At 45.4% G+C, this 1,095,728-nt stretch overlaps 29 protein-coding genes, 4 long non-coding RNA genes and 6 other non-coding genes across 92 annotated transcripts; 21 read left to right on the top strand and 18 right to left on the bottom strand.

Annotated features, from left to right (window-relative positions):
- Positions 1-112,611: 112,611 nt before the first annotated feature.
- Positions 112,612-159,246, bottom strand: LOC128813230 (uncharacterized). 2 transcript variants are annotated; one of them, XR_008438963.1, is made up of 7 exons: positions 158,274-159,246; positions 157,109-157,272; positions 156,568-156,658; positions 118,537-118,689; positions 118,366-118,433; positions 117,304-117,431; positions 112,612-112,757 (listed from the first exon to the last, which is right to left on the bottom strand). It is a non-coding gene; the product is annotated as an uncharacterized LOC128813230 (long non-coding RNA). The 2 variants fall into 2 exon arrangements; XR_008438964.1 differs by lacking the exon at positions 118,366-118,433.
- A 4,990-nt stretch (positions 159,247-164,236) lies between these two features.
- On the top strand, positions 164,237-173,352 carry LCTL (lactase like). Its single transcript, XM_053988737.1, has 13 exons — positions 164,237-164,360; positions 165,320-165,480; positions 167,307-167,394; positions 167,630-167,739; positions 168,026-168,154; positions 168,652-168,747; positions 169,392-169,446; positions 169,528-169,689; positions 170,229-170,503; positions 170,819-170,945; positions 171,377-171,576; positions 172,097-172,160; positions 173,237-173,352. The coding sequence occupies exons 1-13, from the start codon at positions 164,237-164,239 to the stop codon at positions 173,350-173,352; spliced, it is 1,707 nt and encodes a 568-aa protein (XP_053844712.1).
- Positions 170,863-183,703, bottom strand: ZWILCH (zwilch kinetochore protein). Of its 6 annotated transcripts, XR_008438962.1 has the most exons (20): positions 183,567-183,703; positions 182,933-182,984; positions 182,389-182,484; positions 182,163-182,281; positions 181,437-181,633; positions 180,874-180,953; positions 180,454-180,609; positions 180,167-180,238; positions 179,758-179,851; positions 179,343-179,398; positions 178,408-178,510; positions 177,735-177,814; positions 177,395-177,551; positions 176,795-176,823; positions 176,300-176,436; positions 175,940-176,035; positions 175,733-175,851; positions 174,955-175,078; positions 171,801-171,883; positions 170,863-170,914 (listed from the first exon to the last, which is right to left on the bottom strand). XR_008438962.1 is itself a non-coding variant. In XM_053988154.1 (19 exons), exons 1-18 carry the CDS (start codon positions 183,620-183,622, stop codon positions 174,987-174,989), a joined length of 1,791 nt encoding a protein of 596 aa, XP_053844129.1. In that variant the 5' UTR covers positions 183,623-183,703; the 3' UTR covers positions 171,479-171,886; positions 174,955-174,986. The 6 variants fall into 6 exon arrangements, 5 of the variants coding, with proteins under 5 accessions (XP_053844129.1, XP_053844128.1, XP_053844130.1 ...); XM_053988154.1 differs by lacking the exon at positions 170,863-170,914 and having other exon boundaries at positions 171,479-171,886; XM_053988153.1 differs by lacking the exon at positions 170,863-170,914 and having other exon boundaries at positions 171,479-171,883.
- A 209-nt stretch (positions 183,704-183,912) lies between these two features.
- On the top strand, positions 183,913-189,378 carry RPL4 (ribosomal protein L4). Its single transcript, XM_053988157.1, has 10 exons — positions 183,913-183,996; positions 185,281-185,452; positions 186,681-186,787; positions 187,117-187,255; positions 187,511-187,635; positions 187,860-187,989; positions 188,413-188,569; positions 188,706-188,789; positions 188,961-189,081; positions 189,156-189,378. Exons 1-10 carry the CDS (start codon positions 183,994-183,996, stop codon positions 189,300-189,302), a joined length of 1,185 nt encoding a protein of 394 aa, XP_053844132.1. The 5' UTR covers positions 183,913-183,993; the 3' UTR covers positions 189,303-189,378.
- Positions 185,107-185,207, top strand: LOC128813657 (small nucleolar RNA SNORD16). The gene has a single exon (XR_008439124.1). It is a non-coding gene; the product is annotated as a small nucleolar RNA SNORD16 (small nucleolar RNA).
- Positions 186,519-186,589, top strand: LOC128813654 (small nucleolar RNA SNORD18). The gene has a single exon (XR_008439121.1). It is a non-coding gene; the product is annotated as a small nucleolar RNA SNORD18 (small nucleolar RNA).
- LOC128813656 (small nucleolar RNA SNORD16) lies at positions 186,952-187,051 on the top strand. The gene has a single exon (XR_008439123.1). It is a non-coding gene; the product is annotated as a small nucleolar RNA SNORD16 (small nucleolar RNA).
- Positions 188,033-188,103, top strand: LOC128813655 (small nucleolar RNA SNORD18). Its single transcript, XR_008439122.1, has one exon. It is a non-coding gene; the product is annotated as a small nucleolar RNA SNORD18 (small nucleolar RNA).
- A 107-nt stretch (positions 189,379-189,485) lies between the features above and the next one.
- Positions 189,486-191,281, top strand: SNAPC5 (small nuclear RNA activating complex polypeptide 5). Its single transcript, XM_053988348.1, has 3 exons — positions 189,486-189,699; positions 190,563-190,652; positions 191,146-191,281. The coding sequence occupies exons 1-3, from the start codon at positions 189,610-189,612 to the stop codon at positions 191,251-191,253; spliced, it is 288 nt and encodes a 95-aa protein (XP_053844323.1). The 5' UTR covers positions 189,486-189,609; the 3' UTR covers positions 191,254-191,281.
- A 1,816-nt stretch (positions 191,282-193,097) lies between these two features.
- Positions 193,098-227,406, bottom strand: MAP2K1 (mitogen-activated protein kinase kinase 1). The gene is made up of 11 exons (XM_053988347.1): positions 227,087-227,406; positions 212,881-213,091; positions 210,801-210,947; positions 206,982-207,059; positions 206,448-206,499; positions 201,074-201,198; positions 198,722-198,929; positions 197,097-197,161; positions 195,815-195,876; positions 194,902-194,947; positions 193,098-194,013 (listed from the first exon to the last, which is right to left on the bottom strand). Exons 1-11 carry the CDS (start codon positions 227,164-227,166, stop codon positions 193,900-193,902), a joined length of 1,188 nt encoding a protein of 395 aa, XP_053844322.1. The 5' UTR covers positions 227,167-227,406; the 3' UTR covers positions 193,098-193,899.
- A 6,875-nt stretch (positions 227,407-234,281) lies between these two features.
- On the top strand, positions 234,282-240,949 carry TIPIN (TIMELESS interacting protein). 4 transcript variants are annotated; one of them, XM_053988309.1, is made up of 8 exons: positions 234,282-234,778; positions 235,133-235,292; positions 235,702-235,795; positions 236,024-236,099; positions 237,301-237,423; positions 237,974-238,037; positions 239,927-240,124; positions 240,422-240,949. In XM_053988309.1, the coding sequence occupies exons 2-8, from the start codon at positions 235,160-235,162 to the stop codon at positions 240,574-240,576; spliced, it is 843 nt and encodes a 280-aa protein (XP_053844284.1). In that variant the 5' UTR covers positions 234,282-234,778; positions 235,133-235,159; the 3' UTR covers positions 240,577-240,949. The 4 variants fall into 4 exon arrangements, with proteins under 4 accessions (XP_053844284.1, XP_053844283.1, XP_053844282.1 ...); XM_053988308.1 differs by having other exon boundaries at positions 240,419-240,949; XM_053988307.1 differs by having other exon boundaries at positions 234,689-234,774.
- Positions 238,920-239,051, top strand: LOC128813653 (small Cajal body-specific RNA 14). The gene has a single exon (XR_008439120.1). It is a non-coding gene; the product is annotated as a small Cajal body-specific RNA 14 (non-coding RNA).
- Positions 240,950-241,227: 278 nt separating the features above from the next.
- On the bottom strand, positions 241,228-256,516 carry DIS3L (DIS3 like exosome 3'-5' exoribonuclease). Of its 3 annotated transcripts, XM_053988302.1 has the most exons (17): positions 256,327-256,516; positions 253,400-253,553; positions 252,534-252,662; positions 251,837-251,972; positions 250,904-251,080; positions 249,908-249,986; positions 248,844-249,023; positions 248,122-248,291; positions 247,626-247,787; positions 246,693-246,940; positions 245,842-245,934; positions 244,758-245,291; positions 243,845-243,999; positions 243,578-243,756; positions 242,783-242,928; positions 242,070-242,244; positions 241,228-241,997 (listed from the first exon to the last, which is right to left on the bottom strand). In XM_053988302.1, exons 1-17 carry the CDS (start codon positions 256,469-256,471, stop codon positions 241,686-241,688), a joined length of 3,174 nt encoding a protein of 1,057 aa, XP_053844277.1. In that variant the 5' UTR covers positions 256,472-256,516; the 3' UTR covers positions 241,228-241,685. The 3 variants fall into 3 exon arrangements, with proteins under 3 accessions (XP_053844277.1, XP_053844279.1, XP_053844280.1); XM_053988304.1 differs by lacking the exon at positions 253,400-253,553 and having other exon boundaries at positions 256,327-256,401; XM_053988305.1 differs by lacking the exons at positions 248,122-248,291; positions 249,908-249,986; positions 250,904-251,080; ... (2 more) ...; positions 253,400-253,553; positions 256,327-256,516 and having other exon boundaries at positions 248,844-248,897.
- Positions 256,517-257,054: 538 nt separating this feature from the next.
- On the top strand, positions 257,055-528,840 carry MEGF11 (multiple EGF like domains 11). 20 transcript variants are annotated; one of them, XM_053988360.1, is made up of 34 exons: positions 257,059-257,512; positions 257,630-257,724; positions 260,581-260,761; positions 262,175-262,288; positions 263,006-263,119; positions 264,618-264,669; positions 272,425-272,577; positions 330,687-330,799; positions 331,396-331,565; positions 334,885-335,008; positions 337,034-337,135; positions 338,628-338,728; positions 359,260-359,352; positions 433,681-433,927; positions 435,867-435,987; positions 441,685-441,821; positions 446,968-447,180; positions 454,654-454,828; positions 474,780-474,900; positions 476,321-476,484; positions 476,888-476,990; positions 490,752-490,898; positions 493,448-493,582; positions 497,471-497,599; positions 500,456-500,584; positions 501,286-501,414; positions 503,861-503,989; positions 504,137-504,370; positions 506,979-507,035; positions 508,966-509,084; positions 515,376-515,442; positions 520,104-520,160; positions 526,031-526,237; positions 526,477-528,840. In XM_053988360.1, exons 10-34 carry the CDS (start codon positions 334,893-334,895, stop codon positions 526,635-526,637), a joined length of 3,393 nt encoding a protein of 1,130 aa, XP_053844335.1. In that variant the 5' UTR covers positions 257,059-257,512; positions 257,630-257,724; positions 260,581-260,761; positions 262,175-262,288; positions 263,006-263,119; positions 264,618-264,669; positions 272,425-272,577; positions 330,687-330,799; positions 331,396-331,565; positions 334,885-334,892; the 3' UTR covers positions 526,638-528,840. The 20 variants fall into 20 exon arrangements, with proteins under 20 accessions (XP_053844346.1, XP_053844349.1, XP_053844350.1 ...); XM_053988371.1 differs by lacking the exons at positions 264,618-264,669; positions 526,477-528,840 and adding an exon at positions 524,986-525,168 and having other exon boundaries at positions 257,055-257,512; positions 526,031-526,115; XM_053988362.1 differs by lacking the exon at positions 264,618-264,669 and having other exon boundaries at positions 257,661-257,724.
- A 1,947-nt stretch (positions 528,841-530,787) lies between these two features.
- RAB11A (RAB11A, member RAS oncogene family) lies at positions 530,788-548,377 on the bottom strand. The gene is made up of 5 exons (XM_053988612.1): positions 548,220-548,377; positions 540,342-540,537; positions 539,232-539,425; positions 538,209-538,289; positions 530,788-532,460 (listed from the first exon to the last, which is right to left on the bottom strand). Exons 1-5 carry the CDS (start codon positions 548,257-548,259, stop codon positions 532,321-532,323), a joined length of 651 nt encoding a protein of 216 aa, XP_053844587.1. The 5' UTR covers positions 548,260-548,377; the 3' UTR covers positions 530,788-532,320.
- A 212-nt stretch (positions 548,378-548,589) lies between these two features.
- TRNAQ-CUG (transfer RNA glutamine (anticodon CUG)) lies at positions 548,590-548,661 on the top strand. Its single transcript has one exon. It is a non-coding gene; the product is annotated as a tRNA-Gln (tRNA).
- Positions 548,662-556,409: 7,748 nt separating this feature from the next.
- Positions 556,410-567,091, bottom strand: LOC128813179 (uncharacterized). Of its 3 annotated transcripts, XR_008438946.1 has the most exons (8): positions 566,702-567,091; positions 565,828-565,952; positions 562,809-562,942; positions 560,855-560,971; positions 560,244-560,400; positions 560,001-560,106; positions 556,786-556,912; positions 556,410-556,688 (listed from the first exon to the last, which is right to left on the bottom strand). It is a non-coding gene; the product is annotated as an uncharacterized LOC128813179 (long non-coding RNA). The 3 variants fall into 3 exon arrangements; XR_008438944.1 differs by having other exon boundaries at positions 565,828-567,091; XR_008438945.1 differs by lacking the exon at positions 560,855-560,971 and having other exon boundaries at positions 565,828-567,091.
- A 64-nt stretch (positions 567,092-567,155) lies between these two features.
- DENND4A (DENN domain containing 4A) lies at positions 567,156-615,926 on the top strand. 3 transcript variants are annotated; one of them, XM_053987994.1, is made up of 33 exons: positions 567,156-567,315; positions 575,276-575,361; positions 579,953-580,282; positions 580,863-581,112; positions 582,143-582,212; positions 583,752-583,921; positions 584,586-584,824; positions 586,715-586,781; positions 589,821-589,879; positions 590,511-590,655; positions 591,198-591,373; positions 591,828-591,928; positions 593,490-593,708; positions 593,955-594,100; positions 597,160-597,293; positions 598,123-598,258; positions 598,803-599,009; positions 599,098-599,226; positions 599,495-599,639; positions 601,538-601,657; positions 603,113-603,253; positions 604,126-605,213; positions 605,993-606,203; positions 606,979-607,073; positions 607,841-608,016; positions 608,126-608,272; positions 608,727-608,937; positions 609,185-609,439; positions 609,952-610,069; positions 610,224-610,250; positions 610,729-610,891; positions 611,790-611,854; positions 612,080-615,926. In XM_053987994.1, exons 3-33 carry the CDS (start codon positions 579,975-579,977, stop codon positions 612,214-612,216), a joined length of 5,655 nt encoding a protein of 1,884 aa, XP_053843969.1. In that variant the 5' UTR covers positions 567,156-567,315; positions 575,276-575,361; positions 579,953-579,974; the 3' UTR covers positions 612,217-615,926. The 3 variants fall into 3 exon arrangements, with proteins under 3 accessions (XP_053843969.1, XP_053843968.1, XP_053843970.1); XM_053987993.1 differs by having other exon boundaries at positions 579,950-580,282; XM_053987995.1 differs by lacking the exon at positions 610,224-610,250 and having other exon boundaries at positions 579,950-580,282.
- Positions 615,927-616,551: 625 nt separating this feature from the next.
- On the bottom strand, positions 616,552-631,146 carry SLC24A1 (solute carrier family 24 member 1). Of its 2 annotated transcripts, none has more exons than XM_053987996.1 (9): positions 630,035-631,146; positions 628,623-628,682; positions 628,048-628,156; positions 621,659-621,742; positions 619,923-620,023; positions 619,105-619,311; positions 618,649-618,738; positions 617,630-617,796; positions 616,552-616,991 (listed from the first exon to the last, which is right to left on the bottom strand). In XM_053987996.1, the coding sequence occupies exons 1-9, from the start codon at positions 630,953-630,955 to the stop codon at positions 616,742-616,744; spliced, it is 1,989 nt and encodes a 662-aa protein (XP_053843971.1). In that variant the 5' UTR covers positions 630,956-631,146; the 3' UTR covers positions 616,552-616,741. The 2 variants fall into 2 exon arrangements, with proteins under 2 accessions (XP_053843971.1, XP_053843973.1); XM_053987998.1 differs by having other exon boundaries at positions 619,105-619,305.
- Positions 631,147-634,204: 3,058 nt separating this feature from the next.
- On the top strand, positions 634,205-643,389 carry INTS14 (integrator complex subunit 14). Of its 2 annotated transcripts, none has more exons than XM_053988227.1 (12): positions 634,205-634,525; positions 634,625-634,899; positions 636,076-636,183; positions 637,963-638,118; positions 639,103-639,221; positions 639,648-639,790; positions 640,523-640,615; positions 641,105-641,249; positions 641,501-641,634; positions 641,737-641,855; positions 642,233-642,298; positions 642,619-642,772. In XM_053988227.1, exons 2-12 carry the CDS (start codon positions 634,678-634,680, stop codon positions 642,664-642,666), a joined length of 1,353 nt encoding a protein of 450 aa, XP_053844202.1. In that variant the 5' UTR covers positions 634,205-634,525; positions 634,625-634,677; the 3' UTR covers positions 642,667-642,772. The 2 variants fall into 2 exon arrangements, with proteins under 2 accessions (XP_053844202.1, XP_053844201.1); XM_053988226.1 differs by lacking the exon at positions 642,619-642,772 and adding an exon at positions 643,138-643,389 and having other exon boundaries at positions 634,206-634,525.
- Positions 643,390-644,107: 718 nt separating this feature from the next.
- Positions 644,108-655,030, bottom strand: HACD3 (3-hydroxyacyl-CoA dehydratase 3). The gene is made up of 11 exons (XM_053988228.1): positions 654,918-655,030; positions 654,487-654,529; positions 653,361-653,434; positions 651,303-651,467; positions 650,334-650,385; positions 649,854-649,964; positions 649,119-649,246; positions 648,511-648,623; positions 647,938-648,044; positions 647,032-647,163; positions 644,108-646,075 (listed from the first exon to the last, which is right to left on the bottom strand). The coding sequence occupies exons 1-11, from the start codon at positions 655,002-655,004 to the stop codon at positions 645,999-646,001; spliced, it is 1,089 nt and encodes a 362-aa protein (XP_053844203.1). The 5' UTR covers positions 655,005-655,030; the 3' UTR covers positions 644,108-645,998.
- Positions 655,031-656,718: 1,688 nt separating this feature from the next.
- On the top strand, positions 656,719-681,797 carry DPP8 (dipeptidyl peptidase 8). 2 transcript variants are annotated; one of them, XM_053988162.1, is made up of 20 exons: positions 656,719-656,766; positions 658,790-659,059; positions 660,534-660,646; positions 661,536-661,709; positions 662,589-662,757; positions 663,949-664,059; positions 664,384-664,512; positions 665,966-666,027; positions 667,071-667,171; positions 668,487-668,664; positions 669,854-670,013; positions 670,767-670,846; positions 671,210-671,362; positions 671,925-672,060; positions 672,812-672,957; positions 673,474-673,620; positions 674,030-674,182; positions 676,135-676,277; positions 676,936-677,047; positions 677,604-681,797. In XM_053988162.1, exons 2-20 carry the CDS (start codon positions 658,801-658,803, stop codon positions 677,724-677,726), a joined length of 2,649 nt encoding a protein of 882 aa, XP_053844137.1. In that variant the 5' UTR covers positions 656,719-656,766; positions 658,790-658,800; the 3' UTR covers positions 677,727-681,797. The 2 variants fall into 2 exon arrangements, with proteins under 2 accessions (XP_053844137.1, XP_053844138.1); XM_053988163.1 differs by lacking the exon at positions 656,719-656,766 and adding an exon at positions 657,361-657,379.
- A 17,186-nt stretch (positions 681,798-698,983) lies between these two features.
- On the top strand, positions 698,984-787,036 carry IGDCC4 (immunoglobulin superfamily DCC subclass member 4). The gene is made up of 20 exons (XM_053988744.1): positions 698,984-699,139; positions 728,936-729,265; positions 735,916-736,057; positions 741,114-741,247; positions 757,221-757,355; positions 759,850-760,005; positions 760,533-760,943; positions 761,649-761,813; positions 762,807-762,944; positions 764,363-764,536; positions 765,120-765,353; positions 769,629-769,736; positions 770,024-770,207; positions 770,831-770,958; positions 771,165-771,335; positions 771,841-771,978; positions 772,480-772,585; positions 773,507-773,741; positions 780,648-780,812; positions 782,391-787,036. The coding sequence occupies exons 1-20, from the start codon at positions 699,031-699,033 to the stop codon at positions 782,916-782,918; spliced, it is 3,891 nt and encodes a 1,296-aa protein (XP_053844719.1). The 5' UTR covers positions 698,984-699,030; the 3' UTR covers positions 782,919-787,036.
- A 3,826-nt stretch (positions 787,037-790,862) lies between these two features.
- On the top strand, positions 790,863-892,007 carry IGDCC3 (immunoglobulin superfamily DCC subclass member 3). Its single transcript, XM_053988392.1, has 14 exons — positions 790,863-791,053; positions 800,829-801,134; positions 847,970-848,114; positions 850,841-850,971; positions 855,450-855,587; positions 862,482-862,640; positions 869,906-870,071; positions 878,760-879,007; positions 879,553-879,717; positions 884,439-884,627; positions 884,880-884,984; positions 885,985-886,123; positions 886,342-886,549; positions 886,638-892,007. Exons 1-14 carry the CDS (start codon positions 790,987-790,989, stop codon positions 886,800-886,802), a joined length of 2,331 nt encoding a protein of 776 aa, XP_053844367.1. The 5' UTR covers positions 790,863-790,986; the 3' UTR covers positions 886,803-892,007.
- On the bottom strand, positions 882,214-886,335 carry LOC128813342 (uncharacterized). Its single transcript, XR_008438998.1, has 3 exons — positions 885,964-886,335; positions 883,205-883,418; positions 882,214-882,435 (listed from the first exon to the last, which is right to left on the bottom strand). It is a non-coding gene; the product is annotated as an uncharacterized LOC128813342 (long non-coding RNA).
- On the bottom strand, positions 887,280-916,933 carry LOC128813340 (uncharacterized). 3 transcript variants are annotated; one of them, XR_008438996.1, is made up of 5 exons: positions 916,254-916,933; positions 916,111-916,158; positions 915,404-915,471; positions 888,900-889,020; positions 887,280-887,372 (listed from the first exon to the last, which is right to left on the bottom strand). It is a non-coding gene; the product is annotated as an uncharacterized LOC128813340 (long non-coding RNA). The 3 variants fall into 3 exon arrangements; XR_008438997.1 differs by having other exon boundaries at positions 916,111-916,349; positions 916,448-916,933; XR_008438995.1 differs by having other exon boundaries at positions 916,111-916,933.
- Positions 916,934-917,095: 162 nt separating this feature from the next.
- PARP16 (poly(ADP-ribose) polymerase family member 16) lies at positions 917,096-922,385 on the top strand. 2 transcript variants are annotated; one of them, XM_053988766.1, is made up of 6 exons: positions 917,096-917,302; positions 918,178-918,315; positions 919,112-919,318; positions 920,392-920,563; positions 920,915-921,056; positions 921,676-922,385. In XM_053988766.1, exons 1-6 carry the CDS (start codon positions 917,111-917,113, stop codon positions 921,818-921,820), a joined length of 996 nt encoding a protein of 331 aa, XP_053844741.1. In that variant the 5' UTR covers positions 917,096-917,110; the 3' UTR covers positions 921,821-922,385. The 2 variants fall into 2 exon arrangements, with proteins under 2 accessions (XP_053844741.1, XP_053844742.1); XM_053988767.1 differs by lacking the exon at positions 918,178-918,315.
- Positions 922,386-927,178: 4,793 nt separating this feature from the next.
- Positions 927,179-929,575, bottom strand: LOC128813442 (gonadotropin-releasing hormone II receptor-like). Its single transcript, XM_053988572.1, has 4 exons — positions 929,504-929,575; positions 928,886-929,427; positions 928,420-928,621; positions 927,179-928,132 (listed from the first exon to the last, which is right to left on the bottom strand). Exons 1-4 carry the CDS (start codon positions 929,568-929,570, stop codon positions 927,726-927,728), a joined length of 1,218 nt encoding a protein of 405 aa, XP_053844547.1. The 5' UTR covers positions 929,571-929,575; the 3' UTR covers positions 927,179-927,725.
- Positions 929,576-943,243: 13,668 nt separating this feature from the next.
- CILP (cartilage intermediate layer protein) lies at positions 943,244-951,794 on the top strand. The gene is made up of 7 exons (XM_053988851.1): positions 943,244-943,320; positions 944,065-944,118; positions 945,589-945,774; positions 946,880-947,194; positions 947,301-947,409; positions 947,849-948,006; positions 948,597-951,794. Exons 1-7 carry the CDS (start codon positions 943,305-943,307, stop codon positions 951,125-951,127), a joined length of 3,369 nt encoding a protein of 1,122 aa, XP_053844826.1. The 5' UTR covers positions 943,244-943,304; the 3' UTR covers positions 951,128-951,794.
- Positions 951,795-956,522: 4,728 nt separating this feature from the next.
- Positions 956,523-961,811, bottom strand: MTFMT (mitochondrial methionyl-tRNA formyltransferase). Its single transcript, XM_053987871.1, has 9 exons — positions 961,687-961,811; positions 961,001-961,213; positions 960,474-960,596; positions 959,557-959,659; positions 958,920-958,995; positions 958,292-958,383; positions 957,671-957,752; positions 957,280-957,362; positions 956,523-956,964 (listed from the first exon to the last, which is right to left on the bottom strand). Exons 1-9 carry the CDS (start codon positions 961,809-961,811, stop codon positions 956,764-956,766), a joined length of 1,098 nt encoding a protein of 365 aa, XP_053843846.1. The 3' UTR covers positions 956,523-956,763.
- Positions 961,812-966,600: 4,789 nt separating this feature from the next.
- On the top strand, positions 966,601-972,851 carry SLC51B (solute carrier family 51 subunit beta). Its single transcript, XM_053987877.1, has 5 exons — positions 966,601-966,689; positions 970,054-970,153; positions 970,815-970,955; positions 971,376-971,466; positions 972,222-972,851. Exons 2-5 carry the CDS (start codon positions 970,114-970,116, stop codon positions 972,439-972,441), a joined length of 492 nt encoding a protein of 163 aa, XP_053843852.1. The 5' UTR covers positions 966,601-966,689; positions 970,054-970,113; the 3' UTR covers positions 972,442-972,851.
- Positions 972,852-972,917: 66 nt separating this feature from the next.
- Positions 972,918-982,493, bottom strand: RASL12 (RAS like family 12). 5 transcript variants are annotated; one of them, XM_053987876.1, is made up of 6 exons: positions 982,356-982,493; positions 976,581-976,697; positions 976,439-976,495; positions 975,285-975,358; positions 975,010-975,200; positions 972,918-974,236 (listed from the first exon to the last, which is right to left on the bottom strand). In XM_053987876.1, the coding sequence occupies exons 2-6, from the start codon at positions 976,687-976,689 to the stop codon at positions 973,852-973,854; spliced, it is 816 nt and encodes a 271-aa protein (XP_053843851.1). In that variant the 5' UTR covers positions 976,690-976,697; positions 982,356-982,493; the 3' UTR covers positions 972,918-973,851. The 5 variants fall into 5 exon arrangements, with proteins under 5 accessions (XP_053843851.1, XP_053843849.1, XP_053843847.1 ...); XM_053987874.1 differs by lacking the exon at positions 982,356-982,493 and adding an exon at positions 977,569-978,162 and having other exon boundaries at positions 974,996-975,200; XM_053987872.1 differs by lacking the exon at positions 982,356-982,493 and adding an exon at positions 977,569-978,162.
- KBTBD13 (kelch repeat and BTB domain containing 13) lies at positions 978,156-981,851 on the top strand. Its single transcript, XM_053987866.1, has one exon. The coding sequence runs from the start codon at positions 979,010-979,012 to the stop codon at positions 980,390-980,392; it is 1,383 nt and encodes a 460-aa protein (XP_053843841.1). The 5' UTR covers positions 978,156-979,009; the 3' UTR covers positions 980,393-981,851.
- Positions 982,494-983,069: 576 nt separating the features above from the next.
- On the bottom strand, positions 983,070-994,673 carry UBAP1L (ubiquitin associated protein 1 like). 3 transcript variants are annotated; one of them, XR_008438914.1, is made up of 7 exons: positions 994,588-994,673; positions 990,371-990,525; positions 988,424-989,176; positions 987,302-987,511; positions 985,127-985,228; positions 983,203-984,255; positions 983,070-983,105 (listed from the first exon to the last, which is right to left on the bottom strand). XR_008438914.1 is itself a non-coding variant. In XM_053987867.1 (6 exons), the coding sequence occupies exons 2-6, from the start codon at positions 990,500-990,502 to the stop codon at positions 984,121-984,123; spliced, it is 1,332 nt and encodes a 443-aa protein (XP_053843842.1). In that variant the 5' UTR covers positions 990,503-990,525; positions 994,588-994,673; the 3' UTR covers positions 983,118-984,120. The 3 variants fall into 3 exon arrangements, 2 of the variants coding, with proteins under 2 accessions (XP_053843842.1, XP_053843843.1); XM_053987867.1 differs by lacking the exon at positions 983,070-983,105 and having other exon boundaries at positions 983,118-984,255; XM_053987868.1 differs by lacking the exon at positions 983,070-983,105 and having other exon boundaries at positions 983,118-984,255; positions 990,371-990,522; positions 994,588-994,652.
- Positions 994,666-998,375, bottom strand: PDCD7 (programmed cell death 7). Its single transcript, XM_053987870.1, has 5 exons — positions 997,668-998,375; positions 996,443-996,581; positions 995,877-996,113; positions 995,176-995,263; positions 994,666-994,809 (listed from the first exon to the last, which is right to left on the bottom strand). Exons 1-5 carry the CDS (start codon positions 998,349-998,351, stop codon positions 994,692-994,694), a joined length of 1,266 nt encoding a protein of 421 aa, XP_053843845.1. The 5' UTR covers positions 998,352-998,375; the 3' UTR covers positions 994,666-994,691.
- A 154-nt stretch (positions 998,376-998,529) lies between these two features.
- CLPX (caseinolytic mitochondrial matrix peptidase chaperone subunit X) lies at positions 998,530-1,017,804 on the bottom strand. Of its 3 annotated transcripts, none has more exons than XM_053988875.1 (14): positions 1,017,682-1,017,802; positions 1,014,023-1,014,183; positions 1,012,562-1,012,679; positions 1,008,101-1,008,255; positions 1,007,126-1,007,285; positions 1,005,913-1,005,954; positions 1,005,258-1,005,434; positions 1,003,953-1,004,117; positions 1,003,565-1,003,653; positions 1,002,879-1,003,043; positions 1,001,962-1,002,261; positions 1,001,746-1,001,838; positions 1,001,406-1,001,512; positions 998,530-1,000,350 (listed from the first exon to the last, which is right to left on the bottom strand). In XM_053988875.1, exons 1-14 carry the CDS (start codon positions 1,017,749-1,017,751, stop codon positions 1,000,260-1,000,262), a joined length of 1,893 nt encoding a protein of 630 aa, XP_053844850.1. In that variant the 5' UTR covers positions 1,017,752-1,017,802; the 3' UTR covers positions 998,530-1,000,259. The 3 variants fall into 3 exon arrangements, with proteins under 3 accessions (XP_053844850.1, XP_053844851.1, XP_053844852.1); XM_053988877.1 differs by having other exon boundaries at positions 1,000,263-1,000,350; positions 1,001,356-1,001,512; positions 1,017,682-1,017,804; XM_053988876.1 differs by lacking the exon at positions 1,005,913-1,005,954.
- A 227-nt stretch (positions 1,017,805-1,018,031) lies between these two features.
- Positions 1,018,032-1,028,473, top strand: SPG21 (SPG21 abhydrolase domain containing, maspardin). Of its 3 annotated transcripts, none has more exons than XM_053988886.1 (9): positions 1,018,032-1,018,055; positions 1,021,897-1,021,990; positions 1,024,153-1,024,314; positions 1,025,105-1,025,185; positions 1,025,786-1,025,931; positions 1,026,391-1,026,499; positions 1,026,938-1,027,045; positions 1,027,403-1,027,543; positions 1,027,818-1,028,473. In XM_053988886.1, the coding sequence occupies exons 2-9, from the start codon at positions 1,021,928-1,021,930 to the stop codon at positions 1,027,938-1,027,940; spliced, it is 933 nt and encodes a 310-aa protein (XP_053844861.1). In that variant the 5' UTR covers positions 1,018,032-1,018,055; positions 1,021,897-1,021,927; the 3' UTR covers positions 1,027,941-1,028,473. The 3 variants fall into 3 exon arrangements, with proteins under 3 accessions (XP_053844861.1, XP_053844859.1, XP_053844860.1); XM_053988884.1 differs by lacking the exon at positions 1,018,032-1,018,055 and adding an exon at positions 1,018,807-1,018,924; XM_053988885.1 differs by lacking the exon at positions 1,018,032-1,018,055 and adding an exon at positions 1,020,149-1,020,310.
- A 192-nt stretch (positions 1,028,474-1,028,665) lies between these two features.
- ANKDD1A (ankyrin repeat and death domain containing 1A) lies at positions 1,028,666-1,041,739 on the bottom strand. 4 transcript variants are annotated; one of them, XM_053988880.1, is made up of 15 exons: positions 1,041,060-1,041,739; positions 1,038,572-1,038,675; positions 1,037,834-1,037,932; positions 1,037,152-1,037,250; positions 1,036,588-1,036,692; positions 1,036,248-1,036,346; positions 1,035,696-1,035,794; positions 1,034,553-1,034,651; positions 1,034,111-1,034,209; positions 1,033,808-1,033,906; positions 1,033,137-1,033,235; positions 1,031,738-1,031,833; positions 1,030,529-1,030,730; positions 1,029,697-1,029,759; positions 1,028,666-1,029,454 (listed from the first exon to the last, which is right to left on the bottom strand). In XM_053988880.1, exons 1-15 carry the CDS (start codon positions 1,041,244-1,041,246, stop codon positions 1,029,393-1,029,395), a joined length of 1,611 nt encoding a protein of 536 aa, XP_053844855.1. In that variant the 5' UTR covers positions 1,041,247-1,041,739; the 3' UTR covers positions 1,028,666-1,029,392. The 4 variants fall into 4 exon arrangements, with proteins under 4 accessions (XP_053844855.1, XP_053844854.1, XP_053844856.1 ...); XM_053988879.1 differs by having other exon boundaries at positions 1,029,697-1,029,828; positions 1,041,060-1,041,738; XM_053988881.1 differs by lacking the exon at positions 1,041,060-1,041,739 and adding an exon at positions 1,040,894-1,040,943 and having other exon boundaries at positions 1,029,697-1,029,828.
- Positions 1,041,740-1,054,199: 12,460 nt separating this feature from the next.
- On the bottom strand, positions 1,054,200-1,080,896 carry PLEKHO2 (pleckstrin homology domain containing O2). The gene is made up of 6 exons (XM_053988878.1): positions 1,080,800-1,080,896; positions 1,076,155-1,076,307; positions 1,069,868-1,069,984; positions 1,062,917-1,063,021; positions 1,060,911-1,061,009; positions 1,054,200-1,058,633 (listed from the first exon to the last, which is right to left on the bottom strand). The coding sequence occupies exons 1-6, from the start codon at positions 1,080,806-1,080,808 to the stop codon at positions 1,057,395-1,057,397; spliced, it is 1,722 nt and encodes a 573-aa protein (XP_053844853.1). The 5' UTR covers positions 1,080,809-1,080,896; the 3' UTR covers positions 1,054,200-1,057,394.
- Positions 1,080,897-1,095,728: the final 14,832 nt, after the last annotated feature.

Genomic DNA, 1,095,728 nt, shown 5'->3' with positions numbered 1-1,095,728 from the left:
AATACCATGTTGCTTGGAAAGGTTTTCTGGGAGCAGGCCTGGATTTCTAGTCAAACCCATAGAGGTAAAATCATCTCCCCAAAAGTCCTTGGGGTGGGTGATGGCATCCATCCTGGCGGTGCCCATCCCAAGAAAGGTCCCTTGCTTGGAGCAGGGATATGGATTCTTTAAATCCCTCCTAGGTGGAGCTGGGCCAAATTGTAAAAAAAAATTAAGCAGTTTCTGAGGGAGAACGAGTCTGACTTTAGCACTGGAGATGAGAGCCTTGATCTGAGATAGGGAGTATTGGGTTCAGTTCCCTGGTTTGGCTCATGACAAACAAGGATTGAACCACGAGTCAGGCCAGTGCCACGAGTACAGGATTATCCCCTGTGCTGCTGCTTTCATTTTTAGGAAAACAAACTCAAGGCATCCCAGAAAAGCCCTGCTGCAATCCAAGGAAAGCATTGGTGTCTCCAGCTTTGTAGCACAGGAAGAGTGCCTTCATGCAAACACAATGCCAGCCTCCACAGAGAGAAAGCGGGGCTTTACTGCTGAATAAAAGATTAATTTCCATTTTTCCCAAGGCAGAAGAAGCCAGAGACACCCCGTGGTTCTTGGTCAGTCACAGGGTAAAACATGAAGCAGGAGAAGCATCTCCTGTCATTCCCAGTGGTGCAGAAAATCCCCTCTGGGGAGTCCAATCCTCTCTGAGCAGCCTTGGATACCTTCAGAAAATGCAGAGTCAGCTCAGCAAAGCAGAGAAGGGTGAAGTCTCCATGAAGTGTGCCCAGGTTCCCTTTGGCAGTGGCATGGGAAGGTGACCTGTGAGCACGGGGCTGCCAGCAGAGCTCCCAGTGCCCCTCCTGCTGCCACTGGCTGGGATTCTCCGTGGCCTTTTGAAGTGATGAGCTGAGAGAATGAGGCACGTGGTGGGAGAGGATGAAGGCATTGATTGCTGAGCCTCCACCTGGGCTTTATCCAGGAGGATTTCCCACCTGGTGGTGCTCTGGGAGCTGCAGTGGGTCCCACAGTGCTGTGAGCACGAGGAGGGGACAGTGCAAGGTCCTCCCAGCACTGGAGGGAGCCTACAGGAAAGATGGAGAGGGACTTTTTACCAGAGCCTGGAGTGACTGGACAGCGGGGAACTGATTAAAACTGACAGAGATAAGTGCTGGGTTGGATATTAGGAGGAAGTTCTTTGCTGTGAGGGTGGGCAGGCCCTGGCACAGGTGCCCAGAGCAGCTGTGGCTGCCCCTGGATCCCTGGCAGTGCCCAAGGCCAGGTTGGGATGGGGCTTGGAGCAGCCTGGGGAAGGTGTCCCTGCCCAGACAAGATAAGATTAAAGATCCCTTCCAACACAAACCATTCTGGGATTCTGACAGATGAAGAGGGGGATGGGGAGGAAAAGTCACCTTCAGCACCTCTGAAAACGGTGCAGCCTCTGCGGATTCTGCAGGACAGAGAGGCACATGCTGAGTCCAGCCCCTGCCTGCATGGCAATTTGGGAATTTGGATCATCTACCTCAGCCTCAATCCTTCCTTCCCCAGCCTCGGAAGGACCAGCAGCCCCTAAACCCCTCCTGTCCTGCTGGGGCTGCAGGAGCCCAGTTCTGTCACACGAACCAGCTGCACTGCTCGGATGGGAAGGGAATTACAGCCAGAGGACAGCCAGAAATCACAACCCCCTAACACACACCAGCAGTTTGTCCTTCTATCAGCTTTTATTCAGCAGCTTGTGGAGACAGTCTGCCTTTCTGGAGCCTTTTCCAGGCAGATAACACCCAGTTCTGAAACTGCCCTTGACGTTCTTGTTGGCTTGGCTTTGGAGAATTGTCATTTTTGAGCTGGAAAGGGACTATTTGAGTAAGAAAAACAGCTCTGTGTGCTGCCACCACGCTGATCCAGCAGCAAACTCCGTAACATGCCAAGCCCAGTGTCCTTAAAAAAAACAAATCTACCCCTCTCCATGTTTACCCATACAATTTGCAAACACAAAACTAGACGTTCCTCAGGGGGATAGGATTAAAAAAAGGATTATTCTGTTTGGAGCTGGTCCAGAAAGCAAAGGGAGTATATATAAATGTATATGTTTATGTCCAAAATGGATTTTAATTGAGGTCTGTTGTGTCCAGTGGTGCTCTGCTGGAAGCAGGAGCTAAAAACACGGCAGGGCTGGAGGAGAAGGAAGGTTGAGGAGGATACCAAAGCAGATCTGAGAAAGGTCAGCCCTAAATGGCAACCTGTCCATTTCTGCAGTAGTTTGCTCTCCTATTTATGATGGTATTTTCTGGGAAGAGCTGGCCAGAGCCAACTAGGGCAGGCTTGTAAAAAGATAATTTTTCTCCCTTAGAAAACACAAAGACAGACAGACTGGGCTGCTGGCTTTTCTCCCTGCCCAAGATCTGCTGCCCTGGGCAATTTGTTCTGTTGCAGCAGCTCTTTGCTGGAGTGAGTGGCGTCTGGGCAGCTTCAGAGCAGACGCCAGTCACTCCAGTAAAGAGCTGCTTACCACAGCTTTGGTAAATATTTTCTGCAGTGGTGCAGCAGCATCTCACAGAGCAGCACTGTTATTTCGTAGGCATCTCCAATAATAACTCCGAGAGGAGCAGCCACAAGACATCAGCAAAAGCTGCTGCCACTGACCAAAACTTTGGAGAAGCAGGAACAGAAGTGGGAAGGGAATAGAAATAGGGATTGAGTCAGTGGCTGGAGAGGCAGCAAGGGAACATTGAGAAAGGCAGGCTTCTAAAGCTGGTCCTGGGACACGGCTGCGGGGTCAGCACACGCTGGGCTGATGCTTTCCCAGATTTCTCACAGCCTCTAAATGGGGATGTGAAAATCATGATGGGAAAAAGAGAAAAAGAGAATATTGGCTTCCCTGTTCTGAGTCCAGACCAATGGTAGCCAGAGGCACTCGTTGCTGAAGTACCACAGCTCCATCTCTTTTTGTGCTGAAACTGCGTTTCGAGTGTCCCTGCTGGCAGCTGCCTGCAGGATCTCCAGGGCTGCTGTTCCAACGGAGAGCAGGATTAGGGAGGAAAGGAGCTGACCCCGGAGTCATCGGCACCGCTGGGTGTTACTGAGAGCAAATCACCCCTGAACAGACACCAGGACAGAGCAGGACACAGTTTGGTCCAGCAAACAGCCAGCTCAAACAGCCAGCACAGGGGCAGGCTTTGCTGAGAGGGCAGATGGGGGTTGGAAGCCAGTCAGGTCTCCAGGGGATCTTCTCCATTCCATTGGCACACCACGGAATGAGGAAACCCCTCTCTGAGCTGGCACCCCCGGGCTTGGCCCTTCTGTTCCTCCAACTCTGCTGAGAAGCCATGTCTGTCCAGGAAAACGCTGGCTCTGACATTCCAGGCTCTTGGGAGAGGATCAGGAGCAGCAGCTCCTTCCCCAAGGCTCCGTGGGTGCCAGCAGCACCCCTCCCTGCTGCACAGGGATCCTGGCTGCCAGCACGGCCACTCCTGGGCATGCCAGGCAGCTCTGGGGTGCAGGTGCCCTCTGCATCCCCCTTTCCATCCTCTTGGAGCCAGGACTGGGGTTTTCCATGGCTGGACATGCATTTCTGACACTAAACCCTGGTGTTTTGGTGAGCCAAGCCCTGGTGTAGCACCTGTCACCTCCCCCACACAGGTCCCAGCTGAATTCTGACCTTGATTTCCCTCCTGAGGTGGGGCACGGCTGCAACACCTCCCTGCCCAGCCTGACCTGGCATGCTGGCTCTTGCCCACCCTTCCCAAAATCCAGCCTGGCTCAGGGATGCAAAACTGACCTGCTGTGTGCAAACAGCTTCCCACAGCCCGCCAGGCCATGCTGGGGTGACAGCAAGAGGATGGAGCCCTGACTGGAGCAGGCACTCGACAGAAACTTAATTTTATAGGAATGAGTGGGGTTTAGCTGCCAGCCTCTCTGTGTTCAGCTGGTAAATGATTGATGCACAGTGAGCAGATGTGCTGAACCCAGACCAAACCAGCAGGGAGAGAGGAGGAGTGTGGAGAGCTCAGCTGAGAGATTGCAGGAACCAAATCCCAGCGATTCTTGTCCCACTTCTCATGGGACTTTTCCTCTCTTCACTGAGCTCACCAGCCCTGTGCTAGGGACAGCAGCTGGTCAGCACCAGCTCAGGACAAGGGAAATAAATTGATAAATTCCCAAAGCCAGGTTAGGGCAACATTTTTGGCTGCAAGTGCTGCCAACCCCTCCCAAAGGCACCTGCAGCCCAGGCAGTGCCCATGGCAGTGACAGTGACCCAGCTGCCGGTGCCACCCAGTCCCTGTGCTCCCCAAACAGGTGGGACATGTGCAGGAGGACAGAGGGACAGTGGCCATCCCAACAGGAGCTGTTCCCATCATCATTAGCCAAACAACAAACGCTCCTCGTGCGGCCATAAAGCCAGGGTGGCATTTTTATTAGCTGAGGTTTCCTCCTTTCTTTTTTTTTTTTTTTTTTTTCTTCTTCTCCTTTTTTATGGCCTTATCCACAAATGCTGAGAGCCAGAGGGAATTATTTGTTGCTTACATTAAAGCAAGAAGACTTCAGACCACAGTGCTACAACCACTCCCTGTATCATTATTTTCTTCTTTTTGGATTTATATGAAGCTCATTATTAAACCTGAGCTAACACAGACATCCTAACAAGGCACCCAGTGCTAATAACTGCTAAACAGCATTATTAATTATTGTAATTACAGCGTTTAATTGATGATATTAAAGAGAATACTTGCCTACTTTTCCAACAAAAAAAAAAAATTCCGCAAATGTAGCTTATTAAAACGCATTCTATTCTTATTGGTAAAACTATTGTTAGATTTCAAAGACAGCAAGTTTGGTGCATAAACAGCACCAAAAAAAGACAGCATAAAAAAAATGGCTCATGCTGGGATGGTGGGGCACGTTCCCAAACTCTGGTGTCGCTTAGCTGGGATGGGGATGGAGGGAGCTGAGCAAAATGAGGAATTCTGTCCCTGAAACTTGACAGCAGCAGCACTGGTGGCTTTTAGGAGGGGCATAAATCCACATATTCCCTAAAAACGGTGCAGGCAGGTCCCTGCAGGCTTGGGGAGCCAGGATCACCTCTCCAAAGGGTGGTTCTGTGCAGTAGGGGGGAATGGGAATGGCAGGAAGCATCTCCAGGCTCCCCTGGGTCAGCTGTGGGTCCGATGTGGGGCTGGGATCCTGTGACAGCCCCGATCCTCACTGCCCCTCTTACGTTCAGTGGAATTATTCATGCTGAGCCCAGACACCCAAACGGCCGCGTAAACACCGAGCTGCGCTTTTAATTAAAGATGTGCCGAGATAAAAAGCTGCACAAACCAATTTTCAACAATTAAAAGTAATATTAGAGGCGTTTGTCTCCCCAGTCTGCATGTGTCCCGGGCAGCTGGGGACCTCGCTGCGTTTTGCTGGTTTTTTATCGTTGTCAGGACTTTTTGCAGCGATTCCCTGTGCAGGATGAGCCCGCGTCCAGACGTCTCTTTGCTCCAAAGAGTTAAGATTTCACTTGTCAGGCTGTTTTTGTTTCTATTCACATGTCAGCGCCTGTCATTTATTTAGTCAATGGGACATGTCCAAGGGATGGAGACAGACTGGGTTAGTCATTCTGACCGTGGGTCGCCAGTCACTGCAAACTGCCTGAGGTCATTTCCAAAAGCGCCAGGAACAATGAGAGGGAAGCTGGGCCCGGGAGACCTGCAGGAAACGCCGCGGAGATTAAAGACAGAGATAGTCCTTTGCAAAAGTACACTGGAGGAATGTTCCCTATGTTCTGTCAACAGAGTTTCTTCCTCGCTCAAGACTGTCTATTTTAAGTCTGAGCTCGCACCAAAAATGGAAATCCTCGCTCAATGGCTATCAGTGGATCTTGGGTTTCTGGGGCTGCCTCAGCCGAGGAAATGAACCCTCCGGCTCGGCTGGAGCAGCTTCAAACAATCCCTCCTTGCAGCAGCTCTGTGCCTGGCTGAAGGATGGAGCTGGAGCCATGGTAGTGCCCTACTGCCCAGGAACATCATCCCCACGGGGTCCCCACAGAGCCCAGAACCACAGAACGGCTCAGCTTGGAAGGGACACCGCTGGGGACATCTGCTCCAGCGTCCCTGCTCGAGCAGGGTCATCCCAGAGCACCTGGCCCAGGACTGCAGCCAGAGCTGGGCACTGGGAATGGCATCCCAAGCCCTCGTGGCAGCACGGAGCCAGGCAGGGCTGCCAGGCCCAGCCCGGGCTCCTTCCAGGACACTCCAGCTTTGGGGAAGGGACTGGAAGGGGAGCGCTGAAACACGACCATAAATATTTGCTGCAGCATCTTGGGCTGAGCTCAAGCCCCGTGACTGCAGATTTGGGGGAACGGGAAATTCCTCTGGCAGCCGGCTGGGCCTCGGTGCAGGGCTGAAACACAAGAGCAGTGTGAGGTGCAGAGATGCACTTTCTGCTTTTTAGGCAGAATAGGCCGCCCTTACTTAACACATAAGGTACCTCTGGGTGTTTTGGAAAACACTAATAACAACCACATGATTGGTGTAAAACGCTGCCTTTTCCATCCAGACACACTATTGTTTTCAGATAAATACATTCCATCGAGCTTTTTTTTTTTTCCTATCCTGACTTTCTGCATGTGGCTTCTGCATCTCAGGAAGATGGAGATGGGGGTTTGACCACGGTGGTGGCCAAGGAGGAGCCACTGGTTTGGGAATTAGGGATGGGGCTTAAACCCTGCCCTCAGTGAGGGAACAAGAGCCAGAGCTATGGGACAGGGATGGAAGGGTGAGGAAAAGGAGCTGCACAGTAGATCTGCAGTAGTTTTTTCCAGAGGAAAGCAGAAAATGCATTTTTTAGAACGCAAACATCCCTCACGGACACGCACGCACACAACACGCAGGAGAAAACCCAAATTCCTCAGCGTGGTATTTATGAAGCCACTCGCAGACATGATACAGGCCAGCTCGGGGAGGTTTCTCCACGTGTTGTTAAAGATTCAAATTACAGAGCAATTTGGAGCCTTTGAAGAGGCTGGAGCGGGCACTGTGAGCCCGGGGCTGCCGGGGCAGGGTCTGTCTGGAGATAAGGCAGAGCCAGCGGTGACGGAGGCACTGGGGGAATTGGCTCAGCCCGCAGATAAGGGAAGCATCCTGCTTCGAGCACGGGGTAAACAACTTTTAATACACAAGTGACTTATCTGGAGAGTCCCACGGGAGGAAGTGGCGCTGGCCGAGGCTCCGTCTGTGCGCTGTGACACGGCGGGGACGCCACACTGCCACGGCACCCGGGGGATTTGGGGAGCCCAGAGGGGTTTGGGGAGCCCAGAGGGGTTTGGGGAGCCCAGGGGGTTTGGGGAGCCCAGGGGGGTTTGGGGAACCCAGAGGGTTTAGGGAGCCCAGGGGGATTTGGGGAACCCAGAGGGTTTGGGGAGCTCAGGGGGTCTGGGGAGCCCAGAGGGTTTGGGGAGACCAGGGGGTTTGGGGAGCCCAGAGGGTTTGGGGAGTTCAGGGGGTCTGGGGAGCCCAGAGGGTTTGGGGAGCCCAGGGGGTTTGGGGAGCCCAGGGGGTTTGGGGAGTCCAAGGGGGTTTGGGGAGCTCAGGGGGTTTGGGGAGCCCAGGGGCTTTGGGGAGCCCAGGGGGTTTGGGGAGCACAGGGGCATCTGGGAAGCTCAGGGGAGTTTGGGGAGCCCAGGGGGTTTGGGAAGCCCAGGGGGATTTGAGGAGCCTGGGGGGGTTGGGTTTAGGGAGCCCAGGGAGGTCTGGGGAGCCCAGGGGGTCTGGGGAGCCCAGAGGGGTTTGGGGAGCACAGGGGGTTTGGGGAGCCCAGGGGGTTTGGGGAGCCCAGAGGGTTTGGGTTTGGGGAGCCCAGGAGGATTTGAGGAGCCCAGGGGAAGTTGGGTTTAGGGAGCTCAGAGGGTTTGGGGAGCCCAGGGGGGTTTGGGAAGCCTGGCAGCTCATGGGTGCTGGGAGTAAGGCTCAACCAGCTTGCAAAAGGGAGTGGAGAGAGATGGATTTGTCTCTGGCAGAGGGACCAGGGCTGCTGGTCCACAGGTGACCTCGTGGTTTTGCAGGTAGGGATTGAGCCAGCCGAAGGAAAAATCACAGAACAGCTGGGCAAAATCAGAAAGACTCCAAAAAGAGACTTAAACGCTCTTTTTAAACAAAAAACTGCTGACATCAATCATTTTCCCCACTAACAACACAGAATACTTGGTAAAATTCAGGTGTGTTTTCATTGATAAGGCCAGGAAAGCACTCCCAAGCTGGAGACAGCGAGTCCCAGTTGTTTCATCAGAGCTGGTTGTTTCATCATGGCAGGATAAGATTTGGGAGAAATAAGGAAGATCCCAGGCACTCCCTCGTGCTCCCTGTGGAGCTGCAGGGTTCATCTCGGAGCTCTGACACCTTGCTGAGCATCACTCCCAGGTGGCACCCGGGGGGACACGGCCAAAGCCACGGCCCTTTGTGGGTTTTTGGGGAGAGGAGATGGAGTCAGGAGGGAGCAGGAAGAGCTGCTCTCCAGTGGAGAGCCTGATTTATGGCCGAGGCCTCGGGCAAATCCCTTACTGGCTTTGTGGTTTCATTTCCCCATCTCTACAATCTCTTTCACGGGTCATGTGTGAGGGGGAATTAACAGTCAAACTTTGTTTTTAATAAATATTTGAAGATTTGTCTCGTGTTTTATGGGTATTTCTGAATGATCTTCCTGCCCTTGCATAAGGGTCTGTCCCTGCCAGCTCTTTAATCCCAGCTCCTCTCCCTGGCGTGGAGCGATGCCTCTGCTGCAGATTTGGGCTTTCATTGAGTAACAATTAAGCTGCCTCAGTTAAATGTAAAGGCATGTGAAGAAAGTTTTCTGCTGCCAGATCAGTGCTGGGTGCCAGCAGCAACCTAAACTGGAAGGTTCCTCTGCAAAAACTCACCCAAAGCAGCACCCAGCAAGGAGCTCTGAGTGACCCCCAGCACTCCAAAATTCCCCATTTATGTGTGAAGCACGGGTAAAAACTCTGTTTTCGCCAGCCCAGCGTGATTTGGAAGTGAAAGCACTTGGGCTTTCAGAAAGCACTTGGGCTTGAAGCTCCTCTGAGCTGAGGCCAGTGGAAATTCAGAGTGGGTTTGACCCCAGCACCGTGCACGCTTTAGTCTCTGCTTGTTTATTGTTAAACTCATTAAAACCATCGGGGGTTTTTGCATCTTAAAAGTGTTTTCTGACTTGGTAAAATATGTGGATGCTTAAGAAACAATCTGTGTGCGACTGTATAAATAGTGACTGAGGAGGAGGAATTCTGTGGTGTTCAAAGGGAGGGAAAGGAGCTGAGGAGCCTGTGGAGTGGTGAGTTAATTTGCCTCCAGCCTACCTGGTGCCCAGCTCACCCTCCCTCAGACGTGGCTGCTGATGGGCCCTGTGCTTCCTCCACCCAGATGAGTGATTTTCAGCTAAAGATTCAAAATCAGCTGTCTCAGACGTGCCCCAGCACAAGGTTGGTCGCTTCCTCACAATACGGATGTGGAATTTCAGTGAGAAGAAATCCAAAGAATTTCAGACCGAAGCGTTTTGACTCTTGGAGTTGAAATCATCTCCATTTCTAACTGACACTTCATTCTAATTTTAAGAAGCTATAAATTTTGGAGAGCAAATCCACCCATGCATTCAACCAACGTTTTTGTTCGAGCCCTCATTTCCCAGAAAATAATCTGGTTTATTCAGAACTAGAACAAAAACTTGCAACTGCCAATGATCCGTTTTCATCCCAGATTTAATGTAATAAACTTTCTGGAAGTGCTGGAAGTTGAAGATGTCATTAAGTGGATACTTTGTACTGTCACCAAGATTCATGGAATTCCCCAAACTCATCCCAAGCTTCAGCAGCCCTGTTGAGGGGATGCTTACAGCTTATTCTCCTCTTGTAGGAGAAAGATCCCAAGCTCTAAATCTGATGGGAGACACTTGGCTGTCTGTCACAGGGGCACATGCTGAAATATGGGAGTGAAAAAAGCCAGCAATGCTCAGGGCACTGCAGAATCCCAGCAAAACGAGGCACGAGAGGAATATTTTATATTTAGGCAGAGGAGGGGGAAGGCAGGAGCTGGATGATGCTGGGTTATTCACGATAAAGAACATTTCTCCCTGCCATGGGAAAAGTTCCATGTTTTATTTTCCTGAGGAACAACTGTCTCCTGTGTTTCCCACCAGGTTGCTTATGATACAGAGCTGGAGCAATCCTACTTCCCCTCTCCGTGTCCTTTTCAGCCCACGTGGCTTTATTTGCCAGGATGGGAAGAAGATTTGGAAAAGCATAAACAAAACCCACAACATCAGCTGCAAAAAGAAACAACTGGCTTAATGGCTGTACTTGATGAATGGATTTTATGTTGGGTATTGGGAAGGAATTCCTGGCTGTGAGGGTGGTGAGGCCCTGGCACAGGGTGCTCAGAGAAGCTGGGGCTGCCCCTGGATCCCTGGAAGTGTCCAAGGCCAGATTGGAGCAACCTGGGATCCCTATCCCAGGTGTCCCTGCCCATGGCAGGAGTGGAATGGGACGAGCTTTAAGGTTCCTTTTAACCCAAACCATTCTGAGATTCTGGGATTGTAAAGGTCTTTTCCAACCTAAACAATTCTAAGATTCCAGCCTCATCCTGCCAGGCTCTCCTGAGCTGAGGTCTCCTTTAATCTTTACAGTCCCTGGAGAAGAGCCTGTTCCTGCCTGCCTGTTCCTGAGTGTTGCTTTCCCCTGGATCTTCTGTCCCCCCTGTGCCCCTGCTCCACCTTCTCCCCATGCACTGGGTGAGGTGAGGAACCAGCAGCACTGATCCAACCAAGAGCAGAGGGGTGCAAAAGGATCCAGAATGAGGGCCCCACAAAGCCTCAGGTGGAAGAGACGGGGAAATGTTCCACGGCACTGCTGCACCTGGGCAAGTGTCAGGGCCCAGCACAGACCTGGCCAGCAGAGAGGGGAATTCACAGGTCCTGCTGCCCCCAAGGGAACCAGCACTGGATTCCCATCAGAAACACACTGTGCTGCTGCCTGCAAGCTCCCCCTTTGGCTCCCTCTGAATGCCTAAACCTGGCCAGGAACAGGCTCATTTTCAGCAGTCAGTCACATTTCGTCCCCAAATGCTCTCTCTGCCCCTGGGCCTGACCTCAGCACCCTGCTCCTGCCAGGGCTGCTCTGCCCTGGGTCTCCTCTCTCTGTGTGTGAAGGTGGAACAATGCAGCTCTCTGAGCACCCCTCCAGCACAGAGGAGTGGGACATTGTTTTCTTTTCCTGTTTTGTTTTGCGTGGAACAACTCCCCTCTACGGAGTCACTTGGGCTCCAGAAACAGACTATTAATAAACTTAACTGCTTCGGGGAGCCCAAGCCAAACGCTGGCCTTAGAGAGGAAAAAAATAAAATCTACAATTGCACAGAGCCTTTTCATCCCTGTGAACCTTCTGAGGGACACGCAGTGATTATCCACCACGTCACCAGGTCACTGCTGCCTCTGTGAGCCACCACAGCCCAGCCTGCCTGTGCTGGCCCTGGGCTGAATGAGCTCTGCAGGCACAGCAGAGGCTTTCTCTAAGCTGGGGCTCTTTGGTGGCTTCCATCAGCTTGGTTTTGGTTCACCAATAAATGGTCTTATGAAGGGGACAAGGGGTGGCCCTGTGGTTAAGGCACAGAGCTGAAGTCAGGGAGCTCAGCAGGAGGATGAGACAGTGCTTTGGTATCAAGGTTTTCTCTGCTGGCCCCACCAGGTTCTGCAGAACAAAAACTTTAGGTTTAAAAAGAAAAACAGCTCCATTTTTTGGGAGTCCAAGGTCCAATTCAAGCAGCCAAGGGGGATGAAAACACAGTTGAAGTCTGTACTCCCCATTCAGTGTTAAATCTTACTCCAGGCACAGGATCAGACTCTCAGGCTGAAGCCACTTTGGATAAAACCAAGGGTGTCCAGCAGGAGGAAACAATCAGGGATCACAGGAAGAGGCTGAGAGTTACTGTGGTAGTGGGTGAGATGATATTTAAAATATATGAGCACAACATCCAGCCTAGAGATGGGACCAGAGGTCCCATGGAAGCACAAAAGGAAGAAGACCATGTGCCAGATCTTTCTCCAAGGGATACTTGAAGCCGATGGAGTTGCTCTGGATCTGTGGTAGAGGAGCCAAAACCAGATTTTAGCACCAATTCTGGAATGGGATGCACGCAGAACTGACCCAGGGCTGTAAGGCTGACAGAGAAGGTTGAGCACTGAGTCCAGGTGCCACACTGGTACGGATCTCCCAGAGAACAGAGTGGTTTCATCATTTTCCTTTTAAAATTTTATAAAATTAATAGAGCTCTGAAACAAGAAACAGCACAAGCTAAGTGTTCAATTTGCACTCACAAACCACAAACCAACACCTGCCCCCCACCCGACTCCCAAAATAAACTTGAGCCTAAAATTCAGTAATTTTTAAAACAGCAGGTCTCTCACTCAAAATCCCCAAATAACTACAGGTTTCACTTTCTTCCATTATCTCCAGCACCAAGAAAGCCTGGCAGCTTCCCTTCCATACAACAACTGCCCCTCCTTGGCATTAACCTGCCCCCAAACAACACTGGGGTGGTCACCTCTATTTGCCTGCCTGTCCTGGAATGTTTGCCCAGGATGAGGGCTGGTCCCTTCCCCTTCCCCAAGATCACCTGTGCTTGCTCCTGGCCCTCAGAACTCCTTGTCCATGTGCTTCCCCTGACAGACTGGAGCGTGTTCCCCTGTCTCCCTGTGCATGAGGCTTTGCCTGATGTGCAGGGACTTGCTTTGGCACCATCTGATTAGCTGCTGTTAACATCACTTATCCTGCTGCAGTTTCTTCCCAGTGAGCAATGAAACATTCCTAATCCAGGCAGATTAAAGAGGAACACGTTTCATCATCCACTCCCAGCTCCAACCACTCCATGAGAAGGCGAAAGGCCTTTGGGTTTGGGAATTGCTCACAGCTCCATCGGAGTGGAGCAACCCTGATGGAGACACTGCCTGACAGCTCCAGCTCCACGGGGAGGTTTGGCTGTGAAAACGATTTTCATGGTGCTTTACCTCAACCTGCTGCAGATGTTTTGTACCCTGGGTGAGCCCAGCCTGAAGTGCTGCTGCTTCCAGACGCTTCCCAAGGCTTTCCACGCCGGGTCAGCTGCAGCCACTGCTGCTGTCCTGCCTCCTCCCCGGGCTCAGCCTGGGAAACCAGGAGATGACACCCAGCATGGCCTTATCCAGAACACACTTCCTGTGTTTTAACCTGCTCTTCCAAGCTTGTGGAGCTGCTCTCAGTGGATGTGAGCACGTGCACACATTCCCCAGCCATGGCAGGGGCTTTTAAAGTCGTGGGTCAGTCACCACCACCTAATTTAGCTGTGCCAAAGGAGAGGGGCTCCATGAACATTCCAGCTGGGAGGAGAGCAGCCTCTGAGCACCACTGCTGGGGAAGGACCAACCTACAGCCCAGAAGATGTGACACCAAGGAATTTACTGGCAGGATGGAAATACTGTGTCAGAAAAAGCTGGAATTGGAAGCTGCGTTTTTGTTGTCACCCAGAAATCCCAGCACAAGGTAAAAATAGGGAGGAAACCAGAGCTTCAGTATTTCCGCTGCTCATGGGGCAAGTTATTTTTATTATCACAATAAAAAAAGATTCTGCCTTGAGAGGTTTGGGGAGGTACCACTGGCTTTCTAAAACCTCTCTCTGGAAAGGGTGGTGACCACTAACCCCAGGTAAAACATAACAGTCTCCCTCCAGCCTTGATCTCTCCCCAGAGTTTCCCATATCCTTTGTTTTGTCTGATCCCCTGACATTGTGCTCTTGGAGCAAGGGCTCTTGTGTGCCTGCCTGGGGCACAGCAGCTCCTGTGCTCCAGCAGGACCCTGCTATAAACCAGAAAAGTTCCCACTTTCCTGAGCCATGGCTGGATGCAACAAAGCAAGAAGAGGCAGCAGCACGGAGGAGCCCGGCCGTGCTGCTCCGCTCTGCCACGACACCGAAAACCAGTTTAGATTCAAACCAGGCTTTTCACTTGCCACCAAAATAAGCAACTTATGGAATTGCTATCCTCCCCAAACCACAGGGTTGTTTTAATGACCTTCCATTTAAGCATTAAGGAGTGAAATGTCTAATCCTGTCGAGTGTGTAAGAACGTGACTCATTCCCTCAGCGCTGTAAGCTGCCTCCCTCTTGGCAGCTGCTCTGTACAGCAACGAGAGCAGCCTCCAAAATGGCAGGGCTTGCATCTGCTCACCTGGAATGAGAAATAAACCCTAACTGCAGGTAAGACCTCATTTCATGTGTGTGTGCAATAATATTATTCCAGTTGCCAAGCAGCAAACAGGAGGTGCAGTAAAGGACAGAGATAAACTCATGTGAACAGGGGTGTGCTCTCAGAGTCACTGAATCCTGGAAGGGATCTTAAAGCTCAGCTTGTCCCCATGGGCAAGGCACCTTCCACTGTCCCAGTTTGGGGCTCCAAACCCCATCCAACCTGGCCTTGGACACTTCCAGAGATCCAGGGGCAGCCACAGCTTCATTCCTTCATATGGGGGGGGGTTTATCTGATTGTGCTGGGTTTATCTGATCTTGCCCAGTGGTTAAGACCAAGATCTGCTCTGTCTGAATAAAAAGGGAAAGGTGATGATTTGAAGTAAATATGGATCCAAACCACGTAGAAATCCCTGACTGTCCTACTCTGGCAGCCCTGAGCTTCACACCAGGTAGAAAATGGACAATGTGATGGGAGAGAATGTGGCTGTGATCATCCCCTACGTGGGTGGGTTCTGCTGATGGAAAAGGTGATGGTCTTCAAGTCAGCTCCTTAAACTGACCTGTGATCTAAACAGTGAACAAACAAGCAGGAACAACCCATGGCTGTGTGTCCACCTGCTTTTGTTGTTCGTGTAACCACTTGTTTGTCCACGCTGCAAGATGTTACTGGGCAAATTAATGGGGTGAGCTCGCCCCTAATGGGTTTTTCCATCAGCAGAACCCAAACCACCGAGCCCTCCCTTGCAATTCTTCAAGCAACAGAGTTGCTGCCTTAGTCTTCCAGTTGAAAAGGGGTAATTGCAGTATCAAGGAGAGCTCTCAAGATCTCCCAGGAGATGTTCTGGAGCTCGCAGGATCAGGTCCTAAGCATGCATGATTCACTGAAATAAGCAGTGGTCTGCATGTTTAAACTTGGCTTTTAAATTGGCTCCCAGAAATGAAGGGCCCACACTCCCTGCAGCAGCACCATCCGACAGGATGTCCCTAATAGAGGTGGTTGGAACCTCCTTCAAAATGAATGTTGAAATTCCAAACTTGCTTCTAAAGCCTGGTTTAGCACACACAGACATGCAGCTCTCAGCAGGCATGCAAAAAAACCCATTTGTATCTCTTTTTCCTTTCTCTTTTGGCTCTTTGGCTGGAGGAGGTGACGCCCAGACCCAGCCAGCCATGCATGGGACGTCAGGGCTAGTGCCACCCACGAGATCCCCAAAATCATTCTCCTTTCCTTTATATGTTAAGCAATGCTTTGCACCTGAGCTGTACCCACTCAAACACCTCTAGCTTCACACACCTTGTTAAATTGGCAGCTCAAAGAAATCAGGAACCACCTTAATGTGAAATCTGACAGTCACCTCACTGCAAAATTACTGGTGTAGCTACTCCACGGAAAAGGCATGAAAACCAAGGAGTTTTAAAAAGAGACAGAGGAAGCACAAAGGAAGAGAAGAACAAAACAATCCTCAAGTAAATGCACTGCAATGAGCTCAGGGATGTCATTTACGGAGTGCAGCATTTGCTGCGAATGTCACCCCGATTTTTAATTTCTGTTTGAAGATCACTTCAGTTAAACTGAATTTCACACCTACTCCATGCAACATCTGGCTTTGTGTCTTGTCCATCCTTCCAGCTGCCAGACAGGAGACCGCTGGCATCCCTGCCCCAGCTGCCAGCAAAGGCCTGGCACCTGGATTTAGGGATTTCAGGCTAAGGATTTTCTGTAGGAGGCCCTTCTGTGCCAACAGTTATGAATCTCCAGGGCTGTGTAGACATTTCTATCGGTGCTGGCCATCACTCAAATCCTTGCAAACAATGACTAACAGGAGCCCACACATGGCTCTGAGGGAGCTGTGCTCTCCAGCCTGGCTGTGGCACACGTGTGAGGTCGAGAGACCATTGGGACCAACAGGAGGTTCCTTCAGACCCAAAGAACTCCCACTGTGGTGTTACCCACTGCTTGGCACACACGTGGGAATCCACTCTGCCACGGCAACACCCTTTGGGGCACCCAAGCTGAAAAGCCCAGAGGAAACTTGGGTCAACATCCCCACGGTCTGGTCACACCTCCGATGGCAGCCCTGACAGCCTGTGAGTCACTCAGAAAAGATTAGAGGAAAGTTCCCCTCTGTTTTAATGAATGAATAAGCTCTAAGGTTTTTCTAGGGTGTGGAAAAAGATAAGGCTTAAGGAGGAAATGCAATTGTCTGTGGAGCCTTCAGGTCTACCAAGTGCTTCCAGCACGCTCCTAGAAACAGCTGGCGTTTGATCCTGTAAATTACTGGGTGCCTTTGCATCATGTTCTGGACTAACTGGAACCAGTGTACCCGAGGTTCTGGTTGCAGTGCATTTCACTGGGGAGGGTTTCTAGGTTTTATGAAGGTCATCACCCACTGCCGAGTGCTAAAAGACTTTAGAAGGATCATTCACTTGAGCTACAGCATGCAGGGAAGCTAATGGTGGGAAAACCTCTGCTGAGCCTAGCTAGATCCCTGGAAGTCTGCAGAGACAGCTGTAGCACCAGGAGCATCTCCCACATGCCCCAAGTCAAGGGCAGGGGCAGGCTGAGACTCTAATCCAGCTCCCCAGCAGCAGCAGAAACCAGTGGTGGCCGCACAGGGTGAGGCAGCTGATTTTGCCATCTTACCCCTCAGAAGTTTGGATGTTATGTGGGTGGGAGGCCCCTGGAAGGGCACCTCTTGGGGTCTGTGCAAGAGGTTTGTGGGCCAAAGCAGCACTAGAGGTAAGCAAGAACCTGCTCCACTCCCACCACAGATCTCAGGGCTCAAACCGGAGCAGCCTGGAGCTCCATCATGTCCATGCTGAAACCACCTTCCCTGTGCCTTGCAGAGGCCTTGGAGGGCTCAGCCCACCAGTGCCTGGGGGCTGCTGACCTGCCAGGGCACAGATCTCCCACAGGGACCCTGGGGGTGCCCTCTTGGAGCACCCCTGAGTGGGTCCTTCACTGCAGGTCATTTTCATCTGTTTTTATCTCTCCCGTGGGCAGGGGTTTGAGGTGGGTTATCCCACGGGGTGTGCTGTGGCCAGGCAGGCTCCCTCCTTGAGGAGCCTGGAACACCAGCACCATCCAAGATCTTCTGCTGCCATCGCGTCTAGAAGCGCTCTGGAGAAGGTTCCAGCCTGGGCAGGCACCAGGAGCTGTGTGTGTGGCTGCCACAGGATCCCTCTCACTGAACTTTTGGACTCCTTGCAGTTAGAAACTATAAATTATCCCCGTTCTGGCCCCTCAAGATGCCTGTGAAAGATGCAGCCAGGAATGCTCAAGTTCACCCACTGGGGAAACGCCGCGTTACGTGAAGATTGCAGCCTCCCCCCCTTATCTGGGAGGCAGCTGATGAAGGGCCTGGCGTCAGTCTGGCAACTCTGATGGCTCCCATTTAGCACCACGAGAGAGCTGCCTATCAGCAGGACGCTGGGGCAGATAGCAGGCAGGACTATCTAATCACATACCTTTTGCATTAGTGCTGCCATATATTCCTTCCATTTACAATCCCGAGACTGGGCCCGCACTGAATTTTCACAGGAATGAACTGTCAACAACCCCATCCTTCCCAAGGCCTAAAAATGGGAGCTTTATCACAGAAGCCAGTAGGCTTCTTTTCTTAGACTTCCAGGCAATGGCCGGAGCAGACTTGGAGCCCCCACGAGCGAGACATTAAGGAGACCTTTTTGAGATAACAGCAGTTCACTTGGCTCTCTCAAGAATGCCTCATGGCTGTTCCTTTTCAAAGCAGAAGTAAGGAAACCAGCTCAATTAGAGCATATCAAGAAACTTTGTGTCTCCTGGTTTGTTTACCTTTTATCAGCGCTCTTAATATGCTTTCCTGCTTTTCCAAGGGGAGTAGGAGGACTTTGCTTTGCAAGATCCCACTAGAAAAATCAAGTAAGAGGCAGTTTTTTAAAGTAACAACTCAGAGTTAATAACGGCAGGGCAAACTGTCTGCTAGCTTGATGTTTCACTGCTTTTGGGTGCGTGATTAAGTTTCATTTTGCAGAAGGAGATGGTTGTGCTCAGCACACGTTGCCAACCTATAATCTCTGGGGTCATGTTTAAATAGTCTGTGCAACCATTAGTTCTTCTGCGAGCCAAATGCACATTAGGACTTGTCCTAAATGAAGTGCCCATGAAACATCCTCTCCAAGAATGGCATCTCACAACATTTTTCCAAGCCAAGCCCTGGCTCGGCAGCAGACTCAAGTTCAGCAGCTCTCGGAGCCTACATTATACCATTAATTGAGGGCATAATTAACAATGGCCAAATCTCACAAAAGTGCCAAATTAGATTTCACTTGAGACAAGCAGATGTATTTGGGATGACTGGAGCAGGCCAAACCCTGCCTGCCACTGAAGCCTGGAAGTCTGGTCACAGACAGAGAATCAGATTTGCAGCCTTCACATGACTCAGCTCTCCGAGCTGGAATGAGAAGCTCAAATCCCAGAGATCTGGACACACACTTCCCTGCAGTGCTTCTGAAAATAAAGATTTTCTTTTGGGGGTCAGTTGGTTCATCCTATATTTATATAAAAGCTTTTGTGCCTCCTGCACCCCTCACCTTCTGCAGGTGAGGTGAGCTAGAACCCTGCCTGTGCCCTGCACTGCCACACAGATCCCTCTTGTGCTGAGAAGGGAAAATATTAACAGGAAAAGGAGACAAATCCTTCATTAAAATCTGGTTTTAATCCACTGAAAACCCTGGATAAATGTTCAGAGGATTTTTATATTGCAGTGACTTAGTTCCCTCCTGCTGCATCCCAGCACCACCCTGAGCTGTCCAAACCTTGCTTTGTGACCTCTGCTTACCTCCATGGTGTTTGGAACTTTACTGATTCCCTTTGGGATGGTTTAGGACAGGGGAAACACAAAGTTTGGCCAGTAAAGTCCAGCTTCCAGCTATCTCCATGTGTAACTTAGGGGTTGGGCTACTAAACATCCCGTCTCACCCTGTCCCTCCAGAAAACTAATTTTACTCATTTCCCACTGGGAGATAAAATGCAGGTCTGCTCCCATTCCAGAGTTCTTTGGCTGAGACACAAATAGCTTTGGAAACACTCTTATCTGTGCTCAAACATCCTTTCAGAAAATGCATCAGCCTGCAAAGGGCTGTCCTGGTACCACAGAGCCTCTTCATATGAAAAATGGAAGCTCAGCCCACAACCAGATCTTGTCAGGGAGATTTGCTTTCCTCTTAACACCAACATCCCACAAACCCAGAGGGAGGAACATCCCTGTGCAGGAGAAGCCTCTTTCACAAACCATCCACCCTGGAAAGAACCTGCCCACACATTTTGGGGGCTCCTTAGCAGGGTGTCCCTGAGGGTTTTGTCCTTCCCATGGCCACGGCGAGGTGATGCTGCACCCCCAGCACTGCCCCAGTTCATCTCCTGCCCGGAGTGCTCCTCTTACCCAAGACAGCTTCCCTGAGACCCCTTGTTTTTATTGTGCTTGACATTTTTTATGGTTCCTCCAACCCAGGCACAGGCTCGGCTGAAAACAAGCCAGGCTTGCTGAAAGCAGGAGCGGTTCAGAAACGTGAGCGAGGTGAAGCCAGGGCTGGAGCAGCTCGGGGCTGCCTGGGACACCCTCGGGCTTGAGCCCCCGTGCTCGGGCACTTCCCTGACCCTGACCTCCCTCTCATGGTGGTGACACTCAGCTTTGGGTTGCACAAGCACAGCTCTGGCACCGCTGCTGCCACGGTGCCAGAGAGGAACCAGCCCTAACTCCTGACACATCTGCTGCCCCAGGACACTCACACCCGGGGTGCCTAAAGCATTATATATATTTCTGAGGGAAAAGAAAGAGTTTGGCTTTGCACAGCGGTAACAGTGAAATCCCAGCACACCTCTCTGCTCCTGCCCTCCGTGCCAGCCAAACCTGCTCCTCACACCTCTGCAAAGGGGCTCTGGGACCTGGCAGGGACTGCTGCCAGCTGCCAGCTGGGTTTGGGTGACTGTCTCACCAGGCCAGGCTTGGTGTGAGCTGCTGACTTGGGCTGTGGAGCCTGTCTTGCCTCCTGTCTCTGGGAACCCCAGGATTGCCTCTCCTCACAGGGAGCGATGGGAGCTCAGGGGCTGCCAGTGGCTTGGTGAGCTCCCATCCTCACCTGCTTCTCCCAGGCTCATCCCTAGCCTGTCCCAGGCTCATTCTCATGGCAAAGGAGCAAGCAGGGCCACCCCAGTGCAAAAGAGATGCCTGCAGGGTGGATAAGGGGATAGAGGAGAGGCAGAGGCTCCTCATGTCCCTTGCCCAGTCTTGCACTGGGGACTGTTCATGGCACGGGTGCTGCCACCCAAGGGAACAACTCATTCCTGATGGCTCCCAATTCCTCTGTCTCATGGTTTGCCTGATGGCTCCCAAATCTCCTGTGCTGTGGAGCACCAGGAGCCCCTTGCAGACATCTCCAGATGAGCTGCAGGCTCCTTCCCATGGCCCCAGGGTCAGCGGCGCTGCCGTTTGGGACCCTTGGCTACGCTGTTGTGGGGATGGATTTCCACTGCCCTGCACTCCACACTGGTGTCTTTAAAGGCTGACACGTTGCAAAAGAGGAACAAAATGTTTGCAGCACACTATCAAACCTCAGTGGCTTCATTTATCCCCCCAGGACTGGTGCAAATGGCCAAAGAGATAGTGAGGAGCCAGGCCCACTGCCCTTGGCCCGGAGCCTGGAGAGCATTTTCCATCAGCTCTGTTTAGGAGTTGTCTCCCCCCAGCATTCCATCTACCTTTGTCCTTTGACAAAAAGCCACTCTCCCTGTTCCTGGGGTTAATCACTCCAGTGGTGGCATTTTCTGGTGGGACAGTTGTTGCTGTCACCTTGCTCTGGCCCACAGGAACACAGCGGCGCTGCAGCACGGTGGCTGCAGGTTGCAGCCCTGAATAATCCCTTAAAATCTACAGGATTTCATACAGAAACAGGAGATTTTTTTTTCTTATTTCATTTAATAACATGGGCAAACTTGCCTGGATCACCCGCTGCTCTATTTACAAAAGTTCTATTTATTGACAGGTACCTCCCTTGCGCACCCTCACTGCACACCCCCCATGTCTCCTCACATGTTTATGTCCCCAAAAAATAAAAAGGGATAAAAAACCCCCCTGCACTACATGAAACCCACCATTTCACTCACTTAATGGAACACATTTTCACGTGCTCTGAAGCTGGAGGCTGCTTTTGCTTGGCCATGTTTTTCATGCACTTCGTTTCCTTATCGCACCATATAATTTTCAGACGAATGAAAATCTGGGCTTTCACTTGCACAAACACTTGGACATGAAAACCTGGTCACTGCCAACTCTTACAAACATATCCTCATAGCTGATGGGGTTTGTAAGGCCTTGGTCCTGGGAGACCTGTGAATGTACCAGAATCTCGACTTTCCTCTTTTTTTCAGGAGTCGTTTTCTGGCCTCGATGGTTCCAGAGAACCCCAGGAACCCAAATAATGCCAAAGGTAGAATGCAGAGGAAAGAACTCCCTTGTTACAATTTAAAAGAATATGCATTTGCTGGAGTTTTAAGGGAATCTTGTGAGCTGGGGTTGGCAGAGGTTTGGGAACACAGCACAGGACCCTGCTCCAGCACCTCCTTTGGAAATGGGGTCCAGAGCAACACCCTGCTGGGGGCTCTCACCCTGGGCAGTCCTTCAGCACGGACTCAGCATCACCCTTTCCAGGCTGCTTCTCAACTGGTTACAAAAACTAAAGATGCATTGTATGTACAGGCTGCCTCTGCCAAGAAAAATAAACCCAAGAGATGTCTTTTTTTTTTTCCAGGCACTCGCAGGCAAACCAACCCAAATATTAACAATCACTGTGTTAGACCCCAACTCCTGAGAAATAATAACAGAAGGTGACACTGTAACCCTGGGCCTTAAATCATGTGTGTAATGCACTCCTGTCCATCTGCTGCTTTCCATCCCAAAGCAATTAATAGACAAGTGTTAAAACAAAAGTAATAATTCCAGGAGGTAGGACAGTTAATTTTTATGAAAGACTGAGGCGCTGTTTGCTTTTTTCTGGTGGCAAAAATTTCATTGCTGGTGGTAGCAGAGGCAATTAAAGGTCAGTGGTGCCTCTGTTGCAGACCTGTTGCAGCCCATGGGTAAAGGGCTCTGGAGGGTGCAGGATGCAGAGCTCAGGGTATCTGTCCCTCCATCAGTGCATCTCCATCTACGTTTGACAGATCAGCATCACACAGTGGGGGCTTCTGAAATAAAGACCACACCCCTGAGACCTTCTAATTAATTGCTGTAGGGCAAAAAATTGCAGAGGAGATTTCACAGATGTGTTGGTCTCGAGGATCTCTCCCCAGCTTTACAACTTTGCTCATCTTTTCCTCAAAGGAAAAGCAGAACCAAGGAGATCAGAACGTCAGGGGCTCGGCACATCCATTTCCCAGCCTGTCTTTCCACACACAAAAGCCCCAGAAAGTCCCTTCCTGCTGCCACACAACTCGATGGGAGCAGAATCTGCTTGCTCAACTCCTGGAGAGTAATTGCAGGCTAATAACATGCGCTGGCATGTGGGCTGGGATGTGAAGTATGTGTGGAGGTGCCTCTGGAAATATGTCACTTGGAAAACACCCCCTTAGCCCACAGAAACACTGTTCAACAACAGGAATTCCTTCAGATCCATATCCATTCAAGCTCTGAAGCCACTTGTTGTTGCTCTGCCAAGCAATAAGCAGCGATAAATGAAGGACTTTACACATCAGCCATCTCAGATTTCTCTCTCTCCTTTCCCAGGAGCAGGACAAGAGGACAGTTAATGATCCCAGTTTATGGTATAAATATTTTGACAGAATATATTTTGATACCATAAATTTTAACAGCTCTGGCTGTTTTTAAACTCTGCTTATTCCCCACCAAGAATCTGTGTAAAGTAATAATATCTGAAGTGTTTTTTAAGAAGCATAACCTGTCCCTAGGAAAACATTCTCCTTCCTTTAAAATAATATCTCTTTGCCTGACAAAGGAAGTCCAAATGTCTGGAATTACAGAGCATTCAGCACTCAAAGCTCTCTTTTTCCATCTTTAGGTGAGATCTCTGTATCTGTGTTGCTCACACAACATTCCTGGTGGGCTCCTGTCACCTTGTAGCTCTGAATCCCACTAATCCCAGCCAAGAACTCTCATATCAGCCCAGAGGGAGGAGGAAAAGCTGTTCCCACACATGGATGACTGGGAATATCTATAGGGAGCCAGGTTTCACCTCTCCTGCCAGAGAAACCATCACCCTGCTGGGCCACTTGGTCCCTCCTCCTCCTCACCTGCTGAGCCAAATTTCCAACTCTGAGAGGAACAGAGACCTCGAGACCCCGAATTTCACAGCAGCTGCCCTGCGGTGGGACAAGACAGGGATTTGTTCCCCCAAAAAGGTGACCAGGGCACTCGGGCAGTGACAGCACCTTCCACTGCCTGTCCCATGGGAGCAGCAGGGACTGTGCTGGGCAAGCCATGGGAAATCACCAGATGGGATTATTATAGGGCCAGAGACTGCAAATCCCAACAAAACCAAGCTTTGTTAGCGCCGCTTCTTAATGAACAACTGGTTTAATTACACGGTCCAAGGGGAACCAGCTTGGAACAACTTTCCAATATGCTTCCTGGATGTCATTACACCCAAATAGCTGCTAATGGGATGAATTTCAAGCAGAAGTTTAGCTGGATTTTGGGGTTTACAGTGTGCTGGGACACGCTTCCCACAGCGCAGCTGAAATTCTCCGCAAACATACAATTAAAATTCTCAGATTGCTCTAAAAACTGCTACAGCTTCATCTTCTGCAGCAATTTCTGATGGTCACAATTTTCTTTTTCCTAGGGAAAAAAACCCTTAATATCTACAAATAACAGGGCCTGTGTCAATCTCCAGACATGCCAGCTCAGGGCTGAGAACGAGATAGGCAGAAAAATGTTGCTGGGAGAAGGCTCTGGCCGTATCTGCTTCCGAACTTTCCCAGGCACAGAAATGAAATGTGGACCCCGGCACCTCGGTGTCTGGCTCCAGCTCTAAAGTGGTTTCCACTGGTTATAGAACATGCTGACAGCCTCTTCAGATAAGTAGGGCAAGGCAAGGGCACTCGGGCACTTGGCAGCCAGAGGCTCCCGAGCCCTGCCTGTGTGGCTTCAGGAGCAGCTCCTGAACCCCAGGCCTGTGAACAATTCCTCCACCGAAGGCACCTGACCCATAAATCCCTTCGGTAATTTAAAGCTCATTAAAATCTCCAATCAATAGTGCAGGACACTTGGAAGCCCTCGAATCCATTACTGTAAGTGGAAGAGGAATGGGAAGGCAGTCAGTGCTGGATGTGAGCTGGCCTGCGTGGCTGATCCCAAATGCAAAAGGATTCCGAGCTGTCTGCCCATCTTAGGTTTTTACAGCGTGCCCAAATCCCTTCCCCATATCAGAGAGTTCCCAAACCTTTCATGGAGTTCATGGAATTTCTGTTCTTTTCATCTCTTAAGGATACAATTCCACTGGGATCTGGAGCTTTCACAGGGTGATTTTTTTCAAGCAAGTTCAAATAATTCCAATTAAATCCATACAAACACCCACTTAACAATGCTCTTTTGAGGAGGTGGGAGAGGCAGAGATTTTGAGATGGCTCGGATTTGGAGTCAGATGTAATTTTTACCTCTCTCCTGCTTGCACAACTGACCATTAGCAAAATTGTTGGTGGCGTCAGGATGGTTGTTCCTGTGTTTTCAGGTCTCTTACACCATTACAGAACTTCCATTTCACAACTGACACGTCACTTTTGAAAGGGCAGAAATTGCTTTACAGCACTACAATGCTGTAGAGCTGCAGATAATGGGTCATTTGTATCAAGGAGACTCTCTTTTCCCATGAGGATATTTCAGGGAAGCAGGCAGGTGCTGGGAATTCCAGCAACATTCCAGCGTCCCCGATGGGGTGGTGTGCTCTGAGTGGTCAAGGGACATGATGACACTTCTTGGAGAGAAATGAGCAGGAAAGGGTCCAAAGCCTTCACCAACTTAAGGCTCCAACAAAAGGGGTTTGAAGTGTGAGTTTGGGGCAGGAGCTGCTTTTTGGGATGGTTTCCCCATCCTCTCGGGACACGTTTGCTCCGTGTTGCTCAGCCAGGAGTCTCTCCTGGACAAACACCCCCGAACGTGGCTGTCACAGGGTATTACTTCCATCCTTGCCATGCTGCTGAAACAGAAGTAGAGGCTCTTTCACACACACAAATTGCGCTGTAGCGTAAACACCGCCCGGAGGAGCCCACTCGGATTTCAAAGCTCCACGGCGCAGCCTGTGCCTCACACGGGATTTTACCCTCACAGAGGGGTTTAATGACAATGAAAAAAACCCCTTCTGTCCCAGCAGCAGCCCCGGGTCGATAAGAGCTGCTCTGCCTCTTGTCCAAGTAATCTCTCCCTAATCAGCCGGACAGCCTGAATCGGAGGCAGACAGCAGAGCACGGGGCGACGTCTTTCCTATGAAAAACTCCCCTGACCTTCCAGGCAGTTCAAGATGTTTGCTGGGCGTCAGCACCGGCCCTGGTGTGTCCTGTGGACAGCCCCAGAGCTCTGCTGACGTGATCCATGTGCCGGCATCAAGGCTGGAACGATGGCAAAGCTTCTGCCCCGGTCCTGCCTCTTAGGGATGAAGGTCAGGCTTTGGTCGGCACCGAGCCCAGCCGCTCAGCACAGGCTGCAGTGATTTACCCTGGTCAATCACATTTATTCCGTTTTCAGCATTCCACTAGGCCAGGTTGGACGGGGCTTGGAGCACCCTGGCACAGTGGGAGGTGTCCCTGCCCATGGCAGGGGTGGAATGAGATGAGCTATAAGGTCCCTTCCAACCCAAAGCAGGCTGTGATTCATCTGCCTCTTACCCAGTTTCAGGAATATGATTCAAACCAGCAGTCTAATATCTTCAGAAGGCTCAAATTAGCCCGAGACAGCTCGGTTTCCGGCAGATTGGGGATAATTGCTACTGGTTGATCACCCAGACTTCTCCGCTTTGAACTCTCTTTTCAGTTGCTTATTCATTTCCCCCAGACTGTGTCTGGGGCTTACGGCACGGCGCAGTTTGGACAGGAAAGGAGCAGGTCCTGAGCTGCCAGCACCTCCCTGAGCTCACAAACCCCACATCCCCACCTTATCCCAGAGCAGCCACGGAGGGGCTGTCGTGACAGAGCGTTTATTGCCGGAGCAGCAGAGTAAACACAATCCCACATCAATCAGGGCTGTTTAAAGAGTTTATTACATTTCACGGCTGCCATAATTGACAGGTTTGGAAAGCTTTTCTATTTTCTTTTAGGTCCCTGTGTAAGGGCTTTGCACATTGTTAAGGAGGGTCTCCTCACGGTTCAATTTGCCCTCTGTTCGAGATGAAACTTCCCAAATTTCCCCGGTGTGAGCCGAAGAGGTGTTAATGAGAGCAAGGCAAAGGAATGAATTGCAGCCAGCCCAGGGAGCCTGTTCTCGGGCTGTGTAAAGAACTTAATGTTCGTGGGGAAGTGGTTGAACTGGTTTCTTTCTCTGAAAAAAAAGCCCTAAGAAGAGCTGGAAATGTTTTTGTAGAGCAAATGTCAACAATGCAGGGCTCTCCCCCTCGTCTCCTTCAGCAGAGACCCAAAGCAAATCCCGGGAGAGGCACGTAGGATTCAAAGCAGGCTATTTAAATCTCAATTCACAATTACACTCGTATCAAGGAAACTTAATTATCTGTATTTTACCATCTTATCTCCAGTATGATTTCTCCAAACAAACAGCAGTCTGGAAACAGCCCGTAGATAATCCATCCAATCTCTGATATCTCAGTCGGGAAAGTCAGCGCCTGGGGCAGCGGAAAGAGATCCTGGGGGGAGCCAGGAGCTCCAGATTCCCAAAGGGACCTGCTGGATGCTTGCCTGGGCATGGGGCACGTCTCTGCCGAGCCCAGGCAGGGCTGGAGGAGCTCTGGAAGGGGTCTGGTTGTGGGGGCAGAGCTTTGGGGCTCAGCAAGAGCAGGGAAAGAGGCTCCATATCAAAGCTGGCAGCGCAGGGCACTGCTGTGCCAGCCAGATGTGCACAGCTGTGGGCTGAGGGGCTCCTCTGTGTGTTATCAATATGATAACACCCGAAATTCATTAGGAGTAAGCACATGTGGAAATGGGGAATGCCTGGGAAATCGCACAGTTTTTCCAGCATTCCTTTGGAGGTGAATGCTCTTGCTGGATTTCGTGTTTGCCAACCAAGAGCTGGGCAACAAACTCCCTCTCCAGTAGCCCAGCAAGCACAAAGATGGATCCTGGATCCAGCATCCCTCGTCCTTCAGTAAAGATGGGCTCTGGGACATTCCTGAAAGGTCATCAAGTTCCCTGAGAGAAGTTTGGGGATTGATGAATCCCCTCAGGTAAAGCTGATCCCACACAGCAATTTTCACAGGCTGCATCCCAAACACATCAGTGGCCAAACTCCTTGTGATGACGACAGTGCTAATGACTAATTCTGATAATAATTAAATGTCAAGGAGAACTTTCCATCCAAAATGATACCACAAGCACTAGGGAACATTCTGAGATAGAGGGAACAAAGTGTCTGGAAGTTCACGTTTCCTGTTTTCACACCTGCCAGAGGGATCCTGAATGGGATGGATAAAATTATGGTCCCTGGTACCATCTGCAGAGCTCAGAGCATGCAGTGAGTCCTGAGCCAAGACTGAACCCACCCCCACAGACATTTCACAACCCTCTCACTCTGGTCACCTCAGGCTCCCTCCACAGCACATGGAGAGCTCTTTGCATTTCCAGTGGGCACTGCTTAAGACCTTAATTACTCCCTAAGATCTTAATTAATCCCTGGAGGTGCCCACCTGCATTCCTCCACTACAGAGGGAGCCAAGTTCTACATCAGGCATCCCATGCAGTGAAATGCCTGAAGAAGTGTGGGATGAATCCACAGAATTGGTGCAATGAATTTTGTGTGTTGCCCAGGTCTGGAGCCTTTCCCTGCTGGGCTTTCCATGGCAGTTCTCTCAGCAGAAAATGGCACTGAAGCCATGACATTCCCTGGCAGAGGGGGAATGGTGCTCCTTCCCAACACACCCAAAACCACTCGGGGTTTATCCCTCTGAAACAGTTCTCTTGCTCCAAACCAGCAAGTTGAACCTTTCCATCTTACTGGGATGGCACAGAGGAGGAAATCCAAACAGAATTCCCTGGCACTGGTTCTGAGCTGCCTCAGAATCAGCTGGAAACGGGGGAGAGTCAAATGCTTAAAAAGTTCATCAAGTTTTCTGCAAAGGCCATGTCCCAGTGCCAGACCCTCCCGTGCTGGCTGCAGGATGCCAAGACCATTCCCACCTTCCTTTGCCCATTCCAGCCACGCTGTCCCCCCTTCCCACCCACTGCTGGTTCAGGCAGGCCTGGCTGAGGCCACAGAATTGTTTAGGTTGGAAAAGACCTCCAAGATCATCAACCTCTGATTGATCAACCAGGTCAGCTATTCCCCCAGTGAAATGTCTCTGAACTTGATCTTCTGCTCCGTTTATCCTGCAAGATCTTTGTGCTCCCTCCTCCATCCTGTGGTGGGATCCAGCTGGGTGCTGAGCTCCCATGAACCCACTGGAAACCATTCCCAGCCTGGTGTCTCCCAGGGACTGGGCAGATCTGGGCTTTGGGGCTCTCTGGAGGGTCCCAGGTGTCCCCTGTCCCACATGAGCCTTTTGGTGGGATTGCTGCACCCTGGGAATTGCTGTGCTCTGCTCTACCTGGGGGATGGCAGGGTGCCACGGTCAGAAGTTCCTCCTCACTGAACTGCTGGTCCCATCTCCAAGGAAAATACCCTTTTTATGTGCTAAACCCAGCATCTCATTCCAAATGTAACAAATTAAAGTGTATGAAAGTTTGAAAATACCTTAAATGCTAGGATAAGCAAAACTATAAAAAGCTGAATGCCACAAATCAGGAACTATGCTGGAATAGGAGACTTTAAGGGAACCTGCAAAATCTGGGATTGTCTGGGTGAGGGGACTGTGATTCCTTCAGGTTGTTAATGACTGGCATTAATTAATGAACTGGGAACGAGCATGAGTAGATTCTGATCTCTGTTGTTGTTGATAGACTTGGGCTCAGTTTTTGCTGGCTTTTTTTGGTTTCTCTGAGTTCTGTATTCCCCGAATGTATTTTAAAATAGTCCCTGCTGTGAAAATGTTCTTCAGGACTTCCAAAAAAAGTTCATTATAGTGAATTCAGGTTGTTTGCTTCTTCGCTGCTCACCCAAAGTCCTTTTTTTTTCTGGTGAGTTTGCTCAGAGCTGGTGCCAAAATGATCTGCAGAGTTTGCCACTAAAAACGCAGCCTCCTGAATCACAGGCTGCAGTTTGCACAGTAATTTATGTTTGGGTGGAAAGCACATTTTCCCATGCAGAGAGGGACAAAGGAACATCTTTACAAAATACTGAGTGTGTTTGTATGTGTGTGAGAGAGGCACAGAACTGCTTCCTTAGCATTCCTGCCTGGATTCATGGCACAGGGATCCAAACCACTGCAACTTGTCCTCGTGATGGACCCGCAGCACTCCAGTCCTCACTAAATATTGCTCCTATTTCATCCCATTTGCAGACCGCTGATTTTTCACTTCTTTCACACTATCTTGTAGTTCTGTCGTACAGTTCCTGACAAAACAGCCCAAATTTGTCACAGGAAACAACAAAATTATAAAAGGTGCACCATTACTGCCTCTGGATTTCCACAAAACTTCTGAGTGCTCTGCCCCCACAGCCAGTGTCAGAGATTCTGAACAACCCTCTAAGCTCAGCCTCTCTATCCCCAACAATAAATTTACTGAATATTTCCTGTTTGAAACCCTCTTCTGTACAAGACAAGAATGCTGAGTGAAATGAGTCATAAACTGATGATTAAAAATTTAAGATTTTATCACGGAATGGTTTGGGTTGGACGGGACCTTGAACACCATCTTGTTCCAATCCCAGTGTTTGGGGGGATGTTTTGTCCCTTTGCAGAGGTTCCTCTTTTCTGTGCAACACGTGGCACAGAGATCAGCCCTGAGAAGCACCAAGGGAAAAAGTGACACCTGCAGAGCCCCAGGCCTCAGTGTCTCCTCTGTTTCATGGCTTGAAAGACCTTCAGTGCACTCAACAGCAGCCAGGGTGTCCAGGAAGGAACTGGAGTTTCCACTCCAGCTTTGTCTGTACTTTAAGAATCATGGAATGGTTTAGGTTGGAAAAAACTTCTGAGATTATCCAGTCCAACCATCAACCAGCTCCACCACCGTGTTCACCCTTAAGCCACATCCTCAAGTGCCACATCCACACGTGCTTTGACCACTTCCAGGGATGGTGACTCCACCACTGTCTCTGGCAGCCTGTGCCAGGGCTGGGAAAACCTTTGTGCAGGGAAATTTTTCCCAATATCCAACCTAAACCTCCCTGGAACAACTTGAGGCTGTTCCTTCTCCTCTTGTCCCTGTTCCCTGGAGCAGAGCCCGACCCCCCTGGCTGTCCCCTCCTGTCAGGGGTTGTGCAGAGCCACAAGGCTCCCTCAGCTCCTCCTCCTTCATGGCATGATCTCCCTTTGCAAAGAGGGATGACCAGGTAAGATTTAGCCAGTGAAACAGGGAAATACAGAGCTGGTCTTGAAAACAAGAGAGGAGAACCACAGGGAACACGTCAGGAGAGAGGCACCAAATTACTGTGTCCTCAAATGCTTTCATTAGATATCATTTGGTAATTGGTGCCGGGAACATAAAACTAGAACAATTGGGGAAGCATAAAAGAAAAAAAAAAAAAAAAAAAAAAAAAAAAAGCAGGACAAAAACCCAAAGGGAAAATCAGAAGTCGGAATTTTAAACAGGAAAAGCATGGCGTCGGAACGGGCGGAAGATAACAGAGTGCTCTGCTGAATACACAAACAAACAAAAAATAACAGAGACAAACTGGCAAAACATTCCTCTGGCTGACTTAACCACTGCTCTTCTCACTCACAGGTCTCCAACCAGCTCTGTCACTGCTCCAGCATCCTTCCCTGCAGATAAATCCGAGGGGAAGGGATGTCTCTGCTCCTACAGGACTTGGTAACAGCAGAGCAATGTCACGAGCAAAATGAGTAATAGTTCCCCTCCCATGAAATGAGGATAACACCTCTGACCTCCCCCTGAGTACTTTCAGGCTGATTAGCAAAGGTTCTAGATAAGGGTAGGACACATTGCTGTCACTGCTTTCGCTTCAAAGCCACGGCGACCAAACAAACGAGGTGCTGCTCCCTCCCAGGCTGGAAAGCCAATCCAGCAGGGCTCCCTGCCCTCCCAGCCCTGCTGCACGGGCCCAAGAGCCAAATGCCACGAGGGACAAGCCACAGGCCTGGCCCTGCTCCTCCCATGGCCCCTGCCACGCTCCTCCTGCCCCTTAAATTCTCCTTCTCCCTCATCCTGGATTGTCCAAGAGACCTCCCAGCTCTTCCCCCAGTGATGGCACTCACAGCTTCTGGGGAGCTGACAGACGCCAGGGAAAGAGCTGATGGCCATGACTGTGCATATAATTAACGTCTGGGTTCTTTAAAACACTAAAATCATCTGGAGACCTCAGCAAATGGCCCTGGAGACGTGAATAGCAACCTTCAGATCCACAGCCCTACTGACAGCCCTCAAGCAGGGATGGGGACAGAGCCCACGATCTCCTGGGGAATGTGGAGTTTATTCCAGTTGTTCTAATTGTTCCTCACACTCTTTCCCAAGCAGCGCTGCATTCTCAGGAGATGAGGAGAGGATGGCTGTTTGTACCCTGCGATAACTAAACAGTGCTGGGGAATTATCTTATCTTCCCATCAGGATTCAAATGCGGAGGGTTCCTTTGTAAAGCCCAAATGAGCCCCCTGGAAGTTTTCCCGAACATTGTTTTACACATTATTTTATCCAAGGAAGTTAAAGGTCTCTCTTCAAAGAATGGGAAATGGATCACTTTTTTTTGTTTTCAGAACTCTGTGAGAAATCATCTCAAGTGGAGAAATCAGTGGAGAACTGAGGGGCCTCTCTCCTGTACAGGCAGTTCAGAGAGTTGCCATCAATCTCTCACCCTGGTGGAAATGATGTGAAGCCAAAACTTGGAACAGGGAGAGGGCATCAACCTGTCCTTGGTGTGGAAAGCCTTGGCTGATGGTACCTGAGCAAAATTCGCCTTCAAAACCTCTGCTCCACATTTCCATTTCATTGGAAATTGAAATTGGAAATGGAAATTGCCTTCCCTGCAAGACCGTTTGTTGTATTAATTTGAGAAAAAATAATTAAGAGTATTCAGGAAGAACCATAAGGGAACTGAGGCTTTAAAAGGGTGATGGATAATTATTAGGAATAAATATTCCCTGCCCAATATACAGCACATCAAACCAGCAGCTCACCAAGTCCTTTCAGTATCCTGACACTTCCTTATCTCCATAGTTTAGGCAGGGAAGAGGTGCCTGGAGAGATGCCATCCCCTGCCCAATATCATACAAAAACCTGTCTGAGAATGGGGAACCAGAGTTTTTGGGAGAATCCAACCTTTCTCCAACTGAATCATCACCAGGGAACATCATGCACAAAACTGGGGCTCCTTTTTTTTTTTTTAGTACAAAAATGAAAACAATAACAGAAAAATGACCACTGCCACCAACTTCTCCTGAGTTCTGAGGGGACCAGTTTTCCCAGAGTGGCAATAATTGACCTGTGTGCATCCTGCTGCTTTTCCACAGATTTTTATCCTTACTGCCATCAAGTACCTTAGAAAACTGAGTCTTTTCTTGATGTTTCTCAGAAGGACAGAGAAACGTGGGAAAAAAAAAAAAAAAAAGAAAAGAAAAAGCATAACTATAATGATGAAGAAACAGGAAAAGCCATTATATACAGCAATAAAAAGACTGCTTCCCCCCCCTGTTCAAAACATGATCATATTATCTTAGCAACCAGCACAGCCAAGCAGCTTTTACCACAGGAATTGTATAACCATTCCTAAAGAAACGGGAAGGGGAAAACATTTATTCCTTTCTATATTTTATGACGTGAGAGCTGATAGGATTTGCTGAAGCCGAGGCTGCACATATAGAGCCAGAGTGGGTTTCACACTCATTGTTTTTGCTTTTTGCTGCCCATACGCCGCAGGGCGAGGTAGTTTCCTACTGCTGGTGTTGGAAGGGCCTGGAACCATAATAGTCTCTCTGTAGCATTCCCAAAAGTTGACATGTTTGGTGCCTGTTTTGTCAAGCAAACCTTTGCAATCTCCTTCAGAGCTGTCTAGGGTGCTCTAAATTAGTCAGTTGTTCTTGCACTCAGTGCTTGCTGCCCAGGTTAATAAAAAGCCCTTCAGGAGAAATATATATGCATTAAAAAAAAAAAAAAAAAGCTCCCAGAAAACTCTTTCTTGCTATATAAAGAGTGCACTCAGACCCAACCCCTTGGAAATGCTCCGCGGCGCTCGCATTCCAGAACCTGGGAAGGGTTAAGTTGGATTTACAACCCTTCGGAGCAATTACCCAGCGCTGCAATTTAATGGTAATTCCAGAAAGAGCATCTCTGAACAAGACAGGCATGTTGGGAGAGCCATGCACAGGAAGCTCTTCAGGCAAAACATTACATAGGCTCTTAATTAGGGTCATTGACTCCTCTGCAGAACGATCTTATCACACTGGAGAGGCAGAGTCAGCACTCTGCCACCCTGCCCTGGAAGGATGGGCTGGGGATCCAGCAGGGATGGGGATCCAGAGTCAACACTCTGCCACCCTGAAAGGCTGGGATGGGATGGGGATCCAGCAAGGTCCAGCAAGGATGGGGATCCAGAGTCAGCACTCTGCCACCCTGCCCTGGAAGGATGGGCTGGGATGGGCTGGGGATCCAGCAGGGATGGGGATCCAGCAGGGATGGGGATCCAGCAGGGATGGGGATCCAGAGTCAACACTCTGCCACCCTGAAAGGCTGGGATGGGATGACGATCCAGCAGGGATGGGGGGATCCAGCAGGGATGGAGGTCCAGAGTAAGCACTCTGCCAGCCTGCCCTTGAAGGCTGGGATGGGGATCCAGCAGGGATGGGGATCCAGCAGGGATGAAGATCCAGAGGCAGCACTCTGCCAGCCTGCCCTGGAAGGATGGGCTGGGCTGGGCTGGGCTGGGCTGGGCTGGGCTGGGCTGGGCTGGGGATCCAGCAGGGATGGGGATCCAGCAGGGATGGGGGGATCCATCAGGGATGGAGATCCAGCAGGGATGGGGGGATCCAGCAGGGATGGGGGGATCCAGCAGGGATGGGGATCCAGCAGGGATGGGGATCCAGCAGGGATGGGGGGATCCAGCAGGGATGGGGATCCAGCAGGGATGGGGGGATCCAGCAGGGATGGGGGGATCCAGCAGGGATGGGGATCCAGCAGGGATGGGGGGATCCAGCAGGGATGGGGATCCAGCAGGGATGGGGATCCAGCAGGGATGGGTGATGCTGCATGGAGAAGCACTGGGCAGTGTACACAGCTTTGCTCTTGCCTGTGGCCTCCAGCAGGCTCTGAAATGCTCAGGAGACAAACGTGGCAGGAGGAGCTTTCAGCATGAACAAAACCCTGTTTTCATTGCAGTTTTGCCCTTTTATTTCCCCGCAAGATTTTTCTTCATGGAGGGCTTCATAAAACATCACCACACAGCTGAAATGTGGGGCCCAGGGTACCTGACAGTTCTCAAGCAAGTCTAAGCCCTAATTGCAGGGACTGGCCTGCTGAATGCTTAAAATCTGAATAATGAATTACTTATCTTTGCTGTTGAGGCAGAAATGTATTAGGCATTACTCGCTCCAGCCTCAGATTCCTTGACTGGGTTCCAGCTGTAAACATTCTACAGGAAGAGGTTAATTTTTTGATTCAGTTAATATAAATACTGAAAGGGTCCTTACTTCACTGTCCCACATCACTGCAACATACATTCTGTAATTAGAAGCATATTTTTGTGATTTCAAGGTATATTTTGCCAAACCAACAAAAAAGCATCAAACTCCAACATTTCTGCCAAAAATACCCACTGTATAATTTATGCCAAATCAACAAAAGTCTTCTTTTGTCCTTCCCAAACCACACTAAAGAACAGTCTGTTGAGGAGTCCAAATGTTAAAGTTCAAAAAAAGCCCTCTATTATACAGGGTGCAAGATAGGGAGGAGCAGCAAACCCGTGGAAGGAGCATCTCTGTCTGCCAGGAACGGGATCTCCTTAACTCTGTTTATTCCCCCTCCACCCCACGCACACTTCTCCCTCTTTTTTCCTCTCCCCCCCTCCATTTTTCCTAAAGCCTTCTTAGCATCTGGAATGTGTAGGCAGCCATCCATGTGTTTGCAGTAAACTTTGAAAGCAGAGCCAACGAGGACCACATGGGCAGGTAGCCCTGCAAAGCCAACCTGGCTTTTGGGGCTGCTTGGCCAGGAATGGGAGATGTCCCCAAAACTATGGGACACAGATGATTAAGAAGAAAAAAAAAAATAAATAAAAGAAAGAAAGAAAAAGGGAGGATTTTGGTGGTAATTAAGCTTTTCCTTTCCCCGACTCAAAAAAAAAATTAATTAGAAGTTCGAGCATTTGGTTTTAATTCAGCCTGATGCACAAATGGTTTATTTCCACACAGCACATTTTCATAGGCTACAGAGCAGCCTCCAACTAGGAAGCCATTACAGCCCCTGATTACAGCTTTTACATGCACTTAGAGCACTTTGGGAAGTCGTGGCAGAACAGATTCACTCCCATTTCTCCCTGTGCATGAGGGTGGATCCATGTGCCATTAATTAGACAGGCTTGGTACAGACAATTAACAAACTTTTTTTTTCTTGTTTTTAACAGAGAAATCCAGTAGTCTTTACATATTCAGCATCAATATTGGAGCGTGGCACCTTGCCAGGGTGCACAGCTCGGGGCAGAATTTACTTTAGACCATCTGCTGGGTCTTTAAGTGACTGCACCACGACTGGAAGTTGTTTGGATGAACGTTGGACAATAATGCTCAGTCTGGCCCCAGCAGAGACCCAACATTCATTGCCATGGCAACCACTAATGCAAAGGGTCCCTGAAATAATAATTCCTTATTTATAGACGCATCAAGGATGCTCCAGTGCTGCTCGAAACCGGCCAAAAACCCAACAGCCTTTTCCACTGCAAATGCAAAGCTTGGGTTTGTGATGTGTGCTGGTGGCTGGAGTCACTCAGAGGCATCCAATGCCAAAGTCTGGGTGTTCCTCAGCCCATCAAAGCCCTTGGCTCCATCCCTGGAAGTGTCCAAGGCTAAGCTGGATGGGGCTTGGAACAACCTGGGACAGTTGAAGGTGGCAGGGCTGGGATGAGATGGGCTTTAAGGTCTTTTCCAACCCAAAACATTCCAGGATTCTGTGATTCTCTGAGTTGGGAACCAAGTAAAAAATGACAGGGGTTTTGGAAACTGTTTTTTTAATCCATAACAAAGGATCTTTACCGAAATAGTCCACGAGGCAGCATCTGGGGAGAGGGGCTTATCATCTTTCCAGCCCTTTTTGCAAAACTTTCTCATTTGTTTCCTGCTGGCTACTGTCAGAGAGAGGGTACAGGACTAGCTGGGCCACATCCCAGATCCCGTCTGTGTTCCTACATACTTAGCTTATCTCTCTGTGTCATGGAGCTGTGATTACATAGCTCGAGGGGCTAAAAATATTGCCAAAACCTTTAAAAAGAGAGACACAGTTTTGGTTCTTTAACTGCACCGATAAACGGAAATGAGTGGACAGATGAGCACTGGGGTGACAGAAAACCCAGTGGGACCCCACTGCTGCCTGACATGGGTCCAAAAGGTGCCAGGGCGCCTTTCACCTGTGTGTTGAGATGGCAGAGGCTGCTGAGGGAAGCACCAGAGCCGCCACAATGAACTTCTTTTGGTGACCATTTATCAAAGCTGCATTTCTTTAGGTCTGGTGTGTGCTGGCTTTGCTCTCCAGCACGGCTTTGGCAGCAAATCTCATTGGAAAGCCAGAATCTGATTTGGGGGCACTTTACCTGGCTGCAAGCCCTTGGCACAGCCAAATGGGGGCACCTCCATGGCTACAAGGGTGATTGAGTGGCCACATGGCTCAGCTTCCTCCTGGGCACTGAGGAGCTGAGGGCAAGCACAGCCCCCAGAGCCAGCTCCATCCCGGGATCTGAGTGCCAGGGATTTCAGCAGCAGCCTGGGGGGGTCAGGCACAGGGCACTTGGCACAAGAGGTGGGAAAGAAGCCAGGGTGAGACCTCTGAGTGATTGGAATGGTGTGGGGGCGAGACAGGGACACACACAGGGCTGGATAACACAGGGAATGGAAAGGGAATGGAGCAGGAATCCAGGGGAGAGCCTGAGCCCTTCAGGAACCAGGTGAAAGCCCTGAGAACTTCACTGACAACCTGGTTAGAGCCCTGAGAACTTCACTGACAACCAGGTGAGAGCCCTGAGAAACTCACTAAAAACCTGGTGAGAGCCCTGAGAATTTCACTGAGGAACCTGGAGAGATCCCTGAGCCATTCCCCAGGAACCAGGTGAGATCCCTGAGCCAGGTGAGATCCCTGAACCATTCCCCAGCCCAGCAGGCCAAGGAAAAGCAGGGGCTGCTCTTGCCCTATCACAAACCCCACCAGGAGCCCGTTCCAAGCTGCAACAGCGCTCGGAGCTCTGGCAGCACTAAACTGCTGAACTCCACCAGCAGTGACCTTTCACGTTACCTCCAGGACTATTTAGACTGGCTGGGCTCCCCTGGCCCAGCAGCAATCCCACCGACTCCATCTGCCCGCTCTGGAGGAGAGTTATGGCCTGTGCTGCTGATGCAGTCTCTTGGGTTTGTTTTTTTTCTTGCAATCTTGACTTCATCCCAGCAAGGGCTCCTGTCTCTAACTGGCCGCTGTCAAAACAACTCCAGCGGGGAGATAAGGGAGAGAGGACTTTGAAGAGGCTCCTTCCTGCAAGCTGCTCACTATCTCCCCAAGACATTTGTCAGCATCCCCTAGGAAGGGCAGCAGACTTGGGGAAGGCAGGAACCATTCCCCCTCCTAAGCCCCAGTCACATCACAACACAGCATTTAAAATGGCTCGTGAACCCCAGATAAAAAGCAGGCGATTAGTGTCTAGAAGCAACCTCTGTTTTCTATCACCAGATGTGGCCATTTCCCAGCAGGACAGATATTCATTCATGGGGGGACAAATATTTCTGTCCATTTTTCCCAGCTTTCTTGCTTCTCTGCTCTTCCCAGCCACCTTTCTCCTGATTTAAATTAGGCTGTGGCTTTGGAGCATGCCCAAATCCACCCCCAAGAGAAAATAAGATTAGAAAAGGGATGTGATTCATTTGGTAGTTTCCCTTTTCTTACATCTTGCTTCGAGTGAAGCATCATTGGACAAAAGCTGCCTCTCCATGACAATTTGCTTCTTCACAAGAGGACACGATGCAGGGCTGCTTCTGCCCCTGTGGTTGGTCACTGCTGCCTCCATGGCATAGCATGGATGAAATTCCCTCTCTTCCCCATCCCACAGCCCAGCTGGGCTCTGCAGGCCAGCACAACTCCCTTCAGCTGATAGGAGAATCATGCCCAAACTGAACCAGTGCTGCCATCAGGGAGAAATTCTCCCTTTGCTGGGCTGGGTGGGTCACTGCTGCCTCTAGGAGCATTAACCAATGGCTCTGAGCTTGCAACTGGCTGAGGGTTTGGGTGGGGTCTTTTGCACCAGCAAACCACACACTTTGAGTACCAATTTCCGAGTTTAACAGTGTGAAAGAAGGAGATTTGCAAATATTTCCACCTGAGTTTTCTGATGAAGGAGCATGAGCCCACAAACAACGCTGAGCTCTGTGCTCTCAGGCACTCCTCGCTGTTTGTTGGATGTTTTGGTGGGCTGTAGCTGCAAAGTCTCCTTCTACCCTTGCTCCAAGATGGGGTAACAACAGTGCTGGCAAGCCACGTTCCCTTGGGAAAAGCAGTGTCTTTTCCAAGGACTCCCTGCTGAGAAGGTGCCTTGGACCACTGAACCTCCCCCACGACCAGCAGCTCAACCCCAACCCCAACCCCAGCACCACCCCAAAGCCCCGAGCAAACCCCAAACACATTTTGCGCTCCAGGGGAAGGTCCCTGCCCACGGCAGGGGGTTGGAGCATGGTGATCCTCCAGGTCCCTTCCAACTCAAACCATTCTGGGGTTCTGGGTGCTCGTGGAGCAGAAGCCTTTCGGGATGCCTGGCTGGAAGCTCAGCAGCTTCCAGCAAAGCTGGGGTGGGTCAGGGTGAGCCGTGGCAGTGACCAGGGACAGGATGGAGGGGTCGCAGCCCCCGAGCCCGGCCCGGCTCCGCAGCCCCGCTCCCGTTTCCTGCAGCGGCGCTTCCCCGCAGCAAAGCCATGGCTGAGGTCTTATTGTAAAACAGGCATACAAAACAGCACTTCGAGCTATTAAAGAAAAAAAAAAAAAAACCAACAAAAAAAACCCCTGAAGTCTGCAAAGCAAAAAGGCTCCAGCACGGAGCGACTTTCTCTGCCCAGCCCATTGTTAGCGGAGGCGGCCGTCCCTTTCCCATGCCAGAGAGATTTGCCTGGTGCCGGCCAGTTCTTTATCCCACTGCGCAATTAATACAGCTTCCCCCAGATAAACAGCAGCTTGTTTAACTATGTCTCTTGATAGGTCCCAGTAAGGCTTGATAACATGGATGGTCGGATGTTGTCAGGACGAAGGAGTCAGACATGCTGGCAGCAACCTTTTCCCTTTCAAAGCACACATGTTTAGAAAAGAAAGGGCTGCGCCTGAGCGCGGCACAGCCACCGAAATCTCGCTGTGGCATCAGCCGAGGCAGGGCCAGGGCTGGGAGCTGCTCCCTCGCAGGAGCCAGGCTGCTCCCGGCGCTGGCAGCCAGCTCCTGCAGTGTCAAGACCCCTCCTCAGGCCCTTCCCGTTATGATGTGTTGAAATCCACCAGCTAAAATGCTCATGTTATGGTTTCTACTATGCCTAGCAGCAGCAGCAGAATGAGAATTAAAAATAATTGTTGTTTTTAATTTCCCTTCTGGTTTTACCCCCAGCACGCTTTTATGTCAGCTCTCCAATGGTCTCTGCTGGTCACAAGCCCCAGTTTCTTAATTTAGCAACTTTTTAACTTTATCTTAAAGCCCTTTGATTTGATTGTGCAAGAATCTCAGCAGTCATTAAAAATAAACTAATTATGTTTGGTGAGACTGAGGATCAGGACAGTGACAATGCCACAGTAGTGGTAAGACTCCCATGGAAATGATCCCTTATGGATCAGGACTGCAGCCACATTCCAGCTTTTTGAGGTGGACCCTGGCTCCCCCAGGAGATGGATTTGGGGGTGCTGAGGGTCGCCCCCACACGATGCAAAAGGATGGCAGGGAGACACCTGGGCAGGTGTTTCAATGGGAATTTCCAGGACAACAAACCACAAAAGGGATTTGAGGGCACCTCACTGATGCTGCTTTGGGGCCTCTCCACGCAGCCACCCCATTCCAGGGGTCTCCTACTCCTCTGGGATTCCATCAGGCCAGAGGCTGGGTTATCTCCACTGCTCCAAGCACTCCTATCTCCCAGCTCATCCTCTTCCCTTCTGAAGAAATCCCTTCCTTTCCCATCTCTCTCTTGGAAACCACCCTGTTCTTCCCCTATTCCCTCTTTCCTTCCTTCCTGCTGAGCTGCAGACCCTGCTCCCCAAAGCCCCTTATCTGGGGCAGGGTGTGGGGGGAACGGGGCTGCTGCCATGATTTGATGCTCCCTTCCTCCCAGCCTGGCCCCTCTCGAGCCCCCTCGCCTGCCCAGCACCCTCCCAGCTCTCCCAGGCACGTGTCTGGAAGTGGGCAGCACCCGTGTGGCAGCTCCCTGGTGCTCTCCTGGGACAAGGCACCCCTGGAGCTGATGGGACAGCCCAGGTGGGGCCACCTGAGCCTGCACAGGAGGAGCAGAACAGCACCTGGGGTCAGCTCAGGTCTTCAGTGGGATGGGAGGGAGCTCCAGGCATCCTGGAGCAGCAGCAGAGCACAAAAGCCTCCCAAACCACCCCAGACCCCAATTACAGGGGTAGGGCTCGCTTCAAACTGGCCTTAGGCAAACCCAGGCAGGTTTATTAAAATAATAAACCCCTGGTGTCTCAGGCAGCAAAATACAGGGCAGCAGGATCAGATAAAAGGGGAGCTCTGTCCAGGGACCAGGTGAGCCAAAGGAAGGCTCCAAGCCCTCCCTGTGGAAAGATCAGTCCATGGCCCCAGGAGTTAATCCTGGGATGGGTTCCTTTCCATTGTGGTCACAGTTGTGCTGGCACCTTTCCCCTCAGCCAGCAGTTTGGGTCTGTGCTGTTTCAAAATCTCCACTTAATAGCCAGATTAAACAGGTTCACATTTGCAGTTTGCAAACCACAGGAGCAGCAGAATAGTAATGAAATGTGGTCCTTTCTGAGTGAAAGCACCAAGTGACCTCTGTGGCACGGTGCTCCCTGATGGCAGAACAGTGCAGGAGTGGCTCTGCTTTGCAGCCAGCACCAAGTGACTGCACCCATTCTGGCTCAAGGGGATCATTTCCCATTTATTTAAAAAGCTACTGATCCTTCAGAAGAAGTCTGGGGCAGGTTTGGGGAGGAAATGGCATCGGGAAGGCTGAGATGCCTTGTGCCAACTCGTCTGGAATTTTCTCCCTTAGCTCTGCTCTGTGACAAACCACCGAGGTGTCCTTGAGGGAGATCAGGGCTGCACAAGAGGCATCACAACCACGTCCAGCTGCCATCAGGGGACACTGGGGTGTCCAAGTGTTGCCCCTGGAGGGAGATCAGCAGGGCAGGTCACCTTTCCCTGAGCTCCCACCGAACACAAAACCTGCTGCTGCCAAATGCACTCTGCCCTTTCCTTCTGTCTAGAGCAGACTGGACCATAAATGGGCTGCTCAGAAATGACAGCAGTGCTTTTGAAAGGTGAGAGATAAGATCTATGACCCAGAACTCCAGGAGCCAGTTAGTCCTTGGCCTGGTGATGCTTTTTGGGAAGAGCACAGCTGCAAGCCTGGGAGGGGCTGGGGGGGGCGTTGTTTGGGGGGACCATGAAAATCACACAGATATTGAGGGGTCTGATCTGCTCACACCAGACCTACAAAGGCACAGCTTTTGTGTGGTCTCCCCTTCCACTCCATCACCCACTGCCATGAAGGTGGAGGCCTTGAGAGCAGCATCCACAAAGTGTCCCCACCCAGAGGGTGCTGACATCTGAAATGCTGTGGAGAGGAGCCCTTGATTCCTGGAAACCTGAGGGATGAACTGAGATTCCCTTCTGTGGCACAGCAAAGGTACAGCAGAGTTATCCAGGGTATTTAATGCCACAAGATTCACTCATTCAGCCAAAGCCCAGCCTGCCTCCCTGGGCTGACCATCACTTCACGGTGCTGACCATCCACAGGCACTGATACGATAAATCTGACACAGAAATTACAAACCTTCCCAAGCACCTGGGCCGTGTTCTCCCCTCCCTACAGAAACTGCTGCAGTCACACCTTCCCCTGCTGCGCTGCTCACCCCAAAGAGCAAAACATCTCTGAATGAGGCCCTGAGCTACCCCTGAAATGTCTTCACTGGAGGACTGGAGCTGGTCAATGGAGACTGGCACGAGGCATCCTCCTCCTCCAAGGGAGAGTATTTACGAGGAAGTCATTACGAGGGAGGCGGGGAAGAGGGGCTGGGGACGCTGAGAGAGTCCTTTCATTGATCAGATTATTTTTAGAAAACAAATTTCCCCTAATGGGTTTATGGTTTCAGTGAGAAGAGCAGCTGGTGCCAATGTTTACAACTCTGAGTCACGTCACAGAACGTCGAGGCAGTGGAAAGTCTTATGAGCCCTGGACAATGGTCCCACTGAGCAGGGCTGTCCGGGCACGCTGCGCTGGCAGGCTGAGCTCCAGGGAGCCAACCCTGCCAGGAAACAGCACAGCCACCCACCTCTGCTGGACACTGGAGCAGGCACTGGGGAGCTGGAGCTGCACCCCTCTAACACCCCCTGGTCCCTGGCACGGAGGATGGGAAGGAGGGACAGCGACATTCCAAGTGCTGATGTGCTCCTAGAGGCAAGCTCGTGTTTTTTCTGATGATGTCAATTCCATTTTCATGTCACAATAAGTTATTTTTTGTCACCTTGGCCATGCTGGGATGTTTTCTGTAAATGCTTTGGTGTCTTTCAGCAGCACAAAACCCAAGAGCTGCCTGCATGGGGCTGTGGGCTCTGGGGATACAGCTGCCCTCGTGTCCTGCAAAAGGGAGGACAGGAGCACCAGCAGGGATGTCCTGCAGGGCTGCTGTACCTCCAGAGTGAACTTCTGAAGCAAATTCCCCAGTTCTTTCCCACTGCCACACGTGGTTTGCCTGTGAGGGCAATCTGCAGATGTGTGAACAGACGTGAGCCCCAAGTTCTACATCAGCAGAATCAGCAGTGAGGATCTGCCCTGCCATTCTGTGCTTTTCCCCATATGCTCATCTTCTAAACTCAAGGAGGTCCAGGATGGAAAAACCCAACGTGGTTTTACACATCAGAACCCTTCGTGCACTAAACCCCAGCTGAGTCCATCCAGCTCCAGGGGAGTCTGGTCCTACCTCCACCTCCTGCTGGCTCCTTCCTCCTCCCCAGCAGAGCAGGGCCAGCTCAGCCCTGCCAGAGCCAGGCTGATTGCCCAGGGATGCAGGGTCCCTGCCCTGGGTGTCACACGTGTGACACATGGCTGTCCCCAGCTGTGGGGCTGCTGTTCCCTCCACTCAAACACTCCCCCTGACACAGATCTGCTCCCAGGGCAGCTCCAACAGCCCTGAGGGTCTCCAGGCTGGCACAGCCCTGCCTGCACAGGAGCAGAGGGGCACAGGTAGGGGCAAAGACACATGGCCATTGAGTGGCTTCTTCCCCAGGGGCCTGCAGCGCCCTGATCTGCTCCAAACCCCATTTCCATCAAGCATCAGGCCCCAGAAGCCCAGGTCAGCCTGGTCTGGAGGATGTGGAGCACGCTTTGGCCCTTTCCCATGTTTGTTTTTCTCCTGCTGAGCATCTCCAGTGAGATTTCCATCCACAAAGCAGCCAGTAAGCAACATTCAAGCAGTAAAAATAGAAGAAGCAGCTCTAAAATCTATTAAAATCAACCTTGCGAAGCTTTGGTTGGGTCTGGTTTTTTTCAGCACATGAATTTGGCCAAAGCTCCATGCAATGTGCAGGGCCCGTGGCTCTGCTGGCCTTTGGTTTGGAAACAGGGGTCAGATTTTGGAACATCTTCCGAGGGCACCATTCCACTGGAAAACGTGGGCTGGTCACACCCAGCCAGCTTGCAGGATTAGGTCAACAGATACTCATTTTTCAATTGTGAAGAAAGTCAGCCTTCAGGGAGAAGTATTCCTAAAAGATTGTTCAACAAGTATGTGGGATTAACAGAAAAATCAAAAGCACAGATTGGGAGAGGCCAGTCATTCCTTAGAAAAAACAGAAAGACAAAAAGGATGCTGGCCATCATGGAATATTGCCCTGTAATGGCACAGGGTGAGGCACTTGCAGTGGGGTTCTGCATTTTTGGGCAAGTTGAGAATCTGAGTCAGAGCTTTCCAAATCCTTCTGCTCACCCCAGTTGATGAGGGCATGCAAAAATCCCTGAATGGACCCAAATGTCCTCAGAGTCAACATCTGGCTCCAATAAGCAGCCCGATGGTCATGCTTTAACAATGTTTGTTCCAAACGAAATCTTTAACTAAACATTTTCTGAAAAGGGGTTTTGATAGTGGATTGCAATAGTGAAGAGGCTGCTCGTGTTTGTTTTTACTAGAGATCCCAATTCCCTGGGGTTTAACTCATCCTCACACATTCTTTTGGGCCTGGAACTTGGTGAAGCAAGAGGGATTTCTGCCATTATTGCCAGATTTTATCACGGCATCACTCCGGGGATTTTAACCTGCAAACTCCAACCTGGCACAGCGGCAGGGTAAATTCTTGTGCTCATCAAATCTGGGCTCTCCTCCTCCGTGTCCAGGATAGGAAGGACAAAGATAACCACAGCAAGGGGAAGGTTCAGGATAGATACCAAGACAATTATAGAAAGGATTATAAGGGTTAGGTAGAATTTCCATCCCACGATGCCACCTGGTCTGGTGGGTGGCATCCCTGCCATGGTGGTGGGGTGGAACAAGATGATCTTTAGGGTCCCTTTCAACACAAACCATTCCATGTTTAGGAAATGTCAGACTCACACCTGCCAGGCAATGATTGTGCCCCGTGACAGGGAGAGGATGAGTGGCTATCCCAAGGTCCTTTTAGCCCACTCTGTGATGCTGCCCTGAGGACAAGTGCAGAGCCACATCACCTGTACAGGGATCACCTCCAGCTCGTGCCACCACCTGCACAAGGCCAGCAGCTGGAGACTTGAGGCCTCTGCACAGGAGACTTCACCCTCACAGTCACCTTCACCCCCACGGCTCCAAGCCACAGCCAAGAGCAGACTTGCCCATGCCAGGCTGTAAAGTCTGAGCAGGAGGCCAAGTTCTTGGGTTCTAAAGTTATCATCACACAAACCCTTAGGTTCTAAAGTTATCATCACAGTTAGGTTTATATTGATTGATGAACCTCTTCTCTCTACGTTTATGTTTTTTTATCATTTTTATGTTAGGTGTCAGCAAAGTCTCCCAATGCTACACGGAACACCTTCCACGTTTGATGGAATGGCAAACTCTATCTGAATTTATGGCCAAACTCTATCTCCACAAATGAGAAAGATCCCTTGTGGCAGCTGCACAGGGGCATGGTTGGGTGTTGTGTGTAGGACTGAGGTGAAATTGCACCAAGATGTCGCATTTTTGGACCAGGTGTAATTTGGAGTGGCATTTGCAATTTTGTCTTTATCTTGTTTTGACTCAGGAAAGTCAAATATTATGTAAAAATTTATGAACCTGGGCACAGGAGAGGCAGCTGAAAGCCCCTCCCAGCCAGGAGCTTGGCTGGGAAGCACAGGATGCCAGGCTGGGAAGCACAGGATGCCAGGCTGGGAAGTGCATGATGCCAGGCTGGGAAGCACAGGATGCCAGGCTCAGAGCCTGTCCTGAGCCCTGGGAGCAGGGAGGGCTGTCAGGAGAAGGGAGAGGGGAGGGACTCACTGCCAGCCGGCCCCGGGGCCAGCCCCGCGTCTGCTCCGGCCGTGACTCAGCTTCCCTGGCTTCCCAAAGCACTGCCAAACAGGCTAAAAACGTGAAAGAATGGCTAATTCTAAAGCAGCAGCTGCTTTGCCTGCATCTGCTGCCATCTAAATCCCGAGTGCAGTGGCTCCTCACCTGTCCTGCTCCAGCCCCTCCAGCTTTGGGATGCTCAGGCTGGTGGCACCTGGGCACCTCCTTCTCCTGGCAACACTGTTTTAGCCATCACAGCTGAACCAGGAGAGGCAGAGACAGCAAATCACACTGATTTCCTAAATTTCCTAATATTAAAAGTTATAAAAACCCCTCTTAGGGATGCTGCAGTGCTCATTTGACTTCCCACATTCCATATTCTGCTTCCTCCAGCTCCCAAATGCAACCCGAAAGCTAAAACTGAGTTTAAGACCTCCTGTGTTTTACTCCTCAGCCTCTGTGCAAGGGGATCCTGGGTGAGATCCCAGGGATCCAGCCAGGACAGTGTCCACAGGTGACACCACACGCGCCCTCCGGCCCTGCCAACCTCGATTTGCAATTTTTTTTGGTGATTAATTGTCCCTTTCCCATTCAAGAGCCGTTTCCTGGCTTTGCTGGCAGAAAGGAAGGACACTGGAAAGCACAGCTGTGGAGTCTGATTCCCATTTAGGACCGAGGGCCCCTTTACCCAGCTCCAGCTCCACAGAAAGGCTTAAATGCAAATGGGAACCAGGCCCTTGGAGGGCTCACTTTGAACAGGTTCTATTCTTACCACTTTAAACAAACTTTTAGGAGAGGGGAGCAACTGAGCTTTAACCAGTACAATATGGCAGGGGCTGATGGTTCAGGCCTGATCTTTTCCTTGTCCCACCCTTCCCAACACCCTGGGCACTGCTGGAGAAGAGCTGAAGGGTCAGGGTCAGGCAGCAAAACAGAAACCTTTTTTTTTTTTTTTTCACTGAATAAATATAAAGATACTGTATATGAACAAAAAAATGAAGCGTGTTCCACAGAGGATTTTAAAGCTTCCAAAAATATTCCCTCAGCCCTTGCCAAAGGTAATAGAGCCAGACTTTCCATGGAAAGCATCATTGTGCACGGTGAGGTTCAAGGAGGTCGCTCTGCTTGAAGTGCACAAACAGCCAGCGCCCTGTCCCGTCCCTCCTCTCACACACACACACTCTGCCACCAGGAACAAGTGCCCTTTTTTTTTTTTTTTTAAAAAAAAAAAAAAAAGGAAAGAAAACAACTTTCTTCCCTCAAAGGTGGTGTAGAATTCACCCTGGCTGTGCAGCAGTAGCAGCTACAGCTTGTATTTACAAGCAGCCCCCTTAAGAGGACTTGGATGGCTGTTTATGTAACACCCCGACACCAACAGGTTTGCTCAGGGGGTTCTGTATTTTTGGAGGCTTTTCTAAGCCCTGCTTTCTTCCCCATGCCCAAAGCAGTGGCTGTAACAGATCCTGCACTAAGGAGGTGGGAACCTGGCTGCTGAGAGGTTCCTGTAACACAGGCATTACTCCACACTTCTTGGAGGGCTGGAAAATAACCCTCTTTTCTACAGTTGCTGCCTTCCACCTAATTATCCCCAAAGCTTTGACTTGTAAACACCTGACCTAATTCTTTCCACGGGCAGTTTTTAATAACAGAAATTCTTCAAAAGTGTCTTTATGATGCATCACACCATGGTACCTTGTAAATAAGCTGTGGGCCAGCCGAGCCTTTCACGGGGAAACAAGGCAAAGACACTTAGTCACTGAATATTCAGCTTTAGGGAGAGGCACCACAGCGAGGTCAGCCCAGCTCAGTCCTCAGCACTGGAGCTGGATGATCCTGTGGCTTGCTTCCAGCTCAAGGTGTTCTGTGATTCTGTGATCTGAAATTCCACATCCGAGCTCTGCAGAGGAAGGAAGATCTTGTCCTGAACAACACCGTGTCCATATGGATTTCCTTTCACTTTTGGATCACAGAGCTTTCTATAAATATGCATCAACAAAGCTGCAGAATTTACTCAACATTTAGGTAGAGGTGGGGGGGTTTGTAAAGAGAAAATCAGCACTTCCTGAGCTTCCTTCTCTCGAGTACCCCTGGGCTGGGCACTGGGCACATCACAGCAGGAATCAGCTCTTCCTGGGCACTGGCACACCTGGCAAAACCCAGGAGCCTCTCCAGGGGATCAGCAGCACAGCCAAGCAAAAGCTGGGAGAGGAGCCCTGATCTCCCCGGTCCCTCATCTCATCCTCCATCCTGTGCCTTCTCCTGGCACGCCGGAGCAGAGCAGATTTTGCAAATTCCTCCCTATTTGCATTTTGGATTTGTATATATTTGTATACGGCCGTGCCCAAACCTGGAGTTGTTTTGGCAGCACAAATACACCTAAATTTGTGAGTACACCTAAATCTGTGATACACCTAAATCTGTGAATACATTTAAATCTGTGATACACCTAAATCAGTGATACACCTACATTTGTGAGTACACCTAAATCTGTGATACACCTAAATTTGTGATAAACCTAAATCTGTGAATACACCTAAATTTGTGATACACCTAAATTTGTGAATACATTTAAATCTGTGATACACCTACATTTGTGAGTACACCTAAATCTGTGATACACCTAAATTTGTGATAAACCTAAATCTGTGAATACACCTAAATCTGTGAATACATTTAAATCTGTGATACACCTAAATCTGTGATACACCTAAATTTGTGAATACATTTAAATCTGTGATACACCTAAATCTCTAGTACATCTAAATCTGTGAATACACCTAAATTTGTGATACACCTAAATCTGTGATGCACCTAAATTTGCAATATACCTAAATTTGTGATATACCTAAATCTGTGATGCACCTAAATTTGCAATATACCTAAATTTGTGATACACCTAAATTTGTGATAGACCTAAATCTGTGATACACCAAATCTGAGCCTTGGACCAGTGACCCTTGGGGTGACCCAGCAGAGGGGCAAAGCCCCGGGAAGATGAGGGGCAGGGAAGGGAGTGGGAGAGATTCCTGCTGGCTGCAGGGAGGGAGTTGAGGAACAGGCCTGGAGAAGGAGCTGCCGAGAGTTGCAACACGAGAGAAGCTCTGCAGGCCTTTGATCTCGGAGCTGTTCTTGAACTGTCACTTTAATGATGTGTCAAAGACTAAAAAGAGTTCAGATTAAGAATACTGGAGCCTGGGGAGAGGAGAAGGCCATTTTAAGCCCGCTGGGTCCAAGCTGGGTTTCTGGAAGCTTTTAGACCCTTGCTGCACGCTGTGCACCAGCACAGAGCTGAAAAACAGGTCAAATTTTGGAAGTCCTTTGCCACGGTTTGCCTTATAAAAACCTGTGTGCTCCCAGCACGGGCAAATCCCTGCCTGCTCCAGACGTGCACGTGCACGCTCTGCTCCAGCAAGTTCCCTGCACAAAAGGCTCCAGGGAGTTGTTTTCCCGAGTTTCCCTGTGGAATGTGTCTCCCTTCACGGCGTGTCCCCAGAGCAGGGCCAGGCTGGTGGCTGGAAAAGGGACAGGAATTCCTCAGAACAGCCCCAAGTGCAGGAAACACGGGCAGTTTTATCAGCAGGACATTTGGGCTCTCTGCAACTGCATATATTTCATTAATATCCCAGCCAGCTTTCATGGCATTACCATCAGGTTAATCTACTTTAGATTAATGAACCTCAGTTTCAGCCAGGCAAGCTAATTAAGATGATTTTCTTTGAACTTGTTCTAATGAATGTATTAATATCATTCAGGGCTTCTTTTGGAGCTACAAGCATGGCCATGTTATTCCTGAGAAGAGGCCAAACATTTTTTATTAGGGAATCATGTGCTGGGCAGAGTCTGGGACTGCCTTGCCTTTGTTTTCTCTGTGCTGCACCTTTACAGTGGCTGCAGAGAGAGCAGCCCTTTGCTTTGCAGATTTTGCTGTGGCTCCACAAGTCAGGAAAAGTTCAGGAGTGCTGTGCACATGCTCAGGGTCTGGTAAAAAACAAAAAAAACCAAAAAAAACAAACTAGGGAAACTTACTATCATCTAGCTCTTTTTCTTAAAAAACAAATTAAAAAATATTTATTTATCTACTCCTCCAGCTCTATTCCAACAGTCAGAGATTCAAATACAGAATCACTTGGGTGGGAAGGGACCTTAAAGCTCATCTCATTCCACCCAGCAGCATCTTTTTCCCAGGTAACAAGTGCTTGTGATGCCTAGGGTGTCTGTCCTTGATTTCCAAGCCTAGAGAGGAATTGTTGTGTCTGACCAAAATGGGAAAGCAGCAGCTAACACTGAATATGGAGTTTAGAGTTATACACTAAAGAATTGCAGGATTACAAATACACGGAAGATATAAAATCCTAAGGCATCAATAGAATGGGAAGAAATGGGAAATGGCCACAAGTTGCACCAGGGGAGCTTCAGGTTGGATATCAGGAAAAACATCTTCACTGAGCAGGTGGTCAGGCAGTGGCACAGGCTGCCCAGGGCAGTGCTGGAGTCACCACCCTGAACAGATGTGTTGGATGTGAGCCCTGGGGACACGGGCTGCTGGTGGCCTCGGCAGTGCTGCTAAAGGATGATCTCAGGGGGCTTCTCCAGCCTCAGGGACTCTGTGGGGCAGAGGGGGCAGCAAAGAGGGGAAAGCCTCCAGGGCAGGAGCTGGGCAGAGCTCCAGGGGGACAAGGTGGGAAGGAGCCAGGTGTGAGGGGGCTCTGGTGTGGGCAGCCTTGGCAGGGAGCTGGGCACAGCCCAGGTGCTGCTGAGCCACACAAACAGGGATTTTCCAGGGGATTCTCCCCTGTGGGTCAGGCTGCAGCACCAGGCTCAAGGGCAGAGCTCAAAGGAGGGAGAAATCACTCCAAAGTTGCCTTCCTGAAAAGCTGCCTCACAGTGGGGTCTGCCTCGCCCGCTGCTCTGGGTGTTGTGACCAAACAGGAGGAAAGCACAGGGATAAATCCTGTGGGCTTGGGAAGCCTCTCACAGCCCTGTGGGTGCCCATGGCCCTGGGGGAGCCACTGGGCTGGTGAATGACCCCAGAACACCCCACTGCCCTGGGCTCCACCATCCCAGCCAAGGCTCCCAAACCCCACTCCCTGGACGTGCACAGAGACATCATTCCAAGCTCCTTAATGAATTGTTACTCTCATGAAATGAGGAAACCACAGGTCCCATCTCTCATGGTCACAATCCCGCAACATAAATAAAATAAACAGCCTGGAAACCGTTCTTTAAAATTATATTGCCACACAGGTATCATTCAGAATTGGGGAGTATGGTTCCTTTTTTTTTTTTTTTTTTTGGTTTCCCTAAGTAACCAGCCTGCAATCAATGTACCAGGCCAAGGTGGAGTTTATTTATAAATGCACATTTATGATGAATCATTGGAGGAAATGCAGGCAGACTGGAGACAAAAGTCTGCAGTTGCTAAACCAAATAGGAAATGCTCTTTACATCTGCCTCTTCAGTTGGCATCCACTTCCCCTCCCAGTCTCCTTTCTGCTGGGTAGGCCTGTTTATTTTTGGGCTACTTTTGTTTGCAAAGCCAAACAGAGCTTCTGATTTCTTGTATTTATGTATCTTTTTTTTTTTTTTTTTTATTTGTAAACAGCATTTCTCACTTATTCACTGGTTATTAACAGTGGAAATCAGGGCACCTTCCTGCACAGAGTTGTTTACTCTCTTCAGGGAAAGCAAAGCCACAGAGTGGAAACAGGGTGGAAAAACAGCCTTGTTAAAACGATATAAAAATAAGGACAATGCTGGAACTACCCTGCAATTCTTCTAGGGAAGAATTGCCATCTCTATTAGGTTTGTTTTAGATATTGCTAAATTGAAATGGATAAATTGGTACAAATCACCACATGAGTGTCACCTGTGTGCCAGGCCAGGCTGGGTGGAGCCCTGAGCCAGTGAGTGCCATCCCTGCCTGTGGCAGGCACATCCTTCTCTCTCTCAGGATTTTTCATAGAGGAGCACAGAGAGAAGAAAGAGAAAACAATTTCCATTCCTGCTCCTTGTTTTTCCCATTTGGAATGTGTTTGGAGAATTGTTTCCCTGGGGTGATTGCTTGGTTGGGTTCTGGTGAGGATTGTTTGGGGCTGGTGGCCAATCCAACCCACCTGTGGCTGGGCTCTCAGAGAGGGGCACCAGTTGTGAGTGAGTTAGAAAAATAGGTTTGTAGTGTTAGTATCTCCTTTAAATAGTAAATTGATGTGTTACAGCAGAGTTCTAATAAAGAAATCATTCAGCCTCTGAGCTGCAGTCAGACATCAGCATTTCTCCCCACTTGTTCACCTGCATTTACAATACCTGCCCATGGCCCTGCTTGGAGCCAGCTGAGCTTTGAGGTCCCTTCCAACCCCAAACCATTCCATGATTCTGTGTCTCCAGGAAGTTTCCAAGTGACAGGACACTGCTTGGTGACACTCCCATTCATTTTCACTCCTTTTTCCCCAATCTGGCCCTACCAAAGCCCCTCCCTCCACAGGAACAAGCATCCTCTGTGTCCTAGCAGGAGCCTGTGGCTCTCCAAGGGACACCCCCATGTCCACAGAGACCCTCACCCCCCAAAGCAATGAGGAATGAGCAGAGCTGCAGGAGAACGCTCGTCCCTCCAGGCCCCCACCCTGCACTCTGGACGTGGGGACCTCACCCATGTCACCCTGCAGGTTTTAGAGCTCTGCTGCTGCAGTGAAATATTGACTCTGCTGGAATATGAGCTGATGTGAGATAAGGAACGAGCTCTGGTTCATAAACCTGTCGTTTCTCCCAGGGCTGGTGCTCCCTGTGTGAGTGAGTGCGTATCAAACGTGCACATCAGCTATTTGATCACCCCTGCTCAGTGCAGAATTTCTGTGCAGAAAGCTGGCATGGCCTTTCTTTCCTCCAGGAGACTTTAAAATCCTTCCAGCCCCACTGGAGAGAGAATTCACACTGCCAATTTTTCTTTTTTTTTTTTCTTTTTTTTTTTTTCCAAAGGTTTTATAGAATGTGCTATGCGTGCAAAACGCAGCCTTCAACTGCTAGAAAAATACAGGCATTTGAAATGTGAGCAACAGAAATAGAGGCACACAAAAACAGAAACAAAGAGGGCTGATTTGATCCACTTCAGAGGCGCTGCAGGAAGAAGCACCCTGGTAACTGTGATCAATGGTAAACACGGATCCTTATTTAGGGAGGCCAGAGCAGCTCCTCTTGTTTCTGCTCGCTTTTTATAGCAGGTTAAAAAATAACAATATTGCCGTGGAAAGATGAGGCGAGCAGTAACTTCCCTCAGTCTGAACAATCAGAGCAGTCAAGGCAAACCCAAGGAACAAAGCGAGGGACAGAAGCTCTCCCTCCCTTGGGCTGGGGACTGCTGGAGCCTGTGGTTTGAGGGGCAGCGCTCATTCCTCTGCAATCTTGGCACTGAGGAATGCTCTGCCTCCCCCTGACCTTGGGAGCAGGGATGTGGCCAGGCTGAAGCAGCTCTGCAGCAGCCTGGCTGCTCCCAGGAGCTGTTTGCTCCTTCGAGCCCCTCCACTGGCCCTTGGAAAGCCGTGGGAGTCTTCCTCTTTATTTTACTGCCCTCAGGAGCAAGGCTTTGTTTGGGAAGGCAGCCTGGAGCAGGTTTAGGGACTTTACACCCTCAAGAGCGATCCCCCAGCCTTTCCCCTGCCCGTGTTTTTATAAAGAAAGGTTTTTTTATCTGAGCAGCACCAGTGGCCAAACCTCTCCCATCAGCTCCTGTCCCATCTGAAGGGCTGTGGCTGCTCCTCCTGCCAGGTCTGGCCCCAGGAATGGACCTTTGAGCGGGGTCACAGCTCCTGCTGCCAGCACAGCTCCCCGTGCCAGGGCTTCCAGAGGCACTGCAGAGCTGTCCAAGCTGCACAGGCATATGTTTGAATAACAGCCTGCTCCCAAAATTAAGAAGAGCTGTATTATGGCTCCTGCCAGAAATAACGTAAACCAAAGTTACTCTAGGAATGGGGCTGGGGTGACCACTTTCAGTGCCATTTTCAGGACACTGAGGGGAATTTGCTGTTCTTTAAAAAAAAATAAAAAATAATAGTTTGACTAATGAAAAACCGATAAGAAAATCATTCAAATGCCAAAAATTCTCTCTCGCACAAACCAAACACTAATTCTTGTGATATTATATATATTTATTGGTTAAAAGCACATACCAGCCTGTCTAAATGTGTGATTGGTGCCTAGTTTATAACACCTTTGTGGCTTTTAGTTTCTCACCCAGACACATCAAAGCAGGGGACACTTAGCCAAGGAAAACTTCATTGTTAGTATTAACTCACTCCAAGAAAAAGATTTTTGGAAGTTTGAGAATTTTTCACTTCATGGCAATTGTTGATTAATGAACCTCAATGGACTGCAGCCTAAAAGAGGACTTTGTTAATAAAAAATGCTAAACAGTGCAGGCAGAGTAAGGAGATACTTTCTTTGAACCTAACTGATATAAAGGCGTGCACAAAGAAGAGACCTGTGAAGATGGATTTATTCACTGTGATCCTGCTTGCTTTCCAGTTCTGCCTCAGGCTACTTCTACCTGCAAAAAACTCCAATTACTGAGGCCAGGAGGAGAAATCGGAGGATCACAATATAGCTGGAGAGATTAGAGCACTTGGGAGATATTTAACAGTGATATTTAGGATAGGCAGAGCTTTCTCCCTCTTGGCTACCCCAGCAGGGCTGTCGGAGGAGAGCAGGACCAGGGGCCAGGGCAGTGACACCTTCCAGCAGGATCCTGAGGGACTCCTCCTGGCCCTCCCCTGGTTTTGTTTGGAGAAGTCATCTGGGATCTCTGAAGCAAAATGTATGAGTCTGAGAGGAGGGTTAATGAAAATGACTCATTACACTGGGGTGATCCAGTTAATTCCTGTTTACACCCTGGTTTAGGCTTCCCGGCAGAGAGGTACCACGTGGAAATGCAGTTTTTTTGCTGATGCTGCTGGAGTTAAACACCCAAACCAGTGCAGACTGGGCTGAGGGACCTGCACACACACACCAAGCTCGTGCTGGAGGCAGCAGTGTCCCTTCCATCCTCACCATCCCCTGAGCATCAGTCACCACCTCTGGAGACTCCAGGCTTTCTCTTACAGCTCTCAGGACTGGGAGGGAGGGTTCTGAGCAGAGTTCTGCTCAGCTGTGAGGAAGCAGCAAGGCCCAGCAGGCAGAGCAGGGAGGTCAGGGTGACCCTGGCCATGTCCTTCCCCTGGTCACAGAATCCCACACTGGTTTGGGTTAGAAGGGAGCTCAAAGCTCCCTCAAAGCCATGGCAGGGACACCTTCCACCATCCCAGGCTCCAAGCCCTGTCCAGCCTGGCCTGGGACACTTCCATGGATCCAGGGGCAGCCCCAGCTGAGAGCCAGAGCTCCCTTTCCTCACTCATTTACGAGTCTGTTGATGTGACTGAGAGCTGGGATCAGACAGAGATCAGTTCATGGAGGCCACGTGAGGATGAGGAGCCCACGGGGGTCTGTTCCAGTGGAATGTGTGTGAGGGTCTGGCTGCCCACTGCCAGAGCCCCTGACCCTTTCCTCTGGGGCTCTGAGAGCCAAGGTCTCGTGAGTTATTTTGAGGTTCCTGTCGCAGACAGGGAGAGTGGGAATGTAACATTATGGGAGCAGGCTGTGTATTTAGGGAGGCTGCATTACAGCCAGAGGAAAGGGCTGTATTATGGAAATTATATGGGAAGAGATGTGCCCAGGCAGTGCTGGCCGTGCTCTGCAGTCTCAAATCTCTGTCAGGGGGTGGTTAGATGAGGGAAGAGGCTGCTCTTTACTGTGGAATGGCCTTTCTGTCTATATGTTTCTGAGAAAGAAATGAGAATTGTGTTCCTTTATTAAATTCAGTATTTGTATCCTGCCTCTGTGATAAGGAGCAGTCTATAAATCATGGAATAAAACAGCTGTAAATCATCATCCAAGCTATTAAAGCCTCTGAGGTCTTTAACAGATTTTCTACCCCCACTAGCTCATAAACACAATGCAAAATGTCACCCAGACACTTCTTCCCAAGGCCCAGTTTATTATTTTGGGTTGGGAGTCTGAATTCACAGCAGACCCAAGGCAGCATTTATCTCAGATGTGTGCTCCACATCTCACTGCTGTGTCTGTGCCCTCCCTTCAGCTCCCTCACACCACCACACACGGGCAGCCTGATTCCTCCCAGCCTGGATCTCTGATTTCCTTGGAGCACAGCTCCAAAGGGGGCAACAAGGCATGAAAAACCTGGGACTGGGGCTGCTGCTGCCCATACAGAGCCCTCCCCCTGAGAGAGGGGCAGGTGCTTCCATGGGGCTCCAGCCCCAGCCTAGACCTTAAGGTTTTAGAACACAATAATATCTATAAAACTAAGATAGAAGTTTTAGAGCAGTAGCTACACCTTCTTCTTCACCTTCCTCTTCATGAGTTTAGGTAGTATTTTATAATTAGATAACAAAGTCCACATTGCGAGACACAGAAGATTAATGATTAAGTTAAAAGTAAAAATAATTGAAGTGTCATTTCTTAATTAGACAGTTTAAATTTAAAAGACCTTATAAAACAAGATAGTTAACCATTTTATAACCTGTCAATAGAATGCTATAAAACTCACAACTAGAAAAACCATAATATAGATAAGAAATAACAAACATCTGAGTCTAAGCACAAAATACCATCTCGAACCTTAACAAAACCAAAAAAAAAAAAGTTAAAGAATCAACATTGAGTGGTGCCTGGTGTGAGGATGGACCTTCAGATGGAAGGAGATGGGCAGCCAAGCTCGGTGCCCACGGCTGACACGCAGCATCCACACATCCCACCTGTCAGATCCCTGGATCTGGTGGGCTGGAGCCCATCTTAGCTCCACATTTCTGCAGCTGGCAAACCCAGGTAATTACTTCTGACAAGATTTTCCCGATTTTTTGAGAAAACTTGGATGAAGTGCAAGCTCAGCGTGCATGGCACAGTCCTGTGTGCTCCTTCCTCCAAGGATGGCTCTCCATCTGAAGCACATTCCACTCATCACCTTGCACCAAGTGCTCCCCAAAAACCAGCACAAAGTCTGGTTTTAAATATAATATTTCAGCTGACTCACAAAGTGTCTTTGCATGAAATAAAGTTATATCTCACATGGCAGGTGCCCTTTAATGAAGTTCCTACTAGGTTAGTTTTGGAAGCTCCTACTCAAGCTGCAGAGAAACAATAAAAGACATCAAGACCAAGAAAATCCCAGAAACTTCCAGAAACTTTACCAGAAAGATAAATTTTCAGTGAGACACCAAGGATTCCCAGCCTGTTAATATTGCATTGGTGCAATGGGTAGTAAAGGCAACATTTACAAAACAAAGCTTAAATAAAACTCTGATAATTCCAGTCAAGAACTGAGCAAAGCTTAGCTACACATCATTTACAAACCAATTCCCACTTTTCTGGATCAAACCATGGAAGCCCATAGAAATCCTTGTCATAAATCAGGAGAAGGAACTGAGAAAAAAAGGTGCCATTTAATCTTGTTAGCATTTGAGCCTGGTGCCTGAAAACAGCCTCACCAAAATGTGCCTTAGACCAAATACAGAGAGGAGGTGTGATTGTGGTAACTGAAGATTGGGAATTTTCAGACTTACCTAAAAAAACAGATTTGAACCAGCCTAACCAGATCTGTTATAGTTTCCAAGCAGTAGATGTGACCTTGCACATTATAAAGCCCTTAAACAAAAATGCCCCTTCTGCACCACTCAGTGGGAAAAAAAAAAAAAAAAAATCCTCAATCCCTCTCCCTCCACACACCCACAGAGCAGCAGGACAGCAGTCAGACCAGGTAAATCTGCATTAGCAGATGTGCTGGAGAGCCCAGCTGGCCAGGCAGAGCAGTGGCAGGAAGAGCTGCCCCTGCCATGCCAAGAATGCTCTCCTTAGACAGGTTGAGAGGACAGGGTAAGTTGGAAGGAAAAGAAATATCTTTGGCAAAGCCAGTTCCAAGGGTTTTACTGTCAAGATGTTGACAAAATGAAATAAATAACAGGTGACTGCAGCTGCCTTTCTCTGTGGAAGGAAGATGCACTTTATCCTCTGGGAGCATCCCTAATATCTGCAGATCCCCATCCAAATCCATCCATGGCTTAACTTTGTGGAATGAATGCTTTGATACTGAACTAAATTCTCTGGTGTTTCAGCAGGGAACAGGAATATTTGAGGGGCAGGATCAGAACATTGATTCTGAACTAAATTCTCTGGTGTTTCAGCAGGGAACAGGAATATTTGAGGAGCAGAATCAGAACACTGATTCTGAACTAAATTCTCTGGTGTTTCAGCAGGGAACAGGAATATTTGAGGGGCAGAATCAGAGCAGATGGTGGCAATGGGACAAGGTTCATCTGAATGCCCACCTGCACCCCTCAGTTCCTGTTGCAGGTGAACAAAACCAGGGATGTTGGAGGTAGGAAGAGCTGGCTGAGTATCCAATTCCCTTTTTTTCCAGCAGGCAGGCTGCCTGCTGCCAATTCCAGGTGTTCAACAATACTGCAGCAGTTACTCCCAAGTAACACCTATAATTTGAGTCCCTGGGACATTTCCTCTGGCATTTCAAAGCATATGGAAAGGAATGTGAAAACCTTTCATTAGCCACAGGCAGGCGGCCGCTGTCAGAATCGCTCAGAAGTGCCCCAAAAGTTTTCCAAAAAACATATCCATGTCTCCCAGACACCACTGGGGAGCAGGGATGTGAGCAAAGCACTGATTTCTCCACACCTCTCCTGCCCTCTGGGAGGGTTTCAACACCAGAACATCGTGTTCAAATCGCTAATCCTCATAAAGCATCACCTGTGCTCTCCGAGGGAAGAGGGATTCCCTCGCCCCCGGGGATGACAGCTCCCTTCCCCAGAGAGGGCACGTAGGGTCAGAGCTGCAGGAGGTTTCTGTTCTGCTGCTCTGTCCCTGCCTTTTGTGGGAAACCTGCAGCCTCTCCTGCTCCTGTGATGTGCAGAGTTGCACATCTCTGTCAATATTCCACGGGGTGGGTATAACTTGCCAGATTTTCTGTTTACTATGGAATTTCTACACAGCTTCAGGAACCCCTCTATTTTATAAGAAAACAGAGTGGCATATAAAAACATTCTTAGTGCTGGTTTATTTATACAATTAATGGTCAACAGAATAAAATGTACTTTTATGCACTGCACCTCCCTGCCCCAAGAGCCAGTTTTGTTTGACAGACAGTTTTGTTCCACGCTCTCGGGGGGTGCATTAACCTCTGCAAAATCCATGGGTGAGTTCAGAATTGGCATCATCCCTCCTGCTCCTGCAAAGAAAACCAAGCAAGCTCAACACTGAGCCTCTCTGTCCCACCAGGAGGGAATCACTGAGCTTCTCTTTCCCACTAGAAGGGATTCTTTCAGTGGCATCCCTCGGTCCCACCCTGCAGCTCCGTGGCAGTCTGAGGCTGCCAGGTGGGAATGCTGCCTGTCCAAAGGCCAGCAGCAACTCCTGGGACTGGGAATTCCCACTTGGGAGCACAAAGTCTTTCTAGATGGGTCAGACACTGATGTTCTGTGCAGGGCAGCAGTGAAGATGAAGTTCTGTGTGAAGGTTTTACCAGCTCGTGGATGTGCAGCTCCTCATGTGCTGTGAATCTGCCACGGATCCAACTCTGTTGTGGATTCCAGCCTGGAAACTCCACCAGAAGCACGAGGCTGAACTCAGGACACTGAATGTTCAGCCTTGAGCCATTTCAACTCCCAGTTTATAAAAGGAGATCAGAATCTACAAGGGTCTCACAGGAGCCTCTTGCACTCCTGGTTTGCTCCTGACTGGACACTGCATGATTGGGATGGCCATCCTCATCCTCCTCCTCCTCCTCCTCTCTCCTGGAGCCGTGTGCTCCAATCCAAGGCCAGTTAACGGTGCCCAAAGTCACCAAGAATCCAGAGTTAAAGAAGCACAAACATGAGATTTACAAGAAGCAAAATACAGAGAACAAACCTGAAAAGTGAATTTAGATCTGTAAATGACAACCAGCTCCCATCTGAGGAGTTCCTGGGCATTTTGTCCCTAACACATCCCAGCTAAACTGTTTTAAGAATGGATAAAACCAATATGAAGATGTCTACACTAAAGCTGTCTAGGGGTTTAATTAGATCAATTTGAAATTGATTTTGTTAAACCAGTGAATGTTTCGTAATATGGACCAGACTTTGAATTTCAAGCACTTCAAACCTCATTACATGTATCCTTTATTATAACAGTGCTTCCCTCCATGCTCTCATGGCAGATTCCTGCCTCCTGAGGTTTGGGCTGGAATGCCAACAATTCATTTTAATGCAGTTCAGACATTTTAAAGCTTTGCTGAGCTATCCCCAAAATAACCACTGATAGTAGGTGGCAAGCACCCTGAAATGATTAGGGTCTTTCTTGTTGAGGAAAAAAAGATATTTGATGGAAAAAAAAAAATAAAAGAAAGCAAAACTGATGAGAACAGGATAAGCATTAATGGAGAAAAGCCATGTGTTGGAGTACAAACTGGTTGAACTCAAACACTCAACATGAGTTACATTAAAAAATATCTTTGCAGAATAATGGTCACTGGGCTTGTGTTGGGATTTTATTTAGCTGCTTACAAGTTGGAACCACGTTTCCCCTTTCTTATTTCCATGTCCCCACTGCACTTTATTCCAGCCCAGTTTCCCTTCCCATCCCATTGCTGGGCACCATCTGGGCACTGTCCCTGTGCAGTGTTAGATCCTTCCTGGTGCCAGTCAATAAAATGGATTTTGCTAAATTCCTGCAGGCTGGAGTGGGCTGGCAGCAAGGAGCAGCAGCGTGGGGTGAACCTGGCCATGGGATGGCGTGCCATGTTTGGCTGACTCAGCCTTTTGAAGCCGTGCACTGATACCAGGGCTGGTGTCTCGTGGTGATTAATCAGCTCTGGGAAGTGACAGCTCATTTGGAAGAACATGAATGAGCTCTCTCTCCATACATCGAGCAGCTCTAAACTGAAACAGGCACTGCCCCAAAATGAAATAATCTAAACAAGACCTCTCCTTCTCCATGGCTGCTTCAAAGTGTCACTTCTTTTACCTTTGTAGGAGGGAGAGAGCTGCACTTCTCAATTTGTGAGAAATGAAAAGCCTCAGGAACAAAAGGATCTCATTCAGAGACTCCAGTCCCAACCCACAGCACATTTTAAAGCAGAGCAATTTAAGTCACAACCATCATTAAAGTCAGGAAACACAAAAAACTTCCAACCATTAAATGACCTTTTTTCTGCCCTAGTTTTCCAAATTCCCTGTACTGTAACAGAAGGCTTTAACCAAGTAGGAATAAATATGAATCCTGTGACCCTCCAGGTTTTACCAACCTTGCAGAGCTTCTATGAAACCCAATGCACAGCCACAATCCTGTTTGGATTTTTAAATAGATCCCTCTGCAGCTTGCAAGGAATAAAGTCAAGCAGAGCACTTCAGTGGGGTCTCTTTGTGGGATGCCTGGGAATGGCAGGAACAGCAGGGAGGATGTGGATATATTATCTTACTCCAGGAGGGACTAGTGGGGAAAAATCCTTGTTGCTGGGTTTGTGCCTGAACAGCCCAGAAGTTGGTGGGAAATTTTGGGGCCAGGAGAATGCAGGAAGAGGAATGACTCAGGTGTTGGAAAAGCAGCCTCTGAGTGTGGCTGAAGTGGTACAGAAGATGCTACCAGAGGCTGGGGAGATGGCCAGGGCAGAGTGGAGAGGCAGGGGCTGGAGGGAGATGGGCACAGAGCTGGGAGCCAGAGGCTCCAGGGGAGGCTGAGGAGGGAGGAGGGAGCTGTTTGCTTTGGATTTTGCACCCGTGTTTTTGCTGCAACGCCCCAGGAAGACACAGCAGGGAGTGAACTGACCAGTCTGGTGAACTTTTTATATTCCTTTTGGCCTTTTAATACCCTGAGAAGTGGAGGATCTTTTATTTTTAAACATAGCTGAAGGGCTAAATTAGCATTTTGGCAAGGGAAGCGAGGCTGGAAGGCCGCAGTGAGGGAAGCAACTGTTACCTGGAGCCAAAACTGAATGGAAACTCAGGCAGAAATCCCACCAGCGCTGGAGTCCCATCCCTAGTGGAGAAGGCGAGGGGCCCAAGAGAAAAACCTGCCCAAGCCTTTGCAGCATTCCCTGAAGATGAAGCCCTGGCAGTGGGACACACCTCACTCAGGTGGGTTTTTCCCAGCAGCTCTTCCCTCCTGGATCCATCACCCAGAGAGCTGGAGGCCTCCAAACCCACCCCACAGTGGGCTGAGGGCTAAACCTGCAAGTTGAGTGGTGCCAGGTGTGTTCATGGAGCATCTGGGCACCACCTTTGCCTCTGTGCATCCGGGTTGGAGCACCCCATTAAACACAAACATGAGCACAGACATTCCTGCCTCAGCGGGAAGGGAGAGTGGCACCACACAAAAGGGATCCAGCTGGAAAATGGCCACATGGAGTCAAAGAATCCCAGGATGGTTTGGGTTGGAAGGGACCTTGCATCTCCTGCCATGCCTTGCTCTGTGTGCCCGTGCCAGCAGGCAGCACTCGGGGCACTCGACACCTCCACGCTGTCACAGGCACTCTCCTCACTCCCAGCACAGCCCACGCCTGGGATTAACGTCCCCAAATCCCACCTGACACCCACGGCAGAGGTCACACACAGACTCTGCACAGCCCTTTTCCTGCGAGGAGCAGCTCACCCAGCCTGCAGCGTGCTCAGCTTCCCAGGGTGTGTGGTGGGACAGGAGCAGAGCAGGAGCAGGGGCAGGGCCATTCCCTGGGGATGAAGTTACTGGGAATACCCTGCACCCCATTCCTGTGCTGCTGCCCACCTCTCCTTCAGTTCCTTGGCTCTGTGCAGTGCTGCTTTGGGCTCGGGTGTCTGTCAGAGGTATCTCAAAGCTGGAGGGGATTCTCCCCCTGACCCCTCACACCCCTGCCAGGCAGGGCCAGCCCTCAGCAATGCCTCCAAACAGAGATGTTCAGCTCCATAAAAATCCCCCTTTTTTATATATGGATGTGAGACAATACTGATACCCAGTGGCTGATTAAGTTAATTACAGTTGAGTGAATATCCCCCATGGTCACCCCCAGCATGGCACCCCAAGGCTGGCTCCAACCAGCAGCCTGGAAGCAACGGGATATTCAGTTCCCACTCATTTTTGGCATCCTTCTAGGCAGAATTGCTGCTAGAAACTGTTTTTGACCGAGGATCAAGTGCAAGTTATACCTCCTTTGCAGAGTCAAAACAAGAGCTAAGGCGAGGGCTGAATCCTTTAATCATTCCAGCATGTGATTTGCATTTGCCTTGGCTAACAAATGCCAAAGAGGCATTACCAAAACCAAAGCTGAATCCTGCTGAGGTCATGTTATGCTTTGTTCACAGCAATGTGCTGCACCTGGATATCAGTTTTTAACTGAAAACAGGTATGTTTTATCAATTTGTAGCAGGAAAACCTATGGTTTCACGAGACTGGAAAAACTTGGCTTAGTGTGAATCAGGATTCCAGGCAGAACTCGCTGCAGCCCTCGGTGAGAAAGTTGCTCTTTATTTCTCCATCAATATTTTTCCTTCCCAAGTCCATTTAATGTGAAAGAATTAATGAACAGCATAACAAATCCCTGTGTACCACAAACATTAGGCAGCACATGGACCAAGCCTTCCCAAGGTAAGCCAGAGGGTGAAGGTTGGAATTTATCAAAACATGACAGAATAAACTACTTAATTATGTTGGGGTGATTGCCAGCATGCAACAATCCTCAGAGCAAAGAGCTTCTCAAACCAGCCTGAGGGCAGTGGTAGTTTAGAACCTGCTGTTTAACCATCGATTTCAGGAGTTTCCTGAGCCTCATTAAGTCTGTGGATTCCTGCCTGTTTTCCTGCTGACATTGATGGGCGTGGGTGACACGGTCCCAGAGCTGTGACAGCTCTGAAGGGCTGCCAGAGCTTATCCCAGTGTCTGTGTTTGGTCACAAGCTGCCTTTTCATATTAGAGCAAACCCCAAAGTGCCCCTGAACACGGGTCCAAGCCCTAGGGACACCAAATTGTCCAATTTCAAGGAAATGTGGAGCCCAAACCAAAGGCAAGGCTCTGTGAGGAGGGAGGGCTAGAGGAGAGCCGGTCCTTTGGGGACAGCAGGAGCTCTCCCATCCCACCAAACACCACATTCCTACAGCACCCACCTCCTGCAGCTCTGCCAGGCTCCAGGTCACCAGGGGCTGGACTCTGCTGCCTCACTCTGGCTTGTACCTGGGCTCCAGATTTGCCCTTTCCTCGCCCTTTCCTCACTCAGCTGGTTATGACCTCACCCACTGCCTCAGGAGTGACATCTCCTTGGTTTTGGATCATAAGTCCCTTTTTTAGGCACTTAGAATGATCCCATGTTCCATCCCTGAACCTACCCGTGATGCTCAACACCAAAGGTTAAGGGTCTTGCTTAATTACAGGAGATTTTTTCCCCCAGCATAAACTGGAGAAAGGTGATTTCCACAGCTGCATTATTTACCTCAGACTTGACTAAGGCTGCTTTTACAGCAGTGCTACAGGTTAAATCCTCTGTTATTTCCTACCCAAGCCCACTTTGCTGTAAGTTGCAGTGCACAGTAGTCAATTAATCCAAGCAATAACAGAGAGACCAGCAGAGTTTTTCTAAAGAGGACTTTAAATAAAACAATAAATTAAGTTTTATAAAGATAAAGAAATAAACAGAGAGACGACGAGCTTCACTTGAAGCTGGGGAAAGCTTCTCCCCCACCAGGACGGGATCAACAAATCTCTGTCACACACCAAGGCTGGTGGCTCCCACCATGGATTCACCTCCTGCAGCAGCCTGTGCTTCCTGCTGCCCTTCTGCAGATCTTCTCTCCCTCCAGCTGAGCCTTGGGGTGTCTCCTCCTGGGTAACACCACCCCAGCCCTGTGGTCCCAGTGTGCCAGGGGGAGGGAGACACCTCCAAAGTGCTCCCTGCTCCCTACTTGGACTCGATGACCTTAGAGGTCTTTTCCAACCTTAACAATACTATTTTACTTCCACCCTCCTTCCCACTGCCAGAGCCACTCATCCACAGCCAGTTTCCCTTCCAAAGGGGGTCAGGGTGTTCCCAGCCTTGGCAGCATCCCTGCTGTGAGAATGGATCAGGCATTTAGCTGGTGGAAAAGCAAGCAGAGCCCTCTGAAGCCGTGCCTGCAGGGATGAGCTGCACATCCCTGTGGGCCGGCCATGGATGGTGGCTCCCAGTGCTCCCAGCAGAAATAGTTACAGAAGGTCTCTATGAAAAAGCAGCCTTTGCTCTGGCCTGGCAAGGGTTCTAATGAGATCTCCCAGAAACGGAGAGGATTTTATTCCCTGTAATTGAACTGTGCTCTTGCCTGTGTTCTCTGTCCCGCCCTTCAGTGCTCTCCTCTCTGACAATTTCTTTGTTCAGCCTAAAGAGACATTTCATTAAGTAATAAATAATTTCTGAGAGTGGTAATTACAGCCTTTTTTTGGTTTCAGATATGTAGCTGTTCTGTTTTCTTTTCTGTTAGCAAAAACAAAGAGAATCCCAGTGCTTTCCATGAGGTGTCAGCTCCAGCCACCCCAGCTCCAACAGGACTTGATCAGGTTGAATTTGCTCTTTGGAATGAGGCTGGAAACAAAGATAAATGTGGCAATGCTCATTGCCTGCAGGATGACCCATTCTGCCTCTCTGAGCTCTGATACCCTTGGAAAGAGCTTTTTTGCATTGGTTTGGGTTGATCCTCTTTCTGTTTTCTTCACTGTGAGCTCAGCACATGGGAAGGAAAAGGCACAGGGCTGAGAGAGGCAGGGAGAAGAGCCTGGATCCCCTCCTGCACTGGGGCACCTCCGTGGCAGTGGAATTCCACCCCAGTAAAGCAGCAGCAGCAGCACAAACCTGAACCTGCTCCAAGGTGTGCTCTGACCATCTGTTTATTCCCTGTTGGCCAAGACATCATAACCAGCCTTCCACACGGGTGGGGGGTGGGTAATGCCCGAAATTTCTGCCTTTTCAGTTAATGACACACTTCATCAAGGTCTGGTTTTCATCTGTGTTCCTCCTGCTTTGCCGAGCCCCTCACTTTACAAATCAAAGCAATTAGCAGGGCTGCTAACAAAGCCCAACAGAGCCCACAGACACCACCGTGCCCACGGATGCTGCCAGGCTCCAGAGGCAAACTCTGCTCCCCAGAGAGTCCTGGCCAGCCCTTCCCAGAGGGATCTGCTTCCCTGCTCCAAGACATGCCCTTGGCACCTGCCTCTCAAAGCCTGCAGAGGCAAAGGCAGCAGCAGCAGCAGCAGGACTTGGATCTGCTCAAAGTGTCAAAGGCAGCTCTGCCTGATTTTAGGCCTCTGAGGATTTGGGTTTAGCCAAACCAGGCGTTTTTCTACAAGGCAGAAGCCAGTGTGGAAATCCACAGCACAGTGCCGTGACCAGGACTTGACAAAGGTGCCACCAGTGTGTCCCAGTGTCTGCCAGTGGGTGACATTGTCCCAGGAAGAGACTCTCAGCCTGTGTCTGCTCTCTTTTGTCACGAATGTTGCTGGGAATCACCCCTGGCACTGCTCTGACTCTTGGATGCAGCAGGAGCATCCCTGTGTTCCTATTTAACCTGGGTGCATTCCCAGGCTCACACTCTGAAATGGCCAAACTCAGCAGCCTCAGAGGTTAAATTCTTCAAGTTCCAGGAGAACAGGCTGCAAGCTAAGGAAGACAGGGGATTTTTGTTTCCCCTTTGGAAGAGAGGGAGGCTGAGTGTGGGCGCACAACTCTTCCACTGCTGGACATTCTCACAGGTGCTTTCCTGAGGATCCCAAAGCTCAGGGGTGCTCTGGGAATCACCTCTGAACCCCAGCCCTTCCTCACCCAGCACATCCCTTCATCTGGCCAGAAGCTCTCTGGGAAGTCAGGAAAACTGAGATTCAGGTCTTTTCCCCAGCAGATTTCCTGTGTGACCTGGGCAAGTCACTTATAATCATGTGAGATCTAAGAAGTGCAAAACATCTTAAATTCCCTTAAGTAGAGGGGAAACCTAAAGGTTTCAGAATAAGATTTGCTCATTTGGAATTCAGCCAAGCCTTTGGGTTTAATACCCTTACATTTGCAAAAAGCTGTCGGGGATCCTTAATGCCCTCCAGAGCTCACAGGCTCGGGTTTAGGTTTCAGCTGGAAGCCAATAAACAACCAAAAAGAGTGAAATAATCACTTTTGTGCAAATCTGAAGGATGGTGTTTCCAACCAGCACCATGGAAGTGTCATTATGCTTGCCTACAACGTGGCATAAAATGACCTGAGTGTTTTAGCAGCGAGGATGAGGAGACAAACTCAGCATGGCTTTTTCCAGATTCCCCTTTCCCAAACTTTTCCAATAAACCCCCCAGTCACTGCACTGCTCTCGCTACACCTAGGCAAATAAAACAGGAGTAAGCCCAGCTTGTTTAAGCTCAAGTAGCAAATTCCAGCTGGCAGCTTCCAAACTGTGCCTCTGATTTATTGGCATTTCAAAATGTTTTACAGAACCACGGTCCACTGGCACCAGGGCCTTGTCACACTCAGCAGAGAGAGGAATAACACACTACAAAGTTCTTTATGAAGGTGCCAGGTCCTCAACATCCTTTTGGGGGGACACACAGCACAATTCAAGTGTTTCCAAATAACTGTGTTTTCTGCCCAAACAGGCTGGAAAGGAGCCTTGAGACAAGTGAGCCTGGTGAGACCTGAGTTCCTTAAGGTGTGTTCTAGCTGGGAGTTACAAGATACACAAGTGAGCTCCAGAATAGCCCTGGCCCAGCAAAACCCATCCCAGTAAACCCAGCCCCATCAAACCCCATCCCAGCACGAGCATCTGAAGCCCTGGAGCATCCATGGTGTATTCATGTAACAACATCTGACAGCACAGGCACTTCAATGATGGCACGCCTCTGAAATGAAAGAAATTTCATGGTGCTAGCTCAGGGCTAGCCCAGGAAAACCTGGAACTATCATGCACAAGCTGCTGAAGTGACTGGAATAAACTGGGCAGAGAATTCACTGCAGTCCTGGCAGGAGGGTGAGAAGGGAACGCACACCGAGCACAGAGCTCGCCCCTCAGCCCTGGCTGTGCCTGGGGACCCGTGGTGTGTGGGGGTTTTACTACAAGAAAAGGCATCTCTGAACCTTCTTGTGAAGCCAAAGCTGGACAAACTGGTTTCCCATTCTTCAGCCCAGCCAGCTACAGGCTGTGGTGTCAGGCAGTGCAATTCTTCCCTTCCTCTTTCATCCCTGTCCCGTTTAAACCCCGTGCCTCTGAAAGCCATGGCCTGAGTACCCCTGGGAAGGAGAGGATGGAGCCTTGGGACTGTGGGTTACTCCCTGAGACCTTCCACTTCTATTTTATAGGAAATGGAGATTGGTGCCACTCTGCATCCCCCTCGGAGAGGCACAGATGGAAGTGGGGAGGAGGGAATTTTAGCTGCTGGAAAGGCTGACATGGAGTCAAACAGGAACACCCCCACAGTGTCCCTCACCCCCTCCCTTCTCCTGCCTGGCCCGTTCCAGTCTCCCCCAGTTGTCAGGAAAGCCCAGAGCAGTACCAGGCAGCCCTTGCCCTGTCTCACAAGCAGAGGCTGCGTGCTCCAGAGCTCGGGGTATTTATGCAATCCCGGCTGGCTCGGGGCCCACGCGAGCTTTATTTATCTAATGTCTGCGCTGCAGGCGATGGATTCAGAGAGAAGGGATTATTAGAAGACAACACACAGAAAGGGGAGGAAAAGAGTAAGTGAGAAGTCCAGTGGAGCGAGGCTTTGCTGCTCTCCCAGCTCTCCTTGGAGCAGCAGAGGCGGGAGAGCCACGCGCAGCCCCGAGCTGGAAGGGTCCTGGGCAGGGTCCCTGTCACAGCCTCCTGGAGACCCTTCCCAGGAGTGAACTCCACTAATTGCCTCAACCCAATTAATTATGCAGGAAAAGATGTAGAATGAAAATTAATTTCATGAAACCAGTCCACGAAAATTATCCTGGAACCTTAAATCGGCATTTCCACAACAATTAGAAGTTCCTCTAGGACCTTTTTAATGTGGGAAGGAGTCTTGAGTCATTGTTTCTTGTCATGTTGTCAGAAAACAGCTGTTTCCTAGAAAGAAAACCACCTACAGAGACTTGATAGCTGGCTGAAAGGATTTAAATTTCCAATGTGTACCTAGAAGGGAAATACATCCCCTGCAACAGCAGCCATCCCAAAAGTGCCTGTGCATTGAGGAGATAATAAACTTGTGGGATCACAACCCTTTAGGGATGGAACTGTCAGAGCACAATAAACCTCTGTGTTTTATTTCCCATTTCTATTGCTGTTTTCTCCTTTTCTATTTCCACGTTTAGATTCAGGACTGAAAATCCCATTAAATCTCATGTTTCGATCACCAGAATCTGCCACGGCTGCAAATCTGAACAGAGATGGCATTTCCTACCCCTAATTTGGACATTCAAAAGGGGGAAGGGGCTGTTTTGTTTTGTTTAGAGGTAAGTTTAGAGGGTGTTTGGTTTTGTGTTTAATTCCTGAAGTCTTTACCCAGCTCTTAAGGAAAATGAGAAAAGCAGCAGCTAAAGCAAGGGGTGAAATTCTGCCTATGAGCACCCCTGACAGGGCATTATCTGGCAAGAGTTATTTGCCACTATGCACAAACTGCCAAAGAAAACTCCTTTTGCTCCTCCTTATGTTTATCTCCAGCCTGCAAACCATGCAGTTCTCACACAAACCTGGATGGTTGTTTAAAACCTCTAAACTTGCACTGCTTTAGGAGCAAAATGCTCACTCCTCCAGCAGGCACAGGGCTGGAGTGGTGCCTTGTTCCCTCAGTACACTTGGTTTTCTGCCTCTTTTTCTTTCTGTGAGCTCTAGACAGGGGGGAAAGTGCAATGTAGGGAACTTGCATTGCTGGGGCCTCAGTAATATCCGTCAGTAAACCTGTAATTAGATAGGGAGTCCTGTTAATCTTGTGCACTGCCTGAGGGGCACTGCCAGCATCCAGCAAAACCTCTATTGATGGGGGAGGATTCCAAGCATGCCTGTCAGAAAAATGAAAGAGATGAAGTATTTACTTACTTTACCCTTCCCTCAACCACTCATTCCCAACCAAGGGCCCAACAGACTACATTTCCTCCTAACATCAATGCCTGAACACCAAATGCTCAGCCTTTGGGTTCCTCCTCAAGTGTTTGAAAGGAACCCGAAAGTGTGATATTTTCAGACTTTTTAATTTCAAGAGTGCTCATGGGATGAGAAGAGTTAATGCAAACAAAGATGTTGGTCAGTTGTGATAATGGAAGGCAGAGCCTGCTCATCCTTCCACATGATTCATAGCTCACATCTCATTCATCTGGGATCAAAGATGTGATTTATAGATGTTCTTTTTCTGCATGCTCCACCCTTGTTTCCTGGAGGAGCAGGAATAAACTGTTTTATACAGAGGTAGGAATTTTTTTCTAATGAGTCTGTAGGGTGAGGGATTAGTCTGGCCTATTACAGACAGCTGAAACACCCCAAAAAAGAGTTTTCTTATTGGAAAGGCATGTAATAAAACTGGCATTGTTTCTATTGCACCTAACTGCCAACTTCATCACTTCCAATCTTCCTACAACTTTTTTCTTTTTTTCCTATTTTTTTACATTCATCTGTCTTATTAGAATTACTTGAACGCTGGAAATAAGAAAGAGGCCAATAGATGGAACCTGCCCATCCACAGGTGTTCAATACATCCAGCTGAAAACATTTGTGGCATTTTTTTACAAATGTGGAGAGCAGAACTGAGACAACTTTGCATTTTTTTCTTTGAGGCTTCTTATTTTATTTCTCAGCCAGTTTCAGTATCCTTGTGAAAAGCATACCCTGGCAGATGCTATTGCCCTGGTTTGCTTTTTTTTAGGGTGAAGGAAAATCATAAAATCAGAGAATGGTTTGTGTTGGAGGGGACCTTGAAGCTCATCTCATTCCACCCCCCTGTCCAAGGCAGGGCACCTTCCACCAGGCCAGGTTGCTCATTGACTGATTGAATCCTGGGGTCTGACCTGAACAGAACCAGGACTTTCCCCCACTGCTGTGAATTAACTGTGCCAAGGCTCAGCAATTATGAAATGTGAGGAGTCTGACAACATGAGCTACCAAAGGAAACGAGGCACCAGCTCCAGGGTCTTGCATTAATCCCAGCAAGAATTGCAGTGTACACTTAGCATTAAACTGTTTTGATAGAAATGTGACCACATAAAGAAAATTAGCAGTAGTTATGCATCCTAGTGTTTTGGATATCAAGGCCAAACTGCTCTGCAGTTAAAGTTTGGGGACCACAGCTTTGCAAAACTCCTTCCTCACACATGGCCACTGAACTGGCAGTGGGTTGTGCAGCCCCATGGACGTGACTCAGTACTAATTTTCAAACTCTAACAAGTGTGAATGCCATATCTGTTAGGGCTCTGAGGAGAAATCCAACCTGCCTGCTCCATTTTCCCTATGGGAATCCCACCCACTATGTCACAGCCATCATTTTCGGTATTTAACTTCTCTTTTTTGAAAAAAAAAGAAAGAAGTGGCTGCCCCAGCAATGAATGGAGCCCAATGTGTCCCTGTGTGTACCTGCAGGAGCACAAGGAAGTGAACTCTCCAGCTGAAGCACGTCTGTGATTTCAGCACAGCACTTGCTGGAAGTTGAATCAAAATGGGCCAATCTAATATTCTGCAGCAAATATTTTCCCTCTTAGGAAGTGGCAGGTTCTGAAATCTGCCCATTGTGGCAGTGACTCAGGGAAGCTCCTTAAAGCAGTTCTCAGGAGAGAGCTGGATGGGTTAAGCCAGAAAATTGCCAACTCCATTTGCCAGTCACTTTGCCAACACTTACATTTTTCACCCAGGGCTTTACACTTCGGTGCCCAAAGTGCACAGACTGCACTACTGACTGAAACTCTTCTTCCCAACGTGACCCAGCAGACTGGGAATGGGGATGTTTTATCAGTATATGGTTTTATTTCATGCTGAGCCTGTGTGAAGGAACTCTGCTCTAAGATGGTGCAGAGTCAACCAGGAAATATCTGAGTAAGTCCAAGTCCAAGAAATATCTGAGTATTTCCTACCCATTCCTTGACATTTTGAATGCACCCTCCAAGCCTTCCTTCCTTCCTTGGACATGCCTGAATCTGGGCTCCATCTACAAAACCAACTGCAAAAGTTGGTCACCCAGGAAGTAAGAAAGAGTTCCTAGGACCTTTTTTCTGTTGGATGGTATTTCCCAGCAGCAAGTACTTCCCAATTTTAGTCCAGCAGATTTCTGTTCCAGAGGATTTTCCCTATGGGAAGAGCATTAGCTTAGGCATCCCTGAGAAATTCTGCCTATAAATCTTTATTAGTGACACTGCCAGACAGATTATTAGAATCAAACATTTGTGCTCAAAGACTTTGGTCTCTATAAACATAATTCAAAAAGCCTTTGGGCCCTTTAAAATGCCATATGGTCTCCTGTGATTAAGGGCTGCATCTCCCTGGAGGCAGCCAAGCAAGGCCTAAACATTGATCATTTTATTTAAAGCCTTGAATAACCAGCTTTGCTGTGATTTGGGGAACCTCACATGGAATCCATTCTTATCCAGCTTAGGGTTTGGGCATTTGTAGGCTCCAGACAAGATTTTTGCCCCTTCAAAGCAACCAGGGAGGTGTTGGCCAAAAGGGAGTCCTGTGATCCAGCTCCACAGAACTTCTGGAGGATGCACAGTGCAGCAAATAGAACAGATCAATTCTGGGATTTCACACACATGGCAGCACACCCATGATGAGCAAAACTAACACAGGCTTCTTTTCCACTTGTCTGACTCCCAATCTTTCTTCACCTCCTTCCCCTTGTGTGACTCTCTGCTGTTTCATGGAAGGTGAGCTTGGCCTCCTCCCTCAGCGAGCTGCTAACAGGGGCTCTCCCATTCATTCCCCTTCCCCTGTTTTCCCCCAGCTTGTAGGAACAGATCCCTCTTTGAGATCTTCACCCTTTTGCTAAACCTGGCTGGAATTGGCCAGTGAATTCAAAAGCTTTCAGACACACACACCCCCCCAGAGGCAGCGGGATCACACAAGGCTCATTTCCTTAGGATATTAGGCAAAAAAAGCCTACTTGAAAGCTCTTTGATGTTGGATGCACCTTTCTCCATTTCCTGGTTCTGCATGAACTGCCAGGGAGAACCAAAGACATCACAAGTAAAAGCCCATCCCCAGCAGACTGTTATTAGCCTTGTTTCTGGAGCAGCTCTTGGCTGGGTATCAAAACAGAACCTCCTCCCCCCTGGGGTTTGCTCACCCCATGGAGATCTGTGGGTGGCATCTCCTGAGGATCCTTCTCTGCAGATCCTGCTAGCAACACCAGGGTTTAGTAGAAATTAAATCTGTTTCTGGAAATACCCTATAAATCCTCGTTTCTAGCTCACTGTTTGAGTCAGGATGTTAATGCTGCTGCTCACATCACTGTCACTGACTCTCAGGTGAGCCTGGTCATCAGGAGGGACATTCCACTGCTGTAGCAATAGTGTCACTCCAGGTGGACAAACCATTTACAAACAGCCACTCCCAGCTCTGATGTAAATCAGGGGCTTGAACTCAATCAGACACTTGGAGTTACTTAGAGGAAATGATGGAAATGATGGTCTTTTTGAAGATTTAGCACAGTTTGTATAAATACTGGCAGGACTCTGTTGCTCTGGTCACCCTGCTGCTGGTGAAATCCAGCCACAGGTGAAATCTTGCAGGTGAAACACAGCACAGAATGGAAAGAGAAATGAAACCCAAAAGGATGAATGAGCCACTTGGGGTTTATTCTGGGAATCAGAGGGATGAGGAGGGAAGCAGAGAAGTGCTGCTGCTGGTCCAGCATGACTCCATTTGGAATCATGGTCAGCGAAGGGGCTGTTATTGAGGGGTTATTCCAGACAACTTCCACTTGTGGTCAGCCCTCAGACAGACTGATGAAGGTGGATCCCTGCTGCAAGGCATGTTTTCAACATTTAGCTCTAAGGTAGCTAAACTCTAAACCTGCTCATAGCAGAATTATTTTAAGCCCTTAACCCCAGAGTCATGAACCAAATGTTGATCCCCAAACCATGCCCTCAACTCATCTCCCATTCAAATCCCTCCTTCTGGGAGATGCTGAGTTACCTCTGCTCTCATTCCCTCCAGTGAGAGCTGAGGCTGCTCGGCACAGTACAGGATCAGACCTGTGTGGTGGAAAACTGCTCCAGTTCCTGAAGAACCAGCTTGAAAATGAGGAGCAGAGCCTGGGTCTGAGCTGGGAGCTGAACCCAGAGAGGGAGGCAGCAGATCCACGCTCCAGTTAATTATATTAAATAACACCTTCTCGTAGGTACCCAGATCCCTGTCCCTGCCACTGCTGCCACCTCGGTGCCAATTATGCTAACAATGGGTTTCTTTTCAAAGGAGGAAGCAAAAAATAACATTCAGTTGAAACTGCAGGAAGAAACTTCAGTGGGCAGAGGGTAATTATCCAAACTGGAATCCAGCTGGGCAACTGGAGTAACAGACCCCTGCTCTGGCTGGGAGGGATGAGGGGAGCATTAAAGCCATGGTGAAGGCAGCAGCTCTTTCAGCACAGCGTTTTCAGTCTTTGTTTTCCCATTCTCTGCCTTCCTGAAGAGACAGAATTGTGTTTTTCAGATAACCACACCGCAAATGGAGAGCTATGAAACCACAGAGATCTATTTTAAATTAACGTTAGCCATGTAGCTGAAACCCACAAACCAAGGCAACGCTCTCCCCACCATAACTCAGGGCACAAGGCATGTGAGATAAGAGAGCTGCAGCTTTATTTGGTAAATTTCAAACCCATCTCTCAGGCAACCTCTCTGTATCTCCTGCAGCTGCAGCACAGACAGCCCAGGTGGGTGGGTGCAACCACAAACCTGAGATTTCCCAGCCTTCATTTTTAATTCAGTTCCTTAAAGTTCTTGGAGGGAAGGGAAGGGATGGGCTTCAGGGTTGGGTTTGGGTGGTTGGTGGTTTGTTAGCCTTTTTTTTTTTTTTTTTTTTTGTTTCTCTGCCAATTTAAACTTCATTTCATTATGCTCAGTGCTATGTTTAGGCCTCTCTCCAAAGACTGTCTCTCAAAAATTAAGAGACAATTTTATTACTGCGCAGAGGAACTTCAAAAAGGGATCTGATAGTGGGGGACTTTTCAACCTTGCTTAATGAGATGTAATGACTGGAACTTGCAACTAAACATATTCGACCTTGTATTCAGATGTAATCTCGTAGCTGTGAGGGTAATGACATACTGGAACCCCTCCTCATGAAAGGTAGCTGCCCTATTGCTCAGAAATCTTACCCCAAATCAGACATTCTTCTAGAAAACAGCATCTCATTTGGGGCTGGCTGAAGGTCTAGGGGCTGGAAGGGAAAGGGGATGAGATCAAGCTGGATGTTTATCTGGGTTTGGGCTGGGAAAGTCTCTCTCACCCCGGGTATCCTTCCCTGCCCCAGGACAAGGGGAGTGCCCACGTTGCTCTGCAGCCCCATCCCTGCTCCCCCAGCTCCACAGCAGGCACAAAGCAGCATTTCCTCTGATAGGAGGTCCAGGGAGAAGAGATTCCTTCTGGGAATGTCTAACTGGAGTGCCCCTTATTGCCTGGCTGTAAGCAAAATCTCTTTTGCAGAAACCATCTTAGCCTGAAACTGTATCCCCTGCCACAGAAATGAGGTGTTTATGGCTTATTTTGAAAATATTTTCCACTGAAAGGTCACAAACCGTGGAGTTTTATCTGGGTATTTCCATCTTTCCTCCCATTTGGTCAGAGGCCTGCTTAAGAGCAAAACTCTTTTTGGAGAACAGGCTGCCAGTGACCACCTGAGCTCACCCTGTGGTCACCAGGCAAAGGAGAGGGGAGGGACAAAACCAGCCAGGGGCAGGGAACACATGGCACACACTGGGGGGGACAGGTGGCTCTGGGCCAGGTCACTGTCACCTGAGGGGCACACGCCACATGGGCTTGAGGGGCCAGCAGGGGCTCTGGTTTGTTAACCCCCACAGTAACACAGTGATTAATGTCTGTATATATATCCTCTCTCTATGTATATTTTAATATTTTATATATATATATACACACACACACATATATATATAATATATATATATATATACACACCTATATATATATACACCTATATATATATATATATACATACATATATACCTATATATATCTCTCTCTCATATAGATATACCTCTGTATGTATTTTTTTTTCATATATATATATGTATATATATATATGTGTGTGTGTATATATATATATATATGTGTATATATATACACACACATATATATATGTATATATGTATATATATATATATATATATATATGTGTATATATATATATATATATGTATATATATATATATATATATATGTAGGAAGGATATATCTCTAGGGGAAGGATTCAAACCTGGATTCAATCCTATATATATATATATATAATATAGATACATGTCTCTGTGTGTATATATATTTTTTTTATATATATATAGGGGAAGGATTCAAACCTGGATTCAATCCTATACACACACACACACACACACACACACACATATATATATATATATATATATATATATATATATATGGGAAAGATTTATCTCTAGGGGAAGGATTCAAACCTGGATTCAATCCTATATATATATATATATAATATAGACACATGTCTCTGTGTGTATATATATTTTTTTATATATATGTAGAAGAAGGATTCAAACCTGGATTAAATCCTATACACACACACACACACACACACATATATATATATATATATATATGTATATATGGGAAAGCTATATCTCTAGGGGAAGGATTCAAACCTGGAGGAGGTGAAAGCACCCCTGCTGACCAGAAACCTGTTATTCCTGTTACAGGTCCTTGCAGGGTAGTGTTATCCAGCAGGGAGCAGCTTTGGGATGGGGGCAGTTGGCACCCCTGGGGACACCCGTGCCATGTGCTGTTCTCACTGCAGTGGTTCCCCAAAAAGCTGCTGAATTGAGCTCTGCAATATTTGGGCTGAGCTTACAGGATGTCTCCAGGCTGCTCCCACAGTCCCTCACCCTCCCCCAGATCCCGCTCTTCCCTCCCCAGTGGAGCTGCTGCCTCCCCCCTCCCCACGCTCCAGCTGGCCTTAGGATGCTGTGCTCCTTCCAAATATTTCAACTGCTGAATTAGGTTTTTTACCAGCCCTGAAACCAGAAAGGTTTTGGGTGGGATTCCTATCGGCAGGACTTCTGTAGGGACAGAGGCTGAACCAAAGTGAGCACAAAAAGCAGGGAGGGATAAAAACCAAATGGGATTGTTTTAATCAACAGAGTTGACATCTGAAAACTTCATGGAATAGGGAGGGAAGGGGGCTTGGGTTTGGACTTCTGAAGGTGTTTGTAGAGCAAAGAGGCCCTGATGGTTTGGTTTGGTTTGCTCCTGACAGATCTGCAGCTTTTGCTCTTCTGTTTGTAATCTAAAATTTGTCTCATGGGCTCTGTTCTCCTGGAAAAGATCAGGATGAACTGTCAGGAAAACCCCACTGGGGAATCAGAGCACTGGAAAAGGGGTAAAGGGCAGCTGGGGACTCCACCTGGAGAGACCCAGACCTCGCTTCTCTGCCCCCCAGAAGTCCCAGCCCTGGGCAGGAACCCTTGGATCATCAAATGTGGGCACCAGCCCTTCTGCCAGAAATCCCCACAACTCAAACATTCCTGGGGCTTGGCCCAGCTCTTCCAGCCAATGTGGAAACAGCACAAGGTGGGGTTTTGGTTGTCCAATTTGTAACTATTAAATAAGTACAAAATATATAAAACACTGACAATTCTCTGTGAAGGAAATTGCCCTTATGCAGATTTATGAATTGTTTTAAACATGAAAGAATACAAACCAGCAGCATAAACCAAACTAAGGGCAAAAACGGGGAAAAAGAAAAAAAATGATCAGGTGAATAAGGAGAAAAGGAAACAGATTCGTGCCTGTCCATGTGACAACAGCCCAGCAGCAACATTGCCCTCACATCCAGCAGTTCTTCAGAACTCTTTCCACTGCCCACATTACCACCTATATTTGGAATATATTTTACAAATATGAAGAGAATCTCTGAAATATTTACAAATAAGCACCATTTCTACCAAAATAAAAGAATCTGCTGCTATTCTGAAAGCTCTGGATTTGATTTTGTAGAAGTTTGTGGAGAAGAGTCAAAATAATTGGAAAATGTAAACAGCACATGTTCTAAAAAAGTGAAAATAAATGTCTGAGGTGTTTCACTCAGGTCATTCCTGCAGAATTTTTCAGCCCTGGTGCTGCTCAGGCAGGGGTGACTTGCAGGTGCTCAGAGTGACATTTTATATCTGCAAGAGGAGGACAAGCACCACTTGTGGCATTTTGGTGAGACAGCTCCACTGATTCCCACTGTGCTGGTGGATGAGAAGCCTTTAATTCCCACCAGGTCCCACTTTCCTGGCTATTTCCACTGCTTTGCTGGATGTGGAAACACTCTCATAAATTTTAACAAAATTTAAAAAAAAAAGGAATAGGAAAGTGAGGAATGGTCACGGAGGCTTCACAAATCACACAGAGCCCCAGCATATGAGAAGATGTCATTGTTTTATGGACTGCCTAAAATCCAGTTTGAGATCCTGGTGCTGTGAGAAAGGGAAGGGCCAGTTCAGGATCCTTCCTTAAAGGAAGAAAAAAGACGAGCTGGAAGCAGGCAGGAATGTTTTCCAGTAACAAATGCCTTTAGAAGGATCCGATAAATCTTGGCCTGGATTTATTTGAAAAGGAAAATTCACATAAAGACACTCCCTTGATCAACATAGCCTGAGTGGCTTATCTTTAAATCAAACCCAAAAGCTCCAAGGCACACATCTTTGAAATCTGAGCTTTAATGGCATTAAGAGACTCAGAGACCACCAGTTTCAGACTCAGATCCTGAAAAGCAGGACTTGAACCAAACTGGTTGATTGTATCCAGAACAGCATTTTTGTTTTCAGCTCGGGGGAGGCCAGAGAGCGAAGGGTCAAGCAGGACTGAGATTTATTTACTGGCACTGAAAAGTAAACACCAGGCATTACCCTGATAACAACCTGGCCCTGACAAAGGCCATTGGCAAGGCACATTCTTGAGGAGGAAGAGTTTGGGTTGCTGGATTTCTGCTTTGCTAAGGGGATAGGCAGTGAAGCAACTGCATTCTTGAGTGCAGACAGGCTGGGAGAGCTGCCCTGTGCTGGACGTGGCAGGGGAAGGTGGGAGGGAGGGCAGCACTGCACAGGCAGGATCAGGGCTCTGCCAGCCCCTCTTTATTTCCCTGCTGGATACAAACAGCACAACTCCACTCTCCAAAACCCAGCAGAGAAAAGAAATGACTCATTAAAGAGCTGATGGCCTCACTGCAGAGCTTCTGTGTGAGGGTTTGGTTCTCACCTGCATTTACAGCTACACTCTTATCCATCCATCCCACTGGCACCAGTGGGGAAGAAGCTTACTCCAGGAAAATCCCTTCTGGGTGGGCTTAGAGCAAAAAACCGGGAAGGATTCTGCCAGGGAAAGGAAATACAATTGGAAATCCTTATGCTGGGAAGTGCTTGGGAAGAGCAGCACAGACCTTGGATCAGCAGGAAAGGCCTCCTGTGGCTGGCAGGCTCATCTATAGCATCTTCACACTCTGCATTTCTTTTGCCCATTAGATTTAATTTTGACTATTTCTTAATTGCATAGTAAAGAACACTTAATTGAAACAATAATTAACTTATTAAAGCAGAGCTTCCAAAGTCAGAAGACTGAGTAACTTTCTGAATGCTGTCACTCAGACACAAACACTGGGGATCTGAGCTCCAAAGGGGAAGATGAAGAGCATCCCAAAGAACTGCCCCAGGATCCTGGCAGGAAGCAGGGTGAGCAGCCAAAAGCACACAAAACACAGCTGCAGAAAGTCCTCCAGCCTGAAAACTGAGTTTCTTGTGCTAATACAGATGTTTTTCTCAGGTGCAGAATAACTGCTGGGGGTGGGACCTGCAGCCACAGTCCTGGTGAGGAAGGGCACAGCCACATGCAGAAAACTGAAATTACTATTTTAAGGGTGCAGCTGTAGAGAGGTTTCACATGTTTTCTCATCCCAGCCTGCTTCTCTTTACTTGTGGATTTACTTGTTTACATCAGAACCTTTTCTGAAGGAAAATACTGAGAGGTTTTAAATGTTTCATTCTCCCAAACCAGGGCTCACTGAAAGCCCTTTGTTGTCCCAATCTCTTCATCTGCCTCATAGTCCTGATTTTCTTCATTTTAAGGGACCTTAACATATAGCACAGCTTGATAAATTTATGTCTCAAATTACTCTGAGAATAAGCACAATTTAATACTTTGTATATTATTTGCAGATTTGATTAACATTTGATGACAATGTGTCTTGGCTGGGAGCCCAGAATGCACAATGCACCTGTCAAAAATGAAGAGCCCTTTTATACCCATTGCTTTCCCTGGGACTCCCCACTAATCATCACAATTTGCTGCCTTTTTTTTTTTTTTTTTTCCAAAAAGAAACTTAAATAGTGGGTTTGGACTGAGTGCTGCTGAAGTTGTTTATGGGATAGATGGAATGGACTGCTGGCCATTCGAGTGGACTTTGATCTGTGAATTGTGTTGGCCAGTCCCACCAGGATCTTACTGCATTTTTCCACCCTTTTTATTGGGTGGAAAAGGAAGAAAATTTACCATGTCAGAGCAAAATACCTAAGGAAAAGCAACGCAGCATTTGTGAGAGTCAGTTTTGCATGGAGAAGCAGCTCTCCTGGCTGCTGGTCCCCATGGCTGCACTTTGCAATTCCATTTTTATACATTTGGGGTACAGGAGTCTTCAGGTTCAAGAGAATCAGTTATTTGGTAAAGTTCCTGACTGCAAAGCCAAAATACATCCCATTTTTTCTGGTGACAGCAATCTGGGCTAGGACACTGCCAGATTCAGCTGCTCTGAGGGATGTGGCAGAAGCAGCTGGAAGAGCTTCCTGCCAGAGCAGCTGAGTTCCCACCTTCCAGCACTTGCCTCATTTTATTTGTGAGGGGTAACTCTGCAGAGATCTAAACCTGAGGAGTCATAGAATCACTAAGGCTGGAAAAGACCTCCAAGATCATTAAAATCCATCTTCTGACCAATATCCTCTTTCCCACTCAACCTTGTCCCAAAAAACCACATCTGCTGGGTTGGTGAACACTTCCAGGGATGGTGACCCTGTCACAAGTCCTGCACTGAGCCTGTGAGCCGGGCAGGGCACAGCTGGGATCTGAGGCACAGGGACATCATCCCAGCCAGAGCCTGCTTCCATCTGAAGGCAGGTTGCTGGAGATGGAACAGGGAAAGTAGCAGTAAGAAAAACCTGTGATATTTCAACATATTTTTGGCTACAAAGACCACACTGCGACGTCTGCTGATATGGAAACACCTCAAGGCATGTTTTTTTCCCCCTGGCTTCTCCAATATAATAAAGATACTGTTGACAGGTGACAGACTGTGGTCTCCCAAACTGAAAGATGAAGGAGGAAAACAAAGCTGTCGATCCATGCTGTGCCTCCTTCAGAGCAGGGAGCTGGAGGAGCAAGAGCACTCCCACAAAAGGCCAGCACAAAACAGGGACTCTCTCTGTTTAACCACACAATTGCCCTTTATGATTGCGTGTTTTGACATGTTCTTTTTGATCACTTATGATCACTTTTATTATTAAAAAATTCAAAGCTCAGAGTTCCCTTTGTAAGCTGTCAACATAGAAGAGCCACTTCTATTTGCTTTAGCCAGCAGCATGTGGGAATTCAATGTATTGTTAATTAATGTTTCATAGTTTGACCCTGAAAAACTCAAGAAGCAGCTGAGGTGATGGAAAGCTCAACTTTAACTTCTCTCTGTAGCTTATTATGAGGTACCTGTGCTGGTACAAATGGGTTGTGCTGCTGCCAGAGCAGAAAAGAGGATTTTTACCCTCACTCCACACTCCTGCAGATACCACCAGAAAAGGGATAACTTCTGGAAACAGAAAACATCTGATCTCCCCTTCATCCACCTTCCAGTTGTCCCGCAGAGGGGATTTTAACTCATCTGTATTCCCTGTAACACGTGGGGTAATGGGGAGCAGCACTCCCTCCTTCCCCCTCTGGCCTTTCCCTGCTCATCTCCTTTTCTTTTAACATGTTATTTACACAAAGTCCTCCTGCATGCTTTTAATCTTTCTGGCCACTGCTGAATTATGTTCTGTAAAGATGTTTAAGGAACTCTCAGCTCTGTTTATATACATACATAGAACAAAATGCAGTAGGTAGTGCAAAATAAACTTTCCCATAATCCTTATAAATCTGTCTTGTTTCAGAAAATTGTTCTGCGTGGGAGAATGGTGAGGTCACTCCAAAGGCCTAATTGCCAAACTCCTTTGGCAATTTTTCCCACCTTCTCCTTGTCCTCACCCCTCTGCTCCCCTTCCCTGCTCCATCCTGTCATCATTCCCATTGTTCCTTTATCCATTTTAATACCAATCCCAGTGCACCTGGAAGGAAACACAAGTGAGGGCAGCTTCAAGAGCAATAATGAAGTCCTTAAAGGAAAGCACATGGCAAGTCTGAGCAGTAAAGAATCCCAGAATCCCACAGTGGTTTGTGTTGGAAGAGACCTTGAATCTCATCCAGTGCCGTGGCAGGGACACCTTCCACTGTCCCAGGCTGCTCCAAGCCCCATCCCAACCTGGCCTTGGGTACTGCCAGGGATCCAGGGGCAGCCACAGCTGCTCTGGGCACCCTGTGCCAGGGCCTGCCCACCCTCCCAGGGAACAATTCCTTCCCAAACTCCCACCCATCCCTGTCCTCTGGCAGTGGGAGCCATTCCCTGTGTCCTGTCCCCCATCCCTTGTAAAGCAGAGCCCCGCTGGCAGCGCCGGGCGCATTTTGTGCTGAGCAGGGACCATTCCTCACCTGTCAGCACAGCTGAGGTCACATCATCATTTCCAGGAGCAGTTGCACTGCAAAAAGAAGTAACAATATCCAGCAACTCCTTCTTAGCAGGTTTCCATTCTCAAGGCCTTTCTAGAAGCTGGAAGAGCTCAAGGGCTGCTCTCAGTAAATCCCACTGGATAAATAACTCAGCTGAAAGCACAACCAACGCTCTGCTGTGCTATCAGGCTACAGAGCCAATAAACTAAAACAACACTCATGAAATCACTTAACCAAGAGGAGCTTTCCCAGTCTTGTTTCATGGGAAGAATGGCATCCAGCCCTGATCCCCAAAAGCAGCAATCATGCTACAGGATTAATAAACCCAACTTCAGCAGACGCGGCTCCACACAAAAACACGCGCTGAGGTTCTCTTAAAAAAAATTCCCCAGCTAGCAATGCAAGGAAAAATATGTGTAATGCCCTGATACAACTGACAAGAAAAACAGAGAATAAGATTTATAGAGTAAATTCATTAAACTTTCAACTCGCATTCCATCGTTCTGGAGTCCAACTCAAATTACTGTATGAAAGCTCTTTCTCATGGAACTAGATGAAATTTAAGATTACTTTTAATTACAAAGGGTGTGGGAGAATGTTTTCATGGGAGACAAATACCTCTACACCTCTTACCAGTGTGGATTTAAGAGGTTCACAACAAACAGAAACTGATTTATGAGCATTGGGGCATCATTGTGTCAGGCTGCAGCATGGGCTGAGACTTAATTTCTTTACTTTTACTGCCATGTATATATCTTTTGCAAGTTCTAATTGGAAATTAAAATGGCAGAAATTTTATGGGAGGAAAGTTTATTACTACTAATGGTTTTCAAAACTAGGCTACAGAAAAATATTAACTGTGGTGATGATGTGTTCTTTTTAATTTAAATTTAGCTGTGCTTTCAATAACTTTTTACATAAATCACGGTTCTGCCAAATTGTTTCTCTGGTTAATCAAACGTATCCTGTTTATTGAATAAATAGTGGTCTCTGCCTTGCTTTTATTTGGGAATGAACAATTGTGCAGGAGCTATTAGCTCACATGCAGGTTGCAACCCTTCTTTTTATCAAGATTTCCCAAGTTTGCCAAAAAGAAACCCTTTTACAATTTCCTGTCACCCTGCCAAACTAACCATTCCTGCTGAGGTTTTCTGTGCTAAATATTGGGTTGGGGCTTTTTTTTTTTTTTTTTTCCTAACCAAATGGTTCAGCAACTTCAGAGGAAAAGGGTTAAAACAAAGGAACAAACCCCCCTGGTAACCTGTCATTAAAGACAGATAACACAATACATGTGCCAGGGGGTCAGCTGAAGGTGAACTGTGACAGTTCTGAACAGCCAAGCACTTGACTTTGCAGAAAAAGAACCTTTTAAGGCAGCTCAGGTTTGGATGTAAGAGAAAACAAGCACATCCCTGGGTGCTGAGCATCTGTTTGCACACATTCACACCCAGCTGAAATGGATACAAGAATAAATTAAATCTACCAAAATGCAAAGACAAAACCTGTGCACACATGAGCACAGAGCATCTCTTGGAGACGTGGACACTTTGGATTGAAGAAAGTTAAAAAGAAGAGTTTGCTGTGTTATCAACTGAAGTACAATTTAAGCCTTAGATTGTTTTCCTTTTTGATGGCTTCTGCATAAAGGTGTAAACTGTGACTGCACTTCTCTCTGGGAGCCCTGGAATGGAATTATTGCCCCACAGAAAGGTGAAAGCAGCTCTGTGAGACAGGAACTTCTCCAGCTCTGAAAAGCTGCTTGTAGTGAGGGTCACAAGAACAGGGTTTGGAGGGTTGGGAGAAAAAGACCTCAACATAAAAACTGCCTGTAGATTATTGCTTTTTAAATTTCAACAGGAACAAAAGAGATCAAAATTCAAGCATGATTTGGGCTGCCCCAACCCTCAGCTGACCACAGCACACAGTACTTAAGATAAGTGCTTATCTCTGCATCCAACATCTGTCATGGGACTGGTAAATGCAGTACCCACACCAAGCCCTGCACACGACCCTTTTGCTCTCTGCCTTCCATCCCATTTTCAGCTATTCCAAAGGGGTGGAGAAAAGCTGTAGAAAACACCAGGATGCAATGGCAGGGTCATTAATTCCAGCATAAGTCACTGCTGGCACCGTGTCCTCCCCATCCCTGCTTGCTTTGCTGCCTGCCCTGTGCCAGCAGCACAGTCCTGGCTGAGCTGGGATCCAGAGCAGGGAACTGATCCAGCTCAGCAACAACCAAACCCACAACAAGGTGATGTCAGCACAGGAGAGGAGCTGGGATGAGGAGGAGCAGCAGTGTCGTGGTTTGACATGGAAGTGAATTTTTTTCCAGGAAGACCATGACAAGCAGGCAGGAGGATGGAACCACCCTGCTCCACTGCCAGATGAAAGGAGCCATATAAACACAGTCCCAGAGCTGTTGGATCACTGCAGCTGCTGCAGTGGGTTCCTGTATAAATGCACACTTGGACTGGCTTTGCAGGTCCATCCCAAGTTCCACAGTTTCGCTGCCGTGGCTCCAAAGGCATCCAGACAGGATGAAAGACTTTGCTCCTTCAAAACATTTTGCAAAAGCTAATTATTACTCCCGTGCTGTCTTTCAAAAAAGAGCTAACAAGATCACGTGCAGAGGCACAGGTTCTTCAGGTTAAGGGTTGGTTTATATCCCTGCACTATCAGGGGACTGGATCTTGCTTTCAAGAAAATGCATTTCATGCTGTTGTACTTCTAAAGGGAGGATCCACTTGCTAATGGCAGGAATTTCAGGCAGGAACCCAGGCTCTGCTATTCACAGATATGGGAGTCAGAAGCCACTATCTCATTTAAGGAATTAAATGAACAGAAATTATTTATACAAACCAAACTATCAGGTTGAACTGATGTCCAGGCGAACACATGGAATTGTTTCTGTGCTTCCAAGCTGATTTTTTTCTTTGAACTGAGATGATGATGTTGATTTGGTTTGAGGTCATTTTCCAGATCTGCTTTAGTATTAACTGAAGCTTAGCTGGTGCTTCTTGTGGCACTGTGCTCTCTGCCAAGCTTTAGTTTTAGGGTGATTAATGGCACCTTTCATGTGTCACCACCCTCGTGAAAATGCCAAGTACACCTGCAAGGAGTCTGTGGAAGCTCACAAGTTACAATTCCTTTATTCTCTGGTATTTCCTTTGTTAAAAGTTGAGCTCCTGCCTTGAAATACTTGAAATCAAGGAAAGGTGTCTCCATCACAATCCCAGCATGTTTTGATGGTGACCCCAACCTGAGCTGCAGGAGGGAGCTTGCACCTGGGGCAGGGCAAACTCCTACCTTAATTCCATGCATGGGGAACAGCATTCAGAGAGAGTTCATCAGGGATTTTTGTTGCTGGTTTTGCACATTTTCCTCTCTGTTTTGTGTTGCTGTAGCCAGTTTTACAGCTCCATCAACAACTTTCAATGATTTTCCTTATTTTCCTTCATCAACCATCTTTATCTCATAAATACTGGTATTTTCCAGCCTCATTATCAGTCTGCTATTTCCCCTTTATTTCCATTCCTGCACTCATATATATGCAAGTGCCTGTTTCCATATGCATTTTCACACAGCAGCTTCCATTTCCCTTCTCTGCTGGGGAAGGGGGTGTTTGGTTCCCATTGACAAAATCCTCTTCCACAACTGCAAAACTGTGACTTCTACAGCATCTGCTGAAGTTTTCTTAAACCATTCCCCATTATCATCCACACTGTTTCCTTTAGGGTGTTTTTCTTTTCTTCTTTTTTTTTTTTTTTTTTCTTTTCAAACCACTTTGCTCATAATTGCTTTAATCTTTGGGAAAACAGCCCTTTTAAAGAATCCAGTATATCCATTATACAATTAATGACTCCCAGTGGTCTTCCCTAGCGTGAGATGCCTTGACAGAAGGGAAGTGGAGCAGATTTATTTGCAATGGCACTTCACAAGATCTTGTTTCAATTTCTTGGCCATGCTGCTTTCTGGGACAAGTAGGTCATAGCACATAAACAGACAGCACTGACATCAAGTTTTCCTTATCTTCCTCAATTTAAAAGTGGGATATGAAAAATTAAGTGAAAAGCTAAATTATTATTCATGGTTTTGCAGTGATTTAACGCTCCTGTTACTGTATGCTGTGTCCCACAGATGTGATAAACAAGCAACTGTGAAAACAAACACTGTAAAAGGGAAGGGTGGAAGAAAGGAAATAGGATTATTCCCATTTTACCAAAGGAGAACTGGAGCACTGAAAGATGAAACAACTCGCTCATAGCACAGGCACACAGGGAAATGGAAGAAGAATCTGGGACTGAACTCAGATCTCCCACAACACAGTCCAGGACTTTAACCACAAACCATTCTTCATCCATAATGAATAGCTCCTGGCATGCACATCCCAGCACCCAGCCAGGGAAAGGGACATGTCTAGTCAGGAGAATATTAACACTTAGTTGCAAAATGGTCACTGGACCGTCCCTGGCAGCGCAGGATCCAACCCAAGTGTTTGATGAGATGATGAAGCAATTCAACCGTTAACTGGAGATTGATTCCCGGGCTAAAAAGGGCAATGATGTAAACTCGGGACAGAGGCTGAGACTCTCATTTTCTGGAAGAAACACATTCGATTCATATCCTGATTTAGTTTAAAAAATGGAGCTCATTTAAAGTGGGGTGAAGCTTTTGGCATTCTCCAGTCAATAGTTCATGTAATGTACCATACCAGAAGATCTTCGTGTTCCTGCCAAACTTGCAGCCAGCAGAATCCTTCACTGGTGATAGTTGAACATTGCAGCCCTGTGAGAGAGCAGGCATTTCCCATGATATATGGGGAATCATTTTCTTATTGGCAACGTCATTGGAAAATTGCAAAATATTTTGCCTAAACCAGAGAGAGTTTCATGCTACTTTTTGCAGGAATGTGTAAAGAAAAAAAAAAAAAAAAAAAAGATAGAAGGCAGTTCTGCAGTTTCCAGGGGATTTCTGTTAAAAGATAGGGAAAAAAAGGCTTTTTGTTTGAAGTGCAAGTGTGAGGTTATTGAGCCTGTGATGTGTTACAGCTCCTCAGAGCTACCATGAATGGAACAACCTGAACCACTCTTGGTTTATCTTTTTGAGCTCATTCCTGAGGCACAGCTCCCACTCCAAAGCTCTCAGACTTTCACCTGCAGCAGGGACAAATTCCCTGAATCCCCCCCAGCTCCCAGAGCAGCTCAGGACTGCTGGAACCATCAGGAGTGGCAGCACAGAGGTGGCTCAGTGACAGCCTCTGTCCTGAGCATCACCACATCCGTGTCAAACGAGGCACTGAGATGCCTCTAATTTAAATCAGATGCCAAACAAGCCACAAGCAAAAGCAAAGAGCAGCACTGAAGCCTGAGACAGAGAATTCCAGCAAAAACATCTTTCTAGAGGGTTCATGGAACAGCACTTCTGCTTTCTGCCACAGGAAGGTCATCTTGGATATGATCATGAACCTGCAGAGATTTTTCAGTAGCACTGGAGAAAAATGTGCTGCTGCTGCTGAACAGCAAAACCAGCAAAACCACACCTTGGCATTTGGCCTCTGGCCAAACAGAAATTTGGCCAAACAGAACATAAGATAGAAAATTTATTGTTGTGCTTTTGAACTGAAGCTTTGCTCTTTGCTCAGAAATAGGGCAGAGCCCCAGCAGAGGAGCCCCACACTTTTAGGGACGAGATAAATGACAGGAGGCAGAAATCCTGCCTGGACAGCCCTGAGAAAGTGTTGCACCAAGTGTGGAGATCACAATGTCAAACAGCTCCTCAACATTTTCTCTTCTCTCAGAGGTTTACTGGCTGAGAGAGAGGGCTGGAAAGGAGAGCAGGAAACGTGGCCACATGTCCAGGCTGTGTGTGCCACATCAGATGTGCTCTCTTGCCCCTGCCTCCCACCTGGAGCCTCCCTGGTGCTCCTGGGGCACGGTGGGAGCTCTCACTCACATGCACTGCAGGTCAGCACCACCTGGATCCACCAACAAGCTCTGTCTTGTGCTCAGTAAGTGCTCACATGAAATTAGGCTTGGATTATTAACTCTCCAGGAGTATCACCCAAACTGAATAAAGACTGTTACCCACAGGATGCCTGCCAAAGGTAGCTCAGCTAAGGTATGGCTGTATCTCCTTTTTGGGTTTATGAACTTGGGGTGTGTAATGAAACCCTGATTTAATTTGCAATATCATGAACTGGAGTCCCTGGAGCTCCTGATAGCAGAAATGGCTTCAAACTCCTTCTAAGCAGGGACCAGATTTCCAGTGCCAAAGCAGTGTAGATCTGGGGCTGGGTTCTGCCCACCATGGAAATGAATCTCAGCTCAGAATTGGCTCTTCAGGGGAGATGGATGGTTCCCCAAAGTCTGAGGCTCTGGGGTTGTAACTGTGTTTTCATTCGGAAGGTTCCCAAGTCCACATCCTAGTCCCAAAAAAATGTATAAAACTGATGGATGACAGCTCTGTCCCCACAAAGCAAGGAATCCCAATCACTGCAGCCACACCTGCACCTCCCCTTTTACTGCAGAGGGGAGGGAGGGCACAGGCACTGCAGCAGTGCTGTCACAGGTACCATCTGTCACCACCCCAACTCAGTAGCTGCCCTTAAAACTGTCTGGCTGCAGTGTGAAATTGCATCTGGAATGGAGATGCTCACGGAGGGAACTTCCTGGAAAAACACATTAGAAAACACTTTTCTTTTTTTTCAAATACAGGACTCAGAGCAGAGTTTGCAGCTAAGCCCAGCATGCTCAGGCTGTAAATCTTGCTGGTGCAGAACCAAGTCCTCGTCCTGGCTCAGCAGAACCTCTTAGGTTAGGTGGTGTTTGCTGCAGGTTTAGGACCAGTCTGTATAAATTTACCCCTGGCTCCCAACTTGTCCAGTTTTGCTACCAGACCTGATTTGCACAGAGCCCAGGTAAGGAAGGGCATCTGTTCCACATCACCCTCAGGACGCAGCGCCGTGGCTCGAGGCATGAATGCAGCTTATCCCTCTCCAAATGTTTGCCTGAAAACACTCACTTTGGATCCGTTTTTCTGACATTTGCTGGAAGAGTTTTCCAGAAATACCCTCCAAGACTGAGCTGTTGTGGCGTGCACGGAGCCATGCTGGGAGATTCCGGATCAGGAGCTCTCCCTGATTTCTCCTTTGCAGGGCTGGATGCTGATTTCAGTCAGGCTTGTACCAGCTTCCAGCAGAACTCCCCATCCCTGCAGGTCACAGCTTCAGTGAACCCAGAACCCAGCTGCTTGCCCTCATGCAATTCCCATTACTGGGAATGCTGAGCACAGGATGCGTCTTCCCTTTCATTCTTCCCCACATAGAAAAGCAAACACCTACATTTGTTTTTTTTAATCTAAGGCAGTCCAGTGACCTTTTCCATTTTGAGAGCACTTAGCACTCCCTCCAGGCACCTGCAAAGAAGGCAAAGGGAGCTATTCCATTATCCCTCAAGGAAAAAAGAGGAATCTTTCTTTTCTTTTTTTATCTTTCCTTTCCCTCTCTGCCTTTGCTGCAAGATCCATTTTCAGCCTGACCCTTTTCCCCTCTCAGAGTTTCTTTTCTCTGCCTTCTATTTCTACCACAAGGATGCAGAACTGAAGCAACTGCTTGGATCTGCTCTGCACAACCTCGGTTCACCCAGGAATGGATTTTGGGAGGAGGAAGAGGGATTACCTCATCCTTATCTTGAAGCTGCTCCTTTCTCTTGACTGTGTAATTTCCCTGACATCCCATATGCACCAAGTCCACTGAACACCACTGAGCTGGACAGGTTCCAGTCCAATATTCATCCAGGCTCCTTGTTAACTCCAGGATTTCACAAACCTCGATGTAGGAACTAATGAGAAATCAGAATCTGGCGCCATGGCTGGACTGAAATCAAACCATGAAGCTCCTTCCCGACCTATTATAAAAATTACAGTGTGGAAAGTGAATTTAATGGTGCAGAGTGCTTAATTGTAATATCAGTAAAGGCTTTGATCTGGGTGACTCTTGACATCACAGAATGAGGAAACTCCCTTAATGATTTGAAAAACCACACCAACGGTTGGGGAAGGAAATTTGTTTTATGTGTATATATTTAAAAATGTTACTAAGTCTCAGGAAGAATTTTATTTTGGCGGGGAAAGGGGATCTGTATCACAAAGGGAAACAGAGGTTGGCTTAAAAAAAACAAACAAGACATCGAGGACATTTTTAGTGCAGTGGAATCACAATGGCCTGGTACAACATTGCTGAGGATTAAAAAATGCGATGTTCTTAGCAGGGCCTGTGCTAAGTGTGGGCTTTAGCCCAGAAGCTGCACCTCAGGTGTCTCAGAGCTCCCCAGGGCTGAGGGGTGAATCTCTGCCTCCTTAGCCCACGGATGATGCAAGACAGATCCTTCTCCAAAGCAGCTGCCTCCAGTTGCTGTGCTGGAAGAAGAGCCATGGCTCCACTGACCCTTCCAAGTGAAAGCCTGGGAATTTTCTATAACAGAGGCTGGCTGAAAGACCCAGGCAGAGGCAGAGAGGAGGGAACTGCACCCTAGAAATCAAACATCAGTGCCTCTCCCATCCTCCCTCCCAAGCCAGAGGTCTATCCACCTCAGGAATGCACTCAGCAAGAGGTCCTACCTCCAGCTGGCAAGGAGCAACCACAGGCTTCAAAGTTCTTCCCACTTCTGCTGGATCTTCTGCATCTACCTTAACGTCAGAGATGACATTTCACTGAGCCAGGTCTCCCAAAAGGAAGAATTTCCTGCACCTTAGGCTGCTGACAGCTGCCAGAGTTGATCTGGCAAGACTGTTTTCATAGTCTGATGTGAAAACCAGAACTTTCAATGATGCCAAGGCACAAGAGTGTGATCTGTGGCTTAGGAGAAGAGAGGAAAAAATACAACTATTGGTACAACTACAGAAAAACAAGTCAGGGTGACTCATGAGGTGCCTATGGTCTTTCAAGGAGAATTCCCAGGTTTCCACTGCAGCCCAGGCTGCCTCAGTAAAGCTCCAAAGCCACCTGCCTGGGTGGGAAAAGTCTCATTTCAAAGGATTAAAATTTAGAGCCTCATCCTAGTGTAGTGGTTTAGCTGATAAGGTAATGTTCAGTCATAGGCTGGACTCGATGATCTCAAAGGTCTTTTCCAGCCTAGTTTATTCTGTGACTTTGTGATTCTGTGGGGTATTGTTCTTGCTCAGCCTCACAGGGAACCAGGAAATCCTGCCCTGAGGTTGAAGCTGGTGGGGATGCAGCCAGGAGAGCTCTGCTGTGTCCCCTGCCTGGGGATGGACATCGTCCCACAGAGCAACCTCCATCCCTCCTTGGGGTCTCAATTTACACAGAGCCAGGATGTGGCACAAGACAATTGAAGCAAAAACTGCGCCAGGTGAGTTCCTGGATTGGAATGCTTCAGTCCTTACGAGAAAGCTGTAGGAGAACAACTCGAAAACTGGGATATTTTATCTGAGCTAAAAGATAAGTGCCTGTCAGGTCAAAAAGTATTAATGTAAAGTTGAACCGTGTACCTGCAAAGGCACCTTCCAGGCACTGAGAAATTCCCATGACATTCAGACTCCGGCACATAAAGCTGGAGCAATCCAGCTGCAAACAGCCCAGATCTCACCCCACCTATGAGCACTGCCAGCAAACACCTTTAGCTGCCCTTTTCCCCATGCTCCTATGTCCTTTCCCTGCCTTTTTCCCTGCTGTGACTGTTGTAGGCTGGAATGTCTTTGGGGGCAGGCACCTCCTGAGGCTGGGACCCCTTCAGGTACAGCCATCTGCAAACACCACTAAATAAATGCCTCTCCTGCAAAGTGTTTTAAGTGCAGGGAATTTACTTTTCCCCAGTGGCTGCCCACTGATACAGGAAATCTAATCCTAAATCTCATTAGGTTCTACAAACAATTCGGCCTCTTTCCCCAACAAAGTCACCATCCTGGACTGCTGAATGTTTATATTTTATTGCTCAACTCCTTCTTTTTTCTCTCCATTCCCCCACCCTTGCGATTTTCCTTTTGGTAAATATTTCTACATTAGAGAAGTCTAGCCAAAAGAGATTTAAAAAAAGAAAGTGAGCAGGAGAGACAGAGTATCAATCATTTACCTTCAGTTCCCCTGGGAAGAGGTGGAGAGAAAGAACAGCAAGGTAAAAAGTTAGAAATGGCAGAACCACACCAGAGATCTTTGAAGAGCATCCAAGTCTATTTCTTCCAATGTTAAGGCCCTTGCAACACGTGCCAGGACTTGGAAGGCAAAAAAAAAAAACCAACCTAATTCACTTCCAAAAGTGAATTTTTCAGCACCAAGCCAAACTACTCAATGTTAATTTGGTTATTTGGCAAAAAATAACAATAATACTAGTACCTGAACTGATGCCATCTGCATCTAAAGATTCTGGCCAGCCCATTTCCCAGGCCAAGAATTACAGCAGATACCCCTGACTATTAAAGGAATAGTTTGCTATTTAAATGTCTATTGTATAATGAAGTGTTGCATTGTGTTGGGAAAGTACTGACAGAGTATCTTGTACACAAACAGGGGATGAGGTAAGAAAAAGTGATTTTTCAATTGTATAAACACTTCAGAGGTCAAATATTGGCTCCCATTTCCTGTCATAAATGCACAGCTTTAATTAAACACTCAGAAAAGTGCTGGTAAAGAGACTTATTTTCCTTTGTTACCCACAAGATGGAAATATTAAAGAGCGTCCTCAGATGCCACATGTGGGAATGCCTCGAATGTGCAGGGAAAGCAACGAGGCTGCTCCCAAAGAAAAGCTCCTGGCAGCTCCTGGGGTGAGCCATGGGACAGTCCCAACGAGACCACCACAGCCTTTTCTCCCAAAAAAGCAGCAAGATGTGGAGCTTGGAGAAAAGATTTCAGGCAGAGGCACGGCGGGGTCAGGGACAGGGATGGAGGGGCAGCAGCCAGGGGAGGACAGGAGGGACACAGAAGAGCAGCACGGTGCCAGGCTGATCCTGCTCTGCCTGCAGCCAGGAAGGAGCCCTGGGGAGCTGCTGCTCTGAAGAAAGAGCTGGAGGGAGAAAGGAAGGGAAAATAAGGCAGAGGTCTCTGCTGGCTGCCCACAGACACCTCAGGGAGCTGCTCCAAGCTCATTCCCAGCACCAGGCTGGAGCCAGGGTGGAGCCAGCACTCATCCTGTGCCTCAGTCATGTCCCTTGGTCACCTCTGCCACCTCGCAGAGAGCCACAGGGTCAGACAGAGGATCCAGGCCCCCTCCCAGGCTGGTCCAGCACCCATGGGAGAGCTCCACTGAGCTGCCTCTCTAAGCCAGAGCAGGGAGAGTCCTTCCTTCCCCTCCCAGGGAATGCATTGCCTTGTCATTAATTATGTTTTGGATGACTCCTGAAAATCATGCCTTCAAATAATTGGACAGTGGTTTAATTCAAGGCCTGATAAAAAACACATTGAAAGCTGAAGGAAGGGTGCTGCTGGAATGTTTGTTTGTGCAGGGCTCTTTTTATGGAGAGTCAATCCTCTGTTTAAAGCTTCCACTAATGGGCCAGGCTGCTTGGAAAGTTTCCTGCTGATTTAAACACTCACACCATGGACCTTTGCTCTCACACAGGACCTTTGAGAGCTCAGAGAGGACCAGGATCTCACTGGGCTCCTTCCCTCTAGACCATGCTCATGATGCAGCCAGCTTGGCCTAGAAAACAGGGCTAAGGATTGTGAAATAGATCACAAATTCTCTTGAATTATCCTCTTTTCTCTTATGAAAGCCTTTCATACTCAGGAAATGCTGGGGGATTAACCTATCCTCCAAAGAAGGGGAAAAGCTTGCAATCAAGAGGAGCTCCCTGCGTACTTGCCCCTCATCTCAGTCCCTGCCATGGAAAGGGCAGGCAATCTCCATAAAAAATAACTTCAGGAGCAGAAATCTGGCCAATCTGGGCCCTGTGTGCTGGCAGTGACGTAGCTGTGAACCAGCAGCACCAACCAGTGCCTGGGGCCCAGACTAAAAAGCTTTGTCCCAATGACACCGAGGGTCAGGATTGATATAAACACAATGGAATTTGGACTGATTAAGGCCTTTCCTCCCCACGCTGGATATAGGATTTCCTGTACTGAAACATGTTGGAGTATATTATTTCTATGCCAGGGAAGGCAAAACACTCTTGTACACTGAGAGGAGAAAAACAGATCTCATGGGGTGAGGAAAAGAGACGAAGCAAAGAATCCCAGCTGAACAACACAAAGGTTGGGGATTTGCATCTCTACTGACCACCCTCTTCCCCAAAGCTTTTTGGGAAGGAAAGAAAAGGAAACTCCAAGCCTACAGCCATCAGGAAGGGGGAGAGAGAATAAAGTATTAAGCATTTACAGTATTAAAGCTCCAATTCATGTTCTGAAGTAACTGGATATCCCCATGGGATTCTTCTGCCCCAAAACCATGGGAATTTGGAGATGATGATCAGCAGGTTGACACAAACACAAATCAGGGCAGTTCCTTGAAGTGGAACTTGTTTATTACAACTGAACTGCACCAGCCCACACAGTTCAAACTGAAAATGCAACGGTGAAGCAGAACTTTTTCACCACCAGGAAAATGGAGAAACAGCAAAATGGTCTTCACCAAGGTGTATTCCAATGGTTAAATGCAAGAAATGGGTGATGAGCTCAGTCCACCACAGCTACTCACTCAGTACCACTGGGAGTAAATGAAACCTCCCAAGTGAAGTTCTGCCTCATAAAAATTCCCCCATGCAGGACACGTCCTGCCACTCACGTGCTATTCTGCAAGAGGCCTGAAAGAATGAAAGCAGTTTGTGGTGCTAAGATGATAAAACACATCTCCAGGACATCTTTCAGCAGCACAAGCAAAACAGTCCTGGGACTGTTAGTGATCCCGGGGAAAATAAACACAGGGACCCCAGCAAGCCTGGGATTGTTGAGAGGCTCCGTGGGTGGCTTGCATTGCATTAAGGGTAACAAGGTTTCTTTTTCAAAGGAGGTTTTGCTGTTTAAAAAAGAAGTGGAAGAAGCAGGCATTACAAGCAGTGGTCATTCCAGGAGATGCATGAACTCAGGGCTGACTGCATGGAAAAAGGCATCAATAGCTCAGCTGCTCATCCATCACAGGGATCACACTTTGCTTTGTGCTGTTACAGTTGGGGAAAACGCAGACGCCTTCCAGAGGGCTCCTTCCCTCCAAGCTCCTCACTGCTCAGGACCTTCTCCAGCGGGCAAGCCCTGAGCAGTGTGGCTGTGAGGAGCCAGAGCCACGCCAAGGAGCCTCTCCAGAGCAAAACTGCACGGATTGTCTGGATACAGCACTCACAGGGGAGGCTGCAACAGGCATGGAGACTTTCAACAACAAAGCACTCCAGAAAAAAAAAACCAACAACAAAAACCAAACAAGAAAAGAAAAAAAAAAAAGGCCAGAGGAAAAACAAACAAAAGGCCTGGAGAGTTTTCAGAGGAAAGCAAGAGTAACCCTTGAAAGGACTACACGACCACTGTGAAGGGATCAGTAAAGCACCATTGCCTCAAGCCCAGGGGAATATGGAAAACTTCAATGCAATCCTGCTGTGCCCCAGCCCACGAGCAGCACGAACCATCAGTCCTGCCCAGGAGCCACAGAGGTCTTGCTAAGGGCCCTGGAAGGACACGGCTTCACAGCTACACAAATTGTGTTGAAATGGAGAGCCATGAGGAGCCAAGTGCCACTAATTAATGTTTTTGGCCTGGCCCAATGCAAATCAAACGCAGTAGATAGTTCAGCTGGAATATATGGAGCAGATCAATACTGGGCATCCATTCCTTTGCACTTCCTTCCTCAGTCAAAACTCTGTGTGGACACAGTTCTGCCTCTCTCCGTGCTGAATTACTGGTCCAGCTCCTCATCCTCTCCCCCTGCAAGGCAGGCTGGATGCTGTCTCCAGGGAAATGATGCCTGGTACAGCTAAATTTTAATTTACACTCACATGTTTGAGCTTTTCAAATGCCTATTGAGCAGCTGTCAGGTACAGTGTCACTGCAGTAATTTGATCAAGTAGTTGGTGGTCAGAAAGAAGATGTTTAAATGATCAAACCAGCAGATTCAAAAGGGTTTAGAAAATCCCAGCTGAATACAAAAAGTTAAGCAAAACACTGTCATGAAAACATTTCTGATTCCCATCCAAAAAAGCCTACCATTTATTATGAAGCCTTTAAAATTGACAATGAGGGAATTCTTCACTGTGGTCTCGCCCTCACTTTCACCCTACAAAGCAATGCTGTATGGAGGCAGAGTAAACACTCTGTGCTGTATTTTCCTAAATAAAGTGAAGGAAAAAACCAGATCAATGTCTATTCTGCTGCCAGCAGATATGGAGTCAATTAAAAAACTAAAATATACAATAACTTAACTCTTTGCACAGAGCTCCAAACATATCAATACAGTGAGCAGAAAATTGTTTTCCATACAAGCACTGAAACACCCTGGGTAGAAACACACTCTCAGTTTTTACATTTTGAAGGTGAATTTGTTATTCCAAAACCAAAGGATCAGCAGGCAGCCCCCAGGCAGCTCTCACAGCCACTGTAAGTTTTTTCCTTGACCAGTTCTGCCAAGGATGTTCCCCAAGTTCATCTTTTCCCAGGATGTGTGACAGGCATGGCCACCCTGGCAGGAGGGACATGCAGGAAAGGCTTTAGCCTTTCTCCAGGCTCCAGCTTTGGGAACAAGGACACCAGGCAGGGCTCACCCTCCTGCCAGGCAGATGAAAGTGGCCCTGGTGCTCATGAGAAGCTGGAAACAGCCAACAATCTTAACTTTTGAAGAGGAATTTTTGTCCTTCTCTTGTTTTCCAGTTCCACAGCTGACTTAAAAACATTCAACTCATCTTTTCAGCCGGTACCAAACCAAAACCCTTGGATCAGCTCCTGAGGATGGGAACGTTCTGGAGGTGAATCCACTTCCAGAACTCCAGTCTGGGATTGGGCAGCAGCTCTCTCACACTCTGTGGGCTGTCTTGTGCCTTCCAGTGTCCCAGGAATTCTGCAGGCCTGCCTGGGAGAGCCAGTGTCCTGTGTTTTTCTCTAGGACAGGATTGCAGGTGCCACATCCCCACATGATGCCATTACGAGCTCCTGGAGCCAAGCAAAATGTTTCCTTGCAATTTTTGGCTCTTCCCTCCAGCTCAGCCCTTATTTAGACAAATTCTCCTGCCTTCAGATTTTTAATTCCCATTAGCATCGCTGTTTTCCTGAATAAAAACTTTTCAAAATGGGCAAAGTCCAGAAGACTTTGTTAGAACAGCTGCACAGCTCATGCATTACAGCTCCACTTCCAAATGTTTTCAACAGCGTGGCACGATCTGAGGAGCTCACATCCATAAAAACCACCTTGCCATACTCTGAAGAAGGCAGGGGCTACAGCCAAGGTACTGGGAGCCACCACTGCTGCAGCAAGAGCTGCACAATTCCAACAGCTGCTTGTCATAATTACCTGGGCACTTTTCAATGGTTTGGAGGCAGGTGGGACTTTGTTGTGTCCTCATTCCCCTCACTGGTAGGCATGGCAGGCACTGTCCCCCTCTGCCTTCAGCTCTTCTTGGCTAGAAATGCCAACTCCTGCCAGGGCTGTGCTGAGGCAGCCATGGTATTTCTCCAGCCCCATAAAAGAATTCCTTCAATACTGAAGAAATGGATTTCTAAGGTACCTTTTGTTCTGCCAGCACCTGGTAAACATTGGCCTCAAGCCCCTGTGCTGCCCTGGGGAGGGAGCAGCACCGAGCCCCAAATGCCTGAGGCAGGGACTGGAGCAGCAAACGTCCCCAAATCAGGTGGGCCAACCTCCCCCAGGCCATGGCATTTCAGAGCCAGGTCCAGATAAGAGCTGTTTACTGCCTCCATCTGCTCCAGGCACAGAAGCTTCTGGAATGCTGGAGGAGCTCTCAGGCTGGAGGGAGGCACAGCACGAGCTGGACCCAAGCTCCTGCCTGGGCTATTCCCAAAGGTTCTGTGAGCCCACTGGATCCAGGACTCTCTTTGCCCATGTGACTTAAGTTTCTCTGAGAATTTCAGCCACTTAAGAGGGTTTTTAAGGAACCCCTAAGTTTCAGTATCCAGCAGTGGCTCTGGCCACCTCTCCCAGACGTGCCCAGTGAGCACATCCCTCCCCTGGGATGCAGCAGGGACAGCTGCCAGGCCGAGCCAGGCCTGAAAAAAAACAGACTTTAATGTCATTTAAGAGCCACACTTTTGCATTCTTTGAGAGTTAAATAATTTCTTTGAGAGAAAGAATCCTGCATTGATCGAGCTGTAGCTTTCTTTTTTCTTTTTATGCCCATACATTCATCCACATGCCCCATATGTGCCTCTGCCTATGCAGATGTGTTTATCTCAAGCTTTTCCTGCTCCCCTTGCAGTGCTCACAGAGTGAGGGGCAGCAGAGCTGAGGGGACATCTGGACATCCCAGAGCTGATCCAGCACTGCCACTCTGACCATGGGCTGAGAGGGATGGGCTCGGTGAGGGTGCAGCCTTGGACACAACCTGTGACTTCTACAAGGTGCAGGCTGGATGAACTGCCCATCAAACAATGTTTTTAGTTCCTCCAAGTCAGAGAAATTGCAGCATTCACTTGTAGCCATCCCCAGAGCCTGCTACTAGCATTGCTTGGCTTGTAAAATACTATTTCCTACTAATTATTCTTTGATTACTTTCAACATTTGGGTTGTGATCTTCCAAGCAAGTGTCTGTTTCTAGCTGAATTGCTCACAGTTATTTAAACTCCAATTGCTCTGGAAAGGAATATAAAGTTAAGCACTGCATTACAGTGTTTGATGACACACATTCCAAAAATTTGGATTCTAGCTGTTTCAGATGAGGCACCATTACTTGCTTGGTTTATTTTTATATGTATTTATTCTACGAAAAAATCCTGAGCTACCTCTAAATGATGGTAAAAACCCATTTCTCTTGATTGGAATCATTGGAAAAAGCCAGTCATCTTAGTGAAGCACTCAGGTGAAAAACTGGTGAAAACCATGCAAACACATGAGAAATGGATGTCCAGACTGGAGTTTTGCTGCAAGGATGGCCTTGCCCACGTGGAGGATAAAGAGGAAGGATTAATATCCTGCAAACACACAGCTAATTAAATGAGCAGTTCTCTCCCATGTGGGGTGGCTTCCCTTCCCAGCATGGGCACAGCTGAGGCTGCAGAGCTCCCTGAGCTCACAGAACGTTCACATGTGGGGTCAGACCCACTTCAAATGACAGCCCAGAAACTCTTCCCATCCTCCCTCTTTCCAGGGGTGCCAGTGCTGCTCTCCCCAGCTTTGGAGCCTTCCCTGCATACCCACAAGGTGCAAATCTTCCTCCGAAGCTTTGTTTGCTTGCTTGTTTTTAAACAGAAAACCGCCAAAATTCAGCGACTGTTTTCTAATTGGAACATTTTAATTTTCCACGGGGGAAAAGCAAATCCCCCAACACAAGTAATTGCCACTCAATCCTGCCCTGGGTTAGAGTTCCCAGTGGGTTTCTCATCTTCCAGGGCTGAAAGGAAAGATTTCCCTCGGGACCTGCAAACGATCCCTCCATTATGCGGAGGCCGTGCGCGCGCGTTCAGGGATCACAAATCTGAGTTTCCTTGAGTGGCTGTGGCGTGGCTGCCATGAATCCATATTAAGCCATTCCCCAATATTTATTGTCAGCAGCATTAGAGGATGCCTTGCCTCCTGTTTCAGAACTTAATGGCCCATTGACCGCGCTTCCTGCGAAGCACAAACTGTGTCCCACGACACTAAATCTGTGCCACGCTAATGAAAAGCCCTTTTTATTTCAGGCCGGTATCCAGAGTGGAAATGATTTAGATCACAGTCACTGGGTATTTTAACTCACTAACTCACTATTTCTTTAGTAATTAGAGATGAGGCCCATGGCAATGCCAAGTTGTAGGCTGACCCAAACATGCCTATCTATTCTGGATACTCTCCTGGAGATTTTTATTTAACACATTTCAAATTAGAGCCGAGGTGGGAATGAAAAATTCTTTGGCACAAGTGAGGGACGCAGATGAGTGCATTTTCCACTCGGTTTTTTTGGTCCTCGACACAGCAATATTTTATTGCATATTAAAGACACCCAGATGAGATGTGACAACAGGGACGAGCTGGATTCCAGCAGGGCCCTCCTTAGGAGTACCAGAGCAGAATGATTTCCCCTCAGCACCTTTGGGCTTCTCCTGCAGGGTGACTTGGGCAGAGTCACTCACACAGACTGGCAATCGCTTTCCTCCTTGTTTTATGTTTGTTATTTTTCTAACCTCTTCAATCTCACTTTGCTGAAGCAGAGGAAATGAGGTAAATTGGTCCTAACACAGGCCAGGAACTGCTGTCCTACTCCTGACATGGGGTTTAAAGGCACTGTGGGAGTGGAACAGTAAATCTCTGGAGCACAAATTTCTTGTGATAACACTAAATTTACCCAAATTTTATTGCTAAGATACAAAGTGTTATGGCAACACGAAAGAAAACAAGTTCTAAGGTTTTCCTTTAAGGCATAAAGATCCACAAAACTCCACATACTGCAGCCTGCACTTCGGCAGAGACACAACTGTGCACTCACATGCTCTTTTTCAGTCCTGTGACACCAGACTTTGGTTTTCCTTGCTCAGCAAGCACATCTATAAGCCTGCTGAGTGGATTTACTCTAGATGCCTTCAGTGCCATCTGCTTTGGCATTCCCTCTTTGTCTCCAAAGAGAAGCCCAGGAGCAGTGCATGCACTGGTGTGTGGTGGCAGGGGCAGTGCAGGAGGGTTTGGAGTGGAACTGGAATATTTTCCTGCAAGTTAGCAAGAAACAAGTGCCACTGAGTGTAACTCAGAGACCCTCCCAATATTTGATATTTATATCAAATAAATCTGAGGATAAGGGTAACAACACAAAGGTCAGTGTTTTCAAAATCATAACCTATGAGAAGCTTTACTAATTCCATATACAGGCACAAATATACACACAAACCATCCCATGCTTATTATAAGATCGTTTTGGACCTAAAATCCACATTCTTCTCCTTGAAGTGAAAACACCACCTTGATTCCACATGGATAAAGCAATTCCTGCAGTCTTTGCCTCCATCCTATTTTTGATAAGATATTTCTACTGTGTATCTTAGGTTAAGTATTAACTTACACGAGAAACAGATGTTTCCCCTCTGCAAGGAAAAGCATCTTTTCAAAGGTCATCAGTGGGAGAGAAGGACTTCCAGGATTTACACAAGGCAGTGGCAGTTCTGGCCACTGTCCCTTCTGCTTTTAAGATCTTTTCCATTTGGCTTCAACTCTACCCAGCTTTAAAGAAGTTCTTTCATCCTGCTACCTGGTAAAAGATATTTTCCATACTTCGACTGCAACCAGACTCATTCACTGGGCTGTTCCTAAAACCACAAAGGCTATTTTGTTGAATAAATCCAATCCCTGTGTTCATTCCTAAACATAGCTCAAAATATTTCAGCGGTGCCTCCCCTCCTTTAGATGTTTTAATATTGGATAGGGAGATTTGCAGGATATAAGCTTTACAGCCTGTGAAGTTTTCACATCTCCAGGTGGAATTGCTTAACAGTTACAAAAAAAAAAAGAAAACTTAAAAAAAAGAAAAAAGAAAAAAGAGGGAGAGAAGACTTGAACCTGCTGGTCCACAAAAGAGAAGTTAATAAACCACAAAGAACTGTTAAACAATAAAGTTTTCCTCACTGGTTAAACACAGTGGAATTAATGATCTGAGTTTCAGGGATATCCAAAAGCTGTATTGCATTACTTTGTATAAGGAATAAACAGTCCCTGTCCCCTTCCAGTATTTCACCCTCTTCAGGAGGATGAGGAAGAACTTTCATAAATAATAATGTATAAATATGCAGATGTGCAAAGATAAACAGCACATAGAGACAAACAGCAGAGCAGAGAATGGCTCAGACCAAAATTAACATCAGCACCCACAGAATTAAGGGAATCTGATGTGCAGTCCTTGATCTCAGCACATGAATAAATCAGGATGGAGGAAAAGGCAGATCTAAACTGAGATTCTCAATCTGGATCTGGTAACCCCAGTGTGTGACTATGGGCAGGGATAACATCCCAATCCTCTACACCACCAGCTGTGGGAATCATAAATGGAATGAGGGGACTGAGGAGCTGTGAATGGAGGAAGAACTCTCCCTTCTTCCTTTCCAACAGCCTGAGCTCATCTGATCTCCCAGAAAGGCTCAGACTCTTCCTGGAAGACTCCACACCTGGAAGGTGGCACAGTCCCAGCAGCACGAGGACTTAGATGAACCCTTGCTCTTTGATTTCTTCCCAAAGCACAAGCTGTGCCCAGGGTCCCCAGCCCCGTGCTGAGGAGAGGGAGCAGCACCCCCAGCCCCTGCCCTGCCAGCACCCCCAAACCTCCCAGAGCGGGGCAGGAGCTCTCCAGGGAAGGGCAGAGCCATGCCAAACCACAGGGTGGGGCCAGGAGAGAGTCTGCAGGAATCCTGCAGCTCTGGGACAGACCCTGATAGCATCAGGGACTGACGGTGTCAGGATCACACTCGTTTGGAATTACCAGCAAGTCACCCCTCAGGAGAGCACGGACCCCACTGCCAGGCCCTGCACTGGCTTGGGCTTCTCTTGAGGCCTTTTTATGCTTTAAATAAACAGAATCAAAGTCCAAGAGTTAAAACTCAACTTCAACTCTTATAAACTGCCAGTTTCTGAAATTACACAAGCAAACAATACTAAAATAAATAAAACCTACGGGCGAACCCTTTCTAAGAGCCCACAGCATTGTTAATGTCAGTACCAGAGAGCGTTTGTCTTCTGTAAAGTTATATGGACTCTTGGTTTGGCTGAACTCACGTTGTCTGGTCACTTCTCCCTTCCCTGGAGAGAATATGAATGGTTTCTATTTCGAGGAGGTTACAGGTAGCCATAAATTATCACCTAAGTGTGGGCTGCCTCAGCCCCAGCACCTTGCCAGCTCCTCAGAGCACTGCATGGCTTTGGCACTGAAACCTGCCAAGCCTTGGGCCACGTCAGCTCAGTTTTTGACATGTGTTATGTGGATCATAGGGAACCACTGCAGAGACCTCGTTATGGAAGAATGAAGCATTTTTTCCCCATCTATCATAGGTACTTTTCAGATGACTGCATTCCTACAGGACTAAATCATCTTTTAAAAGAACAATTTCAGCTCCTTACTGCCCATCCCTAAAATATCAGCCATGACCAGGTAGCTCAGACTGTCACTGAACAGAGTTAATTATCACCTGCACATTGCTAATTGTGGAGCTTTGTCTTTCAGGCACAAAAAGGAATTAATTACTACGTTTAACTTTCTGACTCAAAGAAGTGAGTTGACATAAAACCCTGCCACGAGTGGAGATGCACACAAAGGCCTTTTCCAAAGTACACATTCCCTTAATGCTCTTGGAATAAAGCTATTTATATGTAATGCATGTGATATATGTTAGCTCACTGATCTTTTGTAGTGTATGAAGGGATGCACTTTAAAGGCAGAGTTTAATTAAGTTTCTTAACACTCCTTTGTGAGGATAAAATAATCATTCCTGTTTTGCAAGCAAATGCTAAAAAGTTAATTAAATTACAAGATCCAGACAGTGACTTAGAGGCAGAGGCAGGAAAAGAGGTTGGAAGGTTCAGTTCCAGTCCCAGCTGACAAGAAACTCCCCCCAATAAATGTTCTCCATCAAGACAAATTTCACCTGACTTCAGATCACACCACAAACCTCATATTTTACTGAAGAGACAACTTGAACTGTGAGAAACATTGCTTTCCTATAGAAAGCATAAAATAATCTGGGTATTGCAGAATGGTAACAATGATAAAGGAATGCTTTGGATTCCAAATCTCAAAAGCACAGGGAAAAACCCCAAAATTAAAACTTGAATCAAAACTGCAAGAACCTGAAAAAAGGCAATATAACACCTGATTTCTTTGGATTCTGAAGCTTCTGAAGGGTTCTGCCCTACTTGCTTCCTTCATCAAGTCCAAGATAATCTGAGTTAAATTAACAAATAGTTATTACTGGATGCAAAGATGCTGTTTGAAGGAAAAAGTGAGCTGGAGGGCAATCATTAAAATGATCCAGGTAGAAGGTCCCCTGATTTACATAGAAATGATTTGTTATTATTGTATTAATGATGTCATTTCTTTATCAAGTCACGATACAAACCAAGTCAAGTGCTTGGCAGGGGATTAAAGGAGAGCTGTAACCCCAGTGAACATGTACAGCTTCATTCCTCTAGAAGAAAGCTTGAATATTCAGTTCATTGCGCCATCGCTCCTTTGATTGGGCTAATTAAGTCAATTATGTAAAAATATTCTGGCTTGCAGGGTAGGCAAGACTTGAGGAACAGTGGAAAATAACAGAGAGAAGGAGGGAGCCCCAAAACTCTTGAGGAGCACCGACCAAGAAGGCAGATGGGTGAAAATAAACCCAGTAATTTGGGAACACAGGAATTGGGGAAACCTGGATGAGTTTGGTTTGTGACACAGCCTGTGGTCGAGTCCCGGTGGTGCCTCAGTCCTGTGTGGATTCTGGGATGTTTAGCAAGATGTGAGAACTTGTCAAAGCCAAAATATTCATGGCATCTCCCTTGTCAGGGCAGCTTCTCTGCATCACAGAAGGTGGGGAGTGTTAAATTCCTCTGGGTGAACAGCTTCAGCTGTGTCTGTCTGTAGACACACACAGAAACAAAGCAACTTTTCCTTGGAAAACCAGCTCCCAGACAGCATCAGAGAGCAGGTGTCATGAGAGTGAAGGGACTGGGCATCCTCCAGTCACCTCTGGAACAGCTGGGAAAGCTGCAAGGCTCTGGAGACACCAGAAATCCACCTGGATTTAGGGCTCTGGGGAGACACTCAGGGTGTTTTGCTGCTTTTAGAGAAGACCCTGCAGCACTTCCTCTAAATTCAGCAAGTCCCATAGCCTGACCTGGTTTCCTGCTGCCTCTGACATCACTCAGCTCAAAATGCCTTGCAAAATTGGAGCAGATAAGAATGCAGAGGGGTCCTTATCACAGGTCAGCTTTCTGTTCCATAGGGAGAATAGTCATGGCTTTGCCTTTCATTGCTTAGTACAGTGAGAAAGGAACTTCCACTTAATGAAAGGTAAATGCATTCTCGTTTTTCTTGAAAGATTATTCTGACTTAAAATCAACCCATTTTAACACAAACAAAAAAATGACTGTGAAAACCCTGCTTGGGCCAAAAAGGCCCTTCCTGTCACTAACAAAGCTGGCCTGATCTGGTTGTTATTGTCTCTGAGCACCTGCTGCCCTTCCCTACAGAAAAGCTCCTGTTTTGTCCCTGCTGTGACCAGGACTCTGCATGGGCAGGTGACAGAGCTTGGGCACCCCCACTGTGAGAAATGGATTTGTAAAGAATTCTCAGAACTTGACAGAAAGCTCGCACAAATTTTACTGTGATTAGTGTTAGAAGTAATAGCAGCATTGTGTGGCAAAAGCTAATAGGCTGCAAAACATTTATAAAGTATCATAACCAAGAAATAGGTTGGCTTTTGATGGAATAGTGAGAAGTTTTACATCTCTTATGTCTCATCCTTCATTGAGACTGCTGACAGAATAAAATCTTTTCAAACACATCTCAGTTACCCCCATCTCTGTAAAAGCTGGGGAAACCAACACCCCACGGCAGTCACACTGCTGGATCACTGCTGGAGGTTTGCCCTGCAGACACGGGCACACAGCAGGGACTCTCCCTTTGCCCAGCACAGCCTGGTCCCTTGGGGCAGGCAGAGCAGGCTCTGGGCAGTGCTGGGCAGCCTGACCTGCACAAACCCAGAGCAGAGCTGGTGCCCCCGCCCTGAACTCTGCCCTGCACACCCCGGAGCAGCCAGGAGCAGCAGCTCTGCTGGCTCTGGCTCTCTGCTGGCCTCCAGTGCTCCCCAGGTGCAGAGGTGAGCATGAGGTAATCACACCTCCCCAGCCTGAGGTTTAGTCTATCGGAAAGCAGCGGGATTTATGTCATTCTGGCACGCAGGGTGTTGCTTCTCTGTAAATGTGGCAGCCAGTAGCACACGGAGCTGCAGAACAGTGCGTGCTCTGTGCTGCACAGGGATCCCCCAGCGCTGCCCTGCGGCAGGGCACAGCCTCGGCCAGGGGCTGCGACCTTGGGCATCCTCCTGACATCCTCCCCAGCACTCCCTGCTGAGCGGGGACACCTCGCTGTGGCCTCCCCATCCCTGGCAGTGCCCAAGGTTGGAAGCTGGCATGGTGGAAGGTGTCCCTGCCCAATGAGAGGAGCTTTAAGGTCTCTTCCAACTCGAACCATTCTGTGATCTGTAATGCACGCTGAAAACTGTGTGTGTTAGCTCCCAGGATCTAAACTCTCTCTTAGGGCTACGTTTCCCAAAGAATGCAGCAGGTTACTGCATTTCAGCCTTTTTTTTTTTAATTGCAAAGTGCTCTTGTACATACAGTTCCTTAACCAAGTTTAAAGTTTGAATTCCAGTTTGACTCCCTGCCTTAGAAATGAGCAGAGCCCTTTCAATGGATCAAAGGCTTGCATTTAGAGGAACAAAACATATTGTTCTAAAGGTAAATACATTTCAGCTTATTAGTTATTCATCCTCATGCTCTCAGACGATGAGTTTTTAAGGCTTTTCAAACTCATTGAGCTATCCTGTTATTAGACTTTTAAAATGTAGTAGGCCCCTCATTAGGTGGCCACACTGTGCTATGACACATGTACTGTATTAAAAGCTGTGAACTTCTGCATGCCAGTGCTTCTGGATTCTTTATTTTGTTTTGCCAATGAGAAACATTTTATATGAATACAAGACTTTATTGTAAAAAAAAAAAAAAAAAATTGTATTTCCCCAGTGCCTTTTTGTGTCAACAAAGGACTTTCCTGGAGAGTAATGAGTTTGCACTAAGCAGGCAAACACAAATAAACGAAGTCTGTGTGGATAACCAAGTGTGGTGTATGTATAATATTGTATCTCCAAGGATTTAAAAACCCAACAGCACAAGGAATCTGCTCGTTTGAAAAACAATAGCCATTTATGAAGAGTTTTTGCCAATTAAATTGCCAGAGAAAAACTAACCCTTATTATTGCAGACATTCCCAAAGAGATTCTAAATAATCACTCTGCACCTTGCAGAGGGAAGAGGGTCTGGAGCTGCCTTGGGCTTGAGCTTGGCCTTTCAGTGGCTGCAGTGCTGGAATTCTCAAAGCCATTAAGAGATTTAGGTGCAAACATCCCCCTGATTTCAATGGATACGAAGGGTTAAACTTCTCCCAAAGTTTAAAAACCCCAGCACAGACTAGGACTGGCTTCACCACCACTGTGCTGGAACTTGGCAGTGGCTTAAGAGGACACATCAGCACTAAACAACAGTTTGGGACAGGAAGAGAAGATGAATATCTAATCCAATTGAAACTCCAGAGGAAATATCACGCAGGCTGGCTGGAAGGGACCCAGCAGGCTCAGCCTAATGGCTCTGGGCTTAGGAAAAGCTCTGCTCTGCTCGGGGTCTCACTACCAGCCATCCCTACCCCACGTCAGCAGCTGGATTTGGAGGAGCCAGAACCTCCCTCTCATAACAGAACTGAAAAAATCAGTCATTTATCTTCTAAATTCCAAACCAGTCCATTAATATGGATGTACTGATGGCCAGGGGTGTCTGGGAGGAGATAGAGGATCAAATTCACCCTTGTGTTTCTTTTATACAGAATATATGAAAAAAAAAGTCTTCTGAAACAGAAATATGTCCTATTTAGGATACAAGTAGGAGGAGCATTGCTTCAAATGGAAAAATAAATAAATATCTAAAGTCTTTCACCCAGGAGTCCCAGAAGACTCCAAAATTTCCTGGTTATCTAGGAAAACCCATTTACACAAGTGCTGTTTCCCAACACAGGAGCTATAAATCACCTCCAGCCTCTGCACAGGAGCATCCCAAGAACTGAAACTCCTGCGAGCTGGGACAGGAGCCAGAGCCTCGGGAGCAGCCGCTCGGGGCTCCCACACCAGAGCTGCTCCACGTGAGGCCTCTGGAGTCTCCAGCTCTTCCTGGAGGCTGTTCTCATGCACATCCAGGAGAATGTGAAGGAACCTGCCTCTCCCAGCCTGAGCCCATGGAAAAAAATGCCAATGCAGGGCAGCTCCCACGTGGAGGAGCCGCTCTGGTGAGTGGCTGTGGCCACTCACTTTGGCCAGGGAGCAGCTCCTTTGGGAAAGGAGTCAAACTTCCAGTGATTTATTCCTCAGCATGGCTCCCACCTGGAGATTCCTTAGCATTTCCCACCTGGGAAATTTCCTCCCATTCCTTAGCATGGAGCTTTTTGGGCAAATTTTAAAGGTTCTGTCCTGCTGCAAGTTGCAGAGGCAATCCAGCCTGGCCTAAAGCCAACCTGGGGACTTATTTGATTTATTTATAGTTTGGCTAGTTCTTAGCTGGATCTGTTTTCTGGTCCAGGTTATTGCCCTGATGCTGGAGCAAGGGAGACAGCAGCAACAAACACCTGGAAGATGAGGAGAGTGGGATGGGATTTCTGTTGTGCCAACAGCAGATAATTATTTCAGGATGAAGTGACACCTAACAGCAGCCTCGCTTGCTTTTGGGAACATCTTCTGGACACACCACCACAAACTGCACTCTGGGCATTTTTCCAAAGCAATGCATCTTTTTAAGAAAGAGAATATTCCAAAAGTGAAATGGATTCCTGTAAGAAATTTGGGGATTCAAAAGAAGATGATTGTTGATGTTTTGGAGTGTTTTACAGAATACTCCTGTATTCCTTTCTCTCAGATTCCCATTGGTTCACTGTGCTGGATCAGCTCAGGCTGCACTTTAGAAGTCCTATTTAAACCTCACGAATGGTTTTTCAGGAGGAAGCAGGGAACAAAGCCTTGGCAGCACTCAGACACAGGCACAGTTCAGTGGTGCTGCCACTTGCTGCTGGCCGGCTCCCCCTCGTGCCTCTCCCAACAGGAGGGGATTCCCTCACACCCCATATGGACACACTGGACACGTGTTCAGAGTCTCTGAGGTACAAGGATGACATTTCACAAAGGACACCGAAATCTCAGCTCCTCATCAACACATGTTTCATAATTAGAATCACATTAAGTGTGGTTTTAGCAAGGTGGTCCCGTCAGGGTGAAGCCTCGCACGGTCGTGGTTTTGATTTACTGGACACAGTAATTGCTTTCTGAGATGAAAGAACCAAAATATGTGTCAAAATATTAATGGCCAATGTCTAAGGAGGCAGAAGGCTTGTGCTGGCTCTGGGGTGATGTGATGAGTGTTAACTCTGTCAGTCCAGCTGAGCAGCTGCCCCTGAGGCAACACAAACATCAGCCTTCACTCATTTCCCATCTCACTCTTTGCATAAACATCTCCCCACAGGAAACTGTTCGCCCTCAAGATTCCAGGGGTCCATGAATGCAAAAATAAATTAATCAGAGGGAATAGATGTATGCTCAATCTGGATATCCCTACAGTGGAGCTATTTGTGCAATGATTTCATGCCGAGGTTGCACGTGGCAATTCTTTACACAGAAAATCCCTTTAAAAAGGGTCTGGTTTAAACCAGGGACCTGGGCAGCTTCCTGAACAGAAAGAGCTGGCCCAAGTCATGTTTGAATTATTCCAAAAATGACCTATCCCAGCAGGACTTCACTGAGCTTAGCTGGGCACTTTCTATTTAGATCCCAGTGTAAAGGTCCAAAAAAAGATCTGCACTTAACAAACCTTCTTTATGCTGAGGATTCAAACCCTGGGATTCCACTTCCCTCTCTCCACACACACATTATTTTGACCCACAGGACAAGTTTTATGCAGCCTGTCTTCAGCTGCAACAGAACACAAACTTAATGCTGACAAATCCATTTTTTGCCTAACTCACTTTTTCTTCAATCACAAATCCCACTTGAAACCACTTTGAACTGGACACCTACTAATTATCAGCCCCACAGAAATCTGAATAATTCTGCAAAATTGAAGCATCTAAAATGAAATGTAAAAAGTCCTGTCTTTGAGAGACCCTCAATTCCCAGATCCAGGTTTATTGCCAAAACCTGCCACACACAGAGAAATAGTTGAAATAAGGGAAGAAATAAGGATATTGCAGCCTAATTCACTTTTTAAACATTGCCATTGGTATTATTTCATGAAGTTTTGTAGAGGGTTTAACTTCTCCCTAGGTCTCTATCAGCACTTTTTCAAGTAATGACAAATCTGATTTGTTACAGGAAGAAGTTGAGTGTATCTCAACCCCTGAAGTACAGCTTAGGACTGAAGAACATCAACTTCCAGCTTCCAGATCCCTCTGGAAACACTGGATCCATTGTACAGGACCTTTTCACTTCCACTGCACGGAGCCTGTGGAGGCTGAAATGGGCTCAGTGGGATTTGTGATGGAATCCTGACTGCCCTGAGGTGAGAGAGACTTGTGTCAGGGATGTCAGGGCAGCTGTATTTCACTGCTGGAATGTTCCTTGTCTCCAGGTACATGCACAGGGCCCTTCCACAGCCCTCCACAGCCATGCCTTTAAAAAGTTGTGATGTTTTTAATTGTTATTTTATTACACATATTTCACCGTTTAGCCAGCATTTTTCATTTCAGCCCCTAGTCTGGTAGATCTACAGAAGCAAACCAGTACCAGTACCAAACTGGTTTGGATATAATGTTGTAGCTCCCCTTATTCCAAATGGTTTGGGATTTTATTTGCTATTGCACACAGGCTCCAGAAGGTACAGATTGCATCCTGTGTGTGAACACAGGGCTGTAGCCTTGGGAAATTCAGAATTTAAGGAACACAGAGTCATTCTCTGCACCAGTCACCAGCTCACAGCCTGCAAACACAGGAAGCCCAGTTAAGGAAAGATCTGAAGGCATGTGGGACTGCTCATGAAGGTACTGACAGCGTGTTTAACCCCAGCACCCTCACAGGGACTTCAAAATGAAACTAACAGGAAAGGCAAAACACCTTTTTCCATTAAACCTTCCCAGGGAATCTAATCTTTCTGATTTTAACCCACTTAAGTTGCTCAGCTGCTGCAGAGGGATTTTAGTTCCTTTGCTACACTTTGGACACCAGGATCAAAGGGAGAATTTGACTTTCTGGATGAAAGCAGTGCACCCAACCACACTCAGCCCCAGGCTCCAAGGGGAGGACATTTCCTCCCTCTGCTCTCCTCAGTAGTACCTGTAGTTGGTGCCTGTTCTCTCAATGAGCTGGGGAATCCTCTCTGGAGAAAAAAGCCTTTTTTCCTTACAGGGGAAAACACCAGGAGATAAAAATCTGATGGCTTTTAGTTGCCCTGCTGTGCAAAGTAATACCTGAATCAAAATTTCAGCTGCCAAGTCTCCGTCTTGCTTTCTCCTGGCTGTTGTCACTTTCTTGGGCACCTTCTTCCCATAAAGATGCAGCCTGAGCTCAGAGGGCAACCAGAGGGACACGGGGGACACAGGTGACTCCATGACCACCAAGCTGTCAGGATAAAACCAGCTGCCACTAATTCCATGGGACACAAGGCAGCCCAGACCTCCCCCAGGGATTTTAGGTGGCACCTGAGTGCAAATGACAACCCATGACAATAATGGCCATTAGCACTTCTCCCATATTCCCATTTCCTTGAAGGAGATGATAATTATGGACAGGAGCCTGCAAAGGCCCATTTTTTGCTATAACTATTCTGTTTCCTCACTCCCAGTCAGATGGTGGGAGATTTTTCTGAGTGCCCCTACTGTAAATTGCCAAGAATAACTGTTGCCTCCCCTAAAATGGGAGTGAAAACAGCCCTGCGGGTTCCCTCTGAAGTGACAGCAGCTCTGACCAACTTCAAAGGCAACACAAGGTTTTAAGTGAGGGCTGTTTGTTGATTTTTTCTCCAGTGAAGTGATATTACATGGCATTTCCAACCCTCAATCCTATTAAGTGACAGAACTACCTAATAGCACTCATTAAATAACATAACTTGGTGTCAGAAATTCACTGACAGGCTCCTGCAATTGAAGTGGTAGATTTATACCCTAAAAAAAATATGGGTTTGGTGTTATTGTGACTGGGGTTTTTTAATAAATGTCATTTATTTTAACAGGTGAAAGCCTAAGAGCCAGGACAGTTCATGAAAAGGTTATCACAGCTGAGAAGTTGGTGCCTGAATTTTACATTTAGAGGGAAGAAAGCAATAAGAAAACGTTCATTGCTGCTGAACTCCTCCAGCTCTGGGAGATCATTGCTTGGGTGACACCACCCTTCTCTGCAGTGCTGTCACAAGGCACTCAGATGTTCCAGCACTACTCAGGAACTTCCCATTCTTCTGTCCAAGGAAACAGAGTGAAGCACAGGTAACCACCTGAACCTCCCAAAGGGCAAAGCCAGAATTGAGAAGATACTCTGGTATCACCATTACAGCTCAAGGATGGTGTCCACACATCCTGCACAGGCACAGGTGAGGTTTGACACAGCCAAACCCATTTTAGGTCAGCACAGTGACAGAGCTGAGCTGCTCTAACAGCTGATGCTGCTGAAAGGTCTGTCCCAATCTTCTCTTTTTTTTTTTCCTATCACACAGTCCTGCTGCTCCTTTACACCAGCTTTTACTTTTACCAGCCCTTCAATGCCAACTGCACAAATCCTCAGGTCTTTTTCCTCAGTTTTCTGCAGGTGCAGTGAGATGAATCTGCTCAGACAGGAGCCCAAATGCCAGAGCAGCAGAGGGAACCTTCCAGGACCATGAAATAATTTAGGGACCTCTGGAGATCACCAAGTCCAGGACAGTGAATCACTGTCTTGGCTCTGCTGGATCAGGCAGAGCACGCAAACTTTGCAGCCTTCTGCACCTGGCACCAAAATCCCAACTCTCACTATTGTCCAAAAAGATTTAAAGTTTTGTTTTTTTTTTTTTTTCATGCAATATGAATGCTGTAGCAAAAATGACTTCTTTTTGTACTCTAAAAGAACAATAAAACAGAAATCTTCCTGGAAACAACAACTACCAGTTAAATCCCTGACTATAACATTTTGACCAAAGGCAGAATGCTCTAAGGAATACCAAAACAATGCAGTGAATATTTGTGCAGCAGGAAGAATTTGGAGGTGTTTGTTTATCATAGTTTGTTCCTACTAGACAGAAAGGTTCCTTAAGAACCCATATAAAGAGCCCTGATTATTAATAGAGTCATGAAATGGTATTTCTAACCTGTTTATAAGTGGTTCAAAGGAAATCACAAATACATAAAAAAACACCCCCAAGTTTACAGTAAATGGGCAGAGAACTAAATTGGTTATTCCAGTAAGCAATATGTTATATGGAACTGAGCTGAGCATGTCTGCCATCATTCTACCTGGAAAAAAATCAAAATGGGGAGAGGAGGAAAGATTTCTCGTTTGCCATTCTTTTGCAGAAGCCAAACAAAAGGGAAAAGCCCAAATGCTGTATTACCCTACTGTACATATGGACAAGTAATGCACAGAATGATTTCACAACGTGCTTTGAAAAGATTCAATAATGGCTTTGGAAATATGGAAAAGTCATTTTTTACACCACATAAAAAAGTAATAGAGGGCCCAATCCTGTCACCACTAACTTAAACTGGGGAGAGCTGAACTTTCAGGATATTCTGGTGGATTTAGAACTGTTTTAAAAAGCCTAATTCAGATATTAGCAAAGCCCAGCCTGGCTGGCTCCCACCACATTCCCACTTGCTAAATTATTCCCCTCCTCCAGTATAATTTAAAACAAAAATATTTGTAGTGTGTTGAGTCTTTGTGTATTTGGGCAGTGCCTGCCCTTCCCTGTCCCTCTGACAGCCCTGAGGACCCATCAGCTGCCTGAGCATGGAGAGCTGCAGCCCAGCCAGAGCTGTCCACCCTCAACAGCAGCCCTGGTCAACTTCTGATTTTCTGCATAATACTGCCACAAAAATCAATGTCTCCCACCCATCCAGAGGGCAATCCTAGAAGTGCAAAGAGAGTTCAGTTTCCAGAGATCTTTAGGTTTGAAAGAAACATTTTAATGCTGCCTACACAGTAAGAAAAATGCAAGGATGAATGTATGGACTGAGGTTGTGTCAGGGACCAGCCACCTTCCCCATCAATAACATCAGAATATGGCACATTTCACAAGGTGAGCTTGCACTCAAGAGCCCTTCCTTTCCTCACCCTTCCCATCTGCAGCTGAGGTGGTGCTGGAAACACCAAACCTCTCCATGTGGCACGTGAGATTTCAACCATTGTCCTGCAAACCCACTGCACTTCCCAAGATGCAGCTGGATCAGACCAAAAATCTGATGCAATTTATTTAAAAAGGGGAAAAAACCAAGCAGATGAATACTCAGTTACTCTTTCTCATGCAATCTGACTGGCCAAGTCTGTACTACAGGGCTCAACCATTTCTGCCTCCTCTGGCTCACACCTCGGACACACCCGGCACGCTCCGATCCAAAAGCCCGGTGTCATGCACCAGGGAGCTCATGCAGTAAATACAAGGGCAATGACCCAGAGTTCTCACTCACCCTCTGCTTGTCTCACAGTGTTTCCAGTAGAATTTCTGCTTTAAGCATCTAAAACCTTTCAGTTTCTGTCAGCTGATGCAGCTCGTGAACCGAAACCTTGAAGCTGCACAAACACAGCAGGGCTCTGCCCACAGCATGCACCAGGAATCCTCTGGGTGCCTCCTTCAGAGCCACCTTCCCCTTCACTTCCAATGTGTTAAACCCCACAATTCAGCCCAAATAAACCACAGACTCTAAAAGGTCCAGTGGTTCCTTCTAGTCCCTTTGAGTTTATATGCAGTGCTGGCTTTAAGTTCAGCTTTATGTGAATGCCTATATCAGTGCCTGGCAGTTCTTCACTTGTCCAAGACAGCTCTCAGATTAATCCAGGCTGTTTTGTCTTTTCCTTCCAGTTTGGTGTTACCCTCAAACAGTAAAACTTTTCCTATTCAATTCTCTTGCTGCTCTTGAAGGGCTGGAACAACGTGGTAAAAAAGTTCTACCACGGTAAAGTTGGGCTTGAGAAGGAAAGGTCATTTCTGGTGCTTTTTATGACCTTGCTGACATTTCCTAGCCATAAGCTGGAAATGTTAAATGATAAAAAATACAATATTAATCAACCAATTGAGTTGCCAGTTCTAATTTTGGATAGAAAACTGGACAGAGAAATAATCAAAGACTTACCAGAAAAGCAGATGGCTGCAGAGTGCTTCTGGCAGTCATGCTACTCGCACATGGGACCACTTGTGTTTAACAAATTGGACAACAGAGAGAGAACTGAAATGGAAATTGGGGCTCTACTCCATTCAAATTCTTCAGAATGTTTGTTTTGGATTTGTACCTCTGCTGCAATTTACAACTCTAGATTAGATAGAGCAAGAGTAATATTCTTGACTAGAAGGAAAACAGAATGGCTGAACTGTTTGCCAACTCACACACATTGTCTCCCTGTGTACAAATAATACCAACATATAAATGGATCTAAATAAAACCCAGGACTAAACGTGTCTTTTACTACACAGCAATAAAGTTGCACAAGAGATTTCCCTGAGTCAAACTGCAGGGCCCATATCAGCATGGAAACGGGATGGAAGGAAAACCCAGAGCAACCTGAGATGTCACAGCTGTCCCCATGCAGCAGGGACCTCCTATTGCAACTGAGAATCCATCCCAAAACACACTGCTCAGGAATTAAAGGGGCATTTGTTTCCAGCATGAACCAGTTTTGAGACACAAGGCATAGTTCAATGCTTCTTAATTGATCAGGAGGGTAAAAAAACCACAAAACCAACGTCAGCTGTATCAATACCAAGGCACACAGGTAGCAGATGACACCAAAAAAAGGAAGAAAAAAGACTCATTCTGTCAGTCTTCCTGTAAGAAATCAGTTGCCTCAGTGTTTAACAGGAAAACATGAAGGTCTTTCTCAGTGAGATGCCAGTTGCAGCTTAAGGAAATGTATGGCCAAATATGACATCACCTACCACAACCAAAAATTAAGATGAAAGTTGTGCTGGTCTCAGGGACCAGTCACTCACCAGGGAACCGGTGGTTTTATGTGCACGCCTTCCTGAAGAATCCAAAAATAACATTTTTCCATGGAGCAGAAATTCCTGCAGCGTTCACGCTTTTCCTTTCAGCAATGTTGCAATCCAACGTGCCAGCCCTGTGTAATGAGGTCATCCGACAGTGTAATTTGTAGTATTTTAGTCTGTCAAAATTGATCCTAGAGTTTCTATGGCAACTAGATCCAAACAAAAGATGCAGCAGACAGAATTCGTCTCTCCCTGCCACCACCCAGATTTTTATATAAATATATATGTGTGTATATATAAAGCATTACACATACATAAAGTTAATGCTCATGATTCATCATTAAGCAGTGCTAGAAAACTGGCACTGGAGAAATAGCAACGCACAGGGCTGACATTAAAAAAAGGTAATAAATGTATAAACTGACATCAATAAAATACATTAAAAAAAAGGTAATCCTTCAATTCTCAAACACCTGGGAACACAGCATGCTTTTTCCCTAAAACCCAGTCAGGGAAAAGTATTATCCATTTCTGGTTGGGATAGATGGAAGGGGATCCTGGCTTTGCTGCCATGAGGTGAAGAACATGACACCTTCCCCCCCAAAAAAAATCACCCTTCAACCATTACTGTTAACATGTTCATGCTTAGGAAAGCTTGACTGTTATCAGCTTCCTAAGCTTTAGTTTGCAAGTCTGTAAATTTATTTTAGTGCCCTTGCAGGAGCTGAGCTGGGTCCAGTTGTTGGATGGGAAATTCTGGATGTGGAACCCAAAGCCGTTTCCAGTCAAATAATATGATTAACATCAACGCCAGCCAGCCCCTTCCTCTTGAAGTAAAAAGGTGGGATGAAAGGCTTGATTTTCCTACAGATCACTTCTCCTTGACATAGGAGCAGCTTCTGAGCACTCCTCAGGGGATCTCATTTTGGTCCTGAACACAGATTGCCAACCACACAGTGTTCCTAACACAATTCCTGCCAATCCAAGCAAATCCCAGAACGGTCACAGGGGTCCTGACTTGGACTTTAAAGAGAGGATGAACCTCCCCTAGCAGATGACATGTACCTGCCTCCAGAAATCTGAGTGGAGTCCATGGATGATTTTCTGACTCCTGTGCAGTGTCACTTTACAGCCTTTGGTGTAAAAACATGGGACAGTTTTAGCAGATCCCTAAAAAGGGTGGGAGGGAATTTCTGAGAGCTGATGTGTCAGCTGGGAAGAGGGTGACACACTGACTTTTGCTGCGCTGTGTCACTGCAGGTCCCGTGGGTTTGCTGCTGGCTGCCATCTCTGGAGGTCACCACGTGCCTGGTTCCCAAGGTTCTGGATCAGCCACGGGGTAGGATTGTGGCTGGAGGGCAGCTTCTCCTCTAGGCCAACTGCTGCTGCCTGTTAAGAAAATGAGAGAATGTTAAGTTAGAGAAATATTGGCCATTTAAAAGAAACACGCAAAAGCAGTGATCCCAAACTGATTGTCAATTCTCCTCCTAGAAAACAGAATTTCCCCATCAGTTTATGTCTGATGGACAAAAAATTCATGGTGAATACAGGAATAAAATGGTGTGCATGCGTAATTTGAAGCACAGGAATATTTCCAGTGTACCCTCCTAAAATTAAACACACTCAAGTCTTTCACCTGAGCAAAGACCCTGACCCCACAAAGCTCATCCACTCCATGGCAATTCCCTTGATTAATGAAAAGTGAAGAATCAAACCCTGGCAGAAACGGAGCTATGTATCATACTGAATTACAGATGTTGCTTTAACAACTTCTATCTTTACAGAATATTGGTATTTCACAGCTTATCTTACAGCTGACCTAGACCTTGGCATGTTTTCAGGTGAATATATTTATAAAAATTATACAATGAGCTGTTACTTCTTTTTAACTTCAAAAAGGTTATGGCTCTGAAACTGCAGCAGAAGATTCAAAATACTTGTTTAGGTAGGAGTGTTTAAAAAGTATAAAAATAAATGAAACTGTGGATTTGTTCCTAATTATCACCAGTTTGTGACTGTCAGAGAAGATGCACTTTTTCCATGTGAGACCCCTCACTACCCCTTCCTTCCAATAAAGGCAATCAACATTGAACTTAGAAGTTCCTGTCTGCATCCACTTTACTGGCTGCACCATCCTGCCCTTTGAAACGGAGTCGTGTACGAGGCCCATCAGAAAAGCTGGAGGAAATTGGAGATAAAAAAGATTTTAAAATAAAACCAGTATTTATGTCTCCCAAATGGGAAGTTCGGAGCAGCGAGGGCAGGAAACGGGCCGCTATTTAAGCTGATTACCCAAGCAAAGTCCTCTGCCTTTGCAGCAGAGCCACGGTCCCTCAGTAAAACCATTTCAATTAACCGGAGTTTGGGGGCAGGGGGAGGAGCGGGGGGAAGATGTCAAATTTTATCTGGAGTGTTAGTGATGGCTGGCTGGAGAGGGCCTTTCAGGGCTGCTAATTGGGCCCGTTTGCTGCAGCGGCTTTGGCTGACGGGCCCTAACGAGGCCCGGGCGCAGGTGGCCGCGGTGGCCGCGCTGTCGAAGCCGCTCAGGGCCCGCTCGGCTGCGCCGGCGGCTCGGGGCCCGCTGGGCATGGGCCCAAAGGTCCTCCCTGGAGAGGCAGCGAGATCCTTCCCGTTCCTACCAGGAATTCACACAAATAAAAGTCTTTTGGGCCACGCTGGCCCTGCGGACATGGATCTCATTATGCGTTTTGCCTAATTATCCAGCGGGCTTTTCTCCTCGCGGAGCCCCGGCCCCGCGCTTCCATGGGTGTTTGCACACATGTACAAACTACATCTCCTCATTCACACTTGCACATAACTGACGAGACAAATAATATTATCCTAGTGGGAAGAGCCAGAATTAGAAAGGAAATACTGCAACGTTTAGATTTAATCTGGTGAGCGTTAGATCATGATTCACTCTGACATAAAAGCTCAAGAGCACATTTAGCCAGGGTGAAATGCATTACTGTGTTTTACATGAGAAGGAAATAAGTCTGATGTTTCATGGGCTGCATTATTTGCTGTTGAAATCCTAATGACTGCCCACGCTCTACACCTACGTTGTACCTAATGAATTGGGTTTAAATTTCAGAAAACTCCAGCAACAAATTGGACGATCAAATTTGCTTCTGGCTCTCCACCACAGAGAAGTTTTTTAGTAGAAGAGAACAGAAAAATGACAATAAATTAAAAAAAAAAAAAGGTTTCAAATGTAACACTTCATTTATCTTCCCCACATTTCACAGAAGTATTTTTAAAATAAGCATCTTTTTTGATAAAATATTTTTTCTAACAGGTAACTACTCAAACAGCATAAGCAGGATTGGTATCCCTGGTTTTCAATATCCACAGTTCAATATCCTGCTCAAGGCTCAGGAAGTTTTGCTTTATTAAATAAAACACTGAATTAATGCTCCATATGAAACAGTGGCTGAATCAACACAAGTTTTACAACTGCCTTAATCCAACCTTCTGCTTTCTTCTCACCCACATCCACAAGATTCCATTGCTTCCCTCCCATCAACTCCTGCTTTTTGGTGGCCACAGGAAAGAGCAAATCCCTGCAGCCTCCTCCCTGCTCATTCTCTCTCACATCAGTGACAGAGCAGTCACTTTGGATGGCAGCACAGTCCTGCTCTGTTTTAACACAACCCAGGACTGGCAGGCTCCAGGAGAATCCTTTTTCCTGGGACATATCCAGGCCCAGTCGTGTTTCCCAACCAAGGCTCCCCATCAGAATTCCCAGCACTCTCTCAACAGGACAGAATAGTCTTCATTTCAGAGAATCATGGAATAGTTTGAGTTGGAAGGCACTAAAGGCCATGAGCAGAGACACTTCCACCAATTCCCATCCAACCTGGCCTTGGACACTTCCAGGGAGGGGGCATCCACCACCCCTCTGGGCAACCTGTGCCAGTGTTTTACTACCACTGTTGAAAAAATTCCTTTCTTATGTCTAATCCAAGACTTTCACCTCTTTTCTGTTTATGAGAGGAATTTATAATTGAGATGTGAGCCACAATGTGTGCAGTGCCTTCCTCAGCCCAGGGCATCCCAACCAAACCCCCATGTCTGAGTTTCCATTGACATTTGGGTTTTACATGGGCTGGTGTTCATCTCAACACATTTCCTTCCTGTAGCAACAGGAATGAAAATATCAAAAAATCTCAAATACACAGAGCAAGCTGCTGACTCTTTCTCACAAATGCCAGTTCCCAGGAGCTGCTGTGAATCCATGAACACCGTTCTCCTGTGAAACCCAATTGAGGGTTGCAGGGCTCTCCAAATATCTGCAATTTCAAGGCAGATAAATGTCATGTAAACTCAAATTTTGCAGCTTTATTGCTGTGTATTATTCCATGCCAAGTCACGCTTTACGTAGAAAGCAAACATAATTGAATTTATTTTCTGAAAAAAGCAAACTAAAGTTTACAGCTCTGCCTGGCCTCGAGTTTGTTTATAAACACAGGAGCACACTGGCCTTATTACAATGGGGATGGCAGAAGAAAACCTTCTTCAAGCTGAATACGAGCCAAGAGTGCTCTCAGCAATTGAGGGCTTCATCTGAGTGTGGCCTTGGCCTCTTGGGCCTGATGAAGAGATGGTGATTTAATAACAGGTTATCTAAGAGGAGATAGATACAACTCCCTCACTTGGAGAGAAATTACAGTGATGACAGAGCCAAACTTCTTGTTTGAGACAGATGCTGGAACAAGGGGTAACATCAAAAACTGCGCCTTGGCAGGCTCAGATTGGAGATTAGCAAAAAAGCTTTTCAGCAGAAAGGTGGTGCAGCCCCCAGACAGGTGCCCAGAGGGCCACAGGATGGTGATTCTTGGAGATATTTCATGCTAAACACGTGCCTTTTGACACTTCTGATAAAAGTACATTGTAAAAAAACTTCTTGACAAGGTGTTGGAGGAACCACGGATGTTTGGCACTTCTCAAAAGCACCTGCCCCTCTTTTTTTAATAAACAAACACCTTCAAAAGCCTTATCATAAAATGCCTGATGACTTTTGCTCCATGCCCTGTGTCCCCAGAATCCCAGACCGTGTGGGGTTTCCATGGACATGCAAACCCTTGTTCTGATGGAATATTCCCTATAAACACAGACTTAGGAGTAACAGTGCAGGATCTGTCCATGCAAGTTGTGTCACAAGAGCAAGCTCCAGATATTTGAAAAGATTATCAGTCAACTACAGTTCTTTCCACTGTAGAAACAGTTACTCAGTTCAGATAAACAAAGAAATTCCCATGCACTGAAAAGGAAAACCTATTAACTGATTAAACATGTGAATCAGTTGATAAACTGGTTATCAAAGTTCTGAAAACATTTTTAACAATGACCCTTCCTGCCATGTTTAACAATGACCCATAAAAGCTAGAATAATTCAGCCTTTTACAGGAAACCAGATGGAGAGAAAACAGAAAGTATTTCTGATCTAAGAAGCTGCAGCTATGCCATATGAGCTGACAAACTTAGACACTAATTAGGAGTAAAGTAGTGATAAACATTAAAAAGGCCAATTAAAAACTTTGCACAACGTTTTTTCAAAGGTTTCTAACTCTTTTTAGCACACAGAAAAAAAAATTGATGGATGTCTGTAACTCATTCCTCATTTCAGGCTTTTCAGGTAACTATAAAATACTTATTAAAAACTAAACCAAAACACCCCTTAATTTTTAGAACAAGTTGAAGATCTGGAAGTAGGAGTGTAAATACCTGTGTTTTTCCTACAATTGACCATGCAAATCCCATCTCAGAAAAAAAACCTCCACCTCAGAAGTATTTGCAGACATGCAAAAGCAGAATTTAGCACAGACATTTCACCTGATAGAGAACATAATTTTACTTCTCAGCACATTTTAAAAAAGGTAAATTGAAAAAACTGTTAGACCTGGCCCTTGGGATAGTTGAAAGATCCTTTCAGACAGGTTCAGATTCACAGAAGAGCAAAAGTTTGGGTGTCAGTTAAAGGTCCTGGTTAACCAACAATTGTTCACATGCAAAGCATGGACAGAACCTGCTCCACATCAGGCAGAAATTTAAATTTTCCCAAAAATCAGAGAAATATTCAGACCTAAGGCACATTTCAGAGCATTCTATTCCAATGATTAACACCTATTCCCTTTCCTCGTCACCTTTGTATCAGACATGCAAACCGAAATATCCCCAAATCCTACTTCTTCATGGCTTCCTGGCAAGCAAATTGCCTATAGGTTTATTTTTCACTATCACAAAAGTCTGTTCAGCTAAAAGGCAACACCACAAATCAGAGAAATCCCAGATTGCAAGAGATTTTATCAGGGTCTTGTATACCAAGTTAGCCAAGACTTTGACAAAAAACTTTTTGATCAACTAAGAACGTTTTAAGAAGTCACAGAAAAAAGATTCAGTCTTTCTACCAATTACTGCAGAGTATTGGAAGTAAGTTAAAACAGTCAGTATTTAAACATTTGGATTTACAATGACCTTAAAACAATCCAGTCTTTTTAAAAAAAAACATCTCCCAGCCTTCTCCTAAGCTGAAATAATAACACATACAGAATTAAATGCCAGTATTCTATTTTCATTCCAGAAACACAACATTTAAAAGCAATCAAATGAGGCATTTGTTAACAGAGGAGCATAAATAAAATGTCCAGAGGTTTTCAATTTTGAAAAGCCTGCTACCATTTCTGGGAACATCATATCTCAAAAGTGTGGCTCGCTCACTCTATAGAAAGACTGCATTTATTTGGCTACAGCCCTGTTCTCAGTAAGCACTGATGGCTCTGCTTTTGGAAGAGGAAGAAACCAAGAATTTCAGAGTGTTATTTGGAACTCTATTCCAAGACTAGAATGGATTTGGAACACAACTGAGCCCCATGCAGACCCAGGATGTGGAAGGAGCATCTCTCTGTGAAGAGCTCCTCAGTTCACCCAATCTAAAAAGAGATGAATACTCCAAGGATTTGAGAGTTTCATTTCTGTAATTTGAAAAAGATGTTAAAACTGCCCACTTCATATAATTAAGGTCATGCTGCTCTTCTGTGGTGTCCAGAAACAAAGCAGGAGCAGAACAGTCTGTCCTCCCCCTCATCTCCCTCTCAGCAGTGAGAGCTGCTCCCACTGGGAGCAGAGGTTTAATTGTGTGTGAACAGAAAGTCAGAACAAGTTTCCCCATAACCCCTGGCTCAGGCAGTGCCTCCTCCTCTGCCTCAGAGCTGGACTCCACGTGGACTTTGTGTACAATGCATCTTCCCCATTGACAATAATCTGAAATATTCCTTCACACGAGATGTAGCAGAAAAACGTCCAGCCAGGTTTGCAACCGTTCCCTTCTCCTGCTTACCCCTCACTTTGGAGCAGCCACTCTGACAGCAGCGCTGCCATTTTGTAAAACCAAACCCTACATTCTTACAGAAGCTGCCTGATTTCAAACCTTTCCGTTACCAAGTGCTCAGCTTGGATACCTTGAAGAATTTTAAAGTTTTCAGGTGGTGAGAGCACACAACTTCCAAGTCACCTTTCTCCAGACAGTGCAGAACCACAGAGCCCATACTGATCATCAAACATTTCCAGTGCCTTGGTTACCTACAGATACATTTCCAGCTACAGCTACTTCCTAGATCCCAGTTGTGTCAGCATTCAGTTAAATTCCCATTCTACTTAGATTCAATTCCTATTCTTCTTAGATATTTTTGCAGTTACACCTGACATGCAATCCTTGCTTTTCTTCTAGGGATGAAATTTGAGTTGTAAAAGCATAACAAAACGATGTTGAGATTCATGGTACTTCTTTCAAAGAAATCTCCTTTGGAACCCACGATCCAATGAAGCATCATTTTCAAAACCAGGTTTCAAGCTTTGCAGATGAAGGCAAAAGTGTCAGACAAAAACCACTCAGGTCTGGCCCTTGCTGGCTCAAAGGCAGCAGGGCTGGTGTGCCAGGCTTCCTGCAGCTCCTCTCTGCCACTGGGAATTCCTGCCAGCTCCAGGGAAGGTGTTTTATTGCTCACACTCAGCCTGACTCATCCTTTGCAGCTCGATGCTGCCTCAGGCATCCCTGTGAGTGTCCCAAAACAGCAGCTGGGGACGTGTTCCCATGGAGTGCTGGGATGGGTGGCCACATCACCCTGTCCCATGGGTGGGATGTGCTCAAGTCCCACCAGTTCAGCCCCTTTGTGCCTCTGCTAAGTGGGAAGGGAAGGGAAGGGAAGGGAAGGGAAGGGAAGGGAAGGGAAGGGAAGGGAAGGGAAGGGAAGGGAAGGGAAGGGAAGGGAAGGGAAGGGAAGGGAAGGGAAGGGAAGGGAAGGGAAGGGAAGGGAAGGGAAGGGAAGGGAAGGGAAGGGAAGGGAAGGGAAGGGAAGGGAAGGGAAGGGAAGGGAAGGGAAGGGAAGGGAAGGGAAGGGAAGGGAAGGGAAGGGAAGGGAAGGGAAGGGAAGGGAAGGCCTTTGGGCAGGGATCTTTCCTTGGTTGCCAGCCAGTGTTTTCCTTGGCAGAATCCCACCCCTGACATGGATGCTCCCTCCTGCCCCATGTGTGCCACTCACTTCCAGAACCAGAGGGGGGCATGATGGGAGCAGTTTGGATCAGAAATTAAAGAATTTCCTGATGCAAACTCTGCCTGCAAATCCTCAGTTAGAACAAGTGAATCACTACAGAAGCAATAAAAGGTGACTGAGCAATCTCAGACTAGTGCAGCCCTGGCCAGGTAGGAACTTTGCTCAGTGCAGGGGATGACAGCAAAACTTCTTCAGTTCACTATGAAATAGTTAAACTCTCTGCACTGTTGAGGCAATCTTTCAAATTGAGTAATTCAATGAAATTGCCACAGACTGATAAAACAAAGCAACTGTGTCAAATCTGCAGTTTCCCTGAAAGACCTGAGGGAGAAAAAGAGTTAACAACAACCCTGAAGGTCTTTATTTCAAAATAAACCACATGTTAAAAAAAAGAAAAAAAGAAAGAAAAGAAAAGAAAAAAAAACCTCACTGTCTGTAACATTATAGTTTTCAAAGACTGTGCAGCCAGGAATTACAGATAAGCCCTCTTAAGACCATAAAGAAAAATCTTTTGATAGTGTTCAGCTTATTGAACTGGCTCCTCGGTGTATTTGCAGCAATAAAGCTGTCAGGCAGACAGAAAAGGAGAGCTAAGTGTTTCAAGGCTCAGCCACATGAACTCCTATTAACCTGCATTACCACGCAGTTGTTGCTGTGAGCACGGCGTTCCCTGGGTCAGGTGCTTGTAAAGGACACAAAATCTCTCAGTGACAGACAAGGTGAGTGCTGCTCTGCCCCACGCATCTCAGTCTGCCTGGCAAGCACCACGCTGAGCTCTGAATTATTCCTGGAAACTTCCTGTCTGCTGAGCAAATTTCAGGATGGGAAGAGATGTGATTTCACTCTAATGACTTCCACGTTTTCCATCCCACCAAGCCGTTGGTGGTTTGCTGGAGTCTGAGGGCTGGATGAACCATTCCTGATCACACATGGAATGGCAGAGGGGGCTGGGGAGGGTCTGCTCCAAAGCTCTGACACACCCTGACAAATCCAAGGTGATGAGACAGGAGGACATTCAGGATACAACCTCAACATTTTCATCTTCCCTTCACTCCAGCTGCTTGTCCGAGCTGAATGGGAGCACACCTGGAATTGCCCTGGACACAAACCCAGGCTGTGAAGCACAGACAGGTTTTTGGACCTGGCTGCAAAGCACATTCCCCATCACCTGGAACCAGGAGCTTGGAATTCTCTGCACCACTCCCACAAGCAAAGATGCACCTTTAGGATGCACCAGAAGTGAGGCTGAGAGGAGGCGCCCAGGGCTCTCTGCAGATAAATCAGAAGGGCAATCAGCAGGAAGAACTCATCCAATCTGAAGGAAAACATTTGCACAACAAGCAGTGGCTACAAGCCAACCCTTAATAAATTTCTGCTAGAAATGAGAAAAAGGTGCAGAAAGATTCTGGCACAGCCTTCCAACAGGATGGGAGAAACCACACAAAAAAATGTTACTGTGGTTTAAAATGGTTGTTTATAAATTCACAGAGCAGATGAGAGGCTGTAGTGACCTATGACTGCAGGAACTGGATTTTCTCAGTTCTTACCTTGGATTTGTGCTTCATGTTGTCTTAAATTCCCCTCCTTTCCAGCCAGGGTGACATCCTGGCGTTTGATTAATGCTTATGAGTTCCAGGGGTATCACTAAAAAGATGATGTGGGAGTATTCTCAGAGAGCAAGATATAAGTTGCAGAGATAGATGTGCTTATACTGTGCTGATGTTTTTTTGTGGACATTGCTGGTGCAGGTGAGGAGGTTGCAGTGTCCATTGGGCTGCTCATCGAGGCCTCTGCCCTTCTCTCAAGCCCTACCAGCCTCATTTACAAGATTGCAGGTGCCCTGGCTGATACCAGTGGATCAAATGGGAGAAGGAAGGGTGATAGCCTCACCCAGCTCAGGGGCTGCCAGAACAGGGGCAGTTTGCTGGGGTAACACCCTGGTGATAACATCACTGCACTGCCCTGCTGAAATATTGTCTCAAATTGCTTCTGTGAGTCCTGCTGTGCTTCCTTGAAGATGTTTTTCCTGGGCAGGCCTCTCTGATTAAACTTCAGTGTCTGGCAGTGCAGGGCAGCACAGCAGCACACACTGAGCAGGTAATTACGAAGCCGACTCTGTAGGTTTCATAAAAGCACAGAGGAAGTTTAAGGTCCATTTACTCGCCTGGGTTTCATTCCAGGCATTGCAATGTGCCTCCCTCACCTGTCACCGTCTTGCTTTAGCAAATGCAGCCCCGGGGGATTTCAGAGCCTGGATCCTCAGCCTGGGTTAAAGTGGCTGCTGCTGACAGACGGGGCTGAACCTCAGCTCGCAGGCGAGGAGCACGGAGCTCAACTTTGCCAAATTACTTCAGAAAAGCCCTGGCTGAAAGGGATCTTCATTGTAAAATGCTGAAAGACACAAACACACATAGAAACCCCTGAAACCACTCAAGTGCAGGGGCAGAAGGCAGGAAGCAGCCTGGGTTTTCTGACTCTCGTGGTCCTGCTGGCTTTCAGCTGATGGCCACATCGGATTAAGGCATTCCAGAGAAAATGCCCTTCACACACAATCCTACCCAAGGCCAGCCTAATTTCCACCGTAGTTAAAGGGCTGGGGGAAGCTTAGGTTTGCTGAAATCCATGCCAGCAGTATCCTTGGAACTCCATCAAATCACTTTTGCTCTCCCATTTTTTCTCCTGTCTAAGCACAACTGCTGAACAGAGATTCACCCATCAGGCTTGTTGTAACTCTGACTAAAGATCTCCCATTTCCTGCTCCATACCATCCTCATCATGGGACACTTCTCCTGGAGATGCTCTGGGGATGTGGCTGACAGAAATAAAACACACATCTCCCCAGCCCAGCTCCAGCAGGGTTCTCCTCACAGGGCTCTGGCAGGCTGGGGGCTGTGGCATCTCCCTGCTCTCCCAGTAGCCACAGCAACCACCAAACATTTTGTAAGAGATTCACACTCCTGCCTCTGTCAAGTGCAGATCCAGGTGCCTTTTCCAGTCTGATTCCAGCATCCCTGCTGAGTGAGAGCTGCAGGAGCCTTGGCTGTGCACACAGGGCACGGACCAGGTCGAGTGATGTACACCCAACTGCTTTCACCTTCATTCCCAAGACATGTTTCAGCCTGACTGACCTACTTCTTCAAACCCTCTGAGAAAAAGGACAGAACAGGGCTCCTTCCACACAGCAGCCACTGGAATTCACCATCCAACAGTTCTCTTTTGTAATGCAAGAGCTGTAACCACCGACAGCAACCGCGATTTAGGATACACAGCATTCACCAACCATTTCATTGAATTGAATGTGTATGAGCAGCAAAAGGAAACATCAACAAATTCCAGATGCAGAATGTAATTATGTTTGGATGGCAGAATGTTTCATATTGTTTTCTATAGGAAAAAAAAAAAAAAAAGTCATCATTAAAGCAGTGGAATTTCAGTAAACTATTTTTTGGGTTACAGCCCAGAATAGTTCCACTTGGCAGTTCAGAGGCTTGGGTAAAATATTCCAAGGTTCATAAATCCTTGACTTTAATTTGTAGATATAGGTTACAGCTTTAGTATCACTGCAAGGGGGTAAATCATGCTCCCACCTCAGCAGCTGCCAAAGGGCACCAGACCAAGCCTTTGGCTCGATTGGGCAGCATTGAGGAAAACCACACATCAATGTCTGCCCTGTTCCCATGGCACTCAGAACCTCTGTGCTCCCAGAAGGTTCCCTGGCTAGAACAGGCTCTGCAGCACCTACTTTTCACTCACACTTTAGATGGTGGTGTCCTGTGAAGGAAAATGATACCTGGAGGTGGGCTGGACATGGGCAAGGTGATTCCTCTCTCATATCAGCTCATATCAAGTGTCTCAATCCTGCAGGCAGTTTGGAACTGAGAGGGATTCATTTGTAAACCCAAAAATCCAGCAGCATTCCACAGCCAATAAATAATTGCATTTACCTTGCATTCTCTGAAACAGGTTAAAGAGTTCCAGCAGTATTGGTTCCTTCCAAACATTCAAAGTGAACCTGTGGTAACCTGGCTGTCACACAGTGCCAAATTTCTGCAGAAAAGGAGTCCCTCATAATCTGGGCAGACTTGCTTTGTTCTTTGAATTCCTGCTCACCCACAGTAGCTCTGCAAATACAGTCTGAGGCTGAGCCAGACTGCTCCAAGCCACCAGTCCTGCCACTGTCCCAAAGAGCACCAGGAATTTGGGTGGCTCACCCAGGAACTTGGTCTCCTTACTGCCTCTTTTCCCTGGCAGCCTCCTACTGAACTACAGCTGCATGTCCACACAGCAAACATTCAAGAATCAGGTCACCATCTAACACCCAGAAATTAGAGAGCAGCTCCACTTCCACTGCTGAGCCAAACCCCAAAATGAAGTGCTGGCCCAGATTAAAAATGCTCCCAGAAAGGGAGAAAATTGTGGCCTTGTGTCTTAGAGTCTTGCTGTGGCTCCTTTTTGGAGGGTTTGGAGGCTTGTACTGGGCTGTGCCAGACTGTAAATCTTCAGTGGAGACAATCCTGCTCCTCCAGGGAGTTCTCCTCTCCTGAAAGCAAACCCCAGTTGTCCTGCAACCCAGCCTTGCCTCCCAGGCCAAATGCATCTTCTCCAATAAATGTCCCAAAAGAAGTTGAAAAATAAGTAAAGACATTTCCCATAAATCCAGATTTATATATAATATATATTAAACTGCAGATGGCAGAGGAATGTAAAATGCTTTGCTAATGGAAGAATTCAAGGAAAAAGCCAGAGTTTTAACTGCAAAGAATGCAAATATCCAGCAAAGGGAGCAGATCCATGGCCTGAGGAGTGGACAACCCCAGCTGGGTGTGCAAAAAACGTGTGGAAACCCAAGAGTTGTTTGTACTTTTATGTTACTGACTCCCTCAGTGACTATAATGTCTCACTCTTTGGGCTCTCCCACACCCAGATTCTCCAACATATTCAAATCTGGGAGGCTTGGGACTCATCTTGATGATGCACAGCACTGCTGGTCATAAACCAGGCACTGAAACTGTGCTTTTCAAAATGACAGCTCTGGCTCCAAAGCCTGTGTTTGGAACAGGAAAAAGAGATGGATACAAACAGGCAGGAGAAGGCAAGGGAATGCTTCCAGCTCAGGAGGATGGGCAATACTGGCAACTCAGCTTTGTAAACCCAAGCCAGCCAAGTCCACAAGCCAACAGGAGCTGAGCCAGGGACCTCTGAGATCACCCAGAGCACCATCCCAAGAAGGTGGCTCAGCTTCAGCCATGCTGATGATATTCCCAGAATTACAGACTGTTGTGGGCTGGAAGGGACCTTACAGACCACGTCACTCCTCCCCCTGCCATGGGCAGGGACATCTTGCACCATCCCAGGGTGCTCCAAGCCCTGTCCCACCTGGTCCTGGACACTTCCAGGGACGGGACAGCCACAGCTCTCTGGATATTCAACAACCACGAAGAGCCAAGCAAAAATTGTACATGACACAACGAGGGAGGTTTGAGTGACTGTGCCTGCAAATCCAGGCAGGCATTTGCACAAGCAAAGGTCAAAACCAGGACACAAAGCATTGGAAAAGGTTTTTGCATCTCAGTTCACATCCAGCCTACAACAATTTCTTTTTTTGTATCTTATTTACATCTTCATCTGAATAGAAACACAGTAAATGAGGTGAAGTTAACATGGTAAACAAGAATTTCAGCCTTTAAGCTTTGATTTAGATGATCTGCTTTCTGATAGTGCTGATGTGAATTGTGCCCCTCAGTTATTTCTGGAGGCAGAGTTTATAAACAGGTAATGTACAACAATGTTTCTTAATCCCCCCACCCACTTAATAAAGTGAAGGATCACCTAAATTTAAAACAACATATTTAAAACACCAAGAACAATTTCCTGGAGTATTGCCTAGTTTGTTTTAAATTTTTTTTATCAAAAATAAAAGAGAAGTCCAAGCTGTGAATGTTTGTATTTTGCTTTTATGTTTCAATTGTACTTATTTCTGTGCTCTTACAAGTGGAAGCACATAACTTTTATTTTTACACCAGCCTTTTTAAAAAGGGAAGTCACTTCTGTTCCCAATTGTATGTGTTTTCAACTAAAGACCATAAGATATGAGAAAGTGGACAACAGAGTGATAACAAAGATTAGTTTTAAAGGTTTTTCTGATATATCCTAATGAGTAACTTGTAATTATGTTTAGATATGCTTGATTATGGGAAGGACATGATGCCCATTCCAATTTGTAAAAAAATTCAGACTTCCCTAAATTCTTAAATTCCCTAATCTAAATGTCTGGAGAGTTCAGAGTCTACCTCCCACAGCTTCCCCAGGGATATTTCCTAAAGCAGGGGGAATGGAAAGATAAGCATTCCTCAGTGTTCACACCGTTTGCTGCATTGTTTCATTTCCCCCCAATTTTCAAAGAAATCTAGATGATAATGGCAGTGCTGGTCTCTCATCAGGGAGAACCCTTGTTCCCATGGACATGGATGGCAAAGCAAGCAGGGAAATGATTCCTGGGGTATCTGTGCAGGGCCAAGGATCTGACAATCCTTGTGGGTCCCTTTCACCTGAGGACATTCCATGTAAAACACCCAAACCACACCACTCCCAAACTGTGCTCAGGGTGCAGTTGTAAATTGTTATGATTTTCAGAGTATTTACAGTTTGCTGCCTAAAATGGAACCCCAAAAATTAAAGTGAATTTCTGCCATACCTTCACCTAAGACCGAAATGATTTTTTAAAAGGTTTTTCTTTAGGATTTAAAGGTAACAGATGCAAAGCTGTGCTATGGAATAAGGAAGAGAGCAGCAGGATTGTCTCTCCTTTATGATTCCTTCAGCAGATGTTCTTTCCCTGGCATGGAGGACTCTGTGCTAAGCTCCATGAAGACCCTCCTTCCTTTAAAAGCTGTGGAAAAGCAGCTGTGGTTGGGCCACCTCTACCATGAGATTGACCCCTGCCCTGCCTGCTCTATCCAGGCTCCGTTCCCCAGGGACACGCGGGGCAGGGTTGAGTTTCCCGGCTGCCATTCCAAAGCAAAAGCCAGAAATCCAAGAGTCTTTGCTTAATAAATAAAATTCCAGCACAATTCATGACGCTGGTGGCTCAGTTTACAGGGAGAGTTGACAGTTTTCTTCTTGCTGGGGCTCCAGCGAGTTACGGCGATGAAGGAAGACCCAAGAATGTTGATTAATAGATATTGGAGTCTCCAAAAAAGGAGGCCCAAAACTCACGGCTGGGAAAGCACAAGGGCAGGGCTAAGAGGCAACCAGAGCTGCAGCAATGTGGGGTAGCAGTGACACTCTGGCCAGATCAAGTGACACTTTGTTCTTTGCAAATCCAGGAACGACTCATGGTAGAAAAATTCTAAATATCAGCACTTCCAACTGCACAGAGACAACTTCCAACTTCATGAGCTGCTGGGCACGTGCCAAATTTGAGGCACTGACCAGAAGCAAGGTGGAAATTACTTATTGTTCCATATTTTTTCTCTCAAACCCATTAGGAGAAGCACTAGTTAGGCTTCTCAGGGGTTTGGTCCCAGAGTTGCAGGGCTAAAATAGAAAAAAAAAAAAAAAAATTCTGCCAGGAAGAATTTACTTCTGCTGGAGCCCTCGGGACACTGGGTGAAAGTCTGGTTTGATCCAGCTGGGAAGACCATGAGCTGTAACCACCATGGGAGGTTTGAGAATGGACAAATAGCTGTCAAGAGTGATGTTGGTGTAGGTGATCATGGCAAGTGACTGGGAGATCTTCTGAGGAACTTCCCAATCTTCTCTTCCAGTTCCTGAGCACTTTCACATCGCCAGCTCTGTAGTAAAGCATTGGAACAAACTGCCCAGGGACGTGGTGGATGGGGCACTTGAGGACTTGGTTCAGTGGTGGACATGGGGTGACAGCTGGACCCAATGATCTTAAAGGTCTTCTCCAGTCTTAATGATTCTGTGCTTAATTGGATTGTTACTCCTACATAACTAATTTTACAACAAATTTGTATCCAACATCCACAGCTTCACTATTACCGACACACTTGCTAATAAATCTTCTAAAATGCAGGTCTCCTTCAGCTGCCAGTCGCAGTGAAGGAGGAGCAGGACACACATCGAACCCTGTCAGGAATCAGCTGCCAGCCTCAGCCAGCAGAGCATCCAGCTCTCAGCTAGCACAGCTCACTCTGCAGAATCTCAGACACGAGTAGGAGCAGCAGTTTTACAAATTCCAGACAAACGGCTCGTTCTGGCATCATGACAATGCAATAAACACACATTTCAAAGCCACTTTTGTCAGGTTCCTCTGTTGTTCACTGGACAGCTGCCAGGAGGAATGAAAATGTTACCCAGGGGTGAGCTCTCTGAAGGCATCAGAGCTGGGGCTGAACTGTGCTGATGAATCTTACAGAATCTCAGTCAGAAGCATGCTGGATATTCTGAATGCCACGTTAGATTTATGGAAAACAAGGTGATACATTTAAAAAAAAAATACTAGATAAAGCAAAACATAATTAATGCTCCAATACTGTGATAGGAAAAGGGGGAAAAAAAAGGAACCAGAACTAAACCAAACCCCAAGGAAGAAGTAACCATCAGTCAACTGTTAAATGAAACCTGTTCTTTCTTTCAGATTAGCTACTGTCTAGTGGTCCATAATTAATATTGATTTGAAGGCAGCCTGCCCAAGGGATCCAGAACAAGTGAGTGCAGCACATGCTGACAAATGGAATATCATAATGGTCACTTTGCAGCATGCCTTGAATGAGTATCTATCAGTAGGAGGGGGTTTTCCCCCCTCAGACATCCAAAAGGCAACATTCTAATTTGACCAGATTTCAGACACTGGAAAATGGAACTGATACTTGAGGAAACTGGAAAGTACTGTTGGATTTTTTCAGCTACTTTAATCAGTTTTTCATGTCAAGCCCAGACTGCGTGTCTCGGGGAAGGAATTCCTCAGTGAAAGTCCATGGACTAGAGGATGGCATTAAAACTTGCATTCCTGGGTGGGTTCTATGTGAGTGTTCCATGAGCAGGGACCTCCCTTCCCTGGGACCTTCCCCGGGGGAAGGAGGGCGAGAGGTCAGGCTCTAACCCAGGGTTTTAGCAACCTGAATTTCACTTCTTGGCCTGCCACAGACTTCCTATGAAACAGGGGGAAATTCTCTACCTTTTTGGGGTTTACTTTCACACCCGTGGTAAGGGAGTAACAGGATCACCTCATGGAGGCACAGAAAGGATAAAAACCAAAGAGCTGAGGAAAGTCAAAGTGTGGTTGCCCAAAGGGTTAGAAGACCATAACCTTCTGCAGCCAACGTTGCCTGACACACTGAGAAATGCAGTGGAGGGACCAAAATTCAGCACACTGAGGGGTTTCAAGCAGTGTTTGGATTCATAAATGCAAACAGTAATCTCAGAGGTAAAACATGAGGGGGGAAAGGGTTTTGAAGTCTTCTCCCCCAGAGCCACAGCAAGGGGCCTCTGGTGGGAAAGAGCAGCGAGTCCTCCTCGCTGCCTTCTGTCCCTCTCCAAGGGGAGGGTTCAGGGAAAGGGTAGGAACGTGCTTGGGTTGAGAGCAGCCTCAAGTGACAATTAAAAGGATAAACCAAAAATTGCTTGCACAAGGAAAGCAGCTGCTGTGTGGGAGACCTCTTTACACTCTGCACTGGGCTTTCTTTCATCTCTCTAATGACTCGTGCAAGTACCAGAGTTCAGTGCAATTCCTCCCCGCAGCAGAATATCAACTCCTGACGTGCAGCTACTCTAAGGATGCAAGACACAGTAAACATTACATAATTCAGTAAAAGCTGTGCTCGTGACCAGGACAGGAGCTGGAAAGATTTCCTATGTTTCCATAAAACATCCCATTTCCCTCTATACAATCCTATCTCAGGAAAGAAACACAACAAAACAAAATCTATTAATTCTAGGTTCTAAGACTAAAGAAGGAAATGACAAGTTATATTAAGAAAAAATAGTGTGGCACTTTAAAAGAAAAACCAAGATGTCCCTAATTAGTAAAAGCAGATTTGTGTGTCCCCTTTGGGGACTGAAACAATTTTAGAATTACTCCTTTTCCTTCAATTTATTTTTAAACAAGAATGCTGGATGATAGATAAAACTTAACTAAAAAATAATGAATCATCCCAGAAATCATTAATATATTTCAGTAAGATTATTTAAGCTCCTTAAACTGTTTGTTTCCAAGTCCAAAACAGTTAAAGTTCACTGTGTAAATACTGGGCTTCTGAGCATCCTGCTGAATTCAACAGCACAGAAAACCTCCGGCATCATTAGAAATAACACATTGTTTGCATTTTTCATAAAGACATCAAGTGTATTTCATCCCCCTGAAACACGATCTCCTCCGGGGAATTATGGATGAGCAAAACCAGGACAAGTGGAAGTTTAATTTTTTTTAAATGCCAAGAAGCCAATGGGTTAAGCTCTCAATTTATCTTTGTTTCTCCAAAGATACAACACTCTCACAGAGACATTAAGAGCGAGACCACACCTGTGTTTCTTTAGCGGTGGCCTGCTGAAAATATTTGTCAGGCATTGTGTCAGGAGCCAGAGCACATTCCTTCACTTTATGATTAACCTTTGGAGAGATTACGTTGGGAAAAGGCTCAAAGTGACATTCAGAGTGAATTAACGGCGCTCAGGCTCAAGGCTCTGCCCTTGAAGCTGCCGGTGTGTTTCAAACAAAGCCTAAGTCAGACGTGGGGTGAGTGTCCAGAGGAAACAGAATCCACAGTCAAGTGCTGAAAACGAGCCAGGGACGTTGTGATATTTGGGCAGTGGTAAATTCAATACTCCATAGGAAAAAAAAAAAAAAAAAAAAAAAAAGACAGATGAGAGAAAACTGAGCCTTCTAATCAGATCTGGTCACAGGGATGAGCAGAGCAGCTTCAGTGGAGTAAAACCTGACCAGAACCGGGGCTCACGCTGTGAGCAGATCCTTCAGCCCCCATCCCACACCACCCCAAACATCTGTGACAGGTTCTGCCATCTCTGCTGGGCTTGGCACTGCTCCGAGCCCTTCCTCCTGACAGGGTTTGCTCCCTGGATCTCTGTCAGCTGGGGCAGCTCCAGCCTTGTTTCATTGAGAGTTTATCTCGAGACTAAAGCAAAAGTCAGAGGCTGCCTGAGTCTGGGCACTCGGCCAAATCTCCAAAGACAAAGAACTTTGTCCAGCACAATGCTAATAAATGATTACACCCTCCTACAAAACATTAATTCACTTGACTTGGGGCACAGGATCCCTTTTCCAAGTGTATAGTAAGGGTTTAAAGAAAAAACAAACCCATGGCAAAGCAACAGCAACAAGCCCTGAGCAAAGAGATTTTCCTGCTGTCCCACAGCAGCGATTGGAGCCAGAAGCAGAGTGGCAGGAGCGATACAGGAGTGAACGTGCCCTGCATGTTTCAGAGGTCTCAGGGGCACAAGGCAAAGCTTGCTGCGTTCCCCAGGCCCGGCGTGCCCACGGTCAGCACCAGGACAAGGGGGATCCCTCTACACCCAGCTCCATTGGTGTGCTCAGGCACCGCCTTGGGGACTGCCCTGTCTCAGCGCTCTGCCTTGCACCTTCGCTTTTCCTCTCCAAGGATGCAGAATAACACCGAACGCCTCCAGGACAGCCAGGCCAGCCCTGCACAGCCCGGGCTGACAGAGCTGCTGAGTGACAGGGCTGGGAGCAGCGGCCATCCCAGCGCAGCCCTCCAGAGCCCTGCGAGGAGAACATTCCACGTTGTTCAGCACCATCTGCTGGTACCACGGGCAGCCACCGCCACCCGAGGCTCCTCTTCCAAGGACAGGAGCTCCCTTACCCCACCAACTGCTCATCTTGCTGTCTTCCCTTTCCATTTTTTGTTATTCTTACAGCACTGCTGCAATGTCAGAGCCTGACATGGTTTTTCGCGGTGGCTGGGGTTGGTAAAAGTGTTTCTGCCACTCTTATTTGTCTGAATCCAGCTTCACCTTCATTTGAAATTGATTCCATCAGCTACAAGCCCATCACTTGAGGATGAATACTTAGCAGCCTAATCTCACACAAAGAACAGATGGTGAGAGAACAAGGGCTGCTCTAAAATCTCCAGGCAAAGGACTTCAGGACAACCAGAGGATGAATGGTTTCATCTCCATCCCTCTCTATAATTCCTGTTGCTTCCTCTTGAAAGGCATGAGGAGAACAAGGGAAATCATACAGTTCACTACAGTAAAATTTCAACACTACTTTAAGCTTTTTTCATGTGATTGAGAATAATTCCCTGTCTTCAATTATTAAAAGACCTGTGGCAGGGATTGGCTTGAGTGCTCCAGCCTCTGCAGAGTCTCAGTCCCTCCCAATGTGCTCCCATTTTCCATACTGCTCCACAGCAGTTTGCTGCTGCCCTTGGAATGCAGCGAGCTGGCAGCTACATCCATGCATTTATCAGGAGTCTGTGAGCTCCAGATGGGAGCACAGGATTAATTCCTGCATGTTCCTAAAGCATCTGATATTCAGGAACATCTGGGATTTCTGCAGTGTCCCACAGTGCAGACCCTTCCTATCAGCAAAGCATTAAACTCAGCTTTCCCAGGTGGCAGAGAAATATCCAGGACACTGGGTCTGTCCCCAAAACCCAAGGATGAGCCTGAAGTTGTGGGGTTTGGGAGAGTTGTGGGGTTTTGGTTAATCAGAAAGACTTGATATCAAGTAAATAATGGAGTTTACAGACATTCTTTCCTTGTTAAGGGACTTCTCAGTACTTGGATTTTGAGGTTGTTCCTGTCAACATCAAGGATTTCTGTTTTTTTTCTTTTTTTAATAAATTCCAAAAATCCTTGGAAAACACTAAGACAAAGGCATGACTCATATTCAGAATTTCCTGTTGGTTTTTTTTTTTTTTTTTTAATGACCAGGATGTCATTGGACAGCTAGTCCTAAAATAAACTGATTACAATGGTTTTAAGAGACATGGGATACAGAAAGTTTAAAGCAGCAATTCTGCCTTATGAGCCCCTCTCACCAGCAGTGCTGTGAGTGAAGCCTCCAGGGCAATCTCTGGGACTTTTGCAGGTAAAGCATTCCCAGCAATGGGTTTTAGAGGCCCAGTTCTCACCAAAGACCCACAAAGCTCTTCCTGGAAACTGAGACTCAAAAGAAACAAAACCCAAAGCCATCTCCAAAATCAGAACTGCACTTCCAGGTTTGTCCTCCCGTGGGATATCAACACAGCTGGGAGGCTGATGGGGACACCAAGGGCTGATGGTTCCTCTTCCCCTGGTCCAGGCACGCTGGGAATGGGGAGGAATGGAAGTCTGGATCACTTTTCCCCAGGTCAGAGACAGCTCTGCCACCCAGCACCACGCCCCTGTCTCCATTAGCAGCACGAGATGTTTTCTCTCCTGGGCTGCCGGTGGCAGGGAGATGAAGATAAATGGGAAGGAAGCACACTAGCAGAACACTAAACAGAGAGGAAGTGGTTTGGGATGGCACTTGGAAGTGGCCCAGGAGCACGAGGCTGGCCTGGGTCCTGCTGGAGCCCTGTGGAAGTTGAGGCGATCACGTTCCTTACAGGCATATTAACCAGAAAAGGCAATTTTGGGGTTTTCTCAGGCTCTCACGTTCATCCAAAGCACTGCATTCTATTTGTTCATTGGATGTGGGGGATTTCTGCTGACCAGAAAGGCTGAATTTGAAGGCCATATGCTCCATAAACCCAGCCGGATAACGCTGATGAGCTGTGAGTTATTTCATTAGCATCATGCAGCTCTAAAGGGGGAGAGGCCACGTTAAACTCCACAAAACTTTTTGAATCCTGCGGAGGAGGGGTGGTGGGGAGAGAAGGAGACTCTCATAATCCAAATAACACATTATGAAACTCGGTTTTGGTCAGGCTGACAGGGTTTGCTGGTGAGCAAAGCTTTCACACACGCAGATTTTGCAACTGCAGAGGAAAGCCTTGGTACAAATGACAGAAGGTTAAAAGGCAAGAGAGCCTGTTCCTTGATCCATTCTGAAGCGGGGCTGATCCCAGAGGCAGCTGAACACAGGATGCTCAAAGACAGGAGCAGGCTCTGGCTTTGCAGCACTCTTGATGCGAGAGCAACAACAAACGGGGGTGGGAGGTGGTAAAGCCTGGCTTGGGAGCACAGCCTGCATGACTCATTCCCCAAAAAGCAGCTCTCAAAGTCTCACAGCTGAGAAGCAGCCAGCCAAGAGACTTCTTGCTATTCAGAAATTTAGTATACAAGGAATAAAAATTTGTTATGGAGTTGCATATGGCACTACATCTGCAAATATTTTACATTTTCAAATGTTTATAGAATTACAGAAATACTAACTCCTCCAGCCTCCTGTAAATGTTCTGAATGCATTTTATAGGAGCAGCAGAGGCAGGAAAGTAGCTTTCTCCAAAGCCAGACAGTTGGTAGCAGTTTTGAGGCAATCCAGAGCTAAAAAATACTGCAGAATATTTAAGAATGCTCCTTTCATGGCACACACAGATTTACTACAACGGCATTCACCCCCACTTTTATTCTTACACTTTAGGGATCATTATAAAGTTTTAATTAAAATTCCATCACATATTTAAGGAAAGGAGATTGGTGGCACCACCGCTCTTACACCAGCTATGATAAAGCAAATAAAAGAGAACCCTTTAATTAATTTTAGGTCCTTGTTATCTCTGCATACATTTCATGATATTAGTGAATATTGACAGTGAATGTTATGTCGACAAAACCAAGGACTATGTGGAGGATTGATAGTGAAACATCCAGAGCAAAGGCTCCTTTTGAGATCCTGGTTTAACTCTTTCTACTCATGAATTCCCAGCCAGACTTTCAGGATGCAGAATTTAGTTGCTCAGTCAAGTACTGCACATACAAAATTATGGAAGAAAGAGAAAGCAAAAAGCTTGGGAACATCTTACAGGCTTAAATCTGCTCCCAGGAAATCAGTCCTGCACAGATGATACAGGTGAACCAAGAAAAATGGAATTCTGGTCAAAAACAGTCAATAAAGAGGAGAAAAAGTCAGTAAATTACTGCCTGCAGGCTCTGGTGGCTCCCATTCCCCAGCTCTGTCTCCTGAACCACGCTGGTTTGTGCCACACGAGCTGCAGCTGGAGAAGGGGTGCCCTGGTTAAACAAAGGCTGCAGCGCAGGGCTGGCACCACTCCAGCAGGGCTTTGGCTCCCAAGCCTGCAGCTCTGCCCTCCCCTGCACACCCCCACTGATAAACACGGGCTGTGCCCTCCCGGGAACGGGCAGAAAACTCTGCTGGTATTGCAGCCGAGCTGGGATGGACCTTTCCTCCTCCTCCTCCTCCTCCTCCTCCCTTTCACTGTCCTCACGCACTCCGAGCCCAGATGGCCAAACCCAGGCGTGGTTTTAGGGACTTCCACTGCTGCACTCCCATGTAAGCCAGTGTTTGTCTGTTTGCAAAGGACACAGGGACTGATACAACACATCTGCTCCCACAACACTATTTCTTTCATCTGTTGCAGCTTTGGCTTCTCGGAGAGGAAGTAATTGGCTGTTAATTATGGGGGCTGAGAACTGGTCACATCACAGAACTGTGTTTGCAAGCATGATTCATGACAGCATCATTTCTCAGCAGCTGTCAGCAGTAAAGGCTCAGCACTTACAAGAAACTATTATAATATTATACCAGCAAAGGATGAAGACAAATGCTGTGCACAGCTGAGAAAGCAGCAAACAAAATATTTTTCTTAAACCTTTATTCGATAGAGAATCAACTTGAAACATGCTGTTTCTCAGGAGAGATAAACAACAATGTTGCCAGCACGGCTTCCCAGACCGTGAAACTGAAATCCAAACTCTTCAGATGTCCTCCCCAGAGCTGGATGAAAAATGAAAGACCTTTTCTCATTAATAGCTGGAAATTTTAAACTTGTTCTTAATACTCCCCAGACTGTCTCTGTTCCTGTGTCTTTCTTGTCTTGTGCTTAAATTGTTTGCTCCTTGGGGGAAGACATTTTGATTTGTTATCTTCATATAGGCCCCAGGAGATCTGGCCAAAATCCAGCCCTAAAGTATTTAAAAGCAGGAAAACAATCAACCTGCATCAGATCAGAAGTCCATATAGAACAGCATCCTGTCTCCAGTGGCTCCCTGCAGCAAATGCTTTGGGGCAGAAAATGCAAATATCAGAGCATTGTGGACTGAACTTCTTCCTGACTGTATTTTCCCTGCTCCCTGCAGCTCAGTAAGAAACAAACAATAAGAAATAAAATGGGCATTATGGCTCTGGTGCATAACAGAGAGATCTAAATGCCATTTATTGTTGTTGTCTCCGTGGATTCCTCCTGAGGGAGCCAAGGGAAGTTTGTCCTGTCCAGTGTTACCTCATCCTTGCAGATGCCATCACCTGAGGCAGCTCAGGGAGAGGTGGGCTGCACCCATTTCACAGCCCTGAGCAGTGATAAACTGACATCAGTGGCAGTTCAGGTGAAACTGCTGGGCTGCAGACTGAGGTGATTAAGGAATGCCTTCCATAGGGTCCCATCAGCCATCCCTGATAAATCTGCCCACCCACAGCTCACAAACACTTTTATCCCTTTAAACAAAGTCCAGTCTTGAAAACATTTCTTCCTAGAAACCAAACTTTAGTGCACTGGTCACCGGAAGGGAGAGTTGCACACAACCAGTTTGTCATAACCTCAGTTCTAGGTTGGGTTTCCACGGCATAAATAAAAATGAGAAATTCTACAGAAGCTGTGGAGAGCTCTTTTCTCCTCAGCAGCAACCATAAATCTCTTGTTTGCCAGAGCAACCACCATGAGGAAGAAGGTGGTAAAATGGGCAGCACCTCTCAGCCATGGCGAAAAACAAGGTGGCCCAAAGACAACACACACTGAGGAACGGGGGCTTTTACAAGAAACTCAAATACTTTTGTATGGGCTTCAAACTTTTTGGTGTGGTTTTACATCCACAGCTCCCTTCCGGATAATTGATGCTGGGGAAAAGTCTGGTTTGCAGTAGGCAGGAAAAATTAAGGCTTCACGTTGTTTGTGGGCTCAACCAAAATACCAGGACTTGTATGTAAAACACAAATGAGAAGAAAGGAAAAGCAATGTTATAAAAATCCCTCAAAGGAATTTAAAGAGAGCTGACAGATAACGACATCTCCACAAAGGCCTGAGCCTTTTTCCCACTGAATTCCTGAGACTTTGGAGGAGAAACTGAGCAAAATGTTTGTTTCTTAATACTCAGGAAACATTCAGTTCAGGACTACTTATATTAGGAAAAGGGGAGGCCTAGGAATTTGAAGATAATGATATACTGCCCTCAAAACTCTGATTTTTCACATCAGAGAAAAGCAAGACATTTCCTTAATTTCATGAAAACTGGCTCTCCCTGGGATTAGAAACAAAATACTGCAGTTTAATTGATGGGCAAGTGACTGCCAGAGAACAAATCCTTTGTCCAAGAACCAGAGAGTATCAGTAAGAATTTCTTCAATATCTTTTTAAGGTTACACGGGGGCAGAGCTGTGGTTTCACAGTGCCATGTAATGGCTGTAGGGACAGCACACAGGAACCTGAGCAGGTTTGTAGTTCAGGTTTTGTCTCTTGGTGAGCATGAGCTAGAAAAACTGAAGGTGCTCTCAGGCCCAAAGAGTCAGGGCTTATCCTCTAAAACCATCTGACTGAGCTTAATCCAACAGTGACCAGCTCCTGATTCATAAATCTCCATGTAACTCTTCAGGTTGAGTTACTGAACTCCAAACCCAGTCCCTCTGCACCATCCTTGAGTCTGGCCAAGCCACTGAGCACAGACACAGAAAGAAATAAAAAAACCACCTCAGACACCCCTGTCCTCACACCTGTTCAACACTCCCAGTCCCAAGATAAATTAACCCAGGCCCCGTTGCCAATGTTAACAAAAGTTATTCAAAGAAAAACAGTAGGCAAGTCCTGAATCTAGAAGTTTGGAGGGCACCAGCCTCTGTTTCTGCAAGTTTTGCAGAGCAGACAAATAGTTCTGATGATAGTTAAGAATTTAGTCTGCAATAAATGTGCCACAGACCATAGAGCACAAGCACTCCAAGAGTTAAAGGCAGTGTTTCCTGACTGATCAAAAGCTGAGTGGTGAAGCTTTTCAAAATCCAGGTTGTCTTCATAACTCCTGGGCCTCAGAGACATCCAGAACAGGGTGAGCTACCCAAAATTTCACCCACAAAAAGATTCCCAAGCTACTTCTGCCCCCATAAAAGCTCGTTAGCTCTGTAATGGTTTTCAGGTGGTCCCTATAGACTAATAATGATTCTGCCCAGATTGGCATCACCTGTGAGGATTTGACTCCCAGCCTGCCCCCTCACTGGTGAAACTCAAGCTCCAAAACATGCTGGGTGTGAGGGCTGAGCAGGAGCTGCCCAGCCGAGAGCACACAGCTGTGCCTGGCTGCTGATGTCCTCACAGCTCCCTCCCAGCACTGGGACACTCGGTGGCTTTTGTTCCACAGCCACAACTGGAGTCTTGCACCCTCGTGTGACTGCAATCAGAGAGCCAAAAATCTGCCTGAGAACAGCCCTGTCTTACAGAGCTGGCAATGCTGGCCAAAATCCCACGCTGACGGTCTGTGCCAAGGGGGTTCTGATCCAGTGGGAGTGTGGGAGCTGCAGCAGCCTCCCCCAGGAACAGAGGCTGGCACACAGGCAGACCAGCTGGTTGCCCCAATCATTTCTTAGATGTTCTCCTTGGCTCACCCTGAGCTGGCTTTGCCATCCAGGATGAGGATTTAGGGTGTCCTGGACAGCCCTGGAGGCACTGCCTGCCCACCCAGGGTCCATTTCCAATCCTCTTCTGGAGTAATGCTGAAGATTCACCTCAAAACCAAACATCTCAGCTGGGTAATCTTGAACCAATTCATCACCGAGAGAAACAGCATCTTTTGCAGGGCTCGGAGGAAATGTGGACAGTTCCCTTCTGCACAGATTTGTTGGAAAGGTTTTCATAAACACAGATGTTGGGAACGGATGGCTACTGTGTAATCATGTGTAGAAAAAGCCAAAGGACAAAATATCCCTTAATGAAGACCCACATACCATGCAAGAGTCCAAAACAAGGGAGGAAGAAATATGGGTGGTGTTGCAAATACACAAATTGCAGGAATCCAGATGCCAATATATTTTTTTTAATTATTTATTCTCCCACTCTATTTGTAAGCAAAAGAGCCCCAAAAAACCTTGCTCTGAGCACACACAAAGCAGCTCAAGCATGCCCTACGTGGCATTTGAGTCAGTCTTTAGAAAATTAAGCCCAGTTTAAAACAACAGCATTGAGATGGGAGATAACTCTCACTATTTCTGATATCCTGCTTTAATGCTTGCAATGGCTGCACACACATTTTAATTGGCATTTTAATGTCACAATTTATTTGAAGAGCTTTTGCTGGATTTTATAGAATCACAGAATGCCCTGGGTTGGGACTTCTTTGGGCAATTTAAGATTTTTAGTCTGTTCTGTTTCAGGTTTTAGAGGTATAAAATAGATTAAAAGTCTTGATGGAAATATTTGAGGCAATGAACCCATTGCCCTCTGCAATTCCCAGTAGCAGCACTGATTCTGCTGTGACCAGGAATAATCCTGCATTAGCACAAAAGTGTTCACCTTTCCCAAAGAAGAGAAGAAAAAATAATTGGACACTGAAGCAAATAGAAAGTCCAAAGTTCTGGCTTTTAGGAGTTATTAGTGCAAAAATACATATTTTAATTTTTACAGAATATCTCCATAGTGTTTTTAAGGAATTTCACTCTCCCTTCCCCCTCTTTCATTTGTGACTTTCATTCACTAATCACACAAAAATAATATCCAAGGAGAAAAAGTTATTTTTGCCAGTCCAATATCCCTGTTATGCCAGTGAACTTTTTAGAAGTACCCCAAACTCAGGCAACTTAAGAATATATTTGTAATATTCAACAAAATAATAAATTCTGCACATGACACAGGAAATAATAATCAGATGATCTCAGCCCCAGAAGTATTTCACTGCTGTGGAAATGCCAGGTTGGAGAGTTCATGTGGAAAAGGAAAAGCCTTGTAACTTCTCCAAACATCAGTCATCACTTCCAGATACCTCTAAATACAGCCATTCATTTCACACTGCAGGATATTGTATTGAAAAGCAAGGCAGGGCCAACACAGCACCTTCCACCACTAAATATGCACTGCACAAACCTTAGCTAAGTGTGTTTTTCCTATTTGGAATAGGGCTCTTTCATTTCCAAAAAAAGAAAAGAGCTTCATGCTTCTCGCAGAGAAAAATATTTATAGCCACATGCAAAAAAAAAAAAAAAAAAAAAAAAAAAAAAAAAAAAAAAAGAAAATACAAAAGAGCTTGAAAAGGCAAATCCAGAGGTATTCCAAGATAGCTCCGTGTCAAATATAGAGTGACTCATCCACCTCTTTCAATGAAAATGTTCATCCCAGATAGATCAAAGGCCCTGAGTACACCAAGCCCTTTTTGCTAAACCTGGCAGGAGAGTAAAAAGGGTTTCAATCAGCAGCCACTTGGTGGGAGGTCTGGGAACAAATGAAAGCCAGAAGACGCTGGCATTTGAGAGAGACCATCCCCTACAATGCACAATAGGGACGATGTATATAATGTAAGCACAGTTTGTAAGGAGTAGAGGAAAGCCTGGCTGGATGTTTTTGTGCAGCTCTACCAGATGGATCTGATATGAGCAGTTCTGCCTTATTTTTGTACAGACTTTCAGAGATCCTCCCCGGTGCCTATCACCCACGTGCTTTCACGGCCAGGGCTCTGAAGGTTGGGCTCTTCTTTGAGGATTTCTTTGGAGCCGGAATGGATCCTGCCGCACTGCCCAGCTCTGTGGATGCTGTGCAATAAAAGGAGCCTCTGCAAACTGGGATATTCCTGTGAGCTCCCATTTTATCGCTTGGGCATCCACCTCCTCCACCACCCCCACAAAGGTTGGGCTGCGGGGGAAGGGAAACCACAAAACACAGGAAAGCAAAATGTCAAAGTCTCATTTAAAATAACCCTGACCTGCTGCAGCGGCTGCTTGCACTGGGACAGCACAAGGCTAAAGATTATCGTGCACAGTGGCGTTTTGTGTCGTGCTGCTGCTGCAGCCTGTCCCTCCGGCCGCCCCGGCAGGGCAGCGGCTCCCCCGGCCCCGGGATGCTCCCGGTCCCCTCGGCAGTCCCGGGCTAGTCCTGGATCTCCTGATCGATCCCGGGGGTTCGCGGTGCCCTCGGGCAGTCCTGGCTCCCCCGATCCCGGGGGATCCCGGTGCCCTCGGGCAGTCCTGGCTCCCCCGATCCCGGGGGATCCCGGTGCCCTCGGGACGCTCCCGATCCCGGCGGTTCCCGGTGCCCTCGGGCAGTCCCTCATCCCCCGATCCCGGCGGTTCCCGGTGCCCTCGGGACGCTCCCGAACCCCCCGGATCCCGGCGGTTCCCGGTGCCCTCGGGCAGTCCCTCATCCCCCGATCCCGGCGGTTCCCGGTGCCCTCGGGCAGTCCCGGCTCCCCGGATCCCGGCGGTTCCCGGTGCCCTCGGGCAGTCCCGGCTCCCCGGATCCCGGCGGTTCCCGGTGCCCTCGGGCAGTCCCGGCTCCCCGGATCCCGGCGGTTCCCGGTGCCCTCGGGCAGTCCCGGCTCCCCGGATCCCGGGGGATCCCGGTGCCCTCGGGCAGTCCCGGCTCCCCGGATCCCGGCGGTTCCCGGTGCCCTCGGGCAGTCCCGGCTCCCCGGATCCCGGCGGTTCCCGGTGCCCTCGGGCAGTCCCGGCTCCCCGGATCCCGGGGGATCCCGGTGCCCTCGGGCAGTCCCGGCTTCCCGGCCGCAGCGCCGATCCCACGCTGCCATCGTGCGGTCGCTGCCGGCTTCCCCGCGCCGCTCGCCGCAATTGCGGAATGGTTTGGCTTGGAAGGGACATTCGAGATCATCTCGTTCCACCCCACGGGCAGCGACACCTCCCGCTATCCCAGGCTGCTCCAAGCCCCGCACAACTTGGCCTGGAACACGCCCAGGGATCCAGGGGCAGCCCCAGCTGCTCTGGGCACCTGTGCCAGGGCCTGCCCACCGTCACAGCCAGGAATTCCTTCCCAATATCCCATCCAACCCTGCCCTCTGGCCGTTTAAAGCCATGATCCCCTCTGTCAAGCACTGCTGGGGCTTGGGCAGACCCGATTTCCTCGTGACCAGTTTTGGGGACCGTGAGCTCTCACAGTCAGGCAGGACACAAGCGGCCCCTCCTGCGAGGGTTAAATAGGAATGAACATTTCTGGGTGTGTTCCATGCCCAAAGGTTCAGCATTTCCGTGCAGTAAAGCCATCATCCCATCCTCCTCTCACTGAGGGCTTTACCTCGCTGCCTGTGGGAAATGGAGAGCACTGGGTCCTGTAAATGCTCCTTAACTCCTTCCCAATTCCCTTTGTCCTCCTGCTTTTCCAGCAGCACAGACAGCAGGCCAGGAGCCCTATTTCCATCCTGCAGCGTGGCTCATCCATGGCCAACAAATGGCCAGAGGGAGCAGGAATACACAGACTGCCCAGATCACCCCAGGGGAAGCAGCACTGCCAGGGCACAAACTCTAGCTCCCTCCACTCTGGGATACTCCAAACACGAGGAGAGGGATGGCACAGACTGGTGTTAACACCACACTCACCAGGGCATGGGTTACTGCAGCTGCCTCAACTTCCCATACACAGGAATTGTCTGGGCCACGATGCTCCAGCCCTGCCCCTGCAGCTGAACAGTTTTTAGGAAGCCATTACAGTGAGAAAAACTAAGTTGCAAGTTCCTTGAGTTTTTCTGCTATATTTTTGTAACTCTTTTTAAATATTAACTGTGCAGAATTGACGATTCCTACAGAAGGGAAAATCTTGACACTAATATGCTTCTTAGTCATAAAGAATTCATGCATTTTACCCTGTTTTGAAACTCATTAACCAGGCTTCTGGAAGCAATTTTTCCATGACCCAAAGTAACAAACAGTTTGAAAGTTTCTCTGGGTAACAGTTGCCTACAAAGCACTTAAAATTTATAAACTTCTCGTCCAGTTTGTGCCATTTATCATTGCTAAAGTAAATGGAAGCAGTGGAATCGACTATGCATCATGAGTAATATAATGCAATATTAAAGGACACCCAGTGGAGCACTTTGGAGGCTGAAGGATCTAAATCATACACTCGGTGCTGGGAAACCAAAAGGAAAATGTGCAGCACCATTTGTTGGTGGCTGGAGCTGTCAGTGCTCAGCATCCTGTGAGCACAGGGGTACAGGGCTGACAGCAGGGTGTTCGTGTGAATGAGGAGAGGAAGGAACACAGGAAAGAATTCCTAAGGATGATCACAGGCATTTCCACACCACCCAAGCTACAGAAAAACTTGCAGGGAGACGAGGAGATGGGTTCAGGGAAAGGAAAAGCCCAGCTCTTCCCACCTTCCCCCCCACTCCTTCACTGCTTCTTACCTATACCCCAGGAGAATATATAGATTTCTTTTAGCATAATAATCAGCCTTTGGAATTATTTTCTTTCGTCCCCTGTTTTTAAATATATTTTGGTTTTTAATCTTTCACTCATTTTCTTTCCCTCTTTTTGATTTTTCCTTCAGTCCCACTGGAGATGCACAGAATCATGATGTAAGAAATAAGTCATCCTTCCCACTCCTCTGTTCCTCCTCCAATAATCTGCAAATTCCATCAGCTGAAGGATGTGGGACAGGGATGGATCAGGGCAGGCAGGGAGGCACAGACACAAATCCTGCCTGGTGCAGGGCTGTGCTGATACTGGGGAAGAGTTTTAGCAGAAGGATCAGGACAAACCCTAATCATGTTACAGATATTGTGAGATGAAAATGAAAGTTTAAATTCCTTGAGTGTTTATCTTCATTTGTCCATTTTTGGCTCTTAAGATGGACACGTAGACATTACCATCCCCAGTCAAATGATGAGAGGATTTATGAAAGATGAAGCAATAGGAACTTCATCTCAAAAGTCTCAAAATGCTATTTAATTCATGTTTGTGTCTTTAATATCAAAATATGTATTATTTTTCTGGTGTGATGGTCAAACAGTTCTGTTGCTCTTCTGAAATAATTACTTGTATTATGAGCAAATGAGAATCTTCTGAAATCATAAAAGCGATTTTCAGAGTGCTCTGTTTTCAGAATTTTTAATGAGAAGCTTCTCTCCATCACAATTACAGAATAAAAGTTTGGAAGAAAATAGATACAAATATTCCAAAAACACCCAGGAAACAATGGCTTTTGAAAGCATACTTATCTGCTTTAAGCTTATGGTCTTTAACAAAATCTCCTGACTTCAGAGAGCATTTTTGCCTTTTGAAAGCTACCACTTGGATCTATAAAGCTGCTCTTCACAGCCACTTCCTTCAAATCTGTGCAGAAAACATCTGGAGCTGACACAGGGAGCAAACAAGGCAGCAGGAGTCACATCAGCACGAGTGCCTCGTGCTCCCCTGGCTCGAGGCTTTTATGGCAAAAGTACCTTTATTTGTAAAACCAGCAATGTTTGATCAGTTACCCAGTAACAGGGATCACACCGTGCAGGCAGTGAGCAAATCTGCCCCAGAAAAGCTGGAGATTCCACGTGGCTGGAATGATTTTCCACCCCCAGGAGCCCATGGAATCTTGGCCTCCAGTGACAGCTGGGCCTGGCTGGGCTGGGGGGCTCCAGTGGGAACTTGCCAGGCAGGATCAATGTGCCAAGAGGACATCTCCCCTTCCAGGACCTTTTCAGGTCTCCCACCTATCCAGACTGATGCTACCAAGAGCAAACTTGAGCTGGGGGCATGTGGCACCCTCACCAACATCCCCAGTTTAGTCTGGGAGTAAAGATTTCCCATTCCCAGCTCTACCTGACATCCTCAGCTCATCTCCACCTCCAGATTCAACAAAGCACTACTGCATTGTCCTCCCATAAAACCCCAGCCTGTCCTACCCAGGGAGCTCATGGAATAGTAAATTATGCTCTGAACTTCTTGAGGATCCTTTGGGACAGCATTAAAAGTGAGGCCATATTCATATTCTACTATTCCAGCTATATTCAGTGCAATATCAAAGTCTTGTCCCCATGGCTCTGATTTCCAAAATGCCAAATCCCTGCAGGACACACACACACATACTTCAGAAACAAAACACCATAAAAAGATCAAAGATCCCTCTGGGAATACATTCTCTGCACTCTTCAAAGCCAAATGTCCCCTCACTTGCCCCCTTGTAAACTGATTAATTTCAGTGGGAAGAGTGCTCACAAAACCAGCAGATCCATGCAGTGAGGATAAGTGTTTGTACATGTTAACTCCCCAAGCAAAACCCTCTGTATTTTCCCCTGCTCGACAGAAACAACAGGATTTACACTAAATTCTCATTTCCAAGCTGCAGTTGGTGTTTAATCTGTTAGCAGGCAGCTTTTCCTTGAGTGCTTTTGCACATGGATGGGATGCAGCCCCTTTCTTTCCCGGGATGCAGGAATAAATGAGAGCACCATCTGGCCAGGCCCTGCCTGCTCCAGCCCAGCGCCTGCGGTGCAATTCCAAAATGTGAGGAATGCTCACCCAGAAGACTCCGTTCACATCCTCCCTCCTACTGACTAAAGCTGCTCTGTCCCTTCTGGGCTGCTTTAGAGAAGAATTTGGTGGGAAGATGAGGGCTCTGAAATCCAAACCATCTTCAAATGTGCCTGTGTGTGGTCCGAGCAGGCAGCTTATGCAATGAGAAATGGGAAGCCACTAAAACGATTCTGCTTCTAAATATTTTGACCTTTATTGACATTTATAAGTAGCAGGCAGCTTAATTACCAATTAAAGGAAGTTATTAGCTACAAAAGGAGCCTGTTCTTTTTTTTCCCTCATGGCTCCTTTCCCAAACCAGGGCTGCTGGATGAGATGTCTGTGGCAGGACAAGGCAGAGGAGCCCAGGAGACCTCGGTTACTTTATGGCAAATCTGTGCAGAAATCCTTATAGAAGTCAAAAACCTTCATAAAGGGGATATCCAGAGACAGCCCATGCAGAACAACACACTCTCCACTGCTGCTGGGGTTCAAGCCTTGTTTTACAGAACTGTCCCATTTTCCTACACGGGATTAATTGATGGACATTATTTCTGGCTGATTTTCTTTCAAACACACCCATAAAAAGGCCTTCCCAAACTGGTTTTGTGGGTGGTTTTTCCTCTTTTATTTTTTTTTTTTCTTCACAATATGCATTTAGGGGCTGGCCTGAGGAGCTGAGAATATTCAGGACTTGGCTGCTAATCCTGACACACACTGTTAAAACAACTGGAAGTTCTGCCCCAGAGATGGATGAATTCCTAGAGCAAACAAAGCAGCTCCTTTTAAATCACCCAGCTCTTCATACTGGATTGCAAGGGCTGGGAGCTCTACACACATTTATTGTCCCACTAGAGCATTGAGATTGTTTGCTGGGTGATGGCACACATGAGAATTAATTTAAATTATTTAAATTTAAATTAATTTTAATTATTTAAATTAATTACAACTATATATATTGGAATGATCAATGCACTCCCATAATTTTGGAGTAACTTTCAACAAAAATTAATTACAACACTGCAGGATGAGCAGAGCTCTGATACTGACAGATGCATGTATGACTTTTTAAACTAAGCTAGTGCTAATATGAATCAAAAAATAGCCTTGTGAAAGAATTACCCTACACTTGTATTATTTTCAGTTCTGTAACACACATTAATGTTATTTTAAGAGTCTTTATGTATGAAGGGAGACACAAAGTAGAGAAGACATGGAAACCCAAAGATACTTAGGACATTATTTCCTCCCTGGGTGAATAACCCCAAGGTATGAATTCCCCAGTAGCTGGGAAGGTGGATTAGTGATCCAAACCTCATTTTGGAGTGTGATATGGAAGATATGAAAGTTCCAGGCACAGTAATTTAGCTTTTCCTCAATTCTTCTCTTGCTTTTATCCAAAGAAGTCCCACAATCCTTTCCACCAACCTCAGCTTCTGATTTTATGGCAAATTTCTGACTCCCAAGCAAGACTTTTAATGCTATTTTTTTCTTTCCCTGAATTTTTACCCCAGATCTTCATGGCTTTTTCTGCTCTGCATTCTTTACACCTTTTTTACTGAGTTGGTTATTCACCCTCACTTTCAGAGGGAAAAGAAATTTGACTTTCAACATATTTGAAACTTGGAGTTTGATTCTACAATCACTAAAGTCTAAGGCAACAAGGGTGTTCTGTTCAGAGGGAGCAGAAGAGCCCCAGGTGCCTGGACATGGTGCTTTCAACCAGGGAACCTTCACATTTAAAAGGAGATCATTGGCATCGTGTTCATATTCATTGTCCACCCACACAGGATGGGCAATTTGCTGGACAAAAATTTTAAATGTGCTGATGGCAGGAGGGCAGAGCTGCTCTCAGCTGTGCCCGCTGCAGGAAATGCCATCAGACCCCTCTGCAGTCCCAGCTCAGGGCAGCCAGACCTGGTTCTTGGGACAAGGAAGCTCAGCTGAGATCCCTCTGTGGGAATTTCAGCCCAGGATCAAAACCAGAACTAAAGCGCCAGGGAAAGAAGGTGCCACAGGGAAGCTGCTGCAGCCTGTGTGACGCAGACACCCACTTATCAAATGTCTGAGAAGAAATTCTGTTCAGATACATTTTCCTGCAGTTTAATACTTGTGCAAGTATCAGCTGCAAAGACTTGGCAAAGCAAAGCAAATCAAATCTTGCAACAGTGAACAGGTATCAGTAGTAAGGAAATATTTGCCTGGATTTTGACAACTTTGAACAATTCAGTAAATCCTAGCACTCCGTGTGCACAGCCTGATAATAATAATTGTAATAATAATAATTATATAATAATAATAATTATTATTATTATCAGACAGCTGCACTGCCCTTGAGAACTGGGCAGTGGGTTCTGGGAGGAAGGAAATTGCTGCCACATGCAGTAAATAAAAAGAAGTTAAAAAAAAGAAATACACACGGAGTTGTGCTGCAGAATCATTCCATTGAGCCTGGCTAAAAACACAGGCAGCTACAAACCAATCATTCATCTCCAACATAAACACAGATTGGGTTCGACTTGCAGTAACATAGGTTGAGATTTTTAGTAGATGACATAAATAAATGTATTTTTATATTTCCTGACCACATTAAGCATGAAATCAAGAGTTCTAAAATGTGAGCCATACACTGTAAGGCTTCTAATAGCCAATAAATTCAGACAGTCACACTGAAGCAATGTTTTCTCCTTAGAGGTACATTTTGCTGCAGTGTGTACAAATACAAGGGGACTTGTTTTTTTATGGATTTGTAATTATATGTAGCTGAACACGATCATTCAATACAGGTTAAAGTTCTCTTAGGAGGACAGCAAGATGGAAACCACTTCAGAGGGCACAATCTCAGATCCCAAATATTATTTCTACATGGAAAGACATTAGTAAGGAGATGGGGAAGGCTGAGGAAAATTACTTTCTCCAAAAAAAAGACCAATTGAGGAAAGGTAAAACATTCTGGCTCAAGAACCAAAATGTACTCCTCTGCTCCTGCCCCACTTCTGCTGCACTAAGAAAGCACAAAACCAGTTCTTATCCTGCTCAGTGCATCTACTTCCCATGAGTAAAGCAGGGCTCAGTGCTGGATTTCCTTCAGGTGGAGTTAAAGGAATGAACAGCCCTAGAGAATCACCAGTGATACTTCAGAGCTAAAACACTCCCTCATCAGAGGGAGCTTACAGCACTCCAAAAAGTGCCCTTACAGCACTTCAAAAGGGAGCTCAGCATTATCCCCACACTGGGAAATGGAATACAACAGAGCAAGGACATTTTCAGCTTCTCAGGAGGGGCCAGCAGCAATGTCAGGAGGGATTTCATGTGGCAGAAGAGGCGTGTGAGATGCACAAAGGCTGATGGCCAGCAGTCAGAGAGCTCAGGCCCGGGGATCACAAGGCTGAATTTCAGCTTTGCTCCCCACACAAGCTCTGGCTGAAGGACACAGTCACTGCCCAGGCTTGTAAGGCAAATCCCTCAGCACAGAAGGAGGGATTTTGTGTTTTGGACCCAGCACTGGCAGTGGGTCTCTCACAGAGCCGTGTTCCCAGTGGGGGAGCCATAAAGAGTCAGTGTGTGCTGGCTCCAGAGCCCCTGATTGCCTGGATGTGCTGGAAAAGCCAACTGGAAATGTCTGAGTGCTGATGTCACTGCAGCTCCATGGCTTTGGAGGCTGCTCAGCTTTCCTTGGGGCACCCATTCCTTGCAGGAGCCTCGCTGAGCTTCGTCTCCTGGCTGGAGGTTTGTGAGCAGACAGAAGTGAAGGTGGCAGCTGAGAGCCTCATTTCCCCTAACCCTAACCCAAATCCTCCTTTTCAGGGAGAATTGTTCCTAGCCCAGTTTAAAAACCAGTAGTTGGGACTGAGTAAATGAAATGGAATTTATTTTCAAAATAAACTTGAAATCACCAATGCTTTCAAGGGGAATTGAGCTGCCTGTGACAAAATTCACAAGAACCTCCCCACCCACCTAAGTTAAGGTTGAAAAGTCAAGTGTTCAAGGGCTGGGAACACCAGAGTTAAGGCTGCCATGTGCACTCCTAATTCACATCTCCTGTGTGATTAAAAGCTATTTTTCCCCACGGCCTCACCCCATTTAGTGGGCAGGATGAACAGAGCTATTCAGTATTTCTGGTTGGGTTTTTTCCTACCTTTTCGAGTCAATGTGTGGCCTTGGCTTTATTTATAGCATGCCATTTAAACTCTTCACTGAAAACACGATTATTCACATCCTTGTGGGTTTTAATATAACACTTATCACAGAAATATTTGCTTCAAAAACATAACAAATGTCTCATGACAAAACCCCTGCCAGTGAGGTAGGATGGTAGCACAGTCCCTTGAGCCCAAATGCTTAATCAGAATCAGAGGTCCCACAAGCTTGTTTTGCTTAGGATGAGATCATCTGAATGTAATACAGTGTATAATATATTCTTGGGTTTTAGCAAACCAATGGTAACAAAACCCCATTTCTCTGGGACAGAGCTCCAAAACCTGCAGTGCCCTGAGTTCTGCCTTTGGGAAAGCATCTGTTTCCTTTCAGCAGTGGCCACAGCATTTACAAACCTTGTTCTCTGTGGTTTAAAGAGCATGGGGCAAACAAGCAAGGCCTGATCTGAAGCAAAGTGATGTAGCAAAGTAAGGCTGAAGTGAAATGATTCCTGGCTCACTTGATTCTGGAGGATTCACATTGAAATTTGCAATTTAAAAGGCAAAGGAATTACTCCTACCTCTGTTTGCAGGCCTCTGTACATGCATGTGGTTATGTAATACACCTAAACCCAAAATGTTGTCATATTTGATTACAAAAACCCTGAAACTTCTCTGAATGGGTAGCAAACACCAGTGCTAATGTTCTTTTTCAGCAGTTAATCAACCACCAGCAAAGGTTTAACAGACTTTAGCTCAGGCACTACACAATTGCTCCTCTCACGGACAATTCACATTTACCCTCTGAATTTGGATCTGTGTTACAAATCAAGTAACTTTTCTTTTGAGACTGTAGAAAAAAATGTTGCTTCAGGTTCTTCCACAAGTATGAAACCATTTGACAAATACAATTTTCAAGATCATACAAGCCTGCAGTCCCACCTGCACATCCTGACAGGGAAATCAATCCGTGATTCCCTGTCATGCTGCTTGTTTTACAGCACAGGCTCAGAGGAAAGTGCTTGTTAGAAACATTTTTAAACCATTTACTCACTGTTCTGACAGCTCTTAGGATCTCTTTTCCTTCCTCTGGTTTGTGTTGTTATCTCCCACTGTTCCTCACTGATGCTGTCTTCAGAGGCCAGCTGAAAGGAAAATGCACAATGCCAACAGTTTATATCCACCAGACCTGGCATGTCTGGAACATTGTTGTTATTATTATTAGTAGTAGTAGTAGTAGTAGTAGAAATATATTTTGGAATTTGTATTTTTGGCATAATGGGAAGATTCATTCTAAAGAATGTAGCTTTGCTTTTTAAAAACGTGCTAAATCAGTTTGGATCATATCGACTTGAAGCATTTCAGAGATGACTGGGACTAAGATTCTTTCTTGATTTGATGTAGCAAAAAGAAAGTTCACAAATATTATCTCAAGTACCACTTAGCAGCATCTTAAATACTTAAATTCTTCTATTAAAAATACTGCTGTTATTATTGTGTTTAGACTGTATTTAACCCTTCCCATGGCAAAGTGACAGAGGATCTCAGAACTCACTAAGCCAGGCTGTAATTTGCTACACTTTTAACTAATTTACCTTTTAAACAATAAGGAGGCTGTGATGGAGCTAAGGGCAGTATCTGCAGTGGGGCAGATATTTCACTCTAAGAACACATTAAATCCCCAGGGGCATCATTTGGTTTTGGACTTGAGCTGAAGTTGCTAAGGAGCATTAGTGAGGCCTTGTCTCTGAATTTATCCCTGAAAAAACAAAAGTAAAAGATTTTTTAATTTTTCTTCTCGCTGGTTTTGTTTGTTTGATTTGATAAATAATATAAGCTACAAGAAGATCAGGCCGTGGCACCAAAGAACTGTCACAGTGAGAGCTGTGAAAGAATTTAGATTATCCCAGTTCATATTCAGTTTCTTCATTAAATTTTAAATTTTAAATTTTAAATTTTAAATTTTAAATTTTAAATTTTATTTAGGAAATAAGGAGCCTGAAAGTTTAGACAGGACTTTTCTCAGGCTGTGCTTATGTGAGCAAAGCCCTCCTGTCCCTGGCAGCCCTGACCCTGCAGCTCCTGAGGCTGCACAGAACCTTCTGCTCCCTTTGCTGCCCTTCCCCACCTGCCTTGGCCAGACAGACAGAGCTCCCTGACTGCTCAGGCAGAAATCAGAGTTTGCAGCTCCCTGGTGCCCTGTGCAGAACCTTTCCCTGGTGCTTTTCAAACCTGCTCCCAGCTGAAGGGCTGAGGAGGCCAGGGCAGGCCAGGCTGGCAGTGCCCAGGCTGTCCCCAGGCTCCAAACTCTCCTCTCCAGCCTCATCCTCCAGCCCTGGGCAGAAGCAACATGAGTCTGGATGTCTTTAGTTATTAAAGTGTTTTATCTGTGCACTCCCTAGCAATTTGTGCCTGTCTGGTGCATGAGAAAGGGCCCTTCTGGGGCAAAACCACAGATAAAATGTGTTTTAAAACTGAATTTAAAGCCCTGAATGTGGATATTTCATAATCTAAGCTGAATATCCATAGAAAGAACAACTGTATGTTTTTAGTAATGACCTAATTCAACTAATTCAATAATGAACTAATTCAACCCCTTCCAAAACAATTCATGAGCTCTTACTCATTATCAACTGCCAGTGCTTGGGGACCTTCACTAATTACCACTGTTCTTTGGTGCTGGATGTATTTATGTCATGGGTGCAGGGTAAAGATGGACATGGAAAGAAAATATAACTGTTTCTTTTTGTTCCTACTCACAAACAGTGATGGGAAAACCTCCAAAAGCTTTCTTGCTGTTTTGTGGTTGTCAGGACACTTCATTTTCTCTCATTCCCAAGCTTCAGAAGCTTCCTCTTTGTGATTGCAAACAGATGATGGCAGAGGCAGCAATTAGACTAATCCAAGTAAATTCCAATCACTGGTAGCCTGCAGCAGCTTGCAGGGCTCACATCAAATGGAGGCCCACCCTTAGCACCAAGCTGTCAGCAGGAAAAGAGAAATTAAAATTGATTTTTAGAAGCAAATTTCTGTGACCTTCCTCATTGCACCCAGGAGTATCTATAACATCTGTCATTTATTATATATCATGGCTGGGATTTTTTAACCAACCACTGAGCTTGGGCATTCCAAATCCAGTGTGCACCTTTGACTGTGTCAGTGCCAAGTCTCAGGAGTTTTGACCATCTGGGAGTTCCACAAAAGGAGGAAGTGTCTGCACCTCTCTGCACACACCAAGAAACATTAAAAATATACAGTTTAGGAGCTGGTTTGAAAATGACACCTTTAAAATTGGAGCTTTTAGTACAGCCAGAATAGATTCTGCAGATTTATCCTGTCCTTGCCAATGTTTACAATCTTTCTTTGCAAAACAGAGGTGGCAGGTTCTCAAAGAGTTTAATTTTTTTAAATAATGACCCCAATAAAGCCAGTGGCTAGTGATAGCAGCTCCTCAGTGAGCTCAATGGGCATAAAATATGAGAGCAGTGTCTTTCATAAGAGTGCAGGAGCTGCTAAGGAAATTCAGTGTAAGTTTCAGAGTCACTCATCTCCATCTTTTCTCAGGAATCCCAGTTCAAACACAAGATCTCCCAGACTCTGGAGGTTTTCTTGCAATGGAGACTGTCTCCAGAAGCTGCCCACAGATTTTCCAGGATACCAGACTGGTGTTCCCCACAGTAAAGCAAAGCATCCTCATTTCTCTTCCTTCCAATATTCTTCCATAATTCCAAAGTTTTTCTCTGAAAAACAAAACCAGGTCATAAACCCAGTTGAGCTTTGGACAAAAAGTTTCCAAAAGCAGCAAATATAATGCAAGGGAAGTAATTTTGTAGCACAGAAAAATACAAGCACAGTTACACAAGTGTTCTTGTTCCAAGAACAATTGTAAGTGGGTTTTGTTTTGATTTGGAAAAAACTCCAATATCTCAGTGTAGTTGCAGCAGACCACACACTGGAAAAATTACATGGTTTTCTGTGGCTGTGTAATAAGAAAGGATTTTTCTCTCTGAGACAGAAAGGCCTATTCAAGGTTGGAAAGGGAGTGTAGCTCGGAAGAATGAAGAATCAGGAAGCTGAGGAGATAGGTCAGAATTGTGTGAGGTTGATGTGGTCTCATTGTCTGAACAGCTGCCAGGGAATTAGGAAAGACAGCTTCTCCTTTTTCCTCAAAACACAGGGGCTAAGAGCAAAAATCCAATAAATAGCAGGTTTAGGGTGTTTGCTGTTAGGGGTGGCTCCATCCCTGGTGTCTAGCTGGAGATAAGAAGTTTTGCAACACAAAGTGGCACAGATAGAAAATAAAGTGGGAGGACAAGCACAGTGGGCTCTGTGCCAAAGGTTTTGTGATGTGCTCACACAGAATCCTGCAGCAAGAGAAGCCATAAATATCTCCAGCATAAGATGCACTCCAGGCTGGAGACAGTGAAGCACTCTGAGAGTCAGCCCCTGACTTCACACTCATGGAGTGAGCCCATTGCAGAAGCTGCTTTCCAGGTTATTTTACTGCATTTTACTTCATTGGGCAATTTTGGATGTACTCCAAGGAGTAGATTTTTTAAAAACATTCTTTTTACCAATAAAACACAATAAAAGATTTTATAGCCTTGATGTGTTTCTGGCAAGGTTCAAAAACTGCTGCTAATAAAACTTTTCCAAGAGGAAAAAATGACCAAGCTGTCACAATGTAAATATGATTTTTTTTTTTTTTTTTTAATTTGGGGTTTTATGCAGGAAACTGGGAAACAACATCACGGGAAAAGATTATGTTAAGAGAAGAAAACCTATGCAAACACAACTTAGAATGGAACAGTGTCATGCTCCTGGCAGCCCATGTTAAATGCAGTTGGAAAGAATTGTGTTTTCATGCACACCAAGGGCTGCCTCCTCCTGACCCCTGGGTCAGTGACAATTCGCCAAGTGACTTCAGGGATGCCCTAAAGCAGCAGCCTGGCTTATGAACATGGCACCAGGCAGCCAGAGCAGAGCTCTGAGCTCAGCCCTGGCCTGATCCAAGCTCCCTGTGTGAGATCCATGAGATCCATGCACATGGAGAGAGGGCTGAGCTGTCAGTCTGTTCCCCTGCCAGCTCTCTGAACAGTCCCAGCCTCTCCTGGCGTGCCAAAGCCTTTGTTCTTGAGGTGGTTTTAGGTGCAATTATGATTTCATGAGGAATGAGTAATGCCCACCCTTAATCACCACACCTCTGGCATCGTTCAGCGCTGTGGTGACTCTGGTTCACTGCCCTACCTGGTTCTGCAGGAGATGAAATGTGCCAAATGCCCCAAAAAAGTGATAAAAACGTGCCTTCAGCACCCACGTCCCCTGCAGCAGGAGCTGCACACCCTTGTGTGCAGAAGCTGCTGGATTTTCAAGGATCATCACCCTCTGTTCTTCCTGAGGAGCAGGAGGGCAGGCAAGTGGACAGAGGGACCTGCAGGGATGAACAAGGAGCTCCTGGTGATATTCCTGCTCTCATTTCAGTGCACTTTTTACTTCTGAGATCTCTGTAAGATCTCTCTTCTGAGAGGCTCTGTAAGAGCTGCACTGTTGATATTTATTTTACCCTACCAGGCAACATTCTCAGTTATGAAATTGGCCACGCGAGGGCACCAGCACTGCTCAGGAAAAAAAAAAAAAAAAAAAAAAAAAAAAAAAAAAAGGCAAAAAAAGACAAAACTAGGTACCCACTTTGTTTACAAACTGTACAGCAAAAGCACAGGTTCCAGGCAGGAGTCACCCAGCCAGAGCATCCAGCAGCTCCGGGGTGCACAGCAGGGAGGAGGAAATCCCCCACCATCAAAAGGAGCTGAGCTGCTGCTGCTGCCCCTGGCAGGCTCCCCTTGCCCAGAGATCCCTTTCCTCAGGGTGGGGGTGGGAAGAGCTCCCACACTTTTGCCGTGTTCGTGCCCAGAGCCTCCCTCTGCCCTGGCTCAGGCACAGGGGCAGCAGTGACCTCCAGGCTCTGCCCCCTCTCTCTCAGCACAGAGAGGTTTTCTCACCTGAGAGCCAGGTGTGCAGAGAAATGTGTGCTGAAATCACATTTTCAGCCCAGCAGTGGTTACCTGGTTCTGTGCCTTTTCAATGGACATTATCTGTGACAGAAGTACAAGAAATGAGTTGTAGCTTGAGCTGAACATTCAGACTTTGTTTTTGCTACAAAGTCATCACCAGAAGGAATTCCTTTAGAAAGAAAAGTAAAAGCATGTGATTTTTTTCAAGCCTGCATGTAAATTATCTGCTTTTAAATTATGTCATGTAAAAACAAAGCCCTTGGCCTCACCAAATCTGTCACTGAGTTCTCCCTGCCAAACACCATCCAGGACACAGACATTTGCACCGAGAGAAAATCATAGAATTCAGAATTCCAGAATGCTCTGAGTTGGAAGGGACATTAAAGATTTGTCTGTACCTGATTCCACCCCTGCCATGGGCAGGGACACCTCCCACTGTCCCAGGCTGCTCCAAGCCCCGTCCAGCCTGGCCTTGGACACTTCCAGGGATCCAGGGGCAGCCACAGCTTCTCTGGGCACCTGTGCCAGGGCCTGCCCACCCTCACAGTGAAGAATTTCTTCCATATATCTCACCTAAATTTCCCCTTTCAGTTTGAACCCATCCTTGGCCCATCACTGCAATTCCTAATGAAAAATATCTACAAACCCCCTGTTCAAGAGGCAGCCCTGTATGAATGTATAGATGAGAGCAAAGCTAATTTTGCTTACAAAGGAAAATCCTCATTGCTAACAGATCCCTGTGGTTAAGCTAAAGCTTGTCCTGCAGCATTGACTGGATACAAAAGGATTGTTCTTTTTTGTTGTGAATGTAAGTGAACAAAATGCTGTTTGCAACTAGATGTTTCTCCCGAGGTTTTGTGATAGCCTGGATTAATTCCATGCAATTATTCTGGGCAAGTAAATTTATTCTGAATGCCCTGGTAGGCTTGTGGCAGTTCAGAGGAATCTCCCAGACAGGACACATCTGTTGTGAAGAACACCAGGTAAGGCAGGGATGGGGGAAATGGAAATAACTCCAGCTGGCAGAAGGGATCCCAGCTGCCAGACAAGGGGGTGAAAAGGGTTTTACAGGACCATCCTTACAGTCTGAAGTTATTAAACCTTTTTGTACCATTGGAAAAGCTGTTTCTTCTACTGTGTTTGCAGAGATACATGCCAGAAAACCAGAGCAATGAAATGTTCCAAAATGCACACATGAATTTGAAAAGTGTTTGATTGAATACTCCACAGCAGACTGTGCACAGATTGCTTTATCCAGTACAGGGTGCTGTAAAATCCTAAAGTGTTTTATTGTTCTTGAGGTACTGAAATTATTTCTAATTCTACTTCTAAGAATAATCAAGCCAAAAGTGAAAAATACACTGATTTTGTTGTTATGCCTAACTCCAGACGAGTTCCTAGCTCCTGGCAGCACTCTGTAAAACCACAGGGCCCTGCTGCCCTGGGGCAGTGCTCAGCTGCAGAAACTTGCACAGACCCCCTGGAACATTTCCTGCTCTCCTGGCTCCTTTTCCTGGGACTGTTGGTCAGTGCTAATGAGAAGATGAAGGGCAATGCTAAATTTACATTTACTGAGAGAGCTACTGGCAATGTCTAAGTTAAAATCACATGTATTTGCAACCTTTTATATTCAAAATAAAAGCAATTCTAGAGTATTTAGACCTGATTGTAAATGTTTGTAGTTTGCTACAAGCTTTTTTTAACCCTGTGATCTAAATGCTCCCATTTGGAATGCCGAGATGGAGATATTTTTAATCCAGGACTAAAGTCTTGAGTGCTGAAGTAGTTCCATTTTCCCAAGCCAGCTGTGCAGTTCCTGTGTTAATTAGCAGATATGGGATGATCATTAATAAACAGAGGAACAGGAGGTCTCTGAGGCTGTACATTTATAACATGTTCTGAAAGGGGGTCAGTCCTTTGCTTTTGTTTTTTGCCACATTTGGGGGTTCATTTTGGTCAGGAGCCAAGCTGCAAAGCAGCTCAGGTACTCCAATGCCAAATATGATTATTTAAAATATTTGTTCTGCTTTTCCTCATGGCCCAGCCCCATCTTCAGATTCACCAACAGATGCTCAGGAATGTAAAACATCCTTTGGGGACTGTATCAATTTGGGGAAAACAGTGCCTTTCTAAAAAGCCCTTCTGAAACTTTATTTAACTCAGCTAAAATGTGTGTCTCTAATAATTTAACTTGATGTCACAGTTCAAAATTGATGCTGGGACTGGATAAAAAGGACAACATCAAGATAAAAGCTGCAATTAATTAAAACTGCAATAATTGCAAGAATTAGTTTTCCTTTTCAACTTCCACAGGGCTTCTTGCCATGACAGGTGGGAAGATGCTACCAGCATAATTGTTTCTTTTTGTCATAGTTAGAGGGTTTTACTTACTGATATTTGTGGGACAGTTTGAAATTCAGAACAAAATAAGTACCAACAAAGAGACTTTTAGAATAAAGGTAAGTAACATCAGAGAAAATATGCTGCTTCTAATAATTATAATTTTGATTGAGGTGATCAATCTTCCCTCATTTTCCCCACCCTGCCAGAAGTTTAACTGCTCCTTCCACTCCGCCCAAGCTTTCAGCCTTCAATTATAGCTCCCATGCAGCAGAAAGAAATCAGCTTTTCCCTTTTGACCCCCCAGATTTGTGGAGCAGCAACCCCTGACAGAGCTCTCGTGTTTTCCCTGGCAGGGAGCAGCTGGTGAGGATGAGGAGGGACACGCTGAGGTGCTGGGCTGTGCTGGTGGCAGCGATGGGACTGAGCGTGGCCAAGGACTTCCCATGGACCAAGAACAACCCAGGCTCCTTCTACTACGGCACTTTTCCAGCTGGTACCGTCCAAACCCGGCTGCTTGGGGCCTTGGAATGTTCTAGATCTGCTCCTGTGTTTGCACAAGGAAGTGAACCAGAGGTTTTCTGTGTCCGTCCAGGGAAATGGCAGGAACAGAAATGGAGGTGGCTGCAGAATGCAGAATGCTTTGGGATCTGCTCCTGGGCATACAGGGATCCACATGACCCTGCATTCCATAGATCCACTTCAACAGGAAATCCAGAGGAAAGGCTCACACACAACAGTTCATATCCAAGTGTAACAAGGCATACCTGAGAACTCTTCTCCTTTTTATAAATAACCTACAATTAATGAAATACACCAAAATACCCTTTGTTATGCAGCTAATTTAAGAAATCAGTGAAATAACTGAGCTGGGTTTGTTTCAAGCTGTTCAGTATTACCCAACCCACTCTTCAGTATGGATTTATGATCCATATTTAAACACATTTCATCCAAGCAAAATCAAAACTAGAAAGATACAGGCACTGATTGGTTTTCATGCTCAAGTTTTTAAGTCATTTATTATATGGTATTTTGTGTAACAATAGGAAAATAATCCAGAATATTTCTGTATATTTTACATAACATCTAAACTCGTAGTTGCTAAAGCTACCATGAAAACCAGCAGGGAGAAAAGATGTGGAAACCTAATTTGTTTTTTACAGTAAGACATTTCTGCCACGCTATCAATGCCCTACCTCATCACTGTAAAATACAGACTTTACAGGTTTAATAAATGAAAGGATTCAACTTCTTTTTCATTGCATCACAACAGGACACCTTCATTTATTCCCCATTTTCAGACCTATTTAGGCACAGACACATTTTGAAACGTAGAAAACCTCAGCCTCTCCAGCAGAGCTTACTCTCACTTCCAGCTCCTTTCTCCTGTGAACACTTAGCACCGAGACCATTCAGAGGAACATGTTTCAATAACTCCCCTGTTTTTCCCTTCAGGTTTCCTGTGGGGTGTGGGAAGTTCTGCCTACCAGACCGAAGGGGCGTGGGACAAGGATGGCAAAGGGCCGAGCATCTGGGATGCCTTCACCCACAGGAAAGGGAAGGTGGTGGGGAACGAGACGGGAGATTCCACGTGTGATGGCTACTACAGAGTCAAGGTATTGCTCAAGAGGAATTCACTGCACCTCTGCAAATGCTCTGGGGCCATCCCTTGATCCTGGTTTCCCATTTTGAAGGAACATTTTAGCTGCTCTAATGTAGCAGGCACGTTCTTCTCTCTCTCAGGATTTTTCATAGAGGAGCACAGAGAGAAGAAAAAGAAAACAATTTCTACTCCTTGTTTTTCCCATGTGGAATGTGTTTGGAGAATTGCTTACCTGGGGTGATTGCTTGGTTGGATTCTGGTGAGGATTGTTTGAGCCTGGTGGCCAATCCAACCCACCTGTGGCTGGACTCTCAAAAGAAAGTCACAAGTTGTTAGTTAGTTAGATATAGTAGTTAGAAAGTAAGTATGTAGTTTTAATATCTCCTTTAAATAGTATATTAATGTATTATAGTATAGTTATAATAAAAAAATCATTCAGCCTTCTGAACTAGAATCAGACATCATCATTTCTTCCCACCGAGTTCACCTGCATTTACAATACTCTAAAGGTTACTCAACTTAGGAATCCAAGTGCTGATATTTTTAATCAGTACAGTAAAATCATCTTCCTTTATAATCTCATAAAACCAATAATCCCACAGTGTTTCCCAAATACATCTCAGCTTTTCAGGATTTTTATGTCCAAAAAATATTCTAGATGCTGTAGGAAGTCCAAATGCTTAGTTAGAAATACAAGAAACATATTTGACCTTTAAATAAAATTAACTTTTTGTGTGTGTGTGCATGTATGAGGTTTTCTATGTATTTTTCAGAGGCTTTACAATTCAGTCTGGACGTTGCCCATTTTTTGAAAGGATAACAAACAAATAATCAATGCAGCTCTATTCACAACATGTTTCCAAGGCTAATACCACCAAAACGAATTTTCAAATTACTGTGCTGGAGGAAAGACAGATACACAGCAAGAAGAATCCAAATGACTTTGAGAAGGCAGGGTTACATAACTGGAATTGCAACTAATTTAATAAAAGTTATATTCCAGTGAGGTTTCTCCATGTAGATGAAGTCTAAGGGAGAACCAGAGGTCTCAGCAAGAACGAAGAGAAAAGAAACTAATTATGCCTTACTCTCCTAAAATGGGAAAATGCAGGAGAGGTTTCATTTGAGCTCTCAAACCAGACGTTTGAAAGAGCTTAAAAAAGTTTGAAAGAGCTTAACAAGTATCTCAGAGAAGCTGGGACTCTGAGCCTCACTGGGGTGTGGCACCAGAAGAGATTGACACAGAGAAAATTTGGATTTAGAAATACTTTCTAAAACTTGCTTGTATTTGTCCACTTATCTGGTCCTCTTTTTATCAGAGCACTTTTTGCTTTCATCATCAGAATTCTCTTTGCATTGGCACAAATACCACCAATTTCTACTTTCGTTGAACACTGAAGATGTACAATTTCTTAGCAAAAGAACATTTATTCATATGGGATTTAGGGGGTTTTCTCATTCCAGTATAAGACAGTAAAGGAAAGTCCAAGCAATTATGTTTTTAAGCCTGAGCTGAAGTGTTTGAAGTCAAGATTTACAGGCCTCTATTATTTTCTAACACAAATTCTGATATAAATATAATTGTACTGCAAAACCTCAGCTCATTTTTCTGTAGTGCAAACATTCAGTCTCCTACAGGACTTCTTTGGACTGTCAAAAAAAAGTGGTTAAAGAGGAAGGCTTCAAGTAGAAAGAGCCATCACCTCAAAGATCAGAAAAAACCAGATTGAATCCTCTTTTGTGCAAATCTTCCATGGATTTTCTGCATTCAGAATTAGTTAAGAACTGAAGTTATTCTGCTCGGCCTCGGGATGTGTTAATTGGATTTTCTTCTCACAGGATGATATTCAGTTACTGAAGGAGCTGAAGGTGAATCACTACCTCTTGTCTATCTCCTGGCCAAGGATTATGCCCACAGGCATCAAAGGTAAGCACAATTTCACCACATTCTTCCCAATATTCTTATCTGTAAGGAATTTTACTCCTGAGTAACCCACAGTTGTTCAACATTCCTGTTACACAGATTTCTGCTGTCTGCATTTCACCATTACAGAATTCCCAACACTGTAATGTAAAATTCCTTGGTTAATATTTTTAGATATCTGTTCTTCCAGTTATTTGGGAACCAATGCAGGTAATTCCTTGTCTGTGCTTTTCATCAGCTGAGCAACTGAATGAGAAGGGAATACAATTCTACAATGACACAATTAACAGTCTTCTGGAAAACAACATCACCCCTATTGTGAGCCTCTACCACTGGGATCTGCCACAGGTCAGACAATATTTCAATTAGTGAAACACCTCAAATAAAGCCTTCTGATAGAAATAATTTCCTAAGGTTAAGAACTAAGAGTACTTCAAAAAATTAGAGAAGCCTGCATGATTTTAAGAATTTGTAAATATTTCCTATTCATTTAGATTTTATGTGCATTGAAGTTTTGAAAAACCTCTTTCTGAGCTAGAAATAGAAACAGAATTAAATAGAAATAACAGTCCTTTTTAAGCAGCAGCTGACCTTCAAGTACAATTATTGAATCTTGAAATTCTTATTTCCAAAGGTTCTCCAAGAAAAGTATGGTGGCTGGCAGAATATAAGCATGATTAATTATTTTGATGATTATGCAAATCTGTGTTTTGAGAAGTTTGGTGATCGTGTGAAACATTGGATTACATTCAGCAATCCTTGGGTAAGTCATCAATGCTTTCCTTCCAAATTCTCCCACTGCACTGTTCTGTTCCCAAAATTCTGTGGGAGTGACACTAGAGGAGAGCAGGTGAAAAAATTGGAGAGGGAAGGGGAAACATTTAAACCATTAATCTTTGTGGCCAAAAATCTCAGCGGGCAGATTTTGCACAAGGGCAGGGTTTTTAAGACATGAAATTCCAGGAAATTTTTGAAAACTCCTCAGCTGGAGAAACTGAAATTGGGAATTAGGAACTGGAAAGGCAGCTGTTATTTCCCCTTCCCCATTCCTCAGCTCACCCCTTTAACCCTCCTCACCAACACCCTGCTCCCAGCACGCCACAGCTCAGTAGCAAGCAGGCAGGAAATGGGAGCCAAGGAAGGGAAGAGGGGATTGGAGAGGGCCAGCCCAGGCAGGGGAGCACAGGATGCAGAGGATGGAGCACATCCCCTGGCTCTGGAGCCCAGAGCAGGACTGACTCTGTGACTGTGTGTTTGCAGGCAGTGGCTGAAAAGGGCTATGAAACAGGAGAACACGCGCCAGGACTGAAGCTCGGCGGCTGCGGCGCCTACAAGGCTGCTCATCACATCATTAAAGTAAAAAACCTCCTGAAATTGTGCCTGAAATTATGTGTCAATTCAGGATTTTTATCAGATTTCACTCTTTAAACTGAAATACAGTTTCACAGCCCTGTAATTTCCAAGTAGGACACTGAAATTATCATCTGGCTTTAAACCTCCAGTGCAGAATCCAAGGCACTATCAATGTTTGGCACTTGATTTAACACTTGCAACAATTTGAATTTCCTTATAAATGTCTCTTCTAGTTTGTTTCAAGCTGGTTGAAAAAGAAAACATCCAGGTTAGTCTAGAAACAAACATCCTGGCCTGTTGAAATATACCTGAATGTTGCAAGTGACTTCAGGAAGTCTCTGGTAAAAATTAACTTTCATCTGCCTGAATAAATTAGGGAGACATCCAAAGAGCAGAGCCATGGGACAGAACCCTGTCCTGAGGGCTGTGTCAGCTCCACGTGGATGTCCTGGAATGCAGGGAAGGAATCTTGCATAAAGGATTTTTTGATGTCTTACATGAAGTGAAGGTTTCTGTAATAAACACAAAAGAAATTCTGTGGTATTTTCAGGCCGACTTCAGTGCAAAAAGTGCTCACCAGCTTTCCATACCATAAGAGGTGAAAATGTCACATGATTTTATATTCTATTTCTACATTATTTTTACAGACTCATGCCAAGGTTTGGCACTCCTACAACACCACCTGGCGCAGGGAGCAGAGAGGTAATGAGGATTCATTCTGTGATTGTGCTGCTGTTTCTGTTAAGGGCTTCAAGAACTGCAGAACTGTCCCTTTGTTTTAAGGGATGGTTGGAATTTCCCTAACGAGTGGCTGGGGAGAACCTGTTGATCCACACAGCCAAACAGACAGAGATGCTGCTGAAAGGTACATCCAGTTCCACCTGGGATGGTTTGCAAACCCCATTTACAGAGGGGACTACCCAGAAGTTATGAAGAACTATGTAGGTAAGTCCCAGTAGCTGTGACATGAACAGATCCACACTTCCAGCACATTACAGGGGAATAACTCCTGGCCAACGTGTGCTTTAGTCAAGTGAGGGCACAGGGGAGACACAGCTCCTGAAGCACTTTGGGGACACACCAGGACACTTTAAATCACTGTTTCTCCATGTATTGTACCTAACTTAGTTCTCCAAACCAAAAGGATGAAATGTTACCTCTTAAAAAAAACAATTAAGCTCAGGTGTCCTTGACATTAACACTAAATTCAGGAAAACCACATTTGGCCCCAGCACAGGGTGCTCAGAGAAGCTGTGGCTGCCTCTGGGTCCCTGAAGTGTCCCAGGCCAGGCTGGACAGGGCTGGGAAGAACCTGGGATAGTGGAAGGCGTCCCTGCCCATGGCAGGGGGTGAGGTGACGATTTTAAAAGTTCCTTCCAACCCAAACCATTCAGGGTTTTATGATTCTATGATTTATTGCTGGTGAGATAAAGAAAACCAATTTCTGTGCTACTCAGAATTGTTTTCTGTAATTATTTTGCTAGGCAGGAAGAGTGCCCAGCAGGGCCTGGGGACATCAAGATTACCAACTTTCTCAGTGCAAGAGAAAACCTATATTAAAGGCACCTCGGATTTCCTGGGAATTGGTCATTTTACCACTCGTTATGTCCTGCAGAAGAACTTTCCCTTCCTCCAAGTGTCCAGTTACCACACTGACCATGACCTGGCTGAACTGGTGGACCCCAACTGGCCAGCTCCAGGCCCTAAGTGGCTCTACTCTGTGCCCTGGGGGTTCAGAAGGTTGCTCAACTTCATTAAGGTGAGTAGAGCAGATCTTTAATTAGAAAGGAAGCAAATAAATGCCTGGTTTAGATTTTGATTTTCAACAGTTCCAGCTATTGGTCTTGTCCTAGTGGGAATTTTCTTTATCAAAAAGCCCTTAATTTCAGCTCAGAAAACTACAGAATTCAGTCATTCAAAAATAAAGCCCATAGTTAACTTAAATTCCTACTACATATTCTTCTTACTTAGGTAAGTAAATGTAGAAAATTGCTTTTAATGCACTTTGCTAATTCACATATTCTGTCAAAATGAAATGATTTTATGTGAAGCAATTGAAACATTTCTGTTGCAGACCCAGTATGGGAACCCCCTGATTTATGTGACAGAGAATGGAGTGTCTGAAACAGTGCAGTGCCCTCAGCTGTGTGACGAGTGGAGGATCCAGTACCTGAAGGGATACATCAATGAGATACTCAAAGGTCACTTAAAAACAGCTTTATAGGATTTGACTTTCAGGGTGTTTTCACCTTCTGCTTATTTTTTACTTTGTCCTTTCCATCACAGTGAAATAACTATTCACAAGTCAAAATGGACAGCAAACCAGACTCTCAAATTTTCACCAAAATGCTAACCTCAGCAAACATATTAATACTAAGAATTACAATAACCTACCTGAGATTTAATACTGCAATAAATCATCAGTTTCCACTCTCAGAAAGGAGAAATTACCATGTCCATAGAGTTCTAGTACCTCTAAGCTAAAGACAACAATTTCAAAGAATCTGAATTAATTTGTACTTCATTTTTCTGTCCTCCTCCCCATCTCTTCCTGCTATAAACCAAAACATTTACAGAACCATATTTTAAGGACAAAACCCAGCTTTATCAGTGATTTGTGTTCTGTTTCCAGCTCTAAATGACGGTGTAAATGTCAAAGGTTACACTGCCTGGTCACTGCTGGATAAATTTGAATGGAACAAAGGCTTCTCTGAAAGATTTGGGCTTTACCACATTGACTTCAAAAACAAGAACAAACCACGGTACCCAAAGGCATCTGTTGACTACTATAAAAAGATTATCAGTGCAAATGGATTCCCAAATCCAAGAGAGGTGATGTCAGCTGCTAATTTTGATTTTTTTTTTCCTTCTTCTTTGATTTATGTGCAAACGTCACATTGAATTTCTGGAAACAACTTGTATGAATATGGTACAGAAATGACACTTTGATTCTGTAAAATAGGGATCTGTTTAATACAGAGCTATTCAGATATTGAAAGTGGGAACAGCCTCAATTACTGTTTCTAAAGCGTTCCACAAACTCCAACTGGACTTACTGATGCAGTCAAAAATTCTCCATCAGAAGTTATTTAGCAGTGCTGTCAGATTTCTAGGCAGAAAACTCCACATATGTACTACCCTGCTGGAAAATAACCTGGAATGTATTATGTGCCATTAAAAACTTTATTAAACAATTAACTCCAAGAAATACACTGAAATAAAAACCACAAAGAAACTTTCAGAAACCCACGTGTTGGGAGAATAAAGTGGTTTCAAGCGAATTGCAGGGACAAGGAGGGAGCTGTGGGAGTGAGGAGGATGCTCAGTCTCTCAGAACTGTCACCCTTCCCAGGTGGAAAACTGGCATCAGAAGGCCATGGACACCTGCTCTGCCACACACCAACACCTTGCTGCAGGTAAGGATGGCTCTGTTTTGCTCTATACAAGCAGATTCTGTAAAGTTCAGATATTAAATTGCTCTCTGAATGCTGCTAAAAGGTATTTTCTCCCCAAAAGCACTACAAGCCTCTAAAGAAAAATGTTTTTATTTATTGTCTTCAACTAAAACCACTGTAGCTAAATGGATCAGCTGTGGATGTTACTGAAATACAGAAACTGGAAGAGCTACTACTTAAAATTGAGGTTGGAGATGACAGCATTCTCCTTGAAATAAAACTGCTGAATGCCACACAGACAGAAAATCTCTAAATGTTTGACTTTTATATAAAGTGGAACTATAAAAAGAAATAAGAGAGCTAAGGACTGGCCTAAGATTAAATTTGGGCTCTGATGCTCCTGGTAACAAAGAAACCCCAACACAACTGATCCAGAACACCTAAAAACCCTCCTGGTGTAATTCAGGACCTTTCAGAATTCCTGAAGTAAGGATTTTATTAAGATCAAATAACTACTATGGATTGTAACAAGAGGATGAGCTAAATTCCACATGGTAGGAAACATCCTAGCAGTCAGCCTAAATTAATCCTGCTCAGCCTCCACTTCCAAGTCATGTTCAGTGTGAATGAACTGGGTTTACTGAACTCTTCCAGGCTTCTCTGTGAATAAAGTTCTACAAAATAAAACCCATTTAATTTTTCAAGCAGATACAGAACAATCATAAAAAGGCCAAAGCTTCCCAAGGATTTCTCTTTGACAATTTTCTTTCACCTTTGGGTGAGGGAAATAAATATCAGAGGACCAGTAATTTATTGTTAATGCACTGCAGCTAATTCACAGCAAGGACAATTTCTGCAGCCTTTTGAGCACTGACATGTCTTCAGAAATTTAACTTAGAAAGAAAAAGAGAGGGAAAACTATCATGGATTTGCTCCAGCTTCAGCAGACTTAGGAAATTCTGTTTGCTTTGTTTGCTGTTTATGCCAATGTCAACATTTTTATGTTCAAAAAAAATCTTTATGTTAACTCTAAGTTAGGTATTACTGTACTCCAGGGGATTAAATCTCTTACATATTCCTCATTTCTCAAATTTTAGATTCCCTGATTACTCACATGGAAATGGTGACAGAGATTGTTCTTCCTACAGTTTTCACACTCTGCATTCTCATCAGTATTGTCCTCCTCATATTCTACCTTCGAAACCACAGCTAAAATTGATGTTTGCACACATCATCATTTGCCAAAAGGACTAAGCTGCAACTGCTTTATTTGAGTAGTTAAAATTTACCACAGATGCTTCTTTTTATACCCCTCTAATGAAATATTATTTATCAATCCACCTACAGCTTTTATAGCTTTTCTATTCAATTCCCAAAACATCTTTTTGTTTTTACCAAAATACATTCTGTTTCCACTGATTCTAAGTAGTAGATTTTACAATCCTTATTATTTTGCAAACTATTACACATTTTGTTCACCAGAAAAACAGATAAGAGTAAAGTGATTCAAATCTTGCCAGTACAAATTTCAAGTGATTAAAAGCTGCTTGCAAATTCTGATTTCAGTCTGTTCATCAACAGCATTTTGATAACCATGTAATTGCTATTTGAAGAAAGACAGACACATGATTTTAAAATATAAAAGGACTTAAATATTCCAAGAGCCTGCTTAAATGTGAACTTATTCATGTCTAGAAGTTAGGGTAATATATACCTTGCTATTTAGTTGTGATGAAGAGTTGTTTGAAGTGAGTAATCCAAGATGACAACTTCTGAATCAGATTTAAACCACATCTCTGCAATTTAAACTTACCTTATACAACTTGATAATACATTACACACAAAAATGTGGATTTTAAGTAATCCAAGCACTTCCAAAATTAATATTCCACCTTAAATTCCCTTCTACTGCAGGTAGAAACAAGTACTATAACAACTTGGTTCCACAATTCAGCTGGCTGTACTTGAAATACAACTTTGCTTGAAACCAGAAGTTATAAAAATTCACAATAATAATCTATAATTTATAGTTTTTAAAAGCATGAATATTGGAGGTTTTCCTTATTTTTACTTACCCACAGTTAAGTTTTTAATGCAAAATATTTCTATCTCAGATTATTTAGTCAGCATGAAAGAAACTATGGAATTTTTAAAAGTAGACCACCAAAATGTTACCTCACTGATTAATCAACTTAACTGCCAACATATCTAAATGATTATGTCCAGCCAATTATACTGATTTTGTTTTTAAAACAATTATGCAAAACATACAAGACAGCACTGTTAAAATAACTCACTTCACATTGAAGGAATAAAATAATTTGAAGAGGAAAGAGAAGTATTTTCAAGAATACTCCAAAATATAAATACAGGGACAAAGAAACCCAAACTGGCTGAAGATCCCAAGGCCCTGGATGAAGAGCTTTCCAAATCCTTCAGGATGATGAAGCAACACTTGATCCCAAGAGAACATAATAATATTGCTTGGCTTGTTGGTTAAGATAATTCACACTTTGAACAGTGTCTGATTGCAATTTTAATGATCAAAAAATAAAATATGAAACCCCAAAGTGCACAACTTTGTTGAATGCCTGCAAATATATGAAAGATACCCACCATATTTACAAAATATTTATACTCTACAGTCATCATTGCACTGCATTTTTAACAAATGAGGTGCCTACAGGTGAATTGTGGCTGCGGAGGTCCCACTTAAGTGTAATAAAGCAATTAAATCAGTGAAGATGATTTGAAGCCCAGAGCTTCTAAAAGTTCTGTTGGGACAGAAAACACTGAATTTTCCCCCTTTCTGTACCTTTCCAGTCCTGCTTGCTCAGTAACACAAACTTAAGTGAACTGCACCTGACTGCACTGAGTCATGGTAATAAAATACAGCCTTTCTTCACTGCTTCCATTTACTGTGGAGTCAGACAAGAAACCTGCAAGGACAAAGGGAAAAGCTGGGATTAGCCACTCTTTTTAGAAGGTAGAGATTAGTTCGTGGAGCAGCTTCCAGAACTGTTTTCAAAGTGCAGTTTTACTGAAGCACTTCATGACAAAAATCAATAATGACAGGAAAGATTTACCAAACCCTCACATCAAAGCTCATGCCAAAAAGGCAAATCATTTCTGTACCAGTCTCTCTGCTTAATTCTTCCCCATTCTGATGCTTTTCCACTTGATCTACACTGCCTTGCAGCAAGGCAGATCCTCTCCCTTTACACCTTCTCTGACTTGAGACCAGCATCAACAACTAGGAAATTTCTCTTTAGAACCCTTCTCACATTCATTGGCAAACATTTTAGAAATAAGGGGCAAGATTTTTTGGGTATCAGTCATCTCATATTTGGAACTATTCTGTCATTCAAACTCTAAAAACGTAACTCAGCCAAGGTGAGAAGGCAAAAGTCACCACTTTCTGAGTATCCTTAATTCTGTAAATACCACCTCACTCTTTTAGTAGCAAGTAAAACATCATTTTGCATTTGCTAAAAAGTAAATATAAAGCTCAGACCCACTGAACTCGGGATAAAAACTGAATTTGTTTGAAGTTTGTGCTTTGATTATTTCATTTCACCACCAACATTCCCCACCTGAATTGTGTGATGTCCGATGTTCAACAGGAGCATTGGTACTGACTTGCCACGTTGTTTTAACCTCCTTCTGTCCATGCCCACTGCTTATCTCCACCTTCCAGACTTCAGGGTTATCACTGAGAGAATAATCAAAAAACATCAAAATTGAGTCAGGTGTTCAGTCACATCTGAATTTGACACTACAAATGCTGATGTTTCTCTTACTTTTGATAGAATTTCTTGACAAGAGCCGGTCTGATGGGCAGCTGAAACACATGCTTCTCATTCAGAGGGTTTTCCTTGTAATACTTCATGCAAATCCTACAAGAGATATCAGGTTACTTTCTTTCAAGAAATGCTTGGACAACAGAGCACAAACCTTGTGCAAAATTAACCATACTCTCACATTTTATTGTGCAGTTTTAGTTTTTCAGTTTTAGTCCCAAAGCAAAATTTGGTAGGAAGATCCAGCTGCTCCTTCTGCAGTCTCACTATCACCAACATTTTGGTGTTTCTTTAAAACTGCCAAACAAACTCTATTTGTGATTGCCATTTCAAGAGCAAAAGTAGAAATGAAATAATTACTGTGTCAAAGGGAAGAGGTTCTCATGTCTGAACTGCAGTAAGCCTGTACAGCTGACCATTATTTCCAGCATATGGTGAAGCTTTTGAACACGGTGGACTTGTTCCTGGACATCCACTGATGTGGAAATGAAGTAATCCTGGAAGAGCAAAGACTTCTGCTCTTACCTGAACACTCCATGGCTACAGACACACCACACACCCTCAGCAAATAAAATCATCTTCCTGCTTCTTTGGAGAAACCAAGATTTTTAGAGTGGCCCAGCAGACTCAGAACAAAGTCCCATCAAAGTGTGACAAAGGTTCACTGCCTTGACAGTGATCCAGATCAGATATCAAGAGAATTATCTGAGAATAAGGAAACAAAACAGTGACATTTCTGCATTTCTGACATGTCCAGCCTCATCATCTGCAGTTTAGTTTCTCAGCTTATATGATTTGCATCCCACCATCAGCTGAGCATGCTCTGCTTTATAAAATAAAATTAAAACATCTTACCAAGTAGGTTACTGTTGCAAGTTCCTGGCCTGTATAAGGAACAGCAGAGAAAAAAAAATTAAATTTAATACATGGTATCAGATGAAATACAAGCAACATTCAGGTGATCAAACAGGAAATTCTACTAAAGGACAATGTCAGCAGGAGTGTGATGTTATTTATTGACATGATCATTCATTCCAAACAGGAAAACCCCTCTAAAGTGGTATGGTCAAGGCATGATTTTATTTATCACCAAGGCTGCACAATGAAGAGACCCACCATGTACTTGGAGACAACCACCCTCCTCAGGATATACAAATTTACAAAAGTAGTGAAAATAAAAAAGCAAATAAACAAAGACTGAGAACAGGATGGCAGATGCCAAAAAGAAATGAAGGGGTAACAACAATGGTAAAAGACAAAACTATATGTCTTTTGAAACAAGTTCTTAAAATTTTGAAATTTAAAAGCTGAAAAGTTCCATTATTAAAGAAGCTGGAAACTGCTCTTCAGCAGATGGGAAGGAAGAGATAGAGGTTACCCAAAAAGTTCTTTATTTCCTGCATGGAACACCTTTTCTCTTGAATTCCTAATGCTGTTACCAAGTGTCAGGCTCACCTATGAAAAAACTGACATAATCCTTCTTCATCTTCTCCAAGCCAACCTCCAGGAGCATCTGAATGGGAGCGATGTCGCGGAGGGAAACATCCTCCATCTTTCCATGGTAGGACTGCTGGATCAATTGACTTAAGGAACTGCTACTCCCCTGATGAATCTAAAAATAAACAAGTCTTTTTGTGATGTGCATGAAACATCATCAACATTGTTCAGAAGTTCAGCACCAGGGAAACATACAATTTAAAAACAACACAAATGAGGGGCAGTGAAGGGACAAGAACTGCATTTTACTTGAAACTATCTCAAATTTTAACATCTATTGTGAAATACAAATACATACCCATGGCTGTATCTCACCACGTTCCAGGGATTTTATGACCAGTGCGAAACAGTCTATTAACTCCTGATAGGAACTGACAACTGGAAAGAAAAACACAATATTTTAATGATCAATCCAGGCTCTTTCTCTGGCTGTTAAGTCAATAACACCAGGCCAACACACCCTTGCATGAACAAAACCCCTCAATTAAAGAATGAGAGCTGAAATTACAGAGTGCACAGCTTTTTGGCAGCTTTGTCATATGATGACTTTAAAAAAGGTTACTCTAAAAAAAAACAATGACCATCAGAGACCACTGAACTCTATATACACTGAAAATTGTCCTTCATATCTAGAGAAAAAGGAATTATAAAGTTTTCAGTTTTAGGGCAAATGGATTTCAGCTTTAGAGCAACTACCAATGGTTTAGTACCTTTTGCAGTCAAATAAAATGAAATTATCTCCTGCTAGGCGCTGGACTGGCATTGGAAGGTTGAAAGAAAACAGATCACCCTACATCCCTGGAACGGGCTCTTTTAGGAAGAGAGTAATTGGTATTGCTGATAGCAATTTTCTGAAGAGCTGATGAGTCCTTAAAACTCAGACATGGACAGGAACTTCCCTGAAAAAGCAATACTGTCTAGCAGATAGAGGAGAAAATGAAAGGAAAAGAGATAGGGCACAATACACTTACTTTTCATTTTGCACCATAATTGCTCAGTAAAATCCAGGTCTCCTCGCTCACCAAAGATTGATTTTATGCAACTGTCCACAGCAGCTGTGTCACATTTGATTTTCTGGAAGAATTTATTGGTATTCAATGAAAAATGGTGCCTGAGAGTCAAAAACTTTCTACATCTGAATTTCTCCAGAGATCAAAACTGGCTGCATCGCTGATTTTCCCCCTTTTCCAGGGCAACTACCAGACAATAACTTGGAAGTATACTTTTATTTAACCCCGAATCTGATTCTTTGCAGAATTATCACACTGGATAACTGCTAGCCTTGGACCAGGAAACAAAAGCCACTGTCAGAGAGACTTCAGATCTCAGCCAGGTATTGTCTGTGTACCCAGCAGTGCCCTGGGAGGCCAAAATCCAGACACACAATGGAATGTGTAACCCATATAGAATAGTTACTGTGATTCTGATACAGAATAGTTCTGTTGACACAGAAATCAATATATTCTTAGATTATCAACAAAATGCTTTTTCTCTCTTAACAGAAAATGGACCTAAACCTTTCCTTGTAGGCTGAGAGGGGGAAAAAATCTTAATATAACTAAATACATTTTTTATAATTCAAATTTGCCCATTGCTTCACAAGATCATAAACCTCTAGATAAGACACATATTCAACTGATACTATTAAATTGGCCCCAAATAACTCAACTAGGCAAGAAAAGCAAATTAATGATAGAATGCAATGGCATAAAGGTTAGAATTCCTGGAAGAAAACAGACCTTCTCCCATTATTTTTGCACAGCAGAGACAGAAAGCAAGAGATCCATATTCCTTTACATCACTATTTACACATATAAACAATATACAAGATTTAGTCAAAATCTGAAATAACTGCAGTTAAAATGGAAGCAAAATAACAAAGCAGCTGTTAGGAAATTGCACACACCTCTGTTTCATTCTTGTTTTCAAATATATAATCTCCATCCAGCTTCTTCTTTAAATCTAGTAGAGTTAAAAATAAGTTCCACCACTATGAAAAGTGTCATCAAACCAATCCTTAATCCCCAGGCACATTATAACTAACACATACACTGAATAATAGAATTGTGTCATTTAAAAATGGTTTTATTGGGTATGGGTATAGTCTGAAAAGATTTTTTAATTATTATTACTTTGATCTATGATATTAGGACAAAGAAAAATGACAAATATGTGTTAACCTATTTAACTACTCTGCACAGTGGTTACAGCACAGAAATGAACATTCCCAGTTCTAATCCTTTAAAAGTTGTATGTGGAATTCCCTTTTATTCCTGTGAAGTGCCACACCCCTCCCTCCCCATGGAACAAGCAGCAATTACCAGTCAGAAATTCCTGGACCAGTTTAAGAGCTGATTCAGACTCTGATGGCTCAGGCCACTCAGTCACACCCGTCTTCAGACCTTCAGCCAAAACCTAAAAGCAGCAGGAAAATCATAACTGAAATCAGTTCTTCTTGGGAGTCCTGCATGTGTCATCTTTCACAGACAACTTCACCAAGAATCACAAATCTCTGCACAGCTAACCAGGAGTTACAAATTCTCAAAATTTCCTGGATGACTTGTCCTCTTTCTATTCAAGATTTCTAAAAAGAACTCAAAGTTTCAGCTAAAATAAATGCTTGAAGTTATCCTTGAAAGGTCTGATGAAGTTTTCAATAAAGCAAATTATTAGCACATAAAATCCCCACTCCATGCAAGTGTGAAATTGGAATTTGTGCCCTGCACTCACCAAGAGGAACTGCAGCTCTCGGTACAGCTGGAACACAGGACTTCTGGGGTCTCCCGACTCCAGGGCAATATTCTGAAAGTTCCACGAGTTTATCTCAGTTTCAAACTTTAGAAAACAAGTGTCTTAAAATTTTCATCAGTGAGAAGCATGTCAGCACAACTTACAATTCAGCTTATGAATAGGTTACATTGCTTTTATCTTCTTTATACCACTTTATTCTTTATCCTACTCATGGTGTGAATTGTGCCAAGAGCTTGGGTTTATTTGCTTTTTCCATCCTGACTTACCAGGGTGGCAGCAGAGATCAGTGGGGGAGTCTCCAGAATCTTTTCCACACCATTCCATGTGATATCCACATAGATGCTGCTTCCAGATTCTGCAATGGTGTCCTCTATTGCAGCAGCTGCAATCAGCTCATACTGAGCAAACCCTTTTGTTGTCACCTACAACAAACAGATTTCAAAAATAAAAACAACAAAACTACCACAGGCAAAGTCATTTTAAAAGCATTTCACAAACATGCAAAAAAGGGTTAATACCAGACAAATGCATTATAAACACGACCTGAAATCAGACTGTTATACTATGGAATTATACTAAAGTGGTTTCCATAGAGGATCTAAAAAGCTTCCCCAAACCAGCATCATAAATCCCAAAACAGAGTTTTTAAACTTCAATTGAAGGCATGACAGAACATAAAAACCTACAACAGATGAATGATGCCTTATTTTATGTTCCATTTTGAGTTCTTCCAGGTTTGGAAAACGGGTTTTATCAGCTGTAGGACCTAGGAAAGGAAAAAAGTGAGAATCAAAAAACCCATTTGATACAATTCAAATTTGGAATTCAAATTCATTCCCAAATACTCCATTTGGTGAAGCATGGCTCGTGCTGTCCTTTAAAAAGCAGGAATTCTCCTTGCATTTCTCTTATTGGTGATAAGAGCTGATATGAACATATAAAAATGTTTAGAATGAGTCAGAGGTTGTGTAAGATACTGAATGGCAGCAGTTTAAAAATTCAAAAATGAGTTGAGGTGGGCCTGCACAGCTACAGGTGCATCAAATAGATTAAAAGCCATTTCCCCCACAAAGCATTGGTTAAAAACATCTTTTCTTTTATTTTAATCCCTTCTTGCTCATTAAAACCAGGAATACAGAGCATTTCCAAGCCAGTATCATGCTAAGAGCAAAGACACCATTGTGACATCAGCATTCCCACATTTTTCAGCCTTCCTCATTTAATTTTCTGTGCACCATGACCACCTTACCATCACATGAAACCAGGTAAATATTGAGCCCTGTGACTTTGTTTCCAGCCTTGAGAGGCTCAGCTCCAATCCAGCAGGTGTGCTGAGGATCAGAACCATCACACCTGGCCCAGAGGGGAGGAAGCACAACCAGGTCACTCATCCCCAGGTAGGTCATGTTTGGGTTTTGCACCGTTGTGTACAAGGAAATCAACTGCCTAGAAACACAAACAGGGAGAAAGTAAGATGACAGCAAACATATTAATTGTGTAGACTGAAGATTCCAAAATTATAATTGAATATTACATTTTAAGCTAATTAAGAGAATACATTAGTTAGGTAAACCACATTTTGGTACGATGCATTGGTATTTTAATGACACCAAAGACGCAAATCAGATTTTTAGGGCTTTTTATAAACAGGAGCTTTAACAACAACAACAAAAAAAAAAGCACTGAAGTCTTACTGAGCTTTTTTTGCTCATCTACACCCAGTGAATCCCATTAACCCAACAGCCCAGCTCACAGTGCTTTTCCAATACCTGGATTTTAGCTACTTTTTAAAACACCTTTAGCCATTAAAAGTAGGGAGGCCCTTTTGCAGGATGGAAAACAGTCACAACTCCTCATAAACTAATGAGTAATTTTATTTCAGGGGATTGAAAATACAGGCTCTGAATATCAGAAAAAGAGACAGAATTAAAAAAGAAAACTCCCTCAAAAGGGGAGGGAAAGCTTTCACACTTACTTTGCTCTTGCAACAGAAAGAGCCAGGGGTCCAGGACTCTCCTTTGGCAAAACCTCAGAGGCATAAACAGCATCATCTGTTCTTGATTCCTCCATGGAGTTGCTTTCTTCATTGTGTGTCTTGAAGAGAAATGTGCATGTAAGTCAAAAACTGCAAGGTGTGTGAAAAAAATCTGTTGGGAATTCAAAAGTCTGGATTACATTTAGTATCTACCATGCATACTTACAGCTTTCTGCAAAATGTACATTGCACTGCTTCCATTCCAAAATTTATCAACAGGACTTTTGCAACTGCCACCAACCAGTGAGATCTCTACATCAGTCTGAAAAAAAACAAAAACAAAACAAAAAACTTTTTAATACACTGTATAGAGACACTGCATTTCAGCATTTTTTTAATACCAGAAATTGCAAAATTAAATAATCCCACAGATTGTTTTCCAATCCTATTGCATCCATTCGTGACCCACTTGCAGCATTTCTGCAGTACCTGAAAGAAGCCTACAGGAAAGATGGACAAGATGGAATGGCTTCACACTGACAGAGTAGGTGTAGACTGGAAATTAGGAAGAAATCCTTCCTGTGAGAGTGAGGTCCTGGCACAGTTTCCCAGAGAAGCTGTAGCTGCCCCTGGATCCCTGGAAGTGTCCAAGGCCAGGCTGGACAGGGCTGGGAGCAGCCTGGGACAGTGGCAGGTGACCCTGCCAGGGCCGGGGGGGAATGGGATGATCTTCAAGTTCCCTTCCCACCCAAACCAGTCCATGATTTTACCTCATAGAGATAGGGATGTTCGGGGATTCTGTCCTTTCCTTCTTCACGTATCCTGAAAGAAAAGAAAACGTTGAGATACACGACCTTTCCCCTCAGCATTCCTCGTTAAACAGCAGCATTACCCACGTACATTAAACACACCAAGGTTACAACCAGAGCCTCAGCAGCCTCTCCACAAGCGGGGCCAGACTTCCCTCAACAGAGCAGCGGAGACCCCCAGGCAGTGACCCCGAATCCGCACCCGTGCAAGAGCCCGGACAGGCCCGGGAACAGCCCCGATCCCCACCGGAGCAGGAGCCCGCTCAGCCCCGGGAATAGCCCCAATCCCCACCAGAACAGGAGCCCGCTCAGCCCCGGGAACAGCCCCGATCCCCACCGGAGCAGGAGCCCGCTCAGCCCTGGGAATAGCCCCGATCCCCACCGGAGCAGGAGCCCGCTCAGCCCCGATCCCCACCGGAGCGGGAGCCCGCTCAGCCCCGGGAACAGCCCCGATCCCCACCAGAACAGGAGCCCGCTCAGCCCTGGGAACAGCCCCGATCCCCACCAGAACAGGAGCCCGCTCAGCCCTGGGAACAGCCCTGATCCCCACCGGAGCAGGAGCCCGCTCAGCCCCGGGAATAGCCCCGATCCCCACCGGAGCAGGAGCCCGCTCAGGCCGCCGCCCGCCCGGCGCCGCCGCTCCGCCGCCATCGCCGTCCTCCGCAATCGAACCTCCCGCCCGCCGGCGCTACGCGACGCCCGTGAGGGCAGGGTGACGCATCAGGTGGATCCCTCCGCCAGAACAGAGTCCCCCGCTTTGGCTGGGAACGGAGCGGGACAAAGGCGCCCGGAGCGCTCGGGATGGGCGTGACGGGGCCGGAGAGACTTGGACAGGGACTGGGACCGGGGCTGGAGCTCGGTCCGGAACTGGGACTGAGTGTCTGGGGTTGACCGGCCGGCGCGGCAGACGCGGCTGTCAGGAAGCGGAGGGACATCGACGTAGTGACGGGCGGGTGACGAGTCCTTCCTTTTCCGGTCGGGGCGCGGCGCGGGCGGGCGGCCGCACGAGCAGCTCCGCCGCCATGGTGAGGGGAGCGCCGGGCCCGGCCCGGGGGAGCGGGGGGCCGGGGGGGAGCGGTGCGGACAGCGGGGCCGGCCCGGGGGAGCCGGGCCCAGCGGGCAGCACCGAGCCACGGGCAGCTCGGGGGCCGCGCTGGCGGCGCGGGGCGCGCGGCCGCCATTTTGGGCCCGTCAGTGCTCGGCGGCCGCGTGGAGCCCGTGAGCGACCGGGCCGGGCCGGGGAGGCCGCGGGGGGAAACTCAGCGTGGTCCGCCCAAAGTTCTCTTTTCCATGGGCTCAGAAAGCGATGGGATAGGTCCCCATCACCATCTGGCAGCGCTTTGTAGTTCCCTTCTGTATTTATCTAAAGCGAAACAGGCCCCACGGCAGCGTTTGAGCCTATCTAGAGTGGGAAGAACGGCTTGTATATATTTGGTTTTTTTGACCTATTTTTGTTGCAGAACAGATTTTAAGAGGCCTTGGTCTAGAATCAGGTTGCAAATGAACAAGTTTTCTTGCCAGTACAGCTCAGGTTGTGCTCTGATGCCTTCACCCCGATCAAGTTTGTTGCTTGTGTTGAGGTCTCTAGGTTAACACCAGCGGCCAGAGCCTTGCTCGTCACCAGTGTCACATGCAGAGATGGCCCTTCCATTGCTATTAGCTACTTAATTTGGAGTTCTGGAGCATTTTAATACCTCTAAAATTAACTGCAGATGGAAAGGATAAGCAAAATGCTTTGCTCGTACTGTTACCACCAGATTAATTAGCAACCGATACAATATAATGCTAAAATACTGTTTTTAAAGGGTGCTGTTCATCTTCTGGCTATTTTTGGGCTCCCTTTCAGCCTTATGACAGGCAGCTGGTGCTGAGAGCAACTTAATTTTCCAGTGCACAAATTTTAAAGCACCAGAGGCCGCTCAGTGTCCTCTTGACACTTACGAGCTGGTTACAACATTTCCCAATTCAAATTGCAAGTGTTCAGTTAACACAGGTGGGTTTTTTGAGTAGTAGCTGGGAAGTAGTTTTGAAGGGGTTTACTACAGAGCCCAGAGGCTGAATTGTACGAGTGCCTTGGAAATGCAGGTGCAGTTTTCTGGAGGTGAGCTGGGGAGCACAACTCGGGAGTGCAGCATTGCCGTGATGACGTAATTTGCGTCTTATCCGGTGCTCGGCGACAGTTGCCTGCTGTCAGCGTGCTGGCACTGCTGAGCTGACGACTCCTCGGTTCTGAGCAGTGCTTGGGGAGTTAAATGTCGAAGGATTCGGGTACTCACTCCACTTGCACTTAAGGGTTTGTGCTTCCCCAGGCTTGCGCTCGGCCGCTGATCTCCGTGTACTCCGAGAAGGGGGAGGCGTCGGGCAAGAACGTGACGCTGCCCGCCGTGTTCAAGGCGCCCATCCGGCCCGACGTGGTGAACTTCGTGCACACCAACCTGCGCAAGAACAACCGGCAGCCCTACGCCGTCAGCGAGCTCGCAGGTACGCCTGGGGCTGCTGCCTCGCCCTTCAGCTCCTCCCTTGTTCAGGGTCTGCACTGCTTTAGTCTGAGCTTCGTGTCAGGGGGTGGTGAGCTCTCTGCACGGAGCAGGGAGACAAAACAATTCCTGCTCCAGCTGGGCACCAAGGACAAATGATCCAAAGCTCAGGCCCAGGAGCACAAACAGCGTGGGCTGGAGAGAGAAAAACAAGCAGGATGGGACTGCCTGGGCTAAAGCTGGAATGGGACAATGAACTGCAAGGTGCAAATGGAGCAGAGCTGATCCCAGTGAGAGCCCCCGGGAGCGCTCGTGCATTTTGGGACCATTTTGGTTCATCCTGGGGCAGCCCTGGCTGGGCTCTGGTGCTGCCCAAGGTGCATCCATGGAGGAGATCCTTTAATAAATCCCTGCTTTATTCTTTAACTCTGTCTAGGTCAGCCTTCACAAGGCATCACAGCTGTACTGCAGGGGTTTCACGTGTAAATAAAGCCGGAGTTGGGATAAGAGAAGTGCTTATCCATGGGGTTCTGTGTACAATGCAAGACCAGTTGTTAACAGTGTGCTTTTAAATGGTTTGAAATACAGCAGTTTTATTATTCTGAGGAGCATCAAGGTGGTGGTTTGGGGATGCTGTGTGCTCTTGTTTGAAGTGCACATTGCAGGAAGTATCACAGTGCCAAGGTCCTCAGGTGGAATAATCATTCTTTGCAGGAAAAACATAAAATGGCTGAAAGTTTTCCACGTGAAAATCCCTGCTCTACACTGAGCTCGTGAGACTTGCCTGAGGCAGTCACCAAGGAAAAACTCCTGCAAATGGGCATTTGTTAGATTTGCTTCTGTTGTTTGTGCAGATAACTTCTGCTTCCCAAGAAGTCTATGCTAGGAACGTGCCTTTTTAACCTTATTTCTAAGTTTCACACAAACATCTTAACTTGCTAGGTATAGCAGTGCCACATCAGACCTCCAGATTGAGGACCAAGCTTAAAATAAATGTCTTAAAGATCTTAAGTCATAACCAAATACATTATTAGACTAGGATTAAATTTTCTTGATCAAGATTTGTTATGCTGAAATGATGAGGTTCCACTTCATTGGTCCGTGTTTCTGAAACACATGATTGTGTGGAAGTTCTGATCAGTGCCCTGAGTTCAGCGTCCCTCTGGCTGCGGGAGCGTGGCAGTGATGTCACTCTCTGAATGACCATCACCATGTCTCTCTCTCTGTTGCAGGTCACCAGACCAGTGCCGAATCATGGGGTACTGGGAGAGCCGTTGCTCGAATCCCGCGCGTCCGGGGCGGTGGCACTCACCGCTCTGGCCAGGGTGCCTTTGGCAATGTATCCTTCCACGGCTGTGCTGGCTTTGGGGGCACTGAACTCAGCCAGCAGAAACGTTTTTAATGATCTAAATGTGAAATGGATCTTTTTCTTGAGGTAATGGCTGCAGCTCAGACTTGATTTGATGTGATTCCCGCTCTCAAACCACATGACCCGTTCTGTCTTGCCATGATGTCGTAATTTGCGCCTTACCCTGTGCCCAGGGACAGTTGCCTGCTGTCAGAGTCCTGGCACAGGTGGTTGACGACCCATTAATGCTGAGCAAGCAATAAAGAAGTCACTTTGGGATAAGAAAGCTCCAAAAAGTTGTTCTTAACTGCAGCTCCCAGATGTGTCGCGGCGGCCGCATGTTCGCCCCGACCAAGACCTGGCGGCGCTGGCACCGCAGAGTGAACATCATGCAGAAGCGTTACGCCATCTGTTCTGCTCTGGCTGCCTCTGCCCTGCCAGCTCTGGTCATGTCTAAAGGTGAGAATTCTGCCTCTGGAATTGTTTATCTGAGCCAGCGTTGGGTACTTTGTGGTGGCTTAAATGGAGTCTTGCAGTGCGGTTTGATTTCTGTTCATGGAGGCAAAGATTTTGTGCCTGACTTCATTTCATGGATTTCTACCGTGAATTTAATTTATCATGCTTCATTTATGAATATACAAAACAGTAACTTTGAGGAAAGGGTCCAGCCAAGGTCAGTGAGCAACACTGAGTGTCTTGTGAAATCCTGTCTAGGCCACCGCATCGAGGAGATTCCAGAACTTCCTCTGGTTGTTGAGGACAAGGTTGAGGGCTACAAGAAAACCAAGGAAGCTGTTCTCCTCCTGAAGAAGCTTAAAGCTTGGAATGACATCAAAAAGGTGAGCTGGGAAGGTGTGATCTGAAGGGCAGAACACAGGGGATTCAGCTGTGCAGTTGTTAGAGCAGGAATTCCAAATAGTTGTGTATTCTGACTCTGGGGAATGATGAACTTGTCACCGGTCCGTGTTGCTGATCCGCAGTGATGACGGTGAAGTTCTGACTGAAGCAGTGTGTTGGGTCTGGCTCGTGGGCTGTTGGGATATTCAGTTCCTGCTTTTCCCAGGTTTACGCCTCCCAGCGCATGCGGGCCGGGAAGGGCAAGATGAGGAATCGCCGCCGCATCCAGCGCAGGGGACCCTGCATCATCTACAACGAGGACAACGGCATCATCAGAGCTTTCCGGAATATCCCAGGTAATTCACCTGGGACACGCTCACTCTTCTGCTGGGAGACTGCCTGCAATGATGAGATTCCACTTCATTGGTCCGTGTTTCTGAAACACATGATTGTGTGGAAGTTCTGACTGGCTGCACTGGTTGATCTTTGTAAGAGCCTTTTGGGGTGATGTTTAGGGTGTTTGTGACAAATGTTGCGGCTGTTCCCGACCTTGAACTTGTTTGGGGCAGTTAAAAATGAGGCTGGTTAGTTTGCCACTGGAAAAAGGCTTATTATTGTTAATTTAAAATTCAGTAGCTGTTCATACAGAGGAGTGTGTAGCTCTGCAGTGTCAAAGCCAAAAACTCCAAATCTCTTCCTGCATTTTGTCTACTGCTGAGCCTCACATTCCTCGACTTCAATTACAAACTGAAGGGGTTGCTTTGCCTGGCTTCCTTCAGGAATCACTCTGCTGAACGTGAACAAGCTGAACCTGCTGCGCCTCGCTCCCGGGGGCCACGTGGGGCGTTTCTGCATCTGGACAGAGAGCGCCTTCCGCAAGCTGGACGATCTGTACGGCACCTGGCGCAAGGCTGCCACGCTCAAGAGCGACTACAAGTGAGTGCAGCTGGGCGGGGCGGGCTTCCCCCTTTTCCCAGGAAAAGGGATGGTGGGACTTGCTGCTCAATGCCTGGTTATGGTAAATTAGCCATGGTTTTATCACCCGCCCACACTGTGAACGTTGGTTTCGCAGCCTGCCAATGCACAAGATGACCAATACGGATATTGGAAGAATCATGAGAAGCCAGGAAATCCAGAAGGCCCTGCGTGCTCCAAAGTAAGTGATTTTTATTTAATGAACAGAGGCTGTGCGGGGAGGTTTGAAATTTGTTTCAGGCTGGGATTTCCTAATTTCTGGGTATAAACACAAGGAATTGCAGTTGTCCAGATTTCATGGAGAATTTAGCAGAAGTGGCATTGCGAAATCCAACATGGCTGTGCTTTTCAGGAAGAAGATTCAGCGCAGGGTCCTGAAGAAGAACCCGCTGAAGAACCTGAGAGTCATGATCAAGTTGAACCCGTACGCCAAAACCATGCGGCGCAACACCATCCTGCGGCACGCGCAGAACGTGAGTGGGGCTGCCACGGCCGGGGCTCGGGCTTCAGGTCTTGCCCTCACTGATCATCTCTCTGTCTGTTTCAGCACAAGCTCAAGGAAGAGAAGAAAGCCAAGGCCCAGGCCAAGCTGGCAGCCAAGACCCCAGCTGCACCCAAGGCAGAGCCTCCTGCCAAGAAGGCCAAGACGGCCAAGGCCGCCAAGCCCGCGGGGAAGGCCAAGGCCGAGGCGTAACCGCGGCCGAGCTGCCGCGGGATCCCCGCGGGGGCCGTGCCCGGGGTGTGTCCCTAATAAACGCTGTTGGAACCGAGCAAGCCGTGTCGGGTGTGCGTGTCCGGGCGGGCGTTCAAACGGAAACTCCGGGGCGAGGAGCGGAGGGAGGAGCGGGCGGGCCCGCGCGGTTCCCGCTGCCAGGGCCGCGGCTGCACTGACCGGCGGTGGCCGCGCGGTGGCGGCAGCCGCGCGCCGCTGTCGCGGCATGACGTCACGCTGGCGGTCGTGACGTCACGGGGCGGGGCGGTCCCTCCCGCCGGCGGGGACGATGCTGAGCCGGCTGCAGGAGCTGCGCCGGGAGGAGGAGACGCTGCTGCGGCTCAAGGCGGTGCTGCACGATCAGCTCCGCCGGCTGCGGGTGCGCGGGGACACCCCGGGGCTGCGGGACGGCGGTGGGGACGGGGCGGGAGCGGCGCCGGGCCTGCCCTCGGCCCCGGCCGCCAACGCGGCCGCGCTCCGCCGCGGGACGGGCCCTGCGCTGCTGCGTGAGGGAGAGCAGGGAAGTGCTGCGGGCTGGTCTGGGAAAGGGGGATCCATCTGCGGAGCTCTGAGGGGTAAATGGAGCTGTGCAGGGTACGTCTCGGAGGTAGATGTAATGGTGAGTGTGTGTGGGGTACATCTGTATCAAAGTGCCTGCAACTGTGAGTGTACGTGTACATTAAGAGATAAATACAGGTGTGAGTGTGCATAGGATATATCTCTAAGAGGTAACTGTGAGTGTGATGGATGTAGGATACGTTAGGAGATAGATGTGAGTGTGCACAGGATAAATCTCTAAAAGGTAAATGTGAGCGAATGTAGGATACATTAAGAGATAAATATAATTGTGAGCGTGAGTAGGATACACCTCTAAGAGGTAAATGCGAGTGTATGCAGGATGCATGAAGAGATAAATGTAATTTTGAGTAGGATACACCTCTAAGAGGTAAATGTGAGTGCATGATGTATGAAGAGATAAATGTAATTGTGAGTGCGAGTAGGATACATCTTGAAGAGGTAAATGTGAGTGCATGGTTTGCCTTAGCTGATGGATGCAGAAGGCAGAATTTCAGGTAGTGGGACTGAAGACTGCTCGGGTATAGAGACTCGTGCTAATAAAGGAGCTTAGCACAGATTGCAGAAGGTTGAACAAAGCTTTAAGAGGTAAAGCCCCCAAGCTGTGAGCGGGCTCGGCACGGGCCGCGTTCCCGGTGCCGGCGGCGCTCAGTGCGGTCCCTGCAGGTGGAGGAGCTGGCGCTGCAGTCCATGATCAGGGCTGGCGAGGAGAACGTCCCCGTGGCCCTGCCAGCGCTGGCCGAGGACACTCAGCAGGTAAGGGGGGCCCTGGGCTCGGAGGGGGCCCCACGGCTGGCTGGCAGCATGAGCAGGGCTGGGTTGTGCAGATCCTCCTGGCACCTCATCGGTGCTTCTCAGCACTGCAGAGCTCAGCTGTACAGTGCCAGTTTTGCTGCTGGTTTGTTTAGAGGGTTTCGCCTTTTCCCATCCCCAGAAGCAGCACGGTGTTTCCAGGGGGATTGGGAGATACCTGTGTGGTGTAGCTTCAGTTCACCATGTGTTAAATATTTTGCTTAATGCTCGTGACCCTGGGGTGGAGGCACAGGCTCTGCAGCTTTCCACTCAATACCTGGCCAGCCTGACCCAGGTGCAGCTTTTCCATGGAGACCAGGGCCTTGTTGCTGTGATGGGCTCTCAGTCAGCAGTTCTAGCTCTGGGACCTTTAATTAACAGTGCACAGCTGTAACAGTGATTTGAGAAGTGTTTGGTGTTTGTGCTAGGTTTGGTAATCAGCCCTTTTCTCTGACAGACTCTTGGGCAGATGGACAATGAGGCTGCCATCAATCAAACAGAGCTACACCTCAGTCTTCAGGATGATAAAGAGGAGGAGGAGGAGGAAGAGGAATCTGATTCTTGAGAGAAAAAAAATCAGAGATGGTTTTTAATACAGACTCAGGAATTTCTTCTTCATTCATCTGAAACTCACCAAGTGATTTCCATTTTGTGCTGTGTGTGGGTATGAACTATTTGACTTATCAGAGCCGAGGGCAGTGACACTGAACACGTGAACTTCACAGGCTGGGCACATCTTGACTCAGATGTTGAAAGAATGAAAATCTGCTGCACAAATATGTAGCATAATCCATTCCACATTTCAAGCCTAATGTAGCTCTTACAACATCTTTGTATGTGGAAGGGAGAAGTAATTGATCAACCAGACCATTTAACACGTGCACTAAAAGCAATAACTTGTCTGTTCTCACTTCCTGATGTGAGGAACAAATCCAGGTCCTGGAGGCTGGTGCTGCCCCAGTGATTACATTCTAACCTCATTTGCCTGAACTGGCAATTTAAGATACAGGTGAGAAAAGGTGTGTCCAGAGCTGTCTGCAGCCTTCAGCTGCTGTGTTCTCAGCTCCACAAAGCTGGAGTTACTCCCAGAGTCAGCCCAATTCTGAGCACAGCAGAGAGGTCTCTCTGTCCCCCTGGTGCTCTTCAGTCCTGTCAGTCTGTCCCAGAGAAGGACTTTCTACTTCTGCTCCTTCAGAGCAGCAGCCAAGGAGCCTTTTATTTGTCCACAAATTGTAGACTAAGAAATGATCCGTGGTGCTTGTACTAAGGTAGCACTCTTAAATTGCTTTTATTTTCTTTTTCTCTCATTGTAACCTCATAAATCAAGGCAAGGTCGCCTGCTGTAATGTGATTTTCAAGGAGGAGCATGAGGAGTGTAAGAACTTAGTTATGAATGGAAAGTGATGTGAAATCTCCACAATTCTTGCATTTGGAAAAGTGACTGGGATCCTGGGGGTGGGTCAGAACTGACATTCAGCCTCCAGTGAATTCCTGCCACTGTTTAATGAGTATTAATTTGGCTCTTGTTTGATTTGTACCAATGGAAGCTGTTGGGATGTAAATGTGGCTTCATCCTGTACTAAAGACTATTTGGGTTTTGGATGTCTTAATGAAGGAATTCAGAACAGCAGTGAAGGGATTGTTTAACAAAGCTTTCCCAAGCCTGACAGGTAAAAAAAAAAAAAAAAAAACAAAAGTCTGAGCCAAAAATGCTATGGTCAAGTAAGCCCTTGCAGTGATGTGTGTGAAAAGCTGGTTTGGGAGGAGCTCAGGAGCCATCCTGGCCTTTCTTGGCACATTTCAACTCCAAAGGGTAATTTTGACTGTTGAAAGATGTTATTTGTGCCCAGCATGGTCCAGAGTAGTTTTCACAGATAGAATTCCTGCTGCTTTTGTGAACGAGTGCTTTTGGATTTGAACAGCCCAGTTCTAGTGCATGTTGCAATAAAGTTCCTTTCCTGTTGTCCTTAAAATTGTGCTTGCAGTGCCCAAATTATTGCTGTCTGGGGGGACAACCCAAAGTGGGAGTTAAAGCTCCCAAACCTTGCTGTGTATTTCTTTCAGCAAACAGTAAAAGGCTCCGTTTGCTGGGTGTAGGAAAAGCTCAGGACAGAGTTCCATTTACACCCTCCCAGCTGTCACTTCAGGTCTCATTCCAGCCAGGACAGGCTGGAGGAAGGCCTGGATTGTCACTGAGTCATTTCCTGCCTCTGCTAGCCCAGGCTGTGCCAGCCCTTTGATACCCAATCCTTTGGCCATGTGGAAGTTCATGTCCTGCTGATGGGGATTCCTTCTGGGGAAGAATTTCAGGCATTTCCTCATCCTAAGCATCCTTTCAAAGAGCTGAAATTTATAGTGCACGACCAGATTAAAAGCCTTGGTCAAGTTTTAAAAAAAGCTTCAAGAAGGTACTTGATAATATATTTATTAAGAGAACCCATTGCTAAACATCTGAGAGAATAAAACAATAAAGGATTTTCATACACTTTTAGACACTAAACACAGTTGTCATGACTCTTTAGGTTAAAAGAAAGCAAAGTGCTTGGATCATTGTCTTGATTCCATAGGACACTTCCAAGAACTAACTTTTAAAAATCAATTAGAAAGACGTACATCACTAAATCCAAGGATGATGATATGTTCGAAAAATAAATATAGAAATATGAACAAGTCTACAATTAGAATATTGCCCTGTGCATTTTGAGAAATGCAGAGCTCTTGCCTTCTTCACCTGCAAAGAGAGAGATCTCTAGACAACAGCAAAATTGGAGCCTAACTTTTGGGAACAGCTGGGCAGCAGCAAAGCATGCTCACAGACAGGCTCGGAGCATCCCGATCCCGAGCCCGGGGAGCTCAGGGAAAGCATGATTGAAGTACCAACGATTTACAGAGAGGCTTGGTAAAGTTCAAACAAGCCAGGGGCCAACCCCCCTCCCTGCCCCAGTGATATTTTCATTAAGAAAGAATATCCATAATCACCTAAAATCAGCAAGCACTGGAACTTACACAGCTTACATTTGGTCAGTGAACGACGGAACCCGGTACGATACCAATTAGTTTAGGACGAGATTTAAAACCGTTTTGGCACATGCTATCAAGACATTCTTTCCTTAAGAGGTGAAATACATGTTTGAACAGGTACAAGCTGAGGAAAGAGGACCAGGAGAGCGTGGTTGTCACCAGAGGTACAGTCCAGGAGCTGCCCCCGGGCTCAGACGCCGGCGGCGTGCGTGGGGGTGCTGGGCTGGTTAAGGCCGATGGTGGAGCAGAGCCACCCCGCAAAATCCACCTCCTCCGCCTCGGATCTCTTGATGAAAGCATGGATCTGGGCACAGGAGAACAGGGTCAGTGTGGCAGCTCTCAGTCTGCTCAGGAGCAGCCCTCAGGAGCACCCATAAATCCACTTGGAGCAATCGAGCAGTGAAACTTTACAGAGCACGTGGAGAAATTTCCACAGAAATGCAGAACGGCCAGCACGAGGCAAAGTATCCCAGAGGAATCCTGCCACAGTGCCTGCTGCACCACAGAAACGATGAGGATGTGACTCAGCCACTCAAGGCAATACTCTGGAAAATGTCTGCCTGGGCACTAAAAGGTTTTTTTTGTAATAAAAAGAGTCTCTTTGCATTTTGCACCATTATTGTGCAGCAGGGTCAGGGCAGGGAAAACCTGAAGTGCTGGCATTGCACTTACAAGCATAAAAAGATGCACTGAGACTGATATGGTTATTTCACACAGAAAAAAATGCAGGATTTGTGTTCAGTTCTACAGATTTTGCCAGACAAAGCTGGTAAACAAGTGACAAATCTTGTGTTCCACAACAGATGATTAAAAATGTATTTAATTAGTCCATATGGTATGGGGAACTTTGTTCTTTTGTCCTCCTAAAAGTATTAATCAATACTTTATTATTAACTAATAAACTCAAGAGAGAATTCTTTTGTTAATTAATTTGAGTCACCCATTGTGATTATCAAATGGCAGACTCCACAACCCACCAGAATTTTGGTCTCCTTGACAGTCCCTATTGTAGGAGGGTGTGAAACCTGCAGCCCCTTGATCTCTAGCTCAGAAAAGCTGTTCCTCCTCAAGCTGAGCTCCTCATGGGCCACCAGCCACCCTCGAGGCCACTGCTCTGACCTGCTCTGGGCCAGCTCAGGAATCCAGCCTGCCTGGGAAAGGCTCTTAGCTGAAATGAAAAACCTTCACTTACCATCAGCTGCTTCAAGTCGGCTCTCTCAGCAGGATTCTTAATTAAACTGGGAAAACACAAAGTGGAGCACAAGTTACACTCCAGTATCTTTTAAAATAAGGCTCGAGTTGTGTCCTGTTGGTTGGACTGCTCTGCTCTGGCACCACTCAATAAAAGCACCAGGTGCCTCTCAGACAGAATGGGAACCTGCAATTCCCTTCTGGGGGTTCCACAGCTCCAGGTAAGAAATCCTGAGTTGTCTGAGAATGGTGAGTGTCTAAACCAAGCTGGGGAGGTAAATCCCATCTCAACTAAAACAACTTTATCCCTCATGTGTCTTTGCCCCAGGTCTCTTCAAGCTCAGTATCAAGTAGGGTTATTGCATGTCTGGGTTTCCTTTTGGAAGCTGTAAATAGAGATATTTGATAAAAAACCAAACTTTTGATCTGCAATGAGCTGCCTCCCTTAGCACTGGTTCAGTGCTGGCACCACTGAGGTGCAGCTGGGAAAGTGAAGAGATGGGGGAATGGCTGCTGGGATAAAGGCGTTGGCTCATGGGCAAGGAAAAACATCTGGAGCCTGCAGGATTCTGCAGCCCATGGCACAGGCACTGCAGGATGAGGGGCCTGAGCCTTGCAGAAGCTCTCTGTGCTGGGGGTCACTCCCTAAGGACTGCTCTGAGCTGCACACAGCAGCAGAAATTCAGGGCTGAAGAGGAGAATCTCCCCGAGCCTTGGGGCTCCTCTGGATGCTGCCTGTGAGATGAACTTTAGGCAATTAACACCCAAAGAGGGTTGATGATGCTGATTGCAATCCTTACATTTGCCCTGGCCTGGAGCAGGGACTCTGATTGCCAAGTGCCTGACAGACAAAGCTGAGCCCAGTGTGTCCCTCTGCCACTCAGCCACAGAGAAAATCCAGAGAAGTTACTCACCATTTGTTAACAAAATCTTGAAATTCGGAACCAAAGACGCCATTGGGCAGTTTTGGAGGTGGCTGTAAATAAATAAATACATTTTTCAAATCAGCAATCATTCAGCATAACGTTGCAGTGTGGGACAGTTACATGTCCCACATCTGAGCAAGGCTGTACAACCCTGCCTGATTGGGGTTATTACTCCCAGCTGCAAGACTTCAGGTGTTTCAGTACTAAACCAGACTTTCCCTGGCATGGGGTGGGTTTTGTTGGGTTTTGGTTGGTTGGTTGTTCTATTTTCTCCACACACCCACCTGGATGGGGTGAGCACAGCCTCAGCTCTCATTAAAGAAGGCCCAGAGCACTAATTAGCACCCTGTCATCCTCCACACTGCTGAGGGAAGATGCCCTGCACATCATTAGTTCCGTAATGCTTTTGATGTCAGTTTTCTGTCCCTGGGAATGAGTTTGTTCAGGCTCTGAATTCAGACAGAGTTCTGACAAATAAAGAAGGGGGACTGCACAAACCTGCACGTTACTGCCTCATCCTCCAGGACTTGGCCACAGGATGAGGGTTAAGTTTCCATCCTGACACTGAGTTACTTTTATGCACAGGGCAGAGACTGGTGCACAGCCTGTGCTGGAGGGAGCAGCTCCTGCTGGAGAGGTCTGTGCTAAATCAGAGATGGCACAAGATAACCTTGCCAAACTCTCAACTACTGCAGCTTTTCAGCCCAAACTGACCCCCTCAGGGATGCTGCAAGAGCAGGACCACAGCAGCTGCAGTAATTCAGTGCTACCTCCATTCCCAGAGTTAGTGCTGGCAGATTGGGGTGTTACATAATATGCAAAATAGATTTGTAATCTGAGAGAACAGTGCAAGCAGATGAGTTACAGAAGCAATTTATCAATTTATCAGTAGCACAGGCAATGCAGGGACCCAGACACCAACTGTGCCTTTCAAATGGGTGAGCTGGACAGTTTTCAATAATTCATCCAGCTGGAGCAATTGTTATCCAGCTGCTACAATGGCAGCTAACATGAGCATGCTTTTCTTTTTTTTTCTTTAGAACACAAGCAGTGGAGTCACACAAGTTTCAGTGGTACTTGTGAAAATACTGGAAACAACCCATTCTAAAATATGAATCTCTAACTAGCCTTGGAGCTTAGCTATTTGAAAGAGAAGAGAATTGTGACTCAGTCATAAGGCTAAACCAGACTAAACAGCACCAACCCCAAATTCCAGGATGCTTTCAAAGTTTACAGTTGTGAAGTGCAGATTTTTAAGTTTATAAATTACCTCATTGACAATGTAATCCAGAAGTTCAAAGATTGCCATTGGGGGTCTGCTGTCTGATCCATAGGCTGGGAAGAAATGGGAGAGAAATTGCAGAAATTGGGATCAGTGCCACTCCTCCTCCATGGCTTTAGGGGTGCTTTAGCAAGCCTAAGTCTGACACTTCTGGCACACAGCAGATTTACAGGGAAAAGGTGCAACAGGGAAATGCTTTCATGCAAAGAGACATTTCCAGGTCTGACCCAAAGCATTCACTTCACTGGGAATCACCCTGCTGCACTTGGATCAGCGTCCTGGAGAAAACCAGAGCACCAGACTGGGGTCTCAGAGTGGAGTTTTTGGTTTTTTATCAGTCTCATAATCTGAAGGTTGTGAGTCTGATCCACACACAGGGCATCACTTTGTGGAGTTTTTGGGTTCTTATTTTAAGGTTGGGATTAAATGTGTGGATTGGTATTCCTTGTTCAGACTCAGATGTTTATTAGTTCTTATTTATATTATAGTCTCACAAATTGTGAGTTTTACAGCACTTTAAAAAACTAAAAATGGAGTTATATCTTTCTCTCTACAAGGCTTTTTAAGGACAAACTGTCTAATTAAGAAATGACCCTTAAATTATTTTTACTTTTAACCTAATAACTAACTACTTGTGGCTCCCAGTGTGGACTTTTTTATCCCATTACACAAAACCACCCAAACCCATGGAGAAGAAGGTGAAGAAGAAGGACTAGCTTCTGTCCTAAAACTTCTATCTTGTTTTATATATATATATCTTTTATATCTTATTTTATATCTATATCTTTTATATCTTATTTCATATCTATATCTTTTATATCTTATTTTATATATGTATATATCTTTTATATCTTATTTTATATATATTACTATATTCTAAAACCTTAAATTCTATGTTTTTAACTATGTGATATTACACATTTCTATTCAAACTCCACACCCACAATCCCAGTTCTGTCATTCCATTTTGGAAGCCTTCTCCACGGCCTCAGGTCAAATGCAGTGTTCTCTTGGGGGTCAGTGCCTGGCAGCACAGAAAGTCTGAAATTCTCAGCATCCAGGGTTCCAACACCTCAGTACTGGGGCTGTTCACAAGAACCACCAACAAAAGGGTCTCTGGTGCTCTGCTCCCACAGGGCTCCTCACAGGGAAGCTGAGCCAGGTGCCCAATACAACCCTGATCTTTTTTAAAGTTTCAATCCCCACTGTGCAGACCAGGATCAGATAAAAAGGAGCTTGTGACCAGGGATGGGCGAAATGACTTTAGAAGGTAAAAGAAGGTTCTAAAATGATTTTAGAAGGTAAAAGAGTGTTTATTCAAAAGCACGTCTCTCTTTTGTAGAGAACACTGTGAACATTAATTCCATTTGTCTTAGAGTAAAAACATTTCATCTGGTTGGCACACTGGACTTAGGTCAGTGTGGTAGAACAGATCTATAAACAACGTGAACACAAAGTAAGAGAACAGATTCTTTACATTCCTTTTGGACTTTTCCCCAGGCTTAGCCTGGTAGAAATCTTTCTCTTTTTTTCTCTGACTGAACTGAGAATATCCACAAGCTTGCAGGTGGCAGGGCAGGGTACTGGAAATCAATCTGAGGGGTGTAACTCACAGCTCATGGGTCGGCCGGGCGCTCTTTGCCTGGGCGAGGTCTCTGTGACTGGAGAATCTCCCTCCACGGGGCAGCCAAACATCAGCTCCAGCTCCTTGGAGTCAGGAGGGGGAATGGGGTACCTGCCAATGGCCATCTCTACCAGGGACAGCCCCATGCTCCAGATGTCTGACTGCACCGAGTAGTGAGTGCCCTGCAGCCTCTCAGGCTGCAAAACACAGGGGAGGGGAGGAGAAGCAGGAATTACCAAAAAAAAAAGGACAAGGAATTACCAAAAAAAAAAAAAAAATTACATTCTGCAATAACCTGGATCAATTCAAGGATGAAACCCCAACTTATTAGTACAGCAGGCTCAAATGAGTGACTTCTTGGTGTTTTCCTGGAAATCTGTCCTCTGGATTTCCTGAAGCTCCCCAAACATTCCAGCACTGTGAAGTGAGGCTCTTCAGAAATTATTCTCTTATGTGCTGTTTTATTTCTTTAGCACACATCTAATGGACTAATTACACAAGGCTCTGCAGGCAAGATCAGACTCAGCCAAAAACCTATTTTGTATTGTCTTTAGGAGATTCACACACTGTAAAGTTATTTAGGTATGGGATTTTTTTTTGGTCAGTTGAATCATGATCAGAAGTGTATCTGACTATTCCAGTCCCACTGCTTCACAGAGCCTCAGTTTTGAGCAGTATACCCAGCTCCTGCTTCTGCCAAAACCAGCAGATGAGTGCTGCACCAATTCCTTTTGCTCAATTTTCACACCTGCTTTGTCAGTCTGTGTTCAGTGCTGAATATGGTTCCTGAAATTATTAATACATTGATCTACTTCACCCTTAAATCCATTTTTACTAAGAGTTCTCAAAGAAAACATTCACTTTTCTGTACTCTATTTAAAATCAAGCTCATATTTTACCAAAATGGTGCAGATTCTTCTCTGATTGCATGAACATTTTGGAAAAATACATATGCAATTTGAAACTCCCTCTCAGAGAATGTGAGAATGCAGCAAAGCCTCTTCCTTCTGCCATAAGGGGGTGATAGTTTTGTTTAATTAGTTTTGTAGCATTTACTGAGATTATATTTGAGTTTTCTCCAGTGTCCCACCTCAGTCTGTTCCAAAGACATCTGGACAAACTACACAACTGCTGGGCAGCAACAAAAAAGTCCAAATCCCAAGATTTTCATAAAATATAAGTGTAAAGGAAGGTGGGTGGATGAGAAAGAGCAGGAAACAGAGAGAGCACTTGTTATATAAATATCATTAAAATCTAGAAATCTGTTCAAGTTAAACAGTGTTGTTTTTACACACCTCCACGTGGTAAAAAGGGATGTTTGCATGTAATAATTCTGTATGGTTTTGTATGTACTGAAGTGTGCAAAGGGAGCTCCTGCAAGAGAAGATCCCTCAGACACTACCAGGACAAAATCCCCCTCTGGCTTGGTCTGTGATGCCAGGGAGCAAAGTAAAACTCCCCAAGTAAAACCCTCAGCCTGTAAAAACAACAAATTGAAGAAAACTGAAGGCAGACAGCACTTGGCTCTCATCCCTGCTCCTGGAAGAGCCAGGGCAAGGCAGGAGCATGGATGAGCTGAGCTGTGGATTTGGTTTTGCTCATTAGCAGCAGCCCCCAGACTGAGAACTTCAACCCCAGCCTGGTTTCAGGTGTGTCACCTAGGAGAAATGACACAAAGACAATGCAGGGCTCCTGCTGAACAGAGGCAGCATTAAAGCTTTTCCCTGTAAGTCTAAGCCCACACAGTTTTAATCCTTCAGCCAGAGCTGGGAACAAGAGCACCAGTTCATTGTGTGCTGCACGAAGTGTGTGAGAATAAAAGAGCTGCCACTGCCATTAGCTGGGGCTTGCACATCACACAGAAAGAAGTTCCAAGGTGTTCCTCATCCCCAGGGACACAGAACACCCTGAACAGCCCCAGATTAACTCCCTGCCCACTGCCAGGATTTCTCCTGTGCCTGCACTCTGCCTGCAGAGCGAGCCCAGCACAAGCTGGAGTGGGAAGAGAACCACACTCCCCAAGGCAAGCAAACCATAAACACTGGGCTTTTCTGGGAGACAACGTGTGCAACCCCCAAAGGCAGCAGCTGACTGGGCTCTGCAGTGTAGACACAGCCCCAGCTCTTCTGGAGTGTTATAAATATTCCAAGTTTTTGGCTTTTCCTGCAACAGCTCTTCCCCGCACCCCTCTCAATCTGATATGACACCAGAACATTCCTGGAATGCAGGAAGAGCTGAACCAGGAACAGCAACAGTTGGTTCTTGTTTGATCACCAGAACTGGGACAGCTCAGCCCTAACAAGCTCAGAGCTGTGTAATCTGGACTGAAATCTGTACTTACAGACATGTAGGAGCGTGTGCCAACAAAGGAGTTTGCCATGGAATCTATCAGCTGCCCACTGACACCAAAGTCACAAAGCTTGATTTCACCTCTAGAGTTTACCAAAATGTTGGATGGTTTAACATCTGGAAAAAAAAAAAAAAAAAAGAATGGATGATTTAGGAGATAAAACAGGAAATCTGACAATGCAGGGTGAGAATTCTCATGTGCCTCCCTTTGCTTCCCTTCTGTGACACAATTCTGGCCCTTCTCTGGCAATAATCAGGGATTTGGGTCCCTTCCAGGTCCACCTCACAGACTGTCTATTTAACCACAGGTAAATAAAAAGAAATATTTGAAATTACACATGCAAAAAAAGGCTGTCAGCTTTTTGATTTCACCCTTTTTGATTTCACCCCGTTTTTCCTGGCTTTTATGTATTAGGTTTGGGCACCCACATCCCCCTTGCAGATAAATGGTCTCCTTTGAGATAAATAAGTGTACAACAGTGCAACTCCTACTGAATGATGAGACTTTGCCTAGAAATGATCAATAAAGAGGCCCTACATATTTCTTTTACAAAGGTTAATGAATTACAGCAGCCACACTATCATTCCTCCCTATCTACATAGGCATAAATCATCTTATGGCCAAACACTCCCTGGAGTGGGTTCTTGCTTTCTGGCTTTGGCTTTGTTGGGGTTTTTTGGGCTGGTGGTCTTGGGTTTGTTTGTTGGTTTCGACTTGGAGTTTGTTGGTGTTTTTTCTTTTTTTTTTTTAAAGCTTTGAAAAAATCATTTTCCTATTATTGAAAATGTGTATTTAAAATAATAGGAGGTAGTCTTTTTTCCTGTGACAGAGCCCCCTCATGATTTTGAATTCATCACTTTTCCTAAATGGAAATTTAATAAGGGTCACTGGTAGCTTAGCAACTAATAACAGCTCTTTGTGAATGCAAAGGTACAGGGAACAAGTGTTTAGTGTTTCTTTTATAGCTGTAAGGAGGTTTTTCACTGTATCTCACTGCTTAGCTGGTCATTACCAACCCATTATCAAAACAAGCAACCAACAGCCCACACTGACAGAGTAATGCTGCAGAAAAAAAAGGGAGCTGGAAAGTTGTTATGAAGAAAGAGAATCATGATTTCACTCCAGAGCAGCCTCAGAAGTCTACAGGCTGTCACATTTTTGTTTGCTTTTCACTTTCAAGCACAGATCTATTCCAGGAGCTGCCCTTTGGCTGGGATGTCCCTGGGAGGAGGACACTGATGTGACAAAGATCTCCATGCAGGAGGTTTATGCCTCACTGAGCAAGATCCGTGGGGAGGGGAAAATAAAACAATTCCAGCTGTTCCCCCCCCTCAGCTCCTTTTGGGGAGCAACACTAAGTTTGGGCAATTATCTACCTGGGGAAATTGTGGCTCCATTTTCTTGTCCCTGCCATCCCTTTCCAGGCAAGTGAAACTGTCCAGGCACAGTTTCCTGGTCTGATTTGTGGATGGAAAATCCAGGCAGGCATTTTGTGTGTGCTGCTTTCAATTCCCCACCCCTGGGAGAGGATCTGCTGGGCACACAGCTGCACCTCCTGCAAGCTCTGCCTGCTCTGGGACCCTTCACTGTGGAAAGGATGGATCCAGGCTGGGAGCTCGACCTACCAGTCTAAAACTCCAGCAGGAGCTAAAAAACAACCAAACCCAGAGGCCAAGCAGCTGGAGCAGGGAAGCAGCCAGCAGGGATTAGAGATTCCCAGCTGCACAGGAATCTGCACCCAAAGCTCTGTGCAAAAGCAAGGTGGAAAAAAGGGTTTGCAAAACACACTGGAAGCACAGCAGAGCCTGAACAAATCACAGACACCCAGGTTTGTGCTGCTCACCAATGCACAGCTACAGACTCAAAGCAAAGATGTAAATCCTCACTTGCATCTCTAAAGTTCATTGTTGCTTCATAATTAAATGGCAAAGAAAAAATAATCACCACTCTCCACTGTCAGTGCCAAACAAAATTCTCTTTATGAGCATCCTGAAGTCTCAGAATCCCCCGTGTCTCTTGAAGGTTTCCCTTTTCCCCTCAGTGTTTCTGCAGGTGGCAATGCCACACTGCAGCTCTCAGACCAGCACAGCCCCATCTCCTCCCTGCATTTCTGCACAAAGCTTCTCCTCCCTGGAGTATTTTCATTTTCCACACAAGGCACCCCATGTGATCAGAGTGATGTTTGGAAGGCTGCTGCATTTCCACCCCTCTAAATGTAGCACCTATTCTATTTTCACTCCAGAGCCTCTGAGCACTTGAGCAGTTTCTCTGGAAACCAGAGATTTGTATTGCCAGAGGAACAGGAATGCCAAGGCATCCTGCAAAATGTATGCTGGAACTTGCAAGGAGCAGACAAAAGGAACACTAAATGTGTTATGTAAGCACTTCAGCTCTAAAGAAAGTGGAAGATATTTTATATACCATCCCAGACAAGCCAGGAAGAGAATTCTAGAGAAGTCCTTTGCCAGGGGGGTGGATTTATGGCACTGCAAAGGGAGCTGGTAACACAGAGAAGTTTCCAGAATGCCTGATAATCTCTGTGAGAGGTTCCTTCCTCTGCTCTGCCCCACAGGCTCATTCTGAAAGGGGGCCCTGGACGTTGTCATAACACCTTCAGCCAGAATTCACCCTGCACCAGTTACAGAGCAGACATGTGAGCAGACAGACCACAGATGTGTCTTGCAGCACATTTTTGGGATGCTCCAATCAGCTCCCATTTGCCAAGGCAGGATCTCACAAGAATCCTCTGGAAGTGCAGCCCTGGAACAGAGCAGTGACACTTCCCTGCTGCCTCCAGCTGGGGTTCAGAACCTCACAAAGCAGCTTCTCTGCAAGGAGAGACTTTCCAGACAGGATTAAACTCCAGACAGCACCACAGATAGCTTTATTTAACAGAACAGAAGATATTATTAAAATATCCAGCACAGTCATGTCCTCACCCCTTCCTTTCCTGTGCCTGCCTTGGATCCCACCAGTTGAACTTCCAGAGGTTTTGTGATTTCATTCCTGTCTGCTCAGAGAGGACCAGAACACAAAGCTCCCCATGAGCAAACCCTCTAGAAAAGAGCTGTATTCTCCTCTATAAAAGGAGAATTTTCCTCTATAAAAGGACTGTATTTTCCATTCCTGCTCTAATGAGCCCCAAAAACTTCTTCCTTGAGCTGTCTGGAATGACAAGTGAACACTTTTCCTCAGTTAGTCCAGGACACAGCTGTGCATGGAAGCAGCTTAGGTTAAATATTCCAAACTTGCTGATATTGCCACACCGGTAATAAAACATAGCAGTGGAATAAATTCCTTCCTGCAAATGAGTTCTCACAAGCCTGGCTGTCTTTAGATTTAAGAACAGATTTTTTTGGCCCTTTGTTGCTATGTTCTCATGTTTAACAGGGATGTCTCTTCATTTTTAAGTCACCCACTCTCCCCACAGCACAACTCCAATAAATCCTGCTGAAAACAAGCCCACCAAGTGCACACATTTTCCCCAGGGACGGATGAGTGAGAACAAACAGCCCATGTGAGATGCTGTTCTCACCTTGTCAGTGCAGGAGAGAAAGCAAGGCACAGAAATCTCCAATTATTAGAGCTGTGTATAAAATAATGCTGACACAGTCACAGGAAAAGTGCTTCCACCAGCACTGTTTATCTCAGCTGGGATTCAAGGGAGAGGCAGTTTGGAAAAACTGCCAGGAGCAGCTTCACCTGCACCCCAGCCTTCACAAGGGGAGTGCAAACAATGCACAAGGTCTGCGGCACAGACAGACCCACGGACAGCAGCTGCAAGTTTGGCTCTGGCTGTGCAGAGATGGGAGAGCCACTCACTGCTCTGACTCTGATTCTCCTTTTAGCTGCCAGCACTGGCCATGATCAACCCCCAAAATGTCATTTTGGCTCCCTCTTTATCAGACATCACAGATGTGATGTGATCACAGAGCAGCTTCTGCAAGGAGCGCACAAGGTCACGGATTCCTGCTGCTGTCAGAGCACACAGGAGGGAAACTGAGCTGAAAACCAAAAACCACCGTGTGGACATGGAGTTTTACACTGCAGGGCACACTCAATCCAGTAAAGCTGGAAGCAAAGCAGAAGAGGAATTTTCGATTTGTGCTGGTCCATGAACCTGCAGTGTAACCTCTGACGCAGCAAACACCGTGAGGTTAAGCTGCACTTAAACGAGATCAGGAGGGCTTCACTTTGGATTTATCAGATTTACAGATGGTAAAACTGAAAATAAATAAATAAAAACCGCTCTCTCAGCTGAGCAAGATCAACCTAAAAAAAACCCCAAGCAACCAACATAGTAACAACCCACTGCTGTGGCTGACTTGAGGACAAGATGCAGCAGTAACTCTTCCAGGATGCCCTAAAATAAGGTGATCTCTTGCCCTGGAGTCCTTATGCTCTGAACAGAGACAAATGACTTTGAAACTGTCACCAGAAATGTTTAGAGTCTCCCTCCAACCTCTTTGCTCCACAAGAGAGCTATATTTGTTTAAAAAATCCCCACAAACCAGGAATGTGTGATAAACACATCTTCATGTGTAAGGTGATCCTACAACAGCTTGTGCAAGCTGGGATTGCTGACTCCTCTTTTTGGTCTGGGCAATAAATGTAAATTCAGACATGCATTAATGTCTGCTGCAGGTGTTTTATAATCTGAATATTCTCCTGTGGTCCAAAGCTGCCCAGCAGGGCACCAGCACTGCTCCAGCTCCACTTTTACAGCACACCCACAGCAGCAAAAATGGATTTATTACTGTACCAAGGGTCATTCTTCTTTAATGGGACATGCAACAGATTAATGAAGGAGCTGGATTTTAAAAAGGGCAACTAAAAGCAGAAAATAATTTCATACATTTATTCTAAAGTAACGAAATACTTAGGAGAAGCAACACTCCCATTGTACACAGCTTCACCATGGTTTTTTAATTGTTTTAAAGTATGAAAAGGATGCAGTTCTGCATGGCAGCTCCCAATAAGCAGCATGTGAATGTAAGACACATGGGGAAAAAAGTGACTTTCTTTTAAAAGTTTTTGTGGCAATGACTATTGAGCAGTCAAATGAAATTTAGCTCAGGTTTTAATTGCAATCAGTCTCAAACACAGACAAGTTCTGTGTGCACATAAAATGCAAGAACAGCAGGTCAAGCATGGATTATAAACCCAGACAAGGTCTGAAGACACCTGACAGTCATGGTAAGAGATTTGGATTTAAAACAAAAAGTTTGCCTTACAATGCCCAAGAAAAACCCTTTGAACCAAAGTCATATGGAACCATAAAGAACCAAGCATAGAAAAAAAGAGATATTTTAATGTGAATAAAAATCATACTCAAGGAAAGTTACAACACAAACTTTTATCTCACCTCTGTGCATTATTTTATGCTTTTCTCTCAGATATGTGAGTCCTTTTATTACCTAGAGACAAATGAAAAAGAAATTAATTTAGGAAGCAGAAGAGAGAGTTGAATGCTTTGTCTGTACAAGAATTCCAAGTGCATGCAGCTTAACAGAAATCCCAAAATGCAATCACTGCCAATCAACACTGAGTTGGACTAGAAAAATGAAAAATAAACCCAACCCCTTCCTGGGAGTTCTGTGTACAGAGAGTTCTGTTACATTCTTGCTGCAGAATGGAGAGGAGCAGGTAATTCTGAAAACTAAGGAACTGTTAATTCAGCTCTCATCCAGAAGCATCAGCTGATCCAAAAGCAGCACCTCCAAGCACACAGCCCAGAATGTGTTACTCATTCCAGTGCCCGCAGCTACCACGTACAAAAAGAGACTGAAAAATGAAAAAACACCCTGAAAAATCTGGGGATATTCCCTTCTCCCTCATCCCCCTGGATGTGGCAGTGCCCACCCAAGCCCCAGAGGTGCCATCCCCATGCCCCACTCACCGCAATGCTAACTTTGCCCAGGATCTGCTCTGGAATCCTCCCAGCCTTTTTCAGCACTTGGTCCAAGGAGCCACCATCCTAATCAGAAATATTTGAATAGTCAAACTTGAATCAAATTGCTCTAAGATATTTTAAGCAGGGCTGTAAACTGAAGCCTTAATTTGTTAAAAAAAAAAAAAAAAAACCAAAAACAATAAGAAAACAAGTTGCTCTTCATGTTTGCTTTAACATCGTTGTGGTGCAAATCTGAAATAAATAAATCACTCCTCAGGAGGAATCAGTCAGGTTTGTGTTTATTTTAAACAAACATTTGGCCACTAACAACATCCACTCAAATAAACACTGCACACAATGCTCTTCCAGAGCAGCACTTCCATGGTTTGGATCTCCTAAAGGAAGCACTGTCCCCAAACAGTGACAGGCAAGCAGGAAGGATTTCACAGGTTTCTTTCACAGGTAATTTTCAGCCCAATGCATTTTTTTTTTGTCACATCCATCCATGATAATCCTCCTCCTCCACAGACAGAAAGAAAAGATTTTATTGATCCTGATTATGGGGCTGAAAACTCATCATACTGAGAGAGACAGAGTTTTCTGCTAGAAAATCCCAGAGTGATGGGGCTGGAAGGGACCTCTACACCTGGAGCAGGGACATCTCCCACTGTCCCAGGCTGCTCCCAGCCCTGGCCTTGGGCACTGCCAGGGATCCAGGGGCAGCCCCAGCTGCCAGTGGCACCCCAGGGTGATGAGAGAAGCCAGATCCTTGTCCCAGAGCAGATCCTGCCCAGGAGGAGCTGCCTCTGTCAGTTCTGCAGGTCCAGGGTGACTCTTCCAAGGATGGTTTGGCACAGAAAGAAGCAAAATAGGGAGAAAATGTTTTGAAGGTTCCCTGGTAAGCCATGGCCTTGTTTATTAGATTAAATAAACTGCCTGCATGCACACACACCCCCAGCAAAGGCAAATATATCCCACTGTTGCTAAGAGCTTTTCAAAAGGAAAACTGGGGAAAATGTTGTTTATTTTTAGCAACTGATTCAACAATAGATTTGTGCATATGGTCTGGATTCTCTGGAGCAGAGACTATACAACCAAAGAAGAAACTGAAAAGTTATTTTTCCAATTTAAAACCATATCCTGTTGTCTGGATCAGCACTGGATAACTCCCAATACTTGCCATAAAGATCCAACTGGAATCATTAATTGCCTTTTGCCTTAACCTCCCCTTTGGAAATTTTCACCAACATTTACACATGGTGAAAGCAAAGAAACTGCAACAAAAAGGTTGATTATTTGAGGACTAAAATCTACAACTCTTATGAGAAGGGAAGAATATAAATATTTATCTGATCATGTATTTTGGTAAAAAACACACCCACATACTCCACACTTGATTAAAAATACACCAGAAGAAAAAAAAATGTATCTCTAGAAATCTCTTGTTAAATCAGTCTGAATTTCTGGACAGCTGTCTCTGCTGAGACACTGGTATATTAACCATAATTTTGTTACAGAAAAAAAACCTTTTTTCCCCTTCCCTGAGGAGCAGCTCTGGTCCTAGACAAGGCTGAACACAATTCAGCTGCCTCGTCCTGGCTGCAGTGTCTTGCAGGAGCTGCCTCCAACCCTTTTGCCTGGTAAATACCTGCTGCTAAGCAAAGTTAGGCATTGATCTTGAATTTAGGCACCTAAAAATATCAAACACTCAAGTTCCATTCCCGTTCCACCTCCAACTTTTTGTTCGTAATCCTACTTAGGTTTTGTAACCCACTGCTAAAAATAAGATTTCTGAGTGGTAACTACTGAAAAAAAAAAGACCACAGTGGAGATTTTCATCCAATCTTTTATCCAAAAGGAGACCAAAAACTTCCACCAGTCATCTGCATTAAGCTTAATGCTAAATTAAGACTATAATAATAAATTAAGACTATAATAATAGTATAATAATAATATAAATTATGACTATAATAATCCACCTCTCTTTTGGTTTCATAACTTCTTGATCAGTTGTTCTATGTGTAAAATGTTGTATCCAGCCTGGCTTGGACCAGATTCAGCACTGAGCCACCAGATTTCCCCCTGCCTTCTCTTGAACTGAAAATGTTTGCTGTCAGACATAATATTCCCTGTCAGATATATTATTCCCTGCTTAGGAACCTACAAACCCTGACTGCTGCTGGTGATTTTCTCATTGACAGATAAATTGAGACTCTTTAGGCCTTTTATTTCTCTTCTGGAATGTGCTAGCACACAGGCTCCTTCAGCAACTGCAGCTGTGCACATCTGTGACATTCAACATATTCTCCAGCAATGCCCAGACTGTGGTTTTTTAACACCTACTTTCCTATTTTTCACTCTTCCTCTCAATTTTGAGAGCTTGACTGTCCCTTTCCCAGCAGGAATTTGTATTTTGGGGGTGCACACCTTCCCCTCAGCTCTCACATCCTGAGCGCTCGTTCCTAAGCAACCATCGATTCCTTCTCAAAATTCTGAGGGACCACAGAAGCATTACAACAATCACATGCACTTTCCAGAAAAAATACAGCTTCTCTCCAAAGAAACAGCTCTTTTCAGGGGGAAAAATAAAGAGGTCTTTGGCTGTATTGTGTTTCGTGTTGTTAAAAACCTCCACCAAGTGAGGCAACAAATTTGACTGTCCTTTAATTACAGAAAATTTACTTTTCATGTTTTGAGTCCATATGGCTGGAGAAAGGCAAACAGATGTCGAGAAGAATGTGTACTTTGTATTAAAATGAAACCCGGTGAAAAATATTTTTTTGGCATGAAAAAAGTTGTGTAAGATCCCTCTGGGCTTGTTCCCTATTGTTCAGGTTTGCATTTTCTGTAAAATTTAAAAAAGGGACATAATATGGATTCATATAAATAAGGAAAAAAAATAGAATATGCACAGCTGCAGTATCAGTGATCTGGTCCATTGTGCAGAAAAAACAAAGCTGAACCCCAGTCAGAACAAGTGTTTAAGTAGCAGGACTGGGTAAATATTTTGAAATACAACAAAAGGAGAAAAGAGAAGCAATTGGGAAGCTACATTTGTGCAGGGCAGACACTGGAGAAGGGGATAAAACATCTATCAATCCTAACCTTAGATTTGCAGAGTAAATCCAAACCACATCCTCAGTGGAGCAGAGAATTTTGGTAACTGGTGCTGGTGGCACTGAGGGAACGCTCAGGGAATAACCCCAGGGGATAACTCCCAGGAAATAAATTTTCTGAGTACCCACCATGTGCTCCATGCAGATGGAGAAGATGTGTTTTTTAGGTTTTAGCTTTTATATTTTTCACATTCTGTGCTGCTTTAGTGTGTGGCTCTGGGCTCCATATTATGGGATGGAGAGCTCTCTGCACAGAGCAGGGAGACAAAACAATTCCTGCTCCAGCTGGGCACCAAGGACAAATGATCCAAACCTCAGCCCAGGAGCACAAACAGCGTGGGCTGGAGAGAGAAAAACAAGCAGGATGGGAGTGCCTGGGCTAAAGCTGGAATGGGACAATGAACTGCAAGGTGCAAATGGAGCAGAGCTGATCCCAGTGAGAGCCCCCGGGAGCGCTCGTGCATTTTGGGACCATTTTGGTTCATCCTGGGGCAGCCCTGGCTGGGCTCTGGTGCTGCCCAAGGTGGATCCATGGAGGAGATCCTTTGAATAAATCCCTGCTTTATTCTGTAACTCTGCCCAGCCTCTGTTCTAGGACAGCCTTCACAAGGCATCAGAGATCTCCCCATCAGTGGGGAGCCCATTGCTGCACTCACCACGTGCTCCATGCACATCTCCCCATCAGTGGGGAGCCCATTGCTGCACTCACCATGTGCTCCATGCAGATGGAGATCTCCCCATCACTGTAGAAGGCTCCATAGAAGCCCACGATGTAGGGGGAGTTGCACTCGTGCAGCACCTGCAGCTCCCGGATGATCTGGTTGCGGATGGCTGGCTTGATCTCCAGGTGGATTAGCTGCAAAAGAAGCCCACTAAATAAAGTCAAATCCACTCTTCAGGACTGATTTGTGCCATTCAGAGAGGTTTTCAATACCTGAGATGCCCTGATCTCAGAGCTGACTCTGCTTTGAGCATCTCATGACCTCCAGAGGCCCTTTCCAACCTGAATTATTCTACAATTTAACTGTAAAATAATCCATCCTTGATTTCCTAGTGTGTGGGAAATGGATTTGTAGAGAATTCTTAAAGCTTGACAGAAGGTTCACATAGTATGCATTTGTATGTAAACTTATGTTTGTAATTTGTATGTAAAAGGTGATAGGTTAAGAATAGGTTATAGTGTATTGTAATTAAAAAATAGTTGGCTTCTGATTGTGATGGCGTGAATTATAACATCTGTGTTGTCTCACCCTTCACATGAGACTGAAAATGAAATAAAAGTTTTTAAAACACCTCTCAGTTGCCCCATCTCTGGGTCAAGAAAGGGCAAAATCCAACACTAGTGGCCAAGGGAAAACACCACAACACAGCACCCAGGAAAGGCAGGAATTCCATCCTCCTTTCACAAAACACTCCTCCAGCAGAAACTTTTTGTTGCAGCACATTTCCTTAGGGAAATGTGTCAAAGATGCACTGACTCAGAGGCAGCTGCTGAACAGTACCTGTCCAGGTGTTTGTAAAGCATGAGAGGAAGGAATGAGCTGAAGTTCCCATTAAAAACTCCCCAGTTCATTTTCCCCACTAGACTGTTTATCCCATAGAATACAAGTGTGTTCCCTATGTGAAAGGGAAGATTATGGAAAGAGAATTATGGAGCTGAAATTTTGGTTAATAAATGGAAGAAAAATCACAATTCAGCAAACATCTCAGTTGCAGCAAATATTAATGAATCAGGGCAAAATTTCCTGTTAAACCCACAGCAGGTGAAAAAAACAAAAATCAATTCAATTGATTTAGTTCAAGAAAACCTCAGTGACTTGTGCATTTTATAATTCTCACATCTCAGAATTGGGCATTTTCCTTTGCTTCTCCCCAAGCTGCCAGTCCTCAGCATGGTTTATTCTTTGCACATGCACATTTTCCTTTAGTTTTGCTGAAGATGACGCTGTCCCCTTCTTAAAAAGAAATATCTTAAAAAGAAAATTATTTTTAAACTATCTTTTAAAGAAGTCTTCAATTTCTCAATCAAAAAAAAGGGAAGTTCCCAGTGTAGTAAAACAATAGGACCTGGGATGAGTGTTCTGTTCCCAGGGATATTGACAGGAAGTGAAAGCTCCTCATGTAAACAAAATGAGAATTAAAACATCAAGCTATTTCAGTCAAAAAAAAAAAAAAATCTCAGTTCTCTTGCAAACTAGGTCACAACTGCTCCAGGTTATAAAGCATGAAAAATACTCTCAGAGAAGGAAAAATCCCTTCCTGCCCAGAACTGCATCCCAGGATGGACCTACAGAACGGGAGATGTCACTGAACTCCAATGCATTCCCTCATTCCTGTTTTTTTGAGTTCTCTTCTTCTCCAGTCTCATCCAGAACTCTTTTCTGCTGTGTGCCTGTGAAGGAAGCTCTTAAGACACCTTGATACCTTTTCCATTCCTCTGAATTTACTGCCCAGAATACAGAATATTGCCACTTTTGTCTAATTGATAATTTCCAGTAATTTTTTAGGCCTCCTACTCCTGAGTGAGAGGGGGAAAAAGGAGGCACAAATGCCAATCCTTTCCTTACTAACACGTGTGACACTACTTCTGAAAAACTGGGAAGCTCATGTGGGATGAGGAAGTGCAACATTTCCTACTTATGGAAACACATCCCCTTCTCTGAAAGCTGGCATTAAACAGTAATTTTTGTGTGTCACCAGCAATTATTTCTCTAAATAAAATCACTGCATTTCAGAGACAACGTCCGCTACAAACACCATCCCCAAGCTGTTCTTTCTGACCCCCTCACCTTTCTTGCCATGATGAGGCCGGAGGGTTTGTGAGACACTTTGAAGACCACACCACCATTCCCTGCTCCCAGCTCACTGATCTTCTCAAAGTCATCGTCCTTCAGCTCCCCAACCTTCTGTTTCTGGGTGAGGAACGCCTCCAGGCGCTTGCGCTGCTGCTCATCCAGCTCCAGCTCCTCCAGCTTCTTCTGAAGTGCCTCCAGATTCGTCCTGCACGAGAAAGAAGGGCAGGATTGAGCAGAGCTGTGAGGGGAAGAGTGAGGGAACAGAGGTCAGAGTGAATCATTCCACTTCTGCACCTGCACACGCTGTTTGGAGGGACCCAACCCGCACAGTCACCCTCGTTGTTGTTGCACCTCTGATTTTAGTGAACTGTGCTTTATCCCAGATAAAACAATGACAAACACAAAACACCCAGCTTCCCCATCCACGAGGTCCTGCCCCAGTGCAGGCATGCTGAGTTTCACACCTGCAGGAGTGGCTTCATGACTCTGCATTTCTGGGCAGAGAGAGCTCCTGAATCACAGCACAGCACTCCACGCTATTTTTGGTTGTGTGTTTTCAAGGTTGTGCTGTAATTTCCTCCTGAGTGTGCCTAAATGTTTTATTGACTGATTTCCACAGGACTGTATAACCAACAATTCATTCAGAAGTTTCTAATTTAGCTGTCAGTAAAAAAGTCATCAAGCCCAGCCAAACACATTCAAAATGCAGTCACTGGAAATGTGAAAAGTCTTTGGCCCAAAGGTTTTAAGCTTATTTTAATTTTGTTTAAGGACACATCTGCTGGAAAACTCATTTTAACATGAGGATTCATGTTTTTAAGCACCACAAAATAAAAACCCAAAACTTTATGCAGTAGTTAAGTTTGGAACTACAGACACAAGTTCAGTGTTCCAGGAACATTTTAACGACTTCAGCTCCTGTGGAAATGCTTCATTCCAATATGACAGCTTAAAGGCTCCTTTAAAATTCCTTGCTTCCAACTGCAACAATAAGTTGCTGCAAGAGTAAATATTTAACAGCAAGTACCTGTTTTGCTTCACCAAATTTAATGCAATGTTCCCAGGGAATACAGTGTTGCTAGGATGAAGAATTTGAGGAAAAGAATCTATTTCTTCAGATGTATGAAGAATGGAACTGCTTTCCATTAAAAAAATATAATTAAATTTCACCAATAATCAAAACTACTTCCATTTATCACTTCATAAAATGTTCACTCTGAAAATATGTTGTACAAAGGGACATCCTCACAGCCAGTGAGGAGCTGGTCAGCCGAGAGGATGCATGGCTACTACCACAACTGTCTCTATCTTACATTAAAAATCAAGTGCCTGCACCAAAACAAATTTTTTTTATACTATCTTTTAAAGAATAACTTCATTTCTGTCCTCATACCATGTTTTATATCTGTACAATCCCACACCAATAATCCTGGAGCATCCTCACTGAAAAATCCCACAGGTAGATAAGTGTGGCTTACAACAACATCCAAGTTAACCTGTTTTACTGATTCTGTTTTAAAGATTAATCATTAAGTAAGAAACACACTTAGTGAAATTCAGAAATGCATAACTGAATGATAAATCCCTGCATTATTTTTTTTTACCCCATGCCCAGTGAAGCAAACAAATTCCAGGCTGAAGTCAAAGTGGGGTGAATACACCTGAACCAGCTCTTCTTGCACCATGAGCACAAACAAGAGAAAAGCTGAGGCAAAGTTGAGCACCCCTCACTTTCCTGCAATAAACTCCAGAGCAACAAAAGCTGCACACAAACTCCATGTTTCACCCTGGAAAATTACTGCTGTGAGAGGACAGAACTCAAGTCTTCATTATAATTTACAAGCTTTGAGAAGAAACTTGCTGTCATTTTAAGGATTACTGAATAAGGCAGGGTTGTCCATTTGGAATAAGAAAAAAAAAACCCAACAAACTAGAGACACAGAAACAGGATGCAACAAGGCTTTCCTTGCTGTGCTTTGAAGAAAACAGCTATTCAGTTTTTCTCTCAGGCAGAAGGGGGGTTTTGGCTTTGGAGACAACACAGAGATGCTTGAGCACATGACTTGGAGCAGACAGACTGCTGGTGTGATGGAACAAGCAACTGTCCTGCTGATGCCTTAGGAACAAAAATATTTGCTAGGATTGCACTTATCACATCTATTTAGTCTGTCTGGATAAAGCTATTTTTTTTATAAGTTGCGTGTTTCAATCTAAATAAACTCGGCATTCACTTAAAACAGGCATTTCCTTGCTTGAAACTATGAATTACTGCTGGGGTCCCTGCTTGAATACAAGTCAAGAGGTTCCAAAGACTCTCCCAGAGGGGAAAGTGAGATTGAAATTCATTGATCTCATGAATTTCAGCACCTCAGGTTTCCCCACCAGCTGTGGCCACCAGTAAAATCACCAGAATGTTCTAAGCTCTAATTTCATTATTTGCAGTGGCAGCAATAAAGTTCTCAGATTTTCAGGACCAATTCTCTAACTGTAAAGTGAATTAATCTGAAAGATATGAACCCAACAAATGCATTGTCAGGATCACTATTCAGAGTGTAACCACCAACATCTCCAGTTAGTTTTATGATAAGAAGAGAACTGTAATAACTGAATGTCAGGCATCAGGAAATAATTGATTTGTTTCATTCTGGAAGGACTGGACATAAATCAATTTAAAATGCAGATAGGTAAAATTTGTCATCTAAATGGGTGGTGTAACCGACTCAGAGTGTTTCCAGGAGGCAGGACTTTGGAAGTTTCAGTTCTTAACTCCAACCACTGTAAGAACACTCCCCTGACTGGTACCTGGGACTGTCACCTGGGCCCTCCCCAGGTAAAAGCATCACAGCAAGTTCCAAAGCACAGAGAAACAGGTGGAAAAACAAATCATTACACAGGAAGTTTTACAAACTGAATGAAACCAGAAGAGGGAATACTTTAGACAGTTCATCACCACGAAAATGTTCAGGAACTTTGGCAGCTAAAACAGCAACATGCTACTGTGCAACTGTCTGCCTCCAGAAAGAGCACTGGTAGTCATTTAATCTTATATAAAACTTTTATTCAGAGACAAAGATTCCTATTAAAATTCATCACCATTACTTGCTGCAGTCTTGGGGTTGTGCTTTTCACTGTCAAGGCACCATGGCTTTGCCAGGGATCCATCAAAGCAGGAAATCATCAAATCAGCTCAGGGCTCCACGGTGCCAAGCACCACTCTGAAGCAATAGGTTATCATTTCATTTATTGCTGGCAGTTTGGAAGCCAAGCACACACTAAACTGCACCAGGGATGGGATCCAGCTCTCACAGGGTGATCCTTGGGATGGAGCCACGGGGGAGGTCAGTGCTGCTTCCTCCATTTGGTAAGGAAACAGAGGAATCCCACAGAACACCACCAGTAAACACCTTCCTGCTCAGCTGGCAGAAGGATCAACACCCTGCACAGCCAGCCCACAGCACCTCTGCACTCAGTGCTGAGTCTTCACAATTACTGGGAGATCTCTCTCTTCCTGACTAAATGGAAAGTTCAAAAAAATACACACTCAGGGCAAGTTTTTGGGAAAGCTGGTTGTTTCTTTCTCTGGTCCAGGGGCAGCATGAGGTACCAGGTGCACTGGAGGAGGAATTCTCTCCACCCACATTTGATGAGGGAGGATCTTTCCTATTAACTCCCATTGTTTCTTCCTTTCTGTGCTCAAGGGAGTGCTCTGACAGTGCAGCATCCCCCCGTGGCACTTCCAGCTCCCAAGCTGGAAAAGAATGCAGAAAGAACTCAAACACAACCCACCTTCCCCAACAGTGACTCCTGATGGGTGTGGAGAACCTCACCTCTTATCCCTGTCCATCTGAGACCCTGGGGGAACCCACACCCAGCCCTTCTGCTGCCACCTTGTGCAGGTGAGGAAGGTTTGTGGGAAGGTGGGAGCTTTTCAGACCCAGGGACACCTCACCCCAGGCAGGCTCATCTGGGAGCTTTCAATTCTCACCTCCCCCAGTCCCTCACCTTCTGCCAATGGCCAAAAGTGCATGCTTGGGTGAAAGAACCCTGGCTGGACACAAGCAGCCCAAATAAATGCCCAGCAGCACCTCGAGTCACTGCTGCACTGAGCACCCTGTTCTCTGCTCCCCAGACATGCACATGGTCCTTGCCTGGACAGGCAAGGTGTGTCACCAACACCATCCCATCACCAGGCCACTTTCTGAGCCCATCACACTGCTCCTTGAAGAGCTGGCTGTAGATTTGTTTTCACTTTTTCTTTTTAAACATCCAGCCACTGATTTCTAACCACTAAACACATCACACACAGCTGGGCACTGCAGGGACAGAGCAGTGAGCTTGGGGACAAGGAGCAAACTCGTGTTTCCTGCTGCAGGTTGGGCAGGGAGCAGCCACAGAGTGGGCAGAGAGAGCACTCAGCACCCAGAGGTGCACAGAAGGCACCTCTGCTCCTGGCTTTGGGGACAGCCACCTCAGCACTGAGGAAAGCACTCCTGGAGGAGATGCATGAACATTTCACAGCACACTTGTTCTCTTGGAAGCAGTAACAGGATGAGAAGTGCTGCCTGCAGTCTGCTAGCACATAATGGCATAACAAAAACCAGAAAATAAGTCCTTAATTAATACTAGTATTCCAAATCCCTGGGAGCTTTTTTTTTTAATTCATGTTAGTGCTAAGTTAATCATACACTCAAGCCTAAAGGCTACAGTAAAGCTGTTACTCAACTCCAAAGTCTGCTTCAGAGAGAGAAGAAAAAAATGTGGCAGGGGAAAAAGAACAAAAAATCTGAGAGTCTTTACCAGTAATTTGTCAAATATCTGTTCAAAGGCATTACTATCAGTGCTGCAAGCTGAACAATTAGTATGAGTGAAAGCATCAAGAAGTACTTTCACTTTCAGATCTCCTGTCGCATGAGGATACAAAGCTTGGGGGTTGTTTTCCAGAACAGTGACATTAATGCTTTCCCCAAGCCCACACAACTGTCAATTTGGAGAAGAAAGTAGGCAGTTCACTACATAATTTCCATGAACAACCTCAATCAGGGAGCTGAAATTAAGTGTTAGGAACATGAAGACATTCTGTGGTTTTGAGAAGACAGACTACTATGTTGTGTGACTCTGCCAAACCCGGGCAACAAGAAAAATTCTTATTAAACTTTTCCTTTAGCAAAGAGCAGTTCACAGAATAACATGGAAGATAAATGTAATTCCAGAAGTCCTCCAGCTTAGAGCACAGGTGTCTGTCTGGGTTAACTCCAGTGCAGCCTCATAAAACTTGCAGTCAGAGCATCAACTCAAAAAAATCCAAATTTCCTATAAATGCAATGAGTCTGTTTTGGAAAAATACACTGGTTTTCAACCCTCATTGATTTTCTATCCTTGCAATGTGTTAGAGGATATTAAAAAAAATTTTCTAGTACTTAGGTGGGATTTGTAGGTGAATTTATCATCTGAACATCACAGACTGGTTTCCTAAAGCTCATCTTGTCCCACCCCTGCCATGGCAGGGACACCTCCCACCATCCCAGGCTGCTCCCAGCCCTGTCCAGCCTGGCCTGGGACATTCCAGGGATCCAGGGGCAGCCCCAGCTTCTCTGGGCACCTGTGCCAAGGCCTCCTACCCTCACAGTAAAGAATTTTTCCCTAATATCCAACACACCATCCACTTCCACATCACAGTGACATTGCATGGCATAGAGTGAGGTTTAGTACTGCCAAAAAAAAAAAAAATACCCAGTAAGAGGCAGACATTTGATTAAAATCTATTTCTCAGTAAAAGGCATGCAAAACAAAACTACTAGAAAAGCACTGCTCTGTCCAAAAGAGTATCCTGCTAGCCCTAATTTAATGTAAATTCTCATTTCTCTAAGGCTGACAGGCATGAGTTTTAAAGAAGAAAACAGACGACACAACTTCAAATCTCCTGCTGAGTCTCCAACCAAAGGGACAGCTGAGCTTCCAAAACTCCCTCTAGGCTGGGAATCTTTGCTTTAAGCCTCCTCCTCTTTCTCTTTACCTCACCCCCATCCCATTAAAGATCCCATTTTCCTCCCCTGAGCCAAGGCCCATCTCACAACACGTGAGAGCTGCAGGCAGAGCTCGGCAGGCAGGAAAGCCAGCGGCACACAGGTTCCAGAGTCGTGCCCTGGGTGCCTCTTGGTGCCATCTCTTGGTGCTCCAGCCCCTCATCCTGAGTGGCAGCAGGAGCTGCCAGCTCAGACACCCCTCTGGCATGGTGAGCTCTCTAAGCAATGCCACAGAGAGGGTTTTTTCTGAGTTAAGAGGCTTCCTCAGGACTCACTGTGCCACCACATTCAGAATTTGCCCTAAATCAACTCTGTAATCTCAAGTTAAGAAATTCTACAGCCAGACCTTCACAAATCCAAGCTCTCCATCTCCCTTTCATGTCTGTGCACTATGCATTTTCCCAGCCAACACTACACATTATCAGGATAAAGGAACCACAGGGCAATTAAAACTTCCTTGTGGACAGAAAAATGAACTTATTGATTGGATATTTAAATCACAACACAGGATAGACAGAATTATAAATTCTGATCATCAACAATTGTTCACCCAAGGCCTGCATTTCCACTGTTTTATGTCTCTGAATTAGGAGTTGAATATAATGACAAAACCAAAGGATGAACACGTGCAATAGTCACAGTAACAGTATCTTCCCAACTCTCCCATGTGGCAGCTCCACAGCCTTTGAGGGACACTACAATAATAAAAGAGATGAAGTTACAGGATCAGTTTACAAGGCCCCTGAACAGGCCAGGATTAGAACTGAGACTCCTCCGTGCAAGGGCTGAGCCTGGAGCAGAGCAGGACAAACTCCAGGCAGAGCCACAGCACCCACCCCAGGGACCAGGAAAAGAAACTGCCAGAAACTGTCTGAAAACAGACCAAAAACCCCATAACTGGGATTCTGAGAAAGCCAGGCATGGAAGGTTTGCCTGTATTTCAAATGGATTGCATAACGCTGAACATTTGTCAGCACGGCCATTTAGCAAGAAATTAATAACTTTTACCTGATATATGAATGGAGTGTACCCATACATACAGAAATATTCACATATCTATATCCAAAGAGAACATTTTTTTCCCAAAAGAATGTGTTCTGCAATCTGCTGACTCATCTTCCCACCACACTGAAAAAAAAAAAGTTCTGGAAAAGCACAGAACAATGCTGAGTTGGACAAAACCCTGCAAGAAAGGGGGAAGAGCTGCCAGGAAGTTTCAAAGGTTTGTCATAAAAACCCATAAGGAGGTTTTTAAGAAGATTCTTGTTCATCCAAAGAATCCCACACTGTTGGAATGTCTCCATCCTGGTGCTCAGGATGCAAAGGAAAATAATCTGCTTTTTTTGTATCCCCTGTTATGGACTCCACTTGATGGATGAGGCTGGATCCAGGTGGAAATCCCATCCTGAGGTGTCAGCAGGGAGGAGTTCTGCTGGAATCCACCTTCCTCCTGCCCAGGCAGGACTCAGGAAGACAAAGGCTCCTCCACAGACGTTTGCCAGGAGATGCTGAGCACTGAAGGAGCCTTTCCCAGTTGTCCCCTTGCACTTCCGTTCCAAAGTGCAACCACAATTTTCTCTGAGTAATACTGGGCACGTATCAAAGCAGGAATCATCTGATTACTAACTTCTAGGGACAAAAGTGATTAGAAAAAGAAATCCACTGCTTCCACTGCTTCAAAAAAAAAAAAACCCAAAAAAACTAAAAAAAAAAAAAAAAAAAAAAAAAAACACCAAAAAAAAAAAAAAAAAAAACAAACCAAAACCAAAAATTAACAAAATTAAGAAGTCTTGGGAAGAGAGAACATGATTCCCCAAAAATTCAGTTTTGCCAGCTAACATTTCTTCCTCCAAGAGACATTCTTGTGTTTTGGCAGTGGAATTTGCACACTTTCCACAGCCCAGGCAACCCCCAGGGCAATGGTGGGAGAACAAATGCAGCCGTAAAAAAGCTAACACGGGCAAAAAGGGGGAGGAGCTTTTTTACTGGAAAATTTAGAGCTCAGTAATTGAAAGGGAACAAACTACCTAAAGGTGAGATGGAAAGGTTTATCAGACCTCACAGAAAATTCCTTCCTCAGCTCATTTCAGAACGTTTCTCCTGTATACAGTGAAAAATTCACTCTAGAAACTGGCTGGCGGATTTCCTGCCTCATGTAAATTCCCCACAATTTTCATGGTTGGGTTTTTTTTTAAGTTACTGCTAACTCAAAACCCCTTTTCCCAGGTTAACAACAGCAGCACTGTTGTTATACCAATAAATAATTCAGCTACACGTTGGCTTTACCCAGACCCTCTCAATCCCGTTTTCTTGCTGTGAGGTAACACTGGAAGGTCTGGCAGGAGATTTGCTCCTCTCGAGACAGAGACCTGAGCCTACTCCATTAAAATCTGTGCTACTCAGGAACTGCTGTAATTCCTGAATCCCAGCATCTCTCTCTGCCCTGCCAAGGCAGGAGGGGATGGTCTCATTCTGCCCCAAGGCTCTCATTCCCAAGTAACCCGTTCACAAATTCAATCCCATTTTCAGTGGGATTATTTCCCTGGCTAAGCTGACCCTGTGGCTACCCCAGTGCTGGTGGACAGAGCTCTGAGAACTCCTCGGGGCTCCTCGGAGTTCTCAGCCAGGAGAGGCTGTGCAGAAGGAGCAGGATCTTGCACAAGCTCTGTTGTGAAATCTCACCTCTGTGCCCGTCTGCAGCCTCCCTGTAAGGACAAGAAAAGCAGCTGGATCCACGAGCACAGCTGCACTTCCCTCCCCACTTATCCTCCTCACATTTCCTCAGCAACGTTTATTTTTACACCCAGTTTTTAACTCCCCTAAACCAAGTGAAGCTTTTTAAGCTCACACAAACTAAAGTATTCCTCCACGACCATCGCTACGCTTAAATCTGACTGTCAGAACACAACAAGACAGTATTAAACGTCTTAAAATCCTTCCTACATCCAAAATTGTCACCAAAAAAGCTGCCTACAGCCAGGAAGAGCTGCACAGGTCAGTGTGCCCCTCAATTCATTAATTTCTCTGCTACTGGTGCACACTTAGTCATAATTTTTTTCAGCACAAGTCCGTGAGGTGCTGCAGGCTCTGACTTTTCATTATTTTATTAGAACAGATGACATGTTCTATTAGTGTACTTAAGTAACATTAAAATGGTATTTCTAATTCAGTGCAGGACTATGCCAGGCTCAAGCACGTTAAAAGGGAAAGCTGTGCATGAGTATATTTTAATTTAAAATGCATTCTCTCGTATCACATGTATTTGGAAGCCTGATTAATCCTTCATTAGTAGGGGATTAAAAAAAAGTTTCTTTTTTTTTTTTTTTTTTTTTAATATTTACAAGCTTGCAGTAAATATTGAATGCAACTGCAATCCAACTGAATCAGTGATAAAATTCCAGGGTCTAATCTTCCAGAACACTGCACACAGGCAAAAAAGCTCCCCTGAAGTCCAAGGAATTCCCAAGGGGGGAAAAAACCCAAAAAACAAATCCCCCCACGAAGCAAGGCAGAAATGACCCTGCAAGCATTAAAGTGAACAACTCTGTGAAAATCTTCCTTTCCTTTTATCTAATCTCACATCTAAGAAAACTGATTTAAAAATCTATTCCATGGAGGACAAATCCTCTTGGAACAGGATCCACTGGGAAAGAGCCCACAATGGAAATTTAAAGCCCAAAAACCCAAAGCCAAAACCTCACAACCCCATTCCTCTGATGGGACACAACCTGCCCTTCGACTCCTCAAAAACCCAAACTGAAGCTCCCTTGAGAAAGACACTGAAAAACATGGAAATTGCAGGAAGCATAATAAGTAAGCAATTGTTTACTCTGCAAATTGTAATATATATTGAAGTGCAAAACCATTTCTGCACAATCCCCAAACCTTTCTTTGCCAAGCAAACACAGGGACTTGCAGTAGCCATTCAGGGACTTCCTAAAATGCAATTTAACCAGAATAAACAGCAACAATAAGAAAAGGCTGATTAATTAATTTTCAAGCTATGACTGGAATTTGCAGTCACCCATTCTTACAAAATTACTCTCTGGCTTGAACAATTCTAAGGCACAGATTTGCTATAATTAACACTTTAAAAAGAGAAAACCCTGAAAAAACACATTGTGCCTGATGACTTGGTTCTACTCACAGTTTGCTTTGGATTTTCTGTCGTTTTTAAAAAGAAATACAGCTCCTAAGGTGGTAAAGACCTATGGACAGCATCTTAAATCTCTCTCAAGGGCCCATTTCTTTTCAGCACACCAGAGAAGATGCAAATTCTGTTGTCTACTTTTTTTTTTTTGTTCTCATTTTTATCTAATTAAACACAAATCTCCTATTGTAGCTGATACTTCACAACTGAGATTTGCAGAGGTCACAGCTCAGGCTTGATTTGGGAGACACCAGCTGTTGTTAAAACACATACACACACACATATTTTGAAAAGAATTGTATTTTGGAAAAAAAAATACACTTCAATCCCATCATATCAAAGCTCATAAAATACATAAAAGTCAGTGGTACTCAGTTTTTAGCAAGAATTGTTTTCATTTTTGTATTTAATCAAATCCCAGGCACTTTTGGAAGGTTTATATTTCAACACCAGAGCTGGGAAAGTTTTTTGGATTTATTGAGACAAAGTAAAAAGTCATGTTTCAGAGCAGTTAGTTTGACCCTTCTCTCTGACTTTTTTTATTTCAAAGATGCAATTAAAGAACTTCATGATGCACCTTTCTTTTCATATGAACACAAAAGTTATTCTAATACACAAAGTGGCATTATCTCAAAACCTGCTTTTTTCCCTACTTCACGTTCTGAGGCTGGGTTGGCTTCAGAGAAACAAAAATTGGTTGAAAACTGTCAGCTATTCAAAGCAACAGGGGGTTAAACATTTGAAAGGAACATAAATCCATAAATTGGAGACTTGTTCTTGTTTCTTTTGTCTATTAAGACACTAAACATTCAGCCAGAACAGTTTTCCTTCAATTAATTTTCATTCAGGTTTGCTCGGCTGGGTTTTTTTTTTTCCTTTCTCTGCAGAAGCTTTGCACAATTATATCTGTGCAGCTCCAAGGAATGAAATTAAATCTGCAGCTGGCCAGTGTCATCTTGGTTTGAGCCTGAGGAGCTGAGGCAGCTCAGAGCAGCAGAAAGGTTCAGCCCTCGCCGTGCAACCGCGGCTCCGCGGGAAAAGCAGAAGTGAAGCTCAGGGCACAGGAAAACCTTTCCTGAAGTTGTCTCAATTGTCCAGCTGGGCAGAGCCAGGGATTGGGAAGGCCCTCGAGAAAAATTATTGGTACAGGATGTTGGGGTTAAGTAATAGCTACAAGTAACAAAATCTGCTGTCGGAGAGAAACATTGTGAAATTTTCATTTAAATATTTGGGATACACGTATTTAAATTGCAAGTGCACTAACTCCCCTTTATACTACCTTGCCAGAAAAAAAAAAAAGGGATAAAAAAGAAGAAAAGAAAGGAAAAAAGAGAAAAGAGCCAGGCACATGAGACCCAGGCCTCCTGCACACTCCTAAAGCCCCACAGCACGTGCTATAATAAGCTTTCCCTTGCTCCAGTCAATGAGCTCCCATCACCAAATAAGGACGAAGACAGGGGACAGGACACAAATGCAAAGCAGGACACCCTGAATCATCCAGCCCCTTCTTTCATTTCCTCCCTTTCCCCTTCCTTTCTGCCAGGAAGTCACGGTGTCAGAAGTGCTCATTCCTAACAGCATTAATGAGTTACAGAACCTTCCCCCTGTGACAGCGAGAAAGTCTCGGAATTCCAGCACTCCCCAGGCCCTGCACATCCGTTTGGGCTGGTGCCAGAATCTCCTCTGGGCCTAAATAACTTCCTTCCCTCTGGATGCTGGGCTCCTTGGTGCACTCACAGACAGGAATTTCATCGCCTCGCCCGGAATCTTCCTTTTTGCCTTGCCAAGTCCCCGGAGCTCCCTCGGCGCTTTGCCGTGTCTGAGGAGGTGTTTGGAGAGGGACAGGTTTGTGTATGTAACGAGTAACCAGAGCCTCACATAGCCAAAATTCCTGGACTGCAGGCTCGGGGCTTTAGCAAGTGTTAATATGGCAGTGCAGGGATGCACGGCAGCCTCACAAACACCTGACTGAGGAATTCAGGCAGTGACCAAAGGGGGGAAAAACCCGGAGCAGGCTCGGGGAGGAAAATAAACAACCTTATAGATTAAGGAAATGAAAAACAAAACTGTTTTCAACTCAATTCCAAAAACATTTTTTAAATTCTGATGCAACTGGTCTCTGCTATTTGAAATCTTTCACAATGAGGGCTTAAATTAGCAGGATGAGGGGATATTTCCATGATTAATTAATCCTGGCTGTATATAGGACAACCGGTTGCTGAATTTACTTTCACTAAGCTACTTCTTTTAAAAATACTGGACACCTCTAAGCCTGGCAAAAGCTGGGTATAAGGTCCTGTGTGTGACACAAATCAGAAGTCTGGGGGACACACACACAAAAACCCCAGCCAAATCAACACACGGAGCAGAAAATGAAGCAAGACAGTTCATCAGTGCAGAAAAGACCCAGCACTACCAGGAGTCTCCAAAGGCTTCCAACAAGTAAATGAGTACCATACATGTAAAAGCAATTTAAAATTAATGACACTTCTTGCGGGAAGAGACATGATTTGAGTATATTGGGAGCGAGGTGATTTACATCAGGTACTACAAGCAGCAAGTGATTGGTGTATCAGATTTATTCTGTAGAACAAGGCTAAATGCACAGAGATCCCTGAAGACTAAATCAACATATTCCCAACTGCCTTGAGAAAATCGACTGGAAAGTGTTACCCAAGCAAATATAAAAACACTGTATTTTTCCCCCTGTCAATCCTGAACAAAAGCTCTGTAATATTTAGATCATAAAGCTTAGATACAATCAGTAACTCCTGCCAAAGAACAGTTTTTAAACAGCTCATCACTCAGTTAATCATCAAAAGAGTTTGCTAGAAATGTCACAGCTGGAGCTGCTAGATGGTGAATTTCTTATTTTTCAGGAGGTATTTGCTTGGTTTCGGGGTTACATTTCTTTTGCGGTCGATTTGGTTTTGGTTGTTTGATTTTTTTTTGGTTTTTTTTTTTTTTTAGATGTTTGGGTGGTTAAAGGAGATCTGAGCCTGTGTGAAAACATGGCACTGATGAACACAGAGCACTTTAAAGCCCAGGAGTCGCACATGTCACTGCAAGGCTGCCTCACATCCTCTGTGTCACCGCGGTAGAGCAGCACATCGCAGCTCAGTTTACATCTCCCGGAGAGGACCGAACTGACCATACAGGGGCAGGAATCTGCTCCTCCAAGACACACCTTTGTCTCAGGGCTCACTGAAGGGCTAGCCCGACAGCACTGTCAAAAAAATCAAGGCGCGAACATTGACCCGTGAACCTCAAATGAAGACCTGCTGTAACATTTCATCACTCCGCGGTGCCGGCGCTGTGTCTGCCTGACCGAGGCCACCCTGCCCACCCACATCCGTGAGAAACGTGCAACAGAGGCTTCACCAGCAACCATGCAACCATCCAATATTCAGTATTTTTTCCTCCAGCAGTGTCCCCGTGGTCAGCTCAGCCCTTCCCACATTTTCAGTGTCATGTTTGTGTTGCCCACAGAGGAGCTCCGAAGCTGTTTCTCCACACACGCTCCCTGCCGTACCCAGCACAACATGTCAATTAGTGACAAACAGATCTGCTCAAACTAACCAACCACTGCTTGGGTTAAAGCCAAGGAGGAGGAAAACAAAACACCTTTTCTACAAATCTGCGGGCTCCAGTATAAATTCTCCCACACACACGTTTATGAACCATACCATCGGAAACGTGTAATTTGGCATTACTAGATAATTATATAAGCCAAGAACCCAACAGACACCATTACGGGCTAGGAGAAAGGAGTTATACGAGTTTCCCCCTATTTTTTTCAGCAGGTTTTTCTCCCATCGCCTGTGTGGCAGAAGTTTGTTTACTGCCGAAGGCAGCATCCCCTTACTCCGCGGAGGGCACTGCGAGCATCCCCCGCCCTGGGCTACCCGGGAGTCCCGCCCGCGGCAGCCGGGCCGGGGCGTGCGGGGCAGGGCGGGCTCGGGAGCACCGCACCCCGCGGACAGCGCCCGGCCCGGGCCGGCCCGCACCGCGCCCCGGCAGCACTCACTCCGCAGAGCTGGTCCCGTTCACGGCGGATCCATCCGGAGCGGGGTTCAGCTGGATCGGCCCGGGCTTCTTCTTCGGCATCTTCGCCCGCACACGGCGCGCAGGGGAGCGGACGGAGCGGCCGCGGCCCCACTTCGGACAGGTCCGAGGGACTTCCTGCGGCGGCGGCAAAGCGGGCGGGGAGCTGCCCTGTGCGGCGGTGCCCCCGCGGGCTGCGGGCAGGTGGCCGTGCGGCTGCCGGACCCCGCTCCGAGCGCTCCGAGCTCCGGCGGGCACTGCCCGGGATCGGGATGTGCCCGGCCGGGACCGCGCCGGCGCGCGCCGCCCGCACCCGTCGCGCGCATGCGCGTGGGGCGCGGGGGGGGGGGGGGGGGGAGGGGGGGAGCGCGCGCACGCGCGCGGCGGGGGAGCGAGGCCGCGGGAAGCGCTGCCCTCAGAGCGATCCTGCCCGCGGCCGGCCCGGCCACGGCGGCGATCGTCCTGCCCCGGCAGGGCGGGCAGGCCCTGGCACGGGCTGCACAGGGAAGCCGCGGCTGCCCCTTCCCTTGGAAGTGTCCCAGGCCAGGCTGGACAGGGCTTAGAGCACAGTGGAAGGTGTCCCTGCGCATGGCAGGGGGTGGCACCGGATGGGCTTTAAGGTCCCTTCCAACCCAACCTGCTCTACGATGACTTAAACAGAGCTTTTTGCTTTAACATCCACTTGCTTCCACAAATCGATGAAGAACTGATTTTTTTTTTTTTTTTTTTTTTTTTTAAGAGTCTGCCACTTAATACTAAAGGACGCGCGAGCTGCAGTATTACAAGCAGCGGGAGCAGAGGGATCGCGGAGCAGAAGCCAGGCAGAGGCGGCACAGAGGCACAGAGGTGTCCTGTGACAGCGGCTGGACCTGGGACAGCGCGGCTCAGGCAGCCCAGGACGCGGGGGGCTGCCACCAGTGGGGCCATCTGGGCTAGCAAAGTTGCTTTGAGAGCAATACATATGTCCTTGCTATGGTCAGTGGAACGTGTTCGTCCATAGCAGTTCTCTCTCCACGAGGGAGAGCTGAAATGTAAAGGTTCTGTTGTTTCGCTGAGGGTCTTGCAGGGGGTTCAGGGCAAGGTGTGGAATTTTGAAGCACCCATATCCTGTTTGGACAGCAAAGCCAATCTGGACACACGTGTGCAGTTAACTGTGACACATACGCTAATCCTATGATAAGATTCAGGAGATAAAAGGAGTTCCATGCATTTGACTTCCGTGAACAATGACACTGAGCTCCTGCATCTACTGCTGAGATCTGTAAAGAACGTTGCTGAAGTTTGAGTTGCTTTCTAAGATTAATTTCTCATTGTCTGAATCCAGCAGAAGTCAGCTGAAAACTCTTTTAAGGCCTGTAGGAGTTACACAGTGAGAAGGGCTTACAGATTCCTTCTGATTCCTGACACAGCTGACAAATTCTTTCTGTTGCTGCTGTACATTTCTGTACCACACAGCGCTCCATCTGTCAACAAACGCGACACATGGAGCAGAAAACACTCTGCAGTTACTCATGATTTTGCTTAAGTGATAAATGAAACCTCTCACAGACACACGTGAGCCAAGAAGTGAAGCAGCACCGAGGAACTCAGCACTGAGGTGAAGATGGTGCCTTGGTACTGGTAAAAGAGTGAAAAACCAGTTTCTTTGGCAGTTCCATTTTTTCCTGATTTTTTTCCTGATTTTCCTAATGGTCCTTTTCATATATGAGGCATGTGAATACCCCACCTGAATGAATAACATCTTTCCAGCAGTGGACAGGTTTCATACTCCAGTGAGTTGATTCAGACACCAGAAGAAGTGCAGAGTTAATTCCATAACAAAATTTCTATTGTGAATACTTTGGATAAAGAACCAGCCTGAATTCTGTATGATTTAAATTTTTGTGGTTTGTAAAATACAATTATATTTTAATTAAAGTAATCATTAATATTTTTACAGAAACTGAAATGATGAACAAAGTTCCTCATATATAACGCAAAAATGCTGAATAGTTCCTGTCATCCATTTCTAAAATAAAAATTTTAAAATTAAATTATTTTTTTCACAGCTTTGCCATTAAAGACATACTCCCTCCATCCAATTCCTGATATTAAGGGACAGCTCCCTCCTCTGGAGCGCTTTATCCTTGCACTGAGAACACTGGACTGTGAAATTACTGATTTCATCAATCTCTTTAAAAATCCCTTTGACCTAAGCACAAAACCAAAAAAAAAAAAATAATCTTGGATTCACTGTATCTAGAAATATATTCACGGGAATATGGATTGATGCCACTGCAGAAATAATTTCTGTAAAATAGATTTAACTTCAGGGCATTAGTTACTAAAAATTAAGTGCATTTCCCCAGCCAAAATAGAAGCCATGTTTTGGAAATTTGAATATTCTCCGTGGAAGGAACTGTGTTTTGCTGTACAAACAGGTGCTTCTGGAGGTGAATCACAGAAGAAAAGATGAAGAAAAAGGAGAAGGCACTGTCATTTCAGTGAGAGGCTTCTGAGCTTCTGATTTATTGATTTCACCACTGCTTGGAAAAATAGAAACAATTTGTCTGTGAAAATAGAAGTGGAACAACGAAGCTTGTCTTCATTACCACTTTTTTCCCCTTATAGAAACCGAAATTTTGCCTAATTTCTTGCATGAAAAGAAAACCACAATTACTATATAGATCAGTTGCATCTAAATTAAGCCAACTTTTCAAACTCGATTGCCACATAGAGCTGTTTATTTTACTGCCAAAACATGCACACAAACTTCTAATTGCACGATTTAATACTTCTTAATCTATTTAGTGGTTAGCAAAGCGAGTTAGGGAAATAATTAGTCCCATAAAGCAACGGAATTTAAGAAGTCTGGTCCGAATTTGAATAAAATTGGCCAAGATCAAAAATTATTTGAAGGGAGCTGACAGAGAGACTGACAGAGATCACAACCTGCCTTGCACCTTATTTTCCTCAAGAAACACAGATTTAAAAGAGCACTGTGGATCACAGCACAATTTGAATGCTTTCTGATATACTAAAAGCTTAGAAATTAACATTTAAGGTGGCTGCATAATATCAAATTTAGATTAGATCAGCAAGGTATAAATGTAAATAAGTATAAAGCACAAATAACTGAAATTTGCTTAATCCTTAACATGTGACTTCCCATTAATACAGATACAATGGGAGCAGTTGTGCTGAGGGTTTGTGGCATGAACAGCTTTGCCAACACAATATTTGAAGGTTTTTTTTTGCCGAGCAAATTGTGCTCCCTTAGGAATAAACCCCTTCAAGCATGGAAGAAGGCAATTATCCATTTGACAGATTTGCTTTGCTGTATATTACGTGTAACAAAGCAGGAAATGAGACTGAAATATAAAATAGGGTGCTAATTTTCTGCAGTTTTTCTAATGAAATTACAGTAATCAAACAGAAACAAGCAGTAATATTTCCTTTTCACCTAAGCTAGAAACCAGAAGTGTTTTCTAGAATAGAGGCAACCTGCGGGGGGTTTTTTGTTTGTTTTTTCCTGACTTATTATTTTAGCAGCATGTGGCTGGTTATTCATTTCCTGAGGAAAAACCAATAATCAATGCCTGCCAGCATTTGCTTTTTATTTAATTAGGAACATAGGACTGGAAAGAACCACCTAGGTCATCAAGTCCAGTTTCTAATTAAACACTCTTCAAAAATATTGATTAATCAAAGTTGCATAAATATGGTGGGTTTTATAACCCAGTGTCTTCTGCAGAGATTGTAAGTGATCTTCTGCTTTTGTTTTTTTTGTTTTGTTTTGTTGGTAAGGATTTTTCAGTACGAAGAGTGACTATTATTCTCAATGCAAAGAGCTCATCATGTAGATATTTGATTTTCAGTAATTTTATATGGCAATGACAATATTTTGTGCTGGAAATTAGCAGCACTTGATCTATGATTATTATTAAATCTCTGTGTTAATTTTCATACTTCAACTGCCTCAATCGATTGAAGAAATTGGCCATATCTAAAAAGGTAAGATCAATTGATTCAGTGCTAAAAAATCCATTAGTATGTTCTCCTTATATTTAATATATTCTTGATTATAAAAGATGCTGCAGCAATTGGGAATACACGTTTTAAACATTAACTGTTAAAATAATTTTAACCAGAAAGTAACTGCAATTGATTTTGTCGTACTAGAAGGAATACATTAAATTACCAGAAACACTATGTCAAATTTGAATTTATAGAGAAGTAAGGGAAAACCAATTCCTTTAATGGATTAATATTTTACAGTAATTTATATAGTTTTGTTTAAACAAAGAGACCATAATTTAAGTCAGATACGCTTCTGTGGCCTGAGCTGTAAAAATATGAGAACAATTTACAGCTCCAACTGCTTTGGAGACGGGAGCCTGGAGCCTCTCCTGGTGTCGCTGCAGCCCAGATCCTTACACGGCATTTTATGTGCACAGCTGCCAAACCTCTGAGGGCTCAGCATATTTGTTCCAGCCTGGACAACTGCAAACTGTTGAGCTGTAAATTCCCGCAGGGGTTTGTCTGGAGAAGATCTCAGGATGGTTCGCTCTCCTGGTCCTGGTCTGAGCCAGGGTGGGAATCCCTGAGCTGCACTGGGAGCAGTGTGGCCACGGGAGCAGGGCAGTGGTTGTGCCCGTGCTGGGCACTGGGGAGCAGCTGCTGAGTGCTGTGCCCGACCCCTCAGCTCAAGGACACCGTGTGTGTGCAGGGGCCTTAGGCTGGAAGTGCAAGCTGTGCCTGGGGGTGTGTGTTCTCTTGCCATCCGTCAGAGGTGAGTTCTCTTCTGATCACTGGGCAGTTTTCTTTATCTCTTCCACAACCAATCCTCCCTCCAGAAAACATCTTCTGTTCATGGGCCATTAATTATTAATGATCTTCTGTTCATGTGCCATTAATTATTAATTATCTTCTGTTCATGGGCCATTAATTATTAATTATCTTCTGTTCATGGCCAGTGAGTGTCCCTGCATGGCTGAGAAAATTCCATCATCCCATGGGGAGATGCTCCGCCCAGGGGAGGAGCCAAGCATTCCTACCTGGATACAATCTGAGATTTTGGGACACCACAGCAGCCTTTGCCCTATGCTCTCCCAGAGGAGCAGCTTTCTGCCCCACTGCACTCCCAGAGGAGCAGCTTTCTTCTCCACTGCACTCCCAGAGGAAGCCCAGGCCCATCCACACCAGCCCTGGAGCTCCAGAGGAAAACTCCAGCCTTGTCCAGGATCCTGCTCCAGCAGAAGCACAGCTGGCACTGCAGGAGGGCTGAGCCCCCATGGAATGGCACTGCTGCCACCACCCTGACCCACAGCCTGCCAGGGCCTGCTCTCACTCTGGCAGGGTTGGTTTATATTACTCCATTTTTATTTTCCTTAATAAAGAACTGTTATTGCTACTACCATATCTTTGCCAGGGAGCTCCTTAATTCCAAAATTATAATAAATATAATAATTATATAATATTACTGCATTTTTATTTTTCCTCAATAAAGAACAGTTATTCCTACTACCATATCTTTGCCAGGGAGCTCCTTAATTTCAAAATTATAATTTCAAGAGAGGCTTCTGCCTTCCTTAGCAGACACCTGTCTTTTCAAACCAAGACACCAGGGAGGGGAACGGAGCTGGGAAGGGGCTCAGCCTGGAGAAAAGGAGGCTCAGGAGGGACCTTGTGGCTCTGCACAGCTCCTGACAGGAGGGGACAGCCGGGGGGGTCGGGCTCTGCTCCAGGGAACAGGGACAGGAGGAGGACATCGTCTTAAGCTGCACCAGGGGAGGCTCAGCTTGGACAGCAGCAGGAATTTCTTCATGGAAAGGGTGCTCAGGCCTTGGAAAGGGCTGCCCAGGGAGGCTTGGAGTGCCCATCCCTGGAGGTGTCCAAGGAATTCCTGGTCGTGGCACTCAGTGCTCTGGGCTGGTGACAAGGTGGGGATCGGGCACAGGTTGGACTCAATGGTCTTGGAGGTCTTTTCCAACCTCAGGGATTCTGTGATTCAATGAAGTGACAGGAGCTCAACAGTTTTAAATCCCATTCCTGGAGGTGACTCACCGTGGAGCTTTGCAACATTGGATATTTCAAATTAAGCAGTAACCCCCAGCACGTTTTCCCTGACAAGGTGACCCTACAGGCAGCTGGAGGTGCTGGTATGTGAGAGATTGGTCATGCCCTGGCCATGTGCAGTGGCAGCCCAGAAAGCCAAGTGTCTCCTGGGCTGATCCCACAGCGTGGGCAGCAGGTGAGGGGGAATCCTGCCACTCTGCCCTGCCCAGGTGAGACCCCACCTGCAGAGCTGCCCCACCTTGGGGCCCAGCACAGGAAGGGGAGAGTCCAGAGGAGGCACCAGGAGGAGCAAGGGGGGTGAGCACATCTCCTGTGGGGAGAGGCTGGGAGAGCTGGGATTGTTCAGCCTGGAGGAGCTTTGGGGTGACTTGTGCCCTTCCAGTTCATGAGGGCACCTTACAGGAAGGATGGAGAGGAACTATTTACAAGGATCTGGAGAGACAGGACAAGGGGCAGTGGCTTCAAACTGACACAGTAGGTTTGGATGGGATATTAGGATGAAATTCTGGGATATTAGGATGAAATTCCACCTTGTGATGGTGGTGCAGCCCTGGCACAGGTTGCCCAGAGCAGCTGTACCATCCCTGAGTGTCCAAAGCCAGGCTGAAAAGGGCTTGGAGAAAGCAGGGATAGCGGAAGGTGTCCCTGCCGACAGCAGGCGGGTTGGAATGAGAATGAGATGACCTGTAATGTCCTTTCCCACCCTCAGCACTGCCCGGACTCCATAACCCTGGGGTCGCCTCAGCCGCCTCGCCCCGCCCACTGCGTTTTGGCGCCGAAACCCCCGAGCCGCCGCCTTCGGGAGCTCGCGAGACTCGGGGCTCTCGCGGGACCCGGCGCGCGCGGGGGCAGCCCCGGCCCCTCAGCCCGGCCCCGCTGCCGAAACAGCCCCGGAGCCCGGGCTGCCACCGCCTCAGCCCGGCCCCGCCGCAGGAACAGCCCCGGAGCCCGGGCTGCCACCGCCTCAGCCCGGCCCCGCCGCAGGAACAGCCCCGGAGCCCGGGCTGCCACCGCCTCAGCCCGGCCCCGCTGCCGAGACAGCCCCGGAGCCCGGGCTGCCACCGCCTCAGCCCGGCCCCGCCGCAGGAACAGCCCCGGAGACCGGGCTGCCACCGCCTCAGCCCGGCCCCGCCGCAGGAACAGCCCCGGAGCCCGGGCTGCCACCGCCTCAGCCCGGCCCCGCCGCAGGAACAGCCCCGGAGCCCGGGCTGCCACCGCCTCAGCCCGGCCCCGCCGCAGGAACAGCCCCGGAGCCCGGGCTGCCACCGCCTCAGCCCGGCCCCGCCGCAGGAACAGCCCCGGAGCCCGGGCTGCCACCGCCTCAGCCCGGCCCCGCCGCAGGAACAGCCCCGGAGCCCGGGCTGCCACCGCCTCAGCCCGGCCCCGCTCCCGAAACAGCCCCGGAGCCCGGGCTGCCACCGCCTCAGCCCGGCCCCGCTCCCGAAACAGCCCCGGAGCCCGGGCTGCCACCGCCTCAGCCCGGCCCCGCCGCAGGAACAGCCCCGGAGCCCGGGCTGCCACCGCCTCAGCCCGGCCCAGCCCAGCCGGGGGCTCTGGGTCAGCTTCACTTGAGGAGCCGGAAAAGGAGACTCATCCTCCAGACCGCGTTTCGAAGTGGGTGAGCTGTAAATTTGGGGAATTGCCACTCCACTGCCGAAGGCTTTGGTCAGGGATGTGAGTGCCACGCGGCTCCATGGATAAGCGCTGTGGTCAGGAATCCACTTACTTTGGTTAATTCCTGCCACTCCCAAGTAACTTTGACGAGTTGAAACATCGCAAACTCATATTTTATTCGGCTCAGCAAGGCTGGGTTGTGTTATCCTCTGTATGGTATCTGCTGTTTAATTTGTATGATGATCTGGTTGGCACGTCTTTTCCTGAAAAAGCTGTAAATGTTGTATATAATTGACGTTTATCTGCTTCTGTGGCAGCCTCGCTGCTTCTCTTTAAATGCTTTTGGTGTTTTCTGCAGGAGGGGGAAAAAGGCTTCTTTGTGGCCATGCTGGATCCTTTAGAGAACAACTTGTTTGATCTTCCTGATTATGAGAACACAGAAGACGAAACCTTCCCACCTCTTCCACCTCCTGCCTCTCCAGGAAGAGACGATGCAGAATGGGCTCAGGTTAATGGAGGTGAGCACCCAGAACCCCTAAAAATCCCATTTTAATGCTGTGCAGTCAAAATTAGTGGTGATGGACTTCAGTGCATAAAAATAGGCAGAAAACAAACTGTAATTTTAAATTGTTAATCATGCGATGCTTTCCAGCTTGTGGGAAAAGTTTATTTTTGTAGAGTCCATGAAAATATGTGCACAGAGGAATCTTTATAAAACTCAAGCTCTTCTGACAAAATGTTGCTACAAATAGTTATACTGCAATGATCTGTAGTTACTCTTTATGACTTGGCTTTTAGGAGGGATGGGTGTTGGATGTGCTCTCAATGCACTCATCAGAAATACAAGTAGAAACTTAAAATGTGCATGACACAATCCTGGGTGATGGCAATTGCTTTGAATACTTAAATGATGCTTTTCTTCCCCAGATCCAGATGGAAACCAGCAGTCCCAAACAAAGGATTCTGCTGTGACCACACAGAAGGCAATAAAAAGACCAAGGCCTAGATTAGATGCCCAAAGGTAACTTTATACAGAATATTTCTTTGTGTGCTGAGTTTGATGTAGGACTGTGGGAGAATGATTAAGGTGTCTCTAGAACTGGTTTGAGTTCTTATAATCAACACAAAGAATCCAAGCTTTAGGCTGTTTCAAGTAATGTGAGAGTTTTTTCTTTGTTTGATTTTTTTTTAGTTGTTAATTGAAAGAAGAAAGTGGGTTTCAAATAAGTCCCCCATTTCCTATTCCCAGGTTAATTTCAGAAAGAGGGCTCCCAGCTCTGAGGCACATGTTTGACAACGTGAAGTTCAAGGGCAAAGGGCATGAGGTAAGAGCTGGTGAGCTCTGGGTTTGTTTCCTGGGAGGTGAATGCAGATTTGCTAGAGTGCTGCCCATCTGATCTGGGGAGCATTGATAGAACTCTGGTTAGCCAGCTTCCCAGCAGTGCCTGACAAGCCCTGATGGTGTTTGGAGCTGCAAACTTCAAAACAAACATTAAATGCTTCAACAAAATCCATCTTTTGATCATAACATTCTTTTCCTCAACTCTAAAAGCAGAATATCCCATCTGTGACTCTTGTATTGTCCATACAAGCAGGGTTTTGAATCCCAAGGTTTTTTAAAAAAGTGTGACATAGCACTTGAGCAAAGAGAAATCAGGACTTTCTCCACAAGCTTTCTTACTGTTTTGGGTGCACTTCAACATGCAGAGCTTATTTTCCTTTGCATATCATTGTAGAGTTGGCTGTAGACAGGGGAGGGTCACTCTCTTCTCCCAAGTAACAAACAATAGGACAAGAGGAAACAGCCTCAAGTTGTGCCAAGGGAGGTTTAGGCTGGTTCTTAGGGGAAATTTCCTCACCAGGAGTGTTGTCCAGCCCTGGCAGCCTGTGCTGTGGAGTCATCATCTCCAGAGGGATTTAAAAGACGTTCAGATGTGACACTTGGGGACATGTTTTAGTGGTGGCCTTGGCAGTGCTCGGGGAGTGGCTGGACTCGGTGATCTCTGAGGACTTTTCCAACCCAAACAATTCCATGATTCTCCTGGCACACTGGCAAGGACGCCTGTGCATCTCTGGTTTATGTGTTCTCATTACCACTGGAGCACAAAGGAACTGGGCTGTGGTGCTGAAAGCTGCAAAAACCTTTCCTAGAACAGCCTAATTTGATGTATCTTCATTCTAAACATCAGGATCACTGCCAGCTGTGCCCCTGCGGATTTACTTCAGCCTGAGTTCAGGCCTGATTGTTTAAGGCCAATGCTTCAGGACCTGCAGATGTGTTAGAGGATATGCAGATGCTCCTCTGAACTTGTATCAGTGCTGTTCTCACAGCCTGAGATTACACTGACACTGGATTGTGGGAGGAGGAAGGAAAGGTTACCCTCACATTGGTACTGCTGACATTTTGCAGAGGCTGGCAAGCTGCAGATGCTCCATGTGTTCAGGAATCACTGTCCCATTTCCCTCTGCAGTCTCCCTTCTCTGTCAGCTTTAGTAGCTGGGCGTTGTCTTTCCTTTCTTCTCCAGGCAGAGGACCTGAAGACACTGATCCAGCATATGGAGCACTGGGCTCACCGACTGTTCCCACAACTGCGGTTCGAGGATTTCATTGACGTGGTGGAGTCTTTGGGAAACAAAAAGGAAGTTCAGGTATGTATTCCTGCCAGCTCCTCTTCATGCTGTTTGGAATAGTGCAAGAAGTGGGTTTAGGGGGGTCAGTTATGCAGCAAAAGAAGACTTAGGTTGTGCATACTGCTGAGAAGTATAATGTTATTTAAATAAATTTCTCTCAGTTTAGAGCTTTGGCTGGTATTTATGTTTGTATTTAGATACAACCTTTCTTTATTTGAAATAATCCTCCAGAGAATTGGCTTCAGCATTTTCAGGCCATATTTAACCACAGCAAGTTGGTTAACCAGCTGGAACTGGTTGGGGGTTTGGGTTTTGTTTGGTTGATTTTTAATGTTTGAACTTGCAAAAGAAGACTGATAAAGAATTCAGCTTCACACAGCTCGGTGATAGATGAAGGACTGGGAAGATGATCACAGCATTGAAGGTCTGTGTGTCAAATGGACATGAAGTGAGAGTATTTTTTCAGAGTAATAAAGTGTAAAATTGCTGTGGTTTTCCCATCCTCCCAAAGTTGAACATAAAAAGTTGCTACAGATGAAACACCAGTCTTTTAATGTCCCACCTGCAGACCTGCCTGAAGCGGATTAGACTTGATCTTCCCATTTTACATGAAGACTTCAAACATAATGAAGGTATGCTCTCTCTGCTATTTGTTCAGCACTTCAGTGCTTAAGATTATTTATTTCCCTTCCTACTGACCTGAAGTGAATGATCATGATAGGCATTTCAAGTGTAGAAGAAATTGTTGAGAGGTCTCTGCTTTAAAACCAGGCTTCTGTGGGTCTTATCATGACAAAACTGAACTGGTACTTGAACATATCTGTGTAAAAAGAAATAAAATTGCATGGTCTGCTGAAAGGAAATGGAAAATGGGATTAACCAGCATTGTTAGAAATATTATTCCAAAAAAAACCCTAAAACTGCAATTATTGAGCACACAGGTTTGTGTTGCATTCTCACATGAGTGCAGTCTGGAGAGCTCTTGATTCCTATTAAAGCAGGAATCACAAGCTCCTGCTGATTATTCTCTGAGGAGTTGCAGTGCAGTCAGGCTGTGGTGTCCCTCCTGGCAGAGTGCCTGCTCGTGCTGGAGGCATGTGGTGTCTGTCAGAGCTGGCACACAGCTCTGGGGCAATTCCTTCTGCCAGGAGGATCAAAACCCAGCACTTGGTGAGGACATAAGTCAAGAGTCTCTTCCAGTCAGATAGAAATTAGACATTAACAGTATTTTAATTAAAGAGGAAGTAGAGTTCATATGGTAGTTTGTAAGAAACTTTAGCAGCAGAAAAGAGGGAATTTCATGGTCATTCCTAAGGACCAGTGCAGGGTTTTGCATTTCTACTGTCAGTCTCTCTTGAGGGCATTATCTGCCCACTGTCCCATTTGTCTCCACGTGAACCTCGCCTCCAGCCCAGCCAGTGCTTGGGAACGGTGTTGTGGATGAGTTCATGAGTGGAAGCAGCTGGCCTGGGCTGGCCTGGCCTTTGGGGTGCCCTTGGGGCAGTTGGTGACACGTGGCTCCTTCACTGCTGCTGCACTGTGAGAGCTGCAGTGCAGCCAGAAGCAGCCACGGAGAGCAACGCGAGTGGTTCCTGCCGACAGGCTCTGCAGAGCGATCAGTGTTCTGTGCGATGGTTCCACACACTGGCCTTTGAATGTGCCTAGAGCTGAGCTGCTCCTCAGCTCTGGGGCTGAGGGCACTGCTGCAGCCTTCAGGGGAACAACTGGAGTAGGCATCTCACAGGTGTGACACAAAACCTCAGGCTGGGCTGTTGTATTAACAACCCACCTTTTTGTCAGCTCTCCTTTCTATTCACAGGCTTAAAGTGGTGCAGAGGCCTTGGGTGCTCTGCTGCTCTCTGGGTGGGTGAAGTTTGTCTAACTGAATTGCCTCCATTTTGCACGTTTCAGTGCTGGCAGATGAGTAAATATCTCTCTAATAGAGCACACTGAATTCAGAACTGAGTACTCAGTGTATGTGTTCAGACTTCTGATTCACAGAATCCTGGATTGGTTTGGGTGGGAAGGGACCTTAAAACCCATCCTGTTCCATCCCCTGCCATGGGCAGGGACACCTTCAATTAGTGCCACACAGCCTGGCCTTGAAAGGTTGGAATTCCTGTAGGACTCCTGCCACTTTCTAGAGGACAGTGTTTTATTAGTAGGGTTGGGAGGAAAATGACCTGGCCCTAAGGATTGCCTGGATGTCCTGTCCCTTTTGAGCCTTCAAGCACAGCTGCTGCTGCTAACTCAGTACACAGAGCTGTACCTCTGCACTCTGGCATTGACTGTTGTGTGTGTGAGCTCTGAGCACTTGTGCCCTTTGAATACTGGGGATGTGGGCCTAGGCAGAAAATTTCCCATTAAAATTAAATAATGGAATGAGCTTCAGCTGTCAGTACAAAATGTAGAACACAGAAATGCTTCCAGAATATTCTCTCGACTGATGTGTTGTGGATCTCTGTGGATTTCAAGTGTTGATTCTGCCTCTCTCCCCCTGCCACCCCTCCTTTTTAACCAGAAGGAGAAGGGGAAAGCAATGGGCTGGATGCAGCTGCCGAAGATGCACATTCCCACTCTGGCAGCGCAGAAGAGCTGAATGCCCTGCCTGGGACGAGCCTGACGGAGGAGCAGCAGGAGCGGATGAAGAAGAACCGGCAGCTGGCCCTGGAGCGGCGGCAGGCGCGGCTGCAGGGCCTCAGCCAGTCCCAGCACCAGGGTGAGGACCCCCATTCCAGTGGGAGCAGGGAGGGCAGGGGCCTGAGCTGCTGGCTATGGCCCTGGTGGCTTTCCCAGTAGGTGCTGCAGTGTGCACCTCTCACATTTGAACGGTTTTCCTGGAGTTAAACTCCCCGGTGGTTGTACCAAGCTGTGACAGCTTTGCCTCTGGTGAAATACAACTTGGCCTCTTACCTCTGAGCTGCCTTTGCCACAGCCTGGGATTCTGGTGATGGAGAGACATCAGTTAAACACAGCAACAGTGTCTGCTCATGGTGTTTCTTTTTTTCCTCAGCAGAGCTCCCCAGCAGTTACTCAGAAGAGGAGTTTGACAGCCCAGTTGCTCAGGATCCCACTGACCTTACTGAAGACACTCAGGTTCCTGCAGCCAAGGATGCTCCCACAGAAGAAGATGGAGATGATGAATTGGAAAGTGCCAGGGAGGAGCAGTAGCTCCCTCACACCGTGAATGCCTTTCTTGACCAAAAGACCCTTCTGCTTTAAGAACTGGCATTATACTGAAATGTTGCTGGCTCTTGGCACTCCGGAAGCTTCAGGGAAGTCTTTCCCATGGCGTCACTGAAGGACAGAACTCTTCCCTGGAAGCTGCAGGGGAGCAGCTCCATACACCAGGAGACAGAAGAAAGTTCTTCAGCTGCACTTGAGCCATCTTTTCCACCTCCCAAAATGTTTTCTAGGAAATGTTTGAGTTTTTGGACCTACTTTGAATATAGTTTATCATTTATGTTAAACTGAATGAGCTGGGATGTTGATGGATTAAGTTGCTATTAAAGGTGTGTTTGGGGTTTTTTAACAGGTCTTTTAACAGGGGTACTGGATTTTTTGTTAACTGCTTGTCCATTATTTATATATTTTTCATATAAAATGGAAGCTATTAAATTTCAGAAGTCAAACCTGAAATTCTTGTATGAGGCTGCTACAAGGCCAGGGCTCCCACACTTCCCCGTGCCTTGGGTCAGACATCTCTTCCCAGACAAACACCTTCCCTCAGGGAACAAGACTTCCTTCCTCTGATCCTGCTCTGCTTGAGCCTCTGCTTCATCCTCTTCTTAGAGTCCTGGTTTTCCTTACACAACAGCTTTTCCCTTTTGAGGAATGAAGAGGACTCACCCCTTCTAATAAAGGGGTAAAAAGTACTGAATTTCTACACGCTGAATTAAGCCACTACCCTCAGGGCAACATGTGTTACTTTATGAAGGAATTTGCTTTCTCTATCCTTGTAGGGAAGAAGGAAGTATTTAGGTTTTAAGAACTTAATTTATAGGCAACATGAGCAAAGTAGTTTTTTGAATGATTTTTAAAAGAATTCACAGTACACTGTCTTTAGTCTGAAATAGGAGCTTTATCAGGTATAAAATATTTTCATAACTCATCCATACTCATAATCAGATAAAAATAATTCATATTTAAAATAGATATTTAGCTTCTTATTGAAAGGACTCTTGAATATTTAAATAAACTTCTTTTTTAAAGATCCCCCTAGCACTTGTGCACAGTGAACAGGAGCGGGACAGCCCCAGCAGCTGGCGGCAGGTCCCAGCTCAAGTCCTGATGTCCCCTGTCACATCCAGCAGTGCCAGCTCCCGGATCTCCTCCAGCAGCTGGTACAGGCTGGGCCCCTTGGTCTGGCAGAACTCCCGGGACTCCTCATCCATCACTTCCACCCTGGCTCTCTCTTGGGCACGCTGGGCCTCCTCTGCAGACTGGCTGACTTCTTTCACCAGGTCAGACTTCACCACGTGCAAACTCCTCGGGGCAGCCTCTGCGTCCGCAGTGTGGTGCGGCGCGTTCCTGATGATCTCCAGCTTGATGGTTTCGGCGTGGCAGCGGGAAGTCTGCACGAGGATTCTCACCTGCAAAGCAATACTGCGTTTAAATTTCTGATGCTGCTATTTCCTTCTCCTCCCCTCACATGAGACACTCACTGTGATGTGATCAAAAAGGCTCAAGGTCATCGAGTCTCCAGTAGCTGTAGTGGAGGTGATTTTATGCTGAGAGCGATGGAGGGATCCAGGCTTCCACTGGCAGCTCCCAGCCCCTTGACATGAGATGACCAAGCCCTCTTTGTTTTTCATGTAGGCTGCACCTTTGATTCCATACCTACAAAAGAGCAGAGAGAAGCTGTTCTAACCATTTCCAGTTCTCTTAGTTTCAAAACCCGCAGGCTGGCTGGGATTGTAGAAAAGCAACAGGAAGGGGCAGGCACGGCAGCCTGATAATCCTGCCCCAGGGACACTGATAGGTGTTAAAGAAACCCAGACATGAAAACAGCATGCAGACAGTGACTGAAGTGTTTTGAGAGCAGTGAAGCAAAAGTGAAATAGTCAGTGATCCATTATCTTAGTGCTGGGTGGGGCCTGCAATGGATCAGTGATGGGAGAAGAGCAGCTTTACAGGTTTTTCCAGACAGATCATTAGGAGACAGTTCTCCATTTTAAAAGAAGCTCCTTGAAGAGCAGCAGCGTGTTTGCCCTGGGTTCTCTGTAATGCAGCAGCCTTTTCTGGCTGGGGAGGCTCTTGAGCCAGCCCTGTGGAATGCTGGAGGTGCCAGATGTGAATTGAGCTGTGCCAGGCTGTGCTCTCCCAGCATTCCAGCAGCACCAGGTGTCACTCCCAGCCCGTCCCAGCCCCGGCTCACCGGGGCACGAAGACGAGCACGCCGTTGGTGCGGATGGAGTAGATGACCCCGTCGGCCACGCAGCGCTCGTCGCTCTCGGCGCTCCTGTCTCGGAAGTACATGCACTGGAAGAGCTCCGTGGATTGCTTCTGAGCACGCTGGGCTGCCTGCGAGCACCCCCACACAGACAAAAACCTACGTAAATATTCCCGCAAGCATCTCCGGCTTTCATTTCCCAGCTGCTTTTCCCCATTATTTAGTCTCTTGCTGTTGCCCTGTTCTTTTGAGAGTTTTAAAGTTCTTCTAAAAGTTTTCCATGCCTTCTAATGTTTACATATTTCTACTGATTCTTCTCACACTGTTTATGTAAATAATGATTGTTTTGCATTCTTCTTCATAGGTAGAGAGAATTGATAGATTGTTAGTTTGACCAGTGTGGTTGGAGAGGTGGCAATTTCACCCTCCAATCCACTGTCACTTTTACTATTCTATACATAGTGGAGTCAGAAAATAAAATGCTCTCTTTTAGTTCTTTTCTTCCCTCTTTTGCATCTAACATCCGTGTGTGAGTTGTGTCGTAGTGTGACATCTTGCCTGTCCCCAAGAAAAATTACATCTAAACCAAAATCCTACGTGCAGTACAAGTGAAGTATGAACACTTTTACTACCACTCTCAGAAGAAAACTGGTATTTAAAAAAAACCCCAAAGCACAACAAATAAAAGCAAAGTGATACTCTTAATTCACAGAAGGCACAGTCAGGACTGGTATCCCATTCCCTAGGGCACCATGGAGACTCCCACAAGGACGCCCTTACCCGGTTCCTGTTATTGATGTGTCTGCACAACTCCTCCAGATCCTTGTTACTGATGATGTTATCCTTCACCTCCCCCGTGGTGCCCCTCAGGGTCGCTGCCAGCAGGAGCCTGTGCACAACGATGTCAGCGTATCTCCTGATGGGAGAAGTGAAGTGAGTGTACTTCTCCAGGGCCAGCCCTGCCAAGAGACAGGAACAGGGATGAGCAGTCAAAGCCTCCCGCAGCAGTTCAGAAATCACAGGAAAGGCAGAAAAGTGACCAGATACCATAATGATGGAACTGCTCCTCGGGACAGGAGCCAGTTGAGAAGTACAGGGCGTTGGACATGGCGTGGGTGGCCATGGAGCGCAGCAGTTTGTTCACAATGGGATCCGAGGGGTCGTTTGCTCTGTCCAGAGACTCGGCCAAAGCCTTGTTAGACCTGGCAAAAAGGTGTTAATTCCAAAGAAAATGGCACCGTCCCTGGTTATAATGGCTCACAATTCACAACAGCATAAAACCCAAATAGAAGTTAATAGTTATTCATACAAAAATGGCAAGCAGAGAGATATTGAAACTCTTAATGCAGTTTAGTAACAGCTCTGCTCTAAGAAATTGTTTAGAAAAATCCCAGTTTTCACCCAGTTGTCTGCTGCAACCTGGAGAACCAGGGACTGGAGCAAACTCCATCCTGTGCAGTACAAAAGAGTGAGCTGGTCCAAACCTTTGTGTCCAGCACAAATAGGACAAGGTGACACCCAGGTCACTGAGGCTCTACTGATGCCCTTCACCATGGTCTTCTCATGTTATCTTGCCCAAGTAATTCTGAATTATTTTGAGTCATTTAAAATTACTTCATTGCACAGAATTCGCCTAATTTAAACCAGTACTCTCTTGTGCAGGAAATACAGTGCAAACAAGGTCACTGCAGAGCCTGACCACGGCACAGTGACTGAATAAATGTTTTGTCTGTGTACATCTAAAATTATTCAGCCACTGCCATTTGCAGCACAGCCAGAATAATGCAGGCAGCTTCTCCTGATCAGAACATCATCAGAAAGGTTCTGATAAAACTCCTTTTAAGAACTGCTATGCAGTGTCTCTTAACATTGATACTCAGAGCTGGAATTGTTTAACAACAACATGGCCAAATAGTTAATTGCTTAACTTTAATTACAGAACTTCAGTAATAAAAGCTACCGTGTGTCTATTGAGAAGCCTTTGGCACTGGCACACTCCCGAAGCTCAGTGAAGAATTCCTGGCGTGGTGGAGGGTGCTGCCGCAGCAGAGCTTGGTGGGGAAAATCCTCGGAAATCCTTTTCGCCACCCAGTGGTTGGCCAGGATCATGCATTCCGCCACGGTCTCGTGCACTTCCAGCGGCTGCTTGGGGATGAGGTCATGGATATTCCGTTTGTCATCCAGCTGCACTCGGATCTCGATCCCTTCCAGCTCCAGCGCGCCGCACCGGTCCCGCTTAGCCCGGACGTGTCGCGCTATGTCGGTGAGCTTGGATATGGCCCAAACCAGCTCAGCCAGCTTCTTCTGCCTCGTTCCTTCATCCAGGCTTTTCAGTTCCAGGATATCCCCCACGACAGTCGTGTCCCCATCCAGAAGTCCCTGGGCTGTCTCGTACTCCAGCTTGTAGGCAGAGCGGATCAGGGTTTTGGTGTACTGCACCCTCAGCATCTCGTACGATTCCTTCTCCAGCTCCCACAGGACGCTCACAGCGTATCTTAAAGACAACACCACAGCTCTGGAATAGTTCTGGTAGACCTAAACTCCCACTGCAAGCACATTCAACTCTTAGAAATTTATAGATTTAATTCTGGTTGTGGAAGCATCTTTTTCTTCATGAAACCAGTGCTCAGCAACACCACTAAATAATGCACTTGCCTTTCAGTCTCATGCATCACAACTGAAATGAGGACCAGCTACACAGCAGTATCTTCAATTCATCTGCTGAAGCAGAGTACCCCTAAGGTGTAAGGTCTCCTTTATGTTAAAGCAGAGCTACACTGTGATAGTTATTTTTAGCCATTTTTATTTTATTAGTCAGATGCATCCACAATGAACATCTCTGTACCCTGACTATCCTCAGGCCAGCCTTGCGTATCCTCACGCCAGCAGCCAACTGAGCCTGTAAATTGATATCAACTGGTCTATAAAATTCACCCTACCTGTGGTAGAACTGAAAGGTAATTTTTAATGTATGCAGTTCTTCCAGTAATAATGCAAAATGACTTGTAGAAGTGTCCCTGCTGAGAACAATTCCCAAGCCTTACCTGTCCACTCCGCTGAGGAGGGAGCACAGGTCAGCGCTGAGGACGGAGGGCAGCATGTCGTAGCGCCGGTCCGCCAGGTAATACGTGGTAGCCCTGGAACAAAACACAGCCACTGCTCTTCCCACCAGGACTCCTGGGACTATAAGCATTGCTCCACAGTCTGATTTGAAAAGGTTATTCCCACAGAACACTCACAGGTGCAATACTGAAGTCAAATTATTTAAATAGCTATTTGTATAGTACAACCCTAACTTTGCCTTCCTTGGTATTTCAGCCGCCATGAAGGGCAGAACCAGGGCTGGACAAAATTTGCTCAGTGAAGAAGAGGTGACTTAATTAAACATCTCTGCTGCCTCCACATTATACTTCTTTGAATCTACAAAGAATACAGTTAATTAAGTGATTCAGCAGTTTAAGTTCAAGACACCGGCAATAAAAGAAAAAAGAATGAAATATTTGCACATTAAAAGACAAGACTGAATATGAAAACATAAGCCTGACAAATACCTTTGGAATTAAATTAATGTAAGACTTAATTCCATTTTGTGGGTGTTCATCTCCCTTGGAATGCAAACAAGTGATTTTTAAAAATACTTTAAGTCACAGATGTTAAATTCAACTATAAAGCAAAGAGGAGTGATTAGGGAAGAAGAAACTTGTATAGCTTTCTGGAAAATGTGTCCAAATAAAAGCAGAATGTGATTAGTTACTTGATAGTTTAATTAGATTTAAGAAGTCTTTAGTAAGACATGAAAGGTGAAAGCATGTTTCTTTCCCTCCAAAGTTTCCTTAAGGTAGCATTACAAACTCCTGAGCTCCATAGATTTTCTAATTTCCAGAAAATAACTTACCTTGCTCTGGCCTCAACATCAGTGTAGGAATTTGCTGCCACAAAGTGAGTCACATCTGCAATGTGCACCCCCAGCTCGAGGTTCCCGTTGGGCAGAGTCCTGACAGAGAGAGCATCATCCACATCCTCACAGCCCTTGGGGTCAATGCTGAATATCAGGTGGGTATCTCTCAAGTCAAGGCGTTTTTTCGCCTCCTCTGGACTCACTTTCCATGGATTCTTTGGAGAACTCACTGGCATTTCACTCATCTATACAGAAATATTGTTGATGAATATAATTTATGTATTTTCTACAAAAAGATGCCAACAAATTAGATTTAATAAGTTTTTCTAATTCTTCTTTTGTTTCATTTTCCAAGTCCATTACATTTACTTTATGAAAAGTGTGGAAAAAATTGAAAAGAATTTTATGTGTATTAGTAACCAATGTTATTACTGTGGTGATACTGCAGCTCTGGCAAATATAACCACTACATATTGGTTTTTCAGTCTTCTTCTTCCTATTAATTGTAGGTATCATCAAAATAGTTATCTATGAAAGCTGGTTCCTCTCCCAGTTGAAAACAAAGTATTCAATACAATGATTTCAGTAGGATGAGGCCTTTAGGATCAGCAGCATAACCACATACTAAAGACAGAAAAATCTTAAAAGTCTAACTCCAATTTGAATTAAGAGTTTGTAATCTTCTCCTCACAGCAAAAGGATTATCTTAAAATCACTACTGACTTGAAAATCCATAGTATCAATAGAACCACTGATCCAAGAGATTTCAGAAAAATGAAGTAAAATAATAGTAATAAATTTTCAGCTTTCAAAGTGGGCTTTCAAAAACCCACTGGCAACAAAGATGTTAGCTGTAAGAGAGTCCCTCTCTTTGAGAAACAAGACCCTGGAAATGAACAGAAAAGAGTGGATCTGATCACAGAGACAAACCTGGATTTCTGAGAAAGGGGCAGCACAAATGCTGTTCTCCACCAGAATAGCTGCAATTTCCCCCTCGAGATCTCCAATTCTCCCCAGCACTCTCACAAAGTGCCCGTTTGGGTACAGGGAAGTCGACTCCCAGGAATCGATGCGCACGACAACTCTGTACTCCTGCAGCGAGACAGCTCTGTTAGAACAGCTCTGTGCCCCTGAAAAGTACAATTTATTCCCCTAACACAACCTTCAATTGAGCAGAAAAAAAACAAAGCAAGTGGTATGTAAGTGCTCAGGGCAGCTGGACTGTGGCCCAAATTCAGTACTCAAGCTTTCTTACCTGAAGCTGAAGTGGTCCTGACAGGAATTGAACACAATCCTTCAAGGCAGAAACTGAACCCTCACAGATTTTGTTTTACCATGTTTTTGTCAGGGAAAACTTCATTAGAGCCTATAACGCCCACACAGCTTTGTAGGAACACAGAACAGAGAAACACTTCACTTAAATTACCTGCAATGCTTCAGCCTGCTGAGTGCTGATCCGGATTTTGGGAATTCGGTAATCCCAAGGTGTTACAAGGACTTTCTGAGCATTTCTGCCCTGGGTCTGGCTCTCTTCTTTGGAGGGGAAAGTGACCACATAATCCCTCCAGTTCTTCTGGATGATTCCAACTACTTTACCTTTAAATAAGGAACATTGTGCATTAAAGAATTAAACAGAACCAAGAAAGCAAATATGTGGGAGGTGCAGGAGATTCATTGCTTTGTAAAATCAACTGATGTGTCCCCAAATCTGTTACAACTGCCAACAACATATGGTGTGCAGACAATACAAGTGTGTCATAAACTACTGTTGGCACAGGCAGGTTTTAATGAGCTTTTATTTATGTGGAGACTAACTCATTGTATAGATTTCAACTGATACACGACATAAATTATTCAGAGATTCCCACTGCTGCTGAAATGTGGCCAATTCTACTAATACGGAGAATTTTTAATAGCAAAGAGCAAAACAAAACATGATTTCCCTACAAAAAGAGAATTAACCTCTACAAACTTTTAGCTCTGACCTCAACAAACTTTTAAGATGCAGCTACAGCTGCAGAGTAATAATTTCAAACAAGACTCTAAGTTCCCATGGTACCCAGGCTTGTCACACGGGGATACTTTTTCACCTAACATTTTTTTTCCCATTATTTATCAGCAGGGAATTAAAAGGATGCTTCTCCTTACCTGTGGGCATAGGGTCACCTGTGGTGTCTGCAGGTGCTTTGTCCTCAGTCTCATTTTCACAGAGGGCAACAGTCCTTCCCTTCCATTCATGCACAGGGAGCAACTCAACCACAACCACATCCCCGTGGATTGCACGATTCCGAGCCTTGGCCCCATAAATAAGGATGTCACTTTGAAGTTCTGTATTTAAAAGGAAACAGAACTACAATCTGCTAAAAAAATTCAAATCCCTCCATTCTTGGCAGCATTCTGCTGAAATAAAAGTAAATGACTCTTCCAATATGATCTCTTCCAAAAAGGACTACTGGCAAGAAATTAATAAATAAATAATAAATAAATGAAAACATTTTCCTCTTTTTTGTTTGTTTGTTTTTTTTTTTTTTAAGTATCTTTTAAGGAATTCTGTAAGTGAACTTTTGGATAAAAAGCAGGATAGGCTGGGAGAAGTTAATTGTTCTTAGGCAGCAGCTATAAAAACAGACAGCATAGTTAAATTGTGAAAGCCACTGCCACAGGATTCTGGGGAGGATTCAGAATAAAATAAGCTTTTAAAAAATGATGAGGATACTGAGCACTGGTTTGACTGCAGTGTCTGTCATAGGAACATTTGAAAGTAGTTACTAGTGAGAGCTGGGCCAGTGTGTCTGTACAAGGGCAATGGACTGCTCCTTCAAAGCTGCTGATTAGTAACTCATGCCAGAGAGACAATCCTGGATCACTTTGGATCAGCTTGATCCAAAAGGCAATTTTCCAATTATGTTCACAAAGATCAGCTTCCTAATCCTGCTAAAATCTAGGCAAACTCTTATTGCAGTCAAAGGAGTGGTCACCTGAGGTTGGAGCAAAGCACAGAGACAATTTGCACCAGCACTTCCCTTCAGAGAGGTGCAGGGAAACAGGACAAGAGTCCAGAATATGGCCAAAGAGGGTAAGAAAGAGGAAGGAGTTCTCCTCACAAATTCCACCCTCTGGTTAATCTTCAGCCTCCTTTCTGGCCCATGAAAAGCACACAGGCACTGCAGTGTCTCAGCCCTCATCTCCTTTGATAACTGAACACTTCTCACCTGTGTCTTTGCTGCCAAACCCCTGAAGCCGAACAAAAGCTTCCAGCTGTGCTCGGTGCTTATTGACATTCAGTGCACCCTGGAAGAGACCAACAAACCAAGCAATGAATGAAACAGTCACCCTAAAAATAGACAACTTTAAAGGATAACATTTTGGGGGTTACAATTTTTCTTACATGAATTAGTTTTTATTGATCCATAGGTTATTTTGAACACAGCTGTTCTCCCTATAGGGGGGAATTCAGGGTTTAGGACCTAAGTATTCACTTTGGGAAAAGTAAATTCTTTTAAATGTTGAATTTATTTGTAAGATGCTAAATGACATTTTACTCCAACCACAGGCAGTGTAAGATTACCTTTACTGCCTTTGCAGAGAATCTGGCATTATTCCAACAAGAAAGAAAAACCTCAGTCTTTCTGTTCATATTTTATTCCTGCCTCTGCTGAAATTGCCAAGAAAGGAAAAAATCACTGCCTCTAATTCTTTAAATTATTTTTAAAAGAAGGACTCTTGTCTACCAACAATCCATATTAAAACTCTGAACAGCCATAAACCTGTAAATTAATTTAATTGACTGGGAGATCTCTGTGCAAAGGAAGTTAGAACTGCTCTGCTGCCTTTGTGCAGCACTATTTATATTTAAGAATGAGGTCTCACTGCTTCAAATCACACCTGGCTTTTCAATTTACAGGTACATCACATATCAACCTGAAGAAAAATCCATAGCAAATTTCAAATCCTCAATAGTCAATCCTTACTTTAACTTCTACAAGACAAAAAAAATTTAAAAAAATATCCACATGTCACAACACAGTGTAGAGGAAATATTTGGAGAATCCTAAGCATCCTAATCCCTTCCATCCTCTTGTTTTTTGTTTTCTTTCCCTCTTCCCAGCACAGCCATATTTCTTTCTCTTATCACTTTAATTCAGGCAACTCAAGGGATCAAGCACAAGACTGCACTGTTCTGTGTATGTTCCCTATGTAAGAAATACCTGCAGGTATCTTCCAGACTTGATCCCAGCCTCCAGTACTTCCACAGGTAAGTGCTCAGGATATTCTTTCCCATGGTTCTCTTGGCTTTCACTCTCCCGTTCACGCCGAGCTTGGACTATGGAGTCAAAGAGCTCATGGGCAGCCTTCAGGTCAGGCCAGAAGTTATCCAAGTAATTCTGTATGCACAAATAGAAATAAAGAGAAAAGTACTCTGAGATCTCTGTTCTTTCAGTAATGCATTTGGAAAGCCCATAATGGACAGGATCTGTCTCACACTGTACCCAAATAACACAATGGTAATGATGAGTTTGTTCTAAACCCCACACATCTGTCCCAGGTCCAGCCTAATCCACTGCTAAATACAACAAAGGTCAATCAGTTTGGTGCAGTTTTTACTCAACATCCTTTCACAGCTGAACATAAACATCCCATCTCCAGATCCCACTGAGTACCAGTGGTATCAGAGATGGACACCAAAATGAAGAATGAATTATCTTCTCAGACATCACTGTATCCTCAGCAGTCCAGGCAAAGTAACTGGCAGAACACTGTTGATGGATATTTAGGCTACAGTTGCTTATGGACTGCTTGCACTCCAGATTTAGGCAGCTGCCTAAGGGAACTGGCTAATGCCCATCAATGGCAAATTCCTTAAAAACAAGGAAAACAAGGAAAAGGTCTCCTAAGAAAGATGACCTCTATCATCAGAACTACTGTTTAGCTTTCCAGCTCTCTGCTTTGCTCACTGCCATTGGTTTTTTCTGACATTCCCATAAGTGACATATTTGCTTGCTTTGGTAAATGGAGAAATGAGTTACCATCACAGTTTTCTTGAATGTAAATTCTGACATGATCTGCAATATACTTAAATGTACTTGCTTCATCATTTTGATGCAGAATAAAGGAAACCTTTTATTTTTCTGGCATGTTACCTTGAAGGAAATCACAAACACTCCTTCTGTTTCATTTCCGTACTGCCTGATAGCATCTTCATCTTCTGTTACCATAACAACTGGCATCTGACCCAGGCAGTGATTGTGATACCAGGCTGCTGCATTGTAAATATTCCTAGAAAAGCAAAGTTTGAAATAAAACTTCTGGAACAGCTCATTTTCTACTTGCAAGATTTTGCTGGCTTCGTAGAAATGAGATTTTGATTTAACACTCAGACTTTTGAGAGATATACACCAAGCTACAGAAATGTTTTTCTGCAAAAATGTTCCTGTGCCACTCTTAAGCCCCACAAGAAGAGAGGAGAATAGAATGTTTCCTCCCCAATACATCCACTTGTGCCCTGGCTGCAATACAACATGAAGTTCCTCTGAGTGATTGTAAAAAGCAGGCTGGAGGTGCCAAGACTCTGATGCTACAGTGTGACTTTAAACTGCTCCAGCTTTTTCTTTAGCATTATTGCATTTAATTTAATTACATTTTGTCTATTTCCCTAAGAAAACAATGCTGGTACTTTTATAATCATAAAGCACAATGCAGACTATTTCCAGTGCCTGTGAAGTGTTGCAGAGCTAAGCAGGGCAGGAGCATGAACTCTCAGTAGCTGGTGCATGCTCACACTCCTACCCACAAAGTCATGATGCTGTGCAGTGTGACACTGCAGAGGTTCAAACAAACCTGGTCTGCCACTTCTCCATGGAGTCTCCCTTCTCCCTGGGCAGGTAGCAGTGCTGGTGAAATTCATTAGCAAACACAGTACAGTCGTGACGGGGATCCTTCAATAGATTCCGTAGCTTGTTGTACTGTCTGCAATGAAAGAAGACAAATATATTCTTGTGCCTGCTTTTGATAATGCTATTTTAACTCCACGTGAAAATACAGCTGAAAAACTCCAGGAAAATTATTGTCATACACAGAGAAATGCACTCATTAAATTACACCACTGATGATAAATCCTAAACCATCACCTGCAAGTAAACTTTTTTAACTTCCATCGTGAACACTTCTGATTTTAAACATACTTGCTTTCCAGTCAGCCCCACAAAACATCCTAAGTGTTCAGAAACTTGTTTTGTTTGTCACTTTTGGAGCAAGGGCTATTTCTTCAAAAGCCATTGTGCTTTAGAAATATGGAAGGCCCTGAGAGCAAATTTTACTCTGAAATGCTATGGCAATGCCCAGGTTAATGTCTGGTGAGATAAGTACCAGACAATAATATTAATTGCTCCCCAAAGACAAGTGCTCAGGCATCAACACAACAAACCAAAAACTGTCCATAATCTAGCTGTGGGCACATCATAGATCATTACAGCAAAGTCTAATTAATTCCTGTCACCAGCCACTTGATTAGTTAATAATGCTGCATGTTTCATATTGCTTCTATCAAGTGAAAACTATGCCAGGCATTGATATCCATGGATCACAAAGGATCCCTTCTGTAGAACTACATTAAGACACTTGAAAGGCCTAAAGAATTATACATTTTACAAATCAGTATTCTTACTTCAATCCAAATAAAAAATAAGTTCTTATGGGATAAGTACCTTCGTCCTTTCTGATGTTGCACAGCCTGACAAGCTGTTTGCATGAAAATAATTCCTTTCAGCTCTGGAAATTCCAGAATCTCCAGGTACTCCTGAACAACCTTGCAGTCGGGGACAACGTAGTGTGTGACATCATCTGATAACAATTTGCCATCTAGAAGACAATTCAGAGTTTCAAGGTTCAAACTTTCAGTTGCAGTAATGGTTTCTTGAAAATATTTCCCGATGTAAGAAAATTAGAGTTGAGTCTCCTCAAATGTGTACATTTATTTTTCTGATGAACAAAATTATGGATTTTATGGTTTACTTCTGTGGTACAGTCCATAAATTTGTGACAAAACCCTTTTGCATCCACTGATGCCAAACTTTTGTGCAAATTCTATCTAGAGGAGTGAAAAAGATCCACTTTCATTATGAAAAGGCTATAGCTTAAGAGAGAAGGTTAAAGTTCTTTCTTCTCTGCTTCCATATGAAAAAGGGACTATACATCTGGCACAGAAAATCTTTTCATGGAATTTCTAAAGGCTGTAGAATTATGAGCAGTTCCTTTACCCTGCTCCCACAGCTCTCTCTGTTCAAACACACCATTTACAGCAGGCTCTTTACACAAAAGAGCACAGGTAAGGGTGCACGTAGAGAAAACTACTGCTACTGCACAGAAAAGGCGTCTTTAAACCTAAACTATTAACCATCAGTGTTAATTTTCTTTATAGAGCCTCTATCCCTTAGGAATATGCCATCAAAACATCAGACACAACACATTACAGATGACATCTTAAAAAGTACCTCAGAATTCAAGAGTTTAATTGCTCTTGGTATTTCAAAGATTACCCAAAAGCTTTCAGATGGGAGGGGATCTCCACTGTGTTTTCTCTTAATATCTACTTATTATTGATTACAAACACTGAACTCACCACAGTGCAGGCAAATGACACAGAATAAAGTATACAGATATTGACAAGTCAGGTTATTTTAAGGTATTTCTTAGAAGCTGACACGGGCCAATCTTTGAGCTGTGACCACAAGAAGTGTGAATCCAGCCAGCACAACTGTGCACGCAGTAACCTGGCCTCATCTCACACTGAAGGCTTATAATGGATGATGGCAGCAGGCATACAGGAAAGCTAATATTTATTAATAATTCAGAAGAGCATTAGAAGTGAAATGTCACTGGAAGATTTATGAGCTGTGCCCATCCAAAGCTATCCTTGCCTAACCCATCCATCTAGAGCAGAATGACTCCCAGGCAGGCACAGCTCACCCTTACAAGCACCTGCTGATGTGATTTTTGCAAGCATGAAATAGATTTGCTCAGCACACTGTGTGGAGTCAGGAAGGAAAACAAATATTTCTCTCACATCTGGGTTACCTTGAATAATCACACAGGGACATATTCTGACAGTCACCTGTAGCACAATTTACATTTAAGTACAAACGAGGGGGAGTTAGGCACAGCAGGAAAGGTTAGAGTTTTTTCCTGATATGTGCCTTTAATTTATCCTTGAGGAATTCACAACTAAATGCAGTATTTTAGGGAGCAGTAATTAGTCCTGATCTCCTAGATAGCAGTAATACACTATAATGATCTAAGTAATACACCTTCTGCCCTCGATTGCAAACTAAATCAAAAGTGAAACCATCTATGCCAATCATGGTTCCTAAGAAAAAAAAAAAGTGTCGCAATTCTCAACCTTTTCTTTCAGGCAAGTCATTTGGTCGATTTCTACAGGCTGGATATTATGTTTGTTATTTACCAGTCAGTTTCCTGCATCAAATAAATTGTGCTGTTGAACAACAACAACAAACCCAACTGAAATATCAACCACAGCTCTGGTGATGATCTACGATGCACATAACAGCACCACAGTACGTAAAAACAACAACAAATGCACACATCAGAGCCTGGCAGCCTTCCCATGTCTGAAATGCCCTGATATAACACAGGCAATTACATTTAATTACTGAACAGAAATAGCTGCTGAAGCAGAATTACAATGGCTTCAAGATAATGGCTTGGCCCCATTGTAATACTTAACAGGTATGTATAGAATTTAACTCATGCTATAAACCACTAAATCTCATGCTGCACCACCCTGCAGAAATTCATTCATTTTAAAGGATCTTTTAAAACAAGAGAAGTGTAAAAATGGAACAATCCTTTAGCCTTTTATCACTGCCAGTAAACTGTTCACAGTTAAACCCTCTAACAATCAACTCCTCGATTCCTTCCGCTCTTAACGCCTCGTTGATTTTTCAAGGCTCTTGCTTTAAAGGTAAAGACTATTGCTACAACCGTGATTTGTTCAGCACCACCCGGACACCCCAGGATGGGGATCAGCCCTTCCCCATCAGGGATAAGCCTTGCCCGAGGATCATTCTCTGTCCTCAGGGGGTTCCCCCAGCTCAGGGATCATTCTCTGTCCTCAGGGATCATTCTCCGTCCTCAGGGGGTTCCCCCAGCTCAGGGATCATTCTCTGTCCTCAGAGATCCCCCCAGCTCAGGGATCATTCTCTATCCTAAGGGATCCCCCCAGCTCAGGGATCATTCTCTGTCCTAAGGGATCCCCCCAGCTCAGGGATCATTCTCTGTCCTCAGAGATCCCCCCAGCTCAGGGATCACTCCAGCTCAGGGATCCCCCCAGCTCAGGGATCATTCTCTGTCCTCAGAGATCCCCCCAGCTCAGGGATCCTCCCAGCTCAGGGATCACCCTCTGTCCTCAGGGGTTCCCCCAGCTCAGGGATCCCCCCCAGCTCAGAGATCACCCTCTGTCTTCAGGGATCACCCCAGCCCAGGGATCACTTTCCCCCCAGCTCTGCCTCCCGCCACCCGCGGCCCCGGGGGACGCCGCCCACCGCCCCACGGGCGATCCCGGCTCTGTCCCGGCTCACCCCCGGCTCCCCCCAGTCCCCTCACGGCGGAGCCTCACCGCGGGCGCAGGCGGCGCGGCACTGGGCGCTGCGGCACAGGGCGCTGCGGCACGGCACGTCGGGGCGCAGGTAGTGCTCCCGCACCACCCGCACGGCGCGGCCCTGCTGCCCCCGCAGCTGCAGCACCTTCTCCGTGCGGAGCATCGGGGCGGCGGGGACCGGCCGGGAAAGGCGGGGACCGGCGGGGACCGGCGGCCCCGAGGCCGCGACTGCCGGGGCGCCTGCGCGGGGCGGAGCGCGGGGTCACAGCGCGGGGATCGGCTCCAACCGAGGGGCGGGAAGAAAGCGGGTGGGGCGGGCTGAGGGAACCGGGCAGGATCGAGCGGGCGGGACTGGGGAAGTCTGAGGAACCGGGCGGGATTGAGCTGAGGGGACCGGGGTGATCTGAGGGAACCGGGCAGGATCGAGCTGAGGGGACCGGGCTGGTCTGAGGAACCGGGCGGGATCGAGCTGAGGGGACCGGGGCAGTCTGAGGGAACCGGGCAGGAACGAGCTGAGGGAACCGGGGTGGTCTGAGGGAACTGGAGAGGAACAAGCTGAGGAGACCGGGGTGATCTGAGGGAACCGGACATGATCGAGCTGAGGGGATCGGGGCAGTCTGAGGGAACCGGACAGGATCGAGCTGAGGGGACCGGGGCGGTCTGAGGGAACTGGACAGGATCGAGCTGAGGGTACCGGGGCAGTCTGAGGGAATCGGGCAGGAACGAGCTGAGGGAACCGGGGTGGTCTGAGGGAACTGGACAGGATCGAGCTGAGGGGACCGGGGCAGTCTGAGGAACCGGGCAGGATCGAGCTGAGGGGACCGGGGCGGTCTGAGGGAACCGGGCAGGACCGAGCTGAGGGGACCGGGGCGGTCTGAGGGAACCGGGCAGGACCGAGCTGAGTGGACGCGAGCTGTAGGACGGGTGGGAGCGAACGGAGGGAGCTAGAGGGACGGGCGGGATCGAGCTGAGGGGACTGGAACCGGAGCTGAAGGACAGCGGGGACGAGCTGAGGGAACCGGGCGGCTGAGGGAAGCAGGCGGCCCTGAGGAGCGGGCTGAGGGGGACCTCGACCAGTGCAAGCCCTGAGGGAGCCCAGGCTTGTGTGGCTGGGCGAGCACAGAGGGCGGATTCCCTTCAAGTGAGGGATGCAGTTGTGTGAACCTCCATGGTCTTTCACGTCATCTTCCAGAAGAAATTCCAGGTCCATTCCTCACCCCTGATTTTGTGTGATCACATGCCAGGGCACTCCGGGAGATGGGGATCAGGGCAAGGGTGCATGAGGAGAGCAGGCAAGCCCTAATGACAACTTATTTTACAGTAATCACCAATATTGTCCGTCACATTTACAGAGGGGAAGATAAAGGCACTGACAGATGAAGTCTAGTCCAAGATGAAACAGAAAAGCAATGGAAGGTCAGGAGTCCAAAGCAGTCTCTCTGGGTCTGAGTCAGTGCTCTGTGTCTGTAATGCTGCCAGTGTGGCATTTTGGGGATGATTGTTTTGACTCTTAGAAAAGCATTCATACTTTCTCAAATAATAATTGCCTACACCATAACTTCACTTGAACATAAATACATGGTGAGAGCTGTGTAGTGTTTGTCCTTAGGAGGGGAAAAAAACACTGGGAAAGAGCCAAGGCAGTATGTCACTGTACGTTCCTGTTTATTCTACTTCTTATTTTTCACATGTTTTATAAAATGTGTATCTCCAATGACTAATACTTCTAAGTAACCAATTTGTGCCAGTAAATGGAAGCACCATCTGTAAGAAGCTGATTTGCAGAAGCCAAGTTCTCAAACATCTGAGGAGGAGGAGGTGTTATAACTTAGTGAGAGACGACCAAAGTGTAGACTTGGGTTTGGGAGTCAGGATGATTTCAGATGTATTATGTAAGCAGGATGTGAGAGGAAAAGGGAAATGGAGAGCAAAGTGATGGAGCTCTTGTTCAGCAGGAGCAAAGATGAAGTAACCCATGCTGATAGAAAGGGTAAGAAAAACACAACATTTGGGAAAAAAAGACATTTAGTTGAAGTTTAAAATGTAGCAGATGCTGATTGCTGACACAGTGAGGAACACAGACCAGTGTGCTTACTCAGTGACATTCAATGACTGTAACAAAACAAAGGTTAATTAAATAGAAGTAGCTGAGATCACTGCTCTCATTTGTGCACTGTTTCACAGAGGAAAATGGAAGACCTTTGGGCCAAGTTCACGCTCTGGGGATACCGTTGAGTAGCTGCACTTGTATTTGTAACATCCTAGTCTGAACAGTTTTATCATTCTTGAGTTTCCCCACTTCCTTCCTCTCTTGGAAGAAAACTCAGATGATTGCAAAAGGCCAAGCTGGAGTCACTAGAGCCAAAGAGAACTCTTGCCACTTTATCTGACAGCTGAACTTGTCCCTGTGAGATCAGAGGTGAACTTTCATGCTCTGGTATTTCATACTGATCTGGTAATTGTCTTTACACAAGGCAAGACATTTGTGCAGGGACAGCCAAAACTAGCAAGATAACGTGCATGTTTCATTGTTTTAAAATAAAAGTTGCAAAAATGTGTATCAATATTTGATCTTACCAAATCTTGAAGAATAAAGATGATGTGCAGTCTGCTTGCAGAACAGCTTAACTCCATGAAGTATTTTGTAAAGAAAAAAATCCTGGTAGGATATTTTCCTCACTTTGTGCAATGTCCCTGTGGATAACAGCAGCGAGTGCTAGAGAAGCTTTTATTTTCACATGGGCAGTGGAAGTCTTTAAAGTTGTGCCTGCTTGGGATGGGAAGTGGGAGCCTCTCGGAGCTCTCCCTGCCTGGAGAAGCCTGTCAGGAGATGCAGGACAGATTTCAGAGTGTTACCTTTTGACAGAAGTGTTTGAGCCAAGAGATTTGAGGTCACTGGAGAATACCAGCAATTGGCTCAAGTTTCTGAAGCCTCACTCATCTGACAAATGCCACAAACAAGAGGCAGAAGATAAATCTGGGATCCACATAGTCATGGAATCAATAGAAATCATATCTTTCCATTTGAAAAAGGCCTTTTTATATTTTTTTTTCCTCCAAGTACTCTGTGACTGAGGTAGAGGATGCAAGATTTGATTATAGCATATTTTTGAAGTTGGTTCTCCCATTTTTAAAACAATTGTGGAGCAATTGGCAATTCAGCATCTCCTTCTAACCCATCCTAAACTGGATAAATGCTCCCTTCTCTTGGAGATTCCTTCTCCTGGATCGCTGGCTCAGTAAAAGCCAAGTATTGTAAAAATTGCACCCACATCTAGAAAGGTCTCAGGATTAATATGCCATTCCTTGCACTCATAAAAAGGAAGGGTATCAGATGATCTTAACAATGTCTGTTTTATGTAATCCCATGTCCACTGGCATTAATTATGTCACCCTACTTTAATTATTTTTGTCAGATCTCCTGTTAATTAGACTCTGTTATTTTGCTTAGGATTGCACTTTGACTGATGATTATCTCATTTATCCTTTAAAATCATTTATACAGCGTTACAAAGAGAATGCTAATGTTCTTCTTATTTTAGCGAAAACGAGTTTTTATTCGTGCATTTTTGGGTTTCCGAATATTCTCCCTGGATTTCCGTTCGTCCAAATCCCCTTAGTCCTTCACGTTTGCAGTACCGGGTACTCCCGCTGGGGGACGCTCTGTAATCGATTTTGGGTTGAAATCGGAACTTTCGCTTCCCTGCCCGTGTCTAATGGGCTAAAATTCCACCTTTCAGCTTCCTCGAACAAACTGCTTGGAGTTGTTTATAGCATAAAGAGACAATTTTCTCCACAAAATAAACAAGAAAGCGATGCTGCTCTATAATAATAATAAAAAAAAAAAGGCTCGCAGATCTCTTCAAGCATGTCAGGAATATGAAACTACACAATGTTTACAATTATTTGAAGCATAAAAGCAGTTTATCACAATACCTGATATTTATTATAGCATGCATTTGATCTTCTTTCCCCCACCCTTTTCTTCCATGGATGCAGTTCAAAAGTTTACAGCACAGGAATGCAAAGCTGTGTACTATTGCGTTTCACTTATTTTCTGTACCTTGGCTTAGTTTATCCCAGGGTTTCCCACTGGATTTACTGATGAGAGATCCTAAATATTATTTAAAGGCTAAAAAGCCTTTATGCTGAGATGTTTAGAATGTTACACTTGGTCTGATCATGGAGCTTTAGGTTGTTTGCAGCTGATAATAACTTGGTGTAGTCCAGATTCTCTGCTTTCATAAAATATGCTTATATTTGTTTTTCTAGAAATTATGAAAACACCTTGGATCAAAGGAGAAGGCCACCATATCAATCATTTGTCATCAAAATGCATTTGATTTGGTGGGAGCCCTTGCACTGAGATGATGCTCAGGGTTGTCTCAGCCTCCAGAGCAGCTCCTGCAGGGTTCAGAGGATAATGGTGGTCAGAGATGGAAAGACCCAACAGGTGAGATTTTCCACCCAATTCCAAATTGGGAGTGCTCCCTCTGGTACATCTCGCTCAAGTCTGGGGTCAGTGCTGCACAGTATCATGCTCTAAGGTTTATTTATTTATATTCCCCAGTAAATAGAAAACAGAATAGCAAGGGTGACTTTTTACCCCCCTGCTTTTAAAATAACAAGAAGTTTCTAGGTGAAGCTGATTAATTCCCTCTTAGGCTCCTATCAGCAGAAATTAAATGGAGTTGACTCATGGGGAACTCTACAGTTGTGATTTGCTCTACAAATGAGATATAAGAGGTTTTCCTTGAGAGCTCAATGATGTATAAAAGGAAACGAAAAGAAAATGTATTACACTGCATTTCTGGGCTGCAGCTGTGCATCTTAGGTGCCTTAAATTCTTCTTACTAAAAGCCCTTGAGCAAAGATTTTATGCCCATAACTGCTCTGAACTCTGGCAAATCATATTGCCTGGCAGGTCTGGCTAAATAACAGGTTACTCTTAAAAAAAAAAAAAAAAAAAAAAAAAAAAAAAAAAAAAAAAAAAAACCTACAGAGGAAAGAATACAAGATTTCAAGCTTTCAAATTTTTTTTTTTCATAATTATTGTCAAGAACTAAATCTCAGCCAGCAAGTAATTCAGGAATACCTAATTGTACATAATAATACTTTAACCTGCTGCCCAGTTCTGTATGTATGTGTATATTTGGGTTTCCTTGATGTCCCTGTGTGATAGCTGACCAACAGTGAATATTTTTAATTGAATGTAAAAGTCATAAAATGACATATGTACTGCTAACCACTTATTGTGCAATTGGAGGTTTTCATTTGGCAAATGTTCAAGCTTAAAATGTGTTTTTCATGATTATTCCCCTTATTAAAGCTCATTTGCTATTCATGGAAAGTGAGCACAAAAGAGATGTGAACAGTCAAAGAAACTCATTTAAAAATTCAAATGAATATCCAAGGGAAATGGATTTCAGTGTTTGCCCAACTCTACTGGGACACTCAGCTGCTGAACGTCTCCTTAATGGGTGCCTTTGTCATTGTCCTCAAGGCTTCCATCACAAATGCTGGATGGCTCCATACGACTTCATATTGCAGTCATTATGCAAAATTCATTCTTGATATGGCTAAAGTGGTTCATTAGAGAGAGGCAAGGTGAGAGTGTGCTCACCACGTGCCTGCTGCTTTTACAAATGAGGCAAAAACTAATTTGTTGTGATACTGACTACTGAGTTTAGTGTGGAGCCAAAGGAACTCGGGTCTTTGGCCCTTGCTAAGAGCTGAGACATCCAATGGCCTTGCTCATCCTGGCCTCAGGGACATCAGTTATCCCTCTCTGGGTCTTAGTGATGAGAAAGATCTGATCATCAACTGTGGGAACAAAAACAGTAACTGATGTTTATTTTCTACTTAGGCTGAGCTCCTGCAAGCTAAATTACACCTTTATTCTTCACTTGCTTTCCTGGCAGCAGGATCTGCACGCAAGGCTCCTTCCTCTCCACTGCTTTCACCCACGAGTCTGATTGAAGTAAGTCAGGTGGTCAAGAGCTGTCCTCTAGGTAACAAACACTTGACAGAACCACCAAAGTGCTGCTTGTTACTACCTCACTAAATGGTGTAGTTCCTTATTATGCTGAAAATACAAAGTGATGTGAGCAACCACATGGCTTCTAGGGATAGATAACTGAAGAAACATGTTGCATCATTCAGCCTGAGACTTTGGAGGTGCATATACTCATGCAAGCTGAGGTCAAAGGCTGATGCTTTTCAGAAAGGTCTTGCTTCTTAGCCAAATTTTTAACTGCTTCAATTAAAGAAGATCAGATCCTTTGCCTGGGGTCATATGGCAACTCAGTGGCTCAGCCAGGGTTTGAGCCAAAGATCCATTCTCTTGGTTCATCACCCTTGAATGTAAATAGGAAATTTAATTCTGCTTTATGAAGATAATAGGCAGATTTTATACATTTTATATTTCTGGCTTGTATACAATATATATTTCTGAAAGAGACCAAGCTGCCATGATGATGAGGAAATAGTCTAATGGGTAATAAAATTTAAGAGAAACAAAATACAAAAAATGTTTCCAGAGGAAGAAATTCGACCTTGAACTAGTAGTTTGTGGCAGCTGATAAGATGTAGAACTTTCTGAGGATATGAAGGACATTAGAATGCAAATCAAATACCAAAATGCTCATTTAACTTAGTGAGAGATTGGCTGATCTTTTTACACTGATGCTTATTTTAGGTATTTTTCTACTCTTTCCCCGGCTGGACATTGCAGAATGCAGTGTGTGAAGGGAGTGCACAGCACCAGTGTGAGCAGGTGTCTCCCATGTTGGATGAGCTGGTGCAGCTGCAGGTAAGGGAAAGGTTTTCTGCTGGTGCAAGAGGAAAGCCAAAGAGCAGCCCCAGCTGTGGGACAGAACTGTTCTGGACTCTGAGGTGCCAGGAATGCTCTTACAGATATGGCAGCCCATACCTTCAGAAGCATGGAAGAAGAGAAGGGGCAGGGGCAGTCTCAGATTATTTCTGTCTAATATTTTTGCTTAAAATTGAGTTCACCATGTTATTTTCCAGCTTATCTCACCACCCTTCCTTTTTTTTTTTTTTTCTTCTAGAATGTCCCATCCCTTCAATTCTCATTTTTAGAATTTAATATCTCCTGTTGATGATTTCTGTTCCTTATCTTCTCTTGATCCATTTCTGCTTCTCTTTTAGATTGTGTCTCCTTCAGTCTCCAGCTAATGTCTCCCCATATGTCAGATTAAAAAAAAATAAAAAAATTTACAAGATGCTGGGCTGTGAAAGGAACTAGGGAATGTTTATGTGGTTGCAGCAGGCTGACCATTAAAGTGACTTTATTTCTACAGCATTTCAGATGCTGGGCTTGACAGTTTCATTTCCGAAACTATTTATACTCACAAAAATCCATAACAGCATTTCCATTATTTCCTTATATGATTTTTTGCCTATATTTTATCAAGTCATCTTCTTCTATTCAGTCCTGATTTCAGACAATAGGAATACAAAGTGGAAAAATCCTTTCTAAAAGAGACTGTAGCTTTTTATCTATTAAAGCATCTTTCTGTGTCCCAACACATTTTTATCTCAGCCTATTTTTCAGTTTCTCCTGTTGATTTGATCCAATGGAATGACATGCAGGGGAGACTTAGATGAAAGTTACACCTGAAAAGGGTGTGTGGTCAGAGCTGAGGAACCTTACTGAAGCTGCCTTCCTCATTATCCACCAAAGTCCTCTTGCAGCTCTGGATCCTGATTGCAGACCATGCTATATTAAAGCAAAGGCCAAGCCTCCCACTGAAAACACAGAAGGAGTAGATATTTTACTAAGCTATCACCACTGGACATCACAACAGGCTAGGATGGATAAAAATGATAGATTTTATAGTATTGCTTTTCTAAATATCATGCTGTCAAAGCCTTTATACATGTGATGTTCTATTTTTTCATCATTGCAAGGAAAAAAACCAACCAAACCATAACTTGCAGTTTTGAAAAGGAAACTACAGCTAGCATTAAATATTCTTGAACAACATCAGTGTATTAAATTCTGGCACAGTGTGCATAGAGACTGTGTGGCAATTTGTAAGAAAATGTGAAATAAACATGTTAAGAGTAGTCAGGTGTAACTTGTTCCTTGCCACAGTAGTAAAATCAGTGATTCCCAGGCTTTCTTATCTGGCAAATCCTTGCCAGCCCTCAGGACTCCTGCACAGACCCCCAGACCCCCTCAATGTCAGTGGCTGTTGCAAACAGAATAAAGACAACATTCGTTATGATTTCACAAATAAAGTTTGGAAACCACCAGACATAATGATGGCTTTGGTTCCCTGCAGCTCTACACTCCTGTGCCTCTGGACTGTTGCTGTGACTCCAGGGAATGGTAGGGTAAGCTTGTGATGGAATATAATGATAACAGCACTGAGGTTCTGAGCACAGTCCCTTTTGCTTGCCTTGGAGAGATGCTGGCCCAGGAAGGTCAGCAGGTTGTTTGCTTCCTGCTGAGCTAATTGGCGGGGTGACAGCCACTGCCTGCCAAACACATGCATTTGTTTAAACTCTGCTGGTTGGGGATGAAAACCACCAACAGACAAAAGAGGCCTTCTTTAAAAGAGCTGATTTAGAGCTGGGTGAAGATGGGTTCTCCCCTTAAACCCAGAGTGTCAGTAGTAGCTGCTCTGGATGTGCACAAATAGCACATACCCAAGCTCACTTTGGATCCCTTTTCCCCTGACACTGCAGTAGGAGAGGGGAATTATTGATCTTGGTATAATACGAGAAGTTACCAGAATCATGTCGATTTGGCATCTGTAGTTTTGTATTTAAAAGCTGATGCCACTTGTAAGTGCAAGATTGAATGGATTGTAGGAGAGATGAGGAGCTTCCTGAACTGATTTAAGATGCACGAAGCTGCTGTATTAAGGACATGTGCAAGACCCAAGGGAGTCAGTGCAAAGAATCTTGTTAATGTTTATGGGCTTTTGATCAAGTCCTAAAGACAGACTCAAGAGCTGAGATGTTTTGACTTTGAAACAAAGGCCCCGGTGCAATTATATAATTTCTATTATTCTCTTTAAACTGGTGTGTGTTATTCATCGTTCTGATCAGAACATGCTTTGTATCTCTGTCCTATTTCTGGTTTGATGATTGTGATAAACTTGATAACCTTTTGCAGGCTGTGAAGTTGTACGCTTCCTTCAGATCCTCTGTTTGGCTTGTGCAAGTGCTTTTTAAATTTTAAAGGACAAAATTTGTGTTTGTTTTTGCCAATTAGGGATTAGCAGGGGCTAATCATATTCTAAAACTATAGGAATGATTGTGATAAAGTTAGTGACCCTTTTCAGCCTGAAAGATGTACGCTCCTTCATGTAGATTGTCAAAGTGCTTTTTAAGTTTTAAAGGGCAAAATTTATGAGGTTTTTTTTTATTTCACCAGTTTGAGACTATTAGGGTCTAGTGGTATTCTAAAAATACAACTTCTAGTGCAGCTTCATCTTTGCCTCTTTCAGAGATTTGCATCCTCTCCATTTGTATGGAATGTACCTGTTGCTGCCATCTCCCTACGACAGAGGGCTATCTCTTTGGTATCCTCAGGATTTGCAGGTTTTAATTAGAATGGATTTATGTTGATTAGAGTTGATGGGATTGAAATGCCATGTAGTTATTAATTTCCTAGTTTTAATTTTGCTACTTAGTCATACGTTACCAAAAATATCTTGGAAATGTGTTTTTTTCCCTTGTAAAGTGGCAAACCAGAGAAATAAATGCATCTCGGCAGGCTGTCATTTTGAGTACGACTCCTCCTGCTAGATCCTGACTTAGACTTCTGTGAATGACTATAAAGCTGGAAGAAAATGAAAAGAAATACCTGCAGCCAAGTTTTCTTAGATTTTCTTTGAAAACAGGAATGAACTTTCAGGAATTGCTGCTAGGATTTGCTTGGTTTCTTTTTCACATGTAAACGTCAATGAACATAATTCCTTGAAATTTCAAAATTTCAAAATGTCCATTTTAATTTTCATCTCTGTAGCATATGCAAAACAAACAGTTTCTGGGCAGAAGTCAATATTATCCAGCACATGAAATGCTGTTTCCACTATTGCAGGGAGGAAAGTGAGGCATAAAATAATGTGTGGCCCAGTCCAAGGGTCATTGCAATCAGTCTAAGGTGCATGCTCAGGTCTCACTGCAACAGGATAAGGTGTTGTGCAGGTGGACTGGCTTTGCAGGCTGCTCATCTCTGCAGTGATGAATAAAAGCAGTAACAAAATTTGCAGAGCAGATAAAAATTCAAATGATCCTCTTTCCTGAAGTCTCATGCTGAGCCCATTGCAGATGAAGAGAGGAGACCACAGCACTGAGCTACACAAGTGCCAGAGTTTTGGACTGGGAATGAGGACTCTGGCTTTTGCAGAGAAGGGGTTCAGTGCAGAGAATGTTTATATTCAGTGCTGGCATTCAACCAGTTCCTAAAACTTCAGGGTAAAAATTCCTGCAGAAATCGATCCTAAAGATAAATTCACAGCTTCTTTCAGCTTCTCTCTTCTTTCTGTAATCAAACCCATTCCTCACTGAGTACAAGAGCAGTGAACTCAAAATTTCTTTTGATAAAAGCAGAGCTGAGCAGCATTGTTCCACAATGTGTCCAAATAATGCCAATTGCTGCAACACTACATTTCCTGCAGATTTAAGTTCTCTCCTTAATATTCTGTCTATCTGGAGACAGCTGTTTGAAGAAAACAGCTAAGCTTGATCATAAATTTGCCCTAGCATATTTAGAAGTATTTGTAAATAAAATCTGAATGAATGTATTCTATGGACTTCTTTCGGAATACCAAGCACCGACTTTGGTCTGCTTCAGTCTGTATTTTAACTCTGTTTCTGGTTTGCTATCCCTTGAAAGTTTGGTCAGCTTTCTCCAAATGGGAATTTTCTGAGGGAGAGCAGCTTTTGGGTTCCATTGTGAAGGAGCAGAACTTTGGGAAACCTCATTGCATTGGTGTAAGCAGATGGAGAGAATCAGGATTCTTCTTTAGCTCCTGGATCTATGCCCCTTTTTTGGTCTGTGCTTGCTCAGGGCTGTTCCAACATTTGTGTTTAGGTGGAGGTGAAAGAGAAATTCAAAGTGATACAAACCCAGGAGTTGGGAAATATTCAAATAATTGACTCAATCACAAATGCAGCTGATAATGTTCAACCTGTAAATGCCTGTTTGGTGTTGGAAGTTGGGAATTGGTCGGGTTTCTCCCATAGCCTTGATTCCACCCCAGGCAGTACTAGGAGGGATGTCCTGCAGATACACAGGAACACGGCAGGAAATTGTCCTTTCTTTCTCAGAACCAGAAGGTGAAGGTGTGCTTTGAAGCTATTGGTTTCTTGCTCCAGTTGCAGTGTGAATTTTCTGGATAAAAGAAAAAAAATCTCATCTTGTAGTTATCTGTCAGGGTCATGTTGGCAAGACCCCAACAGTGTGGAAGTCCTTTTTTCCCTAGCCTGGCAGCCAGAGAAGAGGTCTGGAATGCGTGAAGCTGAGTTTTCAAGGTTGTTTATGTCTTCTTATCTATAATAGTTTCTCTTTGACCTGCCGAGGTCCACCTAGTACAGAAGCTATGGCAGTCTGCCCCGAGCCCCGAGTGTCTCCCACATTTTATACTCAAAATTACGTGTACCATGTTTACAGTTCCCGTACCAATACCTAAAGTCTATGTTGCACAGTGTGTCCCTGTCCTAGACCAATAGAAAAATGTCACTATCACACTGAGACATGGAGGACAAGAAGAAAGAAGAAAAAGCTAGGGCACGCCCAGATTCCTCCATCTTGTACCCCTGAATTACATTCTAAAAAACCTCAAAATTCTACTTTTTCACCCTGTGTCAATTCCCTTATTACACTACTCGAACCCTTTTAGCTTGTAATTCCTCATATACAGTTGGCAGCCTCTCCCATGGGCTAAAATCTGACCACAGATTTTAGTCAAAGCCACAGGTGTTTTTGACTCGTTGCCAAGGTCTCTGAGCCCCTGCCAGGGTCTTGAGGCATCCGGAGCAGCCAAAGGGATGCTCTGGACTCCGACAGTTATCCACATAGGGATTTGCACTAAAAAGCCAACACTTGCAGTCTGACCTAGGTGACATTGCTGTTAATTATGTATTATATATGCTGCTTTTCCTATTTTTTCATTGTGAGGGGCCTCTTGGCTTCTCAGTTCATACGCATTACTCTCATTAACATTAGTAAGAATTTAGGTGTTGCAGAGTGATTGTCAATCTATTTTGATATCATTCCCCAATACTTACTGGAGTCACGTGCTCCAAATAAAGGCAGAATGTCATTCTGGATACCAGGGTGTACTTGGGATCCTGTTTCCTACAGAATTACACCCTGAAGCTCCTGGAGCCAGCCACAGGATTCCATGGAGCTCTCTTACATGCTCAGGCCATTCTGATCCATCCAAAGAGCTGATGTGTTCATGCAACAAAGCTGTCACAGCCATCCTGCAGCACAGAATTCCACTCATCCCTTTTGTGGGAGGCTGGTCTCTTATCCAGTTTCCTTTATAATAAAAGGAATAATAGCTATGTACAACTGAATTGCTCTGTTGTTTTTGTTAGTGCATCAGATTCCTCCCTGAAATAACCAACTACAGTTCAGTTGAATGAAGGCTATGGCTTCATTTGCATCATTGCATAATTATTTGCTTCAGCCTTACCAAATCCATTGTTGATTTTAAAATTGACATCATACTAAGCAGAAAATAATGTCATGCCCTGGAGCAGTGCAGAAACCATGATTAAGAGAAATAGCAGCCACTAAGAATGATGGTCATACTCACAGGATTAAGAGTGGAATTTGACTTCCTATAGGTCAAGATTTACACAAACCTCTTGGTCACTGGCCAGTTCTTAACTCATTTTGAGTGTCCTTTTTATTAGGATTGGAGAGCAGACTTAAAAGCTGTGTTAATGAAAAAAACAATTGACATGATTGAACCAGGCCCTAAATGCTTAGTGTCTGTTGGAATTAGATGAACAATTCCTGTATATTTTGCTACTGTAATGCAGGATTAATGTTTTCTGATCATGTTTTCATTACTTATTCTTTAAGAGCACTGGGACAATTTGAGTGAATCTTTGTGTTTATAATGGGTCCATCATGTGGGAAAAGATAAATGAACGTGATTCTTGCTCTCCTTATTTGGACAGATCAGGGATGGATTGGGAAAATCAAACAAAACCTGTGCAGAACTGGCTCTAGTTCAGACTGTATTTTCTACACTGCCTACAACTAATATCTTTGTATTTGATTTGGACACTTTGTATTGGTAGAAGGGAGTCAGGCATAAATGAGGCCAACACTATTATTCAGTGTTATTAATGATGTTGTCTACTCTTAGTTCCTCAAAACTAGAAAACTAATAAATTTTACATATTGGAAAAAAAATCACAGATAAATCAAACAAATACATAAATTCTTTAAAGTATTTAATATGTGTTAAGAGGACAGGATGATGAATTCAATATTGAAAACCAATATCAAGTTTACAATTATGTACCATTTATCATCACTGATTGCACAGACAGAGTATTATTGTGGGGAACAGAATGATGCATAAACTAAAACCCTGATTGGTTTTCTAAAAAAAACCAAGTTAAAATCCATGTTATGTCTGAAAAGCTTTGTTTTTCTTTTTCAGGAATTATTTTCAATAGTAATTGTTCATTCAGACACAAATGATGCATATTTAATTTCTTGGGCTTTGATATTAACAGTATAATAATTTTCCAGTGTTGATAACTTGTGCTTTTACAAACACTAGCAGGATTCAGTTTGCTGTTATTTTCTGAGGCCAAATTTCCCCTTTAAGAACAAAGAACATATGGAAAATGAAAAAGTGGAGAGGAGCTAGTTTTGAATTGGACATGCAAGCAAATGAAAGCAGCAAAATGCTCTTGAAAGGTGAATGGACTTTGAAGAGAAAACGTGTACAAGTGGCTGGTTTTACTCAGCAGATCTTTTCAAAGGGTAAAATTCTGCCTTCCCAAAAGTCAACGTCAGAGCTCGCAGTGACTTCAGTGTTTTCAGACTCCTGTTGTCTGTGTGAAGGACATACCTGCTCACCTTTATGAAAGAGCTGCTCTTCTTTAAACTCCTGTCACCCCAGCTGAGCTCTGGGAGAGGGAAATGAATTCTTCTCTGGCTCACACTTTATCAGCAGAATTATTAAGCAGTTTTCTGTGCAGAGTCACTCTTGTAATACACTCCTGCTTTTTTTTAATTTTTCCCTTATTTTTTTCAAATTCTTTTCTCATTTTCATGTTGATGCTCAGGTTTCTTGGGGATAACCAGATATCATTTCACCAAACTGAAGCTGTACACTCATAACTGAGAGTTATTTTGTCCTTCAGAATCTCAACAACTCAATCTGATTTATGAAAGAATCTGGCTAAGCTTGAAGATTCAGCTGGAGTTTACAGAGTTATAACTCTAGACTCATTGAGTCAACAATAATAAGAAAGAAACCAAACTGTCTTTTTCTGTCTTTTTTGTAAACTACACATTTTATAAACAGAAGCACTGAACTAGAACCAGTGTGCTGCAATCTAGTGCTGAATGTCTTTTAGAAGGGGGTTGCATTTAAATAGACACCAAGAAGAAATGAGTATTCTAGTAGTCACCCTCAAATGGTGAAACATCCATAGCCACGTTCATTGGCATTTACTGACATCTACGCCCCTGCAAGCAGACAACCACAGTGCAGAGAATGCCAGAACTTTCCATGGGAAATTACTGAGCTGGATGGGATTTTATATGAGCAAGAAGAGTGGGGCTGAATGCTCTGCCTCAAATATCTGTCAAAAGTCATAGAGCAGAATGTAATATCTTGGGTTTCATTGGTGTCCAGAGAACTCATAGTTTGACAGGCCACTTCTTTGGAAAGTTTTACAGAGAACACTGAAAGACAAAGAAAAAAATTGTCGCAGCAGGCTTGCCTAATTCATTTTAAGCAGTCTGGTTTAGTCTCTGTTCATTTCTTACCATTTAAAAAGGAAAATCAGTGATGCTAAATAGTTCCCCAAATGGAAACTGGTGACAAAACTGAGTTCTAAACAATGCCATCAGTATAGAGCAACTGGTGGTTTTTAATATTCTTAGACAAACAAAAAAACCTAATTATCTTTATTTATTCAATAAATCAAGTTCAAATTTGATCTATTGAATTGTATTAAATATTGAAAATAATTTAATAAATGACCATGATTGCTAATTTATTATTGATATTCATCATTAGGATTTTGGTAAAAAATAATTTAAAACAGGTGGAGAAAGATAGTGAGGAATTCACCTCAGATACCAGCTACTGCTGCAGATCCTGCTTAGGTTTCCTTAGCCATGGGTAATGAAGAAAAATAGCTCGTGGAGCCGGGGAGGGAGCAGAACTGGGCCTGGAAAAGAGGTAGGGAAGGAGGAATCTCTCCAGCAGCCACTCCAGCACCCAGGGATTCTCCACTGCCCCATGCTGCTGGCTCCTGTCACCTGCTGGTGCAAGGTCTCAGGAATGCTTCAAACCAGCAGAGCCAGGCGAGGCAAGGCTGGGAACCTGGGGGCACGAAGGCATTGCTGGAGTGAAGGAGTTTTTTGGGAGGCTGGGAGTTTTTTGGGAGTCCCTTACGGAGCCAATGTACCAGTCCTGGCCCAAATGATGTCCTTTTTGAAACACTGCCATCACCTGCAGTCATGCACTGGCACATGACCAAGAAACACACAGTGCAGGACAAAGGATTTTGGCAGCCTCATATGGACATAAAATACTGTACAATGTGGGGATTCATCGTGTGGCTACGGTGACAAAAAACGTTCAATCAATCCTTTTGGTCTGGTATCAAAAAGAGACTTGGTCTTGTGTTTCTTACATACTGAGATGTTAAAGAAGCAGGATCACAGCCAACATTGTTATTCTAATTAGAATATAATCAGTAATAGTACCTAACACAAGTAGAGCATTTCATCTTGAAAAGCCTGTGCAAGTGTAAGATTGCTGGCTAAGAGCTAAGTTAGTGCAGCTGTTCAAATCACCTGTCACAAGCCTTTTGGTCTAATGATTTTAATCATTATGCATTTGTAACTTCTGGTACATCTTTCAGGAAGAAAATGACAACCGCGGGGTGCGATTCATTCCCTGGCTGATGCCTCTCTGAGCATGCAGTGGCACTGAGCCACCCGAGAGCAGCAGCGATGCAGTCGATGTGACAGTGCAAGGGCAGATGCTCTGGACGGTAGAGGATGCTAGAGAAGAGGTAAATTTTCCACGGCGCTTTTCCCCATTAGCATCCCCTGAACCTCGCGTGGTATCTGCTCGAGCCAGCGTTTGCCCTGCTTTAGGCACTGCGAGGTGCGTGTGCCTGCCCGTGTGTGCCCGCTCCTCCAGCTGCGTGCGTGCCTCTACTTGCAAACCCGGCACCTTGAAATGGGTCCAGAAGTTTGCGTGATCTCCCTCTGAGCACATCCGCGGAGTCTGAGAGGTCTCTGCTCGGGAGATCGCGGTGTTTCAGCCGCAGGAGGCAGGGAGCCGTGCTTCCCCCCCCATCTCCTGCCTCTGCTGAGCCACCGAGGGTTTCTGCCTCGGCTATAGTTTGCTTCCTCATTCCCACATGTTCGGGCGGCAACCTTGGGATGCCGGGGTGGCAGTCTGATTCTTTGTCCTTCTGTGCTACTGAATGTATTTTAATTGAATCGGGCAGAAAAAAAAACCCCAAAACACATACACAAAGCCCAAGGCATCAGGACTAGATCCCCTTTCCCCGAAACAACAAACGGTTAAATAAATAGCGAGATGCCAAACCAACCATTACCAAACGAATAAGCCAAAAATCGGCGTCAGCGCCGCAGGAAACGGGAAAGTTTCTGCGCTCTGAAGCTGGTACCGCACGTCAAAGCGAGAATCCAGGGGGAGGGGAGGGGAGCGGAGCGCAGCCTCAGCCCAGCGCCTGCGAGAGCCGGGGATGCGCTGGTGCGCCCAGCCCTGCATCCCGGAGCGACTGCCCGAGAGATGCTGCTGTGATTTGGTTCTGCGCCGGGAAAAGAACGGCTCCGAGCCCCCACCCCCGTCTCCTCCCGCCCTCCTCTTCCTTCCCCCTCCCCCGGGTCCTGCGGGGAGGCGGGTTTAAGGTGGGTCGTGTGGCCGCGGTAACTTTCCTAACAGAGCCAAAGAGGCGCCCGGAGTCCCCCGCAGCAGCATCGCCCGCCTGTCCTGGGCAGCGGCAGCGGCGCGGTGCCCCCATGCGAGCGGCCCCGGCTCGGCCGAGGCTGCTCGGGCTCCGCTCGCCGCCTCCCGCCGCCGTCTCTCGCCGCAGCCCCGGGGAGCCGGAGCCGGAGCCGGGTCCCACCGAGGTAGGTGAGAGTCGGGACAAGCGCTGGGCGCTGCCGGAGACGCGGCACAGGAGCCCCGTGCCCGCAGCCCCGTGCCCGCTGCGGCCCCCACGCCCCGTTTGTTCCTGGCGCTGCTGCTGGGCAAGGAGCATCCTCTGCACCCCCGGCTGCGAGGGAGGAAGCCCCTGCCCTGCTCCTCCTGGAACTGCCCAGGCAGCCAGGAAGAGCCGGGGGGAGGCAGTCTCTCTCCAGTCCCTTGCCTCAATCCTTGCATTCTCGTTGGTGCTTTTGGAAGTGCTGAGCTAGGAGATGTGTGCGTGGGTGAGATCTTACGGCTTTATTAGGGCTCTCCCCTATCAACGCTTCTCTCAGAAGCCGCTTCCTGCCCCCCGCGTGGTTTACTGGGGTGTTGTATCGGCACGAACTTTCTTCTGGCTGCAGGAGACGGATTTGGTCCCCTCGTGTCCCCGCATGTCCCTGTCCCCGGGCTGTTGCGCTGCGCGGGCGAGTGGACTCGGGCTGGCGCCTCGCTGCTGGGATTGTAGTGGCTTCTCCTGTCTGTACCTGCCGGGGCTCCTGGTGGGAGAAGGTGTTTGGGGCAGGGAGAAGTTGTAGGATGCAGTGTGTAAGCGACACCTGCGTTTCTAGAGCCTGGGAAGGGGGTGGAATCTCACTCTCACTGGTGCTACTCGCTGCTGCCAAACATTGCCTTCTTTAGCCTAGGCAGGACTCTGGCCACGCTGCCAGGTGGTTCCTAACAAAGAGAGAAGTTTGGGAGTGTCACACATCAGCTCCCTAACGCAGCGCTCAGCGGCGGTCCGCAGGGACAGCGCACAGTTCTGGTGGCTGTGTTTATCTGTGCCGGTCACTCGGCGCAAGCACGGGGCACCTGATTGATCCAGAGGGGTGGGCAGGGCATCAACAGTCGGGAAACCAAGGCAGCCATCGCTCCTCGTTATCTAAACCTCCAGCCCCGGTGATCACTGCACGATGGGCTTAGCCCGTCCTACCCCCCGCAGGAAGAAAGTCCGGAGTTAACTAAAAGGAAGGCTACAATTCACGCCTTTATTATCCTCTGACTTAGAACAGAAGTATGTAACACATAAATTAGCCAGAATGGAGCAGCCTGTCTGCCTTCCACGACCTGTCAGATGGGGGAGATCCCACCCCCTGTCAAGCTCAGTCCTGTATTTTGGTAATAGAAATCTCAGGGTTAGGTGATTGGACATTAGGTCTCAATTTCACATCATTGGGCTAAGGAAATCTGAGAAGATTTATGCTGGGATATCCAAGTCTGAGTCAGAATTCTTCCCATGCTTAGATGTCTCCTAGAGGCTATCCAGAGCTTTGCTGTCCTTGTTGCTGTTTGGACCTTCCTGCCATGTCTACTTTGTTATAAAACCCCACAAGTTTTCCTTCTAAGTAGTTAGTGCCTGCTGGATGGATTCTTTCAGGTGTATTGCCTTGGTTATAGTGCTGCTAAATAAAGGTGACCAAACCGACTGAACAGCCTCACCACAGAGCTGGATTTTAGCCAATTTTTTACAGAGTGTGGATCTGTGCTTGTTTATGAACAAGTTGATGTTCGTGGGCCCTGCTCTGGAGTCTCTTAAAGTTGGAGTGGGACACCTGAAATTGTCTTTGATGAGGTTAATAAATGCTAATAAGCATGTGTGAAATATGTCTGCAAAATCAGTTTCAAGTTTTATTTGTCAGTAACAACCTCTGGAGGCTTCTTCAGTGTTCAGATTCTTGAGTTCAGTTTCATTGCTGCTTCTCGTTGATACCTCAGTAAATTTGTTACAGAATTGCAAAAGTTTTATAGTGAAAGTGTTTCAACATATGAAACATTGAAAATGGTCATGTGGCCATGACCTGTTTTTCAAAACAGGGTCTCAATGTTGTCTTTATTTCCAGTCATTCCCATTCACCTACTTTATAAAATTCTGTAATTTTAGTTTAAAAATCCAAATTGGCTGCTAAATACACACTATTAGGCTGCATTGCATTGGTCCAGCTTTTAATTATGAAAAAGACCTAATTTGATCTCTTGGTTTTTTAAAAATTAAATATAAATTAATTGTCCAAAGAATCAAACAGAAGCCAACAGTCCCTTTTGAGAAGTCCCATATTTACTGTGAATGAGGCACTCAGCTATTTTCACTTTGAACAATCCATCGTGCTTTAAACTCCAGGCAGCAGAATTAATATTTAAGCAAATGCATACGGCAAAACTATAAATCACTAAAACAGTTAATTATATTGGAGCTGTGAAAATACCTTTGAGTACAGTCTGAAATAGCATAAACTATTTTTCTCTAGCGTGATCACAATTCTTGCAAACCTTTTATCCTTGTATGTGAAATCATTTCTAATTCTGGGTTCCTGCAAAGCATGTGTTTGGTTATTGTTTTCAAAACCATGTGGTTTGGGTTACTATATAAATATAATATTTATGATACTTCTTTGGTTGTTCAGCTTAAAAAGGGAAACGCTGCATGCCATTACATATTAAAAAGCTTCCGTGTAATTACTACTTTTTGCAGTACTGCTGTGCAAATCTCTGGGTCGGGAATTTAAATGGAGATTTTACAGAGTTCACAGTTACTTTATATAAAAGCCATAAGTCTTCTTCTAGAAACATGGGGGCTGCAGGCACTGGGGAGTGTGGAGTGTGGTGCCTGCACTGGTTTTTACCTTTTTCTTATTGCAGCATCTATGCTTGCTATTGCCTTTGTGTAATAGAGGTGCACAGAGTGTGGTGGGCTCCCCCAAACCATCATCTGTTGGCCCCCTTTGGGTCTGAATTACCTATTTACACATTTATCGTCGTATTGTCATCTTATCCAAATGTGTCTGTTCTGGTTGCACCTTGCTGGGAGACATGGGAGGCACTTCCACTGCCCCTCTCTGCCTTGCATATCCGTGCAAAGGAACCTGTGAGGCTGCAAGAGGCAGAGTCTGTTGCCAGTTCAAAGCCAAAGTCCCTGGGAGTTTCTTCAGGGATGGTGATGGACCTAAGACCACACTGTAGATGCCTGTAGGATTCAGGTCTCATAAGCCCCTTACATTTCCCAGGGTATCCTGCCTGGTCTCCAGTTGCTGCTCCACCAGAATTCCATTGTCCTGGGAGACACGCACTGCATCTGGTGCCCAATGCAGATATCTTGGTTTTCTTCATGTGTCTCAAATAGCATTTGGGATCCCTGTAAAGCCACAGCATCCTGCCCTGATTATCTCACATATTACAAAAAATGGCTAATATGTAAAACCCTGCATCAAAGAAAAACTTACAATTACCATTGTGAATAAATGAATCACCCCCAGAAAGGCTTGTTCAGATATTAATGGAAAAGATAGAAAAAAATCCCCCTCATTTTTCTATGCCCTGCAGACTGACCGTGCTGCCAGATTCACCTGTATATTCCTTTGCACAAAACTGATTGAAAGCTCAGTGGAGAAGTTCTGTATGTTAAAGAATGAGACATGAAAAAGCTTGTAGAAAATTAAAAGAGCCAGTCTCAGAGGAGACAAATCCCAGACAGAATCAGTTTGAGATTGCCAGAAGAATTCAGCCATATGACACTTCTCTGTGAATCCTGTGAGTAATGTACAATCGATGTGTGCAGGTAGAGAGGAGGAATTTTGTTCAAGAGTTTGTAGAATGTGACAATCACCTTATGAATTACAGATAAAGTACCAAATTCATGAAGAGACAATATCCCATACCGCTGTGAAGATCAGACTCAGTAGCTGTGAGAGTGGGCTGCAGCCCAGAGAATCTGAGGCATTCAGTCAAGATGACCAAACACAAGAATTCTCCAGGATGAGTGTGTTTACAAACACTTGTATCTGACCAGCAGAGCTCAGACCTCCAGGCAGGTTCTCTAGTCTGGCTGCTGCTCTAAAGGGAAGCTATTGAAATTTGTATGAAAGCTTCTTTTTGAGTGAGGCAGAGAGGTACAAGATGAAGGTCACCACTTAGCCCGCTCACAGAAATGCAGCAGGAATAAAGAGCTCACCCAACTCACATCAGATTGCAAACGAGAGCAGAACTTTAGGGCTCACTTTTCCCTTTGCAGTAAGAACTAGCACTGAGAATTTCTCCTGGTACCAGCCTGAGAACAAAGGCTAATGAATGAATGAATAGGCACGAGGCTGAAATGAGATTCATTGCTAAACATGTGCTCTGCCTGGAGGAGGAGTAAGAGAGAGTAGCTGAGTGAAAATAGTTCTGTGCACTAACTTCACATAGTTCATTTTCTAGTTTTTTTTCACCAAAAACATTTTATAAGGACTAATAGTCACTCTGAAAAATATTTTAAAGGGTCAAAAAGGCACCATAAATCTTGCCAGAATATGACAGCTGACAGGTTGCCCAAGTGAGGAATTTGTAAACAAGTTTGTGTAGGCTTTTTTTTTTTTTGCTTGGTTTGTTTTATTTTTGGTTTTTATTCTTTTGATATTTAACTGGTAGATATGAGTGGAAATAGGTTCAGGTTCTCCTAAGCTCAAATATGCAGAAGTTTTATTTAGTATTTTATCTTGGATTCCTTGTTAAGATCTAGATTTTTGCTAACTTCTCACTTTATCACAAGTCTTCCAGAATACAAGTTTTTGCAAGGTTTATAGAGTGTTGTGGACACATGAAAATCTGATTTCTCTGGAACACAGATAGTAGGAAAAAGCTATAGAGAAATGATCAGGTAGAGTATTGGAATTCACAGTGGCCTCCTAAAGGGGCCAAACCAGGAAGGTAAATTAACAAGTTTGAAGCTTTTTAAAGAGCTTTAAAGTTAAAGGATATAACCTATTTCTGTAGACTGTAGGGATGGATAATGTGTTTTGGGAGCATATCCTACTTTTTTTATATGTTTAAGTCTTTAACACTCACATCTGGTTTTGAGACAATTACTTGAATAGTAAAAACTATTGTTTGGACATTGCTGTTTTAAGAGCCTTTAAAGCTTTGTAGAGATTTTGATACAAATATTTTTTTACCAGTATAAAACATGGAGGTGCACTGATATAAATCCAGTGAAGGCTTGAGGAGAATCAAGTTCTTTATCATGCTTTTAAAATCTACCAAGTGAGGGAAACATGGATGATTTGTAAGTAGTCAACTGGCATATGGTACCATTATGATAACATCATGTTCACAGCACTTTCCAGATTGATATACAACCTTTCTAAAATAAGCTCTGCAGAAAAATAAAGAAGAATGTAAAGTCATTTAGCAGCCAGCACGCTGTTGGCACAGCACAGGACACTGGGAGGTGACTTCTCTGACAGTGTGTCATGTGAGTTGTGCATCACAGTCTAGTACCTACTGACAGGCAGTCACTCCAGAAAAGTGCCCCTGCCCCCTGTGTGCTGGGGCTGATTCCTGCACTCTGAATGCACCAGGAAATGCTGCTTTCATTTTCATTCCACAGCCCTGGCCAAGTCATGGGGTTAGCACAAGCTATGGAATTTGTTTCTCAGGAGGAAGTCCAGAATTAAGCCCTTTGTTAGCAGTGGAAAGAGAGAGGCTGGGGTTACCTGGGGATGGAGACTGAATTATCCTCTAGTTCTGGATGGAAATATCCAGACTGAGGTGGAAACTGCCTCGTTGACCTGCTGTGACATTTATGGTTCTCGAGGAACAGGAAAACCATAAATATTCTTAGAAGCAGGAGCCTTGACAAGACAAACTGCAGCAATGTTTCACTTTTCAAGGGGCTTTTATCTACTTGCCACAGCTAGCTTAATTCTGCTAAAGAATTAAGAAAATAATACTTTATTGTAGCATAAATTTTACTTTTGTTTGCCTTCATTTAAATGCACAAGCCGTAAATATAATTTTAAAGAAGTGCTGGCTGAATAATTTGAACTTGTATTAACTTCTGTGCTTTAAAATGGATATGGCAAATCAAAACCATTTAAGTCATAACACCTACCATTCCTCAAACTGAGGAAAAATATCTGATATAGCAATGTTCTTCACCCCTTCCCCACTTCTACTTTCTTTTTCCTTGCATATTCACATAGGCATTTTATCAACCGAATAGGACCAGGGAGTTATTTTATAGACACAATTCAAGCATGAGAAAATTGACTTTGTGGTGTTTTTATGCAATGTTTTCTCCAAACGCCGTGTGACCAGTCATGCCCTGAAACTCCAAGGAGAGAGGAGTTCTATGCTGGTATTTATTTGCAAAGGATTGGGTTTTTGGAGGCTTGTTTTGGCAGGGGATATCACCTTTAGGATGAGTTACCTTCTGGACATGACACCTGCCCCCTTCCTCCATGGAGGTCTAGGTAGTCCTTGGCAGTGTGCTGGTCCTGACCAGACCAGGCCAGGCATCCAACTTTTGTACTTCCCTTTGGAGAGATGGATCCCATCCACTCATAATAATGCCTGGTTTTCATTTTACTTGTGAAGAAAGACTAAAAACCTTATGGTAAATGAATGAATGAACAAATTTGAAAATTATCATTTGTAACTCTGAGCTTCAGTTTAGACATGATGAGTTTTGATAGCTGTAGTGTTCCAGAATGACAGAGCTGAGCATGTAGCAATGGTTTTGCTGTTTTTCTGTAAGCTTGTAAGCTTTCCCTGATAATTTTTGGATGTAACCGTAACTAATGGAGGTAATCTTTCAGCTGGAAATGTCATTGCACTGAGTTATGTTGAACTTGCTTTGAGGAGCAAAGTACAGTAACTGCAGTCACTGACCAGAACTACCGGTAATAACTTTGTCAGAACACTGAAAAATACTTGAAAATTAAATACTCCAACAAATCAGTTTTCCTTGATGGTGGTGAGTGTAAATTACCTCAGGGAGTCCTTTTGGGTTAGATTCTTTAGTGCCATTATAGTGTCTTAAATTATGTGTTGTGTTGGACAGGAAAAACATCAGTAGCCTATAGGATGTGTTAATAGTAATTGAGGATTAATTAGATGGAATCTGTACAGTGAGGGCTAGTGGGAATGTCACCAAAATAACAGCAGTGAATTATATTTACAAAATATTAATTTATGATAAATACTGGTGGTCAAATATACAGAAAGATTTGTGAGCTGCACATGGAAGGAAACTCATTTGCAGTGCCTGTTGCAGGAGAGGACCCATCCACTTGTTACCCAGCACTGGGTTATGAATTCTGCAGGGCAGAAATTGTGATTTATGGGAACTGAGGTCTGTGCAATGACAAAATACCATCTGCTGCTTGTGGTCAGAAGGTAGCAAATGAGTGAATGCAGGAGGTGTTCTTAACAGTTGAGGCAGATGCTACATCCATTCCAATCCACAGGAATCTGGAAAAGTTTTATTTTTCTTACTCTATTTTGATTTATGTTGTACCACTCTGGCTCATGAAGATGTAAGTGAAATTTATTTCTCAAAATATGTTCCGTGGGATTGTTTGTGGATGATCTGAGCCCAGCCTGGAAACTGAGCTTGTTCCTCTTGCTCTGATCTGTAAGATGCAAAAAAGGTGGAAACTCTGAATAAGGGGCTAACGATGTTAAACAGAGAGGCAATGGGAAATACGCAGGCAGAGGTGTGTGGGTAGGAAGGACACAGAAAGTCACTTATATATAGAAAAAAGTGAGAAAAAGAAGCACAATTAAGAAAATAAACAAGAAGGGACAAAGAGACAACTAAATAAAATCCAGTAACAGATTAAAGGCTCACTCCGAATCACTGACTTGAGAATGTGAAGTGAGGAATCAGATCTGTGTATGGTGTGCAAAAGCCTTTTGCCTGACAGAGAGAGAGAAATAATTAGCAGGACGCTGCTGCACTGAGTAGTGTCCAGCATCTAACACTGATGTTTTTTAGATAATCCAAGCATCCTCCCAATTTTTTTGCAAATGGGTTTTTCCCCTGCTCTCCTATTGTCCTGCTGGTCTTTTGCCTTATCCTCCCCAACCTTCTTTTACACTTTCTTAAAGATTAGGTTTCCCACTTGAGGGACAGCTTGGTAGAGCATTAACCAGAGGAGAGAATTTTAGGGTCTGTGTTCCCCTTGTAGTACAGAGCTAAGGTTGGGGTTTTCTTTTGCATGCAGGCATTGAAAGGCAGCTCTACTTAAAATAATGTGCACTGGAAGCTGAATATAAACTCGTAGCTCTGTTGACTTTTGTAAGAGAAACATGTTTGCACAGGTACTCTAAATGGAATAGGCTCTGGTGTTCACACACAGCCCAGCAATGAGCAGGCTGCTGAAGGGGAATATCCTCAGCTTGCAGAAGTGCTGCTGGGATGCAAATGCTGGTGCCATAGCCTGGGGTGTTTAGCCAAAGAGATATGGAAATGTTGGGCTCTGATAGTTCTGTGCTGCTGAACTGTGCTCAAAGCAGCACCGAGAAGGAAGGACTGGTGTGTCCGTGCTGCTTTTGCTCCTGCTGGTGGAACATGGGCTCAGGTTGGCCATTGCTTGGTTTTGCCATTGCCAACAGGCAGCACAATGCCTGGATTTGTGCTGGATTTGCTTCAGTGAATCCATTTGGGAACCATGCAATCGTAGAATAACCTGAATTAGAAGGGACCCACAAGGATAACTGAAGTCTGACTCCTGGCCCTGCACAGGGCACCCCAAGAATCCCTCATGTTCCTGAGAGCTATGACTCTCTTTACAGAAAAGTCACTTTTTTAAATTTAAAAGCATCTTCTTCCCATATTTCATGGTGCTTGCATACCATTTATTTGTTCCACTGGATGGCAAAAATAAGAAGTGCTATGAAATCTTCAGTCCTGGATTAGAGCTCTGGAGAAGAAATGGAGTAAATGTGCATAAAAATAGGAGGGAAGGATGAGCTTGATTCCTTGTGTGTGAGTGTGAGCTCACATCTGCTCTCCTGAATCATCCTGGGGAGCAGTGTGAGAATGCAGCCTTTAGAAGTTGTGTCACTTCAGGTAAATGCTCCAGCCACAGGCAGAAAGATGTCTGAGCAGATGTGGTCCCTGTTCAGGCCATCTGACCCACTCAGGAGAGAGCAGTGCTGCAGTGTTTGCATTTCACACTGAACCCCAGCTGCCAGCTGGACTCTTCCCAGCTAAAATCTTGGACATCTGCCTAGGAATTCAAAGAAATCTTGTGTTGCATGTTGCCTGTCATACAAGGAAAAAATACTTTGATACAAGTATTTTCTTATATTAGCATAGTAGCTTGTCATTCATTATGTAGGAATTAATAAGGAACAAAAAATTCTTGTTGTCTAGCTAAAGCTAATTATTCCAAGGGATGAGAAACGAAGGAGTTTGGAAATAGGATAAGGTGGTCTTCATGCCATTCCCCTTCCTACTGTAATATTTTCAATTGCACGCGAGATTTCAATCTCTACATTGTAAGCCAACAATATATCCTGGTTGCTCACTGGTGTATTTAACACACTTTATAAATTTGCTGTGTGAAGGACAACACTTTTGGTTGTTTAAAGCCTCTCTCAAACTGATTTTCAAACCAAGTCCATGATGGTGGGAAGTGCTGGCAGCTGAGATATTCAACTGCACTGAAGCCTTGTGTTCTTTGAAGATGAGACTTTTCAGAGATATGTAGGACAGTGAGTATTTAAGGACACACGGTTTCTTTGGGTGTCTTTACATAAAATATAGAGGTCTTCATTCTGCTTGAGACCCTTGAGCACTTTAGTAAATTTGATATTAAGTAATAAATGTTATGATGCATGTTGTTTATTTGTTAAACCTACTGCCAGAAAAAATGATGTATTGTAGGATCAGGAAAGGAGGAGCCTGTCCTTGGCTTTGTCAAAGGCTGCCTCTAATACCACAGCCTTCTATTTTTTGGGCATACTAATGCTCCTGATATTTTTTTAAATCTTAACATATTTGTAGAGTGCTCCAAGATCCTGTGCAAAGTTCCTGAGAGCATTGTAGGCATCCCTAGGCAAATTAGTCCTGCATTAGCTGTAGATCAGTCTGCTCTGCTCATTTCTCTTAATTTTATGGAGGTGATTGCTGCCAGTTGCTGCTAAGTCCAAAGCCAAGTAGTTCTGTTCCAGTTTGTTGCTGTATTTTGTGCAATTGGATGATCATTGTTTCATTCCAGAAGATCTGATTGTTTTCTCAGCTATTAATTTCTAATTAAGCAGAAGCTCTCATAAAAAAAATATATATATTGTGAGCAGGAGAAACACTTTCAAGAAACTATTTAATGTTAGGTCATCTGTGGCAGCATTGATTCCACTCAAAATGCCACAAAAGATGAACACAAACACAAAATAATTCTAATTATTTAAAATATTGCTTGCTGTGATAGCACTGTGAGATACACACATCTCTTTTCTTCAGCTGGGACAGGATCTGGTTTTGAACCACTGTTTGATGTCAGCTGTCCAGGTGTCTGTCAACTTTTCTAACACTTGTAAGTCATTAACAGCCTCACTGAAAACCAGCTGAAGTTAATGAGTGTATTTAAAAGGATTCAGAATTTGGACCCAAATAAAGAGGCACTATGCTGGTAAATGCTACTCAGTGTCATTAAAATATATTTAAATTAAATAAGAGTCTGTTGCCTAATTTGGAAACCAAAACAAAACCCAAACTATCCCCTCAAAGTGAAACAACTTGTTTTAAAAAGCAGCATATAATGGAAGTCCTAAATGCATTTCTAAATATGTAAATGCTGTTAAAGTCATATTTATGTTCCCTTAGTTAAGCCACTTCCTCGTGATTTGTACTGTGCTAATCAATATCCAAATAGAAAGAAGTTGAATTTGCAAATGATGAGGCACTCCTTGGGTTTCTCCACTTGCTCCCTAAAGCTTCACGTCAAACACAGCAGACAAATCTTCACATTTAAATAATTCATCTGCAAATGGTGGGAACAAGGAGGGAGGAATAAAAAGACGACATTGTTCCATGCTAAAATACAATAATGCATTAAAATTAATCAATTTCCTCCTGCTGGGGAACAGTCATTTAGAAAACATTTTAATTACCAAAACTGAATAATGGGATCAGTGTTTTTGAGAAGGTTGGATTCACCCTACTGAGCACTGGAGAATCCTCTTCACAGGAGCCCATAAAAATATTGCTGTTTTCAAGTTGCTGCTTTCAATCATGATACTTCTGGGCAGAAATTGGATTTTTTCACAGCAGCTTTTAAGGAAAATGTGGAGTGGACAGCAGGTCTGTGTTAATTGTTCTGTGCCCAGAGCTTGCCTTGCATGTGCTCCTGTGTTTCTTTTTCTTTTGGATGAGAATTTATTGTGCATTACTTAACACATATCTAAAGTCAAATGTTCAAGCCAAAGAGTTTGGCTGCAACAACAGACAGTGTTGTAAAATTATAAAAATAGCATTCTTGTATCTATATTCAGCCTCACAAGGAAGGAAACGTGCAGGAATCAACCAGTCCAGGCCCTTGTCTTGGCTGACAGTGGTGCTCCAGGAGAGTGGTCGTCATTATTCCATTGGGGATAATGACTTTGGACTTCAGAATTTGCCATGGAAGAACCTGCTTTTCCCTCTGGAGCAGGAGGGTCTTGGTCTCCAGCTCTGATTTCCTGGGCATTTTTCAGAGATCTGAATGTTAGAGATGTGAGTCACTAATTTTAGAGCATATGGTGACTCCCAAGTAATAGCCACTACCTGGCCATCCGGGAAAGTTGGAGGAGACTGTAACAAAAAAATGTGTTTGTAGCAGTAGTTTCTGCCCATAGATGTTTTTTTTTTTTTTTGTCTAAAACAGTTTATGTCACTTATATTTTTTTTCCTATCAAACTGTGGAAGTTTGGCTTTGCCATAAACATGGCATGGCAGGCACAGAGTGACATTTACCAACAGGTGCCCAGAGAAGCTCTGGCTGCCCCGGGATACCTGGAAGTGCCCCCAGGCCAGGTTGGATGGGGCTTGGAGCAGCCTGAACAGTGGAAGGTGTCCCTGCCCATGGGACAGGATGGGCTTTAAGGTACCTTCCCACCCAAACCATTCCAGGATTCTCTGCTATGATTCTATGAAGTCCCACAGCTGAGGGGATGGGAAGGAATCCATTCCACAGGAAGATGACAGAAAATTTTGCACGGGATGTTTGTACTGGGAGTGGGTGAGAACTGGGATTAGAGTCAGTGCCAGTCATGGGAGGGGTTCAGGGCTTGGCAGGGGCGTCCTGGAGGTTTTATTCCACAGCTGAGGACATTGGTCAGCAAAATGATGAAATAAAGGGTACCTGGGTACCTGCTGAAGATTGAGTACCTGAAAGATGAGCTTGCTGAAGCTGCCCTGCACAAATTCCAAGAACATTTACCCTGACTGGGGGCTTCAGTGTGTGCTCAGGGTAAGCTTCCATCTCAACACTTTGCTGAATCAGGATATTAAGTTTGCAAGGAAAATTAAAATAGATTCACTGAGAATGATGTAAATCTTTATGCTCACAGTAGGGCACAGAAGCAAAGTGAATATCCTGGTAATAAAAGTACCTTGTAACTCGTGGAATGAACAAAGTTCCCAGAATGGTTATTACACGCTGTATTTTCTGTTTTGGATTATTGAAATAGAATTACTGAGAATTAAATTGTATAAAAGGCATTTTCTTTTTTATTTTCATAATTATTCTTTCATCCACATAAAACTTTTTTCTATCTTGAAATAGTCTTGGTTGGTACTGAAAATTGCTGTAGCATAAGTAAAACCAGTCTAATTGAGATTCATAAATCCACTTTTTAACAAGTACAATTAGGAATAGTTATTAGAGACCAGCTGGAAAACATTAGGGATGAAAATTTACCATAGGAGGTTTTTTATGTGCTTGAGACATTGTTTGATACCAAAACCTAAATTAGATCACCAGAGAAATGAACCTGCTATTTGAAATCTAATTTGTACACAGAAAGTTAATTCTGAATTTTCCTATTGATAACAATTTTTATTATTAGGTCTCATTAAACTGCCTATTTTTAATGGAAGTCTGACTTTCACAATGCTTTTCCTATAATTAAAATATGAGAAGTAGCAACTTGATTATATTGAGTGCATTTGTGTCCAGTGGCTGTGTAATAAACTTTGGTGCAAGTCAATTCTATTATCTATTATGATTTTTGAAAGTAGAGAAGTTTATTGGGCCTAATTCCAACCCAGAATGGGTTGGCTCAATTCAAAGGAATTGTTCAGTTGGTGTGGCTGGGATGAACATTTTAGGAACCCAGCACAGGGTTTTAAACATATTCACATAAAGCCACTTCAGTATCTAAGTCTCACATTTTAAAATTCTGTTAAGTAAAAGAGCTCTTGAGAAAATATATTTATTTCTTAAGAATTTAACAAATAATTCATGTTGGTTATGTATAATGCTCAGTCACAATCAATAGAGGAAATTATGGAAAATCCATTCTCAAGTTTTGGTTGAGTTTTCACTTTCCTCCTGTTGCAATTCAGGTTTTATTTGGAAAGTGCTGTTGCCACAAAGAAAGAATGCTTTTAGCCTAATTGAACTGAGTGTCTTTAAACAACTTCTATCAGTCAACTTTGAGGCATTTTTTCTTATTTGTGGTTAATTGTATTTCTCTCCTGGAAAACTGGACAAATCAATGTAAAAGCAAGAAGATAATTATTAATTTTTTAGGATAAATAGGTAAGTCATGTTAGCTTTAATAAGGCATCTGTGAACAATCCAAATCAAGGATGTAAATTCACTGCAGTCAAATGTTTTACACCATTGATAAATTTGACACGTTTATTACTCATCTAATTAAATTGTGCATGCAGAGCAGGCAGGAACCAACAATGTATGCAGATGTCACATGGATATTTAGTACACTGCTGATTAAGATCAGCTCGTTTACATCACACTGGGCTGATTTGTTATGATCAAACAAAACATGTTCAACAGAAAAGACAATGATTGAGCCAAGTTCCATTCTCTGGAAGTTCGAGACTCAGCAGTTTTACCAGGCTCGTGTGGGTGAAATTAGCAGGAAAAGAGGGCAGGAGCAGCCAGATGCTCTCTTGCAGCTCTTGTTTGGCTGGGAATGCTCTGGGAGCACACAGGAGGTGTGGCTGTACCTATGGGACACCCTACTCTGGGTTGGGGACAGTTCCTGGACAGATGTAGTGGTGTGTGGTATTCCTGTGGCCACAGTGCCCCAGGATTTGGGAGAGAGAGCTCAGGGAAGCTGGTGAGGAAGGCCAAACCCAAGGAAGCTGCTGAGGAAACCAAACTGTCCATGGATTGGCACTTCATGTTTAAATATCTTTGTAACAACAAACCCATTGAGACAGACAGCAGAACTCTCTCAGATCTCATGTTGTTTGTGCAGATCCCAGTCCCCACTCAGGGGGGCTCGTTGTTCATCTGCTCTTCCAGTGCCTGCAGCAACAATCAACTCAGTCCCTTAGCAGCAGGAACTGGGCTTTCCCTTTTTGTCAGCCCTCTCCTGTAACCCATTCCATTGTGAGGTACAAGTGGAGGGAAGGAGCATCCCTGCCTCCTCCCTGAAAAGCACGAGGCTTCCAAGGTTAGCTGGCAGCCAGGGGAGGCCAAGGTGGGTGTTCTTGAGCTGGGCTTTGTCCCTCTGCCTGTATAACTCAGCTCAAGCCATGGCCTGAGTTCAGTCCAGCTCTCAGGGAAGAAGGGTGCACCCAGCAAGGACTTTGTAATCAATATTTTATAATCATTTTTTTTATGCCCAAATTTATGAACTGGGTTATCACCTCAGAAGGTGATTTTATTTGTTAGGTAATCAAACTGGCTTGTATTCAGTCCAGAGCCATTTATATCGGGCAATTAATTACCACTTTTTATGCCTTCCAAATTTACTTTTGAAAGAATTGCATTGCCAGGGGCTTTCTATTTCTGGCAAGACTAGAGTAGTGCCAGGATTGGGGTACACACATCCATATGTGTCAAATCCCTGCAGTAGCCTACTTGTTTTATCATGGAATCCTGTGAAGGCAGTTAGCACAAGGATAAATACCAGGGAAAACCTGTGCTTGCCAATAATGGAAAGCAGAGATGTGAAGACTTTGCTCATCATCTGGCTGAAACTCCAGAAAGCAGAATTCTAAATGTGGAGATTTTCTGATTCCCAGCCCTTGAGTCTGTAGTTTTTGGCACTGAGTGAATCAGAGAGAATTTGAGACCTGGACTGGGACTGTTGAGGATTTGTAACATGAAAAGTGACATTTGGGAATTCCATGTGTAAATGGGCAGATCCAGGGTGATTTCCAGGGATCTCTTAGCTCAGCACCACCAGAGCTATAGGCTAGAAAATAGGATGGAAATTATCTAGATGACAGATCTACATTTAAGAAGAATAATCACAGGTTTCAGAACATTTGGAGGCAAAAGCAATCATTTCTAGGGACTTTTTTGTTTCATACTTTCAGAACTGTCAAGGAATCTAGTAGGATTTCAGGCCTTTTATTACTTTGAGCTTTGACTTCTTTAGAGTGTAGGGGTTGCTTGGTTCACTGGACTGTGTCTAAAACAAGAATCTTTCTTTCTGGCCCTGCAGCCAGGAGGAGACAAGGAGATTGCTGATAAGAAGTTGATAATGCTTTCGTTTATACTAGTATGTTCTTTTAGAGCTAAAAAGCTGATGTAATTCAGCAGAGACACCATTAACTTCAGCAAATTTAAAGCACTTCTGTAAGAGAGCATGAAACTCATCCCATGATTTGATTTTGCTGCTGTATTTTCAATCTAGTTAGGGAATAACTCAATAACATTTTCCAGTCAGCTCCAAATTAAATGCAAAATCTTTGTTCTTCAGCTGAAAAACTTCTAACTTAGAAATAGCCAGAAATATCCTTCCCTGAACATCCTGTACCTGGAGGAAATGTTGTGCCTTGTACAAGGAACGTGGTTTTGGCCACTGGTAAAAGCATGTCCTATGGCTTTGTCTCAGAAAATACACTCATTTTAATCTGAAACTCTGCCATTACCCCTCTTAATTCACTTCCTTACAGAACTTACAAAGCACTTTAGGTGTTTCTGTTTTTTAGCTTGTATTTTAATCTCTTTTTAGTACAAATTCCCAGCCTATCAGTAAGTTTATCAAAAGAAGTTGTACATATTCCTATACTATGTGAGTTTCCAGCTACTTCTCCTTCCTTGTGTCCCACACACTCTGAGCCTTCCCAGGCTTTACAAGGCTCTTTAAAATTTAGATTTTGTCCTGGTCTACTTTGGTGATTTCATTGCCTCACTGAATTCTTCAGTGGTGCAGGGAAATGAGCATTTAGGGCAAAAATAAGGAAGGGAGCTTAAAGGGACCATCCCAGTGGCTTTAGGTGTAAGACTGCAGGTGGAAGCGTGTTATTGCTGAAGGTCTTCCTCTTCTCTGGAGTTACAGTTTTTTTCCCCTGACACTGCTTTCATTTTATCACAAACTTTATCTTGATAATCAAATCTAGCCCAGTGCAAGACATGAAGTCTCTTCTTGCTGTGGCCAAGTTCACATGCATAATTCCTTTTAATACAGCAGCACATCAAGAGGAAAAGACACCACTTGGTGCTCTCAAACCTCAGCTTCAATATTAAAAACCACATTCCTGGAGCAGTTGTACATGGATCTGTCTGGTGTCAGAACATGGAAAAGCACATTTTTCAGTCATTTAAAATACATCAGTCAAACCGTGTCTGAGTGTACCTGCTGGCTTCATTGACCCTCATGTTTTTGAGAAACAACTGGTTATTTGGATATAAATGTAGAGCTGACTGACAAGATGAGCACTTCTGATTTACGTCATTTGCAGTTTCTTTTGAAAATTAGGACATATTTTGTAGGGATAACTTACAGTGAATTATCTTTGAACCATCCGCTGGAACCTTGGAATACTTTGAGCGATGCTTTTCTGATCATCATTAGGAAATATTTCAAATTGAAATCCTCCATTATGGGAGAGAAATCTTCAGGAAAATTACACTCTTGTAAGTTCTTAATGTAATTAGAAGGACTGTTCTCAGGTCTGTGAGCAGGGGAGTTTAGGGAGAAAATAGAGATAGAAACACACCTACATTCATATGTAAAAGAAATTCTGTGTGTGTGTGTGCATATATATATAAAATAGATTATTCAATAGATTTTATTTTCTGGAGTTTTGATTCCATGGTATTCCCTTTATTTGGTTAAAGAAAGGCCACTTTTTCCATTGTGGTGACAAAACTGTTCATACCTATACCTTTAGGTATAGATGGTGCAATGCATGTCACAGCAATGGGAATATCAGCAGCTTTCTGTAGATTTTGGGGTCAGTATTCAGTTGGAGGATTAATGTAAAATCATGTCTTTTTTCTAAGCATACAACAGAATAAAAAATCCTAAATGACATCAGTACCTAAAAGTTATAATTACCACAGGAGACCTAACCATAAACAGTAGGAACTTTCTGGGTTTTGAATGCTTCTAAACTTCTGTGTGAGGAGCTGATGACCTTTGCAGTGTGCTTTTCTCAAATAGCAGAGAAAGGTAAATTTGCCCATGGCAACTTCAAGTCATTTCAGATCACAGGGAGACTATTTCTCAAATTTATGTGACAAAGCTGTGCTGAGATCTTGAAAATGTCTCTTTGGTTACCAAAAGCTCCTTGTTTGAAGCTGCTAATGGTGCTGTGCTAAAGTCTCAAGTTTTCTCTCAGTGTCCCCTGCACACCCAGGAGGTTTTGTAGAGCCCTCAAACAGTTCCAAGAAGAATGTGACAGCCAGGGCTGCACAGACACAGCTCAGGGGCACTCTCTGGAACTCTTCATATTCAGCTGATGGGCTTGTCTTTTTCTGAGCTAGGGGAAGCTGCCTCCTCCTCTGCCTCCTCCTCCTCTTTCCCCTCCTCTGATAATCACCACAAGATGTTTGGTGCTTCCAATGAAGGCTGAGTAGCCCTGGCTGGTACAGTCAGTTCTTTGCTTCTCCTGCTCTTGATGGAATGTCATTCAATATCAGATCTCAATTCAGTTCATTGCACAGCAAAGATTGCACTGGGTTGTTTGGAAGCATCTTTTTTTCCTGGGGCAAATGCACCACATTGTGTAGGACTGGCAAAAGCTCCTGTTTTGTGTCTCTCTCTGGCTCGCAGGCGTGGCTCATCCCACCCTCTGCTGCTTTCCAGTCTGTCAGAGGCACCATTGTCCCATATTTTACCGTGGAAACCACCTCAAAATGCCTTTGATGAGAACAAAGGAATAGGCAAAGCCATGTGGCTGTGTTTGAGCAGGCTGGATGCAATATGAACCTCTGAGATTGGGATGAGACTTCAAGTAGGATGTCCCATGAGGTTTTTTTGTCATGGAACAAGGATAGAAGAAATTCAGTGGATCTTTACTGGGGCAAAACTTGCACTGAGGCAGCAGCTCAGGGGAAGGAATGTAACTGAGAAAAACCAGAAGAAAGTGTGTTGGTGTCTTTTGTTGTTTTATCTTCTTCAGCAGATGTTCTCAATCTTATTCCCCATTTCAAAATGGGGAATATTTTATATTATTTATAACTATCATATTATTCTTCATTCCAGAAAGGGGAATACTCAGTCACTCCCAGATTAGTTCATGTGGGTTTCTGAGGAGAGTCCAGTCTGAATGAATAAAATAGGAGTGTGAATCTGACAAAGGGGCTCTCCTGGGGTGGATTCTTGGCAATGCTTTGTAATTTGTAGGTCTACAGGAAAGCACTTCAATATGTGCTTATTATTAATAGATCCATAAGTCAGTCAGTGTCAAAGGGAGAAGTGTTGTGAGCTCCTGAACTGAACTTTGATCCACACAGAATCTGCCTTGAGAGAGATCTTTGTAAACTGAGCCATCCAAAATCATAAAGAAATCCCAAGGCCACAAAAAAGATTTGCAGAAAATGTAACTTTAAAATCACAATTTCTTAATCTTAACTGAATGATGGCAACTGTGTCACCAAGCTGCTTGAAGTTTGTTTATCCTTGCCCTATCCAAAAAACCTGTGCTCAGGATCTGATCTACCCTTGGCTTGCCTGAGCACTATATGATAAAAAGCAGCTTCCTCTAAAATCTCTCCATCTCTGTATGTTGAAAGGGCATTAATTTATGAGTCCTCTTACTGTGACACAATCCCTGCTTTGTGGAGAGCTCCTCTCCACCCTTCATATGAGGCAGCAACTCCCCAGGCCTCTCCAGCAGGGAATTCTGGAGCTGTGCTAGGAAAGGGGCAGGTTGGGACTGAGACAGTTCTTGGGTACTAAAGAAATTAATCCTGAACTTATGCACCCAGTGACCCTAGACCAAAGCCTTTCTGTTCCTTGCCTTATAATGGTTTGAATTATCAGAAAATAATGAAAACTCTGTGATATATTTATTAATATCTTCCCCAGAATTAATTCTCTTTAAAATACTACTGCCTCCCTTTTTTCAGGCCTGCTGTTTGTGTATGACCTTGCCTTTCTTCTTTTCAGCTGTGCCCATACACATCACTTGTAGCTTCCCACTGTAGAGCTATAAATCCTCAGCACCACTTGCAGACAAGAACAGATGATTCAGTCCTATCTGCTGCATTAATGTACAATCAAGCAGAACTTAAACCACAAAGGAAGCCTTGTTGGCTGTGTCATCCCAAGGCATGAGGCAGGAAGTGGAGAGACAATACTGGGCATTTACTTCACAGATGAACAACTTTTGATCTTGCAAATCTTCATGCATTTGCTTTTATGTAATTCTTACATAAAATCTTGCATGGCTGCTGCACCATCACTGAGTTGCTCTGTATGCAGCACATCCTATGTTCCCTGTTTAGAAAGCTAAGCACAGCCTTCATGGGAGATTTGGAAGAGCTTCAGTGACTCCTATGCACTATGAATTTACTACTTTTTCAGCTTGTATTTTAAGCTGAAATTCAGGAGAAAGTATCTTCTTTTTTTATGTGCTTTGTGGTGTCACCTTCAAACCATCTGTAACTGGCCTGTGGAAAAGGATCTAGAAGTTTGCCAGACACAAAACTTTTCCTCACCCAATTTCTTTTTGCATTTATTGATGATTTATTATGCTGTAAAATGTCCTCATTTGCACCCTGAAATACTCTCCTCCCTTCTCATAAAACAAAAAATCTTTAAGAGCAGTTTTTAAAATTTATAAGTGGAGGAAAGCCTGAGACTTGGGAACAGGATTTGTTCAAGTTTATACAGTAAATCAGTGTCAAGTGACAAGCAGGACCACTCTAATCCACTAGAATCAGTCCAGATCATTAGTTCATTACAAACACTCTTTAAAGAAATGACCAGGATATTTTTTCCTTCAGTTCTTTGCTCTGTGACAACTTATATTTTATTGAGAATATCCAGCTCAATGAAACCATGTGCTTTTAGTGGACGTTCCTGGCACAGAAATATGTTGTCAATGCTCTATTGATCTACCAGCACAAGCCAGTCCAACAATGCAGTGTAACTTTAATTCCTTTTGATAGTTTGCTGTTTCTTGACTGCCTCTGCATCTTCAGAGACTCAGTCTCCATGCCTGATTAGTATTGTAATTCTTATATTATCTTCTTATATGGTAGAAAGTTCAGATACCTGTTAGAGAAACTGTGTAAAATCTTTATCTCCCCCCTCTTCCCCTCCATTCCTACAGATTTGATCAATGCAGAACCCTAACACCTTTTAAATCCTTCCTTAAAAACATCATTTACCTTCTCCATGGTCCTTCCAATACAGGAACTGTGGGGGTTTCAGGCTGTATGGAAGGGATGGAGTTTATGCAAGAGCAGCATACCTGCAAAGCAACTTTGCAGTCCATTCATTAAACTTTGTCTTTTTTTTTTTTTTTTTCCTCATGTCCATGTAACAAATAGTTGCCATTTCCTTCTCAAGAGAGCAGATGGTTAAAATAAAAGCCTCTGAAGATCAATGCATAATTTTTGGTGTAACTTAACATCCTGGCCTAAATGGTGGTTTTGTCTCCTGACACAGCACTTCTTTTATTTCATTTCCTCTGAATATTATATCATAACAAATGTGGTGCTTCTTGCAGCATGCTTTAATGTGGAAATCCCAGTGTTAAAAATCAATGAAGTTAATTAGTAGTGATGAATGAGTGAACATTAATTGCCAGACTGGCCATTAGGATTGCGGGCGGTCAGAGCTGTCAGAGGGCTTTAACTGCTCAGCCTCAGCTCACATTGTTTGGTGCACTGTAGGCAGTTTGGTTAGTTTTATCATAATGCTAATTAAATGCCTTGAATAAAAACTATTAATGAAGGATGTAAGTTGCCTATCACCAGATCTGCAAAACTCTACCAGTGTGTCTTTTCTCTTTGTTCCATTAACACGGGGATTGTCCCACTCTGTGTGATGATGGGTCAGTCTGGAGCAGCACAGTTGACTTCATTAGAATTATTTGAATTTACCACAGTGTGACTGAAATAAAAAACCTGTCAGTTGTGATTTGTTTGCTGACTTGCTGTGCCTCAGATTCTTCTTACTATTCACTGAGTAACTCTACAGAGTAAACAACCAGGGTATGAAAGTGACTTTTCCCTGCTCCAGTACCACAAGCAATGAGGCAGAGCTGTGCAGTTATCTGTACACAGGGATGGAACAGATCCTGGCTCTGCAAGCAATTAATACTGATTTTTTCATTATAATTTCCTGTCTATCCTTAGCATCAGTGATGTGCAGGGCTTTCACACAGCATGACTGTGGCAAAGTTTGATAGTGTCACAAAGCTTTAAAAGGCCCCCCTTCCCTTTCATTATGTCATGAAAGAAAAAGAATGCCCAATCCCAAAGAAAACTCTTTTCTTCTTGCATGACATAACCTCTTTCGTATTTGAAAGTGTAGTGCCAGAAGTTGAATTGCTTGCTATTTAATCTTTACTAGGAGCAGCACAATTTAGCCTTTGGAGGGGAGGAATTGGAGAACAGAAACAAACAGAAATACACGACTGTCTTTCTGGTACAGATAGCTATTAATGGGCTCTGAGGCAGGCCAAGCTCTTGCTCAGAGCACAGCAGTTTTTTATAAACCAACAGAGGGCTTTTGGTCTTTGTGGCATTACGCTTTCCTGCTTCCAAACAAAAAAGAAATAAAGCTTGTGTTCAGTTGATGAAATGTAAACTGACTTTCTCTAAAAGGAAAACTCTTGCCCTCACAGTGGGTTGTGCATTTACTTTCCAAACTGAGTCAAGATTACCAATATAAGAGTCAGACAAATGATCAAATATTCTGAGAATTCTGATTTATCCTTTTCCCCCTTATATCTCCACTTGCCTGATATTTTCCAGCCAATCTATTTGAGTAGAAGGGCATATTTATACTCTTTAAATGAACCCTTCCCAGCACTTGGACTGGGTGGGCTGTGACTCAGAGCCAGAATTAAGTGTTTGTTCTGAGACGCTCAGCTCAGTGTGGTCAGATCACAGCTGGAGCATGTAAATTCTAAATGCAGAAATTATAACTTATTCTTGTGGTCTAAATTAGTTGGCAAAGTATCTGAAAATTAAGAAATCAACATGCTTCAATTACTTGCTGGGTTTGAAAATCTTTCTCCAGTGACCGCCTGTGTCCAAACTCCCACCTCATGGAAGAGCTGTCCTTCCACAGTCTGGATAAACAGGGAAATCCCTAACCAGGTTTTCCCATCAGACTGAAAAAAAGGAAGTTATGAGTTGAGATTTCAGGGATCTCTCATCTTTCCCTTTCCTTGTTTAAAAAAGATAAAAAAGGAGAAAGTTAAATATAAAAAATGTTCACATAATACTAAGAGCAAAGAAAATTAGGATTGGGAAATAAAAAAGTTAAACCAATTTGTTGGGTTGGAACTACATGATCTTTAAGGTCCCTTCCAACCCAAGCCTCTCTGTGATGATTTCTATGTTTCTGATTTTAATTTCCATTCTCTACAGATGGGTGTGTATGCAGCCTCCTGGGCACTGCAAGTGAATGACATTTAATCCTTGGTGCACTAGAGCTTGTCTGAAACTGTCCTATAAGTATTATAATAAATTAATTAGAGTAGACATTTTTAAACCAATCAATTTTGATGTAATTATCATGTTGGTGTTCATTACTCAGCAGACATAACAATGAATCCTGAACAGCTTTTGTTTTATTTATATCAAATGCCAATATCTTAAAATAGATTCTCTGAGCACTAGAAAGGTTCTTCCTGTGGTTTCCTTCTGTGTGGGGAATTTACACCTTGGGATGAGCTTTGTTCAGTTCCCTTTGGGTTGGAAATGCACCAGAGCCAGCAGTGGCTGTAACAGCAAAGAGGGGACCAAGGAGACCCTGCCAGGTGTGAGAAGTGCCATGAACTTCTTCCTTCTCCTCCTCCTGAAGGCAAAATCCAACTTCTTTTGTCCTTGGCACTCAGCTCTTCTGCTAATGCTGCCACAAGCTCATTTTGAGTAGGATGACCTGGTAGCCACCCATGTACAGCATTAAAGGACCAAGGAAAAACGTTTTGGAGATGATAAAAACACCTCAGTGTGTTGTGTGTAAGAAAAGGGCATGAAAAGACAAATTCCCAAGTTTAGGGCTTGGAGCAAATCTTTGTTTTGGATGTGTTTGGCTTTAGACTTGTGAGCTGCTACACACATCTGAGGGAACAGAGAGAGCAAATTCCTGCCCCAGCCATTCAGTCTCTGCCCTTCTACTCAGTCTCTGGCTGCAGGAGGGATTACCTGGAGCACATCTGTGCAGTGGCCAAAATGCAGATTTACTGCAGCTGCTCTGCATCTTGTCCTGCAAAATCCACCATTCCCTCTCCAGTTCTTTGATCTGTTCCCATACTTGGAGGAAAGGTGAAATCTGTGGTTTAGCACAGACCACGGGGGAGAACAGCTTCCTGAGCTTTGTCTGGAACACCTCGGGCACAGAGACACGCAGGTGTGCTCCGTGCCCACGGAGGATCAGCCCTGGTGTCCCCAGCCCCCCGTTTTTCTTTTCCTTATACACAGAAACTGCCTTAAATGTTGATCACCCACCAGTGTGAACCAAAGGGCAAATATCATAGATTTCAGTGGGGTTGGAGAACACTCCTAATATTCATATTTTTCACCTCCAAGCTTTGGAAACATGGGATGGTTTTGTGGAGCTCTTTTGTCTAATGGCAGCTGGCCAGACTTACTCAGAAAAAGTTACAGATTCTAAGTTTCTCAGCAGTGAATTGTGCTGACACAAGTAGGCAGTGTAAAAACATGTGAAAGACAAGACTTTGCTTTTTTTTTTCCTCCTAAGACTGGAGAAAAAACTACAAAAGTATTTCCTACTGCCCTGAGCTAAACTGGGTACTGTGGGTCTTGTGCTGGTTGAGTTGCTGCCCAGAGTTCTCCATCTGTCCCACTGGAAGTCTACCTGAAAGGAATGAAAGGAGCTGTGAAGGACACAGGAAAGAAAGGCAACCCAGGAGCAATAAAAAGAAAAGAGGGAAATCTGACATTATGCTAAGAAATATTTTTTTCAACTCCCACGTAAAAATCTATTCAATGATTTTTCATTGAATTAATCTAATTAAGCATCTAATTTATATATTCTTTATTTAGAGGATTTGCATGCCGCTATACAGCAAGATTTGGAATAATTGAGGTTTAAAATATGATTTTGGAAAAATTTTTGGAAAAATGAATGGAAAGCAGGCAACATGATTAGAAAAATGCATTTCCTGAGCAAAGGTCCATGTCTCCCATTCTCAGGATGGTTGAGCAGTGCACAATCAAAGACATAATTCCAAGAATAAACTGCCAGTGGAGCTCACACCATGTGGACATTCCAGTGTGCCTTGGTAAAGCCCCCAGATGAGAAAACAGATTAAAAATTCAGATTGTGACATTTCAGTGGGAAATGTAGATTTTTTTCCCCAGAAAAAAAAGTGATGTTGATTTTGGTTTGTGTTTTCATCCCAGGTTTGCACAGAGCAGAGCAAGCAGTTGGGTGATTATGATGTAGCTAGAACAGAGGCTAGACAGTGTTACAGGAATAAAGTAAATATTTATTAAAAGGTCTTCAAAGGATGCACCTTGGGCAGTACAAGAGCCTGGCTTGTGACTACACAAGATGGACCCAAAATGGACAGCAGGTCACACATTTTCACACTTTTGTAACTTTTGGTCCATTTCCATATTGGGGTTAATTGTCCAATTACAGCTTCAGGTTATGCAGTCCCATCCTCCCAGATTGCTCTCCTCAATTTTTTTGTTGTTTATAATTTTTGGGCCTGAAGCTGCAATGCTGTCCTTGGTTCTCAGGCTGGGAAAGGATTGTTTTGCCTGACTGAACTGTGAGGAGAACTTGCTAACACTCTGTATGAGGTTCAGAGTTACACACTAATGCGGTAAAGAATCTGGAAAATATGAAAGCTAAAACTTAAGGCATCAGTTAAGGATGGCCACAGCTTCATTCTCTTTTGCTGGGTTGCAGCAGAGAGCAGGTGCTGGGTGATACCCCTGGAGATTCAGCTTTTCTCCTGTTTTTCTTCTGTTTTCTTCCCTGCTATCCTTCCTCCACAGCTGTCCTTGATTCTCACCCCTCACAGTGCTCATGTCCTTCTGAGCTTTCCCAAGCAGAGCTCTGGAACAGAGCTCTTGGATAAATGGTTTAAGGATGAGGGTGTCAGTGCAGCCTCCCTCAGCTGCCTGATGGCTTCCACTGGGGTCAGGCCCTGGAGACACTTTCTAGATGTGGTTAATGTTCCTGAGCATGCCTTTTAGTGCTAATTTGGTATTAAATCTACAGAAAGTTGGACGGCTTCACTGGTGTTTTAGTTAGTTTTAGTTTTGCAGTCAAGCAGATAAAGACACTCACCTGTTCCATTTGCCTGATTCCATCAATTAGACAGTGATTGGCAGGTGAAGAAGTCGCAAAAACAACCTTTTCTGCCTCCTCATTACTTCAGTGTGAAATTGTTCTTGTAGAATGTGTCATTCCTCCTGTGGGGACTCTGGGAAGGAGTCTTTCCACACCATGCTGTATTGGGTGTTTGAATATTCTTACACACTTGGCTTAAAGTGATGGATAATAAAAATAATGGCTAAAAAGTGTATTTTTCTTTAAAGCAGCTCCTAATAATAGGATTTTGTTTTGCCAAGTGATTTAATATTCAAATAGCATTATTACAAAACCCACACCACTTGCTTGAAGTGAATGTCTGCTCTCTGTCATGTCCAGAACCTCCTGGATGTTTGTTTTGATCATTTTCTTAGTAAAAAGTACTTCTGCTGCTTCAGATCCTGCTTTTTTTTCCATACAATACTTCCATGAAATATTCCATGAGGTAGAAAAGACATCTGTCCATGTAGATTTGAAAGGAGACAAGGTTGCACCTTAAACTTACAGAAGCTAAACACCATAATTAAATTACAGCATCTGTGCTGTGGAAATATAGATTTATGATAACACAGCAGTAAAGTCTTTTCTTCTGGAAAGTAATTCATTTAAAGAGCTCACTCATCTCATCTGGAACAATACTTATTGAAAGATTTGAACCTCAGTTCATACATCATCCTTAATGTATTCTTATCTAAACTCTGCCACATTCTGTGGGATAAGGACAGGCAGAATTTGAATACACGATGCTCCTTCCAGGGTTTGGGTTTACCTGGGAGCCATCACCCACCTGAGCTCCTGGTTACAGAGGTGTTGTCTGAAGAGCATTATAAGCAGAAGAGCAGAACTGAGGAATGCATGGGATGTGCCAAAGAAGAAAGAAAAATAGAAAAAATATTCTTAATATTCAGGAGTCTGAAGAATCAAAGAAATATTTAGAGCAGATTTCACAACAGACAAGCTCTCCTAAAAAGTATTAAAAATGTATGATTGAAAACTGGAATGTCAAATACTGAGTCTGTTTACAGCAGGGGAGGAACAAAGCCTGAGAAGAAAAGTTCATGAGTCAGCACTTGCTGATACTCCACTTTGGGGCTTTGGGAACCAAGTTTCCAGGACTGAGGGAGCAGTGTTGTCATCCCTGATGCAGCAGAGCAGCGTTGACACTCCGAGGGTGGGTAACAAAGGCACCAGGAAGGCTGACTCAGCTTCCTGCTCTGCACTGTGAAGGGCAAAATGGCTTTTATTTATTTTTTTTTTTTCAGGACTTTTTTAAAACTCAGATTTTGCAGCCAGTGGTGAACAGGGTGATAAAATCCCACCACCAGATAATAATTTATGGATCAGGGAATGATTTTCTCTTGTTCCCTATTGACATTTTTCCACTTAAGTGAGGCCAGGCACTTCTGTCCAATACTGATACCCCCAGTGGGGCTGCCAATGGTTTCTTATAAGCAAGGGAAGGAGTGAAAGCTGCATTTACAACAACCTGCATGGGAGTTCCTTGACACCTTTGTTGTCAGCAAAATTACTTGAGCAGGAATGCACATTCTGAAAAGGAACAAATTAATATCTGGATTTTACTCCTGTCAGGAATTACATGTTACAGACAGGTAGTATTAAAGACCCATTTTTACATAATGATTTTTTGAAGTGCCAGTTTTTCTATTTGTTTCTTTGGGAGAAGTTTTTTGGAAAGTGTTGTGCACCATTTGAAGCTGCTGCATAAGTGATCCTGGAGGTTTTGCTTATAAAAGAACTTTAATTTAATTAAAATTTAATTTTCTGTTGCTATAGTTTTGGTAGTAATTTACAATGAAATTTTAATCTTATAAACCACTAATAAAATGAACTTTTTTATCACAGAAAGTTTTATTTCTATACGATACAGCCAAATAATATACTTATTTAGCTGTGAATGTATATTTCTTTACTGTATCTTAGAATGGAAGAATAAATGTAATTAAATTTTAGTCAGTCCAACAATCTTAAGTAGAGCATCTTCCAGCAACATGCTCTAGAATTTCATTTTCCAAATAAACTCAGTGTGTCGCTGATGTCCAGAGAGGATCGATAGAATGGAAATTGCAGTTTCCCTCCAAGTGCTGCCATGTTTTATTGCTCACCCATTTCCTGCCAGTCCCCTTTCCCCTGCCAGATGGGGCTCATGGTCATGCCAAGCTCATGGAATACAAGGAAACAGAGAGGGAACATCTCCAAATGATGCACAGCTCACTTCCTTTTCCTTTCTGTGTTCCCCACCCCACTCTGGCAAGGTCCTGAGCTGCTTTGTCTCCCCAGGGAGCAGGAATTTCCCTAAGGGTGCTCAGTGTTGGGAAGGTTTGGACTTGAACTTTGAGCTCTTCTTCGAGAGGATGTGATATCACCCACAGCCCTGCAGTCTGTGCCTGACACTGCTGGCTGGGACAAGGCAGGGATGGAATTCCAGCATGGGGGAAATGCCCTGGCACTGCTGGACCAGGGAGGGGATCTCCTGACTTGTCTGCCGGATTCATCACGTTTCTTTAAGCTGCAAGTTGTGGCCCAGAAGCTCAAGAGCTAACCTTGAAGTGCATCTGAGTATTTGTGTGTATTTCTCACCCAGTAATGATGCCAAGCTCACCCTCAGCCAGTTTTGGCACATGGATAAGGAGTTAAATCTGGAGAAGCAGCTGGCAGGAGGCTGCTCTGTGGCAGCACAGGCTGCAGAGGAGGGGGTGGATGGGCCCAGACAGCCACTTTGGGACTGCAGTCTCTTTTTGGTGTGATATTACTTGATTTCACATTAATGGGAGCAACTTGTGTGCATCAGACACAGATTAGACTTTACAAATTCGTTTGCTGTCTCTCCAGCTTTCCCTCCCCCAGGTCATATTCCATATGCTGGGTGAATTTTGTTTGATTTGTCCCCACACAAACAGAGTGGAGCAATCTCTGCAAGGCTGGGGCCAGCGGGGCTGTGCTCATTTGAGGTTTCTGGGCTACAGCAAGTGGATCATATTTCCCGTGCTGAGGCTCTCAGGGTATTCACAGGGTGTTAATGATTTCACATGAAGTTCAATGCGGTCTGAGGGGACACGGGGCTCTAATTATTCGATCCCTGCTCAGATGTACACTGAGCACTGTACCAAACCCAGGGAAACCTTCCACTACTGTTAGCTACTCTATTTAGCCTAAATTAATTTGAAGTCGAAGTCATTGCCAAGATTTGAGTTCACTGGAGTTTTTATTAAACAGAATGAAAATTAAGACAAACATACAGAAATTCTTTTTTCCCAAGGCCTGTATTTATTTATCATGCATTTTTCCAAGTTCCTCATTGCTGTTGTTGAGATCCAAGTTCTTTCACCTGCCAGCTGCAGTGACTTAATGGAAGAGCAGATTCCTGAGCCTTTATATAGTCCTTACTTTCATTCTGACATTTATTTATTTCTCATTTGAAATTGATAGACTTTGGCTTCTCCTTCTAGAGAATATTGGATAGGGGGTGGTATATATTTATACACCCTTCTGTTTATTCCAAATTGGGACCATATCTCCTGTACTCTGGTGAAAAGAATCTTCTCCTTGCATTGTAAAAATGAGAGTCCCACTGGGAACTCTCCCTAGCTTGGATCCTCCAACCCTTATTGTGATTCATTGTGGAATAGCAGCACAGAGGAAAACTGCAAACTGCTGTGGCATACTGTGGGTCAAATCTATTTGGAACTTTCCAGAGACCAGGATTCGTTTTTGTGTTCTGCATTTCTCCTGCTCATTGTGATATTTCTTCCTCAGCTTTTGAAAATGACTTCAGGATTTTGGGAAGCTGGTGTGCTCTGTGTCCTGGCTCTAAGAGTTCCACACCAGCCCTCAGACCTGAGCTGGGAGCCTGACAGGACTTCCCTCCAGTGATGGGGAGTCACACTTATCAAAAAGCATTTCAAATGTTAGGAATAGGTGGGAGTAGAGGGGGAGAGGCTGCCAGCCAGCACTGTCCTCATTCTTTATGCTGACCAAGGTTTGCATTTCTCATTCAGGAAGAAGGGAAATGTTTAATCAAGTACTGTGCACTTGCTTTCCCTCACTTTTTCTGTGTGTCTTTGAAAAAGTATAAAAAATGCATAAGTTGGACAGTGATGTTTGACAGATTATCTCTGGGATCCCTTGGGAATGAAGAGATTTTGCAGTTGGGCTTCTTGACGTGTTATTTAGCAGAACAGACAGACCTTGAGTCATTTGGTTTCCCACTTCCCAGGCTTCTGGAGTACAACTGAAGTACATGCTGGAGCAACATGGGAAAAAGCATTATCAGATAATTAGACTGTGTCATGAAGATGTAATAAAAATCCTTAGGAAATTAATTAATGCACACGTACAATAGCTACTTTACACCACAACACTTGAGCCATTTAAAATGAAGTTCTTTTTAAATAGCAAAAGCAATTAATCTGCTCGGACTGATTGCTGGCCAATTTTCGTAATGCAAGACTTTTTTGATTTATGGGAGTAAAAATATTAAGAAGTGGAAGGGTAAAATTCCATTGTGGCTGTTCTTAGCAAGAAAACTATTGAGCTCTGCAGCTGTTTTTTTCTGAGCTGCAGCTCTCTCATGCTTCCTGCAGTCCTGAGTTTGAAACTTTTAATGCATTATCTTCACAAATATTAGCTCACTGGTGCAATAATGTTTACTAATATATGCTGTGTTCAGAGACAGAGTTGGATGGTGTTTTTTATGGTAAATCTCTTCCTCCTTAAAGAAGACTTATTCAGGAAATATCCATGTTCTTTTTGGTGGCATCTTGAAATAAAACCTCCTCTAAAGTCCCTGGCACCATAACTTTTACTTTGATAACAATAAGCCAGAATATCAGCAGTGAAAGTAAAGCAGAAAATGCAGAGTATCCCTGGAACAGCCACAACCTCCAGGGCTGAAATTGAATTCCTGCTCCCGGGCTGGGTGCAGCACAGATCTCCTGCTCCATGCCTGACTTAAAACAGGTCCATTGGTTCTGCTGAAGGACCTGTACTTGGACATGTATTTAAGCACCTGATTGAATCCCAGCTCATCTGGGAAGTCAGGAAGTGTTTACAATGGTTTTTTTTGGGCTACAAAAAACTATGAAAATTTCCTGCATCACCTGCTGTCTCTCCACAGGTTGGGGTTGTAGCAAGACCTCGAGGAGCTGAAGGGAATTGTGGTCACGTATGAGGCAGAATTTTAGGCAAGTGAGGAGCAGAGAATGCATCATAACTTTGATGGTGGTGTCAGCCAGCTTTAGCTGTGCCTCATTCCCCTGCAAATGCTCTGCCCCTCACAGCCCATCATCATCTCCCCTGTCCCTCTCTCTGTGGGTTTTCTGCTTGCCTGGGTTCCTTCAGGGAAGGACACATCTGCTTGGCTTCCCACCTCCCTGCCTGCACAACCTGGAGCAAGATTAGGGCTTCACATGCCTTTTCTTTGGTAGAAAGGGAAAAAATATTGAGTAAGTGACACAGAAGAGGGATTGCTATGCATATTAAGCAGAGAGTGATTGCTGACAGCATGCATTATGTAAAAGGGGAACCTGCACAAAATGAAATACAAACCTTCCTGCAATTTAGCTGTTAATTTAATGTATATTATAGGATTTTCAGGTATTACATTGTCTAGGGACAGCCCAGCTTAAATTTTCTTACAGTTCCCATAATGTACTTCTGGTCTTTCTATTTCAGCTGCCTCTTAGAGTGACTTTTTAAGAGCATGTAATGACAGGACAAGGGGGAATGGCTTCAAACTGGATGAGAGTAGGCTCATATGAGATACTAGGGATGTGAGGTAGTGAGGCCCTGGCACAGGGCTGTGGAGCTGTGCCTCCCCCTGGATCCCTGGGAGTGTCCCAGGCCAGATTGGATGGAGTTTGGAGCACCCTGGGACAGTGGAAGCTGTCCCTGTCCATGGCAGGGGGTGGCACTGGATGGGCTTTAAGGTCTTTTCCCACCCAAACCATTCTAGGATTCTGTGATTCTATGCTGAACTTTTTCTTTCAAAAAAAGCTTTGACAGAACTCGCTGTCATTTCAAAGTCTGAAATCACAGAGAAGCAGTTTCCTGGGCATAAACCCAGATAAACCCAGCTCCTATTGAAAGTAAAGTGTGTGTTTATTCTCAGCAAACAGTGGTGAAGTTATTAGGGAATGGCATTTCCAAGGAACTGTTTTATCAAGACACGTGCTTACTGCTAGTTGTAAAGTAGCAATAATATTGCAGCCATGGCCCATTTCTTGTGTGTGGAAGTGGCAGGTGCACACTGACTGAAGCAACCCAACTCCACAGGAGGATTGAGAGTTGCTTGGAGCTAGTTGGGTTTGACAGAAACAACAGTTCAAGTCTTTTTCACTTTGTCTGATGGGATGGAAACACCTGTGGTCCTCTGGGGCCACCCACAGGGCTGGACACAGGTGGAAATGCTGGTGGAAAAGCCCTGGGCTGCAGGGAGCCATCACACAATGTCCCACAGACCTGGCTCTGCTGCACCTGGATGCTCCCACCTTCCATGGCAGGATCTTCTCAGGTGCCCCATGGTCCTGCTGTGCCCCTTGGAGCTGCTCATCATCTCCTGCTGCTCCTGCAGGTGGGTGTGGGTTGGGATGTGGGCAGGGGGTCTGGCTGCACGGGGGGCACGGCAGGAGGATGGAGCCAGAATCTTCCTGGGGTTCTGAGCAGTAGGATCAGGGGCAACGGGCAGGAGATGGCAACAAACATTCCACCTGAACATAAGGAGCCTTTGCATGACAGAGCAATGAGAAAATCCTCTGTGCCAGGAAACAAAAAATGTGTCTGGTGTGCTGGGAAGTTAACGTGTCAAAGAGGCTGCGAGGCTGGGAGCAGAACACTGAGCTGGGACTGGGGAGCTGAAAATGGGAAATAACAAGAAACAAGAAGAGAGATGGAGGCAGAAGCTGTTCCATGAGGAGAGGGTGGGAAGGAACAGGTTCTCTGAGTGCCCTGATCCATCTTGTATCAGAGAAACTTGAGATTTGCATCACTGCAGAGCATTATTACTGGGACCTGACAGATCTTGGTGTTCCCTGTCTGTTATTGTGAAGTCTCCTGTGTGTCACTTTGGTAACAGAGGGGCTTATTCAGCAGGAGGACTTGACCCAAAATCGATAGTTCGGACTTGATATTGTAAATTAAACAGCTTTTGACCAGAGCTGAAGATTTTGTACTGCAGAAGTGAAAATTCAGATAATGGCTCTTCTATGAATAACATAAAAGTCAGATTTCAATAGACAAGCTGGGATGGAGGAAATGCAGGCATCATTTCACTATCACTCCATTCACAGATACTTGGTTGTGCTGCCTGTCAGGTGAGATATTCCCTGAACACTTTGAGTTGGACATTAACATTGTGCATTTGAATTGGTAACAGGGGTGGTACAACATGTTAAAAAAAAAAAAGAAGAAAAAGAATAAAGGTTGGTTTTTTAGTCTGTGTGTTTGAGGTAAAGCTGAAGGAAGCTACTGACATATTTGCTGCTATGGATTTTGACAGAAAATTTGCAGGTTCACAGTCTTGGAAAGTGTTAAGTACTTGGATTGTCTCAGCTCCATGAATCTTCCCAGGTACTCAGTGTGTTGCAAGACAACTGTAAACAGTTTCAAGAAACCTTCAAGCCATCAGTTGGGGCATGTTTGAAACCACACAGTGTTTTTTAAAATATTGTTCAGTGATGCCAAAATTTAAAAGGCTTTACTCAGTAATTTAGCTGTAGTATTTCACCTGGTATAGTTCTGTTACAACCTCTGGGAAATATCCCACAGAATGAAGGTATGGGTTGCTTATATGAGCTCTCAAAGAATGTCCCTTTTGTATGCTGGGCTTTCCACAGTTATCCTTAGGGTTTGGTTTAAATCCATTAAACTCAAGGAGTGATCACCATGGGATGCTGGAGATGTGTACAACTCTTTGGGAGCAGCAGGAAGCAGCTGTCTGTGTCCCACCTTGGAGCGTGGCCCAGTTCTCCACAGTGCCTGCCAATCCATGCCTGAAACCACTGGGGTTAAACTGCAGAGCTCTGTGAGAAGCAGAGGGTGAACAGCTCCAGTGCTCTGTCTGCCAGGATATTCCTTCCTAAGTCTTTTCTTCCAAGAGAAATTCACATTCTATCAAAATGAGGATGGATTGTCTGCTTGATGCCACTGTCCTACTGTTTCTAATGGGTAAAGGAAAACTCTTTCTTCCCACCCTAAATAAGAATCTGGATCTTTGGCCTGTAAAAGCTGTCTTCCTCTTGATCTCATATGATGGATAATGATGGATCTTCAAAGTGTGTCAGCTTCATCTTTTCCTTTTTCCCTCTCAACAGTGTCTAGACATTATTTAAACCTTCAAAAAATGTTTCCATAAAGAGAAAAAGCCCCACCTATTCTCCTTTCCTATACAGAGAACTAGGAGGCTTCATTTTGGTGAAAAAGGTCCCTTATTTTTAGGAGTTATTTGCCAGATTCTGAGCTTTTAGGGCAAACTGCCAACCCCGCGGTTTCTTCAGGCATCTGGGAGGTCACTGAACTGGTTTATAAGGAGTTATCATATAGTGATTACTTAGATGGCTTGTGGTAATGCTATAATGGCAGTTCAATTAATATGATAAGATCTTAATGGGTTGTGTAGAATATTGTCTTTTAATCTATGCAAAGAGCCAAGGGTACAGCAGAGGTGCATATAAATCTGACTAAAGCCAGAGTGCTCGTGCCTCTCACTTGCTAAACCCCAGCTTTTAGACCACTGCAGGCAGAGGAGTTGTGTAGGACACTCATTTTTCCTGGTGGTGATAATATTGTTGGTGAAAATTCTGCCCACAGAGGGGATACAGAAAGGATCTGTCTCCAAAAATAGAGGCCTCAGCTCCTACTCAGGCAAAGGAGATGCTTGATCAGCAAAGGAGTGTCTGACTGGCATATCAAAGGCCAAAAGAGTGACCTGTGGGCTGAAAAACATTTCAGGAGTTTCAGCTAAAAAGTTGGGCTTTTTAGATAGAAGTTTTAACAAATCTGCTTTGTTGAGCTGAGTTTGTGACTCCTGGACACGTTCAAATTTAGGGATGGCTCTCTCTATAGCAAATAAAAGTCAAATGCCAGAAGCCTTGTTTTTCTCACCTACCTTTCCCTGGCTCATTAGAAGTGTCTTCAGCCCCTGAGAATTCCCAGACCAGTTTCAAATCTGGGAATTGAGCACAGAGAAGAGTCCTGTCATAGTAACTGGTAAGGAACCTTCCAGCTCTATTGCACACAAGTTTACCTGGGCTAACAAAAGTCATGAATCCTCATCTGTACCAAAGTGGTGTTACTGTAGGAATATGGCATTACATAAGACTTGGTTGCCTAGTTTAGATTAAAATTATTTCCATTTAAGTTTGTATCATCTGGGACATGGGAATGTCTCAGCCAGCAGGGCTGTCAAATTTGAATTTTTTTTCAGTTCATATTCACAGAATCATTTAGGTTGGAAAAGCCCTCTAAGACCATCAAGTCCAACTGTTCCCCCAACACTGCCAAGGGACACTGACCCATGTCAGGTATCACATCCACAGGGCTTTTAAACCCCTCCAGGGATGGGGCCTCCAACACTGCCAGGGCTTGACAACCCTTTTGTTAAAGAAATTTTTCCCAACATGGAACCTAAACTTGGATTTTTTCCTTGCTGCTACAGATTAATTTAAAGGAGCTGTGGTAGAAAACTTCCTGCAGGTCTGGGAGGGAGGATTTGGGCATCAGCTGTGACAGTTTTACACAGGGGAAGGGTATGGAGGAAATACAAAGAGCTGCCCGTGGTCAAGGTGAACAACTGGGACATGGATGGTGAGGAGGAGATGGGAACCCACAGGGAGGAAAAGAGCAATAACTGCTTGATGCAGACCCTGAAGGCAAGAACAACCTTCCTGTGCTGAGAGGAGGGGATGGGTGTGAAGACTCAAAGGTTTGGACATGGTTTAATAATTCAGAGTTTCTTGACTCTGAAAGTCAAACATTTCTTCAGTGAGAACCAGAACTATCCTGTCCTTAATGAGATGAGTTGCAGAGTTCCAGTGGAGGGAACGTGATCTCTCCAGCATGTCCAGGGCTATCACAGTAGGATTTCTTGCCCTTCTGAGTAATTCTGCTGTGCAAAACGGTGATGCTAAGCTTAGGCAGATGTTTTGCTGCTCTTCCCCTTCAGTGGTCAGGTTGTTCATTCCACACCTTGCACATGGGCTATGAATAAACTGCAGCCTGTAGTTCTCAGAGAGCAAGGGAGCATTTACTCAATGGTTTTGAGCACATTCCCTCAGCTAGAGAAACATTCTCTCTTTATTCTGTTTTTCCACCTCTGCCTTTTTATTAGGAAAGAGGACTGCATCTTTAATGCACTATTTTACAACCTTTTATGTAGAAAGATTAACAAAAAGGAACCACACTTAATTTAAGATGACAACTTAGGTTTGCTTCTGGATTCTTTTTTGGCAGGTGTTCCCTTAGTAAATTACATTTGACAACCTGAAATAAATTCAAACCAAAATTTATGCCTGCATTTGCTCACAGGGCTGTGGTTCATCAGACTGTGTGGTTAAAAAGCTATGAAAAGTAACAACTAATTAAAAAATTTATTTTTAGAGAACCTACATGGACTACTGATGCTAAAACTTTGTTTAAGTAAAATCAGGTTTCTGAGCATGTGGAGGTAATTTTTCAGTTGATAATAGAGTTACTTATGGATGTTTGTGCAACAAAAAAGAAAACAACATTACGAAACAAGAAGAAATGAGTCATAATGATATACTTTCAGTTGCAGTTTAACACAAAAAAAGGTTTTAGAAACATAACCAAGGACACAGCATCATTGAAAATTTTCCCAAAGGAGAAGTCAATGTTAGCCGAGATTGCCAGAATTTACTTTAGCTATTACTATGGATGAATAATTATGCTCAATTCAGCCAGTGATATGGGTTCACAGCAGGTTAATTGGTAATAATGGGTTTCATTCCAAACAGTGAGGAATGATTTTTCAACCAAAAAAATGCTTTCACTGAGAGCTGAAGATGTCCTTGCTTTCTGTGCTCCACAGTGACAATAGCACGTGTAGGACACCAGGGCTCTGGGTTCTGGGAGCTGCCCCCGGTTCCTCGTGGCTATTGACAGGGGATGGAACAGGCTGAAGCATCATCTCAGCTGGGCAACCTTGGCCTGCTTTTAAAAATTATTTTCCTTCCCCCTGGCTAAAGTTTGTGTCTGGACCAAGGAGAAAAGAAGGATCTTGTTAAAATCCCTGATGCCGACAGACCTTTATCTCTGTTGCAGAGGTGTAAACACAGAGTGAGGCATTTGAAGTAAAGAAACTCGGTATAAATTGGCCTTAGAAGAATTTTCTGTGCTTGTGCCTATGGAATAGCATGGGAGTTCTCCATCCCTTCCTCACTGCACCATATAAATAATAATGAAGCAGAAATAAGTTTATTGATTGTGAGCTGGCTCAGAACAGAATCTGACCTCTCAATTCAGAGTCTTCTCTCCCTTCAGCACCTTCCCCTGAGACAGGGCTATCGTTTGTCATGTGCACACATGCCCAGGAATGAGGAATATCAGTGTGTAGGACAGGAGAAGATGTGAACACAGTTCACCCTGGATAAGCCTCCTCAGCTGGGTTGCACCCCAAGTCATCTCCTTTGAAGTGTTTTATCAAATTCTTCCATCCTTCACCTTCTGTGAATGATTTCCTGTCTCAGCATTCAAGTCCTTGTTTTCCCTCTGCTTCCTAAATTGTGGTTTCTGCATTTGAGGATCCCAGTGGCTTTATCAGAAGCTGTCCAGACAGCAGGGAGTAAATCTCAGTTTAAAAAAGGAAAAAGAAAACCCTCAATATTTAGTCCTTTCATTAGTTCAAAAAGAAGGAAAAAACCCCAAACCTCTGTATGCATGTTCAGAAGCTGCTGTGTCTAGTCCTGTTGGATTTGTATGCAAGTCATTCCATACAAAGAGAAGTTGGAAATACATTAATAGGACATTTCCAAGGTTGAAATATTTGGACTGTTATTTTCTCCTCTACCCTAACTGATGTTTCTTTGTAAAGTTCCCCAGAGAGAAAAATGCTGTTACAGTGTTTGGATTCTTCCCCACTTTGATGAGTCAATGCCCCACACTCTGCCTTGGGATCTGTTAGAGCTGTAGCACATGGAGAGTCCGTGGAGATGAGCACTGAATGAATGTTTCCCTCTCAGCCCCCTAAGTCTGGAATCACAGGGCTGTGGGACTGAGCAGTCCCCAGCCAGGCTGGCCTGGCCACTCAGCTCTGCCCCTCAGCCCTTCCTGCCAAAATATCCCAAAAAATTCAGCGTATTTCCTGTGAGCAGTGCCTGCAGCAAGGCATGGGAACAGAGATACAAATGCCCAAATTCTGGATGTTTAGACATAACAAGAGATTCAGCAGTGGGTCAGTGGATTGGAAATGGAACACACACCTGTGCTCTGCCTGGTGCTGTGAGGAATGGGCTCAGCTGGGAGCTCAGTGTCCTTCCAAACACGACTTTTAGACAGTGGGAAAGAAGGTTGTGAGTTTGGTCCTCATATGGGCCATTCACTTAAAAGCTGGACTCAATGATCCTTCTGAGTCCCTCCAACTCAGACCATTCTGTGATTCTGGGATTATCCAGCTGGGCCTTTTATGCACAGTGTAGGCCTTTTCTCTGCTGAGCTTCTACTGTTCTGTCTTTTGACTGTGCTGCTTGTATTATGTTAACTTTCCATACATTTTGTAGATTTTCCTGTTGAAAATTTTCCACTGTGTTTATTTTTATTTTAATTTCTTCTTGATTTAGTCCTGTGTGATCTTTTCCCCTCCTTGCTCTTTGAGACCTTCCAGCAGAAGGAGGGAGGTGTTTGTTAGCTGTCCTGAGGAAGGCTGGAGCCTGTGTTAAAAGTCATCCCCATTTATGTGGACACAGGTAACCCTGAAATACTGACCAGCACTTGCCCTTTCCTCTCCCCAGAGGTACTGACTGCTTTGCCCCCATTAATTACACCACCTGCAATCTCACCTTGGACTTCTAAAACCTTACGTGGTGTTTTTACTCCAAGATTGTCTCAGATACAAATTGCAGGTAATTATCTACATCCATCATCCTTCCCTGTGTTTCATTAAACATGGAAAGGTTCTGCACTGCTGTCTTGACTTCTCGGTTCCATTTCCCTCTCTGCCCATCAGTGTCATTAAGGAATTTTTGCTTCCAAGGTCTTCAAAGGGCAGCTAGGATGAAGTCTCAGAAATTGGAACACCACATATTAGAACAACACCACTGCAACCCCCCCAAAATAATAAAACATCCAGCATCTGTCTTGGGTAGAATAACCTTTTGCTTCAGGCTCTCTCACTCCTGGGAGCTGTATTTTACCCTGAGGAAATATTTTACTGCTTTTGTTCCCTGAGTCTGCCACCAGAGTGATATATGTAGATGTATTTAATATGCTCTCCATGCAGAATCCGAGGTGACCTATCCATCCTGCTCAGATTCAGGAGCCTGCCTCTGGTTTCACTGACCAGGAAGGAGCTCTCCTCCAGTCAGGGAGCTAATTCCACTCTGAAGTTGGTGAAAGTAATGAATTAAACCATGAGATTGTTCTGTGGCTACAGGAGTGGAGCTTTTCCAAGTGCTTTCCTTGCAGTGTAAATCACTTGGATTCAGATCCTGAGCTTAACTGAATCATTCCACTGAAGCTTTGAAACAATCCAAGGAATCTGCTCACTTCCTCAGGCAAGTGAGAAAGATAGCATGTGATGCTCTGATTTAGGAGCAGATCTAACACTTCTAAATGTCCAATTAGAATCACAAAATTCTTTGCATTTGAATGCATTTTGAACAACACAATTTAGATAAGAAATAAATCTATTTTGCAAATAAAGTTTCAAAATGTTGCTACTCTAGCAGCTGAATGAGTCCTACAGATGTGACAGGAATGCTTTGAAATGTAGCAAAACACTTTTTAGCCTGTTGAAGAGCTAGAAATGGCTCACATTAGAATAGAAATGGGTAGTAAATTTATATAATAAATGATGAGCAGTCTGAAGTGCGTGGTTCAGACATTCAAATTAGTTTCTCTCGTAACTCCAATGAAATTTAAGTTACACAAAGATGAAAAGGGAAGATGTGAAGCAGCACTTGACCAAGGTGCAAGGTCCTGTACCTGGGTCAGGGAAGGGGAACATCCAAGGCCAGGCTGGATGGGGCTGGGAGCAGCCTGGGCCAGTGGAAAGTGTCCCTGCCCATGGCAGGGGTGGCACTGGATGGGCTTTAAGGTCCCTTCCCACGCAGACCCCTCTGGGATGTTGTGAATACCTCAGAGGTGAGATTCAGTGGGATGCTGTGAATACCTCATTTGGCAGAATTCGTATGAAAAATCAGGCATTCATGCAAATGAGAAAAATTATCCACTGTTTTCTAGTCCAGATTCACTTGCATGCCTCCAGCATGTGAATAGTAAGGAATCTGAACTACTTGGACTGCTGCTTTGATTAAATGTAGCATTTTTAAAATCTCTTTTTATTTCTATAGTATTTTCAACTTTGCAGGTGCTCTGAACCAGCAGTGATAGTGACAATATGGTGATTTTATCAGCTGAAGAAGTGCTCCAATTCTCCTGCATTTCTCTATCAGGATGTGAATTCCTTCAACCATAAACCAGAATCCTAATTATTTATATATTGATTATATATATATAAAAATTATTTCTGACCCACACTCTAGGAGATTTATTGGTGTAAAATCCACTTGTTGATTTTTATTATGCTCTAGGTGGCGAGAACGGTTTTGATTGATATCCCACGATGATATTAATAATATTGTTTGTATATTTTAATGATTGTAATTCAGCTAAATGAGAATATAGATCTGCAATGCCAACATATTAATTTTGTAGTAGTACAAACATCTATTTTTTGTTAATGCAACTTCTATGTTCCCTTTTAATTTCATCAGCTGATCCTTGTGCTCGTGTGCAGGAGCAGGCAGAAGAAGCTCCAGAGTCATCCATCACAATTTATAAAAACTTTTCAGCAGTGTGTGGGTTGTCTCATGCTTGCAGAGAGGATATAATTCACTGGCTGTTTGCTGCTGCTGAGGAAACAGAGCCTTTCTCTGAGAGCAGCAGGAACTGGGCTTCATTTATGTGTTTTTTTACCTCCTGATGGTCACAGAGTCCATGGAATGGTTTGGGTTGCAAGGGACCTTCAGCACCATCCTGTTCCAATCCCAGTTTCCTCTAGACCAGGCTGCTCCAAGTCCATCCAGCCTGGCCCTGATCCTCATACCCCTTCACTCTGAGAGTACAGCACAGCCTTATCTCACAAGGGAAGTTTCTGAACAAAACAGGTGAGAATAGAAAAGGTTTAATTACGGTCAGGCCATTTCCATTACAACAATTGTGTCCCATGGTTCTTTGTCATCTTCCCTTTAAATAACTAGTCCAGTTGAACAATTCCACTGATGTCAAACAGAAGGAAGTGGTTTTTTCATGCTCATGTTTATGTTTATACATTACAGGTGTGTATAACATTCATGTAACACTGTACACACAAAGTTGGATGGCCCAGATCTAAAACCAAATTTCAGTGTCTGCCACTGCTACCAGGTAGAAACCATTGAAGCAGACCCACAAGGAAAATAAAAAGCAAACTTGAACATGGAGGTATTTTACTGCTGTAAGTGTTGTTGATGGACATTCAGGTGTATCCTGTACAGCTCTGGAAAAATCAATACCCAAGTTCCTTCAGTGCTGCTTGAGAAATTGTACAGTGACTGACACAGTGACTGGTTCACAAACAGCTTTGGAGGGCTGTGAGTCCATGTGTGCTGCTGATTTAGAGCTGGGGGCTCATTTTTTAGAAGGCAGTGGACAGAAAGCAATCAGTGAATTAGATTGTGAAAAAGTAAAAGGTTTGCAGCTCGTTGGCTGCAAAACCCTCCTTGGTCCTGATTTACCAACCTTCCTAAACTCTTGTGAGGTCTCTGTATCAGCTGTTCCTATGGAGCAGACACTTGAGTCAGCAACAAGAGCAGACACTTTTGTGATAGGATGCTGTTAATCAGAAAACAATTTTGGCTTTTGGAAAAACCAAGTCCCCTGTGGTGTCAGTTGGGCAGCAGCTGCAGTGGGGTGTGCACTGTAAGGTGAAACATTTGGGAGGTGCTGCTGGATCTCTCAATCCTCAGATATGGCTCCAAGGAATTAACTTTTAAGAGAGTGATGGTTTAGGATTTTATACATACTGCAATATAATAAATTATAGCTTACTTTGAAAAAGCTGATCAAATAGTTGGTCATTACCGAGAATTTGTCTTCTTGGTACTAGTTAAGTAAATGCACATGAAAGATCCCACTGTTTCCATACTAAAGAAGCTGGAGCTGAATACTTGTTGAAAAATAAATCAAATTGGTGGTTTAAGAACCACTGATCTGTAAAAATGAAATTTAAATTATATTCTACTGCATTTTTCACATTCAAGGCATGAAAAACATATCTAGTACATTTCCAGCATCTGGCAGTTATTTGTGGCATTATAGGAACTTTCATCCCTGGAACACTAGGCCATATCCTTCACTGGAAAAAATAAGTTTTAACCCAGTAATGACTTTGTTAAACACAGTGTACAGTGCTCTTGCACAGGAATCCTCCTTTTATCCAAAGGTCTCAGAACTTGATAGCTCTGCCCATTAAAAAAGTAAACAAAACTTTAACCTTCCTTCAGAGATTAATCAGAAAGGTCAGTGCACAGTTCTCTCCAATTTCCCAGGCTCAGCTGGGAGCTGATTAAAGCTGCCAGCTACAACTTGTCAGTTTTGTCAGAGACAACTTTATAAACCCTTTGTTATTCACTTTGCTGTGTGTTATAAATATATTTATCTTCCTCTGTCAGGCATGGACTGGACAGGTGCTAAAGGAGCAGTTAAGCTCTAACATTAATCTCTCTAACAATGTCATTACTTAGTAACTCAAACCAAAACCATGGGCAGAATATTCAGGAACTTTCTCTAGTTCTTCTTACAGGTGACTGGAGTGGTTAGGGGGAAAATGTTGGTTATTCCATGAGGTTTCCAGCAAGTCTATGCCTGTAAAATCAGAATATTTGACTGGTTGTTATTTTGTGTCTCTGGAGAAATTTTCCTGAGCTTTCCTGGGTGTATTTGGGACCCAAATATTATCTGAAATCAGCTTTCTCCCTTTCTGTAGTTGCTGAGGCTTGGCAGGCATCTCCTACTGAACACAGAGATCTCATTCTGTAGCTACAGGTTTAGGCATAATACTGTTAATCCTGGCTTTTTCCAAATCAAGTAGGATTTGTGAGTAAAACCAGGCTGTATAAAGTTAATTTAACCAAAGTAGAACTGTTCAGCCATTGAATGTCTTCAGCGAGGTTCTGCAAAGCTGGTTGTTTTTCCTTTGAGTTTGGTCTGAAAGATTTTTCCTTACAGAGGTACAGATAAAGCAATAACAGGCTGTATTGCATGACCTGCAGAATGCAAGAGCAGTTCCAGAAGGGGCTGTGCTGTGCAGGTTTCTCTGGGAGCACACAGAGCCCAGTGTCACCCTGACACCTGCTCTGAGCTGGGCTCACAGCAGTCAGAGTGACTTCCTTAATCCCAGAATATCAAACTCTGTCAGAGCTTGTGCACTGCCTTGGAGGAGGGAGCAGAAGGGCTGCCCATCTCCAGTTGCCAGCATTGGAATGGGAACTGACTCAGTTTCAGATGCCTGCTCTTGATTTAGGCCAGGGGCCTTAATCCCTGCCTCTCTAAATGAGTTTAGGAGCTACAGTATGACATAAACTATTATAGACAGGTGGGTGGTAAAGCATTCACTGTTACTTCTCCTCTAAAAGGTCTGAATTCATTTCAAATCTTTGACGTCTTGGGAACTTCCTCAAGGACTTGCCATTCTATAATACTGGTGAGTTTCAAAATGTGCCATCCATGTGAGTCTGGAATGGACAAAAGAGCAAAAGAGTGTGGCCTGGGTGGGCAGGTGTGGAGGAGTGGCAGAGGGTCACTTTTAGAATCTTCCATTAATTTCCTGTTCCTGCTTTCCAGTCTCATGCATTGTGACTGTGTGTCACTTGTTTCTTTCATTGCTCAAGGGTCATGAACAAACAGCACCGTTTTAGGATTTTCACAGCGTTTCTGAAAAATTCTCTGACTTGTGGACTTGTCTGGAATATTATTTCAAACTGCAATAAATTGAAATCTGTGTTGATATGCAGCACTCCCTTAGAGGCTTTATTGTGTTCTGCTCTCAGAGCTGGAAGATGTGTCTTTTGGTTACACTTAGAATTACAAGCAACGTAAATTTAGTGGTTTAACAAATTCCCTCCTGGACTTTTCATCACCCAAACGGATGTTTGTAAGTTTGAACATGCTGTCCTCTGTAAGACAGTCTGTTCAGGAATCAGGAATGAAGAAAGACAAACAGAGGATTTCTTCCAGGTCATGTCTGAGTGAAAGTGTTAATGTGAACATGCTTGTAGTAGACTTTAGTTTCTAGTTATAATCAATACTTGACATATTTTTCCCATGATTAAATTAAAGCTGGGAAAGTGAGATTTCCCTGAGGAGAAAACAAGTGGCAAAAGAGTTCATTGGTGATATGCACCTAATCGAAATAAATGCTATAATTACCTCTACTCTCATTCATTTCTTTGTCCCTGCTCCCTCCCCCTGGCCTGGTGCCCAACAACTTTCTGGCTTATCACCCACAGCAGAGAAGGAAAGAGATCACACAGGTGGACTTGCTTTTTCAGGGCTCTGCAGGATTCCTTAGGAGTGAGGTAAAGAAAAATTGTATTAGAGCTGTGTTTCTTCTGCTTAATATTTTCCAACAAAATGAAGAGGCACTGAGCATCCTTAAGGTTCCATGTCAGCATCCATCAGGAGAGAGAGCATTTTCCTCATCAGGAGTGAGGACAGCCTGGCTTCCCACCAGCACGGCCATGGGGCACTTCAGGCTCCTGGAAGGATATTTTTTTTCCCTAGAGGTTGGATTGGCAGTTGGTGTTCTTTGCCTGTGTTCCCCTGTATTTTTGCTAAGGCTGGGTTTTACCCTCCTGGGCTTGAGCAAGGTGTGGGATGTGGATGTTCACCACACCCCTGGGCTGACACCTGCCCAGGGGTCAGCTCCTCACAGATCCTCTTCCTGCACATCCATCCCTGCCTGGGCACTGGGATTGGTGGTGTCAGGGACTGACTCACTTGGTTCTTTGAGGGCAGTTCCAGGAAAATGAAAACAGGAATCAAAATAGCTTGAAGAAAGACATCAAGTAGAAAAATGTGACTGGAACCATTTAAAGAGTATTTTCTGGAAAATTATACTCAAGCCTTATCTTCCCCACACCAGCAGTTTGATTAGATTCTGAATGAGCCTTTTCAGAGCCCTCCTGGCAGGTCAGCCAGAACTCACCTGCCTCTGGGAGCCAGCTGTAGCCTTATTTCTTTGTTTCTAGGAATAGAACTCAGCAATTGCTCCACCATTAATGATTTCTGCATCCTGAGTCTCTTTCCCTGTGACTTTTTGAAGGATTAACCATTGGAAGCAAATTATTCTTTTATGCCTCACATTTTTTTTAAGATTTCTTTTAGACCATGAAAATAATTAAGCTGTTTGAATCTGGAAAATTGATATATTAAATAAGATGTCTAGGTTTTTATTTTGAAATCAAACTTTCTTTGTGCACTGCTACTGAACTAGGAAAATCCTTTAACAATTCCTGGCAAATACAGATTTTTACTCAGCTTTTCCTGTGAAAAGTGGAAGAATGTTGCAATTTGTGCTACATTTCTGAGGTACCTGCTAACAGACTGTAAGATTATGTTCCCATGCAAACTGAAAATTATGGTGGCTTTAAATTAAAATTAAGAACTCAATCTTTATGACGTTAAGTCAGAGGCAGTCTAATGCTATCCTGCCTACAGTTATTTACAACCCAGATGTTTACAGAAAATGAACCAAGCTCTTTATTTTTATTTTTTTTTTTATGGAACTACTGTCTCCTCATTAAGTCTCTCCTCGGTGCTGGCCCACGTGGCTCTTTGAGGCAAACGTTGTTTATGACACATCTCCGAGCTGATTCAGAGCTGAGCAGAGAGAAACTGGGAATAATCCCACTGCAAAAACAAGCAGTAGTTCAGGTGTTCAGCTGCCAAGGTGGAAAATTGCTCTGACAGTTATGATGTTGTTCCATCTTTTCCTAAGACTTAAACATCATTTCCTTCCAAGGCGTCACTGCTGCCGTGGTTCCCAGCACTCAGCAGCCTGCCCTGTGCTGGTCATACTGGTCATACTGGTCATACTGGTCATACTGGTCATACTGGTCATACTGGTTGTGCTGGGCACTGAGCACAAGGGCCCACTGCAGACTGGGCCAAAAAACCTCTCTAAAAATTCCCACAGGTTATTTACCAAGCAGTTCTTCCCTGTTGTTTATGCTTGTACACCTTACACTGAAGCAAACTGCAAATAATGAAATACAGGGAGTAGGTTTATCAAGCTGAGTTTCACTTTTATATACTGAATTATGAGCATCCAGCTATCTCTTCATAAAATTCTCTTTAACCTCTAATTAATATGAATGCAGAGCCCAGAGATTGCATTTCTATTTTCTAGATGTAAAGTCTTGATGATAAAAGACAACTTGATGGGATTAAGAAGAATTTGGTGAATGCTCGACTCTAGAATCCTTTGTATTTTTTTCCCTTATTTATTATGTTTTGGGGGTTTCAGCTGGAAAAGCTTTGAGATGTCAGAGTTCTTGCCTGTTCCTTGCTTGCTCAAATGGCACTCCATGATTAATCTGGAGGACTAATGAGCTTCTCAGTACCAGTGGGTTTTAATAGAGAAAGAATTAGATGACCTTATGCACTGTAAAAACAGCAAGAAATTTAATACAGCAACTACAAAGATCAACTGCAATTAACTAAAATAATGTCAGTCTTTGCTGTGAGGTAGAGGCTCATCCTTTGGATGTGACAAAGGAGAACAGAGATCTGGTTGCAGTCAGGTGTTCCAGGACTGATTCAATGAGGTATTTTGTGCAGAGAGGGGAAAATGTCCTAACCTTTGTACAAAGCAGTGTTCCTACAAGGCAGAGTGGGGATGGGAGAGGTCATGAGTGAACAGAAGAATAAATTTGGCAGAAAGAAATAGAAACCTCTCTCATGTGAAAACTTGTTTATTCATGAACTTCATAAAGGCCATAATTTTTTTGAGCTCGCTCACGGTGCCAAAAATGGCAGCACGAGGAGCAACGTGGCTGAGAACAAGCATCAGATGTGAGGCTGTGTGATGTCACAGAATCATTCTGTCACTCAATGCCAATGATTTCCAGGGCTGATTGCAAGCAATCATTAATCACTTTGCATTGAGAGCAACCAGCTCCTTCACATCTGGGGCAAGAACAAGTGGCACCTATTTAGCCAATGTTCAGCTCTCAGCAATTTCACACGTTGGCTTTCAAAATAAACTAAACTGGGAGAGATGAAGCAAGATTATAAATTTTTTTCCCAGGAATTCAGATAATTGAAAACTTTAGTTTACTTCTAAATTCAGTGTTCCCCACTCACACTGGCAAGAGTGTGCCAGAATGTCCATTGTGGAATTGATGGAGCTGCTGTAAGAACATTGACAATTTCTGAGTATTATGATACTTCTCTGTATGGTTATTAGAGAGAAGAGTGAGATAATATGACAGCTGTTCCTTTTCTACTCACCTGTGCTGGAAAAGGTGAGTACCTTGGCAAATCAGGTGTGTACCCAGATTATGGGATTAGAATAATCTCCCAAACCCAGGGGTCAGTTACTATACATGGCTGATATAAAGCAAGAGTATTAGGATATATATTTCCCAATTTATATATATTTATCTCCAAAGCCAAAATGTCTTGGGAAATGAGACCTAATAGAATCTGCCCTATGGTGTTAACACAATGCATTTATTCCACCCTTCCTTTTTAGTTCAGAACCAGATTTATTAAACCAGGTATGATGTTCCTGGTGAATCCTGCAGTGTTTCATAATAATGAAAAATTCCCCTTTGCCTTTCTCCTGTGCCTGACAATCATGAGAAGTTACTTAGACAAGTTACATCAAATTGGAATATTTCTAAATGTAAATGTTTCTCAGTAGCTGGGGTCTCAGGCAGTCAAAGTGAGAGGTAGCAAAGTGCTGCATTTCTATGAGTTAATGAAATACTTTGCCTTTCTGTAATCGTTGTTCCTTAAGGATTGCAGTTGTTCCTTTGAAATCCTGCTTAATCTCCACAGTTATTTATTTTGTCAGTACCTTCAGTCGTGATGGTTTGCTGTCAATCATCCATTGTCAAAAGAGAAGTGAATTTCATCAAATATTCTGTAGGTGCTGTCCCAGAGCTGAGGAAGGATTTACCTGCAGCCCTTGGCATTGTAAATGAGACAAAGCTCATTAATGACGTGGCTCATCTGCTCTAAGTGCCTCTGACAGGCAGGAGAAAGCAGAGCTAAAGACAACTCATAACCCAAATGTCTTCTCAGAGTGGCCTAAACAATATTCATTGATCTAAACATAAATTGCAGACTTCATTTTTTTGTAGTACATAATTAGATAATTCTGCAAAGAACTTTATATCACATGCATTTTCATTAATTAATATTAAACGTCATTAGCAGTCAACTCGGCTTGATCAAAGGCGGATAAGTTGCAGCAACATTCTGAGAAATAACATACCATTTACTAATTGTATTATTGATTTTCTGGTCTGAAGAATCCTCATTACAAGTGATCCAAAGTGGACCTTGCTGAGCCTGCTGGGGGTGCTTTGAACATGAGGAGTCGCTGCCAGTTCTGAGCCTCCCGCTCGCATAAATCACTCCTGGGCCTGCTTGTGCTTCTGTTTTCAAAGGTGATGCTTTAATGGACTCTGAAAGCTGCAAAAGTGTGTTCTGTGTGGCTCCACATGAAAGAGGGAAGAGATTTGGGGTTTTTTACTCCTGATTTTAATCATTCGGAAAAGATTTTAGATCTGTAGGCGGATACTTTTGAACAGTGGAAATAATGTGGCATAGTTGATTTTAATTAGTAGGCCAGCCTAAGACAGAATTTCCCATAGCTCCCTGTGACTTTTTTTTTTTGTTTTTTTTTAAATGAGGTTTTAGCATTTTTTCAAAGTTAATGATACATTCAGACTTTTCAAATTTTTATTTCATGTGAAGGCAAAAACAGAAAAAAAATCCCAAAACAAGCCATGAGGTGAATATTTGATTAGAACAAATGTGGATCTGAGCAACAGGAGCAACCTCAGATGTGTCTTATGTAAGTTTAGTGCTTTCATAGGGAAATGAAAAGGAATTGAGATCAATGACATAATTATGAAATGTTACTCTTACCCTTAATTGCTTATACTTAAGAACATGAAAAACCTAGATTTTAAAGTATCTGTCTGTGTATGTGATTAGCCTATTCAGTTGCATGAAATTTCAATTTACTCTCAATTCATGATAATAAGGTGAGATATTACTAGTAAATATTTTGTTTAGATTGTGAAGTTTGAGCATCTTTTAGAGCTAAACCACTATCCAGACTCCAGCTGGCCTTTTTGTGCCTATTTTCATTGAGATGTTGAAGGATTTTGACTAAATCCTTTAGAGGAGTAACTTACAGACAGATAAAAGTCTTGGTCAGAGTCAGTATTCTGGAAAAAAAAAAAGTGTCTGAAAAATGAGAAATTAACTGTAATTTTAAAAAATCAACTTCCGATTTTCAGATTTTTAAGGTCTTAGAATAACATTCTAAAAACTTCTGACTGCTCTGGTTCCCACCTACTCATTCCTACTCCCACCTTCTGTTTGATTTCCTAGTTAGCAAATCAAAGAATTGAAACAGGCTGAGAAATGAATGTCTGGGCTGGTGGGTGGGCTCCAAGCTTAAACAAATAAACAGACGAGCAAAACACATCCTATCCCTGCATCTGTTTGTGCCTGAGTCTGCTTTGGCAGAGGATGAGGGGTTCCATTCCCCAGCAGATGAGGAGCACACACTGCAGTGTCTTTTCCACTTGGTAGAAAACCCAAAGGACATTTCAAGGTGTATTAACAGCACATTCCTCAAAAATCAGTGTAAGGAGCTATTCTTTGAATAGCCCAGGTTATAAACTAGTAACCAATGATTTATTCAGGTATTTTGGTGTTGTGTTTTTCTATTTACCCCTTGTGGCAGTTTTTTCTTGGACAGTGATTTCTCTGGCTCATGCACAGCTGTTAAACATCTGCAGCTTTGTGTGGCCCAGCTATAGCAGCAGTGAATCATGCAAAGAGTTGGGTTAGGAGGAGATGAGCTGGAGTTTAGCTTCTCCATATCTGAAGAAAGGAATTGCATGAAAGGAAGTAATGCCATGGAAGAAGGAAGGAGGAGGAAGAGGTGGTAAGACACAAGAGTGGTGTGCAGGCTACTGAGATTCCAACAAGTGGCCAGAAGAGAGTTTACAATCACCTGTCCTGCTTCCACTCAAACATTTTCATGCACAGAGAAAACTTGTTTGTTCTGAGGCAAAGGATGGATCACTAAATTATACAATCTTGACACTTTACCCTGCAGCTCATGGCACTCCTGGAGTCCCAGCAGGTGATGGAATTCATAGCTAAGAGCATGGAAACTGCGCAGGTTCCCTTGGAGACCAAGTGAGTTGGGTTGAAGTTTAAATAAACAGAGATACAATTGCCTGTAGTGACATCTGTGAAGGGGATGTGGCAAGTGGCTGTTGATCTGGGAAGGAGTTCCCATAAAATCCTAAGTGGAATTCTCCAGAGGGGTTTTGGACAGCAGTGTGTGAGATAACAACACCTAGAAGACGATGGTCAGGAAAAATGGCTGAAGAGGGAAACAGGACTCATGGCATGTACCTAAAGAAGTGGAGCAGGTGGAAGGAGGGGGATAATCTGTGGGGAGCTTAGAAACCTTTCATTACTGCTGTGCTCTGCAAGGGAGATCAACATCAGCTCACTCTTACAAATATAAGTTTTCCACAAGTGTGGTGCTGACAAAACCAAAAGTCTCAAGGCTTGTGCTTTATTCCTGACTGTGCTGAGGCTGGAATCTGATGGGAGAGGAAAATTGGGAGCTCCCTTGTTTCCTGCCAGCCAGCACCTGGTGTGCCCACTTTGTGGAGAGGAGGACTTGGGCTTGGTTGGTTAGCAGGGTAAATGAGGTTCTGTGTTTGCTCAGAGAACCTCAACACACAGTGAGCTCTGTTAAACTTTACACAAAGTTCAAAGCAATATAAACAATTTTAAGCTCTGGTTTTTGGGCCTCTGCAGAGAGATTGATAAAGGGCTGGTAATGAAGTGTTGTCCTTGGTCATCTGAGAGCAGTGGAGCTGAGAACAAGCTCTGGAGAGGGCTCAGTAAGAGGACTCAGCAGATGGTACGTGTGAAAAGAACACAGAGAGAAAACTGTGCTTGTCTTACCTGGTAGGAAAAAACCTTAATTAGTACATCTGAAAATGAAGGAGATTAAGTCCTAACATTTCCCCATAAACTCTCTCTTTTATAATTTTCATTAATCTTTTTTCTCAAAACAGTTAAATAAGTCTTTAGTGTCAAATTTGGGAAGAGAGGGAAGAGGAAGCCAAGGCAGTTGCACGCACCAGTTGTTCAGGTCTGGTTTTGTCCATAGTGGTTTTCCCAGCTCCTGTTTTCCTGCCAGCAAACAGACTCTGGCTCTAACCTGAGTAGCTCCAGTGCCATCTGCATTGGACTGAGCTGGCACATCCAAATTCTCCCCAGATTCAAACTGGCACAGTGAACTCAATGGACTTCAGCCACTTACACCAGTAGAGACTTTGGCTCATGCATCTTCTTTGCCTTTCTTCCACCTAAGATACTCCCTTGCAATCCTGCAGTTCTCTGTGGGTTTGCTCTTTCTGATGTGTTTATGAGTGTTCCTCCCTTGACTTTTTGACAGACATTTAGCACAGTGCCCTGTTACTGTAAGCCAGGTGCTTTTATCCCTAATGAAGAGTTTCCTGGAAAAAGAATAAAAATAAATAAACAATAGATAAAGTAGGTCATGGAGACAGCAGAGTCGAGAGCTTTGCATAGTGATGTAAAATTAAATAAGGCTGGGGTCATGTTCTCGTTTATCTCTGCAGTCACTGCTCTAACAGAGTCTGTGATGGTTCCCAGAAAGGTGAGGAGATTTTGGAGGACTGTTTAGATCTGCTGGGAGTTTTGAGCGCACAGAGGAGAAAACAGACACAGAGCTGTAGGACCTGGCTGTTATCAGAGAGCATTTGCAGCTGCTGTTCTTGCCCATCCCAACCCACTGAGACCCCTCACCGTGGAGGTGCAGCTGCCTCTCAGTGGTGGTGTAGCCTGAGGGCTTCCCTCAGTGCTGGGTGCTTGAGAGATCCAAGTTTAAGTCTGGATTGCAGAGATATTTTGCTTCTTGCAGTGACTTTCCCCAGCCCAGATGCAGCCCTTGATGCCCAGCACTCCTCTTGCCTGGTTCACAGGGGAATCCAGCAGGGATTGCAAAAATCTTCCTCACACACCCTCTCCGTGGCATCAGCTCTGTGTCCTAGCGAAGGGCACATCTGTTCAGCCTGTTTTCCATGTTGGATGCCTGAATCTGGCAGTTTATAGCCAGGCACCTGAGTAACCAGCCTGATTCTCACAGATTTGTGCATGCCCTGAAAACCAGGTAAATTCTGTGCACCTCCAACTTGAGGCTTTGATTGAACCAAATATCAATCCTCCAGTATTGACAGTGTTCCAGATGTGTCTGTAAGAAACACAGGAAAGCACAAAGGATTATTTCAGCTTCTGAGGAAACCTCTTGTATTTCAAGTAAAATTGGCAGTTTTTATGTGGCCACTCTAATTCTTAAGCCATTAGAAATCAAAAAATTGATTGAACGTTTATCTTATACCTACCAGACATGCACAGAAAAAGTTATGTTCTGTCTGGGATATCAATGTCTTTAATAGCTATGAAATTAGAAACCCTTAGATTAAGGTTTCAAGAGGCTGAGAGGGGAATGGAATGCAGGAGGAAGAAACCTGTGTGCTGCTGTAATAGGGAATGCCAGGGAAGATAAAGCTCTGGGAAAAGCCCCAGGAGAAGAGCTGAGGATAATGTGCTGTTGGACCAGTGAGGTCAATAAAGGTGGAGATGCAGAGGTAGCAAACATTATTTCCTTTCTGCCTGGTGAAGATATTGAAGATAAAAAGCTTTTCTCTGTCTGCAGCATTTTTTAAAAATACATGTTTTGCTTCAGTGTTCATTTTATTCCAGTGTTTGGTTTTGTTTTAGTTGGATTGGTACCTCAAAAGTCCAAGGAATTCACCAACTTGAAAGCCAAACTGGAAAAACTGAATCTGGATTTGCAGTGCAGCTCCAAGGCTTGCAAATCAGCCTTCTCCCATAAATACTGCACTGTTTCTGGAAAAGAAGAGATGGATATTTAAAATACGAGCTGTAGCATTGGGATGTGATGGCACTGCTGTAGATCAACAGCCATCAATCTGTGTTACTTAATTTGTCCCTGGCTCAGCTGTTCACTGTACTTGGGACTTTTTTGCTGTTTGTTTCATTTTATTTTCCTCTGAGATAAATGAAGACAAAAAGAAAGGGTCAATTGTTCTTGACAAATAGAAGTAATTTTAAAAAATATATAACCGTAAAGGATATTTTACATTTTCAAATGGCTTTTTTTATTTTCTGACTTTCACAGCACTTTCACAGATCACAGTTAATTTATTTCATGGTGTGTCTATTGAACATCCTTTTATTTTATTGCTTGTTACTCTGATTTTCAGGTCAACTTTATGTGCACTCTTTAAATGCTGTAAAAAAGTCTGTTGGAATAAATAGCTGAGGTGTTTAAACTAAATATTTAGAAACATTATTCCTCATCTGGGCATGGCTGTAACACTCAGGTTGCTTTATTTCTCCTGGTGTTCTGGGGATTGGAGGCCTTTGTTGCTCTAAGTGTCTCAGGAGGCATATGCTGTAATTGTTTGCCATCTTGCACATGGGCTGGGTGGGTGGCTGGGTGTGAGCTCAATTCAAGCTCATTTGGCTTCTCAGTGATGAGCTTTTTGATGAGTGTCAGACACTTTCTCTCCTGATGGAATGTCTGTGGAGGCTTCTCTGAAAAGGCATGGCACAGGGAATATAAATACACTGTTCAATCAGGAGCCAGTGTGACTCCCCACACAGATTCCAGCAGCTTTAACATTCCACTAAGTGAGAGCTGTGGGAGCAGTGGAGAGGACACTGAGCCTGGCCCTTCCTGCCATCCCTGCTGCAGCTCTCAGGTGCAGGGAGCAGCCAAAGGCACAAAGTGCCTCCTCCTGACTTGCCTTGTTTCCCACGTTTTAGTGGAGAGAGTTCAGAGAAAGCTGCCCCAGGAGGGTCTCCAGCCTGCAGGACAATGTCTGGTGAAATCCTTCAGGGCCCAGGGTTTTGCCTTTGTAGCCTCCCAGCACCGAGCTGCTTTGGGCAGAAGGTGCCAGTGGAAGGTCAGCCCCTGTCGCTGGCAGGGCTTGGAAGGACAGCTCAGGCTTAGGCACTACCAGGAGCACAAACACTTCAGTGGGCTTGAGTTTGGATTGATAACTTCAAGGGCCAAATGTTCAAAGGGCTGGCTTCCAGTTTTACACTGGTAGTCGTGTATACAAGTACAAAATTATGGGCAGAAAATCACAGAAAGTCTTTTTCCAAGCTGACCTTTCTGAAAAGGAGCCAGCAATTATGTGGATTTGGGCACTGGTTCAGCAGTGTTTTTAGGTGTTGGTAATGCAATATTTTCATTATATTTCTGCTGGACTATTGATTAACTGTTCAATTATTAAAGAAAAAGAAGTTTAGCGTTGTAGTGAATAATAGCTTTTTGGATGGGTAATTGTGCTTTGCACAAGTGTTCATAGAATTTGTGCAAGAACTGACAAAATCCAGTCTTCACCTCCTTGTGTGCTGATAAGAATCTCATGGAGCGGATGGGCAGTGCCAAACATGTTTGCACATTGTTGCTTCAGTGTATTAACACTTCTCAGTTTGTAAGAAGCTTATTTTCAAAGCACCTGGCAGGTTGGCCACTCCTCTTCCCCTGGGGAAGATACTGAGACTTTGAGAGCTTGCATGTCCTTAACTCCACCTGAAGTTCCAGAGCCCAGTGCTGTGTGTGGGCTCAGATGGAAAACACTGGATGCAGAACTTGGGGGGAATTTGAGCCACCTCAGCCCAGCCCACTCTGCTAAGCCGGTGTCAGGCCTGGAATCTTTGCCAGTGGGATTTAAGCAGAGGCCCAGACACATCCAGCAACCTTTGTCTTGATAAACATATTTCATTAGCCATAACTGAAGTAATTGCCTAGATTCCTTGCCTCTGACACATCTCTGTGGTATTTTGACCCAGTTTTCCTCTGAGTGCACTGGAGGAACAATCTTGAGCTTCCAAAAATAACATTTGATAGATTAAGCAGCACTTACTTCATTATTTATTCTCACTTAGCTGTGGCCAAGCTCCTGATGACTCCAGAAGTCAGCTCTGAAAAGCGTTAGCACTGAAGCAGACTCCATAAGTTATCCCTGGAACTGTAACAATGTTCTCTCTAACAAGCACAACTCACACTGATGTATTTCAGAGCTCAGAAACTTAAAGCAACTTAAAGAGTTTTGGATGTTCAGATCCCATTGGAATCAGCCCCCCAACCCAGTTTTGGAAAACTGAGCAACTGTGGTTCAGAGAGTACAAGGGAGAGCCATGAGGGCACTGCAGCAATTATGACCCTGGTGTGTTTATTCAGGCTTTAAAACAGAGCCTCTAAAATGAGATCTTGGAAATGGAATTGGTTCCTTTGTTGGCACTGAACAGCACCCACTTCACAGGATGATGCAGCAGAGGTGATGACTGTGGGACTGACTGAGCACACAGGACTCGGGGTGCAGGATTTCCCCATAAACTGTGAAAATCTCAGACTTCTGTGTTTATTCTTTCATTTCCCAAGTCATGTTAATTACATGTTAATTCTTGTCTCCTGTCTCCTGCATTAATCGTGCAAGGTGCCAGCAGAGGGAACACAGCAGCCCAGGGCACAGTCTGCTGTTTCTGCTACTTCTTCCATCACCTGAATTTCTCTGTGCTCAGATGATAAGAATCACATTGTCAGTGCTTTTGTATTCAGTACCTGATCCTTCCTGGAAGTGTTTATCTGTTTAAAACAGCTTTAAATTTTCATTAAAAAACAAACAAAACCACAGCCTGTCACGGGCAATATTTCTGTTGGTCATGACAACAACTTTTGGAGGTGACTGGTGAGGTTGAATGGATTTGTTCTTGACTGCCCAGATTAAAACAAGCTGTTCTGAGCAGGTATCCTGATCTCTGCAAATTATCCAGTCCTTTCATGGTATCTCAAGTTATTAATCATAAATGGAGGCATCCAAAAAACCCTGATCAGTTTTGAAACTCATGGCCTCATTTAGCTTTCATAACAGCTTGTTTCGAACAAAATCTGATGTGGAGCCAAATGAAGTGTGTGTTTAAATGATCCCTTGCCTAAACTATCATGAAAATTTCAGATGGGATGAGAAGAAGGAATGCCACCAAGGGCAGCTTGTTGGAAGATTGCTACTACTTAGAGACTAAAATAGTGTAATCAGCAAACACTCCGTCACTTTAATGCTTCTCCAGTGAAATCCAACTTTTTGTTTCCTGGCTCAACCACTCTCTTGCATTTTCCTCAATTGCTCCCACACAAATACTAGGACCAATTTTTATTTTGGCACACCTCATTTTCCTGTTTGGTAGAAACCAGAGTTAAGAACAGAATTATTTATCTTGGTGCATGTAATACATTTTTGAAGAATCAATATGGCTTTGTAAAGCCTTCTTAACCTTGTAAAAGCTCTTCAAAGGAAACATGAGCATCAAGAAGGTGCAGTTAGATTTCCAGGAGGCTTTTGCAAGGTCTCACATCAAACTTCCTGAAAAAAACCTGGACTTTCTTGTTAGGATATTAAAGAAGGAAAAGTCTACATGGGAACAAAATTAGGTAGGAAATGACAAGAAATAAATTTCTGGAGGCTGGGAGGGTGCAAGAGGGATGTGTTACATCCCCCGTGTTCTTCCACTCTTTCCAAGTTCCCTGCTCTTGCCTGAAAGCAGGATAGTGGGATTGGTCTGAAATAGCACAATTATGTTCTGTTATCTAATTATTTTGAATGTTTTGTCCCATTTTTGCCTTGATTTGTTTCCACACCCCCAAACACATTTCCTCTGACCCAGTTTTCTGGTTTTCCTGATTGCTCACAGGTCCAAGTGACTTCCCAAGAGCTTTCTCCCGCTCTCCCGTTGATGTGCCCTGTGTCTCCATGTGCTGGGGATCTGTAAAAACAGGATCCACTGGGAATTTTTAGCACTTTAAGGTAAGACTTTTTAACATGGCTCTTTGCTAAATGAGTCACTTGGAAATTTGTGGGGAAAATTCAGGCTAGGTTAACTGACTGCATAAATATTTCAACTTTATGATCTTCAAAAGTACAGAAGGATTTAAGAAAGGTGTTTGCTAGTGAAAAACACCTCTGCTTACAGCTAGACACAAAATTAGGTTTTTTTTTGCTTGGTTTAGAGCTCACTTCATCTTAAATTGAGGGAAAACATTCAATTTAGAACTCTGTCATGGACTGGAAATTCTTTTTGAATTTCATGTCAAAGTCATGTTATGAAATATTTTTTGACAGAGATGTCAAAATGAAATGTTTCACCACTTCAGGCCCTGAACAGGAAAGTCTCCAATGGTCATTTTTAGTTAGATTTTCTAGCCTGTCAGCCAAGGAAGCAGAGGAGAAATTGAACCTGTAGTTTTGGGTTTCTTTTTTTTCCCTCGACCACTTAAAGTACACACTGGTCTTTTTTTTTCACAAGAATGTTACCAAAACCAAGTCCTTAATGTCTAGGAAAAGCTTTATAGGATATTTATTTCACCCAGTGAGGATTCTTTGAGATCTTATTTTCTTTGCAGGTAGGTCCTACCCTCAGGGGTACTGCTGCAGGAGAGTATCAGACCTGCTTTTTCCACACTCTGATGTTCAGAAGTTTAAAGGATCATCTGCATCTCGAGGTCTCTTTGGAAACCCCAGCACAGTTTCCTCAAAGAAGGTTTTTTGTAAAGAGACTCCGCAGACAAATAAAGTAATGATTTGCCACCTACTAGATTTTCTGTAGCTAAGATTTGGAGCTTTCCTTTCTTTTATGATGGAACCACTGACTTGTATCAATATCATAGGTGAAATAGTGAAATTTTTTCAGAAAGGAGAAAGATGGGAGAAAATGGCCTAAAGAGTAGCAGATACCTCATCAGTTGCGATGAACAGAGTGAGACACTTGTGAAAACAACCTGGTTGTCCTTTGGATTGAAAGACTCTTGCCAAATTTTACCTAAATTGACTTCTTTCACTTCTGCAAAGAAAAATCAGGCCTGGAGAGACAAAAAGTTCAGAGTCCATGTGAGGATTGCACAGACAACCTTTGTGTCATTTATTTTGGTGTTCAGCCTCTCAGGCTGTCTGTCCTGGGAGAGTGGCAGACTCTGGAAATGTTGGAATAATTTGGCCGTAGCTTTAATGGAGTTACATTGACCCCCTCAAGGCTGGTGCTGCCTCCTTGGAGAACCTGAACCCAAATACTGAATTTGAGACAGGAATTTCCTCTGTGCTGTGGTGAGCAGTAAAAGCTGAAAGCCCAGCATTGGATGTCATTACAGGATTTTTTTTTGATATTGGTTTTTAATATGTGTGCTCCTATTTTTAGAGTTTTATTCTGACTCCTTTAATAGCAACCATTCCATTTTTGGTGCGAGGGCTTTTCTATTAACAGTGATCAAAGTGAAATATTTCATTTGAGTTACAAAAAGAGACACTTGAGATGAATGAGGTTCTGCTGGATTTGGGGAGTGGATGGTTCTGATCTTCAATCTGACTTACAAAGTTAGGAAATTAATGACACAAAGCAGCTCCCTCACAAACAGATAATAACAGAGCATCAGCAATAAAAGTTTAGAAAACAGTTTGGAACCTCTTTCTAATGCATGGCAAAAAATATTCTGGATGCTATTAGGGCTTATAAATAATTCTTTGACATTTGTTTGATTTAAAAACTAAACTGAGGCATCATTTTCTTAAGAACAAATTGAGGTCTCTGAGAACTACAGAATTCAAATATGGGGCTGCTTTAGGCCTCATTCTCTTTAGAGGGAGTGAGGCAGCAGGGCTCTATTCTCATTTGTTTTTATTTTGTGGGGAGTACTTTAATATAAAGGATATATAAAATTCAATATAAAGAATGGGTAATTTTCAGCAAGAATGAGTGATCTTAAGAGCCTCTTTCTTTGCATCTGGTGTCTAAGCAAATCTCTTGAAAGTTTGCTTTCTCCTGAACTCAAGGGCACTGGCTTCAGTTGGTACCAAAGGAGAAAATACTGGAGTGAGGGAGAAGTTTGATTTCTAGCTTGAATTAATTATTATTTACCTTTCAGTTCCTGATAACTGATGGAAAGCAAATGCAGGCAATAAATTACTGATTTAAAGTTAGGCTGCCTGTAATTAATGTAGCACAGACCCAGGCTGTTGATGTTGTCCAGAAGTTAACAAACTGAGCACAGAACTATGTTTAGATTGAAGCTCTCTCTGAAGATTTGCATTTCCTGGAGCAGCTTTGCCCACACCTACCCATCAGAAGGAGCTTTCCTTCAGCCCCACTTGCTCAGCCCTGCCCTGTACCAAAGGTGCAGAGGATGAAGAAGGAGGATAAATTACAGCCTGGAAATACAGTGCCAAGACAATTATCCCCTTGCTTTGGCATTATTGCAGTGCTGCCCAGTGTCACAAATAAAGGCATTTTTAGGAGAGAATTGTGCTAAAGGGCTGCCAGTTTGTGCAGCCTCATCCTTGGGTTGTTCACATCCATTGTCCATGCTGTGCTCAGGGAATGTTCAGCTCTGCTCTCCCACAGCTCTGACTTTTGGAACATTGGGACTTTTGGCAGCTCAGCCCCTGCAGAGTCTTTTCCTCCATGGACACGCAGTGCCCAGGACAGGGATAGGGAGTGGCTTTTTGCATAGATACACCCTCGCCTTGTCAGCCCTCTGGATTTCCAGACTGAGCTTTTGCATTGTTGCTGTGGGACTTTGGAAAAGCCCACGGGTAAAAAATGGTCACCCCTTGACTTAAAACCATTTCATGAGGAACATTAGCATTAAATCATGTTAATTAACATTAATATGACTCACATGGCTTAAGACCTATCTTTGGGTTTAGCAGTGCTCTAGGAATAATTTAAAAGATGAGCTATTGCTCCCATTGGGATTTTGACTTGAATCCACTAAAGGCAATGGGTGTCCTTGAACTGGCTAAGAAGGCTCTGGGTCAGGAGGTAATTTCTGAGCAGTTTCCTGGCTCTTCATTCTGCTTTGTGATGGCTTCTTTATGCTGGGCTGTATATCAGGGCCCTGCAGAGCAAACCTCTTAACTTCCCTTTGCTGTTCTGGACCCTGAGGCAATGAGCCATGTGTTTTTTTTGATGATCATATGAAGACTCAATCTATTTTTAGGGCAATCTTGTTGCCAGGAATAATTCTAGGACTTCTGATTTGAATGGTGAATTATGTGTCCGTGTAAATGCCTGAAATGGATATTTAAAAATATTTTTTCCTGACTTAATGTTTTACAGATTAACACCTCTAATGCTGTTACAAAAAAAAAAAGCAATTTCATTTTCTATCTGTTTTGAATTTTTGACTGGTGTCATTGGAGACAACACCACAACTTTGGTTTCAAAGCCCCAAGCAGATGTAAGTCAGTACATTTAACAGATGAGCAGGAAGGTGGTGAAGAGACCACACCCAGTGAATTTTGTACAACCTCTTTCCAGCTGCAATGAAAATATTTTTATTTCATGTTCAGTGTTCTGTGTGATGTGCCCCAATGCACTGACCTCTGTAATTCTCAGTGGTTCCCCATCCAGGGCTTGAGGAGTGCATTGATTTTCCTTCCATCATGCAATAAGCACGAGTCTCACATCCAGCCCATATTGACACCTGTAAACCCCATTTAAATAAATCAAAGGGGGCATTTGGGTATTCTTCCACTTGCCTGTAGGTTGATGGAAGAATAGATTGCTTTAATACCTCGGTGATTTATTTGTCAGTACAGACAGCCTGTCATAAAAATAATCAGTATCAGAAATGTTCTTTGGAAGAATCATTTGGACTATCAATATCTTGGGTGGCTTAATCATCAGATTCATTGCTTTTATTAGGTTTAAATGTATAAATTCCTTTTAGAATGGGTTTGAACTTTTAAAACATTTTACTGTTTAGTTGATTGCTTTTTCAAGTATTTCAGTTTCTGAATAGCTCCACAGTATTTGGATTTGCACAAAAGTAAGGAGGAAAAGGCTTAGAAGGATACTTTCTTCAAAATTGTCTCTAATGGCTTTACTTCTCTTTCTCTAGCTACAACAATGGTGGCACATGTGCTGTTCCAGTGGATTCTAAGAGGGCTTCTTCTGACTTTTCTGCTCAAAACTACTCTGTCCCTAAATCCAGATGATCCCAATGTTTGTAGTCACTGGGAAAGGTAATGTGTAAGCTGCCAATTTTAATTTTTTCTATCATCCATTTCATATTTTTACATTTGGAAGGCAAGCTGAGAGCCATAATTAGCTAAATACCACCATGTCTCAGAAAAGAGATTTGCTTTACAGAAATAGTACTTTGGAGTGCCTTGGAGGGTTTGGATCATCCCAAGGAATTGGTTCTAAGGCTGCAGGTATTGACCACATCCCCCTGTGCCCTTTGGGAAGCTCCTCCAGAGTCTGAGCAGCAGGAATGCACTGAAGTGTTTGCATCCATCATGGAGAGACCCACAGAAATGCTGGCCTTATTCTGTCCTGCTTTTTTCTGCTTGTTGTCCAGCAAGAAAGTTTGAAGCCCTTCCTGCTGCAACATCCTGGCTGTTTTTGTCTGGCTTGAACTTCGGGGCTCTTCCTGCCAAATTCGTGTTGGCATCAAAGAGTGAATGAGAGCACTGAACATGAAAGGCCCTGGAATTTCTTGTTCTCTCTGTTGTTCCAGTGTCCTGGTCCTAAAAGTGGATCTGAGCAGGCCAGTTCCTCTGAGCACAAAGAAACCCACAGCCTTTGATGGGGCTCACACTCACACAGGGGCTGTTTGCAGAGGCTAAAGGTCCTGTACTTCTCAGTTTAACTTGCTAAATTTCCAGTTCTGTTCTCTGGTTCAATTCCACACAAATCTGAATTGCTGTACACTTCAGCAAAATACACCCCTTAACAAAGGTAAAAATAGAATCATATTTAATGACTATGTTTTGAGGCCTTAATTAGAGAATTAACTCTTTGTAGATAATGCAACTGCAAAACAAAAACTGTACAGGAAAAGGATTTTGCAGTCTGTGTGCTGGAAGTGCATTCAGAGCACAGGAATAAAATATTGATTTTGTCTGAAGAAAGTCAGCAACCTAGAGACCCAATCAAGGAGAAACAAAAATTAAATACCAAAATTGATTGGTTGTACTGACCAAGATGACTTTGTTAGTTAGATGTTAATAAATCAAAGGGAAAAGATTGTTAGGGCTATTGCTGGATAATAAACGGGATCGTAAAATAACAATTGAGATTTGCAAGTGTTACTGTCTTACATTAATAATGAGCAATGTAAATATTTTATATTTTGGCATTAGCAGAAGTAAAAACATTATCATCAAACCCAGCAAACAGTGACAGAGGGCAAAGCAGCATCCAGGGGAACCTTGGCTTGTCTAGAAGGGACACGACGAGCAGGGCAGGAGCAGCCCAATCTTCGATTTCAAGCCAGTCAGCCCCTCCAAGAAAATATCTTAGTATTGCCTTGTGGGTGCAATATCCCAGGGCTTAATCACATCTGCAGTCCTGCTGATGAGAGGGAAATCAGCTGCAGAATTAAGACAATCCATATAATGAGTGACCTAGAGGATCTAATTCCTGGGTCTTGACCTGCCTAGGGTGATTTGTGTATTGCTCTCCAAAGATGCTCTAGATCTGATAAAGTGGGGCCTGTGTCCAGACCAGCACCTGAGAGAGGAGTCCCTTGAGCACTGCACACGCCTGCTGTGGGGCAGTGCTCTGCCACCACTGACCCCAACGTGAGATTTGGGTTCTTGTATCGCGGGAGAGGCCCAAACAATAACGAACATAGAACCTGTTGCATGGCTAAGTGGTTTGTGTGGCTAAGTTTTGGATGGAATGCTCAGTTCTTGCTATTGTTGGAGCTCTGTAATTTCTCACCAAATTGCCCAGGTTTTGCCCATATCCATTCACTTTTCACCTTCTAAATTTCCATGAATTTTAGTAATATTTGTTTTTTCCTAAAAGAGAATGGTTTACTGATCACAGTGATATCTCTATGCCTGTATCATGAAGCCAAACATTTCTAAACTTTTCAGGAAGAGGTCTAGCAGAAGGAAGCCCTTTTCTGCTCTTCGCTAATACCCAAAGTTTCTAAGATTCTTGATGTAAATATATTTCATACTGGAGTTCCATGAGCAGCAGATAGAGGGAACTGCAGCTTTTCACAGCCTCTCACCACTTTCCTTGTCCCCCCTCAGCTACGCCGTGACCGTGCAGGAATCTTACGCTCACCCCTTTGACCAGATCTACTACACACGATGCACAGACATCCTCAACTGGTTCAAGTGCACCAGGCACAGGTAAGAGCTCATCCTCAGAAACCTCAGCTTCCTGCTGCCTTTTCATCTCCTCACACACCTCTTGTTTATCCAAAAGTTTGTAGTGCTCCAATGCAAAGACGTGTGTTTGGAACTCCAGGGCATTGAATAGAAATACAGAGATTTTTGCCTCAAGTTTGAGTGAGATAAGTGATAGTCAGTCCCTCATGAAGCCATCCAGGAGAATGTATCATTCCACTGGCCCTGCCATGGGATTGGAAGTGTCTATTCCCTGACCAGAAATGACCAACTCTCTTTTCCGAGTGACTGGTGCATGTCCAAGTTTGTAAAAGGAAGTTCATGCCCCTCCTAAATTGTGAATAATCAGGCATTTGAGGTTTGGTGATAATTAGAAATGGATCTGTGTTAGAATTAGTGCACCCAAATCTGCACTGAAAATCAGGTAAATTGAAGATGGGTCCATTTCTAGGACTGAATGAAAACTTGTACCAAAGAGTTAATTTTTCCCAGGCTGCCGGATATTTCTGTTATATTCATTCTGCTTCCAAAGTATCCTAATAAATATCCACTAATATTCACAATCTTTCAAGGGGGTTTTAGAAGCCTTTTTTTATCTCAACTCTCATGAATTCAGTTGCAAGTTGGCTGTTCAGCACCATCCCAGTGGGACTGTGGCACTTGGCTTTTGAGCTCCTGAGTTACATAGTTTGGAAGTGAACAGAGCTGCAGAGCTTTCTGGAATATTGTATAGATTGGAATGCAGCAGAGTAAATTCGATCAGTTTATCCAACATGAGGGACAATAGATTTTGTTCAATTGAGGTAATTTCCATAAACTAGCAAAGCTGTTTTGAAGTGTTTGCTGTTAAATATGCAGTTAAATATTACCCTTCTAAGGTGCTATCCTTGCTAATGCTGTGAATAAATGTAGGAATGCTTCAGAATGCTAAACACCTTTTAATTTCTGTGGGCTACAGTACTGTGGTGGGAAAAACAGGCTTTAAATACTGAAGTGGGACTATAATGACACTTTGCAAGGTATGGGTGCCTTGGAAGGGTTAGCAAGCAGGAAAAAAATACTTGGGGTTAACTTCTCAAGCTGTGTATTGAAAGCAGTTGCCACTGTGGTAAGGTTTTGTGTAACAGCTGACACAGTGGTCTCTGTTCCTTCCACTGATGAGATCTGACCTTGCTGATGTGCAAAAATAAATCATTTATTCTTGAAGAAACTCCTTGCCCTTGCAGCAGGAGTGGGAAAATGTTTTAAGACAGCAGCTGCCCCAGGAAGAGCTCCAGTGACTGTCATGAGCACTGTGCTCATAACACGAGTCATATTTCAAGCTTCAAAACAAGTATCGATTCCTCCCTTATTGTGGCGTTTATTATCAAAAGGCTTTCATGCATTTGAAAATAATGATTGAATGCTAGCCTTACTATAATTTAACACAAATACCATTGCAGCAGGAGGCATTGATTTTCAATAGCGTCCCATGGCTTTGTGTCTCGTGCTGCAGGATCAGCTACAAGACCGCGTATCGCAGGGGGCTGCGCACGATGTACCGCCGGCGCTCGCAGTGCTGCCCCGGCTACTACGAGAGCGGCGACTACTGCATACGTATGTACACACGGCCCTGGCACAGCTCAGAGAGGCTTTTGGAGCAGCTCTGGTTAAATTAAAGATTCTTTGCATTAGGGTTGATTTTCAGGGCTTTCAGCTGGCGCTGATCGCAGGCAGAATGGCGGGGACGGAATATTTCGGGGTGGTTTGGGTATGTGCATCTCAAGTAAGTAGGGAGAATTTGGCTGGAGTCATTGAGGAGGGAGTTAATGAAGTTCCTCAGTGCCTTCTTGAATCAGAGCGTACTTTGGGGAATAATTAATGCAAGCATTCACCAATGTTAAGGAATTAGGGGAACTGAGAGCACTCAGGAATAAACTACCACATAATTTAAGCAGCAGTGTAAAGGTTCTGCCTCTTACCTTTTAAAGATCTTACTTCATGAGTTAAATGAGTTAAAATCTCATTTTTTTTCACAATGGTGCCCATCAACAATTTAACTTTTTAAAGCTTCTCAAATGTCAGAAGAACTTTCTCCCAACTCTACTTTATAAATAAATACAGAGCTCTGGAGTGTTTTAGGTCAATATGAGGGGGGACAAAAATCAGAATGGATCTTTCAGCAATGCCTAAGAGCTTTGTTAATTAAAAATACCCTACATTAATGTACATTAGTGTCACATGTTTTCAGTATTGCAGCCTTCTGAGTGTTCTGCATGTGCTCAGAAGGAGAGTGGAGATCTCTTGTCTAGGTCTTGTGTCATGAGATTATGACACCAGAAAAACACAAAGAGGTTTTGATCAGCATCAGAATCCACATTTTATTAACAGGTTTATAATGCCATGAAATAAATGTGAAAATGATATAATTATCCAGCTAACCTCAAATATCTTGGCACTGTGCTTTACAGCTATTTCTTTTGAGCTCTGTTGATGTTTTTATCTGAGTTCCTGTGTTGGACTCATATTGTAATACATGAGCAGCTGAAAACCATGAATGGACCCTGATCTCATTTTCAGTGACCTTTAAGCCAAACAGTTACATTCAAGGGCTTTGCACTGTGAAAAATCACCAGCCCATTGAGATAAGGCATTAGAATTATTTTACAGAAAGTGTAATAAGTTGATCTTTTGAAGTGCAAAATGCTGTTAGTCAAGTCCTGAAAAACATTTATTGCAATTTATTATTGTCTTTGCTGGAATCCTTCCTATGGTAAGTATGTACTTACCTTCAAATATCTCAGGTGTCAATACCATGTCAGCAGTTGTTCCACATACTTTTATTACAGTCTTGAATTTCATGACTCACAATCCTGTCTGTCACAGTCCATATTTGTTATCACTTTTCTCCCTGCAATCTATTGATTTTTTATTTTAAATTTTTTTTAATTGCCATACTATTGCAACAATAAATCTCTTCAGACTTTCGGATTCTTTGAGGATATCAACACTTGTTTTGAAGTGGGTTTTTTTGTTAGTGTTAATACTTAATGTTTTGCTGCTGCCAGGCAAATTTTATCTTTCTGTGGTGGAGAAAGAGCAGCATACACTGAAATTTTGTTAATGCAGAGCAGGCAGCAGGTATCTGCTCAGACCAAGAGCCCTGTGTTTGACACAGAGCAGATAATAGTTACACTCTCTCTGCTGTTTACATGTGCAGGAGTCAGGTTCTTGTATTTCATTATCAGCCTGGTGTGTGCTCAGGGACATCTGCTCTCTGTCCTTCCCGGAGGTCGGAGCAGCAACAGCAGCCAAGGGGGAAATGATGTCAGGGAAGAAGTTCTCCATCATGATGGATTCCAGATGCTTGGACTTATTATTTTGCTACTACAAGTAGCCACACAGCAAACAAAAAAAAAAAAAAACAAACCCAAAAAAACCAAACACCCCCCCCCCCCGCAAAAAACAAAACAAAACAAAACAAAAAACCACCCAAAAAAACCAAAACCAAACAGAAAACCTCCTTGAAATTCTCCGAGCCCTCAAACAACAGTTTGGAGGCACAGTATTTTGCTAATGGGATCCTTTTCATGTCACCCCTTTTGTTTGTAACACATCAAACCCTGATCCCATTTGTTTTGTTTTGTTTTTCCACAATTATGTTCCTGTGCCAACAAGCAAATTCTCTCATTCATCATCCTTTGCAGTCAGCAGTGAATTCCATTTTCACTCCTGGAGGCACTTCTCTGCTTTTGCCTTTTTCCATCCCATTTCTTACTTCTCTTTACTCTGTTGTTGTTTTTTTTTTTTTTTTTTTCATTGCTGGTTTTTTTTGTTTGTTTGTTTTTTTTGCTGTTTCCTAACAAGGTTGTCCAGCACTCCTGTCCCATGTTCCTCTAGACACATTCAGTGCTGCTCCTCTAAAGGCAGCTGCTCCAAGAGTGGTCAGGACACAAAATTTGGAGCTTTTCCTGAGCTGCCCCTGGCAGGAAGGGAAGGAAGCTCCAGCCCTGCAGAGAGGGCTCTCCCTGCTCAGCCAGCCCTCTAAAATCCATTCCATTAGCAATCATGGAAGCCACTACAACATGGGGAGGAGGGATACATCCTGCAGTGAGTCTGATGATCAAAAGAAAGTTTGATTAAAAAACAGTGTGTAGATTAAAGGCTAATTGGTTCTTCTTTCATTAATAGCAGTCTTTATTTCTTGCAAAAGTTAAATGGCTTTGTAATTAACAGTGACATGTTTAGACTAGAGAGGGCTGAGTTTAAATCTCTATTAATGACTGTTTCTTGGATTTTAAAACAGAAGTGAAGGCTTTCAGCTACTGTTTTGATCTTCTCCCTTTTCATTTACTGACTTTCAAAAGGATGTCGGATATATGGTTTTATCTTTGTCCTCCTGTTGGGGCTTACTAAATAGATTAAGTCTAATAAAATCTATCCTCAGTTCTAAATAATCACGTTGATCCAGAGCTCTTGCTCTGCCACTTCTCTGGTGTCTTCTTTGCCTTTTTGGCATCTGTATGTGCTGCTACCCAATAAAATGTGGAATTCAGGAACAAGGTCCAATAGTTTAACTGATTGCCTGGTAAATTATACAACTGGCCAGCCCATTAATACTTAGGCTAAACAGTTTTGGGGTATGAAATTGTCTTTGTGCCTCCAAAGGGCCTGAAATATTTTGGGGTTGCAGTGGTATTCAAAAAATCCCCCCTGAAAAATCCTTCAAATGCACATCTGCATTTTTGTTCCCCTTCACTGATACCTTAGAAATGTTGTTACCTTTGTGGGAGCTTTGCAAAACGATTCCCCTTCTCTGAATGTTCTTATACTTGACAGAGCTTTTCCCTGAGCTGTCCCCGAAAACAAACAGCACAGTCTGGGCAGTAAATCAGAGCAGCTATGATTTACTGTACTTTGTATGCTAAGGTAAGCTTTTGGCAGAGCAAATGCATAAACTGCAGAAAATCTTTTTTTAAACAACCACAGGGTTCAACTGCCCTTCAAGGTTTTTGTAAGGATGTTTTAAAATTATATTGCCTAGATTAGTATCTGTGGTAGATAAAGCAGCTCTGAATAGTTTGCTGCTCAAAAAAAAAAAAGAGAAAAAGAATATTACATGGCTCTTTTGTGCTCTTTAGCCTGTGAGGAGATGATAATTGAATAGTTCCCTTTAAGAATATGTCAGGTGGAAAGATGCCCTGTGTGCTAAATGGATGCATTTTTGTCTGAGAGACCAATGCTTTGTTCAGTCTGTCCATTTTAATCTTATTCTTGCACAACAGATTTGTACAGAGGAGACACTTCTTGTGGGGAACAAAGGGTCAGAGACCTGACATCAGAGGGAAGGCAGATGGAACTCTGAGCAGCAGCTACTGCCAGCTGACTTGTGGGCAGAAAAGCACCAACCATGAAACAAAATTTGGGAATTCACCTTTTCTTCACAGATTGAGTTGAGCTTTTAAGTGTTTTCTTCACTCTCCTACCTTACACTCTTTTTCTAATGTCTAAATCTATGCAATGTGACAGGATGTAATAATGACAGGATTAGTGATTTAACAATCTGATTTGCTGCCATTTATCTGTCTTTCAAACCTGCCAAAATTCAGTAGAGTTATAGATGGACCATTTCATGGTGCTTTCCTTTCTTGGCCAAGATATTATTGATCTCAGATTGTTTCTCAACATTCAGCTTTCCACATTACAATTGTCACAAGCATCAGCAGGGCTCCCTGACTTTGACAAATCTTTTTCTAGAGAAATTGTTGGTCTCACTGGTTGAATCTCAGTTTTTACCTACAGTGATATTTCCCTCAGGCCAGAGGCAGGGGACATTATTGTATTAACATGTATTTATTTACCCAGCTTTTCAACTCACCTTTGTTTGATGTCTTTAATGAATTTCAAAAACAAATGAGGAATGTTCTTTTGATAGCTGACTTGGGGAAATTATGCAAATATGAGGCCTGATTGTTTTCAGGAGTTTAAATAATGTTTCATAAATTCTGTAATTGCAATAGCCACGCCAGCTTCCTAGTGTGATGTGTGCATTTATAGTGCAGCCATACGAACATTCCCACCTCAGAACTGCATTCCCATTTACAGGGCTCTGTGGCTAGTGCAGTTTTTGTACTCTTTGACAAGGCTGCCTTATTGCAGCCATATGGTTGGATTGTTAAACATCTGTAGCATAGGAGTAACAATTCCAGAGCTTCCTGCCATCTGGATGAATTACAATCCTTGCAACTCCACGCATATGTTCCAGCAGCACACCGACACCACAGTCGAGTGTGCTCATGATAAGAAGAAAAAGAATGGCTTGTATGATCAGTGCAAAAGTTGTACACTCCTAGAAAACATTGAATCAGCAGCTTAAACTTCCTGAATATTCATAATGTTTATTCATACGTCAGATTTGTTGATTTTTTTTTTCACTTTATAAGGCAGTAGCTCATTAGCATTTTAGAAGAAATGTTGCCCCCCACTTCTCACCTGAATTTTAAATTCCTTGTGGTGAACATTCCTGTAACTTGAAAATATATTGTTTGAAAGCTGCTGGACTTTTAAAATACATTTTTCTTATCTTTATAGACACACATTAAAGCCAGTGCTGGTGCTTTCTGTGAGAGCCTTACTGTTACATTATTCAAGTAGAGAGTCCTGTACATCAATAATGCAACCTAAATTAGGGGAAATGCTATAGCAGGACATAGATACTTCCTATCAGGGGACATTCTTTTTCTCTGTCTGATTTGGGATGTGTGACAGCGAGAAAATGGTGTGGAAAGCCTTTCTGCATATAGTTATTAATTATAGAATTGAAATGACAGTAGGAGACACTTTGAAATTTCTCCCTTTATATGCATTGGAGATGACTCCATACATCTTTTGCCAGTGAAGGACGTAGGGAAAATTATTTGAATCCTTTGTTCCCATCTGAAGGAGAACTGGGAGGAAATGGGCCTTTGCTTGCTCATTCAGAACCTCTTGGAACACAGGAGTGTGAGGACAGAGGGCCACCAGCCCTAGAAGTAGGTCAGTTCAGCAGGTGACACAGATGAAGCCAGTGGGTGGCTGTTTAGCCTGAAGACACTGGAGAGACACCCAGGATGGGAAGGTGGAAGGGTCAGTTCTCATCTCCCATCCATCATTTTGTGTTTGCTCTCAGCCTCTGGATGCTGAAGGATTTGCAAAGATGCTGGTGGTGGAGTAGTGAAATGAAGGAAGGACTTATGGAAGCAGTGCAGGAGAAGGAGGAGAAACAAAATGCTCGTATAAAGGAATGAAAATAGCATAAAGTTGAAAAGGGAGGAATGCTGAAGCTATGTAACGTCTCAAGGGGCTTAATAAATATCAGAGAAAAAAATATGCAGGCATTATGGTTGGAGAAAGATTTAGACTGTTGCTAGTGTAGCAGAAAAAGCTTTTCTGGCTGCTTTAGGCAGTCTCTGTTGGATCAGTATAAAAGCACACTGGGATTGCAGACACAGAAGGAGGCACCGGATCCAGAGCTCCTCATGGTGCTCATGCTAATGGCCTGGATGGCTGGGAGCTTCAGCAGGATCGGAAAAAAGCACAAGAACCATAGAAGTGATTCATTGTTGAGTTCAAAGAAAGAGCCATGCAAAGTTTAGTCCATTAATTTGCCCTCTTTTAGCAAAGTCAGGCTGGTCCCCAGCTGCTCTAAATCAGATCCACCAGGATGTGTCTGGATGCCCTTTCAAATGCTGCTCCTGCTGGGATGCACCTCACAGAGGTTCATGGCAGTCTGCACTGATCCTGCATGGCCTGGAGGCACCAGGGCTGTTCCATAATGCCTTTGTGACCCAGCCCTCCCCATGCTGCTGGGAATACTTGCACAGAATCAAAACAGGGTCCTGTGCATCCCTGGGATGAATGAGGATGTGGACATCCAGAGCATTTGCTCTTTATGGAATTATGAAGACACAAAATTCCGGAAGATTTTCCCCTCCAAAGCAGTTTGCAGTTCATGAGTAGTCCAGGCATGTGCTGAGCCAGGTTAACTCATGGAAATCAATAGGGTCAGAAAGAAGACAAATGTGTGAAATGGAACATGTTTAAAATTGAAATTGGAATCGTAGAATGGTTTGGAAAGGACCTTGAAGGTCAGCTTGTTCCAACCCACAAGTTTTTTTCTTGATCACTCCTTTACATCTTTCTCCCATTAACAGATTTCTCTTGTACTCTGGAGAAGTTTTAAAGCCCAGGAGAAAAGGAAGGAAAGGTAGAGAGAGGAAAAGAAGTTACCTAATTCGAGATGGCCTTTAGAAAGAGCTCCTCATGTACATACAAAATCTGAGCTAACATCTCTTCCTGCTTCCTTTCTGTATTCCTCTGGCTGTGACCTTCCCTGAGCAGTTCCCACACGAACTCTGGATGTCTGGGAAACCACCAGTCAGATGTGGGGGACCATTACCAGGCACATTTCTTCTTGCCCACAAAAAAGAGCTACTGCAACCTCCTGCCAGCTGTCAGTGCCAGTGGCCCCTTCCTCCTTTCTAGGCATCTTATAGACTGAAAATGTAAATAAAACGGATCACTGGCACTGCAAGGGTGGCTGAAGTGCTACAATAGAATGATAACACATGATAACACATGATAACACATGAGAACACATGAGAACACATGAGGACACATGATAACACAGCAGGGGTGTGGGTTAACCCAGTGCCTGCCCCCTCACTGATCCCTGCAGCCGCTCCCATTCCCTTTGTCCAATGGAACAGGAGAAGAGGAAAGAAGAACAAAAGAAAGAAAGCTTGTGGATTGAGATAAAACAAATGAGTGATCCTGAGGAGCAGAGAAAGCCTCGGTGCTGTGCCAGCACAGTTCAGCAGTAGCTGAAATGTCAGCATGGTCAGCTTTGGTTTGGTCACCAAGCTGAGAGGAGTTAACCCCATCCCAGCCAGCCCAGTAGAGCCAGCCATGCTGCAGTTAATAAAACACTTATCAATATGATCCTCAAGAAATCTCCTTATGGTTTTTCTTTGTCTTTCCACCTCTTGGTTTCAGTAGTGGCAGGGGAGCACTTTGGAAGCTGGAGTGAACCACTCTTTTCAAGTGGTTTTGTCTCTGTTCAGAGCATTGGGAAAGGACAAGCTGGTGCTGGCAGTTGTCTGGGCTGGCTGAGGCATTGTGGGCCTTGCTCCTGCCTCCTTCTGCTCTCACAGCCTTTTATAGCAGCAGCCATGGATGCCCTAAATATGGCAACCTGGCCAAGCAGGAGGAGGCATTTGGCTACCTGGGTGCACTTACTTACAGCTCAGCTACTCAGCTACTCCCCATCTCCTCCAGCACAGCAATGTGGAAGCATTTGGCAGATGGAATTTGGCCCAGAGTATACAGTGCTTTCAGCATCTTCCTGTGCATAATGTGCATTTCTTTTATGTGAACTTCTGGAACGCCTGTCTGTAATTATTCCATCCTTTTAGCAGTGCCTCTGAACAATACCAGTGGCATTCACACAGGGAATACCACGTGAGCCTGACATAAGAAATACCATTCCAGGCACATGGTGTGATCCTATGCAGGGCCAGGAGCTGGAATTCAATGATCCTTGTAGTCCTTTTCAGTTCTGAGCTTCTGTGATTCTATGATTCTATTAGTCTACTTTTGTTTATTGATGTTGGTTTCTCAAAAGCTGGGTAATTCCTGGGAATGAGTTTGCTGGGTGGGAATTTAAAGAAGTCATTCCCTTTGTTCCCAATTAACTCTGGGTTTTGTGGCACATATTCCACATCTCATAGTAGGATAAAGATATATTATTCCATGGATTTTCTGCAACTGCATCCATTTCTGATGGAGACTGTAAAAAAAAGGCAGTTACGCTGGAGCTTGATGCAAACGGACAGTGTTCTGTTATGGAAAAAGTCTGGAAAATTTGTAGAATGCAATCACTTATGTTAAAATATAAAATACTTACAACTCTGAAGCATAAATCATTTAGACCAAAATATAAAAATACTAAGATGCCAAATTGTGCAGAAAATCACTCTGAAACTTTAGAAAAGAAGTAATTTCTTCCTATTGAACCTACAACTTTGCAGCAGGAGCCTGGATATCAAACAGGGTGAGTGCTCCAATTTCCATCACCTTGGGTGAGAATTGTGGCTGTGCACCATTTCTGAGCGGTGTTGACATGGCACAGTAATAAATGATCTGCAGAGTGAGTTCATGGAATCTTGGAATGCTATGGGTTGGAAGGGACCTTAAATCCCATTCCATTCCACCCCTGCCATGGGCAGGGACAGCTTCCACTGTCCCAGGCTGTTCCAAGCCCTGTCCAACCTGGCCTGGGACACTGCCAGGGATCCAGGGGCAGCCACAGCTGCTCTGGGCACCTGTGCCAGGGCCTCCCACCCTCCCAGGGAACAATTCCTTCCCAATATCCCATCCATCCCTGCCCTCTGGCACTTGAAGTTGCTGATAGTGAAGGGAAATTCTGCATGGGACAAGGGAAACAGAAGAGTGTGGGAGGGCACAATGGGTAATAGGAGTGAACTAAAGGTGCCCAGAGGGCACACTATGGAAATTTTATATTTGCAATAGAGTCAGTTGGCAAATCAGCTTTCATTTCTGGTTCCCTAATTGTTCTAAGGGAAAGAAGATGATGTCGGCTGGAAAAGCATCTGTTAACACTCAGTACTTAGTACAGGATTAATCAGATGTCAAAAAGCTAATCAGGGACAGAGCTCTTCTAAGCAGCCATGGAGCTGTCCTTTAGAACCTGATGTGCTTGGAACTGCCTTTACAGACATTCTCTTTTCTGCTCTGTTTCAGGATTACAGCATTCCCCTTCACATTGTGTGGTGCTGCACTTTCCATTTTCATAGAGGGGTTTTAAGGCTCCCAAGGGAGATTTTTCATGCAACTTCAGTCCACTGCAGATTTGATCACAAAACATTTCTGAATAGTTTATCTTAAGCTCAGTATTTCTAACATAGGTATTCACTTTTGGAAACGTCACTTTTTCTCATGCTGTAAGTCAAGAGGAACTATTTAATCACTCTATCTAACCCCAAACATGTCTTTCTTTTTATCAAGATTTTTCCTTTCTGAATGCTATTATTTACTTTTATTACTGTGATGTCCAGAAATCCCCGTGCAAAACTAGAAGATGGCCTTGCTTCACAAAGTTTACACTGTAAAGATGTAAATTGAGTCAAATAAATATTTTTTTCTGATTAAAAATAAAATAATGTGTATGAAACACATTCTAAAGAGTGAAGAAATTGAACCTTTTCAGGTACAGCAGTGCTGTGCACAAGAGCTCTGCTGAAGCAGCTCTCTGGTGCAGACCTTGGATCTGATGTCACCACACCTGCGCTCATGGGTGTCATGCTTTGACAAATGTCCAGCTTAAATAGAATTCATTTTAAAAGCATTACTAAAAACATCTAAAATTATAGTTTTATCAAATACTGCCAATGCTGTGCCATTTTTACCTTATTCTAAACAGTAGCCGTCTTCAGTAGTTTCTGATAATGTAGGGAAAAGCTTTTGTTTCCAGCTCCCATCTTCTATCTCCAGGCCACAGGTGAATCCCAGGAACTGGAAAGTGCATTTTACTGTGTGTCATTAATATAAAGTTTCTCTGGACATTCAACATCCAGAAACTGGGCTTGATTCTAAATCAGCTGAACTTCTGCAATCTGGAGTTGGTGACAGGAAGTTTAAATGAGTGGCTTGAGATGAGAATCAGCCCCCATCATTAGAAAAAAAGTTTCCTGTGTTGTCTTTTTTGTAGGTCTTTTCAGAAAGCTGCTGTGAAACACACTGCTGTGATTCCTTTTGAAATGAGAGAAGAGTGAAAGGAGTCTGCATTTAAATATTCCATCCCCAGGAACATTAGTGTAGCTTATACACGAGCATGATCTTCAAACAGAGCACAGTCTGTCCTTGATTTCAGCAGGGTCACCTTCACTTGCATTGTGGGCCTTGGTTTGAAATGAAATCTGAAATAAGTTGGCCCTCTGGGGCCTGTGCCTGGCCTCAAGGACAAGTTTGCCTTTAGAAATTTGTCCACATTCATCCTGTTTTGGTGAGAAACAAAGAAAGGATTGTTGTTAGATGGACTTGATAAATTTTGGAATAAGAATGAAGAAAGATTTTGTTTGAAACATCGGTAGTTTATTCAATTTGCTACAGGACTGAAAGTTTTCTAGGAACATCTGTGTAATTTGGTTTTATTAAGTGTTGCATTGCCTAGCAAAGGCAGCCAGAAGTGTCATGCAGTCCAGATGTCTTCATCGATCTACTTTTGATCTTTTAGGAACAACATTTTTGATGCCTCAATCCTCACTCTAACACACAGCACACACTCTGTACCTATGAAAATCAATCAACAGTGGAGCTGTGTCATTTGCTGTCAGAAAATAGAATTTTCTTGGCATGAGACCCACAATTCAGGGCAAGTCAGTAATCAGAGAACTACGGACATGTAGCAAGGCTACCAGATTTAAAAATAAATATATCACAGGCTGATGGAATTTGTACACAAAGAAATTCACTCAATGCCCTGAGTGGGTAACCTATAGCAATATATGCAAGTGCTGTGATTTTGAGGTGATTTCCAGATATAAATGCTTCCAATTATAAATGTGTGAGGGTTTTTTCCGACAATGGCTCATTTTCTTTGACATTTCCCCATGTGTTTCCTGTCTCACTGTTTGATTAAGCAGCTCCTCAGCCAGTGTTGGAACCTGTAAATTCCTGGTCTCTTGGATTGCTACAGTCACAGGAGGAAAGAAGGGGTGGCTGTGGCAGGAAGCAAAGCAGTGGTACTGTACTGGTGGAATTTCTGTGGTGAGGCTGGAAATATTCCCAGCAGTTGAGTTTCACCCAGTTCTGCCACACCTCTCACCTGTCCATCTGTCATTTACTTCTCACCTTCCTCGCCTCAGGGCACTGCGAGTTCCTCCAGTCTTTCTATGATTGAAATATTTGTGATTTACCACTTTTACCTAATTTGCAGCTCTGTACTTCACACCTGGCAGCTCATTTTCCATTCCAGCACAACTCCCAGGAGATCTGAGTGCAGGTAAAGTTACCCAGGAGTGGAGAAGGGGCATTCCTGCCTCTGTGCTGGGTCTGGTTTGGTGCCACCTGCCCTCACAGGTGGTTTGATAGGCCAGGTTAGGCTTTCTCTTCTGGTAGGTTTGGCTGCTGTTCCAGAGATTGGCAGGAAAGCTGGAAGGACCAGGGATCTTAGGTACAAGCTTCTTCTCTATTCCCAACCTGTCAAGAATTTAATTTCCTCAGGCATCAACAAATAAATCCCCTGAAGTTAAGAATGGAATAACTGGGGAAAACTTTCACTGGTTTTGGTACTTCTGTCCTCAAAAAATCTGAAGCTTCCTGCAGGCAAAGCCTATTTGCCTGCATTTGGTTTTACTGGAGTGAGGTCTCCTAGGCTGTGTACAGAGAGAATGAAGGACCATGCCAAGAGTAAATGTTAATATTTCTGCATTGCTTAGAAAAAGAAAGTGCTGCTCTTTCTGAAGGTGCCACACAGAGCACGATTTGCAGACAAATTAAGTTTGTTGGTTGGATGAATCAAGTTGCAGTGGAAAATTAACAAGTGAAAATGTATTTCCTACAAATTGCCGGGAAGAGTTGGTCAATTTACCAAAATGGAAGGAGTAGACAGAGGGCAGAGGAGGGAAAAAGCTTTCCAGGGTCACAGATTCTGCTCTGCTGATTCAGGATCTCCCTTAACCTCATTAACAGTTTGAACTAGTGCTAATGATTGTTTTGAACCCTGAGTGAGGCAATGGGAAATCATTTACCAGAAAATGTTAAATGCTGAAATTGTCCCACAGAATAATATTGTATTAGAACATTGATCAGCAGAATTGATCTGTGTAACTCTTTCCTCTCAACATGGCAGAATGCAATGATTATTTCTACTTGAAGCAATGACAGAAAATGCATAAAATTGGTTGCAGGCCTCAAAGGATCAACAATCATCAATATTTAGCTGATCCGTGATGAGTTCTCTCTGGGCTCCAATTCACTTTCTGTGAAGGCAATGAGAAAGACTGAGCCTCAAAACTGTGTCTTGGTTTGAAAGACCAGTGTCTGCCAAGCAAGGCGGGAACCTCCTTGGAACAGAGAACATGACCCCTTATTATAACTTTGAAATTACAGGGCTCTCAGGCAAAGATATGGGAAAAGGAATAGCAGTTCTTTACTAGAGTGTGTAACAAGGCAAACAAACAAAACAAACAGCAAAGAGAACACAACCCCAGCCCAGCCTCGCTCAGCCGCAGGCGCTTCCGTGGGTGCAGTTCCAGTCACAGCCGCCGGGGGCGCTGCTGGCTCCCGGCCGGGCAGGGCGGGCGCGGTGGTTCCGCCGGGCCTGCAGGGGGCGCTGTGGCGCGGGCTCGGCCGCGCTTCCCCCTCACGCGGTGATGGCGGGAGAGACGGACGGTGAAACGGGCTGCAGCAGCAACCTCGGAGCCGCGCTGGGAGGGCAGGGATGAGCAGGCCCCAGAGGAGCAAAGGAAATGTATCAGAAACTCTGCAGCTGTAGCAGGTACTGCAGGGTGTCCGGCAGGCAGTGTAAAACCCAGAAAACCCGGAGCAATGGTGGGGCTGGGCAGCGGCAGCCCAGCTCCTGAACAAGGCTGGGAGAAGCTCCTCTGGAGGCCGAAAGTAGTTTCCCCTGAGGCACCCAACATGGTGAGGGTCCTTTTTTTTCAGTGAGGTAGGGTTTTATAAAGTTTCTAGTGCAACAGCTGCTCCCACAAGCAGAGCTTCACTCACTGTAGGAGCAGACAGCAGGAGACAGAGCCTCACAGTGGTGGTGAATTCTCCCCACAATGACCACAGCCTGTCTCCCCACCGATCTGACAGAAAATAAAATCCCCCAGGTAAGAGAGTAGCCGGCTGCACCTTTCTCCCACCTTGGCCATTTCTTTAGTCTCTCTTAAATATTGGTTGTTATTGTCTCTTAGCAACAGATGGGACAAAATTCTATGAGAGAAAGAAACAAAAGGAAAAATCCTACCCCCCAACAAAGTTGTAAGGGATTTGGGAGTGTGACTCATCTCAGAGGGTCAGGATTTCACCAGAAGGAGGAATTTCTCTCTTTGCCCCAAGGTCCAGCCCAGGCTCTGGTGTGTCCTGATTCCTGTGGAGCCCTGGGGCTGAGCAGGAGTCCCTGTGTGGATGTGTCTGACCTTGGTCCAAGGTGTGAGTTAGTCAGGAGCTGTTTGGATCAGACGTTGTCTTTCTTGCAGGATTTGCCTCCTTCCTACACTGAACCCCCTCCTGCCTTTGCACCCATTCCGTTGGCTGGAGCTGAGCTGTGACTTAATCTCCAGACTATGGAATCAGTGCTGCTCTTACCCAGCCCTGTAACCTGTCCACTTTGCAGGGCAGATGCACTTGAGTGCTTAGAGTCCCTCAGTGCCTTTCCACCATCCCTTTTTTGTGCCTTCAACTCCTGCACTTTTTATTAACAGGGCCAAAGGTACATCAGAGTTCAGCTTCCTGACCCCAGTCGTGCTCTCTGACATTTGCTGCTATGAGGAGGCTGCTCTGCAGCTCTCGCTCAGACAGCACTAAATGGTGAGTGTTGTCTCCCATTTCCTCTCTCCACCAGAGCAGATGAAACCAATGGGGCATTGAAATGCCACAAAGACTCTGTTAAATGTGTGATTCCCCTGACCTCTCCTTTTGCAGGCTCTAAACTTCTCTGTCACTGTCACTGTTTTATGGTCAGTGATGCGATACCATTCCTGTCTCAGGGATGTGCTGCTCCAGCTCAGCTGTTCCTTAGAACCAACCAGACTGGGATTCCAAACTGTGCTCCACCAGTCTCAGAGCATACAAGTGACAGTCTCTTCCCTACCCTGCCCTTCCCCTGGCACAGTTTACTTCCCTATTCACTCCCTAGAGTAAGGCCTAAAGCACATTGCAGCATGGACTGAAGGAGGTTCTCATCAGTGGCAGCTCTTCAAGTGATAGTAAACTGTGAGCATTCCTACAGAAGGGCCCTTGGAGTTTGAAACATTGAAACCTGGATGGAATTATTCCAGGACCCCTAAACTAGTCCATGTCACAAGTCTGGGACACCCAAGAATGTGGAAGGCTCTGTGTTCACCTCTATAGTGATCAGAATCCCAGGTTGTTATCTACTTGCTGATAGAAAGGGTAAGAAACTACCTTGGAGTTTATGCTAATTAACAAATTTTCATGTCCCAGCAAATGGATACAGGGATTTACTGATCTACTGTCAGTGATGACACTGATACATGTCAGATTCTGCTCTTGGGAAAAGACAAAACCCTCAAAATGGATCTCCACAGTTCTTTTATTTCAGACATTCACAAGTCATGTCTGGCCTAATCCCTGAGCTTTGGCCGGGTGTCAAGACTGAGGATAACACAACCCGGAACAGATCAATACCTCACTGAGGCAATGGTCAGAGAACCCCATGTCCATGACAACAAAAAGACCATTGATTCTGTTCTGATTGCATTGATGCAGTGTCTAATTCCAAACCTGCAAAAGAAGTGCCTGAATTGCACCTACAGGAAAAGGAGCTGATCTTGTGACCCACTGATGTTATCTGCTCTGCATGTCTCATCTTTCCTTTGCTCACATTGATCTCTTTGGGTTTGTGTTTTTCACTGGTACTTTCATGGGAAGATGAAAAAGAAGGGTTGCCATGCACTGAAACAATGAATTCCTCAAAGCCTGCTCAGGCTTTGAGATCTCTTCATCTTTGGAAGCTGTTACACCTTGCATGAAAGTGCTTTCCAAGGTGATAATTTAATGGATGTATTCTGAGTGATGACCACAGAAACAGACATTAAGCAATGCAAAGAGCTATTATCCCACTTCATTGAAGCAATTATCCAGAAAACCATCAAATCATCTTGATTCCTGATGGAAAGTCAGTGATTTAGGGAGGAAATTATCCATTCCACAAATAAGCAATAATCTAAGAACGAGGAAAAACCTACCTGGATGCATTAGCTGTAGTCATCTTTCTTGTGCTATCCAACCTCCCTTTCCTGAGCACAGGCAAAGACAATCCAGCCAAAAGCTGACTACAGGCTTATCTAATGAAGCTGATACTGTAGACTCAGCACAAGCTGGACCCAGGCCAGCACATTAAGATGGAAGCACCAGAGAGGCCCTGAGTGAACAGATTCCTAATGGATAAGGAGCAAGAATCTTTTTCATTTTTTTTCATCTACTTTGACCTCTCTGCATTATCTGAAACCACTGGCCATAGGATAACAGCTATTTCACCTAACAAAATCACTCTTTACCCTAAAAGTGGCACGAGGGAATGGAGGAATGGGCTAAAATGGCCCAAATTATTTTAGGGACACATATTAAATATTGAAGGAAAACATCACTTTTTCCATTACATTTCTGCTTTGTTTAGTCCAAAAACTATCAAGCATGAGGCAAACTGGTTAAATAATCTGAAGTTAAAATACCAGCAACATAAAAGAAAAAATGCAGGCTTACCATTGTTTCACAGAAAATAAATGAAATTGGTCATAGTTTGGGCAAGATCAGTGTATAGTGAAGAAAACCTGGCAGAGGTAAGACAGAGAAAAAAGAAGATATTTTGAGTCAATGACCTTGGGCCATGTGTGCAGTCCAAATAAACCAGTTCATTCTGTGCAGTTCCAGGCGAGTGCCTGGATTTTTCATTGTGTCTCATAGCAGCATCCATATCTCCATTTAGCAATGTTTTCCATTATCATAATGTATCTACAGTTATTTATGCTTTCTGTCACCTCCTGGCTGCTCTATGATCCTGGGCAGGAATCCCACAGAGCCCAGGAAACTCCAGCGTGTACGGAATGCTCCGGCACGGCTCTCCTGCAGCACGCGCTGCTGTGAGCGAGCACAGCTCACAGAGCCTCATTTCTGTTCTGCTCTGGGTCCTTCACACTTTGTAATTACCCTGCTCTTTGTTTTGGAGGGATTTTGCTTGTCTGGCATGGCAAAGTGGGACAATGGCAGATGGAAGTTGCTGGGTCGGTAGCTGTGAACTCCCACAGGTTCTAAGGACTACCACAAATGTTACCACACTATAGTGCAAGCACAAATTAGTTTGTTTGTGACTCTTTCTTTTGTGAAATAAATATACAGGTTATATTTTTGGACAACAAAAATTTTTCAAGTTAATCACTCCAGATTTGTTCCCCTAGGATGAAACTCTTCCCTAAATGCGCTTCAACCACTGGGAAAGAGGCTGATTGTGGAGCTCAGTGGGTGCCAGCAGTCAGTGGGGTGGATGATGTGATGAGCAGGGTTTCACAGTGGGTGTAACAACAAAGTTAAACCCTATAACATCATAATTTGGGTCCATACAGAGGAATGCAGCATCAAGGAAGACAGAACAACTCTCCATCCCTGCTTTTGTCTGGGATGAACTCCCTGTGGTTCCCCTTAGCTGAAGGAACTCTGCAGTGGAAATATTCTGCAGTCTGCTCCACTGAGCTCTTCTCCTCATTGCAATATTCTGGGCACTTCACACCTTCGTGGAGAGGAGACACAGACAAACCATTTATCATATCTGAATTCAAATTCTGGGCAACAATTAAAGAATAAACACTAGTGTTAGAGGAATCCATTTCTCTAACATCCATTCCTCAGTGCAGCCGTTTCAGGTGTGAAAAGAGTTTAATCTTTAGGTCTATTTCCCTGAGGATTGACCTTATATGTTAAAAAAAGCCCAGTCTGTAATTATAAAGTAAGTGATAAGCATCAAATGGATTGTTACAGACCCCTTTTGTTGCCTTTATTGCATGATAAGAAGCAGTTGCTGTGTAACCTTGAATGTGGGCAAATAACTCATGCTAAACACATTGCGACAAAGATGGCATTTTGGCAGGGCTTTGATGTAGGTCATTTTATTACCAGGCTGAATCAAACTACAAACTGATGTCAAACTCATGCCAAGAATGCTAATAACACACTGATCAATGAGGTGCTGGATTGCTCAAGTGAAGTGGTCGAGGGAAAATGCAGACATTAAAAGTCTGGAATTCCAAAGGTTGAAGTGCTTGGGCTATTATACTGGGAGGAATTATATTCCTTGCATTAGGACAAGTTTTCTTTACTCCAGGGGCCTTTAGATGAGTGTTGAACAGGACAGTGTCAGAAAGTATATACTTATCTTTATTTTTCTTGACCTTTATGTGCAAGTAATTTTTATAGTTCCATTAACTAGTCGGATCATTTGCAAACCACTGTACAAAGTGTATTATGAAGAATGCCTTGGGGACCATTGTGTCCTATTATGTTGAATGTTAATAGAATGAAAAATTAATTTAAACTCTAAAGACTTGAGCAAGGCAAGACTTCCCTTTTATAGGAGAAATTCAAAATTTTATTTGCTATGGTAAAACTTTAGAGCTGTACCCTAATATGACCTTTATAAGCCTATTTTGAATCAGTCAGTGCAGGAGTCTGATTGTTTGCCACTTTAAATAAAATTACTTCTGTCAAAGCTTCTCTGTTTAAAAAATGGGGTTTTCTGTGACCCCCACATTTGGAATTAGTCACTAGTGAGCTGTGAGCTCACAGCTACTTGTTTAGCAATTAATCAGCCAGATATGAGAGAGCCCACAGTTCCAAGAAGCATCTTCACCTTACTTGAATCTTTAATTGCTCATTAAACATAGTCATCTTCAGCAATGTGGGACTTCAGAACACCTGAAAACAAGGATACAGTTCTTCATAATATATTTTTTTATATTTTTCATGTGACTGAGTTCTGTAGAATGAGGAGTTCTCTCTTGAGTCTTGCTGCTAAGTCTCACATTGCACTCTTCCCATAGGACTGCAGCTAGACAAGTGATCAAGGAAACTTCATTGCTTAATTAGTTACTATTATTTCATATTTATGTTAACATAGTTGAGGTGTGATAAATTTGTGTGGAAATCAACTAAATTTAGAGCAGTAATGTGCAGGAGTTCTGTTATTTGGAAGAATAAAGAACCAGTCCCCCAGCCACAATGTTTGCCTTGAGGTGAGAACGTGGCTGAGTTAAAAGGGTAAAAAATGCTTCACATTTTACATATCAGAGTGATTTATTATTGCAAATGTCCATACAGGCAACAGCAAAACCTCAGTTTTGACTTCCACATCTCTTATGAAACTAGGATGTCACATCAATGAGAAATGTACTCTTAGCCAAATCCGTGCAGGACACAATTCCCAAGGTATCCCTATCCCAGCATATCCTATATATTCTAGCACACTCTAGTTTGAATAAAAACCTATAAATTTGTGACTGTTCCAGATGTGAGCTTCTCCTTGTTCTGGATAACCAGCCATTTTGAAATGATTGTAGGAAAGTGTGTATGTTTTTATTGGACTATCCTATTTACCTAATATCCTGTCCTGAATTTCATCCCACAGCTGTAGAGTAGGATGCTTCACTGTCTCCAGAAAGCCTAACTCGAGTAAAATAAATGCACAAAAGATTAGGACAATTAGTGACTAGAGATTAGCTATGAATATTTCATGGCCACTGCAATACTGTCTAAACACAAGATATGGAATAAGAATAAATTGCATTTTTGACATGCAGCAAACGTAGAAAAGAAATTATTAATTTAGAAAGATCTTGCAGTCGTTTTAACGAGGCAGCGTTCTAATCACTGGTCACGGGGGATCTGCTGGATAAAAAGCAGGAAAGTTTGTCCCCCAGGATTATTCTAAGTTCACCTGCATTTTGATGTTGGATTTAAATATTTTGTGAACAGCTCAGTGGGTTTGGTATGCAATGACCCAACCAGAGAATAGGCAGCAAAATGTTTCTATGAGCTTTGATGGCAACCTGGGTGTGGGTCCAAGGTGTGATCCAGTCTGGGAGTCCAACCAGAACGTTAGGTGTAGCAGGAGTCATTCAAAGTGGCAAGGCAGTGGTGGAGAACTTTTAGAGCAGGAGGGATCTGGGAACCAAAAGGGTTCCAGCTTTCATTCCACCTGCAGATCAGGGAAACTTCCAGAAGGTTTGCTGGCTGATTTCAAAGGAATCGGGTGGTTCAGCTCCATTTTCACTGCAGCAACCCAAAGCTACTTCCCAAATCAGCTTTGCTAGCCTTGGTTTAAACAGGAGAGAATTATCTTTGTCTTGGGATAAGTCTTTTTAGTCCATCTTCAGGAAATTCTTGGTTAAGTAAACTCAATACCCACGTTTCCCATCTGATGTAAAAACACAGGATTTATACCATAGATTATACATGATCTAAATAATGTATTTTTTATATAGGTACATACAGTGACCTCATTGCCACTGCTTCATATTTTTAATAACTCATACATGTTGGTCTAGATGGAAATGACGTGTTCCAGCTTAACCATCCAATTTGAATCTCTGACACAAGGAGTTTCTGGCAGTGTCCTCAGTGGTAAAATGGAAACAAGGTAGTAAGCAACAAAGTTCAGTCTTTAAAGCAGTTACTCAGTGCTCTCCAGATTCTTTAGTATGTGATGGGCACACACTGGAAACTGTCAGACACTGAAACAGCACAGGAAAAGAGAATCCTAAAATCTATGAGCTGCTCCTCAGCCAACCTGTTTGTCTTGGTTTGAACTTGAGGATATTGAACTTCCAATTTTATACCAGTGGCACAGAGAACTATAGTTATGGAAAACTGGCTGACCTTGAAAAGACAAAAATGCACTTACAGCCACTGCATCATGGAGTAAAATTATTTATTTTCCTGGAGCTGTTTTTTAAATGAAATCTATTTTGGATCTTAATATACTTTCAAGACTGAGCTCCATTTTGTCTTATGAGCAGTTGCAATTTGAGTGCGATGTAAGAAGCTGCTGTTGCGTAATAAATGTCAGTTTGGTAAAAACTTTATTACAAAGCAAAACTGCCAACCAAAGGAATTTCTGGTGTGTGAGTTTTTCATTACAGGGCTGAAGTGACAAATGAATTTATTGCTGTCAAGAGATCTATATTTTATTTTGGTCACTTAGCAGTAATTAAATCTTGCGAGTAATTATTTTTTTGTGTGTTTGCTTTGTTTAATATTTTTAAACAAAATATTGCTCTCTAAGGCATTGTTTAGGGTATGTTTAGCAACCACTTAATATGTTTACAATGCTGCGTGTTGTTTCCTCTCAACAGCACTGTGCACAGAGGAGTGTGTGCATGGAAGGTGTGTCTCTCCTGACACGTGTCACTGTGAACCAGGCTGGGGAGGGACTGACTGCTCAAGTGGTGAGTAAAGATACCAAAATATGATAAAAATATGTGTTGCTATTAAAAACCAGGTATTATAAAGCAGTGGCCTTAGAACTTGGATGCTTTGAATGGAAAAATGAGGATTGTCTGCTGGTTATTTTGTAAGAGTTCATATTGGGTTGGAACAAAATGACCTTTAAGGTCCCTTCAACCCCAGTCATTCTGTGGTTCTATGAATATGTGAAAATACCCTTTCCCAGGATAATGACATTGGACTTTTTTGGTTGTGTTTTGCAAAGAAATGTGAAATGAAGTGGAGGATGCTGTTAATGCTTTTGGTCCTGTTATTAGGATACCAGTACAGATAATAGAGCTCTATAAAGAATTTTTTCTCTCTCAAATCTTTAACACAGCACATTCTTCATTAAGTACTCTGTGGAGTGCTGGAGCTGTTTGCAAAGCACTCTTTCCAGATAGAATTCTTGTCCTGTTCAAGCCAGTGGGAGTTTTGCCATTGACTTTTCAGGCAGCTCAGATTCTCTCCTCTGACTTACAATCCATTCCTTAAATCCATACTGCCAAAGTTAGGGAAATGGGAGTTGGGAGTTCTGCACCTTTTGCTGGGGAATTAATCCACACTTGAGGCTTTCAATTCTTTCAGCTGGCAAGGCTGTGTTTGTTAAACTCTCTTAATTGGGAATGGTGAGTTGAAGTGGTTGGTTCATGCTGGAATGGAACAGGCAGCACAAACATCTGAGTGTGACGTAACACAGGCCTGAGACATTATTGACAAAACAGGAATAAGCTTGATAAATGGAGTCAATTTGTGCATCAGGCAAGTAAATAAAGCTGCATGGGTAGAGATGCTGTGAAATGAAACTGAATGGGCGCTTCGTTTTGTGTTGGCTTCCTCCCTTTCTCCCAAATTGATTGGGATCTTAAGGGAAAGAAGGTAACAGAGAAGGGATCTATAGAGGGAGGAGTTAGAAGGGAATGGGAGGTAAATGTGCCTGAAGGTGAACACAACCAGAGGCTGAAGGCAGATTCCTGGATGGGTTCCTGGGGTTTTGTCTGCAGCTCTGCTGAATATCCCCTCAATTCCAGCAGAAAAGGGAATAGGGAGGGGAGCAGGGAGGAAGGACTTTAGTCCAGAGGGGATGTGGATGCACCAGCCCTGGGAGTGCTCAAGCCAGGTTGGGCAGAGCCCTGAGTAACCTGGTGTGGAGGTGGCATCCCTGCCCATGGAAGGGGTTGGGATGAGATGATCAGTGAGGTCTCTCCAACCCAAACCTTTCTGGGATTATATGATTCCATGGATGGAAACAAAGGCCATACTATGGAGTTTGAAACAACATTTTGGGATTACCTGGAATGCAGACAAGGGAAAAACTGGGCATCATGATATATTGAATATCTATCTTTAAAAATATATAAAAAAAATAAAAGTAATACCATCAATTGTGAGATATTGTGCAGATTCTCAGGAACTCATGTAATGTTTTTATTATTCTTAGTACTAGATTTAGTTTATCCTACCGGTGAGTATTTGTACAGTGCATGTGCACTAACAGAAGTTAAAAAAAATAATAATAATAAAAAGACTATGACAAAAAGGACATACAGTTACAGATTACACATTTATACATGTGTGCACTCACAGAGTAAAAAGCACTTCATTCTGTGTAAAAATGGCCAGGAAAGGATAAGATGTCAAAGTACAGAATGGTCTTGTGGACTAAAACTACCCAGTGACTCTTATTAAATTGCTCTAATCTTGCAAGTGGAGATAAAAGAAAAAGAAGGTTTTTCCTATATTGAATATTTAGCTTTTTAAAGTAATTAGGAATATTAAAGCACTGACAATGATTGAGATAGAAACATTATTCATAACTTTTATTTCCGCACTGGGCAGGGATCCAGTATATTTCATTTATGAGGTTTCAGTGGTGGAAAGAGAAGTGTTAGCCAATTCTTAAATTAAATATGCCCTGTTAACTTTTATAAATGATAGCCCAGGATTAGCTTCAAAATTTAAGCTTTCATTTTATTAATATAATTAGTGTGTTTGCTGGCCTGTAGTGGCCATTGTCTTTCATTCCACTTGTTATATGCTGGGTAACACATGTTCCTGTCCCAAGGCCTGATCCCACAGGCTCTGCCCAGTGGAATGCTCCTAGGAGGGAAAGTCAGTTTTACTGCCCCTGAGAGCTGCTCAGCTTTGTGCTTGACACTAGAAATTTGGGTGACTGGACTCTTCATTGCTAGGAGATTTTATTTAAATTCAAAAGTTTAAAGGAACAGATTTCAGCTGAATACAGCACATTGTTGCTCCCAGTATTTCCAAGAAAGGGGGAATCTGGAAGCTTTGCCTAACTGAGGTTAGTCGCCTTTTTCTGATACATGATCCATGTGTTAAATCATATTTTACTGTTAACCAGTTATAATGTGGAAAACATTACCACTTCTACTGGAATAATGTGTCACCTGTACCTACTTTCTTTCTGTTCCTTCATGACTGTTGGGTAACCAGTGAAGGTCAGCAGAGCCAAAGGCTGTTTGGGATGTTCCTGCACGGGGTGCTTGGGACAAACCAAGGCTGGTGGTCAGTGGTGCCATCCCAAACCTGTGGAGCTCAAGAACTTCCCAATTCCTCATTCCTCAAGAAATTCCCAACTTCCACATTCCTCAGGATCAGGGATTTGATGCAGTCACAGGCATATTGCTTTTCATGTTGGCTGTTGGAAGCGCTTTCACTGGGAGAGGGATTGCCAGCCAAAACACTCCCTTTAAATTTAGCAAAGCTCCCAGGAGCTGGAATGGTTTCCTGAATGATCTCTCCTGAAAGCACTGCTGAGAAGGGGAGCCTCCCTGACACTGGGGGTCGTGTGTTGTCATGTACTCAGGGAAGATCTAAGGATGCTCACTCTTCCTGAGATACAATTTCTACACCCTGCACACAGAGCCATTATAACTTTCTAAAAGTTGTTTCTAACTTTCACTTGATTTGATGGGTGAAATTCAACCATTAGCAAAGCTCCAGCACAAGGTCCAAGTGTCACTTCAGAACCAGAAATCAGCTCCAAATATTCTTCTGTTTTGGTGTGCCTATGCCTGCAGAGGGTCTGAATGCTGACACCGAGCCCAAATTTCCCATGGAGAGGCAAAGTTCTGGTGTAAAATGCAGTTCCCGAGTGCTACCATTCTCCCTTGGCTAAAATATTCTCAATTAAATGTTTTGAATAGTTACAGCTACAGCCTGTAGTCATGCAAACAATTTAATCATCCTGCTCAGACTTGGTTTCATGCTTTCCTAGAACCCAGCCTATAAGACAACAGTTACAAAACTTGCTTTTCAGTGCAGCTTTCCAGTGACTGATCATGGTACATGTTAGAGTTCATCTGTTGTCAAGGTTAAAATAACTTCAGATGAATTGCTAAACAATTATAAAAAACCCCAGTGCCATATTCAGCTCTGCATGTCTCTGTACCTGTGTTTTACTGCATGCTGTTGTACATCTGTCCATGCCCACAGGCCTAGCCTTGATTTCATGCTATAAAGCCACAATATATTAAGGCTTGATTACCATAACAATAAAAAGAGAAGTAATGAGGTATTAACTAAAGAAGCTCTTGAACAAAATGTTTTCAGCATTTTAATGATGCTAAAAATTAAAAGGAAAATTCTTTTTAAAGACAACTGCATACCTTTCCCTTCCCTTTTAACTTGTTTTATTGAATCATGCCTGTTTTGTCCATGCAATCTGGACTGTTGGTCTTTTAAATACAAAGCAAGATTGCAAATGCTCTGTGTGAACTTACCTGCTCACCTTTCCAATTATTTCAAAGCAATTAGCTTCAAACAGTATGATATACTGGCTTGAAGTTCTGGTGGGGATATAATTGCCTGTTGGTGGTTATCTGGCCTCTTCTGGGTCTTGCTCACAGCCATCTGTATTTACAGGCCCTTAGGCCACCATCCAGCAAAGAAATTAAGCTTATCCTTACACAACTAGGACTTTTCATCTGCTTTAAGTATTTAGGTGGTTCTTAAGTTAGTTTTGAAGAAACTGCTAAAAAAACTTCAGTGAAATCTATACAAAGCTCTAATTGAAATCATCAGGCCTGTGAGGATTAAAGTGGTCTTTCTTTCAAGATGTTAATCAGGTAGTTTTATTGAAGACCATTTTGACTCTCATGAGCATTATTTGTTGTGAGGAAGGTCACAGGAATCTTTCCAGTTAATAGGGCATTCTCAGAAAAGGGGCAACAAGTAGAAAAAAGAAAGTTCAAGGCAAGAACCCCGAATTAAAAGCAAAAATCTTCCAAAATTGTGTGTGCCAGGTTGAGAAATTTCCAAGTGAACAAACACAGAGGTTGTATTGAAAAAATAAAGCGGTTTTCAAAGTGTTTGATTTGTTATTAGTTTTGAGAGAAAACACAGTACTTTCCCAAAGTGCAATTAAAGAGATGTTGGCATAATAATGCCAAACCATTTTTCTTGCTGTGTCACCTGGGGGAGAGAGATTATAGTGCTGCTGTCTGGCAGAGCCTGATCCATAAGGTATACATATGGATAACATAGTTTTCCTTGGAAAGGATGTTTTGTACAAGCTGTCATTAGGAACAAGAACCTATTTCATCTTTATCTCTTTGTCAAAAATAGCCAAGGTCATAACAACAGGCAGTTGTAACATCACAGCAAGATCACTTTTAAGGGTATAGCCCTGGAGCAGCTGGAGTGCCTCAGTCCTGAGACTCGTGATGAATGGGAACAGCAGATTCTGTGCTAAATCTGAACGGGGTTGTTTGACAAGCCATGGAAAGCAACAGCAGAACTCTAGGAGAAAAATGAAGTGTTTTAAAGTGAGGCTGTGGTGGTTTTCAGGCTTGATTTTGGCATTCATATTCTCCAACTGCTTTGAACTATTTCTGAAGAGGAAATGAAGTTCAAAGGAAAAATCCCTGGCTCATGAATTCAGACTCAAACAAAATTCATGTGGAAGGCTGATCTGCCAGAATCATTGGCTGATTTTGCATCCTCAGATTTTTAGGACAGGATTGACCAGGAAACCACCAGAGTCTACCAAAGAGGTGCAAAGGTGCAAGACCACAGCTCTTCGAAGCTGTTAGTGGGCTACTGCTTAGATCCAGAGCCTGTCCCTGAGGGACACCTGTCCATGGCTCATCTGGGATTTGTCACTGTGGGGTGTGTACCTCAGTGACTGCTGTATCCAAGTGCCAGATGAGGTCACAGAACCAGGTACAATGTCCCTGTTTCCACCACAGCCCAAGTGCTTCATTTGCCATTCCAGCTGCTGGGTTTAGAGGCAGTTTCTAAAGATCTGTTTGAAGTTGTTAAACTGCAATTGCGATCCAGTCTTAATTATTGCTTTAGCTGAAACAGGATTTCATATCCATAGCATGTGGACTTCAAAGTTTTAACACACTTTTCATTTAAGCCAAGCTCAAATTACAGCTTAATTTTGATGTGATTTGCAGATTCAGTGACAACTGCATCATGCAAAGAGATGCAAATGTACAAAATCAAACTCTGGTGAGGCTCATAGAAGGATCTTTCCATAGCAATTACAGAGTGGAATTGATTTCTGTCTCTCAGTTCTAACAATTTGCTCTTCCTTAAACTTAAAAAACACCCATCTCCCTTCAATCACTGCTGAACTGGTGTAATCAGGTAAACAGCTTGTGTTTAATTTTTGCCTCTGCTGGATGTTGGGCCCACGCACCAGGGCTCAGGCCCTGGGTTTCATGTGTTCCCAGGCTCTGTGGCAGCAGCTCTTCCTGGGCCCAGCCCACGCAGGACAGCCTGTGACAGGGAATGAGATGTAAACACAAGCTGCTGTGCAGTGCCATTGGTGGCACAGCAGCATGTCCTGCATGTATTTTTGCACAGATCATTTGGCTGCATTAAAGCGGGATGATCCGTCACTTTTCATTTGGTGGGAATATTTTGTCTCTTGCTGAAGCTGTTGATATCTGCCCAGTCGTTTGTGGCAGTTTCTCCTCACTTTGTGAGGGATGTGTATCCTGTACCCTCTCAGCTTCCATGAATTAACCACTTGGGAGGTGCTGCAAGCTTATGGAAAGCTACTGGAGTCATATGAGCCTGGGCTTCTCCCACAGTAACAGGGCTGGGCAAAGGGCAAGGGTTGATTCTGGAAAAGGAAAAGTAGATCCAAGATTTACTCTGGAAAGGAACTGCTTTCTGTACTTCTGTGTGATTCATTGGTGATGAATAGATCAGCTGCCAGTTGTTCTAAGTCTTGTACTAAAATGAGTGAAAAATAGAAATTCAGCACCCTGTGTCCTTTTACTTTTCACCTTCATCTTCCCTGTCAGAGTCTGGGAGAGTTCTTCCTTCCCTAAATCAGCTGGTTGTGTCTAAAGCCAAGGTAGTGACAGATCATTTCCCCAGCACTCCCAGCCCTCCTCTGAGACTCCCTCTTTTGGATGATTTGAAGAGTCAATTGAGCTGACCTGACTCAGTCTGTTCCAGTCCCTGGAGTTCTGTCTTCCAGCTTGTGCCTTGCTCTCAAGGCTTGATCCAGCCTTGTACTTCATACATATAAATAGTCCTTTTAAAGTCAATAAGGTACAATCTTAACTTCTTTAAGTTAGATAAATGCTTAAGCCATTACCTGAATGGGAACTCGTGAGATGAGGTGGAAATCACGTTGGTGAGGATTGGTGAGGGGCCAATAGTTACTGAGTGTCACCCAGGATGAGCAAGGGCATGAACATTGCTTGGGTCTCACAGCTGACAAATGGGAGGTGAGAGGACAGGTAAGACCCAGTGACCACCTGGGCACAGCTATCCTTGAGCAGGATGGAAATTCTGTGTTCCATGGAACTGAACTGCAATTCTTTATGCTGGGTATCTCTGCAAAATCAGTTTGAATTCAACACTGAATTCCTGCTGAAAACTGAAAAGGGGAGCTGTGAGCAAATCTTATTGTTTAAAGCCTTACTGATTACCTGTCAGTAGGGCAGTATGTCAGGGACTGGTGCTTCCAAAAGGGGGTGAGAAAAGGCATTTAGGTTTTGCAGCAGAGAGCTGGGTGTGAGGCTTTGGGAGCAGGCAGGGCTATCTGGGGAAGCTGTGTCCCAGAGCACCTCAGTGTTGCTGAGGTGTTTGTAACAGAGCAACAGTGAAGCCCTCCCAAAGAACAGCCCCTCTGAACCTGGAGCACCACTGAGCTGTGTGGCTGCTCTCTGATCTGGGGAATGGCTTGAAGATTGACTAAAACTTTGAATTTTCAGGGTAACTTTCAGTAAATGAAACCATGGTTACAAGCACTGAATGGGCTAAACGCATTCCCGTGCAGGTTTGTGCGGTTATGCAAGAGGGAATTTGGCTCCCATACATCTTTCCTTGGCTGCCAAACTGGTGAGAGCAGAGCAGACTTCACAGAGAGGCAGCGTATGTGTGACGAGTTGTTAGTTTTATTAATTTGACTGAGGTTTTTCTCACTTTAGACAGGGTAATAGCTATAAAAGAAAGAACCTACTAAAATATCCTCTTTAATGAACTGAATTGCTAATGCTGAATTTCATTGCTGGAGCATCTTACAATAATGTGGCTTTAAATGTGCGCTACACAAATGAACAGACTTTAGATCAATTTAAAAGTACCATTGGTATAATTTTATGGCCTGGTCACTAAGAGCTGCCACTCGGAAAAAAGAGCAAAATTTCCTTTCGCAAAGCATTGTCAAAAATCTCAGCTGTGGACACCCACTCAAAAGTATTCCTGGGATTTTTGCTTGCTAAAAAATACACACAAAAAATTAGTGGTCCTTGGGAAAGCTTCTAAACCACTTTTGCCTGTGTTAGACATGGTGAGGGATTCCAAGGCATGCTTGGAGAGGGCAGAGCTCTGCTCAGAGTCCAATACTAAGGTATCAGAAAATCCCTCAGGAGTTATTTCAGGCACCTGAAGCTTGAGAAGCCTCAGGCCTGTTCTGACTTTTGCTGGGTTATGAATTACTGTCCCCAAAGACAAGTGTTACAACTGGAAAAGACCCTACTGCTCTATCTCATGCTCTTAGGATTTTTTTAAAGCTGCTGTTCTACTATTTCCTGAGCAGCCTCTAAGGATTGAAATCAAAAAGAGAAACCAAAGGTTTCATTCAAAATTAGACTTGAAATATATCTCGGGCTTTCAGCAGGTAAAATTTGCTAGAAAATGGCAGATATTCATCACACACTTAGACACCAGCCTGCCTGTGTGTGGATACCTGAGAGCCAAGGCACAGCCAGGAAATCATTGCAAGAGGCACCAGGGAGTGTGCTCAGGCATGGGAGGCAGGCACATGAACACACAGCTTTCCCTGGTACTGAGGGTTTCTTTGTTTAGGCTTAAATTTCAGGGTCTACATACCAAGATACTAAAATACTTTATTTCAGGAAAGAGCAGCTGGGTGAATTTTAGCTGCTCTTTGGCTGCACTGAGCAGTCCCCATCGTCCATGTCCCCTCCCACTAACCTGGTGTTCAACGTGGGCAGTGTCTGCTCCAAGGGAAAGTGTTACATGCTGAGATTTGTCCTCAGGCTTCACCCTAATTTTGTGTGAACTTAGCTCAGCCTCCATAGGGCGGGAAGTCCTCATTTATCCTTGATTTCAGTGGGAGTTGAGTATATCTGTCGTCTGGATTGACTGGGCCCATGTTGGAGCTGAAAAGGGGTGGCAGTGGTGGGCTGGGAAGAGCTCAGCCACAGTTAATATCTGTGCTAAAGAGGAGGGAGGCTCTAATGTACAGCTGCCCTTGGTGTCTTGGGTGGGCTGCATTTAAAATACAGCCTGGAGGCAGCTTTGCTAACTTTAGAGATGTGTGATGGTTGCATCTGCAGGAGACTACGCAGAAGTGATGAAACACGGCAGTTTAAAGTGAGAGTGATGGCACCGAGCTCCTCCGTCGCCTAATGAGGACGTGGCAGCAGAATGGAGTATTCTGCTACTTACTGGTTTTAAATTCTTTCCATGTCAATAAAATATCAGTGTAGGAATAAGAGACCTCTTTAGAGATGTGTCTGTCATTACACAGGGGACACTCTGGAGTTTCTCTTTAGCTTTAAAATCACTTGCATTTCTGGTAGCTTCTCCATGCAGGAGGAGGCCAGAGTGATCTTAAATCACTCTGCATAAAATGAGAAAGTTTCAGGGAGTTCTGTTTGTTTTACCCAGTGTTTGTGCTATTGTGAGTTTGATATCAAGGCTCTGAAGTATTTTCAGAAGTTTCTCTAAGAAATCCTGTTATCCTAAATTACTCTCACAAAAGTCCCTCTTAAGCCCCTCAAATAATACTCTGATACTTATTTGTAGTCCTTACAAAACCCTGAAAAAGTGTTTGCCATAGGAGCAGATATTTTGTGTCCCCAATGAAATGAGTGTTTGTTGACAAGCTTGTCTGCCTTGTTGTTGGGGAGAGAAATAATGAGATAGCAGAGGACTTTAACAAGTGCAAATGTGGCTGTAAATGCGGGGCTGGCAGATCAGAGCCTCGCAGGCTGCTGCAGGTGAGCGTTTTGTTCTCGCCGCTAATGGAGCTCGGGCAGGGACAGGAGCAGGCCCGCAGCTCTCCAGAAGGAAAAGCATGGAAAATGAGGGAATGTGTCGTGACCTATGGAAATAAATGAGCAGATGGTGTGCCAGCATCATACCTGACACTCCAGAGGAGGTGGTTGTAGCATAACCACAGACTGCAAACAGAGTTGTGAACAGAGACCAAAGCCAAGAAAAGCAGGGGAAGTTGATATGCATGGAGGCATGGAATAAAAAAGCAGGGCAAAATGAAGACTGAGACATGACAGAGAAGGAATTCAGGGGAAATGCTGGGAAAATAATCAATGTGAGATGACAGGCAGAAGCAGGTGGGGGTAGGAAAGGATGTCAGTGTGCAAATAACTGACTTGAGACAATACATAGTAGAATTTGAATGTTTTACAAATGAACACTCTGATGCATGTGAGGTACCTACAATTTCAGCCTTGTAGACAATAACTAGTTGATTCTACAAGGAGAAATTATGGGTTTTTTTTTAAATAAGAAAGCGAATTGGAAGGACTGAGGATAGAATGGTGATGGGAGATGCCACAGGCAGGTTAGTAAGAGCTAAGATTTTTCTGGTTCCAGGTGAAATAGAGTTATTTTTCTTCCTTGATGCTGATCCAGTTCTGTGGTTTGGCTTTAGGATGAGAATAATATTGATCACACACTAATGTTTAGTTGTTGCTCAGTAGTGCTCACCCTAAGTCAAGGACTTTCCATTTTCCCCTGCTCTGCCAGAGAAGAGCCCATAAGAAATCAGGAGGGACCATAGCCAGGACAGCTGACCAGAACTGGGCAAAGGGATATTCCATACCATGTGCCAGTGAATAAACTGGGAGGCACCTGTTGCTGTCCTGAGATGGGCTGGGCATCCAACAGTGGGTGGTGAGCAATTGTGTTGTGCAACAAATCTTTCCTTGGTTTTATTCCTCTCTTTCTTCTTCTTCTTCTTCTGCCCTTCTTTTTCTTCTTCTTTTTATATTATTATTGTTATTATTATTATTATTATTATTATTATTATTATTATTATTATTATTATTATTATTTTTACATTTCTTATTTCAACCAGTGAGTTTGACCCTTTTCCAATTCTCCTCCCCATCCCAGTGGACAGCAGAGTGGGCAAAGGCTCTGTGGGACTTTGTTGCCATCTGAGCTTAAACCAGGACAAGAATCTGAACCAGGTGATAACCAGACAGAAGAAGGATTCAGAGATGAAGTGCTCAGGTTTAAGTGGGGTTTGTCTTTTTTTGGTGCTGGCAAAGAAGCCTGATGAAGTGTTTATGAAGGGATGTAAATGTCTTTTACAGCACTATGACTTCAATAAACACTATGTAATGTTTAAACACAACGTATTGAAGTGGGATGCTGGAAGTTATAGTGCATTCAACTGCCAAAAATGCCTTTTCTTGGCCTGGAAGGATCATGCAAGCAAAGAAAGTGCAGTTTTCAATAGACAGGGTTTATTTTGTTACCGACAAAAGCAGAGGTGAAACACCAGGAATTTTGCACATTAGGGAAAATTTATACAGCCAAAAGTTCACTTGTATTTCTGTACTCATGAAAATACTTTACACCTTTAGTCCTGACCCTTCTTTACACCATTTGATTGCCTTAAATGTGTGCAATATAACAAGCACATCTTCCAGTCATTTTCTTACAACTCCAAAAGACCTGATTCAGTGCAGAGAAACTGAAGGATTTTATTTATTAAACATGCCTGTGTTAGCCCAGCAGAATATCTGGATGTTTGAGAGGGAAAACGAGAGTTCTACAGACTTCAATCTTGTCCAAGAAAAAGCCCAGTGAAGGCCATTTGTCAAGGAAGCTGGGAAGAGACCCAAGTGTCAAAGATATGGGTGTCTCTGTCTTTGTAATGGAAAGAACTCATGAAATATGATCAGTGACCTAAAAGATGAGTAAAGTCAGAGAATAACAATGCACAATGAGTTTCTGGGTTGAGCGGGGAAATCAAAAGGAACCTACTGGTACACAGAGTCTTCTGCTTGAAGAACTACAGGGGAGAAAGGTGGAAAAGGGAAAGAAAGTGTGTGAGAAAGGTTCCCATCCACAGCTGCTTTGTAGCAGTAGGTTTTATCCACTTTCATGGCTTTGGGGTATGCTGTGCAAGAAGGGTTTAGGCCCCATTAGGAATAACAGTAAATGCCAGATGGAAATGATGTGTGTATTGTTACTGAGATTATTTTATATCAGAAGAGCTTTACGGGCATCAACCAGAAAAAAGAGAGATAAAACACTTATTCTTTGATCATAGAGGGTGGTCATTCAACATGAAAAGTCTCTGCTGTTCATCATTTTCAGTAGCTTCTCTGCCTATCACACAGTGCCTGCTCATGTGAAGGCCAGAGGCTGCCAGGTTTTATAACCCTGACCAGGATGCTTAAAAATGTGTGCATCAAATTCAGGTTAGACGGTGAAATTAGTCAGCAAAATTCAAATTTTAACAGAAGCAGCTAAAACATGAAACAGGAGACACTTGGGGTGATTTAGAGGTAGGGATTTCTCAACCTTCCTACTGCCTGCTTAAATGTCACATTTCTCAACCCCATGTACAGAACTGCAGTGTTCTAATTATGCAGCTTTGTGAGTAAACCATAAAAATTGATTACAGGAGAGTTTTTAGCCAAGGCCCAAAATCTGATGCCCTCTCTGACTTATCCACATTGCATTGATAATTTCCTAAATAAAGATCAAATCCTGGAAACAAACAACAGGAGGAGGCATGTTTGCAGAAAGATATGAGGATTCATATGGAAGATCAATTTTTCCATAGAGGTTGCACATTTTGCTGCTAGGGTGGGAGATAGGGAGACATAGCTGGCATTTTGAGGAATTCTTAGGAACCCAAAATAACCTTTGCTCCATCATCTACTTTAGCCTGTTACTGCTTCCCAATTACATGGCATCCACTTCAGTTGGGAAAGCAATAAGAAAATACATGCATTTCTGGAAATATTATCCCCTCCTTCTAGGACAAATTCCAGCCACTGGAATTGCTCAGATACCAGTAGAGTGTGGTACCTCTCCCTTGCAGACTTGGTGGGGCTGTGGGCCATAGGAGCTGCAGGACAAAGCCCAGTGAATTTGTTTCCAGCATCAGGTGAAGGATTCTTATTGTCAGAGCTTACTCAGAAATGCTTTGGGAAGAGGGTGTTGTTATTTAGCCTGTCCATGGAATCTGATGGTGGCAGCCCAGGTCTGGGTTTCTTGGGAACCACCTGTCCAAGACATTGGTAAGGGTCTCACCACCCTTCATCCTCAGCTTCTGCCTCCAGGGCTCTTCAGAGTGCTCACGTTCACAGCTTAGAGCTCAATCAAACACAAGAAGTGCCATTTAGCCATTAAAAAACCCCTCTGCTGTAAGGGTGATTAAAGACTGGAATTGGCTGCTCAAAGAGATTATGGAGCCTGTCCTTGGAGATATTCAAAATTCAACTTGATACAGTCCTTGATAACTTGGACTGGATGATCTCCAGGGGTCCTTTCTACCTCAGCTGTTCTACAATTCTATGATTCTATGAATTATTTTATTCCTGTAACTTTAGTGATCTCTGAATCAGAGCAGGAGGTTTAGTGGATTGCTGGATATGGTAGAAAACATAGAATATCTAAGCAGCAGGTCAAAGCATTCTGAAAGCCCCTGGGAATCTCCTGTGTCTGAGAGCAGAAATCTATTATGGTGAGCCTGTCCAAAGAATTATGTGGTAATTCTCACTCCAAAATCCTGAAATGCCATGGAAATTCTTATGACAGGATATATTTTCATCAGTAAATTCAACAGTACTAGAATTCCTTGCTGATATTCAGGAATTCAGCCTCTGTTCCCAACTCTGTTTCTCAGCTGCTGCATCATTCTGGACACGTCCTTTCCCTCTGTATTTCATTTTCTGGTTTATGGAGTGGTGAGCCTGACCACATTTGGGTGAATACTGGAGTTTCTGGATGAAAACTGCTACAGAAGAAATAGATGTTTCTCCTCAAATGAGTGAGATCCTCTGTTGTGTGTTGTGTGGTGGATGCATGTGTTCTATCTGACAGCAAGACATGACATTAATTAATTACCCTGACGTGCAGTCATGATGCTGCACTCGATATTGGAGATGTCCAGATGTTGGGTTGTTCTTCCAGGATGCAACATGTTGGAATGCATTAGGAGGTGCATTTTTGCTCTGTGGATGACTATGACAAATTGAGGCACAGCCAAGGCATCAAGTTGCTCCCAGGCATCTTTCATGCTTCATCCCTTCCATGAGTGATAGATGGTATTAAACGTCTCTCTTTTTTTTTTTTTTTTTTTTTTTTTTGGTAGGAAAAAACCACTTTGTGGATAATGGAATGGAAATCATCAGTGCTAATATTTATCCCAACTTTGTTTTGTATCTGCAAGATCACTGTTTTTTTAATTCACTTTTCATTCTCTTTTGCTTCATTTGCTTTGTTGTTGTAAAGGATGTGGTGCATCTCAGGATCACATTTGGAGCGCAGTTTGATTAATACAGGACTACACAAGTGGAATTGTTCTGGGTTCATAGAAATGATAACAGGAACTCAGCCATTGTCAGGTGTTTAAACTCAATATTTAACATTTCTGAGCTGTTGTCGGGTGTTTAAACTCAATATTTAACATTTCTGAGTGCTTTCTTTACGGCAGGTACAGCTCCTTTCACCTGAGATTCCTTCTAGGCTGATTAGAGAAGGGGACTTAGGTTAACTCCATGTGTGACCTTTGGGGGTGGGATATCCCAGGAAGGGTCTGTTAATCCTGAGCAGGTGTGAAAGGGAGAACATGAACATCAGATATTGAGGAATGAAATTGCAGGGAATTCTCTGGGTTGGACTGCTATTGCCATAACAGGAGAGCAGGGAAACACAACCCAGACCTCTCTGTAGGGAAACATTATGCTCCATTAAGTAAACTAAAATGTACACTCAATTCTGGTTCTCAGGATCTTTGCAATTGCCATTTCATCTGCATTTTAGAAATCCCAGTGTGAAATCTGTGACCAGTGTGCTGCCAACCGAGGAGGCTGCTTCTCCTCCAAGTTACATGGTTCTTCTAATATTTTGTTTTCTAATGCAGATCAAAATCCAAATCCTCCTTTTTCTGTAAGTCTTTCACACATTAAAACCCAGCAATAACATCAGAGCATGTTAAAGCAAAACAGAAATGATGGAGCAGGGTCCAGTCTTGATCAATTCTGACTCTGTCAGTAGCAGTTTCCATAACGTCTCCTGTGCTTGTTGCACAACACAGACTTTCCCCATTTCTTTACTGAAATTGAATAGTTTCTTTAATAAAATAAGCAATGATCAGGACTGGTACATGGGTCATGCAGCTTGTATAGGGAATTGAGGCTTTCATAACATCCAAGAAAGGCAAGTTAAAATTCTAGTAAATTAGGTTAAAAATGCTCTTTTTCTTCATAATCAAGAATTTCTTCTTATACTTCCATTACAGCAGGATTCAGGAGAGAACATAGTTTTGAAGTTTTCCATTTGGGATAAATCACATTTATGACAAAATTCCTTTGTCAGTGGAAGTCTGTCCACTGAGAAGTTACAGTGCTGCTCATCCCTCTGGGAGAGGAATGATGAGGTTCCTCTGCCACTTACATTTCAGTGAAGATCTCAGATCCATCTCCTATCCCTCCTAAAAGGGGATTTCAGGAGTTAATTGATCTGGTGTGAGCTCTCTGAACAGAAACTGAACTTTTCTTTCCCTGGACACCACACAACAAACGTGTTCATCGCCACCCCCAGCTCCATGACTTACATTTGCTTCTCTCAGTGTCTTCCTCTAGAGCCACACATTTTCCTGGTTCCAATACAGAAATGGAAATGAAATGTCAGACTAGGCTCTGATATTTCAAAAGAGACAGACTTGAAAAATAGAAACATGACCAGAAGAAATATTTAAAATTTTATCATGGCCCAGTCCTCAGATATCCAGCAGCAGATCCAATCTGAGCAGGGGCTGTGTGTAATTGCATTTTAAGGAAGTGAACAGAGCAGCCTCAGTGGCAGGATTGTTTGGTTTACTGTAATTAGATAAATTAATCAGTACATTAACTTCTAATGCAGAGCACAGTTCTGAAATGAGTTGCAGATATTTGTTATTTTGTTAGGATTTAAAGAACAAACTCTTCAATGAGAGATCAGTGCTACAAAGCTAATAGAGCTCTGTAAGCTCACACTCTGTGTGAGTGTGTAAGAGGTTTTAAACTCCATAAAAATAAAGTATAGCACAGAGAAAGTTCCAACTGGGTTACTTGTTATTTTTAAGAGAAAGAAAGAGGCTTGTGTGAGTTAGTTATTGCACTTCCATCTAAGTTTGTAAGCATCAGTGCATGACTGGCTCAGCCTAACCTGCAGATAGTGAAAAAATATTTCAAAGCCAGGAAGTAAAGGGCTTCCTCCCTGTCCTTTGCTTGTAGTGCTCCCACTGACACCACCTGTTTGATCCCTGAAATTTTTTTTCCATGTAGCTTAGGTGGTTACATGTTCTGCATAAGGGACAACTTGTGAAACACCTGGATGAGGGTGCTGCCAGACTTTTCAAGGTCCAAAATCTCCCTGACCAGGACACTTTATACACAGCCCCCCGTTAACAAAGGGACATCTGACAGGTTATGGTAAATATAAAGCAGCACATTAAAAATGAGGCTTTCTGCTGTCTCCTCACTCATCCACTCTTTTATGTCAGGCTTTCAACACAGGGATTCTCTGGACACATTAAACATGGATTTTGGTTTAGTAGTTGACTGCAGTCCTGTATCCTGTTAAAAAGCTCACTCACTGTGAACAATGTCACATTACTAAAATATTTTTTGTCTCTCAAATACAGGCCAGAAAGCAGGTACAGGTTTTTCCTTGTTGGAGTGGGAGCTGGGATTCATACTGGGGCATGGCTGGCATCACCAGCCTAGAACACCTTGGTCTTGAGATGCTGCTGCCACAGCAGCCTGAAGTGAAGAGATGATCCTTTGTGCTGGACCCAGACCTGAGGCTGTTTGTCTCCATGTCCCCCCTTCTGTCTCTTACCGTCTCACTCCTGTGTAGTTTTGCTCTTGCTTTCTGTTTTTTTCCATTCTTTTCCTGAGCTCCCCTCCCTTGTTGCCCTTAATTCCTCCTCAATCCTGGGTGGGAAAGGCTCAGATCCCCCTGCTCCCCCCAGCACTCAGAGCCCACAGGCTGGGCTGTGCCTCCTGAGCAGCAGCTCCACTCGGTGCCTCCTGATTGCCTCCTCCAGCAGGCAGGGAGTAAAGTGGGATTCAAGGAGCTGCCCATGGCTTCACCCACAGTGAGACATTGGAACAGAGCAAGGAAATGGCTCTCAAGCAGAGCAGTGGCAGGATTTTAGTGCCTTGAGTTCTCTGTTATTCCTTGGCTTCCCTAGATTGCTCTGATGTTGCTTGGGTAGCCTGGCTAAGAGTCTACAACACCATTTTGTATCACAGAATGATTCCTTTAATGTGTTTCAAAATGCCAGCCTGCCTTTCAGCCAAATACCAGTTATTCTGTGGGGTTACTGTCTCAGCCAGTCACTCATTTAAGTGGAAACTGCCAAGTGTGCCACTGGTATCACATTGGGGTCTCCCTCTCACAAACAGAGACAGGCAATCAGAAACACTTATTTAATGTAATTTAATTCTGTGAATTCAACGTTTGCAGAAGCTTCCAGGCTGCCACCCCAGGGGACTTCAGCAATGTAGTTCTATATTTGAACTTTAAGTGGGGGGAGGAGAAGAGAGGAATAAAAAGAGACATACATAACAGCTTATGAGACATTTTCTAAAATTTCGGAAATAAGAGTCTATAAAACACCCTTTTAGTCCTAGTAATGGGAATAGAATTGTTTCTGCAAAATCAGTGATTGCTGCTGAAAAACAGAGTCACCATCTGAGCCTGCTCTCAGATGGCTTTTCAGTTCAGGTGTCCCTGCTCCAAAAGTCTAATTAGACTGAACAGAGTTTCCATTTTTTCAGAAATTGAACCCAAACCAATCTCTGATGCTGGCAGGTTTGGAGAGCAGGTGGGCATGATTAGATTTCTGACTCTGACCAGACCCTGCACTGAGTCTCCTGGCACATGGCACCTAGCTCTTGTCTTTTGTTTGCTTATGGTCATTAAAAAGTAATTAGTGAAATTAAAGAGTTCTGACTGTAATACACTGTCTGTTTGAGAACAAGATGGATTTTGGTGAAGGATCTCAATTTAATTCCTGGCACAACAGTTTGTGTTCCACACCAGGGATCAAAACATGCACGGCCAGGTCTCTGTGTTTGTCTCTGGGTTTGTGCCTTAGGGAAGGAAGAGCCTGTGGCTTCCCAGCCTACTTTGTGTAGCACTGCAAGGTGGGGGGGCTGCTCCCTCTGTCCTTTCAGGACACAAACATTTCATAAATCACATCCACCCTCAGGCAGCTCTGACTGTTGTGCACCTGAGGCTGCAGCAGCCCAAGACCCCCAGAGCATTCTTTGTGTAGGTGAGGAGTCCCAGAGAGCCTGGATGGCAACAGCAGCATCTCTTGATAGAATTCCTTCCCTACCAGCCCAGAAGATCCTAACCAGACACTGGTCTCAGGCTGAAACCTCTGCAATTGTTGAGAGGCACTGCTAAAATTGCTGTTACAAGGTGATGTGTGATGTTTTGGCTGTGCTCACCACCTTCACTTTAATCTGTGAGTCAAATGCTAATGCAGTTGTGCATCTCCTCTGGTAGAAATGACCATCAAAGCACCCCCAACGTACCCAGAGTGAGATCCTTACCTGTGGCTTGAGACAGGGTGAATATGCAAATATTCTTTCTGGTTCTAGGGAGTTGAATTATTTGTATTCCACATAATTTTTTAATGCACCCTTTTGTTCATCAATTAATATTTAACAGTCTCAAATAAAACTGTCAAACAATATGGTTTTCACAATACAGTTTTAAAATATCTACCAATCCTTCATCCTCTATTATAATAAAAGACTTGAAGGGCTAATGTGAGTGGTGATTTAATTTGGTTATGGTTAGTACAAAGATGAGCTTTAATATTCCTCTTTATTTTATTCAGAAAGATAAAATCATATTTTGGGTTGGAAGGGACCTTAAAGACCATCCAGTTCCAACCCCCTGCCATGGGTCAGGATGCCATTTACTATCCCAGGTTGCTCCAAGCCCTGTCCAGCCTGGTCTTGAACACTTCCAGTGATGGAGCAGCCACAGCTTCTCTGGGTTCCTTTTTTCCCACCGGGGTTTTTGTTTGTGGGTGCAAAAGAAAAGCAAGAAAATGTGAGTGCACAGGACATTGGTGATTGTCAGTGTCCATTCAGTGACTTTTCTCTTCCACCCATTTCTACTCTGCCTGGAAATTTATCTCAACTTAATTCTCTGGTTATAAGCAATTTGCAACTTGAGCAATAATCCTCATAACCTTTGCTACAGTTGTGTCCTTGATGTAATAGGGAAGGTAACGCATTAGTAGGCACATGCTGAGCTCGGGCTGTACCTGAGATTTAATGATATTTAACTCTGGACCTAATTTCAGTTTACAAGCGATTACACGCTGTCCTCTGGGACATTGCTGCAAAGAATTTTCAAATAAGTTGCAAAATAGTGACGAATTAACTTGTAGCTGTGTCAAAATCAATTATCTAACATGACAGCTCAACTACACTTTTCTGTTTGCTGCACTGCAGCATGCTAAACATCAGCCTAAGCATAAACATAAAGTCCTTGTATGTCAGACTCTGGAGCAGATTGATCCTGTATTTCACGGGCAGGCAAGTGTCCCAGTGGCTCTATAGCAATGTTTTGCTTACATTCACAAAATCAGAATATTCTTTCCTGCCACGTTTATAAACTGTTGCACCATGCAATCATATAAATTTGATATAATTTGATCAAAATATTCTCGTGGATGTTATCCTGGGTTGATCTAAGTTAAAAACCTCCTCTCAGATCAGTTCTGCCAAGGCAATGCCACATAAAATCCCATCCAGGTGCTTTCTGCAAACTCTTGCTGCAAGGGGTGGCTGTGCACCCCTGAGGTGAGTGAGGGGATGCCCTGCTGGGTGGGGCTGCCTTCACACTGGTGATGGGATCAATCCCAGGCAGGGCAGGTAACTGGGGAAACGAGCACTGCATCTTCAGGAAAATTGTCAACAACCAGTTGGATCCAGCCAGCACCCTCACCACACCTGGTGGAGTTTGGAGAGGAAACGGGAGCTGGAAGAATCCAGAGTCAAATCACTTTTTCTGTATGAGGAATTGAGAGTTAAATTTTCCATCCTGGAGAATCTGGTGTAATTCAGCTGCACCCACAGATCTAATTGGTCCCTTCTGTTTCTGAGACATTCTGCACAGAGCTGGTGTTTCAAGTCCTAAACATTTAGGAAGGCAAAACTTCTCTGTAGCTGTAAAGGTTTCATCACATGCTGTGTGCAAAGAGATGTTATCTGTGAAAGCATAAACTCCTCTACAAAATCCTGTAATTATATGATTATAAAAATGCACAGAGCATTTTATCTTGGTTTATGTACAAAAGACACTTAAGCTGACAGAGCAGCATTATTCAGTAGGGCTGTGATCAGCTTAAGAGAAATAAAAGACAGTAAAGATATATCAACATCTGTTTAGGTCAGAATCACTGCGGGAGAGGCTGCTAAAAGTTTGGAGTGGTGTAGTGCTGGAAATCTGTTTTGCAGGTTTAGCACTTGAGCTGGCTCCATGTAGAGGCCTGTCAAATGTTACTACAGAGAGAAATACGTCGAGGACTTGTATCGCTTCCAAGCTTTAATTCCTCTGATATATTTTGGAGAACAAGTGTAACTGAAATAGTAGATATTCCTGCCAACAGATTACTGAAGCAGGAAAATGCTCTTTCACATGTAGTATTGTAGGTAATGAAGATTGAATAAATGACCCGGCCATAGAAAATCAGTCATTTATGAATTGCACAGCTATAAAACAAACATTCAAAACTAAGGAAATCCATTTGGAATGTTTTGGCTTGGAACACCCAAAAATTTTGTGTGATAAATACTCCAAAGTTCAGGTTCTAAGAAAACTGTCAGGAATCAGTAACTTAAACTTAAGAGGCAGAAACTTGTAGCTGGAGACATTAGAGCCAATTTCATATTAGTTATCAAAAGGGAAGATAGAAACAAATGAAATAAATAGAGAGAGTACAGATAAGTAGTAAGGAATAGAAAGCAGAACTGAACAGCAGACAAAACTATTTTGACTTAGAAGTCAAAATACATGGGATAAAGTAAGATTAGCCAAAAGTCAAGCTATGCCTATTAGCAAAAATAGCAGCTGTGTGAGTAAAAAGAGACAAGAAAAGGATGGGGGAGTCCTGCTTCAGGGGAAATAGAGTAGGACAGTGGTGTCACCAAAACAAGATGGATGTTTCTGCAGATTTCTGCAAGTGGGGTGAGGGAGACGATGAGTGAAGGGGAAAGAAACAGCCACAAGTGAGGCAGGAGCCCAAGCTGAAGGCATTAATGTGCTCCTGGAAGAGCAGGTGGGTGAGCTGCCAGCCATGCTCCGGAACAGCAGCATAGAAAATGTGACCTGATAGCAGGGAGGGGTTAATGAATCCTGCCAAGGTGAAAGGGGGACTTGTCAGAGCCCAGAATGTGCTGACCAGGTTCCTGCAGGTGTTGCACGTGGAGGGCATTAATGCTTCATGCAAAGTTTACTCATTTGAAGTTACTCAGGGTCGGGATTTAGCAGAGTGAGGCAGCAGTGCACATAAACTACACACAAACCACATTCAGTAGAGTGTAATCACAGTCACACAGCTGAATCACAATCCAAACACACATTTCACCCCTGCTCTCCATAAACGTCTTCACCATCCTGACACTCTGTGTCCCAGGTGCTGGGAAGGACCTGGTCGGTTGAAACCCACTCAATCCCACTGCTCCCTTCAAATTATCTTCTTTAACATATTTTATGTTCCATGTTGGGCTGAGCCAGGTTTACATTCCCCATGCTGGTCTAGAGAGCTCAGAAAAACACACATTCATTCCTTGGTCACAGTATTGTGCAGCTGAAGAAAATAAAACATAGTTGCTACATTTAACAGAGTGGGAAAATAACGTGCCTAGCTAGAGGCCTGTTTTTCCAGTCTCAATAGTATAAACATCATGGAATACATTTTGAAGGAACTGAGAGAATCAATTGCCTAGAAGTAAATGAAAAATGGATTTTAAAAGAACATATATTTATCTAAGGTAGATAGTACAAAAGGCAGCTAATAGCTTTCTTTGATAACATAACCAATTTTCCAGGCAAAGGAAACAGTGCAAAATCCTTTGTAAACATAAACAAGTGGAGTCAAATTGCTGGCTGATGGGTTCCTTGTAAACATTGCCTTGCCAGGAATTCTGTAGCTTGTGGGAAGTCAGGAAAAAATGCTGTATGAAAATACCAGCATGGAGCAGGTAACACTCACTGGGAATCCACACAGCGTGTGTGCTGCATCAGAGCTGCCTCCTCCTTGCCAAGTTTGGGCTCCACGGCCAGCGTGGGGTTTCCACCACTCCACCCCAGGCACCGAGTGCCAGGGAGGAACCCTCGTTCTGGGCTGTGGGACTGGCACTGGAGGGACCCTCACCCCTCTCCATTGTCCAGCCTGCTCTGGAGTTAATGAGCTGCAGTGAATGTCAGGGTGGGAGCTCAGGGCAGGGCAGAGGTGCTGCTGGGGGGGATGTGTGTATTTAACTGCTGAGAGCAGGACAGAGCCTTTAGTCTTCCTAAGAGGATGTTGCAGAAGTTTGAAATGTGCCATTGGCAGAGAATTTGTGAAAGAACATTTGTTTCCCGATGAAAGTCCCTATTTAGGAGTTCACAGTTACTTTCTAGCCATTAACTCAGGCTCAGAGTTGACCTCTCTGGGCGGTTTGAGAGCCCGCAGCTCACAGCCAGGAGGGACCATTGTGAAACCTCTTCCCATGAATGTAAAGATTGTTTTCCTACTGGGTGTATCCAATTCCTCATCTTGTTGACAGTTCCCCAGTTGCCCTGATGGGCCTCCCTGTCAGACAACATTTTAGCTTAAAATCCTCTCCCGTTGGCCCCTGCATGTTGGATAAAGCAGTTTCCAGCTGGTGCAGGTAGAGAACACTCTTTTATTAAAGCAAAAATTTATCTTTTTTGTAAAACTCAATTTGATTATTAGCCTTATAAAACATCTCGTTATTATTTATAGCTGGTGGCAGTGGGAGGGATGCAAGACAAGAACTGACTTGTGACAACCATTTAGGTATTTGGTGTGACCCCACAGAAGTGTCTGGCTGCTCTAATCCTGATGGAAATACCTGACCAGAAGAATAAATGACCATAAATTTGTAAGGATCCTGGGATCCTGAAATGTGGCATGATACACCTGTAGACACCAAATTGGAGCATGGAACGGAACCAATGGAACCTCTGCCATCAGAGTTCATGTTTGAATTTAACACTTCTCTGATTTCCCGGCACTTTCCATCATTCTCCTTTGGTATGTTTTACCTTGGAAGGAGTCGGAGCATTTCCTCCACTGAACTCCCTTTGCTGACTCCATTTTTCACTCTCATTTAATAAGCAGCAGGAAAGGGATTACTTAACATACTGCATTAAAGAAAGGGTGACATTCTAGTCCTGGCAGGCAAAGGGAATTTTGGAATTGACTTCAGTGGGGTTTGGATTTTATGCACAATATTAATTTCCTTTTTCAGGAATACTCACATCTGCTCTAATGTAAATAAATATTACCATGGAAAGTTATCCAACTGTAATTACTTTTTGCATTACATCCTAAATATCTACTTGTACATGACATTTACTAAAGAAAAACACTTGCAAATTACATGTTTGATTAACATTACATCTTTCCCAGTTTAAAAAGGGTATGGTAATTGAAAGCTGCATTACTTAGAAACCATGAACTTTATTTGAGCTCTTCTCTATAACTGCAAATCTTCCCTTTTTTATTGAATATTTCACTGAACATTTATAATAGGTGGAAGGAAAGTCCTGTTAAAGCAAACATCCCAGAACATGAAGGTAATGAACAGTTCCAGCTTTGTCACTGAACAAACAAAGGTGCACATGAAAGGAGACTTGGGTACAATACAACGAGGGCTCGGGTTTTGCACCATTGGTCCCTTCCACAACCTCCCCTGTCTCTCTGAGTCCCTGGGAGCCCCCTGCCCCACTGAGAGAAGTTCCCAGCAGCTCCCAGCACCGTGCTGGGAGTGCACATTTTGGCACCTGCCCAGAGTGAGAGCAGACGTTGCATTTGAGAATAGGCACCCTTGAAAAGAGGTGATGATAAAATTCTCTGCTTGCAAGATTCTTCACAAGCTGAACAATATCCTGTAAAGTTATTCTTGCAAAATGGCATTTGGAATGTTGATTTTCCAGCCCTGGTGTCCAGATCCCACACCAATGCTGTTCCAAGGAGTTCAGCAGTGTATTGCTGATTCCCTCCAGAGTCAGTGGTGCTTTCTCTCAGTGCTGCTGGGTGAATTCCTCTGTGTGAAGCTGAAAGGAGATGTCACATGTGGTGCATTTTGCATTAGAAATCAGTTCCTCAGTTTGGGGAGTGAATATTCTGGGACTGTAGCAGTGTTCCTGGGGGAATTTATTTGTGCTGTTTCCAACTTCTTTATCAGCTCTAAGCCCAGAGTTGGTCAGACAGTTCCAGTGCAATTCCTGCTTGTCTTGCTGGGAATGTCAGGTCCTTGGGCTGCTGGAAAGCAGAGCTGATGACTCTTAGGGGAACAGGGTTAGTGGGAAAATGAATATGAAGAGCACTGGCTCTAAACCTAAATAAATTTTACCTGTGTTCTTTTGTTGCCTTCTTATGATGCATGTATGATATAAATTCTCAAAATCTATTTTTATGCTATTGCCAGCAGCCTACAAGTCGAGTGAGTAAGAATTATGGCTGTCATAACAGCATCGCTTATGAGGAAATAAAGGAAAAGACAAACATGTCCATACAGTACTTATAAATCTATTATAAACTGTGGTCTGTGCTTTGCTACAACATTGTTAATTTAATCTCCATTGCAGTGTACAGTTGATACAGTAAAGAAAATTTACTGTGCATGGAACTTGAGACCCGATTAATTCATCTAAATATCGGAATCAATTCGTGCATGTGTGTGTGTATACAAACCTCCAGGAGATTTGGGATGCGTCATGGTCCTGAGGGGATGAAATCAGTTGACTGCTAATTTGAAAATGCTCTTAATCTCTAATTGCAGATGGTGTTTAGAGATGTTCTTCCCCAGCAGGTGAGGCAGGGCCAGTGCCAGCATGTCACACCTTGGGACCAATGCTGGGGAGACAATCCCTGCCCAGGTGTGCACCTCATGGCAGGAACAGTTGTTTGTCCTGCTCAAAGCATGGAGTGCTCCTAAAATCAATCATGCATGGGCAGTCACAGGCCAGGCTGTTTGCTTGGGAGTTAAATGTCCTGTCCCAGGGTCATTTCACCACACAGGCCCATCGAGTGCAGCCCCATGTGAGGGATTCATCCCATCTCATCCAGTTTGCTGCTCTGGGAATTGTAATTCCTTGGCAACCCTCTCAGAGACAGAGTGGCCAGTGCTTTGATGATCCTGGAATTCACTTTTTGGCTGTGCCTCCTCCCTGCAGCTCATTTGGGACCTCTGAGGTTTTGCTTCCACCTTTCCCTCTGGCGCATGGCGTGTCCTGGGGTGTTGCTCTAGAAAATATCTAAGTAGAAGAAAAAACTGAAAGAAACTAAAACAGGAGTTTTGTGAGAACACCTTTAAAACATGGACACACAGTGAAGTCCTGTGGAAGTTTCTGCTCTCAGCCAGTGGTTTATGTTTCTTTAACCCCTCAGGCCACCCAACCACGTTCATTTTACCTTCTCATCTCATTATTCAGAGGTTGGCCACACTGCTCCCAATGGCATTCCTAGAAATGTCATGACTTTTTTCCTTTCCTTGGGGCTTGGCCCTGTGCAGAATGCTCATTTTTGGTAAGCTCTGCTGATTAATAACTGTATTTCTCTCCATTTTATTTCTGAAATGCCCTTTGCACTCACCAGAGCAGCCAGGTCACCAAGCAGGAGAATGAAAACTGGAAGGAACCACAGTCTAAGCACTCAGTTGGAAAACAAATAAATAAATATCACACTCCATTTTTATGGAAAACATGAAATAAACCGAATGTGAAGAAGATACTGCACTTGCACTACTCAGACCTTTGAAGTACAGGTCTATAATGTATTATTTGTTGTGCATCTGCCACTGCTGCAGTATCAGCTAATGGGGGAAAGATGCTTTAGATGTCACTTTAGAGTGAAAGCACAAGACCTAGTGAGTCCTGGGCTGCAGGAGGGGCTGGTTTGCTGCTCCCTCTGTGGCTGCAGGTGGCAGCACTCCCTGCTTTTCCTGACAAGTGGGGGTGGAGTGCATCCTGTCCATGGAGGGAGAGCAGGACTGCAGCCGAGGGGGTTTCTGTAGGTGAGGTAACAGCTGTAAGAAAGGGATCCAGGGAAACACCCACCTCCCTCATCAGCCCGGGGAAAGGCTGGCTGGGCGCCCCCTCACAGCTGCTTTGAGGGGCTGGACAGATGGGCAGTTCTGGGCCCTGATCTACTGGGCACAGGCAAGAGTGTAAATCCCACTGAGATCCCTGGGAGGGACTTTGGCTGCCATCCCATCCCTCTTCCCAGCCTGCCCCACAAATGCCCCTTTGCAGGGATGGGGGGCACTGGCTGTACCACGTTTGCATCTCCTGGTGCCTTCACCCATGAGAAAACATCTGGTAGGAATCTTCAGATAGTTTTTAATTCCCATTGTTTCTACAGAGCTGTAATGGGGAGTAAGTCAAAGAGAAAAATCCACCCTTTAGCTCTGCTTCTCATTCAGCATCCCAAGAGGGAAGCAGACATAGCTTTCCTGTGATGATCCATGACTGCTCTCCTTCATGTTTGGTTGAGAAGATGTGAGACCTGAGGAACTTCCACAGTGCCTTGGTTTGGGAGGGAATGTCTCTGGCAGTTGGAGCAAAGGATTGACTCCCATGATTGGGACAAACCTCCCTCCACTCCAGCAGTTCCTTCTGACCATGGACCTGGTGTGGGACAAGTGGCTATTAACACACTCAGTCTCCTCACTCAAATGATGAGGACAAAAAAAGCCCGTGTAAGATTTAACCCTAAAGCACCCCAGGTTTTCCCAAAAGAAAGTCTGTGTCGAGGGGAAAGAACCACTGTATCTCTCCAATGCATGGCTCAGCTGAAACTGGTTTAAATATCTGTAAAAAACATTTATTTAGAAGTTGCATAAGCTCCCACTTACTCCTGTACATGAATTAGAGAGGATTCTGTTTCAGTGTTACTGTACTTCTCATATTTGCCATGACAGCCTATCTACATCATATAAATAATCTCTAGAGCAACTAATTTAGTACTATTACAGTCCAGATGAAATGTTTATGTAATTTCCCTTCTTTTGAGATAAACTTCAGATACAGAGAGAAAATTGACTGTAAAAATTACATTGTAGGACTCTATATTTATCTTCTCTCAGTGATTTCCATAGCAAATTTACTCCATTTACCATTTGAAGGCTTTTTTTTCCTGTTGCCTTATTGTAAGCATGGCAAACTGAGCATGAAATTGTACCATCATGGTGTGTTTCTCCAAATCACACTTGTCACACTTGTAATCTCAGTAGAGGCAAAAGACAGATCTGGTGTCTGGGCTGCACTTGTAGCAGTGATCCCTCTGTAATTACAAAAAGGCTGTTTTATTAAATACCACACCTCTGCTATTCCTAGGCTGGAGACAGGGAGGGACATGTTGGGATTAATATTTACAGAGGTATTTTGCAGCCCCAGCCAGGAGCAGCACTTTGGTGTGATAGGCATTGTCAGGAGACAAAATTTAAAAGCCTTTGCCTCCAACTGATTAGTCCCATATGCATCCTTTGATGCTTAAAAAAAGAGTTCTTTTCCTCAGGGCAGTAATAAAATCATCCTTTTCTGCCTCATTGTCTAACTGCAGGCAGAGAACTGCAGTATTTTTGGATTTCACCAGTCTGCCAAAGGCTGTTGGTGGGTTAAAACAAGTTCCTAGTGAGGAGGGGAGACAGGCAGAAACAGACACACAGAGACAATATAAATCTTGTTTAAAGAAGGAAACAAAAGGGATCCTTTACACCAGATTTTTTTTTCTTTACTTTTTACTTTCCAGATCTTTTTACTTTTATGTCTTACTTTAGTAGTGCCTTCAATCCAGTATCTTTTCAGCTCAGGTTCTTGTCTGAATGCCCAGGGTCTTTGGTAAAACAAGGTAAAACTTGCTAGAATTGTAGAAGGCAAATCAAACCTCTGATGTCAATCAAAGTCAGGAAAACATCAGCAAATCCACTGAAACCAGAGAGCAAACTGTCATAGCTCCCAACCCACAGGATCTGATATTGGAGAGCACCTAGGGAATGGGTGTTTGTGTGCAGAGAGAACATGGAACAGGGGATCTGATGGATGTGGAGTTGTGTAGTGTAGATGCATTTAAATATCACATAGATTTCATGAGGTTCAGAGTATGTGCTTGAGATGAGATTAGGCAGCATATGGTCCTGGTATCTGTGACTGTCAACACATCCCTTCTCCCTTCATCCATAGAAAACTGTCTTCAAGAGGTAACCTGATGGTGGGAAAAAAATCACTTATTTATTGGCAGTCTACTCCAAAAGCCAAACTTGAAAAGCAAGAGTGGCATATTAGAAAATATTAAAGATCCAAGATTAATTTCAATAAATATCCTTGAGAAATGTTTTGATAGATGGCTATATTTAAAGGGAGTGGCAGAGTAATTTTGGATAAAAAGCAGTGTCATTTGGTGGTTTTGTTTTGTCCACAGAGGCACAGGTGACATTCAGTGAGAACCTAACTCCTAACCTTTGAACTGTTCCATCCACTACATGGTCTTGGTGCCCAAGGAAATTCAGTGTTCAGCTTTCCCTGGCATGGGATGGGGGAGGGAGTTTCTGACTAACATCCATTTTTGATGTGCAACAAAAATGCCATATGGAGTCAAATTGGTGATCGCGGCTGCTTCAAATAGAGTGTTATTTCTTATTTGTGACATCCTCACAAAAAAATCCCTTCAAGCTTGTCTTTTAGTGCTGAGCTCTCACATCTTATTGGCCAAGTCCTTGATGGAAACAGGGAATGATCTGGAGAAGTCAGTTTTACACAGGCATTTTTCTGTGTTTTATTTCAAAGGCTCCTATTATTAATCAGTTGTAAAGAACATTCTTTTAATCTACTGCTGCACCTTCTCGTTGCCATGAATTCATTTCCTGTGATGATCATGGCAACACAAAGGGTGGCTCTGTAAATTCAGGGTTGTGCAGTGAGACCTGACAGTGCAGGGTCCCTGGAGCACAAGTCATGGACTGTTCCCAACTCCCAGTTTCGGGCAGCAATTAGCTCCCTAATGCTCCCAACCTTCCCACCTCCCACCTCCTCTCACTGGGGATAATATTGACATTTAGAAGCTGCAGACAAATGCTGCAGTAAGGAAGAGAATGCTTTTTTAATGGAGGTTTCTGCCATAGCTGGGAGAGAGCAAATGTGTGTACACAATTTGCATGCATTTCAATGTGTATCTCCTGATGGGTTCCAGGGCACTGTTTGTTTCAGGGGGAAAAATAGCTGATGTAGTCACCATAATTGAATGAAGTCTATTTTAAATATTCAAATGTGAGAGAAAACCATTCTCTGTAGAAGGCCAAAGTGAGCCTGTGTACCTATGAAATCGCATTTCAGTCCTCAAAATAGTCCTGGAGTAATACATAGACCTTTTTTTGGCTTCTGGCACAGATAAAAGTCCCTCAAAAGGCTTGATGGCAGTGATGGATCCAGGACACTGCTAAGCCTGTCATGACTAGGACACTTCCTTGGTCCCTTTTGTCCTTTGGCTTTAGGAATTGTTGGCTCCTGCCTTAGCCTCAGTTCTGGCTGCCCGTGAGGGACAGGTATGGACATGCACCTCAACACTTCTCCCTGGACCTGCAGGCTTTTAGCATAAACCCCATGAGCCCATCCAAGACTCTGGCTAAATCCCAGGTGCAGCAATGCTGTTGATGTCTAAATTTTGGGACCTCACCTGTCCAGATTAGGGCAGGTTGCTCCCACAGCTCGAGGTCACACCTCGGCTCCGTGGTCATCCCTGTATCCATCTGGTGCCGTGACCAGCCCAGTGACAGGAGAGCACAACCAATTGTGAGGTGAAATTCCTCTGAAAAGCTGCTCCCCACCTTACCCTTTCCTTGATTAGTGACTTGGACTCTCAGCATTTCACACTTTGGGCAAAGGCTTGTCTATCCCAAGCCAAATCCTTCAGGAATTGCTTCCCTGCCATATTCTGTTACAAACCAACTTTAACCGTGTCTTTTCCTTCAATAGCTTCATTTTTAGGGTAAAGAATATAGAAGAGGTTTAGGAAATTGAATACAGTCATGTTCCATCCCGTGAATACAGCAGACACAGCTTCTTGTCTATACATGTATTTAGTTACTCCTCATGGTCTTGGGTTGAAGACTTCCAGCAAAAACCATCCAGCATCTTCCAAATTTGACATTGGGGATGGTCCTGTGCAGGGCCAGGAGTTGGACTCAATGATTCTTGTGGGTGCCTTCCAACTCTGCATATTTTGTGACTATAAATACACATATATCCATAATATATAATTTTATATATTCATAAGATTTAAAAAATTGTCCTTTAACTGTTTTTTTGGGGATATGAGCTGGGAAGTTTTTTATTTAGTGGAACTTGATTTTTAAAGAACTCAAGACAGCCAGGAAAATGGCAGAAGTGGTGCAGGGTGGAACAGAGGCAGGCAGGCAGCAGGGATTCCTAAAACACAGCAGCTGGAATAATCCAGCAGATTTGGCACTGAGCTTCCCTCTATTTGTACCATGGCACTGGTGACTCTTTGAGGTAAATTAGGGAATGATGGAAACAGGAGCCCAGATAAAACTGCATTATTACCCATCCTTTATCCACAGCAAATTTTACAAAAGTGACAAATTCAATTTAATTTCATTAAATTTCCCACTTGCCTGGAATACCAGGAAACAATGTGATCCATCTGGATTTTTTGCCTTGTCTCAGACCTGAAAGGAATTCCCTAGTCCACAAATGATCAAGATTAGTATTTGCTTTGCTTTCATGAAAGGTTACTTGTAGAGTGCCTCACATTCATTGGGAAATTTATTTCCTGATGAATCCAATTTACATTAATGTGGGCTCATTAAAAGATAATTATTGTGCTGAGAAGAGGACCACAGCATCCATCAATAGAACATCTGTAATTGTTTTAGTCGTATGATAAAGAGATAATTCTGAGTTCAGCTTTTCATAATGCCACTCTTATAAATGTCAAAACTGGATCCTTATTGTAGCAGCTATGGCAAAACTTAATTACTCTGATAATTATTATCAAGAAGCAGATGTCTCACACCAGCTCACCTTCTCTCCATTAGCACAGTATAGAAACTTTTAATGTTTTAACAATCAGGACTTTGAAAGAGACTACAAGGGTCATAAATGTTAAAATATCTGGAGCAGCCAAGCTTTGTTTGGAGGAAATTAGCACTTTTGAAGGCAGCATTTGGAAAAATGTTAAACAGTGGCCCAGCTGCAAAACTCTTCTGTACAGTTTCCCAACACTGGAATAGATTTAGTGAAGGTACTAAAGAGAAAATTTGGTTTTATCTGATGAATTTTGCTCCATGTGTGGAAGCACACACTAGAGTTCTGGTTGTGTTAGCAGGCTCACCCCCTGATTAACATTATATAATAATAAATAACAGGTCCTTGCATTTGTAGAGCTGTGTACCTTCTTGTTCCAAGTATTTCATTAAGTAACTAATTAAGCATCAGAGCACCTGAATAAACTGGGAAGATGCCCTGTTCAATAGAGTTCATGGTTTTTAGCCTTGATAATTTCTTCTTGGTGTAGGCAAACACACACTTGATAACAAGGAGGAGAAAATAAAGGAAATGAACAGTGAGGAAGAAGCAGAAGGGCAGATAAAGGATCCAGTCCAGTGCTGGAAATCAGTGGAAATGGTGGGTGAGGTGGTGGGGATGTCCATGTGTGCTACTGGCAGAACAGGTCATTCTCTCACCTGCCAGGGCAGTGTAACAGCCAGCCAGCAGAAAATTCACTCCCAGGGATGCCCTGGGGATTGCAATTCCATGGCTGGGAGTGGAGCTAAAGGGACAAACACACCTTGTACTGTCCCTTCCATCCAAGGGCCATCCATCCTGGGGTTCTGTGGTGCCACACAAGTGCCTCCATGGCAGCAGCAGCTCTGCCATTCCATGTGCATCTCTCTAGTGAGCACTGGGTAAATTCTCTGCCTCACTGGAAAATTTATACAGGGAAAAAATATTTACTGATGCCTCTGACAATCAGAAAACCCAGACAGTCAAGAGTGAATTCATAAACAAACTCACTACAGAGGCTCTAAATGTCCAGCAAAAACAGAGAACTAAAAAGAAGAGAAAAAAACTCAGCACCATTTGATTCAAAGAATATGCATTAAATTCTCATTCCTAAGGTTTCCTTTCTAGCTTGTACTTGCAGAAGGCACTGCCAATTGTAAGGACATTTTTCAGCTTGAAACTTTGCTCATCTGTTTGAAGAACACCCTCACTAGGACCCGAGTCACGCACCCAGGTTTGGAGTAGCGGCTGCAATCTACCACTTTGATTAAAGAAGTCTAATTTAAAATTACAAATGTATTTTTCAAACCATTCTTTCAGCTCTGCAAATGCCGAGGTTCTTTGTGAAGTGTAATACAGTTACTTTTATGTAGTAATACAGTTCTCAGTGTGTCTCAGATAACATCAGGCTCTTACATATTCTGACTAGGCAATGAATTTCAGTTAATAATGATGTTTGGGACATTAGCACCTTTCATCTGGAAATACTGAAGAAATACAAAAACAATTCAGAAACCACAGAGCAGGATTTCTGATGGGCTGACCAAGGCATGAAATGTGGGCCGTGATTCATGTCTCACAGTGGGTCAGGCTCTTCTCTTTCCACCCCGGGCTCTCAGATCCTTCCCTGTACAATGGGCTCGGAGCCAGATCTAACATTGTATTTTTATGGCACTGCAAAGCACAAACCACCTCCCACTGCTTCTTACATTTCACAAAGGTGGGAATATGACTGTGATCCGGCTCGACTCAGGAGTTCATCCATATTTAGAAAGGCATTTAGCACATCCCAGGCCAAGTTTACACATGCATATGCATGGCTTGAAGCAAAGCAATCGCTGTGCTGTAAGAGCGAGCCCAGCTCGCATGAGGGACCACCCAGTGCTGTGACACGGCTGCAAGACTGAGCAGGGTGAGCCTGGCGTGGACCCCAGGCCTCTGGCTGCCCCAGCTGAGTGCTTTCACACTTCCCTTCTGTCTGCCCCACAGCCTTCCTGTGCTCATGCTTTGCAGGAAAAGTGTTTTCTGAAGATATTCCAAAGATACACGGCATCATTTTATTGGAATTACTACAGAGACCAAAGTTGTCATGAATCCACCAGTGCAGATCACTGCGATAGCAATGCTGTTTCTACACAGGGTTTTTATCTTAAACCATCCCATGATTAGAAGAAAGTTCTGTATATCACAGTGAAAAGCAGAGATCCTTGAGTTCCCTCCAATATTTTTAAAGGCTATCACTACCAGAAATAGGGTAGAGGAAATATAGCTGTCTGTGGAAAGTTAGATGGAAATAGATACAGACTGTACCTGCAGCTGAAATAATGACTGAAGGAGCTGTCTTCAGATGAAGAACACACTTCTGAAATACCCTGTCGCAGAGCATTTTTTTCTGAAGTTAAACCTAGACAGAATCTCTCCTAGGAATAGGGAAAATTGATTTGCTTACTGAATTGCTCACAGAAAAAGCTGATGTTGAAAGTTGAAGTAATTACAAAGAATGGAAAACAATTGGGTCCAAATCAGAAGGTTTTTTAAAATCGCTGCCTTTGACTTAGGCAGTAATGCAGGGGTCTGCTCCCATCACAGCAAGGATTTGGAATGCACAAAGACATGAGCACTCATTGAGCATACATGGTAATGTCTGAAAAACAGAGCTATAATTTCTTTCTTCTCCCTCTTGCTTGGTTTACCAAGGTGTCCCTGGGGTGCTCATTGTTAAACATATTCATAAAAGTCCTCCAGCTGTAAGAGAAGTGAAAGATACAGAGAAAAATCCTGCTTTTGGTTAAAGCTGAGCAGCACCAGTAGAATTTGCCAGTGGCTCAGCTCCTCCCCCGGTGTAAATTAGCACTTACAACTCCAAATGGAGTTTTGTAGTTTCCACCAGCTTGTTCTGCTTGCAGCATTACAAGTGACAGCTGAGTTTGGCTCGTCCTGCTAGAACAAATAGGAAAAGGAAAGAACAAAATATCCTTTGCCAGCACTTTCCAGATGATCTTTCTTTGTGATAGAAGTGTTTGTATTTTAATAAGTGCCTTTTTCACAGAGTCCAGCTACTTTTTCTTGAGCCTACAGAGGGAAGACACAAGCAGATCCTCAGTGGGGGCCAATTGATGGTGCTTCAGCAGTGAAATGGACAAATTCTTACAGCACAAACCTGTAACTCCTCACCTGTAACCAACAGCATTGTTACTGTGAGGTGGGGCTGGTGGAGCAGCTGTGACAGGCACCTGAATTATGCAGTGATTTGACACAGACTGGAATTTTCCCACTGAGGAAGTCCCTGCTTGCTGTAGTGGCAATTATGCAACCCCAGCTCTGGTTTGTTGCTCTTTCCTTTCCTTGTGTTAGAAAATAGTAAGTGTACTCTGCAAATCTGCACTTTCCTTATGAGATCTCCATCTTGTGCTTTAAAATCTATATTATATGAAATGTCAATTTGTCCACTTTTGTCACTCTGAATGCAATAAATATCAGGTTAATAACAATGACTAGTACAAAACCAGCTCCATGGGAATTGGGGTGGGTTAGCTGAAAAACTCCACTGATTGAAAAAGAGTTAAAAGCCATGTCATCCTGTCACCTTGCAGTGTGATAGTTCTCCCTGCTCAGCCTTCATTTCCCTTCCATCTCAACACCCACTGCTGCTCTGACAGTTCCCACAAGGATCCAAAGGCTGGAGAGGGCTTGGCCAGGCAGCTCATCCTCATTCCCTGAGCTGCAGCACGTGGGGGTCAGCACACTCCCACTTCTGCAGGTCTGGAACATTCTCCTTAGGAATCTCTGCCTGTAAGAGACTCACCAGACCCCGAAGAAGCAAGCAGAAACATCAGTGCTACTTTTAAAATGGCTCTAACCTTCTGTTGTCCTCATCATTGATTTGTGATGGGGAAAAAAAAGAGCAGAGTAGGATTTGATAGGTGACCTCTGACATGAAAGAACACAGCAGTGCACAGCCAGAAAGGGAAAGAAAGAAAGAAGGATAAAAAGATAAAGGAGAAAGTTTTAGGTACCTATAGTGCATCACATGCACGTATATGACTGAGAAAGTATAAGAAACCATATGTTTCTTATTCCAATTGTCCTCTGCACCCTTCTCTCTGAAGAAGGGATAGTAATGAAGTTTTATTACACATAAAATTAGCTTCTCTAAGTGCTACCATTAACTAGATAATAAAAAGAGTTGCCTGAATCTTGCAAAAGAATTGTTTTTTAAAATGTCAGTTAATTGCTAAATGACTCCAGCTCCTTTCCAACTACTTTATCTTTGCAACAGTGAAGTCTTCAGCAACTGACTGAAAGGTTTTATGTCCCTCTTCTTCATTCCCTGCAAGGAAAGGCAAGAGGCAGAGGGAGCCTCTTACACATTGCAGCAACTTTTGGTGTTGGCCCCTTTAGTGCCCCCAGGACTGACCCACCAAATAACAACTCCTTGGGGTGTTCAGGGCTCTCCCAGGCCCTGGCTCAGCCCTGGTGCCACCTGAATGTTCCAGAAGGATAAGTTACCAAAAAAATGATCACAAATATGCTTTTAAACATAACTATACATCAAAAGAAGTCTTCTTTGGATTGGTGGGGATGGGTCTGTAAGCCCTAAGTTGGGGTTTAAAGGTGTTTCAGGTGAGGTGTTCTTCCCTGGAGCCAGGGATGAACCATCAGTGAACAAACAAAGGAGGTGGAATGAGGCAGAGCTAAGGGGAAGATCCACACCAACAGGAGCAAAGGCCTGTTTGGATCCCCTTTCAGGCATGTTCTTTACTTGTTGTTGGGGATATTCTGCGTGAGGCTGGGATCCCATTCCTGCAGCCCCTGGGTTTAGCCAGCTCCAGTTCTGTGGATTCCTTTACATCTGCTCTCCTTGCTTGTGGTATCTACTCATTTAAACCTAGTTCAGCAAAGCTTTTGGGAACAGGTTTAACATGAATCTCATGCTTTGAAATAGTTTCAGTTGAAGCCTATGGGTGTGTCTGGCTGCAGTAAATGCTGCTGTTATGAGCAGCTTTGGAAAAGCCATCAGTTGTGTGCCTAATGCCTGAGCATCTCCATGCAGAGCACTCTGATTTAAGAGCAGAGGATCCCAGGGACATTGTCAGAAGCTTTCTGGGAGCAGAGGATCCCAGGGACATTGTCAGAAGCTTTCTGGGAGCAGAGGATCCCAGGGACATTGGCAGAAAGCTTTCTGGGCTTCCTGGCTTTATCCACAGCCTAAAGCATCGTCAGTAACAGGGAACTGCATCCCTGTCTCTTCCACATCTCCTTATCCTTCAAGAGTTCTGTTTAGATTATTGTATAAATCAGTATGAATCAAGTTCGACTTTGTTTTTATCCAAAGATGCTGTCTAAGCTCTTCTCATACTGTACAGAAAAAACACTCCTTGCCATCAAATCTTGTCATCTTTATCCAGTTTTTCTTGGATGAAATGTCTCTGGGACTCAAATGTCAAGGTTAGTTCCAGGTTTTTTTTTAAATCTTACAGGATCTCATATCAAATAGGTGGAATTTTCTCCAGCAAAAAGGCCACATACAGACTGTGGCCAAACTCTGCACCAAGTTTTAATAGGGAGCTCAGAGAATTAATTAGGTATGTAAAAATTATTGGCAGTAATGAGAACTCATGTCCATCTCCAAAGCTGGACCTGTGGTTGAAGAGACGAATTTTTTTGGAACACATCCAGCACTGATTGTTGTATGTGAGATCCCAGTGACTTCCATGGGAATTTCTTTATGGAAAGTCAGTGGAATGTGGCACCCTGGTCATTGCTCTTTAAGAGGCTTTAAGGACTTCAATGATTTCGATGACTTCAGCTGCCCCACAAGACAAGGGAGATGGTCTGAGCCATGTGATGTGGTTCTGAGCTGAATGTCTGGGTGATGCAGGAAAGCCAGGTGAGAATTAAGTGGTTTATCTGAAGTGCTTGTGAATAAACTCCTCACCCTACACTGTCAAACTGTCTCTTCTAGATAGATCCACAGAAAAAAGTATTTGACCCAAGTTTGCAGAGTTATATCATATTCCTGAGACAATTTTCCGTATCCTGGCACATGAAAATGTAAATTTTCTTTAGGTGTGCTGACGGTCCTTCTGAAGAGAGATCAGAGGAATCTTAAATGTCTTAAAGCAAATCAAGCTCTCCAGATATAGTTGTGCTTTTGAATATGCAAAATATCATGACTGGAAGGTCTTTTAGCCAGGAGTCTCTGAGCTGATGTTGTTCAGGCCGTTGACAATTCCACTTTCTCTTCCCACAGTGCAGATGTTCACAGTGCTGAAATGCTATTTATGGGTAAAGAAAGATGCTATTACAATACTCTGGTAATGAAGGGAGAGTTCTGTGGGTTCATTGCTTCTTTGTTAAATACAAAACCCAATAAAGGGATTTGGAAGATGTCTGGGAGGGATAACTAGCAGAGAGTGAAAAAATAGGGAAAAGGAGAGTCTGATGGAATGGTATAGATCAGAACACACACAGGCAATTCCCTCTGGTTTATATTCTGATCACACAACAGTGTTACTCTGCAGTAACTCCTTGAAGCTAATAGTTTATAAAACAGAATTAGTCTGGAGAGAAAAGCAGGTATTACACATTTGTAAAAGAGGAAGAGGAATTTGACCTCCATCGAGAGACATTAGTGAGGAATAACTGGGGGGGGGGGAATTCTCAAAAGTCTTACATTGCACTTTGAAAATGGATGTAGAATCTGTGTAGCTTGATGCCAGAACATGCCCAAGTACAAGGAGCTTTGTGCAGCTGCTCCTCGAGGGCCTGGCAGCCAGGCCTGGGTTTGTGGATGCCCCACGTGTGCTCCAGCAAAGTCAGAACCACCTCAGACAGCGCAGAGAAATCTGCTGCAGCATCAACAGTTTACACACTTAAACCCAGTTACACATCAGCTTTTAAACTTTCTATTCCTTCTGAAAGTAAGATTTAGATTCCTGATATGAAGAACTTTTGAAGATTTTCTTCTGCAGAAAGATTCTTTCTGAAGATTCTTTCCTGGGTTATGTGGATCTTGCCTTTGGCTGCTGGGGGCAGTTTAAAAAGGGGCAGTCACTGCATTGGGTTTGCAGGGCCAGGTTTGGTTGTGGGGGACCACAGGAGTGAGAAGATTCTGTGAGAAGCTGCCAGAAGTTCCCCCGTGTCCCATGGAGCCAACGCTGGCCGGCTCCAAGACCGACCCAACACTGGCCAAGGCTGAACCTGTCAGGGGTTTACTGGAATAACAGAGTTAAGATGGGGAAAACCCCAAAGCTGTGCATTTGCAGTTGGTGGGAGGAGTGAGAACATGTGAGAGGAAGAGCTCTGCAGACCCCAAGGTTGTATTTTCTGTCCTCTGTCCAGGTGAGGAGTGACAGAGTGGCTTTGGAGGGCACCTGGTGCCACCAGGGACACCCCACCCAGGCACTGCCAAGGCAGCACATTTGGACTCTCTCTTTGCCAAGCTGTCCTGTTAGTGTAGGCTCTGGAATGATTGGTGATTTCAGGATGTTGTTTTCTAAAGAAATCAGAAATGCTGGGAAATGAACTCCTAAAATACTGTGTAATTGTGTAACTCTTTTGGAAAGTGTTTTAGAGTATCAGCTCTTTGAGGAGGTGAGCACTGTGCATATTAAAATGATGCCTTTTCAAAGCTCTGAGCTGTTGCTAAAACATTACAATAAAAAAGTCATTCCCTCCCAAACACATTAGCAGTTAATGCAAACACAGGATTTTTTAAAAAGCCATTCCATTCCTTGGTGCTGAGAGCAAGGAAACAATCCAGAGGCTGCAGCTTCATGCCAGTGACCTCCTGTGTGACTCAGTGTTCCCCTGGAGGAGAGCATCACGCTGGGGCTGTGGCTCTAGTTAGGGGACAATAGGCAGGAAGAGCTCTAGAACTTTTGAATGGGGTCAAGAATACCTTTTGATCAACTAACAGAGGCATCTTAGGATGAAAGTCATGAATGTTAAAAGCCATTTCAAAACAGCATTGGAATAGCATAAGCAACACTTCAAGCACCTGAGATCAAATAAGCAATTGTTTTGTGGAAATTCTTGATCAAAGAGACAGCAGTTCCCTGCCTGATGCATCACCAGGCTGCGAGAGGGGGAACTAAGCACCAAAATTCAGGTGTATCTCATATTAAAACACTGTTGCAGATATGGGCAGCTGCACCCTCAGGAGCTGAGGATACATCCCTACCTCCAGCATTGCAGGAAACAACAGAAGTATTTTCCTACTTGAGTTCCAGATGCAGGGAGAAAAAAGGATGTTACCAAGGGGAAAATGCAATATGCTGACCATCTGGTGAGGCACTTGCAGGCAGGGTGAGATCTCAGCTACAGGAATGGATCCCCCACATCTCTCTTAGCCAGACTGCCAGGCAGCAGAGATGCAGAAAAGATTTGGCTATTAAGAGGTGCTGTGAAATACCGTGGTACTTGAGAGGATTAACATAACCAAGTGCAGGCTTCAGCTGCTTGACTCTTTGTATGTTTTGCACTTATGTAACATAATGTAGCAATAAATAATGTAGTATTGCATTAGACCATATGTTGAACGTTAGCAGGAGTGATGTCACACACTAATTACTGTGAACAAATGACCTATGGTTTCAAACCCATTATTTCAGAAATGTACAAATTTAACCCTGTTTAAAGTGAGAAGGACCAAGCAGGTCCTTGCTGAGGAGGCTGCTGTGAGGTCAGGCTTGGTCTCAGTCCATGGGATTGGGATCAGCAGGGTCCCTGGGCAGGCAGAGGCCTGGCTGGGACAGAGCTGGAGACCAGCACAGCTCCAGCTTAGCTCAGGCAGGGCTGAGGGTCCAGGGCTGAGCTGAATGCAGCCTCTGGGTCCCAAGGGAGGCTGGGCAGGGCTGTCCTGTGCACCAGGACCCTGAGAGAGCAGCCCAGTACAGACAACAGGACTGGAATAGCACTGCTGGGGGGTTCTCTCCAGTGAGGAGCATCCTCAAAGCCAGGAGCACTTTGGAAGTCACTCCCAGCTGTGCTAACCCTCTGCAGAGGGTCTGCTGTGTCAGGTCGTGCACAGAATCAGTGTTTGCAAGAGACCCACAGGATCATCCAGTCCAACTGTGTGACATTGTTTCAGTTTAACCAGAATTTGACTTTTGCTTATTCCAAATGGAACTTCCTTTCCAAGCTAAATTTTTAACCATCCCATCTTTGAGAACCTTCCTCAGAGGGATGGGTCAAATTTGGAACATGCTGTCAATGCCAAATTCTCTCCCTTGTCCAATGCAGAGGTTACACTGCTGTTCAGCCTTTAGATTCTGAAAGCTGTGTAACAAACGAATGTTTACAGATTATCATTCCTTATTTCTCTCCTTGGAATCAGGCACAGCATAGATATTTTTGATAAATTATTAAATATATCCACCTGGTAGTCAGGTTGAGCAGTGTTCATCCTAAAGGCTCAAAAAATAGCACATTGCAAGTGCAGCTTTTACTTATTATGCAAGACTTCTGCAAGCAGAAGTGAAGAGTGGGAGAGGTGGAGATACAATCCCATGTGTTGATGGAGTGATTACTTCAGGAATTCATTTATGTTTGCTAAAAAACTTTATGCAGATTTGTCCAGGTCATTTAGAGCTCTGCCTCTCAACTGTGCACATGCTGAGGATTATGAAACCCCACTGAGTTCTCATCTTCTGAATTCCTTTTATCTTGTTTTCACTTTGGACTGTATCATACTGAAATTTAGTGGGAATATGTTACTTTCCTAACTGCAGAGTTACCATAATGCATTTAACATGGTCTGCATATCAATTACATTCCTATAATCACGGATTAAAGAGTCTGGAACGGCACATATAAAGAAATCAAGAATTTAGTTAGGTCTTATAACTGTGGGCTTAGAGTCAGTGAGAAATAAAAATGCATGCAGAACTTGGTTTTCCTTCTCTTCCCTTCCTTGGGCAGCTGCCCAAATGTTGCATCTCTGAGTTAGAAAAAGGAGTTGGGTTTGGCTTCTGTACAGATTCCACATTCACTGAGCTGCTTTCTTCATTTAGTGAGCGCTCTCTCTGAGCAACACTGGCCACATTCATCTTTATTAGGCTGTAATGGGAGGCACTGCACGGGAAGCGTTGATCCTGAGCTCTGCAGAAAACTGCAGCTTGCAGATGCTCTAATCCTACCAGCTATTAGCTCAATAAATTTATAATTGATATATAGGTGTAAGTCTTCCACATCACCTACCTGAAAGCAAGAGTTATGCAATTTAATAAACTGCATGTGTCCTTGGAGCTGTGATCTCCCTTCATGGGGGAGAACAAAATGTCCATCAGTGCTCCTGACAATTACTAGAATCGTTGTTAATGTACTATGAGGAGTAATTCACAATCAGGGCAAGCTCTGAGACACAGTAGGCAAATTTAAAATATTTTATTGTGCTAATATTACAGTTACAAGTGATATTTTAAAGCAATTTGCCATGATAATGTCAATGCAGTGCTAAGTAGTTCCTTTTAATGCTGTTCACAGAGAAGCTGATATCCACACAGATGTAGCAAAGATTCTGAAAGACTTGCTTAATACAAGGGAAAAAGCAAAATCAGTGTGATCCAGCACAGCTGTGAGGAGAAAGGTGCTGGGTGGGTTTCTGGAAGGGGGCGAGTGCCTGAGACAAAGCAGTGTTGAATAACAGATGGCAGCCAGGACACACCAGTGACTCCACCAGGGAACTGGTGCAGTGCAATTTACATCTTTGTCTTTCTAAGAAAAACAGAAATGCTATAAACATATGCACAAATAGTTAACTGTTACCTCCAAGGCACTATTTCACCACATTTCTAGGATATTAAGACAAACTAATCATGTCTCTAATAAAGAAATGCTGTTTTTCCTCAGCACTATGCAAGGGAAGCAGCATCTTCCTGGAGGTGTATATTTGATGAACTGCAGCACAGATTATTTGATTGATTTAACTATCAGAGAGGTTATAATAATAATAAACCAATTCAAGACATCATTAACTAGCAGAGCATTTGAAATAATACAAATGAGACAATGATTCATGGGCATGTTCAGATTTATTTTTGTGGACTGTTGGGGTCCTTAGGTATTTAGAGCCAGTTTACACAGAATTATGGACACTTATGTAATGCTGTTTTCTGAGAGAAATTCTTGATCATAACTAGTTTGGAACCAAGCAGAAAACAAAAAGAGCATCTAGAACATTAAAAGGAAAGAAACATCATCTCCAGAAGGAGTTAGAAAAATACAGAAATTTACAGAGAGCACAGCACAAGGTAAGAGAGGGAACTACCTGCAGCCACCAGATACTGGACAATTAGTTACCTCAAATTTGGTTTGGAAGGCTTTGGAAAAGAAATGGTTCTTTGTTATGCTTTTGTTTGTGCTCCTTTACCTATGGGTGTCTTTAATTATGCAAATGTGTGCCTTAATACAATTGTGGAGACAAATATTGGTGATATTTGTGAGTGCTGTGGATGCCTGGGATAAAGGCTGACTTTTGAGACACATGTGAAGCTGCCATGGGATTAAAGAAATGTCATTTATAAATGCATTCATTTCATTGCTGAAACATCTGAGTTTCCATTGCTGTCTCCTGTAGTCCATGTGAGTTTGCCTCCCCACACTGATGGTTTGAGGATCTTTAGCATAAACAAAGATTTTGTAATAATGGCTTCCCCATCTCTCCTTCCTTCTGACACCGTGCACATCCTTCACATCCAATGGGAAAAACTGATCTCCTGCAGAGACTTTGGAAGCCACAGAAGAGGCTCCTCTTCCCCTCCTGAGCCTCACCTGAGACCAGGTGGCCTTAACATGGCTGTTGGAGGTTTCATTCACATTTTCTACAGTTCCTCTTTTTTTGCTGCAACAAAGGACTTCCTTTAACTAGGCCACCCATTAATGATCAGATACTTTTATCCTTTCTTGCCACACAAAATCTTTTCTCCTATCCATAATATTCTTTGCCTGTTTCTGCTACATAATCAATGTAGGCAGTTTTATTAGTTCCAGGACCTAATTTAACATCAAAAGAATCAGACCACCTCTCTGGTGTGTGAATGACTGGCAGACCTGATTCAGGGAGGATATAAGGCACGTTTAGTATTTTATAGAACCAGGTTTTCTGTCTGCCAGCATCGCTGCCTTAAATGCAGGGTGAGCTAAAGGAAACCATGGTGGGTACAAAAGCAGCAGTAAAGAGTTCTTTGTACCAGATCCCCAAAGTGTGCCTGTAAAAATATTTCCTAAGGCAGCTCTCCATCACTGCTCCTGTTAAACCTTTTAAGTCCATGTGTAATCTGGTAAATCTTATTCATCCAGATAGATGGATTGGAATGAGAACTCACCCTGGGAGGAAAGACTGGCCTGGAGAAGATAACAGTTCTTATTTGTCATCCTCTGTTATTGTAACCATATTACAGGGGATAATGAAGTGCAAGGGACAGCAATTAGTTGGTGGCAGCACAAGTGATAAGCACAGCACCAGGACTTTCATATACTGTGGTGTGCAACGCAGCCTATTGATTTAACGGCGGGTTTTCTCCCTTTCACTCTCCAGCAAAAAACAGCACAGAGATTTATGTGAGCAGCACTGCTTTGGAATACAGATCAGGCTGGAGAAATGCTGGTGTGAATCTTTGGATGCTCAGAGTTTAAAAAAACCCAGCCTAGGTTAATTCATAAAGTGCTTTCCAAAGGGGCTGGATGCCATGTGGTCCCCGGTAGGGCTCCTTGGCTTTGTTCCTCACACCTGACTGCCGATTAATCTGCCTTTTAACTGTGCCTGTGTGGAGCCACACATGCTTGGAGCCACCAGCAATGTGTCTCTCTCCAGGCCTCTCCGAACTGGGTCACCCTTCAGCTACTGGTTAGTGGGAAATTATTCCCTTTGAGATTCCCAAGCCACTCCATGGGGCTGACTATTGTCATGTGCTGGCACTGAGATTGTAGAACAGATTATGGGCAATCTGTCAGTTCAGGCTGTTCAAGGAGAGACGAAAAATCAGACACGTGTTGCTCTCACACACTGAGCAATTCGAACAAAGACAACAGAAAAAATATTTTTCTCCATTTATCATTCCATTATTATTTCCTATTATAATATGGCAGGCAAAGCACGAAGCACACCTTGAATAAAGAGTTCTAATGATGTATGGCCCTTGGCATTATCAAAATGTTCCTGTGGATCTCAATGGAGAATAATTTCAGGTGTCTTGAGTCAATTTTGATGTTCAGCAGCTTCCACAGCCCCTGTGGATACTGAGCCCTATCCCAAAAATCACCTTTGGTTGCACCTAGGAACACAATTCACTTGTCAGGGCTGAGGCCAATCAACTACATGGTGATGATGCATTTAGATTCGTTTGTAATTAATGTTTGCTGGCACTTTTTAAATTTTAAACTTGAAAATGAAAATCCTGAAGAATTTATTGTTGATCTTGGAGGGGATTTTAAGATCAGTTGAAATCATGGCCTTTGAATACAACCAGGCCACCAACATTGTAGGAATTCTTGTATGGACTTGCAGAAGTGTCCAAGGCCAAGTTGGATGGTGCTTGGAGCAACCTGGGATAGTGGAAGGTGCAATGAAATGGTCCTGAAGGTCCCTTCCCATCCAAAGCATTTTCTATTCCTTCCTCTCTAACCTTGAATTATGTAACATAATGAGTTGCAGGCTCCGCCTTGAACAGGGTATGGCTTTTTTTGGCTTTGTCTCTGCTAAATAATCATCTGCCAGTGAACATGTTTAATATTGTCACCTAATATTGTAGGTTAAAAAGAGAATTGCATTGGAAATTTCATTCTGGTAAACAAGCAGTGAGATGACAAATGCCACAAAAAACAACTCCAGTCACTGCAATGCTTAATGTTTTCTAGTCTTGGTTTTATATCAGCTTCCAATTACAACTACAAAGGCAGAACCCCAATGTTGATGTAATTAGAAGACATATAAGCAAATTAAGAACTGAACAAATATTTCAGAGCTTAGAATAAACAATCCTAATAACCTTTTTGGCCATTAAAGAAGCCTATTGTTTTATTCTAAATAAAGGACATTCTGGCAAGGATGAGAAAGTTGTGGGGAATTTGAGTTGGTGGGATGTTTTACTGCGGGGCAAAAATTCCCTCCCAGCCCTGGCCATGGTTTAGATGGTTTCTCATGCTGTCTGTTGGCCAGGGCAGTCACTGGCTGGATCCTCAGCTCTTGGATTAAACCAGAAAACAGCCCCATGGATGCTGCACCCCCTGTGCCCTCAGGCAAGTTGTAGGAGTAATGATCCAAAAGGGTTTAGGAGTTTTATTGCAGCAGGGAGGCAGCAGGGGTCAAATCTGTACCAGAAAACCTATAACTAAGTCTGTAATTCTTTTATGGGCAAAGCTGCAGGGATTTCTGCTTGATTAAGGATTGCATGATTGAGGCCAGTGACATTAACAGGCACAATGTCCCCTCTGCATCTAAAATAGTGATGAAACATGACAGGAAAAGCCATGTAATAGCAAAATCCCAACACTTTCTTGCTGGTAGTGGCTGCATGCTTCCCATCCTTCCCAGCTCTATAAATGGGATTTATTTCTCTTTTTTTTTTCTGCCATTAAAAGCAATTTTTGGAACTTTCCTGTTGTATTTAATGCATACCTCTTGCCTGTCCAGGCTCTACACTTCCCCAGCTTTGTTTTGAGGCTACATGATCAATAAATGTCACTGCTGAAGTGCTTTGCCAGTTCAGGTATCAGAAATGAAAACAGAAGCTTCAGCTCTCTTTTACTGGTTGTGACAAATTGATTCTTTTTGGTCTATCTTGCATTTCTCTCACTTCATGTGTCTGAAGAGAGGGGGATTTCTCACAGCACCTGCTGCTGGGCCAGCCTGAATTCCAAGATCCTTTAAAGAATTGTTATTAAATTTGTCTTGTGCTCATGTAAAACGGGAAGTGGTGGGATTCTTATAATTTGAAACCATTTGTGTTTTGGCAGTTAAGAATACTAAAACAGAGACTGTCCATGCAGAATGAACCTGCATTTGTAATTACAATTTGTCCCTGAATACTCAGGGCTGTGCAATTAGGTAGGGAATTATATGCTTAAAGGACCACTTGGGCACTTTATGGCCAAATAAAAACATAACTATTCATAAGTACAGGTGCATATATGTTTGCTTAAAAAGAAACAACAAACAATTATCGGATTCCCCAGAGGAACATTTGTTCCCTTCCCCACGAAATAAGAGAACTGACTTGTGCTGAAGCAAGGATTTTTATCCTTGCTGCACGAAACCTTACCAGGATTGTTTTCCAATTACGGTTTTGAGCAACAGCACAAGTTCAGGAATGGATTAATCTGAAACTTTACTTGTAGCTCCCTAAAATACATCTCCAGTTTACTCTATTTTGCAGCCAGTTTTGCTGAGACACAGAAGTGCAGAGAACTTTGCCACTTGGTTTAGCTTCTTTTCCCCCCAGAAGTCCATTAACGAACACTTGCTGCTCGTAAGAATTTGTGACACATATGAAATGTAGAACTCACATTTCTTCAGAGTCAGTTAATGAACTGAGTGTGCATTTTTGTCTGCTGGAATCTGTCCCTGAGATTTCCAACTCCTTTTGCTTAATTTCTGTGTTCTGAAAGTTTTTAAACTGTCAGCAAAGATGTTTTACCAGTCTTCACATTATGGCAGGAACTGAACCCTACTTTCATTAAGGGGTGGAAAGGGATGCCAGTTGGATTCTTTTTTCCTCAGATCCCACAGGAAGAGATATGGGTGAGCAAAAGCTACCACTGCAGAAAAAGAGATCAGGTGAGATATGTACCCACTGAAAAAAAATCAGAAGCGCTTTAGTCATCTATGCAGAACACATACAACACCTAATTAAATCAGGTTTCATTGACATTAAAATAAACAGCCTGAATTAATGAATGCAGTTTGTGAGGAACACTCAGCTCCCATTGTGCAGGCAGACTTTACACGAGGCATTTTTGATAAGACATTTTAGGGGGCAGAAGCTGTCACTGCGTGTTTGTACCATGGAGAAGGGCAGAGTACAGGACAGAGATCTCTGCTCTGGCACCTGGATGTGTCCCAGCTCCTCTGCTCCCTGCTGGGTGACCTTTGGCAAGACACATCTCATCTCTGACAGCCTCTGAAAGCATTTTGTAGTCTCCTCAGGAGTAGCAATATTTAGGAACAAAGCATCATTGTCCCAATAATTTGTGATTTGCGTGCTGCTTTATTCCACAGGATGGGGCTTAAACAAAATTTATGGGAAATGCTGGCTTGTGCTGGATCTCTGCACAGGAGTGAATCTTACCCAAGATCAATAGAGTCATTCCCCAGCCCTGTGGGTTTTATGAGTGCCACAGCATAAAGGAATCAGGTCCTTCCCCAACAAAAGCACTATGCCTCTGCCATAATTGCTAAGCTTGGGAATTGGATAAATACTAAATTCTGGGTTTCCAGTGTTTTCCATTTCTTTGTGATCTTTAATGAAATTACAGCCCTGCTAATAACAATGTGACATCCTGGCCATGGAAAAGGTATGTGGGAAATGTTAGAAATGCAAGTTTGATTGGAAAAGGTGCAAGTCCTCACCTGTTGTTATCCTGCTGACTACATCAAGGTTATACAGTGTTTTCAGGAATGCATGGGAAGTGGTATTTTCAAGTTGTTATTTTGATTTTCCATAAGATTTGGCCACCTCTGATGGGCTGGGGGAGTCCAGCACCTCTTCGGCAGAGACTGGTGGAAACAGCAACTACAACAGTGAGTGGTTTCCAACAAATCCAACAGCTCTGTAGTGTGGTGGGATCTGAGGGAGCTGCTGCCAGCCTGTCCCTGGGCATGGTTTCTCTCTTGAATGGCACATAATCCTCTGGACCCCAAACCTGAGGGATGCTGAGGCAGAAACTCAAGGGAATTGAGTAGTTTCATGCAGTATTTCAATTAACTGGGTTGGATTTTTAAATTCATCCCAAACCTGTGCTTTAGGCAGCTGGATGGATGCAATTTATAGTTCCATGTCCTTAAATACTGCATGTTGTACCACAGGCCTGCCTGGTGCTCATCTCCAAAACACCCACTAGAGACACAAGACTCCTTCTGCTTCTCCCTTCATATGGTATTCTGAGGTTAAAGAGATGTTAAAGCTTCATCTGCTCACTAAAGACCTCATGGAGTTTTACATTAAACCAGCTCTAGGTCAGTATGTCCTGGCCACATTTCAACTTGGGTAAATCACAGGGCACAGGATTCGATGTTCTGGTTCATTTTATGCTTCATCCCCTTCATTCTGGTGTGTATCAGTAACACTCTGAGGACCAAATCTTCTGGCATCAGCTGCCTATGGTAGAACTGCATCCACTTCTACCCAGAACCACTTTGATCTTGTTTCCTTATGCAAAGCATCTACTGGGAGCACTCAGAGCAGGCAGGGAAAAGAGAACCTCAACTGTGTCGGTGTTTGCTCCTTTAATATATTTTGGGATGTGTGTGGGTTTATTTACAAAGCACGTGTAGTTAAATGTCATTGAAAAATATAATTAAAAATCAATTAAGACACCATTTTAAAAACAAGAGGTTGTAAAAATGGAATTTACAATAATAACCAGACTAAGCATTTGGCATTTACATGTCTGCACCAAACAGCAATTCCCTTGTTAGTTGTGCTTGAGTGACAAGGTACTCACTTATCTCCTGGATATAAATTCCAATATTCTTGTTATTGCTGGGACAAATAAATACCTGCATAAAGACTTCTTGCACTGCCAAGTAACACCAACTGATTAAATTCAGACAATTGTTTTTTTGTTCTTGTCTGGGCCCAGTGCCAAAATGATCCCATTGTATGAAGGGCCAGATTTTGCACTCAGCTTATGCTCAGTTAATGCAAGGTAAATATTGTGCTACCAATACAAATCTAAGCACAGAGAGACATTCTGAAATATCCTACATAAAACCTGAACATGCAGAACACATAGAAGCAAAAATGGAAAAGTATTTGGCCTGTAACAGAACATGGTGGTGAAGGCAATTGCTGTGACTAGAACTCTCCAAGGGGGAGGACATGAGTTGTGCTTGGAACATGTGAGATACAGAAGTCCCTGTGACACATTTTGGCTTCCAAAAAAATAACTGGCAATGTCTCCATAAATCCACTGGAATGCCTGTATGTACATGTGGAGCTCATGCCTGCACACTCTGGATCTGGCTTTAAATGGTAAGAGCTCAAGGACTGTCTTGTTGTGGGATCAAATATCCCAGATTTATAACCAAGCCTGAAGACTTTTTCTTCATCTCCTTCCTCTCCCACCTTCATTGTGAACAGTTGGGGGTATTCCCGAGGTTCTTGTAAAAGAGGTAGAGATTAAATATCTAAAAAGCATTTTAATCATCATGAGCCTATAGGAAATGCTGGAATCAGTGATAAATGTCCATCTGTGATGGTTCCATGTTGAAGGGGATGGGGCAGGATTACCCTTGGGAAGTTCTCTGCCTGTGCCTGTGCGCACATCCCTTCTCTTCCTGGCAATACTGAGGTGAGTGGTTGGCTCTTCTCGAGGTTTGGAGTCATCCTGGAGGGCAGGGAGTTGTGCTGGGGAGCAAAGTGCCTCTTTGTGGGGTAGGTGGAAGGTTGGTGGTAGTTGCTGCACTGGGCCATTTCTCTCAGGTGATGGATTAAAGAGATCTGTGAAACATCCCACACCCTTCTGTTTGATTCTGTGCTGATTGGGTTCTCTCCTGTGCCTGGCTGTGGCTTCTACAATTTAGCTCTCATTCCTCATTACATGCACAGACCAAAATGAATCAAAACCCTCTTGAAAATCTGACATTGCAGCCCTTTAGAATTTGGATGACATGGAGAGTCTGTTTCTCCTATTTATGACTAATCAGAGGTTTCATATGTGCCACCCCATGCTCTCATCAGTTCAAGATGCAGAAATCAGCCCCTTTCTTTTACCATTGCATCCTTCTTTGTCTCTGAAGATCTCCATTAAAATCTTACTGTAATACTCAATCTGCATTTTTTTTCCCAGTTTTCAGATCCATGGATACACTGCAATAATTATGAGGAGGGCTTCCTGCAAGTATTTTATTCCATTTTAAGGATTTCTTCCCTCATTTTTTGGTCCCACAATTCAGACCACTCCCAGGGGTTGCTGCCTGTGCCATCCCTGCACCTCTCCCAGCAGGCAGCACCCTGGTTCATCCCTCTCCAGACATCTTCCTTCTGATCCAGGCAATTTGTGCTCAGACTTGGATGGAATATGGGTTTTTTGTGTTCACATATGAACATCTGCTTCAAATTCCCAAGCCAAGAAAGACAAGAAGCAAATTAAACTATTTGTTCTTCTTTCTGTCTCTTTAATATCAAAGTCATTCCTTACACGCTCCTTAAGCTTCCACTTTTGATCAGGAGATATTAAAAATGGATCTAAACAACTCACATCTTAATCATATTCCTTTGTGAGCAGGGTAAGAGTGAGGGGAGCAGGGGAGAGAAGCCAAAGCTGCTTTGCTGCTCATGCTCAGTATCCAACCCGTATCCAACACTTCATTCCCTGCCCTGGGAGCAGAGGGGTGTCCCTGTTCCCCCTGAGCTGCCCTGTGCAGAGCACGAGGCCTCTGGAACATCCTGCAGCTTCAAATCAATCTCTGCCTGCGCTGGAGCAGCCTGGGAACAATTCCCTGCTGCTCTCTGATTTGTGCTGGAGACCTGGAAAAGGGAGTTTGGAGGATGACTCAGATATTCTTTCTTCCCCCTGGGCTTTCTTGCAGTGCCAGCCCAGCAGCCAAGTCGCACTTCTGGGTGCCTTGGTTGCAAGTTCTCAGAAATCTCTTTAAGAAAATTCTATAAAATGTCCTTTAAGAAAAACCAAAGAGAAACTTGAATGTTTTCACAGTCCTGTGCAGATTTTGGAAAAGATGTCATTTACTCCAGGAGGAAAACCAAGAAGTTATGGTGTTATTTGGATCCAATCAATAAAAAATCAAAAGAATAGAATAAGGTTTAGCATTTCACAAGAAATTGTTCATTCTACACAAACCTGATTTCATTCTATGATGGAATCACAGATTTAGTTGCAAGTTCTATTAGAGTAGCTGTGCAAATAAAATAAATTTTTTGACATGTTTGATTCAGTACTGAATGATATTCTGATTAAAAAATCAGCACCATACAATTATCAACAACATGTATTAATAATTGAATAAAACCTAAATGACAGATCTCAAAAAGCAGCTGTCAATGTGGAATAAACATCAAATGTATTTCTGGTGGGTTTCTGCTATTTCACTTACTCCTATAAATATTTACATTACTGATATAGGAGTAAATATGGAATCACTGCAGCAAAAAATTGTCAATGACAGAAGAACTAGCAGAGTGGTGAGTGCTGATGGGCACAGTGTTCACACAGAGCCATCTAAACCAGCTGACAAATTATTTTAGCATCTCTAGAGGAAGGCTGGAATTTATCTCCATATTATTGACATCCCTGCCCATGGCAGGGGGTTGGAACAAGACAATGTTTAAGGTCTCTGTGAACCCAAACCATTCTGTCCTTTCCAGCCCAAGCCTTTCTTTAGTTTCTGGGATTCTCTTATTCCCTGCAGGGAGTTGTGCTTGTTTTTGTAGGCACTGGAGGCTCTGGGAACCAAAAGATCTGCATGTCAGTCAGGAGATGACAGAGTTTGGCAAGCAAAGGAGCCAAGGAAACCGGAGCTTTGTCCACGGGCCAGGTGATTTTCTGCCCCCGAGGTTAACTGGAAATTCCATATGCCTGGAATGCAGCGCTCCCACACTCCGGCCAGTGCCCAGCCTCCTGCAGGGATGGCACCAGGGCAGCGCTGGGGCAGTCCCAGGCTGACCCTGCCCCGTTCCCCGCAGCTCTCCCGCTGTAGCTGAACTAATGAGGAGGAGGAGGAGGCAGGAGGAGGATGAGAGCAGCGCTCTCAGCTGCTGCCTCCCCACTGCCGGGAGCCTGTGCCGCTGCGGCAGAGCTGATCTCCGGGCGGGGACACAAGAGCAAATGCCATCCCTTTTCTGCTGATGAGGCATCTCAGAAGCGAGAGGGCAGCATGAGAGGAGCCTCAAATGCTTGAAGACCTGAGAAGTGCAGAAGGGAGCCCTGGATTATTTCCAGAAATAAAAAGATTTGGCACCTCATTTCCATGTATCTGAATTCAGTTCAGTGTTTTGGTTTTAACAGAGAGTCATCTTAGGTCAGTGGGAAGATTTTGATTTATTTAGTGAGGTTTACACTGGGCTTCGCAGCCCTGCTTGCCACAAACCCTTCCTGTTCCCTGTGGCTTAAGGACACTGAGGAATGCAGACCTTCATCCTTCAGGGAGACATGTAACTGTGAGGATTTTTTATACTTCTCCTTGTGCCAGCTCAAACTTTATGGATAAGTTAAGAGCTGCTCTTCCTTGTGCTCTCAGTTGGCCATCTGTCACTGACACTAAAAACCCTTGGAACAGGAATATTACAAAGCTTTGGGAAAGATCTCACCATGCCCTTAAAGGGGTGTGAGGTTTAGTGGGCAGCTGTAGAAATGGCTTTGCTTTATGGACTTCACACGCTATAAAAAGGCAACTCACTACCTACAGTCTTAATTAGAGTGCTCTGGACTCTTAAGGGGGATGTGGGAGCTTTGTCCAAGCCAGACAGAAATCAGCCAGTGTGACTCTTATCTAGGATGCAATTTTGGGAATAAAGTCTCTCAATTTGGACATTGTATTCCAAAAACATCTACTTGCAGTAAAGTATCAAAACAAGACATTTCGAGTCTCAGACACAGCTCATACCTTTTCAGAATAGTGCAGATCTGGGAGTCTTTGAGCTCCCACAGGAGTTAAATAATGATAATTATAATCATTTGTAAAGCCATTCCCTTGGAGGAGTGACGGGAATGAGCCTCACATCTCTTACAGCACAAACTTCCTAAGTGAGGAATGAAGGAAGTTCACATCTTCTCATGATTTATACCCTGATTTCTGGTTCCAGAGTCACATTGCTGTAGCTTGCAAGCCAGGGGATTGTGACAGCAGCTCAGGCCTCCTTTTTCTGAGGACTCTGTGGGCACCTAATGAATTCACTGTGAATCTCTCACTGTCTGTTTAAGGTTTGACTCTAAATGGCAAGATCAGTCTTTGTCTCTCCTTCTACTGAGGGAGCTTAAAGCAAAGTTCCCTGAACAGTGAGGACTAAAATAGCTGAACACAGCAAAGAAACCTTTCTCAGTGAGCTGTCTGACATCCATCCCCTCTTCACAGGGACTCTGCAGGTCAGTAATACCTCCATGAACCCAGAAACCAACCTGCCAGACAGCTTCATCCATACACCCCCTCCATCTCACATTGCCTTTTGGCTTTGAATTGCTGTGGTTCCAGTCTCTCCTTCCTCTAATAGGCAGACATGAAGTTGTCATCTAGGAAAACAGGAGTTACAGGGAAAATCTGCATCTTTGAGTCACACAAACCCATCCAAATCTTTCCAAGCTCATCCACTTCCATTGTTAATGAGCTGCTGCGTGACACCTCATGGGCACAACATCCTATAAGATGGGGAGAAGAACATCCTCTAACATGGGGAGAGGAACCTCCTTCAGCCCAGGAAAGGCCCCTGGGAGCAGATAGAAAGGAGGAGCTGCTCAGCCTGTGGGCCACAGCAAGGCTGCAGAGGCTGCAGTTCCACCTTGCCTTGTAATATTGTAAGATTTATTTTCAGATCTTATCAGCAATTCACTGTGGGCTGTTCTCTGCTGAGTAAAATTCATCCATCAATCTCCTGGCATGGCCACATTCCAGCCTACACCGAGGTGACAGTTCAGTTGTGCTAATGATCAGCCTCACATCCACATCCGCATTCCCCCTTGGTCTGATTCTTCTTCTCTTATGATAATTTAATTGATTGAGCACACTGGCTTCTAGTCAAGAAGCTCTTCTCAGCTTAACTCTCAGTTTAAAAAAATCACTGCTCAACATCTCTATAATTAGAGTTAGTTGCTAAACCCTGTATCCAGGTGATTACTGGTATATGAGAGGGACATATCTTGAACTGATCAAATCAGGGATTTAAGCAAAATGCCCTTGATCCATGTTTCGCAATTTGTTAATGTCTTCTACTTTGGGTATTTTCCCCCCTTTTTTGGTGTTAAATATAGCTGGGTTAGGAAGGTTCATGTAGAATCAGGACAGTTAGGGGTAATTTTTTATTCATTTCCCTGTTATTGTTTGGGGAAGCTCAGTAGGGTTCATTAATATTGCATTTCCAATGAAATGGCACTCAAAAGCCAAACAGTTCAATTATATTCTGAAGCTGCAATGCGATACAAAAATGAGCAGTGCAGTGATGCTGTCATGGCTTTAACCAACTGCTCCTGTCCGTAGTAACAGCACCACTCCCCCCTTCATTCCACAGGGCAGCTGTTCCACAGTGCAAACCAAACCAAATGCCACGATCCGAGGGGTTCATTTGGGGTTTTGTACTTGAGTCAGGTTCACTGAGAGGCTCAGGAAACAAAAGAAATCTTTGGAGTGACAGAGTTTGACTGATCCTATGTGCTGACCCTACTTCCATGAAGGTGTTTATTTGCAGGAAAGCTCCCACTGCAGGGATGGAACTGCAGCTGCTGGAGTAGGGGAGGATGTGCCAAGCTCCCTGTTCTGCCTTGCATTTTCTTGGTCCAATAGAAGCATCCAGAAGGTGATAATCTGCATCCAGGACTGCACAGAATTATGAAATATCCCTTCAGCCTGGAAGGGAGAAGACTCTGGGGAGACCCCACTGAAGCCTTAAAGGGGGTTATAAAAAAGAGGGAAAGTAACTTTTTACACTGATAGATAGTGATAGGACAAGGGAGACTAGTTTTAAACTAAAAACAAGAGAGAGTTAGATTGGGTGTTAGGAAGGGAGAGGGGGGAAGCCCTGGCACAGGTGCCCAGAGAAGCTGTGGCTGCCCCTGAATCCCTGGAAGTGTCCAAGGCCAGGTTGGACAGGGCTTGGAGCACCCTGGGATAGTGGAAGGTGTCCCTGCCCATGGCAGGGGGTGGAATGGGATGATCTTCAAGCTCCCTTCCAACCCAAACCATTTGTGATTTTGTGATTATCCCCTACTTCTCTGAGAGTGAGAACTTGTGATTGATTCCAGTGAAAGTGAGATCATGCTTTATATGCAGAAGACTCTGATTTTCCTGATGCAATAGGATCTGGATGCTCAAAATGATGATATATAAAAATTTAATGTTTTGGAAGTTTTATTATTTTTCTTTATAGGAAACACCAAAATAAAATTTGATTTTGCTGGATTTATGGCTTGATCACTCACCCTATTAAGAGTAATGATTGCACTCTCTGACCTTGTAGGGCACCAGATATGAAATTTGAGATGATGGCCCAAACATTTTTGCAATACAACTCTTGGCTAGTGCATGACAGGCTATTGACTGAAATACTGTCAATGCACAAATGAGATTATAACCAGAGAAGGTCTTGATTGCTTTGGTCTGTTACTCAATACCCTCTTCTCTTATAAGCAGCTTCTTGGCATTTTTTTCAGGCTAACGTAGACCTTCCCTCCCTGACAAATGACAGGAGTTCATTGTATAGACAGAGTCTTTGCTGCAGTTTTTTTATCTGCAGAAGGCTCATCTCCAGCAGGACTCTTGCACTTGGTGTCTGCACTGCCCGAGTCCTGTGCTCTGCAAGAGCCTCTTTGAGCCTCCTTGGCTGTTCAGTATTCCAGGAAGTCTGATCTGGCCGTGATGGAGAGAGCAGAGCAGCCTCTCATCCTGCTGGGGCAGCGTTCCATGGCTGCAGAGGGAAAGGATGGCTGGAGTGCTCAGCTTTCATTTCATTTAAATGAGCAGAATTGCTTTACTTCCCCCCTAGGTATAGCAATTATTACGAATTTATATTGCTATTCATGCTGTATAATAATGAACAAAAACTGGGTTTGCACTCTTAACCTTTGCTGTTAGGTAGAAATGGAGAAGCAGCAACAGTGACTCTTATGAGACCAGATATATCTGCACCACCACGCTCACTGCCTCCTTTTACACTTTGGGAGACAGAGAGTTTGTGCTGTATCATCTTTGGGTGCCCCCACTGTGAAAAAGAACTAGTCAATGCATTTTTTACTTTCTTCCATATGTTTCCAAAATAAATCTATTCATCACTTAAACAAACCCACCCAGCATTTCTCATGTATTCTGATTTTTCAGTTAAATATTGTTTGTATTTAAATATAAATATTGTTCAAAATGTAGCATTAATATTTTGCCTACTGACAAGCAGTTCTGTACCTTATTAAAATTTAAACAGCCATTATGTACATGAAAGTTTTTTTGTTGTAGTTTGCAAGGTGCTATAACAATAATTACCCGAGTGCATCAATCATTTTTTCATTGCCTCATTTGTATCACGGGGATAAGTAGCTCCAATTAAAATCCCATTTTACATAAATAGATATGGTTTGAATCAAACCACAGTCTGTTTCCACTTCTGAAACGCTGGCCATAGGATATCTTCTTCATTATTCAAAATGTATGACGTGTACTTCTTATCTTTTTGTGCTTAAAAAGGCATAAGTCTGCAGGCAGACATGCCTTAGTGCAGGTTTGGCAGGGAACAAATAATTGTTACTGTAATTATCTATTAATTTTACTGTTCCAAATATTTTAGCCAAAAAGCTAACTAGTATAATCACATGTTTATTCCTGACACATTATAGTTTGACTAAGCAGAACTGAAAATGTTTAATATGAATTAATAGCTTCAGGAAAAATTATAATTTTTCTATTACTCGTGATTTCCCCTCCACCATGGCAGCTTTTTCTTCTAAATGTGCTCCTATTGTCAGTTATTGTGGAAAACCAAATGAGGGGAAACTTGGGAAATTATCTTCTGCTCCACTGTGATTAACTCTGCAAGGAAACAAATCAGACTTTCCCTTTCCCACCTCTGCCAGAGGCTGGTTCCATTCCCAGGCTACTCCTCAGATGAAGGAATGCTCTGCTCTCTGTTCCCTCTGGGAATGGTGGGATGTCTCTGCCTTCCCAGGCTGAGGCAGTACCATCCACCTTGGCTTTTCTTCTCCCCTCTCTACTGGTTTGGCCCAGCCTTCAGATCTCCTCTTTTTTCCTTGCAAACCTGGGAACATCTTGGTTCCAGAGGGTCAGTTCAAACCCACCTGTTCCTGCAAAGCCTTTGTACACTTTCAAAGCTGGAGTGTTCAAATTGCAAATGGATCAAAATTCTCTGTGCTGCTCCAGGGGGCTTTTAATATCATTTCTACAGAATCTGGAACTCAATGAGCAGAAAATTGCAGAAATCTCAGTGACTCCAGTAAAAAGGCTAAACAGTAGTTTAGGTCACACTGTGCTTTCTCTGTAAATTCCCTTTCTTTTCTCAGCCCAGTGCTCTGCTTCTGGAGAAGCTGGGGGCAGCAGTGACATTTGAGACAGCCCGAGCTGCAGCAGGTGTTGATGGCCTCTGGGAGTACCATCAGAGGGGAGCTACAGAGTAAAAATAGGGGAAAAAACTGAAACAAGACTGGGAATTCAAACTGAAAAGAGATTTGGATTAGATCTTAGGAGGAAATTGTTCCCTGTGAGGGTGGGCAGGCCCTGGCACAGTTTCCCAGAGAAGCTGTGGCTGCCCCTGGATCCCTGGAAGTGCCCAAGGCCAGGCTGGACAGGGCTTGGAGCAGCCTGGGACAGTGGAAAGTGTCCTAAGGCAGAAGGGGGACATTTAAGGTCTGGGTGAACTTTAAGGTCCCTTCCAACCCAAGCCATTCTCCGATTCTGTGATTCTACAAAAAATGCAAGACTCAGGCTCAAAAATATCCTAAAATCTTTATCCCAGATATTTAGGCATGTGCTTAAAGAGACATCTTGGGGCTGTCCAAAACGAGGACAAATTAAGAACTTACAATAAATGATTTAACTCAGTTTTACAAGGACTTTTCTGACTGCTGCCTTTTTGCCTCAAATCAGTGTCTCCCACCTTCACGTTCCTGCTGCCACTGCTATGACTAAACCCCTTATTTGTGCCATACTGTAATCACCAGATTCCTCCTCTGGAGTGCTGAAGCAGTAGATAATTTCTGTGTTTTTATTTGTCAGGTCAGAAGCACCAATTCATAACTCAGGGACCATCAGCACCGTGAGCTGACACCAGAGTCTGTCCAGCTGCTGTTTTCTTACAATCACACAACAGAAAATCAATGGTGTCAGGAACACTGGGATAATTCTACTGTTACAATCAATACATGCTGATTAAACCAGTTGTGTCTGTTGGGTAAATTTGCTGCATCATAATTAGAATTATTAATTAAAAATAGGAAATCAATTGACACAAATTAAGCAAAAAAAGAAATTTGCTTTATTTCTTTGACACTCTCTCCAGAGGCCTCAATAACTGTGACAACAGGGACGTGACCGAGTGGCATTTGTCAGTTTTTTAATGCTGTCCTGAGTTTTAAAATTTGACTTATAAACCCTGCTAATGCAGCTCCCAGGAAACCAGACAGGAGATGTCTTATGTGCAAGAAGCAGCTATTTATTTTATTACAGTTAGTCATTATTCCCTGCCTATCCAGGAGTAAAAAGCAGGAGTCATGTGCGTGGCACTGGGGAGGAGAAGCAGCTGGGGAACGAAAGCCTTGGGGAGCAAGATGAACTCATCCCCTTCCCACATTGTTTTCTGTTTTCAGATGACAAGGATAAACAAATTGATCATTTCTGTGCTGGTTCTAATGGGCTTCTCATTGCTGGCTACTTCCTATAATGTGCTGGTGACCTTCATTATTTTCAGGGACAGATTATGTGGGACACTAAGGCAGGGACAGCAGGAATTCATGTGGTCTTTCATTCAGCTCTTTATTTTCCTCTCTGTTTTTAACTCTCTTCTTTTAACCTATCTCAGTGTTCTTTTCCTACATACTCTTTCTCTTTGTTTCCTCCTACTCTTCCTGATTTCCCTTTTTCTGTCTAATACTTTCCATGCCTTGTTTTCTTTCCCCCGTTCTGCATGCACACATGAAAGCAGGAAAGTGCAGGATTACTTTGGGTCTTTATACTCTTGTGTTTTGCTCACCTACAGCCAAATATTTTCTCTGAGCTTTCACACCTGTGAAAGATGTGAGAGCAGAAAGGACAACTGGTTTGGGTAAATGTGTGACTGGTCACTGCTGGTGCTGGTTAATATAATGTTCTTTTAGTAATCATTGGTGGTAAACTGGGACTGTGTTGTTCAGCCTGGAGAGGAGAAGGCTCCAGGAGAGCTCAGAGCTCCTGGCAGAGCCTAAAGGGGCACCAGGAGAGCTGGAAAGGGACTGAGGACAGGACACAGGGAATGGCTTCCCACTGCCAGAGGGCAGGGATGGGTGGGATACTGGGAAGGAATTCCTGGCTGTGAGGGTGGGCAGGCCCTGGATCCCTGGAAGTGTTCCAAGCCAGGCTGGATGGGACTTGGAGCACCCTGAGATAGTGGAGGTGTCCCTGTTCATGGCCTGAGGATGGATGATTTTCAAGCTCCCTTCCAACCCAAGGCATTCCAGGAGTTTATGATCTCATTCATACAGCTTTTCTAGTCCTAAACCTGTTTTTTAAGGTGTTTTACAATAACAGTATTTCATTGATGTGTATTTCCCAGACCAGTCAAAAGTAAGAGCAAATAAAAACGTCTTTAGTTTAAAAGCCAGGACAGATTGAGTGGTTTGCACAAGAATCAGGAAAAGCAGAGTTATTAAAAGTCCCAATTCCAAAGACTTATGGCCGTGTCTCAGGTGGGCTCAGCAAGCTGCCAGTTTGGCCCTCCCTGGCAATGGGGAACATGTGGAAGCAGGAGGATCCATCCACTATGTCTGAGCACAACTGTTGAGTGCCTTAAAATTAAGCTGTAAAACCTGGGCATCAATAAAAAACTTTACAGCACTCGTGTAAATAGTGTAAAATAAGGTGGATGTACTCGAGCAGTCAGAACCTGAGAGGGGAATTCTGGCAGCTCCGCTCGGGGTGAGTTGTGCTCCCAATGGGAAGTAATAAAGAGCTCCCACGAGGAAAATGGTCCCATAATTGAGACTTGCGAAAACAAGCACTTGGATCGACAGCTTCAAATCTTTTTTACTAAGATTCCACCTGGCAGTATTTTGTGGGCAGCAGCTCGACACTCTTTTGCCAGGATAAATCTGAGGATAAATCAGGTTATAAGGCTACACTGGGAAAACGAGCAGTGTTTTTTGCTTTCCTTTCAGTGGGCTATGGATCAGGGCTGTAATTAGAGTTTCTGCTTTATAAATCTTTGTCGCAGCAGTTGTCACATGTCACGGCTGTGGCCCTCCTCCACCACGGGTCCTGTTGCCAGAAGTGAGATATAAACAGTCACCAGTGGTTCCTCTGAAACTGTAGGGCAGACAGGGGCAAGTGCAAGGTTATCTCTCAAGGTGTAGCCATGATGAGCTACAATTACTGTTTTTCCAGAAGCTTTGAAAATGGAATTACTTAGCTTATGCATAAAAGTGCTTGTTGTTTCTTGGCAGTCAAGTGCTGTTTTGATTTTTAATGAAATTCACAGTATTTGCATTATGAGGTTATAATCATTTTTAAGTCCGTGGGTCTAAGAATAAGCCTGAAGTCTTTTGGCTGATTCGAGGAAAAGTAACACTAGAAAATTTGTGTTCACCTCTGACACGTTTAAAAACTTGAAAAAAATACTGTTATCACCTGTAAATTGTTAATTGTAGAGCCTTGCTTTCAAAAATGTGCAGAAACTTATACCAAAGTTGGAAACATTGAATCCTTTCCCAGACTGCTGCTAGAGAGTTGGCTTTAGGTCTTTACACAGCTCCTCTTGCATTCCTAGGAAGGAGCAGGGACCAGGACATTGGTTTTAACAATGACCATTGGTGGCCAGAGCCACCACAGCTGGGAATTCTGAGACTTTTTATGGAGTCCCTAAAGAAGTGGTGCTGTGTTGCTCCCAGCTCCATTCAGCTGCTACCAAGGAGTCGTTCTGTGATCCTCTGACCTGCTGGGTTCAGGAATCACAGAGCTGAGAGATAGACTCTGGAAGGAGCTGATTGAATTGCCATGTTTACTGCAGTTTCTCAACAACTTCCTTGCTTTGCTAGCAAATTTTAAAGGTTAAAAATGCAGATTTTTAAAATTATGTGCACCTGTGTTCTCAAGTCTCAGTGGGAAGTCACCTTCTTCAGCTTTTAAGTGCACAGACCCAATAATTTCCACTACCTTGATCCTGATCCCCCAGTTTAATTTTCTGTGTGCCTTTCAAGAGTTGAGGATAATTCTTGGGCTTATAATGTTGCTTTCCATCTTCTTTCTCTCAGATCTGCCTAGTAATGAGTGAAATGAGTCAACAGTAGAGTTTTTTTTAAGCCTTCTTCAAGTTTTACACCAGCTCCCTGACAGAAAATGTTAGAATTCCTTTAGTTTGACAGAAATTAAGGATGTGCCAAACAGAGGAGTTTGCATAGATGGGAGCTGCAGAACAATTTCCCCCATTTGCTGGCTGTGAGGTCTCTATAAGGGCAAGTCCTTCTGGTGCAATATGAATTTAATTCATTTACTTGTAGCAGTTTTAATTAACAAATACTTGAAGCAACTCCAGCAGTCTCTGTCTGTGGAATTTTACTGCCTTTTGGATCCCTTGCCTTGCAAAAATTCCAGTTGTGCAACCCTGACAATTAGCAGGGAAACAAAACCTACCAGGTCCCAGCACAGTCTATGGAAAATTTTGCAGCAAATGTTGTGTAACTTGGGTTTGGTTTGTTAGAGAGCAAATGAGGGAGAAGATCAGCACAGGTCTGTAAAAACACTGTCAGGGTTAATGGGAATGGAAGCAAATGGAGAGAAACAAACCTGGATTATCCCAGACTTCCTTAGAGAGAGTGGTGGAGCTGGGACCTGGAAAAGCAGGAGGGAGAATCCCAGGAAGTGTCACTCGGTGTCCCAGCCCTGGCTGAGCAGGATGGAGGGGCTGGGTCCCTTCCCAGGATGTTCAAGTCCTGCACCAGCCACATCCCACTGCAGTTTGCTCTTTGTGCCAACTTTCCACTTTTTAAACACTGCTATTGATGAGAAACAGAAAAATACTTTATTAATTCATCTCTGTATACATTCAAGAGTCATTTTTCTGTTTAATTCAGCACAGGACTATAAATGTAGTGAAAAAATATACTCTAAGGTACTTATAGCATAAATTGACACTTTAGATCTTGGAGCTGTCCTATCTCAGTGCTATCACTTCCTTTCTGGGGAGTTTTGTTGTTTAATGTAATTTGACTGTCTCAGTTTCCCTTCTATGAAATGGTGATTAAATACATTTTCCAGCTCATGATGGACTAATCAGTGTTTGCATGGGACTCTGGTGATGGAAGCAATTCTCTTAAATGTGCAAAACCACATGTATATACCTACAGACCCTACATGTTCTGATCTTGTTGCACAGTTTAGAACCCAAATAGTTGCATATTGTCACTTTTTTTATTACACCAGCATACTTTGAATTTTCTTTAGTAATGTACTCTGAATAATTAATCACTCAACTAATAATTATCCATTCCAAATAAAACAACTTGATTACTAAGCCTGATGAGGAAAATCCAGTCAGGAAAGAACCCTTTCAAAAACAACAACATTCTGCAGATATCCTTAATATTTAAAGAGTGAGCTATATTTAGTAATTCTTCTGAAGCAGGGGGAGAGGAACGGATGCTAATTTCCTGTGTCATCAGATTTGTGCATGTGTGTCAGCAGCATTCCTAAATCACCACCCACCACACAGTCCCATCCTACAGGCATCAGGAACATCAGCATTTCCCTGGGTGGTTCCTCTTGTGGGCTCTGCCTGCTTCTGCTCATCGATTATTTAATATTTGGGGCTTCGGTGTTTGCTCTGCTCTGAGGTTCTGCAGGGAGCAGGGCACCTTTCTTAGCCAAGGAAACAGCAAAGTTGTGGAATCAGTGTCATTTGCCAGATGGCACTCACTTAACCCACAGAGGCCAGCCCTTATCAGAGATGATTACAGATGATGGAAAGAAATTCCCTGGCTGCAAAGGGCACTGGGGTGAGCCCGAGGTGCTGCTGATGGCACTGTGCAGCTTGGCCAGTGACAATTTAGGTGAGGTTCTCATCAGACAACCTCCTTTTCCCTGTAATTTTTTAAGGTATATCTCTGCTGCCACTAGGAGAATATAGAGATCTGAACCTTAAAGGGAGTCTGGCATTTAAAACCTTTAATGCACAGGTGCTGTGCTCTCTTCCAGCAAAATCCCTTCACTTCCCTGCTGCCATCCAGCCAGGAAGTCACGTGTGTCTGTTTTGCTTTTTCCTTGTCAGTGGCAATTGTCACTAAAAAAGAGAGAAATTAAATTAATCCAGGGGTGAAGCTGTTCCACAGTTCCTGGGGCTGCAGCTGAACCCCCAGGAACTGACACCCCAAGCATGGGAAGATGAGATGCTGTGTGGATTGTCCTGGTTTCTGTGAGGCTCACCCATGGACAATGCTGCAGGTATAAACAGGTTGTTTGTAAACAATGAGGAAAACACATGTGGAGTGATGATTTCGTGTTTCTGCCTGCCTGACACTTGATGGCTTAATGCAGGAATCCACACGGTGGAAACTGTTCCGAGAGCACCGGCTTCCATATGGCTGGGATTTTGTCAAAACATTTCAGCTCAGTACACCCCTAACTGATTGTGAGCATGAACAGTTTTGATCAGCCTGTTTTTCAGAATGTAAAACAGTTTAAGAATTGTCTGTTTTTAACATCATAACAAGAAAGTTTCACTTCCCAGTTTAGAGCAACTTCTGCTTTAGAAATTGGCATTAATTTACGCTTCTGTGAACAACATTGGAACATGTTGGGAAGTCAAAATAAAATATCAAGGTTTAAACATCCAATCTCAATAATATATGAGACAAGACTTTCTCCTCCTGCCTGGCTCTCCAGAAGGAAACCCAAGCCCCTCTGGTGGGCAGAGGAAGCTGTAGGGATGGGGCAGAGGTGCCTGAATGTTCTGCCCAGCACTCAGGGCTGGTGCTTTGCCTGCTGAGGCTGCTCTGCTCTCTCAGCATTTGCATCCCAAAGAAGTGGTGCAGGAGAGCTGCAGCACTGGTGCAGTCTAAGGAGCTGCTCTAGGGACACTGGAATTTTTCTGGCATAAACCTCTCCTGATGCTGGGCTCTGTGTCCTCTGCCTTTCCCAACACACCCAGGGACACTCAGGTTTTGGCTCCTGCTATTTTAGCTATGCAGTATTTGTCTGCCTCATGATTATTTCTTTGTCAAAAGCACATCCCACATCTCCATGTCTGAGGGATGTGAAAAGAGAGTGTAATATTCTAATATTCCAGTATTTTTGCTTTTTTTTTTTCCCCACCAGTAGTTTCAGACTTGCTATTTTCTGTTGATAAATATCAGAGAGGTTTGCAGAGACTGTGCTGAGTCTCGCAATGTGTTTAGATGAGTGAATGTTCCAGTTTTTACTGGGTCACGCGGGGCAAGACTTTTTTACAAAACTGTTTCTTTTTCTGTGCCTGAAAGGGACATTACTATTAATGGTTTATAAGAAAAAGACAGCGGTGTATTTAAGATATCTTGAAGACATTAGGTAACATTAAAGAGCCATGTGAAGGTTCAAGTATGCCCAGAAGAAAAGAGAACAGCAAGTAGCTGGTGTGGATACCTGCATACAGCTTTTTGCAAGCCTTTGAACTGTTTTAGATATAAAAGACACCCCTTTTTCAAAAGCCACTGGGCTTTCTGCTGCTCTAATTCTCTCTGAATGTCTGTAAGTAACAGAATTCACACTGGAAAAGATAAGATTTTTCCTAGATTCACTTGCTGGGGCAGAACATCCTTTAAGCTGATATTGTTCAGCTGAAGAGAAGTGTACAGGTGACCCAGTGATAGGACAAGGGGGAGGGGTTTTAAACTAAAAGAGGAGAGATTTTGCTTAGATGGTGAGAAGGAATTCTGCCCTGGGAGGGTGGGGAGTCCCTGGCACAGGGTGCCCAGAGAAACTGGGGCTGCCTCTGGATCCCTGGAAGTGTCCAAAGCCATGCTGGGCAGGGCTTGCAGCCACCTGGGATAGTGGAAGGTGTCCCTGCCCATGGCAGGGGGTGGAACAAGTTCTTTAAGCCCCTTCCTACCCAAAGCATTCCAGGATTCTATGATTAGTCACAGGGAGGGAATTGTAGCAAAGAGAAGAAGTGGTTCTTTCTACTCTCCAGCTACCCTGTAAGAAATAAAAGCAAATACCACAATCCACAGTATTTACTTTGTGTTTCAATATCAACACAATATAATAAATTGCTTATTGACCATCTTAAAAATGACTGATGAGTCAGGGCTGCGAGTTATGTTATGCATGAAGGATGTGCTTATCCATCCCCCCTAAGGGGAAATTTTATGGTACAATTTGCAGCTGCTGAGGTGGATACAGCATTTCTTCCACATCCATGTCTTGATTTTCCCCACTGCTTGGCCAATCCTGATCAGCAAATCCAGGTCTCAATTTTGCTCCCTCTGCTCAGCAGCTGCAAGAGAAGGGACACATCCCTGGATGGGAAGGACGGGGAGAAGGAACATCCTCTACCCCTTGTTGTAGTGACAAGAAGCTTTTCTCCTTTAAGCACTGCTTCAACTGCAAATAAAGAGATATTGCCTATCTGGCAAAACATCAGCAGGGTGACCTTCGACAAGGCCGGGTTTGTGTGCTGTGAAAAACAAGGAGCTGAGCACATCCCTAGAGCTTGGCTGGGCAGGGTTGGTCCTGCTCCATCCTCTGCAGTCACACAGGCTGGACAGGTGACTCCAGGGGCTGGATCAGGTTGCTTTCCACATGCTGGATTCCCCAGGTGAAGAGTGAAGTTGTCCTGCCCAGCTGCGGGAGCTGGGGGAGGATGTGACTGAAGGGAGCCAGCCTGGGCAGCCTCCTGCAGCTCCCGGGGGCCCTGTGGGTCTGCTCCAAACTGCATCAGTCAGCTGGAATTACTGACCCATGGGGGCTTTGCTTCTGCTCCCACAACTGCCTTGGTTGTTTATTTAGATTATTTAGAGTAGGAAGGAGCCCATGTGGATACTGCATGTGGCTTTTTCTCACTGCTGTTGGGTCAACAGCTCTGAATCTCCAGGGTCAGAGGCCTCTCTGAGCAACTCTGCTGCCACCACCCCTGAGCCCCTCCAACATGAATTTCTTGAAGGCTTCATCTCCTCTCTATCCCTGTCCTTGTGCGGTGTTTTAGGCATATCCAGTGTATTTCTACCCCTTCTTGCAAGTAAAACTGATTTTACTTCTGTGCAGAGGCATTACCAGAAAATTTCATTACCTAGTCAATGAAAACATCTAAAGTCCGTTACAGAAGTTGAGAGAGAGAATGTTTTACCCAGTTGGAAGACTGAATTTGGAAGTAAGTTACTTGCAGATATTATTATTACAAGCCTGTCCTAGACAATAATAATGAAGTATTGATGGAAGTTTTGCCAGAGCAAAGACTGCTGGGTTTCATACAGAGGAACGATAGTATCTTCATTTAGTTTTATTAGACTCTTGATACTCTGCCCATGTATTTTTTAATTCACCACAGTAAAATTCTAATTAAAGAACAGACTTTGCCTCCCATTAATATGACACTAAAAAAAAAAAACATTTTAAAGAATGCAGCATCTTCTCCACAAAAATTATAATGAGAAGACAAGCTGCCAGTGTTGTATAGAATGTTGTCGCTCCCTTATGAAGCGTTTCATGATTTTAAACTCCTTGTAAGATCCAGAGTGTCAGTAGAGTTAAAGGCTCATTAAACAGAGCAGTAATTTCTACAGAAAGAAATAGGAAATATTCTCAGGTTTTTTTAATGTTCTAATTTTCACTTCTTTTGAAGCGTCTGTCAAAATAACTCTGAGTAGAAATTCTGTAAGCACCACACTTCAATATCTGTCAGGAGTAGAAGTTGTTTCTTCCTTTTTGCTGGTTCCAAAATATATTGAGTTCATTGCAGGATTTGATGAGGCTGACATCCAAATACTTAACTTTTCTTTGACTTGGAGTGATTTTGTTTTCATTTATCCAAAAGACAAACCTCCAGCTAGGTAAGAGTTGTAAGCATTCTGCAGAATACCGTAGGAATGTTCTTTAAACAAGAATTACTTTGGAAAGCAAATGTTTCCTCAGAGGATACTAAATAAACTGGAGGGCCTCTCAAGTGCTGAGCCTGAGTTAGGTACCACATGTTGGAAAGTCAGTGACTAATGAGATCATCATCCAAGATTAAATCAGGGCCCAAATCAGCCACATGTTCTGTATCTGATTCAGAGCAGGAACTTCAGGGAGAATCAGCAAAATCTTTCTTGAAGGATGAAAATCTGTTCTCCTGTCCTTAAGAAAGAAAAAAAAACCAAACAAAACAAAACAAAGAAAACAAACAAAACAACAACAAAACAAACAAACAAACAAAAAACCAACCAAACAAAAAAAAACTAAACACAAAATGAGGTTGATTTCTTCCTGTGAGTAATAATTTATACATTTTGGGAAAAATCAGCTGATGTTTGCTTCCCAAGTTTCCATTTCTACCTGATGAAGACTGATCCATAAACTGGGAGGATGTGACTGATTGCAAGTCCTGCCAGCCTCAGATTAACCCCAGGGGTTTTCCTTTTGGGTGGATACACAAATGCATATTTACATATGCAAAATACATTCTCTGGGCAGTCTTAGAGTGGTAAACACTGAGACTGGCATTTTCTTCATTATAATTGTGTGAGCTGTGACTGAAAGTCTGGCTTTGGAGATAAAAGGAATCCAGGATTGGGAACCTTAAGGCTGCAAAGCTACAAGCTCAGAAGTCAGCAAGTGCCAGGGTACCCTGTGTTCACATAATTAAAGAAAATATCATAATTCATAGGCTGAAGTACTGAATTACTGCTGTCCTTCCAACCTTTAATCTGACATTTTTTGTTTCTGTCATTTGGTGTCTGTTTCTGACACCAGCTCCATAAGTCAAATGTCTTATTTACACGGGATGTTCCCTGTATGCTTTGGAGAAGCAAATGACAGCAAATGAAGAATAAGAAAAATCTCTTCAAGAGTGTCATCAGGCTGATGTTCAGGTGGTTCATCAGCAGGAACAGAACAAAGCCCTGACATGTGGGTGATGGACTGAGAGCACAGGGCTGGCACCCTCCCCATGGGCCACTTACTGCACAGAGATTAAACAGCCAGTGGCCCATGGCTGCTCGCAGGAAATATTGTAAGAGGAGTCCTGCTAAGGCCCTGAAGTCTTTAATTTCAGATTGCTTTTCATACGGTTGGAATCTTTGAGGAAGGCAGGTAATGAGTTATCCAGGGGTGGCACTGAGGATCTGCAAATTGCATTTTTGATAGTTTGATTGAGTACAGGTGAATTTTCACTGGAGACACATGAGCACACCCCTGGGTGTGGGACAGTGGCAGTGGCAGGTGTCCCAGCTGGTGAAATCATGGAATTAGAATGTCGGTCTCTAAGCATTTGGATGAACATTTTTGAAGGGCACTTCTGAAAATCTGGCTTATTTTGAGTGTTGTTAACATGTGTTAGACATTCCAAGGGTGATCAGTCTTATGAGACAGAGATTTTTGAGTTGGAATCAAGCAGATCAGCAGGTGATGTGCCAGTGACCTGGCTCCTGCCTTTAGCAGTGTCTTGGTGTCACTTGAGGGGCTCAGCTCTGCTCAGAGCCAACACAAAGTGCTGGGAGGTGTCATTGTAGGGGAATTCCCTCTTCATGCACCTTGTTCCAAACCTATTGCTTGGCTTCTGTTTGCCAAGGTGTTGAACTGTCCCAGAAGGAGTCACGTTTGTGCAGGGAGCGGACACACAGGGCTGTAATTCTCCTACTGAATAAAGTGGAGGGAATAAAAACCTAATTGATTATTTTAAACTTTCCTTCATTATATTTAGGTATATGTTTTACCTTTTGGTGTTTCTTTGCCTGCTTTGCATTAGCTGGGTCAACCATCTGATTCCAAAACTGAATTAGACAAAAAAAAAAAAACAAAAAAAAAACCCACCCAGAGCTAAATCCACATTTCACCTCAATTTCTATGCATAGAATAATTTTACAACAGTACAGTTACATTAAGAGGAGAATCTAGTCCTAATTTCAAAGTAAATTCTAAAATAATCTCTCTTAAACCATGTCCTCCTAGATTTAATAAGTTAATTTCATTTCCTGTTTGCATTTTTAAGGGCTAGTATCTCATTTAAACATTACAAACTGATTTTGGAAATATTCCAGAATATTGATTATTGAATATGAGCACGTTCTGTGCTTTAGCAAATTTGTAGAAAGCTTCTTTAAAGTGTGGATTAATTGAAGTTCCCCGTGAGCCCAATATGGTCCTGAGTCCTTGGGCCAAGGAAATCAGCCACTGGGGTTTTTTCAGCTGTGCCTTGTGCAGGATGTTTGTGAGCATCCCGCTGACTTTGCAGACCTGCAATACAGAACTGGTCCCTGGCTATAAAAGAGCCACAGGGAGGCTGATGCTGATGAGAGCAGAATAAACTCAGACCTTGAGACCACAGGTTGTGCTGCTGCTGTGATAAGAGATGCTGTTTTCATATGAATAGTGTGTGTGCAGTGATGGAAAAGCTCTGGAATAGCCCTCTTGACTCTCTCTCGTTGGGATAAGTCACTCCATAAATGTCACCCCTTCCTTGGGAGACCTTTTGTTCATCTGTTACCTTTTCAAACTCCTGTGTTTGCTTCATTGTGTCTGACTTGTGCTGCTGCATGGGGTACTGGGTGTCTCTGCTGCCCCAGGACACAGGAATTTCCTCATCATCCCCACAGGGATAACCAACCTTTGGGAAGCTCAGCAGCACTTCTCCTGTGCCCTCGAGGTGTTTTTGCCTGCAGGGTGCCATGCACCACAGCAGAAACAATTCTTCCCTGCAGGAGTGGTTAAGCACTGGAACAGTTTCCAGTGCTTTCCCCAGGGAAGTGGTGGAGTCACCACCCCTGGAAGGATTCAAAAACAAGCAGAAGTAGCACTTCATTGTATGGTTTGGTAGGCACAGGGGTGTTCAGTTGAAAGTTGGACTTGGTGACCTTGGAGGTCTTTCCCAACCTTAAGGATTCTAGGATTTGATGATTCTACTTGCAGAGCCTGCAGGAATTAGCCCTCATTTCAGGAAGGAATTGAGGTTTCAGTGTGAGAGTGGGAATGACAATAGGAGGAAAACCCTTGGTGCTGCTCTGAGCAGTCTCCTCTGAGGAGAGAACCACTCCCCTGTCACAGCACCCTGTGCACACCAGTGTGATTGTGCTTGGGCACCCAGCCTCATCCCTCACAGAGCCACATTCATTTTTACTGGTGACTGCTCATCTCCAGCCATATTTCTGAAGGTGAAAAAGTGAGGAAGTTAGCAAGTTTGCCAGGGAATGTGGGCATGTACCTGAAATATGGCAGTTCCCTTCAATGTAGCATCTCCCTGGAGAACAGAGGTTTTTCAGCCTCATCCCTCACGGTATTGACATCCCCACATGCAGCTAAGGGGAGCATTTGTACCTCCCTGACACCACCTCTCTCAGGTTGCTTTCCTTATTGATGGTCTGGTTAAAGTCTCTGTATCATTTTGACATTTTTAATGGCATCTGCATTTACAGCAGAGCGCTCGTGTGAGCTTTAATCAGCTCTCTGTTCACACGTTGTTGCTGTTATTATTTATCTCTATTACAGTAACTCACTGAGGCAATCAACAAGAGCAGGATCAGACTCTGCTAGGCTGGGGCTGGGGTTTCAGATGGTCTCTCCTTGTCCATGGGAGGACTTGCTGATGATCCCAAAGTGCAGCAGGATCCCGTGGCTTTGTGCCTGCTCTGCTCTCTGTCTCTGTCCCAGAACCTGGAGTCACTGTCACACACCAGCCAGGATGTGCCACACTGATGTATAGAGAAAAAATACCTTTTGGTTGCTGAAGTCGTTTGTTTCTTCTGTTTTATAATTCTCTACCAGGAGCTACTGGATCCCAGTCCTGTAGCCAGTTACACACTCAAGTAGTCTCACACCTGAGCGAGCCTGCTGAGCTCAATGCAGTTAATTGTATGAATAAGTACTTGGATTTTAGCTTATCATCCCTGTATCTACCTTGCTAAAGGTGCAGAAGTGCCCACAGTGCAGATCTGAGAGTTATCATTATATCATTAGACAAGTATCACATCATGTTCCAGTGAAATGACTCCACAGTCATTGGAGTCACTGCAAAATGGGACTTAGAGGAAAGGGGAAAGAAAAGCAACAGGAACTGATAAACTTTGAGCAACAAAGATCTGATTTTCATGTGAGGTTACTGCAGTGTAAAAAATCAGGTGAGGATAAAATTTCATTATCCAAATTTTACACTGACACACTGCTAACAAATTTCACTCAATTCCCTTTGGTGAGACTGTGGGGTGAAATTTGCTACAGGGAGGAAGCAAACATGTGACCAAATACTGATTGTAAATAAGTGTTCAAGCAGGATGGACTTACAGAAAAGGAGCTGTGTTTGGGGCAGGCATTGTATGGTTGAAACAAGATGCTTGAACTAATGATGGGAAATGGTTTTCCCTTCCTACAAATGGTTTTCTTTTTCCTTCACTTCCTTTCAAAGTGAAAAACACAAACCCAGCAGACAAATCGGATGCTTGGAGCACCCACCTGAGACATGAAAGAGCAAGGATAGAATCATATCTTGTAATGAGTGTTATTTATTTATATTAGGGAAAATAATTGCAACTGGAGCTGTATCAGCTCAGAAGAAGCCACAGTGTGCAGCTGGGGCTCTGATGTGAGGTGTGGGAAGGCAGGAATCAATCCCCAGCGCACACAGGGCGCAGTTTGATCCCTGAACTCCACTTTCCTGTGCTGAGGGACATCAGCTGTGCTTGTGTGGTTCAGGTTTGTGCTCTTTATGGAGGTGCAGAACTGCATCCCTTGATGTTCAAGTTGTGCAGAAAACAAATCAGGGTTTCTGGAATGGAAATTGCTGGGGAACTCCAGCAGCTCCAGCAGCTTTGCTCCCTGCCCCAGAAGGCTCACACAGCCTTAGCAAGTGTCTATGTGAAATAAAGATAGATCATCTCTTCCCACAGATTCTCAGTAATAATTTAAGTCTTATAAAGAGTAAGATTTTGTTTGCTTGGCTCCCAGTGGTGTTAGAGAGGAACTATCATCCCTGTTTACAGCTATGGGGGACAGGAGGCAAAGCAATAAATGATCTGGGGTGAGGCACGAGTGGGATCGTGCACAGGGGGACGTGGTGTGCTCTGCTCAGGACATGAAACCTCTGCACCTGCATCCTCTAACACCCTGCAGATCTTTTGGAGACCTTGGAATTGTCTTCTGGGGTTTTATTTCAGCTTTTAACACTTGCTCAAGAAACACAAATTTGTAAACTGGTAATCAGCAGTGCAAATTAACTAAGAGCTGTCTTCTTTTTCTGCTGGATATCATCACTCTGACCAATGAGTATCCTCCTTCTCAAAATGAAGGCTAATAAATAAAAATATTGCCAAAATTAATGGATAGAAGCAGTTTTTCAGTGGGGGTTTATAGCCAAGTACTGTAGAAGGAGAGGGCTATGAAATTTCTAGGACAAAAGCACAGGCTTAAGTGAGCTTTACATTTACCTCGCTAATCCTGGAAACAGATCCAGGGCTGAGAAGCAGCATGTGTCACCTGGGATTAGTTTCCATGTTTGCAAATAGAAGAGATTGTGAAGACAGCCCTGTTGCTGGGATTCCACTCACCTCTCCTGCCTGGCAGTGGGATTTACACCACTCGCAGGAGGGTTGGTGGTGAAATGGAAACCAGCTCTGAGCACAGCCAGCTGTGCCTGGAAAGCCATCAGTAACTGTGCCCTTCCCAGCAGCCTCTTCTGAATAGGATGAGGATTTTCTTCATCCTTGCCACAGCTATGGTGAAAGGCTGCTAAGTAGAGGGGAGGGCTGCTGAAGAAATCCCTGTTTTCCTGCAGACTTTTTGCTGAGGAAACCTTGACCTCAGGTGATTGCTTGAGCTCTGTTCAGTGCATGCAGCTCAAAGAGGTGTTGTACAGGTGCTGTTTCGATAGCAAATCAGGAGAAACTGTTCCTGTAGGGCTGACTTCCCTCTCCCATCCTCCACAAGCTCTTCAAAAGAGAAGGGATCAGGCAGGATTGTCACATGAGGGTTCTCCCTGTGCCTTAATGCATTCCATAGGGAACCTCCTCTCCGTGTCAGTGGCCAGAGGGTTTGGGGTCCTCCTGTGTTGCTGTTATTAGCACAGGAATTACCTGATATATTCACTCCATACCTTCATCCCTGAGCCTGGGCAGCCTCAGGACATCCAGTCTCCAGTGCTATTTTCTTTCCTCCCATCTACTTAGTCCGGACAACAAAAGTAAATAAATAAATTAATAAATCAGAAAACAAACAACACCAAGGAGAGAGCTTTCTTTAGATTATCTTGTATGTTATCTTATGGGAGCATAACAAAGAAACAATATTTGATGGCATTATTAAATCAACAGGATTTGCTTGGCAACACCACCTGCCATTAAGTGCACTGCAGGCAGGATGTGACCCTCTGCATCTAATTCCACTATAAATTCATTCCTTCCAGCAATCTAAAAGCACTAAGAAACAGGATATTAAAAGATTTCAGGCCTGATCCAGTAAGGTGTTAAACAAGTCCTCAACTTTAGGTATAACAGTAGTGCCATTGTGTCCTTGCACCCTAAAGCTGGGTCTGGGGAGAAAGGTGCTGAAGCTGGGTCTGGGGGGAAGATGCTGAACCTGGGTCTGGGGGGAAGATGCTGAAGCTGGGTCTGGGGGGAAGATGCTGAACCTGGGTCTGGGGGGAAGATGCTGAAGCTGGGTCTGGGAGGAAGATGCTGAACCTGGGTGTGGGGAGAAGATGCTGAAGCTGGGTCTGGGGGGAAGATGCTGAAGCTGGGTGTGGGGGGAAGATGCTGAAGCTGGGTGTGGGAGGAAGATGCTGAACCTGGGTCTGGGGAGAAGATGCTGAAGCTGGGTCTGGGGAGAAGATGCTGAAGCTGGGTCGGGGCAGCAGATGCTGAACCTGGGTCTGGGGGGAAGATGCTGAAGCTGGGTGTGGGGGGAAGATGCTGAAGCTGGGGTGGGGGGCGGGCGGATGTTAAAGCCGGGTCGGGAGGGCAGTTTGGGAGCAGGGGTTCCTTTGGAAGGCTCTGGCCGAGGTGCACACGGGGCTGTGGGGTGAGGCAGCCCCGTGTGCCCCCGTGGGTAACTCCGTGTGCGTTCGCAGGCTGTGACAGCGAGCACTGGGGGCCCCACTGCAGCAACCGCTGCCAGTGCCAGAACGAAGCGCTCTGCAACCCCATCACGGGCGCCTGCGTGTGCGCCGACGGCTTCCGCGGCTGGCGCTGCGAGGAGCTCTGCGAGCCGGGCACCTACGGCAAGGGCTGCCACTTCCAGTGCCAGTGCCACCACGGCGCCACCTGCGACCACCAGACCGGCGAGTGCCACTGCGCGCCCGGATACACCGGCGTGTTGTAAGTGCAGCAGGAGCGCGCTGCGACTCCCTTGAACTGCTTTGGGTCCGCCGCGTTCAACGCGACGAGTAACTGGCTGAATTTACACCCCGTTATAGACTGGCCTCTGGAGAAATGAGGGAACGGGATTTCAGAGAGAATGAACAAAGGGAACCTCTGTTCTTGCTGCTGGATATACCTGTGTCCCTGAAAGGAGCCTTCAAGAGAGCTGGAGGGGAACTTAGGACAAGAGTGTGCAAGAACAAAGGGACATGGCTTTAATCAGGGATAAATGGGATATTGGAAAGGAATTCTTCCCTGCGAGGGTGGGGAGGCCCTGGCACAGGTGCCTAGAGAAGCTGTGGCTGCCCCTGGAACCCTGGAGGTGTCCAAGGCCAGGTTGGATGGGGTTCAGAGCACCCTGGGATGGTGGAAGGTGTCCATGCCCTGGCAGGGAGTTGTATCTGCTTTCAATGTCTCTTCCAACCCAAACCATTCTGGAGTTCTATGATTCTATGCTATTAAAATAAAATATAGTGCTAAAATAAGCTTTAAAATAATTTATATGTTCCAACTTGCGCAACAACTCTACCTGTTCCTAATTTCAGAATGTGAACACAATCCAAATTACAGTGGAGTTTTGATAAGCAGTTGGACTCTCTCCTCATTAGCAGTCTAGTGCAGCATCAAATGGGACTTTTCCATCCCCAATTTATTTGACTTTCAATCTAACTGAGAAAGCATTGCTGTTAACTATATCAGCTTAGTATCTAGGGGGTAAATTTTAAGCACAGAGAGCAGGGATTTAGCGGTGTGACTCCTATTAACTTTAACGAGAATCATGTAGCTAAATCCCCATCCACCACATGGAAAGTTTACCAGTAGGATTCACAAAATCTGCATATTAATTTTAGGACAGCAAGCAATAGTTTCTTGTTTAAAATTGCCCACAGTGTAACATCAGTTCTCATTAGAGATCTTTCAGCAGTTTCAGAAGTAATTATGTTTTTCAGAATTATTTAAGAGGAAAAGAGAATTTAGTCGCTGAATTTGGTTGGAGATCTATTGTAGGTGAGTTAATAGTTTTGCAGTCTATTATTATTTGTTGACCTGCATGAGGTGGAAGGTAAAAAATAAGGACAGAGTTAACCCTCATAAATAAGTGATAGGTCTTGTGAATATTTTATTTAGTACCTGATTTCCTCCCAGACTTGTGACCTCAGTCATGGAAGCACTCACTCCTAACCACTCCACTTACTCTTGGGAGTGCTCCCCTTGACATCAGCGTGTCAGTTCTCAGCAGGGCCAGCCCCTGATGCTGTAGGAACATCCTCATCAGAGGACAGTCAGTTAGGGGGACAACATCCTGTAATTTCAGAACCTCAATGCTGAAAGCTCTGATGTGCAGCTGTAGGACACACTGGGTTTTGCAGGGATTACCCCCACATTGCCCCCCACGAGTACTGAGAGAGACTCAATGAGTTTAAATAGCCTTTAAATGATGTTGAGTCCTTGCCAGTCCAATATACACTGCAAATGTTAACATTCAGTAGTGACTGGAGGAATTTCAAGCGTTTTAATCCCACCCTTTATTCTGTTTGCAGCTTCTTTTATTGCCATGTCATATAATTCACATTGAAGGCTTCATCCTGCAACTCGTATTTTCCTGGGCTATTTTAATGGTTATGGGTTGTCCTGTTGAGATGGGTGGGATTTGGTACATGCAGAAAGGTTACACACATGCATCAGCCTTACAGGGCTGGATCCAGGCCACATAAACAACCCCAGCAGAAATAAAAGGAATCTCAGCTAATTGCAGTGCCAGCTGAGCCTTACTGAGGTCTCATCATTTGCATGATGACTCCCATGACGGCCTGTGCTGTGTGTTTTCCTCATTGGCTGTTCCCTGGAAGTTCTCTAAGCTGATGTCTCTGTTTCCTGTTGTTCTCTCTCCCCAAAGCTGCGAGGAGCTGTGTCCCCCCGGCAGCCACGGGGCGCAGTGCGAGCTGCGCTGCCCCTGCCAGAACGGCGGCGTTTGTCACCACATCACCGGGGAGTGCTCCTGTCCTGCTGGATGGATGGTGGGTGCTGCTGCTCCTCACTCAGGAACTGGAACTGGCTGCTCATGGGTCACTGTGAAAAACGCCAATCACTTGTTTTTTCAAAATCTTAAAAGTTTATTAGTGATAAAATAGTTATAAAAAATAGTAATAAAATTAGAGTGATAAAAATTTGGACAATTAGGATTAGGACAATACGAGACAATAAAAAGCAAAGAATTATGGACATCCGGGTGTTTTTGGGCACTGAGCTGCCAAAAGCATGCCTTGTGAACAAAGGAATAACCCTTAAAAGCAACAGCCTGTTGCATATTCATATATCTCATACATGATGCATAAATGCCTTGCAAATTAAGAATTTCTCTGGTTTTTGTCAACTGCTTCCTCTTAATCCTGGTGGTTCCATAAAGAAAGAGAGAAGGTGGAAGAATGTTTGTCTTTTCTGATAAGGAGGCTGTAACTCTTTGTGTGCTCTGTCGCTGTTATCTCTGTGCAAAGAGTTTCTTGATTATCTCATCTCTTTCTTGAGCTAGTTAAAAAGTATCTTACATAGTATAGTTTCTATTTTAACATTGTGTTATAACCTAAAACTATATTTAACACACTACTTAAGAGAATTAATACAGCATAACTTTCTAACATTACACATATAATACTCATTTTAATATTTGCAAAAAGCCAATCATAAAATACGCATTTTTCACAGTCAGTGTCTCAGCTGATGTGTGTCAACCAGGCTCTAACAATTCCCAAACTGGAACCACATTTGCTGGGTGTGCACAGCACCTGTACAGACAGGCCATCACTTTGGGACCTTGCCACCTTCCCTGGAAGTGTTCCAGAAATATGTGGGTGTGGCACCTGGGGACAGGGGTTAGTGGTGGGCTTGGCAGTGCAGCGGGAATGGTTGGATTTGATTGTCTTGGAGGGCTTTTCCAGCCTCAGTGGTTCTGTGATTCTCTGACTGGTAGGTGCCATCACAGAGTTTAAAAACAACAGCATGCCACGAGACAAGAGAGTTGTCTGTGAGTTCCAGCTCCTTGGAATACTCCCTGCAGCCTTACACAGTGCCCTCACACAGGACAGAAAGCTCAAAGCCCAGCTCAGCACTGTCAGAGGCACAAAGTGCCCTGTTCCCCTTCAGGGAGAGGGGAAGCCTGGGGGAATCCGAGGCTCAGGCAGGCAGCAGAGCTGAGCCCAGGGCACAGTTCAGTGTCGTGTCCTTGGCCAGGCACTACTGGCATTGATTGCCAGAGATTTGCTTGTGTCAGAGAGACAGCTGCCCTAACCTTTAATCCTTTGTGTCAGGAAAGCAGTGCCAAGCATTTTCAAAGTCCTCAACTTTATCAATAATGTAATAATGAACTCTCTTGGGGTGTGCCAAGTCTCACAGGCCTTCATCCCATTTAGCTGTACTAAACTTCTTGGCATTTTTCCTGTATCTGACAATTAGTCTCTTGGCAAAGTTGCTGGATTTTAAAGCATGCAAGTACTCTGAACTTTTTATTTTTACATGGAAGGCCCTGCAGATCATCACACAACTGTGAATTTTTATGGGGACCCTCTACCTGTTCAAACATACAAAAGCTGAGAGAGGTTGATGTTCCTTTCCATTTATATATCAACTGCTTTGAGTTAAGAAGTACCGGCTCTGAGATGCTGCTGTACATCAACAACAATGTTCTGTGGGAGAACATTGCTATTCTTCATTTTTGGTGGAAGATATCTCCAACTGGAGAGCTGGAATCTCTCTAACACCACCCATCATGGCAAGGGTGGTGATGAGGTTATTCCATTTCAAATGACAAAGGCAAAACTTGTCAGAAGTATGAATATGGCCCCTTGCCCTCACCTGGCAATCAGTGGTGGCAAAGAAAAGGTTCTTTCCTTGAGTGCTGGAGCATTAGGAAAGCAATTCACATCTTTTTGAGGGCCTATCAGTCCATTCTGGCACTAACCCCTAAGAAGTGATCAATAAAGTGATTCACATAAAAATATTACTTTTTTTCATCTCTCCTCCTGCATGCCAAGATTTCTCAGGATCTGAGTTGTTTTTCTGTATTCTTCCTTACTTGTATTTTATCAGGAGTTTTCTCCTGTTTTTCAAAGTTAAAACATCACTAAACAAATAAGAATATCAGAATAGAACAGACATTTTTAGATGTCTTTTAGGATGCAGCACAGACCCTAAGAAGAACCAGAGCACTGCACAGCAGCTGTGGCTGTATTCTAGCCCAGTCCTGCCCAATTCCTTACAGCCTGGAGTTCTTTTATGCATTTTTAGGAGCCCAGAGAGACTTTTCTGAAAACTGTGTTGTTGGCTGCACAGTCCCTGGAGGAACTCTAGAGTTAACAATTGATGTTTGAAACAAGCATAACTGAAAATTGAAGAGAAAGATCAAGTATTCTGCAGAAAGAAACTGAAATTATAAGTAAAAGCACTCAGCTTGTAAATGTTGAGATTTTAAGTATAAAGGGTCTCTCCAGGGTTTTAATGAAAAGCTGGTAATTCAGTGTACAGACAGGGATAACAAGTGTGTTTTCACGCTATATTTTTAACTCTTGGTGGTTGGAATGATTTGGGAAGTGAGACATGAGGGGGCTGTAAAGGAGCAGGCGAGATGGGATTGCTAGACAGCATTCATTTTATTTCACACCACGGATTTCTGTGACACCAGGAATTTTACTTGCTGATTTTGAGGCTTGAGACTGCACATATATATTGAATGTACCATCATTTTGGAAGGAGAGAATTCTCCCTAGATTTACACGAGTGCAAATCCACTTGGACTTTATTGCTGCTGGATGAGCTGCAACTTTTATCCTTTCCTAGGTTGGCTTATTAACAGGAGCTCAGCTCCCTTGGGGTTTGGTGGGATGGGGAAGGGAAGGCATTGACTTTAAAAGGAGGAAGTTCTGGGGTTCTGAGGTTCCTCCTTGGATCTGCCATCTTCAAAGCCTGGTTCTTTTATGACTTGTAATTTTTTTCCTCCCACCAGTGCTGAATCTCTCAGCAGCACAAGTTCCATGGACAGTGTCCTGTGGGATTTTACTGCCCCATGGGTTTTTCACCAGGAGGATGGTGGCCAACAGCCTCTCTTGTTGAAGAGTCAACAGAACGTGGTTTCCAGCATCCCACAATGTTGGGCTTTTTCCACTTCTGTGTCTTTGTGGCTGTGGAGTTTGGTGGGTGGCTGCTTTAGGGCCTCATTAACAATTTACAGGTTTAATTCTATACATCTTTCTCACTTGCAATATTAAATTCTCCAAGCACTCTCAGGAAGTGGGGAGAGAAGATAATTTAGCATTTACAATGCTTCTCAGAAGCCCTTTCGAAGGACTAGATCTCTGTGCTCAGGAAAGCAGCAATATTTCCTGACATGACAGAACATTTGTCACTGGCAACACCCCCTGTTTGGCCCCAGACCCCCTTCCCAAGGCATGGTGGTGCTGTGGTAATACAGCACTTTCTGCTCATCACTTCTCTGCTATTGATCCTGGGCATTGTGAAGCATCATTTGTATTTTTGTCTATTTTTCTTTCTGTTGTGGATTTTAAACATGGGGGTGTCTGAGAAAATGGAGGAGAAAAAAAATCTTTTCTGTCCTACAAAATACAGAAAACAATGTCAAGAGCAGAAGCTGATGAGATCAGGGCCTTAAAAAAGGTGCTGATGGGGTGAACTTTGCTGATTAGATGTATAAGCAGCAGGAAATGTTGGTCTGACATTTGATCCTCTAGAGAGGGATGTTTTGAATTCCCTTAGTACATATTAATGCAAAAAGTATAGCTAAAGATTCTCTTGGCTCCAGGGGGATGCATCCCAGAGTATTGCTTTCTCATCATTTGTTGATAGAAATCCTGTTCCTTTTGAGACATGAAGGGAGAAAGTATTTATTATCAAGATAAATGGACACTTAGGTTTTCAGATATATAGTGTTGTGTATTACTCAAGTCCAGAGACACCAGTTTTTAACACTGTAATCTGAAAGTTCTTGAACAGAGGCCAACCTGTCTGTTTTACAGCCCTGGTCGGGAAAGGCTCAAAGTATCTGTTTTATGGTGACATTGAAGAGCAGCCTCTTCACTTTGGGGCTGTTGATACAGCTAAACTTCCCAAGCCCCGAGGAGTGAAAGCAGCCATTATATTCCTGGCTTATATTTTGAATAAGCTGTGTCTGATACATGCTTTGTTCAAAACCCAGAGGCCCCAGGGCTTGGTTAGGGAAACAGAGAAATTAAACCCAAATAATCCTGTGGCCAGACACTGTTTCTGTCTCACGCTGGGCACTGTGGTGGCACTGGCAGCAGCACCACTTGCTGCAGATGCCAAACATTTTCCATTATAGGACCACAACTTCAGATCCCAGCACTGCCAGACTTGTTTTGGCTGAAGTTCCTCAGTTGGATGCCAGCCTCAGGCTTTATATTTGCTCACAGGGAGGAAAACATTCATACAACTTCTAAGAAAGTCTGGGGAAATCCTTGTAAGGCCTTGATACTTGGCAGGGATACTATGGGATACCTGGGGGGGAACCACCTGAGACTGGCAGGTGAATTCTCCAAAGACATGATCCCACACAAGGGTGAGCATTCCCTGCCTTGGGGCTGAGCAGCTGGAGCAGGGATTACCTGGGAGCTGCTTCACTTGTGAGCAGTGCCAGGGGCACAGCAGGAACAGTCTGGCTTTGCTTCACTCCCAGGGCTGGTTAAGCAGGGATTGGAAGGAGGAATCATCTCAAAGATGAGAATTGGGGTCTGGGTGGAGGAGAGGATTAAAAGGGAGGCTGCAACAGGGATTTGGAATAGACTGGAATAAAGAGGCAGGAAAGCAGAGGACTGGGACCATAAAACAGGATGTGGAGTTGAGGCAGCTCAGGGACTGAGATGTGGCTCCAGGGGTGGGGATAAGGAGCTGGGAGGATGCTGGATGCTGCATCCTGTCATTTAGGGATTAGGTAGATATTCCACTGCAAAATTCCTTCTTCTGGCCAGAAGGCTGCTGCAGTGCTGATGTGGAGACTCACATTGCTTCTGTGCCATCACTGGGGGCTTTCTGCAGATGTTCTAATCCTCATTCCCATCCTGCCCCTCCATGGCTCTCCCAAAGCTTTGGCAGATCCATCCATCTGAGCAGAGGGAGCAGTGAGAAGGGTGTGAAGGGCAGTAGAGGGATCTCCAGCCTCCAGCTGGGTTGGATGAATGAGACTGGCTGAACAGGAGAGATCATCACAGACCATCAAAACCAGCACAGCTACACCCTCCCAGTGCAACCTTCCCAACAATCCCCTCCTTCCCAAACCTTCCCTGTGCAGCAGGTGGCCAGCAGCTTTTCAGATTCCCCATTTCACAAAAACCCCAGGAGCACCCAAGGAATTTTGTAGACTTCTCTGGTTGCCTTTAACTTCTCCCACATCTTCATGTGGCTCTTCAAGGGGCAGTGCAAGCCCAGCTGCAGTTTGTGGGGGAGATCCAAGGAAGAGAATTATCCATGAGTGTGCAGTGGTGAGAAAAATCCCTTCTGGAGTCAGGCCAGGCAGGCATTTACTGTGGTAGCAGAGTTTTCAGACTGTCTTTAGCACATCTTATGCAGATAAAATATTGCTACTACACTTACATCTAGTTTTAGCAAGAAGGACAATAAAATTCCAAGCTGCAGAGAAATTTATTGCATTATGAATGTTGACTGAAATATTGCTCTTTCTGCAACCTTACCAGGGGCTGGTGTGTGCACAGCCTTGTCCTCCTGGAACCTTTGGAATTAACTGCAGCCAGGACTGTCCATGCCACAACGGAGGACACTGTGACCCTGTGACAGGAAAATGCCTCTGTACAGCTGGCTATATAGGAGACAGGTAAAAATCTACCCCCAAAGCCTTTCATTTTAACCACAGACTGTCAATATTTATATCCCTTCTAGGACAATCTCCCTCCCTGAAAAATGGTGTTATGTTTCTATTGCTCCAATTAGGTTCATCCTTCTGAAGCACTTCAAGCAATATAAATGTGGCAATGTTATTACTTTTTATTGGCAATGCTCTCCATTTACAGGGGTTTTTAATATAACTTTTAAAATTTAATGGATTAAATTTAATTTAGATATTTACAGTGATAAATTTAATAGAGAGCATTACATGTTTACAAGATATGTAAATGAACTATCTTTATACAAATTAATATCCTCAAGAGTAAGCAATGCTGCAGTTTAATGTCTCCTTCATTCTTCTGTGCTGCTGTAGCACTGATCCATCTCAGCCACCAGCAAAAGGTGATAAATCCTCAAAATTTATAAACGAGAGCCTTCACCCATGAATCGATCAGAGCAGATGATAATATTGTTTTACCAAGGTGTCATGGATTCAGCAAAATGACTACACAGCAAAGTCAATGAGGGATTGCAGCACGTGCTGGCTTAGCCTGCAGCTAATCCTGGCTAACAAAGGGTGGGAAGTGCAGTTAAAGCAGCTCTCAGGAGCACTTTGCATGGGGCCTGTGGCACCAGGGTTTGCAGAGATGCACAGCTCACCAGTGGATGTTGTTCTAAAGCACTTTCTCCTCTATATTCCCTTTTTTATTAGCTCTATACTGACATATGTTACAATTATATTTTTATGCAACAAAGCTCATTGGAATTTCTCATCTCTGCCCTCACTGAATAATCAGCAGGTCGTTGTAGCACAAACATCCAACCCTCAGCCCTGTGGGAGGGTCAGAAGGCTGCTCCTTCCCATTACACAGGGAGCTTCCCTGTTTCCATTTTATGGACAGTTATAATTGGAGGGGGTTCTGGAGTTTATGTCAGGATTTGCATGGGGTTGAATATGGAGGAAATACTAATTGTTTCCAAGTAATTTAGAGGAGAAGACATCAGTGTGCCTCTCTTCCCCATTCTCCATCTGGAGACTGTTTCCAGACATGTGGTACCATATAATTCCTGTTTCTCTTTCTGTCTTTGTGGAGACTTTTCCACTGAAGGAGGCAGCTGTGCAGCTGGGCCTTTATAGTGGGGACCACACTTGAATCCCGAGCTGCTCCCAGTGCTGGCCATGCTGGGGGAGGCTGACAGAGCCTCTCTTCTCTCCTCATTTGGTTGTTGCACACCCTGATGGATTCCTGGCTGTAGATGGATCAATCCAATCAAGTGTTGGAGCTGTTGGGAACTCCCAGCCAGCAGCTCACATCCCTGTTGGGGATGAGGAAAGGAGATGGGAAGAGCATTTTACTGCTGATTGCCCTTAGAGAGGGCAACTCAGGGAGAGACTGGGCAGAGGAGGCACCTCAGGGAAGACATGGCAGGAGCTCACAGGGGTCCTTGAGCAAAGGGAGTGTGGACTCAGGAGATCTGTACTTGGAGAAAAGGGAGAGAGATTTGGACTCCAAAGAGAGACATAACTTGGGAAGGGAGACAGTAAAAAAATAAGGCAGAATCAGGCTGGGAGAAGTGGAAAAGAAGCAAGGAAAGGTCACACTCTGGACCTGCATTCAAGCAAAACCCTTGGGAATGGCTCACCTTCCTTCCCAGAGCAGGGAAGTAAAAGACACTGAGAGGAGAGGAAGGAGAGCAGAAATGCAGATGTGTGAAAGGATGAATGAGAACAGGATTGAAAAGGTAAACAGGCAGTTAGGAAAGCTCTGCTGCAGCAGGGTAAAACTGGATTAGCCTAGAAATTCCCACCTTTCCAACAGGTTCCTGGAAGGTTAGAACATGTTGATCTCTCAGCCTTTAATCCCCCTTCCATAAGGATGGGAAACCTCAGGCCTGTTGTGTCCAGCTGCAGTTCTGCTGCTGTCTCAGCCCTGGTTTGTACTGGCTGTACTGGTTTGTTCTGGGCACACACCTGCCTCACCTGCCTGGGGGCCCACTGATTTCAGTGAGGGACGAGGTCTTTAAAGAGCCTAAATGGCTTTCCTTGGGTTTGTGTTCACACCACAGGGACAATGGGACAGACCAGGCAGCTCCAGTTTAGCTCAGAGTCTGTTTTACACTCTGCATCTGCTGCTGTTGCAGTGTCACAGCAAAAAGAAGAGCAGGAGAATCTGCTGAACAACAAAACACTGCCTGCTTTAACATTTTACAAGGCATTGAAAAAAATCTTAATAATGACAAATACTGTGAATAACAGCAATAAAGACATAAATACATTTTACCTACTGTCATCTTTAAATTGTCAATAAGTACTATATAATGCTACAGTTCATCATCATGTGCAGAAGATAATAACACAGAGTTAGATAAATATCTGTGGAGCTGAAATGGTCATAAAGGTCTGTGTGAGTGTAATTGCCACACTTTTGTTCCCTACCTGTTTTCCAAGAGTGGCACTGCACTAAATCTCTAGGAAATTGGCAGCACTGTTAATAACTGCAGGATGCTTTGTGTTCACTGAAATGACTGGATCTGTCACAGAAATGTGTGTTTTACAAACTGGAAAGGAATAATAGCAGAGGCACAGTTAGAAGCTGAGAATGGAGTGTTTCAGAATTGAGTGGCTCACAGGAAAAGTGAACATGCTGGTTTAGCTTTACTTTCCATATTGCCCTTAAATCGAAAGATTGAATCTTAACAGCATAAATCTCACACTTATTAGAACTATATGGGCAGATTTAATCTCCTGTTGTTGTGTTTGTACTTGTATCTCTTATCTTCAGGTTAGTGCATTTTGGATGGCTTTTCATATTTGTCTGTGCTACATAAACATGATCATTGTTTCAAAACAAAGAGGACAGCCTAAAAAACTTTGCAGCATTATTCCTTAAAAAAAAGAATATTGTGGGGGAAAATGTAGGAGCATGTACTAAGTTCATCTGTTAAGCATGTTGCCTTCTGTTTAATATTTTGTGAAATTGCTTCCATTAATTCTACAGGTGACAGCCATATTATCCTATCCCAACCCAAATAATTATGGTACATATTAAAGTTCAGTGGATATTATAATACGAATCTCCCCAGATAGGCAGAAAGCAATGTAAATTAAACAAGAAACATAACTAGGGCTTAGCAGCTCATTTTGTAATTTAATTGAACAATGTATCTGGTTGTTAATGGTGCTATGGACACATTAGATTGATATGTTGCAAAGAAAAGATGTTTAAGTCGAAAGCTAATTCCTGCTGTGATTATTCTCATGTTCCAGAGGAGTCATTATTAGTATTCTTTGTATAAAATTCATTAGAGGTAGCTGCTTGATCTCCAAATAAATAAGTTGGTTAAATTGTTAGTAGAAAAAGGCTAATTATGTAAATGGATTGGGTCGTCAATATTTCATTTCCAGATGCTTTTCTCCCTGCTAGGTAATGCTTCATCTTCTATAAATATAGAATGATACAGTGCACTATTGACTAAGAATTCACCCCGTGGAGCTCAGAGCTCTCCTGCTCACTCAGGGCCTGTGCAGCAGTGAGGACATGAGGAGCTTCATTGTTCCTCCTTGCATTTCATTTGCTGGGAGTGTTCCAGCCCACTGTTCCCATTCTTTGCTGGCTCTTTCCTTTGCAGCTGAACCCCCTGAGAGCAGCAGAGCTCTCTCTCTCTCTGGTGTCACTCCAGACTCTTTCCCTCTTTGTCCCAAACTCCTCTCACTTTGGGTCGTATGAACTCCTCAACTCAGATTTGCAACCAGCAACTGCGTCGGTGCCTGCTGGAATTAAATCACCATCCAGGCCCTTGCTGTGTTCATTTATTTTTAGTAAAACGTGATAATCTGAAGCTGCAAAAGTAATGCCCTTCTTATATACAGCCTGTGTTCATTGCAGTTTTGCCTGGCTTGCATCACACATTAATCTTTTATTACTGATCGTTATATTAACTCTCACCTGCCAGCTGTGAAATGACCTGCAGAAAGACATTTAACAATTGCCTCCATCCACTGAGTTTACAGTATACACTTTAATCAATGCTCAGGCTTAAATTAATGCTGATAGGCAATTTCCAATGCCTGGCATCCATGTGATAAGGGAATTGGGCTTTTCTGGGCTTCTTTTTCTGTTTTTATTAACTGAAAAGGCCTATCTGTATTTCACGGTGGATCATGTAAACTGTGGTACTGACTCATTGCAGAATTCTGAAACCACTGAATTATGTCAAGCACACAATCAGTTGCTTTCTTCAGGACCTTAGCTGAGCTTTTCCAAGTAGGAAATAATCTGAACTCTTAAATTGGTTGTGTAGGACAACGAAACAGACTTTTTGGCAGATCTCAGAACATATCCAAGTAGGGTGATATTTTTAACAGTGCATGGAAGGTGCAATTTAAAACAATCTGTGTAAAGTGTTTGCAGGTTCCAATTGCATGTGCATCAAATATTAGAATGTTGGCAATTTTTAAGAAGATTCTCCACTAAGGAGCATGAAAGTGATTTTTATTGAGATTTTATACTACTGAGCTACCCTGGAGTAGGAGAAGAAAAGCAAATTTAAGCTTCTAGTTACTCAGAACACACACAAAACACAAAGGGGTTTCTTTTCTCCTAGTTGGTATAAAACTGATGCAATGTCAACAAAGAGGGCAAGTAAAACTAAAACGTTGCTAGAGAACATTTTGCTCAATATTGCTAAATACGCTTTCCCTTTTAACCCTCCTCATCACTGACAGGGCCATGTGCTTTCAAGGGAGGTGCACAGTCCTCCTGTGATAAAGTCAAGCAGGTGAGGGGTTTTAGAGTAAAATATTTTATTGCCTATCAGTTTCTTACGACTGATGAACACAGCTGTCAAGGTTCAGGAAAGAAGAATGGATTTTGTGAATGAAGGTAATATGAACTAATGCAAATTTAGCAGGATATAATTGGGCATGGATGAATGCAGTTTCTCTCAGCAGCAATTTGCATGCCCAAGATATCCCATCACTCCGGTGATACCATCAGTTCAGTGTGTTACATCAATAAATGAGCAATAATTGCTCTGGTTGGTATTTAATTCATGAACAAAGAGGTTCCTGTGGAAAAGCAATGTCCTGCTGAGATTGTGGTAGTAACTGGGTCCCATGTCCCATGCCATGGCAGGTGCCAGGAGGAGTGTCCCATCGGCACCTACGGCTTCCAGTGCGCGCAGACCTGCGCCTGCCAGAACGGGGCCAAGTGCTACCACGTCAACGGGGCCTGCATCTGTGACCCTGGCTTCAAAGGCATCCACTGCCAGGAAAGAATGTGTCCTGAAGGCTTCTATGGCCTCAAATGCAACAAGAGATGCCCTTGCAATATTACCAACACCCTCAGGTATGTACATCATGTAATATCCTAGTGCAGGGACTGGTCCAATAAAAGCATTGGGAAAAAATTCGGTCAAGTACACCTACTGTCCTTTTCTCTGTAGTTTTAAGTGCAAACACAGAGATTTTCTCTGGTTTGCAAAAATTTGACTTAAATGACCTCAGGTTTGGAAGCATAAGCCTCAGTCCAGCCAGATACAAAGCATGTGTCTGTTAACAGTTCTGGTAACACCTGAAACAGCCTGACATACAGCTTTATCCTGTAAACCCTCTAGGCAGAGGAACCACCAGGTGATGCTCATATGTGTGGATATTAACCCCCTGAAGTTTAAAAAATAGATATATATTTACTCAAATCCAACACTTGCCCTCTTTTTTATGACATGGGTTTGCTTGCTAGATCTATAGACAGCAAGGGGACTTTCAACATGAAACCTAATTTGCTTCAGCTGATGTCTCATGGCAAATTACCTTGTTGGAAACACTTGAGGCAGATGTATAAATAGACTGAAATCAATATCCCTGAGTCAGTCTGTGGAACTATAACATGGTTGACATTGTCAAAATAGACTCCTCATGTGAGCCCATTTTTGCTCTTCATTCTCTTTCTGTATGAGGAAAATATTCAGGAAAATAAATATCAGGGAATTATACTTACAATGGAATGAGCCTCACTTAAAAGGTCAGAGTTTGATGTTTTATTCCCTTTTTGCTTTTTTAAAGATCTGATTCTTGAGGTTCTCTTTACTATGAGACAGAGCCATAAACAGACTTGAGCACTTTGAATTTACTTTTCCATTGCAGGCTTGAATAAGTTTTGCAAACCTTGAAAAGAAGGAAGAATTTAAGACTCTTTCCTATTATCCCCTTTGCTACCTTAAGTAGCTCCTTGCCTTGTTTACTGACTGCTGGAATTACTGTTTGGAGAATCCTCACTCCCTGTCTTGCAGTAAAGGGAGCCTGGACAGCCAGACCTCCTGGCCTGAGCTGTCTGATGCTCTGGAGCCACATTTCCTCACCTGGACAGTGCTGAGCCCCTCAGCTCCACTGGATTCCCTCCTTTTCCTGCCCATTGCTGTTCAGCAGGCAGAGCCAATTTATGGTTGTGTAGGCTTCAGGAGGAGGTGGAGATAATTAGATAATTGATGCCCAGGCAAAAATGCCCTTGACAGACATTCTTCAATTTGGAATCAGACAAGTGGGGACCTGACTGTCCTGCTGATGCTGACAAACCCACCTTGCCATCTTGCTGCTGCTAAAATAAAACTACACTTAATTATGTATGCAAGAAATGGCACCTCGTTTGTGTGCACACAGACACGCACACAAACACTTCAGGCAAATCTCTCTGTGCACTTAAGATAGACCCTATTTGTCTCTGTCCTGGAAATAAACAGGTGATTTTCCTTGTGAATTCAGCTGTGAGTGGTGAGGCTTTGCTTAACTGAAAGTCAGAGCTCACAATGGATTATTTAAAGCTTGTAATTGTGGTGATACAACTCCTGTGCAGCAAGAGAGCTCCAGCACAATTGGGTTTGACAGCCAGGATCCAAAGGGTTTGAGGCTCCCAGGGAGCTCTGTACAAGAGTCTTCCTTCGCTTCTGATTATGTTGTGTATCATGAAATCACTGCAAAAATACCATCCCTGAGGCATGAGCTGCACATTACACACTAAAGGTTAGTGCTGTGTTGGGGGATGCCTCAGGAATTACTGCAGAGTGAGCCGAGGGATGAATTCCTACGTGTCACATCACTGCAGCACCTGTGGTAAATCCAAGCTGAATTGCTCCTCAGTGTAAACTGTTTTCAGGTCTACAGGAGGGTGAGAATCTTCTTGTGGGCAGCAGCTGACACTTGTGTCTTCACCCCTCCTGAGCCTGCAGAAACCTGTTTGTTTCCATAAAGGTAGAAATAGAGTGGAAGGACTGCAGGCCACAGGCAAGGCTGAGCTTGGCTGCAGTTTCTCAGCTACATGCTCAATTCATTAAGAGACTTTTAGGTGAGGTAAGACTGTGGGTTGGAGGGTGAAAGAATTCACCCTGTGTTATTCAGAACTACCTGGGAGGTACTCTGTGAGTTTGCCAGAGGATCTTTCCTGAAAGAACACACTTGCACCTTCCAGCTGTGAGAAAAGAAGAGGTCTCAGAGAGGTTTGAGAGAGCTGAGAAAGGGGGAGGATTGAATCCTCTCCCAGCTCTTTTCTGGGCATGTGGTCATTCCTACACACTCTCCTGTGCCTGCTTGCTGTCTGATGGGAACATTTTATTCCTTCCCTCCCAACTCTGCTCTGTCAGCGTCCCTTGCAGCATCCTCTGCTGAGATGGAATCTCTGGTTCCTTAATAAATGAGTCTGGTCTCTCTGTTGATAAAATCTCCCTTTTCCCTAAATCTTATCACTGCTGTTATGGAACAAAGAGATACCAGCAAGCTGTAGGTCAGTAAATGTTCTTTCATTCATCCACGGGATTTCAGCTCTCCACTTTTCCACCAGCTCTGCAGAGTGCTGTCAATTGCTGAGCCAAGGAGCATCAGAGCTGGTGGAAAATGACCTTTTCCAAAGGCAGTCCATATTCTGAACAAATCTTTGTGCTGATTGTTTAACCAGTCCCATACAGTGCACTTCTCTGCCCACCCACCTCTTCCCATTCCTCCCTGAGTGTTTGTACTGAAACTGGGCTCTTCCAAAGTGATTCATTTACCCACAGCCATCTATTTTCCCTTGGCTTCTTGCTGTCATCCCCAAGTGTGGAGGGTAATTATTAAACACTTGTAAAAGGTGAAGGAAACTCCTGTCCCTGGATTTGTCTCATTTGATCTGGTTATTGGAGAGTTGACTGGAATGGAAAGTTCTGAGGGCTTTGAGGAGTAGCTGAGGAGGAACAGTAGGAAATACACAATCAGCTTTTCCATTTTCATAGATCTATCTATTTTAATGTCTGAAGAGATCAGAGTGATCATCTAGTCTAACCTCCAGCATGGTAATGGCTGAAGGACACCATCCAATAATTTCTGCATCAAAGCACACTGAAAGGCACTTTGTACAGGACTTTGAACAGCCCCACAATTAGCTGATTTAGAACGTGGTGGTGACTTGGACTGTCCTTCCACAGGAAAGGATACACCTGTAAAAAACTCCCCTCTGCAAAAAGTCCCTGTTGAGACAGCCTACAATAGCTGGAAGGGAATAATCCTGTTCTTCTGTCAGGCAGGGAGGGAAATGAACAGCTGGAGTAGCCCTGGGCACCCACCCTTCCTGAGCACTGGTGTGGAGCCAGCCTGGGGAGCCATGTGCCCTTGGTAATGTCTTTCCCAGGTCAGAGATGTGAGAAGGAAGGAAGCCACTGGGACAAAGGCAAATGGAATGGGCAGATCTCCAGAGGCTCCAGTTCTGCCCCAACACTGGCAAGATGTGCAGGGCCAAACCCCATGGAGCTTCCACGGAGTTCTGCCCTGATCTGAGTCAATAATGTGCTGGACAAGGCTGAAGGAGCAGCCCTGCAGTCTCACTGTGGCCACTGCTTTAAAGCAAGAGGCATTTTAGTGAGGGAGACTGGATGTAGTGTGGACACCATAAAACAGAAAATACTGTAAAATGAGGATTAGGCTGCTGATAACAAAAATGAGAGGACTGGTGCTGCTGTATAAAGAGAAAGTCAGAAAATTCACTGGGAAGGTGTTGCTTTGGCTGAAAGATGTGTGGAGAACAAATTCAGAATTTGGAACAGACTGTGCTGTCTAAAACACTTCTAATTTGCCTTGAGAAATTTACCTGCTTTCCTCAGACTTCCTCAAAATTAGATGCTTAAAAATTTAAAGGTCAAAAATGCCCTTATGCTTTTCAGTTCAGCTAATAAAAATTTTTAAAATAAATCATTTATTGCTGTAAATGTGGCTCAAAAGCCAGGGATTGCACAGTAACTTTCAAAGTGCAGCAGGAGCCCTGGAACCCTTTCCTTGTCAGCCCTGATGTGTGTGTGGACAGCTCTGATCCACCTCTGCTTGGCCTGGAGCCACAGGAACACTTGGCTGCCTGTGTTCACTCCTGGTTTCTGCTCTGCTTCTTCCTGCAATGCAGGAGTGTTGAAGAAATAAAAGTCGTTAAGATTCAACGCAAACTACAAAGGATAACACTGCCAAACTCTTTGAAGAGTGTGAGGTTTCCTCGCTGCTCCCAGCAAGGCTTGGAAAACAGATGTTGGTGGGTTTGCCTTTGGGATCCTTTTGGAACCCTCCCATTCTCTCACCCATCCTTCAGCGATCCTTCTGCAGAGGAATTCTGTTCATTAATTTCAGTTTATTGGGCGCTGGAGAAATGCCTCACATGCACTGTGACCCCTGCTGGCAAAATCTTCCATGGCTACATGGCCTGAGAAGGTGCACTCAAAACAGGAGGGGAGGAATTATACAGATATTAAAAAAAAATTCTAGCTGTATTTCCATCTCCTATTCAAGCTTTGTTCTGCCTCAAACATTTCAGCTTCAGTCCAAAATAGAATTTAATTCACTGGGCAGTCTGGATACGTGGATGTTCGGATGGGTGATAGATGAATTTCCTGGCTCTGTTCTATATCTAGGTACATAATTTGACCAGAATGTGGTTGTACAAAATGCCAGCAGGAGAGAAGCCTCCCTAACAAACATACACATACACTATTTCTACATCATGAGCTGCAATATATTTAGTATGTAACTCTGCTTACTTTAATTAGTGGAATAGTTCATACAAACCAGAGAGAAAAAAGAATTAATAGAAAAAATTTTGCACTATTTAGTGATATCAACTGCAGATCTTGAAAGGGTTTCCAAAGGGAGAATGGCATCATTTTAGAAAGGGGGAAAATGAAGGCAGAAGAGTCAGTTAGGTGGCCAAGATTCCCTGGCAGGATTGGGAAGAGAACAGCTGCCTTGTGCATTTTGGGAAAGCATCTAAATCTCAGTCCTCCTGAAGTTAACGCTGCATCAGGCACCTGCATTGTCAAACAAGTGCTTTGGAGTTAGGAGAAAAACAAAACCCCAATCTGCTCAGGCTGATAACAAAATTATCCTTCATTCAATGGGAAGATTATGTGGATGGAGGGACCCAAACATCTGCATTGGATTTTCTGGCTCACAGTCCCCTAAAATGTGGGCAAAGCTTTCATGGGTCAGAATATGCCCTCAGACTTCTACTGGCCTTTGTTTTGGAGTGCAAGTTCCCTGTCTCCAGTAGATTCTTCTGGAAAGCCTGTTTGGTTTTGATTCTTGTTTTAGTGCACATCAGAATGAGTTTTTTAATGCATAGCTTGTATCCCATGCAGAAAAGCTGTCCCTGCTGATGAGGGAGCCAACCTCGGAGTTCAAATTCTGAGTGAGTGTAGCATTTTCTGCTGAATTGTCAGAGTCTGATTCAAACTGCCCTGGTCATATATTACCTTTGAAATATTTAATTTACCCACCAGATGCAATTCTCATGGAAGCACACGATACATGTAGTAGTAGTGGAAAGAGAGCAACACAAAATTCATTTTAAAATCCTTCTTTAATGTTGAGCTTTCTGCTCCTATTAGGTAATGATTAATAGACACAGGAGGGAAACATGAGCTTTTGTTATTTTTATCTGAATGTTAAGAGGTGCTTTGTGAAAACCATCATTTCAGGGACTGCTTTGTCATGGATGGTAGTTTGCTATGCTGATGAATTGTTTTAATTAGTCAACAAAACACTATTTATGATGAAACATTTGACACTTTAAAAATTTGATCCTTTTTAGTTGCAACACTATATGACCAACCTCTCCTAACAGAAATTGCCTGAAACATAGCTGGAAATTACATTTTATGAGGTTACCTTGAAAATTAACATATACAATATTAATTTTATAGGTGTAAAGAAACCCATTCAGTCATGTCTACAGTCTTAAACTGTAACAAACCCCATGGAGCTTCCATGGAGTTCTGCCTTGATCTGAGTCAATAATGTGCAGGACAAGGCTGAAGGAGGAGCCCTGCAGCCTCACTGTGGCCACTGCTTCAAAGCAAGAGGCATTTAGTGAGGGAGAGTGGATGTAGTGTAAAGAAAAAGAAATTGTTTCTGGGATGCAAAAAACTCAGGCACAGAGAGAGATCCTACCTTGCAGAAGTCTATTCTTCTTGTTCTGAGAGTAAAGAAAACAGGATTTCTGGCAATATTATTTCTCGTGTCTCTCACTGAGGATTGCACAGTGCCATTACTGTGCAGTGCTGAGGTGCAGAGGCCACAGAGCGTGTTGAGCTCTCAGGTGAAGCCTCACACTCCCAGCTGGCCTCAGACAACATCCCACAGAATCCTCCATCCCTTCAAACCAGGAGTTAACCCATCTCCAGCCTTCCCTCTCCTCCTCTCCTAGCCCCAGCCTGCTGCTGTGGGAAGGTGGTGCCCTGAGGAAACCTCAAGGAGGAAAAGTGCCAGTAAAGATAAACAGTTTCATACAGGAGGAGCAGAGGGGTGAGTGTTCCCCCTAGGGATGCAGAGGGACCAGGCATTGTCTGCTCTTTTGGGCTCGATTCTCCTTTCTCCTTTTCTTTCCATGTGCTCTCACAACGGTGTGGAATTGACTGAATAGAAATGAAAGCCAGAGGATTCATGTTGTTCATTATGCAGCAAAAAGGAGCTTGACTCATTTCCCTGTACAGCTGTGACTTAGTCCCAGGGCTCCTGTTAACTCCTGTCCCAAGTAAATCCCAAGGCTTCAGGTGCTGATCAGTTCTGGTCACTGTGGCTGAATATTTCTTGCAAAACTTTTCTTCCAAGGAGAGTTTTCCCCTTCCAAAGCACTTTCCTTCCTACCTGTGCCTGCTGGAAAGTTCTGCTGAGGTGGCACTCACTTTTAAAACACAAATGACAGTGGGATGAGATGGGATGGGATGGGATGGGATGGGATGGGATGGGATGGGATGGGATGGGATGGGATGGGATGGGATGGGATAAATAGCATAGCATAGCATAGCATAGAATAGAAAAAGAATAGAGTAGAGTAGAATAGAATAGAATAGAATAGAATAGAATAGAATAGAATAGAATAGAATAGAATAGAAATGCTGTGCTCTTGAACTCAGGTTTATCTTCCCAGCTCTCTTGATTCCTCCACCCACTGGAACTTCTATCCCTGAACATCTTTAGCTGGCTGCATTACAGCCAAATAGTGCAGCATGTATCTGTCTACAGCTTGTAAGGATTAATGGTGTGGGTGATGCCAGTAATCCAAGTCACACTGATTTGAGAATGGAAGAGCATAAACTTCAAGGTGTACACTAACCAGTGCTGTGGCAGTTCCTGATGTTTGGAAATGCGGGGCTATTTAGCACCAGATTCTCTACTCATGTCCCAAATTATACAGCTGCTCATATCCACCAAAACCTAACGAGTTTCCAGGCTTGTCCTGCTCTGAGTGTGACACGTGAAATGTTCTGGGCTGTGTTTTTCCTTCCTGCCCACATCTCATTAACATCTGTCTCTTCATTAGTTGTCATCCTCTGTCTGGGGAGTGCAGCTGCAAGGCTGGCTGGGCTGGGCTCTACTGCAACGAGACGTGTCCCGTGGGCTACTACGGCGAGGGCTGCCAGGTGCCCTGTCCCTGCCACAACGGGGCCGACTGTGACAGCATCACTGGCAGCTGCATCTGCGCCCCAGGCTTCATGGTGAGTGGGGCTGGGCGTGGGGAGGGCTTTCATAAAGTGGCTGCAAAAATAAAAGAGGGGTTTCATCTGATTTGAAATTATATTTGCACAGAAGCAGCCAAATGTGGGTCATTTTGCCCATTCTGTGCCAAGTCCACATTGCTGTCCTTTGAGCAGTGTCAGTCTGTAGCTGTTGGTTGTTTAGTTAACATCTCTATTCTAACTTTATTGCTGTTATAAAGATATCGTTTCCCATAGTATATTCCAAGTCAAGACATAACAAAAAAGGTGTCAGATTATTGTCTGCCTGGAAGAGCAAGAAAGAATTCTCATGGCCATTCAGCATGTTCCTTGTCAATCACACTGTGATTTTAATAGATGAAGATATTTTAAAATGTTACAAATGATAGAGCAATTTATGTCTTTTCTGAGCCTGTGTGGCAGGTGTCTTTTACCAAGCATCAGAAAGAGCTGCAGACATTCTGAGGTAAACAAGCATTGCATTTTATAGTTGAGATGTAAAATGGCTGAAGAAACAAGCCAAGATGAAAACATCATAACTTCAGAGTTAACAATTGCAGCAGAAAGTATTGGGACATGGATCCAGGTGTCCAGTCCTGCTAAGGCTGGGCAAAATGGAATTCTTGCCAGTAAGTTCCCTGGTTATCTGTATATGAAGCTCCTCCCCCTCAGAAGCACACTGTGGAGTAGAAGTGCAGTAGTGTTTAAGAAACAATACTTCCTAAAGGAAAAAAAATACTTTAAAGAGAGAATTCCACCAAACTTCACAAAAAGTTGTCTCTCTCTGTCCTTCATTTTACATTATCTGTCCCCACAGGCCTATCTATGTTTTCTATACTATTATAACAATTATGAATTATAATTACTAAGTTCACTAGAAATCAAGGCACAGGCTGCACAGCTGGGACAGATCTGTAGTGGGGATGTCCTGTATGAGATTAGTGGGATGCCAAAGACATTTCTGCCTCCCTTCCTTCTAATTCCACACCTGAGCTTGTGACCCTCAACTGGCATATGCAGAGCTGTGCAATTGGAGCTATGGCTTAAAGACACTTTTGTTCTCTGCCTCATGTCAGCAGCTGAACCTGAAAGTTGGAGCTTCCACTGATTTCCAGGGGTTGTCTCAATGCCAGATTTATTTAGGTGTGAGGGGCTGGACTCAAAAGCATCTGTGCAAGATAATGGTACTTAGAGAGGGGAATGGAGAGGGGGAAGGAAAAGGTCTTTGAGGTTTGATTCCCAACTCCACAATCAGAAAACAAGAATTTATCTTCTCTATACAGTAGTTGATACACAAGTCAAGGAAGGATGAAGGCAGCAGCATGTTAGCAACAACTACAAAATAAAAAAGATGCCAAGATCCTCCTTCTTATTAGGAATGCTGTCCAAATTTGCAGCACAAAAGCATTTAGGGACCCTTTACTGTACACATTTTAAAAAAGCATACCTTGTCCAATATACATTGCCCCAAGGCAGCATTAGTGGAGGCAGAAAGCCTGGGAAGTTCCTATTGCATTGCTTCAAAATAATATTTAATCTCATAATAAAGAGCTTTCTTGCATTGACATTTAAACAGCTTGGTTATTGAGGATAGCTCTATAATCACTGAAGCATATTTAGGCATTAGTATCATTGCTCTCACATAATATACTATAATCTCTGGCAATTAGTCCATGAGGGGAAGTAAAGCCTTGAAATTGCTAATTTATTGCCTCTGAAGCATATTTGTCATTCGTGTGCATGCCAGATGAGCTGCAATGGTTCTTTCAAGTGCTGCAGAACACAGGCTGTGCAGAAAAGTTGCTGGGAACCTTCCCCTCCCACCCGGGGCGTTATCCTGCCAGGATGCTCCGGGCAGGGAGGAGGGAGCTAGAAAAGGTTGTGGGGCCAGAACCAGACTGGAAGTGCCCTATCCCAATGACACACTCCAAGCCAGGCTTTCCCTTCAGATATCCCTGCCTGGCTCTTGCTGAGGCAGCAGGGGAGCTTTGCCTGGGGTCGAGCTTTGCCCTTGAATGGGGCGAGCGCCGGTTCCGAGCTCAGGATGTGTCCTCTGGCAGAGCTGGCAGAGCAGTGCTGTTAATGCAGAGCTGGGCACAGCTAATTATTCACAAAAGCCAGAAATGAATCCCTCTTGCTTTTTCGAGTATGAGGCTTGGCTGAGGCAGCCACACAGGCAGGAATTTTGCCATATAATTGGAAAGAATAAAACCAGGAGCAACATCTTATATTTTACAGCAATGTTTGATCTACTTGTGACCCTAGAGCAGAGCAGTCTGAGGGGCTTCTCAGGAAGGGGAAAAGGAAGAAAAAATGGTGGGAGAGGGGTTATAGCTGCTGAATTTATCTGCAAAGGCAGAGGGGTTGGACCCACAGGACTTTGGGATTACTGGCTGCCTGGAATATGTAGTGCCCAAGGAAGGACAGTGTTTTCCTGACAAAGCACTCCTCCTGCCCACTCCTCCAGCACAGATGGTGGGTTTTTAACTCACCCTGCCTGTGTCAGGGCAGCTGGGCTGGGTTTCAGGATGAATCATCTGCTCTCGCAGCCAAAACAGGGACATTTTGTTGGGATGCAGAACAAGCCATTAAAAACACAAAGCATCTGGTCACCTTTATTAAATGTATTAAGTGAAAAGGCAGCCATCCCATAGGCTGCCATGTTCGTGAGGAGAGCACTTAATTGTTGGAGATTTAAGCAGATTCAAGTTGTAAAATAAAAATTTATATGGTAGCTTAAAGAAAATACATTATTTATTAGCTGTGGCATTTCCAAAAATTAAAATGCCCAAGCTAAATAGTGGTGAGCTTGCAGTTTAGGATAGAATTTCAAAACATCTTCTGCCTTATTTTTTCTGTGAATGTTTTGGGTCAGACTCAAGAGCCAGATTTGCATATGTCTGGCTCAAAACCCAAATGACAAAGTTGTAAAACTGTTATTGGGTATCAGGGTATTTGTGTGAGGTGTTGCTCTGATCCCCCCACAGCATGGGGGGATGGCTCTGTTTTACCTCTGTGGGTTCTGAACCACCTTGCAGAACTGAGTATGGATTTGGCTGAGGGATCCACGACCCAAACCAGGCAGTTCTTGGAGGCAGCACACAGGGCAATGGAAACAGGATAATGGTAAAGGAGACACAACAAAATCCTCCCCAAAATCACAGACCTACTCCCCATTGCTCCACAGGCCTGTTGGGAATGCTTTGCTTCCTGCATCCCACTTGTAAAGGAGGATAAAGGCTGTATCAGTTTAACTCGGATGGTTGCAGGGAATCCTCATTACAAGCACACCAAGAGGGCACTTCCCTCCAACTGGGACTTTTAACATATTTGAGGGTTTCCTCTTAGCACTGAAGTGATGAATTGCCAGAACGCTCTTCTGAAGAATGGTTTTCTAAAGCTGTTCTGCTGCCATCTCGCTTGTGACCAGAAGGAACCTGGCAAACACACACAGGGAGTGCACAGATCAGCCCTAAAAAGCACCAAGGAGAGTCTTGAATGGTAGAAATTGGATCCTCGCTCCCATGTGGAAATGGCTGCAGCTTGCAATAAATTATCTGGATGTAATTATGGGGATGGTGAGAGGGGTTATACTAACTTGTACCTCCCCCTCCTTCCAAATTCTGCTCCAACATGTTCTCCTATAAGTCCAGTGAACTCAGGTGTGCAGGAGGGACATAAAAGAAAGCGGGACTTGCCATGTCCTCTCTCTCTTTTGTTTTTGGTTCATTGAATTTTATTTCTGTAATTCAATAAACATGGTGGAGAAGGCCAGAGGATATGAATTAAATATGACAGGAGACCACAGGAATCCTGACCTTGTGTCTCACAAGGAAATCTTGAAACCAACTCCCTGCACATACCCATCAGCATTTTAGCTGCTGAAATCATTATAAATGCTATTTAGATACAAGTAACCTCACCTTCTCCCTTGCACAGCTAATTGCAGCTTCCCTGAAAGCAGTGGCCACCTAGAGACCTCATCCCGTGCTACGCCTTTGTTTCTTTATGGATGCTTTGTTTTCTTCTTTTGAAAAATGAGTTTAACTTCAAATGCTTCCATTCTGTGTGTTGTGGCAAGGAGAGTTGTAGTTAAAACATTTCTCAGCCTAAGACACTCCAAGAAAACTTTTAACACTTCTCTGTGGAATGTGTGGTCAGCTTTTACTTCAGCAGGCACTTAGGTCTATATTTCACATCCAGATGACAGAACTTATATTACTTTAAAGAGTTCATCTATTTATGCTGCTATTTTTTGAAGACCTGTCTGCTTTTATTGAACCCTGCATGCTGGCAAGTAGAGCAAGCACTTCATCACCAAAATGAAAGAATCCATTTTGACATTTCTCTATTTCTTCACTATATTGGTAGATCCCACACAAGCCAATCACATGCTGCAAAGTGTGGAAACTACAGCAGTGGTGATCTCTTACTAGAAGAGCTTTCAGCTTTTGGAATTGGATTCTCTAAAGCTTTCCAAGATTTATCCCAGTACTGTGCATCTGTAGCTATTTGCATCTTCTGTTGGCATTGTATCAAAATTGCATTTTAAAAGCACAATTAATGCCTTTCAAATATATCCTTATAGAGGTGCTTATGTGTATGGATCTCTGGCTGGGCTCAGTGGGAATCCAGGCACTTAAGTACTGAAACACAGGCTTCATTTGGGTCTGTAAGTCCATAATTTTGTCTGGCATGCCTGAATTTCTCACCATAATGCTTTCTCTACCACAGGGGTACAAACTGTTCCCAGGGTTTACATCAGAGTAAAACTTTACAACCTACCTGCACACTGAGTAAAAGTCAGCCCTTGTAGCACACAATGAACAGTTGCTCAAGCACTTAGGAAAAATAAGTATAAATTATAGTGCTGTAAAGCTATTCAAATGCAAAGCAAATGCACACCAAATTTTGTAATGGATAATCTCTTGGTCAGTACAAACACCCACACACAGACTCAGACCAGTCTTAGCCTGCTCTGTGCCTACTCACTGAGTAAAATGACCCATTTACTGTTCCATAGAATGAGAAGGGCCATGATTATGGTCCTTTAGAGGTCATAAACACTTAGAGGTCCAGTCTGTTGAATATTCCAGCCCTAACAGGCTTCCTTCTGGCACATACCATATGTCTTGTTCCCTGAAAAAAGCATAGAGGAGAGAAAAAATATCTTCATTTTTATATTAAGAAAGTGGAAGCCTGTTCTCCTGTCCTACACCTTTAAAATTCTCTCTGTTGTCTGACAAGAAAAAACAGAGTAAATAGAAAGGAGCACCTTATCTTATCTGCAATTGAATTTTCCCTGAAGGACCCAAGTCCCAGGTAGGTCTGGAGAAATTGGAAGCATCATTGCCTGTAGGTGTTTTCTAAACACACAAGGTACAAATTTATTAGAGTATTCCCTCTCTTCTACATACTAACTTTCATCTTTATTCTAAATATATCATTCTTCACCACTTCACAAGGAAGCAGGGGAAAAAATGGATGAGACTTCTTTGTGTTATAAGCCCGTGGTTCGGTAGTAAAATTATTTTATAAATTTCACAAAATTCTTAATATAAAAAATGAACGTAAGGCTGGAGATAGAGGATCTGGTTTGGGGGCTTTCACTCATTTAAATGATCCATTTCTCTTTGAGATAATTCCAAAAGTACTTCAGTGGAAGCTCATCTCAAAGCAACAGGGCACCTCATCAAAAGGTTTAAAAAGAAAAGACGAGGGGAAAAAATCTTCAATAGAGCCTGTGTCCTTTTATCCTTGATTTACCGAGCATATCAGTTACCCCCCTTTGTTAAGAGCTCTTTTCATTTCTAGGTATAAAATAAATTCAACCATTTTATCAAGATGTTCTTGTTACCAGCCACCAGTATAAATTTTACTTGCTGTAGGTGGGGGAGAGGTTTCCTGGCACAGCAGTTGTCCAATTAACTGGAGTATCACAAGCAACAGGAATGGTTTGCAGGGTCTGGTTTCATGAATTACCCGGGAGCAGGGGGAAGATGCATTTTCTCCTCACTGGTTTCCCATTTGTGTCCATGACCCAATGTCTCAAACCCACAGAGAAGGGCGAGGAGCAGAGGCAGAGGTGACGAGGAGAGGCACCCTCACTGTGCAGGTGGGTCTGAGCATGGCCTGTAGCTGGCAGGGCATGAATTATTAATTGAAAATAAAAGTAAAACAAGTTGTCTTAGAAGTTGGGGAGCTACAAGAGCCTTGCTTGCCACTGATTTCTATCCTCAGTCCTCTGGCCTCTCCTGCCCCGCTGCAGTAATGCTGTCAGGTCTCTTTTGATGCTTTACCTGGCCAAGAACACTCAGGTGAGCTCAGGGACCTCAGACTCACTTAATCCCTTGACTGCATAACCAGGTTCAAAGTACCATAGATCACATTCCCTAAAAAAGAAAAGGGCTTTGCCTGAGCAAAAGTTGAATATGAAGTCAAGACATAGAAGAAACTGATTCCAATTCTCCCAGCCTTTGAACTCTTTCATGGTTATTGTTTTTTCCCTTTGTTTCACCTCAGTTATCCAAAAGTTCTTAGCAGAGTTAATTTTAAGAAGTTTGGGAATATCCCGCTGTAGCTCTGACTAATTCCTCAGCTACCCCTGAAGTAAAGAGACATAGACAGGGGAAAGAAAGACCAAGCCAGCCAGGAGGACTGTCCTGGTGATCCCAGAAACAGCTCAAAAGGGGAAAGCCCTGCTCTGATACAGGGAGCCGTGAGATGCAGCTGAAGAGTCACCAAAGAGACCTGGCAGATTCAGAGTGCTCTGAGCAGGTTTGAGAGGCTCTTTTTGTCAAAGCCAGCAAGAAGGAAATGCAGTCTCTTTGATAACAGATATCAGTGTCAGTTTTAGGTCTGGAGGTGATGTGAAAGGCAGAAACATAGGAAATTCAACTAAAGTAACCTTAAAAAATGGAAGATGTAGCTGTGCTGTGGGAAACCATGATGAAAGTAAAAAAATTATATTCAAAAAGTGAATAAAGATAGAAATCAGTCAGCCAGAGCAACACAACCAGGCCCATTACACTAACTTGGTTTTGGTCTCTGAGGAATGGACTCCCCTTTGAATTTGCATTTTCTTGGTATCTTCTAGATAGAGGTAAGTCTGAAAGCTCAGCTGATTGTTTTTTGAAACTTACAAATTACTTCACAAGTGGATGTGGAACAAGAAATGGAGGCAACAAAAGCAGGCAACAAAACCTCTCTGTTCCATACAGCCCAAGAGTGAGCTGGGAAAATGTTTTTCGAAGGAAGGAACTGACACTTTCCCATTGGGCAGAAGTTTTCCTGTCATCTGGGCTGCAAGTTGGAAGGTCTGAGTTTACAAACAGAGATCAAAACATCTCACACACAATGTTTTGGTACATTTTCCACATAAATAGAGCTGATCAAAGATCATTTGCACTTACCAATATTTTTGCACCTTCACAGAGCAGATGAAAACTGCCTCTGAATCACATCTTGATGTCCCTTTTCACTGATCGCATCTGAATTTTCTTACCCACTTCTCAGTGCTTACAAAAGAACATTTGTGTGCATGCAATGGCTGTGCTTTGATTTTTTTGTAGTCCATTTGGGCTAATAACAGACTATAAATTTTTTCATCCCAAAACTACTCGGAGTGATCAGTACAGACTGAGAATGATCTTCCCATGGCTGTGCAGTGCCCTGCATGGAATGACTTGGTCTCAGTCCAGCTCCCTGTGGATCAGTGTGTACATCACAATCCCCATTTCTATCACCAGCTACTAGCAAATTTGCTGGCACATTGAGCCTTTTTACCATTTTCCCTTCACAAACCATTGCTTCAGGTCAAGCCTGGTGACGTGGCTGTGTGATCCATCTCAAGGTCCCTGTAGGGCTTTTTCTGGGGACAAAGAGCACAGGTACAGAGAGCTTTTGGAGCAGCACCCCTCGTGAGCACTGTGAGCCACCCAGCTTGTCCTGCACCTTTCCCAAATGGCAGGTGAAGCTGGAAAATCAGTCCAGCTATGGGGTGACACTGCCACACGTCATTCAGGGAACAATGGACTTCACCTCAGTGCAAGGGAGCTGGATGTGGGCTAAGCCAGGATTTCAATAACTACTCACAAATGTATTCTCCTGGCTCTGCTGAATTACAGGAGGAGATAATCTCCATTCCAGTGCCAACAGGGAAGATCATTATGGGGAGGCCTGGTGTATTCCAGGTTCCAGACCCCTATTGATTTTGATATCAGTGTTTTATATCAGTTTTATAGAGGTTTTCATGTCAGTGCTGTCAGTCAGGCCTGGTGCTCTTCTCCCCCCGAGCTCCTCTGGACCAATTAGGGATTTCTGCAGGAGCCGCGGCGCTCCGGAGCCTGCAGTGCCCCTTGTTCCCCCAGAGCCTGCAGTGCCCCCCCAAAGCCTGCAGTGCCTCCCCAAAGCTTGCAGTGCCCCCCCAAAGCCTGCAGTGCCCCTTGTTCCCCCAGAGCCTGCAGTGCCCCCCCAAGTGCCCCCCCAAAGCCTGCAGTGCTGTCCCAGAGCCTGCAGTGCCCCCCCAAAGCCTGCAGTGCCCCTTGTTCCCCCAGAGCCTGCAGTGCCCCCCCAAAGCCTGCAGTGCCCCTGTGCTCTCCCAGAGCCTGCAGTGCCCCCGCAAAGCCTGCAGTGCTGTCCCAGAGCCTGCAGTGCCCCTGTGCCCCCCCAGAGCCTGCAGTGCCCCTGTGCCCCCCCAGAGCCTGCAGTGCCCCTGTGCCCCCCCAGAGCCTGCAGTGCTGTCCCAGAGCCTGCAGTGCCCCTTGTTCCCCCAGAGCCAGCAGTGCCCCCCCAGAGCCTGCAGTGCCCCTGTCAGCACCCGGCTGCAGGGGCAGGAACAAAGGCTCTGCTCCCGCCTCAGGGCTCTGGGTGGATGCTTTAGAGCAGGTGAACTGTTGTACCGCAGTGTTTAACAAGGTCACTGAATGCACAGGACACAGTGGCTCCCGCTCAGCTGTGCAAACTGCAGCCCATTCTTTGAATTCAGTGGAACTTTTCAGAACCTTTTATGAGCTATTCCATTTCATTTTTCTCTGCTCACTCTCTTGTCAATGCACAAGCTCCAGAAATTGTCCGTGACAGCTCAAATTCTACTTTGCCAGCCCAAGTTTACCTGAACACAACTGCTGCCTTCAGTGGGATTGTCCCAGGTACACAAGAGGGGGGTTTGCCTCAGTGTCTGCCTCTACTAATGAGAACGTACTCACTCACACACAGAGTTTATAATTTGATAAGAACTCTGAGCAAGTCCCAGGTCTTCTCTTTCTTCTTGTATTTACTTTTACTGGGCTCTGCTGCAGTTTTATTTACCCGAATAACTCCAAAGTTTTCCTAAGTGGGTCCAAAGGAACCAACTTGGTGCAGAAAGCCTGAAAGCCTCTGCCTTTGTTGCTAGTTGACATATTTCATGTATTTTATCCTTAATTGGCAATGTGGCTGTGTCAAATTGCACTTCTCTTTCTGTAGCCTCATTCAGAGCCAGTGGAGCTCAATATTCTGCTCAGACTGAGTTATTTGATATGAATTTTGCAGAGGGATGAACTGCTTGCCAATAGCAGTGTCTCCTTTCATCTATTAGGCTTCCAAATGTATATATCTTTATCCACACTATCTATGGTTCTGTGCATGTAAGTGTTGGTAGCTGACTCTCCTGGTAGCTCAAATTGCAAACTGACTTTGTTAAAACTTCCTAAGGACAGGGTTTAAGTCGTAGGTTAGTTTTGCATTTTATTTGCTGTGCAACTGTATTGTCTTTCACAATCAAACATGTAGAAATGAAAAATCCTGATTTTGTTTTCTTATGCCAAAGAGCAAGTTCAATTTTACCTGATCTCAAACTCTTTTGCTATAGGGTTTTGATTTAGGAATATCTGTGAGAGTTTGAAGGGGATCTCTCTTATCTGCCTGTGTGTGGTAACCTGGTTATTTACCAGCTTTTCAGAATTACATCACAAAAACCATTAGCTTAGACTTGACAACTTTTCTTTTTTTAGATGACCTTTTCTTTTTTTAGATTTTTAGATGATGGTTTTTTTTTGCTTTTATCCTCTCACCTGTGGATCCTGCAGCTCAGCACCAAGGTCCACCACAGCTGTTTGCAGCACCAGCCCTGTTCCTTTGTGTTTTCCATCCACATTGCTACTTCCATGGCTCCAGTGCTCATAGCAAGGGGCCAGTGGAGAATTCCTGCTGTTTCCAGCACTTTTAGCTCCTCCTGGACCCAGTCCTTTGGGGTGTGGACACGAGGTCAGGTATGCACTGATGGATTGGTTTGAAGCCATGCTTGGACATTGTCCTTAGTTGGACAATACAGCTGTGGAGGAAGTCTAAAAGAAAGTTTGCAAATAATGTGAAAATACTGGGATTGTCAAGGCAGTAGCAAATTTGGGGAAAGATTCCTGAATGACTGGCTATATTGAAATTCAGTATTTAACAATGTAGACTAATAGATGATAGGAAAATAATGTTAAGTAAATACACAAAAAATGAGTTCTAATTTAATTCCTGCTATTCAGGGAAAGAGATCAGGCAATCACTGTGGGTGGTTTTCTGAAAAACTCAACCCCTCAATGAGCTTCAAAAACTCAAACGAATCCAGAGCGCCTGACAGAATAGTTAGAATGGTCGGGATGAGAATAAAACAGGATGGAAAAGCCATTTTTTTGGTATTGTGTAAATCCATAATATATCCAAGTCTCAAATTACTGCACACAGCTTGGCTGATTCCTGCTTAGAAAGGGTAGAATGGAAATGGTGACAAAGATCATCTTTTATATGGAACGATTTCTATAGAGAGTCACTCGATAAGTGGGAAGTCGGCTCCAAAAACAGATGGCTGAGGAGGGACACGATAGGGATCTGTGGAACTGGGGATGGTGCACAGAACATGAACAAGGAATGGTTATTTACTATTTCTAATAACCCAGGAACAAGGGCCAACCAATTAAATGATTGCACAGCAGGTTAAAAACAAAGAGAGTGCTTTTCACAGAATGCGTAATTAAGTTGTGAAATGGCTCCCATAAAATGGGAATAACAGTGGGATGATTCTCCTTAGAGAAGGGGTCACTGAGGGTAGGGATGTGAGAGGTCTCTCACTCCATGGGGAAAGGGGAAGAAGGAATGCATTCTTGCTACTTATCACAGTATAAGAAGTTTCCCAATTAAAAATCAGGCAGTGGGTTTGAAGCAAGCAGATAAAGATGTTTCTTCTCATTTGTATTTATAATTAAACTGTGGATCTTCTTGCCAGAAAACATCATAGGGGCTGAAAGTATAAATGATGCCTTCTATTTCCTGTTTTAGCTGATGTCCTTTTTGCAGAACTGTTCAGACTTGACAGCCAGAACCCACATTTATTATTGCAAAAAAGTCAGGAGGCCACAGCTGTTTTACAAGGAGGATCTTGGACTGTGACACTCAGGCTGTGTGGATAGACCAAAAACCATCTCAAATGTCCAGGCAAAGGTATTTCCATTAAATAGCTGGGGCAGAATTGACAGGCAGCTCTGGGTTCCCATTTTGAAGGTCACTGCCTGGCTGTGAAATGCTAATCTTTATTTCCAGAAGGCTCCTGTTAGCCACTGATCTGCTCTGCCCAAATCTGGGGGAGGAAATGATGGAACTGCACACAGTGTATCAAAATCTTTACTTTACCACAGTGGTAACCCTGATTTTGATGCCTTCATTTTAAAAAGGCCCAAAAAACCAGATTTTTTTAATCTTTACCAGTATATTCAAGGACTGTGGCTTGGTATTTTGACATTTAGCCACCTTCCATCCCCAGTTTGGATATGAGTGGTTTGTTGGGCACATCATGAGATGTGCCAGAGATGTACTTATCAGGGATGCAAATAATTCCCACTAACTTGAAATAATGCACAGGATGATTGGGCCATTTTACCTTTGAGGATATTTAATTGTGATCTGGCCATGTGTTTTGGAGCATTGTAAAACAGCAGCTGATCAAAGCTGGTTATAGTGAGAGCAATGATCCCCACACATGTTTGACTCTTCACAGCTTCCCCAGAGTAAGTTTAAAATATTCTGAGTTTGGTCCCTGCCTCACCTGTATAAATCTGCAGTGGCCTTATTCCAGGTTTAAATTCCAGGTTTAAATTGCTTTAACTAGAGAGGACCTGGTTTCCCAGCTGGCCCCACACTGGACACAAGAAATCCCTCTGGTATAGACATGATTTACCTGCCTTGATAATCTACCTGGTTTACCCAGTCTAAATCCAATTCCCTGAGTTTGGAGAGGTCCTTCCTGGATAAATGTGTTTTGTGATATTCTATTAGGTGAAAAGTGCTGACTGCATAAAAAAATATTCTTGTTCAGAGGTTGATGATCATCTTTTGTACTCTCCACACTACTTTCCTTCTGAATACATTTAATTATATGATGCTGTATTCATTGCCTTGCTGACACTAAAGGGCTCTGCAGTTAAGCCTAAATACTAAACCAGGCAGATATTCAAGTGTTGTAAAGTCAGGCTAGATTTTTTTTTGCCAGCAAGTGCTGCCCTGATTTACGGGAAGAGGGAGGGAGGGTGGGATTTCTTGCCCGCTTTCTTTATTGAATTCTCTTTCCTTTTTTTAATAACCGTGTTTAGGTAACTGGTACTGTAGGAATGGATTTTTTTAATTGCAGATAACTGACTGGTATTGGGCATAGTTTTAGTGCAAACTAGAAAACTGTTCCCTGGTGGTGAGGGGGATTATAATGCCTGCTGACAGAAATCCAGCTCAGGTTTGCTGGCTTTTAGTATGCAAAATCCAATTTTTTAAATGAAGGTTTTATTTGTGTTTGTTTTCACTGGATTTCATGGAGGGGAAAAATCCCTCCCAAAGCCAGGATTTGCTGCTTTTATTCATCAGTTTTACTGTGCCAGGGCATTGTTCCTTTTGGCTGTATGGAGCACGTTGGAGCCAAGCTGCTGGAGGGCAGGAGAGCGGTGAGATTCTGTGCACCCTCCACTGGAAAAGATGAATTTCCAGTGGAGACCCAGTGTGAGAGGACCCTGAGCCAACAGGCAGTGCCTGACTCCTGAGATGCACAAATCCTTCCATCTTCCACAAAAGAAACCCTCACAGCTGGGATTTGCTGGGCTGGAAACCATGAGCCCTGTGCAGTTAATTCCAGTTCTCCACATGCACAGTGTCCAGACCGAGGGGCTGCACAAGTTCTCCCATCTTGATAGGTTCAAATTATTCCCCAGGCAGCCAGATCCTATCCAAAGGCTCTCCTAAGCTGTGACAAATGATTCCCAAGGTGCCTGGGCAATGGGTTGGGAAAGGTCCCTTCTGGGAGGATGGATGGATAATTGTTGCTCTGAAACCCATTGTAGCCCAGGCACCATAGGGTGAGGTACTCTTTTTTTTTTTTTTTTTTTTTTTTTTTTTTTTTTTTTTTTTTTTTTTTTTTAATAAAAGTAACCCAAATATACTGTTAATGCATCTCAGATCAATTTTGAGGCTGTGAAGTGGGAAACTACCAGGCAGGGAGTGAGAGGTTCTGGGGACCAAGAGGCCAGAAATGAGAACAAATGGTCCTGGTTCTTCTGTGGCCTTAATGAGAGAGTAATGTGAGTTCTGCCAGTAACAGGCCACAGCAAATATATCCGGGTTTATAAAAAAGGAATACAGGAAATTTAACCAGATTTTTTAGAGTTTGGAAAATAACAACTCCAGTTACTTTGTGGTAACTTTTACTCCCCTCTCACCCAGAGCTCAGAGCTTTGCTAGAAAAGACTCTGATCAGTAAAGTAAAATTAAGTTGTATCTAATAAAATACTGTAGGTTCTTAAAATTGACATTATTTATAATACTTTGCTTACCCTCTCTTTATAACAAATGAAGTTTCCATTTTGTTTGTGTGCATGTTCTGCTGAATACTTCTAATCCATCATCAAATTTAAGAATTAATATCAGGCTGAGTAATCCTGGACTTGGCATTTACTGTGAAATTTACTGTATGAATTAGCATATTAGCACAAATTCAGAGGTGAAATAAAATGCTGACATCCATTTGTAAAGGTTTGTAAATCCCTGTAAAGTTATAGGAAGCAAAGGGGAGGTTCTGCTCATTCCCGAAGGGATCCGTGCTTGGCATCTCCATGTTTTACTCAGAGAATGCAGTGTCACCGGGGTGCAGGCTGGGGAAAGCTTTGCAGATGGTTCTTGGAGGGGTTGATGATTTCATGAAAGACTCTGGCATTCAGGCTGCCAATGGTTCTGTCTTTGGATGAGTCATGAGCTGTAAAGTCATTTTTTTAAGGGTAAGAAAACTCTTTCCCATCCTTTCTGCCTTTCCCATGAAAAGGGCACAGGGAAATGGAGACTGAATAAGATCACTGGTGGTTTCATTTTGTCCTTTTAGATGTGTATCAAACCCCAGCACAGCTCCATCACATCGTGTGACAAGGTGGGTAAAGGAACTTTTGTCAGTGCTCAGTCACAGCAATCACCTGCACACGGAACACTTGGCACAGGAGCCTTCCCCAAGGTTTTACTGCATTTTATCATTAGCACCAATAATAGCTTCTGCAGGGAGTAATTAGTAACACCCAGAGGGGAAAGGAATTCTGCCAGAGGACATCATTATGTCTGGAAAGCTAAAGACGCTGTGTAGTAAGGTCATGAATAAATTGTTTGAGTCCAGGGTGGAGGACAAGCCCGGTGCAAGTACAAAGTTTCCCCCTGCTGCTGATGTGCTGATGAAGAGCACAGTAATTTCCAATGAACACCATTAAGGAAATTAGTTTGTTCTGACAGTTTGTGTTGCTGGATACCATATGTTTACCTTGAGGGAATGTTTGTGGAGAACCACTTTGGGTTAATTGTAAATGTCACAATTAAATAAGTAAATATACAGGAGTGTTATCTGTGATCTGCATCAGTGCGCAGACACCACGTCCCAGCACGCTGGTGTCCCACGTGCTGTGTGTACACAGAAATATACATTTGTAGGTGCTAAATCCATACTGATCAGCTTATCTGGCCACACAGGCCTCAGGTACAAACAGCAGCAGCACTTTGCCTCCCTGGTCTGCAGATCAGCACACACAGCAGCCTCTGCACTGTGCCCTTCTTCCCACTCAGTGCTCTGGGCACCGAGCGTGGAGCATCCCTGGGCTGGTGCCAGGGGCTGCACCTCTGATTCACCTGCCCAGCCTGGCGAGGAGGGGGCGAGGGAGGGATCAGATCAGGTGTTAGAAGTCTCTGATTAGCTGGAGTCCCACTGCAGATTACCAAAGTTCCAATCTTTTGCCTTTCAGTGCTGTCAGTTGCCCCCAGTAACCTGTGGGAGTTGAGGAATTTCAGCTCCTTGCAGATTAAAGCTCCAGAGCAAAGCTGTCACCCAGGTCTTTGTCATGCAAACTTGAGGCCAGGTTCAATAACACCTTGTTCCTCTTCTGCATTGCGGAAGCCTTGAAAAATTGATTTTCTGTTTTGCCACCGAGTTCAGTGGAACCAGACTTCAGCCCTCCGAGGGAATTGTATTCCTGTAGATTGTAGATACTTCTGAAATCCTTAATTTCACATCCTTAAACAGCAAACTTTGTGACAGACCAGGTGTGGGTGCAAACTTGGTGGATGTTGCTGACCATTGCTGGGTTATTAACTCTCTTTATGGTCTGGGATACCCTTTTTTTTTTTTTTTTCCTTTCAAAATACATTTCACAGACTTGAAGTCCTAATCCCAAATGCACAGGAATAAATACAAATTTGTGTACTGATAACCAGAAAAGGATTTTAAGGGAGTTGATCACTGCTTATAGCAGGAATGCATTTTTAAAAGAAACAAGAAATGTAACCTGTTAGGGTAACATTAATCCAGGGAAAACACTTTCTGAAGCAGCCAGAACTTGTTAACACAGCCAACACCTAAGGCAGCATTGTGTCTTTAAGCTCTACTAATATTGAACAATAATAATTTTGGTGGAGGAAAATCTTCCCCTCTCCCTGAACAGAAACAAGACAGATTATTGACTGCCATCTGGAAAGATGGATGCTGTGGCCCTCGGAGTCTATTAATATTTGATGCTGATGGATGTGAGCTGGCAGCCTGAGTTATTAATGGAGTTTGGTTCCTTGGACCTCACCCTCAATCCATGGGGGAGAATTAAACATAACAAGAATTGGATGCCCAAAGCTCTCGGGGTGCTGGGAAGGGCTGTCAGTTCCAGCAGAAATGGGTGTTTCTGCTTACACGCATGGAAAGTCATAGGTGGGGCTGCTTAGGTCACTGCCACCATTCATTCCAGTGTAAAGGAGACTTTTAGGGTCCCAGGAATTGTATCTTCCATCCTCTATCCTTGCCATGTTGGGGTGCTCCCCCCAGGTCTGGATTTCCAACAAGAGGCTCTGTGGTGGTAATTTCTGAGCAGGGGTGAGGTGTGGGACACCCCGTGCTTGGTGGCACTGAGGTGGCCTCTCCCAGGCTGGGGTGATGCAGAGCAGAGAGCAGGAACCTGCTGCTCCACACAGAGCAGGGCATTTCCCACAGCTGGCCCTGAGCCCACATTCCCTAAAGAGATTTCCCATTGTTTATGTTAAAGTCAGATTTGACCCCTGAAATTAGAAATAATCCAGTGGATTGATTTAGGGGTATATTTTGATAAGCTGGCTCCTGTAAGTGAAAATATTGAAAATGAAACACCTTTGAAACTTTGCAAAGTCCATATGGGTCATTCTGATTGGGAACACAGAGATGGAAAAGACCAAGTTATTTATAGCTCAATTTCTTAATACAGCTTTAACATTTCCAGGGGTATATATTTGATTGAATTAGCTACTCCTTCCTAGCATAGATACCACATCCAGGCATTGCACTATCCTCATTAACCTCCCAATCTTAATAGAAAAAAAAAAAGAATAATCAACATAAGGAGCACAGCTGTTGATTAATTTTACTAAATAGGATAGAAACATAAAGTACCATATTGCAAGAGTGAAGATTCAATACACACAATTTAAAATCAGTTTATTAGAATATATAACTCATTAACAGCTGGATGCATACACTGCAGCATTATCCACTTGGGCAGGTGGTGAGAGGGAGGTGGAATTTACATATCTTTAACAGTACCTGAATGCATTTCATTTCAGAGGTCATTCTCCCAAATCAAGTTCAAAATGTTAATAACAAGGTGTGCATTTATAATTAATAAAATCTTAGAGCCAGTGGTATAGTTCAAGAGCATTTTCCTCTTATGTAATTAAGAAGTTAAGTGTATTTGGCAGTTGTCACTCAGAGAGCTCTGAAGATCTCAATTGTCAAACCTGGGGATAGAAATCTCATTAAACCAGGTATTTTTTTTTTCAGTTAAGGTTTGTTTGCAAAGTACATGAGTGGATGGTGGGCAGCCAGAATGCCCAGCTCTGTCAGTCCATAAAGCCAAGGACATTAAAGTAAATGCCAACACTCAAAGGCTTGGAATAAACAGCCTGATGTTCACCTTGTGACAATCACAGAATCTTTAAGGTTGGAAAAGTGCTCAGAGACCACCAAATCCAACCATCAACCAGCACCACCACTGTGTTCACCGCTAAATCATGTCCTCAAGTGACACATCCCCATGGTTTTTTAAGATTTCAGGAATGGTGATTCCACCACTTCCCTGGGCAGCTTGTTCCAATGCTGGACAGCCCTTCCTGTGAAGAAATTTTCCCTAATATCCAATCTAAACCTCCCCTAGTGCAACTTGAGGCCATTTCCTCACCTGATTATCCTGTCTCTTGTTACCTGAGAGAAGAGACTGACACCCACCTCACTACAAGCCCTTTTCAGGGAGTTGTATCCCTTTTCTTTGGGATAATCCAAAGTGATTACAGAAAACCAGTGAATCGACTCCAGTTGTGCCTGGCCAGGGAACACTGCCCCCAGCACCAGCTGCTCTGTGGTCACAGAACATCAGCTGAGACACTGGAAATCCTGCTGCTGCCTCCAGCCCTGGCCCAGATGGTGTTTTAGAGGTGTCAGGATGTGGGAATGTGGTTTTGGGGTGATTGATGGTTGGACTGGATGATCTTCAGTCTCTCCTAACCCTGATGATTCTGTGGTTGGTTAATGTGATTCCCTAAGGGGTATTTTAACTCCACATCACTCTGTTCTCCTTTCCTTTTCAAAGGAATTTTCTTTTCCTTCTGGATCACTAGTTCAAATCCAGATAAGGTCAGTCGTCATAGAAATTATTAGCAGTACCAGCAGTTCTGTGTAGTACATGAAATGAGTTGGGAGTTTCATTCACACAGGATAAGAGTTCCTAAGTGGCACTAATTGGCTGTCTAATTGTCACACACAGGAGAAAGGCAAAGGATTGATTAGGCGTGGAGACTGAATGCCCCTCTGCCAGCCCGGGCTCCTGGAGCTCATTCCATAGGCATGCTGGCAGGGTAATGAGGGGCAGCCTGCTTTGGATTTTCTGGCTGTCAAGGCAGCATCTTTTCCTGCCAGGCCTTTCCAGGGGCACTTGTTTTACTCCACCAAGGTCAAAGATAGCATCTTTTACAAACAGTGCCTTCATTCAAAAATCAGAAACTTGCAGGATTTACTTGTGAGCAGAATATTTTAACTGTTTCCTTTCCTTCCCCCCTGAAACAAAGTTTTTCTGAAAGGTCTAAAATAGGATGAGTCACACTGGTGTGAGGCAGAATTGCTCCAGCAAAGCAGGTGGGAGTTTATGGTGCTCAGAAATCTGTTCATATTTCCTTGTGCTGTCTGGGTGTCTGCTGTGTGATATACAGGCTCCTGGAGGTACTTGTCACAGCATAGGGAAGCTGACATGGTGCACATTTCACTCCTGATAAATGGATCCTCCTATCAAACAGTGAAGCCTCTCACCTACAAAAATACATTTTGACCAACATCTTTTCCCCTGAGCTATGGCACAGGTTACACCGTGCAATGGAGTTACTTTTTAACTTGTAGTAGGCTCACTTTCCCTGCATGGAACTAAATTATTTAAGTTTGACTCACTGAAGTAGTAAATTTAGGAGCTAATTTGCAATGTGAAAGTCAGGATTACACACAGAGGAAAAGGAAACCCAAATACCTTGTATATGTTAATGTGTAGACCCAGCTGTGGGACTCAGTAAGTTTACTAAGGCTTAAACCTCAATTAGTGAGGTTAAACCACAACTGCTTTAAACCTTATTGTGCTCACATTTTAATTCCCTTGTTGTATCAGATGAACAGTATTAGTAAGAACTGTGTCTATCCTTTCACCACACAAGATGATCAGTGTATGCAGCACATCAGAATGCAGTGTTAGAGCATTTTGTATTTCTGTAAAATATAAGTATTTATTCCCCTTTCCCTCCTTTTGCCCACACCTAGAGCAGAATTAGGACAGAGACCACGTTCCTGTGTTCTGCTGTGTGCCTCCTGTCTCTGCCATACACATCACTCCTGTTCTGCTTTTTCCTAAAGTCACAATCTCATGCAAATTAATTGAAAACAAATGCAGGTACCAGCTACACATCAAAAAGGTCTGATGCACCTGCCACGTCGTTTTCCTCTCTGCCAATCTGTGGAAGATGAGCATGTACGAGACCCTTTAGGTTTTTAACAACCCTATTCTTAGAATATATTTTCCAAGAACCGCAGAGCAATCTCTGCACGGTTTCAGACTGTATATTTTGTGATTAGTGCTTCGTAAGTGATGTTTTGCTTAATGATCTAACATCTGCTCTAGGAGGTTTGTTTTTGTAACTTCCCCACCTCCTGCTGAATGAATGCCAGAAACTTGTCCCTTTCCTCCAAGTCAATCAAAGCACTAATTGCATCATAATCATGGGAAGCAGCGGTGACTGCTCGAGTGCTGAAGACTCAGCAATCAACTCACAACACTCTGCTCACTGTTCAGAGAGAGAAAGCTTCCCTGTGCCGAGCTGGGAATTTCCTGCATGCCACATTTCTTCAGCTGACTCTGACTTTTCTGGCTTGCAGGGAGATGACTGCACCATTCCCTGCGTGGCAGGGACCTACGGAACCAATTGCTCGTCGGTTTGTAACTGCAAGAACGATGGCACTTGTTCCCCTGTGGATGGGCTGTGCTACTGCAAGGAAGGTAAACAAAATTCACATTTGACAAGTCCCTGCCATCAATGCCTGTCCACTTTGAAAGTCAGGAACTTAACTATTTTCTTGTCCTCCCAAGTATCCCAGCTCAACAGGGGCTGGACTGCAAGGCCAGTCTCTGCCCTGAACAGGGGCCAGACTTCTCTGCTCTGCTACAGAAATGTCTCACAGAACTGGGTGTGGGGGCAGAAGCACTGCTCCTCTCCAGGGGAAATGCAGAACAGTCCTCTGGCTGCTGGGTTTTTAGGCCTTTGCTGCCCTGTTTCTCCCAGATCCCAAAGCCACTGGGCACAGGAGTGGAGGCAGCTTCCTACCTGTGTGTCCTGCAGCCCCTGGCACTGGGCTGTGCCTGGCCTTGGTCATCCTCATCAGCCCTGACCTGACTCCTGCCTGCCCACCTCCACCTTGGGCTGGTCTCATTCCTGCTGCCCTGGGCTCCTGGCTCATTCCAGCTGCCAGCCCTGCCCTTGGGCCCTGGCTCTCTGCCCTTGCTGCCATCCTCAGCTGCTCATCCTCCTGTACCCTGACATGGTGACACCTCAGCCTTGTGCAGGTGTCCTCTGTCTCCTGAGCTAGCACAGGGTTTAGGTTGTGGCTCTCATTTATTTGGGGAGATAAGAAGTCTTGCCTGCTCCAAGGTGACTGACATCTTTTCTTCCCACATGTGTCTCTAATTCCCTCCTGGACATGGTGGTGAGCACATCCCATGGATCCAGTAACCACCTGAGAATTCCTCACTGCTTCATGGCACAGCAGCTCTTCTGTTCCCCCAAAATCCCAACATGAGCTATGCCTGTATGACATACATAAGCCCTAAAACAGAAGTGAGGCAAATAACAATAAAATCTGGCATTTCAAACATGAATTAATGGAACACTGTAGAACCCCATTTAATGAGGGTGTATAAACCATGAGTTACTGCTCAACTCCATGACACAGAGCTGCAGTGTAATGAAAGTCATTGCGCTCCTGGTAGTTAAGATTTGAGCCTTAATGGCTAGAAATTATGGCATTGGTCTTATTTTAAGTGTAATAGCTGCTTTATATCTTTATATTAAATAGCATTCTCAGAAAAAAAAAAAAAAGTCGGAAACAGGCAGCATCACATGAAGTCCTGTGGGTCAGAAGGTCTCCAGCCTGACAGACAGGGACTGTACTCGCAGTTCCCAGAAAGGCATCAGACACCTAAATCTGGTTACAGCAAACACTGTGGTACCTCCATCTGTGTGTAGAGATGCTGGGAGATGGAGCTGGGAGGTCACAGTGAAAGGGTCAGTCTTTGACCCCAAGTTAGTCTTAATTTACACCAAGGAAATGCTCCTAGAAACAAAGAGCTGCAGCGTGCCAGCTGCCTGCCTTGCTGTTTTCATGAAAACATCTCAGATTCTGTTCCTCCCTTGTTTCCTCAGGGTGGCAAGGAGTGGATTGCTCTATTCCCTGTTCCAGTGGAAGCTGGGGTCTGAACTGTAACCAGACGTGTTCCTGCAGCAATGGAGCGTCCTGCAGGCCAGCTGATGGCTTCTGCCTCTGCTCCCCAGGATGGCAGGGGGACTTCTGTGACCAGCCTTGTCCTGTGAGTGCAAATAACAATTTGGGGTGCTCTTGCACCCCTGTAAATCACAGTCCCCATAGCTCTGCTGAACAGAGAGCAGGGGAGGATCTCAATTTGTCTGTGGTGTCTGAGGAAATCAAGTGCAAATAACAGATTGGGGTTCTAGCAGTCAACTGGATGTATTAGACTTTGCATTGTATTTTATCAGAGCTATTGCTGTGTTATCTGCGTTTTCTTGAACGTCATTTTTTAAAGTGATTCCTCATTTGGTTCTGTATAGAAACATTAGGCACTGAGTTTCTGTCTTCTCTGTATGTTAATTTAAAAAATGCAACTCAGCATTAAGAGGGACATGATAGATGATTTTGCACATTTCAGAAGAAAAAGCTGATCACTGAGAGGCTTTTTATTTACATTTTTGAAGGATGGAACATATGGCCTTAATTGCAGTGAGCGTTGTGACTGCAACCACGCGGATGGGTGCGATCCTGTCACCGGGTACTGCTGCTGCCTTGCAGGCTGGACAGGTAAAACCAGCAATTCCTTTTGTAAACCTTGGGGGTTTGGTTCATTTTGGGGTTTGGGGGGTTATGTTGGTTTGTTTTGCTTTGCTTGTGCATCAGTTATAGCCCTGCACTTGTGACTGCAAACTTCTAAATAATGGATTGAGACAAGATCAGCTGAACTTGCCCATATTTAAATCACTCATGATGATGACAATAATTGGCATTCATTAAATTTGTATTCAGATGAGTTGAAGATGGCTCCAAACCTGCAGCCAGATGTTAGCCTTCTGTAAAAGCATCCTCAGGAGGGATGCAGATCATCCATAATCCTGCAGAGTTTTTCTCCTTGAGCTGCCCTTTCCACAGGGGTGCAGTTGTGGGATGGTAAATCCCAGGACCATCATACCTGGGATGCAGACAGGGCATTTCTGATGAGTCATTACAGCTGCTCCATCATACAAAACTCAGAGTTTTCCCATTTTCCAATGGTTCTCATCACAGAGTAGTTGCAGAAAGCAGATTAATGCTGGTTTGACAGAGCTGTTGTGACTACACAGCTACAGAGAGGAATATTCACTGAAGTTGGAGAGTCTCGGCTGGAGTTCTCAGTACAATTAGACCTGCACTTGACTCCACACTGATGTTCTCTTTCCAGCTTTTGACAGCAATAGGGGGCAAGTTATTGACCCAACCATTTCACACTTTGCTGCCTAAAATGCTGGCTAATCTCTCTCTGCTCTCTGCTGAGGCCCTGGGTGGAAATAAAGTTCTGTTCCATATACTGCAAAACCACCAGTGGCACTGACAGTCAAAATGCATTTATATTAACAGCAAGTCATTTGGAAAATTTAATTGTTTTTCAAACAAGTACAAGTTGGAAGGATGCATGGAGCAAGGCAAGCTGATCAGGCAGCCAACATTTGGGATAGTGTCACCTTTCCCATTGATTTATGCCTTAAACCCACACATGCCTTCTGTTTCTGATGGAGAGGACATCCCCCAGCAGCCCAGCTCCCAGGAGCATGAAGCAAAAGCAATGAAATTATGCCTAAAACATACAATGGAAATAATCTTTAAAGAATTAAATAAAATGTAAAAATACTAAGTTCTACATACTGTGTACAACAAAGCTACTTTTCTAAGATACTGGACATGTAACCCTGGAAAGGACATTTTTCCCCCAAGAAAATCCATTTTATAAGCTCACTTGCATCCCCTCCTTCATTCTCTCGCCTTCCTCACTGGCTGGGCAGCATTTATCTTTCTCTGAACCTCCTTGCCATCAATATATCCATCTATCAGGCTTTAAAACTCTACTGTTCATTACTTATGATCAGCAGACAAACAGCTGGTGAATATCCCTGTAGTCACTCTGAGCTTCTTCAAGGGAAAAAATGGCTTTTAAAAGTAGAGTAATTTGAAGAGAGATATTTATATACACCTATTCTAAAAGTTTATTACACATCTTCTGGATGTAGCATTCCAGAGGAAACTGCAGGGACTGACCTTTGCAGGCAATGCAGATTGAAGGTGTGGCTTTTTCTCAAAGGCATTTGCAGCAAATACTTTGTGCTTACTCCCATGCACATCTGTAAATGCCCATCAAATGCAGATACTAATTAATTAAAGGTAAGAATAATTTCTGATGTCCTTGTTTGAATTTCCATATTGAGCAAGGTAAGTGTATATTAACTTGGAGGGGGTTTGCTGCAGCCTAAGCACTTTATCCATCAGTGTGCTCCTGCAGTTCTGGAATTCTTTTCTCCAGGATCACATTTCAGGGAGGAAAATATTATATCCATATTTGAGACCAGGTTGGAGTTGAAATGGTAACAGGGCTCTGTAAGGTGGAGATGTTGATAGACAGAACCAACATGTGTTTTGTCAATTCTGTTCCAATGTTTTTTCCACTTGGCTTGGCACCAGACACAAGGATAAATTCTGCTCCTACCAGTTTGAAAGTATGTCATTTAAGAAACTCTTCAGCTAGATAATTATATTTTCATATGAAGGAGTATGGCATCAGTGAAAGATTAATCTTATCTGCAGTTGTTGTGAACTGGGCCATGATGTGTATTGCGGTGCATTTTATTAATATGAGGTGATAAATAATTCAGGCTGAAATGTTTGCTTTCTGATTTTGGTACTAATTAGGCATGGCCTGAAAAATATCAGAAAAGTTCAGGATCATGGAACCTCTGAAGGTTCTCCTGCCCACTCACACCAAACAGAGAATTCACGTGGCTTTCTGATCCTAATAGCCACAAAACTTCATCTGAAACAGCATATTCTATATGTTCATCCCAGACGTGGGACTCCCTCTTGATGTCTGTGTTTTATGTAAAGATCAAGGGGAAGATTGAACCCATTTTCTTTAAAGTGGTTTCAAGATGTTACTGATATAAACCTTCAGGGACTGCTAGATGGTAAGAGCATGGAGAAGGACTGGCAAAAGAAGGAAAAAGTCATGTCCAGAGTAGCACACAACGTAAGGTAATGGCACTCTACCATCCTTTTATTATGTCATGAGTGCCACGCAAGACAATTACTCAGGACGATGACCTTCTGTGGATACCAGCTGGGGGAAGGTAATTTTCAGGAGCTGAGTGTCCCTGGCAGATGGGAAGATGATGAAGAGATCCCCACGTCTCAAGCAGGAGATCACAAAGCTGTGCAAACCAGCTGGGTGCATGAATGAGCACAGAGGCAGCAAGCTGCTCCGAGCCATGCACATCCCCTCCCTGTCAGCTCCTGGGGAATTGCACACGTGCAGCCAGAGGCAGGGGCTGGATCAGCTCTGGGGATGGTTGTGCCTGGTGTCACTGCTGCAAATCACCAGCCAAGTGGCACGTGGTGCCACCAATGGCTTTGGAGATAGCTCAGCAAGAACAAAAGCCCAAAACAACAGTGGCAAAATGCTCTCATGTGGTAAAAACAAAATGAAGCGTGTTGAAATGTTGGCCAAAATCAGAACTGTAACCTGTTGATGCCATGCAGAGCTGAATTTCCCTCCACAGGAAGGAAATGGGGGATGCAGTGACACTGAGGGCTCAGCCCTGCATTGGATGGAGTTCTCCAGGTTGGACATGTATAACTTTGTGTATAAATAGTACCCTGGAAATCCAAAAAAGAGGTGCTTATATCTAGTGCTGGGTTAAAAAGGGAAGTTCTTGCTCACAGAAAACCAAGTCTTGATTGTTCAGGATGTTGTTTAAGGATTAATAAGGATCTCTTTCTCCACCTTTGCTGTGCATTTTGGGTACAGACACTTCTGTGCTTGCAGCTCTGTGTGTGTGCACAGGTCCCTTAGAGCTCCCTACACACCAGACATTTGTGGAAGAGGTGTTATTTTATGTACACTCAGGTTGAAATCAAAATGCTCAGTGCTAATTACATTTGGTTAATTAGGGGTCCTGCACACACTGAATCCACAGAGGGAATGGAAACACAGAAATTATGCATGGTAGAGCAGCTCCTGCAAGTCCTTTGCAAGCAAACAGGTCCTGGAGAAGCAGGATGAGTCTCACCTGTCCCAGGTGCAACCTCCTCTCCTGGATGCTCAAGGGACAATGACAAGGTTATAAATTTCAGTTAGGCTCCTCTTAATTACTATCATCTGAAAGTGGACAGGAAAGGACCAGCTGCCCTGGTGGCCTTGCTGGGTGAGCAGGATGACAGTGCTGCTGTGCCAGATGTAGTGCTGAGGCTCTGGAGATGACAGCTCCAGCTGCATCACCTGTGGGGATGCAGGATGAACTTCAAACCCCCTCAGCTTGGTCCCAGCTCAGGCAGCTGCTGGCAGCAGGTTTTGTGCCAAAAATGGCTTCCTCACAGATTCCAGCTGGTTGAAACTGTGTAGCCTTTAGCTGCTTCCCTCACGACATCCCTCAATAATTAAATTAAAGCTGCTGGCTGTCCTCTGATTTCTGGAGGTGCTTGACCAGAGCCAGGTAAGGCTCCCTGGGAAGACAGACCCAGGTGTGCCCATCCTGCCCCCAAGACCTGAGTCCATCCATTTTCCCACTCCCTGACTGACCACAGAAGCAGAGCCACAGGCCTGGCTGCTCCTCATGCTGAGCTCTGCTCCTCCCTGAGATGAGCCCATGTGCTCCAGGCTAATTGTGGCAGTGAGTGTTTTGTTACCCTTTCAGCTCTTGCACTGGGTTTAAATGGGAAGTGATCTGCAGGGGGATATATTCCACTCCTCTAAATGCTAAGGTCAGTTAAAATCCTGTTTATCTGAATTCCTTTAATCTGAAATGCTGTCTTATCTGCATCTTGTTCTGCCTTTTTTCTTGTGTGGTGCTCTGGTTTTGCAGAGCTGCTGTGGCGATGGTATCGCAGCTCCCCACTGAGCTGGGGTACCCAGAGGCTTCTCTCAGTATCCAAAGCCAAAGTTTATTCACTATATTTTAACATCCCAAAGATGTGTGGGGAAAATTAGCCTGGTGCTGTAGATATGAGATGGGAAACATAAAAGTGTGTATCCCGTAGTTAATCATAAAAGAAGCCCATATAGATTTTCCTTAATTAATCAGGATGGCAAACACAGGTATGCAAATGATGCTTGCTGCTGAGGAACAAACATCTTTTTACCTTGGTGCTTTTCTCCTTCAGGCTTCATTCCTGGCTCGTAAGAGCAGCCTCCCTCTTTGCTGTTACAGGAAATCAAAATACACATTTCACTGTCCTTTACAACCTCAGTAACTGTCCCACGTTGCCAGAACACAAGCCCTGGTGGTCTCTGCTCGTGTCCAGCTGCAGCACAGTGGCTGTGGGAGTCTGGAGCTGCAGGATTTCCACCTGGGGGGTGTGAGGGAGGGATGGGCTCAGGAGGTGCTGCTGGGCAGCTCCAAGGGACGAGGCTGCAGGGCTGGGAACATTTGCAGGCTGGCAGTGACATCTGCACTGTCACTCAAACACAGAAACATGTTTCTGGCCTCCTGTGGACACATTAATTCAGGAAAACTGATAAGCCTGTTACTCAAGGGAAAGCCTTTTTGAATTTTAAAGGAGCAGTGACCACTTTGAGGGGAGCTCTAAGGTATTTTTAACTTCACTTTCTCTGAGTTCTTTGCAAGGAGGTGAAAAATCCATGAAAGAAAAACCCCACCCTTTCTATAAAGTACATTTTGTTGGTATTTATATGACTTTTCTTTCATTGCAGCTGTATCCAATTTATAATCTTAGAGCCAGATCCTGTCCTCAGCTGTACTGGGTTGAAGCCTAAATAATTCTCTTGTCATTAGTAGATCAACCTCACCTATGTGATGGTAAAACTGGGAGCTGGTTTTCCATGCCTATTTAAAACCAGAAAAAAATCTAGGGATTGTTTCATGCACCTGCAGCTTTTTAGCTAAAGATCCAGAGCGTTTTAGAATTCACAATGTCATGGGTTGACTTTTTTTTCCCCATCAGATTGTTTCGTACCATTGGTTTGTAAGAGAGAGCCTAAAATACCAGAATGGAGCAATAGTAAGTTCCTATTAAACATGCATTTTCTAGATGTCTAGTCCCATTATCTACACCATATTTTGCATTTATCACTTCTGGCAGTCTTATCCCAGATTTTTAAATTAATAATTTATTTCTGTGATTATTCTGTATCCTTACATTAGGTTTAAATGGACAGGGAAACTAGACATTTCTAGAGTCAGTCTAAAATGGTGCATTTTAGCCTCTCTCCTGGCCTCTGCCCTTCCAGTGTGAAAATCTTTTCCATATGAAAGGTGTGCTTACTCTCTGGATTCGACAAGTGCCCTTTAGTCTATGAATGTAAGATAAGCTTATTAGAAATTAGCTTTAATTTTTCATTGACTTAATTTCAAGTGAGTTGATAAGATTTTAATGTCAGGCTGTGCTTAAAAATTCTCTCTTTGACAGAAACCTTTAAGGATGGTTCCTGCTGATATAGGGCTAATTTTCAAAAATATGAATTCTGAAGTTATATCAAAGATTTCATTGATGTCCTGACATTAATTATGTCCGTGCCTTCCTTGGCAGGTATCTGGGGGGCTCCTGATTTTCATCTGACTGAGGTTTAGTTGTGTTTGTCCTGTGACAGATTTTGTATATATTTCACCTTTTGTGAAATCAGTTGGATTTTTGCCACTCCTTCAGTGGGAGTTGGATCAGACCCTCAGACTATAATTAGCAGCTGCAGTGAGGCTACTGCTAAACTTCAGCATGTATGCAAATCATTGCAGTAATAAGCTTATAAACACAGAAGATACACAAGTTTGTTTATCTTTGTATTTATTTTTGGGTTTAATTTTGCTTAATAAAGGACAGCTTTTAAATTTCTGAGAGAAGATAGAGCTTGGATGGCATCCTGGGTGATGCTAATTTAATGGGCTTTAAAAACATGGGACTTGACGTTAGAGGTACCCAACCCTTTTCCATTTTAATGTGGAGACATTCTATATATAAGCCTGGCCGTGTACAATAGTCACCTATAAATAAATGTGGGTGAGAAGTGGGGAAAAATTATTTGTGCACATTTCAGCAGACTAAATCCTGGCTGCTGGCATGCTGGGTGTGAAAGGAGGAGAGGGAAGAGTGCTCAGCAAACAGCCTGCAAGCTAAAATGAGGCGTGGATATACATTTTTATATTTATATAGTGGAGAGAGACTGTTTACAAGAGCAGGTAGTGACAGGTCAGGGGGGAGTGGCTTCACACTGCCAGACAGTCGGGTTAGATTGGATATTTTAAAAAGTAGAAATATTCTTTATGCTGCCTTTGCTGTGAGGGTGGGCAGGCCCTGGCACAGGTGCCCAGAGCAGCTGTGGCTGCCTCTGGATCCCTGGCAGTGCCCAAGGCCAGGCTGGACAGGGCTTGGAGCAGCCTGGGACAGGGGGAGGTGTCCCTGCCATGGCAGGGGGTGGAATGGGATGATCTTTAATGTCCCTTCCAGCCCAAACCATCCACAGTTCTATAATACATTATGTTATTCATGAAAGAATTCTCATTGAAAAATGTTGTAAACATCTTCCTTCCCCTCCCACACCAAGGAGAAAGGGTGGAATTTCAACATCATTGACCACAAAAGGCTGTGGTTGTGCCCCAGCTCTTGCTCAGCTGTTCTTCACTCATGGTTTCGTTCAGGAGCTTGAACATTTGCAGCAGGAAAACAACCCAGCTTTTCCCAGTTACCAGGTCCTCCTGTTTGCCTGATGGTCTGCTCACATCTTCCCCAGCTTTCTCTTCCCTCCTGGCCTGGAACTGTTCCCAGCATTTGAGAAATAGGAAAGCTCTGAAGATGAAGCAGGGCTGTGCAGGGCTTGACTCCTTTTAGCCCCATTTTCTGCAGGTCTGCCCTGCCTGCTCAGGGCAACTCTTCCCCTGCAGGAGTGCACCCTGGAGAATACCCTGGAGCAAAGGGAACCAGATCATCCTTAATTTTAGCAAACATTTTGACTTACCTAATTTCTTGTGAGGTAGGTCTCTTGCCTCAGAAGCTTTTATTGCATAAATTCCCCAGGTTGGGTGATTCATACCTGGAGATTTCTCTAGATAATTAAAAATAGGGGTAGGATTAGAGCTCCACAGAGGTGCATTAGGCTCTAAGTGTATTACTTTCAGAAAAACACTTACATTAATGGGTGCATAAATCGCCCCTGCACAGCTGAGAGAAGGGACAATTTAGAATTTTTCACTGGCTGAAGGGAAGGGCTTATTCTTCATTATTTAGGACCAGATCATGGAGCTTTCATTTAGACTGATGGGCTGTTATACTCAGGAGTTGGCTCTCTGAATCCACTGGTGAAAGATGCTCAGCAAGAGAAGGAAGGGCTCCATGGCACCAATTTGGGGAAAAAAATAATTGAAAAAAGCATTTGAGAGCACCACAGAAGTTCATAGATAATGTGAGTGTGGTTGCTGTTCTCTGCTGAGTAGTTTCACTATATAAAAACAAAAATAGCTTATTTGCAGACTAGATGAGCAGCCATCAATTCTTAATGTTTCCATTTAATTTTATGAGAGATCCCTTTATGTTTCCTTCTATCTGCTGCCCTCCCCACACTGATTTTCTCATTCTTCAGCATTCTTAAATGCTGAGCTGTCAGGAATTGTGCTGTGGTGCTTCTGACTGGCTCTGAGTCAAATACTTCAGGGCTTGCCTCAGGTAGGAATAAATATAAAGATGCAAAAAGTGATAGAAAAGCATCAAGAATTCTTTGTGAACTCTTGTCCATGCTCTGTGATAGCCCCTCTGAGCAGCTGATCCACAGCTTGGACAGTTCTTCCTTGTGCTCTTAGTGAATTGTCTTTTCCCTTTTAGAGACTGAAGCAGAATAGTCTCTGCTTAGGAAAGCACACGGACCTAACCTCAAATACAATTTAAATAGAATTTACAAGAACAGAAGTGTAACAGCAATGAGAGTATCAGGGAAAGACAAGAGAATAAGGTTAAAGAAAACATGAATGTGTGACTATAGAAGCCATTATCAGAAATAAATGTACCAATCAGGAGGCCAAGGCAGGATTCAGGGTGACCTGGGTGGCCTCTGGCTCTGCCCCTGGCACGGCCACCTGGGCTGGGTGGGGGCTGCTGCCAGTGGGATCACTGCAGGTGGGACAGAGACCAGAGAGAGGGTCTCACATCTTCCCCAGGGAGCAGCCTGCTGCAGAGCTCACACACACTGAGACATTCCCACAGTGCTCCCAGTACCTGAACTCCCTGCTGGCCCACCCCAAGCAGCCTTGCAGCAGCAGCTGGAGGGTGTGTGCTGTGCTGGGTGCCTGTCAGCAGGCACAAACCACCACTGAGGATCCATCCTGCCAGAGACACGAGCCACCAGCATTCCACATCAAAGCCAAGCGTGACTCACCAAACCTCGGGCCTCCACAGCATTGCCTGCATAAATCCAGTGCCTATTTTTGCATAAAAAGCAGCTCTTTCCAAAGCTATTCAAATGCCAGAAATAAGAGATTATTATGACTTCATGTCATGTTGAAAGACAGGTGGAGGAGAGCACAATGTTTGTGTTGGATTCAAATGTCTGCTGAAATCATTCCTGTCATTCCTAATTGATGTTGCATCTGTCTTTAGATTGGGACTATTGAGGGGAAAAAAAAGCTGAAGATCTTATTCAGAGAAATAATTACAGTTATACACTGGTAGATGTAAAATTAAAGTACTTGGGGGGGAGGGAACTACATCCTATAATTTATCAAATTCCTACGTCCCTGAAAAATAATTAGATCCTGGGCAGTGTGCAGGCATTGCTGCAGAGGCTACTGTCAGGGGGATAGCAGTGGTCAAAACCAGGCCACTGGTTCTCATTTATTCCATCCATTTTTGCTCTTTTATTGTGTTTGGAGTATTAGTTTCCAACTATCCAGAGACACAGCAGAGAAACAATGGCAGTTTTATTAAGAGCCAGAGACGTAATCCCCAAGCACGAGTGCAATTGCAGAAGTTGGAGAGGGAAAAAAGGGAGTTCTACTTATGTCTGGCTTTCAGGAATTTTCCCCTCCAAAGTCCTTCAGCATGATGTAGTAATGGGCAGCACTAAATCTGCATTACTTTGACAAACTTTCTTGAAGCCACTGAAGATTATTAACGGAAGCAGCCTGTGAAGGAGCTCTTTAACAGATGCCTCACATCCCAGTTGTATGGCTTGGGAGGTTTTTTCCTCTTCTTTTTCTTGCTCGTTTTCCTGATGCTTGGTGGATGTTGGATTAATCCATCACAGTTGATTTGTAAATTTGAATACAAAGACTGACTTCATCTGGTCAAACTTGAAACTGCTCCATGTAAGACAGACACATGTTTCTATCAACAGCTTCCCACTGCCAGAGGGCAGGGTTAGATGGGATATTGGGAAGAAATTCTTCCCTGTGAGGGTGGGCAGGCCCTGGCAGAGGCTGCCCAGAAAAGCTGGAGCTGCCCCTGGATTCCTGGAAGTGTCCAAGGCCAGGCTGGATGGGGCTTGGAGCAGCCTGGGACAGTGGGAGGTGTCCCTGCCCATGGCAGGGGGTGGGACAAGATGAGCTTTAAGGTCCCTTCCAACCCAAACCATTCTGAGATTCTGGGATTCTCTTCCTCTTCTACCTCTCTCCCTGCTGCTTTCCTTTATCAGGATTATCTGCAGCTCCACATTGGGAGATCCCTGCCCAACCAAACGGCTTCACCTTTGGGAAGTCTGGGCTGAGTTACCCCAGAAATTCCCCATGTCCCAGATAGCAGCTGCTGGGACACTTGGTAGGAAATTGTCCTGGAGGGGCAGGAGTTTGGAGCAGCTCTCCTGTGCGGTTGTTCCTTGGAACAGTGCAGTTGTGACTGCTCTGATGGGCTGAGTTGAACCCAGTTTGTGTTTTCCACAGTAATTCAGGCCCACAGGGCTGGTTTTCCTCCCCACCAAGTGTGCAAAGGAGGTTGGTGTGGGGAAAAGGGAGTGAAGCCACTCCTGGGACTGTCAGCTAAATGCCATGAACAGAGCAGTCCAAAGGGAATCCCACTGGAAAGCAGCCAGTGCTTGCAGAAATCCAATACCCCAAATCCCTGCTGGGCCATGGAGAGTTTGTGGCTGCTGTTTCACAGACTGAATTAAAGCCACAGTGGGCTCTGCTCTTACCTGGGCTCTGCCTTGCTGCAAAAGTGCAGATTTTTGCCCATGTCCAGTGGATAACTACAATTTTATAAGTTATGTGAATTTCATTTACAATTCAGCCCCAGAACATTGTTTAAAAAGGTCTTGAAAGTGTAATTTTATATCAGTGTCTGCAATTGTGAACCACAGCCTCGGGCTGGCAGATAATTCCCTGGTACCCAGGCAATAGAGTTTATGTATAGAACTGCTCCCTGCAGCTTCAAGGACTTCTGATAGTTGTCTTTCTAATTTCTACACCATGCATGAGAAACCAGGACTTTGTTCATAAATTAGAAATCTGTGGTTGTAACATGAGGTAATACAGAGGTGTGTCAACTTCAGCAGGTTTTGTAGTTATGGAAATTGAAAACTAATTGCTTATCAGAACTGTTCATCAGCAAGTTCCTAAATAAATATTAAAGTTTTACATTACAGAATCTTGCTGCTTCACTGACTCTGACTGTAAAGTAGCTGGCAGGGAGGGACTCCCCCTTCACATGCTGTCAGGTTAGGGAATTGTAAAATTAAGGTGCTTTTTCCAGCACAATTCCATAAGACTTGCATGTTCAGATGCAATTTTAACTTCTCATTTATATTTGCAATTCAATGCATGTAGGAGCCTTCAAAAATGAAGTCTTCCATGAGAATTAACTTGGAGTAATAAAAAGTAATAAAACCTGATTGCGCCACCACTTCGGTTGTCTTCTGGAAATGTACAAATAAATAAGGGCTGTAATGGGTGCCAGAGGCTTCAGGAAAGTTTCCTTTCCCCCCTTTCCATTTTGCTACAACAATCAGCTCCACAATGACTCATTGCCTTCGTTAGGAGAGGGAAGACATCCCTCATTACTCATTACCAAAGGAAGGGCTTTGCTGCTGCAAGAACAGCCCTGGCATTCAAATTCAGGCACCTTCCACAAGAAAAGAGTCAGTGTCATTCTTCCCCAAACTTTGTCAAAAGAGACAAGAAATAATGCTGTTTAATTGTCCCCATTTATAAATAGACATTACACAATGACAGAATTGTAATTTTAATGCTGCAATCAGGAGGAAGAATGCACATTTTTCTGTGTTTGTGTCTGAATTTCAGTTCAGGGAGCTCACACTGAGACTCAAGGCTATAAATTATCATCTATATGTATTTATAAATACAATCACATGTATTTATTTAAAATTTATCATCTGACTTTTTAATTACAGACTACTGTGAATAAAAGACATAAATGCACACACAAAGCACTTGTTTAAGTAATCCAAGGATATATTTGATTTCAAAGGGAGCAGGGAAGACTTTAAAATACTTGCTTTTCTTGATTTTACTAATACAAATGTTCCTTGTCTCTTTTCACAGTCCCTTTTTTCAGATTTATTTACTTGGATATGAAGGAATTGAGCTTGTATTAAGTTTTTACTGTATTTTAATGTGGTTTTTATTAAGCTGTACAGAATGGTCCATGTCTCTTTATAAATAAAGCTAAGATCATGTATTACTAGAAATCACATTTCAAACTGTACTTTTGCCAGACTTGGTTAAGATTTTCTAGGAAGGGACATTATAATTGTATGATTAATCTTCAGAAAAGGGAAATTTTGGCTCTGCAGTATTTCTTACTGTGTTAACTTCAGAGATTTATAAAACCAACTTGAAACTGCACTGTAAGTGTATTTATAATGACTTTCAGCTGATTTAATAATGCTCAGAGTTTGGTGACCGTACAGATCCCAGCTCCCCAAATGCAGTGCATTACCTCCAGCATCCAGATGAAGTTATCAGAGGTGGAGGAAATGACTGGGATTGTGTTTCTGCAGAGAGCTGCACTAATCCAACCCCTGGGCTGCTTGGATCCCATTGTGGGACGTGTGCATGGGTGATAAAGAACAACTCAGGCTGGGCATGGTGAAGAACATCTCAGGTCAGGGATAGTAAAGAACATCTCAGGTCAGGGATAGTAAAGAACAACTCAGGTCAGGGATAGTAAAGAACAACTCAGGTCAGGGATAGTAAAGAACATCTCAGGTCAGGGATAGTAAAGAACAACTCAGGTCAGGGATAGTAAAGAACATCTCAGGTCAAGGTTGGAAGCCCAGCTGGGGCGTGTGGGTACCCCCCGATCTCAGGGCCAGGCTCCCACTGGGGTCGTGTTCTAAGAAAACTTTCCAAGCCAGTCTCTGATCCACTTCTGCTGTTTTAGATGCTCCTGCCAGTGCCACTCCCTGCAGCTGGCACTGCTCAGTGTCCCTCTTAGTTCCTGCTCCTGCAAACCCATCCAAGCAGCCCTTGATCATGCAAATAGCCCTGCTAATTGCAGGTATTGGTACTGCCTTATTCCAGTGGAGTGTGAGCCTCTCAGACACTGTGGAGGATCAGCTCCTTCAATCACATTTATATGTGACAAGCCATGGCACAAGGTTGTTTTTAAAAGTCACCAGTTTAAACAAAGCCAGTTGAAACCATGCCAGAAGCCTTGTGTTAAGTTTCCTGGCCGTGTGCTCCTTTCAGTGTTTCCAAGCTTTGCTCTTCATAATAATAAATATCAAAGCAGCACCCTGGGAAGCACTGGGAGCTGGATTGGCAGGTCTCAGTCTCCATTTAACATGCAAATGCTCAGCCTGTGCTCACATATGGCCACTTGCTGGATCAGAACTCAGTTCATTCACACAGAACTGGGGAGTTCTGGCTGGATGTGGGGTATGTGCACAAAACACCAGAGCACAGGGGTTTAAGCCAGGAAGGGAACAGAACAGAAAATAGAGCTTAATTTACTTGTGTTCAAGAATCCAAATACTGAACATGTTTTTGCAAAATCCTGATTTTTCTTTTTATGGTCGTCCAATTCACAACAGGTAAGTAATCAGGCTTCAATCAACTGCCTATTTCCAGACCAGTTATTTGAGCTATTTTGTGACTTTAAAGCAATTCCTGACCTTCATCTCTTGGATGACATGCAGAGTTTCTTTAATGGTGCTGAGGACTGAACAGGCGCCCACTAACACCTACAGAATTCACCTCTCTGGCATTTTCTTAATTTTCACTTTATTAAGCAGATAAAAGAGGAGCTGTTTCCTTCCCAAACTCCCTCGCTGGCTCTGAGGGACTGTGAGGCATCAGTCCAGCCAAGCATTTCTTTGATCAATGAGCAGAGTAAGAGTTGTGGGAAGCCTAACGTGTGGCTTTGTGTCCTTAGGCATCCACTGTGACAACATCTGCAGCCAGGGCCGCTGGGGACCCAACTGCTCCATCTCCTGCAGCTGTGAGAACGGGGGATCCTGCTCCCCTGAGGATGGAACCTGTGACTGTGCACCGGGATACAGAGGGCCCTTGTGCCAGAGAAGTAAGATTTTCCATAGCAGGCAGAAGCAAGGCAGGTAGAAATGCTCCTTTATGACACCAAACAGACAAATCCACAGTTTCTGAGCTGCTTTAGCTCATGACTTCCTGAGGGCAAAAGAGCCTGGAAAATGCTCCTTCATCAAGAACTCTCCTGTACTGTGCCTTGTGTTTCATCTTCTGAGCACACCTGGAGGTCACAGGTGAGCTGGAAGGAGGAGCAGCACCTTTACAAACCAAAGCTGGCAGGACACAGATTTGCAGTGAAGTCAGACCTGTTAGTCAGCCACCAGCCATCATATAATGACAAGTGGATGAGTGTTGGCATCAAAATAACAAGGCAATGTTTTCTTATATGCCAGGAAAAGAAACACAGCAGCCCAAAATAGCTCCTGTTTGATGCTCTGCTGCTACATATTAAAATGTACCAAGCAGATAAAAATCCTCTCATTTGCTTTATCTGGGAATTTATCTGCATTTGCCCCATAGGGACCCTAATTCACTGATCCAAACTACACCAACCATCTTCCCATGTCAGCAATGAGTGGATTTGTCTTTCTTTTTGCTCAGTATTTCTTCTTCTTGCTGTAAGACATCCTGCATGCCCAGTTCATATATCCCCTTTGATTTCACCAGTTACACTTGACACTAGAACACACTCATCTCTAAAAATAATTTGTAGCTGACAGTTTTTATTTAAAGCCATTATAACAATGACCTCTAGCACTGCTGTCGTTAATGGCCTATAAGCATTTCCATTATAAACCCCAATTTCCAGGTGCTTCAGCATATCTGTGTAGCTGTAAAACCTCTCTCCAAGGCTAAAATGTGGAGCTCAGAGCTTCAGGGAGATGAAGAAGAAAATGTTTTACAAATTTGAAACCTTAAGAGTGCAAAACTTCCAGAAGTTAATAGTTTCTGACCTTTCTGAGATGAAAAAAACCCAGCTTGGTTCTATCAGCTGTTGGCATGCAGGCTACAAGAGTAAAACTTGCCCAGTTTGCAAGCCCAGGAATCAGGCTGCTCCCTGAGGATGTTTGCTAAGGATCTAATGGGGAGAAATTTTCCTCCCCACTGGGGTGACAGCAAAGGGATCCTGTGGATGCTTCTGCTATTGCCTCTGTGAGTGTTTGGCCTGAGACTCCAGCTTGCTTCCAGCTCTTTTCTGAGATTTGAGCTCAAGAATACCTGGTGAACAAGAGACCTTGCTAAGCTTGTTCTCAAAATCATCCATATTTTTCTCTTAGAAATTCATTTAGAAACAGGATTTAGGCTGTTTTATTACAAGGCAGAGCTGAGGATGATACTGAAGATGATACTCAGCCAACTTGTCCTGTCCATGTAATCAGGATTACATGAGACACTGGGATGGTTTAGTGCTCTTAAGCCTGCAGAAATGTCTCCAGGAATGATCCAGGTTGTTTTATAGCTACTGCATCATCAACCAACCTGTCAGCTAAGCTCCAGCTGGAAATGTGCAGTGGGGTAAGAGCCTGACACCCTCTGAGAACATACAGTCCAAGAGAAAATTCTCATTTGCTGGAAAAATAGAACAGACATGATTTAGTAACCACTGAGCCAGAACTATAGAACAGAGAATCGCAGGAGTAAAAATAAAAACATATAAAGTTATTTTTACTGTCACTTACTGCAATTTAACATTTCTTTGTATTATCTATTGCAGTGGATGTTTGGACAGTGGATGCTTTTTCACTCTACATGCTCTTAGAAGCAAAAACCTGCTTTTTGAAGAGATACTGAGCCATAATCCTGATTCTATACCTGATGTACAAATTCTATAATAATTTCAATCCAGGTTTTAGACAAAATAAGCACACAATTCATTACAAGTTCACCCAGCTATCTGGTGTGATTACTGATTCAAATCAGGTGGTTTTGTATGGTGTTACATAATTACCATTATTGGGTTCTGTTCATCACTTGATGGCTGTTGCTCCTCCCATGAAATGTATAAAATGACTGCCCCAGCTGAGCACAGGCATTGCACCAGATAGGTTTGGAAATCAGCTTTTGGCATAGTAGGTTTGACATAAAATATTCTTTCCTAATACACCTTCTCTGATTTCTTGACTCAATTTCCACTTCTGAGTTTCTGTTGTCTGTACATGTATGCCAGTGTTTCTTTTCCTATCTATCCTAAAATCTTTGGAATGTGTGTTATTAACCATATCTGCTGTGAGGTCTCAGGCATCTTAAATTCCTGTTTTGTCAAAGTGTCCAGGTCAGAGAGACTCAAATGAATGTCCTGAGAGAGAGAGGCTGCTGAGAATTCTGCTGTGGTATTAAATAGCCAAGGACTTCCAGGAGGAAGGAAGGTGGGAATATTTGAACACAGGAGCACTTTTACCAGAGCCTGCACTTTATTAGACATGGAACAATCCAACAGCCTTCATCATTTCAGCTGTCCACAAAAATGCGATTGATAAATTAAGAAATATTGGTTTGGGATTAAGACAGACAGAGAATTCTCGAGCTCTGAGTGATGAGAAAATGTTGGAAAACCTGTGACAGCTTGGTTTGTTCTGTTTGCAGTTTGCCCCCCCGGGTTTTACGGCCACCACTGCAGCCAGCCGTGTCCCCAGTGCGTGCACAGCAATGGCCCGTGCCACCACGTGTCCGGGCACTGCGACTGCCTGCCGGGCTTCTCCGGCCCCCTCTGCAACCAAGGTACCGCCCGGGGCTCTGCAGCGAGTCCCATCCCAGCTTCCTGCCTTTTTCGCTTGTTTCGGCAGTTTGCATGCCAAGCAAATTGTGAAAAAACGCCAATCACTTGGTTTTTAAAAGTTTAATAATAATAATAAAATGGTTATAAAAATAGAAATACAATTAGAGTAATAAAAATTTAAGAGTTAGGACAATTACAAGACAATAAAAAGCAAAGAATTACCGACGTCCGGGTGCTCTCGGACACTAAGTCACGACAAGCATGCCTTGTGAACAAAGGAATAACCTTAAAAGCAACAGCCTGTTGCATATTCATATATCTCATACATTATGCATAAATTTCTTGCAAATTGAGAATTTCTCTGGTTTTTGTCAACTGCTTCCCCTTAATCCTGGTGTGTCCATAAAGACAGAGAGAAGGTGGAAGAATGTTTGTCTTTTCTGATAAGGAAGCTGTAACTCTTTGTGTGCTCTGTCACTGTTATCTCTGTGCAAAGAGTTTCTTGATTATCTCATCTCTTTCTTGAGCTAGTTAAAAAGTATCTTACATAGTATAGTTCCTATTTTAACATTGTGTTATAACTTAAAAATATATATATATATTATACATATATATATATATGTGTTAAAAATATATTTAACACACTACTTAAGAGAATTAATACAGCATAACTTTCTAACATTACACATATAATATTCGTTGTAATATTTGCAAAAAGCCAAACATAAAGTATGCATTTTTCACACAAATCTTTCCTTCAGAGGGAAAATGCAAACAGGTACTCTGTCACCCTCTTGTAAATACGATGTGCTCCTTGTTTCATAAATAAACCAGCTCTGCCACTCTGGATTGAAATGACTGTGGAATGAGACACCTGCTGTAAATACATCAGCATCCAATGGCTTCGTTTTTCTTGCTGCTCAGCCTGTCCTCACCTGAATGTTGAGAGCACCTTCGAGTGATCTTTGCAGCAGGACAGGGAGGTACTGGTTAAGGTAAAGACCAGCTCAGGTGAACAATCCCAAACAGCCAGTTGTGCACAAAACCTCACTGACACTGTGCAGGACCTGGCTGGGAATAGCTAAAACCATGGACACAAGTGCAGGAGACAGGAAGGTTTGCTGTGAGGCAGAGAAGTGAATTCATTTTCACAGGTGAAGAGGAACTTCAGCTCCCCCAAACACCCATCACCTTTCTGTACCTTTCAAAGTTCCACATTTAACTCCAGGTGTCATTTTCATCCTAAAAACACCCACAAAGTCCCTCAGCCTTCTGCACTCTCAGTTGCTGCATACTGCAGTGGGTATTTTTTACACAGATATTTAAAAGAAGTGATTTGTAGTGGCCACTGCCCCTGTGAAGTCACCATCCCTGCCAACATTGAATGACACATTCAATGACCTGGTTTTCAGTAAGTTGGGATTGCAGGCAGCAGTTACCCAAAATCATTAAACATAGATTAAATATAACCATGTTTTTTTTTTTTCCCCTGTGCTGTATAGTCAACTAAACATTACACCAATTAATTTATTAAAATGAACGTATTTCAGTGAATTTGTCCATTTTATGTGAAACGTTAGCCAGATTTCAAAGCGTAAGCAGGTCTAATTATCCTCTTAAGAAAACTATTTTATTTTTGCTCAGATGTTCAGCACTTCTGGTTTTACTTTGAAATGGTGATCTATCTAGCAAATTAATCTTAAAATATTCATGTCCTAATTAAAATCAATTTGTGTTGCAGTTTGTCATAATGAGTTAACATGTAACTTTATTTTGTAGAAAGAAAAATGCTAATTAATTTTCCATTAGAAAAACGTGAAATTAAGATTTCACTTTGGAATTTTCATTTCCTTGTGCCATTGGCAGCAGGAACATTCTTCCACCAGCAGTATGTGCATGTGAGGAGCTGTGTAACCCCCAAAACTGCACAGGTTGACTCAGTTGTGCCAAGGATTCAGAGCTGCAAACAACTAAACAGCTGTTTTATGAATGTCTTTCACAATCCTGGAGCGAGATGGGTTGATAATAACTTGTTATCGCTGCTAGAACACACCTGACATCCCACAGGGACTTTGGGAGTCCCACTTCAGAGCTTTCTGAGCTAATTAACATCCCAATCTGTTGTACAGTCAGGTTGCTGCTGAAGAAAGCAGCATTAGGCCTTGTTTTACAGTTCTCTAAAAATGATTGAGACATTTAAAAAGTGCTTGGATTTGGATCTCACATCTTCACAAGTCTCTCTGTCAGTCCACAACCAGGTGCTTAAATTAGGGAGAAGAACCATTTTGTCATCCCTCTGTGCTGACATTCCAGAGGGCATTGTCCCATTTCCCAGAGACAAGGGGAGCTCCTGTGGAGGGAACCCCTCTGCCAGCTCTGCCTGTGTGCACCAAAGCACCAAAGTGTGACCTGGTCCCTTTGCCAGCAGCTCTGTTTGCATCAGAGCTTGCCCTGATCCATCAGTATTCCGTGGTGCAGAACAAATCAGCTCCTCTTCTAAGGAAGTCCTTTGAGAATTCCATTTTTTGTACATACAAACCCCAGCCTTCATCAAGGTGGTGTTGCCTATCTCCATCTCAAAGATGCCATAAAAGAGTGCCTGGAGCTGCTTCATGCAGAGCACTGGAAGGGAATAATGGTGTGGCCTGTCCAGGAGCCTGGGCTGACAGATCAGTTCAGTTTTTGCTGTCTGTGATAGGAGGGTTCTGCTTTCCTCTCTTTGTGTATTCTTTCCATCCTGGCTGTGTATTGTGCTCAGTTTTATCTCTTTTCACTTAGGAACAGTTCTGTTTAGCACACAGTGTGAAAGCCAAACCCAACTTTATCCACTCCTACAGATAAGTCCATAGTCTACAGAAACACAAGCAGAAAACAATACTCTGCTGTTGTAAGAGCACAGGATGGTATATTATATAAAAGCCAATGAATCACAGCTCAGGATTTCAATCTGTGGCTGATTCACAGTCAGGATAGATTGAGGTCACCTGCAGAGACTACTTTTGAGAAAGTGAGAGAGGCTGAAGTGGTAAAACAGCTGCATAATTCAGGGAAGTGCCTTAATCACTTTTTTGACATTGCTATTATTTACCAGGATACAAGTCCAGTTCCATTTGTTACGCTCTTTGCAAAGATGGACTGTATGTTTTATCTTGTTTTGAAAATGCATCAGTTTTTGTCAGGGAACACAGCCAATAAGAGCCCAGAAATAAAACATTTCATTCATTACTGAGCAGAGCTTTCCATCAACTTTAACGTTAAAGATTTCCAATAATTTGGTGGGAGGTTGAAGATCTACATGTCTATTAGTTTCCTGTCACTGTGCTTAGGATGTGAGAAGATGACTCTGGAAAAAAAAATGACAGTTTCTTTTCTTCCAGCTTCACTTAGGTGGGCAAACAGGGGGAGAGGTGCTGATTTTGTTGGGGTGCAGCACGTTTGTTAAATAACTCTCAGTCAAAAAGATATATAGGATCCATAAATATAAATATAGATAAAATCCTTGGGAACCAAACCAGTTCCAGCCACTCACTTGTAGCTGCTACTCACTGAATTCTCCCTAAGTTTTTCTTGTTCTCTTCCTCTCCTAAAGACCTCTCTTCTCTGTTTTGTCTCTTCTCTTGTAATCCTTCCATACTGCCCTTCAATAATTGTAATCTTCTGGCTATGTTAGCTTCATTTTCCAGCAGAAAAATGGATTTTGATATTACTCTTTCCTATTGTTTTTACTCCTGGGATGCAAGCAAAATGGGCTCGAATACTTTTCCTGCTTTCCAGAGGAATTTTGCTTCATCAAAGAAAAACTGTTGTAATTAATTTTATCTCTAATTGCTATATGTTGAGTCCTGTGATTTCCTCACATTGCTTTTGAAGAGGCTGCCTTGTGTTTTCAGTGTGTCCCAGTGGGAAGTTTGGGAAGGACTGTGCTGAGGTGTGTCAGTGCACCGAGAACGGCACCTGCAACCCCATCGACGGATCGTGCCAGTGCTTCCCGGGCTGGATAGGGATGGACTGCTCCCAGAGTAAGCAAAGGGTCATTTTTCCATCTCTGCCTTCAAATATCCTATTTATGTGTTTGTTTAGTGCTTTCTCAAAGTTAAAGACAGATTCTGGGGAAATCCCTGTTGTATTACAGCCAGTGCCTTACTCTCTTTAAAGCGGATTTCTTTTAATTAATCTAAGTTAGCTTTGAATTGAATTAGTTTCTGCATTTGGAGTTTGCAGAAGCCCTGACTGGCTTTTATTCCAGGAAAGGGAGGTCACAAGCTCTTATCAGAAAAGAAAGCTCTATGCTCCCTTTTAATTTCTAGCTGGATTCCTTTTTATTTATTTTTTTGAAATCATTTTCTTTCAGTTATTACATTTAGACATTATTAACCAGTAAATGTTTTCATGTACCAAATCCCTAGAATTGAGAAATTAGGTAGCTGAAATATTTCTATTAAATGTAATTTAATTGTAAAAGTCAATGTGGCCTTGTAGGGATGAAGGATTTCTTTCTGAAAATTGCCCAGGTAGAAGATTGGCATTTGCTGATCCCAAAGTGTCATTTCCTGAGAGCATCCCTTAATTGAAGCTAGATCACAGAGGGAGGCAATATCCAATCATTCAGAAATGTTACTTCATATTCAGAATACAACTAGCATATTAGACAGCATTCCAGAGTAAAATATATTAAACTCCAAGTGATAAAGCAGGAATCGGATAAAAACAGATGGCTGCAATTTTGCTTTTATTGTGTGTCTTCCACAGGCAGAATATTGCTGTCACTCAAAAACAGCAGAAAAAAAGGCAAAAAAGACAGAAAGTTGCACATATTCCTCATTATATTTAGCCACCTAATTGGGAAATGTCTGTTAACCTTGAAAAAAGATGGTTTTCCTTACAGAGCGAGGCAGGCCAGGTCAGCAGGAGCAGTTCAGCAGGCAGCACCTGGCTGTGGGCGCTCTGTGTTCTGGATGAGCAGAGGGGGACGTGGCTCTTTGCTCAGTTACTCCTTGCACACAAAGGGAACCTCTCCCAAGGTGACCCTGTCCCACTCCAGGCTCCCGTGGGCACCTGGCCTCCCCTCCCGGGCTATTTCCAGCCCTGTTCTCGTTAACCTGGAGTGACCTGAACTTGGAGCTGCTTGGAGATAATTTTAGCTCCGACTCCAGAGCCAGTTCTGGATTGACTAACAGCCCCTGCAGCTCTGCCTTAGAACAGCATTGGAAAAGTATTTCTGGTTGCTTATAGCACAAACACTTCAGGCCAAATCCTGCTCAGCTTACGTTGTGTGAGTCCAGTGACCTTTGCTGATTTACGTCATGGCAGGGTTTTTTGGCCATTCATTCTGGCTTTAGAGGTGTCTGTCAAATGCCAGAAACTTCCATTTATCATCCATGGAGCCATTGGCATCCATGGAAATAGGCCTGGTGTCTGTACTTTCAGGTTTCCTGGGAACTGTGCCTTATTAATTCATGTCTTTAGCAGGAAGCAATGGAAAGTGCTTTTTAAAGCAAAAATATAGTTGTTATACTGAAGGCCTATCATAGTTTCGGATCTTTTAGTCTGACACTAACAACTGTAACTGACTGCATTCATTTTTGGAGGGAGGCTTACAATAACTTTTTTTAATGTATTAATATTGTACTTGTTGAAATATAAAATAGACCCAGAGATTTTAATTTAATATTAGCCCCCCCAACAACAATAGCAATCTTAATTTGTGGATGGGAATTCATACTGGAAGAAGTTTTCTTTACATTTTTTCATGATTGGAGTAGCAGTCTGTGCTTCAGATGAATGTGGTAATTTTAGTGGTTGATTGCATAGCAAAATAAACCTGAATAGCTGGGCTTTATTGTGCAAGAATTCCAGCATGTCAAAAAGAAAATTAAATTACCTCCATATCTTGCAACCCTGCCTAAATTGTCCTCACAGATAATGCCAGTGAGGCATGGAGAGTGGCCACAGCACAGAGCGGGGTCACGTCGAGGGTCACTGGCTCACTGCAGCACAGACCTGATCCTGCCTCCTGCCCTACACAGAGGATCACAGAATCACAGAATCCTGGGATGGTTTGGGCTGGAAGGGACCTTGAAGCCACTCCCATTGCACCCCTGCCATGGGCAGGGACACCTTCCCCTATGCCAGGGTGCTCCAAACCCTGTCCAACCTGGCCTTGGACACTTCCAGGGATGGGGCAGTCACAGCTTCTTTGAGCAACCTGAGCCAGGGCCTCACCACCCTCACAGGAAGGAATTTCTTCCCAATATCCCATCCATCCCTGCCCTCTGGCAGCGAGAAGCCATTCCCTGTGTCCTGTCCCTCCATCCCTTGTCCCAAGTCTTCTCCAGCTTTAGTGGAGCCCCTTTAGGCCCTGGAAAGGGCTCTGAGCTCTCCCTGGAGCCTTCTCTTCTCCAGGTGAGCACCCCCAGCTCTCCCAGCCTGGCTCCAGAGCAGAGGGGCTTCAGCATTTGCAGCATCTCTGTGGCCTCCTCTGGACTTGCTCCAGCAGCTCCAAATCCTTCTGCTGTTGTTCCCCAGGGCTGGAGGCAGCTCTGCAGGTGGGGTCTCACCTGAGTGGGGCAGAAGGGCAGAATCCCCTCCATCAACCTGCTGTGAGAAATCCCTGTGCCAGGGAGAGCTTACAGGGTGGCACCAGGGTTTGGAGAGCAATTGGTGGCTTGGAAAGACCAGCCACTGTCCAGGAAGGACTGGTCACTGTCCAGGAAGGACTGGTCACTGTCCAGGAGTCTCTGCCAAGCTCAGCAGTGCGAGGTTCTGCCTTTGCTGATTTCTCACGGGTTCTCCCTTTATTGTTGCTCCTCCACAGCACTAACACAGTATCATTGCTTTCTGTTTTGTCAGCTAACAAATGTTTTTTATTTTCATAGCTTGTCCCACTGGGTTTTGGGGCCCTGATTGCTTTCATTCATGCAACTGCCACAACGGAGCACTGTGCAGCCCCTACGATGGAGAATGTAGATGCACCCATGGTTGGACGGGGCTCTACTGCACTCAGCGTAAGCCTTTCAGAGACAGGGAATCTGTCAAAGTATGTGCTGCTACCTCGTGTCTCTTCCAAGTATTGCAGTTTTCCCTGGGAAACCACATGCTACTTACTCCTGATAACCTCATATCACCCCTAAGAAAATAGTCCTGAAGCTTTCCAAGGTTTTTTATGCCTTTGGCGCTCGGTAAAGGAGGGAAAAATCATTTAGATTATTGATTCATTGTTAGAATTTGCACAGTCAGTGTCCCTGCTTGTTAATGCCCCAGTATTTATGGTCTGATTTAGGAAAATGTTAGCGATTTCTCACCCTAGTGAGAAATTACCAAATTACCAGTATGAAAGAGGAGATCCAGTTCTGGTGAGCCTTTTAAGAAGGTTCTTTCACTTGCAAATAATTGATTGATCCCTGGTCTTCCAGAGAGTTTCTGTTTAGCATCTTCTTTCACTTCTGGAAAATGTAGTTTGTATAGATGGGTCAAGTTTTCATTCTTCTGAAACACTTAAGAGTCAATTCTGTAAAGATGAGAAACATTACTTCAAGAAAATTGGCTGTCACAGAATCTCTGCATTTAGACCATCAAATAAATGTCATTAAACATACAGAGGCTGAAAATCCATAGATTTATATGCCCACATACTTTGTGCTGATAACACATCTGAGTTTGACTTTCAGCTTATTTCTTACTCTTTCCTTGCTCTGATTGCTGAAAGGTTGCCCAGCTGCTTTTTATGGGAAGAACTGTGCCAATGTGTGCCAGTGCCAGAACGGAGCCGACTGTGACCACATCACTGGGCAGTGCACGTGCAGGACGGGATTTACAGGCAAACAGTGTGAGCAGAGTAAGTACCAGTGACCTCAGTCCTCTCTTTCTCCAGAGAGGGGGATGTGTTTCAGAATTCTTGCACAAACTGGCTCTTAAATGAGGTGTTGATGTCAGCAGGACAATGACCCCAGGCACCTTATATAATCTATAGGGAGGAGAGGGCACCTCTGGAAAACTGGACAGTCTTAAGCGTAAAGAAATTCAGTGAATCCCTTCAAATTGGGCCTTTCATTCCCAGGCTAAAGTGAAGTGAGAGAAAGCAAATCCCTACACTCAGTGCTGACTGGATGGGGCCTTCCCAAACAACTTGTACCTGATTAATACACCCCAGCCCTGAGGCTGCCTCAGGCCTTGTTAACGCTGCTGAGAGCAGCAGCCCCAGGTTTCCCAGTGCACAGACAGAAGGGTTAAAAGGAATACATTTTTCTGCCCTCTGCCTTCCAAAGAATATTGGGGATATGGGGCCTTCCCACAGAAGTTATGATGTAGACATGGACCAAATAAAGATTCATCTTTCCAATAAAAGCAGACCAAGGGAAACAAGGTCGCTTGCCATTTTGGGAAGGGTCTGTGTTTAGCCTGAGCAGTGAGTGTTTCCCAATGAACCTCAATTCCCTTGCAAGGGATCTGGAATGTTTTCCTGCAATTGTTGTCCATATCCCACTGGAATATTTAGCCGGCTGTGCCAAATGGCTTCTTTAAAGAACACAGAATGAGGGTCCTGGAAACTGGATGTGCTGTAACTGGATAATTACTTGTTTGTCCAGTAAATTCTCACCCACTTACTGGGATTCTAAACACAGGTGAAATCCACTTCATCTTCCCAAGGCACTAATTCCACAGGGTTCCCTCACTTTTTTTGGCAGTAAGGTAATTCAGTAACTTTCCTGCCAGATTTGCAAGGGAAGGCTTTTTAACTGTAAGTGGCTACGTGGATCTTTATGGAAGAATTTGTGCACGTAACTTAATTCATAAATATGTTTTTGCACACACTTGCATTCAGCAAAGTGAATATCTCAGGGCCAAATTTGTGTGCTCCTGGGGGATTGCATGTGGCACCACTGTAATCCTGTAAGTGGCCAACTTCCTGGAATTTGGGGACACCCTTCACTGCAGCCACAATCAAAATAGGAAACTAAAGAATCCCACAAAGAACTGCATAATAGCAGATTTTATACAAGGAGCTGCTTTATGATTTGACCCCTGTATAAAGTCTGAGGCTTTCTTTTCTATACAAACTACAAATGTATTTATTTACTTGTTTTTCTACAGTTTAATGTAGAAGAATCTCTTCATTAAGGCTTCTTCCTTCTCCAAATCCTGCTGAATGGGCAGTCACACTGCATTGCAGATGAAATGCTTAATTGCAGGCATCATTTCTGTGGTGCAGTCCCAAAATTTAGGCCTTATTCATTTTAAGTAGGCTGCAGACTAATAAAAGAATGAGCATTAATTGTAATAATTTTATCTTTTTCTTTGTTTGAGTACCAACAGATTAAAGATACAATTTTAATACACACTGCAAAAATCAATAAACAGATACTGGGTATGGTTCTCTACTTAATATTAAATTTTGGCTACCAGAAACTACTTTGAGACTGACACTGGGGAGGTGTTGTCATGCAATGAAAAACATTTGCAGTGACACACCAGGAGTCACATCTTGAACAATATATTCCACAGGATCATAGCAAGGGTGCATGTTTTCAGTAATGCAGCTTCTTCATGGAAATAAGTGGGATGTGACAGACATTGTTTCTTTCAATTTATTCTTGAATAGTGCTTCCAGAAGTACAGTAAGCTGCCTACAGATTTATTGTAATAGCCCATCATGGTAATTGTATGAATAAATTTCTCAGCTGGACATTCAGTCATTTTGTCTTTGATAGAAACACAAAGACAGGATAGAAATTCCTTCTGTATTAGGAATCCTGACACCGAAGCAGAGCAAATCAAACCATTCAGATGCTCAGTTCTGAAATTCCACCTGCAGAGATCTATTCACCTGGCACTGGTAGGGATGAGTAGGAAAGCATGTGGGGTTTGTTTGGTAAAGGCTGTTGGGTTCATATAAAGGTACATTAAAACTTTTCTTTGCAAGTCCCTCCCTGAAAAAATAAAGCAGGTAGGTTGGTGAAGAATGCTGAGCTTTGTTGTCTACAGCTTCTGAGCTCAAGCTTAAACTCTGAACATTTGTAATACACATCAAGTCTTCTAAAGCCTTTGTACCTATCATTGATTTATTTCTATTAATTTTCCAGAAAGTTCCAGCTTAATAAGTAACAAACTACACATAGAATACATTTAGCTCCTGCTTTAGACTAATAAGAATTTCACATTTGGGTGTTATCCTAGAGATCCTAAAACCAGGGAGACTTCTCTACCAGATTTCCCCTGGCAAGTGTTGTGCCCCTTCCCAAAACCATAAGAATTCTTCCTAATGTTTTTCTTTGGCTCCCCAGAGTGCTCTCCAGGAACATTTGGTTATGGTTGCAAACAACTGTGTGAGTGCATGAACAATGCAACGTGTGACCACGTCACAGGCACTTGCTACTGCAGTCCAGGCTTCAAAGGAATCCGATGTGATCAAGGTACAGTGGAATTCTCTCTTTAAAATCCCTCTCTCCCTCTCTCTCTCCCCCTCTCCAATGATGTACTTGCCTTAAAAAAAAAAAATAGTGTTTCAAAAATGAAATGCACGATTCAATTTACAGTGTGTTATGAATTACTTTTAACAGCGGCTCTTATGATGGAAGAATTAAACCCCTATACTAAAATTAGCCCTGCTCTTGGATCAGAGAGGCACTCAGTGGGAGCAATCATTGGAATTATTATTCTCCTTCTAATTATTATGGTCTTGCTGGCACTCTTTGTGTGGTATCGACGGAAACAGAAGGAGAAGGGCCATGACATGCCAAGTGTATCTTACACTCCAGCCATGAGGATGACTAATACAGATTACTCACTTTCTGGTAAGGGTCTTTTTATGTTAATCAAATCCAGACTCATATTCCTGTCTGTTGGGGAAATACAAGTTTCTGTGATGTGTAACATGTGTTACTGAGCCTCAAAAATAATGACACTTCCATTCTTCCTCAGAATATCGTGATCTTTAAACACATAAATTGCACAGAATGCAAATATAAAACTGATTTAAGCTGCTTTCTGTGTGGAAGCTGATATGGGATATACCTAGGCAGGAAATATGCTGCATGGAATTTTGAGTCATGTGCATTCCTGTTGTGGTGCAGAGATGTTTCCCTTTGTGAAACCTTGGGAAGCCTTTTTTGGTTTGAGGAATGGGACTGGCTGGGTCAGTCATAAGGTTTTGGTTTTGTCTGCGTTGCAGTTTGTGGTTTGAGGTGTCTGTTGTCACTCTCTGCTGTGTGCAGACCAGTCCTTGTCACACAGACAGCTGGTGGGAATCGTCTTGCCAGGAGCTGAGGAAAGCAGGAGAGAGGAAGAGAAAGGCTCTTCACCATCATTCTTCCTTCTTTCTATCCTCTGCTACTCCTGTGGAGGACAGCTTTTCTTGACAGATTGTCTAAATTTTGGAGGATGTGGTCTCCTTTTCAACGCTGTCATTCTTACTCATTCCTCTCTGGCCAACATCAGGGACGATGCCAGGCAGGAGATGGCTCTACTTCCTTCTGGTTTCTCCACTGTCTCAGTGGGGATCTTGTCAGGGTTTACTGCTCTCTGACCTCTTCTCTTCCTTTTAAAGGGCTGAAACTCCAAGTCCAGGTAAATACAAGCCCCTGGGGCAGGCAGAGGTTGGCCCAGCAGCTCTGCTTCCCCAGGCCTGCAGTGCCTTTTTCTTTCTGCTTTCTGCTAAATGTATGAGGCCCCTTGGCCTCTCTGCTGCCTCAGGGTGGCACAGCTGGAAGCTTTTTATGGACTTCCCTGCCAAGGATGTGCCTGGAAGGAGCCTCTCCCACTAAGCCAATGATAGTGATGCCTGGCTGCTGTAATAACTGGAAGTTAATCATGGAGCTTCTCATGGCACAGTGACTTCAGTCCTCGTGCCAGGGACATTTTCCTGCCATGGTGTGTCCCACATCATGGGCTCTCTGCTGAACACCATGGACTAGTTTCACATCTACAACTCAGTAGAGCATTCTTTCTTCTGATAGCTACAAATGGGTGGGGGAGAAATTATCATGGATGTCCTTTCATTCCTTCTTATTTTTAATTTTAGCCTTCTTGGCTCTTGCTTAAGCTGCCCATTTGGGTAAGAAACAGATGTTCTTCACACTCCTCCCAGGTGCAGCTACCTTTCCCAGAGCTCCTGATGCCATATGTACTTAAGTACATGAGGAGCAAAAGTATTTTGGAGATGTGCTTATCCAATGGATATAATCCCATGTAAACCCATGCACTTTGGCAAGAATTCCACCTGGAAGGCTGCAGCATCCAGCCCTCTGTGGGTTGTAACATTATGGCTCTCCTGAATCACCAGCTGTTCTTTTGCCTGTTTACTCTTATTTGGGTAATGGTTGTGTTGTTTCTGAACAGAGTCACATACACAGATCCCTAGCTCCTGGAGGCAGCAATTTCCTCCAGCACATTTATTTCTGGAGGATGTTTTTGGTCTTAACATCCTCAGCTCCTGTGAGGCTGATAATCCATGCATATGTGTGAGAGAGATTATGAGGAAGGGGAACCCCCTGGGCAGCCCTTGGACTCTTTTGCATTTGTGGATGAAGGATGTGGCAGCAAAACACACACTTTGCCCAGCAGCCAGAGGAGGAGAAAACCACCCGTGCTGGGAGGGTTTAGCCACAGCACATGGATCTCAGAGCAAACTTTCCTTAAATCAAAATGGTGCTCCTCAGCCTGAGAGCAGTGAACTACATCCAAAAAAGATTTTAAAGTGCAGGTTATTTAGTTCAAGGAGATGGGACCAGAATGGAAAACTGTGTGGTAGTGCTGGAGAGCAGCAGAGATTTCTTAGTGGGACTTTCACAAAGACTTGGCTATGGGCTGAAGTGATGTTTGAGGTCTTATCAAGGTCTTAGCAAACTTTCTGGTATGAGTGAATCCTCTGCTGAGAGACAAGAGCTAAGCAAAGCTTGACACAAATAAAGCATCGTGGATCCTGAAGCCTAGACAAGACACTTCCAGAAATGATCTGCAGATGATGGGTGGTGGGAGGTGGCAGAGTGAACCCTCCTGTTTGGAGCCTTCATCCATCTCACTGACACTGTGTGGGCAGAGAAGACCCACACAAAGAGAAGGAAGCAGCTCCCTCCATTTAGCAGTTGAGAAGTCTGGGTCTGTATTTACTGCAGAGTGCTCTCTTATTCCCTTTTTTGTGGCTGGGCTGGTTCCCAGTTTCCTCAATACTGTCCTGCAGGATGGGGACTGATGCTCTGTAGCACCCCACAGCGCAGGCTCAGAGCAGGAGCTCAGTCTAATTCCCTTTCCTTTAGGCATTTAAGTCTTTCCTTACTGTTCAGACTAGAATAAAATTCTCACCTTTGGGAAGAGAGAGATTTTTTGTGGGTTGGGGTGGTTTTTTTTTTGTTGGTTTCTTTTTAAACAGGGATAACATTAGATTTGAATTTGATGTATTTCCAGCCAGCAGTTACAAGAGCTTCATGAATAAATGTGTAGAAAATGGACTGTGCTATCAAGGTAAATCAGCCTGGGTGGCTACACAGAGGGAACTGTGTAGGAGGAGCAATTCTGAGTTCAGGGTGCTGCATGCAAGGGCGGGGGGAAGAAAAGGATTTTGGGGGATGTGTACAGGCTAGGGTCATTAATTCAACACTGTGCTAAGTAGTGGAGCACTCTGGTAGAGTTTTATTTCAGCTCATTTTGGGTGCAGAGAACAAGCTCCAGCCAGCTGAGCTGGGTGAGAACTCGCCTTGTCTCAGTGGGCACCTCAAACCCCACAGCAGAGCCACGGGGTCCTGGCTCTTCCTTCCAGCTGGTCCTGGCTCTCAGCCAGTGGGTAAGGGAAGGGGGAGGGCAGAGCTGACTCCACCAACACTTTCAGAGCAGAAAGACACAGATCCAAGTGTCCTGTTTAGCTGGGACTGTGGGCTGTGGGGAGAGAGGACGGACCCTTGAGCCAAGCCCCCCGAGCAGGCTCAAGGCTGTAATGGTGGGGGGCACACACTGATATGAGGGGTGGGTTCCAGCCCCAGTTCCCACTGGCAGACCCCAAGAGAGATGTGTTTCCTGTTGGTTTGATTGTAAATGTCACAGAGGTGTAGCAGGGGGAGATGGCAGAGCCCTGGCAGCCTGGCTGACAGATATTCAATGCAAAGACTTCAGCTCTGGGATCACATCCTGATCTGAGACCATTTGTTAGCAGCAACTCTGGAGAACAGCTGGGACTCAAAGGCTCTGCACTTACCTCAAAACAGAGCTGACCTCGAAAATCTTTGTGGATGTTTCAGCAGAAAAGCAGTGCTTGGTCAGAGCTGCACATGCAGGAGCAGCTTCCCCCCAGCCCTTACGTAAGAGACACCCTGCAGATAAACCCACTTCTTGGAAACAGGATATTCTGCAGTAAATTAGGCTCGATCTAGATCTCCACAAGATGTCAGCAAAGCAAAGTGCATGTTTAGAGTGAGGCAAATGCAGAGGGGCAAGGAGAGGAGGTGATGGTGGCTGGGAACCCCAGGTCCCTGTCCTTCCTCACCCATCGCTGCCAGCCTTCAGTAAAGGTGGTGATGGGCTCAAGCAGCCACCCCAGCACTTCATTTCCCTTTGACATGAAGGTGTTCCCCACAACCAACCTCTCTGCCTTCAGTTTGAGCCCATGCTTTAGCAAAGCCCATTCATTTGCTCCTTACAGGGCCTCATTGTTTAAATCATGCTGCTCCAGTTGAAATTTTCCATCCCTTCTCCTGATGGTACTTTGAAATGTGTATCCATTTGTTATGCAGCTGGAACCAGATTGGGATTGATGCTTTCATTAGAACTGCCAGGATAAATATGATACCTTTCTTGGTAAATTATTCTGTTTGGTAAATGTGTTTATAACTTAAATTGAGGAAATAGATAAAATGTCTCTGAGCATACAATGCAAATGCCCAGGTTTGCCTTTCAGGGCTCCAGCTTTGGTTTTTGAAAAGCCTTTGCACACAATGGGAAACATTTTGGACTCCTTGGTACAGTTACAGCACCTTGATTTCTAACATTACTCCTGATTTTGTAACAAAAAGGTTTCATTTGTTTCAACTGCAAGACTGCTCAGGGGCTCTTCCATGGGTTAAGCTAAGGAGGCAGCTGTGCTGCAGCCCATGCAGCTCCCGAGTTTTGCCTCCCTCCCCTCACCTCCAAAGCAGCTGCACTGTCAGGAATGACTTTATTAACACCTTCAAGAAGATAAGACTGTATTATTGAAATATTTTGCTTTTTTTTATATATATATTTAAGGCTAATAGTCAAGAGTTTCACACCATAATGCAGGATAGATTGCATCTACAGATGTTTTAGAACACCCAGTACTCCAACAAAGATTTCTAAACTAGATTGTCTCTACCGTGTTTTCAGTTTCTTAGGAACTGTTGTGGCTTCCAAAGTATTTTGTGATGACTTGTTTTCTTCCCAGATATATCCCAGGGTAGCAGCAGTGTTCATTGTTTTTCCAATCCAAGCTACCACACTCTCTCATGTGGGGTGACTTCACGCTTCTTTCCCACTAATCTGGATGGAAACAGCTCCTGTAAGGTAGATATTACCCCACCCCACTGTAGCAATGTTCTTATCAGTTCAAGGAAATCAACCAAAGCAATGTCTCTCGGGCCCTGTTGTCTGCCAGCATTATTTCAAACTCCAGGGTAGCATTCCCAACACTGAAAGGTTGGATTTCCCCTCCCTGTATCTTCCCAGTCTCTGGGAATGGGAATTGCAGTCTCCTGCCTGTCTGGGTCAGCAAGGCTTGGTGTCTTAGCAACTCTGAGGTATGTTTGCTTCACAGAAGAGATAAATAACTCAGTAAATATAATTATCCACTAACACAACACCAGTAAATCAATGAAGCATTAATCAGTGATCTCTCTTTGCTGTTTCATTGTTTCCCACATCAGACACACAAATTCCCTGCTGACACAGACAAGCAGAAAGATGCAAGAAGGTACCTGGGATGCTTTTGAGGACTGTCCTGACTCATCCAGGGACATTCTGAGAGCTCTGCTTCACTCCTGGCTCTCCAGCAGAGCTATTCCAGCCCTATCCCTGGAACATCCAAGAGCACCTTCCTTATCATTTGTTGCAATTGATTCCCTCAGACCATTCATGAACAACACTGTGACTCAATTCAGCACTTTAGCAGTAAATTTAGATATGGCAAATGGTAAAACAGCTCCTCCTTTGGAGCCTTAATAAGCCCAGGTGTGGCAAAGCAGAGGGAGCAGGGGAAAAAGGAAATGCAGTTGATTTCATCAAGGTTGTCAGCTTTAAAAAGGATGGTGTTTCAGGCTGTGTCACCTTAATCCAAATGTAACTGGAATGCCATATGAACAAGTTCAATGCAAAAAAGACAGTATTGTACAGGACAGGCAAAAATATCTCTACATGTGCTTCTGTAAGTAATTTCTTAGTTGTTAAAAGAAAATCTCATTAAAATGTAATAAAAAGGCTGGCTCCAGAGATTTCTCAGAGAAATCTTTAGACAGATGTGTAAATATGTTTTTCGATGTAGATGGTCCCCTTGCATCAGGAATTTTTGCTCCCCAAATTGAAAGTGCAAACGGCCATAATGTCAAATTTAGGATGAGTGTCCATCTGGACCACTAATCCTTTTGCAGAAATTTAAATTAATTCAGAAAAGGTTAAAGCCAGCACCAATCCTGAATTCCCAGCCTGCAGTGCCATCATCTCACAGAACTACTTCAAAAATTAAGCTGCTGGAAAGGTTTAATCCCCAAGTGGTGCTTTGGGACTTGCCTGGAAGCTGCTCCCCCTGCTGCAGCTCTGGCCATTGTAGTCAGGTTGTCCTGATAATCACTGAAAGACCAATAGAACCGGTATTTTCAGGGTATTTATCAAAATATATGGCCTGATATTTCCTTTAGATCTCCCACCATCTCACTTATTAATGAGAATGCTTTGCAGCGCTGAATAGATGAGGATGGCCAAAAATACACTTTGTCTGTCTGGAGCTCTGCAGCCAAGTAAGACAAAGGAGCATATAAAGCCCTAATAGCTGCCTTAACGAGTTCATTTCCAAATCAGCTTGCCTGGTGCCATTCTCACTTTCTGCAGAGAAATGTGCACAAGTTGTACTTGGAGGATTCATTTCTTTAGAGTGCCAGCTGGGGTCACAAAGGAACCAGCACAGATGCAAAATGAAAAAAAAAAAAAAAAAAAAAAAAGGCAGAGGAATGTCCGAATGTCTGAAGTGCTGAGCCAGAGCTGGGATGTGTTACCTCCCTGGAGATGAGGCCTGGAGGCGCTGGGCTGGAGCCATTCCTCTCTCTGAGCCTGGGCAAAGCACAAAGGCAGGACAGCTGGGAGCCCTGCTCCAGTTTGAGGAGAGTTTTCTCTCCTGTGCTTCTCTGCCCTTCTCTCCTTTCTTTCTGTGTCTTTTGCATTTTCTCCCCTCTTTTCTTGGTGATCTCTCTACTCTATTATCTTTTTTATTTTCGTGTCCCTATTCCTATTCTCTTTTCTCCCCCAACTCTACACATATAATTCCTATTTCCCTCCTCCTCTTCCATCCCTCTCCCATCTCCAGGATCCCTGCCTGGGGGCTCCCAGCACTGTGCACTGACCCTGCTGCAGCTCCCAGGGTGGCACCTCTGGAGGGAAGGAGGTGGGTGAGGCTTTAGCAGGAGCTAAACTGGGACAGTTTGTGACATGGGTCTGTCTGCATGGGATGGGAGCAGGGCCAGGCTTCAGCAGGGGGAAGGATCTCACTTCCTCATGCCCCCTCTGCCAGACACACATTTGGTCCTGAAGGTGAACCACTGGAGCTGCTGAGAGACAAGCACCAGTGGAGGCATCAAACCCTCCCCAGTGTGTTTGGGGCTGGGGGTTGTGCCAGTGGAGCACAGACTGGAACACAGGCAGGAGGAAAACAAGGGGGAGGATAAGGGGGAGCCTATCAGAAGAGACTGAAAAAAGGCTTAGCTGCTTTTATCTGGCAAAATGAATGCTGAGGGGGAGCATGATTGCCATCTATAAATACAGCAAGGTAAACACGAGGAGGGAGGAGAGCTATTTAAGTGAGATGACAGAGCTGGCTTGAGAACAAATGAGGAAGAACTGGCCATGAATGCATCGAAGCTGGAAATTAGATTTCTACCATCAGATCAGTGAGATTTTGGAATAGCTTCCCAGGAAGACTAATGGGACAAAGAAATCTGATTACTGTTAAAATGGAGCTTGATCAGCTCTCTGAGGGATTGTGTGCCTGGGTGTTTGCAGTAAAAGGCAGCTGGACACAGGGACTGGGGGATCCAAGCCCTTCCAGTCCTGTCCCCAAGCCTGTGCCAGGTGCCAGCAGGAGCTTGTAGGGCTGAGCTTCATCTCTGTGCAAGGATTCTGAGAATGGATCTGCAGCTCTGAGGTTCAGGAGGAGGCTCCAGCATCTCAGTGCAGGCTTTTAACTCCCAGCACTTTCCCACAAGTAATTGTTCTTCCCACAGGAGAGAGCTTGGCAGTTCAGTTTGGGAGAAGTGCTGGGACCATGGGAGCCAAGAGATGTTTTACTGTGAGTTTAACTGAAGCCAAACCTTGACCTTTGCTTATGAGCTCCTACCAGTAGGTTTGGCCTTTTTTTCTCATGACATGTGCATCACCAATGTGATGATGCTGCAAGTTACTGAAGAGTATCAGACATGAACTCAGGTGACCTTTTGCCACAGAATTACCAAAAAATTTCCGAAGCAGATAAATGGAGATTACATACCTCCATACCTGTGTCTTCACATCAGAGCTCTCACTGCTGAGCCATGGACCAGATTTCAGCTGCTGAGGACCTGTTTTGCTCAGAGGGTGTTTGGCAGGACCACTCACAGAACCCCTCTCAGGGCTTCAAGGCCAGCTTTGTGTCTGAGTGTTTGCTTTGTGCATGAAGTAAAAACAAACCTCACTTTTATCAAGTGCTGAAAAGTTTGTGAAGAATCCTCTGTGTAAAGGATGAGGCTGCTGCACTGGTCACAAGCAAATGGAGGATTCTCACCTTGAGCTTTTGCAAAGCTCATAATTCTACCCTCATTCCCTTCCAGCATCACAGCAAAAGCCCAGGTGTTGGTTTCTACAGACATCATAAAAATCAATTGCTATTAGATGTCCTGATTTTTTAAAGCCAGCAGTTTCACATCTATTAAAGGAAGCCCTGAATTCTACCAAAGACTTCACATAAAATTAGAAAATGCAAAACAGAGGTCACTGGAAATGGTTTGACTGGATGTCACCCAGCTAATAAAAAGGAATTCAGTACAGAAAGCAGCATTTAAGTACCTTTGACTAAAACTTGCCCAAAAAAGGGAGGACTGCAAATACAGAATGGCTGCAGCACGTTCAGGATGGGCATCTAAAACTGAGCAGCACAAGCTTGGACCAGGGAGACCTGAAGTCAGTAGTTAGGGAAATAAATGTCAAATTATTGATTGCTCTCCTGGAGGATGAAGGTATGATGGAATTCCTGCCAGCACTTCTTTGCCTAATCACTGTGGACTTAAAAACTTGGTCATTGACAAATGGCTGGTGGTGATCAAGTGGCTACTGTCATCTATCCAGCTACTTCAGACAGGCAGATAATGACTTTGTTTACTCAGGCTGGTATCTCGTTGATCTTAAAAGAAAAGTTGCCAGATATGAGGTAGTTTTAACCAAATTGCTAAAATTACCAGCCTGGAATTTTGATGGATAAATTTACTATGAAGGATTTCTTCCTCCAGAAAAGCAATTTTGCCTCACAGTAAAAATTGAAATATTTTCTATCTTAAAAAAAAAAAAAGTTAACAAATTATAGTGTGCTAAGAAATGATAATAGCACAAAGAGACAGCTATAATCACATTCAGTAAAACTTAGAAAAGTCCCCAAATCATTTAATTTAAAAAAATCAATTCTAGCCCATAGCTCTTCATGCCAAATTTTAGGTTTGTGAGCTGATTTATAAATCCTGCAAACCCACAGCTTTTAATAGAAACCCCAAGACTTTAATAAATGTGCTCTTAGTGGTGCAGCTGGGTTGAAAAATCAGCATTTGTGTTCTGGCTGCAAGTTTTGAAGAGGAGAATGAGGCTGTGGGCTCTGCTGAGGAGAACTGATGGTGCCAAGGGCCGAATTCTTCCCAGTGACCACATTCCAAATGGATCAGCTCTTCATGCCCCTCCCACTGCTGGGCTGTCCAACTGCCCCATCCATCCATCCATCCATCCATCCATCCATCCATCCATCCCTCCATCCATCCCATCCATCATCCATCCATCCATCAATCCATCCATCATCCATCCATCCATCCCATCCATCCATCCATCCATCCATCATCCATCCATCCCTCATCCATCCATCATCCATCCATCCATCCATCCATCCATCCATCCATCCATCCATCCATCCATCCCTCCATCCATCCATCCATCATCCATCCATCAATCCATCCATCATCCATCCATCCATCCATCCCATCCATCCATCCATCCATCATCCATCCATCCATCATCCATCCATCCATCCATCCATCATCCATCCCTGCTCTGCTGTCTCTGTTTCCATCCCCAGTTTGGGGAAGCACAGGGAGCTGCTGGATGATCAAGAAATGACTCCTGGGCTCTCCAGGCTTCCTGCAGAACTTCCTCAGTGCCGGGGACAGCGGGAGCACTGTGGGCACAGGGACAACCCAGGGATGCTGTACCCCAGGGTGGGGTGGCAGTGGCACTGAGGGCTGTTGGAAAGGACTGTGGAGGGGTGACAATGCCTTTGGAATGTGGCTGTAGGTGCTGGGCCCCAGCTGGGATTTAATATCCCAATAGGCTTCAATACATCAGTGGGGAGTTTTGTTCCAGGTCTAAAAACCTATTAAGACAGCTAAGCAAAAAGGAATGATACATCAGGAAAAATTAAATGCTGTGGTAATTTTAAATACTCTCTTTCAATTTGAACCTCCTTTCTGTTTAGCATTTTCCGGTAAATACAGTAAAATGGCAGAGCTGAATGCTTCCAAACACAGCAGGAGGCTTCCCAGACTGGAAGCAGACACAGGAGGGCTGTGATGGCTTCATATCTTTTCAGAAACAAGGTTGGGATTTGCTCTTGAATTGACACTTCCTCTGGACCAGCTGTATTCCAGCAGGTGTGGCTCTCAAGAGAATAATGTGAGGAGGAAATCTCAGCAGTTTTAGCACCTACAGCAACTCCCAGACCCCCCTGCAGGGCTCAGCTGGTAACCACTCATCTGTGGAGGCCCTGCTGCTCTGTCCCAGCCCAGTGGGGCCGTGCACCCCAAAGCAGAGGCTCCTCTCCTCTCACTGCACGCTCTGGGAGGTGCTGTCCCAGCAGCAGCACCTGCAGGGCAGCCCTGGACTCTCCTCTCTGCTGGCAGATCCGCAGGGGCCTTTGTGCTCCATCATTGCCAAAGTGATTTTCCTTGAATTGAGAGAACTCGTGTCCCCTGCATCTCCTGTCAGTGCACCCACAGCTGTGTCAGCAGACCCCCAGGCTCCTTGCAGCCCCTCTGTGCATGCTGGTGTAGGGGTTTGATCCATCCATCTCCACGGGTCGTTTTGGAGCGTGTCACCCCACATCCACAGGCATCCCAGTCGTGGTTCCAAAGGAAATCCCGTGTTCTCCAGCACGTTTGTGTTCATGGCTTGGTGAAGTGACTTTCCTTTGTGATTTTCCCTAATGCTAGTGAACAGCTGTCCATCTCACACAGATCAAAGGCTGAGATGGTGAGGCCAAGGCAGGAGTCACCTCCCATTTTTATTCCTGACATCCTTGGGCTGTAGTCTGGGGTGGGAACTGTCTGTCTCTTCCAGCATTAACCCATTATCATACTTTTTGAACAGCTCAGTAACAAAATCCTTGACAGAGAAACTGCAGACTGGAGACCCTACAGCTATCTGAATGAACTAGGTCAGTAATTTTTAAACACTTTAATCACTTTAGTAGACTTTAGAGCAATTCCAAATCCAAATCAGCCTTTCATAAAGGCATTAACAATAATGAGGAATATTGGTGTTGTCTTTAGTTCACAATCAGAATTGCCAGTAGTGAAAGATGGAGAATTAAAAATTGTTTCCTCTACCACAAACCACAGACTGGGAAAGCAAAGTCAATATTCATTTTCATCTCCCTTCCAAGGTTGCTCTGTTGAATCACTATCATCTACTCTATAAATGTTTTTTTAAGGACTAACTCAGGACATTAAAAATTCAAATTTGGCTTTTTTTTTTTTTCTTTCATGCTTAATAAAGCTTAGCACTAAATACTGGCATCTTGATGAAGGTGTGGAGCCTCTGTGGGAGCTGGGGTGTGCAACGCTCCATTATCTCCCAGTAAATCATTCCGTGGCAATTCTGAACCACCAGCCAGTGCAACCAAGCCAAGAGTGAAGTGTAATTGCCTGTTCTATTTGTCCTGGCTTGAGTTCTAACAGGGTTTTTAGCAGCTCTTAGTTCAAATCCTGCCCAGATTTAGTGCTTTGGATGCTATTTGTTTTCCTATCTGAGCACTCCGAGTTTGGCTCGTTGGTGGCCCAAAGCTTTTGCCCTTTCCTTTCCTTTCCTGGGATTAGTAACATCTCACTGAAAATATGCAGGAGGAGGGAAAGTGCAGCATTAGGGGGTATTATGGGATTTTTAAGGTCAACTATCTCACAGCTCACATGGCAAAGGAATGAACATAGGGCAGCACCAGGCATCACATCCTGCCCCTGCCCGGGCCCACGCCGTGCCTCGCTCCAAAGAGAACTCTTCCCTGCATCAGGAAAATCACAAATCTGTCAAGCTTCAGTGCAAAATCTTTTCATCCTTAACACCATCCATATTTTCTGTGTAATAAGCTGCAGAACCACTGTTGTGCTTATCTGTATGTGACATGGAGGTGGCTGTGTGTGAGGGTTTCCAAATGCTTCTCAAACCACCTTAATTTTCCTTTTACCATTTTGCTGCTTTTTTTTTTGCAAACTATTTGCTTTATTTGTGTTTAACTTGTGGTGTCCTGAGCTCCCCATCTGCCACCTCTGTTCTGCATTCATGCATTTTATTTTACCAGCAGAAATGATGCTAAATGCCTCTGCAGCAAGAATGATCTAGAAGTGATAAATACTTTAGCTAAGGAGCCTCCAGCAAAACACTCCATTTTTCCCATAGCATTTTGCATCCAAGATAACTTTTTCTTTCTTTTTTCAAACTAATTAATGAAAATTAGATTTTTTTTTTCCTTTCTTCTCAGGGGCCAGAATTAATGCCTGCTCATGCTAACTTTCACAATGTTGAATCCTTGCTGAGATCAAGGCTGTTTTTACATGCAAATAAAAAGTTTTCACTTCTTGGTATTACTGTTGTGCAATAAAAGCTGCAGGTTCCTCTCATGAAAAATTTCAAAGAGAGTGGAAATCCTCAACTTTGAATTATAAATATAACATAAAAGTCTAATAAGGCCACACAGGGAATCTTGACTTTCAAACATCATCAAGCAAGGAAGTACCACTGTTAAAAATGTGTTCAACCTTCTGATACCATGATTCAGCCTTAGTTTCATAACACAGATGCTCCAACTCATGTGTTGGAAGAGCAGCCAAGCCTTGGGCAGGGCTGGACTCAGTTAAAAAGTTAAAAATAGCAGTGGACAACTGCCCAACTCCTCTGCTGTGACCCCATGAATTGTCACAGAGAGCAGAGGTGGGAGTGAGCCAAGGAGAGGGAAATGGAAGAGAAATTTGGAATGGATGGAAACTCTCTACTGGTTCTTCAGTCAGTGACTTCTCTGGTGATCCCAAAGGATGGGACCCAGCGGATGAGGAGAACCAGGCTCCCAGAAATGTCTACAGCCCTGTTAGAAACTGCAGGTGTCCTAAACATGAATTAGAGCTGGGGAAAGGAAATTGTAAGAATATCCACACCAAAATTAACTTGAACACTCATCTCCTAAAACCTGCATTGATAAGGATTTTCTTAATTGCAGTGGGTCTCACCAGACTGCAGGTGTTTTGCCTGTTTTGTAGGAGTTTGTTTGCCAGGTTCATGTTCTTTCCAAGTGGGAAATGCAAGGACAAAGCCTGTACTTTTACTGCTGCACATTATGTGCAGCAGCGTTTGTGCGCATTTTGTGCAGGTGTTTGTGAGCTTCAAATTCCAGGTTTTCAGAGAGCTGATTGTGCTCAGTGGAGTCTGGGGAGGAGCACAAGTAATTCCTGTGGATGTGGACTTGAGACATCAGAGTTTGGGAACTCTGTGGTGCCAAGAAGAGGTGGCTTTGTCACCTTCCTGTGTGTCACTGCCTGCCCAAGGCAGCCTGGTCCTTTTTTCAGGAAATGGCTTGTCCTTGCATTTTCTCTCTCCTGTGTTGCAGATCTGGAATTGTTTGCCCTGTGAGTAATCCCTCTTGCTCTAGTGCAGTCTGCACGGGGCAGTGGCAGAGCCCAGCTTCCAGCTCCCATCCCAAGCAGGTGAAAACTCCCAAACCACTGAGCTGAGCTCAGGAAAGGTTCTTGTCTCATTGTCTGGAGCACCGGCCACAGTGGCTGCAGGCAGGGCTGGGTTTATCTGTGATGCTTTTTTAACAGCAGTCCTGGATGCAGACACTAAAGTGGGATTTGCAGCACATCATGAGTGACTCAAAGCTGCATTTATTCCAGAGGACCAAAGGCTATAACTTTGATTCACAGCTGACTTAACTTTTTTCTCAAAGCCAAAAGGTGTGGAAAACTATTTCCAGCCGAGACTCTGATTCACCCCAGCAGATAATTTAGCTTCAAACTTAAACCTGGACTTTCCTGAAGTGCCAGATCCCTGGCTGGTTTAGGACTTTTCCACATTAACTACTTTTGCAGTTTAAAAAATAATGTATCTATTATTCATTTCACCTCCCAAGGAATTCAGTGAATACCAAAAAATGGGTCATAAACCCACACTATTATAACAGATAAAAGAGAAAACTAAAGGAGGAATTATGGGAATTTTTGGTTGGGAAGGGCTTTGTGGGGTTGTGTGGCCCTCCCCATGGGTCAGCCTGGGTCCCTTTGTTCCCTGCCATGGCCTGTCCATGGGTACAGCCCCTTCCCCTGGGGACCTCAGCTGGGAGCTGCTCCTCCCAGCCTTGCTCCGTGGGGTGAGCCCCAGATGCTGCTTGGACACTGCTGCCCTTGGAGATTTGCTCAGCCCTGGCAGGAGGAGGACATGTGATCCCCAGGGCTGGCCTTGGGGAGCCCCAGCCCTGTGGCCGTGGGCCAAGGGATGAGTTGGCTCCATCCTCCTCACTCTGACTCTGCCCGAGCAGAGCACAGCAGAGAAAGAGCACAGAGCTCATCCTGCTCTGGGACAGCTGCCCAAAGCTCCCAGCCTGCCTTGCCCTCTGCAGCAGGGTGAGTCTGGGAACTGGCTCGTGGTGCAAAACAAAGCAGAAGGTGCTTGAATGGACTGGGGGGGTCACTCGTGGCCAGGAAAGCCCCATCCCAGAGAGCCAGTCAGTGCCACCAGCCCCTTTCCTGTGCTCAGGGACAGGCACTGAGAACCAGAGCAGAGGGTTGGTTTGTCTTTGACGTGCCACTAACACATTTATTGTCTAATTTAGTCATTTCCCTTATTTAGCAAAAAAAAAATGAAGCTGTCATGAAAAAGGGGCTGGTACAGCATTGCCCATGACCAGGACAACTTTTCTGCAGAGACCAGAGGACACACAAGGACAAATAGCTGGGAGATCTCTGGGAGACACTGTTTGTGGGGCTCTTTTCCCAGTATAACTCAGTTACTTGACTGGGAATCCCATAAGCCACAAGGACATTCCTCAGTAACCAAATCTGTATTGATTGTCCCAGTCAATAGGAAATACCAGACTCTGTAGCTAAAAAGATTTAAAGGCCTACATTAGATTTTCCTTTTGATTGATATCTAGGGTAATTTGCAGGAGTAAAAATGGAAAAGGTCCCCATCCCCTTCTGTCTCAGCTTCTGTGAGGAACAGCAAGTTCCTCTGGAGCTGCACAAGGCAGAATTGTTGGCTGTCAGCTCTGCTCCCTGTGCTGCGCTGTCAGAGCACCGTGGTCACTTAGGGACTGTTGTCACATCAGTCACTGAACTGTGCAAATTCATGAGCAAAGTGATAGTAGGTAATTTAAGGAGATTGTGCACACCTTAGAGTCTAAGGCTGCGAGTTAAATAATACACTCTCCACAAACAAAACAAAGCCTAAAATTAGTCACAGAGTGCTGCAACGCAACCTGCAGACTCGGATTTGAAAGGGCGTGTTTTAGGCTTCTTTCACACCATTCCAGTAATGAATGTCTCAGCAGATGGTTTTTATCCTGATCTCCTGATGGATGGCAGTTCTTGGTAACCTGCTGCAGAGAGCTCTCCCTTCCAGGGAAACTCTTAAGCACATGCATAATTCCAGGCGTGCACAGACTCCCCACTAGAGCTGAGTGTGTGGTTACAGCTAAGGATGTGCTTAAGAGCCTCCCTAAATGAGGGCCTTGATGTACAATTTAGAGGGAAGAATATATGCTGCTCAGTAGTCAAAGCAATCCAATTTACATAAATATTTATTTGTTTTCCATTATATATCATTTTTATGCAGGTGCTTGTGGGATGGATAGACGTCAGAACACATACATAATGGAAAAAAGCTTCAAAGGTATGGTATCCAGAGCTGCAGAACCCTGCCCAGGTGTGAGGAGGGTGTCCTAGAAGAGGTGAGATAGGAGCCCAGGCAGGGAGGGACAGAGCCACCGCCCCCACGAGCTGCCTGCCTGGCTCCCAGCACTCCTGGGCCATGAATGATGGATGCAAAGCTTGCCAGGGCCGCGGGCTCTGCAGCACAGGGCGAAAGGGAGGGCTCAGCTCAGGGCAGGAGGGGCAGGTGGAGCTGGCCAGGGCACACTCGGGTAGGAGCCACCGGCCACACGGGCTCTGGGGAGCTGCTGGTGGCACAGTGCTGTTTTCCTGCTCTTGGCTCCTGGCCATGCTGAGCTAAAAGAAAGCCCCTAGGACAGAAGCTGCCCCTGCTCGTGCCCTCTGCTGAGAGGGATTTAGAGCAGAGCTGGAGAAGAGCCCTCCCTGAGGCCGAGGTCCCCTCATGCTGGCACCAGCACTTGTGGGCACTGACTCCAGGGCAGGTCTAAAACAGGATCTCAGATGAGTCACGAGCACAGGGCCCAGTGGTTTTACATTTCACTTTTCCTCCACGTTTACATTCTCAAGATTCCAGTTCTGTCTGGACCACGGGAAGGCAGTGGTTCCCACAGCTCCTGGCAGACTGGGCTGGGCTTTAGCACACTGAGCTTGTGCTCCAGAAGATGGAGCAAGGAATCTGTCTCCTGGGGAATAGGCAGCTTTCAGGCCGAAGTCCTGGATGTGAATTACGCCTGGGAATGTCCCTCAGGGAGCCGAGGAGGGAAAGAGCACACAGCCTCTTCCTGCAGTGCCCTGGGGCTGGTGCTGGCTGAGCCGCGGGACAGCGGGGCTGCTGCCAGACCCCCCTCTCTGCCATGGCTCAGGTGCTGCAGAGCCACACCTTGGGCCCAGCTAACAAGGAATATCAAAAGCTGTTCCACATAAAAAGCATTAACCAGCTTATAGCCAGGCCTAGAGATCAATATTCACTTTGTAGCTGCTGTTTTCAAAAGACAGGGATGCAATATTTGCTAGAACATCACCTTACCACACAGAATCACCAAAGAAAACCAAGAACCAACAACCAAGTCTTTGTTGATAAAGCTAAAGTAAAAATATCAAACTGATTATGTATGTATATGATATATATGATTTATGGTATACAAAATACTCAATCCACTGGTTTCAGCTATTTCAATGACTCCCTTTTTCAAAAGAAAAATCTTATTATAATAGAGCTAGTTGTTCCCTTTACATGGAGCTATTAACTTCATTAGTTTAAATGAACTTACTGTGTTTACAAAGTTGAAAAGTACCTTAAGCACATGCAGCAGAACTCCCATCCACGGGCACAGTCACACAGAGGGGGACCAGTGGGGCAGAGAGAAGGAATCCCAGTGACAGAGAACTGTGAAATGCATTTTCAGTTGCTACATGATTTCTTTAATTTTTAGGATCTGAACCATTTCCTTTACACGTTTATCTCTTTATAAATTGAAAAATCAGGCTCAGAAGCCACAGCTGGAAATGTTTGTGGCTGCTCAGCTGCCTCAGACAGGCAGGGCTGGCACTGGCAGGGACACAGGGACACACCTGGGAAGTTTGGGAGCTCACCTGCAGGCACTTAGGAGCTGAGGGCTCTCAGAAGCAGCTGCCTTTGGCTGGCTGAAGGTTCCCAAGGCCCCTCTGGAGGTCAGTTCCTGGGCTCAGGCAGCCCCAGGGCTCTGTGGCACCCCCAGTCCCAGGGGAGTCTCCTCCCAGGAGGAGCTGGGAATGTGCCCAGTGCTCAGAGTGAGCTCTCCTTGCCCTGCCAGGCCCTGACTCACCACATTCCTCAGAAAATGGAGAGGAAGAAACTCCCAGTCCCAAACAATTGGATTATGTCAGAAAAAGACTTGGCATGCAGGTGCCTGGTTTTTAGCTACTTTCATCCAATTTAAAGCCATGTCTTTTCCCACCAGTGTGGCCTAACTGGGGACAGCCTGTCCTGCAGCTGGAAGTGGTCTCTGGTGCCCCTGGACCAGACAGAGCCTTGCAGGGAGGGGGCACAGGGGGCTTGAGGCTGAGGCCAGGCTGTGGAAAACCTGGGCCACCTCCTGCTGCCCCAGCTCTCTGAGGAGACCAGAGCTGGGGGCTGTGCCCAGAGCAGGGCACCAGCACAGGGGTGTCCCCTGTGCAGCCTGGCACCAGGGCTGTGCTGGCTGAGCTGCTGTGGAGCTCCAGGGGTCGGGCACAGAGATCTGCCAGTGTCTGAGAGCAGCAGAGAGGGGCTGGCTGCCACAGTGCCAGCCCTGAGCCCTGTGGCACCTGGTGACAGGGGCTCACCAGCCACAAGGGTTTTCAGAGCAGGTTTCTGAGCAGCTTCTTTCCTGTGCATGGTGCTCAGTGGTGCCATTCCTGACCTTTTCCTTTCAGCTGAGTCCTTCTGGTTTTAGAGGTTTGGTTTTTAAATGAATAGTGCTGCACTGATGGAATGATGTGACCTCAGGCACGACCATTTTAAGGAAAAACCACCCATGCTTTGCAGAAGAGCCAGGAAAACCCCAGCAGAGAGAAGTACTGATCCCAGGGATGCAGGGCTGGGCTCAGAGAGGTTCCCCTGGTTGTTGTACAGGATGTGTCCCCACTCCTGTGGCCCTCTGAGAGGCAGCAATGTGTCACTGTGTCACTGTCCCTGCAGCAGCCAGGGCTGCCCAGGTTGGGGACAGCAGCCAGCACTTCATCCCAGCAAGGGTTAAACAGCAGGAGAGCACCTTGTACCAGTGCACAGCACCTCTCCTCAGCACTGCCACCTCAGCTGGGGGATCCAAGGCTTCTCTGCAGCATGCCTGGGGAAATTCGGGACAGAAGAGAGGAACCCAGTCTGGGGGAGGGACATTTCCAGTCCCTGCTAACAAAAATAAACCCTCCAAAGGTCTGGTGATTGGTATCCAGGCAACACAGAAGGCAGGGACTTCAAAATTAGAGCACATTCCCAATATTTCTCTGGAAGTCCAGCTGATTGAGTGCTTCCAGTGAGTCCCAGCACTGTGGGGCAGAGCTTTCACCTCCATGAGAGCTGCACCCTGTGGCAGGGAGGGATGAGGAGGCAGCACAGCCAGGGCTCACACCCTGCAGCACCACAGGCTGAGAATCTCTAAATATGTTTGTTCTGCTTAAATTAATTCATGAAACAAAATTTGACAATTGACGCCAGACTTCTTAATTATCCCCAAATTACCTTAATAACAAAGTAACTCAGCTGCTTCTACAGCCTCCAGAGTTAAATCCTCCGTGATCTTGCACATAATGTTTTTTGAGGGCTAATGACTCCCTGGTGTACCCAGCATCCCAAACATGCACCATTTTATGGTGCTCTATAAAATATATTGTGTCCAAAGCAAAGGTCTGATCCCAGGCAGACGCAGAGCTCTGCTTTCGTCAGCAGGAATGGGCTCTCAGGGACGTTGTTTCTCAACAGCTCCTGGGAAAAGGCAATTCCTGGGAGAGGCCAAACAAGTCTGGGCAGCCCAAGTGGCATTCATGGGCTCTTCAGCTGGTCCTGGGAAGGGCTGAGGGACACCTGCCTGGGAGGTAATGTCAGCCCTAACTGCAGTACAGGTGGATTTTAGCTTAGGGAGATAAAAGTAGCTGAGCTGGATGAAATAAAACAGCTGATGTGCTGGGATTTTTGCCTTTGCCAGCTCCAATGTGCCCAATTCCATCAACAAACCACACAGCTATTTACCTGCAGCTGCAGCTCTGCAGGAGGAGAAATTCTCACTGTGCTCTTTGCTGCAGCAGCCAGCAATCCTTTACAATCAACATTTCCCAACTCTTGTTTGATTTGTTCCCTCCCAGCCATGGTGTGACAGGGAACACTTTGCAGGGGGCTCTTGGGGCACAGAGGGAATCCTACTTTTCACCCTGTGAGCATCTGCTCAGCAGCAGTGCATGAAATGGAGAAGCAAGCTGATGACAATCTTCATGTCCCTCACCCCAAACTGCAGAGCTGGCTCATTAGAGGCTGCTCAGGCTCTCCTAACGAGCTCTATGTTCCTGGAGTAGCCACCAGGAGCTGTAAGCTGCTGGCAGGTGGAGCTGAGCCTTTCCTTTGTCTGTCTATGGTTCCTCACTTCTAACACCAACAGATCCCAGACTGTGGCACCTGGATTTAAGTCACACACACAGCAAAAGCCAACACTGAGCTCACTCGTGCAGAAGCCTTTGGTCTCACAGGGCTGCTCCATCTCTCTGTAAAAGGATGGGATGGGGCAGTTTTCCACTCACTTGTACTGGGCTGGGGTTGGGGACACTGGAGGGACAAACCCTGGAGCCAACAGCCAGGGAATGTCAGTGCTGCTTTGGTTCCCATCTCCTGTCCTGTACCAAACCAGGCATGTTTCACTTGGAAGCAAAGGCACTGCTCATCTCACCCAGGCTGATGTCATACAAGGAGTTTCTAACTAAATAAACATTGCACTGGTGCCAGGCCTCTGCCAGCCTCCCCATCCCTGATGGTCCCAGCTCTTTGTGAGCAGTGGAGCTTCCCAGTGAGCTGCTTTCACTGACCCTGGGAGCTGAGGGCCCTCCAGCCCTGTTGGTACCACTGAAATCAGAGCCCAGAAAGGCAACATCTGGCACCTCCCTCAGGGCTGAACCAGGACCCAGGGGCACCAGGCCAGGGGTGATGGACACACAGACACAACCCCAGAGCTGGAGGAGAGACAATCACTCACGGTGGAGCAGACCTGGCACGTGAGGGAGCAGGACGGGGCTGGCAGGCTCAGAGCCGAGGTTTGGAGAAGTGATGTCATGTTGTCTGTCTATTTCTTAACCTGAATTTCTCTTTTTGTCTCCCATACTAGACAGCGGGGGCAGCTGGGATTGCAGCTATTTTGCAAGTCCCCCTATTTCACCGGGAGTATTTCATATATACCAGGATCTGCCTTTGTACTGTAACCCAGCACAAGAAAATGCCTCATCTTTCATTGCATCGCTCTAATTCTAAATTACTGGCACTGCCCAGCAGGATGCACACAGCAGCAATGGCACGTTCTTGAATGTCAATGTTAAGACCTATTTATTCTCTATTGTTTTTTATTTTTAAAGCAAGACTGGCACTGTACCTTACAGCAGGCTGGTCTGTCCCAGCCAGGGTCTCTGACCGGGCAGGCCGGTGGTCACAGCTCTCATGCCAACCTTCTTCTCCCCAAGTAGTGCCTCCATCACCTCCTCTCCAGCCCAGGGGAGAGGAGCAGGAGATGTCTACAGCAAAGTGGGGGAAAAAAAGCAGAGCAAAAGTGAGGCTGAGATGGAGGCTCGTCCCCCTCCGTGGAAACCCAAGCATTCCCCGATTGTAGGATGCTGGCTAAGCCCGCAGCCGGCAGGGGCTGCACATGCAGAGGCTGCACTGGTGCACTTCTGAGCCTGTGGCAGCGTCGTGCACTCCAGCGCAGGGCAGTGGATGTGCCCAAGGCCCGGGACTCCCCCTGCAGCTGGCTGAGCAGCCCAGGTCCCAGCAGCAGCTCTTGCCTGCAGAGCCCACTGCCCGCGGCCGCGCCCGGGTCTGCGGGCAGGCGGAGCGGGGTAAACACGGCTCCGTAGGAATCAGGGGGAGGGAGGGGAAGGATTGCCACCTCAAATTAAATTTTGCCGTAAACGACAGCTAGGACCTTTCACAGGAAAGCCTTCAGTACTGAGTAGGTTTTCATTTCTTTCCTGCTAGTGAGTGGTGGATGCAGTGGTGTGGAACACCCAGAGCACAAGCACCGGGTGTCTGTGCTGGAGGCTTCAAGGATCTTCCTTATCCCCTGCCCCCTTGTCCCCCCCAGCCTTCCTGCAGAGGCTCAGCTGTAATTAGCCTAATTAAGCTAATGATCCTAACGCACCCACTCCGCTCTTGTTTTGCAGATTATATGAAAGAATCTGTGTGCAGCTCCAGCACTTGTTCCCTGAACAGCAGTGAAAACCCATACGCCACCATTAAAGACCCCCCCATTTTAACCTGCAAACACTCCGAGAGCAGCTACGTGGAAATGAAATCGCCTGGTCACAGGGAGTCCCCGTATTCTGAAATGCCAACTTCATCCACAGCCAATAAAAACATCTACGAAGTTGGTAAGCAGTGGGTGGCAGGGGGTTGGTGGAGATGCTGGTTTTCCCCTGTCCTGGCACAAGGATCCTGGGGTTGGCATGGCACAGGGATGAACTGGCAGGGGGAAGGCCTGAGCATTGGTGTGTTGGTTTGGGGAGCTGAGCCACCATGGTGGATGTCCTGAGCTGGAAGGGACGCACGAGGATCAGGAGTTTTGGGACTGCTGCTGGTCACCACAACCCAGTTCTCCTTGCTCCCCCAGAGCCCACTGTCAGCATAGTCCAAGACGCCCGCAGTCGGAGTGCCAGCTACCTTCAGAATCCCTACGACCTGCCTAGGAACAGTCACATTCCTGGTCACTACGACCTGCTCCCTGTCCGGCACAGCCCCACGCACGGGCCTTCTTGGGACAAGCAGTCCTAGAGGGATGGACTTCACTGGGCACTGTGCTGCCAACACAGACTGTGAGGAAGCAGAGGAGAAGCCATTCCTTCCTTTCCTGCGGACTGGCAAGGACTTAACACGACATCAGCTTGGGCCAACTGCTGCTGCATGATGTTATTTATAAAGACATTTTTGTATGGGTACCTGGAACTAACGAGAGCCTCCTCCACGTGGGACTGGAGCACATCACCCCAGGAAGGTGTCTTCATGCTCCAGGCAAAAACTCTCCGTGCGTGTTCTAACCCTGGCTTTGCTGTAAAATAAACCACAAAAACATGCTTAGAAGGACTTCAGGATGTACATTTCTACCAACTGCATCAAGAAACCTTTTACTGTTAGGAAGAAGGTGACTAGGAATACGCTGGAATTTGTTTTCATCTTTGTCAAGGGAATGGACATTTTTCTGAATGAGAGCAGGGAAACTTGTCATTTCACTGTCTGGAAAGCTCATTTACTGCCATCACCATGTGCAACCTGTGCAGATCATGCTTGGTAATTAGCATTGAGATTGTCATCTCTATATTCAGTACCAGAGAATTTGAGTTGAGGAATATTAACACAGACACTTTCTGTGCAGTTTTTAATATCTTTCCAAACATCCCCTGATCTTTGCTAATGAATGGAGTTTCCACACTGAGTCTCACACCCACTTACCACACTTTTAACGTTGATTGGCGCAGGTAGGCTTTGATTTTCCTTATGCAGCTTCTCTTTTGGTAGCTAAATCCAGCAGATCTGTCAGGCAGTTTAAACTGCTGCCCCTCCAATTCCTGCCCCGGGACACTGCAGGTTTGCACAGACCAGGCCTGGTTTCATTTCCTTTCTCAAAGCTGAGCCACATCGGCTTCTCTCTCCCATCTTCCCAAACATCTCCTCATGATTCACTGTCGGCATGCCACTGATGACACTTCAATCTGATGTGCATTACCATGTAGTGCAACTTTAGCCATTGATGATTCTACCTGAAATGTCATTAAATGGAGCTGAAACTGGGTTTTCTTTTTCAGCAGATGTTTGTGAAGTAATTATCAAGGGTCTGACCTATGGTAAAATTTTGGACTGAGCCACCATAATATTTTTTTTAATTTATAATCTCTATTGACCTAGAAAGTAGAGTACTTGCCGTTAGTTCCTTGTAGATTTTGAGCATGAAGTAGTATTGACTCTAAGTAAGTAATCTTATTAGGCAAATGTGGAAGTAGCAAGTTGATTGCCTTTTAAATATAGAAAATATTCTGTTGCACATTCACCAGTCTGATGGAAGCAGAAGAGGACGACACCAGCCCCGTGGGTTCACTCTCAGCACGATCCCAGGAGTGACCTGCAGGGCTCAGGACTGGCAAGAGGAGCCCTCCAGCTCGGGGGCAGCAGCTGGCTCCCAGCTCTGGGAATACTCCTGGAGCACCGTGGTGGGAGCCAGCAGTGTCCCCACAGGTGGGCTCAGCCCTCATGCCTGGGATCACAGCCCCTGGCTCTGGGCATTGTGCCCCTGGGAGCCTTTCCCCTTGGAGCCAGGATTCTCCAGGTGGTCAGGCTGGCTCTGAACCCCCAGTCTGAGCCTGGACACCCCCAGGACACCCCCAGGCTCCTGGAGCAGGCGCTGCCCAAGCCGCAGGATCCTGCCCGCGAGGTTTCCTGAATGCTGCATGTGTGCATGGGGGCCGTGGCTGATCAGCAATAGCAATTTTGTTTTCCAGGAAAGCCTTATTTGAGATGTGAGGAAACAATTATTTTGTAGGCCCAGTAGGAATATATTTTGCATACATGAATAGAAAGATTTACCTCAAAAATACCAAGAGAAAGGTGGTTGGATAAGGAATACTCTCATTAAGACCCACCTTGGCACCCAGCACAAGCAGCCTGAGCTGCTGGCCTGACCCTCGTCTGTGTGTTGCTGTAGTACACAATGAGACTCCAGAGAGCAGAGATGTGCTCAGTTGTTTGGTTTTTTTCAAAGCAGGATTTTGAAACCAAATGCAATCATGTGCATAGAGCTTAACAGGGAAAAAAAAAAAAAGAAAAGCAAAACCAACAAAAAAAGTACCTTCTTGTATATCAGCGTTAGCTTAGGAAACAGGCACCAAAATGGCAATACTTTTTTAAGGCAAGACAAATTTGTAATATATTTGTTCACTGTGCAAAGGTATCCTACCTTGTACAAAATAAATTGAATTTCTCTCAATGTGTAGTTCTCCAACGAACTCATTTGCAGAGCAGAACTTCCAGCTCTGCACAGATCCGAGCTCTCCAGGTGATGTGGCTGCTCCCCTCAGACAAAACCCCCCAGGCAGCAGGCTAGGAGAGAACTGGCAGGATGGCTCAGAAAACCCAGTGCTGCCATTCCAAGTTGGAGTAAACCAAAGGTAAGCGGCTCTGCACACCCTTCTCCTGGTTCCTCAGCAGTCTGACCTCAGTGAGACTCCTGGGAATGCTCAGTCCCAGCTGGAAGAGCCCCTGCACACCCACCATGTGTGCTGACACTGCCCTGGGCCACTCACAGGCTCCCAGGCCTTCGGGTGGACACTTGGGGAGCCACGGTCACCCAGCAGCCATGGGACAAGACACAGCAGCTCCCAAGGAGCCCAATGAGTAAATCACAGATTTGCAGTGGAAACACCTTCAGAATTAATGAGTCCCAGGCAATGCAGCCACTGCTACGTGCTGAAGCTTTTCATTATTTGTGCTTCATATTTCTAAAAATCTTGTTAACTAAAGCCCAGTGTGTAATCTTCTTATTTGACAAGCCACACTCAATAAGCTATTTGAGGCAGGAAATTCATCAGGTCTGAATTTATAGAATAAGTAATTCTAGCTTAATAAAAATGTATTTAAATCAGAACAATTCCATGTCCTTTCTGCTTAAGAGTCAGAACCTCAACTCCCATCAAAGACAGGAACCACTGATGCTCGCTGAATAGTTGTTAAAAGTTGGGGCTTTCAAATATGTAGATGACAGCAAAAACTTTTGGCAAGCAAAGCCCATTTTGAAGCATTCTATGGAATTCCCAGAATCTCAGAAAGCTCCTTCCAGAGCCCGAAGCAATGTCTGTTTCCATCAATTGTCTCCCATTAGCAGGGAGGAGACACTTCAATACACAAGTAGTGCCAATTATGGAACAGAATGATTAATCAGCAGCTGAACAGGACAATCCCCCATTGGAAAGCATTGAGATGGAATAACGACTTGCTTTGTCTCTCCCAAAACACCTCTGGAAGCACCTTCCTGTCCCAGGAGTGTCACCCAGCCCAGGCCAGGATCTGCATCCAGGTCCCTGCAATCCTCAGGGAAACCAGAGACCCCCAGAACAGGAGGCAAAGGATTTCCCAGGTGAGAAGTTCCTTTTCTGTACACACCCCACTGGATTTTGCTTTAGAAGTCCTCAGCCTCCCACAGTGGTTTGTGCTCCCACCATCTGCACTACAATTCCATCTGCTGCAGAAGGAAGAGTTTTGCCTAAAACCACACAAAATCCAGACTGATGTGACAGCAGAGTCAAATCACCTGCTTATAGGAATGAGAAAAGGAAGCAGAGTGAAACTCATCCTGCATTTCCAGCTGACAAATTTAGAACCTGGCTGCCAAAGGAAATCAATTAATCCCAAAATCTGCTCCAGTATGGGCAGAGAATGTGCTGCAAGAACAGCTCCTGCAGTGAGTGAGGGGCTGGGCTGATACCTCACCCTCAGAGCCATCCCCAGGGCCACCAGTGCCCCATTAGTGCTCATGGGCACCTCTTCATCAGGACACCACAGCAGGATCCAAAGCTTCCATCATCTGCTGCAGAAGGCAGGAGTTTGTCTCCCATGGGATTTTCTTCCTCGTGGCAACATGAGGAAAAAAAAACAGGTTTGTAAAAGTTATTCAGAGGTTTGAGCAGAGTGAACCCACAGAATTTTCTAAGCTTCAAAGCTTCCTGAAGCTGCCAAAGTGCCCTGGCTACAAACTGCAGCAGCCCTGGGAAGATCAGAGCTGCTCTCAGGGAAGGCAACTGTGCTACACAACCTTTCCAGCTCCTTTTCCAGGCACACTTCCACTCCAGTGTCTTCTCACTGCCTCTTCCAAGAAGCTCAGAGGTAAAACCTTCAGGTCAAATCCCAATTCTCCCAAGAAGTGCAACCAACACCACAGTGAGTTGTCCCCTGTAATTCTTTATTAGAATCATGGATGAATATATTTTAAATCAATCTAAAAAAATAATGAATCAAAGTACAGTACATGCATAAAATACAAAGTAATTTACAAACAGATCAAAATAGCATCTTCAGAACTAATACCAGGAGGAGAAATGGAGTAAAAAACAAGAAGTGACCGACAACAGCAATGCCTTCCGTGTGCCTCACACATCATGAGCACCGCGAGACAGAAAGGTTGGGAACAGAAGACAGCTGGAAGTGCCAACCACATCTGGATCTTCCAAGTGGGTCATATCAGAGTTTGAGAAACGTCCCCTACAATCAATTACTTCCTTGTAATTGTATAAATAACTGCAGGCATTTACACAACAGGGAGCTCCTTTAAGTCCTGTGGGAATGCAGTGGCTGTGGCCCCCAATGCCAGTGTCAGCTCAGGAACAGCACAGAGCGAGTGACAGAAGGCACAGTTCATGTATCCCTGAACAGGCAGATTGGACAGGGTTGCTACGGAGCAACAGACCACAGCAGGAACACATCCAGACAGAAAACTACTCCAGAGGGTTTTGCTCAAGAACATACACCAAACCACTGGAATAATTTAAAAATACTGGATCAACCAGAACTGAAAACTAAGGCCAGGTAGTGGAAGTTATTAATTCATCAACTCAAGCACTTGTATATATTAATATATGTGGCATGCATTAATAGATGTGATATGTAATACGTGCCAACACCCTTCAAGTCTGTGTCCCATTAAAGAAAAAAAGGCATCCTCAAATCCTGATAGCACCAGCACTGTGGAGGCCAAGCCTCCAGCAGCACAAAGATGCTGCAAGTTCCAGAGCTGGAGTGACCCTTCCTCATGGACGTGGCTCCTGCATTCACTTCCTTCACAAGGGGCACCTCCCAGCAGCTCTGCCTCACATCAACCTCCTCTGCAGCAGGTGCCAAACCACAGCACCTCACTCACAGGTAGCCAGAACTGCTGCTAACTGCTGCTTGTTTGCAAGAAATTCTCTTTTCTCCCCCATAATATCCTATAAAACTTCACTTGACAATCTGAAGATGTAGCCAAGAACATTTAACTTACAATAAAATTGCACTTCAGAGCTTCGCCGAGCTTTAGATGCAGAATGCAACACCTTAAGACAAGGAAAGATTATTCTGCCCGGAGAGATTTTCCTTGTTAACCTGACAGTAATTGCTTTGTGAGGAGCAGGATAACGTCTTCAAGTGCTCTCCAAAGGTGTCAGTGCTCTGACTAGTGGGCATCGTGTTGGGAAGGGATCAGCTGAGTTCCAAACAATTTACTGAGCCCAAACCAACAGGTCGGTGTTGGGGAAATACTGCAGCCACATCCAAGTAAGAGATTGATAAACACTGAAATCAAAGTGTTTAAGACATGGAGAAATTCATGGAGAAGGAATAAGCAGTAACTAAACACAAGAAGGTAACCACGAGAATTACAAATATATTTAAATCTTGGACCTGGGGAATATACACAGCCATTTAGGAAAGAATGGACAATTTATATATTCTGACAGCACTGCATCTTTGGTTTGTTTTCAGTGGTTGGAGGGACGTGGATGGGAACCACGTTGTTGCTTGGGGACATGTCATTCTCACGTCTGTCAGACATCTGCTTCTGGGAAACAATCCGATAGATCTCTGGAAGAGGAGAAAGAGCTGATCAATATGTGCACATCAGCAAAATGCCATCGAAGAGTTAAACCTGGGGGAAACCAGGCATAGCTTTGGAATTACATAAGTAATGCAATGAAGCTTCCACACAAAGTTCAATTGTGGTGTTTTCTAGATACAGAAAATAAAAAATATTTTTGCAACAGAAATTACTTCTTTAACAACTGTTTTACTTTCCTTGAGATAAGAGTCAGTAAATGGACGGAATTCACAAATCTCCATGCTATGAATGAGAAACTATGAGCCCATCCATTCCTTCTGAAGGTTCTTAAGCTCCAAGGACAGTGTCCAAGGACAAGGTCACATGTTTGCTGATGTATCCACAAACAGGATTAAAGGGAACCATTCCAGATTTCTCTCCCTGATAGGACAGCAAGGGCAATTTCTTCTTACTGAGCAGACCCATCATGTCTATCATATCCAAGCAGTGTTAAATCTTCAGAAAAGGTTGATTTGGGCCCAAAGGGGGAGACTCAGCCCCTTCAGCAGCACAGAAACCCTTTAAAAAACCTGCTGTGTGAGAAACATGGGCTCCAGATGAAGAGATTCTTAACAGAGGAATCAGAGAGTATGGGACAAACACCTGCACCAAGAGCCTTGCCCTGGTCCTGGGGCTTGTCATGGCTGATGGTGCTGCACAAAAACTCAGAGCAACTACAGCAGCACTTCAGCTGCACTGAGGGAGTAAAGCATGTGTAGCACTTCACCCCCAGAAAGAAAATACAGGACACCAAAAATAGAATGTGGGGAACTCACTTGCAAATTTGAATTTGAAAACCATTTAAAAAAAAAGCTTGCTAAAGCTCAGTTTTACAAAAAGCCCCAGCTCAAACTCAGAAGGAACAAACTGTACATTAAAATGGCTTTTTCATGTGCAGCCAGGTACAGATCAGGTCATTGAGGCAACCAAACAAGAGCTGAACAGGTTAAAGGATTTTCTGATTTCACCCTTTCTCAAGCTTGCTCTTCTTTCCAACCATCTTACACATAAACTACCTCATAAAATAAGTGAAACCCATGAAAGCAGACCTTCAAAGCCACCTGCAGCCCGGTGTGTGAATGTGCAGACAGGGCTCAGCTTGGCCCCGTGGCAGCGCCCAGCAGAGCCTGTGTGTGAGGTGGGAGGAGCAGAGCTGGACAAATCTGCTCTGCACCTTCAGGACAAGCTTCGTGCTCAGGGCTGGCAGCCAGTTCACTCCCAGTGCAGAACAATGCCTGTTCCAATCAACAGGAAAAGCCTCTGGCCACCTTTGTTACTGGGAATTCTCTGGTAGCACCTCCAGCAGCAGCAATTCTCAGTTTCACTGAGAATTTCCTGAACAAGTTCATACAAGTCCCTGACATATCACACACTTCCTCCACCCCATCAGCCAGGACTCACACAGGGTGCCCTCTGTGTAACAGCCTCATCTGACAGCAAAGATCTTCAGCAGACAACCCCAAAGCCTTAAAAATAACCTTAACAGCACAAATTCCCTTACTGATAATGAATCTACTCCTTCTAACTCTAGGAACATTTTCCCATGATGCTCACTTCCACAACCTCCCTAGCAGCCCTGCAAGTGAATCCACTATCAACAGTCCCAAATTTGCTGCTTCTCCCTCCTCTGCAGAGCAAAACTTGGTGCAGCCACAGCCTAAATGCTAAAACCTGCCCTTCCCTGGTGAGCTGTACACCCAGCTGCACACAGGCTGTGCTGCTGTGGCAGGGGAGGGGGAACAGCCCAAACCTGCTCTCACTGGGGCAGAATGCCCAGCAGCCAAGCCTGCACCGGAACTGCTGTGCCCAGAGAGCTCTGGGCTAATGAAGATGTGCCCTTTTTAATGAAGACACAGCACTCTGGGCTCTGCTCAGGAGCTGAATGAGATCTTATTAAGGGCACATTTAGCAGAATGCATCACTGCATAATAGGGAACTGTGAGAGACAGGCCTTGCACTGTGAGAACTGGGAAAAAGAGATACTTCTTCCCAGGAGGAGGTGGGCCAGGCCTTGGCTGCTCAGCCTGCACTGGGGTTCCATTCATTTTCAGGTGTACAGAGGCAACAAAAGAGGAAATCCCTCAATTTTTTGACATTAATTCTCTGATGTTGTTTCCTTGGTGATGGGATTCCTTAGAGATGAATCCACGGCAGAATGCGGTGTGGGAACAGAGACAGCACAGAGCCAGGCAGGGAAGGGAGGCAGACTCTAGTTTACTTTAAGGATTCTTTATCCTGCTGTGAATGCTCAGGATGGCTAGGATCAAAATACCAGTCTCTCTTATTTGCCAGATGATACAAAGCAGCTTTGTGTGCACAACAATCAGCCCTGGCAGTCTAGACATCTTGGAACAGAAGAATTTGGATAGGGACCATTACTCTAAGTCACAGATGGGAAAGGTCCTCAAAATCTCATCTGGAATCCACAGCAGGACAGGAAGCCCACCACATGTATGATACACCCCCTCTAAAAGTCCTCTATATATGGGAGAAGAAAGAAGAGCTTTTATCCCTTATTCCACCTGTAGGAACAGATCACATACTCAGGCTGTGCTAATGACACTGGATTCGTATTTCCCATGGCCAAAGCCATCTACCCAAACTGCTTGATCTGAGAATCCAGGTGTGGATAAGCTTAACAGGAACCCTGCTACACCTCCAAGGGAAGCACCTTCACCAACTTCCATCACTGTCCCAACCAGAGCAGCTTCAGGAGGGCTGGAAAGACAGGGGGGTTGCTACAGACCTTGGTCACAACACCCTGTTCAAGAGAGATCCCAGCAGCTGGGGAAAGGCTCTGAGCAGCCTGGGGTGTCTGTGGTGCAGTTCTCAGCACTGCAAATACCAGCAGGGCTGGTGCAGCAGCTCGTCCTGCCCCTTCTGTCAGCCAGCTCTGCTCGCAGCCACTGGCAACGCCTGCTGGCTTCCCCAGCTTCCTGCTCCCAACATTCCCCAGCATTCCACCCACAGGCTCTGAGCTGGGAGGCAGCCCTGCCAAACACACAGCAGCCAGGATTCTGCGGGGTGACTCCAAAAACCACATTCCTCAGATGACTGCCCCCCTCTTTCCTCCAAAGCAAGTCATTAAGAGAAAAAGCCAGCTGTGAAGTGAGCTCCAGAACAGCTCTCCTTAGGTGCCAGTCAGAGCCCAGCTGGAGCCGACCTGCTGCCCAGGCACTGTTCACTGCACCTTTATCTCCCCCAAACAGGAGCTCCTGTCTGCAGAGAGCACATGCCCACTAAGCACAAGTGTTTCTTCCAGCACAGCTGAACTGACCTCTCCTGAACAAGGATCACAAGGATCCTGTTCACAAACCCAAGAGCTCTTCACCCCAAACTCTGTCACAGCAACATGCAGGCAACACTGACATCCATGGAAAAGCAACAGCCTCAAGAATCTGTCAAAGCCCACCATGAGCAAGTTTTATCACCTGTTCACCCATTACAGACAGCTCTGCTTACAGACATATTAAACCAGAAATAATAATAATCAAACCTCCACAGATTAGAATCCAAACTCACTTCTGGAATAAAAGGTACTGCGGGAAGCACGTGAGGAGAGATAAAGAAAGCCCAGCCCATGCCCAAGAGGTGAGGTGCTTCCCATGGCAGCAGCAGTGCATCCTTTGAGCATCTCACAGCTCTGAAGGCAGCCCAGGGCACACAGGAAACTTCCCACCTCTCCAGTGTCACTGAGAGAACACAACAGGCCAGCAGGAGATGGGGACTGTGAGGTGACCAGACTACGTGGCCGTGACAGCCTGACAGCCACCTCAGGAGGGAATAAACACTGCCTGATTTATGTGATGTTGTTTTATTAGTGCTGGTGTATGACACTTAATTAACTAACCTGCATCTGAGAGCCCCGAGCCCTCTGCAAACAAAGTGGGAGCAGCAAGGCTTGTTCTACACGACACACAGCACATTGGGCCAAATCTGACCTCAAAGCCAAGGTGTTCCTGAGAGAAGGGATGTGGGCATAAAGGAACAAGTCTCAGGTTTTGGCACTGACAAGGGAGCAATGTCTTTCTCCTGAAAAATCCATGCCCAAATTCATGTGCATTTTTGACAGGACTGCCTTTAGGCATGTGAAATAAACAGGAAATGCAGCAGGCATCCCAACACCTCTGCATTCAGCCACTCCTTAGTCATCCACCCTCTGATGGCACTGGCAGTTTGTCATGTAGGGAACAAATGTGTGAGCTAACAGAACTTCTTTCTTTTTGAAACAAATTTGTGCAATACTGGAATTACAACCGAATGACTACACTGACGTTAAAAGGGAACCACATGGTTCAATCAAAAAGGAAACACAGTTCTTTATTCATCTAACACAAACACACTTTTAGCTGGTATCTGCACAGGAGCACTACTGCTTAGGAACCCAGGGTAAGAACACAATAGAGTCAGAACTGTCAGAGACCTCTTACAACTCAGGATGAAACAGATGGACACAGGCAGCTAATACCCAGTAGCCTAACACCTCTCTCCACTGCCAGGCTGTCCAAAAAGCATTTCAAACAACTGAAGAAATGCTACAGGATTTATACTTTTACTACAGTAAATAACCTGCTAGTTCTTAGTTCTATCCTCACATGCATATTCCACTATAGCTACCAGGACCTTTCTGGTGTGTTTTTAAAGGAATGTCTAAATTAGGTGCCAAAGGGGAGAAGTAGTTCAGAACTAACTAGGTGTCAATGTCACAGCAACGAGATCTGATTTACAGACAGTTTGGAAGTGGGGCCATTGCTCATACCAAGCACATCACGTAGCCTGGCACATGCTACACTGGGAAGGAGGGACTTTAAATTTGCAAAGTTAAACATGGAAAACATGTTGGAGGCAGTTGGAGAAAACAGGAGACTGTCTGGCACACCTAGAAGAGAGACACAGGAAGCAGAGGAGTGTCTCAGATGTTTTGAAAACTCAGACTAGAGCATTTGCCAAAGCTGAGAAGAATGAAAATCCAAAACCAGAGGCCACAGTGTCCCACTGTGCCCTGACTGCTCAGAAATGCAAAAGCCTCATGGCAGTGAGTGACTTCCACACCAGTTTGTGAATTCCTATCCCATCTTTACGAGCCAGGGTTAAGTTAAGGTTCTCCAAATTGAGTGTCTCAGCTTTAACAAGTTTTGCCTACCTAAACAAGGCTTTAAACAAAAATGAAGTACATAATCCACAGAGCATAAAAATGCAGCACTGACTGCTGTCACATGTTACACAGGCCAAAAGTCCAGGCAGGACTCTTAAATGCAACAACAGCAACTCCTGCAGCTCAGGAGTCACTGTGTCTCAAAGGAAGGATCTGTGTCTCAAAGGAAGGATCTCTGCTCTTTCATCCCTTTTTCCTTGGCAACTGCTACAGTCACCATTAAAGATGGAAACAAACTGCACTGACTTCTCCTTGATAGACAATGGCTGCTCTCACTTGATGCCAGCATGAGACAATTCCCCCCGTGGGCACTCCCTGAAATGGGAGATGGAAACTGAAACACAAACCAGGATGACAACAAACCTGGGGCAGATCAAAGTGAACAAAGATTCATTCCCCAGTTCAAGGCTGACCTTTCAACTGTGACACTTTGAAACTGGACTCCAAATCTTATGGCTAATGAAGAATGATTAAACAGCAACGTTTTAAACACTTTATAGGCAAAGAAATGCCTATTTGCATCATATCTGAGCAGCCTTCTGCCCTTCCCCCTTGAAGCACAAAGCCCTGGATGACTCACCTGTCAGAATAGTCTGGAAAGCTGCTTCCACATTTGTAGAGTCTAAAGCAGACGTCTCAATAAATGACAAACCATTCTTCTCTGTGTGGACAGAAATAGTATAATTAGAGAGGTACAGCACATATCTGTTTCCCATCTGGAAAAACTTCTGTACCAGATAATATTTGTAGTGTTCTTGATGAGACACCCAGGTATCAAGAGAAAGTAAAACAAGTTGTGGGGTTTTCCCCCTTAAGTGATGGGAAAGTGACACCACCCAACACCAACACTAGAATTTACACCCACTCCCAAGCACAGGATCAGCCCAATGCTGTGTTACTTTAAGGCACATTTTCCTGCATCACTGAAAGGGATAATCTGTTACAGTTTCTCTGTGTGAGAAAGTTTCTGAGATTTTCTTCAACCTCATCAAGTTTCTCCACCTCCCACCTGCTAATATATCACAGCAGTTTATTTAACAGGAGTAGAGCAGCAGGGGGAATGACACTCCTCCAGCTGCAGGCAGGGATTCTCACTGGCCATAAACTCTGCCAATGGAGCCACAGCAAACTTTAATGTGAGGAACCCAGCTACACTCCTGGATGAAAGAGACTGGGCCTGAACCAAGGCTTAGAGAAACTAGAAGTACTGTTCACAGATCTTAATTACATAACAAAAGTCAGAGAGTCAGTTTAATGAAAGTGTTCAGCCACAGGCACCTGTGTAAGGCTGCAGGTCAGTTGGGACTCAGAAGGCAAAGCTAGCTACCAACACACCAGAAACTCAAACCTAAAGCCACAGGCACAGTTTCTGCAAGACAAACAGTGCCCAGCCAAGAGAATAAATCTGGTTTAAGATGTTCAGGAGCCTCTGGCTGATTCTTGAAACAACATGCATGTTCTACAAGATCTGCCTTCTGACTGACTGTGACATGTGACACTGAGGGACACGACCAGCCGCAGGTCTTTTCCCTCCTGCCCACAGCCTCCCCAGGCCAGGCGGGCAGATCCGCAGACAGCAGCAGGAAATTCCCGAGTTCCCCACCTGCGAAAGCTCTGGCCTCGTCGGTGGGGACGGCCCTGAGGTGGCGCAGGTCGCTCTTGTTGCCCACGAGCATGATGACGATGTTGCTGTCAGCGTGGTCCCGCAGCTCCTTCAGCCACCGCTCCACGTTCTCGTACGTGAGGTGCTTGGCGATGTCGTACACCAGCAGTGCCCCCACGGCTCCACGGTAGTACCTGGGGCAGGGGACAGGCAGCCAGACACCGTCAGCTTACAGGAGGCTGTGCCATAGTGGGGAACAGCTCTGGCTAGGTCAGCTACGCAAACGGTGCCCAGGGCAATTCCCCAGTGGGACAGGACACAAGGAAGCGGAGCAGCCAGACAAAGTTACACCACAGGGCCAGCTCAGAGTCTGGGAGCAAGGCAAACCCCATGGCTCTGGGGAAACCCTGCATCCCAGACATGAAACTCTGGGCTCTGTAGGAAGCTGCTGTCACCTTCCACCTCTGATCCACTCCTGAAAATTCTCCCCCACCCACCAGTGTGGGTGCAGCACAGGCACAGCCCAGAGTGATAGGGAGACTGTAGAGTGACTCACTGGGTCATAAAAATGTCAGCCTGATCTACTTCCTTTACCAAAGGCCACAGCTCCTTTCAAGTGAGAGCCACAGCAATGTATTCAAAAGGAAACAGGCTGTGTTCTCCCACCCCACAATTCCCTCCTGCTCTACTGAAATCCAGCTTTTGCTATGCTGGTTTTTAACAACTAAACAAGCACACAAGTGAGCAGTCTTTCCTGGCTGCTACAGGAAGGTTTCAGCTCTTAGGTTACCACTGATAAAACGGCCAGGAACACTGATATTCCTTTATCATTCACTTCCATGGAAATGAGTCTCTCACAGCTCCTGCATTCTAAACTTGAAATGCCCCCAGTTACGTGTCATGAGAGCACTGCAAAGGAAATCAGTCTGCGCAGGAACACACCAGATCGAGTTTCTGGGCTGAATAATATTTAACCTTCCTACCACCAGAGGTTGTGGATATTACCCAATAAACACTAACACCCCTGTTTGCAGTTGCTGAGGAACTGGAAGGGTCCAAAATTGTCCTCCTCAGCCAAAGCTTGTCCTCAGCCACCCGGGCTGCACTTACGCTGAGGTTATGGCTCGGTATCGCTCCTGCCCCGCTGTGTCCCAGATCTGAGCCTTTATTGTCTTCCCATCCACCTGGATGCTCCTCGTTGCAAACTCCACTCCAATGGTGCTTTTGCTTTCCAAGTTAAACTCATTGCGAGTGAATCGAGACAGAAGGTTGCTCTTGCCTACTCCAGAGTCTCCAATAAGTACAACTGCAAGACAAAAATATATCAGACTCAGACTCCAGATGTAGATGACACATTAAAAATCAGGCGCAAGAAATATTTCTTTTAAAGAATGAAGCATGAAGGAAAAGAATGGCACCAGCACCATCCTTGTCATGGATCTGCTGTCCAAGTCTCAATATTTCTGGAAAACCAGACCTGCCACATTCACCAGCATTCTGAACAGATGTTAAGACTTGATTTTCAATGGTTATATTTCAGCCTCCTTTGCCCAGTATGGAACAACATTCCTCTTTTAGGAACAACATACACGGCTGTCACTGCAAACATTGGTGACCAGTTATATTTCCTTAAATAATACTAGAAGTAAAAAGCAAAACAGAAACCCTACAACCACACAACTGAAATCTGCTTTGCTGAAGAAGTCCAAAACACAGGGCAAGCAGCAGGCTCTGCTTTCACTTTACACTCCTCATGCCTTTGCAGGAGAGAGGCTCCCCACTGGGGCAGAAAACTTTGTGAATGAAAAGAGAACCAAACCAAAGAACCCACAAGGCCACCATCACCAGTTTGAAATGTTTGCTAAGCCACAGCTCTCTGCCCTTCTGCAGTCCCCACTGCTGCTGTGGCTCCTTCACACATCAGGCCAGAGGCTGAAACTGCTCAAATAAGCTGCCAGGGGATCGCTAAGCCTCACAACTGGATCCACCATTCCCTGGCTCAGCTTGACTCATCCCAGCACCAGTGCCAAGCAAACTAATTGGAAGGATTCAGCTGTGCTTGACAAGAGACTGACAGAAGGTTCAAAGTCCAGTTCCTGCAGGAAAAACAGCATCACGAGGATTCACTGCATTATCTTGTAATGCTGAGTTGAAAGGTGCAAGTTTAATTGTAACTTAAAACTCAGTACCACGAGGCAGAACAGTGGATGAAATGTGCTCACAACCAGAGTCACATTGGGTGATCCTATGGCCTTAAGGATGATAAGGTTCCAAACCGGTAGTGAAGGAAAGGGAAGAAAAATAAGATTAAATCATTGAGAAGAAAGGCCAATAGCGAAGTTCAGCAGTGAATCAATGCCAGTCCAAGCAAAAAAGTGCACACTCAGGTGACAACAAACATTGTGCCTTTGTTTAATTAGAAAAAAACAATTACTTGCTCAGTAACACACATCATTAACTGTTAAGACACCACAACACAGCGTTAAAGACTCTGTAGTACAACAAAGCAACGAGTGCACCAAACACGCTCAATGACACAAGCCCCCGTGGAGCTCAGTCTAGCAGCAGAAACACTCCCATCTGCTGCTGCAGCCCTCTGCAGCTTCTGTTTAAATAATGCAGAGCAATTCTTTGCTCTGACTGGAAGGGCAGAGCAGCACCTTTTAAACTCCCTCCATAAATGAAAATTGCAGAAAACGTTGGCTTCAAGCACGGCCTTGTGCAGAATTCTTCATCAAAACAAACATCTTCCCAGCTGCCCGTGCCAGCTGACTCAGCACGCAGCCGGCCAAGCACACGAGGTGCAGAAAGCACCCTCTGTTAACCTCTCCTGTGTAGGAAGATCACAAGTGCAGGTAGGTGGCAAGGCCCCTGAATGCAAACAGCAGCCTGCTTCCCTACGTGCCGGGTCACTGCTGAACAGCTCTGCTGGCACAGAGATGCTACATCCTGATAAACCCAGTGCAGGGGACAGGGCACCACTTGCATCATCACCCCTGGCAAACAGCCACAGCTTTCCTCTGCCACTGGCAAATCACTTCTTCAACACTGTTTTGGCAGGTTTGGACCATGGGTTTAGATGACATCATGTTTGTATTCACTGGGACACACAACGAATTCCTAGGAGGGAAAAGTTGACAACTCCCTTTGCACAGCTCAGTCCTGCTATCACCCAGCAGTGACAGAAGCTTCTCTAAGCAAGAAGAGCAATCCACACTCACCACTTCCTTTTCCCAATAGGATGCATCATATATCTGTTAAATATTTCCTCAAACCTGTTTTTGTTACTCAGTGCAAAGCCCACCTTTAATTCATTTAATAATAGAGGGATCCCTTTAATTCCTCTGCCAGGTTTTTTTCCTTACCGTGTCTGAATCCCACACTGCTTATGTTCTGAATGGTTTCCAGCACCAGATTAATGTGTCCCAATTATAAGGGGAAAATAATACCTTCCTCCTTGAAGGCAGCTATTTCCTCTACTTAATTGGGCCATTGCAGCTCCTCTTGAACACAGGCACAAGGACAGCTTGGAATGTCAGCAGGCGCCTAAGACTCCTCACCACTTCTGCATTTCTGCCAGTCTGGGTAAGTATCACTCTTTAAATAAAATTATGAGCTGAAACAGCTTTAACAACCACTCAGGTTGTGTTATTAATTTCAGTTTTGCTTTCCTTATCAAGCCACCATATTTTGGTATTTTATACTACATTGTTCCCACGTATTACATTCTTAACATAGAAATGCAGTAGGAATGGCTCTGGATGGCCAAGTCCCATACTAAACACCCCAAGCAAACAGTTTCTAGGAGGGAAATGACGTTATCTAGGCCATGATTACAAGTTAATTGTTCCTGCACATTGTCCCTTTCATTGGGCTTTTCTTCCAGAAACTCACTCCTAATGGTTAGAAAGTGCCTTCTGATTTTCGGAAGGAATTAGTGGTCAGCTGACGGTGGTGTCCATGTGCCAGCATTCTCCATTAGCTTATTAGTGTCTTCTCCCAGTGGTGTTTAGGCTGGGGTATTTACAGAAAGCAACCACAGCTTGTCTGGGCTTTGCTCTATTTGCTAAATACAAAAACTTGTCAAATGGTTCCGCATAAACACATTGCTCATTTCCCCAAACACCTTCCCTACAATTTTTTTAAATTCTTTTCAGCACAGTGAGAACGGCACATATCATTCTAAGTGGGATCTCCCTGAGATGCAAACAAGAATTTCAGTGTTTCCATCTCTGCTAGGCACACCTGGAGCTGGAGTTACTTCTCCTGACCATTTCACCATGATGGCTCAGTCTGCCTTTTATCAGACCTAATTGTTCAGCTTTAGGTTGGCAAACTTTTACTTTACCAGAGTCCAAGTCCTCAGGGATAAACCCTTACATCCCAAATCCCAGCTTATCTGGAGGACCACAGACCTCATCTGCACACAGCGCTTTCAGTGCTACACTCCCACTTCCTCTGTCCCACCCAACTTGCATCACCCACAAATTCCTTTTCTACATCAGCACTGGAAGGAGGAAGGTCTGGAGGAAACATTTGAGCCAGTTCAGCCACAAGACCCAGTCCTGACATTAATCAATAACCAGCTGTGGAGCAGCACCTCCCTCACAGGAGCAGCACCTTAGAAGTTGCACAACCAAGAAATATTGTATTGGCACATCTGAAAGTCATGGAAATAATCTCCCAGCCCCAAGTGACCGATTTCGTGGTGGGACAGTTCAATACTTGCAACCACGTGTTTTCAATCGATGCATTTGACTTTCTACAGCATTTATTACCCCAAACATTTAAGACAAGCATACAAGCATTCAGTGGAGAGAAAAAAAAAAAAAAAAAAGAGTATGAAGCCCACAGTACTGTATAAATTTCACTCTGTAATTCCAGATTTATTTCTGCAAAAGACCAAAATAAGAACTCAATTTCCTATGCTGCATGAGAAGCAATTTAGAGAACTATGTCAAGAAAGGGTTATTAATTTTTCACCAATATTCCAGCTCACTCACAATTTTTATTTCTGTAGAACCTCTTAGTTTAAATTTTCAGAAAATATTTTCATTATCTCAATGAATATGAGATCAGGTTGAAAACAGAATCCAGCAGCACTAGCTTGTGTTGTCTGTGGCAAAAGTTATTGCACAAGTCACATATTACATGATCTAGGACAAGTACACCAGCACAAGGAAATCACCATGTCTAAAACTTGTCTCTGCACTGAGCTCTGCTATTAAGAGACATATCAATAAAAAGCTTGGACATGTCTTCATGGCCTCCAGGAGAACCTGCTGATGAATACCTCTCCCTGCCCACTTCAGCTGGAGTTTGAAGGGCATGTGAAAAAAATTACTTCATCCTACACATCATAGCTGGTCATAAACCCAACATGGTCATGACTTATTTTAATCACCCTCCTCAGCTGTGCCCCATTTTATCCACTCTTTTTCTGTCAAAAAGGGAACTGGCAGCCCAGAGGCCTTTGGGGCAGGGATTACCTGTCCATGCAATCAGTAACACCTCCCAACAGCTTTGGGAGCTTCCCAACAGTAAATGGCTGCACCAGCAGCTTTGTTGCAGTACCAAAGTGCCTCCACATCTGAGGCAGTGAAAGCCAAGGGCTTCTACCACTGTCAAACCAACAGATATCATGCAACCACACATTTATCTAAACACACAAGTAAAAATGCGTCTTCTAAACCCCAAACCAGCAAGCTGGTTCAGTTTCAGTGCATTTCCTCAATATCAAAGGAGAAGTTGGAGAAATGAACATGATGCAAAGAAGAAAAGAGCTGAAACTGGAGTTTTTCCTAGCAGTAAACTGAATGTCACCACAAGTCAGGTCCATGACATGAGTCTGCCCCAAATCCAGAGTCCTAGATGGTTAAGGTGCAGACATAATCATCCTGAGCTTTGTCCATAGAAAACATCTACTACAAGTGAGGGTTCCTTTGGTAACTGCTCATCTATTGCAAGCACATTGATCAAAAAGAGCAAAAGGTCCCTGTACTAAAGCCAGGCTTAATTTATTAAGTAATAAAGCAATAGATATATATCATTATTATATTTTCCTCCTACTAAAATTAGAGCAAGATTTCTATGAACTGGACTTCATAGGCCTTGTGCTTCCTCAGGGGCCATTCTGGGAACAGCAGGCACTGCTCTCAGCCAGACCCTGAAAGTATGGAAGAATACAAAGACTGGAAGCTGGACAAGAAGAATTTAACAGAAACTGGTTTTTTTTCCAAGCTAGGTTTAGTCCTTCCTATATGCTGAAGTGTTGCAACATAGTCAGGAGAAGTGTATTTTGTAACAGGTCCCTGGATTTTACTGTACAGCAGCACAGGTGGGCTCAGCTTTCACCCAGCAGCAGAGTCAACCAGATTTCAACACACAGCTGCAGTCAGGGGCTGACAGGACAAAAACAGAGGTCTCACAAACAGAAACGTGGCAGTTTAGCCCAGGAACAGTAAAAGACAGCCAGACTAGAGAAGATCACATGATTGTTTTAACCAGGTTAAACTCTGAACTCAGTCCCACCAACCTACCCATACAGCCCCTTCATAAACCCAGAAATGTCCTGCTGGATGAAGTGTCCTGACAGACCAACACCCAGAGTCTGACTCCAAATAACTGATGTCCAAAAATCATGATGGGCATCACAGCAAACTGGCTAATCTCTGTCCTAGCCAGCCCCTGCATCTTCAAATAAGTAATGCCTTCAGACTTGCCATTGTAACCATCACACTGACATGCCCCAAACAAGATTTTTTTGCTTCTATGAATTTGTGCAGGCTTTCAAATCCATTTATAATATGCATGGCAATGTACCACTCCAAAATTTGCATACACACCTGAGGGACTTTGTCCTTTTGCTTTCACCCGCTACCCAATAAAAGAAGCATTATAGATATCCAGAGAAATTATGACAAACAGGAGACACTTTCCCTATTTGCCCTTATCACTCACTGTTTAAATTTTAATCAAGCCATACATCAATTCAGTGTAAGGGCTATGAATCCATTACGTCTCTTTTCTGATCATTTTGATGCTTTTCTCCACCTTTTTAATTCTACAACATCCCTTTCAAAATGGATATGTCTGTCATGGCTACATTTCACCTCAAGTTCCAAGATGCTCTTGTCTCAAATTCAAACACTGATTTAACGTTGTCCCCAAGTTCCCATTTCCTTTTCCAAAATATTTACCTACCTCTAGCCTTTCTGACCAGTTCCTGGCAAGGAGACCTTCAGTTCAGAGACCTACTTGCAGTAATTTCCAGATCATTCCACAGTGGCGACAGCTTGTTTAGAACCACCACCACCTCTGGGAAGTTACAAAAGTTTCCACAGTTTTATTACTCTGCATTTTTGTGTTATTTCAGCTGCCACATCAATCCCAGTTAAGTGACAGACATTGCATCAACTTCCTGCAGTCCACTTTAGGCTGGAAAAATCCAAATCATTTATCTTCACAACAGCATTTTGACAACATTCCCTGCACCCCCAACAGCTTCTATAAACCAAGCTAAACAGAAAAAGATGTAGCAAAGGCAATCAATTAAATCAGCTTTGCACTTCTCCTTATAACTGGATTCCAACTTTGTATTTTCCCAACTATAAGAGGGAGCAGGCCAAATGAAAGACGGGAGCTCTCCAAACAAACTCTGTGTCACTGATACTCCCAGGCTTTCACAGCTAAAACATTAATTACAAGCCCACTGACAGAACTGCATGAACAAGGGTAATTCAATGGCTTTGATATCCTGTACCTACAATAACATTGCCTGATGCCATTAAACCAGTGGTCAGCAAGGTCTTTGCCAGGGCTGCAAGCTGAGAAAACAGCCCATTCTGGACCTTCCTGATTTGATTTCCATAGCAGTATAGATTTATAGGTAGAAATAATGCCACTTTCCACATGCAATTGGACAAAACAGCCAACAAGAAAAAAAATGTAATTCCTCAAAGTTATTACAGGAGCTTAAAGGCACAGGAAAAAACATCAGTGTTTTCCTTTACCTTCATGATAACAAGCACAGGGTCTGTCACCATTACAACACAACAAGCAACGCTCTTAATCCTAAATTCAAATTTACAATTCCACATCACAATAAACAACTACTTTTTTACACTGCTTTGCTTGCTTTTACAGTCGGATTTTAAAAACTGGATAGACAACTTTCAAAACATCAGCACTTCTGTACACATTACACAGCAGGCTACATGAACCTGTCCAGCAGGCTGGTGTTTTACTCTGCAGGGAGTGAAAATTGAGTATTTAACAACAACCTGGAAGGTTTTAACCCAACTTGCCACTGCATCGCAGACTGGAGGGGCACCAGCCCTGGAAAACAAGGCATTCCTGCCCTTCCCCAGGGGAGCCAGGACAGAGCAAGGCCAGGCTGGACAGGGCTTGGAGCACCCTGGGATAGTGGAAGGTGTCCCTGCCCATGGCAGGGGGTGGAATGCGATGATCTTAAGGTCCCTTCCCACAAAAACATTCCATGATTCCAGGAGGATTTTATGATCTCTGGGTGTGGAGCAGCAGGGACATTCCACTCCTCGCCAAGGGCTCTGAACACAGAAGGCAGCGAGGAGTACTACTTGATTAAATGAGCGCATCATCTACCAATGACCAGTATATCTCACCCACTCTAAAGCTCTATTTAACAGCTGGAAAGGGTTCTTATCAACCTTGACGAGTCCTTATCAGCCCTGGGCATCCTTCCTGGCGATCTTTGCTCGCCACCCCGCAGACCGGCCGCCGCCTCAGCCTGCGCCCGGGGCAGCCTCGCACCGGCGCTGACACCAAATCCGCGCTGCCAAACCCGGCCCAGAGCTGACATTTTGGGGTGAGGGAGGGACACCCGAGCGGGGCCCGGTGATGCCCGGAGCGCTCCCCCCACCCGCCGGGCCCCGCGTCAGGGAGCGGCCCCGGCCCCGCCCGCGGGCCCCGCTGCTCTCCCGCCCGCCCGCCGGGCCCTGCCCGCCTCACCTTTGAAGAGATAATCGTACTCGTCGTCGCGGGTGCCCATGGCGGGTGGCGGAGGAGCGGGACCGGGAGCGGAGCGGAGCGGAGCGGGGCCGGACCCTCCCTGCAGCCGCCGCAGCTCTTCCGCCCTCCGCGCTCCGCCCGCCCGCCCACAGGCGCTTCCGGGGCAGCGGCGCCGCCGCACGACCGCGCCCGGGGCAGCGCCGGAGCCGCGGCCGCGCCCTCACCGGGGTTAAAGCGAGCGGGGGTCCCGCCCGGCCACCGCAGCCCCCCAGCACCGATCCCCCTCCGGCACCCCTTGAGGGAGCGGCCGCGCTGTGGCGGGGAGCGGTGGAAGGAACTAGGGGTGGCCGGGAGGGGGTGGTGGCAGAGCGGTTCCATGGTGTAATGGTTAGCACTCTGGACTCTGAATCCAGCGATCCGAGTTCAAATCTCGGTGGAACCTGAATCTTTTCTTCCCACATTTCGTTTTTTTTTTTTTTCGTTTCGGCTTTGTGTGCCCAAACGATGCTCGGGTTTGTTTGTCTGAGCTACCCGAGTGAGTCCCTGTGCCCAAAGGATGGATGGGCACACTGAGCTCCCCGGACTCCTGTGCCCAAGTGATGGATGGGCATGCTCCAAGCTCCCTGGGCCTCTTCACACACTGTGATAATCTCACCTCACCTCTTGCCTGGTGCTCACCAACCTCAACCCCCACCACGGGGTGAGTGCCCTTCTTCTGTCTCCATAGGCAGGCACTGGCCTCGTCCCAAAGCCACCCACTAGCACAGGGGAGCTTGGGGTTGGTTAGTGGGAAGTCCCCCAAGAAGATCCCTCCTATGAACTGAGCTGAGAGAGGCCCATGAGCTTGTGGAGGTATTAGAGAGGTCAACAAGCTCTTTCAACTCATGAGGTGCAAAAAAGCCATGAGCACAGGCCCCTTTCTCACTGCCACCCCTGCTTCTCCCTTCCCAAAAGGTGGCCAGTTCCCCTTGTCTCCCCTGTGCCATGGCAGACACCAACTTTGTCATCAGCTTCTCCTGGTGCAGGCTTGAGATTCAAACAACAGAGGATAAAAATAGCACTTGTGTCCAGATGATTAAACAGAATCCCTTAAAACTGCTCTTTTCCCACCAGCCTGCCCTCAGCAACAGCATGTTTGCCATCACTGCAGTCAGTGGCTGTGTCATCATTCCTGTGTGTGGAAAGTAACCCCCGGGCATCAGCAGCAGTGCTGTGCATCAGTTACCGTCTGCTGGCACCATAACGAGCCAGAACGTGATCCTCTGCATTTCAAGAGAAATACTTCATGCTGCCTCAGAGCTTCCAAGTGGGGAAAACAAAACATTAATAACAAAGACACCTGATGTGTGACTGTTGTGTGTCCCTCCACAGGAGTACAGAGGCTCCCCAGGAGCATCGGGAGCATCACAGTCTGGGCTCACCCACACCCTGCTGCCAGCCTCTGATGTGCCCTGCATGTCCAGCTCCTCACAGGGGGTAGCATAGTGGTCAGGGCTATAGGAATCTGTATTGTCTTTGGATTCATCCTTTTTATCTCCAGCCAAACCCAGAACACACAAAATCTTGAAAATCCTGCTCCTGCCTTTCTCATCCTCTGGCATTGAGTAGTACATCAAATAGATAACAGATACTTGTCTGTGTAGAGGCTGGGTATATTTATAATTCAGGAGCTCAGGTTTCCATCTCATATCCTATTTGCACTTGTCCATTGAACTTTGTTGTTAAAAAGCTATTAATTTTCACTTGATGTTTCCCAGACCTGGTTTTATCCTCCAGAACTGCTGTTAGAGCTAAAAAGCCTTAAAATAACAGGAGTCATCCTCCTGTAAGAGCTGTTCTCTTTTTCATGCTTTTGATTGTATTTGTGAGCCTAGAAACACCCTTAATTTACATTTTTCATGCGTGCAAGCATGACTTCCTCTTGCACCACATTGCAGATGTTCCTCATCTGGAACTGACTTACCCTATGCAACAGTTTAGGACACAGGGTGAGGACAGTGGCTCTTCTGGCTTAGGTAAAAATCACAATCCCCACATTGCTGCAGCACTGTCACTTGTTGAACTTCAGCCATTGTAAAGCAAAGGCATTTTTACCAATGATTTTTAGCAAAACATGAGAAGTTGTACAGATTGCTACGGAGTTGGGCAGCAGTGGGGATTACTTCTAGCTAAGCCTGTTTAAATGCAATTGATCATTTAAAATCAGATTCTTCATGTGAAAACTGAAACAGTAGAAAGAGCTCTGTGTCTAAACAGGAATCAACAGAGCAGGACATGAGGAGAGCATTGAACTAGCAAGGAGCTCCAGAAATTAAAGTCTTATATCCTGTTCAGTCCCGGGTTAATTTTGTTGCTGTTCAAGCCCCAGAGGAGAATATCCAAAGCCTCAGGAAATGTCACTGTCAGCACAGGCTGGTTTGGGCTGCTCTGCTCTCTCCCTGTGTCTCCTCTCAGAGTGAATTGCTGCAGTGATGGGATGGCCTGGGACACCTGCCGTGCACAGGAAACACAGCCAGAAAGCAGAGGTCAGGCCTGGAATAACAGAGACTGTGTGCTCTCCAACTGACAGCTTTTAATGTGAGAACAGTCACTCAGCACTGGCATTTCTGCTGCATTAATTGCCATTAGTGTCATCCTTGTGGGAACACTAAATTCATGGCAAACCTTGAATGAGCACGCTCTCATAATTCCTAACTTAGGCAGAACCATTTGCAGAGGCAGCACGTCCCAAGCAACTGGAGCAGAGACAAGGAATGATACTCAGCTGGACCTTGGATGGTCAATTTAGCGAAGAAAAGAAGCAGAGGTCGCACTCATAACTGCATATTTACGGGTCTGTTCTGGAAATTCCCAGAGCAGCTGCCAAAAAGAGCCCAGCACCATTAAGGTGCAGATGTGTGTCAGGGCTCCCAGCTCTCAGCTGCCCAGCCCCAGGCACTGTGCATCAAGCTCTCCCTGCATCCAATTCCCACTTCATTCTCCACTTCCCTCTTCCCACCATCTCCTGAGATTCCCCCAGAGTAATCCTGGCCTAATAAAGTGGAAAATTTACCACCATCTTTGATGGTTGTGGCATTCCCACAACAAGGTCAAGGTGTTTTTGCAGAGCACACTGGTGGTATGTGACATGGAAATGGCAGAATGTGAAACAGGGATGGCCAGTATTTGCTGCTGGTCCCAGCAAAAAAAAGAAAAAGCGTTTTTCTGGCTCTGAAATCCCTGTTCACACTTTTCAAATCCATCTCTTTGCAAAGCTCAGAGAAGATTTGGGATTGGAAATCACAATAATTCAAAATTGTCCTTGAAGGGCTGTTGACCCAAATTCCCATTTCCTGGATAAAAGCAGCCCCTGGCTTCCCTGGGGCAGAAAGCAGAAAGGACAAAAGCAAAGCCCCAGAACTGTGTTTTATCAGAGGAGAAATATTTCCTAAGGGGAAAATTCAATCAATACTTTGCAATTTCCTAACAATCCATTAATCATTGCAATTATGCAGAGATAATTCAAGCTTTCCAATCCAGCTGCTAAATTAGAGACAAGCATACTCTTAGCACGCACTATCCCCAGTTTCACATGCCAGTCAGAAAAAAAACCCTTCAAATATAAAATCTATCCACAGAAATTTTAAAAAAACCAATTATTTTTAAAAACCTAGACCAATTTAAAGGGTTTACAATGTACATGGATTCTATTTTTCAGGCAATTCTATGCCACAGGTAGGAATAATGAAAATACATAGAATTAATATGATTTTTTCTGTTGATAACTCATTTGCATTCCATCACCTGCTATGTCCTTTCTGATTTCTACAGCTCTAAGAAGAAATAGACCAAATCAAAATTAATTTCTAAATTAGCCTTTCCTTTCCTAACCTTGAACTTGGAATAAAAAGACCTGCATCTGAAGAGATTTTTTTATCCAAAATCAAATCTCATTCTGGTTTTGCTGTTCTTTAGCAATCCCTGCAGCTCTGCAGAAAGAGTGGGAAGGCAACAGAAAAATTAACCATCTTCTGGAGACATTTTCCACTAGGACAATATTATGGTAAGCAGAATGGAAGTAAAGTTTTCAGTGTGTTTTGGAAACAAGAATTGAGTGCAAGACTCAATGACTTGGTGTTCCTTGTGATGACTGTCAAAATGAAGTCATCAGTCTCCTGAATCCATTTTGAACTCATCACTCATCTCTTTGTCTGTGTCTGCTGCCTCCAGAGACACCAGTAAGATAACCCTGGCAGCCCCAGGATAATTGCTGGCCAAGATATAATTTCATAGAATCATCACTCAAAATCTTCTTCCTCTTACACACCCTGCCAGAGGGGTTTATTCCCTATCTAGGGTCAAAATTTGCTTGATGTTGGAGTTGGTACCAGGCAAATGCGGTGACAGCAGCGCAGGCGTTATCACGTGGCCCATCATCTTCTAATTTGGATCCAAAAGATCAGCCCTGGAGAATGAAGAAGCACTTTGGGTTCTGTGGCCAAGTCATTCTCTGCTGAAACAACCGGCGGGGCCGGCTGGCTGTGCTCAGCATGGCCACGTTGTTGTGGAGCTGCATGACTGTACTGGGAGCCAGGCTGAGACTGTAAAACTTTGCTCATTAAGATCATTAGAGAGCTGTCAGATGGAACAACTGGGATGGCTTTGATCTGGCAGAATATCCTTCCTCCTGCTCCCAGACCTTGGGAACCATCCAGTTTTCCATAATTATTTTTTTTCAAGTCATTTGAACAATGCTCTTTGGATTTTCTATAGGTTGCAATAACTTCTTCAAGCAAACTGAAGGCTGTAACAGCTATAACAAGATTAATTTATTAAATAGAAACCCTGATATTTCAGTGATTCCTCTATAAATAAATTCACAGCTGGTTTTGCCAAGAAAATGACAAAATGTTGCTGATAATCCCAAAGATATTCCCTATAAATCCACTAGGTGTCCTACTGTTTTCAAGCAATTAGGCTCAAGGTTTGTTTGGGTTTTTCCCTAGTTTTGCCAGTGAGGAATTAGTTTGAGGCTTTAGTGGAATTAGGTCTGGTTTTGCAGGTTGAAGAGATGTGCACGTGTGGTTTGTGTGACACAGCAGGACATCCGGCTCGCAGCGGCAGTGCTTTTGGCAAATGCCACTAATGTTCCCCACAGAGACCAACTCAAGGTTACGGGCTGGAAGAGAAAAAGGGAAAAGAATCTGCCTTCCTCTCCTGGGAATGCTAAACAAGATCCAGCCGAGCCAAATCCTCTTTTCAGTCAACCTTGGGCATCTATTTATAGGACTGCTCAAGTGAGGCCAACACTGACCTCAAAGGTGGTGGCAACACGCGTTAACCTTCATGGGAGCTGCTCTGCACAGGCTGTGGTTGTGACATTCCTGGTCACTGTCCCCGTCCCTGATGAGTGTTCCCTGATTGCCAGCACCTGTCAGCAAAGGCCAGCACAGCACACGCTCACAAGGTGCCCTGTCACTTCCAACACAGGGGCCATGTAAATGCATAGCAAGAAAAGCAAGCTGAAAAACAGCCAAAGGGGAATTTTCTCATCTCAGAAAATACTTGGGGTGGAGTGTGGCCATTGGACAGTCTCCAGCTGCTTGGCTGCTCCTCCATGGTGTGACCTGGAGCGCACTCACCGTATCAATTGTGCTATCCAGGACATCCCTCCTCCGCCTCCAGATTTGTTATTTGGAGCCCCAGATATCTCCTAGGTATTGAAAAAGCACCTTTCATTATTCCAGTGGTTTTCAGTGCTCAGAAATGCAGTATTTCAGTGAGAGAGAATTGCAGGGTGATCTTTATGGTCTTATAACTGAAGCACAAATCATATTCCGTGTAATCCTCCCAGTCTTACCTTCCTAAATAGGGGCCATTGCATTTGCAAACACCCCTCCTGTTCACTTTCATTTCACAGGACTGCCACAGCTTGGCTCTACCCCAAATCTATGCAAGGTAAGTGAGGAGAAAATCAGTTTTGTTTTCTATTTAACAAATGCCAGAGGCAGAGATGCTCTCAAACAATGAGATTGTCTCTTTTTCCAGTAGGTGCTTCATGGCCAGAAGTCCTGCTCAGGGCTATTGGCTCTGCAAACAGGCACTGGGCAAGGTGTCAGCACCAGTTTAATCACAAACTGCAAGGGGAAATCAGAGGGGGAACAACAGCCTCCCGTCCTTGGCCCACCAGGACTCTTTGCCATCAGGCATTGTGCATCACGGGAAGTGCCGAGCATCTGTCCTCTGCCATGTGTCACTGCTCTGCCTCTCTTCCCTGCTATCTGTGCTCAAGGTATGGCAGTCATTTTCCAGCAACAAGAAAAGGATGCTCAGATCTACCCCAGTGTGTATCTGTAGGTACCTGCTGCAGTCCCACCCCTGAGCAGGGTGCAGCATATGCTGGCTGTGAGGGAGTTTAACCTGGTCTGGTGCCTGTGTTTGCTGTGACATACAACAAACACCTCGAGCCTTGCCATGATTCAGAGCATAATGTGTGGGAGCCATCTGGTCCCGTAGCTGAAGGAGCAAACGGAAAATCTGATGAAAGCACAAACAGTCACAATGAGAGACTGAAAAGATGTGTTGATATTCCAAGCAGAAGTCTCCTTCTGTGGGGGGTAATCTCATCACCCATTGCCTCTTTCCTGCTCTTTCCTCTGGAAACCTGCTGTCAGCGAGGTTGCACTCTCAGCTCTGGGAGTACTCACACCTCTGGGATGCTAAAAATATGTTTCATGTGCTTGAGCATACCTCCCGAGACAAGAATTTGCTCAGCAGCCAGCTGTGCAGTGAGCAAGATGTGCAAGATGCTTGGATGCAGCACAACACTTTAGGGAGCTTGGATTGATCCAGAACTTTGGCTGGTTTAAGATGCACTCTCGATTGGGATTAGTCACTAATATTGTCCCACTGCTGTGCAGAATGACAGCTTATGGCTGTGACAGACTGAATGGAGTTTCACATCAGCTTGCCTAGATATTCTCAGCCCTGGGAAGGAGATGTATTTGGGAGGGACTGGAGCATCAGGGGAGAAACAAGGAACTCAGTGCAGCGGATGGGGTAGAGCTTGGGATGGCTTCAATGTGGCACAGTTGGTGCATAACTTGTCCAGGATACTGGGTTAATAAAAGTGGTTTCATTTTCATGTATTTTGCAGCCAGTCTGGTTTTCCCTCATTCTGACCCTGGTTTCTGATGTTTGGTGGGCACCGGGAAGGCAGGGAGACAGAAGATGCCTATTTTAGTACTTCTCTGCAGGGAACACACACATTTCAGAGAGGTACACATTTGTTTCCTCTGACACCAAATTAATGGGAATTGATGTATTGATTCTACAATTCTTCTAAAAATTGCTACAAGTTTTGGCTTGCTTTCAAGCTGGTTAAATGCAATGTGCATACAGTTCAAGACAGCTATTTAATTATTCTAATATTAATATAGTTTTAAAAATTCAGTTCCCTGTGAAATGCAGAAGGTAAAAAGCATAGAGAGCAGCCTAGAAAGGCTCTATGTCCTGGGATCATCCCACAGTGAGGGCTGCAGGTGAGGGGGGGATTCTGCCCTTCTGCCCCACTCAGGTGAGACCCCACCTGCAGAGCTGCCTCCAGCCCTGGGGAACAACAGCAGAAGGATTTGGAGCTGCTGGAGCAAGTCCAGAGGAGGCCACGGAGATGCTGCAAAAGCTGGAGCCCCTCTGCTCTGGAGCCAGGCTGGGAGAGATGGGAATGTTCAGTTTGGAGAAGAGAAGGCTCTGGGGAGACCTTAGAGACCCTTCAAGTGTCTAAAGGGCTCCAAGAGAGCTGGAGAAGGACTTTGTACAAGGGCCTGGAGGGAGAGGACAAGGGGGAATGGCTTCCTACTGACAGAGGGCAGGGATAGATGGTATACTGGGAAGGAATTGTTCCCTGTAACAGTGGTGAGGCCCTGGCACAGGGTGCCCAGAGAAGCTGTGGCTGCCCCTGGATCCCTGGAAGTGTCCAAGGCCAGGTTAGACAGAGCTTGGAGCAGCCTATGACAGTGGAAGGTGTCCCTGCCCATGGCAGGGGGGTTGGATCTGGATGATCTTTAAGGTCCCTTCCAACCCAAACCATTCTGGGGTTCCATGATTCCATTATACAATAATAACCTGAGCCAGTCATTTGTCAATCTTAAGGGTTAAATCCAATGTCTTTATGACTATTCTTATATTTAACTGAATAAATATTGGCAAAGTAGTCACCTCAGGTACTCAGCAACTGTATTTGTAGACTATGAGAATATCTCTGTGCCAGGTAGGCTCATGGTCCTAAAAAGGTCCTAAAAAAAGAAACAGCTTTCATTAGGAATGGAGTAAGAGTCCTGCATTTTCTTCTTTGATCACTCTGTCTCTGCTTTTATGATCTCACTAGGACAGTTCATATGACAGATGTTTCTGTATTTTGAGTGGCAACAAGATTCCTTCAAATATTAGAAGTCATCTTCACATTTATTTTTCTGGCAAAACAGCATCCATCTGCAGTTTAAGAATAGAACATATTTAAAAATGTAGAGAATTCCAAAGCACAGAATACAGAATTTCTGGGCAAAATTCTCTTCTCAGTTACACTTACATAACTCTGGAGTAGTGTCTTCCTCTTTCTTGTTGTTACTTTGAGCCCCTTTTCATCTCATTGTGTCAGAGCCATAGGATCTACCATACATGGCTAAGTCCGATTTTGTCACAACTGTTGCAATCTCCTAGACAAAATTACAGTCTCAGAGGAAGTACATAAAGATGCATGGGCCTCAACATCCTAAAAATATGCTGCTGTCAGTTGTTCTCTGTTAGTAGTTTTCCATGCAAATGAAAATACTGTGGTGGCGGAGAACTGCTGAAGTATCTGGAGCAGATTTTCCACACGCACACGAGCAGAGAATCTGCATTATTTGGCTGAGCTCCTTTATAAAACATCATGTTCAATCGCTCTTTCTTTAAACAAAGAGAGGGTTTGCACTAAATTGTTTGATATTTATTTTGTGTAACTCTGTTCCTTGGCTGTCCATGCTATAGAAATGCTGTTATGCTCCAAGAAGACAGATTGCCTGGGCTGCAAGCCCCAGCCCTGATCCAGGGAAGCACATGGCTTCCTTACAATGATTATGATGAATATAATTACTATTCAGTATATGGGGCAATTGTTTTTGGTGTTTAAAACAGAACAAAACAAAACAAAACAAAGCAGGTTTGGAAAGGAAAACAGAACATTAAAAAAAAAAATTGTTAAATAGGAAGTGGTTGACTTTCAGGAAGTAACTCCATATGCAGATTCTGCTATCCAGCACTTTCAGTCATCAGAGAACAGAAAGAAAAAAATGCCATTAAATATCCCAATGGTCCTTTAGAAAATAATGCAGCTCCCTTTCTGTAGGTATAGCATTTTACATCTCCTGTCCAACAGCTGGTGGTGTCAAAGGCCAAGCGAGCAGGACGTGGAATGCAGAGCCTGACGTTCTTCAGTGGTTACTGAAGGCAAAAGCATCTAAAGCTGTAGCAGATGTTCACTTGCTTCCTGCCTGCTTATCAGCCCTGCAAAGGCACTTGGGTTTTGTGCTTGTTGTGCCAAGGGTAGCTATGGAGATCTCGTTCAAGCTGTGCGATAGTGATACGCTGACGAGTTCTTTATGTGTTTGGTTATGAATGATCAAGAAAATAGTATGGTTTCTAAGAACTCGCTCACAATTTTCCATATGTACCTCAGTTGTTCCCCTCGCACGACACGAAAATGACATTTCAAATCAAAAAATAACTTAAGAAATAAATTTCTGCAGTGAAGATGTTCATTTGGCCTCGGTGTGCTCATGTTTTATACATTGTTTCTAGTACACCATGAAATAAAGAATAGTATATCCAACCAACTGTATTTCTCCAAGGCCTTGAAAGTGCTCCAGAAGAGTTTTTAACTGTCAATTTAAATATCACTGCCACTAATCCTTTTTATTGCACCTCAGCTCAGTTTTAATTCCTGTTTATATTCATTATGAGCTCTTGTAAATTATAACTTTAATATGAATGACTACATGCAAGTGTTAATGCAGTGCTCCATCTATTCTAGGGCTTTGAGATAGTTTAATGAGACTGATTTTTACACTGATGCATTTAAATTAATATGCATTCCCAACACAGTCAAGACCCAGGGCAATTAAGTTCATTACTTATTAGATAGGAGTTATTTTCCTCCGTGAAATAGAAGAAATAAAGAAAATTTATTTTATGTAAATTTTAGCCCAGATGTTTTGCTTTAAAGGGTAGCAGAAAAGGATGGATTTGGAATGGTTCCTTTGCCCATGCTGAAACTGGAAACCAAAAGTGACGGTTTTGACTTATCACTGGTAGACATGGTAATAGATATTCCTGTGGGATACAAAAGAGGCACAGTGGCTCTGTTGATGTTTGCCACATTTCATGTAACACTGTCCAGGAAAAAGAGCACTAGGTAACCATTATTGCACCTTTAAATTGCTGATAGCATTGCAAATTCATGTTGACCTGGAAAATGCAAAGAGTGGGTACAGAGTATTCCTTCTAGGGGTGATATTCAGTATATTGCAACATCATGGCCCATAGTCCAGGAGGAACTGAAGCCCTTCGGGACAGTAGGTTCCTGGGGAAGTAGGTGTGGACATTCTTTTGAGAAAATGAGCTTCCATGTGAAAGCTAGAGACCTAAAATTCAGTCACCTTCCTGTCCCCAAAGGCACGCAAGGACAAGACAATGCATGAAACAAAAGAGAAAAGTTGTTGAAATTAAGATATCAGGACTTTATGCAAAGGGCAGACTTGCAGGTAAAGGATGATCTGAAGAATACAGTGATAGAAACTGCCAGAAACATCTGGGAAAACACAAGAACTATGAAGATGAAAGAGAAAAAGAGGGGAAAAGGGGACCCAGAGGTCAAATTCGTATGAGTTGGGAATGTAGAGAAGGTGAGCACAATTCTGTGTGTGAGTTCCTGGTAGAGATGCAGTAAATATATTAAAAAATCAATATATTGGTACTATGACCGGGTAAGAGAGTTTTTGTTTGAAGTGTTTGAAAATTGAGGTCACAGTATTTAGACTTAGACTGTAAGGGGTAGCACAGTTGGAAGCAGGATGGATGAGATGGTTTAACAGGGCTTCATTGTAGTCACATTAATTCAGTTTAAATAATTAATTCTCTTTTAAATTGACTCTATTCTGCACACTTGACATTTTGGAAAAGCTGCCATTGCCTGGCCTTCTGGTAAATGCTTTTGCATTTGTTTTCCATTGTTTCCTTCTTGAAAAAAAAATCCTTGTCACTAACAGGAACCATCAGCAGCATGGAACAAATTGACTTGCCAAGGACATTTCCTCCCATCTCATTATTTGTACTGGAAGTACTCTTTTTTTTTTTTTTTGTATCAAGAGTCAGAGTGTGACTTTTTAAAATTGCCATTTATTAAGGTAGTTTTGTACTGTATTATGAGTCAAATTCAAACTTGATTATGTAAATTACTTTCTGTGCATCAACATTTGGTCATACATTTTCCAAGGAGGTGATCAAGCAGTTTAATTAATAGCCAATTCAAGGTGATCAAGCAGTTTAATTAATAGTCAATTCACAGTCCTCACTGCCTACCTCATTATGTAGAGCCCCTAACTGTTGCAGGAGAGGGTCTCCTCCAGGTATGAATCAGAGCAGATACATCACCCTCCCTCTTCTGCTCTTAGAACATTGATTTTGAGCCTCAAGTGGCTGAAATTGAGCGGCTCTGTAATGTTGTTTGGCGCAAATTGGGTTAAACAAACAGGTTGTGTATTTTACTTGCAAGGTGATTTGGTTTGTGTCTTCTCTCCTATCCTTTCTCAGCTCTTGGTTATGGATAAGAAGGTGTTCGTCTGCTCTAAACTCCCCCATGGAAGTGGCAGCGCTGTATGGCAAAGGAACACAAACATAATTTTGTGGGGGTCTGTTGGGGTTGGGGCTCCTTCAGGTAACCTGGAGCCAACCCTCTGAGAGCTCAGCAAAGGGCAGAGCCTGGGCTGACCTACATTCACAGTGACTCACCATGAGATGTAATGTTGTTCCTCTGTTTTGCTGGTTTCTCAGCACTTGCTGAGGCTTTAAACACAGGCACTCTTACCTAACCCAATCGATGGATGAGCAGTTAGGACCCAATCTAATGCAGCCAGTATTTGTAATAATAGAAGGGCACATTCCAAAGCTGTTACAGAAGAAAAGAATTTCAGATAATTAGGAGAGGAGTTGGGCAGTGATACAGATTTAAAAAGTACCCAAGATAAAATAACAGATACTAAAAATATCTGTATTGAGATGAAATCCTCGTGACTCAGTACTTGAGCCAACTTCCATTCTCTAGGAATTAGCAAGAGAATCATCCAAACAGGGTAGGTCGTGGTGTGTTGCCTTTCTCTGGGCTGACACACTTCAAAGATGTATCTCACACTGAAAAAGGTCAGACTCAGGTCTGACTTTTCAGGGCAATTACCAATTTTTAAAAATATGTTCTGTAGTTGTAGCTTTTAAAAAAAAATGTTGAGTTTATTTCTATCTAGAAAAAATCGAATAGAGAGCACTCTGGACCTTGAAAGGCAAAAGCACTGACAGCAGGACCAGAGATGCATTCTTTGTGACAAGCAGGACATAATTTTTAATACCTGTGACTCTCTAGCTAATAACAGAGGAGTGACCAATCCAGCTTGCAAATAGAAACACAAGACTGCCATTTCTTCTCTTTTTTTCCTGCATGAAGTGTTCTCCAACTAGATGCAAACCTTTGGAAGTATTGAAGATACTGTAAGCATTAAAAGTATTTTGAAAGAAATGAGTATTTTGAAACTTATTTTGAGCACTGTAGAATCTCAGAAAAGCAGATATCTGTGTTAGGGGAGCTTCAGCTACAATCTGGGTCAGATTTTCAGTGCAGATGTGTCAGATGCAGTTCCCTGGAAACTCTCCATGGCAGTTAGTGAGAAGAGTGACCCAATGTTTTCTCACCGTACAAAATAACCGTTCTGTTTGATGATGTCATGTGCATGAAGCACTGCTTGGATTCCCACAGCAGAGTCCTGTTTCAGCTTGTTTGGGAGAAGAGATTTCGTCTCAGAACAGTTTCAAACAGGGAGTTTAGCAAATCTCTTTGGTACACCTTGACTGATCTCAATCAGTTTTCAGAATTTTAATGATCTGGTTTTATTTCCAGATAATGACTATTTATGTAAATGAGATGCCTTATAAATAAATATGGAAATTATTCCAAAATATTAATTACAGGCTTTATGGTTCAAACACTTATTATACTAAGGGCAAATGGTGCTGGGGATTGTCTTTGAGTTTAGTAATTTAGTTAACTTTGTTAGTTTCATTTTAACTTGACTTACTTATGTTGGGCAGTATTTCCTGGACTAAAACAAGGTGTACTGTGTGCCTGGATATAGCAAGGATATTGAAGAATAATAAAAATCAAAATGCATCATACAGTGGTAGTAGCAAATGGAAACCAGACTTCAGAATGTTTTTGTCTAAAAATCAAAGAAATTAGTTTTACTTGGAAAATCTCAGTGTTTACTTGGAAAATCTCATCTCTTAAGTGTTGTTAGCCATTTACTCAAAAATTAGTTTTAAATTAATTATAATCCTTTGCACTTCTATAGCTGCTTCTCTTGAGAATCTCAGTAGTGTTCTACAAACATTAATTAAGCCTAATAGTACTCCTGAGAAGTGGTTAAGTGATAGATATACTTCACCCACCATGATATAAGCAATCTCTAGAACAAAATACAAAATCTTTAAACAGCAGGACTACACAAGGGTTTAGAGCCTGAAGTATCCCCATCAGGCAAAACTGTGGGGAAGATTTAGCTACATGGAATACAATTGCTTGGCCTGGACACGATTTGAAAGTGAATATAAAGTGCAAATAATAAAGAACTCTTCACTAGAGATCTCTAGTGAAGGAAAGTGGTTTTCTATGGCCCCACAGTATCATGTGTAACTCTGGTGATGAATTGAATACTGATTCAGAGGAAAACTGCTATTTGCAGAAATCACCCCCAGATGGGCCAAAGAGCAGGCATCCACATGGAACCTTTAAGGCTGATGCATGAACAGCAGGGATAGCAGTTAAGTCCTCTCACCCCTGAGGGAAGAGGAGCTACTGAAAATAGCAACAAACCAGCAGTATCAGTGTGTACATTTACAGCCCCAGACTGTTATTTTTGCTGGCGAATCTGCATGCACAATTTCCTTCCTGATATTAGTCCACAAAGAGCAGCTTTTGTTATCTGGCATTACTGATGACAGCAATACTTAAACCAGGTTAGTGCTGGCACAGCCAGCAAGCTGGCTTTGATAGATGCATTAGGATTTGGACCGTCCTCAAGCAACCCTTCTGCTGTCCCGTGCTCACAAAATGGGCTGCAAATATTTGTCTGGGAGCTTCCAGTGTCCAGAAATGTGCTCCAGTGTACACGCTGATTGCCCGCTAACGACAGGACAAGAGGCACGGATGGCATCACTTGCTTGACACCCCAACCCACAGCAGCACAGCCAAGCACAACTTCACTGTTTTATCCCTGACTAACACCAAAGGCCATCCCCTGCCTCTCTTACCATTCCAAAGCTGATAGCTGCTGCCACGCTGCAGTGCCTTGTGAATAATTTTAGCAGTTGCCGAAGGAAACTTTACGATGCGCAGCCTAAGTCCTCAGATGCACACTCTGAAATCTTGAGGAAGCAAATCGGTGCTGGAAAGGGAAATGATAATGAGTTTGCATCAGATTTTTATTTATAGAAATGACTTGGAAGCAGCTGGAGCTCCTCCTTGGGTACATTTTCTTTCTTTTTTGTTTCCCAGTATTTCTGTGCTTTTGGGACCACAAACTCTCCCATAAATATTGGCAATACATGCTTGCTGAGAAGCTCTCTCTACCTGCTGGAGAAAAAAATCTCATTTTATCCAAGTGGAATGCCTAGATACTGCAACTAGATAATTAGACTGTATCCTTACACAGATACAGTAACATTCTTTATTTGTATTTGTGAATTGTAATTCATGACACACATGACTCCAGTGCTTCTGCTGAGTTCAGTGGCCTTTGGATCAGGGCCTGTATTTGCTTCATTTCCCCATATTTTTAGCTGCTTCAGCAATTACTTTACCTAGAGAAAGGTCTGAAAAATAGATATATTTTTAATATACATATATTATATTTCCTGTTTTATAATGTATAGTCAGTAGTTTCTCTGGAGTGCAAAAAGCTTTTCAGAGATACTGTACTTGAATCAGTAAAAGGAAGGGTGACTGCACTGTTGTACTGCTGCACCATAATATTTAAATGCTTTATTATTTCATAATCTGTCCTAGAATTTAATCATTCCAAGCTGGGACGATCTCTTTATGTCAAAAGGGATAAGTCCCAGATTTACAAATATGCATGTATGAAAAAACCCATGAAGATGTTGCTTCATTTCCAGTGTGATTCCAGCTTGCCAAAGGCTCCATTTCATTGCATAACCCTCCGGATGCAGATCCATTACTGCACTGTAAAGTGGGTTACTGGACAGGGTAAGACAATTCATCTTCTGAAATGCAGAGTCTTGTTTTGCCAGTTATGGAGTTTATAATTATCCATTATCATTATCTCCATAGTTATTTTTACCAAGGTTACAGATAGGTCTATTTGAAAGGTATTCTGTTGGGTTCTCTTGGAGGTTCATCCTTCCCATGTAGAGGTAAATGAGCAGTGCACACAGCACAGCCAAGTGAGTTGAAAGGCATAAAACGGGTGAAAAAGTGAACAGATTAAGTCCCAAACTGCACACTTAAGAAACTGAACTAAAATCGTCTTGCTTATGGAAGCCAGTCTCTGCCAGGAAAAACTGGGAGTAGTGATAGCTGCATTTTTTTTTTTTTAAGCACTTCTGAAGCCCCATGAATAATAAATCATCAAACCCACAATCCTGGGACAAAGTCTCTTAAAATCATGTCCTGGGACAGCAGAGCTCTCCATTCTATTCCTGGCTCTGTCACTGACCATCTGCCACTTGTCCTCTGCCTTGCTTGAGTTTACCCATGTGTAAAATGCATTTAAAATAATCTAAACCAGACTTTGAAAATTACTTCAGTGCCACAAGCTAGAAATTTGGGGTTGTAACATGGAAAAAAATCATTCTGTGGTTGCTGGTCCATAGAAAGCCTGCGTGTCTCTCTGGCTGCACTACAGGGGAGGCTAAATCTGGCTGCCAGGGCTCCACCCTGCACTTGAGAGGCAGCAGAATCCCACATGAAGCGTGCTTGGTGTCTGCCCACCTGCACTACATGCAGTTGTTAACTTGGGTAATTAGCTTGCTATGCACAAGAAGAATCTGATCCAACACTGACTGGAATAATTAAATAGACTTCAGAGACTTAATGATCTTGGGCTTGGGTCTTCATGTGCAAGTGGAGATCCTTGCTTGGAGATCCCAAAAATCCCTGGGAAGGGAAAGGCTTTGTCTGACTGACACATAGACACATCTCTGTGCAATGAGCCTGGCAGGAGCTGGGCACACAGTAAATCTGTCTCTGCCTGTACAGTAGCACTATTCACTGCTGCTGCTCTTTATTCACAAATAAATACAGAACTACACTCACAATTTTTCGTAGGCCCTTTTGCACGTGGCTTTAGAAGAGCCTTAAAGTGGAAAATTGATGATGGGCTATGCAGGAAAGCTTCGCAGTGAGATTTGTTAGGAAAGGTGACTTGATAAAGGTGGTGACAAGCTAATAATGAAATGGAACATTGCAATTAAACGTGCTGGTGGGGAAGAAAGTGTGCCACAGCCAAGAGCATGAGCAGCAGGTAGGTCAGGGAGAGAATGCAGCAGAGGTTTGATGGAACAGGGTGGGAAGAAGGGGGAGATGTAAGAACAAGAAAGACAGGACAGAGATAAGCACTGTTAGCTGTGATAGCAGCATGGGGCAGAAACTACTTTGGTGTTTGTATCAGGCCTTGAAGAGAGAGAATCCCGTCCCTGACCACAATCTGTTGACATTGACACAATGTGTAATTAAATGCAGATAGTCCTAGAAGGACAGAAATGGGGGAGGGAAACAAATTAACAGCAAAACAAAGTCATCTACACAACGCTTTACTTATATAAGAGCTGAAAAGTATGAAAACTGACAGAGAATATTTAAGAATTCTGTTTCTCTAAAATGAGTTTCCATTAGAAATACTCCTGAATCTTTTAATGGTTATGAACTTAAACCCTGCAAAGTGAGCTATTCATACATCAGTGCAGGGATTTTGCTCAGTATACAGGCAGCTGTAACAATACTCTTAGAAGTAGGAACAGACCCATTAATCTTGGATGTTAACGCTGAAGCCTAAAATTTAAGCCTACCTGAAAAATGAGCAAGGGCAGCGAGCACAGAACAGTTTGCATATCAAAAATTACTAACATTAGCCAGAAGATGGAGTTCAGTATTGCTATTTATTTGAAAAGCATTTCCAGGATTAAAATACATCCAAAATTTATTTAGAAAAGTCTCTACCAGCACACCAAATAATTTAAGGACACGCTACTGAACGCAAAGCATCTTGCTGTATTGAATAATGACATTCTAGGCTCTTGGTCCCTCACTTACCCCACTGTGTCCTGTCAGGAGAGACAAGTTCTTTATGGGTGTGGCTAGAAATGCATTTCACGTAGAAACACAAGGAATGGGAATGTTCTTGTAGTCCCTGACACATTCCTTACTCGGTTTGCTGCCTGTTGAGAAAAAAACAGGACAGACTTAGTTCCCAAATATCAACGCTGGCAGCGCAGAGCTGTGCCTGCATGTGCAGGCTTGCACATGGGTGCTCCTGCCCAGGTAGACACGGAATTGTGTCAGCCACCACATTTCCCACATGGGGGGCACGAGGAGCAGCATTTCTGCTATAAACAATTTAATTAATAAAAACACGTGGAGAAAAATGGTGTTATTTTATACTTTCTGGCTTTTATATTCTCCTATTTGGTCAGATTTTCAGAGGGATGAGGTAAACCAAGAGAATAGGTCTGAATATATCTGAGCATGTACAGTTCAGTTTTGATAAATTCACAATATTTACAAATTCAGAACTTCATATGAATTTTATGTCTTTTATAATGAACCACATCTAAACCCTTAAGCCAAACATCCAGAACTTAGGTAAGACTGAATTCAAACTCAAAATTGTATGGTTAGAACGTATCCCTAATCAGCACTTTGGTATAAAATCTGGAAACTCAGGGTTGCAGTGGACAAGGTGGCAGAAAAGTAGTATTTATTTCTGTGTGGGTAAAGGCAGGACTCGTTCTGTTGCGCTCAGCAACATCTTGAGACGCTGCACTAATCTTAGCTGCATGCTCTTAAAAGATTATTTTTGTCTCGGGTTCTTTTTCTAGTCTTTGATGCAACAGCCTGCTGCGGGTTACATCAAGCCTGCAGAAAATCCCTCGGTTTTCTCATCCCTTGTTTTCCAGACAGCCGGCACCTCCTCCGGGTCCAGGCGACGGGCGCCGCAGGTGAGCCAAATCCCGGCCTATCTGGGCCGGAGATTAATTTCTGTTTAAATTAAAGATGTTGTCTAGGTTAAAAGGCGGAGGTGGGGGGGAGGCACAGTCGAGCCCGTGGTCTGCGCGCTGTGTTTTAGGCGCTTTCACTTAGGGAGCCCCGCTCCCCCCTTCACGGCTCGGAGCCGCCGGCGCCGCGTTCCGTGAGGGGGAAGGCGGGAGCGGAGGGGCCGCGTTCCGTGAGGAGGAAGGCGGGAACGGCGGACCCGCGGAGCGAGGGGGAGGGCTCAGAAGGGAGCCGGTGGGCGGCGGGGCACGGCCGCCTCCCCCTCAGGAGCCGCGGGACCCGGCGGGTGCCGTCCCGCGCCCGCCCCGCCGCGATCACGGGTCGCCGCCCGCCTCCCCCGCCCCGTGACAGCCAAGATGGCGGCGGAGGGGAGGGGGGATCCCGCCTGAGCCGCCCACACGGCGGGAGGCGGCGGGGGCGAGCTGGGCTCCGCTGGGATGAGATAAGGGCGCGGGCACCGAGCGCGCTGCCCCCCCGAACCCCTTCACCGCCCGCTCCTCGCCCCGGGGAGCGCGGCACCCGCCTGAGGTGAGGGTGGCGGGGCTGTCACCGCCGCGGGGCGCGGGCCGGGGGGTTCTCCGAGGCGACGCCGCGGGTCGGGCGCTGCCGCGTTCCGGGGCCGGCGGGGAAGGGGCGCGGGGCTGTCAGCGGGGGCGGGGAGGCCGGCGCTGGCGGGCCGGGGGCTGAAGCGCCGCGGGGGCGGCGGTAACTTTCCGCTGGGCCGCGGTGGGAGGGGGAAAACTTTCTCCTTTCTCCTTGTGCCCGTCGGCTCGAGGCTCCCGCCAGCCCCCGCCGGGCCCGCGGGGCTCCCCGGGCCGCGGGGCCGCGGGGCCGGCCGAGCCCTCGCCGCCGACCTGCCATGTTGTACGGGCTGCACGCCGGCGGGCCGGGGTGTGCGTGTCCCCGAATCCGCGTGTGTGCGCGCGTTCCCCAGATCCCTGTGTGTGCGTGTCCTCCAACCCGCGGGTGTCTGTGCGTTCCCCAAAGCCCCGAGTCTGTGCGTTCCCCAAAGCCCCGAACGTGCGCGTTCCCCCGATCCGCGTGTGTGCGCGTCCCCCAAAGCCATGTGCGGATTTTCCGCGCAGCACCGCTGCGTCAGCCTCGATTGCCCGGTGGTGCTCGGCTCCACGGTGAGTGTTTCTGTCCCGACTTTCCCTTCGGCAGCCCGGGTTACCCTGTGCCTGGGTTGATGCAACGCGCTGGACGCGGCTGTAGAAATTAGCCCTGGCATTTTTATCGTCGTTCTGTCATGAGGTCTGCGTGTGGCACAAGTTGCTGGCCAGGGGGTGATGGCATTCAATAACTTCCCAGTGATGGTTGTTATTCTGAAGTTATTCCAAACAGGCTGCGTTTAAAAATGTAAAGCTTCTACTTTGCTAAAAATCAGGTCTTGACTTTCTGCCTGTTTCTGAAACTTAATTTTTTTGAATTAACTGAGTGGAAGTATGGTGTTCTGGGCAGCTTTTTACTTCATTTCACAATTTTTTCTGGAACTGTTGCTCAACTGGAGGTTTCCGTAAAAAGTGTTACATTACAGTACATATTATTTCACTTTTTGAATGATTAAACACAAATATGTTATGTTGGCAAGTGTCTGGTGCTTTAGGGATACTAATTTAGTTAGTCTAGCCAAGAAAGGTCAAGGAGGAGTAAATGGATTATTTCTGGTTTGTGTGTCTAGCATGCAAGTCTTACTTTGTAAGAGTCTCTTGCTTGATTTTCTCATCTTTTTAAAAAAAGTCATATATTTAGAGTGCTGGAGAAACTTCATCTAGCTTTTAAAGTATTGAGGAGTCTGTAAGTTTATTTAAAGTGAGCATTAAAGTGGAGCTCTGGTAAAGGGAGCTGGTTTTTAGGGGCTATCGTGACTTGGCATTGAAATAGTTTAATTTTCAAAAATAGAGCATTAGAGTTTCTGTGGTTAGCTTGAGGAAGGGGAAAGTTGCATGGAGCCTTAAAGACAGAACAAAAAAGATCAAGCTTCTCTACAGCCTTAAGAGCTTCTGTAATGTATATGTTTTACTTCTGGAAATGTTGGGCTCCAGCTGGATGAGTACTTTCCTCAAGTTTGAGTGGCTTCTGCTCCTTTGGAACAGGCTTTACCCAGTGGCCTTTTCTAAAAAGTGAATTTATTAGAAAGCAGCACAAAATATAAGATCTGCTTCTGCAAGCAGTAAGACAAAAAGCACCAGGGCTATTTTCTTTAAACAGGGACTTATTTAAAAATATTTTCCCAGTATTTGAGGTTTTCAAACCTCCGAGTATTCATATTTTTTGTAGCCGTATGGTTGCAGGTTTGTGTTTCAGCTTGTTCTATACAACATAACCCCAGTATGGTGCTTAATGGAATTACTATATGTGTTAATGGCAATATTAACAGTTATCTAGTTAATATAGCCAGAGTTAATTATTAGTTAGAAAAAGCACAAATATTGACATAGCCTGGCACACACTGGAGGGCTCAGGTGCACGCAGCTGATGCAGGTCAAACCTTAGAAACAATGTCAATAACCTGCTTCTATTTCAAATATGTGCTTGAAAGGGAAAGTAGAAAGGGAGAGAGTAAAGCCAACTGGTCCCTAAGGGGAGTGAGGTTGTAACTAATACAGCTGTTCTGTGTGACTCTTAAAGAAGAATTGTGGGCACCACCAGTGCCAGAAGCCAGTCTGTCAGTTTTTAATCTGCAGGATTTTGCATTGAGGGTTTACTAATTTCTAGGTTAATTCCTGCTGTAGTTTGTGATAGCTGGAGAAAACTCTTCAGAGAGGAAGACAATTCCTAGACTAAGCTGAATGATAGTGGGGTTTGGTAACCTTGAGGTTTTAATACAAGAACAAGAAATTTGCAGCGTCACTTCAATATTCAACATCCTTTTTTATTTCCATCATGCTCACTAGCAGCTGAGTTGCTGTTAGTTTTGCAAGTCATAGTAGGTTGAAATGCTTTTTATAACAGTGGCTGCAGAAACATTTGTGCTTCCTGGCCAAACACAGGCAGGTTGGAATGGGAATAGTACAATAGGTACTTAGTCAAAAGCTTTCTCAATCTTAAATTTATCTCCTGAAATGAAGACTTGCAGGAAGACTTCTTTCCGTTTTTTGTCCTTTCCTCAACTTTGACCTGAGTCTTTAAATAGGGTATTGGTCTGACCAGAAATTTGGAGGCCAAATGCTGCCCAGTTTATGTTGGATTAAGAAATAAAAACTCAGTATAGCCTTGTAATGTTCAAATTTATGTTTGGTGATTTCCAACTATGTTGCTGTGTGGCAGGGTTCCAGTGGTAAAGGTTTTCATACACGTGTTGCTGTAAAACTGAAGTATTTTTTCTGAAGTTTCCTGGAAAGAACTGTAATACTGAATAATACCAATAATGAAAGAACCAAAAAAAAAAAAAAAAAAATACACCAAAATAATTTCAGTATAAGTGCCTTAACAAAGCATGATGCAATTTATGATGATTGGTGTATTTCCAGTATGTCTTGCTTGTTACAGTATTTTAATCACGCTTCTCTGGAATGTATTCAAATTTCAAACTTTTGTTAAGATGACTCATAAAAAAACCCAAACAAAAAAAAGCCCAAAATCTAAACCAGGCTATTCCCTCCTCACTTTGCAATCCCCCTCCAAAACCAAACCTGTAGGACCTTTGAAGTAGGTTGAGGTTGAGCTTGCCTTCATGCAAGAGTGCAGGTGTGGTGGGCTGACATTACCTGTCCCTTGTCCTTCTCTGTAGCTTCACTGGGTGGTGACAAGAGCACAGAAAATAACCTTGGTGTCTTCACCTATCTATCAATTCTGTCTGTAAATAATATCTGCTACTGCAGACAGAGATCATGACATTTTTTTGCCATACTAAGAGCAGCAAATCCTGTAGAAACTAAAACCAGCTATGCCTTATTTTAATTGATGGCAGCCCTCAGGTAGGGGATGAATATGTGTAAGCTGTGAAAGCATCACTGCTGTTCAACTGTTGTTAAAAATCAGCTGTTTTCTGGCACTGGTACTGACCAATTAATTACTTGAAGTGAATGAGGTTCTTTGCTGTATGGCATAATAATCCTTGGATGTTTTCCGCTGTCCTTCAGGTTTAGTCTGTTCCTGGTCTGCAAGTTTGGTCTGTGGCTGCTCTGGAAATAGGCTGCTGATGCTTATTAAGTGCTCCCACAGACTCCAGAGTCAAAATTAAACCATGCAGGGCAGTGCCCAGAGGTTTGATCTATAACACTCATTTCAGTAGCAGTGTGTGATGCAGAACTAGTCACTGGTAGTTCCCTAAAGAGCTCAGAAACAGTACCAGGAGGAAACTGAGAAGTGGAAATGAAAGACTTCAGAAAGTGTTGGCTGGCCTGACTATTTTAAATGGTGTATTTTTACCTTTTCAATATATTGGATGTAAAATACATTGCATTATCTAATATATATATATGAAAAATGGCATTAGACATGTGTCTAATGGGTATATTAGATAATGGTTACTGTGGAGGCTAATATAGAATGAACTAAGTAATAATGGGAGGGGAGTGAAAGGAGGAGGAACTGTGGTCTAAAAATGGGATGAGAAGAATAAGAAGCGTGTTAGAAGTTAGCCAGTTATATCCTCCTGTTTAATATTTACTTGACTTCAAAAAATCTGGGTCAGGAAAATCATTAATACTAATTAATGAAGTTATTTCAGTCTGGCCATCTGAAATGAAAGTGAACAGGCAGTAAGTGTGATGTATAAGTACATGTATGTAAATAAAATGTCCCAGGAGATAGCCCCCACCTTGTGTGCAAGCTTTATGCAAACACAGAGAAGGGTTTTGTGGGCTGGACTCTTCAGTTTTGGTTTTGACTTGAGCTTCAGAAGAAACCTGTGGGCCTAAGGAATTATTCTCCAAATTCCTAACTCTTCTTGATCAGGATCAGCAGCAGTTACCTTGGCATGTCATTGCTCTTCAGCTGATTTATGGTGATTTTCGGGAGGAGACCCTAAAGTTGTTTTTTTTTTTTTTTGCTTTGCTGGCTGGGAAACTGTCCCAACAATATGTAGTAGTAGATGTATTTGTAGCTGAGCTGGTAGTGGTACTTGCACACTTGTTTTTCTGTGGAATAGATGCTGAACAATTTGGTAAGTGGATGTAGAGGTTTGCTGGATGAGAGAGGTATTAGGGAGCGTTATCCCTCCATTAAACCTTTCCAGTGGGGTGTAGATGATCTGCAGGCAGCAGTTCCAGCCCTGCAGATGCAGTCTGTGCGTGGCTGTCCCTGTCTATAATTTGCAGTGTGGTTGGGTCCCATTTTCTCACATTACAGAACATTTTTGCTGGCCAAAGGAAAAGAAAATCATATAAAACGTTCTAAAAGTCTCAAAATGTGTTTTGAAATGTAGCAAAAACTGTTAGAAACAATCTCCACCTGTCTTCTATCACACCATGAATTCAAAATTTAATTTGGGTAGAGAATGGTTTCAAAACAAAACTGAGGTTGGCATGTATGTCCAAATGTGGCAGGGTGAAAGCAGGTCACTTCTGTCACTCTTGGTTGATGGACTTCAACATTTTCAGTGACAGATTTTGGGTTTGAAGCTCAATATTGGAAGATTTTCTGTTTTCATTTGCCTTTATCTACTGTGTCAAGAAAAATAGAACATTGTTTGGGGAACTTCTCCTTTTAAAAAGTTGTTGTATAGTAAATAGTTGTACAAAAACATGAACAGGCCGCTCTGCTGAACTGTGCTTTGGATGAAGTAATATTTACATTTTATAGTGCTTGTTTTGGCTTTCCTCCCCCTGATTTTCTACAATTTGTTTTCTGCATCCCTCCCTACAAACACAGTTGTATTTCAGAAATCCTTTCCATTCTTTGGTGGTGCCTTTTGGCCATAAATACTGTAATCTAGAAAGAAAAGTGGGAGTTTTCAATCTGGCCCTACTGAGATTTGTCTGTCATGGATCTTGTGGGATACTGGAACATCCCTTTCTTGAATTTTTGTAGGCAGGGTTGAATTTCCTGGGATTTTGCTGTGGCACAACTGGAATGATCACCAAAGCAGCCTTGTTAGACCCTCTTAGTAAATGCTTTGATTTGATTGAGACTACAAACAGCACTGAAAAACAAACAAATAACACTTGGTGAGTGAGGGAGAAATGTGTAGAAGATGTGGGATATGCCAGATCTCGCCCTCAGGGTGAAGTCTATTCCTTCCTGCCTTCTCTCTGCCACTTACTCTGCCTCCTCCTCTGAGCTTTCGTGCTGTGGATGACCAGTTCCTGCTCACTTCGCTGTACTCATCCTGCTGAATCTAGATTAGCCTCTGAATTTAGGCCTAATCTTTCTTTCTTCCTCAGCACTGCTGAGCACGTCTGCTTGTCCCTCAGTTCTTGGCTACATTCCTGTTTTCTTCTCCCAAATTCATGGTCTTTTGTTTTGTCCCTGTGATTTTATCCAGCACTTTTCTGTTTCCCAGCACCTTTTGGAGATCCTTTGTTGCCAAGTTTTCTGAGCTCTCTTGATTATCTTCTCAGCTGTTTGGATCAGAGGTGTAAACCATGGTTGTGAATGGGCCTGCAAAACACTTGGTAGCATTTCCAGTGCAGTGATGCAGGACAGAAAAATCTTGGGTTTTCTCTTGGGTTATTGTCGATTTTCTTCTTTTCTAATAAAAATTGATGGAGCTTATTGGAGGCTGGTGGCTTCCTGAGAATTATTGTGTTGTCTAACATCACTGAGTGTAGATGTGTACAGTAGGGTCTAAAAACTAAAGTCATTTATCACTTTAGCCCTGTTTTCTGTTGCTGTTGTTTGTGTAACTGTAGTAGGAAATGGGAAGAAGAAGTACAGACATTGTCCTACTAAAAATGAAAATGCTGTGAGAAGTTCTGTTTGTATTTGGGTAATGATGTAAGTCCTTTGCATTCTTGTTTCTTGAAGTAGATCCTTTACTTGATATGTAGAGGACAAGAAACTAGTTGTAAATTAGTTCTGCAAGTAATACAAAATAGACCTGCAAGTACACTGGCAGCAGTTCTGCCTGTGCTCCTTGTGATGCCTAAATCTATATTTTTTGCTTTCATTTAAGTTTCCTCACTGGTTTTCCAGAGAGCTGACTAGAAAAGAAGTTTTTTGAAGTGTCCATGGGGAAATTAATCATGTGTTAATGCTGCCTATTTCTTGGACTTTTTCAGCTGTGCTTGACATCTGCAGGTGATCCCAAAATTTATAATTTCTGGCACTCCTGGAAGCTTGATATTAACGATTCTCTAGTTGGAGAAAATTGTCGTGCTGCTGCTGTATTCTCTCTTTGTAGTCTTGTCAGAAAATGTTCAAAGTCAGATACTGGGAAGTACCTGACTGTAACTGGTGCAGGTCTATGGTGCTGTGTGGGTTTGAGATCACTGGGGCTGGATTCACTCCCTAGGCTGTCAGAGCAATGAACTAACAGTGCTGATTGCTCCTGTGAGATCTCAAAGAAATGGCATTGTAGATTGGTGTTATGAACAGAACCTTGAACTTGGTGATCCCAGAAATACAGTTCTGATAATCTAATTCCCCAGATTTTTCTGCTTCAGGAATGGAAGCAAATCTTTCATGGTTTGCCTCAACCCTCCTGAGATGTGTTTGTTCCCAGCCTCTCTTATGTTACACTTTGTTTGCTACAGTCTTCTCACCATACTCTTCTGAGAGTGTTCTACGAGTCTTGGGGAATAGAAGCTTCCTTTAAAGCAAGTTCTCTTTTTACTACAGCCTTGCTGATGCTAATGACTTGTTCTGGGAGCCCAGAGTCTCTCTGCCTCCAGTGAGGTGCTATCCTCAGTCCTGTGGTGCAAAACTGCTGCTTCAAAATGCTTCAAGGTAGCACAGGCTCCTGGGCTTGCAAGTTCCTCAGTGTAAAACACAAGTTCAGGCTGGCTGTGGTGATACCAATGTTTAAAAGTGGCCATACTGGTGTTCACCACATCTGAAAAAAAATTATGAATTGTGGCAGTAAAGGGCAAGAAGACTGTCACCCACTGCAAGAGGAATTGGGGTAAGGTGACTAGATGAAAGATGCTGATTGTAGAGTAAGAAGGATCTGCTTAAATATCCAAATCTTGCAAAGAAAAATGGTTTAAGTAGATTTTGAAAGGTTCTTGGGCTGAGAGAGCACTTTGATAGCTGGCTAACACCTAGGAATAGACACAAAAGGTATTGATTGTCAAAAAATAATGGAAGAGGTGAAGTAATTTGAAGTGGCTGGCTCATCTCTGATTTATTTTGGTTTAAAGCATTAAATGTTGTTTGCATTCTTAAAATATCAATGCAGCATAAAACTTGATATTTTGTTTCTTAGCTTTAAAGTCTGGTTTAATTTACTTTTTTAGTGAAGTGATAAGTAACTTTATCTTAGCAAGGAGTCCTACAGCAACCCACAGTGTTCATTTCATGTGACTGGTGCAGTGAAGTGTGCAGAAAGTAAGTTTCAACAAATGTGTTCATTGTTTGATTCTTATTTTTACTGTTTCTATAGGGAATGAAACTTTAACAAGAAGTCTATGTTAAAGCCTGGCTGACAGCAAGAGAGGAAAAGTGTAGAAGCAATGCCCTGATGAAAAGGTAGGGAGCACATTGGTAGAGTGGGCAAAAGGCTTGTGTTCTGCCTTGGGAATTCCTGTGAAATTAGAGGGCTTCTGCTTTGTACCCATGATTGTTTGCTTGCTGTGAAGAAAATATTGAGGGGGGGAAAAAGGCTTGTCTGAAAATTTTGCCAGGCAATTTTGGCAGTACAGAGATGGGGTGAAGTTTTTTCGTTGTGTAACTGCAGTTACTCCCATGTCTTAAGACTGTTGAGCTCCCATGTGATTTGTTTGGTGTTATGTCTGAGAAGTGGTTCTGAGTAGCCAGAGCAGGACTGACTGATCCAGTTAACTTCACTTTGCTCTTGCATGCCCAGCTGACACATCTCTGTGGGTTGGTTACTTCAACAGCCTAATGTAGCAATGCACTGATGAGATGAGATGCTGGGGACTGTTAGAACTTTACTGGCATTTTTTTAATAATTAGCCTCTGATTTGTGTCTCTGTTCATCTGCTCTTCATGTTCCTTCAAAGGGAGTAAGTTCTTGGAGTGTTATTGTATGATGAATATTTAAAAAAAAATAAATCGCCAGCTTTGAACTCTTTTAAAAAAGGTTGCTCTGCACTGGTTTCCAGCGTACTCTAGGAGACATTCATTGCTTGTTTACACATGGAACATCTTTGGAGTCAGGATTACAAAGGGAAATATCACCTGGTTTAGACAGTAAATGGATCTAATAAGGAACTCAAATTAATAAGCAATTTAATATTCTCAAAGAAGAATGCAGGAAGGAATGAGAATGACAACAAGGCAGATTAAAAGATTACAAAGCAGTTGTTGTATTTGTCTGTCAGAGGTGGACTGGTAGAAATTCTTTTAATGGAGTCAGAGGGTCCTTACTGCTGCCTGAGAAAGTTGGCTCCTGGAAAGAAACTGGCATGGCTGCAGCAATTCTTCTGGTCTGCAGCTACTTGTAAATTATCTCTGTAAAATTCTGTGGGTAGGAGCAGGTTGTAGGGATTAGATCAGTATTTTTTTCCTTGCAAATGTTGTAGTGCATCTGTAGTAAACTACTTCATGAGGCATCGTGCCTGTTCCTGCGGCACAGATGGAATATATGGCTCATCCACATCAGTTCTGGTCATGTGATGGGGAAAAGCTGATGTCTGCTTTCCTCTTATAGTATTTGAATGAGGAATGTGATCTGTTCAAAAAGCTTGGAAACTGAATGAATTACAATGGTGGTGACGAGCAGCAAAAATCTTCAATTAGTATTTCCTGAATGTTTATGAAAAGATAGGATGTTAGAAAATTACATTGAATAAACAGTGAAAATGTGTTTACCCTTTGTCTTTCAGCAAAGTAATCAAGCTAATAGTTTGTGGATCTGAGAGATTATCTGATTGTTTCTCCTGGTCCTACATTTTTAGAAGTTACAAAAAGCTCTCTCCTCTATATAGTCATGATCTAGCGTGTGTGTGTTTAATAACTTTTTTACACATGACTTTGTTATTTGCAAGGATATTTTGATTCTTTCTAATCTTTATGGTGTTTAATTTACAGTTGTATTAATTGTATGACATCCATTAAAACTCATTATCATGAAGTGGCTCAAAGACGATATGTTGGATTTTTTCTGGGGACTTTTGTAGGAGATTATGGTTATGATCCCATGGTATTGCCTTCAATGTGCAGCCTTTTGTCCCCAGGTTACTGAAGTGTAGAGAAGCAATGGAAGCTTCTCAGTGTGGCACTCCTGATGTTGAATTTCATCTGGAACTAGCTGCCTCAAGCAACCCTCTTGTGCAGTGTGACTTTTTCTGCTGTGTTTTTCATGTTTGTTTGGTTTGGGCTTTTTTTTTTTTTTTTCCCTCAAAAATGTCTTGCAATATGGTGAGATGCTGTAGGGAGATGAGTGAGGGTAAAAAGATTACAGTATGGAAGTTGTAGGGAAAAATCTGCTACTCCCTGGATGGAACATGAGCAGCATTCCTGACCTCCCACACAACACAAACCAAGGGGTGCAGTGGAGACCCCCATGGCCAGGCTGTGTTGAAACCCTTGCAGAGGAGGGAACTCAGGGACTTTGTAGCTGGTAGAGCCACACAGCAGCTGAAAACCAGGGGAGATAAGGAAAGAGATCCTGCTGTGGAATCAGCAGCTGTGGAGAAATCTCTCTCCTTGTCCCCATCCCAGGGTTATCTCAGGTGCTGTCCTGAGATTCACACCAGAAAGGCACAACCACGACTCACTAAGATGCACGAGGCAAATCACTGTGGAATGGCTTCATGGTAGGAATTTCTACAGAAATTCTCCATCAGTTTATGTGAAATGCTCTTCACAGAATGATTATTTGTCAGTGAGTTAACTCACAGTTTATATCTCCTTTCTGGGGTCTATTAACATAAAGTTTGCATAGATCTGCTCTGCCAGTAACCCGATGTTGAAAATTTGAGTATCACAGTAGCTCTAGTAAAGTCTAAGTCAGCCTTAGACTAAAATACCACTTAAGTTAATCTTTTTTATTCCATTTTTAACTGTAAGCCTTTGTATCAAAAGACAGAAATCATAAAACCATTGTAGAATCCCTGAATGGTTTGGGTTAGAAGGGACCTTAAAGATTCTCATTCCACTCCTGCCATAGGCAGGGACACCTTCCACTGTCCCAGGATGCTCCAAGCCCTGTCCAACCTGGCCTTGGACACTGCCAGGGATGGGGTAAATATGAAGGGATAATTCATCATTAGCCAGGCCTTTTTTTTTTCCTTCTTTTCTGTAAAATCTGCATTAAATTATGAAAGTCTTGCTGACTTGTGTATTATGTGCTATAACCTTAGGAAGCAAATTTATGTGATAGCAGGTGTTTGTATGTAGGGGATTCTAATTTTAACTATCTCTAAATGAGGAGAGCTTGTCCCAGTTTTTCTTGAAAGTGCTTTTGGGAATAAAGGAATGTTTGAATTTAGGACTTTTGGTATAAACTTTATATGGAATAATGGTGAGGTTTAAATTGTGTAAAGGTATGATTCTCCAATATTATATACATATATACATACATATCATTCTGTTTATTTGTAATGCTAAACTGGAGTTTAATAATTTGTAATGATTAAAGTGGAGTAGTGCTGTTAATACACTGGAGTTATAGGTTCTGCTTGCAGTTTTAACAGCCATCATTTGTATAATTTTTGATTACTAAAGTGTTTAGTAATCAAAAATTATATATAATTTCATCCTAAAAGGCATAATGAATCACTCTAGAAATCGGTGTAGTTCTGTGAAATGGTGCTGGTAAGAAAGGGGAAAAAATCTCAATGTTACAATAGCTGTAATGTAGTTTCACAGAGAATTGTTAATGTAACAACATACCTAGAACTTCTGTCATGTTAGCTGAACGATGTCAGTATTTGGTCTTATGCCAGCCTTTAAGGATACTTTGTTAAACATCTCCTTCTCTGCATTTTGCTGGAGCCAGATGGACAGAGAGATAATAGGCAGCATGTGCAGAGGTTGAGTTTGTGTGTCTTTGAATATATCACTCAGGGAGGAGTTTGAATTTGTAGTTATGGCTTTCATATATATGCTGAGTAACATATTCCAGATGTGTTTGAAATAACTGTATGTAGGCTAAACTAAGCTCAGTTTTGTAACTGCATTCTCTCTTCAAACACAAGCTGAAGTTATTTTCAGAGTGTTACTTTCCTATATATTGGTGATTGCCTGCAGTAATCATGTTTGAAGTGTTCCATAGTGCTTATTAGCCATATAGAAAAATAAAAGTTAGATCATTTGGGCTTTCTTCTTGGCATTTTCTAGAACAATGTAAATAAGCATAAAATAAAAAAAACTGTACTAATTTCCTTGCAAAGTTAGAAGCTTCTCAAGCCAGTCCAGCAAAACACAACCAACCTACAAAATAAGAACTGGAAGAGGGAATTGCCTCTATTGTGCTGGTGGATGAGGTTGGTAGGGGGGACCAGGCACAGCCTGACATTCTTCCTGCTTGAGCAGGGGCTGGTGCTGGAAATCTGAGGCCAGCTTGGAACAATTTGATTAAATGCACATTGTCAAACTGGGACATAATTTTCCAAATTACCAGTAAGAAACGTCTGAATTTATTATGTTTGAGTAAAAATCTTGGTCAAATCCAAGAATCATGATGCCATGAAGTTTGCTAAGTCTTAACACTTGCTACCTAGAGCAAGAAATAAAGGGAGATAAAGCAATGGGAATAAAAGTTACATGAAAACTGAAGTCTTCTATCAGCCATTCAAACTGTTTTAAATTCTAGTTGTTCAGTTTCAGAATGTCAGCAAGCTCTTGAAACTCCTGTGTGGTAACAGTTTCTCTTACAATAAAATTTTGCACCCAAACAAAATTAATTCAACAAAAGGGAGTCTTAAATAGCTTGTCTGGTTTTAAAAGTCTGGAACTTGATGACAGTAAACTTCCTGAAGCTACTCTAGCAAAATTCCAGTGCATATGGGTGTCTTGGTAAAACATTTTTAGCCCATTTCTCAATGTTCCACATGAGAGCAGAAAGCATTTTCTTTATTTGCAAGCTATGATTTTCTGGTTTTTAAAATAACCATAACTTTATCATTTCTGACCTGTATTTCTTTCTTAGAAGCTGTAACACCTTGTGATGGAAGATGGAAGACAAAGGGGCCCGTGTTGCTGATTACTTTGTTGTCGCAGGACTAACGGATATCTCAAAGCCACTGGAGGAGGAGATCCACTTCAATGATGCCTGCCATAAAATCGCCAGACCAAAAGAACCCATCACAGACGTGACAGTCCTCAATAAATCCCTGGGGGAGGAGGTTCCTCAGGGCTATAAATGCATAGATGTCACTCCCTCGGGCCTCTCTGCAGATCTCAATAACGGCAGCCTTGTAGGACCGCAGATATACCTTTGTTATCGCCGAGGGAGGGATAAGCCTCCACTTACTGATTTGGGGTGAGTGCTTTCCCCATTCCAGTGGGTGATTTTCACCATTTTATTTAACTAAGGAGCAGATAAGGTAGGTTTACGGAAATGCCATACTTTTTAAATAAAAGGCAAAACTCTAAACAGGAAGACAGTTGTTGACTTGAGCATACTGTAACCCAGTATGGAAGGGAAAATGCATGCTGAGTGGATTTTAATGACAAGTGTAATCCTTTCCGTTTTGGAGTTTTCAAAGCCATTTATAATTTTTAATGTATATGTTTGGATTGGGATAAGATGCTTAACCTATTTAACACAGATTGGAAAGAGATAAGTTATATGACATTCTTAGGATCAGGCAATGAATCTTTAATAGAACTGAAAATATCACTATTTTGCAGTAAACAAAATGCTTAAAAGCAATTATATACAAGGAAAACCAGTATAGTTTCACCATGAAGCTTTTCTGTTAGAATACAGTTGGAGATAATGGGACCTGAACTTGTCAGTAAAAATGTTTTGCTCAGCAATGAGACAAGAGCTGTGATCAAAACTCAAAAGTGTTTTTTAAAATGTGCCTCCTGACGTTTTTCCTTCCCTTTTTAACTAGGGTATTATATGATGGGAAAGAAAGAGTCAAGCAAGGCTGTGAAATCATTCAGAGCACCCCGTATGGGCGGCCTGCCAACATCAGCGGCAGCGCCTCGTCCCAGCGGGTGTACATCACCTACCGCAGGGCCTCCGAGAACATGACCCAGAACACCCTGGCTGTCACAGACATCTGCATCATCATCCCCAGCAAAGGAGAGACTCCTCCACACACCTTCTGCAAGGTGGACAAGAATCTGAACAATAGCATGGTAAGATTCAAAAGCTGGGCTTTGAACGCTTGATACTCACGGATGTGACCTTTGTGGAGTACTTGTGGCAGCTCTTGGAGTTCCTGGTGAAAAATCTTCATAAGAGGTCTCCAAAGATAAATCAAATATTGGAAGAGTTGGAGAATTGCATTCCTTTGTTCCTACTTGGAACAAAGTCTTTCTGGAAGCCTTAGAGCAAATGTGTGGGTTTTTTTAGTGCTGACTCCAGCATCTTTGGATTGGTCCTTTAGAACCTGTTGAGTACGTGTGTGTAACTGGAGGTTTTACAGATGTGGCTGTTTCTGACACTGTTTTTACTGTTGTGGTGGGAATTCTATATCTAGCAACTAGCTTCTGTTTTGTTTTCCATCTCCTCCCTTTACCTACAATGCTATTTTATAAATGTTTTTCTCCTCAGTAGTTTCACAAACTTCTTATTTAAAGAAAGTTGTGTGTGAGTGATGTTGGCCTGTGAGCACATTTAAATGTGTTGACTGTAAGCACATTTAAATGTTTAATATGGTTCCAAAGCCTGACCTGCTAAAATACACAGGTTTCACACAACTTTGATTTGCAGAACTGAATATTTAGGTGTTTTCTGGGTAAATTTGCAGCTCCATGTGCTGGCTCTTGCAGGGTCCTCAGAAGTCAGTGTGCTGAGGAGGATGCTGACTGCTCTGCAAGTAGGATCATGTAAAAAAGATCATGGGAATTGATTTGTGCTTGTTTTTAAATAAATGCCTGTAGGCATTAACCAATGGATTTTTCAGTTCTGATAGTTCCCATATTGACTGGGTTACGGGAGTGCTGCCTGATGGAAGTTGTTACACCTTTCTCCCTTCTGTAAAAGCTCTGTGTTCCCCCTATGGGTGCTGCTCTTTTCTGCTCCATGGCTTTCCTTGTTCTTTATTCTCATATCCAGAAACGGAGAATTTAAATACTTATAATTATCAACATTATTATTAGTTATATTCAGTTATGTCCATTTGTTATACTTCATCACTTAATCCAGTAACTTTTTATTTTACAGTGGGGCTCAGCCGTCTATTTATGTTATAAAAAGTCTGTGGCAAAAACCAACACCATATCATATAAAGCTGGTATGTAACTACTGTGTAGCTTTTTTTTATCTTCAATTCAGAATGTCCAGGCTCATTTGTAATGTAATACATTTTATACTAAAGAATTGACAGTATCTAGCCATTATTCAAAAAGGAATCTCTCTAAAGAATTATTTTAAAATCATGTCAGAAAAGAGGCCTTAGAACTTAGCATGGGTATCATGCCCATGCTGTTTTAAAATTTGTGTTTAATTTGGAATCCCAGCTATGTTCTGATAGGTTTCTACAAATCTGGGTGTCTCCCATTTCTGTTTGTGTTACTGGTAACTGTCTCTTAAGGATGTGTGTGTATATGCAGAAGAAAATGCCACAGAAATTATTTGATGCATTTTCATGATCAATTTCCTTAAGAAACATTTTGAAGAATCGTGCAGACTTCCACACTGCCTCGAGCATCATTGGCACTGAGCTCTTTAAGTATTTTTGGATCGTGTATCATCTTTATTTTATTGTTTTATTTATAAGGCAGAATTAGATTTGCTATGACTGATGAAACGTGTTGGCTTTACATTTGTTGTTGGGTTTTTTTAAACCCTGATTTTGTTTGGCATACAAGTCCATGAGCATGATTCACACTTAAGCTTTAATCCACTTACATCCCTTCTAGAGGCTGCTCTCTGTAAACAGGAGTTCAGGATGCACTAAAGGGTGGACAGTACATTTGTAAACAAATACAAATTTTTAAAAATTTTGATTCTTGGCATGAAGAGATCCACTGCCCTTCTTGGTTACAATTTTTTATTGCTTATTAACATTCCCATTTCTGTTAGGAAAGTGCATAGTGATTGTGCTAACAGAGAAATCCTAATCCTAAATCCTTTCATGTGGAATCCGTTCTCAGTGTGGAGTCCCCTGGGCTGGCAGTCAGACAGGATGGATTGCTACAGCCTCCCATGTAACTGAGGACCTGCGTGCTAAAAGCCTCTGCTTCACATCTTCATGTTTTACAGCTGTGTCCAAAATAAGTCTAAACACATTGGCCTGGCAGCACAAGAGCTGAGTCCTCAGCTGAGGTGGATCAGCATAATCAAATTGATTCTTTTGGTATTAAACAACTATCTAGCAAACATATATTTTTTAGGGAATGTTTGTTGGTCAGAATTAATTGGTGTCACAGTTGGAAACATCAGTCTTATTTCTCAAGTATTCACATTACCTTTTTTTAAACTAGGTTTTAAGTCTTTGCTCATACTCATGATGAATGTGAGCTATTATATAATAACAGGTGAGATGCACACAGCCTGAAAACAGGAAAAGATAAATCAGTTATGTATAGTTTCTAGAATGGAAAGTAGGATTTCAGTGTAATACTTTAGTCAGGTGATTCTCCTTATGTCATGGGAGCATCTGCCCCTTCCAGCTATTCCCTCTGCCTAATTATTTACACCTTCACTCATCTTCTGAAGTTACTGTGTGCTCATATATGAATTTTCTGGCAATTATTTTATGGAATGAGCTATTCCAAACCTGTTTCTGCTGGCTTTTCTCTAACTGCCTCTCTGCTCATTCTATTCATAGGTTTAATATGCAGATATCCCGAAGAAGATTATGAATCATTCCCATTACCAGAATCTGTGCCTCTTTTTTGTCTCCCTATGGGTGCAACGATTGAATGTTGGCCATCTAACAGTAAATACCCTCTCCCAGTTTTTTCTACATTTGTACTAACTGGAGCTTCTGCAGAAAAGGTATTTTGAAACCTTGGAAAAAAAGTTAATTCAATTGAAAAAACTCAGTTGTTTATCTGTTCAGGATGATGATAATGAATGTTTTCATAGATGAGTTTGAATCTATTCTCTTGGGCTTGATTCCAAGACTGCTTTGAAGAGTGACTTGCAGTAGTTTCAGCTGATCATAAACCTGAGCTCCTCTGCTTTCCTGTTAGCCTGTGAAACTGGAGAGCTATAAAATTGGACTGCATATACATGCAAGTAATGCTATTTTTATTGCAAGCATGGAAACGACCTTGCATGTACATACTTGTTCTGAAAAGTAAATTGGATGTCAGGGGATATGGCTTTGAGTAGTGTATGAAGGATTCCTAAAATAGCTTTAAAGGCAATTGGAGGAGCAGTTGACTCTTTATAATCATTATGTTTCTCTCAAATAAATTGTTTTGTATATTACTCTTTCTCATATGATATTAAGTGTTTTAATTAAATAATAGACAGTCTGGATTTTCAGTCATAAGAATATTCCAAAATGGATTACTTCAAAAGATCACCATCTTTTGCATTAATGTATCTTTTCAAACAATAATACAGACTTGATTTTCTGTGTGTTTGGGGTTTCTTAGATTGCTTTGAAGATCAAGGCAGAATTACTGACTTCACATCCACATTGTGTTTGCAGGTATATGGTGCTGCTATTCAGTTTTATGAGCTGTATCCTGAAGAGAACCTCACAGAGAAACAAAAATCTCAGCTGGGATTAGCAGCTGGTGTCGAGGGAAAAGACACGTGCAGAACAGTGCAGACAAATAAATGCATCTGTCTGCTCTCTCACTGGCCTTTCTTTGATGCTTTCAAGAAGTTTCTTACCTTTCTTTATCGTTACTCCATTTCTGGGCCACATGTCCTCCCCATTGAGAAGTAAGTAATTTCCAAAATTCATAACTGTAATTTCAGTTGATAAGAGGGTGGGGTTTTTTTGTTCTAAATTTGCCATAATACCCTTTCTTTACTTCACTCATCAAACATTAAATATAATGGCTGCACTTTTCTCCTTTGATTAACGTATCTTTACCTACTTTCTGAAAAAGTCTGGATTTTTATTTGTGATTTAAGTGCCTGCAAAGGTTTCTGAAAGCTTTTTTAATTAGCTTTGCACCCTTTAGCCATAGTGATTGGAAAGAGCAAGATTATAAATCCTCTCTTAATCTTGCACACATCAAGTTAGGAGAATTAAATTAGTAGATTTGCATTTTTTCAAATGCCTATTTGTAGTGTAATGAGAGATGATAAAGCAGATTGAATATTTTGCACTAGTAATTATCTTCTATTTGTGATAAATAAACTTAATTTCTTTCTCACATAAAGGATTTCACATTATAAAATGCAGAGGAAATCCTTACACCAAGAAATGGTCAATACTTGTAATTGATATGTAGTACCATGTAACATTTCTAGGATAATGTAATCTTTTAATGCAGCAGATTTGAAACACACTATTTACTTTTCTATTTTATTACACATCAGTTTTTTTCTACTTCAACTTAAATATTAACTTGCAGGAGACTTTGACTATATGGATTAAGTATTTCTGTGATTGCTTATCCCCTTCATTATTGCCATTCCCATCACTGAACTTGTTTGAAAATTCTGATAGTGTAAACTTCCAATTATATATATATGTATATATATTTTTTTTTGTTTGTTTGTTTGTTTTTAAGTTCAGGGGTTTGGTGTTTTAACTTTTGGGAATTAATAAAATAAGTAGATAAGAGAAGTGCTTTATCAATTTGGATTTTATGGATTTATTCTAATTTCTCTGATTTTTAAACTGGTCAGTTTACTGTGGATAATTTAAATACAGGATTTTAATGAAGTATCCAGCCTACTTCCTTTGGCTGTTTTAATGATGATGGTTTGTCTGTGGCTGAGCACTGTCAGTCAGCTCAGCTGCTGCAAAGAGCTGCTTTCCCTTGTTGTGTGACATGTTCCAGGCTTGGGCCAGCATCTTCATACACTGATAATAAAATAAAACCCAAATCAGTGCTTGTTTCTGGGTTTGTCTGAGTTTCTTCCGTATGTAGTGGTCTGTGTCATAATACTGGTGACATCTGTAGAAATCCTGCTAAAGTATGTGCTGTAAGGTGAAATTTAGGGTGGAATACCTGTTTCTCATGGGTTTTTATCCCATGTAGCTTCTTTTAATGTGAAACTGTCTATTGTGTAGAATTACACTTGTGTAAGTTTAATTCATGAAACTGAGGACTTTGTCATATTCTAAAAACATTTTTCTGTATTTGTAGTATGTGAAAAAGCTTTAAAGCTTTTTCATCAGCAATTTTATATAACATTTTGTATTTAGAACTGAAGAAAATGGATGAGCTTAATGATTCTCCTTGATATTCAGCCATGAATATTTTTCTGCAAGTAACCAGTTCTAGTCTCTGAGGTTTAATGCTATTTCAAACTCTGTCAGAAGCAAGATTTTAAAATGGGACTGTGATGTTCAAATATCAATATTTTTACTTTACAAATGAAAAAAAAAAAAAAACTCCTTGTATTTTGTCAATCTCACAAACAGAGTTTGTATTCTGAAAGAGAATCTGCCATCCCATATTCTTGTGATCAGTAGAAAAATAGGTTTTCAAGGTCAGAATATCCCAATAGGGTTTAGGTGCTGGGATTTTTTCTCTGTTTTCTAAGTATGTGCCATTTTTATATAATAATTTCTCTTACTGTCAAAAATTTTGTCTTGAGGTGAAGCAGTTTAAGCTTAATTTCTACTAAATCAGTATTTTTTTTTTCCTGTAGACACATTTCCCATTTCATGCATAAAGTACCTTTTCCATCCCCTCAGAGGCCAAGAATTCTAGTTCAGGTAAGTGTAATTTTCTTTAATAACCGTGTCTAAGGTAAAGATAAAGCAGGTTAATAAATGAAAAATGTAGTTTTTGTGCCCAGATTATTCTCGTTCAGGATTTCTTTTTCCTAAATTCATACACATAATGTGAAAAATCTGTAAAACTTCAGTTTCCAGTTCAGTTAATGACTTCAGTGAGTTATTACAAGAAGCTGTTTAGTGAGCTTAGAACTTTTTTTTTCAGAGTATATGGAAATTAATGAAAAACTGCTCCAAGCCAGCATCTGGTCTGACTTTTGCAATAGCTTTAGACCTGTTTTCTTCTTGCTACTGTATGAAGGCTGAGTGTAAAATAAATAAAACTAAAACCAGATGTGAAATGTACATCCATGATTGCCCCTCTTCCCAAAGGGCTTTGTGCTCTCAGTGAGAGCTGCAAGAGCCACACCCAGTAACAGCCCCTTTATCAAACCTGGCCCTTGCTCTATCCTCCCTGCAGGGCTGTGTGGGAGTGAAATAATTACAGGAATTGCTACCTGCTCTTTGAAATTTCAGCCCTGTCACTGTTGGTAGGAGAGAAAAAACCCTGGTCTCGAGGACTTCTGAAGTGTTATTAAATCTTTTTATTTCCTCCCGAAGATGCGAAATAGTTAGAGAGGTGTTAAAATTTTTATTGCAGAGAAAAGAGAGCTCTGTTGCAGTCAAAGTATTCTACCAATTGTGGTTTTGATTAAATAGTTACAAAGTGATGCTATTCTGTTATTACTTGTATAACATAAAATATGGAAAGCCCTGTGCAGTTCTGAGCCTTAATTGTGTAGCCCATATGGTAGTGAAGTCTTTCAGAGCAAATACAATCCTGGGTTATGTCTTTATGGCATGTACTGAATATTGAAGATCCTCTTTAGTGTATTCTAAAGGAGTGATATTTATTGCTGCTACTGAAAAGGGATTAGAGAACAGTTATGCTGAAACTTCCACTTCTGTCCCTTTTCTTATGATTTTAAAGTTCAACTCAAAACCCACTTCTTGTTTTAGGTTTGTTGGTTTTTTTTTTAATTCATATTCAGTAAAATATTTGTGCTAGGAAACGCTAAACACCTATTTACAGAGATTATGATTGAGTTTAGAGAAAAGCTTTTAACTTTTTTTGTCTGAGGTTTTAGGGAATTTTGTCAAAGTATATATGGGTTTATATCCTGGAATGAAGTCTGAAGATCTAGATATAAGTGTTGTGAAAATTATGTCAGTTATACCTTATTTTCAAAATGTTATGTGCATTAATTTAGTACAGCTTTAGGAGCTGATAGTACAGATGGAGAAAACACTGCTTTTACAGTAGGCAGTGGCAATTGAAATCTGTGAATAAATTCTTCCTTCCAGCAGCTTCCAGGGACTTAAGTTGTGTTTGAAACTGCAGTGAATAAAATCACAGGTGATTGTACCTTAGACTTTTCCTCAAAATTAGTGTGGGAAATGGCAAACTTTCAGGATTCCATTTCTCTCTGAGGCCTGTTAATGGAAAATGTGGTAGTCTTTTGCTAAGCAATTAAACTTCTAAATCTCAAAGAAATGATAGCCATTAGTAAAACACTATGGAATGTTCCCATTTGCCAGCTTCCAGCTGCCAGTGTTGATGGGTTCCTTCTGACCTAGGATCTTTCCTTCTGACCTGAGATCTGCTGGACTGTGTCCTGCTTCCCCTCATTGCACAGAGGTTGCTGTGCTAATGTATCACAAGCTGCAGACTTCAAGAGCATGTGGAGTAATGTTCCTCCCTCTGGGGAAGGGGGGTAATAAGTGCCCCTTCTGCCCTGAGGGAGATGTGCCCCTTGAATAGATGCTTAATTGTGTTCATGTGCTTTTGCTAAAGCACAGAAGTCAGAGGATGTCAGGCTGATGCTTTCTTTCAGAGGGTGGTTTATGAAGGTTTGCCTCAGGCTGGAAAAATGAGTCCTCTGAATTCTTCCTCTGAACAAGCTAATGGTGCTGGTGCTCCCAAGGTGACTTACTTGACAAATCCAGCCTGTGATGTGGCCATCCACATTTGTCAGGGAAGTGGGATGTGAGATGTGCAGGGAAACAGCATTGCAGACTCTTCTTAATTCCCTGTATTTGGTGGCTCTCCAGGCACAGCATTAGGTGACTTTGTGCTTCCAAGTCATCAGTCTTGTCTTCTAGCTTCTATTACCTGGTCACCTGCAGTGAGTCTAAGGTGAAACACACTCAAACCTGAAATGTTTCTAAAAACAGTCTGAACTTGCAGCTCAGTTGTACAAACTGCTGTGGCTAAGTTATTACTGCTTTTAAACAACAGAAAATGCAAGAGGATTAAGCCAGCTGGTATCTTGTTACCCTGGATTTACCATGGCTGAAAACATCAGCTGGGCTTTGATAAACTGATTGTCTCTTGCTATTCGTGTACTTACCTGAGTCTTCCTATTCGTGCTGAATATGTGAATGATTTGCTTGATGCCATGTCACCATAAGAAAGAAACGTGATTTAGTAGGATCTTCCTGCATCTTTAGCTAATGCACATTTTAAAGATTCTATCAGAGCTGAGCAGTTTCTACCAGCCAAGAGCCTAATTCTCATACGTCTTCAGAAGAACATATAGCTTTATGTTATGACCTGCTATCTCTCCCCTTTATGAATTTTTATCCCTCTCTTTACCCCTAAATCCAGAAAGAATTCCCCCCCAGCTCCTGAAAACTGTGTATGAAATATGGGTACTCACAGCCCTTAAAGTACAGAAGGCTTCATTTTTCAGCAGTTAATATATTCAAATTTTTGCAGTATTAGCTAGTTTAAAGTCTTCTTTATGAATATGCAATGTATTCAGTTCTGGCCAAGAAAGGAAGATCATGCTTTGCCCAGTTTTTACTAAAAGATCCTGATGCATATCATTGCACAGCACTTCTTAGAGTGATACACAACTGGGGTATACAAGATTCAGCTTAATTTCAATTATTTTTAAGTGTTCTTTGTTGTGTAATTTCTGGTAAGTATTTCCAAAGTTCAGAATAAAAATAATGTGTTTTAAAATCTTTTCTCAGCTATCTCCACATGATAACTTGATTCTTAGCCAGCCTGTGTCATCACCACTCCCACTAAGGCAAGTAGCAGTATCTTGTTAATTGTGAGATGTATTCTGATTTGTGTTATGGAAAAGATTTGCTATTTTGAGTTGCAGTTGTGTAAATTAACTCACCTTGTCTGGTGCCTTTGGAAGCTGGTGGATCTGAAGTTTATTCATGTGATTAGACCTGCACCCTGACAAGGATACACAATTATTAATGTATTTGGGGGGGTTTAAAATCACTTTAGTGGTTCTTGAGGAAGAATATATATCTTATTAAGATCCCCTTTCTAGGAGGTCATCCCTGGGCTCCCAAGATAGTTCAGTTTTGGATGAGAGTTGAAGGAGTTCTATTACTGTCTTGACTTCCATGTCTCAGTGCAGGAGACTGATTAAAGAAACAGATGTTGTCTCCTGTAAATTGCTTCTCAGAAAGAAAAATTGTCATGCCTGTGTCCTGAAAATAGTCTAGACTGAGTCAAGTCTCAAGGAATCATAGTTATTCTTGGGAAATAACCATTCCTCACTGGACAGTGAAGTGTGCCAAATGTTGTACCAAGTAATCTTCTCTAAAAGAAAGATTTGCAGATTCCCGTTTATTTTATTATCAAACATTTCTTTTTTTTACTGTCCCTTTTAACTCACCGGTGTGTTTGTCCTTTAACAGTGGTGGCAAGTTTTCTACACTACTTCAGAATTTAGGACCTGAAAATGCAGTAACTCTGTTGGTATTTGCTGTGACAGAACATAAAATCCTCATCCACTCATTGCGACCTTCTGTCCTCACGAGTGTGACAGAGGCATTGGTCTCTGTAAGTACCAGCTTTTAGTCATACACCTGTAAAAGGACAGAGAGAATGCTTCTGAGCTAAAATCTAGATTTGGTATTAGTGCTGTTAAATGTTACTTAAAAATAAGAATTAAAATAAAGATCATTAGAGAAAAATTACTGTTGTAATGATATCCTATGAAGATAGAAGATAAATTGTTGATTCTTTGTGTAAATAAGTGTTTGATCATCACAGTGCATTAAATAAGAATTACTGATTTTTCCCAACTAGCATTGTGTCTATTCCTATGGAATTTTAAATGCATGATTTTCCCTGCCTGTCATCACTAAGCATTGTTTGCTGCCTCTGCTGTGTGCAATCTGTGATTCTGAAGAGTTTTTTCCTACAAATTGAATTTTAAAGAAATTAGTGCAGTTTTTAATTAATAATCTACATCTAGAATCTCAGTAATAGCAATCTGCCATGTTAAATAATTTTGAAGTTAGTGAAATATGGTTTATTCCTGCATAGGCTGTATTGCACATGTTTAACCTGTGGTTTTGTCTCTGCATGTTTCATCAAAGATGATATTTCCCTTCCACTGGCCTTGCCCATATATTCCTCTGTGTCCCCTGGCACTGGCAGATGTGCTGAGTGCCCCGTGCCCGTTCATAGTGGGAATTGATTCCAGATACTTTGATCTCTATGACCCCCCACCTGATGTCAGCTGTGTTGACCTGGATACCAACACAATTTCTCAGTAAGTTTTCATCAACAGTTTTTCTTTTCTGTTAATTTTTTTCTGCTTCCTGTTTTCAAAAGCAAAAACCAGCTTTTTGGCAAAACTTGCAGGGGTATTTTAGTTTTTCTTTCAATTTCCTTTCCTTCTGTCCATGCTAGTTTAAGTAATTAGAGCTCAGAACATGGCATGAGTGGTGGTTGCTGGTGCAGTAACAGGTGCTTAATACCATTAATCCATCTCTGGTGAGTTGTAACTGGATTGATTTCAGTGCTGAAGAGTGTGGCAGCGTAATCATCACCCTGAAATATGGGGCATTGGTTGGATGGCTCTGATCAAATCTCCACACAGTAAATCAAATTTGATTTTGCTAGTTGGTTTGCAGTCCTCAGTCCAGTTTTAATGGAGTGAAACCTCCTTCTCTGGTGTCTGAACACATTCCAGTGAATGCTTTTTTTTTTTTTTTCCTTTCTAGAACTGGAGACAAGAAAGCTATTGCATGGAAGATCTTACCAAAGAAACCTTGTAAAAATCTGATGAACACTTTGAATACTTTATATCAGCAACTGGCAGAATGTGAGTGGGAAAGTACATAGTAAACTTTACACTGGGCACAGTGTGCCACAAAAACAGATAAATGTAGCTAATTAAACATGTTCCAAAGTTATCAGTTCCATTAAACATTTATTTTTACAGAATGGGAAAATCTTGGCTCTAAATCCAGAGATTAGAAACTATGTGGGAACTTCTGGGACAGAGGAGACTTCACATATATATGAAAGCAGTACTTAAATAGATATCTCTTCCTATTAATGTTATCCTCATACAAAAAAAAGGAACAGTGTTTCTATGAGAAAGGAATAGGAAAGCAAAGTGTAGGCCAAGATCTAATAAAGACCTTTTGTTTTTTGTTTTTTTTTTTTTGCATCCTCAAATTTTGCTGATGTCTTGGCAATTGAAATTGGAATAACTTTGACAGTCGAGCTAATAGTACTTCACCTAAAAATTTAAGATGGCAATAATAAGTGGTTTTTAATCATTAGGGGTTTAAATGTAAGGCACAATTACTGGACATCTCTAAGTAAAAATTAGTTGTTGGTAGAATCCTCAAATATTGCAGAGCAAGATATATTGAACCTTGATGTGAGAAAAATGGATGGGGTGGTTTTAGTGAAATTCTTGAAAACAAAGCACATTTTTTAAAGGCTGTTTACATTCCTGGCTATTGAGGTCACAAGAATTTGTGTCCTGATTAGAACATACAGAAACAGAAGTTTATTGGGATGTACTGCACAAAGAAGTGTATAGCTGATGGGTGATGAAAATTATCTGATGCTTCAGAGTTTTTATACATTTTTCTGGAAGGGCTTTTTAAGAAAAAATCTAAACCTTATGTTCTGTATGTAAAAATAGAACTTAAATCTTACTATAGAGTAGGTTGCTTAAAAATGATATCGAGGTAAGGTTGGCTGTAATTACATGATGTGGAAAGACAGTGACTAAACCATCCTTTCACTTTCCTGAGACATTATTAGAGTGTTACCAAACTGTGTGTAGCAGTCAAGTCTCAGCTAGAGTTCTGATGGCTTTAAAATGTTGGTACACCTACTTAATTAAAGAATACAGGTTTTGCTAGAGCCACATTTTGTCTGTAGCAGCATTCTGCAGTGTTGTGTTTTAATGGCTCCACTTTGCCTCTAAGTGGTGATTTTCTGTGTATGTCAGTATTTAATGTGCTTTTTGAAATGAAAGGCACAATCAAAAAAAAAACAAAACCATCCATGTGTTTGTCCTGAAAATATGCTTCTTTAATCAGCTCCTGTCTAAATTTTCACCTGGTTTTACAAACAGCTTTCTTTGAAGGCTTTTTAAGGCTCTGTCCATGCTGGTTCTCTGTTACTGTAGTAACTCCTGTGCTGACCAGGCCAGTGCATCCTGCTTTTGGAGTTTTCCACAGATACATGAGGTCAAGCTAAATCCACTGTCTCATGTCCTGAGTGAATTTGGGTATATTTTAACCTATTTCAAATGTAATGGAGTTCAGTAATCACTGAATCTAGTAAGTTAAAGAGAATATTTTTGGTCAATATTGAGGGGGGGAAAAAAGTAAAACTCTATTTTGTTGTTTTGTTCACAGTGCAACAGCGACCAAGAGAAGATGCATTAATGGAATTGGCAATGAATGATTATGATTTTAATTCTGGGAAGAAATTGCATCTGTTAGATTTGGAGATCCAGGAAGCATTTCTCTGTTTCATGGCTTCAATCCTAAAAGGTTACAGGTCTTATCTCAGGCCAATAACGGAGGCACCCTCTGAAACAGCCACAGATGCAAGTTCTCTCTTTGAACTACAAGGTAAAAAGTTACAAACTTGTTTTGTGTGTATTGATTTATTATTTTTTATTCTCTTTTATCTAAAGAATAAAAATACTTGCATGTTAGTGTTGTAAATGATGGGGGAAATATAAGTTTAGACAAAAGTGCACAGTAGTGGCAGAGATTGCAGGAAGCTTTTTGCATATAAGTAGAAGCAGCACTGAGTTCTGGTGAGGGCTTTTCCCTTGTGGGCATTCTGACTGTGCTGCTGACTGCACTTTGCAGGGTTCCTGAAGAGCAGAGACCGTTCCCATCAGAAGTTCTACACCCTGATGACCAAAACCCAGATGTTCATTCGCTTCATTGAGGAATGTTCTTTTGTCAGTGACAAGGATGCCAGCCTTGCCTTCTTTGATGACTGTGTGGATAAAGTAAGCAAGTCTTGGTGTGCATACAGTGTTTAGCTTCTGCTGTTGTCTACCTTATCTACCAGCATGTATTTGAAATGCAAGTTTGTTTTTGCTTTTATTGTCCTATTTTCTCATCACTGTAGCCTTCAGTTTTCCTTTTTTTGTTGGGCTTCATTGAATTTTTGCTTCAAATTCTTGAATGTAAATATATCATGAGAACAAATTAGAGATGCTAATTTTCCCTGGTATGTAAACTTTTGAAATACTGGTCTGATGTAAGAAGTGCAAGAAGGAGGACTGAACTGAAACCCAGAATATTACAAGCCTATTTCTATGGATATTATAAGGAGTTCCAGACATCATTGTCATCTTACTGGCTACCTGTACCACTCTGTTCTGGGACACTGCTGTTTAAGCAGGGTGCAGTTGTTTGGGATTTCCTGGAAAGTAGGTCACCTGCTGATTGTTCCATGGGAATCAATGCTGAAGACTGATAACTGCTATTTACAGTTCCTGTTTATGACTGTTTTTTTCCATGGAAGTGCAAAAGAGCTAAAAGGAGCTGTTTTGAAAAGAAGTCTGAAAACAGTGAAGTTTGAGAGAGCTATAAAGGCATGGTATAATGATATTTAATGCTTTTTATAGCTTTTGCTAGTCTCAATATTTTAGTAGCAACAGTTTTCAAAACTCAGCTTCCCAGTTCTATAACATGACTTGCAGGTATTCGTGGCTTGTAAATGGAAATAATTACAAACATTTCTGTAATGTTGAATCAATCCCATAACTCTGTTAGAAACCCTTCAACATGTAGTGCTTGCTTTGCTAAGTGCCAATTTGTGCATGAAACTGGAGCTCTTCTTGACAGAAAGAGTCTCCAGTGGCTGAACTGCTGAGCAGCACTTGGTTTCCTCTGTGCTGCAGTTTAGTTCTCTGGCTGATGTTAAAAAGGATGTTTATTCAGAGTGCAATGACTGTGTCAGTGTCAAATTCTATCTGATGCATTTCATTTTATAGAAGAGTTTATGAGGGTGCTGAAGTTAATGCCCTAAACTAAAGTTATCTTGTCTGGGAGCTCAGACATCTCTTTCAAAAAAGTCATGCTTAGGTTGCTGATGTCACTGTGAGACTGCACATAATCTGTGGAGCTGTTGGAGCTTTCACCTTTAGAAAAGGTTAAGTAGCCATTTGTACAGCTGAAACAGAGACTTGTCTGTCCTAGTGCCAGGTATTTTGCTACTTGATGCCCTGGCCAGCTTCTTTCCACTATAAAAATGCTCATGACAGTTCGGTGAGAGCAAATTTTCCAGAATGCACGTACACTTCTCTAACTTCCATTACTGGCAGTGAAGATTTTATTCAGGTTTATTAATGGGACAGCTGCTTCTGTGCCAGGGATAACAGTGGGGAAATTGAGGCACTGGCATTGCAATGATTTTAGGATTTGCTATGGCTTTAGCATTGCTTGTGAAACTGGATATTCACTGACTGAGGGAGCAGGTTCCCATGTAGGATTTCTTTGAACAGTGATATATTTGCCTCATCTCTTCCCTGCTTCTCCTCCCTGATTTCTCCTAATTTCTGATACTGTTCTTACCACTAACATACAGAGTCAAAATATGGAAGTATATCAAGGACTGCTGTTCCAACTAGAGCTGTAGCCAAGACCAGATATCAAAATTGAATTGTTCCAGTAAAGCCAATATTTAAATTTAATCTTTTATTAGGTGAATTAGTACCTGACAAGATTTTGGATGAGAGTGATGTCATGAGTTGAAAGGTGATACAGTGCTTTCTTCTGGGTAGTTACAGACTACTGGCTTGAGACAAATTTTATGTACTGTGAAATTAGTTATCTATAAAATATCAACTAAGGCCTGCCTTGAATAATTTGTGAGGATAGTTTAAGATGAAGAGTAATCTTTTCTATGTTATTTGGTCCTAGACAGCAGCAGCAGATTGTAATTGATTACCCATTTTGTCAACTGAAAGATACAGTGTAATTGTCTCACAAGTTTTCATTTTTCCAGGAATTCAAAAATTACCTCAATTCAACACACATTTAAGCTACTGGCTTTATTATATTTCACTGGTAAAACTTGTAGCTGTGGGATTTTTACATCCTTAGAAGTATTTAAATTGCAAGTAAGGTTTCGTTTACTGCTGCTTCTCAGGAGCCATATGTTCTTGCTACTTGGCTGGTTCAATTTGCTAATGCTTTCCATCTGTCTCATGCAGCAAAATGTGTAATTAAGGACACCTCTTTGTATATTTATCAAACTTTAAATATTCAAGAATTTTACTGAAACTACTTGATATATTTGCACCTCGCTGGAGGGAGAGAACTGTGGAATATGCTTCTTTTTATACATTAACTCTGTTGCCAAATTCTTAAGGCATAAAAAACATGCATTCTTGGGTTCCACAGGTTGCTTATTCATTTCTTTGAAGTATTCTACCATTTGGCTGTCATTTGGTTGCCATTTAAACCATTTAAGTAATTTAAATTAGAAAAACAAAGCTGTGCCTGTCTCCCTTAACTTCAGTAAAGTCACACATTTATATTCCATTCTCTTGCAGTGCATGTGTATTTCTACAGTCTCTGCAAACTATCAAGACATTAAGTGCTGTGTAGGTGATTGCAGTTGTGGATGGTGCTAGTAGTACCTTCTGTATGCATCAGACAATTTGATAAAGCTTGGTATTGTTTTCAGTGGTTAAAAGAGGGGAAAATATCTTTCTTTTATATTTAAAAATAAGTTTCAAGTTACTGCTGCAGTTGGAAACATAGTTCTAGAAATGGTTGTGTTCAGAAGGATTAATCTCTACATACTCCTTAAAATACTTACCTGAAAACAGGCAATTCAGATTATACCATTAAACACTCATTATTGGGTTGGGGTGAAGTTCACAAAACCAATGCAACACTTATTATTGTCATTATAACTTTGCAAGGTGTCCTTTCATTTAAAGTGCTGTTCTTTGAATCTAATGCAGACTCTGTCCTGTTTATCACGCAGTTGTTAACAGCAGAAAATACAATGCCCTTGGTAACTACTTTTTCTTTTAACTTCCTCCTCCAGGTAGATATGGACAAAACTGGGGAAACACGACTTATAGAGCTGGATGACTCCTACAAGAGTGAGCACACAGTTTTCATAACACCCCCTGAGATCCCTCATCTGCCAAATGGGGAAGAGCACCCTCTACAATACAGGTAGCCTAAGGACACAGCAGGATGCCAGACAAAATCCTAACAGCTGCCATTGTAGAGTTTAATTTCTAGTTGCTTGTGAGAGTCAGGAAGTACAGATTTTTCCTGTCCTCTTATGATGTACAAAAAAAGATGGGTGTGAAATGGCTGTTGTGCCAGTTCTTTTGAAGTCTTAATTTTGTGTGTGTTACACACAGAAGCAATAATACTTAATAAAGCTGGTGATGATCACATTACATTGTGCTGGCTGTTGACACCTTTTATGCTTAAAGTTGAAATTAGTGGACCCAGTCTGTTGTCCTGCTGCTGTTACTGATAATGATATAAACTGCAGATACTCTTTGGAAAGAGAGAATCACTGAAAACTAGTGTCACTAATTTAGTAATTATGTCAGATGAGTTAGTTGGTTTCTTCATTAATTCTGAGAAATATTTTTATATCTAATCTGATTTAATGTTTTAGATAGTTTGATATTGTTCCTATTGATTTTCATAAACCTCAGTCATATGATGCTCACTGGGGACTAAGCTACACAGATTATTTTCTTCTATTTACTAGAATCAATCTAATGCATTTGACACATTAATTAAAGAAAATGCTATGAAAGTAAATACATTTATCAATTTAACAGGTTGAGACTGTTTGTGCAGGCATATGAACCCATGCTGAGGGATTAGTGAACCACTCTGTCAGTGATGTTGTTAAAGGTTTACTTTTCGTGTTTATTTCCTGGGAAGCCTCTGGTGCAAGTGTGTAGTTGATTTCCTTTGCTATTGTGTGACATGTTTGCTTTGGAGCTGACTTACCAAAATTGACACATTTCTCTTACAGCTATAATGGATTTCCAGTATTAAAGCTAGAATTGTTTGAACGACCTGAAGGATTTCTCAGAGCACCAAATAACAAACTGTCCTCAAAAGCCAGTAGCCCCAACAGCCCATCACCAATGTTCAGAAGAACTAAACAGGTACTTGCTGGTGTTCTTGGAGTGTGAGGTGCTTTGGAAGGGGACAGCTTGAATTTGGCTGTAAAGCCTGACTGGCAGTGGCTGCAGCCTGATGGTTCTTCAGTTCCTCACTGATCTGGTGACTGTAAGGTCACTGTGTTAATTGTTCTTTGGGTGTGCTTCTTGCCTGCACCATATCCTACAAGGACTGCTGTACAGGTTGTTGCTTGCTGTGCTGTCCCTGTCCCTTCCCCTTTCTTCACACTGTTCTCCATGAATCTTCCACGTCCACATCTTGACTGCTTTGCACTGCCCAGGAATTTGAGGGGCTCTAACTTTCCAAGTAATAGAGATTTAAAGAAATGCAAGGTTTCAGCAGTGGAATATTGCACAGTGACTGTTTTTGTAATCTCTCTCACTGCTTTCATATTCCTTCCCACTTTATCATATTGTTAATATTACTGTTGCAGTTTCCATAGATATAATGGTACATGTTCAGTTTTTAACATTTAGCTTTGTGTGATGTAGATATAAACACGCACAAATAATCTGTGTTTCTTTCCAGGAAATTAAATCTGCCCACAAAATTGCAAAGAAGTACTCCTCCATCCCCCAGATGTGGTCCAGGTGTTTGCTCCGTCACTGCTATGGCCTTTGGTTCATCTGCCTCCCTGCCTATGTGAAAGTCTGCCACTCCAAAGTCAGGGCTCTGAGAACTGCCTATGATGTTCTCCAGAAAATGCACACCAAAAAAATAGATCCACCTGACGAGGTAAAACAACCCCCAACTCCAGAAGGAGCCCGTGGGATTGAGGGCCAGCAGTGCTGGGAGCCCAGGGCTCACAGGTGTGTGTTTGCAGGTGTGCTACAGGGTCCTCATGCAGCTCTGTGGGCAGTACGGGCAGCCCGTGCTGGCAGTCCGGGTGCTCTTCGAAATGCAGAAGGCTGGCATCGACCCCAATGCCATCACCTATGGCTACTACAACAAGGTATGTTTTAAAGAGCATGGGGGGGACAAAAATGCATTTTTATCCAGGCAAATAAAAGGAAGGAAAATAAAAGAGCAGTTCAGGTGCGGTTCTGTCATTTCTTGTAAGTTGAAGAAACACAAGACAGAATCATTTTGTGGATTTTGGTTTTATAGGTTTAGAAATCTGCTGCATTACTGCCAATGTAACTCAGTCTGAAATTTAAGCTACTGTTTTCACACCTAACTGTTCCTGAAATTACTATTTCATTTTGATATTTCCAAAATAGGCTGTTTTGGAAAGCACCTGGCCTTCAAGCAATCGAGGTGGCTATTTCCTCTGGATGAAAATACGAAATGTTGTCTTAGGAATAGCACAGTTTAAAAAAGCATTGAAAAAGCCACCAGCAAGCACTGCACATACATCTGTTCCTGGTAAAGTATTCACATCCTTCTGTTTTTTTTATTTTCATGCTGATGAGAAAGTATATTTCAAAAATCTTTCTTTTGTGAGTTCAGTAAAACTGTTTTAGAGAAAAAAACCAAAGTTCCTGCATAGTTTTTAAAAAGCAGTCTCTTTTTTTTGCCTTTGAATCTGAAATAGTCTGCTATACACTTTCTATATCAGCTATTTACAAGACAAATAAGAGACAAAATATGAAACTGAAATTTGTTATAATTACCCTAGTTCATCCAATAACTAGTCATATAATTGGCAGAAACTTTTGTCCAGCCTTGCTTTTTTAATTTTCCCCTTTTTTTTTTTTTGATGTTAGCTGAGAGGCAACTAGAGCTAGTCCTTGAGTTTGCAGTACTGGTTGCAGATTCTGCATACCACCTGCAGTGATCATGTTTATTTTTATCTAGCATGTAAGTAAAATATGTGAGGCTCTAAATTTTGGGGGTTCTTTCCTTTTCTTTCCAGTGAAAACTTAGGTAATGTGAACATCAAATGGTCATATGGCCGTGCCTGTAATTGATATTTTTTTAAAGGTACAACTTTCCATCGTATTTATAACTTCCTGGTAGTAAAGCACAATAGTACATTGTAAAGTAGCAGCAATGCAGTTTAGTTTAGGGCAGGCTGACCTTGGAAGACCTTTACAGCATATTATAAATGTATGTGGGTCATCTGACTCAACTTTCAAAGTCCTTCCATCCAGGGCTGCTCTGTGATTCCAAATGTGTACAAATAAATCTTTGCCCTGACAAACAGAACATATATGATGGCCTTATGGCTGGATTATTCCTATGGACCCCAGAGACTCCAGTCCTATTTCTGGCTCTATCATTAACCTTATAGATGGCCTTGAACAATTTTGCTTTATTTCTACCTGTTCTTCATGGAGCTGAGCTTCCTGGTAATCCACTTTATTGAAAGCCAGCCATGCAAAGCACTGTGCAAGAGCTTAGCAATGTTGGTTGCAACTCAGACTATGGCAACTAAGGAGATGTAAATAATCCTTAATGAAATAACTGTCACTTATATAATTAATAGCATTTGCTTTTGACATCATCTGATTTTTCAAGATTACTTTGCATGAAATCTCATAGCTGGAATGTGTGCTGTCTCCTCAGGAAATCCAAACTCTCTCCCATAAATTCCAGAATATTTTCTTATCTTTTCCATAGCAACAAGATTTTTGCCCTGTCTGTAGCCATTCAGTGCAGCCCCTTTAGTGAAAAGAGGGAAAGAAACTTTTAATTATGTTGAACCCTCTTGATCCTGAAGATAGACCATATTAATTACACCTGGGCAGTGTTTTGGCTTGAGAATGAGCAGTTAAGTGGCTTGAATGTTTGCAGGGGGTTTTAGGGTGATGTTGGTTATTTTCATTTTAATCTATTTTTGCAGACAAACTCATGTTTGCCACTGCATTATTTAAATCTTTTTACTTTGTAGAGTAAAATCATGAGAATCACATGCATTAACATTTCTGTTAACATTAATGTTTCTGAGAAACATTTTACACTAAAATGAAACCATGTTTAGATGCCTCTTGGAGTTCTTGAAAAGGCATGACCTTTTGATCAAATAAACCAGGCAACAGAATTAAAGTCAAACAGTGCTTTAGTTGAGTATTTAAAAAGAAATGTTACTCATTACCCCTTTAATTTCATCCTCTAAAGCATCACTTCAATGTTTATACTATAATAAGCCAATCCTTTTTCTCTTTTTTTTTTAATTTGGTGGTAAAATGTTCACTGTTAATTGAAATGTTCTTGATAAGAGGCCTTTGAATTACTGTTGGTATTCAATTTATTCCCCTGAACAATGTCACACTATTAAATGCCATCATTGTCTTTATTCTGATGTTGCCCTGCACTGATAGGAGGACTTTCAGACGCTGCCAATAACACATCACTCAAAGAAGAAGCCAAGCAAGGGAAAACTTGTCTTCAAGACATCCAAGAACAAAAGGAGGACAAGAGAGAGAGTGACTCCAGTTCTTGTACGTATCTTGTGAATACAGATATCTGGTTCACTGGGGATAAATAAGGATTCCAGCAAAAGCTAAGTGGGACAGCTGATTCCTCACAATGAGTGTGTGTGATAATGCCAGTTTATGCCACTGCCTAAAGTTCTTTCTCTAACTGTAATTTTCTGGAAGTCTAATGGTTTCACTTGGAAAATTACAGTTCTTTTTTCTCTCCTGTTTCAAATAAGTGATAATGGGAGCATAAAGGCTTAATGATAATTATAGCCTAATGTTTTTGTCTTTAAAAAAAATGAAATTGCCTCATAGGCATAATCTACAGAAAAGAATTTTCTACCAGTCTGGTTTCTTTATAAATCCTGTAGTAGGAGAGCAGCTGAAATTTTGCAAGTCTGAGTGGTCTAAATTACCCAGCTCCTTGGAATTCTCAAAGTTTGGGAGATGTATCAATTTCTTCAGGTTTTGCATCTGCTGCTCTTGTTTCCTTCAACTGCAGTTGAGCAGCATCAACTTCTTGCAAGTACATAGAAGATCAGATTGTGTAGTAAAATTGTGTATGCACTATAGATTCCCATGTATATTCATGGAAAATACCCTTCTTAGTAAATGTTTCCCTAATAATATAATTGTTTAAATTTTTCAGTGGGATTTCTCCTACTATTTGGGTTAACTATCCCATTATCAAGTGATATAAAAGTCTGAGGAAATATGGAATTAGATAAGTTGCTTTAGTGTTTTCACCACAATCTTCCTTCCAGCACTAGTATTTTTTTCTTCAATTTTCTTGAAAAGTTGTCTTACACATGATCATGAGAACATATATGTAAGATTACAGACAAGTTATTTAGGCTTAATAAAGCTTTTGTGGATACAGAAAATGAATTCTCCCTAATTTTTTTTTTTTGGCCATAATTAAGACAAATGTAGCTTTCTTTAGTAATATGATGTGCTAAAACATTTTGCACTTTTGAAAACAGCTTAATAATATTAAAGTTGTCTGAAATCCCTTAGAGGAGTAATTCTTTATTTTGGGTAGTCACCTGCAATGGAATTTTTGTTTCATACCTAAACGAGTTGAATAAATATTCACATTTACTTCAGTCCTGGGGGAAATGAGATCTGTGTGAAGCTGAGCTCCTGCAAAGGCAGGAGAAAAATACTCTTCCACCTCTTCAATGCAAGTGAGCAAGGGTGGTCTTAATCTTTACAACCATGAGATAATTTGGAATGATTTTTAGGACCTGTGTAGCAAAGCTTATGGAACTTCTAGCTTTTGGAACATTCCAGAAGTAATGCTGGGAGTTAAATTTCCATAGTGAAAACCTCTGCCCAGGCAGAGATCAACCTGTGCCTCAGGGGTGCAACAAGGTGTCACTTAATCCTCTGTGAGGTGTCCAGTAGGTAATGGGGACTTGAGATTTAAGGGGTGTTCCTTGGATTCTACAAAACTCTGTCCTTTTGTGTCTGCAGTGTCTGAAGTGGAGAGCACAAAAGGGAGTGGGGACTGCCTGCCCAAACTGAATTACCAGAGCTCCAGCAATGACAAAGCCACTTCCAGCATCGTGCGGCTCAACGGCACCATTGACAACACCATGGCAGAGGGGAGCAGGGGTGAGTGCAGGGAAAATACACAGAGATCTAATTTGTTACTAAGGAGTTCTGAGCAGCATTCCTAAGTTCTGTTGGCCACTAAACTTGCAGTATTTTATTGCTGTAGTAGCAGTGGCTGATGAAAAGTGGGGGAGGGAGTTTAGGCTGGAGTCTGCATATGCTGTGTCAGGAGAATGCATGGCAATATTCTGCACTTCCAGACTTTTTTTCTTGTTTGTTCTGTTTTTTGCTGTAGTTAACATCTGCTTACAAAACACCAAAATCTTGGGTTTTTTCTTATACTCTCCAGCAAGTAATTAATTCCTTCAGGATGGACAAGGGGTTTCTGTGCAGTAAAATGAAAAAGACACTTTCATGAGTCTTTAGTAATGTCAGTTCTGGTTATTATAATACTGTCAGCTATGCTTGAAATATTGTAATATACTTTAAAGCCTGCATCTTTATGCTCTGGCAAAACAATGGTGATTTCTCTGACAATAATTCCTTTTGTTGGCTCTGTTTCTAAATCATTAAGTTAGAAAGTGATGCTTTTTTTTTGCAATTTCCTCAATACCTGTGCTAAGTCTTAGGTTTTGAACCTTGTGGTAATGTCCTCAAAACAGGGAAGTAAATACAGCTGAGACTTGATGATGTCTCTCAAAATGCTCTGTAGGTTGTAGGATTTTACTCCCTTTTAAGTGTTTTATTTTCTGTCCCTTCCTAAAAGTTACCTTTCCATAGTCAGCTCAGTATTTCAACCTCTAGCACAACACAGTGAATTCCATGTATGTTGTAAAACGTTGGAAAGATGAGACAAATTTGCATTCTTCTGTACTTCATTCAGTTTTCTTGTACAGCAACAAATAAAGCACCTTGTTCCATTTGTTTTTCAGAGAGTTCTGTAGGATTGCTGTTTACGTCATCTTTTGAGGACGCCAATGAAGCAGAAGTTATAAAAAGTAAATCCTTAAGAAAGAGACATAAAAGTGCAGTGGAAGCTGACTTAAGGGAGATGCCGTGGGAAAGCAGGAACCGGAACCTGAGTGGAGATGGCTTAGTGGGACTCATGATAAACAGAATCAACCAGGAAGCAAACCCTGGAGAAATGGTTGAAAAACTGGGAGCTGATGCCAAAATTCTCTCTAGTGCATTGCAGAAAAGCATAAGGCCAAAAACTCTTAATATCAGATCTTCCTCTTTAGAGTCTAAGAGGGAAAGCCTGGAGAAAGAATCCAGTGATGAAGATGCAGCCTTTGATTGCAGTTTTACAGATAAAACAGAGTCTCCTGTTATCTTTGATCTGGAAGACCTGGATGGAGAACCTGAAACACCTACAGCAGTGAAAACTTCCAGTGAAAAATCTAAAAAACTGCAAAGAAAGAGTAGCTTTCCAGTAAAGCCAGTTGAAAAAACAGATGTTGAAACTGGATTTGATCCATTGTCTCTGCTGGTTGCTGAGACAGAGCAGCAGAAAGAGGAGGAGGAGGAGGATGATGACAGAAGTGTTTCTACTCCATCTGCAAGAAGAGATTTAGCTGAAGAAATAGTCATGTACATGAACAACATGAGCAGCCCTTTGTCCAGTCGTGCCCCAAGCATTGAGCTGCAAAAACCCTTCGATGACAGAAATGTGAATAAAAGGAGCCCAACCATTATCCAGCCTTGTAGGAGGTCCAGCCTTCCCCCAAACTCCCCAAGGCCACCCAGTCTTACCAAATCCAAGAGCTACCACACAAAACATGAAGAAAGGCCAAGGGACAGGCTTTGGTCTTCCCCAGCCTATTCCCCAAACAGCCCAGCCAAGGAGCAGGACACAACCAGTGCATTGACGCTTGTGTCATCACCATCGTTCAACTTGGACACGCTGCTGACTCCCAAGTTTGATGTTCTGAAAAGCAGCATGTTCTCTGCTGGAAAAGGGGTTGCAGAGAAAGCAAGCAAGTGGTACTCCAAATTTGCAATGTATGCTGCATCTGCAAAGGTGAATGTTTATTAAGAACCTATAAATTAAGGAAAAAACTTTGTAAAGGTTTAATTACTGGCACACATGTGATGAATCCCTTGCATGACATGTGTCATTGTAGACTGGGTACATTAAGTTGTTTTAATCATGTTTGATATACCAGAATCCTAATTTTAATATCCTGAATAAAATTTTAGTCTAGCTAGGGTTCTGAATATATTTAGTGGGAGAATATAAGTGTGTTGACAGAACAAAGACTGCTCTGGCTTCCCTTTTTAACCTAAAGCAAAAACACTTAAAGAAATACTGGTCTAAAGTCTTTATTGCTTTTATGAGTAAGGGGAAGTCTGGTTGTATTGGTTGTCAAAATAATTTGAAGCTAGTTTTGATCTGAGGTCATTTATTAGAATGTTGTTTGCTGCCACCAATTCAAACCAAAATTACTTCTGTACCCAGTCCTTGGGAATGAAGAGAGACACTTGCCTTGTCCATCCTAATGTATTCCTACAGCTGCTGATAATTCTTGTAGCAATGGGGTGAAAAAGTTACAGGAGTAAAATGGTTATTATTTCACTTAATTATTTTTGTTAGGAGAATCTTTAAAAAAGAATCCTGGTGTAGCTGTTTAACCTAGAGTGGGACTTGCCTTGTCTTGCATCAGTTCTGAACACAGGTCTGTGATCCTCCAAGAAGGGAGGGCCATGCCTACAACTTACTGAGGCAAAGAAATCTGCCCCTTGTTTTATGGAAATATTTTTGCTTTCCTTTCATTTTCTCACTGGAACTTCTTTTCTCAGGATCAAAATTCAGACCGAGCAAGTGTTTCATCTCTTGGAGCTCTGGACTCCGAATCTACTTCTCTCACCGATGAAGATGTCTGCAATGATTTTGAAAGTGCTTCTCCTCAGGAGAACACTACTTCAGAAATTAAGGGAATTAGCATCAGCAAGACAAGTCTGGAAAGCTCAGCTTCCCATGATAGCTCAGCTAAGCAGTTTGAGCAGTGTGGTAAGAGACAGCTTTTGCATGGCGTTCATCAATCTGCACAAAAACATTCCAGTAAAAGTTGTTCTTTCATAACTCTCAGTTTAGGATCACCCTAGTCATTAGTCCTTTTTGTGGAAGAAGTAAATTTTTCTTTTACTGCCTGAAAACTCTTACTCAAATAGGAAACCCTTTGAGTCCTTGAATATTCATGTAAGCACTGTAATTGTGTAAGTTGTACAGCTCCAGAAAACATCCATAAAAACATTGTAATGGTAACTTCATTGGTCTGGTTCTATTTTCTAAAAATAGTAAAAATACTTTTAAAAAATCTGTAATAATTTTTTAGAAGCCACTCTTGAAGCTGGTGATCAGACAGACTGTAGATTTTTTTTTCCTAATCTGTGCTGAATAATTGATCATGACTGTTGTATCATTTTCTGATGTCATTGGGAGTACAAACAGCAGTCTTTCCCTAGTCCTTCACTAGTTGTTGTCCACACAGAAAATGTGGCTTTGAATTACTTAAAATTTGTTTCCAAGCTACCAACTATTGTTAACAAAGAAAAGTGAACATATGGAAATTGTTTGTTGGTAGCTTTTATTTTTACCTTGGTTGGTGCTGGGCAGATGGCAGCCTCACACTCCACAGTTCTGTACTAGTGTATCTCATTTGTTGCATCTTCCATCACATTATTATTCCATTTTATTATAACTGCAGTATTGTTTGAGCAGAAAAACAGGGTGCTAAAAATGCATTTTCCGAATAACTGGTACTTTGGGTTTCTTCTGTTAACAGGTTCTCTTTCCAAGTTCCCTTTACCTGACAAATCAGAGCTGGTGTCTTCCTGCAGCACCAGCAGTACCAGCGTGTTCCAGAACTACGCCATGGAGGTACAGGATGATTTACTGATCTAATTGATGGACTTGGAGCATGTGTCTTTAAATATGAATATTATCTGTATATCTGGTGAAGTTCAAAACTCCAAACTAAAACACTGAAAGACAGATGGATATTTCTGTCACAAAGTAGATTTAATTTCAAATCCTGCTCTAGAAAGGTCTTTATTTCAGTCACATCTTTTGGGCCTTAAAGCTTCAGTTCTCAAGAGTTTGCTATTGGATGCAATTGAATTCAGGCATCTAAATCCCTAGTGGAGATAAATTTGAACAAAGTGAAAATACCAAGTCTGAAGTAGCACTGTATGTTTAAAAATACAGAAGAGAGAACTACCTATTTCTTGGTGTAACTTCTAGTAAGATCACTTTTGTTTTCACTTGGTTTGGGTGGCTCTTCATTATCTTCTTTGCTCCCCCTCCACCACTGGATTTAGATTAAAAACTGTTCATTTGCATCTTTTTTTTCCCATTTTTATAATACTGACAGTCACTACAAAAGCGTGTTTAAATTCTAATCATGATTTATGTAGCTGCATAAATATTCCTTTACTTTTATGCTTGCAGATTACGGATGTTATTGTTAATAGAAATAGTATTAAACAACTGGTTGATTTTAATCTGAGAAGCAATTAGAGGATGAACTTGTATGCAAGTGGGAGGAATATTCATCAAAGGGCAAAGATTTTGCCTTTTAAGTGCTTTGTGACACGAAAGTAGCTTTGGGAACGTGTTCTAGTGGGTTCTGTCCCTGCCCTGTGCAGGTCCTCATCTCGAGCTGTTCTCGGTGTCGGACTTGTGACTGTTTGGTTCACGATGAAGAAATCATGGCAGGCTGGACAGCAGATGATTCCAATCTCAATACAACGTGTCCCTTCTGTGGCAACTTATTTCTGCCTTTTTTAAGCATAGAAATCAGAGATCTTCGGCGGCCTGGACGGTAATAACAATATTTGAATTTTACTCATATTGGGAAGTGCTTGTTGTTTGGGATTTGGGTTTTCTGGGGGGCTTTTTTGGATGATGTTGAGCTTTTGCTTTCCTTGCAGGTATTTTCTGAAGTCCAGCCCTTCTACAGAAAATATGCAGTTCCCATCCCTTTTCTCCAATCAGAGTGGGAAGTCCTGTAACACCACAGCCACTGTAGGCCTCACTACATCCCTGATGTCTGTCCAAGAGGATGTCAATTCAAATAGGTAAACGTGCATTTCCTGCCCAGAAATTCCTCAGCTTCTCTGTGCATATGCATGTATTTTAATCAACTGAAATAAATTTGTTACATTCTTTGAAGAGGAGAGATTGATTTTAGAGAGGATCTCTCTGCTGCCTCTCCCTTACCTGTCAGTTGGCCACATCATGCTTTCTCTGCCTGATATGCACCATTTCATCCCTAATATAAAAATTCATGTTGCTGTTTGTAGTTCTGCAAGTTTTATGAGCTCTTTTGCAGATGTTTGTGTTCATCATCGGTGCAAGGGGAAGTAAAACTTGCACAGTAACATGAATGAGTTAGGTGACTGACAAGGCAGAATTCAAACTGTCAGGTCCATTATTTCCAATTTATTTCTGTCTGTCTGTGTACATGTTGGAGCACTCAGAGTAAAACAAAAAGCTGAGATTCTTTTTTCTTCTTTTTTTCCTCTCCTCTAGCAAATCTAAGCAACATGACAATGTTTATGCCAGAAGTATCCAGATCCCCTCAGGAAGGAGACAAAATGCCTCTGGGTCAGAATGTACAAGTCACCCTGTAGCAAGGAGCATCAGTACTTTTGGTCCTTTGGAAGAAGATGAGAAGGAAAACCAGAAGATCAGCCATATCATTCCTACTGGTAGCCTGCCTGCTACTTTGCAAGGACCAACAGTGTGTAATTTTTCTACCTTAAAAGTCACTTTTTTCATGTTTGACATAGATTAGAGATGTGTGTAACAGCATTAACCTTCCTAAATTACAGTAAATGCTAGGTTGTATTATTTAAACTAATGCTAGTTGTAGCTTTTAGATGTTGGTGTGTGTCATAGGGAGCAAAAGCATTTATAAGACCTTGTAAAGACAGTTACATTTATTACATTAGTTACAATTAATGGCATTTTTTCCTCTGTTGCTGCAGGATTCCTTGGGCCTGGAATGGCGCTTGCCTAGTCCTGATCCTATAACGGTTCCTTACCTCAGTCCTCTGGTGGTATGGAAAGAGCTTGAAAGCTTACTTGAAAATGAAGGGGATCACGCAATAACAGTGGCAGACTTTGTAGATCATCACCCCATCGTGTTCTGGAATTTGGTGTGGTATTTCAGGCGCTTGGACTTGCCCAGCAACTTACCAGGGTTAATACTTTCTTCTGAGCACTGCAATAAGAACTCCAAGGTATGGGATCTGATAGGAAACACTGACATATGAGAAATGGCTGCTTTCCCATATAGGAAATCATTACATAATTCAGTAACTCTTGGAAATGTGTCTTGCACTATCCTGAACCCAGTCCTGAATTGGTAAAGAATGTGTCAGCTGAGGGAAGATATTCAAAACTCTGGAACATGTGCTCAGCAGCCCTTGTGGGGTCTGGTATTTAGCTCTTACTCAACCCACTGCAATTTGTGATCCTTGGCTTGAAGGAGGATAAGTTGCTAGTCAGGTTTGTTGCTACTTGAGTAGCTAAGCAGTAGAAGGAGGAAGTGTAGATTTTAGGACTGTAGAAAATAGGCAAAACGCTCATTTGCCATGTCACTGATGATCTCATTCAGATTTAGCTTTCTGTATGTAGTTTTAATAACAAAGGTTTTTACCATGAGACCTAGAGATTTGAAGATACATATTAAATACACAACTCCTTTGTCATGGCTTTGTAATCAAATGCCTTTGTGCATTCTCCTGTTCAGATTCCACGGAACTGTATGTCAGAGGACAGTAAATATGTTCTTATTCAGATGCTATGGGACAATATGAAATTGCATCAGGATCCGAGGCAGCCTCTGTATATTCTGTGGAATGCTCAGAGTAAGTTTTGTTTTGTGTGGATTTTGGTGGTGTTTTTAAGAACAGTTTTCATTTTGAGCAACTGAAGCATGTGTGTTGAGAAAAGATGTCTTTGTGGATAGTTCACACAAGCTACAACACTGATTTTTTGATCATACTGCTTTTTGTCTTGCAGGTCAAAATCGCACTCTTTTGTTTGAGAGTGAGTGTTAAGTTTGGTGTTGCTGTTCTCAGTTTGGGTGACTTGTTTTGGGAGGGAGGTTGGTTCTCTACTTAGCAGTAAACTGCTTGAACAAGTTTTAGTTTTCCAGCATTTCTGTTTCAAATCATTGACTGGTATTGCCAGTGGCTTTTTCTTCACTGGGATGCGAGGAATGAGAGGGAATACATTTCATTGATGCTGATCATCCACTTAGCTCATGTTCTTATTTTTAGAATTTGCTTACTCAGAGTTTTGTTGCTGGTGTTGGATCACACACCTGAAAATAGCTCATGGCCCATTGCATCTGTTGAGTTTCCTTATGTGCTTTTTGTGTTCTACATTGATAATTTTTTGGCTTGATGTTTTATTCACTGCATACATGTCAATATTTTCAGATTCTGTAGCCTTTTTTTTAACAACTCTGTACTTGCTACACAAAGAATCTATTTGTTCTTACAGCCTTTCTAATGTTTTTCAGCCCAGAAGTACCCAATGGTCCAGTTACTGCAAAAAGATGATGACTCCTTTAACCAGGAGCTCTTGAGGAGTATGGTGAAAAGCATTAAGATGAATGATGTGTATGGACCAATGAGTCAGATACTGGAGAGGCTCAACAAGTGGCCACATATTAAAAGACAGAGGTAAGACCACCAGCAGGCCTAGCTGGAGCAGAGTTGGGCAATAATCAGCTTATTAACGTGAATTATATTTTCCTAGTGTGTTTTTTAAAGAAAAAAAGCAATGTTTTTCACCAGTGTTTTCAAATTTATCACTCTGGTAAATTTTTTATAGTAACTTTCACAAACTTAGTTTTTCCTCTTTTTTTTGGTTTTTACTTTTTCCTCTCCCCCTCCCCTTTACAGGTACCTCTTTTTACTTCAGAACAACAGGAACTAGGGATTGTGTAAATATGTATATATTTTTTTAATTGAATGTTATTTATAAATTAGTAGGTGTTCTAAAATAAAAACCCTACACTTATTTCTAGGGTGTATGGGTAGATTTGGGGTTTATTTTTAAGTCTTCAGTAGATGACAGAAAAGGAGCTAAGAGAGGTTATGTCTCATATTTAGGCAGGGGTGTTTTTCCATTAGCAGTGGAATTGGTGAACATTATTTGTGTGAATTTTCATTTCTTTTGTGGATTTACTGATTTATACTGGAATATACAACTGGCTTGTCAACAGCTGGAGCATTGACAAGGTGTTTATTTGTTTGTCTGCCTTTTTTTTCAAGCTAATGTGAAAATGCAGAAAAGAAAATTCCCTGACCGGTTAAATTTAATGGAATTTGGTTGAGTGTTTGTGTGTGTTTCTCTCTGCACGCACTTGGTGCAGCTTCGGGGGACCTACCATGGGTGATGTCCACATGTGAGGAACCCAGGGCTCAGAAATGACAATATTTTGGAGGCACAATCAGGAATTACGTTCAAAACGCCTCTTTTTAATAAGTTGTCTTCAAATGCTTCAATCTATTTTTAATAGAGATTGTTTTGTGCTGTATCCGTGCAGTATATAAATTGGGGTTTTTACCATTTCAGGAGCCTTTACAGAGAAATACTGTTTCTTTCACTTGTTGCCCTGGGAAGAGATAACATTGATATAGGTGAGTTCTGCCAACTATTCAAATGAGCACAGATGATGAATTTATCCAAACTTAGTTGTTCAGCTTCCAGAAAAAAATAATCTGTAGATTAGATGTGTGCCATTCTGTGGTAAGTGCCAGATAAAAAGGACTTTACAGATATTTTGTGCTGAAAAATGCAGCTGTCATGGCATTTGGGTGGTGTTTTTGAGCTTGCTATCTAAAGTTGTTTTTCCCTTGCTGCAGATGCTTTTGACAGAGAGTACAAAATGGCCTATGATCGTCTCACCGCTAATCAAGTGAAGAACACTCATAACTGCGACAGACCACCCAGCACTGGAGTGATGGAATGCAGAAAGATTTTTGGAGAACCATATCTTTAAATGGACCTGGCTAAAGAGGTGATATCTATGACGTATCCCTGTGTAAAATAACCACTTCAGTCACAAGGAACATCTCAGTCTTCAGTGTTCAGGAATGTGCGTGCGATGGACTGTGGCAGGAGGCCTCGGGAAACTCGGCCTGGCTGCGGTTGTGGAGATGGACAGAGAGCAAAATGGGCCAAATATTATTTCCCTGTCCTTTGTCCTTTCTGCAAATTGGTGTGTGGAGAGGCAGGTTCTAAACAAAATCAGTTCTCTGACTTGGGACAACATATTACAGCTCCCTTTAAAAAAAAAAAAAAAAAAAAAAGTAACAGGTGGACAGAAACAATGCACTGAAACTAATGTGAGCGAAGGAAATTCTTCAGAATCTATTGTTTACATAGAATATTCATGATGTTATGAAGAGCATACAAAGTTGTATTATACATATTTTAAATTGTTTATAGTAAGTTGATATTTTTTTAATTTTTTTAAATTACTGGAGTGAATTTTAAATGGACTTGCTGCAGAAGCAATACAGTGCTTATTTTTTTTGCAGTACACTGCTATTTATAGTAACCTGTCCAATTACTTTTTGAAGAGTGATTTGTTTTTAAAGCAGAATAGAAAATGTTAACCTTCACCTAGACAGTACTGGAGATCCAGGATTTCTCTCATGCACACTTGGAAAACGTGTTACCACAGCAATCAGAAGGAAGGTATGGTAAATTTTGCAAAACTCTAATGAATACACTGATGTCTCTGTGAAACACTTCTGTAGAAGTCTCCTCTTCCTCTCGTGTTCCCTTCCCTCTCAACTCCCTAGGAAAGGGAAACCACATTGAAAAGTCCTATGGATTTTGTTATGGAATCAGCCCATCTCAGCTGTTGGCATTTGTTAGGGTGGCCTCATTCCAGGTGCGACCCGGAGCAAATGCCAGCCTGCAGTGAGTTCTCCATGAACACGCAGCGCTCGGAGTCTCGGTGGTTGTGTTTGAAACACTCAGTACCACACCACATAATGCCCATCCAAAGCTGCTAACTCAAGTGCATCCAGCAAACTTGCTACAGGGAATTATAGGGAATGTAACTTACTGGGGCATATTGTGCTTAGTTAAACATACTTGGAATGTTCTGTCTCTATTTCACAGGCAAAACAACTTTTTGTTTTCTCTGAAGAAAACTGCTATATCAGTCCTTGTGGTGGAGTCATGGCTTTTGCCTCATGTTTTCTTGTTCTAGACATTTAAAAAATGTTCTGTGCTCTCAGTCACATAGCAACTCCTCACCAGAAGGTAGGCTACAGGGAAAATACCAGAAGACTTGCATGGAGGTGGGAAAACAGACATGGAACTGTATAAAACACCCTAAACAAATTTAAATCGTGCTTTAACAAATAGCTTTATTTTAAGTAATCTTAATAATTTTCCACTCCTAATTTTAGTTGTTGCTGTTATAATACTTTGAAATATTCAACTGTTACATTAGATTTTATATTGCAGTCTGCCTACCAGTAGGTGTTTTTAAAAACATCTTTAGTTTGCAAGTATAATAAACCAGCAATACTTAGGCAGAAAGGTGATAAACTTTAAAGCTCACATTTACTTTATTAAGTGAAATAGAGCAAGCCTTAGAGGCTTAAATGAAAAGTAATGCTGCTATGAAGCTCTGTAACTTCCTCCCAGACCTCTGTAAAGTTGTAAGAAGAAGCTGCCCTAAGAAGAAAGGGTTTAAAACCTGTAGAGCTGCAGGTATGTGCTGATGATAATTGCAGGATGCAGTCTTGGATACAGCTTCCATTGGGTAATGCCTCTTCTCTAACGTGCTGCTAATTATGTAGCTGACCTTTTCAAACTTATCCCCCCACCTGAGGTCGAGCTAGCAATGCTACACTTAAACATCTTTCACATTTAATTTATTTTAACAATTCGTGATGCTCTTTTGTACTGCCACGCTTGTACAGTATCCTTGTGCATGAAATTAAGCTCCTTTTTTTCACCGAGATACACAGTAGAGATACTCTCTTCACTCCTCTGAACTATTGTGAAATAAACAGGCTATTTTTGAACACATTCCCTGTAAGTACCCCTTAGTGTGCATGGCTGCTCTGCTCTGTACAGTAGGAATGCTGTATTACCATGGAAATCTTGCCTCCAGTAGTTGCTGTACTTAAGCTCATAGCTGGGTGTGCCGTGGGGAAGGTCGTGTTCCCAGCTCCCTGCAGTTCTGTTTCCCATTTGCCATGGGGGCAGCCACTGTTCTTCTATAGGACCTTCAGGCCATGAAAGGAGAGAGAGCAAGTGCTTTTTCCAGAGCTGCTGTGGGGTGTTAGAGGGGCTGAGCTATGACCCAGCTTCCCACTCCCATTCTGGGGTGGCCGAAGAGCCGAGCCCGGTCCCCATCCCCAGGACACGGCGCAGGTGTGGGGGCAACACTGTCACACGTGGCCCTTCCTCCATTCTACTCCCAGCTTCCTTGTAAGGACTTCCAGCTGCCTTCAGACTTAGAAACCCAAGCAATTCTACTTCTTTCCAATATCCCCCAGCACTGTCAGGGAGTGGATACTGCCCTGGGCACAGGGCTGTCCCTGCAGCCTTCACACAATCCCTCTGTTCTGCATCCCCAGCGTGGCTCTCCTGAAGCGTTGCCAATGTTAATTTGGGTGTGCTTTTAAATTATGCTATCATGTAATAGCTCATCAAGTGAAATCATTATACTTAATGAATTGTTTTATAAAGTCTGTTGCAAGTCAGTCCACTGTAGAAATATATAGAGTCGGAATAACAACATACTATAAGTGGGAAATTTTCCTCATTCAATTCACAATGTTGCAAACATATCCTGAGGTTGATAATTTTTAGAGCATCATACAATTCAGTGTTGAAACAGTTTTCAAATCTCACTTTCCTTTATTAGAAAAGCAATTTGACTATATTTTCCAATACCACAAAGATAAATAAATAAAATATTTGAGACGTATTTTCAATTTTAAATTTTGTATGAACTGAATTTTCTCCTTTTGTGTACTAAATAAGGCTTATGTCCAAAACCTGAAACAAAGGTTTTACATTTGCAGTGCAATATATATTTTGCTTTACTTATGGTTCCACTGGAATAATTATTGGAGATTAAATACTGAAATGTGAATAGAAATTGTGCTGTTTCTCTGACACTGCTGTGTCCCATTTGAGAAGGCTTGCTGTTGGTACCGTTACAGACTGATGAATTTGACTTCCACTGGCAAATTAAATGATTTGTATCCCAAGAAAGAGAAAATTCCTGCATGTAAAATCTTAGTGTAACAAATGGGAGATGCAAATAGTAATAATAGAGAGGGGTATTTCTGGATATTATCTCACTGGGATTTAAAAATGGTACTTTGTTAGTCTGCAAGCAGCACTTTTTAAATGAATGGTTGTAGATTTGTAAATATGTAATGTTTAAATTTTATTTACCAAAAACCAGTATGTTGGATGTTTGCTTTGGTTTGTAGTTCCTTTAAAATATGCAAAGTCAGTGTTCACAATGTTAAGGTTTTTTTCTCTCTCATTCAAAAAAAAAAAAAAAGAAGTTTTACAGTGAGTCAATAAAAAGCTTAAAATCTTTCTGGTTCTTTTAATTAACATTTTATTAGATTGATTAGAGTGACAGAAATGTCTGCAACTCTTAACCGCATTGTGTGCTCCCATGAGGTGTTAACAATAAACCTCTCAGGTTTGGTGATGTCAGTGACATTTTTTCATCTTGTCTCTGCAGAAGTCAGTCTTAACAAGAGGAATTAGTGCTGGTTAAATAATCTGTAACTGTCAGAGATTAGTGTCAGGATGAAAACAAACCCCCAGCATTCAACTCCTTGTTGTATGTGATTCCTGGCTTTAGTTCTGATAGAGGTAATGTGCTGCTCTAACCCCTGAGCCTTTTAGTCTTGTTGCAGCAAGATGTAAACCCAGGTGACATCACACCTGTACCGGTGGCACTTTACAGGAATTTTAGGCACTGCATTGCAAGATCAGGTACAGATCTGAAAGGAGCTCAGTGCAGTTTGAGGGAGTTCTCTGCTGAGCTGGAGCCTGTGTGTCCACACAGGGATTTTAAGCAGAGCAGTTCCATAAAGGCCCAGCCACATCAGTCTGATTCTCTTCCCACTGAAGTAAAATTCATTGTTTTCAGGGAGTTTGAGCAGTTCACTGACTAATTTAGAGCATGTTCCTGAAATTTCCTATAATGAGTAAATATTATGTGGTGAAAATCAGCTCCTTTAACTTGAGAGGATCAGCCGTAGTGAAAATTTGATGCATCTAAATTGTATCAGCCTCTCTACAAGTGCCTAAGCGTGTGTTGTTTAATATTGTTCATTTCAGATCCTAAAGAAAAACAGTAGAGGCTGACACACCAGTTAAGATTGATTTATTTTTTAGCATGTTAAAGATATCTTATTTTCAGTAAGTTTGTTACAATTCTGGTTGCTTTTTTTCAGTAGAACAACTGCTACCTCAACCCCCTTTTGATGTTGCTGGATCCTCGCACACAAAGTGTCCACATGTCATACAGATACTGGGCAGGATATTATCTTGTCCTCTAACATCACACTGATGATCAGAAACACAAAGTAAAGAGCAAACATGGTGAGGCCCAGTAATTTGTTCATTTTCCATCTACAGGCAGCAATAGAGAGAATCACAAACAGGAGCATGAGGAAAAGGAGAACAATTGCACAAAACAAACCATTGCTGCTGACTGCCACGGGGCTGAGGCCATTGAAGATAGAAAAAAGGAACCAGGGAACTGGCAGGCTGCAAGGAAGGGAAAAGTAATGAAATAAATGTTTTAAGGCAGTTCATTATCTGCATCATAACTAAGCAATTTTACAGGGAAAAAAATGCATTATTGTATTCAATATAGTTCAGCATAAATCTAAACTGGATGTTTTTCCTGTCAAAACTGCATTTGGGTAATGCTTGCACTATCACAATGCAATCCAAGAGTAAAATGGTTTGAAAATAATACCTAAGAATTAAGTGCCTTTGGTGAACTATAATAAAGAAATGTCCTGATGGTTTAGGATGGGAGATCCAGGCACTGATGCTGGCCTTCCCCAGGAGCTGAATGTCTCTGAGTGACCAGATAAGGCTCCTGCCTGTATAGTTTGGACATTAGCCAAAGATGTCTTGCATTTTTGTCTTGAAAAATTGGTAATTTTGTGTTGATTGGTGATTTTGTGAATTGGGTGAAGATAGTGGGCTGAGTTATAACAGTTTGTCTTTCCTGGCTGGATTTGGATTTGGGTTGGGTTTCTTCAAAAGGAACTGGTTGCTCAGCTGCCCTTCTCTTAACTACAGCTAAAATGAAATTAACTGAGGTGTGTTTGGTTTCAAACCAGGTAACTTTGTGTTTCAGAAGAAATGCAGCTCTTAGCATGGCAGGTACTCACCCAACAGTGATGTCAAAGATGTTGCTGCCCACAGAGCTGGACACGGCCATGTCCCCCAAGCCCTTCCGGGCCACGATGACACTGGTGATGAGGTCAGGGATGGATGTGCCTGCTGCCAGTATGGTCAACCCCATAATTTCCTCTGATATCCCAATTGTTTCACCAACCTAATCAACACAACGTTGGGTAGGGCTGTTAGCAGTGGAACACTGAGTATAATTGCTCTGTGCAGTGTTAGGGTTTGTGCCATATTTGAGTTAAAATATTCCAAGTCCCATAAATGTGGCAGCATTTTCCTGCTTTATAGGATTAAAAAGTTCCATTTTACTGTGTCTGTTGATTCTGGATTTGCTCTGTAGTGTAGGAAATCTGACCACAGCGATGCCAGCTCTGAGCCAAGGTCAAGTCAGCTACAGCACAATTTTCCTGGCCTCAGTCTTCCTCTTCTGGATGTTGTCTACCTTTGCAGATTTAACATCAGCTGTGCAAGGTCTAAGGGCCTTTGGAGATGATAGTCCTTGGATTTATGGCATGATCAGATCTACTGTGCATGTGCAATACATCACTCAATATTGGGGGCTGTTCCTACAAGATGGAAGTATTATTTCCCAGAATACAAGGTGAACATTAGCATGGGAGAGTGAAGAACATTTAGCAGCTTCCAGAATCAGAACCTGTATTTTCCTAGAATTTTAATTAGGTAATGGATAATTACGTTCTGCACAGAAACATTTATTAATGAAAAGTCAGAATTAAGATAAATCTTGATGGTGCTTTTCCTTTCACTGATGCACAAACTCCCTTTGAAGCTCTCAGAAATGAATGAATCTTTGTGAAATCAAAAAAAAAAAAAAGGAAATCAGAAAGTCCCTTTTGGGTTCTAACAAAACAAATTTTCTACAGTTGTGATGGATGACTGCAGCTGTAATTCATCAGATAAAATGCCACAGTAACACTGTCCCCCCTCTCCATCTACTTGTTCTGAAATGGGGATTTGCAGAAAGAGCAAAACCTCTCACCTGGTGAGCCCACCACACCATGAGATAAGAGAATGCAGCAATCCAGAGGATGGCTCCAAAAAATGTGATGACAAAGAATTTTTTTGATTCCTGTTGAAATCGATTTGAAAAGAAAAAAAAGAGAAGTTTCAGGGAAGTTAATAGTCCCCATTGAAAACTATTCACCTGAAACACTTCACTGTAATTGATTGCTTTAACTTGGACCCTGATCTCTGTTTGCTGTTTTTCAGCTTGATTGGGTGACCTGTAGTTGCTAGAATTTGTGGTTTATTAAATTAAGTCTCTGGAATGACATTACACCTTAGCTGGGGCTCCTGTCCCACTCCCTGCAGGAATAACAACCCTTCAACTATGCAAAGACTCCAGACATGGAAAAATGGACCCAGGGACTCTGGCCCAGAGGAAATCTATAGCTCAGTTAATGACTCCAGGAGCAGAAGGAAGGTGGATTCTTACCGAGTTTCTGACATCAGGCAGAGTGCTCCAGAGAGGAAAGACAATGGGGAAGAGGAAAAGGTAAATTGCTTGTTTTGTCCTTGATTCTGGCCATTCCAGAGATAAGGGCTCATCGTTTTCATCACCCTCTGTGCTGTCACCATCACTGTCCTCCTGGCTCTCAGAGCTGCTGTCGTCTGAGGTGTCACTGCTTGACAGGGGCTGTACCTCAGAATAAAAAATTGAAAAGCCAATATATTTTCACACTAGCAAGGAGCTGCAGCTACTCACTGTGGCCTCACCTGAGCAGAGCTCACACTTGTAACCTGCTGAGGGCAGCCACAGCTCTTGTGGGACAGGACCCAGGCACACCCCAACCCTGCACCTGTGTATTGTTAACTAATGGGCATCCATTAACTAGAAACACCTTTTAGAAACAAATATTTCATGTCCTTGAAAAAATCTTTTTTTCATTGGAACTACCAAATAACATCACCCAAAAGGTATTTGGGGAGCAAAACAGAACAGTCTGCTGGTGAGCACAGGACAGGCAGGTGCTCTTATCTCCCCTTACCCTGGAGTACCCTCTGACCTCTGAAGAGTCACTTGAAGGGACAGTGCTATCCAGTAACACTTGGTGTCATAATTTGGACCCAATTTGTGTTTGTAAGCCAAAGTGTTTCAGCCAGCATCTTAAATTACTACACACAGAGCCTATTTATAGATGCCAGTGACATGGGTTGGGTCCTGTCCCAACAGCTCTGGAGAGGGAAGAAGGAAGGTACACGTGAAGGTCAGCCTGGGTGGGCACTTAGTGCCTGTGCTCCTGGTTTTGATACCTGTCCATCCTGTGGCACATCTGCCTTCTGTGTATCTTTGCTGGGCTCAGAGTCACTGGCAGGAGTTACCTGGAGGCTGCTTGGTGCTTTCTTTCCCTCTTCTGCAAAAGCAATAAGAAGAAATGCTGGTTTCAGTCATCCTGGATGGGTGGCCACTATATCAGGGCACCACCTTCCCTGTGACCAGCAAGAGCTCTGAGCTCCCTACCACAGTGCTGGCATTTCAGGTTAAATACCCTCAGATTGCTTTGGTTTGTTGTGTGTCCTCCCTGACTGCTGTGATTGTGTTTGGTAGATCTGGGCAGAATTTGGCCCACCTGGAATAGAGTGAGACCTTGGTGCTCCTCTGACCTTCCATGCAGAACTGCTGTAAGGGGCAGGGAAATGCTAATTACCTCATCTAGAGCTGATGAGAATTTCTTGGTTTCTTTCTGGATTCTGAAGATTGTATTAAAACTATCCTTAAAACCCAGAAAAGATGTAAAGCTTTGCTTCTCAGGTTTCCCCCCCAGCTCCCCCCTCCCTCTGTAGAGCACAGCATTCTCCAGGGACCCGATACTCTTCAAGGCTTCTGAGAAATGACTAGGATGTGCTGCCAGACTTTAATCCCTGGTCGTTTGGTGGGTATTCAAAAGCAAATAGGAAAGTGCTGACACATACAAGGAAATAACTGCAATGTCCTGCTGTTCCTGCATTAACCTGCATAGCCAAGAGGAACACAGAAACCTCTGTGGGAACAGGGCAGAAATATGGATACCACGGAGCAGGGATGAGGGAGTGAAGTCAATGTGGTATTTATAGCACGCACCAAGAATTTACTTGGGTTTTAAACAGTGTTTTTCTCAAGTTTGGGCTCATTCACCTCCGTGAGGCCCAGCACTGGGAGGTGCTCAGGTGCCTGGGTCTTGTGGAGCTGGGACCTTCCACACCAAAGTTTCTTGGTGTTCAAAATCTTCAGCCTTGCTGGCAGCACAAATCTGTGTTGTAGCACAGGTCAGCTCTGGCTCCAAGGCAGCCTTTGTGTCAGGAGTGACTGACAGAGGGCAGATCTAGGTTAAACATTAGATTAGAAATGCTTCCCTGTGAGGGTGGTGAGGCCCCAGCACAGGTTGCCCAGAGAAGCTGTGACTGCTCCATCCCTGGAAGTGTCCAAGGCCAGGTTGGACAGGGCTTGGAGCACCCTGGGATAGTGGAAGGTGTCCCTGCCCATGGCAGGGGGTGGAAATGGGATGGTCTCTAAGGTTCCTTCCAACCCAAACCATTATATGATTCTGTGATTCTATTAAAGAAAGGGTTCACAGGTCCTTGGAATTTGATACAGGCACAGTGTAGATTATTCCCTCTGGAGGAACCTTCTGTGCCCTTCTGCAAGTGTGCGAAGGTACCTTCTTTTAACAAACACCTCATTTGCAGGGTCTGCCAAAGACCAGCAGCACCCAAGTGGTGTCTGCAGTGCCCTGATTTCCCTCCTGCACTGTTCCATGGCCATTTCCAGTCCATCCTTGCAGCTCTCCCTGCCCTGCCTCACTAACAGCTCCTCTGGGGATGGCTGCTCCTGCCCGTGTGCATCGATCGAGTCCTGCTGCATTGTTACAGCAGCCATCTGTGCCCAGTAACAGCACAAATTTGTGTTAGACCCCAGGGTTTCCATGCCTGCCCTTGGGCTTTGCGTGCTGGGAAGGTGAGAGCTTGCAGTGCAAAACAAGGCAAACAGTGCTGGCTCTTCCTGCACTCACCTGGCTGGGAGCCTTGTCCTTCCAGGGCCTCAGCCTTGACCTTGGCCACGTTGCTCAGGATGTCAACCCTGTCTTTCAGTTTTGCTGTGGGTGAGAAGGACATGATCATCAGGGGCTATCACTGCAAAGCCCCCCTGGACCTGCCTCCCTCAACACACACATGCTCTTGCCCCCTTCCTCCTGCAGGTGCTGCAGCCAGCGCTGCCCCAGGGGTTGTTCTAGCTGTGACCTCAGGTTTTGGCTGCTGCTAGTTGGTCATAGCTGATGTATTTAACTGCTTAGTGCTACAGCAATTACACCAGCAATTTGTCATGGAACTATTTAAAGAGAATCTAGAGTGATGCTTAAAATTTTAGCTTTCATATTTTCCAGATTCTTTACCGCATTAGTGTGTAACTCTGACCCTCATACACCTCAGTGTTAGCAAGTTCTCCTCACAGTTCAGTCAGGCAAAACAATCCTTTTCCAGCCTGAGAACCAAGGACAGCATTGCAGCTTCAGGCCCAAAAGGTACAAACAGCAAATTGAGGAGAGCAATCTGGGAGGATGGGACTGCATAACCTGAAGCTGTAATTGGACAATTAACCCCAATATGGAAATGGACCAAAAGTTACAAAAGTGTGAAAATGTGTGACCTGCTGTCCATTTTGGGTCCATCTTGTGTAGTCACAAGCCAGGCTCTTGTACTGCCCAAGGTGCATCCTTTGAGGCCTTTTAATAAATATTTACTTTATTCCTGTAACACTGTCTAGCCTCTGTTCTAGCTAGCCTCTCAAGGCATCAAGAGGAATGAGAAATCCTTTCCAGGTCAGTAATACAAAGGATATCTGTACTTTATAGGCAGAAAATGCAGAAAGAACAGAGGAGGAGTTTTGGTGCAATATCAACTTGTTCCCAATGGACTATTGATTTTTTTTTTTATTAGGTTAGATTATGAGCAAACTAAAAATGACACCTTCCACCTGCCATGTGGCTGTTGAAGAGGCTTTAGGGTGCTGCTTACAGCCTGGGCAACTAATGGGAATGGAAAATAAACACCTTTTATGTTCCAATTCCCTGGAAAATCATTGATTTTTCTAAGTAGACACAAGTGTCTCCTGCTGGAGCTGATCTAAATTCCTGGTATCCAGGTTCAGCATGGTTCAGGCTGTCTGAGAGATGTTCTTCACCAGCACAGGTCTGGTGCTCTATTTCTGGGACTGCTGAGAGCTTCTTCCACTGTGAACCAAGCTCTGCCTTACTCAGCTGAGCTGGTTTTTTACTGGTTTACAGTGAACTGTGGAATTGTTTGTCTCTGTAGTTGTTTTTTGCCCAAATATCTCACTGCTGACTCTCAGTGAAAGTGAATGAGAATGGGCTCAAAGAAAAGCCCCATTTTGCTCTTATCTGTGTCCTCTGTTGAGCCACACAGCCAGTGACTGAGGGTCACTGGGTTTGCACATGGGCAGTAGCCACAAGAATTGGCCAATGCTGTTTGGCTTGTGTGCAGGGCTGTAAAATAATTTTCTCTGAAAGTTTTATCACACTGATTTTATCTACTGTGTTGTTGACTATGCACCCAGAAGGTGCAGTTGTCATATTGCCTCAAGGGCAGGGCCCTGCCATTTTATTAAATCACAGTGATAATAGAAATAGCATGTCCAGCCATGTGGGCAGAGCTATTGTTCTGAGCTGAACCTTGTGAAAATCAGTACATTCTGCTGTATGTATATATCCAATAACTGGGCCCAGCTCAGACAGGAAGACCTCAGGGGACAAGTCATACTCTGGTGAGATTCCTGCTACTGTCTGACGGAAACATCTTTCAGCAGCTGGGATTTCCACTGAGCACTGGGATGAAACCATCATGGAGTACCAGAATGGTTTGGGTTGGAAGGGACCTTAAAGGCCATCCAGTCCCACCTCCCTGCCATGAGCAGGGACACCTTCCACTGTCCCAGGCTGCTCCAGGCCCCATCCATCCTGGCCTTGGACACTTCCAGGGATCCAGGGGCAGTTACAGCTTCTCTGGGCACCCTGTGCCAGGGCCTCACCACCTTGCAGGTAAGAATTTCTAATCTAAATGATCATTTCTTCCCCTTTGAAAGGCTGACTGGGACTCAAGAGCTTGACTCTTCCATGCTCCTTGTCAATACTGAAGGTCAGGGGATGTGAAGTTTTGGCTTCCTTCCCCCTGTGCTCATGCACAAGCACATCCCTCAGTCCAGGGGTGACCTTTTGCTCCCAGTCTCCTCTAAGCACTGGGCAATGCATCCTTCTGTTTGGCTTTTCCCTGAAGCTGCTGCAAAAGCTCGTGTCAGCAGGGTCAGGGCGGTCAGGCTCAGCCTGAGATTATGGAAATTGAAGCTCCTGGCTCGCTGCCCTCAGCCAGGCCCCAGGCTGGGAGCGCCGGGTGGAGCCCGGGAGCATCTCTGTCAGGATAAACAGATTAGGCCCAGCCACTGTCCAGTTCTCATGAGATCAGCCTCGTTTAAAAGGGTGTTAATTCCTCTGACACACAGCCCCTGCAGGAGGGACTGGGACTGGAGGCAGAGCTGGCTCTAAGCTGGCCAGATCTGCAGGTCAGCACGGGAGGAAGGATGTCCATGGGCTCAGTCCGGGCTGTGCAGGATCAGCTGTGCAGGGCAGTGTCCCTCTCAGTCCCCTGGGGCATTCACTGCTGGCAACTCTGTCCCCAGGGCTCAGAACCCATCACACAGGACATGTCTGTGTCCCATGGCCCTGAGATGCTCTCCAGGAGAATTCTTGTCCTATGAATTGACAGCATCCAGGATGGACTTCAGGTGGCAGCTGAGCTTCTACCTTGAATTTGGCTCTTACATTTAATTCACTCTTTGGCTCTAATATTCAATCTAACAGGATTGACAACACAATCAGCAGGGAGGATTTTTTCTTTACAATTCGGCATGAACCTGAAGGAATTGGAGATTCTGCTGTATAAAAGTGGAAGTATAAAAAATAGTCTTGTGATTCCTTTTTCCCCTCTGGATCTGAAATGCTAATGAAGCAAGGAGAAGCTGCAGCTGCTTTCAGCCTTCTCCAGCCTGCAACAGTGCCCACTGCTCTGGTCTAATTTCCAAAATTATTACCTTGTTAACTGGGGCATAGTGAGGGCAGGCAGCTCTGACAACCTCTCTGCTGGAGCCTTTTGCTTCATTCAAAAAGAAATGTAGGCTTCTGCTTTGTTCCCTGTGTGACTAGAGTTTAAAGAGTCTGGTGGTAAGGCTAGAGGTTCAGAATTTAGAGGGCTCCTGAGTATTTCCAAAATCCTTGCTCCCTTTACTTCCCCAACAGTTCCCTCTGGTGTCTAATGGGATGATCTGGAAAAGATCTCATGCTCTTCTTCTACTCACTTTCCCAGGAAATTGGGAAAAGGACAAAAGAACAAACTTGCTAGAAATTCCTAATGAAAACAAAAGGCACATTGAAGGTAAAAAGTTCTATCAAAAATATAATTCAGGATGCTATGTAAATATCAGAATTTCTAAAGTAAACACGTAGTCTCTCTGAGACAAAGACTTAAGTAATGATACCTTCCTAATGCAAAAAGAAATAACCCCACATTCTGAACTCAAGCCACTCTTCAAAAGAGAAATTTTGTTTCACACAAGGGGTGTTTGCAGCTTTGCATTTCACACTTCTACTGTATTTCCAAGACCTCTGCCCCTGAAAGTTGGTTTTGGAGGCCCAGTGCTGGCAGTTTTTCTATGTTTTGGACCTTGCTGCCCTGAAACCACTTCTGTGCTGCCCAAATAAAAAGCGAGGGCAGCCGAAAGAAGGAAACCCTACAGAATCCTGATTGCAGCAGGTTCAGTGAGGAACAGCTGAGCAACTGTTGGTAACCTTTTCCTTCTGTCGAGTGTTCATTTCCACAGCCTGTAAGTGCTGATGCTACAGGCCTTGGCAAGAAGGAACAAGGGCTCTTGAGGAAAGATAAATTGCTTTGGGATCATCTTCTATGTGGCAGCCTAATTACAGAAATGTGCCTGGTACAGAGAGAGTGCTGCAGACACAGCAAAGGGAGGGACGGTGTTGGTGATCCATGGGAAGCAGGCACAGCTGTCCCCAGGGTCCCACAGGGCTGCAGGGCTGTTAACACAGGACTAGGAACTATTCACATATCAGAACACAAGTCCTCATATGCCTTGGCAGGTTCAAATCCTTTTCCACATCCTTCCTTGGGATGTCATTCCATCTCTTTGGCCAAGCTCCTCAAGGCACTTAGGTTTCCCAGTCTATGCATAAATTCCTTTTCTCCAAACTCTTTTCTTTAGGTAGGAAGTTATCAGATTAAGGACTATCTCCTACAAGACACACAGGGTTTGGCACATTGGCTCCTTGATTTTTTGAGTGCTGAGCTGTTGTAGTATCAGTAATTTTATTGTTATATTTTATAAGGCAGTGTCTCTTTTCTCACAGCCTTGAGTGGAGCAGGCACGTACCTGGGGCAGAGGTTTTGCCATTAACTCAGTGGCGTAATTAAAGAAAAGGCTCTGGGATATAAAACCCTCCTGGAGAGGCTGTTGCAGCCCATCCCCGCACGGTCCCTGCGGTAGCAGACGCACATACACACGGTCACACTCCCATCTAGTGGCTGCCGCACACACACACGGGAACTCGCATCCTGCCGGGCCGCCGGCAGCGGCGTAGGTTGGACATCAGGAAAAATTTCTGCACCCAAAGGGTTCTCAAGCCCTGGCACAGGGAGTCACCATCCCCGGAGGGATTTCAAGGATGTGTAGGTGGGGCACTTGGGGACATGTGGTCTTGGCAGTGCTGGGGGAACAGTCGGACTTGATAATCTGAAAGGTCTTTTTCAACCTAAATGATTCTGTGATTCTATGTACTGAGTAGGGAAGTTCTCTTTGAGAGAAGATCCAAACTGGTCCACCAGTCCTGTTTATTCCATATTCACAAGGCCTGGGAACAGCAGCCTCTTCAGCAAGGACAGTGGAAAGCTCCCAGCAGCCTGTTCTGGGCTGAACTGGCTGGGGCTCTCCTTGGCCTTGGCTGCCAACCTCAGCCCCCCACAGCTCTCCTGCTGAGGGGTCCCAGAGTTTCACCAGGTCACCAACCTGGAACAGAAAGCCAAACTTGTGGTGGCCTGGGGTGGGCAGATACTGCACAGAGACATTTAAGGTGTGGGAAAGATGAGAAGGTGCTGGGAGGTCTCTGAGTGGCAGCAGCCCCTCAATTCTGACACTTTCTGATGCTCAAGGCAATGGGACATCCTATTGGAAGGTTTTGGGTCTATCCTGGTGCTGCTGATACAACCTTTTGGAGGTAGAGGAGGCAAGGAACAAACCCTGATGAGTCTAGCTCTTGTTAGGCTACTGTTGATAACACATTGGGTGCCTTCACTGGAATCTGTCAAAGTAGACACTGATCTGCCTTGCTGTCCTCCTCCAGCCTCCTTTGTTCCCTCGATCAGTTTGTGCCTCTGGGATTCTGATCTGGAGAGAGTCCTCTTTGTAACCTCTGTGAGGGACACAAGAGGTGTTGATCTGCTTAGCTTCAATCTCTCTTTGAATGGGCAGTAGATAATCTCTTTAGAACAAGTAGGGCAGTGGAGAGGTGGGGCATGTTCTGAGCTAGGAAAAAAAATCTTAAAGATGTTTTTTATTAATGTGCTTCACTATTTATTTGAAAATAAACCTCCACAGTGTGATTGGATTAAAGTTAATATAAAGCAACACATTAAAAGGCTGTGTACAAAGGCCCTGGTCTGACTGGAGATGAGGCTTCTCTGCACCCTGGGCAGTTTAAAACAGATCTTGGACCAGAGCTTGTCATTCCCTGGCCCTGGGGAGCTGCCCCTTGCCTGCACAGGCCTGTGGGCACACTTTGCCATGGCAGTGATGATAGGTGGGCTTTTAGAGGTGTCAGCCTGAATCACACAGAATTGGCCTCACCATCATGATTAGAATCTCAGCTGGGATTTTAGCCACTGTCAAAGAGAATTCTTCAAGGGTTTTACCTCTTTTTGTGCTGCTGTTTCAGGGCTGCAATGAGGTCTGAGCTAAGAAGAGGAAGATGGGATGTGCTATGGGACAGAGGAAGCCTGTAACTCATGTTTGCTGCCCTTGCAGTCAGAGAGACAGCAGAGATGTCACCACTTCCAGGGACCCCATCAACAGCAGCTGCAGTAAGCAGTTGGACACAGGAAAAGTAGATATAGCAGGATCAAAACATGAGGTGTTTGTCCTTGCCAGCCACACGATCAGAAGGGGCACATCCCACTGCCACAGAGCTCCCCACACCTGACACCATCTGTGATACTCAGCTGCACCCTAAGGGTGAGCTGCTGACCCCAAAACACTGGTTGCATTCCCAGTGGAACCCCTCAGGGCTGTGAACCCAAGGCCCTCTGGTGTGGAGCATCCACTCACCTTCTGCCAGGGGGTCCAGGGTGTGGATCATGAGCTGGACGATGGTGCCGCGCATCTGGGAGTTGTGCAGGGAGGCCGAGCTGCTGCCCCGCTGCAGGGCTGGCCCAGCCTGTGGGAAGGCACAGAGCCAGTCAGTTCCAGCTTCTTTGTTCTCTACATCAGACAAGGCCTCTCCAGGCCATGGGGCAGCAATTCAACAGCAGCAGAGGAATCAGTGTTCAGTGTTCACTATGGGAAAGGACAGACCCCACCAGCCTCTGCTATGACAGCCCGGGAAGAAATTTAGCCACGAGACCAGGTAAGAAGAGCCACTTTCTGAATTTCTATTAACTGTTTTAGAGCAGAGAATGAGCAGGATTCTTGTAGTTAAACCCACCTGGGAAGCCTGAGCTGTCTCTTAAATTTTATAAAAATTCCTTAAAGGACAGGACTCAGACAGGTGTTCTCTTAAGCAATTGTGCCTGATACGATACAGGCTTAAGTCCAGGTTTATTGACACTTTTATTTATGGTCTGACATGGGGCAAGATTCAAAATACCATGACTTCAGATCCCTGTAAAGTTACTTAGACCTACCTGCAGCTTCCTCACATCTGGTGGCTTCATTGTTCCATCATCTACAACTGCCCTGCTTGTCTGCAAGCAATGAAGAACAGAAATAACCAATCACCTCTGCTGCTTCAGGATCTAATGATCCTTCAGGCTGCTGCCTGTGGGGAAGTGGCACAGCTGACACAAATGTCCATTGATGCTACTGAAAGAGCCAAAGCCATGAGCCTCCTTAAAAACCATTGGCTTCTGAGAAAAGCAAGATTCTACCTAAAGCCTCCCAGTGAGGATGCAGGCACCTGGGGGCAGACTCACAACTGATTCCTGTAGCTACAGACAGACCCAGACTTCATCCCCAAACATCTGTATCCTTACTCATTTTCCAGCAGAGTGAAGGTTCAAAGGGGGATATTTTTTTAACAGTGATTAGCATTACTTTCCATCATTTATAATTTCTGTGATTAATTTTTCCCAAGGGACAGGTTCAGGAGCTCTCTGTCATGCTACTAAACATTAGTGAGAGTTCTCTGTAAACTTCAAGTGCAGGGCTGGATTTAATTTGTGATGCAAGGTGATGTCCACAGTGATGTGTGTGTCACTGCAGTTTCTTGCACATGTATCCCACTGGAATGTAACTCAGGAGCTTTCAGGACTCCCAGCTGTGAGCACTGGCTGAACAACAAACCAGCAGTAGGGAAGAGAAGCAGTTTCTCGATTCTGCACCACTTCAACTATCCTCACTCTCCTTATCTGCTTCCTTCCTTTCCTTAAATGATGTGGAGTGCCAGGATCAGAAGGCAAAGCATGCTCGAGGGCCAGGGACACATCTGACTAGCAGAGCGTGCTGTGCCAGGGGACAGTTTGAAATCTGCTGGCATGGAACTGGGTTTGGGCACTCCAATCTGTTGCCAAATGCTGCCCAGGAGAGCAGGCAGTGGTTGCTAAAGCTGCCAGATGCCTTTCTGTGCTGCTGATCAGGTAAGGAGTGATACCATCAGCACCCCAGCAACACATCTGGCTTCAGAGAGGGGAAAAGAGAATTTCCTCCAGCATCTCTCAGTTGCAAGAGGCTGGGACAGAAGCCTTCTCTCCCCTGTTTACCAGAATTGTCCAATCTTATTCCCAGAGCAAGAATGTGTTCCTGCAAGTGTTCTTTCTGAAACTTCTTTTGAACAACCAAGTAAGCAAAATCCCACACATCTTTGAAAGCAGCTAAGAGACATTTAGTAATTGTACAGGTAGAACTCCCATTTAGTGATGTTCTCCAATTTCTTAGAATCTCTCTAGTTTGCATTTCCCCCATTTTCAAACCACAGTTTTTTACTAGTACCTGTATTCTGAGGTTCAAATATGTGCTTTGTGAAGGAGATGCAGTTTTTCTTTGTGGTTTACACTAAAAGTTATTTCCAACTTGCTCTCTGAACTCTAAGGACACCAACCTTCTGCATATGCTCTGCTGGTGCTGCCTGCACAGCATTTAGCTTCTTTTTCAGCTCCTGCTTCACCCATTGCTCCAGGAACACATTCTGTTTCATGGTGAACACGTATGTGGCATAGGCAGTCAGTAAAAGGAGGCTTTCCCACCAATCAATGACACTGTCTAGGAAAAACAGGATGAGCATCAGTAAGTCTACAATGTAGAATGTGATGTCTCTAAATAAGGGCCACCATGTCAGGTGGAGTATCTGCCTCGAGAAGAGGGCACAGGTGCCAATGACAAAGAGGATATTAAACACTGCTGAGCCCACAATGGTACCGATGCCGACATTGCTGTGTGAGATGAAGACACCTATGAGGGACGTGAAGAGTTCTGGTGCTGATCCACCCGCTGCCATGAAGGTGGCTCCAGCCACATCTTCAGAGATCTCCAACTTCTCAGTGATCACTCCCAAAGCAGGGACAAAATACTCATCACACACTATGGCCAAGGCCACAAATACATACATCATGCCAAAGATGTGAAGGACAACCCACCCTTGCCTGCGTTCTTCCACACTGAACAGGTCCTGGGGATATTCTCCTTTGGACTCATAGGGTGGTTTTTCATCTGGGGAGCTTTCACTGGCATTTTCCTGCTGTGGTGTTGTCCCCATTGACGTGGTGACGGGCACGGCTGGCTCAGGATCCACATAGATGCAGTGCCTTATTTTGGGTGCTGTGGCATTGCCTCTTACAGCAGTCTTGTTGCTGGCGAGGTCCCTGGAGGTCACTTTGACAGGGTCCGTGGGTTGGGGGGCTCTGTGTGATGCTGGAAGGGCAGAGGGGCTGAACTGGAGCTGGCAGACAGAGAGGACCAACACTATGGCAAGCAAGAAGAGGATTCGGTTCCTCCGTAGCCGCCTCCTCCGTGGTAAATGCATTTCCTAAAGGTTCAAAACTCAGAGCCGTGTCCAGAAGCCACTGAAGACTTCACTTGGTCAGCAGTTTGCTGATCTGGAGCATCAGGAGTGGAACTGCACAGCACAATTTCTAGCTGATCTGGAGCATCAGGAGAGGAAGTGCACAGCACAAAATGGGGAATCCTGCAAAAGAAAATCTGGTGTGAAAAACAAAGCACTGCAACTTTCCACCATTTGGGCAGCAACACTTCACTGACTGCTTGTCTATTTTTCAATAAAAACAAATGGACTTAAATGAGTAAAGAAATACCTAGATTCAGGTTTCAGTCTATTTTTTTTTAACATGACTGTAGGCTATGCTGATTAATAATCAAAGGTTTGGCTTAAGAGAGTGGAGTTGGCTGAGGCAGTCCAATCCAAGCTGAATTCTGGTTCCCCCAAATGCTCATATCCAGGAGCTGTTAAGAACTGCATTGACCAGAGTGCAGTTGTTATTCTGTAATATTATCAATTGGGTCAGTGTTGTGCAGGAGGAGTGGATATGGCTTCTGTCAAGGAACCAGCTTTAAATTGCTAAAAATGATGCTCTGAAGACAAGACCAAGCTGTTCAAACCTCCCTGCTAAACCAGTTATTCACCAAAATAACCTCAGGAGGATGGAAACTGGTTTAGATGTGGTGCTGCTCCATGGCTTTCCAGACTTTCACTCCCAGGAAACCATCCAAGGAAGGGTGAGGTTTTTCCTTCAGTTTGAGCAGAGGGTGAAGAGAACATGGTTCTAGTAAAACTGGGGGTGCTGAGCAGACATTTGTTTCTATGACTACATCTTTTCAGGGCTTTCTGTAGAAATCAGAACTGGCAAAGTGGAATTGTAATCATACCTTTTATTAGGGGGTAATTAGCATATCTTGCATAATTATGTGAACAGCATGCAGAAAGGGAGACAAATTATAAATGCCAGAGTGACAGTGCCTGCAGGTGTGACAGCATGGGGACACGGATTTGGGGCTGGACAGAATTCCCTCTTCAGCACTGCTTGAATGTTTTACCTGAGAATGACACTCTTCGTGGATTCTTTTTTTCCCCAGAGTGGGCATGTTACATTATTCTTTAGCTGTGAGTTATTCTCTAGCTGTGAATCATAGTTTTCTAAGCCATTCTCAGATAAGCTCTTCATCCAAGTTATCACACATTTACCCTCTTGCATAACACCCAGGGAAGGTATCAGCCTAAATTTCTTGCAAAACAGGCAATGTTAAATTAAATAGTTGGGAGGATCACTAAGGCAACAGTAAGAGAGGGTCATGGGAGTACGTAGATAAACAGATGCTACAAGCTTTGCTTTTCATAAATAAAAAGAAACATATATGTGGCAGAACAGCACAAGAGATATAACAAATTGCACATTAAGAGCAAATAACTTCCCCTAACAAAGACAGGAGAGTTAAAAGGATGGCACAGAGAGAACACAGTTATGCACACACTCCTGTTTGAATACTGATTTTAATTCTCTCCAAAATGAGCTGCTTAAAAGACATTTTGTGAGCAGAAAGAAATCCAAAGCCAGGATCAGTTCTAAGAGCTCTGCAGCCTTTCACAACTCCTGACCAGAAGAATGCAGAAGAATTGTTTCTCTAGTCTTCTAAGTTTAGGTCAATTCTTGATAAACTCCTTAGCTCACCTCCTGTTTCAGTACCACAAAATCCAAGCAATCAAACAAACCTCCCCAGCCTACCTTCCAAAGGGCTGTCCAGGAGGAAGGGGAGTTCCAGGGGCTGGGTGTAGTGCTGGAAGCTTCTTTGGTAGTTAACAGCCAGATGGGAGATGCTGTTGCAGAGAGAGGCAGGGGAAAATGATCCCATTTTCAGGATGTCTCCTCTGCTGGCAGAGTCCTAGAACAAGAGCGGGTCAGGTGTGAAGGACATGTTAGTGGAGGAATTCCCAATCCAGTTTAATACCCACAGCCCCTAAGAAGATTAAATAGTATTGTATAGATTTGGGTCTATCTCTGAAGCCAATACCTTTGTCTGCTACCACAGGTTATTCTCAGTGTGAGGACAGGTGATTATCCCCTTCACAAACTCCTGGACTGAAGCACCAGCCATGGGCACGGATCACCCTCACAGCACTGCAGCGGGTAAATCACACTTATAAACACTGTTAAACAAGGAGCTGCATGTTGAGGCATCTCCTGTGGCTGACAGGCCAGATGCCAGACAAGCAGCTCTGCTGGGCTTTGCCACAGTATGTGACCACTTGGCAGAGGTTTAAAACTCGTTGGCTCCTGGAAAAATCCCTCAGGAGCACTGAGGCAGGGGGAGGGAGCAGGGACCTGGGCATGGTGCCCGTGACTCTTCTGTGGCACTGATAGGGTGCAGCTCCACGGGGGGAGAAATAACAACGTCCCTGGCCAAGGATTTAACAGCCACAACAATCTAATAGTCAGATTTATCGCAGCAGAATTAGAAATTTATGATTTGATTGTGGGTCCCTCATGGCGAGAAGGACATCAGGGTGCTGGAGCATGTCCAGGGAACAGAGCTGGGGAAGGGTCTGGAGCGGCTGAGGGAGCTGGGAAGGGGCTCAGCCTGGAGAAAAGGAGGCTCAGGAGGGACCTTGTGGCTCTGCACAGCTCCTGACAGGAGGGGACAGCCGGGGGGGTCGGGCTGGGAACAGGGAACAGGGACAGGAGGAGAGGGAACGGGCTCAGGCTGGGCCATGGGAGATTTAGGTTGGATATTAGGGAAAATTTCTCTGTTGAAAGGCGTGTTCAGCATTGGAGCAGGCTGCCAGGGCAGTGGTGGAGTCTCCATCCCTGGAGGGATTTAAAAGCTGTATGGATGTGGCACCTGGGGACGTGCCTTATGGTGGCCTTGGCAGTGCTGGGGCAATAGTGGGACTTGATGATTTAGAAGGGTTTTCCAGCTAAACTATTCTGTGAGTCTCTGATAATTTTAAAGCAAACTGTTATCTGAACGCACAATTTCAGGAGTACATCCCACTTTTGCACTGGAGTTTATTGCCTCCTGCGCCCCCACTCCCACACGTACAGAACCGGGAGAAGGAGGCGCACTGCCCAGCCGGGATGCTTATCCATAAACCCTTCTCCACACACAGCGGCCATGTGTGGTCCTATTTCGCGTGGGCACCGCGTTCCCCCAGCACGGCCATCCCACATTCCCGCTTCCCGCACGGGGTCAGCCCTCACGGGCTGCGTGGGGCGCGGCCCTTCCCGCCCGGCCCGCGCTTTCCGGGGGGACTCTTTCCGTGCGGGACGCATGGCGGCGCGGCGGGCCGGGGTGTGCAGCAGCGTTTCCCTTCCGCCGCCCCGCTCCTTGCCCGCCGCCGCCGCTCGGCCCCGGCCGTCCCGGGAGCGCTCCGGGGACAGCCCCGCTGAGGGGGAAGGCTTGTAGGGAGGGCTGGATCCCTGCCCGACCGCCCTCGGAGCGGCAGGGCTGCGCCCTTTCCCCAGCGAGGCTCAGCTCCTGCCGTCTCCGGGCCTTGCGCCGCAGCCGGCTGGAAATGCCGTGTGGGGTTCAGCGTGTATTCACCTAATCTGTGCTCGGCCCCACGTTTTGAGGGGGGAAAAGGGTAATTGTCGCTTGTCCCCCGGGTCAGCGTGAGGGGGCGAGACGCGTGGCTCCACAAGTGCAGCCTTGGTAACGATTTGTGCCTCCCCTCCCGCTGCAGGCAGCTGATCCCGGCCGAGCCCGTCCGTGAGGGCGGCGGAGGAGCAGCTCGCCATGCCCACGGTGGTGGTGATGGACGTGTCGCTGTCCATGACGCGGCCGGTGTCGGTGGAGGGCTCCGAGGAGTACCAGCGCAAGCACCTGGCTGCCCACGGGCTCACCATGCTCTTCGAGCACATGGCCACCAACTACAAGCTGGAGTTCACGGCCTTGGTGGTGTTTTCATCCCTCTGGGAGCTCATGGTGCCTTTCACACGAGACTACAACACGCTCCAGGTAGGGGCTGTGAGCACTAAAGCAATAAGCCTTTGTCATTTTTTAAAAATCAGCCAATTGTACCACCAAAGCAGGGCGAAGTTGTGTGTTTTGGTATCATCCTGTGCACAACGCCTTGAATTGAGTGGGTTTGTCCTCATTTTAAGGGCAGCTGAAATCAGTGTGTTTGAAACGGTGAACTTTGCCAGTTGCACCTTTACAGGTGAGCACTGGGGTGTGGCTGATTGACTCTGAAATGGGATGGAGTTAGAAATGGGGTGGAGGGAAGGGCTGCCTGCTGAAGCTCTCCAAGTGGGTCTGTGATGTCCCTGTTTTTATGTGTAGTTGTTGGCTTGCTCTTGATAAACGGTGCAGCTGACAGGACCATTTAGAAAGGCTTTGAGTCGAGTGATTTGGTAGAGAGAAGCTGCTCATGAGAGTGTGTAGAAGTCAAAAGAGTGCAAGAGTGAGAATAAGTGATTTTAGGCCTCACAGATGTAGTGGGAAGTTGGGAGGAGGAAATGGAAAGGAGAAAGTCCAAGAGGGAAATTTCCCAGGAGTGCAGTAAGGCAGTGGAGCCTCCGAATCCAGTAAAAATTGTACATCTGTACCTGACCCTCACATGCAGGAGGAAATTACACATTGCAGTCACAGGGCACCATGGTTTGGGTTTGTCCATTGGGCAAAGAGATTTTAAAAGCTGTTCTCTGTTATGTTTGCAGTTTAGCAGGTGGGTGCCAGTGCATCCTCTCTGATTAATTTTCACTTCCCTAAGAGTTCATTGGAGGAATTTTGCAAGCCAGGAGCCCAACCAGGCTCCTTTAGCAAGTTCATCTCACAGCTGCACCCTGGTGATGCTGTGTTAAGTCTGAGGTTTTTACTTCTAGGAGAAAAGCTGGTTTATGAATGCAGATGTGAGTTTTGAGTTTGCTTCTCTCTCTCTCTCTGCCAAAGAGTTTTTGTGAAACAAACTCCTTGTGCTCTCTGCTCTGACACCTGTGAGGATTTTCTCAGCTAAATGTTTCCCGTTAGATATTGCCTCAGGTTTTCACTTTTTTAAGACATGCAAAGGTGGTTTTTTCATTCTTAAGGAGCTGTGTTGATAATATTACAGCTCCTTCAAAGCCAGGAGTGACTGCTGGGTGTCTCCTGGCAGGGATGTTCCCCCAGCAGTGACTGTGGTGTTTGTCTTTGCAGGAAGCCCTGAGTAACATGGATGATTATGACAAAACCTGTTTGGAGTCGGCGCTGCTGGGGGTTTGCAATATTGTCCAGCAGGAATGGGGGGCAGCAATTCCTTGCCAGGTATGGCTGATTGCACTGGTTTAAGTTCACTGCATGTTTAGTTATCCCTGGCAGGGAGATTGGAACTTGGTGATGTTTAAGACCCCTTCCAACACAAACCATCCTGTGATTCTGTGATTGATTCTATTCCTGTGAGTTGCACATAGAAATGTAAATGTAATTTGAAAGTTTGGAATGCTCTCAGGCATGCTGGTGCTGCACAAACACAAAGAATTAGTATTTTGGCTAAACCTGCAGTATGAACAGAAGGTGATCTTTATAAAAATATTCAGCAGGAAAAAAAAAAAAAGAGACTGTTTCCTGCCCAATGTGTTCTTGCAGTGCAGTGGATTGTAAAATGTGGCTCAGGAGCACTGTTGTGCAGGCCTGGTGTTGGATCTGGATGCAATCTGCTGTCCCAGGAGCCTCACTGCATTTGGAAAGGTTGTAGCCACACTTCAGGAGCCTTTCCCTGATGGTTTCCAGGGCTTGTAACAATTCCAGCTCTCAACCAACAGCGTGGGGCTGCTGCTGAGTGTGTTTTGATCTGACTTCTCTCCCAAATGAGTCATTTGCCATGCAGCTGCTCACACACCCCATTCAACCCTGCAAGCTCTCAGCCTTCCAAATCTGCTGCCTTTTATGGCAGAGTTTCCTTTTAAACCTCAGTTTTCTGAGACACTTGTTTTAAGTTCAGCAATTTTGCAGCTCAGTGAGCTGGGAAGATGCCTGAAGCAATATTCCTTAAGGAGAAGAAGGATAGAGGTTTATTGGTTAGGCAGTGCTTCATCATCCAACATGGACAAATGGCACCTTGGGACAGCAAAAAACGTTCAAAGCAAAGAACAAGAAAGACGTGAAAACCGAGCAGAGATTAGACCTCAACTATTTTGTCTCTCATTTGTGTCATAGCTCATTTTACTGGCACTTCAGGTGCTGGGGTGGTGGAGGGCACTGAGGAATGTGCTGTGCAGCCTTGGAGTAATGGAAAACATCACTGGTGAGCACCAGTTCTGAGGGACTGAGGATGAAGGGAGAATACAAATCTGGATGTAGCAATTGCACATGGAGTTTCAATTGGATTTGATTTTCCTTCTCTACCAGCCAGAAATCATGCTTGCTGTTGCCATGCAGCATTGAAGGAGCAGCTCTTTTACTCCTCTGGAAGTGACTGGGTCACAGCTGAGTGTAAATAATCCCATTATTCAGTGTAATTAGTGTAGGTTTCCACAGGGATTGACTCTGGATGTGCAATTGAATGGAATAGTGTGTGGTTCTGCTAGTGTAGTTCTGCTGCAAAATGTGAACATAATGCAGCTGTATTTGCAAAGAATTAAGATCACTAATGCTACCCTTTTTTGAGGTTTCTGTGGCTTGTAGTGGAAGTTGAGTTGCTCTCCAGATTCTGCAGAAGAAATGGGCTTTATCATCCATCTGAAAATAAACCTGGAATCCTTGAGTCCAACAGCAAGAGGCTGGTTTTTGGCTGTGTAGTCACTGTGCTCCTAGTGTACATTTAAAAATGAAATATATGAGATTCAAATTTTGGTGCAATTACCTAATGCCAAGAAAACGTTTATTCAGCATGCACACCGTGTAAACCACGAGGGTTCAATCTTCAATTTCTCCTTGGTGCGGGGTTCTTTCTGGAAATTTTGCCAGCAGTTCTTTGCCCAGCTCGGTGGAGGAAACCCGGTGGGAGCAGGGATTTTCCTGCACGTGCTGCAGGAAGGCTCCTGCAGCGGGTGGGTGTTCAGGGGCCCGGTGCAGCTGGAAGTGTCTCACGTGCCTTCCCCGCAGGTTGTCCTGGTCACCGACGGCTGCCTGGGCATCGGCAGGGGCTCCCTGCGCCACTCCCTGGCCACCCACAGCCAGCGCAGCGACAGCAACAGGTTCCCGCTGCCCTTCCCGTTCCCGTCCAAGCTCTATGTCATGTGCATGGCCAACCTGGAAGAGGTGATGTCTTATTCTTTGTTGCATTGGATAATTGTTGGTCTTCTCTGAACTAACGCCCAGGTCAGCACAAAGCATTGCGTTGATGTTCTTGTGCTTAAGGTTTAGTTGGCATTCTGGTGCTTAGTTATGGGGTGAAAGAGAATTTATTTTTGCACTATTATTATCTACTGCTACTGCATTATTACCGTAATCTTTATAAATCATGCCAGTTTGTCCCTGGAGAATATGATGGAATTTTAATTTCTCTGTTTATATTACTACTGCATTAATTACATTGAATGCTTTTGGGGCTCCTCTTAATCCACAGTTAAATTCTTGAATAAATGACTTGCGTTGCAAAGATGCTCAACACTGAAAACACAATAGCTGTATGTAGAAATGTGAGAGGGGAAAACTGAAGTCTCCAAGCCAGTGTTCAAAGCAGCATCCCTTAGTTTTGAAGAAAAGGTGTCAATTTTCTTCTTCTCTTCTCCTTCTCTTGCAAATTTCAATCCCAGCTTTAAAAATCTTCACAGGAGTTAGAATTCTGCTGCACAAACATTTGTTTAAAAAGAAGCCTATTTGACTAATATTTGTTAGATTAAGTTTTATTAATAGCATTGCTTTTGACTTGACACCTGTATTCTTGTGTCCTTCACAGAAGGGTTTTTTGCTTAGGCATCAATTAGATATCTCAGCTTCATGGTCTCTGTCAAGGATGATGCTTTTGAGTAAGCTGGTGGATTGAAGCACTGTTAATATCTCAAAATAACTGCAAAAATATTTTAAATAAATCATCTATTTTTGATAAGTAATAAGAGAACATTGCCTGGGAGACAAAGAATGTTGGTTTATTTGGAAAGGAGAGAGGGAACAAAAAATCATGGGAGCATCCAATCAGATGCTTTTTGCTATATTGTGTATATTTTCTTTAAAAATACTGCTTAGTACAAAAGAGAATAAAAAGATCACTCAATAAAAATATTTCCTTTTCTTTTTATGCAGCTTCAAAGCACAGATTCCTTAGACTGCCTGGAACGGCTCATTGATTTAAACAATGGGGAAGGGCAGATTTTCACCATTGATGGCCCCCTGTGCCTGAAGAATGTGCAGTCCATGTTTGGGTGAGCACACTTGTAGATAACAGACCTTTGGGAAGGTTCCCAGTTGCTATCTTGAAAGGAAAGCAAATACAGTAAGAAATCTGGTGATGAGATGTCCTAATTAAACTCTTTTTTTTTTTTTTTAATTTTATGATCTTGTTAACTGTAATCTCATCTTGGCCTTCACTGGTTATGGTCAATATTTATTTTAGTCTTTGTAACCAAACCGTAGCATCTGCTTATGCTTGGCAGATAGAAGACAGTAATTTCCATAATTATTGTTCATTTGCCATGAGTGGGATAATGCTGCTCTGTTTCATAATTTAGCAACACTAGAACTATTGCATTAACTGTAGTTTAAAAAGGTCTGGGAGCTAAATTAGTGTGCTTTAGACAAACTATTTTTATTTACTATGTATTATGTTTTCCTTAATAACTGTGTTCTAGAAAGCTAATAGACCTGGCTTACACACCATTCCATGCTGTCCTCAAGTGTGGCCACTTAACATCTGATGTGCAAGTATTTCCCAGACCAGAGCCTTTCATTATAGATGAGGAAATAGACCCCATTCCTAAAGCAATTAATACAGGTAACAAATCTTTGATTGCTTTTTTACTAAAATCCATTTGATTTCTGCCCTTTCACTACCACCTCTCATCCTGTGGAGTTATTGCTTCATCCACTTTTTTTCTCTGCAAGGGTCAGTCTCTGACTGTAATTTTTTGGTGTATGTGTGACACCAAATATCATCCTACTTCATCCATGTGTACCTGGCTGAAGGGTTGGAGTAGGGTAGAGGCACTTTCAGAGCTCAGGGTGCCAATTTCTAGGGGTAGAGACTGGAAGACAGCCACAGGCTGCTTTCCATGAACCACCATCATAAGCTTCAGGGAGGAGAAATTATTTTTAAAAACAACTGTACAAAGAAAAATATTCCCAGCCCTCCTGTTAGTGGGCACAGCTCCCATGAGCAGCAGGTATTTGCTTTTTCTCTTTTGGAATTTATAAGACAGCAGTGGTTTGTGTACAGTGTAAATATCAAGGTGCCCAGTTCTGTAACTGTCCAGCAGCACAGCTCATGGGCAGCAGTCTGTGTGTGCTGAAAGTCATCTTCAAAAGTTGTTTTATGTATTTCTAACTTATTAGCACCTTTACACTCCAGTTGACTTTGGGTTCTCTTGTGCTACCTTCTGTCATTGCTTCAGAAAACCTGGTGGTGTAAGAAGTGGTGATGTTAAATAGTCTCTGAATACATTTCAGTTATTTCCAAATATGACTTAAACTGTCTTAAATCTGATTTAAATCTGTTGTCTCCCTGCAGATCTAGAAATTGTTGGGTTTGTAGATATTGCAGACATTTCCAGCCCTCCTGTCTTGTCCAGGCACTTGGTACTGCCCATTGCACTTAACAGAGGTGAGCAAGTCGGGTTTATTTCAGCAAAAACTACTTTAAGCTTCCCTTGTAATGAGGTTTAGACTGGAAGCACAGTTTTTTGTGCTTTATCAAAATACCAGATGTCATATTTGTGTGATTGCATTAAAATTCAAACCTTGACCACAGGCTCTCTTATTTTGCATACTGTGGTCTTTGTGAAGTCCATAGAGGGACCAGGGTCCTTACAACATCATTAATAGAACATGCTAAACTTACAGTTCAGAATAATAATGAGCCATGAAATATGTGGTGCAAGATGAATATTTAATGCTCTTGAGTACAATGCAGTGGAATATTTATGTATCATTACTCTGCCACTTTGCCCAAGCAGTTCATGCTGCAGCTGTTTGTTCTACAGAAGTATTCATTAACTCTTGCAGACAGTAAAGGGTGGTGTCATGGAAACAGAACTCTTGTATTTGAATTTATTCTCATGTTTTCTCTTTGTTTGCTTTGATTCTTCCCCAGAGGGGGATGAGGTGGGACCTGGGATCACAGATGACACTGAAGATGAGAATTCAGCTAATCAGATTGCTGGGAAAATCCCCAACTTCTGTGTTTTATTACATGGCAGCCTGAAAGTGGAAGGCATGGTGGCTCTCGTCCAGTTGGGGTATGGAGCTGGATGTCTGCCTGAAAAATCTTACTTTGCTCACTTAGGCTTTATTTATAAATTATGCTTATTTATATCTGTATTCTGTGCAGAACTCTGCACTGCTAGACTAAGCTGTGGATTTTTAATTGCAGATTTGTTTCTGTCAGTACAAATTGCAAACACTGAGCCTCCACACAGTGAGAGGGAGGCACATTCTAGGCAAAGGGGTGGAAGATTTTCAGCCTTTGAGAGTTTGCTCTTTTCCACAGGCCAGAGTGGTATGGAATGCTTTATTCACAAGCTGATAGCAAGAAGAAATCAAACCTCATGATGTCACTCTTTGAACCTGGCCCTGAGCCCCTCCCATGGCTGGGGAAGATGGCACAGCTTGGCCCCATTTCAGGTACTGGTCACACTCCTCTGAGTAACTCTTGCAAGCTCAGTGCTGTGTAAATGATCTTGACAATTCTTAGTTGCTATGTCTGTAATTTCCTTTTTCTCCCAGATGCAAAAGAAAATCCTTATGGGGAGGATGACAATAAGAGCCCTTTCCCTTTGCAGCCCAAGAACAAGCGCAGCTATGCCCAGAATGTCACTGTCTGGATCAAACCCAGTGGCCTCCAGGTAATGATCCAGCTTGTGCTGCTTTACCTGGAGCAGCAGGAGCCATCTCAGCAGGAACTGCAGTCTGTGCATGTCTTGCCCATTTAATGTAATTGCTTTATTGCTTTTCTTTCATTTTTATAAACACTGCCTCTTTACAATGTCATGATTAAAATGCAATCAGAAAGCATAGCTTGTTTAATGAGAGTTGTGTCTCCAGTGGAGCATCTGGCTTGGTTTATTTGATTTAGTATAATTACCAGTTGTGTTTCAGCCTTTGTGAGCTGCAGTCTTGTCAATGGTCAGGATAATTTATCCATAAAGAGTTGGGGGTTGTTCTGCAGCTTCCCCCAGAAGCTGCCAAGATTTTTGGATTTTTTTTTTTCTATTTTCTGCAGACAGATGTACAGAAGATCTTGAGAAATGCAAGGAAACTCCCTGAAAAAACACAAACCTTCTATAAAGTGAGTAACATTCCAGGCTGGCCTAAGTTTGATCCATAGTGGTGCATTTGACAGAGGAACCATGCTGTGTATTCTGTTCAGGCTTGCAGTGCTCTGTAAAAAGTTAGACTGGTTAGGTGAGACAAGGGGGTCTCATTTCAATGGTTTGGCACTACATTTTCTGGCATAGATGTGTCATGTCTACAAGTACCCCCATGACCTCTGCTACTTCCATGAACTTCTATGCTGTTGTCCAGGCAGAAATGAACAGGGATCAGAGAGGAACAGAAACACAGATGTAATTCTGAGTCTTGAAAATGTCTCCTCCATTTTATCTACAGTGGAAGAAGAGAAAGATGAAGTTCCAGGCACATTTGGCCACACCATAATGATCCATTACCAGACTGTAACTGGAGATAATTATTCCTCTTGCAAGCTTAGTGCTGAAGCAGTTTGGTATTGCAGCCTCCAGAGATGTGAAGAACAAATACCCTGCCTAAGTACACATAAGCACTGTTCAGTTTTCAGGGAAGAAAAATCAATGTATCTACATTTTACTGGACACTGTGGTCAAAGGGAGCAGTCAGTGAGTGAAGCCTAAACTGGAGCCCTGCTGGGACTCAGACAAAGCAGGCAGGTACAATAGCTGAATGCACAAAAGGAATAAGTGGAGGTTTATAAGAAAGGATTAAGGGAAGACCACTGTTAGCATCTTCAGCCCTGACTTTCTATCCATGAGCAGGTGGGCAGTTTCCAGCAGCTGCACTGTGAGTAACATCACCTTTAAAAACAGACAGAGGAAACCCACGTTTGATGTCGAGGCTTGGAGTGGCTTTAAAAGGGGTTTTGTGTCTTTGCAGGAGCTGAATCGTTTGCGGAAGGCAGCTCTGGCCTTTGGCTTCCTGGAGCTGCTGAAGGGCGTGGCAGACATGCTGGAGCGGGAGTGCACCCTGCTCCCCGACACCGCCCACCCCGACGCCGCCTTCCAGCTCACACACGCGGCCCAGCAGCTCAAAGTGGCAAGTACTGGAGCCTCGGAATACGCTGCCTATGATCACAACATTGCTCCTCTGCAGACAGACTTTTCCAGTAGCAGCACTGAGAGAATGTGAAGCTTCTCTAGATTAAGGCTCAAGCGGTTCAGGTTTTCTTCTGGCCTGTTCAATCACTGTTTGAAGAACTTCCTATCCAAACGGGGAAGTTTTGCATCAGTGCTTTCTAAACAAACATAGCTCATTTGTGGTGGCTTTTAGTCAGACCTGAAAACTGTGGAAAGTGTCCCAAACCCAGTGATAGTGCTGGATGATGGGTGGAAGTTATTCAGTACATGTGAAGAGAGAAAAAAATTGTCATTGGCAGCTCTTGGGTTTTGGCCTCCCCAAAATGCAGTTACTACATAACTGAACTCACTGGTGAAAGTACCCTAAAAGGCAGCTACTACACTTTAAACATTGATTAGTCCAAAGAAAGGTGTAAGAAGCACCCTGCAAGATCAGATACAGAACTGATTTTGGGGTGTTGGGCTGTCTTTATGCCCAACTTGACAGTCTATACTGAGCATTATCACTTGCATCGCAGTGCTTATACTTCTGAAAGTAACTTGATCTTGGGACACATGTTTTTTTATTTGCATAACAAATAAAGAGTAATTCTTCATGAAAATTTAAGTTGGGTTTGTTCTGTTTTCATAGCAACCAGGCTGTGTGGCCCAAAACACTGACCTGGTGAAGGTTCAGGTCCCAGCTGTTTATCTCAAGTTAAATATCAAATTATACAACTTCCTGAGAAGTTGTATAATTTGAAAGAACAAACAACTGAACTAAAACAAAATTTGGTTGTAAATCTTTATTAATAGAAACACATTCTTTCTGAAGGACTAAAATTCAGTAGTGTAAGATCCATGACAGCTTGCACTAGGTACCACAATTTCACTGATGAATACATATGGATTTCATAACAGAGGTTTAAATGCCCAGAGAAGAAATTAAAGTATGAAAGTGATGCTTGCTGTTCTTTTACTCAGCTAATTCAACCCTTTTACATACTTCAAACATAGGTACAGTGTGTGCTAAGTGAAATATTGTGTAAATAGTGCTCAACTCTCCTGAGTAAAGTAGGCTGAGCTTCTCCCAAAGAGAAGTTGTATCACGCCTCTTGTTGACAAAACACAATTTGTGAAATGCAGCGTGGAGCTTGTACTGCTTCTTTGTTAAGTCTCCTTATAACACTATTTTATTTACAGTAACAAGCACTGGGTCCATATCACAAACCTTCTGCTGTTTGTTACTTTTAATATATATAAAATAATTTTCTGGAGGGGTCCTATTGTTTTACAATAGAAAAAGATAAATGGTAACATGGCACTAAGCTAATCTCAGGTTGTGTCTGTTCTGGATTGCTGGCATTGCTCTGCAGTGCCTTGGGGCAGTGGCAGTTGGGAAACAGCCTGTTCATAACCACAGTCCAGTTTAAAGTAAACTTTCTGTACATTTCTAAGCTGGGTTAAGGAGGCCAGAGGAATCTGGGATCAGCTACGGGAGGCTTGGTGTGAAGAAGGACATGCTGAAATAAAGTCAGCTGAGGCAGAGGTTGCCAGGTGAGACAGCAGATGACCTGAAATGTGGGGGGAGCTTCGCTTTGGTGGTGGTGGTTAAAGCAAGCAAAGAGAAAAGGGTCCTTCAAACCCTATGTGAGACCTCCCTTACTAAGATTTGATATGTGCTAAATAATACAGTTTATTTGACCCCCTGTTCCATCCCCCCAGGAGCCAGTCAAACCATACACACCAACTTCTCTGCTGCACCCCTAAATGCAGGTAGAAAAGTGACTTTGCTACTTTGCTGAAGGCTGTAAATACAGGAGCCACAGCCCTGCCAGGACGGATCAGAGGGGCCCCATCTCCCATGAGAATTCCACATTCTCCCTTTGCATGGGTTGGAGTTCTGTTGGGGTCCACGTGCCAGGGAAAGCTGGTACCTATGTTCCCTTGTTTTGTTACATTTCAGTGCTTGCTCTACCAACCAGGAAAGCATTTCTACTCTCAGTGGCAGCTTCCTTTCCCTAATGACTGGACAGGATGTGTTGCTACAGGAATACACATTGCTATGGTCCACACAGAGCTCCTATTCCATTAAGGCTCAACTAGAAAGAGACTAAGTTGGTAGCATTTAAATCAGCATTAGCTACTTCCAGTTTTCATTCTGCACCATCAATAATGCTGCAGAAGAAAATGGGGGGAATATACTGAGCAAGTTTGTTGATAAACACCCAAACACAGCACAGTGGCCTCAGACTGTGCCTCCTCCTGCCATCAAGGTGCCTCCCAGGAACAGCACAGGCCAGCTAAAAGCATATCCCACATCAGAAGCCCTATCTGCATGCAATATTGAAAGAGCAAATCTCCAATGAAAAGATAAACACTATTTCTAGTTAGTGCTGCTCCACTGATTATAAGCATATCATATGCAGATAATAGGATTTCTTTCTAATATGCTGGTTGACAGGATACAAGTTTAAATGTTCAATGGTAAATGCCATGCATAGATGATAGAAAGGGAACAAAATCCAGTATAAGGGAACGTTACCTGAATTCACTATGAAATCATGAAATCTAGCGTGGTCATTTCATTTTACAAAATTCTTGCATTACAGTGGGTAAAACCGTAAGAATTAGAGGCTTATCTTGTCCCCAAGTGAGATAAGAAAGCATTGCAGTCCTGCTTCACTTCATCTTTCTCTTCTTTGGTCCAAGGTGCTGTTTCCTTTGCTTGTAGAGGTGACGGAAGTTTACAAATACCCCTGGAAAAGAAGGAAGTGTTTAGGTAGGACATCATTGCATCTTTTTATGCTGAATGGCTGTACCAAATCTAAAGGAAAAATAACAGAACCCAACTAACCCAACCACCACATAACAAAACAAATTATTTAGGGGTGTGTATAGCAGTGAAAGCTAATGCAAGTGTTTTCTTGCTGGCTGAGGCAGGAGTTGCTGCACAGGCTGTTTGGTAAAGAGCTGCTTAGACGGTTTGTTTGTCACCTTTAAGAAGTTGTGACACCAGCTGTGCAGAGCTAAGGAGCATGAACCAGGTATTTCAGAGTGAAACTCAACTGAAGGGTGGCTTTAAGCAATGTCTCTGAGCAGGAGAAATCTAGTGAAAGTTCAGTTTAAAATTCTGGGTTAGATTGTGGTGAGTTGTGGATACCCAAGGTGGGTGTGGGTAGGAGGAAGATAAATTGTGTTTACAGGTGTAACACAGAAACCAACTATGTCTCAAGCAGGTTTTCTTCTTTAAATATACTATTTAAAGAGAGTTCTATATTGTCTCCTGGAAAAACATGACTTCACCTTGCATTTGTGATTATATTGCAACATTTCACTAAATTAGTTTAATTTGAAATTATGTTTATATTGCCACTACATCATTCCAAAGCTCAAATACCCCCTAAAAGGTGAAACTAAGTATACTATAGTTATAAATACGTGTAAAAATTATTCCTTTAACCCAAGTTTACGCTGCTAATTTGTTACCAAGATCACCTTTTTGGAGGGCTAATCAGAGCTCATTGGAGGTGTGTTCCACTCCATCACTGACAAATTTACATTAATATTTCTCAATAATAATGCTTAACCTTAAGCAATTTTGTGTTGCCATGGTCCCCAAGATGCAGGAATTTCATTTTCTTTGAAAAATCAAGTTATTCAGGGGAAACTGGCCTTTTTATTTCAATACTGAGAAAGAGAATTAAATACTTACCTAAAAACAAGGCTATAAGATATATTTGAAGCACAAATGGAAACTGGATTGTGACATTCAGTGGATTTGGCAATCCCAGGCTAAATTTCCCGGTTTCACTGAAGATTGGAATGGATTGAACAATACAGACAGCTGAAAGCAGAAGGTCACCATCATTACCAAGCACAGATAAAATATATAATTACACAGCCCACACCAACTATTTCAGCATAGTCCCTTCTAATTTGCCAGCGCTGATTAATGACAGCAATTTTGAAGGTGTTGAACATGCAGTAGGGTGGGAAGCACCTGGCTGAGGGGGTGCAGCAGGGAACCTTCCTGGTGAGACTCTGTTCTCACGCACAGCTGCAGCCCCAGGGCCTGTGCCAGCAGGATTTGCCATCCAGAAATAGCCCCAGCAATGAAACAGGCACACTCCTCCCCCTGCTCTGTGTTGGGCAATGCCCAAAGCTCCTCCAGGCTCACAGGCACAGGTTTGCAACACAGGAATAAGCCCCTGCCTGTCCTCTGCAGTCATTTACAAGATAATATCAGGACCTGGGAGCTGGTGTGAACCCAGGCCAGGCTGAGCAAGTCAGGCCCAGCAGACAAAGCTTTGGTTCAGCAGAGGGAAGTGAGCACTGGCATCCTGTGCAGCTTGTTCTTGTTCCATTTGTTCATGCAACCTGTCGTTGCCTTCCCCCTCCAGAAAGGGAGTCTTTCCTCCAAAAGGAAGACTTCACATCAAATTGAAAATAGTATTTGATTCAGTATGAAAGACAAAATGCTTATATTTGGTTCACCTCAAAGCAAATCTATTTATCTGTTGTTCTATTTTACTATTTTAAGTCCAGCTGCCAAAAAAAGAAATCGAGTTATTTTCCTAGCCTTGAATTCATTATTTAGTAAACTGTTTTAAGGAGATACCTTCTGCCAAGCCCCCTAAGGGGTAGAGAGGGATCCAGACAGTGTAACGGAGCCAGGTGAGTGGTTTCCATTCAATTCCAATGCAGGAAAGCATGTAATAGGGATACCTACAGTGTGAGGAGAAACAAACACTTTAAAATGGAAACTACTACTAGAATTAGTCCAATGTATATACACTGTGTGCTCAACACAATTCCCAAATGACACAAGAATATTCAAGGCATTGTCCCTGTGGATGATGATGGGCACACAGTTACTGGGCAGTTTACAGGGCTCAGGCCATTCTGAACAGGGATGAAGGCAACTGCCTGGTTGCCTAATAAACCTTTCAAATTACTTCTTTTCAAAGATATAAAGAAATAAAGAAATATGGGCAGTATCACTTTCAGACTCCAGCCCTGCCTTAGCTTTTGGCAGATGAAGGAAGGCTGTGAACAGTCCATGACTCAAGGAGCTCTTCTCCTCTGGGGCCAACTCTTCCAAAAAATACAAAGATCAAAATCTTCTTTACAGAGTTATTGGGAACAACCACTTTGTTCTGTGCACACTTGATAGGAGGAAAATCCCACCAACCTGAACAGCTCAGTGATACTCCAGAAATAAAATATAAAGAACACCACAGGTTTGCTCTGCATTTCCTCCAAGCTTCCAAGGATAACAAACAAAACAAAGTTTCTTCCAAACACCTATTAAAGAAAAACATATTAAGGAACATTCACTCTTCATCACAAGGAAGGGCGAGTCAGAAACACAAGATATCTACTCCTCACACATCTGAGCACACAACTAACTCACAGCTGTGCTGTGACTGCTTCTCACAAGTAGGCATCTTGCCCTGTATTTAGGTACAATCCAAGGGATCCAGTCTCAAATCACCCATCCTCATTTTTATGCACAACAACCACAACCAGGATAAAAAGGGCACTGGCACCAAATCAAAATCATGTACTTTTATCAGCTTCTTGCTGTTGCTGTCCTGCACTCCCTACCCAGGTGATGGAAGGAGAGACAGCCTGTCACAGCCAAGACTGGGAAGCATGGATTCCTTCCTCATGAATAAGAAATCCTCTAGTCCAGTGCCAGTGAGGTTGCATCACTTATTTTAGGAGAGTATCAACACTTGTGTAAAATAAACATTTACTTTAAACATAAGAGCAAGGAGAAGAATTTAAAAACACAACCTGCACTACAGAAGGGATCAGCGGTGATCTGACCAGTCCTATTAGTGAATTCATGATCTCCATTAATGCCAGGGTCTGACAGAAATACATCATATCAGAAATAGTGTGAAATGTGTCATAGAAGGAATCTGTAAGACACAGGAAACCAACCATTTTAGAGAACAAATGAATTTCCATGCTCAGGAAGCTGGTGCAGCAGCACAGCTTGTGATAACAGGATTCTAGTTGTATTTGAGAAAAACATGATGCATAATTACATAAGTTCTTTATAGGCCTTATCTTGAACTCACAGCAGCTGGGGCAGAAACACTGCTCCATTTCACACACAGAAGGATCAAGAGCTATTTCAGTAACTGCCTTACAAAAAAGGCAATAGTGCTGTACTTCAACAGAATGGATCGTTCTTGCCTCAAAAACAAAATATTCTGTCCAGATCATTTTCAAAAACATTGACATTGCAGTCAGCGAGACATTTTGCTTCAGCTGATTTTGTTAGAGGTGATCCAACTATCATTCACAGAGTACACAGCTGTGACTTACAAGGGGACAGTATTTTCCTGCCCTTGACACTAGGATGACCTTTGAAAGGCTTTTGTTGTGCTCTTTGGCAATGCATTCAAGGTTTAGTTCCTAAATATGTCTCCCTTTAGATTTTGCTATTTAAAAAGTCTTAAAAACAACACTGAAAATCAACTCAAACCCTCCAATATAAATAAAATAGTGTTCATTACTTGCCTTTTCCTAAGATGAACAGTCGTACTGTCATGTTCACAAAAATCCAAGAGAATCCCAAAAACTGTACAAGATTATACATGATTAGGTAGCCCTTCTTCAGGTGTTTGAAAGCTAAAATCAATAATAAACACATCAGGTGAGCAGAGTACAATGGTAATAGAGCAGCAAACCAGGCTTTCTCAGAATAAAGCTTATAAGGAAAAGGGAAGTTCTTGATTGTGATAAAAGCATTGTTGGATGCACTGGGGGTTTTGCTTTTGCCATCATCTGCCAGAACTCAATACTTGCTAGTCAGATTTTTGACATTCCTTGGAAATTTCAGTCCATTTTTATTAAATTTCTAACAGCTCACAATACAAAGATCCCCCTCCAAGACACACCAAGCCACTCAAAACTGCTCCTTAAGAGAGTCAAGGTTCACAAAGTGTGAACAAACTTTCTAAATCCCACTTTACCCACTAAAAAGATGCAGTTACTTACGGTCTTTTGGGACTCTGGATTCTATTTTCATTTTGTTAATCTTTTCTTCTTCCTTAAGATGAAGGATAAGGTTTTAAAGACTTACTGTAATTAGCAAGTGATTTGTTAACTATACTACTGCAAAGCTGGTAGGTTTAAAACTCAGCCGAGCAGCCAGTAGCTAGAAGGTTTAAATTTTCACAAGCATAAAACAGGACATTCATCATCCAGAAATTATAGTTCAGTAAAAGCCAGAGGGTGTTAACCAGTTATCCTGCCCTCACCGTGTGGTTTGTTCTAGTAATTAGATGCTTGTGCTGAAAAAGCCACTGCTTTCTGTGTTAATTCTCAGTTATGACTGTGCTGTTTCTTACAGGACCCACCAGCAACCTGAAGAGAACAGAGATCATCCAGCCCAGGTTCTCTGCCTGCCCTCCCCAATGCTCCTGGGCCTTGGCACTGCAGTGCCCCTCTCTGCTCTGTGCTAAGCTCATGGCTGCAGAGGGGAACAGGGCAGTGTTTGTTGTAAAAGGGATTTGCAGGAATGTGGTCTGTTCAAGCCTTTTCCAAGTCCATCTTGCACCTCCCCACCACAGTAAGCTGCTCAAGCTCACCAGATGGTGGGAATGCACCAGCAGGGCCAGCCAGGGGCTCAGGAAAGCCTCAGCAATCCCTGCTTCCCAGCCAGCCAATGTCCAGGATTCACTCCTTGGGGCTCCACATGGCAGAGTGACATGATCCTCTATGGATCAGCACACCAGGCAACGGGCACATGCAAGGAGCCTCCAGGTCCAGTTCTAACCAGAAATGTGCCTATTTCCAAATTCCTGCTTACAATTTGAACCACTTAACCAGCTCTGTATAGAACAGCAATAACAATCAGCATGCCAAAAACTCCTGGTAAATGAAGAATGCAGGTTCAGGCACAGGAGAACAGCTGTCCTTGCTTTGTAAGTGGCAGCACAAGCTCCAGGTGCCCACAGGACTCACCTTCTCCTTCAGCTCCATTTCAGCATCCGACTCATCCAGCCAGCGGTCGAAATCGGGCGCCAGGAAGAGCGGGCGCTTCTCCTGCTTGGTCAGCCTCTCCCACCAGTTACTCTCCTTCTTCTGCACAGTGATGTTCAGCTGCCTTTGGGTCATCCTGCACACAGGCTGGGGGCAGACACATCACCAACAGTCCGATGAAACAAGCTCTGAGGCTGAGTTGATACCCAAGCTCTCCTTATCAAGGAGGCACGGATGACACAACCACTGCAGCACAAACGTCTCTCTGCCACCCAAGGCATGGAAGCAAAGGGCAGTCCAGTTGAAGATGGCAGCTGTGATGGTTGCACAACTTGATGAGCAGCCTGCCCATAACACAGCACCACTGCATCCCACCACAGAGCTAGCAGAGACCCCAGTGCCAGCCTTCTTAGACAGAACCCCTGATCTTGGCTTTACACCTTCTTGCACTTAGTACTGTGAGCCACCCACCTCCTCTAGCCAGCAGTAAAAATAACACTGCCAGCAGCCACAGCTACGTGTCTAAACAGGGGACCCCATGTGACACCTGCTGCACCTAGAGAAGGAGCTAAGAGCCTTAGGGAATGCCTGGAGATAAGGTGAGCTGACAGAGCAGGCAGTGTGGTCACTGCCACCCCACAAGGCCTCTCCACCTGCACAGTGGCGGCCCAGAAGCTCTCCATCCTTACAGTCCAGAGCATTGTCACCTTGGAGCCCATGGCACTGTCACCTTGGAACCCTTCTGACCACTGAGGCTGCTCCACATGGCACTGCCTGTCAGACCAGCTGAAACTGCTGCACGAGCTGCACTCCTAACTGAGCACATTACACCAGCTCTGCTCTGTCAAGGCTGGCTGGATGCTCCTCAGACATCTGAAGGCTGCAGCTGTAATTTACAGCTACTACACCTCATCCCTGCCTGCCACAGGCTCCATTTCTCACTGCTGGCACCAGCAAGGGGAACTCATGCTACACATCAAAACCAAAGGAGAAAAACCTGGACTGTGATACTGCCTGGTCCTGACCATCTGTAGTTACAGAGTTCAGTCTGTTCTCCAATCCCTCCACAGTGACTCAGAGTGACAGCTTTGGGAAGGAGGCTGCTCTGCAGAGGCAAGGACTTGCCTTCCAGGCCTGGCTCAGAGCAGAGCCAGTGTCTGCCAGCACAGGCAGAGACAGGCACCTCTCCCACACTGTGGGCCAGGCAGATGATAAGGCAGTGACCAGACCCTGGAACCAAGAGCTGTTCACTGTCTGCCACACCACACCTGGCAGGAGCCACACCAGAAACATGCCTGCTGACAGAGCCTGGAAATTCCCCCTCCGATGGTTTCCCTCCCTTCTCCTTCCCTGCTGAAGAGCAGAGCTGAATGGTGGCTCCCGGTCTGACTGGAACTATCCCAAACTCAGCCAGGAATAAGCAGCACAAATCCTGCCCCAGGAGCAAAGCCCAAGTACTCCTGTGCCCCTAACAGCTCTGAGAGGTAGGGACAGACCTCACAGCCACCTGTGAGTGACAAAGAGGGACAGCTCTTTGAGCCAAGCTCTTTCCACTCAGACTGCAACTGGAATTAAGGAAAGACTTCTCCAGCAGGAGCCACAACATATCACAACCTAAGAAATCTGCTCAAGCCAGAAACATGAATTCTCCTGACTCTCTTCTTTTGTCCAGCTATAAAAGAAGCCATGAAACATCACATTAACTGCACAATGTTCCCCTGACCTCCAGTCAAGGTTGCATCAGACAACACATTACCAGATGCTCCCGTTGTTTTGCTGCTTTAAATCCTTTAAAAAACTTTAAACTGCTGGGTAACAAGTGACAAGCAAGTATGTAGTAAAGCTGGTCCATGTAAGCACCAGCTCCAGTGAGGTGATTTGCATTAAAACAAGACAATGGCACACAGGACTGCCACACAGTTGGCTGTTACAGAAAAATTTAAACAGTATATTGGGGACTTTATGCAGAGCCATTTCCCTTTCAAGTTCTTCAAAACTTATTTTTTTCTTTGCAAGAATTAGAGAAGTAAAAATACCTACTTTAGGCTCGACTGGCTCCAGGAATTCGATCTCAAACTCATATATGTTGTCTCCTTTGGCACCGTGACCCTGGGCTAAAAGACAAGAATTGACAGTGTGAGGTTCCACACACTCCACCTGCAAAGGATGCTTTGTACACAGAAACATTCAGCACTTATTCACAGCATTTTCTTCCAGCCTTCCTCAGAGCCAAGAGGAAACCACACAATAACAGGGAAGACACCAAAACGTTGCTTGGAGGGGCAGATGCAGGAGTCAGCAGCTGAAGCTGCTGCAAGTCTGCATCACACTGGAAAAGGGTCCCTGCTGCAGGAAGCCAGCGTGTCAAATTCCCAAAAGAGGGGATGAAAAGGTTGCTCATGGCTAACTCAAACCCAGCAGAAAATCTCCTGCCTTTGGGGGATCCAGCCTCCGCACAGCGCAGCACCCAGGGAGATGGGTGCTGCTGGGTGTGTAGGAGGGTGATGTGGGGAGTCCCTCCCAGCAGCAGAAGGGCACTTCTCAGGGTTCATTTGTCATCTCCCACATTGATCCTGTCCCCGGAAGGGCTCCAAAACTGCACACTGTGTTTAATTCCCACCCTTCCACGCCGTAAACTGATCCTGAAGAGAACACGATGTGCAACACCCTCCTATCAAATGGCCAGGCTGCGGCTCACCGAGGAGGCAGCAGCTCCTAATGAGACATCTTAAAAAATTCCATGGTGCTGGAATGTGCAGCTGTCCAGCTGCAAAAAACCCATCTTTCAGGGCAAGATCTGCTTTAGTTTCCAAATGGAGCACTAGTTCCTGATGTGGAGGCTTGATAAGAATTGCACACCAGATCTTTGTGAAAGGAAAAATTGCTGTGAGTTATCTCTGGGGTTTGGCTGGCCCGGGATGGGAAGGATATATAGAAATTCCACTGATATTTAAATATGGGGAGGTTGGGGTTTTCCTTCTTAGATAAGAGAGGGCCTGTTGTGGTTACCAGGGCTGGAACACAGAGGTCTGTGGACATCTGAACGTGCCCAGCCCGGTGGCTCCTGCCACTGATGGGAACCAGGCACCCCGCGATGGGGACAACTGGGACGGCGGCAGGCCTGGCGTGGGGGCCAGGCTGAGACCCCCCCCGATGGAGCCCCTACCTCTGAAGTGCAGGACATTATCGGTGATGGTGATGTCCGGGTTCTGCGGAGGGAGAACACGCGTTAGTTGGCAGCTCACGAACCCGCGGGGGTCCCGCCGCCCCCACGCCAGCACGGCCCTCCCCGGACCGCCGAGCCCCGCTGCGAGACCCCCCCGCTGCCGCTGTCCCCGGGGGCATCCGCAGGTGAGCCACCCCTGGGGGTCCCGCAGGTGTTCCCCGCCCGCCGGTGAGTCTCCCCCGCGGGTGTCCCGCAGGCGAGTCTTTCCAGGTGTCCCGCAGGTGATTTACCCCGGGGTCCGCCCCACACACCCAATTCCCCACAGGTGTCCGCGCCCGGCGTTCCCCAGGTGTCACCCCCGGGGTGTCCCCAGGTCAGTCTGCCCCCCCCCCCCCCGGCAGGTGAGTCCCCCCCGGGTGTCGCGGCCGTACCCGGACGTCGCTGAGGTCCACGCGCAGGAAGAGCTCGCGGTGCCGCTGCGCCCAGTGCACGTGCGGCCGCAGGCTGGGCCCCGCCATCGTCCCGGCCCGCACCGGCCCGCGCCGCCCCCGCGCCTGCGCACTCCGACCCCCGCCGGGCGGGCCCCGCGCCTGCGCGCGCCGCGGGGGGCGGGCGGGGCGGCCGTGGCCGGGCTCCCTCAGGGGTCCCGGCGACCTCATGGGTGGCGGTCATTGAGCCACGGCGCGTTCTAGGCTGGGAAAGCCCTCCCGGATCCCTTCTGACCATTCCCCAGCACTGCCGAGGCCGCCGCTAAGCCGTGCCCTCACATCCACGCGGCTTTGAAATCCCTCCAGGATGGGGACTCCAGCGCTGCCCCGGGCAGCCCGTGCCACAGGCTGTTCAACAAGCCTTTCTGTGAAGAAATTTTCACTGATACCCAAACTAAACCTCTCCTGGCACAACTTAAGCCTGTTTCCCTTGTCCTGTAGTGTGTTACATGGTAGAAGAGACTGACTCCATCTCAGCCATGACAGGAGATGCTGATAAGAATTTAGCAAATAGCAATCATGCAGCCGTACAACTTGTTTAAACTCTTACACTGTCATTACATGCCCCAGGACCTTCTGCTGGCCAAGCACTGACACAGGTTGTCCAGAGAAGCTGTGGCTGCCTCATCCCTGGAAGTGTTAAAGGCCAGGTTGGATGAGGCTTGGAGCAACCTGATTTAGGTGGCCTTGCCTATGGTTGAGACTGGCAGAGCTTTAAGGTCCCTTCTGACCCACATTATTCCATGATTCTATCATAATAAAGCTAAAAAAGGACAGCGATGACTTATTGTTTCCAAAAACCGACCACTCACTCTCTCAGCAGCTCACACAAGGGCCCCTTGCCCTTGGCCATCCTCATTCCAAGGGCTAATCCATCCTCCTTCAGCCCCATCTTGGCAGGGCCTCTCCCAGCCTCAGGCTTTTCTATGTGAATCTCTGCTGTGGAGACAGCAGGTCCCTGCCCCAGCCTGGCCCTGCATGGAGGGTTCCCACCTCTGCCTGCCCCTGGTGCTGTGAAGCTGCCACAGAAGGTTGGGTGACCTGTAGCAATGGTCCCAGGAGGCTTTATTTGGGAACGCTCACCCCACAGACCCTTTGGGGCAGCATGTGGGGAAAACCAGCCCTCAGCTCCCGGTGTGACCCAGAGCTTCCACCTGCATGTGCATTTAGGAGGGACCACCTGCAGAAAGGTATTTTTTTCTGGTTTATAGGGTTTCAAAAACCCATTTTCCTTTGGAAAAAAGGGGACTGTGCCTTGCAAAGGGAAATTTGGGGGTGTAGAAACATTTGGCTGGGAACTTACAGCTCTGGAGCCTTGGGTTGTTTTGGAGGGCTCACATTGCTGGAGGCTGAGTGTGTTTCGGAGGTTCACTGCCCTGGGTGTACCTGGGCTTTAACACTCATTATTACAGCAGGGAATTTCTTTCCCTGTGGGAAGCATATCAGTGCGGAGGTGGCAGCATTTTTGGGGGAGGAAAAAACCGCGATTTTTGAAACGGCAGGGTCCCTGTGCACTGGGGGGGGGGGGGGGGGGTTGCATGACCTGACCCCCGTGCATGGCGTAGCGTGTGTTGTGTGTGTTTGTCCCAGCCCCAGTGCAAAGGTCCCTGTGTCCCGTGTCCCGGTCCCCGTGCCCGGGGGGATGCCGCATCCCCGCCCTTGGTCCTCCCGGCCGGCAGGCGGTGCCCTCGCTGGCACGGCGCGGTGCCCGAGGCCGCTCCTGGAAGCGGAAGCGGAAGCGGCAGCAGCGGCCCGGCGGGGCGGCTCGGCAGCAGCGCCGCCGCGGAGCTCCGTGAGTACCGGGGGGGGAAACCTCGGGGGCCAGGCAGGGGGCTCCGCTCCGGGGAGGACCCCTGGGGGCCTTGGGACTCCTGAGGTGGGCGAGAGGAGGGGGCTTGACCCGAGGTGGCCCGGCCTTCCGCCCCCGGCCAGGCCTGGCCGCCGCCCTGGCCGTGGAGAGACCCCCGGGTTCTGCCCGCCTCCACCCCGGCACCTGTCCCCGGCCTTGGGGGCGCTCCGGGATCTGCCCCTGGCCGTGGAGGCTCCCCCGGGATCTGACTCTGGCCGTGCAGGCTCCCCCGGGATATGCTCCTGGCCAGGGAGTGCCCACCGGGCTCTGCCCCTGCCCGTGGAGGGACGCCCCGAGGTCCTCTCCGGGCTGTGCAGGGTGCCCCGGCACCTGTCCCCTGCCGTGGAGGGACCCCCGCGGTCTGCCCGCCGCCTCCCCACCCCGGGACCTGCCCCCGGCCATGGAGCAACCCCCGGGAGCTGACAGCCCCTGGGCTGACATTCCCGTGCCGGGTGGCCGTTCCCACTGCTATTGGCTCGTTAACGTTACTGCTCTTCGGTTTTTATCCCTTTTCCTGAGAGAAGTAGGTCGGGTTAAGAAATAGCAGCATCTGGGGGTAGGTGGGGGAAGGAGGTTTGTTCTTTGTTGGAATTCTTCAGATGAAACGAAATTTGCAGTTCAGGTTTGAAGGTTCATTGTCAGTTCCTGACGCTGACTAGAGCACAGCACTGCTCAATGCATGCCTTGGACACTCCTTCCAGTTGGACAGGGCTCTTGTGTTCTGGATTTTTGTGCTGTGAATAGTGTGAGCAGAAGAAAGACCAGTGTTTGTTTTGTTTGTGTTGCCAAAGGTGAAACTAAGCAATTTGTGTTAAGATGGGTTTGTGTCAAGGTGCAGAGCGTATCTTTTTTACTCCTTTGCGGGGATGTCTCAGCTGCTCTGGAGAGCCGTGGGAGAGCCAGTCCATCAGAGAGCTCTGCCAGCTGCCCAAGTCTGTGCCTGGAGCTCCAGTGATCCTTCAGTGCCTGTTTGCTCGAGGGAAATGCTTTATTTAGGCTGTATTAGCATTTTGCCAGGCCAACATGCTCTGCCCCAGCAGCATACACAGCACTTGTGCAGTCTTTCCATGCTATATATAGACACCCCTCCCTGCCTTTGAGGATTGACAACCCTACACCTTGGGCTCTCCAGGAATGAACTATGTGACAGGAGTTCATAGCTTGGATCCTTTTGGAACTGCCCTCAGCTCTGGGATTTACAGTGGGAGGACTTGGTTTCCTCTTGCCAGATGTCTGGGCTGACAGTTTCAGCTCAGATACACTTTGTAAAGCCCAGCTGACTGCAGGAAGAGATATGTGCTGAATTAACAGCCTGTTGGGCAGATAAGGCTTGTGTTGCAGATAAATCCAATTGAGAAATGCTTTTTTCACTGTGTCCCCTTCTGGTATTTGTAACTGGGACAATATAATAGTGGTGATCACTGCTAGACCCTTCTGAACTTAGTTCGAAAGGAGATACAAACAAACCCAAGAAGTTATGGGAGAATAATGGGAATAAGGACAAGCTGCCTAAGCCTATTGTGTGATGGTTCCAGATCAGCTACCAGTGTTATTTCTTCTGAGCAGTTGTTGCTCTTGCTCCTCTCCTAATCATCCCCTGTTCTGATATCAGTGTTGTGAGGTGATTTGTGGAGGTCTCAGAGGGAAATAAGCAGGTGGGAGCTTAAAGGGGAAGAATTTATCCACTTCATGACCTAAAATGAGTGGTTGGTCTGTGTGGGCACGGGAAACACAACAGTAAATCTGTGGCTCCGTGAAGTCTTTAGTCCCTGCTGAAAGGCTGAGTGGTGCCAGTGGTGCTCTGTTTTCCCGAGCAGAAAACTATTTCCTAGTTCTCTTACTTCTGCTGTGGGTTTTATTCCCCACATGAAAGGATGATTATAAAGCATTTTTGCTGTGGGGTGTGTTGGGAGTGTTCAGCGAGGGTTTGCTGGAGCTGAAGCTCTGCTGTTCTGTTTTTTTCCAGAAACATGCAACATGGCAGCAGCCATGGAAACTGAACAGCCGGGCCTGGAAATCTTTGAGACTGCGGGTCATGAGGAGCAGGTCCCGAGGGAGGAGCAGCCAAAACTGGAACCTTTCTATGTAGAGAGGCATTCCTGGAGCCAGCTTCGGAAACTGCTCACAGATACACGGAAGTATCATGGATACATGATGGCAAAAGCCCCTCATGACTTCACCTTTGTGAAGAAAAATGATCCCGAAGGACCGCATTCCGATAGGATCTACTATCTGGGTGAGCTGGCTGTGACAGTGGCACTGCAGGGCTCTTTGGGATTGACTGTTCCTGACAGCTGGGTGTTCCTGGCAGTTAAATCTAAAGGGATTCCAGGCCACACTTGCTGGTCAAAAGTCATGATTGTGATCGTAATACCTCATTAAAACTTGTGAGGTAATCTCCCATGGGAGTGGCATGATTGGAGGTGACCCATTAGGCCGGGAAAAGAGCTGGGAAATGTCCTCTGGGGCATGTTCCCAAGCTGGAAGTCTGTTCAGTCCCTTTTCTGTCACTCCAAGTAATACTCTCCAAAAGCTATGCAGGTTTATCTCCTTTCTCTTATTACAATTGTTGGGTGGAATCTTGTTCCCCTTCAAAGTTTCCTTCCAAAACAGAGATTTTAAGTGTAATTTTGAAAGTCCTTTGTGCCTCAGCTGTCGATGAAGCAGGTTTTCCAGGAATCCTGTGGGGAATAAATAGCAGTGTAGGTCAGGGGCAGCTTAAAGAGTAAATATTTTCTCAGCATTTTTGGCCTTAATAATAAAAAACCTCACGTAGTTTGTCGTTCTTGGATTCAGTGCCTCACTTGTGCATTGTTTCACTAATTAATGTTCACTTGAGAGAAGTGATTTGGCACCGTAAGTGATACTGTGAGCAGCCCTCTGAGTGGCTTTTTGGAGCAGGCCTTGTGGTGGAGGAATGCTTTTGTCAGGAGCTGCAGTAGCTGAACATAAATCCATGAAAACCTGGATTAGAGAGAGAAGGAATGGCAGAAGCTGAGGCCTAGGAGTCAGAGCCATGTTCTAGCCCCACTGCTTGCCACTTAGGCTACTTACTTAAGCTCAGGTTTGTGATTCACAGAGTCTTTGCATGTGCTGTGCAGTGACATAGAAAACTGCTGCTCTTTTTCCTCTTTTCACAAGATGGGAGTCATAATCCTTGGATGATGCTGAGTTCAAGCACATCACGGGTGGGTTGAGGTTGATCCCCCTAGGATGAGCTCTGGTTTCCCAAGTGCCACTTCCTGAGCTATAGATCTGGCTTGGCCTTCCCTTGGAGCACACCTGGCTCTCTCTGTGCTGATCCCCATGTGCCTGGGCAGGAGCCTTCAGAAATCTGAGTAGCACCGAGAGAGAGGAGCAGGACAGGGATGGTCAAACCTCCCTAAAGGTCACAGGCTGTGTGTCCCAGACAAGGGAATCGGCACAAAAGCCCTCCTTGATTTATAAAGCTTATGGAATAAAAGGGCAGTAAGAAGATGCAGAGTGCTTCAAGCAGCATGGGGTAAGCCTGGGTGTCATTGTTCTCTGCCTTCTCTGTGACTTGCACTTCTGTGAAGCAGGGAATTCCCAGAGCAAGGCTGCAGTGCAGAGACCATCAGTACTTCCACTGGAAGGAAAGGCCTGGGAAACTGTTCCTGGGCATTTTTGAGAGTGTTTGGTTTATTAACAGAAAGCTAATATACTTTTTTTTCACCTCACTTTCACAATAGCAATGTCTGGGGAGAACAGGGAGAACACGCTCTTCTACTCTGAAATTCCCAAAACCATAAACAAAGCTGCCGTCCTGCTGCTTTCCTGGAAGCCTCTTCTGGATCTTTTTCCGGTGGGTCGTGATTCCTTTCTTGCTTCAAGCACGTGGGATTTGGGGTTTTGATCATGAAAATTTGAAGTTTATTGTCTTAAAAATGTAAAGATTCTCCTTGTAAATGCTAACCCTGCAGCCATCCCAAAATGAAGCACAGCTTTCTTCTCAGTGTTTGGAGTTCCATCCTCTCTGTGTGCTGGATGATTCCTTTGCTGGCAGAGATGGCAAGTGCTAATTTGCATCAAGTTCTGTGCTGTGAGATCCTGGGGTTTGCTGAAGGCACCTGAAGTCTCCAGTCTCTTCCCTGCTGTCTTGCAGGGGAAGTGATGATTCCCCCGAGGATCAGTCAGTGGCTCCGTGACTCATGCTGGAGCAGAGGATCCCTTTCCCACTCACTGGGATGTGGATTCCCTTTTCCCTGCTGCACAGAGCAAGCCTGCACCATCCCATCCCATGCACCATGGCAGGCTGGAGGAGGTGGGACAAACCCCACATGGAATGAGGTGGATTTTTCCCCATGTTATTTCCCGGGGCTGTCAGCCAGACGTGAAACTCTGGCTGTGCTCTCCTCCCACCAGACCAGTCACTGCATGTCTGTGAAAGTGAGCAAAGCCTCTCCTGCTCATTCTAGAAATAACAGACCCTCAGTCTGAGCTTTCTCATACCAGGGAGTATTGGGAATAATGCTGGCCATGCTATGGGAGGAGTGGCTGTCAATTTACAGTTGTGTGGGATCTGATCATGGCCTGCACCTACGAGCGCTGATGGCAGAGGCAAAGCAGGAGTGGGCTTCCAGCCGGCAGCAGGATTCCGGAGGAGGAGGATGTCTGCTCAGCCATCTGCTCCTGGAAGCAGGGTAAGGTGTGCAGAGAAGAGGTGTTGATTGGGCTTCTCTGCCTGTTTTCAGGCCATCCTGGACTATGGGATGTACTCCCGGGAAGAGGAGTTGCTGCGGGAGAGGAAGCGGATCGGCACCGTCGGGATTGCCTCCTATGATTACCACAGAGAGAGCGGCACCTTCCTGTTCCAGGCAGGGAGTGGGATTTACCATGTGAAAGATGGAGGCCCCCATGGATTCACCGTGAGTTTACTCATCTTCTGTCTCTCTGCAGGACTTTGCTCTGGCAAGAACCTCCTTTGGCTTGGAGTGAAAGCAAAGAGCAGATCATCAGCAGTTATTGCACTGGCACAGGAAGTGACTTTGATAACCCTGGAAACAGGGTTATCCACAGGGTTGTGTTTCCATGATTGTAGAAACCTAGATGCAGGGCTATAAGAAGTGGTAAAATTGTGGCAGCAAGGCAGGACACCAGATTTGTTTGATTTTTCATGACTAGCAGTGTCCATAAAAAGCAACAAAAGGCTCTGTGCTCTTTCATGGAATCAGACATCATGTCACAGACAATTTTTGTCCCCAGGCTGCAATTTCCAGGTCACTGTTCCATGGTCAGTGCTGGATGTTTTACACCATTTTTACACCATTTAACTGTACAACTTGCAGAACAAGCAGCCTTCACTCTGCTGGTGCTGAAGCTGGCCTTCAAAGCTGAAATAATTTATTATTACTATAATAGATGCCTGGTGTTTGTCTAACCCTGTTGTTGGGGGTAATTTACTGTATCTCGAGTAGCTTTTGGAGGACAAGGTTGCATGTTCTGCCAGCCCCTTTTAGGGTGCTGTTTTTAAGAATGTGCCAGGCTTCTCTACACAAGCTGCCCTCCGATTTGAGGCTGATCCTCAGCTCTGGGGAAAGAGGCCTGGTGGGACCATGGTAGAGGCACAACTTTACTTATAAAATATCTGCATAGTATTTTTCTGTGTATAAAGTGGGTAGATTCCTCTCTAAACATGTGTTTGAAGTCAGTGTCCACACTACTGTAGTCTTCTGAAATCCAGGTTACTTGGTGGATGTGTTCCTGTGTTATCATATCTTACTGTATTTCTTTTTAATTCCAAATAGCAACAGCCTTTAAGACCCATTCTGGTAGAGACCAGTTGTCCAAATATCCGGATGGATCCCAAGCTTTGTCCAGCTGATCCAAATTGGATTGCATTTATCCATTGCAATGACATCTGGATATCTAATATAGAATCCAGGGAAGAAAGGAGGCTGACGTTTGTGCACAATGGTAATGCATCCTGAATTAAATTCTTCTACCTCCTCTGCACTTGTTCTTGCTAGACTGCATTGAGCAATGCCACTAAAGGTTCTTCTGAAATGGGGGTAATGGCCACTGTTTTTTCCACCTTGTTTGTCACATTTATAGACTTCCTGTAGTGCAGATACTGTGGGATGATTCTTTTCCCTGCACTGTGCAATCTGGCAGAATGAGTTGCTTGTTGGATACATATGGAAGGACTCTTCTCCTGAAACACAGCACATTGCTTTTCACTGGAACAGCCTTTTTTGTGTGGAGGAGCTGTGGGTGGAATAGAGCTGGAGGAAAGTTTCTGTCAGAGAAATCAGGCTGCAGAGACTTAGGAACAATTTAGGCAGTTTCTGAATAGCACTGGGGCTTCTGCTGGCCCCTCATACTCAATAACTTAGGTTCTCACTTCTTACCCTCTTCAACTCTGTTTTAGGCATTTATCCTGGAAGAAAGAAAATGGGAAATTGTGGCTAAACACTTTAAAAATCAATTTCATTTTGTATTTAAACGATATAATTTAAATTTTAGTCATTGAAATTTCTGACACTTCGTAAGAATGCTTTAGACTATTTAAATGCTTAATATTAAAATATTATGTAAGTACAGTAAAAATAAACTGTAGCAGTGACTCCTTCTCAGATGATAATTATTTATGGAGTGCTGCTAAGTTACCTCCAGGGTAACAGGAAAAATATTGAAGCCCTATGGATATGCCATCATGTTGAGATGTTATGTAAGTCTGTTACTTTTGGTTTGTACAGTGAATGAAGTACTGATGCTTCCATTTTTTCTGAATGTTCATGGTTTCGGTTTCAGTCATTCAGAAAGGTTTGGGGTTTTGATTTTCTTAAAAGTTGTACTTCCAATTCACTGAACTCAAGTAGAGAGAATATTTTCTTTCATTGACTAATTGAGAGCCTGATTAGGTTAGAAGTAAGAAGAGAGAACGGCTTTCCTTTCCTAAAAGAAGCTACCGGGTCAGAGAGGATTAAATCCTCCCTAAATATATGAACAAGGAAGCTGGAAGCAGAAAACAAATCTGCTGAGAAGTCAGATTTATTATCATGTAATTGTTCCCCTGGGGGTGAACTTGGGCTGTATTTGGGATAATGCAGAACTGGTTTGGTTCTGCAGGACATCATGAACTAATTCTTTGGTGTCTTTTTTTAGAACTGGCCAATGTTGAGGAGGATCCAAAATCTGCTGGCGTGGCTACTTTTGTGCTGCAAGAGGAGTTTGACAGATACACTGGCTACTGGTGGTGCCCAAAGGCACAGCCCAGTAAGTGTGGGGATCCAGGGTGTCTGACAGGCCCTGTCCAGTGCAAAGCTATCTCTTGCTCTTGCTTATCTTTATGCAGTTTGGAATTTGTCTCCTTTGGAGCTGTCTGCAGCAGGGGCAGGTTACAGGGGCCTTGTGAGCACTGGGGGGAGAGACTTCCCTTCTCACAACAGAGGTGGCAGTTGTAGGAGTTTCAGTGTTTTGCTTAATGAAACATGAATCACAGGCTTTGTTGGATTTTTCTTCATCCTTCCAATCAGCTCAAGCTCCTGAGAGAATATTGTTGTTCTGTTCTGTAATTCTGTAATGTTAATTCATTTACAGCATTGGATGGGGGTAAAGTTCTTCAGATTCTTTATGAAGAAAATGATGAGTCAGAGGTAGAAATTATCCATGTCACATCACCCATGCTGGAGACAAGAAGAACAGATTCCTTCCGGTACCCCAAAACTGGTGAGATCCTGAACTTACATCCCTGTTTCTGGAAGACACCTATTTTATTCCATGTGCCTGACAGCAATGACTCTACAAGACTAGAGCAGAGGGGTATTGAGTCTTTGAACTGGTGTCCAAGTGGTGCAAATGTGTTTGGGGAAGCTGCTCAGGAGGCTGGGTGAGTCACTGGTGACCGTGCTGATACTGCAGCCATGTGATTACTGAGGGCTCTGGGTGTCAGGAGTTGGCAGGAACCCTCTCTCATTGTCACTGTTTGAGCCACTCTCTGGGATCCTGGAAAACCTGAGTTGTTGAGGAGTTGATTCTCATTATAGCCCTGTGTTTCTGAGGGAACAGCTCCACAATTACAGCCTTCTGGGGTTTTGGAAGGGTTTCTGTTTAGCTGCTGGCAGTGCCCTGGCAGTTCAAGTTCTGGAGGACTCTGATCTCCAGGACTGCTCTTGGACTTTGAACAGCAAACCTGTCCTGCTGCACCCTGCCAGAAAAACCACCTGTGGTCACATTTGCACACAGTGGATGATCTGGAGGCTTCAGCAGTGAAGGGCTGAGGGCAGGCTTGAAGTGGAGTGTCACTGGAAGCAGGGAAGTGAAATTTAAGCAGACCTACTGAGGGCTGATTTACTGTCAGGTGTGGGGCAAGTTGGAACAATTCAGCCCTTCTGAGATGTCCCTGCTGTCACAGCAGGACACATTGCTCAGGTAACAGTGTTTGCTCTCTTTCCTCACTCCTGAAATCTTCATTTTTTTGAGAAATATCTTCTGTTTGGCTGACCTTCTCAAGCTGCAGAATTCATTCAGATCTTGTTGATTCCCCAATTCACTGGAAAAGCTTTTCCTGATTTACTACTTGTATCAAGGATAGAGAAAGGATCAGTGTGAGGCTGGGAAGCAAGAGGTGACACCTTGTGGTTTTTTGGTGCTTGTGAGTACTCAGATTTCTGAGAGTATTTTGCCATGGCTCTATTCAATGCAAAGAAAACAAACTAACAAAAGCCCAAATCCCTTAAACAATATGTAGCTTTATTATTGTAATGGCACTAGTGAGGGCAGTAGGTTTTAGGTGTTTAATTTTCACAGATGCTCTTAAGCACTGGATCACTTTCTATGTACCACCACAGCCAAACAATGAACCAAAGCTTGCTTTGCTGTGCCAGTCACTCCTGAGCATTTTCTTCCACCCTGTGTAAATGCATGCACTGACTGTGGGAGAGAAGACTGACTGGGACAGTAGTGTAGCTCTTGATCTGTTTGCAGGATTACATCCTCTAAATCCCCCCACATTAGCAGTCTCTTTTTTCCCTGCCTGGTTCTGTGCTGTCTCTCAGACATGCAGGGAGGCTATTTGACCAAAGAGCATTCTGCTGTTTGCCTTTTCCAGTCCTGTATGAATAACACCACAATAATGCACAGCAAACAATCGATGCCTGACTGTTAACATCTGTTTTTATAGGTACAGCAAATCCAAAGGTCACTTTCAAGATCTCTGAAGTGACAATCAATGCAGAAGGCAGAGTAAGTCTATGTTCTGTTTGTTTGGTAAATACATTTAATTGCTGTGATTTTTTTTTTTTTTAATAATTTTCCAGTTCTGTGCAGGGAAACTTTCCTGGTTGTGATGGCTTCCTGGCTTCTCTGGGGACAGTGCCCTTGGCTCATTTCTGTGCAGATACTCAGTGTGCAGCAGTATTTCTCAAGGCTGTGCTTTTCTTTGCTACCACTGGTGTGTGAACTCAGCTGCAGAGCAGAGTATTGTAGGTCTGGATGGTTAGACCTTCTTATGTGACTGATCTCTTGATTGGCTGCAGATATTAGGAAAATTGGAGTGCAAATACAGTATATCACCTTACAAAAGCATGAACATATGGAAAGAGATGAACTTTGCTTTTGTCCTGGGATGTTTTAAACAGATGCAGAAATTTCCACAGCACAGATCTGTCCAAGATCTTTGGACAGATGGGAAATTAATCTTATCAAATAGATACATTAGCAGCCATAAATTATTGGAATTCTCCCAACTCTTGATCTACTTCAGCCATCAGCAGTCACCTGCTGGAATAGTGATGCTGGTGTCAGCCAGCAAAGGCAGGGAAAGCCTTCAGGACCTTTTGGGTACCACTGGGATTTGTTCCCAGGCCCAGCAGGGACAGACTGCAGCACTGCATTTCATGGATTAGAACCACATTGGTAACTGGGTGTCATGCAGGATGTTCAGCACCTATCTATGAAAATCCTACAAAAGGGCTTGGTACAAATCACCTCCCCTTTACAGGGGGGAACTGAGAATTCAAATGAGTTGTGAGAGATGAATGATGGGTTTGTGAGCAGCATCCAGATTTCTCTGGTCCCAGCCCTGGCTGTACTGGCAGCGTGCAGTTCTCCTGCTGTGCTGGGGTCTGGCTACAGACAGGGTTCAGTCCCCTGTGTTGCAAAGGCTGAACAATCTAAATTGCATGAGCTGCACAGAGAAAGTCTTCTGTGTCCAGGCTCTCGTCGTGCATGAAAAACTGGTTGTGGGGGTTCATCTCAGTGTCACTGAATTGCTGCTTTGTCAACAGATTGCAGATGTTGTGGATAAAGAGCTAGTTCAGCCCTTCGAGATCCTCTTTGAAGGAGTAGAGTACATTGCTAGAGCTGGGTGGACGCCAGAAGGAAAATAGTGCGTATGTTAATCCTGTCTCTGCTCAGAGGGTTTGGGGTCATACAGTCAGAAGCAGATTGTAGTGGTCTCTGTCTTCTTCCAGCTTAAGCCTGCTTTCACTTTTACATTGCTACCAACTTGTTTGTGCAAAGGGGACCATTTTTCCAAAAGCCAAACCAGAGCCCTCCTTGTGTCTTTCTCTGCTCCCTGGCCCTACTGCTTTGGGTTTGGGCACTCGCAGCCTTTGATGTGTGTGTCCTCTCAGCATCCCTGTGAGAGAGAGTGCAGTGCTATTATCCCCATTTTACAGATGGGGAACTGAAGCCCAGAGAGGTTAAGTGCCTTGCCATGGTCACGCAGGAAGTCTGTGGCTGAGGAGAGAAATGAGCCCAGGTCCCCCAGGCCCTAGGCTAGCGCCCTAACCACTGGACCATCCTTGCTGACCAGACTTACTGATCAGAAAACCTGCTGTAAGTGCTACTTACATTTGCATGTCATTTTAACCCTGTAGATGATGTAGTACAGTGTTTCTAACTCACCAGAAGCTTCTCCAAAAGGATATTTCACTGAAAGGGTTGTCCAGCCCTGGCACAGGCTGCTCAGGGCAGTGGTGGAATCACCATCCCTGGAGAGACTTTAAAGCTGTGTAGATATGGCACTTGGGGACATGGTTAGTGGTGGGCTTGGCAGTGCTGGAGGGATAGTTGGACTCGATCTTAAGGGTCTTTTCCACCCCAAATGTTTCCATGGTTTTCCAGAAGCGCACTCCTCCAGGTTTTGAGTCTAAAGATGGCTTTCACCTTTTTAATTTCTTTCCTATCTAAATCTGGAAGAAATCCAGGGACATATTTGCTGTATTATCCTGCTTTTTGCAGAATTATTGTTGGAGCTACATATAAAGCCATCGGAATATGGCAGGGGCTGCTGCTGGTCCCTGTAGGTGCCAGTGATATTCTCTGCCAGGTGTAGATCTAACAATAGTATTTTCACAAGCACCCTGAAATTTCAACTGAAATTTTTTCTGCTTCATTAATCCCTCTGATTTTTCTCTTCTCTTTCTCCCTTGAAGCACAATTCAAATTGGGGAGAACAGAATGAGTTAAACTTTTGAACTTGCAGTGCTTATGCAATATTAAAATGAAGCAAAATAGGTTCTTGTGATATGGAAGAGATTTGTTTATGTGGGTGAAATTTTGCACGTGACTTAATCTGCAATTGAATATTCTTGACTCCCTCAAAACGCCTAGTGCTACTGAGTGTCTGCTGAGATTTTCAGACTTTTGTCATACTCATGGTTGCCTCTTATTTTCTCTAATATCTGTGTCCTCAACAGCATCTGGTCTATCTTGCTGGATCGCTCCCAAACTCGGCTTCAGATAGTCCTGATCCCTCCTGCATTATTCATCCCCACAGAAGATGATGCAATGGAAAGACAGAAACTTATTGATGCTGTACCAGATTCTGTTACACCTTTCATTATTTATGAAGAAACAACAGACATCTGGATAAACGTAAGAATTTGAATTTCATCCTTCTCTGACAGTTTGTAGCACTCGAGCAACATTGATGTTACTGTGCTGCCAAGGGGAGTGATCCCATCTTGCAAGTTCTGTGCATATTCAGTGCTTCCTGCTGTAAAAAACAGGATGCAGAGAACAGATTTGGGATGTGAAAACAGACCTGCTGTGCTTGAGTAAATGCAATACTCAGAGCCAGGAGCAGAGCCCAGGGCTCTGGGTGTTCCCAGGTAGCCCCTTCCCCACAGTGTCACTGGCACTTTCCAGCTTCTTGGTGCCAGTTGTTAGCACCAGCAGTGCCACCAGACGAAATACTCTCCAGGCAACAAAGATGGATCAAGATGACACTGGGTGAACAATCCTGAGTCAGCTAACAGGCACTGAACCCCTCCTGAACTACATCTGGTCTGGTGAAACAGATTAAGGGTGTTATGTTCTGGTGAGCTGCAGGGCCTGTGCTGAGAGCAGTCATGGGTGTGCCTGGTCACTGCTGTAAACTGTGCCTCTCCTCACACTGCTGCACATAAAGATCCCTGTCTCTGCAGTGACATCCCATTGGAGGTGTGCCTGGGAACATCAATCACTGGCACACAGTTGCATTTTTCAGCAGAGAACATTTGCACAAAGCCTTCCAGTGAATGGTCACTATACAGCAAGTGTTCTCTTATATACCACATTCTCTTCTTAGTGTTTAGTTTCAGGATGGTGCAGTGAGTTTCCCTTTCTCCATTTTTACTGTCTGAAGTGGTTCTTGACTGGCTGCTCATACTGTAAAGAAAAATGCTCCCAAGTCCTCCAGAGATTATCCCTTGAAGCAAGAGCTGGCATGTTGATGAGTGGGAAGATGATGTCAGCTCATCCTTCTTTGAATAATCCTTCACTTAGAGGCATCACAGGACAGAGGTCTACAGAGCTGGACCCACCTCTGTGTCTAATCTGGAAGGGCAGGTGCAGAAAAAATTAATTAGTTTGGTGACCAGGATATAGAGTTAGACTGGCAGAAGGCTGGAGCTGCAGGGAGATGGCACTGGCTGCAGACCCTGCCAGCTCCAAGTGTGACTGGTTCTCCCAGTAAGGGCAGTGCTGCACCCAGTCTGTGTTGAGCAGCATCAGGAACATATTTTGTGTGACTGCAGTGCCAGAGTCCTGCTGACAACAGTAATCCACTATTCTGTCTCCTCAGATCCATGATATCTTCCATGTCTTCCCTCAAACCCATGAAGATGAGATAGAGTTCATTTTTGCCTCCGAGTGCAAAACCGGCTTCCGGCACCTGTACAAGGTCACCTCGGTTCTGAAGGAGAGCAAGTACAAACGGTCCTGTGGAAGCCTCCCTGCTCCAAGTAAGGGGAATTGTGGTGCTTTAATTGGGCATTTGTTGCTGACCAGGGAGGAAATAAATGTCCTTCCAGCTGGCAGGAATTATGGTCTTATTGGAAACTTCTGCTATTGTCCAGGAAAGCACTTCAGTGCACAGTCATTCCTCTGGAAATTGTACAGGGGTTATTCTGTTTTCAGCATGCCTTAGTTTTAACCCTGATCCTTATGGACTAGACAGAAAAGTTTCCAAAAACCAGATGGGAAACAAGCTCCCTGTGATACTGTGAGCCATAGTTGGCTTTTCCTCTTCACTGCTGGAACTTGGTCTTGCTCAAATGCAGGAAATTGCTGTGTGCAAAGCTCCCAGATTGTTTTTTTCCACAGCATGTGTTCTTAAATTCAGTTTCATGATGTGATACTTAATTTACTTAGTGTGTGTTGAAGGCACCTACTGACCTCTGTATGCACAAAAAATACACCTAATTTTACTAGAGGTCCCAGGTTCATGCAACTGTTGTGGGTCCTTTTCCCACATAGCATTATATCCTGAGCTGATTAGATTTCTCTGAATGCATCTGAGTTCTTTTTCTTGCTAAATCTCTCTCATTCTAAGGGAAATGAAATCATCTTATAAAATCAGAGTTCTTGCAAAATTCTCCATTTTTGACACTTCATATTTCCTTTGCCTGGCTGTTGTTCAGTATAAAACCTTTATTTCTATGCAAGTGACAAACTATTTTTAGGAATAAAAATCTCTGTGCATTGGCTACTTGCAGGTGACTTCAAGTGCCTCATCAAAGAGGAGATAGCAATTACCAGTGGGGAATGGGAAGTGCTTGGCAGACATGGATCCAATGTAAGTCTTGCTCTTGCTTCATGGATATCCTGCCACACACACTGTAGGGAGATGGTTCCTTGGAGGGATCAGCATAAGTTTATTAATCCAGTATGGTTTTAGCCAAAATACACAGTATTTCTGTTCTGTGAGCTTGCACAAGGAGGGAGGGAATGATCCCCAAAACACTGCTCTTCTAGCTCTGAGCTGGATGAATTCTTTGATCATTTGAATCAAACTGACAGAGTTGTAGACAGTGAGAGCAGTTGTTTGGTTTGGTTTGTTTGCTGGGCTCCAACTCAGCATTATGGAAGTGGGGCAAGAGGGATTTGGGGCAGTAGAACTGGATATTGAGGGATGTGCTGCTTGTTTTGTTCCTGACAGATCTATGTGGATGAAGCCAAAAAACTGGTGTACTTTCAAGGCACAAAAGACTCACCTCTGGAGCATCACTTGTACGTTGTTAACTACGAGAGCCCCGGGGAGGTGAAGCGCCTGACAGAGCGCGGTTACTCGCACGCCTGCTGTGTCAGCCAGGTACCTGTGCCTGCCAGGGCTGGCTGGGCTGCTCTGCCTTAGCCAGGCTTATCCCGTCACTCAGCAGACAGGGCAGTATTGATATATAACAAAAGCAGATTTTAGGCTGTGTTGTGCCCTCCTGTACATTGCACAGTCTGTGTAAAACCATTCTGGAAACCAGACTTGAGCTCCTGGTTCTGTTGCTCTCCAGCTCACTTCAGGCAAAATGAGCTGGGATTAATTGTTTGAAACTCTTTGAGCCTGACTCCCTGCCTGCAGTGGACTAGAGAGCAATCACCAGAGGAGCCTGAGCAGCATTGGGTGGAGTTGCAGGAATCCAGGTGGGAATTCATGGCCCAGAAGAAGGTGTGTGACAAGCTCCTCATGCCACACTTTGATTTTCAGGTGTGTCTTTGGGTTTGGAGTGTTAAGGACTGAAGTGTTTCAGTGGCAAAAGTGCTCAGATTTCTGGTTTAATTTGGTCCTTAAGCATCTTCTGAAATATCTAAATGCAAAAGAAATGATCACTTGCTTGTGGTTGCACACCAAGGAGTTCAAGGCATATTCCTTTTCTCCCCAGGACTGTGACATGTTCATCAGCAAGTACAGTAATCAGAAGAACCCCCACTGTGTGTCACTGTACCGGCTGACAGGATCAGAAGATGATGCAGCTCATAGGACTAAGGAATTCTGGGCTACCATCTTAGATTCAGCAGGTAATGGCATGGGTGAAGAACAGGAAAAGGACAAGCAGGATCACAGATAAAAGACATCCCAGCGTATGCTTGCTTGAGATTTGCTGTTGTGGCTGACCAGACTTGTCTCTGGAACTCAGGCTTGTGTGAGGAGTTCTGTGAAGTACAGGAGGGATGTTTTCAGCTCAGCAACAAATGGATATAAACAGACCATGAAGGAATTTGGAGTGGAAATTACCAATTTTCTCCTGCCAGTTTTAGCTCAAGGAGCAATTTAAATGCACTCACTTGCTCTGTGTGCCTGCTAAAGAGTGTGTTCCTGGGGAGGGAGGTGCACTTCTTAAATAGTGTGTGCTGCTGCCTACTCCTGTCTTCATGAGACAGCTCCTGGGCTATAATCTTTCACTGGATTTCTGTTGCCTTTCATTTCTCCTTACCTGAGGCACACTCCATGTCCTGTGCTTTCCATGTGTTAATGTAGGGAGTCCTAAGTGGGATTAGGAAGGGATGGGACATCTGTAATGGCTGTGTCAGGGAAGAAGAGTTACTGTCATTCACAGGAGAGCAGGGATGGGAATGTGATAGGGCTCAGAAAGCTCACCTAGGGCTGGGGCATTTCCAACCTCTGCCTGCATCCAGCCACACCCACTGGAAAGTGTGGGAGAGCCCCACTGGGATTTCAGTGAGACTGGTGACAGGACAGTGGTACAGCAGAGCTGTGTTACTCACCCATTCCTGTTAAAACCAGGTTCTCTGTTCCCTCCCATGGCAGGCCCTCTTCCCGATTACATTCCCCCTGAAGTGTTCTCCTTTGAGAGCTCCACGGGGTTCACACTTTATGGAATGATGTACAAACCCCACAACCTGCAGCCTGGGAAGAAGTATCCCACAGTGCTCTTCATCTATGGAGGCCCTCAGGTGAGTTGGAGAGCAGTGGGATGGGCTGGCAGGGATCACTCCACTGCTCTCCTGCAGGAACACTTCCTGCTCTGTGCTGAGAGCAGCAGGTGACTGTGGTGACATTTTGCCTGTTTGGTGAGTAGATGCCTGGCCAAAGGTGCTGTAAGGATTCATTGTTCCCAGGTCATGGATCCAGGCACTGCCATTTGTCTGAGGACAGGTATGGAGTAGCAGAGCTGGAACTAGGAGAAAGGGAATCACGTAGTCCTTGTTCCCAGTTCTGTCTCCTCCTCCTCTCCAGTTGCTTCACTGGACCTCAGTTCAGCTCTTCGTACCTGACACAGAATGATTTGTTTTACTGGGAGAAGAATTTATTGCATAGCAGGGAGAGGGAATCCTGCAGCAGGGAGTAAGGATCTTGAAAACTTTACATTATCAAATTGTTTAAAGCATTTAAAGGAAAGTAAATGTAAATAAAATCTGAAACTGGATTAATAGGTGACCTCTGGATTCTGTGCTGCTCTTGTGTTCCAGGTACAGCTGGTGAACAACCGGTTTAAAGGAATCAAGTACTTCCGACTGAACACTTTGGCCTCTTTAGGCTATGTTGTCGTTGTCATTGACAATAGGGGTTCCTGCCACCGAGGGCTGAAGTTTGAAGGAGCCTTTAAATACAAAATGGTAAGTGGGCTCTGAGTCTGGCTCTGTTCTCAGCCAGAGATGGGTTTGAGTGCCAGTGTTTGGCGTACACTGCGCTGTGTGTTTGGCGTACACTGCCTGTGTGACACTTCTGGGGTTTGGGGACAGGAAATGTGTATAGGTGAGAGTTGAGGGAGGAAAGATGCTTGATGTGGGAAAGATAAAATGTCATGGTTTGAGGTTGTGAACCAGCTGCAGCCTAACACAGGGTGGTTCATAACGAGGCTGTGACTCCTCAAAGATACAATTTGCAGTTCACGTGAAGCAGGACAGTTGCCTTCTGAGCTTGGATCACTCCTGAGTACCAAAGCTCTGAAGGTGGTTACCTTTGGCAATCCTGAGAATGTAACTTTTGCCTGTAACTAGCAGAACTTTGTCTCTGCCCTGCCAGGGACAGATAGAAATCGATGACCAGGTGGAAGGGCTGCAGTATTTGGCGTCGCAGTACGACTTCATCGACTTGGAGCGTGTGGGCATTCACGGCTGGTCCTACGGAGGCTACCTCTCCCTAATGGCTTTAACACAGAGGTCAGATATCTTCAGGGTATGTTCATGCATTGAGTACTTATTCTGGTGGTGCAGACAGAATTTTTTCTTTAATAGTGTGACTTCCATGGGTGGTGACAGCACAAAAACCTTGGAGTTTGCTCTAGACAGTGCAATGGCTGGCTGTTTTCTTCAACACTCTTCTATTTGGGTGACTTCAGAGAGAGAAGTTGCTTTTCTATCAACTGTTGGAGTGTTGAGCTTGCAATGACTTAGCTGTGCTCCTGTACCTCTACCTCTCTCTGGTCACCTGTGTTAAAGGTACCTTAGGTACATCAGCTGCTGCCCACTTTGTGCCAGCTGAGCTCTTTCTGTTGTGAACCAGGTAAGGGAAATGATCCTAGTGAAAAACAACACCTCCTTCTCATCCTCTTTTTGGCCCTGAGGGAGTAGTTCCTTTGCAGACTGATCTATTCCCAGATCAAATTGCCCACGCTGCTGCATAGCAGTGTGTTCTGAAGCAGCCAGGAGGACAGCCTGGGGATGGGGAGAGGTACTGGAAGGAGGTTCTTGTGCCTGCCTGACTTTAGACCACTGTAATAAACAGCCAGACTGCCTTTGGGTAGAGGTGTGGGAAGAGCTGGTTATTGCCCTTGAGATGTGTTTTGTTCTTTGTGGCTACTCTTGCTTTCTTTAAGTCCAACCTTAATATATCTGGGATGTTTGACAGTTATTTGTCTCAATCCTTAACAATTATTGTATTTTTACCTTTACAAACACCTGCCTTGCAAAGGGGTTTTAGGTGGTTTTGTGATTTTTTTTTTTTCTGGGTATTTTTTTCCACAAGCCTCTCTGCAAGCTGGTGGTAGCTGTGCAGGGTAGTTTGTGGAGTCCTAGGGAGCTGTTTCTGTTAGACATGCAAATGGACCCAAACCCACAAAACCTCACAGAATGCACTTCCCTCAGCATGCCTTGCAGGGGGTACATTTAGAGTTGTTTCCAATTTACCTGTAGGCTCTTCCTGGTTTCCAGCACGCATGGATCGTAGATGAGCTGAGCTGTGCTCTGTGGGAACTGGGGCAGAGACAGGAGGATTGCTTTGCTCCTTCCACAGTTACAGTGGGGATGAAGCCATGGGAGGGAAGGACGAGGCCAGGTCTGGGGGCAGTGCTGTCATTCCCAGGTCGGGGGGCAGTGCTGTCATTCCCAGGTCAGGGGGCAGTGCTGTCATTCCCAGGTCAGGGAGCAGTGCTGTCACTGCCAGGTCTGGGAGCAGTGCTGTCATTCCCAGGTCAGGGAGCAGTGCTGTCATTCCCAGGTCGGGGGGCAGTGCTGTCATTCCCAGGTCGGGGGGCAGTGCTGTCATTCCCAGGTCAGGGAGCAGTGCTGTCATTCCCAGGTCAGGGGGCAGTGCTGTCATTCCCAGGTCTGGGAGCAGTGCTGTCATTCCCAGGTCAGGGAGCAGTGCTGTCATTCCCAGGTCAGGGGGCAGTGCTGTCACTGCCAGGTCAGGGAGCAGTGCTGTCATTCCCAGGTCAGGGAGCAGTGCTGTCACTGCCAGGTCTGGGGGCAGTGCTGTCATTCCCAGGTCAGGGAGCAGTGCTGTCATTCCCAGGTCGGGGGGCAGTGCTGTCACTGCCAGGTCTGGGAGCAGTGCTGTCATTCCCAGGTCTGGGAGCAGTGCTGTCACTGCCAGGTCAGGGAGCAGTGCTGTCATTCCCAGGTCGGGGGGCAGTGCTGTCACTGCCAGGTCAGGGAGCAGTGCTGTCATTCCCAGGTCGGGGGGCAGTGCTGTCACTGCCAGGTCAGGGAGCAGTGCTGTCATTCCCAGGTCAGGGGGCAGTGCTGTCACTGCCAGGTCTGGGGGCAGTGCTGTCATTCCCAGGTCAGGGGGCAGTGCTGTCATTCCCAGGTCGGGGGGCAGTGCTGTCATTCCCAGGATGGGGGGCAGTGCTGTCATTCCCAGGTCGGGGGGCAGTGCTGTCATTCCCCTCTCCTTGCCACTGGCAGGTGGCCATAGCTGGAGCCCCTGTCACGCTGTGGATTTTCTACGACACGGGCTACACGGAGCGCTACATGGGCCACCCAGAGCACAACGAGCAGGGCTACTACCTGGGATCCGTGGCCATGCAGGCAGAGAAGTTTCCTTCTGAGTAAGTTTACTTCTGGCTCTTGTCTTCTTTTTCCTACCAGGAAAGTATAAGCCCCATAGACATATTTTTATTTCCCCGTTCTTGGTATTTCTCTAATTACAAATGCTCACATTAAATAATATTTAAAAACCCCACAATGCTCAACACTAATAAACTTAATACTCAAATGATCATTTGCATAATTAAAGACCGTTTCATCTAAGCCCTTTTATACTATATTTTGTGTCTAAAGAAACAACAAACATATCTTCAATTTGATTAGCACTTTAGAGCTACATTAAGCTAAATAAAAATTAGTTATTTGGGATGTTTTTGTATGTTCTGAGGCTGTCTCAGCGGAGCAAGATGGGTTTTCTTGCAAAAGAGCTGTCAGTCAGCAAGGTTTAAGGCCTCATATTGTTGAAGCTAGGAAGCATTGCTGAGAAATAAATAAGATACTCAGGTGAAACGTCTGACTGTAATATGCATGTGCAGGAAGAACTTTCAGAGGAGGAAGGAACAGGTTCGAGAAATGTATCTATCCAGAGCAGTTTACAATTGTGGAATTACTGCTTTCAATGCAAATACTCTTTTCTGGGGAGTGTTTTTGTAGGGGTGTGTGTGGACTGTGAAATGAGTGGGATGCTGTCTAGAACTGTTTGTCTCTTGCTTTTCCCAGACCAAACCGTTTGCTGCTGCTGCACGGATTCTTGGATGAGAACGTTCACTTTGCACACACCAGTATTTTGCTCAGCTTTTTGGTGAGAGCTGGGAAACCCTATGACCTACAGGTAAGGCCAGAACCAGGGTGTAAAGTTAATGTGTGTGTCTTGGAGGAGTCCAGCATTGGAACTTTGCTGGGCACCTTGGAATTCTAGGATAAAATTGTAACATTTGAGCCAAACATTTTTAAAATGTTAATATTTTATGAATTAACAAAAAGAAAAAAATGGGCAAATAAGCAGTTAAGGCTGTTCCTGAGGAGATCTGCAGCTGGAAGGCAGTGCAGCAGTGTTCATGCAGCATGGAACAGGGTTCTGCATTTAATTTAATTAAACCCTGCTGGCTCAGTGCAGGTGGAGCCCAGGGATCCCACATCCCACTCTAGAAGTGGGAATGTGCTCTGGCCAGGAGCTGCCTCTGCTCAGCCAGGCTGATCCCCTCCAGCACAGCTGGATCCCAGTGGGTTCTCCTGGGTTCAGGCAGTGGAGGATGAGGTGTGTCAGTTCAGGTGCAGAGTTCATGCAGGGACATTCCATGGACATTTGGAATGTGGCTCTGGGACTGATTTAGGTATCGGCGCCTTGCGACTCCTGTGGATATTTACGACTTTATTTTACATTTCAGATCTACCCTCAGGAGAGACACAGCATCAGGGTCCCTGAGTCGGGGGAGCACTACGAACTGCACCTGCTCTATTACCTGCAGGAGAACCTGGGCTCTCGCATTGCTGCCATGAAGGCCATGTGACTGACCTCAGAACTCTGCTCCACAGCTGCTCTCCGGACAGGGAGGTGTAGGAAACTAGAGAAAATAGAATGGAACGTTGCTTTCTGGTGCCTGCCACACGTACACACCCTCACAGACACTTTTTTAGAAGTAAATTTGGTGCCATACGGGAAATTAAAGTACGGTGATCTAATAACTTTAGTTATTAAACTTTAAGCTGTAAATAAAATCCAATGTCTGTGGTATAATACAGTACCATGGGTGTTCTATTGGGGGACGAGCTGAAACTGAAAATAACGTACTTCTACAGCACCAGATCTTCACTTTTTAGAAGAATTATGGCATAATTGATGTATTTTTACAGTGTGTTCCTTGGTATATTATTACATTATACTGGATGATTTACTCACTACACAGCAAGAGTTTACCTGAATGGTTACAACTTTTATTAATTTTAAATGCTATCATATAGCTTTTATGCTTTGTGAAAGGGATGTGTCTCACTCCTTAGAAGGTGGTCACAAGTTGGACACATCTCCTGACTAGATGTTAATTGTTTTTTAAGAAGAAAGACTTTTAAGCTGCCTCTTAACATATTTAAAGTTTGGATTCAGATCAGTTGATGCCAGGTTCTTTGATTCCTTCTCTCCTAGGATAAATCATTCTCTTTTCTTCCAGCAGCTTGAGAACCTATCCTGATTGTACTTGATTTCAGTGGAGAAGTGAATTGATACTTTACTGTGATATGGGCATAAGAATCTTTATTCTGAGGTGCAAACTAACTTAAGTTAAAAATCAGAAACTGTAAACTTTCAAACAAGCTTCAAAGAGCATCCTGTTGAGATTTTTCCCTGATGTTCACTCTGGAGCTGGGTTTGCAATACTCCTTCCTCACCCTCACATCAGCATGATACTGGCATATGCATCCTGTTACAATGTAGAAATTCAATCCTCTAATTCCAAGGTCTGCAGGGTGTGTGTGGGGAGACCTTACATGTGAGGCAATATGAGCTGTTCTGTTGAATTTCCTCATGTATGAGGGGCTATTTCCCAGGCTCATGCCGTGTCCAGTCCCCTGTTCCTGGGTCCTTTCTAGCACTACTGTGCATGATGATGATGCTGTCTTTGAGAACCCCTTTCTGTACAGCTTCAGGTAACCCTCAAGGAATTGCCATCCCAGCTGTGTTTTTGCTACTGAGGTTTTAACTAAGCAGCAGGCTTGGCTGAAAAGCCTAAGTGTGTGAAGGCACTTTTAACTGACAACAGGTAGTTTAGGATAGAAATCCATAGAAAATTGTTCTCTTTAATCCAGAAAATTCTCCCCTTGGGACTTGCCTCTGAGACTCTGATAAGTTTTAATGGTTTTCTTAGAACTTCCTTTTCTTTCTGTTTTGGTACTAGAGAGAAGCAGAGCATGATTTTCTTTTCATCTGCTGAAAATATGGAATCACTCTCAGTCTTTACGCTCCTCCTTGTACTTCCCTTGATTTTGTACTGTTCAGCTTGATCCCAGAAGTCTGGGATTTAACAGAGTCTGGCTGCATCGGATCAAACTGCATCGTTTTTCAGTTAAACCTCTGGGCATGTGCACCAAAGCGAGGGGAGCTGGGGCAGTTACACGGTTGTAAAAGCCGTGTGTGAGAGCAGGATCTGTTTTTTGGGATACACAAAGGAGCTAAAGCCAACAGGCTTGCAGGGACTTTCCTCCGCAGTGGGGAGCCTTGGTTTGGCTGTTTGTTGGTTTTCAGATCGCGGTGATTACAAGTGGATCAGTTAAAACACCGTTAGCAGCTCAATAACGGGCTGACTTTGGGAAGGGCGTGGCAGAGAAGGAGCCCAGCTCCAGGAATGTCTTCTCTTAGTTAATTGTGGCTGAAGCAAAGGCAGCATCCCTGGGGAGTGTCGACGGTCAGCACCGAGAGAGGAGGACATGTGAAACACAGCAGTGGGTAGAGACAAAAATAAGCTGTTCCTCTGGAATTCCATTGTGTTCCCAACGTGTTTATGCTGTATTATATATACATATATCTATATCTGTTCATATATACATATATGTATAAAATTACCCATGGATAGTATTCACCTTTTCCAAGGTTGTTTATATTTTGTTCAATATTAAATTAACTTGCTTTTTTGGGATGTTCTTGTTCTTTTTCTAGAGGTGATTACCCTTGAATGTAAATGTATATGATTTTTAAGATGAAATTGATCCTTTTGTTTAAAAAACAGAACAAAAATGGCCTTCATCAAACAGTGCTTTTTTGGGGGACTGAAGAACTAAACATTACATGAGTAAACCAGGCTGGGTTTGGATTTGAGGCAGGATGTGATTATAAGTGTTGACATAGAATTTTTAATAATGCATCCTTCCACTGCTTAAAATATAGACATCAAAAAGCTATTAAAGTACAATATACTGTAACTGCTCTGTTTTGCAACATAAATTATGGATTCTTTCTTTCCTACCATTTTCTTTTCTTTTTACTGTAGTTAAGCACTTTAAGACCCCATGCTCTTTTATCCTGTGGAAGTGCTGGAAGGATTTATCCACCAGAGTTTTGTAGTTCTTGCAAAAGAGATGCCTTAGATGAAGTCTGATTCCAGCTCAATTCCCAGTGGAGAAAGGCCCCATTGTGATCGAGACTGCAGAGGTAGGAAGGTGTTAGTGCTGAGGGACTTTGCATCCTTATTTTTGTGGGGAGTGGTATTCCTGCACCTCCTATGGCGAAGTGTTGGCCTGGCCAAGGACCAGGACAAGGCTGTACCTTACAGTCCTGGAGATGGGAATGTCACTCAAGGAGGTTTCCAGCCTGTTTGATATTTGGGATTGTACTTCGTCACTTCCTGCATGTTAAAAACTCTCTTGGTTAACGTGAGTTTTAAGCAGAACAGGTGAGGTCCTGGGGAAGCACATGCAAGGGAGGTTGTGGAGCAAAAAGGTGTGAGGGGGAGCCTTTGCTGTGGCTCCCAAACCAGAGGTTGGTATATCCCTGTGGAGGCCCCTCTGCCTTCCAGAGGCTCTGTGTCTGCCCTGCTCTGAGCAGGGGCAGGACTGAGCCTTCCTTGCATGGTGGATATTTAGTTGCACAGGTGTCTTTGAGATGAATGTCTTCATATGTTTAAGAACATATATGAAATATGGGGATCTGAGTGCTGAGATACTGAAGTTGTGGTGTGTTGGTGTAGGCAGTTTCCTGTCTTTTGAGGTGGTTGGGTTTGGTTGTGTTCGTTCCTGGTGAAAGCACGTTCTTTCACCCCATTTTAGTGCAGCTTCCAGTGATGCCTTGTCAGTGTGGGATGTGCAAAGCTGTTGGGTTTCACCCCCACCTTGTTTTGTTCTCAATGATCTCTTTTTATTCAGAACACAGTAAAATTAGTATCTACCCAGAACTGCTTAATTTTTACAAATTCAATGGAAAAATGAGCTCAAAGCACCAAGCAAAGCTTTGAATAACTAACTTCATTATATTAGAATGGAAAATCCATTCCCTACTTACTAGTGGCATTTGGAAATAGGCTATAGAAAAACTTTCTGAGTGGGATAGTGTAGTAATGTTTTAACCCTGGAGCACCTGTGACTGAACCTGGGTAGGAAATTCTGGAGAATTCTCGTACTCTGAGTTCCAACCTGTATTCCCTGCCAGGAGAAGTGGGTTGTGCTCCTGCTGTGTGTGTCCATGTGTCTGGCTGTTCTGCTGCTGCCGTGACACCCAACCTCTGCCCAGGCAATAACAGTTTGAGTAAGGGAAACATTGGCCAGGTGAGAGCCCTGCCTTGGGCTGCCTGTTTCCTTCAGTGCCAGAACCCTACAGAGACTTTCCGTGTGCCCCTGTGGAAGGGGCAGAGAGCTCTTCCTGCGGTTTTTCCTTGGCTGTTCTGCGCAGTAGAAGTTCAGGTGTTTAATTTGAGAACATGAAGTGCCTGCTGTTTGCGTTAACAAAATTGCATGTCTCACTCCAGTGGGTTTATTGGGCTCCCTCCCTCCCCCTCCCCAGCTCCATGGCTTTTAATCATGTAAAGTGGAGACATTAGTTTTGCTGCGTTTTATTACAAAACCTTTGTTGCAATAAAGATGCTGCTAAATAAATTGAATTAAATGTTGGGTTTTTTTCCACCCTATTTTCAACTGTCTCTCTCCTTGATTTAGGGGAGCTTGTGTGTAATTAAATCTGTGCTCTCGTTGCGCTGTGGAAAGCAGCAGTGATGTGTGTTTGATGCACGTTGGGTGTTCCACAAAAGCATCTGCCACGTTTCCTGTCCCTTGTGGTTTGGGAGATGGATGCCATCAGGAAGACCAGGCATTTCCTTGGCACAGCCACATTCCCTCTCCTGGGTGTTTCCATGTGAATGCTGTTCACAGCCCTCTGCAGCCACCAGCTGGAGCTGTCGCACCGGGGACTGCAGGACGAGGTCGCCGAGGTGGGACAAGTGCCACGGGGGAGGAGGTGGTCCTGGAGCCCCGGTGGAGGAACCTGTGTGAATGGAATGGGCAGTGCAAGAGAAGAGATGTCCCTTCGTACAGTCACCTCGTGCTCAGCCTCCTGTTTGTCTCTCCGAGCAGAATGGGCTTTGCAGGCACCCCAGTTCCATGTAGTGCTATCCCAGAAGGTCTGGGGGGCAGCTCAAGGCAGATAAAATTCATGTTTTTATTTGTTCCTGGTTTTTCACCCACAGAAAAGCACCCCCTGTTCAGGAGGGGGGGAAGCACTGGCCTGTGCTCTGCCCCATTCCTATACAAGGTTCCCAGTTTGCAATCCTTAGTGTGCATCCATGGAGGCTTCTGAGATGTGAGGCAAAGGAGTGAAGATTTAGCAAAGTCCTTTCAGGCTAAAGGCATGGTATATTTTTAGTATTTGGGGTCACAGTGCTGGTCTGGGACAGGATAACAGGAAAATCTTTCCTGGAAGAACTTAGGGCCTGAGCACAATCAACCCTCCTGTCGTCTTACGGGATTAATAACAAAACTGCAAATGGCAGCTGAGATTAAAGGACTGTGTTTTCCTCCCCAGCATCAAGTCTTTTCTCAGGATAATCATTTTCCAGACTGCTCCTGCCAAACAGACCTATGGAGAACCAGTGCTGGTTCAGTTGAGTTCCTTGGCACAGGCATGCAACACCACTGGACTGGCCCTACAAGGCTGCATGTTTCCCAGGGAATTCCCAAAATCAGGATTTCCTCTTGTAAAAGCAAACAGCAAGAGACTGCTCCAAGGTGAAAACCAGCAGCAAGGAAATGATGACCCAAAAGCAGCAAGGTAGGGAGCTGTGGGAGGAAGGAGTGGTGGTACAGGGCTGGGACTGCATTCCCTCCCTCAGCACTTGGAGCCATGCTGTTTGCTTCCTGCTGGAAGAAAAGCCCTTTTGCTTTTCCAACAAAGATAGTTTGAACAATTTGCTTTCACCATTGCCCTCCCTCTTTTCCTTTCTATTCTACTTGCAATTTCGTTAGAAATAGATGAGTAAATACCGTGTACGTTTGTGTGGGAGCTGCGGTGGCTTGTGGTTTTATGATTTTCCCCCCAGCTGTGATTCATTGCTTTTTACATTTTTTAATCTATTCCCCCACACCCCCTCCTGCTCTCCCTGTCTCCTTGCAGCCCAGCAGCTGTCGTTATCAGTGAAATGACTTGACATTATTTTGCTGTACTTTGTTTCTATTCATTGATTTGTTGAATGAAAACTATTTATCTGGCACTGACATGCGAGATTGGAGCCTTTCAAGGAGAGGCAACTCTGCAGTATAATTTTGCTCCAAAATGAGCAGGGCAAGAGCTCAGTTAAACCAGCCCAGCTGAAATCCCTGGCCCCATGATGGAGCAGAAGCAGTGGCTGCACAGCCTACAGAGATGGTCTATAGGAAAAGCATCTTTCCTTATCCTGCCTGTCCCCTGGGAAGCCCTGCTGGGCTCTTGTCAGAGGCAAATGAGGAATTTCTCTAGAGCTGGGGATGCAGGGAGGTGCAGGAGGGGAGGCAGGTGCTGGGCAGCAGGTGTGCAGTGTCTGACTGGGGTTCCCAACATCAGGAGGATGTGGAGCAAGTCCAGAGGAGGCCATGCAGATGCTCAGAGAAGCTGTGGCTGCCCCATCCCTGGAAGTGTTCAAGGCCAGGTTGGATGGCCTTGGAGCAACCTGGGATAGTGGAAGGCGTTTCTGCCCATGGCAGGGGGTGGAATGAGATGATGTCTACAGTTCCTTCCAAATGAAACAGTCTCTGATTCTGTGATTCCATGATTTTGTCTGGGTGTAGATGAGTTGTTCCTCGGCACGATGAGCACTGCAGTGCTGGAGCACAATGCAGACTTGCTCCTTTGCCTCCTGTCTTCTCCATCCGCTGTGAGTTCATCCCCATTTCAATATCGGGCATCCAGGGAAAACCACCTCCTGTGATCTGGTAAGCCTGGAGAGAGGGTTGCACATCTCCAAAAACAGGTGCCAGTGGCTGCTGTGATTTTAGTTAAAAAAAAAAAAAAAAAAAAAAAAAAAAAAAAAAAAAAAAAAAAAAAAAAACTGGGCACTGTTACCTCAAATGCCAGAAGCTGGTTCCCTGCCAGCGCTGCTCAGAAAAATCCCACCTCCTTGGCTCCATCAATACCATCCCACAGCTTGAAGGACAAGTTTTGCCTAGGGAATACGCTCTTGTTTGAGGGATTCAGGATCCCTTTTTCCCACAGAGCCCTGGCTCCTTTCTTCCCGGCACAATCAGCCCTCTTGCCGCTTTTCTTGCCTTTTCTTCCACCGCTTTCCCACATTCTGTTCACACCTTCATGAATATTCAGAGGCCATTGGCCATATGAAGCTATTGAGAGCTCTTGTTAACACTCCTCCTAATGACATGCACCTTCAATAGAAAACAAAAACACAGATAAGAGCTTGTTAGCGCAGACCCTTGTTCCCCACCTAACAAGGTTTCCATTGACTCGGACACTTGTGGTGACACATTGCTTGCTCTCACTGTTGCCTCTTTTGATTTGCGACTGGCTTTTACCGAGGGGGTTTTTTCCTTCTATTTTTTTTCCTTCCTTTTTTTCCCTTTTTAGATTTTTTTTTTTTTTTTTTTTTTTTTTTTTTTTTTGTGCGGTTTTAAGCTAATTAAGAAAAAGGTCAGGCTCCCCGAACAATGAGGAGCGGCGGTACAATGCGCCCCGGGAGCGGCGTGCGCGCAGCCCCGAGCGGCGGGCGAGGGCCGGGCTGCGGCGCCGCGCGCCTGGGAAAGTTGTGCCGCGAGTGGCACAGGAAGAGCCGAGCTGGGGTCAAGAGGTGATTAAAGCTCGGCGAGAGGCTCTGAAAAGGGGCTGAGACCACCCGCCGCCGTTCCCAAGGGCTCCCCGGGTCCCAGCCTGACTGGACATCCGCGGTGGCCAAAACATCACCCGCAAGGCCAGGCAATGGGGTGACTCCTGCAAAACACATCATCTGTGAGATGCTCCCAGTGATGCTGCTCCCAGTTTATGGCCGATGTGCACGGAGAGCAGAGCCCTACAGCCACTTCTCCAGGGGCACCGTCTGCCGCGGGGCTTTTCCCTGGGACTGGAATCCCATCCGGCTTTGGCGACTCTTTTCTTCCCTCCTCCAGTCGTGCTCTGCCTCCCTCCCGCCGTCACGGAGATCTGCCAGGATTTCATTAGCTGAGCCCACCCATTCGGTGCCATGAGATGCCTGGCTTGTTGTTGTTGTTGGGTTTTTTTGGCCACACCTCATTATTCCTCCCATTATTTGGCTCTCGCGGTGTTGTTTGTCATCTTGTCAAGGCCCTGGAGTTTCTATGGATACTGGTCCCCTAAGTGGCCGTGCTATCAATTAAGACAGCTCCATGTCTGAACTCTTCCAGGGGACTTTGTGAAGATCCACAGATCATTTCCCTGATTTCCCTGCAGTTCCTTGTGTAGCTGCCTTTTCCGTTATGACCGCTTGGTCAGAACTCAGTGTATTCTGTTTTTTCAAGCATCAAAAGGCAGGATTACCTGCTTGATAATAGAATTAGCTAGAGGGTGATGGGGTTAATAATAAATCACCAGATTTTATTTATATATATATGTATATATATATATATGTGTGTATATGTATATATATATATGTGTATATATATATATATATGACAGGGTGTAATAAATAAGCTATAATGAGATAATCATCATAGTGATGTAAGTAAAAGCACCAGCAACAAAAACTGCCATGGAATAAAAATATATATGTTTTATTATGCTTTTTCTGGACTCCTGGGAAGAGGAAAAAGCCTCTTCTTCTTCTTTGTGCTCAGCTTAAGGACTGGCAACTGTGCAAAGCTGAGAAGATGCTGAGTATTTCTTCTGAAAATAAGACTGCTGAAAGTTTCCATATAGAGCAATTTAAAATTGTTTTCCTTGTGAAAGGCAGCATAAGCAAGCAAAAAAAAAAAAGCATAGCATTTCCAGTGGGAAAATTAGACAGAAGAAGATCGTGCTGGGTTGATCAGGACTTTACTGGGAACAGGCTGAGCACAAGGAGCAGCTTTGCTGAACACCTGGCAGTTTCTCACTCTCCTCTTGCTGTTCTTTGAACACCCAGTATGTTTCCTTGGATAAATTTGCTTCACCTACTGATTTTCTTTCATGGGTGTTCTGTCTCCATGCCTGTACCAGCTCATTTTTGCTCTCCCTGTGCAGGTGAGCAGGACAAGGGCGTGTTGCTGGAGCTCCCCCACTCTCAGTCAGTCACTTCATTTTTCTGTATCTGTAACCATAAAATGTAGGTATTTAAATATTTCTCAGAAGTATCAGGAGGTTTTCAGCCTTTCAGCCAGAGAGGCTGAGCACTGTTTTCATTCACTCTCTGGTGAGAATTAGTGTCTGGGGGCAGGAGGCAGCAGGGAAAAAGTCTTTGATTTGGATTTGAGTTTTGGCTGGTGATTATGATTCTTTATATGCTCTAAACCAGTTTATCTCTCCCTAGGTGGATGTGTGCTGCCAGCAGTGCGATAATATCCATCGAGGGCCGCCCAGAGGTACAAGGAATAAACTCATCCGTTATTAGCTAATACAGGAAAGTGATTCGATATGGGTCTCAGAAGCTGGAGTAGATAAATAGGATGATAAATGTTGGCATTAGCAGACGTGACTGACTCCTCTGTCTCTGTGATTTGGTAGTGCCCAGTAATTAAATAGTTGGAGTTTAATGTATTTTAAACTAGAGCTGCAGCCTGTAAATCACGGAGATTATGCTCTTCCCTGCTGTGCACTCTCTGGGTCGGAGGAATTCCCATTCCTGTGCCGCAGCTGTCCGCAGCTCCGGCTGGCTATTGCATCAGTCGGGACCAGGAGAGGCAGCACCAGCCCTGCTGCTGGCCTTGGCCAGTAAACACATTCACAGAGCCTTTCCAGCCCAGCAGGGCATGTTCTGCAGCCCTGGAAGGATCCCAGCCCATGTCCTCTCCATCTTAGGTTGTCTCTTTTGGCTGGACAGCTTCATGCCCATGTACACATACAAACACACCCCAGGCCACGACAGAGCTTAAATTCCAGAGGGCAAAGTATGCCAGTGGGGTCATTTCCTTCCAAAACCTGTGCTGTGTCACTGTGGGAGCATCAGCCCTTGGGCTGGTTTTGCTCTCAGACATGATTTTCAGGATTATTATTTTCAGTTATCCCAATTTCATCATTGTAGTTCACACCAAGGTTGACTTTTCTTTGCAGCCAGACTATGACCTTATACTAAATTAAAGTGGTTGTCTTTTTTTATATACAGGCTCTCCAAGAAAGAAACCCAACCCTTTCCAATGCAGCTTGAAACTGTGTTGAACTAAAAGTTACTTTTTCTCTATATACACAACTATTTTTGTTTCTCATACTTTGTTGGCCAGACCTGACTCTTCTGCTGGAGGTTGGTTGTATTACTCAGAGTTTCCCCATTAGCAAAGGACAAATTTAAACATTTCCATGCAATTCAGCCATTTTATACCTTTTAACACCATTTCTGGATTAGTTCAGGCTTTTACTCAGAAATTTCTGTGTGATAACTGGCCCCACATCCAGATATGGCTTTACCAGAGCTCTGCTATGATGACCCTGAAATGCTGTCTGGAACCACAGCTGGGATAAAACCTGTCCCTGCTCTTCCTGCATATAATGATTTTTAATAAAATCTATTTGTACCTCAAATTATTTCCTCTTCCAAGCATTTTATAATTAAACAATTAATTTTGCTGTATCAGTGCAAGTTACAGTCTCTGAGTTTTGCCTGCTGCTCTGCATGGAGTGGTGGTGAGTAACTTTCCTCTGGGGGAAGGACAAAAATGAGTTCTTTAGCTAAAATAGATGTTTCTTTATTCTTTTGATGAGCAGAAGCTGATGATTGTCAACCACCAGCCTGAAGCAACAACTACTATTGCTTTCAGCAAGATCAGCAGCAGTTTAATGACTGATGAGCAGGAATTATTGGAGAGGAGTTGTGTTTTGGAAACCATAAGGTACCTTCCCCACTGGGCTTTGCAGGGAACTGGATCATCTGTAAATCATCCTGTGGCTTGTTTTTTCCATACACTTATGTTGTTTTCCTTCCAGGTCACTTTTAGCCTGCCTGTTCCAGGTACATTGTGATACACAACCCACACAATCCCAGGGGACTTCACCCTGTGAAGGGTGGTGTGGGAGCTGCCATCATAAGCTGAAGGACATGGGACCTTCAGACTGTCCTGCCTCCATGGTGGGCTGTGGTAGGATTAAGGATCAAGCTCCTTTTCCAGGTCCCATTGCAACCCCCTTCTTTCCATGCTGTTGTGCCTCCCTGTGCCCCATCCTTTGAATAGAGGCTGTTCTTTAGTTGCACAAGGGGTTGTGGGGGTGGGGTACAATGCAGGTTGCCCACGGACCAAAGGGATAAACTTTTACAAGCTCTTGCTGAGATTTGGAATGAAGAAATATGTGAGCTTGTAGCTGTTGGACCATAGAGGCTGTTTGGGTACGAGCATGGAGCCATGGAGCAAAGATATTGGTAAGTGTTGGTATAGAGTTGACAGAGCTGCCCAACAGCAGCTGGAAGCTTCTCCCATGATGAAACATCTCTGGAAGAATGTATTCCCAGCCCTGGGTGACCTACAGTCTTAAGTGTTGAGGAGGAATGAAAATGCCCAAATCCTCTCATCCTTGCAGCTGGAAGTTAAATTTCCTCCTGTCTGATCCTCTACCAAGCAGAGTCCCTGCCCTTGCAGCTAATGGCACCTCTGGTTGCTAAAATTATTTTAGCATAAATGGAAGTGAGTCAAAGGACAGTGGTGTGTGGAAAGCAGTAGAAGCCACCTGGTCTGATACAAAAGGGATCTGGATTTTTTTAGCCAAGTGAAGTGGTAAATGGAAAATGCAGCTGGATGTAGACAAATGTAAAGTGATAATTATGGGCAGCAAATGGAAAGGGTGGAAAACAGCAGGATGATATCAAAGGTGGAACAGCCAGAGAGGAAGCAAAAGGTACTGAAAAAATCCCTCAGTGTGATCTAGATAACCCTGGATGGAATGGAGCAGAGTGCCCCCAGACCCTGCTGTACATCAGCAAAGGAGCCAGGGGGGTTGCAGAGGTTTCCCCTGTCGACAGCCAGCCCATGGCTTTGCAGCAGGGACAGCCAGTGTGGCTGTGTCTGAGGAACTGCTCCACACAGCACTTTTGCTCTGGCACCTCTTTTAAAATAGAAATGATGGGTCATTACTGCAAATTTGCTGAGTTAATTCATTGGACTTGTGTGTGTGGAGTGGCAAAGAAGAAAGCAAAGGGGTCCACGTTTGCCTGCAGCCATCTTTTATGGTCCAAGCAGCCAATTTTCTGTGTAGCTATAATAAATCACGGCGACAGACACACAGGATGCGGCAGTCTTTATATAATTATTCCATAAATTGCCCCATTTTCTCCCCCAGAAAGGCCTCCCAGTCCCTTCTCTTTGCTGGAGCATGTTGTTATCCTGAACACAATATGACAAATGCATTTGAAGAACTTACTTTGTAATCAAAGGGTAAAGAAAGGGAGCTCCCGTTTCCATCGTGTGGCTGTTTGCTCCAAGGGGATTTGCAAAGCAAGGGAAACAACCTTACAGCTCAGGAAATCGAGCATGAACTCCAGGACTGAAGGGAAAGCACGGCTGAAAAGCCAATCCACACAGAGCCCAGCTGCCAAGGGAGTGGTGGGCAAGGGCAAGGCCAAGCAGGTCCCTGCTCCTCCTTTACTCCACTCTTCCTTCCACTGGGCTGTGGCTTGGAGGTGCTTCCTGCATTCCCTGAATTAACTCCCAGGATGGATTTTGAAGTCCCTCACTGCAGTGACGAAGGGAAGCTTTGGCATCTCTAAGTTGTCTCTGTGCAAGTGGCATTTTAGTCACTGGTGCAAACAGTGCAAGGTCAGCTCAGCAAAGTCACCTTGCTGACCAGTGCCTTCTAAAGCATCCCAGCTCCTTCCTGCTCAGATTTGCTTCTGAGAAGCTTTTAGTTCTCTTCTTATTCCTTTTGCATCCTCATTCCCTGCCTAACTGCAGTTTCAGGCTGCTTAGCTGGAAGGCACAGACCAGGGCAGGTTCTGCCTTCAACAAGTCAGATAAACTGTTCTCCTGTGGGCACTCACCAGCGGAAAACCCCCACAATTTGTGTGCAGCGGGACTTTGGGGACCTCTTGGCTTGGCTGGTGTTTTGATAACTGAGCTTGTGTTGTTTCTCTTTCCTCCTGCCTGTAGAAGATACTTCTTAAAAATACAGCAAGTGGAAAGGAAAGGAAAAAAAGAAAAAGACCTTTTTCCAACAAGGATATAAAACTTCCATCAAATCGGCTGTGCCGCTAGAGACCCAAAGCTAATAAGTTGATCTTGCAGATGTATAATAAACTCATTTATTAGGTTTTTATTTTAGGAGTTGGTGGTATTAATTAGATTGATATGGCCCATAAATCACTTGATTTGGCTGAGCCCTCAGATACTTGTAATTTAAATTAATACAAGTGCAGCTTAATTAATCTGATTAAATCCTGGGACAAGCAAGGCAGTGTTTCCAGTATCCAGGAGTATATCACAAGGAAAATGAGTATTTTAAGGTAAAGCAGCTTCTTCACTGCAGGATCAGTTTTGTTCAGCTGGTGAATCAGGGGACAAGAATGGAACTACAGGAGATGCAACCTAAAAAACAGACACTCTGGCTTTGCACTCTGGGCAGAGCTTGTCACAGCTTCTGGACCAGGCGCAGGGCTGACCTTCACAAATTCATGGCAACTGCTCTGGTTTTTGGAAGTCCTGATCTTTTTTCATCCTTTGGCAGCAATAAATGAATTCTCAGAAGGTGAGTTTAAAACATTGTTGAGCATAGACCATAGGCTGATCTCTGTTGTGGTCACAGTCTTGATTTTTTACTCTCTTCAGTGCTACTGAGAAGAGATAACATTTCTTTCCAGGAGGGAGTAATCCATTAATTGGTTCTTCCTGGCTTAAGGGACTGAGACCTTTCCAGACACAAGCTGCTGTGTTCCCCAGGCCAGGAGCAGACCCAAACTGGGAACGGAGCCGGCAGAGGTGGAGATGAGCTGACGTGTCCCACCTGAGACTTTACCTGCTCTACATTCCCTTCCCATCCTGAGTATTCATTCTCGGGGACGTTTCTGGAGAGTAGATGATGATTTTAGTGTGACTTGACTGTAGAGAGGATGGAATGCATCCTCCTGTGGGACACACTTTACAAGGTGCTCTCACAGGGGTGCACCCATCTGCTCCCCAGCATTGACGATTCCTAAACCTTTTCCAGGTGGATAACACCAGACACTCAAACAGGGTTTCCATCAATTTTTTTTTTCCCAGAATGCTCTGAGCTACAGCTCTCAAGATTGATGTTCCAAGTCTGTAGAGCCCAGGCATTTGCTGTGTAGCCTTTTCCCTACATTCCTGCTAATTTGCCTTAGTCTAAGTGAGCTCCTCTATGGATAGGAGTGGAATTCAGACACTGTGGTGCACCCTAGACTTGGTTCCTCTGTTGTCCACAAGCAGTCCATGTGGGATGGAGGTACAAGTTTGGTGTTTACAGCAGCTTCCCAGAATCTGGATGAAAACCCCTTCCAAGGCTGCCATGGTATGTTTAACAGCAAAGCACCAGCCCAGGGCTCGTGCAGCCGCAGGTTGTTTCCGTTAGAGTGCGGACACCATAAAATATGTTTTCTTTAAAAGCAAGAGATAATGCTGTTACAGCAGTTGGATTAATCTAATATTCTCCTTCATCTTCAAAAGAGAATTGCCTAAATAGCCAGAGAGGCACATTTTATGAGTCCTTCTTAAGGGCTATCAATCAAACCTTCCAAGAAAGGCACTGATGCCCTTTTGCTCACAAGAGGGAAATTGGATTCCCCACGGCTTTGCTTTCAGTCTGCTGTAGCCTTGCCGTGTAATCGCTGCATCGCAAAGGGTCTGGCCATCATTTTCTTCTGCTGGTCTGAAGAAAAAACCCACATGGAGGAAACCTGTAAGAAGAGAGGGAAAACAGCCCAATTAAAGGCAATGATCTCTTAGCTCTCTGCCCTCTCTCCTGCCTGGATGAGGCAGATGTAAAACAATAGCTTTATTTGTGCAAGTTTTAATTGGGTAGTTCAAAGGAAGCAGCGGAGGCTCTTTTGATCTCTTGGTGTGTTTGAATGCCACGTTGCAACGGTGCCTGCTGGCCACGGCAGTGACCTCTTGTGTTAATTAGTGTTTATCTGAAATCGAATTAGCTCACAATTGGAAGAAAGCAGAGTGAAAAGCAGGGGATAAGCAGAGATTTGTGCCGTTCTCAGTTAGAGGTAAAAGCAGGTCTGTTGAAGTTGACGTTAAAATAACTCAGAGAACATTAAATTTTTGCTTTGTTTTTCTAACACTCTTGGTCAGATGGTCCCATTTCTCTTCCTAATACCCTGTGCTGCCTTCATCTTTGCTGAGTCTGCTGGTCTGCGCCGCTCATTGGAACTTAAACCATAAACCAACACCGAACAATGATGCATTATTTATAGGAGACCGAAGGCTGTGAGGTTGACAATAGTGCAAAGCTTCTCTTTCTTGTGGTCAGTAATCCATAAATAAATACATCATCTATTTAGGTTTGCAGAACTGTCTGATGGATGGGAATAGCCTGCATTATACAACGAGGGCACCAAGGACTTTGTAAAAGCCACCACCTGCTTTTGGGGCAGATTGGCGGTTTCTGACTAAACTCTTGATGGAGACAGGGGGTGTGAGAGCTGCCCAGTCACCTTTCTGGTGCTCATCTGGGCAACTCTCTGGAAGGTAAAAGGAAATAGGGTTTAGAAATGCATAAAAGCATCAAGTTCTCTGTGTGAAATATTAGCAAGGACACAATTTTATAGCTAAAAGTATCTTACTGGACAGGTATACAGTCCCAGTTTCTGAGCAGAGAATAGCCAGGGTTGTGGAAATCAAACATCTGTCCAAACATCCATGAACATCTGCAGGCCTTAAGCATCCTGGACTGGCTGAAATCTCATCCTCAGATCAGATCCAGATCTCAAGGTTTTTCAACTGTAGGAATGGTTTTATTTCCACCTTGCTTTTCACTCCTAAACTGGTTTCAAGTGTCACCAGTCTGGATTTTCCTGCTTGCCCCCATAATGAGATCATCAGTGAGGGGCAAGGCACCCCAAAAATGCCATGGTGGCACTTACTCCGTGTTCTTGGCTGTACAGCACTATATTTTCTGGGATTTGCCACAAGAGGGTGGCATGAGGATGTGCACCAGGCAGCCTCCCTGCTTCGCCACATGGCATTTTATAGCCAGCTCTGTAGATCCAATAAAACTTTGGAACAGATCCTTATTTTTGGCACATGAGCACATTTGCCACTACAAATGAGCCTGCCAGGTGTTTCTGATGGCAGCCCTGATAGAGCCTTGATGTTACATGAGTTCTTTATGCATATTCCTTGATGTTACATGTGTTCTTTATGCCTAAACCCAGCCTCAGTTAGTGGGTACTGCAGCAGCATATAAAATTTAGACTATTTAGGATCAAAACTTTTATTGGTCCTTGGTAACTGCTCTAGGGAGAAGTCCACAGGTGTTGTTTATGAGCAAATATTATTTTTCCTAGTCCTGTATGTTTACAAGACAGTGATGTTCCACACGACTGCTTTATGGCTCATTGGGATGGTTCTAGTAGGTTTTTATTTGGTTGTAGCTGACAGTGAATGAGCTGGTTAATAAATACACACCAAAAAAAAAAGCCTGTGACAGCAAGGGAGAATAACTGAAATGAAACAGATTCATTTAATCTAAAATCTCAGCCTGGATTGTCTTGGTATGTTTTTTCTGAATTGGACTGTCACCAATCCAACCCAAGTCACTCATCTCGAATGATCACAGAATCCCAGAATGGTTTGGGTTGGAAAGGACCTTAAAGATCATCTCATTCCAACCCCTGCCATGGGCAGGAACACCTTCCATTAGACCAGGTTGCTCAAATCTCCATCCACCCACCCTGGTCTTGGGCACTTCCAGGGATGGGGCAGCCACAGCTTCTCTGGATAACCTATGTCAGGGCCTCACCACCCTCACAGAGAAGATTTTTTTCCCAAATATCTAATCTAAACCTACTCTCTTTTAGTATGAAGCCATTCTCCCTTGTCCTGTCACTCCATGCTCTTGTTAAAAGTCTCTCTCCATCTTTCTTGTTGGCTCCTTTCAGAATCAGTCGATGTGTCTCTTTCTAAGGCAAATTTGCATTTGATTTAGCAAAGCCTCACCCAGGTTGTAAGTCTCAGGAAGAGCAAGAAACAGGGCACTGGGATATCCCAGCAGCAATACAAATCAAAGAGACATAAAAACCCATTTCAAGTTTGATCTGCAAAGCTTTGTAAATGCTGGAAGTTTCGTACCTTACTTTAACATATTTTTCCATGTGCAGACAGAGGGATGATGTTGGTACTTAGAATCCACCCTACTCTCATTCCTGCTCCATAGCCTGGCACCGTCTACATCATAACTCCCCCATCCTGGATCCATGCAGGTTGTTTCAGGGTGTGAGTCCCTCCTCACCCCTGGCTCTGAGTTGGACCAGGGCCCTTGCATGCAGAAATCCCTTTTGCCATGAACACATTTCAAATACAAGCTTCCGAATCTCATTACGTGCTGCCTTTTCCATTCGTTTTCCTCCTAACAATGCACCTGCCAATATCTGCCCCTGAGCTCCATTTTAAGCAGCATTTTCCATAGTTAATGTCACACTCTTGCTCCCAATCTATCTTTGGCAACTGCTGACTGCCTGCAGCAGGACCAGAGGAAGAAGGAAAGCCCTCCCTGGGTATAACAATAACACAACACCCATTCCTGGAAGAATGATGAGATAGGCTGGGTAATAAATATTTATAAGAGCAAGTGTAATGAAATGGATGTGTAGGATGCTGAGTCTCCCTTAGGGTTTGGTCATCACATGTTTTTTTCCCTCTTTTCTTTCTTCCCTGTGATACAGAATTGTCCTGATGTCCCTGGGTTGTTGAGCAAATTGCTCATTGTGTTGCTCACTTACATCATGCATGTTATTATGTGCAACCAGCTGCTCCTGTTTGGCATTGCTCACACATATGGAACAGGAGGCTACCGTCACTTTCCTCGTCTGGAAGTCAACGTTCCCAAGTTGCTGCCAGACCAGAAGAAGTCTGGGAACAAAGTGAGTCCTGATGGTAAAGGTCCCCGAGAGACTTCTTTTCTGGGAAGACCAAGGGTGAAGTCTTGCAGTGAGTTTGAGCTGATCCAGCTTTGTACTGCTGTTGAAAACTTCCTCGTGTCTCTGTCTGTCTCTTCCCATTGCTTTCCTTGTGCTGGCACTAACTCCTGAGTGATTGCACAGGGAGCTGGAGCAGGGCCCTGATTTTGTTGTTAATGTTGTCGCCAATTAAGTTTTCAGCACCATCCTTTCCTCTGTCCAGCTCCAGGTTCATTCAAGCACTAATGCTGTCACAAAGGAAAGAGCAGCCAACTCTTCTGGTAATTAGAGCTGCTTAAATCCGTCATAAAATGTCAACCTCAGCACTGCAGACATGTCTGGAGTCAGGGATGGTCAGAAAACGGAGCAAGGCTGTATTTGAGACTGGGAAGTTTAATCCTGCTTGGGAGAGAAAGGACCTAAGCTGTGAATCTTCTTGCTCCTCACAGCTTTCTCTCTGAAATACCTTCTCCTTGTTGTTCAGGTTTCTTTTATTTTAGGGCATCTTTTTTTTGGAGCAGGTGTTATTCTTTACCTGCATTTGTTTAGTAACTCATACAACTACATCCTGGTAGTCTGAATCCCACAGCTGCCAGCTGGAAGTGGACATGGGCTTCTTCATGTGAGTTTGGATTCAGAGGCTGGAGAAGTTCTGATTCAGAACCCTCTGTAAGGTGTTGCTGTGCTCCAAGGTCTCTTGCACTTCTACAGCCTTACAAGAAGCCTTGGCTACAGGCTGCCTGCATGGGAAAAACCCTAAAAAATGAGGTTTTTGACCCTTAAAATGGGACTTTACACCCCAAAAAAAAGTGGGTTTGGATGTTCAAATTTACTGCTGAGCTAGATAAATTTATAGCACCTTTGCTGGATTTCCCTAGTGGGCTGTTATTCCTGGGATCTTACACAAACCAAGATATGTGTACGATACACTGCCCATACACCTGACTCACCAAAAAAATTTTGTAGCACAGAAATAATGTCTCTCAAAGGAGGAACAAAAAGCTGAACTACAAACACTTGCCACTTACTGCTGCTGCTCCACCTGTCACACTTTCTTCTCTCAAAGTATGGAAGGTTTGCAGCTACTGAAAGGCAGAAATGCCTTGTCGACAGGAACGGGAACACTGGGGAGTCTGTAGCACATAAATGGGGGTTTGCTACCCTGAGTGTTGGGGCAGAAGTGCCTTTGTCTGGGAAGGAACATCCCTTCTGTTGGCATGGCTGCTGCCACGGACTGACAGCCAGGGAGTCATCTCATCCTTCCCAAATCTACTAAGTGGCTCTTTAGCCAGGCTCTCCCTCTGTAAGTGCCACAGGGAATCATTTCACCTCTGTGAGCAGACGCTGGGACTTGGTGTTGCTCCTGCAGAGCACAGGTGTTGTCAGTGTGAAGGAGCTGGTGCTCCGGGTGATGTTTCTGCCGCTCCCTCAGTTCAGGGGCTGTTTGCCAAGTCGCTGTTTTTTTCTTTTCCCCAGGGACAGATATTCAAGGAATATATGTTGCAAACTTGGGTTTGTTGAAATACTGCTTTCATTCCTGTTTCCACAGACATGCAGGAAGACAAAGAGGTGCCAGAGAGGAATCAAGTAACACTAAGATCAGGTAGAGAGCTAAGACAGGGGTTAAACCTGGGTTTTTCAAAGCCTGGTCTAACCCTGGCCTGTTGACATGGAGCTTGGCCAATGCCTTAACACAGGCAGGTGCTTTTAGTCAGAATTTGCAGTGTTTTGTAGACAACTGGCAATTTTCCTTGTTTATATTAATGTCAGACTTGCCTCACTGCAAGGTAAAGTTTTTTCTTGCTTAAAGGGAGGGAGAAATGTCTGGGATTTGAAGAAAAACGGGCAGGGGTGTGTCTGAAAGAAACCACTGGCAGACACAAGTAGATATGTCTTTACAGCCTAGTTAAAGCAAATTGACAGCACCCTTACTTAAAACCTCCTCACACATAAAAGAGCAGGTGGGAAGGACTCAGACAGCAAGAAGGGTTTGTGGGTGTTGATCTTTACCTCCATGCTGGACTGGTGCAGAAAAGGATGTGGATATTACTACCCACTTTTCTTTCCATAGGGTGGTGAGATGGTGCAGGAATGGGGCCAGTGGAATGTTGTGGCCTTATTGTGCACTCCTTCCCAGCAAGGTGCACAGTGAGTGCCCACCTGATGTTGGGCAAAGCCCCTCTGCACAGCCCTTCAGAGTAGGGGGCTGCTGCCTCTCAGGGCTTGTCTGTATTGGCAGTGCCAAGTATGAACTTAGAGTTGCATAACTCACACTCCTGGGAAACCTGCTTCCCACCACACAGCCTTTCTGGTTTCATTTAAGTTTTTATAGTTCATTATACAAGCTAATAAATAGGAGGGTCTGGATTAAAAAGGTTTCTTTTTTCATATTCTGCATAGCTGAAGCCCCCTCCGCATTCCACACTGCTGTGATAAAACACGCCTGTGTGCTGGGCAGCTTCATACCCTTTTGGAGGGCAAAGCAGACCCACTCTGGATGCGACTGCCCTTGTGTTTGGTGCCAGGTACCACTGCCCAAAGGACTTGGTGTCATTTGCTGTCAGGATGAAACCTGCACCTGTGGCTTTACGCACACACATGTGGTGCGAGTTTGTGTCTGGGACCCAGCCAAGCCAAACGGGGAGGCAGCAACTTTGGGCTCCATCTCTCATCTCCTTGCCTCATTTCCAGTGCTTGGCTCAGCTGGTGGATAGATCCTGCCTCTCTCTTCAGCAATGGGGTGCAGACATGCCACACCATGTATTTTATTTGCTTTATTTTTACAGTCGGCTGAGAAGCACAGGCAAGGCTTTGACGACCAATGAACGATATACACCTGAAGGAGTGTGCCTCGAAACTGAACCCCAACAAAGCCATGGCGATGCGGTCACTGGTGTCCGTTTGCTTCTGCTGCCAGCCGGGCTCGGCGCGCTGAGCTCCGGCAGTTCCGACGGGCAGCGGGGCCGGGGAGGCGTCCCCGGCAGCACCTTGAGGGGAGCGCGGCGGCGGGAGCTGCGCGGTGCCCTCCGCGCTCACCCGTGGCAAACCGGGGAAAAAACCCTAAACACCTGTGGGGTGGGTTTTTAATTTAAAAAGCCACATAAAATGTAACAAATGTTTGTGGCTTATGGAGCTGCTGGCGGGCAGAAGAGTCCCGCACCTGCCGTCCACCCCCTCAGGGAGCGGGGCCGCTCCCGGGGCCGGCTGAGGCATCCCCAGGAAGCACCGTGAGGGGAGCGCGGCTGCTGAAGGCGGCCCGGTACCCTCCCGCTCACCCGTGGCAAAACCGGACAAAAATACTAAAGAGATTGAAGAAAGAAATTATTTAAAAACCCCACATAAAATGTTATAAATGTTTGTGGCTTGTGGAGCCACCGGCGGGCGGAGGAGCCCCGCACCTGCTGTCCCCCACCCTGAGGGAACGCGGCCGCTCCCCCCGCCGCGGGCTGGCAGCAACCTGTTGGTGCGGGCGCTGCCGGGCGGCGGGAGGAGCCCCTCGGAGGGGCGGCGGGCCGCTGACAAAGGCGGAGCAGCGGCAGCCCAGGGCCGCCCCCGGCAGCGGGGCCCGGCGGGCAGCGCGGGGCTGGGGCTGGGGCCGGGGCGCTCGCACAAGATGGCGGTGGGGCGGCGGGAGAGCGCGCTCCCCTCGTAGATGCGGCCGCGGCGGCCCCTGCTCCCGGCGCCCGGCGGGGCTTACATGGCGCTGGAGGACCTGCTGCTTTGTCTCTGCTTCTCCGCCCTCGCCGTCCTGGCCGTGCAAGGTGGGTGAGGAGGGAGAGAAGGGAGGGAAGGGGTCGGTGCCCCCCAGCCCGCGGGCGGCAGCGGTGCCACCTGCCCTCACATGAGTAGCGGGCGGCTCCGCGGGGATGAGCTCCATGGCCGGTCACCCGCTGTACCAGCCCTCCTTCCCCTTTAGTGGCCATTTACCCCAGTCGTCCTTTCTCCCCGTAGCGGCCGTCCCGTCCCTCCGTGGCCATTCCCCCCCCTCTCCCCATTCCCTTCTTTCCTCCAAGTCGGACGACAGCTGTACTCGTGGCCCAGATGGTGCTTCCTTTGGAGTCATCATTTCGGGGGTGACATTGGGGGTGACACCCTCACACTTTGAGGGTGACACTCCCCACAAGAACTCCCATCAGTGTATGGGCTGAGGGGGACAGCAGACCAGCAGCAGCAGCATTCCACAGCCTCTGCCTGGACAGTGGCAAGTTTCCACCAGAGGGACAGTGGCTGTGCCAGGGTGGTGGGGAATGAAGAGTTTGTCCAGCACAGGGTAGCCCAGAGCAGGCCCAGGTGTCCAGGGGCCGTGGAGGGGCCCCTCGCCTCCCCTGCCTGCTCCCACCGGCATGGGACACGCGAGTAGGCAGATATCCCGTTGGACAAGGAAGTGACCCAGGAATAGCCATGCTCCTCACGCTTGTGTTTTGCAATGGTTATGCAAACGGTGCCGTGCGAGGGCACACGTACGCGGCCACCGGGCGTGTTAGTGGTTTTCTGTGGTTGCCATTGAAGTTGGCATTGAGGGTCAGTTGAACTGTCAGACCTTGGGGTGTGGGATTCTTTCTCTGTGTATGAACAACCCACAAAAGGTTTTGTTCTCATCCCTGAGAAGGCTTTGGAAAGGTACAGGTTGGCAGAACCGCACCAAAAAATGTGAGCATGTGCCAGGGACTTACTCTTGTTTAAAACCCCCCTAAACAGGGTATTGTGGTGGAGGAGCCATCCCCATGTCATTGTACATTTTTATTCCTTTTATGATGCATTCAGGTTCAGCAGAGCATAATAACAGCACGTGGATGGCTGCAGGGTTGTTTTTCTTTTCTTTCTTTTTCCTCAGAGCACTGTGAGCTCCGTTAGGGGTAGGTTATGATTCAACATAGGTGCAGCTTTATGGTGGCTGTTGTGGAAGTGAATAACGGTCCATTGTTGCAAGTGAGTGTTGGTTTTCCTAGATGGGTGGCAGGCTGTGTGACCCCACCAGCAGTAGAGCAGGTAGGCTGGACTGAGTGGGAGCCGTGTCTCCTGTGTGTTTGAGCAAACAGCTAAGTGGATCCCAAGGCTTGTAATGGAGAACAATGATTTAAAAAGAAAAAAAAACCAAACAAGAAATGGGGGTGGTGGAGTCGATGTTGTTTTTCTAAACCCACTTCAACAAGAAAACTTCAGATGCTTTGTGAGAATTTGCAGTTGTGGCTTCTTGGTGTTTCTTGCAAGCAGTTAGGCAGCTAGTGAAAATTGTTGCTGTGTGTTTTCTAGCAATGGGACACATCTTTGTATAGGGAGGCAGTGAGTGCATCTGCACAGTCTTTGGACATGCCGCTGGGTACGTGTGGATGTGCTTTCCAACAGGTGGGTTTGATTCTGAAAAGAAAAACATGGACTTGTTTCAATCTGAAATTAATTTGGCAGAGAGTTGAAATGGTTTTGGGAAAGTCTGTTTGATCCCAAAGCCGCATGTGTTTTGATCCAAAGTTCAAGCCTCGCTGGGTATGAAGTTCGTAGGAGAGAAGTAGAATGGAAAACCTTCCCCCCTCTGGACTTGATGGAAGCAGTGCCAGTGTACACTTGCTGGGGATGTGATCCAGTGTTTTTGAAAGCTTTCTGCTGTCTGACTTTGAGCCTGTTTTCCCTTCAGTAGCAGAAAAGGGATTTAAGGAAAAAAAAACAAGCACTAAACAGCCCCTTTTCAGTTGACTCCAACAAGGGGGCTGTGCTGGTTCCTTTCCTTGGGGCTCTCTACAGGGCACGTGTTGGTGGGAAGTGAGCTGAGCTTTCCATCCGAGGGATAAGCTGAAATCCATCTGGTTTTGTGTAGTTCGGTTTTGTGGTTGAGTTCTCCTGCTATTTCCTTTTTCGACACCACCTCGCTTGAGTTGTGATTTGTTTTATCCTTCCTGTCGCGTTCGCCTTGGCGGCGTGACCCCGCAGCCGCTGCCTGCCGTGAAAGCCTGTGCCGGGGAAGTCGGCGTTCCCATTGTTAGGAATCGCGTGTCCCTGCTGCGCTTTGCAGGATGTCACCTGCCTGCGGGACCGCCGGCCCTGTGACCGTGGCGTTGCGGTGTCACCGGGATGGGCGGTGCAGGGAAGGGGTGTTTCCTACAGCCCCAAGAAACGGGGGACACTGACAGTGCCAAACACGGTGCACACAGCGCTGGCGAGGCTTCACCTGTATTCCGTTTCCTGGGGCAGCGTTCTTGCGCTGGAGCTCGGAGCTCGCTGTCGTTGTCCCGTGGCTCTTGTGACAGCCTGTCTCCAAGGCAGGCAGGGGCTGTTCTAGCATGGGGAATGCTTTTGGTGGCATTTCTCTGTTTCTCTTCTAATCTGTGAAGCTGAAGGAGAAATTGCTTGGGTTTGGTTCTGGTTTTGTCTCTCCTGTTTTCCCTAGGTTTTTCCTTTTTTATTTTTTTGGGTTTTGTGCCTTCACTGCCTTGAAGTCCAAAGTGGAGCAGAACGGGCTAATTTTCGGGCATATCCCCCTCTTTTGCAGCAGACTTTCTCCTGGCAGCTGCCGCAGATTTGATCTGCTGTGGGGGTGGGTGACTTCTGGTCATACATGAGGCACTTCAGAGTGGCGCAAGTAAGAATTGGAAAAGAAAATACTTGGCAATCTGCCTTTCCCTGGGGATGAAAGGAGATTATTTTCCCTGCACGTAGTCTGATTTGGAGATGGAGGCAGCTTCTGTGGGACAGCACAGGTGTCTCTGCACTGGGAGCACCTGGGCCTGCTGAGTTTGCGAAGCACTGGGGTAGGCTGTGGCATACAGGATGTCTCTCCTGAGTGCCCACTGTGGTCCTGGACCAGTTACTTCATCTGCTCTGGCAACCTCATGGCCCACTTCAGCCAAATGTAGAGATGCTTCTCTCTGTCAAAGGTGAAAATGAAATGCATCAATAAGTATTCAGCACATATATGATCTTTTTCACTCTAGCACACAGCTATCCTGCAGGCAGAGTGCTGTGCTCTCTGTCCCACAGGTTTGTGAATCCTGATATCATATTGCTTGCCAGATGATTTGAATTCTTACCTCCCCTGGAGCTGCTTTTCCAAAGGCTGGCTGTTCTCCTAGGGAAAAAATCCAGGTGCTTGTGAACCAGTCTGGGCATTTGCAGTGTAAGGGATGCTGCTTGCACGATTTACACGCTCCTCTCCTGGTTAAATGACTTCAAGGCCATTAAGCCTAGTTATGGTTATATAATTAAGATGGGAATTAATATTTAATCTGATTGTAATTTGTTGCTGGAATCCATCCCAAACTGTATTTCTGCATGAGGTGAGTGGGTACCTGAGGGAAAACTGAGGCCATTGTTACATACAGGGTATTTTTTGCATGGACGCTGGGAATTACAGGTCTGCCTTGGGTGACAGAGAAACCCTAACCTTTACAAACCCTGAGTGATCACAGTCATTTTTGTTATCAGTAGGAAGCAAATGTTTGTTTTATAGTCAGCTGTAATACTAGAGGGGATATGGTAAATCCATGTTATCAGTACTTCCCAAGTGCGTGTTGGGCCAAAATCAACTCTGGTGCAATTTCATTACTTTCTGGAGAAGAACTGGATCCACTTACCTACAGTATTTTTAGCTGGTTTTTGAAGGTGAAGAGGTATAATTATCCCACTCCGTTGTCTGTCCATCTCCCTTTTCTTTTTCCCAATAATTCCTGGACATGCTAATCAGTCATAACGAGTTTGGACATGGAGAATTCAGAGTTTTTGAAAATAAGTGACCAAGTAGAGGAGGGAGATGCATTTCTGCATGGACTGAAGGTCAGGGACTGGAAAACCCACTTGTGGAGGAACCTGAGTGCCTCAATGGCAGGAAGAGCTTTAAGCAGATAGTGAACCTTTTTTGGGTAGGACTGGGCAATCCACTAACGAGACAGAGAACTGCAAAAAATCACAATCTCAAGTCCTTGTATTCACTTGTTTATTTTTGAAGTCTTTTCTGCTGTAAAACATGACTTATGTTACATCAGCATTCATGCTGTGGGGCTTGGTGTCTGTTTTGCTTTCCTCTCTTTTTTTTGGGAAAGCACTTCCAAACACAGGATTTGGAGCTGCTGTGACTTTGTCTTTGTGTTGGTCACTTGCTGTCTCTGCCTCAGTTTCCCCACTTGTTCCCACTGAGCAGAGGATGCTGTTACACACTGTAAACATGAAGAACACCATCACTCTTAAGTACCCTTCTTGCATTTATTAAATCCCTTGAGTAAGTGGCCTCCAAGTGCTGCTTGTGCTTTTCTGACTTAACAGCTTGTTGGTGAGAGGATCCACAGTTGCTAAAACTGAATCTGCCACCTTCATACAAAGCAGCATTAAGTTATATTTTCACAAGCCCTTCTAGAGCTGCCAAACCCTTCACCAGACATGGGGGGAAGTCTGAAGAGCTTCTAATTTGTCTGACTATCACTAGCATGCTGAAGTCATCCTTGAAACACCATTGAATTTCCTGATTCTGAAGAGTAATGGAGGCTTCAAGGAAGAGGAAGAGCTGGTCAGTGTTTCCTTGCAGGAAGGTAAAAATCTGCTGGAGGTGCAGCTGCTGAGAAGGGAAATTCCGTGGGAGAGCCAAATCAGGTGTCTGAGTCTACCTGACACTGTCCTGTTTGCAGGTGTCAGGACACTTTGTGAGTGTGTAGGTCATGGAGCTTCTCCCTTGGACATGTTTTTGTTCATGTCACTGATGCCCATTGGTGTCTCTGTTTGAGTCAGGTCCTCTCCCGCTCCTAATCCATGTCATCCTGCTGTTGTAATACGGGCTTGCTTTATCTGAGAAGTCCAGCAGCTGCCGTGTCTTATCTCCATGGGTAATAAACATACTTTGTGGTGGTTATGATAAGCAATTACTGTGTTCCAGGGAAACTTTTGTATCAGATGTTCTCAAATTATTTAAAAATCTTTATCAGCATTTTAAACACAATTGCCTGTTATTGCCTTATGAAATTCAGCTAAGCTATGGAATAACCTGGTTTATTCTATCTTTTCTTGATTTTTCATGTTTTAATTATTTTTCCAGACCTTTCATGGAGTTCTTGGGGACAGGTCATTAATATTAAAGGTGTGTTAATGAAATGTGAGCATCCTCAAGGTTTGCTCTCAGCCCAGATTGGTGGGAGAATTAAAATCTAGCATGTGAAGTATTGCATTTGTGCTCAGTCCGCTGTGGCTCTTTCCCTTGTTCCAACAGACTTCCCTGGTCTCGTTTCCTGCTCAGGTCTTTGGACCACGTTCCCTTTGGAGTTGGGATGGCTTAGCACCTTGTTAAATGTAAGACTTCGGGAAATTAAACAGTTAAAATGGTGCTGGGATGGCAGAACTTGGTGGAGCAAACCTGGTGTGCAGAAGTGATGCCAGGCTGGCAGCAGGGGTGTGATGAAGTCCTTCGTCTGTTTCGCTGTGTGCTGGGAAATGCGCATCCTTGATCGTTTCTAAATTGACTGTCGATAGATGATCAAGTTAATTGGTGTGACCAAAAGGTCATTACTTAATGAAATGGATTTCCCATGCCCTGTCAATGAACTGAGAGTTTTAGCAAAATCTGACTGTTCATGCACTCAGGGCTGTGATAAATCTTCCTTTTTCAGAAGCATCATCAGTGCTTACACATTCCAAAATTACGACAGGTTTTGCACTTAAGGCAGGACTGTCCTCTCTGTGTCTCTTGGCTGGCTGGTGGGTACAGCTGCAGAATGGGTGCATGTATTTTTCAAACAAAAGTGGAATTTTTCCTGATACTAAAATTAATCAAGAGTTCACTGATTATTTTTTTCTGTGCATGTGAGAAGGCTTTTATGTTCTTTTGGAAATCTTTGTCTCTTTTTAGCTGATGGTCTAGTGAAAATGTGCTCTTGCCTTTCTGGGATTATCTGTGCTGCTTTAAAGGAATGATGAGCATAGTCCTCCTAATTACATAGACCCAGAGGGACTGAGCCTATTTGAGCCCATTTCTGTGCCCTCGCAGTCCCACCTGTCTGTGGCAAAGCCTTGAAAGAGCTTGTAAGAAAAGGACAGGGAGCTTTTCATGGAAAGAAAAACCAAACCAAACCAAGGACTAGGGAGGGCAGAGAATTAGCAGGTGTTCAGGCTGATGTTGGGGGGTCAGCATGTGGTTTGGGGATGGGACCTGCCCCTGTGTGGGAGATAAGGGGCTCGTTGGAGGTTATCTTCAGCAGAGGGGTCCAGAGTGTGGCATGGGGTGGAGGAGCTGGGGCTGCTGGCTTGGCTCCATTGTTTTTCTGCTTGATGATATTTCCCCTTGTTATGGAGGCTAGGGCAGCCCTGCTGTTGGAGAATTCAGGCTGTGACAGAAGGGTGATCATATCCTCCACAGGTCTGCATGGCCTGTGAAGACACTTCTGAAGGCACTTTGTGTTGTTCCATAGCAAGGCATCTTGGCAAAATACCATCAGATAAGATAAAAGGAAAAAGAATCTCAGGATCAGATCCAACACCAGCTCCTTTGCTGGGTTGGCAAAAATTGTTTAGATTTTCCCTCCCCAGATTGGTTTTGTAAACATAATACTGCCTATTAGCCATGTAAATTACTGTCATTGGTGGCAGTTGTTGTGATGGAAAGATAAGTATCTTGAAACTCCAGTTTGATTTACCCTTCCTGTCCCCCCAGCTTGCTAACCAGTTGTTTGTGTCAGTGCTGATTGCGGCTTTTGTCAGAGAAATCAAAATATTGATCAAATTTATTTAGCTCTGTGTTCCCTAGGTCACAGTAAATGCAACTTTTCTTTCTTTTTCCTTTGTACTCCTTTTCTCTGTACCGAAAACAAAAGGAACCGTTCCTCAAGAAGATGAGCCATACGTTCCCAAAGTCAAAAGTCATCCACTTGAAGAGGATCCTTAGGAGCAGGCTTCCTATCTGGAGGCTTTCCTCAAGAGTCTGTCAGTGGAAAATCTGGCGAGCAGCATTAGCACAAGTACTATTGTGGAGTTTTCTTTACATGCAGAGTGGGGAGAGATGGAAGTTTCTCCCAGCTGCTGGCAGAGAAGAGCTTCCCATTTACTTCATGCTTATGGCTGCTGCCAGGATTTGCTGTTTAGCAGCAGAGGAGTTAAGTGAGGGGTGAAAGGCTTCAGCAACACTTCAGCATCCGGGCACGAGGCTGAGCTGTCAGATCATTCTTTGTTTTTACACCAGTGAAGGCACTTGGGATAGCTGAGTATGTTTAAGGCAAGCAGTATATTGTGCTGCCTTCTTGTGTACTGTGGCAAGCTGAGACGTTTCTTGTTCCAGGTTTAATGGTTGTGAGCATCTCTTAAAAAAGGCAACACCCACTTCTGACTTAAACATTTGCTGTGGGTGCTTGTCCATCAGGAGGCTGGTTTGACATCCTCGCTCAGCGATGTGCACCTTCAGTTTGAGTTCAGCCCCCTGGGGTTTATATGGGTGCGTGAAGACAGGTACTGGTATGAAGAGCCTCTCTGTGAGGATGTGTACACTCACTGAATTTCCTGATAACCTGCTCTTTACTGAGCTGAGTGCATGCAGGTCCTTGAGTCTTTCACCTGTTTTCCATCCCTAATCTCAGCCTTCTATAGTAACAGTAGTAAGTAAGCCCTGCTCTTCTCAGCAGTCAGGTGTTTGCTCTGCTGGGGAAGTCTTTTATTGCTTCAGTTCAGAGCCTGACTTCTTGGATCTGGACCGTGCAGATCCCTAGGGCACCAGTTCCCCCCCGCTCAGTTCAGAGCTGCCATTCAGCTCAGACAAACAGTACTGGATGTGGCTTTCCAGATGTGATGGGATCAGAGCCAGCTGAGGGAAAAGTAAAGAAACCTTCATCTCCCAGAATGTCTCTTTGCGGTGCAGCTGAGCCATTGCTGAGGCAGATTTGGGGTGTTGCAGCAGGAGGCTCACATGCAGGAAACCAGAGGAAGCATCAGGAAGGGGCACATCTGTGTAACTTCCATTTAGATTTTAAACAGAAGGGCTAAGTTGGTATTTGGTATGTGGTATGTGCAGACCTGTAAATGAAAATTCCTGAATACTTTTTTGTGTATTTTAAAGTTTGTGAGGTTTAAAAAAATGCTGCCCTCAAATGGAGTATTTCCTTCTCACCAGAAACTTGTTGGACTGCAAATTGGACAGAACTAATTTTTATAGCATTTTCTAAGTTGAACTAATTGTGTATTTTGGAAGGAGGAAGACAATGATGTGAATGTGTGTTTTTAGATAGATTTCATTAAAAAGGTGACTTGGATTATCCTGCAAGTTATCTGAGCAATGTAAAGGTTTCTGCTGGAAAATGCAAGTGATTATAGGCTGGTGACTAACAAATAATCCTTGGCTAATATGGGTTGGACTCAATTAATGTTAATCCCTGCTCAACAGTAGTAAAAGTTGGATAAAGGAGATTTTGCAAGGCTGTTGTTGACCTGAATGTGAGAATGATCACACAGCATTCCCTGAAATAACTGGCTCTCTGGAAGAGACATCATTCTCATCATTTGTTTCTAAAAGTAGAGAAGGAGCTATTCAAAGTGGCCCAAAATTGCCTGGTTATGAAGATGAGGATTTCTTCTGTGCTGGTGTTATGTGCTGAGGCACAACAAACCTCATTAAAGGAGGAGCAGCAGTGATTAGTCTAGATTAATGGAAATAAATCTGGCTTTAATAATAAATGAGGTTGGATTCCTTGGTCCAAAGCAGCCACCATCTATAGTGCTCATCTAGCAGTTGGATGCACAGAGGCAAAACTGTCCTCACTGTTGAGAAAAGTGGGTGATCTGGGGTGCTTTTGTTGAAATCTCAGTGTTAGTCCAGGTGTATTTTTTAAGATATGTTTTGGTGAGATGAGCAGAAGCTCAGAGACAGCCAGGGAGAAGCATCACATCCAAGCCTGGAGCCCCATTGATCCGGGAGAGCCCCAAAGTGGTGCGACAGTCCCCACAGGAATTCTGCTGCTCGGATACTGTGTGTCGAAAGCATGTCCTTCACCATTTGGAAGCAGACCCGGGCCTTTTACTGCTTTGTCCTCAAACTGTCAGGTTTCAGCTGGCTGCAGCTTTGGAAAACAGAAAGATTTATGTGCTCTGAAGAGAAACTTTTGCTGACAGTGGGTAAATGCACTGTAGATGCTGGAAAGTTAAACAGCTAAGTAGGTGTGAGGCGTTTTTGAAGTAGGTTGTGAAATATATTTTCTTCCTGTTGTTATGATAGATGTAAGTTGAAGTTTGGAAATGGGAGGGCAGATTTCCACCCATTCTGACTCTCAGTCCTACCCATGTTCAAAAGTTTGTACTGCTCCTTGTTTTCCTCCACCTTTACATGCATCCTTGTAGCCACAGATATGGGTGTTGTGTTTCTATTTTTCCTACCACAATCCCTGAGCTGTAAGAGTCACTTTGCTCTTTCAATAATAACTGAATTTCCAGATCACAACCAGATACTGCCGTTTCAAACAGGACTAGGTAAGAAGTTAAGCCAGGAGGATTAAAGTCCCAAGGTGGCCAAGTCCTTGGTAAGACCATGCATGTCTAGCTGTGAGCACCCCTTTGACTTAACAGTTTATCGTCTCCCGTTTTATTTTCTCTGTCAAACCTGCCCTTTTATCTGCTATTGTCCCAGCAAGGCTGGCTGGCTGGCTGCATTGATAACATACCTGTGGGGTTAGGTGATAACAGAAAGAAGCAGAGCAGGTCTAGATAAAGCAGGGGTGGTCTACGCCCATGGAGGGAGTTGGTGTCAGACGCTGCAGCTGTAGCCAGGCAGTGAAACCCAGATGGGTTTTGTGACTTCCCGAAGGAGATGTGGTGGGTGGTGACAAGGCCTCCCTGGACAGGCTGGTGCTTTGTGAGGACTCCCACACTGTCTGTTCTCTCTGCAAAATTAACTCCTGCCCTAAGCCCCCCTCACCTTTGCCTTGTGTTCCTGTGCTGCGTGAGTGGTGTGTGTGTCCTTGTGTCCTCCCAGGGAAGTGACACCTCTCTTGGGGCATTGTGGGCTTGCAGTGACAGTCGTCTGCACTGAGCTATTAAAATGTACTTTTCTGTTAGTTCTCTTTGTTGCTGTTCTGAATTGTCTTTCTTCCCCTGTGTGCTGGCTCATTATTTCTTATTAATTCATGGTTTGTGCAATTACATGGGAAATGCAGGAGAGTTGTCAGGAATTTGACGAGCTTGACTTCTCTTCTTGGAAGTAGATGACTTTTTTCCAATGCAGCACGGGAGGGTTGGTTCTTGTCCTTTCTGAGTGACAAGTTGCACATCCAGGCCTTTCCACAGGGGTTTTGCAGGACAGGTTGGCTGTTAGCAGAGAGCTGGAAAGCACAAGAAGCAAGGAGAGGGTCTATATGTGTATTTCCTTGTGTACCTGGTAGGATTGAAACCAGAGCTGTTCTTTGACATTCTGTAGCTGCTCTGCATTATGGCACTTTACACCCTGCCCTGAAGACACACTCCAGTCTCGGAACTGCAGCCTATCAAGAACAAACAATGGAGGCTCTTTGCTTAACTTTTTTATAAAAGACAGAATTGTACAATAAATAGTTCTAAATACATGCCAGAGGATTTTGCTTGTTGTGAAAGCTTTCAGCTCAGTCTGATGAGTGTGTGTGTCTTGGGTTGTCACTGAAGTGACACCCCTGCAGAAGGGTTCTTTGCCCCTTTTTTTTGGAGACAGTATTTCAGGTAAGAACAGAGATGTGATCTGGTCACTTTCTGCAAGGAGAAAGCCATCACACAGCAAGATGAGAGGGCTGTCACTGATTAAAATGTGGCAGTTTGGCTGCTTGTACCTTGCATTTTATTGGCAAATCTGTTGTGACCCTGGGTTTCCCGTATGAAAACTCCTCTTTTTTAAGGGTTGTATTCATGCATTGACTTCCCAGCTGCTAGGAAGGATGTCTTCTTGATGGAAGCTGGACTAAGCTGTTTCCTGGATGGCTTCACAGCTAGACTTCAGGCTGTTGGTAGAGAAGGAGCTTTACCTGCCCTTCTCCTTCCATTTTTATTTTCAGGTGAGCTGCAAAATCTCATTACCCATGGCAGTGGCAGAGCTTTGAAGATTTCTGACTTAATTATCTAATTTGCACTGCAAGTAGCAGTAAAATCCATGTGCTGTCAGGGGGACTTTGCTGTTGTGGCAGCTGTGCAGTGGTGGGAGAAAAAGGCTTTGTGAAAGGGTTGGTGCAGAGGGTTTGCTTCCCACAGTGCAGGCTGGCTCAGGCTGCCTGCACATTCCCAGCTGAACTGGTGCTTTCCTGCAAGACCTGGATGGGCTGAATGAGGTATAAGTGAGAAGTTACCACGTTCTGGACTCCATCTGAGGCCCTTCAAATGCTTTTTTTGGGTAATGTTCATGAAGGTCCAGCTCAGGAGAGGCTGGACCATTGTCTATGGAGGGGCTGCTCAGTTGTGGCATGATGTGTAATTAAGAAAGTGGTGGGTTAAATATAGCAAGTTTCAGTGGTGTGTGAGAGCTGTGATGAGAGCCATGTATTTGCACATCATTTCTGAGACTCTAATCTTAGAATCATGTCTCTGTATTTATGTCTGGATATAAGGAATCTTCTGCTGTTTGAGTGAAAGGGATCAAAATATTAACTCTAGCTATTCCTACCCTGCAACTTCAGTGAAGTGTTGCTACATCTCTTGTAGGCAAGGAACTTGTGAGGAAGAGGTAGTCGAAGTAACACTAAACTGTGTAGCAAGAAGGCAAGAAAAAGGAGTGTGGGAATATTAGGTGTCTTGATCATGAGTTGAAGGCAGAGGGATGAGAAAGATCTTTGAAGATTAATATCTTTGATCTTGAAGATGATGAAAAATTCAGAAACATTAGAGTGTGCTCCATCCTGGTTTAATTTCTTGTCTTTTTGGGTCAGTATCTCTGTGCTTCCTAAACCTAATGGAAACAGTAAAAACCATGGCTAAAAAGGATCAAGGTGATAGTTTGTTTTCAGATGCTACAGGTAGCTGTCTCTGAGGGGTCTGTAAGAGCTATTTTCTCTGACCTCCTCTCTAAGCTGTTGTTCAGAGTCATCTTCCAAGTTTCTGCGCTGTTGTGGCTCAGCGGAAGGCAGCGAATCTGTTCCTGTGGCAAAACTGGGACCTGTCACAAAAGCTTGGCAAAATGCTGGTTCCCCCTGGCACGATGTGAGGGTCTGAGTGAACCCTCCCAGTACTGATCTGTTGTGATGCCAACCAGTCTCTCCAAGGCTACTGCTTATTCCTAGCAACTCTCCCTGTGACTTGTGTAGCCAGACCACTGATTGCTGAGTAAAACAAGTGTGCAAAGTCAAGTAATCTTTGTACATCTCGAGTACTGCTTTCCCTTTCTGTGGTTCCAGATAGCAGCTGGGAGAAAGTTGGTTTGGAAAACAAAGCTGTTAGGAACTGTTTGTTTAGACACAAGGCAAAATGAAAGTGAAAAACATAATCTGTCTGTCCCCCTCCGCCTCCCACCTTCTTTTTGTTTAAAATGTCCACATGCTATTTACTTTCAATAAACAAAAGATGTTTCCTATAAGCTGGTGTTTACTAGTAGGGGTATGTGATTTATTAGAAAACAGAAATCCCTTCTCATGCCTGTGTGTTCAAATTGGAGCAAGAGTTCATGATTTTATAGACCTTTCAAGAACAGATTTTCTAAAGCAAACAGTGAAGAACTGTTAAATTATAGCCATGTAAAACAACAGTGTAATAGTGTGATTGCTCAGTAGTAATGGTTTTATTATTCTGTAACAAATAGGAGTGGTTTGGGCTGCTGGGAGATAACGTGGCTTTTCTTAGATAGCTTTGGAGCTGATTCAGAGAAGCCCATTTTAGATTTTTCTTTTCCTCATGTTAAGGAGATATGGAGTGTATGGGTATTCCCTTACCTCAGGATCGGGGAAGGTGCAGCTTCCAGAGAAGCAATTCAGAGTTTCTCTCTAGAGCCTGAGAGCCACTGGTCTCACATTGTCCCTCTGAGTTAGGGTGTTACTCCACCAGCATTTGCTTGAGGTGTCTTTGTAACATTTCTCTTTAGAGAGAGAGAGTGATGCATTCTCCCAAGAACCGTGGATGATGGGCACTGTGTCCAGGCTTCTCAGCCCTGTCTGAGGTCACGAGCCATGCAGGACTCCCAGGCAGTGCAGTGTTCAGGCCAGGGCTTTGGGAATGAGCTGTGGGTGCTGCTGAATTCTTCAAACCCCTGGGCATGAGCAGAAATATCCTTGGAGTGCCTGCCACTGTCATGTCTGGATCCTCTTTGTACCTCATCTACTCCTTGCTTCTTACATGAAGCTTGAGCAAGTTGAGGTGCCGGATGCCTGGCCTTGCCTCTCTTCCACGTGTCTGTCACCTCTGGATGCTGATGATGGTGCAAATGGCTGTTGGAGGATGGTCTGTGCTCCCTCGTGCAGCTCTGCCAGCTGTGGCTGTGTCAGTCACTTTGTCACTGCAGGTAGTGAATGCGGGGCACGAGAGGCTGTGTGGTCTCAGCTGGAGCTCCTGCCTTCTCCAGCCTTGCAGTTCCCGTGTGTGTGAGGGTGCCTGCCTGGAGCCTGGGTGGGATCCCTGACAGATGCATGCATGGTGCCCTGGCCCTCCTCCAGCTCCCAGTCATTGCAGTGACCTCTGCTGAGACACGTGTGTTGAAAGGCACCCATCTCCTTTGTTTATTCCTTTCTTTCTCCGGATTCTCAACTTTTGCCTAGTAGATTAGGCTTATTTCTGGCTGCTCTAAACATGTGCCTGCTGGAAGACCTTGTAACAGCTTACTTGGGCTCTTGGAAGAAATTATCTGTGCAAAGACAGCCACGGCTTGTAATGAAATAGCTTTACAGTGACATAGTTTTAGTGCTGCAGTGTGTCTCTGCTGATTTTCAGGTTGTTCCTGGGCTAAAAATATGGCTCATTAAGACTTCTGTAACAGGATGCAACCATGTTTTAAAGATATTCCTGTGTGTTACAAAGTGATTTAACTGATACTGCATTTGGAGACCTACTTTGTAGGATCTTTTATCTGAAGTGGAAATGAGGAAAGAATTAAGTGTGTGTGTTTCTGATGGTGAGGATGTGGTGCTGGCATGGAAGGCTGAGAGGACTTGGGAGCTGCACTGGTGCCTGGTGCTGACTGATCAAAGCCACTGGACCAGCTGCTTCCATTTCTGGTCTTCCCTGTCCCCAAGACAGTCAGAACTGCATGGAAAAGAGTTTTACCACCTATTTCATTTGAAGCTGGATGCACTTGAGAAGTGTTGAACAAATGGACAGTAGCCTTTCTTCTCCCTGGGGACAGCTTTTACATGGATGGGAAGCTACAGATGGGGCCCAAGGCAGAAATGCAAATAGGCAGGGCTGTGATACGAAGCATTTGGCAGCATCGCAGGCTTAAAAGCTTCGTCCCCACGGCTGCTTGATCCTGCTTTCTCAGTTGTGCTGACACAGCTGGTTGTGGGCTGTACTGTGAACTGTGCGAGTGGAGCTTTGACCTCAAAACTGTGGGATTAGGGCCTTTGCTGCTGGCACCGTGAAGCTGGCCCAGCCCGGGCCATCCCAGAGCTGCTGTTGGGAAGCCCTCAGAGATGTACTCCCTGTGGTTACAGCTTTGCAAAGAAGAGCAGCAGCGAGCACAAACAGCTAATTAGTTTTTATAACCCTCTTTTATTTGCTTTTGAAGACACGAGTCCTTCCTTTGCTTGCCCGGCTCCTGTTCACTGTGGTGACAATGTCAGCGCGGGTGTGTGAAGCTCAGGTTACGCGGGGAGAGTTCAGACAGGTTTGGTTTCAGTACAGGTCTTGTCCCTGAGCTGTTCCAGCACTTTCCTGACAGGAGGCAGTCGGTGTCAGAACAGGTTTGGCCCTGAGATATGGAAAAAAAAAAATGGGTTTGAGGGGCAGATCTCCCCCAGTAATGAGTTCAGCGGTGGGCTGACTGTTTTTTGTAGATGTAAAGGTCAGATCTGTTGCCTGGGTTATGTAGAGAGGTTTTGTTCTGGAACAGCCTGCTCCTGATGAACTCCCATCTCTGCTGAGCTGCCAGGCACTGCTCTAAAATGTGTTTTTCCTACATTTTCCTCATCAGTGAATGTTGGAAAGGTCACTTTTTTCTAAATATTCCATTGTTGAGTGTTGAAGAATTTACTTTTTAAGTATGCTCATTTAAGGCTGTGAAGTTTTGTGTTCATAACAGCAACTTGGACAGCTTTAAACTCCCCTGGTTTTGAGCCTGCCCTACTTGGAGTTTGGTTTTAATCGCAAGTTTTAACAAATTGAGTCTATTGAAAATATTCTCAGTGAAACACCCTCATTTTTTTTCTCAGAAGCCGTTAGCTGTCTTCAAGAAACAATATTTTAATTGAAGTCATGATAAAAGCAGAGCAGCAGTGGTTGTTGTAAAGCTTAATTTATTAAACAGCCTTGTTTTTAATGCAAAAAAAAAAAACTGTAAAGAAAAAAGAAGCTATGCACTTTAAAACTGTCAAAATAAAACCTACAACTTTGAAGTCTTAAAATACTTTGGGAAATGCTGAATGTTTTTGACTGGTTATATGGAACAGCTGAACTGACTTAACTGGAACAAAATTAGAGGAACAAAGAGGTTTTGTTTCCAGAGTGTATTCTTTGCCCTTTGACAGCGCTGTCTGGCTCACACTCCAAGTTAGATACATGGAGCAGGTCTCTGTCAGCTTCCCCCTCACCCTTTGCTTAGACTTTCCACATAGGCAACCCCACTGGAACAACAATAATATGCTTACAAAAGAGCAAAAATTACAGGAAGATTCAGGGGCAAGAGCAGAATCTGAACCTGCCGTAACTATTGGGTTGGTTTTTTTTGAAGGAGCCAGAGTTTCATATTGATGGTGCCACATGTCAGTGCTGAGTTTGGGGGTACCTTGGGCTAGCAGGGCTTTTCCTGACTGGTGATTGATGTTGCATCCCACACAACTGGGCCTTCTCAGAATGGTCTTGAAGTAAGTGACTTTTTTCCATGGAAGATACTCTGAAGATCTCCCATTGAACTCTTCCTGTGTACCCAGCAGCTTTCATCACCAAAAGAGTGAGAGGCTGTCTGTGCACAGAGGATATGCCTGGCTTGGTACTGGCACTGTGGCTCTGGGAGGTGTTCATGTGCTCTCTTCTTCTGTCATTCCAGGCTATTTGCCTGAGAACAGCCTCTCTGAAAAGTCTGTCTTCTGTTAAGGAAGGGCAGACAGCAGGACGAGATGAGCAGCTGAGAAACGGGGCTCTTGTTTCCATGCAAATGTCCTATAAAGAACAAAAGAGGGGAAGAAGAGATGGGGTCTGCCAGCAGAAAGGCTTCAGAGTTGTTTTCCATGAGAAGCATCAAGTCCATGTGAATGTAATTTTTACACTGTAGTTGCTGTGGGTCTCATGGGTGAGTCACAGATGCTGCTTTTGTTTTGGACTTCTTGAGAGCTAAATCCTCCTCTCTGTGGGAATTTTGCTGCTGAATTCACTACCAGAGAATTAGTGCTTTTAGGATCTGGTGCTGAAATGAGTTACCTCTTGTTCCCAAATCTCAGCTTGTACAGGAGGTAGGATGCAAATGGACACGAGAGGTACCTCGTGTGCCCCTGGGTGTTCCACTGTGTCTGGCTCTGAGGATGCTGAGGGTGCGTTTCACTGACTGTAGGACTGCACTGTGGTTTCTTTCCCAGTGCATGGCAGAGTGCTTACTTCCCTTTCCGTGGCATGCTGGGAAGGTGTCAGAGGGTGGGAAGCCCTTCGTGCTAGCTAAGACCACTAGGAAAACAGTGTTGTGAGCAGCAGCCTCAGCCTTGCTGGAATTGACTTTTAAGCTCTTGGGGAGGAGTTGGGACTGGAGATAGAGACAGCCCTGTGATGTGTTTGAATTGATGTGTCAATGGCTCTTGGGGACTTGCTGCCATTCACTGCAGCAGGAGCTGGGGTGATTTAAGACTTGGCTGCTCAGAGCTCCCTGTAGTAGAGGGAACCAGATTGAAAACAAAGGCAACAGGAGTAAATATACATCTGCCTCTTCCATCACTGCCCCCAGCAAGGCAGAAGCCTCCCTTTATCAGCATTCACTTCATTTTCAGCTATGGGTATCGAGTTGAGTTGCAAGCCAGTTCAATGCTGGAGCAGATGCACACTGAATTTAGTAGCTTGCTTAGAAATAAGTATCAGCAAGATGTCATAGAGGTTAGGCTCATTATGAGATCTCATTAATTCTGTGAAATACCCTGTAGAGAATATATTAATATTCTTATTCTGTTGACATATATTAACATATATAATAGTTGTATAATTGTTACTAATAATTATGATAATAATAAGCTTCTACTGGTAGACAAGTCAAAATGGATATTCAGAAGTTCCTGTGGGTACTTCTAACCCACAGTTCATGGACAAGAGGTGCTGGTGCCTACAGTGACAGTTCCTCTACCTGCTCCTGCGTGGGAGTAATGTGAGCCTGGAGGCCAGATTTCACAAGTACAATTGCTGTCTGTCTGCTTGGTTGGGTCAGGAAGTTTGGGTCGAGAAGCTCCTGTGCTCCTGGCTGGAAATTACCGTTCCCTACCCTGGCATTTGCTGCCGTTCAGCAGAAGCACCTGAATTTGATGTGCCTGCTCTTGTGCCATTGCAGTGGTGCAAAAGTAAAAATCACCTTCAGCCTAAAACATTGGTTTGCAGAAGCCAATTCTGCCTGGCCCTGCAAAGAGATCACTGTCAGTGACAGTCTCATCCAGGGGTCTCCTTTCTTACAAACTCCAGGCTTTTCAGATCGCTGCCCTAGATGAGATAAAGGTCTTGGTTGTGTGTGTTATGTGTGCATAGTTGCCACCCTACTAGGCCAAATCTTGCCATTAGTTCTAACAGAAAACCAGAGGGTGCCCTGATTTTTAAATCATTAAAAGAACTCAAAGACACATGGATCTTGAAAGGTTCTGGATTAAAATGTGTTCTTCTGTTTTCTTAATATAAGACCTGCTAACAAGCACATGGAGACCCACAGCGATTACAATTCAAAGCTTGGTTCAAAGGGTAAAACTCTTCTTGATTTATTGGAGAACATTATTCTGTGGCATATCTGAAGGCCAGATACAGGGTGACAAACCAGCAGGATTATGGCAAAGCAGTAATATTCAGGATTGTCCAAAGAAAGATTAACTTTTCCAGCCAGCTTTTACTCATGCAAATTGCCACCCGCCGTGTTGCAATAAAGAGCAGAAATAACTAAATATTAAATGCTGACTCGTAAAGGAGAGTCATCTAAAGTGCTTTGTGTTGCAAGATTTCATGAAAATGGTTTTGAAATGTTCTGCTGCATTTACCTTACAGAGAGGCCAGTTGTGCCAGCTGGCAGGTGCTCTTACAGTGCATCATCCTGGAGCTGTTTGGGGTGGAGCCTGCGTGCTGGAACATCCCGTCCAGCTCGCAGGGGTCAAAACAGGATTGTTCCCACTAGTGCCTTTTTTCTTTTTTTTTTTTTTTTTAATAAATAAATGTTAAAAGGTTTTGTCCAGTGCAGGTATAAAAGTCTCCAGCTTGGTTTCAGTCTCTTTTTTCTGGGCAACAGTTCCAAATCACTCCCTTCCCTGGCAGGGGGATGGCTCTCTAAAGTACATCTTAGGGTTCCTGGTCTTTAGGATCAATGCAAGTTGTGTTCAGTGAAGGTCTCTTTCATTAAGTTCATATTATACAATAGAAAGGACATTTTTCTTCCTAGTGTGACCCCATTGCTCTGTGTTGTAGGTAACTTGCATCCTGGTGCCCAGTGTTACAGTTCCTGTTTCCTTTATGAATTGCTCTTTCCACTGCTCCCGTTGTTAATCCTTACCTGCTCTGGGTTTTTATGGTATGTTGGATCTTTCTTTTTCTTTGCCTTTTTTTTTTTTTTTTTCAGTAGCCTGCATTAAAGTTGTGTGTTCTTTACAGCAGACATCTTGGGCTTGATTTTTTTTGTGTGTGTTTGTGAAGCATCCAGTACAGTTTCAAGCTCACCCCAAGCTAAACACTACAACCTATAGATCTTGTCCTGCTAAAGCTTAGAGATTATGATTTCCCTGAGTTTTGCCAAGACCCTGCTGGGCTGGGTCCAAAAGGTGAATTCAGACACCACCCTCTGTCTCTAGAACTTTGTTTCCAGCTTCAATCCTTGCGTTCTCTCCCCTCTGTTTAATTAAACCCCGCTGTAACGAATGCTGTGACGCCAGCTGCCATGCTTTGGCAGGTAGCAAGCACAGGGCAGCAAAACCTCCAGCTAATCCATCCATGCTATGAAGTCATAAGAATCTTGTTAATTTTTAAAAAGCCCTTGATGCCCACTAATCCAAATCAATTTTAATTTCTTTCATAAAGTCATGCTTCCATTTAAGCTTCAGCTAAGAATTACAGCTAATTTGTTCGATTTTATAACAGTATAATTGAAAAAGTGATTTTAATGTCCTGGCAACCATATTCCCTTTCTTTGGTTGTTAATGAAAGAATCCATTAAAGTTAAATGATTTGGGCACAGATTCAAGTTGAATCGCCTGAATATTCTAGGGGAGTGTTTCTGACCATCTGCTGCTCTGTCATTGGCGTTTGTGTTGTAAATGGGACCGAGAGAAGGACTTCACAGGTCTTGTTCAAACCATTAAGCATAAAATATCATTATAATTTTCTGATCTCAGTGTAAATAGTGGAAATACTCAGGAGAGTTGGGACTGCTCTGATGTGTGGGATCCTGCACTCATAAATACTGCTGCTGAGCAGTGCTCCCACATCCTTTCCAGGGGATCTTGTGGCTGTTTGTATTGATTACAGTACATCGTTCAGCAGCAGGTTGTAAGTTCGTTTTAATGACAGGCAAGACAACTGGAACTGGAGCCTGTGAAGGGGAAAGCACACGTGATGGAGAAGTGTTTTTCCCTCTGCCTCGAGTCACACTTGCCGTTTCCGTCTGGCTGCGATCGGAGCGGTGCGTCCCAGGGAGGGTTGGTGAGCGTGAACAGACGCAACTAATAAATTACAGCAGCTGTTGTCACTCCTGCCTCCTTTGCAGAGAGCCAGGGTGGGCGAGTTGGGGCTCTGGGGCCAAGCTGGCACTCCAAGCACAAGCCTTGTACGCCCAAGCAGGGGCAGAGTCAAAGGGCTTCTGTCCTTTCTCTGTAACAAACTCTTCCTCTTTCCTTTGCCGACGAGCTTTCTTGCTGTCCTTGGTGCCTCGCAACACGCCTGACATGCTGGGAAGCAAGATGGACAGTGAACCAGGCCATGAAATTCAATGGAGGTGTCTCTGACTCTCACTGGAGGTGGATGAGTCTTTGGGTGCACCCTTAAAACTGGAAGTGTGCCTGTCTTGCAATGTGAAAAAAATAGAAAATAAGATCATAGGTGATGTGTTTCTTTTGAAATTGTGAAGTATAGCCCAATTTTCTAGAGGTCTTTAAAATGAGGGAGAAGCAGGATGGGCTCTGTCTGCTTGCTCCACAGCTATACACTGCATTTTGTGTGTAAAATTTTGAGTTAAAAAGGCTAAAGAATTGTCTGGTAGAGAGGATAGGATGTATTAGCTGGGAAGTTTGACTGGTGGATTCAGTCTTGGAGTGGGGATACTCTTTCACTCTGACTTTTCCTAAGGTTTAGCATTGGGTATGCTTTTTTTTTAATACTGTAGGGTGGTGAGAACTTGAGTGATAAAATATTCACTGTTGGAACTGAACATTTTTCAATTTAATGTATTTATATTCATATCTTTGGAATATGCAAAGCCATTAACCCAGGGGGGAAGAGCTACAAAACACTCTTAAACTGTAGCCCACAGGTGAAGGATTTTTGTATATTTATTTGGCAATATTAGTTTCTAGTTAAGAGACTTTTCTCAAGAGGGATGATACTGAAGCTTGTATCATACTGCATACTTCAGCTTTCTCAGGCATGAAGAGATGAAAGTGTATCCTAAAAGTATGCTAAACTGAAACAGTTGAAGTATAAAAATAGGTAATGTAACAGGAGATCTGCTTTCAGACTCCTGTGTCCTTTGCAGATAAAGCGTATGTATGATGAAGTAAAATCAGGAACTTGTGCATCTCACAAAAGCAAAATAACTGGGTTTCCTTTCCAACATCAGTGAAAAATGCAGGAAGTCATTATGTGTTTAAATGGGTGTCAGTGAGATCATGCAAATCCAAGGCAGTTGTTTTAGTCTACAAATCTCAGGCTTATTCAGCCTGGACCCTCAGCAGCACAATTACAGTCACTGCAGCAAATGGGCCTTCTGATGTTAACACCAGCAGATAACAAAAATAGCATTTAATAACTTTCATTAGAGTTAGTGTTTCTAGGGCTTTGGGGCTTTGCTCTTTCAAATCATTTACATAATTTGCAGGTACAAGCTGCTGTGCCAGACTGTCCATCTGATTCTTCCTCTGATCAGAGCATATTAATGCACTTGTTTGATGGTCTGTTACCAATAATTACCTTGGATTGCATTAGGAGCATTTCCAGCATTGCAGCTGGTCTGTATTTTTCACTAAGTGTATTTCAGGGCCCAATTACAGGACTGTGATGTGTTATTGTTCCAGTGTGCTTGTTCAAGCTTGTGATTTTAATGTGCCTCCACACTGTAAATCTCTGAATGCAAACCCAGGGCTCTGTCCTGAGTTCCCCATGCATCCCGTGCTTGCAGCAGCTTCTGCAGGGATTGTCTCAGCATTCCTCATTGGCTTTTTAAGAAGGGAAAGATGAGGGCCAGGTGATTGACATTGCCTTGGAGATGTTTGTAGAGTGAAGCCTGAGGTTTGGTGCTCTGTGTGGTGGGTGTGGAGTGGCTGGGAAAGGCACAGGAACAGCTCAGTCCTCCCTGGATCAGGCAGTGTGGGGATTGTGAAGAGGCTTTCAGGAATTTTAGTGTTTAAGTCACTTTGGCACTTTGAGCATCCTTCAGTGCAAGGGAGGCTCACGTTTATATTGCTCTACACGGGGACACCTCTCCCTGTCCTGCTATGAGACACCTTGGGGAGAAGACCTGAAAAAGGCTGAGTTTAGCAAATCTGGATTTTGAAATTCTAGGCTTCCTCTGCCTTCAGAAACCCTTCTGGGGTCAGAGGGGAGAAAAGTGAACGCTTAACCTTCGTGAAAGTCAAGCACTTCACTGTTATAATTGCCATTGACAATTCAACACAATGAATAAATTATTACTGCTATTGATTTGTTTCATCTTTCTGGACCATTTGTTGCAGGGGATACATCAGCATAACACATCTCAATGAGAAGGAACTCAGTCTTGAGAGCTGGTGTGGTGTTTGTTCCTCTCTGTTAGGCATCATCTGTAGACAGATATTTGTGCAAATCTGATGCTTCTGTGGAAGCAGGAGAGCATTTAGTCCTTTCTAGAAATTGGTTGGCATATTACTGGGTTGGAATTTCCAGGGCTGTGTGGGTTGGTGGCTTTCATGGTCTTGGGTGGCTGAAATGAACAGCTTCAGTTGACTTCAGCATTAGGAGCATTTTCAAAAATACTTCCATGGAGACCTTTTCAGCTGTTCTATTTCCTTGGTGTTTTCCTTGGTGTATGTTGCATTTATACACAAAGGTATTCACTGCCCCACGTGAAAAAAATTAATTCAATCCCAGCTCAAACCAGCACATCTGTTTACTGTAATTACAGCTTCAGATGGTATCTTTCTTTCCAGGTATGGCCCATAAACAACGTTGCATGTGTTTTAGATGTTTCTTTCATGCCATCCCTTCTGCTCTTTTGTTTTGACCTGGAGATTTGAACAGGAGAAAAGCCAGAGGCTCATGCCCAGCATTGTTCTTTGGGGAGAGCTGCATGCTCCAACTTTCCCTGACAGTGCTCACCCAGGGTCCGGATATGTGCCAGGACTTGAGGAGCACCAATGTGCACCCAGGCCCAAGCTGGGGAGTGACCAGGACACTGTACCTACACCGTGGCTGCAGCTGGATGTGTGCAGGGTGTGAAGGGATTGCTCTTGGCACGGCCTCCTACCCAGCCCCTTGATGTGGGGACAATGTGACACTCTCCACATGCTGCCTCTTGCTGCCTGCAGTGCCGGGCTGGCACCCAGCTGCTCATGAAAGGCTGGGATCAGCTTAGTGACAGGGGATGATCTGAGAGTCCCTTGCTGCCAGCTGGATAAATACTCCTGTAGCAGTGGGAGATGCTGCATTATTAAAGAAACCATCCTGGTTGCTTATATGCAGAATTAGGATAAGGTTGGCTTCCCACTGGTGAGCACTGCTCAGCACTGGAACTGCTCTGCTGTGCCTGGATAGCAAGTGTTAATAAAATGGTCTTTTCAGCAGCTCTGGAGATTAGTTTTGGGAGCCTTCTGTTCCAGAGAGGCTTAATGGGTGTTGAAGGTGTAACTTTCTTATTCCTGTTGCTATCACAAGGTGGAAAGTTCCAGTAACATCTGGTAACTAAGCAGGGAACATAGGGATCTTGACCCTTCTGTCTCACAGGCCTCCTTACAGTTTAGTGGAAGAATGTTTTCTATTTTATTGTGCCGTGGGGAGGCTGAACAAGGGGATTTAGTGATGTCCAGCTCCTCTTTCAGCCTCCCATTCTGTAGAGATCATGGGAGTGGGGTGCTCCAGGCCCAGAGCTCCTCCGGTTCTGCTTTCAGTGCTGGTGTTGCCGAGCACCCAGCACGCAGACTGTCGGAGACCTTCCTCCAGATTTCTTTCTGGGTCACCACTTGCCAAGTGCAATTGCCCTAAAAACAGACTGAGACCAAGCTATTGACTTGTAATTGTCAATGCATAAAGTTTCCAAGAAGAAAGAGAGCTTTGTGTGGCTTTAATGGGGACACACTGAAGTATAGTCACTCTTTGAATTAGACAATGGGAACGTAAAGATTTTCTACAGCTCCTAAGAGCCTCTGAAGAGCATCGGCAGAAGGTTACATTAAGCAGAACAATGGCACAGTAGTTGGCTTGCTGAGAGGTAGGAAAACCCTTTGGAAGGAGTAACTTCACTTTTCTTCAGTGCTGTTCACTCCCAATTAAATAAGATTAATTGTGCTGTTGAGTTACAGGAGTTCAACATCCAAAATAAATACATAAATTAAGGCAGGCGACAGTGCAGAGGCTCAAATGCAGTTTGAATTCCTGCCACCTCCTGTGGGATGTGGAGGGGAGAGAGGAGCCCTTTCCTCTTACTGCCTGATATCCCACAGAACACACACGACGACCAAGCACTCTGCTCTCCCTGCCTGAGCCATTTTCTTGCTCCTGGGAAGGTTTTCTTTGGCTGGATCTCCGCAAGGTGCACAAGCCAGTTTCAAAGTGCCAGATGTGTGTGGAATAGGAAACATGCTGGCCAGGCTCCAGGCTGTGGGACCTGCAGCACAACAGCAGCTCCCCAGGAAAATCTTCAGCTGCCAAGAACTAGAAGTGATGTCAGCTCTGGAAGTGTGTCAGATTAGAAACCCTTGTACTTTGCTCCCTGTGAAGTATTAATCTCCCAAGGCCTGTGCCGTAATGGGTCCTGTCTGGCTTGGCTCAGCTCTCTTGTTTTGGGCTGCGAGTATTGGAGGGCTTTCACAGGAAGGCACTGGAGGCTGTCAGGATTTTGGCTGCTTTGGGCTAGGTGTCCTTGAGCTGCTCCCAGGGCCTCACTCAGCTATGCTAAAGATGGGCCTCCCCTGCCTTGAAGTGAAGGTCTGAGCTTTGGAATTGTTGAGTGGGCTGGGGTTTGTAGGAGTGGTTGTGCCTTGGGATCTTGTGTGTGTCTAAATGTCTTTGGCTTTCCCTAGCTGAATGAGTTTCTTGAAGAGACAATAGAATTGATGGAGATGTGCTGTCAGTCTTACAGGCCTTACTCAGGGGTTGTGGATCAGGTGATTTCAGCTGTGCTAGAAAAAGAACACAGATATGCCAGTGCACTGAATCCGTTTTGGTTTATGCTTGAATGTTTTGTTTTCACAGTAATTACTAAACTGCAACTTGTTCTCCTCTGCACAAAGCCATTTGTCTCCTGTTGAACAGTAACCTTTTATTTGCTCGTGCTGTGTAGCAGAGCTCAAGGACATGTTTACTAATGATAGCCAAAATTTCACCAGAACAAGCTTCACCCTTGTCTAGGTTTTTCCACCTTGATTTAAGTGGTTAAACCTCAGGGAAGGGATGGGAAATAGCCTTATGTGCAAGGATACAAATGGGGATTTATGCTGTTCTTAGTCATGCTCCCAATTCCATGGTTTTGGAGTACTGCATGTCCTGGATGTAAAAACACTGCTGTGAGGGTCTCACCTCTGCCCAAGTAATTGCATTGTCAGCAATCTGTCAGACCTTGCTGTGTTGCTCGCTCACACTTCATCTGCTTAGTTGTAGATTTGAAATTAAAACACAGCAGAATACGTTCTTTTCCCCCTTTACTCAGTGGTATGTTGGGCTATTCCTGCCTCCCTTTGATGTTGGGGAGAGGAGATAATAGGAGTGGGGTTTGGCTGGACGCTGAGATGTGCGACCAGGGAAGGGCTGTTGGCTGGTTTAATGTGGATTTTCAGAAGCCTGCCTTGGATCTGAACTCAGGCTGGCAGGGGCTGTGCTCCCATGGAGGGCAGAGGACAGCTTTGTCCCTTGAAGATTTGACGACCTTTGTTCATTTGAAACGCCCTGTTTTTTTATGCCACTCAACAGGAGACTTTTTAATTTACTTCACTGGGCCTGGATGCCGGAGGTGGATGGATGGCTGATGGAAGTGAGGAAATAGATGGGAGAAAAAGAACATTTTCTCCTGGGCTGTTTTTATGCACAATATAGCCTAGGGGTTAGCAACACGAGGGAGAGTGAAAAAACCCTGCAGAGCCTGGGTCAGAAAATATAATTTTCATGGGAACAAAATGCTTTTAACTTGCTACATCAAAGACCCTCCATTCCAGAGCATTCTCTGTGTTTGAATACATCTGCATTCCCCTGGAACTCTGTATGTGAATGCACAAGTATGTCGTGTATCTACACTGAGTGTGTACTTGCACCTACATTATGATCTGAAAGCTGTTACTGCCCACCTTGGAATAGCTCAGCAGCTGAAACTACTTCCAGCAGGAGTCAAAAGCAAAAAGCTTGGCTCCAAAAGCACAGGTCTGTAGCTGGAACACCTGCCTAGGACTGATGTGTAAAAATCCCTTCTGGCTCCTGTCTTGGAAGCCCACCTTGACTACATTCATTACAGCATCACCTCTGGCAGGTAAGAGGGTGGAGGTGAGCAGGAGGTTGCACGAGCACGTGGCTCTGTGCTTAACCAGGGTCCTATCCATTTCTGTCACTACAAGATGAAGAATGGAGGTTAGGAATAGTCAGCAGCTTCTGTAAGCACTTAACATTCCTGATTTCATTTGTCTTTGATCTCACTTGGACTAATTTTACTCTCTTCTGATCCCTTCCCTTGAAGGGGCTTTTATCTCATTGTCAGGCTTGCTAATTTAGTGTGGTGTTTTGAACCAGACCTCCTCCTATGTTTCCAGAGCCTGGAAGGTATTTTTTCCTTAATCGGGGAGTGTTTATGCAATTCTTTGAACATCTTGGGACAAAAGTCACACTGGGGCTTTTTGCAATGCCAAGTCTGCACTCTGGACCCTACTTCTCAACCTCTGTATGTGCAAATGGCTTGTCACTATAAACTTGCAGTATTTTGGGGCCAAAAGGGCAGGAAGGAGGGCTGGATGATTCGGGACAGGTCAGAGCAGTCTGGTGTTGGGTGGGTACTTCATTTGCTCAGCTGCAGGCCTTCCCAGCAGGCTGTGTAAATAATAAACAAGGAGGGGTGGTCACACATGTTTGACCAACCAAGTAGAAGCTTGGATGCCTGTAGATTTTGACTTTGGGGAGAAGAACTGGGTGATTTTGGGATATAGAAACATCACCATATGTTTTTGAAAAGCAAATACTTTTTTGTTTTCTGTGATGGAAAGTATGTTCTGTTCTTATTCTGCTACAAGCAGGTTGAATTGACTTTTTAAGGAATTGAAGTTTGAGAGGCTGATAATTGCTTCTTACTGTGGGAAGCTGCACTGCAGATCCCTTCTCTATTCCTGGCTGTCCCCTCACACTTCACCTTTGAAAGAGGAGGAGTATTTTCAGCAAAATGCCATTCTAATTACTGTCTGAAGAAACTAGAAAATAGGACAGAAACACAGGCTGTTTTCCCAAGTGATGAACAGGAGCTTCTAAAGATGGCAAGTGTAAGGAAAGGCAAAGAATGAAGACTTTACCCACCAAAGTTTCAAATCTTTTGGAATAAGCTCTGCATCGCACAGCTTAGCCTTTGCCATAGCAGCCCTGCCTCCACAGAGGTGATGTGTACACACAGGCTGCCTGAACCCTGGTGACATGCTGCCAGCAGCAGCTGCTACAGGGACATCCCTTCGGAAAAGTGTCTGTGTCACTGCTCCTCCATGGATGAGGATTCTCAGGGATGAGGCTTCTCATGACAGCATCTGAGCATGCCTTCCATCCTGAGCTCACCTGAGTTTTCTCCAGCTGTTAACCCTCTCCTGTGCTTGTCCATGTCACCTTCACAGCTATTTGGTGTGCTAAATTTCTCACTACTCATAGTTTTTTGGTATCAGCTGTCTTGCATGAAAGGCTTCCAGAGGCAGTGTCTTTCCAGTACATCCAGGGCAGCCTTTCAGCTTCATGTTCCCCTGGGAACCATTTATCCTCCTGGGGAGCCACTGAGTTCTGTAGCTTGCTGTGATCCTCAAAGGACCAATCTGCCCTAGGAGACATGAATGGGCAGAATTGCCCTACAGGCACCTGGTGACATTTGCCTGACCTGAACCTGCCAGGGCTGTGCTGGCTGACAAATCCAGGAATTGCATTGTGGTGCGTACACACTGGGAGCTCAGGGATGTCTGCTGCTTCTGCCTGTGCTTTCTCCCTGCAGAGTGTGAGATAGCAGCATGGTGGAAGCATCCATGTGGGAAAACCCTAAATGCAGGGACTTGGCAGGTAGCTCTGTGTTGGCAGCGGCTGCCCCTTTGCCACGGAGTACATTGCCTGGCTGTTGTGCTGACTGTGACACGGGCATCTCTGTATCCTGCTGGATTCGTCTTTGGGAGACTGCCCTCTGGATGTCCTAGTGAAGGTGACAGAAGAGGGTCTGTTCTGTCTCTTAACAATGGCAATCAACAGGCAGGGTTCTTTTGTGGCCTTCTTGTCACTGAAGGAACAGAGCTGGCTAACACCGAGTTCTCAGTGGCCGTTGTACAACCCAGCAGCGATGACAAACCTGACAAGTTCCCGTCCCCATGGGCACTGAATTGGCCACGCATGGGGACAGGGTTAGGCACTTCCTTCCAGGGGCACCTGCGGTTTCCAGCACACTCCTTGAAACAATTCCATCTCCCCGCATATGTAATTTTGCGTGTCATTGCCCCTAATTGCATGCTTAACACACACTCTTTTTAAAGTGCAACCCTTTTATCAGCAGTAGGTAGTAGCAGGTTTAATAGGGTGTTTGAATTCCTATAAAATTAATCTGTAGCCTTCTGCGATAGGAGACGGGCAGGGAGCCATGTGGTTCATATCCAGTGTTGATAAACTTGTTATAGAGGCAGGAAACATTTCTGATTGGAGCAGTGACAAAATAATTTGGAGCAGAGCCATAAAAAGAGTGGATGGTGATGGTTTGAGCACAGCAGAGATTGAAATTGCTGGTGTGTGGAAGCAGCGCTGCCAGCTAACATTGACTTAGTGTCTCTGGAGAACTCTAACGGCAAATGCATTTTATTAATGGCAATATTCTTTTAGGAAATGCTGAGCATTGTTTCAGAGGTGGAGCCCCCTCGAGTACGTGGGTTTGGAAGTTGGCCAGACCAAGATCTGTTCAGCTGAGCTTGTTGCTGGTCACTGCTCTGGCCTCTGGCTGCAGCAAGAAGGTTGCCTAAGGGCACGTGCTGGGTACTGTCTGCTAACAATCAGAATATCCTTTTCTAGTGCAGAAAATGCATCCATCCATTCTCGCTCTGAATTCACCTGTATGGGATAAAATGCTCAGAGACAGCAGGTCATGTTTTTAACTGTTCTTTTATTGTCTTTCCTTTGAAATGTGTTTCCCAGAACATGAACATCAGTGGGAGTTGCTGCTTTCCCAGCTGCACTTGAGCTCTTACTGCCAGTAAGAGGGGGAGCTGCTCTAACTAGGTTGTGGTCATTGGCATTGGAGTGCTCCATGGGGCTTGGAGTGCCACATTGGGGCTTACCCTTAATTGTCATGTGGGGGTTGATCAGCCTTGGAGGAGGCTCTGACCTGCAGGTGAGAGGGAAGCCTGCCACAGCCAGTCATGGGAGGTTGGGGCCCTTACCTCATATTCTGTGCTTGCTCTTACTGTTACCACCTCTTCACCTTCTTCCAGCTGCTTTCTGCTTGAATCCAGCATGGAAACAAATGTGGACAACAGGGGTGGCTGCTTGGCCCATTGAGAATGGCCAAGAAATGGTGCCAGTTGTACAAGCATAGGGATGGGGGATAGAGAATGCAGTGCACAGGAGTCATGGACTGTGCTGGTCACCCAACAGGGCTGAATTTCACCTGGTAACTCCATCCATGGTTCCTTCGCTGTGTAAAACTGGGATGTGATTAAATCAAGGAAAGTAACTCCCACTGCAACACTGTCTTTTCTTTGCAGGGAGGCTGTCTGAAGGGGATTCTCTGGAGCTGAGCTGTAGTGCTGGTCCTGCAAAGGTGATACTGGAGCCAAACCAAGTGGTGATTTTGGACTGTAACCTGGCCCCTGTTGAGCAAGTGATCAATATCACATGGAAGAAGAATGGGTTTCCACTAGTGGAGCAAGAACATCTCCATGTACTTCCAAATGGATCACTCTTCATCTCATCCCAGGCTGTGGCAAAGGACAGTAAATATCCAGAGAGGGATGGTGCTGAGGGTAATTACTCCTGTGTGTCTCACACCTCCCTAGGGACTGTCACCAGTCAAACAGCTGCAGTCAGATTTTCAAGTAAGTGTTCTGGGGGTTTTGTTCATTTTCTTTCCTTTCCCTCCTGGTACTTATACAGAAATCTGATTCCCCAGGAGCTTGAGATGAAATGTCTGTGAAATAAAATCGTAATAATGTTGTATAGATGGGATTGGAGATAGTCCACAAATAAGCAGTGGTCTCTTCCTGTTATCCCAATGTTAACATCCTGTGTAACTCTCGCAGGTAAATGCTATCAGCTATGAATTAAAGACAGGACCCTCCTCTCTCCAAAAGACAGTGCTTGTTTTTGCAGAGAACTTCAGAGCCCTGAGTGCAGCATCCTGTGCTTGGAGAGGTGGCTGTGGGGGGGGGGGTCTGGCTGTGGCAGCCTTGTGAGGTAAATATCCCTTTGTATGGAGGAGGTGAAAGAAAGGGCAGTTTTTGTTTGGATTGAGAAGGACACTCCGAGATCTGAACTGCTGAATCTCTGCACAGAGTTCAAGAATAAAATCCCGTTCTATTCAGGCTTGGCTCCTGGGGGCTATTTTAAGTGAGTGCAAATAAATGATTCCTTGACCTGCCAAAAAGGTGAGGCTAGAAAATAATGCAAATACAGTAACACTTCTGTCTAGTACAGTGACTTGGGTATGTTAAATGTTGCTAAAAACAGCTGCACAGGCACACCATGGGAGCTGTGGTGGGTGAAGATGCAGAGATAATGTCCTGATACTCCCTTTACACTGGGATGTTTTTAGGCTCTGGTACCTCAGACAAGGCCATCCAGGTTTGGCCAAGTGAGTGTTTCAGTCTGTGAGCACTGTGCTGTAGAAACCAGAACTGCTGGTGAAGCTTTGCCAGATGAGGGGAAAATCTTTGACCTTTGCAACACATCCTCCTTTTGTGCTCAGGAAATGTTTAGCATGCCGTCAGGGATCCTGCACACAGGTATTGTTTGGGAGGAGCTGTCACTAGTCCAGATGGATTTATTTAGCTGCTCCTGCCTCAGTCCCAGACAGCCTGAGTTAGGATATATTTATTCCCTTTTAGGGATGACTTACGTTGAAGTGTGTGCTGTGTCTTGCCCAGTGGCAATGGGCTGTGTCTCTTTTATGGTCCTGGGTTTATTGTTTGGTGTCTTACAAGTTAGAACAGTGGAAACATCTCAAAATGGGGAGGCTGACTTAAATTGCCCTTCTCTCCTCCTGAATTTTTCCAGAGGAGCATACATGGGTGATGCCTCTCTCCATCCCCTCCTGTGTTTCTCCCAGAAATGGGAAATTTGAGGTGAACTCTTTCCTTATGTGTACTCATATGTCTCCTTTTATTACCATCTGCACAGGGAAAATGCTGCTTCCATGGCACACACGTGCACCTGACATAACATATCCATTTCTGAGCAGGGAGCAGCGAGAGAATTGATTAATGAAATGCATCTCTTGCTTCGATTTGTTCCGAGGGTTGGGCAAAAGCACTTCCTCCATTAGCATTCAGCTGGAGCAAGTGAGGATTGTAAAGGCTTGGGTTTTTTTCATTTTTTCCTCTGCCACTGAACACGGTCTGTCCAAAGCTGGATGGAGTGGATGGACTTGCTCTTTGTGCTGATTGCCTTGGGGACTGCTAATCAGGACAGGGCAGAAGAAAACCTGTTCAGCAGGTGGGATGTGTTATTCCTGCCATGAGCTTGTCCTTCTGACCTGCAGGTCCTTTCCTTCCCTGGAATGGGGTTTCTGTGCAGGGCTGTAGGGCTCTCTGTGCCACTGAGTCTTGCAGTAACAAGTAGGAGCATTGGGTATTCGTAGCACCTCCCTTGCTCAGCACTGGTTTGGTGCTGTTGGTGTTGTGTTTCAGGCTTGTGGGAATCCACTTCTCTCCCTGACAGCCCCAAGAGCAGCTCTAGCACCTCTGTGTAAGGGCTGCCAGCTTCCCATTGGAGGAAGGGGATGCTCCAGGCCAGCAGTGAGCCCAGAGGCTGGAGGAGGCCTTTTGGAGCAGTCAGAGTGCTGGAGTGGTGGAGGTTGAATGGCATGTGAAGGCTGTGACAGTGTGAGGGCTTCCATCCTTCCACCGTGGTCCAGGAATTCAGTTTGTTGGCATTTTACTGGATAAACATATGGCTCACTGCCCAGTGTTCCCTGGCACCCTGTATGCCACCAAGGGACCCATGCCATGGTCCCCATCCATACCTCGTGGCAGTGGTGGCCATGGCAAATGGGGAGGAGCAAAGCTGTGAGGGTTCACGTGTGCCTGTTAAACAAGCAGCTGTTCAGGCTGATAAATTGGGTTTGCAGGTTTTCCTGAGCCCCACGTGCTTCCACATGGAAGTACCAGGGGCGTTATTGTAGTTGTGGGAAGGTGTAGCTTTCTACCTATTAATAACTACATTGATGAAGATTTGTTAAAGCTTTTAATTTAGCTTAAACATTTTGTGCAGGGGAGGTTGTAGAAAATTACAGTAATTGTGACTGTCAGATGAAGACGTTTGCTGTGCCTGGAGGGAATGGGCCAGCATCGTGTGGCTGCTGGCAGGGAGCACGGGAGAGGTTTGGAGTGTTCCTGCACCTGGAGGGACAGGCCACAGCAGGAATTAACACACAGGATCTCTCATCATCCTCTCTCCACACGGACAGTGTGTCTTCTCTATGGCGCCCTGCGTATCTGGGATTTGAGGAATGGCAGAGTAGGATTTGTTCTTACTTTAAGGATTTATTTTATAGATTTTATCCTGTTTATTTTGTGAATTAGGGGCATAGGTGATTGAAGGCCAGAGACTGTAGGCAGAGCCATGCTGGGCAGAAAGCTTCCTGAAGATGAATGCACAGGCTCTGGACTATCCCTGACTTTAAATGTGGCTTTAGATGCTGTTTTGGGTAGGTGGGGAGCTGGCTCCTGTGGAGAGCAGGAGCAGTCCTGTGCTGCCATATGGCCCTGCAGATGAGCACTGTGCTGGCTGTGCCTGCGCCGTGCCGGGGGGCCGTGGCAAATTGCTCCCACGACTTTCTTTGAGTGTTCCCCTTCCACCCCCAGCCTGTTCAGAGGTGAGTCACTCAGAGAGGGGTAGCCTGGGTGGTGTATGAGATCTGAGTGGGGGCTGATGTTGCCCCTACCTTGGAAATACCTCCTAATAATTGTAGAAGGTACAAAGAGGACGAGCATGCAGAGTGTCTGGGGGCAAAGCGCTGTGGGAGAGAGCAGCGAGCCCCTTTCAGAAGGCTGAATTCCTTGCATAGACTGCATTTTCTGCCTGGGGTGTAGTGTTGCTGGCTGGCAGCCTTTCCAAGCCCACAGCCTCCTGCACGGATCACGCTGCTGGGAGGAGGGGGAGGGTGCTGTGTTTCACCATCCTGCAGTCACCCCTGGGCTCAGGGCTAAAAGCCTTGGCACACACGGCTTGGCTCCAGCTGGGTTTAACATGTCAGCAGGGAGGGAGCTGCCTGCCCCGCTCCTGGAGGTGCAGAGCCTGGTGGGTCGGCTGTAGCTGAGGGCAATTTGCTGTAATGCTCTTCACCTTCTCACCTACAGTGGGTAATTTTTACTGAGTGGCCTATTAAGGTGTTCAGGATAATCAGTGCAACGGGGCTGGGAGGTTTTGTGGCTCAGGATGGCTTTGCAAGCTAAACCTTAGCTGAGAAGTTGAAAATAATGTTGAGTATGTGTCATCCTTCTTTGCCTTTCCCCCTCGAGCATCTCCTTTCGCTGCCTCCCTGTGGGGAAACCTCTCACTTTGCAGCACTTCTGCAGCAGCCCAGACTGTGGGAGGATAACAGCCCCTCCAAAGATCCTGTGGCCCCAGGGTGAGCAGTGTGTTGGAGCCTGTCCTGCACTTGCTGTGACCTGCACACACGTCCGTGCAGCATGACCTGCTCTCCAGTCCTCTCTTCCCTTGTCTGATTCTTCTTCCTCCCGGCACCAGCTGTTTGCAGCACAGCTCAGTCTCACTAGAGGTGCTGTGTGTGTCCTGCCTCATCCATTCCACCCTGGTACTCCTGAGGATGAGAGAGGAGGAACACAAGGGATCACAGCATGCTGTGATGTTGGCCCCAAGCTGGTGCAGATGCTTATGGAGCAGTGATGAGCCCAGCCAGCAAGTCTGTCTCTGCCTCACCCTTTCAGGGCTGACATCCAGGGGTCTTGCTCAGTTCTGCATCAAAGGAACTTTTTCACTTCTCTTGCTTTGATTTGGTGTTACTTTCTGTGCTCAAAAGATCCCAGTTGAAGTTCCCTGTCCTCTCCTTCATGGAGGAGTCTGCGGGTTGCTTCTTTCAGAGCTTGCAGGGGTGATTTTTTCCAGCCCATCCCCATCCCCACTGTCCCTAACCTCATGCTGTGAAAGGAATATGATGGAGCTGTTCAGCCTCTGAAGCCCACCCCAAGAGTTCTGAGATAGTTTGATGGGCATTGCCATGGTGGAGCCACCAGCCTCCATGGAGCTCTCAGCCTGTTGTGGCTTTGCCATGAGCTGTGATTCCCCTTGGGAAGCGTGGCTGTTCCTGTGTGCTCCGAGCAAGAGGGACACCGTGCTCCACATCCTAGTGAGGTTCTGTCAGGGGTGCTTTTCTTGGCTTTTGAAGAGCCATTCCAGCACAGTGGGCAGATAGGGCTGGGTGGAGATGAATGGCCAGATTTGGTTCTCAGCTGGGAATTTAAAGCTTGCAGGACCAGGTCTGGCAGGTGATAGCCATGAATAACCAGGACAGGTTATTGCCTGGTAACCCAGGGAGCCCAGGAGGCTCTGTCACCTTTTGTACACCAAGATGATGTCTCTTAATAATGAACAGCAGAGAGGCAGGTGATGCTGCATAAGGTGGAGGAAACAGAAGTGCAACAAATTTAATTTTTTAGGATTCCTGCCTCCCATCATGATCTTCCTGAGTACATGACCCTCCTGAGCCTGCCAAAATATTCTCATTGATACCTGTAGGATGAGAAGAGAATAATGGGAAAGAGGATTAAGGGTATCTGCTGTCAGGAGAAGGTTGTTTTGATGGTGCCATCCTGAATATGCACTGGCATTTGATGGATTTTCTTTTAAACTCTTGGATTCAGCAAGTTTTATTAACATGAGCTTAAAAGGTTTTGTAATTTGTAGAAATTACTGTTGTGAAGTGGTCTGCAGTGTATATTTGAGAATATTAAAGCAGTTGGCTGAATTAAGGCCTTACATATTAATGTATTTTTCAAAATTTTCCAGGAAAACATTTTTCATTCCATTTGTATTGAATTGAAAAACTAAACGTGGCAGACAGCTGGTGGGAGAATTTGGTCTGTAGCTGCTGCGGAGAGCAATGAGTTGCTTGAAACATGTGATAACTATTTAAATTAAAGAAAAACACTAATGACAGCTGAGAATATGCCGAGGTTAAAATGGGTCATGCAAAAGCATTTCATTTTCCCAACTGTACATACTTTCTCAAGCTCACACTGCAATAAGGCATGTATATGTGTGCATGAATGTTTGTGTGTGTGAGAGTTGCAAAGAAAAACTTCAAGTTTGGAGTCCTATAAAATCCAAAGCAATGATGGATGTTCTTGGAAAGCGGTGGTGAGACAAGGACATAATTGTGTTGGAGGGCCAGGAGGTCACTTGGGGTTCTTTAGAGCACAGTGCTGTGCTCAGCCCAGCATTCAAGTGTGTTTTTTTGGCTGAAATTTATGTTTCTTGTTCCATGTTTGGGGCTTCTGGCACTTGTGTTAGAGCACTGTTGAATGGATTTGTCCGGCAGGGTGGGTTTCACAGCAAAGGCAGTTTAACAGAGATGGATAAAGCAGAAGCCAGTTCTTCTGGGGGCTTTCTGCCCCCATCCAGGAGCCTGCATGAATATTCAAAATTCCACCTGTGACTGAATGCCTTCGGGTTATGCTGTTGGTAGGACAGATGCTGACAGCCCTGGGGAAGGGTTTCTGCTGCAGGGTTTTGCTGTGTGCATGGAAGGGTTGGAAGATGAGGCAGCTGTGGATTGTGGTCCAAGAGCAATTCCAAACCTTAGTGCTTTGTCTCCAAAGCAGTTCAGCCTCTTTACTATGGAAAGACGTATATAGGGAGAGGTGAGCCTTGGAGAGCAAACAAGTGTCCTGGCATGTATGAAATCCATCCTCCTCTTAGCAGGGTGTCTGGATCCCCTTGGCTGCCTCCCATCTGTTTGAATAGGGAGGTTGGTTTTTGCAGGTAGGAGAAGGAGGGTCAAAACCCTTATGGACTCTGCCTCTGGTCTCCAGCACTGCCAGCCTGTGGGCAGTTGTTTAGTGTAACTTGACATCTGGCTTGTTCTTCCTCTTGCCTTGTTTTAATTTCCTGTGGCTGCAGGAATGCTACAAGGCAAGGGAGAAACTCTCATCTCTGGGTTGTGGCATTTCCCCTCTGTTTCTCATTCTGTGTCCTTCCCAAATGGAGCGAGTGAACATACAAGGAAGCAATTTAGGAAGGTAACTGCTGAAGCTGTTACCTGTCTTTTACTCACACTGTGGCTTTAAGGTAGAATATGAGGCAAGAAGCAAATTTACACATTGAAACCTTTCAGTTACTGTTGTTAGGGTTGCTGAGGGTCCATAGGAGCACAGGAAAGGGAGGAATTACATCTCAGGTTGTCTTCAGGAGAGAAAAGCCTTTCTCTTAGCTCATACATCATAACAGGTTTGCATTTCTCAGCAGAAACACTGAGTTATTAACTTTCCTTCCCTTCTTCTTTCCCCAGCATTATCGCGCTTTTTCCAGCAGCCGGAGTCGCAGACAGTGGAAGAAAATGGCATGGCCCGGTTTGAGTGCCGGATCGAGGGGCTGCCCTCCCCTGTCATCACCTGGGAGAAGGACCATGAAGCTGTTCCAGCAGAACCCAGGTGACTCCCTGATTGCTTTCTCGGGTCAGCTTGAAAAAGAGCAAAGCAAAACCTGACCATTTAGGATGTGGAAATCATTCTATAAAATGATAGAATGGCGAGACAGGTGATAGAGAGGTGATACCAGGTTTGGACCTGATAACTAAGTGATATAAGAGGAGGTATTTAAAGGACTGAGGAAAAAAAGGTCCATAAACACCTAAATAAAATTAACTTTCCCCCAAATATTCAAACCACAAAGGAAAAATAATCCTTGATACTGTGCTAGTTATTACAGCAGAGAACCTGCACCCTGCAAAGGCCTGTGTACCCAGGATGGGGCATGGCAAGGCATGGACTGCTTTGGCTTGTTGTCTTGTGTGAAATTACATGGAATTCTCTGGGGGATTGGGGCCTGGGGTGAGGAGTAGTGACCTGGGCGTACCAAACTGAACTCCATTATGTGGATTTTCTTTGATTTTGTTTGTGGTTTTATTGGGAGGCCTTTCCCTTTGCCTTACTCCCATGTTTAGACACCATCTAGTAAAAGATGCTGAATTTTCTTTTTCTGGATAAAAGAGGAGAGTCCTGCAGCATGATACTTTTTCCTTCATGAAAGTCAGTTACAGAGGAGGGGATAAACCATTAGCTGGCTGTCTGTCTGTCTGTAGACATCACTTCTGCAGGGAATCAGTAACTGAATTGTCCTTTAGTTCTTAAAAACTCCTTTTCTGTTCTTCAGAAAGAGGTGTCTCCCTCCTGGGAGAAGTTGCAGAAGAGGAAAAAAAGAGGAGGTTGTTGGGGAGGGAAGTTTAGAAATACTTTTAAAGCAGTGACTGATTCTATAGGAATACCCACTTATGTCCTTGAGTCTGGAGTGTGGCATCTAAAAGTTCATAGGAGGCTGTTGCACAGGAGGCTGTTGAGAAGAAAATTAATAAAAAAGGAAGAAAAAAAAAAACAAAAAAAGAAGAGATTGTAGGGAGAAGTGTGTCATAGATACAATGGCTTTTTAATGAGACAGCTCGATGGATATTGTGAAATTACTTGCTCAGAGATTGCTTTCATCATGGGCAGCCTGAAAATTGTTTTCCTTGTAAAAGCCAGGCCATAATCTCTGTCTGCAGATCTTGCTTTTTAAATCATGTTCTAGCTAATATGCTTTTTCAGAAGGATTTGCTTTTTTGTTGTTGTCTAGTTGTTGTTGGATTTAATATAACCGGCTTTCGAAGGAATTAAGTGAATTCCAGGAAATGTTGGCTGCCAACCAGAGCTCTCTGTTATCCTCCCTGCATTGTGCCTACGGATGAGATCTCAGGCTGGCCTGATTACTGTGGGCTCCCTCCTGTGCACACTTGGGATGAGCCTGTGAAAATGCAACCCTTTGGCTGGGCAGGTGTCAGGGGGATGATTTCATACTCCAGAATAGCAGGGCTGGGAGGGTGTGCAAAATCAGGCTTGGGGACTGAAGGTACAGCCCTGGAGTAGTACTACTACATCAGCGTTTGTGATTTAAGAGAGATAGAATAATCATGTTAAACTCACATTGCTTTTCCCTTTTCTTGCTTTTCCTTTCCCCCTCTCTTTTCTTCCTTTCCCCTGCTCTTTCCCCCTCTTTTTTCCTCTTCCCCTTCCACTCTTCTTTCTTGTTCTTACCTTTGGGCACTCTTTTCTGCCTCTGCCCCTGGATGCAGGTTCTAGCATGGTGCCACCTCAAAGGTACTGAAAGCTGATCTTAAAAAAGTATTTTAACAACCTAAAGGGTACCGAAATGCTGATTGGTGTTTTTGGAATACCTTTCCTGTTCCTCTTCAGGACAAAAATCTAAAATCCCTGTGTGAGTAAGGCACAGATTATTTTGCAATTCTGGCTCTGAAGCACATTGAATAAACACAATCTTAAATCTGCAGCAGCTGTTGAAAGGTGGCTCACAGGATTTCTCTAGATTGCAGTTGATTTGGGGTGTGTGCAACATCCCTTGGCGTAATCTCTGGTTTAGGTGCTGGCTGGGTTTCACAGCAGGCTCCAAAATTCTGTTTCTTTTCTCTAGAGCCAAGATGAGCACTTGCTGGGAACTGGAGGTCTTTGGAGGTCTGCACAGCAAATCCATAACCTACAGACCACATGCTCTGCAATCACAGTATATTTTTCCACATTTTGGCTAAGTGAGGGTTTTATCTGTGTGTAGAGTTTATTTCTGTGCTGTGTCAGGAGTGCTTTGACGTGGCTCATGTTCATGTACAGGACTCTGGAGCTGTGAGCAAAAGGGCTTCCAAACTGAGTCTGCAACAGAGCTGCAGGTTCCTCACTGTGCTCAGGACAGCTTTGGGCTCTCCTAGGCCCTTCAAAAGACTGAAGATAGGGTGTGCTGGCAATTTACTAGGGAGAAGGTAAGAAAGGAATAGGGCTGGTAATGCTAGGGTATTCTCTGAGCTTTAGGGTTGCAGGGTTTGGACACAAGGCAGTGGCGCTTGATTTCAGTTCTTGGGCACTGCTCTGGTGAGCAGCCCTGAGCCCCTCAGTGCTGTTAGGGAGGGGAAGAGCTCCATGGGTGTGCCCTGCTGTTCTTGCTGCCTTTGGAGCCGTGGTAGTTGGCCCTGCTCTGAGTGTGCTGTCCTTCAGTGTAATCCAGGTGGGGGCTTGCCTTTCGCCCCCATTGAGGCAAGCTTCTCTGAGATCCCGACACTGCAGCTATCAACAGCAAAACTCCTCGGACTGCCAAGGTTCCAGCGTTTCTGTTGCTTCCAGGGCCTTTATCTGTCTGTCCTTTAGTTTTTGTTTCCTACTTAATGCTTGGTGAAGGTGAGCAGACAAAAAGATGAGCACTTTGTGTGGAAGAAAAGCTCTGACAACTGTCTGCTCTGAGTCATCAGGCAAATTTCCTTGCAGGGAGCCTGGGGATGGAGCAAATGCCCTTGCAGGCTGCCTGAAGGCTTCTAATTCAGAGCTGCTGGGACCCTGAAGAGCCGGAGGCTTTGTGAGCAGCTGGGAGAAATGGTGGATAGAGAAATCCTGCTTTTCTTCCCTCCTTGCTTCCCCAGCAGAGCGATCCTCACCGCTGCCATGTTTTCCCAACAGGATGTACTGCATTGAGTAAATTTCTACCACTGGTGCTGAAGGGATTGTCTCAAGCTCTTTTGAGGAAGTCTCCCCATTCAACTCCCTTGTTTCCAGCTCCTGCTGTCTTTAGAGACACAGTGACTTGTTTTGTGCCCTCAAGAGAAGCTGGGTCCTGAATGCCCTGGTATAGTGAACCTGCTCTGAGAGTAGAAAGGTCACAGACCAGAGGTCTGTCCTAGCCTCAGTGAATCTGTGATTCATCACTGAAGTGTCTTTTTGTGGCTGGGAGATGCCTTGCCTGGTGTTTGAAATATGTTGGTATTAATTACAGACTCAAATAGCAGATGCATGACAAAAATAAATATTATCGCACTGGGAGGCTTTCCCTCCACGGAACTGAGAGGATGCAAATATTTGTCATCTTTCTCCCGAGTCCTGATGAGGCATCCTGATGAGGGCTTTTGGGTATCACCTCCTCTGAGGCCTTTTGGAGCTTAATCCTGAGCAAAATATCTTTTTAAGTAGCAGGAATGTGGCTTTAGGGATGTAAGGCATTGCATTTGCGTACGTGGGAAGCTTCAGCCAGTCTGTGTCCATGAATCAGGCTGCAGGATTGTTTCAGTGGAGACATAATGGTCACTGGAGGAGCTCCTGTAGTTCCTCCTTCTTCATCAGCTGTGAAGGGGACAAGACATGATGAGCCCAACTGCAGTAGCTGAGGTCCAGGATCGATGCAAGACTCAAAGCAGGGATATTTGTCTCTGGAACAGACTGCTTAGGGCAAGGGAGGTGTTTCCATGAGTGCAGATTTAGGATAAATGTCTGCAGGAGCGAGCATGCTGTTGGTGACCATGGCTTGGATGCAGGATGAGTGACTTGCTGAGGTCTTCCTGGCTCCATGGTCCTCACTCATGGCACTCCAGCTGTCTCAGCACCTGGAGAACCACAGTTTGACTTACTGTGATCTTTGTGGATGGCAGGACTGGCATTCGTGGTTATAACTTGCCTTTGTGCTGTTCCTGTGGAATAGCTGCTATCCCTCCCCTTAGCAATTGCCTTTGAATGTGTCCTCTTCATAATGAAGACTGATAACCCAGAGCTGCCTGTCAAACCTCAGCAGCTCTGTTTATAGAGACTTGCAATTAAAAATGGATCTCATATATAATTAAAAAGGATCACGTAGGCTTTGCGCCTTGCATTCAAGAATAAAGAGGCTGCCATCTAGGAATCCAGGCAGAAAATGGAGATGCTGACAGCCTGCTCCTACTTTTATGCTAATTGCTAATCATCTGCTTTGTTCAGTGTAATGCAGCAAGGATTGTGTTCATGTCGTGAGCAATGTAGCCATTTCACTCTGTGGAAGTGTTTCCAAGTAGCATCCCATGGGCAAATCAGAGGATACTGAATGCCCAGCTGTGAGTTTGTCACCTTGTGAGAGCCAGAAACTTGTGGAAGAAGGAAAGGAATCACTACAACCCAGAAATGGTGCAAGTTCAGGTGGCTGTGTCGTGGCTGCTTTGGCCCACGGAGGTGCAGCTGTGTATCAACTGGTCCCTTTTCATGTACTTGAGGTGCAGCAAGAAAAAGATGATATTCAGACTTCTTTGCAGTGTGTTTTTTGTCTGGCAACTAAACCTTTGTAAAAAAGCAAGTGCTGAAAATGGCTGTAGCATGTGCTCAAGCTTGGAGACATCTACAAATGTGTATGTAAAAAGTGTGAGTGTATCAAGTTGGTTTGTACTGGCCAGTTGAGTTGGTTTGTGTCAGCAAAGTCCTGTTAGTCCTGTTAGTCTCCCAAAAGCAGCTTTTGCATTTGGAAGACTCCAAGGTGATGGGTAGGTCTGTACCTGCTGCTTTTTGAGGACCATGGGTTGGGTTGCTCAGAGGTCCCCTGATCCCATTCTGCTGTCATTACCAGGACCTGCACATGAGAGATTTTTCAGGAGAAAAGGTTTGGGGTGATGAATATCTGGGGTAAGACATAGCCTGTCTCACACTCTTCCTTTTGGTTACTCAGGTTTATAACTCTTCCCAATGGTGTCCTCCAAATCGTGGATGTGCAGGAGAGCGATGCCGGGATTTACCACTGCGTGGCAACCAACGCCGCCCGAAAGCGCTACAGCAACGATGCCACCCTCAGCGTGGTGAAAGGTGAGGTGCTGCCAGCAGCCTCTTGGGCTAGGTACAGGTCTGCCAGGTGTGTGGTGGAGGAGCTGGGCTGGGCTTCAAATACCAGTGGCCATCTTCCCTCCTGGTGTGACTGCACATGGCCAGCTTTAGTTAAAACTTGCAGAGAAGGCATTTCACAAAAGGTTTCTCTTTGCTGGTGATGGGATAAGGAGACTGTGTTGGGAGGATTCCTTTTTGCTCTGGGGTGGTTAGAAGTGATGAGGCAGCCCATATGCTCCTTGGGGAGGGCAGCATTTTTGGTGGTATTCTCTGCAGTGGCATTGGATAGCAAGAGAAGCAAGGGCTGGCACGGACAGACAAAGGTGCTTCCCATGCAAGCAAGAGAAATAGCTGGAGGCTGGAGTAGCTGGCAGGACAGTGTTTATCCAGGGTGCCCAGCACAGTCCAGAGGAGGCTGAGCACAGTGACATCCAACTTGTGTTCTGTGTCCATATTGCTGGAGCTCTGCTGAGCTCCGGAGACCTTTATGTGGTATTTGGGAACAGCCCCAGCTGGGATTTCTCCTGGTGATACAGGAGCAAGGCTTTGGGTGCGAGCTGTCCTTCACCTCCCGATCTGGGCCTCAGCCTCTGAGTGCATTTTCCTTTGTAAGCCAAGAGTGCAGCGGGCAAGTCTGGACATGAGGACATAGCTGAGAGCATGAGTGCAGTGGGGGTCTCCAGGCTCCAGCATCCTTCCCAGCATGCCTGGCTGCCTCCCCAGCTTTGTGTCACCCTGTCCTGCAAATGGACAAACTTACCAGGGCTGGGAGTCTGGCTGAGCTGTCCCTTCTCTCGGGACAGTGCCCCCTGCCACATCTGTCTCCTGTTCCTGCTGACCCTGGTGTATCTTGCAGGCAGCTTTAACCTTGAAAGCTCTGAAATCCTTCCCAGCCCCTTTCGTCTTTGTTTAGGATTGCATTGCTTGGCATTCTGCTCCCAGTGTATTTTCCCAGCGATGGCTTTGCTGTTCATCCATCAGCAGGGAGTGTAATTAACTGTGGAGCCTGAGAACACACCTCAGATCAATGGATTGTGTCATGGAGGTAATCTGGGTGGAATCTGCAGAGAATTTGTGAGCGGTTGAACGCTCTGTATCTAATTGCCAGCCCCTGCCAGATCCTCTGTGTGTTTAATGAAGCTGTGAGCCGAGGGGAGCGCTTCCTATGGGCAGTTCCATGCTCCAGAGACAGCTCCTCTGTTGGCTCTGGTGTGCTATTGATAACTAATATTGATCAAGCTGCAAAGGTGAATTTGATGTCCTTGGCATCATAACTCATTCTGCATAATTGCATCTTGTAGCTCTACAATGTTTAATCTGCTTTGCAAATGGAGGCAATGGAAGAGGTTAAATGGGAAGCATTCCTTCTGGAGCACCAGCCGGCCTGAGCAGATTTCTGCCTGGAGTTCTCACCCAAATCTCTCTTCTGCAGCACCACACCACCCGCTGGCTGCTAAAACAAATATGTGAGGTTGAGTTTTTCACCAGATTGAGCTGATAGTGATGAAAAACATGCCTGTTAAATCTCTGGGGTTTTTTATAATTGGGGAGAAGTATCTCTGAGACAGATGGGAAACTGCAGTGACCTGTGCAGGCTGTAAACTCCTCCACGAGTGACTGGCATGGTATTGATCCTTTTTTGTTTCAGCGCTTCACCATCAGAGCACATTTTTGGATGCCTGGACTGGCTTGAGGAGTCTTTTCCTCCGTGTTCAGAAGCAGCTGGAGTGAACTGGTCAGGCACAAATCCTTTCCTGATTGTGAAAAATAAAACCAAACTAAACCAAAACAAAGAATTCTAGGAAAAACCCCCAAACTAAACTGAAAGACAGACAACAAAAGAACAATAGAATGAAGTACAGCTATTTAGTGTTGCTTATTTGGAAATTTCAGGGACCAAACTCCTGTGTGTCTGCAGACAGGAGCAACTAAACTGCTTCTTCCCTCCCTGCTTCTGGCAAGAAACTGTGCCAAGATAAGGTGACAGTCCAGCCTTTCAGCCCACTGTACTGTCAGGGCCCCTGGAAAAGGTTTGTGCAGTATGACCTTGTGTCTCCTTACCCACAGTCTCACTGGCAGCACTGGCAGTGCTGTTTTATGAGGCTGTGCTCCTGGTAGTTTTGGGGTCTTGCTGGTGATAATGCAAATGCTTCCAAGGATCAGGCCTGGGAACATTTTGTATTCATGATGCCTCTGCCTTCCAGACAGGGCTGGATTTGAATGAGCTGTGCATAGCAAAAGAATCAGTTTCCCTATAGCTCTTCTACCCAGTTGTCCTGTTCCTCCTCCCTGTTCCTTATATGATGGCTGGGAATTGTTCCCTCTCCCTTATTAAAGGGCTTTTCCCAGTAAAAACAGCAATTAACATGACCCCTTTCTGTCATATCTGCACAGTCTAAAAACCCCAAAAGTGTAATTTCCCTGGGCAGTGTGACTTCCTGTCCTGGGAGGAATTTGGGCTGTGCTGTGTGTCCGTGGCTGAGCACATGCTGGCCGTCGCCAGGCAGGGCAGGCAGCAGCGGGCTGCAGATGTTTTGGCTGTGCAGACTTCATGGTGCAAATTTCCAGACCTTCCCTGGGGAAGCAGTGTTTGGAGCTGGAAGGGAAGAGAGCAGACGGGACAGTGGGATATAGTCATGCAGCCCTGAAACAGAACCTGCTGCTGAAACAGGGATAGCTTGGGTTTTCCCCTTGGATCTCCACTGCTTCCCAGTGGATGGCGTGCCAAACACATCTGGCAGCTCTGTCCCTTCACCCCTCACCTGGACAGGTAATGAATGAACACTGTGTCTCTCTCTGCCAGAAAGGGCATTAGAAGTGGCTGTGGGATGCTTTCCCAGGCTCTTACTCTGCATGCTGCCTTTCCTTGGGGTCAGCTGTGTCTTGTTCCTTGTAGCTCCTTTTTCTGGAAGCAGGTTCTGGAGTCCTACTCTGAACTTGTAGATACAGAATTTATTCCTGGTCGTGTTCCCAGGTTCTTGACATACACACAGAAGCGTTGCCATGCTTCATAAAGCACCTTTCAAAGAAGAGTAGCAGAAGGGCTTGGGGAACGTGACGTGTGGTCTCAGCAGGTCGCTTTGCCTGTCACTTCGCTTTCCCCCTCCATGTCATGCACACGCCTGCTCTTTGTGTGTTTTCATGGGAACAGAGACTCCCTCTTGCTATGTGTTTGCCCCACAACTGGCACAAAGTAGCACAAATAACAGTCAGAAGCTGTGCTGCTGCAAGAACAGTAAACTTTTACAAAGATTCGATCTATTTGTTTTTAAATGTCACAAGGAGTGTGGCTCCCCATAATTTCCATTCCATCTTCCCCATTGCATGAATGCTGGGATCTCTCTTCTCCACAGCTAACCCAATTTTCACTTCCCTGCAATTCATCCTATTAGTTTTAGTTGTAAAGCATTGGGAATCTTGAAAAAATTGTTATTCCTCCTTATTTTTTAATCCCTTTGAGTATGTATAAGCAGGTGACCTAAAGAAAGTTTAAAATCTTGGCAATTTTAGTATAGAATAGTTTTCTTCCACTGGAGTGGGAGAAACAAATTTGAGATCCTGACCCCAAAGCTCTTTTGTGCAGATCTGAGTGTTTGTGTCTTTTCATATTTATTGGTTATTGCAGAAGGACTGTCAGAGCACAGTTGTGAGAGCCAGGACTCCTGGCTTCTCTCTCCCTCTCTGTTGTTGGGCTGCAGAGGAGAATCAGTTCCTCACTGTTTAAATTTCTGTAAATAGAGATAATGTAATAAATAGCCTTGGAGCTGTCCTTTTGGAAGGGATGGGTCAGTCTGGATAATAATTATGGGCATTTGGTGCTGGAGGCCATTAGGGGTACATAAAGAGAGAGGGGTGGACATGTATCTCAGTGTGGGTGTGGGATTTCCCCTCCCTGTGTCCTCTGGACCCTGTTCCTGGTCTGTGCATGTGGGGTGGCCATGACTGCTGTGACATGTGTGGGAAAAACCTTTGCCTTAAACCAGATGGGCAAGAATCAGAATCTCCCTGTGCTGCAATAAGGCAGGAATTGGAGAACAGAGCAGGGTGATGGGTGGAGGTCTGGGCTGAGCGAGCCACGGAGGAGTCTCCCAGCAGCTGAGCACATCCCCCGCGAGCTGGGATTTAGTGCCGTGTTATTAGAGATGACACTGCGAGATTGCCGTTGGCAGAACATCATTTACGCTGACAGTTGTAGCAGCTTGCTGCAGCAGTGTCCCAGGAAATGGATTTTTCAGCCAAATATTTGTATGAATGTGATAACAGGGACAGAGCTTGGAGGCAGCTGAAGCACCTTCAGTTTTTTTGTTCTTTTGGTGTTTGTGCTGCAGTGGCTTGCAGGTACCCACACAGAGCCTGGGATGGGGGGGGTTCCTGCTCCAAAGGGCTGTAGGAAAATACAGCTTCTGACTGGGATGAGCTTTAGGGATGGAGGGGAAGGTGGTGATGAAGTGAGCAGCACTCGCAGTTGGCCACCACCTCGCGGAAACAGACGTGCTGTTACCACAAGTGGATTTTCAGTCCCTGCATGTGCGAATGACGTGCTGGATGCTGGCTTGGCACTCAGCCTGAGCCCTGGCCACGTGCTCTGCCCCCCTCGCGGCTTCCAACACAGGTACTGGGCAGCCAGGGGACAGGGAACTTTGGATTTGGGTCAGTGCTGCTCTGGGCTGACCTCCCTGACCGCAGCTGGGCATTGATCCTGTGTGTGCTGCCAGCGACAGTGAAGGGCAGCATTAACCAGAGTGGAGGGATTGTCCCACCTGGATTAGGGTGGCCTTTCTCCAGCAGGAACCCATTGCAGGGACAGCAGGGCCCTGTGTGGTTGTGGGAGCAGAGCTATATGCAACTGTGTCTGGGCATGGCACACTTCTTCTGGGAGGCATGAGTTGTGGGAATGTGTAGGGAGAGAAAGTGTAGGATGGGATAACACAGTTGCATTTTTGCTGTGAGTTGTTGGCATAATAAGAATCAGTGATGCATCACCTCTGGAGAAGGAGGGATCCCAGTTCCAGCCTGCAATTGCCATGTTCCTGTTCCCTGTGCCAGACACAGAACTGTCACTTTTCCCTCTCTCCTTTTAGCATCCTTCTGTTTTCCTTTGCCCTCTGGTCTCTCACTTCACTAGCAGTTAAGCAGGGAACCGCTCTCCACTTGACTTCCCAAAAGCTCAGCCATGAGGACTCTGTTTACGAGTGTTTCTCAGCTCTGGTTTCCTGGGAAGCAGGTATCTGAAGCTGTTTGCATAATGCGTCTGATGGATTCTGTAAAATGCTGTTGCTCCTGCCTGTGGCAGAAGGTGCTAAGCAAGCCATGGCAAGTGTGAATTCAGAGGATGGCAAGATCAAGGAGGAGGTACACAACACTTCTTGCTTAATAAATAGAACTTCAAAGCTAGAAGTGACCTTCTCCCTAACAAGCTGTAAACTTTAACTCCATCTCACTTTACTGAGCCTTGTCATTGCTGGTGGGTTTTAAGCATGCGTGGAACAGGATTGAGCCCATTGATATTGGGTGAAACTTGTGAAAAGCTGGTGCAGACGTGTGTCAGGCACTCACCCAACCACCCAGCTCTGCTTGGCTGAGGTTCCTACAGGGCCAAGATGCATCACACCCCTTCCATCGCCGAGGGAAAGCTGCTCATAGCTCCAGTGTCAGCAGCCTGCTCTGGGAGCCCAAGGGGAGTTCCAGCTCAGCTGTCTGTGAAGTTCCATGGGGCTATGATGTGCCACACTCCTGACAGCTCCAGCAGCCCGCAGTGACAGAGGGTTTGATACAAAATGCAGAGCCCTCACCTCCCATTAAGCACAACAGCTAAGCCCGGGGATGGCACCGAAGTGAGTGGCAACAGAGGTGTCAAGGATAATAGAGCAGAACAAGGGATGTACAGCTGGGAATAGGTGAGCTGTTTCCAGGTCCTAAGGGGAAACTGGTCTAATCCACATGCAGTGGTAGCTGTGCACGATGTTAGAGCTGTCAGATGTCGCCAGGCTCATGTGTTACTCTGCCTTCAGCTCCTGCAGACGAGGGATGTCTGGATTCAGGCGTGATTTGTGGTCCTCTGGTGTTCTCCACATGCATCTCTTACTAATTCAGGTCTGCTGCACTTTTGAGGCTTCCTGAAATAACAGCTGGTGTTTGGTAAGGCTTGGACTGAAGCAGGGTTTAAGCAGTAGGCTCCATTCAGTTCTCCTCAGAGTCCCTTGGTGGTGGTGCAGTCCTGTGGTGCATCAGCACATCTGCACTACAGGGATCACACCTAGTCTGTCCTGGAGGGTGTGGGACAGGCTATGCCTGCGTGGGGAGGCTGGAAGGGAGCTAGGAATAGAGACCATAATTAGGTCAGCAGCTTGCAGTGGGCTGTGGGACAGGAAGGTTGATGTGGTTGGACTCCTGATGACACTAGTTAATTATTAATCATTGGTGTTACAGCTGTGCCTCAGCAGCTCTCTGAGGTTGAGGGCTGGTGGTGCCCTCCGGCACTGACAGCGTCCAGCAGCTGGAGTGAGGATGTTGCAAGTGTCTGGAGGCATAGCAAAGCTCATAGTGGTATCTAATCCCATTACTTTTGACACGGGACAGACATGTCCTTGTCTCCAAGACCCACCAGTACCTACAGGGGTGCTGAGGAACAGGAATAGGAGGAGTGGGCCTGGGTCATAGGGGAGGCTGAGTCAGGACCAGAGCTGGGCTGCTCTGAGCCTTCACTTGGATAGCTTGGATGCTAGGAATCTCTCAGAACACAGCTGGGAGTTTGTCTTCAGTATCAGAGATGCTCTTGCCCATCTCTGTTTCTGGTGCAGCTGGGGGCAATGCCAAGTGGATTGTGGACAAGAATGAAGAGCAGGAAGAGAGAGGAAGGATGGGATAAGGAGGGGCAGGTGGTGTTATCAAGCACTGTCTTAATGCACAGCTTTACATCAGAGTTCTCTGTGGCACCCAGCAAGTGTCCAGCCAAAGGGCTTTGACAGAATCTCTGGATATCAGCGATGCTCTTTCCCCATGGAAATCCAGCTTTTCTCCAGACTTTCCTAGAAAAACAGATTTGCATTGTCCTGAGTGAATGCAGATGCATCCATCTGCTTTTAGTTCTCTCCCTTCCAAATTGGCAATCTCAGTTTGTTGCCAGACTGTGTTACTGTGGGCTCCCAGCGTGTTGTGTGTTCACATTGTCACTTGTGGGAAGCATTCTGTGTACCTGGCATCAGGGAGACCCCTCTGCAAGATCCCTTCCCAAAACATTCTTCTTTTCAAAGCTGCTCGGGACAGTGGATGACTGCTCTGGCAGAGAGAATGGGGCAGAGCAGGAGCCGTGGTCACAGAGGAAGCAGGTTGTGCCCTCCTGCACGGTCCAGGACCTCCAGCTTCATCCCTCTCTGCTGTTGCTGGATGTGCCTGAATCGCAGATGGATCTGATACTACAAATAAATCTGAATTGCAAATAGATCTGATTAAATAGGTGTCAGCCCCTGGGAAACATCAGCCTCAGAGCACAAGGAGGAAGTGACTGGAGTGAAATGGCTCCAGTCACTGAGGCAAGGTGAGTAAGGAGGAGTTACAGGGTGACTTGTGAGCCAAAATGGTATTCTGTTGACCATGTCTCTCTGTCGTTTTTCTGCAAGAGGTAAAAAAAAAATAGGCCTTACAGCTTTTTTTTTTTCTTGGAGGTTTCTCATATATCATTCTGGAAGATGGTGTGCTGCCCTAGGATAATGACAAGGAGAGCTGGTGTAATGATGGCTAAAAAGGCATGAGGATGTTCCCACTGAACGCCAGAGGCTGGCAAGCTTATGTCCCCAGGGCCATCTCATGTTTACTGATTTGGGAGGTGTTTATATTTAAATTATGGATATTGTGGCTTTTGTTAATGGTCTTGTGATGCTCTCTGGCTATTACTTTTGCACCTTCACTTCTGTGAATAGCTGTGTTGTGAACTGTGAGCAGATGGAGTCCCAGAGACACTGAGAGATGTACCCAGAGCAGCACAGTGAGTCGGTGACAGAGACCATGGGAGACTTTTTGAGCCACTGGACCGGAAGCTGGGACATCATCCTGACTGGTTGTCAGCCATGGGACATTCCTGGTGTACCGTGGAAGTTCCAGTTGCAGTGGTGACTTTACAAAACAGCCTCTTGCAACCCTTTTTTTTCTAGTCCCTGGGTTTGGCAGCTGCATGGGAATGGCTGGAGCTTGCAGTGCTTTAAGGGCTCAGCTTGAGCAACATAAGCTGTCTGGGTCTTAGGGTTAGGGCAGGGAGGCTGCTCTGTTCTCCACACAAAAACTCTGAGGTATCTTTGCTCATTTCTTCCCTTCTCCTTGTTGGCCTCTCACCTGATCTAGAGGCTCAACTCCCTCTGTACACCGAGTAACTTTCTTATAGGGAATTTGTTTGCACAAAAGTCTGTGAAAATGTGCCAAGACAGACTTACTAATCAGCAGTTACTATCTAAAATGATGACACTGTCAGTGCTGCTCCAGCACAGCCATTCTGTTAGGTCTCAGCATCCACTGTGCCCTGACCTGGGGTTTCCTATTGCCTCTGCCACATTCCAGCTGTATTGGCTGCTGCTTCTGCCTCCCAGAAACTCTCTGTGATGTATCTTCAGGCTTCTGAGGATTGAGGTGCCTGAAGGCCTGAGGTGTCCAACCCTTTGGCCTGTGGCAGAAGCCAGAAGAGCCCCATTCCTCAGAGCTCTGTGCAGTGGGGCCGCCTGGCCACAGCTGCCGGCACAGCCCCTCCTGTTTATTTTGCCTGGCTCCGGCTCGGAGCGGTGCAAATGGAGGCGCTTCCAAGCGCTCTGGGGAAGCGAGCAGGAATGCGTCGTGCAGTCTGGCTGGCTCCCGTCCCTTTTGGCGTGATGAGGAGCAGTTCCAAATGCGTGTACGCAAACAGAGAGCCAATGTTGACAGCTTTACAAGAGCTGGAGTGGTGGGCAAAGCACACTCCGACTGCTTTGCAGCAGAGCTAAATGTACCTTGGACATACAAAACTCCACAGCCTGAAGGATCAAGGATTTGGGGAGAGGGAGAAGAGCCCCCCTAAAAATCCAAGGCAATTTCTGGAAACCTGCCACTCTTCCTGGGCTTCTGGTTACAGAGAGTTCAGGGTGTCAGCTTGTGGCTGAGCTAGTACATTAATGGATTTAATTTCTGAGCTGAAATCTGTCAGCTGTATAAAGAAGTTGAGAGGAATGAAAGAGGACTGCCTGATGGCCCCTTTGCCTGTCTGGACTGGGATCCATGTGCTCCCAGGGCTTCCAGACACAGACATGGAACTGGGGAAAATGTTGGACAGTCTGTTTCTCAAGCCAAATGAGAAGCTGTTCCTAGAGCAGCTTCTCCTGCCACACTCTGTGGAGACACCCCAGAAGCTGTGGCAGGTGGTGCTCTGAGGAGTACATCCAGGTAGTAAATGGACACTCCTCATCCAAACTAATTAATCTCTCTGCATCTTTTTTTTAATCAGAGAAGTGTATTTAATCTGTTAAATTCTCTGTTTTTCACGTATATGCAAACAGCAGAGGAGCAGATTTTGTAATGTGTAGGTTGGACCATATATTTTAGGATCTATTTGTTGACTTATTTGTTGGGGGATTTTGGGATTGTAGTTTGTGATACAAGTGCTGTGTATGGAGGTCTTTTAATAGCACAAAAAAAAAAAAAGATTGAACTTCTCTGTTTTAATCCCCCAGAATTCTTTGTGGGATTAAAACATCTTTGTTTCTTTGTGTGCTGCTTTAAAGATGACAGGATATGTCACTGCTCTGCTGCAGCACCATCTTAGTAAGAAGGAAGCGAGACTCCAAAGAGAGACATTCCAAAACATGGAGATAAATTCTTCCCTGTTCAGCTTTTCAGTTCAATATTTGCATTGACAGATGCATAATTGCTTACAAAATGTTTGGAAGACATGAGGTAAAAAGACAATACAAAACTGATTTATTGAGCTCATCTGTATTGTTGGGCAGAAATAACCTGTTACTCCAATACACTGAGCCATGGGAGCCAAGTACCTTTTCAGCCTCCCTTCCTGCATGCCTTGTGTGCTGACCCAGACACTCCACAGGTGCCTGGGAAGTGAAAGGAAAGGAACATTTCTGAGCACTGGTGCTGACATATTTAGTGGGACAACCTCTGCAGTCCCACTACCAAAGCACTGTCCGTGCTGTGGTTTCTGCTGAGGCACACACCTAAAAGATCCTGCAAGGCCTGGGGACCAAAGGCTGCAGAGGAGGAGTTCTGAGAGCACTAAAGTTGGGGAATTGAGTCCATAATCTTGTAACCAAAAGTCATCCCATCCTTCAGTGTCAGGAAAACTTGGATCCGAACTGCCACAGGCACTGATGCAGCAAAGGTGGGAGAAAAACCCCAAAAAGTAAACGGTAAGTTTCAGAAAGGATATGTGCTTGCATTTGGGGATAAGAGGAGACAGTTTTTGACTTAAGACACTTGGGAATGCCTGATTTAGGGTATTAAAAGGGCACCACTCACCTTCTCTAGTCACTTATGAAAACTCCCTTGTGCCAGTTCCTTTTGCTTTCCTGTTCACAAAGCTGTGCATTGCCATTTTCAGGTGAGAACAGTCAGAAAAGAAGAAATGCCTATTTGCTAAACGTGCTCAGGTGTGAGATCTGACATTGTTTATATTGCCCCAAAAGCAAATATTCCGTGTGTTTGGATACAACTGGGCAAGAGTCTTGCCTAGAGATTTTACATGCTAGTTATCCTGTCCTGAAGTAGAAATAAATTACAGATAAATTTCCATGGCAGTGTAAAGGGAGGAGAAAGGCAGGTCTGGCAGATGTTTTTCTCTTGCACAGTTGCTGTCAGCTTCTTCCCTAACAGTCCAGGAGGTCTGTGAGTTATCCAGGAAGGGAGAGAGCTGGGGAGTGGGAGTAGGACATGCTCTGCAAACACAGTGCCCACATTTTTGAAGGTGTGTGCTTTGCAATGGGTAATTTGCTCCTTTATTGTCTGCAGAATAACAGCAGTGACAGCATTGACTTTCTCTAATGAACAGCTGCTCAGTGCTAGGATCTATTCCCGGAGGAGGCTCGCAGGGATGAATAAGGTTTCATGCTCCTCCTCCAGAGAGGGTGAGAAAGTTCGCAGAACAGAAGATTGTTGCTTGATTGTCAGAGATCTCCAAATCTTGACCTGCTGACAGCTGAGAGCTGAATGTGTCGCCATGCAAGTCATGTTTAACCTTTCGGCACTTTAGCCAAGGCAGGGTGTTCGTGGAATTGGGAGAGAGGTGTTAGTTCCCATCCAAGAAGTCATCCTCTTGTCACTGCAAATGACCATTACAAATTGGCTGAACAAAAAGCATTTTCCTCCTGTTGCACTGCCTGAATTCTTTGCTGATATTCTGCACTAACAAGAGCAGGGAGGCGAGAGAGGCTCGCTCTTGAATTATGGATGCATTAGAGGCAGAGCCAAGTTATGAACTCTTGGAGATGGAAATCACTGTTAGATATTATAACTCAAGCCATAAGCTCAAATAAACATTTTGAGCTTTGTCCCAGTCAGCTCCCCTTGGTGCCTCCCTTGACATCCCTGCTCAGAGTTCACCTTCACTGTGAAATGAACAATTGGAGTGTGCTGAGGTGTGTCTGGCCTCACAGGTTCCCTGTGCTCCCCTCCCCACCCCCTTTTCGATTTATAACACACATCATCATAAATGCTTTGTTATATTTCCTCTGTGCCTGCCTTGAACCCAGCTCCAGGCACTGAGGGTTGCCTGTGAGAGCAGTGGTACAACAAAGTGGAGTACCCAGGTTTGGCCTGACTCCCCTGTCTCATGACAGGAAAGCAGAAAAACACATAAACTGAGAAGTCCTCTGTAGTGAGCCATTTGGAAACAGTAAACTGCAGGCAATATTTTGAAATATTTTTGCAGCTGATCAGTAAGTCTGGGCTCTTGGTCTGTAGTAGCACCTTTGCTGTCTCCCTGTGCAGGGGTTAACGAACTGTGCAGGAAGAGAGCTGCCTTCTCAAACTCCTTCAGTGCCCTGAGAATTTCCCTCAGTTCTTTGCACTACTCACAGTGATCCCAGAGCCATTCCTGGCACCCCATATGTGAAAAGAGAGTAAAATTGATCCATCTGATGCAGAAGGGCAGAAAGTCCACAAAGGCCTCAGTGATGGAGAGTTTTGATGTGAATCCATGGGTTGTACCTTGGGCTCTGCAAAGCTTTTGCCTGGAGCAGCTCTGCTGCTTGGAGAGACAAAACAAAGCTGGCAGAGGGGGAGAAATCTCAAAGCCCAAGTTTTAAATAGCAGCTCTGTGAAAGCTTTTAATGCCCCAGAGCAGCCAGCATGGCGCAGGTGCATTCAGTGACCTGTTTTGTTCAGGCAGTGAAAGATGTCTTGGAAACTGCAGCTCTTTTTTCCCTTTTGTTCTGACAATATTCCCTCTTGACCTGAAATTGTCTTAATGGCAGTGGAGACAAAAAGCCTCATGTTGGTTTTACTCTTCGATGTGTGTTGGAATCCCCTGTGTGGAACTTTCCCTGGTTAGCTGAGTACTGTTCTTGGGAACTCCTCATTGAAACACAGTTTGTAGGGGTGAACTTGCGATCCATTGTATCCAACCAGCCTAGAGAGGTGGCAAGGGGAAAATGCTCCAGAGGGGCTCAGTTTGAAGATAAACTTGACTTGTGGACTTACTCTCAGACACCCACAATGGAATACAAAGCTGGAAAGAAATGTGTTAGTGTGTGCCAGAAGTGTAAGGGGCATTCATCCATGCACACACCAAGGAATGCACTGAGAAAGCAAGCAGAACTGTTTATGTTTGTAATATAATTTTCAGTAATAATCAGATATGGGGCCTGGACTAATAAATTTTCCCAATAGTTCTTTAAGGCTGAAACTAAAGTAAAGCCCCTCTCCTAGTGACTGGCAGCACTACCAGGCAGCTGTCAGGGACCAAGTGATACAGGACAAGTGCCTTCAGGTGAACCTGTAAAGTGCCTTTGCCAGTCAACACCTGGGGCCATGTACCTGATGGAACAGATGAGTGTTTAAGGCAGGTTTGAGTAGCTTTTTCTCTGCTCTAAGCTTGGTAGAGAAAGCTGCTTGGAAATCTGGCAGGGAATACATTACCATCTGGCTGGTGTTACTTTTTTTTTTTACTCTAGATTTATTTTTTTCCCCAGTAGTGCAAAAAAAGACAGCTTTTTGCACACAGACATGCCTCAGCCATGTCCTGCCCAGCAGGTACGTGGCAGCCGGTGGTGTTGGGTAAAGAATCTCACTCCCAGGGTAGGCTGGATGTCCTACCATGGATATTCCTGCTCCCAGGATATTTGGTGTCAGCTGCTGCCCTGCTCCTTTTCATCAGGAGCTGCCGTGGCCCTGCAGGGAGGGATTGGTGTCCAGAGTGGGCAGATTGGGCCCGCTGAGCCCTGTGCAGGGTGAGCTGAGCCTGAGCCTAGCCTGTGTGGAGATGTGTGACCATATCCAGCCCTGCTAAGCACAGAGCAGCTCCTCACCTGGCTCCTTTGCACCACTTTCCACTTTCCCCAGCTCACTCATTACAACTTACTGGGTTCTCCACTGTCTTTCCAGCACTGTGGCCTTCCCTGGAATGGCTGCTGTAAAACCCTTTGCCTTTGTTTCTGATGCTCTTTCATGTGTTTCCTTCCAAATCCTGGCTGGAAAGCTCCTTCTCCTTGTTCTTTCTCTGACGTTGCCTCATCCCTATGTGCTGTATGGGGCAGAGACCTTCTATTAACAATGTGTAGAGCAGCCTCACCCATCAAACTGGGCCTCACTGAAGTCCGTGTGCTCAGTTCTTGTGCAGGACTAATGCTTTCTTGTGGATTTTAGTGCTTTGTTGAACTAGAGCTGGAGTTAAAAGAAAGCTGCTGTTGCACAGAGCCTTGAGTTTCTCGGATCCTTGAGTTTATGTACCTGGGGTGGAAGCTCTCGTGCCAGTTTTTGCATTAAGCCCATTTTCTCTCTCAGTAGTTCAGAGCAACCAGGATTTTGATCTGATTGTCAGTGAGTTCTCAGAATCCATATCTGCTGAGTTTTCTTCCTGTCCCTGTGCTGTCCCTCAAGTTGTCCTGCTGCAGCCAGGTGTGCTGGCTGTGAGGCTGAAGGTGTCCGTGGATGTGGAAGATGGCAGCAGCAATGGACGTGATGGAGCAAAGCCCTGGCCAGCCCAGAAGGAGACTGGGTTTGCCTGTCCACAGCAACCCTCTGTGTAGGGTACTCATTCTGCTGGAAGGAGGACAGCTGGCTTGGCTGTTTCTGCCCCAGGGCAGCTCCTCCTGCTGGTGTTTGCCCAGGGCTGAGATTGCAGGTCAGCGTGGTCTGGCCACTGCCCCAGGTCAGGCACTGTGGGCGCTCCTCGGTCTCTGCTTCCATCTGCTGGACAAGCACTGGCTCCTGCTCACTCCCGGTTTCCTTTGATGCCTCAGGGATTCTGCTGGCTCCTTTTGACTGTGCTCAGTAATTCTAGAGATGGAAATCCCTTTCACGCACGTATGGACTGCGAGAACATTTCAGCGTGGAACCAATGCTTTGGCAAGACTGCCCTGCTTAGACTGTCTGGCACCGAGCCTGGGGCTGGGCTGAGCACAGCACATTCAGTGCAGCCCTGTGTGGCCTCCTGCCATGCAGGCAACTCTGCCTGCGAGGCTGAAGCTCCACTGGTTTATATCCCCGAGGAATTCAGATATGAGTGAATTGTTTGGATGCTGTGTGAATGGCCAGTGAGGGTCTCCAGAAATGACCAAAGCAGGTGCTAGAGGACAGCATGTAAAGAAACTGGGCAGGGAGGACATGGTGCTTTCCTTGGACATCTCCTTCAGCATCTGACAATCAGAATCCCAGTCAAAGTATCCCAGTCAGGAACCGTTTGGGCTGCAGACTGTAATGAGACCATATTTAACAGTCCTGGTAAATGTGTCCTTTTTGAGCTTGTCTGAATCTCTTGGGTTTTAAACTCTGCAGCATCTTGATACACTGAGTTCAGAAGGGTCCTGCTTTTATTTGTTTGAGACCTGCTGCCGATAACTTGCATTGCATGCCTAAGTGTTACTGGTACTACGTGACTCCTCTACAATTATTTCTCCCTTCATGAGGACAGCAACAAAAGTGTCCCCCAGAGTTAGAGGTATTTGAGAGAGCTGGAGGAACTGGTGAGGGTCATGAACGCTCTGGTCTGCTCGAGAGTGCTCCGATTGTTTTCATCTGACAACAGAAATTTGGCCGCTGCAAAGGCATTTCCTTAACCTTCCCTTAACCTCTGCTCAGCAGTGGGCAGACACAGGCAGAAGGTTCATTTCAAGCAGAATATCCCCATCCCATTCTCAAGGCATTGTGCAATGCAGCCTGGAGACCTTCCTGTAAACCTTGCTTGATTTAAGTGTTGGCTCTTGGTCTGTGCACGTACAAGCTACACAGCACTGTCTCCTCCAGATGTGGGATGATTGATCAGTTTTTGTGCTGTCAGGTGAAGGCCAGGACACAGCCATGACCTCTCTGCGTTGCAGTTTACAGTCCAGCATCTGGCTATTAGAATTTCTTTAGCCAAGTGACTGGATTCTTTCTGAGCTGCTCCAGTGCCTTGCCAGAGGGTGAGTGTTGGTGTTGCTCCGTTTGAGGACAGCGGTGTCTTGTTTCATCTAATGAACAAACATCCATGTAGCAACAGTTCATGAAGGTGTTGGGTTGAAATTCTACTTGTTTTCCATGTGAAAATCCTGTTATTAGGACCCTCATGATTAGAGTAAATTTTGCTGGGCAGATTGTTTGTTTCTTCAGTAAAAATTCTGTAGTCATATAAAAGCAAGACCTGTTTTTCTCCCCCAGCTGGGCCTGAGCCATTTTCACACGTGAGACTGCCCAGGGAAGCACAGCTAGGGAGCCAGGACTCTACATGCTCTTTTTTTCTGGGAACTTTGCATCTTGGAAGGACAGACTTTTCTTAAACTTTTGACATTAGGTTCCCAGCCAGCAGGAGGAGATGTCACCATCGTTGCTGCTCCAGAGAACACCACAGTGGTGGCCGGGGAGAGTGTGGTGATGGAGTGTATGGCAGCTGCTGATCCCACCCCCTTTGTCTCCTGGATACGACAAGGTGAGTATGAGGGACAGGACTGCATTTCTGTTGTCCATCCTGTGGATGCTACAGTCTAAAAATCTATTAAGAGTGGAAAAATCTGGGACAGGAGGGGTGCTTGTAGCGTCGATACCTAATGACACAGGCGGTGTCCTTGCTAAAGTGAAATTATTAATTAAATCTTGAAGGTTACAAAGCACACAATTCAATTTATAGTTGTTTGACCTGTGCCTGGACGCCTTTTGATCTAAATTAGTCTTTCTCATGTGACCTAGAGCAGTAAAGGTCATGAGATGGGGTCAGGTGCCACTCCTCCCCAGGCTCCACTGGGCATTCTGTGGAATCTGCCATTGCACTGGAGAAATAGCTTGTATTATCTTGCAGCATTATCTAAAATGATGACTTGATAAGATCTGTTAATCCTTGGAGTGACTGAGACTGTTAATGGGAGGTTTTTGTTGAATGGAAGGATCGAGGAGCTGTTTAGGTCTCATCAGAGGTGTATGAATGAGCTGGGCTGGCAGATGCTACCCAGGGCTGATAGCCAAAGTCATAAGTTGGATGCCAGTGTCACTTCACTGAGAGTCACATCCATCAGATGTGTTTCAAAGGCTCTGACTGAATACATTCTCAGCTAAGAGGTTGATTCTCCCCTAGAAAAGGCTCTCAGTCATTTTCATAAATCCAGGTCACCATTTAAGACTCCTCTCCCCTGTAACCATTTATTGTGGTTGGTTTTCAGCCCAGATTTGTCCACAGGCAGTGATTTTAGCATATAAAAATATTTACTCTTTCCCACAAAAAAGGAGCAAAAAAAAAACCTCAGAGGATACCACTTCAGAAATCAAGTAAGTAAGTCTTAAATGTTATGGCAGAAATGTTTCTAGTTTATCCCATGCACTTTACAATTACAAATGCTCAGCATTCCCATGCTAGATCACTCTATGCTTTACTGAGAGCTGCTGATGCCCATGGTAACATAGATAATATTAGAGTTAATTATCATTATGAGAGTTTTTCATAAGGAAGGAAGACAAGGATGGAGATGGAAGGATTGGTGAATCAGTTCTTTCCATGCTTTATTTTCAAGTGTTTGCTTGGTCCCAGTCTCCTTCCTTGGGTGGACTCTTCAATTTAAAAGGATGAAGTAACAGTGCAAGTCATCCTGAGTTACACAAGTTTATTTCCAAGCCTTCATTGAGGAGCAGGCTGGGTTACTGGACCATCAGTCATGTGGGGAATACCGAGGATATACCTCCAGGTTGCCAATTTGGGTCTTGCCAGCCTTGGTGGTGTCAGCTAATTGCTACCATCTGGAGTCAGTTTTCCAACCAACCGCTCCAGTGCAAATGGGATGTGCAGATTGTGTGCTGAGTGTGCAGCCACTGAAGTGTGAGGCCATCTGAAGACCCCCAAAATGCAGGGAGAGGGCAGAGGATCTGCTCTCAGACAGATTCCCCGCTGATAGTGCTAAGTCAGTGCAGCTGTTCACAGTGGAGGTGGGGAGTTTGTTCTGTGTGAGCTCCAGGCTCAGCTGAAGCTGGACAGGTAAAGGTAGGCAGCACTGAAGAGGTGCTTCTGCAAGTGGAGAGGGACAAGGTGTGCTGGTGCACAGGTACTGCACAAATTGCCTGGTTCTCCCAGTCTGTAAACTTGTGCCAGACCTCCCATCCAAGTCTTTCCTCAGCTTGTCCCCAGCTCTTGGCTTTGTCTCCCACACACTCTCAGAGGTACCAATGCCATATCCCTGAGTTACTCACCTCAGAGTGGTGCTGAGAATATGCAGTGCCCAGCAACAGCCTCTGCCCTGTCTGTGATGCTGAGGAGCCCAGGGCTACTTGAAATTGTAGAAGGACATCTTGGCTTCTGGCCAGTGATACGGAGCTGCCCTTTCCTCCTTCCCTACTCAGAAGTGCTGAGCACCCAGCCTGGAGAATGGGGAGAAGGCAGCTCATGGCCCATGTCTCTGACATAAACACCAGAGTCCCAGGGAGTACCAGGTGTCTTTCTGACACCTCACAGCCAAGCTGTGAACAAGGAGTGGATCAGGAAGCTCATTAAATTTGGGTTCACATTAAGGACACAGAGGAGGAGGAGAAGCCTCTGAGTTGTCAGTGATTCAACAGTCTTGCTGACATTGCATGAATGAGTGCCTGTGCTCATGATAGGGGTCAGCAGGCAGATCCAGCAGCTTTTCCAAACCGTGTGTTAGCACAGCTTTCCCTTGAATGTGCTATTCCTAGGGCTCTCATTGCAGGCACACCCTAGGTATCAGAGACTGTTTTGATCCAAACCAGAACTTTTGGATTATTACAGGCTAAAGTAAACCTTGAGGCAATGTTGGCTTGAGCTGGCTGTCGAGCACTGAGGAGTGTCCCAGCAGGAATCTTGTCTGTGCTGGGGTTTGGGGGGGTCTCTCCACTCCCCAGCTGTGATCCTGGCATTGCTTACAAGCCCTCATAAAGGGCAGCCTAGGGCTCCCTCCCACATTTGTGCACATTTCTTCCTGCAGATGGGAAGTCCATTTCCACAGATGTGATTGTGCTGGGCAGGACAAATCTCCTCATTCCTTCCAGCCAGCCCCATCACTCCGGGGTGTACGTCTGCCGAGCCAACAAACCCCAAACCCGGCAGTTCGTTACCGCCGCAGCTGAGCTCCGCATCCTCGGTGAGTAGAGCAGGCAAATTCTCGGGTACAAATGCTGGCCAGCTTGCTGTGGGTTGCATGAATCAACATCTAGGAGATCCCCAAGGGTTTGTGGCCTTTGTGGCCCATGCTGGGTAAAATGGGAGCCAGGTTAGAGCCAGGAAGCCTGAGCTGGGATTGCTCTCAGTGGGAGTGTCACCTCTTTAATTTGGGGTTTAGTTCCTGGTATTTACTGAACCGTTTTATGCCTTATTCTTTTTCTCCAGGGTTCCCCCTTGGAAATCTCTATCAGCAATTAACTTTCAGTATCCTGGAAGCCAGCAGGGAGAGCAGCCTAGGATCAGGGAATGCAGCACATGATTGATACAGAATTTATTTTTCCTTTTGGACACAGTCTAAATTAAGCCTCTAGAGTCTGCCTGGCAAATCCCATCTTGTAAGCAAAGCTGCTACTGAATAAAACATAGCACCGAGTGGGGAGGAGAAGGGATTTGCTTTGCTATCTTTTCCTCCTCCTTCCTGCATTAATTTTTCCTCTCTCCTCCCAGCTACTCCCAGCATCTCCCAGGCTCCTGAAACCATCTCCCGCACCCGAGCCAGCACGGCCAGGTTTGTGTGCAAGGCAGAGGGAGAGCCAGCCCCCACCATCCACTGGCTGAAGAACGGGGAGCCCATTCTCTCCAACGGGCGCGTGAAGGTGCAGAGCAGCGGCACCCTCGTCATCAACCAGATCGGCCTGGAGGACGCTGGCTACTACCAGTGTGTGGCTGAGAACAGCCTGGGCATGGCCTGTGCCACCGCCAAGCTCTCGGTGATCGTGCGGGAGGGTTTGCCCAGCGCTCCCAAGAAGGTCTCGGCCGTGTCCCTCTCCAGCACCACAGTCCTCGTGTCCTGGGAGCGGCCGGAGCACAACAGCGAGCAGATCATCGGCTTCTCCTTGCACTACCAGCGGGCTGTGGGTAGGTGTCACCTCCCTAGGCAGCACAGCTCTGTCAAGAAGGCACAGGTTGACCTTCTTCCCCAGCTCGTGACAAGTGTGAGGCAATTCCCTTTTCATTTCAGGTAAAGGAATTTTCTCCTGGAGTCAGTATCAGACAGTGACAGTGCCTGTGCATTAGCCAACATATTCTAACTTCTTGATTGGCAGTAGTGTGTCCACATAGCTGAGTTGTCTGGATTCTGTGGGACCAGGCAATGCTGATTTTATACATGATGATTTTGTATGCAAAGAGTGCGATTGCTAACAGTGATATCAACCAGCTGCATCATGTACAGGGGCAATCAATAAATTATCCACACCCAGAATCTGAAGTGCGGCACTGGCTCTCTTGGGGTCTGTGTTCCCAAACAGCCAACAAGCCAATGCTCTTGCTGAACTGTTGCCAGAGCTCTTCTGAAAATTAAACTCGTAACTGCAGCTGCTTCAGCATGGATTAAGGAGTTTGAGTCTAAATGGAGACATTAATGTTGAGGCCCAAAAAACATTGGAGTTTCTGCCCAAAAAACTCACATAAGAGATGAGGCTGTGCAGGTGCTGGGGAAACTGGAAAACATACAGTGATTTTTGAAGTGGATTTAGTCTGTTGACCTTGTGAATTAAGTGATTTTTTCAGGAGTGTCTTGGCAGTTCACTGACCTGCTGATCAGTGTTTCCTTGGCTCTAGGAACAGATAATGTGGAATACCAGTTTGCTGTCAATAACGACACAACTGAGCTGCAAGTCAAGGATCTGGAACCAAACACCAACTATGTCTTCTATGTGGTTGCATATTCCCAGCTCGGAGCCAGCCGGACATCCTCTTCCATCGTTGTCCAGACCCTGGAGGATGGTGCGTTGAATTAGATGGGTACTGGTGCCTAGGAAATGTTCTTGACCTGGTTCATGGTGAGCACTGAATGTGCTACAGAGAGTGGTAGCAGCTCCTGGAAACCTAAACCTGCACCCTGGTCTCATCATCAGCTTGGGTGATGAAGGATATGAAAATACCCTGGCTGATGGTGGAGCCCATGAGGATCCTTTGGGAACTGCAGGCAGCTCCTAAGGGCTTTCACCTAACCCATGTGACATTGCTCTAAGCTTCACTCTGGATTTCAACTCATAAGAAACATCTATTGCAATTTGTAGGGGTGGGAGGAGCCTTGAGGTCAGACCCCTTAAGAGCCAGTAGTTTGTGTTGATTTTACCATTTATCACATAGCATTTTGTGAGCAGTAAAGGCAGAGTGCCAGAAGCACAGCTGCCCAACGGGAGGCCATGCACAGCTTTCAACAGGCTGCAGGACAGAGGCAAGCAGAGATGGTTTTGGCAGACCTCGTGTGCATTATGTGCTTTTAATACTCCTGACATGGTGACCTGCATGGTCCCATGTGTGTGTCTGAAGCCTGAAAGGCTGAGTTGAAAACATGAAACCTGCTTGCAGCCCAGAGCTGTGGCTCTTAAGGGAATGAGGATTCCCAGGCTGCAGTTTGGATCTATGAGCCATTTGGTTTTGTGTCTCCTTCGTGCTCCACAGTACAGCACAAGCTGAGAGCTGGTGTGTGCCACCCTGCCCAGTTTGCCTTGGACACGGGTCCCTGGGAGCAGTGTGGCTGGGGCCAGCAGGCTCTGGTCAGCCTGGAAGTCAGACCTGGAGCAGTCAAGCATCTCCTCTCCCAGACACCCCTGAAGGGCTGTGGTGTGTTGGTTCCTGCAGGACAGACACCAAATCACCAGTGGCTGTGGTAGAGCCAAGGCAGTGGCCTCCAACCAGCTCAGAGAGCTGGCACAGAAGTGTTGAGGTGTTGCTCTGGTCTTTGCTGACTTCTCTTGGTTGTTTACCCAGTTCCCAGTGCAGCCCCTCAGCTGTCCCTGTCGAGCATGACTCCTGGTGACATCCGTGTGACGTGGCTGCCTCCTCCTCCCGAGCTGAGTAACGGCAAGATAACCAAGTACAAGATCGACTACTGCACCCTCAAGGAAGGTGAGGGAAACACCATTTGGGGGTTGTGTTGACTGCTCCAGTGGTATTAACAGCCTGTGATGTGAAGGGCAGGTGGTGCAAAGCTGAAAACAGGGACCCATTTACCCAAGGGAGGAGAACCCTTTCATAGCCTGGCTCTGTCTGGTGGTTATGGCAGTGCTACTTCACACCACCTTACTGTGTGGCTGTGGAGGAGCTGTGTCCTCAAGAGAATGGCCTGACCCATGTTTGTGGTGTCCCAGAAATGTCTGCATGAGTAGCCCTTCACTGCCATCTGCACTGTGTTTTGGGGAAAAAGCTTTATGCTGCTTGGGGAAGGTGAGTAAATGCTTTCAATTTCCTTAAAATGAAGTCTAATCAAAGTGATCCTTGTGAAAAAAAAACCCTAAATATCCTGTCCAGGTTGTGTTGCTCTATTACCGAGTTTTATCTGATTTTATTTACATTGTCAGGCACACTAAGCAGGGTTCAACAGGGATGGTAACATTTACGTCTGCTGGATGTGGCTGTTCCAATTCCACATGTGCTTGCTTTGCAAATCCTTCTGGGTATTTGCTCTTAAAACTGTCAAAGCTCTGCAGCTTCTCACTTCCCAGGGTCATGATTCTTCCTGAGAGAAGGATGGCGAGTGTGATGAGGTGCTGGACATGTTCCCATGTATTTGAACTGGCTTAGTAGTCTGTGCTGTAACTCCTGGCTCTGGTTCTTTTGCCTTGAGCCTGCACATGGCTCAGTGGCACCATAAAACCTTGGAAACACTTGCAATCCAGGGATCACACTCAGCAGTACACTGTTGCATAGCAGAGACAGTGCTCCTGGCCGAGTTAACACCAAGGGAAGTTGAAATCAAGACCTCTGTGTACTCTAAACATGAATCTTCAGCAAAACCAGTTAGCTGATACTGTGAAAATCCCAGGCTACTCTCAGTTTAAATTTCCTGTTACCTCCCTTATGAACTTGGGTGGGCTGAAGAGGGAGCAGTAAAACCTCTGTCTGGTGTGGATGAGGGTGTGAATTTTGCGGAAAGCAGGGCTGCTGGACAGTTCTGGTTCAGATTAAGGTGAGGGTTTAAATACAGCAGCGAGAAGCATTGGAACATGCCATCAGCTCCCATTAGCTGTGCTCATGTTCCACCATCACATCATCAGAGCAAGGTTTCTGACAGCTCCCTCTGGGCAGGCTCTGTGGTGCTAAAGGCAGGCTGCAATTTGGAATGTAATGAAGGGAGTTGTCAGTCAGAATATCAGCTCTGCCCAGCCTTACAGTTTTTTTTTCTGGTGGCATAAAACTGCTCTGGGCAAAACCAAGCCAGACCAGGGTGTGCAGACCACGAGGGGGTAACGAGGCTTGTGGCTGTTCAGCTGTACTTCCCTTTGGCTGGGAAATCCCTGTTTTCAGTGGTGTCTCCTTGGTTCCAGCAGATCAGGTCACCTCCATCGAAGTGGGTGGAAATGAGACCCAGATCACCCTGTACTCACTCCATCCCAACAAAGTGTACAAAGTTCGGATCGCAGCCAGCACCAGTGTGGGATATGGGGCCCCTTCCGAGTGGACCCAGCATCGGACTCCTGACAGAGACAACCAGACACATGGTAGGAGGCTGGGGAATGTCTGGGATTTGGGACAGGGTGTGGGGAACTTCAGGCATTTTCAGAGACACTTGCTTTCCTTTGGGAATTACAGCCATTGGTTTTGGTCAGACCAAAATGCTCACCTTTACCTTGCTGCTGAGCAGCCCCTGTGCATCTCACTGCTTGCCTGAACAGTGGGGCTTTGCACCCTCCATGTGCAGCTGTGAAACTTCTTAAAAAAAAAAAAAAGAAAACAAACAGAACTCCTGATCCCAATGTTATGACATTTGGGAGTGAATAGACCATCTTGCCAAACAGAGCCAAGACCATGCCAGACTCCAGAAGTGGTTAAAGATGGTGATATCTTAGAATGCACTAAGAAACCCCCACAGTGGCTTTGTGACATCGTTGTTTCCTGTATCACCCAGCTGGGAAAGTCAGTGGTAGAGTGTGACTGTCCCACTCTCCACTGTCAGGGAGTGGAGACATCCCACTCACTTTTCCTCACACTCTTCCCTCACTACTGAGGACCAGGAGAATTCAGTAGACCAGGGAAATGGAGACATGTTGCTAATTTTTTTCTCTTGTCTTCATCTTCTTCCAGTTCCATTTGCCCCAACAGAATTAAAAGTCCGAGCGAAGATGGAGTCACTCCTGATAACGTGGCAGCCCCCAGCAAACCATGCCCAGATATCTGGCTACAAGCTCTACTACAGAGAGGTGGGCCCAGAGGAGTCCAGTGATGAGAGCCCTTTGGATGGTGCTGAAGATGAGAGCTGGGATGTAGGACCCATAAAACTAAAGAAGAAAGTGAAGCAGTACGAGCTGACTCGACTAGGTTAGCTGTCTGCATCTTCCTGGCACTTGGTGTGGAAACCCAGGGCCTGTCTCTTGCACTTTGTAGCATCCTAGGATGCTCCCGAGTTGTTTGCATGACTGGAGATACATAGGGCCAGGACCATCTGAGGTGTTTTAAGATCATCCAAAATCCTTTCTGGAGTGGGGCTCTTGAGGCTTGGATTGAGCAGAGTTTAAAGCACAGAAATTTCTAATGCAAATTTAGCAGGGATTTTAACCAAGTTACCAATATACTTTGTATATGCTAATAAGTGGTTCTTAATTAATTAGTGTTTTTATTGTGTCACTATAAAGAGTGCCAAGATTGAAATCTCCAGTCAGGACAATTATCTCTCCTTCCCTGTCTGTTTCTAAGGAGCTCCATAATTGCATGCTGTTTGAAATCTCTCTGTATTAAAATGCAGAGATGGGATAAATCACAGCATACTAATTTTAGCCCAGTATTCTCCTTCACCTCCCACTAAGGGAAGAGGGATGGAAGAGTGAGTGTCCATGACTGGAGAAGATCTGAGCAGCAGTGAGACCTGCCTGCTGGGCTCACTGTGCTTGGCATTTCCCACCAGGGGGTGTGTTCCTAACATCTGATTGTATTAATTAATTGATTTAGCTGTTGATACAGGATGGAGAGAGGAGAGAGTCATGGCAGATGCATCCTTGAAAGAGGCTTCCTGCTTCCTAGAGTTCTTCCATCCCCCACTTCATGCTTCACCCTGTTACTGCCCAGTGAGTGTGGACTGTAGGGTGCATGTCTGTTCTGCTGGTTCATCTTACAATTGTAGCATATATATTATGCACAGTGTAAAGGTCAGGCTGTAGCACCTGGAAGGACTGTTTGTGCCATCTCTAAGTGGAGTTCCCAGCTCTGTCACAGCCATCTTGCCATTGAGAATGTTAACAGTGATGAGTTTCTCTGAAGAATTTAGGTCTGTAATTACTGCCCAGAGGAAACCACATGTGAACATCATCACGTGCTGCTCCAACCACTGGCAAGTCAGTCGGTGCAGGGGCTGGGAGTGGGCTGAATTGGTTCCAAATGCTCTGGCACGATGATGCTGAGAAGGCTGCTTGTTCTTCTGTAATTACTTCCTTGAATTTGGGCATCCGTCAAGCCCTGATGGTTTCCGTATGATTTGGCGGCTGTGTATCGGCTATCGCTGTGTCAGGAGCGCAGGCTCGCGTTTCTCCCAGCCCAGGACGTTCCCTCTGCTCCCCTTGTGCTGTTGAATGATGTGCTCCTGCACACGTACAGTAAAGGAAGGGTCAGGAATCTGGCTGTGCTGAGGAAGGGAGGGGCTCTGCACATGAAACAAGGAGGGGTGGTTGGGATTTCGAAGGGTTTCGTTTTGTGGCGCAGAACTGCCCTGTACCAGTACTTAGGGCTGCAGCTTGCAGACAGAGCAGGTAGTGATCTCAGGAAGGGCTGGCAGCCCTAATGTAATCTGGGCTGATGGGGAATTAGCTGGGGGGATTCCCCAGATCAGGGATATCTGCCTGGAAAGCACAGCACTGGAAACCTCTCCTAAGAGCCCTCTATAAAAGCAAATACCCAACACTGTCTCTTGTGATTATCTTCAGGAGTCATTGAGTCCAACTGCCTGGGTACCTCAGTGTTGACCAAAAATGAAAGCAAATTCTGTCCAAATGTCTTTTAGATACTGACAGGCTTGAGACACCGACCACTGCTCTAGGAAACCTGTTCTGGTGTTTGAAGTGGTGTCAGGAAATCCCAGGTTGGGCACTGGGCATACCAGGCTGAGCTCAGATGTGTGTTTCGTGTCAGTGCAGACAAGGTCTAGAGTGGTCACTACATGTCCCTTGGCTCCACAGCTCCATAGTGTCACTGAAGCCAGCGCTCTGCCCCTTGCCTTGATTTGAGGTGTGGTTTGAAAGAGAAGACTTCTCCCATCTCATGCTAATCTCTGGAGCAAACCGTGTCTCCTTAGAATGGTATCACTAACGGTACCATGTGTCTTGTCTGAGAGGTGTGTGCTGAAGTCCTGTGAGAGAGGTGGGCAGCTCGTCAAGAGCACACAGGAAATCCAGCAATTTCATCAGTCCACAAAATCAGAAGGAAGCTTTCCTGAATCACCAGGAGGGATTTTCTCTGAGAAATTCTTAGTGACTTCCATCAATGTTGTAGCACTTACTCCCTGTACTGAGGTGCAACTACCAGGGCCATAATTTATGTGAAAAATAAATGGTAGGGATCTGATCCTGTCTTCCACATTCCCATGAAGGAAGATTGCATTCCTTTGGAAGTAGCTCTCTGGAAATCAGGGTGTTTTCCCACTTAAAGGAAAGTATGGCTTCTGGCACTTGGCCAATATGAGCACCTTGAAATGCTGAGTGAAGCAACATATTTAGCATATTGGATATATTATGCAGCCATCCAGATTAGTGATTTAAAATGATCTGGACTAGATTATTCTGCTTATATTTAATGTATGATGGAATGCAGTGAAATACATCTGTTTTCATGCTGTCTACCAGCTTCTTGACAGCTTGATAGAGTTTTATGTCTGCCTGTTCTAAGAGCTTGAACATCTGGGCCTGTGTATAAAAATTGAAGCCAATCCTCTAACTGAGAAATCCAAAATACCCCTATTTTCAGGATGTAAGGTGCTTGATCTTGCAGTCGAGCTCCCCTGGCGTCATGTGTGAGCAGCTGCTGTATTGATCCTGCCCAGGAATGGAGACAGAGGACTTGTCCTTTCCTTCACTCCATTCTCCAACATGAGCTGCCCACAGCTGCCTCACATCTGTGAGCTTTTCCTCATCATTTTGGATTGCACTGTCCATGATGTGCTCATATCCCAGTGAAGCCCAGCCCAAGGCTCAGCCAGAAGGAGAGTGTGGTGCTGGCAAGAAATGGCCTGGGGGTTCTTTGTGCCACTGAGCCTGTGGTCCCAGCCCTTTGGAGGTTGAGTGCTCTTTGGCCTTATCCCCCTTGTGTGGGTTTAAAACATTTTTCTGTTGCTGGAGAGTGTGGAAATGCAGATCAGGCTGTCTTGGAGGCAGACAAAACTCTGTTTGCTTTTGGGATTCTTTGGGGGAGAAAAATGTGGCTGAACTGTTTTTATATTCTGAGCGCGAGCGTGTGTTGTGGAGCAGAGAAAGCCTTTGGTAATTGGTACCATCAGCCTTTGGGAGTGTAATCAGGGCAGTAATAATAAAATTGGCATCAATAAGAAAGGTTTCATTCTGCTTACGTTGTCTGGCAAAGAGAGCAGTGATCTGTGAGGGCAGGGAATGAAGAGGCATGTCCCAAATTAACAAACTTCATCAATGTGCTGCAGCCAAGGCAACAAAAGGCAGTGTGGACTGTTCTGGCTGAGCTCCTGAAGGGGCTGGCTGCTGCAGGGAATGTCTTTGAGAACTTTTTATCTCCCAAGTTGTTTCTTTGATTAAACATCTCCATTAAAAATGAAGAAGCTGATGAAGGGAAGAGGGAAGTGGTTTTTGGAGCAGGGCAGCACTGCTTGGAGACAGAACGCCCTGTCCTGCAGCTCAGTTTGAGATTCCCCACAGTGTGAGGCTCTCTGATGGGAAGAGCATGCAATGAGGACCCTCGGGTTTTTGGTGTGGGTTTTCTGTGCATTGTTGCTTTTCTAATTGCAAATTGGGAAGCTCTACTGTGAAGGCAAAATAGACACCATGCAACAAAGGCTGCCAGTGACTTAACAGGGCATTTGAGGTCTTGCTGGAAGGAAGATCCTCACAGCAGTGAATAAATCAGAAAGGACTTCAGAAACAGGAGGTGCATTTTGGGGGAGGAGAGAATGTTGTCACTCCTCAGGAATAAACAGTGCAGTGCAGTCACTTTCATGGTGGAGAGAGGAGTCAGCCTGTGTAGGTTTCTTCAGTAGCTTGTAAGAGAGGAAGATCTAGAGATCCTGAGTAGATTGCTAGAGGCCAGGACACTGGTCAACCCTTGAGGGCTGGGGCAAGTCCATTTCCTGCTGATAATTTCTGTCAAAAGCAAGGGGAGAACCAAAAAGCAGCTGTGCTGAAACACACACCAGCTGTGAGACAGTGTTTGTGTGTGGGAAGCCTGTAAGTGGAAGGGGGACTCCTTGCTGTAATTTAGGTATTAGGTGATACTAACTTAGGTATAAGGTAAGAAAAATGTATTTATTATGTTCAAGCTACTTTCTTGGATGGTGAGAAAAGCTGGCAGGATCAAAGAAAATGTGTCTGACTAGGGAGGGTTAGTGACAAAAACAACCCAAGGCAAACCCTGATTGATTTTTTCCAGCTCCTGGGAAGCTGTACGAGGTGAAGCTGGTGGCATTCAATAAGCACGAAGATGGGTACGCAGCGGTTTGGAAGGGCAAAACAGAAAAGGCACCTGCAACAGCAGTAGGTGAGGAATGCCCTTCAGTTGTGGTATCTCTTCTGCTTGGCACATGGCTTCAGAGGAAGGCTGGAGGGATTACAGAGGCTGGACTTCAAAAAGGACAATTACCAAAATAGGGAAGGTCATTGCATAAGGGAACTTTCTTTTACAGTCATTGCAAAATGCATTGGAGCAATTGGGATGGAGAGAAAGGAGCAAAATATCCCCCTTCTCATTAGAGTTGTTCTCCCACTGGGTGTGAGTGGCATTACTGTCATGTACACCTCCACATCTCTTTTTGTGCTGCACCATAGATCCCCCTGTGCAGAAGGGGCCTCCTCTGCCTCCAGTCCAAGTCTATGCAGAGTCCAACAGCTCAACTTCCATCTGGCTCCGCTGGAAGAAACCTGACTTCACAACAGTCAAAATTGTCAACTATACCGTGCGTTTCAGCCCCTGGGGCCTGAAAAACGCCTCTCTTGTGACGTACTACACCAGGTAAAGAGGGTTCATCTGCCATGTGTTGTTCATGTGACACAGGGCAGGAGGAAGTTGCATGGAATTTCCAGAATTTAGCAAAATGCTGGGTGTTCCATATGCTGGGAATATCTGCCATGGTCACAGATAATGTTCAGGACTGCTGAGATGTTGCAGTGGGACTTGTCTTGACTTGAATACCAAGGAATCATTTACTGGTCTCTGCATCTTTTTTACTGTGGTTGGACCTTACTCACTTGTTAACAGCATGGCTGGGTGCAATTATGCATTCATGATTTGTGAGATGGTACTCACAAGTTTGGTCTATAAATTGCTAGAGTTTAAGCAGTTTTATAATTTGGGGTTGTATTTTACATCTGAATACTTGTGCCCATTTTTAGCCTCTAACCAGGCTGTTTTTCACTTTTCCCTGCAAGTACATCAGAAATGGTCCTGGAGACTGGGAACTGTTTTGCTCTGTCCCTGGGAGCTGAGTGTTCTTGCATTCACATGGCTGCAAGAGATGGAAAATCAAATACTGTCAGAGTTAGGATAATCTCTTAGAGTGTTCCTGGTGAGGTGTCAAGGTGACATGGGAGAACCTTTAGGTGTTCACGGCCTTGTGCTGTGTCCTCTCTCTCCAGCTCGGATGAAGACATTCTCATTAGTGGGCTGAAGCCCTACACCAGGTATGAGTTTGCTGTGCAGTCCAACGGTGTTGGCATCGATGGGCCCTTTGGCAGCGTGGTGGAGCGCTTCACCCTGCCCGACCGTGAGTGTTTGTGGGAACCAAATCCTCATTTCTCCTGGCTTTCCTTGAGTCTCTATCAGATCCCTCCTAATGTGCCCCTGGGAGATGTGATCTCAGACCCCCTTGAAGCCCTGACAGCCTTGAGTCCATGCTGGGAGGCCCTCTGGGGATGAATGCTCTGCTCCTTTTCCTGCTGCTCAGGCTGGCTCTTAATTTGTCTCTGCCAGGGCCCTCCACTCCTCCGTCTGACCTGCGGCTGCACCCTCTCAACCCCTACGCTGTCCAGGTGCACTGGTGCCCACCTGTGGAGCCCAATGGCATCATTGTGGAGTACCTCATCCTGTACAACGCCAACAACACACAGCCAGATGACATGTGGACCTTGCTGACACGAGAAGGTGAGCCTCCTCCAGGTACTGTAATGCCCCACAGTCCTCCTGCCTCCTTTCCTCTCTCTGGAGCCTGGTTGCTCAGTCCTGCTTCCCTGATTCCTGCCTCACTTTGAATACAGATAAATATTCAAGAGCTCATCCTGGCAATTTTCTTGAAGCATATGCTGTACCTGGTCATAGCAGAGAGTCCAGGGACATGGCTACTGAGAGACATGAAATCATGTGTGTCTGGGGCTGAAATAGCTATTATCATCCAGGAAATAACCTACAGATGCAGCCTGGCAGCCAGCAATTCCTAGAAAAACGTGTGCCAGCAGCATCACGAGTAGTCTGTATTTTTGGATCTGTAAGCAGGAAGTTCCTTATTACTGAAGAGGTGTGTGAAATGTTCAAAAATGTCACAAAATCCCTCACTTCTGAGGGTCCAGAAATTCCACAACTGCTTTTCTGTAACCTCTGAATACTACTGAAACAGAACATTTTAAATCTCTTTTGATTTGCTTTTGGTCAGGAAACATCTTCAGCACTGAAGTGCATGGCCTGGAAAGTGATACCAGATACTTCTTCAAGATGGGAGCAAAGACAGTGGTGGGATCTGGTCCCTATTCCAACGTTAAGGATGTGCACACCCTCCGTGAGAAGCTGTCTGGTATGAATTCCTCCTTACCCCAGGGCAGGAAGGGAATTGCATGGCTGGAGACTGATTTGTCAGCAGTGACATTTCTGTTTGCCAAGCAATTGCCTGGTGTCACTGTGTAGGATGTGAGATAGGATTCTCTGCAGGGCAGTGCAGAGGATCACAGCAGAGCCCTCAACTCTGCTGTGCAGCTCCAGAACCCATCCCACAGCCAAACTTCGTCTCTTCCCCATCCTGGTTCCTCTGGAAGGGCACGTGCAACCTGCATCTTGCTGTATGACATTAATGAATATGCATAGATGCCAGTTTGCTTTAAGTTGCTCTAAATTGTCACTGCCAAGGAATTTTATTGGTTTATGTGTACAGAATCAGAACCACAGAACAGTTGGGTTAGAAGGGCCTTTTAAACCTGTTTGGTTTAGTACAGCTGGTGCTTCTCTGAACATGAGACACTTTGTACCCTCTTCCTGCTAGCAGTTGAAATGATGTGGCTGTCATTCCTTCCCCTCCTAGATGTCCTGGATATCCACTCTGTGACAGGGATCATCGTGGGGGTGTGCCTGGGGCTGCTCTGCATTCTCTTCTGCATGTGTGCCAGCTTCCGCAACAGCAAGCACAGGTGGGTGACACCTCAGGTGAAGGAGGCTGCTGTGGAAGGAGACAAAAACACTGTGAGCTGCATCCCCTGTTCAGATGGGCTGCATGGGATATGGTGTAGGGGATAGTTAATGCACAGCTTGGAACTGTGGATGTATAAGGAGTGTATTTAGTACAATCTTCTCACTGATTTATTTTTTCAGTACTTTCTCTTCAATTTGCATTCTTAGACTAGTAGAGTTTTTTTTCAGAGAAAGAAAAAGCCCCAAGAAAATGCAAGAACCAGTTTATTACCTGTGTGTGTTAACTTGGGTAGTATTTTGCTTCTCAGGTTGGACAACTCTAAGGATGTTTGGAAATGGTTTGTTAACTTCCATCTGAGAAAAATGACGAAAGACTTTGCAGTGAAGGATTTAAGGAGGATTGGATACAGCCCAAAGCCCTCTGCTATCCCAGGGATCTGGATCCAGCCACAAGCATTTGGAAAGACCATGAGCAGAAAACAGCTCAGTTGTTCAGAAGAGCTTTGAGCTCACAGCAGATCTCAGGGCTAGGAACAAACAGCTTCTGAAGTCCCATCCTAATGTGGCCACTAAACTTTCCTGTTCTGTTACATCTCTAACCTGTAAAGCAGAGGTGACAGGAGTGACGCAGGTGTCCATGGACCAGGGGACCAGAGTGGGTGAGCACCTGCTTGTGCTGGGACTTGTAGTATCTCCTGCCATTGGGGTTTGCTGGCAGAGGGACAGCTTTGCATCCCACAGCAGGATTTGTCTGAGCTTTGGCATTAACCAAGGTGGTGCAGAGATACATGTGCAGTGAAAGGTGTTACAGTGGGATGTGATGATAAAGAATTATCCCTAGGAGTGGCAGGGCAGGGCTTGGACCTAGTCAACTGCACAAGGACCAGCTGAGATGTCAGCTGTTGCTTGTTTTCCCTCAGGGAGGCCCTGCCAGGCCTGGATTCCCAGGCTGCTGGCAACCACACGTACTACCACCGGAGCAGGCAAGGGTTGGCCTCTCCCAGTGCCACCTTGGACTCACATGAGCTTGAGTCCCTCATGTCTCCACTACCAGAAGATGTGCCTGTGCCCCTGGGGGACATCACCGAGCTGGCAGAAGTGCACAGCCTCATCCACACGAGCCTCCCTGAGGACATCTTCCATGGGAAGAGGAAGGTAAGGACCCATGCACATGGTGACTGGGCTCCCACCTTTGGCAAGAGCCTTTGTTTGGTGCGTGGCTGCTGGGAAGCCAGGGTGGGATCTTGTCCTGGCTCTGCAGTGCCAGAAGTCTTGGCTGCAGGCTGGTATTGGGCAGTCACACATTTCCCCTCTGTGTAAAACTTGACTGGCTTAGCCTTGGCTGTTGGATATAATTTGGGATCCCTGTGAATCTACCACCCATTTTCATCTCCTGGGACAGTGACCCCTCAGTCTGAGAAGCTGCTGCCAAATTGGTGCTGCAGAAAGCTGTGGTATTCGTGTTGCTGTGGCATGTGGATGGTGGGAGGAAGTGTGATGTCTAGAGCAGACACGTGGCCTTCCAGGATTCTCTTTTGCTTGGACTAAAAGGAGCTGTCTCCATAAATAGTGTGCTCATTGGAATACTCTTGAAGATAAACAAGAGGTGAAATTGTGGGGTTTTTGTGAACCTTATTTTTTGAAGTAGTCTTTTCCTGCCCTGCTTGGTTTACCTGACACTGCATTGTTTTTCATTCCTCCCTGCCCATTTCCTCTTTCAAGCTTGCCTGAAACATTTCATTCCATTAGGGAACCTTTAATTGGCCTAATTTAGTTAATCTGTTTATGTCTCTCTTTGTAGCCCTGGGAGAGCATGTAAAGTAATTAGGAGGTTCAGTAAAACAAATGCATTGTGAGCGCATGGGATTTCACGTTTGCATCAACGATGCACTCGTGTGTCACTGGAGCGAAGGTGAGTTCAGGTACCTGGCTGACCATGAGCCTGCTAGAGGCAGTGCAGGTGTGATCTTTGGGAAACACAAAGTCTTCTGCTGGCTTTACTAGCCCCACGAGCTGAAGCCGCACCCGTGGCCATCCCTGCGTGCTGTGGCAGATCAGCGCTCAGCTGGAGGAGAGGCTGTTTGTTTGCAGCCAAGCCACATCTATGGATTTTGGTGGAATGTGGCTGCCTGTCTGGACCCAAGCCGAAGAGTGTGAGGAATTTCCTACAGCTCTTTCAGTTAAATAAGGAACAAATGTTTTCAGTGATGGGGACTTACCCCTGAGAACAGGTCAGAGTGGGGGGAGGTTCCTTTTTTGTGAGGCCTTTCTGGGGGCAGCATATCCAGATCTCTCTTCCAGAGCAGCAATCCTGCCTGCAAGGGCTTAGACCAAGATTTGAGCACATGCAGAGTGGGGCTGGAGAAGGCAGTGCCAAGGCCTGGCCACGTGAGGCTCAGCCTGAGAGCTTGGGGCCCTCAGAGTGGGCAGTGCCCAGCAGCAGAGTTACAGTCACAGACCAGAGCTTTGTGGGAGATGGACTGTTCTGGCTGTAGAATTTCCATAATTGGATGGGGAACGGCCACTGAGAGATAAATTCACTGAGGGATTTGTGTTTCTGATGGATGTGGCTAGGGAAGCAAGGGTCACTGGGAAGCAGCCACCCGGAGAGCAGCGTTGTCACCCGTGCCGACCAGGAGGGTGACCTGGCAGGTGAAGGAGATCGAGTGGTGGCCGGGAGCAACAGGCTGTTGTTGCTGGGAGCGGGCACTGGAGGGAGATGTGCTCCCACTCAGGAGACCCTGCTCCCTGCACTGCCCCATTCCTGCTGGAAGTGCCACCTGAGCACCATTGCTTCCTCTCTGTACTCCGACGTGTATAATCAAGCGTGAAAAGAATATGGCCAAGAAACACCTTTATGCTGCATGGCCAGGAGGCCCCATGGATGGTGATGAGATGTTACCTGGTTGGGCAGTCAGGGAGTTGGGCAGGTCTCAGGTACATGGCTAGAGTGGTGCACACGTGCCTGGTGCCTACAGTGGATGTAAACCAAGTCAGGAGCAGTTGTGAGTGTGTGCATCTCCTTGTTGTACACAAAATGCCTCTAGTCAAGGCTGTGGAGTGGGTGTGGGTGTCCTGTGTGCTGCAAATAGCTTCCCCCAGCATCCATTAAAGCTGGAAACCCCCAGGGACCCTGCCTGGAACGGAGTGTTGTGGGAGCTTTGCACCCTGCAGTGACCAGCTGCTTTTGTTGCCTTCTCTTTTCTTCTCTCATGCTGTGTGAAGTTGGGGCTGTGAAAATCCATGGCAAGGAATGCAAGAGAAACACAGGACAGAGAAAATCATTGTGGAAGGAAATTCCTGTCCAGCCTGGCAAGGGGAAGCTCCCCAGGGTGTTCTAGGTTGGATACTGTGACTTGCAGTCCTATTCACTGAAGAGAGGGAATGAGACATGCCTCAAGAATCCCTTTGGTTTAGCAGCATATCATGTCACCACAGAGCTGGGGATGTTGGCTGGGGCAGACCCTTGGGCTGAGGCTGCTGGCACTGCAGGGCAAGTTTGTGTAGCTGTGACCTCCAGTTGCCTGCTTGTCCCTCTGTCCTCAGGTTACACTCCTGAATCCTGGTTTGTGATGGCTGGTTGGCACTTGCATTGGCTGCTCTGTGCCTGCAGGCTGTTCCCATGCTGACTCATTACTTACCATTCCATGGATTCTTCTTTATTGTTTTTATTCTTGTGGCAGCCTGAGGTTCCAGTGGAGATTGGATGCTCCATGTTAGATAGACACAAAGAAGGGACTGTCCCCATGCCATATGGAGTCAGAAATGAGTGAGTGTCATTTTACAGGTGTGGGGACTGGAGAACAGACTGAGGGCAGGAAGTCTTTGAAAACTCTGAGATTTGAACTGATTCCTGCAAAGAATTATGGGGAAGAGTTGTGAGATGTCCCCGTGGTCATTTTCAGGTTAAGATCATCAGTTCCTTCAAATTTAGGACTGTGATTCTTCTTGAGCTGTTACACATAGTGCTGGAGGTGCAGGATGGTGCAAGTGGAAGGTGGGAGAGTCACAAAGGAACGTCCTGGACCCCTTGTCCCTGCCTGCAGGACAGCAGGGTAATACTGCAGTCAAGGTGTCATCATGTGACCCCTCTGGATGCTCACAGCTCCGTTAGGCAGGAGTACAATTGGCCGTTCAGTGGTTCATTTTCTTTCCTTTATGTGTTTCCAGTGGTCACACACAAGGATTTCTAAATACACTGACAAGTGATTTTCCTCTGTTACTCTCTTCCCCTTGCTAGCACCCCCAGACTGATGCCCTCAGTAGCCCTGTTATAAATGACACAGTCGTGCACGGGCTGTGGTGATTCAGCTCTGTCTCCTCTGACAGATGGACTGAGGATGATAAAATGGCTCTGCTCCAGACATCTCTGTCACTGCTGCTTGTGGGCCAAGCAATTTAAAGGGTGGAGGAGAATTGTTAAAAAGCATCTGCTTTCCATGGAAGACTTCAGCTTTTCATTGAATGAAGCCAAACCCAAGCATTTTGGTTTGGAAATGTTTGCTGTTGTTGTTCTTGTGAGCTGGAGTCTTCCTTGCTTGCTGCCCTTCTCCTTCCCTGTGGGCCTCCTTCCCACAGGACTGCGCTTCCCACGAAGCATCCCCGTGACTCGGAGAGCAGAAGCTGTAACACATCAGGGAACTTGGATCTACCCGGGTTGTTTGTCATTTTCATGTTGAAATTTTTCTGCATGGAAAAGAAGTCCCAGTTTTTTCTGAGAAGCTTCAGACAAGAGCTGTGCTCCTGGTGACAGCAGAGACTCCTTTATCTGCTGGCAGAGGTCTGTGTTGTGTTGCATCCCAGATGCAGGCAGGGATGTCGCTTTGTTTGCGTGACATGGAGCTTTCCCACTCCCACCCGCTGCTGTTCAGCAATGAATCCTTTCTCTCTGCTGCACCACTCTCAAAAGCTGGGCACATTGAAACATCCCCAGCCTCATTTTGCACAGGACTTCAAGCTACTTTAAATAACCATCCTGAAAAAACAGGGAAGGTTTCAAGCTGAACTTTTGTTATGTGTTCATTCTCAGCTCATATATTTGCATGAAATCGTGACTTGTCACTGAGAAGGTAACACGATCTAGGCACGTTTTTACCAGTTGGAGTTTCTATAAAAAGGCTAAAATGAAAAGGCTTGTTTGCTTTGATAAGGATTTAGCTGTAATGGAAATGTCTTTTATTGGAAGATGTTTTTATTAGTTTTCATTCTTGTGTTTGCAGTGAACTGACAAAGAGATTCTTCCCTCTTTATATTAGTATTAGGCTGACACTCCTTGCTCCTTGCCTTCATTACTGTGTTGTAAAAACCAAGACAATATTTCCTTCCTTCAGCCACCCACTAGCTTCCCTTGAGTAAAAAGAAATAGTATCATTTATTACACCAAAAAATGCTGCTCAAAAAAGCAGTGAAGCTTTCAGGCACACAAGATTTCTTCAGGTCTGTGATGAAAACAGTCCTAAAGTTAATTGCTGCTGCCCAACCTTAGAGGCTAAGCCCCAAGAGGGATTTGTCTTTTGCTTTTTTTTTCCTCCCTCTCAAACATAATGTGCTCGAACAACATGTGGGACACAGGCCATGTTGTGTGGCTGATGGTTTTTTCTGTTTGTTGAAAGTTGCAAACTGGTACAAAACAAGTTTGTTCTTCATTGCAGCCAATTTCAGCCAGAGCTGAACAGGCTGTTCCCAGAGTCATCAAAACCTATGTAAACATGGCAGATTGACATTTCCGCTAACAGATGGTCCATGGGGGATTGCAGTAGAGCTGCCTGTTTCTTTCCACGTTTTTTGCTATTCACAAGATGCCTGCAAGAAGGTTTTCGAGTTTGCTCTGTGTGTGTGTCTGCGTATGATGCTCAGATCTCTCTGATGGCAAATATGCATGCAGGCATCTCTAACAGGACACACATTTGGTGCATGTGTGCAGATTTGTGTAGGTTCAGCACTGAAATTTCCAGGCACTATTTGCTCAGTAACGTATGTTCCTTGGAAGAGGCACAGAAGCCATCAGTCAGGGATGTAGCTGCAGAAAGCCTTTCAGATGGCAGCAGAAGCAAATTGAACACGCTCCTTGAGCACTTGCATGTGGAGATATTCCTTATTGTGAGCTTTCTGTGATCGCTTGGTTGATTTCTCGCTATTAAAGCGTAGTTTAATGATTGTCCACTTAGAAACAGAGCAATTAGGGAAGGCTTTTGGCTCAGAATATATTGTTGAGGATTGCAGAGAGAGAAATGGAAAAGACACTGCCTCAAGCATCCACATCTAAATTAGCAAATGTTTGATAACCACAGTGCTGAGCTTGGACATCACTGTTCTGCAGGGTGTTGGCATATCAATGAGGCCTTTCACTATTTGTTTGCTAGAAATTTGCTCCTGAGGCAGCAGCAAAGCTCTTGTGACTTGGGGGTGGTGCTGGGACGTAACATGGCTCTGCCTCCCACAAGGTGTTGAGCCATTTGAGTGCCTGAGTGAAGGTGGACAGAGAGCTTGGGAGCAGCTCTGGCTGCCCTTCAGCACATACTCGAGCGCTTCAGCGTCCTTCTGCCAGCCCTGGCAGCATGAGGTAGCATTTGCTTCTTGCTAAATAGCTGACTTAGGAATGCCTGGCTCAAATACAACATCTGGTGGCGTATTTCTACCTAATTTTCAGCCAGATGGGCTGAGGCACAAGGAGGTCAAATGACTCACCCAAGGTCAGGCTGATGTCAGAAATCTCCTCGCTGTCTCAGCTGGACTCACGCTACGTTGGCAGTTGTTGGAATAGATTTGGCCTAAGGAGCAGCCACATATGCAGAGCAGGAACCTGGGCTTCTGCTGGCAGTGAGCAATAAAGGGTCAGTGGGTTTGAATAGATGTGCAGGGTATCTTCACCCTACACAGCCATCATGCTCACATCACCAGTATTCTGTGTGCCTGTGTGAAGTCGCTGTTGTCGGGTCAGGATTTTCTCCTCTTCTTCTCTGCATCAGCCTCTCTTGTACCCACACAATAATGTAGCATCTCTGGAACAAGGCCAGAGATAATGGGCCTGTGTGGTCCTTAAATATGAGTTGTGTGTTTACATGTATATGTGTGTGAGTACTAGCAAGTACTCAGCTCAGGTACATGCAGGACAGCCCAATAAAATCAAAACCTGGAAAGAAAATACTTTTCTGCCTGTGAACTAATAGTCTGAGCTGTTAAATAACTTCAGCTCTTAAAGACACACATTTCCCATACACAGAGGTGTGCATTCAACAGTTTATTGCAAGGGGAAGCTGAAAGAACCCAGAACAAATTGCATTCAGCCCATATAATTTAATTAGATCTACAAACAAGGTAACACTGGTTGCCCAGGGGATTTAAAGCTGAGCAAAGAATTGCTTGGTGGTCTGTTGTAAAAAAAAAAAAAAAAAATTAAAAAATTAAAGCCCCCAGTTTTGTGCCTCTGTGTTGATGAGGAATGGCAGAGTGTTTTCCTAAGTCCTGGCTTGGAGCAGGAGCTCTTGTCTGTGCTGCAGAGCGAGCGGTTTAGCAGAATGTCCAGCTCTTACTGGAGCACACAGGGCACTGCCCAAGGGTGAGGGTCCTTCTCTGTGCTGTGGAGCATGGCTTCTGCCAAAGCAAAGACTGTGGTCACTCAGCTCCAGATTTCCCTGTCCCTTCCCAGCTCTGTGGTATTTTTCAGTAGGCTTGTTCTGCTCTGGGCTGTTGCAGCTTTGCAGTGAGTTGATTTTAGTGGACCTCTAAATGATGTCTGTGCCATGATTTATCCACTGGCCTCACAACTTGAGAATCAGTGGAAAGCCCCTTACACAACCAGTTGTGAGCCATCTGGCATCTTTTATCCCTGTGCTCTGCATCAGCCCATGTAACAGCAATAAAGCCAGTTCTAAGGCAGGGACCATGTGAGTCCATTGCAGAGCATTTTATTTTGATGCTATCAGAAATGTCCTCCACATTTACGGTATTTTCACAACTTGCACTTTCCTTTTTCAAGCTGCTTCTCATTTCACGTGTATGAGGATAAGAATCCATGTCTGTGATAACTGCATCTTTTCTCCTGCCACTTTTCTCCTGCAGTCTTCATGGAATAAATCAACTAACCAGGCCTGGACAAACAGCATCACCAGATATGGGGACACCATCACCAAAGAGCCTCTCTCTGCTGTCAATGGGTCACTGAAGCTCCCCTCCAGTGCAGGGCAGAAGCTTCTCTTACAAGCCCTGGTTTATGATGCTGTGATGGTGGGTATCTGCTGCTCTCTTGACTTGTGTGTTCTCATGTGGGTTTCCATTTATGTTCTCCATCTTCCTTTCTCCTTTTTGCAGCCCCTTTCTGTGGGCTTGTTGGTCTGGTGATGGCCAGATGGGGTCAGAAGCTTGGTTGTCAGCAGGGTTGTGGCAGTTCTGGTTCCTGAGGACCTGGTGCCAGGCACCAGCAGTCTGCTTGGAGTCTTTGCTGTGGCTGTGCAGCAATCAGCCCGAGTGAGTTCAGAGCTGCAGTGCTCAGCATAGTCATTAAGATCTACAGCGTGCTTGCCTGACAGAGAGATTGTATTTTTGGCTGTAAAAGGAGTCAAAGATCAAGGGTTGATTTAAACTCCTTTCTTCAGATAGGGCAGAGCAATTTTCACTGCACTTGTGTTCTGGGAGGAAATCCTATTTCTGATATTGCATCACTGGAATAAATATGCACTTCTGTGTTTGGGAGAGTGTACATCTGTGTAACTGCCTTAGCAAAGCAAGCTGACACCTGCTCAGACTGACTCTGTACCAGATTTCTTTGGTTATTCTTTGAAAAAGTTCATTCCCCCTCCCCAGCAAATACTTCTAAGTAATCTACCTATGTTTCCTTCCTAGGCAGTGGTGTGAAAATCAATTATACACAGGATGTAATTAACATTGTGGATAGAGTTAAGACAATGTTTTACAGCCCAATTACAGGGCAGCATTTACAGCACAGCTTACCCATCAGAGTTTGTCAACAAAAGAGAAAAGTGTTAAAATATGTAAATGATGCTCAAAGTTGGCTTCAACAGAAAGCGCAAATTACACGTGGGATATCACTTCCATACTCTGAATTGTCTTCTTGCTGCTACATCACACTCAGCCCAGAATCTGAGCGTTGATTGCCTAGAGAGCTCTTTGTGAGCTTCTACAATAATTTGTCTGATAAATTATTGAGTGATAATCTCGCAAAATGACCTGCTCATCAGCCAGATTTGTGGAGATCTGTAGCCTGAGCTCCACTTAAGCACTGTGGAGCAGAACTTACTGTTTTCTTTCTGAATTAAAGTGCTTGAATTTACACAGACTCTTGCAGGCTGTGACCAGGGCTTTAACAAACACACACTTTGTGATATGTAGCCAAAATTAAATGAGGAAAGTGAAGGGAGCCCCTTTATCCATCTCAGAAGCCAGTTTCCTACAGTGCTGCCCACTCAGCCTCTAACAATCTGGCCCTTAATATGGAAACACACTGGTGAGATTTGAAAATTGTGGTCTTTGACAGAGGCTTGGAGGAATGGTTGCTCCAGCCTGCCAAGAAACTGTGAGCAAATCACTTCGCTCCCTTGGGACTCGCTTTCTCAAATGTAAAATAGAAATAATGATCCCGAGGTGATTTGAGTTGCTTCTTAAGACCTAAGCCCTGAGAAACATATCAAGATAATGCTTAATAGAGGCATATGTACATCCCATTGCACTCAATGGGATTAAAAATAAATAAATTTTATTGCTTGGTTTGGTCACAGCCTCAGTTATCTGAATTTCACTTTTCCTTTTTTTTTTTTTCTTTTTAACTTCTCCCCTGTTTGATAACAGAATGAAGCAAAGAAAAGCCACCTGCCAGCCAGCCTCCACCAAGTAGAAGCAGAAGTCATTGTCCATTCTGATTTTTCAGCTTCTGACAGAGACTATGACTCCCAGCTGCACACCCTGGAGAGCGAAGAGACAGAAATTGAGGACCGGGAGCTGGAAGAGCTCCCCTCAGCAGAGCTGGCTCTTCCCAGTTCCCAGCAGGACACTGGCCAAGTGTTGGTGGACTGCGTGGACAATTTGGAGGCTCAGGCCCAGGCTGAGCTGGTCTGTACTGACACAAAGACTGACAAACCAGAGGCTGTTTGTATCCATGGGCTCACCAATGGCTTCCACAGGCATGGAGAAAGTCTGCATTCAGAGGAGAGTGGAGATTCGGATTCCATCCAGGAAGGCAGGGCTGATGTGCAGCCAGGCAAGTGCCAGTTGCTTTCCACGGCACCTGAGGAGGCCCTGCTCTGTAGTAACTCTGGTTTAACCAGTCCATCCTCAGCATCTGAGAACATGGCACATGTCCACAATCACAAAGAATGAACTGATCTGATTTTGATCACAGCAGAGCTGAAGCACGAGGAGAGCCTGTCCCTATGAGGTGCTGCCAGCCCTCAGCTGGCTGAGCCCAGCAGGAGCTGGGCAGGTGCAGCATCTCACCAGAGCAGGGCTTGGACCTGTAGCTCTACGGAGGCCTTTGGGAAGCCAGGTGGGTTGGAAAGGACCCATCTTCCTCCCGCTGAAGCCGATGAGGAGCCGGGTGTTGGTGGGAGCAGGACTGAGCCATCTGCCAAAGTCTGCCGCGGAACCACAATGGAACAGAGCCTTCTGCGCTAGGCTGGGGCTGTCACTTCACCATGGCCCTCGAGGCAACTGGCAGGACGTCCTTTAACACTGGGAGGTGGCAGAGTGCACCGAGGGATCCTTCTTAACTGCCTCTTCCCTGAGGAGTGCCTGGGCACTACTGACTGCCTGGCAGCGTTGGATGAATTCTGGCACAGGAGTCCCAGGAGCGGGCAGAAGCCCCAGAACCAAAGGCAGTGAGCTGTAAGCACCAGCCTTTTCTGTCCTCCCGTGGCTGGAAGGATTACCAGGCTCTCTGTGTGCGCTACTGCAGTAACTACTACTAGCAGGCTGATGTAGTGGCCTTTTATTACACACTCTACGAGTGCCTCTAACAACTTGTACTATATAGAACCTTCTGCGGCGTCTGGGTCTTTTCACCAGCCTGGGCTTTGTTTTATGTAGGTTCTTGTACCTAATATTTTAGGTACACATCTGTCCTTTTAATGTACAACATGTATTTTTATTTCCTTGGAACATCTTTATATTATTTAATTTTATAAAGTGGAATAGTGTGTGGTATAGAGTAGCATTTTTACTACTTCTCTCTTTCTTTATTTTTCCTCCCTAACAACACAACTACCTCATGTCTGTTGGAGAAAAAAAAAAAAGCAGTAGATCTACTCATTTGTTATAGTCCATTATAGGTTTTAACTTATTCTTATACTGCCTTTTTCTAAAGAATATGTTTGCACTGGTTGTTGACTCTTCTTTAACACATAGTGCTGCAGATGTGATGTCTCTCTTGCTTTGTTTCTTGACACCTTTCCTACAGCCAGAGAGTTGGGTTGTGTCTCTCTGTAGGACTGTGTTTTGCAGCAGCTGCCAAAGGAGACTGCTTTAGCTGGCAGGATGTCAATCCATCTTTCCTCAACAAGCTTATACTAACAAATAGAAAGAAGAACCAGCAATTGCAAAAGTAACTTGTGATACTGGGGCATGTATTTCTTTTCTCTTTTATTGGTTGCCCGTGTGGAGACATCTCAGATGGTTTTGATTTACAGAGAGCAGCACTCAGCCTTCTGTAAGCAGTGGACTTGCTGAAAGCCTTGGATGAACAAGTGAAAATTTCCAGTCACTTCTGATAGTCCTGGCCAAAGTGCTTTTTGGCGGGGTTTTTTTGAAAAGCAGAGTGCCACCAGAGCTTTTAAATTAAATCTTTGGTCTCATACCAGTCAGTCTGGCTTGAAGAAAATCATCCAGTGACTCTTCCTGCTGATGCTGTATGCTTACTGCTGACATGTATCTCAGCCTGGCCCTGCTGAGGGTGGACTTTTCTCTACTTTTTTTAGCTGGTCTCTGTCTTGCTCCAGGCTTGCAGGGTTTCACTGCAAATGCTACAAGATTGGACCAGCTGCTTGGAGTTAACAACAATCAGTAATTCTGTTCATGGATGTTTGATGAATGTTCTGCCTTCCTGGAGGATTCAGACATCTCACCATTTGTTTAAAAAGTGAAGGAAAAGATACCCACCTTCCTCTTTTCTTACTGAAATTCTCCCCAGGGTGTATGGGGAAACTGTGTGCCAAGTTGAGATCCTGTAAAAGACTTTAGATTTTGTTTTTCCTGGTGACGACTGGGTGGAGGTACCACTGCTTGCAGCATGGCAAACCTCACTTCACCAGCACCCTGCAACCCTTTTACCTCCAGCTTTTCAGCAAATGAGAACCTCCAAGCCTCCATGTACTCTGATGGGAAGGATATTGGAGCTTCCATTTCTCCGCAGCTGGCAGCATCTCCTCCCAGTATGACACACTGTTCTGGTAACCAGCTGTATTTCCAGTCATTGTGATTGCTCTGTTTCTCCAGCTTGGTGTCTTGAGGAGTCTCAGAAATTCTGTTCCATGTTCTGACTAGCCATGACTCTGGAATGCTGTGGGACAGAGACTGGATATCAGTGCCAGTGAGCAGGCGAAAGCAGGAGTTTGTGTGTGTGCTACTGGAGCGAGGAAAAGGCAAGGAAACATAGCTGGGCAGAGGAAGTGTGTAAATAACCTCCAGAACCCACTGCCACAAGACTTTGAAACTCATGACTTAGCAGGGTTACAGATAAGCAGTGAAGTGTTATTGCAGGCAATAAGGGCAATTCACAGTTCTCTGGGAGCGGATGCAGTCGCAGAGGTACAAACCCTCCAGCTGGGCAAGGCCAGGTCCTCGCTGCGGAGAGTGGGGGGACACTGTGCAGGTGGCCCTCAGGTCCCAGTTCCATGAAGAGTCCTTGCCCTTCCTCAGTGACAGAACAGGCCCTGCACAAGCCACATTGCCATTGCCACTTTCCATCCAGGGGGATGGAAGGGGACAGAGGCTGATGTAGGAGTGTGCCACAGTTTTGGGGGTGCTCCCTTGTACGTGCACCCCCTGCTTTGCCTGTACAGCCTTCAGCAGTCCTACAGCCCTGAGCTGCCTGAAGGCTGTCCCTGCCTGTCACTGCAGCCCACACAAGCAGGAAGAGTGGGGCACCATTCTCCTGGATCACTTTGGGCTGACCACCAAACCACCACAATAGTTACAGGCTCAGAGAGCTTTGGGGAGATGCAGCAGACCACAAACAATTTTGTTTATGCATCCCCAAAACACTTCTGTCACCTTATGCTGGGGCTTGTTCTGATCTCATTACACTTCACCAAACTGTACCGGGGTGTGAAGCTGGCAGTGTTTGGCTGTCCAAGAACCGTAGTGGCCATGGGCTGGTAGGCCAGACCTGAGTTGCATAAAGGCAGACAGTTCCCTTGGAGCCAAGAGGTCACCACTGACCAGCAGCACCACAGCTGTCCCTGGATGAACACACATCCACACAGAGTGCTGGGTGTCCCTGTCCAACTCAGCTGTGCTCCAGGGATCTTTCAGTCTCAGCTGGAACTGAATCGAAGACACATAATACACATTTGATGTGTAAAGCTGAAACAACCAGTGCATATATTTTTTTATCATGAAATAAGTAGCTTTCTTGCAGATTTCACACAGGCACACAAACTGTTGATACCTTTAATTACCCATCATTCTTAATATCTATTCCTGCACACCAGGCTCCTTTCTCCATTTTCTTCCTTTCAGTAACACTAAAGATTATTGCTGTTCAACTTTTTTTGCTGGTGTATATTGTTTTACATTGTTAAAATGTCAGGTTTGTCTCACTGGCATAATTTTCTAGTATTAATGTTACTGTTTGGCTGCACAACTGTATATTCCCCATGCTGCTGTGAGAGTCACAATTCTCATCCTTTTGTTTCTTTTCATTTCTTGTTACATGAAACATGCAACTCAGATAAAAACCTCTATCAGCTTTTTGTTGACTTGATTTCTTAATTAACAGGCAGCAAAGTTCTGGTTTAAATAGTTCAAATGGGATAACTTCTACTTTAGAGTTTGTGAATTTTTTTACATTACTAGCTAACAATCAGCCCATGAAATATTGCTGTGTAAAAAAACAACCATTTTACTAGAACACTGTATATGGTTTTGATCTCATTAGTAATAGATGTTTTGAAGGAATCATTGTGTCTTTTCTAATCAATACTTTTGTTAGAAAAGAAGTGTTTAACCAGCAGAAATCTACCATCTACTTCTGTTACTGTATTCCCTTGCTTGTATTTTCAAGTTAAATTTCATTTTCTGCACAGTGCATAAAGATGTGTAACCAGAACTTGATCTTGTTTGAAGGTTGTGTCTGTGTTTGGTTCCATACTGTACTTTATTATAACTTTCTTTCTTCAGAGACTGTTCTTAGTCCACAAATACTCTTTAGTGTTAAAGTGTAAGACATTGTCCTTATATTCCTTAACTAATGGGTTATTAATAAAATGTTTTTTTTTTTTTAAGAGTGGAATTTGTCTCACAGTTAAGTCTGTTCCAGCTGTGTGAGGCTGCACCTTGCTGGCAGAAGCAGTGGTGGGAGCAGACTGCAGGTTTCACGCTCACACCACTTCAGTACCAGAGCTCATCACCGTGAAGTTTGGGATTGTGAGATGATAGTGGGCACCTGGTTCCTTAGGGATTCTTCTGGAATTTCAGACATGAGCAGAGTTTGGATTCATTAGGCATTTCTGGAATCTCACTCCTTTCTCAGTTTTGAACTAATTCCTACAGGAAAAAATATTTGTCCAGTTCCGTGCTTCATCTTGCTGGGAAATTTTAATGGTAAAAATAAGCAGAGGCATCTAGCAGATGAGTGGTGAGAGTTCTCTTGGGATGGCACACTGGGCTGAGCACTTGGTGGTTTGTGTCTGGCAGGATTGGTGAGAGGATAGCTGCCAGTGCCCAAGGACACACTATTACCCTCCCGTGCATCTCCCTTCTTCCTGGGATGCATTCCCTACTTCAGTACATAGTTTCCATTATTACTTTATGCTGCCACGACTACAGAGCCATAAAATCTCATTTTATCTGCATTACAGAGGTAATAAATCTGCACTTAGCACAGTGTTCTCTGATAGTGGTTAAAGGGAACTCTGTCAGACTGTGTAACTCTGATGAGTCTTTCTCCTAATGAGAGGTAACCCCACAAACGAGCAAGGAAGGACCTTGGAGGGGGTGATGCGTGACTGCAAATCACTCTTCCAGCTCCCAGTTCACAGCGTAGGATGCTGATTGGAGGCTGCTGAGGGGAGCCACGGTGGGATGGGATGGGATGGATGACAGAGATGGACGGACACGGCAGTTACAGGAGAGAAGTGAAGAGCAAAGCATCAGGTTGCGTTTCTTTCTCTTCCCAACCTTTGTCACCCTGACACACTGTGTAAGGATGCAGCTGGAAACACACTACAGCGGGCTTGGGTTTCTCGTGGTCTCAGGTAATTCAGGGAGTTACAATTGCCAGTGCAGTGCATGGCCCAGCTCAGCCCTCTGGAACAAGGCACAGCATGAGACAATGGGCTCTGTGATGCACTGAGGTGGCCAGGTTTGCTTCACAGATTCTCAACAGACACAGAGAAAACAGTTTCTGCTGGCGAAAACAGCTTCCAAGAGCAGATCCTGGGGTTGTCCCACCACTGCTGGCATGGCTCTGGGCTCAGTGCCTCAAGGTGGGTGCCACAATTTTAGCTCCTGCTTCCCATTGCTCACTGACCATGAAGCAGATGCTAAAACCCCGCATGTATGTACATAAGGGAAAAGCTCTCAGGCTGTTAGCAGGCAGGGTAACCACAATTACACATAGAATAATAAATGGAGTGAATTCAGACAAGTTAATCTCCCACTTCATCCACTGAAACTACTAATGGTGTCTTGGGGACCTCAGTTTGCAGTTAATTGGTGTAAATCAGGAGCACGATTGGAGCTGATGGAGATATGCTGTGCAGGGAGTGAGGGGTGAGTGATGCCCTCAGAGGGCATTGTGGAGAGGGAGGGCAGATGGACAGACAGATCCTGTGCCCCTCACCTGCAAGGGGGACGGAGGAATGGCAGACAGATCCTGTGTCCCTCACCTGCAAGGGGGACGGAGGAATGGACGCATTGACTGCTCTGCAGGAAAGGGTTTGGAGCCTCAGTTTGGGCTGGACACCGTCACTCCTGTAACCCTGCTGCTTTTCCAAAGGCTCCGATTTCTGCTCGCAGTGTGATAAGCAAATTCCTGCCTCCAGTACAAAGCAACTTTTCTAAGCCCTCATGCTTACAGAGCGTAGAAAAACATGAGTGCTCTGAATTCCTGCTCTTAGGTGGCTCCAAAAGCCCCAAACCTGCCTATTCCCTAAAAGATCTCATGGTTTTTCTTATAACTCCTATTGTTTGGCAGCAGTGGATGATTTCAGAATGTGCCATCAGTGCTGTCACCAGGGTAATTTACAAGATGTGAGGGTGAACTTGGTGATACCCTAAACATGTATCTACCTCCCCAGCCCCTGGGTCCTGCCAGGGCACATCTCAGCGAAAGCACACAAAATCTGTGGTTAGCAGGGAAAGCAGCCCTGTAAAGCACATAGTACTCAATTTCTCTTGGAATTATTAATTCCCACAATCCATCCTCAGTAATAGTGGCCACAAGTCCATGATGGCTTCAAGCGTTACATAAATGCTGATGGGGCCCCATGGCAGGAGCCAGGGAGTCGGAGCAAGAGCACGGCTGGTGCCAAAAGGTCAGGGACAGCACAGAAATTCAGATGTTTTTGAGAGGCTGGTGGAGCCAGAGCAAATTCTTCCCTAGCTGAAGGAGCCTCGTATAGCTCAACCCTCTGCTAAACGAAGGAAGCTTTAATGTGGAGCAGATGTAGTGACGTCTTCTTTCCTCGTTAGCTGACTCCGACATGCTCAGGGTGCACCATCCAGGGGAGCCTCACATTGCTCCTCTTCACAAAGGGTTTTTCACCAGATTTCTAGGAATGGTTACAGGGTTTAGTAACCCAGTCCACAAAATCTGGTTTTAGTCTGAAGAAACAAATTGGTTAGGATTGACTTTTATTTCATTTTAGTTCCTTTTTGCCAAGCAAACACCACAAAACACTGAGCTGTCTTTGCAGAGCTGGCTTTTGCTGGCTTTTGCTGCTAGAAGTGATGATATGAGTTATGTTTGTGGAGAACATGGGCCAAGGGACAGGGTAGGACAGGGTAGGGACAGAAAGGCACAAAATACTGCGTGGGCACAGGGGGTGAGAGCCTTGTAAGAACACATTCTCCTTATTTCATGCCAGGAGGGCAGACAAATTATCCTGCTGTGGCAGGATTTAGGAGCAGACTCATCCCTTACTGGGTCCTTCCTCACTGGGGGCATCTTCAGGGTGAGCAGGCTGGTCCAACACCTGCATTACTGACTCGAGTAAGTCACTTAGGATAGCATTAAAATCGAGAGCACAGAGGTGGGACAAGCCAAGCTCTTCTGCTCTTCTCCTGTTGCCCCAGTGAAGGGAGACAGGTGAGGGGAAGCCTCCTGATGTATCCCTGTAATCCCTGGAGCTCTGTGAAGGAAGCCCCGGGAAGTGGAAGTGGCGAGGGGAGATCTGTGAGGGGGCTCCGGTGACAGGGAGGGGACACCCTTGAGGGGGTCTCTGGTGAGGGAGACACACGAGGGGAGACCGGTGACGGGAGACTCCTGAAGCAGCTCTGGTGAGGGGAGACCTGTGGGGCTGCCTCAGCGACGGGAGAGCGGTGAGGGGGCACCGGTGACAGGGCTTCGGTGTGGGGGAGCCCCGTGAGGTGGCACTGGCGAGAGCAGCCCTGCGAGGGGAGCCTCGTGAAGTGGCACCAGTGAGGGGAGACCCGTGAGTGGGTTCTGAAGAGAGGGCTCCTGTGAAGGGAGAAACGCGAAGGTGTTCCGGTGAGCGAGACACATGAGGGGAGATCGGCGAGGCTCGACCCGTGAGTGGGTTTTGAGACGTGCTCTATGACGGGAGCTCTGGGACGGGAGTGCCGTGAGGGGGCTCCGGCGAAGGCAGACCCATGAGGCTCCCTGCACACTCCCCGCGGGTCCCGGGCGCGGAGTGGCCCCTCACGGAGCCGCCCCCGCCCCTCAGCCCGGCCGGCGCTGCCGGCGCCCCGGCGAATGCGCAAGATGGCGCAAGGCGCTGCCCGCCCCCCGCCCGCCGGCGGCCCCGCTCCCTCAGCGCCGCCCCCCGCCCGCCCGGCGCGGCGGCGTGTTCGCGCCGAGGGCAGCACCGCTGAGAGCCGCTTTTCCCCTTTTTTTCCCCTTTCCTTTTTTTCCCCTCCCTCTCCCGCCCTCCCCACAGCTGGGGGTGGTTCTCGCCTGGCCGCCCTCCCTCCTCCCCTCCCTCCCTCTCTGCCGGCGGGCTGCTCCCTCCCCGTGGGGCGCAGGGAGGCGAGCCCGCCCGCCCGGGATGCCATGGCTCCGCCGGGCTCCGCGCTGCCCGCCTGCCTGCTGGGGCTGCTGCTGCTTGTCTGCCGCGGAGGTAAGAGCCGGGCTGGGCTGGGGGAGCGGGCGGGGGCGCGGACATGGACCTGCCGCCGCCGCGCCCGGCACCGGCGCCGCTCCCCGCGGCCGCTCCGTCCGCCCGTCCTTCCAGCACTTCGCGTCCCCTCGTCACCCCCGAGGTGGCCAGGGCATTGCTCGTCCCCTTGTCCCTCGCCATCCCCGCCGCCGGTCCCGTTTCCCCTCGCTCGTCCGCGGTCACTGGCAGCTCCCCGTGTGTCCGCCGGTGCGGCGTGGGGGTCCCCGCGGGTCAGCATCCCTCCGCGGGAACGGAGCGCGTTCCTCCGGGAGGGCGAGCAGGAGTCGTGGCTTGGGGCTGCGGAGTCCCGCACCAGCCCATCCCAGCGCCTTCATGCGCAGAGATCCCGAAGTGCTCCCCAGAAACTGTGCTTCCAGTTGGAAACCGCTTGTGCGGGGGGCTCTAGGGAGGGACGGTGGTGTTAGTGGAGCCCGAGCCCCCATCGCTGGCGCTGGGGAAGGGGAAGGGTGTGGTGGCTGCCGGGGCAGTGGCGTGTCTGGCCATCCACCCGTGCCCGGATCGTAAGAGCCGCCGGGATCGTCACCGCGGTGGGAGCGGGAGGCAGCGCCCGACGGACGCGTCGCGTTCGTCCGCAAAGGCTGTGATAACGACAGAGATGTTGGGAGACAAGTTGCAGGGATGAGGGCGAGCAACTTCAGACTTACAAGTATATTGTGCTCTCCTGTAACGCTAGCTCTGTCCGCATTGGTAACACAGTCCACCTGGTCGGACTACAAAACATCAAAAGAGAGCTTTCCCTGGACCTACTGTGCACATGTCCTGCAGATAAATGGCAGTGTTTTTCTTCTGCTGGTGTTGCTACATAAGCATGGGTCTAATCTGACAAAGATGCTGTTCTGCAGCAAAATACCCGTGTGCATCCTGTTCTAGTCTCTCTTTAACAGCCTTCTAGATAAGGAAAAGTTGGAACTGAGCAACCTGGGCTAGTGTAAGGTGTCCCTGCCCATATGGGGGGGTTGTAAGGAGATGGTCCTTAAAGTCTCTTGCAACCCAAACCATTCTGTGCTTATTCTATGAACTATTAAAAAAAAGCCCTGTAAGCAGCCCAGCATGGTCAGAGGGAGAAAAGTGTGTGTTAGATTTATCAAAGATTAGCTGCTAGGGTGTTTAGAAAGCAAAGCTGTGGGTTAGTTGTATCATAAATCTCGCCACGTGGTCCGTAGCAACCGCGCAAGGAGGTGAAGCCAGTGTAACTCGCGGAAAATAGAAGTGGATGTAACGAAGCAGGTCTTGTTATTATGTTAAGATTCCTGAGTAGTAAAATGAGGATGGTTTAAAAAGTTTGTTTTGTTTTGTTTTTTAAGAGGAAAGGAAAAGAAGTGAATATTTGAAAGCAGAACTTTAGCAACTTGAATTTGTGTCTAGGTTATCGCCTGCTGCTGTCCAAATTGCTCTGTGTGTTTGTTTATGCTGCGCCTTGGCGGGTCAGTGGCTCCTGACTTCAGAGTGTGTTTTGCTGGCCCCGCTGAGGAGTGTTTGGCTACACTTTCAAAGTTTTTTGGTTCTGACGGTTTTTCCCCCCCCCTTCGGTGGATTTCTGTGCTCTCAACGTGGTTAACAGCGAGGTAACGTGTTTGTGCGCTCTCCTGAGTTTAATAAACCCTCCCGCGTCAGTGTCAATGAGCGCCGGAGCAGCCTCGCCGGGGATGCCGTGTCGGAGCAGTGCGGCGCTGTGCGGGACACGATGCTCCACTCCCAGCCCTGTGGTTTTCAAACTCCCCAAAATGCTGGTCTGGCGACTGTGAACCAGGCACTGGGAGCTGCTGGTCAGCGTGCAGGAGTGGGCTCAGCAGCGAGACGGTATTTTCTTTTTTTTTTTTTTTTTTTTTTTTTTTTAATTTCCTGGAGCTCTTTGTTCTGGGTGGTGGACAGCTTTTGTCTGTTATTGCTGAGCCCGGCATTCAAAGGCAGGCATAGGATACGAGAGGCTCCCCGGCTCTGCTCAGTAACAGCCTTGGAATTAAACATCATCATTTATGCTTAAGTAGGCTTAACTTCTAAATTATTGAAGCTATAAGCTTTCACTAATTTTTTACTCTGTATGGCTTTGTTGTCTTTTTTTCAGACAAAAAAAAAAAGGATTGATTTCTACTAAATTGGTGTAATACCCTGTCTTTTTTCTTAATATACATAGAGAGTATCAGGTATCATTTCCCCAGTAACGCTCAGAGACTTGGTATGAAATTCAAGCTCATGTTTGGGCTTCGTTTCTCTTGGGAGTTCAACAGGGGAATCTCAGGACGTGGTTTTCCCGCGTGGAGGCAGCAGGCAGCCCATGAAATGGGGCAGGCGTCGCACAGCGGTGTCAGCAGGCACCACCTTTGGGACCTGTGCTCGGGGCTGCACACTCACAGGGGTGTGAGTGTGCAGCCACCCGTGCTTGTGGCACTCAGGTGTCTGCTGGGGCCACCATGGTGCCAGAATTAAACTTTGGAAGTGTATAAAGCAAGGTGAGAGAGGGGGCAACAGGACAGGTTGCTCCCCTTATAATCTGCCCCACCACCCCTGGCAAAGGGGGTTAGAAATATTAAGTTGATGTAATTGTGCTTCTTCTTGTTACCTGTCAGGCTCTGGATCTGGCACAGAAGAAGTTCCCATGCTCACTTAGGAGCTTGTAGAGGGTTCCAGGGGAGAGGATCTGGGCAGAGAGTCCCAGATCCAGGATTACAGCTTGGCTCCCCACTCCTTTCCATCCTGTTTAATCCCAATTTTGGCCCCTGTGCTGTCAGCCTGGCACGGGCCAGCATGGTTAAGCTCAGCAGCAGCACTGCCTGGCAGAGAGCTGCAAAAGTGCTTTCATTTTATTTGCGCAAATGAGAAAGTCTCTCTCCCTCTTTTTCTGTCTGCCTGAACTTTTTTATTTCCGATTTCCTTATTTCTCAAGGGTCCTGTGTCACAGTGTGTGAAGTGCCAAGCAGTGACCCCATGCAATGCCAGCCCTTGCTTCACAGCCCCTTAGACTCTGCTCCAAAGCCATGGGATGAGCAGATCATGTACTTAATTTTTCAGCCTGCAGCAGCTCTGGGACAGAAGATGCTTTTTTCTCTGTCCCTTTCCCCCACAATATTTCATGCTTTGCACTCCTGGGCTTCTGGCCCATTATATTGTCCTTTTATTTAACTAACAAAACAATGCAAGAATCTACCTCTGCAGATTAAGAATTCCCATTTAAATAAATTACCTAACATTAGTCAGAAACAGGAATAGTCCATTCAAAATTACTTTGAAATCACAGACTTATTTGAACTTTAGTGGAGCTTTTAGTTTTACAGAGTTTAGAAACTAATAAATTATGTAGCAGGGCTCATGAAAATCTACCCGAGTCTGCTTATCCAAAAGAATATCCAACATTTTGGTTTTGCAAGAAAATAAAAATAATTGTTTACACATGTTCAGGAGTCATTGGCAAGCATATAAAACTGATGGTTAAGAAGGAGAACATGTCAATAATTGCACTTTAAGAGACAAGAGAGGCAAATAGGCGAGCGCATGAGGAAAGCACAGAGCACACTGATCTGGCCTTGCTATTATATCAGATGTCACCGTTGTATCGCACCTTCCACTCGAGAGCAGCCCAGTCACTTAACAACCCAGACCTGCTCCGTGTTGGTAATTTAAAACCAGAGTTTCAGAGCGGAGTCAAGGATTTGCTGCCTGTTTTTTTTTGTTGTTCTTGCACATGAGATTGTGTTGATGATGGCAAATCGGGATGTGGGTCGTGGTGAATGGTTCTGCTGAGCTGTGAAGATGCTTTTGCAGAAGGGTCGTCGCTGCTGAAACCTGAGAGTACGTGAAAAGAGAGAGAGGAGCTCTTGTTTCAAGGCGCTGGTTTTGGAGCGAGCAGGGATCCATGCAGTGCTCGGCTCCTTGAAAAGAGCAAGATGCTTTCCTCCATCCTGAATTTCAGGGTGGGAGGTGATAAGGCAGAGGGGATGGCAGGGAGGAGAGAGCGCTGAGTTTGCTTTTTGTAATTATATTGAATACTAATTGTATCCCCCGGATAAAATTAAGAGTTTCAAAGTTTATCATGTGCACGCTAACTTTCCTGTGGAAAGACCTTTCCTTCCCTTTCCTTGCATGCCATCCCTGCCTGCCAGAACTCAAGCTGAAATTCAGGGGCTTGGTGGCAGGGCTGTGTTGGCTGGTGGGGTTTGGCACTGTGACGCCAAGGCGCCTGTGGCTCTTTTGGCAGCCTTGTGCCATCGTGCCAGCCACCATCTCTGATCCACGAGCACAATCACACACTGAGTGGCCAGTCCATTTCCTGCTGGATCTGTGCAAGGGCCTGGCTGTGGGGACAGCCACTTCCCTGATGTTTTCCTACAGGGTCAGGGAATGAACCGGCTGTTCCCCTGTCCTACGTTAAAGCAGCCTTGGGAGCTGAAGCCTGGGGGACCCTGGCTCTGGTACAGCATTTCCCATCTTGGCTGTGCTTTTGCTCTGTATTTGTGTTTCCTGCTCTGTGTTTGTGTTGCTGATGCCCTCTGTGGTGAGGCTGTGATCTGGTCAGGGCTGTTAAATACGTGGGGAATGCAAATAACAGCGCATCCTACACGGCTTGCTGCCATGCTCTCAGGATGCCTCGCTGTGGATGGAGCTACTGTGGGTAATTAGCTCAGGAAAGGTCTTTGCCCTTTCCAGCTATACCAACAGGTTTTATCCTGCCTTCTTTAGAGATGGGGGAGCCCACAAGGACTTGGAGCTTGTCCTAGAAAGGCTCTTTGTGCTGTGAATGCTTCCAGCTTCCACAGTATTCAACAAGCAACCTCCTGGGATTTGCTCAGTCTGGTCTCAAACATCTGAAAATTATTTGGGGCAACTTCTCTTCAGTTAAAATCGGTGTCCCCATTGAGGGCAGTGATGCTGGGTGTTTTTGGGCTCTCTATCAGGTGGCTGAGAGGTTGTGTTATCCCTCTCTTTTAGAAGGTCAGAGACCTCCTGCAATTGTTTAATGAGTGGATGTGGTTTATGCTCCCTGATGGAAAAATCGCTTTATATAACCTCCCATCCAAAAGGAAAGGGAATAAAAAATTCTGAGCTAGTAAACTTTACTGCCAGCAAGATGTGGGGCCTGTTACAGCCTATTCTCCTCTTCTTTAAATGTAAATTTTCTGGATGCCCTAAAGAGCCAATTTGCACTTTACTGCAGTGCAGTGCTTTTCTCCTTAGGGTCTGGGTCAGGCTCAAGGAGATTTAAGAGGGCACCAGCTGGATTTTTAGGCTGCCAATTTCATCAGCCTGAAGCTTGTTATAATCTGTTGGAGGACATCTTTCAGGTCCATATATCTCTTCCTTCCATATCCTTCCATCTGCAGAAGGATTTGAATGAAAAACAACCCACCATTGGAAAACCAGGAGCTATTTTTCATGTGCCCAACCTGCATCCAGGTTTTTGGTCCTGATACTCACCTATAAAATCCCACTAAAATCCTCTGGTCCTGCACATCTTCTTTTGGCTTTATTGGAGCAGGACTGGAGTGGTTATCCTTGGTGGTGGTTATGCTGCTGATTAAGGCTGTGTTATGCTGGGAATAAACACAGTAAATCAGAAGGCGGCAAATCTGTGCTGATGTGAGGCAATTTGCAGGTGGATGTCGTGCTGTTCGTGTGATGAGGAAGGAGCTGATGCTTCCTTGGTCTCCCCAGCAGTGCTCCCAATGATGCTGCACCAGGAAAAGTGGGGTGGACCCAATTGCTCTCACAATATCTCGCCTTGCCACAAGCTCAGAGCGGGCCATTGGCAGCTTATTTCATCCCTCTGTGATTAATGTTCCCTGTCTAGAACAGGAGTAATAATATGGGCTTCATCTGTCAGGACCATGTGCTCCCAGGGCAGGGATGGCCCTGCTGGCTGTGGGTCTGGATGGGGTCCAGGAGGATGAGCCAGGATGTGACTGAGGTCCATGGCAATGGATGTCACCGCTAATTAGAGCGGTGACATTAGTCAGCCACTGAAGCACAGGAGGAAAAGCCAAAATTGTGTTTCCCAAATGGAAAAGGACAATACAGGGGTACCAGCAAGTTCTTTTGAAGCCCTGAATGTGCATCACAATGTCAAGTAAAAAATAATTAAACTTTTTTTTTTTTTAAATATACTTCAAAGTGTCTTTTAAGCTTCCCATTAATTCAAAGTTCTTTCTCTCAGCACTAAATAAATCTCTTGGTTCAAAAGCACAAGTGCTAATTGGTTTCTCTGAGTATGCCTGGCTGCTTGATCAATAGGGGAAATAGTTTTTGTTAAATATTTGCACATATAGTCACATATTATATTGCTCAGGGAGATGGTAAATGTTTCTCAAAAGGAGACTTGTAGAATGAGGATTCTAGTAACTTCCTTGTGGCCTTTATGTCAGAGCTAATCACGCTTCCTCCCTCCATCCCTTTGCAGAGAGCAAAGCAGTTTTCCCTCACGCGCTGCCGGTGTCGAGACAAGCGGGCTGTTCAGCTGCCTGCCTGACGCCCCGGCTCCAACTGCAAACTCGAGCTGCCACGAGCAGAGTTGTACAGTTCCTGCCTCGAGCAGGGAGTGCCTGTGAGCCATGCTGCCTCGCAGTACGTTTTGGGAGGTACCTGGGATGTTGTGGGATTAGAGGGGTTTGGATACACAGCCAGCTGTTGGAGAGGGATGGGGCTTTCAGACTCCCTGAGTGAATGTGCACAGCCTCAGCAATTTCCTTGCCATCTCTCAATTAATTGCACTTTTACTATTTCCATGTGCCTTTGCAGTGTCATTTACTTCCAACTTTGCAGCATCATTTCTGTGCCTCACTGGTAACCACAATCAGTTCTTTATGCTGATGGAATTGGGTGGGTTCCTCTCTCCCACCATTGCCTCCTTATCTGTCTGTGTTCTCCCTCTGGCTCCTCTGAGCTGATCTCTAGAGCAAACACCAGGAATCTTCTTGTCCTACTGTGGAGATTCCTCTGGGAGTGTCTGTCCCTTTGTCTCTCATCCTGAGGATCCCACAAAAAGAGGGCTCTGTGTTCAGAGTCTGCCTTTAAGAGAGGTGAAAGACAGAGCTTGGCTTCTGCCAGATCACCAGACAGTGTGAACTAGCTTCTCCCCATACATCTGGTTAGTTGGTCACCTGGCCCTGAAACTCCAGGAAGGAGGCAGCAAGATTTCTTCAAGGTCTGATAAACATCCCATGAGAAAAACCTGAGTTGAGTTGGAATTTGGGTGCTTCTGGACACTGCAAGGTGTCTACAGGTAACAAACCAGTTGCACAGTGTCATGCCTCAAGGCACAGTCCTGCTCTTGAGTGCAGCCCAAGGAAACCCCAGGACCGGTGTCCGTCCCCACTCCAGCAAGTGTCTGAGGACCCCAGTCCTAATTACGAGCGTCATCACTCCTGCAGTTCGAGCAGCCCGGAGTGAGGATGCAGACCGAATGTTTATGGAGGCAAACATGATTATCTCCAATCACAGGCCTTAATGATGGTTGTTATAATGACAGCAATTGTAGGAAGGGCATGTAATTATGTTGATTCTTCCTTTTGTTGTACATATAATAATAAGCTGTTTTATCTAAGAGTACAGGGGTGCTGGGGGAAGATGGGGCATTTATTTAATTATGGTTTTTTTTCTGATTGCGCATTAGGCTAAATCCTGAAATCTTCAATTTTCTGGAGTCACAAGTCCCTCTTGTCTCAGTATCAGGATGCAAGGGTCCTTATCCTACCTAACTCACCAGAGCACCCACACAGGGAATGGGGCCCCAGCATGGTGTTGAGACTCTGGCCACTTTGCAGAAAAATGCGGAGCATTCATCTAATTCCTTAATTTTCACCAAAAAAAAGTAATTGATGGGTTTGTGCTGGCTGCAGTCTGACTTGCTGAGAGGACCCCAGGGCTATCTCATAAAAAAGGAGTCACAGTGAGCGATAGATCACCGAGATGGCTGGAGCTAGCCTGACATTTTAAGACTTAATGGGTTAATAAAGTGTGTGTTTTAGGTGCCTGTCACTAAGTGGGGTTTGTCCATTCCTTGCACACACTCATACCTCGTTGGCAGTACCTTTGGCCTGGCCCTGCAGTACCACTGCTGTCTTTGTCTGCTCCGTCCATCTGCCTCGGCTCAGGTTGCACTCAATGTTTATCCCCTGTAATCCAATTTAAGTTGCCGTAGAAAGCAGTGGGGATTTACAGAAAGAAAGAAAAAAAATCTCACTGGGTTTGCAGAGCAGAAAAGACAGACTTTTTTTTCTTCTCTTTCTTTAGTGTAACTGCCTCTTCTCATCTCTGTTATTCTTGCTATGCATTAACAGTCTGCTCTCCACCCTGCTTTTGAGTCTAATGTGGGGGGATCCTGTCCTTGGTGGGGTCTGTATGAGGGACAGGCATTACAAAGCCTGTGCTGTGGCCGGTGTTTGGCAAGAGATATTGCTTGTGTGCATCCCAATTCTGTGAGCATCTGTGGAGTTGGTTCCCCTGAACCTGTGAAAGAGGAAAGAAGCTTTATCACAGGTTGGGAAACCCCAGCCTTGAAGGACCAATGCAGAAGTGAACTGTTGGAAAGGCTCTCTCTCGATATTTGGATGAAACTGTAGTTTTCTTACTCTGCTGGAATTTCTTCACCATTGCTCCTCTTTAAAAAAACTCAGTTCACCTCCATCCCTGCATTTACAGCCTTCAAATATCTATATAACTCCTGTTTCTTGGTCCCTTTTTGTCTTTCATGTCTGCATATATTTTGGCCAATCTTTAAGCAATAGTTCTATTTATGTCATCTTCTGTAGTGTCTGATCATGACTGTAGGGCAAATTATACCCTCAAAAGGTGTGCTGTGACCAAGTGAAGCATAACATGCCAAGGACACAGCGTTTAAACGTGTTCTTGTGGCAAAAGAAGTAAATTAGGATGTATCTGTGTCAAGGGAAGTGAGGGTTTCCCTATTGTTGGTACAAATTCTGCAATAACTTATCTCTCATGGACATCGTTTAGCGTAATTGCTTTGCAAGAAACCTTTTGTGTGGCTGAGCCGGAACATTGTGCATTTGTATTTTGGTGCTTAACTTGCTCTTCATTAAGGGCTGAATAGCACCATGCTTTGCCTGTTACAGCGTGAGAGAGACCAAAGCGACAGAAGGGCACGGTGTTGCGTGCGAGAGGCAAACAGCCTCCTGCTCTGCCAAGCGGGAGGAGTGTCGGGAAGATGCCGGTGGCAATATGGTCTGAATCGGGAGCTGCTGATCCCCCCTTCGCCCCCGCCGGCTGTGCTGCAAACGGGTCTGGGGCACGGCACAGCCCCTCTGCCTGGTTATGTGGAGAGAGGAATGGCTTCCCAACACTGGTGTGCACTTCTCCTGGGCGGGGAATGGCTGACGCCCTATGCTTGTGCAAGTTTTAATTGTCTGATGCTGCGCACCTGCAATGGGAGGTGAATAGGCAATCTTCAGGGGAGTATGGAGTGCAGCTAGGGTTTTGCAAACCGCTGGAGGGGTGTGCCTGCCTGTCCCCTTCAGTGGAGCCTCCAAAGGCAGCCTTGAAGGACTTTGCCTGTGGTTGTGCTTTAAGAAATTGTACCCTGAGGTTCAGAGAGTAAAGTCTTGGGAGGCAAAGCCTACCTCCTGTGGGTTTTGTATTTCTCGGAAACACTTGCAGTTTGTAGCACATTCAAAATATTTCCATAATCCCCTGTTTCCTGCCATAGCAGTTGACTCTTGCTGCTGCTCCTGGACATGCTGCTAACTCTGCCCTACTCTCTTAATTTTAGATTTTGGCCGTTCCTCTGAACTGGCATTCGTTGTGGAGCCTAGTGATGACATAGCAGTGCAGGAGCAACCCTTGATCCTCTACTGCCAGGTGGAGGGCATCCAGCCCATCACCATCACGTGGCGGAAGAATGGCGTGATGATCGTGGACAGTGAGAACGCCTTTATGTTGGCCAACGGGTCTCTCTACGTCTCCCGCTTCCAGAGGGTCCGGGGAGATGGGTCCTCGGATGAAGGCGAGTACGACTGCATGGCACAGAACCACTACGGGCTGCTGGTGAGCCGGAAGGCGAAGATTCAGGCAGCAAGTAAGTACAGACACTGTCCCACCCCCACCTCACAGGGCAATCCCACAAGGGGCACTGGCTTTGTTGGGAAGCAGGAGGGCAGCATGGTGGGTGCTGGGTTTTAATGGAGCGGGGATTAAAGAGAGGGAAGAGAGAAAAACCCTGGAGCTGGTGTCAAAATCTGGCTGGTATCTAATCTATGTAGCTGTCCAAATGTGAGAGAAAAGCTCATCAGCTTTCTTGGGTAGAAAACTAAAAGCCACCTTCCAACAGCAAATTCTCTGTGTTGGAGGTGTAAGTCACATTAAAATCATGTGGTGAAGTCGTCTGTGGTTTGTGTATCTCCTGCGGTGAGTTTGGAAGCCCCTTTGCTGTGCGGCACAGCTGGGCTCTGCTTGGCAGGCAGCACTTCCCAAACCATAGGCGAAGACCTCCTGAAGGTCATGGTATCTTTCATTTTGTTATTTAATGCTAGCAGTGTAGAGGCAGCAAGATCTTATTTACTATCTGGTGTGGCAGTGCCTTTGGGGGCAAGGCTAACAACACCAGACAGATTGTCTGATGGGGGAGCCTGGAGGAGGAGAGAGATGAAAATGCCAGTGAGGGAATGAAATTTAAAGGTGGGGGAGGAAGAATTCCAGGGCAGGCTGTGACTCCAGCTCTGCACACTTCCTGACGTTAGCCCATTGCTTTGTCCTGGCCAGAGCCGTTTGTCCTGTTGGATCTCCTGGTTCTCCCTTGTCAGCACTGGTTGCTGGTTGGTGTTTGTCCCAGGACTGACACCCAGCAGAACTGGGGGGTCCGTGGTGGTTTCTGTCCCTGTTGTGTTGGTGGCTCTCTTTGCCCACAGACTGTCTGGGGGCTCTGGGAGTGCAGCCTCTGATTCTTTTTGCATTCAAGCAGAAGTTGCTGCTGGATGTAATTTCCATGTGAGTGTGAGGAGGGGTGTGTGGTACACCTGCGAGACCTGGTGGAACACTGGTTTGTTAAGTTTTCTGAAGGATTCTCCAACTTGTTTGGGAGATGGCTACTGCTCTTCTTTCTGTGCAAGCAACTTACTAATGCTTCTGTTGCAATTGCAAATATCACTATGATTTTTTGGTGCAAAGCAGGAAAAGTCTAAGGCACAATTTGGGGCTGAGGTCTTGTCTGCATTTCCCAAACTGGGGGGGCCTTTTGGAACGCTGCCGCCCACTCCCCGCAGTGCCAGGGCCGGCTGGCAGCCCACCAAGGGAACACTCCAGCCCTTGTGTATAACAATTCCCCAGTACATGAAGTGGCCATCTGCAAACCTAGCTTTTCAGGAGTGTAAGAAGTGACATTGTCCAGGAGCCAAGGGCTTTGGGGCCGTGCCAGATTAGCAGCTGGATCTCAAACTTGTCAGTCTTGTGGTGCTAAACCTTGGAGCACTTTTGGTGAATGGCTCTGGCATTTATGAGCTGGAAGCCGACTCATGCACAAGCACAATGCCAAACTTCTTGGACCTGTAAACTGGAGACATGAGAGCCATAGGAATTACCTTTGAGATTGTGGATTGTCAATAAACACTGTTATCTTGGCTCCTGCATCAATATGTATGTGATGTGCTGTGTGTCCCTGAATAGTATTTCCTTTTGTAGCCATAGTTTCATAGTTTCACATGAATCAAAATGAAAAAGGGATCATGTTGAAATGCTCTGGACTCTATTCTAGCTTCAGGCTTGGTTTGTTGCCAGCCCTGACAAGAGGTCTGGGTGAAGCCAGCACAAACAGAGAGCCCCCCCGGCCTTGATGCCACAGGTGCGTGCAAATAAAGGGAATAAAACAGGATGTTGTGGGCAAATGTAACCTGCTGCTCAGGGCAAGCTGCCCTGCTGTGCCTGAGCCGCAGGAACACACACTTGCACTTAGGACTCTGCTTAATCGTAGATGAAATCTCCTGAGAGTGAATCACAGTTGTACCCTGAGCCCCCAAGTCTCAGGGTGGTTACACACAAGAGACAGTGATTTTCCTTGCTCCAAGTCCCAGTCAGCAAGTCAAAGCAGAAGGGTAATTATCCCCATTTTAGGGACCTTTGCATCGAAGGAATGGGTGCTGGCTGCCTGGAAGGGAAAAAAACCCAAGCGCTAAGCAGACCTTTGCGAAGCAGAGTAAATACTGCCGGTGGGTAAAACCTCATCCCAGTGCTGATCTCTTCTTCCCTCTGAGCCTGACATCTGAACACAAAAGCAAAGGAGAAATAAAAACCTTTCACAAACAAAAATCTTGAAAGTTGATCAAGGCTGTGCTACAGAGGAATAAAAGAGATCTGACAGAGTGGAGCCCCTCGAGAGCTCTGTTGCACTTTTCGCTGTCTTCAAAGGCAGGCTGTTAGTCTCGTATCACCGTTACAGACCCGGGCTTTGTGTTATTGCTTGGAATATAATCTTCTTGGCTCAGAGGAATGTACATATTTGCATTCAGGAAATGTGGGCTGGATATCATATTTTTATGTTTCAAATTGACTTCAACACTTGGCATTGAGTGAAATTTAACTGGAAGAATATGCTGCTCTCAGCCCTGATGGGCTCAAGGTGCTGGCAGTTTCCTCACCAAGGGGGTGCGTCTTAAACCCTTCCTCTTAAAAATTAACTCAGTAAATTGATTTCATTAAGTTCTGGGGTGTTTCTGTATGTCACCATTATTAATCAAAGATACTCAGCGGAAGGAAGCGGACCTTGGGTGGTTTGTGGACTGGCTGATCAGGTGCTAAAAACATTGATAATATTTTTGTAGTGTAACTTTTTTTTTGAACAAGCACAAGTGTGCGAGAAGCCTACGTGTGACTGAGCTGAGCAGGGAGGCCCTCAACTTTCCTACCCTCTGCCTAACACCCCGGCTGGAATTCTTTCAGTTGCTGTTTCTGTGTCTGTTCAAACCCTGGTGTGTTAGTTTAGAAGGTTGTGGAATGCAACATGTTTTTATTATCTGATCAGGTTATTGAATACAGATCTTTTCTGTCTCTCAGTGACAGTTTCGTAGTTTCACATGACTCCAAGCTGTCTTAATTAAAATCAGTTTCATAGTCAGAATGTTCTCTGGAGGCACCGCTTGGCTGTGTTTTCACAGGTCTCTGAGGAGCTGGATTTCCCCTATGCATGCCAGAAGCTGAACATGCTTTGGCTCTCTGTGGATGAAGATACCCTCTCAGCAATTTTAACATCCAGAGTCCACTCCTCAGGAAGGTGGGCTCCCCAGAACACAGCCACCTTTCTTCTCATCACCACCCTTTGCTTAACTTGGCCTCACTTGCGGCAACACTCACTTGCTCTGATTGTGTCATCTCGTGGCATTTCCAGCTCCTTTTGCCAATGCTGTAATTTGATGGACCTGGCTCCACATCATCATAAATCACAGCCCAGCCAGTGGAGTAAGACCCATTGATTATATCACTCAATAACAAGCAGTTACCACTAATTGGAAATCACCATCAAACTGGGTATCAGATCAGGCTCTGCACATATCCTGACTGAGAGTAGCAGTTTTCCCTGTTTGATCTGATGCTTAAAAAAAAACCCTAAAAAACAAAACAAAAAACCAAACCAAAACCCCACAAAAAAAAAAAAATCCCCTAAAAAAAACCAACAACAAAAAAACAACAACAACAAAAAAAAAAAACCCACACACCAAAAAAAGGAACAAGGGGAATTAAGTCAATGGTGCAATTTACAGCCAAAGAGATTTCTTGGAGTTTAGATTTCTTGGAGTTTGGTGAATTCGACCTGCCCAGTATTTGAAGTACTGCAGGACCTGATAATAACTCTGGACAGATCTGAGCTTGTAAAGACATTTTCTTCACTATGTCTTGCAGCAGGGTGACTGGTTTGTAGTTAAGCATAGCAGAACACATCCCTGTGCTCTTCTCTTCTCCCTGACCCCCTTTCCTTCTGCATCCTGTCCCAAATTCTGCTCCTCCATCCCACTGTGTGTGGCTGTCCATGGCACTTACCCTGCCAGCAGGAGGGCAGAACTGATAGCTTGGGCAAGGCAGATGCTGTGACTCCTCTCTGCATGCACGGATCCCTGCAGACAGCAGCAGCAGCTCCCCTCGCCCAGCCTGGGGACAAGCATGCTGTCCCCACAAACACACTGGCCACTGTGACCTCGAGGCCAAAGGTCTTCAGGTCATCAGCAAGATATAGAAGTGGGGAGGGCTAGTGCACGTGCAAACTTGCAGGTTGGTTTCCTTGCCAAGCTATGTGGCTAGGGGAGGAGGTTGGGAATCACAGAGATTTTAAAGCACCAAAGATCTTCCCATCATTTCAGCTCCTCTGCACAGAATATATTCAGGGTTTAACCTGCAGCCCCCTTTCCAGGCTCTGGGGTGGTGGGAAGAGCTGCTGAGCCCAAATAATGGCAGCATTTATAAGAGTGTAGAGACAAGAAGGAAGTCTAAAAGGATTAGGGAGAGACAAAGGGGGCTGATTATTTTATGGGTCACAATACAAGGCATTAGAGTGAGATCACAAAGGGATGTAATTACAAAAGAAGGCCATACTGGGGGGGATCAAACCAGGATTAGAGTGGGAAATGTTTTTACACAGTTTTGTTCCACTCATTATGAAGTTAGCATTTTAAATTAAGGTTTAAATAAGGTGGCACCAAAGTTGTCACCAAGGTATTTCCTGGGCAATGCCACTGTTCGGATGCAGATTGCGAGTCTCAGCTCAAAACATCAAGGCAGACCTTAAACACGTGGGTTTGCTGTTGGTTTCTCTTGTGCCTGTACAGTATCTGTGTTGTCAGCAGAGCCCCACCTATGGCTTGTGCTTAGGACAAGTTAATCTGTTTTTGCATTTGGAAGTGGGATACTTTTGTGACTCCTTGTTTTACTGGTGCAAAATGTGCTGGAGGTAAAGTTCTGCCCTGGTGTCAGTTACAGCTCTGGAGACATCTTCCTTTTACTCCCAGTAATTGTCATTTGAATTTTATTGCAGTTTAACTCTTGGTGTTATGTACCAAGTTTCCCCCCCATGTTGTGGCTCTGCTCATACCTATTGCCCTTTCTTCTCCAATGCTTAACAGAAGGGCTCAGCCCTAATACCAGTGATGTTTTTATATTGTCTGTGCTTTGAGTGCTTATGGCAAGCCCAGAGCAAATTCTGGGCTTGCAGAAGTGGGTCTCAGAGGGGAAAAATACCCATGAGGAATTACTAAAGGGAAAAAAAGGAAAGCAAAAGAAATTAAGTAAAGCAGAAACACTGTGAGAGGTTTCCAGGAGATGGATATGATGGGTGAGTGGGTTATTTCCCTCCATCAGCTCTTTTGGCTGCCCCTAGGACATGCTGGTTCACATGACGCTGCCTCTCACATCTGTACTGTTGCAGTACAGTTGGCCCTGTGTGTGCTGCAAAACAAATGTACAAATATAGGAGTCACCAGGGGAAAATTGGAGATTTGACTGGGAATTTTAGTAGATTTGCAGGATTAAAAGAGTTTGTCACTTACCACCCACTGCATTTCAGCGTCTGCATGTAACAGCCAGGATTCATCCTGAGACTTGAGCATATTATAAGACCATATTTCTTTTGGCTGCTCATTTCTTAGCAGTGTGATAGTTATTTAAATATCATCTTGCACTTCTTTCCAAGGCTTCTAACGTGGATGCGCCAACCTTAAGCTCCGGCAGCGTTATCTCTCATATAGGGGGTTTGCACTGCAGGCAGTAATGTCACTTAGTCATTTATCGAAAGCTCAGGGGAAATATATCAGAAGAATTTCATTAATGGCAGCACTGTTGAGTTATTTGTCTCAATTAACTCTTGGAGCACAACTGAGAAAGTTCTGACATCTCTGCAGCCTGCACCTGCAGTATGAGGCAATTCTCTGCTTCTTTTTTAAGGTGGGTTGAAGCTCTGTGATACCTGCATGGGCAGTCCTCTGGGGACAGCCCAGTGCCCAGCCCTGTGTGCTTGTACCCTGCTTGTCCCTCTGCCTGCTGCTCTGCTCCAGCCTCTCCTCAAAGTATTGGGCCACTCTCCTATATTATTTTAGTCAGGAGGGCAGGTCTCTGCTTATATGGCTTGCATTCTCATTTTTCCCTACAAGAGTCCCAGCTGGCTGTGTTGTGGCCAGTGACATCCATGCACCTGCTGTGCCTCAGTTTCCCTTCTCTGAAGCCAGGATGTGTTTACAGTCAGTGCCATGATTTGCACGCTCCTGTGAACACCTGAGGGGCCAAGCTGCTGTTTTGTGTTTATCAGCGAGCCAGGTTAGCTGGCCATGGTGTTTCTTCTGCACTGTTGTTTCTCTCCAAGGAGTCCTGGGGCCAGACTGGGGCCCAGGTGAGAGAGGAGCTGCTTTTCTGCCACTGTTCATTGGCAGGATTGTGTGAGGAGTCAATTTTGTGGGGCGTATCACCAGAGCAATCGATGCTCTTGATCTAGAGAGTAACCACTGAGATTGGGTTTTGAGGACCTTTCTTTGAATGTTTGGGGCTTTTGGGTGCAGTAATGATATTAGTGAGGTCAGACCTCACAAATCCCTTCTTATGGGCGAGTCCCTGCATAGGTGCCAAAGCTGCTTTCCCAGAGCTGGCAGGATGGGCCCTGGGAGAGACATCAGCCAGAGCTTCCTGACACCAAGGGATGCTGGATCTGACCATGCACCTCCTCTTCCGCTCTGGTTTTGGCTTTACCCACCATGGCAGCCCTGTTGCTGGGAAGGGAGTCTGCTCCCACTCCTCCTAGGCACAGCATATGGTTTTCAGAGAGGTTCTTGCTTTAAACCCAATTTTACAGTTGGGTTGACTGAGGCAAAAGGAGGTCAAACGATTCGCCTGAGGTCACCCAATAAGTGGCTCGGATTAAATCTCAGCCCACGACGCTGCCCGTTCCCAGCGCTGGCTGTGCTGGCCGGACCAGATGGCCTCCTGAATGCGGCGTCAAGATCCTCAGCTTTTTCCCCACCTCATTGTTCTCCATTGTGGGCTTCTGAATGCAGGACCTTGAAAGTGAGAGTCATTTGGATTTGCTGAGTCCAAGTTATTCTGTTTAATGACATGGATTTGCAGGAGAGGGTTTAAACACACTATTTGTTACTGAGGTTGGAATTTTGAAGAGATTTACCTGTTTGCTTTGGTTTTCTGATGTTAAAACTCTCTCTGCCAGACCAGCTAAAATTGGTCCCTTACCCTTTCAGCTGCCCTGAAAGTTCACTGACTGTAGGACTGCCCTATCTTTTTGTACCTGTGCAGGTTACTCCATAGGTCTCTTGGGTCCTGATCCCTGGTATAATTCCCCAGCACCACAGCTCTCTGGTCTGTTTGTGCAGTTTGTGTCTTCCTCCTTAGCTTGGTTCTGGTATCACAGAAGGGGGTCAGTGCAAGGTGCTACTGGAGGGACAGTGTCATGTGTTTACGTCTGTGAATCTGCAGACTCTTGTGTTAGCTCTGGAAAAGCAGATGCTGACATCTCCCTCCTGATCTGGTGTGCATCCTGGACATCATTCCTGATAGAGTAGAGGCCACAGACGAGCTTAAAGCAGAGCTCTAAAGAGCATTTTAAAGATGAGCTCCATTCCTGCTCTCCAAGCTAGGGAGCAGCCTGGAAAAGTGCATCTCCTTAACCTCTATTGGTAAGCAGGTGTACAAATGCCTGGGACATACAGAACAGAGGCCATCTGCCCATGAAGCAGCAGTGCTTGGGTGTGTGGGGCAGACTGCAGTTCTTGGGGCAGGGGGGGTTCTCCTGCACCCACGCATCCCTCTGTATTCTGCCTTTTGAGGGAGGGCCTGCACTCCTGCTCCACTCACATGCCTAAGTAAGCTGGCACCTCTTGAGCATGCCTTGATTAATGGTGTTTTTTTGTCAGTCCTGAGAGGCCCCATTATGTCCCTTTGATGCTGCATTTTGCACTTACCACTGTCACTGAGCTCAATGACTAATTTTCACAGGTCAAGGGAGCGGGACAATGGATCAAGCCACATTTGGAAGAAACAAATGAAATTTTGCTGCAACTGAGAGCACTAATTAAGAGTGAGGATCAATTTGGGTGTACAAAAGAGATAGTTTTAGGCTGCTGATGTGTAAATGAGGGGTGGTGTTGCAGTAGCAGAGAAGTTCAGTGTGTGCATACTTCAGCTGTAGCATTGTACTCCGCTGCATTTGATCGATTCTTCTGTGCTTATTCATCAAGGAAAAACCAAGCATTTTCCTGCCTGCTGTGCCTGGGAAGGGCAGGAACAGCAAACCTGCCAGATCAAGTCATGGCTGATCCCTGTGACATGTTTTTGAGCAGGAGCAGGAGATTGTGTTTCTTCAATCGCCTTGCCCATCTTGGAGCATGGCACTGCAGGTTGCCTTGTGGCTTTTGAGTGCAGTGCATGGCATTCCCTGCCCAGCTCTGTGGGCAGGATGATGCCCATTTTCATCCCAAGCCATAGTTCACCCTACCAAGGATTGCACTGTTTGCTGAGACTCAGAGGAACGCTGATTTGGAGGTGTCAGAAAGGGAAGGGACACAGTGAACTTTCATCAAGGAGAATGTCATGGATTCAGGAAGGAGGACAAGGAAAACCAAGACTGCACAAGCTGGATTCGTGGCTTCACTAAGCATTGCAAAAGTGTGATTCCAGTTTTCCTAAGCCTTCGCTGACAACAAAAAGTCAGGACTAATGTGTATTTGGGATGGGCTGGTTGCAAATGTCCAGGTGCCCAGGCTGTGGAAGTTAAAATTAGTTTGCAGATGGCTTTGGTAAAATTGTGTCTATTTTTGATTGGATGTGCCTTGGGTAGAAATGTAGGAACATCAGCTGGAGCATTCTTTTGCTGAGAAGTTCTCCAGGGCCTTCGGAGTTCCCATGAAGCAAAGCCTAAATGAATTTGAATCCAAACAGATTTATGGTACCGATCAAATCTCCAAAATGATCAGGTGGAAGCAGCAGTCCATCTCATTTTCCCTCGTTATTTGGTGTTGTTTGCCCACAAACATATTTTTCCCTGCAGCTCAGCATCTTCCCCAGAGGGCAGTGGGACTTTCAGCCTCAGTCCAGAGGTTTGCTCTTGTCCTGGGCTCTTGTGGTGACATTGCCTGAATGGCCTGAATGGCCAAGCAGTGCATGGGGCCCTTTGGGCCCCAGCATGGCAGCTCTGTCTGAGGTGAGGGCGCTTGCCAAGGCACTTCATTTCCTCAGAGCAGCATCCGTGTCCAGCTCACCACAGTTTCCCAAGACAATGTGTAAAGGGGCGGTAGGGAAAGTCCTGACTGCATCTTTAATTAGTGACCCTAATGCTCAGGAGAAGAGACAGGGCCCCACGGGGGTCAGCTTGAACTGTCTCTCAAAAAAAAGGGAGGGGAAAGAGAAGAAAAGTCTTCACATTCTGGACTGGCCATTGGAAAGATAACAGCAGAAATGATCCTTTTTTTAAAGCTTTTTTGCATGACCAAAGAGAAAACAGCTTTCTTGTCCCTTGGGACATCCATGGGTGCTGTAGACCTTCACAAGGGCTCAAGCTCTGCAGGCACTCACCACCTCTAAATGACAGGGACTGGTCAAAATCCTAAATACAGAGTCTGGGTGCTACACTTAAAGGATCCAGACTTGACTGTTTTGCCAAAGCAGTGTGCTGGTTGATGCCTTGGGAAGCCTGGCTCTTGCTACTGATCTCAGACAACTGTGTATCTCTAGGAATTAGGGATGGTGGCACTGGTCCTCCCCAGATCCCCATTCCTATTGGGTTTGGGGGCCCATTGCCTGCACACTGTCCTTGCCCAGCTGGTGCGGGGGACCCTCACCCCACTTGGAGCTGTCAGAGCTCGTTACCAGCACAGGCAGCTCCTTCCCACCGCAGTGGGGCCAGGGAGGCCGGGTGCCTCCGGGCGGCTGCTCGGTGCTGATTGCTCTGTGCCTAATCAGGGCTGAGGAGTTGGGGCACTGCGTGTACCTCACGCCGCTGCCAGCTGTCGATTTTCATGAGCCTTCTGGCTCTGACTTTTCTGAGACCTTTGAGCTTGTGCCTAACCATCCGGGTACCAGCCAGAGGGGTCAGAAGTTCTTTCATGGGAAAACAGAAGTCCCTGCACCATATATATTCATATGTAAAAGCCTCTTGGAGAAGGAGTTTTAAAAGCTGGCATGGTGGAGGTGCACGGGAAGTGTTTGTGTTGCTGTGCTGGGAAACATGTATGAACCTTTCTGCTTTAGACAGTGGTTTGCATGTGTTTGAAGCACCTCGATGATTCACACTGCTGCATCCCGTGCGTGCAGAAAATGGATTTGTTCTCCTACAGCTCCCTGCCCAAGGGGAGCCTGCTTAATTTTTCTTTTACTAACTAGGTTCTCCCAAGAATGAGAGATTACCTGAACTTCCAAAAGCATTTCCAATGTGTGGAGAAGTCTGGATGACTCACAACTTTTAATTAGCTCTCCTGACAGAGGCAAGGATCCCTCCCTTTCTCCCTCTTTCCCTAACTGAGAGGTGGTGATTAGAATTACAATGAAGATAATCCAAACTGTATGTGTAGGGTTTTCAGTAAGCGGAGAACAAAGCAGGACATCCATCTGGTGAGTGTGAGCCCATAATACCTTTCTGCTCATTTCTCCAGTGCAACAGGAGCTGCTTGGGACGGAAGCAAGCTCATTATTTTGGAAAGGCTTGCTGACACGCAGAGCGGGGCTGGCTTGTAATCTCTGAGGCACTGAAACCACTGCTCAGGAAGGAGCATTGCTTTTAATTTTAAGTCTACCTTTGTATTTCTTCTTGTTAAAATCTGCAGCAATGAGGGATACTGGCCTCTTCTGAGCCTGTCCTTAATTAGTGTGTGAAAGAGAGATGCCCTTAGTTTTAGCAAGGCTAATCAAAGCTGTAAGGGAGTTTTAAAAGGCAGCCAAGCTAAGCCTGTCCTGTGCAAACATTCCAGCAGCAGTGAGGAAATGCATTAGCTGGGGACAACCTCCTTTTGGAGTGATGCTATCTCCCCTCTTAAAATCTCTGTCTGCCAGAGCTCCTGCCTCAAAACTTCGGCTTCCCTTTATGTCCTGTCTGTGCAGTGAGACGCTCACCTGTGCCATGGGATTGGCTTTCCCATGCTGTGCCCTGCAGCAGGCAGGGAAGAGGAAGAGTTTGCAGCAGAGAAAAGCAGTGTTGGGCCCTCGGCCACAGTGCTACTGTGCTTCATGGTCAGCTGGGTTTTGCCAGGCTGCTCCAGCACGGAGAGAGGACGGGCTCACTGTGAGAAAGGAACAACAAAAAGCCGTTGTGGCGGAGCAGCCGTCCCTCCGAGCTGCTGCTCGCCGCCATGCCGGCAGCGCAACGCATGCCTCGACTCCTGCCATGGCAACAAGTTCATCCTTAGGCCAGGAGAATGCTTGGCTGCAGCATGGCAAAGCGGCCAGGAGCTGGTCCAGCCTGCAGCATCCGCAGCAGAACTCAGGGAGTCAGGAGGGATGGGGTAAGGTTTCACACCTGCAAGGTGCTCTGCCAGCTTCAAAATTCAAAGCTGGTGGTTTCCCTACCCCAAAAGCACAGGAGAGCTGCAGGGAGATCCTTCTGAGGTCACGAGCTGGGCAGCACCCCTGTGTGGAGTCGTGATGGCTCTTGCCTGCCAGCACAAAGAGCTCAGGAAGGAAGGTGGAGAGCCCAGATCCAAGGAAATGTTGGCCAAACACGAGGAATCCCTTCCTCTTATTAGTGTCTCAAGCACTAAAAAAATCCCCGCTCTGTACCAGAGCTAGGCACAGCCTTTGCTTGGAAGGAAATGTCTTTTCAAGCCGGGATGCCAAACTTGCCACGGGCAGCCCCGCGCGAGCCAGGCGTGCCGGTGGAGTGCAGCTGGTGCGGCTCAAAGGGAAAATATCATCAGCTGTTGAATGGCAGAGATTTCAGACGTCACGCCAAGGCTTCACGTTTTGATTTTGTGAGGCATACCGTGAAATTCATAGGTGGAATATTTCTAGGGAGCTGCTTTGCTCTGAGGTGGAAGAGTGGAAAATAAATGATCTGTATTGACACAGCTTCCAGCGTTAAAAACCTGGTCTGAGCTGTCTCTTCGCTCCCAAAATCATAACACTTGCTCTGGATTTTTGATATTAAAAAATAAGAAATTATTATTTCCTTTAGGTTGCCCATTGACTTTTAGCTGATGCACTTTAAAAATGTTCCCAGCATTTGTGATTCATGAGAAAAAAAGAAGCTTGAAAACATTTTGCTTTTAGCATAACGAGAGCTAAGGTTGACAGAACTGTGAAATCCTGGAAGTTCGGGCTTCATGGCATTGCCAGACATCAGAAGCTCCTTGATGACATGATGAGAGCTGGGAAAGCTGAATAAACTGATGAGCTTCTTCCATTCTGGTCCCTTGTCATGTAAATAGGCTCCAATCTGCATGTCAGATCCCTTGGGGAAAGGAGTGTAATAACATTAAAAATAAGGCAGCAAACCCCCAAGGTGTGTGTGTGTTAGCAATCTTTAAACAGGCAAAAAAAAAATGCTTGGAGGAGTTTGGATGGGGTGAGAGGGCTCCTCCTTACTGCTCTGCTTTGAATGCAAAAAGGTGACTGCCGTGGCTTTAAAGAAAGTACTTTAATGCTACATAAATATAATTGCTTCGATGAAATGTCTTTAGCCTCCTGAGGGAAGTTGTAGTCTGTAAGCCTTTAGATATGAATGGACGACTCTGTAATTGCTATTGTTTCGGAGACACATTAGGAAGGCCTAATGCTGATCATTCCTGGCATGTTGTGGAAGTGGAGTAATGGCAATCCCAGGCAGCAGGCAGGGAGAGGGGATTAGTATGCATTTTGCAGGATGAAAAACTGACAAACGCTTCAGGACTGGAAGTTTTTCTCCTAATTAGATTGTGGGCTTGTAAATTGTATTTGATTTTTTTTTTCCTTCCCCCTTTTCCTGCTGATATGCAGAGTGAAGGTATCTAATTCCTGGCAATTTAGGCTTTGGATAATGAGTTTGAAGGCAACATCTCAGAGGAGTGCAGAATTGATGGGTTAGTACATCTGCTCTGGTTAATGCAATCTCCTGATTCTGATAGGGTCCAAAATAGCTGGTTCAGAGAAAAGAGCAACATAGGGGTATTGAGAATAAGAATTTTTTATTAAAAAAAAAAAAAGTTAAACATTGGATATTCTGGTGCATGGGTTGTGCTTCCATCTCTGGACTGGGAGCAGCTATGTTTAAAAAATCAGAACCTGGGCTTAAGAGGTGATTCCTAAGAGATAATTTGGCTTGTGTCCTGGTTTTGGAGACTGTAAACATCCTGTTTTCCAGCTTTTCTTCCCAGCATAGGGCCAGGAAAGCTAGCAGACTGCTCTGGCATGGCAGGCAACTAGACAGGAGCTGAAAAACCTTAGCCTATCGCAGTAATTCTGGCATTGGTGGTATTTTTCCTGAAGACAAGTGAAACCAGGGTCCTGAGAGGCAGCAGTTGGATGTTTCTTTCTGCAGGAATATCTGTCAGGTAGTAACCGAAAAAGAGGTGAATTTCTGCCCTTGGGTTGTATGAGTGTCTTCTCTACAGTGTTGGTCTCACACCATCCCATGTGCATCTCTGACTTGCTTTCTGAAGTTGAGTCCAAAATGTTTGGGAGCTGCTACCCAAAAGATCTGGAAGGAGAGCCTGGAAAGAACACTTCTGGGAACGCAAACCAGATGAAATGGGATTAGGTTCTTCATCATTGCCCTGTCCTTGTGTAGCGACTGATGCAAATATCCTCATGTCCAGTGTACCATGAGCATCCTGTTACAGAACAGAAAGTATTAATTTAGTGATGCTTTCCCTTGAATGCTGAACCTCAAGCAGTAAATCTTGGTCCTACTTGGGATTTATTTTCGTTCTGGAAATTTCTACTGCCTTCAGAAACTTCATGTGGAAGAGTGGGATTTTATGGCTCTAAACTGTTTGATTTTAGAGAATTGGTTTTTTTCCCTGAGGGTTTTTTTTTTAAATGAAGATGAGAGGAATCATGTAATCCTTGACGTACAGTAGATTGTCCCAGATTAATAGCACACTATTTTTCACAGTGAAGATGATCTTGTCCTGCTGTAATTTACTTTCCATCCTGGCATGCTGTTAATTAGGATGAATGGTTACATGAAAAGTAAGTATTCTTTTAGCCAGTGCCAGCTTCCATAATAAGCTGCCCCAAAACCATGAGGGACGAGCGGTAGTGAGTCAATGAAAATCCCGACATAAATTGACTTTTTGTGTCCTGGCAGTACTTGGCTGAAAGCCAACAACAATAAGAGCCTGGCGTGCCAGAATTCACAGGCAAATAACACTTTTCCACTAGAGCATCCTTACGAGACACCCTCCCAGCAGCCGTCCTTCCTTCCTGCCACTCATTCCCTTGTGTCCAAGGAGGCTGTCGAGGCGGTGAGTGAAACATCTCGGTGTTGTGACGGGGTGCGATGAAAACATGAGTGACAGAGTGACATTTTGACAGCCTGACTTCAGGTTCCTACTGCAAATGTAAATACGTTCATTTGAATCCAATTTACACAACCAGGAGTTTTTAATGGAAAATAAAGGGGGGGGGTGCTTAAAGGTGACATTTTGGGATTTTAATCCAGGGTATTTGTGGACTTCTGTATGGGTTCAGCTGCAAATTTCCATGGTGTTGTGGAGGTCAAAGTGGTCTCCATGCTATTTTGCTCCAGTCATGTGTTTTTATATCAAATTGCTTTGTTTTCTCCCAGTTTAATGCTAATTCCTGAGTTGAGAAATGTGGTTCACTAAATGTACCTATTGAGCAGCTGATAAAATTGAACTGCAATCCCATCCTCAAATCAAGGACTCTTTAACATCCAATAGTCCATTTTATCTTTTTCCTAAGGGGTCTAATCTGTTGCTCTTTCTGACTTGGAGACTTGCTGTGTTTTCACTGGAGAAAGTCACTGAGTGTCTTGTCAGGTGGGAACAAGAATGGCTGAATTGCTCTTCAAATGGTGACTTATTTAGACAGTCTTGGCACCTTGGGGATTTCTTATTCCTTCTTAGTGCTTCTAGTAGTAATTCCTTCCTGATATTTGGATGAGTAGTACTGGAAGATGCAAGTTCACAGGGAAATTCATGAGGGTGTTAAATCCAAGTTGTCTTTGTAGGATTGAAAACAGACTGAAGCTTTCCACTCATTGTATACACATCATTTGTTGTTTGAGTTTTGTGGGTTGTGTCAGTCACCTTGTAGCTGCTGGTCTTCAAATGAGTGGTTTAAACCCTTGGCATTTAAAAAGCTTTGAAAACAGATTTGGGGAGGTTTAGTGAGGTTTCTTTGTTTATTTATTTATTTGTTTGGGTTATTTTTACTGCACATCTATTAGTGTATGGGAATTTTTGTCTGTACAATACTCAGTTCCTGGGTCTGTAACTGGAGTGGATGAGTTATCTTGGCTAAGAGCCAGCAAATCTTTAATTTTACCCACAGCTACAGAGACCACATGAACCTTGTAGCTGTAGGTGTTTGACTTGGGCTGCCTTGGGACAGGGAGGTGAGACATGGGCTCCTAGCAAAGCCCAAGTTTCACACCTGGAGTTTTTGTTCCTCCAGAGACTTCAGCAGTGTGCATTGCTGTCGGTGCATGGAGAATGTCACCCAGGATTTTGAAGAAGTAGCAGATTGCTTCCTCCTTACACTGAGACCTGTGAACACCCATGAGGGATGCTAATTAAGCATCTGCTTCCTTCTCAGCTTTAAGTGAAAGGGTGGCAAGTTAAAGTGACAGTCAGACCTCATTTATCTTAATGAGGAGGGTCAGGAGTTTAATGGAGTTTTGCTTAGTGAGGGTGTTTCAGCCTACTTTGTATTTGTTTGGGAGATATCTCTGCATTTTAGGTTTACAGGGCTTTTTAGCTTGGCTTGGATGGTTTGGCTGCATGGGATTCAAGAGCCTCTGCAGTCTTTCCTAGGGAGAGAGGTTTTAGAATAAATCCAGGAGGCTTTCTGGTGTGTCTGCTGTGATTTTGTAAATGATTGGGATAATGGTACAGTGGATTTTGCAGATGACTTCTCCCTGGCCAGTGTGGGGCTGTGTTGCATCCACCTGAGATGTGCTGTGCTGAGTGACAGTCACTTTGAAGGTTTTGCCTATAACAGTTTAGACATTTAGCCAATGTACTTAACAGACACCAGCAAAAAAGGGGGATTGTTTTTACATTCCAGAGTCTCACCTTGTACTTACCACTTCTGAGGTCTGTTTGACACCATGCTGACATATTTACAGTGTAGCCTTACTGTATATAGATGGAGTAATCAGGCAGTCACTCAGGGCTGCAGCAACTAGGCAGAAGTAAAGCTCTTTTTACTAGTTCACGTGCAGCACCACGCTGTGTGCATAACCTCATTTCTCAAGCCTGTTTCCTAGGTATTGAGCATAGACCCCAGCAACACCTACCCCTTAATGAAACAGAGCTCCAGCTGGCCTGTATCAGCACAGCTCCAGCCATCTACAAAGGACTATGCCAGATTAGTGAGGGAATTCATGCAGGGCCAGCAGAGCAGGTGAACGGTATCACTGTCATTTTTCAGAGGGCACAGGAAGGAATAGGAGGGGTGGGATGCTGCTGAGGCAGTCCAGAGCTGTGCTGCAGCGCTGATGTGGAGCGTGAAAGCCTGCAGTCTCTTGATGGGGCTGCGGGCCCTGCCTGGGGAGGAATTCAAACCTGCTCTGCTGGAGTCATTCGTGCTCATTCAAAGCCAACATCAAAAGGTCCCATTCTAATTCGATGCTTTTTAACACACAAATGGCAGTAAGATCATTAATTATTGCACTTAAGTAGCTTCAGTGATTTAACACTGTGTTTGTGAGTGTCACATGAGCTGGTGAAATCTTTCTGGTGTTGTAAGTGAAGAGCAGGGTGTTGCCAGCTGTTGAGGTTGGATGGTGGTGGAAGCAGACCACAACTCCCTGCTCTCCAAAGAGCTACATCTGTGCTGGGGTATAAACTCCATTTAGCCCAGAATATTTTCATGTCATGGCTTAATGGCCTGTGAGAGCTCTCTGCTCCTGCCTTGCTGCTCAGGTAGGTAGGCAGGCAGGATCATGTCTTTTTGAACAGTATTTTGTGCTGTGGAATGTCTCATCAAGACAAATGTCTCTGAGGTCTCCTGTAGATAAAGTTCTGTTGGATTCTCAGTTTGTGAGGTGTTCAGCAGCTCTAAGAGCGTTATTTTTCCTCAACCAAGCACAATGCAGTTGGACTGGAGTAGGGAGCATTCTCAGGAAAGGTCCCCCTCCACCTTGGGAGATGTTGGCTTGAGGTCTTTCAAAACTGAGGAATTCTGTAGGCAGCTTGCACCTGTTTTTGCAGAACATTCCTGGTGGGCAGCAGGAGATCCAGGCGGTTATTTTCCATTCAGCCAGGTTTTGTCACCTACCACTACCCACAAGGAGAGAATTTCCCCCTTCCTCCAGAGTTCGAGATCTCATTGTTCCCAGCACCTGAGGCATGCAAAATCCCCCTTGCCATCCTGGAGGAAGGGTCCAAGGGTAACCATGGCTGATTAGTGAGCCCTGAGCAAAATATGGGCCAAAAAGCTCACACACGTTACTGTGCAGGGAGAGAAAGTGGACCCTGAAAAGAGGGTGCAGCTCCTGCCCCAGACATCAGTGGCTGTGAAAGCCTTGCTTCCATGGACTGTGACCACCCAGCAGAGCAGGGCTCAAACTGGGAGGCTCAAATTGGACCTGGGATACTCACAGTCTCCGTATGGGTTTGCGTTCGGCACGCCGGTGGGGGACACATCCCTTGCTGGACTAATGAGACTAGGCACATGTGACATTTTTATGACTCCTTCCCAAGCTATTTCCTTCAAGTTTTTAGTGTTAAAATTGGATTTCTTCCCCCAACCCCCTGGTGCTGTTGGGAAAGCCATCTGCAGACAGAAGAGTGATGCAGAGATAATGCTCCTGGTGTGGGTCTGTCTTGACTTTATAGCTCTTATGTCTTTCCTTTAGGGTTTCTCTGACTTTTTGCCAGGCACAGATACATCTCTGTAGGCATTTCCCTTGGCCCTGCATTAAGATCTGCCCAGCCCAGCACATCATGGATCACACTCACCCTGCAGCCCTCCCAAGGCTTTGTTGCAAGAGGTGTTTTGGAGCAGATGTCCCAAAAGAGCATTTCCCAAGTTCTCACCCCACTAGAGATATTCTCAAGAGAAACATGCTTCAGTTTTATAATGTAGATGAGCCTCTCTTTTTTCTTTCTTTTTTTTCCCCTCCAGTTTCCAGCCCCAAAAGTAGGCGGTGAATTCTAAGGCTTGAGGGAAGCAACCACACAAAAGCTTATTAAAATCCAGCCACATTGTGCAAGGTGAGGATTTGCAATTTTAAGCAGAGGGAGAGGGAATCATCATGATAATGACATATAATACCTAAAGTACCTATAAATACAGATGTATATTTATATAAAGCCTCTCCCAGCACACGAGCTCCCTGTCTGGCTGGGGTTGCCAGACCACCCTGTCCTGCACAAACAAATGAGTTAGAAAGTCCGAAATTCCATCCCTGCCTTTCCGGGCTCGTCTGGGGAATTCCTGAGTAATGGAGGTTGAATTGGGTCACAAGGGCAGCGGGGAATAAATCTTCAAAGGTTAGCTCTGGCATGAAGTCTCCTTTTTTAGGCATGTGAGGGATTCTTTTGTTTTGCTTTGTTTTCCAAAGGCCCCCCCGGCAGGGGAACAATACCTCGCTGGGGCCAAGCCTGGCCGGGCACAGCCCCGCAGCATTGTCCAGGGGGCCGGGGAGGGGGCCGGGGGGAGAAATGACATCTTAAAGAATGGTGCTTCTTCTTATGGACACTTAGTAGATCAGTGTGCATTCAATTAACCCTATAAACCGTGCAAGGTCCAGGGAAAGAGCCTTTCAGGCATTATGGATTGAAAGTATTAAGGGGGATGGGGGCAGAGCTGTTGGTGAGTCCAGTTTAAATAAAGCCCATTAGGCAGGGGCAGTGTGGTGGGGGTGGAGAAAGGGGATGTTTTTCTTCTGAAAATGAAATTCATGCACAGTCTCACATACTGGTCTGGATTTTCTCTCTAAAGTTAGGAAATCCATGCACAGCTCAGGCTGGGTGTCTTGGTTAGACATTTGGTCCAACTGCCTTTGGGTTTGCTGGCTTGGGAGTGAAGGGATCCTACCACTAGAGACTGTCTTGGGTGGAAAAAAAGATGTTACATTAGTATTTTCTTCCTCCTCAAATTTTTGCTCAGCCCTGCATTGTGTCCTAAGGCCTCAGCTGTAATAGCCTGTGGGACATCCCTGACCTTCCTGAGTGCATGTTTGATGGTCCCCAGGGTATGAAAACATCTAAATGCTTCTGTGATGGACCAAAACACCTTTTTTTTTTTTTTTCCAGTTGTGCCTCTGACATCTTGGAGCGTCACTACAATGCACTGATGTGTTTTGAAAATACAATGTTTATTCCTATGAATGTTTGGAGGACAGTCAAATTTTGAAACTTTTATGTACCACATCATTCACCCCAAGCCCTAGTGCTAGTCAGGGTTGATTAGCCCCTCCAGGATGAGAGCAATATTGTGAGCAGAGAGATGGAAACAGCCAAATTTCTTTCCGTGCATATGGCTAATATTCACCTAGAGAAATCCAACCCATTTGTAGATATTAAACCAGAGACAGTAATAAGTTCAGTATGTTTTTCAATTTACTTTGCTGCAAATAGATTTAATTTACCAACTGCAGAGTTTTAGATGGAACTGCCTATATTCCTGCTATTTTATGCTATGTTCTGAATATATTATATGTAAAGTTGTAAATTAATAGGCCTGTTTATGATTTGTTGCACATATGACATGGACCTGCAACTAAATTAACAGTGAAGTCCTAGTGTTGCAGAGTTTAATTATACTTGCAGATGAATTACCATCTAATTCCTCTGTCCCTTAGTGTGAAGTACACTGGAAATGTTTTTTTTTTCCCCGAAGATGAGAGTATTTTGTATTGTTCTGAGAGATGATCTGTGAGATCTGCTGGACTTGCAGCTTATCTTGGACAACAAGGCGTTGTGGGCTGAAGAACCTGAAAATCCAGGCTGAGCCTATTAGTTGGCTGTTCTTAGGTGTATGTTTCCTGAATTGGGCCTGGATCAGGCAATGTCAGCTGTGCTGATGTGTGTCACTTGTGAGTGAACTCCTAATTGCTGGAGGTGCCACCATATTGGTGAGCCAGGAATGGAGCTGCAAAGTAAAATAGTCTGATTTTTGAACAAAACAATGCACTTAAAGTAGCTGTGGTTTTGCCTGCTAGCGAAGTGGGGTGGTGCCAAATAAGGACAGTATCTTCCCTTTCTCCCTCTGCTCTGTATTGGTTTCCTAAAGAAATAGCACCTATGTAGCTCATTTATCTTGGAAGTGCTGCAGAGCTTGGTGCTAACAGCTTTGTGCCATGTGCTCCTGAAGATCTGCTGAAGAGCTGGGCTTCTTGGAGGAAAAGAGATGTTGTGAGGCTCAAAGACCTGCCCCAAATACTTCCCTAAAATGTGCTTTTCCCTCACGGAACAGGTACATGCAGAGCTGGAAACTCTTTGAGATGCTGTGTCTGTGGAGAGTGGCATCTGTGTGGGCTCCTGCCAGCACCCTGGGGCTTTTCAGCAGCTGTAGTACCCATCTCCTTGGAGTCTCCAGAAGTGTTAACTTTTCTGGGATCAGAGCCACAAAGTCAACACTTGGTGGCATTACCTCAGATGTAAATTGTGTAGGTGCTTTGCTGCTCCGCTGGATTGAGGGCTCTTTGCACAACACCTTTGGAAGCTGCCTCCATCCTTGGCGTGCTAGCAGCATCTGTTGATGTTTTTTGAGCAGCTGGAATGAGATAATGAAGTCTTGCTTTATTAGCTCTTTTAAAAATTTTTCTGACCAAACTAATGATTTGCTTTTTCCCTGCACTGCAGTGATTCACTTCTAAATAGCACTGAGCCCTTCCCTTAATTTAAAAGTAGCTTCTAAGTGCATCACAGTGCAGATCACATCCTAGAAATAAATATTTCTTATTTCCTGGACAAATATAGACAGAGTCACCGAATATGAAGCATCTCTTTTTTCCTGTTGTCACAAAACTGTGGCGTTCCTGAGACTGATCTGTGCTTGCTCGAGGGTGTGCTTTAACAGAAACACATTTGGGACATAAAGTGGGGAAGGCTCTCAACAGCTTTTAATTGGAGTTGTTGCTTTTGATGGGGCTGCACTAATTTCCAGTGGCTTCAAAGCTGGCGGGGAGTGAGGAAGGCTGGTGAAATCCCAGCTCCATCCACGGCAGTGGCAGGTTTGCTGTTGCCTCAAAGGGATGTGGTGAGACGCCGCTGCACTTTGGGGAAAAACAAGAATTAAATCCAAACAACACCGATCCATGCACCGCGGCTGTGTGTATGAACTGGAATTTAAATTTGTGTCTGTCACTGCCTAAGAAAGAAATCTGGGCCATGATGAGAGTTTGTAAGGGGAAACCGAGCTATTCCCCCTCAGAGCCACTTTCCTAAGCAATGCCTGGTTGCCAGTAGCTTCCTGTCTGTTGTTAGTTTTTCTTTTCAAATACAATTTAGTTTCTGCAGGCCAGTGGCTTTTAATGATTTCCTTTGAGCCCATGCATGCTCTGGAGCAGCCCTCTTCTCCCTTGACATTTGATGTGGGAATGTGTACATCAGTATTGTTACTTAAACAATACCCTTCAGGCAACGATGCTGGGCCCTCAGATAAATCACAGATTAAAATGAAGCAGAATTGCTTGATAAAAAGTCTGCAGTGTGCTGGCATGCAGGGAACAAACTGCACAGAGTCCAGGTAATGGGAAATTCGGTGTGTTATCTGAAGACCCATGTAATTAATGAATAAGAAACCTGTTTACTCTGAAAATAGATGGCAGAGTTGCTATAATGCCTTTCTGCTTTGAATGCTGAACAAGTATCTCCAGAGGAATAAAAGCTTTAGCAGCTCAAAGTCACATCTCAACCAGAAAGGCGGGCTGGAGATGGCACTGAGCATCTGAACTGTTTTGCTTTTATGAAGAATATGAAATCAGCCTTCCTTCTAATAAACACCTCATTTATTTTCTTTTGGCTCCTAAGCGATCTCGTTTGCAAATCGTGGAACAATTAGTGGATTCGATTCAGTGCACATGCCATTGCCAAGCAGGAAACGAGCACGCCGGGCATGAATAGCATCAATCTGATTTTCAGGCATGTGCAAGTATCTGGCACTTCATAGAGCTTTGCAAACAGGCTGTACTTCTGGTTTTCCCCTCTCTTTCCCTCCCAGTCATGCTGCTGCTGTATTTGTGTATTACAAAAGGCTCATGGCTTTCCCGTTAGGGCTGCTGGAGGCTTGGTAGGCTTTTACCGTGCTTAGTATTTTATCCCAGCTATTTTCCACGTGTGGAAAAATGCACCCGTGCAGGTCTTGGCATTGCAGCATGCACTGGGAAGGGGAGAGCTGTCCCTTTAACCACGCAGAGCATGTGGCTGTTTTTAGTTAGAGCTCTTTTAGCAAGTTGTCTCAGCACATCAGGGCCCCACTTTCATCATGCCTGGCTTTTTTTTTTTTCCTTCTCTTTGAGTCCTAGAAGTCAGAGGCCACAGGGGGGGTGACAGAAAGCAGTGACCTCTGCATAAGCGAGGGACCAGATGGCCACTCCTCTTCCTCTGAGCCTTTCTCCCCTGGCCCCAGGGCACAGATCTGTGACCTTCGCTTTAACTGAATGCCCAGACTGTGTGACTGGGGCTTTGACATGCTCTTTAATAGGCATACATTATCCCTCTATTGCTAAAAGCCCAGAAAACTGGGTTCATTTAGATGGAATTTAAGTAAAACTGTTTGGATTGGTCTTGCTATCCCCTAGCTGCCTCCTGCTAAATTGTTGATCTTAGTGCTAATGAAGGGAAATGCACTTACAGACAGTCTGGGAAGCATTTGATTTGCAAAGTTTAGGAAAACCCAGTGTTTTCTAACAAATGAGGTGTGCACTCATGGTGTGAGCTCACTTGTGTGCCCACCCACGGCACAAGCAATGTTCTGATGCTCTGGTACTCTGACCACGTCAAGCCCTTGCCCTCTGCTGCTAGACTGGCTTCAGTTTTGCTATAAGGTCTGTCTCTCCCAGTTAAAGAAAACTTCTGATGTTAGACAGTGTCAGAACATGGGTTTGTAGTCTCTCACAGCATTTGCAGGCACAAGGGGGAGATGTAATCACTAATATTTAATAATTCTTGGTTCCAGCCTTACACATTGGTCTAATTCGAAGTGTGAGCCAAGCTAGAGCATTGCAGTGTGGTAACATCCCATGGTATTGAGCACAGGATTGGTGAGAATAGGGAAAAATACCCCGAGGAGGAGAGGTTGTACTTGACCAACTGAAAATGGAGAAAAGACTTTATTCTCTGAATTTGAAATCACTGTGTTTTTCCTCAGTACCCCAGTAACTGAGAAGTTCATCTGATATTTCTGTCTGGTCCCCTAGGTATTATTAGAGGAGGCCAGGCTCTCCTTAAAGCAATTTGCATAATGGTAGCTGTGCTCTTCGGGAATGTCCTCGGGAGAGACTGGAAATACACTCTTTTCCAGCACAATGGAAATTCAGAGTTATGTTTTTCTGCTAATGACCTGCAAACATCGCTGCTGATCAGGCGTGGATGGCCTCCAACCTCTGCCAGGCAAGCGGATGCTGAGGAGGGGTTTTATTAATGCCTACCATTTCCGAAGGGTTAAGCACATGAAAGTTATTCCAGGAATTTCCTTTCCGGGGCAGGCCTAGGGAGGTAGGTATCAGCAAAGGCCAGTTCAGCCCGGCTGAAAGTGATGGATGTGATTCTCTTTGAAGTTCCTGGGAGCTGCACTTCCTCGCTGCGTGGCTGAATTGAATCCAGAGATCTTCAACTGTGAATCTGTAGCCACAAAATACGGCTTTGTGACATCTGCTGAGGTTCATCAGCTACTGAAGGTGGGAAGGGGAGAGCAAAAAATTTTCCAGGAATGCTGGTGCGGATGATACCCGAGGTTTGATTGCTTGCAGCTCGTGTTCCTGTTTTCAATTAAATTAGGAAGTATTTGTGGATGAAGTGACCCATTAGTTGGGTAATAACACTACCTTATCACGCCTGCTTATCAGTATTAGTTATGCACTATAAAACCCATCCCAAAGCCCTTGGGAGAATCAATTAAAGTGGAGGGGCAGCTTTGTGCACATGTGTGATGGAGCTGCCGTGAGATGCATGGGGCACATTTGTGCACCAAACTGTTGCACTTTTGGGGCAGAGTTTCTGAACTAGCACACCAGCCCTGCCTGTAAGCTGTCAGCATCACACATCTTTGTAGACTCTACCAATTCCTCTCTGAGCAGAAGAAACAGGCCATAAATTTGCTGATTATGTGCATTTAGGCAGAGTAGCTCCCTTAATGGCCTTTACGATGGCTGCAGCCGCCAGTGATGGAGGTTTTGCATCCCCAGCTTCTAATAGTAGAGGGTTGCTTGTTCATACTGTACGTCCTGTTAAATAAATCTGAGCCAGTGGTAACTGATTTCTGATATTAAACTGCAGAGGGAGAGATTAAAAATATTTTCCCTGTCTGCTTGGAAAGCTTTGGAGGGCTTTGTTCAAGTTTAGTGGTTTGTTGTGGTTTTTTTTAAAGAGGAGGTAGGAAACACTGTAAGAAATAGTCTTGTCTCTCTTTGCCAATGTTTGAGCTGAGCAGCATGTAAGGGAAACCTGATTTAATGACATATCAAATAGAGAGCTGCTTCTCATCTGTTCCCTCTTTGAAACGCTGCTGAGGAGTGATCAGTGCCTGTCTGCATCAATAATTAGACCTTATAAAGAATTTAGGCTCTGGTGGCACAGGGAGCTGCAGTGGCTGATCACCTGGAAAGGACTTGATTTCCAGGTAAAATCTCTCAGTGTAGTGATTGAATCTGCTAAGGTTTCAGCTGACCAAAAGGAGCCAGAGAAAATCAACCATCTCTGGAGCCTTTCAGGGCTGCAGTAGGAGAAACGTGGTGGTTTGACATGTCCATTAAATCTGTCATCCCTGGGGCTGCAAAATGGCCGTGTTCCTCTCAGCCAGCAGCGAGGAGAGGTCGGAGGGGAGAGCTGAAGTGTGGGCTGATGTGGGGCTCCTCACCACAACCCCTTCATCCCCCCTCAACCTCCCCTGGGGCTCAGCTCTGAGCATCCTCTCCCTGCTTTGAACCTGAGGAGCCGTCACACCTTAAGGTCAGGCGAGGGGGCCCCTAGTGGGTAGGGGGAGGTGGAGGGAGCAGGATGTCATTTTGTCATTAGCCAGGCTTCAAAGGCAGGCAGGCACTGGGGAGGGGGGAGAGGAGCTGTGGGGTCAGGGGGCCTGTGAGCCCTTGCCCAGCCTCCCTGCCAGCCCCTTGCCCAGCCTTCCTGCCGGCCAGCTCACCTGGTGCACAGATGCTCCAGGAGGAGGGAGCCCAGCGAAAGCAGAGGGATGGAGGAGGCAGTGTGGGGAGAGCCTTTTACCCCATAGCCTGCCAAATTCGGTGTGCAGGTTTCAGGCTGGGCAGATCCTTCATGGTGCTGGGATGGTAGTGTGAAGCCCTGCCTGTGTGAGAGTGACTGTTCAAAGCATTGAACACTGGAGCACTTCTGCCTAGAATGATTGAGTTGGGTCCTGAACATCTCTTGGAGACTCTGGAATTTGATTTAGGCTTGCTGGGGGTGCTCATGTTGGAGGCTCGTCATAAGGTCCATGTCCTTGTGTTCATACATCCTGCTTTGGATAGCCTTCAGCTTTCTCGAGTCAGATCCAACCCCAAAAACTCAGCAGAGTGGGTTAAAAATTACAAGATTGCCAAAGGATAAGAAAATTACCCTCATTTTGGTGTTGTGAATTTGTGGTATGGATGTTTGGAGGATACTTTCCTCTGCAGCCACCAGGAATGGGTTTGTTTATTCCAAGAAGCCAAGATCCTCCTGCCGGTCCCCACAAGTGTGGCTGGGGAGGAACTCTGGCCACTGCAAGGCTGGAGATGAAAGCACATGTGTTGGCAATACTGGGAGGCTTCTGGGATCAGATGGTCTTTGACCTGCCCCTGCAAAATCTGAGGGCCCTGATGCAGAGGGCACATCAGGAGCCGATGGGATGAGGGGCAGCAGCTTCAGGAACAGCTGGGCAGCGTATGGAGGAGCCAAAGCCAGCAGAAACATGGCACAGCTCTCAAGCTCCTTCCCTCCTGCAGCCTGATCAGGCTTGTGTGCTGGTAATTAGGATGTTTGCTGTCATTTCTATGCGTGTGACAATGCATATTCATCAAATATGTAAATTAATACATTAAGCTATTTGCATAAATCTGGATCCAACAGGATGGTGGAAATGAAGTGCTGTGAGAGCAGCTCTGTAAATGATTCCCTGATACACATGTCACACTGGAGTTCTGCACACCCTCTGTGGGTGCTTTGGTGATGCAGAGGAGGGTCCTGCGCACTCTCCATGGGTGATGCAGAGCAGGAACTTGTTTAGGTTAATTACTGCAAGAAATCCAGGCATCCTTTCCTCTGGAGCAGGATTACAGCTGCATTTACACTGGCAGCCCTCAGGTGGCCTCTTCTGAGTGAGGATGGGTTGGAGGGGTGGGCAGGCAGGCAGGTGAAAATTTATCCATGGAAAAAGCAAAGCTGCCTATGCACTAAATGTGCCGCTGGTCTCCAGTGAACAGGAGCACACGCATTAAAGTTTGCTTGGGCTTGCTTTGAAATTCCCAACAAACCCTCGGCACAGCCGCTGCCTCCAACACATCTGGTACTACCAAAAGGAAAATACATAAGACCTGTAACCCTTGCCTGCAGTAGCTTAACAATACCTCTGAGTATTGCTTCAAATACATATAATAAGTCTGAACTAATAAAGTAACAAGTTTATGAGCTTTTTAAAGATTTTACTAGATGAACAGCGAGCCTAATAACATGATTCCCTTTCTTAATATAAACAATGTATTTGCTGTGACCTCTTAAAATATTCCTAACTTTAACTGCAGAAAATCCAGCGTATGATTTATATTTCTGACTGCTGGAAGCTCTGGCTTCCATTATCTGTGTATGCTGCAAATCCAATTATGTAATATCACTGAGATAAGGCGTGTAATGTTTCACATCTAATTGTTCTAACATGCAAATTTTTTCCAACGCTGGTGTATGTTGGATTAAGAGGAAAGCAAGGGCTGTATTTCATGGGTGTAGGTTGTGTGGGTGAAATGGGGCTCTCTGCAGGCAGCTGGATGTGTTGACCTGGATGTGTTGTGTGCAAGGTCTCTGAGAAACTCTCTTGGAATCCCAAGGGTGATGTCTTTTGGGTGAATAAAGTGTTGGTTAAATGCAACAAAACAGCAGCCCCTTGCCTGAATGGGAAGAACTGTGTATGGCTGCAGAATATTTCACTGATCCAAGCATTGTGACTAATTTTTTTCCCTACATAAGACCCATGCCATGGGGTTTGATTATCCCTGTGCTTCCATATGAGCAGAACAGCTTGTCTACAGCCTTCTTGCCCTTGCCAGGGAGCAGCTGTGAAATCAGGGTGTGGGCTGGATGTACCCTTGGCAGACAGACTGTGCCCGCTGACAGTCCAGGGCACCTGGTGATTCACTATACAAGATCCAAATTTCACACCCATTTTCTGGGTGATTTACATCCATAGGTAGGAAAGAGACCACAGACCTAAGTTCTGGTACATCTTGTTAAACAGCAGTTTGTGTGCTTTGTCCCTTAGGTATTACCATCACTCTCTGAACATCCTTGGACATGTGTGCTCATCCAAGACTGTGTAGACTTAATTTCAGAGCTGGCTGTGTCCTTTTCCCTTGCTATGATGGGGTCCCATCCAGCCTGCACACCCAGGTTGCACACCCAGGGCAGGCATGAAGCCAGTCAGAACTAGACAACACTCAGATCTCCCCTTTTCCTTTCTCAGAATGCAACCAAGGAGCATGTCCTGACATGGGAAGAGGATGGCATGGAAAGAGGGAAATGGATGTCACCTGGGAGACCCAAATTTTTATCCTTGGGACCAGAACAGACACTTACAATAACATTTGCTCACATTTGCAGGAGGGCAGACTTTTATGGCCTTGCTTTTTGACCACAGCACAAAGAAACATGGAGATATGCCTAAAAACTGGAGTTTTTTAGTAGGATTTGTGTTGTCCATGGTTGAGCTGGCTGGGGGAATTTAAAGGAATCATTTTAAGCAAAACATTGGCGTTATTTGGCCCAATGCACTTGAACTTCTCCTACACATTGATTGGGAAGTGCAGGCAGAACTTCTCAGCCTCTGCTCTTCCTTTTGGCCCCTCACACTGTCCCTGCCAGGTTTTGGTGCTGCTGTGGTTTTGGTGACATTGTCCAGATACTGGTTCTGGTGCTGGTATTTGGCTCTTCTGAGGAAGTTTTCCACTATCTTACAGCCACTGGGTGTTGTGCTCTGGACATGAATAGGTCCCTTTCAACCTTGTTTTATTCATCATCAGCAAAGCATGAAATTACAGTGGAAATGCTAATAGATTTCCTAACAACTTGGTATCTACTTGGGTGAAACAGTTATTTGTTGACTAATTAGTAAGTTAATTGTTTTATATTTTATTGAGGTCAGGTTGCTGTTTTAATGTAGAGGGAGGAGGTGTGGGCTCTTCTAAACAAGATGCTGCTTTAATGAGCAGTTACTAAAGAGTGGGCTAAAGAAGTGTAGGGAAATGGTAATGGTGTCTCCAAAGGAGATATGTGGAGCCAAAGGGATGAGATTTGGGAGCTGGGACAAATCCTGCTGGTGTGCTTGGCTTTCTCTGAGACCATTAGAAGGCTTCTCAGCTCCCAGAGCTGCTCACAAGCTTTGGGCACACTAATTAAAACCATTCCTGACCAAAAAAAAAAAAAAAAAAGCATTTTGCAGAAGGAAAGGAATGACCTCTCCTTCCTGGAGTTTATGATTGAATGTATGAGTAACCTGGCCTTGGGTTTCTGAGGCATGAAGTCTTTTCCCTGGCTTGATTTATGTAATTATTTTTTAAAAAAAAGTTTCCTGTTCTCCTCCATAGTAGTTTGCTTTCTCCTTTCTTCCCCCTCCTGACCCTGTGCTCATGGCCAGGAAGAGTTTCCTGGATTTAGAAACAATCTTAAAAGATAACCTATATGTGTTTGGAAGCAGTAGCAGATCACTGGGGATAGGCTCCTCCAGGATAGTTAAGCATATTGCTTTGGATATTTTTCCCCTTCCATGTCCTTCCTGTCCCTCCTTATTAGGGCTTTGTCACAATCACCTGCCTTGGCCAATCCTGTCCTTTCTCAGGTGGAGCTGTGATGTGAGTCAGTGAGTTTGTGCCCCTTCTCGTTCTGATGAGGGAGGGATTTTAAAATGAAGGAGCTCAGAGTTAGATTTAATTTTGAGACTAAATTCTTCCCTGAGAGGCCCTGGCAGAGGCTGCCCAGGGAAGCTGTGGCTGCCCCATCCCTGGAAGTGTTCAGGACTGACTTGGACAAGGCTTGGAGAGTGGGATAGTGGAAGGTGTCCCAGCCCATAGCAGGGGGTGGAATGTGTTGGGCTTTAAGGTTCCTTCCAGCCCAAACCATTCTGTGATTTTGTGATTGTTTATAAAGTATTATTCTGTGTTGGGCAGCATCACAGGGAAGACAATGAGAAATACTATTGCTTGCAGACAGACAGCCTGTTTTCTGCTGGCTCTTCCTCCTTCCAGCTGGAAATACAGTGTGGAAATGCTGCTACCTGTTGATGTATTTGTGTGCTGATAATCCTGTGCTTTTTTAAAAAAAATAACTTAAAGTATCTCCAGCCTGCTCTGTAGTCTCATCTGTTTTGGCCATACACCTATAGCAGTTTGGCAGTCCTGGAAATGCAGAGTTACAAGTGAGAGGTCTGTGTCCAGAGGGATGTGCAGGTAAACCTACCCAGTCTGTGCCCAAATTCACCCAGTTTTCCACTTCCTCTCCTACTGTAAAATTAAACTGAAAAAGGCAGGATAGATGCCAGTAGATAAGCTGGTACCAGCTCATTGCAAAAAAAATAACCTAAACAACACACCCTATCTTGGTTGCCTTAATTTTTTTAGTTGCCTTATTTTTCAGTTGCCTGGTTTTGGGTTTTTTTTTTTTTTTCTTCAAATGACCAGGTAGCTTTTAAGTTTGGTAATGGTAGTTTTCCTGTGCTGTATCCAATAACCCTCTGCATTGATTACCTGGCAAGAACAATCCCTAGGCAGCCAGAGAAAAGGAGTATTTTTACTGCCTGCATCCAGGCATGATTCCAGTGTTTCATGCCACCACCTGAGCTAGGATGGGCTGTGAATACAGATCACACCTCTCCTTTCCCTATTTTTCACAGGCTTCTCATTGGGAAAAGGGCCTTTGCTTAGAAGCCACCAGGGAAGTGGGTTATAAAAGTTTTATTGGTGAGGCAGAAAGATGTTTCCACTCTTGCTGTTCCTTGGGAAATAAGAGAAGGAAAGACAGATAATGTTTCGTCTCTTTATTAGATTGGGAAATCCTCTATAAAGCAGAGGTGTATTTCAAACCAAGCCCCCCATGTCTCTTGTTAATGCCAACTCAGCAGCATCCAGCTGGGCGGATGAAGGGTTTGGATGATGTAGGGCTTTGAAGGGATCCTGTTTTAGTGGGATGAGAGCCCCAGAGGAGCCAGATGTCTGGTGAGAAGACCAGAGCCACCAGCCTGGGTGCCCTGCACTCAGCCCTTGCAGTTCCTTGCAGCAATGCTGCCAAATGATAATATTCACCTGTGATAATCTGCAGGCTGGAAAAACTCATCCTTGGGGGAAGCTACCTGCCTGGTGGGTAGAGCTTGTGCATGCTCAGGGGTTGTTGGTAGGACACTGAGGGATAGCAGTGAACCGTAAAACAGCCTTGAAAGTGGCAAGTCCAAGTGAAGCTATGCGGCTTAAAATGTTCTATCATGTCGCATGCCAGGGCTATTAGTCCCCTTCTGTGCCTCTGTCAGGCAGCGTGGCAACCAGCAGTGAAGTTTTATCAGATATTAAAACCTGCTTTTGAAATTTCTCCTAGAGCAGAATGCTAAATCAACCTCTTCACAGTGATATTTCTTTTTTTTTTTTTTTTTTTCTTCCTTCTTGTGCTGTTTCCTGCCTGGCAGCTTTACCTTTACTTCCATTTCTCTCTCTCATTTTCCATCAGCTCTATCTGTAACCATTTTGTGTTTTATTGAGCATGAATGAATAGTGATGCCTTTTAGATGAGTGATATTTTCATCTGAAGATGCTTGTTTAACATAGGCCTCCACTCAGCTGTTACCCCAATGGTGCTTTGTGTTTACCAACAGATTATTTCAACTAGCTTGAATTTGGAAGCAAATTTTGCATGAGGAGGTTTTCTCCCCTTCTCCTACCCCAGCAAAAATTCTGCCTCTCTTCTGGTGGGATATTACCAACCTGGAACATGCTCCAGAGGCAGTGTGAGCTGTGTAAGGGCTGCAGCTTTGCTCCTGGGGCTGAGTGTAACCTACGCTTACCATATGCTACCACCCTCCCCTTTAGGTAAAATGGGGGGGGGTTTCTGCCTCCCTGCAAATGCTAGCAGAGACTGTAATCACTCAAGCTGCTGCCATGTGGGTCTCCGTGCATTTGGGAATAAAATTTTCCATCTGTGGGGAATAGGTTATGAATCCAAAGTCATTAGAAAGGGTCTGGGCTTACCCTTGGTGCTGTAAGCAGGATCTCAGCTGTCAGTGACAGTGATGGATCCCCAAATACCTGCTTGTTGCAAGGCATCACTGCCACCCCCAGAGGTTCCCTGGGCTGTGCAACAGCAGCTGGACCTGGGGAGGCTGAAATGTGCCTCAGTTGTTAAAAGTTTGGATTTTACATGGTCTGAGATTTGTCGCAGCAATTCCTAGGAGGTCTCTGCTGGTTGAGCTCACTCTGGGCAGGTATGTGGTGTTTTTTTGGCACTGATGATAAGTGGTACTGCTGCTTACAGGAACCAGGCTCCCATCAGTTCCATGAAGCCAGTGATGGAGGGCAGAAACAAAATTCCTTCCTGAAGGTTGACTTTTCTGTTTGCTCCCAGATGGAGGGGGCAGATCTCTGTGCATTGCTCCAGCTAGAGCTCAGTCCCTTCAGAGAGCTCTGACCTCCATCAGATATGGATCAGCATCCAGACGTCCCCAGGGTAGCACCTGGGAGCTTTTGGAGGCACAGTTGTGTTAGGTGCAGAGGAAAAGGAGGGATTGTGTGTCCCCCTGGGCTGAAGATGCCCTCTCCAGCACACATTTCCATGCCTTGAGAGCACTGTGCATCTTTAAGCCCCGATGGTTTGTTCTCTTGATCCTCATGCAACAGCTGGCAAGGGAAGAGGCTGGAGCTGAACTCACATCCTTGACAAGGTGCTCAGCCAGCCTTTTGCTGCACCAGCACTGACTTCTCCCTTGTGATTCATTGCCAGGCTCTGCACCCTTGTCCAGTAGCATAGTGCTTAGGGAATTCAGACATTCATGGCTGCAAATGTTCCTTTGGGACCTGTGTCCTCTGGGGTCCACCCTGCCTAAACCAATCGGGGTTGCTCCTGGGGGAAGCACTGCTGCCGAACCCGGCCCAGAGCGCTCACATCGACAGCTCCACCCCCTGCTTTGCCTGGACCCCATGCAGGGTAATTTCCCAGCCAGTCTGCTCCTTTAGGGCATTACAGGGACATTAGTTAATGAGGCTGGTTCGGAGAGCATGGTCTGAGTTAATCTGGGCTGTCCCCGCTGCTGCAGAATTCGCATCTGGCCGGGGTTGTACCTCTCGCAGCCGAGCTGCCAGCACTGGATGAGAAGGGCAGCGCTTCCAGAAACCCTCGCCACCAATTTGTCTTGCAAATGAGCAGGGGTGGCTCGCACCGGCCCGGCCCTGCTGCAGTCAGAGCTGGGCTGTGGCTCCCGCGTTCGTAGCGCGCTGCAGCTGCCTCGCCCCGCTCCCCTCGCCGCCGCTCACCAGCCGAATTTCTCGCGATCGGGCCACGCATCTGCATTAATTTAGATGGCTTAATGTGGGGAGATCATCAGCTTGATTTCCCCTGTGGCTCTGGGAGTCAGCTGGGGCTCCGGGGCCTCCCATTAGCGGCCCAGCCCGCTGCCAGATGGCGGGTGATGGCTTGCGGAGGCTCCGGAGCTGACGTGCCCCATTGTGCGAGAACACAAAAGCAAGCCGGGCTGGATGTTTTTTTCTTACCCCCCTTTCTGCTTTCATTTTCCTTCAGTGCTGTCACACTAACAGCTAATTCCTGCAGCTCTCTTTATTTATTTATTTGCTTTGTGGTGGCGGGGGCTGTGAAGTTGCTGACAGTGTTTTCCATGCGGATGCTCCTGCCTTGCACCACGCAAGTATCTTAAGGACTTTGCTTCTCCTGTCTTTTATTCTCTGCCTGAATATGCATGTGGGGTGCACAGTCCCATGTGCATGCACACCCTCATGGAACATCCTCTTGGACATTTGAGTCACATAAACAAGTTATTAGGGTATTACAGTGGGTCTCCTGGGGGGCCATTATATGCCATGAGGTTTCGTTAAGATATATTTAATTGCCTTCCTGAATATTTCAGGTGTTCCAGTAGTTTTTCAGGTCTCTTAACAGTCTGCGCTACAATCACCTGTTTGTTACAGAGTTTTCATCTCTTTTGTTAATACTGGGGAGGCGTCTGTTTTGGGCTGCAAGTGTTTTTTCCTGACGAAGATGCACATTTCAGGAGGGAGAGGACTGATTCCTCTGGTTTGGTACAGAACACATCCCTGCAAGGGCCCCCTGAAAATCAGGCTTACAGGGCTTTGGCTCTGATTTCCCCAGTGTGCTGCAAACACAGGGGCAAACCTCAAGTTCAGAGCTCAAAGTCACTAAAAATGCCCCTCTGCAATCCCTCTTTTCAGGTGCAGTGTTTGACCTCTGCCTGCTCCCTAAAACGCACATCACTTTTGCAGTGCTGCTGCTCCTTGGCATTTATCATCACTCCAGCCCACGCAGCTTTCCACATTCATATGGGCATCCCAAACTTAAGCTTTAATTAAAATGAAATTTCATGCTGACAGAGAGTTTAGGTGGCTAAATGATGTTAACCTTGGCACCTGGATGGGGAATGAGTCTGGGAAACAAATGAGAACAGCAAGTGTATGAGCAGGGATGGAGACAGAGGAGTCTCAGGCAGTTGCAGGTCTGTCTGGCTGTCCCATCACTGACAGTCTTTGAAGGCAAATGCTGGTATTTAAATTTGAATCGTGTGGCTGCCTGAGTATCCAGTATGTCTTCTAACTCTTCCTCCTTTGGCAGGAGCTGCAATGTCAATGTTGAGCTCTTCTCAAGGCTTGGCACTGTGTGCTGGGTTTCTTTTTCAGCGCCTCCTCTTGTCTTTTGTCCATGGCACTGAATTTTATTCAGGGGTTGTTTGGTAGGATGAGTGGAGATCAGTGGAGAGTGTAGGGACTTGGTGCACTTGCAGAGGGCTTAGGTGCTGGTAGTCACAGGAGAATCTGTGACTCCTAGTCAGGGAACCACTGCTCAGGGGGTCTGGCTGCCTTCCCCCCACAAGCTGCCCAAGTGAGTATCAGGGTGCACAAACATAGGAAGAAGCAGAAATGTTTGGGTAAAATATTTGCAAATTTTACAGTAGGAAATAACACAGGCTCTTCCAACCTCTTCTCCTCCCAACAAATTGATAAAGCTCCTCCTTGTAGCCCTTCAAGCTGATAGTTATCCCATCCTGGAGCATCCCGTGGGAATGCTCTTCAAAGGCTTCCTGAGCCTCACTGCCCTCTCCTCCTGTTACCCAGGGCTTCTTGTCATATCCTGTGCCCATAAACAGTACCAAAGGTCTTTACAAAAAGAGGAGAGGCACTGCCTGAGGTGACCTGTGTTTGTTTAATCAAGGATAAAAAAAGCAAAAAAAAATTAGAAGCATCTGAAGTATATAGCTGAATGCCTTAGCAAAGTGCTCAAAGCTGAAATTTAGTTTTGCTCATTTTAAAAATTCCTCACATAAAGGACTTGGTTATTTCTCTGTGGCAGTAAGAGATGCATATGCAAAGTTGTGTATGTGGTTGTGACACAGCACAGAGGTTGGGTGATGGCAGATCACAATCGTGGCTCTCCCATGGGCACAGCCAGATTGTTTTTCTACCATATTGAAACCTGCTCTTGTAAACCATCTTCTGTCAGGAATCTCACCCGGTGAGCAAAGCCCTGTGTGGTGTGGCTGTAGGGGCAATAAACCAGAGAGCCCTGCGATGGCCTGGCAGGAAATCAGTGCGTCCCCTTTTTCTGTCACTGCTTCCTTGATGTGGTGCTCTGGGATGGTTTAGTGCTGTGCTGATTTCCCAGGCAGTGTTGTCACACTGGCCACCGCTGCTCGGCACGTGCTGGAAAGGACGCGCTGATCCAGGAGCGGCGCCGCAGGGTGATGGCAGCGCTGCCTCCTTGACCCACGAATTTTCTCCTGCCACCTCTTTTCAATGAGTCCTCAAAGGTAATGAGTTTAATTTGATAAACTGGGCCCGGGGTGAGGTGTCACAGTGGGTTTAGGAGATAAACCTCCCTGTTTCTTATCAACAAGAAGCCAGTCCTCCCTGCAGAACTGTGTTTTCTGGAATGCATTACTGTTCCTCGGGTTCAGTGATGGTTTGATGATAGCGAGGAAGAGAAAGATGGTGAGATTGCTTGTTTGTAACTCTGCTATCACTTCCTTCCTCTGTGTCACCATCTTCCACATCCTTATCTTTAACCATTCTCTTGTATCCTTACTTGTGTTTGTCTGCCAGGATGGTGATGTGTCTCGCAGTCGTATTTAGGATGCTATGGGGTGCACAAGGAGGAGAAAAGGTTCACTGTGGGGGCAGAGGTGCTTTGAGATAGAGTGGCTTCTTCACATTGACCTGGCATGAAATGGAAACTGCCACCTTGTCATGGAGTGGGTATCTGGAGGGACCCTGGCTCACAGAGTCCGACCTGTGTTGTCACCCCCATACTGTAATATAAAATCATTGAACCCTAGACTGGGTTGCATTGGAAGGGACCTTAAAGGTCATCTACTTCCAACCTCCTGCCATGGTCAGGAACATCTTCCACCAGACCAGATTGCTTCAATCCCTGTCCAGGCTGGCTTTGAACACTTCCAGGGATGGGACATCCACAGCTGCTCTGGGCAGCCTGTGCCAGGGCCTCCCCAGCCTCACAGGGAACAATTTATTCCTATCATATGTCCACATACATGCACATGTATACACACTACTGTGTCTACTCTGACAGGCAATGCTGGGCTACAGCCCCAGGTGCACCCATCCCAGCGGAGGTGCAGGAAAGGAGTTAACACTCACTGGCTCGTGCACAGAAATACAATCCCCATCTCCTCTGAGCTCCCAGGGAGAAATCAGTGAAAACATCAAGCTGCACGTCCTGTACCGTGGGGCCGATACGCCGGAGCTATGAACTTTCTCTTTGAGGTGGTAATGGTTTGGCTGGCAGCCAGGAGCGGCAGCCGTGAACGGAAAGGGGGACTTCCAGAGATAAGCTATTTTCAGCCAACGGGGCTTCTCGCCGCGAAATAAATAGAAAAAAGGACGAGCTCTACGTCTGCGGTCATGTGTCCTGCTTTCGTGGATTTGGCCTATTTTCTGAAGAATGGCTGTAATTCAGCTTGAGTTTCCCCTGGATTGCTGCCAGCAAAATAGGAAGCTGTTGCTATTGCCAAGGAGGGAACAGGAATTTATATAGTAACTCAGCCACAGGGATGAGATGACAGCTAAGGGCTTAGCTGCTGCTAGGAGGAAAAGCAGACCTGGGAGGAACCTGGATTTTCTCAGGATCACAACAGTTCAGTCCTTTCTACAGCTTTGACATTATCCCCTTCAATCTGGACTGGGCAACATCGAAGCACAATATCTGTGCTCAACACCAAGGGATGGGAGCAGAGCAGCTTTCAGCATCTAGAAAAATCACCTGTGATTGAGTGAAATTCAGAGTTTAAATGAACAGAAGGGAGCTTTAGAGCAGTTCTTTTCAATGTTAACCCTGTGCCTCACTTGCTCTGGCTCAGTGCTCTGATCCTGTGGTCTCTCCTCTCTCTGTGCATGGAGGATGCTGAGTATTTCCCTTGCTGTGATGTAAGGCAGCTCCTCTGTGGGAATCCAGACTTTTGTGATTATTTTTCTATTTAAATAACTTCTTTAGTTATCATGTGCACCATTTCCACTTCTGTTTCATTCCTTAATAAAGAAGGGGAGTAGTTTATCATGCTCAGCAGAGTATAGATGTGGTGAAAGACAGACTGTTCTGAAGGATTTAAAGTTAATTTCCGTCGGACAGAGAGACCGTTGTTTGGGGTACTTCCACAGCCGCCTTTCCCCCCTGCTCCGGCTGCCTTGGGTCCACAGGGAGCCTTTGCCTTGTGTCTTTGGGCAGCTCTTCCCCCTGCCTGGACCCCATGTGCTGGGAGTTTTGCAAGTCTGTAATGCCTTGGAGTCTGAGGCATACAGCTTGCACTCGGGCCCGCTGTGTGATGGGACACAGCAGAGAGGTGCCTCTGGGTGCCACAGAGCCCATCACCTCTGACTCCACCATGAAAGCCAGAGTCTCCATGCTATGCTTGGGTTTTGGCCAAGTCCTACAAGATACTTTGCTGTATGCACTGCCACCCCTTGGACCACGAGATTCGGGAAAGAGATCATCTTAGAGGCAGTTTCACCTCCTTCAGGCACTCCCCAGCTGCTGCCCAAGGGAATATCTCAATCTGTGCAGCAGGCAGAACAGGCTGTATCTCAATTTGCCATGGGCTTGGCCATCCCATCCCAGCCAAGCATGATGCCCGTGGCTCAGCAGCACTGAGCACTCACTGAGCTCCCTTGCCCAGGCAAAGCTCCCACCTCAGCAGGGCTAACCCTGCTGCAGCAGGAGGAAAATGAAGAGTGAATTGCCAGCACTGCTGCTGTTTGCTGTCGGCCTGATAAAAATGGCACCTTGCCCAAGTCTTCTATAAATCACAGGTTCCATTTGGAAAGGAGTTTTCTGTGGTAATTAATGAGCCAGTATAAAGACATTAAATGGAGAATGTGTAGTGATAGAAAGGCTTGTCATTCACTGAGCCATCTTCCCCCATGTGAATAACCACGGGGGAACAAAGGCCAAACTCCTTATAGACTGAAGTGCACTATCTATGATAGCTGGGAATGAAGTAATTCTCTGAAAATAACAAAGGCGCAGTGAAATACATTAGTAAACTAATTACAAGAGAGCTGGTAAAAACAGATGCTGAAAATTTAAAGCTATTACTGGAATGATTGCTGGCAGAAAAATGGGGGCTGACAACAAAAAATTAAAAAATGCATCTCATTTAAAATTCATTAGCCTGTAAATCAGGACAGCTCCCTGTCTGAAAGCGAGGCTGATGGCATTTCCGTGGGCAGTCGTGATGAAAAGCTTCCTTGCCTTCACCTTTACGGATTCCACCAGTGCCTCCGGAGATGCCGAAACAAAGTGTGCGCTCGTCTGTGAGCACAAAAAGGCAGGGAAGCTGCTGACTTTGCTCAGCGAGGTCTGAGCAGGGATGTTTCTACTCAGAGGTGTTGTGAGGGCTGCTGAGGATAACACCTCGTGCTTGCTTGGCTCGCTGCCTCTCCGAGCTGTTGAAAAGCAGGATTGCTCGTCCATCCGCGCTCGATGTTGGAAGGAGTTGGCTGCAAACAAAGTGGTCCAGGGCCAAAACCAGCTGTGTGGGAGCTTCCTCTTTTACTGTCTCCATCAATATTTGGGAGAGGGATGGAAAACATCAGTATTGTGCAACAAATCAAAATGGTAACTATGTAATTTGTCCTAATTGTGTGTGTCAGAGTAGGAAAAACACGAGGAGCTCTGGATGGGAATTTGGCATGAGAGACCTGCCTGCTGGCAGCATACTGCACGCTTTGCTCTGCCCTTGCCGAGCCAACCTTTCCCAGAGGCTTGTGGACAGCTTGCCTTTCATTTTCTCATTACTTCAGGGGTCTGCAGGGGCACTTGAGTGGGATAAATCATTGTTATTTTGCAAAGAGCTAATATGTGCTTTGGAGGAAAGTCCTGAAGAAGCCATTGCTGTGAATGCAACAGGAGGGGACATCTTCTGTGATGCTGGAGGGGAGCCCTGCTTTAGGGTGGAGGAGCCTCGTGTGATGCTGGGGTTTCCTAAGAAGTCACCCCACAAAAATACAGGAGCCCTTTGTGGTGTGTTGTACCTCTGGGCAGGTGTGTCACAGCAGCCAGTGTTGCCTGGCCAACATCACCCTTGGTGCTGGAGCCCTGTGCAGTTGACAGATAACCCCTTCCTGCACTGCAGAATCACCAGCCCCATGTGCAGTCCGCCCAGGCAAATTAAGAGTTGTTTATGACATTTAATACTCCCCCTTCCCTCCAGCAGCAGGGCAGCAGGACCACAGGTTTGGCTTCACAAATGGTCGCCTCAGGATACACTAAATGCTGTCATGAGCCGGAGAGCAATTTCATCTTGAAAAATTACTGCAATAGAGCTCCCTGATAAAGGTCTCTCCCAGCAATGCCTCCCTCTTCGCCAGCAACTTCTTCTGTCCCTGAAACCAATTTGAGAACGCTAAAGGGGCTGTTTATTAGTTGATACCCCTGCAAAACAAGAGGGTGCTGGAAGATGAATCACTACCCTGGGCTGTCTGCTGGGCTGCTTGGCATAGCAGGTAACATGATGGGATGCTGCCATGTGCTCTGAGCATGGAGGGAAGTGAGAAATTTGATCCATGAGACTGCCAAGATGCATCTTTCAAAGTGGTTTATAAGGAGCAGCATTGCCTCATGGGTAGAGTGTGCTATTGGTACTCAAGGGAGGGATGATGCTGGGTTTTGTTTGTGACCATGGGTGGCACTTAGTGCCTGTCCCTGAAATAAACAATGACTTTATAGGAAAGGTGTGAGGGTGCTCAGACAGCCCTAGTTGCTCACTGCACCTCAGAGAGGGTGTTTGTGCCGATTCACAGGGACTCCCTGCTCTTGCTTCCAGGCTGGGATGATTTCTGGCTGCAGCCACATTATAGTAGGTCTTGGGTCTCAGGAAGCAGCGTTTGGGCAGTGCTGCTGCACAAGGGGGAGCGTGGCAAATGCCAGATGCTCTCAAGGGTTTCCTCTGGCAGCTCTCCTGGTGCTCTCTGCTCCTCTAAGTTAAGACAAACGGGTGGTGGGCTGTTGAATGTTGGGGATGCCCCCTCACGTGCTGTACTGGAACAGCGTGGGGACGGCTCTCTCTAGAGGTGCAGCATTTTGTGAGTTTTATAGAAATGGTGAGATACTGCAGTATAAAACAGTCCTTGGGCCATAGGTCCCCTGTTCATTTCCATGCATGGTGCAGAGGCTGCATTTATCCAGTCAAAGATCTTTCCTACTCACAGGAGAGTACCCCTACATCAACAACTGATGGTGGTATGGTTAATTTTCCAATAAATAATATATAATATTATAATATTATAAATATATATAATTAATAATATATAATAAAATATATTATTTTGTATATTTTTAATATATATATATAATATATATAATAAATACCATGAATACTAAATTCTCTGGGACTGGAATATGGGTTTGGAGACACCTGTGATTGTGCAGGCGAGGCTGGGTGTGCTGGCAATGCACAGCACATTCAGTCAAGCTCAGGAAGAGGAGTGGAGCTGCAGTGCAGGCATTCAGAGGGTTTCCAGGTGCCACCCTACAGGGACCTTTTCAGGAAGAACCCATCATCCTCCTCACAGCTTGGTTCGTTCACTCGTGCAGGGCAGGTAGAGCAACCAGGGGCTCCTGAGGATGTTCCCTCTGACCCCTGCTCTGCATGCAGTGAAGATGTGTTCATTACTTTCACAGGATATTTATGATCTCTGCACGGAAGCAGCCCCTACAGGGCTCTGTGCTTTTTTCTGCTTCTGAAAGCAGCAAACCCAACAATAAGTCATGGGTCAGTAGCGCCCATCAGGGCTGTTCATTGCGATGCAGCGGGGAGGTGACCTGAGCTGGATTTGGCTCACAATTATTTAATGTGTTATGCAAAAAGTTGAGAAGCCACAGTCCCAGACCAGACAAAAATTTGCCTCCTGGTTGACTTGAGTCATGAGGTAGTAGATTTTCCCCCCGCTCTTCTTGTAAAATATCTGTTTTGCATGTTCCCTCCCGTGGCCAGCTGCTGTGTCCCACTGTGAGGCATTATCTCTGTTGTCTCCCTTTTCATCCCTGTCCCAGGAGCTTGGGACAGGAGAAGAAAACAGGCCAGGTGGAGACTTGTTCCTCAGCTAGAGAGGTCTGTATAATGTGCTGTCTTCTCAGCCTGTTTTAAATTCTTCCAGTCAGCTTTGACTGTGCATGAAAACAAGAGACACGAGGATGCAAAATGCAGAGCTTGCACCGTCCTCCATTTATGCTCTGAGCCATCCTGTTAGCTCCAGGGGAAGAAACCAACAGCCAAAGCAAAAGAGGAATAAACACTTGTTTGCAAATACTCCAAATAAAAAGTGTTCAGGAGTGACCATTTCCCTGTACCTCTGCACAGACCGAGGTGGGTCATCCTCCCTCTTTTATCTCACCAGGTATTTTGGTTCCTCTTAAATGAACTACATTCCTCTAAAATGTCTTCCTTGCTTCAAACTCTCCTGAGTCTTGCAGCCCATATTCTTTTGAGATCTGAGGCTCAGCATGGACAATAGAGATTTGGGATTTTCCCTGCTATGATTAGCAGACAGGGGCAGAGAGGATTTTCCTCTGTGCTGGAAGAGGCACGGCTGCTCTTTAATATTTCCCTCCCTTTCCAAAGCTGAGAGAAAGGCGATTTTTCTTCCCTTTAGATGTGAGCGAAGGGCCCCGCTCCTGCTACTCCTGGAGAATTAAATAGATAAATGGGCGGCGCTGTTGTTCACGCTTCACTATGCACAAAGCAACTTGCATTCAAAATTGGGCTCATGGCAGTCCAGCAACAACCTCGCACAATAGCGTCATTAGACACGCAGGGCCGGCTCGCAGGCGCAGAGGCTGCTCTGCAGCTGGAGTAGCCACCGGGCTGGCCTGCCGTGGGCTTGTTTTTTAGCTTTATAAAAATGCATCTTTAAAAAAAAAATTATAGAAAGAAGATTCAGTGTCTTTTTCTTAAAGGCTTGGGTAGGCATTGCTGTTTGAAGGCAGGGGGAAGAGAGGAGAGGATGGGATTTGTGCTGTCCATACGCCCCCCGTCTTTTGTGCCGGCTCTTTCTCATGGGCAAATCTTCCATTTCCAGAGTGAGGAGGGAACAAACAAGACCTGAGTCTGCAGAGCCTTCACCTGCTGACTTCTTTGAGAATGTTCCCTGGCAGGCTGCTGACTTAGTGGTGAAGGTCTCTTAAGCCAAGAGGGAATTGAAAATTTAATCCCTCTGCTTGCCTTGGCACTGGTGGCTTTCAGGAAAAGGAGTTGGGTGCTCTGTGAGTCTCACAGATATTGAAGGTTGGTTCTGCTGGAGCTCTCAGCCTGATTTGAGAGTGGTTCAAGTTTGGCATTAATTGGCATGGTGTTCTTTGTGTTTTAAAAACAACCCTGACTTCTGCTGACCTGAGGAGGAATTCAATTTTATTAGTAAGTACAGAAATTCAGTATAAAAATCAGCAGCTCAGGGTTGTTGAAATGGAGCCAATCTTGGAAGGGGTCAGCTTGCCCATGGCTTGTTCTCTGCTCTGGGCAAATAATTTACCTCCCAGATTTCACCTTCCTCAGTTGTAGTGAAGGTAATGAATCCCACCCTCCTTGGTAGGAACATCTGGAAGCCCAGGTACTGGAGGCACATCTCCACAAAGCTCTTGTTCCTTATACTGTGTTAACTGAGAGGCATTTTAACCACGTGCCTGCATTGGAAGAAGTCTGAATTTAACAAGTTGGTGACAGAAATGTGGAGAAAGGGTCTTCACTTGTGTGCTGCTATTTGTGGACTGTGTGGCGTCTGTGGTGGTGTGGGTGCTCACTCATCCCCAGATTCTTGTGTCAGAGTCAGCCTGGATCTCTGTTTCTCCATAAGTAATTTAAAATCAAGAGACAATTTGATTGCAAACTAGCTGGCCTTCCCAAATGCTCTCCTAACACCATGTTTGGCACTGAACCTTTCAAGCCTTTCTCCTCTCCTTGTGCCTGCACAATGTTTGTGTTTTAATGACTCAAAAGGCCTGGGATTTGCTTTGACATACCAAGTTAATGTTTTCTTTTTCTATATCAAATCTAGGTCAATCTCTGGCTTAGTGCTAATGCTGCACTGAGCAAAAAAAGGATTGGCCACTAATGGTTTCAATTTAGTTTTTTATGGAGTAGAGAATATTTCACTCAATAGCTATTTTCATTTTTATTCCATTGGCCTTTCCACCAGGCCTGTTGGGATGGAGAAAGTGCTTATGATTTGATTAGAGGAGACCCCAGAATGAATCCTCTATGAATATGGATGAGGATGAGTGTTGCTGCTCACCTGTGTCCATAGGACATACCTTCAGGGACTGTATCCCAGTGGGGGTTAAGTGGTGGGCAATCCCATGCATGGGGGTTTCTTTATGGAAGAGCCTCGCCTGTGATCCAGCATCATCCTAGTTGAGGTCCTTAGTTATATAACACAGGGGAAGGAGAGAAGAAGAGTAACTCCTCTGCTTCATGTGTTTGTGTGCCTGTAGACAGTCAACATTCAATTTGAATCTAGCCTTGGCCAGCAATTTTGCAGGAGGCTCCTCCATGCCTGCAGCATCAAAGGGCTGCCAGGACCATTCCCTGTCTGCTGTAAGCCCTAATTTTGTCTTTCTGTGCCCTATGGCAGTTGCTGTGTACCACAGCCAAAATCCAGGTGGGATGATAGCAGAAGCTCTGACACATCACAGCTTGGAGCATTAATGTAGAGCAATGAGTGTGCATGTGATTTATGTTATTTTTATGACTTGATGACACAAGGAGATGGCAAAGGGAAGTTTAATGGTGGCACTCACCCCTCTGATGATGGTAAAAAAGGCCTGGGGCAGCACCAGTCCCACCACTGGCACATGGATGCTGCATTGCTGGATGGCAGAGACCGCTGGCAGATGGATTAGCGAGTGCCTCCCCTCTTAGGAGCTCGCGGGTGAATATTGTGATTGCATGTATTTATTTTTAAAATTATTATGGCCATTAGCATAGAAATGAGCTGCAGCTCCCTGGCTGCTGGCCAACCCCACCCGGGCTGACGTGCAGCTCTTCTCCTTGGCGGCTGGAACAAAAGCGCCCGGCTGGTAACAGGGTCCTGCTGCTTGCCACGGGAAGACAAGTGAAAAACAGGACCAAGCACTCTGCTGCATGAGTTTGTTACAGCCAGTTGGGACATATATAAAAACCTCACATGGGTCAGCAGAGATTTAGCTCCTCCAGGCAATGCCGTGTGAAGCTGTTGAGCTCCTATTCCCTCTCCTCTTCTTCTCCACGGTGATTTATTCCCAGGCTGAAAACCCAGTAATCACTCATATTGAAGTTTTGTTGCTGTTTTACAGGAGATGCTCCAAAAGTCTTTTGTCTCTGAAACTGTAAATAAACTCATAAACCTGTTTTTAAAATAGCATTTTGTAGCTCAGTGTATGAATTTTTAATGCTTCTTCTGCAAACCAGCTGGTCTTGGCAAGGGTCACAGTGTTTCCTAGGCATTTAACATAAAACTGTGCTTCAAAGCCACATTATAGTGTCGTTGAAGAGTAATATTTTACTTAACATCCTCATAACTGAATTATTTATAACTTGCCATGTTTTATTCATGATAAATATTAATACTGGTGTCTTTAAAAGTAGAGGTTATTGCTGCAGTTTTACCTATAAGAGGTGATATTATTGAAATAAAGGAATGGCGATGAATTCTGTAGCCAGCAAAGTGAAGTCTGTGCTGGGGTTGTTCTCATTCACACCTCCCTCTTTTATCAACCCTGTCAGCCTCCAGAAAACCTCAGTACTGAGCATCTGTAGATTTGAAAGGAATTTTCCTAGAGGCATCTGAATCCCTGCTTTTTAAAAAAAATTCTTAGAGAGCTTTGTGTCATTCTCAATAATTCTTGGATTCATTTCTTGGTGAGGGTCCATAAGCTTTGGCTTGGCAAAAATGCTGACCCTGCTCTGGGTCTCCAGCCTTGAAATGTTCTGCAGGCTCCCTTGAGCTTTCTTGCTGCAGGCATCCGTGGATCACCCATCTTTTGAAGCATCCCTTGCCACCTTGGAAGCGGCATCACCTGGTGACGAGAGAACCCCTAGCTGCCTTTGAACTCCTTTCCATGTCTGAATGCTCTGGGCCATGATCAGTCTCATTTCAAGGCTAAATCTATATGAATTGGGTAAATTGCCATTGCACCACTGGGCTCCATCCTATAATCCTATACCAGAGAGGATAATTGCATTGGCTTTTATCTTGGGAAACAGAAATACAATTTTCCGTGATCTTTCACCTTGCGCTGGTGTGTTGCCATCTGGCTGGAACATTGCGCAGCCACTCCCTGGTCTGGCTCTGATGTGGGGCTGGCTGCCCATCCCACCCTCATACCTACAAAACCTTCCCAACCCTGCAACTGTGCAGGGCTGGGGCTTTGCTCCGTGTTACTCCATCAGCTTAACAAATCTGCCATCAGTGGGTTGAGAGCAGTGGTTGCGGGAGCAGCACAGGTTAATGCAACACATATTTAATGTATGATTGCTAATGGCCATCTCCCATCTGCCTGAGCCCAACTGCAGTTTGCAGATGAATGATTAAGCTGCCCTGACACATAGGCAGCTTGCTCCTTAGCAGACCCACAGTCATTGCACTTGGTGCTTGTAAAAGGGGACAAGGTTTTCTTGCTGGGGAGAGGGGTGTCATCAGGCTGGGGTGGCAGAGCAAGGGGTTCTCCTGGAGTTTGTTTTCTATGGTAATGCGAGAGACCTTCCTGTGGATGCAGCACTTTAAATGAATCATGAGCTCAATAACCACTGGGATGTTTATTAGCTTTGAATATGTTTATTGCGGAGTCAACAGGCAGCACCTTCCAATTAATTAATAGTAATGATTACGGTATTATTTATGTAGCTCTAACAGCGTGCCAGAGTGTTTCCACACGGTGGTTACAGCTGTGGCTTGCTGGAATGGGCTGGTCTGTATTCACCCTGCGTGGGCATGCTGGGGCTCATCATTTGCTGTCAGGTGGCCCCAGCCCCCAAAGCCTCGTTTTGCTGAGCTCTTGGCAGCTGCTCTTTTTTTTGGCTGAATCCTTTTGCTCCCCAACCTGGGGATGTGGCTGTTCCTACTGTGGTGCTGGAAGGCAGTGTATGCAATGAGCAGGAGCACCTGCAAACAGGTGGAAATCAAGGGCTGTATGTTTCACTAGGGTATTTTGGCATTCTTCTACTCAAGGTATTTAAATAACATGAGTTTAGGAGTCAAGCTGTACATATCAGAAGGATATTTACAACAGGTAAGACACTGATGGCAACAGAAAGAATCCATCTCTCTTTAGATGTGGACTAGGATCCAAAGACTGCTCAAGCTATTGGGAATGACCTCTGATAAGTGCCAGTGCAAAGTCTTGTGTTTCCTGCTGCCCCGGCAGACCTTGCTGAGGACCATGAGGGTCTTGGAGGAAAGTCTGCTGTTCTGATTGAGCCAATCAGTTCAATATGCAGAGGCAGGTGGGATACCAAGAACTTCCTACTAGTCTTGTTTTTCCATGCAGAAGGTTAGGCTGCAAGCTGGCCTTCTGCTCTTACATTACATTCAGTCCCATTTGCATTCTGTGGGAAATGAGTGTGTTTCTAGGTAGGTCATGTGAAGCTGCTGAGATCTTCCAGTTGTTGGATCTTTCTTCACATGTGAATAATTTTGTTTCTCTTTTTATCTTCCAGCAATGTCTGACTTCCACATCCACCCTCAGAATGCAGTGGTGGAGGAAGGTGGTGTAGCAAGATTCCAGTGCCAGATCCATGGCTTGCCTGAGCCAGTCATCCTCTGGCATAAGAACAGCATGCCAGTCAACACAGACAACAAAAGGTAAGACATGTCTAAGCCATGTGCTGCTGGCCTTTCTCCAGGTGGGAAAAGATGGCCAGACTTTCTATTGCTTCCACGGTTGTACTTGGACACAACTAACCTGGGCTAAGGGTCTTGGCCAATGTTTCCACCATGGAAGACTCTTGTTTAGTGTGTTGTGGCTTTTCTGGTTTGGTTCTCCTTTTGGCCAAACACCTTGTAGGAGTACTGGCATTTCCCAGGAGAGGTAGATAAAGCTATTAGCTGACTTTGAAGGGCTTGCACCAACTATGCCTGATCAGCCCTGCTCAAGGTTTATTTTCCAGCATTGAAACCTGCCCAGTAAGCCTCAAAGAGCTGGGTAGCTTTGGCATCCTTCATCCCTCCATGGCTTCATTTTGTGTAACTCTTTCTGAGACAGATCCATGACTTAGGATCTTTCATATGGGTCCTGGACTTTTGCAAGTGCTGAATTACACTATGGCTGCTATTCCCAGGTGGACTCCGGCATGTGTGGCAACTGGGGAGCTCTGCAGAGAGCTTCCCACAGCACCCTGAGCTGCCATTTCCTAAACAATCTTCTAAAGAGAAACTCCAGCTGCCTCCCTTCCCAGCCTAGACCTGGAGCGGCACGTCGCCGCTTCCTGTGTTTGACAGGCCGCTCCCCTCGCGTCGGAAACGTCCCTCATCAGGGTTTGATCCTCGGCACGGCGCAGGACAGGTGGCAGGAAACGCGTGCCCGCTGCCGGCAGCCCCAGCTGGAGCTCGGGAGCCGCACAACCAGCGCTGGGAGACAATCGCTCACAGCACACCTCGAGCACGGGTTGACGTCCCTGTCTTGGGAATAGGCGAAACCAGGAAGATGTAAATATTTTCCTGAAAGCCCCTATTCTTAAAAATGTCAGTTTTGCAGCAGAATGTGGTCGGGTTCTTTGGAGGCAGGAGAAAACACAAGGGCTGGAACAATGCCTGACCTTCTCAGAGTGGCAGTGAACTTACAGTAGAAGGACCCAAGAGGCCCAAATCTGCTGTGGAAAACTGCAACTGTCAGGTTTTGTTTTTCCTTGCATTTTTCAGCTGAGCTTTTTTTAGCCCAGCGCAGGGTTGATTTGTTGAACTTGATCTCTGAAGGCTTCTTACTCATACAGGTGCTGAACTGGGGATGTGGTAGAGCAGAGCTACTGATCCGAGGTGGCATCAGCAGAAGTAAGGGGTGGAGAACTGTGCTTGATGCCTTGTGGCATCCCAGTGAGATGTTGCAGGACAGGTGAAGTTCCCCTGAAGTCCTTCATGCATCATTGATCCTTTGCATTTGAGCCCAGGGACATAGTTGTGGAGTTGGTCAGAAATGTGGCAGGGATTTAAATGTGACCAGGACTTCTTTTCTCCAAGGCTGGGGAACTCCAGGGCTGAGGAACCCCAGAGCTGAGTAAGCCAAGACTTTTCTCCAACCCAGAAAGGTCCAAACTGTGCTTGCTCCTGCTGCTTCTCTTCTGGGGAAGGGAGTTTGCCCAAGCCCTGGAGGATGTAGCCTAGGAACAGTTTCCCTACATTCATGTCATGATTTTGAAGAGATTTGGCTTTTTGTAGGAGTAAAGTTATTGGGGAAGTTTTTTATTGTCAGCTCAGTAGATTAATCTCTGACACCAGAGCCTGGGTGATGAGAGTTGCTTCTCTAACTGAATTGGATTTCTGCATTAATCACGCTTGGTGCATTTCTGCGAATAAAGTGTATATAAATTTGTATGCTGAGTCTTGCACTTGGAGGCTTTGAAGGCAGAATAATAGCGTTGGAATTGAATCTTCTAATGCTGTGGGCAGATTGTTAACAAAAATGAAGGCTTCTTGTAGTATAATTCATCCAAAACAATGGGCATTTTAAAGTCCCAGAGAGATTGCAATCAACTTCGGGCCGTGTAGAACTGATTGCTGTCATGCTGCCACCGACACGGAGCCGCACGTTTGGAACCGGTGCAGGGAGCAGGTTATAGGCACTTAACCATATGCTGATATGGGGAAAGATATTCCTCATCTTCCGGACGGAAATGGATTATTAACTCATCACAGTGTAATGACTTACTATCAGCCAATTTAAACAAGTGGTTGCCAAGCAACCTGTAATGTATGTGTACATATATGTGTGTATGCACGCATGATTTAAATGTGCCTGTGTTTTAAAGATGTAAAATATTTATTGATGTTTACATTTGCCCACTCAATATTTATTTTAAACATACCTTTTCACGCATCTGAGGTTTTAAGGTCATACGGATTTGAGTCCTGCACCTGGAGTGGGGAGCATGGAGCACAGGTTTCTAATGCCTGTCCATGGTCACTGTGCTTCAGCTGATGAGTGATAATTCCCACATCATGATACTCTAGTGTCAGCTGTCTTCACATGCAAATGCACTGCCAGAGCATTTCCACAGGTTAAATAGGAAGCCTCTTTTTTGTAGCCTTCCAACAAAAATCACCATTTCTCAAGGATGCATCAGGAGATAAATTACTTTCTTTTACCTCTCCGTGTAAAAGAAGACCAGAGGCTCAAATATCCAAAAAAAAAAAAGTAAGAACTGGTGCAGAAGCAGGTGTGGGCTCAGCCTAAAGAGGTGTTGACATCTTGGTGGTATTGGCACCTCTGCACTGGGATGCAGGGAGCCAGCCTGCCTCACCTGGATGTATGTGCAGCCTGCTGTCACGTCGTGTCCTGCTTTGCAAGCTTTTGATTCTATTTTCTGTTCCCACAGGTACACTCTGCTTCCCAAGGGGGTTCTCCAGATAACGGGGCTGAGGGCAGAAGACAGTGGGATATTTCACTGCGTTGCCACCAACATTGCTAATGTGAAGTTCAGCCGGGAGGCCCGACTCACCGTGTCAGGTTAGTGCCAGCTACGCTGCACTGGTCCTGGCTGCCTTCCTGTCTTCCTCTGGACCAGGACAGTTTAAGAGAGCTTCAGGCTAACACACTGAGAGGCATTCCTCTGTCCAGCCATAACACCTTCCTTGTTCTGGATTGTTAGTTGTTAAGATCCCCTCCGGTGTGGGACATCCCAGATTCCCTGTGGAAATGGAGTTTGCATCTTTGGAGATAACAGGCAAGGGAAGTCTCCCCCCAGGGATGGTTGAGTGGGTGTTTCTGAGTTCTTTCTTACATGCAGCCAAAGGTCTTCCCCCTGAGCTGTGATGCTCCTGTCCATCATATACACGTAATTGCTGGTACCCAGGAGCTGGAGGCTTTCCAGCATACATCTCACAGCTTCCCATCACCCTCCAAAACACTGCCTGGCCAATGGTTCTGGAGCAGAGACTTAACACCTGTACCAAGTGTCATATTAGCCTCTGCTGACTGTAAAAAAGCAGCACGTGTGAAATGGGGTGAAGCTGAGGGAAGAGTGATGCTGTGTATATCAACTCTGATGGGGAAAGAAAGCAGGTTAACTGGTTCTGAAAGACCTGGGAGCTTTGGGTGCCTGTTACTTATCTGTTTGCTTGATCTATGCAAACAGTGGCCACATAGAGGGAATAAAGAGCAATAAATTATGGATGTGGTGAAGTTCTTTGTGTCAGTTTACTGGCCTGAGTTATTATTTCTCACAGGGCAGGAAGCTCTAGTTGTTCTCATCTGACCATCCCTCATTGCAGATAGATATTTTCCAGGTTTCCTGTCCATGAAACATTTGTGATTTTTTTTCTCCTTAAAACAGTTGGATGATGAATATGGACACTGTGTGTAAGTGTTTGTTGAAGGGTTTGGACCATGCTTCAGTGCCTGCACTGCTGTAACTGGACATTTGCATGGAAAACTCATTGCAGTGGGTTAAACCTCCATGGAAAAGGTTTATGCTCTGTGGTGTTTGCTAAGAACACAGAAATATCTGTTAGATCAGGACAGCAGATATGTGTTAGCATGTGAACCCGGGGCTTTGGCACAGCAGCAGAGGCTGTGGTGAGCCACAGAGGTGCACGGGGCATTACTTTGCTGGTGTGGGTGTTGTGTCAGTAAATACGGAGCTAACATGAGTTCTGCTGTGCACATGGCATTAGGCGTGATGGGGTAAGCAGAATTCTTGAAAATCTTTTGTATCACCTCCCTCTTGTGTCGCAGTGAAGGGAATGGTCTCTCTGCTCTTCATGATGGCAGGAGGGCTCCCACTTTTCCCTGCCAGGCAGCAGCTTCAGCCATAGCTTCGCCAGCAGAGAAGCACCAGGTCTGCCTACCTGAGGTTTCCAATCCAAGCCCTGGCTTGGGAGGAAGGAGGGAGAGGGTGAGAATGGGCTCTGGAAGCCTGTGCCCTGCAGGGCACTGCCACAGCCCGGCAGGAGAGGAGGAGGAGGGTGGCTGCCCGTGGGGAGTGAAGGAGCCTGCTTGCAGCACTCTCCCTCCTCTGCCTGGCGGCAGTGAGCAGCACAGAGATGTTTTCCAGTCGTGCTGATTGATTATTTTCAAGTGCCTGCTCAGCGGAGCTGCTCCCGAGGGGGCTGCCTGCCTCTCTGCACTGACACCTTTCCAATGCGAGCTGCGGCTCTCTCTGCTGCTGTCCTTTTGATCAAGATCTGGCAGGCGACGCTCCTATCCCTGCTGGAGTGCCTGTCACTGCTGGCAGTGCTGGGGACCTCCCCATCCTCACTGTGACTGCTGCTGAGTCCCTGGGGACCACGGGCATCATTAGAGCCTTTTCCCCTTTCAAAATAAATCCCTGCGCTGCCCTGAACCCTGTTGAGCTCCAACAGCACTCGCCTGCCACGAGTCCCTCATTTTATCACTCCTTCCTTCCTGACCCTGCATCAAAGAGCTGGTCTGATTGAAGAAGGAAACTTCCTCCTTGATGCTGGGACATGGTTGTTCCCTTCTGTGCAGTGCTGGCATGTGACTGCTGTGTCCCAGTCCCTGCTGGCCCTGGAGCTGTCACTGCTGTGGGTGGTGGACTCAGCAGCAAAGCTATGGGGCCCTTCAATGGCCTTTGCAGAAGGTGAGCAGTGGTGGAAATGCCACTTCCAGAGTTGGACAGCATTTGCCCAAACTCAGGGAGCTGAATCCACACTCAAAAACCTGAATATCTAAGCCTCAGAGTAGAAATCAAAGAATGTGATATTTAAATATTTTATTGTCAAAGTAGTGTGTTTCATAAATTCTGCTTTGAGCTTGGCTCCCATTTGATGATATTCTTGGGTGACCTTGGACAATTCATTTCATTTCTCCATGTTTTGAAATATTGAAATCGCTATATAATACGCTGATAATACCGTATTATTCTAAGCGTGAACATTTAGTATTGTGATTCAGAACAATAAATCTACATGGGTTTTAAAGGCACTCTGAGGTACTGAGGGGAAGGTATTGTTTTTCAGATCTCTTGGGGTTAACCAGCCGGTCATATGAATTTATTGTGCATTCTGGTTCTCATCAAAAAATCTGCATTTTATGGCTTGCAGTGAAATGCATTTAGTGAGAAAGTCAGCTCTTAAGTCACACTGACACGGTGATTTTTCTTGGATTTTGCCCATTTACACACAAGCTCTGAGTTGCTTTATCACTCCCTGCTTAGCCCCCATAGGAACAATTATCAACGAGCTGCTCTGATCTGTGCTTGCCCTTGGACCACTGTGGAATCCCCCGCTATGCCCTGATTCCAGCCCCTGAGCTGCTGTGAAAGGGTAACACTCAAAAGTGCAGGAAGAAATTGTTTTTCTTGGAGAAAAGCCCCTGTAGATAGATTTTGGTGGATCACTTCCCTGTAACGAACCTTTTGAACATTGGGAAGTCCGTGTAGGGAGTCAGTGTGGGTTGATCCCTATGGCAAAGCCCAGCCAGGGCTGTGCTCCCCAGCCCTCCCTGTGCCCCACTCCTGCTGGGGGCAGATGACCAGCCCATGAATTTCTCTTTGCAGGTGTACAGAGCTTTTTTTGCCAGCAGCTGTAAGATTGATGGAATTCCTTAAACACTGCTTTGACCTCAGCATTTCTGGAGTATAACCCAGCTCTCATCAGAGACGGGAGGAAGACTGATTTTCAGTGTTCCTGTTTACTGATGGAGAACTGAGAATATCTCTTGGGTTTCCTCCTCTCCTGCTTCCAGTAAATGGGACTAAAGGCTGCAGGGACTTTTGGCTCAGGGATAAGGCACTTTTTAGGGACTCAGGAGATGTGGGTTCAGCTGTGGTATACATAACACAGGATGATGTTTTTGTCCCATGCTGTTGTTCTGTCTAGTGAAATGTGTTTTCTTTTGCCTTTTTTGTGCCTGTCTGGTGTCCAGGGTCCTTGTGCCAGGATTTTGTTCTATTATGGGTCTGTACATCCATCTTGCATGATGGGTTTTATTCTTGGTTGCTGCCACTTGGTGCTACTATAGTGCAAATAAAGGATTAGTGATTTTATTATGAGCAGCCAATATGTCACAGTTGTATCAGTGCAATGGGATGCATCCTCTCCCTGCAGGAAAATGGTAGGAAAAAGTGGGGTGCAGTCATCAGAGGAGTTTGCTCCCAGAAAGCTCCTCAGCAGGAGTCAGAGACTGTTACTCCATCACTTGTCCCATCACTTGTCTCCATCACATCCAAGACCTTGTCCCAGGACAGGTCTTTGGAGCAAGTGACACCAGCAGCAAGAGAGGATGCTCACAGAGACAGCCATTGTGGTCTGTATGGATTACTTTGTGGCTTGAAATGCTGAAAGATAAAGCAACTCTCTCATTTATTTGCATTCCTGCTGTCTTTCATGTTGTGTTTTCCTTATATACCACGCACATCTACTCTTTGCTGTTCACAGTGCAGTTCCTTCTTTATGCTGCTGATACCCAGGTGTTAACAGGGCTGTTTGTGTCTGGATCATTGCTTCAGGGGTTTTCCCCAGGAATAATCAATGCACACTTAAAACACGTTCAGTGTGACTGTCACACAAACACTGTGCTCCTTTTGTTTCATGTACATCTCAGATTTATTGAGGGTTACACCAGCCACATAATTTAGAATCCTGGAATGGTTTGGGTTGGAAGGACCCTTAAAGATCATCTCATTCCACCCCCTGCCGTGGATAGGGACACCTTCCACTAGAGCAGGTTGCTCTGAGTCCTGTCCAGCCTGGCCTTGATCACTTCCAGGGATGGAATTCACAACTTCTCTGGGCAACCTGTGCCAGGGCCTCACCACTCTAACACGGAAGAATCTCTTCCAAATACCTAACCTAAATTTCTCCTCTTCCAGTTTGAACTCATTACTGCTTCTCCTGTCACTACAGCTCCCGATGAAAGAGGATATGTACTTAGAAGAGATATATTTAGAGATGCCTGAAGTCCTTGATGTTCCCTTTAAACAAGAGGGAATCAGAAGCATTCTGATGATGGTGCTGTCATTGCAGGCTCCCACTCCACTGTGTACAAGGACCCCATGATTCTTGTGGGCCCGGAGAACCTGACGCTGACCGTGCACCAGACAGCAGTGCTGGAGTGCATCGCCACCGGCAACCCCCGGCCCATCGTCTCCTGGAGCCGCCTCGGTAAGCCCTAGGGGTCACTGGGATTTCCTCCTCCTCCTCCTCTCCATAGCCATCATATAGGAAATGGGTAGGTGCCACTGACTGTTTTATACAACAACTGATTCACCCTCTCCCTTCCCACAGAAGGTAATTGTAGGCTTGAAGTGCTTTTTATCCTCATGTCTACACTTTGTTTTTTCTCTCTGCCAAGATTCTGTTTTCAGCTGTTAAAGAAGTGGGTTGGTTAAACCTGTAGATGTTTCATGAAAGGTGATAATTTTATCTTTTCTCAAGTGACAGCATCTTCTGCTGCTGCATCAAAAACATCACCACTGTTGGCCTAGAGAAGCAAAATCATATACAAACACATCTTTCACATAAAAACAGACTTGAAAGAAATTCGCTGCCTGTTCAGGGAGTTTTAAAACAATTTTAAGGGGGAGAGAGTGTTTAAAGTGTGTCTGAAGCCCTGAAAAAACAAATGCTTGCTGCTGGGGTCCGTGATACGTTTTTAAATCAGCATGGAAACCAGAGACAGTGTCTGATGGCATCATGCAAGCGAGGAAGAGCAAAGGGCTGTCTTTCTCTAAGGTTTATTTTAGGTTCTAACTTTATGATGATAGCTTAGAAACTGTTTTGCTCAGAGCAACACTTCCATTGCCCTACAGAAACCTGTGCTGAGTGAAGAGCTGATGAATTTTTTTTTTATCTCCCAGAGCTTGTAACTCTGCCTGTATGCATGGTGGGGTTGGGTTCAGTTGGGATTTCCGGAGATCTTGTGGTCCTCAGGGTCACATCAGTTTTGGGATGCTCATATCCCAGTGTCTTCCAAGGTGGCTGTGAAGCAATAACAGGGATAATTCTGTCTCATGGTGCTGTGCTGGATGTGGGACTCCATCCCCATGGCTCTCCAAGGGTCAGGGTCAGCTCATGGGCAGGGTGACTTCCTCCTCCAGAGCTGCCTGCCAGGGAATGAGGACTTGTATCCAATATCAGTTGCACATTTTTTCTGTGTTTTCCCTCCTTGCATCCTCTAGTGGCTTGTAAAATCAGCCTTTGTATGCCACTAACTGGTATTTTTGCCTCCAGAGCCGTAACCATCAGATTGATGCTGTTTTAAAAATTCCCCAGATACTCTGTATCACTGGTTTGGTTCTCTTAGACACAAGACAGCTCTATGTTAGTGCTCAACTATAATAAACTACTTTATAATTGCCTTAATTATAAGTGCTTATTACCTTCTTCAAAACACTTGTCTCTATAGAGCAGTGCAATAATGAAGATGTAATAGCACCCTGTAATGTTTGTCTGGATGGTCTGAGCTCAGCATTGCCTTCCACCAAAAATAAATACCCTCTCCATGCTACTTTGCAGCACAGTGGCAGAATCAGAGCTACTGAATGGGAAACAGATCTTGTTATTTTCCCTTCCCTTCAGCAGGAATGTTTCCTGTCCAAAGCATCACAAGGTCTTGTTTAAGATGACAGTGATCCTGACAGCGACGCGGTGCACGGGCTCTCTGATGACTTGGAGGGTTTGTCATCTCTTTGTAGCCATTTCGGAAGCACTTTCATGTCTCCTTGTCTGTGTGATCATGTGGAAGGAGAGGAGTTTGTGCTGGACAGGGAGGTCCTCAGAGTATCTGTCATCTCTGGCTTCCTCCATGTGAAGGTCTTCTTCCTGAAGTTCCTCCTACAGATAACTCACTTAACTTAGGGAAAAAAAAAACACTTTTAATCCATTTGCAGAAATAAAAAAAATCCACAGCCACAAAGTCTTAGAGAGATGCAGGTGATTTAGCAATAGGAATGGCTTAATTTAAGCAAAAAAAGTCAATTCTGTGTGAGCATCTTTCTTGCCTTGTAGAAGTAAGGAAGAGCTGTGGCATTGCTGTTGTGCTGGGACTTTGCACAGGGCACGTTGCCTTTTTGGAAACTCTCTCTGAGCCCCTTTGCTCACAGTTTTGACATTGTAGCGTTTCTTCTGTCAAAAAGGAGCAAAAGAACAATTTTGCTTTCACAGCTTTCTGGTACAGGGGAAAGCAATCCATAAACACCATTTGCACTTCTTGCTTTGGCTTTGCTAAAACCTGGCCGGTTTTCAGTGGGAAAAGCAGCTAGCTATATTTTGCTTGAAGAAAATCATTCAAATTCTGGGCCAGTTTTTGAGTGTCACACAATCAATTTTGAATTTAATTTCTTTGGGAATATGTTGTAGCCCCTGACCACAAACAGAATTCCTGTGTCTCGCCATGCATGAAATGTCAACATTCATTAGAGAGCAGGCTCTGAGAGAGATGTAAAATCATTAAGGGTTTGTTCAGGGAAGATAGGGCTTTTCCTTTCAGAGCTACGCACTTCAGGCTTGGACCTGTATGTGTGCACAAATGAATATCCTGGGCACTTACTGCAAAGCCTTTTGAATGAACGACGATTTTAATGTATCCTTACCCTTTAACTGACAGGCCACTGAGCTGGCCTCCATAAAAGGTACCAAAGCAGAATAATAAACTATTTAGAGAGATACAGAAAAGTGAGGCGAGAAAGAAAGGACAGTGATTATCTGATAGTGTTATACAGAAGTTGTCAGAAAGGGCCGCACAATGGGAAGGAAATTACTAAAGAGGGAGCCATTCAAGAAGTAAACTATACAACAATTGTAGGAGCCAATTAATTGGTAACTTATTGGACACAGAAGCTTGCAATAGATGGCTGACTGGTTGACAGGAGCACCGTTCCTGTAAGTGTTTAGAAATAATAGAGTAAATTTCACCACTTCACATACTGAATAGTCAACTGTTGCAATGTACTCTAAATATGCTAATCCACAGTGCCCAGTGTCCTCAGGAGCAGGAGACCCATGTGTCTAAAAAGTGGAAGGCTACTATGACACAATACAAAGAATTCACAAAAGACCTAAATGATCAACATTAGAAAGTTGTTACTTTCTTTCTACTTGCTACTTATAAAAGAAAGGCGTTCGTGTTGTTGCATATTCATATCGCCTGGCACGTTTTAAGGGGCTCTGTAATTGGTGCTGGTGTGCCAATCACTCAGTTAGCAGGCGGAGAACAGGCTCCAGAAAGCATCACACACACCTTGGAAAAATAAATAATGTGGCTCCCAAACTGCAGGCGTCCTTCATCCAGACTTCACCCCCACGGGGAACCTGGAAGTACCTAAAGGGGCCTAAAGGAAGGCTGGAGGGGGACTTTTTGCACTGGTGTGCAGTGACAGGACAAGGTGGGAATGGCTTTAAGCTGAAAGAGGGTAGATTTAGATTGGGTGTTAGGAAGAAATTCTTCCCTGTGAGGGTGGGGAGGCCCTGGTACAGGTTCCCCAGAGAAGCTGTGACTGCCCCATCTCTGGAAGTGTTCAAGGCCAGGTTGGATGGGGCTTGGAGCAACCTGGGATACTGGAATGTGTCTCTGCCCATGGAAGGGGGATTGGAATGAGATGATCTTTATGGTCCCTTCCAAACCAAACCATCCCACGATTCAGTGAAGTCTCTACTTGTCTATAGCCAGAGCATCTTTTGGGAGCATCTCCCATTTGGAGAATGGTCTCCTTTATTAATTAGAGGTCACTCTGCTCTTCACAAGAGCTGAACCTCCCTCTTTTGTCCTCATCAACTGAAGGATCGAAAGAGAGAATCTGTCAGGCATTTCCCTCCAGACTGGCTTTTTTTCAGTGCTCAAATTTTTCAGCCCTCAAAATTCAGCCCTCTGCTTTTGACTTCTTTAAAAGAAGTAGAAGGTCATGTTAAATGAGGTTTCAAGCCTGCCTGGGCTTCAGTTTCAGGAATTGAGCAAGTGTTGGGTTTTGCAGTCTTTCAGATCTCCTCCATGAAGAGATGACTTTGTGGTGGCAGGTGATGCCAGGAAGGTGGATTTGCAGGGTTTGGATTGCCTGATCCAAACCATTCTTCAGGTCTCCGTATAAATAAAATAGGGTTAAAATAAATAGCAACCTTTGCAAAGCAGGTGTGAGACATCAGTCCCTCAGCACAGTGGTTCTGCAAAGTGCTGAGCTTTCAGGATGCAAGGAATTTCTTGTGTAAACACTCTGTATTATTTATATGTGTTGTCAGTGTTGCTAAGTTGGACGATATATTAGCTGAAGACCTTCTAGCTGACTGCAGGATGGCTCAGGCTGAGTGAGGCACAGTAGAGTGAGAAGGATGGAGCAGACTGGGAAAGTAGAGATGTTTCTGTAGAAGCTCTTTTCAGTGCTTTTGGAAAGGGAGGAGTTGAGTGAGAGGTGTCTGAGATGATCAGGCACAGTGATCTTTTTGGGCTGCTAGAGGTGGCCACACTGACCCAAATGGCAGATCCACCAAGGCTTCTGAGCTTGGAGGGCTTTGTTCTCCAGGGAAATGAAAGATGGGTGGACAGGAGATGTTTCCTCAGACCACCAGACTTCTAATAGCTGGAGTTAGAGAGATAATTGAGGGCATATTGATGCCGGTATTTGGACTGAGGGGGGAGCACCTGCTGCAGGCTGAGTCTTTGCATGCTTAAATGATGGAGCACGTTATAAATAATACAGTAAAACTGCTGACATTCAAGTCACATTTCCGTGGTATTTCTCAAGGCAGTGATGTGATGAAGGATCCAGGTATGACCACTTCGTGTCTTTCACTGATCCCATCCCTCCCTCAAGAGAGAGATTTGATTTTTACACCTATTGTAATACAGACTTCTGAAAGGTCTAATTAAAAAGATGAAATCAAGTTCAATTTGGATTTAATTCAGACCTCTTTACACTTCAGTTCAAATTCTGTTTTGAAGGAATGGTTCTTTGTTATTGCTCATTAAATGTGGGACAGGTCATGTTTTACTGTCCTTTTTATGACTGAGCCATTTACTACAGTGGTGGCTTGGCCAGCAGTGTGATCCTTTAATGACATTGTTTTTCTCTCTCTAAAAGACCCGAGCATTCTTCTTTGCGATGCAAATAATGAAGAAGTCTGGCATTTCCTGTCTAATGAAGCAATGAAACCTTTAAGCTTCAAAATTTCCTGAGAAACAATGTATGCAGAGCATAGCAGGAGATAGGTTTAGAAAGTGCTTTTGTAGCTCTCAGCCCATGCTTTGCCCATGTTTCCTAGCAGGATGCTGCCTGAAATCTGAAATGGGATCCTTCACTCCTATGGTTGTATTGGGTTTGCATGACAAGGTTTTGGTAGTGTGGGGGCTACAGGGATGGCTTTAGTGAGGAGTTGCTGGGAGCTTCCTCATATCCAATGGAGCCAATTCCACCCAGCTTCAAGATGGGCCCACCACTGCCCAAGGCCAAGCCCATCAGCAGTGGTGGTAGCACCTCTGGGATAACAAATTTAAGAAGGGAAAAAAGTTAGTGCACAAGAGGAAACTGCAACTGGAGAGAGGAGTGAGAACATGTGAGAGGAACAGCCCTGCAGACCCCAAGGTCAGTGCAGAAGGAGGGGCAGGAGCTGCTCCCAGCACCAGAGCAGAGATTCCTCTGCAGGCTGAGGTGCAGCCTGTGGTGGGGCAGCTGTGCTTCTGCAGCCCATGGAGTTCCACAGGTAAGCAGAGATCCATCTGCAGTCCATGGAGAAGGAGTTTTCCCAATCTGTTCCAGAATCTGTTGGTTATGAATGACCCAAATTCTCTAAAATTTATTATTATGCAAACCATGATATTAAATCCAAGGCATGTAATTGCAGGGTAACTTTTAGCTAGCCCTGCATGCTGTCTGTTTTGGAGTGTAAGTTCATGGCAAGATTATGGCACACTTTGGAGCACAAGACCAGGCTCTTCTACTGTAGTGGAGCACATGAGTATGGAAGTCTCATGGGGAGGTCAGGTGGGGACATCACCAGGGCTGGTTCTTGCTTCTCTGGTTTCTGTAGATTCTTTAAATTCCTCCATGAGCAAACTTGAGAGAACTGAATTCCTGATTCCTGTCTGATGAAAGTATGCTCCCTTTAACTGTTCCTCTAGTAAAACTCCTCCCCTGCCTTGCCCCTCTGCTCAGACACCCTGACATGTCCTAGGCCTGATTTAGAGCTGCCTTTGTCAGACAGTGTCTTAAAACACAAATCAATGAAACAATAGAAAGCAATAGCCTGATACTAATGAAACACATTGTAATTAGAGCTGTTAGGGAATTTTCCAGAGAAAACACAATAAAAGTGAATTCCCTGATACTGAACTATTTCACATGCCTCATATCCAGCACTCAGGGTGGGGGCAACCCTTTTCAGTTGCCCTTCCAAGCCAGAGTAAATGAGATCTAACCACCAGCTGAGAAACCAGCTCCTCAGGCTTGAGCTAGTGTGTGTTCAAGGGCTAAGGAATTACAAATTCAGGGTTCTCTTATTTTCAGAAGCCACAAAAATTCATCAAGGGTTATCAGGTAAAGTGGTGTAACTTCTGGGTCAGGTAATCTGCAGGTCATAAATTGCTTGTGGTTAGGAAAGTGCATTAGGGAGGCAGTGCAGTAGCTGGACTTCTTCCTGAAGCCTCTCTGCTGGAAATAGGCTACTGAGCTGATTGCATCTCTGCACGTTCTAATGCAAGAACCCAGGCAATGGCTCAGAGCACCTGATTTAGCTTGGTTTAACCACTCTGTTGAACTGTGTTCTGGGTGCTTCATCTCAATCTGAACACAAGGTTGAAAGTTTTCACTTTTCCTGTGGTGCTACTTTGGGTTTTTAAGCAGCAACAAAGAGGGATTTTGGGCAAACATGTAAATAAGGATCTGGTTTCTGCAGAAGGCAGTTCTGATAAGAGCATCAGCTAAATGCCACTGACTTTACTTGGCAAATGGCAGTAACAGAACATGGCACCACTCCATAAGTACTTAGACTGGATCTCACTGAGGGCTGTGCCTTGGAGAGCCTTGCCCAAAGGTCCAGCATGTGACTCTTGTCCTTCTCCCCTTCTTTCAGACGGCCGCCCGATTGGTGTGGAGGGGATCCAGGTGCTGGGCACAGGAAACCTCATGATCTCGGACCTCACAGTGCAGCATTCCGGCATCTACGTGTGCGCCGCCAACAAACCCGGCACGCGCGTGCGCCGCACCGCACAGGGCAGCCTCGTCGTGCAAGGTGAGCCCCTGGGACCCTGAGGGTGGTACCAGACAATGCATTTCCTTTCTAGACATGTGGTTTCCCAAGTGGCCGTGTGTCTGTGTCCCACGCAGGTGAGTCACAACCAGGTGTGGTTCAACTGAGGCATCAGCTGTATGGCCTACAGTGATTTCTCACCCCATCACGGGCATTTGTCTTAGCAGACACTGATTGTTACTTGTTACCATACTTGTGCATCTCAGCAGAAAGCCTGAATTAATCAGCTAAATTTGTCTCATGGTCCTTAGTGATACAAGGACATGGTCACTGTTCTCATACTGGACACCTCTGAATTATAGATATGACTCCTGCAGTGATATGCAGCAGTGGATACCACTCACAGAGTATTGCTTTTCAACTGAAATGGCACACCACTAAGTCTAAAACCATTTCCAAAAAGCCTGTGAGGCTGTTTCATGTAGCAGTTGGCACTATGTCTGAGCCAGTTGCCAGGACCTAGTGAAGCACCCTTTGGGGGCTGTGCCTATGGGATACAGGTTGCTCCTCTTCCTGCAGCAACTGTTCTGAAATGCTACTTGTAAGGGGCAGTTCAGCTCAAAATAGAGATCAGCACTAAGGAAAGCATACAAATCCCTTCCACATGCTCAGTGCGACCAGTGTCCATGGTGAGGGGAGCCAGGCAAGCATTTGAGAAGGCAAACCCAGCTGGCAGTGTGCTCTGAATGGCAGCAATCCGCCCCTGATTACGGGCACTCACCTCCTCTTCAAGCTAGTCCACTTAAAGCATCTCATGCTCTCATCAGTTCACTCATTAACTATTGACTGATGATATCCTGAATCTAAAATTACACACCTCCTGCCGGAGCTGCTAATTGAACCTTTCTGCTACTGATGGGGAAAGTGCCCTGCTCCAGCCCTGATGTCACCCGACAGATCGTGGGAGCCATGGAGGAGCAAGGTAGGAAGGGTGTAGAAAGAGCTGCCTGTGCCTCCTGAGCCCCAGGTGCTGATCAGACAATGAGACAAGGTGAAAGCTCATTGTTTCTATTGCTCTTGGATTTCTGGGTGAGCAGTGCAATGAGGGGACCTCCCAGGTGGCGCATCTATGAATCCCCTTATTAACAAACATCAACCCCAGCATTAAGAGCAACCTCTCTGTACTGATACAAACCCTTCAGAGCTGCTGCAGGACAGCTCTGCACGTGGTGCATGTAGGAGAGGTTTCCTAAGTCCAAATGCCAAGCTGATGTCCAGGAGGCAGGGAGGCAGATCCAAAACAAATAACTTGGAAAATCCATGAAGTTTTAAAAATTCAGCTGTTGAATATGGTTGACTCATACTGTTAGCAACTGAATGAGAGGGTGAAAGGTAGCACAACTTCTCATTGCTACAGATAGCAGTTTTTAGTCTTTTTGGAGATTTGAACATCAGCTCTTGAGCAACTGGTCTAGTGCTGGAGTTCAGCTGATGTAGAATTACTGTGGATTTTCTTCTGACAAGCCAAGCCAAGAATTTGTCCCTAAAATGTCACTCACAGGCCCGTTGGAGCCCAGTCTTTCTATGGAAGCAGGATGCTCCTGCATTCAGCATCAGCAGAGAAGCTGGCAGTGGTGTAGAGAAGTGTGGCCAGTGTGTCCTTGGAGTAGTCCTTAGACAGGACCTGCAGTGTCCAGGACCCCAGCCTGTATTGCCCATGCTTAAAATGCTTCATGTTTTTTAGGGAAATGTTCCCCAAGCAGGGTAGGGGCAGACCCTGGCCAGGCAGCTGAGCTCATCCCAGGTTTGCTCACCGTCTCTCTGGAAGCAGTTTTCCCTGCCTCTGCATCTCATTTTGCCTGAATTTTCCAGCTGAGAGGTACAAATGATTGCTGTTCAGGTTCGTCTGGGAAGAAAACAGTGATAATGACTGACATGGGAGACTGTGGGGTTTATCTTTGTCAAGATGTCAGCGATGCAAATTACATCCGTAAAGAGAAGAAAAGCAAAGAGCGGGCTATCAAAAGCCTGGTTGGAGAGGAAGTTAGCACAGGGCTAGGACAATACGGCATCCTCAAAGCACACCAGGCCAGGTACTTGCTGCCTTTATGCAGGGGCCCTTGAAGTGCCTGGAGGCACAAATTAACTTGCCCCAGTCTTTTGAAGGCAGGACGTTTTATAGATGGGAAACTGGAGGAGAAAGGGCGATGTTTCCTGTTGTAAGGCGCAGAGTTAGCGGGAGGCTGGAACTGAGACCACTGAGTCCTCCCTCCTGCTGCCAGCAGTGGTCCTTGTCCCATCCAGCAGCTGCGTGGGCAGAGGTGTCCCAACGCAGGGCTCCGCTCTTCCTCCAGCAGTAATGTCCTTTCCATTGCAGGTTTCCCTTCAGATAATCTAACACCATCTTATTATCTTCCTGGGAATTCCTCCTCCCTCCAGAGGAGAAGGCGTCAATCCCCCTCTCCTTCCCTCCCTGCCCTCCCTTGGCCGTTTAGGCTCCTTTGATCTCTTTTGTAAGGTTCTCAAACAAGAAAGTTTCCATTTTCCCTTCAGATCCCAGCGCAGCCATTTGAATATTGCTTTGTGCTGGGCTTCGAATGAAAGTCTCACGGGGGGAGTTGTCGAAGGGCCGAATGCGGCGCCGACTGAAACCGAGGGTGTGCGTGTGTGTGAGGCGAGGGAAGAGCAGGCTTCAGTGGCAAGGGAAAAAATATATCAAAGCACTTTCCCTCTACCTCCTGTGCAATCTTTTGTGCTTTATTATGTGTTTGGTGTCATAACAAACTGATGGGCTGTGAATGGCCAGATGGTCACCAGTGTTCTCCACTCCACGCTTCATTTCCTCCTGAAAGCTATGCAGAAAAATGAGATCCCATCTCATAAATGAGGGCCCATCTTAAGGACATGGGTTTGAAGGCTCTGCTGACAATGCCTGCCTTGTTTGCCTTGCTTGCTGTTGGCAGGACTGGGCAGCGCTCCTTGGTCCAGCAGATCCGGCCACCGCTGTGCTTCCTGATGTTTCTCCCATCGTTCTTGCTTGCTGGCATCACAAGCCTTGGCTGGGGCTGGAATTCAGCAGCAGTTGCTGTATTGCAGTATTGCAGTTGCTGTGGTTTAGACTTGGCTCTGCGGTACTTGGTTTGTCCTTGAGTTTAGCCCTGAATTCATTCTGCAAACCAGCTTCAATATGTGCTGTCTGAGTCAGTGTCCCCCATAGAGCAGTTCCCTTCCTGCCCACATTTTCCTTCTCAAGAAAAGCCACCACACAGGGACAGGTGGGCACTCAGATCTTGAGTCTGTCAGGATGTTGGAGTGAGCTGGGGTGTCTGATCCCTGTGGACCATTCTTCCAGGACCACACTTGTGGGTGACATGGGAACATACCCTGCTGCTGTGGAGCACCAGCCTGCACCTTGCTGGGACAAGAATTTCATGAGGGTTGAAAGGCAGGCTCCATGACAGCCCCCTTGAGTGTTCTCTGCCTGTTTTCCAGGGGACATGGGCACAGTTTCCATCTTTGGCCCTTGCAGTCCCATCACTGCTACTTTAAGTTACTCAAGTAAACATCTGAGTATCCTCTAGAGTGAATAGAGAGAAGCCAAGTGAGCAGCAGTTGTCTTAAATCTCCTGTCACCATTTGCTGTGCTTGAGTGACTTCCCCGTTTACCTGACTTCTCCTTTATACCCTTATTGTGGGTGCCAGTAGCCTAATTTATGAGGATTTGTTGTTTCCATGTTATTCTTTCTTCTCTTCACCCCCGCCTCCTTCCCCAACCTTGCCACTCTGTCCACTTGAGAATTAATGACACTTCCTACTGAGATACAAGAGGTACAGATTGGTCTGGCACCAGAGCATTGGCTGTCAGTGCTCCCTTAACCTTAGGATCTTCTCAGTGATCCTTGGGGCCTTCTGTGAGCCATCAGGCACTGCCATAAGCAGCACACCACAACCTCATAGCAAGGACAGCAAAGCTCCCTGATATCTTGGGGGACACACTGCTTGCTGGTCCCTGCTGACATGTCCCAAAAGAGACAGAGCCCACTGGGGTCTCCTGTTAGAAGCTGCTGTTGCAGTGCATCTCCACGCTATCACGTTTGCTGAGCACAGTAAAAGCTATTGAATCACTTTGTTAACTATTCTGGGGGTGGTATTAAGTGTTATTGCTTTTTGATACCAATGTCATGCCTTTAAATATTCATTAAAACTGCATGATCCCCTCCCTCCCATTAAGTCCTGAATAATCAACGCTCTGGTTTCTTCATACTTCACAAGCCAGGGCTGGATCCTGCCCACTCCTCCTTGCCACGATTGAATCCTCTGCTCTTAACAGTGATCTCCATTAGTATCTTTATTAAGTCTTAATGGAGGACTGAAAAATGCTTCCTATGGCTGCCTGTGATTTCCTTTTGGCATGTAGTGTGGAAGGGGCAGAGGTGTTCAGGCTACTGCGCCTCCATGCAGGGTGGGATGGGCCCTGACAAGATGCTCTGTTAATTATGAGTAATGAGGAGGGTGAAGGGCTGGCAATGGGCAGGGCTTGGCTGAAGACAAGGCTGGCAGTTGGCAAGGTTGGCTTCTGCTCCTTCCCTGCTAACCCAGGCAAACTCTTGGATCCTGTCAAAATTGTTTGGAAGGGCAGGGGAGAGGACCAAGGAGAGGAGATGGTTTTCTGCCCAGGAAAGGAGCCATTTGCTCTGAGGCCACACACCAGCAGTTGCCTGAGGGCAACTTCCTCGGGGCACTGGTTATGAACACAGGTTGGGTGCATCCTGGTCCAGGTAGCAGAGGGACACCCACTCAATCCATGTCCTTTAAATTCCATCTGTTCCCACACCATGTCCTCTGACTCCATGAGTTTGTGTTTTGACCTGGGCCATTTTGGCACTACAACTTCACACTGTTGAGACCTCAACAGGACAGAGCAATGTCTGGGAAAGCCAGGAAGAGCAGGAACAGTGGAAGGGCAATCTATGTCTTGCAGCGAGGGATGCCATGGAACAGGGGACAGCAGAGGTGGGATCCTGCTCCCCAGAGAGTTTAAGCAAATTAAGCAGGGGCTGGGGTTGTGTTTAGCAATGCAGCAAAGAGGAGGGCTGGCAGAGGGGAGCAGGGACCTAAGGAACCCACGGGCCATGGCACCAAGCAGTGTGACTGGCACCGAGCCAGCGGCCGCAGCTGCACGTTCGTTACCCCGAGTCACACGCGACCCCGCTCCAATTACCGCCTCTTGACACGGGCTAATAAGGGAGAATAAGGAGAGCCGGCGGTTCCAGAAGGGTTATGCCGGATGCTTCTTTCCATATTTCAACTTTGTTTCTGCTGGAACAAACGGTGGGTTTGAGATTTGATGAAGTGAGGGGGAGGCAGAGGCAAAGAGCCAAGGGGATCTTTAATGAAGCTGCAACAAGGAGCTGGAAGGTGGCTGTGCCCTTCCTTGGCATCGTGGGTTTGCACCTGCAAGTGCTGCGGGTGCAGCTTGGGAGCCCAGATGAAAGCAGGGAGGTGCACAGCCACTTGCAAAATAATTGCTCCTGCAAAACTGCGCCAGCACAAAGCGGAGGGCGGGAGGCTGAGGAAAATCAAGTCTCTAATGCTCTCACTGTACACCACAAAGGGGCCATTCATGGCAGGGATGAGGGGTTTTCCCCCTGTTTATCCTTGCTTCCAACTTTTATTGAACCCATCCTGAATTTTGTTTTAATCTCTAAGTCTAGAGCAAAAACACAGAAAGGCAGTAAAAGGGCGAGAGATTGATTGGCACATGGGGAGGTTTAGCAGGAGGTTCTGGAAGTACGTGTCCATTGGGTTGCTGGGATCAGGTTCATTAGTGGAGCTGAGTGCTGACAGCAGTGGCCTGACAATAAACTCTGCTGGCAGATACCCTGTACCAGTAACGTAAGTCAGACCTGCCATGCTCCACTTCCCTCTGATTATTAAAAATGAAGGAGGGTGCTCCTTCAAGGGGGATGGGCTCTGCAATGAATTCCTCTGTCTTCCTGCTTGGAGGACTTAGAATCTGGACTTTTACTCTCACACAAGCACCTGTCCCTGCAGTGGCTGTGTTACAGCAGTAGCCATGCTCTTCCCTTGCTGGCACACAGCTGAGAAAGACCTTTATCCCCTCAAAATGCTGCAGGAAACCCCAAGGGGTGTTTTGGCCATGCTCAACTCTTGCATCCCCACCTGCAGCCTGGCCACTCCTCAGTATATTTTGCTAGACCAGTTTGCTCTCTTGTCCAATCCCTACACCTCTGCTCATGGCACAGCCACCAACCCCATGCTTAGAAAATGCCAGTGAGTGGCTCTGAACATGACTCCCTCAATGATCTTTCCTTTGTCAAAAAAATTTAATGTCAGCCATCCGTTATGTGATGTTAGTCAGTAAATTTATTACGGGCCTGTGCCTCTTATCTGTCTTCATTGTGTCTGCTGCTGGTTCCACCTGATTTTAGGTTTCAGTAGCAACATGCAGTATATTTATCACTTTGCCCTTTGAAGCAGAACTGCTTGAATAATCTCACCTATTTGGCAGCGTCTGTCAGGCCCTGCTTTCTGTAGGCTGATACGCTGGTTTATTCTGATAAATGATTTTAAATCTAATTTGAGCTGCTGGAAGGAAGAGATCGTCTTCCATTTAAAAATGTTACTGCCAAAGGTGAAAACATTTGGTGACAAGGTGAGCAGCAGTTACAGGCATGGTGTAGTCCTCTGCAAGGCTTGGCAGGACTGCAGAAGCCCCGGGCTGAAGATCTGGAATAAAAAAGGTTCCCTAATCTTCTGCTGACAGGAAAAGTTGGCAGGAAATCTGATATTTACTGGGGAGAGAACACCCTGCCAGATTGCTGTATGATATCCATACATTTCTTTCCATTTCAAACAGTTTGCTAATGCCATTCAGGTCCTTTGGACACAGCCAGGATGTTGCTCAAGCTCTGCCATTGAGGAAACAGCGTATCTTTCCAGCTGCAGCACTGGGGTTGCTTTCCATGGGAGACCAGGGAGAGGTGAAGGGGCTTAAATCTTGGTCCTGTTTGCCTGAACCCTGCAGGACTCATCTGGGCTTTCCATCACTTCTGATCTGGCCTTCAGGCACCTCCTGGGAAGCCATGACTGCCAGGGTGGGCAACCAAAAGGCAGCTTTGCATTGTTTACAGACACACCATCCACACCAGAGTTATCTGCTGCCTGTGCTGTGGGTTGGCCAAGTATTCCACGTTCCCGGGCAGACAGGGCTTATTGACAGTGTTTTTTTGTACCAGGATAAGGTGGGATCATCATGACTTTTCTCACCCTCTTTCTCCTCTCAGCCCCTGCAGAGTTTGTGCAGCATCCCCAGTCCATTTCCAGACCTGTGGGGACTACTGCCATCTTCACATGTGTGGCCCAAGGGGAACCCCCTCCCCAGATCACATGGCTGAGGAACGGGCAGATCCTGGAGACCAGCGACCACATCAAGCTGAAGAATAACAACAGGTAGGTCCTGGTGCACTGGGCTCTGGCACTGCTGTGGAAATGGGAATGGGAGAGATGTTGGATTTCCTTCTGCATAGCAAAGAGTTGATGGGAAGGTGGCAGTGTTCTGAAGCACTTCTGGGGATTCAACTTGCGCTTTGATAAACTAAAACGCTGCTCAGGAAAAGTTTCTCTTTTGTCCTGATCATCATCTGGGTATGTCTGGACGGGCTAAGTGTTGTACCTGGAGCTGACAGGGACCACATAGACTCCTCAGTGGAGGAACTGTGCTTTAACACCTGAACATTGACCTGCCTGGGTGTGCAAATGCAAATACATTAGAAATAATATTTGTGTGGAGCCTGACTTTCACTAAACTTTAGCCTTTTATCTCACCAGGGAAGAGTGAGTACTCTGAGTACTAAATAACTGCATTTTCCTGGGAGGGGAGGGGATGTTTGTACCAAGGAAATGATGCACTTAGTGTGAAAATTACCAGTCAACAATGTAGTTTCTATGGAAATAGCATGAAAAAATATACTACAAAATAATAGCACCTGTGTTGTAAACCTGATGTATTGGTAGAGGTTTGTACTCTGTGGTGTCATAGAGCTGCTCTCTATATTAACAAATGTGTCTCAGGAAAGCAACTACCCAGCCTCACTGGAGGGTCTGGACCTTCAGTTTAGACAGTTGGGAAGTGCTGTGCAGACACCATGGCTTGTTCCTCAGGGGACAAGAGTGAGTTTATTTTTCTGAGTGTCTGTATAATGTGGCTTTTTGTTTTTTCATTTGAAGGGTTTTAAAGCTTTGTTACGTGAGTGATGGAAGGATGTGTGATACAAGAAGGATAAGGTGTGAGTGGTATCTCAATCAGAGGAGGTTTTCTCCAAACTGGAATTTTTAGAGCTTCAGAAAACTTTGTATGTGCACACACAGATGACACTCAGTTCAGGCATGTGGTCTTGTAGTTCATGGCATGGCTTTCTGAGGCATGTCTGCCCTTTATGGTGTGAACAGAGCAGAAGGGGTAGGAGGGAACTTAGTGCATCCCTTTTTGTTGATGAGGAAGTGAAGTCAAAAGCGATGAAGTCCAAGTGGTCATTAAATCCATGGCAAAACTGACACTGAATCCAGCTCTGTGTCTTGCCCAGATGTTTTCCCTGTGAAATCGTTCCTCTTCACGTGAGGAGAACAGGGGTCAGGTCTTTGGTCATGGTCACGTCTCCTGGCCAGGTCCCTGTGCCTGGAGCTGTGCTACCCATGCCCATGAACTGCAACTTGGTGAACATCTCTGTAACCATTTTCTTATGGGAGTCATTTAATGCAATTTAGCATTAGTCTTTTCCACAGTGAGCTGAACGATCAGATTTCAGCATCTGGCACAGGCTGAGGGAGCTCAGCCCGTTCCTGGGGCTCAGCTGACACGTGGCATCTTCTCAAGCTATAGTAACACGATTGTAAAGCTGAGCCCTCAGGCCGTCGTACTCAGCAGTGTTGAACTTTTGTTGTCTTTCACACTAGTCTTGGTCGACTCCAACCTCCAGCTCCAGGCAAGTGGCCATGCCTGGTGGTTCCAAAGCTGTCAGTCTGGAAAATGCCCTCACTGGTGCAGCAGGGCTGGGAGCGCCATGGCGTGGAGGAGACACATCAATGGATGATTTTTTACCTGAGCTTTTTCAAGTTTGCCCTTTGTTTTACTCTCATGGGCATGACTAAGTGCTGTAACCCACTTAGTTCCAGGCAGAATCAGTTTGTGGTTATGTCTTGGATTTATCAGTCTATTGAGCTTGGAAAATATTTGTCTGTGTAAAGATGGATCTCGAATATACTAGTAATGAAGCTACTAAACTACACTATGAGCTTTTTAATTAGATTACATGGTTTCCTAGAAAATTCATTTGGATTAAAACTCTGCTTAATATTGTCATAGATGTCTGAATGCCCCCTAAGGGATTTTTAGGAAAAAAAAGGAGTACATCATCCCAAAACATATCATGTGCTAATTGATTGCAAAATGTGTCATTGGGAGCAACTTCATTTTTGTAAACTAACACAGCCAAAAGCAAGGTTATTCTTCTGCAGAAGACGGTGTATTTGAGATATTGCTTTACTCCTGCAAGCTTGAGGCCCTGTGGGCAGCAGCACAAACCCACAGCCAGTGGATCTGTTGCTTCCCAAAGTTGTGAAGGGAACTTTTGCATCTGCCTCACCCCACACTGTCTCTCATATGCAGTAACTGCAAATCCAAGGAGAACAAACCCCACAAGGTGAGGGGACTCCAGAAACCCTTCATTGCTGAGATGCAGCTTCAGGACTGGATTCACTGGAGATTGGATGTGACTGCTGGTACAACATCAGACATTCACTTGCCAGGCTTTCAGCACAGTAAAATCAGCCTCACAGGCTGCATCCAATAAATATCTCATCCCTCGTGGTCCCTCAGATGTGAATTCCCATCACCTGATGTGTTGATGGTTTTTGGGCACATTAGCATTAAAGATCAGCCTTCTGCTGTGCCCTCTCCAGAGGTGGTTGTTATGTTTTGAAAATGCCAGCTGTGTGGGAACAAAATAGCCAATCGATGATTAGCAAAAAATCAAAAGCAGTTCTGGGATAGCAGATAATTGTTAATGAAAAATGCATGAAGGCTCAGGCATAGGGAATTGTGGGCTTTTCCATTAAAAGCTGTGAATAAAAATGACTGAAGGAGCTGACGGCGGGGCTGCCTTGCCATGCAGCCCCTGGGCTGGGGATGCAGCTGACTGCTGTCAAGGTGATGCTGTGCTGAGCCAAGCTCTCCAAGGGAGAAGCTGATGGAGCCTTTTGGCCTTTGGTGGAGCCATTCCTGTGTCCAACAGTGGCAGAGACTGTCCCTCTATGCTGATCAGAAATGCCCATGTTGCTCCTGGACTGATTCTGATAGATCATGATCCAAATGCCTGAGAGATATAAAGGGAATTTCTAGCAAAATTCCTACCCAGCATCACCAGCCCATCCCAGAAGTGGAGTGCTGCTGCAGAAGGAAGATGTGGTTACTGGCCAAGTTGGGCTTGTGTAAAATTATTTTACACACAGGCTTGTGTAAAATTATGTTTCTATGTTATTCAAAATTTACAAGGAAGCATGAAATAGCCCCCAGATTACCACCATGAAAGGTTTATTGCTTTTCTTCCTTTGACCCAATCATGTTCAGGGGGGTAATTTTCAGCCTGAAAGTGTACCACACTATGGGGTTTATATTGCCGTAATAGCAAGGAACAAAGGCCAACATCTTCAGAGAAGGCAGGCTCTCTAAATATTGATTTTCCAAGAAGATTATATTTACAAATTGTAATTAAGGGACTTCATTTGTTCCACCGGAAAAAGGCTTTGTTAGAATTTGGGCTCAGGTGGCATTTGCTCTGCTTGGTGACCTTTGTAAATTCCTCCGCACTGGTTTGCACTTGGTTTAGTGCCCTGGAAATGTCTCACTTCCAGGGCCATGAATGTTCAAGACTCATGAGGGGAAATATTCCTTTGTAAATAAACATCAGGCAACTTTGCTCATCTTTCAGTTCTCATGCTGTTAAATCCCAGTGCTGAAACAGAGAGGGGCCTTCAAGCACCAACATCCCAGCACCTGGGACCTGACAGCCCTTCTGGTACCAAACCCAGGGAAACCAGAGCCTGTCATCCACCGTGTGGCTTTTTTCTGTAAACCCTACATTAGCTGGGTGTGGAAAGGTGCAGATGGGTTTGTACATACCTTCATGGTGCACACTCCCTACAAACACTTCAATTTGTATGGTTTTGGACCACATAAGGGAAGACAGGCAAGCCTGCAGTTCCTTATGCTGTGAGTTTGAAGACGGTTGTGATTGAGGGAAGAGTGCTCTATAGCAAATCATATTTCAGTTCCCAGAAGCATGACAAATAAGTACATGGAGGATGGGGATGTGAACCCGCTGCTCCTGATTGAAGCATAATTTATGGGTTTGACTTTGGAAGTCATGTGGAAATGGCCTTTGCAAGGAGGATGGCTGCACAAGTGCACAAAGCCCTCTAAGCAGTGGGGAATCAGCATGATCCCTGCACCAAGCAGGGATCCTGTGCTAGGATCACACAGCCATATCCCACAAAAAGGACCTGCAGCAGCCCTGGATCAGCCAATGGCAACTGGCATCAGCCTCTCCTTCTCATGTGGCTGTGATTATTTTGCTATCAAGTTGCCTGTGTAATTTCTCTGCGTGCTGCTCCACTGAGCTGCTCTTGAAGTGCATCGAGTCAGGAGTTTAAGTGTTTGTTCCAACTGTTGCACACAGCAAAATCCATCAGCAGAGAATGGTCCTTAAACATAGGAGGCTTTGAGGCAGGACTGAGCCCATAGTGGTGCAGCCTAAAATTAGTCTCCCTTAAATTAGGCTGGGTCTTTTTCTTCTCCAGTATCTGTGCTGCTTGCTTGGGAAAAGGTTTGGGGGACTTTCCATTTAGCAGCAGAGAGCTCTCCCAGGTGTCTGCATTTGCAGTCCTACCAATACAGGCTCTGCCCTCCCTTCCAGTAGCTTTTTCTGAGATGTTTTGTGCTTCCCCATAGTCCTGAAGATGTAAAGACTTCTCTGCTTACTGGGGTAGGATTGAGTTAAGTCTGTGATTGTACTTTGTGGCTCATAAAAACAGACTGGGTGGGACGAGCAACATCCTTCCAGAAGCTGCTCTTGGGTGAGTCTGAAATCACAAGACTGGGCTGGGATCTTGGCCAGTGAGCTGCAGTACCTGCAAAATAGAAACTAGTCTTTCTGCATAACCCAACCCAATTTCACCTAGGACGTTCTGTATGATATTTAATTTCTGGATGTATAAGAATATGCATCTAGAGGGCTGGGAATGATACGCAGTGTCCCTCTGGGTTGCCAAGTGTCACTTTTCAAGCTTTGCACCTTAATTTCATCCTGTTTCAGGCAACCTTCAGAATACAGGGCATTTCTGCAAACCTGGGGGACAAAGGCTCCTTCCCAGCATGGCATGGGCCACCAACCCAGGAACAGATCATTTCAGTGCAGCACAGCACAACACAGGCCATGACAAACAGAGCCAGAGTAGGGATGGGTCATCTGAATGTGGCACCAGTGGCTTTCTGTATCTGCTGGCACTCAGAATGCTGTCCCTGCTAGCCACAGCCTGCTCTCTGCATTAATTTCCTCACACACCCTCCTTTGTGCGCCTGTGCGCGCGCAGGCTGATGCCCTCCCAGATGGGCCCCTCTTCTTTGTGCTCCTGAATCGATGAAGAGGCTTCCTTCAGTTCACAGACTTTTTCAGAGGAGCTTTTGGAAAGCCGATCTCCGGTCACCGGCCTGGACCCCTGACCCGAGCCAGATCAGTCATCCTGATTGCCTATGAACTGGGAAGACAGCTTGGGAATACTGCGGCTTTCGAGCAGCGGAGGCCTCTCGTTTCAGCTCAGCCGGGTGTGAATCTGCAGCAGCTCCTCTCCCCACTTCCATCAATGCCTGTCAGGGCATTGTGTGGAGATGTGATGGAGCCCTCGGCTCGCCGAGCGGCTCTGGTGACCAGCAGAAAGCCTTCTGGCATCTCGCCTCGTCTGACGTGCTCGCGGCGCTGCCAGTCTGGCACTCGCGGGAAAGTTTTCCAGCAGCAGATGTCCCAAAGTGACAGATTTTTTTCATGTTGATGGGAAGAAATAAAAGGACACTGCATATTTCAGATGGTTGACACACAGAGACGCTCTGCGCCTTCTCACACGGCAACTACAGATCTTCCTTTTGTTTGAGCTTTCTTAGAAAAAAAAAAGAAAAAGACAAAAAGCAGCAAAACCTAGGACTGAACACTGCCCTGCTGCACTGCATCCTCCATATGCTGGGAGGTGATTCTCATGGAGCTGATGTTTAGATGCTGGGCATTCTGTTCACCAGCTTCTCCATGCTCTCATAGCCAAAAATCCAGCTGTTTTAGTGTCCCATAGCCTGCGTATCATTCTAGGTGACATGGGCTCCAGGTAATGGATGGCCAAGGCTCTCATTGCACAGCACATCCAAACACAGCCAAGGAAATCTCAATGAAAATGAACTTTCTGAAGCCTGAAGCAAATTTCCAGCTACGTGCCATGCCAACTTCCCAGAAAATACTGTATTTATTTCTTTTGACTTGACTGTGTGTGACAGAGACTCTGCTCAGCTCCAGGTCCCAGTGTCCAAGTGCCATCCTTCCAGGACCACTGGCATCCTTCACATCATCTGTGTCCTACATGAGGAGCTTTGCTCACCCCCAAATCCTCCCAGGAGGGAGAAATCTTTGGCCACGGAATCACAGCACTGTCATCAGGCTCCTTGCACTGCTTTTCAGCCTAGCTCCACTCTTCCTTCCTCCCTCCACATCTTCCTCTCTCTAAGCAGAGCAAGTAAATGCACCTGGAGGCAGTGGAGCCTAAATACTCCTTGGTCCAGATCTGCTTTGTGCTTGGGAAGCTTAAGGCTGCACTTGGCCCATGTGGCAGCCTAGCCTGGCCACTCTGGGTTCCCAGATGCACAGCAGCCACATGGAAATAATCCCTGCATTGATGGGGCAGAAGGAAGTGCTGCTGCTCCTTCCACACATCTGCTTTGTGCAGGGCTGGGAGTGCAGCTCTGGGATGGCGTAATTCTGCCTTCTGCCATCTGTCCTCACAGGAGTCAGCCCTTGTTGACACAGCTGAGCCACACATCGGGTCCTTCCTCCCCGCGCCCTCTCCCAGCTCTGCCTTTCTCCTTCCATTTAATCAGATACGTTGAGCCCGTGGCTATGAGAGGAGCTTAGGGCTGATTCTTGAAAATCACCATATCAGCTGAAGCCATCACATTTGATATTCCATTTACAATGTTTCCAAGGAAACAAAGGCACAAGACATAAATAGATGACTGTTAAACATTTGCTCACTCACCATGGCCCCTGATAATTTGCAAGGCAGAAATAGGAATGTTAAATCAACAGCAATAATAAATTTTAATATATGAAGACCAATATTTTGCTGCAATTAGAAGAAGCATTTGTTCTGACATACAGGCAGGCAATGGCAGGTTATTTATCATTTCCACTTCCAATGTTCAGTTTTTCATTTACATAAAAGACAGCTTTGATTGTGATTCCCAAAAAGCCTTGAAGTGCCCCCTGCATCAGCAGGGATGCTTGGGATTTACTCATGTGCAATCAAGTTCCAGGTCCACCTAGAATTCACTTCAGGAGAAGAAAGTAATTTGTTGCTCCTTAGAAGCAAGTAGTGGATATGGATTTCGGTAGGTTTGGCTCATTTCTTACAGAAAAGTAAGAAAAAGCTCATGTGAGCTTCTGAAGTTTTTCCAAGGATGTGACAACACTCTCCCAGGACCAAAGGCATTGTAGGCAGATTTTACCATCACCTGAGCTGGGTAAAAAAACATCTCCAGTTCAAATCTGCCTTTCTAGCTCCAGCTCAGAGCTGTACCCAGTGGTGACAGTATCCATGCCATGCCTTGGAAGGGAGATACACTTGGTATTTATTTATTTATGTATTTAGGAGGCCTTGTGTCTGATGGATTCACATCCTGAATCATGTTGTTCCTCACTTGGCTTTGACTGGAGCTTTCATTGATGGGTCCCTGTTTGTGAGCAGATGTTATTAAGAAAAGCTGCTTTGCATGTTCAAATGGCAAGACAGAGCTAATGTGGTGCACAATTATTTCTGAATCAGTATTCATTTGTGTTGTTTTAAAGATATTGGGTGGTGCAACTTTTGAGCTGGCCCTGAACTTGCTCCAGTTGTCCACAGCCATTGCTGGAGGGTCGTGCAGTGCAGAAAGGGCCTCCAGTTCATGTGGCCACATGTACAAAGACTCTGACTGTCCCTGTGCAGAGATGGGCACCATGCTCAGGAATTTGCTCATTTGGGAGGCTGGTACATGGCTGGCTTTTCCCCCTGCTTTAGGGGTGTTTTCCAGGGTAGTCAGTGCCTGTCCTTTCTTGTATGGTGAAAACAGCATCTAAACCTGATATGGAAGCTTCCAAGAGCAGGCTGGAAGAACTGCTCTGGTTGTTTCCCTGGAAGGCAGCAAGCTTTGATGCACAAGCATCAAAAATAGAGGTTCTGCAGACAAAACCTGTGACTTGCTCATAAGCTTTGGCTTTTGGCTCATGGTGATGGTGCTTCTGAAAGTGCAGAAGCAGGAGCTGAGGCTATAACCCTGCTGGATAAATCAGCTAATCCCAGTGTTACCCTTAGACAGCTCTAATGTGCTATAATGCAATTAGAGCATCACCAGAGGGCTTTCTGGCTGTGTTTGATTGGACTTGGCTTAGCAACCACGTGCAGTGCCTGGATGGGTCTCACTGGTGTGTACTGGAGCTAAGCCAGTTAAAGCCGTTTTGGCTGTGTGGATGCACTTGCCACAGAGCTGGCTATGTGGTGTGGCTGGGATCTTCCTGAATCCACACCTTTAGATCCTGCTGGTCCCTGTCCCACTCTGTCCACATCTGGCTATACTTGAACCACAGCATCTGCAGATCGAGACAGATAAACTGCCCAGTCACAGGGAATGACATATACACCTCCTGGACTTCTTCTTCCCCAAAAGCACCACCCAATGGCTTCCTGAAAGCTTTCTGTGGAGATAGAAGCTGTGGGATGCCCTGCCGTGGGAGCTAGCACAGGGACCATGGCAGTCAGTGTGATGCTTGTCCCTCTCATGTCCCCACACAGCACTCTCTCCATCTATGGGATCAACCAGGCGGATGAAGCCATCTACCAGTGCCTGGCCGAGAACAGTGCGGGCTCCACGCAGGCCAGCGCCCGCCTCACCGTGCTGTGGGCTGATGGGCTGCCCAGCCCTCCTCAGGGCGTGAGGGCAGAGACTGTCTCTGCAACCACCATCCAGGTGTCCTGGGAAAAGCCCCTGCAGAACACCAAGGAGATCATTGGCTACGTGCTACACATCCGGAAAGCTGCAGGTACAGTGCTACACCCAGAGCACCTCAGCCTCCCCATAATTCAGCAACACAGCCCATTAGGTAAAACCAGGTCTGCACTGTAGTGGTCCATGCTGCCATCAGTGTTTTCTGTCACCTTCCAGTTTCTGAAGGGCAGAGATGAGGCTGTAAATACACTGTAAATACCTGCAAATACTAAATATACCATTGTAATTATCAAAAGGGTGGGGAGGATGAAGCTGCATAGTCAAATCTTGCCCATGTAGCTCTCTGGCAAAGCATACAGAGATTGCAGAATCAGAGAATTGTAGAATGGTCTGGGTTGGAAGGGACCTTATCCAGTTCCAACCCCTGCCACAGGCAGGAACATCTTCCACTAGATCAGGTTGCTTAAAGCCATGTCCCAATATTACCAATTTCAATGGCCTTGAAATGTAACCAGAAATGTGTGTGAGCAAGTACATGTCCACCCCAAGGACCTAAATTACTGCTTGCAACATCTATTTATTCTCTTTACCTCTTACAAAGCCTAACACCACTCATTTCTCTCTCCCTTTGCATTTCAGATCCTGTAGAGATGGAGTACCAGGAGGCTGTTAGCAAGAGCACCTTCCAGCAGCTAGTGACTGATCTGGAGCCCTCGACCAGCTACAGCTTTTATATAAAGGCTTACACCTCCCGGGGTGCCAGCAAAGCCTCAGAAGTCACGGTGGTGAGCACGCTGGGGGAAGGTAAGGAACGCTTTGCGCAGGGACCCTCAGATGCTGATGCCCGCTGTGCGTAGCAGCAGCGCCGCTCACCCCGACACTGCCCCGCGGCGCTGTGGCACTGTAGCCTGTGGTGTTGCTGCTCCTTGTTCCTGCTGCTCCTCGTACTCTGGGATATTGTGTAAAACTCACTTGTATCCTTGCAGGGGGGTTCACTGATTAAACACAGCATCGTCTCTCCCAGCTGATGTTGTAGCAGGGGGTGAGTGCAAATGTGTCTGGCCTTGTGCACTGCAGCTGCTCTGGGCTGTTCCTAAACTCCTTGCTAAATGCAGACTTCCTGCTCAAGCAGCATCTCATCATCTTCCAGCAGCTCTGGTACTCACAGCTCTTACTTGATAAGTTCCACACTTTGAAAGATTTTATTATTTTCTGCTCTATCCAGGGCAAATCACACTAGAGCTGAGCTGTCCTGACCTACAAATCCATGCCCTGGAGCAGCTTTCTGTTTCAGTGGGAAGTTAGGGTGATCTCTAAGGCTTTTTTTCCTGATTTGGCCACCAGTTAGCTTCCTCAGAAAGACAGTGGGTGTTTTAATATAGGACCCTTGCACACAGGTACCAGGTAGAAACCACAGCCCCAGTGTGATATGTCAGTCAGAACTGGAAGAATGTTTTCCTACAGACTCATCTATTTCTGAATCCTGGCTTGTCTCAGGTACGGAGACTAATTTCCTAGGAATCATTCTTATGAACATTCAGTAATTATGAATTTCCAGCGGAGAGGGCCTTGGGTGTGAGGATGTTATTTAGGCTCAAATGGAACTGTGTTGACTTCCAGGTGGGGGATCCCATTTTCATTCTGTTCTCAGCCCTTGCAGATATTTATTACAGAATTTAAGCAAAAACACCAGTAAATCCTTGCCTGCTGGGTTGTTGCTCTGCAAGTTTATTTTCCTTGGTACTCTGCAGGGAATCAGTCACCCTTGGAGTTTGTTTTTCCTCACAATTTAGAGGCAGAAGGATGGGCTAAGGGGAAGCTTGAAACTTCTTGACCTGATGCCCTAAGTTCAGCCCCAGGAGCCAAAAGCCAGCCATTCTCTACAGAACTTGGTGACTGTACAGAAGTCCAGGTCAAGTGAGAGAGGGCTTTTTGTCATTATTACCTTCAATCATGACAGGAATAGTTAGGTATCTGGTAATGGGATCATAAATTTCCTGGCTCTCTGAAGTTTTAAGGTATCTCTGTCATGCTGTTCTTTTAAAAAGGCTTGTCCTGTGTAACAAAGCTTTAGGAATTAGCTCCCTGTTCTGGATGGACAAGCTGGCTTGGTTCAGATCACTCAACCCCAGCCTGTGTTTGCCTTGTAGGAAGGTAAAAAGATTTAAAAGCACCAGTTCTGGCTTCATTTGTTCACTTTGCTTCACTCGGGTGCCTGTTGCCTTCTGCTCACAGAGGAGAGAGCGGCTCAGAGAGCCAGGGCCCAGTGGCTTTTGTCACCAAATTCCGGTTTCACACAGATTTGTCTCTTCTCATGGCCAGGCCACTTCACCCTGTGCCCTCCCAATATGCACAGGAGAGCTGAGTCCCCACTGAGTTTGGGGAGCCCCTGGATCTCTGCTAACAGCTTCAGAAAAGGATGCATTTTCCGAGATGCCATACCTGGCAGCCAGGGACAGCTCGGTGGAGCCAGGGCAGCAGAGATGCTGCCAGCTGGAGACAGGTCTGAGTGACCATGTTATGCTGGTATTGTTTGGAGCAGGAATATGAAATACTCTACAGAAAACAGAGGATCAGGGTTACTTTTGGCTTGGGGCCATCAGCTTCTCAGGGCTGGCAGTACGCTGAGAGGGCGCTTGGCTGAAGCCTCTGATGCTTTCTAGAGACACGGTGCTCCTTCCTTTGTGCCAGTGCTGATTTTGGATGGAGAGTAGAAGGGAAGATGCTGTAGAGAAGGGACTCGAATTAACCTTGTCCTCCTCCATAAACCTCACTCTCTGGGAAGGCCTTTCTGCCTCCTCCCTGTTGTCCTCCTTTATGCTGTTTCACAAATGCCATGGTATTTTAAATCTCAAACGCTCTCTGCTTCATTAAGCAGCACACACTCCTTGTTCTTGTCTTTTAATGCTTTTTAGGGTTTTCTCCAGGACTTTTTGACATTTCTCTAGGATGAAGACTGTTCCTTTAGTCATCTTCGGCTAAAGACGCCTTCAAGAAGAAAGTTGAAATGACCTGGGGAAAATTCCAAACAGCACGGAAGAGGAAAACAAGTATCCCAGCCCTTAGCATGAGGGAGATGCCTCACTTATATTAGCTCCATATTATGTCTAATATATACTTCTGTGAAGCACCTATCTGCTGGTGTGTGTACATATATTTACACACAGACAGATATATTCCATTGTATACACTTATTTGTGTAATCACATTATAAACAGCACGTGCATTCTGCGAGTGCATATACCTATAATCAGTATTATACATATATATATATACTCAAAGTTTGAATAAATACATTATAATCCATATTTTGAAGGAGAGATATTCTTGTGGTTTTTATTAAATGTAAGGCTCTGCAACCATAAAATAAAGCCAACTCTTCACAAATCAGGATGGCCCACATCAGTGTTTCTTTGTCCATGGGATAATGTGATAATTTCCCTTTCTGTGGTGTTTTCACCCGTGGCTGGAAAAGTGATGCTTTAAGCAAGGGTCCAACTTCTCAGAGTGGGGATTTTTGCCCTGGAGGGAATTGGGAGAATAAGAAAAAAGGAGTATTTAATTGGATTGCAAAAATACGCAGCCTTGGGAAGAATGGCACATTCTGATATAAATAGAATTTACTCTGTGTTTTGCACCCAGGAATTGTTAAGTTCAGCCTTCCCAGCAATGAAATGCACATCAGAATAAGTCCTATCAAGAAGGAATACTTCAGCCCATTTTTTTTCCCATTGGCAGCACTCAAGCAGGATGAGATCTCATTTATGTCAGAACACTGGTTCTTTCCTCCTGAATCCACGTGGAGATACGTGGCAGTCAGCAGGGACTTGGTCATCTCCATGGGCTTATTCAGAGGACATCAAGCAAAGCCCCTGCAGCCTGAGGGAGAGCAACACTTTGGGAAGAGACAGGATTGCCCAGACCCTCCTGCTCAACTGGAGAGGCATCCATCCTTCCTCTAAAATCTCCTCATGGGAAAGGTTGAGCTCTCAGTACCCAGGAAAAGGCAAATGGTTGTGCTGTGCAGTTTTACTGTTAAATTGAGGAAATGCCCTTTTTAGCTCTCATCAGTCTTAGACTGACATGGCCACGTTTCATCTGCTTTTCCCCATCGCTCACTAATGGGTGTGCTGAACTCTCTGCCAAAGGCCAGGTTTGCACTGCTCATCCTTAGAGACCCTTTGAGGAGAAACAAGCCAGAAAGCAGCTTTGGTCCAGTGCAAGCCCAGCAAGCCTTGTATGTGGGAACTGCTGAGCTTGTAATCATGTGGGATTGGAAAAATAGCTCTACCTCAAAGCCTGGAAGCTGCTGGAGAAGTAGAGCTGTTCTGCTGGATGATTTTGCTGTGGGGTGAGCTGAGCTTGGTGCCTGGTGCCCAAAATCTTTTCTCCTTCCTGGTGCCAGTGCTGGAGCAGAGCCCTGGGCAGGGCAGAGACTGCAGCACTTCATGCTTTGCACCTTCTGGATGGTGCCAAAGGTTGGGGAACTGATGGGAGAGTTAAGCCTGGAGGTGTTTTGTGGAAATGAGAAAAAAATCATCAGTGAAATGTCCTGCTGAGACACATCTGGTAATGGTGTGATCAGTGTAGGAGAAAGGGAGGGAGGAGGAAACATGGACTGTGTGCCCCAGTGCTGCCCAGGGCATGAGGCTGGGCTTGGGGCACAGCCAGCTTTGGAAAACCAAGATATCACAAGAAAATTGGCTTTAATTTGCAGATCTTTGCTTCTCAAGCAAGACCGATGGGGCAGGATGGGGCCAGGCAGCTTTTTAGGGATCTGGGGAGGGAATGGTCTGACCCACTCTGCAGCACACCCCGAGAATAAGGGCAGGGCTTTGGGGCATTGACTGGAGCATGTTCCTGGTGGACTTTGAATCAGTTGCAGGGACATCTTCCCAGCTAATCCCCTGTGTGCCTCTCAAGGCAGGTAAGTGCCTGCCTCCCAAAACAAGCCAGCCCCAGCTGTGCAGGGATCTCAGGCTGCTCAGCTGTTTGGTGCTGTTGATGAAGATGCTCTGGTTCTCCCGAGTCCCCAGCACAGTCACAAATCTCCCTCCTCAAGCTGATGGGGAGATCAAGCCCCCTGCAAGCCAGTGCAGGTACCTAGCACACTTTTAAGATGGATGTCTCCAGCTCCATCCCTTCTGGTTTCCTCCTCCCAGGGGGATTAATCACTCTGAAAGGTCTGTGCCTCACGGTGAGGGCAAAAAATTGGAATTTGAGAATGTATTGCCAAAGTTGCTGCATTCCTGCCCTGACCCAGCCAGACTGAGCATGATATTGCAGCCAAAGTGTAAAAGTAGTTTCTGCTTGCTGATCTGAGCAGAGGGAACCCTTGCAAATTCCTGCAACGCCCTGAAGAAGTTCAAAGCTGTTAAACCAGATTCTGGTCTACTCAGATTTTTCTCAGTCTCAGCTGACACATTCTTTGGTGCAGTGACTGTAGGGAAAGGCTGCTGGGGAATTTCTCATCACAAAGACTGAAAAAGCACATGCAACCCACTGTCTTTCTCTCTCTGTTTCAGTCCCAGCCATGCCATCCCTCTTTATTAAAGTCATTAACAGCACCACCGTGCAGGCAACGTGGGAACCCTCCATCAAACTGGGCCAGCATGAAGGCTTCAAGCTGTATTACCGCAAAGTCCACCTCTCCCAGTATACAGGTCCAGTGCTCCTGGCCAGCAACATCACAGCCTACAACATTACCCACCTGGGTGAGTATGGTGACACCCATGTCCCCTCTGCCCACCCTTTTGTGATTAGCAGGAGAGAGCTGAAATGTGTATCCCAATCCCTAAATGCTGCAGCTGTCCCCCAGGTTTTGTGGGTGCATTCCCAGCAACAGGTACTTGTTTGCAACATCTTATGTGTATTTGGTAAGGTGTTCTTTTCCCAAATAAGCATCACTGGGGGAGATAGGGCTCATAGTTACACCTGAACTGTCCCTCTTGTGTCCCCCTGGGCAGACGCGTCGGTGGTGTATGAAGTCAAACTCCTCGCCTACAACCAGCACGGGGACGGAAACTCCACTGTTCGCTTCGTGTCCCTGAGGGAAACTGTGGAGAGGACAGGTGAGATGGGACCATGGTCTCAGTGCTGGTTTGGGAAACTGCTCTGCAGGAAGGTAGAGAGACCAAACACATCCTGTGTGCCCCCTGTGGCATTACCCTCATCTCACCTTCAGCCACTCATTTATTTTTAGCATCACAAATAATGCTGAGGCAAAACTCTGCAGGGCTGAGAGCACCTGGATGGCTTTTTTACAATGGGGAGAAGACAAACCAAATGTTTTGCACATGCCAGGTTTGTCCTCTAAGCTTGAGACAGGTGAAGCTATGAACATGAACAACCCCCCCATGCATAAGGTACCAGCTGCCATCCTCAGGTGAGATATGGTGTACTGAGCATCTCTGCTCTCCTGGAGCTCTCCTGGATATTTTGGCCTTCACTGGTCAAGAGAGGACACGTGGCTTTGGAAAGGGAAATGGCTGCAGAGCGTGAGCCCTGTATTACATGGCAGCAAAGGAGAAACCTCTAGAGGGAATCCTTTAACTTATCACACGTTTCATACTCATCTATGTGTAAAAAACATCCTGCTGCTCTTGGAAGCCTTTTAAGCCTCCAGTGGGAATATCTTCAAGAGATACTTATTACTCTTCTGTCTGTGCTGGAGTAAATACTAATCTCACTGGCATCTGTCTACTCCATCAGGTTTCAGCCTGCTCTGGTGTGGTGGCTGCCTCTTACCTCCCAGTGTAGCATGAAGTATTGCAAAAATTAACATCAGAGTGGATTTTTTTCATTAATTGTGTCTAATGACAGTAACCAGCTAATGGGGCTGGCTCACTACAGATATTCCAGTCCTGTGCTTGCTGTGTCTCCCTTCCTGGGGTGCTGGGAGCAAGGGAGGTGCATAGGCCGGCAACAAACCCCTGCTTCCCACGTGGGTCTCCTCTTCCCATACACAGCTCCCAGCACTGCCCAAGGCTCTGACTTTGGCTCTGGGCTCCCCAAAAGCCAGAGGAGCAATAGAACAGTAGCACCACTCACCTATCCACCTTTTCCTGGCAGTGCTGAATCCTCCCTGTGACTGCATGAAGGACGAGCAGAACAATAAAACCTCCACGACCGGCATCATCATCGGGATCCACATCGGCGTCACATGCATCATATTCTGCATCCTCTTCCTTATGTTTGGGTACCGTGGAAGGTAGGGATGCTCTTGCCACTGCTCACAAGGGGTGGTAGTCCCTGGTACTGTGGGTGTGCCCACCTGAGTCTCACATCCCCAGTGCAATGTTGGACTTTATAGGATGGATTGAAGAATGAAGGAATGTAGCACAGGGACAAGGCAGATGCCAGCCTGGGGGAAGGAACGGAGGATGAACCACCTCTCTCACTCTCAGGCTCCATCTCTTTATTTTTCAGGCTGCTGATGTGCAAAAACGTGCAGGAGCAGCTATCAACCCCTCAGATCCCCCGGAGCCAGCGGAGTGCCACGGGCCTTGTCCTGAACGGGGCCACTCGTAGAGACAGGGACGACCGGGACTTGAATGGAAAGCAGCTGGATATGAACGAGCTGGAGAGGTTATTCCCAGCATCCCCATCCCAGGAGCAGCAGGAGAAGGGAATAATGGTAAGTCCAGCAGCATGGGAGCACACCTGGCTGTGCATCAGAGAGCTGTCACTGTCACTGCATTGTCCCCTTCTCTCTCTCTCTCCAGTCGGCTCACAGCATGTCAGCCCCCCATGACGAAACCCAGATCTCCACACTCCCTCTGGATGAGTTCAGCATCACTGAGGAGCAGCCAGGCCCCCTCCCAAAAACCTCCCATGACAGCAGTCCTGCTGCTCTGGGCCCCAACCACGGTCCTGCCAATGAAGGATAAAACTGCCAAGACTCGAAGCCTCTTGTAGGAGTTACCAGAAACCAAACCCGCGGCTGGTGATGTCTTTACGAGTTGTCAATCTCAGGTCAATTGAAGATTTCTATGGTCTGATTGTTATTTTTTTGTTTTGCTTTATTTTTATATATATATATAAATATATATATATATATGTATACAGCCTTTTGGAAACTCTGTGAAGTTTATCTTTCTGACCTCTCTTGAGCCTCTCAAATGTGTTTCTTCCAATGATGGCTCTCTGGAGACTGGTCACGATGGATTTTCCCCACAGCTGCTACGTAACAGACTCCTTGGCAGAGTTTGGCCAACTTTCCAGTCTCTGACAGACTGGGGATACAGTGGAGCCCCCATCTCTTGGCATTCCAGACTTTTTCCTGATCAGCAGCTTTAGGACTACTTTTTGGATCTATTTTTATTTCCAGAAGACTGGATTTGGAAAAATCCTTCTAACTTGACTCCAAAAATTGAGGCCTAGGAAGGCTGTCTCTCCGTGGATTTGACGATTTTGTACACTTTTGCTATTTCTCAGGATACTTTTTTTGCTGATTGACTCTAAATAATATGAAAAAAAAATGGAAAAAAAAAAAAAAAAAAAGAGTGTGTGTGTCAAAGGATGCCTGAGGGCTACTGAAAGACTTGGACAGACAACCCGAGTGAACTCAGAACCTACCTCAACCGGAATGAATGTCTTCTGGGAAGCAGAAATACCTGCGTCTTCCTTCGTGTTCAAACAAACAAGTAGCATAGCACTTGGTCAGTACAAGCATGGTCCTACCTCAGCAGTCACGCTCTGTACCCGCCACCTTGGTGGCTTCCTTGTTGTCGTTCCCATCTAAAGCACTTCCAAACCTTTGAAAGCAATGTTCTACCTCAAGCGTGAGAGAAACTCGTGTATGTGTGTGTGTGTGGGTGTGTGTGTGTGTGTATCCTCCCCTCTCCCTCAATTCCTGCCTCTCCCACCCAGCCCCACATGAAGCACGATGCTTCACTGGTGTTATGAGCTTTACTTTTGGGGGCTCCAGTGTGATTCTGTGTGGCGGAGATTCGTGTTGTGGTTTTTTACTTTAAAGATTGTTGGGGTGGTCACAGACAAGCAGCGTGATGCCCTGTGGCTCCCTGGCACCACTGCCTTTCCAGGGCTGATTTGGGCACTGGTCCATCCTGGGTTTGAAGGGATGGGGTGCTCAGATTCCAGTGCTGGGGCTAGAGCACCCTTCTGCCCCATCAGTGTGCTGCTCCCCAAGGCTGATTCCCACCAGGATGATCTATGGCGTGTGCCAGCATAAGCAGCACAACACACCCTTGGGAGGTGAGAACCTGGATATCACTGTCTTGTCCCAAAGCCCACCCTGCTATCAGGAGCACCCATGGGGAAACCCAAATAGAGCACTTCCAGAATCCCTTGAGACGCTACTGAGCTGCCCCCAGCTCCTCCAGCACCTTTCCAGCCACAGGAGAATGTCCAAAGGATGAATGGAGCCAACATGGGCTCAGTTCCTTGGGACGGACAAGGCAAGGAGGTTGCTGGGGGCTGCCAAAGCTGCCCCTTCCCCATGCCCACAGTGGGCAGAGGAGCTCCTGACACCAAAGAGAGGGTTTGTCCCCTCCAGAGATCAACCACCAACCTGACACTGTGGAGGTTGGGTTGTCCTGGCTGTGGTGCAGCCTTGTGAGTCAGTGTGTGACCAGCATCATCCATGGGGATGGGGGCATACACAGGGGACAGGGACACCAGGTGCCAGCTGGTGCCAGAGGGCAGCCCTTTCCCTGCTGTGTGAGGTGGTTAAATCCAGGCAAATGTGTTTGATCTCTTTGTGTAGGTGGTGGTAAATCAAATGTTGCTGTATTTGCAAGGACAGTGAACGGAATCAGGAAAGGAAATTAGTTTAAGTTTTAAAAAAGTATGAATTGTATTTTTTTAAATGGTACCAGTGGAAGAGTCCCTTGTGTCAAAAACACCCCCGTCACCTGCCCAGCTGGCAATGGGATGCAACCAATGACTGTGTAAATAGTACAATATACAGGAGGCTGAGCAAGTGCCTCTTCCCTGAGCTGAGTCCTGGTGCTGGGCAGGGTTACCTGCAAGCAGGACTCTGTCCTCATCCAGCTTGGCCCAAGCAGATGTAATGGCACCAACCTCAAGAGCAAGGAGCTGTTCAGGCTCGGTGTTCCTAGCCCTCTTCTACTAAAATTCGTCCTCCTGTAGACATCATGCAGAATAGAAAAGATGCAAAGTGTTAAATTTTGGCATTAACACCCCCAAAAAGCCTTTCCCCACCCCACCAAAGAGGCGAAATGGGCTGTCCGATGATCCCTGCTCACACCTGTGATGCTGGACCCGGAGACAGCCGTGGGGGACAGTGCTGTGTGAGACCAAGAGCACAGCCCACCCCATCACAGGAGCCAGAGGATGCCAGGGTTAGGGCAAGGCAGGTGGGAGGAGAAGACACCAAACAGCTCAAGTTATAACCTCATATCAAAGACAACCCGATCCTCTCCTGCCATCCCACTCCCACTCCAGCCCAGTTTTTCTTTTTATTGTTTTTTTTTGTGTGTGTAACGCCGCCGTTCACATTGAATAAGTACCGTTGCCAAAGTGAACACAGAACCTAGAGTAGTGTTCAGCTCAGGCTTCCTGGAGCTGTGAACATGCTATTAATTTAATATCATATTATTGTGATATTGTAATAGTAACAAGTATTTGTCACTACTTCCTTTTATTAAAGGGAAATTCTGTGCCATTTGACTAGTTGGAATACAATAGTATGTCAAGAATAGAGTTTTTTCTTTTGTTGTTTTTTAATTATGCAGAAACATGGTGGCTTAAACCAATGCAGATTCTGTGTTGGTTTGAGATGGTTGAAGATGGATGTAAATCTTTAAAGACTATTTTTTAGATGTTTAGCTTTTCCTCTTTTTTGGGGTTTCTTTTCTGCTCTTGTCAATTCGTACTGTTGGGACCAAACACAGTTGTGGCAGCTCAGTTCCTGAAGGGATGAGGCTGAAGTCTGGTGATGAGGATCCATGGTCTTCCCAAAATTATCCAAGTCCACCAAACTGGGCAAAAAAACCCACTCAAAATTAAATATTGGCTTTGTGCCAAGCTGGAAAAGCGACACGTAACAGCCCCACTCGCTGTACTGCAGTGCTTGAACAGGGCTGGAGGCAAAGCTGTCCCAGTCCAAAACTTGGGAAAACATCACCTAGCATATGTCTGGCCCTTAATCTGTGAAATGAGAAGGAAAAAGGAATTTAAAGAAGAGCTTGTGTTTGGTTTCAGCATGGGGGACAGTCTGTCCTTCGTTCATCCAATCTGCTGCCCTGGTTTTGAAGGAAACGGATGGAATTTTATTCTGTGTTTGGGGCACAGTTGTACTCAAGTAGACAAGTTGTACTCGGGTAGACACGTTGTATTTGGGTGGATATGGGAAAGCAGGTCCCCGTGTGTTGCAGAGAGGCTGTGCCACAGAAAAGGGGTCGAGGCATCATTTGATGTCCCCAGACCGGAGGCTGAGACAGCCAGACAGTCCCAGGGTGGTTCCCAGCACCTTTCACCATCAGCACCCACCTGCCATCCAAGGGCAGCACTCTCTTCACCACTCCTTTACACACCACAACATTTAAGGAACAGCTTGCCAGGTTTCTTATTCCTTTTTTTTCCCCCCACTTTTCCCTGATGGGAAGAATCAGTTCTACCCAGAGGTAAAACCACTGGATGATGGGCAGGTGTTGGATCCGGCGCAAACTGCTGGAAACTGCCTGTGTTTGGCGTAGGAATCTCATCCTTATAGTATTTTTCAAATAATTACACTAATTCAACCCGTTGCCTTTTTCTCAGCTGATCCCAAAAACCCTCTTATTTTCTGGCTGTGGTGAGATGAAATTATAGGAAAGAATAAATATCCAAAAGCTGATTTTTTTTTTTTTTTTAAATTTTTGGTAACCCATAATGGGCACAACCTATTCTTGGAGATCTCAAGTTAACCAGAGATGGCTGCTTCCTCAGGGATAGTATCCACATTGTCTTTAGTTGAACAGGGAATAGTTTTTTGCTGTGACAGGGTATTTTCACACTGTTGAATTCAGGTATTTATTTGTCTACCATTATCTTTCTTCTTCCTTGTTTTGTAAAGGGGCTGATATATTTAAGTGCTGGAACAGTTTGGGAATTTTAAAGCTTCCACCCAAAATGATACCATGGGACTGTAGGTTTTAAGTTGGCAATAAAAAAGGAGAGAAGCTATGAAATGTTGTTGCCTCTGGATAGTGAAGGGAAGAGTTTTGCTGCCTGTGGGGGTGTTCCCCTGGGATAACCATCCCATGGCATTTCAGGGGGGATCAGTGCAGTGTCTGAGCCCTCTCTGACAGCACTTAAGTCTGGGAAAATTGGTTAAAAAAAAGGAAATTAAAAGCTTATGAAAACAAAGCGGGGGGGAGCTCCTCGCTTCATCTGTGCAAACAATGTGTGGAAATCTATCCGTCCCCGTGCGCGCCGGAGCAGGCAGGTTACAGATCCCATCGAGCAACTCAATGCCGGCTCATTTAGTTCCCTCACCCGCCAAATTAAAAAAAGGGAAAGGGAAAGGAAAGTGCCTGGGCTGGAGCTGCGGGCAGGGAGATGAGGACAAGTGAAGCACCAGCAGCCCCAGCCGAAAGTGCTGCTGGCACAGGGCCATGGCACTGGAACCCCCTGGAACACTGGGAATCAGGGAAATGGCTCCAGGTTTAGTCCAAGGGCAGAGCCTGGGCTTCAGCATCGTGTGGGAAGAAGGAACGGGGCCAGTGCGAAACCCGGCAAGTCGGGGACAAGCCTGATTTCACGGGGCTTTGGATCAGGGTCTGACTTAAAAAGCAAAGAGGGATTTGTACTTTGATCCTATTTCCATCATTTAAACTTGCAATATCTTTACATTTGTAAGAAAGTCATAATAAAACCAATGCTAAACCTTTGTCCCAGTCCTTTTTGGGAATCAACTGTTAGGAGTAATACTAAAAACCCAAATTGCAAAGCACTTTTCTACTGTTTATTTTCTACCTTTCTTACTTTGAACTGTCTTGATATTGAAATCCCACTGATCCCACGATTGTTAGCTCTGTATTAAAAAATAATAATAAAATAAAACCCAGGTTTTTTGTAGTTTGCTCTGTTTAGATTTTAGCCTGTGGCTACTTGTACAAGAAAAATAAAACTAGAATAAATGAGCCTGTCTGGAGCTTTTCTTTTCACATGCAGGGCTGTGGTGTGGGGATTGTTCAGGGCAACTTGGGGCATCACCACTTCAAGTGGATGGCAATGAATCTGGCTCCTCTCAAAGAGCAGCTTCCAAAATTCAGCATTTAAGAACTGAAGGGTTTTTATTTTGATGCTTTCCTCATAAACTCCGGCGAAGCCATCAGCAGAGTCCTGCTAGAGCACGGGGGCTCTTTGGGAGCTGGGTGAGATGAGACCTCCAGGGTCACAGCGTGACACCTGTGCTTAGAAGTGCAAATCAATTTCCAATTAATCTTGGCTCTTGCTCAGCTATTGCTGCAGCTGCTTTTCCCGCTGCCTGCAGCGCTAACAGGGCAGCACTTGTGAGGGTGGAGAGGGCCTGGCACAATTGCCCAGAGAAGCTGTGGCTGCCCCATCCCTGAAGTATCCAAGGTCAGGTTGGATGGGGCTTGGAGCACCCTGGAATAGTGGAAGGTGTCCCTGTCCATGGCAGGGGGTGGGAACAGAATGATTGTTAAGGCCCCTTCCAATCCAAACCATTCTGAGATTCTAAGATGTAGCCTTTCCCCAAAATGGGCTGTGAACCATGAGCCACCCTCCTGCCACTATCCCATGTACTACTGCTGCTGCCCTCAGTGCCAAAGGACAGGCAAAGTAGAGGCTGTGAGGAATAAATGAGCGAGAGTGAGCCCAGCAGCACTTTCTAAAGGGGTTTCAATAAGCAGGTGAGTGAAAAGTTGCTTCAAACAACTCCCCGAAGCTCTCGGAACTGCTAAATTGCAGCATGGATTGTGTAAATATATACTTCATAATAAATACCAGCATAAAAACTGATTTTATTTCCCAGTGGCAATGCAAGAGGTGAAAAAAAGATCAAAGTGGGCTCACTCGGGGGATTTTCATGTAAGTTCAGTGAAATCTGGTACTGCAGATAGCAGCTGCAGAGTCAAGGTATTGTTTAGAGCTTGTGGCTTTCATTAAAAAGGACTTTCCCTGCCTTCATGGCAATAAAAAAAAAGGTTTGACAATATTAATCTGAAGTCTTAGAAACTAAGGAAATAAAAAACCCCAAGCAATATGTTTAAATCACTTTGATTTTGGGCTGTTGGAAATATTAAGAGCCCTCCAAAAAACCCTACTTGAGTGCTCAAAATTCGTCTTTAGTAGAAGCAATCTCCTTTTGACCATGTGCATTCAAATTTCTGCTGGAAATGCCTCAAATCAACTCTTCAGCTACAGAAACACGAAAAAAATAAATAAGTGGGGTGTTTTCAGCTCCAAACACTGCGTTCCTGCCTCAGGTTTCACTGGAGATGTAACTGCTAATGTCCTAGTTATAACCCTGCCAACACAGGGAGAATTTATAATATCCCATAAAGCCCTAACTATTGCAAAGGTCATTTTGGCGTTAATACCACTCGGGCATCACCGCCTCATTTGCTGACACTTTTACAGAGCCATGCTTGATTCCAGCACGGCTGCTGTAAAACCTTTACAGCAATGGCCTAAGCCTCCAAATATCATCTTAAAAATCAAGAGCTGGAACACCTTCATCAGCAGGTGTAGGCGGCTTGAAAAAGCTCTGCTCTATCTCAGTGTGGGGCCAAAACCCAGGGTGAGCACCCCAACCCCACTGCTCCAGGGAAGACTTAATCCTCAGATCTCATCTCCAGCCCTGTTATTCCCAGCACCTTCAGACCCCACCAGTGCTCGCTGCCTTGGCTAAATTAAAAGTCTCCTAATTTCATGCAAAATTACCAACCCCTCGCCTTGCTCAGAAAGCCATTTCCTTAGTGCTAAAATAGCTAAATTAGTCTTGCTCGGCCTTGTAAAGGAACTTGTCTTGTTTATTGAGCGATAAATATAAAGGTACAGTAACTAAATTCATCAGTCCCTAAACGCAGCCGTGGGGAATGGCCATTTCCACCATCCAATCTATGGCTGCATGAATATTTCAGAGTCCTTTTTCCCTTGGGTGCTCGCCTTATCTCTGGAGCCTGGATATTATTTTCTGCTTTTCAGCTTTTTGGATGTATTGGAGGAAATGTCATTATTTGGACCTGGGTGGATTACAGTTGACTTTCCTAAGCCAATTTATATTGGCAAGCTGCTGTTTTTAAAAACCCCTATAAATCACTCCCATGAATTTTAATAATATAACGTGGTTTCAAACATGCTCCCTTAATACGTGACACACTATTACAGCCAGCAATCGCTCCTCGGGTTGTGAACTCTGTTTTACCATCACCTTCAGCGAGTGCCGCGGGGGACGAGCGATGCCTCGGCCAGAATCATGGAAATACCCATTCCTGCCCCAAATACTTTGTCATTGCAGTGATTGTGACTTAACAGTGAGACCTTAAAGATGCTGGTGCAGAAATCATGGGGATTAGGACTATTTGCTGATATTTCCCTAAATAAAGATGTAAGATTCCCACCCAGAGTGCAGCTCCAGGCTGGGATTTGTGGCTCCAACTGGTCCATAAACTCCCACATGCCAGGAGACAAGGCTATGCCTTCTCATCACCTATGGACTTATTCTGATGAGCTGTCCTCTTCTTGTGCAAATTATATTCATTTTCTTCCCATCCCCATTGCAACAACTCCATGGTGTCTGCCAGCTCTCAAGGGGTATCTGTCAGTGAAGAGTGGTCTCCTGGCCAGAAGGAAAAGGGCTAAGAGAGATAAGGTATAAAAACCAGGGCAAAGGAGAGACTTTGGGAGACTTTTGTCAAGGAACATCCGTGGATCATATGGAAGAACAGATGAAGGGTTTGATGCCCCACTGTTGGCACTGGTGGTGTCCCCACTGGAGAGCTGCTTGTTCACATTGCCTGGTGTTAGCTGTACAGAACCAAAACAAAGTAATATTCCAACCCTGGAAATGTTCAAGGCCAGCTTGGAGAAGCCTGGTCTAGTAGAAGGTGTCCCTGCCTATGGCAGGGGGTTGGAAGTGGATGGTCTTTAAGGTCTCTTCCAACCCAAACTAGTCTGTGATTCTGTGAATATAATAAGAACACCTGCAAGAAAGAGGATCTTTAAGGGATGGACTATTTGCAGGCAGGGAAAAAAATAATGAACCAGACTTTGCTTTTTGGCTTCCAAAAGCAGTGAGGGCTCCCCAGCACAGGATGCAGCAGGATGGGGGTAAAGCGGGTACAAGGACCTCCTCAGACCTTGCCATTGCCTGCTCGGCTGCTCCCAGCACCACTGAGACCCAAAGCAATCCCTGGTTTAATATTCCTGGGAGAAAAAAATAAAAATCCCGTTTATGCAGGGAGCAAACAGGCTTTTCAAAGGCTTTAGCTGTGATGATTTCCCCTGAAACGTTGTCACGTTCATCATTAATCTATTTTTTCCCTTTTCTGTAACTTAACCTGCGACAAGCCGACATTGTAAGTGCTTGATTTTCCAAGAATAAATTACAGTTTCATAAATGGTATTTTGCTTCACTGCTCAATTTGCAAGTGAAATGATGCCAATTGCTTTGTTCACAGGATTTTATCTAGCACAAACAATACCATCCTCGAGATTTATTTAGTTTTTAACCCTCAAGTTATTTTCAGAGTCTATATAACAGGAATACATGGAAAGGCACACGACAGCCCATATGTTTTGGCATTATCGACTAACCATGAGCAGATACAAGGGCCCACGTGCCTATAAAACATCGATCTAGGAATGAGATGTCACACACAGAGTGAGACACTGCCCAAAGAGAAAATAATCCCTTAGATCAAAAATATTTACAGTTGCTCCATGCTGGGCTAGAGTGCCCTGAGTGACTTTTTATATGCATGATTTATGATTTGGGCCTGGGAAATCAGCCCCCACCCAGCTTCTCCAGGGACCACCAAGTTGCCTCATGGACCAACATAATCCCAGTGAGGTCTCCAGAACATGGGGTTCCTCAGTCCTGTTGAAAATAAGGGATTTACACCAGCTTAGTTTTTTTTTTTTTTCTTATATGATAAAATTATGAGAAATATGAAAAAAAAATGAAAGCACCTTGAAGCTATTTATGTTTTTTAACATAATCCTCCCTGCTGGGGACATCAGCTCTGCCCAGGGACAGCCAGGCCACACAGACATGTCAGCATTAAACCCAGTAAAGCCTTTCATCAAAGGAAGGAAAAGAGAGAAGAAGTCCCTACTTGGGAAATGTTAATGCTACAAGATTTGGTTAACAGCCATGGCTTCTGCTAGGACTTTTTTTAACTGTTTTTAGGTGAGACCTTGGTAGAAAAGCCCTCATTTGGGAAAATTCTGGTATAAGACAAAAAATGAATGGAAATAGTTGTATTAGGGATAGAAACCTGGTGTTTGAGGTGTTTGTGCTCACAAATAAATTGGGATGAATTTGTGGAGAGCCTGGATCTTCATCTCCATCCTTTAACTGAGCCACCCCACTGGAGCTGGCTGGCTCCTGGTTTTCCTGCAGTTGATAAATCATTTAACTAAGACCACGGAGCTCTGGGTCTGCAGGTGACATGGGCAGTAGTGGCAGAGTTTGCATTTCTAACAGAGAAACTGAGGCACCAAGAGAATATTTGTCTTCCCCTTCAGATATGAAAATGTGTTTGCTCTCATCCCTCCTCTGCTCATCCCACTTCCCTCATCCCACTGGATGAGACATTGGGAAAGGTTTTTACTACTCCCTTGCAAATGGATGCTTCCACACAGTCCCAGACCTTCAGAGGCTTTGAATTTGGCACTGAACAAAGATAAATTTCTGGTAACAAACCACATCACCAAACAGAATTGTCACCTTTTGGGCAACCCCAAGAGGCAACATGGAAATCCCAGTGAAATTAAACATCCTCAGCCAAATTGTGTCCCAGTGTCCCTGTTAAGGCCATCATTACATTGTTACAATATGGAAAATCAAAATAAAACTGAATTTAAAAGAAACGAGGGCTTGCCCACTGCAGATACTGTGCGAATGGGTCCCTCCATGGCTTCCCCACACACAGGGCTGCTGGCCATGAGCTGCAGGCTAAGGGGCTGGGCTGCTAATGGCTTTAAGCGGCGCTAATTGATCCGTGCAGTCACTGTAATTACGGAGCGGGATGTGGTGGCAAAACACGGGCAGAGCATTAACTGCTGCGAAGGGAAAAATCCAAATCACGGGTGAATCGATCTTCAGGCAGCCGGCACTGACAGCCCCGGCCCTCAGCGCTGAGGATTTCCCAATGCGCTGAAGTTTTCTGCAGGAACGTGCTGATTTCAGGAATATTTGATGGGAAGAAGGGTGGCTGTTAGCTCTTTTAATCTATTTCTTTGCATTTTGCCTTCAAGCCCAAGGTGAGCCGTTGCGGGTTTGCCCCTGCTGCACTGAGCAGCCCCAATCCAAAGGTGCCCAACAGAAAGCACACGGTATCTTCGCAATTAATTAGCCTTAATGACAACCTCCAGCAGCATTAGTGCAGGGTGTTGTATAAGCCACAACGAAGAGCTGCTCTGTGCGTGCAACAGGGACCCACTCCCGTCCTTTACCTAATGCAACTTATTGATTATTCTAATTAAAACATGCGTTAGTAGGTACTTCTGATAGTGAGGGGTTGTGCGGGGCCGAGGGGGAGTGGGAGCAGCCCCCAGCTCCAGCCTGGGGACACGGGCTCCCAGCAAGTGCCTGAGGATGGCAAATGGAATGAACAGGGGAAGGAGAGAGGGTTTGGTCAGGGGACAGCGCTGGGAAGTGACAAGGTATAGGAAAACGACATTGTTTTGCAGTAATCTCCCACCCTTCGTTAATACTGCTGTCACAGCGCCGACATGCTGCGTTAATTAAAATGAATGGTACATTGACAGAGCAATAATTCCATTATTTCTCCATGCTTGCACCTTCCTGTGTTTCATCCTCGAGGAGCAGGGGAGGGTGAGCAGGGGCAGGGTGCCAGGACCGGGGTCCCTGGGCAGCCGAAGGTCCCTGACCTGCTGCCTCCTGTCAGGGACCTGGTGCCGACAGCAGCAAGGCTGCTCGGGGCTCCACGGCTGTCCATCCCCTCCTCACCCTGCACCGCTGCCACAGCAAATCCCTGTCCCTGCAGCCGGCAGGGTCCACATGCCCCATCCATCCAGGAACACCCCGAGATCAAGGAGGCCCCTGGAGCCGTGAAGAGCATCCAGTACAGGGATTATCCCTTCCCTCCCACAATCAGCAGCCACAAGCAACAGACAGGCACAGACTGATGGTGAATCAAGGGTTTTGATAAAATGCCTCTTCTTCAGAGACTCCCGCCTCCCACACCTCTCCCTGCCTCTGTCCAACAGCATTCCCAAAAGACTAAACACCTTTGGTTTCCATGGCAGCATGATTTTCAATGAGCATCCTTCAAGTCCTAACCGGAAAGAAAGTGTTTCATTAATGCATACAGGACACACTGGCATCTCCCCGGGGCAACAGTATCCTTCCCCCAAAACTAACACCTTCTGCTCATAGTTTTATTTTATTCTAGTGGATTGATGGGCTGATGGAGCCATGGGAAGGGGCTGGCCAGCTCTGCCACTGACTCATGGAGCTTGCTTAGAGAGGGACTTGGGCTGCTTTTGCTTGGAGGAAATTAAAGAAATAAAGTGATGCCAAGCATCAGAAAGTGGCACGTGGAGCTTCCCTCCAGAATGGCTGCCTCGTCTCCTGCCCATCGCAGGGGGACATTGACACCTCCCCAGCTGTCCTCTCCTGAGCTGTCCTGGATACCAATCTTCTGGTTTTAGTTTGCCTATTTCCATCCAGACTCTACTTCTGTCTCCTGATTAATACAAGCTGAGCAGTTTGAACACTCACAATTTGCCATTTCTTTTGGGTTTAACCCCATTTAGTGGCTCTGTCAGGCAGATGGTGCCCAGAGCTGGAGAATGGGAAACTAAGGAACTAATGATTTGAAGCAGGGCACTTTAGTCCTGCAGGATGTCATAAGAAAGGGTCAAAGGACATTCCCTCCAGCCCACGGGTGCCAGTGCAGGGCAAAGCAGGATGTGTTTGCTACGTGACGTCCAAATAAAGTAACTCTTAAGCAGAACAAGTGACATTTTTTAGCAGAAGATGCCTGCGGGAGGATGTGGAGGATGCACTGAAGCAAAGCAACCATACCTTCACTAGCCTGGAACCTTTCAAAGGTTTTTTAAGAGATCCCAGGTCACGGCACAGCCTCGGCCCTGGCTTTTCCCAGCCCAGAGGATAATTGCTGTCCAGCCGTGACATACCCTTTTGCTGACCCCGCCGGGGTCCCAGCCACCCTCCAGGATCTGGCAAGGACAGATATACGGCTGGACCTCAGGGGGCTCCTAAAAGCAGGTCACGCCTAAACAATACAGCTTTGTCGGAGGCAAAGGGGGAGCGAAGCCGCAGTCAGCCCCGACTGCTGCCGCAGGATTTACTGCCCACAGATGGGATGGTGGCTGTGGATGATGCACCAAGCATCGCCCTAGGGCAGCCAAGGAAAAGAGAGCTGGGAAAGTGCCCCCATACTTAGTTTGGTTTCTGCTTTGTATGTGCAGCATCATCTTTAGCTGCAGCAAAGGCTGCTCTCTGGAGATCAGGATTTGGGAAGTCTCAGGTGGGTCCAATGCTTGGCTGAGGTTCCCTGCTTGTACTCATTCTCTGTCCTGCTGGGATGTCTAGTTCCAGAGCTTAGAGAGCTGATCTGAGCTGCAGAGCAGGGTTTGCCCCCAGGGAGGTTTGCTCTGCCTTTTACATCACCCTACGATGGGAAGAGCCTACCCATGTGGACTAAAGCATCTCAGAGAGACCTGGACCTCAGTCCTCCATCCCTGAAAGGAAAGCAGGATGCTGCCATGCCAGAAGCATGTATTTATCCATCATATTTATCCAAGAGGTTAGGAAGGAGCTAAAGGGACATGATAAAGCCTGTCCGTGCACCAAAGGGTGGTCAAAGAGCACCAAAGCTAAATGCAGACAAAGATGCTGCAAAGGATACAGTTGAGATAAAAGGTATTATTTCTTAGAATATAATGTAATAAAGTAAAATTAAGCATATAATAACTGTCCATCTTAGCACCTCCCTCTCAACTTCTTTTGAGAGGACACACTTCATTAAGACTCAAATTCTTCAGACACACTAAAAAAAACCCAACCCAATAAATTTTATCTTGCCCCGTGCTAATAAAGCCTTCTGCATTGCATGGGGCTTTTTAATAGAGAAAAGCAACTTTTCCTAATTCTTCTGCAAAACTAGGGTAGTTTTCACAGCCAAATTGCAGAGCAGCCTTGCAATTCTTTGACTACCCTTGCTACACCAGTCTGATGCACTTCCACAGCACAGGGCAGCCCATTGAGCCCTCACAGCAAAGCCTCTGGCACTTCCATGAGGCAGCTCTCTGCCAGGAGAGAAAACCCATTAGAGCTCCCAAGAGCAGATACACGTTGGAAGCCGGCAACATCATTAAATGAATATTCATAAATTATTTTGCTACATAAACAATATTAATATCACACCTTCCACCTTCAAAAGCCTATTGCAGACAGGGACTCATTAAGACTCCAGCAAAGACCACTTGCAGACTTTCAGTTACATGGAAACTCAGAGACTTTATTAAACATGAGCAATATATTTATTTTAATAGAGTACAAAGCCTAGATTTGGCCACCCTAAAACACCACTCGGAGCACCAAATCTCTGAATAACCCGATCAAACAAGGCTAATGTGTGCAATATATCTTGGGTGAGTAATATACAGCCACATTTCCTGCTCCATTTACCCAGTTTTAACTACACCTGACCTACTCTTATCCTAATAGAAAACGGCTGCTCTTCTCATTGCCCGTCCTCCACACATGTTTTTCTGATAATGACCAAAACTAAATCACTTCCCTTTCTCTAAGTGCTGGGCACCAGCTGTCTTGTGACATTTAACTGCAACAAGTCCTTTTGCAGGACCTCCAGGTTAGTTCCTGGGGCCCTGGACCTCCGTCCCTATGTCCTGTCTGCTGTCTCCATCCGGGCATCGGAAATAAGGCATTAGGTGAAGTGCTGGGTCCTGAACTTGGGTTACAACAGCCCCATGTGACATGACAGCTTAGGAAGAGTGGCTGAACTGCTGCCTGGTGGGAAAGGACCTGGGGGTGCTGGCTGACAGCAAACATGAGCCAGAGTGTGTCCAGTGGGCAAGAAGGCCAATGGCACCTGGCCCATATCAGCAATAATGTGGCCAGCAGGACCAGTGACTGTCTCCCTATACTAGGCACTGCTGAGGCACCTCCAATCCCAGGGTTAGTTTTGGGCCCCTCACTCCAAGACAGACAGTGAGGGCCTGGATCGTGTCCAGAGAAGGGAATGGAGCTGGGGAAGGGCCTGGAGTGCCAGGAGTGGCTGAGGGGAGCTGAGGGGGCTCAGTCTGGAGAAAAGGACGCTCAGTTGGCTCAATGCTGATCTTAATGATCTTTTCCAACCTAACTGATTCCATTATATGATCTCAGCCCCACAGGATTTCCCTATTTTGCCACACCAAGGAGGCATGTGAAGAAAAACCTAGGAGCTCTCTCAGCTCCTGCTGCCGCTCTCTTTGTGAGCCAAGGTCTCCATGCAGCAGTGAGGATGCTGCTTGTCAGCAAGCACAATGCAATGGTGGCTCGTGCCTGGGTGTGTTCTCCAAAACCTGTGAACATTTTCACACAGAACCTCACAGAGCAGGTTCAGCTTTGGAAAGGAAAAAAATCTGTTTCCAGTAGTGCTTTTGCCCCCCATGGAGCTTAGCTCAGAGTGATCCATCGAGGTGGATTTAAAGCTTCCTGAGCAGCATGTTTAAATGGCCAATTTGACCAGAAAATGTGCCTGATTCACAACCGCTGGCTGCGTTTCTCCAGTGCTGAGAAATCACGGCTATATTTCATTATTGTTACTAATTGCTATAAAGTATTATGGGGAGGTGATGGCACAGGCAGAAAGAAATATAAACCATTTGCAGTCTATTGAGCCCAGAGAACATTTCCCAAGCTTGCTTAGGGGTGCAGAAATCGGTGCTTGGTGCAAATAAATGAGCAAAAGCATTTTCCAAAGGAATTAGCGCATGGCACGAGCAAATTGCAGCAATTGTGTCTCTTCTTTCTAAGCACTGAATTGCCTCTATAATTCCCCATCATTTAGTTGCATAAATCTTGCACAAATAAACCAGCAATTTGCATATGCACAGAAAAGAAATTATAGAAACACAAGGAAAGATGTTATATTTTTCCTTCATGAGCTGGAAATAAATATGCATTGCTTACTGCCTAAGCTGTGTTTGGCCCAGCTCAGAAATAAAAATTTAGGAAACCCTTTAATTTCAATAATAAATATGTATCAGAGGATGAAAAAATATAATTTGTGGCATATGGAAGCCACAAGTTTCTGGGTTGTTGCATCATGAAGTGCGATGGCAGAGCCATGTGCGCATGCAGAGGATGCAGTGTGATCACAACTTCACAGAATCCTAGAATGGTTTGGGTTGGGAGAGACCTAAAGATCAGCTGGTTCCAACCACCTGCCATGGGCAGGGACATCTTCCACTAGACCAGGCTGCTCTAGACCATGGGTCACACCAATGTCTTCATGACAACTGGTGTGAAGGCCAAGGGATACAGCCTGCCACAGCTGACTGGAAGAGCAATGCAGAGGGGTGAATGCAGCTGCCTCTGATGCAGCTCAGTCAAGCACTTACTGAAATAAACACAGAGGCTCTTGGGGAAGCAAACATCTCTTGAAGATGACACCTCCTTTATGCATCATCTTGATTTTCAGTCACAAAATGCTTATATTTGTTGTGACTTCCATGGAGGACTCTGAGGTTTCACTATTACAGAAACCCCAGGGTCAAGGCCAGAAGTAATTAAATTATATCTCTAAATTATTGAGCCATAATGCACCATCTGGCCTTAGACCCACCTGGACCAAGGCACCAGTGGGCAGCAGGGGTAGGAACAGCTCTGACTATTTGTCATGCTGGTAGAGTCTCCCCAGAGGAGCAAAATAGCTGTTTCCGATTAACTCCCTGTGTGACTGATCTCATTCTGGAATAAGAGGGTGTTATTCCAAAACACCATAATCCTCTTCCAAATGACTTAATCACGTTTGGAATAATATGCTTTTCTTCCAAAACATTCATACAGGAAAAAAAATCGTAGGTGAAAAAAATCAATCAGAAACAGCCCTTTGTAATAACACCTCGTGCAGAAGAGTTCTCAGTGGGGACATGCGATATTGTGCTGGTTTACAAAGATTTAATAAATCACCATTTGCAGTAATTCCTGCAGGCTGGGAGAGCAGCATGACTGAGAGGCACACAGCATCTCCTCTTCCTCAGTCCAAAGCTATGGAACTCTAAAATGATCCCACTACACACTGGTGCCTCAGGCACTCACCCATGTCTCTTGTGTTCCCTATGGACCGTTTATGGCTAGAGCATTGCTGCAAACCCACTGCTCAGGGATGGTCAGTCAAGCCAAGTTGGAAAGTAAAAGTAGGTAGGAACAACCAGATTATGTCCCAGGACAAGGTGCCACCAACATCCACTGGCTCTCTGTCTCTCTCCCCTCTGCATCTCTCATACCACTGGGGCAGGAGGACCCTCATGTCAAGAAGGAGAAAGAAGCAGTGACTTGGATGAAAGTGCGAGCTCTCACATCTTTCATCCATTAACTAATCATTCCTCCTGCACAGCACATGTGCCAATTCATCATAGGTGATCAATACCTTCCTTGAGGCCCCAGGATGATGAACATCTCTGCTGATATTCAAATGACCTTGAGAGAACAGGGGCAGCTCCCTCAGGCACAGGTCAAAAAGCCAAGACTGAAGCATCATGTAAGATGATACATGGTCCCAAAATCTCTCTCTAAGGCACAGAGAAATGCTTTTGGCTAAAAAGCTTCTCCAGAACCACAAAGGAAAATTTTAAGTCATACAGAAGCTGGAAGATGATGCTGGACCAAGAAGACCTGGATTTTGTGTGCCAGGCCAGAGCAGAAGGCTGTGACAGCCGCCTGCAAAAGGGCAATGTGGTTCCTATCCTGTGCACTTGCCCTGGGCTTAGGGTTAATTCACAGCATCTCCATGTAGAATTAAGATGGAGTCACAAGCTGGAACCTCCATTCTTCATAGAGACCAAGAGCTGATGTACTCCTGTGTGGCTCCTTTCTCAGGTGCAGTCCCTTGCTCAACCCCTAAGGCCATTACCTATGGCAGGGAAAGGACCAACTCTCTCCCTCTCCAAATCACTGTTCATCTCACCAACCCAGCAGATCCCAGGAGCTGACATCCTCCTGTGTGAAGAACTCCTGTCTTCAGCCACAGCTTTCCCCTCTGCCCATATCCAGCCATGCCAGCAGGAAAATAAACCCCAGTCCCGCTCCATGTGCACTGGCAAACCAGGGCTGCCCATGGACTACATACAACATGTAGGGTTTATTATTCTCAGAAGACGAAAAGAAAGATAACTATAGATAACTAAAGCAGCTTCTCCTTCACAAAACTGAAAACCAATCCTTTAAGACAGCTGTTTGTCCTGCAGAGCTCCTCATTTTGCCCCAAAAATAATTGAAATAAATGCCGAGAACTGGCAAAGCTCCTACAGTAGTTGTTTGCGTGATTTAGGTTAAAAATAATTGCTGTCCAGGCTTATCTGCCTGATATAAGTAATTAGATCACAGAGTACTTATAAGCTGCCATTTCCTATGAGCATATTTTAACATGGCCTTTATCGTTTGACCTTTATATCTGCAGAGGCTTCATCCGCTCCCTGCTGCTGTGATGGATTTATTTTTGAAGATTGGGCTCAGGCTTGCCAGTCCTCGGGCAAGGATGTGGCACAGGAGACAGATTACAGCCCCAGCAGCTTCTGCAGGTTGGAGGAGAGAGCCTCTCTTTATGTGGCGATGTGCCAGACCTAGACCCTGCTGCAACTCCACCAACATTAATCTCCATGGTTAAATTTATTGTTTGCACCAAGAGAAAGGGCACTAGAAGGGGTCAGGCAGTGTAGAACTGGGGGAACATGGAAATACACCACGGAAAGGGAATGGTCCTTATCACATGAGATATATTCATATATCTCATATATTCATACTTTCAAAAAAAAAAAAAAAAATCATACATTTTCCCCCCAGAAATGGAGAATTATGGCAATCCCTTCTTGTACATCCCAAAAGCAGGAGATGTGCTTCCTGGCTCATGGGTGAAGCAGCTCCCTCACTCTCAAAGCTCAGAGAAGGCCAAAAACAAAATACTAAGAAGAAAAGAACCCAAGAGAATAGATCACTGTCACTACTTTCAGTCACAAAGACAGCTACAGGGACATACCGATCCTATGCACAACAAAACTTACAGATATAGAGCAAAATTTGAGTCCTCCACAGCTGAACAGCTCTGAATAAATAAAAAAAACCCAAACAAATCTAACACAACATCAACTATTTCCAGTTTTATAAAGCCCAGACTTGGGTAGGTTCTCTCTTCCCATCAGCATTCCTTGGGAAGCAACCTGACTTTGCTGGACTTGTCAGATTTGTAAAATAAGAGATTTCATTTTTACACCTCACTCAATTTTTTATGTAATCTAATTTCCTTCTAAAAGACATTTTCAAACTTCCCTCACAACTGATGGATATGCTTTTCTTTTATTGTCCAAACTTCCTTAATGACACAAAGACCCTAAATTAGAAGGGATTTAATATTTGCAGAGCCTTTTAATATCTTCATGGATGGCAATCTCATCCCTGTCTTCACACAGATAAAGTGAGACCAGAGTTATTTATGGAGAACACACAAGGAGGTTGCCTTCCTTAGAGGACCAGGCTGAAAACCCTGGAAGCTGCCAGTCAGGCACTCTTCCTGCTGAGTTTCAAATTATGAAGCAGAACAATAACGCTGAGTCTTGCCTCCATCTGGCAATGGTGGGACCTCTCCTATCCACATTCTCTAGCACTCCACACCTTTGGAGTAGGTGGAAAAGCCAACGGGACAGTTCATCCCTTACCACTTGGTAGGACATGACGTGGATTGAAAAGATGCTGTACCACCCATTCAACCAGTGCTCCCTTCCCACCACATCTCGAGCAAGCCCCCAGCCCATTTGCTGTGGCTTTCTGCTGGTAGCGTGAGGTGGATTTGAGCAGCTGAGAAGAACCATCAGTCCCATATAAAAGCCAGGGCTGTTTTAGACCTTCTTTCAGAAGCAATACAGATGGGAACAGCTGCTGCAAACCAGAGCTGTTTCCCATCAGGTAGGCAAAGCCAAAGGTCTCTTCCACGTTCCACAGAAGTTTGCCTCATCTGTGAGTTTGTCTGTTTTAAGGGGAGGCAGAATATCACTTAATAGGATTTCAGGAGCGGTTTATCTATCAAGGACTAAATCCCACAATGAAACATCGCTGAGAGATTATCCTGTATTCTCTGAAGGAGAGAGCACAAGATTACCCTGAAATGAGGCTTGTTTCTGTTGAGGTAATGAACGATAATTAGTAACCCCCTTTGCATAGCTGGGTGACCCAGAGAGCTCTCCCAAAGTAGAAAAGCAGCAGCATTTCCGAAGGGAAGAGATCCAAGGTCTGACGTGGACTCAATCTGAAAGAAAAACTTCTGGAAAGGATCAGGGCAAGGCCATGAATTTATGAAGTAGTTGTTCGGCTGACTCTAATTTTTAAAGCATTATTATCCTTTTAGCAGGGCTGTCGGGTAGATGGAAGCCAGAGCCAGTGTGATGAAGAGCAGCTGAATAACGATTTGCAGCAATTCCTCCTGCCTTCCACACTTTTTTTCTGCAGAGGAGAAAGCCAAATTGCTTGTAACCAGCTTACTGCAGCCTGAAATGCTGCAAAAAAGGGAAATTTCTGGGCTGGTGGTGTGAGGAATGAAGAGGGAGAATGAAAAAGGAAGAGAAACACCAATGGCAGGTCCTGAGATCAATTGGCATTCCAAAGCCCTAAGCCAGACAGGTGTCAGAAACATTTACTTTGAGATCTTGGAGATTCTTTCTAGACTGACCCAAACAGGGCACACCAAAGAGCCATTTCTGCAGATTTAAATGTATTTTGTGTGCCCTTGCAGCAAATCCTCATCTTGCTCACAGCTGTATCATCTGCATTTCTCCAACAAAGCATCCCTGTTGGATGCAGCACCCCTCTAACCTTCCAGGTGCTCAAAAGCCACCTTTTAAGTAATGCAATCAAAACAATCCAGCTAAAAGCCTTTCTTCTGGCCTAGACTGACATGAATTGTTCCTAATAAAGCTAAAGCTCTGTGGGACAACTAATGGGTGCTTATTAGTACAGGCAATGGACTATTCAATCACCCATATAGAGAAACTAATGGGGATTGATGGCCAAAATACAGGATAAGGATTTACCTCTATATAAACAGCTGATAGGCTGATGATCCAATTAATCTTAAGTATCAATGGGGAAAGTTCATACCTGGCTAATAAAGAGATAAACAAAAAATGTGAAAAAATAGTATCATTGGGTCCCTGGGGAGTTTAATATTATTGCTGGTATTAGGTGGGTTTCCAGAGATGTTCACCTTTCCAAACAGCACTGGTTTGGGAGCAAGCTAGAAGATGGTGTAACCCAGACAATGCAAGAAAGCAGCTGGAAAACCTCTGGATGAACCTTTGCACTCAGTATGAGTAGGCTTAGATTAGATATTAGAAAGAAATGTTACCCTGTGAGGGTGGGACGGCACCAGCATAGACTGCCCAGGGAAGCTGTGGATGCCTCATCCCTGGAAGTGTTTAAGGCCAAGCTGGAGGGAGCTCTGAGCAATCTGTTCTAGAGGAAAGTGTCCCTGCCCATAGCAGGGGAGTTGGAATTAGGTGATCATTAAGGTCCCTTCCAGCCCAAACCATTCTATGATTCTATGGTCCTCTTTTTTTAAAACTACTTTGTATACAATCCTACCTTTTCCTGCTTCATCTCCTCCCTTCAGCAAACACTTCCCAAGAGTTTTCTAAAACCCAAGATTTTTAAACCTTTACCCTAGAGCTGATGGAGAAATGGTGTGATTTGCTGAGCTGAGGGAAGGACATGGTCACCTCTGGGGCTTCTAAGTCACTCTTCCCTGCACCAAAGCATTCCTTGATTTCCATCCTCCTACTTCCTTCCCTTTGAAAGGCCTCTGACCGGATCACAGATGGCAATTCCTATGTGACAGATCCTAATGTCATTATTGATGACAAACCAGATGTCCAGGGAGACATAATGCTCCTTTTAATCCAAAATTCATCAAGAGTCTCACCTTTGTAGTTTAGGGTGAGTGCAAAGGTATCTTCATTGGAAGGGGTTGGGGCCACACTTTTTTTTTTCCTCTTGCCTCAGTTTTCCTTTGCACAGTGTGGCTGGAAGTGACTAAACCAGACACCAAAGGCATCCTGTTCTCAATAACAGCATCATTAAAATGCTACAAAAATCTCTCTTGAACTTTACAAGGGCCTGGGAAGGGACATGCTGGATGTGATAGAGTGTGTTATGAACCTCAAGCCATTACAACATGCTGCTCCTGCTCCTTGCTGCATTTTAGGTACATAATTCCTAGGCAAGAAAGAAAGAATTCCAAGTTTGGGTTATGGAGCAATCCTAACACCTAATGTATCAGTTTGTCTCGTGCCTGACAGCTGAATATATATTTTTGCACAGATTAAGTGTTGTATAGCTGTCCTGCTATAAGCCACTGGATTAAAAGGGAATGACATGGGATCAGCATAAGCAGGAGATGCAGTGTGGACCACAGCTAGTTAGCAGCAGGTAAAACACCACAGGTGACTTGTTCCCACTTACATTTTAAAACAAGAGCTCTTGTGCTCGTTATCTCTCTTGGAGACAGAGGAAAAAATCCCAACAGCCTTTGTGGCAGTGAAGACAAAGCTTTGCTCAGTAGGAGATGTTCTATACAGCATAATGTATGCCGTGAGCAATCCCGGTGTTTTATGGGCCCGCTTAGTGTGAAGTGCAAAACAGGCTTGGGGCTGAGACTGCATTATTCATGGGGGACCTTAAATATTTCAGTGTGAGGCTGAGGTAGGGAACAATGTAACAATAGCATATTGTCCCCTTTCTTCCCCTAAAATCATTGTGTTTAAGAAGGCAAGCAGGGAATCTTTCCCTTTCAGTCTATGCCATGCACTGACACATCCCAGGGAAAAGCAGGGTAGCAGTGAGACAAACCCCACAGTCCCTCCAAGGGAAGGGGAATTGCCCCATCGTCTCCTAGCTCCCAAGGAAATATCAGTTCTGTCTTTAGAAAAGGAACAACTCAGCGCCTGACATATATTTTTGGAGATGATTCACCAGTTCTCTGCATGAAGGGACACATCAGCAGGTGGGTGTGCAGACAAAGCAAGTTTCTGGCAGCTTTTCCCCTTCAAAGCAGCAGAATTATTTCCACATCATTCTCCTGTGTATGACTTGCTTGATCAGAAGCAATGTCTGGTTTGCAGCAGGGCACTGGGAATAACCCGAAATTGCAATGTCTGGGGTAATGTGGTCAGAGCAGTGGAGGGCAGAGGCAGGTGAGGAAGCAGAGCTGCCTCTGCGCAGATCCGCTGCTGCCATCAGCTGGCAACTGGAATCCAGCACAGGGCCTCTCCCTGGGACAAGAGCTAAAGCAGACACAACACACACCACTTATACCAAGCCCCTCCTTGGCTGTTTTCACTGAGAAGAGACATCCTTAGGCTCAAAAAAGAGCAACGCAGCAGATGGGATGCTCAGACACAGGGGAAAGCTGGACCTCTCCAGGCAAAATTTGCCTTTAAATGCTGCTTTATCCTCTCCAAAGCCACGGAGATGAAAGTCACAGTAGGTTAAGGACAAGCCTCACTGCGTCCCAGGCTGGGTATTTTGGAACTCAGCAGAAGTCAGATCACTCTGGCAGCTCCTTATGTATTGTTCACAAAGTGCTGAATTTGGACCAGAGTTTCAGGGTCCAGTCCCCTTGCAGACAGCCTGGGTCTTGCTATTTATCACTACAGATCTAGCCTCTTGTTGAGACTCTTGAGCACAGTGAGGTTTGGCCAAACTTCAGATAACCAGTTATTTCATATAACATGATTCTGGCCAGATCTACATGAGATTCCAGACCTTTCTCACTTCTGTTTCCTTTCCTGCAAAGATAAATCTTGGCAGCTGTCTCTCGCACAAGATAAAACAGAACCAGCTCCCCACATCCGACACAGTCGAAGCAGAATAAAATCCCTGTTTCTGCTCTTTTTGGAACCATCAGAAAGAAATTCAAGTGACTTCCCTGACAGTGAGAAATCCTGATATTTCAGTTTTGATGTTTAAACTTGCCCATGTTCCTTCTCAGCTTAGATCAAGGTTCATAGCCAGAAATTCACATTCCATAGCCACAAAACCTTACGTTAGTCCACTTTATCAGTTTATTTGTGACCTGTTACATGTGCTGTGCTTCCTATGTGGAGTAATTTGCATCCTGTTCCTTCCAAAACAAAGCTGCACAACTCTTCCTGTGAAATCAGCCCTCCAAATGTGGGGAGACAAAGGGTTCAAATATTTCTCAAGAAACAGGACAACTGCTGCACATGAACAGGTCTCTTACTACAAGGCTGATATGACCACTTTGCAGACTTCCCTTTTGTTTAACTGATAATTAACAGGTACAGCTGTTGCTCAGCTTTCTCCAGCAAGAATATTCCGGGGAAGCCAAATCCTGATGCAGCCCCTGCACTGCCCTGGGTATTCCCATATCATTTATCTTCTTAGCAAAACTCTCATTTGGGATGTGGGGAAGAAGCAACAGGTCCCCCCTTTGCTGCAGGGGTGACCTGCAGACCCACACACCCCCTGTGCCATTACACAGGTGCAGCACAGACATCGGGGCTGCTGCCACCCCCAGCTCCTGCCAGAACTGACCCAGAGCCTCACTCCTGACCTGGCTTGGATTGGAGTCCATGACCCAGAGGTGAACTGCTCTATATCCCATCCAGTCTCCCACTGAGTTTATTTTCTGGTGTGGCAGATCAAAGACTGCTGTAAGGAGAAAATCCATCAAAGGCTCAGCACCCTAACATAGATCCAGCTCACTTTTATGTTTACTTCCAACAAGCATATTCTTTCCTATTGTTCAGCAATCACTTTAAAATGGACAATTATCAGATTCCCCTATTAATGGGAAAAGTCAGGCAACCATAAATCTTAAAACATAAATCATAAAACATGCTACTATCTGCAAACTGCATGTTATGAAAAAAACAATCTGTAGAGGAAAGCTATTATTGAATGACCATGTCTTGGGTCAGCAGTTGGTTTTAATTTAAGCAGAGGATCCCCTCTGCTTTCCAGCATCCAGCAGCACTGCTCTTCCCACTGCTTCCCTGTAAGCACTGCAAAACTATAGTGTTGGCCTCACACTACAGCAATTCAGTGCTGCAATCAACAAGGAGAACTTCTGCATCTAAGACAACTGCCAGCCCCTCACTGCATCCGCCTTGTCTTTCATCCCATCCAAGAATGGTCTGGGTTGGAAGGGACCTTAAATATCATCCTGTTCCATCCCACTGCCATGGACAGGAACACCTTTCAATAGACCAAGTTTCATCCAATGTGTTTGGAAGAAGTGAAAAGTTCTTTTACTACCTCTATACAGTGACCTACACAAAGCTGAACCTGGTGACACACTGCCTTTCATGTCCTGGTACCTCTCTTATGGTACAGAGAGCAAAAGAATAAGGGCACATGGACCAAAAGATACAGGTTGGTCTTCTGAATAAAGCACCAGAGTGTCATTCAGGAATTCCCAGGTGGGATTCTGGTCCTCTTCATCAAAAAGGGTTGGAATCTAAAGCAGCCATGAGGACAAATCAGTGTTTTGCTACAGTCTACAAGTGGCTTTGGATAAATTCCTTAACCATCCTCAGTTCCCCTTCCCTGTGCTAGCTGGGATACTCGTGCCCAGTTTACTGGGATGTCTCATGAATTATCTGGTATTTGGGAAGCTCTTAAATCCATGTAACTCACATGTAACAATGAAATGTGATCCTGCTTTTAGGTCAGAACAACAATAATTCAGAAATGAGCACATTTTGTTTTGATTTTCCTAAGACTGTCTGAATTCACTGAGACAAGTGACAAAGAAATATGATTCACCATATCCATGGCTACTTCCAAAATGGTTTACTTTAATCTAAGCAATTGGAAAACCGTTAAAGGCAAAACTGCTTTACCCAGCTGACTTAAAAAGGTTGTTTCATTCCACGTTTCTGTTTTCAATAAACATCCCAGGATAAAAACATCCCCTGCAGCAGATCTATGCAAAGGACAAAAAGGCGTTAAATCCAAAGTGGGGGCGGGTGGAAAAGATAAATAGTTTACTCCTATTATCTTTACCATATGTTCTATTCCAACTGGATACACATAAACAGCATGCAATCTTCAAGCTCAGCTTTAGCCTCTTTGAAGTGACCTGACCATACTACTGATTTATTTCAAACTAACCTTTCTCTTTGAACCTTAGGTCAAGGTTAATTCCATAATAAAACATACCTTATACAGCTGGCTGTTCCAGTGGTGCTTGCAAGGAACGAGGCCCTCAGTCATAAGCATTTGTTTCACTGAGTGGGGTATTGTATTTCTATTTTCCCTTCCCTGTATTAATTTCCTTCACAGACCCTAGTTAAGGGGGAATAAAAACCTCTTTTCCGGTCCATGAGATCAATTTTAAACACACTGGAATTAAATGAAGACATTTAAGCCACATTTCTTTGCTGAAATGCATCCGCCAACACCAGAAACTATTTTTATTACAGTCTATGTTTAATAATCAGATCTTCAATTTCATAAGAAGCCACACAGCTACGTTATTCAAATTCCTGCACTGGCAACGACCCTTTCAGTATCTTTTACAAAGCCATCTCTGCACTGAATCACAGCAAATCACCAAGGATAGCTTTTCTATCTAAGAAAATTAAGTGGGAAAAGAGAAACATGTTTGAAGGACTCTTCTAAAAAAAACAAAAGGAGAGCTCCTTGCCAATGCCCCAGCCAGTTTTGCCTGCCTGTAGGTATCGAAGCACGCCAAGCAGGGATGCAAAGGTTTGGGAGAAAGTTTGGAATGTGGGATGCAGTCACTAAGAAATGCTGAAGTGCACAACACATTGCTCATCGGGCTGTTTTTCAGAGGACTGGAAAGATGCTTTTGAATTTCAACCTCCAGCCCATTGCACACACTCAGAGCACTTAATTAAAAAGCAGCAACACCAAAGCTAAACCAGCAGCTGTTCCACATTTCTCCTGGCTCCAGAGCCTTGCCACCATGGTGCCTCTTGGAGCTGTCGGGAGAGGAATGAGTAGAAACCTTTGTTTGGGTTTGGGGTTTCTGCAAGGCACAGGCTGGAAAACCTTATCTGCGGCAGCTAACCCTGAGGGGAATTGTGCTTCCCCTCCAAAGGAATGATGATGTTTTCCAAGCTTATCCTCCCACATTTTGCAGGCCTGAGTCTACAGCAGCTGATGTTCAGGATCACCAGCACACCAAGGGGCACGTCGCCTAAAACAGCCCCAAAAGCTTTCAGCACTTCACCTCTGGCTTAGGGACAGCTCTGTAAAACAGGGTTTAGCCCAGTGTTAAATGAGTTTGAGCAGGCAGCACTCTCAGGCAGCATCGATACAGAAAACTTGTTATCTCATCAGTATCTGTCATTTCCGACGCAGCTGAGCTTGCTGTAATGGGAGCACCATCCATTTGGAATCCCAAAGGTAGGCATCAGATTTGGATCAATGCTCTCAGAATCTCCATTAACTATTAAAGTGCCAGTGATGTTTTAGATCTATTTTGGGTTCATTTCTTTAAACCATAACAAGGCCGCAGAAGGTCTTTCACTGCATTTTGACTCTCTTAGAGTAATAAAGCGGTGGCACAGGAAGCCCAGCATCCCCAGAACTGATGTGGTTCCAAGGAAAACCTTTCCCCTCCAGCTCTCCATTCCCATTTCACCACAATGTCTTTCTCTTCCAGCTTCTCCTCAGGGACTATTGCCTATTCCCACTCCTTAATCACATTCCAGGGTACCCCACTTCCAACAGCAGGGCCCCAGCTGGCAGTGCCCGGCATGTCCTGCTCTTGACTCCATGCTCTGTCCCAAAACCACAACCCTGGGCATGCTGTGAGGTAAAGACACAGCATGTAGAAATTCCCAAACAAGAGACACACCTTTTGCTACATGGAATGCCTTTACCTGTCCCACACATATCAAAAGCAATACTCCCCCTCTTTCCTCTAACATAGTAATTGGTATCTTAAATGAGGGCACTGGGATTATATCGGTTCAAAAGCTCAAAATAACAATGTAAAATTCCACCCAAATGCATTGAAAGAGACATCTCTACCATTTTCTAAACTTCTTCAACAGGCACCAAAAAATATTACATCTAGTGATTTAGCAGTGAATGAAATCAGCCAATTAGACAGCCAAGGATTTTCAAAAGGATCACACAGAACAATTTAATATCATGGGAGATAATAAACATGTCCTGAGCTGGATCACTGAATGATGTTGCTAACAGCCTGTCACAGAGATCAGATATTTACAGCAGAATAAGGCACCACATCAGATAAAGTAAAACATATCCTCTCAAGGATATAGAAATATGGAAAGGAATCACTCTAGCTGCATTTCAAGTCTGGGTAATTTCCATAAATCCTGAGAAAAGGTTTTGTGTGGTGCTAGTTCTCTTCTTAAGGCACCCATCCATGCTACTGGCATGTGGGAGACCCTCTGGAGCAAGCAAGTTGAAAAATAGCACAGACCTCACAGACTGGACAATGTTTTAAAGATAAAAATATGTACAGATATCTACTTAATTGAGTAATGTAAACAAAAGGCACCTTTAAAGTAATTTTGTCTACATGTTGTCATTAAATATGTCAGACCCAAACAAGTATTTGTGCTGTCCTAGAAATGATGGCTTCCTATTACAGACTTTTTGGTGCAGCTGCTATGGAAAGGTGCTTTTTTTGGATAAACTAGTAAAAAGCAAGTAAACAAAGCTACAACTCAATTCAATTATATATATATCATTGTGAAATATCTTACAATTTAATGCAACTGTGCACAGGCTATGATCTATCTGGTTCTATCCAAAATTTTGAAATCTCATCGTTATTAAGTGTACTCACAATTATTAAAAACTTCAAGCCAGTCAAGTGGATGATTTAGAATAGGAATTCTGCACTTGGGAATCAAGTTCCCTTTTTTTTTTTTTTTTTTTTTTTTTTTTTTTTTTTTTTTGCTTTGATACCTGTTTGGCCTTAGACAGCATATAACACAGCTGGTGTTCCTGTTCAAGAAAGCTGCAAATTGCAGCTCCAGCTATCTCTGGAGATCCAGCTATGAGATGAGAGCCCAGTAACAGGTATTCACAACTGACCTTAGCATTTTCCTGAGCATCTGTGCATGCCTGTATCAGTTACTTCATGGACATGTGCAATATCCCTCCTGAATGAAGAAACCAATAAAGGTGTTAGAAGACATCAAATATTTCTATACATTTCCAAAATTTTACTCAGGACACCAATAGCATTTTGGGCTGAGGAGGCTTCCACCCTGATGATGGGGATTTCTAAGACACTTTGGGACTGAAAAGATGCTTCACAGCACTAACACCACACCAGCATTCCAGGGAGGAACACTGAGCCTCACTTTCAAGCAACATAGGAAGGGAATGCAGCCTGATAAAGAGGCTCAATTAAAAAGTGAATTCCTCTCCCTTAATCCTGCAATGCCAGCCTGCAGAGATGACTCAAACAAACTTGGATTCTTCCTGAGACCACAAATTTGGATGATGAAAGGAATTGTTGAGGAGTAATGACATCTACAGATTTTTACTTCAGTCTGTTAAAATTATAGCTACCTAAAACCAAATTTGACACAAAAAGCAGTCTCCTTGGATGACCCCTCTGCTGCTTCACAAAACTCCCAAGATGGAGTCGCCCTCCACGTCCTTCCTTCCCCATGGGCCATGGACCTGACTTGGTCTGTATTTGAGGTAAAGGTGACATTTTTTCCCCTGACCCATAACCCCTTCCAGTCTCTGAGAGGAAGATGCAATTGCTCCCTTTACCCCCTCCAGGTCACTACCTGAGAAGATGCTGTTGTACTCTGTAGGCCTCTCACAGTTTCCACCTGAAGAGAAAGCACCATTCTCCCATACCCCTCTCCCAGTCTTTGCCTGTGAGGGTGATGCCATTTTCCCCTGTACCCCCCTTCCCCATCTCTACCTGAGGGCAAGGTGCCATTCCTGTCTGTACCCCTCTCCTGGTCACCCCCTGAGGTGAAGATGCCATGGCCCACTTTACCCATGTCTCCATCAACACCTGAGGGGACGGCGCCATTTTCCCACTGCACCTCTCTCACAGCCTCATCCTGAGGGGAAAGCACTATTCCCTCCTCATACTCTTCTTCAGGTCATTACCTGAGGCAAAGGTGCCATTCTCTTTCATACCCCTCTTCCGATCTCTGCCTGAGGGGAAGGCGCTATTCCCTACGAATCTTCTCCCGGGTCTGTGCCTGAGGGGAAGATGCCACTGCTCCCTGAACCCCTGTCCCGGTCTCTGCCTGAGGGGAAGATGCCACTGCTCCCTGAACCCCGCTCCCGATCTCTGCCTGAGGGGAAGATGCCACTGCCCCCTGAACCCCGCTCCCCGTCTCTGCCTGAGGGGAAGATGCCACTGCTCCCTGAACCCTTGTCCCGGTCTCTGCCTGAGGGGAAGATGCCACTGCCCCCTGAACCCCGCTCCCGGTCTCTGCCTGAGGGGAAGATGCCACTGTCTCCCGAACCCCGCTCCCGATCTCTGCCTGAGGGGAAGGCGCCATTCCCCTGTAGGGCTGGCGTCCGTCAGGGGGTCCGGTCCTCCGTCCCTCCTCCCCGTCCCCACGTAACGGGAACAACCGCCGGCCGCCGCCGCTCCCGGCGGCGCAGGGACGAGCAGCTCCGCAGCGGGGCGGGGCGGGCGGAGGCGGCTGCGGGCGGGGCGGCGGGGCCACGCCGCGGCCCCGGCGGCGGAAGGGGCGACGCCGGCGGGGCGGGCGCTGCCGCTTTGTCGGAGCGGCCGGCGCTCGGCAGCCCCCGCCGGGCATGTCAGCGCCGGGCCCCGGCCCCGGCGAGGCGGCCCCGGGCGCCAGGGAGGCGGCGCGGCGGGACCCGCTGGCCGCCGACCTGCGGTGCAGCCTGTTCGCCGCCGCGCTGCAGAGCTACAAGCGCGACTCGGCGCTGAGGCCCTTCCCGGGCCGCTACGCCAGCGGCGACACCAAGGACTTCGAGGGGCTGGTGAGTGCCGGGGGCCGGCCCGGGGCAGCTGCCCGCGGCGCCAGGGCACCTCCTCCCATGGGGAGCACGGGCTGCCCGCAGAGGTGAGCAGCAGATAAAGCAGGATGAAGGGTTTAGCCAGTCAAGAAATCCAGGTTTAAAACAGTATTTGGGATTCTGATCGATAAACCTACACTGGGAAACGCCCAGATCCGGTGTGGACAGCACGTGAAATAACAAGTGATAGGTAACAGGTAGTGAGTCGACAGGACAAGAGGAAGTGGCCTCAAGCTGCTCAAGATTGACTATTCCAGAACATTTCTACCCTTAAAGGGTGGTTAGGCGTTAGCACGGGCTGCCCAGGGAAGTGGTGGAATTACCATCCCTAGAGGTGTTCAGAAAACATGCAGATGTGGCACTTGGGGTCATGGTTTAGTGGTGGGCTTGGCAAAGTTACTTTAAGGGTTGGACTCAACCTCAGACACTTTTTCCAGCCTTAATGTTTCTGATATTCTGTGAATTGTTATGAGAGCTTGCCAACGTTAAATTCAAAATCATGTTGAAGGATTTGCATGTTACATGGCCTGAACACCCCCATGTGAGGTCCACTGCACATAGTGCCCTGTGACAGCTTGTTTTCTCCCAGGAGTGAGTCTTGATTGTTCCTGTACAAACCCTACAGATACTGTTGGTAAATATCACTGTTTGTAACTTGCCTGCTATTTGCATTCAGAGCAATTGACAAACTTCCCCACAAACTACAAACAAGTGTTTATATCTCAGAACAGAACCTGTTTTTCAGTTTGTCGGGGTGAAATATTGTTTTGTTTTCACTAGAGGTCCCTGTTTAATCGCAATGGCGCTAAGGAGCTTGTGCTAAATGCCTCTGTTGTTAGCTTGCAGATACCAAGGCTCTACCAAGCTTGAAAGAGCTTCTGGGGTCTGTTCCAAATACAGATAAAAGGACCTGGGACCTGTTTAGTTGGATTCTATCATCTAAAGTCTTCATGATACAAAGTACTAAGAAAGAGGAGGTAAATTTTGAATTCTGAAAATCTTAATTAAAATTTGTTTTTTAAGGCAAACTTGGACTTCAGAGAATATTTCCTCCTGCCAGAATTAAGTTGGTTATTGTGAGAGCTTGACAGCTGAACATAAATCCATTCTTTTCTGTATATAGAGAGGGGCGTTTTTAAGTAAATTTTCAGGAACACTGGTTGGAAAAAATAGTTACCAGTGTCATTAGTTGATGATGGGCAGTGACTGTAGTTGGTTACTGCAGTTAACGTAATATGTACATGCATGGTTTAGTCTGAGAGAGTCCAATTTGGGTGTCATGGAGCTGGGTCCTGCTTGTCACTGAGAAACACAGCTCGTCTTCTGCCCCAGAAAGGGAAAGGTTCAGAGCCACTGAGGCACTTCTGTAACGGCGATCAAAATAGTTGTAGAGATTAGCAGCAAGCTGAAAACAACTTCTGTTTTCATGGTTTTTTCTCTTGCAAGATCAGCTGATGAATATATTGTCTTAGTAGCCAAAGTAGAATTGGGATATTGTCCTTGCATCATAAATTAATTCATAATTACAGTTATGAATTAAAAAACAGGTTTGGGTTTTTTTCTGGAGAGAAGATTTAGGATTTAACTTTGATAGCAAGAAACTGGCAGGATTTTTACTGTGCACTTAGTCCTTCTGAATTGTGACAGTGTTGAATTCTAACACAGAAAAGCATAATCAGAATACATTAAACGGTATGAAGGGATGGGAAGCAGAATTTCCAATGAGTAATCTAACCACACAAACCAACATTGGTATTCCTTCCTGTTTTTAAGTACGAGAAGATCCAGGAACTCACAGGGATGTCTGGCGCTGCGGTTCCTGCTCCAGACTACCTCTTTGAGATCGTGTACTGTGATCGAATGAACACCAAGTTTGCTGAGACCAAGGGAGAGCGGGACCTTATCTACGCCTTCCATGGGAGCCGCCTGGAGAACTTCCATTCCATCCTGCACCACGGCCTGCACTGCCACTTGAACAGGGTGAGGCTCCTGCCATTGACACCATCTTCCCTTGCTCACTTGCAGCTGGGGACACGTTTTAAAAATAGGCCCAGATTCCTTTCAGGGTATGAAATGTGCTGATGCTCTTGTATTGCTGTGTTCATTTCAGTGTAGGCCTTTGTGGATGGCTGTGTTGGATTTTCTAGTGCAGCCTGAGGGCAAAAACTGGAAGTGGCATGAAACCCTTTTCACCAGCGTGACAAATTACGACTGTCCTTTGCTTCTTTATAAGGAGGTGTAATTCCTCTGAAAATCCTGGCCTGTCTGACAGCCTGCAGCTGGGAAGTGCCCGTCTACAGAGACAGAGGATAGTAGAGATTTTCTGCCTGGCCTTGTGTTTAGATCAGCAAAGTTTCAGGTGCTACTTGCCAGTGGAGCCTTCTTAAAATGGTCTGGTTTAGGGAACATCCCATAGGATTTGCACATCTTCTGATTTCAGTGGAAGGGAAGTTGAGACTCCTGGCTTTTTGTGTCAGCTGTGAGGCAGCTTTGACACAGCACCTGCTTGACATTCCAGTCAACCTGCACTATGTTTTTTTCCCCACATTCTCAGTGAGTAATGGTTTACTGGTACAATGGACTTACTGGAGTAATAATTTTAGCCAGTGTGGCAAATTGAAAAGTTCTTTCCTCTTTTCTAGTAAAGCATGGATTTAAGTGAAGTAAAGCCTTGCCTTGTTTGGGGAGTTTGGATTACTTGAATGACGACAGTCTCAATAAATCGATGAAATGCCTTTTAACAGCGGTGCAGTCATGTTGATGTAAAATACTTTTGCTGGCAAACCAACTCCAAATCCGGGAAAGCATGAATCTGTCCACACCAAGTGCTCTGCCAAGCAGCTAATTTGAGGGATGGGAGAGGGCAGCAGCCCCACCCCAAGGAAGTTGTGCCAGGACAAAAACAGTGCATGGACCAGGCCCAGCATGGGTCAGAAAGGCCTTTCGTAATTTACCTTCAGGAGCAGAACTGCCAGTCTGAAAGGAAAGAACACTTGTATGTTGTTTGAGGTTTGCAGTACATGATTTTAGGGTAGATTTCTGCTCTGTTTCAGACATCCCTGTTTGGTGAAGGCACCTATCTGACCAGTGACCTGAGCCTGGCTCTGCTGTACAGCCCTCACGGTCTTGGCTGGCAGCAAAGTGCCTTGGGCTCTATCCTCAGCTGTGTGGCTGTTTGTGAGATCATTGACCACCCAGATGTAAAGTGTCAGGTGAAAAAGAAAGGTGAGTCTATCACAGTAATAACTGGGTAGTAGTTCCATCTGTCTTTCATGTTGCTTTTCATTCCCTGTTAATATCAGTGGCTCCTTGAGCACTGGATGGGAGAATTACCTCCTTGTCACCCTGGTCTGGGCCATAATGTCATCCATACCAAGGATAACTAGGAGTGGTATAGCCTCAAGCAAACTTCTCACTCTATTCTTGGATGCTGAGGGATTCAGGGGAATACCAAGACTAGATTTTTGGTTATCTCATTCCCATTCTTCTGGGGGGTGTGTATGGGGGTGTTGGTTGTTTACTTTTTTTACAGTTACTTGAAGTTCTGCTTTTTTTGTTTTCCTTTTCCCAATTCAGATTCAGAAGAAATAGACAGAAAAAGAGCAAGAGTGAAAAACAGCGAAGGGGGAGACGTACCACAGAAATACTTTGTTGTCACAAACAACCAGCTTTTACGAGTTAAATACTTGCTAGTGTATTCACAGAAGCAGCATAGGAGGTAAGAGTTCAGCTGTCTAGAGGGATGAGCTACTACAACAGTCAGATAAACACATCTCATTGTTGAAAAACAACAGAAGACAACCAAGAAAGATACACTGCACTGCCAGAATCTGTTTGTAGCCCGTTTCCTATGGAAATAAGTCTTACACCATCACGTTGCCTCTGTCTTGCTCTGTGATATTCCCAGGCTCAGCTAAATTTGCTTTTTTACCAGACCTGTAAGCACTTAGTCTTTGAGAGGTCTAATTATCTGTTTGTGGCAGGAAACCAAGAGTGGATGTCTGGTGAGTGCATCTCTTAAAACTGCCTCAGTTTTAACTCTGCCCTTATCTGTCCTAAGTGGCTGGGTTCACTGAGCTACTCAACACATGTCTGCAGGCCAGGCAGCTACAGCTCCAGACCACAGGGAAAGGTGTGAACATGGGGAGAAAAGACAGGATTGTGCATGGAGACTTAAGGAAAAGGGATGTGGTAAAAAATCAGGCTTCATTAGTTACAGGGATTGTAGAACAACTTCCTGTTTTTATTGGATTTGCTTAAAATAATGAAGCCTGAAATACTTTTTGCCAAGGTATTTGTGCATCTCTGACAGAATTCATGTCCTTTTCCCCTTTCAGGCCTTCTCCTGAATCTTCCTGGTTCTACACCCACCGTTTTTCTGTAATGATGATGCTGTATCTGCTGTTGCTGATAGTGATAGGGGCCAGCAACTCACCAACCTTCATCTACTACTGGCACAGAATGTTTGACTCGGAGAGATGAACCACTCGAGATTATAAACTGTTAATTTCACCACATGCCTTAACAATAGCTGATCTGCAGTGCACTGCATCTATTACAGAGCTCTGGAAATAAAGGTGCCAGTTCTGTCACCAGTATATTAATCCTCATGGCATCTCTGCATTTATTCTTATTTCTGTGTTCCTGGGATTCATGAGGATGCCTAGTACAGCTGAAAAGGATCACAGTGGTGCAGCTCAGCATGAGCCAATCGTTAAGGGTCCATGGAAAAAAGGTTATTTAAGACTAATGAAAACTAAGCATGGAAACACTCAGGTGTAACTTATTTTCTGTCAAGCTGAAGTATGTTTGCACAAAGTTGGAAAGGAGGATTTTTCTGGATGTCAGGCAAAGCAATCGATTGGGAGTCTTATCAGTATGTTTTCAGAAATTGAATCTAGTGATGTTTGGCATATATCAGTGCAGATGGAATTACTTTTAAACTTTTAAAACTAACTTTGGCCAGGAATTTTTATATTTGAGCATAATGATTGTAAGGAAAAAAACCAACAAGAAATAAAACAACTGCCAAATGGAAGAACTTGAACGGTTTCTAGTATGTTTTTTCCCCCTCTGCAGAACATTGTTGTGCTTTAATCCCAGCTGGCAGCCAAGCACAAGTCGAAAACATAGTTACTGCACTGCTATGAGGAAAATTCTTTGTATCCTGGACAAAATCTGCACAAACATCCACAAGGCTTGTGGTCTCAGCCATGATCTGTCTTATCCTAGCTTACTGTGCAGATTAGACAAACTCAGAGTTTTCAGCATCAATACTGAATAAGGATTGTTCTTACCAAACTGGGGATTTGTTACAGAACACACCATGTGCAAGTTAGTAATGCAACATACACAGGGCAGTGCTCTCTCCCTCCTGTCAAGTCATTTGTGTTTGCTGTTTGTTGTGTTTGCAAAGCACCCTACAACGGCCTGAAAGAGAAAAAGGAGGAAAGCACTGTCCTCTGATTAGTGACTGGGCATGGGATAACCCCATGAAGATCCAGGGATTCTAGGCAAAGAAAAATCAGATAGGTGCCACAGTTCAGTCTCTCAGTCCAGCCTTTAGTAGACTTGATAAATGCAGATTTTCATTGCACAGTGAACCCTAACCACAAAAAGACCCCAACTCACCACATATTTCCAGCAAATGAGTCTGTGATTACTACCTTACTCATTAAATATTTCAAAGAAAATCTCTTATTTTTCTGATGTTGTTCTGGTACCTAATTGCCAGAAATAATGTCCTGGTAATCAGTTTTTTTAATTCAAGGCTGAGAACAAGTTCATTTACAGCAACCCCTCTTCTTGTTGACTGGAGCTAAACACATTTATCCCAGTTAATTTTGCTGCCAGAACAAATTTATTTATTCACCATACAGCTTGCAAAACAAGAACATTATAATCCAATTCCCCATTGCCTTTTACAGCCCGTTAATAACGCTCACTGTCAAAGGACACTGCAGCGCCTCAGCCCAAGAAGAGTCCGTGCTAATTATAGCAGACATTTGCAATTAAAATATGCATAAACAAATAATTTATTGTGCAACAGGTTTGACTACTTTATAGTTTACTCCTTGATATTTCAGTGCAGAAACTTGGGGTTTGAGATGTGCACAGGGGTCGTGGGAATATGTGCCTATTTTTGTCTTCCTCAGCATGTTGTATTAAATGTTGTGCCATGTAAATATACAAATTTAGGAGAGATAATGTGCCAGCCAGAAAACTTGGAGGTATTTGATGCTGTCTAAAGGGCACTGGTTTGTAAAAGCCTGGTTTGTTTGAAAAAAACCTCATCTTTTGGAACAGATGGGCTGTTTGGGGCCCTTTGGAAAAGGAGGCGGTTGAGCAGCAGTTGTGGGATGGCTGGCACTGCAGGGAAAGGCACAAACCTGGGAGCTCCTGAGCCAGATGAAAAGAACACAGCAGGGATTTAAAGCTCTTTTCTTAGGGTTTCTTTGCATAGGAAAGTTTCTGAGTAAGTAGAAGAAATAATAATAGTTCCAGGCTATATCCCCAGAGAGAAAGCATTGTGGGGGCTCATGGCAGACACGCACAGTCCAGCTCTGCAATGAAATCAGCAGGTATCAAAGGAAAAACAAAAAGCAGCTTTTTCTGCTTTGATCAGTTTGACTAGACCCCAAAAAAGAGGAGGTGGTTTCAGGTGGGGGCTGAATCTTGATGGATGTGTCTGGAGTATCCCTTGGAGAGCTTGCAGCCCCATACCTCATGCTCAGGCCTGCAGGGATTCTGGGCACAGCCTCATCATTGCTTCAGCTCCACAGCTGTGGAGCGAGGCAACAGCAATGGGAAAATATTTTAAATACATTTAAGGTGCTCAGATCCTACCTAGCAGCCTGGCAAAATACTTAATATCCTACTCCCACGCTTGTTTTCTGAGCTCCCTGCTGATTTCAGCATGTGTTTCCCAACGTGGTGAGGGGCAGTCAGCTGGATTAATGCGGGTATTGTGCTGAGTAACTAACAGTATTATGAATTAACCCAAGGTTTGTGTTAGCCTCTTAAGCCACTTGCGTGGCTCTTTGAACATGCACAGTGCTATAAAAACACTAACAGGGAATGAATCAGAATTTCCTCCTGAACAAAGGGCCGCTGTGTTTGAAGCAGGCAGCCCAGGGTGAGGTCGAGGAGTTGTAAAATACAGAGCTACCTGCTCTTATTAATATGTTCATTACATTACTGTGGTGAATATCAAGGAATTGTTACTGAATCAGACAAATCTGATCCTGGCTGGGACTGCAAGAAGTGTGGGAACTGGTGTTTCCTTGGTGGGAATGAGCAGGTGTTGAGGAAGTGGGAGAATTTTCTTCCAACAAGCATAAATAGATAATAAATATAAAAAGTATTTTTTTCCTCTCTCTCTCTCTCTCTATTTTATATATATTTTTATATACAGAGATCTCAGGAGCCAGCTGAGGAGAAGGGCAGGTGATGTTGGAGACAAAGGGTTTGAGGCAATGCGGGGAGAGAGAGGGAAGCACCACAGAAAGCAGGACCTCCCCTGGGTTTAGGGGGAAAGCAAGACATGGAGATTCATGCTCCTAATAAGTGATGCAAAAATCTTGTGCTCTCTAAAGTGTGAGCAAATACAAGAAAAGCAGAATCAGAAATGCAGGAATATGCAAACCAGGCCTGGGCTTTGGTCCACCTCTGGCAGGACCCAGACTGATCCCAGCTTCCCCAGGAAGGTGCTGCCCATCTGCTTGCTCCCTCTTCCTGCCTGCAGTGGACACATGGCTTAGCAGCACACACTTCCAGTGACATTTTCCTTCTCTCATGAAAGCTGTCACTTTGGGCACCTTGCCCACACTCCAGACTCCACAAGATGTCACTTCGAACATCAGCAACAGGAGGGTGTGAAAGGTGTGAAAGAGATGGGCAAAAGGAGCAGCACTGGAATGCCTGCAAGAATCCCAAGGAATGTGCCATGCTTCCCCTAAGGACTAAGGTACAAATCCTTGCCAGAATCCCCATTTTCCTACTCTTCATAGAGATCTTTTCCAATCTAAATTATTGCAAGATCACTGAGTCCCCCTAAAGCCAAACCCATTTTTGCCTTTTTACTGTACCCATGGGGTGCAAAATCCTTCCCACAAGGAAAAAAAAGTTTTTCTTGCTCCTCAGAGAAGACCTCTGAGCTCTCCTTTTGCTGGGCAAGAGGAGACGTGTATGAGCAATGTTGTATCTGTTCTTTCCCACTCAGCAAAAAGTGGATGAAGACAATTTTCAGTAGATTAAAGACACTTTCCTACTTATTCAAGGCTTGCCAGAAAACCAACACACCTTCAAGGTCTGCCTCCCATCAGCAGTATAAACAAAGAGACCAAAGGAATGTCTGATTAATAAATTAGCTTCCCCTACTGCAAGCCATTCCCACCACCTTACAAGAAGCCCTTTTTTTGCCATTCTGGCATCAGGCACCCCTGGCTCTGTTAGCATTGGGTAATTAACATTGAGTAGAATGAGCCCAGGAAAGCCAAACTACGATTACGCATCTCATTGGAGTTTGGATGCTTCCTAAATGGCTCACACTAGTCCCCACCAGTTGGTCTGGGCTCCTGCAGTTCTAATTGATTTTTTTTTTCTCCGTGGGCTACATGTTTAGCATAAATAATAATTAGTACCAGAAGGGCAAGGGCTGGATACCCACGTGCAGCTCAGCATCACTCTGAGCGCTGTGGCTTCCTGTGTTCTCATTGCCCAGCCCCAGGCAGCCTGCAAGGACTGCTTGCCACCCCTCCAATTTCAATAATTTGTTAGCTGGTGAACTGGGAGACCAGTGCAGATCCTTTCTGGCTGATGGGGAGCCAACACCTCTTGGAAACAGGGTTGAGAAAAAGCCCCCTCAGTGCCCAAAGGAGATTTGTTTTCTTGAGGGGAAGACATCTCCCAGCTCCCTACACACGCAACCACAGCAAGTCAAGAGTTGTTTTTAAAACAAAGCTCTTTCATCCTGATAAAGTCCAGATGCTCATTCAAAGCTGCTGTAGCCACAAAAATAGCCAAGGAACTGCCTCCTGCCAAGTCTAGAGCTCCTGAGCTGTCCCAAGGTTTAACTAAACTAAGAAAACAACAACCCACCTGGCTTAAAACTAAATTTCTCTTCAAAAGCAAGCCCCACATTTAATAACAATCATCAGAGAATGAAAAAAACAGAAATAATCCACTATTTCTAATTACCTGGAAAGGACAACACAGTTAAATAAATTCATCTCTTCAACCCACACCCAGAGAAGAGACTTCTGCCTTCACAGGTAACTTTTGGCACAATGGTAGAAAGCAAACAACCCATGTTACTCACCACAGCTCAGGTGATCCCTCCAGAAGCCCTCCTTTACCTCCATCTGGCACTAAAGGTGCTGATGGACCCCTATAAGCTGCATCCCAGCACTTCAATCATTGGGACACCTTGAACAACACCTGTGGGGTGGCTGCACCTGCTCTGCTGGGGCAGAGCCGAGAGGCTGGTGTTGCTTAGGGCAAAGCAAATGTGTCCAGCGTGTGGCCTGCCAGCTTGTGCCCTGGGAGATGGGGACAGAAAGGTCTAGGGGGGCTGGGCAGTGTCAGGTCTGGTTCTCATTACCACAAATACTCTCTCTCCTGGTTTGCCCTGTGTCACACAGAGCTGCTGTGTAATGATATGTCTGTCTGTACCATCCCCTTCACACAAGAAAACAGTAGCAGGGACTGTTTTCCCTTCTGCCTCTCTTCAAAAGAGAACCCACCCCACTGTGTTCTTTGTACTGCTCTTGCCTGAGTCCCTCCCTCCCCACAGCACTCCCTCCCTGCCCACCATGTCAACCTCCAGATACTTAGATCTTTCCCAGGGCTTGTCACACAGCCATGGGAGAACCAGGCAGGTTCTGAGTCAGGAGATCTGAAATTCCAGAGAGCTTTTCCTACAATGGGTAGAGAAAACGGAGTAAAATCCTGTGATCACACCTTTGCAGGCTCAGGGTGACACCATCCATGCAGCTCTACAGCTGGGTGTAGGTGCAAAGGGCACTTGAAGACCAGCCACTCCAGAGACGTGACCCTGGACCACAGAGGAGATGGTAAATTTCCTCCCAGAGGTTGATGCTGGAAGTGTGGAGAAGCTTGATTCCAGAATGAGGGCTGGAGCCAGGTACAAAAAGGATGTTTTTCTAGTTGTCACAGCACTGCCAGAATACAGCAGAATGACCAGAAATACCCCCAATTTTTTTTCACCCTGAGTACTGGGAGGAGACACATTCTCAGTTTCTGGCCAGAAACCCTCACCCACAAAAGCTGAGTAGGGAACCTCATCATGACAGTTTCCAAAATGGTCCTACAGAACAAAACAGTCCCAAAGCTGTGCCTGCCATCCCCTTGTGGGTACATCTCTTCATCAGACTGTGCTGACAGTTGTCCCGTTGGAGCCCCCTGATGCCACCCCACCATTTGCAGCACCATCCTTGATGTTCTTCTCTGATGCTGAGATGGGTTTGTGTCTCTTTTGCCTGGTGATGGCTGTTTCAATGCCCCTGAGACACAACTGCACATCCTCCCGAAACGAAGGGGTGTACAGCCCATAAATGATAGGGTCAGTGCAGGTGTGCAGCAGGCCAAAGAGGAAGAAGCTGTGGTTGACATACTCTGGCATCTTCTGGATCATGGCTGGCTGGAACCAGTACCACAAGCCCAGGAGATAGTAAGGGGTCCAGCAGATGATAAAGGTGGCAACAATCACTATGGTCATCTTGAGAGTCTTCATGCGTGCCTTGGAGATGTGGTCGTTTTGATTTCTTGTCAAACCTGCCAAGGAGAGTCAAAAAGATAGTTGAAGATAGGAGAAAACCCAGACAACAGAACCATCCATGTCTCTGCTTCTGCCAGAGAAGGAAGACCATCTCATTATCTGGTCCATGTCCCACAGGAAGCAGAAGACAGCAAGGACTGGGGTCAATAAGTTTGTGCAAAACCTCTTAGTTGGTTTGTGCAAAACTTCTTAGCTTTCAAAGGTTGTTGTGACACACCCAACAACAATTCCAGGATGGAAAAGTTCAGTCATGGCAGACATTAAAGGGCTGGGATCTACTTACCTTTATTGACCTTTAGCTGCTTACTGATCTCCCAAAGGATCCGGATGTAGCAGACGATCATGACACTCAGGGGGGTGATGTAGAGGGTGGTGAAGGTGAACATGTTGTAGACAGTTTCCTCCCAGTGTGCTCGGAAGCTCCCATGAGTAACACACTGGGTGAAATTCCCTCCTGGGATTGTGTTCAGGTGGAAGAGGAAAAGCTGAAATGGAGAACCAAATAATAACTCAGAGAGGATTTGGAATGGAGAACCACATCCTGGAGATGCTGCTGGCTGTGCATTGAGAGCACCTCCCTGCTGGTGTCAGAATGGGAGACGAGCTCTGGGCACCTAACTCATGCCTTATTCTGGTGCTCGTGGAGTCCATGGATTGGGATGGACTTGTTGCGGATCTTGGGATGGAGAAGCCCTTTTCCAAAACCACCCCTGCTAGGCAAACTCCATGGGGAGGACACTGAACTATACCTGGGGCAAAGCCAGGAGCACGCTGCCAGCCCAGGCAGCACGGAGCAGCATCCCATTGCGGCGGTGAGCACGGGATAAGGGATGGAGGATGGCCGAGTGCCGGTCCAGGCTGATGACCACCAGTACCAGGGCAGCCGCGTACATAGCAAAGAGCTTGAGGAAGTTGAGGATCTTGCAGGAGATGTCCCCTCCGTACCACTGCACTGTCACGTTCCACGCCGCATCCAGGGGCATCACCATCACTGTCACCAGCAGGTCAGCCAGCGCCAGGCTGAGGATCAGCGGCTGCACGTGGGATTTCCTCCTCTTCCTCAGCAGGCTGCCCAGCACCGCCGCATTGCTGCCCGCTGCCAGCAGGAAGAAGATGGCTGTGATGATCACACGGACCTTCGCTGCTTGGGTGAACCGGGGCTCCACCCAGTACTGGGGGTACGCAGAGGCCGAGACATTGGTGTCCTCCCACGTGGTGGGGCAGTGGGGAGATGCAGGGAGCTGCTCCTCACTCATCCCCTGCTGAAACACAAGCAGCAAAGTGAACCCTTCTTAGGGGCTGTGTAGAATGCTGCAGCTTCAACAAATGGGTAAGTGGGGAGATGGTGGGATCTGCACTGGAGGTACCAGCAGCAGTCTGTCCCACTCTGTCTTGTCCCATCCTGTCCCTGCCTGTCCCCTCTGTGTTGCCCATTTTGCGAAGTCACTGTGTCCCCCCACCACAGTGACCCAGCCTGGCCGCCCTCTCTGGCTCAACCCTCCTGTAGCTACAGTGACTGCTCACACAGACATATATTTTTAGCTCTTTGTGAGGTGGCCGAGCAGCTGGGAAAGCAGGAGTGGTGGCCAGGACCATGGAACCAGTCACTGTCTGCCAGCATCCTGCTGGGAATGGGTCATACCAGAGCTGGCTGAGCCTGTGCTGGGGCAGCTGTGCTCGGTTCAAGGACTTGTCCTTCCAAAGAGGGTTTGTAGGCAGGGCTCAGCTTTTTAGAAACCCCACAGCCCTTTCCATTAGTGTGTTAAACCTTAATGATCCACCTCCCTCTCCAGTGCCAGATCCAGATCTGGGGTCACGGGCAGGAGAAGCTGGGGGTGACCAGGCAGGAGAAGGAGCATCTCACACTGTCCAGAGTCTTAGAGTGGCTCCTGGGAGAGGATCACAGTGGCATTTAGGAGCCTGGACCTTCCCAGGACCCAAGCAGCACCAGCACAACACCTCTGTCCCTTTCCCTTCTGGAAGCAAAGCAGGAGGAGGAGGGAAAGGTAGAACCCTCCCTAAACCAGGGGTGGCTGGGGAGTGATGAGCAGTGTGGTTGTCCTCCACACTTGGTTTCATTGCCCTTTTTACCTGAGCAGAACTCACAGGGGACACACACTTCCAGCTCCTGTGGCCATGAGCTGTTTACAGTCCCAGCTGCAGGTACAGCACATCTCCTACTCTTTCAAGCACCTTCCTGTCTGTTGATTCCAAAATAAATAATTCCTTACCCTTGCACAAATAACAGGAACAGCAGAGATCAAATCTGTCTCCCCAGTTCTGCAGGAAGGAGATGCCAACACCTTGCAGCATTGCGCCCTCCTCCAGCCCCACCACCGGCACCCTGAGACCCCTTCCCCTTACTTCCTTCACCCCTCCCTCCCCAAAGACCTACTGAACAAACAAGCAGCAAAAAGAAAGAACAGCTAAAAAGTACCAAGTTGCTTGTCTGAAGAAACGAGAAATCCGTGTGCAGGTCAGGATTTATCCCGGCTGATGGGAACATACCTGGCATACGCATGCCCTGATGCTGAGAGAAGATGCTCCGTGCCTTTCCCACGGGTCCCTCACCGCTGCGGTGCTGAGTCAGGATGCTCCAACGTTTCCTTGCATCAGATCCCTGCAACAAACCTTGAAGCAGTAAAATTTCCCCTTGCCAGCAGGCAAGCCGGGAGCGACGCTGCTGCTAGCACAGGCTTATGCAGGCATCTGGAGATGGGAATGCTGCTGCAAACACCCCCTGCACCGGCAAACCAGGAGAGGGGCACACCGAGGTGGGCACCCATGGGCAGCCTGGCTCAGGCAGCCACCATCACCCCTGCCCTTGTTAGCTTAATGAGCTGCCCACTTAATGAGCAGGCAGCGGGGATGATGACAAAGCCGCCGTAATGCAAGAAACAGCCAAAATTCAAATCGTTGTGGCCAAATGTGGCTCCATCAGGGATAAGCGCCAACACTCCCTGTACTGGTTTGCTGTAAATACAGGAAAATGAGTTAATTATCCTGGGAGTTAGTGATGAACGTCCCGTTGCTCGGACAACCGAGACTCGCAGACACGCGCACACATGCACCTCAGAGATGCTCCTGGACCAGACAGGTCCATGGAAGCATCGCAGGTACATGCCTGGACTGAAATGCTGCAAGGAGGGAATTAATAAGGAGAGACGTGGCTCATTTTGCCGTTTTAATGGCTACACTTTTTTTCCTGCAGTCTATCAGTTCCCATCTTGTTCTTTCTGTATTTCTTGCAGCATAGCACAGTGAGAGGGAAGGACCTTGGGAGGGACAAAGAGCTCAAAAGAGCTTAAAAAATATGAAGTGCAATGCGAGGACAGGGAGGGAAACTGAGGACATCCTGATCTTCTGGCCAGCAAAGGAGCTGTGGGGGTGAAAGAGGGACAGCCCCAAGCCCTGCTGGGGCCAGCACTGGCAAACACACTCCCAGGGGCTTCGCTGGGACTTTAATGACATGCAGATAGACCTTCACATTTTCCAGGCTATTAAATTAAAGAGTACATGGTATACAGGTCCCTGCAGATCCCAGGCTGGCAGTGCTGGCTCTGCATTGTTCCTCAAGAGGAGGAGATTCCCTTTCTGGAATGGGTTTTCCATTATTAAAACTACTCCCACTTATTTTAGGAGGAAATGCCTGAGCTCTGAATGTGGTTGCACCATCTCTAAGGCTGCTGTGCTGGCAGGAGTGCTCCTGGGCATAAGCAGAAAAGATATTTTCCCCTTTTCCAATTTGACTCTTAAACCTTTGTGGGTTTAAGAGTCAAGCTGTGTGGCAGAGGGACCAGCTCCTGAGACCCAGGAGATGCCACAGGCACTGGACCATGTTTGCCCTGGAATCCCCTAAACTCTCCATCACTTCTGCATGGAGCTGCCAAAAGGGATCAGGATGAAAACTCTTTGCTCAGAGCCACAGAGGGCAAGTCCTGCATCTGAAGTGCTTTCCAAACAGGGGGAAAGAGGAAAGCAGACCCAGCTGGCACTGCCAGCGAGCATCAGCCAGCCCTGCCACATGGGATGCGACTGTCCCCATCACCTCCTTACCTGACAGGGGCATCACCCACCAGTGCCTTGGAAAAGAGCCTGGCCCTTGGGGGACAAATAGCACAAAATCTGCATGGGGTGGAAGTTGGGTGGAAGCCTGTTTGTTCTAGCAGCCACCTCCTCCTGACATTAGGTTCCTGCTTAAAGCTGAGATTAATTTGGCCCCCCACACATCCTTATTTTCCCTTTCATTTAGCCCTTTGCACCTGCACAAAAGCAATTAAGTAGCAAGTAAGGAATGTATTCCCTGTTTGTCCTTCATCCTGGCTGATGGCCTTTTTGTCTAGAAATGTCCTCTCCATCCCTGGCTGTATGATGCAAGAGAGGGACAGGATTTTTCTTGGGAACTGTAAGCCTTGCTCATGCCACAACAAAGCCTTTAGTCCCTGTTTGGAGAGGATTTTTTTAGCATACCATCACACAGAAATGTCCTGGGCATGCATTAGCAATAAGTCTTATTTTAAGGGTGGGGTCCCTTATTGAAATGACTGCTTTTCTCCAGCGTTTGCACAGTAACCCCCTTGTGTTTTCTCTCTTTTTCTCTTTTGCTCATCTCCTCAAAGGTCAGTTTGGATTTTGTCTGCATGGCAGCCTTCAGCCGAATCTCTGAACACTGGTTTAACGATCAGAGGATTTTGGTGTCCAGGATTAGGAAACAGTGCTGGCAGGCAGGGTTTGTTTCCATACATCCCAGCTTGGCTCTTCCCGAAATCTCCTCCTCTTGGGATGCTGCCCCAGTACATCCCCAGAGCTGCAGTCCAGTGCTGGGTCATGAGGGGACAGAGCATCCCCCAGCGTCCCCAAATAGGACTGATCTCCCCAAATCCATATGGATCATCCTGGATGCTGGAGAAAACAGAAATCAGGAACCACACCGGATAATACAGTCCCAGTGACAATTTCTGCACGAGCAGACCCCAAACAAAAATGCAAGTGCTGTGTTTTTCCATCAGACACCCTGTATATACTGGGATCTATCTCATCAAGGGAGAGCAGCGTGGGATATAATTTCCATTAACCTATAGCAAACACAGGGCAGGGAACCTGCTGCTGTTTATCCTGATAAATCACTGCTGGGGGCTTGGCTTCCCAAAGAGAAAAACTTGTATTTTCCTCTCTGAGAGAAACTCCAGCTGCTGGTTGTTGTGGGGGGTAAGGATGGCTGATTCTTCTGCTGGACTTATCACCCGCACCCTCCCCCTAGACAGGTGCTTCTGCCAGGCTGGGTGCCCAAAAATTTCTCTTTATTCAGAAAAACCTCATGATTTCAGAGTGTTTTTAATGCTGATTCTTTCCCCCCCCCTGCAATTCTTCTCCTTCTCCAAACTTTGAATTGTCTTAGGAGCAGCTCATCCAAGGAAATTTTTGTCTCATACTGGACTCGAAACAGAAAGTCTAGTCAGGGACATCTGACATGCAATGTTTTTGTGAGTAAATACCAGCGTCCATGAAGTCATTTCCCGGGGTTAGAAATGAGCTCACCTCTGGAACAGCTTCTCTTCTTACCCAAAGTTCACAAGTCAAGCAATTGGGAAGCTCCCAGTTTTCAGCCTTTTCATTAAATAACAGCATCATAAAAATTAGCATGGTGCCACTGTGCTGTAAGTTACAAACAGGTCTGAAACAGGGCATCACCCAAAATTTCCCAAAATCTCTGCAGCAAAAGACAGAGACCCAAAGCCCAGTGATCACCGGGGATAAACCAGCATCTCATTCTGCCTGCTCAGCCGGCCCTGGCCGCTCTGTTGAACCTGCCAAGGAGGGATGGTAATTGCTGCCCCTCCTGGGGATAATCTGGGTCACCCCATCCCCCTCCTAAAAACCTGTGTTTAAAGGAGAGGGAGGGATCTGTCCTGCCTTCCGGGCTCAATTACTTGGTAAACTGTGCCTTTAGACCATTTCTTGGTGAGACAATGCTCTGTTTCTGTTTCAGCTTTGTATATCAAAACCTCCCTGATAAAAACCCTTCTCGGGGGGATCACACCATGGGACAGAGGTACTGGGAAAAACATGCTCAAACCTGCTGCAATTCCCACCTTTTAATACCCCAGGCTGGTGCTCCTGATGCTGCTGAGCTCAGCTGTCAAGAGCATCATTCCCAGTGATTCCCCAAATTTACATCTTTCCATGCAGAGCAGCAGCTCTCAGGGCCTTTCCTCCATCTTTCACCAGGACATGTCAACCTGAGTAACATCTCCCTTCTCATCTCTAAGCTGGAAAAGAGAAAGGATGGAATAGACCAAATCCTGAGGTCAAGCCCCAAGAAACATGGTGAGATCTGGTGCTGAGCCCTTTCTGCTCACCACCAAGCAATAAAACCTGATGTTGTGTGTGCATCACTGCCCCACTCAGCTGAGCTTCCCCACAGCAGCTTTGCTTTCCTGCCCAGGCTGAAATTTATTTGGGGGGGAAATTATTTGGGAACTTTTACCTGGTACCCCAGTCCCCAATAAAGCAAGAAAATCACCCACAGGGTCAGCGGAGGGGCCATGGGTCCCCTTCAGCTTCAGCACGCACTGACCCAGTCAGGGCTCTCACTGCCCAATGGGGTATTTTTTTTTTTTTTTTGAGCTGGAAGAAATTATGAAATGACAATGTTTTCGTTGTGACTAACCATGGAAGTGAACAATTTTGCCCTTGTTTTTGGACAGGGTTTAGTTGCTCTCCTTGCCTTTGCCTTCTGTGCCCTCTTTTATCCTCTGCTTTTTTTATTCCCCGTGGGACCTGTCCATCGTGTTGCTCTAAATATCCTCCTCCCTCCAAGCTCTCAAATAGGATTGTGTGTCCCAAGGCCATATTTTGGTGCTCCCTTTGGATGCTCCTTCCCAAACATTGGCCAAATTCAAGGGCTGCTCTCCTTTGTTGCACTGGGGGAGAGGTGAGATGTGGGGAAAGCTGACATCCCTGTGGGACCCTTGGCAGTTACACAGCACTTGCAGGAGCAAAAAGCAGTGGACACCTCCCCTGACTCCTCTTTCCCATGAGTTTCAGATCTCCAAGCAGTTTTCAAAGCTTAAAGATACTCCAGGGTGAACTTTATGCAGGCACATGATCCTTCTCTATGCTTTTAGGAAACGATCAGTGAGTGTCTTGTGGGGAGAGATATCATCAGTGCTGAATTTGATGAGCCAGAGGGATATAATTTCTCTCCCCAACCCTGCTTTTACACTCCTGCAAAAAATCTGCTCTGAGCCAAGCTATGGGGCTGCAGGAATCCAGTGACTATCCCTTAGGATGAGCATCAGTGCTGACATCTCCCCCCATCCAGATTTGGCTTCCCAGGGAGGTGTTTATGGGAGCCAACATCCAAGATGCTCCTGCTGTTTTTCTGCAGAAGTGCTCATCTCCCACGCTGCCTTTGCAATGTGCTCCCAGCAGTTTTTGTCTCAGATGGGACAAGATGCTCACACTAGGAGCTGCCAGGCCTTCCTTCAGCAGCTCTTGGCCCCACCAAACCCTCTGGTGTGCTCCCGGCAAATACACATTTACCCTCCAGCGAAAGCTGATCTGGCCACGTATTCCAGGGGGAATCCCAGCAGTGCTGGAATTAGCTCGGCAGAGACCGGCTTTTCCAAGCATGTCCTTGGCATAGTGCATGAGGTCATGAGATATTTTACATCTCCGGTCGCCCCCATGACCACAGGCACTCCAGGAAGGGGAGGCATTTCCATGCTCTCTTTTGCCAGTGGGGATGCTGGCAAACCCTTTCGGAGCTGAAACCTGGGGGTGGATCAACCCCGATTACCCCAGCCCAGGCACGGCTCCACATTGCTCAGTGCAAAAATTAACCTGATGGAAATTCCCACATGGTTCAACGAGGAGTGCCCACTACCCTCATGGCTCCATCTCTTTCTGTCCATTCCATGTAGAGGCTTGTCTGAACACGAAAAAACACTTTAAAACTCAAAGCTTCACTTTCACTGCCATCACTGTTGCCTCTGGTCTGACTTACACAGCCTACACCTCTCCAATGTGCTGCCAGTGCAATCCCTACAAAATAGGACAAAGACAAACTGGAAGAACCAAGCTTGCCCCTGCATACTCATGGATCAGGCAGGATTTTGCTGGTTTTTAGGAAAAACTGGCTGATGTTTCCCTGGTGTAAATCACTGCAAACCTGCCCACTTCAACTTGGTTTATAGCAAGAATATGGAAGGCACAAACGAGACCAGGGATTGCCATCCCATGTGTGGGAGGCTGCTCCCCATGGGTGCACAGCCTGGAGTGCATCCCAGCCCAAAGCCAATACCCATAAACAGGAGCTATAAATCAAGGATTTCTTCAGGAGCAATTAATTACCCAAATCAACATGGACTTTGACACAGGATGGTCTTTGTCCATCCAACCCTGTCCAGAGCTAAAGCAAACAGTCGGTGGACTGTGGGTTGGAGCTCTGCTCCTGCCCTTCCTTTGCAGTGTAAATGTCCCCATTGAGGTGCTGTCCTGGCTTGGACCGGGCCACATTCCCATCACGCCTGTTCCCATCCTGTGACCACTTTTACATCATTGATCAGAGGTTGTGCAATAGCTCAGGCCCTGGCACATCTGTGGGCAGGATGTTCCCCACACCACGGTGCTGCCCTGCAAGTGTCCCTGAGCAGTTAATGCTCCAGGGAGAGGCTGGGCTATCCATTATTCACGGAGGGCTTGAAAATAATGGCCTTCTCCATCTTGAAGAAAGTTTCTAAATGAGTCAGTATTCTTAATTTCCCCAGCTCAGACACTTAATTAAAAAGGGATTCACTATTGAGGCACTTCTGGTGCTCTCACAGCATCATGGTTTCTGCCTCTCCAAGCTCTGACAGGAAGGAGAGATGGCAGATATAGCCATGGCACCTAGAAGGGAAATACCAGTGCAGTCCAGGACATCCCAGTGACCAGTGAATCCCTCCCCAGGGTACGTGGGTCTATGTTGTGCAGCAGGGTGCAAGGTGACAGTCCCTGGGCTCTCCAATAGCAAACATGCCCTGCAAAAGCACTAGCAAAAGCCCTTTTCCTTTATAGATGGAATAATGGATCAGAGGGCACCCTCTTTTACATGTCAGGAGTCAGTTGTGTTGTGCTGGTGCCAGCAGACATTTGAGGGCTTACCCCGTGGAACAGACCCCACAAACAGCACAGACACTTACTGTCTCCTCATTCCTGGCTCTTTCACCACTGCAGAAAAAGCCTTCCTGATCTCCAGAGCTAAAATCAGTCTTTTCCTGGATCCTGGCTCTCCTGGTGTCCCCACTGTGTGCTGCCTTTTGTGTTTGTTCCATAAATGATGTTTATGGAGCTGAACACTACTGAGTCCCTGTAGAAGCTTTAGCTCCCAAGCAAATCCTTCCAGAGGGGAAAAAGGTCCACTCACTCCTTTTCTCCCAGTCATAGCCTGTAAATCCTCATCCACACAATGAAAACAAATTCCAGTAATTCATTTTTTTGGCTCTTTTCCAAAGATTTTAGGCAGCTGGAGTGCAATTTTGTGCTGATGAAGCGGTGGAGGAGGGGCTTAAGTGAAACAATATTGCAGTGGCTGCGAGGTTTGCTAGTGTTTCAGAGCTCAGAGGGAACCTCAGGGACCTGCTACATCTCCAAGTTCTCCTATAAACCATGGAAATCGCCACTCCGGCTCCTGGGATAGCAAAACAGGATTTTAAAAACAACATTAGCCACCCCTGGAGCATGGCTGGAGAAGTGCTGGGAGCCAAGTGCTTAATGAAATCCCAGCTCCCAACTCTCCCTTCTAAACCACGCAAACTTCCCCAAAGTGTTTGGGATGGAACAAAGTCATCAATCAGTTATTTTAACTCCCATCTCCGTAAACAGAAGCAAGCCCAGAAACATGCAGCAGGGGAAAATAACCGTCAGCTCCCTTTGGCGGAGTGGAGAGGGCGCAGGGAGGGAGGACGAGGGCAGCCGGCAGGGAATTAGGCATGGCCTTGGCCCAAAAGGGGATTTATGGGCCCCACAGAGCATTTTGCAGACCCCACAGCCTGTAAATTCCACATGCAGCCCTGAGAGCAGCCCCTCCAACCCTGCTATCCTCCTGGCATGGTGCAGTTGGCTTTTGGAGAAGGCCACTCAGCCATGCTGTACTAGAAATGGTGGGAGGCATGAAGGACCAGGATGAGCATTACCAGCCAGTTTTCCCATGGATTTATTAGATGAACACCAGAAAAGTTATGGATAGAGCCACAAAGGAGTGTGGGGAGGGAGATACTGCTGGCACCACCTGCTGTCATACTCCTCTCACACTGCCCCAGCCTCAGCACTGGTCAGAGGGAGCATTAAACATGGCAGCATTCACATAAATACCTTATGGCTTTGTAATTACACATCAGTGATGAAACCATGGAAAAAAAAAACTATGAGATTTGGGTAGGCTCCCCAGCATTAATCCAGAAGAGGAATGAGTCCAAGAGGCTATGGATCTGCTGCTTTCTGATGGGAAGGAGCAGCCTTAGGCAGCTGAAGCCACTGGTTTTGGGCAGAAAGACAGGAGCAGTTTGGTCTGGGATGCATCCTTGTCACTGGCCACAGGTACCTCAGCCCTGCAGAATACGCCAGGCATAGGGCAGCCCCTGACTTGTCCTCTCCACCCCGTGGGTTGGGGCACTGTTCACCTCCAGGCAGATGGAAAGCCTCTCCCAGAGCCAGTGGTGCTCAGCGTTGGGACCATCTGGGGCTCTTCTCATGCTGTTCCCTCCAAAGTCAGCCACACATCAGAGCTGCAGCAAGGGATGGGCATCCCAAGAGAGACTGTGCAAATGAACTGCTCTAGAGACTTGGGGTTTTCATGAACTCACATGTCCCAAACCTGCTCCTAAAGCCACACACATGTCTCCAGAGCTTGTCTTGAAGGAGACATGCTAGAGAGAAAACAGCCATGCTGAGGAGGCTGCAAAATCCCCTGCAGAAATGCCTGCACCGGGTTAGAACTATCATCCCATTTCCACAATGTAAGGAATAACAGTTTATTCCTTTTGTAGAACAGCACATTTCCTTACCCAGCAGTGTGACCCATAGAAATTGATGCCAGGATGTGGGCAAGCAGCTGGTGGGACTGGAGATGTCTTGCCAAGGCATTGGTGATGTGCGTAGTGTGGGTCAGCCATGGTGGGAGGTAGGTTCCATCTGGGGAAGATGAATTCCTTGCTCTGCCTCAGCACCTTTCCCACATCTCATCCTCCACAGAGGGGAAACAGAGATGATCTCCACGTTTATGTCAGAGGTCTGGAGCTTCCAGCTCACTGGGCACTCCTTGCCCACCAGATAAACATTCTACTATTTTTGGCACATCTCAGGTGTTTTTTCCTTTTCCCTCGTAAACATAAACAGGCGCCGGTGTAGGTCACCACTGATTATTTTTTATGTGACATCTTGATCTGTGTTCCTCCTGCACTACTCCCTCTGGCAGCAGGGCTGACGAGGATTACAAGGAGGTGGGTTGGGACACCACTGACCCCCAATGGCTGCCCCAACACCCATCCCCTTCTTTTGGGGGTTGCTCCTACAGCACATGCTTTCACATCACATTCCTGCAGCAACTGTCTGCACAGTCCAGTGGCTCCAGGGCTGCATGCATGGGTGGCAGTCACTTGCACGGGACTACATGCTTTGTCAACACCCAGGAGCCCTATGTCCACAGACCACTTGCCACAAGTTACATGAGAAAAATGTGGCTGCAGAGGGAGAGAAAGCCTGGAAGGCTGAGGCCAGACTGGGGCAAGCAGGAGAATCTGGTGAGGGTCGTTGCTAGATCTCCCCATGGCTCGAGATGTAGTCACATTTATTTAAAAGGATGGTCCTGCCTCTGCAGCTATGTGCTACCACGGGTGTTCAAACCAATCCCACTGGCTTTGTCTCACATCCCTACAGCATCCCCATTTGACCCCTGCCAGAGCACAGGGGCAGAGGTGGGCAGGCAGTGCAGGGAACGGTGCCCAGCTGAGCCCACACCTGCAAAATGGGGCAAATCCACGTGCACTGCTAGGTGGGCACCACGTTTGTCCCAGACCGGGTAAAACCAAAAAACCATCCCCAAAACTCATTGCCTGTTCACTGTATCTCCACCTTCAACACTCAGCAGCATCTATTTCAGATCCAGACCCCGGGTGAACCCCTAGCAGTGACGGTGCTGTGCTGGGATGCGGTGCCCACACCAGGACGTGGTATCCACACCGTGCCCTGTCCTGCCACCAGCAGCAGCCGCCACGCCGTGGCATCGCCACAGGTTTCTGTTTACCATCACCTTATTAAGGGATTATTCAGGCTGCGGTTTCCTCGCGCGTCCGATCTGTTTGTGCTCGCGGCCGGTGGCTCGCTGCCATCCCCTAAGCTACACGCCGGGCTATATAAGCGACCTCGCCGCCTCGGCGGCGGGAGGCTCGCACACAGCCCGGCTCCGCTCGGCGCAGGGGAGCTTTCGGTAAGCTGCAGCTCTCTCTTCTTCCCTACCGGCTGCAAATCCCTGAACACGCAGCTGACAAGCCCTCGTCTCGCCCGCGGATCTCAGCTCGGCCGGCGGCTCCGTAGCGGGAAGACGGAACTCTCCTTAAGTGGGGTTTTTATGGCTTTTTAGGTAAGAGAAAAAAACCCAACCCAATCCTGCTGTTTTCCCACCTGTGACAGATAGTGGTTGTAGAATTCTGTTGCGTTAAGGCGGCGTAATTAAGAGCGGCTGTGATTGAAGGTGAGGTGGAAATTAAGTAATGGGCAGATGACGGCAGCGAGGCTGGAAAACATCGATGGGGATGCGGTTCCCTGCGTCCCGCTCCTCCGTTCCTCGTCCCAGCTAATGGGTTTGGGGAAGGGCTATGGGACAGCTGGAGCTGGGGTCTGAGGGGCTTTGCTCACGTGGGGCTGTTTCATCTCCCGCGGCTCTATCCCGCGCTGGCTCGCACAGCCTCCTGCCAGACAGGGGACACAGGCAGCTCCAAACCTTCCCTGCTGCCAAGATCCGGCCGCTTGAACCCCCCTTTCCTAGCATCGCGTGTCTGGGTACGGAGGGATGTATCCCAATCCCAAACCCAGTGCTGAACAAGTTGCAGTCAGCTCCAAAAATAGTCGCCAAGTGGGAGACAGGATTAATTTTTTCCTGGTTATTTTCTGGCTGCGAGTTCACAACCCCACCGTAAGCCCACAAAACACCGCTCATGTGTTGCTTGTTATTTTTGCTTGACTGGGATTTGCTGAGCCATAATCAAAGTATTTCCTAGTCCCACATTCCCTGGTCTCAGAGGGGATGGTTAGTACCATTTACAAATAACAAAGTGTTCTCGCCAGTGACTGCTCTTTGTCAGCCCCATTTTATGGGTAAACTGAGGCACCAAACAGCTGGGGCAATATTCTCCCCTTCTCCCAGTTCATTAATTTTGGGTGCATAAAATAAAGCACCTGGAATTCCAGCTGGTGGTCACTAGGGATAACACCAACTCCACAAGTACTTTCAGAAATTAAATACCCAAATGCTTGATGCCCTAGGGCAAAGGGACTCACTGAAAACAAAATGTGAAGTGGCTGAGCTGGTGAAGAGTGACACAAAGCCTCCGTCCCACATCCATGCCTGTGGGAAAAGGAAAATATTGAGTTTCTTGCTACATTTGCAGGAAAGAGTTGGCTTGTGCATGGGTTTTTCTGCTTTCAGAAGTGCTCAGGAGCCTTCCCTCTCCTCACACTCTGGGATGTACTGGGATAAGATGCCCAGTTTGCAGGCAGAGGGATGGAGGCATGGGGCTGTCCCTGCTCCTGTGGGGAGCAGAGCAAGGTCCAGGGGGCCTGCAGAGCTGCGTGGGTTGTGAGAGATCCCTGCAGAAGTATTTAAGCTGTTCCAAGGCATGTTAAGGAGATGCTGTTACAATGCAGTGCTCTGCAGAATAGATTTGGACTCAGATGTGATGGCGAGAAGCAGGGGGAATGTGACCACAGATGTGGAGCCCCTGCTACTCTCCACTGGGGGAGTAAATGAAGAGCTGCTGGGGATGGGTGAACACGGGGTATAAATGCCCCTGTGGCATGTTTTGGAGTGGTTCAGCCTGGGAGAAGCTCCCCGAAAGCAGCAGGACCTGGGTGAGCTTTAACACAGCTGGGCTTGTCTCTGCAGGACTGGGGAAGGCGTGGGACAGCTGCAGAAAATCCAGGAATCCCCTGGTCACCTCTGGAGACAGCGATGGTCACCATGAAAGGCTGGATCCTCCTCCTCCTCTGGGGAGCCACGTCTGTTTTAGGTGAAGGTTAAACGTTTCCATTCTGGTCACTGCGCTGTCCCCTGCCCATGCCACTGCAGGCACGTCTGTTGGCAGCCGCTGAGCCAGCAGACGCAGCCCGACATCGGTGCTGGGTGCTGGTCTGGGTCACTGCGGCGTTTGCCCGGCCAGACAACTTCCACACAAGGACTGGCTCCCATCCAGCCCCCAGAGTTTGAGCAAAGCCTGTCTGCGAGTCAGTGAGCCTCTGGTTGACCAGGGATGAGCTCCCCACCCCACTGGTCATGCTAGGACCATTCCTGCCTGCTGTCTCTGCGATCCCATAGTGTCAAGTCTGCACCCAGAGGAGCACAGGGGCAGAGCTGGGCACAGGGGAGAGCTGGTGCTGGGGCTTAGCTCAGTTTATATGGGACTGCTCCCAGCAAGCAACCCAGGAACCAGCCATGGCCATCAGCTCCCCTCAGGCATGCAGGTGGCCAGCAAGCTCAAAAACCAGCTCTTGTCCCATACAAACAACCAACATTATCCACCTTGGATTAATTTTTCCTTGTGCATGGACAGGAAGGACCTATTTTATCTCTCCAGCTATAAAGAGATGAGTTGATCTGAGCTGCTCTAACACAGAAAGTACAAAAAAGCTTTTCTTGGGTGATAAGGTAAACAGAAAATTTGTATCATTCCTGAGCTGCAGTGATGCTGTGTGACATATCCATTATGTCCTTCTCTTGGCATGTCCTGCACTGCATCCTACAGAAACTCTAACCAGACACGGTCCAATGGGAAAGCTGTAATATTGAGCCTAAGGATGCCCAATTCCTTGAATCTAATTTATTCTTTCATTTATTGGCCCTTAGGACAAAGGATTCTGAAACCAGCCCTCAGCAGGGTCCAGATAGGACAGAGAACCTTCAGCCCACTGGTAATGGTCAGCTTGGAGAGTAAGTTAATTCCCACCTTGGGTGGATTTTTCCTCACTGGACAATTTTCCCAACAATTTACAACTAACCAGTATTATTTGAGTAGAAGAGGACATTTAGGGTTAGAATCATTCTATGATTCTATGATTTAGGCAATGGAATAAATGTTAATCATCCACGACCTCCTGTAGGGTTTTGGCTATCACTGACACATGCTGTTGGCTCCTCTCCTGGAAAAGGGAAGGTCAACGTGTGACCACAGCCCCAGCTCCTGCGGGAGGCACGCGCGGGCTGGGAGGGTGAGAAGAGCCCAGGGATGGGCCAGCACATGCTCTGACCTGCCTTTACCCTGCCCAGCCTGTCCCCACACCCTGGGCAGTTTGTGACACCATTCCTTCAGAATTAAAGCCTGTGGGGAATTAATTAATCTGCAGAGACCATTCTGCTCATTAATCCCTGGGAGATGCCCTGACCTCTCATCTTTACTGTCCAGGGCTCAGAATTTAAATTCCAGTAGGCACTGAAAAGGGCTGGCCATGCTGAAGGATTTGGGGATTTTCCCAGCCTTTTGTCCAGATCCCAGCAGCTCTCTTAGCCACTGAGAAGAATCAAAGCACTGAGAGGTCCCCTCCACTTGCTGAGGGACATTTTTTTGAAAACCACCGGTAAAATAGTTTTCCCTTGAAAGTGGATGGCACAAGGCAGTGATACTGGGGCTGGCTCCCTGGCTGGCAAACCCTGCCTGAATCACCCCTCTGCCCACAGGTACAAGGAGCAGCTCTCGCCGGGGAGACCCAACCTTCACCTACGTCAGACGCAGTACGTTCCTGCCGGCCAGTGCCACGGGGCAGCCCTGTCCTTTCCCATGTCCCCACCAATGCTCGATCCCTCAGCTTCTCCCTCATCCTCCACCTTCTGCTTTTTCTGCTGTCAAAACGCTACCTAGAGCCATATAATGCCATTTTCCTCCACAGGATTCCCCTGCTCATTTTCTATAATCACCAGCCCTACAGATTAAAGCAGCTGATCCCAAACAAGCTTAGGATCTTGCTGAGATCCTGCTTTAATCTGTTGCACATTTAGTTTTTGCTTGGGGCAAGCACAAATAGGCATTTATCCATAGGATGTGACCTCGTCACCAAGCCCACCTCCTCCTGCATGCCTCAAATTGCTAAATAATAAGTCATGGATCCCACTATTTGGGATGCTGAACTAGAGATGCTGATGTGCCAACAGATTAAAACCCTGCCTATTTAAGCCAAGTGCTCGCTCCAAGCCAGACATGACACTCCCATATCTGCTCTCATTTAAAGGGTCTTTTCCACCCACCTGCTTTTACAAGCCAGGACTGTTTCCAATCACCCATTCACAATTTGAACAGTCCAGCCCTGTGCCTGTCTGCCTTTCTAGGAAACAAATCAACCTGCTCTATTACAAATTGGATGGAAGAATAGGTATGATAGATGACATAGCACATGTCTCCAAGAAACTTCAATTTTAGAAACTTTAGTCACTACTGCATTCTCATAAACATTATTAGAACACTGTCATTTTTTAAAAAGCCCAAACCACAGACTTGGAGTGGATCTCATCCATTCAAAGTAGCTTAAATTAATAACCTCTAGTAGCCCGCTTAAAGAAATTCCTTTAAAAATATAACCTCATATTAAACTCCCAATGTGTTTTGCAAATTTTCTGTTTTCCCAATCAGCTGGCTCCTGACATGTTCAGCCTGCTTGGTAGCATCTTAAGCTTCTGGTTTGCACTCAGTAAAAATAGTGCTCACAATAGGACACACACTGCCCCCATAGAAAACATATGTTGAAATTTGGTTAAAAACATTCAACATGATCATACCAACAATTTTACCCTTTTTTTTTTTTGTAACTATTTAATCATTTTACCTTTTATTTAAACTATTTACCACATTTGAAACAGACAAGTGTTGCCCCTCAAACAACATTTAAATGAGAATGTGTGTTTGATTTCCTTAAGCCAAAGTTATTCAACACTAAGCATGAGCTGCCTGCACTTTGCTCCCCTTGGGTTTATCTTAATCATCCTGAATTTGGCAGCCTGTGGGGAATTAAGTCAGAAGCCTTCAGACGCCTTCTCATGCTTTAATTCCCAGCTCCCTGAACATGCTTTGAGTTTGTTTAATCCATGTGGTATGTAATATCCAAATGTATTGCCTGAGCTCTATAGAAGCTGCTAAAACCCAACTGCCCGTTTTTGGGCAGCTGTATGTGTAATGTGCATCTCAGTAACACATCACTGATGTTATTCAAGGTCCACTGGTGCAAGATTCAAAAAGGTTTTTGTCTCCATGGTCGAAATGGAGCGAGTGCTCAGCAAAGTGTGGCCAAACCGGGGTGCAGAAGCGTACCAGATCCTGCCTAGCTGAGCACCTCTGGGGCGTGCACTGTAACGAAGCAACTGAGGAAGGGCGGCTCTGCATTGGACATGTTTGCTCAGGTGCTCCTATAAACTCACTTACGGGCAGGGGAGGATGTCGTGGTCTCACCACTGCCCAGGTGTTGAACTCCCTTTGCTGTCATTTTACCGTCTTTCTCTCCTTTGACAGAATTTAGTGATTCCCGAGCAGGGCTGGAGATTACAAAGAGCAGAGGAGGGCGAGTTTATAGCCAAACAGAAAGATAACAGGGATTCACAGTATCTTGGGGATACAGAAAAAAATCTCATTAATCTTGTTATAACAGCAGCACGCAAGGTGGAGTCAGTGACTGCAGACAGCTGCCTCCATAAAACCTCCAGGAAAGAGATGATTTGGGAATATCAAACTGCCATAGTCCCTGCTGAAGGGGCTTGTAATTAATTATATTACTCTTATGATCCCCTTTTAACCAAATAATTCTGAAAAAATTCTGAATATATGTTTTGTGCAGAAAAGTTGTTTCAGGTTTTCCCTGATTTCTTATGTTTATTTTCATCTGAAATATCAGATAGCTCCTGTACAGTGGTGCTCTGTGATTGTAAAAGGAATGACCTGAGCCTTGAGAAAAGACAGATTATTATTTAGGATTAATCACTATAGGTAAATGAGAACAGAATAGTATTTGTGAGCCCAAATGTTAAATCCATTGGGTAATGTTCACTTGCCAATTACCCCACATCCTGCCCAAGCCAGGATACCATTGAATAAGGGGAGACCGCTTTTGGGACAGACCAAAATCACAACTTCTGGGCATGCACTGGTAACAGAAACCTAGAAAGTTTATGACATTGAATTTGTAATTTTGCCAGGGTTGAGCTAAGAGCTCACATGCTGATCTGGATTCAAATTCCCCTGAAACTCAGCCCTTTGGGGAAGGTAAATAACAGTTCCTAGCTGTAATTATATCCACGTGGCTGCTTTCTACTAATTGTCAGGTTCAAAATGACATCGCCCTGCCTTTCTAATGCACAGCTGTGAGTAATCAGGAAAAATATGTTTTGGATACAATTTACTCCTTATGCAGTATTTGCCTTATTGCATCTAAATGAAAAGCAGATGCAAGAACATGCTGTGAGTGTTGTGGAGACTTGAGGCTATTTTTTGACCTGTTTGCTTCTCCTCCAGCCTGCAACATCACCTGTTCCATGGGCCATGTCAATGCTGACTGTGACACATGCATGTGTGAGGATGCCACCCTGCACGGGAAGGTGTCTCTCGAGGATGGGTCACCTGCTGCCGATGCCCGGGTCTACCTGCAAGCCAAGAAACTCAAGCTGTTGACAATGGCTGATAACAGAGGCATGTTTAGGATCCCAGGGGTTTGTCCTGATGGGAAAAACACCCTTAAAATAAAGAAAGCCAAATATGCAACAGCGACTGTCACCGTGCCTGAGAGCAACCGGAGAAACCTGGCAATCCAAGTGCAGCTGCACCGATCAGGTAGCCCCAAAGAGAGGGGGTGCAGGAAGCTTTATGCAGACATCAGAAATAAACTGTGGTTTTATGAGAGGAAAAGTAATGAGATGGCCTTTTCTTTCTCCTGCAGGCAAACCCTATGTTTTCAGGAGCCCTGAGGACAAAGCCAGGAGAGTGGGACAGAGTGTGTCACTCTGCTGCGACGCCCGAGGGAGCCCAGCTCCTGACCGCTACCTCTGGTAAGGAGCTTGAATTTGATCTGCCAGAAGTCTTAGCTGTCCCATGGATGCCAGTTTTATCTCCTTACCATCTCCATAAATGGGGGGTTTAGTTATAAAGCAGTTAAATGCGCTGAGAACTGATGGCTGCAAGTGATGGCTTCCTCAAGATGGCACAGCAATGGCATCTGCTGAGGGATTCACTGGAAAAACACACAAATAGTTCAAAAACCTCATCAGACACAACTGGCAGCTCTGTCTGCCTGCAAGCTGTCCAGCAACCATATCACAGTACTGCCAGTAGGGGAAAAATGTTTAGGTGATGCCATTTAGCCAAACTAAAACCTCGGGGAAACAGAGGCAGGAAATCTGGCAAAATCCACATAGTAGGATGCAGGATTTGGCCATCGCTGTGCTCCAGTCAGATGGTCAGTCTCTGTCCCTTAACTGTTCCTGGCAGGTACCACAACGGCTCACTGCTGGATCCCTCCTTGTACAAATATAAAAACAACCTGATTCTGAAGAACCTGAAGAGAGAACAATCAGGAGAGTATTTCTGCAAGGCCAGCAGTGCCGGGGGGTCAGCAAAGTCCCAAGTTGCCAAGCTGGCTGTCATAGGTAAGAGAAAATGTGCCTGATGTTCTCCAAGCAACTGGGGAGGTGTTGGTGTGCAGGAACCAGAAACTGTTATACATCTGGTAAAGGAAAGTCATGGGAAAAATTCTTGAGGTTTATGTTATTAATCTGTTTGCAGACAAGCTTTAGTGAGCTGGTTATGAACCAGATGCTCCCTACAAACAAGAGCTCTGTATTGCAGGTGGCCTATCAACCTCAACCTGCTGCTGTCAGGAGATTTCTCATTGTACTTGCTGCCAGACATGGGAGTATTTCTGCTTGTTTAAGGTTGTTTTTAAAGTCTTGGGACATATTCTAGTCTTGCCATAGCCAAAAAGCCAGGCAGCAGCAGAGCATCTAGCTGGAAAACCATAGTGGATAAGCAGGAGCAGGGAGGATCCTGCAAACAGCTCTTAATCAGGGTCCTAAAGCTAAAGCTGAGCTACTTGCTTCACTGAAATAAGCTAACCAGCTCACCACTCCTGCAAAAACCTCACTGCTTTTAGGAGCAATGTTTAGCTTGGAGGTTTCAGACAACATAGCAATAACTGTACAATTATTTCATGCTGCTCATTAAGAAATCTATTCAACAGGAAGACAAGAGGCAGCCTGTGACTCCCAACCCCAAAGCCACCTCATCCGACTTCCTCACGATTGCTTCCAAAAAGCAACAAACTCCTTCTATTACGACGTGGGCAAGTGCCCAGCAAAGACCTGTGTGGGGAAGCTGGATAAAGGACTTCGGTGTAAGGACAATGTCTCCTACTGCTGTGGGGTATCCAAGATGGAAACCAGGGACATCTCCTGCGATGGCTACACGCTCCCCACTAAAGTTATCATCGAATGTGGTTGCAAAATATGCACTGAGACTAAAATAATGGTTCGAGGCAGAGCCACAGCAGCAGATAATGGTGAGCCACTGAGGTTTGGCCACATCTACATGGGGAACAAGAGAGTGAGCATGACTGGCTACAAGGGAACCTTCTCCATCCACGTCCCAGCAGATATGGAGAGACTGGTTCTAACTTTCGTGGACCGCCTGCAGAAGTTTGTGAACACAACAAAAGTTCTGCCCTTCAAGGAAAATGGAGGTGCTGTATTTCATGAGATCAAGCTACTAAGAAAGAAAGACCCTGTTACATTGGAATCAACCGAAACCAACATGATTTCTTTGGGGGAAATGGAAGAAGATGATCCAATTGCTGAATTAGAAATTCCTCCTAATGCATTTTACAGGAAAAATGGAGAGGTCTACAGTGGCAAAGTGAAAGCCAGTGTGACATTTCTGGACCCAAGAAACATCTCCACAGCCCCTGTGACACAAAGTGACCTGAACTTTGTAGATGAGGAAGGAGACGTATTTCCGCTCCGCACGTACGGCATGTTTTCTGTGGACTTCACGGATGAACAGGGTACAGAGTCCCTCAATGCAGAAAAGGTGAAGGTTCATTTGGATGCCGCTCAGGTCAAGATGCCAGAGCATGTGCAAGAGATGAAGCTTTGGTCCCTGAATCCAGAGACAGGGTTATGGGAGGAAGAAGGGGACTTTAACCTCGAGAAAAGCACACGGCGCAAAAGGGAGGAGAGAACCTTTTTGGTTGGGAACATGGAGATCAAAGAGAGGCGTCTTTTTAACCTGGATGTCCCTGAGAGCAGACGGTGCTACGTCAAAGTCCGAGCCTACAGAAGCGAGAGATTTCTGCAAAGCGAGCAGATCCAAGGGGTTGTGATTTCTATTATAAACATGGAGCCAGAACCAGGGTTCTCCTCCAACCCCAGAGCATGGGGCCGTTTTGACAGCGTAGTCACTGGTCCCAATGGTGCCTGTGTGCCCGCCTTCTGTGATGAACAAAACCCCGAAGCCTATGGAGCTTATATCTTGGCAAGCATGGGGGGTGAAGAGCTCGAAGCTGTGCCCTCTGCTCCCAAACTCAACCCTGCTGCTATTGGGGTCCCACAGCCATACCTCAACAAGCTTAACTACAGGAGAACAGACCACGAGGACTCCAACATCAAGAAAACAGCATTCAGCATTAACATGGCCAAGCCAAGCCCTAATTCTCCAGAAGAGAACAATGGCCCTATTTATGCCTATGAAAACCTCAGTGAATGCGAGGAAGCTCCATACAGTGCTGCTCACTTCAGGTTTTACAGGATAGAAGGAGACCGGTATGACTACAACACCGTTCCCTTCAGTGAAGATGACCTCATGAGCTGGACCGATGACTACCTGGCATGGTGGCCCAAGCCCATGGAATTTAGAGCCTGCTACATTAAAGTAAAAATAAACGGACCCCAAGAAGTGAATGTAAGATCTCGTAACATGGGTGGGACACACCCACGCACCATCGGCAAGCTCTACGGCATCAGGGATGTGCGCAGCATCCGTGACCCCCAGCAGCGGGACGTGTCAGCAGCCTGCCTGGAGTTCAAGTGCAGCGGAATGCTCTTCGACCAGGACCGCGTGGACCGCACGCTCGTCAAAGTGATCCCACAAGGCAACTGCCGTCGAGTGAGCGTCAACAGCATGCTCCATGAGTACCTGGTGAACCACCTCCCCATGGCCACCAACAACGACACCAGCGAGTACACAATGCTGGCACCTCTTGACCCGCTGGGACACAACTATGGCATCTACACAGTCACTGATCAAGACCCAAGGATCGCCAAGGAAATTGCCCTGGGCAGGTGTTTCGATGGCACATCTGATGGCACATCCAGAATCATGAAGAGCGATGTCGGCGTTGGGTTGACTTTCACCTGTTCAGAGAGGAGCACAACAGAGCAAAGCATCTTCCAGTCTCAGAGGAACTTGGGCCAGCAGTCTCCCAGGGACTCAGGCCGGCAGTCTCTGAGGGACTCGGGCCGGCAGTCTCCAAGGGACTCTGGTCAGCAGTCTCCAAGGGACTCGGGCCGGCAGTCTCCAAGGGACTCTGGTCAGCAGTCTCCAAGGGACTCGGGCTGGCAGTCTCCAAGGGACTCGGGCTGGCAGTCTCCGAGGGACTCGGGCCAGCAGTCCATCCTGGTTCTGCCAGGGCAAAGTCCTGCGTACCGGAGGCCGCCGGCAAGCCGCAGTAACAACCAAGCCAGGATCCCAATGACAGGTCAACGTCCCACCTACTAGAGCTGTATAGGAGCATTGGTAAAGTCACTCATGCTCAATTAAATATAATTTGAAAGTAACATCAACCTGCTAAATAACATAACTGAAGGCTGATAGGTGTCATTATTTATGAGACATAATTAAGGTGCCATTTTTTTTTCCCCCACCAGAAAGAAAAGACGTAAGGCGAGAATTGGGGGCCAGCAGAGGTAGTGAGTTTGTGTCTTATTAAATGCATCAATAAAAATCTTCTTTCTGCCTGACATTAAACAGCTTCACATGATAGCCTAAAGGGAAGACTAAACACATGATTTAATTAAGTGATGTACATAAAACATTCTTCTGTTCTGCATCTGCAGACTTTGCCAGCCCAAGTACCTGTACAGTAGTTGGTAACATGAAAAGGAATAAACTGATTTCCTCATACTGAATTCAACTGCAAGGTTTTGTACTTGAAACGTAAGTATTTTATTTATTTCTAGCTTGTTTTAGAATTACTGTATTCAAGCTAAACTACTGGCAGCTGCATTTCTAAGAACTCACATGCTCAATGGCACAGAGAAGCCATGTGGATTTGTAGGCTCCACGTAGATACAGCTAGAGTTTTCTCTTGCTTCTTGCATTATTTGACAAGAAAATCTATGCTCTATGATAGGGTAGGTTAATAAAAAAGTAATTTTATAACTTTGACGTGTGTCACTTTGTGTTTGAAATGCCCAAGCAAATAAACCACATGTAGAGCTGAGCAAAGAATAACCTGCAGGATTTCATCTTTCTGTTCACAAACAGGTCACAACTTTATCGGTGAGACTGATCCTGGATATGGGTGAGGGGTTTTGTGGATGCTGGTTCCCCGGCAGCTCCAGGGTTTGGCCATGGCATGCTGCAGTCAGGGAATCTCTCCCCAGCTTGACATGTAGAGAGTCAGCAATGGTTCTGGGAGAATCAGAACAGCAAGTCTGGGCAGGGATGAATTAAAGAGTGGTACAAGATGGAGGGAGAAGAGGGCTGGGAATTTGTGCTTTAAGGATGATCGGAAACCAGGCAATGTAGAGCAGTGCTGGGTGGAGGTAGGGAGAAGATGGGCTTCCCTCCACACTCAGCAGCAGTGAGCATAAGGAGCTGGCAAGAAGCTGCTCTTAGCTGAAGGTACAGCTGGCCACAGAGGGGGTCAGTGATCCCTCTCCAAGTGACCTATTAAATTGTCCTTTCAACCTCCCACCCTTCTTAGAGTGAAATCAAGGACCTCACAGCACAGAAGACATCTCATGTTTACAGGCAAACACTGGCAATAAACTTTTGGGGTGCAGACAAACCAGCAAGTCTCTGACACCAAAACTCCCACCAAGAGAGATCATAAAAAGGTGGGCAGTGCAATTGCTTGCAAACTGGAATTCAAACACATGCTCCAACATGGATTTCCCTTTCCTACCTAATCCCCTCCTATGGATAGTCTAGTTCTAGTCCTATGCTGCCATACCCACTGCCCATCAAGGGCATAGGGAATCTTTCAATAGTGTTTAGCAAGCTTGTTCTCAGGTCTGACAAAGGGCAGGCTGAATTACACCTTAACAGGTAAAAAATTCCTTAATAATCCACTTTTTAATGCAAATTGACAGTTATCAAAGAAAAGCAGAAAAGGAAGAGCTGTGGAATACTCTGGCACATCCTCTTCATACCAATGAATTTAGACTCAGTGTGTTTTCTTTTGTGTCTAGTCTGCTGCAAGGGCTTGGCAGGAGCTGGAGCCAAGGCGGCCAGTGGGGAGCATTAGCTTGGACCTTCCCACAGAGCTCTTGGCTTATGCAGAGAAATGTCTCTTCCCTCTGCTCCCCTCCTCCTCTGCAGACAGACAGCCAAATCCCAAACTTAGTTTCATCACTTTGAGAGTGAAGTAACACAAATGACTTCTACAGACTAACCCAGGAGCTAAATGGATGAAAGCAGGCTCAGGATCTGATCCCTGTGCTACATATGGGCTTGCCAGTCAAACACAGCAGACTACAAGGCTCTTCCTTCTGGGGAGAAATGTGTGTTTAACAGCACTGAAATAGTCATGGCCCTACGGCCTGGAACAGCCAGAAGCTCTCCAAGTTTCCCCAAACTGTCCCCCTCTGCAGCTTAGCACTGACTTGGAGGAACAAACTAATCTGTGCACTCACTGAGTCCTTGAGTTCTCCCAGGAGGCTTCTGGCAGACTGTGTTGGACGCAGAGCAAGACAGAGGTTTCAAACACGGGTGCTTAAGCACTACCAACAGAAAACAACCATGACATAACCACCACTCAGCACTAACACTTCACCATTACTGATGAGCCACCATCCCAAATACATTAAGAAAAGTTTATATAGGAGCAAAGCTACAGCAGGGTCCTGGCATCTGCTACTTACACAAATTTTATGCTACAGTTCAATGTCAGTTCTGACTCCTCCAGCTTGTGTTTATGGTTGGTGTATGGCAGTGTCCTTTCTGCAGCCTGAAACCCAACACACACTCCCACATAACAGCATCAGCTGGAGGAATGCGGGAAGGCTGGGACTCAGCTCCTCCCTTGGCCTCAGGCTTTGGACCACCAACCTTGAGGAACAGGCTGAAGGAGACCTGGCTCCTAAACATCAGCAGGTTTGTGGCTAATGGCAAAGCATCTCCCATTAAGGTCACTTTGTTTCCAATCCGCAGATAAATCCAGAGACCTATCCCTCCTGTTTTTGAAGGAAACTGTTGCTTCCCAGAAGCTATCATGACGCTAGCAGATAGGATAAACAAAAGGAGAGATATTCTTGTCTGGCCTCAACCAGCAAATTATTGGGGGAATTTTGCAAACAACTTTATAAAAAGGCTCAAGTACTTCTCTGATTAGTCACTTATACTTTTTATTTATTTGTAATGTATTCAGAAAACAGGAATAAAGAGGTTTCCTAGGAAGCAAGGGGAGTAGTAAGGTTGCAGAACATGAAACAGATGCATCTAATTGTGAGTCACCAGCATCCTAGGAAATATCACTCCCTCTACTAACATTTATTTGAAATCTACTATGAAATCATCCCTATCCCACACCAGAGCCCTTCTGGTGCCCAAATATTTTGCAGTTCTGCCAGTGATTTGGACCCAGTGATATTAAACTGAGCCATGGTGGACATTGGGTCTGTGAATACCTCTGTTGCTTTCCCTCTTTCCTCTGAGAAGAGGACAGTTGGTTTTTTTTTTTTTGCTAAGATCCTGTTCCAGTGGCCAGGGTAGCTGTACTCAACCTCATCAGTGGTACTGGGGATCGAATCACTGTGTCTGTGCTCCAGAGTCAACCCTGACATGCTATTCCACACCTCATCAGTGAATGCCCCATTTTTGTTTTGTCTGTTCTGCAAAAATAATCAGATTTTCATTACTTACTGAGTAAAATCCCTGCAGAGCCAGGTGAAAGCAAAGTTTCCAAAGAGACATTTTGGCTAACAGCTGCCTGGGGAACACCAATTTCATTTAAAACTTCTCTACCATGCCAAAAATAGCATGCCGAAGACTTTCTCCATAAAAAACTAAATTAATCTTACCTTCTTTTGCTCCGTAAAATGACTTGGGTAAAAGTTGTGCATATTCAGAGCTATGACATTAGCTGTTAAACAACACAGAACGGTTTAATCTTTTATAACCTCTCACACAGAAAGCAAAAGAAGCCTTATAGCAAACTCTGCACAGATCAAAAGATTAAGTTACAAGTACATGGGATCCTGGCTGAAATATGGTTTAGACATTATTCACTATTAAACTAACTGAAGGTGTTCTGTACCAGATTTTCACCATCTTCTGTCCAGCTGTCCTTGGTTTTCACCCAAAAGGGATGCAGCGAGCTCCATCTACAGGGATTCTGGGCATATGCCACCTCGAACTTCCCAAAAACACAGGCAAACTCTTCCTGTTGCTTTATACTTTAGTGAGAGCCAGATTATTGTCTGCCAGCAATAGGCCTCACACCGGACGTGACCTAAAACTGAGGATGAAAGATACACAAAGGAGTTAAAAGAGTTTTCCTCATGTCACTGCTAGGAAGAAGCTATTGATTTAACAGTTTGGTTATCTAAAAGCTTTTAACCTGGACTCTTCTGCCTGAACTTTTGACACTGTATTCTTTCTGTGGGAGTCATGCCTCACTGTTCATTTTGCTCAGGTTATAATGAACAAGAACTAATTTTCCAGTGTCCAGGGACCTGGAACATCTAAAAAGTTGGATCCTGAAACACTGAAATTGTTGAGTCCCAGTTAACTAAAACACTGAAGTCCAAAACTCTTTATCATTAGTGCTTAAAATTATCTCTAAATTGTGGTGGTAGGGTTTTGTCATACAGCGAGGTAGCAAGCCCCAGAAAACTCTCCAAACCACCCACTATCCCCACAAACCCACAGAAAACTCACTGACCCACCCACCCTCCTACTGGCATAAAGCACTCACTAACATTTCCAGATTGATCTGAACAGAATAAAAACAAAGTGACTCCACAGCTTGTACTTGCAAAAGGTAGCAAGGAGTTAAACACAAAAATACATAATTTTCTTGGAAGAAAACTTGCCAGATTTAGAATTTCTGCAGCAAAACTGCACTGAGTCTGCGGTCAGGAACAACAGGAATTCTCTACAGGAGCCTGACTTCCACCTTGCTGTTGTTTCCAGTTTTTGATTCTGATTCATAGCCTTGGATTTCTTGGAGGACCATGTGTTTTGGAAAACCTGTCAGAGGCAATTAATTGATGGACTAATGGCAGTAGAAGAAAAATACTGCAGCAGCTGCTTTAACAGATGCTTCTTCAGAAACATTTTAATCCTTGTGATATGACACATTTTTCTAGATTTTTTGCTTTTACTTCAGTATAACTCAGAAAAAGCAAGAAAAAGTTAGCAAATATTAGAACAGCTCCTAAGATACGGCCAGTCTTTGCTCTGCTGTTATGCTCAGTGCTACATTACTTCTTCTAAGACAAGAAAGTGTAAGAATCACAAGTTTTGGGATTCTTGACATCAAATACTCCTTGTATATGCAACTAAGCAAAGACACATTGAGGAAAATCTTAGATTAGATTAAGAACTCCTCATCAGGTATACTTCCATCAGAAGAGAAACAGTAGAACATAAATTTCCTGGATGGAGGGCTCAAAAATTTTAAATGGGATGTATCCCAGGACATGAAAACAGAAAGGGGAAGAAAGAAAATCATGATGGACAAGATTCTTTTATGTTCCCAGCTAAGTTATTCACCTCAATGCAGGGATAGAAAGAGAATTTTAGGATCCACAAGAATATCAAACTAGACAGTCTAAGTCTCACTGAGCATTAAAAAAGCTCACTGGATTTTAGTATTTCCAGATTGTCCAAAACTTATGCCTGAAGAAAATTATATCAAAGTCCTCAAAAAAAAAAACCCTGAAAATGTTGTATAAAAATAAATTTATTTCTCAATAGTGGAAACGGATTTATTCAATATCTACAGCACTCATGGAGATTCTCTTCCTTAAGAGAGAAAGAGAAGACGTATCTTCAGGAACCCACCATGATAACATGTGGATGACAGTAAGATCAAACACTATGGGAAGAAATCCCCTAATTAAGTTGAATATTATAGGTGGGCTTTGAAATATTTTATATTAACTTACAGACATAAAAAATTACATTTATGGTTTTATATCCTGTGCCAATATTCCCCTCTCTTTCAGAGTCTTTTTTGCTATGCTAAGTTTGAGTGTTTGGAATCTGCATTCCCGATGAACTGTTCTTGGATTCTGCTGGAACCAAGAGTGCATATATCCATTGTAGAAGTCAACTGCTGTAAGCTTCTTCTTTAAAACGACTGTTTTGATTCCAACCCAGCCTTCCTAAATATAAAAACAAAACAAAAAAAAGGCAGTAAGCTCCTTCCATGTTTAAAGCTATCTTTAGCTTCCATAGGCTGGCTTACAGAATACATTTTAATCAATGTCATCAGGCTTACAAGTCAAATTCTTGCTTGCAAATGTGCAAAGCCTGATAATGGAAATTAAAACTTTAAGGTATCAAATAAAATATCTGGTGCTGAACTAAACTAGTACAGAAACTAATAATGGACAATTAAGACAAAAGTTACGCACCACACAAATACTAAAAACCTCATCTTTAGTGCAGTGAATATAAAACAAATAGGGAAAACCTACCTTGCAGCGAGCTATCAATGTTTGGGACATTTTATGGAACAGCACTGAACCAGGAACAACTTCACAGTCATTCTGTATTTGATCTAAAAGCAAAGAAGGATCATCTGCATTTTTATGCCAAAAAGTACACAAAATGTTTGAACCACTTCTGTTCCTTTGAAGCATAATAACCATCTTAAGTCACTGTTTTGCTGAAAAATATTTTATTGTATTCTGTGTTTTATTATAACCAAATGAACAGAAACAATCAGAACAGTCATTCTCTGGCACTACGCCATATCTGATCCATAAACACTCACTAAGCCCTGATCAGTCACACAATTTGGCCCACATGGCACTCACATTCTTAAAGAATATGGTTTAAAAATTTTAATAATTTAAGAGTAAATACCAGAAAAAACAGGGATATTATCCACTTCCACAAAATCCAGGAGTTTAACAGTAGTACCCTTCCAGAGTGTCTGCAAAGGAAACTGGAAACAGAAACAGATGACACATTCAGAATATTTTCACATTTCCAGGCTATTTTTTCCTCAGGCAAAATACTTGTGATAATAACATTAAGGGAAAATTTAGCTATATGTCTAGATAGGAGATTTTCCTTATCAGACTTAGTTTTCCTGACCCTTCCTCAACTCAAACCATTAGTCTACGCAGAATGAGTTAAACAATTAGCTACAACAGCTCTTCACTGTGGCTGTCTGCACTGTTTACTGCCATGCAGAGATGTCACTGTAGCATTCCAAACCTCCTCAAATACACCAGGGAAAATCTCAGAGCTAAGGAAACAATATACAATTTTTGAGCTGATTTCACACTTGGGATCAAGTCCATGAAAATTCTCCTGCACATTAATTCCACCTCTAATGACAAACTACCAGGATTTTAGAACACATGCAAGGTTACAGAGGCTAAAATAACTAAAACTGAGATATAGTGATTAGTTAAAATATCTACACCAAACTCAGCCATGCTATAGGACAGAAAAGGGTTCAAAAAAATCCAGTCTCACCATACTTCCTATTGCACGATGCAGTTGAATTATTTGTGCAGCTGTTTGCTCTTCCCATTTTATACAACTCTTCGCTACAGAGATTTTAGGAGCTGTGGGGAAAAGAGAAATTAGAAGAGTTATTTTGCTTTACATCTTTTAGCAAACTGCTGTACTACTTTATCTTATTTTAAACCTCACTTTTTCGTGACTAATAGTGGGTCTACCATCCAGCCAAGGTACCTCAGACAAAAACTGGAGAAAAGATTTTCTAAACACCTCAATTTGGATTATTTTTTACTCTCAGTTGTTCTCTTTATTTACCCATTGCACTGCAAACTTGTATCATGCTTTTAAGTACAGTTCTAACCCTTCTGTCTGCATTACAACAATGAAGAATAACAAACTCAGATCTTGTGACATCAAAAGAGATTTTGATATTGTACAAGTAACTGGAAAAAAAAATAAGTCTGAAGAATTCTGAAGCATTTTTCTCCTGCATGACTTTTTTAAGCCAGAGAAGGTGGTGAAGAGAGCATATTGAGAAACGAATCTTAAAAAAACACAATGCAGTATGGCAGGAAACTTTAATTTTCCTGCTGATAAAGGAAAAAATGAACAAGTCACAATGAAAACAATGTGTACCTACCAAACGTTACTCCTTCTTTTGGCTGCTCTTTTTTATTTTTTAAACTTTCAGGTAAATTTTTCAAAACTGCTAACAGCTGCAAAATTAAATTTTGAACAGAGTATTAGTCAAGATAACTTTAAGCAATAATAAACAAAGTAAAACTTAATTTTTCAACAGTGAAACTGTCATGTGAGCTTTTAGAAAATTGACTCAGTATATTCAGAAAATGCATATCCTTGACACAGAGACAGTAAAGACATCGTTCCCACTGAGTCACAATTATAAAACTCAAGGGTTTTTTTTTTTTATGGATGATCACTTCTCTGATATCAATCCCAGAACAGGACAAAAGCTGACTATTAAAATAAAAAAGCAGACATTCATTTAAAAGAAAGAGCCTGCACTGTTTCCACAGACAGCATTTGGGTTCTTCACTGAATAGAAACACAACAGCAACACACAGGATTGACACTGACAACTGATCACAGACCACTGAGCTCTCCTCTCAGCAAGGCAAAGTGCTCACAAACACCAAGTTTCACATCCTCCTCCTCCGAAGCTTTAAGCCAGCTCAGAACAAGATTAGTAAGAATTCTGTTTGCACATGTTAAAAGCAAAGTACCAGTCAGAAGTGACACAGCTGGCAGGACTTTACCATGTTTGCACCCATCTTTGCCAACATCCCTTCCAGCTCCTGTGCTGTACAGCGGGGAGGAACAGCAACCTCTTCTTGCTTAATAATTGGACCTACATCAAACCTGCAAGGTAGGAAACAAAACTTACTGGAGAAGCTGAAGCTTAATTAGTAGTTAGAAAGTCTGCATTCAAAACATTAGCTCAGTTACTAATTATCCTTTTTTTATCCTCTCTAAAACTATTTTTCATATGTCATTTCACATTATCAAATGTTTGGTTCACAAGACAACACAAGGAAGAGAATCCTAATCTTGGCAGCAAGATTCTCCTCAGCAAGCTGAGACTGATGTGAACACACAATTTACAGTTCAGAACATGAGATCTAAGAAGAAACAACTTGAAATCCTTAAGATGAAATTTGCTTCACACTTTCCTGAGATCTATTATTAGACAAGCATCCAAGAAAGAAAACTAGAATAATGTATTTTCACAAGCCTTTTAAGCCAAAGCTTGGGCTGAAACTAAAATATATAATCATCCTCATGTCTAGACAGGCAATTTCTTGTCTTCTGTCCACTTGCAGGACGTTACAGGTGACTCTGAAGTCTGAAAACCAGATCTTTTCTGTCATGTCATACCAAGCCTATTGATAAAGCCGTGTGACTGCTCTGTGTCTGTTCCCTGTGATAATGCTAAGAATTAGAAAACAGGCCTGGAGTTCAAATTGCACACTTATTAAAATACTGTAATTGTGGCAAATCTCATACAGTTAGATGAACATTTTTAAGTGTTTCAAACTTTAAAATTAATCACATACATTAAAAAAAAAAATCATGGTTCTGTAGAATGAGTTAAATGATGACTTCAGCAGGGGTTATTTAAAGTTCTGAGAGGCAAGAGCAACGGTGAGTCGTCTGCAAAGCACACCAAACCTACTTTTTTGGTCTTATTTCCATAATTGTCACCCCAGTCACCTTATCACCATGAAGCACCGTGTGGACTATGGGTGCAGGACCACGCCATCGTGGGAGACAGCTGGGATGGACATTCAGCACACCACTGGAAAGAAATATTCACAAGTTAGAATACGAATGGTACCTGAAACATACCTAAGTGGAGTGCAACCTATATGACAGTGAAACTACTATCTGCTCATACGTTCTCACGCGTTACTGGCTTAAATACGCACTTGAAGGAAAATTCACACCATATAAACTTCAGTTTCTCAGCGAACACAGAAAGAGATGTGAGGAATAAAGGCAAACATTCTGCTGAATATTTGCATAAATTTACATCCATGTGTCAAAGAACACTGAATTTCACAATGACAGCAATAGGGCTCAGGCTAAGCATATGAACCCAGGGAAGCTGACCTCACTTACTACAAGTCACAGATGCTGCCTCAAAATAAGAGTGCAGCTTTGGTAACGAAGCAGTGACAGATGTCCTGTCCACACACTTACTATGGGAACTGCAGAATGAGCTCCTCGCTTAGAAGACGTCCAAAAGATGCCACCACACCCACATCAAACTGCCCCGCGGGTCCCGTGTGTGGCCACTCGTGCACAGGCAGCTGGAGCTCCCTGGCACAGCTCCTCACGGGCAGCTCCCCGGGCAGGCGGAAGGGCAGGGTCACCACCTCCAGCCGGGACACGAGCGAGCCCTCGCTGGGCTCCCTGGGGTGGACAAGGTGTTGAAGGCGTCGTGCAGGTAAACTGAGGCGAGGGCTGGGTCACCTCTACCCCTCGCTCTGTCCTTCTGCCAATCCCCACAGTCTCTGTGATCCTGGTCCCTGTCCCAGGCTCAGGCTCCTTCCCGCTCCCTTCTCTGCCATCCTCCCTGCCCAACCCAGGGTCCCTCCCGCGCGACTCCACCTCATCCCTCAATAACCTCTGAGCCTCATCATCACCAGCCCTCATCTCCCATCTCTCGGTGCCCACCCCTCTCTCACCCTCCCCAGCCCTTGCCGTGTCCCCTCAGGCTCTGTGCCCCTCAGAGTTCATCCCCCGCTCAGGCTCCATCTCTCCCCTTCAGGGTCCATCTCCCCCTCAGGCTCCTCCCTCACGTCCCCGTCTCCCGGGTCCCCTCTGCCTCTCTCTCCCGGCCCTGTCTCCCCTCAGACGCCCTCTCCCCCGTGCCCGGGCGGTACCCGGCGGCCCGCAGGGCTCGCAGGGCGGTCACGGCGAAGCGGTCGGTGCCGAAGAACAGGACCCGCCATGGCGGCCCCGCCGCCCTCACGCCCCCGCGCCAGGCGCGCAGCACCCGGGCCCGCATCGCGGGGCTGCCGCCGCGCGCGGCGATGACGCAGCGGGACCCGCCCCACGGCAGGGCCGCCCTCAGGGCTGAGGCGGCGCCGCCGTGGTCGTAAAATCTTAGAATTATCGGCGAACCTGCGTTGGAAGGGATCCAAAAGGATCATCGAGTCCAACCTATTATTGGGGTGTCCTGCCCTGCGCAGCACACCCCAATAATTCCACCTTGTGCCGGAGAGCGTTGTCCGAACGCTTCTTGAGCTCTGACAGGTCGTGACCATTCCCTGGGGAGCCCCTTCCAGTGGCCGCTCTGAAAACCTTTTCCTGACATCCAGCCTAAATCTCCCCGGGCTCATCTTTATGTCGTTCCCTTGAGTCTTGTCACTGGTCACGAGAGTGAAAAGAGCAGTGTCTGCCCTTCTGCTGCCCCTCAGGAGGATGCTGAGGACCACAATGAGTGACAAAACAAGTGCCTTCAGTGCTTCTCATACAGTTTCCCTTCCCCATCCTCGTGGCCTCCTTTGGACGCTCTCTAAGAGCATAGTGCCTTCATATTGTGGTTAGCCTGGAGAAGACTGACAGGGGATCTCGTTAATGCATAAAAATATCTCCTAGGGTGCTAAGATGCTAGTGCAAGGTTCTTTTGGGTGGTGCTCAGCAACAGGATGAGGAGCAGTGTCCATAAATTAAAACACAAGAAGTTCCATCTCAGCATGAGGAAGATCTTTATGTTGAGGGTGGCAGAGCACCGAGACAGCTGCCCAGAGAGGGTGTGGAGCAAATGTTCCAAACCCATCTGGACACGTCCTGCTGTGTCCATGCTCCGCATGCCTTGGCAGGGGGTTGGACTGGGTGATCTCCAGAGGTCCCTTCCAGCCCTGACAATTCCATGATCTTGGTAAGGAGTGGTGGAAGCCATCAGGGCGGCCTTCGGGGTCTGTGCTGCTGATGGCTCCGGCCCCACAGTGTCGATGCTCCTGAGTGGTGTCACCCGTGGCCCCTTAACCCTGACAGGCATTGTCCATGCTGCCTCAGTGCAAAGATAATGCAGAAGAACATCAGGGATTGAAAGGGGTGTTGACCCCACAGCCACTGACCCGGCTCTGACAGCATTTGAAAAACAGAGTTCAGTTTCTGACTCCATGGACAGCTTCATTTTAACAGTGACAGTAACTCAAAGAATGTTTTCTTGTAAACTATGGGGTCAGAATCACCACTTAAAGAACTGTCTCCTCCCATAACGTAAGTATGAAAATATTTTATCATTCTGCTAAGTACATTCTTTCTCCCCATGGGAAGATGTTTTATTTGTGTAGCTTTTAATGTAAATCACATACACAAATTCCCTGCACATCTAAATCACAGTCTATCCTACAATCTTTGACACTAGGAATTTCTGCAGCATGGGGTATGTCTATATGTCCTATATGCCAGTGTCTATATGTCCTATATGCCAGTGGAAATATGTAAATTACTTGGAAAATGATGGCAGAATTTTATGTCGGATACATGAGGGAAGGATCAATAAAAAAAGTGAAATTTTGTGCCACACTAAGCAGTGCTGTATATATTCCTTCCCTTTTTCCATCCCATCATTAGGGTTTTCTTCTCTCAGACATTGAAGATGCCATTGTTTCCTGTGGTGGTAATAAGGAGAAAAGAATGAAAAATTGCTGTTACTGGTAAAAAAAAAACCAAAAAAAGAGTCAGGCCATCCTAACTGGGGTGCTTACAATCCTGCACCCTGAGAAAAGGAGAATATGCTACCAAATACTGAGGTAATTTCCTAATCAGTATGCAAAAATCAAATGCTCAAAAAACTTTACAAACCTCTATTAACTGGGGAGTCCCATGAAAATACTTGGTTTAGTCACAGGCAGTACACGTCAACTCTGCTCACCTCATCTTAGTGCTTACATGAAAGGTTATAGTAAAAATAGAATATAAACAAGAGGCTAGCAAGGATGAAGGAATGGCTAGTGCTTGAGAAGAGATTAAAGCCCCAGCGTGGTTCATGTTGGAAGGTGGCTTGGAAAGAAGGGAAGGTGAACAGTCTGACTTATCATAAACAGGGAACAATTCGTCATTGCACAATAACTAAGTGATTACAGGCACTCATGGCTGTCAGGCCCCAAATGCGAGGAGCACTGTTCAGCACAGAGTGTAATTTCAGGCCTTATCTCTGATGGTGAAAAATTTGACCTCATAATATCTCAGATGCTGAAAAATACTCATGGTTTCCAGAGGCAGTGAGGGCGATTGCTGGAAGAAAGGCTGGAAGGAGATGTCCTGCGTGGTGACCGCAAATACCAGTTCTCTGAGGTCTTGGGTGAAGCCCTGGATTCATCACCGACACTTCAGAAAGGCCAGGGATGTACGTGTATGTCGGGATTGCCCAAAAGTTGTGGGTTTGAACCCAGAATCCAGCTGCTGCTCAGTGTTAATTTCCAGGTATCAGATCCAGGCACTGAACATGTCACCGTGTGTTGAGTTTCACCTGCTGTTCCTCCAGGACTTAAGCCCAGAGATGGATTCTCACTTCTGGCTGTAGTTAAGGCTCCTGGAAATGTTGTAACTCCATGCTGAGCTTTTGCCAGACATATGCACAAAGTGATTAAAGTTTCATTTGCAGTGAGTTTTTGAAGTGGACTTAAATTCCCTCTAGTACACTTGCTCCCACGTAATTCATCCTTGGCTCTGCTATGACAGCACATTTCAAACACATTATGGCTGTTATTCATTATTATGCCTTCAACGCAGTGTTCCTGAATTTTAACTGAAGATTTATTTTGATATAAATTTTTTCAGAATGAAAGCAACTATCTACTTGTTTCACAAAAATTAAAAAAAAAAAAAATCTGGCTTTCCTGCTGCATTTGAACTCTGCTTTTCTACATGGAAAGAAAAAAACCTCCAACCCTGAATGTTTAGTTATTCTGTAACCAGGCATTTCAGGTCAAAGACACTGAAGGGATCAAAAAAAGATAAGCAAAATTAAAACACCAAGGTCAGACAAATTCTTCCCAAGAAGAGTGAAGACAAATCCAAGGAGGAAACAACACAAATCAGATCTTATCTCCACTTTGCTTCCTGGCCAAAGACGCTGAAAGTGTCTCCAAGAAGTAAAAAAATATCTCCCATTAACCAATGCCAGTGTTGTCAGGAGAGACACCGAATCAAATATACCCTTGCTGGAGAGGAGCACTCCTGAGCACGTCTGTGGTTCTCTGGAAAAGGAGAGGATTACTGGGCACAAGAGCCAACTTTAACCAGTGGGGAACTGGTTTTATTTCTGTGTACATCATGCTGAGTCCTAAACATATCTCAGCCACCTACCTGCATCCTGACCCTGGATATATACATCAAGCCATGTAGAAAATTGGGATGAAAAGTAACTTTCTGGGGTTTTGCAGTCACCATCCTTATGTTGCAGTCACCTCTTCACCATGGCCAGTGTCTCCATCCCTCTACTCATAGATTGTTCTGCAGGGGCCAAGTGTCTTCTTTGTGCTTTCCCAAGGCCAGAGGGTTTGATTGTGAGACCACTTACTGCCCTATCCCTTTCCCTGGCAACAAAAAAGCTCCCAAAGATGCTAGAAAAGTGTTCCCCACTGTGGTGGCACTTCTAAAAAGATCCAGCTGGAATTGAGAAGGAAACACAGCACGATTTACCATGTGGTGGGATGTCCTGCCTGGACATGCCTCCAGCAGCAGGGAGCAGCTCTTGTTTCCTGAGGGATGCATTTCTGAGCTCTCATCTGATCGCTGCCAGGCTGAGGCTGAGCAGTGAAACATCTCTGTTTGGGGAGCACACGTCTGCTGGGTGATATTTCACAGGGGCTGCCCAGGGAAACCCTGGATGTGAGATGGGATTCAAAGGATTAATCACAATGGAACAAAGCTTCAAAGATCATAGAATCATAGAATGGCCTGGGTTGGAAAGGACCATAAAGATCATCTCATTCCAATATCCTTGCCATGGGCAGGGACACCTTCCACTAGACCAGATTGCTCCAAGCCCTGTCAAACATGGCCTTGAACACTTTATTTCAAGCTGAGAACCTCCAAGAACAGGACAAACATGTGGATACTATACCCACCACCTGCAGTTCAGCTGGAGCTAACCAGAGCTAGCTGTGTGTCCCAAGCCCATCGGTGAGATGCATCTCTCTTGCTTTGCAGTGTGCAGCTCCATCCATGAATCAGGTAGTTCAGGGGGGACGAATCCTCCTTTCCCAATGTGGCTGTCACAAAAAGTAGCACATTAGTCTGCAGAGCCTCTTAGCAGACTATTGACTTAGCCAGGCATTACCAGTACCTGTGAAACTGGGATGGCAAAATCTCTGACTGCTGCTTCAAGCTTTGCATGCAAAGTTGTTTGCTCTGGTAAGATGCTCTGACAGATTTAGAATGGCCATTTGTTGAAAAAAAAAAAAAAAAAAAAAAAAAAAAGGATAATATCTGCTTTATCAGGACATGCTTCCTGTATGCAATGAGGACTGAGCCAAGTGGAGTGAACATTACCATTTATTTTAACTGCAGGGTAACTTATTACTGAGTGTCATTCTACTCAGCATGCTCTTTTAATACTGATTATGCCAATAACTTGAGCAAATAAACTGGAAGTTGCTACAGCTCATTCTTTGGCAAAAGGTCATTCACCTCATGCTGTAAATAGTCCCACTAAAGAGGTGTGTTTTTTCAGGGGCTGGAGTGTACCTCACCTGTTGAACTGGCCTTCACACATGACTCAGGAGCAGAGTGAATCACAGCTCGTAGCATACCCAGAGCAGGAGCACAGGGAACCTTGTATCACACGGTGCTCGGAGGAGATGTCTTCGGATGACAGGGCTTAAAGAAGAAATGTAGCTTCCTCCCTGCTGGGAACTCCACGTTTCTGGTGAGTTAGCAGAGATTAACGGGCATTCCTGCTTCACTGGCTGCTGGGTTAATTTATAGCTATCTGTAAAGAAAGGCTGATTTATTTATTCCAGTTAGAAAGCTTGAATACTTGGAAATTTTTTGTGAAGGCAGAATTTTTAAAGAGAGACTGTCTGAAGAGCAAGTAAGAAGCAGGTTGAGGTAACTCCTGCATATTAAAGCAACCAAAGGAAAATGTGTAATATAACCTAGATTTGCTCTTTAGCTTTTTACTTTAGAGAGGTTAAAAAATAGCACAGACTGTCTTCTTGCCTTAATATTTTAAATAATAAACAATTCCTTGTGTTCCTTAATGGAGCTCAGACCTTAATGTACCTTTATAAACCATACCATCCATTTGCATGTCTGTGGTGTGACATTGTATATATATCCTCTATGAATCCCAAAAACAGGACATCCCACTTTAATACTCCATTTGAAATAACTGACCCATTTTAATGCAATCTGCTAAGATAGGACAACCACCAGAGAGAGTCTGGATGACAAGAGGAGAGTAATTTAAAAAGACTGATTTATTCTAAATGCATTGTCCCATACTGTATAGTGAGTTTTGAATATGGAGCCCAGAGGGACATTATCATCTCAACAGAAGCTGTACTTGATGGTCTTTCCAAAAGATTTCCCCCCATCTTTACTTAAACCAGTATAATACGTATCTAAAGACTTCTCATTTGCAGAATGAGGGCAAAATGTGTCTTAGTGAGCAACCTTGAATATCAGAGCTGACAAAAACCAAGCACAGGGTGGGCTCAGAGCACCACGTGCTGTGCCCTGGCTGCAGAGTCCACGTGCAGTTGTGGACGTGTGTGTTCCCACATGGCACAGCCAGCTTGCTGGGTTATGCCATCCTTTAGAGCACCAACCCCTCAGCTCTGCCTTCTGCATGTGATATGTCTCAGATCTTGAAGGGCTTCCATTATGAGAAAGGTTTTTACCATTTAAGTGCTGAGATCAATGCATAGAGCAAAAAGTAGTCCCTTGACATTTTCCTGTAATATCTTGAGATTTCATTGAATGCTAGCAAAGCCCACAGATCCACAGAAGGATTTGAAATAGCATTGTTGTGTGATTCTTTGTTCCTGAAATACATAATACTGTACAGATTTTCAGCTTTTGATGTTAAAATCCCATTTGCAAGAAGAAAGAAATTACAAAGACGTTCAGGAGTCAATATAAACTCAACACAGGTAAAATGTTTCTTGAGAGGCACTGGCCTCTTTGTTCTTTCTGCCTCCTTCCATACGAGCATAAAATGCATGAGCTCTCTCGCATTTGAGCTTCCCCCGTTGTACCCAAGCTGGGAAGCAACCTCAGAAAGGGTCTTGGGTGCCTTCAGAGGGAGAGGAGACCAAAGTGCACACTTGAAGTTGCAGAGGCCTGGATCTAAGGGCTCATCCCTGTCCATCAGCCACCAGAGTCACTGCTGAGATGTGCAGGCAGGGGAGCAATGGGGAAGAACATCCCCCACGCTGTCCCAGCTGGTCTCGTGGAGCAGTGCTTGCCCACACTGGGATGTGGGCAGCAGGGCAGAGCAGCTGTGTGGAGGGAGGCTGGAGGAGATGCCTTTAACAATCTCTTCCAGGCTGGAAGATCCAAACTCCTCAGAGCATGTCCAGCCCAGCTGTGGGAGTCACTGTTTTCTTACTGGGGAAGCTGGTGGTTTAGGCAGAATTCTGCTCAGCCTCCGCTGCAGTAGACACACTGACTTGAGAACACTTTGTTTTGTAGCTTTCATGAATGAAACTAATTTTGTTAATGTGATTTAGATGTAAAAGATCTCTAAAATAACAGAAGTTTTAAAGACTTTTACTTAAATGTCCTGTTAATGCACAATAACTGTCCATTCTGCTGCTGTGTTTTACCCACAAAGTTCTGGCCTCCCATGCCTGGGGAGATTTGGCTGCTGGTCACTACTTGATGAAGTAGTGAAGTACTTCGAGCAGCTTTCCAGCATCCCTGCTGTGCATAGACACCAGGAGGTAGCCCATAGCTTATGAAACACCTTAGGGGAAAATCAGCAACATGCTTGTCAAATATTCCTCTTCCAGCAAATGATTACTCAGAAGCCTTGCACAGCAAGATTTAACACATTCAAGTGCCACTTCTTATTAGGGTGTACCTGACTTGTAACTTATTTTCATTGGCACCAAGAACTTATTTCCTCCTTTGTGAGGGGTGATCCATGTAAATAAGCTAAAGGTTGCCTGGATGGAAGGGTAATTGGCACACCTAACTGCAGGGAGCAGCTTTACCCGTATTTTCTGAAATACAAAGTGGACCATGTACTTGAGAGTCCCCTCCTCAAAGAATTGCTAGCAGGTGGTTTTCTGGCAGCAGGGAGCAAGCCTGAATGCCTGGTTAGCTATAAAATGTGAACTTTGAATTGTGAAGACATTGAGAATGGGGGAGAAATAGTAGCAATCATTAGGTCTATAACCGACAGGACAAATGCTTCCCTGAGGAGTCAGCAACAGTGCTGTTGACACGCCTGGCACAGTGGAACATGCTTGGGAGCAAGTTTCAGACAGCACCAGGCCACACAGCAAAGGCAGGTAAAAGCTGGGAGTATCAGACTGACGTAAAAGTCTTCATATAATAATTAATGGCCTGTGGGGCCAGAATGTCTGAGGGATGCATGTGTGTTGTGGTGTCACTGACCTGCCAGTGGGTGATGGCCAGTGAGCACTGGGCTGGGGAGAGCCACCTCAACGCCTCACCAAATCAGAGTGGACAGCCAGGAACCCCTGCTCAGGGCAGGTCCCTTCCAAGGACACTGAAGAACTAATTCGGACAAGCAGCCATAAAAGTTGGATTGATGCCTCTAATAAATGAGGGACTAAAGGTCAAGGAGGACTTTCTGTTTCCCTGAGGGATGGGAGACACCGTAACCTCAATGGCAAGCCAGCCTTGCCTCCTCCTGGAGCTCAGCCTTCCACTTCCTCATCTCCACACCCATATTCTGCCATCCATGGGTTGGCAATAGGTTGTCACATGCAAAGTATATGTTCTCTAGAGATTATGGCAAGGGAGCAAGCAGGGAAGCTTTGTTAGTTGGGGAGGGGCTGGCTCACAGCAGCTGAGCTCACATCTGTACAGGTTCACCTCAGCAAGGCGTCCCACCCGGGCAGCAGATGCTGTGCCAGACCCCCTCTGCTGTCACCTTGGTGGTCCAGGGATTTCTGCACCCTGTCCTGGCAGGTCAGACTCACAATCTCAGGAGGAAACAGATGCTGAAGTACATGAGATCCCCTCTCTGAAAAGAGCTGGAGTAGGGAGGGGAATCAGATTCTCTCTCAGCTCCTTCGTTTCTCTGTATTTTGCAGGCATCTCCACACTGAAGAAATACTGTGAAGGCGTGATCCATCCCACCTGCATAAACAAATATGAAGTTCTTCTGGATAATCCCATTTTTCCTGCTGCAAGGTAGAGTCTTAGCTTAAAGGATAATGGTGTGGGTAAAGTAGGTCACATGTGCAAAGACCTTAACTTCCTAGAAATACAGTTTCTTTCTTTCTATGGGGCTATTTTCCTCAGTATACACCAGCAGCAGCCTGACTGAGCCAAGTAAAAAGTTGCACCCCAGTTCCACAACTGGGTGTCATTCCCATCTGCATTCTGTGTGTGTGTTCTGTGCTTGGGGTTGGCCACATTTATATGTTGGTTTCTTTGCAGACACTGAAGCTTTTTTGATAAAAAAAGCGAGAGTCAAGTTGTGTATACAAGCCAGCCTGATGAATAGGAATTTATTGCTGGAGGACTGCAGTCCAGAGTCAGATTTTGAGGACTGGTCTTGGCAAGGCAACTCTTTGGTGAATTGTGGCACACGGAGCTGCCTCTGCTTGGTGGGAGATGAGGAATGTGGAAAAGCCCAATCAGCATTCTGAAGTCTTTGCAGCCCTGCTGCCTCACCATAATGGGGTCTGCAGCCAAAAACACTCTTCCCTTCCCACTGCATGAGATCAGGCTCAGGGCTGAGTTCTGCCTGCTTGGAGAGATGTGCTGGGCAACCCTGGGAGTGAAGGGGAAGGCCACTTCCAGTCTGAAGGGCCGCAGTGACTATTGCATCTTTCTCTTTCCACCACAGCTGAGGCAGAGCACAAGTACCTCCCAACCACCCTGGCCAGCACACACGTGGACGAGCACACAGCAGGCAATGTTACCCTTCCACTGGGCTTGGAACTGGAACAGCTGGAGGAGCTGCTCTGGTTCTTCCGCAGAGAAGACCGTAAGTCCCATTGGTGCTCCTGGGCTGAGGCACAGTCCTTGGCTGTTAACTTTCTTGCCTAACAGAGATGCCTGAGGGCACTGCCTGAGGAGGTGATTTACCCCAGACACACAAACCCTCAGTCTTGCCTCTGGAATAAGGAGGCCATAGGTGAAGACAGTCAGGAGGCTTTGCTGAGATAGTGTCTCTGGGGTTCAGCCTCTTTCCAGGCAGAGCCTGCCAAAAGAGCAAAGGTCTCTTGTGATTTTGGCAGGGTGGAGGGAGCAGATTGACATAGCAGCAGGTCAGCGTCATGAGGATCAACTTCAAAGCTACAAAAATCAAGGACAGAGCATCTTGAGTGTCCTCAGAAAACCCCTGGCCAGGCTCTATGGGTCACACTGTGCTGCCTGCTAACACTGCCTCTCTGCTTTCCCTCAGCCTCAACATGGAATTATTCCGTTCTTGCACTTTCCCTCGCGACCATGATTTTGGGTCTTGTTCTTCTGACCATTAACATTGTGCGAAACAGGTGAGACAGGAAAATTTGAGAATCTTTTGGTGTGTGGTGGTGCCCTGAAAGCTTCCCAGGAAAGCAGACACAGAATTTTGATAGGGTAGGACAAGCCCTGAGTGATGGGGAGAAGAGCAAAGACAAACTCCCTTTGAACCATTTTTTGTTATAAAACCTTGCCTGATACCTGCTCACTTTGTGTTACTTGGAACAAGCCCCTTCTCTGGGCCCTGGATCGAATAAAGGTCTGCAGAGCTCTGCCCAGCCTAACAGGGCTGCTGGGAGGGAAGCGATGATAACTGTGGTGTGAGGTGCTCTCCCCTAAGTACAGGGGGTTTGGAGTAGGACTCCCAGCCTATCCACATCCCCACACAGTTTCCCGGTTGCTGCACGACCCCACAGCTGAGAAGCAACTCGCTGTTTGCTAGGGCGCGAAAACTTAGCACTGTGTCAGAGCTGCCGTCTTCAGACGAGAGAAGAGCTAACGCTGCGAGCCTGCCTCGCTCTCCCTCTAGTGATGGCCGGCTGCGTGCTGCTCCTGGCGTCAGGAGCTGGGTGCTCTCCAAGTGTGAATCCCACAGCTGTGTGTGCTCAAACACTTCAGAGCACTTACCTGGCACAGCTCACCTGGCGGCGTTTGCCCACAAGCAGCTGGCGTGTTCCAGGAACACGGTGTAAATTGATGGCTGTGACCCTCACCAGGCTGGGTGCCCTCAGATGTGGGCTGGGCTTGCTGCTTCACTCTGTGTGTCTTTGTTGTGCCTTCCCTGCAGGAAAAGGAAGATCCTTGTGAATGGAGAAGCAGCACAAACCACACAAGAAGCTGACCTCGATGCCAAGCAAGCCCTGATGCCTGTGCAGGAATACAGCCCGGCTGAGCCACTAAAGCAGCAGCCAGGGCCCCAGGACCAGAGACCAGGGGATGTGATGGTCCAGTGGAAGGACGGGACTGTCACGTCCCTGTACACAGAGATGTCTGAGGAGGCCATATAGTGGCAGCTGGAATCAGCCCATTTAGGCCTTAAGGAGGTTATCAGAATGTCTCAATTCACAGGGGTGCAAGTTTACAAATGCAGTTTAGCCTGGAGAAAGAAAAGGGTGAAACAAGAAAGCAGCAGAGTTGCACCTGCAGGAGGGGCTGTGGACTCAGCTCCTGCCTGGCTGGTGTTCCCCCACTGCTCTGGCTGTTTCCAGCCTTCCCTCCAGTGCCAGCTTCATCTCCTCCCTCAGGGGCTGAAGGGTAAAGCAGGCTAAAGGACCTGAGCCAGGGAAGTAAGTGGGAAGCTTGGCCTGCAGTCAGCCAGGGAAAGCACCCTCACATCCCATCAGGAAAACAGCAACACTGAAGCTGAGACATTTTTATTCTTTTCAGTATCCTCTTTATTAAAATACTTTCCAAAGTAGTTGATCAAAATGCCATATTGAATCTCTCTGTCGGTAAGGTCATATATATATATTTATATGGCTATATGTACAAATATACACATGGATATTTTACTCTACAAAGTAACTGCAACTCCAGGGAGAAGCAGAACATTTAATCTGATAGAGCACCTGAAACCAAACATCCAGCCCTTGACCCTGGCTCAGGCACAGGTAGAGCCTGGTCTGCTCCAGGATTCCCTTTGTGTCCTCCACTGGGCACACGTAGAAGCCATGAAATAATTTAGGACATTACTGGAAATACATCAGTCTTTTAAACACAGGCTTTGCAGACCATGTTCTTGTCAGCAAAGCATCTCTTTGCAAAGACTTTGGAAAGGGATGCTATAGTGTAAAAAGTTGAGCAAAAAAGCAGCAATTTTGGTGTGACTTGGCTTGATGTGTGGGTATCTGTTTCAGGCCACCTGAGGCCTTTAAGCAGCTGAAACAGTATCTGCACCTTTTTTATCTGGATTAAAAAAAAAAAAAATCCTCCTACTTATTGCTTAGTCGGGGACCTGTGGGATGAACGAGATGTGCCTCCATGCTGGATTAATGATTAGTTCCTCATTCCTGGGCTCCTGTAGCTGTGGGCCAGGTGCCCAAACTGGCTGGTGGCCATGGGGTTGGCCCATCCCCTCCCAATGGTATCCACAGCTCTGGCTCCTCTGGGAGCTGCTGCATCCTCACAGAAAACTGGGCTGGCCCCAGTGGCAGTAGCAGGACAGGGTGCAAACACCACAGCAGCACCGGGCAGGGGCAGGCAGAGTGATGCCACAGCCCATGTCAGACCCTTGGCACTCTGCCTGCTCGCCAAGTTGCCACTGCTGGCTTTGCCACAGCACGGAGACCGGGGCCACCGTCTGCCAGCAGCTGCTGCAGTGCCTGTGAGTCCATCATGGAAGGTCCCAGCTGCTGTGGAGCTGGGGGGATGGATGAGGGTCTCTCTCTCTCCCTCTCTGCAGCCCACAGGGATGTGTCCTAAAATATCTTGAAGCCTTTCAGCAAGGTGAGTGTGGGAGCCTTCCTTTTGCTCTGAGCCCGCGAGGACTTGACGGTGACCAGCTTGGCCTGCGCCACCGAGGGGATCTCCTTGTAGTTGACAGGGGAGAGGGTGTTGAAGGTGCAGGTGGCCAAGCTGTGGTGGGTGGGCAGGGCCACCGGCGTGGCCACGGGCGGGCAGGGCCGCTCCTCGGAGATGAAGAGTGGCCGCACGGGAAGGTTCCACTCCGCCTGGCGCCGCACCTCCCGCACGGCCTCGTGGAAGACGTGCTGCACCCGAGCGAAGTCCTGGCATGCTGACACCTCATGGAAGAGGCACCCAAACCTGCTGGCGAGGGACATCCCTTCTGCTGAGAGCACCTGCCTGGCGAGAGGGGAGGGGATGGGTGCAGGATCCCTTGGGGCACAGCAGCCACCCGAAAAAGGTGCAGGTAACAGATCGTGCATCCCACGCTTCCTTTCCAAAGAGCACCAAGGTAGCACCTGCCCATCCCTGCCCTGGGACAAGCAGGTACATGAGTCCAAAAGAGTTTTGCCTTTCCCAAAATCCCAGAGTAATGGCCTCTGTGTCCCTGGGGAATCACACAGCTTCTCCTGTGAGGGATGTGTTCCAGGAACCCAGGGGCGAGTGTGATGACAGTGCACTGGGAAGCAAGGAGGAGGATATGGGGCAGGTCCTTGCTCTGGGGAGGGGGATACCTCCATCGTGGGAGCAAGAGGGTTCCAGCAATGCACGTGACTCAGGGGCCCGTGGGACCACAGAGCAGCACAAAAGGCCAGAAAAACATATTGGGCACATCCAGTCCTGGCAGTGGGGCTGGAACTAGAGGGCTCCAGGGAAGGGAAGGGCATGTCCAGAGGGGCTCCTCTGGCTCAAGCCCTGCAAGGGATGGTGACGCTGCCTCACCACTCAGCCAAAAAACATCCTACTGAAAATATCAACGGGCTCAAAATAAACACATCAGCCCTCGGGCAAGAGAGCAGAAACTTCAGGGATGTGGGAGGATGTTGCAAATACTAATGGGGGTGGAAATGCCCGTGAAAAATCAGATCTGGGCTTTGCATCCCAGTAGGAGGGATGGGGATGTGTGAGCTCTCTCCCACGGGGAGCAGGCAGCCTTACCGCGTGCCCGGTACCTGTACTGCTCCATGTCCAGCTTGTTTCCCAGCAGGAGCACGGGGCAGCGGCGCTGGCAGCCCCGCGCGTGCAGGGCGAGCACCTCGAGGTAGCGCTGGCAGCCCTCGAAGCTCTTCCTGTTGTCGATGCTGTAGACAACCAGGAAGGCGCTGGCCCAGCACAGGTAGCGCTCGCAGTTCCCGGGGCCATCCTGGGGGTGAGAGGAGTGCCTGAGCTGCAGTCCAGTCGTGGTCAAGCCATGGTCCAGCTGGTCATCACCCCCACAATGCCTTACCTGGTCAGCAGTGTCCATCACCTTCAAGAGCACAGGCTGCTGGTCCACCAGCTCCTCTGAGGAGTAGGTGTCCTCTGCAAGAAGGGTGGTTGTGAGGATGGGCTGGCACATCCTGTCTTCTTCAAAGGCAAGCAAAGCCCAGGATGCTTGGGACACCATGGGAAAATTTCAGCCCTGATGAGGAGCATCCTCCACCAATGCCTCCCACCTTACTCCTTCCTGAGGCAACTTTATTTTGGGGGACTGGTGGTGATGTTGCTGGGCAAGCCTGGCTAGGAGCGCTTATTTCTCCCCACGTGCTGCAAGTGTGGACTCCCACAGGAGAAGGAGGGAGGGGAAGGAGCTTGGCACAGCAATCACTGCACCCAGGCCTCAGCCCTTATCTAAAAGCCATGGCCTGATGAGATAAAGCAATCTGGAGGCTTGACATGGGACTGTTTCCCAATAAATCAAGTGAGAAGAACAGTCCTTTCTTTTGGAAGGAGGGCAGGCAGGGAGAGCAGTTGAGCCATTCCCCCAGGAGAAAGATGCTTTCTTTGGGCCAGCTTTTAACGGATGTGTTTCGGAAAGGTTTTGACGTGGGAAGATGAAACCACATTCCCAAAAATATCTGAGGAAGAAAGGATTTATCCTTCTTTCTAAGACTCACTGAATTATTAGGGGCTGGAGTTGGTTCTTGGACAAGGTCCATATCTCCTTAATGTCCCTGATAAATCATTTATGGTTCTTCCCCACAGCCTGGAGTCAGGCCTAGGAAAATAGTTATTAATTTCTCAAATGAGTGGAAAAAAAATGCCCAGAACTGCTCACTGCAAAACTCAGCCCCAGGGTCGCCTGCTGTGCACCCGTCCTCATTTCCTCAGCCTTTTCCCTGCCCAACAGACATGAGATGCTCCTCAAAGAGCCTCAAGAATTCAGCTTTTGGTTTTTTGGGGGCAATGCGAGGAGCCAACATTCCCATGGTAAGTCCCCCCAGAGATGTCACTGCTTTCACCTCTGTTTTAGCAGATGGTTTTGGGTCAAATCCAGCCCTTCTTGTTGTTTTTTATATAATTTTGGGTGGGTTGTTTTTTCTTTCTCCTTGCATGCCACATTCATGGGAAACGTGGGAGTTGGGAAGGATGCTCCATGGGATAAGAACGTGCCTTACTTACCCAAGTTGGGATCATATTCACTGATGAACCTCTTGGTTAGAAACTTCACGGTCAGAGCTGCAGGAGGTGAAAGAGGCAGGTGAGGCAGGTGTCCCCTGACGGCAGCCGGCAGCTCCCCGATGCCCTGCCCCGCCCGTCTCACCTGACTTGCCGGCCCCTCTGCAGCCCAGGATGGCCACGTTGCACTCGGGGAGGGAATTCTGGGGCGGCCGCTCGGTGCTGGCTCGGGGTTTGCCGAACATCGAGGACATCCTCGGTCCTGCGGGAGAGAGCGGGGGGACATGGAGCACCCGCTGCCATGTCGGATGGGAACCTTCTCACTGCCTGGCTCGTGCGTGTCGCAGCCTGGGGGAGAGAAGAGCTCAGCAGCACCAGGGTGGGAGATGCCCCCTCTTCCATCCGCATCCTGGAGCCAGGCTGGCATCCTCATCCCACAGTGGCGGCCAGCACCCCACCGAAAGAGAAGGACCCCCCCAGCCCTCTGCCCACCCATCACACCCCAGAAAGAGAAGAGAAACGCAGCCTCCCACCTTAAAACCCACGGCCGGAGGAGACGCGGGGTTCTCCGTGAGCGCGGGGCCGGGACAGCGGCGGCCCCTGCACGGCCGGGGCTGCGATGAATGAGGCAGGCGGAGGCGAGCGCAGCTCCCGCTGCTCGGGCTCCAGCCAAACTCCTTGTAAGGAAAGCTGCCACGCCGCGGGGCTGGACACGCTGCCCCGGCCACCCCGAGGACAGTCCCCCCGGCAGAGCACACGCCGGCACCCCGAGCTCTCCTGGCTTCGGGCAGGGACCCCCGGGCCCGAGACCTGCAGTGCCTCGCCTTGGTGGCCACCTCGCCGTGTCCCGATACCTTCGTGAGCCCTCAGCTCCTCGCCGTGTCCCCAGCAAGCCCAAACCTGGTCCCTCTGTCCTGTCTGAGGCCGGCAAACTCATCACACCTCCGGCAGGCAGGAGCAGCATCCGGAGCTGCCTGTCCAGCCATCCTGTGCACCACCTGCCCGGCTCCTTCGGACGCAGTTAAGCACTGACACCTTCTGCTCCCGGCAGAGACTTTCGAGGCAGAGAAATACCCTTTTCCCAACCAAAAGACTCGGTCCCAAGAGGAAGAGGGAGCCCGGGGAGTACTCACCAGTGCCCGTACCAATCCATCAGCCGGCACCCAGTGGCTCTGAGCCCGAGTAGGTGGCGGAGGCTGAAGTCAGCGTTGTCATGGTGATCACAGCCATTTGGGATAGGGCTCAGTGCCCGGGACCACAGGATAAGGCCCCTGGGCCGGCCCCGAGGGACTGCGGGAGGGGCCATAGCCGAGGCTGGGGGGACAAGGCTGCTCCGTGGCCATGCGGGGCTGCTGCGCCCTTGGGAATATTGCCCGTTAATACAGGCAGGATATTTTTAAACCCTCCCAAAATAGTCTGGGAGTGTGGAAGTCCCTGCAAGCCCCAGGGATGGGGAGGATGGGGATCACGGGGATAACTCCCCTGCAGGAAGCAGAGCCCCTCTGAGGACCCGTTACCCCAGACCCCCTTTGGTCACGGGTCTAGGGTGCTTAAAAGCAATTGGAACTAAATATGGTATTTTAAGCTGGATATCCATGAGGATCGGTGACAGTGGCGCAAGTGCAAAATTCTCCCATTCTCCCCTAAACTCAGATTTCTGGGGGAACCTGCTGTGGCCATGACTCTGAGGCAACAGCTTTGCCATCATGCACTGCCTGGAAAGTTCCCAGATGCTGGGATGAGGAGGTTAAGGAAGGAGCAAAAAGACCTTCAACAGGATGAGCTGCTCAGGTTAAATTTTTCATCAAAAGAAAACACTAGCTGCAAACTAGTCACAGGTAGTGATGGGGAGATCCAGGAAGGAGCCCCCAGGTGAGCCCTGATGTCAGCCTTCCTTGGCATCCCATGGCGGAGCTGAAATGGAACTTCGAGCCAGAAAAATCTGTGATTAGCACACAAACAAGTGATGTGCCACAAATAACACTTTTCCTCACTCTCAAGCTCTGTGTCAGTAAACAGGGGTTTATCTCTTCCCACAGCCAGGTATTATGGGGAGCTGGGCAAGCCCTGAGGCCAGAGGGGAGGTTTTCTGGTGACAAGAGGTTGCTGCACTTCCTTTTTCTCACAATGAGATTCCCCAGGTGAAAAAAAATAGTGTGGCCAGATGTTCTTCCCAGCCACACAAGTGTTGCCCTCCCCAGGTTGGGGCACTGTTCCTTAGGGCATCATAAGGAGGATCCCTGAGAGGGGAGAGACCAAAACCCAGTTTCTCCTGAGTGGCTGGGCATACTGCATGGGATGATCCAGGCACCTCTGCCATGCCCAGTGCTGGCTGGTGACACTGGAACCCTGCCCAAATTTGTGGGGGCAGCTGAGCCTGGTGGATGCCTTTGAAGGGCCCTGGTCACGAGCTCAGCTATCTTTAGCCCAAGGTATTTATATTACAAGGCTGCCGGGCAGTGCAGCAAAGGCATCAAAGGGTGGAGAAGGCCCGAGGGGGCTGTGCAGGGGCACAGCACGGAGGGGCATCAGGTGCTCCCCCACCCCTGAGAGCTGCTGAGGTCCCAGGCAAGGATGACCCCAGAGGAGGAAGGCTCCCAGGCCGGACCCCCGGAGCGGGTGCGTATCCGGGTGGAGGAACAGTCATTCTTGGTGGAGAAGACCTTGCTGGTGGAGAGCAGTGAGTACTTCCGTGCCCTCTTCCGCTCGGGCATGAGGGAGAGCACGCAGGAGGAGATCGGCCTGGGGGAGCTGAGTGCAGCCGGGTTCCTCGCCATGCTGCGGGTGCTGGCGGGCGAGAGGCCCATCCTTGGCAGCGAGGAGACCTTCCAGGCAGTGGAATGTGCTGCCTTCCTGCAGGTGAAGCCCTTGGCCAAGTACTTGATCCACTCCATCAACTCTGACAACTGCATCCTGCTGTACCAAGCCGCTGCCATATTCGGCCTCCTGGATCTCTTCCACTGCGCCGCACTCTACATCAGGGACAGCTACGCCGAGCTGGAGGAGTACCTGGACTGCCTCTCCGATGACCTGCTGGCCTACGTGGAAGCCCTCCTACCCAGCACCTTTGTGGCAGTGGGAGCCCACACACCCACCTTCGAGTTCTTGGAGGACCTCTCCAGGACCATCTGCTACTTGGACGAGGAGACCAACACATGGAGGACCCTCTCCTGCCTTCCGCTGAGCGCCAGCACATTCCTAGCCGGCATGGCAACCATGGATAATAAGATCTACATCGTGGGTGGCGTCTACGGGGCCAACAAGCAGGTGGTGGAGAGCAGCTTCTGCTACGATGCTGATGCCAATGCCTGGAGCGAGTTCCCCAGCCCTCACCAGCTGCGCTACGATGTCAGGCTGGTGGGCCACGAGGGCTACCTCTACGCCATCGGCGGCGAGTACGAGAAGATCTCGCTCAAGTCCGTGGAGAGGTACGACCTGGCCTCCAGCACCTGGACGTTCGTCTCTGACCTGCCGCAACCGAGCACGGCAGCGCCCTGTGCCCAAGCCTTGGGGCAGATCTTCGTTTGCTTGTGGCAGCCACTGGACACCACTGTCATCTACGAGTACGAGACCCAGCAAGACGCGTGGCTTCCCGTCACCGAGCTCAAGCGGCACCAGAGCTACGGGCACTGCATGGTGGCCCATCGTGACAACCTCTACGTCATGCGCAACGGCCCCTACGACGACTTCTTGCGTTGTGTCATCGACTGCTTCAACCTGACGTCGCGGCAGTGGAGCGCCCTGCCCGGGCAGTTCATGAACAGCAAGGGAGCTCTCTTCACCGCCGTCGTCAGGGGTGACACCATCTACACCGTCAACAAGATGCTGACGCTGCTCTACTCCGTGGAAGAGGAGACCTGGAAGCAGAAGAAGGAGCGGGCAGGTTTCCCACGCAGCGGCTCCCTGCAGACCTTCCTGCTGCGGCTGCCGAGACGTGACCATGACATCGCGACGTAGCTGGTCCCCCATCCCATGTCAGGATGCTCTCCTTGCACATGGCCTCAGCTCTGCACTCACTGCTCCCCTGGGCTCCTCTCCTCCTCCATGGAGTTCTTCTCAGGTCCAGGGATGCATCATGTTGGACCATGGAGGTGACATTAGACCCTGCCAGAGGGAAAGGGCAGCTCCTGTCTGCCTCTTCCTGCCCTGCACGGGCACAAAGTCCTGTTATCCATGAGCTCACAAGCCAGCTGTGTGCAGGACATTGTGGCTTCTGCAGAGGACAGATACCATAGAGATGCAAACATGGGATTTATTTATTCTGACTGCACTCTGAGGGTGTGCAGCATTCCACCTCCTCTCTGCCTTGATGGGAAATCATTCATTACATGCCGGAATTAAAAGGAAAAGCTATAGAAAAGCTTCTCATTGCTGTGTTTTACATTTACTCTTGCAGGTTTTTTCCTCCTGTGCTTCTGAAGGAAAATACCTCCTAACAGGGATCTGTGTCAGGACTCGCTTCTGCCCCGAATGCTTTTTCAGCTGCAGCTCAGTTTCAGAGCCTTACGTGGGAGTGCGGTTCCCACAGAGCCCCGCACTCCCCTGGGAATTCTCTGTGGCTGCAACGGGGTCCTGGGAGGAGGAGGGGAGATGGGGAATGAAGGAAAGCAGCTCCTGGGCATCAGGTGCTTAATGTGCCAAGGGTTTTCTGGGACCTGGGAACATCAATCACCCCCCTCAGGCCCCGGCACAGACCCAATGGGGTGGCAAGTGCTGGTTCTCACCAGAGACTTGCTTGAGCCAAGTCAGGGTCTTTTGAGGACATGGCAAAGCTTGGAAGTACAGAGAGTGCCAAAAGGGAATGAGGGCTAGGGAGCCATTACATGGTGATACCAGGCTTGCAGAGCTCCACAGCCAGAGGAGCTGTTCCCATCAGATCCCACTGCCTGAGCCCTCAACACCAGCTCTGGGGATGGCTGAGGAGCACAGAGCTCCTCTTTGTGACCACAGAGACCAGGGCAGCAGCAAACCCAGACCCCAGCTCAGCTGGTTTCCCATCCATGGGGCAGGCTTTGGGCTGCCTGTGCTGTCCAGGCCGGGAGGGAGCGGAAGGGATACCAGCTGGGATGCCTCAATATCTCCGCTGCTGATCCTCGCCAAGTTCTCAGCATTTTCAAAACAGTTCCCGCATTTGAGAATAAACCCACTCAACGCAACTGCAAACCAAAACAAACCAGAAAACCCCAGCTTGCACCCATCCACTGGATGCACCTTGTCCCCATTTGCTCTCTGCCACTGGGGCAGGCCACCACCCCAATGTCACCCATGAGGGGACTGCTGCTGGTGGAGCTGCAGGTCTGGCGGTGGCACGGGGGAGGCAGGGGACACTGACAGACCCGTCCCAGCTCTGCACTGTGGGCATTGTGAGCTGAGCAGCATTGCAGTCCCCAGGTGGAATGTTACAGCAGCCCATCAAATCAAATCATTGTCCCCTTCCCAGACAAAAGCAATTAATGAATTAACATTTCACATTGTCTTCTCCTGAGAGCAGCACATGGAAACACATTGCTTTAAAGCAATTTTAAGCTGAACAGCTTAAACATCCATTAAAATGAAGTTAAAATAACTCTGTTACTAAAATATTTATGTTGGGCTCCTGTGGCCAACCCTAGACCACAGAACTTGGCAGGCTCACCCCTACCCTCCAGCTCCAATAGCAAGTGATACAACCTCCTCCCCACCTCTACATGCTGCTTCTTGACAGTTCAGGGGTTTACAAAGATATTTGTCAACAAAATGTAAAAGGTTTTAAGATTTTAAGTGTAGCACTTGAGGGAAAGTGTGAGTCTTGGCAGGCAGCTGAGTATGGCATGGATGCTCCCCAGAGCCATTTGTTGCATTCATCAATCCAGACTGTGATCCAAAAAGAAAATCAAGATAATTTTAGATGCAAAGGGAGGAAAAAAGATACATTTCTTACCTCTGCGAGAAATGATCCAAGATCCAGGACCAAACAAACCTGGATGGAGGGTGAGAAGCTGCTCAGCCTTTGCACAGTGAGTTGGCACAATGCTGCCAGTGCGCTTTGCTCCACCAGAATTCAGCACCTCTGGCACCAGCACAGCACCCTTATCTTCTCCTTTCCATCCTCACCGTGTTTGCTCCGCCAAAGATCACAGTTGGAGGCGACGCGATCTGCCTAATCACAGCTTAACCTTTTGCAAGTCTCGTTTTTAAGGTGACATCATCTTGGCAAGGGGGAATGTAAGGAAATGCTGTCTGTAGATGGACTTGCCTTATATGGGCTGTATCAAAAATAAAAGCTTGTATAACCAAGGGAAAGCAGGAGGAAAAACAGGGCTGGGAGTTCCAAAAAGAGCCTGTGAGCTCCCCAGGAATATCTCCCTAGGACATGCAGGGTGCCACATTTTCTGTTTCAGTGCCATTAAAGAAGAGCAGGAATAAAGCATCCTTGGGGATGGATGGGTCAACTCCCCCAAAACATGGATGCCAAGTTTCCTTGTTGCATCCAGGCAAGAATGAAGGCAGCCATGGAGAGCTGTACCTTCCTGTTGTTGTCTGGCACCCACCTGGAGATCCAAGGAGAAGGGACATAGTGTTTTACCTTGATGGCAGCACATTGCACTGGGAGATTGTTTGGAAGGGTACAATGGAAAATGGTACAAATACAGCTAAGGATTTTCTCTGCTGGGTTGTGCCAGTTGGCATGCTGACAGAAAAAGACAAACATGTTGCAGAAGAACCCCCCCAAGCATCTTTACTCAAAGAAATTACATCTGTTTCTAATTCACACGAAAATAACATACTTTATGTGAAAACACTGTCACTGTTCCACTGCCAAGCCAAGACACACATCCTGTACAGTGATCTGGATCTCCCATTCTCTGTCCTTCAGTTACATACAGAATTCCCTTGGACATCCAGATGCTCCTGATGCTGACATTCATGCTTCACTTCATTTGGAACCACTGTATTCACAGTTTAGGGAAGTATCCCCTGAATTTTCCTGATTTGGGCAGAGCATGAGGGCAGTGAGCAGTTCCCCATCTCTCTGTTCTGATCTCATGAAGTTGCCTGAGGACAAACCTTTTCCTCCACCGTTTTTCATTGCACTGGATAAACCTCATGTATTTCAGAGCAAGGGCAGCTTGTTTTCTTTCTTTATCCACATGGAACTGTGTATTTTCCTCAAATATCTGGTTTAAAAGGAGAAGCTAATGTGATCAAAGTGGATTTCAATTACAATATTCAACCATGACTAAGTCAGCTGAGACTCTTCCCAAGCCAGGACCAACACATGTTCCTGCAGGAGCCTTCAGATTTTAGGAAAACAATTTATTCTGTTGATTTATATAATCTTTTAAGAATCCCAACTTGATTGTAGCTTAAAACATGACACCCATCACCCCAGGTGGAGGGAGAACACTGGTTTGGTTTGGTTTTTGCAAAAATCTAAGCCGAAGGCAGTTTGGATCTTCTTTAATCTCAATAGCTGAGATGATCAAGGGTGGGGATGTGTGGGTGAAGAGATAAACATTCCTGCTATGCAGTCAGTGTCTGAATGATAAACACTCTTATGACTGATGTCCATAAAATGAGACACCAAAGCAGAGCTTTGAAGTTGTGTGTCTGGTGCTTCCAGGGGTGGGGATGGAGCAGCAGAATCACTGAGTCCTTCTGGTCTGATGTGGAGGGGGGAAGCTGTGACTGCTCCAGGATGCTGCTCAGTGGGTTTTCATCACAAGCTCTTCCAGAGCCCTCTCCCTCTGATTCCCACAAAGCAAAAGAACTTCTTTGATTTCATTTTGCTGGAAGCCCATATCATTAAATTGAGCCAACAGATGCAAGAATTCAGCTGCCTGGAGGAAGAAGGAGGAGAGAAGAATGATGTTATCATGGATGGATATATCATGTAGTTTCAGAAAAAGCAGTGCTGTGGGACAAGGCTGCACTCAGATCTGGCTAAATTGTATCACTGTGACAGCAGATTGAGGACACACATATCCCTGGTAGCATTGAAACGTCTTAAATAAGAAATATTTAATAAAGTCAGCCTCTAGCTTCACTATTCCTTATACTATTTATATCAATTCCATGCAGTGTTTGCCTGCATTATGAAGAGAGCAGGGAATGGCAGTGAGCACAGCTGGAATTCATTTGTCCTGCTCCTCTGCTTTGTTCAGGCTAGGCCCCAGCGCCACAACGTCATCTGGAGCTGTGTCCTTAATAAATAAACCCTTCCCTGACACTCAGACCCAGGCACCCTCCCACTGCCACTGCCCTAAGGACATGGCAATCCTACAGGCATCGGCATCCCGGCAAACACTGCCAGCCTGGATTTCATGCAGCTCTGCCTTCCCAGGCTCTCCATTACCCCCAGGGGGAGACTGATGATGGAGACAAATGCCCAGTTCTCCATGGTTCTCCTCCCTGGGGGTAGAAGGGAGAGCTGGCAGGGCAGGACACAGTGTGAGTGTTGGTGGGCTCGGGACGGGATTCTCACACAAAGGCTGAGTGAGCATCGTGATGCACAACAGCGAGAAGGGTGGAGGAGAGTGAAGGAGCAGGTGTCCTCCCCCAGGGGTCCTTATGGTGACACTGCCCTAGGGGTCTGGCCCTCCATGAGGCTGCAGGAGGGCCTGTGGAGGCAGAGGGAAGCGTGCAGCCCACCGAAAAAGAGATCCTGGAGGACACAGCACAAAGGGCTGGGCTGTGCCATCCCATTCTGACCTTTTTCTCCGAGTACTGGAACATTTCCATGGCTTCCTCCACCTGCCCTTCCTCATAGCCCTGCTTCAGCAGCCGATCACAGGCACCCAGGTAGCTCAGGAACTGCAGAGGAAGACAGACAGGTTAATCCAGCCTTGCAGGCATGGGGAGCAAGGCCTGTCAGGAGCCCCCTTAACACCTCCCAGGAACACCCTATGGGGGGTTCATGAGCCACCACCATCTTGCCAGTTCCCATCTAATGCTCAGCCAGGGAGGTCTGTCTGTCTGTCTGTCTGCAGGATTTCCAGTGGGAGACAACATCTTGGTCCCCCTTCACCCTCCCAGGGTGGGAATGGGAAGAAGGAGGAAACCAAACATGTGAACACTCAAGATGCAGAGCGATGGCCTCCAGGGTGAGGCAGAGCCTGTCCCGGTGGGATGACTTTGCTCAGCTGACCCCACATCCCTTTGATGCAATGGAGTTCAGGCACCCGTGGGTTTGCTCCAGGGTCCAAGTGCAAAGCCCACCCCAGGGGAGACCTGTGTGCTGTCATTACTGAAAGTAAACAGTTATTTTTGGCTTTCCTCGTTGTTCTTGGAGTGCTGACGCACAATTCCCAGCAGCATCTTTTAAATATCAAGAGAATCACTCACTGTCCAAAAACAGTTGAAGTAGTCATTGTCACATATCGAAACCTCAGGTATCAACAGCAAGCAATCTTTACTGCTTGGTCACAGCACAGGTCTTCCTTTTAACTTCAGCTGGAACATATTTTCCAGGAAGATTTAGACTACTTTGGTAGTTTGGTACTTGTAAAAGATGCATGAAGGGTCAGGCTTTATCTTGGCTGCATTGGGCATAAATGGGAAAGATGGGAATTGCTGATGAAGAAGGCAGACCTTGTCTTTTGGTGCAGTAATCTCTTCTCCAAGGGAGTGGGAGTCCTGAGGTTTATACAGAAGGGAGCAGGCTGTACCCATTTCTACCCTTAATAAGACACACTGCTTCTTCATTTTGAAGCCAGCAGCTGCTACAAGACGCCCTCGCATGGCTCTGTGAAACATGGGCTGGGCTCTGCCCATCTCTCTGTGCCTAGATTAAACCTCTATGGATTGAAGACATAAAGCTTCCCTTCCCACCTCAGCTCACCTAAACTCCAGCGAGCTCTGGGGAGCTGGTCCAGCCGGGGTGAGTAAGGAGGGAGCCGGAAGCTGCAGGATGACTCAGCCACAGAGCAGCTCCGTGCGCCGACCAGGCGGGTGAGAGCTGGCCCACGCAGCAGAGGCAGCTCCCAGGGGAATGGGAAGGAGACTGGCAGCTGGCAGCAGCTGCTTGGTGCTCTGCCTGCTCATGTCCTGCCAATATCTGCTCTTGCTCCCTGGCTTGACAGCCCCATGGATATTCCTCTTGCTCAGCTGTGATTAAGACCCTTCTCTCTTTGCAATAACTACTTGGATAATTTAGCCCTAAAATCCTCTGCTGGTATGGGCAGATCCAGCCCCGAGTTTGCCAAAGGAGTCAAAGCCAGCAGCTTGCCTCATGTCATGAGCCTCTGAGCCCACCTGGACCTTTCTGACATTCATCTGGACAGAGACATTGGGAATGAGGATGCAGCACAGCAGGCAGGGACCTACTCACATACCAGGGGTAGGAGGAGGCTGCATGCTAAGTATTTTCAATAAATTTCAGGTTATTTTAGAGGGTTCCTTGGGAAAAGCACTCTGGGACTCCGCTGCAATGTTTACAGGGATTCCCTTCTTGCTCCAGCACAGGGAAGTTGTGTTTTGGAGAGAGCCCAACCAAATCTCCAAGGTATTCCTACAGTCCCACTCTGACAGGATGAGCCATGGCAATAATCAAACGAATCCAACAGCTGGGAAAAATGATGTGCAAAAAGTTTCCATATATGGGGGCAAAATTTGTACCTCAAAAGGACATGGTGCTTCACACAACAGATTGAACAGATAACAAAGCCAGCCGTGATTATGCACTGAGAAGCTAAGGGCAACTCATTGCTATTTTATTACAGCAAAAGTGTAATCTCATGGAAAATCCTGTCAGCTGTGGTCTGACACCAAGTGGAAAGGCAAGGCCTTCAAAAATCTACCCCAAAGAAGACAGCCATTCCTTTCTCCATTAAAATCAAGCTTTCCTTTACCAAAAGTTTCTCCCAGTGCTGTGCCAGCTCTACCAACCTGACTTAAGCTTTGCCTTCCTGTCTTCTGGAGGGTGAGGATGGCTTTCTGGGTGGGGTAGCCCAAGGCTATGACGGGCTCGATGAGGTCTCTCTCCTCTTGGCTCAGTGCAGAGAGCAGGTCAGCTGAGGAATCTGGCTGGGATCTGTGGCAGCTGAGAGGTCGTCCAGGCGTGGAGGCAGGGGGGAGGCAAGTGTAGGGGCTGAGGGACTGCAAGGAAAAAAACAGATGGTCTTATTGCTCCAGGTCATGGAATGAGCTGAACAACCCAGGCTGAGGCAATGCTTCTGAATACTGATGGTTACCTTGCTCTCTCCAGAAGAGGGAAATTCCCATACAAGGAACATCAAATGAGCATCAAATGAGACTGGACTTAATTAAATCCAGGCTCAGCTATAGATACAGGTCAGAGAAGAGTGTTCAGGGTGGGTGTTGTACAAACACACATAGGCATTTAATCTCTCCTTAATTACTCCATGTCAAATGCAACTGCATATAAATAACCTGGTAATTCAAGTGTCTGATGCTTTTATTGCAGGTTTTCAGTAATTCATCTCCTACATCTCTCAAGCAGCTGGATTAGATGCAATTTCTTAAAAGCAGGGTGCAATTCAGATTTAAGTTGACAGAGTACTATTTACTCCATCCTTTCACATCACTGTCTCTATCACTAAATGATCTGTATTTCTACTAGGACTATGAAGTCCAAAGTATCCTAGAAAAGACATAATGTCTGTAAGGGGACATTTCCCTATAAACCCCACTTTTATCTGTTAGAATGGGATAATGTAGCAAAAAGAGGACAACCCCTCCATATTTTACTCTTGTTTTAGTGTTTCAATTGAAAATCAGATTAGACCCTGATTGGGAAAAACACAGATGTGTTGGACAGAGAATGTAAATGTGCATCCAGAAAGCTTCTTTCAACATCAGTGACAAAATCAAACCCTTTCTTCACTTCTCGTGAAAACTTCAGCAATTCCTCATGGGTCCAGTCTTTCCAAAGCCCCATTTTGCTTCCTTTTTGCTGGGCCAGCCCCCACCAAATGAGACTAATTCGACGCCCTCCACCTCCCTCCTCTCCCAGTGATGAACAAAGGGCCACCAAAGGAAGCTTCTCACCGGTACCGTGGGCTTGTGCTGCTTGATGGGAGGGATCGGCGCGGCTGTGGCCGGAGGAGTTGGCACACTGGTCCCCTGCTGGGACACGTCTGGATCTGGCCCGTATTTGACGCTGTGGTTGGTGCCAGGGCACTGGGGCAGCAGCCGTGGCACCAGGATCCCCCTGCTCCCTGTGGCAGCTCTGTTCAAAGGATGCACCAAAGCAGCCAGCTTCCTCCTGGCGGCTCCCAGCTCGTTCTTCATGTTGTTAAATATCACCATGGATCTTCTCTGCTTGCTGGGGTCTGGGCTGGCTGGGCTGTGGACGTTGTTCTCTGGCGAGGGCTCCAGCAAGCCGGGTGATGTCTTTGGTCGGGTCTGGTAAAAGCCGGGGCGTGAAGACACACTTCTCGCAGAGCTTCTCCTCCTGGAGAGGAGCGTTTCGTCCTTGTCATTCTCTTCCCAAGACGTGGAGGAGTATTCATCATCCGAGTAGTCGCCCTCCTCCGAGTGCCAGGTGTCACTCTCGGTGTCGGACAGGACCGCCCTGCCCTTGGCGTGCCCGTAGCAGCTGTCGGCAGCGCTCAGGCTGATGGAGCGCCGCACTGCCCCGTCCCGACCCCGCCCCCCGTAGCTGTCGGCGGGGTCCACCAGCAGCAGCCAGCACGGGGGAGCCGTGGGGACGACTTCGGAGGTGACTCGATGGCGGGAGGTTTGCTGCTGAGAGGCCACCTCCACCCAGTACAGCACTTTCCTTTCCAGCGAGAAGTCGTGCTGCGGAAGAGCGAGAGGCAGCTGGTGAGGACACGAGAAACGCGGCATGGAGCAAACTGTGCACTCCATGAAGCATCTTAAGGGCTGCAGGCTTCCCACATCAGCTCCTATTTCCCTGAGCATTAGGGCTGGCAGTAGGACTGGGCAGTGTCAGTCTCATCTCTATAGGGAATCCTCAAATTCATACTTCAAAAAAGTCTTATCTATGAAGTCATTACTATTGTGAGTTGCACCTAAAATTCTTTGGAAAAGTATTTTATGCTTGGAGGTGTTTGTGTCACTTTGACTGTGGGAGGCAGGAGTGTGCAGACATCCCAATTTTAGGCAGCTGCAGAGAGGCATTGCATCCAGCCACAGGCTGTGCCCAGAATGGTGGCAGAGTTTGTTTGTGACCCTCATTAGCAGCGCTTGGCAGAGCCACTTCAGGGGCTCAGAAGCCACCAAGAGGAGAGATGCCACCTCGGGCAGAAGCAGAACCAGCCATGAGATTATCTAGTGGCGCCAGGGTCTCGGCTGGTCCCCAAACAGAGTTGTCATTTCCACATAGTTCAGCTTAAAATATAAGTGTGTTTGTGACTGAAATCTGAGGGTTTTCCTGGAACAAACAAGCCTTGCCTGTCCCAGAGCTCTCCAAACAAGGTCTCCTCCTGACAGGCAGGCAAGTACATTCACAGCCCAGGAATGCTGTTTTTACTGTTCTTGCCACTTGGGTCAGCTGTGGACCCAAATCAGCCTCCCCAAGGAAAACACCCTCACATCCCTCCATAAGGATCAGCCTGGACCAGCAGCACAATGGTTTAGCCTCAGAGGGGAACACTATCTATATGCTTCCAGCCCAGGTAGTAGTGCCTGCTTATAGCTGGTAGATTTATTGGTGAATATTTAATAAATATTATTAATAAATGAGACGTTGATAACTCCAAAGTAGAAAACAACCCCAGAGCAGAGCCTGAAATTTGTCCTCCTATCCCAGAAAACCCTAACCTTACTTCTTGGAAAGGATTTTTAGAAAGTAACCCCAAACCAACCCCATCATCACTGCCATACACCACTAATCATTCTCACCTCCTCCCAATAATTCTGCAAACCAGCCAGTGAGGAGATCAGTTAGGTGGTTTCCCATCCCTTCTTTCATGAGAACGCTGCTGACATCCCTTTGAGGATCCCCCAGCAGTGACTTGGCTGTGGACTCACCATGGTGCTCACGAGGATGTCGGTGCAGTCAGGGAGCTCAATGTCCGGGGCAGTGACTAAAGGGATTTCTCCCTCTGAGTCCCCATTGAGGCTCATGGCTGTCCGGAAGGGAACTTCATCCAGGTAGTTCATTGCTGCTGCCTGATTTCTTGCTGCTGGAGGAAGGGAAACAGAAACTGTAAGAGCATCTCTTAAGCTGGCTGGAAGGAGAGAAAGATGAGCTGTTTCAAGTGCCAGCTGGGTAAAAACAGATTGGCAAAATCTTAATTACTGACACCAGGAAGCTTTGTCTGAACTAACCTTTGCTATTCTCAGCTTGAGCCAGAAGGACTTGACCAAGCTTATGGCTTCCTTTGGCAGAGATCCTGAGTATTTTTCTCCTCCATGCTTGCCCTGCTGCTTCCCATCACTCCTGTCTCTCCCTCTCCCTCTGGTGCCATTGCACACTCCCTTCCCCAAGCTGGGATGGACTGAGCACTTTTTCCAGTTACAGAGGGGGAAAGCACAGCCAAGGAGGACACCTTGCAGGACTCCCCTGTCTGCACAACCTGTGGTGATAGAGCTCATGCACATGGCCTCGTGCTGCTAAGCCATCACACAGAGCATCCCCAGGGAGCTGGGGTGAGGGCATTCCTTCGGGCACTGCAGCAGCTTACTGGGAGCCAGGCAAGGAGACGGTGCATCAGGCAAGCTTGGGGATTAGAAGGATGTCAAACAAGCCATTTTTAAGATTAGCTTTTAGGACCATGCATTCATTTTAAGTGTGGTGATTGTTTTAGATCAGGAATTGCAGGGGAAAGAAAAATTGCTGGTGAATTGGGAATGCTGTCAGGGAAAATATTACTTCAAGTGTCACCATCAGGTCCCTATAAATGTCTCAATTTACTGAAAAGCCATTACTTGCTGCATGAAGCCTCGAGCTTTCAGCTTCCCAGTGGTGACAGTGTGTAAAATCACTTCTTTTATAGATTATAAACTGTTAGGAGCTGGTAGCCAGTCTTCCACCAAGTTCTGGTACTGGCAGCATGTGCCTGCTCATCCCAAAGTCCTCAGCACTCATCCTCAGGTCACACAGTAAGTATGTATGTGACATCCCTAAGTGCTTTTCCCAATTATGTTTTTCCTTTAAAAACAAACAGCTTCTATGACAACAAGGATAAACATTCCACTAAAAGGAAATATGCAGAAGAATATATACAAGGATGACAAAACTGCCTGTTTAAAGCAAAAATAAACAGTCTGTAATGGGAGATGGGGTTCAGGGCACTTTCCTGTGTTGGCAAAGGACTCACAAAGAGCTTCCAGGCCAGAGAAAGTGACACACAATCAACATGCACAATCACTCGGGCAACTCAGCTGGTTGTACCAGAATGACAACAGGGTTGTCACTTTGCCTGTTTACACCAGGAGCCTTTAATACCCCTGCACAAGCAGAGCCCCTAATGAGCTTTGTGCTCCTGCACATGTCCTGCCACTAATACACAACACAGGCAATGTGTTGGGATCCCACGTGGAGCCAGGCCATCTGCTCAGCTTAGGAGGGCTCAGCCTAAGGGAAAATCCACGTCAGCACTGACAAAGGTGATGCCTGAAAACATCTGTAAGCAAAGCCACCTTCCCTCAGCTTTCTGCTACAACCCTGAGCAGCTCCTGCATGCAGGGGGAACTGACCTTCCCTGCAGCTTGGGCTGTAAACTGGCTCTTCCCAAAATCCCAGGGTGCTGAGGAAAGCCGTGTCTCAGCATCTGTCACCCAGAGTGGCTGCACTCAGGTTCAAATGATACTTTAAGGGATGGTGATGGGTAGTGAGTGTGTCTGAAGCCACAATGAAGAAAATATGAGAAGATGATGGTATTGTACCTCTCTGTATTTCACTGCATAAATACTGTGCTTTAAGAGAGGCTCACATAAGTGTTAATTCCCAAAACCACAGTTTAGAAAACAAGAAGTACTTTGGGGCAGGAGCAATCACAACAAAAATGCTACTAGAAGAGGATAAAAGAGGGTCAGTCATAAACACCAATTCCCACCAGAAGGGAACTCCTACAAGGGCTCTGACCTCATGTTCTCCACACCAACCCTGCCCACTTTCACATCGACACTGGCCAGTGCACAGACCAGTTCACATCAGGAAGAGGATATGCCTAAACAGCAGGAAAAACACAAACTGCACCAGGACCAGGGGAGGAATAGGATACATATGAATCTTGGAAACTCACAGCCAACCTCTCTCTTTTTCTGGGCTATACAAAGTTTTTAAAACTTAAAAACAGTGGGAAATATTACACCCAGAAAAATGAGAATCAAGTCTGAACACCACTTTTTAAATTAATACCCTGTGTCCGTGTATTTTATGAGATTTTAAACATTCCTCCCCATCTGTGGCTTCAACAACTTCCTCACTAAAGCCATTAAACATTTTAATGCAGATGCCGTTAGACAAGAGCAAATACACAGAACATACCTAAAGGTGGATCCCCCCCTGGCACTTTCAAGCCCTATGTTTATTAGCAGTATGAAGCTGTCCTTACCATCAGATGAACTCATGGAGCTCTCTCCTCGCAGGGCAGGGAGAACAGGGCTGCTGCTTTGCTGCTTCCTTATCTACTGCTCAGCTCCTTAAATTCCTGCAGTGTCAGACAAGCAGCTGACTTGGACAGCTTTAAGATAATCACAGCTTAAGCAGTTGGCCTGTTCCATCAGACATGCTGATGGGATAAGGAGTTTTGTTTAATTGTTTAAGCAGAGCATCCTCTGGTCACTAAACTGCCTGAACTGAAAGTGTTGGGTTTGTATTGGTTTTATGCATCTGTTTTTATTTTTATATTTGAATCTTGTGCGTTTTCATCAGGGAAGACTCCCCAGGATCTGACTCAGCCTTGGGCCTGGAGTAATGAGATATTAGAAGTGACATTAGGGATGGGAGGATGTAGAGAGGAGCAAATCAGAACACCAACTGCAGAGAACTTCATGGCAATCTGTATTGTGGGGTGCTACAGGTGAGCAAGAACTGCAAACTTCTGCACTCAGGTTCTATCAGGAACTACCAGTTCGTGTCTCTTACTGACAGAAACCAGTGCAAAGGTTCAGCCAGGACACTACTAACATTACACCCAAGGCCCAAGTACTGAATTTAGGCAATGACACACGTGAATTACGCACGGTTGTGACGCCAAGAGGCAAAGCACTGGTGAGATTAACTCGATTCCCACACACTGGAGCTAAGCAAGAATAAGGACTGCAGCTCTGGAAAGGTGCCACAGCAATCTGTGCAGAACAGCAAAGCTCCAAATCCATATGGCCCGTCACAGTTACAAGCAAACTGTCCAGAACATGGAAAGCTTTATATCAGGTGTCACCTCTGTCACCTCGCAGGAGGGAGAAGTTCCTTCACACAAACCTTTCCCCAACAATTCTCTCCTTGTTGGAGTTGTATTTGATGCAAAGTACTCAAACAAATCTCTTCCCTAGCGTGAAAATGCTTTAAACAAAAATCCATTTTTCTCTACTTGTTCTGTACAAAACAACCAACTTACAAAATAAAGCTGTTATTTTTAATCAAGTATTATAGACATGATATGTCCCTATACAAAAATATCTATATAGTCAAAACACTTAGAGTAGGTTAGACTTCAGATTTTATTAGTTTTTTTTCCAGCAGGCTTATTCATCAAATATGTATTTATTCACATGGCTGTCTGACCTATTTCACCACAACTGGGAATTTTTTCCATGTTTTGGTATCAGCTTTAGTCCACAAAAGTAAAATGTCAACAGCTGCTTTAATCAACCTTGGAAAACCTTGTCTTGTTTGTACTTTAGAATTCGTTTAAACTTGCCATAGGTTTCTTTCTACACCCAAAAATACAGGAACTATTTTGACAGTGATGCTTGACATGCTTCATTTAAGAATAAAAACATGTTTACTAATGACCTCTTCTTTTTATTTTAAATTTCTTCATTTCTGAAGTTTTCATCATCCTTTATAAAGATAAAAGCCACTAAAAATAGGATGTTAATACTGGCACAAATACCACCATCAGCAATGTTCCTTTATTAAGATTGAGATTTAACAAGAACTCGCAGCTGGATTGTAATTCTACACCACAACAGACCTGGCAGCTCTGGGCTTGCTCAGCTATCTCCCTGCACAGTCAATCAGCAGAAACAATTACTAAACTTTTTTTCAAGATGTTGCAGTAAAGACATTCCAATACCTGGCTGCCGAAAGAGAGGACGAGACTTCCTCTTTGGACCCTCTCATATTTACACGTAATTATAACGAAGCAATCCTCCAACGTTGGAATAATTTATTGCTAAATTATCTGACAGCAGTGGCCCAAGTGTCATTGGTGGGGAGACTTGGGAGAACCCATCCTGGAGGGATGCAGCTTCCTTCGGGGTGGTCGGATGGCACCAAGTACTGATCCCATTCATGCCTTTAACAGAGAGAGTGTTGTTTGAGAGGAGAGCTGGGATTAATTTGGTGGTAAGATTTATACACCCACATAGATGTTACTGATCGATACAAAACCCACAATACTTGTACTCTTAAACTTGTTTTTCAAAAGACAAATGTGAAAATTCAATGTTCTGTTGTTAAATTGAATGGTTATGCATGGAAGTGCACTCTGCCTCACACGGGCATCTGTTGGATATGACTCAAGCAAGAAACTCAAAAAAACCAGAACAATCCATTGCATAACCATATTTAGAAGCTGACAAACCAAAAGGGGCACTGAATTTACAATTGCAAAAAACAGTGTCTGCCATCTCTGATGATAAAATACTTTCTTTGGTTTTACCTGATCTGGATTAGAGCTGCTACAGAATGTTCAGCTTGCAAGTAGTAGTCTCTGAAAGGCTGCAGTAGATGGGCGAGTGGGAATTCAGCTGTGAAAACACAGACAAAGAAGTTGTTTAATAATCCAGAGAAACCTTCCATTCCAGTGAGTCTCAGAAGCCCATAATTTGCAAAATCATTTGCTACTGCCCAGCTGTAATCTGACATTTTAGGTCCCTAAATTATATATAAAACACTGTTTATATGTTGCACATTTCCTGGTCCGTACCACAGGTGCCAGAGGAAAGCCAAGACTAGCAAAACTTCCTGACTCCACCACCTAAAAAAAGGGAACATATGAACACTGAATCTTTACAGATTACCTGAGTCACACTTACCAAAGCACCAGACTAAAGCATCTATGGTTCTGGAATTATTTAATCTATCTGTTTATTCTCACTTCAGTTTAATCTACAACCTCTTCTTGCAAAACAACATGAAACCAGCTTGAGATGTGCTGCAGTCCATGTTGAAGAGTTCAACAGTTCCTCTCACACCACAGGTGTTAACAGCACTATGTTTATCCCCCATTCTCAGACCACGAATTACTCCAGTGGATGATTCCTTTCTCAACTAGATCTGTGCCTGCATTTCAAATCCAGTGTCTGTGAGATGGGGATGTGATGTGGAAAAACACTGCTAAGAACAGGAGGCAGAATTTACCTGGATCCCCAAACAGCTTAGAATCCATTTCCAGTTTCTGCTGTAGTAGTCGTTCCCTTTCCTTCTTCTGTTTCTTTTCCATTTCCCTCTTTCTTTCCTCCTCCTGTTCTCCCTCCAGCATAACCCTTAATGCTCTTTCCTCAGCTTCATACAGTTCTGTGCGAGTTTTGAGCAATGTTTGGAGACTCTCCACCTGATTTTCAAATGCTTCATCTGCTGAAGGAGGTGGACAAACACCTGAACAGAAAGAGAAGTGATTTTAAGTTTTCAGATTCAGACGGGGGTTTGATACCAGACTTGAGAGCAGAGCTGGCAAATTCTCAGAGGAACATGAGCTCAACCTTGTTAACAGACAGAATTCTCTCTGAAATAATCCTTCTTCCAGAAGGAGCTTGAAAACATACAAACACAACCACTGAATTCAGCACTTTTTACCTATTCCTGTAATTAAAATCACAATGAAGACACAGCTTTTTGAAGCTGTGCCTTGCTAGTCAGCACAGGGCACCCTCATCTTATTTCCTGTGTGTGCAATTAAAAAAGTTTAGACCCATCTCATAACGAACCTTTCCTGGCAGCAGCTTCTTTCCTCAGTTTCCGAAGCTTTTCCAGCCCGCGCAGGACGTCCATCATCCTCTTTGTATCTGCTTGTTTCTTCCGGACTTCAGACAGGACACTGTCAGCAGCAGCCTTCAGCTCTTGTTCCTAGGAAAGGAAGGAAAAAAAGAGATGAGATGTGTGAGATATCCCTCAAAGACACAAATCAAGGGGTATTTTCAGAGATTAGCAAAGCACTGAAGAGCAGAGTGACTTCACAGTAACAGCAATAAGACAAGCCAACCATCCAGCATGGACATTTTATGAAAAAAGGCTAAAATACCACAGACTTCAGAGAAAAAAAAAATGCTGTGGGACTCATAAATCTGGGCCAAATCACAGAATCATGGAATTGTTAAGGCTGGAAAAGATCATCAAGTCCATCTGTCAACCCAGCACCACCACCATGTTCACCACTAAACCATGTCCTCAAGTGCCACATCCACAATTTTTTGTACACTTCCTAGATGATTTATGAATTATGAAAGCCTGAGAACCTTTAGCCACAGAAATTTAGGGTAAATATTTTACAATAAACAGAAATCATCCCGATTCCACAGATCTGCAATTAAGACCATTAACCTGCCACAGTCTGACCACAAACCCTTCCTCAGCAGCTGCTCTGGACCATCCCAGCAGCAGAATGGCAGAAAGGGAGTTCTTTAGCAAAAAACAAACAGAAAGGTGCCTCCAGCACTTCCCAGCCAGTCTAATTTGAGGTGGTATTTTTTGCTTTGGAGATGTTTTACTTCCCCATGAGATCAAAAAGCTTGTAAACCACAAGCCTTAGAGCAGGAAGCAAGGCTGATGGATACTGAAACAGCACGGATCACCACAGGGTAGCTGTGTGGACAGGCTGACACTTGGGACCAGAGAAGAAAACCTCCAGGGGTTCAGAAACAACTTAAACCCCAATTTCATGTCAAGGCCTAGAATATGAGGATGGCAAAACCGAGATGCCCACCAAGACTTCTAAGCAAGAAGCAGGGCTGCAGACCTTGGGAACAGCACGTCTCTCAGAATGCTGAAGTCATGCAGCAGCTCGGTGGCACCCACTGAAGCAAGGGAGTCAAAGCCAGGTGTGGGGCAGGCACAGCCCGCCGTGCCCCCACTACCGGCAGAGATAGCCACCCCTGCCCCACCGCGCTGTCCTGAGCCCCGGGGAGGGGCAGGACCAGGCACTGGGGACCATACCCGGTTCTTTTCTTCCACCTCCTGGATGCACTTAGCCCGCCACTGGTCGATCTTGGCCTCCCGCTCGGCGGCTCGGGCCGCCTCCTCTTCCTTGGCCGCCCTGGCTTCGTGCTTCCTCCGCTGCAGGCGCAGCCTCCTCTTCCTCGCCCTCTCGGCCTTCCTGCGCAGCGCCTCGCCGTACCCGGGCTCTCGCAGGGGCCTCACGACCTCTCGCAGCTCCCGCAGAGCCGCCTCCGCCTCCTCCCGCGCCCGGGCCCAGCCCGGCTCGTCGCCCTGGTCCTCGCTGCGCCGCAGGGCCCGGCAGAGCGCCGCCACCCGGGCCACCCGCCCCAGCGCCGCCACCGCCACGGCCCGGGCGCTGCTGGGGCTGGCGGCGGCGGGCGGCGGTGGCGGCGGGGGAGCGGCGCGGCGGCGGCCGAGGAACTGCGACAGCCACAGCTCATCCTGCTGCCGCTGCACCGCCTCCTCCTCGGCCGCTGCCCGCGGCGGGGCCGCCGCTAAGTAGGGGACGCCCGGCGGGAAGCGCGGTCCCCCCTCACCCGCAGGCGGCGGCAAGAAGAAAGGCGGGGGCGCCACGGGCCCCACCGCGAAGGGCGCTGGGCGGACGGCGGGGCCGGCGAAGGGCGGCGGGAAGGCGCGGAAGGGCGGCGGGAGGCGGGCGGGGAAGGGCGGTGGCTGCGCCATGATCCCGCCGCAGCCCTCAGCGCGCCGCCGCCACAGCGCCCGCCGCAGCACAGCGCCGCCTGGCGGCCCGGAGGACCCGCCCCGCCCGCCTCTCGCTCCACATAAAATTAAAAGTTCCCAAAATTACTCCTAAAACTTGAAATGCGTGGGGATGGCGTCAGGGATGACAACTCGCCACTGCTTGAATATTCGCTTTTATTCAAACGCCAGAGGTGAAGTACAAACTGTAGTTACATGGCATTTTTTGTTTCCTTAAAAACAGTTCTTGGTTACAGAATTCCAAACAACTTTCAAAACTAAGTTGTTGAACAGTTTCACCTAAAATGTGGTGGTTTTTTCTATCTGTTTAAAAAAAGATTTGAGTTAAAGGATCCAGAATTAAAAGCTGTTATGTTTTTTCACTCTACAAAAAGGAAAGTGAGAATGCAGTTACAGATAGTTCACCACAAATTCCCATTTTGAGGGGACCAAGCTTGTAGAAATATCCTCAACTCCAAATACAGCTTTTTCTGAACCATTAGTGGGTCATTTAACCTGAAAAAAATCTGTAATCCCACGGGAAGTATCTGCTGCACCTGGCTACAACTGCATGTCACACTGCTGCTAGGGAAGAACACAAGTATTACACAGAATTTACATGACAAAAATTAATAACAAAAATAGGGTCAATAGATTTTCAGTATCTTTTCCTGTCCTAAAACAACCACTAGACTAAAAAGAAGGATGAAAGTTTTATTTAAATAGTGTGAATTAAAGTTTTAGGGAAGCTCAAGTCCACATTTTCACCAAAGGACAAAACAAACTTTTAAGTGACAATTTTAATTCCTGAAACAAATCAAAAACATACAGGTCCTTTAGTGTTTTTACAAAGACTTTCCTAAAGGATTGAATTAATTTTGGTGGAGAACAGAAGAGGGAGGATTGCTTGCTGTGAGACTAAAATCAAAGACAAATCCACAAGATGCAATACTAGCATTTGAGAATATAACTTAAAAAGCACTGTCATGTGAACAATCACTACTGATTACAGCAAAAATATTATACATTTACTTCTTTAATCTCTTAACATTATAAGATAGGTTGGGCAAATACCTGGCACCAAAAAATTGATGCATGATAGTTCCAATACGTTAAACAAAATGTACTATATTAGAACATTAATATTTAAAAATTTATGGCGACTTCTCATCCAAATTTAGATGGTTTTACTGCTTCCTAGGAATCTTGTTTACCTCTCTGGAAAACCAGACTTCACCTTCTTTCGCAGTATCCAAGGTGATTAAAGCTCCCAATGGAGACGTGAAGGGTATAATTGGATATTCAAATGACTGTAGCAAACCAGTGTCACATTTTGGCAGAATCTCCCAGCAGTGTCACAAAGCTTGACCCCGTTTTTCCAAAAAGCTCCCTCCCCCACCAATGTAACAAACCACTCCAGCGCCCGCTGGGTTTCACACACCAGCAGGACTCTAACACTGACCTGAACATAACCCCCTGTGAGCTGTACCAGGAGCTAAGATAGGTTACTCACCCTCTATTAATTATTAGTTTTGATTTCCCACTTGTAGAGTAACATTATTGTTAAATCTAACTATTGGCAGCACCTGCGCTGCTGGTGCAGTTTCTGGCAAGGGCAGTGCAGGTGCTGCTGCATTTGCTATACATTTTAATTGAACAAGTGTAATATACAATTCATATTTGAACATTATGCCATCTCAGTCCACACTCTGTCCATCAAATCAATGTGATGCTGCAATAAAATACACGATCTGATTTAGCTAATGAAGTTCCTCATCACGAATTTTATCCGAGACAGATCTGGTGCCTTTGGGGTCAGGCTGGAGCCAGAGGCAGTCACAAGGGAAGAACCGAGTGAGTTTTTTTTGCAGGTGAGAGTTCTGACAGTGTTTAATGGTTTGCAGCATCTGCCTGTCGAGGCCAGCCTTCCTCCTCCACTCCAGAGTCGTACTCCTCTTCTGATGAGTCCTTGGTGGGAGCCCTAGGATTGGAAGGAATGATCAGATACCTTAGACACAGAGGGGAAAAAAAAAAAAAACAAGAGACACTTTCCATAGCTTCTGACAAACATGTCACATGCACAGTGCCCCGTGACAAAAGTTCTGACCTTCTGATCTGGAAATGCTGCTGTGCACATTTGAAGTGCCACCAGCACACAGGCTCATTAGCTGAATTCAATTAGCCTTCTGACTTTTCAGTAAGTTGTTTGATTTAATCAGTAAATTTAGTATTTCTGGTGCTATACAAAATCACTTCAAGCAACCATCAATGTAATACTTTTCACTCCCTCCATCCACACAAGGCTGAGCCAAGCTTCAGCACAGACAAGGTGCTGGAATGAGTAAATGTACCTTAGTGGAGAAAGCCACTCAAACAACATTGTCAGTGATAGAAACCAAGACACAGTTCCTAAATTTCAGACCTGAAATTCAGAAATGAATTTTTTAACCAGTTTTAACATGACCCATTCTATCTCAATTCCATCCTTCATTCATGGAAATTGTTGGATTTTTTAAATGCAGATTTGTCCAGTGTTTTCAACATTCAACATCATTACTCTTTACAACATTAAATTGATTATTTTAACAGGAGTTCAGCAAATCAATAGATGTGCCTTTGTGGCTCTCCACTGCTGGAAGAGTAATGTAGAAAATTGTTGCAGCCTGGAGCTTGTATAAAAAACCCCACATCTGTGGTAAAAAGTAGGAAGAAACAGTTCCATTTCAGAAATTTCAGTACAGTCATAACTGAATTTTTACTGTTTTTACTGTTACCTTAAAATTTACTTCCATTTCTACAGGTATACATACACACACAAAAGTAACTTCACATAAGTTTATTTTTAAATTTCTCTTTAAAAACTAAAGCAATACAAATCCAAAGTCTCTAGGACAGAACAGGCACTAATTCAGCTGTGTACAATATACAGAGCATTGAATCTTTTTTAAATTGTGTGCGTGGATTTGTGCTTATTCCATCAGAATACCTGTCTAGTTGTATTACTGGTCTGTTCTGCTACTTCTGTTACCGTTTTACCTAATGTATCCTGGCTCTTTTTTGCCTTCTACAACATCTTTGTCAACTTCCACACATACGATGTCAGAATTGGGCACTTCAAACATGGGCTCCAGCAGCAGCTTTTCCTACAAGAAAATAGAGGGGAAAATATTTCTGTATGCCCTCTTCTACATAAACAAGTGATTTTCAGAGAGTTTTCTTGGAAGAACTCTGAATACTAACAGCTTTAGAAAGACTTACTGTATCCATGTAAGGGCCAGAGTAAGTGTGGCTGTCACTGGAAATGGTCAAGATTAGGTCCATACATACAAATCCAGGAAGCTTCATTTATTGTTTATAAGACTTAACTTACACTCACCATTATAGATCGAAGACCTCTGGCACCAGTTTTTCTGTCCAGGGCCAGTCTGGCTATAGCCTTCAATGCATCTTCAGTTACATTTAATTCACACTACACAGAGAAAAATGAGAATTTCAGTTAATCATTTCATTTATAACTCAGCGTGGCGAGTGCAAGCGTTACTGAAAAGAACACTATTTATAAAAATGAAAGTCATCAAATAAAAACTCAAACCTTATCCATGCTGAACAGTGCCTGGTACTGAGGAACCACAGCGTTCCGTGGCTCCGTAAGAATCCGTACGAGGGTTTTCTCATCCAGGCTGTGCAGAGGAACCACAACAGGCAAACGTCCCACAAATTCAGGAATCATGCCAAACTCGATGAGATCCCTGGCCTCCACGTGGCGCAGCAAGCGATCCTTCTCCTCAATATCCTCCTGTGGGTCAGACTCTCCACTGATATTGGCAAGATCAGCTGCTGCTGCAGCCCTTCTGCCTTTCCCCATGTTAGATGGTGTCCCAAACCCTAGGTACTGCAAAAACAAACATGTTCTGCTTAGAGAACTGTAATAACAGTTTTCTTACTCACTTACCATGAGTATTAAAAAATCTGCAGTGACTGATTAGGTCTTTACATACTAATTTGAGCTCAAGAAACTGCTTAAAGTAAAATTAGACCCCTTGTATACAATCAGGTTCTTATAAAATTGAATTTCCTCAGTAAAGGATTAATACATCAGAACAAGAGCCATTTTTTCTTAAAAGAAAGAAGGTTATCAACATGTTCTGGTCATTTTACAAGTATCAGTGACACTTCGTAAGTGAAGCAAATGCAGGCAAGTTTGCTTACATGGGAAGCTACATGAATTAACATGAACAATAATTTGAATTTCAGTCACTCCTTTAGTGTTAGAGACACGGAGCACATTTTGTCAGAATGCTGCGGCCAGAACCCTGTCCCCAGACATCAATCTACAAAACAGTGAACTGCAGGACAAGGTGTTTTAAGATGATGATGGTTTTTAGCACCATTTGCTGAAATAAAGAAATTTAGTGTGTTTACAAATACAGTAAGACCTGTAAAAGTCAGTATTGTGAACAGTAATCAAGATGATGGTTTTTCAGCCTGGCTACAGGCTGACGCACTCACTTTTTCATTTTTCCTCCTGCTGATAATTCTGTCAAGACCATTAAAAGCACCAGAAGCTACAAACAGAATGTTTGTTGTGTCAACCTGCACCGTTTCTCCACGTAGTTTCCGAGAATTCTTTTCTGGAACGTTTACTATTGTGCCTTCAAGTAATTTTAACAAGCCCTAAGAAGGAAAGAAGAAATAAGCAATAAAAAATTCCCATTGTGTACCATCATATAAAAGGGCACACCATGATATGCTCCCTTTCACAAATATACTTGTATTTTTGCTTCCTTATGCCTTTATAGTAACAGTAAGTGTCCATAAAAGCCAGTTTTCCCTATGAGAGAGACAATCCCACTCAAGGATAAAAACATTCCTTTAATGTGGCTCCCATGCACATTATGCATATAATGATTAGCTGCTTTAAGAGGTTTGTTTAAATGGGAATTGTTACCTGTCCTTGCCTACATTAGGAACTGGCTTGCTGAATGCTGCAAAGACATTCTTGAACTCAAATGCTTCTATAAGGATGCCTCAAACTGCTTTTGAGATTATGTTTTTTAATGAAGTCAAGAGGAAAGATTCACCTTTGAAGGTGAATAATTAAGGAACTGAAGAACTATGACTCCATGCTTTTTGACATGACAGGATCCTATGTCCTGTTCACTCAAGAAGTAAAATCACTCCATGGAAGTATTTACCTGTTGAACACCTTCTCCCCCAACGTCCCGTAACTGATGGATACCAGGAACACTGCCAATCTTATCTACTTCATCCAGAAAAACAATTCCTGCAGTTACAGAAAATGGGTTTAAAGATGACTCTACTTTTAAAGAGAAGCAAGAGTTTACAGAGAATAATAAGACTTGAGGGAGCAGCAGTCTGTTCTACTTCCCGACTGCAAAAACGTGTAATTTTATCCAATTGTGGACAGAAAAATACATGTTGAGCTCTTTTCAGGTTTATTCTATCTGATTTAAACTTTGGGTACATGGAGCAGGACAGCAATTTCAGGAGTACTGGTAGTCTCAAAAGCTTAGAGCACTTCAACAAAATGAACAGTCTCTGTACCACACATTAGGGGTTTACCTTGCTGTGCCTTTTCTATGTTGTAGTTGGCATCTTGCAGGAGTTTTGCAATGACAGATTCAATGTCTTCCCCAACATAGCCAGCTTGAGTCAAGGTGGTGCAATCACAGATAGCAAAAGGGACATCTAAGCATTTAGCCAGAGTCTGAGCCAGCAAGGTTTTACCTGGTAAAATAAAAGCTGCATGTTAGAACTGACACACATTTCTCTTAGAGCACACAAATCCAAATACTTAGACAGGGACTTTTAACAAGGGTGTGGAGTGACAGGACAAGGGGGAATGGCTTTAAACTGAAAGAGGGTGGGTTTAGATGAGATATTGGGAAGAAATCCTTTTCTGTGAGGGTGCTGAGGCCCTGGCACAGGTTGCCCAAAGAAGCTGTGGCTGCCCCATCCCTGGAAGTGTCAAAGGCCAGGTTGCACAGGGCTTGGAGCAGCCTGGGGTAGTGGAAGGTGTCCCTGCACATGGCAGGGGTGGAACAAGGGGAGCTTTAAGGTACCCTCCAACCCCAACCATTCAAGGATTTACCACAGGATCATCATTACTCTTATTAAACATTCTGAGTCATACCAGCATCTTAATATAAGAATATTTTACAAGGGAGATAGCTTTCATAAGCAGTGGTTTTTACATTGGCAGGCTGTATTTCTGGTTTTAGTTTAATTATACACATTTAAGGCAGCTTGAAATGCATACAGTATCACAAAATGTCACACAATATAAAAACCATAATACATGTACTTGCAGAGTTTAAAGATTAAATAAATCAGTAGTCCTTTGCAGACACTCAGGGTGCAGTGCAAAGTCCAATTGCTCCTGCTTTGAAGTTGGGAAGAAACAGAATTAAAATATTGTTTAGTGAATGTTCTCCCAAAAAGTCTGCAAAATGCCATCACTTCAGCACAAGCACCCCCAAGTCTTATGAACATACAAAATAATCTCTCTTTCCAACCTCCTGCAACTGATCTGTCCCAGTGGTGAAACAGCACTAACTGCAGCATCTCAGCTTGCCAGCTAAAGCAGTGAAACTATAACTGCATTTTGTTTCAGCTTGGTCAAAGTGGCATCTTTTAGTCAGTAAATATATGCATTAAAAAAAAGAAAAAAAGAAATTCACACAACTATAGCTCATTCCTTTTTAAGGCCACTAACTCAGCAAGTTAACATGGCATGAAAGCACTGGAATCCAATCCAGTTTAGTTTTCTTATAAACCAAATCTGAGTAATCACAGAAGAGGAGAATCACCCACTAACAACAAATTCCACGACAAACACGACACCTATAGAAACATGCAGCTGTATACCTGATCCAGTTGGTCCAAGCAGCAAAATATTACTTTTTTCAAGTTTAATGTCATCACTGGGTGAATCTAGTACTTCTCCTCCCCGTTTTTCCTGAGGTATCTGCTGGTTCATTTGTTGCTGCATTGATGCTCCCAAAGCATTACCGTGTGGACTGATTCCAGCAATCTGCAGCAGTTCTGAAGAGAACAATAACAGCACTGTTTGAGCACCAACAAGGTCTGTCACTACTTTAAAAACACAATAACAGCAAGGTTCTTCTGCAAACCTAGAATTTTCTCAGTACAGAAGCTTACAGAGAGGAAAGCAACAGAAATGTAGCAAAATTTTTACTCAAACAGGAGTTCCAACCATACTTTTGCAGAGGCATACAGGAAAAGCATTTCCAATGGCACAGTGGATTACCTAAAAGTATTCCTTCTACATCAAAAAGCAAGAGAAATTTTCAGCCCTTACAAATTTACTAATTTTAACTAATTTATTGTATTTTTTTAACATATGAGAAGAAAGACACCCAAGCTGTTGATTTCCATGATGAAAAAAAAGTACAAGCACTGGACTTCACCCAACATTTCAAACCAGCAGTCACCAAAGACTGTTCTCCATGTCATAAAAGTAGGTATTGCAGAGGAGGACATGAGGAGAGGGTTCACTTACTTGTAAATCTGTACTCATCCTCCCGTCTTCTGATCTCTAATTCTAAGAGAGAGGATGAAAACAGTCATAAAAAACTAAGTTTATAAAAGCTTATAAATTCTCCACCTCTTGCCCTCTTCTGAATACATCTCATCACTGCCTATGAATGTATTTCTAACAAGAAATCCCCACAAGAGCTATTTTTTTATTGCTGTCAAAATTAACCCAAAACCCAAATTGCATGTTTTTGAAAAGCCAGCAAGCTACCTACTTCTAAAAACAACAACAATCTATTACCTCTAATTAGATTTTCACTTTAAAACCTATTATAGAAGGGAAAAAACAAATGGAATAACAATTTTGGTTTGGAGAGAATTCCTTAAACTCTCCCTGAGTGTTACAATGTTCTTTGTTATAAGACAGAACTCTGAAATATGTAAACATTCACTGTCAGTCTCTGTGGCTACTGACTGTGTTATCTCCCTGTGGAGGTCATGAAATTCCTGGTGCCAGGTACACAACTGTTCTCTTACCATTACCAGAACAGTGCTACTAATGTTCCCTCCTTATTTAAGAGACTTATGTTAATTAAAAAAAATTAAGATTTCTGTGGTAACTTTTGCAAGACAGAACAAAACACCTTAAAAAAAAAAAAAACACCCAAGGTACACTTTGAGTCAGAGATGGCAACTTAATCCTACTTCTAAAAATAAATTAGATCAACATAGCTACACACTTACTCAGCAGCAAAAGTACTGCCAAGAGTAACTTCATCTACACCTGCTAGATATGGAACAATACTGTGGTGACCAGCAGATGCTGCCAGCAGGAGCAAGGGAAGTTAGAAATCTAAGTACTCATCAATTTACCTGTGCACCCTCCTGATCTGCATTGCTGCTTGCAGATTCAGCAGCAGATTTACCATTAAGTAGTAAATGAGATTAGAAAGAAAAAATTAGGAGACTCACTTTAGAAAGTTAAAGGAGAATACCCCATAATATGTATCAGTAAAAAGGGCTTAGCAGTTAATATGGTAAGCATCATAAACCCTCTGATTACTATTTAAATAAATCACAGAAGTTCACAGTGAAAACTATATTTAGTAGAAATTCTTATAGATAATTTCAATTATAGAACATCTAGGGTCAGGGTAAAACCTTCCTTACATTTCCCAAGTTAGGGCTCTGAAATGGTAATTTATTTGACCAGAAAAAATACCAAATATCATACAAACCTCTTGGTGTTAAAGAAGACTGTTTCTCAACTTCTGCTTGCTGTCTCAGGTTAGATGGGATATTATTGTAGATTCTTTTGTAATGATTATACACAGCAACTGAAAGCACCTTCTTGGCAAAACACTGACCAACAACGTATTTGTCGAGGTAGTTGTAAATCTGAAAAATAGCTTCATCTTAGTAACACTTCTACATCATCTTGCAGCAGAAAAGGAAAAATAGTATATTAGCTAAATGTAGACTTTGGTCTGAATCATTACCTGAGAAACAGACACTAACATCTAAAATACAAAACATATTCCTGTCGATAAGTTTACTTAAAAACTGTGATGCTTACACACTCATTTTGTCTCAGTTCTGCCCTGCTAATGCATAAGCCCATTGCCCTTTTCACCCAAATTATTAAGAGGAATAGAAATTTTAAGAACACTTATTTTCTTAAAAGACACCTATCAAGGAGCTATGTGCAGGATCAGAAACCATTACAGTCCACCAGGAACTGAGAAACATAAAAGGATTACTCCCTAATCTCCAGAGGGAAACCAAGTGACTTCAGAAGGACCATGGCCACAAGTTAATCAGCTACAGCTCTCACCCAAACCCACACCAAAAAAAAGGCTCTGTAGCTACAGAAAGAAGCTGCTAAAATAAACATGAAGAATGCAAGGACACAGTGAGAAAGAAAAATTACTACGGTTGGTGAAGGCTAAGGTCAGCCTCAAGGTCACAGGAGAAAAATGAAATCACAAGACAAAGACAGAGGAAAACAAGCTCCAATACCTTTATTGGATCTACTTGTTCCCTTTATCAGTGCTCTGCTGGGTCACACAGCTCACAAAGGTTTAATCTTGAGCTAATCATCTTTATTGTTTGTTGCTCCGTCCCAGCAGCCCATTACACACCTGATGCAGGTTAAAGGAAGCATTTCTCTATGCTGCCACACAAGGGGACTCTGGGTGGAATTAAGAGCATACCTTTTTCGGTGGAGGTGGTGGCTTCTGCTGGAATGCCAATTTCACAGCTTCTGCTGCTGACTCGGGCTCTTTAATGATGCTCTTTTTTGTGTCTGCCTCTGACAGGACAACAAAAAAGTGGTGACACTTCTCACACTTCACAAATCGGGTGGAAGCTGCAGAAAAAGTCAAACAAAACAGTAATTGCTTCTGTCCAAGCTCATCACACAGGACAAGCACCTGTAAGACAGCACAGCCACTCTGTGTTTACACACTTCTCCCTCACTCACCTTAGAACATTTAAAAGCTACTATTGGCCTATGAAATTTGATACAGAGGGAACACAATTTGCCCCCCAAAAAATCAGAATGCTGGGCAGCAACTAGACAATGGATTAAACACAAAACTCTTTTTGATACTTATCCAGTAGCATCACACTCACTTCTGAGAGAGACAAAATTAATGAAGGCTTTAGCTATGCAGGAAATGTTCCTAACTCTCAAACTGACAGCAAAATAAAATATTGTGGTCAGGCACAGACTAAAGTGCAGGGAAGCAGTCTAGAATATCAAAGACAGCATTACAGGAGGGCTCTGGCAGCTGCTGCTCTCTGCATCCCTCTGGCTTTAGAACACTGTGGATCAGGCCCCAGTCACCCAAGCCCAGGACACCGAGCACAGGGGGGTCACCCAAAGGGCTCACCCCAACAACAGGCAGCTGTGGTATGCAACAGACCATCAAGGACTTTGATGTTTTGCAAGATCTTCTGCTTATTTATTTTTACTGTCAAGACTAGGACAAATATCTTTCAAATTCCAAAAGCTAAACCCTCCTACTGCTGACTTTGTGAACTATGTCTCAAGAAATCTGCAAAGGTTGGTTTCATAAGCCTGAAAATGAGAACCTGCATTGCTCTTCTTTTCCTTTGGCAAAGCAAAGTTGAAATAATAAAACAGACAGTAGAGAAGAATAATAAAAGTAAGTCAGCTACTAAATTCAAATCATGAGCAATAGGATAGATTTAAATGAAATATACTAGTAAATGTATTTAATTAAAAGTAACTGTAAAAAAACTACCCTGTGAAAACTTCAACATCAGAACTTCTGAAATGATAAAAAGGTTTTAGAAAATGGCTTGTACACTGTAGCACCAGCTGACTGTAACAACACCCTCTAGCAATAAACAAGCTGCTTATTTATAACTTGTTGTCTCCCATAGGACCGGCATCAGAAAAAGAGGAGTGGGTGGGGTTTTTCTTGCCATTAATCCCACCTTATACTTGGATAAGCAAGACCAACAGATTACTTTAAGATTGTAGCAACTAATACTGTGACCAACACAGCTTTATTAACTTTACTTCAAAGAAATTCTGTGTAACAGCTTGGAAATTCTCCTGGCAATCTTCCAAATTACTGTTATCTGCCCCATGGGAATGTGATGGAAATCCACTTGCACCACCCCATTCCTCTTATGTAACTATTATTTAGCAACAATCTTTTTGGGGAAAAAAGCAACCCAACCTTCCTCCCAGGGCTCACTCAAAACACCTCTGATATTTGTGAGGACTACAGTGCCATGAGGCTGTTCTCCTTCCTTATACAAGGCTTGTTTAGGATAGAATAGCCATGACAATGGTTGGTCCCTTTCCAGATCCACATGAATAATTTAAAAACCTCAGAAAATAAGGAGTGGACTGTGAGAGTACTATGGGGCATCTTTAAAACTTCAATTAAAAAAATAAGTACACAACTGAGTTGCAGGCAATTTTGCTAATCCTAAATACTGGCATGTTTTCATATGTTATTTTAGCAAACACATAAAAGTTCAACAAAGAACATCCATGTCAAATTACCTCCCTGTCATTAAGATGTCTGCAAATATTTACAGTGTGCCAAAATGCAAGTCAAATGTTGTTTTTAATCAGACAGCAGTGCCACAGAGGGTGCATTAGCAAAGGCATTTCTAAAGTCTGTGTGAGCTGACCTTGCCAAAAAAAAATGCCAGGTTTCTACAAAACATACAGGAAACAAAAACAAGCAGAGGATTAAAATTAAAAAGAGTTGTAGGGTTGAGATAATGGGCTACTATCAAATTGCTTTAAGGTAAAAAATAAACCCCAAACCAGGAAAAAGAAAGCAGGGAGGCTTCTGAGTATGTACAACAGCAGGGAAGTGCTGCTTTGGAGGGTGGAGTAACCTGATGGCATCAGGTGGAGACAGTAAAAGCAGCATCCAGATAAGGCTTCTTATGTCAATCAGCTTTACAGCTATTGGATTTCACTCCACATCTGAGGATCAAGTCTTATTTCACTGATCACAAACTCTCCTTACAGACTTTCACAACCCAAAACAATACAGGAACTGCCGAGAAAGAAGGGCAAAGCAAAATTACGTTTTGTTTGCCTCGTATTTTCCCTTCATTGTTAATTACTGGAAAACCATTGCCAAGCAAATCTTTGTGCAAGATTTGCAGATACAAAGAGAAGCTCCATCAAAAACAAACTCCACTGAAAAACCAGCCTGTCACACTGCAACTCACTGGCAATTAATTTTCTAACAAAGATGGCTTTTATTCAGTATTTTGCTTCCCTACTTCTCTTAAAATGACTGAAAATCTAATATTTAAACTGAAACAAATGCTAATTGCAAGTTTTCCTTTGGTTTTAGATATTTATTTAAGGCTCTGCAGGTTGGCAATTCTAACCAGAACTGCGGAAATTCATCATTTTTCCTGACTAACCAACAACAAAAAAATCAAGTTACAGTAGGCTTAATACAACTTGCAACCCTTTCATTTTGGGCAGAATGGGACAGATTTATTTTTCTTAGTTTTTGTTTACTTTTATTCAAATAAATTTTAAAATAATTAGAACTTCTGTTTTCCAGCTGCTTTAGAGAGTGTGGCTGGGAAGCAGTTTGCTCAAATTAACAGACTAAACCAGAATAACACAGGTCCAGAAAAAACTTCATCAGGATTCACAGGAGCTTTGGAAAAAAGTGGGTTTCCAGTCCCAAGCTGTTTACAGAACCTGTGTTATTCTGATGCTGCAACTCAAGTGGGTTCACTACCTGGGAATTTTAAATTGCATCTATCAAGATATGTTCTCCCATAGTGTTGGTATGAATAAATCATGTTCCCAAGGAAGTTTCCAGGCATGCTTAAGTGTTCCCAGCAACACTGACAAAACACTAAATCACATCTCTGCTTTCCAGGGATCGTTCTGGGACAATGCTTGAATGGTATTTCCAGACAAAAGCACAAACTGCAGTACCAAGGGAAACACACCAGTGGAGTGAGAGTGTTTCAAAAACATTTCTGCCTGCCCATGAATCATCAGAAGGTAAATGAGATTAAAAATCCTTCTGCTGTTTCCAACCACACCTAGTCCAGGGAGAGACCACACCGAACACCAGACAGGATCAAATTTCCAGTTCCATGAACTAGTGCCAGGTTTTGCAGAATACCTTGTTGCCTATAGTTTCAAACAGACTGGAAAAACAACCTTATTTCTGGGGAGAGAAAGTTACTGAGGACTGACCCTTTCTCTAAAGAAATATATTGTTATTATTATAGAACTGTCTTGTGATTCATTGTGACATTTGATCATTTTAAATACTATTTTATATGAGTAGCAGCAAATTACAGCACATCCACACATTATTTTTGCCAGCTGTTACATTAACAACTGCTGAACACATTTATGCTGACCTTGTCTTAAGCCTCTTAGTGCACAAGTCTGATTATGACTTGATACTTCCTCCTTGAGCCCCACCAGCTAACAATGGGTATTTGCTTTCTGACAAAAGTTCTTGTTTTCTAAGCTGGTCTCATTAGTGCTGAAATAAGGTATGACATCTCTTCAAGACTGATAGAACCTAAAGAATAAATAGCATTAATTTGGATTATACTTAAAAAAAAAAAAAAAAAAAGGAGCAATTGCAGCTGGAGAACAAGCATTTTGGATTTTCTAGTTGGGCTTTCCAGTCTGCTGTTTGGAATACATTATAGCTCTGACTTTGCCATAGAAGACTGTTCTAGTAAGCCATCTGTCAGATACTAATTCCTCTGCTGGATAAGCACTTTGGTTACAGTACATGCAGGATTAAAGTTGTATTATTTAGGAAAGAAAGGACAGACATTATAAATGCACATATATAAAGTATATACTTATATAATAGAGATATGAAAGTATCTGCAGTTCAAATGGTATTAAGCATAAAATGCCATGAACTATTTTAAAAATGCATATTCACAGATGCAATGTGAATTCCACTACCACATCCCCACACACCATGGGAATTACACAAATGTACCCACAGAGACAATAAATGTTGGTTACACCAACAAGGCCAAACTAAGCATAACAAAATTTCTGACACCATGTAATTAGGTAGGCTAACACTTAGCTATCAGGACTATGTTAAATCACAAAGTCACATCTGTGCCTATTTGAAAAAAAGGAAGTTTTAAGGAAAACTTACACACAAAGGTCTCCACGTGTGTGCACAAGTCCCCACACTTCGGGCAGCGCAGTTGGTTCCCTCCTTTCCCAGAGCTTCCAGAGCTTGACTTTTTACCACCACCCTCACCAACAGATTTCTAAAAGAGATTTCCAGACAATTAGCCCCAAACAATGGAGCTGGTACAGTAAATATTTAGCAGTGTGCTTATGGAATCAAATAATTTGAATTTTTCAATAGCTGAACGACAAAGCAGCTATTGTCAGGATTTTTTTTAAAGGCTTTGGAAATGTAGAAGAATGTGACATAAACACTTGGAAATGTTTTACATTTACAAATACACCTGCATTTCCCAGGTCTGCCAGTCTTGGATGCCCATGGAAGAGGTACCCCATACCTGCATTAGAGCTGCTTGACTGGCACTAGAACAATAACAAGCTCTGTCAACAGTGTTTTAATAATGTATTTTAACGTTTTAATGCCAGACAAGAGAACAAATCCTATTTAGAGAGTATTTTATTATCTCAACTGCATGGATTCAAAGGATTTGTGAAGCCACAGCTCCTCTCACTTCTTTGGCAGGTGTAGCAATCTATGCTAAAACATGCATTTCAAAGTGCTTGGAAATACTGTGTTTTTTACTTGTATCTGTATCTATGCCTTCATACTCTGATTAATACAAGTTATTATATTGTAGGAAACAGCAAAAATCTCTCTTCCTATTTCTAAGACAATTCTTCATTTTTTAAACCTGTCTTGCCTACTGATTTCGCCTCACCTTTCTTGAACCCTTTTCAAGAAAAAAACCCTATTTTCTTAATCTTCTTTATTTCTTTTTTAAAAAGTTTAATTGCACCTACAGAACAGACCTGTGTCACCTGGACAGTTCCTCAGGTTCACAACACACCATACTAAAGCAAAGTTATTGCCTGTGAACTCTCAAAATGTTATTTGCTGACTAAAGAGCAGTTTTATTCTCAGGTAATCATTTATCTGAAGAAGCTGCTTATTAACTATAATTACAGCGAATGACTAGGATAAAAATAGACTACGACTACTAATGAGAGGTGAGCTCACATCCTCACTGACTAGTCTTACTTCAGACAAACCAGTTCTAAACCCAGAAACATTTAAAATGTACTTCTACTTGGGAGCACCAGGCTTTTGAAGGAGAATAACTCTGATTACTACTCTTTCCTGAAATCCTGTTCTTGATTTATGACATCCAATAAAGTTTTCAAGTTTACACTGAGCAAAAAGATCTATAAAACTGGGAAAAGCATTGTGGGATGTTTACAAGGTTTATCTCCTAACAAATTCCCAATACAGTTTATTTTTTCTTCACTGCCAGTTGCATCAATTTGAGGGATTAGAAATGTCAGGAGCTGGTCAAAATTTCAAGAGTAATTTTAAGTAAAAAATAAAAAAAATGTAAGGAACATTTAACATAAACTATTGAAACCCCCAGTTTGTGGAAATTACCTTGCTTCCATCTCCAGAACCATCCTTGCTTGCACCATCCTTTGAAGCAAAATATGCTGGTGTTTCTGAAAAGTTTCTAAGAGGAATTCGTTTTAGAGAACAAGTTTCAAAAGTCCCAAGTTTTCCTAAAACAGGGATGCGTGTACGACCACAAGTAATACCTAAAAAAAAACCAAAAAAATTTTAAATACTAAAATCCTCCCATTTTAATTCCATTGCTACCAAATCTCAGAACTGATTTACTGTAAGTGGAACTTAAAGATTTTGGCAACAGAATTCAGCTCTGAACATACAGACTTTAATTATCCAAAATAAATTATTTTTACCACCTTAATGTTCACCTTATTGAAAGCTACCTTGGTTGTCCAAAAAAGATCCCAAAGTAATTTCAGGTCCTCTAACATCAGACAACTGAGAGTCCTGTTGTGGCATGAAATAGGGAACATCTCAGTTATGAAACTGATCCTCAGAATGATAAACACAATCAACTTACAGCTTTTATTGTGAAATAATTCAACCCCCCCAAGAGAAACTTTTGAAGAGTCTCTTTATTATGCAAAAATCAAGTGTTTCAGACTCAATGACTGCACGTCTGGATCTGGCTTTCACTTGGGAACTCCACTAAAAATTAGTTTCCAGGAATTTGAGGCACCTCTTGGCAACAAGAATTGTGCTGAGGAAAACTGAGAAGCTGTGTCCTATTTGGCACTCACCGACAGGCCGGCACAGCGAACTCAGCGTAATCTTAACTTTGCTGAAATTCCTCATTGCCAACATGAAAAAAAAAACACCTCACTGAGAAACCAAACAGCCTTTTCCTCCTCTTGCAACACAGGCAGGATTGCATTTCATGGCAGGGCATGACGTGAGCCAACGTATGTTGTGCTTGTGATTTCAACATCAACAACAGCCTGGAATCCGTATCTCATCTCTCGCATTTCAAGTGGCAAATTTCTCACTTGGCCCGATGGTTTTGATCAGGACTCTGTGCCTTACTGACAGCAGAGCTACACAGCAACAAAGGCAGCTACAGACTTGCTGACAACACATAGTTTTATTGTTATAAGGATGAGAGAATCCTATGGAAAATCCAGAAACTCTTCAAAAAATAAGAAGAATGGCAAAGAAGCACAGCTCATTTGCTTTGAAAGAGGAAACAACAGCAACCAAGAGATGGGAGCTTAGCTGAAAGAGGATACTCTGAAAATTCACCTTGTTACTATAATAAGGGAGAAAAATAAAGAGGAAACTTAATTTACCAGGAAAACTCCTACAGGCCTCTTCAAAGTCACAATGAAGATGACAGCCAAATGAGATTTGAAGCTGGTTTATTATCTTACATGCTGCTTAAGATTCCTTAACCTGAAGATGACTTGTACTATTTTTAACATGACTAAAAATTAATCTTTTAAAAATCTCTTAACAGCATTGCTTCTGTCCGCAAACGTGAGGGAGGAAAAACAATCAATGAGCTTCCCCATTTTAAATTCCTCTGCTGAGCGCCACTGCAACACATTTTAGATTACACAGGGTAAGCTATAAAAACATCACAGAAAACTTGAAAACACTGGCTGGCTCTCAGAAGCAGTTGTATCTTTTAAGTGAACGTGCAGAGAACTCTGACAACTCCATGTGCCAAGTGCACTTGTCAGTAAAGAACAAGATTTGGTGAGTGTTTACAATGCCATAGCTGTTCTGAGCAGCTCCCTGTCTTGGAGGCTCATTCCTTAGAAACTGAGAAAAGACCCCTTAAAAATCAAACAGCAACCACCTCGCCTCCCTTGAACAAAACCTGGAGTCACACAAGGGGGGATTTGACCTGTGGAGAAAGGCTGAAGCATTAACACAAAAGCTGAAACATTTCAGTCCTCATTTTAATTCAGAGTGCTCTCGTGAGACAGAAAATGCACTGAGAACTGTATGGGATGAACTATGAAACCTTACACAGCACTGACTACTGAGCTGTGAAGCCTAAACCAGGGGAAAAACATCGTATTCCTGCTACATCAGCTTGTGGCTAGGCATGAAAAGCCTCGTGTGCTTATTGTGAGGTCTGAGTGGTGTTTTTGGACAAAATATCATGGTATAATTCCACAATGAAGCAATAAGAAAGTTATCACCACTACTTCCTTGAGTCAATAAGCCCAGAGGGAGATTTTCAGGGGAAATCAACGTTCCAGCCCAATGCCTGGCAGCTGCTCCGATGGATCCAGACTCTGATAAATGTTCCAATATGTAACAGCTGGCAGGATGTGCTCACACACCTGGCAGGGTGGCTCAGGTGATGTTTTTTTTGGAGCACTAACTTCAAAGGACCTGTCCCTGGCAGCCATGGAACCAATCCAGGTGCATTAAGAAACGATGGGAAGCTCCTTAGCAGCTTATTAAGCTTAAATTGATTCTTGACAGAATAAATACTGACTTTTGGGGCAAGCCTGGGGGATCTTGGAGGCATCTACTGCCCAGGAAAGTGACAGGGAGACTGTGACAAACTGTAACTGCCCTACATAACACTCGATTGATTTCACTGATCTGTGCACTCTGAACTCTCTCAAGTTTGCACCAACCAGCAACAGCAAACAAAGCACCTGGCAGAGGACACAATTTAATCTAAAAGACACACAAAAGTAAGATACATTTATTTTTAAACAACTTTCATTGAAAGCTGATGGATAAATAATTGTATTGCTCTATCTGCATTTTATTCTCATTTGCTCTTTCATGTAATCCTTTTGAATCTTAGCTCTGACCAAAAACCCCACAAATTTTAAAAAAAGATCATTCTGCAATGAATTTCTAACAGTACTTGCTTTAAAGCTGATTGTTTCAGAGGGACTACATAAGGCCAGACAGGCTGGATTTGAAAGTACAGATCAGAACCTTTCAGCACGGCTGATATTTGAGATACAAATGTAAAGGCGCCTACAAAGAGTTAACTCACCTCTTAATGGCAGTAAATGATCTCTGACTCATCAGGCTATTGCTGAGGGTAGAGTAATTGAAAATATTGTTGCAAAAGTGGCAACAGAGGGATTTTTCAGCACAATTTGGGGGTGCTCTACTTTTCACCCAAAGCAGCACATGGTTTGGCTGCTCTCAGCATCCCCAAAAATACCATAAAAAGGGTAAAGAAGGAAAAACATTAAAAAATAATCAACCTCCCACAGCCCTCAACTTCCAGTGAGTAGCTGGCACTGTCTTGTCCTTCTACCAAGTTGGAAATAATTAATTGTGCTAACTAAGCCCATCTTTATGAGAAATATTTCAAGTTTAGGCTACCACAAAGGTAGGCTTTTAATTAATTAAGGCAATTACGCCATTTTTACGCCAATTATACACATTTACTCCCACTGCAGAGTAACACACGCTGTCCGACAGCTGCCGAGCATCACTTCTGCTGAAATAAACTCTATTCTCGCATTACATTTCCCCATAGCGAGGGCAAATTCTCCGACACTTCACAGCGCATAACGCTGCCCTTGCTGAGCCCAGCAAACGGCTAAAAGGAGGGAAAAAAAGGGGAAAGGCCGCCGTGTCCCGCCGCTGTCACGGCGCGATAAGGGCAGCGGCGGGGCCGGGGCTCCCCTCAGGCCCGCGGGCCGAAGGGCCCGACCCCGCCGGGCCCGGTGAGGGAAGGCCCGGTGAGGGAGCGCGGTTACCTCTGCGGGCGGAGGGCAGCGTGGAGCCGAACAGGCGGGCGGCGGCGGCGCAGCTGTGGCAGGCGGACATGGTGCAGCGGCCGCGGGCCCGGCCCGCTCCCCCCGCCGCCGACAAGGCCTCGCTGGCGACGGTCCGGCCCCGCCCGCCCCGGTAACGCCCCCGTGACGGCGCCGCGCGTCACCGCGGGACTGCAGATCCCAGGGGGCATCGCGCCGCAGCGCGCCCCGCGCGAACGCGCTCGCCGCGCGGGATGCCACGGGAAGTGTAGTCCCAGCAGTGAATGGGTGCGTGGGCGCCGCGTGGCATTGGGGGAAATGTAGTCTACGACCGGCAGCGCCCCCGACTCTCGGTCTGTCCTGGGCACTCCGTCCAGGTATGTTTATTCCCGGTGATTCCGCCCTTTAATTCCTCTTTCCAAACACGATGCGAGATGGATATTTCCCTTAGATCACAGATTTTTTTTTTTTAAAAGCCTTTCGTGAAAAGATCAGGCTGAGACGGGAGCAGAAAAACTTAAGGCAAACTGAAGCGATTTTGAGAGCGAATAGAAGATGATGCCGCGTGTTGCGGGGTGGTCTTCAATCAGGGAAGAGCACTGTATAAATGCATATTATCTAATGAAGTGTGTTCTTTAGGCATGCCTTATGGGGACCACGCCTATAACTGCAGACAACTGTAGGTCTGTTTCTTTCAGCTCACCTTCAACTCCTATTTATTACATACCAATTAAACGGGGCTAATTGACTCCACCTGTTCATTAGAGGAATGACTCAGTAACACCTGTCGTTCTCCTCAATTAACCTGAGCTGCCCCGCAGCGAGCAGGTTGCCCGAGAAGCTGCGGCACATCCCTGGAAGTGTTCAAGAACAGGTTAGACGGGACTTGGAGCAACGTGATCTAGTAGTCCCTGACCGTGGCGGGGATGATGGAACAAAACGAGTCTTAAAAAGTCCCTTCCAACGCAAATTACTAGATGAATTAACGTGACTTCCGCCTCGGTAGCGATGGCGCCCGCCTCGCCCACTTCCGCCTCGGTAGCGATGGCGGCGGAGCTGTTTCCGCCCCGCCCGCGGTCACGTGGGCGGCGCGGCGCAGCACCCGGAAGTGGCGGCCGGCGGGTGCCCCCGGCTGGGCGCGCGGGGCGGGAGGGGGAGAGCGGCGGCGGCGGCCCCGGCGCTCCCGGTCCTGCTGCTCCCGGTCCTGCTCCTGCTCCTGCTCCTCGTGCCCGGGCCCTGCCAGCCGGTGAGCGCCCGGCAGCGATGGGAAAGGCGGGGGTCCCGCTGTGGAGACGGGCCTGCCCCTGATCTCAGCGCCCCGCACCGAGCAGGGAGCTCTGAGGGGCCGGGTGGGCGCTGAGGCGAGCGGGGCGGTCTCTGCTCCCTCGGGACGGCGTCAGCCCTGGATGGGCTGCGCCGGAGGGGACGGGGACTGTGCGGCGCGGGGGTGTCTTTTGGGCTCTGGAGCGGGGTCGTGGCGACCCCTGAGGGAGGGAAGGGAGAGGGTCGGGACGCGGCCCCGCAGGGAGCCCAGAGCCCCCCTTGGGGCCCCGTTTACTGGGGGTCTCTCAGGGGAAGGGGCTGCCTCAGCCTGTGCTGCAGAGGGGAAAGCCTGAGCTGAGGGTGTGGGGTTTTGTCCCCTTCTCCCTGCAAAGCTGTGGAGCCAAATGTGGTTGAGGAGGGGGAAGGAGCAGGGGCTGGGGGCGGTGGGAGCAGCGCTGGGGCAGAGGGGAAGATGCTGCTGCCACATCAGTTACCCATAAATCTTCTTTCTCATTGTCTTTTAAAATCAATAATGAATGGAGTATGTCATTAGTGTAGTGAAATAACTCACAGGGAGACTATTACTAAGTGCTCTGAGCACATCCATAGGTGATTCTTCCAGAGGAATTGTTTTTAAAAGGTTAAAGTTCTTCAGGTTGTTTGGTTTTACTAAAAATGAAATTTGGGTGTTTAGAGGCTGATCATGACCAGCATCAGGCTCTTTGTGGTCTGAGTTACCTTCAGTAGCTGAATCCCTGTTTTGAATTCATGGTTCAGCTTCTCTGTGGCTGGAAATCACCTGTAGTTGTTGTTAATGTGAGTATTTGTGTGTACAAATTTGATGCTGCATTTCTGTGCAAAGGAGAAGAAAAAAAAAAAACATTTCAGTAAGAGAACAAGCAAGTTTCCTCTTGCCTGGAAAGGAAGGCAGCCCTTAGGAGTGGTGATCACAGATGCTCCTTCAGAAGAAAGCTGGTGGAAATCAGCCCAGGCATTAGTGGCCAGTGGCTCACTTCCATGAGTGGTAACAGGTGAACTGGGAAGTTCAAAATTTGGGTTTCAGGTGGACTCTAAACTCGCTGTGGTACCGGACAAGGTACAGGGCCAGTACAAAATCCACCTGCATGGTGCCTTTTCCTTACCAGCTGTAATGACACAGCTCTGTGCTCCCAGCCCCCAGCAATTAGCTTAAGGGTGCTGAAAGACTGAGGTGGCACCAGCAGTGAGGTGATCACAGCAGGAAGAGGCTGCCAACCCTCTCTGCAACCAGAGTGAGCAGCAGGAAGAGTCTCCCTCTCCGGCGCCATGCGGGGCCCTGACCGTGACTTGTGCTCCTTGGCCCTGCCAATGTAACAGGCCAAGATAATGGGTGTGTTAAGGCATTTCCTGTAATTTGTCTGCCACGGTTTTATCACGCTGTCGTTTGCTGAAGAGCTTTTAGGAAGCCATTGATGTGTGGTTGTGGGAAGGAATTAGTGTGAGCCGTGGTTTCCTCGCTCCAATGACTGCAGGCCCCCAGCCCAGGAAAGCATCCTTGCACCTGCTCTGCTGTGCAGGTGGTTGGAATAAATGCTTTTTACCCTTGCTGTAATTTTACCTGCTGCCAGACTTTGATAGAGAGCAGAACAGTTGGTGCAAGCACCAAAGTGAAACCACACAAATTTGAAACAGCAGCCACAGCTGAACATCCCACCTCAAGCCTTTGAACATGGGAGGTGTAGCATGTGCACTGTGGAAGGTGTGTATTTGTCATGCAGTTTAGAAAGTACTTTCCCTTTTAAAATTAATATTTTCTGCACTTGGAAGATGGCAAATGAAGACTGAAAGATGAGGAAATTGTAACTCACTGTTAATCCAGCTGTAACCCCATAAACTGGTTAAGCTGCCCACCAGCAGCTCTCCTGCAGGGACAAATGAATTGGGAGTGACTCACAGAACACAATGAGGTCTTATTTTATGAAGAATTAAGAAACAAAACCTACTGATTTAGACTTGGCAACTGTTAAGTAACAAGAGCAAAAGTTTCTTTCTTTTTTTCTATGCTCGTTGCTGTGTGTGAATTCATGAAAATAATCTCCCAAGGCAGCTGGCTTTCAGGGTGAAGCTATTGAGTCTGCAAACGTCAGAAGTGTTTGATGCCATTTGTTGTATAAATGGAAGCTAATGGTCTCTTGCTGCTTATAAAAAAAACCCAAACAGTTAAAACTTGGAGTTACCTCAGTGTTTATTACTAATTAATGGAGTATTATAAGATACTCATTATGTATGCTTGGACATTCTGGCTGGGGAGTGAATTGGTGGCGTTCCTGTGTGGATCCAACTCAGAATCAATTTGTGCTGTATTAATTGGTGTGCTTCAAGGACTTCTTCATTGGTAACTCCTGACAAGAGCCTGCTTCCGTGTGGATAGAATTAAAATTTCAAGGATTTTCTGTAAATTAAGCCTTGGATCAGGTGATGTTCCTGATGTGCTTTGGGACTCGTTTGGGTCAGTTATACTCAGATGGAAAAACGTGACCTGAATACTGAGTAGTTCATGAAATCATGTCTGTGGTGTGAATTCCTGAGTGAATTGTATGAATATTTATTAGCTATAAACTTGGAGTGCCTTATCAATTTAGAAGAAACCAAGAACATGCTTTAGGTTTTGAAGGCACTTACAGCCTGCAACACAATTGACTTTCTCAGCAGCTGTCACACGGGAATGCTGCTACAGAAGCATTATAATTTCATAATTAGGTTGGTGCAGTAAGGCAGTCAGGTGACTGCCTCTTGGGAGAATAATTGCATGGTTTGATGAAAACTGAGCAAAAGTGAACTTGGTGTGAGTCAGAGGTAGTGCCATCAACTGATAAGAGCACATCAGCCTGCACTGCTTTATTTGCATAGCACAGCTTTTGAGAGCGGCCCATGGTGAAACTGTGCTATTGATTTCTCATTCTCTCTCTTTTTCAGGCTGACCCAAACTGAGATTTTTCTAAACATCATGGGAGAGATTAAAGTCTCTCCTGACTATAACTGGTTCAGAAGCACAGTTCCTCTTAAAAAGGTATGTATATCTTGCATGTGACCTTCAGCCTCGGGAATGCCTTACCCTCCTGAGTGCTTCTATCTCCTCAAAAGGCAAATGATGCCACAGGGCTGAATGTGGGGTATGAATACATAAACAAACTAGTCCTGGTTATTGGAGAAAGAATTTTTAAAAGGCCCAATTTGAAAATGTAATTAATCTCTGAAGCAGTCTTTGGGAATACATTTACCTGCATTATCCCCCCAGAAGTGCAAAGCATGTGCAGTACAGAGGAGGGAATGACCAGCCTTGGTAACTGCTGTCAGATCAGTTAAGGAAGCAGAGCCAGAGCAGTTTGTTTGAGAATGTGCTGAGATGTTTCTCCTGACAGGCACAGGAAATACACAGCTCCATCCTCCTTCCTGCCCTGGTCAGATATAGGAAGTACAGCAGAGAAAATAACATTTTTTAACCGAATCTCCTGCTTTGCCTGTGTTGCCTCCATTTGCATACACCATTTGCTCTCTTATCTGAGTCCTTCCTAAAAGCTTTCATCAAGGGACACCCTGGCCCTGTTAAAAAGCTCTGCTCTTTGTTTTGAGGTGGTTCAGGTTTTACCTTCTGTGTGAGCTGTAGCTGATCTTGATCCATCAACCAGAACAAGAAAAAGGTTGGTGACCTCACCAGTCAGGAGTTAACCACACTGCTTCCTACACAGCTCAAGAGCTGGAGTTAAACTGTCCAGCATGTGGCTAGAAATCAATCAGAACAAGTGCTTAAACCATTGATTCACTGCCTGGGCTCAAGGAAAGAAACATTGTCTCTCAGCCTCAGCTCTCTTGGCATGAAGTAACTTCGGTGTTGTTTTTTCAAAGACTATGGTGTGCCTTTGGAAACACTCCTAAAGGTAAACTTGGTAGTAGCCAGCCTGAATGGATGCAGCATTGCTGATGGAATTACAGCTGAGAACAGCAAGGCCTGAAGCCCAGGGGCTGTGTGCAAGGAGTTGTGTGGTGGGGATTGGGAGGCCTTTTGTACGAGGTTTATGTTTAAATGGTTTCAGTGGTCTGGAGGCTCTGGTATGCAATCCGTCTTTCTTTATAAAGACTTTAGAAAACAACGTTACCATGTGATTCCTCACATGCTCCCAGAGCCTGAAATACTGGCTTTATTAGGAGCAGATTTGTTAGTCAAGCAAATCTGATTCGTGATACACTGTTCTCCTCTGATTGCTGAGAAGCTTAACTGCTGGGTTGGAAAAGCAAATTGTGCTTGTATATTACTGTTCAAAAAGCTATAAAATCTCAATACAGAGGAGATGCATTCTGGCTTCTTGACTCAGGCTTTCCCCCAGAGGTTTGTGCTTGTTGATCTGGTACAAGATGCAGCTTCTGCTGGGTTGTGGAGTTGAAAGAACATCTGGAGTATAGAAAGCAATTTCTGGCAGAACAGGCCTTGTCAAAACAAGTCAAGCTTTGGTGCTGCTAGAAAAGAAGACCCAATTCTTAACACTAATGAAGGCACTAATTATGCCAGGACTTGTGGTACTGTATGAGGAGCTGTTAATTAAGGATAGCACCTTGTGTGTGAGTAATCTCCCTCAGCCTGGTGGCAGTCCAGTGCTCCTGAGATGCTGCCAGATGATGGAAGCACTTTTCCCTCCAGGTCAGCCCTGCAGTGCTGCCCTGGGAGTTGTGTGTGTCTCTATTTCTGGCAGGCAGCTGTAAGTGTTTCAGATCAATAATTTGTGGTGCTAGCTGCTTAATTCCACAGGCCTGCGTAGTTCCAGACCGGTAACATCTTCTGTCTGAGGATGCAAATATCAATGGCTGTTTAAAAAGCTGTCCCTGGGGCAGTGCTGGCTCTTCCAGCCTCCAGCTGCTGCTCTTGGTACCCTGAACTGACCTCCTGGGTCTCCTCTGAGCATGGTGACTCCTTCCCTGATGTGCAGTTCATTATCCAGCTTATGTCACAATGCACAAAATATTCTGTCTGATGGTGTGTGACCACAATTCTGTTCCAACTGTATCCACATTCCAGTTAGAAAACAGCCTGAAAGCTATTGTGAAGAAGAGTAAAAGAAGGTCTTGAGTATTATAACATTTACTAGAAGTTGGAAATTTCTAGAAGCCATCCTGGAAGCTGGCTGAAGAGCCTCACTTGTCTTGTGTTTCTCCTCCCCCCTCTGCCTCTCTTTCCAGATAATAGTAGACGATGATGACAGCAAAGTCTGGTCACTGTACGATGCAGGGCCAAGGAGCATTCGCTGCCCTCTCATATTTCTCCCTCCTGTGAGTGGAACTGCAGATGTGTTTTTCCAGCAAATTCTGGCACTGACGGGATGGGGCTACAGAGTTATTGCTGTGAGTATTCTCAGTCCTGTGTCAAAGGTGGTGTACTTATGCTTGTTGCTCTGATTAGAGGTTGGATAATGAACTTCTTGGTTTTGATTTAGGGAATCCACCAAAAAACTGTGCTAAGTTGCACTACAGAGTAGTTAGCATATGGATCCAGGCTGGAATCTGCTGTATGTCCACAGCAGCATTTACCAAAACCATGTTGACTTCTCAGCCTTCTTTTCTCCTTGTGTGTCCTAGACACAAGTATTTTTTGCCTCCCAGCTGCATCTGTGTTAGCCCTGAGGCAAACACATGAGCTAGTTCAGGGTTTCCATGTTTTCCTTTGGGATGGTGGATAACGTGGTTCTTAGACTATATAATAGCTGCAGATTCACACCTTAAATCCTTCCAGCCTGCTTTTCTGGGGCTTTTCTCAGCTCCTGAGCTGAAGTGTTGATTTGTACAATATATCAAACAGCCTGGCTTTAGGAGTACCACTGTCTTTTGCAGCAATTAATGATTTCTGTCTGTTACACGCTACAAAATCACTGAAGAACCGTTCCAGCTTCCCCTCCCACTGATCACAGACTGAGGCAATGCTGCACTTCCCCCAGCAAACTCTGCTCACACACTTTGTGTGTTTTTGTGTAACTGAGGGGGAGGTGTTGGCACCCTCAGGCTCTGGGGACCTTGAAGAGGAACTTCGTAACATGGGAGAGGCACAGCACTGTCTTGAAACCTTTAATGTGAGAACTGGTACAACTTTGAAGCAGATTGATCTCAGCCAGTTTTTTCTGACTTTGTGCTATTTCAGTTGCAGTATCCAGTGTACTGGGATCACCTTGAGTTCTGTGATGGATTCAGGAAACTCTTAGACCACCTTCAGCTGGATAAAGTAAGTGCTCTGAGACAAGGCAGTGGACAAATTGTTGCAATAAAAACCTGATATTTGAAACAGTCTCATTTAAGAGCCAGTACAAAAAATAGGATACAAAAATACAGCCTACAAATAAAGAGGCTGTGTTGCAATTTCACATTTGAAACTAGTTTATTTTTGAAGGTGAATGCCCTTGGAAATTGTCATGCTTGGCCTAAATTCAACTGCTATTCCAGGCCTATTAAATGGTATGGGTTAACTTCATTTTTTGTGAGGTCCTCTGGAAGTTCTTTCCTAACTCACATAGTACAGAACACCACAGTTGAGTCTATTGGGCTGGAATAGCTATAGAGAACAAAGTGAAATGCTTGAGTTTTTTTCTTAAGCTTGATGAACACAAAGAAATTAGCACTGCGAGTCTTTGGAAAACATTTCCTTTTGTTAGTATTTATCCCATTTATATTGCACATAAAACCGGGAGATGAATGGAACAGTGATTCTTTCAAAAAATGGGTTATAAGGACAAGGTAAACTTGAATGACCTATTTTTATAATGAAACACTGTGCTCAGAGGTCACATTTTGTCATCTGTTTGGTTTTTTTTTTCCCTTGCATTAGGTTCACCTTTTTGGAGCTTCTCTGGGAGGCTTTCTGGCTCAAAAGTTTGCTGAATACACACACAAATCTCCCAGAGTCCAATCTCTGATCTTGTGTAATGCCTTTAGTGACACTTCTATTTTCAATCAGACGTGGACAGCAAACAGGTAAAGAAGACAGACAAGCAGACTCATGGCATTATTTTTTTTTTTTTTTTTGCAATGAAATGTCACATTGATTAGTTGGATATGTGTCTAACCTGATTCCAGCCTGGGGAGGAAGGTGTGGGGTGGAATACTTGTGACTTTTAAAAGCACACCACAAGGAGAATGGAAATGTTAACAATTCAGAGTGTGGAATTAAACAAATTGTTCTGTGATCCTCTGTGTATGTGTGGTCAGATTTAACAACTCTGCCTGTTGTCTAACAAAACCATTTAGAGCAAGAAGAGTGTTGTTCACCATGTTTAAAGTATACTTTTGCCATGTAACTAGAAGTTTCTTCAAGGATTTAATTTGAAGTTAAAACACAAAGTCTCTGCAAGGAAAGAAAGCATTTACAATACAGCATCTTGATGTTGAGTCCTTGGTGCTTGAAGATATTGTTACATCTTATTTCTGTTTTAGCTTTTGGCTGATGCCTGCTTTTATGCTGAAAAAAATTGTCCTTGGGAATTTTGCATCTGGTCCTCTAGATCCTGAAATGGCCGATGGGATTGATTTCATGGTGGACAGGGTAGGTGTGCTCTGATGGCTGTGGTGTCACTCTGTACTTACTGAGTGGGAAGTTGGAGATATTTCTGCTGCTTTCTTCAGTCACTGACCCAGGAGGGAGGAGTGGGAAGTGGATCTTTAGCAGGTGTTGACTGTCACAGCCAGTTACTGAATCGGTTTAACTGATTCACTGACCCTCTACCTTAGTTCTGTTTATTTGTGTCAATCAAGAGGAGTTAAGGAACTGAGGTGGAAAAGGAGAAAATGCTGTAGGCTATGCTCTGGGGGCAGGAACAACTTGTGGAATGTGGTTTAGGCATTTGTCTCATGCAGGGTAATACTAAATTGGAATTACAACCTTCATCCCTTAAAACTATCTTCTCTTTGGCTGTATTATTAATATTGCATTAACTTCCTGCAGTGAAATATGTTGTTAATCAGTGTTTCTCTCTACTGCAAGCTGGAGAGCCTGGGTCAGAGCGAGCTGGCTTCGAGACTCACCCTCAACTGCCAGAACTCCTATGTAGAACCTCACAAAATCCGAGACATCCCCGTAACCATTATGGATGTAAGTGAATCTCAATTTTTTAATTAAACACTATTTCCTCCCTTTGGCAGATGGAGCCACAATATTCAGTTAGCAACTTAGCAAGCATTTGCAGCATGTAACTTCCTATTTAGGGAAGCCTTCTGCTGACTGGGCAACACTGTGACTTTTCTGTGCCGTGTTATGAATTAAATGTTCTGAGCCATATGTTTCCATATTACAGTATTGGCTTGCTAGCTGTCAATGCCCAGGTTTGCTTGTTTCATTAACACCATTCCACAAAGAAGCTGAGGGTCTCCTCTAGGAGCAGCATGCAGCCAATCTGATGTTACAACAAAATCTGAGGTTCAGAACTCACTGCTGGGACTTGTTCCATAGGTGTTTGACCAAAGCGCACTTTCAACGGAAGCAAAAGAAGAAATGTATAAGCTTTACCCTAATGCCAGAAGAGCTCACCTCAAAACAGGAGGCAACTTCCCCTACCTCTGCAGGAGTGCTGAGGTCAACCTGTACATTCAAGTGAGTTCCTGAATTCAATCTACAAATGTGTTTAGCCACAACAGCAGAAGGAAACTCCTGTTGAGCTTCTTTGTTTCCTAATTTCCCTGTGTGCTCTGTGCTGCTGATACCAAAGGGCAGGCTAGGAGCAGCTGTGTCCGTGCTGGGCCAGCTTTCTGTCTCTGAACTCTTATACTCCAGAGCCATGGTTTCACCCTCACAAAAGTTACTCAGAGGGAATGTTTCTATTCTGTGCTCCTACACCTGTTTCTGTGTTATTTCCCATGTCCAACAGATCCACTTGCTGCAGTTCCACGGTACCCGGTACGCAGCCATTGATCCCTCCATGGTCAGTGCAGAAGAGCTGGAAGTCCAAAAGATCAGCCTTCACACCAGCAATGAGCAAGAAGAGCAGTAGGCTTGGGAGTGCCAGTGAAATAGAGGCATTGGTTTGGTGGTCTTCCTGTGTACAATCAGCTGTTCCCACTCTGCCTTTTCCCTTGTGTTAGCCGATTATCACTGTGTGATTCCAACAGGATCAACAGTCGGTGAACTACCCATGGACAGCAACCTCCAGCAGTGTAATGGGATAGATCTGTTTAATTTTTAGTCTTTGGATTCAAGGAAGCATCTTAGAAGACTACACTTTTAAAAACAAAAGACATTTTTTTCTACCAAAGTCTTCACTATATCATGTTCTTAAGCAGAACGGTATTTCTTTTTATATTTTTCACTCGGCTGTACATATTACCACATGCAGATTGTGTACTTATAAGCTGATATATATTTTTGTTGAATATTTGATTTAAAAGATGTTTGTGTCAATATTGCCATCACTTATTTGCTTCGTACATTGTGTTGTAAGTTAGTTTGTTTCTATTTGAAATAAAGCGTTTGAATTTTTAACTTTCTTGCTGCTTAAAAATGGTTTTCAATAAAACTTCACTTTCAGCAAGTGTCTCTTGTTTTGACTCCAAGAAAACAGCAGCCAAGCTCACTTATTTGCCTCTACAACCACCTCTGGAAATGAAGAAAACAACCACCACCTGCTTGAATTAATCTCAAGCTTTAACTATAAGGTTGTAGTGGTTTAGCTCTAAGAAAAAAATGCTGTAGTGTTTTTTTAGTAAAGATGACAAGATATAACTTGCAACTTTAAAGGGTAAAATCTGGATTTATTGAAATACAGACATTATTTTCCCCTTGAGATGCTGTAAAAAATAAGTATGAAGGATTACTTGATAAGTGAAAAGATGTTTTGAAAAGGTCAGAATCACCTATTTGATTTATAAACATACATGTTAATATACATTTATAAACAGCATATGTTAATATTCTTCTCAAAGTTTTTGTGAAGATTCAAAGCATTAAAGATCACAACCCCTCAAGTTCCAAAAGGACCAAAGAGTAGTTTTGATTTTGCTTAAGTTCTCCTCTTATGGAGGGAATGTATGGACATGCCTAAGACATGAGACACTCCCCACAAATAAGGTAAAGACCATTCCTGAGAACAAAGCCTTTGCCCTCATTAACTTAAAAAATTGACAACTGAAAATTTATGTAGAAAAATGTGCTGTAGACAAGTTACAGTAAGACTGTAATTTCCTGATGCAGTATGACAAGTAAGGCTCACTCACCAAACTCATTACAGTGCCCCGACCATTTGAAATTGCTGATAAAAAAACCTCCCTTCTGTGTAGAGATGTTTTTGACCATGAGCATTTGCTTTACCCTTGTCATTTCCTGTCCAGAAGGGTGCAGCAATGCCGGCAGTTTGTGGCAAGAAGCCCTTAGGTTGCATCTGTCTTCTCTCAGCAGCACAGAAGTGTTTCTCCTGTGGCTGTGAGAACAGCTGAGCGTGCTCCTGGTGTTACATGGCTGTGCACTTTCGTGGAGAGGTGGAGTCTGCATTTGCTTTTTTCCTGATACTTTCTGTAAGAGAGAATTATCTGCTGCACAGAACAATAAAGCCATGGCAGGATCTGTTCATTTATCAAACCTAAGAGAAAGGGATTACATGTAATGGAAGCAAGGGGGCAGAGCAGAGGCTTTCAGCTCATGTGAGTTGGCTTCACTGAAGTTTTCCTCTGTGTATTTGTCTAAGCGCAGAATTTGGGTAAATTAATTCAAATAATGCTCAGTGTGCATTATTTAAAGGAAAACAAAAGTATTACCTGCTAAATCTCTTCTCCCAATCCCCACCAGGCCTTCATACAGTCCCTTGATTGGATTTTCTCCTGCAGTGATCACACCATGGAGCCAGATCAGCAACATTCTGTGGCCATGTTCCCTGTAGCTTTTAGTGCCTGGCAGGATCAAACCACAGATGAAATCCCACACTCAGAGTGCACAGCCCTGACCAGAGCAGATTCCTGCCCTGGTGGGTTTGCATACCCCTCCCTCCTCTCTGCATTTTACTAGGAAGCTGTAAAGCATGGTTTTAATTCCTGGTTGTGATGTGATTGCTGGATTTGTGTACTTAATGGAGTAGCTATGGCTGAGCTTGGGTTTGTTGCACAGCTTTTCATGGCAATACAGCTTCTGCCTTCAGAGCACAGCTTGGCCCCTTGCTCACATCATCCAAACTACAGAGTTCTTGCAACAGCCAGAACTAGCAGTGATCTGTTTCTGACCCTCAGACTCTGCTTCTGCTAATGTATTTCTTAAATTCTAAAGAATTCACTTCACTGCCTTCTTGCTACTCAAAAGAAAAAAGTGTTCTATTCTATAGAACAAGATTTGTAGCAAGAACTTGCAGGCCTGCCAAATGTCTCCTAAGGAGTGAGCAAAGAACCACTAATTCCCCTGCTTGCATGCTTTATTCCTAGACAAATTACAGTGTGTAGGTAATTCCACATTCAGTAAAACCAGAATTTTTAACCTAATCTTTTGGTTGCTTCAAATAAACCAACTGGTTTTCTTCATGCTTTCCTCTTACTGCAGCTTTATCTCCTAGAAACAAAGTCCAATGAAAGAAAGGAGAATACCTGGGAAGCTTTTTTATACCTGTCCATTGTTGCTCAATGGCCCTAATGTGGTCATCCGTGAATTTCCAGTAGTGTGCCAGCTTCTTCCATTCCCCGGGTTTGAGGTACTTAGTGGCTAATCTCCACATGACTGAGCGAATGTGCTGTGTTTCCAGCCTGTGATCCTGCTTAAAGGTCAAGTGCTTTGCCACCCATGAGCCAGAGTCACTGTTCAGGTTGTCCTGCAGAGCCAGAACAGGAGTGCTGCAGCAGTGCCTGTACTTCTGCAGCCTCCCACATCCCCAGTTCTGTGGTCCCTGTGAGTTCTTTCTGGCACAGCTCATTTTTTTATTCCCTTTATTCTCATTTCACTCTGTGTTCACAATGGTTAAAACGCCATTAATGGCCACTTCACTGGAAGCCCACGCGGATCGCGATTTCCATTTCTACACTCCCTTTTATCTGAGGTTTGGGGCAGAATCATTTCATTAAATCTCCTGCTTCCCTGCAACATCAGCTCGTGCTCACAGTGCTTACATGCCAGGCTGCAGAGGCTGCATGACATTCTCTAGGGCTGCATGGGAAGCCAATGCAAGGGCCTGATACACTGAGCATGACTCCCGAAGCTGCACCTGAGCCACAGGCACATGCCCTCCCTTCCTTCCTTTGCTTCCCCCTCTAGAGCACTGCCATGGGAGGACAAAATCTTAACATGCAAGGGATGTGACATTGGGCTGTACTTTCAGCTCACTCTGCTCAGCTTGGTCTGGGCACAGGCTTGGGGTAGGCAGGGTTTCAGAGGGGAGACTGGGGCTGAGAGGCTGCACTTTGAGGGAGAAGTTGGTTGTATGACTCTAACAAGAGCTGTCTCCTTCCACTGCTGAAAAACTCTCAAAATTCCATTTTCGTGACCTGAGGACAAGCATTTTTTTTGCTCAATCCTTCAGTTTCTCCTTCTGGGAAAAGGAACTAATTCTATCCCTTTGGGAGCAGCTATTAAATAATTTTTGGAAACCCCTATTCCCATCAGTGCCACCTGGGATTTCTAACAGCAGAGGCCTTTTTAAATAAGGAAAGCCTTAAGTAGAAACTGTTGGCATGGTGAGGACTTCTGTTTTTCTTAAGTAAGGGGATGAAAATAGAGGTCAGGCTGTCACGGGATGTCCTGTATTTCTTTTTCTTTGACAGCTGGTATGTGGAGTCTCAATGAAGAGGAGAAAGCACAGGGGCTGTTGTGTAAGCTGCTCACCTTCTGCCATTTGTAAAATCGATCAGCTTTGATAATCATGTCCACCAAGATTATGTGATTGCCTCGGGCAGCAACATCCAGAGATGTTTTCCCTTGCTGAAATTAGAAAGGAAAAATGAGCTGGAAAAGACTTTGCACCTTAGGAGGTACAATCTCCATGGCCACCCAGCATCTGCAGCAGCTGGCACATGGACTATTGAGTAATGCACCCACCAGGACCTGTTCTGCCCCTGTGAACACTTCAGATGTGAGCTGGTGTCAAACTCCTGCATTCAGGGCATGGGGAGTGGTTTTCCAGGCTCTGCAGCATCTCCTCCATTGCTACAAGGGATCTGCCTGTTTTGCAGGAGCCACTGGAAAAGCTTCCTGCAACCCACCAACATGAGAGCTACCATCACAGGACCAGCTCAGCTCTGCAGTCCAAGGTCTTTTACAGCCTTTTGCACAGCAGGTTTGCTGACACATGAAACCAAAGTGATTTATACAACCTCATTAACTTTACAGGCTCCAGATACACATGATTAAAAATGGTCTCCTAGGAGAAGCACAGGCTGATGAGGCTATGAAAATGTGGCTATGTTCATTTCATGAATATGATTTTGGATTGGGCAGGGGGAGATTTGTATTTCTATCTAAAATCAGAAGGCAGAAAAGAACAAGATTTGAAAGTTGCATGAAGGAAAGCGAGCCAGCTCAGGCACCAGGCATAACAGGAAGAACAATTCTAGCCTCAGATGTGAGCAGAAACCCAATTTCATACAGGAAAGTGTGAATGTGTCCCCTGTGCTGAGTGTCACTGCAGTTCCACAGAGTGCTGAAAGGTGACAAACATTCACCACAGTTGAAGGCCAGTTCAGACAGGTGGCTTCAGCTCTGCACTTGCTCTAACCCACTGCAAATGGCAAACACTATTTTAATCCCTGCCCAAGGACCTCCAGCATTTTTGGGCACATACTACATTTTCAGGCCTCTTGAAATTAATTCTGTTGGTTTTATTAGATGCCAAAAACCCCAGAACTGTGCCAGATCTATACCAAACAGATCCTTTCAACCTATTAGAATATGTGTGCTGTAATTTTTCAGGTATATTACTTACCACTATTTGAGGATATCTTTGATATTACTGTTCATGATAGCACAAGAAGGAACTAGAACAACTTTGACAAGGAAAGTGTTGTTCATTGTGTCATCTATTTTCTACCTGTCTAAGAATTTCTTTCCTGGAAAACACATCAAAATAACCTACTGAGCTGTGTTTTAAGAGCTTATCCCTGGAAATATCCAAATTTTAATATTACTAGCCTTCCTTGAAAATTATGGAAAACATTAGCAAAGACCATCTATGTATATTTTCCCTCCATACTCCCACAGAACCTGTTTCACCCATGGAGACCTTTACCTTGTCTGTTAGCTTCAGATTAACTCCTGCAATGAGAATCATCTCAGCAATGTCCTGCCTGCCGTGCTCTGCAGCAATGTGGAGTGAGGTCTGCTGCCTCTGCAGAAGGAGGGAGAAAGGACTACACTTCAGAGAAGGACAAGTGTGAGGCTGGAAGGACAGAACACTACCAGGAGGAGCCTTGGGATGGTTTAATGGAAACCAGTAAATCTGAACATAAAATGTGTCAATTTTACGGTATCATCAGTAGAGAACATCGCTACAAGTATGAAGATTAACTGAAACAAGCTACACAAAGTCCCTCATTCAGAAAATTACAGTTTGGTGAGACAACCAGCTACCTCCAGGCTTGCCTCCTATTCTCAAACCTCCAAACATTTTGCAGAATATATTCCATCTTGAAATTTCTCCTACCTGCTTCCAGCAAGGACGAGAGAGCCTTACTATTCAATGTTGCAGGGGACACAGCACTGCCCTCATGTTGAACACCATCAAGTGATTACCTCACTGCAATACTTAGAATAATTTCACAGGTTTCACATTTCCTAAGCTGCATTTCCAGGTTCTCCACATTTTAAAGCACTCCTCTTTAATCCTGTCCCCAAGGTGATAAAATCCCCCATGAAACTGGTTCACACTTCAAACACAAAGAATAGGAGCTGCAGTCTTACATTATCTGGAATGTCAAGGTCACACTCTGCACTGATGAAGAGCTTCATCATGGCTGGGAAGTTCTGCAGGACTGCGATGTGCATTGCTGATGCATTTTGCTGTGGAAAGAAGATCCTGCACTTAGGGAGAGCTTAGTCCTAGCACTAAAAGGACCATGTTGTGCCCAGCATGTCCTATTCTCAGCTGCCAGTCACTGAGGGCTGACCAGCACTGGCCCTTCCAGAGTTGCTTTGTGCTCTTGAGCAGCTCCACAAACTGAATTTACCCATTTTTTAGTGGTGAGAGCATTGAGAGGGACTCACATGATTGAGAGCATCCGTGTGGATTCCTGCATCCATGAGGATCCTGGCTATCTCCTCATAGCCATGCAGTGCCGCATAATGAAGGCAGTTCATCTTTTTCTGAGAGGCAAGTCAGAAGAGAGGGGTGTTACTCAGGGATTCTTCCCAGAGGCTGCAGCTGTTACAGACTACCCACAAAGAGCTCCCTGCTCCCTCCTGCAAGAGTCCTATGGCCCAGCACTGACAAATTCATGGAGATTGTCTCCAGCCAAACCAGTCCCAGGGAGCTTCACCTGCCTCTTTGTACAAAACCGTGTTTGCCTTCCTCTAAACTCCCTGTGCTATTCCTGAATGCAGGGCTCCACATGACCTCTCTCTATAATGGGTGACCTGGGAAGCCACAGGACAGGGAATAAATCCACAAAGTAGGGTTTGGGAATGGAATCACCTCCATGGAGCTAACCTGGGTTTGGGCATTGACATCAGCACCCACTTCCACGAGCAGCTTCACACAGTGGCTGTGTCCCCCCTCAGCAGCCAGGTGCAGAGCCGTGAGTCCTTCCTGCACAAGGCAAGAAAGGACACAAGCAGCATTTCTGTAGACAAGGCCAAGACAGAGCAGCAGAATGAGTCACAGACTCTACCCCATCTTCTGAATCCATGACATGTTACAGTACCAGTTCTGAGGGCCAGGGATCTCCAGTTGATTGTTACAAAAATAGAGGACACAATTATCTGCCCTGGACATACCAGAGTACTGCTCTGTCCTTAATGGCTGTGGGCCACAAGACAGACATTGTGTTCACTATCTTTCCTCCCCTCCAGCCCGTCAATAAACCAAGAAGGATTTCACATGGACAGTGAAGACAAACCACTTTCCTGTAATAGCTCAGAGACAGAACTCGAAACCTGTGACCCTCTATCACTGGTTTTCCCTTCCAAGGGTTGCAGCTCATTTCATTTTAAGAAAACAGAAGCAAGCAAGCAGAATTCCTAAGTGATTTCATCTGATTTTATTATTGCTCTTTGCACAAAGGGCAGCTCATGTGAGAGTAGATAAATAAGACTAAAAAAATGCTGATAAACTTAATTGGGAGTGTGCCCTGGAATAAATAACAGTGATACTAAGCCAATATTTGCTATCTAAGTCATTAACTGTGTTCCAGCCACATAATTTTCCAGAGCAGATCTGTCAAAAGAGAGATTTCAAACAGAAGGTCCATATGTTCAGTGACTAAGTCAATAGTTTAAAGCACGGTGAAGTTTAGTTTAAAACACACTCAATAACCATTTAGGCACTTGAATGTACAAGGGTCAGGGAGAGAAAGGGAGATTAAATGGAGTGATAAGGTAGGTGTGCAGATACAGCAGGAAGAGAAGGCAACACTTTAAAGCCGGAAATTGGTCCAAGACGGATGTCGCCTTTCACTGATACTCTGCAAGTGTGACCTGCCTTTACCCACATAGGCTTTAGATAAAATCAGCTATTTTCTAGACCTCTCCTGTCAATACTGGCTTTTCAGCCATATGACTGTGGCAGAAGAGTATTTATAGGGAGGAAAAGGGCAAAACTGATGTGGTTTTGATTTAATTTAAGTGTACTTACTGAGTTTTTTTCATCAAAGTCCACTCCAACATCTATAATCTTCTCCAGCACAGAGAGGTGTCCATTTTTAGCAGCTAAATGCAATGCTGTATTTTCTTCCTGAAAGTAAACATTAATTTATAAACATATGTCTCACAGGACTAAATGTTCATATACCACAACCTTGCACAGAGTATATCCAGTGTGGCTGAAAAGGAGGTTGTAACCAGTAGCACAAATATGAAGCAATCTTCCTACAGTTGCAGCAGCGAGGGAAGAACCCCTCCAACCTCAAACTGGAGCATGGTCCACCAGGCTTGCTGTGTATCCTGCCTGAAAAGTCCTGGAGAGAAATCATGAATTAAGCAAGAAAATTGCTTGAAGCAGATAAGCCCTGACATCCACAGCCAACATAACAACTGTGGACAACTTGCCTGCCTGAGCCTCATCTGGAATTCTGTTTCCTGGTTTTCACATCCCCTAATCCTTGGACTTCACCTCCCTGGCATGTGGTTTTTCACATCCCCTAATCCTTGGACTTCACCTCCCTGGCATGTGGTTTTGTGCCCGTACCTTGTCTTTGGCACTGTGAGAACAACCCAGTCGAATGAGGAACTCCACCACCTCCAGCTGCCCGTACTCTGCGGCCAGGTGAAACGCTGTCCTGTCCATCTTTGGAAGGAAACAGAGAAACACAGTTCAAAAGGCTCAGAAGGCACAAGATCAGATCATCTGCTGCAAGAAGCTTGACCAGAGCCAGAAATCCCATCATCCCTAAGCTCACTCTGCAGGAAGACTTCTGGAGGTAGTGTCTGACTCTGATTCTGCTTCCAAGACCAAGGGCAACATTCCTGCTAAGCTCAGCAGAGCAGGACCAGACTTCATGAAACAAAGCTGTGAAAAGTCTTTCTACCTTGTCTGTCTCATCCACACACATGTCCTCCAAGTCCTCCATGATAAACTCCATGACCTGGATGTGGCCCCTCTGAGCTGCACAGTGAAGCAGGTTCCTGCCATTCTGGAGAGGAGACAAAGGACTGGTCATTCAGCAAGTCCAAGACTGTGGGACAGTCAGTCTCTTTTGACAACCTCTTCCTGTTAGCAAAGGCCCATTTCATCCTCCCTGCACCTCCAGGACTAAACTTCCTTGTGCTGCAGACAGCAAGTTATGACTGAAATATTAATCCCCCTTTTCCCAGACAAGGTCTGTTTTAGAATACAAGGACTGCTGATCCACTAAACCTATTTTCCATTTCTGTAACACCTTCCACATCAGCACTGCACAAACATGAGGTGAGGAAGATACGTGCATCTCCAGAGCTCCAATTATTACACCTGCTTCAGGGATAAGTCAGAGTGCAGATGGCAGTCCCCAGAGCAGATGCTGTCACACACGACTGAGCTCACAGGTAAACCTCTCTCTGTCTCCCAACACTGTCTAGAGCCAAGTGATGGATCCACACGGGGAGACCCTCACCCTATTGACACGGTTAATCTTGGCCCCAGCATTGACAAGGATCTGCAGGACACGGAGGTGGCCAAACCAGGCAGACAGGAGAAGAGCATTCATTCCAAACTGGGCAAAAAAGAAGAAAGATACTTACAGTTAAACTGCAGCCACCACCATCCTCATCCTGGAGGGAAAGCTGTCCTCTTAGCTTAATGAAGTTTTCCAAATCTATTTGTTTCTCACTGGTATATTTTTTAGTTGCACTTTTTCCAATTATTATTATTCCTGTCACAGATATTCACAGCAACTGAGCAGAGACCTGCTTCTCGGCAGCTACTACCTATTTAATGGAGTGTATTAGCCTGGCTGCATGGGGGAGAGAAAACTTTTTGGCTGTCACTGTCATCCTACAAAGCCCCACCAACACAATCAGAAGAAGCCAAGCATCCTCATGCTCTATGGAAAACTTCACAGATTTTACCAGCCTATTCCAAGTCACTGTGCATGCAAGGAAAAGGCCAGAATTCAGAGCTCAGACACATATGCCAACAAGCTCCAGCCTCTTGCTCGGCAGGTGCAGCGTGCCACCCTGTGCCACCCACCCAGGGCTAAGGTGCAGTCTGTAACTGCTGGCCTAGCACCCAGTCCCCGGCGCTGCCCCAGCACCGAACACATCTGCAGCACATGCAAGGGAGAGTCGCCTTTGTACAGTGTCTTCGTCATCCACAGGGACGTCGTGATCCAGGAGCAGCCGCACAGCATCCACGCTCCCTGCTCCTGCAGCCCAGTGCAGGGCAGTCCGCTCCGCCTGGAAGGGAAGGACAGAGGCAGGGAAGGCTGATGTATGCACAGTGTGTGTATCCACCAGCCCTTCTGAAGGCCAAAATATCCTTGGCCATCTATGGAGCCAGAATTTCTCGCACTGTGCAGAGTTTTCTTTGGATGCAGCCCTCTGTCTCTGCTCTCCTGTCAGGCAGACAGGAGAGCATTTGTTGTTCCTTCTGCTCAGGAAACTGCAGTTCTGGACTATAATGACAGCACAGAGTGAAGAACACTGCTGACCATAAATGGACGGATTGAAACACTAGGGATGGGGGCAGTCCTGTATCTCCATGAACCTACTAGTCAACAAGGAAAGACCTGCACCAGAAAGAGAGTTTGTCCCACAGTCTTACTGTACAGTGACAGGAAAATCAAAGCTTTTCATGGTAATCATGTCTATCTGGCAATTGCAGCTTTCCAGTGTGGCCAGGACGATAGTGCTGGGAGTCACAGTGTGTTGTGAAAAGTGCTTGGTTCCCACAGGCCCTATTTGGCACTGGGTGATGTACTTTAAAGTTTTGACAATTTAAGCAGTTAATGAGAAGAGTAGTGTTAAGGAGCTGCAGTTCTGAAACACATCCTCAGCACTTCTTGCAGCGTGGAGGTGGAAAAACCCAGGACTTACATTGTTTTTGGCTTTGATGTCAACTCCTCTCCTGATGAGCTCCTCCATCCTGGCTATATCATTTCGCTTCGCCGCATCATGGAACTCCTTCTCTGACTGAAGCACTGCAGCAGAGCAGAAGAGTGAGCATTAAAACAGTGCTGGCAAGGGGCATGGAGCAGCATGCCCCAACAAACCTCCCCTTCATCTCACCGGCCCCTGTGGCTTCAGGGAAGGATGACTGCAGAAAGATTCTTCCAGCAAGAATCCCAGCCCTACAGATGTTGGCATGTTTACTGGATTTACATTCTACCACTGTCTCTCCTTCCCTGACTACCCCTGTGCCACATCAGTGCTCTTCCAGTCCTACCCACTTCTCTAATTCAGTGTCATTCTCTGCATGGATTTGCTCCAGCTGTGAAGCCTTTTGATCCATGAGGTCCATATCCTCTGGGCACCCTCTGAGGCCCACAGTCAGTGTGAAGGCTCTGAGATGACACAGACCCTTTCCTCCATCCTTCCACCTACATCCCACTGCTCTACAAGGAGGCCTTTACACATGGTCCCCCTCCAGGCAACATGAACCAGCCAAGCAGCACAGAACTGCCAGCCTGGCCTGTGATTAGTGTTGCATCTCTTAATAAACCGTGGCAGTTCTGCACATAATTTACCATGACTGGCAGTAGTTGTCCTGCACAGTTAGGCACAATTTAAGAGTGTTTACTCTCCATGCTGGGCGTTGCCCCAGCAATCTTCTCCTTCATCAAATAAACCTTCCTGCCAAGAAACAAGAGCAAGGCTGTGACTGCCACAGCCCGACAGGGAGGCTCTGAAGGCTTTTGGCGAGGTTGGTGTCAGCGTTTGTTGGACTCAGTCTCTGTCCTAGTGCTTTTGGGGAATTCTTTCAAGAAGTGCTTGAGTCAGACCCTTGGCCTATCACATCCTACTGGAGAGCTGGCCCAGAGGCTCTGATCTCTTCTACACATCTCCAGAGCCCAGGCTGCAGTTTGAGGGGCTCAATGCAACTTCAATTTGTCCCAACATATCAACTATATATTAACCACATGCCATATAAAAGGCATCAAAACATATTATTGTTCCCATTCCACCACAAACAGGAGACTTGCTGCCTAAATAGCACAATTCATCTCTTCATAGGGCACAGAAGAAAGGCATCCCTACTGTGGACACTTAGAGCAACAGAGGTGTAACCTCATCCTTCAGTTTCCATTCCCCTTGCCTTCAAACAAAAGAACTTTAGCTCAAGAGAAATGCAAATAGCACAAATTTTCATGCTAGATAGGATCATTTAATAGTGTGTTTATCCACTTAACACCAGACATAGTCATCTGAGAGTGTGTATTCAAGAGTGCTGGACCCGCTGCTACAACGAAGGCAGTAGGATTTGGACACTGATTTCTGCAAGAAATGGGATTTCCTATACTGTATATTAAGACTTTCTTATCACCTTGTCAGCTGTGTTAACAGGATTGCATTTCACCCTGCATGGACCCTTCATTTGAGAGGAAATATCAAGAGAACTTGTGAAAAACACACTGAGATTTTGTTAATGATTAACACCAATGGCTACACACATACCACCTCCTTGTACATGCTTAACTCCCTTCGGTGGAATAAATCCTATGTTTCAATTAAGCAAATGCTGCTGACCCTGCTCTCCAGGTGACAGAAATGTTTTCGTACATTTTATGGACACACAAAGCATCATTTTCAAGAGATGCCAAACCGCCTTAGTTATTCTTTGTACTAGCTGTGAAGATGCAAATCTGGCATCACTGAGGCTGTAGAAGCAGCAATTTTATTTATTTTCAGCAGCATATGAGTAACAGTTTGATGGTCTGAGTTTGCTATTTAAGATCCACAGCGGCTCTGTAAGTGCACTTCTCATCGTGGCATGCACCTGTCCAGCAGCAACATTTCCGTGGATATTTAGCAGTGCTCCTTCTCTTTCAAGCTCAGATTCCAGGGTACTTCATAGCTTACTGAATAGGAATTCAGTTACTGAATAGGAATTCAGTTATCACAAGCAGTGTGGAAAACATTTTAAATTATTTACCCTCAATGCAATGCACCAACTCACAGGCAGTTTATTATGCAAGAGATGTAGAAAAGCAGCAAAGGAGGAGAAAGACATGCAAAGAAACGTCCAAAACCCATCCACCGAGCCCTGCCTGGGGCTGCAGGACACAAGGACAACTTGGGATGGGGACCGAGGGACCAAGGAGGCCAAAAAATCCCAAGTGCAGGGTTATGTGCAGCATCTCAGCGGTGCAGGATGCTTTGGGGCAACAGCTGTCTTGATTCCCGGGTAGGTTTAACCACCTGCTTTGTTTCCGAGCGGATTTTCAGGTGTCCGGTTATATTTTAGGGCATCCCGGCTCTGGCCCTCAGCCCCGCCGGCTCCCGCCCGCCCCCGCCGCACGAGTCGCCCCTCACGGCGCTGCGCTCCCCGCCCCGCCGGGGCTGCCCCCGCCTCGGCCCCACTCACGGGTGGCGCTTTCCGACGCCAAGTCGTCCCCCATGTCGCGACACAGCGGCCCCGCCGCCGCCTCAGGGCGGGCTGAGGCGCGTCCTCGTCGCCTCAGAGCGGGCTGACAGGCGCGTCCCCGCCTCCTCGCAGGCCACCTCGCCGCCGCCGAGCTGCTCTTTTGCTGCTCTTTAAAGCAAAAGATCATAAAACAAGACCATTTCCCGGCAAACACGGTGTTTTCGGGCCGTTTGGGGAGGACTTGAGCGGGGACATCCAGCTGCCGCCATTTCGGCCAGGTGCCGCCCTTCACCTCAGCGCGTCTCTGTTGAGTGCTGCTGCTTCGAGGTGGTGGGTGGTTTGATTTAAAATTAGTTTAATTCTGTTTCCAGAGCAATTTGGGAAGAGAGGGGTTTCTAAGCAGTAGGAAATACGGGGGGTTGTTTTTGTTTTTGTTTTCCCCTGAAAGCAGGGGTCAGGGGTTGATGTTTCCTGGGAATGAGGTCCTCTTGTTACCACACGTCCCTCAGCAGGTGCAGGAGGGGACAAAAGGGCTTTTCCCTCAAAGTTTTAGTGAATTCTCCAGTTTCAGCGTCTGGGCTGATTTTATCTTTTGTTTTGTTCTCCATTTTGATAGTATGATAAGGAAGAAACCAGGGTGAGCTGAGGTTGCAGGGATAATCAGATCTGTTTCTGTGGGTCCTCCACAGTACTCATCCCCTGTAATATTGCTTCCATCTCTGGGAGACCCCAACATAAGAAGGACATGGAGCAGCTGGAGTGAGTCCAGAGGAGGCCACAGAAATTCCCCAAGGGCTGGAGCACCTCTGCTCTGGAGCCAGACTGGGAGAGCTGGGGGTTTTCAGCCCAGAGAAGAGACAGCTCCGGGGAGACCTTATATGAAGCCCCATCCTGGAAGCATCCAAGGCCAGGTTGGGTGTGGCTTGGAGCACCCTGGGATAGGGGAAGGTGTCCCTGCCCATGGAAGCTGGTGGAACTGGATGATCCTTAAGGTCTGTTCCAGCCCAGACCATTCTGTGATTCTTTGCTGCTGGTCTCACGATAGGAGAGGTGGCATCAGGTGTGTATCCCGTCCCTAGACCATGCTGGCCCACAGATGGTCTTTGTCAGGACTCCCTGGAGAAGTCCCCCTGGAGAAGTATCTCTGTACCGCTGATTTTGGCTGTGAGCTCACTCTGATGCCTGTCACCACATGAGGGTGCCAGTGCTGTTCACCTGCCACGACTTCCTGCTCTAGCAATAAAGTCCAGAGTGCAGATGGGGCTGTTCCCTGGGCTCGGGACAGTTTTGGGGTACATCCCGATCTCGGGGGACCCTTGAGTGGATCCGTGCTGCTCCTGTGAGAGAGGGTGGGACGATTGCTGTGTTGGGAGATGGGGGGAGGCAGATAAGAAGAGACCCTCTGGTTCTCCAAACATGTCACTCTGTGCACACAGCTACACCAGAACTGTCTCCAGGGCAGGCAGACAGTGATTTCCACTTCATTGAAACCCATCACCGATGGATTCAGTAGCCAAGTGCTTGCTGATGCAGTTGGACAACTACGGCTTGGCCTGCCCAGCTGTGAAATGGGTAGGTGGACCCTAAGCTCTTGAGCAAATACAGAATGTGTGGAGGTTTATGGATAGCTGCTGCTCTCAGAGATTTGGATTTGTGTTTTGTTTGCCTTTTATTCAAACTGAAGTAAAAAAAAAAAAAAAAAAAAAGACACTCTCTGGTAGGAAAAGTGAACATAAGGTCTGTCTGGATAAAGGGGATGCACTTCTTTTGTACAATAGCTTAGCGGGTAGAGCATCCTCCCTGAGGAAAGGGGAAAGCTGGGCTTGATCCTTGTTTCTGCCGGAGGGGAGATGGAAACCTCGGGCCACACAAGACCCCAGAGAGCACCGTAAACAACAGGCTGCAAGCATGTCTGATGCAGAGAGTTTTTCTTGCTCTTTCCTGCTACTTTAAATAATTAATGATTTGGTGGAGCAGGGAGTGGAGAAGGCAGGTGTCCTGTTTCCCTGGGGAGCAATCTGTGCACCCGGCAAGACAGAGTCTTGCGCTTTCTCGATGAATATTTAAGTGTCTTCAGACAAACTGGAACGGCGCCAGCAGGAATGACTGAGAAGGGCTGAGCCCTTCCCACTGGGTATCCTAGTGCCTGGGGGCTGGGGAAACAGCCCTGAATAGGGCAGGGATTAATCCCTGCTTGCACGGACTGTGGAGGTACTGTGCATCCCAGCCTTGGATGGGACCTCTGGCTCTTGCTAGCCTTTTGTTATGCTGTAAGAGATTCTTGGATGGAAAGCTGTCTGGATTTAAACTGCCACTGTTAATGTCATTGTCTTCCAGAGCTTGAATCAGCCAGGACTCATCACCCACGGCTCTCCTGTGGGTTAATGCTGATCTCGGAGGAGGAATAGCACAGATGCCCTGAGAGTTCGCATCTGTTTGTGAGCTTGGATGCTTCCAGCAGGCAGAAAAAAAGGCAATGTAGGCAGTTCCTTCTGTCCTTCCCAAAGTGGTTTGTGTTCTGGGGTGGAAGGGACCAAGACTTTCTGCTGATACTAAGTACAGAATGCTGCGACAATTTATTAACGACACTGAACATTCGCCTGGCGATCCATTTATTAGCTAACAGACCTAAAACAGCTCTTGGATTTTTCCACTAATGTTGTAGCACAAAGAATGACAGGAGGAGGTGGTAATTTGACCCCTTTTTGCAAAATATTCCAGACATTGACTCCATCTTCAGGATAGCGTAAAATCTTTGACTTTATTTCACTTGAAGAATAATTTTAGCTGAGCCAGCTTTGTGCTCTTTCTCACATAGAAGTGAAGCTCTCTGTCAGAGAATTTTGTGCTCTTATTTTGCATGCACAATTTTTAGGTACTGCTTTAGGATAATCATTATTTTTGATCACATTCAAAAATCATGAGCCAGGCTGCTTAAATCCACGTAATTTTAAAATGTGCCTCTGTTAGCTCCCTGGTTTAGTTGTATACAGTGTGATTTTCAAGCCAGTCAGATTTGCAGTTAACCATGTAATACAGCCCACAAACCAGTATGTGTTTATGCAGAAACAGTTGCTTACCTAGAGGTTTAGCAAATTGGACTTTAATTTATAATCTTCCTTTGGAAGCAAAATTGGAAGGTAACTCCTCCTGCCTGCAGCTGCCTGTAATTTGGGAAGCCAAGCTTCTGCTTCTCTGGAGCTGCCCATAGCAGGGGAGCCTGGTTTGAGGAACAGCCTCCATCCTTGGAGGATTGTCTTTTTTGGCATATGCTGCCACTGACAGGAAATGGAATATTGCGTGGGAGAGGGGATGACCACGTTCCTCTTTCAGTGCTGACGGACTGTTCTTACCTGACAGGGTGTCAAACTTCCCAGTGTGCTGAGATAGCAACCATGGGCTCTGCCTGGCAGCACCTGGCCCAGATCTTTGGGCACTGTGGTACACAGCTGCCATTGGTGAGGAATTGTATGTTTGTGCTTCTTTATGTCCCTGCTGTGGGTATTCACAAGGGACCAACCATGCCAGTTCTGTGCTCTTTCAGATATGTCCCATTAGAATGGAATACACGTTACAGCTCTGGCTACATGGCTTCATGTGTGGCTCCAGCTTATTTATTTTTTGTCTGGGTTTGGCTTTTAGTTGTTCTGTAGACTAGGTTATTTTTGGTGCTTTCTTTGATAACTCTGTTCCTGTGACATGCTGCGGAGCCAGAACTCCTTTGGGAACATCCCAGAAATGCACACAAACATCAGCCCTGTAGCTTCTAACACTCAACATATGGAGCTTTCAGAAGGCCTGGACACCTAACGGGACTCCACAAACCCACTCTGGAAGCCTGAGAAGGGTTCCAGCAGTTTCCTCAAAGGCTGCATTCATTTCCTTGCAAGGCTTCCACAGAGGAACAGCTTGTTAGAGGGACCTGTGAAGCTTGGAAGCTTTGCCAATAATAATTCAGGCCCGATTCTGAAGTCAAATATTTAGCTAAACAGAGACTGTCTGATGACTGGATTAAACACAGACTGCATCTGAGTGAGCTCAACATTTCAAGTTTTTGTCAGTGTCCATTTCACGAGCCTGTAATTCCATTTTTCCTGTCTTCCCAGACTCGGCTCATGCTGTGTAGTGTTTCAGACAGCATAGAATGAGGTATTTCAGCAGAGCTGTTGTTGCTAGCTCAGGAAACAGCCTGAATCACAAAGTGATGTTCTTTGCTTTAGGCTTAGGAATAATCCAGTATTATGGGATTCGGAGGAAATCATGTTAGAGAAACTGAAGGGTTTGTTTGTTTGTTGGTAAGAAAAAGTCTCAAGGAACCAGGCAGAGATGTCAGACAGGGCTGGTGAATGAGCCTTGCCAGTGTGCTGCATGGTGCTGACACAGATAGCTCAGTCCATATTAACAGCAACTGGAAGTTTGAGCTGGTGATTTGGCACTTCCCTCTCCTGTCACTCTCACTTCCCAAAGCTGATAGGCCTTTAAATCCCTTGTAAAGATAAATGAGCTTAAGTTTCTATGTAGCTTTGAAAGTGAAGCTTACATGTAATTAGCGCTGTGGCAGGGGTTGTTCCTGACGGTCAGGCCACTCCTGTTGATCCCTGACCTCCACATGGAGCTTACTTGACATATGGCCACTACTTCTTCCAATTCAATATGTTCTCCTTCCAGCTGTGGAGAACTGGGCTCACATCTATCCTGCAGGAATACGTGAGAGGCAAAAAAATACCTCCCCAGTGTCTTTTGTACCTGAGTGGTACCTTAGAAATAACTGTAGGAGAAAAAAAATTGTTATTTATGTGATGCTTGGCTGAGGGAGGTCTATATGAGCCCATTGTGTTGAGACTTTCTTAGTGCCTGAGGACCAGGTTTGACCAGTAGCTGGGAGATTACTGATTTGACAGTCTGTGTCTCATGGTGGTGATCAGGTAGCAGTGGTCATTCTGTCTGTGCTTTGAACTGTTTGCCTTACTGGAATCATGGAACCTGGTCCTTCAAAGCCAGCAAGGTAACAGTAGTATGGTCTTAAAACATCTACTGTGTGACCAAAAGCAAATGTAGCAGGAAAGGATCTAAAGGCAGAATATTCTTTCTTGAATTTAAGAAGAGAAATGGTGTGATGGAGCTGGAGTCACTGCCCTCCCTCATTTGAATGTGATGGTTAACTGAATAAGTGTTTGGTTATGGGAGGTGGGAACGGCTGCCCTGTATAAACCAAGCTATAATCTGGACACTGAATCCTAATCCCCTCACTGACATGCCTGCAGGCAGTGTTTTTATTCTCACTTTACTGCATGTGTAAAAAGATGGAGAATCCTCTGCTTCCTGGGCCTCTGAGGATTGTCTGGCTCCTAAAGGCAATCTCTCCCTGTTCTTTTCAAGACAAAAGTGCAGCTGGAATGTAGGATCTTTTAACCATAAACCCAAAGTGCTAAAACCTACTTCCAGAGGAACAGTCCTGAGCTGCTCTTATGCCATACTGAAGGACTCAGTGCAAAACTTGAAGTGAAACAGAAAATTGTGTTTGAGGATTTAATAAAAGCTAAGTGGAAGCAAAGGGTTGCTCAGTGATGCCATTGCTCCCTTCTAATCTAATCCCTTCTAATGGACCCCCATGCAGTCCAACAGGAGCAGGCAAGCATAGTGCAGCTTTGGAAGTGTTTCATTTCTGTCTCTCAGCAATTTTCTTCCAGAGCCCAAAACATCTGTCCCTGCCTCCAGCCACATGCAAGTGCACCGAGAGCATTTTGTTCCAAGCCTAATGAGTGATTTTATGGTGTTGGAATTGGAGGCAGGGAGAGGGGGCTGGGACAGCAGCCGGAGTCATGTGTTCTACAAGGAGCTCTGCTGATGTCAAATTGTAGCCTGATGATTTTTACTTTACTGCAGCCCATCAGGCTTCCCTTTAAAGTCCTCTGCTGGAGTTGCTGATGATCATGCTCTGACATGGGCTTCTGCATTCCCAGGGCTTCTTCACTGCTGGGCTCAACAAGCAACATGGAAAATAATGACACCAGTGGAGAGGAGGTGGGGGAGCTCAGCTGGGTGTCAGCTCCATTCTGTGTGTGGAGAGAGCACACGTGAATGCAGAAAGCACACTTTGCCTATCCTGCCTCTGGCTTCAGTGCTCAGGAGGGATGAGGGAACAAACAACCCCAGGCAGATGTGTAATCACATCACTCAGGTGTTGAGCAGATGGTGCTGAGATGTGGTGATACACGTGGTCTGAGAACAGGTACAGAATGAACTGACTCAAATTGTCGCTGATACCAGCAGCGTTTTTAAAGCATAACCCCAGCTTTCTCTTTGAAAAGGACAGGGTTATCTGTAGAGAGAGATAATCTGTACACAGCACAGGAAACAGAAGGCAGATGTTGTCATATGTTTATCATATATTTCCACATGAGGTCTTCCTTTGGGACAGGCTTGCAGATCCTAGGCCCTGGAGCAGGACTTGCACATGGAGGGACCATGCTGTGTTTATCCAGGGCAGATTATACAGAGCTCTTCCTCCACCTGCCTAAGTTCTCTTGGTCTGAAAAGCAAGTTTATATTCACTCACTGTGACTCAGCTATAGAGTCTGACTCATTTTCTTGCTGTTACTCATAGAAAGGAAAAGCCAAATGGCAACCAGTCTGTGCCTGTAGCCACCTGTAATTCTCCAGCTTTCTCCTGCTTTGCTCTGGATGAGTTTCTGTTTATCGACACTAACACACTTACCTTGCTGAAGCTTTTAATACTTCTTTCTACAGGGGAAGAAGACTGATTAGAAAATAAAATTTTCTACCCCTAAAGTGAAGAGGAAGTGTGCTGAATCTCCCTGGCTGCTTGTGGAGTTCCTGAAATTGAACTATTTCAAGTGGACACTTCACAAAGATAACAACAGGATGGGACCAGATGGAGCAACCACCAGGCAGAACTGGGAGCAGCTGCAGAATTGCTGCAGCTCCTGAGCTGACCTCTGTGGTCTAGAGGAAGTTACTGGTGGTCTATCTCTTGAAGGTGCTCAGGACTAGGAGATCCTGCTTCCAGCAGTGATGACATGTTGGTCACCAGAAATCTGTCTCACCCACTCTCTGGGTTGGACTCCCCACTGCAGTGGAAGGACTTGAGCTGCTTGGGGTTCTGTGGGCTGCCTGTCCTCAAAGAAGGGGATGGTGTTTTACTCTGTGTAAGCCTCTGTTGCACTGCCAGCTCAGGAGTCTCTGCTCATTTCAGACCTGGCTGTTGCTCGCTTGCACATATTTTGTCCTCTCATCAGGGTGCAGGGGAACACCAGGCCCCAGTTCCTTCTCTTGCAGTGTGATAGGTGGCTTATTCTGTGCTAGAGACTGGAGGAGCATGAGTCAGAGTTGAAAACCTCACCCAAGAGAAGCTTTAGCTGTGAGGTGGGAATTGGTGCCTGCCACTACAGCTGGGCCAAACCCAGCCTTTCCCATTTCAGCTTCATGCTGTGTAAAAGCTGCACAAGAGAGCACAGTGCAAAGCTCCAGGTGGGTGGGCTGTCCAGAGGACAAGGAGGTATCCTGGGTATGGAGCAGAGCTGTGTTAGAGCTAAGGCAGTTTCCTCTTGGTTATGGGAAGCTGAGGTTCAATACAACAGGCTGAGTCTTCCAGAGGGGAACTTGGCCTTAAACCTGGCTCTCCTTTCTCAGTGGACTGCTGCTGGGTGAGAGGCCACCATGGGAATCTGCTCTTTCATCATTCTCCTGGATCCCATCTTAAGAGTTTTGATAAGAATTGTTCCACAAACTCTCAAATGAAAAGCTGGGATTTTAGTTATTTTCTGATGGAAAAATATTTAATTGGAAATATTTGTTGGCACACTTTCAGCTGGAACACTGCCTTCCCCTCTCTGAAAATATTGCTCATTTTGAGTGCAAATGCTTCTTGTGAATTTTTTTTTTTTTTTTTTTTTTTTTTTTATTGCAATCCCTCACTTGGGTTTCTTTTTGCCTTAGGCAGATCATGGGAGTTGGCATCTTGTTACATGGCACTGAAGTGACCTCCTGGGGCTGCCTGCGTGTCCTGCTGCCCTTCATGGCAGAGCATGGCTGAGAGAAGCTGCAGTAGCTGTGGCATGTAGGGAGCAGGCACTGCCCTGCTGCTCCTGGCTGTCTGCTCTTAATACCCGCCACCGCCCCCAGCTCTGGCAGCCGTGCTTGCAAAAAGCTCTGCGGGCAGTGGAAGTGAGCTGGTTTCTTCATGACAATGTAGTTATCCTTTTAAGGGAAAATTCCCTCTGGGAGCCAACCCTCAATTACCTCCTGCTCCAGTGCCTTCTTGCTGGAGATGGCTTGTAACACAGCTGAGTTACAGCCACAGGAACTCAGCTGAGTGCCCAACCGCTTGGAAAAAAAATAATAATTAAACTCTGTTGGCCTCTGTTGGTTGCTGAATCTAGAAATTGGGGTCAGAACCCAGTGGCTGACTCTCCTCATCAGTGCATTTGTGCAGAACCAATCTGTGGATGCTACATCTTCAAACCCAGATGCTTTCTATTCCCACGGTATTTGTGCTTGTTCTTCCCTAAAGCAGTTTGTTGCAATATTTGGGAACTCTAGGTAGGACAGGACTGGTGATAATTAACCAATGCAAGTATCTGCTAAATGCCAGGGAACTGGGGTAGGCAGTGGCTGCATTTCAATTTGCTTTTATTCACTGTGGTGAATGGGAAGGGTCCTCCAAGGGTCCTGATTTGGAGGCTGAACAATTCCTTCTATTCTGCTGACATGTCTCACAGTCCACAGGAAGGATGTCTAACCAGGATGGAGCTGCTGTGGATGTTGCCCTCTGCCTCTATCTCAATGAGCAGAACAGGAGCTGTAGAGAACAGCCTGTGCTCTTTCTATTCTATAGGAGTGGTGGCCTTGGCTGCAAGCCCCCAAATTTACATCTCTTGTGTTTAGTGCTGAAAAAACTTAAATTCCAAACAAGCAGCTTACTAGAAGAACATGACATTCTTGAATGCAAACTTGTCACAGGAATGAGACTAGACTCCTTACAGACGTTCTGGGGATTCCTTTTGATGTCTGCAAATTTACTAGGATTGTGTGGGCATTTTCTCTCATTTAAAAAACCTACCCTGTACCTGTGCTACTGTTGCCTTGAGACAAAATAAATGGACCACAGCTCGTGGACTGCCTGGATCATCTCAAAATGAAACAATGCCTCTTTCAGGAGCAGAGGAGCCAGGCTGGAACCTTGTGACTCATTTTGAATGAAATGGACAGGAATCCTACTTTGCCTAGATTGGACTGAAAAAGATTTCACATCTTCTCAGCTTTCCCAAGGGCTTAAATTTTCTTCCCTTTATCTAGAGCAAGGAAAAACATTTTTAAAAAATTTTAAACTTTTGTGAAAAACCAATAAGCAATCACATGAGCTCCATCAAAATATGTAATTTCATATTTTAAAAAATGCTTGGGTTAATTACTTAAGAAACTGTAAGCCAAAGTGTTGAAATCATGTTTTTGAGCTGCAGAGCAAAATTGTCACCTTTTGAAATGTCAGCTTCTCAAAATTATTTTTTGTACAGTTTTTTAAACCAGCACACCTTTCCATATCTGCAGTCCTCTGATAACAGCCTTGCATTGCTGTTTTGACCTGAAAATGTTTTGCCAGAAAATTTCTCACCAGTAACTCCCATGAGGCCCTGATTCCACCCTAGAAGGTGGGTGGTTTTGAACCCACCTGGATGGAAGAGCAGAAGTGTGGCTAAGCTGAGAGCAGTCCTGCCCTTTGAATACATGACTACTGTTTGCACTACTGACCTTTCACAAGTTCATTAGCTCTTGGTCATGGAAAATAAGTGCAATATATTTGCCTTGCTCAGGAAATTCAACCCATGCTGTTGAAAATTCAGCGTTGCTCCAGAGAAAGAGCCTGTCAAAAGCTCTGTGATTGGAGAGAAAGGTTATCCACGGGCTGGGGTATCTCCTGTGATCTCCCATATGACATCTGGCCATGTTTTTCCCTTTGAGCTTCCCCTCACCAGTCTCTTGCAAAGCTGTACAATACATGATGAGCTGGGCAGTGCTTTGCTGTCATGGTGATGTGGTCTAAACAAACCCAGAAGACTTTGCCAGCATTTCAAAACTCACTTCTTGTTGCAAATGAAATAGCTGAGGAACTTGCAGTTTTGTTTGCCCACATCATTGCCCAGTTAGTCATGCTGGCTTGCATATCTATTGGACTTCTGGATATCTTCTCATGTTTTATCAGTTTCAGTGATCAATATCCCAGTGTGCGGTGGTGTGCTAGATAACTTGTCTCTAAAACAGATTAGAATTTGTCCTCTAAGAAACATTTCTTTCTGTGCAAGGCACGTTTCTCTGGAAGGAAAAAAATATCTTTCCTCCAAAACTAGAGTTTTTGTGGAATGGAAAAAGAAAAATATTAATATAGTTAAAAACTTCACAAGCATCTAAAACTATTTAGAGACCAAAAGGGAATTAAATTTTCAATAAAGGGTAAAGGAAAGCCAGTTATCAGCATTCAAATATCCTCATTTCTGGATATGTCCTGCTGTGTAGTTCTGTGGGGAAGGAGAGTTTGAATCTGTTTGCATTGCATAAATGTCATATCCTTACCCATGAATGACAGCTAGTGCTTGGCATTGCATTTCCACGTCTTGCCCTCTTCCTGCCTCTGACCTTTTCTCTTGATACTCTCTGCTCCACATGGCTTTGTCTTTTCCCCCAGAATATCTCCAAAATATTTCAAGTTCTTACTTCTTGTTTTAAATGAAAAATATCCCAGATATAATAGATATATACAGTATTTTCATAGTATGTCTTATCTACTTATGGCCTGGGAATACAAGTTCTTTAACTCCCATATTGTCCAAAACAAGCAGAATTTGGAGGTTCATCCCAATCCCTGTTAAGGGTTAGAAAAGTCATCAAAGGACAAGTTCTCAGAATTGGCTTTGTTTGTTTGTTTTTTTCTGTTTTTAGAGGCACTTCATGTGGTCATCGGATATTCTGGTTATTCAGTGTTTATTGCAAAATGTCACTAGTTCACCAACTAAAAATAAAAGTATCTGCTGCAGGAGAATGGGTTTGGAGCCCACCTCTTCAATGCTCTGTGCTTTTGCCTTCATTCTGCAGGGTGAGAGGCTCTGTCATCTCTCCTGGGTGCACCACAAGGCAAAATTAATTCATGGCTACAAAACACCTTTAGGTCTTTTTACTGGAAAACACTATAAAAGAACCACCAAGAGAGGTAGTTCTAGCTTTGAACATTCTGATCCCTTTAATTAATTTATTTGTAGCTAGTAATTTTAAAATTCATTTCAAGAATGCCCATGTTCTGAAGTACAAACATCCTTCATGGGCATGGGGTGGAAATAGGAAATGTAAAAATGGGGATTGTAAATGCAGGGGTTATAGAAACTGGATTGTGACTCTGATGACGGTGGGAGTAAGGATTTTCTTGGCAGCTGCACAACTAAAACTTTTGGAAAGTTTCTGTCAACACAGTTTTGAGCTTTCTAGAGCTCAGTTGTTCTGGCAGAGAAGGGGCATGAGATGTAAAAGTAAGGAAAGATGAGAACTGAAATGTAGAGCAGAAGAGGATCCATTTTGGGAGAGCAGGCCAGGCTGAGGAGGTGTGAGCAGGGTCTGCAGAGGTACCACATTGATAATCTCACAACTTCTCACTGAGAGGGCAGCCAGGGTTAAAGACATGAATAGCCTGTGAGATTTACCATTCCCTGAGTCTGTTAATGTTTTGTAACATCTCCTACCAGTGGTTATCACAGAATATCACAGTGGCTTATAGCTGTGAGGTAAGGCTCTAGAACACAGTGACTAAGTTTCCTGGAATAAATTAAGCACTGGCTTTTTGGAGTGTGTGAATTTTCACAGCATAACAAAACAGTGATCTCCATTCTCTAAACACTGTGGGTACCTTTCGCGTCTACGAATTTTCTGAGTCTTAAACTGGAAAGGGGAAGTGTTGGAGAGCTTCACTCTTGATGACTCATGTTTAAGATAAAACACACATTTTTTAATAGCAAGAATAATTAGTCATCAGTGTAGACTAGCTCAGGCTGTCGTAAATCTTTTGGCCCCCTGGGACTGGAAGAGATCTTTCTGCTCCTTTTCAGTAGCAAATTATTGAGTTCTGTAGGATCACAGTAAGGAATCTAGGACCTGCATTGTCTATTTCAGAGTTTATTGCACAAGACAGTCTCTTCGAACCACTAAACCATAACTATCCGTTGCATTAAGAGCAAGTCAGACAAATTATTCATATGCCAATACTATGTATGTTTTCTTTTGAATTTTTTTACATATTCTATTGTTTCACATAGTGCTAGATATTTCCCTTTCTTATCAACACCAATTTCAGGCCGAAATGTGATGTGTTGTGTGTTTTCTTAATGAGAGGAGAGTGCCTTTCTCTACAGTATATCTTTAGAAATCTCCCTGTGTTTTGGAGGTTCCTTTGAGGAACAGCCCTTTTCCCGACAAGGGGTTAGAGGGTTTGCTAACCACAATTTTTTTATCCAAATGAATGCTGTCATTGTGCAACAGGATGGCACGTACTCTTGCACTCTTTTCCCTGCTTCCTTGTAACTTTTGAACCTACTTCTTACCTACTTTTGGCCAATTTCTGACCTGTTATTCCAGAAGGGAAGCAGTCACTGTGATAGCACCCCCTTCTCTTGTTGCAGCTTGCTGGCATCTGGGCAGAGGAACAAGGCTCTGGCATTGCTTACCACCAAGGGAACGAGTGCTGAGTGGGCTCCACATTCTGTAGACACCAGTGAGTCCACATGAAGGTATTAAGAGCAGCCCAGCCAGCTCTGCTGGAGACTTGGTGAGGTGATGCTTCCCACTGCTTTCCAGAAGGAAATCCTGGCCTCAGCCATGCTTTCTGGCCAGGGCAGCCAAGCTGGCAGGCAGGGATGAGCCAGGAACTGCCCTGTGTGCAGCAGCAGCTCCAGCTCTGTGCCAGCTGCAGCCCCTAGTGTTTCTCCTTCCTCCTGTCTTGTGGTTAGCACAGCACGAAGCTCACCTCAGCCTGACCACAACCTGTGCAGCATTCAGTCCTTCACAGCAAAGCCTTAATGTGCTGCTTCTGGTGGCACTTCCTTGCTCCTCTTTAGGACAAAGTTACTCTGAAACAGCAGATTTTTAAAAGGAGGTTTTATTGCCAAATCTCAAAGCTCTTTACAAACAGGAGAAAAAGTGCTGCCTTTCCACGGGCTGCAGCAGCTGCTTTCATATCGTCATCCACACTTGCTCACTTGCAAACTCACTTCCTTCCTGTCACAGACATGTAAACTGGTGGCACAGCCCAAAACACAGACTCACACTCCAGCACTCCAAGCCCAGAGGGTTTTCAGGCACAAAACCCCCTAGCCTTAGTGCAGCCAGGAATTAGACACAAGTTTAAATGCATGTTTAAAGGAAGATTAAAAAAACAAAAGTGCATGGTGGCAGGATGTACACTGAAGATGGGAGTTGCCATAGAAGGCTGTATGTTTTAGGATGAAACTACTAAATCTATTAGAAAAAATAGTTAAAACCAAGAGTCTCTATCATAGCATTTGAAGCAGTAAAGTTACTGGGTGATACAGAGATTCCACTTAAGTTATAGCTATTTACAAGGCATAATACAAATCTAGTAAGATCTGTTAGTACAGCATATACAGTAATTAGCTGTAGGTTGTAAAATTATTTAATTTGCCCACTTCCTAACAGGTAGAGGGTATTTATCTGTTAGGATTCCTACTGATGGCTATTCAGTAAAATGTCAGACATTTATTCATTAGAATATTGAGTATAATATAAAAATAGACAGTAAATATAAGCACATCCTGTAGGTTTGGCTGTAACAGAGAGAGATGTCTGGGTATTTTTACCAGTGCTTTGCCAGACAAGTATCCACAGAACACACTGCCACAAGAAAACACTGTAGAGAACAAAAGCATTTGTGTATAAATTAGTGGACTGAGCTATCCCATAAGCTGTTGTCATTCTCCTGGATTTCAATGCCAGGCTTTGATTTGCCTGTCCTGAGGTTTAGGATTGGCTTCAGCTTTGGGATATAAACCTGTACCCAGAGTTTGCCCTGGTTTGTGTATACTCCTGTTAGTGTGAACTGGGTTTTCCCCCATCTATCTATTGTTACAGAACTGCATCTTGCAAAAGCCTGCCTGCTCTCTGGAGCTGCTGTCCCTCGACTTCCAGTGCACACCAGGTTCTGACAGCTCACATTCATACCACACAGTGTTCGGTAAACAAAAGTGCACATGCAGAAAAATACATTTAGATAGCAGATAGGCACTGAATTGTCTGTGTTCTTAGCCCTTGTCTAAGTGTGTCTGGAAAGGTGAATATGACCCACAACTCACACTGAACCCGCAACAGCAAATGGCACAGGTCCAGAGTTTGCTTCAGGCTATGTGCCTCCGGGTGGGCTTAGGACATTGGAAACTTCTTGTCTCAAAGCAAAGTTTTTGGCACCTGAGCCCAGAGTGTTTGACCATGTAGAACTTTCCATGTGACAGAATAACAAGTGAACTCTCATACAACATCTGTGTCTGTCTTGAGAGGGGGACTTACTACCAAAACCAAGGCTAGTTTAATCAAAAGAGGCAGAAGCATCAGTTACGGTCACTATCTGTCTTGCTGGCTCCAGGTGGTAGAAACCAGAGTATTTGGAAGCCCAAAGCCAACCTTTCTGTGCTCATACCTGAAGTACCTATGCCTAGTCTGAGGAGGCTCAAACGAAACTTTACTGCTGCTTTGGGTGGTGTTTGCAGCCCCCTGCAGACTTGTGGGACCTGGGAAATTAGGAGAAAAAGAAACAGCTGAGCTAAGAACAAAGTGCTGGAAAATGAGAGAAAAGAGTTTAGGTAGCATGTTGCTCCTTAAAACCAGACTGGGAAGATTGCCATTTTCCATGTTTCCAGAGCCTGGCTCAAGCAAAGGAGAAGCCCTCTGCGCTGTCACACAATTCTCCTCAAAGCAACTATAGGGAATAGGGGAGAGGGCCCAGCTCGGGTATGGGGCTACACAGTAACAGTGCAAAGACATGATTTTGCCACTGCTGTAATGACTGAAGACCACAGGAACTGTGGTGGACAGGGGAGGCTGTGGGAATTGTGCTGGAGCCTTCTGCAATGCCTTCCTCAGACCCTTCCATAGCAATGCATTTTTATTTTCATATACTTAAGCCATTGGGACCAGCCCTGAAGTTTTGTGTGCAAAATGCCTTTCCCTCCATGTGTGTAAATTAGAGAGATCTGGGCCAAAGCATGGCTCTCAGGCTGGCCAGGACACAGCAGGTAGAGACGTGTTCAGTGGGATCTCATCCAGACCCACTGCCTAATGTGCATGCTCCTGTCAGTTACATCCCAAGATAACACTAAGGAAACACACATCCCCAAAGCTGCTTTGTGACAGCTCTCCTAGGAAGCTCCTGGGGATCTCCTGGACACAACTGGCTATTTGTTCCTAACAATGCTGAGGGAATTCAGAGTTATCAGATAGATATGGTCCTCGATAATAAATGTGTTGTCCTGGTAGAAGACACTTTCACAGGCCAAGTGTAATCTCAATTTCCCTATTAATGAAAGAGGAACAATCAATACTTGCCTAGTAATGATGCTTTGAGACTTTGATGCTTTTAGCACACCTAAAGCCCTGCAGAGCCAGCCTCAAAGTGCCTTCATACAGCTGCTCCAAATCAGGGACACTACTTGGAGTCAGGAACTGGCCAGTTTGGTTTGCCTCTGTGTGAGGTCACTTTTTAACTGTGGATGTGGTTTTATGAGTATCTTTGGAGAAGATGAAACAGTTTATCTTTACGTTCCTAGATGTCACTGGGCCAGGTGGTCTGGGAAACCGTGCCAGCAAGCGAACAAACACTGACTGCATTTATCCTTAAATGATTTAACTAGGAAAACCAGATAGGTGCCAGTGTAATCGGGTATTTGCTTGCCTGTGAATACAGAGAGACAGGGGCTTTTGCTAGAATAGCCATTCTGCTCCTTTCAAAAAATCTGGCTTGGTCTGATTACCAGTAATTTTCAAGGCCTGATCCATTGAAAGGACTTTGGACAGAATCCTTAAAGAGCATTCACATTTTTGAAACTGTTCACTGTCCTGTAACCTTCTGCTGTGCTAAGAGGATTAGAACCAGACTGGTACGTACAACATGAAGAAAGAAAGACGCTATAACTGAAAGCTCAATTCTGCCCCACAGACATGGTGTGTGCACAGCAAAACACCATCTTTAAACACTGGCCTAGCAATGGTACAAATCATAAATGCAAATGTTTAGCTTTGATTTTGGGAAAGAAGTCTCTGCAGAGTGTGTCAGGGAGCACTTCTCCTATAAAGAGTCACTAGATCCTTTTGCTTTTCTTTCTGTTTCTGTGTTCCTTCTTTTTTCAATTCTCCAAGACCTTTAATTTCTTGCAAAACTTGTGAAGCTTGCCGAAGCTGTTCTACTGCCTCATTGAGCAATGTCTCTGCCACCACTGGGGGTCCATTCCCCTCCTGGGCCTGTTCCAAACCTTCACGTAAAACCTTCTGCAGAAGCTTTTCTGCTTTTTCCCTTTCATTAGCAACTTTCTCCTCCATTTTAGCTAAGCATTGATGGGAATCCTTTGGGAAACCTTGGCCTGGAAGTGCTCTTTGTTTATTTTTGGAATCAGAGAGCAAGTCTCCCAGAGAAGTACAGCGAAGTTTGAGACCTGAAGTGTTTTCTGTAGAATCTTTCTTCTCAATAGCTGCTTTTACACTCTCCTGGTCTGTTTCTGTAGCTAAGGAAGTCTCTGTCTCTTCTGCTGAAGTTTGCTGTTCCTTCTCAGCTGCGGTCCTCCCATTTCCTTCTTCTGTTTCAGCTGTCGGGGATGTGAACTCTGCTACCTCGCTGGCTGTGATCCCATTCACTGGGGGCTTGGAGCTGCCAGACTCCTGCTCTTCCCAGCCCCCAGCTTCCAGGTCACCATGGCTGGAGTTCTCTGTGGCAAGCATTTTCTCTGACAAAACCTTAGGAGGAACAGGAGGCTTTGAAATATTTGCAGCAGCAATCTCAGCCAGGTTGTCTTTGCTATCATCTCCTGATGATTCCAAGTCTTCTGTCTTTTTGGGTTCAACGGTTGGTTGGTCCCAAGCTACTTTGAGCTTGTCTGGCACACTCTTAGGAAGTGGAATTGGAGCTTTTGATATAACCCTGTTGCTGACCTCAACATGGTTCTCCTTGTCCTCCTCACTTGGTGCTTGGGATTCTTCCACGTTCTCCTCTTGACTTCCAGAGTCCTCTTCCTTGGCATTTACACTGTCCTTTGATGTGATGCCTTCCTTAAGCTTCTTATCTGGAGGCAGTGGAGGAGACAGAGGTTTTTTATGTTCCTGATCAGGAACACTGTTCTCTGCCTCCTGATTTTCTTTTGTGCCAGTGGGTTTTGTGGGTGGCATAGGGGGCTTTGGAGTTTCTTTTTGAGGTGGCTCATTGTCACTTTCACTGATAGTGGAATCAAAGGTTGGTGGTCCATTGTCTACTATATCCAGATCTAGTCGCAGGATACCATCTGATGTACACTTGGCAGCCTGAAAAACAAGAGGGAAAGTTTTCAATTTCTATCACTGATCCTGTGTTTCATCCTTTAACTTCAAGTTTAAGTGCAAAACCCTTGCCACCAGCATGGCAAGCAAGGGGTTGCTGCTTCAATCTGAGAGAGCTGGGGCTTTTCAGCCAGGAAAAGAGAAGGCTTCAGGGAGACCTTAAAGCCCCTTCCAGTGCCTAAAGGAACTTCCAAGAGAGCTGGAGAGGGATTTTTCACAAGCCCATCGAGTGATAGGACAAGGGGGAATGTCCTTAGGCTGAACGAGGACAGGTTTAGATTAGATATTCAGAAGAAATTCTTCACTATAAGGGTGGTGAGGCCCTGGCACAGGTGACCCAGAGAGGCTGTGGACTCCCCATCCCTGGAGTGTTCAAGGCCAAGCTGGAAGGGGCTCTGAGTAACCTGGTCTAGTGAATGATTCTTTGTCCTTGCAGATGATTTTTAAGGTCCCTTCCAACCCAAAGCAGCCCTTGAGTCCGAGAAAAGTGCAGAACTTATTTTACTACTTCTTTTGAAAAGACAGTATTAAAGCCTGTACCACAATAACCTAATTTCTTGGTTTTCCTGTGGGCGCTAGTGTGAAGCTCTGCCTTTTTATTCTCTGTCCTGTGGTAGTGGGATCCCTCTACCCCCTTCATTTGCAATATGCCCCCCAAAGGCTCACTTTTCTGCTTTTGAGCTTGTCATAAACCAAGGTGATCTTTAGATTGCTTGGTCAGGGATTGAAATGCTGTTGCCTTCTGATTGCTTCCTCTAACCCGATGTCATCTTGGCCTGACCAGGGCCAAGCCTCAGCTGGTTAAACCTCCTTCAGACCACAGGCTGTGTGCAAATCTCACTAGTAGCAAGGTTTTCCTAAAAAGGATGGACTTAGCAAAGACATTGCAGTGTGTAAGCTCAGTGCCCCACAGGGAGAACCGCAGTGACAGTTCCTGTGTGAGGGAACCCAAAACCACACGAAGGCATAGCTGCAGCCAGGGCCAGGCTCCTGCAGTGCAGAGAGTTAAGTTAAAGCCTCTCTCTGCTTTTCCAGCCCAGCACAGAGATGGAGGCAAGCTGCATCCTGGCAGCTTGGCCCTGACCCATCCTCACCTGGCCTGCTTTGAACACTGAAAATCCATGTTCATGCCATTTCCTTCATGAATCTGCAGCCAGAAGCCATGATACACATCTTTCTGCAGGCTCTATCCCCTCATTCCTGCTGCTAAATTTATAAGTCAGTTTCCCCTGATTTTGGCTGAGGGTGAGACGTCTTAGAGGTATTAACCTCAGGGGTATCTTGTGAAACTAGTGATCTGAGCAGGGAAGAGAGATGTTTTTAGTGCCCAGGGAAGAGCTCCCCACCTTACTGAACCCATATTAGGCAACAGAATCCACACTTCATTGTTGCTGTGACTTTTGTCATGTTTTCTTCTGCGGTTTTCTGGAGGATGGGAATCTATGATTCATTCTCATGCGTTTCTCTGGAAGAGACACTCTCCCTCCATTTCTATGCAAAGTAAAAAGTCTCAAGGTATCTAATTTTCTGCACAAGGGTCATCTGAGTGTTGTGCAGAAACATAAGTCAGAGTCTTGGAAGTCTGAAGAAAGAAGGTTTGATTTAAAAACCTTCCTTGCTTGCGATTAATGCTCTGCTAAAATATCAATCTGTCTGTAGAAACTTTTTCATAAATCACAGGAATCAAACATTAGTGAGAACCTCTCCCCTGGAAATGAAATGCAGGTTTGTGGGTTTTTTTCTTTTTTTTTTAAAGTGACAGACCCAGAAAATCAGTTAAAAGTAGACAAGTTAGTCTATAAAACTGCCTGGGAGAATAATGTATTCTCTTTCAGACCTAGGGAAGGGCTTGTAAGCTTGAAAGTTCATCTGCTTTCTCTGGTTAGCTTAATGAAAATACAGCTTCTCCCTGTGGACCATGCAGTTCTTCTACCCTTAGACCACTGTGGCTACAAAATTATCCTTGAAAATAAATATAGGTGCTTCAGTCTCTAATGGCTCTGACCAGATGGTAAACAGCTTATGAGTTATGAAAAGCTAAATATATGGTAAGGTGCTGCAGCAGGTAGAGGTCTATGGGAACCTGGAGCTTCATTAGAGAGGTGCTGGCACAGTCTTTCCTGCAGGAAGTTGTTTCCCTTGTCAGCTTTCTCTAGGCTGTCCATATCTGGAGTTTCCCCCAGGGTTTGGTAGCTGAGTGGAAGAAGCAGCTCTCGGTGATCCCAGCTGGTGGGATGGCTCACTCCAACAGGGTGCACTCACCTCCTTTAGGTGACTTCTGGTGGGTGGCCGACGTCCGTGGGACACCTTCACCCTGTCCCGAGTCACATGGTCCAAGGAAAGGCTCTCATCTACTTTCACCTTTAATGGAGGAAGAGGAGGAAAACAAAAAAGGAAGAGGGTGATTAATTTCTCAAGATATATCCATATAGTTGTCACTGTCACTATCCATAAAGTTGTCACTGTCACACATGAAATGTTGAAGCATTTCACCTCTAGTCTTTACCTCAGAGCTCAGTTACAGCCTGCCTGCAAAGCCCTGCACATATGTGATGGATATTTAAGGTCTCAGAGGTTAGCAATGGCTAAACTTATCTCCACCTAAGAGGCAGGGAAAAAAGGACACAAGGAGCTTTGTCCTCACTGCAGCCTGTGCTTGGACCAGCTCCTGCATGTGGCAGAACACAGCACCAAAACTGCTGTTTCCATCTTAGAGGTGAAAGCTCATTAATAACCGTGACCTGACTGTGAACTATATCAGCAGCACTTCGTTACAGCCCTTCCCTTCCACAGCTCTAATGACTGCAGGATGCTGAGGAGAAGGTGTGAGCAGTGACCTGGATTAATTGCAGCTCCAGCTGAATTAACAAATTTATTTCCTGGAATCAGATGAGAAATCCACTGCCTCACACTCCTAAGGAGGGAGGTCCCAGTGCCCTGACAGGTATTTCTGTGCTGGCTCTATGACCATCCACCCACACTGTGATGGCCAAGGGCTGGAGTCTGCTCCCCATGGAGGAGCAGCACCAGTGACCAGGGACACTGAAACATCTGTGTGTCCTTGGTACCACAACTTTGTACAATAGGAAAGCTGGTGAGGGTGAAATAGGGATTTAAAGAGAAAAATGGCTGGTATGGCAGAGTGGTTTTACAGCTCCTTCAGGGGAGAACACATAATCCAAGCCAGCTGAGGGCTTGACCCATTAGCCTGTGCCTGGCCAATGTGGAAACACTTTATATCTGAGTTTTGATCCTTACTGGAATGACTGAGAATTAGAGACTGGATCTCTCTGTAAGGAGGATAACCCCACATCACAGGGCAGGGAGGTGATCTAAGATCCCACCTTGCTGTGCTGCTGAAGGGTGTGCAGAGTTCACCGCCCACTGTACCCATATGCTTTTGCCCTCTGCTGAATAAAAGCAAAGTCCAACTTCCAAGAGTTTACACCTCTAGCACTGTATCTACATGAGTTAGCCCTTTTCTCAAAACTTTTACTCAGTGCTTTGGTTTCCTTTGCTAAACAGTTTTGCTGATAGCCTTGTCCTTCCTTGCCCTGCTCGTTTTTTCTTGTGTCATTCCCATGGTGGTGGTTTTGTTCATTTCCTTTCAGTTACTGAAAGAACTGCAGAAGAGATGCTGCTCCTTTGGTTTAGCTCAGGGCTGATTTACAAACGAAGAGGGAGCAGGGCAAGGTTAACCAGGCTCTAGGTTGTGCAATTTTCATCCTCCCCTCTGTACAGCAGGATGGGAGGAGAATTTGAAAGTGCAGGTGTACTGGGGCCAGCTGAGAGGCAGGCAGGTTTGGCCAGGGCCATGGAGTAACTTTCCACCAGACTTCTCTCCAGACTGCAGGCGGAATAGCTGGTGGACTGAGTCACTTCAGACTTTTCCAGTGCTGAAGACTGGGCTATGTCCCAACCAAGTACCTCCATTTCTGGGCTGCTTGGTGATGAGGACCATGGCAATGTGAGGAAGATGAGTCTCTCCAGGCTGCATCCCAGCTCTACACAACTCAGCACTGCAGCTGCTTCTCTGCACCAGCTGCTTCCATTGGGAGAGGGAGACTCCCAGAAATCCTCTGATCCCAAGCTCTGAAGGGAAGGAACCTGCCCTACCTTGCACACCACCTTTCTCTTTCCTTGGACCACGGCTGGCATGTAGGAAGGATGGAGAGAACAGGAGTTCAGGCAGGTTCTGCTTTTAGCTAAAGGAGCCATGGATGAGAACAGATACAGAAACACAGGAGTTTGAAAACTGTTTCTCTTACCTCATCAAATACTTTGTTTTTGCCTCTATTGATCCCTTCATTAAGAGCTTTTATCCACGATTCCTTTTCTTCCAAAGTTGGAGCTTGAAATTTGATATCATGAACCTGCAAGAGCAGAGAGAGAATTTTTGGCTGAGCATTCCTTTTCAAGACCAGAGGTACCTCTGGATCACTTCAATTTCTATATAACATGCACTTCTAGCCTGTGTTTAAACTACAGATTCCTTTGTGCTTTGGCATAGCTCCCATGAACAGGATTTTGTTATGCTGGACAGCTTTTTGTTGTAGTTTTATTTTGGTAACTACTAAAGTAGTAAAAATGTAAGTTTCTCCCTTCTGCAAAACACTTGGAATAGCTCTTGGAGCATCAGTGAGTTGTACAGCAAATGGTCACACTGCATAGAGTCAGACTGAAAGTCCAAGTCATACTGGCTGGTTCAGATGAAGCAAAATACTTTATCTCCCACTTCCTCCAGAATACCAGGAATGGGAAGGCTGCATGCAGTGGGCTCTGCCTGCTTCCCTGTTCCTGTGGCTCTGCAGAACAGAACTGATACTGGAATGTGGGGCACTGACATTGGCTGCTCTAACCTTGATCCAGCTGGGCACAGACATGATGAGGCATAACAGCAATGTAAGTGCAAAAATTCACCATATCTTTTTGTTTGCAAATGAAATCCAGCAGTGAACACTGCAGACGGGCACTCTCTGGGGTCTGAAGAGCTGGTCAATATAGGAGGGAACTGGCAAGAAGTATGGGTCACAAATAAGGAGGGAGGATGGGTGATTGTATCTCCTGTCCTCCAGCCAGCCAGCTATTTCCTTTCTCCAGGACAGCCCCATGGCTTTGCTCAGTGTTTCCAATCTCTTCTTGCCCACAGCAGTGACAATAGGCAGGGTGTTATGTAATTCACTTCTGTTTCCTCTGAGCACCTCACCAGTATTATGTACATTTGCCCCAGAGTACACTCCAGGTGAGAGAAATATCATCTTCACCTTACAGGTGGCTGCATGGCAGACCAGCTGGGATCCAAACAGCTCCATGTGGTGCCCTAACCCACACTGCACAAGCACACAGGAATACTCCTGTGCTAAAGGACACCAGCAACATTGCAAAATGAAGCACTTAAAAGTTAGACACTCCCATTGTTTCCAGGCTGCAGGGATGTCAGCCTGCTATGTGTGCTCCTCCTAGCACCATCCCTAACAACAGGGTGGCACTTCTTACTGAGTTATTCCATCATGTGTTTTATCCTCCTGGGTCAATATGTCTTATTGATTTAACTCTGCTCCAGCCCTGCCCTGAAAACAGAATTACTGATTCCCCTGACAGTCTTTTTTCTTTCCTGCTTATCACTACAGTATCTGGGGGGCTTCATGAATTCCTTCTTCAGAGCAACTGAAATTATCCATCTCTTCCAGGTGGAGAAGCGAGCTACAGAGATGCTTGTTCAAAACACAGCCTCATGGGGGTTTTGCCTGGAACAGTTTTTTGGGGGTATTTAACATCCTATAGGTACTCTACACTTTCCCATTGCCTTCAAGAGCAGTTGTAGCCTCAGCCTTTTTGTAAATGAGGCCCCACATTCCAAAATCACAGCAGTGTCTATATAAAACAGGGACTATATTAAATGAGGGGGACAAAGCTAATGGTGACTGACAGTCGAGTGCTCTTAGCAGCTCCCTGTTCATGGCACAACAAAGCAGCAACTGTTTTGGTTCTAGCAACTTCTGAAGGGAACATCAGAAATTCTGCAGAACTAAAGCCTGATCTCCTTACACCCACTCTTGCTGTTAGAAACCAACTGTTCTTCCTTTCTGTATTTATTTTTCATGTCAATGCTGTGGATTTACATCACAGCTGCCAAGTGCCAGACACTCACAACCATCATGGCAAGCAGGGAGTTAAGGAGTAATTTGGGGAAAGATTCTTTATTTGATCAGTTTGCACGTAAGGTGACAGGACCACATGCCTTCCTAAGAGTTCAGAGGGGAGGTTAGGGCCTGACCCACAGCCCTCTGGAAAAAGAGCCCTTTGTCTGGGATGCAGAAGAGCCACTCTAACCAGGGAATGTAAGGGAAGGCAAGGCTCCAAAACAGAGCGACGGCCAGATTTTGTTTTAGTCCGAGCTGGCCTGGTTTTGTGTGTGCTTAAAAACTTTTTTGTTTGGAAACGATTTTGCCCCAAAGCTTTGTGATTATAAAAGCTTATGAGAAAGCTCTACTTGTGAGCAGCTGAGCTGCTGCACTGCCTGGCAAAGACCTGGCAGCCTGCACCAGGGTTTAGAAATCTCTGTACACGTTGTTCAGGGGAAGGATTCCTGCCTCACTTCAAGCTTCCTCTTCCAATGCCACTTTCTGTGCCTCATTCCAAATAAAGCCTCCCAGACTGTGACTAAGCACTGGTGTCAGCAATTCTGTGGCAGAGCAGGGAGAACCTCAGGGGGGTGGTTCCTCGTTAATGAGAAGCTGAGATGTCCCTCTGGCATGCAACCCTTTGCCATCAAATGCAGATCCAGTGGATGGTGAAAGGGACTCATGGTGGCAGCAGAAGGGAGCTGGGTGAGGGAGGATGAGCAGCACAGTGGGACCCACAGGGCAGTGTGGGCAATGCCAGCCTTGTGTTGCTGCAGCTCTGCTCCCTGATTGCACAGCTCCCCGGGCTGTGACACAGAGGTGCAGGTTCCTCCCAGTGCCCAGGTATCTTAGAAATTTTTTCTCTCCTTTTTATAAGACACCCACAGACACCAAGGCAGAGTCAGGCTGCTGGGGCTCAGAGGCTCATGCTCAGGCTGCTGCCAGCCACAGCCTCTTTGCTGCCTTGCAGTCCCTCATCTGTCTGCATCCATCTGTGGCTCCTGTCCTTGGCCAAGGCACTGGGGAGAAGAAGCTCACCCAAACCAAACCAGGATGGGAGCTCTCTGTAAAGCAGGAAGCTGCAGAGCAGAGACAGAAAGAAGCTGGTCTCAGTCCTGCCTGTCACTGGGACTCTGCGCAGTACTTTGAGACTCCCAGGCTCTCAACAAACAAGGAACAGATGAATTTCTCTTGTCTGTATCTTTACTCATTTGAATATTTACAGATGCCAGCAGATGCATCTAAGGATGGGTACTTCCTACAAAACAATAAGCAGGGTCTGGTCTCCAGCAGGAATTTAAGGCAGAGAGTCGGTGACACCAATATGAGAGGACAGCAGGCAGGGTAACACATTTGCACTCCTTCTTGCTAAGCCAGCTGAGACTGAGTCATGCCATAAACAACAGGCTGGTGTGCCAGGAAAAGCTGTCATGGCCAAACCTAGTGACCATTGTAAGCCATGAATGCAGGCTACACAATTTACTGACAGTTACTCAGAGCACAGCACAGCTCCTGCTGAATCACTGCTGAGACGTCAGGCAGCAGGAGCTCCCACACAGATCACTGTCCGTGACAGCAGCGGGCACTGTCTCCCTCACTGCTCCTTGTCCTCCCTGAGACATCAGTCTTCTCCAGCACTGACAGTCTGATGGCAATGCCAAGCCTGCTTTCCAGGAAAGAGAAGTGTTCCTGGGGTCAGTCTGTTGTACCTGTGCTAAGTCATTTAACAGACAAGCTCTAGAGAGCTTGTAGCTGCAGTTTAAGCCTGTTACAAACACTTCTTTGCTCAGCAATTCTGCAGAACTGCTGCAGAGGTAGGTGACACAAACCTGTGCTTGGTCCTTATCTGTTTCAGTGCAAAGCCTGGTAGGGCTGGGCTAAACTGGACTGTGAATTGCCTGTGAACTGCTGGGGGGATGTGTTCCCTTCTGCTGACTTTTGGTACAGGGTGGTCACCTTCAGCAGAAGCTGCAGCAGAGTTAGGTCAGTAACATCTTAAACTACCATGAGTGCAGCAGAGTCTATCTGCCAGATGGGAGGTCATTTCTTGCCTTCTTCTACATGATTTTGTCAGGTTATATATCATGAAGGGGAAAGGAGAAGACAAGGGACTCCCTGCCTATGACAGGGAGGTTGGAACTAAGTGATCTTCAAGGTCCCTTTCAACCCAAACCATTCCATGTTTCTATGAGATGATTGTCAGAGGATTCTGGTGGTTTTCTGTAGCTGAACCAAGAGCAACATCATCCCTGGGAATAATGCAGCATCTCAGCCAGACTGGCAGACCCCAGGAGCAGACTCCCCCAAACCTCACTACTGCAGCTTCCAGGCTGGGCCCCTGGTGAAGGCAGTTCCAGGTACCTCAAAAATGGATGGAGGGAAAAATAAGCAATGGAAGTTTCCACCCCTGACCACAGGTGTGAGGATGCCTGAAGAGCTGCAGGACTTGCTGGTGGACTCTTTCCTTACTACCACCCTCTTCCCAATTTTAATACTTCCCTGCAGCTGAAGCTTTTCAGATCCACTCAGAACACCAGACTTGTGTCAATCTTGGTAATTTTCAGAGTTTACACCAAGCATCATTTACACTGCTTTTCTGCATTGTGAGTAGTACATTTTAAAGTCTCCAGGCCAAGGCTACTGCCCTTTCTTAGAAGCCCAGTTCTCTGCATCCAAAAGTTTTCCCTTAATTGCTGTGGATGGAATGAAGCATTTGAGATTTCTAAGCAGAACAGGGTTTTTGCACAGTCAGCTTCCTTCACTGAAGAATTGAAGCTCAGGGGGCAGTGCTTTCTTTCAGTTCCATACCAGTGCAGGTGTGTGACATGCTCATATTGTCACAGCTTAACAAAAATGTCATCCTTGTCAACAGGCCAAGCAGAATCTGGGTACATTCATCAACAACCAGTGTTTAGCAGGACTACTTATTTATTCAGGTGCAACTTCAGCTGCAGAGTAGTTTTAACTGACTGATTCATCTCTGCTCAAAAATATCCCATCCAAGATTTAAACTGGGATTCCCCTGCAACTAAACTGGGTTCCCTGTATTCAAGATTTGTGCACTGAAAGAGAAATGGCCTTTCCTAGCTTGTTGCTAAGTCCCTCAAACTCTTTCCTCAGCATTATGCTCAGGAGAGAGGGTGAAAAGAAAAAAACCCTAGCAAGATGTGGCAGGGCTTGGCAAGCTAGCTCACAGGGTGATTTTAAACTGTGGATGGCAGCAAGCCTCCCAAATGGAAAACGTTTAACTGATATATATCGCCACAGCTGTGATTTCAAAACAGAAGAAGGACAGTTGTGTACGTTGGCCTCCTAATTGAAGCCTGTGCTAACATCTGCCAAAGTATGTTGTGTGTCAACACCCTCACCAGATTCCCAGCCAAAAGAAGGGTGGGAGGAGAGCCACAAACAGGGAACTTTTCATTTATAAAAGCCCTTCCTTTCACCAAAAGAGCCTTATAAAAAGTAGCCTCTATCTAGGTCTCCATTGAATCAGTGGCATGAAAAACAGGGTAGCTGTAAACTTGCCAGCATGCCAAAAGGATGAAGTTACCCTTTTGGGCACAGTTTGGGCATATTTTTCTCATAGCAAGAAATGAAAGGTTTAAAAACAGGTCTCACACCCTGCATTGATTCATGGAGCAGTGCAGAGACATATGCAGCTATTACACAATTCTCTCAGTAACATATTGGCAGATAATACCTGTTCCTACCACACTGCCCATCTCTGAGCACACAGGGTATTATTGGCCTCCCTGGGAATAGGTGTACACTTAGAATCACAGAATCCTAGAATCATTTGGGTTGGAAGAGAAAAAACATCTGTTTCCAGCCCTCCTGCTATGGACATGGACACCTTCCATTATTCCAAGTTGCTCCAAGCCCTGTCCAACCTGGTCTTGGACTCTTCCAGGGATGGGGCAGCCACAGCTGCTCTCAGCAGCCTGTGCCAGGGCCTCACCATCCTTGCAGGAAAGAATTCCTTCCTAATGTGTTCTGGGCTCCAGCGCTCTGCTGGAGCTCACTAGCCCAGGGTTCTGGGGCAGGAAAGTCCTTGTTTTGTTGTTTTGAATGAAGTTTAGCACAATGGTGCTCTGAACTCAGCTGGGGTCTTATTATATGAATAAACACTAAGTGACTGGAGTGAAAGAATAAGCAACAGTGACAACAAGGACTAAACAATCCATTTATTTAAACAAAATGGGGGAATGCAGCAAGTTTGTATTTGTGCCTGTTCATGTTCTTATGGAAATGAATGTGTTTTGTCCCTCAAAACTTCTCAGATTTGCACAGGGAGATTTAGTAAGAACTCTAAGGCCAAAAAATAAATCACATTGAAATTAGAAGGCTAAGTGTGATACCCCAAAGTAACAATGAAGAATTCTAGCCCATAAAGATGCTGAAATGGATAGCGTGCAAGTAGGAGCTAAGGAGAACATTGAAAGATGTGTAGTGATCATGAATATAGATAGGAAGTAAAGCAGGATGTCTTTGCATACACACAGTGCTCAGATGGATTTATAGTCTCTTTGCAATGCCAGTCTGGTTTTTAGCTTCTGGATCTAACCAGATGCTGTGCAGGAAGCTACAGATGTAGGGTTTCATGAATTCTGCAAAACAAATCTTTTCTCCTAGGAAGTGTTTGGCTGCAAGTAAATTTGCACTGGAGTTTCTCAGATCAATGGTTCTAACTCCAGGAACTGTCTCAGTACATGGATTGGAATTATTGATTTCACTGGACTTGGGCAAAGCTGCAGCATCCACAGGTGCTTAGAGGACATGGAGGAACCATAGGGAATGATCTAAGAAGTACCACTTCTTAGGGAGTACTGGAAGAAAGAAAATGCTAAGGCAGGAAAAAAAAAATCAAGAGGAAAAGGCTGAGCCAAGGAAGACCTTTTCCCCACAACAGGAAAGAAATCTACATGACAGTGGCTTTCATTCTTACACACTGTACAGCCTTCACAGCTACAGGTCATTTCTCCCAGCTGCCAAGGAGCTCAGTCTCAGAGCTTTTCATCTGCTCTGGGCACAGCTGGCTGGAACTCACTTTGGAGCTAGCAAACTCGAGGGTGATGAGAAAGGCAATCCTACCTTCTTACCCGGGGAGCGGATTAAAATGAAACGATTTTTCCTTTTTAGTAGTGCACGCAGCTCCTGGCACTTGTCATAACTCTCCAGTTCCACTGTTTCTATGCACTTCTGTTCATCCTGCAGAGAGGGAATGAAACATTTTTATGAATAGGAGGCATTGAAATCAATCACAGATCATCAAATTCTGCATTTCTTCCCTTTGCAACTGTCTAAGAGCTCTTTTGCCTTAAAAATAACCTGCATGCAGCCAGAAAGCCCCATAAATCAGGCTGGCATCTCACTAAGAAAACACCCTGGTCTTTAAGCTACAGGCCTAGTGGTCCACAGTGGCTGAGCAAATAACAGGCTGGGGACAGTAACACCAGCTTCTGTCATTGCTGTTGGCCTCATCCAGGGATCTGCAGCCAGAAGTGACACTACCTCCATCCCACAATGAAAGGAGGAGATGTGATTCTGCTTCTTCACAGGGAAGGTGACACAAGCATCACGATGGTCCAAGCAGTCCCCTCAGGAAGCCTGAGCCAGAGCAGGGATAAGAGGGGAGCCCTGTTGCCACACTGAGCTGGGGCAAACTGGTCCTCACATCACAAAGGCCAGCAGGAGCTACGTGTGATGGACACAGTCCTCTTGCAGCCACACTCCGAGCTGTCAAAACGCTTAGTATTGGAAATACAGCCCCGTACAGCCAGCAAAACTGTCTGGGCCAGCATCTCAGTGGGGAATATTTATCTCTGGAGTATCTCCACTGATGACTGCCGGCCGCGATCTTGGCTCATTTCTCCCAGTAACATAACTAAAATTCCACACGTGGTGCGTGGCTCAGTTCAGCTGCAGAGCACCATCCCTAATAGGAATTGCAGCGTAACACTGGGCAAATAATATTCTTCATCTCTCAGTAGCCCAGCAGAGACCAAAGCTCCCTTTTGCTAAGCACAAATGAGCAGTGAGAATCTCAGAGCAGTTCTTGCCAGTGAAGTGCTACAGTCAGCATGGCTCATGAACCTCTCCAGTACCATCCTGAATTAAAATTGCTGGCCATAACCACCCCCAGCTCAGGCTCTGCTCCCAAGGCAGCTCCTTGTGCCCGTATGAGTTTGTATTTAGCAATTCCTGTAGTGGAGAAGGGGGTGTGGGATGAGGAAACATGTCATAGCCAGGAAGCTGCTGCGTGGCTGGAGGCAGGGAATGGAGAGTTCAGAGGGAAGTGGGCTGCGGGGAATTTCCTCCCTTTACCACTTGACATTTAAGTCGCTGTGCAGAACTCAGCCTGCGTTTCAGTTTTTTTAACCCTCCTATCTGGGGATGGGGGCCCGGCAGAGCTGATGCCAATACACAGAGCGAGTCCTGAGCCACCGAGGGACGTCTGGATCCAATTTAGGTTTATTATTTTAATGACATTACTGTTTATTTCATTTAACACTGAGTAGGTGAATGTGAACTGGGAAAATGCGTACTAGGAGTAGGAGATTAATCCTGCCCAAACCTAAAACCCAGCCGATAAAATCCTGCTGACGCTACCGGGCCCTTTGAAGGCTCCTGCTGCAATCCTGGTATCGCAATGTCACTGCAAAAGGACAGGGATGGAAATAATAACCCCTCCGCGGCCAACAAATGACAGAGAAGGGTGAGGTCAGGAATACATGCCTCGGGGATGGGTGATCTCATCCTGGCCTTCGGAGGACGACCGCCCACGTTACAGCCCTGCCGCACGGCCGGTGCAGCTCCCAGCTCCTTCCCTGGGCTCAGGATGCAGAGAGCTCCGGCAGCACTCTGAGCAGAGACCAACCCCAAGCCTCCTGCCCACTCTCCCTGCTCTCAAGAGCAGCTCTGTCCCCAGCAGAGCCCCTGTCACCCTCTTTGTCCATGCCACCCGTCCTGCCTCTTGGACAGGAACTCTTCCCTGTGCAAGCTGTGCTCCACTTCCTAAGGGCTGTGGAACACTAAGCTGGGGAACAAGGGGACTTGGCACGGTGGAGAGTTGTGGTTTTGCTGTGAGATTGCCTCTTGCCTTCCAGCTGCCTGTCTTCTCCCTGGGGAGGCTTTGGGGACTGTGACCTGGCCAGAGAACAAGGGCAGAGAGGATGTGGACATGCAGGACACTGTCTCCCAGAGACACCTTGACTGTTCAAGCTATGGCTCCTTCATCTCAGGGACCTGAACTTTTCAAGTGAGTTATCCTCTTCAGGGAAAGCAGGGAAGAAAGCAGACAGAGAAATATAAAAACTCCATGTATGAGGCAAAGGAAAAGCATCTGAGTTCAGGGAGCACCAGAATGGGGCTTTTGTCTGTGTTTTACCCTTGGCAAGCAGCCATCCCCACTCTGTGAGCCTACCTGGGTCACAAAGAGATCCTTTATGTCTGTCCTGCAACACTAAGATACAGAAAAAAGATCCAACCCTGACGCAGGTCCCCAGGTCCCTTCAGCTTCCTGGGACCTGGAGGACACTCAGCACCATGAGTGACAAAGTCACTTAGAGAGTCCTGCCCTGACACATGTTCTGGACAAGCTCAATCCTGGTACAGAACCCTTACATTCATGATTTAATGCAGAAAAACTATTCCATTAACACTCCATGGAGCACATCCTGTGACAAACATATCTATGTCTATTGGCTTGGCCCTTAAGAAGAAAGTTACTGAACACCTGGACATATTAATGCATGTGCTTAACCAAAGAATGAAAAGTTTATAAAAAGGTGGGGGGAAAAGATTCCCTGAAATTTTTATTTATATGAAGGCATAATTCCCAGCAAAAACCTCCTCACTGACACATACTCAGGGGCTGAGACCCTCCATTCAGTGTAAAATGTCTAGACCTGAAATAATAATTTATTTCTCTATTTAAGGCTCTCAAAGTGTTTTAACAAATCAGTTTTGGGTATACCTTGCTATCACTTTACCAGGGCAAAATGCAGATGTTAAGTGTCCATTTGTTGAACGCCAAATGGATCCTCTGGTCTCTAGAATCTAGTAGGATTTTTCCCTGTCAAATAATACACTTACAAAGAAACCCTAAAACCACAAGAAAATAGGTCTAAGCACTAGCTGCACTGTTTAGGGGGTAAAAAAAGTCCAAACTCAAGACTGATGCTTTCTAATCCATGAAGTGATAAACTCTGTAGGTTTTTTTATTCTTGCAAGAATATGCAGAGATAAAAAGACAAGAAACCCCACTAGAAAATAACCCACTTGGTTCTGTGCACACCTGCACAGCAGTTTCTTGGGATCCGAGCACCCTGTACTTGCATCAGTGCCTCCTTTCCTGACATTTGGGTGTGGAATATACAAACATCTTGCTTAATTGCATCTTCATTTAGGTGAGGGTACAGATGCAGGGTGCTGTAAATGCAGGCACAGGAGAGAACAAGAAATCCATCTCCCTTCATTCCCCATCCGCTGAAAGAAACCTGAAGCCGTGTGGGATGACTTTCACCCCATCTGCTCCAGGTAACACAATAGGCATTTGCCATTTGCCTTCAGGAGGTGGCTCTGCTTTTAACCAAACCCAAAGCCTGACTAGCAGATGCAACTTGGGGAACACGTTCCCAGGGCAGGTCAAGAGCACATTCCTGGAGATTGCTACTGATAATGATATATGGTATTTGTGTGCTGCTCAGACTGTACTTTCCAGCAACACTGTACAATGTTCTTGTCTCTATCTCGTGTTGGCCGTCCCCTCTGCTCTTGTTTTGCACCTAAACCTCAGCTACAAGTGCAGCCAGGCTCATGCAACTGCATCAACAAGGTGGCCTGCATAGGAAACAACTGCTAAAGGCAACATTAGCAGCCCTTTGTGAAGGGGTGGACACGGGAGGGACTGAGAAAAGCACACTGAGTCCAAGGCACTGCTCAGTTCCTGGAAATCTGATGGGCTCAGACCAGCTGAAATGCTCAGCCTCTAGATAAAATGCTCAGCCTCCTGCCTGCCCACATGGAAGCTAACCCCCATTTAACCCATCCAAGTCTAATTCAGCATACATATGGAGAGATGCCTTTTATTCCTGTTGCCTGAGGTTTTATCTCCTTTCCTTTTCAGCAAGTACTGAACAATCCCATTTGTAAATGTTTCAGCCTGAGGAAGGTCTGGAATGTTGTGTCCTTCTCCAGGGTCACACAGAGCAGATATGTGGAGAAGGTCCACATACCCAGTGGGAAAAATGGCACCTTGAACTCCAGAAATGCAAACCACCATAGCACACTGCACCACAGACTCTGCCTAGACATCAACCCTTCCCATCTCAAAAACTTAGTTCCCCATTTGTAAGATAGAGACAGCCACACTGCCCTGACTACATTAAAGGAAGATAAATACAGTAATAAACATGAACTGCCTCAATTCTGTTGCAACAAGACCCCTCCTGAGTGCAGAAAATTGCCATTTCCTTTGGTTTCCCTGTAGTAAGTCTGCACAATCACATGTTACCCTATTGTGCTACCAGATAATTTTGCAGCAATTTCCTCTCCTAAGACATTTGACTTCACTGTAAGCCAGTTTAATAGCCTATAGATATTAACATGATCCCTTATTTACAATAATGGGACCTTGCAGCTACTGTAGCTTACAGATGCAATTTATTACAGGATGTTACCACAATCTGCAGGCTACCAGAAAACATTATGCCTGGTTGTTACAAATGCCATTTTCCTTCTTGAGATAATAAAATAACCCTTTAAATGATTGGGATTTTTTCCTTCTTCTGAATGTCTGTGAAAATTAATCTTACTTTAAAAGCCTCCTTTTCCCTTGTGGTAATGAGAGCCTCCATGTATCTTGTTTTTAAAGGCATGCCCTTTAAAAAAAACCTACGTCATGTTTATGGATTTTAAATCTTTGAGTTCCTGAAGCTTCAGCTGTAGTCAACAGGTGTCCAGGGCACTGGGAAATGATCTACAGAGAGTCAACAGTTTGCAGGACCAGGCTGCATCCCTCTGGGTAAGAGAACCCCCACCTTGCTTTTCCTGCCTTCTGAACTGCTCATCACCTGACATTGATTTCTCCTGTCATTATTCTTGCACTCTTCATGACATTTCACAGCTAAGAACAAATGACACCAGAAAGCTTTGGGATTTGGGAAGAGCAGGAGTGTTCAGCATAAGGGAAGAGGTAGTACCCTTTAACCTAAATTGTTTATAACAAATCTTCTTTATTAGGCAAGAGTATGTTTTTAAAAAAGAGAACTGAACTCACTGTCAGTCCTGTTGTTCCTGAAACCACCGCAGCAATGCAGCTGCTGAAACATTTCCCCATTCTTCTTCCCTTGACACACTGCACATGAAGCTTTACATGATTTTGCTTTTATATCATCCTGATGCCCCAGATCTTCTTGGGCCAGACACCTCACAGGCACGTGGTCCTTGTTCAGACCACAGTCCCCCACCCTGCTGCACACACAGGCCAGCACAGGGCTCAGACCTACCCACCCCTCACCTCAAACCTCTCTTGGTGTAGCTTATGCTCTGCACTGTCATTTCTAACTTTTGGGGCAAACTCTGCTCTTGCAGAAGCTGCCTCCAGCCCAAGAACAAAGGCTTGACTCAGGACAGAGCCACCTTTGCATCCTGGCAGGACCAGCCCTGCACTTTTCATTCTTCTTGCCTGAAAATGCAGGACAGATTTGGCTTGGCTCTTACTCCTCATTTGTCTGGAAACAGCTCTAAGTGTGGCCATGAACTTAAGGCATGCAGTTTATCTAGGGAAGTCCAGGATGAGGCTCCAGGGGTCCTTTACTCAGAACTGGCTCAAGTAAAGGGAAAAGATGAGCCAAATCCAGACTGTCCATGCTTAAGGAGGACAGCAAGCACTCACAACCTCACTCTGCATCCTTCAGTGGCTAAAAGAAACTCTGAAGAGTCTGGCTGGCAACAATCTGAGCTGCCTGAGGGGTGCCAAAGAGCTGCAGGGTTGCCTGCCATCCTCTCAAGTGGCAGGTGGGAAGTCAGCCTGCTACAATCACTTTTATCCTTCAAAAGCCAAAACCTCACTGCACATATCCTGCTTCCGCCCAAAGCTTTACACTGTTCACCTTCTCACAGGATGTCCTGCCCCCCATTTTTTTATTTTGGCAATGGCTCTGTCAAAATATTCAATGGCTAAAATATTTATAATAAGTAATATATTTAAAACGCAGCTGCCGTCTCTTTTACAGAGTTTACCCTTCCTGGAGATATCTGGAGAAGCCCTTTTGGAAGGAATGGGCTGGAGAGAAGAGTAAAAAACACAGGGACATGCATGTGTCCCCAGGGGCCTGCTCCTGCCCCTCATTCAAGGCCATTAGCTGAGACCATACCTCATCCTCGTAGACCACGAGCTGTGTTTTCCGTAGCTGGACGTAACGATCCTTCCACAGTCCCAGGAGCCCCCCGCTGCTTTTTTTAATCCAGCCATATTTCTCTGCAGTTGGAGCACACTTTGGTTTCTCTGAGACTTCCTCCTTTGTATCCTGCAAGGACAGAAGGCATAAGGAGTTTCCATCATCAGAAAACCAGCCCAGAGAAGATTTTGGCACCCACCAAATGTGGTCCCTCCCCAGCACATCACAACGGGAGATTGACATCTTCCAGAGGAAAACTCAACCAGCTCCCACAGGACTGGGAAGTGGGCACAGACCCCAGCCATCCCTGGAGACACTGCTGGGATGGCAACAAGTCCACCTTGCTCCTCTGCTCCCCCAGGGGCTCTGCTTCTCTCTGGGGAGGTACTCCTTGCTCACTCATGCACCAAGTGCACCTTGAAAAGGAGCAGCCTCCTCTCCTCTTTGCTCCTCCAGCTTTTTGATGAATCCCAGCACAATGGATTCTGCTTGCACCAGTAGCAACACTCATATTTTAGTCCAAGGCCACTTCTGCAAGCTTCTCTTCTAGGCATCTATGCTTGGTCACCATCCCCAAACCAACTCCTGTTGGCAAATCCACAGCATGAGGGACAGGACTTCACCACATCTACAATAAAAGGTTCCCAGCAGGTTAAAGATGAAAACTTTCCTCCTCTTCAGTGCACTGGAAGAACCTTTGCAAAGGCAGGATCCCTGTACCCCTCCCTTGGAGCACCTTGCAGCTCCCCACACCCCACGGACCCCTCAATAAGCCTCTTTTCATGGAGCAAGGCAAGGAGAATCCCCTGCTGAGCCAAATCCCCTTACACAATCACCTCACCAACCTTGTGATTTGTCAGGAGAGGCCAAGCCCAAATCCTCCAACCTCCTCCCAGGGACCCCACTGTCCCCCAGACTCAGATTTCTCCATGTCCCCACATGTAATAGCAGCAATCCTGCTGCAGAGAGCTAGCACACAAAAAAGAGGGTGTGTGACAAGAGAGCCCCAAACATCCCAAAATGGCCCTCACTGCACAAACTGTATCAGCTGGAGCTCAGACATCTTGTTTCATAACATGAGAAAATCCCAAGTGCATGGAACAGAGTCAGAGCTGGACACTCCCACAGCCAGGACAGAGCAAGTGTGTATGGACAAGCTTCTAAAATTTGGAGGAGAGCCTTGCTAACAAATCTGTTTTCATGCACCAGACTCCCACTGAACACACCCTTGGATAGCAGCTTCCATCAGGATAAGCTCTTATTCCAAAGAGGGAGCTCGCACCCATAAGAAGAAGAAAAACAGCTTAAACACCCCATGCACCCACATTTATTCTGACCTCCACTAAGATCTGGAAGGGGCTGGGCTTTGCCAGTAGGCTCGGGTGCAGACTGGGAACAAGAAACTCAAATAAACTGTTTCACCTAAAAGAAAATTGGGCTGAAACCTCTAACAACCTCGGTGCCTTTTGTAGAAGTTATTTCAGTTATACTGAGCTGCATCTGAAATGGCCACAATACAGGATGACTGAGCATCAAAAAGTTTTCCGGGAAATGGAGGAACTACACAGGGTGTTTTTTTTTTTAAACTTGACTTTTTAGGTTGCCAGGAAGTTGTATTCAGTTGAGATCTGCGACTTCAGCAAACATCAATTCCTGCACAAATACAGACCTGCAGGTTTCCTGATTGAGAACCCTTTTGATGTCATTTTTAGATAATTGGGCATGGACTTTAACCTCCCTTGTAGCACTTGTGCATGGATGTAGCTGTGTGAAGAGTTTATTCAAGTGAGTCCAGACCAACAACTGCTAAAATGTTTTCACTCTTTAAAGTTTTTTTTTTTTTTTTTTGCTTGGCAGGTGAATTTTTGCTGGGTTTTTTTTTCCCCACCTGGCAGAAAGGCTGAAGTCACATGGTAAATATGTCTATCCATGCTCTGCTCTGCAGAGCAAAAACTACACTGGTTTTAAAATAAAAGTACTCTCTGTGAAGACACGGCACCTAACATCTACCTCTGAAAAACAACCTGCCCCAGCAGAGCTGGGGCTCATGTTGACACCTCTGTACAAGGCACAGCGGGGGCAGAGCTGGTTTGGGGTCTGGCTCTCCAGCCTTTCAGGGACTGCACCTCACCTCCTTGGCATTGCAGGCTTGCCTTGGAGCTCCCCAGATCACTCAGGAGCCCTCCTTGGAACCCCTGCCTGAAAGGAGCCATGCATGGGGTAACTCTCCATACCAGGCAGGACTTCCTGCTGTGCCAGCACCTGGGAGCATCCACACAGAGGATCCATGACTCCAAGCCCCACCTGAGCAGCCCAGGAGAGGGAAGGTGAGGGAAGCTGCAATGAAATGGAGAGTGCTGGTCTCAGCAAGTGACAATAGCCACAAGCAGAGGGCTCTGCCCTTGCACTGCACAAGAGTCACCTGAGCCTGAGCTGCCTTCTCCAGTCCCTGCTACAAGGCAGATGTGAGGGGTGAGATCCAGCACTCAAAGGGATGCTGAGCTGCTGGGCTCTGGGTCAGCAACTTCCCCTTCACAGGTACCCCGCATATCCCACAACGGGGGCAGGTGCTGTAATCCCTCACCTGCTGCTTAAGGACATAAAAGACCCAGATGATTCAACTGCAAACTTTGCTCCTGCAAAAGCAAGAAGAGTCTCAGAGATGGTGCCCTGACATTTTTGCAGATTATTTTTATGCCAGCCTTGCCCCAAATTGGCAAGGGGAGGTTGGCCAGGGAAGGGCACCAGCAGCAGGGCATTGTGTCCATCCTGTGTCCCCTGCCTGCAATTCCACAATTAAAATGGAAGCATGACACAAAGACATGAGTTGCTGTTGTTAACTCAGCTACATAGGAGCATTCTACAAGAAATATTCAGATATCCTTCCTGGGATTTTCTTGGGCTGGATTAATTCTTGTGGTAATTCCATGAGAAGAAGCCCCCTGACATCAGCCAGGTGAGCCAGTGTAAATGAAGGAAGAACCAGGTTATCCCAATGCCAGCTCAGGCCAAAGGCATCACTCCCAAAACCAATCCATAAGAGTCATTTTTGCATTTTCTATCATGGTGGTATTATAAGTGAAACACAAGTTCCACTCCTTCAGCTTGGTTTAGCCTCACATTTTGCAGCTCAGCAGAGAACCCAAATCAGATAAGATGGCTTTTTATTTAACAACTAGGCAGTTTTTTCTCCCCTCCCCTGCCCTGTATTTTATGGGGCCACAAACCCACATAGTCTTCATGTCTTCCAACTAAACAAACCCCCAAGAGTTGAATCACAGTGGTGCTTTTAAAGTTACACAGAGCACAGAAGTGCCTTAGCCAGTTACATCAACTTCATTTCAATCAAGCATCTCACTTATCACACACTCCCTTCTACCAAGGTGCTGATGAACAACTCCCAGGAGAAAACCTGCATCCCCACACATCCACTCTTTTTCTCCCTTTCCACGTTATCTCCCAAACCTTGCTGTTAGCACTTCCACTTCTGCCCAGAGAACAGAACAGATTGTTCCACTGGAAACAAACTGCTCAGATCCACGTGGAACCTGGGGAACTGCCTCTGACACTCCTTCTACAAGCAATCCTTGGAGGATTCATGTATCACTACAGAAGAGAAGCCTGTGAGATGGCCAGCCAATGCTGGGGTAAGTGTGAAGCCCCTTTGGCCGGTGGCTGCCAGCTGGAAGCAGTTTCTCTGCTGTGGATTAATTTCATGGATGCCAGCGGATAATAACAACTCTCAGTCACTACCAACTTGGGCTGCTTTGCCGTCTCCCTGCTGTTTTAAAAGAGTTTTCATTCTTGCCACAGAATGTTGAGAGCTGAAATAAGGGGGTGTGAGGGGGGAGAGACAAGCCACAGCGACAGGGATCGCATGTACCAGACAGAGCCTGAAGTCCTCCGGCAGTCCGTCCTACCGGGAGCTTTCTTTGTGCATGAGCAGCAAAACCTCATCCAAGGAAAGGAAGCAGGAATAATTGCGTGGCCAGACCAGGGGAGAAAGCGACCTGTTTAACTTGCCAACAAATCTGTGGCATCTTAATCAATCCTCACAGGGATGGATTATTGGGGTGTCTGATCCCGTGGACATGAAAACCGTGTTCAGAAGAAGCACTGCACCGCCCTTCTCCGAGTTAAACCCGTCCCAAACAGAAAGGAGGAGCAGAGCAGAAGCGAAGAAGGCTGGAGGTGCGTAGACATGTCCAAGCTGGCGATTCGATCCAGGCCGGGCTCCAGCAGGGCAGGACAACACCCCAGCGGGAGTCACTCGGGATGGCCCGAGCACGCGTGGAACCAGCCCGGCTGTGCCAGCGCCGGCCGAGCCCGGCAGCCCCTCCTGGCCGGCTCCAGCATCCCGAGGGCTGCGGGGATGCGCTGCCGAGGCTCTGCCCGAGCCGCTCCGGGGGCTGCCGGGGATGGGGAACCCCCCGCCCCGCGGTCTCCTCCGCCGTCCCCCGGGGCAGCGGGGCCGGGATGTCCCAGCGCCGGCGAACAGCCGAAAACACCCCGAAGTGCGGTCCCCCTGCCCCGGCAGGCGCTTCTCCCGCCCGGCCCGGGGATCCCCCCTCCCTGTCCCGGGGTCACCCCCGCTCCCCGTCCCGCTCCCGGCCGGACTCACTTGCTCCATGGCTCCTCGCCGCCCGCTCAGGGGCTCGGCCGCCGCCCCGCTGCCCCGCTGGGCTCCGGGCGGACGGTCATGCCGGGCGGGCCGGGGGGTGCCGGCCCGGGCCCCGCCGCTCTCCCTCGGCAACAACTTCTCGGGGAGCCGGAGCGGCGGCAGCAGCAGCAGCAGCACCGCCGGGTTTCCGGCGGCTCCGGCGCTGCCAGCGAGGAGGCGGGGATGCCCCCGCCGCCGGCCCCGGCCCCGCCGCCGCCTGGCCCGGCCCCCCCGCCTGGCCCGGCCCCGGCCCCCCCCCCGCCGCCGACGGGGGCTGGGATCCCCCGGGACGGGCTGGGACCGAGCCCAGGGGAGGGGGACGAACGGGGTCCCTGCGGTCAGACGGCGGCTACGGGTTGGGACGTGGACGCTGGGGTGGGCAGAATAACCAGGGATGACAGGATAACCGGAGCGGGACGTGGAGTTTGGAGTAGGAGAGATCCCCCGGGGTCGGATAGGGTCACCAGGGATCCGGCAAAACCCCCGTGTTGGGACAATGTCCGTGAAATCGGAGGATCCCCGAAATCGGAGGATCCCTGAAATCGGAGGATCCCTGAAATCAGAAGGCCCCCTGTATCTGTCAGAGACCCCAGGGTCCAATAGGATCCCCAGGATTAGGCAGGGTCCCCGGGGGTCCGATACAGTCCCTGGGGTCGGGCAGGGTCCCCAGGGATCAGGCTAGACCCCGTAGTAGGAGAGTCCCTGAAATCAGCAGGTCCCAAAAGTCAGGGGGCTCCCTGGTGTCTCACAAGGTCCCCTGGGATCAGAGAGGGTCCCATGAGATCAGACCAGCCCCCTGTAGTAAGACAGTGCCTGAAATCAGAGAGTCCTCATGGTCAGGCAGGGTCCCGGGGGTGAGGCAGGGTCCGGGGTGGCACAGTGTCCCTGGGGCTGGGCTCAGGTCAGACCCCAGGAGCAGCAGGACAGGGCGCAGGGTGGATGGAGAGAGGTGAGGGATGCTCCATGGAGCAAAGTCCAGGGCTCAGGTCTGTGTAGCCACGTGGCTCCCTCAGCCACAGCAGCGGCTCCTGGCCATGGGGTGGTCTCTGGACAGTGGATTTTGGCAGAGGGGTGATGCCCCAAGGAAAACAGCTGGGGAATGGTCTTTAGTAGCAGAAGTGGTTAACACTAGTCTTGCTCAGAGCTATTGTTCTCCACTGGTATTCAGCTTTGCAGAATATTCTTCTGCAGCTATTTCAGGCCTGCTGGAGGGCTCATGTACCCAACAGCCTGCCTGGTTTTTCTTCTAATTATTTCAGTCAGTCTAAAAAAAGACATTACCTCCCTCTGCAAACCTTGCCTCAATTGTTCTCAGCACAGAAAATAAGAAGGAAAGGAGAATAAAAGTCTGACACTCTACCTCCAGGTTAAATGCTCTTCTGCATAGGTATGGCAAGTGCTGAGAGGAAAAACAGGAGGCAGCTTCTGCTAACCAGAGGTGGAAGGGATAGCAGAGCATCCATCAGGGCAGGCTACCCCCATCCTGCAGGGCCAGGGGTTAATGGAGGAGCTGGGAATCACCCTGGGACACACCAGGACTTGAAATGAGAAATCCTGGTACTGTCAAGGCACGTTGACAGGAGAATGATTGCTGTGTCAGCAGAAAGACATCTCACATGGGAGGGAGCAGCTAATAGCTGTGCTGTGATGAATCTGGGTTTTGACAAGAGGCTGAGGCACCAAATGCACTCGGAAAAGCCAAGGGAGGACAGACAGGGTCTAACTGGTTGTAACTGTTGTGAGCAGGGAGAGAACGTCAAGAGGGAGGATGAACTGTGCTGACCACCATGGTCAGGGCATTGCCCAAGCACTGCATTTGCCCTCCCTCTCCTCTGACCTGCAGGATTTTGGTGTAGGACCCTCCTGTTTGCTGCATTTGCACAGGGCTGCAAGAGCAGCAGGGGCTGAGCCAGGACTGGAGCTCCTAAGAGAAGCTACACACAAATAATTATTAGTGATAATTAGCAAAAGCACACTGATGACATCTCCTTCCTATCAGCTCAGCTCAGTTTGGCAAAGGCTCTGGTCTCTCCAAGACAATCCCCATGTTGTATAAACACCTTCTGTGCCTTCCCTGCTCCTCCTTCATGGCCAAGAGCCAAATTAGGCAAAGAAAATGCTGCCACAAGCATCAGTGATGGCACAGAGGGGCCTGGCCAGTGGCCAGGGATTTGACAGTATCCTTCAGGTCCCTTCTTTACCTGGCACAACAGGCACCTCTGAAAGATATGTCAAGAAAATTGTGAGTGGCCATCAGCATTCAGAGCTGTCACCAAGCCAGCGTTAGCTCTCTGTTGCCTAACACCAGGTGGGAGCTGGTTTTAAAACATATTTTCTTTGTTTAATTTCCTGAGCCATCAAAATGGGATCTTGGGTGGGAAGTGGGATCATCCCAGCTCGCCCACAGCCTTCTCAGTGGGTATATGAGAGCAAGACAGGGCGCCAAGTTTAGCTCCAGAATGGTGCCAGACATCACAAAATAAACTATTGAAAAAATATTATATTTTAGCCAGGCTTTTAAAGGAACCAAAACCCCCCAAATTACCGGAACTGTTGTTCAGTATTCTCTGTTTTCCTGGCAGGGCTGGGGGAGGTGAGGGGAAGCCTCTGGCTGTACAGATAGGGTGGGAGCTGTGGTTCCAACTCTCCTGGAAAATTTTAATCGGTCAAAAAGTGAAGAATATTTTTAGCATGCCGTCAACGTGCATGTGAGGACGTGTGTGCTGTGGGAGCATGTGGTGCAGAGGCCACATCCCTGTGATTTATCAGCTATCCTCACCCTTGCAGGCAGACCTGGAGAGGCCCACTCTGACCCCCTCCAGCATTGCAGGGGAACCTGTCGTTTACAAGAGGATGTTCAGTTTACAACAACAGGGAGGGTGGTCCAAAAATGCTGCAGGGAGAGGTGTTGGGCACGTGTCTGCAGCCAGGACAGGCGGCCCTGTTGTCTTCTGCATTGATAAGAGATGGCAAAATGCTGCTGCAGCAAAGTGAAATGGAGTCACGAGTGACACCAGGGAGGGTGGGATGGTGAGTCATGAACTGAGGAAGTTTCTTTGCAAGGGGACCCATGAGTTATGCTGCTCTGTGGCTCAATGGCTGCATTTGGGGTCTTGCAAAACTTGGGGTGCAGGATGTAGAGGAGTTCCAGCAAGGTGGGTGTCAGGAGCTCTGGCTGCAGAGATACAGCTTCCCCAAAGCCACTCAGGGAGGAGACAGGACTGGGATGGGTGGGGAGTCCCTCCTGCCCTCCCAAACGTGGACAAACCAGTCTCTCCAGCCACAGACACCACATCAGAGAGCTGTGGTCGCCCTCGTGTCTACCTGCCATCCTTTCCCTGCTCCAGGCAGGGAGCTCTGTCTCCTGCATCCAACCCAAGGTACCCCGTGACCAGGGTCAGCCACTCCACCTGCTCTCGCCTTGGTTTTCCTCCACTTCAAATGGCAATAACCCATCTCCGGGGTGCTCTGAAGCCAAGTTCATTAGTGCCTGGCTTTGTTAATTGCTTTGAGCAGGGCTGGACAGACAGAGACTCATTATGGCAATTGCCCTGTTATCTGATCAGCATGGGGAGGGAGGAGGTGAACATGCCTGTGAGACTGGAAGCCAGTGCTGGGCTCAGTGAGGCCACAGGGCTCCGGAGCTGGAGGAGAAATCCTCAACCCCTTCATATGCATGGTGAATTAATGGGGATGTTCTTAATTTCATCTGCTTGGTTGGGGCTAAAACAAAGAGGCCCAGAGAAAGTGCTGGATCTGAATAGGTGCACAAAGGTAGGGCTCAATTCAGACTGTTGATGCCAAGTAGAGCCTGTGGCATCTTCTCAGACTGCACCATAGCTGAGGGGCTAAATCAGTTCTCAGGTGGACTGCAGTGTGCTACCTGTGCTAGACAAGAAGCATCTGGAGCTGGCATGGAAGAAGGTTTCTCTTCATTACCAGCTTTCTGGGCTTAAATCTTGTGTTTTATGGACAAGCCACGTGAAAGGACGATGCTTCCAGCCACATTCCCTGCTGCAGTGGGGCAGTTGGGGTTATCACACCTGGTCTGAGGTTTGGCCAGTAACTCCTGACCTGCCAAAATCCTGCTTTTACCTGTTTTTCTCTTGGCTGATACCAGTCCAAGCTTCTGCCCAAATCAAGCCTGGGCTTTCCAGCTACTCATGCTCCCTGTTTTAGTTACATGTCTGGAAGAGAAGACCCAGCTATCTGCCAAAGCCATCAGCTTGCAAGCGCTCACAGGAACTCGTGTGCTCTCCCTGCTGATCTTGCTGGTTTTGTCAGAAAAAGCAGTCCTGGCTGCAGAGGACGTCTGGTGCTCACAGGGGGGACAAAGCAGTCCTCCTTACTTACAGGTAGGTAAGGAGGTCACTTGCTGGGGGAAAATGGGGGAGGTGAGTGGTTTAAATTATCTTAAAACCAGCAGCGAGTGGAAGGAATGTGGCCAAGCTCTGTGGCACAATGACAAGTGGGCAAGAGTGATGCTGCTTTGTGCTCTCTTCTTCCTTTCTGTTTTAACTCAGCATGAGCAGTAAGCCCTAATGAAAGACAGCAAGTGCAGGCTGGAAGAGGTGACTGATGATGCCAGAACATCACTGTTGGTGCCCAGCTGATGCCCACGGTTCGTGCACAGGTAGGAAAGGTGGGAAGGAGTGAAGCACCTGGTGGGTGAGGGCTCAGGATGACACTCCTGCTCCATTGCTGCACGGGGTGAATGGGAGCAGTGTGGGGCTGGAATAGGGCTGGAATAGGGCTGGAATAGGACAGTCCATGCTGTTCTTAGTCCCCAGTTTTGAAGCCAGGGCTGTGCCCCACATCCTGCAGGCAAAACCCAATCCTTGTGTAAATGACTTGGAGCAGCTTCCCACATCCCTCATCTCATCATCCTGTGCCTGGGGCAGTTGCCTCTGGGCTTTCCCAACAGCTCTGCACTGTTCCTGGCCTTCACTGACATCTCCACCAATGACAAAATATGCCAAAAATAACCCCTGCTCTCCGGCAGGAAGGTGGGATATAAACACACTGACTGTTTGTTAGTGTTAGTCCTTGCCAGGCTTTCAAACTGGACTGAATTTGGGGGGATCACTTCCTGCTCCACAGTCCTGACCTCCCACTGCCTCCCTACTCTGCCTAAGCATGGGAGCTCTCCAAAACATCTCTATCTGTGCATGCCACTTTGAGAAGGTGAAGCTGCAGCCCCAGAGGTTCTGGAGGGATTTTTCTAGATGATTTAAGGTAAGGCAGCCTCTCTGGGTGCATTGCAGCCACCAGCTTTCCTGCATGCAATGCAGCATTGAGGTCCTCCTGGAGCTGCTGAGATATATAAAAATATTTTATATATATATGATAATGTCCTCAGAACTTGATTTTGTTTGCTGTGACAAGAAACAAACCCTCAGAGAAGTGTACCTGTAGCACTGATGACCCCTGGTTCCTGCTTTATGCACTCTTGCTCTCAGGGCTACCCTTGGCCATCCTGGTTCTGATCCCTACCTGCCACCTTGCCTGGTTCCTGAGCACAAAGGGACTCGTGAGTTTTGGGGACTGATGGCTTGCACAGCAAGCAACCATGGAGTTTGTCTGAAATTATGTTCTCTCTGGTTTGGATGAGCATGTGAGGAACACAGAGAGGAAGCAGAAGGGGTTAAATCAATAGTTACATTTAAATCAATATTCTGATTTATGCTCCTGTCCCAGTGGTGCCAACTTCATTTGCCCCCTGATTTAAGGGTGCAGACCTCAGTGGATCATTCTGAGCCACCATTTCTGTGGTGAACATAGATTTTGACAGACATGCTACAGGTTTGGGCTGGTTTGTTGGCTTTTTTTGTTGAGAAGAGGGGAAGCAAAAATTAAACAACTTGTCCATGGCTGTGGTCTATGCACCAAACCCGGTGGTGAGACCAGCTCCTCAAAATTTGGTGTAAAAACGTGTATCAACAGTTGTTTCTCACCTCAGGGTTTCCCTGCCGATGCTGATGGCCAAATTCCCGCTGCCAGTGCTCGGGTCCCTGCAGGAGGAGGCAGAAAAAAATCCTGTCTCTTGGATCAGGACTTTAGGGTGATGCTTTCCCTGAAGTTGCTTTGTACAGTGGCAGTGGAAATGAGCTGAGTCTTGGTGTGAGCAGGGAGGGGGTGAGATTTACACTGTGCCCTGGTTTTGGTGGTGACTCAGGAGGTAGGACTGGGTCAAGTGAATTCTGCAGAGATTTACAGCAAGTAAACCCTTTCGAGTGCAGGGCTTATTGCATTGGCCTGCTGAGTCCCAGCCAGGTTCTGGAGGTACTGCATGGCCGAGCAGCCAGTGTGAAACACTCCCTGTGATGGAGTTTTCCTCCTGACTTGGATCCATCCCTCTTTATCCCTGCAGTGAGGTGCTACTGAGGCCACAGGCACTTTGCATCCCTCTCCCAGCACTGTGGCCACCTCCCAGCCTTTCCAAGAGCTTGGTGACCAACTGCCCAACTCTCAGCTGTGCCAGTGTCCCACCTTAGCACAGAGCCGCGGATGGAACAAGCTGTGGGATGCAGAAGAAGGTCTGACTGAGAACATGTGGGAAATACTTCCTTTCTAAAATTTCAAAATGTAATTAACGTCAGTAAGAACCGTTACAAGCGTCAGTGGGGCGAGGAGAGGGGCTCAGACCTCAGACTGTCTGACAGGCACAGCCTTTGCAATAACGCCTGGTGTGGTACCGGGTCCTTGCTGCCTCCGACATCCCTGCCTCTCTGTCTCCAGCATCGCAGCCATACCGCCCGCGTCCCTGCCCCATCCCTCCCCTCAGCCTTTCCCAATAGCCCCTCTCAGCCCATCCCGGCAGCCCCCCGCAGCCCGAGCCCCGCTGCTCCCCGGGCAGCAGCAGCAGCCGAGCCCGAGCCCCGGCGCTGCCCTTCCTCCCGCCCTTCCTCCTCCCCGCGGCGTGGTGCCATCCCCACCTAGTGCCGGCCCGGCGCACCGGCCGCGGGCAGCCTTGGGGCTCCCCGGGCTCCCCGGGCTCCGGGGACAGTGGCATCTCCTCCACGTCCCCGGCTAGACGGGCACGGCCCTGCAGGGAATTTTCATGCCCCGGCCCCGAGAGATGCTCCGGGATAAAGGAACGGTGGGAGGAAATGAGCTGATGCAGCATTTGGGCTGCTCCAGAGGACGGGGACAGGCAGAGGCCACAGTGGATCCCACATGTGCTGGGTCTGTTGGCCTCCTCATGCCCCATCCTATGGCCCGGAAAAACGGGATTCCCCCTTTCCAGGAGGAGGAACCCAGCTGAGGACGAGGGAAAGGGCTACATCCCATCCCCAGTCACCGAGCTTGTCCCGTCACCAGGGCTGGGCCACTTTGGGTATCACTTTGGGGATGCTCCTGCACATCACAGCTTTGGAGTTCTTTGTGGCATTTCCCAAGGACACATTGCCACAGACCCCACAAATCTCAGTGCCTGGGGAGCATCACCTCCCTTGCCCCCCGCAGACCCTGTAAGCACCAGCTGAAGATGTGTAGGGCAGAATAAGAAGCCAGGAAATGCCTTGAGCAGAGCCCCCTTGTACCAGGTCTGCTCTTGTCCCTCTCCAGCCCATCAGAGACTCCCAGAGCCACCATGTCTTTAGATTTTCCTTCCCCTCCTTCACCCTGTTGCACCTGAGATCCACATACAGCTTCTTACCTGCCCTGTCCCTGTGGCCAAGGGCTGTTCTCCCTGTCCAGGTGCTGTCCAAGCCAGCCAGGGCATCCAGAGCTATCTCCTCACCTGGAACAAGGAGGTGAGCAATCATCTCTGCTCAGTATAATTTTGGTTAGATGGAGCCTCTACATGTTGCTGCACCCAGTCCTTGGAAGGAAGTGGATCTTTGCACTAACATTTTCTGAAATTTTACTCTTTTTTTTTTGTGCTTTCCTATATTTTGTCTGGCTCCACCCTCCCTGGCCATTGCACAGGCACTTTCCTCAGCTCCCTCAGTGCTGTGGCCTTGCTGTTCAGCCCCATGGGAGATACCAAGGTCCTCTGGAGTTTCTCCATGGCTCAGGGGTATTCAGAGGGAGGATGCTGTGCAGGGGGATGCTCTTCCTCACCCATAGCATCCTATGGAAATCTGGGAATATGCTCAGAAATTTCTGAAGACCACAGAAAAGCACAGGAAAGACAGACTGCAGGGTGGGAGAGGAGGCAGGAAGAAAGGAAGATTAAGGAGTGATGTGGGCTCCTTCATATTTCCTGATGAAACAAGGAAAAAGCCCAACACTGCCCCTATTTTTTGTTGGAAAACCCCTTGCAGCTCAGCCCTGAAAGCAGGATTCAGCAGCTTGGCGCAACTCAAAGGTTTCCTCTGCTGCTTTAAAGAAAATGTTGGAACAGAGCGGGCTTAAAGCCTGCTGAAGAGGCCCATTTATCTGGGAACTGAAAGAAAATATTGGGATAATATTTGGAAAAGCCTGTGAATGGGCATGGCTCAGCATGTGCCGGGCAGCAGCAACCTGCGAGCTGCAGGGGGAGAAGCCACCCTCTGCGTGTGGTTAATTTTCCCCTTTTCCTTCATTTCCTTCCCATTTCCTTCCTGGCTCTGAAAGGTTTTGCCATGCCTAGATGGGTCCTTGAGATGTATTTTCCCCAGGACAGTGGTAGTGCTGGAAAAAAAAGGGATTTTTCATGAGCAGGGTGGGCACAAACCCTGCCCAGGCTAAGTATCCCGGGGGGGGCTGATGGAGAGAAGGTGTTTCTTTCCCCCGGTTAACAACTGAGGCTGAATTGCAGGACACACTTAATCAGATATCACTAAAAGCAGGGTTGATTCCTGACTAATTGGTCAGTAATAACCATTTAATTGGCAAAGCTGCAGTGAAGCTCCAGCCCTCCCTTCCCAGAGCCATTAGCAGCATCTATTTTATCATTTGGAGCCCAGCTGGGATTCAATAAATAGGGTTTTGTTGGTTTTTTTCACATTTAAAAACATTAACGTGTGTTCAGAATTCAGTTGGACATCTCATTTGGCTTTGAAGCATAATTATGCTTGATGAGAACTAATAAGCAGCTTTCAAATCAAGACCAGGTTAGCATCTCTCCTGCTGTCTCCTGCAGGGGAGCCGATATGCCACAACAGCTGATTTTTATGGGACTAATCCAGATATGTCCAGGGCTCCACAGAACCCTGCTTTGTCTTTGACTGGCTTTTTTTTTTTTTTTTTTAAGTTATTTTTCCACCAAGGACGAGTTTTTATTGCTGTGGAGTTTTGCTCTGTGTGGGATTTCCACCCACTGTGGGTCTCAGGGTGCTTTTGCAGGATGCAAAGGGTGATTTGCTGAAAAATGTTTTTTACCCCCCAACATCATTAGGAAAGAAAATATACATTCGAGGTTTTGGTTGGTTTTGTTTTTTTTTTTTTTTTCCAATGTGACTAAAGGAATCTCAAATTTTCAGCCCCAAACTGATCCCAAGTCTTGAGATCTTGGTGTTTGCTCCAAGTCTGGCTGCAGGCTGAAGCAGATATTGCCAGTCTCTGGCACAGATGATGGCTGATGGGTGATGGCTGATGGCTGATGGTTGAATTAGTGTCGAGGTCGGCCCTGCTCCAGCACCAGCGCCTGCCCTAAGGTGGAGCTGCTTCTCTTTCAGCATCGTGGCCGCCCAGAGAACACTGGATCCAGTCTGGTCACCCAAATACCGCCTGTCTGCAGCTTCTGAGCAGGGCTCAGACAAAAGAAAACCCATCCAAACTGTGGGTTTATGTTTGTTTTCCATGCTCTCCGTTGAAATTCCATGTCAAAGGTAAGCTCACTTGGAGATTAGGCTTTGGCAAGTCTTGCTATGCTGCCAAAACCTTCAGAAATGCCCTTGGTGAGCCCCAAGCATGCTCTGCCACTGGGATGGGGAGTGAGTCCTGGTCCTGGCTTGCCAGGGGATGAGGGGACACAAACCCATGGGACACTCCCTTCTCCACCAAAAGCTGTCCCTTCCCAATGGGGGGCCTCCTGTCCTTTGTCAGCAGAGTCCCTCCACTGTGCCACAGGGCTGCTCTCACCCATCACTCCCACAGCTGTCTCTCTGGCAAACCCCAAAGCTGCTGCTCTAAACCCCCCAGATTACCAGCTGAGTCAAAATACTCCCAAAATCTTAAGGTGGCAAAGGAGAAAACCCCTCCTGTCCTGTTCTGTCATGGCTCTGGGGGCTGGTATGGGAGTTAATGGCCACCAGCCAAAAGCTGTGGAGGAAAGACCTTCAGTTGTGAGCACTTGGTGCTTGGGCAGCTCTCCTACATTTTTTCTAAGACATTTTGCAGCAATTAAAAAGCTGCAGGTAAATGCCAAACCCCAAATCCTGGCAAAGGTGCCAGCTGCTCTGCAGTCAGGACAGACCCAGCCACTGACTCCGGGCTGACCATGTTCCAGCCCTAAATAGCTGCTTTTCAGGGACAGGTGGGTCACAGCAAACTTTATTTTTCTGGAAACAGCAAGCACATTGTGCAGGGCAGGCTTTCCAAGGATGCTCCCCACACCCTTTTCAGGAAATACCACGCAGCTCTCCTTCGTGCCATGCCAGTTTGTTTTTTTTTTTTTAATTGGCATAAATGATAGCCTCGGCAAGGACACACCGTGTTTTCCCTGGGATGTCGGATTTTATTTTGAAATCGCTGCTGGTTTGATCTTTGCATCTCTCCACCCTCAGGCTCATTGCTCTCCTCCTGTGCTTCTGCTCCTGGTGCTTGCTCCAGTGCAGTGGGGTTTGCTGGGAAGTGAAAATGCAGTGGGGAGGCTCATCCTGTGCCAGTCACAGCCAAGTCCTTGGTACATCACCTCTACTGGGGGTGAAATAGAAAAGTCGTGTTTGATCTGACAAAGCCACCATAGAGAGCAGACAGCAGCTGTCCCTTCCTGGTGACCCCCAGCCCCTTCTAGGAGTCCAACTTTTGATCCCAAATCCAGCCCTGGAGCCATCATTCCAACAGCAACAGCCGTGCTTCCTTTGGGGGAACCTGAAACAGCCTCCCCCTGCATGGTGACAGCACGTCCCCACGTGGCACCGGTGTAACCGGCTTTTCCAAGACCTGCTCTTCCAGGGGTGGGGTTGGGTTGGCTCAGTTTATTACCAGCACCCTCTTGACTCCAATGCTTCTCCCTGGTACAGTGCTCTCAGATGAAGTGGGATGGTGGGAACAACCAGGAGAGGTGGATCTGTTTCACAAGTGGGATGGGTGCCACATCCCATGGTCCCCTCCCTGTCCCGGCACCCTCTCCAGGTGGAGCATCTCCCCATTCTACCACCTCTCACTTGGGCATTTCCTTCCATGCCCTAATTTCCAAAATAACAATAAACCCCAAACCTATTTGAGATGGGTGAAAAGGCTTGGGTTTGTTCCCTTTTAGTTCAAGACCAGCACACAATTATCTTTGATTGATTTCCCCACCCTAGGAATGTGTGTGCTGGGCCCAGCAGTCCCCAGAGCACCCTTCAGCCACCAAGCTTCAATTGTTTCTAAACTTCAGCATCCATCTTTTGGATATTTTTTCAGGCCTGAGTCCATAATGGGCCCTTTCTCTTTTATTTTTTATTACTAGCATTTTTATTAGGATGACATTTGAACTAGTCAGGGAAATCATCCTGCCTGCTACAGTAGTACCTGACAATCAAGATTTAATCTTTCTGGAGAGGAAGAACTCATCAGATGGAAAAAAATTTCTGATATCTGTGAAATTGCAGAAAAGCAGAGCAGGAGGAGCCTGTGGGAAATCTCCAGCCCAGCCTGGAGCAACACAGTGACTGCGCAAGCCTCAACCATTGCCGGACAGATGTTGGTCTAATTACAGCAAAAACCTCTGGCACTGGGGATGCTCTGTACCCCGAGTGTATCACTGCAGCCAGGCAGCCTCTCTAATCCCCAATTTAAATCCCTTTGGCTGCTGCCTTCAGTGCTTGGAAGAGGTGCTGGATGGCAGAAAACCATTGGTACATCCTCCTTGGTGATCCCTGTGTTTCTGAGCTCTTCCACCCTGGCCAGAGCGTTTTTTCCCCAGTAAGTTTCCCCATTTCTCACTGAGAGCTGCCAGGGGTCAGAGATTTATAAAATGGGTGTTTCAAGAATTTGAAAATTAATTTCCCCATACCTGCAGTGTTGTGACCAGGGCTGGGCACCAACACAGAGCTGCCACTTGTCCACACCTCCTTGGGCCTTGCTCCACCTCATCCCCTCCTTCCTCTCCATCACATTTGATGTCACCTCTTCAGACTGAAAGCTTAATCCAGATTTAGAAAGGGAAGGAAAAAGGCAGGGACAGGATTTTTCCAGTGAACACGAATCTCCTGGGAATTCACCCAGGGCTTTCCCAGCTGCAAAGCTGGTGGCTGCTGCACGCTGACAGCAGCGGTGCCATTGCCAGAGCCTGAGCGCTGCTGTGACACATCAGCCATGGGGATGAAGCTCCACAGAGGTTCCAAATTTTATTTTCCACTGGCAAGTTTCACTGGCAGCTCACTTGTGTGCAGGATTTTGCCATTAATATCCCCAAAACCGTCTGGCCACTAGTGAGTCTGGGGTTATTTTAACACCTAAAAGGGCAAGCAGAGAAAAAAAAAAATGATTGTTTGAGATGTGTAAATATAAATGTGTCGTGGTTTAACATAGTTAAAATGGAAGAATACTGATCTCTCCTGCAAATTTACAAATCCCTGGAGGGGAGCAGGGACTGCAGCCGAGAGCCCCGTGTTTTGCCATCGCTGCTGTGTGCCGGAGTGAGCCGGGGCAGCTGCCGGAGGACGCCGGAGGAGGCATTGTGCTGCCGGACAGGTTTGAAGGCTGGTGTTAATGAACTGGTGTTAATGGGCTGGTGTTAATGGGCACCCTGATGGTGAGAAGTCAGCACTGGAGCCGCCGTGTCAGGGGCTGGAGCTGGGGGTTCTTCCACGTGGCCGTCACCGGAGAGTGAAGAGTCAAGCTGCAGTAACTCCCCGCTGCAGACAAGATCCTGAACCGCATCGCTTTAATTACGCCAGCGCAAATTTCATTCATTTGGTTAAGCCTGGGAGCTACAGAAAGAGCTATTTCCAGGTGTGCTGGTGTAATTATTGCATGCCCTGGATTACCCACCGTGCACAGCTGCATGGACGGGGTTTGTCAGACTCTCCGGCAGACCGGGACAAGTTCGCAGTCATCGGCACGGCGATGGCCCCGCTCACGCCTCTGCACATCCCAGCACACGGGCTCTGCTTGGGTCAGATAAATGGGTTTTAACCTGATTTGTGCTGTAATCTCCATGTCGACAGGCTCTCATCACGCACAGGATAAAACCCCAGCTCCTGTCGCTGGGGGTTTCACCGGGCAGCTCCTGCCAGCAAGGCTGGCCGATGGCTCCAAGCCAAGTGGCTTCCCTGTTCTGGCATCCCAGGGACACCTCTGAACCGTGGGTGTTTGCAAAACGGCTTTTGTTTGTTTAACTCCTTGCACTGCAGCAGGCAGAGGCACAGCTCCCACTGTCCTGTCCCTCCTCCACAGGCAGGAGCAGAGTAACAATCCTGCTGCCCAGGGCAGGCAGCTCAGCGCCAGCCCTGCCATCCCACCCCTGGAAAAAATAGCACCTTCTGGGTGCATTATTTGTACTTTCCTTTTCTGAACGTGCCTTAAAAAGAAAGGCTTGGTTTTCAAAGGAGCGGCATTTAAATTACATTCTTCCCTGCTCGTCCAGCTCTTCGCTGTAATCTTATTGCCGTACGGAGCAACGAGCGCGCGTGGGACGTGGTGGGATTTTAACTGTAATTCATGGACAGATATAAAATGCCAGGGTTTTTATGAATTTTATTCAGGAGAGTTTAAATGTTACTGGTTCAGCAGTGCCTCTTTCCTTGCTTCCTTTGCAGCAGCTTCTGTTTAACCTCTCAGCTCACAAAATTTATTGTATTCTTGGTGGCTCACTGTAATTCTCCAGGTTTTCAAATAATCCCAGGAAAAGAGTTAACTGGAACCTCTGCCTTAGTCTACATCCACTGCAAAGCATGTGGGGCCAAAGTCTGTCTTTCCTGACACCCCTGGTAAGTCCCTTGGGTTCATCTGGGAAAATTGCCACTCTGAATTTCAAAATTATGTCAGTGGGAAGACAGGTCAGGAGCAGTGCAGGGACCAGGGAGCACCAAAACCTGGGTCCCAATGCTGCAGTCAGCATTTGGGCAAGGCTCTCACCCAGCTCACACGATGTTGCAGGCTGAGCAGGGCACAGGGTTTTATTGGTGCCAGTAACTATTCCCCAGGCAGATACATCGGGAGTCGTGGTGAATGGCCTTAGGATGGAAGGTCTGTGATGTAGCTCGTAGCTAGGTTTTGATGGCCATGATGATCGCTGTTGAGCCTTCCAGTGGGATGCAGAGCAATCCCAAACATGGATTCAGCCTGATTCTCCTGGGATTTGCCCATTTTTTATTGCCTAGCACAGACACAATGAGGTTTTGCACACATCCCCCCACAAAGGCAATCTCTTTCCTATCTTCACTTTCTTCTGAAAAGCTTCAGAAAGCTCTTCCCACTGCCATAGCCTAAACCCTCCCTGCTGCTGCCAGAGCTCATTCGCCCTTCTCTGCTACCTGTGAAGATACTTTGCCCCTACTTTGCATCCATCCCCTGCCGACATCCCTCAGACCTTCCCCAGCAGAGGGAGGTGGATGTTTTGAAACCAAAGGGTTTTCTTTCATCTATTCCCACCTCTCCTCTGGCTCTGCTCCGCTGCATCTCTCTGGATGTGCATCACACACGTAGCACACCCAGCACCCGCCAGCCCTGCTCATCCATCTCACACACCTTAATCAATGGGAAACTTGAGGAAAAGCCCATAAACCAGATGGGAAGTGAGGATTGGATTTGCAGTGTGCTGGTGCTAATGGAAACCATTCTTCACTGCATAATCAGAAGGAATGGTCACACA

Source organism: Vidua macroura, chromosome 12 (genome assembly GCF_024509145.1).
Source record: "Vidua macroura isolate BioBank_ID:100142 chromosome 12, ASM2450914v1, whole genome shotgun sequence".
Lineage (NCBI taxonomy): Eukaryota > Metazoa > Chordata > Aves > Passeriformes > Viduidae > Vidua > Vidua macroura.
Note: the sequence above shows the minus strand (reverse complement) of the source record. Positions and strands in the feature narration are given on the sequence as shown.

What these genes read in the sequence shown, in the direction of transcription:
- LCTL (XM_053988737.1), top strand. Translation starts at nt 164,237, where the DNA reads ATGAGGAGGGACACGCTGAGGTGCTGGGCTGTGCTGGTGGCAGCGATG. An exon ending in CTACGGCACTTTTCCAGCTG is followed by an intron (nt 164,361 to 165,319) that starts GTACCGTCCAAA and finishes TTTTCCCTTCAG; the next exon opens with GTTTCCTGTGGGGTGTGGGA. An exon ending in CTGGCGCAGGGAGCAGAGAG is followed by an intron (nt 169,447 to 169,527) that starts GTAATGAGGATT and finishes CTTTGTTTTAAG; the next exon opens with GGATGGTTGGAATTTCCCTA.
- ZWILCH (XM_053988154.1), bottom strand. Translation starts at nt 183,622, where the DNA reads ATGGCGGCGGAGCGGCGGCGCCGGGCGGGCGGCGGCCTGAGCGGGCTC. An exon ending in GGTCCAGGAATTTCTGACTG is followed by an intron (nt 179,399 to 179,757) that starts GTAATTGCTGCT and finishes TAACTCTACTAG; the next exon opens with ATTTAAAGAAGAAGCTGGAT. An exon ending in AACCTCTTCCCTTTGACACA is followed by an intron (nt 176,036 to 176,299) that starts GTAATTATTTCA and finishes TATCTCTTGTAG; the next exon opens with GATTTGCATGAAGTATTACA.
- RPL4 (XM_053988157.1), top strand. An exon ending in AGCTCTGGTCATGTCTAAAG is followed by an intron (nt 187,256 to 187,510) that starts GTGAGAATTCTG and finishes AATCCTGTCTAG; the next exon opens with GCCACCGCATCGAGGAGATT. An exon ending in AGCTTTCCGGAATATCCCAG is followed by an intron (nt 187,990 to 188,412) that starts GTAATTCACCTG and finishes GGCTTCCTTCAG; the next exon opens with GAATCACTCTGCTGAACGTG.
- SNAPC5 (XM_053988348.1), top strand. Translation starts at nt 189,610, where the DNA reads ATGCTGAGCCGGCTGCAGGAGCTGCGCCGGGAGGAGGAGACGCTGCTG. An exon ending in ATCAGCTCCGCCGGCTGCGG is followed by an intron (nt 189,700 to 190,562) that starts GTGCGCGGGGAC and finishes CGGTCCCTGCAG; the next exon opens with GTGGAGGAGCTGGCGCTGCA. An exon ending in TGGCCGAGGACACTCAGCAG is followed by an intron (nt 190,653 to 191,145) that starts GTAAGGGGGGCC and finishes TTTCTCTGACAG; the next exon opens with ACTCTTGGGCAGATGGACAA.
- MAP2K1 (XM_053988347.1), bottom strand. Translation starts at nt 227,166, where the DNA reads ATGCCGAAGAAGAAGCCCGGGCCGATCCAGCTGAACCCCGCTCCGGAT. An exon ending in GCCCGGCCGACCCATGAGCT is followed by an intron (nt 197,162 to 198,721) that starts GTGAGTTACACC and finishes ATTTCTTCCCAG; the next exon opens with CCTATGGATCAGACAGCAGA. An exon ending in CAAGATTTTGTTAACAAATG is followed by an intron (nt 194,948 to 195,814) that starts GTGAGTAACTTC and finishes GTGTTTTCCCAG; the next exon opens with TTTAATTAAGAATCCTGCTG.
- TIPIN (XM_053988308.1), top strand. Translation starts at nt 235,160, where the DNA reads ATGCTGGATCCTTTAGAGAACAACTTGTTTGATCTTCCTGATTATGAG. An exon ending in CCTAGATTAGATGCCCAAAG is followed by an intron (nt 235,796 to 236,023) that starts GTAACTTTATAC and finishes TCCTATTCCCAG; the next exon opens with GTTAATTTCAGAAAGAGGGC. An exon ending in AGACTTCAAACATAATGAAG is followed by an intron (nt 238,038 to 239,926) that starts GTATGCTCTCTC and finishes CTTTTTAACCAG; the next exon opens with AAGGAGAAGGGGAAAGCAAT.
- DIS3L (XM_053988302.1), bottom strand. Translation starts at nt 256,471, where the DNA reads ATGCTCCGCACGGAGAAGGTGCTGCAGCTGCGGGGGCAGCAGGGCCGC. An exon ending in AGTCTGGAAGATACCTGCAG is followed by an intron (nt 249,987 to 250,903) that starts GTATTTCTTACA and finishes GGTCTCTTCCAG; the next exon opens with GGTGCACTGAATGTCAATAA. An exon ending in ACATCAATAACAGGAACCGG is followed by an intron (nt 242,929 to 243,577) that starts GTAAGGGCGTCC and finishes GGGTGCTCGCAG; the next exon opens with GCAGCCCAGCGTGCTCAGAA.
- MEGF11 (XM_053988365.1), top strand. Translation starts at nt 334,893, where the DNA reads ATGGTGGCACATGTGCTGTTCCAGTGGATTCTAAGAGGGCTTCTTCTG. An exon ending in TTCAAGTGCACCAGGCACAG is followed by an intron (nt 337,136 to 338,627) that starts GTAAGAGCTCAT and finishes CTCGTGCTGCAG; the next exon opens with GATCAGCTACAAGACCGCGT. An exon ending in GAGCGGCGACTACTGCATAC is followed by an intron (nt 338,729 to 359,259) that starts GTATGTACACAC and finishes TCCTCTCAACAG; the next exon opens with CACTGTGCACAGAGGAGTGT.
- RAB11A (XM_053988612.1), bottom strand. Translation starts at nt 548,259, where the DNA reads ATGGGCACCCGCGACGACGAGTACGATTATCTCTTCAAAG. An exon ending in GTACGATTATCTCTTCAAAG is followed by an intron (nt 540,538 to 548,219) that starts GTGAGGCGGGCA and finishes TTTGTCTTGCAG; the next exon opens with TTGTACTTATTGGAGACTCT. An exon ending in CGAGGCCAGAGCTTTCGCAG is followed by an intron (nt 538,290 to 539,231) that starts GTGGGGAACTCG and finishes CTGTCCACACAG; the next exon opens with AGAAGAATGGTTTGTCATTT.
- DENND4A (XM_053987994.1), top strand. Translation starts at nt 579,975, where the DNA reads ATGGAAGACAAAGGGGCCCGTGTTGCTGATTACTTTGTTGTCGCAGGA. An exon ending in TCATCACCACTCCCACTAAG is followed by an intron (nt 589,880 to 590,510) that starts GCAAGTAGCAGT and finishes GTCCTTTAACAG; the next exon opens with TGGTGGCAAGTTTTCTACAC. An exon ending in ACTGCAATAAGAACTCCAAG is followed by an intron (nt 609,440 to 609,951) that starts GTATGGGATCTG and finishes TCTCCTGTTCAG; the next exon opens with ATTCCACGGAACTGTATGTC.
- SLC24A1 (XM_053987996.1), bottom strand. Translation starts at nt 630,955, where the DNA reads ATGCATTTACCACGGAGGAGGCGGCTACGGAGGAACCGAATCCTCTTC. An exon ending in AGGACAAGGCTCCCAGCCAG is followed by an intron (nt 620,024 to 621,658) that starts GTGAGTGCAGGA and finishes TTGCTTTTGCAG; the next exon opens with AAGAGGGAAAGAAAGCACCA. An exon ending in ATCTTTGACATCACTGTTGG is followed by an intron (nt 616,992 to 617,629) that starts GTGAGTACCTGC and finishes CCTTCCTTGCAG; the next exon opens with CCTGCCAGTTCCCTGGTTCC.
- INTS14 (XM_053988226.1), top strand. Translation starts at nt 634,678, where the DNA reads ATGCCCACGGTGGTGGTGATGGACGTGTCGCTGTCCATGACGCGGCCG. An exon ending in GAGACTACAACACGCTCCAG is followed by an intron (nt 634,900 to 636,075) that starts GTAGGGGCTGTG and finishes TTGTCTTTGCAG; the next exon opens with GAAGCCCTGAGTAACATGGA. An exon ending in TCAAACCCAGTGGCCTCCAG is followed by an intron (nt 641,856 to 642,232) that starts GTAATGATCCAG and finishes TATTTTCTGCAG; the next exon opens with ACAGATGTACAGAAGATCTT.
- HACD3 (XM_053988228.1), bottom strand. Translation starts at nt 655,004, where the DNA reads ATGGCGGGGCCCAGCCTGCGGCCGCACGTGCACTGGGCGCAGCGGCAC. An exon ending in TGGACCTCAGCGACGTCCGG is followed by an intron (nt 654,530 to 654,917) that starts GTACGGCCGCGA and finishes CTCCCTCCGCAG; the next exon opens with AACCCGGACATCACCATCAC. An exon ending in TGATCCCTTCTGTAGTGCAG is followed by an intron (nt 648,624 to 649,118) that starts GTTGTGTTTTTA and finishes TTTCTTTAATAG; the next exon opens with GTGTTTGGAAGAAACTTTGT.
- DPP8 (XM_053988162.1), top strand. Translation starts at nt 658,801, where the DNA reads ATGGCAGCAGCCATGGAAACTGAACAGCCGGGCCTGGAAATCTTTGAG. An exon ending in GCTGACGTTTGTGCACAATG is followed by an intron (nt 662,758 to 663,948) that starts GTAATGCATCCT and finishes GTCTTTTTTTAG; the next exon opens with AACTGGCCAATGTTGAGGAG. An exon ending in AGAGGTCAGATATCTTCAGG is followed by an intron (nt 674,183 to 676,134) that starts GTATGTTCATGC and finishes TGCCACTGGCAG; the next exon opens with GTGGCCATAGCTGGAGCCCC.
- IGDCC4 (XM_053988744.1), top strand. Translation starts at nt 699,031, where the DNA reads ATGCGGCCGCGGCGGCCCCTGCTCCCGGCGCCCGGCGGGGCTTACATG. An exon ending in GTACGAGCTGACTCGACTAG is followed by an intron (nt 765,354 to 769,628) that starts GTTAGCTGTCTG and finishes GATTTTTTCCAG; the next exon opens with CTCCTGGGAAGCTGTACGAG. An exon ending in CCTCCGTGAGAAGCTGTCTG is followed by an intron (nt 771,979 to 772,479) that starts GTATGAATTCCT and finishes TTCCCCTCCTAG; the next exon opens with ATGTCCTGGATATCCACTCT.
- IGDCC3 (XM_053988392.1), top strand. Translation starts at nt 790,987, where the DNA reads ATGGCTCCGCCGGGCTCCGCGCTGCCCGCCTGCCTGCTGGGGCTGCTG. An exon ending in GGCGAAGATTCAGGCAGCAA is followed by an intron (nt 801,135 to 847,969) that starts GTAAGTACAGAC and finishes TTTATCTTCCAG; the next exon opens with CAATGTCTGACTTCCACATC. An exon ending in GGCCCGACTCACCGTGTCAG is followed by an intron (nt 850,972 to 855,449) that starts GTTAGTGCCAGC and finishes CTGTCATTGCAG; the next exon opens with GCTCCCACTCCACTGTGTAC.
- PARP16 (XM_053988766.1), top strand. Translation starts at nt 917,111, where the DNA reads ATGTCAGCGCCGGGCCCCGGCCCCGGCGAGGCGGCCCCGGGCGCCAGG. An exon ending in AAAGTACTAAGAAAGAGGAG is followed by an intron (nt 918,316 to 919,111) that starts GTAAATTTTGAA and finishes CCTGTTTTTAAG; the next exon opens with TACGAGAAGATCCAGGAACT. An exon ending in TCACAGAAGCAGCATAGGAG is followed by an intron (nt 921,057 to 921,675) that starts GTAAGAGTTCAG and finishes TTCCCCTTTCAG; the next exon opens with GCCTTCTCCTGAATCTTCCT.
- LOC128813442 (XM_053988572.1), bottom strand. Translation starts at nt 929,570, where the DNA reads ATGGGCAACACAGAGGGGACAGGCAGGGACAGGATGGGACAAGACAGA. An exon ending in AGTGGGACAGACTGCTGCTG is followed by an intron (nt 929,428 to 929,503) that starts GTACCTCCAGTG and finishes ACAGCCCCTAAG; the next exon opens with AAGGGTTCACTTTGCTGCTT. An exon ending in GCAGCTAAAGGTCAATAAAG is followed by an intron (nt 928,133 to 928,419) that starts GTAAGTAGATCC and finishes TCTCCTTGGCAG; the next exon opens with GTTTGACAAGAAATCAAAAC.
- CILP (XM_053988851.1), top strand. An exon ending in AGTGCAGCTGCACCGATCAG is followed by an intron (nt 947,195 to 947,300) that starts GTAGCCCCAAAG and finishes TTTCTCCTGCAG; the next exon opens with GCAAACCCTATGTTTTCAGG. An exon ending in TGCCAAGCTGGCTGTCATAG is followed by an intron (nt 948,007 to 948,596) that starts GTAAGAGAAAAT and finishes TCTATTCAACAG; the next exon opens with GAAGACAAGAGGCAGCCTGT.
- MTFMT (XM_053987871.1), bottom strand. Translation starts at nt 961,811, where the DNA reads ATGCGGGCCCGGGTGCTGCGCGCCTGGCGCGGGGGCGTGAGGGCGGCG. An exon ending in CTCATTCTGCAGTTCCCATA is followed by an intron (nt 960,597 to 961,000) that starts GTAAGTGTGTGG and finishes ATTTCTTTCCAG; the next exon opens with TGGTGTGCTGAATGTCCATC. An exon ending in ATCGTGCAATAGGAAGTATG is followed by an intron (nt 957,753 to 958,291) that starts GTGAGACTGGAT and finishes TTCTGTTTCCAG; the next exon opens with TTTCCTTTGCAGACACTCTG.
- SLC51B (XM_053987877.1), top strand. Translation starts at nt 970,114, where the DNA reads ATGAAGTTCTTCTGGATAATCCCATTTTTCCTGCTGCAAG. An exon ending in GTTCTTCCGCAGAGAAGACC is followed by an intron (nt 970,956 to 971,375) that starts GTAAGTCCCATT and finishes GCTTTCCCTCAG; the next exon opens with CCTCAACATGGAATTATTCC. An exon ending in ATTAACATTGTGCGAAACAG is followed by an intron (nt 971,467 to 972,221) that starts GTGAGACAGGAA and finishes CCTTCCCTGCAG; the next exon opens with GAAAAGGAAGATCCTTGTGA.
- RASL12 (XM_053987876.1), bottom strand. Translation starts at nt 976,689, where the DNA reads ATGTCCTCGATGTTCGGCAAACCCCGAGCCAGCACCGAGCGGCCGCCC. An exon ending in TGAATATGATCCCAACTTGG is followed by an intron (nt 975,359 to 976,438) that starts GTAAGTAAGGCA and finishes CCCTTCTTGCAG; the next exon opens with AGGACACCTACTCCTCAGAG. An exon ending in TGATGGACACTGCTGACCAG is followed by an intron (nt 975,201 to 975,284) that starts GTAAGGCATTGT and finishes TCTCACCCCCAG; the next exon opens with GATGGCCCCGGGAACTGCGA.
- KBTBD13 (XM_053987866.1), top strand. Translation starts at nt 979,010, where the DNA reads ATGACCCCAGAGGAGGAAGGCTCCCAGGCCGGACCCCCGGAGCGGGTG.
- UBAP1L (XM_053987867.1), bottom strand. Translation starts at nt 990,502, where the DNA reads ATGAACTACCTGGATGAAGTTCCCTTCCGGACAGCCATGAGCCTCAAT. An exon ending in AGCACAAGCCCACGGTACCG is followed by an intron (nt 987,512 to 988,423) that starts GTGAGAAGCTTC and finishes TTTTCCTTGCAG; the next exon opens with TCCCTCAGCCCCTACACTTG. An exon ending in GAAGGCAAAGCTTAAGTCAG is followed by an intron (nt 985,229 to 987,301) that starts GTTGGTAGAGCT and finishes CTTCCTCTGCAG; the next exon opens with TTCCTGAGCTACCTGGGTGC.
- PDCD7 (XM_053987870.1), bottom strand. Translation starts at nt 998,351, where the DNA reads ATGGCGCAGCCACCGCCCTTCCCCGCCCGCCTCCCGCCGCCCTTCCGC. An exon ending in AGGTGGAAGAAAAGAACCGG is followed by an intron (nt 996,582 to 997,667) that starts GTATGGTCCCCA and finishes TTCCTTTCCTAG; the next exon opens with GAACAAGAGCTGAAGGCTGC. An exon ending in TAAGCTGTTTGGGGATCCAG is followed by an intron (nt 995,264 to 995,876) that starts GTAAATTCTGCC and finishes GTGTTTTCACAG; the next exon opens with CTGAATTCCCACTCGCCCAT.
- CLPX (XM_053988875.1), bottom strand. Translation starts at nt 1,017,751, where the DNA reads ATGTCCGCCTGCCACAGCTGCGCCGCCGCCGCCCGCCTGTTCGGCTCC. An exon ending in GGATGAGTACAGATTTACAA is followed by an intron (nt 1,005,435 to 1,005,912) that starts GTAAGTGAACCC and finishes TGTTCTCTTCAG; the next exon opens with AACTGCTGCAGATTGCTGGA. An exon ending in GCAGGAGGAAAAATGAAAAA is followed by an intron (nt 1,002,262 to 1,002,878) that starts GTGAGTGCGTCA and finishes TTGTTTTTGCAG; the next exon opens with TACCTAGGGTTTGGGACACC.
- SPG21 (XM_053988886.1), top strand. Translation starts at nt 1,021,928, where the DNA reads ATGGGAGAGATTAAAGTCTCTCCTGACTATAACTGGTTCAGAAGCACA. An exon ending in ACCACCTTCAGCTGGATAAA is followed by an intron (nt 1,025,186 to 1,025,785) that starts GTAAGTGCTCTG and finishes CCCTTGCATTAG; the next exon opens with GTTCACCTTTTTGGAGCTTC. An exon ending in TCCCCGTAACCATTATGGAT is followed by an intron (nt 1,027,046 to 1,027,402) that starts GTAAGTGAATCT and finishes CTTGTTCCATAG; the next exon opens with GTGTTTGACCAAAGCGCACT.
- ANKDD1A (XM_053988879.1), bottom strand. Translation starts at nt 1,041,246, where the DNA reads ATGATCTTTTGCTTTAAAGAGCAGCAAAAGAGCAGCTCGGCGGCGGCG. An exon ending in CTCACAGTGCCAAAGACAAG is followed by an intron (nt 1,035,795 to 1,036,247) that starts GTACGGGCACAA and finishes GTTTACTTTCAG; the next exon opens with GAAGAAAATACAGCATTGCA. An exon ending in CATTGAGCAACAATGGACAG is followed by an intron (nt 1,029,829 to 1,030,528) that starts GTATAAAAAAGC and finishes TGATCCTGCCAG; the next exon opens with GCACTAAAAGCTACAGGGAA.
- PLEKHO2 (XM_053988878.1), bottom strand. An exon ending in TCGTGGTCTACGAGGATGAG is followed by an intron (nt 1,069,985 to 1,076,154) that starts GTATGGTCTCAG and finishes CCCTCTCTGCAG; the next exon opens with GATGAACAGAAGTGCATAGA. An exon ending in CCAGAAGTCACCTAAAGGAG is followed by an intron (nt 1,058,634 to 1,060,910) that starts GTGAGTGCACCC and finishes CTTGTTTTTCAG; the next exon opens with GCTGCCAAGTGTACATCAGA.